At 34.0% G+C, this 989775-nt stretch overlaps 41 protein-coding genes across 47 annotated transcripts; 20 read left to right on the top strand and 21 right to left on the bottom strand.

Annotated features, from left to right (window-relative positions):
* Positions 1 to 4799: 4799 nt before the first annotated feature.
* Positions 4800 to 7815, top strand: LOC133336302 (GPI ethanolamine phosphate transferase 1). Its single transcript, XM_061544585.1, has 2 exons — positions 4800 to 5589; positions 5945 to 7815. The coding sequence occupies exons 1-2, from the start codon at positions 4800 to 4802 to the stop codon at positions 7813 to 7815; spliced, it is 2661 nt and encodes an 886-aa protein (XP_061400569.1).
* Positions 7816 to 9880: 2065 nt separating this feature from the next.
* LOC133336301 (nuclear transcription factor Y subunit gamma) lies at positions 9881 to 11158 on the bottom strand. Its single transcript, XM_061544584.1, has 2 exons — positions 10765 to 11158; positions 9881 to 10497 (listed from the first exon to the last, which is right to left on the bottom strand). Exons 1-2 carry the CDS (start codon positions 11114 to 11116, stop codon positions 9881 to 9883), a joined length of 969 nt encoding a protein of 322 aa, XP_061400568.1. The 5' UTR covers positions 11117 to 11158.
* Positions 11159 to 25202: 14044 nt separating this feature from the next.
* On the top strand, positions 25203 to 25823 carry LOC133336267 (translocon-associated protein subunit delta). The gene is made up of 2 exons (XM_061544550.1): positions 25203 to 25467; positions 25554 to 25823. The coding sequence occupies exons 1-2, from the start codon at positions 25219 to 25221 to the stop codon at positions 25812 to 25814; spliced, it is 510 nt and encodes a 169-aa protein (XP_061400534.1). The 5' UTR covers positions 25203 to 25218; the 3' UTR covers positions 25815 to 25823.
* A 3100-nt stretch (positions 25824 to 28923) lies between these two features.
* LOC133336300 (uncharacterized protein DDB_G0271670) lies at positions 28924 to 34305 on the bottom strand. Its single transcript, XM_061544583.1, has 3 exons — positions 34089 to 34305; positions 30643 to 30793; positions 28924 to 30574 (listed from the first exon to the last, which is right to left on the bottom strand). Exons 2-3 carry the CDS (start codon positions 30675 to 30677, stop codon positions 28924 to 28926), a joined length of 1686 nt encoding a protein of 561 aa, XP_061400567.1. The 5' UTR covers positions 30678 to 30793; positions 34089 to 34305.
* Positions 34306 to 45008: 10703 nt separating this feature from the next.
* LOC133336309 (uncharacterized) lies at positions 45009 to 469584 on the bottom strand. Of its 2 annotated transcripts, XM_061544596.1 has the most exons (4): positions 469451 to 469584; positions 466938 to 467159; positions 466656 to 466771; positions 45009 to 45021 (listed from the first exon to the last, which is right to left on the bottom strand). In XM_061544596.1, the coding sequence occupies exons 1-3, from the start codon at positions 469578 to 469580 to the stop codon at positions 466683 to 466685; spliced, it is 441 nt and encodes a 146-aa protein (XP_061400580.1). In that variant the 5' UTR covers positions 469581 to 469584; the 3' UTR covers positions 45009 to 45021; positions 466656 to 466682. The 2 variants fall into 2 exon arrangements, with proteins under 2 accessions (XP_061400580.1, XP_061400581.1); XM_061544597.1 differs by lacking the exon at positions 45009 to 45021 and having other exon boundaries at positions 466683 to 466768.
* On the top strand, positions 46726 to 48386 carry LOC133336299 (cyclic GMP-AMP synthase-like receptor 1). Its single transcript, XM_061544582.1, has 3 exons — positions 46726 to 46780; positions 47287 to 48029; positions 48105 to 48386. The coding sequence occupies exons 1-3, from the start codon at positions 46726 to 46728 to the stop codon at positions 48384 to 48386; spliced, it is 1080 nt and encodes a 359-aa protein (XP_061400566.1).
* LOC133336278 (Na(+)/H(+) exchange regulatory cofactor NHE-RF1) lies at positions 173826 to 174684 on the bottom strand. Its single transcript, XM_061544561.1, has one exon. It carries the CDS (start codon positions 174682 to 174684, stop codon positions 173827 to 173829), a length of 858 nt encoding a protein of 285 aa, XP_061400545.1. The 3' UTR covers position 173826.
* LOC133336298 (probable serine/threonine-protein kinase DDB_G0282963) lies at positions 227121 to 289850 on the top strand (the record flags this gene model as incomplete). Its single annotated transcript, XM_061544581.1, has 7 exons — positions 227121 to 227267; positions 239622 to 239690; positions 284738 to 284790; positions 286624 to 286693; positions 286859 to 287419; positions 287490 to 288431; positions 289590 to 289850. Coding segments are annotated over 7 exons (2103 nt in total), but the record flags the coding sequence as incomplete, so codon positions are not given.
* Positions 294043 to 296747, top strand: LOC133336297 (serine/threonine-protein kinase mos). The gene is made up of 7 exons (XM_061544580.1): positions 294043 to 294069; positions 294129 to 294283; positions 294568 to 294683; positions 294749 to 294855; positions 294915 to 295134; positions 295994 to 296643; positions 296741 to 296747. Coding segments are annotated over exons 1-7 (1257 nt in total). The 5' UTR covers positions 294043 to 294067.
* LOC133336296 (tafazzin) lies at positions 297961 to 306470 on the bottom strand. The gene is made up of 5 exons (XM_061544579.1): positions 306113 to 306470; positions 298763 to 298891; positions 298590 to 298697; positions 298134 to 298522; positions 297961 to 298066 (listed from the first exon to the last, which is right to left on the bottom strand). Exons 1-5 carry the CDS (start codon positions 306468 to 306470, stop codon positions 298022 to 298024), a joined length of 1029 nt encoding a protein of 342 aa, XP_061400563.1. The 3' UTR covers positions 297961 to 298021.
* Positions 311683 to 313783, top strand: LOC133336295 (uncharacterized). The gene is made up of 4 exons (XM_061544577.1): positions 311683 to 311694; positions 312676 to 313443; positions 313498 to 313627; positions 313698 to 313783. The coding sequence occupies exons 1-4, from the start codon at positions 311683 to 311685 to the stop codon at positions 313781 to 313783; spliced, it is 996 nt and encodes a 331-aa protein (XP_061400561.1).
* On the top strand, positions 314732 to 315291 carry LOC133336294 (large ribosomal subunit protein uL18m). The gene has a single exon (XM_061544576.1). The coding sequence runs from the start codon at positions 314743 to 314745 to the stop codon at positions 315289 to 315291; it is 549 nt and encodes a 182-aa protein (XP_061400560.1). The 5' UTR covers positions 314732 to 314742.
* LOC133336276 (cytochrome b-c1 complex subunit 9) lies at positions 315399 to 315760 on the bottom strand. Its single transcript, XM_061544559.1, has 2 exons — positions 315568 to 315760; positions 315399 to 315471 (listed from the first exon to the last, which is right to left on the bottom strand). Exons 1-2 carry the CDS (start codon positions 315697 to 315699, stop codon positions 315436 to 315438), a joined length of 168 nt encoding a protein of 55 aa, XP_061400543.1. The 5' UTR covers positions 315700 to 315760; the 3' UTR covers positions 315399 to 315435.
* LOC133336272 (vacuolar protein sorting-associated protein 28 homolog) lies at positions 316039 to 316668 on the top strand. Its single transcript, XM_061544554.1, has one exon. It carries the CDS (start codon positions 316039 to 316041, stop codon positions 316666 to 316668), a length of 630 nt encoding a protein of 209 aa, XP_061400538.1.
* Positions 320450 to 339094, bottom strand: LOC133336304 (protein lingerer). 2 transcript variants are annotated; one of them, XM_061544586.1, is made up of 17 exons: positions 339050 to 339094; positions 332890 to 333069; positions 332632 to 332823; positions 332382 to 332565; positions 331040 to 332295; positions 330626 to 330955; positions 330247 to 330552; positions 329948 to 330156; positions 329502 to 329609; positions 328264 to 328371; positions 327414 to 328041; positions 324962 to 325096; positions 324753 to 324878; positions 324444 to 324692; positions 324122 to 324280; positions 321559 to 321591; positions 320450 to 320570 (listed from the first exon to the last, which is right to left on the bottom strand). In XM_061544586.1, the coding sequence occupies exons 2-17, from the start codon at positions 333037 to 333039 to the stop codon at positions 320472 to 320474; spliced, it is 4272 nt and encodes a 1423-aa protein (XP_061400570.1). In that variant the 5' UTR covers positions 333040 to 333069; positions 339050 to 339094; the 3' UTR covers positions 320450 to 320471. The 2 variants fall into 2 exon arrangements, with proteins under 2 accessions (XP_061400570.1, XP_061400571.1); XM_061544587.1 differs by lacking the exon at positions 321559 to 321591.
* LOC133336293 (small ribosomal subunit protein bS16m) lies at positions 340344 to 340855 on the top strand. Its single transcript, XM_061544575.1, has 2 exons — positions 340344 to 340481; positions 340568 to 340855. The coding sequence occupies exons 1-2, from the start codon at positions 340356 to 340358 to the stop codon at positions 340853 to 340855; spliced, it is 414 nt and encodes a 137-aa protein (XP_061400559.1). The 5' UTR covers positions 340344 to 340355.
* Positions 342285 to 354756, bottom strand: LOC133336307 (receptor expression-enhancing protein 5). Of its 2 annotated transcripts, none has more exons than XM_061544593.1 (4): positions 354590 to 354756; positions 344637 to 344869; positions 342465 to 342564; positions 342285 to 342367 (listed from the first exon to the last, which is right to left on the bottom strand). In XM_061544593.1, the coding sequence occupies exons 1-4, from the start codon at positions 354729 to 354731 to the stop codon at positions 342294 to 342296; spliced, it is 549 nt and encodes a 182-aa protein (XP_061400577.1). In that variant the 5' UTR covers positions 354732 to 354756; the 3' UTR covers positions 342285 to 342293. The 2 variants fall into 2 exon arrangements, with proteins under 2 accessions (XP_061400577.1, XP_061400578.1); XM_061544594.1 differs by lacking the exon at positions 354590 to 354756 and adding an exon at positions 349646 to 349751.
* On the top strand, positions 359022 to 364323 carry LOC133336291 (nose resistant to fluoxetine protein 6). Its single transcript, XM_061544574.1, has 12 exons — positions 359022 to 359070; positions 359166 to 359464; positions 359521 to 359698; positions 360768 to 360920; positions 360989 to 361367; positions 361758 to 361923; positions 362992 to 363071; positions 363139 to 363252; positions 363317 to 363678; positions 363877 to 364019; positions 364084 to 364192; positions 364271 to 364323. Exons 1-12 carry the CDS (start codon positions 359022 to 359024, stop codon positions 364321 to 364323), a joined length of 2085 nt encoding a protein of 694 aa, XP_061400558.1.
* Positions 368186 to 378604, top strand: LOC133336305 (vigilin). The gene is made up of 5 exons (XM_061544588.1): positions 368186 to 368258; positions 373728 to 373813; positions 373908 to 374173; positions 374931 to 378134; positions 378234 to 378604. Exons 2-5 carry the CDS (start codon positions 373783 to 373785, stop codon positions 378600 to 378602), a joined length of 3870 nt encoding a protein of 1289 aa, XP_061400572.1. The 5' UTR covers positions 368186 to 368258; positions 373728 to 373782; the 3' UTR covers positions 378603 to 378604.
* On the top strand, positions 388496 to 393470 carry LOC133336310 (tumor protein D54). Of its 2 annotated transcripts, none has more exons than XM_061544600.1 (7): positions 388496 to 388951; positions 389598 to 389607; positions 390257 to 390369; positions 390443 to 390603; positions 391166 to 391225; positions 391465 to 391627; positions 393373 to 393470. In XM_061544600.1, exons 1-7 carry the CDS (start codon positions 388496 to 388498, stop codon positions 393466 to 393468), a joined length of 1059 nt encoding a protein of 352 aa, XP_061400584.1. In that variant the 3' UTR covers positions 393469 to 393470. The 2 variants fall into 2 exon arrangements, with proteins under 2 accessions (XP_061400584.1, XP_061400583.1); XM_061544599.1 differs by having other exon boundaries at positions 391465 to 391669.
* Positions 396962 to 399952, top strand: LOC133336290 (peptide-N(4)-(N-acetyl-beta-glucosaminyl)asparagine amidase). Its single transcript, XM_061544573.1, has 7 exons — positions 396962 to 397355; positions 397639 to 397757; positions 397821 to 398345; positions 398413 to 398735; positions 398797 to 398881; positions 398956 to 399052; positions 399531 to 399952. The coding sequence occupies exons 1-7, from the start codon at positions 396962 to 396964 to the stop codon at positions 399950 to 399952; spliced, it is 1965 nt and encodes a 654-aa protein (XP_061400557.1).
* Positions 400204 to 419332, bottom strand: LOC133336289 (midasin). The gene is made up of 13 exons (XM_061544572.1): positions 419225 to 419332; positions 418907 to 419154; positions 417703 to 418708; positions 417447 to 417610; positions 412043 to 417329; positions 411761 to 411923; positions 409821 to 411670; positions 402927 to 409589; positions 402729 to 402855; positions 402111 to 402606; positions 401210 to 401315; positions 400525 to 401133; positions 400204 to 400461 (listed from the first exon to the last, which is right to left on the bottom strand). Exons 1-13 carry the CDS (start codon positions 419330 to 419332, stop codon positions 400204 to 400206), a joined length of 17085 nt encoding a protein of 5694 aa, XP_061400556.1.
* On the top strand, positions 420552 to 422350 carry LOC133336275 (DNA methyltransferase 1-associated protein 1). Its single transcript, XM_061544558.1, has 5 exons — positions 420552 to 420668; positions 420738 to 421133; positions 421200 to 421831; positions 422010 to 422164; positions 422233 to 422350. The coding sequence occupies exons 1-5, from the start codon at positions 420568 to 420570 to the stop codon at positions 422326 to 422328; spliced, it is 1380 nt and encodes a 459-aa protein (XP_061400542.1). The 5' UTR covers positions 420552 to 420567; the 3' UTR covers positions 422329 to 422350.
* Positions 443260 to 444094, bottom strand: LOC133336288 (lysozyme-like). The gene is made up of 3 exons (XM_061544571.1): positions 443932 to 444094; positions 443502 to 443678; positions 443260 to 443408 (listed from the first exon to the last, which is right to left on the bottom strand). Exons 1-3 carry the CDS (start codon positions 444092 to 444094, stop codon positions 443260 to 443262), a joined length of 489 nt encoding a protein of 162 aa, XP_061400555.1.
* On the bottom strand, positions 446827 to 457269 carry LOC133336287 (lysozyme c-1-like). The gene is made up of 5 exons (XM_061544570.1): positions 457224 to 457269; positions 453540 to 453713; positions 449122 to 449289; positions 448557 to 448730; positions 446827 to 447020 (listed from the first exon to the last, which is right to left on the bottom strand). The coding sequence occupies exons 1-5, from the start codon at positions 457267 to 457269 to the stop codon at positions 446827 to 446829; spliced, it is 756 nt and encodes a 251-aa protein (XP_061400554.1).
* On the bottom strand, positions 457375 to 459527 carry LOC133336277 (lysozyme). Its single transcript, XM_061544560.1, has 4 exons — positions 459374 to 459527; positions 459211 to 459299; positions 458006 to 458069; positions 457375 to 457573 (listed from the first exon to the last, which is right to left on the bottom strand). Exons 1-4 carry the CDS (start codon positions 459519 to 459521, stop codon positions 457440 to 457442), a joined length of 435 nt encoding a protein of 144 aa, XP_061400544.1. The 5' UTR covers positions 459522 to 459527; the 3' UTR covers positions 457375 to 457439.
* On the top strand, positions 461578 to 464395 carry LOC133336286 (uncharacterized). Its single transcript, XM_061544569.1, has 6 exons — positions 461578 to 462009; positions 462073 to 462554; positions 462616 to 463336; positions 463403 to 463549; positions 463614 to 463699; positions 463769 to 464395. The coding sequence occupies exons 1-6, from the start codon at positions 461578 to 461580 to the stop codon at positions 464388 to 464390; spliced, it is 2490 nt and encodes an 829-aa protein (XP_061400553.1). The 3' UTR covers positions 464391 to 464395.
* Positions 469585 to 478083: 8499 nt separating the features above from the next.
* Positions 478084 to 624269, bottom strand: LOC133336306 (serine/threonine-protein kinase N). Of its 3 annotated transcripts, none has more exons than XM_061544592.1 (10): positions 624200 to 624269; positions 528398 to 528701; positions 517253 to 517809; positions 496000 to 497283; positions 481105 to 481734; positions 480843 to 481032; positions 479312 to 479493; positions 479132 to 479239; positions 478388 to 478528; positions 478084 to 478293 (listed from the first exon to the last, which is right to left on the bottom strand). In XM_061544592.1, the coding sequence occupies exons 1-10, from the start codon at positions 624218 to 624220 to the stop codon at positions 478150 to 478152; spliced, it is 3561 nt and encodes a 1186-aa protein (XP_061400576.1). In that variant the 5' UTR covers positions 624221 to 624269; the 3' UTR covers positions 478084 to 478149. The 3 variants fall into 3 exon arrangements, with proteins under 3 accessions (XP_061400576.1, XP_061400575.1, XP_061400574.1); XM_061544591.1 differs by lacking the exon at positions 624200 to 624269 and adding an exon at positions 563589 to 563690; XM_061544590.1 differs by lacking the exon at positions 624200 to 624269 and adding an exon at positions 534787 to 535120.
* LOC133336271 (uncharacterized) lies at positions 497974 to 503477 on the bottom strand. The gene is made up of 5 exons (XM_061544553.1): positions 503067 to 503477; positions 500951 to 501343; positions 500071 to 500248; positions 499768 to 499982; positions 497974 to 499703 (listed from the first exon to the last, which is right to left on the bottom strand). The coding sequence occupies exons 1-5, from the start codon at positions 503475 to 503477 to the stop codon at positions 497976 to 497978; spliced, it is 2925 nt and encodes a 974-aa protein (XP_061400537.1). The 3' UTR covers positions 497974 to 497975.
* A 5882-nt stretch (positions 624270 to 630151) lies between the features above and the next one.
* On the bottom strand, positions 630152 to 631216 carry LOC133336285 (SAP30-binding protein). The gene is made up of 3 exons (XM_061544568.1): positions 631112 to 631216; positions 630343 to 631049; positions 630152 to 630281 (listed from the first exon to the last, which is right to left on the bottom strand). Exons 1-3 carry the CDS (start codon positions 631214 to 631216, stop codon positions 630152 to 630154), a joined length of 942 nt encoding a protein of 313 aa, XP_061400552.1.
* Positions 631217 to 631542: 326 nt separating this feature from the next.
* Positions 631543 to 633578, top strand: LOC133336273 (conserved oligomeric Golgi complex subunit 6). Its single transcript, XM_061544555.1, has 3 exons — positions 631543 to 631670; positions 631729 to 632360; positions 632414 to 633578. The coding sequence occupies exons 1-3, from the start codon at positions 631575 to 631577 to the stop codon at positions 633570 to 633572; spliced, it is 1887 nt and encodes a 628-aa protein (XP_061400539.1). The 5' UTR covers positions 631543 to 631574; the 3' UTR covers positions 633573 to 633578.
* Positions 633579 to 637236: 3658 nt separating this feature from the next.
* LOC133336269 (mitotic spindle assembly checkpoint protein MAD1) lies at positions 637237 to 640029 on the bottom strand. Its single transcript, XM_061544552.1, has 7 exons — positions 639862 to 640029; positions 639617 to 639774; positions 639204 to 639551; positions 638952 to 639146; positions 637835 to 638797; positions 637516 to 637769; positions 637237 to 637446 (listed from the first exon to the last, which is right to left on the bottom strand). The coding sequence occupies exons 1-7, from the start codon at positions 639983 to 639985 to the stop codon at positions 637239 to 637241; spliced, it is 2250 nt and encodes a 749-aa protein (XP_061400536.1). The 5' UTR covers positions 639986 to 640029; the 3' UTR covers positions 637237 to 637238.
* Positions 640030 to 641703: 1674 nt separating this feature from the next.
* On the top strand, positions 641704 to 643063 carry LOC133336284 (adenylyltransferase and sulfurtransferase MOCS3). The gene has a single exon (XM_061544566.1). It carries the CDS (start codon positions 641704 to 641706, stop codon positions 643060 to 643062), a length of 1359 nt encoding a protein of 452 aa, XP_061400550.1. The 3' UTR covers position 643063.
* Positions 643064 to 752335: 109272 nt separating this feature from the next.
* On the top strand, positions 752336 to 765546 carry LOC133336283 (uncharacterized). Its single transcript, XM_061544565.1, has 13 exons — positions 752336 to 752442; positions 752849 to 753311; positions 759680 to 760846; positions 760889 to 761666; positions 762464 to 762633; positions 762699 to 763022; positions 763100 to 763598; positions 763672 to 763998; positions 764076 to 764259; positions 764450 to 764609; positions 764676 to 764802; positions 764880 to 765025; positions 765203 to 765546. Exons 1-13 carry the CDS (start codon positions 752336 to 752338, stop codon positions 765533 to 765535), a joined length of 4785 nt encoding a protein of 1594 aa, XP_061400549.1. The 3' UTR covers positions 765536 to 765546.
* Positions 765547 to 775123: 9577 nt separating this feature from the next.
* On the bottom strand, positions 775124 to 775859 carry LOC133336268 (ribulose-phosphate 3-epimerase). Its single transcript, XM_061544551.1, has 2 exons — positions 775296 to 775859; positions 775124 to 775235 (listed from the first exon to the last, which is right to left on the bottom strand). Exons 1-2 carry the CDS (start codon positions 775857 to 775859, stop codon positions 775131 to 775133), a joined length of 669 nt encoding a protein of 222 aa, XP_061400535.1. The 3' UTR covers positions 775124 to 775130.
* Positions 775860 to 776229: 370 nt separating this feature from the next.
* Positions 776230 to 776831, bottom strand: LOC133336308 (LDLR chaperone boca). Its single transcript, XM_061544595.1, has 2 exons — positions 776679 to 776831; positions 776230 to 776622 (listed from the first exon to the last, which is right to left on the bottom strand). Exons 1-2 carry the CDS (start codon positions 776820 to 776822, stop codon positions 776230 to 776232), a joined length of 537 nt encoding a protein of 178 aa, XP_061400579.1. The 5' UTR covers positions 776823 to 776831.
* Positions 776832 to 779408: 2577 nt separating this feature from the next.
* On the top strand, positions 779409 to 800168 carry LOC133336266 (intermembrane lipid transfer protein Vps13). Its single transcript, XM_061544549.1, has 25 exons — positions 779409 to 779512; positions 787598 to 787882; positions 787945 to 788301; positions 788372 to 788593; positions 788660 to 789308; positions 789429 to 790688; positions 790759 to 792902; positions 793139 to 793284; positions 793352 to 793724; positions 793786 to 794729; positions 794798 to 794953; positions 795017 to 795502; positions 795577 to 795704; positions 796068 to 796359; positions 796542 to 796679; positions 796740 to 796880; positions 796944 to 797215; positions 797276 to 797496; positions 797579 to 797730; positions 797792 to 798616; positions 798680 to 798780; positions 798976 to 799114; positions 799202 to 799485; positions 799757 to 799895; positions 799965 to 800168. The coding sequence occupies exons 1-25, from the start codon at positions 779413 to 779415 to the stop codon at positions 800166 to 800168; spliced, it is 10158 nt and encodes a 3385-aa protein (XP_061400533.1). The 5' UTR covers positions 779409 to 779412.
* A 1229-nt stretch (positions 800169 to 801397) lies between these two features.
* Positions 801398 to 812708, bottom strand: LOC133336282 (uncharacterized). Its single transcript, XM_061544564.1, has 6 exons — positions 812650 to 812708; positions 804714 to 805160; positions 804581 to 804642; positions 803913 to 804114; positions 802484 to 803259; positions 801398 to 802396 (listed from the first exon to the last, which is right to left on the bottom strand). The coding sequence occupies exons 1-6, from the start codon at positions 812705 to 812707 to the stop codon at positions 801398 to 801400; spliced, it is 2544 nt and encodes an 847-aa protein (XP_061400548.1). The 5' UTR covers position 812708.
* Positions 812709 to 832715: 20007 nt separating this feature from the next.
* LOC133336280 (probable WRKY transcription factor protein 1) lies at positions 832716 to 833711 on the bottom strand. Its single transcript, XM_061544563.1, has 2 exons — positions 833611 to 833711; positions 832716 to 833547 (listed from the first exon to the last, which is right to left on the bottom strand). The coding sequence occupies exons 1-2, from the start codon at positions 833709 to 833711 to the stop codon at positions 832716 to 832718; spliced, it is 933 nt and encodes a 310-aa protein (XP_061400547.1).
* Positions 833712 to 834657: 946 nt separating this feature from the next.
* Positions 834658 to 842181, top strand: LOC133336279 (anillin). The gene is made up of 10 exons (XM_061544562.1): positions 834658 to 834694; positions 834789 to 835217; positions 835973 to 837101; positions 837613 to 838047; positions 838592 to 838823; positions 839262 to 839373; positions 839444 to 839632; positions 839698 to 839973; positions 840759 to 841089; positions 841163 to 842181. The coding sequence occupies exons 1-10, from the start codon at positions 834677 to 834679 to the stop codon at positions 842179 to 842181; spliced, it is 4170 nt and encodes a 1389-aa protein (XP_061400546.1). The 5' UTR covers positions 834658 to 834676.
* An 8464-nt stretch (positions 842182 to 850645) lies between these two features.
* On the bottom strand, positions 850646 to 888995 carry LOC133336274 (heme transporter FLVCR2). The gene is made up of 10 exons (XM_061544557.1): positions 888843 to 888995; positions 884203 to 884314; positions 880161 to 880263; positions 879877 to 880005; positions 879455 to 879550; positions 853407 to 853548; positions 853120 to 853316; positions 852855 to 852979; positions 851119 to 851229; positions 850646 to 850958 (listed from the first exon to the last, which is right to left on the bottom strand). Exons 1-10 carry the CDS (start codon positions 888970 to 888972, stop codon positions 850676 to 850678), a joined length of 1428 nt encoding a protein of 475 aa, XP_061400541.1. The 5' UTR covers positions 888973 to 888995; the 3' UTR covers positions 850646 to 850675.
* Positions 888996 to 989775: the final 100780 nt, after the last annotated feature.

Below are 989775 nucleotides of genomic sequence, written 5' to 3'. Positions count from 1 at the left end.
TTTTAGACCACCGAAAATTAAAATGCGTTTTTTAGGCGTTAGAAACGTTTAAAGGCCTTAAAATGCCTTTTTAAAAAACAGAAAATTAAAATGCGTTTTTTAGGCGTTAGAAGCGTTTAAAGGCCTTAAAATGCCTTTTTAAAAAACAAAAAATTAAAATGCGTTTTTTAGGCGTTAGAAGCGTTTAAAGGCCTTAAAATGCCCTTTTAAAAAACAGAAAATTAAAATGCGTTTTTTAGGCGTTAGAAGCGTTTAAAGGCCTTAAAATGCCTTTTTAAAAAACAGAAAATTAAAATGCGTTTTTTAGGCGTTAGAAGCGTTTAAAGGCCTTAAAATGCCTTTTTAAAAAACAGAAAATTAAAATGCGTTTTTTAGGCGTTAGAAGCGTTTAAAGGCCTTAAAATGCCTTTTTAAAAAACAGAAAATTAAAATGCGTTTTTTAGGCGTTAGAAGCGTTTAAAGGCCTTAAAATGCCTTTTTAAAAAACAGAAAATTAAAATGCGTTTTTTAGGCGTTAGAAGCGTTTAAAGGCCTTAAAATGCCTTTTTAGACCACCGAAAATTAAAATGCGTTTTTTAGGCGTTAGAAGCGTTTAAAGGCCTTAAAATGCCTTTTTAAAAAACAGAAAATTAAAATGCGTTCTTAGGCGTTAGAAGCGTTTAAAGGCCTTAAAATGCCTTTAAAGGCCTTAAAATGCCTTTTTAAAAAACAGAAAATTAAAATGCGTTTTTTAGGCGTTAGAAGCGTTTAAAGGCCTTAAAATGCCTTTTTAAAAAACAGAAAATTAAAATGCGTTTTTTAGGCGTTAGAAGCGTTTAAAGGCCTTAAAATGCCTTTTTAAAAAACAGAAAATTAAAATGCGTTTTTTAGGCGTTAGAAGCGTTTAAAGGCCTTAAAATGCCTTTTTAAAAAACAGAAAATTAAAATGCGTTTTTTAGGCGTTAGAAGCGTTTAAAGGCCTTAAAATGCCCTTTTAAAAAACAGAAAATTAAAATGCGTTTTTTAGGCGTTAGAAGCGTTTAAAGGCCTTAAAATGCCTTTTTAAAAAACAGAAAATTAAAATGCGTTTTTAGGCGTTAGAAGCGTTTAAAGGCCTTAAAATGCCTTTTTAAAAAATGCCTTTTTAAAAAACAAAAAATTAAAATGCGTTTTTTAGGCGTTAGAAGCGTTTAAAGGCCTTAAAATGCCTTTTAAAAACAGAAAATTAAAATGCGTTTTTTAGGCGTTAGAAGCGTTTAAAGGCCTTAAAATGCCTTTTTAGACCACCGAAAATTAAAATGCGTTTTTTAGGCGTTAGAAGCGTTTAAAGGCCTTAAAATGCCTTTTTAGACCACCGAAAATTAAAATGCGTTTTTTAGGCGTTAGAAGCGTTTAAAGGCCTTAAAATGCCTTTTTAAAAAACAAAAAATTAAAATGCGTTTTTTAGGCGTTAGAAGCGTTTAAAGGCCTTAAAATGCCTTTTTAAAAAACAGAAAATTAAAATGCGTTTTTAGGCGTTAGAAGCGTTTAAAGGCCTTAAAATGCCTTTTTAGACCACAGAAAATTAAAATGCGTTTAAAGGCCTTAAAATGCCTTTTTAGACCACAGAAAATTAAAATGCGTTTTTTAGGCGTTAGAAGCGTTTAAAGGCCTTAAAATGCCTTTTTAAAAAACAGAAAATTAAAATGCGTTTTTTAGGCGTTAGAAGCGTTTAAAGGCCTTAAAATGCCTTTTTAAAAAAACAAAAAATTAAAATGCGTTTTTTAGGCGTTAGAAGCGTTTAAAGGCCTTAAAATGCCCTTTTAAAAAACAGAAAATTAAAATGCGTTTTTTAGGCGTTAGAAGCGTTTAAAGGCCTTAAAATGCCTTTTTAAAAAACAGAAAATTAAAATGCGTTTTTTAGGCGTTAGAAGCGTTTAAAGGCCTTAAAATGCCTTTTTAGACCACCGAAAATTAAAATGCGTTTTTTAGGCGTTAGAAGCGTTTAAAGGCCTTAAAATGCCTTTTTAGACCACCGAAAATTAAAATGCGTTTTTTAGGCGTTAGAAGCGTTTAAAGGCCTTAAAATGCCTTTTTAGACCACCGAAAATTAAAATGCGTTTTTTAGGCGTTAGAAGCGTTTAAAGGCCTTAAAATGCCTTTTTAAAAAACAGAAAATTAAAGTGCGTTTTTTAGGCGTTAGAAGCGTTTAAAATGCCTTTTTAGACCACCGAAAATTAAAATGCGTTTTTTAGGCGTTAGAAGCGTTTAAAGGCCTTAAAATGCCTTTTTAAAAAACAGAAAATTAAAATGCGTTTTTTAGGCGTTAGAAGCGTTTAAAGGCCTTAAAATTAAAATGCGTTTTTTAGGCGTTAGAAGCGTTTAAAAGGCTTAGAAAGCCTTTTTAAAAAACAGAAAATTAAAATGCGTTTTTTAAATGCCTTTTTAGACCACCGAAAATTAAAATGCGTTTTTTAGGCGTTAGAAGCGTTTAAAGGCCTTAAAATGCCTTTTTAAAAAACAGAAAAAATGCGTTTTTTAGGCGTTAGAAGCGTTTAAAGGCCTTAAAATGCCTTTTTAGACCACCGAAAATTAAAATGCGTTTTTTAGGCGTTAGAAGCGTTTAAAGGCCTTAAAATGCCTTTTTAAAAAACAGAAAATTAAAATGCGTTTTTTAGGCGTTAGAAGCGTTTAAAGGCCTTAAAGTTTATTGTACACCACATAAACAATAGGTGTCTGATCGAGATTAAATTTTAAACAGTGCAGCATACGGAAGAGAGTGTGTCAAGTTGGCTTTTAATCGATTTACACAAATCTGTCCCACTGTGCGCAAACGACTCTAAACTTGCCCAAATGAAATGAAATTTAGCATAGATTCCATAAAGACATAAAAACCACATATTTAAGTTCGTTCAATTTCATGTCAAAATTCCTTTTCGGATACATATGTAGAATATACCCAAAGTGGTGAAGGGTATCATATAGTCGGCCCAGTCCGACTTTACTTCTTTCCTTACTGGTTTTTAAATATACGTTTTCCATCTTTATACTTTTACTCAAAGCTAAATTGTACTAAACTTAGTACCATTTAGTACACATAATTACGCATTTTCAAAACCAACTCCATGTCTCATCCTACAATCTAATCCCTAATTTTAATTCCAAATTTTATGATTTCCGCTCACAGACCTTAATTCTGTAATTTTCCTTCCATCTCCATCCGTTAATTCTAATCCAAATTGTACAAAATTTTGTACCATTTAGTACACATAATGTCAAATTTTCCAAACTACTGACTTGTCTCAATCCTACACTCTAACTGTAGTACTAATTCAAAATTTCAGAATCACAGCTCTATCCGTTCACGCACAAAAATAATTTTGCAAACTATTTGGTACCATTTAGTACTTTTTGTTTCTATAATTAAGAATTTCCTAAACTACCTCAATCCTACACTTTAACAGGAATTTTAATTCAAAAATTCTGGAGTCCAGCTCTATCCGTTCTCAAATAATCAAGGTGTACCAAATATAGTACAATTTAGTACACATAAGTACTATGCTTCCATATCTCAATTCTATATTCCAACAGCAACCATTATTCCAAAATTTTAGGTTTCCAGCTCTCTACGTTCACCCAAATCCTAATTGTATTAAATCTAGTGCCGTTTAGTACTTTTCGTACACATAAATAAGAATTTGCAAAGATGTCTCTATAGCTCAATCTTCAACAGTAATCTTAATTTCAAATTTCAGGATTGTACTAAATTTGGTACCATATAGTACTTTTCGTACCAATAAGTAATTACCTCAATCCTACATTCAACAGTCATTTTTTTCACAATTTGAAGGCTCCAGCTCTATCTGTTCACGTAATTCCAACATGCACCAAATTTAGTACTATTTAGTACTTTTCGTACACATAAGTACGATTTTTGAAAGCTAATTCAATCTTGTGCTCCAATAGTTGTCCTGATTCCGATTTTCCAAATTCCATCTCTATACACTCAACTAAATGCAAATAGTACCAAATTTAGTACCATTTTGTACTTTTTATAACATAAGTACGAATTTTTTAAAGCATTTCCATATATCAACACCACTTCCCAACCTGTATTCCATATAAAATTTCAAGATTATAGCTATATATGTTCAATATTTTCAATATATATAAAATTAGAACTAAATTTAGTAATTTTTAGTACTTTTAGTACACTAATAGGTCGGTTCCAAAAACCCTTTTGTACATTTTTCTAACTTTCCATCAGTGACCCACATTTCAAATTTCAGAATTCTAGCTCTTCCCGTTCGCCTAATACATAAGGTACCATTTTTGGTACATTTTAGTACTTTTCGTACCGTTCTAGTTCGAATTTCCAAAAACCTAGCCTTATCTCACGCCTACACACCAACAACAACCCACACTCAAAATTTCAAGCTTCTAGCTTTTGCCGTTTCGTCTGGGCGATGATCTGTCAGTCAGTCACTCACTCACTCACTTAACACTAAGCTCTTTTATATATATAGATTATTATTTTATAAAAATTTAAAAAAAATAAATAAAATATTTGAGAACTATTTGTTTTTATTCGTAATACTGTGTTGGTTGTTCTAAATCTTGGTCTAAAAACCACTTGTTCCAATAAATAAATACAACTCTGTTATGAATGAATGTCAATTGACAAAGCGAACAGCTGACATTTGTTTATCATAACATCTGACACCGCACAGCAGAATATAAAACATTCAATTTTCAATCCAATCGTAAACAAAAAAATTAGTCGTGTATTTTATTAAATAAAATAATTACAAGGGATCGAAAACTGTTATGATTATTTGACCATGTGGATAATATATGCTGTAGTTCTACACATCCTTCTGCTCGGTTCAATTTTTGTAATATATTTTCGTTCTCCGGTCATAACAAATCTAAAGCCACAACCACAACTGCCGTTGGAGGCACCAGCAAAACGTTTAGTACTCTTTGTTACCGATGGTCTGCGAGCGGAATCATTTTTCCACGAACAATGTAAACATATACCACACTTGAAGATGTTGATTAAGCAGGTGGAGGCAAATGGTGTCGTCGGTATATCCCATACACGTGTACCCACCGAATCTAGACCGGGTCATATTGCCCTTATTGCTGGACTCTATGAAGATCCGTCGGCCGTAACCCGAGGATGGAAAGAAAATCCCATAGAATTTGATACCGTGTTCAATCGCAGCCGTAAGACATATGCCTGGGGTGCCAATGATGTGCTGCACATCTTTGCACGTCTAACTAAAGATGATGAGCAGCGGCTATTTTTTGATTCCTATTCTCATGAATTGGATTTTTCGGGTAAAGAAAAAACATACGAGCTGGATCGTTGGGTATTCGAAAAGGTGGAAAAGTTTTTGGCACGTAAATCTGAAGATTTGAGGAGGGAGGAAAAAGTGGTGTATTTTTTGCATTTATTGGGTTTGGATACGGCGGGTCATGTACACAAACCTGGTACGGAATTGTTTTTGGAAAATCTTCTCTATACCCAGGAGGGTATAACGAAAATGTACGAATTATTTGAATCGACTTTCAGGGATGGTAAAACAGCGTACGTTTTGACTTCAGATCATGGCATGACAAATGCGGGTAAGTGGAACGGTATATGATGTTATTTTAAACCTGAATTTTAATCAGATAGATAAGATATATAAGATAGATAATCTAATAGATGAATATGACCACTATCCTAAAACCATATTATGATCGAAATAATCGAATACAGGACATTTGGAATTGTTTCCTTTACGTCTGCAGAGACTCCCTTCAGCTCGTCTCGGAAGGGAAAGAAGTCTCTATTGACAAGAGGAAGGAAACCTTTACCCTTCTAATCGACTATAAAGACTACTTTCCGCATAGAAAATCAATTTTCTTCAGCTCGTCCCTATAATAAATCTAAATATAATTTTAAACAAATAAATTTTAAAATTTCTTCCTTTTCCAGGTTCCCATGGTGCTGGTGAAAGATTTGAAACGGAAACTCCTTTCTTTATATGGGGAGCTGGCATCAATTCCAAACCTTTTGCAACTGCAGAAACCTTCCAACTAGATATGGAAATTAAGCGACCACTATATCGTCTGGAACAAGCACAAATAGCGCCATTGATGTCAGCCCTATTGGGTATTGGTGTACCAATGAATAATTTTGGTATTTTACCCAAAGGCTATATTAATTCCTCGCAAGAATATAATGCCTTGGCTGCGGAAAATAATGCCCATCAATTGTTGGAACAATATCAAGCCTTGCTGCGACAACACAAAGAAGGCTATCTCACCGAATTTCTACCAAAATTCCAAGAAGACATACAAGGCATAAAATTCACCATACGTAATCACATCGAAAAGAAGAAATTCAACTTGGCTCTGGAGGAAAGTTATACATTAATGGAGGCAGCCTTAAAGGGCATTGAATATTATTTCGGTTATTATCGTTGGCCATTGTTGGTGGCAACCACTGCCACTTTTATAGGTTTCATAGGAATTTTATTGAAATTGTTATTGAGCAACGATGGCAGTAATACATCATCGAAATGGTCTTTACGACAATTACCGCATAGAAATCGCCTATTGGTAATTGGTATAGGCTTGTTGATCCTAAGCTTCTGTTTGCTACAACAATTGCCAATTACAATTAGCCTATATTTACTTCTGCCCACCGTTGTGTGGTATTATTTTGTAACAGCGGTGACAGCAGGTTCACAAAATCTTAACAAATTGCTGAATATTAAACAGTTGTTAGTACTTCTAGCTTCCTCTGAACTCTTGGTTTATAGTTTCTTTGATAGACGGGCTATTTCCTTGGGATTCCTTTTATTCACCTTATACGAAAAATTAAATCGGAATTCACTGACTAATAATAAACTGAAATTTGTTGTAAGTCTATGTCTAAGTTTTATCCTAATAGTATTTCCCCTATTACCCAATTCGGTGGGCTATTCCCATGATTTGTTATTGTATTTGGGAATCGCCTTAACCATTCTACGTTCATTGCTAGTCAAAGTTCCCGTTAATTTAAGTGATCGCATTGTTGCCTTGCTGGCATTAGTCAATGGCTGTCTTTGCATTTATAGACATTCCAAGCAATATGGCCTGCTTTTAGTTTCCCAAATATTATCTTGGTCATTCCTAGTCTATATCGTAATTGTCCTCATAAGACCCTCCAAGCTTTCGCTTAAACAAAAATTAGAACGTTTAATATTTTTATTGACCGCCTTGTATTGCCTTTTTTGTACCTCCTACGAAGCAGTATTTATTTTACTACTAATTACAGAACTACTGTCCTCGGTTGATGGTGAAACTAAGGTTTACCACAATCTGGTGAGTCCCAGTTCATCTTCGTCACAGCATATTTCACAATGTTTCCGTTATGCCTTCATAATGCTACTCTACACGTTCTTTTCGTTTTTCGGCACGGGCAACATAGCCTCAATCAGTTCCTTTGATCCCAACATTATACGTTGCTTCCTCACAACCTTTTCACCATTTGTTATAATGTTTTTGGTAATATTGAAACTTATTATCCCACTGCTACTGATTATGTCCATAATATTGACTTTGTCACCATTCGCCTTACGCTATGAGCGGCAAATTTTCATTTGCCTTCTAATCTTGTGTGATATTATGGGTCTGAATTTTCTGTTTTTGGTTAAAAATCAAGGGTCATGGCTGGAGATTGGCTCGTCTATATCACATTTTGTTATAATGCAAGTAACCACATTGGTTCTGATTGTTTTTGTTTATATCTCTAAGTTGATTTTGAAAATTCAAACACCAAGTAAAGTCAATTTGGGTAGTAGTTTGAATAAAATTAATTAAATTGTTTTTTTTTAATATGAGTATTATAAATTATATTTGAAAACATGACAAAATAAATGCAATTAAATTAAAAATTAAAAAACAAATCATTTCTTAATTACTAGAAAACGCGTCTTAAATTGAAATGTAGAAGAAAGTTTTTTTTTTTAGGGCGAGAATATGTTCGTATGATCAACTATAAATCTGATAAAGCAAATATTTCCTTTGAGGATATTTCAATATATGCATGACTTCAAATGATAAATTTTTGCCATTTACACGGAAAATGCAACGTAGACCTTTAAAATACCGGTATTGAATATTTTTGAGAGGAGTATTTTACATTTAAAAGACTTCCTTCAGCACATTATAGAGACTACAATCAAATAATCTGTAGCTTGTCTCTACAGGTTCTTCCTTCAGATCATTTATTGACTACTTAACCTTTTAGTTCTCTTAAGAAAACTTTTCAGCTCTTTAGCAACTCTACTAAGCACGTCTATAGGAAGAACTTTCCCTTTTCCTAATATAGAATATTTTTAGCGAATATATCGATACCCTTCACCTCATTTATGAACACTGCTTTCAGCACACCTCATCTATAGAGACTCCAATCAGATGATCTATAGTTCGTCTATAAGTTCGTCTTTAACAACTTACTTCTTTAGTTTCGTCTTTAAGAACTTACTTCAGATCACTTATTGACTAATTGAATATGGGCATTAGATTCCTATAAAAATAAGAAAAATCTATCTACATGACAGAATCTCCTTTTAAATAGCATTTTTTTTTCTTTTTTTTTTTTTTGGTGGCCGGACTTCGGCCAGGATTTTAAGACTTTCGCCTAGGGACAGATACATACACCGGCTACGCGACAGAAACTCCTTTTAAATAATTTTTTTTTAACAGGCCTTCGGAGATTTAAGACTATCCTATGGTCAGATACCAACATTGGCTACGCGACATAATCTCTTGTTAAATAGAATAGTTTTTTTGGGTGACCAGGGCCCAAGGGACTACCAGGGCTCAGAGGACTACCTATATATTGACGATATTTCTGAACGATCCGCGACCATAACCTTAACATGACTTGCTCCTGATGTTTCATCTATTAAAATCATACTCCTAAACATTCGCAGACCCGAAAATCTTTGAAAGGATCAAAGTCACCATATCTATATAATAATATAATGGATTATATATTCAATTATAAAAGAGTATTTTAATACATATCACTTACCTGACTTACGGTTCAATATCTTCAGATAATTTTTGGAAAAACAATGGAGAGTTCCTTCACATTTTTATTACGTGAATATTATAGCTAATGTTCTCAACATAATAAATGCACAAAATTTCTTTAAAATAATATCACAATTTTAGAACACTATCGAAAAAATAATTGAAATACTTTCACAACGCTTGAATCAATCACTCTATTCTTGATAATTCATGATTTTTGAACAAAACCAACGGTAGTTTGACGTAATCATGAAATTGTTGTGTTTACAAAGGTGGTTCAGAGTGCATAATATTTATGTTTGAAACACAAAACAGTGATGTCAATGTCGTGTAATTGATCAACGAATAGAGATCATCGGAGTTTGCGGATGTTGTGCTGCCCCCGTTTTTAATTGAAAACCCAAATGTTTTTTTTTGTTCTTTGACTACTTGATATTTTATTTGTAAAATAATACAATGTTTATAATTGATAAATAAATATGTAATTGATTTAGGTATTTTTTGAATAACAGCAATCTGGAAACTGAAAATTATAGTTTCAGAAACTACAAAAAAATACAGATATCTAGACATAAATGATGTGTTATAGTGAAATTGCTAGGAACTAGTTTGAGGTTATGTCTCCTTGTTAGCAGATCTAAAACAAAATGTTGTTTATAACAAACTTATCGATATTCGGAACAAATATATCCAAATGATAGCAAAACTGTGTATACTCCTATTTCAGCAGTGTTTTCCATCGATAATTTTCTATTCTAATGGAAATTTTGGTCGTGCCTACAAACAAACTAAAACCTAACCTAAAACGTGTAAAAGTATTTCTTTTGCAAAAATATAACAATTTTCAGTTCTTGGGTAAATTTTCAGTAATTCTTTCCAGCGGCGAGGTTTTACGATTATTTTTCATTTTCTGCTCTTGTTCTTCATTTAACATTATTGTCATTTGTTCGCTTTCGCGTAGCAATGCCTTTGCCTCTTCCATTTCACGTTGTTTTTGTAGTTGGCGAAATTCTGTTGGCGTCAACATACCCCGCAAAATGGTATCATAGGTTATGTTAACACCTTTGGCTGACATTTTTTGAAAAAGTTTCCAACATTCACGTTCTTTAATACTGCGAACATAATCCGGATATTGATATAGGGATTCTTCTTCCAAATCATTTGATTTTTTGAGGTTAGGTGTTGAATTTTGATTATTTATGTTGGCATTATTTTTGTTTTCATCAGCTGGATTATTATCATCTGTGTCCCTGTCGTCATTCATATTCTTCGAGGAGGATTTATTGGTCGTGTTGTTGTTGCTGGTGGTGGTTGTATGAAAAATGGACCCAGGCGGTGCTGTCGGTGGTCGATTTGATTTAATACGTGCTGCCAATGGAGCTATGGAACCCCGTCGTAGCATATGTGAATATTCCTTGGAGGCAAACTGAAATGTTGGCGGGTAGTTTTCCTGAAATGATACTGAAATATAGACATTTTATTAATATAGAAACATTTAAATAAAAAAATATTTTGTAAACCTAAAATTTCTACGCCTTGTAGGGCCTCGGAAAAAAATCTCTAGGCTTTGTTGGGCCTTGGAAAAAAATATTTAAAAAATCTACGTCTTGTTGGGACTTGAGAAAAAAATACTTAAAAAATTCTTCGCCTTGTTGAGACTTGGGAAAAAATATTTAAAAACTCCACGCTTAGTTTAGGGTTCCCAGTTCCTTCTTTTGTATTACTTACCTGATTTCCCCGCCTTGCGTAGTGAAGGCGCCCTTCTTGTTGGACTATTCGAATCCGAATTACTGGGTGTCGAGGAGCAACAATCTTCTTTCTCGGAATCCGAACCCTCTGAACTTATGAGCGATACCAATGTGATAACATCCGGTGCCACGGATCTTGAACGTTGTAAAATTTTCTTATTCGCCTTTGAATCGAAATTCAAATTATTCACATTTGTCGACGTGGGCGATGATAAGTCACGATCACAGGTTATGGTGCGAGCATTCAATTTTCGACGTCTTGATTTACGTTTATTATTTGCCAAAAATGAACTTTTGGAATTATCATCAATACTGCGGACAGGAGCCGACATAGCACGTACCAGCGGTGGTCGTTTCTGTACAATTAAAGCTGGTGAAATTTGCGGTACGTTAACGTCCTGTGGGGGTGTCTGCGAACCACTGGAAATATTTATTTGATTGTTTAGTTTACTCGAATGATAGAGGGCTCTTCGTTGTGGTGCCGCCAGGGAAGTGACGGAATCTTTGGATAAATTTGTTTGGGTATTCTATACGAAGGAAGAGAGAGATACCATTATTTCGAACAAATATTAATTGAATTTAAATAACCTCAAATTGTTCACTTTCTATTGACAAATCCTCACTGTCTTCACCATCACCCGCATCACACAGAATATAATCATTCTCTTTGCTTTCGTTCAGGGCATGTGACAGGACTATGCTTAAATTGACTTTATTTGTTTCAATCGTTTTCGATGGCACCACACTGGATGATGGGGTAGTCGCTGAAGTGGGTTTAATAACTCTGCTATTCGATGTTGTCACTTTCGCCGTTGTAGGTGGTCCAGTATCCGTTTTCACTTTGTTGGCGCTAAAATGAAATTGAACTTCTTCAACTTAGGTAATCTAAATATCTGGTCCTATACTAAGTCGCAACTTAGTTTGTCATCCTCATTGCAGTATCACATGTCATTTTAGTAACTGTGTCATGTCTGGCAAATGCAAATCAGGTAATAAAAGTACTTGTGTGATTATTATTTGCAAAAAAACTAAGTTATTATCTGCCCAACTTGACTTTATGAACGAATATTCTCTCAATGTCCCGCCTCTACTTTTTGAAGAGGTTTGCGTGGCGCCCAACAAACGAAACACTCGTCATTCACCATTGCTCAATGAATGGGTATTCCAATTCGAATATGATACCACCACCGGGTACGAAAGGAGTCGGGAGCGTTTAGGAGATGGATGTATGACATCAAAATATATTGATATTTATATGTATATTGGATATATATGTGTGTGTGTGACGACTGAAATGAAACCATGTCATATTGATTGGTTTAGATGGGCGAAATAAGTTTTCTGTTTTTTCTTGCTGTTTTTGTTCTTGTTTTTGGCAAATGACAATTTTGTTTTCAACAAACGTTTTTGGCGTTACAAAACAATCCCTGACATAAATATGACAAACGAAAATAATAAATATGTTAATTGAATACTAGGTCGATATGTAATGATGTATAAAAAAATATAAGTATATAAATAAAAAGTTAGGTTAGCTTGTTCGTGCATATCTTCTTAATGAAATAGCTGGTGTTCCAAGAAGAAAAATGTGCAAAAATATAGAGCATTTATTTCTTGCGAGATTCAATAAAACGAAAAATCAAATTTGCTATGTAGGGATCCACTCTTAACAGCTACAATTTCAACATCCAGAGATACGGGAAATGTTGCCTTTTCTGTAGAAAATTTCGAAGAAACAGCTATAAAACTCCTCTTCCTTTAATACAATATTTTCGATCACGTCTAAAGATTTTAAACTGATTACAAAGAATTTCAGTAACATATATGCCACTATGAAGCCCTGGTAGCTATATTAATAATATCTACAGCAGGCTCCATACTTAGTTTTGAACTGGAATTTGGTAAATATACGATATCTGTCTTTGCCACATCCCTATACACCTAAGTCTGTTTTTACACAGTCTTTTTGTACACGGGTACAACGGTTTGAAAATTGAATATTTTTTAAATTTAAAATTTTATGTACTTAAATTTTTTTGTCAAATTTAATTTTTGCGAATTATGTTCATATCACAAAAAAAGTACTTGTGAAAGAAAAAAGTCTAAAACCATCGATAGTTTGCGAACACTAGCTTAAAGATATAAGTGAATTCCCATTTAGTGCGTACAATTTTTACTGGTCAAAGCAAATGTGAATAGCACTAATTTAGGGGAATTCCCTTTATGTATAAGATCAATGTCTTTTTTTACACGGCTTCTTCTGGAACCAATCTACCGTGTAAAAACAGACTTAGGTGTATATATTCATGTATGATGACTTTAAGCGCCAACACTTTGGATTTACTATAATGTCGAAAATATTTTCCGGAACAATTATCTTAAACAAGGCTTTACTACGTTGTTCTGCATTTAAAGACTTTAATTTCAATATCGGAGTCTAACTTATTTTAAATGTATTCACTCATTTACTGGTTAGACTCAGAAACGATGTCCTTTTCTCAAAGTAGACTGTATAAAAAAAGATCCCTGTTTAACTAAATTCTATCTCCTTGACACTGATTATCGGTCTTATCATCTCTTTTTGACAGCCGTCTTCTGCTTTTTGGCAATTATTTTTTGTGGAGTGTATACAAAAAATAGCTCTGTTTCCCTCTCCTGGATCCTGCTTATTGGTCTTATCATATATTTTGGGTTGGTCATCCCCTGTGCCCGCCGGTTTCAATTTAATGAGAGGAACATTCGTAATTAACACCTTATGACTTCCTTTGGTTACCAGCTTAATCTTCCACTCTGCACCGTTATCCTTAAAATATTGCTCCTTATCGGATATATATCAACATTTGTTGACTGATCTCCCCTTCAAACTTTTGTGAAAAATATTCCTCTTTGGCTTCTGTGCTTTTTGTTAGTCTTTTAACTAAATTCCCTCTCCTTGACACTGCATGTTGGTCTCATCATATCCTTTTGACTGCTCAATGCCTGTGGCCGCCGACTTAATCTTCGTGGCAGGAATTTTCGTAATTAACCGCTTCTCTTTGTCTAAATTTCTCTGTACCGTTATACTTATCACAGTTTTCCTTTTGGGCAACATAATCATCATTTGTTGGCGGATCTCCCAACTGTGTTATTTGTCTGACCATCTCAACGTGTTCGCTATCAGCTGCAAGACGGACCTCGTTTAAAAGTTGATTTACCTCAACTTTTAGGAACCAGTCGCTTTAAAGCTTGCTATACGCGTTTTTTCCTCATTTCACGTCTTTATTTTTGTAACTCCGGGACATATTTATTAGAAACGGTTATTTCTATAACTCACCCGTTCACCAATCAATACATCCATTCATTGCGTGTTTCGATGTAAAATTCGACATGATTTCACTAATTCCGGAACATATTTGTTACAAAAAGATCTTTCTATAGCTAAAGCCACGTTCAAACTCTGTATTTTGTTATTCAAATTTTGAACCGTCATCCGTTCAGGAATCAACACGTGCAATGATTTCACTGTGTGGTTCTCACCAATTCGGACTGTTTTTGTTTTGTAGGTCATTTCTGTTCAGCCTCTTCATGCTGAACCTTAACCAATGGTCTTTAATTATGTTTAGAATATATCCGACCTTTATGTTCTTTGATCGTAGTCGCGCAATTTCACGCCTTGATTTCTCTAACTCCGGGACATATTAATTAGAAGAGATTCTTTCTATAGCTAAAGTATCGTTGAAACTCTTTATTTTCTTATTAAAATCTTAAATCGTCCTTGATTGCTGTCGATTTGAAGTAAATAACTATAAATAAATAAAAACTATATAAATAACTGAATATCGTTTAACTGGTATTAACTTAAATGATTGGCCCACTTAGCTACATACATTTGCAAACACTATCATAATTTCTATCCTGAAAGTCCAGACACATGCAATCTACAAATCTCTCTCGCATTACATTTCAAAACCTACCACTTATTTGAAATGTTATTCCTTGTTTTATCCGCTGCCACACCTTTCACTATATTATTGCGAACTTCCTTAGATTTGACCAGGACACCATTCAATTGAGCCAATTCCTTGTCCAACGATTTTAAAATCGACGAAGTCGATGACCATGCTTGAACACTACGTGTGGGTGGCCTCTCAAATTGACCACAGGAATTAATATTTCTCTTTATTAAATCATCATTGCGTAAAAGTTTTGACGATGAAATTTTAGCGCCGGCACCAACAAAAGCCGAATGTTTCCGTAAGATATTACGATTTTGTAAATATTGAATATCTTTTGATCTGCCTACCGAAAGACCTCGCGATAGCTGGGGCCGACCAGTGGCTGAGGTTTCTATAAAAGATCGTTGTTTGCGTACCGCTTGATGTCCGAATTGCGACTGAGAATAATCGTGCGACAAATGTTGCTGTGAACTCCAATGAGTGCTACGTAGTGACGACGAAGACATCGACATCGTCGTCTTATCGCGTCGATGATGATTTGCAAGGGTTAAAGACATATTAATTGACACAAATCACTAATTGGTACCGACAAGGTTTAATTGCAAATCAATTCTGTTTTACTTGTCTGAAGATATGGTGATTTTCTTTTTAGAATGTTGAAGTATTACTGGTGCTGATTTAAATTCAATTTCCATTGCTTTTTTATTAACCAATCACCAACGTTGTCTTGCTGGCTTTTTTATGTTTGTTTTTTGATAATCAATACATTTCTAGTAGTAATTTATTATATATCCCGTCTTATTTTGTTCTTTCCTTAAATTGGTTGCTCTTTCTAACGCTGCAAAATTGTCACGTTGTCGCGACTTCACGTGCCACGCTCAAACTGTTTTTGTGAATGAAATGTTTGCAAGTTGTGAGCTTGGGATTCGTTTTGTTTACACCACCTGCACACGCATACATGCACATAATGGTTCTATATATTCTTTGAATATAACTCCAAACACCCCCACACACACACCAATACTTGCAAATAATTACTCCCTCACTCTCCAGAGTGCATATGTGTTTGGGTCTCCTGGTAACAGTGAATGGCCGTGCTTCAACATTATTTACTCTCACTTTGACAATATCTCTACCCGCCGCCGTCGGTAAAATGACTATGAAACATGCTGTTGTTATTATTTACCTATAGTATAATTACATACTATATAAAAAAACAAAATTCGTGCCGAAACCAATTTTAAGTACTTCGTTTCGTTTGCCAAAGGTAAATAGTTCATAACCCCATCATCTGGGGTTCATTGGCTGATTTCTTGAGTTTTTTCGTGAATTCGCAATTATGATGGAGATGTTTTGTAATAAAATGTTCTTATGGAGAATGGTCATAAATGTAAATAAATTTCGTAAAAATTGAGTAGAGAATATCCTCAGGGCTTGCCACTTACTCATCTGATTGCAATTTTCCTGGTGTCGTAGACAAGGTGCTTCCAAATGATAAATACGTAGTCAAAGCCATTGTAAATTGTCAGATCACCCAAATTCCTTATGACTGCGTGATCAAAGCTTGTAACATAAGATTATGGAAGACGGATGACCCAGGTGAAGAGAAACAGAGCTGCTCTGACCCATAGTGTATATAGTTTAGCATACGTAGCTTAAGTATGTAGAATAATCGCATTAAGTATTTTAATCCCTATTATAAGTACCTTAATCCCTATGTGATCAGGGCGGTCACTACTCTCAGGTTGGCCGAGCTGTAGTACAATAGAATGGGGAACCAGTCTATTGTAAATAATAGCTAAGTCCCAATTTAGATTAGGCGAGTTTACTTGCGGCAAGTCTTTGACTGTAGGAGAGAGGGACAAGGGGAATAGAAATGGAAAAAAAATTGCTCGTACCGACAATTTTCTGGCAATTCGTTTTGTGTATTTCGTATTTGCTGACATTTTATATTTATTTAAATGTGAAAAACCTATTGACATCAAATGAAAAAAGAATATTTTCGAAACCGAATTGCCTTGTATAGACGCATGAAGCAAGTTCAAACGGGAACGATAATAATTGCCGCAAGTAAACTCGCCTAATATAAATCAGAACTAAACAGATCTATTGTGAATACAAAATACTTACGTTCATTGAAATACAACCATGCGTGTAAAATAGAATTAAGAACAAGGAATGATGAAATAAAATAAGACGCCATTCAGTATTAGGTTATTCTCCTTAAGCTGTCCTGCCTTGTATTATTGTACCATGCTAGTACTCCTCTCATATCAACGGAAATTTTGACATATTTGCATTTAAAGTTAATAATTTTTAAAATCATGGCCGGAAAATTTAGAATAATCAAAAAGGCAATACTCTATTGGTATCTTATGTAATTTAGATTTAAAAGGTGAAAATGATTGATTGTCAAGTCATCGCAATATTGCGCTACAAATATTCGACATTCCTAAAATACCAACACAAAAATATATATTTACCACTTTCGTGGGTGAGTTTTTCCCACGAAAGTGGTAAATATATATTTTTGTTAAGAGCTTGTTCCGGCACGAAAACTGGTACAACTTTTCATTAGGACACTTCTGAAACATGTAGAAATCCTTTCGTTTATTCTATACTTATGTCGATTATGTATATCCCTCTTTTACAGTCCATCTCTGAACCGAACACACTTACAACAAACTTTATTGCCACCCCCTCCCATTCTCTGTCCCCCTGTGCGTGTATGTGAAATATTTGCAAAAATATTTCCGCTTGTCAAGTCACACCACCCACAAATGTGTCCAAAAAAACACGCGATTTTCATTTCGAATTTGGGTTTTCATTATGTATTTGCTAGGTATATTGCATGTTTCGAAATTGGTTGGGTATTTAGTATTTTTTGCACATATGTATATGAGGGGAAAACTGAAAGTGATGCTAGCAATAAAATTTTGCTATACACTGTAAGAAAGTGTAGCACCGTTTAATAAAACTGTACACATATTGATTTATAAGAAATGATTTTCTAGAGAAATGAGCAGAGGGAAACACAGAGTGAAAAGTCAAAAAATTTGCATTAAAGACCACGATGCAGTTCGGCATCGAAAAAGAAAATGATCAGCAAACGTATGAAGGCAAGATGCGATCCAACTCAAATATCGATGTATCCCAAGAAGGACAACTGGCACTTTCTTCAGCCCACAAAGGATAAAAAGGCTATGCCCCAAATTGCAAACGCACTTGGAAGCAACCGAAGCAAAAAGATGGCTAAGATGGCATGTTATATTGCCTTTGCATGAAATGTCCATGCCAATCCTATAGTTCCCTTAAAATTTCGGTTAACAAAGTACGCAACCCTTCCTCTAATCAACAACGTGGAGTCTTTTCTAAGTGGGCCCTTAAAATACATGTAAATTATCCAGAAATCCCCCGAAGAACCCACCCAAGAATATACCAATTTTCTTGGCTTATTTTTTTCAGTGTAAGCATCAGCATATATATATTTTGGCTTACATGAGCCAAGCACCACCTGTCTTGCGTGACAATATCATAAACTGAGACTCAACTTCTAAACATATTTTTTCAATACATATTTGTATTCGGTATAAGCGGATTGTGGTTAGAGTCCATCCACAATGCAAATAATAAAATATATATTTTTCCGAATGATATGTTGTTTTAGCACTCGCTAATTATTTAATCAAGGTCATTTAAGTGACACTCGGTGGTAAGACTTTAGGGTGGTAGAAGAAAATTGGAAATATTTTCAGATATTATTTTTTGTAATAAAATTAAGAGGTAATCAGATACTTCATAATCTCCAGAATCTGCAAGAATCTTCTCAAACCGGAAATGGGTTCTCTTTTCAACTTGAAACGGCTTACCATCTTTTGAGTACCTAAAGAGGCCGTGACCTTTTAATTCGTTTACATAAGAATACCCGCTGAAAGATCTTAAATATAACCCCTTCAATATCACCCCATTTTAATTACCTACATACACACGTAATATCCATACATTTCCTTGACGCCAATTTTCCCATGTGCAGAAGATTAATAACGGCGATAATAAATTAATATTTCTATTTTTTTCGTTTTATTAAACCGAGACCAAAAACCCCGTTCGTGTAAAATGACAATAAATTTTTGCCGATAATGATGTACTTGTGATAGAAAAGAAGAATTGATTCACAAAAAAATAAATGCACAAAAGAATGAAATCGAATTGAAGGTCATATTACCAATCAACCACAATGTCGGAACAAAAAAAACCAACTAAATTGTTGTTCATTTCAAATCAAATTTTGTTTGAATGAATATCTAAATAAAAATGTTGTGGTTTTTGTGCAAGGACTGGTTTGAAAGAATAACCATTTTTGTGGAAATTATTACAAGGATTTGCATTTGGGTAGCAATGGGAAGGTCATTGTAGAGGATATTAGAGCACATTTACATTATATATCGACTTGATTTGCGAAATCCTGAAATACACCGTAACCGTTTAGAACATTAGCAGTGTGTATTGATATGAAGGTAGGTTCAAATCTTTAAGCATAATAAAAAGGATATGAGCAGAATGACATTTATTTTGAATGCGTCGGAAACGGGTGTAGCGTATATTAGAGGGTCATTCCGATATATTCCCCGGAGTATATATGATTCTTGATTTAAAATATATCTTTGAAATTTTACTATTATCTTGTTAATACTCTTATGGTGTTTGGTATTGAAATGTTATATTTCGATCATCATTTTGGAATAATGCTCTTATAGCAAATAATCCTACCAAAATTATTATTATTGCTCTACTATTACCTCCATACAAAAGTACCTTCCAAATTTCGAATGTCAAAAGAAAAAGTTGACTATATTTTGTACTTGGTCGAAGATGTTAAAAAATGCAGTGATAATGACATATAAAAAAAATTTCCTTACGATTCCTTGCTACAGGTACACATATATAACGCGGTGTATTTCAATTTCGAGTATATAGATTTAAATTCCTATTACAATTATAACATTGGCATGCTAATATATTTGTTATTTTGTTCACAAGTTTGCAAATCAATTGTGTTGTTTTTTAAAGGTATTTTACACAATTCCTATTATGAACTTTATATTTTTCCATAGTTCCATCCGAGTGGGAGACAATAGCAAAAGAGTTTGCTATAAAATGGCCAATGCCAACTGTCTAGGGGCGTTGGACTGAAAACATATATTTTCGTCCTCGACGTTACGATGGAGCATTTTACTACAATTATAAAGGCACTTATAGCATAGTCGTGATGGCATTAATCGATGCAAATTGTAAATTTATATACGTTGATGTCGGATGTAATGGCCGGAACAATGATGCAGGTATATACCTTCAAAACCGTTTAAGCGATGAGCTTTAAGAGCCAAAGGAATACCTGATGTTGACATAGTCGGTAATGGACGTCATACCCGTATGTCGAATGAATCAATATGTAAATCATATTCCCAACTAGATTTTGAAAAAAAAAATTGTCATTCCATACATTTGTCGGGTCAAATAAACAGAACGACTTGTTGCATTTGTTTTTATATATTCTGACAATTTAGCTTACAAGGTTTTCTCCTTGTTAACAAAACACATCTTACCTTTTATAATTGTACCATGGGTAGAATATTTCCATCTCCACATAAAGGAACTTCCCATTATTCGGTAGTGAGGAATTTTAAGATACACTGGATTTAATAAATGTGGTGCAATGTAAACATACTATAAGGCATGAACTTAACCACCCTGGGTCTTGTAAATGTAGTGTTATATATTTGTACTTTTTTAGAGCACATCTAAACTAATAAATCCTCTCTATTTCAAACGTCAATTTCATAGCGTATATGTCATGTTAATCCTGTTTACAAATCTAGTGAATTATATTTGGCGTATAAGCTATGAAATTGACATTTTAGATCGAGTGGATTTCACAATCTAAGCACACTTTTACAACCCTAAAGAATACACGTTTAGACTACATTAAGATCTATTAATAAGGTCGCCCAGCAAGGGTGTCTGCTGTTTTTCCACAAGTCTATTTTTTTTTTACTTTGTTTACGTTTTGATAATGGAAGTTAATTCTGGAAATCGAGATAAATAGACGTAGATTTAACACGATCTAAAGGGCTAATGCCATAGACAGACGACAGCCTTTTTTGTAAAATTCGAAACGAAACAATTCGAACGAATTACTGTAAAAAAATGTTTCTTGATTAAAAACAAAAATAAATGACACATTTTTCAAAACCAAAGAGTTTGGTCGTGAGTCACTCGAATTCGTTCGTTTAGAATTTTGCGAAAACAGGCTGTTAATTTGCATTAAAAATTCCTTAATTTGCAAACTCAGTTTGATTTTGTGCATTAACAACATATAAAAATGAGGATAATGTACAAGTTAATTTGAATTAAGGCTGTTAATGCAAATTAAGGCTGTCGTCTCTCTAGGCTATAAGCCATGATGCAACAATAATACGGTGATGTATCAAACAAAAACCTTTGTATTTGTCTCGACCATCTGTCAAATTTTTCCCTATAATATTTCACGTGGTTGGCAACATTGCACATCGAAATCAAGTAGAAATTACGTACGTTGACAGTTAATCGAGTCATCAGCTGCGCTAAATGGACTACCTATTTATTGTACCATGGGCGAAGCAGACACGATAACACTAACGCTTATCGTTTCCTCGTGGTTGTTGTATTTTCGATACGCCATGGATGACTCAATGCGAATATTCTGCTTAGCCCTCAAAAATTAAATTGAAATGAAACACATTTTCACATTAAAAAACTATAGTCTAAACGCGCATTATTGGCGCCTTTTTATTGTTCTATTTCACAAAATGTCCATGTCGGTAAAAATCCAAATTTTTAAAAAAAACTATAGTCTAAACGCGCATTATGGCGCCTTATTATTGTTCTATTTCACAAAATCTCCATGTCGGTAAAAATCCAAATTTTTTCGTAAGATAGTACCATGATGCAATAATAAGGTGATGTATCAAAACAAAAACATTTTTTTTTGTCTCCATTATCTTTCAAATTTTTCCTTATAATATTTCAAAAATTTGGCAGCATTGCACATCGAATTCAAGTAAAATTTACCACTTTGACAGTTAATCAAGACATCAGCTGCTCTAAATGGACTACCTATTCATTGTGCCATGGATAGTACTTACGACTTTCCAATGCGTAACGTTAGCATCACTCTTCTTGTCAACAATCTTGTTTATTCAACGCTGTGAACCCCCCTTGTATTCAATGGAAATGGCAGCACTTCTATTTAATTCATTCCGTTGCATTTCTGCGGAAAAAGTTCAACTCTTCAATTTGTGGAGAAAAAGTTTGCCAGCAAATATTTAAGTTGATCAGAGTTATTGTTGCAGTTGCGAAAATCCACGATAGTTACAGGTAAATATTAACTTTAAATTAGTTATAAAATTAAATTAGTTATAACATTTTCTCGTTCGAAACGAGTTAAAAAATGGGCAGCCGGTGGGCAAAATATTGATAGATATCTATTGGCCTATTCCAGAACCTGCAAGACTGTACAATTTTTTACTACGATAACAATTTTTCCTTTATGATATCGGAAAAATAATCAAAATTAGTAGATTCTTGCAGTACGGGAACAGGCCATATATGTATTATTGAACAGATAAAACGATGATAATAATAATGTATTGTGGATGCAATATTTATTGGGTTTTGTTGTTCTCCGATGTCACTTGCAAATTACCTGGAAAGCTTACATGCGTTGTCCGTTCAATTTATTGATCACCAAAGTGGAGCCTTGGTTTTCGATTACAACATATACATATTTTATGGGATATATAGGTCTTCAAAGTTCAACGGCATTTTAAATATATTACTTTTGAAAAAATGTTCGTCAGACTGAATTTTGCAACAGGCCCCGTGTTTTGGTAAAATTTCAGTTTAATATATATTTTATTAGCAAAAAATTAAGACAGCCCTTGTCCATATGTATTCCCAACCTTAAATATCATGATGGAATTGATTGTACATATATGGGCGGGTATTATCAATGAAAGGCATCTATACTTTACTGCAGCAATCTGGCAACAACAACATCAACTCAACAAGCAAATTTTTATTGTTTATGCAGTCGCAAATAACTTGTCAATAAGTTCGGAATATAAATAACACCTCGGTGGATTGAATCCATTGCTCAGAAATCATTAAGTAGCTAAACAAGGTATGCTGCATATATCAATAGAAAGTATTCTAATCGTTAATCAATTTGTGGAAGAATTTGTTTTTATTGTTTGTCCCCAACAACAAAGTAAACTGAGAATACATCATATATGTGTGTGTGTACGGTTGTGCTTTAACGATCAACAGTGCATAGAAGTTGCGTATTAAACAAAACAATTATGGACAATAGCACTTTTTGTATTTCGTACTTAAGTGTTTTGTAGCTAATCGGCCAAATTCCACTATAGTTCTGCATCGGAATGAATATAACAAATATATACTGATTTGCAATTGTATTAGTGTTAGGTTCGATCTCATGATTGACCTTTTGTTCGTTTTTATTTTGTTTATGGAAATCCCCTTTTACAATGAACACCGGTATTAGCATTGCCATATACAATTATAAAATAAACACAAATAAAAGTATTGCCAGACTGTATTTAGAACAAATCAATTAAGGAACTGACAACTCGACGATAAAAAATAGTAAAAAGATTGTCAACTGTTAAATGTCAACTAAATAGTCTAGTTACTGAATTAAGGGGCATTTGGACTATGCGTTCCTAATCTACTCGTGGTACTAAAAAAATGATTATTGAAATCAAAACCAAAAGAAAAATGGTTTCTTGATAGTAATACGGAAGTTATTTAATAAATTGAGGATATATATTTCGAATCTTTTTTTGAAAATTATTTACTTTTTTATATATATTGAATTCTTATTGAGTAGAAATTCTCATTTCAAAAATTATTTAATAATTATTATGTAACGTTTTTAAGCTGAATTTAGTGTTTTGAGTTTTCATTGTATAAATCCTCCTACCAAAAATGTTCATCATTGGTCCACCTTTTCTGGTATTTTTGCCAACCAAATTGTTTGTATTTTTGGTTTCATGTTTGGCCTGTTCCCGTACTGCAAGAATCTACTATTTTTTTACTACGATAACACTTTTTTTCCTTTATGATATCGAAGAAAATTTGTAGTAAAATCCTTGTGTAGATTCTTACAAAACATTTGGATATGCAAGCCAGTTGTGTACAAAATTTTCCATTATCAGAAATATTTTGTCATTGTCATGTGTGCACTTTTTAGAACTACAATATAAAATTGATAATACATTATAGTATCCGATATATGGTAATCCGGATATTTTACAACCCATTGTATCCTCAATAAACTTAACTAACTTAGTATTTTGACTCAAAAATCCGGATTTGTAAAGATACGTTACTTTTTATTTTAATAAAAAAATAGTTGCAAATTTAATTGAAAATGGTACCAATTGTATTCAAAGTTCATATTTTTGAAATTAATAATTTTCATTTTAAATAAAAACATAAAAATAATTAAATTATCACCAAATTAATATAAATTTAAACCAATTAATAAAACTTTTTCTGATAATCCAAAATTGTTTGTAATTTGGTTTTATTGGTTTCATGTTGTGTAAAAAATTATCCGGAAATTGTTAGTTTTTACTGTATGTACTATTATCAACTAAAGTGATTTATAATTTTATATTTTTTAAATTATTATTTGGTACAAAATATCCATAAAAAATAGTATAAATTGGACCAAATTTTGGGGTAATCAACCTCCAAAATTTTCAGCCAAATTGGATTTAATTTGATGTTTTGTTTGCTCATTGGGTGTCAAATTTTTTTACATCATTTTCAGCCAAATTGGATTTAATTTGATGTTTTGTTTGGCCATTGGGTGTCAAATTTTCCTAATAAGTCCATGTTTTTTTAATTGTCCCATGGTCTAATTATTGTAAGGTAGATCATAGCAACCATCTGATTAAAATTTTTTCATATTTCGAATTTCATATTTTGTGTATGAGTATATATACACTAAATTAATTATATTACTAAACTCAAAGTCACATTTTGTCGGGTTATACCTGCAAAAGATTATTGTTTATTATTGTTTAAATATTTTTCTCTTGACATACCCAAAAAGTCACTTATTTTATTAAATAGCCAATGGCAACCCTATACGCTTACGTTTCGCCCGTAAATGTCACAACAAAACAGGGCACTTTTGTGACGTGGTCAATGTTGTCGTGGCAGTTTGACAGTTCGAAAACGTCAATTGAGAAAGTGTTTTTTTTTCCAACGAGCAGCTAGCCGACTAAGTGACAGATCAGAGAGCGACCTGCAGTGCATTTCTATTAACAAATTTTATCGAACAAGTGTTGTGTTGCGTGTCAGCGGCAATAAAAAGTGAATTTTTCTAAATTAAAACAAAACCAGAAAAAAGAAATAAATAAAACAAAATGCGTCAATTCGTCAGTGCTTTGTTGATCTCCTTGTTCGTTGTCTCTGCCTATGGCAGCACCGCCTGTACCAGCCCAAAGGCTACCGTCACATCGTTCAGCACTCAGGATGCCACAATTTTGACCCAGTTGGCTCATGTTGGTGAATTCACCTTGAAGTGTGGCAATGGAGCCAAACCCACTTTGTTTGCCGAGTTCCCCTGTGGCAAAGTTGTTCCCGTTGCTCAAGTTGGTGATGAAAAATACCAGGTAAGTCGAAACAACAACAACACCAACAAAGTTTCACTAATGCCTACGTCAACAATTGTTATTTTTTTCTGTTGTTTTTGTTGTAGGTCAGCTGGACTGAAGAAATCAAGAAGGGCTCCAGTGGCAATGTTGTAGTACGTCTTTTCGACGAAGATGGCTATGCTAACTTGCGCAAGGTACAACGTGATGGCGGCAAGGTTTCCAATGTCAAGTCTTTGGTTGACATTACCATCAGCACCAAGAGTGCCTACAAGGGTCCCTGGGTTAAGGCTGAACTTGTTGCCGCTTTGATTGTTGGCGGTATTGCCTACTTTGCTGTCACCACCAAATCCAAGGTGCAACAATAAAACAAACCACACACGCACACCCAACAAAATACCAATGAATGTGGTGGCATTTGGAAGTGATTTATTATTTAATATAGAGATTTCTTTTTTTAATTCCATACATACACAACAAAAAACACAGACTACATATTTAAATATATAATTTTTGAATGAAATTCATTCACCCTAACGACATCATAATTTCGATTATTTCTATATTCTCTCAAATAAGAAGAAGAACGCAACTATGAAATTTACACCTCATTACAAATTACATTTAGTGTTATCATCAAGTGATACCAGGAGATGATGTAGACAATTATGGCCAACATTCATCTCCCCCGTTACTTTTGTAATTTAACCAACTAAGTGTCGTCGTTTTTAAGCAGCATTCTTTCCATGGAATGTGTGTAGTTATTATGAAAATAAAAAAGTAAACAACATTTTTTATAAGACCCACAAAAAAGTGTATTGTATTTTTTGCTTTAGATATTAAGAAAGGTTTAAAATGAATTCTGGAGAAGGGAAACGTTTTTAGAGGTCTTCTATCGATAGAATGCTTTTGGTAACTGAAATATTACATAAAATTTTTATAAGACCCCTAACAAAATTATATATTTACCTTAATCCTTAAGAACCTTCTGTAGATAGGAAATCTTTTTAGGGTCTAAAAATTTTAAAAACACTGATAGCAGATATTATAAATAACCTTTAATAAATTTTCTGTGGATCTCCTTTATTTGATTCAAGACCATCAAAGAGGTGTTCTTCCTTCAAGAAATACTCAAAAATTTTAAGAAAACTCTCCTTTAGGTTATCGTCTTTAAGTAGAAGTTTTTCAATGGGGTTTATTATAGATTTCTATTAATAGATCTTCTATAGGCCAACCTAAATGTATTCCTTAGTTGGAAAGTATTTATCTTTTATATATAAAATAATTTTATGTAAATAGAAGTCCTTTATGTTATCTTCTGCAAATAAAGGCCTCTTGAAGGTGTTTGAAAGCTATTTTTAGAAGACTATTCGAAAATTTCCAGTATATAGGAAGACCTCTTAATTGTCTTTTTCTACAAATATAAGACTTTAAGCAATCCCGGAGGAGGTCTTCGACAGACACAAGGCCTTCAGGAGGTATTCCATAATGAGGAGATCTTTAAGAGGTCTTCGACCATCAGGAGTTTTTTATGATTCAATCAATTTTCTATAGACAAAAGATACTAGAGGTGTTCCATAGCTATACCTTTCAAATTAATTCTATTAATGTAAAACCGCCAAGAGCTCTATAGAAAGGGTTTCTATTCTTCACGTGGGTTTCTATAGCATAAAACTTCATACGATCTTCTACATTTTGAAAACCCTTAAGAGATTTTCAATGACCGAAGCCCTTTCAGAAGTCTTCTGTAGAATGAAGTTCTAGGGGTATTCTTCTTTAACAGAAATTCCATTAAGAGGTTTCCTATAAATTTAAGATTTTCAAGAGGTCTTCTATATATGGAAAATATTCAATATGTTTTCTATATATGGGATAGATTCAAAAGGTCTTCTATAGGTAGAGAATCAGCAACAAGTCTTCTATACATATTATTCCTAAGTCTGGGTTTATAGATGCAAATTTTTAAGCAACTCTGTTGCTGCTCTATACTATTCTTTTTTGTATTTCTTCCCCCTTGTCACTTTTATATCTCTCACTTCTAAGAACTCAGCCAAGTTGCTTACAAAAGTTGGATGTATAAACCCAGACTCAAGGATATATTTTTTATGTATTTCACATTCCATCTAACCTTAACAATATTCTAACCTCAAAAAATATTCTATTGGAGAGAAGGTCCTCAAGTGGGGTTTAATAGATAGAAGGTATTCTACAGATATATAAGGCTCTCCAAAGGAGTTCTTTGGGTGGAAGGCCCTCAAATGGTCTTTTGAAAAGATAGAAAACATTTTAACTGATCTTCTATAAACACAAAACCTTGGATAGAATACTTTCAAGAAGTTCTGAAAAAGATCTTAAGAGGTCTTCAATTGATGGAATTTTCTCAAAATACCATCTCTATATTCATGTGAAATCTTTTAAGATTTCCAAGAAGCCTTCTTTTATGGTCGTCTCTCGAAAAACAACTTCAAGATGTATTTTGGGATCTTAGCAGGTCGTCTAAATAAAATATCCTATTGGGGTTCTATTGTTAGGAACTGTTTAAAGAGGTTTTTTTAGGGATAGAATATCTACTTACGAGGGCAGTTCGGAAAGTTCTTAGCCTATCACAAAAAGCGCGGTATAAACAGAAAAAAGTTAAGTGTTTTGGAAACTTCCATCTCTCTTATGAACACATATTAAATTTTGTTTCGATCTGGCAACTCCTTCATGTAGAAACAGGTGTTCAAAAAATACACATCCGCAATTTTTTACAAGTAAAGCACGCATTTCCACTTTTTTCATTGTAAAAAATTGCGGATGCAATTTGACTGACAGCAAAGCCCAATATGGGCCTTGCTTTCAGAGAAGATGCTAATTGCACAGTTGGCAATGATGGCACAGGTGAAACCAGTGGTCCTCCTCCCGCTGCCCAGCTCCAAAACCATTTGTTGCTGCCGAGGAGGTGGTGGTCAGTCCCAAAGCCGAGGATGTTATCAGACCTCCGTCGGCTACAAAATTCGGCAAAACATTTGCCAATGATGTGTCAAATATACTGAAATCTATTCAAGGTTGAATTGAGGCATTAGATTAGAAATTTAAATATGTAATTGAGATATCCTTTTGAGAAGAGCTTCAAGAGGATTCCTTCATCATCTTCACCTTGATTGGACAATTCTTCTATATAGTTCGAAGATTACCTAGGAGATGCACTAATTTTAAAAAAACTAAAATTTGTTTAAGACATACAATATATTGTTTTTAATATTTTAACAAATTATATTTGTTCTATGTAAATACTGAGATACTTAATAAGAAAAAAAAAACAAAAGCATTATAAAATTAAAAGCGCATAGAATTTATGGCAATCTTGAGATTTTTTCAAACTGGTCATCTGAAAAAAAATACATCTATAAATATAATCCATCCATACACAATCGAAAAAAAAACATCTACAATTAATATCTTTCATTTACAATACAGCAATAGCTCGTCTCACTCTTAGTTACTAGAACCCATTACACCATTTCCAGTAGCCGAACCAGCACCACCACCAACTCCACCACCACCACTTGTTGCACTCAAAACAGCACCACCATTGACACTTGTTGTATTCTCATCATCCGATGATAAATCAATCATACCCTCCACCCTTGACGGCGACATAACATAGACGAAATGTTCCGATTGTGGTGGATCATTGATGTTACTGCCCACGGCTGGTGGTGGTGAATCTGTACTGTTTGTACAGTACTTTGTATTATTGATATTCATACCACCACCATCGCCATTCTCACAATTGACATTATCCAATTCCAATTCAATATCACTGACAATTCGCATACAACGCATTTTCGCCAGCGATTGGAATTTTGTCGGCATGGATCGTACGGAACGTGCCAGGCTCAAGAAAAATAACGTATTAGCATCTAGATCTCGATTGGCCTGCAATATGGCTGAAATTTCCAATTCTGCAGTTTTTAGACGTTTTGCCGGTGAGGGTCCTGCCCCAGCAGCTGAATTATTCGACGAAGAGGAGGGAGTGGTAATTGTTGTTGGTTGTGTGGATCCACCTACTACACCTCCTAGATTTGACTGAGCAAAATTTGTTGCAAAATTTGGCAAGAGATTGGCTGGTATTGTGGGAAAGAATCCATTGAGGGCAGCCGCATTCAGGCCCAGCGATGACAAAGCTGGTGAGGTGGATGTTATCGGAGCTGTTGTGGGCGAACTGCTGAAACTTAAATTTATGGCCGCCGGAGTTTGATGGGGTGATGGTTGCACCCGTCGTATTTTTGTTACCAAGGGGGGATTTAAACGATTGGAATTTGCTGTACTGGCCGTGGATGATGACGAAGATGCTACTGAGGAGGAGGGCGTAACTTGAGCACTTATATTGGGATATATGTGTAAATTGGAGGGGGTAATTTGTGTGGTACAGATGCTGCTTGAAGATGTCGACGATGATGAGGAGGCTGCAATATTTGTCAGTTCCTTTTTGAAGGTATCAGCCGAGGCGAAAAGTTGCGGCTCTATGATGAGACAACCCACGGAGCTGGTGGCACTACTAGAGGGCATTGGTATGGGTCCTTTGGCTGACAGTTGGGGTAATGCAAATATTTGTGATGCCATCGATGAGGGAGTGGTCAAGGCGGAAATAGAACCATTCGATGTGTAAATTGATGACGACGTGGATGATGATGGTGTTGAAAGTGGTATGGAGACTCCCAAAGATGACGTGGAAGAAGTGGTGGTGGAGGAGGAATTGGGTGTATTGGAATTTCCCATGCCACCTCCCAAAATGGGCTTTGCTGTCAACGAGGGTGGTAATTGTACAGTTGGCAACGATGGCATTGGCAAAACAAGTGGCCCACCTCCAGCTGCCCCAGCACCAAAACCATTTGTTGCTGCCGAGGATGTGGTGGTCAGCCCTAAAGCCGAGGATGTTATCAGACCTCCACCGGCTACAAAATTCGGCAAAACACTTGCCAATGATGTGGCAAATATACTGGCGGCATTTGTTGCATTTGCCAAAGAGGTTTGCTTAACATCGTCATCGGTGGAATTACTGGTTGCCTTGGCCAACACCTGAAAACCCAAATCGCATTCGGTTTCCTCCTCGTCTTTATTCAAAATTATACCATTATTGGATCTGAAATGTACGAACATGTCATTAGAAGATCATGGAGGAATTTATTTTGTTGTTGTGTGAGGACTTACCTGCCCGGCCCCTGATAGGGTTTTAAAAATTCCATATGATCGGCATGTGCCCAAAATTGATATTTCTTAGATGTCTTGGAGCCAACACGGAATGAGCGTAAATATTTGGTATAGCTGTCGCGTAAATTTTTCCATTTCCGTTTGGAGGCATCTGGAAATGTAAAAAAGAAGAAAATTAAGTTAGAAATCCTTGGAGAGGGGAGATATGTAGATGCAATCAATTTGAAATGTTTTAAAACTTCCGATATCACAAACAAATTATTAATTTCAAAGACTTATTCAAGAGTCAATTAGTGGACCTCATTGTGAACCAATACTCTACAGGGGATATGAAATGAAAACCTGAACTTCGCATATCCCTACTGAATCATAAACTTACCTCCCCCCTCACCACCTTTTAACCAATTTGTCTTCGAATTTTATCGTAGGTGTTAGTAGAAGAAAATTAGGAATGGGGGCTATGTATTTTGAGAGTGGCGACAAGAGAAGAGAGTACGATAGCCATCTCTTCTTGATAAATATGTATCAAACGAAAACATGCATGCTTCCTGTCAAAAGTTGAAATGTTTTGTTTTTCACCTGCTTTGTTTTCATATTCATTTTTATTGAATTTTTATTTTGTTTTGATTGCAACGAATAATGCAAATTTTGTTCGTACGTCTCACTCTCTATCTCTCACCATCAGTGATGTCAACTGTAATTTTCTATACAATTAATTAAAGGGGGTTTTCGCGTTTTTTGTACGGTTAGAAGTTATTACTGAAATTTTCATCAAATAACGTATGTGTGTACAGTTTTGTTGTAGAGCTTATATTTGACACGCAGCTAGATATATATATATATATATATATTTTGGATTACATATGTTATGACCTGATTATGGACGACACATTTTAAAATTAAAAATTTTATTCAAGTTTTGTGATTCTAAATATATAGAAGAGGGCAACAATGTGTACAGTACCAGTTTATGTGTACAATCCAAATTATTATTTTTTTTTATTTTCGCTTCGTATTCGAATCGTACCTTCAAAATCAACGTCAAATTATGTCCATATCCTATTTACGACAGTTGCATTACATATATGCACAGAAAATCTTTACCCCTATATAACATCCCCAACCAATTTTAGGTATTACTGCATTTTCGAGTCCTCAGAGGGTTAAAAACCCCGCCTCACTTGTTTCCAGTATAGGTCCACGTTTTTGCACAGACTCTATATAAAGGTTCTATCTTGTTCTATTGGCATTTTAGGTATTTTGAAGATCCCTAGGCTAGTCTATCCCATAACAAAAGATACCTGGACCATATTCGAACTTAGGTATGTAGTCGGCTTCGAAGTAGTTAAATATTTTATATACCTTGGTACCGCCAAAAATAAAACTAATGATATCAGTTTCGAAATTCGGAGAATGATAGTGTTGGCCAACATATGCTATTATGGTCTAAGTAATCAGTTTTCAAGCAAGACCACCTCCCGCCATACCAAACTCACACTTTACAAGACGCTGACACTACCCGTGCTGTTACATGGATCTGAAGCATGTGTACTTGCGCAAGCAGATGAGGAGAAAAATTCTCCGAAAGATCTACGGGTCGATCTGCGTCGATGGTGAATATCGGCGTCGAATGAACCACGAGCTTTACAATCTATACGCGGAAATCGACATAGTCAGTCGTATCGAGCGGCAGCGACTACAGTGGCTAAGTCATGTGCAAATTAATGAGAATGCCCCAGCTCAAAAGGTATATAAAAGCGATCCTACTGATGGTTCACGCAGAAGGGGAAGGCCATGAATTAGATTGATATTGATATGTTTTCCCTTAATATTCAGTATTTTAGGCACTTTTATAGCCCCTATATAAAGGAACCTCTTAAATTTTCTCCATTTTGAGAATACTTATCAACCAAATCGTCGGTGATTTTATATTTTGGTTCCTCATTAGTTAGGGAATTTCTCAATATTGGCCCCAAAGTTCCTATACATTTTAGATATTTTTCCTTGGCATATTTTCCAACCAAAGATCTTATAATTGGACAGATGTTTAATATAGGCCCAAACGTCGACATATCTTCGTATAATGGTCACGTAGTATTTTGGAATTTTTAAAACGAAGTGGACAAAAAAAAAAAAAAAAAACTAGCAAACAATTTTCACATATAAAGGTCCTACTGGAAGGAAGGTTATTATATCCGAATTTTCCCATGGTAAAACCAGCCTCTTTTTCATTAGATTAAGTTCCTAGCCCAGTTTTCAAATCTGAGTATCTGAAACTTTACAATGGCATAGTTCCCATGGAATGAAACAATGGTAACAATGTATTCCAACTCTTGTGATGATGCATGGCGCCCAACATAGGACAATTGTGATTAAAGGCAGTTTTGGGAAAATATTTTAGACAAAGTTTTTATACAAAATATGTTATTTTATTCGAAAATCATTTGTGATGTGTGCACCGCTTAATATTCCATAGTATTTAACCTTTGAGCCCCGATTTTTTCCGTGATCATAGGACGATTTTCTGTATGCAGATTGAATGCAACTATCATAAATAGGATATGAACAAAATTTGACCTCGCTACATTCCTGCGATCCGGAGAAGATTCATTACATTCTTTCCGAGAAATAAAAGTCCAATATCAGGCAAAGCAAATGGTATATCGCGAAAAATCACTGAAATTACTTTTTACCACTAATAAATAGTTGTTTTTTTATAAACTGGGAATCAACCTAACTATTTTGGACATAACAAAACTTTTTCCTTCTAAAGATTATTTTGTGTCTGAGTGTAAAAAACCGCTGAATTGGCATCATTGTATGGCCATTGCAATTCTATGCTGCCATGATGACAGTTACTCATTTGCGAACATCCTCTCTCGCGATTATAACTCAAACTATGGTTCTTGGATTTGTTATTGTTTTGCATTTGTTTTCTATTTTGTTTTTCTTGTATTTTTTTTTCGTTTTTTGTTGATATTCGTCATTTCGTTCTTTCGCGCATTTAGATACATTTTCAAACAGTGCGGACTGATGTGTATCTGCAGATAAATAGGTTTTCGTGTTGTTGCAAACGTGTAACGTAAATGGTTGAAGGGGGGAGAGTGTGGTACTTTTTTTGCATGATTGTCATGCAGAGACAAACAAAACAAAAACCAAATCACACACACATGTACACACATAGCAGCAGAAGGTATACCTTAACGAAAACAAGCGGTCGGTCGTTCGCTCGCTCGCCACTAACAACTGAGTGCTGCAGTTTGGTCGTCGTTCAAGTCAATTTTTGCACTAAATTTTCTGCGGAGAATGAATGTGTGCAGAAGAAGGGAGCAGAAATACACTAAGGCAAATGTGTCGAATTGAGGGGGAGGGGAGTGAGAGCAGGAATGCCGCTCAATAATTATAGGGTTTATCAATTGCAGTTTTTGTTTGTTTGTTGCACCTACCCACTGATAAACCAATTTCTTTGGCAATTTCATTCCAAACTTTCAATTTGACTTCCACGTTCTTGTAATCCGGATGGTGGGTGTTATAGACGACATCGTGCTTCTTGACAATCTCAATGAAATCGCTGGTATTATCCGATGTTGTGGAGGATTCACTTGTACCGCCACGCTGAGTGGTTCGTAGGGGTTTGTTAAGGGCGGATATGGCATTTGCGTTAGCGGTGGCGGCGGCTGTGGTGCTGGTGTTGCAAGAAGAAGGGTCTTGTTGGGTACCCATTGTTTCTATGTTGTGATGAGTACAGAGGGCGGCGTAGTGGCCACCACCTTCTTCAATGCTCTTCTGTTGTTAGGTATCCGAAAATATACTATAATGGTAAGTTGTTGTGGTTGTTGGCGTTTTTCAATTTTCTAGAACGCGAAAATTGTTGTTGTTGTCATTCATTGATTAAATGGAAGCGAACCGAGAAAATTGTTGAACCGACGACGACTAGTACACAGAGTCCGACAGTCAGCCAACCAGTCAAACCATTAGTCGTACGTACATGTAACAGCCAGTAGCTTATATATGTATATACACACACATACATACACACAAACACACACCGCGACGCACTAGCTCGGTGCTGTGGTGCTATTAGTTTACCGTAGTTGTTGTTGTTGGGGCTTTTTTATTGTGTTGTTATTCCTTTTTCGCCGAGCACCCCGCGTCTACCGTTTTTGCCGATACCGAAGAAAAATCCGTTGCGTTTTACGTTATTGATGCGACCGCTCCGACAAAAGTTGGACACTTGAATGAGAGACCAACGATTTTTAGATGTGCGAAACAGTCAGTCTGCCAGCAAGCCAGGCGGCAGCAGCGAAGCTGGCAGGCCAGGCAGACATCCAACAACAACTACCGGGTAGGCATTGATGGACGCGAGGCGACTGCCAACAGCAGCCGCCACCGTTACAGAGCAGAGTTCTCTGTGTTAGGTACATAGGCAGAAGAGCAACTGCGCCGTGCCACTATGCGAACCTGGCTACAAAGGCTGCGGCGGTTCAGAAATGCAGCAGGAGCACAGGCCTGTTTGTGTGTGTGCCTGGAAGGCCTTACACAAAATAGAGGAGGAGTAGCAGGAACAGCAGCAACATTGTATTCCTTCGACTCTTGGTGATGATGATGTTGATGCTTGGCGCCCAACATTGGCATAGAAGCTCGTACTTCTTGCCCAGTCAGTCTTGCGTTCACATTGTCGTTGAAAGCAACAACAATAATAGCAACTAAAATAAACAAACAACCAGCAACATCAACGATTCCTCTTGCCTGCCTGACAGCCAGCCAGCCGGGCAGCCATCCTCCTCCTCCATTGACTTCACAAGCCAGCCAATCTCTGGCTTGTTGTTTTTTTTTAATCGACACAGTAGTGCTGCTGCAGTTTGAACAGCAACGACAACGAGGAGCAACTAACCAAGCAAGCAATCAACCAAACCTACCGACCGTCCGATTGACTGACTGAACGACGATGAGCAACTAACAGAATATCTCTACTTCGTCGTTGTCGTCTGTTGTTGCAAAACAAAACATCATAACATAGAGTAGAACGGTTGGCGGCAGGGCCACTACTACGACAACTACTATCCACCATTCAAGACACCATTGCCAGCACACCACACCAGCCAGCAACCAAACAAAATATTCAAAGCTATGCCTCCACACATCCCTCCCTCCTTCGCTCCCCTCCTCCATCGCGTTCTCTGGCCATTCCGCACATACTACGTCGTCGTCTTCTTCTTCATGTCATAGCCAAAACACCACAGTATTGCATAAAAATAACAACAACAACAGCAACACCGAACACTGCGCTGGGTGATGTGTAGTGCAAAAGGAGTAGAGCACCACAGAGTGAGAGAGGGGGAGGAAAGAGCGCGGGCATGGTCGACAATAGCAACAATGGTAGCCGTGGCGGCCCATGGCAGCGGCGACAACAACGACACCTCATTAACCATCCCAGCAGCTCCCCCAGCCTAGCTATCTATCTGAACGATGAATACACCGATGCATGCACAGGCTGGCTGCCTGCCTTGTTGGTTGGTAGGCAGTCGTCGTCATACCATACAGCACTGGTGGGGTGAGAGAGGTTTTTCGTATTCCTAAAAAACAGCAACAACAACAACGCAAAACTCACATCAACATCATCATCTATGGCGACGTTCCCGTCATCGTCGTTGTACGTTCGGTCGGTCGTTCGTTCCTTTTTTTGTTGCCGTTGTTGTTATTGTTGGTCCTCCACAAAATAACGCAGCACATACAAACACACACACACTCGCACACAAATCTGTTAAGTTCCGACTCGAAGCTCGCAAGAACCCACGTTTGTTGTGCTGCCATGGATATATATGTACATACGTTCGTTCGTTAGTACGTTGTTCATTCGTTCGGCTGTGTGTGTGTGTGCGCCTGAGTCTGTGTGTATCGGTTTGTTATTAAAAGCAGCGGCACAAAAAACTGTTGGACTGTTGATTCGCGCCTTGCTTTTCAGTTTTTGTTTTTGAAGAGCCTTAGAACCTAACCTCCCTCCCCATTCACTCCACACCACTATGGCTCTCTTGCGCTCGCTCATATAAAAGGCATGGCGATAGAAGAGAAACGAACCTGACGATGCAATGAAAATATAACCAGCAATAAAGTTTTTTTGCCAGGAGAGAGAGAACATGGACAGGGGACGTACGAGTATCTATTTTCCTTCCTTTCTCCCTCCAATAAATTGTTGACACTTGATCAAGTTATCTGAGAAGATCCTTCAATAGCCTTTGAATGCAATTGAATATCCTGATAGAGAAAAGCAAAACTATAAGTTACCCTAAGGCTCCGATGTTTACCATGATCCTGGTAGTGGTTAGATGTCAATGAAAATGCTATATTGTTGATAAACCTAGTTACATTCGAATTGGGGCACAGAATAAAGTAATGTAAGAAGCGCTGGAAAACCAAACTAGAAGAGAGGAGATTAATAATATTTCTGAGGTCCTGTTATCCGGGTGCCAATTTTCAGATACCTCCCTAATGCTGTTGTTCCTTAACCTACCTTAAGCAATGAAAGAGGGGATCGATACACCGGACCAAATATTGTACAGGCTACAATCGGATCCTTATACCCTCATACCCGAAATGTAGTTACATCATGTACAATTCTGATGCCGGATAATATCAGATTTTGTGTGCCGAGGTCAGGCATCATAGGCAATGAAAAAAATGCCAAATTACTCGCCAGAAGTGTTACAGACCTATATATTATAGAAGTAAACAACTCCAAATATTTTATCGCACGAAGTCTACAAGTGAGGTCATGAGCGAAAAAAATTATGAGTAGACTCAAATGAATATAAGACTAAGCTAATGTTATTGTTTAACAAACAAGAAATGATCAGACTGACACTGGACATATCAGCCTAAAGGAAGCAGCAGATGTGGAGCGAACCGTAGGCACATTTAGCTTTTGCAGCCCTCCGAACGCACTGCTGGGAAAATGACATTATTCACGACCTAAATAAATAGAAAAGGCTGGAAGACTTCAATAGGAACACTAAATTCTTTGAAATCTGAAGACTCGGGTAGGGACACCCAGGACTGTTCTTGTACTGTATTAAAATGGTCATAACCGTCAGGTTGGCTGAGCTTTTGTAGTATTATTTTGATTGTCATCATTGTCAGAAAATACAACCTTCTAAGTCATAACAGACTATCAACCGGATCGTATGATGCAACGACAAATATATTTACAATACTAAAAATCAATTTAAATTGATTCCGCTATTTTGCAGTGAAAACCCTGGCTTGTGTCTAACATCTTCACGCAAAAATTCGTGGGTGATCCTCTTGGTCAAGCCATCTAAATCTTGATAGGGAAAATTAATTAAATTAAAAATCAAGACCTATAAAGGGAAGTGATTATTTCATGGCGGAACATACTTCAGTAGGCTTCCACGGACTTGGTGTTGGAAGACTTCCCACCCGCAAATTTCAAAGTTAGACTGAAAACCAGCTAGCGGTTGGTTTTGAGGTATTCGCTGAAAACGCAGAACGAAGATTCGGACAAGTTGACAGTTTGTCGTGTGATCTTTTTAACATCCTGCTGGAAATGGCCATTCGAAATGCAAAGGTGAACAGAAATGGCGCTCTGTACACGAAACAACACATGTTACTCGCCTACGCCGATGATATCGATATAATGGGTCTGGCAGTAAATGGCGAGAATACCATGCAAGACGTCCATTAGACTCGGACCAACAGTGGAACTTGTGAACTACGGCTTCTAGTCAAAGATTTTATACACCTCGGTACCGCCATAAATAAAACTAATGACATTAATTTTGAAATTCAATTCAAAAACAAGGCCACCTCCCGCCAGACCAAACTCATAATCTTCAAGACGCTTATACCCGTGCTGTTATATGGATCTGAATCATGGTTACTTTCACAAGCAAATGAGGCAGCTCTTGGAGTGTTTGAGAGAAAAATTCTCCGAAAGATCTACGGGCCGATCTGTGGCGTCGAATGAACCACGAGTCCATCGTATGGAGCTGCATCGACTTTGGTGGCAAGGCCATGTTGTGCGAATGAATAAAAATGCCCCAGCTCAAAAGGCAGAAGGGGAAGGCCACAAATTAGAAGGAAAATTGCGCGCAAGATGGGGCCGTCAAAATTTGCTGTATTTTGTTATTTGGTTGGTAATACTAAAGTAATCGACCTTCATATGTGTAAGAATCGAGTTCGCTTTAAAATAATAAGTGTACATTATCCGAAAATACTGGAGGACGTTGGTTAGTAACTATATGACATCAATAAACAATAACTTTAAAAATCAATTATTTTTTAGTGGGGAATTTATGGCATTGTCCCACCGAGGGGTATGACAGGAAGACTGATCCTCATCATTTCCCTTAGTTTTTTGTTGGTATATTCTTTGTCGATTGTGTAAATTCCGATCGCTTCTGAATCGTTGAGGTTTTGGTGTTCGAAAACCATGATTTGGTTAGGAAAAATGTGCATAAATTATGCAAGGTTTGGTTAAGGCTTCCGCGATAGAAAGTTCGCTTGGTTGGATGACATAAGTTCAATAATCGTTAATGAGTTGTACGAGGCGTATACGTAATAACGAATTCATGACACCTCCAAGTATGTATGCGCACAGAGGTGCATCACCGATTGCTGCTTTGAATACGTGATCATTGGCATTGAGTGTATCAATTTTGGATGATTAAGAACCTTATGTCGGGGTAACATTCTTAACCTTCGTTGAGAGGTTGACATTTGAAAAGCATGCTTCTTGATCACAATATTTAAGATAGAGGTTAAACATTTTGTTCATATTGAAAATGGGTTATCCCGTGTTCGGTATTTTAGCCGAATATCTAAATCCAAGGGGCTGTAATTAGGCATTCCGAATTCTTGGAGGGTGAAAACATCTTCTGAGAAATATTTCAATATAGCACCATCTTTAATGTACCGACCTTTTTATCTCTTCTGGTGGCCTTGAGGACATTTTCCAATAAATGTGGTTGTATTTCAAGATTCGAGATTCTTGATGGGCGAAAACGAGTTCGCATTTAAATCTTTGATTCTCCGAGTCCCATATGCGAAATGGGAAATGGCTCTCATGAATCAATATAATTATTATTCTATGGAATTCTGGATCATGTTCATGCATATCATGTCGTTGTGGTCGACCGGCTTGAGTTCTTGTGATACCTGAATTCCCTAATATCTACTTCAAAGGTAACAGCCACTGAAAAAACGGGTAATAAAAAATAACACCTTTTATCGGAAATCCTTTATTTGCAATGACATAGCATTCATTTAAAGAATTTTCTTTAGTGCCAAAATGAAGTCCTCAAAAGTAGAATTATTTCAATGGACAATTAATATTTTTAAATGGACATCGCAATATTTTTTTTTTTAATTACGAACCCTCTCAGGCAGCACTCCTTTTTTGGTCTAACTGTGTACAAACTTATATCAGGTAGCTTATTGGTCTTGACTCAAGATGTTATAACTCATAAATAAAAAATTCAACAGACTTCAAATAAATATCGGTTTTTTCGATTCCTAGTTTCGTATCGAAAAATAGGTCGGATTTAATTCTAGTATCGCCATTTAAGTGCCAGATGAAATTTCAATTGATCCGTTTTCATCGTACTTGTATTTAATTTATAAGTTCACCTATACGAATGAGCAATAGTGTATTTAATTATGGATCATCATTTCATATCCGTTTTGTCGTTGTTGTTGTTGTTATTATCCTGATTTTATTGATTTTGTCTTTGTAAATGACATTTTTCAAAATTATTCAAATGACACCTGTTGATGCTGCTGCATTGCACCAATGACAAATGGACTAAGTCCTCGTAGAGAAATTATACCCTAACGAAAGAGAAATAGAGATAGGAGGATGCTGAAATGACCTCGACACTGAATTTTTGATATAAATTTCGGAAATTTTAGAAAAATAGGGCGTTTTGATGGGTATTACAACTGGGGTATTTCCCAGGGGCGGTGGAGCTCACTAAGAGCTCCGTTTTAGTATCCACCGATTTTTTTTTTGTATTTCCACATGTTGTTTTATTTTCCGTTCAGTCGTCCTCTGCCGCCCTTCTTGGTTGTTGGAGATTGGGTGTGCGGTCTATTGTGGCTGCTAAATGTGGATGGGGGATAGATGTGGCGGCCGGCATAAAAACTGTCAGGAAAGCTGGCTGGCAGGCAGGCAGGCGGCGCGACGGCAGAAGGCTGGCTGGATAGATGGGCAAAAGCGAATGGAGAACACAAAATGGAATTCACAAAAATAACAGCTTCAAACGCGCGCACACACACGCTCAAACGTACATACACACACACAAACCAATGTATATATATAAAAAACAACAACAAAAGCTTGTTAGTGTTGTTGCCATCGTCGATGTCGTCGTCGTTCGTTCGTTCGTTCGAACGGTGTGTTCATCTGTGCGTTTGAGTTTTCGCACAAAGAATGTTTTTTGAACGTCAGTTCAGCGAGACGTAGTCGACGTCGTTCGTTGTTGTTCGTACGGCAGTCTTGTTGGTGTTGTTGTTGCTGGTGGGTATTGCTGTTGATACTCTCACAACTTATCTCCTCTGAGTACAACAACGTAACAGCTACAGTCAGTCAGTCAGGCAGCCTAGCACAGCGGTTTGTTCCCTTCCATTGCAGGCAAAGTGGCAGGCAGTCAGGCCGTGATGTTGTTGCTGTGCTAGCTGCCTGGCGGGTTGGTTGGTTGCTTGAATGGCTGGCTGGATGGATAGATGGAGTAGAGCTGTGACTGCTTTTGGTCGTTGTAGTCGTCGTCGTTGTTGTTGGTCGCCAGCTTTGTCGTGAATGTCGATGGATGAATGTATGTAAGGCAGTGTCGCAGGCAGTCAGCAAAACTGTTTGTGCGAGTGTGTCTGTATGTATGTAAAAATGTGTGTGTGGATGGTTGTCTTGGATGTGATGACTGCTTGCCTGGCTGGCTGATGGTTTTGCTAACGTTGGAAGTATGCAAAGGGAAGGGGCGGAAGGTGGGGGGAGGCTTATGCGGGAGCCCCGTGTAGTTTTCTCTGCATGTTCGTATATACATACATAAAGTGTAGGCTATGTGTACTTGTGTGTGTGTGAGGGAGGAGGTGGTGATACAAACGACGAGGATATTTTTCAGTGAGTGGCATGATTTTAGCACGGTTTTCTCGTTAGTTTGTATGTCGTTCGTTCGCTCGTTTAGTCTGCCTGTCAGTCAGTCGGTCGGTTGGTCGTTCGTTCGGACTGTCGTTGTGTTTTATTGACATTCAATTGTTCACTCGTTCGGTCGTTCATTCTTTCAGTAACTCTGGCTGGCTGGATAGTCGACTGACTATGCGACTGCTGATGCCGCTGACGTTGCTGCTGCTGAAGGTGGTGGTGCTCTCTATGAAAAGAACCACTAGGAAAATAACAACAACGGCAATATATAAGTTCGCTCGTATGTATATATGTATATTATGACATATATGTATGTACAATATCTTGTTGCTGTATTCCATGTATATGTTTGTATGTAACGTACGGTGATAGCTTTGCTCTTGCAAAGATTGGCGACATGCAGTAGGGATGCTTGTGTGTTTAAATGTATAGGTGAGGAACCTAAAGAAAAAAAAAACTAAAATTAAAAAAAGTTGGTAGCACAGTGGTCAATCGAAGGTCAGATCTATTTTAATAAGCAAAAACTTGTCCAGAGATCAACATCATTTCGAATAATGGTTTGATCAGAGCTTCAGTGTCGAAGTCTGGTAGTCAAAACATTGACCTAAAATGATTTTCTTCCTTCAAAATCCCGCAATTTCAAAAAATTCCAGCCTATTGGGTTGCCAAAACATTGACCTATTTTTCACCCTCCAAGAAGTCGCAATACCAAATTTCAGAAAGGTAGAGATTACTCAAAACTCTATTTAGCTATATACTCGTCTTTGACTCCTTATTTCTGTTCCCATATTTACGAACCACTGTTTCAAATTTGACTGGAGAGTAGTTCGTTCGACGTCCTGGCGTGACTGACAGTATCAAATGCCTTTCAAAAATCCAGCGTCACAATAAATATTCTCTGACAATGATTATTCGATTTGAATTCATTTCTGCTAACCACAGAATCTAAAGGAGGCCCCTACGGCTGTAGCTGTAATGATGACCCGAAATTCATTTCTGCTACCCACAGAATCTAAAGGATTCGAATCTGAAATTCTAAACTTTTTTCAATTGTTTTCCCAAACTTAAGGAAAGAATGGCGTTCAGAGGTTATGAAGTCTGGATGTTCAGTAATGGGTATGAAATATAGAGTTGGTCTGACCTCCAATGAAATGAATGATTGCCAAGTTACGTCACTCGTCAGACCTGCATATGACCGTTGAGCTTTGGTAGCAGTGGTAATATCCTCATTCACCGTGCAATATGTTGAGTTATAAATTTGCTCGGCTAGCACCATATCCCTATGATCATGTCATAATTCATGATGGAAATTGAAAATCCCCTAGCACCAGATATTTGTGCCTTCCAAAAGATGATCACTCGGCTATTTAAAGATGGAATATATTAATGTTAAGTACCACAACCTCTGCAGTACAATTATTGACCGCTACCTCAATTCATTCATGCTAAGTAGCCATCATCATTTCTCATACGATACCTCTTTAAAACGTTGTATCCATCACAACTCTGAAGACTGCAAAAGAGTTTCGGTTCTGCAATCGCTGGGACCATTAAACCTATTCGACTTTTAAAATCCACTATCTCAATGTCTTTCCCTCGGAGTTGTATTGCGAAAATGAGGCATCCGAAGTTGTGATAACAATGTGCGGTGTTAGCGGCAGATCGCAGTTGCAGAGTTTGCGGGGATGATACGTAATCTGATGTTTATCAATACGGCTCGCTGGGGTTCTCATTGGTATTGCACGATGCAATGTAGTCCCTTCCGCAATACTCTTGTACCGGCTAAAACCGGAACAAGAACATAACATAGCCGATAATGGCCTATGAGGAGGACAATGGTTCGGGGTTTGCCTCTATTCCGGTTCGCTCCAGACGAATCCCGAGCAAATATTCCGGCTAGTATTCCACGTTAAAAAATACACAAACTTGTATTTGGAGAGTTGTTCTTCTGAGTCAACCCGCTTTATAGAACTGGCTGCCATGGGATTGAGGAAGGGGTGAAACAGAAGAACTAGACCCCGGTCTTAAACGAATTTTGGATCTGAAACCTATATTTTATAAAGGTATATATATAGAGACCATTTAAAACGAATGGGTTTATCTAATCTAAGGTAAGCTCAATTGCTGCCAGCGTCATCCAAAGGCACCATCCACCAACTTTTTATAGTAAACCGAGTGGTTACTATCTCAGTCTCATTTCGGTACGAAATACTGTACTACCTCCGGCTGTTTTTGTACCATGCAACGCAGGGTGTGAAGTGAAGTATTACGTGTGATGCCTTTTCTCAATTGTTACTCGTGCTTCATTTCATGCAAAGTATCATCGCTAGCCTCTAGCAAAGATCACAACCATTGACAATTGGTATAGCAGATGTTGTTTGTCAACAGATGGCAGTGCTATCGTTCGCTCTTATACTTTGTATTTTATACAATATAATTAGGTATTGTTGTGCTCTCATCAAATGAGATAGATATTCCTTGCCGCAAACATCGCTTTTGGTAATGATGGAACTGATGGCGATGTTGTTAAAGAAGCTGTTCGGAGTCATCGAATTGCCTGTTACCCTTCCTCTGTTCAAAGAGTTAGAGGTAGCTCTATTTCTACAATAAGCCATGGTATGCGTCTCAACGTAAATTGAGGGATTGTTGTTGTTACTCGCCCTCCTCCACTTAGATGGACTTGACTGTTGGTGGGTTATTTTGTCGCTTGTTGTGGCCATTTTCATTTTTTAGTTCACATCAATTTCGTAGTCTTCGTCCGCACTACGGCCGCCATCAATGAGTGTGATGGGCAGGCCAGCAAACGTTCTCGTCGACTTTACGGCCGTTGTTTATTATTATGGTTTTGGTTTTATTTTTGCTTTTAGTTTCTTTGCGATTTTTTGTTTTGTTTACCGTGTCTTTGTTTCTTTTTCTTTCTTTTTTGAGCTTTGTTTGTTTGCTACAGAACGCTTTGGCCATCGTTAACGTCTAACTCTGCTGCCTGACATAGCCTGTCTGTCACCACCACAGTCATGGCAGTTCTTGCTGGCGTTATTTGATGTTCTTCTTTTTGTTTTTGTTGTTGTTTAGTTTTCTTCTCAGTACCAACAACTAAGTTGCCTGTTTTTGCGCTCGTCGCAATTCCCCTCCTGACGACTGCCGGCCTGCCGTCCCACCCCATACACAAAATCGTCCCCCAATCGTTTGTGAAATGAACGTTGTCGTCGTTTTTGTTGTTTTTGTTACTAGAAGAGACTCTCGTCCATCTGTCTATTCCTCCTTCGTCTCCTCATGCTCCTCCTTGTATGTGTTGTTGGTTGGCGCTCTCACTGTTTTTCTTCTGTGAGAACAACAAATGTGTGTAAATGCTGCTGTCGCTGCCACTGCTTCTGGTGCTGTTAACGTGTTCGTTCTTGTTTTGTTATTGATGGTGGGCGCTGGCATTGCACTATACCGAGTTTTTGTTGTTGCTGTCGATGTTTTTGTTTTGTGTAACCAGAACAGTTGCCGTTATTATTGTCATCTATTTCATGTGAAACGAGGAGGAGGTATGAGGGGATGAGTAAAGTGCGAGAGAGCCTAGATACGCAGCGGAGAAGCAGCAGAGTATGCCGTCGATAGGTACCATTTATAAAAACACAAAAAACAAACAAGAAGAAGAAGAAGAGGGAACCTATAGGCGATATGATGTCAAATATATAGTTGTTGCAGACTTTCGTTTTTTTAGGTGCCTTAGCTGGGCAGTATGGACGAGGGGGACTATGTGATGGACATAAGCATTTGGTTAATCAAAAAATATATGGAGGTCCTGTGACCTAAAATTTAAACATGTAAAAAGTGACGTTGGACTTATCTTATTCTTACCTACCAACACAAATAAATTCGTATATAGAACAGACCTGTAGGATAGAAATATTTGATCGATACCATCAGGCGAACTGTCATATGGAAAGCATTAAGCACCTCTGTCACCCTACTCTTCATAATGTTCTGGATGAAATAATAAATGAAGTCGTCTGCTCTCAGTGAAGGGTCATAACATGGCGTCTCTCATGTTTCTCACAATACATCTGACACATGTACAAAGACCTGGAGATACCGGCTCGCAATACTGGACTTGAGATTAATACTAAGGCCATGACAATTAACAACACCAGTACAGAAAACAGAAGCAGAAAAGTGGCATTCGATGGACTGCCAAGGTGTATAGAGAAGCTCACACGTGTCCAGGAATATAAGTGTCCAGGATTGAAGCATATAGAAAATCGATTGTGATATGGGACAGGGAACCAACCTGGCTTGTGTCTAACACAATCATAATATTCTGGCCCATAGTTTCGAACTCGAGCATAGCTTTCAAAGAGATTTATTAATTTTCAAAATGGTTGAGGGGAAGGTACCATATTGAGTGCCCCAATAGGCCACATCTTGGGATTTATTGAATAAACAAGCAAATTAATCGACTCCTTTCAGATATTACCAAAATTTCCCATTTTAAAAGGATTTTTCAACTGAAGATCGGCTTTTTAAGAGAAATTCTTCTTTTAGACGATCGTCTATTTTATGGAACAAAACCAATTAAAACCTATCTATGGAATACCTCCTCACATACTACTAGAGAAAACATCTTGAGATCTTCTGAGACTTGCTAGACTATAAGCTCTTCAGCCCTTCTATAGATAAAACCGATAAAAAATTAAACCGCTTAACAAGTTGGCGACAATTCGAATTTTCAATTCGCTTCAGCCTTCCTAAATATCAAATTTTCCATCTATTTAATACATTTTTATTTTTTATAATTTCAGTTTGAAAATAGCAGCAATCCATTCAATATGACGATTTATGATCAACACTTACAATATATTGACTCTTGCATCAATCTAAACAAATCTGATCGGGAGCTGTATACAGATACATTTTTCGACGTCATTTATACTTTGGTCGTAGAAATGGAATGTATTGATAAGGTTTTTAAACGGCTACACCGAGGCGAGGAGTTATTTGGTAAGTTTTAATATATTGTTACGGATGTACGGAATTGAAACCGACCGTCAGTAACGTTTAGCTTTGAAATAAATTGGTGCCAATAAAGCATTGTAGTCATCGTAATCGGTAAGGATCTGTGTTTTATTTGATACAGAATATCGGGGAATAAAACAACATCTACATGGGGTAAGGATAAACCCATAAACTTAACAATATATAGTATACACATTAGGGCGGGTCAATTTTTTTGTCGATTAAATCCAGCCGCTAGGATGATTCTATAGACAATTCTAAGCAATTTGGTGAAGGAACCATAGGTCTATCTCGATTTTCGAGTCTCCCACTTTTCAAAAAAATATATATATATATTTCCCTATAACGTCATTTTGATTCAAAAATACACGTAGATTTTTTAAAGAATTATTACTCAGATTTTTGAACAATTTTTTCTTACATTTGTAGATTTTTCTAATTCTATTTCTTTGCTATTTATGTGCGTGTTTATATGTTTCTGTTCGTTGCAGGTAGCTACAGTAATGGCGTTCGTCTCTTATCTCCTAGCGAATTTGACATATTTATTGTTCTCAAATTTCCATTTGCATTAAATGCCCGCCCGGATAGCTCTCGTCCCGGTTTTGTACATTTCCCAATGACCACAACAATGAACACCATTCGAAATGACTACAATAATAGGGAATTGTACGATTTGCTGGAACAAATTGTTGATTGGCGAACCGGATGTCTTAGTACAGCAGCTTTCAAAGAATGGATGTTCGATTTGATCGAACAGGCTGTAGAACGTTGCAAAGGGTATTTCTTCGATAAAGGTTTATCAGTTGTCTTCCAGAGACATGCGGTGGCCTTTAATCTATACATAAAGGATCTTAATTATCAAGATGTATACATTTCAATTGATGTTGTGCCCGCTATAAAGCTGGGCAAACACAGTTGGATGCAAGTTCGTTACGATGCCACTGCATATGATGACAGTGATTTTTGTAATTTTATGGCTGTTGCTAAACGAGGATCATATCGACCGCGTCGGACTTTTGCATGCACCTTTATGATGGTTAATCCAACTTCCGAACAAAATATTTTATGGGATAAACAAAATCTGAAGCCCGTTATGCGTCTACTTAAGTCGTTGCGGGATAAATTGGAATTGAATCGCCTGAAAAGTTGTTTTATAACCCATCTACTGTTATGGGAAGTGGACAAACAACCGTTGGAATTCTGGCGGAAGCCAATCGGATATTTATTTACTTATGTAAGTAGTGCCATCAAATTAAAAATAATGTTAAATTTCCAAATTTATTTATTGTTATTGTTTTTTTTCTTCTAGATGTTATGGCAACTCTGCAATTGTTTCAATAACGGCAAACTCTCATATTTTTGGCATAGTGGATGTAATCTGTTGGATATTCTAAAGCCCCATCAAAAACGCAGATATACACAGGAATTAAACGATGCATATCGAACAATGAAAACATTCTTAGAACGACCAAATTTGTCATATGATACTGTAGAATCATTTTTTGATGTACCTTATGAAACGGACTATGATTCGGAAACGGAATATGAAGATGATTCGGAAACAGACTATGACTACTACGACACTGAATAGTATTGCTTTGATTTGTAATAATACATTAAAAATATATATATGTACAATCTATATATGCATGTAATGAATTATTTTCAATATAAAAAAAATAAAACAATAAAATTCGTAACTAGTTTATCTTCAGCAGGTGGGGGGTTAGGAAGTGTATATAAAAAATTGTTATTTTTTTATTAACCTAATAAGCTAATAAAAGAATAATATAGACCCCAATGCGTGGATGGGCATTTAAACGATTTTTTCTTAGCCTCCATGTACCTCTAAGAGTATACTTTTAAATATGTAGTTTTTAAAATGTAGTTTTTAATATGTAGTTTTTAACTATATGTGGACCGATAAGCTGGGATTTTTTTGAAAAGAAAAATGTCAACCCTCTATTGATCCATAATAGTAGATTTTTTTTTTAAAGGTATTTTCTTATGAAATGTTTTTCAGTCATCTATGGACCCAAAAGCGTAGTTTTTTAAATGAATTTTTCTATAGATTCTAGAATAGTGGATTTTTTCAATCATCTATAGATCTATAAGCATACAGTTTTTGAGAATTTTCTAGGAACCCATAGGTGTGAAGTATTTTCTTAAATCACCTATAGACCCATAATCATAGATTTTTTGATGTATTTTTTTTTTTTTTTGTTTTGTTCAACCATCTATAAACACAATCGTAGATTTTTACTCCCTCTATACACCTGTAAGTGTATATTTTATTTTTTTAAATATCTATGGATCCATACGCTTGGATTTTTGTAAGTGTTCTTTTTCGACCACCCTTTTAAGTTTTTTTTAATCGTGTATAGACCAATCAGCGGGGTTTTTTAATTCCTTTAAATAATTCATAACTGAGGATTTTTTGAAGAAATTTTCTACCACCTATATACGAGATAAGCGAGATTTTATATCAAATAAAGAATATTTCTTCATTCTCTATTGACCTGTTTTTCACCATTTATAGACTCGTTAATGTGAATTTTATTTTTTTTTTTCAACAGCTCCTCTTTCTTACCGTGGCACTTTTGAGCCGCTATATATTAACCGATCTTTATCAAAACAGTCATGCTTATTCTTTGGCCAGATTCCCTTCTCCATGTAAAATGTCTTTTTCATTAAATTTTTTTGGAGCTTAACATGGACCAATTTTAAAATTTTGGTTTTCAAGATTATTAAATAAAAGTTTGCAAAAAATATCACATGATGTGATCCAGATTCACGAAGCTCTCAATATCATTCTCTCTGATTAAAAAGAGAGAGAGAGTGCGAGAAGCTGCCTTTTCATTTTAGTGAATCTATCATTTGAACCACCAAATCGTTTTGGATTTTTTTTGTGAAAATTTTAAATATTTTAAAACTAATTTTTTATTCGCTGTGGAATTGTGGAGAATATTTTCCTGAATCAGAAAGTGTAAGTTTTCATATCAGTTTGTGTTTTTGTTGTTTAACATAAGAAATATCTGTAGGCAAACTGAAGCTCAGCGAGTATGACATCCTTATAATCTAGTGATCTCAGCGGTCTTTATCGACATTAGGATGATTTAATCAAGCTACAGAAGATTAGAGAATCTGTAAAAACAGCTGGAGCTCAGGTGATAATTGTACGGCATTCTTATTGTTAGATGAAGCTCAATAAGTCTTTTTGGTAGGCTGGACCTCAAAAGTCAAGTGTTACAAAACACTCCCAGCCTGAAACTAGGATTTTTTTCTGGGCATCAGATATGCAAGAATATATTCATTATGGGGTCTGCGTTGAACATTTCTTTCACCTTTTAGGGCCTTTAAATTATAGTAATAAATGTTGATTTTGCTTGCATACTTTGGAAATGAGCTGCAGGCTTTTAGCGCCGATGCCGTTAGCGATGTTTTAATTTTTTTAACACATGGTAACTGAATTATCAAGAAGTAATTTCCTCCAAATATTGGAAGCCTTTTTAGTATACATTTTCCATTTCATTTTCCTTGGGAATACCTATTAAAATTCCGAAGGTGCTATTTTGGATCTCCTGCATCTTTTAACAGCGTTATTTTTGCCGTTTTGATTTCAACTTCATTTCAATGACATAATCTTTGAATGAAATTCCCAATAATTTCTCATACAGATATTCCAATTTCATTTAGGTTTTACAAAATGTCGCCTTTTGAAGAACACTTACGTGATATTGATAATGCTCTGGCCCCAAATCTCAACGAACGTAATAACCATGTTAAATTTCAGCAAAAGGTAACAACCTGGTTACTTGAAGAAATGCGTAAAATTGACACAGTTTTTGACAAGCTGTGTGTCGGTCTATCACCATACGGTAAGTGATACACAATATCCAAATAATATATTTCGCCTAAGTTATTTGCATTTCTCTTTCCCTAGTCGGTAACAGCGATTGGAATGGCGATTTCAAAACTAATGAATTTGAAATTTTTTGCATACTGGAATTTCCATTCCCCATGCAACTGGGCTTGGATAATGATCGTCGTGGATTTATACATCTTGATATGTACGATGTACTCAATCAATTGGCTGTCGCCGATTCACGTTGCACGGACATCTTCATAGTGCTTAGCAATTTGGTTGATTCGAAAACGGCCTATCTTAAACGGGAATCTCTACACCTTTGGATATGTCAAATTATTAATAAGACATTGATGACATCGGGACATAAATTTCCCTATGAAATAATGTACAAACGATTCGGTGATACACACATGCTAACCGTCTACGAACGTTCGAATCAAGTGCGTATGATGGGCATAGATTTTCGTCCAGTTATCGCATTTGGCAAAGTTGATTGGATGAAAAAGCATTCAAAGACCATGTATAAAGTTGATTATTACTACAGTTGTCAAGCGCAGCCGATAGAATCGGTAATTGTAAGGCCTCAACGTACCCACGAGTATACCTTTCTTATGACAAATCCAATGGCCGAGCATGAATTGTTGTGGTCAAGGGAACAGCTGAAATCGGTGTTTCGTTTGCTGTGTTCGCTGCGCGATAAACATGGCTTACATGAACTTCGCGATTATATGCTAACGAATGCAATGTTATGGATGGTAAAAAAGGCGGGAGTGAAATTTGTAAATGGTTCCCTGGAAACTATACTAAATTATGTAAGTATTTGTATAATCATATTTTTTTTATTAAAATTTGTGTTATTTTTTCTATTTAATAATACCATTATTTAGAAGAGTCAGGGATCCTTTTCGATTCTTAAGAAAGTTGATAAGACTATTCAATCTAAATAACATAAAATATAGAGTTTTTGGTGCCTATAACACCTCCTAGAGATCTGTTCTTTAAATAAATGATTTTACCAAGCCTGTCTGCTTAAATCCAAAGAGAGAGAGAGAAACATCGCAATATAAAAGATGAAACTATTAAACATTGCACTTAGTTAGCTACTTCTCCTAGGATGTTTGGTATTAAAAATTGGTTATACCGCTCCACGTTTTGGTATAAGTTAATGGTATCCACCATTTTTGGTTATTTTGAAGTTATATTGACATGTTTTTTTTTTTAACGAAATGACTATATTTTTATATTTTCAATTCTCATTGGATGGTAAATCTTTTTAACTAAAAATAATTAATATTGGTCCAGCCCTCATATAATGGTACCCGCCTAATTTTCCTTGTTTTGAAAATTTGAGACACATTTTCAACCGAATGGGCTGAAATTTGATATTTTGGGTTCGCATTGGGTAGAAAATCTCTATATCAAAAATTAACAATATCGGTCCACATTCTGGTATAGTCCACATATAAGGGTACTCCCTAATTTTCTTTTTTTTTTTTTTTTGAGGATTTTCGGCACATTATTCAACCGATTTGGCTGAAATTTGGTAAGTTGGTTTCTCATTAGGTTGGAAAATTTTCCACCAAAAATGATCAATATCGGTTCACTTTTTGGTATAGCTCCCATATAACGGTAGCCCCAATATTCGGCAATTTGAAGATTTCCTGAAAGTTTTTCAACCGATTGTACTCTAATTTTAGATTTTGGCTTCTAATTGGGTAGTAAATCTTCATACCAATTATTATAAATATCGGCCCACATTTCGATATAGTCGCCGTATAGGGATACCCGCTAATTTTCGTTATTTGGTATAGTCCCCATACAACGGTACAAACAACGATTTGGTATTTGAGGATTTACGGCACGGATTGGCAACAATAACACCTTTTAAAACAAAAAAATCTCTGGAGTACCCTGGGCCTCTATTACGCTATTTTAATGTTTTTCCCTGCAGTTTTATTTCCTGAACTCCGGCTCACAAATTCAATCAAATTCAAATTCAGTGCACAAATTCTAATAATGGACCGTATTCTTTTTTATTTTAGATGTTAACCGCCCTTTGTATGAACTTTTGCGATCGTAACTTACCATCGTTTTGGATTGAAAACTGTAATCTATTACAAGTCATTGAGGATGAAGATATTGAATCGTATGAAGAAACATTAGAGCTCATTTGTAATCAACTGAGCACATATCCAAAACAGTCAAAATTATCCTTTGGACGTACGGCGGATTATTTCTTCATCAAAAAGAAATGTTGAAGTCATTAATGGTTAATATTAGTTTTTTTTTTAATTTTTTGAATATTTTATGAAAATAGTTTTAGTTTATTTCTATGAATAATTGAACTTTAGTTTATGTTCTTTTTAAGTTTTAGTTTCATATCTTGAATTGAATTCAAATTTTTATACATTTTAGAAATGTAAAATATCTTGAATATAATTTTATAATATTATAAAATCATTTTTGTATATATTTTTATTTAGAAGAAATTGTCCTTGACCAATTGCATTTGAATGGGACCTAATGAAAGACACCTATTATTAATTCATTTGGAGTCAAATGATTTGAAACACATATGCAATTTTTGAGATCTGAAGCTACTCTTTTTTTATAAATAAGTCATTTAAAAATTCGTCTTTGCTAAAACCATAATAACCTATCATCTCCCTCCCTCTTTCATTTGTGTTTTTGATATGTTTGTTGTGGTTAGACCACACAAACGGATAACACCACTAGCCACAAAATGCAAGTCCCCTCTCTTCCCCCTTAAACACAATGATTATCGGCATTATTTGTATCTGCATGCCACATTTGTTGTACCTTTTTGTCATCTTTGAAAACAGGAAACAAATTGTTTTGAATAATAAAAAAAAACAACAATCCGATCCCTTGATACAAATACCCGAGCTACTAATGTTAAGCGATCTTATTTATATGTCATTCATTCACGGCATTGTGACCAAAACCAAAATGTGAAATGTTATAAAATGTGTGTCTATCTGTCAGTGTGTGTTTGCCTTCTTGTCTTTTAAGCCACATCTTATGTCATTCATGAAAAAAGAAATCAACAACAACAATCAGAACACAAAACGCATGCAAATAAAAAAAATGTAACACGAAACAACAACAATAAAAGAGGAAGAGGCGTTGAAAACCATACGTAATCGATATTTGCAACGACAACAACAACTATAACGAATGCAAGCCATTGATGGCTGTTGTTGTTTTTTTACACATTCACCGATACTCGATTTCTTTTTCTTGTTGTTGTTTTACCTCAGATAGGATCACCATCATAGCATGTCAGGGAAATTTTGCAGCGGCAACAGGCCCCTCCCGTGAATAAAAATAATGCCTACAAAGAGAAGACAGTGGAATAGGTTTAGATTTTGAAATTTTCTGATTCGAATATAGAATAAACTTTCAAAGGGGGGTTTATATAGATGGAAAAACTTTCAATAGAGGTCTTCTAAGGATGGACGACTTTCCAAGAAGATCGTTAATAAATAAAAGTCTGCAGGAATGTTTTTTAAGGTCAAAATCGGAACAATTTTTTTAGCAGAAAGTTGTGAGTATAGGTCTATGTTTTGACAAAGTTTCTGTTTTTTTGGTCCTAGGCCTATTTCCAGCATTTTTCCTATCGAATTCATCTTGAAGAGTCATCTTTAAAAAGTCTCTTCTATAAAGACTTCCTTAAGCACATCAATTGAAACGCTCATTAGCTCGTAGAACTTCATTCAGTTCGTCTATAACGAATTTCTCCAGCTCTAAATCTCCAGTCTATGAGGACTCCCGGCGAAAGATGTCTTCATAGACAACGCATCCCGTTTAGATGATCAGTTCGTCTAAAAATATTGAAATGTTGTGGGGGTCTTCGGTCAACAGAAGTAACGTACAAAGTTCTTCCGTTTATAAAAGGTCCTTAAGTGGTAGATTGAATCCCCTTACAAAGGTGGTTTTATACAAAATGTTTCTTCGGAGGTATTTTCGAGACAGTGCATTTTTAAAGGGTCTTCTATAAAGTATTGAAGAGTATTTTGGCATTCGTTCGATGAATCTTCCTTAAACATATCTTGAATAGCCTTCTACCAAATGAAAACAATTTGAGCTTCAGTTTGTCGATAACGTCTCCTTTATAATCAGGCCGCCTTCCTGTAAACATATGCCTATGTAGAGACTTCCTTCACATATTTTAAAGAGAGTTCCTTTAACTCGTCTATGGCGACTCACCACACCTTTTCTATAGAGATTCAATTTATTTTGTCTAATCCTACATTTTGTCAAAAGAGGTTAACTTCGGCTATAAAGACTTTCTTCGGGCCGTCTATAACTCTCTTCACTTCGTTTGTAAAAATATTTTCGGCTCGTCTATAAAGACTCTCGACTATAGAGACTCCCTACAGCTCATCTATAGAGACTCCCTACAGCTCGTCTATAGAGACTCCCTACAGCTCGTCTATAGAGACTCCCTACAGCTAGTCTATAGAGACTCCCTACAGCTAGTCTATAGAGACTCCCTACAGCTCGTCTATAGAGACTCCCTACAGCTCGTCTATAGAGACTCCCTACAGCTCGTCTATAGAGACTCCCTACAGCTCGTCTATAGAGACTCCCTACAGCTCGTCTATAGTGACTCCCTACAGCTCGTCTATAGTGACTCCCTACAGCTCGTTTATAGAGACTCCCTACAGCTCGTCTATAGAGACTCCCTACAGCTCGTCTGCAGAGACTACTTTCAGCTCGTCTATAGAGACTCCCTTCAGCTCCTCTATAAAGGCTCCCTTCAGCTCGTCTATAGTGACTCACTTCAGCACGTCTATAGAGACTCCCTTAAGCTCGACTATAGAGAGTCCTTCAGTTCTTCTATAAAGACTTCCTTCAGCTCGTCTATAAGGACTCCCTTTAGCTCGTCTATAAGGACTCCGTTTAGTTCGTCTATAAAGACTCTCTTCGGCTCGTCTTTAAAGACTTGACTCTATATGACTATAAAGAATCTCTACTGGCCCTCTATAAAGACTCCATTCAGTTCCTTTATAAAGGCCCCCTTCAGCATCCTTAAAAAAAAACTCCGATATATTCTTCAAATGCTACTCTTTAGAACGACATACTGGTGACTATCTGGCATAGTCACCAGTATGTCGTCTGTCTGTAGAAGAACAACTTCTATAAATGAGCGAAGAATCTGCTAGAAAATATTTCATTAATATCAGATCCTGATCTTTAACCACTTTTCCCCTTTTTATTTCTTTTTGCAGTTCCACTGTGACGATGACAATTATTTGCTGTGAGGACAATAATCGCATTAAATTGCGAAAGCAAAGCAAATCGCCCGTCGTACCAAATCGAAAAGAGGAAGAATAATGAGTGGCGGTATAAAATGGTTAGTGGGTTCTACTGCAATGCCAACGACAAACAACAACAATAATAACAAGAACACTATTTACAGGTACAATGACTACTAATAATGGTCAGGTAACCAGTCAGCCAGCCAGATAGCCAGTCATCCGCAAATGCTATCCATACATTGTTGAATTGAAAACGAAACGTTCGCTGGAAGAACGCACATCGAACGCCGGACAACATTAAATGACCAAAAAGGAGGGAACAAGAAGTGGTAGCTGTTCAACAACTTGTTCCACGGCAAATGCACACAGAAGAAGGTAAGCGGTTAAGCTATCATTCCCTTTATTGTTCGTTTTTAAATGCCCACATGGGCCAATGTGGTCATTATCAAGTTCCGCTCTTGAAGTGCGTGTGTCCAGGCTTAAGGAGTAATTAAAGTACACAAGCACACACACACTCACATATTTACACATTCATGCAAGCTAACAATTGTCGTGGAACGAAGGTAGAGGAAAAATTGTCATGCAAAGGAATCCGAATCTGAAATAATGTGTGTTGTAAATTGATAGGGTAGGCTTGGCGGTTGTTGCTTCCCGAAATGATTGTCAGCGGTCTATAGGTCTGCACTGCAAAAAGAAGGGATTTCAGGTTCGTTTTTTTGGGAGGGCCATGATTTAAATAAAAAAAGCTGATTACTAAGTACTCCGCAACAACAACAAATAAGTTTTCTGTTTAGTATTAAAGACCTCCCTGCCATGCACTTCTTCTTCGATGTTTTTTTATTGACAGTTAACAATTCATCGATGTTGTTGTTGTAGCAGTCCTATTGCTTTTACACAATGGGCATCGTTGTTGTTATTGTTGATTTTGTTGTTTCGAAACATTTGAATAAAGCCATTTGGAATTACCAACAACGGAAATTGTCATCACTTGGTAGTCATGAACTTTTGCAGACATTAAACTTCTAATAATACCCATTATTGTTGTTGTTGTACAACAATTTGTTGACTAAGCCCTGCTGTCTACCGGGTTTTAGCATTAGCAATGTGTCTTCTCTTTCCCAAAGTCCAGTGAATTAATATGAAGATTAATCAATTGCCGTTGTCTAAGCTGACGAGGTGGGAACACCTGCGAAGATTATTCGATTATTACACACATGCATACATGTACAAAAGGGCCTTCTTGGAATACATATATTCAAATATATTCTCTAAAAATTGAAGGTACCTCAAGAGGAGCCATTTAAAGACCGTCATCAGGGCATATCAGGACATCCTCAAATCAAGAGATTGCCAAGAAAAATTGTTAGCGTATGCCCATGTTTTTTCATAGATTCCATATAAAGGTCCATGTTTGTTGAAGGTCCTGGACAAAATTTTCAACATGAGTGCCGACATAGTATAATATTCGTGTTCTTATACAATCAGTTTCCTACTACAATTACGATCCATGTAAAAATCCCAAGCGATTTTAGATATGTAGATAAGGAGTTATCTAGAAGCCCACTAGAGATAGAGGACACAATAGGTTCATTAGAGATACTCACGAAGTCAATTATAGGTAGAAGACCCTTCTACAGGTAGAGAACCACTCAACAAGTTCTGTATATAATAGACGACCCTTGTATAGGCAGATATCCGCTCATGAAGTTCAGCATAGATAGTGAAATAGAAAGTCTTCTGGATTCCTTTATATAGAGTACCTTCATTTTTTTGGTAGAAGTTCAGTAAAGCTGGAGGACCCTTCTAGAGGCAGAGAGTCACTGAAGAAGTCCTTCCTCCCCTTTAGAAGATTTATTATCGATAGAAGACTCTACATAACGACTTCCATAGATAGAAAAAAAACTTCAAGAGGACTTTCACATAATTCTTCAGGAAACTTCTTCAGAAAAATGACCCTTCAATAATGATGTCCCATTAAAAAAGAAGAAGACTCTACATAACGACTTCCATAGATAGAAAAAAAAACTTCAAGAGGACTTTCACATAATTCTTCAGGAAACTTCTTCAGAAAAATGACCCTTCAATAATGATGTCCCATTAAAAAAAGACTTCCATATGCAGAAGACCCTTTAAAGAGGTATTCACAAATAAAAGGGTATTGTACTATAAGAAGCCTCTTGAGGAGATTTTCTTTAGATAGAAGTCTTTCTAAAGAACTTTCAAGAATAAGAAACTCGTCCAGAGGTCTTATATAAATTGAAAATCGTCAAGAGGACATTCTATAGGTGAATAAATGACTCTTCAGGAGACTTCTACAAATAGAAAACCCTTAAAGAAATATAGAGGTCAGGAGGTCTTCTTCTATATTTAGTCCTCTTTCTTCTAGATGAAAGACCCTCCAAAAGATATTTTATTATAAGAAGTCCCTTCGTGATGTTTTCAATGAATATAATAGTTTTCAATAAATAGAAGGCTCCATACGAGATCATCTTCTTCACGAGATAACGATTGAAGTCCCTTTAAAGACTTTTTCATAGATGGAAGATATCTTTATAATAGAAGACTTTTCCCGAGTTCTCCTTTATAATAGGCCCATCAAAAGTCATTTTTGTACAAATTTTTCAAAAAAAATTAGAAAAATATCAGAAGGTATTCGATAAACGGAAGTTCCCTAAAGAGGCCTTCCAAGGATAAAGTTATATTCAAAAGGTATTAAGATTCAATTCACTCTCTTTTTAAGTCTCCTTCCCGATCATCTGTAAATAATTCTTTCACCCCTATAAAGACTCCCTTTAGTTCTATTCGTCTATAAACAGTCCCTTCAGACATCCTTTAAAAAACCCTCACTTTGCCTATAAAAGTGTATAAAGACTTCCTTCTGCTCGTTTATATAAAGAAAGCCTCTAGTTAGTCTATAAAAATTTACTTCACCTCGCAATTTAAGACTTCCTTCAGACACCCCCACATCGTATATAAAGATACCCTCCAGACATCTCTTAGTTCGTCTATAAATACACCCTCCAGTTCGTTTATTATGACTCTCTCCAGCTCGTCTGTAAATAGACCCTCCACATGGTATTTAAAGACGCGCGTAAATAAAAACACTATCCAGTACGTCTATTAAAACTCTCTCAAGCCGTCTCTAAGGACCCCCAGTCCGTCTATAAAGTCTACCTTTACCTCCTTAAAACTGCCTTCAACTCGTCTGTAAAGACTCCCTCCAGCTCTTCTCGTTCATCTGGGGAATTCTTCAGCTCGTCTATGAAGAATTCCCCAGATCGTGTATAAAGACTCCCTCCACCTCATCTATAATGACTCTCTTAGGTCATCAATAAAGACTCCCTTCAGCTCGTCTATAAAAACGCCCTTTCAGCTCTTCTATGAATCCTCCTTCTAGTTCGTTTTTACATACTCCATCCGCTCGTTTATTAACGAGCAAGTCTGCTACGAAGTTTCCCTCGGGCTCGTTTTTAAAAACTCCCTTCAGTTCAGTTCACATATGGAGCAAGGTCCTTTTACAACATTTTAGTGAAAAATCATTCAACATTTGTTCCTCCAAAATCTTTAAAATTTACTACACACCCATACTCACACTCACCGAAAAAAACATTTGTTTTGTTTACTTTCCTATTTTTTTTTTTTTGAATAAATTTACCCTGACTTTAGGATAAAAATTACGTTAAAACCAAGGTAGAGGTCGTTCTAAAAATTTTGAAAATTCTCGGAATTTTTCTTAAAAGGCCTTCCTTAGATAAAAAGTACAAAAACACCCTCACTTCAACACCCACTTCCATGACTCCCTCCAGCTCGCCTATAATAGAAGAATCTATATAAGGACTATATCTATATAAGGAATTTATATAAGGACTTCAGTTCGTCTATTAAAAATCCCCTCAAGTCTGCTATGAAGTTAATATTTGAATCAAGGTCCTTTTACAAAATTTTATTGAAATATCATTCAACAGTTGTTCCTGAAAAATCTTTAAAATTTACTACACATCCACACACACATACTCCGGAAAAAACATTTGTTTTGTTTACTTTTTTATGTTTTTGAATAAATTTACCCAGACTTGAGAATAAAAATTACGTTGAAACCAAACCAAAGCAACCCAAAAAAAAAAAAAAAAAAAAAAAAAAAAAAAATCCATACCATTTGATATTGAAAAACTTTGCAGACATTGCTGTCATTGTCATTTAGATGCTGCTTTTGTATTTCTTAAGATAACAAACGAAGTTCTGCCTTTTTATGATAATGACGATGATGATGTCGAGATGCAACACCTCTACACCCTGCTCAGGAGCCTGGGTATTGTTTCAAATTTGCTGATGTTAGTCAAATGTGCGTTGCTTCTTTTGTTCCCTCTGCTGTTCGTTCTTTTTTTTTGAAAGCTGTCTATAGATGGAGGTAACAAAGTTTCCAGATCTCACAAACAATTGATATCATCATCTTCGGATGCAATGGTGCTGCAAATATGAATAGTAACTGCAGAAGGACATGTCAGGCAGTTATATGAGAACTTTATTAACAAATAAGGGAAGTATTTAATTAAATTTAAAATAAATTGATTTAAAAAATAAATAGAAAAAAACCTTTCAGCATAGATACTCCTCCTTTTATAAATACACCTTTCAGTTCGCATATAAAGACTCCCTTCAGCTCGTCTTTAAAGTGTCGATCCAGCTCATTCAGTTCGTCCATAAATACTCCCTCCAACTCGTCTATAAAGACTCCTTCCAGTTGCCTCCCTCCAGTTCGCCTTTCAAGACTGCCTCCTGCTCGTCGTTCAAGGCTACCTTCCGATCATTATTAAAGACTTCCTTTAGGTCGTCTATAAGGAATCCTTTCAGCTCGTCTATAAAGATTACCTTCAGCTCGTCTTTAAAGACTCTTCAGCTCGCCAATAAAGACTCCCTTCAGCTCGCCTATAAAGACTCCATTCAGCTCGCCTATAGAGGCTCTCTTTAGCTCGTCTATAGAGACTGCCTTCAGCTCCTCTATAAAGACTTCCTTCTGCTCGTCTACAGAGACGGTTTTCAGCATGTCTACAGAGACTCCCTTCAGCTCCACTATAGAGACTCCCTTCAGCTCGTCTATGGAGACTTCCTTCAGCTCGTCTATGGAGACTTCCTTCAGCTCATCTATAAAGACTCCCTTCAACTCGTCAACAAAGACTACCTTCAGCCCGTCTATAAAGATTCACTACAGATATTTTTGAGCTTTAAATTAAGTCCCTAAAAATCCCATTACAGTATCTTTAATGAACAATGACCTTCAATAAAAACTGTCTATGAATTTTGATGGATTCGCTATTGCGGAATTCTATTTCTTTCATTCGATACGAAGCAGACAAAGGATTTAAAAATAAATTGTTGTGTAGTTTTTATGGAACTGCAAACAGGACATTGTCGTCGGGCTCCTAACAAATATGCGGGTTGTGTATGACAATATTTTAATATTCCAACATGTGTGAGTGTGTGTGTGCTCGTCTGTCTGGCTGTATATGTTGACCAACCGCAACACAATGACGACGATTTATGATGAGTTTTGAATTTTTCAAATCCCTAAATTTACAACCAAATTAAGAGGATATGTTTATGTCACTCCCTCTCTCTTCATCACTCTCTCTGCTTCCCAATTTGTTTGTGTGTGTGTGTGTGTTGGAATATCCTTTTTCATAGCTTCAAAATGACACAAAAGCACTTAAATTATTATCCATTTCTATATTCTAAATTTCGCTGAGCATTTCCAAAAATGCACAGGGACATTAAACTGTTTGGAATGTAGACAAGATACTACGAACAGATCCGACCCGACCAGACGCGGCAAACGGCTAACAATGACAAAGAGAACAAGAACACGACACAAAAGGAAAAGTGCAACGAATTTCACCCAAGAAACTTTGATACCAGCAACACAACAACAATAACTATACAAACAAACAAAGAAGGACCAATGCCTTGGCTCACCAAAAAAAAAGTTCAAAATCCTTGACGTCGAAGTTTTTTATGAAAGAAAAAAGTTATCACAGCAGTGGCTGGTAGCTGCCACCGCTACTTTTGTGTGGCACTAGGAAGCTGTTATGCGTCAAATCATTGGTTTACGCTTTGCTAAATAAGATCTGCCTGTTTTTGGTTTTCTTTTTTTTCTTTGTTGCCACCTTTACTCTCTCCTTGCCTGTGGCATGTGCGTTTGTTTATTTGTTTGTCTGTCTGTCAGCTTGTCTTGACTATATGTCTGCATTTAACGAAAGTTTAGTGGAATATATTTAAGTTTGTTACTGTTGATATTGGATTTTTTAATGAGGCACAGTATTTCCGAGGTGATTAAACTATTTTCGATCTTCTAGGTGTTCGCTAAAGCTAGACAAAAGTTAATAATTGTTTAAAATTCCCTTCAGGTTTTGCTGTAAAAACTCACTCCAGCTTATCTATAGAGGTTCCGTTCAGCTCATATAGGGCCTCCCTTCAGCCCGACTAACTTGTCTATAGTAACTGCCTTCAGCTCGCTAATAGGGACTCTCTCCCACTCGTCCTGAAGGCTCTCTCCCACTCGTCCTGAAGGCTCGTCTGTAATATATCCCTTCAGCTCATGTATATAAGGCTCTTTTAAGCTCGTTAATATAGGATCCCTTCAGTTCTCTCCAGAGTTTCAGCAAAGTCTACCTCCAGTTCATCTACAGAGACACACTACAGTTCGTCTTCAGCTCATCTCTAATAACTGACTCCAGTTCGTCATGAGAGACTCCCTTTATTTCGCTCTAGAGGTTCCATCCACTCGATATAGAGACTCCTTCAATTCGTCCTCCTTTCTGCTCGCCATATTGTGTGTCCATAGAAGCTCTACACAGTTCTTCCATAGAGGCTCGCTTTTAATGCTAAAAGAAACTCACCTCAGCTCGCTTATAGAGACTCCCTCCTATTCGGCCTGTAGAGACTTCTTCCAGCTCTTTTATAAAAACTTCCTTCAGCTCATTTATAAAGACTCTCTTTAGCTCATCTATAGAAATTTCATTCAGCTCGCCTATAGAGACTCCCTTCATCTAATCCGCACAGTTAATAAAGAATCCCTTCAGTTCGCCTATAGAGTCTCCCCAGCTCATCTATAGAGGCTGCTTTCAGCTCGGATATATTAACTCGATTCAGAAGTCTTTATAAATGTGTAGGGGTTCAGAGAGTCATTATAGTCGACAGGCTTCAGACAGTGTTGATAGAGGGCCAGTCGACTATAATGACTCTCTGAACCCCTACATATCTATAAAGACTTCCTTCGGTTCATTCTTTAAAAATTGATTTAGGCTCCTTAAGAAGTTTCCCTTCAGATCTTTTAATAGGCCTTATCTTTTATCTTTAACGTCTTTCTTCGTTTATATAGATTCCTTGACCTTTATCCCGTCTATATGGGCTCCCTGAATTTCACCCCGTTTATAAAGACTCCTTGACCTTCACCTCTTCTACACAGACTCGCTGAGATCCATCTAGTATATATAGCCTTTCTGGGATTCAGGTCGTCTACAAAGACACTCTGAGCCTCAGCTTCTCTGTGAAGACTACCAGATCTTTAACTCATCCACTAAGACTCTATGAGCTTCCGATCGTCTATAAAGACTGCCAGAACTTCAGCATGCATATAAAGACTACATGAGCTATTGCTATATAAGGACCTTCTGTGTTCCTGCTTGTTATAAAGACCACCTGAGCTCCTGTTCGCCTTTAAGGACTTCCAGATTCTCCTTCTCCCCTATAAAAACAACCTTAGCTCTTTTCTGCCTATAAAGATTCCCTGCGTTTCAACTGGATTTTGTGATCTTCAGGTTGCATTTAATGGTCCCCTGAGATTCAACTCGTTTGTAAATTTTCTCCTCGGCTTGATTATAAAAATTTCCTGAGTTCGGTTCGAATACAGCTCTACCATAAAGACTACCAGAGCCTTTACAGACTCTCTGAGCTTCAACTTGCTTATAAAGACTGTCTGGGCTTCAGCTTGTCTATGAAGACTCCCTGAGCTACATAAATGCACTCTGACATACAACTTGTCCATAAATACTCTCAGAGCTTCAACTTGCCTATAAAGCCAACCTGTTCCCTAGTTCGCCTAGAAAGGCTCCAGAAACTTCAGCTATCCTATAAAGACTCCCTGTGTTCCAGCTCTCATATTAAGGCTATCTGAGCTTCAGCTCGCCTCCGAAGATTTCCTGAGCTCTAGACCCTTTCCCTTGTGAAAACACTGTCATCCCCGTGCAGACTACTTCACATTTTTGCCAATATTTTTGCAAAAAAAAAAAAAAAAAAAAAACAGAGCCTTTACAGACTCTCTGAGCTTCAACTTGCTTATAAAGACTGTCTGGGCTTCAGCTTGTCTATAAAGACTCCCTGAGCTACATAAATGCACTCTGACATACATCTCGTCTATAAATACTCTCAGTTCGCCTAGAAAGGCTCCTGAAACTTCTGCTATCCTATAAAGACTCCCTGTGTTCCAGCTCTCATATTAAGGCTATCTGAGCTTCAGCTCGCCTCCGAAGATTTCCTGAGCCCCAGACCCTTTACCTTGTGAAAACACTGTCATCCCCGTGCAGACAACCTCAAATTTTTGCCAATATTTTTGCAAAAAACAAAAAACCACGCCATCATCTTTCAGCCCCAGCCGCAGAGAATAGATTGAATGACACGTTTATAACAAAGACGACAAGAAAAGCCACCAACAAAATGTGACAGAAACATTTTCGAAAAAAAAAAACTAACCAACCAACAAAAAAGTAAAAGAAAATCAGACTACAAACCGCAGAAAATTCCACTTCCTTGTCTCGTTCAGCAAAAAAAAAAAAGAGAAGGAAAATCGAAGTGACAACAAAACAAACAACAACTTTGGACCCAAAAAAACAAATAATTCCCAGCCGGCTGTCGAGCTACAGATTGATTTCTCAATAACTGATTTTTTTTGATTGTAAACGAACGAACTGGGAACCCAAATAAATCGGTTCAACACGTTCTGGTGTGAGTGTTTGTTGTTGTAATGGCATTTCAATGGGTTTTTAATCAACTGCATGAATTATTTTTGTGTCGCTAATAGCTGAACAACAACGAAAACAACAACTGAACAACTGCAGTTAAATATTTAAACAGCCTTGTTTGGATTTCGAAATCCTCCTCCCCTCTCTCTCTCTAATGTTAAACGTTCTACGGCCTAGTGCTTTAGATATGATTTGAAATTTCGTTCATCCCAAAGGACCAAGGCCAGGCACGTGCATCCTGCAATCATTTATTCAGCCAACAGTCAAGCATTCATTCATATGTTCATCTCAGCTTCCTCCCTCTCACTCTCTTTCTCTCTTCACCTCTTCTCATCACATATGTACATGTGAGGCATTTTTGAGTTACCCAACAACAAATCACAAATTCTGACAAAACAAATATTGGCCATGACCATGAAGCTGAAGCTTGAGCTCATATGAGCCATCCATCTTCAGTTCTAACCTGCACTGCATTTCCTCAGCCTCCATGTCTCCCTGGGGATGTGTTAAGAGCTTTTTCCTTATCATGTTCAACAAATACGTTACACATTTGTTGGTGTTGTTGTTGTTGCCAAACACAAAAACAAATCCAAGGCTATCTGTCATCCGAACTGGATTCCATTCATGAAGAGCTCCTTCCATTTAAAAATGCAAAGAAAAAAGTTTTACATTTAACACCACCACCCATCATGGCGTGGATATGACCAGGCCAGGCGCCAAAAATATTCACTGCACTGTTGAAGGGTGGAATTGCTGAGGGTTATAACAGCAACAACAACAACTACAAATGCGGGGGATATATTTTAACTTTGCTAATTTGCATTAAACCACAAAAACCCACCAAAAAGAAAGCAACAAGGATTTGTTTTCAATTTTTTGTTGTTGTTTTTGATGGATTCTCTATTCCTTGGGTGGGTCATAACGACTTTGTAGCTTCTCTTAAGGACTAAGAATAGGATATGATGTAAATAAACTAAGTATCATAGTACATACATGAATAAACGTATCGGAAATTGTCCACAAGAGGGACGAGACTCTTGTTGAGCTCAGGGATTTTTTATAGCAGAACAGCAGCTCAGGGGGTCATTATATACGAAAAGGAGCTTAGGGAGTATTTACAGGCGATGTAGAGTTTTGGGTGTCTCCATAGGTAGTCTTTATGTACGAGCAGGAGCTCAGAAAGTCTTTATAGGCGAATTGAATATCAGAGAGACTTTATAGATGAGCTAATGCTCAGGTTGTGTTAATAGTTCAGCTGGATATCAGAGAGCCTTCATAGATTAGCAGGGGATCAAATGGTTAATATATACGAGCAGGAGATCTGTGAGTCTTTATAGAGGGACTTAAGCTTTGCCAGTCAATATGGACGAGCTGTAGCTCATGGTGTCTTTATACACGATCAGGAGATCACGGAGTCTTTATAGGCAGGATGGAGCTTAGAGAATCTTTATAGGCGAACTGAAGCGCAAGAAGTATTTTATAGGCGAGCTGGAGCTCAGGGAATCTTTTTAGACGAGCTGGAGCTCAGAGAGTCTTTTTAGGCGAGTTGGAGCTTAGAGAGTTTTTATAGGTGAGCTAGAACTCATGGAGTCTTTATAGGCGAGTTGGAGCTTAGGGAATCTTTATATGCGATCTGGAACTCAGTCAGTCTTTATAGGCCAACTGGAGCTAAGGGAGTCTTGATAGGCGATTTGGAGCTCAGGGGTTTTTTTTGGCGAGCTGAAGCTCAGGGATTCTTAATAGGCGAGCAGAAGCACATATAGTCTTAATGAGCTGAGCTCAAAGATCTCAGGGAATCTTTATATGTGAGCTGGAACTCAGGCAGTCTTTATAGGCCAACTGGAGTTAAGTGAGTCTTTATAGGCGAGTTGGAGCTCAGTAGTCTTTATAGGAGAGCTGGAGCTCACGGAGTCTTTATAGGCGAGCTGAAGATCAGGGGGTCTTTATAGGTCAGTTGGAGCTCAGGGAGTTTTTATAGGTGAGCTGGAACTCATGGAGTCTGTATAGGCGAGTTGGAGCTTAGGGAGTCTTTATATGCGATCTGGAACTCAGGCAGTCTTTATAGGCCAACTGGAGCTAAAGGGAGTCTTGATAGGCGAGCTGGAGCTCAGGGAGTCTTAATAGGCGAGCTCATGCCCAGGTAGTATTTATAGGCGAGCTGAAGCTCAGATAGTCTTAATAGGCGAGCTGAAGCTCAGGTAGACTTTATATGCGAGCTTAAGCTGAAGGATCTCAGGTAGTCTTTATAGGCGAGCTGAAGCTCAAGGCGAGCTGAAGTTCAGATAGTCTTAATAGGCGAGCTGAAGCTCTGGTAGACTTTATATACGAGCTTAAGCTGAAGGATCTCAGGTAGTCTTTATAGGCGAACTGAAGCTCAAGGAATCATTATATGCAAGCTGGAGCTCAGTGCGTTTTTATGGGTGAGTTGGGGATCAGGCAGCGTTTATGGGCGAGCTGAAACTTAGGCAGTCTTCATAGGCGACAAGGGAGCTCATTTAGTCTTTATAGCGAGTTGAAGTTTAGGTACCCTTTATAGATAAGCTGAAACTCAAGGATTTTTCTATGGGCGAGCAGAGGCTAATGGAACCGTTAGAGATGCGCTGAAACTCAAGGTGTCTTTATAGGCGTGCTGAAGCTCAGGGAGTCTTTATAGCCGAACTGAGGCTCAGGCAGTGTTTATGGGCGAGCTAAAGCTTAGGGAATCTATTTAGGCGAGCTGAAGCTTAAGGATTTTCTATGGGCGAGCAGAAGCTAAGGGGCCGTTAGAGAAGAGCTGAAACTGAGGGAGTCTTTATGGGCGAGTGGGAGCTCCGGGAATCTTTATATACGAGCTTATGCTCTGGGAGTCTTTATAGGCGAGCTAAAGCTCAGGGAGTCTTTATAGTCGAACAGAGACTCAGGTAGTCTTTATAGGCGACATGAACCTCAGGGAGTTTTTATAGACGAGTAGAAGGTCAAGGATTTTCTATAGGCGAGCTAAGAGAGCCGTTCGAGATGAGATTTATGGGCGAGGGGGAGATCTGGGAATATTTATAAACAAGCTTATGCTCTGGAAGTATTTATAGGAGAGCTGATGCTCAGGGAGTCTTTATAGACGAGCAGGAGCGCAGAGAGGTTCTATAGGCGAACTGAAGCTTAAGAAATCTTTATAGACAATCAAGAGCTCAAGGAGTCGTTATAGGTTGTATCAGCCTATGGAGGTTATAGCAGGGGTTCAGGGAATATTTATAGGCGAGCAAGAGCTCAGAGAGTCTCCTTCAGATCAGATTACCTTAATTGACAAACTGAAGCTTAGGTAAACCATATATACTAGTTAAAGCTTGGAGAGGCTTTATGGATGAGCTGAATCTCAGGGAGTCTTTATATGCAAGCAGGAGCTCAGAGATCCTCTGTTGTCAAGCTTGGAGCAACTGTATATATGAACTGAAACTCAGCGATTCTCTATGACGTTCTGAAGTTCATGCTTTCTTTACGGACTATCTGAAGTTCAGCATGTCTTAATTGTTAAGGAATTCTTTAGATACTCAGGACGCCTTGAGTGGCGGAAGATTGAGGAGTTATTTAGACTTGCCTATTGGAGTCTTTAGAATGTCCCTAAGACTCCTAGTAGGTATTCAGTGTACAAAATACCTTCTCTATCCATTTATGGAACTTAAAATTTGTCTCTGTAACCTTCAAGGACCCAGCGTAGCGTACAATCCTGGCTACCGATTGCTTTTTCTATCCTGCTGACAATTACAATATATTGTTATTTTATGTTTGTTACTGTTGTTGTTTGTTTGAACAATACAATCATCACAGTCGTCATTTTAATCCTTGTCACATGCAAACGGTCACGTGTGACCCACTCCGCAAAAGTTGTAAGGATTTCTACAAATTTTGTCTGCCGCATAAAACTTTGGCTGACAACAACAAATGTTCCGAATAGACTGATAGGAATAACAACAAGGACGAGGAAATGGCATTTGTCTGGCTGGCTGGCAGTCAGTCTAGTCGACTCCTTGTTGGCAAAGTGCAGCGGCTTCTTACACACACATTTCACTCACTCACTCTGTGAGTGAGCCAGTGAGTAATTATGAATTACGACGTGCCGGTTGATTGAAAGTGCCGGGCAGCAGCAACAACAACAAAACGACGAAGGATAGCATTTCAATGTTATCCCTTTTTTGCACTTTGCTTTGTTTTTCTCACTTTCTCCATTGCCGGTGCTTCTTCTTTTCTCCCATTTATGTTTTTATTCCCATTTCTTCTAATAGGTTTTTGGCTGCATGCCGAGGCCAAGACCCGACGACGGCTTGTTTTTTTTTGTGGCGTCATTTCGAGAAGGTAAACGGAAACACTTTTCATTTCCGTTCATGCTAAATTTCTTTTTTTGTTTTTTTTTTTTTGGAAATTATTAAAGCTTATTGCGGTTTCGGTTTTTTGAAATGACTAGAGTTGTGGTCAAAGTGTTGATGGAGAGGGGACCTATAGTGTGCTGTAGTGCTAGCATTTAATTCACAAAAAAGGTCATTAAGGAGTCGTCTGTCTAAGGAGCTTAGATTGTTTTTTTTTTGTTTCTTCCTTTCTTTGTTTGTTTCACAGACATTCAGTCAGTCTCTTATTTCATTCTCGGAAAATGTTCTTGGCGAATGGGTTGTTACAGATTATAGGGTGAGGTGTTAGGTTTTTGGGGGGAATGGAGAATACAAAAAAAGTAAAAATAAATTATATTTTGGAGATAATTTGTAGACGAGCTGAGGGAGTATTTTTAGTTATTTTAGACGAGTTTAGGATCTGTGATTCTTCTTAAAAGAGCAGTAGTTAGGCTATAGGCTAGCTGGAGCTCAGGGTGTCTTTTTAGGAAAGTTGAAGTTAAGGAAGTCTTTATAGACGAGCTGAAGCTCAGGAAGCCGTTTTAGACCAACTGGAGTTCACATAATCGTTTTAGACGAACTAAAGCTCAGGAAATTCTTATGGACGAGCAGAAGCTCAGGTTTATTTTGAAATTGGGGTGATTTTATAAACTAACTGAAATTCATTTTGGAGCTGTTGGAGTTCAAGGAGTTCTTTTAGACGATCTAAATATAGGGCGTACTTTTTCGACGAGTTGCAATTTAGAGATTCTTTTCAGACGAGCTGAAACTAAGACAGTTTTTTCATTCGCTACTGCAACTTTAAGACGAACTATGGCTCTGGGAAACTTATATAGACGATCTGAAGCTCAGAAAATCGTTTTTTAGACGAGGTGCAGCTCTGACAATCTTTTCAGACAAACTTGAGCTTATAAAATCATTTCAGACGAACTGGAGCTCAGAAAGTATTTTTAGACGAGTTGGAGCACAAGAATTTTTTATAGGAGAGCTTTATTCACCTGTTGGGTCTTAGAGAGTATTTTTAGACGAGCTGGAGCACAGGATTTTTTTAGGCGAGCTGAAGCTAAGGTACTATTTTTTTGACATGCTGGGCCTCAGGGCAGCTCTGGAAGACTTTATAGGCAAGTCATAGGAAGTCTTGAATGGTATCTGAATTTTATAGAGTCGTTTTAGGCCAACTGAAGTTCGGGGAGCCCTTATAGGTGTCCTGAAACTCATAGAGTCTTTGAAGACGAGCTGAATCTAGGGTAGTATTTTTAGTCCAGCAGCAACTTATGAAGTGTGTTTAGACGGGTAGAACTCAGAGAGTTTCTTAGATGAACCTGAAGCTCAAGAAGTCAATTTAGACGAGCTGAAGCACAGATAATCTTGACAAGCCTTAGGAAGTCTCTATAGACGAGCTGAATAATTGAATTATAGTTTATACCAGCTGTGGGGAATATTAATAGGCGAGTTGGTGAAAGTCTTTATAGACGAGTTGAAGCAAGTATTTTTAGACAAGATAAGGGGGGCATTATTTTAGACGAGTACAAAGAGATTATTTATACGAGTTTTAGGAAGTATTTCTAGACGAGCTAAAGGCAATATTTTTGGCGTATTGAAATTAGTATTTTAGGCGAGAAAGAAAGTATTTTTAGACGAGCTGGGAGGTAGTCATTTTAGAATAGCCGAAATGGGAGTCTTTGTAGACTAATTGAAGGGGTTCTTACCTGATGAGTTAAGACGAATTGAAAGGGAACGGAAAGATTAATTATTGGCAAACAGAAGGGTGATTTTAGGCGAGTTGTGGAGAGTATTTTTAAAGGAGTAGAAGGTAGTTTTTGGAGACGACCCGCTGGGAGTTATTCTAGAAAAACTGAATGAAGTATTTTTAAGCCTTATTTATAGGCGAGATGGATGGAGTCTTAATGTAAGATCTGAATGGGATGTTTTGATGTGTAATGAAGTAATATATTATACACAACCGTTGGGGGAATTTCTTTATAGGTTCTGAAGTTTAGGGAGGCTTTGACGAGATGCTGGGGCAGTATATTCAGGAGTTAGGAGTCAGGATTCTAGACAGTATAGAAATGTTAAGATCTGGTAGCTTTTGTAGCTGATATACATTTTAGTGACTTCATTCCGAAAGTCTAAAGATCATTTAAGAAACCTTCTACAGACGAAGATCCTTATAGAGATCACTTGAAAATACCCTATAAGGGTATTCTTTTGAAATTCTTCAAAATGTCGAATATAATGGAAACACATTTTGACGACCTTCTGAAGGTTTCCGATAAATGCAAGACCAATGGAGTCTATTGAAGATTTTATTTCTTCATTCAGGCCCTTCAATAGAACTTCTACAGCTGTAGATTCCCACAGATGTCACTTAAACGACCCTATAAAGGAATATTATGGAAATGGAGAAGTTTTGAGAGGTTCTTCAAAATATCGAATATATTCTAAACACGTTTGAAATTTCTACTATATGTTAACGACCTTCCGGAGGTCTTCTGTTGATTCAAGAATCTTTTACAAACAAACAAAAAAACTTTTGAAGGTTTTCGACCCTGATCGATTATAGAGGTCACCACACACCACAATGCATTTATTTCATGTTCAGACACACTCACACACAACAGTTGTTTGCAACAAAGAGATAATGCAAAAATCGCTAAAAAACTAAGAAGCATTTTTTTTGTACAGAAGAAAAAAGGCAGCCCATAGATTTCCCCGCACATAAATCAATTCCAAATGGCCAAGACCAGATAGGCAACAACAGAAGCGGCAACAAGAAAAACTAATGCTTCCAAAAGAAAATGTTAATGTAAATGTATGAATCGAACCGAACGATATTACAATCTAAGTGTGGAATATGGCTAGATGCTAGATGGATGGGATGCATGAGTATGATGGTGATGATGAATGCGGATTGGAGCTGGTCGGTCGTTCGTTTGGTTGGTTGGATGGCTATGGTGGCACGCCATGAATTTTGATATTCCATGAAACGGCAGCAATGGTAACTACAATTTATTTCTGTGTTGCTTTAATTCATTGCAATTAACGGAAGTTCGTTCCGTTCCACTTGGAAACATTCTGCAAAACAAAAAAATAAAAGAAATAAAACAAACAACAAATAAAACTGGCTCTGGTCTCAATTCTCTCATACCCCGTCCAACCATACTTGCATTGCCAGAATGATAATGAAACACACAACAAGTCAGCTGCTGGGTTCAATGCATGCGCATTTATTCGATTCAATTCGATTGCATTCTGTGCGGAAACAAGAATGGCCAATTACAGCGGCAACAACAACAACAACGAAATGCAACATTAACATAACAGTAATGAGAACGCATGAGAACAAGAGGCAACAGTGTGTGATATCTCTGTAAGAGAATAACGGGAGAAGAGTTACACCGTTTCGTTTACCATTTGTTTCAAAAGAGTATTTGTGTTTTTTTTTGTTTCATTTTCACCATCCCACCCCACCGCTGTTATGTTTCCTTCCTTTGCATCTCTTCCGTTTACATTTTCATTCACTTGATTTACGTTCGTTCTACGATTTGTTTACATTTGTTCCATTGCCATATTGTTCCCCCTCTCAGTTCGCTTTCTTTGATAACATGCAAATACCATTGCATATCCGTTTTGTCTGATTGGAAGGAACGCCGCGAAAATGAAGTGGAAATAAAAACACAACATGTGTCTGTGTTTATTATTCTTTGTTGTGGTTGTTGTTGCTGGTGGTGTTGTCGTTCGAGTATGAGTTGTGTAGTCGTCGTTTCGTTCGCGTGCATGTCTGCTGTTGTCTACTTGCCATATGGTTGGGTTGTTGGCCGGTGTGTATTTGCACAATGGATTGAAGTTGTAATGAATGTGGAATTTAAATCACGTGCCTGAAAAGCATTTGGAGACGAACTGAATGTAGACTTTTTAAGCGAGTTAAAGAGGGTCTAGGCGAGTTAAAGAGGGTCTAGGCGAGCCGGACAAGTATTTATAGACGATCTAGATGGTGTCTTTATAGATGATCTGAGTGGAATATTTTTTAAGCGAGGTAAAGAAAGGCATTCAACAACCTTCAAGAGATCTTCTACAGTTAGAGATCCCTTCAGATGCTACTTAAAATACCCTATAAAGGTATTCTATTACAACAATGCTTCTCAGAGGTTTATCAAAATATCGAAGGCATTCTAAAGGATAGAACTTTTAAACGTATTCTACCTAAGGGAAATCTTCTGGAGGTCTTCTATATTTATTTGAACTTTTAGTGCCGGAAATCCCAAAAGTACCGTTGCATGGGGACTAATCCGCGACTGTGGTAAATATCGATAATTTTTGGTAGGGAGATTTTCTATACAATGAAGAGCCAAAATATCAAATTACAGACAATTCATTTGGGAAAACGTTCCCAACATATCCTACTCTACTTGCAATGTCTGTGCAAAATTTCAGAGCTCTATGTTAAATCGGGCTCCAACCTCATCAAATGAATAAAGTAACATTTGACGCGAAATTTTCATTTGTAAATCTGCTTAAAGTGAACGAGACCCGAAAATACCCCGGTGAGTTATTCACAGACTTAAATCACGAAACCTATTGTCAGTACCTCTCCATTGTTTCAACTGGCGAAATCGTGGTCACATTTCGTTCAAGACTTCCGTCTTTAACCTAACCAAAACTGATCTCGGTTCCGGCCTGTCTGACTGGTGTGCACGATATCTCTCGAAGGAAGTGATGTATTTCATATAAACTACCGATTTCATAATAAAACCTAGTGAGTTACTCCATGCCAATAGTTTCGGAGAACTTCCCCAGATGTCTGCGGGAGTCATAAGAACTTAAATCACGAACCATATATTGTCTTTTGATCTACAACAGAAACAGCCACTTATCGCACCATTTTGGAAAGAGCAAATTGTGGTCTATCACTCAATGGAAAGGTATTTTTATAACCTTTAAAATTACACCCATATCATTTTACCGGGATCCGTAGAACCGGATATAACCGGGCACCCGTACCCGAACTTCTGGGTCAAATAACCGGGTATGCCCCCAAAAAAAAAGATATCCCCATAATTAGGGTAAAAATACATACCTCTGGAAAAAATTTCAGAAAAATCTGATCTGATTTTACTAAACTAGAGTTGTTCCATAATTTTTGGTACTTCCCCCAAAACTGTCACAATTATGAAAAAAATTATGAGACTAGACAATAATTTCGAAGACCTTCGCAAACCAAAGGCTGAGGGTGTATATCTGCCGGCAACACCGTCTAACACTTTTTTCATTAATTTATATTTTATTTTTGTTCCACTTCAAATTTGGCCACCATCAACCCATTGTGCATAATAGTAAAATTGTAGACTATACCATGCCGGTCCCCAAATGCGAGTATCGTTTTGCCATTCATATGTTTTTGTTTTGTTCGGGGAGACACCAACACACACCATAAACACCAGCTAACCAGCCATCGAACCAACCCATCAGTCACACCGTGTTTCATACCCAACCACCATATTCATTCAGGCCGTCTGATCCGTTGTGTTTTAGTTCTTTTGCTTCTTCTTAAAGCGGTGTTGTTGTTGCTGTTAATGGTTGGTTGTTTGGGGGACGAACGTGCAAACGAACCAACTACGAATTGAATGAACGAACGACCGACCGTGCATACCGGCCACTGTTTTTCGCTGTGTATGATGGTGCAAATGAAGTTTTCTGTTTCAGTATTTGTCGTGAGTTCAAACGGTTTGGATGTCATTGTAAATGGGGGGCGCGCTATGCCAACTCTTGTTATGCTAAGCTATTTTCGACTCCTTGTTTTGCATATTGGCGTTATTGTCGTCGCGTCGTTATCGTCGCCGTGTTTATTAACGTCGTTGTACTAATTCGCATTTGTTGTCGTTTAACAATTATTATTATTATTTTGCTTCGTGTAAATGTTTGCTACAAAAAATAAAAGCCTATGAAAAAAAGTTAAGAAAGAAAACTCCTTTGTAAAAAAATACAAAAAAGAATATCAAACTTCTTTTGGTGGAGTTAAAAAAGTCCCAAAACGTAAAGTGTAAAGTGAGTGCAAAAAGAAAATAAAACAAAAATGAAAAACAAAATCAAATCCATAGTAGTACCATATCTCTAATCCACTTCCCTTCAACAAAGTTCTAAAAGTCTTGCTGTTGCCCGTGCCCGGCATGCCCTGTCTGTTTTTTTTTTAAGTTAAAATTTACGAATTGACAGCTGTCACCTGTGCCACACACAAGAGTGCCAACATCCAAAGCTGCAGATCAAAAGACTGCGGCGGCATGCCATAGCATGGATCATAAATTGTTTCCCCCTCATCTATTGTTAGTTGCAATGGCTAACATGCCTGCCTGCCTGCTTGTTTTTGCCGGCTATTTGTTGTTAGTCTTGCATTTAGAATCGGAGAAGAGTACAGAGTCTTTCTCGTTATCTCCCCAACCAAAAAAGCAATTGTAGTTTTTTTTTGTCTACCATTAAAAGAAAGAGAGAAGAGTGAGTGTTTGTCTTCTTGGTACTTTAAGTTTTCGACCATTACTCTATTTGTAGTACAACAATAAGAACAACAACAACTACTACTACTGAATCTAGTTTTGTGTTTTGTTCTGATTTAGTGTTGTTGTTGTATGTGTTGTCTTGTATTTCGCGTTATTCATACGCCGCCTTTTCTATTCTACTTTGTATACAGCGGACATTCACACTTCTACTCTTCCATTACAAAAACAAAATAACAAAACATCGTCTCTGCTGTTAAGAACTCGTGTATTTGCCACTGAGTGTAGTATATGTGTGTGTTCGTTTGTTAGGCCTGTAATGTACGCAATAATAAATAGTGTACTTACACATGTTTGTGTGTCTGTCTGTTTGGTGTTGGTCGGCCGTTTCGTTTGTTTATGCTGTAATAATGGCTACATACCTCGTTTATGTGATGATGTATAATACAACAACAGCCACATGTACTCGTACACATGTTTGTGTGTCGCGCGAGAAGCGATGCTATGATATGCCGCTGTATAAACCTCTGCTGTGTTTTCGACATAGCGTTTCGTTTGTTTATGCTGTAATAATGGCTACATTTTAATGGCATGGATCAATTTTTTTTTTGGATTTTCATGTATTTTTGTGGACTCAAGTCCAAATTTAAATAAATAATAATAAAATAATTAGAAAAAAAATAGGGAAAATAGAGAAATATTTGTTAATTTGATGAATTTTTATTTAAAAATTACTTTGAAAATATTTTGCGATATAAAAAATTCTTTGTCTGAATCTTTCTTGAGTCAATAAACACCAGTTTACGACAGAAATAGGCGATGTAAACCAACAACACGCTTTGCTCTCTATAGCACTCTTTCATACTCATTGAAGTAGCATGAACTAACTGGACACTCACTCCCATTACAGTACCTTCTCTACTCTCTATTGAATCATAACAACAAAAACTGCATTGATATGCATGCACACTCTTCTTCTTCTCCTAATAAGAAAACAAACTTCATTCCAATTGATAGAGCCAGCCAGCAGCAGCCTACTACAACACTTGTAAAGAGATCGTGGAAATAAAAAGGAATAAATGCAAAAAAGGAAGGAAATTAATGGAAATATTATAAATAATATATTAACAATAAATTAAACAATAAAAACCTTAAGTTTTAATACATAAAAATAATAATATTTGGCTCCATAACCAAAAAAATTGGTGTTAATATTTAGCCAACAAAAAACGAAAAATAAATAAAACAAAACAAATGAAAAGATAAAAAAGTAAAAAAAAAAAACAAAGTGTTCTGTGAATATTCACTCGTTCAATTAAACAACAACAAGAATATAATAAAAAAATTACAAATTAAAATTAATTGTTTTTATTTCTACAACTTCAAAACAAAAAAATAACAAAAAGGAAGAAATCAAGAAAAAGAATTTCCCCCAGTCAGCCAGCCAATCTCAGCTGTTTTATTCTTTTGTGTGTGTTTGCCTGCTCGCCTGCTTGCGTCTGTGCAAAATCAAAGAAAAAAAAATAATCATAAAAAAGAGTCTAAGAAAGAAAATAAAACCCCCAAACAAAAATCTGGTGCATCTGTGAAGAAGTGCAGTGTAGTGCTGCTGCGTTCCAAAACAAAAAAGCAATTCTTTTGAAGTGAAATACGAACGAAAAATATTAAAGAGGGGGAAACCCAACTCGCCTTTTTTTATCAACAAATTGGATTAATTGAAATGATCGCTGATTAAAGCAACGAACGAGAGCAGAAATATTAAATTAGGTAAGTTTCGTATAAATTTAAAATTTTGTTGTAAAGAGATTTTTTTAGTATTGTAGATATCGAATCTGTATTTTTTTGATATGTGTGAAAAATCTCATGCTGGGCATAAAGAATTTTAAAGAGCTAAATAGTTGATTCCAAATATTGGAATATTTTTTTTTGTAAAATGAAGGGTATTTGGGGGAATTATGTAGGGAGAGATATAAAAAATGAAAGTTATAAGCAGGTCGTTTTTGGAACGGATTGTGGAAGTAGTTTAAAAAAATGATTATATATTGGAAAATTTAATATTGACGTAAATTATTCCGATAACTAAATTCATGTTTAAAATAATTATTGACCGAAATTGTTAAGTTGTTTTTCGTGATAAATCAAAATAAGGAGTATAGCAAAGTAATTGGTCTGCATTTTTTTGATATGTGAAAAATCTCATGCTGTGCATATACAATTTTTAAGGGCTAAGTAGTTGATTCAAAATATTGGAAAACAAAAATGAAAATTAAGGGCAGGTCGTATTAAGACTGAATATTGAGGTTGTTAAAGAAAATGTAAAAATCTATAATCCGATTAATAAATTATTGATGGAAATTTTGTTTTCGTGATAAATTAAGGAATATAAAAAACAGTGTAAATATGCTGAATATTTCATATACATATTATGTTGGGGAAAAATAAATCCATTATTTTAATATGAACTACAGAACTTTATTTAACATGTTCGGAATATTTGTCCGATGGGGACAAAATTGTACACAGAGAACTAAATTAGGTCCAGACTGATGTCTGCGAAGTTTTGTTAAAATCGGTTCAGATTTAGATATAGCTCCCATATATAGTTTCGTCCGATTTTTTGTGAATGATGCACCAAACTCCCAATATTTGTCCGATTGAGACAAAATTTTGCATAGCGAATGCAATTGAAAAAAAAAATGATGTGTGAAATTTTTTTTCAATTGCATTCGCCGTTAGTCCTGGTTTGGCCGCCGTTTGTGGTGCTTCACCCCTCTTTGACCATGATCGTTTTCGCCCAGAGTTATCGTATGTGATCCATTTCTCATCTCCAGCCACCATCCGTTTTAGAAATGGGCCTATCTCATTTCGTTTGTCCAAGACTTCCGATTTTTTCGACATTTTCATAATGGATTTCTTTTTTCCCAAACTAATATTTTATTACTGTTTACTGGACCACGTCAACGTTTCTAAAATCCTCAAAATAATTTTAGTATAATGTCAAAATTAAGTAAATTTCCCTTTTTCCTTTTCGACTTTAAGACATTATATCTAAAGTCAAATTCGACACCCAGTATGATAATTTAGTATCCCCCTCAGTCAATCCCCAATATTTAAATTAATTGTGTTCAACTTGCATATAATTTCCTTTTCCGCATTTCCAATTGCGAATCGTGTTGTATTGAATTTTTTTTCCTTATTTCATATCTAAAGTTCAATTGATTTGCATGATTTTCACATAAATTCTAATAATAGCAAAACACACAAGAATAACATTCGATTCGAAAAATACTCGATGGTGAATCACTCCTACGACGATAGTATGGACGTCAATTTGCATGTTGAAAGTCCAATCGATTTCAATACCATTTTTTTTGCAAAACTTCTAACAACAATTAAAACTTAATTTAAATAAAAACCAATCAAATCAAATCGAACCGAAGCAAGTTGCAATTCCAGTAGCTGTTGTTGTTGTGGAACATTTCAAAAGATATGTATTTAGCAATACAAATCACACATCAAGCTGTCAATATGCTGCAAATGCGTTTTGCAGTTTTTTTTCTCAATTTGTTTTCTTCGCTTAAAATAGCTGATAAAAATAACAAATCACAATAAATAAATACATGTTAATGTTGTCTCTGTGAATGGGAAAAAATAAAATAAAACAAAAATAAATATGTAAATAAATAATAAGAATTATAGCATCCGGTCTTATTTGACGCAAAAATGAGGTCTGTTTTGAAAGGAAATATTAGAATAGTTATGCTTATATGGTATGATAGTATTTGGAAAGTAGTCGTAGATCTGAAATAGATTTGAATACTATGAATTATACCACAATTATTAATATCGTTTCACTTTTTAGGTTAGCTCCCATATAACGAACCCTCTCATATTTCTATGTGTTTGGGAGCTGGGTAAATTAAAAAAAAATGGCTACAATTTTATATTTTAGATTATCATTGGGCCTGAGTTTGACCCTATTTTCTATATTATAATTCCCTCAAAATTTCGTATTTTTGGATTTTTGGTATTCTTCGTTTTCTCCTGGCAGAAATTTACAAGACATAGCCTCCATATAAAACATGGAGGCTATGTCTTAATATAAACGATATTAAATATTTGGATATCCATCCTAATGGTATAGAATGGTCGCTAAGTTCTGCCCATCGACGTATATATTAGGTTGGGGAAAAAGAAATCCATTATATATATAAAAGCTTCGGAATGTCCGATTTGGGATAAATATGCACCGAATTGTTCATAATGCCTCTCTCATAGAAGTCCTGCTCTCTATTTGCAAAAAAACTCTAGTAGTCGATTTACACATTCCTCCATAGATACCAATTTTTTTATCATTAAAGAAATTTTGCAATGCAAGAAAAAATATGATAATCGCTTGGTGCCAAGTCCGGACTGCATGGCGGATGCATTAAAACTTCCCAACCAAGCTCCCGAAGTTTCTGTCGAGTCCCTGTAGATGTATGTGGCCTAGCGTTGTACTGGTGGAACTCGACACCTCTCCTGTTGGCGAATATTGGCCATATGGAAGCAATTCATAATAAATAATCCCCTTCCAGTCCTACCAAAGGAATAGGAGAACCTTCCTGGCCGTTAGTCCTGGTTTAGCCACCGTTTGAGGTGCCTTACCGCTTTTTGGTCACGATCGTTTTCGCACAGTATTATCGTATGTGATCCATTTCTCATCTCCAGTCACCATGCGTTTGGCCAAGGCTTCGCAGATGGAAATTCGATTAATCCACACTGTGGTACAGGGTATTATGTCTTTGTGCATATGTTTGTAACAGGCAAAAGGAAAAGAGATAGACCCATAGTTTCTTTTGAGAATATGCATAGAATCACTTCCTGAGAATCACTTCCTGAGTCGACTTATGCATGTCCGTCCGTCTGTTGGAGTTAAATTGTAAACAAAATACAGGCACAGCTCATTTGTTTGGAACCCTATTGAAATTGGACAAACCCTATTGAAATTTGGGCAAAATCGGTTCAGAATTAGATATAGCTCCCATATATATTTTCGACCGATTTTGTGTAAATGATGCACCAAAGACCCAATTTGTGGCTGATAGGAACAAAACATAATGAAATTAGTATGACCCAGCCTGTGACCAGTTTCGTTGAAATCTGTTCATATTTGTATATAGCTTCCATATATATTTTCGTTTAATTTGAAGAAAATGGTGCATTAAACTTCTCATGTTTGTCAGATTGTCATAAAATTTTGCACAACGTACTAAATTCATCCAATTTCATGTTATTGGTCCTCCAAAAATGCCACGTATGTTGGGATGCATCTGTTTAATATACCCATAGTGGTGAAGGGTATCATATAATCGGCCCCGTCCGACTTTACTACTTTTCTTACTGGTTTCTGTTTCATGCTGGTCAACTTCGATCATTTCTCCGATTTTATCGACATTTTCATAATGGATTTTTTCCCCCAGCCTAATATTTTGCTATGCCTGATTTTTTTTTTAATTTTTTCCATGTCATGTAAGCCTCAATTTATTCTTTAAATATTTGTCCAAGTGATATAAAGGCGAATTTTTAAAGAATATTTTTTCAAGTTATATATTTCTCGTTAAATCGTGGATATAGCTCTCTTTACTTAAAAACTCGATTTTCAACTTTTGTTTTTATCCAAAAAATCCATGTTCGAAATATTAATTTTCTGCGAACAAAAATCTGAATAGGCTTTTAAACTTCCCTATACTAAAATTGGATTTAACGATTTAATCAAAAATCCGATTTACCTATTTAAATAAAAATTTTTAAATAAAATTATTTCCCACGCCTCACATGGCAAATTATTTCAATTAATTTTTACCATACTATTTTATTATCATTTATCTAAGTAAAATATATAATTAATTACGAAACTGGTGCGGGTGTTAATCGAACACGACTCATTATTAACTCCCACCGTGCCAAAAATCAAAAACACAAAAAAAAAATTAAATATTGTTTCCGCCTGCCAAAACAACAACCACAAAATACACCAAACTTGTGTTATATCACGAATCTCGTTAACGTTTATTCAATTCAACTACTCGGAAATTCGAAACCATAAGAATTTTATTAACAACAATTAATTAGCAACTATTTTTTCTGCGCGAGGCTTGAAACCGAGCAGCGTAATCAGCGGTCAACCGCTAAGCACCACAAAAATCACAATTCACACAACTCAGCTCAAAATCATCAATGGACGGCGGTTGTGTTTTTGTGAAACCATGGTTACGCCTGAATAATTTTCAATACGACCAGTAATTAGATCACGACGATGATATGTTGGGTAACCACCGATCGACCGGCTATTGCCACAAAAATTCTCATTCCATCATAATTCCATTCAATGCTCTATTTTTTTCTATTTTGTTAATAGAAAAGCTAAATAAATCTATTTCAACAGCGAATATCAAATAACATGGAATTTGAAAAAAGCCCTTCAAGAGATACAGAGAATGACATCTCCCCTACCGCTTAGAAAATAAACAACAAAACCTTTTTTAACAACAATAACAAATGATTTCAAATAAAAGTCCAAACAACAATTTAAAGTTAAACACGCGGCGCTTCGTTGCTGTTGTTGAACTGTTAAAACTCCATTTGAAATAAATACCAACAAATTAAATCATTACACAAAAGGGTGTGCCCCGTTCCATTCATAGAAATCACAAAAATAGCCCCCTCCCGACTATAGCGGGATAGAGAGAGAGCGTGTTTGGACTCTACATCAAAATGTTATTAGTGAAGTGGTTCGGAAAAAAATCTAAACAAAACAATCTCTAATGGTTTGCCGGCTACAGCCAGGTGGAAGTTAATACAATGGACAAATGTTTTTCCACAATGCGGAGTTAAGTTTCTAGGTTGCTTTGCTTTGTTTTTTGGCGTGGAAACCATTCAGGTTCAGTTAGCTTTAAACATGACACTATGGATGGTTGGTTGGCTTGCTGGCTGACTGGCTCACTGACTTGACTGCTGACCCAATTAATACAGGTAAATTTATACCTGACCGTACATTAGCCGGTCGCATAGCGCATTCAAAGGTTTTGATCCCAATGTCAAGACAAATTAATTTCTAATAAATCACTGAAACTTTTTTTGGGGTTTCTTAGTTTATAGGAACAGGTGTTGTTGATTTTAGGAACAAAATGCATACAGAATAGAACATTTTTCATAAATTGAAGGGAAAATATTTTTATTATAAATGTTTTGGGCAAACAATGTTAACAACAATTTTTATTTAAAATGTATGGGTAACCAATATTAACAGCGATTTTCCTGTACTTTAGGAACAGTTCTTAATTGTAGGAAAAAATCATATTTATTAGGAATTGTTCATTAATTATCTAAATCTGCGATAGAGGGTCAATATAGTATGTCCTTACAAATATTTGCAGTAGCCGTTGTTGAAGATTATTTGTTTGTATTTTAGAATCTAAAAAAATATGATCTTAAAATACGAAAAAAAAAATCTAGTCATAAATGATGGATTTTAGGAACACAATTCATAAATAATAGGAATTTTTCATTAAATTGTTTAAGATTGTTCCATTATTATAAAAAGTTCCCTGTAAAAGTGTTGAGAAACCTACTTTAAATCTATTTTTTTGTGGTTTAGGAATACTTGTTCCTAGTTTTAGAAAATAAGTTGTTAAAGTTGCTGTTTTATAGTTTAGGAACAAATGTTGTTGATTTTAGGAACAAAATACATACAGAATAGGAACTTTTCATTGATTGATTAAATCGATGATATTGGGATATTAAATTAGTAGTTGAGCAATTTAATTTTAATACGATATTTTGTAGTTTAATGAAAAGAAAATATCACGAACCACTGAAATTTTGATAAAATATTAGATTGGGGAGAAAAAATCCATTAGGCCGGTCGTCGAAAATGTCGTAGCATTCGTAACATCGCCCAGGTGATAAAAATCGACCATAAAACTATTTTACACCATTTACACAAAGCTCGATTCAAAAAGAAGCTCGATGTTGGGTGCCACGCCAATTAACAGAACAAATAGGATGGATCGAATTTCCATCCGAGAAGCCTTGGCCAAAGGGAATGAGATAGACCCATTTCTTAAACAGATGGTGACTGGAGATGAAAAATAGATCACATACGATAACTCTGTACGAAAACGATCTTGGTCAAAGAGCGGTAAACACCTCAAACGGTGACCAAACCAGGACTAACGGCCAGGAAGGTTCAGCTATGTCTTTGGTGGGACTGGAAGGGGATTATTTATTATGAATTGCTTCCATATGGCCAAACGCTAAATTCTGATCTCTACTGTCAAACACCTGGACCGTTTGAAGATAGCAATAGACCAGAAACGGCCAGAATTGGCCAATAGGAGAGGTGTCGTGTTCCACCAGGACAACGTTAGGCCACACACATCTACAGTGATTCGCCAGAAACTTCGTGAGCTTGGTTGGAAAGTTTTAATGCACCCGCCATACAGTCCGGACTTGCCACCAAGCCATTATCATCATTTTCTTGCATTGCAAAATTTCTTTAATGATAAAAAATTGGTATCTAGGGAGGTATGTGAAAATCGACTAATAGTTTTTTTTTGCAAATAGAGAGAATGACTTCTATGAGAGAGGCATTTTGAAGTTACCTTTAAAATGGCAACAAATCATACAACAAAACGGTGCATATTTGGCCTAAATCGGACATTCCGAAGCATGTTAAATAAAATCCTATTGTTCATATAAAAATAATGGATTTCTTTTTCCCCAACCTTATATAATTATGATGATTTTGTTATGTAAAAAATCTGATGGATTTAATTTTACTTGGCGATGTTATTTACTTAATGTAGATACATTATCTGTATTAGTAAAAAAATCATCAGATACTTCATAAGGATAACATTGATAGATTATCCATGCCATTTAAATTTCATAGATAAATTATTCGAAATGTTTTAATAATATAGATAAATTATACGCATATCATATATACATTATTCCGTCATTGAATTGTTATAGATACATTATCCAAGTTATTATAAAAACATAGATACATTATCCATATCATTTAAATAGTGTAGGCACATTGTACTTATCTTCAATATGTGATAGATAAATTATCCAAACCATTAAATTCCCACAGATGTATTATCCACAAACTTTAAATGATATAGATACATTATCCGAATGCCAAAATATCATAAATATCGATGTAATTTAAATTTGTATGCATTATTTAATAACATAGATAAATTAAACCAGATAGACACATTAAACCAGATAGATACATTGTCCGATCTCTGAAATAATACAGATACATTATCCACCTTATTTGAATATCGTAGATAAATTATCCGCTTCATCAAAAAGTCATTGATATATTATCCGCATTGCCAAAGTTAGACGTATATATATTATATGCCGTTATTTAATATCATAGATAAATTATCCGCATTATCTAAACGACAAAGATACATTATCCGATCTCCAAAATAATACAGATACATTATCCATCTTATTTAAATATCGTAGATAAATTAGCCGCTTCAACAAAAAGTCATCGATAAATAAACCGCATTATTAAAGTTAGGTTCTCAAGGTTTTTAAATAAAAATGTTAAGATATTTAAATTATCTAGTTATCTAGACGATATGAATACTAACTTCATTTGTATCTATATTTCGTATACATATTATCTAGCCCTAGATTATGTCCAGCAAACAAGAAAAATCTATTTTCAGTTATCCGAAATATGTTTACACGATTTATATGATTCTAAAACGTGTTACGATTTCAATTTATCTATTAGAGATTTATGTTCCGATTTTAACGATCCATGTCAAATGCACTACGAATTTCATAACAATCGAAATTTGTAATCACCGTATCTTGATGTGTCACAGTGTGTGCACAGTGTTTATTTGTTGTTGTATTTCTGACACTTACAAGCCTATCGGTGCTGATGATAATGACGACGACGATGGCCAATCAGTGGCAACAAATTAAATTGAAAATATTGTGTAATTGAGTGTTTCATTAATAAGGCATTGACGCCTGCTTTATCTTATCGCCAGTCGGCAAACCAAGCCAAGCCAGCTAGCTCCGGGCAGCGGGAGAGAAGAACTGCCAACAACAAAGCATTACTAATGGCCACAAGAAGAAAACAGCTGACAATTATCAGCAGCCTATCATAGCCGAAAATTACGTTTGCATGTCCGTCGATCTATCAGTCCCAACGACAGTTCGTTCGTTCGTCAGTCAGTCAATATTCATTCATACCGGAATTACTCAACATTGTTATTAAATTTTATGGTCAGCAGCATTCGTAATAACGTTGGCTGGTTGATGATGATTGGAAGTCGGTTGGTCGGTTGCTTGGTTGGGGGATGATAAAACCCGCTCCGACTACTACCGGTGCCGGCACTGCCGCCGATATTTTGCGTATCACGAAGCCTCTGTTTATTTGGGTAATGAGTTTTTCGAAGCTAAAGTTATTTTTGCTCGTGGTCAGCAAACGGAAGTCATTGGAAATGACGACGATGATGATAAACATAAATAAATAAGTAATGCGAAAACGAAGAGGAGCTACTCATTAAAACAAATGTGTGAATGGATGTGTGTGAGAGAGTAATAGTAGCCCATCAAAATTATAGATAGCAAAAATTGCAATACATTCCCAAAGGGAATGGCGAACTGTAGGAAATAACCAAAACGGAAATGATGTGGTTAATGTTCGGAACTCAAATTAAGTGCAGGTCACACAGTACTACACCGAGGAATGCAGTTGTGTATAACCTTGAAAATATTAATGCGGATAATGTATCTTGGTCATCTTTACAAGGTAGATAAATTATTTGAGATATTTTCATGATACAGATAATGTATCTGTAATATTTCGATGTTCTAAATAATGTATCTATGTTATTTAAATATGTTGGATAATTTATCTATTATCTTTTGATGATTCGGATAATGTATCTATGTTATTAAAATAGGTAGATAATGTATCTATAATATTTTTATGAGACTTATAAAGTATCGAGGACGTTAAAAATATGTAGATAATGTATCTATGGCATTTTGATGATTCAGATAATGTATCTTTAACATTTTGAAGATGTGGATAATGTATCGACGTTATTTGTATCAGGTTGATAGTGCATGTATATTATTTTAGTGTTCAGATAATTCAGTTAAGTTATGTATATGTCGTAAATAATGTATCTATGTTGTTTAAAAGATACAAAAACGTTATTTATGTTATTTAAATGACATGAAAATGGAATGGATAATGTATCTATGGTATATTGCTGATGGATAATGTATCTACATCTTTGACATTTTGTGGATAATTTTTCTATGGTATTTTAATGGTACAGATAATGTATCCTTGACATGTTAATGATGATGCTAATGTATCTATGGTATTTAAATGAAGCGGATAATGTATCTTTATGATTTTGGGGTTCAGATAATACATCTTAGTCATCTATATAGCATGGATAATGTTGTTGTTGGATAAATTTATATTATTTAGATAATGTGGATAATATATCTATGTTATTAAAATAATGTGAATAATGTATCTATGACAATTAAATGTCATGTATAATTTATCTATGTTTTTTATGGCATGGATAATTTATCTATATTCTTTTGTATGTATATATGATATTTTGTTCATTCGGATAATGTATCTACGTCATTTAAATAATAGTGATAGTTTATTTATAATATTTTGATGTTCGGATAATGTATCTATGACATTTTAATGGCGCAGATAAAGTATCTATGACATTAAAATATAGAGGATATTGTTCGACGCTGTTTTAAAAATCGATCTATGTTATTTTGATGATTTGGATAATGTATCTATATTATTAAATTTTATCTATGCCATTTTAATGACTGGATAATGTATCTAACATATATAAATGATGTGGATAATGTATCTATGTTATTAAAATATCGTGAACCAATGTATCTATGATATATAAATCACATGGATAAGGTATCTGTGACATGTTGACGATGCAGATAATGTAACATGGATGCAGTATCCAAGTTATTGGGATATAATTTATGCCTCTAAATGAAACCCAGATAATGTGTTTAATTGTGAAATTTTGTTACTATAAATACTTCTTCGAAATGTTTTGTGTTTTAATTTAACAACCCCGTCACATCTTTGCCACCTTAGCCACTTCTTAACCACTCGAAATCACAAGTGGTTAATAATAATCATAATTTTTCGTTATTTATTATTATCGATATGTGCCATTTACGGATTTCCCTTATCTTCTTCTTTTTTGCTGGTGTTGCAACACCAACCGCCATTTTAATGATGGCCAACATAATAATAATTTCCTTTCCAGCGTTATCACAATGCAGCAGGCAGGCTAGCTTTGCAGTCTGCAGACGGGAGCAGCGAGAGGGAACTAGACATCGAGTGGGCGACAAATGTGCATACGTGTGTCACCAGATATCGCTGAAAATCGGTATCGCATCGACGACCGACTGCAACTGCTATAAATACAACGAAAATAAAAAAATAAATGATTATTGCGTCACAACGCATAACGTTATTTGTTTTGGTTCTTTTTTCCATTCTTACTTCACTTTTGGTGGTGTTGTTGTCGTCGTGGACGACTTTACTATTATTTCTTATCGATTTATTTAATGTTTATATTTTCTCCTTTGTTTTTGTTCATATGTTCTCTCCGCTTTTCTGCCCTAACTTTTTTCCATTGATTGTTTTTTTACGAGCATTATTACTTTTGCTTTTCATTTTGAACGGTACTTGACGTTTGCGGGAATGTGATTGGAAGGGAAAAAGTTTCAAAACCTTTTTTTGGTTGTTGTTGATTTACAAATTGTTTTCGGGGAGGTGGAGTGGGATATGGCGGTAAAATGGAAAATTGCGAATAAAAGGGAAATCAAAAGTTTTGAAATTAAATAAAATTACAGATTTCAATATTAATCGGAAATTTTCCTATCGTACTGATTTGAGGTAATGGAAGGAATGGAGGTAGACAATAGGATCTACTTTGTTTTAATAGTAACTTTGTGAAGTCTTCTTTGCCGTTTGTTGATGGTGTATCTATGACATTTTAATGACATAGATAATATATCTGTACAATTTTGAAGGTACATCTAGTATCTTCAAAATTGTACAAACTTATTACGGATAATGTCTCAATGTCATTTTGGAGAAGCGGATAAAGTATATAATCATTGAAATAATATCGACAATGTATCTATATTAATTTGTGGATATAGATGATTTATCTAAGTCATTTAGATAATGTGGATATTGTATCTATGACATTAAATGATGTATTAACGTCATTTTCATAATGCATATAAATCGATTTTAATACTTTAAAATGGCTATGTATCTAAGCCATTTTAAGTATTAGATTGTGTATCCAGTTATCTTAATGATGTGGATAATTTATCTAAGCCATTTATATTATGTGGATAAATTATCTTAGATTTTTTTATGACATATATGAAATAGTAATATTATTTTGATAGTGCGGATAATTTATCTACGTTGTTAAAATGTCGTGAATACCGTATCTATGCTATTGTTGATGATGCAATTATAATAAAATGGATAATAAATCCGAGACATTTAAATATAATATAAATAATACATTTATGCCATTTGGATGATACGGATAATTTATCTGATGTGTGGATAACGTATCCATGAGGAAAATATTGCTTATAAATCATTAACAAATTGGAATACTTGTTCTATGTTATATTCGTGATCTATCTATGTCTATTAACAAAGTGTATAATTTATCTATGTCGTGAAACTCAGGAGGATAATTCATCTACGTAATAAAAATTACGTGGATAACTTTTCTATATGCTCCAATGACGTAAATAATGTATCTATATGTTTTAATTGAAGTGGATAATTTATCTATGTTAAAAAAATGACGTGGATAATCTATATATGTCGTAAAAATGGCATAGATAATTTATGTACGTCATTACAATGACTTGGACAATTTATCTATGTTATTACAATGACGTGGATAATTTATCCGTGTGTTAAAATGAGGTTGAAAACTATATCTATGCCTTTAAAATGACGTGGATAATTTATCTGTGTCGCAAAAATTACATGGATAATCTATCTAATATTTATATCTATAAAATTTATCTATCTTATTACAATGACACGGATAATTTATCTATGTCCTTATAATGATACGGAAACTTATCTATGTATTTAAATGATGTTGAAAAATTTGTCTAAGTCGTTAAAATGACGTGGATAATTTATCTGTGTCCCAACAATTACATGGATAATCTGTCTATGTCGTATAATTGACGTGGATAGTTTACTTATGTCGTAAAAGTAAAGTGGATAATTTATCTATATCCATAAAATTATTTGGATAATTCATCTATAGCATTGAAATGACCGGATAATGTATCATTGTCGTTGAAATTACTATGGGATCCTTAAAAATATTGTTTAACTCCTCTATAGGACCCTTGAAAAATAACTTTTTAAGAATCCACGCCTCTGTAGGGCCCTTGAAGAATATCTTTTTAAGAATCCACACCGTGACGTGAATAATTATCTATAGCATTGAAATTGCGGAATAATTTGTCATTGTCGTTGAAATTACTATGGGATCCTTAAAAATATTCTTTAAACATTCACTCCTCTATAGGACCCTTGAAAAATAACTTTTTAAGAATCCACGCCTATGTAGGACCCTTGAAAAATAACCTTTTAAGAATCCACGCCTCTGTAGGACCCTTGAAGGATATCTTTTTAAGAATCCACGCCTCTGTAGGATCCTTGGAAAATAATTTTTTAAGAATCCACACCTCTTTAGGTCCATTGACAAATATTTTTTTAAAAATCGCCGCCTTGGTTAGACCCCATAAAAAATATGTTTTAAAAAACCACACCTTGGTTAGACCCTTGAAAAATTATGTTTTGAAACTCCACGCCTCTATAGGAGCTTAAAAATATTCCTTAAAAATCTTCGTTTCTATAGGAGCTTTAATAAATATTCTTTTAAAATCCACGCCTCTAAAGGACATGTTCTTTTAAATCCAAGCTTCGGTTGGGCCCTTGAAAAATTTTTCTTTAAAAAATCCACGCCTCATCTAGACCCTTGAAAAAAATTTCTTTAAAAAAATCCACGCCTCAGCTAGACCCTTGAAAAAAATTATTTAAAAATGAAAAAATCTTAAAAATGCATATTTCTTTTGGACCCTTGAATAAATATTTTTTTAAAAAAAGTCCTTGCTTATACAAAAAGAATTATTTATTTTTGTATAAGAAATTCCTATAATCTTCCCTACCACCCTCGTCATTTGCATACATTTTTCTGATTATTATTTTTTTGGTAAAACACCAACCAAAAATCGATATTGAATATCTGTCACATATCCATCCATGCATTCACTCAACTCCCCCACCATCCATTTGAAGTCCATATATCAAAATCATAAATATTGTATTGATATGAGGCAAAGTTCCCCAGCATTGCTGGTGGTATTTGACGTTAAACAACAATAGCAACAATACTTCATTGGCAATTGTCGTCGTTGTCGTTTATGGCAATTTCATCAAAGATTTCAGAAAACCTCCCACACTCTTTAAAACTTTAACACATGAAAATGGAATGGAATTGTGTAGAGTTGCTTGTAAGACGACAATTGAAAGAGAGGGAGCAAAAGGACATTTTCCTACATCTTGCTCCCCTCCTTCTACTTTGTCACCATGGCCAAGAGCTTTTGTCGTTGTTGTTGATTTTTTCTACAATAACCATTTGAAGTTGTGCTGAAGTTCGTTCGAACTCTTTGTTTTTCTGGAATGGTTAGAGTTTGACTGGCTGGTGTCTTTGTATTTTTCTTCTATTACTATTATGATTATTATTGTTGTTGTTGATTTTTTTCCGCGCTTGACTTGAAAACAAAGACATCACATTATTTTTTTTTTTTTTTTGAGTTTGGTTTCCTTTTTTAGCCAAACGCATATCCATAATCCATAACTACCACAACAGCAAGAAAACGAAATCTCAAAAGTCAGTCATTCATTCCATCAATCAAAACAGAACCAATGTTTCCAATCATAGATGGAAATGAGTAGAGGAAAAAAAAATAATCGAACAGCCATCCATCCACCCACAATCTTCGAAACAAAAAATACATTTCAATTTTGTAATTATCGTTTTTGCTGTTGTTTTTATTGTTATTGGAAATCCAAACAAGCATTAACATGGTAATACATGTTGTAGAGCCATGTTTTTCGACTGGATAAGAAAAAAAAAATCCGAAAAAATAATCAATTAAAATTTATGATGTTTGTTTGAACTTTTTTCTTGTTGTATTCTGACTTGGGTCAAACACAAATACTTGTTAATTTTTTTTGGGAGGTCTTTCAAAGTTCACCAGCGTGCCGCAATTAGTAGGTGTATTGTGTGTTTGTCCAAAGCAAAACAAGCCACAGCAGCCTTAATGGATAAATGTTTGATTAAAATGTACATCCCAACATTTTTTTGGGGTGTGGTTTGAAAATCAGTTTAGGAAAAATTAATCGGAAATATTTTTTTTCTATGGAAAAAAGATAATCTGAAATTAACTTCCCTCGGAAACAAAATGATCAGTGATTTAGAAAATATATTTTATCAAGGGTGCAACAGAAGCCAGGAATTTTGAAGAATAGTTTTTCAAAGGTCCAGCAGTAGCTTCGATTTTTAAAAATGTTTTTCACTAGAGTCTATAAGAGACGTGGATTTCTTAAATATTTTGTTCAAGGGTCTATCAGAGGCGTGATATTCTTTAATATTTTTTTTCAAGGCGGGATTTTTTTATATTTTTTTCAGGTGTCTATCTGATGCGTGGGTTTTTTTTTTATATTTTTTCTGGTGTCTATCAGAGGCGTGGATTTCTTAAATAATTTTTCTTCAAGGGTATGTCAGAGGCGTGGATTTCTTAAATATTTTTTTCCAAGGGTCTATCAGAGGCGTGGATTTCTTAAATATTTTTTTCCAAGGGTCTATCAGAGGCGTGGATTTCTTAAATATTTTTTTTCAAGGGTCTATCAGAGGCGTGGATTTCTTAAATAATTTTTTTCAAGGGTCTATCAGAGGCGTGGATTTTTAAAATAATTTTTTTTCAAAGGTCTATCAGAGGCGTGGATTTCTTAAATATTTTTTTCCAAGGGTCTATCAGAGGCGTGGATTTCTTAAATAAATTTTTTCAAAGGTCTATCCTAGGCGTGGATTTTTTTTAAATAATTGTTTTCAAGGGTCTATCCGATGTGTGGATTTCTTAAATAATTTGTTCAAGGGTCTGTCAGAGGCGTGGATTTCTTAAATATTTTTTTCCAAGGGTCTATCAGAGGCGTGGATTTCTTAAATAATTTGTTCAAGGGTCTGTCAGAGGCGCGGATTTCTTAAATAATTTGTTCAAGGGTCTGTCAGAGGCGTGGATTTCTTAAATAATTTGTTCAAGGGTCTGTCAGAGGCGTGGATTTCTTAAATAATTTGTTCAAGGGTCTGTCAGAGGCGTGGATTTCTTAAATAATTTTTTTTCAAGGGTCACTAACTCTGATTTTTTAAAGAACAACTTTTTAGAAGTCCATGAGATTCGTGGATTTTTAAAGACATTTTTTGGTAGATTTTTTTTCCTTAGAAAAATCTTTCTTTATTTTCTTCAACTTCATTTAAAGCTTTATTTTTTTATATTCAAATAATTGTATTTGTCTTAAATTCGAAATTTACTACTTTGTTCCACATTTTTCCAAAAACCAAACAAAACTTCTTGTCATTTGAGTCTCTCGTAAATTATGACCATTAAGTCCAATAAATATCAAGATTGTTTTTTTCTGTATTTACACACTTGCTCTAACTAGGAAATCTATGACACCAAATAGAAGAAAAAAATGCTGGCTAAGCACTCAACGCCTTGTGCTGGCGTTGGCTTTCTTTCCAAGATCACAAAGTGTATCTCAAAGTAATTGGAGTGCAAAAGATCACACGCCATAATGCCATAGATTAGAAATAAAAAAAACAACAACGACAAAAAAATACAAAACTGACAGCATCATCACAAATCACCATAGAAAGAAAAACAACAACGAATTCAAATAGTTCCATTACAATAACAAAAATCAAGTATGAGGAGACACAAAGATGAAGCAGGAAATCAAATACCCACTAAAAGTCACAAATCACACCAATGAGACTAGAATCTCCACACACTCATACACGTACGCATATACATTCACACACACATAGCCACACTCACACATGGTCGGGGACAATAAACACCATGAAAGCTTCTTCTCTTCCTCATCTTCTTATTGCCATTCCATCGATTGGTGGCGGCCACTAAATTGACAGAATAATGTGATGAGAGCAAATTTATCAAGAGTCCTAATGGACGAGAAGACGGAGGATTGCCAGATGGTTGGGTTTTCATTTCACTGGAGATATGCGTGGGGTTTATTTAAAGAATATTTTTTCTGGGTACATCGGAAGCTTGGATTTTTATAGAATATGTTTTAAGGGTCCAATAGAGGAAAGGAAAAAAAATATTTTTTTTTTAAATTCCACCCTTAAAAAAATATTTTATAAAAATCTAGGTCTTTGATAGACCATTAAAAAAGACATTTGAAATTACTTTTTAAAAATCCTCTCATATGAAAGACTTTGGAAACTTATTTTTTTTAATTTTTTTCTTCTGTAGACCCTTGAAACAAATATTTGTTCCAAGCTTTTGAAAGACCCAATGAAATGTTCAAGGGTCTATCAGAGGCCTGGATTTCTTAGAGGCGTGGATTTCTTAAATAATTTGTTCAAGGGTCTATCAGAGGCCTGGATTTCTTAGAGGCGTGGATTTCTTAAATAATTTGTTCAAGGGTATATCAGAGGCCTGGATTTCTTAGAGTCGTGGTTAAGAAATCCACATATTTTTAGAGTCCATCAGAGGCGTGGATTTCTTAAATAATTTGTTCAAGGGTCCATCAGAGTCGTGGATTTCTTAAAAAATTTGTTCAAGTGTCTATCAGAGGCCTGGATTTCTTAAATATTTTTTTCAAGAGTCCATCAGAGGTGTGGATTTCTTAAACCATTTGTTCAAGGGTCTATCAGAGGTCTGGATTTCTTAGAGGCGTGGATTTCTTAAATATTTTTTTCAAGGGTCCATCACAGGCGTGGATTTCTTAGAGGCGTGGATTTCTTAAATAATTTGTTCAAGGGTCTATCAGAGGCCTGGATTTCTTAGAGGCGTGGATTTCTTAAATAATTTGTTCAAGGGTCTATCAGAGGCCTGGATTTCTTAAATATTTTTTTCAAGAGTCCATCAGAGGTGTGGATTTCTTAAACCATTTGTTCAAGGGTCTATCAGAGGTCTGGATTTCTTAGAGGCGTGGATTTCTTAAATATTTTTTTCAAGGGTCCATCAAAGGCGTGGATTTCTTAAAAAAAATTTCAAAGGCCCATCAGAGGCGTGGATTTCTTAAAAAAATTTTTCAAAGGCCCATCAGAGGCGTGGATTTCTTAAAGGGTATATCAGAGGCGTGGATTTCTTAAAGGGTATATCAGAGGCGTGGATTTCTTAAAGGGTATATCAGAGGCGTGGATTTCTTAAAGGGTATATCAGAGGCGTGGATTTCTTAAAGGGTATATCAGAGGCGTGGATTTCTTAAAGGGTATATCAGAGGCGTGGATTTCTTAAAGGGTATATCAGAGGCGTGGATTTCTTAAAGGGTATATCAGAGGCGTGGATTTCTTAAATAATTTGGTCATAGGGTCTATCAGAGGCCTGGATTTCTTAAATGATTTTTTCAATGGTCTATCAAAGGTCTGGATTTCTTAAATGATTTTTCCAGGGTCTATCAGAGGCGTGGATTTCTTAAATATCTTCAGACTTCCTTTGGACCCTCCAATTTTTTTGATCCCTTATTTTTTTTTGTAAATCTGTGGGACTATAAAAATGTTTTTTTTTAATTGGCGCTATGCCTCCAAGTCCTCTTTTGGAACCTTAAAAATATTTAAATCTGTGAAAACTTTTTCCTCCAAAAAAACTTAAACGGCAACACTGTTCTCTTAAATCAAATGACCATTTACATTTAACTTTCTGCCCCTCCTCCCCGCTGCTGCCTGCTCCCAACCATTTACAATAATAACAATAAACAAACAATAATAATAACAAACAGTACGAAGAGAAGAAACAGCAGCAGCAGCCAGTAAACCGAAAGAAGCTAATATATTGCACTCCAATGTATGATGAGGATGATGTGGATGATGATGCTCTGGTTTGTGAGTTGTATTCCCCAACTCCACCTCAATTCCTCCTCTCCCTCCTCCCCACTGACCAGCCATAAGTTGCGGAACGACCTCTGGGGACCATAACGACGAATGACAGCAAAGTGCTAATAAACTCTGGACCAAGACTTAATGGCAAACGACTAGAAGTATTTAATGTTATTAGTTTCGATTCATCAAAGCTCCATAGACCCCCAACCACACAGCACACTCCTCATTTCCCCCCACTCATCCAGCTTGATGTAATGCTCTTTTATCGCGTTACAAACATTTGGAATACATCTTCGTTGTCGTCTTCTTCTTCTGTTTTCGTTCCATCACATAAACCACGGCCTGATGTAGGGAAATAAAATGCATGGTCATGTGTTTCTTTTTGTATGGCGATTTTTGTTGTTGTAGATTTTGATTGTTGTTGCTTATAAATATAACTAACTATGAATATATGTTAATTACATTTTATTTGACTGACTGGCTGGCTGTATAAATGAATGAGTGACCGCCCATGCTGTATCATCTTGAGCTTTTCTCACAGTCATACTGAAATCTATGGGCCCTTGTAATCATAGCCTCCATACCAGAACTACCAGAATGTCTACATCTAATCCTTACGTTGGCAGAGACATTCAGTTATTCATTTGCCTGCCTTGAAAGTCTTGAAAGCAATCAAAATATTGATGCTGCCCTTCAAGGGACCAACAACAGCAACAACAACAATGCTGACCATTATCGGAAAATGTTATGTGTGGGGTGCCATGAATGGACTGTTGATAGCCAAAAGTTCGAAAAGTGTTCGAATGGAGTGGTGTGGTGTGATGGACGGTTTCATGGTTAGATATTGGCAGTTTGCACCCAGTGACCAACCACAGAGAAATTGCAGCAAGTGCGTTTTATGAATGGCCATTTATATTTGCTAATAATGTGCGAAATGATACGAAGGGGGGAACGATATATTTGAGGAAATAATTTTTGGGAAAATATTTACACAGGGAGACTATTTTGTTAAGGGTCTAGCACAGGCGTGGATTTATTACAGTATATTATTAAGGGTCTAACCAATACGTTGGTTTTTTAAGTAATATATTTTCAAGATCCATTGGAGGCGTGGATTTTTTGAGACTATTTTATAAGGACCTATCTATCAAAAGCGTGGATTTTTTAAATAATATTTTTAGGGTCTACCGTGGAGTTTTTAAAGAATATTTCACCCAGAGTCTAACAGAGGCGTGGAGTTTTAACCGAATATTTTTAAGGGTAAGATTTTTTATAGAATACGTTCAAGGGTCCATGGGTGGTGTGGATTTGTTAAAGAATATTTTTCATGGGTCCATAGGAGGAGAGGATTTTTTTAAAGAACATGTTCAAAAATACCTCAACGTGTTTTTTTAAAGAATAATTTTTAAGGGTCTGTCAGAAGCGTGGATTTTTTTTTAAAGAATAATTTTTAAGAGTGGATTTTTTTAAAGAATAATTTTTAAGGGTCTGTCAGAAGCGTGGATTTTTTAAAGAATAATTTTTAAGGGTCTGTCAGAGGTCGACGATTTCTTTTCTATAGAAAAAAATGCCGCAATGAGGTTGACGATTTTTTTTTTCTATAAAAAAAGCCGCAACGAGGTTGACGATTTTTTTTCTATAGAAAAAATACCGCAACGACGTTGACGATTTTTTCTATATTTTTTTTTCTATAGAAAAAAAATGCCTCAACGAGGTTGGCGAATTTTTTTCTATAGAAAAAAAGAGTCCATGGGAGGAGTTGATTTTTTTAAACAACATTTTCAAAGAAACCTCAACGGTTTTTTTGGAAAAATTCAGCATCAACACACCTCAACGAGTTTACCGATTTTTTTTCCTATAGAAAAAATACCTCTGGGATGCTGACTATTTTTTCTATAGAAAAAAGATAACACTTCAGCGATGCTGATGATTTGTTTATAGACAATTTTTTTTATAAAAAAATGCCTCATAATAGACTCAAAATGTTTCTACGAGGTTGATGATTTGTTTATAGACATTTTTTTACTATAGCGAAAAATGCCTCAACGAAGTTGGCGAATTTTTTTCTATATAAAAAAATTAAAGTGGTTGAAGAATTTTTTTCTAAAGGAACATTTTTTTTCTAAATGAAAAAATGGCTCAAAGGGTCAATGATTTTGTTTCTATAAAAGAAACCACCTCAGCGATGTTGGCGATTTTTTCTATTAAAAGAAAAAAAACACCTCAGCGAGGAGGACGAATTTTTCTCTATAGAAAAAATACATCAGCGAGTAGAACAATGTGTAAAAATTCCTCCAACATTGGACCTATGTCATAATTTTTTTAGTCTCCTATTTTCCTTCTCCACATAAGGAATTCGTTAATCCCCAGTGGATTATCTTTCCACAGTCATTAATTTGAAAACTCCGTGTAAATGTCCACCTTTATCTCAAAACTAGGTGATAACAATGATGAATGGTTTGAAAAAAAAAAAACAACAACAACTAAGTTCATTAAAAGATCCCAAAAATATTCCCCAACATTTCCGTGTGTGTATGTAGGGTCGCCAAAAAAATAAATAAATAAACTACACACACATTATTATACTCGTACATACATAGATTATCAAACATGGTTTTTGAACTTTAGGTGACCTTTGAGGCGAAATAGAGACGTCACCTAAATATTACAGAGGCACATCCGCACACACAACTAGTGATAGCGGAGATACACACACACACTCTTACTTCTATATCAAACAACTGCGTGAACTGCTTTCCATATTCAAAGTCACAAAAGTCATAAATTAATACGAAACTACACACTTGGGGGAAAGCAGCAGGCAGGGAATGAGGAATGTTGCATGCCAATCAGCCATGTGATGAATTTGGCTGGTGTACACATGTATGCGAGAAGGTACACCTCGAACGCAAACAAACACACACACATACACCATAGGTAATAAAATCGGGAACAAATACTATATATGTGGTGCTCCCGCCACTTCTTTAAATTTGCTTGCCCTCCGCGTGTGTGTGTCCCGGTGTGTTCTGCCATTTACTGGGAATTCTTGTTTGGGTTTTCATTCAAATATTCATTTCGTCTTCGTCTCCACCACCACCACTTTCCACCTTTTGACGAACAACACACATTTTCCTCATTTCATAATAGAAATGGGAAAACATTTTCGTTTTTTTCTTGTTTTTGAATTTGCCACACATTTCCCTTATCTTAATGAGAGTAGTTTTGTAACCGGAGGGGGAACACAAGTACTCCCATATATAAATGCAAATAACTCAAACCGTATTACATTAACTTCATATAAATAGGGGGGTGGAGGACAAACTTCGCTTAACTGCCTGCCATTCATAGCTCAAAATAATATTTGTAATATTTACGCCAAATTTACCATTCCCAAATAATACAAGACTCATAATAGACTACTCATACTTGTCATGTGTAACCGGCGAACTTTTTTCGAGCAGGTGGACGGAGTGGGGGGTGGGTGATAAAGTAACGCATGAATACACGCTCACACACATTCTGATATTAATATTCACATATTTATGTTTGTAGAAAATAAAAGTTTATTTCCTATATGAGCTATGTTTAGTTCTCATGCGACACTTTTTGAGCCAGGCACCCTCCTCTTACCCCTTTACCATACCCCTTTAAGTGGTGGGAAGTAAGTGGTGGGAAGTAATTACTAAAGTTTGGAAATATGTAAAAAGTATCTCAACTGAGACAGATGAATTCTTTCTAAAAAACAGGAACTTAACCTAGTCTGACAATTTTTTCTACAGAAAAAGGTACCTCGACTGAGGCTGAAGAATTTTTTCTATAGAAAACAGTACCTCAACTGAGGATTTTTTTTTTCTATAGAAAAAAGTACCTCAACTGAGGCTTAGGAATTTTTTTCTATAGCAAAAAGTACCTCAATTGAGGCTGAGGAATTTTTTCTCTAGAAAAAGTACCTCAACTAAGGCTGAAGAATTTTTTATTCAAAAATGTACCTCGACTGAGGCTGAGGATTTTTTTCTATAGAAAAAAATACCTCAACTGAGGCTGAGGAATTTTTTTCTATAGAAAAAAATACCTCAACTGAGGCTGAGGAATTTTTTCTATAGAAAAAACGTACCTCAACTGTGGTTGAGGAATTTTTTCTATAGATAATAAAAAAAAATAGATAATTTTTTTCTATAGAAAAAAAAATACCTCAACTGAGGCTGAGGATTTTTTTTTCTACAGAAAAAAAGTACCTCAACTGAGGTTGACGATTTTTTTTCTATAGAAAAAAGTACCTCAACTGAGGCTGAGGAATTTTTTCTATAGAAAAAATACCTCAACTGAGGCTGAGAAATTTTTTCTATAGAAAAAAGACCTCAACTGAGGCTGAGGAATTTTTTTCTATAGAAAAAAGAGACCTCAACTGAGGCTGAGGAATTTTTTTCTATAGAAAAAAGAGACCTCAACTGAGGCTGAGGAATTTTTTTCTATAGAAAAAAGAGACCTCAACTGAGGCTGAGGATTTTTTTCTATAGAAAAAAGTACCTCAACTGAGGCTGAGGAATTTTTTTCTATAGAAAAAAATACATCAACTGAGATTGAAGAATTTTTTTCTATAGAAAAAAGGCTGAGGTATTTTTTTTCATAGAAAAAAGAAACTGAGGCTGAGGAATTTTTTTCTATAGAAAAAAAGTACCTCATCTGAGGCTGAGGAATTTTTTTCTATAGAAAAAAAGTACCTCATCTGAGGCTGAGGAATTTTTTTCTATAGAAAAAAAGTACCTCATCTGAGGTTGAGGAATTTTTTCTATAGAGAAAAGTCTCTCAACTGAGCCTGCGGATTTGTTTCTATAGGAAAAAGTATCTCAACTGAGGCTGAGGAATTTTTTTCTATAGAAAGAAAGTACCTCAACTGAGGCTGACGATTTTTTTTCTATAGAAAAAAGTACATCAACTGAGGCTGAAAATTTATTCTGTGGAACCTCAGCTGAGGTTTATTTTCTATAGAAAAAATCCTTCAGTTTTCTATAAATTTTTCTTCAACCTCTGTTGAGGTTTTATCGAAGATTTTTGGTTATTGGGAAGCCTACTGTTGACTGTTCCTGACCCACCCTAATATATTTAAACAAAAAGTACCGAAAACAAAACAAAATGTTTGCCATTCATGAGTTATGATAAACAACTGCGGATAGATGTCATTATTCGTCGTGGTACTATCTAAAAATAGTTGACTTCGTTTTTTTATTACCTCTGCTCCGCATAATTTTTCGGTAAGGTTTGTTCAGCGTCAAATAGCCTCGTAAAAAATAAACACAACCAACCAGCCAGCCAGTGAGCGCATAAAAGTAAACATAAAGTTCGCTGGCAAACACGGCAACTAAACATAGATAGTGGTTGTGTGGAGATACGGAAGGAGGGTGGGGCGGCCTTAGGTACACTTAATTTATGCTCATTTGAGTGCATGTGTGTGAACTAACTATAACTAAAGATACATTCATTTTTTCCTGAGAGGGGTTGGGGGATCTTTTTCATTGTAATATTTCATTCGGTAAGGCGGTGCACGGTGGTGTACCGAATACCATCGTCTAATGTTGTTAATTGTCTCGTGTTTGGCCCTGATAAGGGTTAATATCTTTGACACCACAGTCGACATCGTCGTCGTTATAAAAAACAGATACACATGTGCGGATGCCGGGAATGGCAGGCAGAGGCTATGGCTGAATGAATCTATGAGTGGAGGAAGACAATGGCAACAACAACGACAACAACAAACTATACCTTATCTTTCATATTTCGTTTTCGGTTTGGTTAGAGGTGTCTACCTTCTTGCCTAAGAAAGTGTTTTTGTTGGCTCAGTAGCTTAACCCTCTTTACATGTGGCGACTTATCTCCTCTCATAGTGTTATACCATAACCTACCCTACTTTCCCAACTGCGAACTGAGACTTATCAATTCGAAAATCACCTTCACCCACAATTTTAGCCAGAAAAACTTTAGCAGACCCTTTACAACAACACAGTTCAAACCAACATCGTGTGTGCTGCTCCACTTCTACCACCTCCAATATGCCGTTACAATTTTTGTTTGAAAAACTCTCATTTTTATTCGGTTGGGAAATACTTTTTTAAAAAAGCTTAAAATTCCTACATTTTCTAGAGAAGGGGTGGGGGTCTTTTGTTTTCAATTTGACGGTAGTGGTGGAAATTCAGATAAGACCTTTACAGCAGACACAAACTCACAGCGAAGGTATCCCAAGTATCTCTTTGTTGAAATCGAAACTCTTTTTTGGTCTAATTGTTAACTTATTTGTCGTTGTTGTTTTGGTTTGTTTTTATCTTGTTTTTGTTGTTGTTTTTATCATCCATTGTTTCATTGTATCCTTTTGTTGAAATGGCTCCAAATTAGTTTTTTATTGTTTCATCCAAAACAATGGAAGAAACTGAGAAATATTTTTGTTTGAGGAATAATTAATAGACAATTTGAATAAGAAAAAAGAGGTGGGAGGGGGTAAGATGAGAAGGGAACTTTCCTACTTCGAAAAAGTGATTTTTATAGGAAAAATTAGGTACTTTTTTCTATAGAAAAAAATTCCTCAGCCAAAGCTGAGGTCTTTTTTCTATAGAAAAAAATTCCTCAGCCAAAGTTGAGGTCTTTTTTCTATAGAAAAAAATTCCTCAACCTCAGTTGAGGTCTCTTTTTCTATAGAAAAAAAAAATCCTCAGCCTCAGTTGAGGTCTTTTTTTCTATAGAAAAAAAATCCTCAGCCTCAGTTGAGGTCTTTTTTTCTATAAAAAAAATCCTCAGCCTCAGTTGAGGTCTTTTTTTCTATAGAAAAAAATTCCTCATCCTCAGTAGAGGTCTTTTTTTCTATAGAAAAAAAATTCCTTAGCCTCAGTTGAGGCCTTTTTTTCTATAGGAAAAAATTCCTCAACCTCAGTTGAGGTCTTTTTTTCTATAGAAAAAAATTCCTCAGCCTCAGTTGAGGTCTCTTTTTTTCTATAGAAAAAAATTCCTCAGCCTCAGTTGAGGTACTTTTTTCTATAGAAAAAATTCCTCAGCCTCAGTTGAGGTACTTTTTTCTATAGAAAAAAATCCTCAGCCTCAGTTGAGGTACTTTTTTCTATAGAAAAAATTCCTCAGCCTCAGTTGAGGTACTTTTTTCTATAGAAAAAATTCCTCAGCCTCAGTTGAGGTACTTTTTTCTATAGAAAAAATTTCTCAGCCTCAGTTGAGGTACTTTTTTTTATAGAAAAAAAAAATTCCTCAGCCTCAGTTGAGGTACTTTTTTCTATAGAAAAAAAAATTCCTCAGCCTCAGTTGAGGTACTTTTTTCTATAGAAAAAAATTCCTCAGCCTCAGGTTGAGGTACTTTTTTCTATAGAAAAAAATTCCTCAGCCTCAGGTTGAGGTACTTTTTTCTATAGAAAAAAATTCCTCAGCCTCAGGTTGAGGTACTTTTTTCTATAGAAAAAAATTCCTCAGCCTCAGGTTGAGGTACTTTTTTTTATAGAAAAAAATTCCTCAGCCTCAGGTTGACGACCTTTTCTATAGAAAAAATTACTCAGTTGAGGTACTTTTTTCTATAGAAAAAAATTCCTCAGCCTCAGGTTGAGGTACTTTTTTCTATAGAAAAAAATTCCTCAGCCTCAGTTGAGGTACTTTTTTCTATAGAAAAAAATTCCTCAGCCTCAGTTGAGGTACTTTTTTCTATAGAAAAAAATCCGTCAACCTGGTTGAGGTTTCTTTTTTCTATAGAAAAAAATTCGTCAACCTCGTTGAGGTACTTTTTTTCTATAGAAAAAAATTCGTCAACCTCGTTGAGGTACTTTTTTTCTATAGAAAAAAATTCGTCAACCTCGTTGAGGTACTTTTTTTCTATAGAAAAAAATTCGTCAACCTCGTTGAGGTACTTTTTTTCTATAGAAAAAAATTCGTCAACCTCGTTGAGGTACTTTTATCGTACAGAAAAAAATCGCCAACCTCGTTGAGGTACTTTTTTCCTATAGAAAAAAATCGTCAACCTCGTTGAGGTACTTTTTTCCTATAGAAAAAAATTCGTCAACCTCGTTGAGGTACTTTTTTTCTATAGAAAAAAATTCGTCAACCTTTTTTTCTATAGAAAAAAAAAAAATCGTCAACCTCGTTGAGGTACTTTTTTTCTATAGAAAAAAAATCGTCAACCTCGTTGAGGTACTTTTTTTCTATAGAAAAAAAATCGTCAACCTCGTTGAGGTACTTTTTTTCTATAGAAAAAAAATCGTCAACCTCGTTGAGGTACTTTTTTTCTATAGAAAAAAATTCGTCAACCTCAGCTGAGGTACTTTTTTTCTATAGAAAAAAATCAAAAAAAAAAAATTCGTCAGCCTCGCTGAGGTGTGTTCTCCTATAAACAAATTCGCCAGCCCCTCTGAGGTGTTTTCATCTAAAAAATCGTCAGCATACCTGAGATGTACTTTTTCTATAGAAAAAAAATCGTAAGCCTCGGTGAGGTGTTTCGCCAGCCTGTAAAAAAAGTTCGGTTGAGGTACATTTTTCTATAGAAAAAATTCGTCAACCTCAGACGCAGTATTTTTTTCTATTGAAAAACGTTCGCCTCGACTTCAGTTGAAAATCTTTATTGACAAAATCTCAAGTTGTAAACCGACTGTTAGATCGCCTCTAGAGTTAAGCCTGCCTTGACAAATCATTGACTTTAAATTAATGTCCAAAATAATTGAAACCTCACGTGCCTTATTTAGATTAAATTGATGTCTGTTTGTGCAGACCTTTCGGAAAGTGGTAGAAACCACAGCTCAGCTCCATTGTACTGGTGATAGGAGTGCCCCTCCATGTGTGACCATGATTTAAACTTTAACAATTTTCCACTTTTGTTTTTTTTGCTGCTCCGACTTCTTGAAATTCACATGCAACCACAAGCGCGAAATCCACACGCTGACAGTTTAGTTCATTTTTAAGCTTTTCACAAAACCGAAGAGAAAGAGCAGGAGGAGATACCTTAAAAATGTTGAAAAACAAATAAACGTTTAGCAGGCAAACATTAAGTTGGAGTTTTTTTCTTGTTGTTGTTTTTGGTTGCGTCTCTTGGAAATATCCGACAACAACATTTGAAATGTTGAAACAGAAAACAGCAACAACAACAAAAATGTAAACATAAACACCGGATACCAAAATCGACAACGACGAAGAAAAAAACAACAACTCAAACAACAAACGCCAACACACAAAGGAAACACAGAAATGGATTAACCTCTGCGGCGGAGACGGGTCTGAACCACGGATTGGAGTTTTTAGTTGAGATTGTTTGGATTTTAAAGTACCATCGAGGAGGGGGAAGGGGTGAGTCCCAGATTAATTTTCAGTTTCAGTTTTGCTAACAACGCCACCAACAACTTCGTTGCCCCCATTTACGGTAACCAACTTAGTTTGACAAAAGTCGGATCGAGTCGAGGGCAGAGCAGTGCAGATTAACAAAGCAACACCATTCAGAATTGAAATTTTTCAATTTCTGAATTGAAATTGGCTTCTAGTTGTCGGTGGCGGCAGGGTGTCGGTGCGATTTGTTGCATATTTTCTTTAAGCCATTGTTTGGCGATTTTGTCATTTTTGTTTTGGCCAAATAAAATATTGTTGAATGGTGGATGGCAGGCAGAGCATTGTGCGGTGTTAGTCAAGTTGCGGTTTATTTATTTATGAATGCTCAAATGTTCATGTTTTTCGTTTATTTTGTTGGTTATGGGCGTTTGTTCGCCAGTTCGCTTGGTCTGTGGTCAAGTGTAAATAAATCCAGTGGACGAGCGGATATGGAGACAGACAGATAACCGAACTGACTGTGAGGCAGGGCCACAGGTCTCCTAATCCCAATGGAGGTTTTTTTCTATGTTTCAGTTTAGTTTTGAATACAATGAATGACCATTCTTTGTGCCCATGTGTCGGAGGGTGTGTGCGTGTGTGTGTCGGTCTGTTCTGTTAGCCACTATTGTTTCTGAAATGGTCAAAAGGATTTAAAAAGGAAGCCATAGCTGAAGCAAAAAATATCAGCATAACATAAAATTAACACTTGTTTGCAAGTTAAACTGATTTTGTGGTAAAACGGAGTATTGGTTGCAAAAAGAAAAATGGAGAGGGAGGATATGAGGATACAAATTAATAAATTTTCATTTAAAAAAATTATTTAAAAACTCAAAATTTTCTATGAAAATAATTCACGTCATATGTAGCCTCATAAAAATTATTTTAAAAAATTCCACGCATTGTTTAGCTTTGGAAAAATTTATTTGAAAAATCTACGACTTGAGTAGCCTTGCCCCCAACAACTTTGAGGTCTTGCCTAAGCCTTGAAAAAAAATTATTTTAAAAATCCATACCTTGTGTAGCTTTAAAAAAATTCTTTTAAAAATTCCACGCCTTGTGGAGTCTTCCACAAAATCCACACACGCATTGTGGAGCCTTGGAAAAAATTGTTTTAAAAATTTACACGCGCATTGTGGAGCCTTCGAAAAAATCTTTTGACAAAAATCAAGCCTTGTGAAGCCTGTTAAAGTTCTTTTAAAAAGTCCACGCCTTGTAAAGCCTTGGCCTTGGAAAAAATTCTTTTAAAAAAATCCACGCCTTGTAAAGCCTTGGAAAAATTCTTTTAAAAAAATCCACGCCTTGTAAAGCCTTGGAAAAATTCTTTTAAAAAAATCCACGCCTTGTAAAGCCTTGAAAAAATGTTTTAAAAAAAAACCACGCCTTGTAAAGCCTTGGAAAAATTGTTTAAAAAAAAATCCACGCCTTGTAAAGCCTTGGAAAAAATTCTTTTAAAAAATCCACGCCTTGTAAAGCCTTGGAAAAATTCTTTTAAAAAAAATCCACGCCTTGTAAAGCCTTGGAAAAATTCTATTAAAAAATCCACGCCTTGTAAAGCCTTGGAAAAATTCTTTTAAAAAAATCCACGACTTGTAAAGCCTTGGAAAAAATTCTTTTAAAAAATCCACGCCTTGTAAAGCCTTGGCCTTGGAAAAAATTATTTTAAAAAATCCACGCCTTGTAAAGCCTTGGCCTTGGAAAAAATTATTTTAAAAAATCCACGCCTTGTAAAGCCTTGGCCTTGGAAAAAATTATTTTAAAAAATCCACGCCTTGTAAAGCCTTGGCCTTGGAAAAAATTCTTTTAAAAAATCCACGCCTTGTAAAGCCTTGGCCTTGGAAAAAATTCTTTAAAAAAATCCACGCCTTGTAAAGCCTTGGCCTTGGAAAAAATTATTTTAAAAAATCCACGCCTTGTAAAGCCTTGGCCTTGGAAAAAATTATTTTAAAAAATCCACGCCTTGTAAAGCCTTGGCCTTGGAAAAAATTCTTTTAAAAAATCCACGCCTTGTAAAGCCTTGGCCTTGGAAAAAATTCTTTAAAAAAATCCACGCCTTGTAAAGCCTTGGCCTTGGAAAAAATTCTTTAAAAAAATCCACGCCTTGTAAAGCCTTGTTCTTTTAAAAAATTCTTTTAAAAAAACAACGCCTTGTAAAGCCTTGTTCTTTTTAAAAAATTCTTTTAAAAAATCCACGCCTTGTAAAGCCTTGGAAAAATTCTTTTAAAAAAATTCATGCCTTGTAAAGCCTTGGAAAAATTCTTTTAAAAAAATCAACGCCTTGTAAAGCCTTGGAAAAATTCTTTTAAACAAATCCACGCCTTGTAAAGCCTTGGAAAAATTCTTTTAAAAAAATCCACGCCTTGTAAAGCCTTGGAAAAATTCTATTAAAAAATCCAAGCCTTGGAAAAATTCTTTTAAAAAATCCACGCCTTGTAAAGCCTTGGAAAAATTCTATTAAAAAAATCCAAGCCTTGGACAAATTCTTTTAAAAAATCCACGCCTTGTAAAGCCTTGGAAAAATTCTTTTAAAAAATCCACGCCTTGTAAAGCCTTGGACAAATTCTTTTAAAAAATCCACGCCTTGTAAAGCCTTGGAAAAATTCTTTTAAAAAATCCACGCCTTGTAAAGCCTTGGAAAATTCTTTAAAAAAAATCCACGCCTTGTAAAGCCTTGGCCTTGGAAAAAATTCTTTTAAAAAATCCACGCCTTGTAAAGCCTTGGAAAAAATTCTTTTAAAAAATCCACGCCTTGTAAAGCCTTGGAAAAAATTCTTTTAAAAAATCCACGCCTTGTAAAGCCTTGGAAAAAATTCTTTTAAAAAATCCACGCCTTGTAAAGCCTTGGAAAAAATTCTTTTAAAAAATCCACGCCTTGTAAAGCCTTGGAAAAAATTCTTTTAAAAAATCCACGCCTTGTAAAGCCTTGGAAAAAATTCTTTTAAAAAATCAACGCCTTGTAAAGCCTTGGAAAAAATCTTTTAAAAAATCCACGCCTTGTAAAGCCTTGGAAAAAATCTTTTAAAAAATCCACGCCTTGTAAAGACTTGGAAAATTTCTTTTAAAAATCCACGCCTTGTAAAGACTTGGAAAATTTCTTTTAAAAATCCACGCCTTGTAAAGCCTTGGCCTTGGAAAAAATTCTTTTAAAAATCCACGCCTTGTAAAGACTTGGAAAATTTCTTTTAAAAATCCACGCCTTGTAAAGACTTGGAAAATTTCTTTTTAAAATCCACGCCTTGTAAAGCCTTGGCCTTGGAAAAAATTCTTTTTAAAATCCACGCCTTGTAAAGCCTTGGCCTTGGAAAAAATTCTTTTTAAAATCCACGCCTTGTAAAGCCTTGGCCTTGGAAAAAAATCTTTTAAAAATCCACGCCTTGTAAAGCCTTGGAAAAATTCTTTTAAAAAAATCCACGCCTTGTAAAGCCTTGGAAAAAATTTCTTTTAAAAAATCAACGCCTTGTAAAGCCTTGGAAAAAATTCTTTTAAAAAATCCACGCCTTGCCTAAGTCTTGGAAAAAATTGTTTTATAAATTCATGCCTTGTGGATACTTGGAAATAATCTTTTAACAAATTCAAGCCTTGTGGAGCCTTGAAGAAATTCTTTAAAAAAATCACGCCTTTTGGAACCTTGGAAAATTCTACAAAAAATTTATATAAAAAATCCACACCTTCAACCTCAGTTGTTCACCTGCCTTGTTTTTCTAATAGTTCTGAGGGACCTTAGTGTGCGAAATAATAAAATTAATAGTGGCACCCCCATCTATGTATTTATGGGTACTCCCATAACCATGTGTGTTTATTTATCATGCCACCAACAACAACAAAAACAAACTAAATTTTTTAATTAAACCTATTGTCGTAGTTGTTGTTGTTGTCGTTGTTCTTGGCTAAACCACCTATAAAAACACATGTTACTTGGTAAACAATTCAAATTTATGTTAAGGTCTATTGCCAAAGCAGCTTTCGTTGATTAGGCCTTCTTCTTCTTCTTGGCTCTTGACTGACAAACATAATAGGCAGCAGTGACAGCCGCAGCAGCAGCAGTAGTTTCCATCATAAATGACATGTAACTACCACTTGTGTTTGGGTTATTTGCTTCAGCAATTACACCCTCAGAAATAAAGGCCTCATTACCCTCTCCCTCCTCCTCCTCCCTACCATCCTCTCTCCAATTTCAGCTACTCTAGACAGTAATTTTTAAAATGGCATTACAACAAATATGGTTAACAAACATTTATGGCTTACACACACATATACACGCACACACATTTGTTAGTAGTTTAAGCCATAACAGCAACAACAACAACACAGAGTACACTACTGCACTATTGTTGTTCTTTATGGTCTATTGGCGTAATTAATAAAAATTGTATTACTTAGTTAACGAACCTAACTGGCAAACAACAACTACTACAACAATGACTATCCCGATAGTTACAACATTGATAGCGCCATTAGCAGTGTCAACCCCATCGTAAATATTTTTGGGGTTTAAATCCGGCCCAGAGGGTCATTCTTCGAACAACTAAACTTTACCTTTCATAATTGAGTTTCGGTTTTTGTGAATTCGTTTTGGTTTGCTATGAGGTGTGATGGAGAGGCAGGGGGGTGTAGGAGGGTCAAATCTAGCCGGAAGCGGTTTGTTGTTTTTGTGATTCAATTTAATAATTATGTAAAACTTTGTAATGAAATATGAGAAATGGTTGTTGTTGTTGTTGTTGGGTTTTTGCGATTGAAGCTGTGTAATTTATTCAGTGTTAATTTCCGGATAAATGTTTAAAATTTCAATTAAGGGCGAGGCTTTCGGGAGATTGTTACATTGTTACAATTTGAAAATAACAACAAACTTTGTGTCGTAATGGTTCGTAGAAAAACAGACCTCAACTGAGGTTGAGGAATTTTTTTCTATATAGAAAAAAGAGACCTCAACTGAGGTTGAGGAATTTTTTTCTATATAGAAAAAAGAGACCTCAACTGTGGTTGAGGAATTTTTTTCTATATAGAAAAAAGAGACCTCAACCGGGGTTGAGGAATTTTTTTCTATATAGAAAAAAGACCTCAACCGGGGTTGAGGAATTTTTTTCTATATAGAAAAAAGAGACCTCAACCGGGGTTGAGGAATTTTTTTCTATATAGAAAAAAGAGACCTCAACCGGGGTTGAGGAATTTTTTTCTATATAGAAAAAAGAGACCTCAACCGGGGTTGAGGAATTTTTTTTCTATATAGAAAAAAGAGACCTCAACCGGGGTTGAGGAATTTTTTTTCTATATAGAAAAAAGAGACCTCAACCGGGGTTGAGGAATTTTTTTCTATATAGAAAAGAGAGACCTCAACTGAGGTTGAGGAATTTTTTTCTATATAGAAAAAAGAGACCTCAACTGAGGTTGAGGAATTTTTTTCTATATAGAAAAAAGAGACCTCAACTGAGGTTGAGGAATTTTTTTCTATATAGAAAAAAGAGACCTCAACTGAGGTTGAGGAATTTTTTTCTATAGAAAAAAGGTGACCTCAACTGAGGTTGAGGAATTTTTTTCTATAGAAAAAAGGTGACCTCAACTGAGGTTGAGGAATTTTTTTCTATAGAAAAAAGGTGACCTCAACTGAGGTTGAGGAATTTTTTTCTATAGAAAAAAGGTGACCTCAACTGAGGTTGAGGAATTTTTTTCTATAGAAAAAAGGTGACCTCAACTGAGGTTGAGGAATTTTTTTCTATAGAAAAAAGGTGACCTCAACTGAGGTTGAGGAATTTTTTTCTATAGAAAAAAGGTGACCTCAACTGAGGTTGAGGAATTTTTTTCTATAGAAAAAAGGTGACCTCAACTGAGGTTGAGGAGATTTTTCCTATAAAAACGAGGTGTCTGAGCTTTTTTAGAATCGAGTTCTCATTGTTTTTTTTTTTTAATCCAGTTTAAATTCTTTCCCATCATCCATGACACCTCTTTATCTAATTCCACAATTGCTTTACATGCTTAGCCACCGAACATTGAACGGAAGTGAGTTACAATTACACGATGATCTTAACATTATTTCTGTTGTCGTTGTTGTTCTTGTGCGATAATCTATTGTTGTTGTAAACTGCACCTGACAACTCCACTTAACATGGCTATGAAGTGGAGGTTGGTGGTTGCCACAACTTTTAAGCAAACATAACCTGGTTTCCAACAGTCAGGCCAGGCAGGCAGTCATAACTACTTAGCAAAGAATAAGTCAATAAAGAAGAATAAGAAGCCGACGACGAACATAAACAAAAGAGACTTGACTTCTTTTATTCGAACAAAAGCAAGAAAAAAAACAACTTGGCCACATTTGGCCTGACTACTTGGTCGCACAAATTGCTGCAGCATTTGTGAGTGAGTGGCAGATAAGCGGCTAAAAGAATAGCGGAAATATAAAAATGTTTTTAAAGCACACACACGCACATACATACACTCATACAAATATATATGACTCTAAAACTTGATTCGTTGGATTTAATTCAAGGAAACTATTTTATTTTAATTTTCTGTCTTTAATTCAACGTGCCATTTTTGGTAACAGAACTATTTTTTTTTATTTGCAAAAAATTGCCATTTCATCTGATTACTGTTGTTGGTCTGTGTGTGTGTTTATTTTTTAGGCCAACCATAATAAGGTCTTAGAGGCCATTTACTACCACTGCAGGGTGAGTCTATAAAACAAGATTTTTAATTTACATGAATTCAGCAATTTTTTAATGGTTTATTGTTATTCGTGTGTTTTTTGCCTGGTGGGCTTAGCCCTGTTAATAGCCCCGGCAACAGTCGTTGCGGCAGCTTTGTGAAATCTATACAAGCAATTTTCGGCCTACATTAACACATTTCAATAATAACATAATTATGAGTACTTCAGCAATTCTGTTTTTTGTTTCGAATTTTTTAATTGAATTCAATTCTGTTGTTTTCTTTTTTTTTGTGGGCCAAATCAGATGAAACGTGTCGCACAGACAGACAGTCCAACTGACAAGCGGTCAAAAACCTACTATCTACCACTTGCATGCATGTTTTGTAATTTTCGTTTTCGATTTCATGTCTTTGGCATTAATTTATCTTTTTGAGCTAATGGAAATACACTGAGAAAAATTGCAGATTTTTTCATTGAAAAAACCTTTACCGAGGTTGAAACCTTACCAAGGTTGGCAAATTGTTTTCTATAGAAAAAAAATTCTTCAGCAATGCTGAAGAATTGCTTTTTAATTGAGATATGTTTTTGTTTAAAATTTCTCTCAGTGTAAATAAATGCAGACATAAACATAAACCCCACTAATGATCTCTTCGTAACTGAAGTAGAGAGAAAAAAACCTTGATGTCTTATTTAAAGCATAAATTGATCGATGCCTTTTTGATAACTTCTATTGTCTACATCTATCTCATGTCATTCTACTATTCTTCAAAGTAGGGGGTGGGGGGGAGACCTTTAGCAGAGTTCAATATTCTCAATTTAAATAATCAACAAAAAATACACATTTCGCACATCAAAAGAAACCCCTTCTGACAACCAATTGATATCTCCCCTCAAAGAAATTCAAATGATCATCGCTGCGAATTCAATCAAAGACACTTTACATTTTACCGGCATTTGTCTGAAGTCGGCGAGCGCTCAGAGCCGCCGTCATCGTCATCATCGTTCATTGCAGAGGATTAACATTTGACGGAAATTAACATTTTTTTGCTCGATACGCTGAGATTTTGTTTGCCGACGATGAAGAAGAAGGTAACATCAATTTTGTCACACATGTTCGTTTCGATAGACCGAACGACCAGACAGCTAAGCTTTGCTGTGCGGGTCCCACATACATTGTTGGTGGCTGACTGGCTGATTGGTTTTTCGATTGGGTCTGGTCGGGTTGTTGGAGGAGGCGGCGGCGGTTATGCTTTTGGAGGAGAGCTCACACCCCTTCGGTATTGATATTTAAAGACAGGTTCTGCTTGTTTCTTTTGTCGATTTTTTTTGGTGTGATATTAAATCAGCGCTTAATCACGTTTTGCCAAATTGAAAGAGACAAAACCAAAAATGTAGAAAAAATGAATTGATGATGGAGTTGAACGAAAACAAAAAAAAAAAAATTGGCTATGAAAATTAAAAATCATACACATATGATTTGGGATAACTCAAAATTTTCTCAGATGAAAAGGCATATTTTATTTATTAAAAGCAAAATGTTCGGAATAGGCCAACAGCCTTGAAAAGTTCCTAAGCCTCAGTTGAGGCCTATTTTCTATAGAAAAAAATTCCTCAGCCTCAGTTGAAGTCTTTTTTCTGTAGAAAAATTGCTCAGCCCCAGTTGAGGTCCTTTTTCTATAGAAAAAATTCCTCAGCCTGAGCTGAGACATTTTTTCTATAGAAAAATATTTCATTAGAGTCAATTTAATTCTCTTTTTTCTTCGTCAGCTAAGCTGAGGTGTTTTTTTTTTCTATAGAAAAAAATTCGTCAGCCAAGCTGAGGTGTTTTTTTTCTATAGAAAAAAATTCGTCAGCCAAGCTGAGGTGTTTTTTTTTCTATAGAAAAAAATTCGTCAGCCAAGCTGAGGTGTTTTTTTCTGTAGAAAAAAATTCGTCAGCCAAGCTCAGGTGTTTTTTTTTCTGTAGAAAAAAATTCGTCAGCCAAGCTCAGGTGTTTTTTTTTTCTGTAGAAAAAAATTCGTCAGCCAAGCTGAGGTGTTTTTTTTCTGTAGAAAAAAAATTCGTCAGCCAAGCTGAGGTGTTTTTTTCTATAGAAAAAATTCGTCAGCCAAGCTGAGGTGTTTTTTTCTATAGAAAAAAATTCGTCAGCCAAGCTGAGGTGTTTTTTTCTATAGAAAAAAATTCGTCAGCCAAGCTGAGGTACTTTTTTCTATAGAAAAAAATTCGTCAGCCAAGCTGAGGTGTTTTTTTTTCCATAGAAAAAAATTCGTCAGCCAAGCTGAGGTGTTTTTTTCTATAGAAAAAAATTCGTCAGCCTTGCTGAGGTGTTTTTTTCTATAGAAAAAAATTCGTCAGCCTTGCTGAGGTGTTTTTTTCTATAGAAAAAAATTCGTCAGCCAAGCTGAGGTGTTTTTTTCTATAGAAAAAAATTCGTCAGCCAAGCTGAGGTGTTTTTTTCTATAGAAAAAAATTCGTCAGCCAAGCTGAGGTGTTTTTTTCTATAGAAAAAAATTCGTCAGCCAAGCTGAGGTGTTTTTTTCTATAGAAAAAAATTCGTCAGCCAAGCTGAGGTGTTTTTTTCTATAGAAAAAGATTCGTCAGCCTAGCTGAGGTGTTTTTTTCTATAGAAAAAAATTCGTCAGCCAAGCTGAGGTGTTTTTTTCTATAGAAAAAAATTCGTCAGCCAAGCTGAGGTGTTTTTTTCTATAGAAAAAAATTCGTCAGCCAAGCTGAGGTGTTTTTTTCTATAGAAAAAAATTCGTCAGCCAAGCTGAGTTTTTTTTTCTATTGGAAACAATTCGTCAGCCAAGCTGAGGTGTTTTTTTCTATAGAAAAAAATTCGTCAGCCAAGCTGAGGTGTTTTTTTCTATAGAAAAAAATTCGTCAGCCAAGCTGAGGTGTTTTTTTTCTATAGAAAAAAATTCGTCAGCCAAGCTGAGGTGTTTTTTTCTATAGAAAAAAATTCGTCAGCCAAGCTGAGGTGTTTTTTTCTATAGAAAAAATTCCTCAGCCTCAGTTGAGGTACTTTTTTCTATTTTTCTATAGAAAAAAATTCGTCAGCCTTGCTGAGGTGTTTTTTTATAGAAAAAAATCGTCAGCCCTTTTTACAATAGCACTTTTACTATCAGCTCTTCTGACTATAGAAAAAATTCGTCAGCCTTGCTGAGGAGTTTTTTCGTTAGAAAAAAAAATCGTCAGACTTGTGGTATTTTTCTCTATAGAAAAAAATTCGTCAGCCTTGCTGAGGCATTTTTTCTATAGAAAAATATTCTTTAAAAAATCCAATCCAATTAAAAAATCCAATCCAATCCACCCTTGAAAGATATTCTTTAACAAATCCAACACTTTTATAGACCCTTGGGAATCTATTTTTTAAAAATCCACGCCTCTGGTAGAAGTATGGATTTTGATTGTTGATCATTTTTGCATTTTATCTTCAATTTTTAAGAAACTAGTTTTTTTCTTTAAATTATGTCGTTAATAAAAAATTTATGGAGAGAAAAAATTAATAACTTCAGAGCTTTTGGTGATGAAAGGAAAACAATACCCCAGATAGTGGCTGAAGGTTAAACTGGTAATTAATTTTATATTATTAATAAAAAATTTTTATTAATATATAAAATCAACAACAAGCAGCGTCAACTAGAAATCAAAGACATTAAAAGAATTACGTTAACACTTCTTCTTGACAAAATTGGGATTATTAAATTTTTACAAGCTGGGCTTTTTATGGTCTACGGTTTGACTCTCAATGGGTTTATGGGGGGGCGTTGCGGAGATAATTGGAAAAGTTCATAAATGGATTTGATATTAATCATCACGAAGGGGGAAAGTGGAGGGGGAGCTGCAGAAAAGAATGAATGATCGAATAAATGATTGAATGAACGAACGCCGGAATGTAATGAGTTACGAAAATATTCTTTTTGGTGGTTCGGTTGGTTCGCAGTTGATTAAGGCACGTTTCAACACTTAAAAGACACTTTTCCGTAGATTATTACAAAAAAGGGCTAGGTGGATGGTAGATCCACCACAACCACAATCACAACGACGACAACAACAACAGCAACACGTACTCCAATGCCCTAAACAGCATTAACATAAAGAAATTAATAATTCCAGTGGCATAGGCATAGCATTTTAATTATGCGGACGATGGCTTCCTTGGCTGGATGGCTGGCTGACTTGGCTTGCCTGGTAATGACGACTGATGAATTTCTTACGACGAGCGAGCGAACGAGAAAAATAGTTTCTGTAATTCTATTTGGCGCTCCATGCTGCTGCTGTAGTTAGATCTCCTCATGATTATTTTTTCATCCATAAATTTATTCACATTCGGAATGGCTTGGGCCATAATTTGCTAAGCGTAGTAATAATTCCCCTGGCCCTGAGAATTGCACCCATAGTCGGCTAATGTTAATATGGCTTTGGTGGTGTTGTAGAATGCAGTTGGGGATTATTGTGAATTTTTATTTCCCCCCATAACATCCCCTCCTGTCCCCACAACATTTCGTCGCCCATCTTCATCCTGACTTCGCCCTCTGTTTTGTAAATGCAAAATTTGTTTTTATTAAATTATGCGCAACGCCACCAGACGTTATGGCGTGAAAAATTAAAAAATTATTCTTCCTTCCATGTTTTTTCGTTTTTGCAATGCCTAAGATGGATGGTTGAGTATATGAACACTCCGATTTTTTTTCTAGGAGCATTTGTAAGGGGTAAAATTAAAAAAATATATACAGAACCATTCAGATTTAGACATTTCTACACGTTTCCTTAAAAAAAAAAAAAAAAAATAGAGAAGGAAATTATTTCCGCAGCCTAGAAGTTGAAAATAATAGCAAACCAAGGGCATAACAATGATTTGTCTTCTTATACGAAATGTAGTAATGAAAGAGGGAAGTGGAAGAGAGCTAGAAAACTGAAACTAAATGAATCATTGAATAATTTCATGGAATAAAAAATTCCCTAATATACATAAATGAAACTTCGCAATTTGATTGCATGGCATTTTTATGAACTATTTAGAGACCAATGTAGCGGAGGGCCAATATAATTAAATGGGAGTTTGGGGAACCAGTTCCGAAGGACCTAAACCGAGATTTGCTTAATGACTGCCTTAAGGACATGGATAACAATATGAGTTGACTGGAGAGGAGTGTACTAACAAGAGGATTTGGAGGGTTGTTCTTGAAAATAATTTTGCATTTTAGATTTTTTTAGTATTAATAAAATAAAACTGCGATCATTAGGGAGAAGAAGCTTAAGAAATATAACCTAAAAGCTCAGATGTTCATTCATTCACATGATGAGGTCGATTTTCCAAGGTTCACATATAATTGATGTCAACTTATATTCCCCTAGTTTAAATCTGACTTATGAATAGGTCGTTCCGGAATGAACTAGTTCATTAGAAATATTTCGATTACGGAACTATAGGAACTAGGTGCAGTTCTTTAGTTCCAATAGTTCCTTTTTCTGATTTACTGATCATTTACCAGATGCTGCCACATATGTTTTAATATATAAACTATTTATTATTGTGTAAATTATAAAATTATTTATAAAAATCAAAGTAGATAAAAAACAAAAAAAAAATATTTTGTTCTTATCGTCCTGCAGTCAAATTTTGTAGCTTCTGAATATTCTATAAATAGAAATTAAGTAAAAACAACAAAAAATTAATTTATTAACAACTTTTATTCAGATTTAGATATAGCTCCCCTATAACCGATTTCACAATAGTTTACATAAGTCAGAATGTCCGACTTCTGGATGTATTCTCCAATTATTTCTATTAACTCGTTCTGTATTCTTTGACTCAGGTATGTTGCATATTTGGGTGTACTCTCCAACCTTTTTCTAAGTTTTTCATCTCCATCGCAACAGCGTTCTCAAATTTCCTTCAGTATCCTGAGGACGGTATTCCGGAGTCTTTACATCCCCTCAAATTAATTTTCTACCTTCCACAAAATAAAATTCTCCAATGAACACTTTAACTTTATACTTTTGTTCTTTCTTTACATGTTCCATACGTTTTGAAACACTTTTTATTATCGGAACTATGTGAATGAAAAATAAAATAAAGAACGAAGAAGAGAGAGAGAGGGGGAAGAGAGATTCAAATGAACTATCTACGAGTCGGAACTATATGGAGCAAAATATCTAGAAAGATCGATACGCACCGTGTTGATCCGCACCTGATTTTCGATTGTACCGATTAACGAAAAATCGACTAAAATTGATTTTTGATTCCAGTTGTAAAGCTAATTCTTATCAAGATTTTTAAAAGTGATATATCTATAACAAATAATACCTCAAATACTATTACAGAATTCGAAAGAAAATAGGATTTGGAAAAATCGAAGAAAAGTTCAGATTTTTCAGTGGCTTTATTTGGTACCAAAAACATGATTCCCAATTCTTCTGTCCCCACATAACGATGTATATTTTTTACACGTTTCGTTTCGCTCTTAAAAGTTATTCCAGTTTGAGTTGAAGTATTTTTCGGTGCATTATATTTCGCTGTTAATATGGTACAAAATTCAGTCCTTGCCAGAGATTCTAAATTGATTCTATTTGTTTATTAATATTAATTGTCGTATTGTCCAACAGAAAGAACATTGTCAACGAAAGAAGGGGCCCGATTTGAAATCGCTTAAAAATTCCACGTCTTTCTTACTGGCGCTGCTTGAAAGCTGGTCCACTTCGAGGTTAGGTTATGTAGTTCATAGTTCACAATCTAATTCAATCGTTCAATGTTCTGAATCGTTCGTTTTGATCTTTTTCGTCCTTATTGTACGAAAATAATAGTTCACATCATATCATAAATGATGTACCTAGTTTTATACGTTCCTTTCGGAAAATCGTGCAATTGAACTAGTTCATTCTTGAACTAATGAATTCATGCCGAGCCGTCGTTTTATGAATATGTAGTTTTGAAGACTCATGATAGAGTTGGGTCGTTTTGAAATGAACTAGCCCATTTCCGTTTTTTTTTCGTTCATCTAGTTCCTTTTGCTCCAACCCGTAATTTTTGTCATTTTATTCAACTAGTTCCTTATGTTGCAATCCTTCTTCTACATCCAATTCACGTGCATTAACCCAATTAAAAAAAAAACAATTGAACTAAAATAAAAATATGGAACTATTTTCTTTTGCCGAGTGAACCAAAAATTAAATTGAGCCGCTCTAGGAAAGACATTGATTCTTCATATTTAGATGATCGACTTCTTTTAGTTAACGACAATAACATTTTAGTTCATTTAATGGAGGTTTTCTCTATAATTTGGTTGAACTATTTAAATAATATAATTCGATGTTGATCTTTTATGTTCAGTAGAGTTCAATGAATAGTTAGATGTTCGCCTTCTTTGCTCGAGAGTTAACGACAATAACATTTTAGTTCATTTAATGAAGGTTTCCTTATAGTTTAATTGAACTATTGAGTTAATATAATTCGATATTTATCTTTCAAGTTCAAAAGAGTTCAATCAATAGTTCGTTTTAAACTTTTTCGTCAATGATAAAATTTGGCGAGAAAAAAATAGTTTTTCTTCCTCTTCCTTTTCAATTTTACATTTAACAGGAGAGATATAAATGAATAGTCTACAGCACGAACAATATTGTGGTAAGTGATTTTTTAAATTCCAATATTATTCAACAAAATATAAAACTGTAAAATGGGCCAATTTTTTTGTATTAAAAAAAAAGATTTATGTGCATATAAATTATGCATACCCAATAAAGCATATTTTATGATAAGCCTATTATTAAATATTTAAATAATATTTAAAATCTCTATTTTATTTAATATTTACATCCCAAGCCTATTCAAAAATTTAAAAACAAATTTTGAATTATAGAAATTAATATTAAAAACCACAAAATATGTAGATCATTCCCTGAGAAGACGAAGTGACAGGTGACATGTTACATCATCGTCCAAGGCAATCCGATTAATTTGAAAAAATCAATCGAAATAGCTTATGACGACACCGTTCCAAAAGTCCCGAAAAAATTCTGTCTTTGTTTTCATTATCGCTTATAACAACTAACGCTTAAAGCGACCATTTTCACCAGATCTTGGCCTTTGTTATAAGCCGATGTCGACTTTATATACATAATCTCCAGATTACCTTTTCCACTTTGTTATCATTTTTCTATGTCATAGTTTGAATTGAGGTTGCGCATACGTCAACAGACCTCCTACCTTTAAGGCATATTTTCTCTCAAGCTAATGAGAATTATTTCCAATGAAGAAATTTTAAACGAAATTTAATTAGCCTCATTCTCAAGCATATCATTTATATTATTTCAGCTTCGTAGTTCTTAGAATTTAAACTAAAAACCCTAAGAATAAAAGAACGACACACACACAGACATCATAAATCAAAGTAAGAATCACTGCAGGGCCTTAGAAAATAATTCTCTGCAGATTTACTTCCTTTCTTTGGGGCCATCATTAGCAGTCCGTAGTAGTAGTACAATGGCTGCGAACACTACTTGTCGGGTTATTTCACCCATTCTTTAGTCGTTTTTTTGTTGGTTCTGATTCTGATTCTTCTTTTTCAACTACTTTCTTGAACTGCGTCGTACATTGTTGTTCATTTTTTTGTTTTTTGTGTGATTTTGATTGCTGCTGCCGCTCGTGTAACTTAAACTTTGTTTAAATAAAAAAAGCTGCTGACCTTTTTATGGGTCATATGTTACAATAATACAACAAGTCCACAACAACAACATCAAGAACACAAAAATAAAAAATAGCAGAGCAAAAGCACATCGACATTAACACCAACAACTAAACGAAACGAAACTTCACTTACACATAAACAACAACTACAAAATGCAACAACAATAACAACAAAAAAACTGTAATAAATACAAAATGTGAACAATTTTATGAGGAGGCCTTTAAATTTTTTTCTTTTTTAATAGAGGGGGTCATCTTAGAGATCTTGGATATTTTTTTTCAGATTTTCGAGTTTAGATATTCTTTAGATACTGAAATTGTTTTAAAACAACTTTTTTTGTATTCACTTTATATTAAAAAACACGTATAGAACTCTCAATTATGTGGTGTACGTTGGAATTGCAATTTTCGAATTTCGAAAAAATGAGTGTTGTGCTGAATTGTGCTAGGTTTGTGCCAAATTGTGCCGTAACTTTTTTTTCGAAATTCGAAAAACTAAGGAAGATATTCGAAAAAACATTTTTTTTCGAAAAAATTTCACAGAATTGCAATTTTCGAATTTCGAAAAAATGAAAGTTGTGCTGAATAAAGCTCAATTTGTGCTCAATTGTGCCGTTTAAATTTTTTCGATATCATGTACCGTTTTCGAAAAAATCGATATTTTCGAACGTATGGCAGGATTGCAATTTTCGAATTTCGAAAAAATTAAAGTTGTGCTGAATTGTGCTAGCAGAGCACACAATTGTGCCGTTTAAAATTTTTCAATATCTCTTACCATTTTCGAAAAAAATACGATTTTCGAACATATGCCAGAATTGCAATTTTCGAAATTCGAAAAAATAAAAGTTGTGCTCGATTGTGCTCAACGAGCACATAATTGTGCCGCTTAAATTTTTTGAATATCTTTAACCGTTTTCAAGTTTTTGCAATTTCGAATATAATAATAAAACCAGTATTTTGTATGAAAAATCTTTGTAAATTTGCTAAAAATGCAAATATCAAAATGCGCTAAATTGTGCTGAGTTGTGCTCGCCTGGCACAATTTTTTGTCCATACATTACAAATTTCTATCGCTACTCGTTACTCGCTAAAATTGAAAAATCCTTATAATTTCCATAAAAATTAGAATTTTTGAAATCTGAAAGTTGTGCTGATTTGTGCTAACCTAGCACAAATTTTTCGCCATACATTGCAAATTTCTATCGCTACTCGTTACTCGCTAAAATTAAAAAATTCTTATAATTTCCTTAAAAATTAAAATTTTCGAAATCTGAAAGTTGTGCTGATTTGTGCTAGCCTAGCACAACTTTTCGTCCATACATCGCGAAATTGTGTTTCCACTCGTTACTCGTTAAAATCGATCATATTTATTTGGGGATAAAAATCGTTGTAATTTTGCTAAAAATGCAAATATCAAAATGCGCTAAATTGTGCTGAGTTGTGCTCGCCTAGCACAATTTTTTGTCCATACATTACAAATTTCTATCGCTACTCGTTACTCGCTAAAATTGAAAAATCCTTATAATTTCCATAAAAATTAGAATTTTTGAAATCTGAAAGTTGTGCTGATTTGTGCTAACCTAGCACAAATTTTTCGCCATACATTGCAAATTTCTATCGCTACTCGTTACTCGCTAAAATTAAAAAATTCTTATAATTTCCTTAAAAATTAAAAATTTCGAAATCTGAAAGTTGTGCTGATTTGTGCTAGCCTAGCACAACTTTTCGTCCATACATCGCGAAATTGTGTTTCCACTCGTTACTCGTTAAAATCGATCATATTTATTTGTGGATAAAAATCGTTGTAATTTTGCTAAAAATGCAAATATCAAAATGCGCTAAATTGTGCTGAGTTGTGCTCGCCTAGCACAATTTTTTGTCCATACATTACAAATTTCTATCGCTACTCGTTACTCGCTAAAATTGAAAAATCCTTATAATTTCCATAAAAATTAGAATTTTTGAAATCTGAAAGTTGTGCTGATTTGTGCTAACCTAGCACAAATTTTTCGCCATACATTGCAAATTTCTATCGCTACTCGTTATTCGCTAAAATTAAAAAATTCTTATAATTTCCTTAAAAATTAAAATTTTCGAAATCTGAAAGTTGTGCTGATTTGTGCTAGCCTAGCACAACTTTTCGTCCATACATCGCGAAATTGTGTTTCCACTCGTTACTCGTTAAAATCGATCATATTTATTTGGGGATAAAAATCGTTGTAATTTTGCTAAAAATGCAAATATCAAAATGCGCTAAATTGTGCTGAGTTGTGCTCGCCTAGCACAATTTTTTGTCCATACATTACAAATTTCTATCGCTACTCGTTACTCGCTAAAATTGAAAAATCCTTATAATTTCCATAAAAATTAGAATTTTTGAAATCTGAAAGTTGTGCTGATTTGTGCTAACCTAGCACAAATTTTTCGCCATACATTGCAAATTTCTATCGCTACTCGTTACTATAGGTAATATGGACAGTTTTTTGGGCAAAAAGTCATTTTTTTCAATTTTGGAAAATAATATATTTTTTGGTGGCAATAAAAAGAAAAAATGTCAAAATTTATGATTCTGTAAGATTGTTTGCGTAAAAGTGTCTTAAAAGCGGTGGAAATCGTTGCCAAACTCTTCGCTTTGAAAATAAAATTAAAGAAATAAAAAAAAATAAAAGTTAAGGCTTATTTTAAAACGTTTGAAACCGCTAAATACAAATCATAAACATAAAAATTAAACATGGAGAGTATTGGCGGTGGTTTGTGCTGTTTATTTAATATATAATATTTTTTAATACGTTTGTGTAGCGATTCAAAATTTACATAGTTGACTATAATAAAATAAATGTGTTTATTTTTTACATATAAGTCATTTTAGATAGACTTTTACTAAAATGTTTAAATTTGTCTGTAATGTACAAATCAAAGCCTTCTAAATCGATTCCAATAGGTCTCAAATTGCGATTTTTTGCGTTTTTTCAAGATATATCCGTTTTTTGTAGAGAACTTCAGAATAAAAACCAATAAAATTGTCCATATTTGGTTTGATGAAAGAAATAAAAGCAAATAAACATATTGTTGTTTACAACGTCCCCGCACGTAAAGTCGGTCATAACAGGTTCCATATATATATATATATATATATATATTCGTCCGATTTTATGTAAATTATGCACTAAGGACCCAAAGTTTGGCCGACCGGCACACAATTTTGTACAATGTACTGAAGTTACTATAATTGAATGTTTTGTAGGTTGAAATATTTCAAAGAACCTCTTTTATATATTTGTGCGCTCATGACAAGTGTTTTTACAGAAATGTTGTCGTTTTTTCTGTATTTGTATTTACAGTTAATGTTGTTGTTCTGCTTGTCTTGGGGATTTTCGTGCCTTTGAGATGGAAATATGTCCCTACCATAGCTCGTGTGCTAAGTTTCGAGAAAATCGGGTTAGATTTGGACTTAAGTTCGTCCAATTTCATGTCAATGTGCCTACGAAAAGACGACGTCTGTTAGGATACATATGTAGAATATACCGAAATTGGTGAAGGGTGTCATATAATCGGCCCAGTCCGACTTTACTACTTTCATTATTGTTTTTTATGATTCGTATTCGTATTAACTCGGAATAGTATGCGATCAGAATAATATAATAAAAAAATTGAAAATTATAATGAAGGATATGGACGTTTCTACACACTTTCAACGAGATTCTGTGTTTAAATTTTAACCGTCCGCTATTTTCTATAAAAGATGCGATGGGAAGAAAACTTCGGCAATTTTCCATAGAAGATGTGATGGGTTCTTTATGTCATATTTCTATTAAGGGGACCCCCCCATTCTCGGATTTTGTAGAATGTCCCTACAAAATTTCAAGTGAAAATCTCAAGAACTCTTTAAAATATAGCCGATTTATTGCGTCAGCATCAAGTGACGGCTAAAGGGCTTCTCTAACTTTAAACGCAATTTTCTCTTTTGCGAATGGCGGGCACGATAACTCAAAAACTAATAACCCAATCGATTCCAAATTTTTTACACGTTTCTCTATGAGTGTATAGCTATCGTATGAACTAGGATAAAGCCAATCGGTGAAGATCTTCCTTATTTTTTAACTTGGTTTTTGCTCAAAAATCGGCGATTTCCCAAAAAATTCTTTTCAAAGGTCCGCCATTTTGTTAATAACTCAAAAACTAATAACCCAATCGATTCCAAAATTTTTACACGTTTCTCTATGAGTGTATAGCTATCGTATGAGCTAGGATAAAGCCAATCGGTTTGTTTTTGCTCAAAAATCGGCGATTTCCCAAAAAATTCTTTTCAAAGGTCCGCCATTTTGTTAATTTTAGTTCATAATCCTAGTTCATACGAGAGCCAGACATGTACTCTTTCTAACACCGTTGGAATTTTCCAATTCCGATGTTCCAGTGAGAAGTTATCATGCCCGCCATCGAAAATAAGGAATTTTCTTTAATTACAAAAAACAACAAAACAATAACAAACATTTTTTGTAAATTATTTTTCTTCTCTTTTAAATCTTCAACCTTAACAAGCATTGGTATCGATTTACCAGCCCATTGAAAATCCTGAAAAATTAAAATCGAGAATGGGTGGGGTTTCCATAAATTCGGAGAAGCCATCAAGCCATTTCTATATGACATTTAAAGGGTCCCTTTAGCGGTTTTCTATACACTTTTCTGTAGGGGATGTGAATAAACACTTATATTTCCTACAGAAGATATGAAGAAGTTTTTTTGGAATAGGGTAGACTGTCTATAGGGTTACTTCCGCCATTTTATGGGAAGAGTATGGGCATTTTCTATATATTTGAGGAATCCCTCCTGCAATTTCCTATAAAAGATGTAAAAGGGTCTCTTCAGCAATTTTTATACGCCAACCCAATGTTTGCTGTTGAGCCAGTATATATATATATATATATATCTGTCAGAAGTGTAAATGAAATAATATTGAATACATTTTTTCAAAAATCCATCTGTATTTAAATATTGTTTCCAGAATCCAATAAAGTCTTTTCTTGAAAAAATATTTTTTTCAAATCCAATTAGGCATTTTTCTTTAAATAACAATTCTCAGAACCAAAAAAGGCAAATGTAAAAAGGATTCATTAGAATTTTATAAAATATATTTTATATACCTGTTGAACTTTACATGTAGCAAAAATATTCGTTTATTTTAACTTTTATGATATAGACATATGAATGAAAATTCTCATTAACAGTGCATAACTTGTTTTCCATTGAAAGAGCAGAACAGGTAGATTAGTTCTATGAATATGTTCCTTGGTTTTCCATTTAACCCAATTAAATCCCTAAATGAAGGTAAACCCTCATAAAATCATTTCATAAAAATGGGTATTTCTATGAAATGAATGGATTGTGTTAAACGGTTACATGATTTATTACAGGTACTTGACATTCCAATTTTTATGACTGACCCAATTATTACTCATATAGGGAGTAATTATTAGGTAGTTTAGGTTCTTGAGAAGATTTGGGTGTTTGGAGTTAAAAAAGTCATGTATCAAGATTCTTATTGTCATTGCGGTTTTAATCTTCACAGTGTACATATTGAAATATTTAAAATTAAGTACGTACGAAATTATTGTGACAAGAAATATTGTTAATCATACGCATTAAAATTATTTAAGTGATATATTAAAATAACTTTGATTTTTAGACTTATCAAATATCAAAATGTTTGGTCAACAAAAAAATGTTTCTGCAAATTATGTTGATGATAGTGGTTTGTGTTTTAAAGATATTAATGAATGTGAACATTTCGGCAATGATGTTGGTGGCAGTGGAAAACAATCTAATAAAAATAATAATAAAATGACGAGTAAAATTTATAATTTAAATAAAATACTACGTGAACCTCAATTTACGCAGGTTATTGACGAAAATGGTTGTGTTTTGCCACCATCTTCTGTAATATATAAAAAAATAAGTGATTCTTTGGACGGTGATAATAAATTGGAACCTAAATATATATATACTATACTTAAATTAAATCGATATAATGTATACTCCGACCTGTTAAGTTATTTAAATATAGAAATCCCAAATAACGCGTCAATAACAACAAATACTTCTCTGGACTCTACTTCTAATAATATGAGATTTATAATCGACATTACAGAAATTTGGCCTAGTATGAAACCTGAAATAAAAATTTATAATTTCCAATCCGGATCTCGTGCTATCAAATCACTGAAAAGTAATTCATGGACCCATGTACTTTATGAAGAAATTCATAACGTAACCAACATTCCGTGCGCGTTGAATTTTAAAAGTTCTCATGTGTCTTCAACAGGAATATTTATTAAAGTTTTTGGGCAATGTTCAGAATGTCCTTGCAAATTTGAGGGAAACATTTGTACGGAACCTATAGAAAACGAACCAGTTCTAATGGAATGTGTAGTTTCTGACTACGACTCCGAAGTAAACCATCTAAAAAAAAGATCCCTACGGGGAAATTTGCGTAAAGCTGTCGGTATAAATTTGCTAGATAAGAATTTGTTACCGTCTCAACATCGGCGGAATGAAGCACATCGTCTTATTCAAATGGTAGGGGATAAAAGTCCACCAAATCTTTTCACAAATCAGGTTTTTGGAAAAGCTAAAAGAGAAGCTTCAGATAGGTTGTTGGGAGTTTCAGGATCGAACGCTATAGAGGGAGTTTTTAATTTAAAATATACAGTAGAGTATACAGGGAAAATACATAACATAGGTCTAGACCCTTTCTTTGTACATTATTGGTCGAGAGAACAAATGATTCTATATTCAAAGTTTAACGAAACGCTTATTGTAGACGCCACCGGAAGTGTAGTAAAATCAATATCTTTGCCAAGTAAAGAACAGTGTTCACACATATTTTTGTTTCAGTCGGTAGTTGAAGTAAATAAACGGACAGTTCCGATATTTCAGATGTTAACATCAATAAAAACAACGGTTGCGATAATGAACTGGTTTTTGGAATTCCAAAGGATATGCCAAAGCGAAATAAATAAATGTCCAATTCCAAACGAAATTATTTGCGATTTTGACAAAGCTCTTTTAGGTGCCGCGGCCCGGGTGTTCTCAAAATCAAATTCATTACGCCATTATGTTGAAAGTTGTTACGAAATAATTAGGGGTCATTCAAATATATTTCCGCCGTGTTTATTACGTTTGGACATTTGCCACTTCACCAACATTATTGCCAGATGGAAGTGTTATTCCAAACATCAAAGCGGCGTTCGTGCTATGTACCTAAGATCAATGTGCATCATGAGAAACCAGGAAACGTTCGAAGAGATACACAATATATTTGTTGCAATTCTGACGCTATGCCTTCACAAAAATGGCAACAAAGGAAGTCCAGCATTCCAAGCTAAAGAATTTTTAAGGTCCAAAATAAAAGGGCTACAAATTGAAGCATTTGCCAATGTACATGAACGTGAAGACATAAACAATGATGACGATGTTTATGAAATTGACATTGAATTTGAAGAGCAAGCGGAATCACCAAACCTGTACAATTATATTCAAGAAACCTATGCCGAAGTGGAAGAAAAAGCAAACGCAGAAGTTACAGACGTGGACGATGATGTGAACGGATATATGCTACCAGATTTCGCCAAAAAGTTGAAATCCCTTATGCCGTATTTTCCTATTTTTACCGAAATTATGCGGGGATTTAGAAAAAGAGGAAACATAAATGCTACTTCAGCTAGAGTGGAGTCATATTTTAATGATTTGAAGCAAAGGCAATTTCGGACAATTGGTCTTCCTCTTCGAGCTGACAAGTTCATCGCAAACCACTTAAAAGGAATAGAGAAACATCTAAAAGAAGCGGCATCAGGATGTTTTACGAGAAGAAAGGGGGAACAAAGAGAAGTATCGCCTATCCGTGACACAAAAATGTCCACCCTAAGTGAAAATTTGCAAATAGTCGACTGCAATAAACGCAAGGAAGGAGAGAAACCTTATTCACAAAGGGATCCCGAACTTCAATTCCAATTGGATTGGCGTGGAAAAAATAAAACAACAAATTTAAATTCCACATTACCAGAAACAACATCATCATCTTCATCGAGCAGTCCCATAAAACGAAAAGTGTCTTCATCAGATAGCGAATTACCAGAGGTATCTGCTTTCAAAAAACTGAAGAAAAATACATCCACAACATACAAAAAGAAAACAACACGTTACGGAAACATTTTCCCACAATTTGAACCCAGTCTTACAAAGCGAGGAACATGGCTACCGGTAATCCCAAACGGATCGATGTGTCCCAATGTAAAACTAGATAAGAAACACATATCCCTTGTCAATACATGTGCGTTTGATAGCATATTGCAAGTGTTTTCCATGTGCGCCGCAAACAACAAATTTTACGATGAGCAAATTAAAAACTTCGATAACCCATTAATACAGTGCATGAGGATATTTATAAGGGAAAGAATTTGCGCAAAATTTTTTAAAAAAAGAGCTGAGATTCTGCTATCTCTTCAGTCTACGCAATCCATTACCTCAGAATATAACGACTTTGAGAAATCTGTTTGTAAAATAACACAAGTGAATTCAGTCTGCAATGTAACGGATCTAGTTCAAGAACTATTTGCCGAAGTCCCAAGCTACGTCGTCAAATACACGTGCACTAAATGCAAACTAACTACGGTAGATCCATCAATTATGGCCCGAATTCACTTACCAACAATTGTGGATAATGGACTTCGTTCTTTAATAGATGCCTTGGACTTCCGAAACAATTTCAAAAAAAAGTGCTGCGACCAGGACATGAAAACAACACAGCTCTACAACCCACACCTCATTATAACCGTGGATACAGGTTTGTGTAAAAAATCACAAATATTTGACATTCCTGACACCGTGGTAGTTCCTGAAGGTCCAACGTATAAAATCGCTGGCTTTATTTCGTACTATGGAGGATACAGCAATCTATCTGTCGGTCATTATACTGGATTTGTTAAGGCTGGGTATCAGTGGTTAAAGTACGACGATACATCTACAAAAAAATCTCCAGAAAAAATAGAAGATAATACAACGGTTGATCCACAAATACTATTTTACACACAAATTGAAACTTTCGAATGTTGAGCATTTAAATAAATTATTTATTTATAAGAAAAATATTTGTTTTACTTATCTTAATACATTACACTTATTCAAAATTAGTGCATAAACCTACAATGTAGTACTATAAATATTTTATTCACAAACAATGTTACCTAATTCAAAAGAGGTAAAGACATTGGTAAAGACGAATTTTAACTTCTGATATCATGATAAATATATAGGAATATGTTATATTCAGAAATTACAAAATTTAGGATTTTGGTGCATACTAAGAAAAATTTGCTAGGTTAGCACAAATCAGCACAATTTTCAGATTTCAAATATTCTCATTTTTATGGAAATTATAAGGATTTTTCAATTTTAGCGAGTAACGAGTAGCGATAGAAATTTGTAATGTATGGACAAAAAATTGTGCTAGGCGAGCACAACTCAGCACAATTTAGCGCATTTTGATATTTGCATTTTTAGCAAAATTACAACGATTTTTATCCCCAAATAAATATGATCGATTTTAACGAGTAACGAGTAGAAACACAATTTCGCGATGTATGGACGAAAAGTTGTGCTAGGCTAGCACAAATCAGCACAACTTTCAGATTTCGAAAATTTTAATTTTTAAGGAAATTATAAGAATTTTTTAATTTTAGCGAGTAACGAGTAGCGATAGAAATTTGCAATGTATGGCGAAAAATTTGTGCTAGGTTAGCACAAATCAGCACAACTTTCAGATTTCAAAAATTCTAATTTTTATGGAAATTATAAGGATTTTTCAATTTTAGCGAGTAACGAGTAGCGATAGAAATTTGTAATGTATGGACAAAAAATTGTGCTAGGCGAGCACAACTCAGCACAATTTAGCGCATTTTGATATTTGCATTTTTAGCAAAATTACAACGATTTTTATCCCCAAATAAATATGATCGATTTTAACGAGTAACGAGTAGAAACACAATTTCGCGATGTATGGACGAAAAGTTGTGCTAGGCTAGCACAAATCAGCACAACTTTCAGATTTCGAAAATTTTAATTTTTAAGGAAATTATAAGAATTTTTTAATTTTAGCGAGTAACGAGTAGCGATAGAAATTTGCAATGTATGGCGAAAAATTTGTGCTAGGTTAGCACAAATCAGCACAACTTTCAGATTTCAAAAATTCTAATTTTTATGGAAATTATAAGGATTTTTCAATTTTAGCGAGTAACGAGTAGCGATAGAAATTTGTAATGTATGGACAAAAAATTGTGCTAGGCGAGCACAACTCAGCACAATTTAGCGCATTTTGATATTTGCATTTTTAGCAAAATTACAACGATTTTTATCCCCAAATAAATATGATCGATTTTAACGAGTAACGAGTAGAAACACAATTTCGCGATGTATGGACGAAAAGTTGTGCTAGGCTAGCACAAATCAGCACAACTTTCAGATTTCGAAAATTTTAATTTTTAAGGAAATTATAAGAATTTTTTAATTTTAGCGAGTAACGAGTAGCGATAGAAATTTGCAATGTATGGCGAAAAATTTGTGCTAGGTTAGCACAAATCAGCACAACTTTCAGATTTCAAAAATTCTAATTTTTATGGAAATTATAAGGATTTTTCAATTTTAGCGAGTAACGAGTAGCGATAGAAATTTGTAATGTATGGACAAAAAATTGTGCTAGGCGAGCACAACTCAGCACAATTTAGCGCATTTTGATATTTGCATTTTTAGCAAAATTACAACGATTTTTATCCCCAAATAAATATGATCGATTTTAACGAGTAACGAGTAGAAACACAATTTCGCGATGTATGGACGAAAAGTTGTGCTAGGCTAGCACAAATCAGCACAACTTTCAGATTTCGAAAATTTTAATTTTTAAGGAAATTATAAGAATTTTTTAATTTTAGCGAGTAACGAGTAGCGATAGAAATTTGCAATGTATGGCGAAAAATTTGTGCTAGGTTAGCACAAATCAGCACAACTTTCAGATTTCAAAAATTCTAATTTTTATGGAAATTATAAGGATTTTTCAATTTTAGCGAGTAACGAGTAGCGATAGAAATTTGTAATGTATGGACAAAAAATTGTGCTAGGCGAGCACAACTCAGCACAATTTAGCGCATTTTGATATTTGCATTTTTAGCAAAATTACAACGATTTTTATCCCCAAATAAATATGATCGATTTTAACGAGTAACGAGTAGAAACACAATTTCGCGATGTATGGACGAAAAGTTGTGCTAGGCTAGCACAAATCAGCACAACTTTCAGATTTCGAAAATTTTAATTTTTAAGGAAATTATAAGAATTTTTTAATTTTAGCGAGTAACGAGTAGCGATAGAAATTTGCAATGTATGGCGAAAAATTTGTGCTAGGTTAGCACAAATCAGCACAACTTTCAGATTTCAAAAATTCTAATTTTTATGGAAATTATAAGGATTTTTCAATTTTAGCGAGTAACGAGTAGCGATAGAAATTTGTAATGTATGGACAAAAAATTGTGCTAGGCGAGCACAACTCAGCACAATTTAGCGCATTTTGATATTTGCATTTTTAGCAAAATTACAACGATTTTTATCCCCAAATAAATATGATCGATTTTAACGAGTAACGAGTAGAAACACAATTTCGCGATGTATGGACGAAAAGTTGTGCTAGGCTAGCACAAATCAGCACAACTTTCAGATTTCGAAAATTTTAATTTTTAAGGAAATTATAAGAATTTTTTAATTTTAGCGAGTAACGAGTAGCGATAGAAATTTGCAATGTATGGCGAAAAATTTGTGCTAGGTTAGCACAAATCAGCACAACTTTCAGATTTCAAAAATTCTAATTTTTATGGAAATTATAAGGATTTTTCAATTTTAGCGAGTAACGAGTAGCGATAGAAATTTGTAATGTATGGACAAAAAATTGTGCTAGGCGAGCACAACTCAGCACAATTTAGCGCATTTTGATATTTGCATTTTTAGCAAATTTACAAAGATTTTTCATACAAAATACTGGTTTTATTTTATATATTCGAAATTGCAAAAACTTGAAAACGGTTAAAGATATTCAAAAAATTTAAACGGCACAATTATGTGCTCGTTGAGCACAATCCAGCACAACTTTTATTTTTTCGAATTTCGAAAATTGCAATTCTGGCATATGTTCGAAAATCGTATTTTTTTCGAAAATGGTAAGAGATATTGAAAAATTTTAAACGGCACAATTGTGTGCTCTGCTAGCACAATTCAGCACAACTTTAATTTTTTCGAAATTCGAAAATTGCAATCCTGCCATACGTTCGAAAATATCGATTTTTTCGAAAACGGTACATGATATCGAAAAAATTTAAACGGCACAATTGAGCACAAATTGAGCTTTATTCAGCACAACTTTCATTTTTTCGAAATTCGAAAATTGCAATTCTGTGAAATTTTTTCGAAAAAAAATGTTTTTTCGACTTCCTTAGTTTTTCGAATTTCGAAAAAAAAGTTACGGCACAATTTGGCACAAACCTAGCACAATTCAGCACAACACTCATTTTTTCGAAATTCGAAAATTGCAATTCCAACGATTAATAAAATTTATTAGATCACTAAATAAACACGAGTAACCGATTCGTAGCATAATAACCGGTTTCCTATTGTTGTAATAAACGTAATGATTTCACACTTTCTAATTAATTTGTCTTAAAAACCACAAATAATTCCACGTAACTACAAAATAGTCAATTACCGGGTAAAATAGAACCGGTTACTTTAGTATATGATATTATGATTTTTAATACATGATATTATTTATAAACTACAAGAAAATATATATGGACATAGTAACCGGTTACTTATAATTATACATATGCGAACCGGTTCAAATGTGTTGTAAATATTATACTTTCTAGGTAATCGGCTTCTATAATCACGAATAATTGTACATAACTTCAAAATAGTCATTTACTGGGTTTAATTGAACCGGTTACTTTTATGTTATTAAACCCAAACATGGCTAGAATAAATTGTATAACCTTTTAATGATCGTTTTCACCCGAATAAATGTGATTTGTAACTAATAGTACAAATTCAAGTCTCTTATCAACGGTTATCGATCAATATCAAACGGGTAACCGGTACAAAATGTTCTCAAATTGGAATAATTTAAAAAATAAGATAATTCTAATCGCGTTTTTTGTAATATGGAAAAGATTTAGCAGCAAAAACGTATAAATTCGCGAAAATTATAACCGGTTATTGGTTACCATAAATCGAGTAATTGATTTTTATATGTTTCTTTGTTTGACTTTAAAAAAAGAAATTTTAGAAGGTATTTCAAACACATTTTTAATAAAATTTGTAATTTGATAACTTTATTAAAAATGTGTTAAAAATGTCAAATTACAAATTATTCAGCTATCACAAAACCGGTTACTTATAGGTTACTATTAATAAATACAACCGGTTTATGGTTATCACAATATGGTAACCGATTACAGAAGACCGAAGAAGATTTTTAGATACACTTTTTTAAAGTCAAACAAAAAACCCAAATTATCAGCTATCACAAAATATGATATTTGTACCTTATAACCGGCTAATGGTTATATAACCGGTTAATGGTTACCTTCAAATCGGGTAACCGGTTGTAGAATATGAATGTAATAAAGTATCGAAGATAAATTTGTATTCAAATCCTTCAAATCAAATAAAAATCCAATACTAAATATATCAGGTATCACGAACCGGTTACTGCAGATTCAGATTCAAATTCATTTTAATTCATTTAATGGTTCGAAAGCTACTGTATAAACCCAAGTTTTGTAAAATGACTCATTAATGCCTCCCAGGGCTCAAAATCCGGTAACATATCCTAACAAATATTCACATTTTCTAGGTACCCTTCTAATATCCTCTACATGCTGACATCTATAAATCTGTATGTATGTGTGTGTGTGTCTATTCTGGAAAATGTACTAGGATGTGATAATAAATATTATAGTAGTATTTACATACAACAATAATAGTAACAACAAGAACAACAACAACTACGATATCAGTAATAGCACTAAGGCTCTACTACAAAATGGCAGGGTATGTGTGGCATCAACAATTCAACATCGTTGTACTTGGGTATAACGGATTTGTTGCTGTTGGGCACTTCCACCATTCATTCATGCATTGTTGGTGTTGGTGTTGGTGTTGGTGCTGCTGCTGATGTTACAAGACGGCTCGCTAAATTGCACAAATTTCAGAGGCATATCCCTAACAACTCCAGCTATTGTACTTCCTTCAACTGCAAGCTAAGCATAACAATTTGGTGCAGAACACATGGACTACAACAACGACAGAAACAACAACTACAATAAATTGCATATTTTTGATGATAATAAAATAATCTCCAACATTCATGCACACACACATGGACATTGGCATTATATCGAATTGTAGGGCATTTTATGGCTGACTGGCTGGTTGGCTGTCGACTCAATTACATCCTGACAAACATTTGCCAAAAAACACACTGTAATTGTTGGTTGTGTTTGTGTGTGTGTGTGTGCATTTCGATTTTTAGTTAGCTTTAGCAGTATGCAATTTTTCCGATTTTTTTGTTTTTCTTCTTAAATTCCTAACCAAATTCTACCCCCTCCCTTCTCGACTGTATTAGTCGATGTGGCTTATAAATATCAGCCCCAAAACTGCAATTGTCTTCTCTTCTGCTATAAGCTATTATTGACCCAGATATTGGAAAATTTATAGGATGTCTAAATGTAAAGTGGAAGGAAAACAACACTCAACACTCACTTCGTTTTTTTTTGTTATTTGGCAGGTTTCGAAATCAGTTAAAAATTTTTTCTCGACAATATTGAAGTAAATATTTATACACTTGGTGCTTGGCTGGCTGGCTGGTTGAACGTTTGTCTGTTAGTGTGTGTGTGTATTTGTTTTCCTATAGCCATTATGTCGCCCATGTGTCTTGCTATTTGTTTTCCCAACAAAAACAAAAAGTTTTAAGTTTAAGTCAAGAAAACAACAAAATTCCAAACAGATATGCGAATATGGGTGAGGATAATTGGCAATGTGTGTTTCAATTTAAAAAAAAAAACAAAAATAATTTTAGTCTTGTTGTTATTTTTGGAAAACAATGGAATTTTTTGGCAGAGTGGGTTAGGGGAGAGCCTGTTGCTCCAGAATTAATTTAATAGAAAAAAACAGGCCCTTAGGATTTCTATAGTTACGAGGTATTTTTTTTTTCTATAGAAAAAAATTGGCATCAGTTACCTCAGTTACTGAGGCATTTTTTTCTATAGAAAAAAAGTTCGACCTCAGTTACTGAGGTATTTTTTTTCCATAGAAACAAATCGGCATCAGTTATTGAGGTATTTTTTCCATAGAAAAAAAATTGACCTCAGTTACAGAGGTATTTTTTCTATAGAGAAAGATTCAACCTCAGTTACTGAGGTATTTTTTTTATAGAAGAAAATCTAACCTCTATTGCTGACGTATTTTTTTCAATAGAAAATAATTCGACCTCAGTTACTGAGGTAAATTTTTATACCCTACACAACTATGTTGTCAGGGTATTATAGCTTTGTGCAGCCCCAAGAGTTAGTAACGCCGCGAAATATTGGTCCTAGACCCACCTTCAAGTATTACGATCGTCATATCTCGACTAGTTGAGTCGATCAGGACATGTGTGTCCGTCCGTCCATTATAATTTATAAATACGATACAGGCCACAGTTATGGACCAATCTTCACATTTAGGATGGGTTATGGCCAATGAAGACCCCTATTGTTTTTTGTAAAGATCGGTTAATATTTAGGGGATGAAATGGACCAAATACTAATTTTTTGTCGGTTTTTCTGGTCGCTTCAGAGGCCGAAATTATGGCCCGAATATCGTGATATGTTACATGGAGTAGGGGATCGGGCCAAAGAATGAGCATGCCAGTTTTGATAAAGATTGGGGTAAAATGGACACTGACTTTTGTGTGAAAAATTAAAAAAATTGTGGCGTATATATTAAATCCCGAAGGACATAGACCCGAGAAGTTGATAGTATATCCAAGAGGAGTGGTTGACCTGTAAATTGATACCAATTATGTTGTCGTATGTACTCTGATGTGGAAGTTACACTTACATATTTGCAGGTGCGCTTACATATTCAGATATTATTTAGTAGCCCATTACCTCACTAGAGGGCGGAATTATAGCTCTGATCGCTTTGAAATTTTCCATGAGGATCCATGTATGGTCAAGGACAACGCTTATAATTTTCGGTGATGATCAGGTAATAATATTGGGATGAACTGGACAGAGAATTTAATTTTTTATATTTTTTCGAGTCGATCTATAGGCCACATTTGAAATTCGAACATCGCAACATAACACACGGTGAAGGGAATACTGCCAATAAATTAGAAGGGTTGTACTAAATATTAGTAATATTGGTTGACCTCTAATCGGTTAAGAGTGTGCAAATATCGCGAAATATTGCCACTGAAAGTTAGATTTTCTTGGAAGTTGTGTACGGTATCATATGGTCGGCCCCGTCCGACTATACTGCTCCGTTCACTGGTTTCTTAATGTATTTATTTCATTGATATTTTATTTCTATAGAAAAAAATATTTTTTAATATTATTTTCTTTCTTTTCTATTGAAAAAATGTCATAATTATGAATTCCTTGCTACAATTTTGCCCATAGCTGCCTTTTTGAATATTAATATATTATCTTGATTTTGACTTGATAACCAAATAAATGTGATTAAGGATTTGCGACGTACTCTCTGTCTCTCTCACTCCCTCCTCTTTGGTGCCTTACCAATAACTTTCACCGACTTAGCTTAACTGGCCGGCCATAAGTCATTACTGGGAACATCTGTATCTGTCAACATTGAATTGAATATTCATTTGTTACAACGACAACAACTCAATTTCATATTCATATCATGTTGTAATCAAGTCGACAATAATAGCAACAACAATAAAACTCATCTCATTCAATATTTCCACCACTTGAATTCAATTTATAACCACTTTTGTGGTCATTTTGTTACAAAAGGAGCTTCTCATATTTGGGGATGCCACCTTCTCCAGCTCCTCCAGTGGTGTACGGAATGAATATCTCTTCATTTGTCATTTGCCATATTATTTGTATGGAATTCGAATTCGTTCATATATGGGTGGTATTTGTTGTTTGTTTTTTCTTTCATTGGGTTGACTTGAAATCTGAAATCTTCTTATCTATGTGTTGACACACACCAGCACCACCACGACCTCCCAACAAACACACAGCTGTATCCCTACCATCATCATCGTCATCCTCCGCAGCAGCAGCTTCATTTCAATTCCCTGCAATCTCTATTTAATTCATTCATATTTCAATGATAAGTCTTCAAATTGAAATTGAGAGTTTGTTTTGGTGTTTGCATAGGAATTGTTGGCTGGTTTGTTGTTCTCGGGGATGGGGATTGGAGGTTGAATGTAAAACATACCAGAGTTCTACAAATATTTGTTATCTTCTCTGTGACAATGACTACGCCCCCATTTATTCAAATCAAATCTTGATATCAACACTAATTTCCATATTCAAAACGAAAATGATTCCCTATCTCTAGACACCCTCAATATAGAATTACAATGAGATGAGAGAGTATCCTCCCTCTGTATACCCTTTTCTCTGGAAACCACTGTATTGTAAATGGAAAGGGCTGGCCTGGCTGTCTGTTTAGGGGTATTTTTTCTTTTAATAAGATTTATTTAAATCGGCCAAGTGATTCCACTGCTGATGAGCTCACAGCTGAGCTCCATGGTTATTTGATAATGTTATCAGTCATGGTGTTGTTGTTGTTGTTCTTGTTACTGATGTTTGTTGTTTGTCTTGTCTTGAGTGAGTGGGAGTGCTAAGCTCCCATTACACATTTTTTCTTATAAATCTTCTGCTGCGGGTTCTTCTGTTTGTTTTGCTTGCCATCAGCTGTGAAAGCCTTTCGTTAACACTTTTCATTGGCGTTTTTGTTGTTTTCTTTTTGTTCTTTTTTTCGTCTGGCAGGTTTGTTGTTTACTTATTTGTCAACCCATTTTTTGATGGATGTTGACAGTTTTGTGTTAAGCCATTGGAATCATATTTACAAAATTATGATAGTAATCATTTTGTGACAATAGGAGATTTTTTCCTATACAAACATAGTTCTCTGTGGCAAAGCATTCTTTTCTATAGGAAAAATCTGTCCTCAGTAAATGAGGAACTTTCTTGTAGAAAAAAACATGTCTTATACAAGAAATCCGTTCTCAGTGACTGAGGAACAAAATTAGACCTCAATATTTTTTCTATAGAAAAAGAAAAATAAGTTTTTGAGGTGTTTTTTCTATAGAAAAAAATAGAATTATGAGCCCGAAATTTCTCTACAAAAAAATTAGTTATCGTACCAAAAATTTTTTTTCTTTCTGAAGAAACCCGTTCTCAATGATAAAGAATTTTTTTTTTCATAGAAAATCTTTCCTCTCGGACCAATGAATATATTTTCTATAGAAAACTCAGCGACAGGGATGGTCCGTTTTACGAATTTTTAGGTTTTCGACTGTCAAAAAGTTGTAAACGTCGAAAACGTCATATACTTGTATAAAATGTAATAAATGTAGTAAACGTCATTTATTTCAATATTATAACCATATATAGTTATTTTCAAGAATATATATTATTTTTACGTACATCTGACTATTCCTTACTAATGCTGATAAAAAATTCTGAACTTTTTTGAGAAGAAAATTTTGACATTTTATATGGATTTGAGTAAAGCGTGCGTAATTTTCGAAGTGATTAATGGGAATAGCTATCTTGTCAAAAACCTAATGGTTTTGGGGGGGGGTTTCCGACGTTTCTGACGTACGTATTATACGTCGGAAATGTATGTCATTTACGTCACTGTTTCTGACGGACCATCTCTGCTCTGCGACTGATTTTTTCTATTGGATCAGTCCTTGGTGACTGAATACTTTTTTCTAATTAAAAAAATATGTCTTCAACGGCTGCGGATTTTTTCTATATAAAAAATAAGTCTTCTGTACGACAGATTAATGTTCTTCTATGGAAATAATAAACGCACAGTGACTGAAAATCTTTTTTACAGAGCTGAAGAGGTATTCTTCCATAGCAGAGTTGAAGAGGTCGTCTTCTAAAGGAGAGCTGTAGAGGTATTCTTCAATGGAAGACATACCCTTGTATAGACAAGTTCCAAGAGGTGTATTTTTATATGGGAGCTCGAAGAGATCTCCTTATATAGAAGATTTGATAAGTTATTCTTTCATAGGAGGACAGAAAGGACCTTTTTCTATAGAAGAGCTGAGCTATATGACACTTTTTTTATATAGAAAACTTTAAGAGGTCGTCTTCCTCTATAGAATAACTAGTAGGTCTGAAGAGGTCTTCTTCCGTAGAAAAACTGAAGAGGTGTTTTTCGTCTATAGATGAGCTGAAGAAGTCTTCTTCTATAGAAAAACTGAAGAGGTTTTCTTCTTCTATTGAAGAGCTGATGAGACATTCTTTCATACGTGGACTGAAGAGGTATTCTTCTATAGAAGGATTTCCAAAAAAAGGTATTTTTCTTCTATAGAAAAACTGAAGAGGTTTTTTTCTATAGAAGAGTTCGTGGTAATATTCTTCCATGGAAGAGCTATTTTCATCGAGTACCAATTACACCTCTTTCTATACATCAGATAACATATTGATCAATAAGAAAATATCATCATGTCTTTTAATTCCGAAATTGTGTCTAAAACTCCCATGGTTCACATGGACTAAGTTCTACCTATAGAAAGAATCTGGTTACAGAGTTTTAATTTCATTCAACCAAAAAATCGTCCGAGTAACAATGTCTATGTTTTTGTCCAAAGAAAGAAATCTAAGGGTTAACTTATTTTTTACAAAAATATGTTCAGAAACATTTCTTATATGTTCAGAATACATTTCTGTTCTAAAAAGGGTTTTCATTGAAAAAATTAGACCTCAGTTTCTGAAGATATTTTTTCTATAGAAAACAATCAGTCTTCAACAGCTGATGATTTTTTTCTATGGAAAAATAGTCCTCAGTGGCATAGGATTTTTCCTATTTAAAAATGATCGGTCAAAATTGATTGATCACTTTTTCCAGACTAAGAACAAATTGGACCTCAGTTACTGAGGTATTTTTTCTATTGAAACAAATCCGAACATCATTTGATGAGGTATTTTTCTATAGACAAAATGGACCTGAGTTAATGAGGTATTTTGTCTATAGAAATAATTCCGGACCTCAGTTACTGAGGTATCTATAGACACACACTTCGGTTAAAGAGGTATTTTTTTCTAAGAAAAAAAGAACCCCTATTTTTCTGTTCCGGACCTCAGTTAATGAGGTTTTTTTCAAAGAAAAAATAGACCTCAACTACTAAGATTTTGTTTTCTATGGAAAAAATCCGACCTTAGGTACCAAGATATTTTTATAGAAAACAATCAACCCTCAGTTTTTAAGCTATGTTTTCTATAGAAAACACAATCTTAAGTGACATGATTTTAATGAAGAAATCTACCTATCTTCTATAGACTGTCAGAAGTTCTCATGAAATTGCACATTTTTCCTGCCTCTCAATTGAATATGAATTTCTCTTTCATAACACTCCAGAATAATAGTTTTGTTCTCCAAAACCCATCACAAGTTTGGTGGGTTTTGAAAACAATTTGAATTGGATTGAAGTGTTTTTGTTTTTCGTCTGAGTGCGGGAGGGTAGGTGTAGGTGCTTTGCTTTCATTCTGTTGTTATGACAAATCAACGACATTAAGTGGAAAAAATCCATTTAATTCAATCAACTCCAATTTGTTTACATTCTAACGCTCATCCTCACTCCCCTCCGCCTCCACTCTTTGCCATGCTACTACACTTTAATACAATTTACATACAAATGACTGTGTCTGTCCGTTCATCTGTCAGTCAGTCGGTGTGTGTTTAGTTAAATAAAGCTGTGTACAAAGAATTAACATAAGCATGATAGTTTTGGATAGAAGTGGAAGAAAGCAAAGTGTGATCCGATGATTAGATAGATGTAGGTTATAAATTTTCTTTTCAACGCACACTTTTTGGTCGGAGTGCCTGGGAGGTATGTTGCGATGTTTATCAGTAGAATGACATTTGCCTTCACTCGACTCCACTCAACTCTATCGTACAGCCTCCACTTTGTTCAATCATCCAAAATCCTCCACACTGCTCTTATCATCACTCTAATCTCTCGTTGGAGCTGTCAACGAAGATTTGATTGTGGGCCACGCATGGGGAATGCCACCAAAGATGCAGCTGCTGCACAAATATGAATGTTTGTTTTCTGTTTGTTGTTATTGTTGTTGGGTGAAATTGACGCCTCTCTAAGTGAAAACAATCAATGTAAGTGGAGCCCTTCTTTATTTTCCGAAAAAAAAAACAAAACAAAATCTCTGTCACCGAGTGACTGCATTACTTAGTTAATCGACATGCCAATGCGTCTCTATTTGGGATTTGAATTTCTTAGTCTATTTTTTCTGCTTCTTCTTCATCATCAATTTGAGAAAGTGTCCATGAATGTTGGTCACGGTGGCGACAATTGTGGACTTGCATTCCGTCTCAAATTTTTTGAAAGAAAACCAAATTGTTGTTGCTTTTGTTTAGCTTAATTAGTTAAGTTGTAAACTGAACCAAAAAAGAGCAGGTTGTGATTTTCAATTGGAAATCGAAGAAGTCGTGACGACGAAAAAATTGAAGAAAATTGGAAACCTTATGATTTCGATGACGAAGAATTAAATTTCATAATTTTATTGAAAACAAAAAAGAAGACGATTTAATTTACAATGACCTGAAAATTAAAACGAAGTTTCAGATTTGTTTTTCGAACGTCCTTCTCAATGTAACAATAGTTTCGAATACGTTAGTGATTTTTCTATAGATTCCTCAATCACGGAGTACTAATTTTGTCTATAAAAAAAATTGCTCAGTTACTGAGGTTCTCTTTTATCTATAGGACAAATTTCTTCAGCCACAAGGGATCGATTTTTTTCTAAAAAAATCCTCAATAACTGAGGACCGATCTTTTTCTATTGAAAAAAAAAATCGTCAGTAACTGAGAACGATGTTTTTCTATTAAAAAAAAAAAAATCTCAACCACTGAGGACTGATTTTTTCTTTATAGAAAAAGTTGATCATTCATATTTTTTATATAAAAATCTAAGCCTATAGAATTTAACCTCGATACTAGAAGGATCAGAGGATCAGGATCATAAGTTCACGAAAATGTGAGTTCTCAGGGTCCGAGGAATTCTCTAGAAGAATATAGGTAATAGGCACATTCACGGAAGAAGATTACCATCTGTTCTGATCCATAAGTCCTCCCTACTTTTCTATGGTTCAATCTCTGATGTATAGGAGAAAGCTTAATAGATAATCGGTGAGAAGAATATCTTTCAAGCTCTTCCATAGAGGAACGGAAGTAAAAGACCTCATATTTAGAAAAAAACGTCACATTTGACTTTATCTATAGAAGAAAAAGGTCCTCCTCGACTTTGTGCACGGAAGAGCTCCTTCTAGACCTCTTCTATAGAAAAAAAAACTTCATAAGTTCAAGCTCTTCTATAGAGGAAAACCTCCTCGAGTTCTTCTATAGTGTAAGAACTCCTCGGGCTCTTCTATGAAAGAAGACTGCATCTACAGAAGAAGGCTTTCTCGAGCGCTTCTATTGGGGAATTCTTCCTCGACTGAAGGAAGACTGCCTGGAGTTCTTCTATGGAAGAAGACCTCCTCGAAATTGTCTATGGAAGAAAACTTCCTTGAGATCTTCTATGGAAGAACACCTCCTCAAGATCTTCTGTAGAAGAAGGCCTCTTCTGCTCTTTTATAGAAGAATGCCTCTTCTGATCTTCTATAGAATATGACCTCTTCAGCTCTTCTATGGAAGAAGACCTCCTCGAGCACTTCTATGGAAGAAGACCTCCTCGAGCTCTTCTATGGAAGAATATCTCCTCAAGCTCTTTTATGGAAGAAGACCTCCTCGAGCCCTTCTATGGAAGAAGACCTCCTCGAGCCCTTCTATGGAAGAAGACCTCCTCGAGCCCTTCTATGGAAGAAGACCTCCTCGAGCCCTTCTATGGAAGAAGACCTCCTCGAGCCCTTCTATGGAAGAAGACCTCCTCGAGCCCTTCTATGGAAGAAGACCTCCTCGAGTCCTTCTATGGAAGAAGACCTCCTCGAGCCCTTCTATGGAAGAAGACCACATCGAGCCCTTCTATGGAAGAAAATCTCCTCGAGATCTACTAAAGAAGAAGATCTCCTCGAGATCTACTAAAGAAGAAGATCTCCTCTAGAGCTATGAAAGAAGAAGATCTTCTCGAGATCTATTAAAGAAGCTCCTCAGCACTGTTTTAGAAGTCGAAGACCTTTTTGGCACTTCCATAGAAGAAGGCCTCTTTAGCCTTTCTATAGAATAAATTCACCCCTCCTTTGCATAGAAAATATCTATTGGAACCAACAAAAAATTTGCTTTTGTTCAATTTTTTTTGTCCAGCTCTGTTTTTTGTTTTTGCAAAATTTAGTTTTCCACTTGTTTCTAATTTTTCAATATCAAATTTAATTTATCTGTCCCGATTCGACTCGAGATATTTTTTCTGCCCACCAATCTTTTTAATTTGTGAAGCCTTGGGTCTTAGTTTGCAATCTAGTTTCTCATTATGCCTCATAGAGGCAACCAGCCAGCCAGGCAGGCTATGATCTGGTAATTGAGGACAAGTGGTATGATCAAAATATGGCTGTTTTGCTGTCCCTGTTTCCAATGCTTGTATCATAAATAGCCTCTAGGTCAAATTTTCGATAAAAGTAGAGAAAAATTGCTGGAGATTTGTAATGATGAAGGTGAACTACTGCCAAGGGCTGATGCAGCTGTTGCTGCTGCGTTTTTTTGTTTTTGTTTAGAAAACAAAAATTGTTATGGGTTTCAATAAAGATTTTGATTACCTCTTTTTCTACGAAAATTAGAGAGGAAGTAGATGGGGGAAAAGTGAGCAGGGGAGTGTAAGACCCCCTGACTGCAATTATGCTCATTTTTTTCGAATGGCTAATGGCATTATAGCCGGCCATGTAAGGTGGCTACGGGTAACCTGGATTGCAACGGAATGCATGTTGCAGAGAATGTTCAGCATGGAGGATGGGCTGGCATACCGAATGTTTGTTGTTGCATCTCCGAGGCTTTTACTTGTAGATGTAGGTAGTTGTTTGTTTTTTGTTATTAATTTAAACGAAAAAAATCTTTTTTAATAAGAAGATGAAAATATTTAGATCGAATAAAAAAATCAAAAACTCATTAAGCAGTGGTGGGTGAGAGAGTAGGTGAGGGGGAACTCACACACAACTTGTTGTAAACATGATGAGAAAACAGCATTTTTACCCGGGGGATTTGTTTATTTTGATGGTCGACCGACCGGTCGGCTGCTCAGTGGCTATGACGTTCTGCTTGTTTTGATTTTTGTATCTAAATAAGAAAATCTCTTTGGAATTTGGACTCCAATTGTCTGCCGTCCGACCATCCATCTGTCTCCCTGGCTGACTGTGTCCGTCTATCCAAACATACATTTGTTTCATATTTACTTTTATTTATGAGAAACACAACAAATCTCCACAACAGCCTCCAGGGTGGAAAGTAGTGGGGAAATCTGCCTTCAATTGGAAGTGTGAGGGAGGGATGGATGGATGGATGTATAGACGCCGGACGGGGTCACATCTTCTCAAGTGAATGCACTTGGCTTAAAAACATAATTTCCACTAATGTTCTACTGTTGTTATGGTCTGTGTTCGTCGGGAGGACTGGCGTTAAGAAAATACAAATAAACAAATAAAACAACAACACTAATGATTTTTCATATTCCAAATATTTGAAATCGACAACAACAACCAAAACAATGAAGAGACCAGCAAATTATAATGGCTTTTTGGAACACAACAAAAACATGTTTTTTTTTTGTTGTTTGAAAAGAAACACACGCCATGGCGACTCCTCTCATGCATCCTTCTCCTCCTCCACCACTTCTTCACCATCGTCAGTAGAAGAATTGTGTAGTGTCGTTATTGTTTTCCAAATAAACAAACATTAAACTGATGGACTTTGTTTCAGTGGTGGCATAGACTGACTGATTGCATCGAACATCATGACCAAAGGACCACTACTAAAATTCTTCGAACTGTGAACAAATTTTTGTTGTATTTTCGGAAGTCGAGAATTTATGATCTTGACAATTTGTCAAATAAACAAATTTTCTTAAGTGAAAACAAACAAAACCTTGACCGCAACGATTTCATAATAATACTGCATGAGGATCTTGAAATGATTTGTAAATGGGAGTGAGTCATTATTTAATGGGCCTGAAGATTCAAACGCCAATTCAAATGCCAACTATGGAAGAAGACGTCCGCGAGCTCTTCTATAGAAGAAGACCTACATGAACTCTGCTATAGAAGACCTACTCGAGCTCTGCTATAGAAGAAGGCCTTCTCGAGATCTTTTATGGAAGAAGAAGATCCCTTCGGTCCTTATTTCAAGACCTCCTTGAGCTCTTCTATAGAAGAAGACCTACTCGAGCTCTCCCATAAATGATAGCCACTCAAGTTCTCCTATGAAAGAAGACCACCTCGAGCTCTTCTATAAAAGAATATCTTCTCGAGCTCTTCTATAGAAGAAGATTACCTTCTCGAGCTCTTCTATAGAAGAAGACCTTCTCGTGCTCTTCTATAGAAGAAGACCTTCTCGAGCTCTTCTATAGAAGAAGACCTTCTCGAGCTCTTCTATAGAAGAAGACCTCCTCGAGCTCTTCTATAGAAGAAGACCTACTCGAAATCTTCTTTAGAAGAAGACCACCTCGAGCTTTCTATAGAAGAAGACATACTCGAGCTCTTCTATAGAAGAAGACCTTCTCGAGCTCTTCTATAGAAGAAGACCTCCTCGAGCTCTTCTATAGAAGAAGACCTCCTCGAGCTCTTCTATAGAACAAGACCTCCTCGAGCTCTTCTATAGACGAAGACCTTCTCGAGCTCTTCTATAGAAGAAGACCTCCTCGAGCTCTTCTATAGAAGAAGACCTCCTCGAGCTCTTCTATAGAAGAAGACCTCCTCGAGCTCTTCTATAGAAGAAGACCTCCTCGAGCTCTTCTATAGAAGAAGACCTCCTCGAGCTCTTCTATAGAAGAAGACCTCCTCGAGCTCTTCTATAGAAGAAGACCTCCTCGAGCTCTTCTATAGAAGAAGACCTCCTCGAGCTCTTCTATAGAAGAAGACCTCCTCGAGCTCTTCTATAGAAGAAGACCTCCTCGAGCTCTTCTATAGAAGAAGACCTCCTCGAGCTCTTCTATAGAAGAAGACCTCCTCGAGCTCTTCTATAGAAGAAGACCTCCTCGAGCTCTTCTATAGAAGAAGACCTCCTCGAGCTCTTCTATAGAAGAAGATTACCACCTCGAGCTCTCCTATAAAAGAAGACCACCTTGAGCTCTTCTATAGAAGAAGACCACCTCGAGCTCTTCTATTAAAGAAGACTACCTCGAGCTCTTCTATAGAAGAAGACCCTCTCGAGCTCTTCTATAGAAGAAGACCTTTTCGAGTTATTCTATAGAAGACCTCCTCGAACTCTTCTATAGAAGAAGATTACCATCTCGAGCTTTCCTATAAAAGAAGACCACCTCGAGCTCTCCTATAGAAGAAGATTACCACCTCGAGCTCTCCTATAAAAGAAGACCACCTCGAGCTCTTCTATAGAAGAAGACCACCTCGAGGTCTTCTATAGAAGAAGACCACCTCGAGCTCTTCTATAGAAGACCACCTCGAGCTCTTCTATAGAAGAAGACCACCTCGAGCTCTTCTATAGAAGAAGACCACCTCGAGCTCTTCTATAGAAGAAGACCACCTCGAGCTCTTCTATAGAAGAAGACCACCTCGAGCTCTTCTATAGAAGAAGACCACCTCGAGCTCTTCTATAGAAGAAGACCAGTTTTTTCAGTTTTTTAATGGACAAATTTCTCTTTTCTATAAAAGAAGACCTCCTTAGCTGTTCTTTGTTTGGGATTGGAAGGAAACATTCCTTCCCTGCTCAGTTTATTATAAAAACATCTACCAAAGGAGCTTCTCCATTCGTCTGCTGTTCGTTAGAAGACTATCCCATAACTAAAAATTCCCAAAAGTTTAATTTCCCAAAGAAATTCTTCTACACAAGAACATCGAAGGACCTTCTCAATAGAAAAGTTATCTTTACAAATTGTTAGGAATGATCACTTCCTTCTCTTCCATTGAAAAAATGTCTCCCACTTTCCTATAGAGAAGACCTCCTTTATACTTTTTCTTGGAAGAAAACTATCCATATTTTAAAGTGATGATCTGCGGAATTTTGGATTTCCTCATTCTTTCCCCCTTCCCCCTTTTCCCATTTAAAAATGTCACAACTTTACAAGATTCTGTCATATCCATAGAAGTCATGTAAAAAACGCAAAATGAGGCAGATAGACAGACAGTAGAAGTGTTGAAATCTTATCGCTTCTCTCAATGCACATTACAACAACAACACGTACAACATGCTCATTACTACAGACAGATGGAGAGAAAAAGCGGGGCGAACAAATTAAAAGGAAATTACAGTTTTCATAAAAATGTTTGGTGCGGTAATGAGTATAGAGTGGTTGTTGTAACAACAACAGAATGGGATATACAATTACATGCCTCCCGAAGAAGAAGAAGAATAAAAACAAACGGTGATGATGACGATTACGCCAATGATGACAATGACAGCAATGATACTTACAACAACAATAGTAACAACAACATCAATGGTGGTTATGACTACGATGACGGTGCTGATGATGAGGTTTGGCCTGGCAAGAGTGTGCCCCACCGACCGACCGACCGACAGCCCGTACTCGTGTACTCAATTTCCTCAGACCTCAATGCAGTTTTGTGGTTTTGGCTGAAGACCTGGTTAGAGTATTCTTATTACAAATGGTGGTGTTGTTATTATTTTTGTTGTTGTTGTTCTTGATTTTGTTTTAAAGACATTGACATAGACCATCAAACAGCTAAGCAGAACACAGCCAGCAACTGGTTGCCATCACGGCCAGGCCATAAAAGGGCTTCCGCAGAAGAAGAAAATGAACGACAAGAAAAACTTAAACTTGATTGTCTTCTGTGCGCTATCAAGAAGGCCTCAAACGACAACATAACCGAGAACAAGAACAAGAATATTAATTATGCCAGTTACAACATTAACAACAACAACAACGAAGGCATGAAACATCGCAGAACCTCTGTAATAATGACGAAGAGAAGGAGGAGGAGTAAAAGAGGTTGCTGTTGATGATGGTGGTCGCGGTCTTGGGAAATGATAACATAACTGTAAACTGGCATTCAAGCATTGCTGGCTGTTTCTTCATTCATTCCTTCATTGCTTCCATATGCAGGCAGGCATTTCCTCTTGACTTCCTCCTCTGTAGTTCCTGGCAGAATAGCTTCTTTCGTGGAAAAGAGCAGGGCTGCATAAATTGCATTTTGCCTTGCCATCTTCTGTATCAGAGGAGAGAGGCACAGCCACCAGATGTATTTAGACCAGAAACTAACGGCAACCACAATCCGTTCGCGTTCGAATGCCATTCCTCGTCGTTGTTGTTGTTGTTATAGCTATAGAATGACAACATTTCCAAAGGGAAAATGTAACTCCAGCTCAGTTATAAGCTTTCCTTAATACCATCATCATCGTCATCCAGCACCGCCGCCAAGATGCCATGACATATTGTCACCCATTGAGCAAACGCGAACATGGCCAAATAAATCTTGTCAGAGAACGAGTGTTCTGTTCTGTTTGTTCGCTCGTCGTGAAGATGAAGTGTTGCGGTTTTTCTAATCTGTTTTGGGTTTTGTTATTGTTGTTGTTGTTTTTGCTTCACAGCTTAAATTTTCTTCCTGATGTTTTTTTTTTCTCGGAATGAAAGTCATTTATTAGAAATTAATTGGAAATTATTAAATTGGATTAATGGAGTTCGGAAGCTAGGAGAGGGATAGAAAAACATTTACTGACACCACCATAGGTCCCATTTTTTGTGTAAAAAAGTCATTAGTCTATCAAAGGCGTAATTTTCTAAAGAATATTTTTTAAAAGATCTATTAAAGGCGTGGACTAATTAAAAATATCGGCTTGGATTTTTACAAAATATTTTTCAAGCACCTATCCAAGGCATAGAAAAAGACCTCCTCGAGCTATTCTATAGAAGAAGACCATCTTGAGATTTTCTATAGAAAAGGACCTCCTCGAGATCTTCTATAGAAGAAGACCTCCTCGAGCTCTTCTATAGAAGAAGACCACCTCGATCACTTCCATAGAATAAGACCACCTCGAGCTCTTATATCGAAGAAGACATCCTCGAGCTTTTCTATAAAAAAAAACTTCGAGCGTCCTCGAGGAAGACCTCTTTAGATTTTTAAAAAAAATTTTTTTAGGTCTAGACATATTTTTTTAAAAACACTTTTCGAGATCCAGTCATTGGCGTGTATTTTTCTAAGCTATTCTATATTCAAATCGCGGGACCACCACAGGTCTAAAAAATTAATCTCAATTTAAATTCGAAGCACATTCTTTTTCAATGTTCTGTAGAGAACATTTGACTATTGGTCTGGAATATTTTTTCGATAGAAAAAAAAAATGGTATTTGGATTCTGCTTTGAAAAAATTCCACTTCAGCTTTCAATAGAAAAAAGACTTACATCGAATTTCAGGAAATCTTATTACATAGAATATTTTGTGGATGAAAGGTCCAATGAGGTCCAATTCCTTATGAAACAAAACTCCGAATCCGAAATGCCTAAGCAGTTGTAACATTTTTTTTTTTTTTTTTTTGATGTAAAAAAAACCGAAATTGTTAAGTCTTGCCATTGGCTCTTGCCCTGCCCCCTTCCACTTCCATTGTTGCAAATCAAGCTGATGATGGTGTTCTCTCTGTTTTTATTTACTATGTATGTAATTGCATGCTGTTCTGCAAGGCATAACGCTCCGCTATGCCAACAAAAAAAGCTTAAATTGTAATGGAGATGTTTCTTTGGTCCCGCTGCAATGGGGGAACAAACAATTTTGCACGAATGTTGCGGGTTTCCCGTTATATGGCCACAAATATACCCATACAGACATACAATCTGAAATTTAAATTACACTACTTTGCACAAAAATTGTACATAGAAGAAGAACAATGTAATTCCGACACTGGCATTGGATGCGGGTATGTATAGAGGAAATTATGTAGTTCAGTTTTTTTCTTTGGTCGGAGATGCGAATAAAATAATTGAATAGGCCTTTGAAAGTAACATATAGGTATCTCAAAACCAAATAAAAATGTGTAGCTAGAAAGGAGAGCATGTTATTAGTAGGTCTTCTTCTGAAGGGGATGAGGTATTTCTATATAGAAAAGATCATCTTCAACAGAAAACTGGGTAGCGCTTCTCCCACACAAGAGCTTAGGAGGTTTTCGCTTATACAAGAACACTACAGGGCCTTCTACAACGGAAGAGTTGAGGATTTTGGTCCTTAGAGGAATTGACGGATTTCCTCCATAGAGGAATTAAATCGATCTTATTTTATGGATGAGCTGAATAGGTCACAAAGAGGCTATATTCTATAGGTGAGACGATAAAGTATTTTTACCCTCCACCACACTGTGGTACAGGGTATTATGGCTTTGTGCATATATTTGCAATAGGCAAAAGGAAACGAGATATACACATGGTTCCTTTTCAGAATATGCATAGAATCACTTTCTGAGTCGATTTATGCATCTCCCTCCGTCCGTCTGTAGATGTTAAATTGTAAACAAATTACAGGTCGAATTTATAATCCGATTTGGATGAAATTTGGCACAAGTCACTTATTTGACCTAAGGACGAACCCTATTGAAATTGGTGAAAATCGGTTCAGATTTAGATATAGCTCCCATATATATTTTCGTCCGATATAGGCACCAAAGTCCCTATATATATTTTGATTTGCACGAAATTTTGCATAGCGTACTGAATTAGGTCCAGAATGATGTGTGCCAAGTTTCGTGAAAATCGGTTCAGATTTAGATATAGCTCCCATATATAGTTTTGTCCGATTTTATGTAAATGGTGTACCAAAGTCCCTATATATATTTTGATTTGTACGTAATTTTGCATAGCGTACTGAATTAGGTCCAGAAAGATGTGTGCTAAGTTTCAGATTTAGGTATAGCTCCCATATATATTTTTGTCCAATTTCAGATAAATGGTGCACCAAAGTCCCTATATATCGTTTGATTTCCACGAAATTTGGCATATCGTACTGAATTAAGCCTAGAACGTTGTGTGCTAAATTTCCTGAATATCGGTTCAGATTTAGACATAGCCTCAAATATATAGTTTTGTCCGATTTTATGTAAATAGTGCTCCAAAGTCCCTATATATCCTTAAATTTTCACGAAATTTGGCATGACGTGCTAAATTAAGTCTAGAATGATGTGTAATAAGATCCGAGAAAATCGGTTCAGATTTAGATATATATATATATTTTCGTCCGATTTAATGTATTTGGTGCACCAAAGTCCCTATATATCTTTCGATTTGCACGAAATTTGGCATGGCGTACTAAATTAAGTCTAGAGTGATGAATGATGATGAACCTGAAAATCGGTTCTGATTTTGATATAGCTCACATATATATTTTCGTCCGATTTAATGTAAATGTTGCACCAAAATTCCTATATATCTTTCGATTTCTACCAAATTTGTCATAGCGTACTGAATTGAGTATAGAATGTGGTGTGTTTAGTTTCATATGTACAATATACATAAAGTGGTGAAGGGTGTCATATAGTCGGCCCCAGCAACGTACACAGGATTTCATTTCGGGGGGGGCCCGATAGTACAAAATGAAAAAATTCGCATTGCAAACATAAATTTACTGTGAAAAAAAATCATTTCGGGGGGGGCCCGGGCCCCCAGGGCCGCCCCCCTGCGTACGTCCCTGGTCGGCCCAGTCCGACTTTACTGCTTTCCTTACTGGTTTTCTTTAGATAAGTACAATTGGGGTTTCCCCTATATGCAAGTATAGGAGACATTCTCCTACAGTAGGTTACGATTAGATTTCCTTTGTAGAAAAGTTAGGAATTTCATTCATTCCATAGAAGAATCAGGTTATGGTAGATAGTATTAAATGTTCGTTCCGACCGAACTTAACGAATTAAAAATTTTTCATCTTGACTTTGAAATGTTTATTTCTTTTTTTTCTTTCTTCAGTAAAAACAACTAATATAATTTCAATTGCGGAAAATATAAATTGTTCGAATTCATGCATTACTAATCATAATAGAGCATGTTGATTTACTCAAATAAGCACGCAAACATAATCAAATTAAACACCTGCAATTTAAAATCTTGATAAAAATTAGTTAAAACTGAACGTGACTTTTCTTAAAAATTCCAAATTTTAGCATGCCAACAACATTTTAAATAATGCAGAACCACCCACAGCTTTGCTAAATAATTTAGATAAACCAAAAATTACTTTCTTTTCTGCAGTTTCCACCTTCCACAATTTTATCAGCAATCATGTCAGGTTTTAATTTGTTGTTTATAACTGCATTCTCTGAGGGCCACCTGTAGCATTAAGCCAAAAAAAAAAAAAAAAATGATAATAATAAATTGTTCCAATCTAATATGTGAGTATGAAGATATATACTTACTCTCCCCCCTTGTGCCCAATAATTTCTGATTTTGTTCAAAAACAGAATCTCTAATCAAATCTTTATTTTGCAATATACCAACCAACCAACCGAACAACAACCACAAATATCAGCATTTCCCAAGTGTTCTTCTCCAAATAAAAAAGGCAACCTAAGAAGCACCACTGACTGCTGCTAGGGGAATTGTAATCTTTCAAGCGAATAAAAAAAAAAAAAAAAACAAAAAAACAGCAACAACATTCTTCTTGAGCAGATGTAGGCTGCTGTGGTGGCTGACTGGCTGTCTGCCTGCCTGGCATGTCATTGAGAAGAACACTTTAGCCGAATGAATTGCTTTTAGATTTGAATTTAATTATGGCAAAAAAATCATGTTTGGATTTTTTTCGCGTGTGCATTTTTATCTGATAAGGACCTAGGAGAACATGGAAAACATGCACGCACGCCGGTACATACATACATCATCATCATACATAATGAGACAATGTAACAGAAACAAATTTGGGGAAAAGTTGAAATATTTGAAGGGGAATGAGGAGTTAGATATTATTTAAGAGGGGAATGTCATTGCATAATTCGATTGTTGCATAGTCTGGATTTTTAATTAGAACAACTTAGGAAATTGGGGCAATGTTATTGGGCAATTAAAATTGAAAATTAATAACTAAAATAAAAAATAAATAAAATCATTTGAATAAAGTTGGCATTTTCTTCATGGAAGAGGGCCCATCAGTAGGTTTTGAAATGTACTTTTCAAGGGGGAGAGGAAGGGGGTGTAAAATGACATCCTGGAAAAAATATTTAAAAAATCTGCTGGTATATTCTTAATAGGAATAAAGTTCTATTTCGATTTAGCCATCTCCGTCAGTCTGTTGAAATTACCAGGGATATCGCAATATTTAAGATAGAAAATTTGCACACACACATTGTTACTACTCCAAGGATGTTTAGTATTGAAATTAGATACATGTCGGTACATGTTTTGATATATTCTCGTTAAAACAATACCCACGACCAAGTCAACTCCTTTGAAAAATCCTGCCAGAATTGGCCTTGGAATAAAAGAATTAAACAAAAAAACTTGAAAAATCCACGCCAAAAAACTTCGGTATAAAACCTTTAAAAATACATTTGCGGCTTCAAAATATCCCAGTTCTATTGGTCCTGGTAAAATATTAAGAAAACCACTAAGGAAAGTAGTAGAGTCGGACTGGGCCGACTATATGATACCCTTCACCACTTTGGATATATTGGATGAGGATACATATCCTGACACTTGCATGCCAATGTTCCTTCGAAGAAACGGACACATGTCTTTCTGCAACCTGTGGCAAATTTAATTTCATGTCGTCTGCGTACCATTGGACAAAATTATGGAAAACGATTCATAGCAAAAGTGTGATACACGCTATTCGGTACGCCGCACTGTTAAAAATGTAATTTCAATTAGACACCCGTTCGAAATACATTTGGAAGCTATGGCTGCATCTGCACCAATTTAAACGAATCGTAATAACGTCAATCAAGCCCCATTTTTGATACGTTGTGCAAAAATTCGTGTTAATCGGAAAAACATTAGGAGTTTGAAGTACCATTTATGTAAAATCGGATGATATGTATATGTGGGAGCTATATTGAAATCTGAACCGATTTTTCCAAAACTTAACACACATCACTCTAGACCCTATTCATTACGCTATGCCAAATTCCGTGCAAATTGAAGAATATAAAGGGCTTTTGGTGCTCTATTTACCTAAAACCGGACGAAAATATATATGGGAGCTAGGTCTAAATCTGAACCGATTTTCACGAAATTCAACACACGTCTTTCTACACTAAAGTTAGTACGCTATGCCAAATTTCGTGCAAATCCAAGGATATATAGGGATTTTGGTGATCTATTTACCTAAAACCGGACGAAAATATATATGGGAGCTATATGTAAATCTGATTCGATTTTCACGAAATTCAACACACGTCTTTCTACACTTAAGTCAGTACGCTATGCCAAATTTTGTGCATATCGAAGGAATATTGGGAGCTATATCGAAATCTGAACCGATTTTTCCGAAACTCACCACTCATTATTCTAGACTCAATTTAGTACGCTGTGTCAAATTTCGTGCAAATCGAAGGATATAATGGGATTTTGGTGCTCTATTTACCTAAAATCGGACGAAAAAATATATGGGAGCTATACCCAAATTTGAACCGATTTTCACGAAATTCAACACACGGGTTTCTACACTTAAGTCAGTACGCTATGCCAAATTTCGTGCAAATTCAAGGATATATAGGGACTTTGGTGCACCATTTTCATAAAATCGGACGAAAATATATATGGGACCTATATCTAAATTTGAACCGATTTTTTCGAAACTCACCATTCATCATTCTAGACTCAATTCAGTACGCTATACCAAATTTCGTGCAAATCGAAGGATATATAGCCAATTTAAGGCACCTTTTACCTTAAGTCGGACGAAAATATATATGGGAGCTATGTTAAAATCTGAACCAATTTTTCCTAAATTCGATAGGGTTTGTCCTTGGGCCAAATAAATGAGCTGTGCCAAATTTTATTTGAATCAAAACTGCGGACCTGTACTTTGTTTACAATTTTACATGGACAGACGGATGGACGGACATACGTAAATCGACTCAGAAAGTGATTCAATGCATATCCTCAAAAGGAACCATGGGTATATCTCGATTCCTTTTGCCTGTTACAAACATATGCACAAAGACATAATACCCTGTACCACAGTGTGGTAAAGGGTATACAAAAAATTACACCAGCAAAATATTTTGGTTCTGCTGTTCCTGGTTCGGCCTTAGAAATCCTAATTTTAATAGAAAGCCTAATTTTTAATAGAAAAAATAGAAGCATCTTAGGATTTTTTTTTGAAAAAAATGTGTCCTCGGGAATTTGGGAATATTTTTTATTTTAAAAAATATCCCCAAATCTTTATTATCAACTATACAAATGTACGAAAACCCCCACGCCACCCCAAAGAAAAGCAGCAAAACTAATCACTTATGATGATGGAAAATCCAAAAAAAAAAAAACTACAACAACACGCCAAAAAATGCAAAAAAGTGAATTAGCAAATGAACATTGTTTGAGCAACAATAACAACAACAACAAAAACGACAACATGTCCTACTTTGTGAAAGCTACAGCTTCTGCTCATAAATATGCAACGAAACAGCCGGGGAAAATCAACAAAAAATAGCAGCGAAAGCATCAATTAAAACTGAAAAGAGCCTTGCACCCTCATCCTCTCCCCCCGCCACAGTATTATGACTCCCTCAGCTATAAGGTTTGGCGGGCTGGCAAACCAAACTAGAAAAAAATGCCAAAACTGCCAGGCAACCAAACAGCAAGTCATCCAGTCAGGCAGCTCCAAAGTCTTTCGTCAGCAGCGGATTAATCTTTCGATGAGGATGTGTCGATTTTCGAAATGTGGATGGTTCATGTCGATGCCGATGTCGTCGTCATCGTCGTTATGGCACATTCTGCCATGATGTTGCTGACGATGAATTTAATTTAAAATTCATACATTTTTATGAATGAAATGAACAACAACAAAAAAAGTCATGTAATGAAATGCAATCAATAGGAGCGGCGGCATAATACCCCATATAAATGGATGATTGGACCGAGAAGACAGGCAGACAAATTGTGATAGTTTAAATATGTTGCCGCCTGGCTGCATGATTTGATGCCATAGCGGCGGTTCGTGGTTTGCCATGGCTAGGAAAGTTTTTGACATTATTTAAACAGGAGCTGTCTATGGCCCAACTGTCTCCCCTCTCGTTGTTTCTCCCTCCCTGTCGTGACTAAACAAAACTACTGCTCATTCATAGTCCATTTAGCGTTTTTAATAATTTAAGCGTTTTTGCAAACTCAGCAGGCGAGCGGCGGCGGCAGCCACCACAAAGATCTGGAAAATAGCTTCCAAATCACCAATTCAACTGCAACAGCAGCAGTAGTGGCAGGATGACAGCATCATTGTGTCTGTCGGCATCATTAACATGACTGTTTTCTACATTTATTGAATTTAAACAAGTGCTGTTGATGCTGAGATTTTTCTCTTTCACCAGTCCTCACCGAGGCTAGGCTAGGAAACAATTTTCACTCTAATAAAAACGTAGTGAATGAGTGAGGGAACCGTTGGGAAGGTGGGGTCCACTACGAATTGGGTGTGATATTGATGCTGATGTTAGTTTACCGATAATGTTGATGAGGCGGTCTTTCGTCATGAGGCTGCTGGTGGTGATGGCGATGATGTTGCTGATATTTTTTGACATCACCATGTGTAACCATCAAACCATTCCAACCCACCATCTCCTCCTCCATCGTGAATGCATTCAACCATTCAATGATGCCTATGATTGGAAATCACCTACTTTCATTTGGCAGATATTGTTGTTGTTGCTGTTCTTGCAGCATTGATTTGACATACAGCACATGTTATCCATCAATAATATCACAACTCAATAATGTACCAAACATACATTTACAATTACATTCACACACACACACTCACACACACTCACATACACCGACATCGACCTGCAAAAAATAGACAATATACCATTTTTTTGGGTGAACAGTTAAAGGGTGCCGCAAAAAATAAGCAACATTTTTTTACAAATATTCTTTTTCTATTGCAATAAAATTCCTAGGGAGACTGCGTAAATTTGTTCTATAAAAAACCTCAGGGACCTCAGCAAACTTTTTTCTATAGAAAAAGAAACTTCAGGGGCATGAGCAACATTTTTTCTATAGAAAAGGAGATCTCAGAAGCCTGAGTAATTTTTTATTCAAAAGTAAGGAAAGTAGTAAAGTCGGACGGGGCCGACTATATGATACCCTTCACCACTATGGGTATATTAAACGAATGCATCCTAACAGAAGGGACAGCTATATCTAAATCTGAACCGAAAATTTTCACGAAACTTAGCACACGTCATTCTAGACTTAATTCACTACGTTATTCGTGCAAATCGAATGGTTTTCGGGGACTTTGATTTTATAGGGACTTTGGCATACCTTTTACCTTAAATCGGGCGAAACTATATATGGGAGCTATATCTAAATTTGAACCGACTTTCACTAAACTTAGCACACGTCATTCTAGACTTAATTCAGTACGCTGTGCCAAAATTCGTGCAAATCGAATGATTTTCGGGGACTTTGGTGCACCATTTACCTAAAATCGGTCGAAACTATATATAGGAGATATATCTAAATCTGAAGCGATTTTCCAGAAATTTTGCACACATCATTCTAGACCTAGTCCAGTACGCAATGCCAAATTTCATGGAAATCGAAGGATATATAGGGACTTTGGTATACCATTTACCGAAAATCGGGCGAAACTATATATGGGACCTATATCTAAATTTGAACCGATTTTCACTAAACATAGCACACGTCATTCTAGACTTAATTCAGTACGCTGTGCCAAAATTCGTGCAAATCGAATGATTTTCGGGGACTTTGGTGCACCATGTACATAAAATCGGTCGAAACTATATATGGCAGCTATATCTAAATCTGGAGCGATTTTCAAGAAATTGTACACACATCATTCTAGACTCAATCCAGTACGCCATGCCAAATTTCGTGTAAATCGAAGGACATAAAGGGGCTTAGGTACACCATTTACATTAAATCGGGCGAAACTATATATGGGAGCTATATCTAAATCTGAACCGATTTTCTCCAATTTCAATAGGGTTCGTCCTTGGGCTAAATAAGTTCATTGTGCCAAATTTTATCCAAATCGGATCATAAATGCGACCTGTACTTTGTTAACAAAAATACATGGACAGACGGACATGCGTAGATCGACTCAGAAAGTGATTCTATGCATATTCTCAAAAGGAACCATAGGTCTATCTCGATTCCTTTTGCCTGTTCCAAACATATGCACAAAGACGTAATACCCTGTACCACAGTATGGTGAAGGGTATAAAAACGACGCCTCTATTGAACACTTGATAAAATATTCTTTAAAAAAAAACGACGCCTCTATGAACCAAAAAAAAAAAAAAAAATTCGAAAAAAACATTAAAAAAAATCCCACTTTCTGTAGACCTCATTTTTTTTAATAAACCCAAGCCTTGGTAAAATCATGAAAACATATTTTCAAAAAATCCCCGCACTCTGTAGACCTTTGTTGGACGTTTGAAGAAATATTTATAAAAAAATCCACTTTGTTGGACCCTTTAAAATATATTTATAAACAATAGATAGACCTTTGAAAAAATATTTTTAAAAATCCACGAGTCTGTTAGACCCTTAAAAATTATTCTTTAAAAAATTCACCCCTATGTTGGCCCCTAGAAAATGTTTCTTAAAATTCTCATTTTGTAATTTGTACATTACCTTATGTTTCACCCTGTATTTGTAGGCCGCACATTTATGGTTTTTCTCATTTTCAAAAAATGAAAAAAAAAAAAACAAAAACAAGACAGTAACGACATCACCAGCCGTGGCATCAGCAACGGACAATTCGGACAACATTTCCCGCATGTAATGTCAGCATAAAAATTGCATCTACAAGTTTTTGATGTTTTTTCTTTTTTGTTGTTGCTGTAATTTTTTTCATTATTTTTTTTTTCTTCTCAATTCGATTAATCGCAAAAAGAGGCTTGTTTGTTGTTTAGCCATTCACACACTCACATCAAACACTGTCGATGAAAATAGATGGATGGATAGATGGACGGATGCATGACTAGAGTGTTGGCCAAAGATATGTGGAAAAACAGCAGATATTAAGGGAGTAGAGAGGGAAAAAGAGAGAGGGGTCACTCATACAGTTTGATGACTGACAGGCCAAGCTGGCTGCTTGACTATTTTAAGGCTAGTTAGGTGACCAGGGAGTTATGTCTATCTAATACAACAACACAAACAACAAAGTGCCACTTATTCAGCGATAGATGAATCGGCAGCATCAACGAACATCAGTCAGTCAACCAAGCAGGTTGCAGCAAGCAACCATCCATCCGTCCACCATCCATGGGCTTCGGCAGTCTCCGGACGTCAACAACAACGCCAGAAACATTTTGCAAATTAGTTATTGATGATAATTGTGGCATGTCATGGTGACCGGCCATCATCTAGGTGATCGCTTAGCTCAATGGGGCTGACTGGCTGGCTGAGTGCATAGCATAATCTCTGTCCCCCCCTAGGCCCCCTCGATAAAACATAGCATTTATGATGGTGGTGGTGCAACATGTATGTGCAGCTTGTTTGGCAAATTAATTGTGTATTCAAGTCGTTCGTTTCGTCGCTGGCTGTTGCATGTACAAGACCGGCGGGCGGACGGACGGACGGATGGATGGACAGGCGAACAAACATTGCATTCGGGTAGAAAGTATTTGTAGAACCTCGGGGCCATAACTCCTATTACGTGCTTTTAGAAGCAAGTGTTTAATGGCTTTTAACTCACCAGTCACACTCACACACAAACACATTCGAACAAAGGAAAAGTGAACAATCATGATTTGTTGTTGGAACTGTAATCTTTTGTTGCGGCTGTTGTTGTAGCTGTGAAATTTAATAATGAAAGAGAAAAACGACTAGAAAAAAAGAAAAAAACGGGTCAACATGGCCAGCATTCACACCCAGTCAACCAATCATCGAACTAGCCAACTAGGCTGGCCCGGCTGGCTGGCTAGGTCATTCAAACTTATTAGCTATTCTAGGTATATCGTGCAGATTCAAATCATGGAACTGTTTTCCATTCAACAATAAAAAATGTTCTGACAAAAACTTCGTTCGTTCATTCCTTCGTTCGTTAACTGATTTAAACGTAACAATTTATGACGATAAGAAATTAATAGCTGTGTGTGTAAAAAATCAAATTTATGACACCCCGAACTTGACTATGGTTCGTTCGGAACGTAACGTGTTAATTTTATGATATGATCTTTCCAATTGATGGAGCCTATTCTCGGACTATGCTCCCTATTGAACCATAATTGGTGTGCTGGCTATCGTAAATTACATCTAAACAATTAAAGTCAAATAAAGCGGGACGTGGTGGTGCAGGGTGGGCATGTGGGGTAAAGGGTGTTTAGTTAATATCTACATGTGTAGTCCATAAATCGCAGAGAGTATGGGACTAATAAAATGTTTTAGGAGGGGTTTTTCCATTTGTACGAGTTTTCTATAGCTTCTCATGAGCTATATAGAAGGAGTGTGTATGGAGAAGAAGGAGAAGGGTATTCAAATGGTTTCAAGCCATCACCAAGGCGTTCATTTTTTAAAGAATATTTTTTCAAGGGTCCAACTGAGGCGTGGATTATCTAAAAATATTTCTTTAAGGGCCTAACAAATGCGTAGATTTTTTATGAGAGGGGCGATAATTTTCTAAAGAATATTTTTTTTAAGCCTTTATGAGAGGCGAGAATTTTTTAAAGAATATTTATTCAAGGCTCTATGAGAGGCGGTGACTTTTAAAGATTATTTTTTCAAGGCTTTGTGAGAGGAGAGGATTTTTTAAAGAATATTTTTTCAAGGCTTTTTAAAGAATATTTTTTGGAGAGTCTACCTACCGAGGCGTGGATTTTTAAAAATTATTTTTTCAAGGATCTATAAAAGCCATGGTTTTTATACCCTTCACCACACTGTGGTACAGGGTATTATGGTAGAAACGAGATAGACACATGGTTCCTTTTGAGAATATGCATAGAATCACTTTCTGAGTAGATTTACGCATATCCGTCTGTCCGTCCGTCCATGTATTTTTGTGAACAAAGTACAGGTCGCATTTATGATCCGATTTAGATGAAATTTGACATAGGTCACTTATTTGGCCCAAGGATGAACTCTATTGAAATTGAGAAAAATCGGTTCAGATTTAGATATAGCTCCCATATATATTTTCGTCCGATTTAATGTAAATGTTCCACCAAAGTCCCTATATATCTTTCGATTTCCACGAAATTTGGCATAGCGTACTAAATAAAGTCTTGAAAGATGTGTGTTAAGTTTCGTGGAAATCGGTTCTATAATGATGTGTGTTAAGTTTCGTGGAAATCGATTCAGATTTATATAAAGCTCCTATATATATTTTAGTCCGATTTAAGGTAAATCTTGTACCAAAGTCCCTATATATCTTTCGATTTGCACGAAATTTGGCAGAGCGTAATGAATTAGATATAGAATGGTGTGTATTTTAAGTTTCCTGAAAATCGGTTCAGATTTAGATATAGCTCCCATATATATTTTCGTCCGATTTAATGTAAAGGGTGCACCAAAGTCCCTATATATCTTTCGATTTGCACGAAATTTGGCATAGCGTACTGAGTACAGTCTAGAATGATGTGTGTTAAGTTTCGTGGAAATCGGTTCAGATTTAGATAAAGCTCCCATATATATTTTCGTCCGATTCAAGGTAAATGGTGTAACAAAGTCCCTATATATCTTCCGATTTGCACGAAATTTGGCATAGCGTAATAAATTAGGTTTAGAATGATGTGTGTCAAGTTTCGTGGAAATCGGTGCAGATTTGGATGTAGCTCCCATATATATTATGGTCCGATTTAAGGTAAATGGTGTACCAAAGTCCCTATATATCTTTCGATTTGCACGAAATTTGGCAAAGCGTATTGAATTAGGTCTAGATCGATGTGTGTTAAGTTTCCTGAAAATCGGTTCAGATTTAGATATAGCTCCTATATATATTTTTGTCCGATTAAAGGTAAATGGTGCACCAAAGTCCCTATATATCTTTCGATTAGCACGATATTTGGCACAGCGTAATGAATTAGGTATAGAATGGTCTGTGTTAAGTTTCCTATATCTATATTCTATATCTGACCAAATGAAAAATTTAGTATCGGTTGGATCCAATTGCATTTTACTGGTCCTTTAAAAAATCGACGTCTGTTAGGATCCCATCTGTTGAATATACCCATATAGTCGGCCCCGTCCGACTTTACTACTTTCCTTACTGGTTTTAAAGAATCGTTTTCAAGGCTTGGGTTTTTTAAAGAATATTTTCAAGGCTTTGAATATCTCACGAAATAATAATTAATGACTTTTAATATTCCTCTCAAAATTCATTTCATTGGGTTTCAAAAATTAATTATCTCATTTCAGGGCAATAATATTTGTCAACACTTACTAATTATTCAAAAGACTTCCATTTTTTATTTCAACATTTAAATCCTTTTTTGGTGGGCCACCCCTTTCTTCCACGAATAGGTAGCCATCGAAACAAAAATTCCCACAATTTCCTAATTTTAAAAAATGAAAATCGAAATTAAGTGTTGAGAAGGTCATTATGCCTATCAACACTTCATTTCGTTTATGGGCCAACTAAGGAAAAAAATTCTTAAGAAGAATTTAAAACGCATTTAAAAATATTCATAACATTTGTTTTTGTTTTTATTTTCGATATTTTGGCTTCTTAATAATTCTGATTTCCTTTTCATTTCATTTACAGATTGTGTCATATGAAGGCAACGACGAACCTACCCCAATAGTGAAAGATACCCAAAGACATAAGGGGAACATCTGTTCGTTCGGCGAGAGGAGTCTGGGTGTATCGTAACACTTTCTGGAACGGCACCATTTAACACCATTGCATTTGTCATCACGGATATCAGCAGCCAACTGTCAAGACATCAGATTTCTAATAAATCATTTCGAAGAAGCTCGGTCGGTCGTCTTCTTTGTCATCGTTAACGCCATCCTATCAACACCGTGAGGCTTGGGGAGAACAGTTTCTTCACTTTTGATTGAATTTTTTTTTTCTATATAAAAATTAAACTATTAAAGAAGTAAAGCGCTACAGCATGATTTATTGGACTTAAGGAACCCCCAATAGACTGCAGAAAATAATAAAAAAACTACAACAAAAGCTTTGACTGCCAGAAAGAAAAAAACAACTCTTATGAAAGCAGAAAATAAAAATAAAAACGAATATTAAGCAACACAAAAAGCAATAATAATTCTAGATTTGTGAACAAATGAAGAACTAAGTGCCTGGAAATTTAATTCTATAACTGCTGAAAAGAGCTCAGAAAAAACAACAACAAAAAATACAAAACAGAACAACAACAAAGAAAAAATCAACTTATGAAAAAAAATCCAACAACAAATCAAATAAATAAATAAAATCATAACTTTTTAAACCCCCACCTCCATCCAAACGAACTTGTTTTCGAAGTTATGCCGCACTTAATGGCCATAAATAGATTCTAAAAAAGCCTCAAATTTACAACAACAGCTTCTTTGCTTTCGACTCCCTGCTGCCACGCTTGCCAAAATTCAACGAAAGCCAAACAACAAAAATATTCTGAAAACAGCACTCCAAGGATCTGCGCAAATTTTTTTCCTTTCGCCCTACTGTCACAAAAATGTGTCCTTTGTTATATTGCCAAGCAAAAGGCCACAGAAGTTTACAACAACAAAAATATATGTTAAAGCTCTAAAAAGTAGAAGAAGAAGAAGAAGAGAACAATTTAACAAAACGAAAAGCCAACCAAAAAAGGGGATCCATTACAAAACTTCGCCTGTGTGATTTTGAGGCCCCTTTTTAAAGCCATTTTTTTTTGTTCGCCAACCAACTTTCGCCTAAGTTTCCGGTGTCATCGACATCATTGACAACAACAAAAAGCAGCAGCAGCTCAAACACCAGTCAACTGGCCACAACTCAAACTGCCTAACCCAACCCACATTGACCCATTGAAATTTGTGACAATAATATACCAGCCAGCTATCCTGTCAGCAGATATAGACCAACCTGAATATTAAGGACAACACTGTCAGCTAAAAAACATCTGCATCACCAAAAACAACTACTACTACTACAACACCAACAATGTTGGCCGGCATAAGAAAACGCTTAGCACGCAAGTAAGTACTACCAAGTTTTTTTTTTCTTTGTTGAACTTCGCCTTTTCTTACTCATGTCTTTTGTCCTCCTAATCCCTTTGAAATATCTTCCAAAAATAATAAAGACAAGCAAATTGTTTTTCCTCCACCATGCTTTTGGGGTAGGGGGGGAATGGAATGTGGTCATAGTTATTTACATATCTAGAAGTTGGAAAGGTAAAGGATAAGTAATTTTGTAAGGGACTATATTTTAAAGGCCTTTTAATGATTTTTAGAGAATCTATATCGAGGTCCTATCATAGACGTGGATTTTTTAAAAATATTTCTTTAAGGGTATATCACAGGGGTGGATTTTTTACATAATTTTTTCCAAAGGGTCTATCATAGGCGTGGATTTTTTAAAGAATATTTTTTAAGGGTCTATAACAGGCGTGGATCTTTTGAAGAATATTTTTTGCAAGGGTCTGTCAGAGGCGTGGATTTTTTAAAGAATATTTTTTGCAAGGGTCTGTCAGAGGCGTGGATTTTTTAAAGAATATTTTTTAAGGGTCTATAACAGGCGTGGATCTTTTGAAGTATACTTTTAAGGGTCTATAACCGACGCGGATCTTTTCAAGAATACTTTTTGGATTTTTTAAAGAATATTTTTTGCAAGGGTCTGTCAGAGGCGTGGATTTTTTAAAGAATATTTTCCCAAAGAATCTATCAGAGACGTGGATTTTTTAAAGAATATTTTCCCAAAGAGTCTATCAGAGACGTGGATTTTTTAAAGAATATTTTTTCAAGGGTCTGTCAGAGGCGTGGATTTTTTAAAGAATATTTTTCCAAAGGGTCTATCAGGGCCGTGGATTTTGTAAAGAATATTTTTTCAAGGATCCATCAGAGGCGTGGATTTTTTAAAGAATATTTTCCCAATGGCTCTATCAGAGGCGTGGATTTTTTAAAGAATATTTTCCCAATGGGTCTATCAGAGGCGTGGATTTTTAAAGAATATTTTCCCTAAGGGTCTATCAGAGGCGAGGATTTTTTAAATAATATTTTCTCAAAGGGTCTATCAGAGGCATGGATATTTTAAAGAATATTTTCCCAAAGGGTCTATCAGAGGCGTGGATTTTTTAAAGAATGTTTTCCCAAAGGGTCTATCAGCGGCGTCGATTTTTAAAGAATGTTTTCCCAAAGGGTCTATCAGAGGCGTGGATTTTTTTAAGAATATTTTCCCAAAGGGTTTACCAGAGGCGTGGATTTTGTAAAGAATATTTTTTCAAGGCTCTATCAGAGGCGTGGATCTTTTAAAGAATATTTTTTCAAGGCTCTATCAGAGGCGTGGATCTTTTAAAGAATATTTTTTCAAGAATCGTGGGTTTTTTTTCAAGAATATTTTTTGAAGGGTCTATAACAGGCGTGGATCTTTTAAAGAATATTTTTTATCTAGGCCCTTCAGGAGGCGTGACTTTTCTAGAAATATTTTTTCAGGGGCTATATAAGAAACGTAGATTTTTTATTAATATTTTTTTTCTATATTCTGGTTTTTCTATAAAGATTTTTTCAGCGGTGTCGAAGTCGTGAATTTTCAATCCTCTATCAGAGATTTTAATTCATTCAAAATATTTTTTCAAGGGTATTTTAGAGACGTGGGCTTTTAAGTGAAATTTCCCCTAAAGTCCTCTTCCGAGGCCCTTACCTTATCCCCCCTTTTATCCAAGGTAAAACAATTCCCACAAATCTCCCTTTGAATATTGAGTTCCGCAAATTTCTTCCCCTTCCCAACAACAAATTCAATTTTTCTCAAATGCAGATACATTTTGTTGCTGTCGTTGTTGGTGTTCCAGTTGATTGTCGAAAATTGTCGTCCCCGTCGACAGACATCATCACAGGCATTATGGATGGCAACCAGCAAAAAAACAAAAACAAAAACAGATTTCATTAACTTTTACTCAGAGAACTCATAAAACCTCAACCAAGGGGTCAGTTAATAAAAGGAGGAGGGGAATGTGAATGGGGAGGGAGATTTCTTTGTGTTATGGTTGCTCTGGGTGTGGGCGGGGGAGGAGGTTGATAAAATAAAAATTCCTAGACATCAAACCAAAAAATGCCATGCTGTGCTAAGCAAATACGGAAAAAGGAAGTCCAAGAAGTCGAATCAACAAAAAAAACCGGAGGTATAATAAAATTTAATCACAAATTTGGTGTTATTTAATTAAAATGAAAGGAAAAACGGTGGCAATAGATTTAGGATGTTTTGTGTGGGGGAAAACTTGCTCTATTTTGACTAATTTTTGTTAAGAGCTAAATGTTTGGGGAAAGAAATTGAAATGTTTTTTTCTGTCACATTTTTAATTTTATTTTAAACGCTAATTTTTATTTAAAGGACAGGAATATATTTTTTATACTTAGTGAGGAATTTTTTTTTCTCAATTATTTAATTTGTGTCTTCTTGCCATTCCGCTGCCACCTTTCTAATTAAAGTCTTATTACATAATTATCTGCTTGCATTGCAATAAAATTACTAAAGCATTAAGTTTTATTACAAGAGCTGTTCCACAAAAAATGTATAAAGAGCTTTAAGTCAAAAATATTCCCCTCGCTTCTCTGGATTTTTTTGCCATATTTTTTCTTTCTATCTTGGACAAAATAAAAATAATTAATCAAAGTTATGCGTCAAAGCATTTTTAAAGATTAACAACAAACTCCCCTCCCCTGGCTGCCTGTCTGCCATCATGTCAGCAGCCTCTCATCCACCACTCCTCAACCGCTTGTTGGTAACAAGTTGTGTCGTTACTCTTTTTTGAAGTGGTTTCGAATAATTCCGTATTTAATAAATTCTTTTCGAAAAGTCATGATTTACTGGCAGAGGCAGATTTGCCCACCTCACCTCTTTAGAGGGGGGATGGAGGCTATTCTCTTTGATTTCTATGGCTTAGCAACGGTCTATTGCGTCACATAATTTGTAGCTAAATTTGTTTTGGGAGCTATTCAAAGAAAATGATTGAATGATTTTTTGTTTTGCCGAACCGATAAGATAGATATGCAAAATATGTAGACCCCGGTCAGATGATAAAAGACACCATGATTGAATGTTTTCATCCCAAACCAACTGATAAAAGGACAACAAATGGAATGTTGGATCCCCAACAATGGGCGAGTGAATGTGTTTAAACGTGTGTTAGATCTGACTGATAAGTGTGGTATTTTGTGGACGGAGGGGGTTTATTTGTAACGAAGATTCTGAGATTCGAGTTGTTAGATTGGCACGTTCCTATTTTAATGTAGGCAAATAAGAAGTATCTTCTTTGGCAATGAAGTTCGTGGAAGTAACATTAGAGAACATCGATAATACTTTTCCAAGGTCTTTCAGAGCTGTGGATTTTTTAAAAAAATATTTTCAAGCAACCACAAAGGTTTTGATTTTTCAAAATATTTGTTCAAGATTTTATCAAAGACGTACGGAATATTTTTTCAAGGGCTATCAGAGACGTGTATTTATTCCTCTAAAATCAACAATATTTGTTCTAGCTGCAGTAGAGGGTTGGATTTTTTCAAGGGTCTAACAGAGGAATATTTTTCAAGCCACCTTCAGAGGCGTGGTTTTTTGAAAGAATATTTTTTCTAGCCACCTTCACAGGCGTGGATTTCTTAAAGAATATGTTTTCAAGTCACCTTCAGAGGCGTGGATTTCTTAAAGAATAATTTTTTCAAGCCACCTTCAGAGGCGTGGTTTTTTGAAAGAATATTTTTTTCCAGCCACCTTCAGAGGGTGGATTTTTTTAAAGAATATATTTTTCAAGCCACCTTCAGAGGCGTGGTTTTTTGAAAGAATATTTTTTTCAAGCCACCTTCAGAGGCGTGGTTTTTTGAAAGAATATTTTTTTCAAGCCACCTTCAGAGGCGTGTTTTTGATAGAATATTTTTTTTTCAAACCACTTTCAGAGGCGTGGTTTTCTTAAAGAATATTTTTTTCAAGCCACCTTCAGAGGCGTGGTTTTTTGAAAGAATATTTTTTTCAAGCCACCTTCAGAGGCGTGGTTTTTTGAAAGAATATTTTTTTCAAGCCACCTTCTGAGGCGTGGTTTTTTAAAAGAATATTTTCTTAAGGATTTTTTATAGAATATATTTTATATATATTTATATTTACATTAGTGGCGAGGATTTAAAAAAATATATTTTTTTCAAAGGATTTAAAGAATATTCGAGGTCCCCCTAAAAATAAATTATGCATGTGTTCCATAGATATTCATAAATTATAGATTATATATTATATATTAAGAAAAATAATTAAATGTATAATATTCATTAACAAAAATATTCAATAAAATAGTTAAGTTCTAATAATCTTTCGAAGATAATCCCAAGAAATTGCATTTCGTATTTTTTTTTAATACACCCTCATGTACAAGAATTACTCATTTCAATAGCATACTTTTAGGCGATGCTAATAACTTTGAATAAAACATGATCTTATCTGGTTAACTCACCTGTATACACCCCACTGCTACTGTATAGATAAGCCACTTATAATTTAAATAGCAACAAACACAATGTCTAAAAAAAATACGTTGCAAAAGTAATTTACACTAATTTCTCCCTGTGTATTTTCCCTACAAAAATCTGGCATCACTTTCACTACGATCATAGACGAAAAAAAAGCTTTTTTTCTCCATTTATTAAATATATTTAACGCTTTTTTCCACTACCTCAGTTTTAAATTGTTTATTGTTGTTATTTTGTTTACAATGGTGTTGGTTTTTTTTATTTTTCATTCAATTAAAAGTTTACGTTTTCCCCAACATCCCATTGTTGTTATGAGTTTAAATGAGAGTGAGAGATAAAGAGTAGAGAAAGATTTGCGTTATTGTTGTTATTTTTTCTTCGTTTGTAAGAGAAATCAATAGCCCCCGTCAAACAGAAGCCAAACTACTCTTCTTAATAGAAGACGCACAAAATAAAAAAAAAACACTCAATTGCTGCTGTTGCGTCGACTGCCGATGCTTCTGCTGGTACTGCCGACTGCGTTGCTGCTCGTTGATAAAGATAAAGCACAATTGCAGCGTTTGTCGACAAAAAAGGTTGTAATAAATTTGTTATGAGAAGAAGAGGCAATGCGAGAAACATACTTAAGGGAGACTGTCCTATTATTAACTGTAGTTCAACGAGATTTTAAATGTTGATAATTTTCGTATTACACTCGGTAAAATAATGTTGGGTGATTTTGCTGGGTTTGTGGCAACAATACATACAGGGGCGAATGTTTGCTGTGTTATTTACATGGTTTGGATTATCTATATATCCAAATAGGTAAATAGTTTGAACTATTAATGTCCTTCAAATAGTTTTAAAAATATTGTTGTTATCCAAAATGCTGAGATAAAATATCTATATGTAAGTCAAAATTCTTAGATAGATTATCTTAGTTATCCAAACCCTAAATTCTTAATAACTTAAAATTCTTAATAACTTAATTCTTAATAACTTAATTAATTCTTAATACATTTTGCATTTAATTCAAACTTCACGAAAAAAGTATCCACGCTTCTATGATATCAAATGCATGGATAAATGATCTATAATGTCCTAAATAACTTAGATAAAATATTTATTTCATATAAACAGTTCAGATAAATTACCTATTTTTATCCAATTGGCATTTATAAAGCATCTACGTTATCCAAAAATCTTGGATAATTTATCTAAGTTATCCGAATAGCTTAGATAACGTATCTATGAAATCCTATTAAATTGGATAAAGTATCTTTATTATCTATTGGTTAGATAATGTGTCTGCGAAATCCAAATAACTGGTAAGTGGTTATCATATAGCCTAGATATAGTATCCAGATACTCAAATAAAGTGTCTATGTTACCCAAATTTCTTAGATAAAATATTAATTTCATCTAAAAGGTTCAAATAAAATATTTATGTTGTCCAAATGGCGTAGATAAATTATCTAGAATATCTAAATAGCTTAGATAATATATCTATGATATTTAAATGGCATAGATAAATTATCTAGAATATCTAAATAGCTTAGATAATGTATCTGTGATTTTAAAATGGCATACACAAATAATTTACAGTGCGAATTATGTATATTTTTAACGAAATGTGGCAGATAATTTATCTACGTTTCCAAAATTTTAGAAATAGTGTATCTATATCGTCCAAATGTTTCGAAAAATAGGTTTCTTTTATCCAAATGTTGCTCCAAAATTTCTGCACTTATCTATGTTATTAAAATGTTGGAAATAATGCATCTGTATCATCTACATGTTGTAAACAATGCTTATGTGTTATCCAAATGTTGCAGATAATTTATCTATATTATTCAAGAGTTGTGAATGTAGAAATGTTTCCTGAAGCCTATAGATAATGTATCTAAGTATTACGGCAAATGTATCTATGTCATCCAAATGCTGCAGATAATTTATCTATGTTATCCAAAAGTTGTGAAAAATCTATAATTGGTACATATAGACTTTGGATAATGTATCTAGTTTATCCAAATGATGCGGATAGTGAATTTACACCTTCAAAATGTTGCAGATAATGTATCTTTGTTATCCAAATCATGTATCAGTTTTACTTAATGTCTTAGCATAATATATCTCATTTATCCACATTATCGGATAATTCATCTATGTCATCCAAATGCCGTAGATAAAGTATATTAGATATTAAAATGTTGCATGGAAGGCATATATTTTATCAAAATGTTGCGGATAATGCATCTACACCTCTAAAAATGTTGCAGATAATGTATCTATGTTTTTCAAAACTTTCAAATAATGTATATACATTTTAATAATGTTGCAGATAATGTATCTATGTTATCTATAATGCATCTACACCTCTAAAAATGTTGCAGATAATGTATCTATGTTTTTCAAAACTTTCAAATAATGTATATACATTTTAATAATGTTGCAGATAATGTATCTATGTTATCCATAACATCTAAATAATGTGTCTATGATATCTAAAGCCTGTGGATAGTGTATCTCACTTATCCAAACATTACGGATAATTCATCTATGTCATCCAAATGTTGTGGATAAAGTATCTGTCTTATCCTAATGTTGTGGATAATTTATCTATTTTATCCAAAAGCTATATATAACCTATTAATATTACATAAAGTCTGTGGATAATGTATCTCATTTATCCAAATGTATCTATGTTATACTAAACTTTCTAATAATGTATCTACTATTTCAAAATGTTGCAAATAATGCATCTGTGTTATCCATAACCTCCAAATAATGTATCTATGATATGTAAATCCTGTGGATAGTGTCTCTCACTTATCCAAACATTTCGAATAATTCATCTATGTCATCCAAATGTTGTGGATAAAGTAATCTGAGCTATATAAAAGTTACGGATAATGTATCTATGTTATCCTAGTGTTGTAGATAATTTATCTAAGTTATCCATAATCCATAATTTATCTAAGTTATCCATACATTTTAATATTACATAAAGGCTATTTATATATGGTATCCAAATGCTGCGAATGATGTATCCTCGCATCTGAAAGTTGCAAAAAATTTTTCGGTGTACTTCCAGGGGTGGATGATGTATTTACACTATCCCAATGTTGTGAATTAATTATCTAAGCTACCCAATTTCGGCAATTTTTCAAAAAAATCCCATCAAAATTATTTTCTTTTAAAATAAAACACATTTTTTATATATTTTTAAATATTTTTTATTTTAATATTTTATAAGTAATAATAATAAATGATATCTTATTAAAAATTGACTTAAATAATTGACACATAGGTTGCATATTATTTTTAATTTTATTTTAGAGCTTTTACTTTTTTGTTTATTGTTTGTTTGTTGATTTCAACTTCTGGTTTGTCTGCTCAGTGTGGGGGGTGGTGGTGGCATCCATCTATTTGTCGATGCTATTATTTTGAGGTTTCGATTTTTTTCTGTCTCTCAAACAAACAAAAAACAAATATTCAATAAAAAATACATTAGATTATTAATAATAATAAAAATCTACATACATATATTAGCCATATGTATAGATGTTTAAATGGTATTTGTTGTATGTTTGTTTTGTTGTTGTTGTTGGTTTTTTTGTTTTGTATACTTAAAGCTAAAGTGTTGTCGTTTCGGAAAGTTTTGTTTAGAAGTTTATGATTTCAACGAAAATAATGGCTTTTTCTTGTTATTTTTTTTTGTTTTTGCTTTGAGGGAGGGAGATTTGTTTTCAAATAAACAAAAAAATCCATCCTACAAATGACTTCTAAGAAATTTGTCGAAAAAAAAAATGATCCCTGATATGGATCTTGAAAAATTTAGTGGTGGTGTGGTTGTTGTTGATGCTGCTTGTTGGTGGTCGTTTGTTTGCTTTTTTTTGTTGTTTTTGCTCTGGGTTTAAAGTTTCTGTACAATTTCATATTTCTTCTTCAAATCGACACTTTCATTTTTCGGATCGTATTTCTTTCTGGACAATAGCTTAGCACGCATCTCAGCTGCGGTCATATTCAATTGGAGACCACCCGTTTTGGCAGTGGTGGTGGAGGATGGCGCCGGCGCCGCCGTCGAACCACCTACAACACCATTACCATTGCCGGATGGTGATGAACTGCCACCATTGGCGGTTTTTTGCACTGTGGCCATGGTGGCTGAGGGTGGTGGTGGTATATTGTTGTTGTTGCTGCTGCTGTGTACCACTTGATGATCGGTGACATCGGAACCATTGGCATTTGTGGTCACAGCACTGTGTCCCGAACTGTGTGATGTCTGCGATGCTCTCTTGGTCGAGACCATGGTAATGCTGTTGATATTTTCACTTGCCCCCGGCAGAACTTGTTCGGTTTTACTAACTTCCATGCTTGTGGTGTTGTTGTTATTATTGTTAGTATGACCATTAGTCGTGGAGACCAAATGCTGTTTACCATCACCTTTGCCATCAACATCAATTAGCAGCAATCTAACCTCTCCAGAAATGGCCTTAATGCGTTGCACCACTTGCTTGTGGGTCTCACTGTGTATGGCCGTACCATTGACTTCAATGATGCGATCGCCCTCCTTCAAGCCAGCTGCCTCAGCTGGAGAATTGGCATCAACTTTGCCAATAAATTGGCCGGGCTTTGATTTTTCCGAATGTAAATTGAAACCATAGCCATCGAAGTCGGGACGTTTGACAATGTGACAGAGTTTCAGGGCGGCCTTATTGATTTCCGGACTAGAGGGAGTGTTGCTGGGTGTGGGTGAGCTTGGTTTGGACATTTTGTTGGAATTTCTTTCTTAGCTGACCTGCAGTTGCAATTTATATTTAGTGTGTTATTTTTTCTGAAAAGAGAAGAAAAGAGGAAATTTGAAATTAATTTTAAGTGAAAATTCAGTTTTGATATTTTTTCCTAAAAAAATCCCTGCTATTGCATTCAAATTAATTTCTAAACAATTCACTTTGCCAAAATAATTACTTTGCTAATTGGCGAATATTCAAATTTAATCAATTTGGAGCTACACTCTTTCCTACCGCCTTTCTCTCTCTCTCTCTTTTTAACTGAATTAATTCTAAATTTGATTTTTTTGCTGGAAATTTCAAAGCTGAATGAATAACGATAATGAACGTCATTCCATTGAGTTTTGTAATTTGAAATGTGTGTGTAACAATTGTATTGAAATTCTAGCTATGGAATATCCGCTGCTGATATCTCACGCCTCTCTCTCTCAGAAATGCTTCGTTATCGTTGCGACCTAAAACCTTAACCCACTTAGAACACTCAAGTTACTACTGAAAAACTAAATTAGAAATACAAATAAATATAAGGGGAATTTAAAATAGAGGGGAATTTAAAATGTGGGGATTTCATAAAAATCTCCATTTTGAGTATTTTTATTAAGAAAATTTTTTAACCACATTTACATTAAATTTGAGATTCCCTTTGCAATACCTTGAAATATTCATAGGAGGCTTTATATATATATATATACTATTGATTGGAATAAAATTCTATATCCGAGCCAGGTCCTTATGTTAAAATCATGATAGAGTTCGTAATTTTTGAAGATAGAGCTTTGAAATTTTGGACAGACATTGCTACTCCTTCTAGGATTGTTGGTATTGAAAATTGAATATTTGGTACACTTTTTTGGCATAGCCTGCTTATAGCGGAACCCTCCAATATTCGGTATTTTGGATATTTTTGGAACGTAATTCAACAGAATTGGCTGAAATTTCGTATTTTGGGATCTTATCGACTAACAAATGTTCTTACCAAAAATTATAAATTTCGGTCCACTTTTTTTGGGGTAGCCCCCATATAAATATAACTTTAAAATGTCGACATTTTAGTAATTTTTGGCCCATTTTCCAATCAAATTGGCTAAAATTTAATATTTTGTGTTCTAATTGGGTACAAAAAAATATCAAAATCCACCCACGTTTTGGTAAAGCTCCCATATAACGGTAACCCAAATTATCGGTATTATGGGGAGCTTGGGTATGTTTTTCAACAAAATTGGGTGGAATTTGCTATTTTGGGTTCTCATTGAGTAACAAATCTTCCTACCAAAAATTATTAATTTCGATCCACTTTTTTAGGTAGCTCCCATTCAAGGTCACCTTCAAAATTTCGGTATTTTAGAGATTTCTTGCACGTTTTCAAACCGAATTGGCTGCAATTTGGTATTTTAGATTCTCATTGGGTATAAAATCTTCCTACAAAAAATTACCAATATTGGACCAAGTATTGATAGAGCCCCCATATAACGGTACCCCAAAAAATCGATATTTTGGGGAGCTTGAGCACATTTTTCCACCGAATTGAATTAAATTTGGTATTTTGGGTTCTCATTATGTGCCAAAACTTCCTATCAAAAATTATCAATATTTGTCCACCTTTCAGGATAGGTCCCATATAAAGGTATACCCCAATTGTTCGGAATTTTGAAGATTTTGGGTAAGTCTTTTAACCGATTTGGCTGTAATTTGGCATTTGGGGATCTCATTGGGTAGAAAATCTTCCTATCAAAAATTATCAATATCGGTCCAAGTTTAGGTATAGCCCCCATATAACGGTACCCCTAAATTTCGATATTTTGGGGGAGCTTGAGCACGTTTACCCACCGAATTGAATTAAATTTGGTATTCTGGATTCTCATTGGGTAGAAAATCTGTCTACCAAATATTATCAATATTGTTCCACCATTCATCATAGTCCCCACATAATGGTATACCCCAATGTTCGGAATTTCGAAGATTTTGGGCAAGCCATTTAACCGATTTGGCTGTAATTAGGCATTGGATAGAAAGTCTTCCTACCAAAAATTATCAATATTGGACCAACTATGGATATAGCCCACATATAACGGTACCCCCAAAAATTCGATATTTTGGGGAGCTTGAGCTCGTTTTTCCACCGAATTGAATAAAATTTGGTATTATGGGTTCTCGTTGCGTAGAAAATCTGCCAACCAAAAAAACATTAAAATATCGGATCATATTTTGGGGTAGCACTGATATAACCGAACCTCTTAATATTCCTTATTTGTGTGATTTCGGGCAAGGTTATCCGCTGAATTGGCTGTAATTCGGTTTGTTGGGTTATCATTGGCTTCCTACCAAAATTTATCAATATTTACTCAAGTTTCGGGGTAGCCTCCACGTAAAGGTACCTACGAAATGTCGATTTTTGAAGATTTAACGCACATTTTCAACCCGACTTAGCTACAATCGACATATATGGTTCTCAATGGGTTGCAGATCTTCCTACCAAAGGATATTGGTCCATTTTTTAGAGTAGCCCTCATATAACATTATCTCCAATTTGTTTTGGGCATGTTTGTTTAACCGAACTGGTTCTAATTATATAAATGATAAAAATCGGTCGATATTTGAGCATAGCCTTCATATATTGGTCCGACACTTTATAGCTATAGTTGATGGCCCTAATAGCATTTTCCAATCGAAGTGGTTAAATTTCAGCATTAAGAGGGCGCAGTGTCATACGGCAACTTATCACCGAACATTTTCAATGTATAAGTCCATGTTTCAACCTAGGCCCATATAAATATAGAGCCTTATTTTTCGTCATGTTCAAGGTCCTAGCCAAATTTTCTAACTTGAGTGTCTATAGTTTGGTATTTTGTTTTCTCCTGGCCGAAATTTATCATGGCATAGTCAATCCCCATATAAAAGTTCCGATCAAGTTTTAGATATTTTGAATGTCCACCACCTCATGGTGGGAGGGTATAAAAATGATTATTGATATGTATAAATATATATTCGATCTATTTCGAATTTTGTAAGCTATTTTTAGGTATTATCTAGAAAAATAAATCAGTTTTTTTTCGAAAGTGTAAATTAAATAGGCAATTTACTGGAAATACCTAGTAAAACCAACAAATTAAACAAATAATAACAGAACTAACAAAATATTACAATATTTGTTTTTGTTTTTTCGATTTTTCATTTTTTGTTTTTTTTTTGTTTAAAAATTCAATTAGCAAATGCATTTTACGCTTCATTGCATTTTTTCGGTTATTGTCTTACTGGCTGGTTGGTTGGCTGTTCCAATAAATTAAATTAAAATCAACAACACCCAAGCTCATTTTTTCTATAACAACAAAAACAACAACAACTGATTTTATAGGTCAATAATAAAAACGGGTTTCAATACCGGCAATAATAACAGCAACAACAACAGAAAACTGTTACAAATTTGTCAAAGTCAACATTTTTGTATTTCTCTTTTTTTACATTCCGCAAATTGTTGTAGTACCAAATATGGCCAAATAAAATAGCTGACAATATGAGTTCATTGATCTATCTGACAGACAAACGCCTATACCGATAGACAGACAGCCAATTAATACAGGTGTGAGATAACCTAATTGAAAATCATGAATACCTACAAACAAACAACAAAATGGGTAACAAGGAAATTTTTGTGTGCAGAAAAAGGTAAAAAATTAATACAGCAAAAATTATAAAAAAATGTTGCAAATACCTTCAATATTAATTTAATTTCAAACTGTCTTTTTTAACCCCTTATCTCATTTCCAAAAAAAATGAATGAAACCGAAATTAATTAATATTTCTATCTTTAAACCTTGCGCCAAACACGTGCATATCTTATCACCTGATGTTGGAGTGCCTGCTGGAGGCACCTTAGCCAAACAGGAGGGTTCCACCAACACAACAGGAAGGGGATTGGGGCCTTGATTATATTGGCATTTTCTTGCCGAAAATTAGTTTTTTTTTGTTTGTTTTGTTTTTTATTTATTTTTAGTCATTCTTTGCCATTCACTATTTCAATATTCCTTTACCCCGCTACGCCCCAACACTCCCCGCCAACATAAATATTTATTTAATATTTACATTAAGATTATACAATATTTGCTGTTGTTTGGTTTGTGTTGTTTTTTTTTCTATTTCGCTTAAAGCCCTACATTTACTTTCAAAAATATTTCAAATTTTATTGCAATGAAGTCATTCGGGTTTCCAATGAAAGGCCAAGTTATTTCATTTTAAATAATTATCTAAAATTATCACCATAGCCAGCCATAATTCGTAAAATCGAATTTATGCGGAAATTCTAGAAATGTTTTTTTTTTATTCGAGATGACGTGTTTTTAAGGTTTTATTATTTATTTAATTAATTACTAAATATGAGAGGTTGTAAATTTTAGCTTCGGGAAAAAATATTTAAATATGGGGGATCGAAAAATTAAATTTTTCTTAATTTATTGTTTTTTAAAATTTTGAGAACAGTTGGGCGCCACATGCCAAATTGTTGATAAATGAACCAAAAATTATTCGAAAAAAGTTGTGAGTTTTATTTCACAAAAAAATAAAACAAAATTCACAATTATTTTTTTTACAAAATTTAAAAATTGTATTTTTAAATACAATAGTTTGGAGGATATATTAATTCTGTCATTCCGTTTGTAACTCATCGAAATATTCATTTCCGAACCATATACATATATATTTATATTCTTGATCTTGGTCCGTCCGTCTGTTGTAATCACTTCTGAAGGAATTCCGATAGACCGCCAAAATTTTGCATAGAGTCTTTTTTAGTCTTTTATCTGCAGGCAGATCAAGTTCGAAGATGGACTATATCGGTCCACGTTTAGGCATAGCCCCCATATAAGGGTACGGCCCAATATTCTTGAGCGTGCTTTTCAACAGAATTCGCTGAAATTTGGTACATTGGGTTCTTTCTGGGTACCAAATGTCTCCACTAAAAATTTTAAATATCGGTCCACTTTTTCTGGTAGCGCCCATATAACGGTACCACCAATTTTCGGTATTTTGGGGGTTTTATGCGCATTTTTCAACCGAATTCGTTGTAATTTAGAATATTGGGTTCTTTTTGGGTACCAAAAGTCTTCACTAAAAATTATAAATATCGGTCCACTTTTTCTGGTAGCCCCCATATAACGGTACCCCGATTTTGTGTATTTTAAGGGTTTTAAGTGCGTTTTTAAACCGAATTCGCTGAAATTTGGTACAATGGGTTCTTTGTGGGTACCAAAATTTTCCACAAAAAAACTATAAATATAAGTCCATTTTTTCGGATAGCCCCCACATAAGGGCTATCCAATTTTCGGTATTTTGGGGTTCTTGAGTGCGTTTTTCAACCGAATTCGCTGAGATTTGGTACATTGGGTTCTTTTTGGGTACCAATTGTCTCCACTAAAAATTATAAATATTGGTCCACTTTTTCTGGTAGCCCTGATATAACGGTACTCCCAATTTTCGGTATTTTGGGGGTTTTAAATGCGCTTTTAAACCGAATTCGCTGAAATTTGGTACAATGGGTTCTTATTCGGTACCAAATTATTCCACTAAAAACTATAAATATAGGTCAATTTTTTCGGGGTAGCACAGCCCACACATAAGGCCAACCCAATTTTCGATATTTTGGGGTTATCACTTTATTGCGTTTTTCAACCGAATTCGCTGAAATTTGGTACATTGGGTTCTTTTTGGCTACCAAATTTTTCCACAAAAATTATAAATATAGGCCCTTTTTTTGGGTGGCCCCCATATAAGACACCCTCAATTTTCTTTCGGTGTTTCGGGGTTGTTAAGCTCATTTTTCAACCGAATTGGCTGTAATTTGGTATTTTGTAGCCGCATATGGTAACAAATCTTCCTACCAAAAATTATTAATATTCGCCCCCTTTTAAGGATAGTTCCGATATAAGCCACTTTACATATTAAAAAAATACCTAACTGATTAGTTCCGGGATTTATCGGGAATTTTAACTTGAAGCTGTATATGCCATGGTAAATTGGTCCTTGGATGAAGATTTGCAGCCAATGTGTTCACCAAATATAAACCTAGATCCAATTCTGTTAAAAGGCCTGACCAAAAATCTCCAAAATATCGAATCGAAATTGTTGTCAATATTTTTAATATTTGATTGGAAGATTTTTTACCCAATGAAAATTCATAATACCAAATTGAAATAAATTTGGGCCCTAGCCTGAAGCTTGCATCAGTATTGACCCTTTTTAAATAATTCGCATTCAAAATTCTACATTATAGTTAATTTACTTGAAAACGTACCCAAAATGCCGAATATTTGGGAATATCTTCATATGAGGGCTGTACAAAAACGTGGACAGAGTAATCTAATTTTCAATACCAAAAAACCGAGGTGTTGTGGCAATGGATTTAGGTGTATACACATTTCAGTAAAATTATTTTTTTTATTTTTATTTATTTATTATTATTTATTTATTTATTATTATTTTTTTTATTTATTTATTTTTTTTTTTTTTTTTTTTTTGAAAAAAACCCAAATTCTACTTTGAGCCACTGTCAAATAATCACCTTCAAATTGTTTATTTTTTTAACATTCCAAAATATTTCAAATACCTAGCAAACCATTTCAAATCCCCTTAAAAACAAACAGAAAAAAAACAATTCGTTTCCCTACGAAAAAAATACTCCGTTAACCTTCTATTGTTGTTTCTGTTTTTGTATGGAGCTTAGAAATAAATCTCTGGTATTTTTGGTTCTTTTTTGATACCAAAAGCGACAGAGACAACCAACCAAACAAGAATGGTCAGTTAATTCAGTTCCCATCATCATCATCATACCCAACACACAGAATTTGTTTCACACACCTACCAAAAAAACGAGAATAAAAAAGAAATCGAATTTCTAGTCGCTGTCGTTTGAGGACAACAGATGGGAGGGAGCTTTTGTTCGATGAGAACATCCATACGATTGTGACAACAAAAACAAAGACGACAGTAATTTCATGGATCTCATCTCAAAGTCGATGCTATTCTAACCATTGTCATTGGTGTTGTTGCCGTTTCTGTTGTTGTTGCTGCTGCCATGAATATTGTCGGGTATTATTCTTTGAAAGCTTAAATTTCAAGGGAATCATTCATTCAAAGTGTTGGGAAAAAATTGTTAGGTGCGTAGGTAGTAGGAGTTTGAGAGAGAGGGAGAGAGTACACAAAACGACGACCACGGCAATATTGGGAAGTTTGAAAGGTTTTGTTATTGTCATTCTATTGTAGACGGCAGAATCTTCGTAGGAGATTTAAAAAGAGTTGTTGTGTATGCAAGGTTTTACATCGCGGGTGATTCATTTAAGTACAGCAATAATGTAACGGATTGAAATTAAATTGTATAATAAAAATAAAAACAAATTAAACAATCATGTTAAGATTTTTGGTGAATAAAATAATTAAAAAAAAATTAAATTAATATTATTTTTTCTAATTTTTAATTTTTTAGTTTATTTTTTTTTATTTTATATTATCCAATTTATTAAATGTTTATTTGATTAATAATATTTTTAGTGGTAATTTTTGTAACTTAATTATACTTTTAAAAACTACCATTATTTCTTTCAAAATCTAATATTGAGTTCATCAAAAAAATATTTCTAGAAATATTTTTTTTTTTTCAAAATTTCAATATTGAGGTCATCATTTCATTTCCCAATTGCCGCCACCTCTCTACCCCCCGCAATAAACCTCTTAACAGGTGCAATAAAATTCTCAACACACGTTTTTTTGTTTTTAGTTGACCACATGACGAAGTGCTGTCGTCATATTTATATTCTCTGCTTTTTTAAAACTTATTTATAATTTCACACTTTTAGTTAACAAAAAAAAAAAAATAATTATCGCCTAATATCAAAAATTCTATCAAAAGAAAACGTTATCTCTATCTTTGCTATAAGTGGACCCGCCAATGATGAAAGCCTAAAGAATTAAAATAAAAAAAAGTAATAATAATATTTATATATGAAAATTGTTTAAATAAACATTGATAATGCAGACAGAAACACGATTGACCACAAGCAGAAGCAGAAACAACTATAAATAATAGTTAAGTTGAGTTTATCATCAGAAAAAATAAAATACCAAAGTCAATAGCCATTTAATTTACAATGGGTTGCCACAGTCACATCTGTTAACAGCAACAACAACAAAAATAATTATGAGGAGGGGAGTACTTCAAAATTATCTATTTTTTCTAGAATATTTGGCAGGTTAATTAAACCTTTTTTACCATCCACGATAAGGTATACTAAAAATTATCATCCAGTTTGCGGAATATTTAACGGAGACCCCAGATATCATTATTTGTCAGAATATCACAATATGTCGATGTCTGCTGTAATCACGATGTCTGCTGTAATCGCAATATTTAAGATAGAGCTTTGAAATTGATCCACTTTTCAGAGTAGCCCCTACCTTACGGTTTTGTGAGTTCTCATGGAATGTCAAATCCTTCCGAATTTACCCATGGAAGTTGCTGTAAAAGTAACTGTAAATTGCCATTGCATGTTTTAAAAGGCTATCATACATATATACAGAAGATATTCAATATATGTCCATGTTTGAACATAGCCCCATATAAGGGTTCCGCACCATTTTCGGTACATTGTAGGTTTTAGCAGTATTTTTTCCACCGATGTGGCTGTAATTTGGCATTCAGGGTTCTTGAAGTTTGGCATACATATTCACAGAAAATAATGTAAGTCCATTTTGGAACATAATCCCCATATGAAGGTTCCGAACTATTTTCGATATTTTGAAGGTTTTAGCAACATGTTTCTAACCGCAGTGGTTGTAATTTGGCATTCAAGGTTCTTGGAGGGTGACATACATCTTCCCCGAATATTATCTATCAATATAGGTTCATGTTTTGACATAGTACCCATAGGTCCCGCCCTATTTTCGATATGATGTTGATCGTTTTAATCGCTTTTGTCCTTCGAGGTGGCTGTAATTTGGCATACAAGGTTCTTGGAGGTTGGAAAAAACATCTTCCCTAAGCATTATTTATATTGCCCCAGAAGCTTTATGAAGGTTCCGCTCCATTTTCGGTATTTTGAAGGTTTTAGCAACATCTTATCACCGAATTTGCTTTATATTTGGTATTTAGGGTTCTTGGGGAGAGACATGCATATATGCAAAAAAATAACAATATCGGTTCACGTTTTGGCATAGTCCCCACATTAAGGTTCCGCCCTATTTTCGAAATTTTGAAGGTTTTAGTAGCTTTTTCTGCAACGATGTGGCTGTAAGTTGGTATTATGTGTTCTTGGAGGTTAAAAAAAAACATCTTCACAAAAAATAATTAATGTAGTTCAATTTTGGAACATAGTCTTCATATGTAGGTTCCGCCACATTTTCGGTACTTTGAGGGTTTTAGCAGGAATTTCCCATCGAAGTGGCTGTATTTTGACATTTAGGGTTCTTGGAAGTTGAAAAACATCTTCACATAAAAATTATAAATATGCCCCTGTTTGGACATGCCCCCATATGAAAATTATGCCCCATTTTCGGTACTTTCAATGTTTGAATAGGATTTTCCCACCAAAGTGGCTGTAATTTAGCATTCCGATAGTTTATCCATCGAAGTGGTTTGGCATTCGTTGTTCTTGAATAGTGAATAATATATCTGCCGAAAATTTTCGATGTAGGTCCATCTTTTGGCATATCCCTCACATATATAAATAAGGACCTCCAACCCATTTCGTTGCTTCGAATTCGAATTGGCTTTTTTTTTTTTGTTAATTCTACATTTATATTTTGTGCCAATGACTTTCTCTCCCCGTTCCCTTTTAATAATGAAAGTGAGGGAGAGCACTTTCTCTCCCTGTGAGCATTACATTTGGACCTATTCAAATTTTGTCCAGTGTGTTTGTGTGTGTGTGTGTTTTTATGACCGTGTAATTGTTTAAGACAATAATTTTGTGTTTTTATTTTTGAAACGTGTAGTAGTAACAACAACAACATGTTTACTTTTTAGCAATGAACCTAAGATTTTTTTGTTGTTGTTGCTAATTTTTGTTAAGCTTATTTATTTAATTATCTGACTGTTTTTTTTTTTTTTTTTTGGTTTCTCATTGCACCGAGGATGAGATCATAATTTGTATGGATTTGATAAATGGATGCGGACGAGAGGTTGGACAGGACAGACGTTGGTTTTGACTGATAGTCTATTTGAGTTTAAATTGCAACGTTTTACTCGTTACGCCAATTGTTGTAAATTTCACATTTAAACAAATTTACTTTTTTTATTATTATTTTGTTATTTGCATTGCATTGTTTTTGTTGCTGCGATTTTTTAAGCAGCCAACCAACCTTGCAAATGAATTAAATTGCGGCATTTAAACAATGTGAAAAAATAACACACACACACACAAAGATTTTTTGCAAATGAATGAAAACAATTTGCGAAGTGGAAAAAATTATTGAAATCCGATTTTTTGTTTTGTGAAAATAAATCACAATCACTTGTGAAAATAATAATCACGAAAGCAGTCACCATTCACAAAAATCAACAATTGATGATTGTGGAATAATCCAAAAGCCAATCCCATCACTCACCCACCCTATTCATCAATTAATTATCAATGGGAAAAATCATTATTTAAATTTGAGGTTTTCTTTAATAGACAATTTAAATGAATGAATTCGCATAGTGGGTTGAATGGAATTTAATTTGGATGTGGAGTCATGAGAACAGCTTAGCTGATTTTTTATGCATATCTTAAATTAAAAAAAAAAAATCTTAAAATAATTTTAATAATTTTCTAAATGTTGACAATTGGTTTGGAAGAAATCTAAAAAATATAATCTTTGTCTTTTGGTCATACAAAATTTTTAATTATAAAAATATTTATTTTTTGTGTTTGTTTAAAATACTTAAAATTAGTCATATCCCTCCCATATCATTTGCTTATAAAAATATTTTCTTTATAAAATCTTATTAATTATTTATTCAATAATCTTTTTTTGTTTGATTCAAATACCTCCTCATAAAATATAAAAGACTTCTGATTTCTGCCTTACTTACTCTCCACTAACCCAGTTACTTAATTGCCAAAAATCAAATTTCAATGACTTTTCGTAGCTAAAATATTTAAATTTAAACATTATGTTATATAAAATACAAGGCTTTCGATTTCCCCCTTTTTTTCTTCTTTCCATTGATCCAATATGATTTTTTGTTTATTTTTAATTTTAAAATCACTAAACAAGTCTCTTAGATCTCTTCTTGTTGTTTATGAGAGATGGCAGAAGGAGAGAGAGAGGTGGTAGCATACCAAAAATATTTTAGAATTATTTATCTTCTTGTTGTGAAACTGGTTTTTAACATAAATAAAGAGCTTCAACCAGTCTTCAACAACATCATCTAACCAACAGTCAACACACAACCACACCACCATCAGAACAACAAGAAACTCAGCAACATAAAGCCGGCTTCCATGTGTGTTGAGAAACTTAAACAGAGAGAGAAAGAAAGAGAGTGTTATCATAACACTGTTATGAGAACATGCATTGCCCACAACTGTTGGCTGTCGTCATTGCACTGATGTTGGCAACATTGAATGTTTACCGCAAGGAAGAGCTTGAGAGTTAGTGAACAAGAGAGGGAGAGAGACAATCATATGTATAACCACAAATAGTCATGTTTCCTTCCGTGATATTTTATAACGGAAATATTTACAGAATTTTGTTGTTTTGCATGACAGTGCAAAGGTTTTCCTGTGTGTCTGATTGAAATGAGATATTCTAATTGGGAGACAACAAAATAAAGAGAATAGGTGATATTACCGTATATTTTTAACAGGAATAAAAGGGTATTTTTTTATAGATTGGCTCTTAAGAGAAATTAAAATAATTAATAGATTGACTCTTAATAGAAATATAAACCTTGTTTTTGGTTTATATTGAGATTCAATTACTAAAGCGCCATTTATAAATATAAAAAACTGAAGTTTTTTTTTAAATAGTCAAAAATACCAAAAATTTCAAACAAAATAAATTTAAAAAATAGAATTAAAAAAAATAGTAAATTTAAATATTTCGAATAAATTTGAATTTTTATTTTAATAGTGTGAAAATATGATTTTGTTTATATTTTTTGATTTCTATACAAATGAGAGTAAAATATTGTGGTAACGTAAAAAAATCGTTCATATTTCGTAAAGAGATATTATCTGAATTTTCAAATTGCCGATTGCATCAGTTGTGCAAAATATGTTCATATAAATTACTAAATTTTTTTCTCTTCCTTAATTGCAATTGTTGTAAACATGCAATTTTTTATATTTACACTAATGGTTTTATTCTATTTATAAACATGATTTTTCTTTAGTAATAAAACGCAATACTAGTTTCGTGAGGGGGTTTACATTTTATGAATTTAACTGGAAATAAATAGAAAACCTCAAAAATGTTTTATTGCAGGGAATATTTGTTTACAAAAAAATATATATATTAATAATGAAAATAAAATATTTATAAACTACCAAGGGATTTGAATTACAAAACCGCAAAACAAAATAAATGAAAATAATTTGGAGCAGAAAAATATTTATTGATTGTCTATCGGAAGTTATGTTCATCGAGGCAATAAATTGTAAATTATTGAAATTTGTGCAAAACAATTTCATTTGAAAAGTGAGTACCCACGGCCTAAGAATTTTTTCTACAGTGAGTCCCGGGGTCTTTATCATTTTTCTGTAGAAAAGGGTGTTTTCGAGGGTCTCAGTTTGTTTTAAAAAAATAGAGTTTTGAGGGCATCAGAATATTTTCTATGCAAAAAATTGAGTCCCTAAGGCGCCAACAAATTTCTCTATTGAAAAAAGTGGGTTCCAAGGATCTCAGAAAAAAAATTAGTTCCGAAGGTCTCAGATTTTTTTTTTATTAATACATGTGAGTTTCGGTGGCCTAAAAATTGTTTCTATAGAAGAAAGTGGGCCACGAGGGCCTCAGAATTTTGTCTATAGAAAAATAAAAATTGACAGAGCCGAACTTTTCTACTCTCTGACATGAGGTGGATATTCAAATTACCTAAAATTGATCGGTAATTTTGATTGTATACAATGACAATTTTTGGGAATGTAAATTTGGCAACCAATAATACAAAATACTAAATTAAAATGAAGAACATATTCATATTCCACAAAATAATGAAATTTATAAGGTATAGTTATATGGGGGCTACCGTAAAAAAGTGGTCCAATATAGATATTTTTTAAGAATCCAAAATACAACTAATTTGGATGAAAAAGTTCTAAACAATATCGAAATTTGGGAGGTACGCATATAATTTTTGGATAGGAAGGTTCGCTAACTAATGAGAATCTGAAATATCAAATTCTAGCCAATAGGGTTGAAAAAACCTGCATAAAATGCCAATTTTGGGTTATCTTTCAATGAGGGCTATACCAAAAAGTGAACCCATAGATCCCATTTTTGATATCAAACATCCCAGGAATACTAGCGCAAAATTTCAAGGCTCTTAATTTTTTTCTGTTTAAGAAAAATATACACCATGGCTTGCAACCGGAATGACAAAATTTGGTATACACTTCGCCTTATGGTGGAGGATCATAGCCTATTCTATAAAAATATATATTTTTTTTTTTTTTGAAAAAATTCCCATCAATTCTACTTTAAGCCAATGTAAACTAATCAAATTCACCTAATAGAGGGGACATTTTCAAGTCCTTCTTTCAAAAAGGCGAATAAAAATCCCTTATTTATTCATTTTATATTGTATGATGCATGATACCATTTAAAATAATATATATATATATATATGTGTGTGTTTCATTTAACCAACATAAATAAGGGTCAGAAAGCCGGTCGCTCAGACTATATTCCCAGCATGGCAAGAAATAAGAAATAAAAAATACAACAACAAAAAAAAAATGAAAAGAAAAAAACGCAATTGTATTCGCCTCAGGTGTATCCCAAATTCCTGCATAAAACTTGTTTTGTTGTTGGCATTTTTTTTTTCACTGCAAATTTTAAAATAATTTTATTACGTCTGCGCTCATGGTGACTCCGTAACAACGAGACTGGTTAAAAGCATAATTTTATTACGTCTACAAAATTTTTGGTGTTTGCTGATTTTTTTTTAAACACACATTTTTTTCGTTGACGATCGCAATGGAATTCACTGGAAGAACTCTATGACTGGAACACGTTGTTTTTTATTGAACACACAAAAAAGTTAATTATTTTGCATTTTTTGTAAGACAGCCTTCTTAGAGAGTGAGTGTGTGTGAATTTCAAGGTTTTGACGTTTGAATGAACACTTGTGTTTGTTTTTTATTATTTCGTTTGTCAAGCTTAACTATTGCTATTATTTGTTTTATTGGCAAAATAACAACAAAAAAATTAATTAAAAAACTCCAAACAAAACAATAATTGAATTATAAAAACATTAGTTTGAAAACAAAAAAATAGAAAAAAAAACAAGAAATAATCGTCAAATGATGTTATTTTCAAGAGGATGATAAAAAACAATAGCAACAACAAATTTACTGACATGCAATTTATTATTTTGCAAAGCAACAAAAAAAAAATCCCGAAGTAATAATAAATTCATGTAAATTACTTGTTGTTGCCGCTGTTGACGTTTAAAAGTGGCTATTTTTTATACGATTTTTTCACTTTTTTTTGATGAAATCGCATGTCGCACGTACTTGTGCAACCAATAAGGCAACAACAAAAGCAGTAACAGCAACAACAACTATTTGTTCATACACTTGTTGTTCATAAACAAAACAAAGCAATGAACGAACAAACGAACGACCGACGAACGCATGCAATACTCCTCATTACATGCATCTCATCACCAACAATTATTCGTCGTAGTACACACAGTCAACAAAACATACACACACACGAGCTCCTCTCCCCGCCTGGTATCCACATTGCAGCAAGTGCACAAGAGAGCGAGAACGAGCCAAACAACGACAACAGGAGACGAACGACAAACAAACAGAAATAATATGTTTGCTTCGTATAAACAAAACACAACATGACAATTGTAGAGGAAAGGAAGATTACCCGACGACAACAACGACTTCAACTACTACTAAACTCTTAGTTTGTATGGCAAACACGACGAGAGTTAAAAAAACGACGAAGATATGTTTTATTTTTGGTTGTAACTCACTAATGCACAAAATAGAAGATGTGTATTATTTTTGGTTGTAACTTATCTTCTTAACATTGGTTGGGTATTATTACTATTATTGTTTTGTTTTGTGTTTTTTTTTTTTCTACTGTTGATAGTACGGTTGTGTGAGAGCACGTAGTTGAGAAGGGAGCTTAGTGTAATGAACAAGTGTCGGTGTGTGCTTTACCAAACAGTGGCTCAGTTGTAGGCTTTTTACAACAATTTAAGGTGGTTGGCATGAATTGAATTGATTTGTTTTGATTTTTTGTGAAGACGATTGTAATTGATTGAAGAGTACACTTGGTGTAATTTGGGGAATTGTTTTGTGATGAGAGAGAGGATTTTAATAAGAGAAATACTTTAATATGGGCTTATTTTGATGGGTTTAATTTATATTGGGGATATTTTTGCCTGAAGAAAAATGTAAAAAAAAAAATCGAAAATTTGTAAAAAAAATATTGCTTTCTTTATTGTATTTTTTGTTGTTAAATAAAATTAAAATAAAGTTTGATTTATGGTTTGCAAGGGATTGAAGGATAGACTTGGTGCAAATTGGGGATTGTCTTATGTTGACAGTATGGAAAGGAGGATTCTATTAACAGAAATTCGTTCACAATAGGACTTATTTTAATTGTATTTTTTGTAAAGTAAATAATTTGGTTATATTAAAAAAAAAATCAATAAATTAGACAAAATATAGTGAAATATAGATTCTGTATTTTTATGGCGATAATAATATTGTCGGATTTTTTCTTGTTGGAGATTTTTTTAGATGATTTGGAAGTTGCTTGATGATGGGCATTTTTTAATCGGAATTTACTTTGATTATTTTTGTGGTTTAATTTTTTGCAATTATAAAGTCTGTGTCGTTATGATAGAATTAAAAATATATCGAAAAAAGGAATGCCGATTATCTAAAAAGAAGAATATAATAAAAATATCGAATTACAGGATAATCAATTAAAAACTCTAAACTAATTAAAAAAATTAAAATACAGAAAAATCGACCAAGAAATGTTGGTAACAAATTTTATAAATCAAAATTTGGAAATTTTTGAATTATACTAAGAATTCCGAAAACATTCAAAACTATTATTGTTTATTTAAAATTTACTAAATTCAAATAAAAATGTTCGAATTACAGAAAAATTATTTTATGTACCTATTTGGTAAAATATCTCGATACGAAAGTTTAGAAAAATATTTCTATTTTTTTTTAAGAAAAATGTACTGCCAGATATATTGAAATGTTTCAAATTAAAGTAATATTGATTTAGAAGATCAGAAAAGTACGAATTTGAATATTTCGAAAATTTTCGAGTGAATGATGATTTAAATGAGAAATATTGGAGCAAGGAAAATAATCAAAAAGTTACAAAATGATATGATGACTGATACGGAAGTTTCAAAACAGTTTGGTAAAATTTTGAAAAAAAATGCTTCAAGCTACAAACCTTTTTTATACTTTAAAATCGAATCCAAGGTTTCTTTGCAAAAACATCAAAATCTTTATATACTTTAAAAAGTATTCAAAATTAAAGAATATTTGTCAAAGAAATGTAAAAATTGGGGTTATATTTTCGCATAGTTTAAGTCCGAAATGTATAAAAATTAAATATATACCAAATTTAGGTTTCAAAAAATAGTTATTTTTTCCAAAAGACTATGTCCAAACGTTATAAAAAATTTAATCTATACCAAATTTATTTTTCAAAAATATTTTCTGTTCACTCTGAAATAAAAAAAATGTCTAATTATTGGTAATTTTCAAAATTATTGTGAATAAATACTTCAAAATGTAGTCCCACATTTTAAAGGAGATTTTTTTAACCACCAAATTTTGCCTTAATATCGCAAAAATGGTCGTTATGGTTTATTATTATTTTTTTTATGTCGATATTGGGCGCCAAAAATATTTTAAAAATTCTATTTTTAATATTTATTAAAATATATATATTTTTAATTCATATTAATTTTTATGGAGCCACTGTACAGTATTTTTGTGTATATCCTCATTGAAGACTTCAATCTTTATTTTTATTTTATTTTTTATATTAATTTCATTTTTCCCGTTCTATACATGGAGCCACTGTAACCCATGTTGCTTTTGCATAGTTACTACTTGTGTTGAGTCTAAAAGAAATACGAAATAACACAACAAAAATCCATGCATGTGTTTTGACTCCAAACACTGCTGCCTTGGCTTGTTCGCTGGCACTGGCTCAAGACACAACCAGGCAAGACAACCTAGTCCGACAGCCCGCCAGCCAACCAAGCCAATTCACATTCAAGTCAAAACAGCAGCACAAAATTATGTAAGAAAGTGAAATCCCCCTTTTGTGGAGACCAGGCCAGGCTACACAATACGACAGCAGCAGCAACAACATTTTTTTTTTATTTTGAGGAATTTCTTGTTGATGTTTGCATACCAACAACAAAAACGAACAAAAATATTTTCTAGATACGTCTTGAAAATAAAATACCTACGCAGTTACATTATTTTCATCATTTTGTTACTTACATTTTTGTGTAAATAAATAGTATGTAAATAAATATTTGTTTTTTTTTTTAATATTCCTTAGGTATTTGTGTGATTTTTGTTAAATATTTTATTTTCTCTTTAAATTAAACCCTGTTAATTTATTTTTTTTATATTTTTTCTTGTTTCTATATTTCTTAAGATCGTGTTTCTACTTTTTTGTTTTTATTATTTTTTCTTTTTAATTACTTTCGCTTTGACCGCCGCTTTACTTTTTTTGTTTCTTATTCTTATTTTTTTAGTTGTATTTTTTTTTTGGTTACTAGGCCGTTATTTCTTTCTTTATTTTTTGTTTCTTTCTTGTCTTCTTGTATGCCAAGAGTATGTTTTAACGTTATTAAGTACGAACTCCAACTGAAATTGAAATTTCTTGCTCTGGCTTTGAAAACATCCAACGACGGCGACGCCGTAGTCGTCGTTACCGTAGTAGAGGTAACATCGTAGTCGTAATCGCCGTCGTCGTCATAATACATTGTGCGCTCATTTTATTGTTGTTGTTATGAACGAGCAACCACAATCAAGCAAGCAAGGCAATATCATGTTAGCTCCAATGCACCAATATCTACCAAACACCTCAGCAACACAGACAAACACACACACAGGTGAATAAAGCTGCTGTGAGAATTGAAACAACAATCAAAACCAACTCACTCTCCCTAACTGTGTGTGCTGCCGTTGTTGTTCTTTCTGACTCTTAGTTGTTGTTTGTTTGTTGCCGATGAAGAGAGAGGAGGTATTGCTGTTTGTTGCAGATATTATTGTTGTGAGGAGGATTCTCCTCTTTTAAGAATTCCCCTGCAAATAAAAATCAGCCAAATTCCAATACAAATGCCGTAATATCGGTAGTGTATTTTTTTATTCAGAAGACACGTTCAAAATATCTCACCAAAATAGAGAACAACAAAAAAAACAACCACAACAACATAGCCGATAATAATGAAGGTAACCCCCAAACAAATTAGGGCTGCCAAATCACATATTTTTATTGATTGTAGATTAATTGCCTAGAGAACACCCTTGATTGTTTTCGAGGTCTCATCGGAAAAAATGCTTGAATTTTTTAAAGATCCACAGACTAATTCAGTCGGTTCATATTCTTCTTAAAATAAATATATATTTTTTTATTTTCTCCTCTTGATGTTTGGCGCCAAAAATAATTTCAAACGTAAACAAAAGTAAAATAGGTTATGAAATTTTTGGAATTTATTTTGGAATTTTTATTTTCTACACAATAATTCTAAGTCTATTTAGCCATGTCCATCTGTTCGGCTATCTGTTGATATCAGTATAAAGCTCTCAACATTTAAGGGGGCGTTTGGAAATTTTAGTCCCCATTCAACTGCACCTCCTAAATTTCAGTATTTAGGCATCGAATTGGCTACAATTTGGCAGTTTGGATTCCTATTGGATAACAAAATTATCAATATCGGTGCGTGCTTTAATATAGCCGCCCAAATATTCGGTTTTTTACCAAAAATTTGTAATATTGCTCCACGTTTGAGGGAAGCCTCCATAAAAAGTGCAGCCCCAATTTCGGTATTTTTTGGAGCTTAAGCATATTTTTTTTAAAAAAATCGCTTATAATTTAGTACTTTGGGTTCTCATTGGGTAGAAAACCTTTCTACCAAAATTTATGCATATTGTTTCAATTTTTAAGATAGCCCCATAAAAGGGGCCTCTTAGATTTTAGATTTTCATTTGGTAGCATATCTTAGAACCAAAAAGTTTCAATATTGGCCCATGTTCCAGGGTAACTCCCATGTTTGAATTTCAGCTCGATTTTCAACCGAATGGCTATAATTTGGTATTAAAGACTCTCATTTGGTAGCAAACCTGCCTACAAAAAATTTTTGAACATTGGTCCACTTTTTAGAGTAGCCAAATTGGCTGTAATTCCATATTTTGGTTTCTCATTGTGTAGCGATTTTTTCTAAAAAAAAAAAAAAAATTAAAGTATTATGATACCCTCCTAATTTGGGTATTTTGGGGAGTTTTAGCACATTTTTAACCAAATTGACAGTTTAATTCGGTATTTGGAATCTTCATTGTGTAGTAAATCTTCCTATACAAAATTTTGAACATTGGTCCACTTTTTAGCGTAGCTTCCATATACGGGTACCTAATAAATTTGGACACCTAATAAATTTGAATATTTTATATTTTACGTTCTCATTGTGAGTTAGCTCCAATCTGATATTTAAGGTTCTCACTCGGTGTCAAATCTTCCTATTTAAAATGATTAAGATCGATCCAACTTTTAGCCTTCATATAATCGCTTCCCCATTTTTCGGTATTTAGAGCAAGTTCAAGGTCCTATTTTAACCAACCTGAGTGTTTGTAATTTCGTTTTATCCTGGGATCAATTAACATGGCACAGCCCTATACAAAAATTCCGATCGATTTTAGGTATATTGAATGACTACCTCATTGTAGAGGGGTATAAAAATTCGTCCTAACTGAAATTAAGGACGTTTTTATTTCCTTTCTTAAAATTATTTTATGGGCTATTTTATACGACATTATGACTTAACAATTAAAAGCAATTATCATTAAAAAATAAACAAAATACAATATCATAATAAAATATCCCGTAAATATTTTCCATATTCTTAACACCTTAAAATATTTTTAAAAAAATTGGCATCCCTATTACCAGTGCGAAAATAATCGTCTCGTTCTACTGAAGTTTTTTTATACCTAGCGCTTTTTTGTTTTTTTAGTAACATCAATCAAATAAAATACCTACCTAAAATTCTCTTCTCGCCAAACATGCCTCGCACAATCACTGTTGTTTTTATTTTTGTCAAATTTCTATACAGAAACCCTGCTAAATCCCCTTGTTTTTGACGAATCATTTATAAGCGAACGAAACAGAATACCTCTCATGATGTGACCAAAAACCAGTTACCCACAAAAATAAAACAACAACAAGAACCGAATTCCATACAATATTCGATTGTCTCACCTTTTTATCTTGAGGTTTTGATTGTTCAGTCTCAGACAAATACCTACTCTTCCATTCTAGTGGTATACACAAATTAGCAAATGATAAACTCGCTCTCTGTGTCGATATCAATTGATTGCGAGACAGACAAACAAACATCTATTATACCGTACTCTCTTTGTTGCTACAATCGGTTCACGATTTCATTGAGAGCAGAGTTATTTGTTATCTTCATTGCGCCAATATCGATAAGAGAATAACCGTTCAATACATTGAAAAAGTTTCAATTGAGCATAACCAGATTTCTCTTTTGTAATATGTGGTGTATATCTCTCTCCCCACAACTCTTTTCCGTTATTAATTGTCTCTTGATGAATAAAAACCAACAGAAATTGATGAGTAAATAAATGCCAATGAAAGCCCCCTACACTGAACATACCACCGTATTGTGTGTGTGATAAAGCCCATTTAAAATAGATAGACTTGCATTAAATACCTAAATAAATGAAAAATGGGGAGAGGGGAAACATTTCATATTTAATTGCTTATTATGTTTACAAGCTTAATGTAAACAAATTTACCACATATTTAACGTCATAAAAAATACAATAGCAGGCAGGTGATCTTTAAGAAGAGAAACGCATCGTCGGGCAATGCATTTTAGATACTAAGGTACTAATTGATATGCATGGCGTGTAAATGCTTTTTTGGGATTTTTTCTGCTTATTTTCCGATGAAAGGGAGTTAATTGTTTTGTTGTTGTTGTTCATTATTATTATTATTTTGTATGGTTAAATGAAAGGAAATTACCAAAAGTTTGTGAGTGTTCGTATTATTCAAAGGTACAAGGTAATTTTTCGAGGTAAATTGTTATACAAATTGCTAGACATTATTTGGCGATATGCTTGTTTTAAGGGACAGCTGTTGAGGAACAAGTTTTGCACAAAATAATTCGCGCAAAAATGAGAGCTTCTTAAGGGTGTTCCACAAATTGTGTGATGTAGAATACTGCTGAAAATTAATGTTCACTGCCGACAAGAGCAGTAAAATTTAATTCTGTTCATGGAGTTCATTATTATTCTAAGATAAACTTAGTAAAAAAGTCGAAGCGAACTTTATATAATCTTCAGCATGAGGCGGACCTTCAAAATGCCAAAAATCGATCGGAATATTTATATGCAGGAAATAAATTACAAACCTAAGATAAAAAATATGTTTGACTCCTCCAAATACCGAAAAATAAGGCGTGGATCGAAATTCATATTTATTGATAGAAAAATTTGTCACCCAATAAGCACCAAAAATATAATATATAATCACAATCAATTTATTTACAAAATGTTGATAAAATTTCAACCGGGACTGTGTAAACTTTCAAAGCTCAATCTAAAATTTGTGAGCTCTAGCGTGATTTCAGCAGATGGACATGGTTAAATAGAATTTTATTTTGATAGAAAATAGAAAATTTATAGGGTACCCGGTGAAAGGTAACTTCATAATGCCTCTCTCATAGAAGTTCTGCTCTCTATTTGCAAAAAAAAACATTAGTATTCGATTTTCACCATCCTCCCTAGATACCAATTTTTTATCATTAAATATATTTTGCAATGAATGAAAATATGATGGTCGCTTGGTGCCAAGTCCGACTGTACGGCGGATGCATTAAAACTTCTCAACCAAGCTCCCGAATTTTCTGGCGAGTCACTGTACATGTGTGTGGCCTAGCGTTGTCCTGGTGGAACACGACACCTCTCCTGCTGACCATTTCTGGCAGTATCTGGTCAATTGCTACCTTCAAACTGTCCACCTGTTGACAGTAGAGATCAGAATTTAGCGTTTGGCCATATGGAAGCAACTCGTAATAAATAATCCTCTTCCAGTCGCACCAAATGCATAGCAGAACCTTCTTGTCCTGGTTTGGCCACCTCCGCCGCTCTTTCATCAAGATCGTTTTCGCACAGGGTTATCGTATGTGATCCATTTCTCATCTCCAGTCACCATCCTTTTAAGAAATGGGTCTATCTCATTCCCTTTGTCCAAGGCTTCGCTGATGGAAATTCGATTCATCCTATTTTTTTCTGTTTATTGGTGTGGCTCCCAAACATCTAGCTTCTTTTGGAATCCAGCTTTGTGTACATGGTCGATTTTTAGCTCCTCGGCGATGTTACGACTGCTAACATGCCGGCCAACTCCGTTTTTATTTTTTTTTTTTTTTTAGTGTAGTAAAAAATTCAAATAATTTTTTCGCTTCTTAAAATGTTTAAATTAATATTCTTTAATGTTTTTTTTATTTTTGCATGAAATATTAAAAACCTACTTTTACCTAACCGTTTTCCAAATTTTATTCCCGAAAATATTCCTAAAGAAATCTCTTTATTTTTTCCAGAAAATGTCTTGATTTGTAAGTAACTACAAAGAAATATATATAAAAAGTCAATTATGTCAATGATTTTCGAAAATATATTTTTTTAATATTTTCCTAAAGTTTGTCCAAATACCATTTTGAGCGAATTTTCGTATTTCGTATATTTTTTAATTTTTATTTGTAAATTTCAATTGTGTATTTTACATATTTTTTATTTTTGAATTTTTTATATATTTAGAATATAAAAAAGTATATTACATATTTTTTTATATATTTAAAATATTTTTTATGAACAAATTTTCTGAGTGCCTGAAAATTATTATGAAAAAACACTTTAAGACCTATTCTAACCATTTCTTTCATTTCTACATTCCATTCTAATTTTTGCAAAGATGCTGCTGCAAAAATCCATTTAAAACGTGTGATCGCAACTCAAAATTACATCCCTCCATCCACCTCCCCTTCATAAACGCTGATATAGTTGTAAAACGACGAACGGCAGGTGCTTTATTTCACATTTACAAGATGACAAAAATACCAACAACAACAACCCAAACAAAAACAATTCGACACATGTGTCATGTACGTATGATGATTGTTGGTTTGTTGTAAACAATAATGTGTGGTGTTCGCCGCCACATTCATTGATTTAAACGTGGTTCGACTATTTCTTCGTTCGTTCTTACCCTCCGATCGAGCGAATGAGTGACGGAGTGGTGTGACATTCGGTTATCCCCCCGTCAAATTTTCAAATAACGTGACAAAATGTCATTTTCTAAGGCATAAATAAATACCGTAAGAAAACTATTCAATAGCAAAACATCAACTATTTTGCAACACCCAGTCCAGCCCTTTCATTGTCGGCCGCACAAATAAAGAGGAGTTTCTGGAGATTTTTCATATCTCGTGTGTGTGTGAAAAAAACGAAACTAAATTGAATTTTATTTTTTCTTCATAAAAAACACAGCACTCCCACCACTCTCTTACACACACAGAGAGACTGACTGGGTGTTTTTTTTCTCGCCTGAGATCATTGAGCCGAAAGTAATTGAAACGGTAAAAATGTCAAAAATGTCAAGCAAAAAACTTGACAAGCATAGTATGTGAGAGGGGTGAGGAGAGCAGCAGCAGCAGCACAAGGAGACTGAGTCTGTTTGATTATGGCCAGCAATATGACGTCTTTGATTGTGTTGTTGTTGCAAGTTCCAATAAGAAGGAGGTGGATATGCCGTTTTCATATACGAACATGGCGTACTTACACACGCATACTCTCACAAAATTTCAATAATTGGAAATGAAGTGTACATTGTGAATCAATCATTTGTCGTTTTTTTTCGTTACACCCCCTTTCCCTTTCTCCTTCATCGTCAGCAGCAGCATCGTTTTTCAAAAAGGCAGTAGTGATGATTACATTAACTTCGTTTTAGTCAACTGCGTGCACGAAGACTCACACCCATACACACACAACGAATGTAATGTAGTTTGCTCTGTGTGATTTGTTCTCCTTTATGTTCTCATCAGCACATCAATAAATGTATGATGGATGGAAGAATGGCTGAATGGTTGCTTGCTTGAATGGATTGGATGCATCATGCACTGAACTTGTGTGTTTGTTCGATGCGTGTGTTGCCTGCATGCGTATCATCGTCGTCCGTTGTTGATGGGTGGGTTACGGTGCGAAATGTCTGATGCATGTAGTTTTTTCGGTTTTTTTTTTTTTTAATTTTTCTGCATAAGTTTGGCAAAAGAGTGGTGGCTCTTGTATCCCATGGAGTTTTTATTTTGCTGATATTTTTGTTGTTGCTGTTCTCTTCCAATTTTGTAAGTGATGATAGATTTTTTTTAGGTTTGCTGAGGAAGATGAGGAGAATTTTGTTTGGTTTTTTTTGTGGGTTGAGTTGGGTTGTTTTTGTCTGTCATAGTGTTTTAAAACAGAACAATGTTTATTATAAGAAAATTATAACACAATTTTTTTAATAAAAAAATGCTAATTTATACAAAATTTCGCTTCAAATTAAATTTAAAAGTAAAATTAAAAAGTTTATATAAAGGCTATCACAAGGCATGGATTTTCAAAGAATATTTTTTCAGGTACCAATACAGGCGTGGATTTGGTAAATAATATTTTTTCAGGGACTAATATAGGCGCAGATTTTTTAAAGAATATTTTTTTTTCAGGGATAGACGTGGATTTTTTAAAGAATATTTTTCTCAGCGACTAAATCGTGGATTTTTTAAAGAATATTTTTCTCAGGGACTAAGGCGTGGAGTTTTTAAAGAATATTTTTTTCAGGGACTAAGGCGTAGAGTTTTTAAAGAATATTTCTTTTCGGGGACTAAGGCGTTGATTTTTAAGGCGTCGATGTTTTAAAGAATATTTTTTTTCAGAGACTAAGGCGTGGATTTTTTAAAGAATATTTTTTTCGGCGACTAAGGTGTGGATTTTTTAAAGAATATTTTTTTCAGCGACTAAGGCGTGGATTTTTTAAAGAATATTTTTTTCAGCGACTAAGGCGTGGATTTTTTAAAGAATATTTTTTTCAGGGACTAAGGCGTGGATTTTTTAAAGAATATTTTTTTTCAGGGACTAAGGCGTGGATTTTTTAAAGAATATTTTTTTCAGATCTATTCAGATCTATTCATTTTCGGATCTATTCTTCCTAATATTGAATTTGTAAACATTGAAGATTTTGACCTTTTGAGGGAAAGTGCCAGAAGGAGTGAACCAATGGGTCCCTTCTTAGGACTTGATTTAGTCTTGGTAAAGATAATAGGTAATACAAAGTTCACTTAAAATGGGATTTTTTTGGCAAAGTTTTGATTGCATTGTGGGGAAGGTACCAGAAAGAGGTGAGCCGATATCCCCAATCTTCGAACTTGAACTGAATTTGGGAGAAATGTTGCGATGTGCAAAATTTGGTTGAAATCGGTTACTGCCTATCGTCTGGCTCGATAGACGAATATTTGTAAATCGACTCTAAATTGTCTGAAACGGATTTGATCCCAAGAAGCATGGGGTCTAAAACCAATATTTCGATAAGTCACATTTTTGCCATAGTGTATATACCCTCATTAGCCATAAGGCTGAGAGGATAAAATATCAGTCAATGAATTGTCAAAACTAAAAATAATATTCAAAATGTATTTAAAGAAGTCATTTCGCCAACAAACATTTTTACTAAATAATTAAATTAAATTTATTTCAACTATTATTTTTTCTTTTATTTTGATTTGAATTCATCTAATAATAAAATAATATAATTTCTTCTTCATCATTGATTAATGAAAATTAGAATTTTTACAAATGAGTCAACAATTTAAAGAAATTTCCCAAAAATCCCTTTCCTCAGTCACTGTGCAATACAACTTTGTTTCAGCTCGTATGAGTGATGGATATCTTTTTAATGAAGGAAGTCAAAACGCCAAAAAACGCGAGACGAGAAAATGCATTTCAGTATTTCTTTATAACAACATACATGCCAGACATCATCTTCCTTCAAATCGTTTTAACAACAATTATTAAATTTTTTAATATTTATTTCTTTTGAAATTTACAAATTTAGGTATAGGAAAAGAAATGTAAACAAAAAAATTTGCCATAATTTCCAAAAAATTCTAATTAAAAAAAAAACCGTCAAAATACATTTTCTTGCCAAAAATTATGCTTTAATTTTCGTTTCTCACACCCTTTTTTCTGTTGCTGCTGGCTGGCAATCTCTTGTGTGTGTGTGTGAGTGTTTAATATAATCGGAGGACTACTCCTCCAAATTATTCGTTTTCGTGGTATGTTTGGTATTTCATTGTTGCTGCTGTTATGTTTATTGATGTTTGTCATGCAATCGTACAATGTGGGTGGGTGAGAGAGAACAACTTAACGAACGAACGTAGTAACGAACATTGTAGCTGTCACGACTCCTTCTATTGCCACTCTCTTGGCCAATGCCATTGTCGTTCTCTATAAAAATGAATTATTTGACATTAGTACTCCCTAAAATTCTTCGGCAACATTCAATTGTTCAAACGAAGAGTGGCTGTGTGAGTGTGTATTACTTTGTATTTCGTATTATATATGTTTGTGTGTATGTGTGTATGTGTGGTCGTTGAGGTTTTTATTACATTTTCCTATTTAATTAAACGATATTTATGTAATCCACCGAAAAAACACAATACTCTCGGATGTAATGTCGTTTTTTTTTTTGCTGTTGCTATTGTTGTTGTTTTTGGTGTTATTGCTGTTAATATTATTGCTGCTGTTGGTGTGATAATGATTTTCTCACCATGTGAATGTTCCCATTGAATGTTGTGTTGGTTATGTTTTTTAGTAGCAGCAGCAGTTTTTCTTTTTTTTTCTTGGTATTTTGGGGAAAGGTTTTTTTTTGGTTTTGTTTTATATATTTTATGACATCAATAAAAGGGCGTTGTTCGTACGGAAGTATTAAAGATAAGTTAGACGTTCGAAACGACAATTGACCGCCAACCGCCACCGCGAACATTTGTTAATGAAATGATTTAATTTGGAGTGGAGTGGAGAATACAAAGACTGAAGTGGAGGTTTCTTTCTTTAAAGGAGGTGACAATTGAAACGTGTAATGTACGACTTTATGACTTTAATAATAACGAGTAAACGAAAGTTGTGATGGTGTAAAAGAGGAAATATATTTTGGCATTAAAACGAAAGAAATGAAAATGTTGATTTGTTGTGTGTTTTGTTTATGATGGATAATGAGACTATTTATTTAGTATTTTTGGAAATAAATTGGAAGAGTTTTGTAATAGTTTCTTTTTCTTTGGGGAAAATATAAACTTAGTAATAAGAAGAGGAGGAAAATGTCATAGATTTCGATTTGTATTGTTATATAATTCCATATTTCACTCAAGTATTTGGGTTTTATTTCTTAGCCACCTTTTCATTGCAGCACATACACTTTCAATTGAATTTATAAAAATCAATGGATCTTTTATGAGACCACAGGTTGTTACAAAGACCAGTTGGTCAGTATAGAAGCCGAATGGAAGGGTGTAGAGACCACAGGTCTGTATAGAAACTAGAGAAAATTAATTATTGAAAAGTCAATAAAAAGTCGACTTTCCAATATTCTCAAAAATTACACATTCCAGAACTTTATTTTATCTGTTGACAACAATTCACAAAAAATCACATTTTAAGTCGATTTTGCATTAGTCGGTAAAAGTCGAAAATCCATTTTGAACAGGTTTAACAAAATCGAAATGGCAAAAATCGAAAGGTGTAAAAAAGGCAAACATCGAAAAAGTCGAATTTTACAATCGACTACGTATCCCTAATAGAGACCTCATAAGTATATAAAAAAACAATCGCCCTGTATATTGCCCTGTATTTTATAAAGTCGAATTGGTTTGTATAGAGACCACAGGCCTTTATAAAGACTTTTTGGTCTGTAAAGAGGCTAATTGAGAGTGTATAGATATTACAGGTCTGCTTAGAGACCATAGGTCTGTATAAAGACCAATTAGTCGGTGTAGACAAAGCTGAGATTTATAAAGACCAATTTATAAATTAGCTTGGAGAGGTACCAGAAGTGGTGGATCAATAAATCCCATTTCCATACTTGATTTTATTTCTGATATTGGATTAACAAAATGTAGAACCTTTGTGAGGGGGTCATAGAAGGAGTGGATCGATAAGCCTCATCTTCGAACATTATACTGGCTTCGCTAAAATATAAAGATATGCAATGTTTGATTCAAATCGGATACTCTCTTCACAGGATATTATCAAGACAGGGACAGGCTCTCAGCAGACCAGTTATCTACTTAGCTGGAATAAAAAGAGGGCAAACGGCAGATGGCAGTACCATAACACTATGGGCCTGGAATTCATTTTTTTAAAGTCCTTTTCAGGTAGCGCCGATAAAACGTTATATATTTGAAATCTGGGGACTTTAAGCTTTCCCCATTCAATATTTTGACATGCGTGAAAATATTGAATGGGGAAAAAGAAATCCAGTAATTTTATATGAACTATAGGACTTTATTTCACATGGACATTCCAAGTTGGGCCAAATATGCACCGTCTTTTTGTACGATTTGTTGCCATTTTAAAAATAACGTCATAATGCCTCTCTCATAGAAGTCCTGCTCTCTATTTGCAAAAAAAACTTACGTAGTCAATGATAACAATCCAATTTTTTCCATAATGACAATTTGCAATGCAAGAAAAATATGATAATCACTTGATGCCAAGTCCGGACTGCATGGCGGATGCCTTAAAACTTCCCAACCAAGTTCCCGAAGTTTCTGGCGACTCACTGTAGATGTGTAGTGGAACACGACACCTCTGCTGTTGGCTAATTCTGTAAATGGTTTAAAACAGTTTTATGGTCGATTTTAGCTCCTGGGTGATATTACGACTTCAATGACTTTGAAATGATTCCTGAAAAGAATCTACGAAACCAAAATTGCACCATTCACAATTTTTTTATCTAATATGTACCGAATTTTCCGTTTTTTTTTCACTTTCATTTTTAACACCCTTTAACACACAACTGAATGCACCAAACAAAAAAGAGCAAAATATTTTTTTTTGCTGCGAAATGTCCAACGAGTAAAAAACTGAGATTTCTTTTCCCCAACCTAATATAATTTTTCCCCAAAATATTGAAATTTATTATTTTGAAATAAAAATATTTTTTTTTTAATTTTTTTTAATCTCTTTATATTCTTTCTTCAAAAATATTAGAATTTATTCTAGAGAATACACGATGACGATCTCTTCCACAGAATAATATCCAGTATTTCTTTTCACAGAAGTCCAACTATTGGTAATATTTCACCTAAAGGACATCTATTCTAGAAAAGATGAACTGATCCATGATTGTTTCAACTATTGCATACATGGGCATGCGAATTTTATTTCTTAAACCACAATTTTCCAGATAAATCCCAATAACCTGCTTCCGCGAAGATTATGACATTCCCAATGGTGCTACTGACTATTTCTTTATTATTATTTTTTTTTACTTAATTAGATAAGAAAATGTGTTCGGTTCGAATAGACTACCGGGTTTACTCCGTTTTCCTCCTCAGATTGTTTTATGGCATTATTTACTAATTTATTTGTTTAATATTCTCGCAACGAAAAAGAAAACATCTGTATTGCTTCTGTAGTTTTTTTATGTTTATTTTGTATAATTAGCAATAGTCTCGGTTGTGGTCATAGAACAAACAGAAAATAATAGAAAAACCAAACGTTTATTATTCAATTAGCAAAAACCAAATAGTGGGGAGAGGGAGCAGGAAGACAGTATGATGGAGAAGAAAATAACTATAGTAGTTATTATTTTTTATTGACAACTTCAGTTCATTTTTTTCTAGACCTCTTTTTTTTTGTGTGGCAATACCATCATGTCCATGTTTGTGATAAATGGTTGGCTGGGCTTCAAATATGTTGCAGTTCTATGTCGATATTCATGTATGACTTCGTTGCGTCTCCTTCTAAGGAAATTGATTTTCAGTTGTTGTTGCTGTTTGGTTTTGAAGTTTCCATTCATTTATCATTTATTTTTGTAAATAGTTTTTTACTTGGCGTTGTATTTTTTTTTTTTTTGCCTTGGAGAAACTCCCACATTTATGTTTTATGGGTACATGGCTTTTTATGGCTCCTCCATCCATGGCCTGTCGTCTACCTCCACATCTACCTATGCTTCAATGCTTTGACGATGCTGACTATGAGGACTTTTCTCCTTTTTTTCTATTTATTTTTGCATTTGACAAACTCATTAAATTTGTCTGACAGCATTTAATTAATAATTTTATTTTTTTGCGATTCGGTTTGTTAGTGACTGACGTACTGAAATGATGTGGCCCATGGACCAAGTTGTTGTTGTTGTTGATGCTGATGACTACTTCAACCTCGACATACAGAGAGAGAGAGGTAAACAAAAATTCTTATTTGAGATTCATTTATCAATGGAATTAAAAAAATATGAATGAATAGGTAGGTTGCTTAAAATACTTACGTGTGCTGGCTGGATACAGAGGAAAAGAAATAGGTAGGGAGTAACGGTGTAGATTCAATGGGTAAAAAAAGGAAAACAAAACATGAAATTCGAAAATCAAAGGCCAGTCCTAATGACCCAATGCATCGCAAATATTTAGGGGTTCGCCTACAAACTTCAATCTATGAACACAGGATTGATGTTGGGATCATTTATTTTTAATTTAATTTTTTTTTATTTTTTTTATCAAAAGAAATAAAATCTGAAAATAAAATTAAAAAGTTCACTGACATTTAGTCAATATTTTTCATTTGGTCACGGAACATCTGTCTAATGAGTGTATACAAAATTTGCTTCGACAAAAAATGTGTCTCCTCGAACTCTACAAGACTACTACCCGTGCTGTCATATGGATCTGAAGCATGGGTACTTACGTAAGTAGATGAGGCAGCTCTTGGAGTGTTTGAGAGAAAAATTCTCCGAAAGATCTATGGGCCGATCTGAGTTGACGGTGAATATCGTCATCGAATCAACAATGAGTTGTACCAGCTATTGTCGAGCATCGACATTGTTAGACGTATTGAGCTGCAGCGACTATGTTGGCTAGGTCATGTTGTGAGAATGGATGAAAATGCCCCAGCCCAGAAGGCATATAAAAACGAAGAAGAAGGGGAAGGCCAAGAATGCGTTGGAAATATCAGGTCGAAGACAACATTGCCGAAAATGGTCTTTCAAATTGGAAAAACTGCGCAAAAGACCGACGCGCCTGGAAATCTTTTCTAAGCTCGGCTTATGGAACGAAAGTTCTGTTACAAGCCAGCTAAGTAAAGTATGTAAGTCCTCGAAATATTGTTTTAGACCTTTCTTTCTTTTATTTGGACTAAATTAGTTTCAGACAATTTAGATTTGATTTAGAAATGTTTGGTTGGTACGCCCGATAACTTTCGAAGGGAGTAACCGATTTCATTCAAAATTTGCACATTAAAATATTTCTTCGAAATCGAAATCAAGTTTGAAGGGACCCATCCGCATGGCCTTGTCTAGTCCTTAAAAAATATTTTTTAAAAAATCCACGCCTTGTCTAGTCCTTAAAAAATATTTTTTAAAAATTCTACGCCTTGTCTAGTCCTTAAAAAATATTTTTTAAAAAATCTACGCCTTGTCTAGTCCTTAAAAAATATTTGTGTAGTCCAATCGACACCTTTTTACTTTTCACGTATAAAATATTATTCAAATTTCTCAAAAAAAAAAAAAACATTTTGTTGTATAGGATTTTCAATTTCCATATTATTTTTTTAATCATCTGTTAACCATTTTTCCAATATTTTCTTAATGAGATTGAAGGCTTCGCATTATTTCCTCAGCGATTCATTATCCATTGCTAATCACGATGATGACAAACCACATTAACTTGTGACAATTAGAAACTCCAAATGTTTGACATTTTTTCCTCATTTCCCAGAAAAAAATCAAACCCCAATCAATTTCCAATAGAACAGACAGGGGGGAACAAATTTATTCAATGCGCTCTGCGGAAACAAATGTTGTGTTAACTAATTAAATTTTAAGCACACTTTAACAATAGCTCACAGTGATTAACTTGAAGTGAGTCACTCACTGGCCGCTCGCTCACTCACTTTGCGGGAATGTCGAAAGTCACATGTCAAAGCAGTGCGCTACTGTAACAGCAATAAATTCATGATCAATCATTCCAAGTTAATTTTCTTTTCACGCCACTCCAATGACGACGACGACGAAGAAGAAGAAAGTGGTTGATGCTCCGACTCTCTCTTGCAACATTTCCTAGTTTCTTTCTCCCGTTTTGTCGCCATTAAGGCGCAATGACATGCATCCACATATCATGCCATAGCGGGGTCAAAAGATCACCATCGTCCTCGTACACAATGCAACAGCAGCATTCGATATGGTGTGCTAGTCTTCTGCCTCCATTGTCTTTCCTAGATGCGTCACAGCCTCATCGCCAGCTAAGGCTTTCCATTTCGTATTTGGGGTTCTTTTGTTTTTCCTTGCCGTTAATTGGACTGTTGTTTGACATTTTCATTTTTGGCATTGCATAATAAATGACTTTCTAATTTCGTAAAACACCCGGGAGGGAAGGGGAAAGGGAAAACTCTGACATAGCCTGAAAAGAATTACAGCACTCCAAGGCACTTAACCCTTCAACTTTGTCTGTATGTCTGCCTGCCTGCCAGTGACGCCATGCGTCTGATTGGCTGCATTTTTGATGATGGTGACTGTGGACAACAGACACCATTCGCCAGCCAAAGGCAGGTCCATCAAGAAATGCATTTTTTTGTTAATCTTAGCAAAATTTGAATTACATATATGTGAGTGTGTGTGTCTGTATGTATTTCGCCCGAGAATTTGTGGCCCAAAAGATGGCTGTTGTTCTGCTTATTCCCTACTTTTGGTTTTCTTTTTGATTTTTTTGGTACTCTGCCTGCCGTGACACATTCCTGCTGAAGTGGCCACCTTAAAGTGATCTTTCATCAAGAGTAATACACATTGAGTGTGTATGTGTGTGCGTGTGCCTTATATTGGATCCATGCCAAAAAACAAAGCAAATATTGGAAATGCTTCTTAAAATGCAATTTTTTAATAATGAATGCAAAAAAGAAATGAGTGCAGAAAAAAATGAAGCGGATTTGTGGATTTACTTTCTTCACATCTTCCGAATTTATGCAAAGCATTTGGATTTGTCACACCAATTTCGTATGCTTTACGTTTATAGCACTTTCAAAAGGAAATCTTCAATAATAAGAACAAGAATAACAACAATAATAAATTTTAATGCGTAAAAATATGCCCAAAGATTACAAAAAAAAAATATGAGCGAACATAAAAATAAGGTCACCATACCATGGCGAATGTTTTATGTTGTGGTTGCGGTGCAAGTTGTGAGTGCGTGTGTTTGATGCAATTTATACGAGTTTTTAGTGCTTATCGACAACACTAAAAATTCGTAGAGTATAGAAATTTAGAATGTAGAAAAAAATTCACATCCTGTATAGTTCAAATAGTTTTAAAAAAGTCCTTGAAAAATATTCTTTTAAGAAATCCACGCCTTTTGTAGTCCTTGAAAAATATTCTTTTAAGAAATCCACGCCTTGTGTAGTCCTTGAAAAAATATTCTTTTAAGAAATCCACGCCTTGTGAAGTCCTTGAAAAATATTCTTTTAAGAAATCCACGCCTTGTGAAGTCCTTGAAAAAATTTCATTTTAGAAATCCACGCCTTGTTTAGTCCTTGAAAAAAATTCATTTTAGAAATCCACTCCTTGTGTAGTCCTTGAAAAAATATTCTTTTAAGAAATCCACGCCTTGTTTAGTCCTTGAAAATGTTCTTTTTAGAAATCCACGCCTTGTGTAGTCCTTGAAAAAAAATTCTTTTAAGAAATCCACGCCTTGTGTAGTCCATGAAAAAATATTCTTTTAAGAAATCCACGCTTTGTTTAGTCCTTGAAAATGTTCTTTTTAGAAATCCACGCCTTGCGTAATCCTTGAAAAATATTCTTCTTTTAAGAAATCCACGCCTTGTGTAGTCCTTGAAAAATATTCTTTTTAGAAATCCACGCCGTGTAGTCCTTGAAAAAAATTTATTTTAAGAAATCCACTCCTTGTGTAGTCCTTCTAAAATATCCTTTTAAGAAATCCACGCCTCATCGTGAGTAGGCCTTTAAAAAATATTATTTTAAATCCACACCTGTAAGGCCCTTAAACATTTTTTAATCCACCTTTTGTATAGTTTTTAAATATATATTTTTTTTCAAATCCGTCTCTTGAATATATATTATGCAAATATTTTTTTTTATAAATCCACGTCTTCAACGATATAATTTTATGTTATTTGCCTTCAAATCCTCCAAATACATCCCTTCCCCTTTTCCCAGTTATTTAATTTTCAGCCCACTACAAAATTTAATAAACCTCTAATACTAATTCACAAATCACCTATCTATTTGCCGTTACGCTTGTTTTTATTTGCCACAGTCATTCATACTGAATCCCATATCCTGGTTAGTTCCAAGCCCTGGGATTAGAAAACAGCATAGACCAAACATTATCCAAACAACAACAGCAGCAACAACAACAACATCAAACATGTCTAGAATGTTGAAGCAAAATACTTTAAAGGCTTTTCAAATTACACGTTCAGTTTATTTATGAGAACACATTTTCAAATCGATAATGGCACATTGCCAAAAATAAGTATTTGAAATACTTTGCACACACACACTAAACAAGATTCACGCACACACACACACACAGGTATATTACCGTGATTTTAAAAAGCGGACCTATTATGCTGATAACCCACAATTTATTAGAAAAATGTGGTCGAGTTTTAGTCGTTGTTAGTTTCAGGACCCTCTCTGGCTTTTAAGGGTAATTTTTAAATTTTCGTTATAGGGAGTCATAACCTCAATTTCGTTTACCATTGACCACTGTTCCAAAAACTTTGTTCCTTGGTGCTGCTGCTGATGCCAGTCAGCGAACAAGTTCATTTTAGTTTGGTGTTGCCTACAAGAAAAAAACAGACCAAGTGTTCACCTCAACATTGTTGTTGAAAAAAAATTCGCTGCAAGATATTATTCAGAACCAGGTGCATGATTTTTAACAAATGCACACACACACAGTTTAATTTGGTGGTTACATATAACACAAGACAACAAAACTTGGCCAAAAATATTTTCTTCTAAAAGGTACTCTTTGTGTAGAACTAAAAAATATTTTTTTTTTCAATCAGTGCCTTATGTAGAACTCCAAAAATCAAGCCTTGTGTAGAACTTAAAAATATTTTTTTAAAGTCCTTGTGTAGTCCTCGAAAAACTATTTTAAAAACCAGTGGGCGGAGCAGTATAGTCGTACGGGGCCGACCATATGATACCCTATACAACTTCCACGAAAAACTAACTTTCTGTGGATCTATATTCTGAGCTTGGGCAATATTTCACGATATGTGAACCATCTGGACCAACTAGAGGCCGACAATTATTACTAATGTTCAGTACAGCCCTTCTAATTACTTGTCGAGATTCCCTTCCCTTGTGTTGTGATCTTCTTATTCCCATTGAAGCCTATAGATCGACTCGAAAAAACAAAACAAATTTAGTTTTCGGTCCACTTCATCACAATATAATTAACTGATCGTCACCGAAAATTGTAGGCGTTATCCTTGACCATAACTGGATCTTCATGGAACATTTTAAAGTGTTCAGCGCTATATTTCCGCCCTCTAGTGTGGTAAAGGGTTACTAAATAATATCTGAATACATAAGCACCTGTAAATATTGGAGTGTAACTCCCACATCTGAGTACATTCGACCATGTAATTGATATCAACTTAAAGGCCAACCACTGCCCTTTGATATATTATCAACTTCTCGGATCTATGTCCTTCGGGGGTAAATCTATACGCTATAGAATACACATTTTGTAATTGTTCACACAAAAGTCAGGGTCCATTTGACCCGCTATATATTGACCGATACTTATCAAAACAGGCATGCTTATTCCTTGGCCCGATCCCCTTCTCTTTGTAAAAATTCGCGATGTTTGGGTCATAATTGCGGCCTCTAGAGTGACCAGAAAAAACGATAAAAATTAAGTATTTGGTCCATTTCATCCCCTAGATATTAACCGATCTTTACCAAAAACAATAGGGGTCTTCATTGGCCAGAATCCATCCTACATGCAAAATTTCGTAAAGATTGGTCCATAACTGTGGCCTGTATCGTGTTTACAAAATATAATGGACAGACGGACGGACGGACACACATGTCTAGATCGACTCAGCTAGTCGAGATATGGCGATCGGTATACTTAAAGGTGGGTCCAGGACCAATATTTCGCGGCGTTACAAACTCTTGGGGCTGCACAAAGCTATAATACCCTGACAACATAGTTGTGTAGGGTGTAAATATTTCTTGTTCCCCTGTGTCTTAAATATTATTATGTTTGCCTTATTTGTTGATGTCTGGTTGCTGCTGCTGCCTGTTCGATATTCAACAACATACATGCATGCAACATACACACTCACACAAACACCGACACTGTATTATGGTAATTGGAAATTCGATTGGATTTTGTGCATATTTAATTACAAAACAAATTTGTTGTTGTTGTTTTTGTTGTTTATGATAAGAACCTGGCCTAAATTGAATGTCAGAGCAATATGGCTATGACGGCACCTAGCCATAGGTAATAGGACAAATACCAGGAAAAAAACCAATGGCAAGGAAGAAAATCCATTAAAATTAAATAGTTTGTTTTTAATTGGATTTTTAAATAACAAATTTTTAAATATTCCCTTTACATGGACACATTTGACGCAGAGGAGTATAAATGTGCATATGGATATTTGTGTGTGTGTTCAAATTTATTATTTTTACCTTTCTGAATGACATTCATCATCATTTTATTTTCTCATTTTGTTGTTGTTGTCGTTGTCATTTGTTTATGGCCAGAAGGTCGTCAAACTGTCTGCTTGCTAAATTTAGCGTATAATACTATTTAAAAAAAAAAAGGTATTTAACAATTTATCTCTCTCTTGAGGACAGATTTATGCGACTTAAAAGACACAATAAATCCACTTCTATCATAAATGGAAGAAGAAGAAGAAGAGGAAAGCACACAAAAGATAAAACAGTCATGTGCAGACTAAGCTAGGAAAATAATATATAAATCCCATAAAACACACATACACACATACATGTAAAACAATAAAAGCTGAGGAGGAAAAAAGGCTGTTGTTGGAGGGGTAGACCAAAAAAATGCACTACATATCACCACATAGGATATGGAGAAAATAAATTTAGAGAATATTTTTTTCTTTAAATCCACGCCTTGTGTAGACCTTAAAAAATATTTTTTTTTTTTAAATTCACGCCTTGTCCAGGCCTTAAAAAAATTTTTTTTTTAAATTCACGCCCTGTCCAGGCCTTAAAAAATGTTTTTTTTTTTTAAATTCACGCCTTGTCCAGTCCTTAAAAATATTTTTTAAAAATCCACGCCTGGTGTAGACTTCAACAAAATTTTTTTTTAAATCCACACCTTGTATAGACCTTAAAAATATTTTTTTTTTAAATCTACGCCTTGTGTAGACCTTGAAAAATATCTATTTTAAAAATTCAAGACTTGTGTAGGCCTTAAAAAAGTTGTTAATCCACGCCTGGCGTAGACCTTAAAAAATATATATATTTTTTAAATTCAAGACCTTAAATTTTTTTAAATCCACGCCTTGTGTAGACCATAATAAAAATATATTTTTTTAAATCCGCGCATTGTGTAGACCTTAAGAAATATTTGTAAAAAAGTCCAGGCCTTGTAAATTTCTCAAAAAAATTTAAAAAGCATGGCTTCAAGAGTACTCAAAAAATATTTTCTGAAAAAACCCACGCCTTGAAGTAAACTCAAGAAATATAAAAAAAAACAAGCCTTGATGGGTGCTCCGAATATATTTTTTATACCCTAAACAACTATGTTGTGAGGGTAATATAGCTTTGTGCTGCCCCAAAAGGTTGTGACGCCTCGAAATATTGGTCTTAGACCCACATTTAGGTATACCGATCGTAATATCTTGACTAGCTGAGTCGATCTAGACATGTGTGTCCGCCCGCCCGTCCGTCTGTTCATTATATTTTGTAAACACGATACGGGCCATACTTATGGAGCAATCTTCACGAAATTTTGCATGTAGGATGGATTCTGGCCAATGAAGACCCCTATTGTTTTTGGTAAAGATCGGTTAATATTTAGGGGATGAAATAGGCCAAATGCAAATTTTTTGACGGTTTTTCTGGTCGCTCCTGAAGCCGCAATTATGGCCCGAACATCGTGATTTTACATGGAGAGCATGCCTGTTTTGATAAAGATCGGTCAATATTTAGCGGGTCAAATGGACCCTGACTTTTGTGTGAAAAATGACAAAATTTGTATTATATGACATATATATATATTCCTAAAGGACATAGACCCGAGAAGTTGAGTGGTTGGTTGGAGTGGTTGGCCTTTAATTGATACCAATTGTCGCATGTACTCGGATGTGGAAGTTACACATAAACATATTCAGGTGCCTATGTATTCAGATATTATTTAGTAACCCATTGTGCTGATCGCATTGAAAATTTCCATCAGGATCCAGGTATGGTCAAGGACAACGCCTATAATTTTCGATGATGATCAGATAATAATTTTATGATGAATTGGATCGAAAACTTATTTTTTTATGTTTATTTCGATTTATAGGCTAAAATTATAAGCCGAACATCACAATACAACCCACGATAAAGGGAATCTGGACAAGTAATTTTTGGACGGCTGTGCTGAGTATTAATAATATTCAGAAAATATGTCAGTGTAAGGAAGAGGCGCTGTTGACCTCTAATCAAGCAAGAGGGTGCAACTATTACGAAATATTGCCAAGGCATATACTGCTCCACTGCTTTAAAAAATCCCCTCCTTGTGTAGGCAAGCAATATTTAAAAAATCCATACTTTGTGTAGACCTCAAAAAATATTTCTTTAAATAATGGGCCTTTTGCGGATCTCAAAAAAAAATATTGTTTTTAGAAACTCCACTATTTTTCATTAAATCCACCTCTCTATATCTAGAGCAGATATTCTTCTTCTGTATATGCCGTTGCAAATTCTTTAAGTCCCCTATCAAAACCACCCTAGGAAATCTTTATTGCCCTTATCACATACAAATATATGATTTAAAGGAGCGAAAGAAAAATAAATCAAAATAAATATTTCTACAGAGATATGTTTCTACATGTTTTATTACAAATGTAAAAATGTTATTTTATTTTTTTATTGCCATCAATTTAACTCCCACACACACAGACTCACAGACACATGTGCACGCATGGTTGACGCCTTCAGACTCAGTGGCTGGCTTTCTAGTTACAATTATAAAAGATTTGGGCCACTTGATAATTTCTTCAGACATATAGAGGCAGACCGACCGACAGACGACGCATCATCATCATGCTCATTAAGCCAAGCTACACACAATTAAAGTTTCACTGAAAAGGAAACCTACAATGCATAAGAAATCCTTTTGAAATCTAGCCTTTAATTCATACTGCGTGAGTCTGTGAATAGATTTTTGAAGAACAAAAAAAAAACATTTTTAGTTGTTTTAACATCTCACTTTTGCCACATCTAAGGATACATTCAGACAGCCAACATCTCTCCCTGAAGCCATGTGTAGGGTTTGACGTGATGATGTTAGATTTTTTTTGCAGAGAGTCGTTTCATGTCATTGTCGGTTTTTGTTATCTTAGAAGGCGAAGCTGCTGCAGTTGTTCTGTCTATTGTCTAAGCAGCCGAAGAGATGTTTGTGCTCATTTTTTACTTCCACAGTTAAAAATAACAAATAAAATTGTCATGCAACCGATGATGGCAGCGGTGATGATGTCGACATCAGCCAGCAATGGCACGATATCATCACACAAAAGGTGAACAAAAGTGAAATGCACTGCATTGTTGTTGTTGTTTTTTTACTTCACTCTTTTTCTTTAGAACCTCCATGGACTAATGTTACAATCAAACCTCATAGCTATTACAACAGAAAAAAAAGTGTTGTCGTCACCTCTCGTGCCACGGTTTGTTACATTGTCTATTTCTCGGTGTGTGTAAGTGTTGATGTTCGTTTTTTTCTGAATGGTAAGAGAGCAGCCCTGACATAGTTAGTTCTGTTGTGAAGTTCTATTTTTATTTGTTTATTCTTCTGTCATTATTTTTAATTCAACATTCATTTTGCTTTTCCGTTGTCCTCTTCTTCTTCTATATGAAATGGAAAAAACTAAAGGACATTTGCTTTGTTGGCTTGTCTCATTGTGTGTGTTTGCCTTCTAGCATTAGTGACAATAGTAATAGTGTCAAATGTTTAATGAGAGCAACACATTAGAGTGGTCATTATTAAAATGATGTGAATTTAAAAAAAAATGAGGACTATACACATATAAAATATGAATGTTTACAATGCCTGGGCTTTAGAAGAATATCGGTTCACATTTAGATATAGCTCCTTAATACCTTTCGATTTGCTCGAAATTTAGCACAGCGTAATGAATTAGGTATAGAATGATGTGTGTTATGTTTCCTGAAAATCGGTTCAGATTTAGATATAGCTCCCATATATATTTTCATCCGATTTTATGTAAATGGTGCACCAAAGTCCCTTAATATGTTTCGGTTTGCACGAAATTTGGCATAGCGTACTGAATTAAGTCTAGAACGATGTGTGTTAAGTTTCGTGAAAATCGGTTCAGATTTAGATATAGCTTCTATATCTGACCAAATGAACAAATTAGTATCGGTTGCAGAATGACATGTTTATGCATCCAATTTCATTTTACTGTCCTTCAAAAATGCGACGTTTTTTAGGATTCATGTGTTGCAAATACCCAAAGTGGTGAAGGGTATCATATAGTCGGCCTCGACCGACTTTACTACTTTCCTTACTGTTTTTTGAGTACCCGTGTGGACTTTAAAAGAAAAAAAATATATATATATATATATATATATATATTTTTTTTTTTTTTTTTGAGGAATCAATCATTAACGAATTCCAGATCTTCTGCTCGTATGTAGGGACGCCCTGCCCTTCAGCTGGTCTCTAAAGACTTTCTGAATATCAGCAAGTCTATAGAGATTATCTGATCTCCAGCTCGTCTATACATACAACCTGAGCTTCAGTGCGTCCATACAGACTTCCTGCTAATCTATAAGGACTTAGTGAGCCTCAGCTCGCCTATAGAGACACCCAGAGCATCATCTCATCTATACAAACTTCTTGAGCTTCAGCTCGTCTATAAAAACTCTCTGTGCTACAGTTTGTCTATAAAGACTCCCTGAGCTACAGCTCGTATAAAAAGACCTTCTGCTCTTCAGCTCGTATATAAAAGCGATCATGGTCTCCATCTTATCAATAAGGACTCCATGAACTATAAAGACACTCTGAGACTTCTGTTCGTCTTTAAAGAATCCCTGAGCAACAGCTTGCCTCTTCCGACTCTCCGAGCTTTAGCACCTCTATAGAAATGCTATGAGCGTCAGTTCGTATAAAAATGCTTCCAGAGCTCCACCTGTTTGATAAAGACTCCTTGAGCTTTGTCTATGAATGTTATCTTCCGTTTGTCTATAAATAATCCCTAATCTTCAGCTCCTTTATAAAGACTCTCTGAACTTCAGACTTCCCATAGAGACTTCGTGGCCTTCATCCCGCCCTAATATTTAATTAAAATTCGTCATTACTATATGGCTTTACCCTGAATTAGACATATGTATGAAACAAACGACGAAAAAAGTAAAGGTTGCGTGTCATTCAGTTGTCAGAATGAACAGTAACTATTCATGCATGCAAGCGTGTTCAGCGAACATCGAAGGATTTTTCAATTTTTTTATAGTTTTGTAAAGATTTGCAAGGACTCTTTTTGACACAAATAAATTTCAAAATTATAATGAATTATTTATTTAATTTCCAAAGTATTTCATGGACAAAGTTTAGTATTTGAAATATTTTCAAATAAAAGAAATAGAACACAGGGCGTATGAGTGACATTAAATTACCTTAAATCATGTATACGTTCATACGCACCATTGTACATGGAAGGTTAGAGGTAAAACTGAATATTTCTCTCAATTAAAAAACTATTGAATATGTTTAAAATAGGGAACATAAAATAAAATTTCTTGTTCTGGTTTTACATGATTCTATGATTTATATGGTTATAAAAGTTGTCGATATTTTCAATATTTTATAGAGATTGTAATCAGGTCGCCATCTATAGTTACTGCCTAAAGATTCTATGTATGTAATACAATGTCTTCTGTAGAAATCAAATCTCTTATAGATAATGTGAATTTGATCACATAATAATTATCCGATCCCTTTATTTAGTTCTTTTCCAAAATCTCCCCTTGAATTTTATATAAATCCTCCCTTCTCTTCTCCTGCAGCTTTAGTTTCTCCATTTAAGAAATTTGTTTCCATTTCATTGCCTTTATATTTTAAACAAAAATTCCAATTTATATATTCACAATTCCCCCCATGGAAAAGTTAATTTAAAAATCCTCCAATTTGTTTTATTTTTCCTCTTGATTTCATATTTCAAATCACATCGAATCGTATCAGAAATACAAAAAATATGGATATCTGTCTACTCCGATTTACATAAATTGCATAGACAAATGTTAATAATGTAAATGGCTTGGCTCGGTATATGTGAATGAGAAGTTCATTCGACCATTAAATATGCAGATTTAATTCAATTTAATATACAACAACACCAACAACAACAACATCATATGATTGAAAAAATAAAAATCAAAAAAAAATCAACAAATTTCCAGATTAAAATGTCAATTGAAATCAATATCAAAAAAGACGATGGTGTGTGAGCGACGACGAGTGAGCAATGAACACCCGATAATAACCACCGACTGACTGGCAGACGGACTGAATGCATTGCAATGTACGAAGTGCAAAAGGAGAGAACGTTAACGCAGTGCGATAGACAATAACAAGATAGACAAGTTGGCAGATAGGCTAGCCAATCCAACCAACCTGGCTTGACTTGGCTGTCTGTTTGGCATGCAGACATAATACGAATGTGAACAACATATCCATTCAGCCAAAAAAATGTCTTTTATGAAGAAAAAAATAAATAAAAAATACAAAATAATTACAAATCTTGTTTATATTACGAATTATTTGTACTTTTTTTTTAATCTGATATTTCGTCACAGAGCGATGTTAAAAAATATGAGCTATATCAAAATATGTCTGTGTTTTGTATGATATTGATTGAAATATTGAATGATAGTAGGACAGATGTATATCATGGCATATAGGGATCGATTTTCTTTACGTCGCCTATGATCTATGTAAGTCTTTCCCATGAATATCAGTATTAAATTTAGTAACTTAAACGCCTAGCTCAGAGCTTTATTTCATATATATATATATAAATTACGGTTCTTTAGCTTATACACAATGTTCCCTACTCTTATACATAAAATCTTCAGCTTGCCGATAAAGACTTCTCTGACTTTTTCAGAAAGAATTCTTTCTCAGTACATCGTCATATTTTCAGCCCATCAATTCTCAATCTCTCTCTTCGTGATATTCAGCTCGCATACAAAGGCTATCTGAGCTGCAGCTCTAGAAAGACTCCTTGACCATCAGCTCTTTCATAATGATTTTATTTATATCAGATCTGTAGTGAACACTATTGATCAGTTCGTAAAAACGCCCTTTTTATAAGTTCGTCGTAAAGTCTCCTATCTATAGATAGAATTCATATAAGAACTTCTTTATGGAGATCTCTTTTTGTTGGAGTCATCTTCCTCTAAATGCTCTTAACTGTGGAGCTTCAGTCGGTTTCTAAGATCTCCCTAAATCACAGTTCATTTATAAAGACATCCTTTATTCTGTGTTCCCTGTAGCTCGTCCCTAAAAGCCTTATTCAGTTCGCTTAAGAAATAATCTCCTGTAGAACGATGTTCTGAACTTTAGCTCTAAGTCTATATGGACTTTCTACTATAGTTTTAGTTCGTATTTAAAAATCAAGGCTTTTCAGGTCATATAAAATTCACCCTGACATCAGACCTTCTATATAATTACCCGATCTACAGCTCATCGAAGAAGTTTTTAAAAAAGTCTTCAAAAATTTATTGAATGTAGCACCCTGAAATTCGTCTATAATGACTTTCTAATATTCAGCTGGTCCAATAAGACTTCCTAGGCTTCAGCTCTTCTAGAAAGACTCCATGATCTCGTCTCGTCAGCTCGTCTATAAAACTCCCCCGGGGATTCAGTTCTTCTACAAATACATTCATAAACCTTTGAAATTCAGCTCGTCAATAGAGGCTTTCTAAACTTATTCACAAATATATAGACTTCCTGAGATTGAGGTCGTCTTTAAAAACTCAAAGACTTTCAGTAGATCCCAACATGTAAAGATTTCCTTATGATCCCTGTCAAAAAAGACTCGCCAAGCTTCGGCTAACCTAGAAAGACTTCCCGAGCTACAGATTGCCTGAACTTCGAATCTTCTTTAAAGGCTCCCTGAGTTCCTACTCATCTATAAAGGCTCTTTGAATTTCAGCTCGTCAATATATGCTTCCTGAGCTTCATCACATCTATGTAGATTCCCTAAGCTTAAGCTCGTCTATAAAAACCCCCCGAGCTTCATTTGCGATTTCCTTATGATTCCCGTCTATAAAGACTCGCCATGCTTCAGCTTTAACTAGCCTATAAAGACTCCCTCAGGTTCCAATCGTTTATAAAGGTTATTTAAGCTTCCACGTATCTATAAAGGGTCTCTGAGTTTTTGCTCGTCTATAAAGACTTCCAGAACTTTTTTTGTCTATAAAACCTCTTTTGAACTTCAGCTCGTCAGCAGCACTTATAGACTTCCCGAGACTATAAAGACTCCCTGGGCTTCCACTTATCTATAAAGGCTCTCTGAGATTTTACTCGTCTGTAAATCCTCTTTGAACATCAGCTCAATCGTCAATAGAGGCTTCCGGAAATTGAACTAGTCTATAAGGCTTACTGAGCTACAGCTTACCTCTAAAAACTCCCCGAGGCTTCAACTCTTTTATAAAGGTTCCCTGTGCTCCTACTCATCTATAAAGGCCCGATGAACTTCAGCTCGTTAAAAGAGGCTTCTTTCACATCACATCTATGTAGACTCTCTGAAATTGAGCTTGTATATAAAAACTCCCAGAACTTCAATTAATCCTAACATGTAAAGATTACCTAATGAACTCCGTCTGTAAAGGCTCACCATTATTCAGGTCGCATAAAAATACTTCCTGAACTTCAGCTTATCTATAATCAACTCGCGTATCATCAATACGCGTATAAAGACTACCTGAGCTTCAAATCGTCTTTAAAGGCTCCCTGAGCCTCCAATCATCTATAAAGGCTCTTCGAGTTGTTGCTCGTCTATAAAAACTCTCTGAACTTCGGTTCGTCTTTAAAACCTCTTTGAACTTCAGCTCGTCAATTGAGGCTTCCTGAGACTGAACTCTTCTATAAGGGTAGAGCTTGCCAATAAAGACTCCTCGAGGCTTCAGATCTTCTATAAAGGCTCTCTGAGCTCCAAATCTGCTATAAAGGCTCCCTGAGCTCCTACTTAACTATAAAGGCTCTTTGAACTTCAGCTCTATAAAGACTCGCCAAGCTTTAGATCACATACTTCCTGAGCTTCAACTATTTTATATAGACTCCCTACCTCCCTAAACTTCATCAGATTCAACTCAACTATAAAGACTTCCTGAGCTTCCAATCTCTGAACTCCTGTTCGTCTATAAAACCTCCTTGCACTTCAGCTCCTCTGAGATTGAACTCGTTTAAAAAAACTCCCTTATGGCTCTCTCTTTTTTATTTTTGTAGGGCATTTTAAAACCTATATATATTTTTTTATAAATCCCCTACCTTCTAATAGGAAAAAAATATGAAAAAAATCTATCTTCGACATTTCAAATGCATAAAATGACACTTCTATCAACAACAACAAAAAATGTGCAACAAAATTCAAATGATTTTTTCCCCTCGATTTTTGTGGGTTTGTGTTTCACCTAAAATGACAACTTCGGAAAACTGGAAATACAAAAAAAAATCCACAACTTTTGGCTTACAAAAAACTACATCAGTAGATTAATGGGTTGGTTGTCGGTTTTTCTGACAGTGACGTGCTATGCGATAAATTAACGCCTAAATACAGTTGCAGTGGGTCTTCAAAAGCAAGGGGCATACATCTGAAGTATAGTACCCTCTTATTCGCATCTCATATGGTCTAATAAGCAACAATTTTTTGACATTTTCTTTGATTATTTTTTTCGTTGGGTGCGCGCACACTTATAATTTTTTTGTATCTTGATTTGGTGTTGTTATTTTTTTGATTATTTCCAAAAGTTATTAAGTATTACAGCTTTTGACATTTGCAGAGATTTTGTATTTTGTTTGGATGTTTGGTCTTAGTCATATATCATTCGGCCATTAATTTTTTGTTCACAAAAAATAAAATAACCAAACATGTTTACAGCCAGAGGGGAAGAAGTTTGTCACAGCCGCAACAGCTGTGGCAATCATGAATGAACTCCGCGACACTGTGTCTGGAGATTTAAAGCTGTTTGCAACGTCCAACTGTCTGCTAAAAAAAACAATTTGAATGGCCTTAAGCTGAACAGTGGTATGGGGGAGAAAATGTATATTTTTTATCCAATAACCTAAAAGTATGCACTACATAATGATTTACTCAATATCTGCCTACACCCAACATGTAGACTTTTTGAGTTTCTGCTCACCTATAAAGACTGTCGGAGCTTCAAATGGCTTTTAAAGATTCCTTGAGATCGAGGTCGCTTATAAGGACTTCATTTCCAGGTCGCTCAGGCTTTAGCTCCTCTAAGTCCCTATGTTCTAACTGGTCTAAAAAGACCCCCTGAGCTCCATTTCATGTAAATATAGTCTTTATGAACTTCAGGTCATCTATTGAGATTTTCGTCCATAAATATTCGCCGAATTAACTCACTAAGCTTTAGATCATTTATAAACACTCACAGAGTTCCAGCCCATCCATAATGAGCTTCATCTCACCTATAAAACGCGATGAACTTTAGTTCTTTTATAAGAACTTCTTGATCTCCAGCTGGCCTATAAAGACTTACTGAGTTTCAGTTATTCCTGAGACCTTTAGGCTTCAGCTCTAAAAAATATTCTTCGTCTATAAATACTACCGGAGTTCGAGCTCGTCTAATAAAAATATATGGGCTCCACCTCGTCTATAACTTCCTGATCTCCAACTTGCCTATAGAGCCTCCTTGAGCTCTAGTTTGTCTTTAAGACTTCCAGAGGACAAGATCTTTTATAAAAATTCCCTGATTAGAACTCTCTGAGCTCCAGATTGTCTATAAAGTCTTCCTGAGCTCTATAAAACTTCCTGAGCACCTGCACATCTAAAAAGACTCCCAAAGCTCCAGTCTCATATTTAGACTCCTTGAGCTCCAGCTATTAGGACTCCCTGATCTCCAGTCTGCCTATAGAGACTACTTTAGCTCTAGTTTGTCTTTAAGCCTTCCGGAACTCAAAGTCATCTATAAAAATCGCTTATTGGAACTCCCTGATTTTCTGATTGTCTATAAAATCTTTCGGAGCTCTATACAACTTCCTAAGCTCCTGTTCATCTAAAAAGAGTCCCGAATCTCCAGCTCATCTATAAAAATTCTCTGAACTCCAGCTCGCCTATAGAGACTCCTTGAGCTACAGTTTACCTGTAAAGACTACATGAGCTTCAACTCGTCTATAAAGGAGCTCCGGAGCTCCTTCAGTTTCGTCCATGCATACTCCCTGATATCCAGCTCGTCTCTGAAGGCTCCCCGATCACGTTTCGTCGTTTATATAGACTCTCTGACTTCCAGCTTATCCAGAAAGACTAAAGGAGCTCCACTTCGTCTATGAAGATTGCCTGAGCTTTAGCTCGTCCCCAAAGGCTCCATGAAGACCCCCTGTTCTTCTGCCTAAAAGCATGCAATTAATTTCGTTCATAAGGAAATTTTTAGAGAGAACATATTGTCTTCCTTTTTTAACCACTGTTTTGGGTTTTTTTGACTTTTTTTTTTTGTTTTTTGAAAAGCCCACGACCAAAAATTACAACGCACTTCAAACTAAATGCTCACAATTCAGCTCAGCTCAATTCCACTCGCATATGAGTGTTTGTTTGCATTTCTCAATGCAGCAGATATCAAGTGATACCATGGATGAATTCATGGATTTGCAAAATGTATTTCAAACAAAATGTTTTCAAAATTGTTGTTGCTGTTGCAATTTTTTTTTATGCGATGCGGTGGAGCACTACTTCATCTAGGCAGTTGGATGGCCGGGCAGGCTGGCTTGCTGGGCACCAGCAGCAGTTCACATTAGTGACACATTTTAAAAGGTATTTGCCATGGACTTGCTTGGCCAATGTTCGGTTGGTTGTGGTGGCTCTCTATGCATTTGTGTTCAGCGAACTGAACTGAGGCAAAACTAAACATTGGATTGAATGAAATGTGCGCTCAACGAATCAGCAACAACAGCGAAAAAAACGGAGTTTGGAAAAAACGGAACGCTCAAAAATTGACAGCAAGTGGGCAGTAACATTCAGTATAATTTCCACAGTTCCACAATTAAAGTGTCAAAGACTTTTTTTTCTATCTATGTTGACTATTGCCAAAAAAAGATTGGAGATTTGTTGGCTGAATGGCTCAAATTCGAAATGGAGACACTTCGCTTGTGACTGGTTTTATTGACTTCAGTTATTTTTTGTGCTGTAGAGTAATGCGGAGTTTTAGTTTTTTGTTTTGTTTTTGTTTCCATTGATGATTGTTGACAGAAATTGTCTCTATGCCACAAAAGGCTTAAAAGCTTTTGTTTGAAATTCGTTTTTTTTTTATTTGTGGTAATTTTCAGGAAAATTTATGAATGAGTGCGGATTACTATTATTATTGTTGACATTTTTGTAGATCTGTTACAAAATGATAAGGAATGGGGTTTTGGCGGATGTTTGGAGTGGTCGTTTTTGTTTTTGGAATGTAAAATTGTGTTTCTTAGAAAATAGGATAAGATAAGGAGAAAAAAATGTCTATAGGAATCTGAGTAGATGTTCAAGGAATCCTTGTAGACCAATCGAATGGGAGTATTAAGGGATAATCTGACGAGGAAGTGTAAATATAGGAACTGAAGTTCAGAGAGCCTGTATAGAAGATGAAAAGCTCTTAAAATAATCATGAAACGGATGAACTCTATTTTTATACCAATTATGTATTTTATTTACGATAGTGTAAACACTCAGTTCCATTTAAAATTTAAATATTTGAAATTAACGGTTACTTATCTAAATAATCTTTAAATAGTACCATAAAATTACATCTCTGAATCGAATACCTTTTTATACAACCAATACTACACAAGAATCTTGCTTCTCATATGTAGTACCTAAGCTGAATATAATTTCAATAAAGACACTCCGATTCCTATTTCAAATCCGACTCTCATTCGTTTAGCGTACACTGAAAACTTAAGATCATTAACCACGCTTGCCCAAGTGAATGGACTCATATCATAAGCTGAAACTAATTCCTAAACAAGAAGTAAAAAATATTTGAAATCTTGTAGTTTTGGATGAAGCCATACCAGCTCCGCTCGCGAGCTTCTTTATTGGCGCCCAACGTGGGCCCTGCTTCATTGAAACCCAAAGTGGAGCTTGCTTTAATCATAGGTGGAAACTTTGGTATTGTTTCCAGAAGATATCAAAGTATTCTTCAAATATGAGCTGAAGAAGGCCTAGCAAGATAGTTTTATGACGTGTTATAGAAATTTATAGACGAACTGAAGACCAGTGGATTTTTAGATAAGCACAAGTAACTTTTTATAGAGGAGCTTTTTTATAGAGGAGCTTTTTAGTAGAGGAATTTTTATCGAAGCTCAAGAAATCTTTATAGAATATCTTATGCCCAAAGAGTCTTTGTAGACTAGCTGAAACCCAGGGAGTCCTTGTAAACGAGCAGTAGCTCAGGCAGAATTTTAATCGAACTGTATCTCTAACAAACTTTGTAGAGAGTCTTTATAGTCGAGCTGAATCTCAAAAAGCATCTATGGGTGAGCTGATGGGTAACGTTATACACGAATGACGAACTGAAAGCAACAGAATGAAGATATATTTATAGATTACCTGTGGGATAACGAGAAAACCGACCAACTCAGACCCTCAATAATGTTATACGGAATATCAGGACTACACCATTTTGTTGTTGTTGTAGCAGCCCTATTGCTTTTATACAATGGGCTGAGGTGACAGACGTTGGCCGAGAAATACTCGGGTCGTTTTGGATCGCAGACCCCTCTGTCGTGGAAACGATGCACCGTTTTGTTGTATGCTTTATTGCCATCTTAAATGTAACTTCATAATGTCTCTCTCATAGAAATCCTGTTCTCTATTTGCAAAAAAAAAAAAATCTAGTAGTCGATTTTCACAATCCTCCCTAGATACCAATTATTTATAATTAACAAAATTCGCTTGGTGCAAAGTCCGGACTGTATGGCGGATGCATTAAAACTTCCCCACCAAGCTCCAAAAGTTTCTGGCGAGTCACTTTAGATGTGTGTGGCATAGCGTTGTTCTGGTGGAACACAACATCTCTCCTGTTGGCCAATTCTGGCCGTTTCTGGTCAATTGCTATCTTCAAACGGTCCAGTTGTTGACAGTAGAGATCAGAATTTAGCGTTTGGCCATAATCCCCTTCCAGTCCACAAAATGCATAGCAGATCTTGCCTGGCCGTTAGTCCTGTTTTGGATATCGTTTGAGGTGCTCCAACGCTCTTTGGTCACAGTCGTCTTCGCACAGGGTCATCGTATATGATCCATTTCTCATCTCCAGTCACCATTCTCTATGAAATTGGTCTATCAAATTCCGTTTGGCCAAGGCTTCGCAGATGGGAATTCTATCCATCCTTTTTTTCTGTTAATTGGTGTGGCACCCAAACATCGAGCTTCTTTTTGAATCCAGCTTGGGTAAATGGTTTAAAACAGGTTTATGGTCGATTTTTAGCTTCTGGGCGATGTTACGACTGCTAATATGCCGGTCAACTTCGATCATTTCTCTAATGGATTTCGTTTTCCCCAACCTAATATGAATCGGGGATCTGTGGAATAACTCCACCCCCTTTTATTTTACAATTTTAAACCTCTTCAAAGTACAAAAAAATCTAATTAAGTCATCATCGCTATTTTTATTATTACACATCATCCCAACTGGCTCCTTGGGAAGCAAATCACCCTGATGTCTTCATTAGTCTAGCCCAGGATAACTACATTTAAGAGTATTTTTTTAAATTATACATTACGAAGAAACAAAATCTAAAAATAGTTCCCCCAACCGACTATCCTTCAGTTAAATAAAGAAACATAAAAAGGGGACAGAACAAACACACATACACGGGTCTGTCCTGCTTCCTCAGAATCTCATCATCACGCATTATTACATGACAGACAATTTCATATTTTGTTCTGCATTGCCATGCATTCCATTTTTTTAATATTTAATTGTTTTGTCTGGCAAGTGTCTCATGAATGTGTTTTTATTTTTCTGTTTTTCTTTCTCCCTTTGCAGACAACTTGGCATCAAAGAATGCGAAGACGATGACAAAGATGATTTGCATGCGAATGCCTTTACACCACCCACCAATTATATTAAAATATCTCAAGGAAAGATACAATTAGTGCATCAGCAGCAGCCACCGCCACCATCGCCAGTTGCAACATTGTTTCCAGCAATACCGACACCAACAACACCATTGTCACCATCAGCACAACAGACGTTGACATCGTCACCACTGGGTAGTGGCAGTGGTGGAGTAGCAGCAACAACACCACTAACATCAACACTGTCCTCAACAGCTACGACGGCTACCCTAAATGGCTATCATCATCATCACACAACAACATCGTCATCGTGTAATGGCAGTGAATCTCCCAGGGATAAGGTAAGTGTAGTAGAGCACACTCCCACCCTTTGTGGATACTTAAATGCCTCTATCTGTAAATGGTACACCAACAACAACAACAAGCAATCATGCAACATCATTACAATAACATAAGTGTAGCTAGAAGTAATCATCTATTCAAACTACTCTAGCTAGGTAGCTATCTATCCTCTGCCTACATCCCACTTCAATGTGGGTAAATTATTTTGGGTAATTTCCACTACTCCTCCTCCCCCACTTCTCACATCCTGCGAGGAGGATACTTTCCATCCATCCATCACCATTTGAAATCTACATCTTCATTGTCATTAGCATTAAAGTTGGTGTTGGCCGTGGTGGTGGAGTAGCATTAAGTTTTGTGGTTACGGTGGTTACGCTTCTTCTTGTATTCTATTGTGGCTCTTCATTTAGCTTTCATTGTATTTTGGAATTTATTTTTGTGCGGAATTGGATGTGGGGGTAGCATTAAATCTGCTTTTGTAGATTTTCGGATGATTTGTTGCTACATAAATAAAAATGTAATTTAGTTACAGTTACAGATACTAAATAAAAATATACACTCCATCTATGCGGCAACAGTTTAACTCCCCACAAACCTTCCAATCCTCATTCCAAGGCTCCTCAAGTAGTTCCTATTTTTTATTCTTCTTCTCGCATTGCTGAAAGGAAATGCTTACGATTTTTCTTTGCCTAACAAAGAAAACGCGAAGCAAAATCTTTAAATGTTTCTTTGTCATTGCTTCCTGCAACAACAATAACAACAACTCCAATTCTCTAAAGCTAAGCTGTGCTTTGTTGTAGAATAAAAAAATATGTCTTTGAAATTCCAAATCCTTCCAAGAAGCTGTTACAACTAGGAAGAAGTTTGCTTTAACAAAATAGTTTCCCCAGAAAAAATCAGAAACATTTCTTAGACTCCATTCTCTACATCTAAACATTTAGCACTCTTTCCCCTCTCTTCTCCATCTCGCTCTCATTCAACCATTAGTCCTATGTGTGTCCTACAATAAAAAAATACACACAAAGGAATAACTTAAAGCTTATATCAATTAAAATGTTCTCGTGACTGGAGAACCCAAAGAAGTGCCAAAGAAGCAGAAAAAGAAGAAGCAGACGTAGAAGATGGCAGGCAGAATGGCATAAAAGAGCAAACGAAATACAATCAAGTTCTATAGCGTTCAATGAACTTTTCGTTTTTTTTTTACAATTACAAGCTGGTGAGAAGGAGGCTGGCTGGCTTGCCAGACAGAATTTTCTACTGGAGGGCAACAACTGCTACTGTTGCACTATTGACTGTTGCTGCTACTCCTGGCATGCAACAAGAACAATAACAAACTAAACTACAATTGTGTGTATTGTTTTTTTTTCTGCTGTTGGGGATCCCCCTCTCTCTCGCTCTCGGTGACGACAATAAAACTACGCAATCTGTTGATGGTATTTTTGCTGAATTGTACGAAGTTCGCAGGAGATGTTGTGGAAGGCTTGAACACAAAAATTGGATAAAAATAGAATTAAATAAAGCTGATGGATAATAGAACAGCTGAAGGTAGTCTTTTTAGGCGAGCTGAAGGGAGACTTTATAGAGGTTCGCCCTGAAGCCACAGTACGTCTTTATAGACGAGCAGAATGGATTATTTTTTAGACGAGCTGAAGGTAGTCATTATAGACCGGTTGGAGTTAGATTTTTAGAATAGCCGAAGATAGTCTTTATAGCATCTTTATTGATGAGCTGAAGGGGGACTTTATAGACGATCATGATATCCTCTTTATAGAATAGTATTGAATGCGATCTTGAAGTAGTTCTTACAAAAGAGGCCTCTTAATGGGCACGTAGATGGAGCTTCTATAGGCGATCTCAGGCAATTTGTTAAGGTATTCCTACACCTTTTACATGAGGTGAAAGGAGTCTCTATAAACGAGTAGAAGACAGTCTTCATAAGGAAACTTCAAGAAGAGCCTCTTTATAGACGCGTAAACGAAAGACTCTATAGGCGATCTCAGTTATTTTTTTTAGACGAGCTAATAGATTGTTATTTGTCGATCTGAAGTTAATTAATTTTTTAAGCGATCTGAGGACTGTGGAATTCTTTATGGAGCTGGAGGAAGTATCCATAGACGAGCTGAAGGCTGTCTTTTTAGTCAATCTGGAAATCGGGATGTCTTTATAGTCTATCCGATGGTCACAGAGCCCCCATAAACGAGATGAAGCTTAGATAAACCCCCTTAGAACAGAAGATGCTCAGGATGTCTATTTCGACAAACTGAACATTACAGACGTGCGGATGCTCAGGGTTTCTTTATAAACTAGATAAAGTTCAGGGAGCTTTATAAGCGAGTTGCAGCTCAGGGAGTCTTTTTGAGCAGGCTGGAACTCATGGAGCCTTTATAGATGGAATGAGGTTTAGAGAGTCTTTGTAGATGGTCTGAAGCTCATGAAGCCTTTATAGATGGAATGAGGCTCAGGGAATCTTTATGGATGAACTGAAGCTTAGGTATTCTTTATAAACCAGATGAAGTTGAGCGAACTTTTATAAGCAAGCTACAGCTTAGGGAGTCATTTTGAACGGGCTGGAGTTCAGGGAGCCTTTATAGGTGGTCTGAATCACTGGGATTCTTTATAGACTGAAGTTCAGGGAGCCTATATAAGTGAGCTGAAGCTGAGGGAGTCTTTATGGGCAGGCTACAGTTGATAAGCGAGCTGGAGCTCAGGGAGACTTTAGCGACTATCTAATTCTCTGGAAGTCTTTATAAATGTGCTGAAGCTCAGGGGGTCTTTATGGGCAGGCTACCGATGAAGTTGAGTGAACTTTTATAAGCGAGCTACAGCTTTGGTAGTCATTTTGAAGGGCTGGAGTTCAGGGAGCCTTTATAGATGGTATGAGGCTCAGAGAGTCTTTATAGGTGGTCTGAATCACTGGTATTCTTTATAGACTGAAGTTCAAGGAGCATTTAATAAGCCTGAAGATTGACGAGCTACTTCCTGCCCTTATGCAGGATTGTATAATAATACATAAGGTCAGGAAATATTTCAGAGGAGTAGGAGCTCTTTTAGACAAGCTGCTAATCAGGGAAACTTTTTAAGAGCTAAAGCTGGCTGAGTCTTTTGTGAAGAAGCTGGAATTCGGTGAATCTTTTAAGGCGAGCTTCAGTGGGTCTGTTAAGAAAATCAAAAGGTCAGGGAGCCGTGAAAGAAGCTTTGAGGCTCATGGAATCCTAATAGACGAGTTGTAGACGAGCTGAAACTTAAGAAGACCTTATAGATGAAATTTAAAGCGATAGAGTTGTGCTTAAACTAATGGAGTATTTTAGACGGGCTTAAGCTCGCGTATCCTTATAGGCGAACTTACTACCAGGATTTTATTATATATACCAGTTAAATTTCATAGAGTTTTGATGGCTGGAACTAATGTTCAGGGGGTCTATTCTTCGAATGTTTGCACGCATACTGTCCCATACCTGTCGATCGAGGTGGCACATAGTCTCAGATAGTCTTTTTAGATGAACTGAAGCTCAGGGAACCTTTGAGATAAACTGAAGCCAAGTGAGTCTTTATGGAAAAGCTGGCCCTTAAAATGTTAATGTACCCTAATCTGGTCTTTATAGCCGAGCTTATTGCGAAATATGTGCCATAGTGGACAAATTTCTTTAAATTAAGTTCCTTGTTCCTCAAAATGTCGAAGAAAAAATACTCAACTCGGTCGTCGAACATCAGGAATTCCTACCAAGGGATACTATACTCAATAAAGAACAATAACCAGAAGCATCGCTCATTGAAAGCGAAGCTTGGCAATTTCGTCAAGGACATTTCACTTCTCGCACGTTGGTGCTCCACGGCGTTTTTTCGCGCAAAAAAATACACATGAAATTCCATACAACGACACCGAAATTCACAATCCTGGACTTTAAATTTATGATGTTCTGGCGATCGTATTCCTTAAAACTGATTTCTATAACCAGTTTTTGTTTTCCCCCTAAAAAAAGAGAAATCAATGAGAGGACGACGAAACGGCGAAGGGCATACTACCATCGAGGGACCGTAGGCTTGTCTTGCAATTCTATTCACCTTTTCGAAGTTGCAATTAATTCCCTCAAATGTAAATTTTTCCGAATATACCCTTCAAACTTTTCATCCTAACCTCTTACCGAACGTGATTGCACTTTTCTGGGTGCTTAGCAAATGAACGAAACGAACGACTGAACAAAATGACAGACAAACAAACAAAACAAATGACGACAATGAAAACGAACACAAACAAATAGACTGAAAAACAAAATCGCAACAGCAGAAGATGAAGTTTCTGTTGTTGTTGTTTTTTTTCAACAAATTTATTGTTCACGTTTGACATACCAACATATGTAACTGCTTCAATCTCATCCACACACACACACATATGGATTGGATGCTGTTGAATGGATGGATGTCCTCTGTTTTTATCTGGAATACATTTGTTTGTCTCACCCAGACCCTTCTTATTCGCAACTCTCGTGCATCAGGCGCGGTGTTGCTACCTTTTCGTATTCACTATTATTTTGTAATGCAATGCGACAATAGTCAACTGTTTTCATGTTGATGTGCATGCAGCAACACCAACATCCAACTCCATTTATCGCATTGCTTCAAAAAAAAAGACAATAGTTGTGTAGAGTGCTACCATCATACATCCTAGCATAGTTTGAGGAGAAGATGTTCTTCGACATTACAAGAAATTGTCGTATTAACTTTTTTTGGGGCGACATGTTCGGTATTCTCTCTATGAGATTTATTTTTATTTGGATTTGTTTTACATGACACATTTTTTCGTCTTCATTCGTTTAATTTGATATTGGGCGCCACATTTGGGAAATGATGACATTTCGGTTGAAAGGTGAATAGGTAACTTTTGGGAAAGGGTTATTGGAGGCTGGGCTAATTAAAAATATTTAAGAGATCGGATAGTTTTAAAAAGTAATCCAAATGGTCGACCTTTCCAAAAAGACGTGACGAACTTAAGGGAGTCTTTAGAGATGAGCTAAAGGGATTCTTTAGAGATGACCTGAAATGGGTGTCTATAGCCAAGCTGATCGGAGTCTTTATAGACGAGCTAAAGGCAGTATCTATAGACGAACTGAAGACAGTCTCCAAAAACTAGCTGAAGGGCGTCTCTATAGAGTTGAAAGGATTCTTTGGAGATATCCTGAAAGGAGTCTTAAAAAATGAACGGAAGAGAGTATTTATATAGGAGCGTGTAGTCTGGAGTCTTTATAGACGAGAGGTAAGAAGTCTTTATATGCCTAGCCGAGGAGATTTTTTTTCAATTTTAAAATCCCAATGGAATGGATGAAAAATAATTTCAAAGTTATTATCGAAAATTTACTTACATCCCCCTACAACTAAAATTTATCCGAAGCCCCTTCACATTCAAATAACCAATCTCGACATCAGCATCAACACATGAAGGTAGCACAAATAAGAATTGACAAGAGATAGCGCCCCCAGAGGAAAATATCATCAATAAATAAGCAAGGACCCGAACTACTGTACAGAGCTGAGCGTGATGTTTGCCAATGTTTAGTTCTCAATGGAGGAGGAAGCATTCTATCAATGTTGTTTTCGTATATTTTTAAAATGAAATGGATCCGAAGCCCTTTGACATTCTAATAACCAACCTGGGCATCAGCATCAACACAAGAGAGTAAAACAAAAAGGAAGCGCCATCGAGAGGAAAGTGTCAACAACAAAATCAAAAAGGTTTTATTCTAGGCTACGATAAATGGAATCCTCAGAAAAAGGGATTCTGTATAGACGACTTGAAAGGAGTCTTTACATACGAGGCGAGGGCAGTATTTATAGACTAGGTAAGAAAATCTTGAGGGGTTCAAATTACATTAGATGGACCCAACGGACCCAAAATAAAATTCGAATAACACAAAGTATGAATTGCAGGAAATAGCGTAACCTAGAGAAAAATTACAATATTAAATAGGAAGGAGGACCCCTAACACTGCACCAAACTCTAGAAGGCATTGTTCCTAGTAAGCGGTAGATGGCAGCTCCATCACCGGCATCAGCACATGACGGTAACAAAAATAGATAGGGCTGGCGATAGCGGTAATACTGGATGGACATTCGGTATCATCAAGGACTCCAACCACTGCAAAAATTCAAGATGGCATTGTTTCTAGACAACGATAGATGGCAGCTCCATCACCTAGAAGACCAATCATCTATTTGAGTGGAATAAAAATAGTTATTAACGAAACTAATACAAGGATGCTTCGTGGAAGCCTTGTATTTCCAAAAGGAGTACCAGGAGAATAAAGTAGATAAAGTCTTAAAGACTGAAATAAGTCTTAAAAACGAGCAGGAGGTTGTCTCTAGAGATAAATCTCATCTTCGATTTTCCCTTTCTGACAATCATTAGTGACAATTCCTTGTCGACTACTACCACCTGCATTAACAATTTACATATCCCTACTCCAATAGCAGCAACCTGTAGCACAGACAACCAATCTCATACCCATCGAATTTTTATGTATTTTTACCGGCAATTTTGTTAAATGTAAATGTTAAACAAAACGACGGAGGAACGAAGCTACAAAACACATAAAAGACAAAATGATGATAATAGAATCTTGTAGTCATTGCAAAGTTGCCTTTGGTATTGCATCCTCTTCCATGATATTAAACTGAATGTGTATTTTCTTTCTTCTTATTATTTCCACACACGCACTTCGAACGACAACGCATTTAGTCACTTGAAATCCATGCGCATGCGTGATGCAATGCGATTTTATTGACTTTTTTCAATTAAAGTTTTTTTTTTAATTTTTTTTCTTTTCTCATGCTAAATGCTATTAACACAACTCACCGACAAGTGCAGACAGCATTAATGCCTTTTGGTCTGTAGTCGCCTTGGCAGTCGCAATGACGACGTGTGACTATTTTTCAATATTGATTTTCTTATTCTTGTTGAAATGGATATAAAATTGAATTGAATTGTCTTTTGATGTTAACCGTCATCATTGGCTGAATGCATTTTTTGCAAAAGAAAAGAAAAATTGATTCACACGCCGCATAATTATGCGGCATATGTGAAGACTAGTCACATATACAAGACTAGTGTGTGACTAGAATACATTTAAGTCCAGGGAAGATAGATTTTTTAATTAGCTTATTAGGAGTTAAGGAATGTTGTTGCAATAAGGAAAATTAGATTTTTTAAATTAAAAATTAATGGGAAAAGTGAAACATGGATGGATTTCGAAATGTATACATAATTTTATAACAATAAGTCCATAAACACGTCTTCCAAATTCGTTTAGAATACGATCAGGCATCTGCGAACACAATCACAATATTATCTGGGAGCATTATACATATTAAATATCTTGTAAACTTTAGAAAATAATCTACCAGTAGAAAAAATACCCTTCAATATATTGGGTTTCACGTTTTTAATTACGTAGCCCCTAAAAGTATGCACCACACATGGGAAATTGTTTTAAAAAATATCAGAGTACATTATTTTCTACTAGAAAACTTCGTAAGCGGAAAGGGAATAAAAAGGAATAAATAATATTTTATATGGAAATCGTGAATACTGCATAATTTGTTGTACCATAATTCCGAAATCCACTACTATTCCTACATCTAAATTTAATAACATCTGGTGCTTCTTCCGAAATTTCTTTCATTTTTTTCCATTATACGGAATCAATATTATAATTATATATCTTAGAAAATGCCTACAGGTTCCACATTTAGTTCCATTCAGCACATTTCGAATACATAGCTACACATTTTCAAGGCTACCACCATATATCAATCGTACTTCTAATTTCACTAAATTTAGTACCAGTTAATAACAAATTTTGGATTTTCAGCTCTCTCCGTTACCCAAATCCAAATTGTTCCAAAATTTAGTGCATTTAGTACTATTCGTAAACCTACATTCGAATTTCCAAAGCCGTCTCCATAGCTCAATCCTACACTTCAACAGTAAACTAAATTCCAAATCTCAGGATTTCAGCCATATCCATTCACCCAAATCCAAATTGTACCAAATTTAGTACGATTTAGTACTTTTCATACTCATAAGTAAGATTTTCTAAAACTACACCAATCCTACATTCTGAATTCCTCAAAACTCCAGATTGTACCAAATTTAGTACTTTTCGTACTCACAAGTACCAATTAAAAAAACTACCCCAATCCTGCTTTCATATGGTAAACGTAAGTCCAAATTTAAGAATCCACCTCTATCTGCTCATCGAAATCCAAATTGTACCAGATTTGGTACCATTCTGTATTTTTCATACCCATATTCCAAAATTGTCTCAATCCTACACCGATAGTAATCATAGTTGCAGTTTTCAGGATTCCAGTTCTATACGTTCACCAAAGTTAAAATTGTAGCAAATTTAATCACTCTACAATTTAGTACTAAATATGGTACAATTTAGTACTAAATATGGTACAATTTAGTACTAAATATGGAACAATTTAGTACTAAATATGATAACAGTAATTTTTATTCCAAATATAAATTTTCCATCTCTATCCGTTCACTCAAATCTAAATTGTATCAAATTTAATGCTAAATATGGAACAATTTAGTACTAAATATGGTACAATTTGGTACTAAATATGGTACAATTTAGTACTAAATATGGTACAATTTAGTACTAAATATGGTACAATTTAGTACCAAATTGTACCGATTAAGCCTTAATCCGGGGTCAATGACCCTTAATCCGGGGTCAATGACCTTTAATCTGAGGTCAATGACCTTAATCCGGGGTCAATGACCTTAATCCGGTGTCAATGACCTTAATCCGGGGTCAATGACCTTAATCCAGATTAAGGCTTAATCCGGGGTCAATGACCTTAATCCGGGGTCAATGAACTTTAATCCGGGGTCAATGAACTTTAATCCGGGGTCAATGACCTTTAATCCGGGGTCAATGACCTTAATCCGGGGTCAATGACCTTAATCCAGATTAAGGCTTAATCCGGGGGCCATGTCCTTAATCCGGGGTCAATAACCTTTAATCCGGATTAAGGCTTATTCCGGGGCAATGACCTTTAATCCGGGGACAATGACCTTAATCCGGATTAAGGCTTAATCCGGGGTCAATGACCTTTAATCCGGGGTCAATGTCCTTAATCCGGATTAAGGCTTACTCTGGGGTCAATGACCTTAATCAGGATTAAGGCTTAATCCGGGGTCAATGACCTTAATCCGGATTAAGGCTTAATCCGGGGTCAATTACCTTAATCCGGGGTCAATGTCCTTAATCCGGATTAAGGCTTAATCCGGGGTCAATGTCCTTAATCCGGATTAAGGCTTAATCCGGGGTCAATGACCTTAATCCGGATTAAGGTTTAATCCGGGGTCAATGACCTTAATCCGGGGTCAATGAACTTTAATCCGGGGTTAATGACCTTTAATCCGGGTTCAATGTCCTTAATCCGGATTAAGGCTTAATCCGGGGTCAATGAACTTAATCCGGATTAAGGACTAATCCGGGGTCAATTACCTTAATCCGGATTAAGGCTTTATCCGGGGTCAATGACAATGAACTTAATCCGGATTAAGGCTTAATCCGGGGTCAATGACCTTAATCCGGATTAAGACTTAATCCGGGGTCAATGACCTTTAATCCGGGGTCAATGACCTTAATCCGGATTAAGCCTTAATCCGGGGTAAATTACCTTAATGTCCTTAATCCGGATTAAGGCTTAATCCGGGGTCAATGACCTTAATCCGGGGTCAATGAACTTTAATCCGGGCTCAATGAACTTAATCCGGATTAAGCCGTAATCCGGGGTCAAACACCTTAATACGGATTAAGGTTTAATCCGGGGTCAATGACCTTCATCCGGGGTCAATGTCCTTAATCCGGATTAAGGCTTAATCCGGGGTCAATGACCTTAATCCGGATTAAGGCTTAATCCGGGGTCAATGACCTTAATCCGGATTAAGGCTTAATCCGGGGTCAATGACCTTTAATCCGGGGTCAATGTCCTTAATCCGGATTAAGGCTTAATCCGGGGTCAATGACCTTAATCCGGATTAAGACTTAATCCGGGGTCAATGACCTTTAATCCGGGGTCAATGACCTTAATCCGGATTAACCCTTAATCCGGAACCAATGATCTTAATCCGGGGTCAATGGACTTTAATCCGGGGTCAATGACCTTTAATCCGGGGTCAATGACCTTAATCCGGATTAAGACTTAATCCGGGGTCAATGACCCGAATGTAGCCTTAATCGGTACAATTTTGTACTAAATTGTCCATATTTATTACTAAATTGTACCATATTTCGTACTAAATTGTACCATATTTAGTACTAAATTGTACCATATTTAGTACTAAATTTGATACAATTTAGATTTGAGTGAACAGATAGAGATGGAAAACTAATATTTGGAATTAAAATTACTGTTAGAGTTCGTGATTGAGGTAGTGTTTGAAATTCGAACTTATATGTATGAAAAGTACTAAATGGTACTAAATATGGTACAATTTATATCTATGTGAACGGATAGTGCTGGAACCTGAAATGTTTGATTAAAGTTACTGTTAAAGTGTCGAACTGAGGATGTTTTAGTAAATCGGACTTACGTCTACGAAAAGTAAAGTATGGTACTAAATTTGGTACAATTCGGATGTTGGTGAATGGATAGGCTGGACGCCTTAAATGTGGACTTGAGATTATAATTGAAGTGTATGAATTAGGAGTTTTGGTACTTATTGGTACGAAAAGTACTAAATTTGTTACAAATTTCACATTGGTAAACGTGTAGAACCTGAAATCTGCAACTAAGATTACTGTAGGATTGAGGCAGGTTTGGAATATGAGTACGAAAAATACAGAATGTTAGCAAATCTAGAACAATTTGGATTTCGATGGACAGATAGAGGTGGATTCTTAAATTTTGGACTTACCTTTACCATTTGAAAGCAGGATTGAGGTAGTTTTTTTTTAATTCGTACTTAAGAGTACGAAAAGTACTAAATTTGGTACAATCTGGAGTTTGAAGGAATTAAGATCAGTGTTAAAGTGTAGGATTGATGTAGTATTAGAAATTTTTACTTATGAGTATGAAAAATACTAAATGGTACTAAATTTGGTACAATTTGGATTCGGGTGAATGGATATGGCTGAAATCATGAGATTTGAATTGTAGATAGCTGTTGAAGTGTAGGATTGAGCTATAGAGATAGCTTTGGTAATTATTATAGGTAGGTAGACTTTGGTAATTCTAATTTAGGTACTAAATGCACTAAGTTTTGGAACAATTTGGATTTGGGTAACGGAGAGAGGAATCGATGTAGCGGACACTTCGCTTGTACACAAATAAACATTAAGCATAACTATTAAATAATTTTCCATGGATCTCCGCATGTTGTGAAATTATTAAAGATTTTTCAAGGGTCTCCACAAGGTTTGGATTTATTTATTTTTTATTGCAAGGACCTCCACAGAAGCGTGGATTTATTAAAGAATATGTCTGTAATAAATATTGTTTGTACCAAATTCAGTACCATTTGGTACACATTAATAGAAATTTTCAAAACTTCTTATATTTTCCAAGCGGTGATACTAATACCAAATTTCTGGGTTCAATCACTTTACACTTTTATTAGTATAGATTTTGTAATGAGGGGTCCATAATTACAACTTCCTAATTATTTTAGATTTTGGTCAGGCATGTCTGAAAACTATCACAATGTCTGGGAGAATTTTATCTTCTGAACCATAAATCATATTTTACCAATAAGAAAAAATCCCTTAATCCTTATTAAATTACGTAGCCCCTAAAATTATGCAGCACTATATTATGACTAGAAAATTATTTTTTTTTTTAAATCCTGAAATTATATTATTTAAATTTCCATAATTGTTGTAGTATTTTCTTTAGCTATGGTGTACAACTATATATATATATTTCCATTTAAGCTTCACTGTAAAAAATCTATTTAATTTGTAAAATTTTAATAAAGTTTACCTTTATGTTGCCATCACTTCATATTCATGACATTCGCACATTATACATACACTCGCTTTTCATTAACTCAGCAGCATTCACACCAGCACACACACACACATTCATTCGCTTTTTAAAAATCACATTTGTGTTCCCTTCCTTTCCATTTTGTTATTTATCCTTTATTTCATTTTGATTTTGTTTTCTCTTTTATTTCCAATATTCACTTGTTTATATTATCCTTTAAAACCTTCCTGCATCCTACCTTGAAACCAACCCATAACAACAACAACTCCAACAACAAAAAAACAATGTGAATGAAATCTGCATCGTGTCAATCATCTACAACAACAACAACAAAATTTGCACTACAGCAGGATAATCTACAGCGTCGACTTGCTGATCTTGAGGCGGCATTCGTGCGATTAGAGCAAAAGTTAAATAAAGTGAGTACACACCCACCCTACATACATGTCTCGTATCTACGATATTTTTTTGCATATGTTTGTATGTATGTATATAGAATAGAAGATTTGTAAAGTGGCATAAAAACAAATGAGTAAAAGATAAGACAAGGGACCATCAAAAAGGTCCCACAAAAAAAATTGATGCTGCTGACGATAATGATAATGACAGTGGCCTGTTTTAATAACTGTAAGGAGTTCATTTGACATTTATATATCTTTTATGTTATTTTCGTTTCATTTTATTTTATTTATTTTTTTCTCGTTTCGCTTCCATTTAATTTCCTGCCTGAAGTGTCAATATATGTCCACAGAGTGTCCATAATATGTATCACAACAAAATACAAACGATGAACATATTTTTATATATCCCACAATATGTCAATGTGTTGAAGATGGCATCTTCTTCTCCTTCTTCAGCTTTTCTTCCATTCAATGCTGGCTAAAATAATGTTGCAGTCTGTCTGATCCCCTGCCATTTCTGTTCATTCGCCTAACATTTATTATTCAACTGTCAACCATAAAGAAAACAAACCATGAATAAAATCCCATAGACAAAAACAACAACAAAAGACACCCAAAAGCATAAACACTTTGTGTTGTGTGTGTGTGTGTGTGTTTGGTGTCAAACTCTAATCTTCTAAACATTTTGACCATTTCCTTCTTCTGCTTGAACTCCTCCATGGACACATAAAATACACGAGTCGCCATTTATCTCTTTTCCATGTCCATACATATGTTCAAATTTCTTCAGTTCTTCAGTATCTATCTCTCCATGTCCAATGTCGAAAGCATTAAATTTGTTCCGTTCTGGGGGCTTTTCTTTATTTTCGCCGTCTTCATGGTATTCTTTTTTATATTGGCTGCTTTCTTTTGTCCGACAGTAATGGCATAAACATTTTGCACTTAAACACAGCCCCAGCCAACAACAAACACGCATTCTCGACATCACTACATCGTATCTACATATGTAATGGGGAAAAAATGTTTGCTGACTTAAATGGGCAGAGCGATGTTAGTTACTTGCCTTGGCTGCTTTCTTTGCTAGCTTTCTTGCCACACGCTTACCGCAGGCAATTTAATATTATTATTCATGTGGTCGAATTGGGTAGGACAGTGCGGGGTGAAATTATTGTAACGGAGTTTTAAATTAGCCAAATAATTGTCATTGCAGACTTCTTTAATTGAAAGACAGATATTTACAAATAGCCCCTAAAAGTATGCACCATACATTTTAATAAAATCATTAGATATATTTTGCCAGGGATATTTGTGTGAAATAAAAGGAAAGATTATAGAATTGTTTAGCTTACAAAATGTTTAAAAATTCTATGTCACTATATTTTATTTCTTTTGGTTACTCCTAAAAGTATGCACCATTCAATATATATTTTTTTTTCTATTTTGTATCACTGTAACACATTTTCAAAATTTGTAGAGCTATTAAGATGAGACATTTTTTAGGTGTGGAAGTTCTAATGAAATATCATATATTAAGATCTGCACGAACATTCAAAATTGCCAATTATTTTCAGTTTCATGAAAAAAATTGAATAAATTATTTTTGAATTTGTGCAGCAATCTGCAATAGGGTAGCTAGATCAGAATATAGAAAATGGATAACAGTCTGGTGATTACTGTAGATATATCATATGTGTAGACCGATATTAATATTGAATTTTTGAATGAATCGAAGATGTAGTTTTTCATCCGACTATATTGAAACGTTTTTACACCACCTTCAATTAGTATCTATACATGTAGCGCATACTTTATTTTTTCATGAAATTTTTTAACCTACTGTGAACCAAAAAATCCAAATTACAGCCATATAATTTGAACTATTTTACCAATACCCCAAATCTTGAACTATATTAAATATTTAAAAAAAAGAGACTTATAAGCTTTGCAATAGTTTATTTCGTTCAGAAATAAATTTATCACACATTTTCTGCTATAGAACAAAATGTATTTTTACTGTTGGTTGTAATATTTACCCCAAAAATATGATTAATATTATTTTTAAAAAAATTGGGATAACTTTATATCGATAATTTTATATCGAAGACTGCTTTTTATAATTCTCAACTGTTCTATAGAATTTACCAGTACAAAACACATATTCAAACCGTGTTAAAGGTCTTTACTGAGAAATAAATTCCCAACATATGTGGCAGATTTGAATTACATAGCTCCTAAAAGTATGCACCACACATCTATGATTAATTCACATATAATAATTGTACAATTTTTCTTATGAAAACTACATGATTTAATTAAAGAGAATAATATTCATAGATATGAAGATAATTTTTCTCAAAAAAAAAAAAAAATTCTCAGGAACAAGTTTTATCTCCAAGTTGTGGATAATTTTCCTCTATTATTTGTTCTTATTTGTAGAACTCTGATATATGTAAAAAATCTCAAAGGTTTCAAAAAAGCGGTTTAAAAATTTAAATTAGATAAATTGTTTTCTATCAGAAGAGTAATTCCCCAAAATACATTTTTACTTCTAAGTTGGATGTTTTTCCATTAAAAAAATCTGAAAGATTTTCGATTTTTTTATTTTATTTTTTAAATCAAAAGTCGGTAGGGAAAATCGTTAGTATGCTTTTGAGATTTGTGAAAGATAACTTACAATTTAATGAATGTCGCCATGGCTCCTAAAAGTATGCACCACACATCTCTAATATTTAATTTTATTACTCTAATACCTGTTTTTAATGTCGATGTACATTATCATAATTATGATGATAGGAAACTATTTTTCCTGGTTATCCTTTATTTCCTAAGAATTTTGTTTACGAAATTTCAACATCAACTCTAAATAAATTCAATATTCACCACAAAATAAAAAAAATATATTCAATCGTGTCTTAATACAGTGAACACCTCGATGAACTGAGCACAATTTTTTCCAAACAGTGAAATGCCGCAAAAAAAGGGATTCTATTGTTAATTTCCAAGCAAGGAAGGAAATATATGTTCACGATTTTTTTCAATGGACTTCACTTTATTTTGGCGTAGTGCAGTGCGTAGCCGAGTTCGAATTCCAACGAAGTAGAAAGAGTAAAAAATTATCATTTTTAAATATTTGTAAACAATATGCTTCTATAACTCTCCAGATGAAATCTACCCGAATCCCCCTAACATTAGAATAACCAACATGGGGAATGGCAGCGTATAGTTCCACTCAGAGGAAAATATCAACACTAAATAAACAAGTACAACAACCACTGCACAAAGTCAAGGAGGTGTTGCTTCTAGGCCACCATAGATGTAAGCACCTAGGACAGTTTCCAAAGAAACTAACACAAGAATAGGGATAAGTAAATCGACTTTTGACTAATCGATTAATCAACTTTTTGTTTTGCTTTTAGACTTTTAGTCGATTTACTTATCCCTATTCTTGTCGATGTTGACTTGTGACCTTTGAGTAAATCGCAAAGTAAACTTTTTAAGATCGACTTTCGATTTTCTTCATTAATACTTGGTTTATTGTCAAAAAGCCTAAACTTCCCAAAAATTACATATTCCATAACTTTATTTCGTCTGATGACAACAATTGATGTATAAAAAATTAAATTTTTAGTCGATTGTTAAAAGTCGAAAATCGATTTTGAGCAAGTTTTAAAAAAAATCAAAAGATCGAAAAGTCAAATTTTTAGTCAGTCTACTACGTATCCCTACACACGGACTAATCGAGTAAGAATGCAATGCTTTGTGGAAGATGAAGGAGATTCCATTTTACAATATTAGGTTATATTTTATAATATCAAATCAATATGAAATATAAAAAAATATTTTACGAAAATGTTCAGACATGTCTGATGATTTTCGGAATCTCTTTTCTCTCTCTCTCTACTTTAATATTATTTTTTATGAGAGAATATTTACTGGTAGATAGCGTTTTGAATTCATATTGAATGCAGTATATGAATATATTTTACGAAATTTATACGACATGTCTGAAAATATTCTAAAAAAAAAATAAAACAATTTTGTATACGAACAAACGAATAGTTTGAAATATGTACATATTTAATATACAAAAGTGCAAGTATCATAAACATACACTTACCATTAAATTAAGTAATAATAGTTGCCAAGTCATTTAATTAATATTTCGTCAAATTGAAAATCCAGCTGATAACTCCTTCCTTTTTTCCTTTTAATATTTTTTTATATTTGTTTGCTATTTATCCAATTCCCTTGGTCAAATACTGTTTTTGTTTGTTGGCATGTTGACATTTGAGCAAACAAACTTCCTCGCTTTAATATCCGTTCGGTAATATAACACTTTCATTTCTGGATGGCTTAAACGTTTGTCGGTTTAGTTGGCTGGAGGGCCGGCATTCTTTTTTTTACTGTTTTTCTTTCCCTATTTTTTTTTCTTTCCTCTTATGCCTTTTGGTTGCTTAATATTTATGTATGCTTAAGCATATCCCATACATGTGCATTAAATAAACAAGAAAAAATAATAATAATTACATACAAACATATCTATGACAAATGCACAAATCATGTACATACAACACACATACATTTCCTGGGTTATTTTAAAAAATGGAAATAGAAAAAGGGAAACTGTTGTGTTGCTTTTCCTTCTAGCCGTTTTCCTTTGAATTGAATCCAAAAGACAACAAACACAACGCTGAAATAATATTTTTGCAGTAGCTAAAATATTAAAAGCCAAAATGAAACAACAACAACAACAACTACAATTACAAGACGACTTGTGGGTCGTCGTTACAGAAGCTTAAAACAAGAAAAAAGGGTGTCTTCGTTGCATGAAAGACATTTCATTAGCCAGCCATTTGTTTTGTGAGCGTGTGTGTGTTTGGTTGTGTGTACGTTCTCTTGTTTTTAGCAAAAACCATTCAAATAGGACATTAATCCTGTTGATGGTAATGTTTAGTTATAAACCACCGGAAGGGACCCACCCACTCATACTGTAAACAGACGCACTGACACTCACACCCGCTCTCTATCTGACTAACTGCCTATCATTCCCGGCCACACTTTAACTCACCGCCCAACACTCACTCAATCGCACACATACACACACTTTATCATTTACAACTAAGCCATAAATACACGAAATGCATGAACGTACGTATGTAGGTACGAGTACATGAAACTGTGAAATGTTTGCCCGGAATTTACAACGTCCTGTAACTTGTTCAACGATTCCTTTCAAAAAAAAAGCAAAGAAGAGGGGTTGTTATTTGTGGGCAAAATATTCAATTTTTTTTGTAATTCAACAGAGATGGGAGTTTTTCAATAACCTAACACAAAATTTTAAAAATTAAAAAATCCTGTGTGCGTATTAATAACTTTTACCATAAAAAGAAAAATTTCTTCGTAATGAAAACTGCAATTTTTGTATATCCCAAAGCATTTGGAATATAATAATTAAAGGCTACTATTTTAATATTTAATACTTTTTTTCAATTTTTTACGAAATGTATCCGATATGACTGAAGAAAATCGAAAGACAAGTTTATTTCAAAACGAAGTAAGTTTCCTTGTTTCCTCTTGAAAAATTAATTGAATTTCTTATTCACAATTATTATGGAAAATCTTTTAAGATATTTTTCCGTCATGTCTGAAAAATGTTTTATATTTTGTATTTCTTATTTAAAAATTATTTTAAAAGAATTCCATGCAAAATATTTTACAAACATTCCTAAAAACCTTCGTTGCGAAATTTATGCAACATGATATATATTCGGAAGGCATATTTCACTCTCTATATATTGAATTTTATTTATTAAAGAACGATTTACATATAATTTATATTTAAACATATTTTTTCAATGTGGCATAAAATACCTTTTTACGAAATTTATCCGACATTTCTGAAGATTTTTGGAAGTCGAATTCCCATCCCAACAAAAATTATCTGATTTTTATATATGACTCTCCAAAATGTTTGTGATTCTCATAAGAAACCCTTTTACGATATTCTTTCGACTTTCTGAACATATTCACATTTAATATATAATTTTTTTCTAGCGATAATTTGTTTACTTTCTATTAATTTTAATCAAAACGTATACGACCCATCATAAAAATCACATTTACGATATATATACGACATATCTGAAAATAGTCGGAAGTCAAATTTACATTCAAAGTAACTTATTTTTCCTTTCTAAATTAAATAATTTCATTATGTATATCAAATTCTATAATTAATAAATCAAAATACTGATTTACGAATTTCTTTCGACGTGTCTGAACATATTCGGAAGTCAATATTTTATACGTATATTATTACTAAATATGATCAATTTGTTTCTTACATTCATTTCAACTTATTTGCACCATAAAAACGTCATTTACGAAATTTATCCGACAGATCTTAAAAAAATCGGAAGTCAAATTTTTCACTGAAAACAAATTATTTGTATAATATAAATGCTAAATATGTATTAATAGATCCCAAAATGTAACCGCTGTGTTTTAAAATTTATTTTACGATATTTCTCCGACAAGTCTGAAGATTTTCGAAAGAACATTTTATGATTGATAAATTCATGTAACCAATTTTTAAGAAAAACTGTTTTACGATATTTTTCCAACTTGTCTGAAGATAATCGGTAGGCAATTTATAATAATTTTTCGTACAAATTCCATTAAGTGAAGTTTTTTTTTTTTTGGTATAGATCATGTTGTTCAAAATATCAACGACGTGTTATAAGAATCTTATTTCCGAAATTTATCCGATATGTCTGAAAATAATCGTCAGGGAATTTTTACTATCGGAAAATTAAGTTTTCCCAGTTATTGAGAGAATTGATAAATTCAGTTTTCTTTTCTAAATAGAATGTTTCACTATTTCACTTCATTTATATTACAAAATAAAGCCAATTTCACAGAATCCCTTTTTACGAAATCTCTGCGACATGTCTGAAAATGTTCTAAAATAGTTTTAATTATAAAAAATGCAGAATTCTTTCAAAATAAAAATGTATATATTATGTATGAGCTCTATTTTACAAAATATATATAAAATTTCCCATAAAAATCTCATTTACGAATTTCATCCGACATATCTGAAGATATTCGTAAGTGTTATTTTCACTGAAAATGCTATCTGTATTATTTCTCATTCAATAATATTTATGTATCCTATTTCATAAAATATATTGATCTTCTTATAAGAATCTCTTACTATATTGATACGACATGTCTGAAGTTATTCTAATGAAATTTTTCCAGTCTAAGTAAATTCAGAATCCTCTTTAAATGAAATAATTTGTGATATATGGGTTGTATTTTATCAAATTTGTAAGATATGTTATACAAATTTAAGTTACAACATTTATCCGACATGTATAAAGATAATAAGTTCAAATTTCCACTAAATTTCCACTTCTTAATCAAATATTATATATACGAATTATAGCTTAGCTTAGATGTATCCGATATCTTTGTTACTACGACATTTATTCGAGATGTCTGCAGATAATCGTAAATTAAAAATTCCTTAGCAGGATGATATTAGTTCGGAAACTATTTTAGTGCTCTATTCGTTCTAGAAAATTTTATTATTTTTGGATAATATTTTATAAAAAATACTTGACGTGTTCTAAGAATCTCTTTCATTAAATTTATTCGATAAGACTAAAGATATCGGTATTAAATATTTCACATTCATATCGTATATTTTATAAGAACATTTTATTATCAGTTTTTTTATATTTTTCTCAATTAATTTTTCACATTTTTCCCATAAAAGTTGCAAGGTTCAGATTTCGAATTTTCTAGGAATACTAAATTCCCATCTCCGACGTTTTTTGCAAATAAATTCCTACTTTAGTGTTTTTAAGCGAAACGATGACATGTAATGTTGTTTTTGCTTTTAATGGCCGATTTGTGGTTTATTCCATTAATACTTTTCAGTTACAACAACGAAATAAAACATTGTATGTTCTGCCAAACCTCCCTCCCAAGAAAATCATGTCATAGTGACATAATTCAACCCCATTTACTATAAAGTTTGCTATTATTGAAAATATGAGGGGGGTAATACCGTCCATACCCATTCAGCACCACACACACCATATATCATAATGTCTCATAAGCTCCCAATCATTTCGTCGACAACCTTTACAAATACCATTGAGTATTAGAGGGCGGGGGGACGAGCAACTAACGGTTTATTTTCTTTCATCTCATGTTGACTTGGGATGCGTTTGTAAAGATAATTAAATTGCATTAATGTAATGGGAGTGTAATCACTCACTCACTTACACATACACGCAGACAGACAGACAGACTAACATGTAAACATCATAACAAGGACTTAAGTATTATTAAGCAAGTCCGAAAAATTACAAAACAAAGAAAAGTCAAAATGAGTATGAGAAGATAAGTCTATGTTGGGGAATTTGTGTAGGAGGAGAAAGGAGGTGAAGGGGAGAGGTTGTGGCCGAAGGTATACGATAACATGTTTGAAGTAAATCAAAGCATTAACTTTAGTATTATCTTAAGACTCCATTATGTCCAGAAAACTTCACTTCTTTATTGTTGAGAGGGTGGGGTTCAAACTTGTCAAGAAAAATGGAACAGAAATCAATTAAATCTTCTCCTTGTTTTTTTCGGATTTTATTTATCAGCAAATAGACTACATCACGCAATATTTAATTTCCGCTTTGTTATTTTTTTGTTCTGTTTCCACTTAAACTATCAACTATCAGAGAAAATAAGAAAAAAAGTCCCCTGCCATCAAAGTGGAGAAAAATGTCTTAAGTCTTCAAAAGATTTGATTTTAGTTTATGTTTTCGCTTCAACACTTTTTTTGTTTTTAGTGGGATAAACATCACATCCTTCCGCTTATCATGGAGACCCCATCAGAATTTTTCGGCACTTCCTCCTCTGATACAATGATTGCCCAGTAAACAATTTCATACAAATTTAAGAATTTACCCGAAGAAGTTATTTCGCATTTAATTAGATTTGAAGTTCTCATTGAAGTATCAGAATTATTTTTCTAAAATTACTTTAGACAATTTTAAAGCCAAAATTCAACTATCGATGTATTCATGTCTTTTTTTTCCAACATTTTTCAAAATGCAAAATACTCGTTTACGACTTTTATCCGACATATCTGCAAATACTCGAAAGACGATAACTATTACCGGAAAATAAATTATAGGGAATTATATTGTTTGCGAATCAAATTATACAAAATGACACCAATTTTTTCAAAAAAAAAATTTTACGAAATTAAATCGACATGTCGGAAAATATTCTCAAACAAGTTTTTACCATCAGCAAAAATATGATTCCTCTTGATTTCGAAAATGTTATTATCTATGGATTATATTTTACTATATCCATCTGATTTTTTTAGGAAAAATATATTACGAAATTTATCAGACATGTCTGAAAATAATCGGAAGACCTTTTTTCCTTAAGTATTCTTTAAAACTAAATGTATTATTTCATTTTAATTAAAGAACATGATTATGGGTCAAAATACACCGGATTTGTCATAAAATTCTCGTTTGGAAATTTATCCGACATGTCGGAAAACATTCGGAAGAAATTTTTTTTGCCGGAAAACTATTTTTTTATTTTTTCTATTTTTTATGGATAATATTTTTCTAAATGTAGCCAATTTTTATAAAAAACTAATTTTACGATATTTTTCTGACCTGTCTGAAGATAATCGGTAGGTAGATTTTTAATCATTTTTTTTCGTATAGACCATTTTATTGGTATAGACCATGTTGTTCAAAATGTATATGACGTGTTATAAGAATCTCATTTCCGAAATTTGTCCGACATATCAGAAAATATTCGGAAAATTAAGTTTTCAGATGATTGGGAGAATTTTATTATCTATGGATTTTATTTTAACAAATGGGATCCGATTTTTCCCAAAAATAGTTTTTACGAAATTTAGCCGCCAAGTCTGAAGATAATCGGAAGGTAAATTTTTTATCTTGGTAAAATAATTTTTCTTCCTAAATGTGTGTGAATTTCATTACGGGTCTTCTTTAGTAGAATATTTCACTTGTAAACGATGCGATTATTCCTTTACGAAATTTATTTGACATCCCTGAATATAGAACAATTGAGGTTTCACTGAGATTTGTAGAATTTTATTATTTATGGATCGTATATTAGAAAATTTATTTTATTCGACATATATGAAGATAATCGGAAGGAAATTTTCACTATCGGTAAAATGTATTTAGCAACATAGGAGAATTTCATTATGAATTATATTTAAAAGATTATTGAACTTGATATAAGCATCACTTCTACGAAATTTATACGAACTGCCTGAAGATATTCAGATCAATAATAATACGAAGTTTAAATATTAATAAATCCTAATTTATAAAATATATTTGACATGTTCTAAGAATCTCTTTCATGAATTTTCTTCGATATGACTAAAAATATATAAAATGTATACGAAGTGCCTCAAGAATTCAGATGACAAATAATGTTAATACCGATTTCCATTTTAGAAAACTGATACGCCATGGATTTTAATCACAGGATCGCTTGTGACCAAAAATATATTGGACTAAGTCCTCGATGTCCCAGTTGATTATAAATTAGATTGATAAATGATTATTTGTACGACATGTCCTGATAACACAAACATTTGTGTACCTTGAAGCAAGATTTTTTGGGAATCTTAAAAACATTGTCAGATTGTTTTACAATGTATCCAATATTTGAATGATAGGCCAAATTTTTTTTAAATATGTTTATTATTTATAATTTCCCAAAATTCTCAACCCAAAATGTTCACTGGGTAATTAACAATGCCACCACGTTTCAAATAGCAACTTCATAATCCTCTTTTTTCACTTTCCATTGTATTCAATTTCAAATAATGCTGGAAAATTTAACTTATTATCCATGGAAAATAAGACCCTTAGTGATAATAAACCCTCGCAGAGTTAAGCCAGCTGAGCGTTTATTTTTTTTTTTCCTTTGGATATTTATCTAAAAGATTTTTAAAGGCAAATGCCTAAAATTTATTAACTTTTTTTCGTCTAGTTAAGCGAGCTCATACTTCTTCTCCCTTTTACGGAATCATTGGTCCATAGTTAACAAGCACAACAGAAAAATGGAAGGAAGATAAAGGATGTGGTGGTGGCGGGCAACGAAATGAAATTTAACGGATGCAATGATGCTTTGATGTAGAATTTATTGATTCAATGGATTTTGGATGCTGGTCCCTAACTCCAACTTCTTCACTCGTTTTCGCAAATATCCTTCACTCAGCTTTTGGCCAATATTTACACCATTCAAAGTTGCTTGGCTTTGGGTTTGGGTTAGCTAACGCAAAACGAAGCAGTAAACCAAGAAGCATAATAGAATAGTAATTGTTTTTATGATGATGATGTAGCTTTGATAATACATTCTCTGTCTCTCCTACACCAACGAAAAATACAGAGAAAAAACACAGGATAATGGAAAAATAAAGGAGGACAATTGATGTCAGAAGTGGGGGATGGATGGAAAGTCTAACCATCATCATATTTTAGTACTGGTTTTCATTGTAAGCGGAAAATCGCATTTGGTATTTTTCTTTTCTTTTTCTTCTGCAAAAAAACATAAACAAACGCCACTAATAAGATACTGAAGAAAATGATCTGAAACGGTTCATTATCCTCTGAGAATCTCTGAGATGGCTGGCTGGATGACTTTGTTTATGTTCGCCAAGGAGCAGATAACTTTAACATTCTAGTTGCTGTAGGATTGCGGGGATTAAAATAAGATAATTTTCTTAAACAGTATTTACATTTTATTTATAGGAAAATAATGGGAAAGATAATGGCATGAAATGGAAGGAAGAAAAAATATTAAATTTCAATAGGAGTCTGTAAAAATAGCAAAATGTTCGTCAATATTATTTTACATATTAATTAAAATTTTTAATTATGATTAAAATAATTATCAACTGTTATTTACAATTTAAATGAAATCAAAGTAATGAATGGTGCATAGTTTTAGGCGAATCAAAATTACTCAATGTTTTAGTAAGGAAATAAGACGATGAAAAGACAATAAAAAAGGAAGGAAAGGAGTGCCTACCTCCTTATACCTTATAGACTCACTATCTTTTTTGAGTTTTCCAAAACTTGTAGATATTTGATAATAGGCATGGAATATACTTCTTTAAAAAAAAATATAAGTTATTCTACAACTAAAAAAATATCAGTAGTGTTGGCGGTTTATTTGGGATACCATTTGTATTTTGTTTTTGCAAAATAGTCAGGCTTAATCCCAGTTTGTTGTTTTTATAAAAAAACAACTATTTATTAGTGGGGAATGTATGGCATTGTTTGCCGAGGGGTAAGGCAGGGAAGACTATAGTTTCGGATCACGCCACTGATCCTCATCAGTTCCCTTAATTTTTTGTTGGAATATTATCCCCAGAAGCTATTGCTTCTATACATAAAAACCTTTCATACCCAAATGTCTCTTGTAACAAAGCGAAGTACTTAGCTGACCAACGATATAAACTGCATGAGGATTTCGCTGGTGCCTCACTTCGAGGTTAACAAGGCAAACAAAATCTTTAATATGTGTTCCAAAATCTGATGCTTTTACAGAGGTTTTTAGTTATGCAGTCTTAATAAATATAATTGACTTTCAAACAAACTAAGCTTCTATACATATAATAGATTAAACCTCAGGGAAGAAAGTCTTTACATGCCTTAATCGAGATATTATATAGGTCTTCAACTAATAGAAGACATTATCTACGTCTTGTGGGAATACAAATCCTTCCTTCGATGTTCTATAGAAAGAAGATTTAAACAGATATTCTATATTCTATCTGTCTTTGGAATAGGGAAAAAAGGTAATCTATATAGAAGTACCTGTTATAAAGAAATGTGGCATTATTCAAGAATTTTATACATAACCCTCTCTCGGACGTTTTAGAACATTTTCTTCTTAATTTTTTTTTTTTAATTAATTGATTTTTGATATAGTTCTAAAATTAGAACCTCTTTTAGATGAAATACCTTCTTTAGAGCTTGCCATGATTTCCATATTTTCAGAATTTCAGCTTTTCTTTAAAAAATCACTTTTTATCCCACACCCTACCAACAGTCTATCACTTATCATAAATCTCTGGCCAATCCATTATCCAAAAAAAAAATCCTGTGATATTCTAAAGAAGCATGAAAAATATAAATGTTTTGCAGTTAAGCATATCCAACACACACACACACACGATAACAACAATAGTGACATTTTATCAATTATAAAACCCCGCCTAGAAACAGTTTTTGCTTCGCATGACCCCCCTTCCCCCCATTGTTAAACTGTAAATAATGATTATAACACTATAACCATACAAACCGACATTGTTGCCATTTTCCTGATATGCATGAAATAATTTTCATTTTCCAAACAAAAAAGAAAATCATAAATACTGAAGGCTTTATTTTCAAAAAAAAAAAGACTGAAAGCTTTCATCCCCTTCCATGACCCCCAAAAATGTTAGATTTCTTTGTGATTTTTATAAGCCACAGTTAGGATAAGAAACAAAATAGCTTCAAAGCAGCAGTACGGCACATCCTTTGTTGTCATCCTTTTGTTGGGGACAGACTATCCCCCACACTAAATGACACGTTTCAATGATTTCCGGTCACTTAGCGCATGATTTTTTTCCATTTCCCAGATTAACCTCCAGCTCTAAGAGCAGTGCTATTTTCCTTCCTGCAGCCTTGCCATCTAGGAATTCATTTTTCTTTCAAACTAAAATACTTCGCAATTTAATTACAATTAATTCCAATTGAATTCTTGGTCGAAAATGTACAAAAGTGGCAACTCCTGATTGTTTGTCCCACTCCCATCGTATCGTTTATATCGAATTAATAGGAATGCGATTGATTTCAATTTCATTTGGAAAAGTAAACGCCAACTAAGTGGTGGTGGTGGTGATGGTGTTGCTGCTGCATTCAAACATAAAATCGCGTGTAATGGTAATGACGCCGAAGACGACGATGACAACGACAACAGCAGCAGCAGATATAATGGCTGACTGTCGTTTACACACATATTAGGTTGGAGGAGGGTGTGGGAGTTCGTCGTTATGGCATTCTAATAGTTTGAAATGGCATTTCATTGACATGGATGACTAGCGCCGAAGAGGAGGACTTAAGTTCGTCTAAAACCTTCAAAATCCAAATCCATGCAGACACACACACTTCCATACATCCACATTTTGTGTGTGTGTGTGTGCCTCGCTTAACTTGCATGTCTGCAGATAATACATTAAATTACTGTCAATGACACTGACGTTAAGGCTTCCGCCAGCCTGTCTGTCTGATGAGTTCGCTCGTTCGTTGATAGTGTTAATTTTTTAATTCTCTAAAGTTCAATACTAGGCGGAGCAAGCAGGGTGTTTTGGGGGGAGGAACCGAGCATTGCACATAGTTAGTCAGTAATCCCTTGTCTGTAGTTAGTCTAGTAATGACAAAACATGTGTTCGCTCTGCTACACATGCACATAATTCCTCTTGGAATAATTTGTTGTCTCATTTTTTTGGTTTTGTTTTTGTGAAAATGTGTGAAATGTTGTTGTAATTAGTTCCTACAAAATTTCCCACACTCAATTTTTTGTTTGGAAGATTTTATTGTGAATGAGGCACATATGGAGTTATACGGGATGATCCGCATATTGTGTGAACAAATTTGTAATAAATCATTGCGAGTGATCTACTGAAATTTTGGGAATCGGATTGGAGTAGTTTAGACCTTCATGGTGTATTTTATATTCGAAAATACCCAAATAGAATATTAATCCACAGGTTGTGAAAATCAAAATTCGGTGTCAAACAGTCGTAGCCGGAGTCGAGATATTCTACAGTTCTTTGAGAGAATGGAGGATAACATTACTTAGCAGAAATGGATATGTAAAATATTTTATAAATACCAATTTTTTCTAGATTTTCTAGAGATATGGGACTCATTAGGGACTTTCTGTAGGCCTTCTTTAGATTTGGGATTTTCAATGTTTGAATACATTCTATAAGTGATATATAGGTATTGGATCTACTTCTTTATCGATATAAGTTCTTCTATGGACAGAAAAATGTCCTTAATAGGTCTTCTAAATATAGATGGTCTAGAGGGTTTCCATAAACAAACTGGACTAAAGAACTTATATAGTCCTAATAAAACTAAATTACCTTCCAACTATAAGGAAGCTTCTATAGATATTATATTTTCCTCTATAGATACAAAATCTTCTACATGCTTTCTATCGAATTAATCCCTTTATAAAGTAAAATATTTGTTAAGTTCTCTTAAGTTCAACTTAGAATGAGTCGAATCACTTCTGTTTGAGCTATGTTATTTAAAACTGTCTGCCTTGTTGTGTGTATCCTCCAAAAAAACGAAAATCCAAATTACATACATTCAGGTTTAAAAATTCAGCTTAAACTTTAAATCGAAAATAAGGCGGGACCTTTGTCTGGTACTTATAAAGAGGGGAACTCTTATATGGTGGCTGCCTATGCTCAGAATTTTCACCAGAGAAGTTTGTTCACATCAAAAGTGCGGATTACCAAATTACAACCACTTCGTTTGTCAAATAAGCCTGGGACCATCAAGATATGTAAAATATGGCGGGATCTTTACATGTGGGATATGTCTACCCCGGACCTTTGTAGAATATTTGTCTGTCAATAATTTTTTATCCACAAAGAGTTTGAAAATTTTTACAGCCTCATATGGGGCGGAACATATATATGGGGAATATGACAAACGAGGACAAAGCCAATAACCAATGGAATACCAATTTACAGTCCTTCTGTTAGGAAATGAAGCTTTTATCTTGTTTAAGGACTTCAATACTTACCAAATCTTCTATAGGACTTCTATCTTCTACTGAAATAAAATATTCTAAAAATCATCTTTAGAATATGAGTAAGAGATTATAGTCATCAAACCATCAGCTAAATACTATAGATTTTCTCAGAGGACATCTGCTGTGAAGTGGACGAGCTTATACTCCATTTACTGCAGTGTAAATCCGTTCCGAGGTTATGTACGGTAGGGTATGTCAGTATCTGGCAAGGATAGATTTTGTGTTCCTTTCCGACATTGGGGACAGCGGTAGTTTATGACTACGAGTAGAAGTCATATGAAGCCTATAAGTCAAATATAGAGTAAATAAGCTCAGGGGCAATTTATTGTAGAGTAGATGAGTTATAAATTCTAAATTCGATGAGTTTATGGGGCATCCTTTATAGAATAGATGAGGGTCAACTATATGATATGGGGTCAGGGGTCTTCTATATGATATGAGTGATTATCAGCTATAAAATAGATAAGCTTCGATATCAAGAAGATGAGGTCTCTTCTATATCATCCCCTATTCAAAATAAAAATCTTCCTCACAAAAAAAAATATATATATAATCCATACAGTTCAACCCTTCCGATTGTATTTACCTTTTTACAATAATTTGGTTCTAATCATGTTCAATGGGTTGAGGACCCCCCGTCTTCCTCAAAAACTTATATATTTTTAGATAGCCCTTCAGTTTTCTGTTATATAATTGGTAGCTGCGTAGTGCATGATTCATCTCTCCCACACTAAACTAAAATCTATACAGATGTAATATCCTTTCAGTAACAGTATCCCTTTACATCAAGTGCCACTTTTAATCAACAGGCTAACAATCAAAATCATTCAAGCATATAAAATCTCAAATATAATACTTATATATACATTTACATACTTATCTCTATCATGGCATTTGTTTCAATTTTCGAAAAACCAAAAAAATTCTCTGCCAAAACAAACGCAACATTACACCCCCAAAACTTGAGATCTCATCAAGGATATGAATGACATCAAGGACTCTACGTTTTGTTGAAGTGGTGTTCAAAATTAGTTTACTTTTAATGAAAATATCCCTTTCCTGCAAAACACACACACACACTATTATACTACTCATATATAACACAATGATGTCCGTCCAACACTAATACAATGACATTCAATCATCCCATTAAAATTTATTTAAAAAGCGTTCGTGCTTTATTCAAATCTTCAGGAAAAAAATGACAGCAGTTGTTGTTGGTTTAGCTGTTAGATCAACAAACCGTCTCATCTCGTTAGTCCCGGCCAGGATCTGTAAATACAAAACGCCAAAAAAAAACGGAAAGATGCAACGACCTATTTTAGAGTCCTTGTCAACTCTCTGTCGAGTTTCGTTTCGTCATAGCAACATCCTGCCTAATGAGCGGCCGAACGAACCATGGGGCAGTTGGCAATGCAAACAGCTTTTGACATCAAAAACCCTTGGTTTGTATTTGTTGTTGTTATTGCACTTTTTTGAGGGTGGATAAATAAATGTGACTATGACAACAACTGCAACCAACAACAACAACGGGTAACAAGAATAGCAACAGGATTGCCGCACCACAACAAACCATTGTTTGTTATTAAAATTGAGCGAAAGCGAGTGAGAGAGTGGGGAGAGGGATGGAATCTTACCAAGTGTTTTCTACAAGGGGTAGCACATAATATTAGTTCTTATTCTTCTACATCGGAGTGAGAACGTTCGTCTAACAATAATGGAATGGATTGTAAAAAACCGTTGAAGCCGAGAAAATAATAGAATTGCACGCGGCACGTCATATTCATGTCCAAAAACGTTTCATATTTGATGGACAGACAATAGAGACAAGAGGGAAATAGACGCGAAAAATAGAATGCACCCTGATTACATCGAAAAAAGAAAAACAAAACTTCTTAACTTTAAATTCTTGTAAAATTTTTTAATTGATTTTTTATTTTGTTTTTAATTTTCCTTCGCTTTGTAGGAGACCTAAAATTGGCTTGACCTACTAAGGTAACCTCACTTATGTGGTCTCCTTGTTCTATTATTAAAAGAAAAAAAATATAAATAAAAAACCCAGCAATTATTTTATGGTCACGCAATCAATTTTTTGTTTTTGTTTTCCAGTTGTTGAAAACTTAAGTGGTTAAGTGATTTAAAAATAGGCACATAACCAGGTCACCGATTTAGTAATAGGTTCTTTCGAATAATCAGATCACAACTTTAAGGTTTCAATTAATTGCTTCACTTAATATGGAAACATATTTAGGTGAGATTGGAACATTATGGCTTTAATAGTCATGGAGTAGATGAAACCAGAAAACTTCAGAGGTACTCTTCTATATACGTCATGGGTTCTGATGGCTGTCGGACCTATCAGCTCCCATACAAATCGGTTGTGGCTAGAATCTTGATCTACATTCGAGTTGAAGGGTTCATAGACCACCTACATGAGAATTAATAGGATCAGAAGCTTTCAACATATCTAATTGTGGATTTCCGTGAGCTGATCTATTCTACAATGTCTGCGATCATCGGCTCCATAGTGCATTGCCTATGAGCTGTTCTACTCTACAGTAAAATAACTCTGAGCTCATTTGTTCGTGACATTTTAGGTCATATTATACTGTGAGGTAGATAACACGTCAGCTCATCTGCCCCTCAGTATAAGATCTACTCCACAACAGATTAATTTTGAGCCTATCCACTACACAGTAATATTTTTACCTTAGTGCTTATCTACCCCACAGTGGATAACTTTGATCTCATCCACTCCACAATTGATGACCTTTGAGCTCATCTACTCCCAAGTAGATGCGATTTTAGCTCATCTACTCCCAAGTAGATGCGATTTTAGCTCATCTACTCCATAGCAGATGAACTTTGAGCTTATATACATATAGAAGATGAACTTTGAGCTCATCTACCTCGTAGTGAATATACTCCACAGTCGTCTACTCCACAGTTGAGATCAGTAGATGACATTTGAGATCATCTATTCCGTAGTAGATGCCATTTGAGCTCATCTACTCCATAGTAGATTATTTTTTTTTCGAGCTCATCTACTCCTTTGAGCTTATATACTTATAGTAGATGGACTTTGAGCTCATCTACTACGTCGCAGTGAGTCCTCTACTACATAGTGGACGAACTTAGAGTTCGTCTACTCAATAGTAGATGACCTTTGAGCTCATCCACTTCATAATAGATGACATTTGAGATCATCTATTCCGTAGTATATACCCTTTGAGCTCATCTACTCCATAGTAGATTAAGCTCGAGTTCATCTACTTCACAGTAGATGACCTTTGAGCTCATCTACTTAACAGTAGATGACCTTTGAGCTCATCTACTTCACAGTAGATAACCTTTGAGTTCATTTACTTCATAGTAGATGACCTTTGAGATCATCTGCTCCGTAGTAGAAGCCTTTTGAGCTCATCTACTCCGTAGTAGATGACCTTTGAGCTCATCTACTTCATAGTAGATGAACTTTGAGCAGATCTTCTCCACAGTAGATGACCTTACATCTCGTCTACTCTATTATCGAGTCATCTACTCCAATATATATGAATTTTGATCACATCTACTCCTTGGAGCTCAACTACTCCACAGTAGACCACAGGTATTCTTATCTACTCCATCGAAAACTACCTTCGATCTCATCAACTCTACAGTAGAGCTTATATGAACGCATCTACTTCAAATTATATGATCTGTGAGCTCATCCATTCCACAGTAGATCACCTTTGAGATCATCTACTCCACAGTAGATGACCTTCGAGCTCACCTATTCCACAGTAGATAAACTTTGAGCTCATCTACTCTTCAGTGTCGATGCTCCATGATGATTTACTTCACACATCTTATCCACCCGGTAGTACAAAAATCCCTGACCTCATCCAGTGAACACTAGATTACACAGCAGGAGCTAAACCTAAAACCCCTCTTGAAACCACTGTTCATCCCCTTATTTTAGACATTTGTCAGATGGACAACTGTTCGGCTAAGAGCATTAACTTCACAATTTTATATAATTAAAAAATATATAATGCGAAATAAAAACCACGAAGTGTGAGTGCAAAAGAATATCTATGGCGACTTCTGGTTTTCCCTTTGATGATTTAGGTTGTCATGTCGTTTCGTTTTTTTGCGGAACAGCATTAACAAAAATACGCTGCATTTTTAAACAACATTCGCAACGAAGCGTGAACAACGAAACGCTTGGCAAAAACGGTTCATATTTAAGGGTTAGTTTGCAAAATAGTTTGGCAAATTTCATTCAAAACAAAAAAAAATTGCATGGGTTTGAGGGTCAACCAGGATGATTCACCATCTACTCCATCCATCCAGCGTGACAGCAACCACTATCACGACCTCGGTTGGTTCGTTCCGTCCTTTATTTGGAGGGGTGTTACTCCAAATGTTGGCGTTTAAATTAAGCAGGAATATTTTTTTGGAAAATGTCAGGGCACGCGTGTAAACACATAATAATCCTTGGCTTAACAAGGACAGTCACCAAGCAGTCACTTCGTAATCGCAATATGTTGACAGGCGATGGCAGCGGCGGCTGACGGGTGCAGCTTGCTGTTTTATTGTTGTCATTGCCGTTGTTGTTGTTTGCAAAAAAGGAGCTTAGTTAAATAAGTAAAGCTAATTTATTTTCTATAAATTGTTGTTATTTATTATAGGTAGGACTCTTACCTCTTCCGCTATTTATTTTCGTCGTGGCCCTTACGCTGCTTTATGTTTCTTCATACTTGGCATATTTCTTGACGTCGTTGTTGTTTTGTTTCGTTGATTCCTTTGAACTTTTTTGAAGTTAAAAAAAGAAACGAATTCAAGTATCTCCACTCCTGTTGGCATTCTTGAGTGGGGTTTTTGTTGTATTTTTTTCTCCGATTGTTTCTTGTTGTTATTGCGGCTGGATGGCTGGCTGACTGGCTGCTGCCACCATTTGTTTCCTTTCACATTATGCTCTTCCTGCTGCTGTTCCACCTCCCGCTCCTCCTGCTCATCATCATTGAATGATGTTTGTTGCTTTTGTGTTTTTTGTTTGCTCGCCTGCGTCTACTACTCGCATGTGCGGATTCAAGCATCGTGGAAAAGCATTTTCTTGGTTCATTTTATTTGAATGGAAGCCTGCAAATAAGTGCCTGTTTATTAGGTATTACTTTCGCTGGCAGTTGTTGTTGTTGGTGTAGATCTTCCTTTTTGTTGGCTAGGAGTGTCAGCCCCAAAGGAAACCCTCCAAAAATATGTGAAGACAAAAAAATAAGAACACACTCACATAAAATCCGACCATTTTATGGTCCCTGAAACAGTGGGTGTTTTCTTGGCATTATCTTCACTGAGGTCTGCTGACTGCATGACTTCCAGGCCAGACCATATCTTAATAGTCATGTGCGTGCGCCAAATGCTTGTTGAAAGACTTCTTCACAATCATCATCATCACCAGCATCACCAGCACCAGAGCTACTTGAGAATCCCCTTTGTCAATCAGGACATTCGCAACATTCATTCGTTCATTCATTCATAAATGCTGACATAGACACATAATAACCATTCCAAATGTCCAATTGATTTCAAGTTGAAAAATGCTGAAAAATCGTCAAGAGTTCGCACAGAGATGGATATGTTTGAGTGAATGTAAATTAGTCTACTTAAGGAGTATAGATGATGGCAAACATTTTACTGAGAGAAAGAGGGAGGTGGCAGAATTTAAGATGTCATAATTTAATAAGAAATTATTTTTAAAGACTGTAATGCAAAAATAAAATATTGCTTTGGGGTTTGGACTTATTAGCAGGAGAGTCCTTAGAATAAAATTGAAAGGGAAACAGCTACAATTGAGCGAAACACATGAAATGTATGAAAGGTTGACACCAACTTCATTCAGTCTCTGACAGACCTCTATAAACGATCTCAGATATATACTTCACTGAGCTGATCCACGTTTCACTAGGCGGTGTCTGAGCCCATTTCCTCTATTGTAAATGGCCTCATAGTTGATCAACTTTGTAGTAGACGACCACTTAGTTAAAAAATCTAATGTAGATTAACAATGAGCTCGTCAACTCTACAGTGGACGACCTCAGAGATCATATAGATGAGTTCCGACCTTATATGCATAGGTGCCTTCTGAGCTTATATACTCTATATTAATTGATTTCTGAGATTATTTACTCAACAGTAGATTATATCTGAGCCCTTGAACGCTAATGTAAATCGCCTCTGAGAACCTCTTCGTAATATATGACTCCCTTACTCTACTGTGTATGGCATCTGAGTAGATGATATCTGAGCTCCTTTATTTAACATTGGATGACTCTTCAGTAAATGACCTCTGAGCTCTCCTTCTCTACAGTAGCCGACCCCTGAGCTCTACTGTTCTACAGTAGATTGCCTCTGATATCCACTACTCTATATTTTCAACATTATATGACTCCAGATCTCGCCTACATTACTGTAGATAACCTCTGAGCTCCTCTACTTTATAGTAAATGGCTTCTAAGTTCCACTATTCTAAAGTAGATTAACTCTGATCTCCACTACTCTACAGTAGATGGCCTCCGAGCTCTTATATCCACATTAAATGACCTCTTATCTCCACTACTCTACAGTAGATGGTTTCTGAACTCATCTGCTATACAGTAGATAACCCTTGAGCTCCCCTAATCTGCACTAGATGACTTCTTAGCGTCACTATTCTACAGCAGATGGTCTCTGAGCTCTACTGTTCTACAGTAGATGACCTCGGAGCTCCTATACTCAACAGTAAATGACTTCTAAGTTCCACTATTCTACAGTAGATGACCTCTGATCTGCACTACTCTACAATAGATGGCATCTGAACTGTTATTTCTACATTAGATGAACTCTTTTTTCCACATTGGATGACTTCTGATTTCTGTTACTCTACAGTAGATGACCTCCTCTACTATACAGTAGATAACCGCTTATCTTCCCTACTCTGCAACTGATGACTTCATAGCGTCACTATTCTACAGTAGGTGACCTGTAAGCTCCACTACTTTACAATAGATGACCTCAGAGCTCCACTACTCTACAGTAGATGACCTCTGAGCTCCACTACTCACCAATTGATTACCTCTGAACTCCTCTATTCTACATTATATGCCCCTCGGAAATCTTATAATATAAAAAACTGAGTTCCGACCTCATCTTTACTACAGTAGATTATTTATCTTCTTTGGCTTTTGGATGTCTTAGAGATTTTTTCCGCTTATGGCTCTTGGACACCCTAGAAATTTTTTATCCACACCCATGACTCTTGGAGACCCTAGAAATGTTTGTAATTCTCGCATATGACCCTTGAAGGCCTCAGAGATTGGCTTTTGGGTGTCGTAGATATATTATCCCCGCCTATCGCTATTGGAGGTCTTAACGATTTGTATCCACTCTTATGACTCAAGGAGACCTTCGAGATTTTTAATCCACGCCCATGGCCCTTAAATGTCTTAGAGATTGACTTTTGAAGCCGTACAGCTTTTTTTTCAACCCACGCCTTTGGCTCTTGAAACCTTAGATATATTTTTTTAATCTGCCCCTATGATCTCTAAACCTTCTAAACCCATAAACTGTTTTGTAAATATAAATTTCCTGAGCCCACATTCAGTCCATTTATACTCCAATAGATATTCTCAAAATCAATCTACTTTGACTTGAGCTCCGCAAATGACCTTCCGAACTAATAAACTGTTCTGTTCCTGAAACCACATTCATTCCATTTACCATTCAATATATGTCCTCCAAATCATTCTACCTTCTACTGACCTATGAATGCCCTCACTCCTATCTATTGAACGTAGCTGACCTCTGATCCCATTTCATATAAATGTACCCTCAACTTAAATTCCGATTTCCCACAAATTGCCTTCAACTAAATTTAGTCATTTAGGCCACTTACAACACATACAACTTTAATGATTTAAAAATTACCCCATTCTACTCTACACACACACACACACACAAAGGACATTCATTTTCTCGTCCGTAAGTTACATTTAATTCGCCTATCTGTTCATGCTGATGTTTACACAGTGGCCAGATGCGGATAGTCCTCCTCGTCCTTTGCTAAAAACTTATTTAGGTTTAATTAAAGTTTTAAAATGTTAAACTCTCAAACAGCAGTCAGGAATGATATCAGCTAGTGAACATGAGGCAGAAAATGATTTGAGGATTTTCTCGAGCAACTAAAAAACGAAAAAACATCCTGAACGTGCCTATGCTGGTTGGTGAAACGCTTGGTCGATGTGGTGTTCATGTGCGAACAAAGTTTTAAATTGAATTTTTTTCTTGTTGTTGTTATGCCAAAAAGAGTTGTGAACAAAGTTCGTGGTGTTGTTGTTTTTGTTGACTTTGTTGTCCAACACTAAATTTTTGGCACAAACAATCCTCTGTGTGTTTCAAGATTAACAGCGATAATATCCTTAAAATAACATTGGAGAATAAAAATCCTTATTATGTTATGCCAGGAATTCTCTGTTTGATATCCTTTGTTTTCAAATTTCTCTCCCTCTATGTTTTTCTCTTTTTGAATTCCATTACCACTTCGTTCCATTCCATATCGTTCCCCTTGGTCCTTTGTTTGTTGAGTAGTTCTTATCCTTTGTGTGTTAAGAGAGAGTGAGGGAAAGTTTTTTGTTTTGTTTTCGTCTGGCCAGGATAAATGTGTGCGGCATGTTCCTTGGTTTCCGGTATTTGAACTGTTGTTATTTTATTCGTTTTTCTTCTTTTTCAACCATTCCCCCTTTGACATGCTGCTTTCACTTATCGTTCACTCATCTATATGCCACACTCTCTCTCGCGTTCTTTCTCTTCCCATTTGGCTCGGATGATGACTTTTCTCACGAGACTTTTTTTGTTTGTGTCACATCCCCCAAAAAACAGAGTAATAGAGGCGACCATGAATCTGATGGTTCTTTCTCCGTTCGGTTTAGTTCAGTGCCGGCTTTATTGAATGTCTCATCTCGGAAAGTTTTTGTCCGTTCGATTCGTTGTCGTTACCATCGGGGTCATGTGGTGAAGTTTACACGCGTTACATTGTCGTCTCGCCCTGTGTCAGGCAGCTGGGAGTGAAGTGCGCTGATGATATCGTATCGGGTTGTCGTGTTTTATTTTTTAATACCAACTTTAATTCAAAGCCATTAAAACAACAACAATAACAAAAAAGCGAGTAATATTTTTGCGGTGAAATAGTAGAATGAATGAATAACTGACTGACTGCCAGGTTGGTTGGTTGGTTAGCCGTCTGGCTGACAGGAGGCTTGTCTTGAGTGAAATTTATAACAAATGTTTGGCAAAGTTTTATTGCTGCACGCGGTTAGTTTTTTGTTTGTGTGTTTCAAACAAGACCTTGGCGGTGGCGACACCACCTAGTGTCGTCCAAGGTGTGGGTGAAAGAAAAATATAATTTCTGTGTTTAAACTTCAGCAGAAAAGGGGTTTCCTTTTCCCTCCCTGCTTTCTCCCAATTTAGTGGAAATAAAACATTCCTTTCTTGTATCCTTTTTATTTGCCATTGTGTATGTGAATGTTTTGTGAGTGTGTGCATATAGTGAAACAACAACAAAAATACAAAAACAGCAACAACAACAAATACATTGTGTGCAATTTTTTCCAGACGGATATCTTGTAGTTTTTTTTTGCTGTTTTGTGTTGGGTTCCTTGAACGCAACACTTCCATCTGTGTTTTGACGGGGTGTTGCCGCCGTCGTCTCCGTCTCAACAAAGGCGAGACATTTCAATATATATTTTGTGGATTAAGTGCGGTTCGGGAAATATAACAATAACTATGGTAAGGATAATATATAATTTGTAATACATTATAGTTCCCCTTGCTACATTTTAAGTGCAGCATATTTTTTTGTTGTATGTTTTTTTTTATTTTTATTGCCAAACATGAAAACCGGTTAAATGTCTGCTGGATGAATATTCTCCATCATATGTTGCTTTAACCTTGATGGTTCATAGTGTTTTAGTTATTTTTTCTTGTTTCGAATAACTTTAAATTGTTGGCTGTCTGGTCGGTGTCTCAGAAACAGCTGCTCAGGATAGTTTTGTAATATCTACCCCCAGATGAAAAAATAAATGACAATAGTATGGCAAAGTGTAAGACAAATTTAATAAAAATTAAAATTAAAATTATTTTTTAAAGCTGTTTTCTTTGTTTAGTCAGTTTTAAAGGTGTGTGTGTTTTTGTGAAACTCATTTAAGAAGGTTAAAAATTTTATTTATTTTTATAACTATAAATGATGTTAAGTATATTTTACAAGGTATATTAAACAATTTTTAAATTAGCATTAATTTTTTATATACCTGAGATTTCCTTTGTTCAGTGACTTATAGTGAAATTTGAAATTTTAACTTTGACATCTCCGCCCAAAAATAAAGTTTATGTCATAATTCGGCATCAGGTCGAAACAAACTCTCTTTAAAAAACTAAATTTATTTTTTATAAGAAAGTTAGGCCGAGTTAACACCTAAAATCAATCGGAATTTAAAAAAATAAAATATCAAGCTGTAGCGAATTCCTTGAGGCTTCTTCCAAAATTTAGGTTAATATTGAGCATTTTTCATAGGGAAACATTTTCTATCCGACGAGAATCCAAAATATAACAGTAATGGTAATTTTGTTGAAAAAGAGGACAAAACATCCCGAAAAATCTCCAAAATACCGAATTCTGGCAGCTTAGCTTCAGTAGCAATTTTATTTGCTTCGTTCTCTAACGCCACCTATACTTCAATGCATAAATTCTTTTTATTGGGCATACTTTTAGGCATTTTATTACCATGTGTCTAGATAATCAAATTAGTTCCATAGTCGTAGAATATCGAAAAATATCAGCTGGAATCGTAAAATACATTATTTTCTTACACTATGACATGTCACTTAGTGAAGAAAATTTTCATCGAATTTCCTCAGAATACTATCCAATTTATTTCACAAAATTAAGAAAAAACTAATTCCCAGATTTTTCTTCCGAATTTAAACCGATTTCTATTAGAAAATCAAAATTTCCTTATTCTTTTCTTATAATTTTCGAATTTCCTTCGAAATCGAAAATTTGCTTAGAGTTTTTTTAGAATATTTATAATTTGTATATTAAATTCATGCCAGAGTACAAAAAGATATGTCCCTGGTTAAAAATACCATCGGAGTAGGAACAATTATTTTTAGATGAAATACATACGAAGGCTCCTAGCATTCTACCTCATCATTAACGCATGAGGATAACACAACAAAGGATTGACGGGAGATAAGCATGGATTCTAATCAATTCACAACATTCAAGGGGACATTGTTTTTAGGCAACGATAGATGGCAGTCCATCACATAGGACATGCTACAGCAGACCAATAATCTACTTATCTAGAATAAAAAAAAAACAATGATTGACGAAAGTAGAACAAGGACTAATAGAATAAGGGTTCGAATGCCAGTGAAACATGGAAAATTGTTTTTAATGTATGTTTCGAATATTTGTAAAAGAGAGGCTGAAATGCATCCGAAGACCCCTGGCATTATAATGACCAACCTCAGCATCAACACATTTTAGAATTATTATAAAAATAATACCAGAAGGTAGCGATAATCAGAGTAAAATTACAACACTAAATAAGAATAATCCCAATTACTGTAAAAATTCAAGGAGATTTTGTCTCTAGTCAATGATAGATGGCAGCCCATAACATAGGATTGGGCTACATTTGATCAATCATCTACTTATCCAGAATAAAAAAAAACAGTGATTGACGAAAGTAGAACAAGGACTAATAAAATAAGGGTTCGAATCCCAGTAAAATATAGACAATTTATTTTATTGTGGGGTTAGAATTTCTGTGAGAGGCTGAAATACATCCGAAGCCTCCAAACATTCGAAAAACCTCGATATCAACATCAACACATGAGGATAACACAATATAGTTATGACAAGATATAGGGACACCCAGAGAAAAAATACTATACTAAATACACTAAATTCTACGAGTCATTTGCAAGCTTATTGAAAAATCCATTTCATAGAGAATTTTTTATAAATTCAGGATGTAATAGGAAAACTTATTCATTATATTTGAAAATAATCACAGTTCCCATTAACGCCACAAGCGGTTATCCTGTGATTATGACAACGCCACCTACAATATTTAACTTTGTTCTTAGTAATGTCTTATTACCCAATGCCTAATTTTAGGCGCTAAGTAACATATGTTTATTTCAGTGTTGATTTTTATTTTATATTATAACGATTTTAAAACCAAAAGCAGATGGAATTTCAATATAACTTCAAAATAGGTTCGAGTTTGTTCGAGTTTTTAGTAACTTGAATATTTCAAAATGTTGTAAAGGAAATTAACAGTTTGATATCTTCTTCCAACCATGATGGTGACAACAAAAATGTGGTCCTTTGATGATAACCTACTTCCACAAAATCCAAAACTGTTAATAGAACCGGATTCGAGACGACGTCTCTACATCTTGGGTTTCCTCCACCTGCAGGCCACCAAAGCTATCCTGTCTACTTAAATTATTATTACGATTATTATTTATCACCCAAAAACCTTGAACATCCTCTCCAAAGGATGCCCTTTTTAGTATTTGCCACCATCTCAAAGGACAGGTGACAAATAAAGATGTTAAGCTCCCCTTCTTTTGGAATATTTCTGTCAGTCTCCCTCAAAAACATCTGTCATCCTTGACTAAACATTTACAAGGAAAGTAAAGTTAAATTGTTGATTTAATATTACGCATTTGCAATTCACTTTACTCTTGGATGAATGGAATGGGGACAGAGGAGGGGTGGTACATTTTCAAAGCCATATTTTATCCAGTTATGAGTTGAAGCAAAAATCCTTTTCTTGTAAACGAAAGGAAAAGGGATTTTAAAAATGTATCCTTTCCTCCTTTCTAAGTAAATATCTGAGTGCGGAGCGGATGGATGTTTTGGAAAAACAGTTGCAACATGTAAAAGTGTTAGATGGTGGATGTTGAATGTGTGGTATTTTCCATTATGGGCTGTGGAACAGGAGAAAATGTGTGTTGCTGGATTTATCTATGCGTCCACCGTAAACCACAAATTTTGAAAAAAAAAAACTGAGCTGTGGAAAGGAAAAATCTCGGTTTTCTTTGTTGGTTGGTTGGCTTGCAGCCCTTTCCTTCCTTCCTCCCCCTGGTTGTTGTTGTTGTTCATGATAGTCATGGATTCAATCACATTGCGGGTGCAAACATGTATCTATCACATTTGTCGTTTGAAAACCGGGTGGCTTAGACCTAAGAAACTGGTGGTGATGCGTTGCCTTGCAAATGGGGGAGGATTTTTTTTTTTTGATTTTGGAAATTTGTTTGGGTTTATTAATAAATAAAAGAAAAATATGACATTACTACAAGTCCACATGAATTTAACATGTTGCCAGAATTTGGTTTGTTAATTTGTACCGCGTGTATTGTATCATGACAGCAGGGCGGACGGAGTGAGTGACTGACTAGATGGCAGGAAGGCAGTTCATACATCTCCTTACTCCATCTAGGCTAGGAATATTTCAACGATTTTTGTTGATAGGAAATCTTTGTTGCTTTGGTGGGGTTTTATGTTTGTTGTTGTTGTTGTGGAACTTCAATGGATCAAAACAAACCACCCTTGGAATAATAAACAGCTCTAATTGAAATTTTAGTTATTTTTCATGTTTTCAACAATTTTTTTGGGTACTTGGAAATGCATTTCTATGGCTGACAAAGAGAAGGGGAAATTTTTGACAAACAATGGGCTTCATTAGAAAAGTGTAAAACAATGAAGAGAGAGAGAGAGGGTAAAGATTTGTGTGGAGAGACCGTCCGGACCACACAATGGCGACATTGTTAATAATAATTATGATGATGATGACGAAGTCGATGATGATGATTATGAGGATGGGGGTAAATGTGGAATTCATGTTTTACAATAATTATAATTAATTGCCTGTATTTAACAATAACAAACAACAGTTGTAATTGTAAATTTTAAATCTCAGTTAATAACAGCCCGAAGGCGTGTGTCAGAACGGCAGTCAGCCAGACAGGCATCCTCATACCTTTATATTACTTTCCTTTTTTAAGATTTATTTGCTAACAGTTTCCTTGAATTAACTTTTGTTGTGACGCGCCATAAAAATTTAAGTTTGCCATTTCGAACACAGCTGGTGTCCTAAAATCCAGACATCAACAGCCTATAAACGGTAGCCAGCCACTGGCAGACTGATGTTATTACTTTGGTTTTTTTGGGTGGCGCCTATGCTGTCTTCTTTAAATATTTACAAGAAATAAGGAACTTCTTTTTTGGATTCCCTTAGTCCCCCATCCCTTGTTTTCCTAAGTTACAAATAACCCTCCTGTTTTATTGCTACTACTGCTACTCCTCCTAATACTACATGACTGGCATTTGATTCGCCCTCAATCGGGATGGTGGTTGGGTGAATGACCAAAAATAGTTTCGTTATTTAGTTGTTGTTTGTGTAGCTACTAGCATACTATAGTCATAATCATCCATATGTGCCAGGATAAAATGAAATCTTGTCTCGTCTCACAAATGGAATATTTAATTTCATTCCAGACTTGATGGCGCCTTCTTCTTTGCTAAGTACTAGAAGAGGGCGCACACATCGTATAGGATATTCTTCAACGCATAGACCAGAGACTTATGAATACAATTTCAATTTGATTATAGTGTTGGTGGCGATATTGTCAGATGGTGATGGGTGGCGGCATGATTTTTTTTTTAAATTACATGGCATATCGGATTGAGGTCAAATTAAAGCAGAGTAAAACAACTTCAAAGGGGTTAAAGTGCTTTAAAAGAATTTTTGTGATATAATTTTCCACCTCAGCGAACTGTATCCACTTTTTATTTTGAAACTTTTAAATAGTTGAACAAGTTCCGAACTAAGGATACGCATCGACAATTTTAAAATCACTTTAAAAATACTCTGATAAAAAACAAACTTTTCGAATTTATATTAGTTACAATTGAAAGTGGGTTTCAGTCCATTTGAGGTTATGATACAAATCTTAGTTTTCTAGAAAAGTTTACAAAACATATTACGTTATAAATCGATCATGTTTAAGGATACAACGCTATAAGCAAAACGAATACCACTTAACAATATTTTTGAAATAAATCAAACCCAAACCTTTAAATATCTCAATATAAGAAAAAATTGACTTAAACCACTCTCAAAATCTTAATACTGATTTCATTATTTTTTTAAATAATTTTTATCTTAAATACTGTTTATAATTTTTTCTTAATTTTCTCTTGGGAATCGTTTGAATATCCATTTTCAAAAGCTTGGGTCATTACCAGCTCTTCTAAATATCCCATCATGCTAATTAACAAACATTTGAACGCCATCTATATTTCAAATTATATATTGTTTATTAATAATGTTTGGTGCATACTTTTAGGCTCTAAACAATATTATATATGGTGAATCAGATGATTTTTTTTAATGTTACATATTTGCATAAAACATCCTATAAAAAACCCTAATAGAGATTACTTCTGGAGTTATACTCTTGGAAATCGTACGATGTTCTACCACTCTAACCCTTTTTTCAGAACCTGTAGTCATCACTAAACAGCACAATCTATCAGTTGATGCTAATTAAAATATATTTTAAAATTTTGAAATTTTTTCTCATATAATTTCTCCTACAGATATTTTTCATTTAAATTTTTTTTTAAAACAAAAATACTCAAAGTGAATCAGAAATCTACAATATATTGGATTTTTATTAAATTGAAACAAAAACAAAACGTATTTTGATGGAACAAAAATTATAGGTCGATAGATATCAAAATTCTACTATAGAGCTTACTTAAGGAGTTTTACTTTTGGGAAGCTGTGGTCATTAACCAAGTTCTCCAACTATATATTTTGAAAAATCTGCCATTGATAATTCTCGTGCAGACGCCATCTATATTTTAAATTATATATTGTTGTTTTATAATGTTTCATTCACAGTGCATGATTTTAGGAGCTTAAATATTTCATTACTGTGAATCAGGTTATTTTCCATTAATGCTACATATTTGCATTTAATCACCTTCGAACTGTAGCGTAAAGGGAGGACTTATCAAACTTCCTTATTTAGAAAAAAAAAATTATTTAGAAAATCTACGGCTTGTTGGGCTTTTAGAAAAAATTAATACCACTTCAGATGAAAAGTGTCCGAAGTCCTCCGAGATATTCTTATAGCCAACCTCGGCATCAACATCTACTCATGAGGAGAATAGGAATGGCGAGAAATAGCGCCACCCAGAGTAAAATAGCAACATTAAATAAGCAAAGACCACAACCACTAAACGAAATTGAAGAGGTTGTAGTTTCTAGATGCCGATAGATACCAGAAATCCATGTATGGGATTCTGCAAGCTTTCATCGAAATTTATAGGAACATCAAAAATAATTTTCCTTTCATTCCATTCAAACTATTTGCAATTATTCGTTCAACTATCCTTCTTTCTGGTTCACAGATCACCTGTACAGTTCCACTCCTTAAATGTTCCAGCTCATTTCATACGTTTAATGATGATCATTCCACCGCACCAACACCAAACCGAACTAAACAAATCAGCCAAACAAATCCAGACATTGAGGCACGTAATGCCAACTGTTTTATGCGTTTAATGGCACAAATTAAACGCATCTGTGGCTCATGACAATTACGACAATTTATTAACTTATAAAAATGTGATTTTGAATGTCTGGTTGGTCGGTTGGCTGTCTCTGCTGTTGTCGCTCTGTCGGATTTGTTATCTGATTGTATGAAACAAAAAAGCGGGCGGATGACAATTGCTGCCCACCCATAGCCAGCCAGCCAGTCAGCAATAGGTTTATATGTTCGGCCGCCACATTTTTTCCATTATCGAGTTAGTTAGCCTAACGCCCCTGAGCTCCCCAAACCAGGCGAATTCAAAAAAAAAAATTAAAACAACTGAGAAAAAATTGTCATTCTGGGCATTTGTTCTGATTGTAGTTCGTTGCTATTCATTGATGTTTTTTACTGTTGGTTTTGTTGTTACTCTTCTATTCTTTTTTTATTTTGTTTTTTTCGTGTTATTTTTGCGTTGACATGTTTGCATTTTGACAAGTGATTTACGACAAGCAACAGTATCTGTTAACAGCAAAAAACAAAACACTGAAACTGGGCAGACCTGCCCGGCGCAAGATGTAGAATATTTGTGTGCGATGGTCGGCCTCCATTGGATGACATGGTGTGACAGCATGACTCTGGTGTCATCGTTGCTCCTGCCATTACCAATACTGCTGCTGCTGAGGCGGTGTATTTTTTCGTTATGTTAATGTTTTGGTTCCGTATTATGGAGATTTGGAATATGAAATGCTTTTATCTTTTTGGGCGGGCGGAAGTTGTGACGACTTTTAACCACCGCCCGGTATTTGTTTCTGTTTTTTTTAGCTACACACCCGCAAAAGTTAATGATTATTGGGAATTGTAATTGAATTCATTAATTTCTTTTTTTGCACGGTGACAAAACATCAAAGCGATTTTTTCGGAATAGGCAGGAAGTTTTGAGAAAATATTATGTTTCAATGAATGTTGGTTTAATTGTAATTGTATACAATTGCAAAGGAACATTTTGTAATTATTTTTGTTTCGAAACTCTATAATTATATGCATACAATTAAAATCTATAGAAGATGGACAAAAAGTTCTAAAAAATAAATTGGCAGAACTTCTGAAATTATGATTTTGTCGTTTTTCCAGAATTAATTAAAAAATCCATATAAATAAGACAATCCATAATGGCCAGACAGTTTTGGATCAGCTGTTCAGAGTTTGTGTTTGCCAAGAATCCTAAAAGTATGCATCACTTTTAAATTGTATGTAGGAAATAAATAATAAATTACGATTTAAGGCGCGTTTAGACTACATGATTTGTTAATCGAGATACCAAATCAAAGCTGATTGGTTAGAAATCATCATTTTCTAACATTTTTAAATTGAGAATCCTAAAAGTATGCATCACACATCATTAATATTTTAATTTTCTTATATCATGTGTTCATATGGCAAAAATTGTTAAATCATTTATATTTATAAATATGTCAAAATTCCCTGCCTCTAAACAATTTACATTTTTCAAGATTTTCAATGTTCAGCTTTAAAAATATAAATAACAATGCTTGTGTGCGGTTTGTAACTTTGCACATATATATTTGAAGTTTAAATGAGAACTCGTGAAAGAATTTACAAAAAAATTTCTTACAAGAATGTTATTATTTTGTTGTTGTTTTTTGTAATTAAAGAAAAGTCCATATTTTTGAAGCGTGGTTAATGATAACTCCGTCAGTGTTCGAACATCGGAATCCGAAAATTCCAACGGTGTTGCGATTGTATTGAAATTTGGGTTTTCTTCACTCTAAAATTAACAAAATGGTAGTACTGGTTGTATAAAAATATTTTTGGAAAAGTATTTTTTTTTGTACCAAAAAGCAGATTAAAATGATGAATTTTAAATGGGCTAAGTGTTTACATAATCGTAAAATACATAATTTTAATTAAAATAGAGTTGATCCGTTTCAATTTTTTTTTAATTTTTGGAAAATATGCCAATCGACATACATAAAAGTTTATGGAATTTATTTTTCGTTATATTATTTATATGAATTCTATATTAAAATGGATTGTCAATTTCTCTAATGAGACTACCTTCTGTAATTATGCCATGTAGGAAATCATAACGTTCTAACATTTTTAAATTGAGAACCCTAAAAGTATGCATCACACATAATTAATATTTTCAATTTTCCTAAACACTAGCAACAAATTACACCAAGGCCTATAAAAGTACCGACAATGCATTTAAAGATAAATTATTCCAAATTATTTACATGTGTGATGCATACTTTTAGGAACAACATTGAAAAACACACTATCTTCTTTCCTGCATTATTCTCCAGCAAACTACAACCGCTTCCTTTTCGTAAAGATTTCCCAAACATGCAAATGCCCTCTGAAAAAATAATTATACAGACATTTCATTATGTCGTGGACCACCTACCGCCAGTAATTACACATGCCAAAATAGCATGTACGTGCAAGACTTAATGTGAATTTACTGAGCACAATTAAATACACCATCTTTTTTCTCTGCTCTGCTCGGCTAAAGAAAGTTGAATCTTTTTCCCAACACTTTAACTAAATAAGATTTGTAGCTGTTTTTGTTTTTTATGCTGCTGTTGGTTAATGTGTGTGTGTGCGTGTTCGAGCTACGCACTTTACTGGATATGGTTGGTTGGCTAGAGTGCAGAATGTTTGCAGGAAACGGAAGTGAAATAATTTCTATTTGTTTGTGTTTTTTTCTATACAGCCCACCACCCATAACTCACACATACTCTCTCCCTCACAGAGAGCTCATAGCCATGGGGGAGTGAGGGAAAAGCCAAATGCTTGAACAGCTGTGACAATGATAAAAGCCATAATAAAGTATGAATTTAATAATAAAAATGATGACACCACACGATGTGAAGTTGGATGTGTGTGTGAGTTGTGGATGGCGATGATGATGATAATAAAGTGCATTAATATTAACTGACACTGTCAAGTTAAACATGCAGAGAGAGAGAGAGAGTATTTAAAATAAGATTTACTGGAGATTTGTTTGGCAAGGATAATGTGATTTCATTTTATATGATGTATTGGGAAACAGGAAATTCTAATTGTTGAATTTATGTACTATTTTATGAATATCTTAAAAATTATTTTAATGATGCCAAGCCATTTAATTTGTATAAAAAAATGTGAATTTATCAGAACAAAATATGATTTTGTGAGAAAAAAAGTGCAAATGAAACATCTTTCAGAATATTTTGCATCAGCTGTTCTGTGCTGGTTGGGTCTCCTAAAAGTATGCATCACGAACTGCCCCATATGATAAAACTTCTCAAATGTATAAAGGAAAAATAGAAAATAATTTCCATAAATAGAAAATGTTTATTGGTTCTGGAACAGAGCATATGTGCGAGTGTAGTAAATTAGCCAATGTCACAATAAATAGGTACTCCATTTAGCACAGCTTACTATCCAATAACTGAATTTAACGTGCAATGTTGCCAACCATGAGAAATATTAGTAGATAAAATTTGACAGATGGTCGAATAAAAACAGATGTTTTTGTTTTGATACATCATCTTATCATTTCATCCTTATTAGCCCAATAGACATACATTTGTGGAAATGCGTACTAAAAGGTTACGAAAAGTACTAATAAGTACTAATTGTGGTATCATTTGTATTTGACGAACCGGTAGACCTAGAACTTTTAAATTTGAAATGAGGGTCACTGATAGATGCAGCAAAGGGTTTTTTGAAAATTCAAACTATAAGTATCCGAAAAGTACTAAAATGTACTAAAGTTGGTACAATTTCGTAGCATGTGAATGGAAAGAGCTAAAAACTTTAAATTTGGAATGCGAATTCGGGTTGAAAAGTAGGGTCGATATAAGGAGATGGTTTTGAAAGCGTGTACTCATGTGCCTAATAAGTACTATATGGTACTATATTTGGTACCATTTGAATTTGGAGGTACAAATCGAGTTGGAATCATGAAAATTGAAAATAAAATTACCGTCCGTAGTTTTAGAAAATTTTTACTTATGTGTAGGAAACGTACTAAATCGTACTATAATTAGTACAATTTGGATTTGGGTGAACCGATAGAGCGGGAACAATGAAATTTGAAGTCAGGATAATTATTGGGATGTAGGATTAGGGCCAGGATTCAGTTTAAAGAATTAATACTTATGGGTACTAAATTTGGTACAATTTGAATTTTAGGTGAACCAATAAAGCTAGAATCATGAAATTTGGAGTCAGGATCGCTGTTGAGCTGTAAGATTGAGATATGTAGGAAGTTTTAAAAATATATACTAATGTGTACTAAATTTGGTACAATTTGAATTGTGGGTAAAGCGATAGGGTTGAAATCATGAAATTTTGATTTTAGGATTGCGGTATGTAGGATATTTTGGATATTGGTACTACTGTATACTAAATTTGGTACAATTTGAATTGTGGGTGAACCTATAGTGTTGGAATCCTGAAACTGAAATTTAGGAACATTGTCGGAGTGTAGGTTTGGGTTAAGTAGCAAGTTTTGGAAATTCGAACTACTGTGTACTAAATTTGGTACAATTTAAATTGTGTGTGAACCAATACAGTTGAAATCCTGAAATCTGAATTTGGAATCATTGTGCGGGTGTAGGATCGGGTTATGCAGGAAATTTTTTTGGATGGTTGAGGAGAGTACTTGTGGGAATAATGTGTGCTAAATGGAACTAAATTTGGATTTGAGTTAACCTTTAAAGCTCGACATATTCAGTTTTGACATATTCAGTTTTGTGTGAAAATAATACATGTTTAAATATTTCCTACATTTGCTTTCGAAGTTGCGGGCATATGATAGTTAGTGATAAAGTTGTCATCTGTTCATGCTGATGATCTTATAATTCTCATATCCTATTTCATTAATATAACTTTATAATTATGCTTTGTGATTAAAATCGATAAATTATGAAACAGGAATTGTTGATACTTAAATTTTTAATCTATTTTATTATGAATAACCATTTTAAAACAACCATTTTATAATTTTATAAACAACCATTCTCTTTTTTAGAATATTGAATTGAATGCTGAGAAATTTTCTTTTCTTAATTATTTTATTCTAATTGTCTTTCAATATATTAAACCATTAATTGAATGCTAAAGAAAATATACTCTTTTAAAAAATCGTCTTTTATCCGTATGTATTTGAAATCTTCATTTTATATTTTGTAAAATGTCTGTAGTTAGAAATTTAAAAATTTTGTAAATATTTGCACACATTTTATGTTTTTTTTTTTTCAAATCGACTGTTGATATACGAGGGCTACTATATATATATTTCTGGACTAATAACGACATATTTATCATTAAAAATGTTTTTTATTGTTCTTCGAAGTATTTTTATTCTAATCAATAAATTTTTTATTCTTAATATATTTTGTTGAAAATATAAACATATTTTGTTTTATTCTAAAATGTGGACCGAAGAGAACCAGAAAATAATTCTTTGATACAACAAGAGCCCAGGTCTTTTGTTACAGTTTAAATTGATCTTGTTGTGCTCTTTTGTGTTAAATGATTACTTAAAACGATTCCGCAATGTTATTCTTTTGGCAAATAATGGTCATTGAGCCTAATATTTTGAAGCGCCTAAAAATATGCTTTAAAAAGTTTTTGATAACTTAGTCTTTGAATGTAGGTTGGCAACACTGGCAAAGACATGGGGATAGCGCCATCTATTGAATCGCATGGGTGCTCTCCGCATAGCAGAAATTGAAAAGACCCGAAACTCGCATGTCTTTAAATAAGAAAAATCGATATTTCAGCTAATTTATGACCGATTTCTTTCGGATTTGAATGGCATCGTATAAAGAACATCTGAAACTTTAATTTCATGTCATTTGTATACATTTTCCTTTTTGAACTTATCTAAAAAAATGAGGTTTATTGTAGCCTTAAAACGAACTCAAATATACGTTTATTTATAGTCTTTATGTATATATAAAAGGGTTTAAAATTAATTTGACAGGGTATTAATGATTCTAATACCAACATTTGATACAAATTTGTTTATTTGCAACATACATTAAGTCAATGGTACGACTTATATAGTTCCATAATAAATTCTTCATATAAAGCAAAATTCTTCTAAATTAAGCATTTTTTTGAAATTCAAATTCATCCACTGATTATTAGAAACGAACAGGAGTTCTTCTGCAATGTTATCCTTGTTGTCATTAAGCTTTATATTTTCAAGCGCCTAAAAATATGCTTTAAAACGTATTTTGATAACCTATTCATTCAATGCATGGGTGCTCTCCGCATAGCAAAAATTGAAAAGTCCCAAAACTCGCATGTCTTTAAATAAGAAAAATCGACATTTTCAGCCAATTTATGACCGATTTCTTTCGGATTTGAATGACATCGTATAAAGAATATCTGATACTTTAATTTCATGTCATTTTTATAAATTTTCCTTTTTGAACTTATCTAAAAAATGAGGTTTATTGTAGCCTTAAAACGAACTCAAATATATGTTTATTTATAGCCTTTATGTATATATAAAAGGGTTTAAAATCAATTTGACAGGGTCTTAATGATTCTAACACCAACATTTGATACAAATTTGTTTTTTTCAATGTACATTAAGTCAGTAGTACGACTTATATAGTTACGTAATAAATTCTTCATATAAAGCAAAATTCTTCTATTTTTTTTTTTTTTTTTTTTTTGAAATTCAAATTCATCCACTGATTATTAGAAATGAGCAAGATTTGTTTTGCAATGTTATCCTTGTTGCCATTAATCCTTATATTTTGAAGCGCCAAAAAATATGCTTTAAAAAGTGTTTTGATAACCTAGTCTTTCAATGTAGGTTGGCAACACTGGCGAAGACATGGGGATAGCGCCATCTATTGAATCGCATGGGTGCTCTCCGCATAGCAAAAATTGAAAAGTCCCAAAACTCGCATGTCTTTAAATAAGAAAAATCAAAATTTCAGCCAATTTTTGACCGATTTCGTTCGGATTTGAATGGCATCGTAAAAAGAACATCTGAAACTTTAATTTCATGTCATTTTCATACATTTTCCATTTTGAATTTATCTAAAAAATGAGGTTTATTGTAGCCTTAAAACGAACTCAAATATACGTTTATTTATAGTCTTTATGTGTATATAAAAGGGTTTAAAATCAATTTGACAGGGTCTTAATGATTCTAACACCAAAATTTGATACAAATTTGTTTCTTTCAACGTACATTAAGTCAGTAGTACGACTTATATAGTTTCGTAGTAAATTCTTCATATAAAGCAAAATTCTTCTAAATTAAACATTTTTTTTGAAATTCAAATTCATCCACTGATTATTAGAAATGAACAGGGATTCTTCTGCAATGTTATCATTGTTGTCATTAAGCCTTATATTTTGAAGCGCCTAAAAATATGCTATAAAATGTGTTTTGATAACCTAGTCTTTCAATGTAGGTTGGCAACACTTGCAAAGACATGGGGATAGCGCCATCTATTGAATCGCATGGGTGCTCTCCGCATAGCAAAAATTGAAATGTCCCGAAACTCACATGTCTTTAAATAAGAAAAATCGAAATTTCAGCCAATTTATGACCGATTTCTTTCGGATTTGAATTGCATCGTATAAAGAACATCTGAAACTTTAATTTCATGCAATTTGTATAGATTTTCATTTCGAATTTATCTAGAAAAATGAGATTTATTGTAACCTTCAAACGAACTCAAATATATGTTTATTTATAGTCTTTATGTATATATAAAAGGGTTTAAATTCAATTTGACAGGGTCTTAATGATTCTAATACCAATATTTGATAAAAAAATGCTTTTTTAACATACATTAAGTCAGTAATACGTCTTATATAGTTTCGTAATAAATTCTTCATATAAAGCTAAATTCTTCTAAATTAAGCATTTTTTTTGAAATTCGTGAACTATAATAGGTCCAGATTTGGACGTAGCAACTATTTTCTGTTCAAAAAAATACTTAATTTAGAAGAATTTTGCTTTAAATGAAGAATCTATTACGAAACTATTTAAGTCGTATTACTGACTTAATATATGTTGAAAAAAACCAAATTTGTATCAAATGTTGGTATTAGAATCATTAAGACCCTGTCAAATTGAATTTAAACCCTTTTAAATATACATAAAGACTATAAATAAACATATATTTGAGTTCGTTTGAAGGCTACAATAAATCTCATTTTTTTCGATAAATTCAAAATGAAAATATATACAAATTGCATGAAATTAAAGTTTCAGATGTTCTTTTTACGATGCTATTCAAATCCGAAAGAAATCGGTCATAAATTGGCTGATATTTCGATTTTTCTTATTTAAAGACATCCGAGTTTTGGGACTTTTCAATTTTTGCTATGCGGAGAGCACCCATGCGATTCAATAGATGGCGCTATCCCCATGTCTTCGCCAGTGTTGCCAACCTACATTGAAAGACTAGGTTATCAAAACACTTTTTAAAGCATATTTTTAGGCGCTTCAAAATATGAGGCACAAAGAAATCGTTACCTCAGTTAAAATGCAAAACAAATAAAAATGCGATTTTTTATATTATTTTTTATTTAATGTTTTTTTTAACGTTTATTATAATAAAGCGAATATTATGAAGCTGGTGAGACCACTAGAAAACTGCAGGGCCTGCAAAAAAGAAAATAAAAGAGTGTTATTATTAAAATAAATGCAATATCAAAGGGTTAAGATGAAGATTATATTTCCAAAATTGTATGCCCTTTTATAGGACCGATAGGACATCTAGTCTTTAGTCATCAGTCAGAATATTTTTTCATGGTACGAGGACTTTTATATATATTTTTGCCCTAATAATGAGCCTTAGATAATTTTACCTCCAGAATTGTGGCATTTTGGAGAATTTCGGCACATGTTTCAATAAAATTGGCTGGAATTTGGTATTTAGGGTACTCATTAAGTAGCAAATCTTCCTGATAAAAAGTGGATCAATCTTGATCGACTTCTAATGGTAGCCCCTATATAAAGTACCTCCCAATTTTGTTTTTTTTTTATTTTTTTTTTTTTTTTTTTTTGGAATTTGGGTACGCTTTTCAAACCAATTAACTGTAATTTGATAGTTTGTGGGTTCACATTGAGTAACAAATATTCGAGAAAATGTAATGATTTGTCACATATTTCAATAATTTGGGGAAGTTCGAGTACGTTTTACTCAATTGGCAAATAATTTCATAATTTGTTTTCTCATTGAATAGTAAATCGTCATACTAAAAATGAATAATATTGGTCTCCTTTTCAGAGTAGACCCCATATAAGGATAACTACCAACTTTTGAAAAAAAATTGTCAATAATTTTGAATTGTAAATTGGTATTTTGGGGTAAAAATCGGTCTACTAAAAATTATAGATATTAGCCTACGTTTCGAGCAAGTGCTTATAAGGTGGTACCACTCAATATTCGAAACTTTGTGGATTTTGGACACTTTTTTAATTCAACATGATTGTTATTTAAAATTTAATAATCAATATTTGTCAACTTTCCATAGGGGTACGTCCCAAGTGCAAATATTTTGTGAGGTCTGGGCTTGTTTTTATCCAATTGGTTGTAATTTAGTATTTTGGATTATCATTTGGTAGACATTCTCCCGACCAAAAACTATCAATATAGAATTACGTTTCGGGATAGGCCCTCATTAATCCCATTAATTGGCATTTCGAGGATTTTGAGCATGTTTTCCAATCGAATTGGCTGCCATTTTTGGGTCCTGATTGGGTTTCAAATTTGCCTTAAAAAATTACCTGTAAAAGTCTCGACCAATTTAAAATAATTTGAATGTCCACCTCATAAAATTTGTACAGGCCGAAATTAACGAACTTTAAATTCAGAGATTCTAGGGTAAAAGTGAGATTAAAGTCGCTATAAAATGTCTACCTTAAAAATGCTTTATTTTCGAAAATTCAATGGCAATGAAATACTTTATGCCATTATCACTTCCCATAAAAAATTTAATAAATGCCTTGCAAAGTTCAAAATTGCAAGCCATTGATTGCCAATAACAATAATATTCGAAACATTTTTCTCACAAAAACGTTCTCATTTGGGATGCAGCGGAAGTAGAACGTACAACACATATGTGATCATGTGTGACAATAACAATACGACCATTACCTCCCTCCAACCACCACCACCATTATGCTATGACATTACATACAAACATATTGTCAAACTAGGGCTATAAAATTGATTAATTAATACTTCATTGGGCACAATTACCGCCACCACCACCACCACCACTTCTCTTTGTCTTCTGGCGGGATATGCAATGCCACAGCCTGCAGGAATATTTTTTTGTTTTCAAGGTTTTCGATTTCAAAAACCCTTGGCCCCGGCACAAAACAAATAATAATAAAGTCATTGTGATCTCTCGGTCATATTACGTGCCAACAAACATTTATCTTAATTGTTTTTGTATTTTATATGAAAAGAAAAGCGAATTCCACTCTCCATCCCCCTACTTTTGCAGTTTCTTTTTCTACTTTGTAAAAATTTATTACACCATATTTTACAAGCTACTCACGCAAACGGAAAATCGTAATAAAAAAATACCCAATTCAATTGATCGATTTTTGTTTTTTTGTGAATATTTCGAATTTCCAACCAGCAGCGCAGCCATATTTTGAATTAATTGTGTCATTTCATGTGAGCATTAATACGTCAAAGTGACAGTTTTTTTTTTATTGTGCATGAACACATTAAATTAATTTCCCCCACCTCTACTCTCTTTAGGTTTGTTTTTATTACATCGGATGTAAAGATCGGCAATGGGTGAGGGGGGAATGGTCGGAATATATTGATCGATATGGATATTGTTGTCGATATTTAACAACCAAACTGGTTGTAATTTAGTATTTTGGATTTTTTTGGGTAAACCAAAAATTATCGATATTTGTCCACTCTTTAGAGTTGTCCCCATATAACGGCATTTCCCAAATTTCGATATTTTGGAAAGTTTGGGTACGTTTTTCAATCAAATTAGCTATAATCTATACTAATAAAAGAGTAATGTGATTGACTGACTGGTTGGTCATTGATGAAGTGTGGGATAGATGTACCAAAGGGTTGTTAGTAATTCGAACCGATAAGTAACCGAAAAGTACTAAAATGTACTAAATTTGGTACAATTTTGTAGCATTTGAATGGATAGAGCTAAAAACTGGAAATTTGCAATGCGAATTAAGGTTGAGAAGTAAGGTTTCTATAAGGAGGTGGTTTTGAAAGCGTGCAACCATGTACATATATGAAAAGTACTAAACTGTACTAAATTTGGTACAATTTCAATTGGGAGAAACGGATGGAGCACGAATCCTGAAATTTGAAATAAACATTAACGCATAAGTGTAGAGGATAGCGATATGTAGATAGTTTTGGAAATTTGTACTTATGTGTACGAAAAGTACTAAATTGTACTATATATTTGGTACAATTTGGATTTGAGTGATAGGATGGAGGTATGGATGTAGTATTGCAAATTCGTACTTACGGGTACTAAATTTGGTACAATTTGAATTTTGGGTGAACAGATAAAACTGGAATCCTGGATATTGGCACTAAATTCAATTCAAATTGGATTTAGAGGAAACCGATAGGCCAGAGATTCTGAAATTGGGAAAAAAAACTTCTATTAGATTGTATTAATGGAAATTTGTATTTCTGCGTACTAGGTATTGCGTATTAGGTATTTTGAAAGTATAACTCATTACGCAGGGTATTAAAAGTTCGGTCCCCGCCTCCTATAAAGCATTGGAAAAATATTTAAAAAATCCTCGCCTCTTATAAATCTTTGATATCCTTGATAAAAATTATTTAAAAAAATCTGCGTCTCTCATAGTGCCTTAAAAAAATTATCAATATCTGCCCAAGTATCCGTATAGGGGTATCTTTAGTAATTTTAAGGTACGTTCAAGGTCCTAACTCTATATCCACTCGGAGAGCCTATAGTTTAATATTTCGTACCCTAATAAAAGTCTCGATCGCTGTTTGGTATTTTAAATGTCTATCTCAATATGCAGGGTATACAATTTCGGTCCGGCCGAACAATATTGCCATAGAAAGGCGTAGAATAAGAAATAATTTTTAATGACTCTTTATAGAAGTATATTTTTAAGAAATATGTTTAGAGACTCTTCAAAGGATGGATTTTTTTGAAAATATATTTTTTTAAATATATTTAGAGACTTTTATAGATGTGATTTTCTTTTAAATATGTTTTAGAGGCCCTGAATAGGCGTGAAATGTTTAAAAATATATTTTAGGGAACCTATATTTAATGTAGACAGCAAAATTTTAATAATCTTATATTTTCTAAAGATGTGGCAACTCTCTAGTGCTAATCTCTTCTCACCCCTAACCTCTTCATGACAACATTTGAGGCAATAAAACAAATGTTAATTGATTTTATGATTTGTTTTTTTTCCTAAGAACATAAAAAATGTTTCAATTTATTTATTAATTTCCCCTCTCTTCTTCCTTTACTTGCAGAGTCAATGCGGGTCGCCAACATTTGAAAAAGAACTGCGCCAGCAGCTGGAAAAGTAAGTAAATTGATCAAAAACAAATATCAGCCGAAATGGCTATAAAAAATGTTTATTATTATTATTGATTAGTAATAAGCATGTCCTCCAAAGCCCATTAGAAGAACAAAAACAATAATCAGACAACAACAACACCCTATTTCAAGAGACATTAAAATTCCGCCTATCCCTCTCTTCGAAATTTAATGATTTTATTGCACGACGAATTCTTTTTTCAAACTAAATTCCAACCTCAAATGTTAAGTGTTTGAATTCAAGGCAACCACTTATGGCTGACGGTTTGGTTTTTGGTTTGAAGGAGTGGGATATTGCCGCCATAAACATTCCCAAGTTATTAAAATTTGTTTCGTTACCGTTACACAGCTCTTAAGCTAATTTCCTTTACATTTCACTGAACTTAGAAAATTGCCTACTTTTTTTTGCCAAAAAAAGAAGCCTCCACCAACCATCATTATCATCATCACCAACAACAGCAAACAACCAGGCAATCTAGCTCTAAACGAAAGCTTGACGCGTCGTTTGTGGCCAGAGTCGATGTAAGGAAGGCAAAAAAATAGTAACGAATGCAAATTTGTGAGGATCTCCCCAAATGCAGAAAATTCATCTTCAAAAGAAAACAATTTAAAATGACTAAACAGACACACACATTCACACCGACAAACATACATATGTATGGAGATGTGTACACACATAAATTAAGAGTTATGTGCCTAGGACAACACGACGAAACAAAATTGTAAAACCACCAAAAATAGAAGAGTACCAGCTACAACTTGCAAGGCGTTGGTTGATACAGTGGTTTCGAACAGGATTTTTTATAACATTCACCCTATTCAAGTTTTGATTCCATTTGCCATTCCTCGAAATATTCACCGTATACCCCATAAAGTATACCTCTTATAGAGTCTTCAAAAAAATATTTATAAAATCCACGCTCTACAAAATCCAGGCTCTAAAAGCCTTGAAAAAAAATGAGTTCAAAAATCCACGCTCTACAAAATCCAGGCTCTATAAGCCTTGAAAAAATGAGTTCAAAAATCCACCCCTCTTCGGATGCCCTTCATCTCAAGATGGATGTACCCCCTTTTAATATACGGACTTCAAATCAGCTACACATTTCCCTATTATTCCCCACTACGAAACCTTTCCAAACCACAGTGCGTCATTAGAAATTCCACCAGCGAACAAAAAAAAAAAACAAGAAAATAACCACGGTAACGTTTGTGCATTGCTTAGGGGCTTTTAGGCTGAACTTTCAAAGCACATTATGGGCCAACCAAAAGTACATTAGATGCATTTGCAAGCCGTGTATTGCAACTGCAACATACACACACACCCGTACACGATGCAAAACATATGTGAATCTGCGATTTGAAACGGGATAGTGTTTTCTTTGGAACATTCATTAATTGCCTGGAAAACACCATCAATCACGACGATGCGGACCTTCTTCTTCTTCGAGCGCACACACACTTCTGGAGATGTTGTTGGTGGTGGCGGTGATACCCAGTGGAAAATGGCATTCTACTGTGGTCTTTTTGTTGCTGTTGTTTATTATTGCTCCTCTAATGAGAAACCAGGCCAAGCAAAAAAATGTTTGTTAATGGTAGGTGACTGGCAGCGAACCGTGATAATAATGCGAACGTTCCTTTCATTCATTTCGAATGATTTTTTTTTTTTTTGGCCAAGAATTTCAATTCGAAATGTCGGCACCTCTTTTTGAACAATTTCTCCTCTGTTGTGTGGTTTATTGAGTTCCAATTCAATTTCTATGCTAATTTCCTATAATTTTCACTAATTCTGTTTCTATTTTCTTTGCGGTTTTATTTACAGCATGAGTCGTGTTATGAAATCCAAAGAGCGAAGACAATTACAAACATGTCGGGATCACAAAGCACTGCAGGTAAGATAACACAGATGAATATATTATTTTTTAGAAAAGGTTTATCCGTTGTCCAACCTTAAAGCTTTTTTATAACTTGGATAAATCGGATCGGAATTAGTGCCCTTATTTTCTATATATATATTTTTTCTTCAACTAATATTCTTCCCTTTTTTCTATTCCCAGACTCGCTTCGCACGCCAGGAGAACTTGCTGCACGCTCTACAACAAGAAAACAAAGCTTTACTAACACGAATACGACAATACGAACATTGTCTGGACGATGTTATGCGTAAGGTGGTCGATGCCATTGTGGCCGAGGATAATTTACGCGAAGAAGTTGTACTACTCAAGAGTCGGGTACGTGATTTGGAAGCTCAAAATGCTGCGCTGTCTGCCAGCCCCGCTAAGGGACGTGATGAGGGCTATTGTACAATGAGCAGTGGCCAACCACAACCCTCCAATGGTCATTTAGAAGACTTACCCGAAGAACCCGAACAATGGTTGCTGCCCGCTGAACCATGCTCAACGGAAATGGAAGATTGGAGTATGTCGCAAGAGGAATTGGCTGTGATAACATTGGATGAAAGTCGGGAACAGCAGCAGAGGAGGCAACAGCTGAAATTGAGTAGTAATAGTGTAAATGGTGAACATGATTGGCTATGGAATTCGAATGATTTACTCAATTCCACCATGGTGGAAACGGATTCGGTAACGGATAATATATCACAGCTACTGCAACAAAAGGTAAGCAGCAGAACTAAAAACCTCAGATAGTTCCTTTATTCATTTCGTTCCATTATTATTTTCCAAGCAGATCATCTATTCCGAAGATGAGGAGGTGACATGCACGGAATTCACCAATGACTTTTATAAATTGGTCAATATACGTTCGAATTCAGCACGCAGCCTCTACTCTTATGTGGATGAAGATACCGATGAAGAAGACGACGATGATGACGAGGATGAAGAAGACACAGAAAATGATTTGGAAGACGATGGCAATTCCAGCCTATCACCCAGTCATAAACGTTTACGCTCCAAAGTTTTAAAATCCCGCCAATCACAACCCAGCCCCACACCCAGCGAAGCTGGTCGAGCCCAAGTTACTAGTTGTTCCTCAAGTGAAACGGATGATTTCTCTCACTGCACTACCACCACAAATTCCATCCATACGGAGATACCCTTGCACACGCTGGAAGAAAATGACGTCGACGATGATGATGAAGACGATTCGTCTTGTTGTGAAATCCCCGAAAATGGTCTTGCTGAACATCAATCGCAAGAGTCACACGAGCATCATCATCATCATCATGATGATCACAGTGATATTGAAATTGAAGATGTCATTCCATTGGATAGCAATTTACCACCACCACCGCCGCCACAACATTCACCCTTGAAGAATCACACAAATCATCAGCGATTAATAACGGAACATATGACGGAAAAGGAATGCATTGAACAGATAATTAAAACGGAACTCAGCCGTACACCCAAACGTCATAAACTAATGAAATCGCAATCGACCATAGAGGAGCGTGAAACATGCCACATTTTGAGAAATCAATATTCGCCACAACATCTCAACCCTAGTGGCCAGGTAGTACGTAGCGGTAGTGTTAATGGAAATTTGGTGGCCAAAACGAATAAATATCAGGAGCGTCTGCAGAATGCCAATAATTCATGGCGTCGCAGTAATGGTTGGAAACGTGTTATGTCGCCGGCACGTTCGCCAACAATTGTTTCACCAAAAAAGGTAAATTGCGCACACACACATATCACAATTCTTTAGATGCTGACGTATGATCGTCTATATAGACTACCTTTGCAGAGTTTATAACATTGAGTCAATTAAGAGTCTATAAATTCTCCATTCTCCCCTCAACTTCCCCTTAAAGCTCCTCTATAAGAGGTCCCTTTGGTGCTATTCCATTAAGTATACCCTTGCCGCTCCCATATAAGGTATATTATCAGTTTGTTCATAATGTAGGCCTTCAGTTCTCTATAAAGACTACATTAATGATTACTTGTCAGCTATGAAGTCTTCCTTCAGTTTGCCTATAAAAAAATATTTCATATTCCATATAAGGACTGCCCTAATCTATGAAAAAAATACTTCATTTTACTCTCCTATAAATAATCCATTCAGCTTCCCTATAGACTTGGGACAGCTCGCCTTCAAAGGCTCCATACAGCTCATCTATAAAGACTTCCTTCAACCCGCCTATAAAGACTCCCTCCAACTCGCTTATATAGACCCTTTCCCCTCTTCTACAAATACTATTTTCAACTCCTCCCTTAAAACCACCTAAATACTCCATTTAGCTCTAGTCTAAATTCACTCGCTTTAGCTCGTCTATAGACTGCATGCTGATCTTTAATAAAGACTCCTTTCAGCTCATCCATAAAGACTGCCTTTAGATTTCATAATACACTATGGCTAGGAAGACTTCCTTCAGCCTCTCCTGATATACTCCCTTCATTCCTTTAGCTCATCTTTAAAGATTCTATTCAACACGTTTATAAAAACTCCCTTTAGCTTGCCTATAAAAAAAAAATCCATATATTTCGCGTGAAAGGACTCCCCTTTAGTTCGCCTAATAAGACTTCCTTCAGCTCTTCTATTAATATTGCCTTCAGCTCATCTATTAATACTCCCTCCAGCTCCATAAAGACAGATAGCCTATAAAGACCAACACCAGCACGTCTGGAAATAGTTCCTTCAGGTCGTCCTGAAAAACTGCTTTTAGCTCGCCTTAAAAGATTCTCTTCAGACTCCCTTCAGTTCACATAAAACTATTCTATAAATACTCCGATTAGGTCGTCTATAAAGACTCCCTTTAGCTTGTCTATAAAGATTCTCTTCAATCTTTCTTAAAGCCTTGTCTCTTACTAACATGTTTTTCCTTTTTAGGACACAAATAAATCCAATGATGCAAAAAGTCCACCCAAAGTGATACCAACACGTATACCATCCTGTATATCACCCTCATCACTGCATCATTCCTCGAATAATCAACAAACGAAAATTTTTAGCAGCAACAATACAACAACAGCAGTGACCGTGGCAGCCAACAATATAAGTTCTAATCAAAATTCTTCACATCAAACGCCTGCAGTACGTAAATCGAAAATTCCTCCCCCTGTACCCGTAAGACGTTCCTATGCTAGTTAAATTAAAAAAAAAAAATACGAAAAAAATAATTACAAAAATTTAAACAAGTCCAGCATAGGTAACAAAAATGTTTTTTGTATATATAAAACAACCACAATAAAAAACATTTAGTAGTTAAGCGAATTAGAATTAAAAAAATAAAATTTACATTTAATTATAAGATTTATATAAAAAAGACTAATATGTGATATACATTTGAAAAATATTTTTTTAAAAGATTACTTTAACAAATTGAATAAGAAAAGAAAAAACACCAATAACAAAAATAATAGAGTTGTGTTTACCCCATCCCAATAATAGCCTAGTTTACGTTGGGGTAAGAAGATAACCCTCATTTCCATGAGGCGTTCATTAGATTTAGTGTTTATACTAGACATTAGTTGGTAGTTGGTTGGTGAATTGTTAGTAGATCTAGTAGAACCCGTTAAGAGATACTATTTTAATTTAATGTGTGTATTTTTTTTTCAAAGTTTCAATTTTAATATATATAATTGGAACATAATTTATATATTAAATTTAATTTCAATGTATACTTATTTTCTATTCTTTTTAATTGAAAATATTTTTTAAATCAAATTATTATTTTTTGTTTTTATTATTTTTGTTTTGAATTCAATACAATTTTCACCCCACTCTCCCATTAAGTGAAGAGTGTTTTGTGGTTTTGAAAATGCCTGATATATGAATTCAAAATAATACACAAATTTTGTTCTTTATTATATATCTTGAACGTACCTATTGTAGAGTTTGGAAAAATTGATCACTGATACTTGATCTACAATGGAAATCGGAATTTAAAGAAGAAAACATGAGTTAAAATCCCATTAAAACACATACTTTACTTCAATTTCGTCGGTCGTCTATAAGGACTCCCTTCATCTCATCTACAAAGAATTGCTTCAGCTCGTGTATAAAAAATCTATTCAGCTCGTCCATAAAGACTCTCTTCTAAAAAAAATCCCTTCAGCTCGTATATAAAGACTCCGGTCAACTAGCCTATATAGACTCCATTTAACTTTTGTATAACTGCATTCATCTTGCCTCTAAAGCCACCTTCAACTCGTCTATAAAGATTACATCCAACTCGTCTTAAATCTTCTTTTAGCTGCATTATTAAGACTCCCATTTAGCTAGTCTATAAAGACCCTCTTCTTCAAGTTACCTATAAAGACCCGCTTCCTTCAAACCAATTTTAATGACACTCCTTTATACAGACTCTTACGAAGCTGTATGGGATACTACACATTGTTTGGTCACCAAACTCTACATAATGGTAATGGAAAAAAATACTTTTAATCTTTTTTTGTTAATTATTATTTATTCCCTGAAAGAATAATTGTAAATTATTTACTATTACCCTGTAAAATGTACTATATTTTATATAATTATAATATAAATTTTAATTTAAATAAAAAAAAATAAACAGTTTTACAATTATCATTCCAAATAGAAAATCTATTAAATTGTTAATAGATTTAAACTATGGAAATATTGTAAAAACTGAATATTTATATAATTTGAAAAGAATCTGACGTTATTAGGGATAGTTTTTATGTTCATTTCATTCTTCCTTCACAACTATAAAAAATATTTTTGGTATAATTATAAAACAAAAAATAATAGTGTTGTAATTCAGAGTAGTCTTCCGCACAACAGAGAAAATTAAATACAAGAGTTAAAAAATTAAATGCAAAAAAGAGAAGAAAAAACAAACAAACTGAACCCATGGCATTTAATAATTCCACTAATGTTTACAATATATTTAGATTTATAATAAAACTAATAATAATAAAATTAAAGGTTTCCTTTACAACATTTTGTATATACAAACAATTGTTTATATTATAAAAAACTAGCAAGTATATAATAAGAAAAAATAACAAAAAGAAATAAAACAAAGTAGCTTTGTTAGTTATTAAACTAAAAAATAAACAAACAACACAAAACAATGTTCATCTTAGAAAGAGATATATATATCAATCAATAATTATACGAAAGTTATATACATACATAATAAATATAAAAAAAAAATATTTTTGTTTATTAACACACATACACAAAAATATAATTTATTTTTTATAATAAACTATAAATTTTGATTTACAACTAATTGTGTATAATTTAAATGTGTATCTTACAAAAATCGTTTCCTAACAAAAATATCATTACGCCCTCCTTTATCCTATAACTCTATCGCTCTTCTTCTATATATACTTATATATAATCATATATATATATAACAACCACTAAAACTACTTACTTATATTATGTATTGAACATGTAAACTACTATCCATTAGCTATTAAAATTAAACTGTAATTTAAAAACATACATACACTTACACTTTAATATATATAAATACTATATTATTTTCCATATTATAACTATGTATAACTCTACACTATTATTTAGTATTTGTTTTGTAGGTTCAGTACAAAAATAAAAACAAAATATTAAGAACTTCCCATCTGCCCCACAAACTTCCCCCAAATACACAAGAGAATAAGTTATAACTTTTTCTATTCCAAAACTAAACAAAAAATAAAAAACAACAACAACAAAATACCAATTACTAGTTATCAAATAAAAAGTCGATTGTTAATAAGAAAGTTTGTTTGTGTGTATGATAATGATGTTGACGATGAGAATAATGATGATGACAATGACGACGATAATGATCGTGTACTACTATTTAGATATCATACATACAATAATTTTTGCAGACTTTAGTGTTAGTTACCATACGTAAAATTTCCGAAATATTATGTATACCTTTTTAATATTTATATAATACAACCAACAAACAACAACAAGAAAAATGAATAAACAAAAAAAAATAACTGAAAATAATATTGATCTATTTTTTAATGAATATTTAAACCAAGGTAAGCTCATGGATATCTTTAAAGACGAACTTAAGGTAAACTTTATAGACGAACTGAAGGGAGTCTTTGTAGACAAGCTGAAGGGAGTCTTTCTAAACGAGCTGAGGGGAATTTACAGAGCTGATGTCTTTATAGACGAGCTGAAGGGTTTCTTATAGAAACGAGCAGAAGAGAGTCTATACACGAACTAAAGGGATTCTTTATAGACGAGCTGAAGGAAGTTTTTATAGACGATTTGAAGAGAGTTTTTATAGTTGAACTCCTTTCAGTTCAACGATATAAATTCTAAGATAAGATGAAGGTAGACTTTATTTATGTGCTGAACGTAACCTTTACAGAGCTAGTCAATATATTTTAAACTAGGAAGTCTTCATACACGAGTGGTATTTTCTGCTGATAGTTCAAGGGAGTCTTTTTGAACCAACTAAAGACAGTCTTATAGGCTGTTAGACTTATAGATCTGAAGGAAGTCTTTATAGGTGAGGTGAATAGAATCTTTATATGCGAGGCGGGCTGAAGGTCGTCCTTATATACAAGTAGAAAGGGAATCTTTATGGACCAACTGAAGGGGTCTTTAAATAGAGTATTTATGGACGGGCTGTATGGAGTCTTTATAGACGAGCTAAAGGGAGTATTTATAGACGAGCGGAAGGGAGTTTTTATAAACAAACTAAATGGAATCCTTATAGACGATCTGAATGTAGTTTTTAAGTTTACATGGACCACATGTACAGATTCCCACCCATTTATGGTATTTTTTGGTCTAGAAATTCAGGTCGATATGTTGGCACCAAAGTGGCTTATTCAGCTCGTTTTGAAGGGAATCAATAAAATTAAATCTTCGAATTAACGGAACAATTTAAAGAACAGACAAAAGACCCTTCGGTTGTAAAATTTGACTAAAATCTTAAAATAGCGGAATTGGGTGGTTCCGTTATATGTAGGCCATATGACTTATATATTAAACCTCGACCTATATTACAAATTATCTAGGAGATTGTTTTCCGCCACCAAAAACCCATAATGACAAAAAAATACCCAAACAAGTGGGTACGGATATTTGAGTTTACACCAAATAGTGAACCCATATACTCTACAAAATTACAACACATTCTGTTCAAAAACATGTACTCTAAAGAGCCGAAAATTGGAAATACCGAATATTTCATATTCCAAATGGCATCCCTATTTAAAATGTCATGTCAACTTGAGAGCCTGAATGACAATTTGTTATCATTTTATTGTCATCTGCACTCGAATTAATAAAGAAGAAGAAGCATTTGCCGTTATATTTATAATAAAATAAACAAACAAAACGAGATCCATGGCAAAATGTAAATAAATGTATAATAAAATTATTAATCAATTCTTCAATTAATATTTGCATTTCAAGGTCATTCCTTAACGTGCTCAACAAAGAAAATGAAATAATTTTAAATACTCCAAAGCGCAAAGAGCTACTAAAAGATGGTCCTCCATTGAATCAAATGAAATGTAATCTATTGGGCAGAGGCGCCTATGGCACGGTTATAAAGGCCATTTATAAAGGTAGGAAGGAAACGATTTTATTTAAATTCTGGAATATTTGATAATGAGCTGGAATGAGTTGTCATAGAGATGTTAAATGGATACTTTCTAGTGAAGTGGTTATGAACAGACTCCGGTTGTTATGAACCGGCTCTTCAGCTGAAGAGTTTTAATAATCTAAGAATAATTTTTATAGTAGACGAATATGTTCAAATTGTTGCCATAAATATATTGAATAGTGGATCTAGATTCTAATCCATACCTAATTAAAGAAATGTATTTATGATTTCCTTTTTTTCTTTTAGCAAAACCCGTGGCAGTAAAAATTATGAAAAACCCCAAAGACATCAACAATCAAGTGATGCTAAATGAAGCGCATATTTTAAATTGGAAACATCCGAATATAGTACGACTACTTAAGGTTAAGGTTAATTGGAATTGTTATTATTTTTAAAAATCATAATCAACTTCTTAACAACATTACAGATTGAATCAACTCCGAATTTTGCCATCATCATTATGGAACGTTTTAATGGCGATTGTTTGCAAATAATTTTAGATACCATGGAACTATCGGTACTGCATCGAATAAAGTAAAGAGATTTTTCAAATTATTATTTCTTAAAAATTTATTGATATTTTTTCTATTTAGCATTGCTATGGACATAACATCGGGTCTGATGTATTGTCATAAACGTGGTCTACTTCACATGGATGTGAAACCACAAAATGTCATGATATCCCTTAATAAATTTCAACGGAATATTGTCAAATCAAGTCTGACCCAAAGGCTGTATGTGTGTAAGCTGTGCGATTTCGGTTCATCGTTAAAAATTGGAAATGAAAATCAATGTGTAAAGGGATTAGTAAAGGTATTCGTATACGGAATGCAAAGTGGGTATATGAACATCTCATATAAAAAAGTAAACAAATTCGTTAAGTTCGACCAAGCCGAACTTGTTATATCCTACACAATGAACCTTTTATAGCCAACACCATCAAAATACCTAAAACCGGTCAAAACCCTCACACACAACTATGCATTATTAAAATCTACGCCTGGGATAGAACTTCTAAAAACATAATTTAAAAAATCTAAAAATATTCATTAAAAAATCTACGTCTTGGATAGGCTTCTTCAAAATAGTCTTTAAAAATCTACGCGTTTGATAGGCCATTTTTAAAATAGTCTTTAAAAAATCTACGCCTTGGATAGACCATTTTTAAAATAGTTTTTTAAAAGTCTACGCCTTGGATAATCCATTTTTAAAATATTCTCTAAAAAATCTACGCCTTGGATAAGCTTTCTATAAATATTCTTTAAAATATCTATGCTTTGGATAGGCTTTCTAAAAATATTCTTTAAAATATATATACTTTGGATAGGCTTTCTAAAAATATTCTTTAGTCTTTAAAAATATACGCCTTGGATAGGCTTTCTAAAAATATTCTTTAGTCTTTAAAAATATACGCCTTCGATAGGCTCTCTAAAAATATTCTTTAAAAATTTTGTGCCTTGGATTACTTAAAAAATCTACGCTTTCTGTAGCCCTTCTATGTATATTCAAAACTATGTAGTGAATTTATTAGAAATATTGTTCCTAGACCCACATTTTACTATACCGATGTTTTTAAAGATGACCGGCCAATACTAAGCGAGTCAAATGGACCATCAAACTTCCTTACAATTCCCTTAAATATTAATTTAATTTTTCTTTCTTATCCCCTTAGGGAACTCTTCGCTATATGGCACCGGAGGCATTAAAAGAAGAATATCTAACACCAGCCGTAGATGTTTTCGCACTGGGCATAACACTGTGGCAGATGAAACATCGCTATTTACCCTATCATTGGTTACAGTGTAATGATACCGTGGCATATCAAGTAGTTAAACATCAATTGCGACCCAATTCAGTGCATAATGTCGTCAATCCGAATTACAACAATACAAACATGAATAGATTCAAATCAACCACAAATGAACAATGTCTATGTGAAAATATGAATCAGCAATTTTCACCACAATCTATAGAAGATTTACGTAAAATCTTACAATGTAATCAATGTGAATTAATTGCCGACTCAACACCGAACAATGAACAAAAGAGCCTCAACACCATAACAAAAAGAATCCCCCTAAAAGAGCTGAGTAATAAACAGCATATGAAAAAATTTGGAGTAAAACGTGATTTACAAAATGAATTCGCTCCAAATGAAAATTTAAGTTTGGCAACGGTATTAAGTCAATCCATTGGCCATTTGGATGTCAACAAAACATCGAAACTTGAACAACTCTATGAAGAGTTATTTAAATCGTGCTGGCACGATGATTATAAGCAACGGCCCACAGCAATGCAGTTATCGCAACGTTTCCGTGAAATGTTAAATATTATTTATGCTGGTTAATTTTTATTTACATACAAATATATTATTATTGTAATGTTTTCTGTTTTTTAATTATTCCCAACTTTATTTTAGTTTATAAAACTTTTTTAAGTACTTGTCTTTCTTTTATCATTTTATACATATATTTTTTTCTCGTTAAATTTTTTTTAATTGCATGTTATATTATATGTTTTAATACTTTTAATACTTTTAATAAAGCAATGTTTTTACAAAAATAATAATAACAATGAAACTGGCATAGACATCGACCAGATGCTCTCCACTATAGCAATACTCACATTCCAACCCGACATGGAACAACACTGCAACAAGTGATATTGGAAAGTGTGTTTAAAATTTCGGTAATGAAAAAATTGATTGAAAACTTTCTATAGGGGATCTAAAAAAAGTGATCTTATACTGAAGTCGGCAAAAGAAAAAACCTAATTGAAACAATTTCTTTTTTGAAAATTGGGGGATCTTTTGTTTGGGCGCTTTTCTAGCTATGGAGGCAATATGCAAGCTTTCTGTAGACATATTTGCTATCCAATCACAAAAAAAATTAACAAGTAAAAACTACCAATTCCATGAGAATGACAACCAAAATATCAAAATACCGAAAATGACAGGAGAAAAGGCTGTCTGAATACCGAATAGTAAGGCTATACCAATACGGAAATCTATGTTAAAATATTTGGTAGGCAGATTTGACACCCAATGTGAATACAATATACCAACATCAATTGTTTTGAAACCCTATACAAACGATTTCTTGTGGCAATTTTCGCACGTATGCAAATCTGCTGATTACGCAGATTTTTTTTTTAACCAACACACCAATTAAAAACAAGAGTAGTGTTTTTTTCGTTTTCATTGCTACATTTCATTGAAATTATTTACAATTTTTTTGGGGTTTTATTTAATAAATATAACAAGTATAGTTTTGCTGACCACAGTAAGCTTACAATAATTAAAAATACAAAAAAAGAATAACAGACATTATTTAAATTGTATAAAATATATGTATGTAATTTGCAATAAATATGCAATTATTACTTTACTAGACAGACAATTAGGCATATCAACACACACAGAGAATGAAAATAAAAAATAAAACTTAAATCAAAGTCAACTTCTTTTTTCGAATGTCAATATGGCAAAGGAAACAAATGCTTCGTTCGATTCATTTCTTATTCGTTTATACTTTTCATGTTTTTCTCTTTTTTGTTATAGCTATGTAGTTACTTTTTATTGGATCTATTAGCTGATTTGTGAAACAACAGATATTGGTTGATAGGCGACATGGCTTACATTTAAATTACCAATTACTATTAGCAAAATGAAGAGTAGAACAAACGATATTGACTTAAGACACTAGTTACGTTTTTTGTGTAGTTCTTCGGTTTCTAAGCGTAAATGCTGTAATAAAAAAGGATACTATGACAAACAATCGTCTTCATATTTATATTCCATATATTCAACTTACGTGGAAAACTTCTTGGATTTTATCGGTTATTAATTTTCTAGCCTCCGGTTCGGGCACCCCTCTACATTTCATGTCATCGATGAAATCATTCAAATCTATGGGCTTTCCAATGTTGAGGGTAACCTTTTTTCCCCATTTCAGGATATAGGGTTCAACATTGGGCAATACTTCATCCATACCCTCATGCCACATGGGCAATATGATGGGTACCCGGGGCGATTCGTATATAATACGACCAACACCCCATTTCAAACGCATTTCCTCTTTTGTCATGTTCACCTTACCCTCGGGAAACACATGTACCCAATGTCCTTGCTGGGCTTTTTGTATGCACAGATTAACGGCATCTTGATAGACACCAATACCGCGTATTACCGGTATACATTTTCCTATGGAATCAAATACAAAACTATGATCTAACAATGATTGTTTTACATAAAAGATTTAAACACCTACCGAACATAAAGAACAGTGAATGATATTTGTTCGTAAAACATATATCATGGGCAGCCATGGACCAACGAATTTTAAAGGTATTACAGACATAGCGTATTGGCAGGACACCTAAATAAGCAAAAAACACCAAACTTATTATCATTTAATGCATTTTAATCAACTCAAATACCTACCCCATAGACCGGGATCATCAAAGCACGAATGATGATTTGATACTGTAACTAAGGGTACACCTGTCGGTCTTTTTGTTACGGCTTCTATCAGTCTTTCTTTGTTGTAAACGCGTGTTTTATTCATAAAAACTGTGGAAAATAAAAATAACATTTTTTTTTTAATAATGTTGTTTGTGAATTGTTGTTATGGCTTATGGGTGTAATGGAATGAAAAGCAAAACCAAAAATGGGCAAAAAAGCAGAGATTTATAGTACGTTTACATTTAACCGGATTTCGTTAACCCAGTGGATTTCAATTGTCAATTCCTTTGCATATATGTCAAATAAATCCTCATAAAGTAGGTTAACCCGGTAAAAAGTTATAATGTATATGCCGTTTTAGAAATATTTATGAGGAAAGTACTATCAGAAATGTATGTAAATCTATGTCTAAATCGGATAATAAATTCGCTTCATATGAGATTTACAAATAATATTCACACTTTGTTTCGAGGGTATCAGAAGGAGTGGGTCGACAGATTTCATCTACTGACCTAGTATATGTTTTGTAAATATATTAGTATATTACAAATTTGGACAAACGCCTATTTTAATATTTGAAAAAAAAAATATATATTTTTGAAAAAAAAAATATTTTTTAAAAATCTACGCATATTCCACGCCTTTTTTAGTCCTTAAAAATATTTTTTAAAAATCCACGTATATTCCTTAAAAATATTTTTTAAAAATCCACGTATATTCCTTAAAAATATTTTTTAAAAATCCACGTATATTCCTTAAAAATATTTTTTAAAAATCCACGTATATTCCACGCCTTTCTTAGTCCGTTAAAAATATTTTTTTTAAACCACGCCTTGTTTTAGTCCTTGAAAAAATATCTTACTTAATGCACGCCTTACTTGGGGCCTTAAAAAGATGTTTTTAAAAAAATTCACTCTTTTTTAGACCTTAAAAAATTAAAAATCCGCCAATGTTAGTCTTTGAAAATAATATTTTAAAAAAATCCAGGTCTATTTTATTGGTTGAAAAAATATTTTTAAAAATGAAGGACTATTTTAGTCCTTAAAAAATCTTCAAAAACCTCCTTTTATATTTAATAAACAAGAATATCAACATGTCCTTACTCAGTCTCTCACTCTACAGTAAATAAAATTCATAACAATAAAAAAAAAACAGACCGGACACACTTAAATGAAAGAAAACGAAAAAAAAAACAAAAAGAAACGTGTCAGCGAGAGTTGACCCCATTAGACGATTGTCGTAAAATGCTTTAGAATGGCGCCAAATAGTTTAGAATATTTAGCGTAACGCTACATAACTACTATGTACACATATAAATATATTTATTTCCTCCAAACTCACACACATATGTACATGGTGGTGATGTACAAATGTCGTTGGCTATAATGTACAAATACTTTGAATTTCAAAGTGTCGTCTTCGTCGTCATGGTCGTATAAACTTCAAATTGATATGATGTCACTTCATATTAAAGTTGCCGTTTCATTGAAACATTATCCTTAACAAAGACATCATGTGAGCCACAAATGTTGATGGCAGGACCCAGTAACAAACAATAGGGATAAATACAAATAATGTTTATGAGTCACAAGTGACAGCCATGTGAATCAGTCAAGGTTTTCTTTTTAGTCGTCCGCAACAGATACAGAGGCTTAATTATTGTACTTAATATTTTACAAGACACATACTTAAACGTGGAAAGCAATTAATCTCAATCTTACTCGTAACTACAATAAAAAATAAAACTTATATTAAAGTCTTCCGCATACCTTGCATGTTTTGCATTATCTTTTGCATGTAATTCTTTATTATTTTGTTCATTTCTTTTTTGAATATCAGCTGATTTGCGATTTGTCAACATTTTTTTTCCAGACTTTTCCATAGGCATTCATAACGAACATTACCTACATTATAATGTGTCTAGCTAACTACTACTCCCGACTAACATCATCATCGTCATCAAATATCATTTTATTAAGATCAATTAAGAAACCCCAAAAGAAAAAGAAAAAAATAGAAGAGACACAATACCACCAACCACAAAAAAACGATACAAATGCTGTCACACTACAGATTTGATAATAGAATAAAAAAGGGAAAATAGAATCAACATAGGCCAGAAATAGATTCTTTCAAGTTCAATTACAAACAATTGCTAAATGTTATTTATGACACGTTTGAGTGTGTGTGTAGCGTGCTTGCATACTGTATTGGGCAAAAGTGTGAATAAATTATGATATGTAAATTTAAAAATATTAAAAAAATTAAAATCCAGGCCTTTAATTTTGTAAAAAATCTTAGAAAAAATCCACGACTTTATAAGTTCCTGAATAGTTCTTGAAAAAAATATTTTTAAAAAATACAGGCCTATTTGAATCATTGATTTTTTTTTTTAATCCTAGCCTATATTAAAACCAGTAAGGAAAGTAGTAAAGTCGGACGGGGAGGACTATATGATACCCTTCACCACTATGGGTATATTAAACAGGACAATGAACATAAAATTGGATGAACTAAAATATGTGATATTTATCTAAATGTGAATGGACTTAGATCAATCCATAAGCATGTCATTCGTTTGTTACAATGTGACTAATGTATGTAAATCGACTTCAAACAAATATCAATAGGACATCCGTTGGATTTCAACGAAACTTGTAACATCAATCAATCGATAATATGTACGGGAGCTATATCTAAATCTCAACCGATTTTCACCAAACTCAGCAAACATCATTCCGGACTCAATTCAGTACGCTGTGCCAAATTTCGTGCAAATCGAAAGATAAAATCGGACGAAACTATATATGGGAGCTATATCTAGATCTGAACCGATTTTCACGAAACTTGGCAGTCATCACTCTAGGCTCAATTCAGTACGTTATGCCAAACTTAGTGCAGATCGAATGATATATAGGGACTTTGGTGTATCATTAACATTAAATCGGACGAAAATATATATGGGAGCTATATCTAAATCTGGACCGATTTTCACGAAACTTGGCAGAATCATTAAATTCAGTACACTATGCCAAATTTGGTGCAAATCGAAAGATATATAGGGACTTTGATGCACCATTTACATTAAATCGGGCGAAACTATATATGGGAGCTATATCTAAATCTGGACCGATTTTCACGAAACGTGCAAATCGAAAGCGACTTTGGTGCACCATTTACATGAAAACGGGCGAAAATATATATGGGAGCTATAACTAAATCTGAACCGATTTTCCCAATTTCAATAGGGTTCGTCCTTGGGCCAAATTAGTGCCCTGTGCCAAATTTCATTCAAATCGGATAATAAATGCGACCTGTACTTTGTTCACAAAAATACATGGACGGACGGACATGCGTAAATCAGTTCAGAAAGAGATTCTATGCATTTTCTCAAAAGGAACCATGGGTCTATCTCCATTCCTTTTGCCCGTTACAAACACATGCACAAAGACGTAATACCCTGTACCACGGTGTGGTGAAGGGTATAAATATTAAAAAAAAATCCCCGACCATTGTTAGTCCGTGAAAAAATCAACGCCTATTTTAGTTTTCGAAAAAAAATATATTTTTAGACAATCCAGGCGTATTTGAAAATTGTGCTAATTTTAAAAATTAATTTAAAAAAAAACCTTAGCTAATAATGCTAAACCCAGCTAGGGATTTTCTTCCAACATCACAATCTTCAAGATTTTGGGGGTCTCGATTGGTTCAAGATTTTAGTGCTGCACAGTGTTATTAATAAATAATATTATTTGCGACACTATGTTCTTACACAAGTCTATATATTAATATAGATATGTATTTGTATATTTCCACTTTTGATTTTAAATGACTGACAGTGTTGCAAATAAGTGGGTGTACAAAAATTAAATGAAAATATTAAATTATATACTCTTTAAATAATATTAAAAAAATAATCTCAAGGACTAACAAAAGGCGTGGATTTTTTAAACATATTTTGTCAAGTACTAACAAAAGACGTGGATTAAAAAAATCATCGACTAAAATATTTTTTCAAAGACTTGATTTTTTTTAATCCACGTCTTTTGTTAGTACTTGACAAAATATGTTTAAAAAATCCACGCCTTTTGTTAGTCCTTGAGATTATTTTTTTAATATTATTTATAGAGTACATAATTTAATATTTTCATTTCATTTAATTTCATTTTTGTACACCCACTTATTTGCAACACTGTCAGTCATTTAAAATCAAAAGTGGAAATATACAAATACATATCTATATTAATATATAGACTTGTGTAAGAACATAGTGTCGCAAATAATATTATTTATTAATAACACTGTGCAGCACTAAAATCTTGAACCAATCGAGACCCCCAAAATCTTGAAGATTGTGATGGTGGAAGAAAATCCCTAGCTGGGTTTAGCATTATTAGCTAAGGTTTTTTTTTTAAATTAATTTTTAAAATTAGCACAATTTTCAAATAATACGTACGTATTATTGAGTCTATATCTCGTGAACTATTTGAAATATTGCTTTTCTCTCTTAAGCAATATTTTTCCTCTTAGTTAGATCTAAAAATTTTCTCTTGAGACAAAATCAATGAAACAACACCATCATACTGAAAATAGCACAACTGCAAAAAAATTAAAATTTCGACATACTTTTTCCATGTTTAATTTTTACTTCAATTTTGTACCTATTTATTGAAAAAAGCATAGCAATTTTTATTTCTATAAACATACAATTGGGAGTGAATTTCTTTGGTTCATCTTGATGAATTTGTGAGGCTATAACTATGTGAAGGAGTCAACCAATGAAATCGGGGTTTTAAGAAAAGTTGTTTGATTTGCTATTGGCTATCTTCTTGTCATATACTGTTTGGCCGAGTCAGTAGCAGTTTCTGAAAAAAGTGTGAAAAACATGGAAAAAGTATGTCTAAATTTTAATTTTTTGCAGTTGTGCTATTTTCAGTATGATGGTGTTGTTTTATTGGTTTTATCTCAAGAGAAAATTTTTAGATCTAATTAAGAGGAAAAATATTGCTTAAGAGAGAAAAGCAATATTTCGAATAGTTCACGAGATATAGACTCAATAATAAGTACGTATTATTCAAAAATTGTGCTAAAATCCGCCCCAGTCGAATATTTTAAAAATGAATTTAAAAAAACCTTAGCTAATAATGCAAAACCCAGCTAGGAATTTTCTTCCACCATTACAAGCTTCAAGATTTTGGGGGTCTCGATTGGTTCAAGATTTTAAAGTTGAAAAATGTGTCACTGTGTAATTACAACTATTAGGTAGCAGCAGCAGCAGAGAGAGAGGAAGAATAAACAAATACAAAAATATAAATATATTTAGAAAACACTAGATGAGAGTGGATCAAAATTTGTTTATGTTTGACATATGTAAACAATGAAAATACACAACCCTAACCTAATCCACCTATATGCTGCAATGAGAAAAAAAGGTGCATCAATGATGATGATTTTAACAGAGATATGACGATATGACATTTGGTATGGTAAAGAGATAATTTATCTGTTATGTCAATGACTCAAAAACACATAAATACTCGTATAAAATTTATAATGTGTAATTTTATTTTATTTGTTTTGTGTACATTCGTACCCCGCCGACCATACACATTTTGTGCAAGGTCATTATAGCGCATATTGCAAAAAAACAACAACAAAAAGAAAACGCATATTAATATGAAATTATTTAAATTATATAGGGCTCAAAAGTCTGTTAGCTAGTTATAAATAATTAATGAATATTTAGAAAAAATAAGCAGAATAGTTAAGTAGAATAAAAAACTCACTTTGAAATGCTGATACTAAATACGTTTTTTTATTTTTATAATTATAATTTAAATGCAGTGTCTTACTGAAGAAGCTTAGTGGCTGTGCAAAACAATTCAAGACCACAGCGGGTTTACAAAAAAAAAATATATATATATGACCTCTCTAACATTTAAAATTGTTTAAATTGTTTAAATCGAACCTAGTGGGACAGACTACTGCTGCCTATGTGAAGATTAAATGGAAACAGTTGATCATGTTTTAGGTACGTCATGATTACTAGCAAGAAACCACAAATGATCGGTATATATGAAATAGAAACCCTGACAAGAAATACTGCCGAACTTAATAAAATAAAATCTCAAAAACTTCCGATCAATTGCCCTTCACCAATTTTACTTAACAAGTCAGGATGAATGTAACCACATACACAAAACACATCAGCCATCAAAACGGCGTTTAGAATAGTTATTGAGGCTTCATTTTTATAAAAATCCTTTTTTGGACATTTTTAAAGCATATTTTTTTGAAAAGAAGTGAGGATTTTGAAAACATAATTTGCTCAAGGACCAAAGAAACGTGGAATTTTTAGAAGGCGTGGATTTTAGAAATATTTTTTCGAGGACTTTAAGAAGTGTTGGACTTTGAAGTATATTTTCCAAAGACTATATCAAGGCGTGGATTGTAAAAATATTTTTTTTTCTTTCAAGGACTCTAAAAATGGGGTTTGTTTAAGGACTCTAAGATGGGATTTTAGAAATATTTTTTCAAGGACTCTAAGTAGGCGTGGAGTTTTAAAAATATTTTTTCGGTCACTCTAAGAAGTCCTCGACATTTAAAAATATATAGGCCTGGATTTTAAAAAATATTTGTTCATAGAATACAAACAATTCTTTCTCATCTGTCTCTCAGCCCAAAGGAAAAATAAGAATCAAATATATTTAAATACTGAAGACGAAGCGTATCGTTCCAGTTCTGCATGTACATCCCTTTTTTAAAAAAAATGCTTAAGCCCACTCTTTGCCGTTCCTCTGTAGTAGATCTTATATTACAGTAGGCTGTATGAACGTTTTGAAAATAAGGCTTAATAAATTAAATTCGGTACAATCGACCGTGAGTGTCCACTTGGAAAATAATTTTCAGAGAATAAATCCTATATTGGTTAGTTTCTTCATTTAACTGCCATTCAGAGACTGTATAACTTTTCGAAATGATTTCGATATAAAATCAACATGTAGCACTATTTGTGAGCGAAGAAGAAATATTGCACACAATAATATTTTTTTTCATTGTAACCTTTGTTGTTTTCGCGTCTACACATTTCCAATAATTTGGGACAAGCAACAGTTTTAATATTGCTTCAATTATATAAGCAAAAAAACAAACACAAAAAAGCGTATGAATCTACAGCAATATAATATGTTATATGTTTGCTATTACAATTCCCTCCACAATATCCCTGCATGTATTTTCATATATTGGGTGATGTTACTGCTGAAATTGTGATGACAAAGAATGAGTAATGAAGTTAGTATTTTTTATTTTGTTTTTGTTTTTGCTTACCTAGAACAAATTTGCTAAATAATCCTACAGCAAGTATTGCCAGTTGACTACAAATATACCATAGCTTTGAAGGTGTCCTTAGGCCCTTAAAAACCCAATCGATGTTATATGGTATGTGGACTTGGGGTTGGGTTGTATTAGAAGTTACTGGTGTTGCTGCTCCTGTTCCTGCTGTTGATGGTGGCATTTGGTGTGACTGTGAGGAGGAATTTTGTGAATGCTGTTTATGCTGCATTTGTAACTGTTGTTGTTGCTGCTGTTGATACGTCTTGGTATCTCTGGAGTATGGAGAAAATACTGTTGCTGCTGCGGATGATGAAGACTTTAGGGATGATTCGATGGTAGCAGTCGAATTCATTTGGGATTTTAATTGATTATTACCCACTTGCTGCTGCTGATGTTCCTGTTGTTGTTGCTGCTGTTGTTGTTCAGCAATATATTTTTGGGAGTGATTTTGCTGGACGTGGTACTACGGGCGGAGGTTGTATTATTACATGAAATTCCATTAAATTGGGTTTTATTCTTTGTTAATACAACATTTGATGTTTTTTCAAGCCTCTTGTTTTTGTTTTTTTTTTTTTATTTAAATATTGTTTTGATAAAAAAAATTGTTCTTTTTTCGTTTGCTGTTTTCTATTATGTCCCTCTCTATGGGAACTTACAAAAAGCTGACAGTATAGACTAGTTTGCTGAGAGTTCTACACTAATACAAACACTACTCTTCTTTTGTTGGTGGTTTCTTTAAATTCGTATGCATTTTCCTCATTAGATAGAAAACTAACAAAAAGGATAGACAGAGAAAGAGAGAAACTTCTTGTGAACAATAGAGCAAACACACAGACAATGCTGAGAGTAATTCACATCATCATCAGAATCGTCACACGTTGACGTTGAAAACAAGGAAACAAATCATGTTCTGTTACACTTGGCGGTTATGCGCATTCCATATTTATTGTCATTTGCCATTTGACGGACGCAACGTCACTTGTGCGAATTTAACAAACACAGAGAAGGATACAACCAAGGAGTGAATAACAACGTGCGAGAGAGAATATTTCAACTCTCTCATATTATTATTATTTCAGGAAGGAAGTGAAAACGTCAATGCTACTTGAAAGGAAATTCGTCAATATGCACCAAATGTTGTTACTCATACGTTTAGTGGTACCATTCACGAATCTCGCGCGACTTTTTAGCCTTCAGTTTTAATATTGTAAAATATGTAATTAATTTGTGTGTTGGGTTTTATTTAGTGCCAGGTGAAATGCTATTAATTCATTTAGAAATAAATTTTATCACAATTATTTTTCTTTTAGCTTTTTTATCAATTTAATTCTAATTTACAAATTTTTTCTATATATTTTTTTTATTTTTTACATAACCGCGTTAGAAGCTATAACCGTACGGTGGGACATTGTGGCAATAACTGAGAGCTTGCAACACAAAATTCAACTGATGACCAACTGAGTCTGACGACCATTTTTGAGTTTGCTCACTGAATGTAAATTGTGTGTGAGTGTGTATCAAATAGCAGCAAATTGTTTTATTCTCATATTTTGAAAACGTTTTTATATCTCATCATCATCAATGCGAATGTGAATATTATTTGAAAAATATATATTTTAATTAAAAAGAGTGTAAATTCGTAACTATTCAAATGTGAGACGGCAAATGGATAGAATAAGCACAGTATTATTTATAAGTTTCTAATCCACATTGAAATAATAAGGGAAAAATAGTAAGCAAAGGACCAATGTCGGATGTAGTCGACTATGATACCCTATGATACCCTACTCTATTTTGGGTGTATTTAAGAGCTGTTCTAATTCCACATTTAATTCGTAAGCCCATGGATTTTTTGTTTCAATCGGTCAAATATGGGGATTTGGTGAGCTATTTATAAAAAATTGTATAAATATACGTGAACCATATCTAAATTTGAACCAGGGTAACGCAAACTTGACACAATTCATACTAGGTTCATATGTACAATATCCTTTTTATAGAATAGACATAGCATAGGACCATTGAAATGGAATCGGAAGAAATTAACAGTGTACATAGATATTTGAACTGAATTAAAACAACCCATACACATACCAATCTGAAATTTATGAAAAATTTAATTTAATGTCAATGCTCCATTTAGACTAAATCGGAGGAAATTATATATGGGTGCTATATCTAAATCTGAACCGATTCCAGCGATTCCAGTACGCTGTGTAAAATTTTGTGCCAATCGGCCTAAATTTGACTCTTCGGTGATCCATTTACATAAAATCGGACGAAACTATATAGGAAAGCTATATCTAAATCTGAACCGATTCCAACAAAACTATGCATACATTAATCTGGACCTAATTCAGTACTCTGTGCGAAATGTTGTCTCAATCGGGCCAATATTGGCAGTTTGGTGCACCATTTACATAAAATCGGACGAAACTATATATGGAAACTATATCTAGATCTGAACCGATTTCAACAAAACTTGACACACATCAGTCTAGATCTAAGTCAGTACTCTGTGCAAAATATTGTCTCAATCGGACCAATATTGGCAGTTTGGTGCATTATTTACATAACATCGGATGAAACTGTATATGGGAGCTATATCTAAATCTGAACCGATTTTTCCCAATTTCAATAGGGTTCGTCCATGGGCCAAATTAGTGACCTGTGCCAAATTTCATTCAAATCGGATAATAAATGCGACCTGTACTTTGTTCACAAAAATACATGGACGGAAGGACAGACGGACATGCATAAATCGAATCGAAAGTGATTCTATGCATATTATCAAAAGGAACCATAGGACTATCTTGATTCCTTTTGCCTGTTACAAACATATGCAAAAAGACATAATACCCTGTACCACAGTGTGGTGAAGGGTATAAAAAATTAAGTGTAAAATCTAAAAACAAATCTCCCCAATTTCCATAGCTATCGTCAATAAAAAAGAGGAATTCTAAATGTCATCATACATCCTTAATAAATACTTTTACAAAAATGCATAGGGGTATATGTTTGGTGTGCTTGTTGCGGTGGCAGCTTTTGGTCGAAGCCTTCTTTCGAGTAAATCCGATGCATATAATTATTGATGATAAATGTGAGAGGATATACAGGTATGTTCTTGATCTTGTATTGGATTGTAAGGAATATGAAAATATCCGCCTACAAATCCACAGCGACACTTTTCATCACTTGACAATAGAAATGTAAGGTAAAACCCTATAAAACGGCAGCTTCCGATTTTCAATATTTTGGTACGTTGGACAAGTTATCCAACTATATTGGATGTAATTTAATATTTTGCGTTCTAATTTTTTCATCAAAAGTTGTGGCAATTTAGTATTTCTTGTTCCCAGTGGCTTACAAATTATCTTTTCAAAAGACTTTTTTCCATTACATCGATAGATTTTCCTTCAAAAAGTGCCTCAGCCTTATATTTTTTGCAGAAATCTCACCAATTTTAAATTTGCTTTATATTCAGCGGTTTATTAAAGTAAACAATCACAATAAAAAAATATTTCTGTGTTTAAGAACTTAGATATTTTAAAAGAAAAAAATCTATAAAAGAAATGTCTGTATACACTCATAGCTATAAATAATTTCAACAATAGATCGGGTTTATAAACCGATCTTTAGCCTATTACGTAGATACCTCAGTGCAATGCGATTTTTTCCAGTCACATTAAACTGGTTTATTTTATATTTATTTTTAGTGGATGGAAAAACACCAGTTACTAATATCGCTTTTTAATCATTCCAAGCCATTGAATAGCAGTAGTATTTGAAAAAATAAGTTTCATAGTGCAAAACTTAAAGATTTAATAAGTCCCCATTAAATTTAATTTTAAAATATTGTTTACTCCAACATTCACGTGTTCTAGTTGTCAATGGCAAATACAAAATGCGCCAATTTCAAAACGTGTTACAGTGAAATTATACGTTACACACTATGCCACACACATTTCAATATTCAAATTGAATGAATTTCAAGACATTTGCAGTTGAGTGTAGGATAGCAACAACATACCACCACAAAAAAAAACAAAACGATGGACCTTCACTTTTTATATTGAAAATAATGCATTTGGTAACAAAAAATGCAGGGTGACCTATATTTGAAATCTCAATACTCTCTTTATATCCTTTAAAGAGAAAAAATTTTCATAATTTCTCTTCCTAACTCAAACGAAAAAAAAAACAAAGGAAATATTGGCAAAAAACAAATAAGAAATAGAACCCATGATATAACATAAAAATAAATAAGAAAACAAAATTAAAAATTGTCAACACTTACCGGTATGCATCGCAAATAAAGGCCCAAGGTTGGCCTGCTGCTGGATACATTAAATCCATTGATTTTTGTGACATTCCTGCAGATACTCAACATGTTTGCTGGTAATTTCCTAAGGCTTTAGGTTTTCAAGGGAATAATGCGATATGTTGTGGTTGCTTTGAAAAACAGCCAAGGTATTTTTTTTTTGTTTTTTTGGATCTTACGACGAAAACACGCCACCGCCACCAATGACACTAATTTTTTATGCACTCTTTAGGTCGTCTTGAGCAATCACAGCGCATGTCATGCGTTTATGCTAAAATAATAACATAAATTAATGTTTTTTTCGGTTTACTTCCTTAAAAACGCTTATGTAAATTAAACAAAACAAAAAATATTTAAATTGTTGCAAAAACTAAAAAAAAAGAAAACTATTTCAGTGGAACAGCTGATTGATGCAATGTTTGTTTTTTTTTTTGTATAATTTATATTATTTTACATGTTATGTATGTATTAACTAAATTTTACAAAATCAACAAAAAATAAACTTTTCGACAACGTACTTTGCTGTGATTTATTTACTTTTATTAAAAATTTATTGATTTATTGATTGTATCACACTCGGCACAGCACAACACTTGGACGCGTTGACAGTTATATTTTCGTCTTCTTCTAATATTTGTTTACCATGTAATCCAATGCAAAATGGTAACATAGGTAACAGTTATAGTTGGGTTTACACATACTGAATTTATAAGTTACTACTTCAAGATTTGTAACTATTAAAAAATTTCAATCACATTTAGGGAACACAAAAGTGGACTTTTGTTACTAGAAAAATTTGATCAACTAAACCATTTATAAAAACTAAATTTTTGTTGTTGAAAAGAAATATTTCATTCGGAATTAATGGACTGCGAATCAATTAAAAATGTCGTTCAGATCGGCCAAAACGAAGACTGAATTATGAGGTGACATTCAAATAACATAAAATCGATATGGAGACTTTGACATGCAAATTTTTGCAAGGAAGTTTTGACATCCAGTGATAACGTATTATGTAACTGTCATTGGCCTTTTTGGCTTTGTTGCAAAATCAAAAAACAAACAAAATTAAAGAATAAAAATAAATAAATACTGAATATTGGGGTTACATAGTCATACCCTGAATCTTAAGCGCATATATAAATTTTTGATAGAGAGATTTTTCTAACCATGAGAATCCAAAATAAAAAATGACATCCAATTTGATAGAACTTGACTAATTACCGAAATTTCAATATCAAACATGTGTAACAAAGTATGTGCAAAACTCCATCCTAAATGTTGTGTTCTCTACTTTTATTCCAACAGACAGACAGCCGGATATGGCTAAAACTTTATCTTATAATCTTCACCATGAGATAAACACTCAAAATACCGCTTGATAGGGACCTTTTTATTGAGTCTATGTCATTAGGAATTATCTGCTAGTTGGTTGTTTATCCTCTTAGAAAACGGAATATCAAATTACGAACACTCTAGTAAGGCTAGGAACTTGAACATACCAAAAAAGTTTATAATTCAAAAACTCGAAATCTAAAATTATGGTTCCTTAAACGGCATTTACATTTGTTAACCCAAATTGCTTTTTATATGTCCGGGTTAACCTTCTAATGTATATGCCGTTTTAAACCGCATTTACATTTGAACTTTTTACCGGGTTAACCTACTTCATGAGGATTTATTTTTTTCATTTTTTTTCCAATCCAGAATCCTAAATGACGGAAAATTCTATTAAAAAATGCAGCTAAAATGTTAAATACATCGAACATGGGAAGGCAGCTGCATCACCGAAGCTATGTCAAGAAATAGATCTACATTTTCTGCGTAGATGTTTTTCCAGCCTTCTTAAAGTCGAATTACTGTGTCCTTTATTTCGGAAAATACAGCTGAAAATCATTATATGGCGACAATGGAACATAGCATATATCTAATATTGAAATCTTGTAAGATATTTTTTTTAATTTGAATTGTTTCTAATCATCAGATATAATACCACATATCAAGACTGTTTGCAGCTATCAACCTGTATGTCATTGCATTCTTCAAAATAAGAAGAATCCAGTGTACACAAACTAGTGTCATTGCATGCTAAATAAGAAGAAGCCTCCTTTGTGTACAATTTCTCCTCTAAGGAGAATAAAAACAAAACAAAAAAATGTTTTTGGTAAATTTAAAACATTTTTAATATTTCATAATCGTTCTTCCGCTAATCTATATACCATCTCTTTTTAAACAGTTTTGGAATCGGCAGACGGCATCGGCCCGCGAGTCTGCTTTGCGTACTAGAGAACGTTTGGATCAACGTTTCGTCGACAAACTGGATAAACTTCATAATGGAGCTTGGAATACTGGTGTCGTCTCAAAGGAAGACCTACAGGAGGCCTATCGTAAATCTCGTGAAATTGAACAGAATCCCAATCGGGTTAATATGTGGTATACCTTCGGCATAATGGCTTCGGTAATGTTACTGACACCCCTCTTCTACAATTTGTTAACTTTCCTAATTGGTGTCAAATGTTTTCTACCCAATAATCATTTGGTTTGGGAAGCGACTCGACCTATAAGTGATTGTGGATTTTGTCGGGGTGTTGAGGGTCCGTTGATATTAAAGAATATGACACGAGAGGAATTTGCACCTTATGCCTATTCATCGCTACCGATTGTTATTAAAAATGCTGTAAGTCATTGGCCGGCTAGTAAGTTGTTAAATTTACAACTGCTAAAAGATATCTATGAACGTTATCCCGAATCGTTGGATGAGAATTGTCATTTTTTAAGTTTACATTCGGATTTGAAATCGATTCGAGATGTTTTCAATATGCCAGCAGAAAGAGCAAATTTAAGTACAGGTTCTACTTGGTATGTGGGATGGAGTAATTGTTATGGTCCCGTCCTGGAGGATTTGCGTAAACTCTATGGTCGACCACATTTCCTGCCAGCCGATGCAGAAATGTCCAATACAGATTATATATTTTTAGGTTATGAACAGGGAGCATATATGCATGTAAGTTGAAGATAACTCTATAAAATATTTCTTTAACTAATAATAACATTGCAGTTGGATTACATACATCGTCTAATGTGGCAGGCCCAATTGAAAGGCAATAAAAGCTGGATTTTAGCCCCCACACCGGAATGTGATCATGTGTGTCAATCATTTTCGTTTAATGTGGAACCAGGAGATGCAGGTTAGCTACTCTCTTTGCATATGTATACCAATATTATTACAATGATTAATTTCGAAATTGTATTTTATAGTTTTGGTTGACACTCGTGTCTGGTATCATGGTACTTCCATTGCCAAAGGCCAATTTACTTTAACGATTCAATCGGAATACGGTTAAAAGTTGTTTATTCCAAACAGAGCTCATTTTGTTGTTGTTGTATTTTAGACTGATATACTAAAAGTATCCACTGCACAGTTTTTTCTTTTGTATCCCACATATACTTTTAAAAATTAATACTAATTGTATTTGAAATAAATATTGCAAATATTAACTGTTTAATCAAAAAATAAAATTTAGAATTTTCTTATTCGAATGGGTTTTTTATCTAAAACAAATTGGTTAGTTAAATATTTGCTGAAATGTTTTACTTAAAATGGGATATCTGTCCACGTTTCGGTATGGACACCCAAATTGATTTTATATGTGATTTCTCATGTGATGGCAAATCATCCTATAAACCTACATAGTCCTCATACAATGGTAACGCGTCACCATTGGTATGTTTAAGATTCTATTCCAATTTTTCTACCTATGAGTCTATAGTTTTCCTTTTATTTTTATTGGACGCAATTAATCTTGGGGTAGCCCCAATCGAATTTAAGTATATTGAATGACCACCTAATGTTAAATGGTGTAAAAAGATTTTTAAGCATATGAACTTCCTTACCTGTGTTATATGCCCGCACACAAAATCTGGTACAATTTCACACTTACAGAACAGAACAATAACATCTATTGATGAAACAGTTCCTTTTTTGCTGCTCAAGTGCTTGGCCGTCTCCCGACTACAAACCGATCCTTGTAGATTCCGTTAGGAAATATTGTTTTCATTCGGCACTCTTCTTCTTTTTAATAGATGGCTAACCCCCTGAAAGTATTTCAATAGGGCAGCTCTGCTGTTTTTTCTTCATCAGCTGTTTACCATATTTCTCATAGTACAGCGACCCACCAGAAGTCGACTTATATACCCCTAAGTCCCACGCACGAGAAGGTATTATTACATTTGCAAAATAAACGAAATAATAACAAATTTTATTAATTAAAACTTCTAAACCTCCCACAGGTATCACCACAAAATGTCGGGACATTTTAGGCCACCAACATCGGCACATGTGCTGCGCAAAATCAAACAATTATCGGTACCCAAACCAGATGCCATTTACATGAACAACCGGAACCCAAGGAATTTGGAAAAATTACGTATTGCCTATAAACCAATGGGTTACCATCTGGAGAAGCCGGGACGATCATTTTGGCATAAACTGGAGGTAAATGTTTCGGGGCGTTATGTGACCGCGGAGGTGAAACATTTCCAGAATGGACCTATAATCTCCGCCAGTACCTCAGAGTGGGCGATTAAAAAGCAACTTTTCAAAACTAAAGATACCACAGCCTTTATTAACTTGGCCCGCGTTCTGGCATCCCGTTGCCAGCAATCCGGTATAACCGAAATGCTGTGCAACATTGAAGCAGTACCCGGTGGCAAATTGGATAAATTCCTAAAGACAGTAGAAGAGAACGGCATTGCGCTCAAAGAATCACCACAGTATGTCAATCCCAAACCATGGGATGCGACACGGGAGGACAAACCCTGGGAAGTCTTAGAGGATGATATTAAGAACTAGAAAATACGTACTAATGTAAAAAATAAATATAGTCGCACACACACTATGTGGGTTTTGTTGTTTCAATAAACTTTGTTTAAAATTTATTCATACATTTTTCGTTTTCATAAAATTTTCTTAAGAGCTTAACAATTCTGCTACAACTTATTCGTACTTGTGCTTGATGTCCTTCCACAATTTCTGAAAATAAAAAAAAAAAAAACAAAAAAGACGATGCGATGAGTTTCTGCTCGTTGCTGGCTTACATAATGACATTTCCAGAATTTCACTACTTACGCCTTTGTTGACGGACTCGAAAAAGCTTTCGGAAGCAACATCGAGGGCACGTTCAAAGAAGAAGGCAGAGCCAATGACGACCACGGCAAAGGTGGAGGTCCTTTTGAACAAAGTGTTGTAGATAACCTTCATTTTGTTGAGGACTGGCTGATATTTGTACACAAAACCGAAATGCTCGCAAGAAAATTTTTGCGTGTCTTTGGACTTGATTAAATGAATCTAATGTCAAAAAGCAAGCAACAGTTGTAGTAAATGGTAACAGACGTTGACAGCTGACAACTACTAATTTAGTACTTTTCGTAATCAGCAGTGTAATTGTTTTTATACAGTTTGCAGCAATTGGGCAACTCCACTAAAATAAACAATAAAGGGACGTCATTTGCCTGCCAATTCGTCATCCCAATTTGTTGATAAAAAAATATTTTTTAATTATTCCAAATAACAAAAGAATTCTTATTTGAAAATACACACATGGAAACCTCATCGGAATTATATGAGGAGGTGAAACTCTTCAGAAATGCCAGGGAACGTGAGAAGTACGATAATATGGCTGATTTGTATGCCATCATAAATACCCTTCAGCAATTGGAAAAGGCCTATATCCGGGACTGCATCACGGCGGCAGACTACACGGCAGCCTGCTCCAAATATTTGGTACAATACAAAGTGGCATTTAAGCAAGTCCAATGCGATGAATTTCCCACCGTCGAAGCCTTTGCGAAGAAATTCCGTCTCGATTGTCCAGCCGCTTTGGAACGTATCCGTGAAGATCGACCCATTACCATTAAAGATGACAAAGGCAACACATCGAAATGTATTGCTGATATTATTGCCTGTTCCATAACAATTATGGACACGCTGCGCATGAAGATGAACACAAAGGATGCCCTGCATCTGACACTAAAAGATCTGGTGGAAAACTACAATTGTCTGTCTATTATACCAAAGGACTTTGAGGGTAAAGAGAAAATGAATAATTGGTTGAAAATGTTGGATGAAATGACGGCTTCCGATGAATTGACCGATGCCCAAAGTCGTCAATTTCTTTTCGATGTAGAATCCGCATATGCTGACTTTTCCAAGCTGCTGCACAATCAATAGGAAGCGGGAGAGAAAGAGATTTGCACCGTCAACACCATATTCTTCAGCATCAGCAAATGTATGCTGTTGTTGTTATATTATGTATGATAGAAATGTAAGAACAAAAGATAAAATGTATCCTCATTAATAAACACACAAAATTAAGAAAAACAAATTTTACGAATTTGAATGTATACGACCTTAAGGAATTGGGAACATGATGAATTTTGGTGATCATCTCTAATTTTTTAGAAGTTTTTTCGATCTTCTTGTGAGAGTACTCTAAACTTCCCGAGATCAGTGCCTCCGAAGTTTCGAAAATGCATCAGAATATGCATGGAGGTAATAGGGGCATAGTTGTAAATCCCTTTGAATCAAAAAATAGTCTAAATCGACTGCCTTTGATTGGTGGTTTAAGTTTATCCTGCAGACGATTGCGCAATCTTTGGACTCAATCTAGACTTCGTAAAGGTAATGGGTTGTGCAAAGTTTGCTTCAAATCTGACATTATATTCGCCTGATATTGGATTTACAAATATTGAACATGTTTACCATTTGTGGGGCAGGTACCAGAAGGAGTGGATCAATGGTTCCCATCTTCGGACTTGATCTAGGGTTGGTAAAGATAATAGGTTAGGCAAGGTTTGGTTCAAATCGAACATTCCAGTCGCCTGATAATGGTTTTACAAATATTGAAAATTTTTAAATTTAAAAATTTAATTTTAAATGTTATTATAAAATTAATTTTTAGCACAATTTTGACCATTTTGTGGGGGAGGTACCGGAAAGAGTAGACCAATGGGTACCATCTTCAAACTTGATTTAGGCTTGTAAAGATAATAGGATGTACAAACTTTCGTTACAAACGGATAGTCCGTTTGCATGTTATTATAAAATTATTTTTAGCACAATTTTGACCATTTTATGGGGGAGGTAGCAGGAGTGTAACGGACATAAACTAAGTTAGGACGAAATATTAAGATGTGCGCACCAGCCAGCCAGACGGACAACGCACGGACGGACATGGCTAAATCGACTTCAAATTTTCTGAAACGGATTTGGTCCAAAGAAACATGGGGTCTAAAACTAAGATTTCGATAAGGCACATTTTCACCGTATCAAAGTGTATAAACCCTCATTAGCCTAAAGGCGGCTGAGGGTATTCAAAATATACGCCTTTCTGGGGGGTTACTCTGTATTGCGATGCGTAAGAAAAATTGTATCGCATCGCGTAATTGGTACTCTCTAATTCGTTTTCGTATCTCCTTTCGCATCTACTTTACGCAAATGTGGCATCACCGCAATCTGTAATACGAAAACGCATGTCAAACTCGTTCGTTAAACGCAAATATCTTGCAAACGCAAATGAAGCGAAACATGTAAATAAGAACAATTAAAGTTTTTATTTACATCTAAATTGATAATTATTTTGGGTGAAAGCCAAAAAAAGTTACAGTTGATGACTCAGCACCGTCAGTTCCAAACTTTAGTAGATTTTATGGTGCAACACAGCGATTTGGCAAGGGGCCAGTTGTAGAGTTCAAATGCGAAACGACGCGCCAAAAAATTGTAGAGAAAACTGGACGATGACCTTAATTCAGATGGACCTCCTGTAAGAGATGTCGCTGGTTGGGAAAAAGTAATGTTTTACATTTTATATATAAAATGTGAAACTATTTGTGCATATTTACAGGTTGGTGTTGATAACCACCTTGTCCAAGCAATTTCAACGTCCACTTTTATTGGATTTGGAATTGCTGTGGATCTATTTGGAACGACGAGGTCATTTTTAAAAGCGTTTATTAAAAACATAAACGCATCTTTATTGAGACGAACATTTTGTACAAATTTATAAAAATTAAATATTTGAAAACGTTTGACACATTATTCGTACTTCTATTTTCTCTTAAAATTCTTTTTTTAGTTGGTTCGTCATTTTTGTTTAAAAAAAACACTCGTACCACATAAAAATATGTTTTTAAATGTTTAATGTTAAAAAAAAAAACTCTCGTACCACATAAAAATATGTTTTTATTTACAATTTTTTGACGTTTCCTTTTGTCATTTTTCGTTATTGTTTACATTGTGGTGCCAGTGTTGCCCTATTTTGAATTTATTTTGCGAATGCGTTTGCGTGAGCGATACAGAGTACCAAATTGCACTCTTAACGCATTTAGCTTTCGCATCGCACTGGCTTTCGCAACGCAATACAGAGTAACCCCCCTGGTCTTTTGAAAAAAAAAAAATATTTAAAAAAATCTATGTCTTGCTGGGCTTTAAACCCCCTGACCCCATCGAGCGTTTGGAAGACATTGATGCTGTTGTTGAACGTTTACTACCTGACATCCGAAAAATAAATCACAATTTTATTTTTTATGTTTGGATTCAATCATGTTTTGTTTTGTTGTATTTAATTTAAATATTAAGATTATTATAATTATACATATAAGTTTAAACCGATTACAATATTTGTTTGTTTTTTCTTTTGTTTTCGTTTTATTATAATAATTATGATTATTTTCTTTTTTGTTTCTTCTGTATTTTGTTGTTGTTGTATTCTGTATGTTTCTCCCTTCTGTTTTCAATTAAACGTTTACGACTTTTTTGTTGTGTTTGTTCATCTATTACCAAAAAAATGTTTTTTGCTTTGCAACATTAGCTTATTATTTCCGGTTGTTTTTTCCTCTTTTGTTGATTATAGATATTTTGTTTTAATTCATATTTTGTTTTTTTTTACCCACTCACAACAGGGTTTTGTTTCATTTTGGGGGCGCATGGTTTTCTCTTATGTTTCTTTACTAGAGTTAGTAGTACATACATTTATATATATAGTAATTTATTTCGTTTTTTATTATTATTTTCTTTTACTCTTTTCCATCTCTTGTAATAATAATATATAATGTTTTAATTTTAATTAAATTATTTGTTTGATAATTATGTTTTTTTATTTTATTTATCTGTTTTTGTATTTCTTTTTATAAAAAAAGATGCGAATGCATGAAATTATTATTTTGTATGATTTATAATATGGTAAATGTTGTGGTTGTTGTGTGTGTGTTATGAGGAGGAGAAGTAATCGCGGCGGCGGCGGCATCATATTTAGTTTGGAGATGTCAAGATTTCCTGTGGGGAGTTTGATTTTCTTCCTTCTTTTATACTAAATATTTTGGTTGTTGGGATTGTTATTGAATAAATAAATAGACGACATTATATATGGAGAATCATAAAACGTTGACGACGGCGGAGGAGCAGGTTTTGATTTAATAGAGATGCATTTTAAAACTATTTAAAATTAGTGTCTCCTAAAAACGAGCGACGTTCGATTACTAACTATTCAGGGTTTCTTTTTAAAAAAAAACTGGCGGAGATATATTCCTTTTTATATACTTGGTTATCTTCTTCTTCTTCTTAATATGGTATGATGTTACTTGTTGTATACGTGGAAAATATGATGAAGTATGTTGTATGTAGGCGAGGAGCTGTAGTAGAGGAGGTTAATTCTTATTTTGTTTGTCCTGCATTTCAGGTTGTTATTTTTTATTTTGGTAAAGCGCAGCAGCATCTAAATGTGTATTTTTGGAGATGGGTGGTGGGCGGCGACAAATTCTTCCAATTCTTGTCTTTATCAAAAATATTTTTTTTTTTAGTACTATTATTGTTGTTGTTGTTGTGGTATTCATCATCAACGTAAAAAAGGAGATCGCCAGTTGTTTTATTTCTTTTTTCATATGGTTGTTGTAAAATTGGTTGTATGTATGTAGGTGTGGTAGCAGTAGTCTGTGGTGTAGTGTGGTGTCTTAGAAAACAAAAAAGAGATGATGATCTTAATTCTGACCAGTCCAATAGGATGGTGAATATCCTTGTTTTGTAGCCGATTTTGATTGGCTACTTGTGGGTTGACGTTGACCAGTACTGTTCGAGTCCTATAATAAAGCAGAGAAATATTTTGATTAGTAGATTAGTTAAGAAAGAAAATTAATAATAAATATAATGTATGAAAAAAGTAATGAATGATAATGTAAAGAAGAAGAAGAAAACAACAAAACTACAACTGAAGAGAAAAATAGAAAAAAAACTTGGTAGTAGTAGATAACTCGTTATACCGAAATGAAATGATTATGCGCGGCACGCATTCATACAAAATTTCCAAACACATTGTCAAGATTTTGACAATTTTGATTCAAAAAGGAACGTTTGGGTGGGGTAAGGGGGGTTGGTTAACAAAGAATGAAGGAGAAGATCATATTAATATTATTGATTTTTTTGAAAACTTTGCCACATTAACGCTTTTTGGTCTAATTTAGCCCTACCAAGAAAAAAATATTAAAAATGATTGAGACATTTTTGCAAAATAGATATGTAACACTATGTAACAGAAAACCAATGTTTGTAATGTATAAAAATATATTTCGATTAGACTAGACTTCATTACGAAAATAAAATCTGAGATCATTACTTTTTTGAAATATCAAAATTTGTAGCAAATAAAGTTTAAAACATTATTATTAAAACTCAAATTAATTTCAAAATGTTTATTTAACCTCAAAAATATTTTTAAAATTTGTTTATATAGTCCCATTAATTTTAGACCTAACCTCACAATATTTTCATTACATAGTGTTGCAAATTGAAAAAAATAACGATATAAAGAAAACGCATTGGAGTTATTATTAAAAAGAGGAGGTTGGTTGAGGAAGGGAGGGAGAAGTTAGGGACTGCCAAAAGATTATAACAATTAACTAGATATTAATTCTTTAATGACGACTTTAGTAGTAGTTGCTTTTGTTTTTGTAGTTTTGTCGAAACTATATCGCTAAGGTGGGTTGGTTGGTGGGGTGGTGGTGGAGTGTGTGTGTTTTACTAAAGAGGGGAACATGACTTTTGTTGTTGTTGTTCTTGTTATCAACTTACCCGGCGGGATGAATTGTGAATCCTGCCGTCCATCTATTTTATGTTGATGTCCAATAAAAACCAAAAGAAATAATAATAAAAATCAAACAGGAGAATATTTCATGCATAAGTAGAGAGTTTTTTGTTGTTGGTATTGTATTTTTTAGTTGAATTTGATGGGAGGAAAGTTGGTTGGGTGTTGGTGGTTGTGTGTGTGTTTTTTATATAGAATTTCTTTTAATTTCGATTAAAAATACTGGGGGGAAGATAATTAAATGAAGAGAAAATGTTTCGTTTCAATTTAAATCGCTTTTTTTAAGTTATGTTGTTTAGTTAAGAAAAATATAATAAACAAAACAAAATAATAAATGTATAATAAACAGAAGGATATGATGAAAAAAGGTAAGGGCTGAGCGGTCGGGCAATGACTTTATGAAATAGGCATGAATAGGCACTTATAAATGATGGCAATATTAGGCAGACGGCTATAATATTAATATGTAGTAAACTATTTATATGAAAAAAATCTATTAAATCTATTAGTCATAGTTAAAAACAAAAGTAAAAACATTATTTATAAAGTTAAAAGTAGGTAGGTAAGTAGTAAATTGTATGCGCGGCGTTATGGCAAAGTTTGGAAAACCAATAACAAAAAAAATAAAACATATTGTATTACGAAAATGTGCACTGTTTTCCGACTGATCAATTACAACGACGACACAGTCCTTGGCGTTTATTTTTTTATAATATATTATATAGTGAACATTCAATCTCGAATTCACTTGTAAGTAGAGTACTCAAAGTCGAGTATGTCAAACTACATCTCGATATATGGAAAAATTAAAAAAAAAATAAATATATATAAATATATGATATTTAAATCATTTTATATTTATGGGAGAGGAAAACGTAGCATCTTCGGTAAATTAACTTTGGCGATAAAATTGTGCTTTTTTAAACCAAATATGTTTCCATCAAACAAATCCCCCCTGTGGTGAGTAAAATCCAACCACTTTAAATATATTTGTTTATCCAACTTTGACTCCGCATGTAAATTTTACACAAATAAATATATCCGGCCATTTAAATGAAGTTGAAATTTTTAAGTGTAAATTTTTAAGGTCTTAGGTTCAGATAAATTTGTTGGCATCTCCATAAAAGAGAGACTCCCGTCGAAGCAATCCACCCACAAATATTTTTTTTACACCCTCAGCCATGTGGCTAAAATAAAGGTATAATATACACTTTCATACGATAAAAAAGTACCTCACGAAATATTGATTTTAGACGCCATGTTTCTTTGGACCAACAAATCCATTTCAGACAATTTGGAGTCATTTTACAAATGCCCGCCTCGAAGGGAGTAACCGATTTAATCCAAACTTTGCACATCGTCGTAATATTTCTACCAAATTTAGTTCACGTTCAAAGATGGGAAATATCGGACCACTCCGTCTGGTACCTCCCTACCCACTAAATGGTCAAAATTGTGCTAAAAATTTTTTTTATAATATCGTGCGAACGGACTATTCGATTTGAACCAAACTTTCCCACAACCTATTATATTTACCAAGTTTGAAGATGGGACCCATTGGTCCACTCTTTCTTGTACCTTCCCCCAAAATGGTCAAAATTAAGCTAAAAATTAAATTTATAGTAACATGCAAACGGACTATTCTATTTTAATGAAACTTTGTACAACCTATTATCATTGACAAGCCTAGATCAAGTAGGAAGATGGGACCCATTAGTCCACACCTTCTAGTACCTCCCCCACAAATGGTCAAAATTTTCAATGTGTGTAAATCCAATATCAAGCGAATGGAATGTCCGATATGAACCAAACTTTGCACAACCCATGGTTGATTTGATTTGAACTAAATTTTACACAACCTATTATCTTTACCAAGAATAGATCAACATTGAAGATGGGACCCATTGGTACACTCCTTCCTTCTGCTACCTTCCCCACAAATGGTCAAAATTTTCAATATTTATAAATGCAATATCAGGCGAATGCAATGTCAGATTTGAACCAAACCTTGCACAACTATTATCATATCTTTACCAACCCTAGATGAAGTCGGAAGATGGAAACCATTGGTCCACTCCTGCTGGTAATAGTGGTGATAATCTTTATAGGGAAAATAGGAGGCCCTGCAGAATCAAATCTGTTAATTTCAAATGTGATCTTAGCGACGTTGTTTGTTACCCTAGTAGTCCGAAAAATGTTATGGAATTGCTTAGTGAAAATGTTTTTTTTTTTTGGAATATTTAATTATGTACACACACACAGATATGTATAACAATGCTCTATTTTGTTTTGGGGGGTTGGTTTTTTAATGCAATGTCATGAAACGTGTTTGGTAGTAGTGCATTTATGGTTAACTATCTACAAATGTGTAGCATTATTATGTATTTATTATTATTAGATGTTAACGAATTTTTGAATGTGTCTTAGAGAGCAAATTATCAAATCATTTCAATAATTTTTACTATTATTAATTAAATATATTATTATGAGGAAAGGAAGAGTATTATTAAACAAGATAAAGGTGGAAGGCGGGGTTTGTTTTTAAATTACCTGATGAATTTGGGGATGAATCATATGATGACCTGCTGCAGCAGGCATTGTGGGTAAATACATGCCATAGGGTTGGGCTGAGGTGCCGCCAGCTGTTTGGGTATTTGCCATATTAAATGGTGGTGGTGTACCCGAATGGAAATTCTGTTTCTCGTACGACTGTAAAAAAACGAGAGACAATAGCAAGGAAATAATTAGATAAAATTTATATAGAGTGAATCAAAAATGTATTTTTTAGAAAGTACTAAATTTTGGAAACATAAATAGAAACAATGTTCAGTGATTCTCAAAAAATTAGACGACTTAAAAATGTGCAACTTACATTGACCTTATTAAGTGCTACATGGGTCTTGCCATACATAGACGATGTAATATCCGATGCTGTTCCAGCTTGTGGAGGATTTGTTACATTTTGGGACTTTGTGGGCTGATTAACACTCGAAGGGTAGGTTTTGTTGCTATAGTCTTGAGAGGCCTGTGATAGTGCATCATAGTTCGTAGAACCATAGCCTGTGTTATATGAAGGTTTGGGGAATTGACCACCAGATGCTGTATTAGCAGCAGGAATTTGCTGGAATAAATTAAATTAAAAATTGTCATTAAAATTGAGGAAAATTGCCGTATTCCTTACCGGATAAATAGCAGGAGTGCCATATTGAAAACTACCGGGCATAACATTACCGCCATAGAAATAAGCGTAAGGAACATTAAGCATGGGTCCACTGGAACCGGCTTGTTGTGACATTGTACTTGAAACCTGTAATGACGATTTTTTTAATATTATTATGTATTACCGGTTTATTTGGATGTGTGTTTGCGTTTGTTGTTGTTGCTACTTACATTACTAACAGGACTGGAATTATTGTCAGTTCTGGTAAAGCGGCCATCAGTCATGGTGGAATAGGCCACAGAGCCCAAATTGTCGCGACCAGCTCCTAGACTTGTAGGTGTGTAGTTCAAGTCATAATAACCTTGCTAAAATTTTTGAAAAAAAAAATAAAAATTTGTAAATGCAAAGGATGTTCTTGGCACATAAACCACTTTTACATTTAGAGCATACATGGGATGTTTTATACCATAAATATCCATATACTCAAACAAACAAACATATATTATAATAAAAACAAAGCTCATTCACCCTTAGTTATAAGTTATTATTGCTTATAATTGCAAATTAGTTATTTTTTTAAAATTTACGACAAATAGTAGGTATATTTATGGTATTTTTGGTTGTATGTATGTTTTATGAAAATAAGGAATGGGATATCATTATTTCAGTAGATGCAATAGCGGGAATGATGAGAGGACGAATTTTTATTAAACCAAGTTATATGAGATAGGTTCAATGCAATACAATAGAAACATCAAACAATATGTATTTAAAATATACAAAGTAAATACTATTTCAATTGAGATTTTTGTTGGGCAACCGCAAAGCTGTTATACAAAAAATTAAAGTTGACTTATTAGGACAGTTAATGTAATTGGAATAAAATCAAATTTTACAGCCTTATTCTTGTAATTGTAAAAAAATATGAAATTGTTGTTGTATCAAAATATGAATCTGCTTCTTAATGTAGTTATGTTAGGCTTGGTCGATTATCTAATACCCTCCACAATGGGTCTAGGGTCATGAAAAAGGGGACTATAGCAAAGATCAGAATATTTCTAAGCTTTCGAACATTTGCCACCCAAAATCACGCCTTGGCCCTCATAAACATTGTTCCAAAACAATGCATCCTGAATAACGCGTAAAACTAAGCGACTATATATGGCCAGTCCTGAGATTTGATATAGATGTCGTTATCCCTAGTAGAGACGACAGAAACCGTAGCAACCCTCCTCTGAACGGTTAGGCTCTCTATACTGAGGGATCCAGGATGGAAGAAGGTACAGGGGCTGGCGTCTACCGTGAAAGGCTAGGCCTTGAGCTTACCCACAAGCTGAATAGCAACTGTAGTGTTTTCCAAGCTGAAATCTTCGCTATTCGGAAGGCACCGGAATTAATATAAAGTCTGGATGCCAATATCGTTGAACCGGTGAATATCTTTGTGGATAGTCAGGCGGTTCTTAAAGTCATCAAATCTAGTAATATCAAATCTGATGTCGTCCTCGAGTGTAGAGCAGTTTTGGAAACACTCACAGCTATCGGCTGTGTTGGGTACTAGGACACCGTGACATCATGGGTAATGAAAAACCAGACGAATTAGCTAGACGAGATCTCAATCTACAGATCTAGCAATCGATTGGTCAATCAAACCACCCATCTGTCATCTCTTTCATAACTTTGAGGCGTTATTCGACGAACGAGTCAAGGAACTCTGGCACAACGAACCTAGGTGCAATTTGTCAAATCTATGTGGCCGACTCTATCAACCAAGAGGATAAACTCTCTGTTGAACCTGAGCAAAGCTGAAATTAGAGTAATGACAGGAGTCATTACTGTTCATTGCAATATCAGGGTCTTTGCCAGTAAATGGGACCATGATGTTACTGATTACTTTAGACTCTGTGCTGACGAGAAGGAGACTGAGCCCATTTAGCATCTTTTGTGTCGCTGTCCAGTTCTGACAGCGTTCTGGCACATACCGTCTCTAAGTTATTTCTCAACTAAGCTTCTATTCAATTATATCGTTAGAAACCTAAAGTGGTTAGGAAAGAGCAACCTTAGCACGTAATTTGTTATTGTGTCCGATTTCTCTAGCCATCGAAACTATTCTCACCTTCCTCCTAATAATTATAGCTTATTTTCTTTCTTTCTTGACAAGGACCTATAATTGTCTACAAAGATATTTTTGCACCTTTCAAGAACCCGAACCCGTTAGAAAAATGCGTATGAAATCTTTAAAAAAAGCCCGGGAAGTTTATATGAAGGCTATGTCAGAATATGCACGTATATCCAACCCTACAACAAACCGAAATGTGGGATATTTATGGGATATATGTTGCAGCATTGCAAATAACTTTCTTTGATTATCTTGAAATAGTCCCATGACCCATATTATTTTGTTTTGAAAACCAACTGTCACCAATATCTGTTTCTAATGGTAATATGATGTAGAATAATGTTAATGGCTAGTTAAAAAATGTATTAGAATTGTAATATTTATGCGGTTATATGAATAAAGAAATTATGTGTGTGCGTTTTTTAAACAAAGATGTTAAAAAATTGTTAATAATGAAATATGGTTTTGATTTTCGCGTTCGTTCATTCGTTATGATTATCATTATTAAATGTGTTATGTAATGTTGTTTTGCGCTTGTATTGTGTTGCATTTCTCCATGAACTCACCACATGTGGCACTCTCTGTTGCATCATTTGTAAATCCTCGTAAGAATAAACTGGTTGCTGATAGTATGGCAATGAAGTCTGAATATATTGACTAACCATTTGGATGTTGGGTACCATTCCACTACCAGCTCCGCCACTACCACCAGTGGGTGCACCACCACCACTACTACCCGTTACACCACCACTACCAGTCTTATTCGTCGCCGACGATACACCACCACTCGATGATGCAGCTGCCACGGCGGCCGATGATGCGCTACCACTGACAACACCGGACGATGTGCCAACGCCGCCACTGCTGCTGCTGTTGGCATTAACAACATTACTGCTGCTGTTATTGCTGCTATTCACCACACCGCTGCCAACACCGCCAACGCCACTGCTGCCGCCAGCAGTCTGTGATACCACATTTGATGTGGCATTTTGTGCAGAACTGCTATTTGAGCTGCTGTTATTGGCATTGTTGTTAGCTAGAGAAGAAGGATTATTAACATTGGTATTGCTTGTTAATGCACCCAAAGTGGATGAAATCATACTGTTTGTCACGGCATTATTGGAATTGACACCACTTGAAACGGAATTTACAGATGTACCACTGTTGCTGCTAATGGCATTACTAGAGGATACACTAGTAGAACACACACAATGATGATGAAAAAACGGAGAAGAAAAAAAAAATAATAAATTATTATTTAGAAGAAAATAAGAACAATTTTCAAATTCTTTTTATTGAATTTTGTTAAATTACCAAAACACACAAAAAACAATATTAACTCAAACTCAAAATAAACAAAAAAATTGATAAATAACTTCTGCAGAAGACGGCGCACGCCACGATGCCACTACTTACCTTTCGTAATGAGTTGTATTTGATGATGTAGAGGTGGGATCCTTCAATTTTGCACTAGTACTAAAGTTACTATACTGAGACGATGAAGTGTTCGTGCTGCCAGTGTACCTATATATTGTACGTTTGTTGAATATTAGTTGAGTAAATTTTGTAACATTAGATGAATTTTCAATTGCTTGATTATTTTTTATTTAAAAAACAGAAAGATGTATAAGAACAAATGGTGCACCATTTCTATTAAATCGGACATTCTCGACTTAATTTAGTACGCTATGCCAATTTTCGTGCAAATCGAAAGATATTTAGGGACTTTGACGCATCATTTACATTAAATCGGACGAAAAAATATATGGGAGCTATACCCAAATCTGAACCGATTTTCTTCTATTACAATAGGGTTCATCGTTGGGCCAAAAAAGTGAGCTGTGCCAAATTTCATCCAAATCGGATCATAAATGCGACCTGTACTTTATTTACAATTTAACATCTACAGACGGACAGACATGCATAAATCCAATCAGAAAGTGATTCTTTGCATATTCTCAAAAGGAACCATGTGTATTTCTCGTTTCCTTTTGCCTTTTACAAACATAAGCACAAAGACATAATACCCTGTACCACAGTGTGGTGAAGGATATAAATAGCTCATGATCGAATTCGAATTGAATCATTGACACAATATCCCTTTAAATGAACCGCCAACTTCACATATCAAAATGGGCCCGGTCCTATTTTCTAAAATTGGGAATTTAGGATTTCGAAAGTATTGATTGTAAAGCTTTTATTCTGAAACGTATATCTCCAATGTGAAGGTATCAATCGACATTTGGTTTTAAAGTTTCTTGGGTGGGGCCAAGCTTTATTCATAAGGTTAACAGGGAGGCGAATTCGAAGTCTTCATGGACGGTCAAATTCATTGTTTGAAGAATTGTTTATTTATTCTTTTTTATTAGTTACCTTTTCTTGAAAATTATTTTGAGTTTTTATCCAGTTTTGGTTGGAATTTCGCGATTAAAATGTTTACAGTTGGAGTAGACGCAGGCATTAATTCGCTTGCCTGTTAACCTTATGAATATACATTCTTGGTTTTTGAAAAATTTATGTTTATTATTTCACTTTACATTGAAATTCAAAATGTGTCACCTCAATGGGATATTCAAGTATTCTACACGAATGATATCCCCCCATTGTTTTGCAATTGATATTATTATTATTTTTTCTTTATTCACAATACATACCCTGAACTATTTGATAAACCAGTTGTGCCATAAACACTTTGGCTTGACTGGTAAGCATTTTGCTGTGATCCATATGCAGATGACAAATAACTGGAATTTGTGTTTGCTCTAAAATCAAAAATCACAACGGAAACGCACAAGGTCAGGTGGTGGTGGTGGGTGTGGCAATCAACAGGCATATATTCGCAAAGCATTCAATCGTTTAAAGAAAATCATTAGAGGATGATGGGGTTGATGGATGGATGGATAGTTGGTTGAATGGATAATTAGCAGAGTAGGGGAGACAAAATAAAAGAAAAAAGAACAGACATAACATTATGGTTAGCATTGGCTCAAGAATTCAAACAAGTCAAATGCTTATTAGTAATTAAAATAACAAAAGAAAAATTAATATTATATAAACTAACAAAAACAAAAAACTCTTTCGAATTAACTGTTATACTTACGTTGCACTACTGTTACTGTTGCCACCAACAGAAGGAATGTTTTGTGTCGAATTTGAAACACCACCGCCCACACTTGCCACAGAACCTCCGCTAACATTGGAAGCACTCTGGGCAGCTTGAGTGGCAGACTGTTGCTGTTGGTATGAAGCCATTGAATTTTGTTGATACGAGCCATATGCCTGTGGTTGATATGAATTTGCAACCGATGACTAAAAACGACAACACAAACAACAAAGAATAAGAATAACAATGTTAACACGTAATCAAAGCCGCCATCCTTTTGCTAGGCTAAGACTTACCTGAACATTTCCATACGCTGAATTACTGTAACCCTGGGAGGCTACCGAAGGCTGATAAGCATTTGCCACGCCTGTTTTGTTTGCAACATTGGCACTGCTTTGGTATGAGCTTTGATAAGCAGCAGCAGCTGACGTGGTGTTCTGTTGGTAAGGTTCACTTTTGGTCAATTGATCCAAAGCATTGGTGCCACTGGAGCTAACACCTTGGGCCGTTGAACCACTGACACTGGAGATTTGTTGTGTCTGTTGTGGCTGCTGTTGCGTTGCAGAACGTTGGGTGTAACCAGCAGCGGTTAGGGAATCAGTCTGAAATAAATGTAATGCATTACAAATGATAGATCGATCTGTGTGTGGGTGTGTGTAGTAACGACGACTTTACCACCAAATGCGAATTGGGCAAACCAGCTGTCAACGCTTGTTGATGTAGCTGTTGTGTTAATGTTTTACTCTGGTCATAGGCTGAAGCACTAACATCTTGTGGCGATTGCACCAACGATTTCTGTTGGACTTGCTGTTGTTGCTGCTGCTGTTGTTGTTGTTGCTGCTGTTGCTGAGATTGTTGGCTATCCAATGTAACCGAGGTGTTGAACTTCTCGGAGAGATTCTCGAATGAATCATCTGTACCAAAGTCCAAGCCACCGAATTGAACATCGATATAGCCCATATTGTTCAATGAATCGCCAGGCATTTCGACAGCACTTGAAGGTATCTAAAAGACATAAAGAAGACAGAAAATAACAACATAAAAAGTTAATTTACAATTAAAACATAGGTGATTCGTTGTGTCACTTACCTTGGAGGGTGGCGGAAGTTTAGCACGTGCTCGACGCACCTGCGGCTGTTGACCACTCTGTATCTGCGATGTGGAATCATTTGTTATCGCCGAACTGCCAGTACTGGTGGTGCCCGTTCCAAACACATTGGCATACGAGGTCGCATATTGCACACTACTTGGATTCTGGCCGTATGAGGCCATTTGCTGCTGTTGTTGCGGCACACTGCCACCCACCACAGACTGTCCAGCAGTATTCTGCGACGTCAATGAATTGAAATACTGTGATTGTTCTACCGACAATGTGGTCGATGATTTCATCTGTTGTTCGAGATGCTGTTGCTGAACCTGTTGCACCAAATTTGCTGCTGCGGTTGCTGCATTCGAGAAACTATCAACGGCACTGCCGTATTGTGAATTGCCCAAGGTTCCACTGATACTGCTGGTGCCGCCGCTACCACTTAACGAACTACCACCACCAACAGCTGACGACTGTTGTTGCTGCTGCTGTTGTTGTTGCTGCTGCTGTTGAATCTGCGGCGTACTACTGACTGCGGCACTATACTGCATAATCGGTGTCGACAGATTACTGGTCGTGTTATCGTCAAGGCCAGAACTAACGACATTACTACCCACTAAAGTATTCAAATGAGATCCTTGTGATTGGGCCTGCAATGAACTGCTGCCGATCACCGATGTGCCAAGATGATGATGATCCAGTCCCTGTTGTTGCGAAGATATCTCCTGGCCGGAAACACCCGCTGTTGTACTCGACGTGCTGCCACTGACAGTGCCGCCACCACTGCCAGCCAGACCGCTGCTTAGAACACTGGCTGCCGTTTGATTCGGCAGATTGCTGGTTGTGAACACCTTGCTGTCCTTTAGGGAACCAACGTACTCCTCATTATCCCAGTCACCCCATGCGTCGTCCTGGCTCTGTTGTTGTTGCTTTTCTGCATTTTGGGCAATAGTATTGTCCCATAATTCCACCTCTTGGTGATCGTCATTGGTGTTGTTGTAGCGGGAATTGTAACCGCCACCGCTGCGATCTCCACGACCACCAGCGCCGCGATTACCGCCCATACGGCCGCCTCCTCGGCCACCACGACCAACATAGCCGCCACCGCGGCCACCACCAACACCACGACGATTATCACCGCCGGCGCCACCACCAACACCACGTTGGCCGCCACGGTAATTGTCGTTATTACGATCATCGCGATCGCCACCACCTCCTCTGGCATTGCGTTCATTTTCACGGGCCTCTCTGCCACGCCCTACATGTGCAAGGAAACAAGTAATCAATTATCATTATCATTGCCGCCAAATGAGCTGTAGCTATCAAATTCAAAATGTAACTTACATCCACGACTGTCGGATCCGGCTCGTCCACCACGATTACTACTGTTACGATTACGTGATTTTTCACGCTTGTCCGTATTGGCATTGCCATCGGCCCAGTCCCCATCACCCCCGCCCGCACTATTATCCTGTGCAGCATTTGCAGCTTTATTCTTTTTCTTCTTAGAAGATGTTTCAAATGCTCCCTACACAAAGACAAAATTAATTAATTAAGAAATGCAGTTTCATTTCGAGTTATGTTTGTTACATACCACTGGCAGTGTTTCCAATAGGAACAGTACTGCATTTTCCAAATTGTTGTCACATTCATACAGTGCACAACAGACCTCCTCCTCGGATCTTTGTGTCATCTCTATAAGTGTGGCGACCTTTTCACGCATCTGTGGATCTTCAGATGTATTGCTGTTGGTAATTTGGGCAATACGTAACTGTTCTGCTGTTGGCTATTTAAAAAAAGGAAGTAAGGTTAGGTATGTACAGTACATATCGTAGATAATAGAAAACTCTACCTTTGGATGAGATTTCTCCTTTTCTGTCTTTGAATTATCCGTCTTCTTGTGTGAAGTCTGTGAAACTGAGTCTCCACCGCCTCCTCCGCCGCCAGAATTTGATTTCTTCTGATTGCGACTGCCGCCGCTGTTACGAGTTTGTGTGCTCATATTCTATGTACACTGTATTTACAAAGTAAGCTGAAACACATAAAATATGAACAACAAATTAATTAGAAAAACAAAGACATGATTTTCTTAACAATCTAGTAAATGTTTTGAAAACTGCAAGGTAAAATCTTTTGTGGCAGATGTATATATTTTGCAAAGAATATGTGATCCACAAGGATGTTAATTAATAGTATCATATCTGTTGCAGATCATTTTCCTCCTGTAATATCCTTTGTAACAATGAATTTTAAACAATTGCAATAACACTTATTATGACTCAAGAACATTTTTGTTTTAAAATTTTACCACAGAATTGTTCGAACGATAATGGGCGAGCCAAAATTATAAAATCTTTTGCGTCTTGAAACAACTTGTGTATATAGAGTCTTTACCAAGTTTTACTTCTAAGAAATCTTATCTGACACAGACGAAACAATGAATCATCCACAAATTACGTTGTTTTATAAAGTTATAAATGTCACGCAAGAAAAAAACGAAAGCGAAGATTTCTGCTGATTTAAAAAAACGCAGACTTGATGGAAATTTTGAAAGCAATACTACGATTATAAAGGATATAAGTTTCTGGGTTTATACGGCATTTACATTAAAACTTTTTACCGGGTTATACGGCATTTACATTAGAACTTTTTACCGGATTAACCTACTTTATTAGGTATTATTTGGCATATTTTCAAAGGAATTGACAATTAAAACCCCACTGGGTTAACCAAATCCGGTACAATGTAAACGTACTTTTAACCTACTTTATGAGGATTTATTTGGCATATATTCAAAGGAATAGACAATTTAAACCCACTGGGTTAACCAAATCCGGTACCATGTAAACGTACCTTTAGACTTTCAATTTAGACTGGATATTATAAAATTTATTTTAAAACATAAATAGGAATCAAGTTTATATGGTAGGTAGAAGATTGAAAAATGATCCATATTGAGGGACATCCATTTAATTGAATAAATAGATCTTGTAGTAGATATTGCGGTAATACAAGTGCAACACTCTACAATAAAAGTATGAGAGAGAATTAGATACGATGGGTGTAAACGCCAACTCCAAAAGTGCCAAAGCCAAGGACACAATGGTTAGGAATCCGCAATCGATGTAACGATGAAAGAACAGATGCATGCATTGATACTCACTAGCGGGCTAAGTTACTTACTGAGTGACCTGAGAAAAGAAACAAATCTGTGAAGGATACAACGTATTAACAAGTGAAAAAGCGGTAAGTTCGGCCGGGCCGAACTTTGGATACCCTCCACCATAGTTATATTGACAGGTACTATAAATGAAAATATAGGGAACATACCAAAAAGTGGACCTATACCGACATTTCTAAAAACGGATTATGTAAACCATAATTAAAAATTTTAGAAAATTTTAAAGGATAATTATACTCTCAGCCTTATGGCTAATGAGGGTGTATAGACTTTAACACGGTGAAAATGTGTCTCATCGAAATATTGGTTCTAGACCCCATGTTTCTTTGGACCAAATCCGTTTCAGAAAATTTAGATTTCATCCAAACTTTGCCCATCTTATTATTTCTTCCAAGCTTAGTTCAAATTCTCGAACTTCCAATCAGGGGCTAGGTCTAAATGCGGCTATAGTTAATTATCGAACCTTACGTTCTAATTGTTTATCTCTCTATCCTCCGCAGGTGAAATGATTACAAAAGAGACTTAGAACCAAACTCAAAACGCGGAACAAATCAGATAACTATTTTAATATAAAAAGGGGGTTATATGGGGACTACCCCAAAAAGGGGGTGAATATTAAAAATTTTTGGTAGAGAGATTTGTTACCATATACGACTACAAATTACCAAATTGCAGCAAATTCGGTTGAAAAATGCGCTCAAGAACCCCCAAATACCGAAAATTGGGGGGTACCCTTATATGGGGGCTATCCGAAAATATGGACCCATATTTATAATTTTCAGTGGAAAGATTTGCTACCCAATACGAACTCAATATACCAAATTTGAGCGAATTCAGTTGAAAAACGCTCTCAAGAACCTCAAAATACCGAAAATTGGGGGGTACCCTTATATGGGAGCTATGCCTAAACGTGGACCGATAAAGCCCATCTTCGAACTTGACCTGCCTGCAGACAAAAGACGACTCTATGCAAAATTTTGGCGATCTATCTCAATTCGTTTAGACGCTAGAGTGATTACAACAGACAGACGGACAGACAGACAGACAGACGGACAGACGGACAGACGGACATGCTTAGATCGTCATAGAATTTTACGCTGATCAAGAATATATATACTTTATAGGGTCGGAAATGATTATTTCGATGCGTTACAAACGGAAAAACAAAACTAATATACCCTCCATACTATGGTGGAGGGTATAAAAATGGATCATACTAGAGGTGGAGGATTAGCATTCCTATTGCAACAATCGTGTAGCAGAAAGTAAATTTCTATGGCATCACTGCTGTAGGCGCTCACTCGGCATCACCGTATCGAATAATTGTTTTGTTCAACCTTTAACCTCGAACACAGAAAGTAAACAATGCCGAAAAGGTGCGCGAGGAATTTCATCCAGCATGGTGATTTTATACAAAGTAGAAGGATTTAGTCAGTCCTAGGTGGTACCACTTTAAAGCATGTTTAAAATGTCATACCCGATGATGGATCTCAATTTCGATGTTGCAACAACTGAATGACAAAAAAGACGGATTTTGTCAATCAGAGCTGGAACCACTTTGAAGTATGTTACAATTGCCATACCCGATTATTCTTGATGTATCTCAATTTCGATATTGCAATAACTGGATGCACGTGGAGTAGATTTCGTTAACCATGGCTGGAAATTGGTAGGGTTGTCCCGCTACTAAGACCAAACAATAATGACAGTGAATGTGAATCCGACAGATGGACAGCGCGTTTCAACGTCAAGAATTTTGAAAGAGTTCTAGTGGTCGAGGATCGTTTTAAACATTTCACCATAGGTAGGTCTGGGGACCCTGACTATAACATTGCCATTTTTTCATGCAGAAATCCACATTTTCTGAGATATGGGATACAATGTTCTGTTGGGATCCTCGGCCAGATAGCGAATTTTTACCAACATGGACTGTAGAAATGCAGCTACATCTGAATGTTCAGATGGATGGATGCGTTCTAGTGATAACATTCTATATACTTATGCCTGGCTAAAGTCCAGAGTTTTCAAATATTTACCAAAGTCACCCTGATTACAAGATTGTACTTTTTCATATAGAAATCCAATTATCTGAGATATGAGCACCAATTTTGTTCTGGGACCCCTGGCTCGATCGTAAATCGTTTTGAAACTTTTACCATAGGTAGATCTCCTAGACCCCGATTATAACATTGCACATGTGAAAATCCAATTTTCCGAAGATAAGGGCTCTATTGTTCAGCTGGAACCCTTGTATCAATTTGGAGCGGTTAAAGCACTGATTGTCGGTGTTGATTTCTACCACCTTGAAATCGCCGGCCGAAGGCCGTTCGCTTACAACATCCATTCTACATATTATAAATTCTGTCGCGTATCCAATTTCCGTATCTGTCTATAGGAGAAAGTATATGTAAGGGTCGGTGTAACCTCAGTGCAATTTTGGAAGTTCATATCTAAGAAAGGACAAGTTCTTGTATGTTCGGAACAATAAAACTAATTACAATTGAAATTACGTCACAAAAAACATCAAAAAATGTGTTTTTAATTTTTCAAAAATATCATGTAGTGCAAAAATCCAATTTAAAAATATATACTCAGAAGTGTGGTACATGGTTAGGATCGGAAGGGGAATCGAAACTCTCGGATTACACACAACTTCAATTTAACTATTTAATATAATGAACGGACACCACCGCCAATTTTAAAAACAGTAGTGCGCTACATGGTGTTTGGATCTAAAGTAACTCCCTCTCTCGGATCATTTTTTTTTTATAGTTTTGTTATTGCACTACTCCACCACCACATGTGATGGTGGGGGAATGCCTCCTAAAAGTAAAAAACAAAAATCGGGTCAAACATTGAAAGTATATTCCCCTAAATCATATTTATATAAAAAAGCAATGGAATAGAAATGAATATAAATCTCAAAACACACAGATACACAATAATTTCTATTTCTATACTTCAATTCTTGACGAACGATATTTCCTAGAACGTTGTTATAGTGAGTATTGAGTGGTGCACGACGAACACCAACACTGGTGGTGGTGCTGCTGCTGGCTCGGCTGCCGCCGCGTTCTATGTAAACAAATTTTTTTTAGCGTACACAACTCACCCCCTTCCCTCTTGCGAGCAAAAGCAGGCATGCAGAAACATCAAAAACCGACAATTGAGTGGCGGTGGCGGCGGTTGTTGGCCGTTGCCATCGTCGTTCTGTTGGTCCCACACACGCACTTTTCGTGGTGGTGCTGCTGCTCATTATGATGATGACAAACAACAAAAGTGGCTTGTAAAGTTTTTTTTTTTTGAAATGGCAGATCGCCGCTTTCAAACGAAGAAGAAACAGAAAAAAAAACACAAAATACACACACACAAACGTACATTATACATCAGTTCATTGAGCTTTCCCATGACCGTAATCAGATATAGAGAAGCGGCAAGAGCACCAGCGGTGAAGTACAACAAATGGGGGATATAACAGGAATCCATATCTTTTTGTTTCGATTTTTCTGCTCTACTCTGGCACTTTTGCTACATATATACACCGGAAAAGCAAAGCGAAGAAATTGCATCCAGCCATACACTGGCTGCTAGCTGTTACACAAAGCCAGGCAGCAGGAAAAACCGATTCCATATTAGCAATAATAAAATGCAAAAAACTAAATCCACTTTTTGAAAACGATATACATCATACGTATGTATATAGACCGACCATCTATAAACTCAAAACTCATCATCGTCGTCGCCAGGAATGAAAAAAATAGCAAAGAAATCAAGACAATGGCGAAGAGTAGAAAAACACATTTTTCTCTTTCTGCACAAACCAAGTATTTCAATATTTTTCACACACAATTTTTTTGGGGAAATTCACACCACACTATTTTCCCCAACTACTCCTTGGGAAATATTAACAGCAATCGCAATTTTTTGTCATAAAAATACCTTATTTTTTAGCGTTTTAACAGACTAATTGCATACACCACAATTAAAAAATGTCAGACACTCCGCTTGCTTCGGTTATTAAATTTTTTCTTTTGTGTTCGGCTTTCGTTAGAATCGTTTGGGTCACAACACTATATATGCATCTCTTTCTATTTGATACATACATACATCCTTGTCGTCGTTGGACGGAAGTGATTATCAATTAACGGCGACTTCTTTTCGTACCGGTAATCGGTTTTTCATACAACACAATTACTTGTCGCTCGGTACACTTCAGTGAGTGATGCCAACAACAACAATTGGGCCGTCGAAAAAGGCAAGCCAACTGAAAGCAGACAGAAAAAACACCGGGTAGTCGAGAAAAAAATAAAGAGTCTAACGACGAGTCATATTGCTCTCGTCTCTTTGAATTCGTATGTTGTATGTCAGAGACCTGCAGCCATATTATTCATATACACATATTGCGTTTAGTTTTCTCAGCTCCGAAATGCCAGTTTCACTTCAAATTAAATCATGATGATATCCATCACCACAAGACATTTTTATTGTTCACAACCACATTAGCTTGGTACTAATCATAAACTATGTCATAGCTTCTTCTTTATTCCCATAGGGCACGCTTCTCTATACAATCATTTTATTCTTGTTCATATCCATCACTACCACAGTCACAGAGCTATGTGTGTGCGAGCGAGCATTCACATATTTTTTCCATTCTTCTTAAAATTTCTATGACAATTTTTCAATTCCCTTTACCACAAAAGAATTCACTTGATTTTCAACAAATCGATCACTTGTAGACAATTGCGTTTTGTTTGTTATTGTTTTTCGTAATTAAAAAATCATTTAATTTATTCTTAAAATAATTTTTACAAAGCCCTACGAGACCAACCTGCAAAAATGCGCTGATGGAACGCATATGGTTATGGATTACTTTTTTTGTTTGAGGTTTGGCATAAATTATTCATACACTGACAGTGTTGTCAATTTGAGCGGTTTGTTTCTTTTATTGTGTTAACTGAACATAGCCAATTATTGCAAATCCAAAAAAATAATTTGTAATATTATCAATATTATTTTGAGAATTATTAAATTTTAAGCATATTTTTTATATATGAATTATTTTTAAATTTTTTGGTATTTTTTATCTAAGACATTTGTATGGCCTCAAGAGGCTCCTATATTATATTATGAATTGAATATTTATTTATTTTATTTATTCAATTCATTTCATAATACTAAATCCTTCAAGGCCAATAAATAGTATTAACAATCATAATATTCCGAGTAGAACTTGTAAATAAAGAACTATATAAATAAAAACTATAAACTAATATCATATAATTGGTCTGTTCCCGTACAGCATGAATCTGCTACTTTTTTCTACGATAACGAATTTCCCTTTATGATATCGAAGAAAATAGTAAAATCGAGTAGATTCTTGCAGTACGGGAACAGACCAAATATGTTATAATACAATATATGGTATGTTCCCGTACCACAAGAATCTACTATTTTTTACTACGACAACACTTTTTACCCTTATGATATCAAAGAAAATAGTAAAATCTAGTAGATTCTTGCAGTACAGGAACAGACCAATAATTTAATTTATGTCATAAAATAATTTAACGTAGATTTATTTGATTTTTGGATTTTTTTAATATTTTATTGTAATTACTAAATCGTGGAATTTTTTTCAGTATTTGGGCTTGGATGTTTTATAAGCAAAATTTTAAATACCATTTTGGCGTAGAGTTTTTAAACACGAAAAATTAAGAATATATAATAGTAGATGTTTTAAAGAATATTTTTTAACGATTTTTTGGCCGAGGGTTAAATTTTTTTTTGAAATATTTTGGCATCGAAATTTTAAAGAATGATATTTGGAGATGTTATTTTTTTCTTTTTTAATATATATATATAATTATTATTTATTTTTTTATTATTATTAATCCATTTTTGATTCAGGAATAGAACACTGATGGCACTTTCTCGAACACAACTACTACATTACCGTAATCGATATATACTTATAATCGATATACAACGATACCACTATCATCATCTGTTTCTCAGTTTTACTCTGGTGCGGTGCGTGTGTTATTTACTTATTTTATTATTTAATTCTTTAAATTTTCATTTATTAAATTAAAATTTTCAACTTTCAGCTGGAATATTAAATTCAGAAATCAAAAATGAATATTGCACCACTATCACCTGCCAGTGGCATTGGACGTTTCTATAAGAAATCGGCAAAAATTATACGTTTCGTAAGACAAGGATGTACCAATCGGCCGTTCTACCACATTGTTGTTATGGAGGTATGCAAATTAAAACCAATATTGAAAACCTATTCGTGTTGAATGAAATCCATATCTAATGAATTTCTAATTATTGCTCCATGTAGCGCCGTAAAAATCAACATCAACCTGTTATTGAACAAGTCGGCACTTTTGATCCATTACCAAATCAATATAACGAACGTTTGGTCGCATTTAATTTTGAACGTATCCGCTATTGGTTGGGCAAGGGTGCCCATATGTCCACACCGGCTGCTGAATTATTGGGTATAGCCGGTCTATTACCAATTCATCCTCGTACATATATGACAGCGTGGCGTAATCGTGAAAAGGCTGCCGCCGCAGCTGAACAGGAAGCACAAAAGAATGAGGGTGGTGATGAAGGAAAAAACTAATTTGATTAAAAAAAAATAATATGTCTTTTGTTATTACTAGATTTGTTAATAAGAGTAAACATTTTAAATTAGAATGAATTTGATATTTTTAAATCATATGTTGACTACGAATGGAAGGGAGGGGTCGTTAGCCTGATAGGTTTATACATTTCAATTCACTCTTGAACATTAAAGCTTTAATTAGCTTTTATTAAAACATCCATAATATACAAAATTAATTGGGGCCCATCAAAGATTGACGAAATGTGGTATAATGAGTTCTCATTTAAAGAATATGTTTTAGTTTTTAAGAGAAGCCGTTTTAGGCGTTGAAATTTTAGAGCATTTTTTGAATATTTAGATTTTTTAAAGATGTTTTTTTTAATATTTGGGGTTGAACATTTTAAATATATTTTTAAATATTTATTTTAATAATATTTTTGGATTTTGTGGGGTGGGTTTTCTTAAGAATATTTGGTAGTGGATTTTTAAAAAATATTTTTTTTAATATTTTGTCATGGGATTTTAAAAAATAGTTCGGAGTTTGGTTTTAAAAGAATATTTTTTAAATGTAAAAAACAAATTAAATAATTCTTGAATATTTGGGCGTGAATTTTTTCATGAATATTATTTGAATGTTAGGGCTTGACTTTTTAAAAGCACACATATGATTTTTGAAATTTGATTTTTTTGAAATATATTTCATCAAGGACTATCGATTCACTCATTGGTTTTAAGAAATATTCTGAAGGAAATGACATTTGGTTTGTTTTTAAAAAGGGCTTCCAACAAGAGATTTTTTTTATTAAATTACAATTTGTTTAAATTAATTAAACAAATACTGGAGTAATATATTCACATTTTGTGCAAATAGGTATTCTACCCAACGAGTAACTGACGAGTTTTTCAATAGAGTATATATATAGTACAAGAAGCAATAAAAAACACCATGCTACCTTTTTTTCAACAAGACGTTTAACATTTATTGTTTGTTGTTGTTTTATTTTTTTTCATTCTTTTTCATCCATTTATTACATACGACGTCTTAATGGTAATTTGTTTTATCATTATTATCAAAATAAAGTTGAATTTTCTTGTTTTATTATTTTGTGTTGTAATTATAATTTAAATTTTAAAAAGAATCGTTATAAGATTAAATCTGAGGTTAACACGACGAAGACACTAATGTGATGATGACACATGATGATTTCCAACTACCATCTAATAAAATTCCATTACCAAAAAGTAAGTAAAAAATAATAAACAAAACGAACCAAAGCAAAGTGGAACGCGTAGCATTATATATTTTGCTTTGGTTGTTGTTGCCTGTGTGGTGGTACTAATAATGAGTGTGTGTGTATTTGTAATGGCTGGGAGGAAAAAGGAGGTATGTCTGTTTTTGTTGATGTTGTTTCATTAAATGACTTTATTATTATAGTTGTTGTTGGGCTGTTGAATTTTATTCATTTTTCAAAACGGAACCAATGTTTTTCTTAGCCTGTCCAATGGCTTTGTCTATCGCACTGTCAACAGCTGTAAGCAAATAGAAAAACAAAATAATAGCATTATTTTTTGCAATTTCACTTTTAAAATTATACACAAATTGAGAAATTCAGTTCACAATTATTACCTTGATGATGTTTAAGGAAATATGGGCGCACAATGCGATTGTATATGACATAAGAACCATTTTGTTCGGTTGGTAGCATGCACCAGATCAGGAATCCACACTAAATAAGAAAAAATAAAATTAAACGAAAGAAATGAACAACAATTAGTACGAAATATTGTATTAATGAACATATGTGACTAATTGATATCATCTTCAGTTGACAAAATGTGTTGAAAAGAAGAAAACAAAAATATGTCACATTTTGTTTTTGGTGAAAATGTGTGATGGACCTTTTGGCTGGCACATCAGTATAGGGTTGTTGTTGTTTTAGCAAACTCAAAAACATCATAACGATAATAAAATACTCGTGTCTTTGACATGAAGAATTTCTAAAACACGCAAATGTTGCACGTTCAAAAGGAGGTGAGCGTTAAAAGTGGGTCAACTATCATTATTTTTGCATATTTCCTACCTTAGAAGAAGAAGCATCACAAACTTTGTAAATTTTAAAAAATTACCAGTAAAATAGTGTTCGTCAGTGTTGCTCGTAGATATATACCATCAGCCTATGGTCCGTCGAGCTCTACGGAATAAAACACAGGTTTAATTATTCGGCCATTTTTGGAACAGTTCCAGGGTATTCCGTTCATTTCGTATAAGATTTATAAAGTTTCAAAATACTGACCCTTTGTGTGGGAGATACTAGAAGGAGTGGTCTGATAAGTCCCATCTCCCAAAAATATATAGGTATGGTTGAAAAATTAGGTTGTGCAAAGTTTGGTTTGAACTGGATTTTATAAAATGCATTTCAGAACAATTTTGACCATTTTGTGGCGGATGTACAAGAAGTGGACCGATTTTCCCCATCTCCGAACTTGATTTGAGTTTGAAGGAAATTTTGAGATGGATTATATCGGACATTCCATTAACCTAGTATTGGATTTATAAATGCTGAAAATGTTGATCATTTTAGGTTAGGTCAGGGATATACGGTTGTTAGTAACAATCGGAGACTATTGTCCATTGTGACCATCCTTTATACCTGAAAAGAGAAGGGGAAAAAGAGAAGGAGGGCCTAGAGATGGTTATTTTAGCCACATCAGATTTTTGACAAAGCCTAGGATCCGGTTGGGGTCTATTTTACAGAAGAATGCTAGATTATCAATTTCATATCATAGGGTCACACTGCTTACGTCTTCTGCCAATCAGCGATGGGCATTTATAACGTATATGTTCAATTGTTTCTAGCTCTTCTTTGTCCTCACATAGCCGACAGTAATAATCCTCTCCGTTGGAGTCCCATTTCGAAGTAAGAGATCTAATCCTGCAGTGACCTGTTATGATCCCCACAATGATATTGATCTCTTATTATGTGCCAACAGCGAAGAAGTTCTTCCGCGAGAGAATTCAGGCCAGATAGCTTTTGAGATTCTGCAACCAGGTTCTCCCGACCATCTGTTACCGACTACCTCGCCGTAGAACAAGCGGATTTTGTCAATGAAATAGCCTATGGGTTGTGAACCCCCTCGAGCAAGCTCGTCGGCTATCTTGTTCCCTTCTATGTCACTATGCCCATAAGTTAACTATTCGTCGTATATCATTCAGAGCGGACTTGCAATCAAGAACTGCTTTTGAGTTTATTGTACGACTTCAAAGCCTTGAGGGCCGCCTGACTATCGACATATTATCGGCAGTAAGTGTTTTTACTATATCGGCCGCTTTCGTGATTGCAAGGTATTTTTCTGCTTGAAAAACGCTACAAAGATTGTTAAGTTTATATGAGTTGTATATTTCTAATTCCCTACAGTAAACGCCTGCACCAGTGCCTTCCTCCATCTTTGACCCGTCTTTGTCTGTGCCAAGGCATTTTGCTTCTTCATAAAGGGATGGTGTCACTCCTCCCAAAGATGGCAAGCAGAAACTAGGAATCTTACGTTTCCTAGAGTGGGGGAGGTACAAGGCTCGGTAAATGTTATAGGGTTTGTAAACTTTAAATCGGGTAGTACGTTCACGTGATAGTATCGTGCGCACCAGCTGTCCATACAGACAGGCGAACATTTGTAAATCGACACAAAATTATGTGAAACGGATTTGGTCCAAAAAAACAAGATGTAGGTCTCTATAACCACTTATATATCGATCGGTAATGTTTTAGGGGACTCATAGAAATATCGAAAAATCAACACTTACCTTAATCAACCAGTAGAATGGAATGATTGATGTCAAGATAACCGAGAAATATTCAATAATTGACATAATGCCATATGTCACCCAGTATGTCAACCATTTAGTATCATCCAATTTTGTGCTAGATTCAATGGCATGGATCGATACATAGGCTGGATATACCACACCGATGATATTGCACAGCAATTGAGCGCCATAGCCAAAGATCAAATATAATGCACAGAAGCCAGCGGCACCTATAATGAGAACCAAGAAAATAGCAAAATTAATATTAATAATCACAAACACAGAAAAAAGATTTAAAATAAATTCACCATATTGTGCTAAAGGATTTTCGGCAAATATATTTATTAATTTATTTTGTAATTGTTCAAACATTATTAGAAAAACAAATTTTTTTGACTTTGACTAACAACACGGCCGATGACGACGACAATTGGAGGAGATCGACTTTATAATACTGATGAGATGTGATGTGATTTGAATTTTAAAAAAAGGGATTTTTTATTGCTCCACCCAACCCCAACCAGCCAGCTAGCAATCATCCACAATGAGTGTTTGCGGTTGGTCGGTCGATCGGTCAACTGCTGCTGCTTCTGATTCTTGTTGTAAAAGTTGCCATAAATTCGAAACAATTGTGTAGTGCGGTTTAAATGAAACAACAACAGCAGAGAAAATAGTACAAATCTACAAATATTCTAAATTTAAAATTTAGCTCTTGGTAATTTCACATTGGTTTGGTTGTTTGTTTGTGTCACACCAAGTACTAGAGCGCCGCCTGTATCAGCCAGCAGCATCATAATAGCAGATATTTTGACAACAAAATTAAAATCAATCATTTCTAAGGTGTACGTACGTACAAGTATCGTATATAATTTATGCATCATTAAATATTAACATTATTATGTTATTAAAATTGTTCATATTAATTAAATACATAATACAATTAATTTTCAATATTTGCATTATTACAGTTTGTAGGGTGGGGAGGGACAATGTTGTTTGACCATACGATGACTTCTAGAATTAGGTCGATGTCAATATTTGAGGAAGAAACATCCTTGTGGACCGATTCCCCTTGCTTTTCTGGGGTTAGGCGGATGTGCCATACTATTTCTGTTAAGGGAACCCCACCCATTCTCGATTTTAATTTTTCAAGATTTTCAATGGGCTGGTAAATCAATACCAATGCTTGTTAAGGTTTGTAACTTTGCACAAATATATTTGAAGATTTAAAAAAGAAGAAAAATAATTTACAAAAAATTTTTGTTGTAGTTTTTTGTAATTAAAGAAAAGTCCTTATTTTGGAAGGCGGGCATGATAACTCCACACTGGATCATCGGAATTTCCAACGGTGTTACCTTTATTATTAACAAAATGGCGGACCTGAAAAGAAAAATGTTCAAAATTTATAAATTCCTCATTTGCATTCAGATATTCTGCTTCTTCTTCACAACTTATTTCTGTAAAAGAGACCAAATTAACATCCCTCGTAAAAGCTTATAGACTAATGAGGTCCTTAAATAATTAAGGAGGAAACAGCTTTGCAGGGGGAAATCTTCCAGCTGCTCCGAGAGTAAAGAGATTATTCATGGATGGGCCCAGAGACAACCAATGATTATCACTAAATAACCATGCGGCGCCAGTGTGGTTCGCGAATGTAGGCAATACGCTTTGGAAGATCAAAAAATATCTTTATTCCATCCTCCTTCTTGGTAACACTTGTTTACCTTGGCAACGAATTATTTGTATTTTTGGGGAGGGGAAGGAAAAAGGCATTGCATTTTGACAACCCAAATAAAATAAAAACCCAGCAGTATGAATTTGTATTCCAAATTGTAAACAGTGAAATAAAATTTTAAGTTATTAAAAAAATTCTAAAAATCTCATAAAAATGGAAATGCCAAGTAAGTAAGTCGGGTGTGGTGTTCACACCCTTATACAGAGATAAGCAAATTTCTAATTGGTTTGAATGTTCAGTACCAATTGCCAATGATTTGGAAAAGCGTATATCCGATGCATTTTGTATATTCGATCATCACGGTGATAAGACAATCGATGTTCGAGAAGTTGGTACGGTCTTACGTTTTCTAGGTTGTGTACCCACCGAACAGGAAATAAATGAAATTATAACGGCCACTGAAACAGAAGATTCCAGTGGCGAGGTTCATTTGACCAGATTTCTGCCGCATGTCACACAACTACTAATGGAACATAAGTAAGAATTTTAAAATTTAGAAAAAAATAATAATTTCTGTCTCCATCTCTCTTCTTTTTTTCCAGAATGGAACCAGCTGAACCGGAAAAATTACTGGAAGCATTTCACGTTTTGGATCCAGAAAATCGTGGCTGGCTAACCAAAGATTATTTAAGCAAACTAATGATGGAAGAGGGTGAGCAATTTACACAAGAGGAATTGGATGAAATGATGGCCGTTGCCGTTGATCCTCTAACTGGCAATATACCCTATGAATTCTATTTGAATCAATTAATGGTAAACAATTGTATAAAATTTTCTTTGTTAGTTTTTATTTGCAAAAACTTAACGTGTTGAGATTTTCGTTAGCACAAACCCAAAGATTCAATTTATGAACTTGCGGATAAAATTCAAGCCGAACTCAAAATGAAATCTGCGAAAGCCTCGCGTATTTCTAAATTTGAAATTAAATGACGAAGTTTATGTTTTTAATGAGGATTCTTTTTTCTTCTTTGATTTTGTTACAGGTCTATTTATAAAGAACAGTACGGAAAAAATTAATAAAAATGATGATGATAAAAAATATTGTTTTTTTATTTTTATATAAATCTTAGATTTCAAGTTATTCAGGTGGGGGATGCCCCTTATTTTATGGTTGCGGAATCTTAATTTTTGTATACCAAATATAGCAATAAGCAAAATTCAATAAATTTTAAAATATGATTGTTACTCTTCGAACCGTTTTTTGTGAGAGAGGTTATAGTCCCTGTAAAGTGGTAGCCTTCGAGGAGATTGATACTGTTGTGAGCATACCCTGTTTCTGGCCCCTCTGTTTGAAGACTTCAAACTGTCAAACATTTTTTTTACCTTCACTGTTTTGAAAATGGACAACTTTTTGGTCTTCACTGTTTTGAAAATGGACAACTTTTGGGTCTAATTGAGTATTGCTTGCCCGTATGGTGTCATAAGACCCAATTTGCCCATAATTAGTTAAATTCACTTTTTAGCGGAATTTCTTTCCTAAAGGATACTATATCATATTGTATCCAATATAAATTTAAATTAAAGTGGAATGGTACAATTATATATGGGGTATACAATATCAATATTTATATTTAATTTTAAGATAATTTAATTAAATTAAAAGCAATAAGGAAGGTAGTAAATATACGATACCCTTCACCACTTTGGGTATATTCAACAGATTAGTTCTAACAGACGTCGTATTTTCGAAGGACCATTTTGAGTCAATCGGCTTTGGTGCACCATTAACATAAAATCGGGTAAAACTATATATTGGAGCTATATCTAAATATGATCCGATATCTACAAAACTTGTCACAGGTTAGGTTATACTAATTTCAGTACGTTTTTGCCTATCGGCCATATTTTGGGTCCTTAGTGCACCATTGGCATTAAGTCGGGAGCTATATCTAGATCTGAACCGATTTTTACGAAACTTAACACACATCATTCTAGACTTGATTCAGTACACTATGCCAAATTTCGTCCAAATCCAAAAATATACAGGGACTTTAGTACACCATTTGCATTAAATCGGACGAAAATATATCTAAATCCGAACCGATTTGCACAAAATATAACACACATCATTCTAGACTTAATTCAGTTCGATGTACCAAATTTCGTGCAAATCGAAAGATATATAGGGACGTTGGTGCCCAATTTACATTAAATCTGGCGAATATATATATGGAAGCTATACCTAAATCTGAACCGATTTTCTTCAATTTCAATAGACGTCTGTGCCAAATTTCATGTTTACAATTTAACATCTACAGACGGACGGACATGCAAAGTGGACTTAGAAAGATCTATCTCGTTTCCTTTTGCCGATTACAAACATATGCACAAATACATAATACCCTGTAAAACAGTATGGTGACGATTTGGGGAAGGTACCAAAAGGAGTGGACCAATGTTCCCCATCTTCGATCTTTAACTTAGTTTGGAAGAAATATTTAGATGTGCAAAGTTTGGATGAAATCGGTTACTCCCCTCGAGATTTATGGTGCGCAACAGCCGGATCTGAATAGAATTTGGTCCAAAACACGGGATCAATAGGGTCTATGACGAGGTTTTGCAAATGAAACGACGTATGACGTACTGATTTCACCTACAAACTCCTAACCACCGCCAGTATAATTATCTAATATATATGAGCAAAATCGTCGATATTATGGCGAAGATTATCCCATATTTTATAACACTTTAGGATGACACCAGGTAAAACAACCAACCGGCACCAGAGGACTGGCACAAAAAATAAATTTAAATTTCAAAGTATCAGCTCTGATATTTCCTTTGTTTGCTTTGTGTAATTTTTGCTTTTTTTTCTTAATTTACATTAAGAAAGCGCACAAAGAAAAGTTCCACAAAAAAGTGAATGTCATTAACATCGCTCGGCTATAAATTTAAAGTTCAACATGTAATCTTTATTCTCTACTGCAAACTATAAAATCTTAAGTAAAACAAAATTATCAATAATTGTCTCTTAATAGCTATAGTATATTGGCTGGCGTAGTAAGACACGTAATGAATGGGTTAATGAAATCATTGACATGCATGGATACACCTGTTATGGAATGTTTCATTTTTTGCTTTGCCTCCAGTTGAGTAGCAAGCCATATAAATAGCTGAGTGAGTGAGTTTGCAAAACACACAATAGATACAAAAATATACTATATTAATAACAAATCGAACATTTACAATAGCAAAGTCAAAGTCAAAACCCCGCAACTACTGCTAACAAAAACTTACTACTGCTGCTGATTATTGAAAATAGTAAACTTACCCAGACCAAGTTTAACAATTGCCACGCTATGACGGTGTTCTTTTTCTTGTTTCTCTTTTATATTTTTCCATATATAATCCCATAACCACATTTGGAATTTTGTTTTATTATTTTAAAGAGCGATGTATGTCTAAAGACAGGGCAATGATTTTATTTTGTGTTTTACACGTCAAATTACTTTTCTATTTAATACGTCACCATATAACTTTTTGTTGTTGCAATTGTTTTTTTAATATATCACAATGAAACACCACGGGGAAGACCGACACAGCAAATATTCGTTTGTTCGTTGCTACAACATCAACAACTGCTCGACAGACGGATGGTGATGAATTGAAATAAAACAATAAGAATAAGCACACACGTTGGAATATACATATAAAAAAATTATAATAAGTAGGTTGTATGTTTTTTTTTTGGAATCTTTTACTATGTGAGTAATCGATAATATTATGGCCACGACAACGGTTTTTTCTACTTTTCTATTTAAGATAATTTTGTGCGTTTTTTCTTCGTTTTTATTGAAAACTGATGTTTTCTTTATCTTTATCAATAGGTTGGTTCCATTAATATTTTAAATGTCGATCCAAGACCCAATAGAGTTGTTGAGTTTCTGTCATATCAGATCAATGGTACAATTGTGTTTATATGAAAAAGCAACAGAGCCACTAGCTGCTTCTTGTTCTCTTTCTTCTCTCATGCAATATTCGAAAAAATGTAAACAAAGATAATTTTTGTGTGTACATCGTCGTACTCTGGGGGTCAGCAACTGGAGAGCCGAAAATAAAAGAGAACACCATTGGCCACACAAAGAAAAAAACATTTTTTTGTATGAAAGAAACAAAGGGAAAATCAAAACACACTACACCCTACAGATGGCAATGACGAATGTCTAGTGCTTTGTCAAAACTAAATAAGAAAGGAAATTAAATTTCATGAATTGCGGCATTCCGACCAAAGGTACTACCATCGAGCCATGTTTGAAACCTTAAATCATGAATTATATGTGCCGACGATAGTCGTACATGTAATTCGGAAATAAGAAGTCAAAAACCTTAGACTTAAACAGAGAGTTACCCAAGGAGGGGTGAAACAAAATTGGAAGAATTGTTTAAATGCAAACGGAACTTAGTCCTTATCCGAAAAAAATAATACAAGAAAGGTTGGAAAAAATTTCCATTTTAATGGCTTATTAAAAAAATAAAAACATTTAAGAATAATAAAGGGCATAAGACAAAGAATATATATAAAGGTATATATTGTATGAAATTTTTAGTCGAAGGACCAAAGGAACGAATGTGCGAAAAATTTAGAAATAATTACCAGAAGGAGTGCAACAATAGGTTCAATCTTCAGACTTTATCTTGGCTTGGTAAAGATAATAGATTTTACAAAGTTTGGTTCACATCGGATAGTTCGTTCTAAGGAGGAGTGGACAGATATTCCCCATCTTCAAACTTAAACTATGATCGGTTACTACCTTCGAGAGTTATCATACAAACAGCCCCGACAGACAGACATTTGTAAATGAACTCCAAATTGTCAGAAACGGATTTGATCCAAAGAAACATGGGGTCTCTTAAACCAATAATATTCCTATGTGGCACATTTTAGCCGTAGCAAAGTTTATATACCCTAATGAGCCATAAGGCTACAAAAATATTTTTATGCCGATTTATAAAGGATTTTTTAAATATTTTTTAATATATATAAGTAGTAAAGTCGGACGGGGCCGACTATATGATACCCTTTTCAACACTTTGTATTTTTTTACAAATGTATCCTAACAGACGTCGCCTTTTCGAGGGAATACTAATTTCAGTACGTTGCGTCAATCGGCCTAGCTATGGGTCTTTAGTGCACAATTTACATTTAATAGGATAAAAATATATATGGGAGCTATAACTGAACCGATTTTTACGATTAGCACAGATCATTCGCGACCTAATTCAGTACACTATGCCAAATTTCGTGCAAATCGAAAGATATATTTGACTTTGGTGCACCATTTACATAAAATCGGACGAAACTATATATGGGAGCTATATCTAAATCTGAACCGATTTGTACGAAACTTAGCACACATCATTTTGGACCTAAGTCAGTACCTTATGCCAAATTTCGTGCAAATCGAATGACATATAGGGACTTTGGTGCACCAATTAGATAAAATCGGACGAAACTATATATGGGAGCTATATCTAAATCTGAACCGATTTTCACGAAACTCAGCACACATCATTAAAGACTCAATTCAGTACCCTATGCAAAATTCCGTGCAAATTCGAAAGACATATAGGGACTTTGGTGCCTCATTTACCTTAAATCGGACGAAAATATATATGGGAGCTATGTCTTAATCTGACCCGATTTTTTCGAAACTTGACACACATCATTCTAGACCTAATTCAGAACTCTATGCAAAATTTCATGCAAATCGAAAGATATATAAGGACTTTGGTGACCTATTTACCTTAAATCGCACGAAAATATATATGGGAGCTATATATTTGACAATCTAGTGCTACACAACGTAAGTGCTTATCGGTAGGTCAAGAGACCCTCTATTTCAACAGGCCTATCAAACGGGATTGAATTGTATTCACACTAATGCAATTGAGGAAACACATCAGGAAGAGCTGCAGCTACTGAGACAATGACACAGTTGTGTGGTGTAGACACTTAGCACACATCATTTTGGACCTAAGTCAGTACCTTATGCCAAATTTCGTGCAAATATAGGGACTTGTTAACCAATTAGATAAAATCGGACGAAACTATATATGGGAGCTATATCTAAATCTGAACCGATTTTCACGACAGCACACATCATTAAAGACTCAATTCAGTACCCTATGCAAAATTCCGTGCAAATTCGAAAGACATATAGGGACTTTGTTATTTACCTTAGAGACATATATATGGGTATGAAAGATTTTTTTGACACACATCATTCTAGACCTAATTCAGAACTCTATGCAAAATTTCATGCAAATCGAAGATATATAAGGACTTTGGTGACCTAAAAAATTAATATATGGGAGCTATATATTTGACAATCTGATGAGGATCAGTGGCGAGATCCGAAACTATAGTCTTCCCTGCCTTACCCCTCGGCGAACAATGCCATACATTCCCCACTAAAAAATAGTTGTGTTTTTTTATAAAAACAACAAACTGGGATTCAGCCTGCCTATGTTGCAAAAACAAAATACAAATGGTATCCCAAATAACCCGCCAACAGTACTGAATATCCTTTTTTGGTTTAAAAGTAAGATCAGGTTTTATACGAGACTGGTTTTGTTGTTGGTTATATTTAAAATAAACAATTATATACAGAAAGAGTAAATTGAATTAAACTGTCGTTTGATAAGTTGAGTAAGCTACAGAATCATTTGCTTCTATTAATATTAAACGGCATATGGCATTATAATTTTTTCTGGGTTAAGCTACTTTATGAGGATATATTTGACATAAAATGCAATGGAATTGACAATTTAAAACCACTGGTTAACGAAATGCAGTGCAATGCAAATAGGACATTGTGTACGATATGAACTAGAGATAGTGTGAATCACATTTAAAAATAGTATTTCCCCAAAGTTCCGACATTTTATTCAATAATTGCAAAAAATACGGTAATACAATCGAAATAAACAATATCGACAGAGTTCGGGATCGGTTATTATTATAAAATTATTAGATTAGATTTGTATCTATGGTAGTCAATCAATATTAATAAACCTAATTGATTAAGAATTTGCTGAGTTGAAACATTTTTTTTTATCAAAATATTGTCGTGTCCCGTGTTAAGTACATACAATGGTTGAATAGTTTGACTAACATACTACTAATATTTTTTGTGGTAATATTTTTCTCTTGGAAACAAAACTATATTTTTTTTTCAAAACAAAAAAAAAATCATATTAATCACAGTATTATTATTACTTTCAAAACATTATTTGTTGGGTGTTAAAAAAATACTGGTATAGCCCTACAAAAATTCAAACCAATAAAAATAAAAAAGAACATGAGGTAAAAGGTGAAATACAAAACAAACTGAAATGGGGTTGTTATCATCTTTATCCAATCAGCCACGTCATTTCCTTAAAAAAAACGTTCATGGCAACAAAAAGCCCTACTTTATTTTCCAAAAGAAAAATCAACATAAATTCACAATAAGAAGGGAAATCAGATATATTATTCGTTTGAAATCCCTCATATAAACAATCTTTAAGATAAATAAACATGTAATTGATAACCGGCAAAATAATACCCAAGAAATTCAAAAATAAGCAAGCTAATAAGAAAAAGAAGTAATGTTTTTGTATCGATTTTGTCGCACACACATTTTTCATGTGACTATTTTCGTTCGGCGGGTAGATGCAGCAGCAGTAGCAGCGTAGGGGTCAAACAACATTTCACAATGTATAATTTTTAATTATAATCTCATGATATATATACACGTATATATGTACCTATATAAAGCTAATGCGGTTCGGCCGCTGTTGTTCTAGCAAAAAATAAAATAAAAACATAACAACAAAAACCCCCCGCAACAAAACCGACCGACCGAGCCACGTAGAAGCTGATGTATAGATGAATGTTGGAATGATGCGTGGCAATTTTACTTTCGTTTTAAATGCAAGACAAGAAGGGCATGAGAATGCGGTGTTATATAGCAGACGATGTGTTGTGTTGCCGGCCCTACAAACTGAAACCAGCCAAATAAACACGACGCCACTATGGCTCAGACCTTTAAATAAGGATGAATGGTGGTGGTGATGATGGCAATTTTCCTCCATTTCACTTGACAATAAAATGACGTAAACTGAGATTTATACTTCGCTACGTTCCTACAGACGAAATTCCATTGCTCGTATTTATTTTTGGCGACACAAATATAAAAAGAAAAACGACAGAAAAAGACAACAGACTACTCACCTAAAAATAGATAAAGTTTGGGAATATTTGTTTTTTCCTCAACTTTATCGAAAACTTTGGTCCATGGTTTCGATTTGTCATTCAATGATTTATCCAATGTATCCTTATATTGATCGATGAATTGTTGTACTTGGGCTGCCATTTTGGGGATTTTGTTTTCTAATCACTACAATGGATTTGATAGATTAAATATAATTAAAACGAATCAAACGAATCGGCTTGAATTTTGTATTTGAAACAGCTGCTAACCTTCGTGTGTTTAAAAAGACTTTTGATTACCTGTCTGACGTTAGCTACGTTGCTAACTATCGATAACAACAATGTGGTTGAAATTACAGGGTGGTACAAAACACAAATAAATGTATTTATTGGCAAAAAGAAATTAATATATCAAATTTGAAAATGTGAATTGTGTAGGGATTTCAATTATTCGTGGTATTGTAGTATTCAATGAGAAATACCGGTTTTTGCCATAAATGGTAGTTTGCCATAAATGGTAGTTTGTAGGCGAGAGGGGTGCGAGGAAGAAAAACAAAAAATTGCCTGTTCAGAATTTGCCGTATACGCAAATTCTGCTTTGCTCTGTTCGTTGAAAACCATTTTGTTGACATTTCCTTTTGAACCTATTCGCTTTACTGACACACAGCCGGCTTTTGTTTACAAACCTGTTGCTTTAATTTGTGCAAGTGAAATTTAATTTTTAAGTTTTGCAATTTATATAATAAAATATATAAAAAATAAATAAAATATTTAAAAAAATCTTTAAAATGCAAACACTTTTGACTTTTATTTTCTTTCTTTTGTATTTTGATTCGCAAATTTGGCAAAGAAAAATTTGCTAATGGAAAAGCAAGCGAAAATTTCAAAAGAGAAAACAAAAAATTTGCCAAATAAAAATCTGAAATACAGGGTAATTCAAAATAATTCAATTGCTGGAAAAGAGGTGTTAAAGTACATTTACATATATGATTTTAAATCGACTCGATTAACGAAATCCAGAAATACACCCTAATTGTTTACACATACCTTTAATCATGATTTAAATACGGATCAGCTGATGTTTGTTAGTATACATACAAAATTATAAATTTGCTGCAAAAATATTTGTTTGCAATTTGAACATGAAACGAAGAATTACAACAATGGAAATGTTTTTGCAATGGTGCGATCGTTTGGAAATTAAAAAAAAAAAAACAAAGAAAAACACAAAAATTCTATAAACAATTCTTATTTAATTTTTGTATTTTATTACCCGTTAAATGAAACAGTTGCAAATTTTGGTACATTGTGAGAGAGTTGTATTTTTTCGCACAAAAACCGCGTTGCATCTCAGTAGTATCATGATTTCGATCATGATTTAAAATAAACCATGCCGCACGATGATTTAATTTTGTATGGTAAATTTAGCCTGATTAAGGAAATAAACCCTGAATCAGTCTTTAATCATGATTAGATGTTATATGTAAATCCGCTTTTAGGCTACGTTTAGACTACTAAATCCACTCGATCTCAAATGTCAATTCCATTGCGTATACGTCACGTAAATCCAGTGGATTATATTTGACGTATACGCTATGGAATTGACATTTGCGATCGAGTGGATTTCGTAAATCTAAACGTACCTTTAACATGGTACAATTATTCAAGGTAGGCCACATGGCATAATTACAGAAGGTAGTCTCATTAGAGCATTTTATGTTGGCAACCTATCTGTCAAAATTTTCCTTATAATATTTCACATGGTTGGCAACATTGCCCATCGAATTCAAGTAAAAATTGCCCCCTTTTACAGTTAATCGAGACATCAGCTGCGCTAAATGGACTACCTAGTTATTGTGTCATGGAACACATCTATCAATTTTTAATAATATGAACAATAAATTCCATAAAATGTTATGTATGTCGATTTGCATATTTTCAATAAATTAAACAAAACATATTTTCAAAAACTGAACATTGCTCTCAAGATTTAACCTTGGTTTTTACATCTTATATTTATAAGTTTTAGAAGCAGGAAACATCAAAATATTTAGTAAATATGCCAAAATTAGATGGCAATACTTCAAAATCAAAATAAGAGCCAATCAGAAGTTGGCATTCCTGTTTACCATTTTTACTCGAACACATTTATCGAGCAATTTTGTTTTGTGCTCTCTTAAATTTGAGTTAATGTTTTACCAGTCTTGTGGGTTGAGGAACGGTTTTCGAGTAAAAAGTTGCTAAACATGTAAAAGGAGTAGATTCTTTCAGGTTCTGGAACGGAATTATTCTAAAATCCATTTTTTTACAGATGAATTTATTAACATTGATAAGAAGAAATTTATGGTTTTAAATCATATTCCCAACTCGATTTTGAAAATATCTACAAAAAGGTCACCCAGCAAGCGAAAGTCAGCTGGTCTTTGAACTTTGTTTATGTTTTCATAATGGAATAGTATGTTTACATTGTACCGGATTTAGTTAACCCAGTGGGTTTTAATTGTCAATTCCATTGCGTATTTGTCAAATGAATACTCATAAAGTATGTTAACCCTGCAAAAAGTTCTAATGTAAATGCTGTTCAAGTCAATTAATAATAATGGATTTTGTTGACAGCAAACTTGAAAAGCAGCTGATATCTAGCAGAAAAGCCCCCAAACGGTCAAATTTTTATTTACATTTTTTCATACAATTTAGTCAAAATTGAAATCATATGGTCTTACCGTACGGCCTTAGATTTGGTTCATTATTCCATGGTATTAAAATATATGAGACCAAATCTTATAGTACGTTTACATTCTACTGGCTTTATTATGACAATATTTCCATAGTACTTTTAGAAGTAGTCCAAACGCAGGGTTGAATTTTAAATTATCTCGAAATAGCATAGGGTTTCGAGAAATAATATGAATGCGTACACCCAAAACAATATAAAAATTTTAAATAGGAAGTCTTGACAAGCTTTTTGGTATTTATTATCAACACTTTTTTGTTTATTATCAACAGTTTATAAGTGCAAGAAACTTAACAAATAAAACGGCTTTACATTAGAATTTTTAACGGGTTAACTTACTTTCTGAAGATTGGTTTGATATGAATACAAGGGAATTGACAATTGACGAAATCTGACGCTTTCGATTTGTAAATTGAGATACCAAATCCTAGCTGTTAAGAGTGCGTTTAGACTGCTAAATCCACTCGATTTCAAATGTCAATTCCATCGCGTATACGTCTTATGCAGCTTCCAAATCCAGTGGATTATACATGACATAATATATATATATATATATATATTGTTACGAAAATAACTTTAGATTTAAGATTAATTTAGATGAATTCCGTTAATTTAAGAATTTGAATTGTAACGTAAATTTCTACTACGCAGTTTATTTGAATAACTTCACAACAACAACTACTGTATAGATTTTTCTACATCCTTCCATTTCCTCTTTCATTGTCTATTTTGTTGCTGACGTACAATTCTTGTTAAACGTCATCATTGATGATCGCTTAATTCCTCTTTCTTTGTTAATATGTGTTGTTGTTATTTTTCAATGTAAGTTTGTATGTGTTGTTATTGTTCACTCAATGTAAGTTTTTTTGTGTTTGTTGCATTGGTAGATTGTTCGTAATCTAGGCCTAGATAGCGACAGGCAAGGCTCATATAAATAGAGGAAATGGAAAGGCAGTTAGTCAGTTGTGAATCAGATTTGAAACCGTCGTGTAAAGTAAAGTGCAAAGTAAAGTTGTGTGAATAAAGTCATTGTAATAATCGTAATCTGAAAGAACCCGCGTTTTATTTGATACGAACTGTATCGGGAAATAAAACAACGTCTACACGGGATAAAGTAAAATCCAAGAACGTAACAATATATATATTTCGGATTTCATAAATCTAAATGCACTTTACGACTTAAAGCAAAATGATAAAATGTTGATTTTTCAGCTGTTATTTGTTTATCTATACATGGTTTCGCAATTTGTGTGGCAATTTTTCAATCAATATTCGCATAATTTTGATAGGAATTGCACTCCAACAATAAATATTTTGTTGCAAAAACAGAAATTGTAGCACAAATATATATTTAATTTATGTTGCACGTTAGCTTTTCTTAACACGACAGATTTAAGCCTAATAATTTTAATTGTTATTTTTTTAATTCAATGAAAATTGAGCCAGCAATGCGAATTAATACATTGCACTTTTACCTCTGTAAATGTGTGTGTAATCTATTTCCAGTTTGACTAGATAGTTGTATTTTCTTTGCATGTTAGATCTCATTAATATTTGGAAGAAAAAAATAATCAATAATTATATATGACCATCATTCAATATGCTTTTATGCGTGTCATATATATTTAATAGATTGTTAGAATGTAGCTATATTTGAGAAATAGTTTAATTCAGTATTAAAGTAACTTGACGGCGGTATAGAAAATGTCGTCGTTAAGAATGATTCTGTTTTTAATTGCAATAAGGAATATTCATAGTGAAACAAATCGTGAGTTATTTATAAAATAATTCATTTGTTCTATAAGTTCATTAAAATTGCGACGGACGAAATCATAATCTGAAGCCAAACTCTTTCAGTTACAGCATATCGCCAATTGCCTCCATTGCATACATTGGACAATTATGACGATTGTTTCATAAGATCAGATGACTCTGCTAAGTATTGTTTATTATTTGGCGAAATTGAAGCTGATAATTCGGAATTATGGCATCAAATAGAGGAATATTCAAAGGACACGGTGCATCGATATCGTCACGATTATATATTTATGGGTTTATGTGTTGATAAATGCATGGAAATGTTAAACAACTCAGATTCGAATATTCGTAAAAGTAACATCAATAACAGACAACAACATCGTGATTTAACAACATACGATGAGGCAAGTGAAATGCAAAAAGATATAATTTTGTATTACTTACGGTGCTTCTTTTATAGATAATACAATATTATCAGAGGATATATAAAACTGATTCGAATGTGTTGGATGTTAGTGAAGAGTACGCCATTTTGGATAAATGTGCCAATTTTGTATTTCAAATCAAATACAATTTGACATTACGCACATTTGTGGAATATTGTAAGACATATGAGAATACATCATCATTCCAAATAGGTAAATATTGACAGCGTGTTTTTTTAATAGTAAACCTAGTATAAGAAAATTGTCTATGCTGAGAACATGATGCAATAATAAGGTGATGTATTAAAACAAAAACCTTTGTTTTTGTCTCGACCATCTGTCAAATTTTTCCTTATAATATTTCACGTGGTTGGCAATATTGCACATCAAATTCAAGTAGAAATTACGCTATTTGACAGTTAATTGAGTCATCAGTGGCGCTAAATGGACAACCTGTTTATTAAGCTATGGCTGAGAAAGTATTCCCATGGCATAATTATACAAGGTAGTATACCGGTACGCATATAATGTGTTCAGTGGTAAAAATTGGGAAATTACATCTAAAACTTATAAATATAAGATGTAACAACCGTGGTTAAAACATGAGAGCAATGTTCAGTTTTAGGAAACATACTTGTTTAATTTATTGAAAATATTCCAATCGACATACATACAATTTTATGGAATTTAAACTCCTTGTACATTAGAACTTTTTACCGGGTTAACCTACTTTATGAGGATTTATTTGACATATATGCAAAGCAAATGACAATTTAAACCCATACTTAAAACATACATAAACTTTTATGGAAATTATTTTTCATTTTATTTGAAATTGATATATGAATTCCAAATTAAAAAGTGTTGCCATTATCAATTTCTCAAATGAGACTACCTTGTATAGTTATGTCATAATACTGTACATATTTATCATGATGCAATAATGAGGTGATGTATACCAACAAAAACCTTTGTTTTTGTCTCGATTATCTGTCAATTTTTTCCATATAATATTTCAAATGGTTGGCAACACTGCACATCGAATTCAAGTAAAAATTACCCACTTTGACAGTTAATCAAGACATCAGCTGCTCTAAATGGACTAACTATTCATTGTGCCATGATATTTATTGTATATTTGACTTTAGAAGCCACCACTTACAGAGTTGCTTCTTTGTTATTCACTTGTAGTTATTCCACCTTGTATTATTGTACCATGGTTACAAATAAAATTTGAAGGCTCGGATTTATTTTTCATACATATGTTTTCCTATATCTTTAGGATATTTGGAGGCAATTGGTTTTTTGGTATTGCTATTATTGATATTATTCAATGTTGCCTCGTCGATTTATGATTATCATCTAAAGTGCAAACAAACATCCTCAACACCCGCTACAAGCTTTGATTATTATAGCAAATCTTTGGATAGCAAAGGTATGTATTCTCCCAAATAATTTTAGAGATAATAAAAAAATATAACATTATACTCTTTTAATCCTTAGGTTCCATATTAACATCTGTGCTAACATCCTTTTCAATTGCCAGAAATTATAAAAAACTAACGTCATCGAATGATGACCATCAGCAGTTTCAATTTACCTATTTATTTAGGGTCTTCACTATGTTCTTTGTAATATGGGCTCATGCATTAATGCTTGTCCTAGCATCACCGCTTGAAAACCCTCTATTTATTGAAGAATTTCTACAACGTTCTGTAACGATGTTATTTCAAAATGGCAGTACTCTAATACAAATATTTTTTATATTAACGGGATTCTTTATGAAACTAAAATTTGATGGGGAGAAGCCAATTACACCGCAAACCAAATATAATTATTGTGTATTGGTGTATGTTGATGTATTTTTACAACGCTACTTAAGGTAAATATTTTTTAAAATTTTTTTTACATTAAATCCTTCATTTGAATCCTTCAAATATAATCCACTGGATTTTTGAACTGGATTAACGTGACGTATATGTAATGGCATTGACGTTTGAGATCGAGTGGATTTTTTAGTCTAAACGCGTACTAATATTAAAATAATATATAAATGACAGTCAGCTGATACGCTATGAAATTGATATTAGAAATCAAGTGGATTTAGAAGTCTAAAGAGTTGGAATGGAATTCTTTGTTGTACAAATCAGTAGTGCTATTCTGTAACATATATATTAAATATGCCATTGTTGTGAAAAATCATTCAATTATGATAATGTAAACATAATTTAATTAATTTTAAAATTACGTTTTCGGTCTTTTTTTTTACCAGATTACTTCCTTCCCTGGCTCTATTAATTCTCTTCAATGTTACTCTATTAAGTCATTTGGGAAATGGACCAATGTGGACTCATATCGTCGAAGGTGAAAGAGTTTTTTGCTCTCAATATTGGTGGAAAAATATTTTCATGATTAATAACTTTATGATGGAGGATAGTGTAAGTAGTTATATTAAAATTAAATAAAATCATATATCAATTCCATAGCGTAAACGTCAATTATTAAAATGACGCCATAGAATTGACATTTGAGATCAAGTGGATTTAGTAGTCTAAACGTGCTATAAATCTAGCTGAATTCGCATCGATTTATCATACGAAATTTATCCACATAAAGTTCATTTACATTTACCATTTAAATCGAGTCGGTTAAATATATTAATCATGATATAAATGAAAATCAGCTGATCTACAACATTTTTAATTTGTGCAAAAAATATTTTTTTTTTGCAAATTGAAAATAAAAGTTTGCGTTGTGTGTGAAATGTAAAATAAGTGATATAGACCATAGTTCCGTTCCAGAACCTAAAAGAATCTACTCATTTTACATGTTTTCCAACTTTTTACACGAAAACCGTTCATCAACCCACAAAACTGGTAAAACATTGACTCACATTTAAGAGAGCACAAAACAAAATGGTGTTCTCTTTGAAAACTTTTTACTCGAGAAATTTTGTCGAGTAAAAAATTGTAAACAGGAATGTCTACTTCTGATTGGCTGTTATGTTGATTTTGAAGTATATTTTGGCATATTTACTAGAGCAATTTTGATTTGTTTCCTTTTTACTAGATTTACTATTAAAAAAAGTACTGGAACAGACCAAATAATTTTATTAATTTTTATCTATCTTCGTATTTGGATCAGCAGATTGACATTCAGATCATGATTAAGGTTATGTGAAAACAGGTGTATTTCTGAAATTGTGAAAATATTCATTGACAGCTGACTGTAACTTTACATCAATTTTACACTAGTCTAAACTGCTGGAATTTTGTAACTCGTTTTACAAATCGAGTCGATTTAGAGGTCAAAGTCTTAACCCGCCCTTTAGTATAAGATAGATTAACAAGATTCACAAGATTACATTACAGGGTTAACCTACTTTATGAGGATTTATTTGACATATATACAAGGGAATTGACAATTTAAAAGCACTGGGTTAACGCAATCCGGTACAATGTAAATGAACTATAACAAGATTTTAATGTATTCCTTTATTTCTATAGTGTGCCCATCATACATGGTATTTAGCTGCAGATTGTCAGTTGTTCGAATTGTATCTGATAATATTAATAGTCACTGCAAAGTTAGTACCATTTCCTGGTCTGAAAGTTGTAGAAATATTTACATTCGATTTCTCTTTCTACTTTCAGATTTAAATGGTCTAAGAAATATCTATATATTCTACTCGGCCTATGTGCAATAATCATACCAGGTGTACTTACCTATAATTATCAACTGCAACCGATACCCCGTGCAACTCCAGAGTATGTGGATTGATTTACACATTTATTATTTTTTTTAATTATTATTTTCCCTACTTATTTACAGATATTATCGTTATTTCTATTTTCAAAACTCTGAAACCTATTACAAAACCTATTTTCCTTTCTACTGCAATCTAGGTGGTTATTTAATGGGTATTATTTGTGCCGAAATCTACGCCAATTCTTCGAAATTTCAAGAACTGAAGCGAGAATGTGGAAAATATGCTGGCCTCCTCAAAGTTCAAGTGCCATTTTTGTTGATAATGATGGTAATAGGGTTTGGTATTTTACTTAGTGGGCTTATATTTGATTCCCAAAGTATACAGGAGTCTTCCGTGTGGGTAGCCCTCTATGCGGCGTTCTATCGCAATTTATGGATCATTTTCGGGGGAATTGCATTAATGAGCATGATATTGAAATTTGGATGTAAGTATTAATGTTCAGTCTTAAATATATGAAATAAGACGACATAAATGTCTAACAGCTGATTTGTATTTACTGTTATAGCACAATCACATTGTACTTAATAAATCCCTCAGACAAATCTTCATAACGTGGCACACATCATTAATTACACTGAACACATTTAAACATGATTAAATTTTAATTTTTTATATATTTCAGGGATTGCATATGATATAGCAAATTTAAATATATTTCGGATTTTGGGAAGATTGACATTTCAAATGTATTTGTGGCATATAAACATTGTAAGACTATTATTTGGATTTTATCGCCAACCCTTCTACGTGAATGCATTTTTTGCGGTATGCAGAAAAAAATAACCACATCTAAATTTTATAGTATACAATTTTTTATTATACTTTATAGATTGGTCAAATAATTCTGGCATTTATTTTGTCAGCAATTGTAGCTTTTTTTGTGGCACTATTGGTGGAATATCCCATGAGTAATATTGTAAATGTTCTTTTTAAAAAAGGTGAGTATGACAGTAATTAAACTTTAATAGTTGCTACAAAAAATTGTAAACCCTTACGTTTTTCTTTAACATTTTTAGCAAGGAGGGCAAAAAGCAAAGACGTAGTAGAGGAAATGAAATCTGACCCATAAGCAGAACAGACAAGATTTTTCTTTTAAAAAGTACCTGTCAAAATTTGTTTACATTATTATTGGACTTGATTAATTGTTTTAGTAAAAGACAAAAACAAATCAGCTAATCTACAAAATACTTGTTTTCTTTTAATATTTGTGAATCAAATGATAATATACAGTCTAATGGTGTTTTTACACGATATGTATTTTACATATGTGCTGTCACTTATTTCATCCATATGTAATTCCGTATGTGTGTCAAAATTAGCAGTGTACACAAAACATTTATTTTTGTGTTCAAATTGGCATATGTATTTTACATATGACATAACCTATAAACAAAAAAACACTTATTTTTTCTTAAATCAACATCATTTTTTTATTAAACACCTACAAACGAAATAATAATTTGTAATTGTTGCCTTTTCATCCTTTTTTTTGAATTGCAATTGAAATATTTGCTTCCAACAATGTGTTTCATTCAAACAGCTGATTTCCTTATGTTTCACATACGAAAATAGAGCGCGTCCTATTCGGAAAAAAATACATATGTAATTGCATATCGTTTTGACACATTTCCGTATGTTTCACATGACGAGTTCGATTTCCATATGTAAAAAAGTGACAGCACATATGTAAAATACATATCGTGTAGAAACACCATAAACCATGATGCAATAATAAGGTGATGTATCAAAAACCATCTGTCAAATTTTTCCTTATAATATTTCACATGGTTGGCAACAATGCGCATCGAATTCATGTAGAAATTACGCACTTTGACAGTTAATCAAGACATCAGCTGCTCTAAATTGTCAACCTATTCATTGTGCCATGGTCTAAACGTGTCACATTTTGGTTTTTGTTATGGGTTAAACAAACATTTTACTGCGTTCTCTATTGGAGTTTGAGAACAAATCATAACCTTTCCTTAATTTTTCTTGTTTATTTGTTGAAAAAGATGTCAATTAAATACAACCACTTGTGGCGTATGCTTTTTTATATTTGACAGAATAAGTTACAACCATGGTATAATTATTACAAGGTACGGCACAGCTGCCAAATAAACACAACCACTTGTTGCGTATACTTATTTTATATTTAGCAGAAGAAGCCACCATGTACATAGTTTTTTTATTATTCACCTCAAGCTACCCTACCTTGTATTATTGTACCTGGAATGTAATGACGATATTCCTTTATCCGAAACTCCGTCACAGGTCGTTTTTCACTAATAATCGTTTCACAGTTTCGCAAAAACACCACATCACGTTACGTACAGCGACTAATCATATATCAAGAATTTCTATATCTCCGCCCCCAAACAATATGGCAACGTTACAAAGTTGTCAATTCGAGGAGGCCACGTTTTCAGTTGTACGAAACGTCAAACTTTGTTGACGTTGACATTTAGAGCATATTCTCCAATACTTTGCTTGACGTCGGTAAATTCGGTTGTGCGGGTCGGCATTTGTTGTTGTTGTTGCATTTCTATTTGATTCAATATTTTAATTAATTTCCTGTATTTAAATGGAATTGTTTTAACTGAGTAATCGTGGTGAAACAAGAATCAATTTGTAAATATAAACATGAATTATTGCGGGAATTGACGTTTAAAATAGAAAATAAAAGAAATACATCAAAATGAAGCATGAAAAGAAATTAAGTGAAGCAAAAGAGCACACATACATGGACAAAAAACAAAGATTACGACGACGACGAAGAAGAAAGGCAATGGCAGGCACGGGCGGCCACAATTCAGGTCGCCTTTCTTAAGCAGAGCGCGACCGAAAAAAAGCCAGCCATAAGACCAAGTCCAAATTGATTGATAATAAAGTCCAAATGTGTTGTTGAAAAAATGAGCGAACGAACGAAACGAGCGTGAAAAAATTAAATACTAAAGTTTGCTCCAAGCGCATAAGTTTATATAATTCTTATTGAAAGTTGTTGTTCATCATCGTTGTTGTGATAGGAACCAATTTCGAAAAATATGCCAGCGAACATTTCTTTTTCATACGCTGCAGATTTTCATTTGTAGTGCTGCTGCTGCTGGTGATACCAACGTGCAGTCAGTCATAATCTGTCTTTTTGCCCACAAACACCAAATCAACAACCACGACAACGACTACTACGACGAAAGTCCACACACAATACGATGAAAAACACGTTTTTTGCTTTATTTTCTAGTTCACATTTTTTTGGTATTTGTGTTGAGTTTTTCTTGTGGTGTTTCTTTTTCTTAATTTTTTAAGGAAAATATCTTGTATTTTTCACCACCATTTTGTTTTGTTTTAATTCTTAATTATTACATGGCGGTACACACACGCATCATTAGATGAGAGATGTGTGTGATGTGTAAACTTACAAAATGTTATTAACCACAAATCAACCTGGCATGGCGCGGCACAAAATAAGTGCAAAATATGCATATTAAGAAAATATAGAATCCAATTCCAAAGCATTTTAATGGAATTGAAAATTCTTCTTGCATTCTCCCATATAGTTTTGCTCTTTACTTTTTTTGTTTTGTGGCATTTCCTACTTAATTGTAATGTTTGCTGCTGCATATATGCTGTTGACGTTGGCGTCCGCAGCGAACGCAGCAGCATGAAGTAGTCGAAGTCATTTACTTTGAATTACACATGATCGAGTGGTCGTTGTCGTTCGGTCGGGTGGTCGGTGTGTGTGATGTGGTGTGTAGTGTACATGTGCATGAATGCGTGCGTGTACGAGCACGATGAGAGTTGTAGCTGTGTGTTTGTGTTCACGTACTACTATTTGTAATGAATGGTTGTGCTCTGCCACGACTGTTGCTCAGTCAGTCACCAGTTAGCGTGGTTTTATATTTGTCGGGATCGGTATCGGTGTTGAGAGTTTCTCTCTCTCTCAGTGGTAAATTGTGAATTGTGTTGGAAAACATTACCACAGGTAGGAACAAAAAAGTACGAAAAGGTACCTGAAATTCTACTTCAAATGATAATAAATCATAATTATCGATAAATATTGGCCAATATTTATACCAGTTATTTGCATAAATAATATATGTTATAATTTAAGCGTAAATGTATTCAAGAATAATAAAAAAATCTAATTATTGTTTTGGTACGTTTATGTCAATTCGTACCTTTTGTGAACAAAAAGTACGCTTGTTACAAAATTAAAAATAGCGCAACTCTAATTACTCTCTCAAGAGAGAGAAACTCTCAACACCGATCCCGATCCCGACAAATATAAAACCACACTTACTTCTTACATCTGGCTGGCATGAATTTCCTCTCCTTTGCATCTCGTCTCATCATGCTGGCTGGCTGACTGGTTGCCTAGTGATGATGGATGTGGATGAAGGGGGTTTTCTAGTTTCCTTTCCATCGTTGCTGCTGATATTTCAAAAGAAAATAATACTAGATCTTGCATACTTGGGTTCGTTCCTTTGTTGTGATTTGATTGGTGGGAAGGCCATTTCATACTTCATTGGCTGACTTGCTGGCAGGCGCTGTCACGTCAGTAAAATATTTGCAGTAACTGCCAACGTAGCAGCTGTGCAGCGGCAATCATAACAACAACACAAAAACATAACAGTACACAAATTGTATCTATAAAGTTGGAATTTTTGGACTTTTTTGTTTTGAATAACGTATCTTCCAAGCTCCTTGCTAAGCCTGTGTACTATTTTATTTTTTCTACCCAAGCCAAGACACACACACACACAAATAATGTGACGTGATCAAATAGAATGATGTTTTTTATTTGTCTTTTGATAATACATGTTGCAATCAAGCCAATAACAACAAGTGCCGAAGATCCGTAAATGCAATTCCGCTTTTGTATTTCTTCTTTTTTACATTCAATACTAATTTTGGGCTTATTTATTTAGAATTTAACGCCAAGTTATCAAACTGGATTTTGCTACGGTAGAAAACAAATAGGCCGGATTTATTGGATTTTACAGTACAGTAAGTATTTATGTGAATTATAATATAATATATTAACATCTTTATGTTTTACTTTTTTATAATTATTGTTAAGCGTTAAAAACACCAACCCACCTATCAAAAAAACCAAGTTCCAAAAATAAGTTGTTGGGGATGTGCGAATAGAACCGTAACGAAATTTCATAAATGTTGACATGAATGATAAATGAATCTATGCTGTTTGTTATATTATGGAATGAGGTTATGCTATGGCAAGCGGTATATCACCGCATTGTTTTGTGAAATGACAACTAATATTTTAGGAGAACATTAGAAGCAAAAAGAGTAGCAAATTTTAAATCATAAAGTGAGGTTTTGATCACTGTTTCAGAACATGCAAGTATCTTAAATTAAGCGACATTGATTTAGATTTTCCCTTTATACACTTTTCAAATGTATGTTCGAAAACATACCATATGTCTAAATGTTGAGCGCATCGACGTCTTTAATGGTCCATCCGTAAACAACATGGTGCTGGTTTGTCTGCTTAACTTTTGACATATACTTAGAGGTAAAATGGAAAATCACACGATCTTGGTGGCATATTTTTTCAACAGCCTACAAATCACAACAACAATTTGTTGTTTTCGTATGAAATAAATAAATCGGCAATGTGCTAATGGATTAATAGAATTCATTCGTAATGGAACTATTTTTAAAGATCAGATCACACGTGATCTGTAAAAAAATACTTAAATTTCCTGATTTTGAAAATGAAAATAGATGACCAAAAAATATATTTTTATATACACCTAGAAATATAGAACTCAAAATATCAAATTTCCGTCAACTTGGAACTTGAAAATATTAAAATTTAATAATTAATAATTTTCTATGGAAATTTGTTACCCAATTAGAACTCAACACATATAAAATAACAGATAATTCGATTGCAAAATGTGTCTAAACATTTTGAAAACATCGAAAATACCTATTCCATGGAATTTTCATAAAATTTATCACTTTGTTTAATTTACAAAAATTAATATTGAAAACTTTTCAGCTGAAATTCAAAAATTATATTTTAAAGGGCCCCATACACTATACATCATGCCGTCATGCCGATGAACCCCTTTTTGTATATGTGAGATTGACTAGTGTATGGCAAACTTCAATCACTATTCCAAAAAATCGATTTTTGTCCCAAAAAATGAATTTTGAGTCGTAAATTAAGTTGTTTTTTATTCCGTCACAAATTTATTATTGTTGTACACAAGGTGTATTTAATAAGGTGTAAGTGACAATCATATGGTTTCAAACTTTTTTCTTTATTGTTTGTAAAGCAAATTGTCAAAAAACATTATTACATTTCAAGTTCAAAAATGGTCTTTAAATTTATGTTTTTTTAATAATAAAAATTCAAGTAAACTACATTCATAGAGGCGGACGGAATGGAAACCTAGGCTCAGTTATAACCCCGTTCGCGTATTGGTCCACATATTTTATGTTATGTGTGGAAATCTGTCCAGAAATCCCATCTACTCATAAAATCAAGGAGATTATGTTAGCCTATATTGGAATCGGCCCCTTGTGGTCAACACAATTTCCATGATTTAGTCTTTGGCCGGGGATTTATGCCCTTAAATTTTCTTTATGAAGGCAAGATTTGATGTTGTTTATATTGTAATTTTTTGTTTCAACATTTTTTAAATTTTAAAATTTTTTTAATAACATTTTGAATTAAATTTGAGTCCACAATATAAACAACATCACAAAGAGCCTTGGGCTACATGTGGGTGGCTTAAAATTAATCGCGATCAGGTCTTAAACTTTATTTTTCACTGACCTAAACCCGCCAATAACCCAAGAATACAAAAATTCATTAATTATTCCTCAAAGAATAGTTCTTGACAAAAATAAATTAATAATTGTTTTGGTTTATTTTTGTCAAAAACTTATTGTCAGCATGACAATTTAATTTCTATAACAACAATGTTGTTTTTGTAAAATATTTGTTGTTGTATCTGATGCATACACCTTATTAAATACACCTTGGTTGTACACAAAATTATTTACTGACAACATTCAAAATGAATATTATTCACCAGATTGATAGGGTTTCATTTTCAAAATCAAAACTATTTTGATTTTCTTCATGCATTGTGTGTGTCACACACACATAAATAAACTTTCAAAAAATAACACATACTATGATAAATGCTGTACCGCATGATGTATAGTGTATGGGGCCCTTAATTCGAATTATGTGAATAGTAATTTAGATTATTTCATTCGATATCATTTTATGTTTTCATTAACACAAATGGAGTTATTTAAATTTTAAAATTTTTTTAATAACATTTTGAATTAAATTTGAGTCCTATATGCTATACGTATAACTTTTCCAGTTGTTTTTCAAATCATTTCAGTGTGTGTTAATGTCTAGTGAAATAATTCCCAAAAAAAAAAAAAATATGAAACACTTGTTCTATACTCATTAATAGTGTCGCCTGTGTAACCCATTTTTTCATTGTCGTTGTTATTTCTTTTTGAAATTCCTCAATGAGAGTTTGTGATTTGTTAGCCACATATGTACATATATATATTTTTCTCAAGCGGTTTCTTCTTGTTAAAGAACTTGCTTTTACTTTGCCTACTAGTTGATGCTTGGCTACCGTCTGCTTTTTCCCATATATTCATCCATACTTCTCCTCCCTCCTCCTCTCTCTTAATAAATTGAAACACACGATTTTTGTTCGAAGCAGCAAAAATGTGTGTCAACCAAACGTACGCACGCACACAGACAAAGGAAATCGAGAAATACCAAACATCTATCTATCCATCCATCCGACTGACAACAAGTATTAGTTCTGCTGACTGCGCAAGCAGAGCCTGCCAGTCAGTCAGCCAGCCAGCGTAAGCGTTGCGCGCATTCACACATTCGTTCGGCAAAATGGTTCATATCAGGCCAGTCAGCCAACAAACTAACTATGTTGTTGAGAGTGTTTAGAAGATCAGCGATGCCCAAATAAATCACGAGAGAGCATTCTCTCATACATATTTTACATCATTTTTATTCTATAATAGATTGACAAAATTTCAATGACTATATAATTAATTTTAAGTAGTCGCGATAATATCAAAATTTTATTAAAAAAAATCTAAATAAATTTTACGCCACCAATAAAATTATGACCTATGGATTTGGAAAATGTGAAAACATCAACTCTCAACTCTAATATTGGCATTATTTCCCCTTCAGTCGAATTGAGGAACTTTCCGACTTACGATACCTTCATGACATCCATGGTGGACAACTGTAATGATACGATAATCAGAATATCAAACAGAAGTTACTAGCCGACTGGAGGTTTGCGGAATTAAACAATGGTTTTATTATTGGTTTTTATAAGGTGTATGTTTTTGGAGAGTTTCCAGAAGAGATTGCCCTATAGACCCCATCTTAGAATTTAATGGTTGTTTGGAAAAATATTACGGTTTTCAAAGTTTGCATTGAACCAGACAATCTATTAGCTTGGAATTATTACTAAAATGAACCGGAAGAAGTGGACCAATCTTTCCCATACTCAACCTTGATCTATGTAAGGTAAATATATTAACATAGTATGGAGGGTATATTAATTTTGTCATTCCGTTTGTAACTCATCGAAAAATTCAAGTCCGTCCGTCTGTTGTAATCACGCTATCTTCTGATAGAATTGAGATAGATCGTCAAAATTGTGCATAGAGTCCTCTTTTGTCTGTAGGCAGGTCAAGTTCGAAGATTGGCTATATCGGTCCACGTTTTGGCATAGCCCCCATATAAGTGTACCGCCCAATTTTCGATATTTTTGGGATATTGAGCGCGTTTTTGAACCGATATAACCCCATATAACGGTACCCCCCTATTTACGGTATTTTGGGGGGTTTTAAGTGCGCTTTAAAATCGAATTTAGTACAATGGGTTCTTATTGGTTACCAAATTTCTCCACTAAAAACTATAAATATAGGTAATTTTTTCGGGTAGCCCCCATATAAGGACACCCCAAATTTTCAGCATTTTGGAATTCTTGATCGCGTTTTTCAACCGAATTCTCTGTACGTTGGTATATTGTAGTCGCATAACAAATCTTTCTACCAAAAATTATTAATATTCTTCCCCTTTTTGGGGGTAGTTCCCATAAAACCCCTTCTTATATTAAAATAGTTAGCTGATTAGTCCCGTGTGTAGGGGTTGTCCCCCTATATAGGCGTATTCTACCATAGCATAGAGGATAGTCGTTACTCGAAATAGTCAGTTTTACCCTACAAATTATGGAATTCTAACACGATTTAGCCATCGGTTGTAATCATTCCGTTTTCTTAGGAAATCGTTATAAAAAACTCGAACCTAACGATAATGAAATATATCGGCCAGCATTTTGGCATCTCCCCCATCTAATTATACCTCCTGAAGGAAAGAATTCGAGACACAAAATAAACATATTGGGTTCGAAATTGACATATGTCTATGAATATGAAATGAATATGAAAACTATGCTAGCGTATGGGTTTGTGCATTACTGCTTTAGATTAAGTCAATTTATTTGTTGTTGCTGTTCTACAACACCATAACATAATCGTTATTGTTGTTTGCTTATAGAATATAACAATAATGATGATGTGGTGTATATGGTGTACACGAATGTCGTTTTTCATCCATTCTTAATAACAATAAGACGAAAAACAACAACCATACTAATGGACAGAGACAAATGAGTGACTTTTTCTCCAAAGACACACACACTCTCTCAATGAATAGCGAACTATTGAGTGTGGTGGTGGTTATTGGAAATTGTCAATGAATTGATCTTGCTTGGTGCTGCTGCTGTTCGTCGGCGTTTCAATTACCTTATCAGAGAAAAGTTCATGCAAGGTACAATGTACCAACATAAGTACATACATATTTATGTATTTATATATTTGAAATGTTCCACGCCATCCAAAAACTAGTTATGAAGTAATCTGTCCGTCCATTAACATTATTTAAACAATGATAAGAACAATATTTCATTTTTTTCTCCTTCCAAAGCATCAATTCTTGTGATAACTCCACACACACACATCATATCATTGTGTGTGCGTGTGTGTTTTATTTTATTTCTTATCAGTTTTAGGCCATATCAATAGAAATTTGTTTTTTTTTTTTTTTTTTTTTTTTTGAAAATGATTTCTTTTTGAGATGCTAGTGGTTCTGCTGCCTGCCGGTATGTAGTGTCACTTCGCTGCTGCTGCTGTCGGCACATGTTGATATTTGTTTTTTTTTTCTTTTTCCAACCACATCAACATTTTCTCTCAGATATCAAGTGTTTGTGAATGGCGAAGGTGGTGCGGTGTCATTGTATGTGAGAAATACTTTCTCCCTCAATTTTTTATTATTTATTTTTTGTTTTCTTGAAAATAACAGAAAAAAACTTGTAAAACAAAATCGTATTTAATTTTAATTTGTTTACTTATTTCCTCTTTTTCCAGTGGTACTGTAACGACTTGGAACGAAAAAGGACTTTTCTCTTTCTTTTTTTAAGTAATGCAAGCAGCAGCAATGGAAGAATCTAACGGTAAGTTTAATTGTTGTTGAAAAAGACAATCTATCTCTACTTTTAAAATTTTAATTTAATTTTTTTTATTTCTTTTTCCCTGCCATTTTATTAGCAATCAACGTTGAACAACAACAAGATCAAGAACAACAATCTACTACCACCACCAACAACTATCAAGAGCAAACGGAACAACAGCCACCAGCATCACCAACATCGGTAGCTACACCAACTAGCACCACTAGCGATGGAACCGCCAGCGGTAATGCCGCCTTTAGCTATGATGATTTGTTCCCAGCTTTACCAGCTAATACCTCGGCTCCAGTTGGCAATACCGCCGGTCCACCATGTGTACGCGTAAGCAGCTCAACAAAAACTCATGTAAGTATTAAACCAAACCTAACCACCATTCAGGGCCACAAATAGCCTTACACAAGCTGGAACACCTTTCTTCAGGCAGAATATATAAGCATTAAAATGGTGTCTGTCAATTAGAAATTTCGAAGAGTTGTAATGACAGAAAACCGAAAACAAGAAAATGGAAATTTTTAGGACCATCGATTATGTCATAGAGTGTGAAATCATCGCCGAATTTTGGATTACATTATCAAATAATGTGGGGGTGATGTAATATCATTCCCCTAATACGACTCGATTCCGATAAAGTGACCCTGAAGGTGTCAAATGACCTTAAATATTAATCTCCGAAATCGTGGGCAATCTTGAAGAGTAGAAAATGAAAAAATCTATAAATTGAATGTAAGGACGGGAAATAGGAATGCAACAACGTATCCTGAGAAAATGTTATCACCTCTATAGGCTTCAGTCATGAATCTATTGACGGACAATGAGAGAGACAAAACAAACTAAAAAAAAACTGGATGTCCCGGCAAATATTTACCGGTAATATTCAAGAAAACCATCTCCAAACGACCAGAAAACCTAAACAAATATTTTAATTTAATCCATTTGAATCCCTAAATATCAGTGATAATGATTTCCTTCATAGATTACCGCAATTTATTAGGTTTTAGAATTGGAATGTATTAGATGTCTATGATTAGTTTTATGGGGATTTTCCATTCGTTCGGTATTTTTATTAATTCTCCCCCTTTTTCTCTCCCTTTTCACCATCTAGATTTTACGCTTGGCTGGCGAAGAACGCAAATCAACCGACTCCGAGAAATTCGGCGAAGGCGAATCGAAACGTATTTGCCTTCAAATTTCGAAAGAAACTGGTGCTCAAATTGAAATTTCCAGCGGCAAAGATCATTCGCTCACCTTCCTCATCAAGGCGAAACAAAACGAATTGCTCGATGCTCGTCGTAAAATTCTTATGCATTTCTCGACTCAATCGAGCCGTTCCATTTCCATACCCAAGGATCATCATCGTATCATTTTGGGTAAGGCTGGACAACGTTTGCGTGGAATCGAACAGGCCACGGCCACCAGAATCACCATTCCCAATCAGAATGATGATAGCGATATTATAACTATTGCCGGTACCAAGGAGGATATTGAAAAAGCCGAACAGGAAATTCGTCAATTGTCGGCCGAACAATACAAGAATACGACCGATCGTATTTCGGTACCTAAGATCTATCATCCGTTCATTGTTGGTCCCTACAATGAGAATTTGAACAAGATCATGGAGGAGACGGGTGCCAAGGTCAATGTTCCACCACAGTCGGTGCAAAAGGATGAGATCATCATTAAGGGTGATACCGATGGTGTGGCCGCCGCCAAGGCAAAGGTGGAAGCCATTTACAAGGAAATGGAAAAGAAATGCACCACCGTCAGTGTGGAGGTAGCCAAGGCCCAACATCGTTATGTTATCGGTCCCAAGGGTTCAACCATTGCTGAAATTCTTCAATTCACTGGAGTCTCGGTAGAAATGCCTCCACTCGATTCGCCACTGGAGACCATAACCTTGCGTGGACCCCCCGCAGCCTTGGGCAATGCCCTGACTGTGGTCTACGAAAAGGCCAACTCGGCGAAGTCGGTCGAAATTGACGCTCCCCACTGGATTCACAAGTATGTGATAGGCCGCAAGGGCGCCAACATGAAGAAGCTGGAGGAAGAGTGCCCCAATGTGAACGTCAACTGCCTTGAGGACAAGATTAAGCTGGAGGGTGATCCCGAAAATGTTGACAAGGCAGCTGCCTACCTCAACGACATTGTCAGCAACTATCAGCAAAACTACACCGTTGTTGTGATGCGCGTCAACCCGGCCTATTACAAGCACATCATTGGTAAGGCCGGCGCCAATGTGAATCGCCTCAAGGAGGATCTCAATGTTAACATCAACATCGAAGAACGTGACGGCGAGAACAACATTCGCATCGAAGGTCCCAAGGAGGGCGTTCAGAAGGCTCAACTTGAATTACAAGAAAAAATCGACAAACTGGAAAATGAAAAATCGAAGGATGTCATCATCGATCGTCGCCTTCATCGCCAGATCATCGGCGCCAAGGGCGAGAAGATCCGTGAAGTTAAGGACCGTTACAAGAATGTGATGATCGTGATTCCCACGCCCCAGGAGAACACCGATATCGTTAAACTGCGTGGCCCCAAGGAGGAGGTGGACAAGTGCCACAAGGACCTCCTGAAACTGGTCAAGGAGATCCAGGAGTCGTCGCACTTCGAGGAGGTGCCCATCTTCAAGCAATTCCACAAGTTCATCATTGGCAAGGGTGGTGCTAACATCAAGAAGATCCGTGACGAAACCCAGACCAAGATCGATCTTCCTGCCGAGGGCGATACCAACGAGGTGATTGTCATTACCGGCAAGAAAGAGAACGTTCTTGAGGCCAAGGAACGCATTCAGAAGATCCAGAACGAATTGGCCGACATCGTTACCGAAGAAGTACAAATCTCGCCCAAATACTACAACTCTATCATTGGCACTGGCGGCAAATTAATTTCGTCCATTATGGAAGAGTGCGGCGGTGTCTCAATCAAGTTCCCCACCAGCGAATCGAAGAGCGACAAGGTAACCATCCGCGGTCCCAAAGATGACGTGCTCAAGGCCAAGGCACAGCTCTTGGAATTGGCCAACGAACGCCAGCTGGCTTCCTTCACTGCCGAAGTACGTGCCAAGCAACAACATCACAAGTTCCTCATTGGCAAAAATGGCGCTTCCATTCGTAAAATACGCGATGCCACCAATGCCCGCATTATCTTCCCCGGACCCGACGATGCCGACAAAGAGGTCATCACCATTATTGGCAAGGAGGAGAATGTCAAGCAGGCCAAGGAGCAATTGGAGGCCATTATTAAGGACATCGATTTGGTCACCGAGGGTGAAATCACCGTCGATCCCAAATACCACAAACATTTTGTGGCCAAGCGTGGTGAGATCTTGCATCGCATTACCGAAGAATGCGGTGGTGTTATGATATCATTCCCCAAACACGGTGTCGACTCCGATAAGGTGACTCTGAAGGGTGCCAAGGACTGTATTGAGGCCGCCAAACAACGCATCTCCGAAATCGTGGCCAATCTTGAGGCTCAGGTCACCATTGAAGTAGTCATACCTCAACGCTTGCATCGCACCATTATGGGACTACGTGGCTCAAAGGTCCAACAGGTGACCACCGAACACGATGTACAAATCAAGTTCCCCGATCGCGATGCCACCGAACCCGTTGAGGGCTTGGAGAATGGCACGAATGGCAGCATTGACGGTGTTGCCACCGATGAACCTGTGCGCCAATGTGATATTATTCGCATTACCGGTCCCATTGACAAGTGTAATGCTGCCAAACAGGCTCTCATCGATTTGGTACCCGTCGTCGAAGAGCTAACCGTTCCTTATGATTTGCACCGCACCATCATCGGTCCCAAGGGTGCCAATGTACGCGAATTTATGTCCACCTACGATGTGCACATCGAATTGCCACCCAGCGAAGCTAAATCGGATATTGTCAAGGTATCCGGTACCCCAGCTCATGTGGCCGAGGCCAAGAAGGCATTGGACAAAATGATTGAGGAGTATGAAGCCGATCGTGCCGATCGTGAGCTACGTTCATACGCATTGCAAATCGATGTTGATCCCGAATACCATTCCAAACTGATTGGAAAACGTGGTGCCGTCATTAACAAATTGCGTGCCGATCACAAGGTCAACATATCATTGCCCAAGCGTGGTGATCCCAACCAGAGCACGATCACCATAACCGGCTACCAGGCGAATGCGGAGGCAGCTCGTGACGCCATTATGGAAATTGTTGGTGAAATGCAAAATCTGCACCGTGAAGTGATTGAAATAGATACACGTATACATTCGCATATTATTGGTCAACGTGGTAGAACTATTCGTAAGCTTATTGAAGATTACAAGGTGAGTTGATTGGAGGACTGTTGATCGTACTGCAATTGTAATTGTGAGATGGCGATGGACTAATGAAATTTTTGTTTATTTTTGGTATTTTAATTTCAGGTCGATATTAAATTCCCCTCACCCGAAGAGGCCAAGACAAATCCCGACGCTGTCACCATTATTGGCAAGGAAGAAGATGTGGAAAATGCCAAGGAAGCTATCCTCAATATGGCTGAAGATTATGCACGTGACTATTTAGAAAACTTGCCACCTTCACCTCAACCCCAGACTGTTGGTGCTTTCCTACCCGGTAATAATGCTGAAAATGGATTCATCATTAAGGATGCCCCATGGGAGAAGACAAACCAAGACAAGAAGGGCGGCAAAGCCTCAGCACCAAATACTCAATCCCAAGAAGATTTCCCAGCCGTAGGTGGTGCACCAGTATCAGCAGCTCCCATGACATCCGTTTGGGGTCCCAAAAACTAAAACAACAACAACAACAACTCTAACATCAAACACAAATACAACAACAACAGCAACAAAATACATACGAAGTTGTTTGCGAAAAAGGTGTCAAAATCTGAAAGGTTGTCAAAATATATACATACATACTTAACAATACATACTGTGTAATAATAATACTATCGACTAAATTAATTATATGAAAGGAAGATGAAAAATACAACAACAACAACAAAACGAATGTAAAACAACAGCAACATAGAACCATTAATCGTGTGTGTAACAACTCGAAACTAACGAAGAAAGAAGAAAAACTCAAGTTTTTTTTTCTTCCTCTTTGCAAATTAATCATCATTACCACCTTCCATCTACATTCATTATTATTATTATTGTTCTACTTCTTCGTCGCCGTCGACTGTTTGATCACATTTTAAAATGACATCGAAAACCCACTGAAGAATATTGAAACAAACAGAAAACAAAATCGTATACATAATAACATAAATAAATGGGGAAATATTTGAATTAAATTCAAATAGATCTACTATAAAATGAACACAAAAACAAACACATTGACACTTGTTTCGTGCGCTTCCTTAAAAACAAAAATTAAAAAAATAATAATAAAATTAATAAAAAATCCAATAGTTTTTATAAGCGAAATAAAATTAAAAGAGAAGAACGAAAACCCAACTCAATCCAATGACATGCAAATGTATTTAACAACTGCCACAAAAACAACAAGAAGAAAAAACCCACCATAATCACAATATAAGAGAGAAGCGAAGATTGTCTGGTCTGTCCATCATTTCCGCCACCACCAGTGGCTGATTATTTTTGTCTAGTGATTTTGAGTTTGTGTTTAAAATGTTAGCCCGCATCGTCTGTCTGTCAGTCTGTTAGTTGATAAATATTTTTGCCTTTTGTTGGAGCGATGCTGAGTTTTAAATTTAATTTATATACATATATAATTGTAATAACAATGATGCCAAGTTTACACTTAAAAACAAATACTACACATACACATACAAACATATATCATATAAAATTTATATAAAATAGAAATTGAAACATAAGAGTTTATTAACGAAATCATGATTTTTATATGAAATAAACAAAAAACCTAATATAATAATAAAAAAACACACATATAGTAAAAAAAAGAATGACATACAAAACGTATACAGACTATTATTATTTTTTTCATTTTTTTAATATAATAATTATATTTTTTGTGTCTTTTGTTTTGTCATACTTCTTCTGATGGCATATTAAAAAAAAACAAACATAAAACGAGTATACTTAAAAACAAAAACAGTTTAAAATTTATATACATATGATTTATTAATTAAAACAAAAACAATGCCTTTTTAAATAAAAAAAAACAAATTATAAAAAGTCATCAACAACAACCACCCCATTACAACAAAACAAAAATTACGAATTTCTTTTGAAAATTCAAAACTTTTTTCCTAACTACAACAAACATTTATAAAATAGACAAATTATTATTAAAAAAACGAAAAACAAAAACATTTAACAAAAAACTCCATGCTTTTATTAGTTTAATATTTGTGCAATTTTTTCTTTTGTTTCCAATGTTTTCGAAACCGATTTATTATTTGTATCATCATCTAATGAAAAATTGTACTTTTTTCTTGTAATTTCTAAAACAAACAAACAAAAACAAGCAATTTATTATAATAATATATATTTTTTAATTTAACATTATATATTTTTTGTTTAATCTACCTACTACTACAATTGTGTATTGAGAAGAAAACGTAATTGCATAATTTTTTAAAAAATGAAAAATTTTTACTATTTTTTCAAAAATGAAAATAAAAAACCACAAAAAATGTAAAAACAAATATTTCTGCCTATTTCATTTCAATTACAACAAAGTCGTACGAAAAAGTTGACTCAGCTAGATAATGGAGATATAAAAACAAAAAAAAAAATGTTTAATGTGGTCTATTGAGTATCTGGAATGTTAAATTAGCAATCGACATTACAATATACAATCGAAATCGGTTATAAAAAGGCCAAGGGTCAGAACTTTTTTGGGACATTTGAATTACCGACGTTGCCTAGTCAATACATGCACCTGTAAGTTGAGGGCCTCTGAGAGAACGAAGTACCAAATTCCGGACCAAAATACAGCTAGGACCCCTTCAACATAATAAAAATTGGGCGGAATCTTTTCTTGTGTCGATATTAACATTTTCTGGGAAAAACTGCTTCGCTCAAGAAGGCCAAATATGAAAGTCCTATATATTGGGGCTATGTCAAAACATACAGCCTGTTTTTGTAAAATTCCAAACGAACGAATTCGAGTGACATACGACCAAACCTTTATTTATGTTTATAAAGGTTTTCTGATTCAAAACAAAATAAATGACATATTTTTCAAAACCAAGGAGTTTGGTCGTAAGTCACTCGAATTCGTTCGTTTGGAATTTTACAAAAACAGGCTGATAAACTTATGTTAAAAAACATCTTCAACGATTTTACACCCTCCAAGAATTTGGAATGTCACCTCAGAACCACATTGGTTACAACTTGAGTCTATGATCTTAAAACTAACAAAGCGGTTATATATCCCACTTTCAAAAAACCCAATACTGCTGTTTTCGTTTCGAATAGGACTTGATTTCCAACAAACTAATAATTCAATTTTTTGACAGTTGGCTTAAAACATTTTTTCGGCAAGATCAGATCAAGGCCTATAAATAAGGTCTTCCAGGAATATCAGCTGCTTCTCATGTTTGCTGTCAAAACTCATTATTGTGAATTGACTTCCCTTATGAAAACGTAAACAACGACCAAATTTTTAGTGTCAAAATTTATTATTGTAAATGAATTCATGGTATGATGAAAACGTAAACAACTAAGAATAATTTTATTTGATCAAAAAGATCCATTCAAGATTTGTTGAGTTATTTTCAACACATACAAAAATAAATATATATTTCAAAATAATTATCTGTTTTTTCTTAAAAAAAAGTACACAAGTTTTTTTTTGAAATCAAAGCAACCAACATATTAGCTCTTAATACGGCATTTATATTAAAACTTTTTACCGGTTTAAACTACTTTATGAGGATTTATTTGGCATATATTCAAAGGAATTGAAAATTTAAACCCACTCGGTTAACCAAATCCGGTTCAATGTAAACGACCTTTAAAATAGCGCCATGCCGTAAAACGTCAAACGTTTTTATTGTGCTAATGGCTACACATCAAACCTTTGGCGCCGTTGCTCATCAAATGTTGCTTTTTACGGCGTCACCTATTGTTAACATTGCCGCATCGGCTCAGAAGTACTAAATGGTACTGCATTTGGTTGAGTATATAGAGATGGAATCCTGAAAATATGAACTATTGGAGTACAGGATTGAGGTAGCTTTAAAAATCGCACTTATGTGACCAAAAAGTTCTAAAATTTTGGTACAAGTTGGATTTAGGTGAACAGATAGAGCTGGAGTCTTGAAATTGGGAATTAAAATGAGAGAGAGAAAAAAACTCTATTGACGAATGCCCATGACGAATTGAGTAAAAGACCGCTTATGCCATGTACAGACGAGCGTTGTTCGCTCTCTCATTCGTTGTTCGACCCTTAATTAGGAAGTAATTACTTAGTTCCCCATACAAAATTGTCTGAGCGAACACCGACTTTTGTACGTTGTTCAGTTCGAATCACTCTCTGAATCACCAAGAAATTTGTCCCATCCCTAACAACTGAGAGCATTTATCGAAAATAAATTAATTTTGACAGCTTGAAAATATTTATAAAATTTTCAAACTTTTTTAGTAATATTGAAAATGATGAATGAAAAGTAAAAAATTGTCTAGTTTTTATATATGCAGCAGGATGTAAATTTTGTTATCTACATAATGCAATGTGAATTTCTTTCCCCATGGTTCTAATTAGCGTATACCATTTTGAGTTCATCTTTATCGGCCATTTTGTCTTCTCCTCCCATTCGTTAGCAGGTGGAACGTTTTTCAATTTTTTCAGTCGTCGTTTTTATTTTAGCTCCGTTCCAAAACCTAAAAGAATCTACTAATTTTACAAGTTTTGCAACTTTTTACTTTTTACTCGAAAACCGTTCCTGAACCCATAAAACTGGTAAAGCATTGAATCAAATTTAAGAGAGCACAAAACAAAATGGCTTTCTCTTTCTAAACCTTTTTCTCGAAAAATTTGTCCGAATAAAAATGGTAAACAGGAATGCCTACTTCTGATTGGCTGTTATGTTGATTTTGAAGTATTGCCATGTAACTTTGGCATATTTACTAGATTTGCGTTCCCGAACTTTTCAAATTATTTTGTACTCTGAGACTTGAAATGTTTCCCTTTTACTAGCTTTACTATTAAACAAGTGAAAAAGCGTTAAGTTCGGCCGGGCCGAACTTTGGATACCCTCCACCACAGGTATACTGACAGGTATTTGAAATGAAAAAGTGGACCGATATTTATAATTTTAAATAGAGATATTTGGTACCCAATATGAACCCACTGTACCAAATTTCAGCGAATTCGGTTGAAAATCGCGCTTAAGAACCTCAAAATACCGAAAATTTGGGGTGCCCTTATATGGGGGCTACCAGAAAAAGTGGGCCGATATTTATAATTTTTAGTAGAGATATTTGGTACGCAATATGAACCCAATGTACAAAATTGCAGCGAATTCGGTTGAAAAGCGCGCTCAAGAACCCCAAAATACCGAAATTGGGGGGTACCCTTATATGGGGGATATCCGAAAAAATTGACCTATATTTAAATTTTTTTGTGGAGAGATTTGGTACCTGCTAAGAACTCAAAATACTAAATTACAGCCAATTCGGTGAAAAATACGATAAAAACCCAAAAAATACTGAAAATTAGGAGGTACCGTTATATGGGGGCTACAAGAAAAAGTGGACCTATATTTATAATTTTTTGTGGATACATTTACTACAAATTCGCTTGAAAAACGCGCTCAAGAACCCCAAAATACCGAAAATTGGGGGGTACCCTTATATGGGAGCTATGCCTAAACGTGAACCGATATATCCATCTTCGAACTTGACCTGCCTGCAGACAAAAGACAACCCTATGCAAAATTTCAGCACCCTATCTCAATTCCTTCAGAAGATAGCGTGATTACAACAGACGGACGGACATGGCTAGATCGTCTTAGAATTTTACCCTGATCAAGAATATATATACTTTATAGGGTCGGAAATGAATATTTCGATGAGTTACAAACGGAATGACAAAATTAATATACCCTCCATACTATGGTGGAGGGTATAAAAAGTACTGGAACAGACCATTTGTTGGCGAAGGTTTGCGTACGACGTCGCTTGAGTCTTGGCAGAACGACGATTAACAAGCGAATTTTATGAAGGCTGGAGTCTTGGAGGCTTCCCACTGTTCTTTTGAATCTCTCTCTCTCTCTCTTTTATTATTTTTTTTTCGTTTTTCCATATATAGTTCCTTTGCTCCATATAGTTCCTTTGATCCATATAGTACCTTTGCTCCATATAATTCCTTTAGTCCATACAATTTCTTTGCTCCATATAGTTCCGACTCCTACATAGTTCTTTTGAATCTCTCTCTTTCATCATTCTTTTTTTCGTTTTTCCATATATAATTCCTTTGCTCCATATAGTTCCTTTGCTCTTTATAGTTCCTATGCTCCAAATAGTTCCTTTGCTCCATATAGTTCCTTTGCTCTTTATAGTTCCTTTGCTCCATACAGTTCCTTTGCTTCAAATAGTTCAAAAAAGGAACTGGATCAGAGAAAGGAATTATATTAATTAAAGAACTGGAACTAGTTCCGTTCGTTCCTTTCTCGGAATAGTTCCAATGAACTAGTTCGTTCCGCAACGTTCTCAGTTCGTTCAGTTCAGTTCGTTCTCAGTTGTTCTCTGAAAGAAGAAATACGAGAGAAAAGATACGTAAATATTAGAAGAATACAGCATTTATTAAAAAATCAAAAGAATATTTAATACATTTACATTGTTAAAACAACAATTATTGTATAATATAAATAACATTGCATAGCATTCAAAGAGATTTACGACGAAAAAACTAATAAAACATGGAGGAACGTAAGTACAACAACAAAAATACAAACGAACGAATGATTTTTTTACATATTCATAGTTTTAAACAATGAGGCAAGAGTTGATTGATGATATCAATTGAAATATGCCGACTAGATTAAATATTACATTTGCTTCTTGGTGATAAATTGCTATGGACGACGACAATTGCTATAGCAAATATAAACAAATTATGTTGGGAAAATTGGGTGAAAAACGTGACTCACAGAAGTTTTAGTTTTTTTTTCGCATGGCTGGACAATGTGTCGCCTTCCAAAAAACAAATTGTAGGAGTAGGGTGAGTTTTTGTTGGTGGATTGTCTCATCAACAGCGTAGAATTAAATCGTGGAAAAAATTTAGTTTAGTTTTTTGTGGCACAAAACGAGGGGAGTATTTATTCCGTCCAACATTTTGACGTGGCATTTTATTTTATTTTGCATCCACGATGTTGTTAATAGTTAGTTAGTCCATGCGGCAGCCAATGTTTCACTATGTGAAAAATAGCGTTGCAAGAAATACGATATCCAGATACTCAAATATGATGTTCTTTGTGTTGGTATGTTGTTTGTGATTGAATTTTGAATTTGTTTTTTGTTTCCTCCTCTTTGAGGTTTTAGGAAGACGAACCAACACAACGCAGTATATAAATTTAAAATTTAATTGATAAACTTGTTTTTATGTTTTGTTCTGCTATCGTTTCTTTTCATTTAATAGAATTCAATTGTATGGTACGCGAAAAGTTCATATCTTGAAATAGGCCTTTTTGGTTAAATAATTATTATTATGGCATTGTGCCATTTTATAATGAATTGCTTGATTTTTTTTATTCTATTTATATGAAGGACAATGGTCAATATCCTCAAGAATGATGATTGAGATTTACTTTGAGAAGAATATGGTTACGGAAATGTATATTATATAGGTATATTTGTAATCATCTTGTATATTAACATACAGGAGTATTTGAATGTGAATTTTTTCAAAAAGTCGTCGACATACCTACATTTTTTATGTTGTTAAACTAAAACGTGTTAATGCCATTTCGTGGTGGTCTACTAGAAATGCTTTTATATCTAATTAGAATCTCTTTTTAGTTACGAAAATCTAGTTAACGTCATAACGCTACTAAATTCTTTCGAAATTTATGCAGTTGATAATGCTAAAGTGTGACATTATCAGTGTTGATTTAATCTTTCACATTGAATTACTTGAATAATTTATTTTTGTTCTTTCTAATAGTAAAAACGTAAGGCATGGTTCTAGGGTGCCAGTAAGAATTGATTTTAAATCAGTCAATGTTTTTTTACACTTGTGAACAGACAATTGGGGTCGTGGAAGGAAGCAACTGATTTCATTCAAAATGTGCACATCGTAATTTTTATTCCAAACTTAGATCATGCTCGAAGATAGAGTATATCGTTCCCCCCACAAAATGGCCAAAATGTTGAAAAAAATATTTTTTAATATCACATGAACCGACTGTCTGATTAGAACTATGGAAGGCTTAAGTTGAGTTTAGGGGCTCATCTCCAAATTTTCCGGAATTCATATGCTCATATGGTAATATTGGCGGATATTTAGATAAACATGTTTTTTTTTTTTTTTAAATTTCGATCACATAACCGAATTTTCCATCTGTCCATAGGAGAAAGTCATAAATCCCCGGCCGAAATCCGGCTTTATAAGAAAACTTTTCATATAAAGGAATTTTTAATCACGTAGCCAAATTTCCCACCTGTCCATCGGAGAAAATCTTAAAAACCCGGTCGAGTTTCCAAAAATGTTGATGCGTTAGCCATATTTTAATCGCATATCCAAATTTTCCACCTGTCCATACCAATATGAGCATAGTAATTTCGGAACTTCAGAGGTCCATATCTCGGGAATTATGGACTTCCCCCATGAAAGTCATATATTTTCGTGATCAGGGAGACGAGATCTACCTGTGGCAAAAATCAAATTGTTCCTCAACATTTTTAAAATTTGTTAATCCGGATTGTGGATAGCAACACCGACTGACACCTTTTATAACCTTAACCACACTGTGGTACAGGGTATTATGTCTTTGTGCATATGTTTGTAACATGCAAAAGGAAACGAGATAGACACATGGTTCCTTTTGAGAATAGGCATAGAATCATTTTCTGAGTCGATTTATGCATGTTCTTCAGTCTGTAGATGTTAAATTGTAAATAAAGTACAGGTAAATGGGTCTAGAAAGTTTCTATATATCTTTCGATTTACACGAAATTTGGCATGGGGTGTCAGTACCCCAGGTCCAGAATGATGTGTGCTAAGTTTCGTAAAAATCGGTTCAGATTTACATATAGCTCCTATATATACTTTCGTCTGATTTAAAAAAAATGGTGCACTAAAGACCCATAGCTAGGCCGATTAACACAACGTACTGAAATTAATATAAATTAATCTCTGGCAAGTTTCTTTGAAATCGGTTCAGATTTAGATATAGCGGTTTACTTATCGCATATTTAAGTTCCTTCAATTTCATGTCAATGTTCCTTCGAAAAGGCAACGTCTGTTAGGATACATATATAGAATATACCCAAAGTGGTGAAGGGTATCATATAGTCGGCCCAGTCAGACTTTAATACCTTCCTTGCTGGTTTTACTCATTCAAAATTACATTTAGCACATTGAGTATTTTATGACATTATATTCGCGAAATCCACCATTTAACTGGAATATTAAAAAAAATTAAATTCATTCTGAACTTAGACAATTTAATAAGCAATATTTTATTTCGAATATTCTCTCTTTTTTGAATATTATTTTGGAAGCTATCAAACACTGGTACTAACAGGGTTAATAATGATCTACTTGGAATTGTGTTAGTTTTAATCAGCATCGTTTGCTTATATATTTTTTGTTTGTTTATATATTGTATGTATGTGTTCGTATATTACATACATATATGTATATTCGTTTATTAGGTTTATTGTTTTTTTTTTGTTCATTTTGTACTCTTACTCTTGTTTCTGTTGTTATTCGGGACTGGGTTTTGTTGTGGCCAGAATTGTGAAAGCATTTTCAATGAGTGTGTGTGTGCTTTAGTTTGTTACCACACTACCACAACAAAGGTGACTTCTTTGGCCAACCAACTCTATTTGCTTGTTGTTGGCATACACACTCGATTAACTACTACCTTGCTTTGTGTGGACGGACTGGTGGCTGCTGATGTTGATGATGATGTTGGTTGGTTGGCTGTGTTACTCCGTTGCTGTCTGTCACGATCCATATTTACTTTATTCTACCAAATACATTTTAGTTTTATGCTGACTTTAGATATTCGTAGACTTGAAAAGAAACGAAAATGAGTTGACCCAACGTTTTTAAGAATTAATAAAGTATTAAATACGTTATTCTTTGTTGGGCAATCTTCAATTATTTTTTTATTGAAAATTGACGAATTTCGAGCAGAAGCAAAGAAAAAGCAAAATATATAGAAAAGTGCTGGGAACAAAATAGACATAGCATGATCAAATTAGAAAGTTTAGTTGTTAGTGAATTTTACGCTTCGCAGAAGCTTAACAAAATATACAAAAACAACAACATCACCATCAGAAGATCAACAAAAAACAAACGTTCGTCGTTATCAAATCAAAGGAAAAAAGAAAAACAATTACTCCTATTCAGAAATATTGTATAGGAGGAAATTGCAGCAACAACAAGACTACGCATTTTCCATTACACATTGATCGCTGCCGCCGACATCATCTCATCAGCAGCATCATTGTTTCGTTGTTATCATCATCACCATCACTGTCATATTTTTTCCTTTCGAATTGGACCAAACAAAAATATGTCCGACTCGGAACCAGTTAGTTTGGAATTTATTGAAGATCCATATATACCTCGCCTAGAAGATGCTACACCATCTCTGGATATAGATGGTGCCAACTGTTGCGATTGGAATCATCCATCATCATTGTCCGCTAATCTTGCCGTTGATGATGCTGAAACCGATTTGTATTTACGCAATCTTACCTTAGATCAAATATTCTACGATGTCGATTCCGATTACAGCAATCAGCTGGAATTACAAACCGTGGAAACCGAATTTATTATCTCAAAATTAGCCAATCAAAGTCCTTCAATGTCAATAGCGAAGCGATTTCGTTTGAAATTTTTCACCACCAAACGGACAATGCGTGATGTCAAAGTGACATTTGTGGATTTTTCAAAACCGTATATAGCGAAAATTTCTAGTAGTGAAAATTATAAAAAGTTCCTTAATATTGGATCACCATCATCATCCGCGACAACAATAAATGCCAAAGGTAACGGAAAGTACAATTTTTATTAAACATTCCAGTTAAATTTGTGTGTGTGTTTGTGTTCTGCGAAACAAGTTTGTGTGTCTTAAAAATTTGTTATGGAAATTTTGCACTTAAAGAAAATTCAAACAATGGAAATGTGAAATATATTTAAAAAAATAAACGTTCTGTTCTGGCTCATGACAAACGGTTGTTCCATAAGCCGAGATTAAAAAAAGATTTCCAGACGCCTTGTGCTCATCTCATCCAATTTGAAAGACCATTTTCCGAGATGTTGTCTTCTACTTGATCTTTCCATTGGATTCGTTGCCTTCCCCTTCTGAGTGAACCATCACTTGGCTCGCTTTTATGTGCCTTATGAGCTGGGGCATCTTCATCCATTCTCACAAGATGGCCTAGCCAACGCAGTCGCTGCAGCTCGATCCGTCTGAACATGTCGATGTTCGAGAATAGATCGTATACCTCATGGTTCATTCGACGGCGATATTCACCATCGACGCAGATCGGCCCATAGATCTTCCGGAGAATTTTTCTCTCAAACACTCCAAGAGCTGCCTCATCTGCTTGCGCAAGTACCCATGCTTTAGATCCATACAAAAGCACGGGTAATATCAGCGTCTTGTAGAGTGTGAGTTTGGTCTGACGAGAAGTGGCCGTGCTTTTGAGTTGCTTACTCAGAGCTGATGTTATTAGTTTTGTTTACGACGGCGATACCGAGGTATATAAAATCTTTCACTACCTCGAAGCTGTAGTTTTCTTGCGCGTTGATACCATCAGTTTGATCTTTTCGCCATTTACTGCCAGTCCCACTTGGCAGACTCCTTCTCATTGTTTTTGCTGTTAAGGCGGATTTTCGAGATTTATTCTATTCTGAGACTTATAATAAAAGTTTATTTTTTTAGAATAAGATGGATATAATCCCTTCTTAAATGAAATTTCAATCTTTTCTGGAAAATGGGACAGAAAAGACCCCCAAATCGAATATATTCAAATCTCTTGAAATGGGGGGAATGTTATACCTATTGTTACCTTCTCATCCTAACATCGCTTTTTTATCAAAACAATATCTCAGATAAGAAATAATTTTATTAAATATTATCAATCCTAATTATTTTGTATTACTTCTTTTTCTCTTCTTGCATTCTTTGAATGGTCATTCTGTCAGTGTGTAAGTAATTTATGGACCATACCTTTTTTGTACTTCCTCAATTAATTAGTCCTTTTTTATTATCTTAATATTTTTGTACATTATTATAATCTAATTTAATTTTTCATTTTGCTTGCAGATAACACTGGAAATACTTCACCTGCAGCATCGGTTGCATCAGCTGATATTGCTGCCGAATTTGCAGCATTAACAGTTGAAGAACAAGAGAGACAAAGAGCTGAATGGAGTCAAGTAAGAATTATTTTTTTTTTTAATTTCAATTTTTCATATTTTTAAATCTGTGTTTTTTATTTATAAATAACAGGAATTGGCTCGTGTCGAAGAAGAAATCAATACGCTACGCACTGTATTGGCTTCAAAAACACGCCATGCTTCGGACTTAAAACGTAAATTGGGCATTACCGTTTGGAAGGAAATTACCGATGACATGAATCAGGGCATTAAATCGGTTAAAGAAAGTTCAGTGTAAGTATTGAATACTATTCAAAAACAAATATTACTTAAAATTGAAAAAAAAGATTTAATGGAAAAAAGTTTTTCAATCGATTAAATTTGCATAAGAACCCGCTGACCACACGATATTTAAAATTAAATTGAATACTTGATATGTATTATATTAATGAGGGTACTAATTTATAAACTATAATACGGAATTGTATTCCAAATGTTTTGTTTTCTATTGAAGAAGGAATGGATAGAGTTATATTTCATATCTTTATTTATTCCAATTTCATACATTTTAAAAATAAAAAAATTAAGAATTTCGATTTCAATGCCTGAAAAATTAAGTGGAGTTGGTCAACGGCTGTCTATTTTATGGCAATTCGATACGATTTACATAACGCATCCGATTGTTTTGGTCCATTTTACCATTTCAGTACGTGTCCGTCCTATATGTATTTGTTTCGTTCTTGTTTAGTTTGTCTATTTATTATTATTAAATCTTTATTTTATTTATTTGCTTTATTTTTTATAATTTTATTATTTATTTTTAATTTGTTTTTTTTACATATTTATCTGTTTTAAGTTTTCAATCAGTTGAACAAAGTGTTGGTAATTTCACAAAGGCAGTACATGATGCCCCCATGTAAGTAAATGTGCTAGTGGTGGATCTTTTTTTGCAACATCTATATTTTATTCATATAGCATTTGTAGCTACTAAAACGTTTGAAAATTAAATTGAATAACACACATTTTTTTTAATTATTTGTTTTATTTTTTAACGCATAACACAAATTTATAATTACTCATTTATATTTAATGCAATTTTCTTTAATTCTATTTTTAATATTGATTGGAAAATGTGTTTTTTTTTTATTTTTCCAGTTTCCAACGTACCGAGTCTGTTTTGAAGACCACATCGGAGAAAACTGCATCGGTCTTTGGTAGCATTACCAGTGGCATTACTTCGAAATTTTCCCAAATGAAAAATTCCGAATCGATGCGATCGATTGAAGAGAAAGTTGGCTCAGCCTATGAGAATGTTAAAGTAAGCTATGAACACAACAATTTTTTGTGCCAATCTCATGCGGTAACTACTATTCAATATTTACGTTTATATTCTATTATGTATTTTTCCTATTTGCTGCAAACAAGAAACTTGTATTACAAAAACACTTTTCACTTTCGTGCACAAACATGAACAGAACAACTATATGAAAACAAAATAATTTACTAAATTAGATTATGAACAGGGTGCGAAGAATGATTAAAATACGCTCTCACGAATGCTCACGTCTAGATTTCGAATGTTTTCAATTTATCTAGAATGATAAAGTTACAATGAATGAACAAACATTTGCAATCTCTCGCGAATGTTCGCATTACACGAAAAATTCACGAACGATAAAACATCGCAAGCGTCGTCGATTGATTCATTCGCGAGCATTCGTTGCTGAAGAACATTCTTTTGAAAAACTCAGGGTGCGGAGAATAATTAAAATACACTCTTTCTCACGAATGCTCACGGTGAGAATTCGAATGTTTTTCAATTTATCGCGAATGATAAAGTTACAATGAATGAACAAGCATATGCAATCTCGTGCGAATGTTCGCATTGCACGAAAAATTCACGAACGATAAAACTTCACTGCAAGCGTCGCCGATTCATTCATTCGCAAGCATTCTTTGCTGAAGAACATTCTTTTGAAAAACTCAAAAAAACAAATGTTCGCGAATGCTCGCGAGCGCTGTTAAAAACAACCACAAACAAACATATCATAAAAAAGTAAACACACACAAAGAATGAATGTGTGTGTAATAACAAAACGCATGTCCAACAACTATTGAGTTTACGAACGATTGTTGTTGCTGTTTTGAATATTCGCGAGAATTCGGGAATGTTTGTTTTCATTCGTGAGAGAATGTCAGAAGAAATTTCAACCACCAAACGAAACGAATGATCGTTTTTCTGTGTTCTCACTCAATTGTTATGTGTGTGCGAACCTTCTTGGGCGAATGCTCGTTTGATAAAGACTTTACCGCCATAAATTCATTCGTAAAATGAGCACAAAACAAAAAGAATGCATTTTCATTCATTCGCGAGCGAATTTTTGGGCATCCTGATTATTAAGGAAGGGAAATTAGTTGTGTGTCGCCACCTGTGTTGGTTTTGTCGTAATCAATGACATTTTAAGGGTACTCGCATGGTCCAACTAACAGGTCGTGTTAGAGGCGAAATGATTTCACCCGAACTGTTAAAATTTGACTTAATCGTGTGAAAACGTAAACAAAAAAATTGACAGTTTGGTGGGATTTTCTACCAAAATGACCGATAATATTCGCCTCTTACACGACCTGTTAATTGGATCATGGGTACTCGCATTAACGCAAAATTAGTTGATACAATCACAGAGAGAATGTTGGCGATTTTTGCGCAGTTTCGTATTTTGATTGTGCCACTCATGATGGAGGATATACAAATTTCAAACCAACAGTTTCACATGATTTGTAGTGCATTAGTCTTAAATAAATATAAGTTGACTGCCAGTGAAATACCGGGTAATTCATATCAACTCATCTTGTTGAAAACCCCTTATAATATTGATTATAACATAGGGATTAAAACAGTTTCTTTGTAGGGGGTTAACACAATACGATAACACCCACACACACATACAAACACATTTGTGCAAAATTACTCTAAAATTTACATTCATACGCAAGCATGCTTTTTACGAAATAATTTCATTTTTTTCTCACATTTTTATTTATAACTTCTCTTCTTTTTTTCAGACAAAAGTGTCTACTTCTCGTTCTGGATCGGTTAGCAGTTTCCCGGATGCTCTCAATGAAAATAACTCACCAACTGGTGGATTGAACTCACCTTAAAACCGTGATGAGCTATAGATTTTGCAGCTCGGTGAAAGGTCGTCTTGCATAAGCTGAAAAGAAAAGAGTACACAATATTGCAAAAAAAAAAACAACACAATCTTGTAACACAATAAATGTAATAAAAATTTTGATTTGGTTTTATAATGGCTTGGCATGCACAACCTTGACATGGAATAAAATCAATTTATTTGGTGTTTGTATTTGTAGTCATTATAAATGATCACAGAACAAACAAACAACATCCTTTCCTCTTTATATGTAAATTAACACATTTTGCATATTGTGTAGATTTTTTATGATAACAAAACACCTTACAACAACAGAAGGAATGCTTTAAAACTATTCAATAAAAATATTCGTTTTAATAATTGTCTTAATTATTAAGTTTCACATTACCTATCATACGCTATGGAACAATTAAACATTTCTCCCTAACAACATACACACACAAATATACATTGTGTTTTATATAAAAAACCGCCTATTCTACACCATAAAGACCGTTATATTCATTTTCATTTATCTAATGAAGTGGTGTTAAAAAATCAGGCATCAGCTTAAAACTATATGTATTACTGTGTAAAGAAATCCAGCAACAACAACAATAAGAGTGTATTAAATATTTTTACCCACCACTTTAATTTTTTTTGTAATATGATAAGAATGAGAAATTAAAAAAACAACCTAGCTCACTTTTTTTGGAATACTGTATTTACTTCTTCGTACACAACCCATATTTCGTATGTTTCGGTTTGTTTTCACAATAAAAAAAAAAACAGAAGCGCCCATTCAATTGCCTTTGAATATTACATTTTCCCATTGCTTATTTACTACTATTACTATTTAATATGTGTATGTCTATTTCTACTTATTAAATAAATAAAAAATGTATTTATACGTAAAAAATATATATAAACATAATCAGTGTTTTGTTTTTTGAATGATTATATTACGTTTTAAAGTATAAGAGACATCCAGACGAAACGGCTGAAACTTGGCCTTTGAATAATTATTTTTCCATAAATTATTGTATATTTGTCTATTAATACAAATGCAGGAATTCAATCATCGAACGAATGGAAAGGTTATTCGTAGCTAGGAATATTTATCAACAACATATATATTTTACAAAAAAATATGCAACATTGTTGTTCAAATCACAATATAGGAGTCTACCAAGCGAAAGGCTGCAGTAAGGCTGCAACAAAAACAACAACCACACATATAAGTCATCTAGAACTCGAAAATCCTTGGGTAGTCTATATTTGTCTGTTAATACAAATGCAGGAATTCAAGCATCGAACGAATGGAAAGAGTATTCGAAGCTCAAAATATTTACCGGAGACCTTAAGATATATATTTTATTGATCAGAAAAAATATGCCAATTGAGCCATATCGCCAGTCAGTTCAAATCATGATAGATGTGTATATCATGCGAAACGACCTCAGTCTCACTCGCCTAACTTCGTTTTGTGTAAATGCAGTAAGGCTGGAACAAAAACAACAACCAAACACATATAACTCAATCTAGAACTTGACATTTCCGTTGAAGGTAGGCTCATCCCCACTGTCCATAATCCGAAAAGCATCCATATCTCCTCGCATTCCAATTACATCATCCAGAAGGTGAAAGCTAGGAATAAAGTTCTGAAAACTTTAGCCTTGGGCGAGGATAAATAAACGTTGGTAACGATTTATAAGGCCATAGGCCGTTCCATCCTGAATTATGCTGCCCCAGTCTGGACTTCTTTCCTTAGTGGCATACAATGGAGATTCGGAACAAATGAACTTTACGGACACGCTCTGATCTTTCTGAAATTATTACCATATGTAGCCCTTCTGATACTGATTACAACAACATACATTTTTCCAAGTTCCAAAGTTCAAATAATACCCCCACTTTTTATTATAGTACGTTTACATTTAACCGGATTTCGTTAACCTAGTGGGTTTCAATTGTCAATTCCTCTGTATATATGTCAAAAAAATCCTCATAAAGTAGATTAACCCGGTAAAAAGTTCAAATGTATATGCCGTTTTAAATACATTTAAGAATACCACTCCGAAACGTTTAATATTTTTACAACACATAGTCCTTTTTGGAGCTGATTACAATCACATTTCAAAATGATCTGAGAGGTGTCCATAAAGTGCGTGTAAGCCCTTCAGGCGCTAGTTATAGCGTCCACGACGATGCAACATTATCAGGAAAGAACTTTCATCAACAACCAACCTGTTACAACACAACCACACACAGAGGGGTACGAGTACCCGGTTCTAAAAATTCCTTTGCACTGATGCAGCCAAAAAACTGTGGTTTGGAAGCCTATCGACATATATAAAATTTATGGAATTTATTTTTCATATTATTTAAAAATAATAGAAATTCTCAAATGAGACTACTTTCCGTAATTATGCCATGGGTAATTGTATAAGCTTTAAAATGAAACCCATTTTATATTAAGTACCCGTACCGGGTACGTCCCCCAAGAAAAAAATATACCCCTATAATAAGGGTAACGCACCTCATGTTGAAATTTAAAATCCAAAACTGACGTTATTTTCTATGGCATGTGGCAACATATAACGAATTAAAAACAAACTTGACAACAGAACAGCTGACTCAAGGTATATTTAATAAGGTAGCCGCATCGGCCCAGCTGTTGGACAAATAAATGTCAAAAATATTGTTGTAATGTTGAACCAAAAAATTAAAAAACAAAATTATAAATTAAAATCTCCGAATTTCGAAGAGCTTTTTTGGCAATACTTTTATTAACATTTTCTACAAGAATTTGTGTAAAAAAATCTTGTCAATCTGTTTGTTTTGGCAAAATATTTTTGACATATCAAAATACAACAACCGATGTTTGTTGTAGAAATTCGCCGATGCGGCTACCTTGTATATCTACCTTGAGCTGACTATTAATTGGCTGTCAAAGTCATATGTTGTGATTGAATTCGTCGCAGTAGAATATAAACAACAACAGGTTTGAGGCCTATATTTAATAACATAATTTTTTCCAATTTTTTTGCCAAAGATTTTTAATTATTGCTATTTACTTTTGTTCAAACAAAAAAAGCGCAACAAAAACTTTGCTTTAAAGAATTTCTTTCAAGGTGAATTATTTCTTTCAGCCACAACAACTGATTTTGACATCTAAACTGATTGCTTTGTTATTTCGTTGATAACAGAGAGAGGAGAAGAGAAAATTGAGAGTGCAATTGGAAAGGTTTTTACAACAACAAAAAAGACAGCTGGATTACAAGTGATTTCATTGATTTCCGAAATACCTTGGATCACCGAATTTACAAGATTTACATTCCAATAACGACGAAATTTTGCTAAGAAAAAAAATTTAAAAATATCTGATCTTCAAAAAGGCTATGTAAGTGTAAAAGAAAAACTTATATCTTGTTTTTTAAAATTTACTAATTTCGAAAGTATACAACTAGGATCAACTGATCTGATCGCATTAGCTGCCTACAATGCCACCAACAAAGGAAATTAATTACAAATCTATTTGTTCTATCGAACCAGCTGCTGCTGCTAACCCATCCCGACCACCCAATGCAAATACTCTATGTTCCCAACGAAATACCAAAGAGACGTATTTAGAAGCGGTTCGCATAATTTTGTTACTTTTAGATAACATAATTAATCATCCAAGCGAAGATAAATATCGTACGATACGAATGGAAAATAAAACTATTAAAGAAAAGCTATTAACATTGGAAGGTTGTGATGGACTCTTGACGGCCATTGGTTTTCGTCGAACCAATGATTTGTATACGTTACCAAAAGAATCATCTTTGGATATAATACAGGAATATCGTGATGCCTTGGCGAAACGTAGAGAATTTTGGTTAAATAAAAAAGATGGTAAGTGAAGGGGGGACTAACAAAAAAAATATAACCATAAACATAAATACTCGCAAGGATCTATAAAAAGACGCATCGTTTCGTTCCCTAGGGTGCTGATAACAAGGATATAATTTTTTCTTAGTGTAAATTCATATTTCCTGGAGCTTTGCTGTGACCCTTGTATTGCACTAAGCCAAAATGGGTGTCAATTCAAAGCCGTTGAAGCCTTATAACAAAGGGCTGACAGAGACCGTTTCTCAATATCAATGCACAATTGGTAAAATGTTTTCTCATTTTTTAGATGTTGCCCAAACGATAACAACAAATTTAAATAATATGAATGTCCAGTCCACACAATCTTTGGTTCCCATACAAGCTTCGAGGCCCTACAGACAACGAATTACCTTTCCTCGGGTTTTGGTAAATATAAATATTTGTTCACATATTCCTTGTTAAACGTATATCAATAATTTTTTTGTTTAGCGTACCACCAATAAATTTCTCGAATCTTTGGAACATTATTCCGATGCTGTAATGCAATATGAAGATGAAAAGTTATTGGCTGCCGGTCGTCAATTAATACCCATTGATGAATTAACCCAAAGGGCTAGTGAAACACTAATAAGGATACAAGAAGAATCGTCAAAGGCTGTGGAAGAGGGTAAACCCGCCTTGAAGGAACCCTGTATACGTGATTTAATTCTAGTTGAATTGGTGGCATGGTTTAAAAACGACTTTTTCGAATGGGTTAATTGTCTGCCCTGTAAAGTTTGTGGCAGTGAAGAAAGTAAATTGCGGCGTACCATAACCGAAGGTGATTGTCGCGTTGAAGTTGGTATATGTTGTGGTCAGGAGACGAAATTTCATCGTTATAATGACATTGCCCAACTGTTGGTATCACGCAAGGGACGTTGCGGAGAATTTGCCAACTGTTTTACATTTTTGTGTCGTTGCTTGGATTACGATGCGCGTATTGTTCATCCTCTGTTTGATCATGTGTGGACAGAGGTGAGTGTTGTAGAAGGGGGTGAAATGCATTTTCAATATTACCAAAAACAAAATATACTTCTTTCAGGTTTATTCTGATTCCCAAATGCGTTGGTTGCATGTAGATCCCTCCGATAATGTGGTCGATTCACCACTCATGTATCAACACGGCTGGAAGCGTAATATCGACTATGTATTTGCCTATTCGTGTGATGATATCCAAGACGTTACATGGCGTTATTGTAACAATCACAAAGAAACTCTGCAAAAACGCCGTTTTTGCACCGAAACTGAGTTAATAGAGGCACTGCTTACTATACGTAAGAAACGACAGGCCCATCTAAGTGATGAACGTAAGAAATTGCTAAGTCAACGATGTATGGTGGAGTTGATAGAATTAACGGTGGAAAGGTATAAATTTCATTTCTGACATAAGTTAATTTAAATTGGAATTCGATTTGTTTTTGTTTAGATCCCCCACCGAAAACGAATTGAAGGGTAGAAGTTCGGGTAGTTTGGCATGGCGCCAATCTAGAGGTGAACATTCTTTTGAAAATGTAAGTAAAATGTTTTTTTTTTTGTATTTAAAATAGATTTTTATTTTATTGTGGTTTTTACTTTTTTGTTGCAGATTTTTGAATTCACTTTAATGGAAGAAGAAGTGAACAACAAACAATTCAATTTGCGCTATTCGTGTTCCAGTGATAACTATGAACGTTATATTAGAGGTAATATTTTATATTTGTCATTTTATTCGTTAATGTTAGTATCCTGTTTTTAAGACCTTGGAACATTCTTTAAAGTCTGCATACAGAACATGTTCTACGTCGCCACGTCCGCTTGTTGTAGGGTCTGCGGGAAGCATAGATATGTTGGATAAAAACGAATGAAAAAGCAATCGTGAAAATTCAGGGGAAAGACTCTCTCATGACATTACAGAGTGCCAATGATCCTTGGATAGGACGAGTTTAATTTTGGTGACCCTAAAAAATGCAATCTCTCAAAATATTCACAAAATGCAGTCACATCGTTTACAATTCAGTTGGAGTGCCAAGCTTCAAACAGTCATTCTTTCAATTTATTTCATAAACGAGAATCCAGCCCAAAGGGCCAAGAGAAATTCAAAAAACAACAAATTCTTGATTTAAAACTTTTCATCTGTATTCTTCTCAAATCTAATTTCCTTCCTTTTTTCACACATTTCAGATTCCTCGGGTCTTTGTCGCACAATAACGCAATATAAAACCTGGCAAAGTTGTCAACATTCATCGAAAAATATTTTACGCAAAGTAGAACGTGATTGGAAAATGGTCTATTTGGCACGTCAGGAAGACAGTGATTACGGCGAACTAGTGTGGAAATTTAATTTCACCCATTCCCCGTTAAAAGTGAAATCCCACAAATTGACATTGGAAAAGAAAACATTTGGTGAGGGTCAAGTGGAGGTTGTGATAAGAGATGGCGAAACCAAAGAAGTGCTAACATCTCTAGCGAATTGTAAATCTTTTGAAATTTGTGCCAAATTATCCGGTGGTAAAGGTGATGTGTCCTGGCAACATGCTCAGCTATTTCGTCAATCTTTAAATTCATCGGAATATCCATTTGATTTACAATTAGAATTTGAATAACAAGAATACGAAAAAAAGTGTGCAATAAAAATATAATCATGTCATCATGGTGAGAAACAAGCAAATATATTAGCAAGATGATATTGAATTGAATTATTTACCTGACAGGTGAGTGAACCAAAAAACCACTTTATATTTATTCTATTTTTTTATTTATTAACAAACTATTGCATTATATTTATATACAAATTTACATGCTTATACTAGTAGGTATATATGAAAATCAATTATTGTATAAAATATCCATGTTTTTACTGTTCACTATTAACCATTTCGAACCATTGACGCATGGCCTCACTTAAAACTAAAGGCAATTGATTTAGATCTCTAACAATAACATAATAGGGGAAGGGGAAATCATCTAAGTAGGACTTAATATTTATACGTTTGTCCGGTAACATTTCCATTGTTTGAATATCCAATATGGAATTTTTATTATCCGGATTGTCAATAATTATATAGACCAGGAAAATTCTCTGGAGTCGGGCCAATTTAATGGCATTTTTGACCTGGAAAAAATAACACATACATAAATACAAAATTATGTTTCAAGTTTAACTTTCTTTACATACCTTCATCTTGCCTTCACTGAAAATATTACGTCCATCACTTAAAATCAATAACAGATTTTCGAATAAACCATTATCTGAACTACCCATGGCACCTTCCTCGGCATTTATTGTTCGTATAAAATCTAATAGTCCTGCAATTTTTGTTTTATCCTGTGAAAATTGTAATGAATTTACCAATTTGGGTCCATCGAATTGCTCCGTGTGATTTAATAAAATCTGCGGTTGTTCTCCGAAAGATACCACACTTAAACGGCCACTTTCCAACAATGTCAAAGCTTGCGAGACCAAGGAAATAGCTTCTAATGTCAGAGTTTTAGAATTGTTATGATGCATTGATTTCGAGTCATCAATGGCTATGGTAATTTTGTAATCACGCTGTGCAGGCTTTGTCCGACGCAACCAAATTTTATCTTTACGGAATTGAGATGCAATATAGGGTATGATCTTTTTCATATTTATACGACGTCCAGTACGGTAATCACCCTTTAGGCGAGTACATTTGGTCGGTTCCAATATCAGGCGTAATTGTTCGCATAAATCGCGGGCATTTTGTGTCATACGATTTGATATCACTTGCCATGATTCCTGGTCGTCCGAAGTGGGAACGGCCTGTGTGGAAGGTAAGACGACGATTTTTGTTGTTGTTATTAATTGTGAATCTCGAAACATTGTTGAGAATACTTACCGGCTTTTGTGTGGTAACTTGTTGTTGATATAGTTTTCTCAATTCCAAAGCTTCAGCTGTTGTCATATCTTCAACATTTGAACTGTCATTGATAAGTAATTCAGTGCTGGAAATAAAAAGAAAACAGAAGGGTTTGAGGGTTTGAAGTGTGATTTGTTTAAACTTTATAAATATTAGCCAAAATAACATATTGTGTTGGGAGACAGTTCTCCGTAATCGCCATGGCCTCTGGCAATGGAAAGGATGAGATCGTGTGAGAAATAGCAAAATGCCTTGCTACAGACAATTCACGCTTCGGTAGTGGCAAAAAATTAAGGTGGGAAGACCTAAGTCGGACCAAACGAATGTAGTGACTTCAATGATTGCTACTTTTAAAGAAATCAATTTCACCTCATAGCCTGTGACAATGAAGCTAATGAGGTCGACTTAAGACAAAAGTCGGACCAAGAGTTAGGGTTTCGCAGGAACCTTCTACAACAAAGCCGAAACATTCCCAAGCGAACACTAGAGGTAATTGACCAGGCTGATCCCGATTGACTTACGATGTCAAGACCACCCTTATTGTAATTTTTTTCTCCACGAAGTCATACAGATAGAATTTCAATTCTACGATATTTGGAGCAGCCCATGTATTGAAGTTTTTGGAATCGCTTATGGCTCTTTGGGCTAGGTTCTCGTTTATGAAATAAATTGATTTGAATTGATTTTTGCGAAAGGAAGAATATGAAGTTTCTGGGGAGTTCTATGCGCCTTTTTCACCCTTCTTGAAAATTTGAATTCTGTATTATTTCCAAGAAGTTCTTAATAATTTTAATAAAAATGTCATTATTTTTTCTGGTCACGATCGTATTTGTTAAAATTTGTCTTTGAAATTCCGTTTAAAATTACGGATTAAACTTACTTGCAATGCGCTGTGGTATCATTACTTCTGGGCACTGTTATCGTTTGCACCACCTCTCCTTCAATTTCCATTTCTTCTTGGGTCTCGGCACGTTCCTTGGTCTTTTCGGATGACTTAGATGGTTTATCTTTATTCTTTTCCATTTTTTCAGCTGACATTTCTTCAAGATTTTCTTCATTTTCATCCTCAGCGCCGACCGGTGGCTCTTCATCTAAATCCATATTTTCATTTGTTTCACCATCGTCGTTTTCTTCTTCGTTGTCTTTTTTCTCTTCGTCTTCCAGATGTTGCATTTTCTTTGATTGTTCTTCAGTGGCATTATCCAATGTTGTCATATCGTTGGCTTTGGGATCTTTAACATGTTGATATTCATCAGCTTCCATTTCTTGATCCTGTTCCTCCTGATTGTCTTCTTCGTTGGCCTTATCTTCTTGTTGTTTTTCATTGAGTTTATCGATGGTCTTCAATTGTTTGATTTTATTCTTTTCAGCTTCACCTGAGAAGAAAATAAGAAATATACAATTATTTATTTGAGTTGCTCGCATGAACCAATGACCCATTAATTTTGGAACTAGGTCTTGAATAAAAATTGAATTTAATATTAATAGATCATCTTACCTAATGTTCTTTCTTCATTCGTTTGGCCCTGTCTACGTTTTTCTTCTGTCTTCCTTTCATTTTTGCGTTCCTCTTGGGTGGCAGTCTCCTTGGTTTCTGCTACACCTTGATGGCCACCATCAGTTGTCTACAATATAACAATTTAAATTATTTTTTGTATCAACAAATTGAAGTGTCTCTCTCTCATTTGTAACTTACATCATTTTCTGCCTGGCCCACACCATCTTTTTCCTCCCCAGTGTCCTGTTCGTCCATTGTTTGCTCCTGTTGCACATCTTTTTCCGTCTGCTCGGCTGGCATTTGATCTTTGCTGCCGTCAACCTCAGTATCTGGCGTCGATTGGATATTTTCCTCTTTACTGACTTTGTCTTTAGATTGTTCATAGTTTTCGGGCTTCTCTTCTTTATTTTCTTCCGATTCCTCTTCATTGGGCTTTTCTTCTTCTTCCCCCTCCGGTGTGGTTTCGGCACGTTTTTGTTGTTCTGCCTCCTCTTCTTCTTGTTCACCCTCCTCAGGGTTGTCCTCACCCTCTTCTTCTTGTTGTTGGGATTTATCTTCCTTCATTAGATCTTTTTCCCCAGATTCATCCTCATCGGAATCATCACTATCGTCACCGTCTTCATTTTTGTCGGGATTCTCTTCCTGATTTTCATCATCATTTTCTTGTGATTTGTCTTCTTGTTCGGGCATGTTTTCTTTCATCGTATCAATGTCGAAGGGATTGTCATCTCCACCCTTATCATCGTCCTGCTCATTTTCTTCCTTGTCGTCCATGTTCACATCACCCATATCGAAATCTTCCGGTTCTGGCGGCTCCTCCAATTCATTGTGATAGGGATTCGTTTGTTCATCATCTTGTTCCTGATCCTTCATGTCTTCAATGTCCTTTTCTTGTTGTTTGCGTTTATCCTCTTTGGGATCATTGGTGGAATCTAAACCGGTTTCTTCTTCATTGTTCTGTTCACCTTCCTTGGCCTGTTCATCTTTGGAGTTGAGATCATTGTGGGAGTCCTTTTCATCTTTGGAACCTTTACCATCTTCCTCCTCTTCAAGTTCCTTTTCTTCTTCTTCCGGCTCCTCTTCGTCATCACCCCAGATTTGATCGTCCAGCTTTTCAGCACCATCTTCCGTTTCTCCCATTTCTTTGTTTAGTTCCTCCTCATCTTCGGATTCCCCACTATCATCCTCTTCAGGTTTGTCGGGCTTTTCCGACTTACCCTCAAAATCTTCACTCAATTCAATGCCCTTTTCCTCCTTGGTGTCTTGCTGATCTTCGTTTTTGTTTTGTTCTTCCTTGCGATCTTCTGGTCGTTTGGCATCCTCTAATTGATCCTCAGATTCGATTTTATCGGATGCATCTTTTTCTCCCGTGCCATCTTCCAAACCAAAACCTTCACCCTCCTTTTGGTCTTTCTTCTGCTCGCCCTGTTCGTCCTGCATGAGGTCTTGGGGTACACAAAAACCTTTGGTGGATATTTCGACAAAGACCGTCAAGACAATCGAAAGAATTTTCACGGATACTTTATGGGCACCCAGCTGCTGGAGTAGATAATACTCCGCCATTAAATTGAATTGTTCCAACAGAGGTTGTACGGTCAACAAGTGTTGTATGAGTTGTTGTTTTTCCGCTGAGGGTTGGGTTAGCTTGAGATTTAATAGAATATTCGAAAGTTTACTATTGATCAGATCCACTTGCATTGTCAGCCAATCATCTTTCAGTTCATTGTAAATTTTCGATTTCAAATGTTGTTCTTGTAAATCATCTTCGGCACCCTCCTCTTCTTTTCTCTTTGGTGAGCCATTATTCTCTTCCGAGGACTTTGAGGAGGGATATTTCTTGTAGAGTTTTTGTAAAGCCATGAGAATACAATGGATAATGTTTTCCAATTCGGGTGTAATATTTTCCAAGGAATTTTCTTTTATTTCCATTAATGATGATTCAGAGGAGGTGGAGGATTCTTTATGAAGCCGGTTCTTGGTTTGTTCTAGGCTGTTGCTTAAATCAATTAATGGCCTAGCAATGGGCAAAAATTCTCCAGCAGCAATTTCAAAACATTCCAGTAATTTCTGCATTATATCTAGGATACTGTTGTGGGCTTCCTGATAGCGCTGTATTTTCGCTTGACCCAGGAATTCGTGATTATTTTCCATTATGTCTTTCAATGTCGACTTGCAAAGTTTCAATATTTGTTGGGCATAGCCGAGGATGGTGTTGAACTGTTCGCTATTTTGTAGCAGTGGATTATTGCCCTGGAATAATGCATTCTCCGGTTGTTGTTTTTTCGGTACACAATTCCAGAATAGTTTAAATTGTTCGAAGACATAACGTATTTTTATAAAATCGGCTTTGAAAATATTGTACTGATCTCTTAGGGCTTGGAAATCCAAATGTTTCAAATCTTGGCCGCTTTGTTGAATCGACGAATCCAATTCCTTAATTTGTTGCAAAGTCAGATGATAGTCGTATATATTTTTGGTAGTTTGTGCGAGTAGCTGTCTTTGGTTTTGTACTAATAAGAAGAAATCGACTGCGAAACCTTTAATCCTTTCAATATTGGGAGGACCCAATTCGGACAGGGGTGTCAGCATAATGTTTTGCAAGAGTTTCAATTTAAATACACTTTTGTTGAAGTAGAGATCGATGTTTTCATTCAATTGCAAGATTTGGGGCTGCAAACGTTTCGCCTTACCCAGGGGGATTAACATCGTCTTAATGCAAAAGGCTGGCAGGGTGAAATCTTCAAATTCACTGCGCAACTGCAGCTCCAACAGACCCGTTTTGTAGTTCAATCCCAAATTGCTGAGGATCTTAAAGAGATCGGTAAGGCCTTTACGTTTCTGCTGCAAAATGGACTTGGCTTCCAAAACTTGTTTCGGTCTTTCTTTGCTACGATCCACTGTGAGGTTCCTCAAATGTTCACATCTTTCCAATTGTTCACTGAGTAAAGTGTCCAAGGCAATCGTTAGTTTGGGATACAAGGCATTTGTAACAGTTTCCTTGACCACATTTCGGGAGGTATTAAAGAGTTTTTGTACCTTGTGGAGTAAAGTGAGATGGCCCACTTTATCCTCATCCTCCTCCCCAGCAGGGGCAGTGTTGGTAATGGGTTTTAATTTCTGTGCCAGCATATACAATTTACCATCCACACGGCAATATTGTATGGTCGAGTCTTGCCTTAGATCCTTGCCCTTGTCATTGGCCATATTATAATCCTTGGCTGTGGCATCTTGGGGTTGAAATACGGGTGTAATTTTTTCCTTCAGCAGTTTTTCATATTCCTTGAGGAATTTATTGAGATTGCGATGAACCCTGGCCACATTGTTTCTCATACTAAAGTAGGACAAGTCCTTGTTGTAACTTTCGATTTTAACCAATTCCTTGAGTTTCTTTTCGATGGGTCCCCTTATTGCTTTATTGTGTTCAACAATTTCTTTGCCAAATTGGGCGAAGTACAATTGTAAATTTCTCAAGCCATAAATTAGTTGTAATTTGTGGTTCTCTTCCTCGCCCCCTTCTTGGCAGTAGTTAAGGGAATTGTGCAAATACAATTCGAAGGCCATTAGCAACTGCAAACGTATCTCAAAATCGCCATAACACGAGGACTCAACAAATTGCCTGAGGATTTGTAAAATATCTTTTAATTCAACCTTGGATTTGCAATCGGCAGCTGGTTTCGAGGAAGAATCAGGTTCTTGAGTTTCCAAATTGGCAAAACGTTTTTCGGTTTCCCTGATGTCACTCAGCGAGCTGTCAATTTCACAACCCGCCAAATATTCTTGCAACAGATTGTATATAAAGAACCAGTATTTATATGCTGATGTCTCCACTTTCTCTTCGGTTTGGGACATGCAGTTGCGCCAAAACTGTAATTCCAAACGGGTCCAACGTTGTACATACTCGGCAATTTCTTGTTCTTCGGCCTTCAAGTGATTATTTTTATGGGCCACTTCATTCCATTGGGCAACCTTTTGCCTCAACAACTGGAAGCCGGTATTGAAACGTACAACCGAAGCCGTGGAGGGCAACAGTCGTATACGTGCAATAATTCTCTTAATATCCAACAGGGTGGCATGTTCGGGATACAGCTCCAATTCCTTGTCGACACGTTCTTCTATGGCCTTCAGAACATCGGTACAATTGAGTATTTCACTGATATTGGAATCTTTATAGAAATTGTAGCTGTGCTGTTTCTGTGGTAATTTATAATTGCCGGTATCGTTCAACAAATCCTGTTGCAGGCTAATGCTGAAACATAAACTGTTGTAGCACTGACCGTCCATAATCTCATTCACTGCCGCCTTGTAGCTATTGTAGATCCTCGAAAAGACGGCCAAACGTTTTTTGTAGTACTCGACAAAATCAAGTTTCTCTGTCGATGTGGATTTATTACGTTGATGATAATAGGCCTGGGTGTAATTGATTAAAATATCCGCAAAGGTAGTGGCAATGAAACCGTAATCCTCATCCTTAACAATGGGTGATTTTAAATCCTTCAATTTTTCGGTTTTCTTTTTATCCAATTTCATAACCTTTTCCAACGTATCCTCCTGAACAAATTCCCCGAAATCTTCTTGCAAGCCGGTGGGGAACATCTCCTCGATTTCTTGCAGCTCCATTAACTCCTCATCTTCATCTTGACATTTGGTTTTGGTGGCATACAGGCTCTCGTCTTCCTTTTTCTTTTGACGCCTTCGTTCTTCTTCTTGTTGCCAGATTTGATTGATAATATTGAAGGCAAAGTCCAATTCTTTGTACAACTCCTCACTGATGACAGTGGAGATGTTTACACGATTCTTCAACTCCAACAACTTGGCCTTAAGCAAGAGGAAGTAATCTCTTTCACTGCCGGGCACTTCGTTCAGAACACTAAAGATTGGGCAGCGGTTTTGCAAAATATCCCTCGACGAGTTGACATTGTAAATTGCCAAATTTTGACTACTGGGGAATTCCATAATATTCTCCAATACCAAATGCAGTTTTCCATTGGCATTTACGTTATTCACCTGGTCCTTATCCTTGCTAAGCATGGCTTCCTTGACTTGGCTGAGAGCCGTTTTAAGATTTTGGAAACCCAAACTCAAGTGATTAATGGCACATTCGATGGGCTGCATAAAATCTTGGTAATGGCCATAGTAAGGTTTCATGGTGTGATGTATGAATCTCTGGGAATTGGCCAACCACAAATCAAGTTTGTTGATGATTTCATTGCAACCATCCAACGTATTAATGGAACCCTGCGCACCATTATCGCCCATTGTGAGTTGGGACCATATTTGTTTTATATTCTCCAGGAAATTGTACAACACATTTGGATCACAATTTGTGTTGAGGAAATGTGTAAGATCCTTGACCAAATTGGTGTAGATACATTTGTTGGGTCTCAGCGCCACTCTTTCTTCAAATTTGCTTTGTTTCAGTTTCAACTCTTCCATGTCGAATTGCAAAGAATCGTAGATCTCTTGACCCAAGTGTTTATATTTCATGGGTATTCTTAGGAATTCATAGGCCGCCGACATGGTCAATAGACATTGGATATCTTCCAAAAGATAATTGTTTTTCAAGCGGCTTTTTTCAACAGGATCGATCAGGGGCGTAAAGGTGAGCAGACACAATTCCAAGGCTCCACTTAGCGTAGTTAAAATGCCGGAGTTAAATAATTTCAATTGATTTTCCAGGGATTTGTGTACACTTGGCAGTGTGGAGGAATCAACCTCCACCCTGGAGACTTGTTGCTTTAGGTTTGCAAATAATTTCTGGAAACCATTCATATAATTGCTAGCATCCATTACTTCTTCTTTTCCCTTTGCCAACTGTTGGACGTAACCAATTTCCAAAATCAAACGTTTAGCTTTGGCCAATGCCACCTTGCCAGTGTTCTCCAAGGCACAATAACTGTTGGTCATGATCATCGAATTATGCCATATAATTTGATTTAAATTCTCCAAAGAACTTCGCCATAAATCCAAATTACACAGAGGTACCGGCTTAAAGCCACCATCAGAAGCCAACAGTAAATCACACAATGTATTTATAACCGATGGACCTTGATACACCGACATACTGGAGATGTCTTCGTTATTGCGAAGGGCCAACATAAAACCACCCTGGTTACTAATACTTGACATTTGTAGACGTATCAGGGCATTATCCAATAATCTTTGTAACGATGTAAATTGACGATAACCACCATTTAAATATTTAACGAACTGCTGCACACTTTCGGGTGTATTTAAATTGGATTCCAAATTTTGATACACTTGGCGATAATTTTCATATTGTTTGCTATTTAGGGTATTCAATAAAGCCATGGCATTGTTATTAAGGCTAACAACTTCTTCACAGTATTCATAGTTAATTGAGGGCAGTTGTTTCAACTCTCTGTTATGTAAAATTGCCATGAAATATTTCAGTAAATAGTACTCCCTCAGAGCCAAAAGTAATAAATTCATCTCTTGAGGTTTTTCCAAAAATTGATCTACATGCATTTCATCGGCTTGGTCCACATTTAGAGAAGCGGCCAATTTCTTTAATTCTTCTTCAATTTCATCGATCTCTTCGGGGGAAATATCATTGACTCGTTCGCCGTTATTGTCATCTGGCGAACAGTTATTGATAAAACGTTGTAATTCCTGTTTAAGATTTTCGGGTATTGCATTTTCACCACCGTTCAAATGGATTTCATTGAACTTGGTGAAATCATATTTCTTGTAGAATCGCTGTATTAAGGCCTGCAATTTTCGTTTGTTATCCGAGTTGAGGGTAGTAAACTTCCTTGTCACATCATCAGCTGAGAAACTACCATATTGTGGTATCAATTGAATTAATTGATCCATTTGTTGGGTAATGGTGAACAGTTTGATCTGAAAATAGAAAATAAAGGACATTTATTAGCAATTCCATCACTCCTCTTTTAAACATGGAGTATTTGTTATTAAACTAGCATCTAATCCAGAAACAAACTCTCCCCACACATTTCATAGTCTTGCTGTAACATAGAAACTATTCGAAAATTTTACGATCCACTATCCTTGGAATATTAGAGAGTGTCAAATAAAAATGATGATATCATTTTACAACATAACTTTTCTTACCTGATCCTCTTTATAGAATGGCTGGAACTGCATCAGCTGTTTGGCATACAGTTTGCGAACAATATTCAATGGATGTTTGACACTTTCAATGTAGTTACGAACAATCTCCAGACTCTGCTTTAATTTCAGCAATGCATCATCTTCCGGTAATAGCTGCTCGATCGTTTTAATTAACTTCTTATCCAACCATTTAAAATGTAATTGAAGTTTATCCATCAGATCAACATTGACTTCTTTGTTGAGGAAAATATTTCCTTTAGATACTGCCAATAGTCTATTGAACCACAACACGGAGGTATGGAGTTTAACAAAGTTCTTCATATCAATGTGTCCTTGTTTCAGTGAAGATTTTAAAACATTTTCCAAATTCTCCATTAATTTTGAATAGTTTTGTAAAAATTCATTATTTAATTTATCGGTTATGGTTTTGTTGGCCACAGCCTGGGAATATGTTATGGCATTGATATTGCTGAGTTTGTTGACAGCTTCATGGGGGATTTCCGTCAACAAAGTTTTAACAATCATCGTTGAGCTAAGTGCCAGGGATTTGTTGTTTAGCACATCTAATGTTTCCATGCTATAATCACGTATACGTGAATATAATTTTGGATTCCAGGGTAAATTATGGCATACACTGTCAATTCCCAGTTCTTGGACACCAGACTTAATGCTTTCATATAAATCATCTGATAATTGTTTCAATTCCGGTTGTCGTTCTAATAACTGGCTAAGCATGAGGTGGCGCAGTTTCAAATCTTTTACCGAACTGCTTTCATACAACATATAAATAACATATTTGCGAAGCGCTGTAAGTTCCACGTTTTCAATGTTTGTTTGTGCGAACCCTGCGAAGACTTGTTCCAAAATCTGTTTTAATTCGGCCGTCGATGTAATACCCTGGTTCAAGGCAATGCGTAATGGTACCAATTGTAATTTAATCATTGAGGTTTCATTGAGACTGCTGCAATTCATCAAAACATCTTTGAAATAATCTTCTTGTTGTTGTCCTTCAGGATGGGTAACTTTCAAATCGGCATATTTTTGCGAAAGGTCAGCAACAATTTCTCTTAGTTTATTTTGATAATATGCCAAACCATAACCCATTAAATCAATGTGGGCTGAATAGACATATACCTCCATGGCACTGACATAAATTGCCCGGTGCATTTGATAGCCTATACGTTTGTAAGATGCCACCAGGAAAGCCATTTGTATCAAATGGGAAATACTAAAGTTATTGATTTCAGTTAGTCCTGAAATTCCCTCGTGTATGGCAATGAGAGTGTTGATGGCATCCACATCATAAATTCCCTGATTGTAGACCAATAAACGTTTATCATCCAAATCCAAGGAGCCTTTACCGGTCAAGGCCAATTCTACACAACGGTTACGCATGGCCCTAGAAAGTTCACCATTCTTAGGATCGATGGTTAAGAAGGCCCGGAAATTTGGTGATTTCTTTACAACTTCGGTAAGATCATTATCTTTGGATACACCCTTTTCGGAGATCATCAAACAACCATTGGGTTCAAAAACGGGATTTAAACGATCCAATACGGCTGAGGAACATAAATTAACATGTTCCAATGAAATGTATTGGCCATATTTCAGCGAGCGCACAATTTGTGAATCAACCCACTCAAAATAGCCGCCAGTGTTGAGGGTATCAGCATTTTCCACATGGGCCTTTAGTAGTTGTAATAGATTCTGCAAATGTTTTAATTCCGCCAAAGAGGTTTCATTTTCATTCGTTAGGCGTTGGCACAATTTCTCGATGCAAATATTAAGATTTGCAATACGTTTGCGATAAATTGTTAATTCTTCGGATACAACAGATTTGTTGCGGAATTCTGTGGGTGATACAAAAAAAAAAAAAAAAAAAAAAAAATGCAGTTATATTTTGAATTCTAGTTTGGAATATTTGAAGATATATATCTTACCGCATTTGGCATTTGATAAAATGCTATAATTGCTCCATGCATCATAGACATCAATAAGATCTTTTTTAGAGCTGGATGAGTCGAGAATGGCATCTTGTATGTAGTGCAAATATATCGATTCCACTTGTTTTGATATCTCTTCCAGATGACGATTCAAATCGATCTGAAAAGAGGAAATAATCACATATATTACCAAAGTTTGAAATTAAATCTCAAAGATTTATTGGAAATACAACTTCCAAAGTTATACTGAATTCGAAAAGAAATTCATCTTTCACACACCTGTTGAAAACTTCCCGTAACGGAGTCATCAATATTGTCCGTATTACACAATTGATTGGAAAGACAACAGACAGCATCAATAATTTTCGTCTTTCCCGAATCGGTGGAACCACACAGCAAAACGGGTTTCTCCATATGCAGGCATTCAATGACATTTTTCAATGTTTCACGTTGTGAGGCCAATAGCAATGGCAGGGTCGAATCGCCATTATCCTTTGACGAACGTAATGGCTTTGTATCCCGTTCCAAGACTATATCATTTATATAAATCTTATCATCGGTCCAATATAAACTAACATCTTCGGAAATAGCATTTAAATAGTCTACGTCGCATTGGAATATTTGCGCAAAGGCATTGCGTATAAATTGTTTATCCTGTTCGCAACGCATCCGCTGATAATAGACCAATTTCATGCGTTCGTACAGGACCAATAGGAAATGTTCGAAATTCTGCTGGAATGTGGATTGTTTGCGCACTGTGTAGCCCGTTTGGGGACCAATCAACAAATCACACCAACGTAGAATATCACGTAAATTGATTTCGTAGGGGCCACCTCTATAACCAAATTCCATGGTGGTAATGCCACGATCCAATGTCTCCGAGAAGCGTACCAAACGCAATGCAATATCAAAGGTTATTTCATCTTGTGCGGAGGATTCATTGTTTAGTGCCGAATTGGCTTTCATCGATTTATAGATATCAAATAAATTTCCATTCGACTTGTCTGCCGGCAATGTTTCGATGAATTGTTGTTTCAATTCCGCAAAGTTTGTTTCATATTTGCCTTCAATGACATGCAGCAAATCCTCGGTGGTAAGTTTCCTTACGTACACCTTGGTGAAACGATTCAAAAAGGATTGTGGCAAACCTTTACGACCTCCACCCTGTTTCAGGGGATTCTGACTTGCAAAGATCCTAGTTTGTTTATTCAGAGCAAATGTTTTGTTTAATTCGGGTATATAAACCTCACCACGATGATCCAATATGGCATTGAGACCTTCCAATACCGATTGAGGTGCCAAATTCAATTCATCCAATAAAATCCATGTGTGATCAGCTTCAAGGGCCGACAACAAGGGACCATCACGCCACACAAATGAACCAATTTGTGGAGATTTTGTCTCTCCATTTTCTTGTTGCGTATTTAGAATATTATCTTCAGCCGGCAAATCGGTACCAAAGAGATCTGCCAAATCGGTGTGTTCACACAAATTAATACGCACAATATTGTAGCCAATGGCGCGGGCCACATTTTCCACAATTGAAGTTTTTCCCACACCCGGTGGACCTTCCAAGAGTATGGGCTTTTGCAAAGACAAGGCCGACAGCAGACGGAACAGATTTTGTTTTGTGGTGGGTGCATCGAACAGGAAATCTTGTCCCTTTGTAACCACTTCGCCTTGATGTTTCAAATTCGTTTCGATGAAGAAGGGTTTAATGCCAAACCGATTGTCCTGCGTATATTCAACACTTGTTCCTTTCTTCTCTTTCAGTTCACCGAGGGAAAATTTCTCTTTCAATATGACATTGGCTTGTCTAATGGCATATTCCAAAATTTGCATCCTTAGATTTTCCACCTTATCCATACTGTCATTGGTCAACATTTCCAAAGCATCCAAGAATATTGTTTCCAAACCAAAGACAGCCTTCTCGGGGAAGCTAAGCGATTTATTTCTCACCAAATAATTGGCCATGGCCAAAATGTCACGAACCGAATATTTGAACTTCTCAATCACATCCTTAATATACAATACCACTTCCACAATGAAGGAGGCAATTTTCACGACCTCATTTTTATCCAGATTCAGTTCCTTTTGTTCATTCAAAATACAATTACTGGCGATTTGTATCAGATCCTCCCGGGAATCTGACGGTTGACACCAAATTTCTGCGAAACGATTACGCAAAGCGGGCGAGAGTTCTTTTTTACCAAAATCTCCACCAGGATTCATGGTGGCCAAAAATTGAAAACCTTCTTTGGCTTTGACCAAAAATTCACTGACAATCTCCGTGTCACTTGAGGATTTGGTGAGGCCACCCTTTTCAGCCAAGAGCACGGTACGTTCAGGTTCCAGAACTGAATTCAAACGTTCCAATACCGAATCCTCAGCTAATGAGATTTCATCTGCCATGAAGTAGCAACCTTCCAGCATGCACTGAATCAAAGGACCATCAGTCCATTCAAATAGTTTGGCATTTGATTTCTTCTCGCCTTCCGACTGGGTGCGGCAGGGGCGCAGACCACCCAAAAAGTCAGCTCCTTCCGTGTGCATGTGGCAATTGAGTATTCTCAAGTTAACACCTTTGATGGCAGCCAATATCTGGCACACCGTAGTCTTGCCACAACCGGTGGGACCAACCAGCAACACCGGTTCATCGAATTGCAAAGCTTTGGCTGTCAGCACGGCCATTCTGGACATATTGCGAGTCCACACAATATCCGAACGTTGAGTAAATTTCCTTATGGCTTCGATAATATCTTTGGTCACAGGCGAAGGTGTAGCTTCCGATTTGGCATCAAATAACTTCGACAAATCAATCTTTTTTCTAAAGTTCTTAAACAAAGCCTCTTCAATTATCTCAATTTCAATTTGGCTACGAACTTTGGCCGACAATACCAAGTATCCTTCCTCAATTAAATGTTGATTCCAATCGTAATTTCCATCCTCCAAAAGCTTCTTATCTGCCAATGTATAACGTATACCCCAGCGGAAGAGATCACGCAGCGTGAATACATTTTTGGTTGTTGTTTTTCGATTCTTTTGCAGATCCATCATGCAGGATACCATTTTGCGGGCATACGAGGGTGGTATGAGACATTTTTTCTCCAAAATGATTTCCAATTCATTGCGTGGTATGTCGGAAAAATGCAATTCAATAAAACGATTTTTAAAGGCTCGTGATAGGGTTTTACGTCCACCATAGAGACCAGGAGGATTTTGTGTAGCGAACAGCATAAAGTTGGGGTGGGCCTTGATGACCGTTTGGGTTTCAGGTATAAACAGCTCTCTATTGTCATCCAAAACACGATTGAGAGCTTCCAAAATTTCCGTTGAAGCCAAATTCAATTCATCCAAAATTATCCAAAAACCATTACGCATGGCCTGTACGAGAACGCCTTCTTTGAAGGACAACTTTCCGGTAGCATCTGCGGTATAGGTACCAATGTATTCCTGCAAATCGGTGTGTTCGTGATTGTTGATACGCAAACAATGATTGCCACTGCGTCTTGCAACATAGTCGATTAAACTAGTTTTACCAGCCGATGTGGGACCCTGCAGCAAAATGGGCAGTTTTCCAATGGAGATAATACGTGCCAAATCCCTCAGATTATTCTTGACACTGTCTGTTAAAATGTAATTGCTACATTCCTCCACCTCTTTGGGTCCTTGTTGTATCCAATATCCTTCGAAATTTAAGTACTGCTCTCCTGGCTTGGGTATACCTTGGCTAAGTATGGCCTTGGCATTGCTTAACATTGCCTCTTTTATCAAATGCTCGACCACATTGTGCGACACAGGATCCAGCTGTGTAAGGAAACTCAAACAAAATGACTCGTAAAGATTCCTTTCTATGGAGCCACATAAATTCTTGGCACATATCGCCAAAGAACGACACAGCGTACGCAACGAATACACCGGTCTGTTGCCAAGGCCATCATTTAATTCCAATTTGGCCAATTGTTTGAGTTTTTTATACAACTTTACAATATTCATGACACTTTTCTTTTGTATTCCGGTGGCACTCAAATAATCCGATATCAATAGACTTAAATCCGCTTCCGTGGAGACTTCATCCACAAAGAATTCGGTGAAACGATTACGAATGCCCACAGATAAATCCTTTTTGCCAATATCTGTATTGGGATTCATACAAGCGAAGATACGGAAATCAGGGTGTCTTTTAACGGGAATAAAGTCGCCCTTTTCCAGCAGCACCACTGATCCTTCGGGTTCCAGAATTGTTGACAGACATTCCAACGTTTCGGCTGAGGCCAAATTAATTTCATCCAACAACACCCAGTCACCATTTTTGATACATTTCACCAGGGATCCGGGAATAAAGGCAAAGGATATATTTATCGATTTGTTCAGTTGGTTGTTGAGTTTATGCAATTTAATTTTCAAATCTAACCATCTGGGTAGCAGGAGCAAATCTTTATCTCTCAATTCATTACGTTCGGACTTTTCAAATACTGATTGCACGATTTTTAGCATCAGTTTAACAACGATAGAGAAATTGCCTTGGTTATAGCAAATACTGAACTTCGTGAGGAATGCTTCATTTTTGGCTTGGTTGAATGTTTTGCGAAATAGTATCTCGAATTCGGTACGTAGAGGTGCAATGACACAGGCCAAATCGACGGGTTTGAAACCACCCACCAAATCAGAAACATCCGACTGATTATTCATGTTAATGACAACGAGTTTGTGCTTTGTCCTCTCTGCCAAGTATTGCACCGATGAAGTTTTACCCACACCTGTCTCACCAACCAATAGAATGGGTTCGGCATTCGCCACACAAACTGCTACACGTTCCAGCAAACACGATGCCAAACGAGTAAATGAAAAGGTGGCGGATTTCTTCTGTGTGGCCTTAATGGATTTCTCTGAGCCATTGGTCAGTTTAAAACGTTTCAAAGCTTGCTCTTCTACGCGTTCCGTCACGGATGTGGAGACGACATCGTCAATTGGTGACCTTGCCTGCAGTTCAGCACGTCCAACTTTTATGCGATCAGCTTGTAACTGCACTTCAGGTTTATATTCTTCGGCAAAATGTTCACACCGCGATTGAATAATTCCCAATTTGGCACCGATACTTGTGATCAGTTTGGTTTTCTCCTTGCTATGTGGTAAATAGGAGCAGAAAATATCCACCGCATTTTGGAAGACAAAATAGGCACATTCAGCACTCGTCACAGAGAATACAGGATTTGATCTTTGACATAGTTTAATTAAATCTCTGGTGGATACTAGACGTCCTGAATTGGTGACGGAATTTAAATTCACCTCTTCGTGGGGTAATTGTAGATATTGTTCAGTGTTATTGGCACGATCTTCAGTTTCTTGTTGTCGCAAATTATCGGCTACATCATGATTACCTTTGGAAAAGGTTAGGAAGACATCAACAATACGATTGGCGACTGTGGCCAATTTTGTATAATTGGTACTGACCACCTTGCACAATTCATTGCGTGACAGGGGTAATATATTAATGGTATACAGATATTTTTCCAATAGCGAGAACAAGGCCTTTTGTGAGGAGTTCGAAGAGGTTTTGTTGTTTCTGAAAAATATTCACAAACATTTTATTTTAAGTTCAAATATTTTTATTATGACGCCAGAGATTTTTTTCCTTCAAAATATTAAATTTTGAAGTGAGATAAGAAATGCGTGGACTTACCTCACAGTTACAAACAGTTGAAAACCAGGTGCAATCTTCACACAGTCCCTAAAACCGGGTACACTTAGATATTGATTTTCCAATAGACCACTCAACACGGTAAAGGTATCGGTGGTGGCACTATCTAAATCTTCCAAAAGTAACCAATAACCATTCATAACAGCCTGAAAAGAGAGAAGGTGTAGGAATATTAGATTTTTTTCATTTCAAAATACTAAATTTGAATTTTACAATGCAATCCAAATATTGAACTTACCTGTGTCAAAACACCGGGCAACCATATAAATTCCCCAGGCACATCGGTACAATGATATTGACCCAGCAGGGTTTTGCAATCCGTTTGATCACCCAATTGTACACGAACAAACCCGTTTTCCGGTTCCGAACTTTCAGCGGCCTTAAACATTTCATCGGCATTCTTGACAACATCTACGGCAGGTGGTGTTGGTTCTGTTTTACGTTTAACACCAACTTTGGGAATATTGGCGTGCCCATTTTGTTGATTTTCCTTCGAGAGTTTTTTCTTTGTTGCATCCATTTCATTTTCGATTTCCTGTTGCTTTGGACATATTCTACCCGTTTTACGTGCCAGATATTCTACTAAGGTGGTTTTACCACAACCCACAGGGCCGGATAAACAGATAGCTTTTCCAGCTGTCGTGCCCAAGGCAATGCTACGTAAATTAACTTTAGTCGAATCAACGCGTACAATTTTATCATGCAAACCATCAGTTTTGGAATAGAATTCATAATTGGCCTTGTTGTAAATGGGTAAGAGGACTCCTTCGATATTTGTAACCAAAGAAGAATTTAAATTCACTTTGATAATACGCTTGTCGTCATCCTGTTGTTGTGTGTCATATGGTATAGAGTTTTTGTTGTTGGTAAGTTTCGTTAAATCTTCTTCAAATTGCAATAGCAATTTTTCGGGGATATTGGCATTAAGAGAGCGTAATTTCTGTGAACTCATATTGGTTAGTAGCGCCAAAATGTGATTTATATACAATTTTAGAAGAGATGGCGGCGATTTGTCATCGTGGACCATATTAGCATAGCGTTCAATAAAATCAGACCAATTCCATAGTTCTTTAAAATAATTCACATTGCTTTTCAGTAGATAATAACAACTTTTGATTATGACTTCTTCGTTAAGGGGAGTGCGTTCATCAATATTCGATTTGGATTTTTTATTTGAAACACCATTAGTCATAAGATTTGAAGAAAATATTGCCGGTTTGTTGGAGAAATAAGTGAGAGCGTATCTGAAAAGGAAATATAAAAAAAAGGAAATTAGTTGGCGAATTTGGAAAAAAAAAAAATTTTCAAGTTATTTCAATATTATTTTCAATTAAATCTTAAATAAGATATGAAATGTGATATAGGTAGCGATCATTAAAAACTGTGATGTTGATGTAGGTCAAGATTGTGCAGAAAAACGTGGTCGGTTCAATCAATCGTACCTTTTTACACTCAACGACAAATGTATCAGCTTGGCTAGGGCCACGGCTTTACGTTGATATTCATAGAACTTTTCATCGTTAAAACCGCTAGAGATGCTGCTGTTGACATCACTATCAGCCACGGCATTTGTTACCAACAACAACAAACAGTCTTCGAATGCCAATGCTATGGGTACTGTTAGATCCTCCACCAGCAGTGAGGAGCTTAAAAACTTTAATAAATTTTCAACATCTTTTTCTTGTAACAACTGTAAATAGAAAAAAATGATAAATGTAAATTAATTCTAAGCCATTGGAAAACCAAAAAAAACCACCGACCTTCTTTTGTAAAAATGCCTCCAGGTACTTCTTTTGTTCACATTGGAATTTTATCAGCGACACGAGGTGCTGTATATTTTGCCTAATTCTAGTCTCCTTGAATTCCATGATGTATTTTAATAGTTTTCACTTTTATTTTTTAGTATTTTTTATCACAACAATATATATATGTATATGTTTTCAGTCTTTTTATTATTAATTCAATTTATTGGAAAAATTAAGAAATTATTGCCCTCTTCTATTTCGACGACTTGTCCAAACAAAAACTCAACCAAAATAACACGTGCATGCCAATTGACGACTTTGATGAAATGAAAACCGATAAATGATATTCGATTTTCGGAGAAAAATCGATTTTTATATATCGATTTTCGATAACAAAAACATGTAAACATTGCTATCGTTTTGACCGGCTATTTTGTTTACGAACGGCGGAGAATGACAAAACACCGTGTTTGTTATGAATGGGAAGAGGGGGAAACGTAAAAAATAATGAGAAGAGTTGCCATATCGGTGAATTTTTAAAGGGAAATTTGCCAGATCAAATGAGAAGGAAAGAAGATAAAAGAAAACAACTATGAAAAACATAGATGTTCCGTACCAAGATCTATTATCTATTAATAAGGTCACCCAGCTGGCGAAAGTTAGCGGTTTTTTCTCAAGTATAATGTAAAAAATTTGGACTTTGTTTTCATTTTTACATTGGAAGTCAATTCACAATAATGGATTTTGAAATAAAATGAAAAATAAATTCCATAAAATGTAAACAATTTTGCTTTACAACTTATATTTATAGGTTTTAAAGGCTGGGAACTTTTACTAAATATATTTTTTTAGTAATTTTTGCTGTGGGTACACTTTGAAGGAAAATATTTTCATTTATATTTTGAAAACTGAATGTTGTCAAAAGTAAAATTTAAAAATAAAATGGGATATAATTATGCCATGATGTTCTGAAAAGAACAGAACCATACAATTATACTCACGGATTTCTCCACCATACGGGATACTTCATAACATCTTTGTTCCGTTATTGCGAGCCAAGGCAGACATATGCAAAAGATTATTGCTATGAAATATATCATTCTCAGTGAATACTGGTTAGAAGAAGAAGAACTCTCAACAAACGGCTCTCTCTCAGCCGATGTCTATTACACCTCATTCGTAAATATTTGTCTGTTCCTTTTGCGTTTTTTCTTTATTAGGCGTTCTTTCTTTCTCTCCCCGTTTGTAGCACTGGTAGAGAAGAAACATATTGTAATTATTGCAGGAAATATACAACGTTATTAAAAAATTATACATTTTTATACAAAGTTGAGTGTAAAACATTAAAATATAACACAATGACTACCGACGTTAGGGATATTTTGGACATTGAACGTCCTGCAACACCGGAAATAACCAGAGATTCATTTTTGGCCACCAAAAAGAGGAACTTTGAAAAGTAAGTCTGAACATGATGGTGTGCCTAAAATAAGACTGATTTTATGAATGATTGTTTTCCCCCTTGTAGAGCTAAAGGTACTTCCAAACGTCCGGAGGGCATGAATCGTGAAGTATTTGCGCTGCTCTACAATGATAACAAAGATGCACCGCCGTTGTTGCCCACCGATACTGCATTGGGTATTGGTTCGGGTTATAAACAAGTTAAGGCACGTTTGGGCATGAAGAAGGTACGCAAATGGGAATGGGCACCATTTTCAAATCCAGCAAGAACGGATGGAGCCGTGTTTCATCATTGGCGTAGAATAAGTGATGAGCAGAAGGATATGCCATATCCATTTGCCAAGTTTAACAAGCAATTGGAAATTCCGCAATATACCATAGCGGAATATAATCAGCATTTGCAGACTAACACACAGAAATGGTCAAAGGAGCAGACAGATCATTTGTTTGATTTGGCAAAAAGGTTAGTTATTACTAAATTTTAGTTGTTTATAAAGAATGTTATAATTCCGTGTTTTAAAAATTCTAGGTTTGATCTACGCTTCATCATTATGGCCGATCGATGGGATCGTGTTCAGTTTGGCCTGAAAAGTGTTGAAGATCTCAAAGAACGTTATTACGAAGTAATTGGCATACTTTCAAAAATAAAGGGACAAAATGGCAACAATGGTGGAAGTGGTGGTGCTCCTGCTGCTGGTGGCGGTGATAAGAAACCTTTCGTCTTTGACATAGAACATGAACGCCGCCGCAAAGATCAATTGAAGAAACTATTTGAACGTACCAGTCAACAGGTGAAAGAGGAGCAAAACTTATTGAATGAATTGCGTAAAATTGAGGCACGTAAAAAGGAACGTGAGCGTAAGACACAAGATTTGCAAAAACTCATTTCACAAGCCGATCAACAGGGTGATGCTGCTACAAATGCCCAAAATGCCCGTAAATATGAAAAGAAATTGCACAAGAAGAAAATGCATCATCAACCCAGACCGTCGAAGGTGGATTCAGTGGTCAATGCCATTGAAGTGGGTACTAGTGGTATTAAATTTGCTGATTTACGCGGCTCCGGAGTGTCACTGAGATCACAAAAAATGAAGCTACCAGCTAACATTGGACAGCGTAAGGTAAAAGCCTTGGAACAGGCCATACAAGAATTTAAAGTGGGTAAGTAAAAAAAAAAAATCAGTCGAACTTCAATGTCACGAAGCACCATTGTCTCAAAAACTCTAACTTGCCTTCTTATTGCTACTGTCACTGTATGTGGTGTTTTGACTAAATGGAAATTCGATTGTACTTCATCTTTATTAAAAGAATATATGCTTAATTTTGATTTATTTCATAGATCCCGCTCCCCCACCCACTGAGGAGATATGTAATGCATTTAATGAATTACGTTCAGATATGGTATTATTGTGTGAATTACGCACTGCCTTATCTACATGCATTTATGAAATGGAAAGCCTTAAGCATCAATATGAGGCAGCATGTCCGGGAAAGGTATTTTTTTTTATAAGAGGAACTTTGTAAAAAATGTAATTAAATTGTATACTTTCCGTTTTTTCTAGACTCTTAATATACCTGCTTCGCTAATACCTTCAACATTACAAGTAAAATCTGAATCAACCGACAATTTAGCTGGCCTGACAAATAGTAGTTCATGAAGAACTCTTTTTAGGCCACAGCTGTTACAAGACGATACTTAGCTCTAGTGGCTGACGAAACTACGCAGATAGGCTAAGATTACTTTTAAATTTCAAATTGGAAAACCATAATTATATTATACCCAGTAGATTCTAAAAAGTTCAACACTGCAATTCTATATGTGTATATTGACAAAAATATGCTGAATTAAAAATTATACTATAAAACATCCATACATACAAAAACAAAAGATTTTCAAAACAAAATACTTGGTATACAAAGTGTAAGTATAAATTATATCATTCTTAGAGGATGATATTTATGATTGACTTTTAATTACTGATAGGTATTTGCCGTGGTGAATTTTTCAATCATATTTGTGAATAACTGCAGATGGGACCGCAATCCATTTAATTACAAAATGTGTCCGCATTTATATTTTAAGCAATGCTTTTAGCAATTGATAAAAGGTAATTAATCTTATATATTTTTTGCTCAAATTTAAAATTTAGTTCTACGATAACCAATCCCAGATACAAATTCATTCCATGATATCCGATCCTATATGCAAATATATCCAGTAAAAAATTCCCATGATAAAGTCTCCTAAAAATATTTTTAATAGTTTCACATATTTTATTTCCGATTATAATATTTATACGTTCCGCTTAGACCTTTGTTTTATTTTAAATGCCAATATTAAAACAACCCTAATGTATTAAGTATGCCGTCACCATGAATAGATACAAAACAGAAAATAAGAAGCCAAAAAATAATGAACTGTGCTACTATTCTTCATCAATGGGAGTTTTATGAATGAATGTATTAGCACAACAACAACAAAAACATACAAAAACACAATTTAATAACTTATTTTGCTCACATGTTCGAATCATACATAGAGTGACGCAAGTATTTAGTTCGTCGAACGTGCAATGGTTGCATGTTGTAAGCCAACATGTTTCGAAAAAATCTGTTCTTTTGATACCCTTAACTTATTTGTCATTCCGTTTGCAAAATATCGATATATTCACCAAAGTCCCTTTATAACTAAAGAAAATCCTATAAAAACCTCAATAGCTAACCTCTACAAATTATAAAAAACATCTGTAAAACCTTTTATATTTTTACAGAAAATTTCTATTTATGAAAAAAAAAATCATCACATGTTTTCGATCTAAAGAAGACCTCTATTATTATTTGAATTAAACATCTGTCCATTTACTAAGGCCCCTAGAGCCTTATCTAGCCAGGAATACTGACTCGACCATAGATTGTAGACTGAATTGTGTGGATTTTATGTGAGAAAACCCCATTCAAGGGGCTCCTATATTTATTAGACGTCTATGTCGGCTACTACACAAGGCAGAGGGCTAGCTATAACCCTTTTTAAGAGGATATATATATGGAATATATTCTTCCTAGAATTTTGTCCTTGGAAATATTCAAGCCACAGAAGACCTATTCTATTGATCTTCTGCCTTAGAAGTCTATTAGGGGGCAGTATATATCTGCAAATCTGTACGATACGTTACTAAAATGCTAACTAGCTAGCTACAGAAGACTTCTGGAAATAAAACAGACATCTGGAAAGCCTATCCAACTACATAAGTCTTCGTCTATACTTCTACAAATACATACGTTCTATCCTCAGAAGACCTCTTCTATTGACATATGTCTTCCTGGTTGATAGTTTATACCTCTGGAAGGACTTCTGTAAATTAAAAACATACAGGTAATCGTCTGTCTTTAAAAATTCTCTAGAAGATCAAACAAATCTGGTAATTTTCAATTTATAAAATATGATGGTTTAAATGTAGTTTAGTGAAAACGATCAGATTTTTTTGATTTTTTTCCAGAGGGGATATCTTTAAGAGGATATCGTTTTTTGGGGACGTGCCCGGTTATTTGTCCCGAATGTTCAGGTACGGATAGCAGGTTATATATAAAAATGGGGGTTCTAAGGCCCATTATAGGGTTATAAGGCCCATTGTAGGGTTATAAGGCCCATTATAGGGTTCTAAGGCCCATATATTCTTATCCAGATACAGACACATATCGCACCATTTTGGAAAGAGCAGATTGTGGTCTATCATTTGAGACAGGATTGGAGAGGGATTATAATGGACCTAAGTTCGACTTTTAGGGAGTTTTTCCAAAAAAAAAAATCGGGGACCAAAACCCAGTTTTTTAACTGTATCTCCAAAACGGTTTGAGATCGGATCCGTAGAACCGGATATAACCGGACTTCCGGGTCGAATAACCGGGTTCGTCCCCCAAGTATTAGGGTAAAAATACCTACCTCTAAAAAAAGTTTTAGAAAAATCTGATAGAGTTGTTACAATATGATTGAGAAGTTTATTTTTGAGAAGGCCTCAGAAAAGTATTCAATATTAAAGATACCTGAAAATATTTCCATCTCCTGTCTACCGATTGTCATTGGTCGGTGAGGAAATACCAAAGTCAACCTTTTGAAGATCGACTTTTGATTTTTTTCAGAACTTTATTTTATCTGCTGCAAACAATTTAAATAAAAAAATCAAAATTTGACTCGATATTATATCGAAAAAGTCGAAACTCGATTTTGAACAGGTTTGACAAAATCGAAAGATCGACTTTTTAGTCAAAGACAAAAATCGAAAAGTCAAAAAATCGACTTTTTGGTTTGGATCAAAAATCGGAAAGTCTAAAAATCCACTTTTGCGCTCTGCTACATATCCCTAGTCTATAAAACCTATATGGAGAAAATCTCCGGAGGATCTTCAATATAAAAGATACCTGGAAAGCCTTCCATTTCAATAATATTTCTATGAAGACAATTAAGAGAATAGTCCTTTGGAAGGTCGACTATTTTGCAAACACCTTCACAAGGACCATAGATAATATTTAGGACCATTAAAACGCCTATAAAGGAAGCAGGGCTTTTATATGGGGTCTATAGCCAAATATCGATGGATATTTATAATTTTTGGTAGAACATTTTTAAACCAATGAGAGCCCAAAATATCAATTGTAGCTAACTCGCTGGAAAAAAATTAAATCTGAAATCATCAAAATAACGAAAATTATTCTACTATATATTATATATTATTCCATATAAAACGATAAACATATCTGCAGAAAAATTTGTATATAGAGGTCTCTGTTTTGTCATAGTTCCAATATATTGGTCTCGGCTCAATTTTTGGTATTTTCCTGGTTTTAGCCATTTTTCCCACCTAAGTATTTGTAATTTGGCATTCCGGGTTCTCGGGTAATAAACATCTCTCGTAGAAGTTTGTTTAATAGAACCTTATGTTTGAAATATACCCCCACATTAACATTCCGTCCCATTTGCGGCACTTTGAGTATTTTAGCTACATTTTCCAAGCAAAGGAACTGAGATTTAACTTTCCGATTTTAGTTGCATTTTTCCATCGAAGTGACAGTAATACGGCAATTATATTTTCCAAATACCTGCAGACAGTGGTCTATGTAAAACAACAATTGTTTGCCCTCCGAAGTTGGCCGGGATAAGACCTCATCTTAATATCATTCTTTCCATATAAAATGTCCATGACAGATATCATCTATTGAAGATCTCTTCTATTGCATTTCAATCTATCGAAACGATATTTTGGTTTATAGAGTGATCATACCATCCAACATGTTGCCGTTGTTAGTTATCCAACTTATCTGTCATACTTGTTGGTTTAGTTCGCTCAACAGCATTTTGGAAAAAATGAAACAGAACAAATGATAACCACATACAATGCAGTTGAAACAAATATTTTATTTGTTTAGTTATGAAATACAATTCGAAGCGAGTGGTTGACAATATCGCGGTGGCGAACGAGAAACGAGTGTGAAATAAAAAAAAAACATACAAAACCTACACACAAATAATTATTAACAAATATTTAAAATTTTCATAAAATTATTATTTACCAAAATAAATTGGAAATAAAAAACAAATAGAATATTCAATTTTAATAAGCATATGTGTGTATTGAATGTGAGTTCAAAATGCAACAACAACAATAAATAGAAGAAGTAAAGGAAAATAAGAGAACTGCAATTATGTTGTACAATTTCTAATATTGCAATTTTTTAATTCACAAAACAAAGTGCAGTGCAGTGCATCTCTTGGCATAGGCATATAAGAGGAGAAAGAGGAAGTGAGAGGAGAAGGCAACGTATAGCTCCATTCATTTTTCATTTGCTGTTTATTGTGTACATCGTTCGCAAATTGTCAAGAGCTGCTGCTCTCTCGCGTGTGTTCACATTTCGGTTTGTAACTCAATGAGTTTGTGTCTTAAGTCTTTTGTTCTGCTTAAACGAAAACATCTACGCATCTGCGGTGGTTAGTTTGCGAAATTGCAAGGCAACAACAAATAAAACTGAGACACCACAACAACAGCAACAAAAACATGATAAAATGTTGTAATTTGGTATTAAACGTGCTTTAGAAGACTGTCTGCCTGCTTGTGCCTGCATTACGATATTTAATGTGGTGTGTCACAGAATCACACATTTAACGTGTTACGAATAAAGAAATAAAAACACACACTCATACTCACAGAAAATGTCAATAGGCAGCTGCTGCCATGCATTTTGCTGAGATCAGAGAGTGATTGGAAACTAAAAAAACATCTATTGTTTAGCCCACGTTCTGTTTTAATTTTGACGAACAGAAAAAAAAAACAACTAAAAGGCGTAGCAGTTACAGCTGTTTTTTTCAATTGGATATTATCACAGATTTTTTCTTCAGAAACAAATAAGGATTTAAATATCAACATTATTATATTAAAAAAAAGTAAGTAAAATTGTATTCCCTGAATATTTGTATCACATCCTGTGAGTCATTGAAAGTCAACATAATTTAAATAGCTGTCATATTTTTTTGCTAACAAAAAGATTTGTCCGCTATTTGAATAGGCAAACTACCTTGCTGATTATGTTATATTCCCTCCATTATAAGATGGAGTGCATATTAAATTTGTTATTCGGTTTGCCACACATTGAAATAATCATCGAAAAAATAATATGCCCATAAAGGCTATACAGAGAAAATCTCTGGAAAGTTTTCAATATAAAAGATAACTATAAAGCCTTTCACCTCAATAATATGTCTATTAAGACTATTTAGAGAAGATCTCCTATATCCTCTTTGGAAGGTCGGCTTATTTTGCAAATACCTCGAGGCAGACCATGGATTATATTTAGATGGTCGTTGTCTCAAAAAAATCTTGAAAGACTTTTGTTTAAAAACTTCATCTTATAAGAGAAGAAGAAGATATATTTAGAGAAGATCTTTGGAAATCGAAAAAAATCACCCGATTTGTTATTCCCTTTGCAACACCTCGAAATAATTCCGGAATTGGTATTAAAAATGGCATATATCGGTATAGCCCCCATATACCAAACACCGCCCAATTTTCTGTTTTTAGAAGTTGTTAGCCTCATTTTCCCATGATGAACTTTATCCATTTAGGCATTGGTTTTTAAAAAATAATTTTAAGAGGACTTTTAGGCTTCTAGGTGCGAAATTTTTAGAGGAATTTTTGCCTCTAGGTTTTAATTTTTAAGGACTTTTTTTAAAAAGCAATTTTTATTTAAATTTTAAGGAATAATTTTAAAAGGAATTTTTGGGGCTAATTTTAAGAGAAACTTTTGGCCTCCAGTTGTGGATTTTTAAGGACTAATTTTCAGAGGACTTTTTAGGCCTCTAAGCGTAAATTTTTAAGGATTAATTTAAAATGGACTTTAAGTTCCCTAGGCGAGGATTTTTAAGGACTAATTTTTAGAGGAAGAGGACTTTTAGGTCTCTAAGTTTGCAATTTTAAAGTGATTTTTTGCCTCTAGGTTTGAATTTTTAAAAACTTCTTAAAAAAGGAATTTTAGATCTTCAGGGGTGTATTTTTAAGGACTAATTTCAAAAGGAACTTTGTGGCCTCTAGGCTTAAATTTGTAAGCTTTGAAAATGAAAAACTTAATTGCAGACAATTTTCGATATAGGTCTAAGTTTTGACATGGCCTAATATTTTCTCGCAGAAGTGGCTACCCAGAAGCTTTTCAAGATAAGTCCATTTTTTATTTAAATAAAATCTACAGATATTTTTCTGTATAGAACCCTTTAGAAAATCTTACTCCAGTATTTTTTGATCGACTTTAGATTTTTAGAATGCTCACCTTATGCTGTGGAGGGTATAAAAAAATCGGCCTGACCGAACTTAACGATATTTTTTTATATTTATATTGTTTATGATTTTTTTTTGCTTTTTTTGCCATTATAGTTATCTACGTATTGTTGTTGTTGACATACTCAACAAATAAAATATTTTTTTCTGTCTTTTTTTATTTACAAAACATTGTAGTTGCTGTTTTTGTGGCTATTTAAATACAACCTACTCTTTTTGGTAGGTTGTTGAAGAAAAAAAAAAACAAAATTGAAATGAAATTTAAAAAAAAAAAACTGAAACAAGAAACTCCAACTCCCACGTTCTCTCGCAGTGTTAATTGCTTTAAAAATCAACTATTTTTTTCATAATGGTGTTATACATACACACAAGTGAACAAAAAACAAATATTTTGCCATCTATGTTAAGCTGTGGTTGTTTCTAGCGGAAATTCATATTTTTTTGATAAATTAAAAAAAAAAATGATTAGACTTTAAATCCAATTCGTTCGTTATGTCTGTGATCTGTTTCCGAGCCTACATCATCATCATAATAACGATGGAGGTTTATACATTGGTGACATACGCAAGAAATCTGGAAGAGTTATTTGCATAACATGCATTAAATTATGACCCACACACACGCCGGCACACGTTCATTCGCTCGCCTACCCATTCAACTTTTTTTTTGGTTATGAATAAACTAAAATTTTGAAGTTGATTTTATTTGGTGTTGATGCTGTTGTTGGTGTTCCTATGATACATTTCCTTCAGGGGGTTAGCATGAATGAATTACAACGAATGCATGAATAAATTTGAAAAAAAAAAATAAAAAAGCTGATACCACGCACTTTATACCCACATCTTCCTTTTTTGGTGAAATATTTTTTGTCTTTAAAGGATAAAGAATAAAAAAATGTAAAAATATTTTTAAAGCGAACGACCGAAAAATTTGAATGATTTTAAAAGGACATGTAGGCCTCAATGCGTAAATTTTAGGGGCTAATTTAAAGAGGACCTTTGGGCCTCTAGGTGTGGTTTTTTAAGGACTAATTTTCAGTAGTGATATTCTGTAACTGCCGACGATTGTCGATAACATCAAATTTGCATTTGCTTATAATTTCTTTGATAAAAAATATTCGGTACATTTGTCATTAGGTTTCCAACACATCGAAATAATCATCGGAAAAATAATATCTCTATAAAGGCTATATAGAGAAAATCTCTGGAAAGTTTTCAATATAATAGATAACTGGGAAGCCTTTCACCCCAATAATATGACAATGAAGACTATTTAGAGAAGATCTCCTATATGGAAAGTCGGTTATTTTGAAAATACCTCGAGGCAAACCATGGATGATATTTAGATGGTTGTCGTACCAAAAAAATCTGGAAAGACTTTTGTCTTAAAACTTCTTCTTTTAAGGCTAATTAGGGAAGATTTTTGGAAATCGAAATAATCACTCGATATCCCATAAAGAGTTATAAATGTTGTATAACCTCCATTACAACTTTGGAGTGCATATGAAATTTATCATTCCGTTTGCAACATCTCGAAATATTGATCGGAATTTCGCCTAAAGGATTAATATATTCCTGATCGCAATCGATATAGCCATGTAATGATTGAGCTTTGAAATGTTGCACAAACATTACTACAAACCTAGACTGGGATGTTTGGTATTAAAAATGGCATATATCGGTATAGCCCCCAATAACCCAATGTCGCTCAATTTTCGCTATTTAGAAATTTTTAGCCTCATTTTCCAATGGATGAATTTTATGCCTCTAGGCGTTGGTTTTTAAGAACTAATTTCAAGAGGACTTTTAGGCCTCTAGGTTTACAATTTTAAAAGGAATTTTTGCCTTTTACTTTTTATGGACCTTTACTTTTTTAAGGACTTCTTTAAAAAAGAATTATAGATCTCTAAGCGTAAATTTTAAGGGAATAAAAAAAGGAATATTTTTCGGGGGCTAATTTTAAGAGGACCTCCAGTTGTGGATTATTAAGGACTAATTTTTAGAGGACTTTTAGGCCTCTAAGCATTATATTTTTAAATATTAATTTAAAAAAGAGTCTGATCTCCATGCGTTGATTTTGAAGGACTAATTTTTAGAGAAGTGTTATGCATCTGGGCGTTGGTTTTTTTAAACTATTTTTTAAAGGACTTTTAGGCCTCTAGGTTTGCAATTGTAAAAGGAATTTTTGCCTCTAGATTTGAATATTTAAGGACTTCTTTAAAAAGAAATTTTAGATCTCTAGGTGTGGATTTTTAAGGACTAATTTTAAAGAGAATTTTGTGGCTTTCTAGGCTTGAGTTTTTATGGGTATTTTTTAAAAAAGCTCTTTTAGATCTCTATGCGTGGAGTAATTTTAAGAAGATTTTTTTAAAGGACTTTTTCATCTCAAGGGGTGAATTTTTAAGGAATAATTTTAAGAGGTCTTTAAGGCATTTAACGATCAGAAATTGGCTTAATTTGTGTTGCACAAGAGTTTGGTTTGATCGAACTTAACTCGGCTCCAGCTTGTTCTATTTATAAAAAAACCTTCAGCGGATCTTGAGAATAGGACGTCTAGAAATTCTAGGGTTATACCAAAATGTGGATTTTTGGCAGGACGATTTGCCACCCAATGAAAAACCAAACCATAAAATTATAGACACTTGTGTTAAAAACTAGTTTTAAATCCTTAAAACACATATGGGGGCTATACCTGAAGGTGGAGCGTTATATCCCATTCCAAAATCCTAGATGTAGTAGCAATGTCTGTGCTAAACTTTTAAAGTTATTTTTCAAATAAATCGACACAGAGCCGGTCCCCTTAAATATAATCAGTCTCCCTTCACACAATTTATCTCAAAATTTCTGGGCCATTATAAACAAAAGACTTAAGCGACAAACTTCATATGTGGAATATTAAAATAAAACGTCTTGAAATAGTTTTATTTATTTTTCTCTTTAAAATATGGTAGTCTCTTCGAAATGAGTTCCTTGAAAGAAAAAAATCTATATAAAAATGGGAATATATTAAAATTCAATTTTATACATTTCTCAAAATTCTTAAAAATAATCCAAGAAAATATTCTTAAAAAACGCTTGGAAATTAATCTTGATCTGTACAACAAATAGCATCATTGGTATTTTATGTAGGCCTTAATAAGACAAGATCACCATGAACCGAACACACACACAATATGTAACTTTAAATAAATTAAGAAAGAAATTCTTTTTTTTCTGATTTTTCTGTGTTTTGATTTTACAACATTAAATGCCAAGCTGTTTCGAGTCATTCCAAGTTCAAAACCCACACAGGTTGTTGATTTGATTTTTTTTGTCGGAGACAACCATGTTGTCCATGGAGGAGCCTCTCTTAGTTAATTGTGAAACTTTTAAGGCACCAAACAAACACACACACACACGATTTGTGTTTAAATCGAAAATACAACTAGGGTACCAAAAACAATATTCTCAACCAAAAATAAAAAAATTAAACGTAGGCGGCGTGCAACAGTTGACTTGAATCAAAAAAATGAAACAAACAAACAAAAATGATGATTGAGAGTATAGTAGTAACTATGATCAGGCAACAACTACATCAAAATAATACAAAAATCTGTTCAAACGACTCGATGTTCTGCTCTTTCAGATTTGACTTTTTTTTTTGAAACGAATGCTACTTTCGCTAAATTAAACAAATCAACAGCAATAGCAACCAAACAACCAAAAACCAAATGTATGTACGAGTATGTGTATAAATGTAGGTGGTCTTCTGTTGTCGTGCATTCCCCAAATAATATGTCACACGACTCGCGGTGATGCTGTTGCCGACGATGACATTGAGTCATAGTCAAGATGATGTAGATAAATTGCCTAGAAGTGGTAATGTTGCAATATAAGTTTGATATCTTGGCTTTGTTGAGATTCGTCTGTCATAGAATAAACCAGTACAAGGACACACCTAAAGTAATCGGTTTTGGGGGATTTTTTATGAGATTTTTTAAAGCAGAATAAATTAAAGCCTTAAAAGTATTTTTTATGATTTGAATGCATTGCAATATAATTAGAATTGTAAAGGAAAAAATTGCTTGCACTCACACAATGTAAATTGTATTTGTATTACAATTGATTTGATATGTCTCATCAATTAAAAATTTACATATCATTCGAAATCATACAAATCATATTTTGATGTATGGAATTGATTATTTATTAGAAACGAATGTTCATCTGAATACGTTATGACCTCTCAATATATGCAATTGTCAAAAAAATATTTAAATTTCGAAAGTTTTAACATTTTCATGGTACCAATTAACAAAAGATTTAAGACACAAACTTCATAATGACAAAAAATAAAATCGGAACATTTTGTCCTTTTGTTCGTCTATAGGTGTAGTTTTAAGATAAATTATCGGAAGTATTTTTTATAATAAGAGGAAAAGTATGCTAAACTGGACACAAGTCGGAAAATTGGCCTAGGACCGCGAGCATTATCTACAATTTGTGAATCTATTTTTAAAATGATATTTAAACAAGCGAAAAAGCGCTAAGTTTGGCTAGGCCGAATTTGAATAGGTATACTGACAGATACTTGAAATAAAAATACGAATTCGGTTCAAAAACGAGCTCAAGAACCTTAAAATACCCTAAAAAAAGTGGACCTATATTTAAAATTTGTAGTGGAGAAATTTTGTATCCAATAAGAAACTATTGTACTAAATTTCAGCGAATTCGGTTTAAAAACAAAATACCGAAAATTGGGGGTGCCCTTATATGGGGGGTATGCCTATACGTAGAACTTGACCTGCCTGCAACAAAAGACGTCTCTATGCAAAATGTTGGCTCAATTCCTTCAGAAAATAGCGGACGGGCATGCCTAGATCGTCTTAGAATTTTACCCTGATATATACTTTATAGGGTCGAAAATTAATATTTCGATGAGTTACAATATAGGAACCCTTCTGTATATTAATGGTGGCCTGTGGAAGATATTTTGTCGGTAATACACGAAATATTTCTCTTTATAAAAAATCTGAGATTTGTGCCCTGTGTGTAGATGAGGTATATAAGGTATACGATGGATATATCTGAGAATGGTCTTCTGTAGAAGACCTGATGATCTGTTGACGGTCTTCTCCCTATATACGCACTCATTTGTTTATTTCATATCTGAGGAAGGTTGTAGGTCTTAAGAAACATGTAAAGTCTTCTGTCTATAAAATAACTCAGAATATCGACTTTGAACTAAGTACCCTGTGGAAAGTTTACTCTCTTTGCAAGAATAATGTATTGTCTTTATGGAAGATTTGAGCGTTGTATTTTGTGTGTAGATTACCTATATTTGCAATACCCAACATCATCATAGGATTAGGTCTTCTATGAGAACCCTGTTTAAACTTATACAAGAAAACCTTATGGTTTTCTATAAATTCTTCTTCTACATGAAGAAAATGGTCTTTCAACTTGGATGAGATACCAACAACACCGACGCGCCTGAAAATCTTTTTTAAGCTCGGCTTATGAAACAATCGTTCTTTCATAAGCCAGCTAAGTAAGTATGGAGACATTTTGGTTTCCCATAAGAAGACCCTGTGTCTTTCTAAAGGAAGACTTCTTAAGATGACCTGAGTTGCATATTCTGTTATTGAAAGTCCTGTAGAAAATATTCATGTATTATAGAGATTTTCTGTCTGTACATGAAGAAGATCTTCTCTTTATAGAAAACCTGAGCCCTTTTTTTAAAGAAGCTTTATATCAGGTCTTATCTCTATAGAATACCTAAGGATTGTTGTTTTGTCATTAAAAGTTTGCTGTCTGTAGAAGTTATAGAAGCCTTGAAATGGGTCTTCTCTTTATATAGAAAACCTGTAAAAGATATGCAATCTTCCGTCTGTAGAAGAGATGTGTAAAGATAAATTTGTTTTCTGTCTATACATGACCGGTATCAGGGCCTGAATAGAAGACGGCTCTATATGGAAACCTGTTTTTCCTTCTATTTGTTTCTGTTTCTTATATTTTGAATTTAATTACATTTGTTTTTTTTCGAAATTTGTTTTAAAAAATTCTATTTACATTTCGAAGCATTTACATTTCGAACATGCGTATGTAATTGTGTGTTGGGCATTGCAAAAACAAAAGGAAACATGTGGGTGTTAAATGTTGTTGTTAATTTTTCCAACACAGCAACCAACAAGAAAAATAATCAATTTTTACAATTGCCAAATCTCAAAAAATAAAAGAGAATGGTTAAGCGGGTTCTGCTGCAGCCATATGTGTGGGTTTAGTTTCGGCTTATTGTTGATATTCTAAGTCCATTTATACCTCAAAAATATACCATACATTTGTTATGGCCATTTGTTGTCGGAGAATATTGTATTTGTGTTTATTTATTTTTTCTCATTTTATGAGATGATATAATCAATTCAATTAGTTTGTGTTTTTATTGTTGTTCACTCTACTTAATAAGGTTTGTTGCTTAAGTCTTTTGTTTTTGTGTAATTCTAGATACACAAACATTTGAACATACATTTCTAATTATTTGTTTTGCCAAATGAAAGCCGCTTAGCTCTCTGTTTTATTTTTGTGGACAATAGAGCCATTGGCTGTCATGGCTCTCTTTTTTTTTTTCTTTGGTACTTTTTTTTTGTCATCCGCACTTTTGGGAAGCATCACCTGAGTTTCCTTTTTTTCACAGTTTGTGGTTGTTTTTTCATTTAAATGGCATTGGAATTGAATTGAATTTGTTGTTGCTGCTTATTGTTCTTGTTCTTAAAACATCCGCTTCCGTCTTAAAACAATATAGCCAAAACAACAATACATAACCATTCTCAATTGGAAATTGAGAGCAACAGAAGCATAGGATGGACGAATGAAAAAAAAAACAAAAACCTCAAATGTAAATTCTTTACAATTCATCGTTTAGGTCCAATGCATTGTTCTTGCCCTTATGGTTGGCTGACTGGCTGGTTGGTTGGTTGACTGAATGCTTGGTTGGCTGCCTGGCTGACTGTTTCATTCATTCCTTTAACCATTCATTCATTGTTTGTTCCATGCCTTCGTACCTCCATACATCCGTCCATCTGTGTGTGTTTGTCTTGCCCGGTATGTTTTACTTGAAACAGATACATTGATGATGATTGTTGATTGTTCGTCCGTCTGTCCAGTTCACCACCAACTGCAGACAACTGTGAAATGTTTTATTTTGATAATTTAAAGCAGCTGTTGTTGTGACCAAAATGCTGCTGCGCGCCAGATAGCTGTTCAGTTTGGTCGTGGTTATTGAGTTGGTTGCTTGGTTTGTAGGCGACAATTGCAGCCAGTTTTGTTGTTTGCAGTCGTTGTTTTTGTTTTTAGTTTTTTCTCTCTTTGGTTTGATCTGCAACCAATTTTGTCTGCTCTTGTGCGTGGAGTTCGAAATTCGGTGTGGTTTTTGTTCGAGATGTTGTGCCATTTCATGTAGATTTTTATTTTATTGCTTTGTCAGTAGGTCTTTCGTGTCTGCAGATTCTTCGTCTTCTGTGACTTGTTCGTTTATTTTTTGCTGCTGCTGTTGTTGTTGTTCTTGTTGTGGAATAATAATCTCAAGACAATTTTCAATTTTTTTTTATTGTGCACAGAGAGACGTGCTTGTATGAATGTGTGTATGGGGATTTTTAGGCAGAAATCGTAAATTCAGATATTCACATAATTAAATCATTTAACAGGCTTGCCAGGGGCATAGGCAAATTACATTAAGGAAAAGGTGAAGGGGATTTTTCATTTGATTTTTTTTTGAAAATCTGGGTTTGGACTAATGCTGGGCAAGCATGGGAACTGGTGCCCTTGTTTACATGGATCAATAAGCTCGTTCTAAGCTCTATGGCCGTTTCTCATTTATTATCCGAGCATTTCTCTTTTTCCTTCATATTGCAAAAAGTGTGGGAGAGAGTAATTCTTTATTTCTATTTTGTCTATTTGAAGTTTGTGTCTTAAGTCTTTTTCCATTTTCAGAAGATATTTTTGAAAATCTGAGTGTGGGCAAAGAATAAGAGACGCACATTCCAGAGATGAACAGTAGAAAGTTCTCTTGTTTTCTTATTATTCTTATTGTCAGTTCTGTTCAACACTGCTCTATATAGCAGAGAGTTTGGGAGAATAAATGAGAGTCAAATTTCTTTTCTTTTTTTGTGTATTTGAGGTTTGTATCTTAAGTCTTTTGATTTTTACTTCATAAGGGATTTTTTTTTTATTTTCCCAACTACGCCACTGCATGAAGAAACCAATTTAATGACAGTAAATGAATCATCTCAACAGCACATCATCCTTTAAGACAAAGAGTCCATGTGTGTGCACAAAAATACATCCTTGAGGCAATTCGTCAGTTTTATTTAGAAATTGGATTTTTGTTTCGTCTCTCTCTAGAATGAGAAACAGATTGAATTTTAAATTAAAAATCTGTTTTGTTCTTGTTGTTTTTGAGAATTGCTGAATCATTTTTGTTGTTGTTGTAGGTTATAATTTTAATGCCGTCGAGTGGTGTGGTGCAAGGCTAGGGTTACAGTTTTTCAAATATTCATTAGAACGCACTTTATGCTTCGTTTAATTTTTTCGTAAAAACAAAAACATGGGAAACATGAACATCTATATAATTAAATAATTTGTATAAAAATTGTTTGAATTTGAATGATATGATGCATTGCAACACATCACCTCCACACACACACACATACTAATAGTACTTAGCGTATACACCTTCAACAAAACAAAACAATGCCTCATTAAAATGCCAATGCACGTGCTTCATGGACGGTTACACGACCGAAGTACATCATCCCGTATTCGTCAGTCACATTGTAACAGACCATGCGTTCCATGTGGAATATGTAAATGGATTTAAATCGGATGCATTGTAACCGCCATCTCCAAATATGGACATCCGTGCATATGTACACTCATATATATATTGTTCCAAGTATTATCATAACAACATTACTAAACATAAATTACAGAAACAAAAAATTGTTGAAAAAAAATCATTTTCCGGTGTTGGTTGGCTGAATTTCCTATAATTCTCAAACACACAAAATATTATGGTTAAGGGTGAGGGATTTTCTATATGAGATTCTTAGCTGATAAAAATAACAAATAAATAATAATTATTATAAACAAGAATGGATAAACAATGAATGTGTACTTCTTCTTCTTGTTTTTAACGGGTGCGTGTGAAAGTATGGCCTATAGAAATTGTATTGTTAACTATTTCTTACACGAAATTGCATTATAAATATTAACGAGGTGCAGTCGGAAATATGAGGGGAACTTTTTGAGGGCATTAAAGGAGGTCTTTGAAACGCGTTCTATATTTGAAATGATTAGCAATGTTTGCGCAATCTAAAATGATAGATATCTTCAAAATTCTTCTGTATATAGAAGACTTCAGGACTTACGTATATGTACATAAGACTTCAAACTTGATAGTTGATATTAAATCTTTAAAAAACAGTAAAAGGTCTTCTTCAGCTAGTGAAAACTGACGACGTATTTGAATACTAAAAAAACTTTACAAATATCTCATATCCCTAAAATGTTTTCAAAATTTATTTGGGATATAGTAGACCTTAGGCCATTTTTCTACTTTAACCCCAAAATTTATTGATATTCATTAATTTATATAAAAAAAAATACATTTTAGAGATCTCCTTCAGCCTATAAATACCATCTGAATGACTTATGTAAAATTTGACCACATGAGGACTTTAATTTGTATAAAACTCTCAATAGAGAGGAAAATAGGTCCTATATGAATCGAGTACCCTAAAATGACATTATAAATATAAATAAATATTTCTCTTCGGCTTTTCTGTTTATGGATATCCCCAGAAGCTCTGTTTTCAATAGAAGACCACTTGGGAATATTATCTTCTTTTATCTAAAAAATACTTATTGCTAATTTTCTTTATAAAATAACTATATTTTGCCTACAGAAGGCTCTTTGACATTTCCAGACCAGGAGAGACCCTCTATGAAAATATTATCCTAAAATTGTGTTTATATGGCTGTAGATATCCTATTCAAGAGGATCAAAAGGTCTGTCGTCTATAGAATATATCATCGGAATGTAATCTTTTTGTTTCAATAAAAGGGTCCTTGATAATCTTCTGTGTATATAATATCTGTCCGTAGTAGATCTCTCGATGGAAAGCCTGTATTCTATTCTATATAACCTTTTTACACTTTAGAAGGTCCTACTCTATCTATAGAAAACCCTTTGAGTGTCTATCGAATGATCTTCCATCGACGAAATACCTGCTAATGGTATTCAGTTTATGGTAGTCTTCTGAGACCTCTTGAGTTAATTAATCTGCCAAGGACTTCTTGGGGGTCTTTAATAGACCAAGAGAAACTTTCTATAAAAATAGTATCCTAAAATTACATTATGTCTATAAACACATATTCCGGGTCTAAAGGTCTGCCTTTGAATAAAATTATATTCTTCTACCTATAAAATGACCCTTGGGAATGTTCTATGTATTAAGTACCCAAAAATCAAAAACCTCTTGTGAGCCTATACGAAATTTTTCAAACTCCTTTTGGCTGTTGGATACCTCTAAAATGTCCTATTCTATCTATGGAAGTGCTCTTGAACTCCCAGTATCTGTAAATAAATGTTGAGAATATTCTATCTATTGAATGGTATTTTATATAGGGAATACCTTTTAATTGTCATCTATCCTGAATCTCCCGACCTCTTTAGGATTTTCTCTTTATGAAACACCTCTACAGGATCTTCCGTCTATTGAACACTTCTGTGTATAAGGAGTTTTTGTTCGTGATGGACCTTGAAGGTCTGTAATAGATCTCTTGAGAGTCTTAAATCAGCAAAAATACCTTTTGAGGGTTTTCTTTCTACAGAAAATTCTATTTATGGACCATCTCTACAGAATCTTCATTTTTATGTAAGACTTCTGTCCATAAAGAATTTTTATTCGTGACATCTTGGGGGTCTTCTGTATATAGATTTACTCTTGATGGTTTTTAATCTGCACAAAAACTCTTGAGCTACACCAATCTCCAAAAAATTTGCTCATGGTCTCTTGAAGGACTTGTAGATATAGAAAACCTCTTGGGGGACTTCTATTTATAAAAGACTTTTTGAGGGTCTATAGAAGGCTTTTTGAGTATAAAATAACTCAAGATAGTGTTCTGTCCGCAGAAAACTTTCCCCTAAGAAGACATGCATCCACGAAGAAGACATATTTTTCCCTCTAAGAAGATCTATTCGAATTCCCTATAATGTCTTATTGGTACTCTATGCGGGGGTCTATTGCAGACCTATTGGTTTTCTTCTCAAAATACCTTGGGGTCTCCTATATGAAGATTTATTGGTCTCCTCTAAGAAATCCTTTTGGTCTCCACAAAAAAGGCCTATTAATATATTCTAAAAGTCCTATTGGTCTTCTCTCAGAAGTCCTATTAATCTCCTCTAAGAAGAACTATGGGTGTCTTCCTTGAAACTAGCCTTCAATAAAAAAGACCTACAGAAGGCCTCTGGTCTTTCTCTATAACTATTTTATCTTTAGAGAGCTCATAAGGATTTCCCCCACTTTCCATTTGATCCTCGTAACATGCGCCGCCAATAGGAAGTTCATTTTGTAGGTTTTACCTGTTACACCAACTTTTACGGTACGGTGATGCACCTTCAGCTGCTTTTGGCCAGCACGACTGTTTTCCCCCCGTTTTTTCTGGTGGCCTTTTGGGTTCACTTGTTTGTTTAGCGTAGCTGGAAATGGTGGGTGCACTCGGTCGGCATGGCTGACTTCGTTGATGATGATGTTTGTGTTTAAACAGCTACCGGAAGTTCGAAAAAACAACAATTCAATAGTGAAAATTAAAAAATAAAATAATATTTGTAATAAATGAAAATTGGGAGAAGAGAAACAGACACGGTTATGTTGATAGGCAAGACATCAAATGAACAATAATAACAACAACAACGGATTGTGGAAACATGGTTTGATGATTTCAAACAAAAACGAAGAAGAGCAGATATCCATCTACATATCTACATACACATTACCAGGCCACATGGATGCATAACACCAAAATGACAATGCTAATGTTGGCGCATGAATTGTGGTAGACAATAAAAAAAAGTACCGAAACGGGTGATGGTGTTGTGGCATAGGGCGACAGGTAGAAATATGAAACCGTAACATCGGAGGTCGGTGTCAGATGTTTTTTCTTTCGATTGTTAAGTGGTGATGTTAATGTTTTGTTTTTAGTTGGCAGGCTTGGAGTGAATGTTGGTGGTAACCTCATGTACCCACACTCCAGTGATACTCTCCAACTACTAGGTGCTTTGTACAAAGTGAGGTTAGGTTACTGTTTCTATTTTTTTCTTGTTAGAGCCAATGGGGGGAGTCTAGTTACTATAACCTTTTTTGCTCAGCCATTCATACACTCATTCGCTCATACATTCATTCATTCATACACCACAATTGTTAAAAATAGTTCTAGCATAAAATACTTTGCATGCTCTAAATTATTTCTAAACAGCAGTTTAGCTAACTTTCCAATGACATATTATACAGCGTGACAGAGTTTTACAATCTAATCTGCTCGTCGGAGTTTAGATTCGCCATGGAATTCCATTTAGCCACTTTTTTTGCCTGTGTGAGTTACAGGAAATCGATAGCGACGGCGACAAAATCCCATTAAATCAACGCCCAGAAAACATGTTAATTAAATAAAAATATTTCGAAATATCTATTTTTTTCTGTGTCATTAGTGGGATGAAGTCGGTCTTTTTCTAATTCGTCTTCTTGGTTCCAATTGTTCGTCTGCAAAACCTCTCTCACACACACAACACCTCCTACACAATAATCCATCCATCCCACATTGATCTCTATCGGATTTATCCGTACCATTCATTTAAACCAAACCCAATATGGTTAAAACCACATACAATATGAATGACTGACTGACAGCAACAACCACAACAACAACAAGGAGAACAACAAAAATTAAACGAAACCATTTCAAACCAAACCGACCAGCATCATTGTTAGAGGCCATAAATACACAGACAACAAATTAATCAGCTATAAAAAAATATATAATAAAATCATTAGAGGAGAGGACCGGAGCGGAGGGGAAATATCAATAATATTTTGTTTTGTCTTAATTATTAGTTTCGATTTCAATCTAACCCACATTAATGGCCCATTAGTTGGAAATTTTCAAATAAGAATACTAATATTTATGAATTTTGTTGGAGAACAACGTTTCTTAATAGCCGAGATGGGTCTTAAATGAGTGGGTAAGTATCAAATTTCCTAAACACTACGCAAAATTTCTTTGGAAAGGGAAGATGTAAGGGTTAGGAAGTCGTGTTGATCTTCTAGAGATAAAAATCAATTTTCCGGCTTATCGGCATAATGTTCTTCACATTAGGTATTCTAATTAGACTCGTAAGAGCAAACGAAATAGAGCCATGTGATCAGAAAATTATCATTTGGTCTTTTTTGTGCCAAGAAAATATACATTTTATAGACAGAAGGTATTCTATAAATAGAATATCCTAAGGGTCAAGTGATTTTCCATATATCCTTTAAAAAATCCAAGCTTAAAGTTCGGTTGGTCAAAAATATTATTAAAAAAACACACATCAAATGTTCGGTTTTTTCCTTCAAATATATTATTTAAAAAATCCAAGCTTAAAGTTCGGTTGGTCATTCCAAAATATTCTTTAAAAATCCACGCTTAAAGATCGGATTGTCCTTCAAAAATATTCTTTAAAAAATCCACTCCTAATGTTCGGTTGGTCCTTCAAAAATATTATTTAAAAAATCCACTCCTAATGTTCGGTTGGTCCTTTAAAATGTTTCTTTAAAAAATCCACTCCTAATGTTCGGTTGGTCCTTCAAAAATATTCTTTAAAAAAACCACGCCTAATTTTCGGTTGATCCTTTAAAAATATTCTTTAAAAAATCCACTCCTAATGTTTGATTGGTCCTTTAAAATGTTTCTTTAAAAAATCCACGCTTAATGTTCGGTTGGTCATTAAAAAATATTCTTTAAAAAATTCCCTCTTAAAATCCAGATAGTCCTTCTAAAAAATTCTTTAAAAAATTCACGCTTAAAATCCAGATGGCCCTTCTAAAAAAATTCTTTAAAAAATTCACGCTTAAAATCCAGATGGCCCTTCTAAAAAATCTTTGAAAAATCCTCGTTTAAAGTCCAGATGGCCCTTCTAAAAAATTCTTTAAAAAATCACGCTTAAAATTCAGATGGCCTTTCTAAAAAATCCTCGTTTAAAGTCTAGATGTTCTTTTTAAGAAATTCTTTAAAAAATCTTAAAGTCCAGATGGTCTTTTTAAGAAGTTCTTTTAAAAATCCACGCTTAAAGTTCAGATGGTCCTTCAAAAATGTATTTTACAAAATCGAAGGTTATTGTTCGGTTGCATCATTAGAAATAATCTTTTAAAAAATCCGCGTTTACAGTCCAGATGGTCCTTAAAAACATCTTTAAAAAATCCATATTTTATGTTCTGATCCTGGATAATTTTAATCAATGCTTTAAATACTTTTTTTCGATTCAGAATAATGTAATGAAAAAACTTGTAATTAATAATTTTTACTTTACGAATTCTCTTAAATAATTATTTTTCCGAAATATTTGAACATGTCTTTATTATAAAAAAATATTAACATATGTTTATTTCTCTTTTTTTTTAGGTAAGTGATATTGAGTGCATATATTGGTAAGCCGATCACAAATGTAAATTAAAAAAATAAAATTAATAAAAAAGAACTCCTAATAAATTCCACAAGCCACACCCAAATTTGGTAGATTTTGAGGATTACGACAATATGTACTCCAACCACTCCAATATTGGAAACCCTTTGCCTCGAATATTTTTAAGGCGCATTGCACATCTTCGCTTATGTCGTCGGTGAGGAAATCTTGAAATTATTGAAAGTTATTTTGAAAATTTAATTCTCTTATAATAATAGCAATTATTTCTTATTATATGATTTCGGTATTGAGGTCCTTACTTTCACATTTAATTTTACAACAGGGATATTTTTGTATATCACAGGCGGTCACTTTGTTATTCACTGAATTGCATTCTTTACTGCTGATTTGAAAGATGCCCAATTTGCTCTCCCCATTGCCAAGACGGGTGACTTTTGTCGTATCACGATCACTTTCGTGTTCAATTAGGCAGATCCCTGTAATATAAAAATAAATATTTGACGATATTTAAATATTAATTATATAAAGTATCATATATGCTACAGTGGAACCTCATGAGTGAATAATCTCTTAATTGAGAGCAACTGATATCCTTAATTAAAAATTTATAATAAAAACATACTCATATTTTTCTTTGATGGTTACATATAAGTTTTCACAATTTTGTCAGCTTGTCACATACAGGAGGTTCCACTGTAATAAAATATGATTTTTATTTTCTTTACTCACAATTCGACAAAAATGTTTTATTCACACGATATTTGTCCATCAATTCCCGCGCCAATTCACAGCGTAAATATTTCTTGCCATGGACCGTGTTGCATAGCAAAATAGTTGTTGTAAATATCAAAAATATTATCGCCAATTTGTTGTTATTATGTCGTTGATACATAATTATGATGATGAATTATTTGTATAAACAAAACTAAATTCAAACACGAATTGAATTAAGCGCTGAAACAAACGCTCGCTTTGAATTTTAAAATTAAATTGAAATAGAATTTCGAAACCCGTCATTGATCTTGATAATTCATACACAAATATTGCATTATAGCTTTGCAGGGGGGAGAGAGAGAGGTGGGGGAATGATTTGCAATTAAGCGATAAGAATTCATGAAATAATTTGTCGTGATACATTGGGTTTTTTCTACTTATTGATAAGGAACTGAGAATTGCCGAGAATCTACCGGTTGCTTTACTTGACAATGTTAAAGGTTATGTTTGCAATTTGATAGACTATTAAGGTGATATATATTTTTTTAAAGAGCTGATGAAATGCCAAAGTTCTTGTTAAAATATATACAAGCTTATAGTTCGGTTAGTCGCTCAAAAATATACTAAAAAAATCCAAGCTATAGTCCCGTTGCTCTTCCAAAAATGTTCGGATTATAAAATATCCTTGGTTCTTCAAATATGTCTTTAAAGAATTCTTGCTTATAATAGAGTTGATTCCTCAAATATATTCATTACATAATCTACACTTAAAGATCGAATGGTTCTTCAAAAAATTCTTTAAAAAATCCACGCTTAAAGATCGGATGGTTCTTCAAAAAATTCTTTAAAAAATCCACGCTTAAAGATCGGATGGTTCTTCAAAAATTCTTTAAAAAATCCACGCTTAAAGATCGGATGGTTCTTCAAAAAATTCTTTAAAAAATCCACGCTTAAAGATCGGATGGTTCTTCAAAAAATTCTTTAAAAAATCCACGCTTAAAGATCGGATGGTTCTTCAAAAAATTCTTTAAAAAATCCACGCTTAAAGATCGGATGGTTCTTCAAAAAATTCTTTAAAAAATCCACGCTTAAAGATCGGATGGTTCTTCAAAAAATTCTTTAAAAAATCCACGCTTAAAGATCGGATGGTTCTTCAAAAAATTCTTTAAAAAATCCAAGCTTAAAGATCGGATGGTTCTTCAAAAAATTCTTTAAAAAATCCACGCTTAAAGATCGGATGGTTCTTCAAAAAATTCTTTAAAAAATCCACGCTTAAAGATCGGATGGTTCTTCAAAAATATTTTTTAAAAAATCCACGCTTAAAGATCGGATGGTTCTTCAAAAAATTCTTTAAAAAATCCACGCTTAAAGATCGGATGGTTCTTCAAAAAATTCTTTAAAAAATCCACGCTTAAAGATCGGATGGTTCTTCAAAAAATTCTTTAAAAAATCCACGCTTAAAGATCGGATGGTTCTTCAAAAAATTCTTTAAAAAATCCACGCTTAAAGATCGGATGGTTCTTCAAAAAATTCTTTAAAAAATCCACGCTTAAAGATCGGATGGTTCTTCAAAAAATTCTTTAAAAAATCCACGCTTAAAGATCGGATGGTTCTTCAAAAAATTCTTTAAAAAATCTACCCTTCAAGATCGGATGGTTCTTCAAAAAATTCTTTACAAAATCCACGCTTAAAGATCGGATGGTTCTTCAAAAATATTTTTTAAAAATCCACGCTTAAACATCGGCTGGTTCTTCAAAAAATTCTTTAAAAAATCCACGCTTAAAGATCGGATGGTTCTTCAAAAAATTCTTTAAAAAATCCACGCTTAAAGATCGGATGGTTCTTCAAAAAATTCTTTAAAAAATCCACGCTTACAGTCCAGTTGGCCCTTCAAAAACATTCTTTAAAAAATTCACTTTTACAGGTTATATTTTTTTCGATCCATCCTAATGTATTTCAAAAAATTCACTTTTTGTATTACCACACAACCATAATATTACATGAATAATTAGAAAAATAATTATTATTTCACACAACAAATTTTTTAAAGCTCTGATTAGTCTCACCGCAGACAAAAAGAAAAAAACACACACACAAAATGATCGTACTTGACAAATGTGTAACAGGCAAACAGTTTTTTTACAATTTGCGGTTTTTTCTTATTTTTACACTTTACACAGATTCGTCGTAATTACAGCAAAATTGTCATTCAACAAATAATACTAAACTATTTGTTTATGTAATCCTTAAACTAATATTGATTTTTGCTTGATTCGTGTTCTTTGTTTTCGAAATCTCGTAATTGAATTATGTTTAAGGAATACAAATAAATTTCATATTGACAACAACAATGTGTAGAATATTAATTGAGTAAATTTATCCGCACTTAATGGTTCGTTGGCTGCTCGGTTGCTTGTTTTCTCGCCAATGTATTACTTATCACTGAGGACTGCCTGGCTGGCTGGCTGGCTGACACTTCACAAGTAATTAGTTAGGCACACAAAACATAACTGATCTACGCGAATACGAGTAGATTATTATCGAATAAGAAAAATGTAAATACTATTGATACCAAGTACCACCGTATATATACCCTGCATTGTTTAAGATAGCACTTAGAGGGTTGAATATAAAAAAAAATTATGTAGTTCTGAGAAAAAGTGTTTTCATTAATATTTTTTAGAACTTGCCGTAAATTTCAAACCTAGTTGATACCCTCTTAATTTTTAGTCCGACTAAAAATATATTTATTATAGAATGGGTTAAATATTTTTTCTGCATTACTAAAATTAGTGTTATAGAAAATTATTCAAATCTTTCCAAATTCCTTATATATTTAACACCCTTTCAGAAATAATAGGTTTTTTAAAGTCAGTTTTTTATTTTCCATATCCTAATTTTTTTTATCATTTAATGTCTATAAGTGGAAGCAAATAATCGTGATAATGGTGTAACCGTATTTATATTACATGCCACACTCAAATTCGGTAGATTTTGTTGATTTCGGCAAAATGAACTCCAACCATTCCAATTTTGGAATCCTTTCAAATCAAAGATTCTTTGGGCACACTCCACATCATCCGAAATGTCATCGTTGAGGAAATCTAAAACAAAGAAACATTTAATTAATCAATATTGAATATAAATAATTAAGAAAAATAAGAAACAAATGTGTTATGTATATTCGGCTAGGTTCTTTCTAATTATTCTTTAAAAAATCACGTCTATAGTCAGTCGCGTTGATTCTTCACTAATTTTTTTAAAAAATCCATTCTTATAGGCTAGTATTCCTTAAAAAAATTCTTTATACATTTAAGGTTTTATTCGGAGAGGTAAAATAAAAAATATTTAAAAAAACTGAAGTTTTGTCGTGGATGTCCTTTGAAAATATTTTTTGAAATCAAAGGTGGTCGTGGAGGCCCTTTTAAAATTTTATTTAAAAAATCCAGGTTTTAGACAGGAAGGTTGTTCAAAAGCATTCTTTAAATATCCCCGCTTATATTTCTGTTATTCCTTGAAAAATATTCTTTAAATTTTTCTTTAATTTTTTTAATTTAATTTTACACGATTATAGTCAGGTTGGTCCTTTTAAAATATTTGTATAAAAAGAACGTGCTTTTAGTCAGGTTGGTTCTTCAAAAATATTCTTTAAAATATCCACTCTTAGGAGTCGGATTTTCCTTCAAAAATATTCTTAAAAAATCATGCTTGTTGTTCGTTGGTTATTCAAAATATTTTTTAAAAAATCTACTCTTACAATTGGGATGGTCCTTCAAAAATATTCTTTAAAAAATCCACGCTTATAGTGTAGTGGGTCCTTCAAAATATTCTTTATAAATCCAAGGTTTTAGTCAGAGAGGTCCTTCAAAAATATTCTTTAAAAAATCCAAGGATGGTTCTTCAAAGATATTCTTTAAAAAATCCAAGGATGGTTCTTCAATGATATTCTTTAAAAGTCCACGCTTATAGGTCGGATGGTCCTTTAAAAATATTCTTTAAAAATCCAAGCTTATAAGCTTTCAATATTTCTTCAAGAAAATTCTTTAAAAAATCCACGCTTATATACACGATAGTACAAAAATAATCATTAAAAAATCACGATTAGAGACCGGCTGATGCTTCGAAAATATTATTTAAAAAATGCACGCACGTCAGGATGGTCCTTCAAAAAGGTATTTTTTTTATAAAATTCACGATTATCAACCTTATATCGGTCATTATGTATATTTTTTTTTTAATCCAAATCAGGATTATTGTCTTGCTGGTCCTTGGAAACTATTCTTTAAAAATTCCGCGCTAATTGTGTGGAATGTCTTTCAAAAATACTTAAACGATTCACGTTTACAGTTAGGATGGTTCTATAAAATTATTCTTTAAAAATCTACGCCACTGTTCAAAGCCTTGCAAACATTTTCTAGCAAAAATGGGTCTTTCAAAAATATTATCCAAAAATTGCATACACCAAAAGTATCAAAAAAAAAAAAAAAAAAAAAAAAAAAAAAAAAAAATCCACGTTTATCGCCATATTAGTCCTTCAAAACTATTTTCGTTTAAATAGATTTTCTAGTTCCGAATGTCCTTCAAAAATTAGTCGCTCGAAAATTTTCCTTAATAAATGCCTTTTCCATCTCTTCACTTACTTTCACATTTCACTTTACAACAGGGATATTTCTGGGTATCACAGGATGTTACTTTGCTGCCAGCACTGCATTCTTTGCTGCTTATCTGGAAAATGCCAAATTTATTGACCCCATTACCCAGGCGAGTCAGCTTATTTGTGTCGCGATTACTTTCATGTTCGATTAAGCAGATCCCTGGAAGAATATAGAGAAGAAGAATTTTAATAATTTAATTTTGGAAAATAAAATTTTGTTGAAAATAAAGAAATTAAAATCTGAAAGAAAAGTCCCCAAGGACCATCGTGGACCTTTATTTAGGTTCTCATATATAGTTCAAGTACTAGGACCTTCACCATGATGAAGGTCCTATGTTCAAGTGCAGGTATAGATATTTCGTTTTTCAGATTCACAGAAAATGTAATATGTAGGCCCATATTTTCAGTCTCTATGTAAGAATCGACAGACCAGTTTTATATATTTTACTTGTTCGGTGCATTCAACATTTATTATATATTTGATATAATTTTTCGAAAACTTGTTGTTTTAATTTGTAAAAATTCTAAAAAAGTTATTAACATATACTTACAATTTGATAAAAATGTTTTATTAACTTTGTATTTTTCCACCAGTTCACGGGATAATTCACAGCGTAAATACTTTTTGCCATAGGCGGGGCAGGTACAATGCAACAGCAGGACAATTACAATTGTAATTGATGTAATAAATTTGAAATTTCGACTTTTCATATTATATCCTTTATACAAAAATTAAAAAAAAATAATAAATTAGTAATAGATCCCCAAATAGTTCCGCAACGGATGAGATATTTTCAAAAAGTGGCAATCGGAATTGAACGAAAATAGGCAAAGAAAATAAAATTGGAATTTTTTTCAACTATGACGTTTATTTGTAAGAATATTTAACTATGAGATAACAAAACAACAAAGATAATAACATTTGTTTTAAATAATTTAGTTTTTGGGGTAATTTTCTGTGTGTTTGTTTACAAACATTAGCATAAAACAGTGGATCCTGGCTATGAAGAACAAACTGTTGGTAGACACGTGGTTAAGAGAGAATTAATGGAAATAAAAAATATTTCGTGAAGAAAACTTTATCCTATATATCCATAGGGTTGTAATTAGAGGGTGGAGATTTGACCATTCAAAAATGTTCTTAAAAGTCGTGGGGCCATAAAAAACCACATTCAAGATAATTGAAGTTCTTAAAAATATTCTTTTGCAAATCCCTCAAGAATATTCTTTATCAAATCCATGATTGGGGCCTCGATAGTCCTTAAAAATATTCTTGAAAATCCAAGCTCTATAAAACCATATTCAAAATTTACGTTTAAAATATTCTTTAAAAAAATCCAAAAACTTTCAAAAATATTAATCATATACTATTTCCGGTACTCCTACAAAAATATTATTTAAAAATCCACGCTTAAATTACCATTTGTACTTGAAAAATATTCTTTAAAAATCCACACTACAGTTTGACTCTTCAAATATATTCTAATAAAAATTCACTTTGTAGTTTGGGCCTTCAAATATATTCTTATAAAAATCCGCTCTTATAGTTTGGCCCTTCAGAAGTATTCCCAGTATAAACTTCTATTAGTCCTTCCAAAATATTCTTTAAAAATCTCCGCTTATGATCCGGTTGGTCATATCAAAATATTCATTAAAAATCCACACCTATAATCAGGTAGGCCCTGCCAAAATATTCTTTAAAAATCAACGCTTATAATCAAGTAGGTCCTTCCAAAATACAAAACCAAAGCCCAATCATTCCAATAGAAACGTTCAGAAGAGCCAAGGGCAAAAAAGATAATCAAGTTCCAGGTTTGCTCACTTGATGCTTGCATTCTGCCACAGGTCGGATGGTCACTAAATAAATTGCGGTACGCGCAAAGCAATTCGTCAGAAAACCAACGAATCGCGTTTTTTGGTTCGCTCCCCATAAGGAATTAGAGCATTCACTTAGTTTCATAGTTCATTTTGGTTAATTCGGCCACGATCTAGTTGAACGATTGGATCAATAGGAACTAAGAATCGCGAATTAAAAAGGAATTACTTGAACAAAACAATCTAAATGAACGAAAGAAACAGACCTAGTACCGATCGTTGCTTGTGAGGGAGTTTTTGGCCAAAAATAAAACCATCGCATTCACCGGACTTGGCCCCAGCTGCCTTTTCCTCTTCCCAAAACTAAAGGCAGCGATAAAAAGAAAGCGTTTTGCTATAATAAAGGAGGAGTAAAGCAGGAGCTTTTGGCTATACCAAAAAACGAGATTCAGCGGTTCGTCATGTATATTGGATTTGAACGCTATGCTATATATTCATTTCATACCCGTTCCACTGTATCTATTATTTTCAACAGATCTCTTCACCATTCATTCACCCATCCATCAGAGTAAGAGAGCAAACAATTGCCCAGATATAACCGGTTGAATTATTGGTCGAATCGATCGCCGTTCCGTTAGACAAACAGTCCGACAAACGGAATGACAGACTGACTGGCATACAAACAGCCATAACAACGTGTGAGTAAAAACAAAGACGAAGAAGCAACCGAAAAAAATAATAGAAACAAAAACAGCAATTGCTTCAACAAAACACACTTAAACCGCCGATAAGGAAGAATCATCTTTCTATTCCGGCCATAAATGGTGATTGCAACCTTTTGTGTTTCTAGGTTTTTGCCACAAATTGAAGCAGGTGAAGAAGATGTTCGTTCTAGTTGTATGAAACTGTGTTTATTTTTTTCTTCAGTTGGGTTCAATTCTAAAAACTGGATGTTTAAATAGATTTCACCAAAGAGTTTGTGATTTTTTTCTTCAAATGTTTTCAATGCATAAATATTAAAAAAACATGCAATTTGTAAACCTTTTTCTTTCAGATCTCTGTTTTGTGTTCTGCTTCTTGTTTTGTATATTATTATTTTTTGTTGTTGCAATATATCTCTCCCCTCTCCCGAATTTTCAAAAATAAATTTAAAAACACTTGTTGTTTCAATAAGTACGCTTTAAATACTAAAAGACCTGCTATACGGAACACAATTGTACGGACAAAACGCCACCGACAACGACGACGACGACACGATGGATGACAACGACGATAACAAAATACAACAGCAAATACAAAAGCACAATAAAAACATTGTTTAAATTTATTGTTGTTTTTGTTGTCATCGTGGTTGTATTATATGAATATTGTAGTATATTTAATATTTTTTTCTGGTTGTGTATTGTTTTGTTTTTAGTTAATATTTTGTGTGTGTTTTCAGTTCTGCACATTTCTCTCGTTGTTGTTGTCACGGTTTTATACAATTAAATTTGCTGTTTAGTGATTTCTATTGAGTATGTCAACAACAACAAGACTACCAACTATCATAATGTAAATAATTCAAAAAGTATATTGGATCGAGGCGAATTAAATGTGCTCTACATTAGTTCTCTACCTTTTACAAAACATTTCTCTTTATAATTCAAAATAATTTCAATTACATAAAAAATCCAAGCTTATATCCACGATAGTCCCCCAAAATATTCGTTAAAACATCACGATTATAGACCGGCTGGTCCTTCGAAAATATTTTTTAAAAAATGTACGCTTATAGTCAGGATGGTCCTTTAAAAATGATTTTTTTTTATAAAATTCACAATTATCGACCTTATATTGGTCATAATATTCTTTAAAAAAATTCAAATCAGAAAGTTATTTCAAAAATATGTAAGAAAATCCACGATAATCGCCCGGCTGGTCCTTGGAAAATATTCTTTCAACATTTCGCGCTAATTATCAGGAAGGTCTTTCAAAAATACTTTAAAAATCCACGCTTTCAATCAGGATGGTTCTAAAAAATTATTCTTTAAATCTGTTTGATGATCGTTCGGCTGAAGGTCAATGAAAAACGTTTGTTTTTGTTTAAGTTTGACTGTGACGTTAAAGTAATGTAGACGCTTTTCTTCTACGTTAATATATATATCTCTGAAGATGATTGTCGATGACAATCGAAATATTGGAAAAATAATAAATTAGAGATGGTTCATCGAGCTTGAGGTCAATGTTTTGTATTTATTTATTATTTTCCAATATTTCGAAATTCGTTGAATTTCATCTTCAGGGAAGTTTGATCTACAATAAATAAACATTACAACTAATTAGAATATATGTCACAGCTTTTTAATACTAAAAACATATAACTCATAAGATATGATCGCTTACTTTTAAATAACAAACATTAAATAATTATCTTAAAACTAGCGTAGTGTGACTACCACGGTCAAAAGTTATTATTGCACTGATTGTTATTTGTTAATTCTCCCCTCCTACGCGTTAGATGTCTGTAGCAATAAGCTGTGTTGTCTGTGTCTGCTTTGTTGTTGATTCGTTTTGTTGTTGGTAAACTATTGATGTGGAGCATCTCTATTTTTAGTCTCTTGTTGTAATGGCTCTCTTCTTGTAACACTTTCACGTCGTCTATGTTAGGTAAGTGATTGTTGTGTTTACAGTGTTCTGCTAACGCCGTTTTTTGTATTGAATTTGTGTTTCTTAATTTAATGTCAGATTTATGTGCTGACATTCGCGTTTTCAGTTTATTTTTTGTTGTTCCAACATATAATTTTCCGCAACCTTCTTTCTCGTTAAATAAAAAACAAAGTTAAACTAAAACAAACGTTTATCATTGACCTTCAGCCGAACGATCATCAAACAGAATTAAAAATTTCCAGGTCAACTATAAAGAACAACAGCATTCATTAAATCCACGCAATCTGAACAGCCTAGCTAAAAAATTTCTGCCAAAGATGGATCTTCCAAACGTATTATCCCAAAAATTCATCCTCCAAAAGTATCCTCTAAAAATCCACGATTATTGTCCCGTTAGTCTTTCAAAAACCTTTTTGCTTCAATAGATTGTGTAGTAGCGAACGTCTATCAAAAAGAAGTCGTTCGAAAATAATCTCTTAAGAAATCCCTTTTCCGTCCATTCACTTACTTTCAAATTTTACATTACAACATGGATATTTATGGGTATCACAGGATGTTACTTTGCTGCCAGCACTGCATTCTTTGCTGCTTATCTGGAAAATGCCAAATTTATTTACACCATTACCCAGACATGTCAGTTTATTTTTGTCGCGATTTCTTTCATGTTCGATTAAACAGATCCCTGAAAAATAAAAATAAAAAAATATATATTGATAATAAATAAGAAAAATCTGAAGACCTCCATGAACCATCTTGAGCTTTTATTTCGACACGCATTCATATGAAATGTATTCGAAGCCCCTTGTCACCTAGAGGAAAATTGGCTACATCAAATAAGCAAGGACTCCAACCAGTGCCCAAAATTCAATGAGGCATTGTTTCTAGGCCACGATAGATAGCATACACACCTAACTAAACTAACACAAGGCTAATAGATCTAGTAAATTAGCGATGGAGGAGTTACAAGAAAAAAAAAACGAATTGAGAAATAGATTAAATAGATTATTAGAATTTCCTTCAAAATTCAGCAGAATCTTACGATTTCCCATTACGACAAATAGATTTCAAACCTACATACATTAATAATTTTGCTGGTGTATTTGTTCTCCGTTCTCTTTTCGTTGATTTTTATTTCCCATCTTCTATAGGGATAACAAAGCAATACTAAACCAATAAAGCACACGAGGACGGAGATAATGCCACCCAGAGGTAAATTGCAAAACTAAATAAGCAAGACACCCAACCTATGCACAAAATTCAATGGTATGTTGTTTCTAGGAAGCAATAGATGGCAACCCTAGGAAGCGATAGTTGGAATAAAAAACAACATTAATAAGAACTGATAGAATAAGATTTGAACTTATGTTCCAAAAGTAGGTAAAAATCTTGATATATTCAAACTCGAAATTATATGCTATCCTTTTTAAACATTAAAAAAATTAGTCTCCTTTAATATAGACGTTAAAAATTCCCCCTTTCATAATGCTCTTTTGTTACCAATGTCTACATAAATCCACAATTCCTTCCATTTTTTTTTTCAAAATCTATACCGTACTAAACTGTAAAAATCCCCTATACGATATATTCATTATGCAAAATGCGTATTAAATTTGTTTCAAATACCTCAACGCTTGTTGTCAATGGAATAAAGAAAACAAACTGTATTTAGCACCGCCACAATCAAATCCACATTTAAATTTTATATGACCATGTGTAGGGGTTTAAAGTACAAAACAGATAATTGTGTTTGTCCGCTTGTGTTATTGTTTTACTATGTGCAAATATTTTATTTAATAGTGTTTATTTAAATTTCAAAACTTAAATCATATGTTTAAGCTTTTTATTTATCTAGTGGAATGGAGAGTGATCGTGTCGCCAAATGCCTTTAGCGAAAGTATTATTCAGAAAGATAAATTGTGTAGTGGGTGTCTAAGCTTTTTATTTGCATAATCTCAGTAGTATACTCTCTTCTTGCTCTATCTCTCTCTTTGAACACGATCACTGCATATTCTTATCTGATGTTGATTTTTTTTAATTTACATGCAATCAGCCAATAAAATGTCGACAATATAGTGTTATCAGTTATTACTGAATTCTCGGAATCCCCCCAGTGTTACGGGAAATAAAATATTGCATCAAATATTTGATTACAAATTGCAAATGCAGCACAAAATAAGTTTGTTAATTGAATTATGATAATATAAAAATTCATTCAGCTCGCCTGAAGTCTTTTTAGACGAAAGACTCCCTTCAGAGATTGCCTATAAAATCTTTAGATCGTATATAAAGAATCCCTCCATCTCGTTCATAAAGACTCCCTTTAACTCGTCTATAAAAATCACCTGATCTCGCCTATGAAGACACCCTCTGCTCTCCTATAAATAATTCTTTACCTCGTCTATAAATACTCTCTTCCTGTCGTCAAAAGACTCCCTCCAACTTGTCTATAAAGATGCCCTTTAGCTCGTATATAAAGACTCCCTTCAGCTCGTCTATAAAGACTCCCTTCAGCTCGTCTATAAAGACTCCCTTCAGCTCGTCTATAGAGACTCCCTTCAGCTCGTCTATAAAGACTCCCTTCAGCTCGTCTATAAAGACTCCCTTCAGCTCGTCTATAAAGACTCCCTTCAGCTCGTCTATAAAGACTCCCTTCAGCTCGTCTATAAAGACTCCCTTCAGCTCGTCTATAAAGACTCCCTTCAGCTCGTCTATAAAGACTCCCTTCAGCTCGTCTATAAAGACTCCCTTCAGCTCGTCTATAAAGACTCCCTTCAGCTCGTCTATAAAGACTCCCTTCAGCTCGTCTATAAAGACTCCCTTCAGCTCGTCTATAAAGACTCCCTTCAGCTCGCCGATAAAGACTCCCTTCAGCTCGTCTATAAAGACTCCCTTCAGCTCGCCGATTAAGACTCCCTTCAGCTCGTCTATAAAGACTCCCTTCAGCTCGCCGATTAAGACTCCCTTCAGCTCGTCTATAAAGACTCCCTTCAGCTCGCCGATAAAGACTCCCTTCAGCTCGTCTATAAAGACTCCCTTCAGCTCGCCGATAAAGACTCCCTTCAGCTCGCCGATAAAGACTCCCTTCAGCTCGTCTATAAAGACTCCCTTCAGCTCGCCGATAAAGACTCCCTTCAGCTCGTCTATAAAGACTCCCTTCAGCTCGCCGATAAAGACTCCCTTCAGCTCGTCTATAAAGACTCCCTTCAGCTCGTCTATAAAGACTCCCTTCAGCTCGTCTATAAAGACTCCCTTCAGCTCGTCTATAAAGACTCCCTTCAGCTCGTCTATAAAGACTCCCTTCAGCTCGTCTATAAAGACTCCCTTCAGCTCGTCTATAAAGACTCCCTTCAGCTCGTCTATAAAGACTCCCTTCAGCTCGTCTATAAACACTCCCTTCAGCTCGTCTATAAAGATGCCCTTAGCTCGCATATAAAGACTCCCTTTAGATCGTCTAAAAAGACTCCCTTCAGCTCGTCTATAAAGACTCCCTTCAGCTCGTCTATAAAGACTCCCTTCAGCTCGTCTATAAAGACTCCCTTCAGCTCGTCTATAAAGACTCCCTTCAGCTCGTCTATAAAGACTCCCTTCAGCTCGTCTACAACGACTTCCTTACAGTTGGTCTGTAAAGTCTACTTTCAGCTCGTCTATAAAGACTCCCTTCAGCTCGTCTATAAAGACTCCCTTTAGCTCGTCTATAAAGACTCCCTTTAGCTCGTCTATAAAGACTCCCTTCAGATCGTCTATAAAGACTCCCTTCAGCTCGTCTATAAAGACTCCCTTCAGCTCGTCTATAAAGACTAACTTCAACTCGTCTATCTTCCCGGTTCTAAAATATACCCATTGAAACATATTCATATATTTTTATTTTAAAATAAACAAAATGCAAAAATTAGATTAAATTAAAAAAAAAATAGTAGCAGACAACTTAAATTTCTGACTTAAGACTTAGGCATACATAAATACAAACATACATATTTTAGACTAAAATTTATTTTAAATAAAATACCAATTTTTTTAAACTTGTTGTTATAATTTTCTTGCGATATTGTAACAAGAACGAGTCAACGATGGCAGCGACAAATACTTAATATTATTATTTTTATTGTTGTTTCGTTGTGAAAAAACTACAATGAATTTAGTTAGTCTTACAAATGAAGAATAAAAAAAAACGCAAAACTTTGTTTACACCAACACTCAAACTCCTCCTGGTGTGGCTGTTTTTTTGTTTTGGATGTCATTCTTTCAAACCACACTCCATTCACTCCGTTGTTTTTAGTTTTTTGTTTTGGTTTAAACTCGAAGAAACTACCCACATTCTCTACCCAACCAACTATGGCTGTGGACTTGGCAGCAGACAGCCAAACCGCCAACCAACCAAGCCACCGATCGTCGTCATTCCATTTCAAACTCAGCAGCGAGATACATCTGGTAATGATCGCCCACGACATTTATTTACCCAACCAGGCCAAGCCTGAAACCCATGACGATTAAAAATCTGCATGGCACATCGCGAATCATCCGAAATTTCATCATTTAAGAAATCTACCCAAAAAGAAGAAGAAGACGAAAAAACATTGAAACTACAACAAAAGGCCTCAGTATTTTAAATTCTAAGTATATATGGTCTCGGTCTCATGTCTCATATAAAAAGGGTGTGTAGTAGGGCACCGTATTTATTTTTTTTTTGCCTTGTTTTGTTGTGATATGTGGCATGCTGGGCATATTCGTTCGTTGTCAGTCATCCAGCCAGCCAGACACAATGACTTTGAGTAGGCTGTTTAACAATATTGTTAGCAATCATGGAATGGAAATTAAAGAAAGTTCTTGGTGGTAATGGTATATAAGCTGAGGTGATTGGGTGTTGTAAGAGGGGAATTTATGTTTCGTTTTTTTAATATTTGTTCCCAAACAATGGAATTGTGTGTGTTCATGTAATGGAATGTAATTATATTTCTATAAAAAAAAATAATTTACCTTCACATTTAATATTGCAAATGCCACCCTTACGCCCTTTTCGGCACCAATTTTTACTATTTATCTGTAAATAATTTTTAATAATAATTGAAATACGAATAAAAAAATTTATTATGTTATACTACAATACAAATTTCAATCATCTATGTGAGTCCTCTCCCAGTCATCGACAAATACTGTCTTCAATTATATTTAAAAAAACTCCTATCACTCCTTCAAAATCTCTGGTTTCTCATATAGCCTTCATTCAGCTCTCTGATCTGGTCTATAGAAGACTCCCTTTAGTTGGCCTGTAGAAAACTCTCTTTAATTCGTCTATAGAATAATTCCTTTAGCTCGTCTATAAATACTTCCTTGAGTTCATCCGTGAATATTCCCTTCCGGCTCATCGGAAAAGACTTCAGTTTGTCTAAAAAGACTCCCTTCAATTCGACGTTTAATACCCCTTTAGCTCATCTATAAATACTCCCTTCAGTTCGTCTATAACGACTCCTTTCAGTTCCCCTATAAACTCTCCCTTCCGTCTACAAAGACTCCCTCCAATTCGTCTATAAATACCCCTTCAGCTCTATAAAGACTCCTTGCTTATATAATAAGACTCCCTTTAGTTTCTGTATAGGTGTATCCTTCAGCTCGTCTTTAAAACTTCCTTCAACTCATATATAAAGACTCCTTTTAGATCGTCTACAAAGATTCCCATCAGCACGTTTATGTAGAGATTCATCATTCAATTTATATATAAAGATAGCTTTCACTCATATATAAAGCCAACCTCAGCCCATACATAAGGACAGCTTTATGATCATCTATATATAAAGCCTTCTAATATATATATAGACATCCTCCAGATCATCTACATAGGCACTGTCTATAAAGATCGACTTCAGCTAGCCTTTTAAAAGATCTCCAGCTCGCCTGCTTATACAGCCTTCAGATTGTCTATAAGGACATCCATTAGGTATTCTGTAATAAAATATAAATCCCGCCCCTCAGTTAGTCTATTAAGTGTATCGCTTCAACTTGAAAATAAAATAATCCCTGCCTCGGGTCTTTAAAATAATATTTATTCAATTCCTTTATAAAGGACTCTACTCCAATTAGCTTGTCCATAAAAGTTTCCTCCAGCTCGTATTTTTTAATATAAGTCCAACTTTTTTTCTTATCTATTCATATCTTGCATTTTAAATATCAAAATGCATATTTACCTGAAATAGTCCATAACCCACACTTTGATTTGATAATTGCATAACTTTTGAAGTACTACGGCCGCTCTCATTCTCCACCAGGCACACCCCTATGAAATATATTGAAAATTTTATAAATTAGTTTACCCAAGGATATAGGAAACATGTCCTGGGATTTACATACAATTTGCTAAATAACTTCTTGGGAAATCGTGACGCAATAGCTCCTTGGCCAATTGGCAGCGGGTAAACATTTTGCTCGAACACTCCGGCGGCAAGAGAGTAAAATATATTAAAGCCCAAAGGGCGGCAGCGTTTTTGAAATTTAACATTTTTAAACTCATAATTAATTAAACCAGATATAATTATTTATTGTTTCCAATTCGTCAATTGTGAACTAAGCATTTGATTTGATTCGAATTTCTATAATAAGGATATGATCTCTTATCTTTTGATAAATGTTGATAAATTTGAAAGTGATTTCTTTAAAAAATGTCAACAACACTCGCGTTGCAACAACAGCGTCTTAAAGCAACACGTCTCAAATTTCCACTCTAACTAATTTCGTTGTCGCATAAAAATGGTCTTTTAAAGACTCGGTGATCTTCCAAAAAATGTGGATTACGTGATTTATCGTCGCGTCTTTTCACTTTCCATTTCTAGTGCAAATTGTAAAAAAAACGGAAAACGCATTGTGTGTCATTTTATCTATGACATTAGATGAACATTCATCATCCATTTCATTCGTCGTCCATTCATAGTCAAGAATTTGTTTTTTTTCGGATCTGAATTGTAAAATTAAATTAAGTGGCAGATTATGTGTGATAATTTGTTGTAATCTAACATGATCGCCTACAACCGAAATATACATTTATCACATTGGTTTACAGTTGTGGGGGAAATTTTAGAACTTGTAATAAAAATATAGAAATTGTAGTAAAAAAATGTTATATAAACAGGGATACACTGATTCTTCGTCGTCTATAAAAAAATTCCCTCAACCCGTCTAGAAAAATACTCCCTTCAGTCCGTCTAAAAAATCCCTTTATCTCGTCCATAAAGACTTACTTAAAGTCATCTAAAAAGCTTTCAACTCGTCTAAAACAGACTCCCCTCAGTTATAAACACACCCATTATCTCACATATAAAGACTCCTAGAGACCGATTATAAAGACTCCCATCGGCTCGCCTAAAATCTACCCTTCAGCTCCCAGCAGGTAGTCATAAAAAACATCATTCAGATCTTCTTTTAAAAAGGCTCCGTACATCTCTTTTAAAAAGACTCCCTTCAGCTCGCCTAAAAATACTCCTATCGTCTATAAAGACTCCATTCGGCTCGTCCATAAAGACAACCTGCAACTTGTCTACAAAGACTCCCTTAAGCTCATCTATAGAGACTCTTTTCAACTCGTCTACAAATGTCTCTCTTCAGCTCGTCTCTAAAGACTCCCATCAGCTCACATACAAAAAGAAAGACTCTCTTCAGAACGTCTGAAAATCTTCATTCAGTCCTTTTTCGTTTCCATAGAATTCGATTCAGTCTCATTGCGATTAGGTTTTGACAATTTTTATGAATACGACCATTGGCCATTCTCTTTATTATAAAACAAACATCCGATCATTTATTGGAAAATCCTTTATTAGGTTTTCAAATCCCACTAAATAGGTGGTTTTCCCTTTCTAATTCCCCCCATAAAATTATTCTGTATATTATTGTACTTTTTATTTTGTTGAAAATCTTATTTTTTACTCCACACAGCTGTAATAAAAATAGCATAAATTTTTTTGTAGGAAAATATTTGCCACATTTAAAATAAAATGGGTTATGATGTCTGATCAGATAACATTGGTTTTGGCAAATTGGGTCATAACATGCCATTGTGGCTCAATTCCTCTTCTAATAGAATTAAATATGTCAAAGTGTCAAAAAACCAACAACAACAACAAAGAAATATTTATTTCATGGAAACAAATGGGATCACTTTTCCTTTCTGTTGCCCCGCAGGCATTATCAAAGTTAAAAATAAAAACTAAAAACTAAATTGAAGTAAATTTTCCATCGCCTGACAGTTTTTGTTGTTGTTGTCATATTGTTTACACATAGATTCAGTCCGAGTAACTGACCATAGACAATGCAAGCGATGCATTTATTTGCATTGACAATATGTACAGCAACAACAACAACAACTAGCACTAATATAATGACGACGATGTTGAAGCTTGCGAAGCGACAACAAACCATTCAATGCATCAAGGTTGGTTTCCTCTTAAGTAATTGTTTTGTTTTCTGTTTGTTTTTCTTTCAAGATCACGCGCGCACTCACACACACACATACATCTGAGATAACTCTTGTCACGGACGTCAACGATTCCACAAAATAATACAAAATGTGTCAATTTGTGTTGATGTTGTTCTTCAGCAGTTTAATGGTCATTGTCCTGGGCCAGACAATTGATGCCTCATCAGCAATGCTTAGAAGTGAACAGAATAATACTACATATTTGGCCTCGACGACAACAATACCAACTGTGACAAAAGCCAAGGCATTTTCTACGGGATTTGAAGTTGCTTCCTCCACAGTGGCTTATGTGGCCTCATCATCATCTCCCACACCATTGCCCTTGAATCGAAAAAATGCCAAGTTTTTTAAAAAACCCTCATCGACAAAGAGAAGGAAAGCGGTGGATGTTTCATCCATACCCATTGGAGATGATACCACCGAATGGCGGTGTCCCAATATAACAGTATCACGCAGTCTGGAATGTGGTTGTGATCTGCCACATACTTTGAGGTGTAATGGGGATTTACATGGTTTGGCGGTAAGTTTCGGATTTAATCGCAAATAAATAATTCATTTAAATAATCGATTTTTTCTTTTCCAGGTCTTATCGGACAATCTAAGGTCCTCACCCTACTCCGTGGCCTTATTGGATGTTTCGTTACGTAATGTCACATTTCTGAGTGACGCTAGAATATTTGACAATGTCTCACTGCGCTGCCTAATCATATCTTCGGGTGAAATTAAACGTGTCCACAAATCTGCCTTTTTGGGCATAAAAGGTCCCTTATTGGCTTTGGGTTTACCCGGAAATGCTCTGCTAGCTGTACCCTGGAGTTCATTATCAACATTGGTGGACTTGGAACGTTTGGATTTATCAAATAATAAAATAAAAGCATTGGGTACCTCGGATTTGGCTGCCTTAGTTAATTTGGAATATTTGGATATGAGCAATAATCAACTGTCAAGTATATCTCAAAGGACATTTGCGAATTTAAGGCGTTTGGAAGTACTGAAATTGGGTGGTAATCGTTTGGGTGATTATGCTTCCAGTTTAAAGGCCCTAATGCAGTGTCATAATTTGAGGTTTGTAATTTTTTGAGATTTATTACAATTCTTATTCAAATAATTTTCAATTTCTTTACAGAGACCTGGATCTAAGTGCCAACAATTTAAGTGGCAATCTCTCGGCCAGTTCCATACCAGTTCTGAAAAATCTAGCCAGTTTAAATTTAAATCGCAACCTTATCAAAAGTATACAAAATAAGGCACTGATGAATTTCTCGCGCTTAACCACCCTTTCGCTGAGGCATAATCAAATTGATGTCCTACAAGATCATGCCTTTTATGGTTTGGGCTCTTTGGAAACATTGGATTTAAGTTATAATGGTATTGTGGCAATTTCCAGTGCGTCACTGCAACATTTGACACGTCTAAAGACCTTGGATTTAACACATAACTTTTTACGAGCTCTAACCTCAGATCTCATTAAACCTCTGCCATCATTGGTAGAATTACGATTATCGGGTAATGATATTTCCATTGTGGCCAAACATGCTTTGGATGGTGCCCGGGAATTGAAAACATTGGTTATGGAAGAGAATCCCTTATCATGTGATTGTACAATGCGTGAATTTGCTGAATGGTTACAGGCTGCGAAGTTAGTGTCGCAGGATTTGTTGAAAATCACATGTGTTACACCACCCAAATTGGAGGGTGCCCCACTTATTCAGGTGCCCATGGAAATGTTAAGTTGTGGTGATATGGAAAACCTGGAAGAGGATAATGCCAATATCATAGAACAATTGGAGGCAATGGCCAAGCAGAATCATTCAACAAATCATCATATTAAGGATTTGTCGGAAGAGGTGGGTACTCATACAGGTTTATAAGGGATTGGTTTATATTTTATTCATTATTGTTTTTGATTACAGATTATCCTCCATGAATTACATTTTTCCGCTGATTATGGTCTCATATTAACCTGGATCATAAATCTTAGCAAAAACGATTATATGTGTGATGCCATTTTTGTCTACAAGGAAGAGAACATAAATGAAATTTTAATTGATAATTCACCAGTAAGTTGAAAGAAATATAACGAACTTCTGAAATGATTCTAATTGCTAAAATTCTTCTCTACAGATCCACTGTGAAAGTAAAATTATAAATGGCCAAAATACAGTTAGTGTTATTGTACCAGATAGTTCCTCGTTGGATATTGGTGAAAGGTAAGTTTTTAAATATTCAGATTTCAATTGAGATATAAAATCACTTTATCTCTCTCTCTTCTCTCCCAGTTATCGTTTCTGTTTGGTTATGGTCCAGGAACATAATGAACAATCTGATTTGACGGTGGGGTGTTCCAATATTACACAACTACAAGTGAGTAATAATGCAATGTTACCAAAAAATCGACAATTTGTGGCCAGACGTCCCTATGCTGATCTATCGAAATTCGATAGATCCCCACCACCACTACCAACAACATCCGATGTTGTATCATCGGAACAAAATACGAATATAGATTATAGTATTAATTCGCGTAAATTTAATACAATGACGTCGAGTCAACAACGTAACACAGATGGTGGTTATGATGATGAAGATGACGGGCCGCATACGACACATGCCGAAAATCCTTATGAATTTTTAAATTCTCTAAATAAAAGTTTTCTACCCGGTTTGGGATTGGGTATTTTGGTGACATCCATTATGGTCTTGATATGGGCTGCATCACGTCTACGACAAAATGTCAATCACAATAATAATAACAACAATAATATTATGCATGGTGATCGGCGTTCTAGTTCACCAACGGCCACAACATGTTATGCGGCATCGGAACATTTGGCCCGCCTGGCAGATACAGAAAATGGTGGTTCGCGTTATTTGAAACTACAAGCCACCACTAGTCTGTAGATTAATAGTTGGAAAAATATTATTGGACTTAAAAAATTACCCATTGTATGGTCCAAAGGTTCCTTTTTGAGTGTGCGGACCTTTGTTCTTTTATGTGATAGTACTTCTTTGTCATTTTTTTGATGAAGTACCCTTTTTGATTAATTAATACTACTAACTTTATTTATGTTTAGTTTTCAAATGATTAATTTTGTTTTTAAATTTAAATATAGAACTTTAAATTATTTAACAAAGAAACTTAACATTAGGTCCTAAGCCAAATATAATTGTTGTAATTTGTAATATTTAAATATTAGTATGTAATCTCAAATACTGCGTAGTTTTAAGTTTTAGTTATTTAGGTTTTGTTTTTTTTGTAATATTTTGTTTTGTAATGAATTCAAAAAAAATCAATACCTTATATCGGTCCTGTGCCATATGTTAAGTATATTTTGTAATTTATTTAAATATAATTTTTTATACTTAGAAATATAACACATTTGTTTATACACTAACCAATAAATAAGAGATAACTTATTAACACACACACACACTTACACACATTTAGTAGTTTTTTGGAAAATAAATTATCACAATTGATGAATTAAAAAAAATTTTAATTTTTATACCTTTTACTATATGTTTTTGCATATTTCTTTAGTAGATATATATGTAAATACTGTCGGAAGGCATATTACTTTTGTGATGTCTTCCTACAGCCTTGAAAACATTATTTAATTGTACACCCTTAGCTTTATGATTACCATAAATGTGTCTCATTGAAATATTGGTGTCTCAAGGTAAGGCGAAAGCGAATGAGATGAAATCTGACCCAAAGACGAACCCACCAATTGAAATTGAAGAAAATAGGTTCGGAATTAGATATACCTTCCATATGTGACATCGATCGATTTTTATCAAAATAGTGGACCAAATACCCGACGTTTTTCCGATTCCGATGAAATGTTGTACAAATCCCCCTATAGAGCCTAGAATGAGATGTGTTAATTGTTGTTGTAATCGGTTTAGATTTAGATACGATTCGCAACGATTGCGACGAAATGTTGTACAGCGTACCGAATTAAATGTAGAATAATGTCTGCATATTTTTTTATTAAAATCGGCTAAGATTCAGACATAGCTCTCATAGTTTCGTCAGATTTCCATTAAGTGGTACACCAAACTCCCTAGTTTTTCCGAATGAGATGAAATTTTGTACAGCGTACCATATTAGGTCTAGAATATGGCGTATAAAGTTTTATCGAAATAGATTCATATTTGGGTACAGCTCCCATAAATATTTTCGTCCGATTTCATGGTAATTGTACACCAAATTCCCAATGAGTGTACGATTGGAACGAAATTTTGGACATTGTGCATATTTGAGTCTAGAATGACGTGTATTAAGTTTTATTGAAATATTTAGACATAATCCCTATATATATTTTCTTCCGATTTTATTTATATGATACTCCAAACTCCCTAAGTTTGCTCAGTTGATATGCTTTGTTCATATTATCGAATAACATGAATATGGATTCATAGAAGGTTCATATTAAAAAGGGTTTCCTCCGTCCGGTCGAAAGAATATTGTACACATAAAACCAAGAGAAAACATCTCTAAAACTTGAAACCCGTGTACCTATTACTATAGTTTACAATAAAAATCTTAGGAAAAAAATCTTAAGGAAACCCAAACCATCTTTAAATTACTCAGGTTATAATTTGTCTCAGTCAGATTATAACTGGTAACGAATCAGGAGTTTATGATCAATAAATCGTTGTAATCAATCATCGACGAAGGCCTTCGAGTTTCGGCGGAATCAGAAGATTTTGTTCATGTGGTAAATTTAAAAAATCCTATTTTACCTTAAATTTCAGTAAACTATCGTCCTTTTTGTTCAGTAAAAATTTTGTAAATTTAAAAAATCCTATTTTACCTTAAATTTCAGTAAACTATCGTCCTTTGTAGTTTACCAATAAAATCCTCGGTTTTTTTTTTTCAAAAATATTTCTTAAATTTATTTCATTATTATTATTTTTTATTAAAAAATACAAATCATCTACATTGAAATTGCTATATACAAAAAAGTTTAATTTTAATATTACAAAAAAAAAAAGAATACTCAAATCAGTTATTTCTACAAAAACATATTTTTTCAATTTACATTCGTTTCATTGCAAAAGTGGTCAATATTCCTTCTTTTTTTATTAATTTTTCATTACCAAGGCTATATTGAATCACAGTTAAATTTTGTTGTTATCGTTGTTGTTGTGGTTGTTTACAATGTTGTTGCATTCTTCTTCGTCTCATTAAATATTTGCTTCGCTACTTTTGCTATGAACCTTTGGATAAACATTCGGTTGACGCATGACCTCATCGTAGGAGGGTGGTGGTGCTGCTGAAACAAAATAGCCAAACAAGAATGAAAACAAGGTACTTAGTTAATAATGACAAACAATAAAGAGCTAACTTTTCAAAGCTTTAATTAATGGTTCTATGACCTTTGTTTTTGTTTCTTTTTTTGGGGTTTAAAGTTATTGCCCTTAATCGAGAATTCCACTCACCATTAATAACATAATCCTCATCATGGGTATAGGCAGGATTTATTATTGCATCGGTTGGATAGGTGGTAACAATATTTCGTTCATCTACTGCGGATAGGGGTATACGTTGCGAATGCCTTCGCAGACTATTGCTACGCTGATGATAGGATTCCATTAATTGATCTTCTTGTTCTAAATCGCCACGCTGCAACTGTATGACATGTACGGAGGGACTGCGATGATCTGGAAATGAAGAGAGAGATAACACGTTAAAGGTTTGAATTGAAAAACCAAACTGATTCAAAATTTAGACCGGTCCGCTTCCTCTTCAAAATAAATCGGTGCTTTCAAGACTCCTTGAAAAGGCTAATTTTCAATTTTAGGAAGAATCCAGTGAGGAAGGGTTGAAATAAGACGTGTGGATTATATCATATCCTATATCACTAGTGGGTTTTCTGGGATTCTATTTTTGTTCTTTACCGATAATATATATAACGATTTAAATTAAGCTTAACAAATGTTCCTCTCTAATGATTTCATCCTATCGATCGGGCAGTAGCTATATAGTAAGACGTAGCTATGTTGGTGGTGATCACTTGGGTATGCTAAGTAACATTTTGTCGCAATCAATTTTTGAATTTTTTTACACAAGTAGCCTTAGAGATATATAAATCTGAACCATTTTCAAGAAAAACGTAGTACACCTCATTCTGAATCCAATGTCAGTTTGAAAAAAAGTGGGAACTTTGATGAATCATCGTCGAATCGGTCGAAAAATATATATGGGAGCCAGACTTAAATCTGAATCTATAAAATAATTTATTTGTATTAACCAACCCGTTGAACCTCGTCAAAAACTAACTCCATTAAAGTAAATTATTCTTATTATTTGGGTTTCAGAACCTGGAAGAATCTATTACTTGAACTTTTTTCATCCATTCATGTACAAAAAATAAAAAAAAAATGTTAAAAAAAAAACGTCACACTAAAATATTTTTAACCTTAGTATCCTGAAATTCAAACATAAAAGCCTATTGTAGGGCGGACTGTACCGGACCACAGCCATAATTGTAGTGTTTCTAAAAATGGTACATCAAAACACTACAAATTGTAGTGTATCGGCAAGTGGCGCCCAACATTTGGTTGTACTACAATTGGGGTTTTTGGTCCGGAAACGATACCGGACCTCATCCGTTCATCTATTTCCTTCATACTCTCCCTCTTCCACCTAGTTCCTTTTGATCATCTACAACTACCTGTTCAGTAACCGATTTATCTGACGTGCGATTTATCGTGGAGCGAACTGAGAAAATCGAACCCCTTCAGAAACGAGATTGCACAACTCTATTAGAAACATTAGTCAGATCACTACAAATCGTAGTGTTTCGACAAGTGGCGCCCAACGTTTAATTTCGGACCAACATGTTGAACACCACAATCGTGGTTAAGCTCTGGTACAGTAACACTAACCTGATCGTAGTGTACTTATCCATCCTTAGAACTATAATTGGGTAGTTTTGGAACGAAATAGTTTCGTAAAAGGACGAAAAAACTTGACGAAAAACTAAGATATCTAATGTTCTGACAAAGGTGTGCTAAAGGAACTATGAAACTAAATGAAGGACCTGGTTCGTTTCGCATAGCGAACCGTTCAGGATCAAAAGTATCCAATTGGATACATCAGTCGGAACACTACAAATGATAGTATTTCGGCAAGTGGCGCCCAACGTTTTTAGTGCACCAACATGTGGAATATAACGATTTTGGTTGTGCTCCGCTACAATAACACATACATATTATTAGAGTTTGTGTATCGGTACGATACCTTTATACGCTTCAGGACATTATGGTACGCTAGCATAATATTTATTTTCGAACAGTGCCAGGATTGGCAAATTCTGATTGGTTGCCGTGTTCATTTTTGAGGATTCCCATCTAATTTCGAGTTTTTTCCTACTTTCTATTCCCGATATATTTGTATTATTTTATATTATGAGAGCGATTTTGACATTTATAGCTTTTACAAGAATTACTCTTTAAAAATTACGGGATACAGGGAAATGATCATGGTTTGGGAATTAGTTATCCAATATTACATGTATACAACTAAAATGAATTAAGATTAATAAATAATAACTGAATACATATAAATATTCAATGGAAGTTATTTAAAAGTTTAAATTGCAATGAAAATCAACTTCGTCTCATTTTTAAATCCTCCATGCAATTGAAAAAAGGATTCAGTTTTTTTAAATGAATTATTTGCATATTTTATGCCTTTTGTTCCCTAGGCATTTAAATTTGGTAAATCACATTTCTTTGATAAATATTCAATGGTTGGTTATTTAAAATGTAAAATTATAATGAAACGAATGGAAAGCAAATCCATCCATCTATCCATCTAAAACTGGGTTAAATGCCATAATAATCGGGCCACTCGTCATGTCATTCGATACACACAGGTTATTAATTATTCATATACACGTAAGAGGGTGGTGGTAGTGGTTAGGTGTAGCGATAAAACGGTAACATACCAATGGCTGCGTCTGTATAATTGTCGCTTAATCCAATGTGGGGCGTTATAGATTTTTTGCACTTTAGAAACAGGACAATCAATATCCAACCTAATATTAGGACCAAATATACAAATCCCAGCATACTCATGTAGAACGGTTTAATGATAGCAGGCGCGGATGTTGTGTGTTGTTATGGTAATGTTCTTCCAGTTTTTGTGATTGGAGGCCTCGATGCCTTCCCGAGAGGAAGAAGAGCCGTTGATTTTCAATATTTTTCAAATTCAAATCGATGATATCCTTCATAGGCAATTGTTAAATATAATTTTTTAACACCTTGATATCATTAAACATATTCTTTTCTTTATAATATAAACCAAATCCAAAGTATTTCGTTCTATGTTTTTTTTATAAAATTTTCAAATATATGAAAATCGATAAAATGACATTTTTTCCACAAATGGAACAAACACACGCAGCGTTTTCGGTTACGAGCTCAGGACATGTTGGCGTTAAACTTAATACTGTTGGCCATAGTTGACCAACAGACTTGTCCAACGGCTAACTCAATACCATGGCTAACTAACTAACTGACAAACAAACTAACTATTAGCCAAAGGATACAGTCATTACAGTGGCTTAATCGCTGTGGTTAGAGTTGTGTGTGTGTGTGTCGAAATACCCATACTCTTTTTTTCTAATCTTCAAGGGGTGATTTACCTTTGGGGAGCAAAATACCTAATACACTCACTCACACACACACGTGAATTTGATAAGGCCTGTAAAAATATATATATATTCATACGTCATAATGTCCAGTTGTAGTTATATGTGTGTTTGTGTGTATATACACACGCTCATACCTCCATATATCCTGGTGTATATCGGTGTGTAATACTATTTCACTGGCATAGGTTTCCTTGGTTTCCACAACAGTAAAAAAATAATGTCTACCATGGAAATGTGATTAAGTCGTCCTACCCATGTACCTGCCTGCTTGCCGCCAGTTGAAGGCTCGTCCATGACCACCGCCACCCCCTATCGAAATGGAAAGCTACAATGACTTGAAACTTTGCGAACTCGTCAATGGCGTTGACCACTTTTTAAATCGCATTTATATCTTGACTATATTTTTCCATATCTATTCTATTTGGTTACGAAATATTAGGGTGTAACGATATTAAAAAAAAGAATTTTTTAAATATGCGCCAAAGCATTTTAATATTTTTTATCCCCTTAAAGGGCAACAATAATCGGCGTTAGGTTCGTCCAGATAATAAGTAATATCGGTTGGGATATCGTCGGTGATTGAATTTAACTTAGTTCATACTATGTTTAAATATCTGCCAGTCCTAAAAACACCCTCGCCGCCACCTAAAGCCTCCATCAAAAATTAAGCCATACATTCAAGATTTTTTGAAATATCCACGTATAATTTTTAACAGACATTGCTAAATAATTTTAGCACCGAATTAAATAAAAAAAATTAAAGAAGAAGAAAAAGAGGACCGCAAAGTAATAATATAAACAAAATATGTATGTATTTGTTCAATATATTTTTAAGTTGTATCCAATACTAAATTTAAAATTGATTTTTTTTATATGATTTTTGTTTTTCTTTCAGAAAGAAGCCGCATTTTTTTATTATTTAGCATTTTAACAAATTCTGGTTTATATATTTTATAAAATTTTTAAATTTTTATATTCAATAAAGAAAATCTTTAAAATAAATAAAAGTGTGTGTTTTTTCTATTTCCCTGTTGTTCGAAGTAAAATAAAGCAGTTATTTAGTTAATGCCTGAAAGTATGCTTCAAATTACAATTATTCGAAATTATTCACATTTATTAGTTCGATATGGCAACACTGGCAAAGATGCCCGGATAGCGCCATCTATTGATACGCATGACCCCTCTGAGTTAACACAAAACTGAAAAGGCAAAAAACTGCATACCATTAAAATTTTTAGAATCGATTTTCTGCGGTATTTTTCATTAAAAAATGAATTTTTAAAATATTTACTCGATTGTTTTGTTTTAAGCTTTATTATTTTCAGGTTTTTAAGAGACACATTTACTGGCTTCCCCTCAAAAAATCCGAAAATAAAAAACCCTCCACAACTTTTTTTGACACATTTGTTTGGCCATTTGCGCGATAAATATTCATCAAAATGTAATCCATTAGACTTGATAAATATTCAACGATGGTTTAAAACATCCCTACTTATACTTGGGTCCCCGAGAGCGACAAAAAAATGAAAAACATTTTGGTTCAGTAATCGATCATTATCACAAATTTTGAACCATTTGACCCGACAAAAATTAATAAAATTAATTAATTAATTTCCTAAGTATCAGTGACATACGTAGAGGGGGATCCAGGACCCGGCACAGCACCCCTCACCATCCGGATTGAATATTTTTTTCATTTTTGCAATGATAATTTTAATATTGAATATTGTCTTCTTTGGCCAGACCCGATCTTAAATTCTAAATTTCCCGACAATTGGTCCATAACAGCGGCCTTACTGATGAAACATGGGTCTAGGACCAATATATAATACCCTCACAATTCAATCCCAGTTAAGTGCTGTTTTCAAAGTATCAGTGTATCTTTTATAAAAAAAATATTTTTAAAATTTCGAAATTTAATGTAGGATAATGTAGGTTATATTTAAAATTTAAATCCTGCAGTTAAGTGTATTTTTCAAGGATTCCAAGCCAGTTTTCAAAAAGGAAAAATTAGACAATTACTTTTCTAGTTTTTTATTGATGAAATCATTGAAAATCATAAATAAAACCGACACAATAACAAAATATAGATAAAATACTTTACAAAAGTGCTTTTAAATCGTATTTTTATTGAAAAATATCCCTAAAAATCGATTTTTAAAATTTTAAATGGTGTGCTGTTTTTCAATTGTTCCGGATTTTTCAATTTTTGCTTTGCTCAGCGCGATCATGTATTTCAATAGATGGCACTATCCGGACATCTTTGCCAGTGTTTGAAATTTAAAGCATACTTTTAGGCGGAAAACGAAACTAAAGCAAAATAAAAAAGGAATACCTTTGACTTTTTTGTTTCAAACATTTAAATTTGTTTATTAAATTTAATTTAAAATAAATTGTAGATTTTATTATTAAATATTGAAATTACATTGTTTTGGTTGAAAATTAAAAGTGAAAATAAAAAATTACTTTATCTGAAAATAAGAAGTTATTAAAAATGTTCAGCATGAAAATTTGAAATTGCGAACATATTTTTTTAGTTTCAAATTTGTTGTAGATGGACTTTTAAATTAAAAAAATATGACATTTATCCTGTAACAAAGAAGTAAAGGAAATCAAACATTCTTCTGAAGGGGAACTTTCTTCAGCTCATGAAATGATGTAGGTTCGATATATTTAAGGAAACTAAATTTCCTTCACCATTCAATGAAAAAGTATACCAAACACACACCATCCTCTGCATAAATATAAGTACCGTCCAAATGGTCTCAGGTTGAAAAGAACTTTTATTTCGCCTTCAATGTTGAATCAATCCGAGAGTACCAAAAGTGGGTTGGAAAGGCATTCCTTCCGACCTTAAATCAAAGGAGATTATACTTTCTTCTGCAGATCAGCAACATCCAATGGTAAGGAAATCATTAGGCTTATGAAGCATCTACCTCTTCCAAATGAAATTGGGTATACAAGTGTATTTTTTGTAAGGAGGTTATTAAATGTAGATTTTGGGAAGATCGGAGGTAACATCCGAAACTAGTCCTCACTGTTGCACAATTCCATATTTTCCATCCGTAATAAAAGGGTTGTGGGTATAAAATCTGGTAACTGGAAATAATAAAAAATAAAAAAAAATATTTTAATTAGTTGAAATGTGTATATTTTTTATAAATAATATAATATTTGTTATAAATATAATATTTTAAAACTATATCTACCTCATCATAATCCCGAAACCAGGAAATAGTAATATTGTATTAAAACTCTCAGAACTTCATCCACAAAAGCCAGTATTTCTTGGTTCAACCTAGTACATACCTGAAAAAAAGTATAAATATTAGTATCTTAAGAAGGCTACTTAACAAAGAGGAAAATGTGTGTTTTTCTGTGTGTGAGTGGTGTTTTCCTTTCTTTTGTCCTGAAACAAAAATGTGTGTTCGCCGTGGTGGTCAACAAACAACCACTTGTATGCAAAGCGTGTTATTAACGCCCCCATGTTTGTTCTATGCAATTCCATAGAATTGTTAAAAGCTTACAACTAATTTCTAACCTTTTTGGAATTTTACCACCGTTCACCAACACCACAACTCAGACCTATAAAAGGAGAAAAGAACCAAAAAAACAGCAAAGGAAGCTAACGGAAATTTTCAATATATACCCTTCGACTAAAAACAGAATTTGTTTATGGGCAGTAAAACGAACGAAAGGAGAATGTGTTCAATACTTACAATTGTTGTTATGTTAATTGTTGACACTCATTGTTGCAAAGTAACAATACGGCGGACCCAACGACGTCATAAATAATTAACATGGTGGTAAAGTAAATTTGTTTAAAACCATGCTACAACAAAATTGATTACGCCACACAAAAAAATGTTTGTTGTTATAAAAATAGCTGAAATTTACTTAGTAATATATATTTGGTTATTTTTGGCATTTGTTATTAAACACATATGTGTTTACCAAGCACACATACACCCACATTGAGTAATGTAATTGACAATATACATATGTTAATAAATTAGCTTTTTTTCTTTCGGCTAAAAAAAATCAATTTGAATATACATTTTCAAAAAAGTCCTTTATTTTTTATTTAAATATATGTTTTTTTTTGTTTTATAATATGAATATTATTTTTTATATATAATTGTATACTGTCGGTAATACAGGTTGTTTTTTTTAATTTTCATAATAATTTCTGTTTATTTTTTTTAAATACATACTACAAATTTTAAATTTGGCAAAATACTTTTGGTTGTTGTTTTTCTTTTTAGTAATTCTTTTTGTTTTGTATACACACACAATTTAAATTCAAATTTAATTTGGAATTTTAAATAATGTTTTTTTTTAATTATTTTTGTTGTTGAGGTGAGCTTTTATATTTTTATCGGTTGAGGCACATGTCTGTTTTTTTTTCTTTGAGGGGATTTTAATTTTGTATTAAAATTTTGTTTGTTGGTGTTATAGTTTTCATATTGGGTATATTATTTTTGTCGTTTTTTCTTTCACTTTTTTGGGTTTCCCGGATCAAGGCACTGGAACTAAAAAGGTTTATATAACTTAAAAAAAGAAACAAAGATATTAATAAATTATAATAAATAAATATTAAAATATATTTGTTATCAGTTAAATAAAAAATAAAACAAAATTATTCTTGTCCTAAAATAAAACTGAAAAAGAAATAATACGTAGGTTAACAAAATTTCCTGGAGTACAAAGAAGATAATTTCATTCAAAAACATACCATAGAGGGTAGGTCAAATAGGGATTTGTCCTTAAATGTGAACTTAAATTAGTAAATAAATTGTAGATTAAAATATGTTGTGTATGAATTTCATGGAGTACAAAGTAGAGAAGCTGTCAAGGTACTCACATTGCGATATTCTCGGATACTGAGAGGTACCCCATTTTACCAATGTAGAGAAGACAAGAGATTTAGAGATTTTTAATAATTCTTTTTTGTCTGTAAGGGTAACGATCATTGTATAATTTGTAAGTAAGTATTTTTCTCTTTCGAGTCAAGCTTAATAATCGATGATTCCAATAATAAAAAAACACACACACACAAAAGTTTTCATAAAATTGAAGAGAGGAAAAAATTTCCTACACCATTTATTCATTGCAGTGAAGAAAAATAACAAATTCACAACATCTTTTGCATAATTAGAAGTGTCGTAGAAATGGTCTCAGGTTGAAGAAAAACTTTTATTTCGCCCTCAATGTTTTATTGATCCAAAAATACCTGCAGTGATTTCTACCATAAGGTGACATCTCTTCTCTGTTTAAAAAATGTATTTAGGTTTCTCATATACTAATGCAAGTCTCTGAGTGGTTGCCCTTAAATAAAATCAGATTACACTTCCTTCTGCAAAAATGGTAAGGGAATCATAAGACTTTTGCTCTACCTGATCCTTATATGAAATAACTACAAAAATTGATTCATAGGTCATGATAAATACTGAATACAATTAGAGACCAAAATAAGAAACAAAGAAAAATTTCAATGCTACTATTACAGTGGAAGAATTCGACAAAAGCTATAAAAAATATCAAAAGTGGAAGGAACGTTTAAAGGCTATGCGAAACTTGGATATATAATGAATTTATTTGAAGAATCATTTACCATGCAAAAATAAACATGGATCTACCATGAACTTATTTGGAGAATCATTTAGCGTCCAAAAATTCAATATTTGCAATCAATTCTGATTATATGAGGATTTTCGTTCCACATTGGTTTCACGTATTTAAGTTCTATCGTTTTCGGCAATATATCCCCGAATTTGTTCGATAGAATAAAGATTTATATAGGTTGTTTATTACATAGCGAAATTCCACTTTTCATATATGATTTTCAAATATAACTGAGACAATTAATAACATTTTGTAGAAAAATTTACGTCTCAATATCAATTCATTCATAATGTGAAAGTGAACAATATCTTAGAAATATTTTACAATGATCTGCGTAGATATACATTTTTATTTGAAAAATCATAATACTCACATTTCAGATGTAACGTCATATGTACTTCTTTAATAAAACATAAAATTGTATTCTTAATAAAAGAAATGTAAACTTATCAAAACAAATTAATTAAAATATAAATGTTCATTACAAATAAAAACAGTTACGACCATTCTTATAAGTTACTTTTTGTTATTGGTTTGATTTTTCGAATACAGATTTAAAGTGGGCATTTTAAAGACAACTTTTTAATTTAATGTACAAATTTATGTCTAAAACTTCCAAATTATTTATGAAAATTACCAAATTAGACAGATAAATTACTAAATTACTTTATTTTAAATTTTAAATGCAACCAATAACAAAAGGGGACTTATAAAAATTGTTCTTCGAAAAAAAAATATATTTTTTAAATAATGATTATTTTTATTTATAGTGTCAACATTACTTATTAAATGTGTAAATGATTAAATAATAAAATAAAAATAAAAACCTTAACACATTGTTGTTTTTGTTTTGTTTTCTTCTTAATACACAAAAATAATAATAATAATAGTAATTAATTAAATTAAAATATAATTAATGCTGAAGCAAAAAAAAAATAAAGAATAAAATTAATGGGAAATAATAAAGATAATCAAATAGGTTTTAATGTGTTTAGACACATGAAAAAATAATTAAAAATAAAAATAATACAAAACAAAAATAAATTGAATAAAAAGTTTTGACTTTTTTCGGTTCTTTATAAAAACAAAATGAAAATTTTCTAATAAAAATAAAATTAAAAAAAGTAATATGTATATGTATATAATATGTATAAATAAAATTTATGAAAAAATAGGACTATGTTTTGAGAAACTGATGAGCAAATAGGTAGGTTGGTGGGTAGGTAGATAGGGTCAAAACAGACAAATGTATGCTTGAGGAGGATAATTAGTTATTATCTACAGAGGTGGTGGTGGTGGTGCATGTGAGAGTGACTAAATTGATTGATGAAATGTAAGGAGGGCATATTGTTTTTTTTGTGGCATCAAATCAAGGGAATAGGGAAAGGAGGGAGGAGGTTAGTTGATGATTTACAGCAGAGTTAGTATTATGACTAATGTAGGGTAGGATTTTAAGAATTATTTTCTTTTCTTTTTTTACAAATATGTTTTTGCAAACGCATATAATTAATTATTTTCTGTGTTTTTTTTTATAAATGTATATAATTGTTGTTTTAGTTATAATCTAGTTACTATAATCTTTAAATGCTTATTTTAATTTAAAATTGTTATTGTTTTATTTTTTTAATTATTATATAATGTATTTCAAATGGTTTTTGTTTTTTAAATTTATGAATTCATTTTTTTAGTAATTTTATGAATTCGTTAACTTTTAGGTTCCCCCTTCTTTTCTTCAACTTGTTTTTTGTTTGTTTCACAAATAATAGATTGTTTGTTTTGTTTTAACTATATATTATATAAATAATTTATACTCTTCAAATTTTGTTAATATGAGATGAGCTTGTTATAAGTTTTTTTTTTTCTCATTCAAAGTTATTGTAATTTTAACTTATTTTCTTTAATATTTTAATCAGCATAATTTTAAAAGGCAACATGCTTTTTTATGTTACTAAATTTAAGGGTTGTTTTTCTTTCTTTTCTAACTAAAAAATAATATACTTTTTTTATGCTCAAAAGAAGCAACAAAAATTATTAAATTACAAAAAAAAAGTTTGAAAAAAAAACAAAAACTAATTAAAAAGAGAATTTAAACAATTTTGTTTTTGGATAAAAAAGGATGAAACCCATGTATAGAGGCATTTTTAATAATTAACAATTTTTGTTTTTTAATTATATGAAAAATAATAAAATATACAAGCGTCATCGAACGACGTCATGAAAACTTTTCTTAAACATTTGTTTCACTTGTTGGTGTTGCTGTTTTTTATGTTGGTTGTGTTGGTGTTTATATTGGTTTTCTGGTGGTAATGTCCTTGGTGTTAGTAGTCCTGTTGTTGTTGTTTTTATTTCATTTCATGTTAACTTTATTAAGACCAATCTGCTGTATATGTGAAGTCTTGGAAGAACATTTGCTCTTCGTCAGTCAAAACACGTGGTTCCTTTGGCGGTGTCAATTGTGGTCTTTCTGAAGTAAATTCTTCATCGAAATTGGATACGTCTTCCAAGTGTGTCTGCAATTAAATGGAAAAAGGTAATTTATAATTAAAACTTTGTTAAATAGAGAGGAAGGAAAAATATTGATTAAATGTTGGAATGATAGCTTACAATGGTAGGCACAAATGGTGGCCTAACTCGGCGCAGTAACAAATCATCCCAGACTATTGAACGGAAGAAGGCTTGCTTCTTTACATCTTCAGCATCACGTTCCGATGAACCCAGACGTCTTTCAGGATTTTTACGTAGAAGCTAAAAGAAAAATAAACAAAAATTTAATATATTAAAGAATTTAAAAAGATCACACAAGATGGGAAATTTGATTTAAAAAAGTTCTTACAAGAGGCATTTGGGTATAAAAGGTTTTTTTTTGCAAAGAATATATAAAAAGCTTCTAGCCAATAAAAAAACTAATGGAACTGATGAGGATCAGATCAGAAACTATAATCTTCCCTGCCTTACCCCTTGGTGAATACAGTCCAAATAATGTTGGAAAACATTGTATAAAGCCTAAAAATTCAATGGAGTCTACAGAGGCTCCCCTTGACTTGCCTAAAATTTCTCTATTCTGCCTGTCTAAGGAAGAACTATGGACCTTTAGCTCTACTATGACTTATAGATCGTTTACAAAAGATATCGGACTTCAAACTAGTGTGCAATTACTTAATGATCTTCACCTTGTCTAAAAGGCCACCCCGTCTAAATTACTTCTATATTTTAAATCAAAGTTTTATCGTCTTTATAGAAATATGAAAGCAGTGCTTGATAAGCTCCCATGCTCCCCATATAAAAAATTACATCCGAAATTGAAAAAATCAATTAAATGTAATATTTATGTACGAATTTCAAACTTACCCTTCTCATAATAGCAATAGCTTCCAATGACAAGAATCGTGGATAACGAACTTCGTCATTAACAATTGAATCGAATACTTCTTCTTCGTCATCACCAGGGAAGGGTGACTAAAACGAAAACAGAATATATGTATAAAAATCAGTATAATAAAATATACAAATTAAAGGTGTTTAGCTTACCTCTCCCACCAACATTTCAAATATCAATACGCCCAAGCCCCACCAATCTACAGCACGAGTGTATGATGTCTCGGTTAATACTTCAGGAGCCAAAAATTCGGGTGTGCCACAGAATGTACCAGTGCGATCACCAAAGCCCATACCTTCTTTACACAAACCGAAATCGGCAATTTTAACATAACCTAAAAAAGAAGAAAAGTAAATTTAATAATTGATTGAAAAAAAATGAATTTGAAAAAGAGATAGAGGTGGATTTAGAATTCTCAAAAATACGTGAGAGTCTTCAGAATAAGAAAATATAAATTAAGTAGGTGTTTAAAGTTTGTTTTTATAATGAAAATGGACTTGACGAGTTTCGTATATCAATCGTTATATTGAATCGGTATCCCTAATATTCCGTATTTTGGTGATTAGGAACATGTTTGGATTTGTAAATTGGTATTCATATTGCCCTTTTGGTCCCTTTTTATGGTAGCCATATAACTATTAACAAAATCATCAATATTGGTACAAATTTTAGTGTGGACCCTATATTCAAAGTAAGCCACAATACTCGGAATTTTTTCGTGTGAAAATTTTGTAAAAGGGAAGAAAAAAAGAAACGGGAAGCGGCGTAACCATTGCTAAAAGGGCAAATACCTCTTCTCGATATTTTATTTATTCAAAGATGATTCAAAGGTCTCACGTGTATGGAATACGCATTTGATATTCTCATAGGTATTCGGCTGTACTTCCAAAATACTCTAAGGAATTCTTGCCTTCTTCTACACGTTGAACACCTCTTGAATGTCTTCTATACGTGAAGTACACCTTGAAGATATACCATATACATATACCCTTCACCTGAAAACATAAAATCGATGGGGATTTATTTATGGAAGCGAGTAAAAATTGATAGTAGAGACGATTACAAATTCTAAATTACAGGCTATTTGTTTGAAACTAAATAATAGAGGACTGTTCAAAATTGATAGTTTTTGGAAGGAAGATTTGAGCTACCCAGAAACTTGGACCCATTTCGATCAATTATGGAACGGTGATTTTCTACCTAATACGAATCCCAAATGTAAAATCAAAGCCAATTTCGTACAAAAACGAGTCCTAGCCCTCCAAAAACATGAAATTCGGGAGGGACCTGAAACTTGGGCCAATATTGATCATTTTTGTTAGGGTGAGTTGAATGTTTTAAAACTGTGGCTGTAGTCTTCCTAATTTTACACTCAAGGGACGAGGGAACGTAGTAGTAGTTTTTAAGAGACTGGGAAAATCATCAAAAAATAACACTTTCAAATTATCGTTATTCGACTGTACTTCTAAATTACTGGAAGGAGTTTTTTTCTTCCTCTACATGCAGTACACCTCTTGAATATCATCTGTACGTGAAATACATATTGACGATATACCATATAAATAATTCAATATGTTTGCTTTATAATAATTTAATAATTTCCTTTTCTATAAAATGCGGACTCTTGGATATGGTATTAACCCATTTATTTTTAATGTAAATCTCTCATTCTTTCTCACTTACCTTCCGTATCCAATAGTAAATTATCCAATTTCAAATCACGATAGATGATTTTATTTTCATGCAAATACTGTAAACCTAATACAACACAAGCGGCATAAAAGACAGCTCGTGGTTCGGAGAACACATCGGTGTGGATGTGCATCATTAGATCGCCACCAGCGGCATATTCCATGACAAAACAAACATGTTGCTGCAAGAAGAAAACAAAAAACGCAATTAATAAAAATTTTTAACATACACAGAAAGTAATTTTCCAACTCACCTCCGTCTGGAAACAGGCATAAAGATTAACCAAAAACGGATGACGCATGGCATTGGCCACCTCAAAGATACGTTTTTCACTGAGCAATGATTCCACCTCGTCACGGGCAATAATGTCGCCCTTCTTTAAAGCTTTAATAGCATAGTACTGATTATTGGTGCGCAACTGACAGAGTATGACTTTGCCAAAGTGGCCGCGACCCAAAACACTCAACATACGGAAATTGTCCATTGACAAAATACCAGGTGGAGCGGTGATATTTTGTGATTGACGTCGTGATTCATAGGCCGAATCACGATATTGTAGGCCACGGGCGACATTACGCCTTGAATTGGATTGAGCAGCTGCAGCAGCGGCGGCGGCATTTTGTAATTCAAATTGATTTTGATAGATCGGTTGCTGCGGCTGAATGGGTGCCTGTTGCTGCTGCTGTGTAGCTGGTTGATAGCTTTGTTGACGTTGAGCAGGTTGTGGGAAATGTGGTGCATTGGCCTCACTGGCCGATAAATGTCCACCATAAACAATGGGCGTTTGTGGCTCCTGTATAATTGGTGATGGTTCTGAAGAATGTTGTTGTTGTTGTATATTGTTGTTGTTGCTAATCGAAACATTGCTAAATTGTGGTATAACCTAAAAGGTAGGAATTGTAGGAAAAATGTTTTAAAAATTTTAATTGATTTTTTTTTTGCATAAAAATATTTTGAATGAAGTTAAAAATTATTGTTTAATAGAAATAGGTGTTTAGTGTTGTTTTATTTTATTTTTATTGAAGAGGGGGTGCTTGTTATTCTACAATTGTCAAACATTCATCCATTCAATTGTTGTAACGCAAAAGTCTTGTAAAAGCTTTTGTGCTTGTGTGTAGTAAAGCTCTATGAAGTGTGCTGTTAAAAAAGTGTAGGAAGTTTAATTTTTCTCGCTATTCACTCAAAACAATTGTGTACAAAATTTACATTAAATATTTTTTATAAATATAAAAAAAATAAATAAAAAGTGAGGTTAAGTTTTTGTAACTTGGAATTTAAAAAAATAGACAGTAAATGGGTAGAAAAGTGAAGAAGTCTGTGAAGAACTACCTCCAGAAAAAATAATTTTCAAAACTAGTAAAAACGTCGTCTTTATATACCCTTCACCTAAATACATACATCGATGGGGATTTATAAATGGAAGCTATGACAACGAAACATTTTTGGTACGAAGACTTGATACCGAATGAAAATAAAAAATATAGCCGAAACTTGAGTCAAAATTGGTAGTAGAGAGGATTACAAGTTATTTGTTTGACAAAAAACCTGCCCAAAATCCCCAAGCACCGAATAATAGAGGACCGTTCAAAATTGATAGTTTTTGATAGGAAGATGTGGGCAACCCAGAAACCCATTTTGATCAATTTTGGAACGAATCCCAAATATAAAACTTAGGCCATGTTTGTAGAAAAACGTTTCCAAGCTCCCCAAAAACCCGAAAATCGGGTGGGACCGTTATATGGGGATCAATATTAAAATTTTTTGGGTGAGTTGACATCCAATGAGAATCCCAATTTTTAAATTAAATTCATTATGGTAGAAAAACGTGTCTAAGCTCCCAAAAAAAAAGGAAATTCGGGTTATATGGGGGCTAGTCCAAAAACTGGAACAATATTGATACTTTTTGGTTGGAAGATTTGCTACGCAGTGAGAACCCAAAATATAAAATTGCAGCTATTTCGGTTGAACAACGTGCCCTAACTCCCTGAAATACCGAAAATCGGGTGATACTTAAATGAGAACTAAATAGATTATTTCGATTAAAAAACCTACTCAAAATACCGAATAATGGAGGGTACCGTTAAATAGTAACTCTCCTGAAACTTAACCCAATATTGATACTTTTTGGTAGAGAGATTTTCTACCCAATGAGAATCCCAAATATAAAATTGAAGCTATTTTGTTTGAAAAACGTGTTCAAATTCCTCAAAATACCGAAATTCGGGAGGTGCCTAATTTCTGGTCCTGGTTTGAAGCCTAGATCCACTTAGGCGCTTTTAACTTCGCCCCTTGCAGAGAGGTAAGAAATACACAAAATGTACATTTGTAGCAACTTATTACATCCCGACAAATGGATACATGTGACCTATGTTGAAGGACAAGAACTTCGACGGATAAAATAATAAAAATTGATTCCACAGAAAAAAATTCAAAGTGCATTGGATAAACATTCCTCTCAATAAAAATGTACAAAAAGATGCTGGTGATAAATGGATTTGTGCCGCTGGTAGGTGGTAATTTTGGTGCGAAGGGATCTTTTTATTTAAATATTTCCTTGAGATATTTTTTAATGGTTGGTTTCGCTTCTTCTTCTTCTTTCTTTTTACCTTAATTTCGGGTGTATCTTTTTCATCTTCGATATCGGTAATGAAATGTTTAACTGTGGTAATATACGTTTTTGTTGCTGGCTCATGGGCACCACTGGCAGTTGGCTCATGGACAGAATCAATGGGTGTACTCGTTTTGGATGACGAGGATGGTACATTTGCACTTGTTGTTGTTGCAGGTGGTGGTGTTATTGTACCATTATTAGAATATAATTTAGTTTGTTGTTTTTGTTGTTGTTGCTGTTCTTCATGCTGTGTTTCATTACATGCTAGGGCTGATGTTGTTGTTGGCGTGGGAATATCAGACAAATTTGCCAAGGACGATGATAAAGCTTTGCTGATAGATGTCGTTGTTGTTAAACTTAGAGGAATGGTCGGTTCAATTGTTATATGAACAAGATTTATGTGAGCCTGTAAGAAGTTTTTGTTGTTTGTTGTGTGTGTGTTTTTTTAATTTTTGTTTTATTTGAAAAAAAAAATTGTAAAAACATATTTATATGTTTGTGATAGTAGCGGGACAACCATTAGTGATTTTTTCTGGGTTTGTTATGATTATCTGGTTAGAACGACACATTGGTTTTGCTTGAGGTGGGGATGGTGGAGGACAAGGACAATGCACACAACGGACGACCGTCAAATGGCGTTTCGTTTTTGTTGGTGTTGTACAAATAAAAAAATGTATATCCCAAAAATTAGTGACATATAAATAGACCCTTCCCAAATTTAAATAAAACCTGTTGAAGGCTTTTGGAGATTTGTTTATCTTCTGCAATTAAATAACTTTTCCAAAAATATGTAGTTGATCCAGATTTTGAAAATCTGTGAAATACCGTTCAAATAAATAGTAGTGCTTGAAGATCATTTCTATTGAAGTTGAAATCTACAATGTCTTCTGGATAGTTTTTTATGTAGGGAAGAATACTACGGAAAACCTATAAAGATACTTCTATGTATATAATTCTATTTAAATGTCTCCGAATATATACAATTCTAATACAAGTATAGACGTTTAAGACTTCTATCAACACAGAACTTGGATGGTTTTTTTAAATACTTCCTTCTATAAAAAATGTTTAAGGTCTTGTAGCTATGTAATATCTCTAAAGGAATATTTTATTTATGAAATACCTATTAAGACCCTTTGTATAATATCCCTTAATCTACAATACATATAACTGTATTACAGTATTATATATATATATATATATAAAAGGGCTCTGTAGACCTTATTTATACAGAAGATCTCAAATAGTTTTATATAAGTAGTAGAAGTTATTGTAGATTTAAAGACCCGCATGTAGCTTTTTTACTTCTGAAGAAGTGTATATGTTAGCTTTAGACGTCATCTTCTAGCTATTGGGGTAGTAGGTATAGAATTATTATAAGAGATTTTCGGAGGTTTTAAACCATATGATAATTGCAGAAACTCTTTAAGCTGTATGAGAATTATTTAAGGTCTTTTAACTAGTTTTTAAGCTATAGAATAACAGTGTGAAGTATTTTTGCTTAAGAAGTTTTTGAAGATGGCATTTATCTGTTGTAGGTCATGTGTGTAGAAGGTCTTTCATTCAGATGTATAGTATCTTTAGAGGTTCTTCGAAGCATAGAATATATTTAATAATGTCTGTTGAAGATCTCCTGGATGTTGAAGCTCTAGGCATGAAAGATCCGTTACAGATCTTTCAACAATATAATTTTTACTATGGAAGTCATATTGAAGGTCTTCTAGGTCAATGTTTTCTAGCTATAGGTATATCTCAAATATATAAGTCCTGTAGGAGGTCTCCAAGTTGTAGAATACTTTTAGAAGTTCTTCTTGTCATCGAAATTATTTGGAAAGATTTTCAGAATTGCCATTCTAGGGTTTCCGACTTTGAAATGCTTTTAGAAGAAGCTATGATATGACAGACCTACTATAGAAGTCTTGTAGTTGTTGTTTTTTCTTTAGGAGGCCTATGGAGGCTAAATAATATGTTAAAATTACCTGTAAATGGTCTTATAGGTATTGACGACTCTTTATGACATTTGTTGTTGTAATAGACTTTTAGAAGAAGCTATGAAAACTCAGCTATATAATCTATTTAGAGCTTCGTATATCTATACATGAGAATACTTTAACTATAACACTTGTCGAACATCTTCAAAGACCTGTAGAATGTCTCATAGCTATAGAATAATTTTTTGCTATAGTAAACCTTGTAGACACGGAAGATCTGTTAAAAAGTCTTGTAGAAAATATTTTTCCTGCTGGAGACTCCTAGAGGCTACTTAATCATATAATATATTTCAAAAGGTCTGTAGGGTGTCTATATATTTTGAGGTCCTTGGTTTTAAAACATTTTAGATATAGAAAACATTTCAGATGGATTGATTCTCAGTTTATTTGATGTATTTAATCTTCGAGCTATAGGCTATCTTTGGAATGTCTTCCAATTTAGGAAACGTCTGAAGAGTTTCTTGAGACCTCTTTATGGACTTATATTTATAGATTATATTGTATAGTGATCATTCTAAGTATTTTCATTTACAGAGTAAATCTATGTATTCTCATTCTCTATTTTGAAAATTTCTTCCTGTATATAGAAACATTTTTATATTTTAAAATAAAAAAATATATTTTTCTTATTTTCTACAACACATAATGTCCAATATTTAATTATGTGGAGAGAGAGAGGACAACAACGTGAATATGTGAGGGTATGGCTTGTAGCTGTGTAGGTGTAAGGTTTACAACAAGTTCTGCTCTCTGTTAACTAGCAATCATAAGTTCAATTTACTACTGGTGTAGTAAATGTTGTTGCTCTGGTTATTCTAACTTTATATGAACTATAAGTTAATTATACAGGTTTTCCCCACACACACACACGCACTCATTAACAATTATGAAAAACCAAAGTGAAAATGTAATTATAAATTAAGAAATGGAAAACAATAAAAACAGGGGAATGAGAACCGGTGGAAGACCCAACCACAAATGTATAAACGTGATAAACAGATATGTAAATCAGTTAACACAAACACGCAGGGGCACAAATACACACACATAAAACAATAATCACACTTTGTGGTGACACAAATTGAAATTGATTTCTGAATTACGGAATGCAATGACGATGAGAATACGAAGAGTCGTCTCAAATCAATTAAAAACAAAACACACACAGACGCATAGAAATACACATGGACTTTCACTGAATGGTGGTGGTGACAGTTCTCTTACTCTCTGTGTGTTTTTTCTTCATTATCTCACAAATTAAAATTAATAAAAAATTAAAAAAAACACCTACATTTCGTTTAGTGGGTGGCTGTAGAGATGTTACTGCGGCATTTCTTTTTAAAGTTGAGGGGGATTTTGGCGATGCTGTGACCGTCGATGACGATGGTGGCATTATTGTCAATGGCCGTAAGAGGCTATTGTTGTTGTTATTCGAACATAACAATTCTATGGCGGATGTTAAACGATCATTGTATTTTGTTAAGGGATTTTTTGGCGAGCCGGATTTTAGTTGCCTTTCTTTTTGTAAAACACACATTTGTTTGACCACATTGGCCACCAATTGAAATGTGGGTAACAACATTTTTGGAGACATTATTTTAATTATTCATGTTTTTTTGCGCTCCAAAACAAGAAAAACAAATTTATAAGAAAACACGAAGAATAAAATAGAACAACAAAAATTTTGAATTCGAAAAAAATCCGCAAAAACACAACGTTTTGCAATGTTTTGTTGATGAGTTTTAAAGAAAAACTGAATAGCAAAAAAATTGGCAAATGTGATTTTTGTTTGATTTTTCTTTGTTTCGCTTTTTGTCCTGTAAATATTTATATTCATTGATATTATTAAAAAACACAAAACAAAATATGAAATGAGAGAACGGAGAAAGTGTGCGAACGAATGAAGAAATGCCGCCAGCCATCCACCACACATATTTAGGTAGGGGTAGGGACTCGTCGTCACATTTCGTGTTTTGACATTGGCCAAGAAAGAAATGGTCATAACAAAACAAGAAGAAGAAGATGATGAAGAACAAAAAACAGTAGCATTTGTATTTTATTTCATGAATTACGTAGTTTTCTGAATTATTTTTCATCTTTTATTTTTTTTTGTTTCTGTCACTTTGCAAGTGTGTGTGTTTTCATAAAATATCAAAACAAATATAAATGCCAGCCAACAAACGACAACGCTTTGGGCTATTTTTATTTTATATTTTTAATTTAGCGTTAAATATTTATTTCTTTTTTTTCGATTACCTTTAGAACGATGTCAACGATAATCCGTTTTATTTGAATTGTCCATAAATTATTTTTTTGCAAAATAATATGAGATATTATGAATTTTATAAGAAATAAATTTGTAATAAAACGTGTTGAGAGTCAATAAGCATTTATTTTAAATAAAATAAAAAAATGCAATGACGTATGATTGATATGCATACGTATACGCCAGTTGGTTGTTTTTATAATTGAAAAATAAAAGAACTCATACGCTCCATATACAGTATAATGGAATTAAAATTAGAAATTGTGGAATCAGTTCAGTGACTTTAAGTAGAATATTTAATTTTTGAAAATAATTACTCGAAAGTATAATTATGGGGAGGCGTATGATTTGTATGCATACTCATACGACAGGGGTGGTTCTGTTAATATTTATTTCAAATAGTCATAAGCTCCGAAGTATTAAATGTAATTAAGATTTCTCGAAAAAATTGGTCTTCAATTTAATATTTTTTTGATGGGAACTCATCAAAGATACCACTTTTTTTTGCAAAATAATTGAAAAACAAAGAAATTTTTTAATAAAATATAACTTAGAAAAATATCAATAAGCCTTTGATGTAAATCAGTAAAATTTAATTACTTAAAAGTTTGTGGGGACGTATGATTTATATTTATACGTATACGTCTTTGGATTGCTTTATAATTTGAAAGTACAATAACTCATACGCATGACAGGCAGTAATGGAATTAAAATTAGAAGTTGAGACATATATTCAGTGACTTTCACAAAAAAATGCAATTTATTAAATAAATTACTCGCAAGTATTATTTTGTGGAGGCGTATGATTAGTATGCATACTCATACTACATGGTTGGTTAACATAAATATTAACAGTATTTATTAGAAATTGTCATAAGCTCCGAAAAATTAAATCTAATCAAGATTTCTCGAAAAATATTGGAATGTAAGAAATAAATTCGTTAGATGAATTACTATCAAATATTAGACTGCATTCTAGCTTTAATTTGTTATTGTTTCATATACTGGGTGGCGTATGACTACCGAACACAGGTATACGCAACGTGGTTCTATTGCAATTGTTCAAGTAGCTATTTTTGCGTGAATTTTGCTGTCAACATTTCGAAGACTTATAGAAGGAAATGTGATTAGAAATGTGTTTAGTAATTTAAATTAATTATTCCTGTCTTATATATTGGGAATGTATGTTTACTGAACAAATATATAGTATGAGTGGTCATGTCTTTAACTTCTTTAATTTGTAATGGGTCTATAGTACGTATAGGTCTAGTATTCATTAAGAAACCTTAATTAAAAATAATTTATTCGTTATTATCTCATATACTGGGTGGCGTATGACTACCGAACACACGTATACGCAGCGTGGTTCTATTGTAGTTGTTCAAGTAGCTATTTTTGCGGGAATTTTCAAGTATTTATCTTTTAAGTGATTTTTTTTTTGTTAAAATTTCAAAGACTTATGGACCAAACCGTTATTAGAAAAATGTTTCAATTTGTAATGGAATATCAATAAACTTCTCATAGCTTAAGATTGTATGATTGATGTCTATATGTATACGTCACGGTGTACCGTGGAGTAGTGCATAAAAGGCTTAGAATGTTCTGGAAGGAATCTACAAAATTCCAGTAAAGGAAAATCCTTTAAAGCTTCTTACGTATCAATAAGCTATTTTGAATTTTCAGAAGTGTTTCGAGGATTTAGATAATGATTTGGTTAAATTGATTGTATATGAGGAGAATTACTTTGAAGGGGACAAGATAGTTATTGGTGGAAAATATACTGCTAATTATTTGGGTTTAAGGTTTATTTGATCAGAACTGGCCCGGGATCTATTTTGTGGAAATAGTTTAGACTCTAAAACAGGACATTTTAAGACGAATATCGTGACTAGCAATGGTTGCAGAAAACATAACCTAATACAAACGACGTCTAGAAATGTACGAAGAGATAATATCGAAATTGTAATGCTCATATTAATCGTATAGTTCTGATTTTTTTTTAAATAATTTAAACGTTGATACATATCAGAGTTTGGATTTTATATTTTCAATATTTCCTTCAAAATTTCTATTTCATGAATAAGTATTCTTTCATGTCAAAGTATTTGATAAAAACTGATGTCAACTATGATTATTAATAATAACCTTATAAAAAAGGTAGTTACAAACAGGTGGAACATATAATGAACGGATGAAAACAATAGTGTATAATATGTTTATAGTTATAGTTGTAGTTATTGTTGTTGTGTGGGTTTGAACCAGAAAAATGAAAATGGTGCTTAGAAATTACAATATAATGTCTTATGTAGTATACAGGAGGAATATAACACATTTATATAAATATATATACGTAATTACCATGGAAACCTTACAACAACAAAAAACAAATAGGTTTTAAAATTAGAACATAACAAAAAAAGGAAAAGGGATAAAAACAAACAGAAAGATAAACAAAAACACATACATACGTACATAGCAAAAACATATTCATTCTAAATATTTTAATTGTCAATATTTGTATTTTTATACAAATGTTGTTGAACGACCGTATGGATAAATGGGTAGATTTGTATGGATGAATGTTTGAACAATAAAGGATGGCAATATTTAAAAAAAAAAAAAAACAAAACAAATACAATAAAAACAACATGGATTAAACCAGTCTTTAAAAATGTAATAAAAAAATACACCAATTAAAGAAAAATAGTTGTTGGAAGTACCTAAATTTATGTTTGTATTTCAACAACAAATAAGTAAAGCTTTAAGGACCCCAATTAAAGCATTAATTTAGAATTGAAAATATTTGGAAACATAAAAGGATAAAACAACAATTAAAAAACATCAAACGTTGAGTGGTTAAAATTTAGTGTCACTTGAAAAAGTTTTAGATATATGTACTAACAATAAGGCAGCACACAAGGGGTTAATGGTGGTTAGGAAGTTATACAACAAAAAAGCAAAGGGTAAAAAGGAAAAACTTAAAGCAAATATGATTTAAGATTATACTAAATCAAAAAAAAAAAATAATAATAATAATAAATAAATAAATTTAAGTTCGTCCAGCCATAAATACGATCGGGACTTTTATATGACAGGAACATTTGGTAACGAGTAAAAACACAAAATTAAAAAAAATTGCCCATTTTCTTGATAAACGTGCCCAAACGCCCCAGAAGGACTAAAAATTCGGTGTATTTTAATTTGGGACCTGCCTTAAAAAATAAACCAATATTTATAGTTTTTGGTGGGAAAATTTGCTACCCACCTAAAATTCCAAATTACAGTCAATTTGATTGAAAAACGTCCTCAAAATATAAATTTTTGGAAGGAATCGTAATATTGAGCCTACCCCAAAAATTAGACCAATATTGAGCATTTTTAATATGAAGATGTGTTACCCACTAAGAACACAAAATAGGAATTTTGTTGAAAAACATTGGTTCCTTATGCCCTAAGATACCGTTATATGGGAGCTTCCCTAAGACCTGAACCCTATATTAATACTTTTGTAGGAAGATTTACTACCCAATGAGTATCTTAAATACTAAATTACAACCAATTTGGTTGAAAATCGAGATCAAGCTCGTCATAATACCAGATTTTGGGAGGTGGCTTTATATGGGCGCTATCATAAAAAGTGAATCAATATTTATAACTTTTTTGTAGGAAGATTTAAAACCCGAAGAGAACCCAATGTACCAAATTCTAGACAATTCGAATGAAAAACGTGCCCAAAATCGGCAAAATATCGATATATATGTGGTTCCGTAATATGGGAGCTACCCTAAAAAAATGAAACAATATTTATAAATATTTTTGTAGGGATATGTATTACCTTATGAGAACCTAAAATATGAAATTTACAACCAAATCCATTCAAAAACGAGCCAAAAATCCGCAAAATATCGAAAATCGGGAGGTACCATTATGTGGGTGCTACCCTAAAAAATTGAGCTATATTCCTAATTTTTTGTAAATCGCTTTAGTACCCAATGTGAACCCAAAATATCTAATTACAACCAAAACGGTTTATAAACGTGCCCAAAATCCACAAATATCGAAATTCGGTAGGTACCGTTATATGGGAGCTACCCTGAAATTTATGTCAATATTAATAATTTTTGGTAGAGATATTTTCTACCCAATGAGAATCCAATGTACCAAATTACAGCCAATTTGGTTGAAAAACATGTCAAAAATCCGCAAATTATCGAAATTCGGGAGGTTCCGTTATGTGGGCTCTACCCTAAAAAATAACCAATATTTATAATTTTTTGTAGGAAGATTTACTACCTTATGAGAAACCAAAATATCAAATTACAACCTATTTGGTTGAAAAAACATGCCCAAACTTCCCAAAATACCGAAAGTCGGAAGGATTCGTTATATGGGGCTACCCTAAAAAATGGGCCAACATTTACAATTTTATGTAGGAAGATTAACGACCCAGTGAGAACCAAAAATACTAAATAACAACCAATTTAGTAGAACAACGAGCCCAAGCTTTCCAAAATACCGAAATTTAGAAATAACCGTTATATGGGGGCTAACTTAAAATATGGACCAATATTGATTTTTTGGCAGGAAGATTTTCAACTCTCTGAGAACCCTTAATACCAAATTTCAGCTAATTTGATTGAAAATCGTACCTAAAATCCCCAAAATACCGAATAATGAGGGTACCGTTGCATGGGGTCTACCCCGATACTTGGGCCAATATAGATAATTCTTGGTAAGGAGTTTCCCAATAATAACCCAATATACAAAATTATAGCCAAATTTGGTTAAAAAACAACCTGAAATCTAAAATCCCGAATAATAATGGTGCCGCTGTATGATGGATCTACCCCAAACATATTTGCTTTAAGTCTTTCTTTTTATTTTCAAAATTGCATTTTTGTTAGCGAAAATTATAAGAAGCGGAAAAAACAAAGAACCAAAAAGAAAAAAAAAGAAACCCAAGTTGTTAACAAAAAAATCAAATTAAAAAAAATAATTAAAACAAAACAAAAAATTGGTTTATAAACTCCTAACCTCAACATGGAAACCATCGGCAGCGCCTATGCTATAATTGCGATGATAATTGTTGTAATCGTCATCATCCGGATATTCAACAATGGGTGCCGGGGACGGAGGCATTTCAATAATGGGACTGCTTAGGTCATGTGACGACTGGCCAATTCCACCGTCGTTGCCGCCCATTATCACAACGGGAGGCATGGTCAGTACGGGACGGTGATATTGGCCAGAACCAGGTGAGGGTGGTTCCAAGGGGGTTTGTTGTTGCTGTTGTTGTTGTGACTGTTGAATAATTAATGTTGGTTTAGTTTGAGAAACAGTTCGGGTAACATAATAGGTTGTGTTGCTGTTGTTGGTGGTGTTGTTAGCATTGCCAATATTGTTGTTGTTGGTGGTTGTCGTTGATGTTGTTTGATGGTGTTGCTGGGGATGTGTGGATTGTGATGTTGATGAAGGAACTGTATTATACACAGATGATGATGACAATGGCAATGATGCGGATGTGGGTGTTGGTGTATCTGGGGAGGAGGAAGTCGATCCCACCACCATTCCTGCCGTGTTATTTTGAAATGCAAACATGGGAACCTGTGTCGGGGTGGGTAATAAAACATTTTGATATTGTACCGCTTGATGTTTGGTTGAGGCAATATAATGTTGCAACATTTGTTGCTGAGGTTTCGCTGGTTGTGGCTGTTGCTGCTGTTGTTGGTGTGCTGGCGCCTGGTTACGCTGCATCTGCTGCTGATTGCTGTTGTTGTGCTGCTGATGATGATGGTGGGGACGCTGTAAAGTATTGGGTTGCGAATCCAATTGATTTAGAAAGTCAAACTCACTCAACGCGCTCTGTAACTGGTTTTAGGCCATGTATATTTTTTCGATTTATTTTCAAAGTTTAACACAAAATAGGGAGAGAGAGACAGGTGGTAGACGAAAACAAATTCATCATGACATAGGAGGAAGGAGAAACGTGGGGGAAAAATAGGCATGACATGTCATAAGATATTACAAAGTATAGGCGAGCGTAGAGTAAAATACGTTTCAATTTTCAAAAAATAAATTCGCAGATAAACGCACGTGAAGATTTCATAAAAAAATTATTTAGCAAAAAAATGAAACAGAAAAAAATCACACAAAAATTACATTAGAGACAAAACAAAAAGAAAATAAAGAAAAACAAAAAGAACGCAATGACAATTAACATAACAAAAATAATGAAGAAAGAAAAAATAGGTAAGCATGAAGAAATGATAGATAAATAAATACACAAATCCCTCCCAAGAAAACCTACTACGAAGTGTTTTTTAATCGGCGCGTAAATATTTGGAAACAGATTTCCTACCACATCCACATTGCTTACATTAAACATTTCCAGACGCAAAATGTAATTTATTTATTTATTGTTTTTTTTTTTAATTATAATTATTTGTAGAATGATTTCCATGTATGAGACCGAACGAACCAAACCTAAATGCAAAGGCAGACATTTTCTCGATGCGCATTTGTCATGATTTGAAAAATAATAAAAACATAATATTGAATTTTTACGTTTTTTGGCAAAATGAAGCTTCAACAAATCCACTGGCTTACAAAAAAAATTATTTAATAGCAAACATCTAATCGAACTTGAACCAGAAAAATAATGGCAGGTATATTTGTGGTTAGCTTTTTTGTATTTGATGAACACTGATTTCCAAACTACATTTAATAAAACAAAATTAAATAAAGGCCAGCCACCACAATCATAATTTATAATTTACAGAATATAATTTTCTTAAAAGAACATCAAAAACACCAAAAAGAAAAAAATATACTACAATAATATAAGGAGAGAGAAAAAACAACACAGTGATCTCTCTTTGCAGATGTCATAAAAACGCCAAGTGGTCAACATTGTTTTTCTATAAAAAAGTGAAAACTTTAAGTTCGTCGCATCGAATTTTCTTATTCCCTCCATCATAAAGGGGCTTTACTGTGTAAATATCAAACACTCAGGTTCGGGGCTAATATATCTAAGATTAGAGAAATTGTACCAAAAATTCCCCAAAACCCTAAAAAAGTGGACCAATATTGAACTTTGGTAGTGATTTAGTATAAAATCACCAAATGCTAAAAATACCGAACGTTGGGGTCCACCTACATGGGGTCCACGTTGAATCTTGGAAAAATATTGATATTTGTTTCTATAGAAAAAATTTGAAGTCCCCACAGGACATCTTTAGAAAAAAAACCGTAGTCCCCACAGGACTAAATTTTTTTCTGTAGAAAAAAGTAGTCCTGTGGGGACTACAAATGTTTTCCCATAGAAAAAAATAGTCCTATGGGGACTAACAATTTTTTTCTACTACTTTTCTTCTATAGAAAAAAATTCGTAGGACCTCATGACTACTTTTTTCTACAGAAACAAATTCGTAGTCGCCACAGGACTACTTTTTTTCTAAATTAGAAGGACCTCAGGACCACTTTTTCTATAGGGAAAAATCGTTGGACTATTTTTTTCTATAGAAAAAAATTATATAAAAATACTTTGTAGTCCCAAACAAATTTTTTTACTTTGTTGCTATAGAAAAAAATCGTAGGTCCTTAGGACTTTTTTTTTTTGTAAAAAACGAATACTTTTTTTCTATAGAAAAAATCGTAGGCCCACGGGGACTTCTCAGTTACACTTTTTTAAAGAAAAAACCGTAGGTACTCAGTTCTACTTTTTTCTATAACAAATTTAGGACCTCGTGACTATAAAAAAAAATCGTAGGTCCTTAGAAAAATTTTATTTATAAAAAATGAGGAACAAATCGAAGGTGTTTGTCTCACAAGAGTCCAGTAAAGTGAACTACCACTATCTTCATTTTTTACTTCTTGACAATAGAAATCACTGTGTTCATTTTTCTCTCCCATTAGAAGCTACTATAATTTCCAAGGAGAACCAGGAACTCCTCAACCAAAGTCCTTACATTGATACAAAAATATAGATAGCAAAGTAAATATAGATACAGCAGAGAGCATAGAGATTACCTGATGGACCAAGCCATAAAAAGTAACACAGAGAGAGATAGCGGAAGATATATAGTGTAAGCAATGAAAATGAATGATTGTATAGAGAGCGATAGCCACAGAGAGAGAGAGAGAGAGAGGAGAGTAATGAATGATGGTGTATAACAAGCTCATGCTTAAATTTTGGATGCTTCGTGTGACAGCGCAGAGAGATGACAGTTCAATGAAATCTTTACAGAAATGTACATCAAATTCGTTGACTAAACGACTTACCTCTTGATCCAATTTAGGTGGTGAGGTGGCTGGTACCGGTGGTGGTACCACATCTGTGGGTGTGGTCTGTTTCGAACCAGCACTTGTTGGTGGTTTGGGTATCGGATTGGGTTGCATCATTTTACCCGGTATGGTCAGATGCAAATTATTATTGGCAGCAGCTGTATTCTTTTGCTGGGGTGATGTCACCTCGGGTGGCAAAGCGGCAATACCCTGCATCGACAGCGGACGTTTACCACTCAGACCCGAAACGGAGGGATCTGGACATTCACCGGGTGTTTCAATGTGTTCGGTGCTACCCGCTTCGGCATCATATTGCATATTTTGAGCCAAAATACCAGGTGAATAGGGTTCGGGCTCCTGATCAATGGTACCCGAGGAGGGGGTACGTGAAATGGGCGATTCACTATCCCTAGTGGTAGTTGGCATTTTACCACCAGCTAATATGGTGTTCGAGGGGGCATTACGTTTCAGTAAACGTCCCCAGGTGGCCACATTGATGTTCATTTGTTTGGCACGCGGTATATTCTTGACCTGCTGTTTATTGAAAATCATTTGCTGGCGTCGCAGTTTGGGTTTCTGTGAAATCATCGGGTTCAAGAATTTAATTTCAGCGAACAGTAGACCCTGTGGTTCCAACTGCAACGCCATGCCGTGTCGTACATCATCGATAAACTCTTCCAGGCGCAAGAATTTAACAGCACACAATGAACGCCAATCACGCCAGTACACACCGATCTCCAGCTCACGAGAACGATCTAGATCAATGGAGAATCGTTGATCCCAGGCTTGTTGCGAACAAGGTTTCCATGAGGTCTGAGCCACCGTCATGTTGTCCAATTTTATCACGGCCATTATTTCCGATGATGTTTCGTCTTTGACGGAATAACTCTTCGAACTGCTACGCGAGGTGACACCCTTAACGAAACTACGCAAATCACCCGGACTAGAGTTGTTGTCTTTATCACGTCGCGAACGACCGGGTACATCTTCGAGCAGGCCTTGGCAACCCATCAGTCGGACCTCAAGTTTACCCGTTACACTGGCACAACGACCCAATGTGGAAACCTGTTGATACGGTTTGCCACCCAAGAGACCAGCATGGAAGGGCTGTAGTGAGGTGTAGTTGAAGGGTACCGGCGATGAGGCTTGCTGCACCGATTGCAGTTCACTTTTAAGCTGTTGAGCGGCCAACGATTCGGCTGGTAATTCTAGACGTCGCAAGTCTAATGAATGACACAAGAGATCAAGTTTGCGGGATGATTCCGATAGACGAGCATGGGCCTGGGGGAGATGATAAAATATGATTTAGTATATATTAAAAAATTGAATGTTTTATAATGGCGGTATTGGAAAAATACTCTTGGTTTGTTTGTCTTGTTATTCAAGGTAGCGGTACTTACTCGAACATTAGAACCTTTGGGTAATTACCTCCAAACATTATCAGTTCTACCAGATCATATAACTGAAATCGGTCGGTAGTCGGTATCAGAATTCCCAAAACCCATTTAATCATCTTCAGATTTTATTTTTTAAACAAATTGGTAGACCCTCAGGCCCTCTTTAAAAAAAATCGTTGTCACCCGGAGATAAGTCTTTTTCTATTTCCAATAGAAAAAATAAATAATATATTGAAAGACCTTGTAATATAAGTTGTCGGGATTCGACTTAGTGAGGTAAACACCGATTTTAAATTAAATGCTATATTTATTTTTTTATTGTTGGTTTTCAATATTTTTCTTAGACACTAAGCTAGGTTCTCAATGAACATTTAATTTCAATGGTTTTCCAAACATTTTCTTAAAAAATGTTTTTGTTTTTCGATTTTCAATTTGTTTGAGGTTAGATTTAGGATTCAGAATGGTAAATGCACAAAATCATGGTTAATAGGACTTCTTCAATGGTTAATGGTTTTGTATTGTTCTCTTGGCAGTGGTGGTGGTATTGTATTCAACTTCTCTCGATTTCGCTCCCTCTCATTTAGTTCTCCTTAGTACCGGTGATTCTCCCAAAGAAAATGCACGACCTCGCACCTGAAAACGTTCAGCCATCCAACGCTGACAACTTTCACAGGAACAGTTGGGATTTTTTGTTGGTCCTACATGATGACCCGGTTTACGGGCGGCCACCACCTTACCAAATTTACTGGCCTTGTCCAAATATTCGGAAGAATACCCGGGTGGAGGCAGACCTGTAGAGGCCTCACTCATGGCTGGACTTTGACGATAGGTTTGAAATAGATCTAAACGTCTTGCCGGTGTGGGAGTGGCAACGGGGAAAGTAGAGGCACTGGTTGTGGTAGGTGGAGCCTCACTGCCGCTACGTTGAAACGAGAGACCTGTGGCTTGGGGTTGTGGTGATGCATGACGACTCAGTTCGGTGGGTGTTAGAGCTGGTGTTGCGGTGGCACTTAGATTTTCACGTGTCTCACTTTTCCATCGCTGCAAACTAGGTTGATAATTCGGATAGAGTAGTGATCCTTCGATGGGTGCGGACATTGGTTGTTCGGGTGGTGGTAGGGGCAGTTCATTTTGTGGCCCAAAGAAATGTAAGAAACCGGGACGATTTTTGGTAAAATGTTGAGTTTGTTGAAATGCAGGCGATGTGGTACGTTGCTGTTGATGCATCGATGTAGGATAACTATAGAATTGATCGGTTTCCGATGTGAAATCCGATTCAGAGGGTAAGGTGTCATCACGTTGCAACCTTCTGTTATTGTTGTTATTATTATTTTCGGCAATTGTTTGTAAATGTGGATGCTGCTGATGAGGATGCATCTGGTGATGGGGCTGATGCAAAGCCATTGGATTATTTTGCGTCGATTCATCCTCCTTTGAATGACTTCTCGACCATAGGCGTTCCATTTGCCTTATCCTCAAACGATCCAAGGCATTTTCATATTCAAAACTTTCCGATTTCGTAAGAGAATAATCTTCATTATCTTCCCCGCCAGCGGCCACATCTTTCCAATGGGCATCTGTGACATCATGTCCCGCTAAAACACTGGACATGCTGCTGCAAGTATTGTCGAGTACCGTCGATCTGGTGGAACTGGGATAACCCAAGCTGGCCACATCTTCGGAAGACTGCCGTAAATATTTTTGCCTTAAATTGGCCAATTTAATGGCTCGCTGGTCACCAATATGTTTGCGGAAGAGAATATGCTTCGATTCGTTGACCTCGTCTGTGGTGCTGGACTTGGTTATACCATGGCCCAATTGTAAATCTCCTGAGATTATGGGACTTTGAGGTTCACTGGGTTTGCAGGAGGAGGAGTTCAATTCAGAAGAAGATTTTTGCTGCTGCTGTTGTTGATTAGCTCCTCCCAATCGTCGGGGTAGTGCTGCACCACTCATCCTCTGATGTCGCAAACGCATTTGTTCATTATCCAATACCGTCTGAAATGTGGAATTTGATTCCTGATCATGTCTCCGATTATCTTCAAATTCTGAGCTCGATTCCGCATCAGCATGATCTTCATCTTCCGAACCGGTACAGTAGACATCAATGTGTACGGTTCGAGGTTTTTTCTGGACATCCGCACCGGATTGTACGGTCTTGTTGGAGGCCATAAAGGCCGGCAGGGATCCCAGGGGTCCAAAGTTAGCACCCATAGACACATCTTCACCTTCGATAGAGGGTATTCGTGGCATGGAGGCCGATTTAAAAGCCTGTGGAGATTTGGGCGAGGATAAATACGAAGGCTAAAGAAACGAAGAGAGGGTGTTATTAGTTATCATATTTTTTTTATATTTTTCAGGTACCTACCATAAATGTGTTTCCCTCGTTTGCACCACTTGCATATCTGGGTGTTTGCAATAATGCCTCGGCGGTGGCTCTGCGATGATCATAGGATCTTCTCGAGTCCCGACGTTCCAATGGACTGTGTGATTGCTTGAAACGTTTGTGTTCGTATTCCTCGAAATATTTGGTTTCTGTGTCACTTGTCTGGCATACGGCATCCTTGAGGTTGAGAATTTTCCCTGTCTTAGAGACGGGTGTTTGGGGGCAAGAATCCTCGTCAAAGGACTGATTGAAAGGAGAATTTTTTATTAGAATTTTTTGTACTACCAAAAAAGGTGAACGAAGTGGAGGAGGAGGAAATGGTGGAAACACTTTTTTTGCTTGGCCTAATGTGCCTGTCCCATGTGAATGACCTATAAATGGCATCATCGGCAGCAACAAAAGCAACAACAACAACTACATCATGACGATTGGCAGTGAGTGTTTTGTGCACACGACAATGTTCCTCTCAGCGGCATCATCGTGATTCGCAAATATTTAAAAATAGCCAGTAAAGGCCGAAATTCGGACAATAAATAAACAAGACATACGGGTGCGAACACGTCCCGCTATTGTTTTAGACTAAGTGAGAATGGACATATGAATGTCGGAGTGTTATGGTGAATGATTTATTAGAACGTTATCATCACCCGAGCCAACCAAACCCATTCACCAAACCCCCCAAAAGTTATGATCAAAAGTGCGAACAAATGACCAGCCAACCACCAGGCAAAATAAAAAAAAACTTGTTGTCTTTGCAACAAAAAACATGTCCATCTCGAACCGATAGGTCAGACCAGAACCACAAATTAGTTGAAACGGAATGATGGCGTTAATTTCCTTATTAACCAAAAGTGACAGAATTAATTGGCATTTCGTGTTGGAATATAGTTCAAGAAAAAATGCCACATAATTTATTTTAGAGAGAATATTAAATAGGCGGTGCGGAACAATAAGAAAGTGACTCACGTTCATGGTGCGGTAGAACATCAAAAGAAATTTCTTAGATGAGGGAAACAAATATTATTTAAGAACTCATGAATCAAATCCCGAAATGTGACAATTAAATGGCAATCAGTTAAAGGACCAAAAAACAAATATATAAACATTCTCTTGTCATTGTTTCCTCCTCCCAACCCCTACAAATTAAAAAAAAATAACAACCTACCTTTTCGGGTAAAACAGTATAACAAGCCGTTGTGTTGAAAACAAATGGATCTGGTTCTTCTTCTCGTACAAATTGCCTTCTTACATGTGATTGATCACCCACATCCATACCGGCGTCATCTACTGCTGCAACTCCTCCCGCCTCACCATTACTTCCCGGTGGTGGTAAAAAATCTGCCACAGCCGATACAATAATATTACAGGTACTACGACATCGAGTACCATAGTAGGGTTTCCCAGAGTCAGCCGATTTTCCATCTTTTTTCGTTTTGTTGTGATGTGAGGTATTTGAACCGCTGAATGCCGAATCTCCACCACCAAATCCCGTTGTCGATGATGTTGTCGAACGAAAACTGTCCTGTTTTTGAGGTATTTTTGAAGGTTTAGTTGATGGCTGAAAATTTTGCAATTGAGTCCTCAATAAAGCGGAACACATTCTGCTACTGTTGGCAGGAGGAAATTTTTTTCAGGAAAATAAATATTGGACAATTGCGAAGTGAATTAAAAAAGTTTGAGAGAATATAAAAATTCTTTCTAAAACTGAGAAAATCCTTGAAATACCAGAAGGGATTTCTATTGGAAGGCCGCCTTGCTCGGAAGAAATCTGGTGGAAATTTTTACACCGACAACAATGGATTTTTTCTATAGGAGATCTCAGGGTATTTCTAAAGATTATTTTTAAATGGAATATTACTACACCTTTCAATATAAATCGGAAAGGACTTTTCGCATAAGATCTAAAGATCCAAATAGACTATATAGATGAGACGTGAATACGTTTTCTATTTAAAACCTGATGGAAAAATCTATGTAGGACTATCAAAGGAAGTTTTGCTACAGACGACCTCTAGGAGGTATTTTTAGAATGTCTGTAAGGCCTTCTATAAAATTTATTAAAGGAACCTTGTTAAGGAAGATCTGAAGAGATCTTATATGCAAGGGTTGGAAGATCGGGACGTTTTTCGAACATACGAAAGGCATTCGGTGGATAGCCAGCTGAGTCTTCCAAGAACCGTTCAGATGATGGACTTTTCTACGTCTTATAGAATATATTAAAGGAACCTTGTTCTGAAGAGGTTTTATATGCAACGGATGGAAGATCGGGACGATCGGGACATGAAAGGACATTCGTTGGATAGCCAACTGAGTCTTTCAAAAACCGTTCACCGGATTCCCTCTTGAGATAAATTGAAGGGACTTTTTACTGTAGAACATACCTATTAAAAATCCTCTTTTTGTAGATGGGCTGCAAAAGTTCTCTGTAGAAGATTTTTAGAGGATTTAGATTTACTTTTGCGGCTATCTATATATCATTTAGGAACTCTAAGTGGAAGACCTAAAAAAACTATCGATTGAACACATCGAGAAGTCCTGAATACGACCAAAATTGTACGTAAAAACTTTAGGACGTCTTTGTAGAATGTCTATGGGGATTTCCTATAGAATAGATTGAAAGTACTTCTCAAAGAAGACCTGAAAAGGATTTCTATAAAATGGATGGGAGACCAGAAGGGCTTTCGAATAGATGACACGAAGGACAATCATCTTTATATACAGAAAAAACCAGAAGAGAATTTCTATGAAAGACCTGTAAAGACTCTCTGTAGAAAATCTGTTAAGTCTTATAGAAGGTATTCTACTCATATTCCTATAAGAGATCTGAAAAGCCATATGAAGTCCCGTGAAGACCCGGGAAATATATTTTCATTGAAGATTTTCAAACGATTTTTCTAAAAGGGTATATCAAGGGACCATCTGAAGAGGTTATATACAGAAGAGTATATTTACCGTAGATTTCGCGATCTAAATAGTTTTCTATGACATATAAGCGTTATATAGAAGACGTGGACGAATTTTAATAAAAATAGCGAATATGTTTAGTCTTAACACCGCAAGGTCTTGTCTTTAAGGGTAAAAATGTTTTGCCTTGAAATACCCAAAATTTTTTCTTTTAGAAAATCGAACAACTAATCTTGAAAAGGCTTCTAATAGTAGCTCAAAAAAATATTTTTATAGATACCTAAGAACCTAATATTTTTTTATTATTCGCATTTTATAGTCCAATATTTTTTTTCTCAAAAAATTCCCCCTAATAACCCGAAGAAAGCTCAACTTACCTTTGTCGGATCCTGATGTGAATAACCCGATGAACGTGATGAATTACGTTTAAAAATATTCGTATGCTTGACGTCATCCTCTTCGGGTTCATTATGATGGTGTATCTCCGAGCCGTCAGCATCCAAAGTAGTCCATTTGTAGACAACTCGTACGGGATTAATAGGATCGTTGGTACTGAAATCTTTACGCACAGTTTCACCCGCTCGTGCAAAACGCAGTTGAGCTCTTACCGTCCATTCAGCAGTCAACTCGTGGGGCATAGGTGGTGGTTGTTGCATCCGTGTGCCTTGAGGTTGGGGATGATTTTGTCGAAAATCTTGATTTGTAATACCTGCACCAGCTTCGGTTTGTTTATCGGCATTATATTGGGATTTCGACGATGAAGGATTAGGTGGGGGTTTGTCATCCATAGTTGGGAAATTATTTTTCGAAGGTAATTTTTTAGTATTTGTTTTTGGTGTAGGGGTATCGGTTGAGGATTAGTGTTTGTTCTTTGCTTTGTTGCTGACCACCAACAGCGGCATTATTGCTTTACTTTCGCCAGTTATTTCTTTATCACCAACATTTATCAATTGCTTACATGTTTGTTTTCTTTTCTTTTAGTTTCGTATTTATTTTCTTCACTTCCCACACATTTTCTTTTTCTTTGGATTATCACACACTTTTAGTCAATCACCAGTTTTTTGGTTGTTCGTATTTTTTTTTTTTTTTAGAGCACTTGAATAATTAAAATTTTCGATTTTTTCAAAATTTTATTTTATTTTGTTTCACATTTTAATGATGTTAAATTTAGAAAAATATGTATTTAAATTTCTTTCAATTTTGTTGTTGTTGGTTTTGTTTATTTAACTTGCCCCCAGAGATTGTTTTAGTTTGACGCGAAAGTTAACAAAAATATGCAGGTGTTGCTGCCTGAATTTTGAGGTATGAAATTGCTTTTTGCATATTTTTTTAAACAAAATTTGTGTTAACTTTTTTTATTATTTTAATTAGGAAATGAGGTGAGATTATTCATTGGCAGAAATGACTAAGAATTTGTTAGGAAAAAAATATATGTTTTTTTATTTAATAATTTTATTTAATAATAATTGGAATTTTTAGTTTTTTCGTTCAAATTGGGCTGAAATTTTATGGCGTATGATTAATATTAAATGAAAAATAATATTTTGTTATATTACTAATACGCCACCAGGTGAGTGAAAATCGTGGCTGACTATAGCTTTTAACAATTTGGTTATGCAAAAAATATTGAAAAGAAAAGCAATTAACTGGGCCTTTTAATAACCCTAAAACTGATTACATCTTTATATATCGAAAAACAGAAGGAAATTTCTAAAAAAACGTCTGTAAGGACTCTCTCTAGAGAATCTGTAGAGTCATACTGTAGGTCTTCTATTCATATTCTTACAGAAAATCTGAAGGGCCTGAAGAAAACCCATTTCATATGGGAGATCTAGAAAAAGTATGTTCGTGGAAGGTTTGGTATTTTAAGTTTTTTTGACGTATGATTAATATTAATCGAGAATAATAGTTTGTTATATTACTAATACGCCACCAGTGGAAATCGTGGCCAAGGGGCAGCCTATTAACAATTTGGTTATGCAAAATATCTTGAAACGAAGGACATTCAACTGGGCCTTTCAATAACCCTAAAACCGATTATATCTTTATATCTCTCTAGAGAATCTGTAGAGTCATACTGTAGGTCTTCTATTCATATTGTTACAGAAAATTTGAAGGGCCTGAAGAAAACCCATAGGACCTGAAAGGATTCCATATGGGAGATCTAGAAAAAGTTTGTCCATGGAAAATTTGGTATTTTTAGTTTTTTTTTTTCGTTTCAATTAGTCTGACATTCCATATACGGTTTGTTTGACGTATGATTAATTTTAATAGGAAATAATATTTTGTTATATTACTAATACGCCACCATATGGATGAAAATCGTGGCCATAGTGCAGCCTCTTAACAATTTGGCTATTTGGCTGAAACAAAGGACAATCAACTTGGCCATATCCCTAAAACCGATTATTTATTCACATATCTAGAGAGTCTGTAGAGTCTTACTATAGGGTATTCTATTCATTTTTCAGCAGAAAATCTGAAGGGCCCGAAAAAAACCTATAGGACCTAAAGGGAATTCATATGGATGACCGGGAAAAAGTATTTCCATTGAAGATTTGAAATTTGTATTTTTTTGGTTCAAATTAAACTGACATTCAATACACGATTAGTTTGACGTATGATTAATATTAATTGAAAATATTATTTTATTATATTATTAATACGCCACCAGTTCTCTGACAATCGAAGAAGTAGGGCAACCACTTAATAATTTGGATGTGCAAAATATATTGAAACTAAAATGATTTTAATGTCGTGGTTGGCTGACTATTTGGCTGATATTGCATATACATGTGTATCAAATATTCGATATCAATATTTATCCCATCATAAATGCATTTTTATTTCAATATCAAAAATAAACCATTTATTGTCTCTAACAGGTGTTAATTTCTAACTGCTAATCATTTTATGGTTCTGAATATCCGCTAATTTGAAAATTAGCTCCCAATGCAATTATAAGGAATGTGAGGCGTATAATTAATATTAATTGCAACGTATAATTAATATGTTACTTATACGCTAACACGGGGTCAATTTCTAACTGTTAATATTTTTTAAGTATTTTTTTTTATTATTTGCTAATTTGAAAATTAGCTCACATTTCAATTGTAGGGAAAATGAGGCGTATGATTAATATTAATTATCTCGGATAATAAACATATTATTTTGATTTATTACTGTTTTTTATATTAGACCCCTTTCATTTGTGAGGAATATAAGGCGTATGATTATTATAAATTATAACGTATAATTAATAACTTATACGCTAATATGATAGATGAACCGAATAATTGTGATTTATTATTTTATAACTTTTATAACAACTTTATAAAATAATAAAAAAATATATATTTAAATAAATCCCTTTCTTCATAAGAAATGTGTCTTATTTTTTTTCTTTCTATTGCTAAAAATCTAATTAAATGCCCAATTAAAAAAATAATCCTCATGTTTATATTTTAAAATTTAGCAATGAAATGAAAATGACGGTACAACCAACAGACATATAGTCGGACGTTATTGTGTCACAATAACGGCGGCGGCGGCGATGAACGAAAAATATTTGTGCTATAAATGATCAAGGTGTTTTCTAATTTCAAACAAAGCAACCATTAAAATTTAAAATTTTGAATTAAAATTAAATTAAAAAAAGAAATACACAAGCAGAAAATTGAAGACGTCGAATATATGAAATCGACGTCGTCACCAAGTTAATATTACATATACATATGTATATGTATGTATTTGCTGCATGTGTGCTTGAAACAAAAATATTGAAATAAAAAGTGAAAATTTATAACATTCGCACATAATAAATAAACAAGAAGAAAATTTTGAAGAAGTGGCAAAAGCAACAACAGCAACTACAACAAAATTATGTCGTCAAGAAAAAGAAAATTAAGTATTTTCACATGACCACCGCAGCAGCAACAGGCCGCGATCATAAAGTGCGAAATATGTATGTTTGTTGCCGATTGAATAAGGACTGTTCTGAGCAACAGAAAAAAAATTAAAAGAAAACTTTTCGAAAATACACCTTTTTTTAAATGCTTCAACATGAAAAAAATTAACAACAATGTGCGGAAAATGTGTTCATAAGATACAATTTTAATTACTCAGGGGTAAATCTACGTTTTTACCGCGAAAAATAATTAATTGGGAAACACCTTGATTCAAAAGTCTTAGCATTTCAAAATAGATGGAAGTTTTCGTTCTCAGCAGTAAAGAAAATTAGATCGTAAGGTAGGAATTTTGAAAAATATGAGGACCACATATGGCGTATAACGAATACAGAACTCATACGTTTTAATTAATGTTAACAATAAAAAAAATTCACCATAAATATTCACAATAAAAAAATATTCACCATTTTAAAACGGATTTACTTTTGATAATTTTGGGATTTATTTTTAAATCTAATCGTATATAACTTTTTATTTGCTATTAAGTTTGTTAAACAAAAAATCATATATTTTTTAATATCCTGTGTGGCGTATTATTATCATTAATTAGAACGTATGAGTATTATATTAATTATACGCCAACTAAACAATTTGGGGTGTGTTTTTAATTTATGACCGACATTTTTTTGATTTGAATGATAAAAAATATTTTTTTCACGGATGTTATATATATGAATGGGATTATAATTAGGGTTATTTTTAATGCTCTACACAAATTTGAATTTTGATTTTTTTACCATTACAAGAGTTGCATTAAAAAAGGTATTTTAATGAAAATGACAGGAGTAGTAGACTGGCTGAAATTAGATAATTCACAAATGACATTGAACTTCATTTTTCATAAAGACTTCGGTCTTAAGCCTTTAATCTTCAGTAATTACAAGAACTCAATCCCCCAATATAAAGAATATCGTGTTGGTTCTCATCAAGTCCTTGAAATGCATGAAAATGATCCGGATATCATTCGACAAATTATCGTGACTGTAAGGTCCATTTTCAAGAAAAATTGGATGATCTGATTGGAAAAAGTAAGACTTATTGTACGAAGATTTTCTGTGAGATTCCAAAATATAAAATTAGAGATAATCTCCACAACACAGAATAGTGAGGGTACGGTTATATGGGGCCTACCCAAACCGATATATTGAGGTCCCTATATGAAAAATACAGCCATCTCGATTCTAAAATACCTCAAATTAGTCGTCTAAAATCCTATTTTATTTTGAATATAAGTTAAACATGTAAAAAAGTGTTGGTCGGTGTTGCCGACAGATATATACCCTGGTTTGCGGAAGTCTTCAGAATTACACACAGGTTTTTTATTTGCTTTATATAAGGTATATGTTCTTACAAAAGAGGTTTGGGATTTAATGTTGGTCAACAGGGTTATTCTATTAGCTTCAAATTTACAAGTTCATAAAATATTGACCCTTTGGAGGTGAGGTGACGGCCCTTAGGACTTTACCTAGGCTTGGTAAAGATAATAGGTTGTGCAAAGTTTTCTTCAAATCGTATAATTCGTTCACATCCTGATATTATAAAATAAATTTTTTGCACAATTTTGAAAATTTTGTGGGTAAGCAACCAGAAGGAGTGGACCGAAATTCCCGTCTTCGTTCGAACATGGACTAAGTTTTGAGAAAATACTATGATGTGCAAAGTTTGGATGAAATCGGTTATGGACATTTGTCAATCGACTCCAAATTATTTGAAACGAATTTAGTACAAAAAACATGGGGTATAAAACCGTTATTTCGATGACGCCCATTTTTAGCGTATCATAAGGCTGAGGTATAAAAATTGAGCCGGATGTATTATTTACAGCATCTTCGGCTATGACTTCCAATAGATTACATCCTGTCCATAACATATACATCCTGCCATATTTTTTGTTATACTCACGTTGTAATACTGATGCCTGTCATTTTTACAAATTTTTTATAAGCACTTTAAAATAATGTTTATTATATTAATAATTGTTTATTCCTCTTGGGTCTTAGTGTTATCATCACCATACTTCTCGATTAGTTCTTATGTTCTTATTGATATTGAGGCAGCCATCTATCGTTGACTAGAAACATTCCATCCTTTAATTTAGGAGTGGTTGGTGTCCTTGCTTTTTAAATATTGCACTGATGCTATCTCCTGTCATTTCTATATTTTGCGTCTCTATTCACAAATATTTGAAAAATATATTTAAATAATTTTCCTTCCTCCGAGGGACCCATCGGTTTCTATACTTTTTTTGTATAATTAGTCTCCTGTAGCCACCAGTCCCAGGTTATGGAGCTGCCATCTATCGTTGCATAGAAAAAACGCCCGTAATTTGAGCAGCGGTTCGACCCTTGCATATTTAGTATTGTGAGGAAATCCCATACCTACATAGAGTCCTATGTGTAATTTACAGCATCTGCGGCTACGACTTCCAAAATAATGAACGTTTTTTTGTGTTTTTATATAGACAATTTTTCCAATTGGTTTTTTAGCAACTTCGGTAATAAAAGTTAATTATGATGACCAAGAACAGAAAATAGGGCAATTTTCTTAGTCCTTACTCCAATTTTTTCGAGGTGTTTTATACTGATAAATTGTTATGTTCCCGCTGGCCGACAATTTTATTTCAACCACTACGAGGTGGACACTATCTAAAATCGATATAGACTTTTAAAAGAGGGTATGTCATAGTAAATTGCTGTCAAGGGAAAAACAAATATCTGAAATATCAGATTGGTAAATTGAGCTAGAGCCTCGAAAATATATCGAAATTGAATACCACTATATCTGATTATGAAAAAAAACTAATATTAAAAACAGATATTTCATTTCCATCTTTTTCTTAAATAATAATATTTTTTCCATCGACACTTTCTTAGCCATTTCTGCACCTCCTATGAAAAACGAAAATTTTTTCAAAAAATCATAAAATTCGTTTTTTATTATTTTATGATTAGGAACAGTTCTTAAAATTTGAAAACAGCAAAAAATTATATAGATATGTCATTTTCACATGTTTTTTATGCTTTTTTTCTTGTCCACTATATTTAGTAACACATTAAATATATATGTGGATGTAGATATATTTTTATAAACGTACACTGTGGTTTTTTGTGTAATATTTTTTGTTTTAGCAACAAAAAATAAATGTTTTTGGGGTCAACGTTAGGCAAGTTGAACAAAAAAATATATAAATTTTGCTTTGGTGGTTATTTTTGACAGATTTTTCTAAATTTAACACTGGGGCACAAAATTAAATGTGAAATTTCATGGACGTTTTTTTTTTTTTATTATTACATTTGACAAATATATATTTTTGTTGAGTAGTTACTTTCTTTATTGTTTTAAATATTAATATTATTTAAACACTAAGTACACAAATTATGCAATATATTTAAATGAACTTTAAGTAATTTTTTTCACACTGTGGGGTTTATTTTGGAATTGTTGCGAAAATATGTGCACTCCCGTTGTTTTCAAAAAAAAAAAAAAATAAATAAATAAATTTTTATAGTCACACAATCACACGTAAAATAATGCTAATTAGAACACATACACACACGTACATTGAACAGGTACTTTTTTTGCAATTACTTAATTATTTCAAATTTATTAATAATTATTTAAATAATTATTTTTATATTTATTAAAGCCTCTTTTTTATCATTTAAATTATTAATGTTAGTTGATAATTTGGTTCTTCGTCTTCGTTTTTTTTTTATTTTGCAATGGAAAACACCACTCTCTCGCTTTAAGGTGTTCCGAAATTAGTACTGTATTGAAATATTTAAATAGGAATCGAAAATTTATTTTGTTGTTGGCCAAAAGAAAACTGAATTTTCCGAACACCACGAATATGCTAATTTGGCCAGCAAAATATGTTTTTGGCTGATTTTTGTGTGAACGTTTTGAACAATACCACGTCTCTCGTTCAACTGAAGAAAACAAACAAAAAAATCTGTTTCCGAATGTCCGCCAAAGTTTTTCGGCCGTTACGGAGGAGCCTTTTATTTTTCTCTCACTCTCTGATGTGTGATGGAGGAAGTGGTGGTGTTGAATTGTTTGTTTTTGGGGGTCTGTTGTTCTTTACTCCCAAAACTATACACAATGAAATGATTTTTAGAGCAACGATCGGTACCAGTCGGTACACATTTATTGTTAAGATGTGTGTATGTGCGGATTGGTGTGTGCAGATCACAATATGCTCTGTTGTTTACACAAACTAGAGAAAACAAAAACGAAGAAAATCTAATAATTTCCCAATGTGTTGTTTTGCAACATCGTGTTTAATGAGCAGGGTGGTCGGTCCGTAAAAACACTTAAATTGGTCGGAAAAATGGTTTTTAGCAGCAAAATTTTAATTAGTAATAATTTTGAAGGCTCGATCGTACATAGAATTGAAAAAAATTTAATCACTTTCAAAGATGGAGATCTCGAAGGGAGTATCCGATTTGCTCGAAAATTAAATTCATTTCCACTTCGTGGTTTTTTGTTATCTCCACCACTAAATTATTAAAATGTTGGTTCTATATTCCATTTGGTTTCTTGTCCTGATTACACCCCAATTTCGCATCGGTACGACGAAAAATAAATTCTTATATATTCTTCACGGAATATCACGCAAGGAACAAAATTAAATATAATTAGATCAATATCTCTCAATTTTAGGTAGTCCGAGGGATATGTCCAAAAAATCTCTTTTCATCATTTCTTCTCGTGTATTATATTTCTGCCAAGTAGCTTATTGGTCAGCTGTGGTCTGTCCTAGGCAGTGTTGCCAATTTAGCACTTTTAGTGCTAGATTTAGCACTTTTCAAAATCGTTTAGCACCAAAAAAATTGATCTAGCACCTAGCATCGTTTTTAGCACTTTTTATTTTTTTCTGGATATTTTCAAAATATTCCGTCTATTTGATTTTATACCAAAAAAATTGCCGTTTTTCGATTCCACATAGAATTTTTTTATGTTTCACGATATGATCTTTATTTATTTTTAATGTTAAAGAACCACGTGGTGTTTATTAAAATTTTCTTAAAACATTGGCTGGTAATAGGTTGTTTATTTGGAAAAAACAATGCTGATTATATTTTATATTATAAACTATCTGGAATGTCAAATTATAGCCACTTATAGGGTCACGTCCCACCTTATATGGAAGTTATGTCAAAAATGGACATACATCGAAAAATTTCGCCAATTTTATACAACCACTTCGGTGGGAAAAGGGTTTTAAAACTTTAAAATGATGCGAAAAGGACGGACATTTTATATGGAGTATATGAACAAATATAGAAATTGTCCACATAAATATTTTCTACCCTAACAAAACCCATAGAATACTGTTAAATCCCTCAAAATGCCGAAAATAGGCTTCCGAACCCTACGCGCAATGTGATATTACAATCAATTCTATTAAAAAACGTCCCCGACCGCTCTCTGAGGCTACCCTGAGAAGGCCCAATATTGATAATTGTTGGTATGGAGATTTTCTGCCTAATGGGAATCCAAAATATAAAATTGGAACCACTTCGGTTGAATAATGTGCCTAAAGTCACCAAGCCACCGAATTATGAAGGTACCGCTATATACTAAAACCCATATTGATAATGTTTGTTAGGCAGATTTTTTATACCCTCAGCCTTATGGCTAATGAGGGTATATACACTTTGATCCGGTGAAAATGTGCCTCATCGAGATATTGATTTTAGACACATGTTTCTTTGGACCAAATCAGTTTCAGAAAATATAGGGTCGATTTACACATGTCCGTTCGTTTGGCTGGCTGGCTGGTGCGCACGATAACTCTCGAAGGGAATAATCAATTTCATCCATTTGCATTTAATAGTTCTTCCAAATATAGTTTAAGTTCGAAGATGCTGAATATCGGCACTCCTTCTGGTACCTCCCCCACAAAATGGTCAAAATTATGCTAAAAACTAATTTCATAATAACATGCAAACGGAACATTCGATTTTAACGAAACTTTGTACAACCTATTATCTTTACCCACAGAGGGTCAAAATATTTATAAATGCAATATCAGGCGATTATTGCATTGGTATATTATCTATACCAATTCCGAAGATTGGACCCAATAGTTTATACAATTTTATCAATATTAAATCCGAAACCTCATTGATAAAAACATATTTCTTATATACAGCTAATAATAACATCTGTGTTTAATTCCGAAGACCTCCGCAAACCATAAGCTGGGGGTATATCTCTGTCGGTAACACCGACTGACACTCTTTTACTTGTTTCCAATGAAAATCGAAACTATCAAATTATAGCTAATTCGGTTGGGGCTACCCTAAAAAGAACAGATAAATCCCATTTTCATTTTCCATTTTCAGAATTTCAAAGATCTGTCATCAATATTGCGAGCTATATATACATGGCTATATCGACTTAGAAATTTATTCTGACTATGAATAAGTAGGATATTAGATGAATATTTCCAGGTTTCATTATTAGCTTTAAGCGAAATTCCTTCTATAAACTTTTTAGCACTTTTATTCAGCACTTTTTTAAATTTTTTAGCACTTTCTAGCATTTTTTTAAACAAAATCTAGCATTTTTTAATGACAAAGTTTTGGCAACACTGGTCCTAGGTAATGGGGCTGCCTAGAAACAACGCCCCTAGAAACAACGCCCCTTAATTTTATGCAGTGGTTGGGGTCCTTGTTTTCTTAATTTAGTGCTGACATTTTCCCTGGGTGAAAATTGGTCTGATGTAACCTGTCCTAGGTAATTGAGCTGCCATCTATCTTTTGTAGGAATCTCGAACATACCGAAAGTGAATAGCACTATACAAATTCGTATTGGAAACCCCTGTAGCACCGGGATTCACTCCCTATAGATGATTATTTTAGCGCCTCTATAAAGATTTCCTTTTTTTATTAATTAGATTTAATTTCCGATTGTAATATTTTCATATTTACAACAATTTTTACAATGGCAACCCTGGTAATTGGTTGTGTGCTGTCTGCTTATTTATTTTTCAACCGGAAAATATCTGTTCCTCAACAACAAGAAAAACTCACACAATATTTTTTCGTATGGCCCTGGGTCCGGCATTTGATTGTACTTTGGAGAGAGAGACACGATTTGATATTCATTGGTGGTGAATTTACGGATTTCATAGACTTTTTAAGGGACTACGGAAGAGAGATTTCTAATTAAGAGATATATAAAGAAAAGTAAAAGCGGTAAAAATGAGCAAAGAAGGCAAATACAAAAATCTATAGGGAACATATTAGAAGGTAATAAAGGTGGGTAAAATATTCACACCTGCAAGAAAAAAATAGGGGAGTCACAAAAAATTTGTGAATTCGGTCGCTCATTTGGCTGGATTATTGGTTATGTGCAAATCTTTACATTTGGAGTATATGATCAGAATATATATATTTTTCATCTTAAAAGTAACTGGCTAGAGTTTGGTAGATGGGAGCCTACAAATGTGAGTTTCCTTTGTAAACATATATTCCGCTCAAATATGTTCGCAATTTCAACCAAACACTAATTCCATGCCAAGTCCTCAATAATTGGAATTTGGCACATGAAATGTTCTGCATTTTCTTTGTTCCTACGCAACTATTATTTTGCAAGAACATTGCGTGCAAAAGTCATAAAAAATGTTAACAGGTAATAACGAAAAAAATCAGAACATTTTTATGTTTCTCCGACGACGGTACAAAAATTCCAGAACATTCATCTTTTGAAAAGATACAAGAACCATCATTGCAACAATAGTTCACCAATTGAGTGCATAACTCATTTGCAGCCAATAAAAAAAAAATATTTATTTTTTCTAAACTAAAATTAAATTTGTGTTATTGTTGTTGCAGTTAACAATAATCATAATTACTTCGAGGCCGAAAAGATTTCGACAACAAGAACCCATAAAATATACAAACATACCGACAGACATGTAGAAATACCACCAATAGAATTTAGATGCAAAAATAAACAAATCAAAAACCCAAAACCAAAAAAAGATATTCTGTTTAATGTGGTTGCATGCACCACAAAAAATATGGGTCATCTGCAAGAAGAAAATTTGTTCGGATGGATGAATGCATCATATCCCAAGCAAAGGGATCTCCCTGCTTCTTGTTTGAAACAAATAAAAAACGGCAACAAATTACCAAAACACAGCAAATTATAAACAGACAGTCTGACGGCTCCCTGTTGCTCGGGTGGCAATAAAAATTCATAAAAAAAGTGGACGAACTGTCGGCCTGACTGATCACTCGGTTGGCGATGGTCGGCGGATTGGGGGTTGACGTAATTAACTTGCATACAAAGTATTCGAAAATATGTGTGCGTGTGCAGCAGCAACACAGTACATAAATAAGCAAACAATGAAGGAGATTTTCTGCTTTAAGTACATAAACATATGCAGGGCCAAATAATTTGTTATACAAGGAATATATTTTTGGGGAAAGTGACCAAGAGGAACAAAAGAAAAAATAATTTGGCATAGATTTTTGTCAAATAATGTGGCTCATACAGTGATACAAACGTATTAAAATAAGTGAAATGAAAATTTTAGTAATTAAAAAGGTCGACTTCGAATGCGGCTGTATCCCACTCCAGATGGAATGAACGAAGGCATTGCCAAATGAGAATAAACAAAATGGGGGCGCAGGAAACGAGCGCCACCCAAAGGAAAATGGCAATACTAAATAAGCAAGGAGACCTACAGCTGTAAAAAATTCAAAAATACGTTACATCTATACGACGATATATAACTGCCACATCGTGAATGATAGGAACAAAATATTTTAAATGGGGATTTTAATATTCGGAAAAATGATCCTACTCTAGATAAAATGCATCCGAAAAAGTCGGCAGAAGAATAAGCAAAGATCTCAACCACTGCAGACAATTCAATGAGACATAGTCTCTAGGACACGATAGATGACAGCTAAGACAGCTTACATCATATGAATCATCTACTTAGCAGGAAAAAATTAATGATTAACGATACTAACACAATGACTATTCGAGTAAGATGACGATGATGGCCTTCCACAAAGTCCTATATAGATAGGAATCACGAAGAAGGAAAAAATGACACAGTTGAAATGCAGCCGAAGTAGCGCCCTGGAATTATAATGTCCTGGAATTATAGCGCCCTGGAATTATAATGTCCCCAGACGAAAATGGTAATACTAAAAAAGCAAATATCTCAACCACTGCCCAAAATTCAAGGATACATTGTTTCTAGTCAACTATAGGTGACAGTACCATCACATAGAATAGCCTACAGCAGATCAATCATCTACTTAGCTGGAATAAGAAAATATGGTTAACCAAACTAAACAAAACTTATCTTTCTAGGAAGATGACGATGTTTTGTGGAAGCTCCGTTAATATGGTTTTATATATTTTTTAAATATAGAGATGACATCATAAGAACACCAAATAGAAATTGCAGGAGATCCATTCCAGGATCCAGAGGAGATTGGCAACAATAAATATGCAAGGACCCCAGCCAATGCCTTTCATTTAAATAGGCGTTGTTTCTAGGCAACGATTGGTGGCAGTCTCAATGTCTAGAACAGCTTGCAGAAGACACATCATCTACTTCGCGGGAATAAAGCAACGAAACTACAACAAGGACCAATCGAGAAAGATTAGTGGAAGTCCTAGAATTTCAAAAAAGAATAACCCATCGAATAAATAAGCAAGGACCTCAACCATTGCACACAATTCAAGGGGGTGTTGTTGCTATGCAATGATAGATGGCAGCTCCATTAAATAGGACATGTTGCAATAAATGATTGAACTAATCCATGCAATGACTTGGAGAAGATCTATTTTCCCAAGAGGATTAACAAAGGAAATAAAATGGGAGCCGCCACCCAGAGGTAAACGACAACAATAAATAAGCACGGATCCCAACCAATGCAATAAAATTAAAGGAGGCGTTGTGTATAATCAACGATAGATGTCAGCCCCCTCACTGAGGTTAGTCAACAGAAGACCAATCATCTAATCGAGTAAGATGACGGTGGCGATGCTTTTTGGAAGCCCTATGCGTCACTCAGATGAAAACATCTACACTAAATAAGCATGGATTCAACCTCTTTAAACATAATCGTTTATAAAAACGTAATAGGCCTGAGAAGAGATTCTCCCGCCTTTTGCCCGTCGTTATAAGCGTTTTCGGCTGTATTAAAAAAACACTGTAGCACTGTGTAACTTTAATATCACTGTAAAATAAATTAACCCAAAAATTGTGTTCCCATAATGCAAAAATTTGTACGTAGGTATGTTTGTATGCGTGTGTGTTTTTAACATTAAAGTAATTAGCATTAACAACTCAAGAAGAAAAACAGGTCAAATATATTTAGAAGTATTCTGGCAGATATTTAAGTTTGCAGTTGGCACAACATAAAAACTAAAAAAAAATATGCCACACAAGAATACCAACGATGACTGACCGACAGTCATCCTTAATGGCTGGGCCAGCCAGAAACTCATCATGTTACATGAATCATTAAAAAAAAACTTAAAACTAACAATAAAGAAACCAAGAGTATATTAACTAAAATAATCATAAATAGTCGAACATATTTCCTTCCACTTACCTCTTGCAAAGCCTTTTTATCTGGCACTTTACTATTTCGTAAAATGCGTATCACATTTTTCGCTCCCTCGACAACGGCGGCTTCGATGCGTAAACGATGCCGCAATTCTTCAATTCTCTCCTCCAGTGAGGTTTCCAAACGTTGTGGCAGCATGCCACCCACACTGCCCGGACCACAACTGCCACCATTATCGGCGGAATCCATTGCCGCCACTTGTTGGGACAATTTATAGGCATGCTCTTTGTTTTGCTTTACTTTCAGTATACGCAAACGTAAGAATTCAATTTTTGCCTTAGAATCTGTTAGCATTTGTTGTGCCTCGCCGAGGAGTTTTTTATCACGCCCATAGTGGCCACTCTGCAATGATTGGATCATATTTTCAGCGCCATTTTTCACTTTCATTTCAATGTTGAGTTGTTTCTCCAGCGAAAGGAGTAGTTTATCGTTGGCGCTAAGCTGTTCATGGCCACCGGAGATGAGACCGTTGCCTTCACCGCTTTTGCCATCAATTGAATTGCCGCCCAGACTGGCATTGGGTGTGGTGGGTGAGAGGATATCTGCAAAGGTAAACAAACAAATGAATATTATTTTAATTAATTGATAACAACAAAAAAGGATTCAATGATATTGTAACAATATTAAATTCTATAAATAGTGTATCCCTTTGCGTCACTGCAGTGACCTTTAAGCGGGGCAGGCATTATTTATATCCGCTGTTATCTGATAGCTTTCATTCAACCAGCCACTAGTTTCAAAGTCATGTCTGTTTGACGTTTGCCTTTAACATTCATGTCAAAATTTATATAAACAAAGTGGACATCATCGTCAGAGAATGGGGAAAATGTGCCAACAAAAATAAGAAATATGAAATGAACCATCCATCCGCATAAATCAAAATTCTATATGTCTGTCAAAATCCCATGACATAGCAACATATACCACCCACAGTGGGTCCAAGAAAACAAAACACAGTCATTTATATGTCTGATCTGGATGTTGCTTTAGAAATTTCCGACGGCCTCTCAAAGGGAATAGCCGATGTTACACATCATAATATTTCTGGTACTTAGAGGTAAAATTCAACTGAAGTCGCCTGATATTAAAATAACCGACATCGCACAGTGTCACGACCGCGGCCAAAAATGGTCAAAACCAAGTACCACGGAGGACAAATTTTTTGATGAGGATTGATAGAAAACACTCCAAATAGAATAAATATGAAATTTTATATCGATATGTCAAGTAGTTTTGTCTCTACAAAGGTTCAAATCTGATAATTATTTATAAACTGATTTTTTACTATATTTTCGAAAAATGGGTGTGTTTTTCTGATGCTCAAATATTTGAATATTCAACTTAACGGTTATTATAAAAGTGTTTATTTTGGTTGCTGTGGATGTAAAAACTAGGATTCGCTTTAGTTTGTATGTATATAGATATCATATGGTGTATACAGTCGTCCACACTTGTAGTACTTAGTTCATCAAATTTTTAAAACAAATTTTGAAATTAGTGGAGCAGAAAAAAAAGTTTAAAAAAGGTTAGCTCTAATTTTTTTTTATTTGAGTGGTGAAAAGTGTGTTATTTAAGGAATAAAAAAAATTAGCTGCGGAGTCCTGCGGTCCTAAGAGTTATTTAACTTTTTTGGTGACAACCTTATTAAAAAATATGGAATATTCATGAAATGGTTAGAAGCGAATGGTCAAATATGTTATGTATACAATTAAATAAGTTATTGAGGGTCAAATAGGAAGGATAATATGTATTCAGAACATAGAAAAAATACAATAATTTACATAAACTTTGCAATTAAGTGGTAAAAACGTTATTCGAAGCGAAGATATGGGAGAATTGGTTTTTAAATATAGCTTTTAAATAAATTTTCAGTCAGTTTGAAGATTATACTTATTTATCAGATCATTTGAGACATAATCTTATAATCTAAATTTAGATGTCGCACATGAATTACATTTGTGGAAAGTTCATACAGAAAAATATTAGTTCATGGCATGGGATATGCAAAGTGCAGTACAATACCTTTTGAGCGACTTTCACACGATGCTAACAAGTCATGCCAACAAATAATTAGTAGCAGCCCGAACTTTTGTTAAAGCCGAGTTAAATAAGGATATTTAGAATTTTATATTACAATCCGACCTTCTAATATCCTTAAACAGCCATAAAGTAAAGGCCCGAGATTATAACGTGGATAATACTAAATCGTACATTTGGGAAGACAATATTTTATATATATCTCTGATGTGTGTTTTGAAAAATTGAAATTGATAAAAAAGTAATTTATTAGTAAATAAAGTATATCAAATATTTTATTATAATAAAAATAACCAAAATATTACTGCTATACTTAATTTAGCTGCATATAACGATTTTATAGTACAGAAAGTTACATTTTAGGGACTTTTGGTATGGTAGGTACCTGAAATATGGGCCAACAACTGAATTACAGCACCTATTACTTTCTTCGCCCAAATTTGATGTAACTTGGAAGAAGACATGAAAATTTTCCTGCAATTTGGATGAATATAAAAAATTTATAGGGAGGTATATCAAATCTTGGCCCAATCTACCCAGTTTTTGGTCCATTGCTTTATAGGCATAAGTAAATGTAAATTGCCAATTTTCATTGAATTTGGTTGAATATTAACGATTATATAGCCCAAAATAGTAAAATTTTCAAGACCCTTTGTATGGGAGGTATATCAAATCTTGGTCCGATCTACCCAGTTTTTGGTCAGTTGCTTTAGAGGCCTAATTAAATGTAAATTGCCAATTTTCATTGAATTTGTTTAAATATTAAAGATTTAATAGGCCAAAAAGGGTGACATTCTCAAGACCCATTGTATGGGAGGTATACGAAATCTTGGTCCGATCTATCCAATTTTTTGTCAGTTGCTCTTTAGGCCAATAATAAGCACATGTACCAAATTTCATTAACTTACGATAACTCCTTCTATTTTTGGCCGCTGTTTATATGAACTCGCGACATAGTGCATCGGTATCAACATCAATACATAAGTAGGACACAAAATAGGAATGACAGAAGATAGCGGCACCCAGCGGAAAATGTCGATACTAAATCAGCAAGTACCCAAACCACCGCCCTATATTCGAGCAGGCATTGTTTCTGTTTCTAAAAGGCCAGAATCGGCCAAAATAGTATTTGGCAGGTTCATCTCGTATGAAAAAAAGAAAACTTCTTCTGATAAAATATCGATATATCCTCCCATTCAAAATTAGACGGAATATATTTTGGATGTCATAGTTTCCACATGATATTCTTTTCAAGGATTATCAGAAATTACGTACTTTAAAAGAAGATCGAAAAGTCGGTCTCGTAGAACGACATTTAAAATGGAGACTTATCGATATATACGTTTTAGACCTCAAGTATTCTTATACCAAAAATTTAAATGAAGAATACTGGACAATTTCGATACCATAAATTTTATGTTTACCACGGATCCGATTTGAACGGTAAACGTAGGACAACATAGAGGACAATTGTTCAATACATACATACGCCCATATTCTCTAAACAGTATTTTGGATTTTAGATCGTTGTTATTGGATTTAATACAATAACCGAAATAATAATATATTCAAGGTTTTATTATGGATTTCTGGATCAACGCCTTCACTCAAACTTGGAACATCCAAACCATCTTGATTGGCTCTGAAAAGTGTTGTAAATAAAATTACTCCTTCAACTTATTATCGTAATCATCATGTCTCTGAAAAAAAATTCCTTCAATACTGATTATTTTCTTAGATTAACAATTTCTGACTTGTGGTGGCTGACCCAAGAAAGCTTTTTCAATTTCCGATTTATTTATCTTTTTCCGTGTTCGTAGTGACATTGAAAATATCAATGTTTTCTTTTAAAGAAAACAAAACCTCATTATTATTGTAATGTGCCCAACCCTTTTTAAAGTCATCGGATTTCCTGACATCTACTGCAGCATGACATTTGTACAACGCCATAAACTGGATAAAATTCGTCTATGGTGTGACCCTGACATTCAATGTGTGAAAGTAAACAGGGGTCTGTGAATTGTTAACCTGGTTTAGCTTCCTCTTTCGAAAGAAATCAAACAAATGGTAATTCAAAATAAAAACTGGAGGACGACGGAACGGGAGTTGAATATAGAAGAAGAAGAAGAAGGAAAAAAGACGGAAGCCTCCAGTGGCCCCATTAATTCAATTCAATCTATGGAAGGAAACATAACATACAGTTATAGGTGCCTGCCTATCTTCTCCAGCCAGACTGCCATGTGTGTGCGCCGTATTGAATTTTTTTAATTTCCGGTATGGCACCAACCGAACGAACGAACATGAGCATGTTCATGCTGATGATGATCATCATGATAATCAGACCCATTGGCATATTCCACACATTGTAATATGATTGCCGGGTCGGTTGGCTGACAGACTGGCTGACGAACGGAATAAAAAACAAGAATGATGATTTTCGCTGACAACCTCTTTATCAGTCAAAGTTTATCAACGACAACAACAGTTTCAGTTTTTTCTTTCTTTTTTTAATAACAACAAACGGGGGCAGAAAGAAACACAGCCAAGGATCGATGAATGATGGCGGAATGAATGGATGGTTGGAATCATCATAAAAATATGAATAAGGTGATGATTGTCTGATGTCCCATCAACCAAATGTTAAATTGAGAGGGTTTTGGAGGCGGTGAAGAAGTCAACAGACAATTGATGCCACACATTGTCGTGGCTGACGGCCTGAATAGCTGCCTGGTTGGTGTGATGATGCAATTCAATTCGTTTTTAATTTTTTGTCAGACAACAATTGTGGACCTGAGAAAAAAATGAAACGCAAATAATGATATGGATCCCATCAACAATGTAACATATGCCACTCTGGATGGATCCATCCATACATTCCTCCATGACAAAGTCAAATATTGAAGGGAGGAAAATGATGAAGTAAATATCTTCAAAGGGAGCGTTAGGTAGCTGACAGGTCTTTATTAAAACTACTGCCGGGTTGTGTCACAAAATATTCGCATGCGGTTTATCTATCGCTTCATGCCTCTGTATCGAATTTGTTTAGATTTTACCCTCCCAAATGATAGAGTTATATCTTTGCACAAAATCTCTTCGGTGCAAAAGAAAAAAATTAAAAACAAGGAAGGCAATTTTCTTTATCTCAGAGATTCTCTGCCGCAACTTCGGTTGTGCGGGTCTTTCCCACCCATTTCTCTAGCAATAGGAGGTGGTTATGTGTGTCTTTCTTGTTGGATGACACTAAACCAACGAAGCCAATAATTATAAACGAATATCAACAACATGGTAGCGGAATTGTAGGAGCAGAGCAGCAACAACAACGTCGTCATCATCAGCAGCATCAGTTCATCGTATCTCATCTCTAATGAATTGAACCAATTCTTGGCAATCGACCAAGTTTTTTGTTTGGTTTGATTTTTCTTTCCGTTTATACAGAGTAGCGGCATTATTAGAGCTATAATACGAGGGTGGGATTGACAGAAAACAAATCATGCCATAAAAGTTTGGAAGTAATGTCAAAAGTCGATTTTTTTTATTAGGGAGGCCCAGAAGATTTTCCATTGTACATAAGATGAATATATTATTATACAAGAATCCTTCTCCTTACAGAATGTATACTTTCTTAGAAAGACCGAAGGAGAACAAGCAGAGTATTTTTACTTTTAAGGAAGATCAGAAGATTCTTAGTCTAGAGAAGAATATAAGGTATATACATTGGTGAGAAGATCAATACATAAGTAGAACACAAAATAGGAATGGCAGAAGATAGCGCCACCCAACGGAAAATTACAATACTAAATCAGCAAGGATCCAAACCACCGCCCTAAATTCAAAGAGTCATCGTTTCTAGGCAACGATAGATGGCAGGATTATAAACTATATATATATCGTTATCCTATAGAAGGTACTTGATAAGGTAGATATATTTTTTACCTTTCTGCGATTGTTCAATAGAACTGCCCCAAATTCTAGAGAAGTTAAAGATAAAGCCTAATATTTATAGAATAACAAAATTTTCGTTTTTACAGGATGGAAAATAGTCTTCTTTCGAAAATAGGCCAGGTAAATATTTTTTTAATATTATTTTCAGTGAGGATCAGTGGTCTTCATAACAGATTCTTCTTTTTGAAAATTAGAGGTTTAATTTTATATTGCAGACATTTCATAACACCGATTTTCCGACCATGTATTCCCAAATTTTCAGCTCTTAAGTATGCATAGAAAATCTGAGGCTATCACCTATCGTTGCATAGAAACAAATCTTTTATGGACTGCAATTAGTACTGCAATTTTCCACAGGGTGGCGCTATCTCCTATGAGAATGTCAGGTGGTTTCGTATGCATTTCATCGGGAGATGGTGTAAGACTCTATTTAAAAATATTTTAAACCCACTTTGAAATAATTTGTTCTTCTCCGGCTCGTATTCGAACCCGGAAACCATAGGTTTGTGATCTGACACACTATCCACTAATGAAGATGATCTGATCTTCAATGAATATGGCCTTCTGGTTTTCTATGCTGGACGTCTACTATGAATAACAGCTTTTGATCTTTAATGAAGAAGATATGCTGGACCTTCCATGAAATAGACCTGCTGGTTTTATATGAAAAAACTGGTGGTTTTCTACATCGTAGGACTGTAATTAAAAGGTCGCCTAGGTATTTATCTATAATTTAGTTTAGATTTGTATTAGAATTCTTTCTTTAGAAGTTCAGATCTTTTATTAGAAACTTTTAGAAGATATTCTGTTGTTCTATAAACGATTCATTATACTATTCTGTAATAAGACAATCTATGAAGGTTATTTTTTGAATATTTCATTATTCATCAGATTATTTACATATTCTCTAAAATGTTTCATAAGTAAACGTTTCAGATCTTTTATAAATTTTGAGAAGATATTCTATCCCTCTATAAAATATACATCATACTCTGCTGTAAGAAGGCGATCATTTATAAGATATCCTGGACATTTAAAATATGATTCTTTATTAGAAGAACACAATAACCGGTGATTATAAAATAGAAAGGAAGGCGGATTATTTTTTGAAAGAAGTGCCGATATATCTGTTGTTAATTAAAAACTGTAGATGCTAAGAAGATTTCTCATGTAGATTCACATTCTTCGAATATTAGAAATTCCACCCCAACTTGTAGAACAACTGAACAACCACATTTTATTTGAGCTCAGGAACCCGCCTTCTTTTAAAAAAATAACGAACTATTCTTAATGATACCCTATAAGCCTGCCATACCGACCTCGTTGCCATTTGAAAATAATAGCACATATATGTTTTTGTTTTAGTAATGAACGGTCACCTCCGCGTCAGCCCTTAAAAGTTCAATTCATAGAATATGTTAAAGTTCATTTATATTTAAATAATTCAATATTAATGAAACTGAAAAGGGGATCCTAACGAAAAATCAGAGCAACATTCAATGGGAAATCATTTAATGTCCACTTCAATTTGAATACCTTGAAACAGACAGACAAATCGATTTTGTACGGACCATTCATTTGAATGGGAAATCTCAAAGGGTCGTAGCAGCAGCGGATGGCAGTCAATTTTGAATGATCTATTGTTTATTTACTTAATTAGACTTCAAATCGGTTCATAAATAAATGATTTATATTGGTCCCGACAAGGGCACAATTTATGAAAACTACAATTTTATTCACATACATATGTATATAAATATATTTTCCAATTTCAGAACAAGCATGTTCATTACATACATCTATCATAATATTAATGTTGTTGTTGTTGTGTATGGTGTTTCTGTTTTTAATTTAATTTTCATGAATGGCCAATTGTCTGACCTTGCTAAAATGTAGACAAAAAAAGAACAGCAACAAGAAGACAACATATTTGCCACCCACCCTCCTATATTTAACATGTTGGCTGAGTGGGTATGTTTGTTTGAGTGTGCCTCTATATGTGCGGAATTTTCTGTTCTGTTAAAACATAAAACATTTGTCTTTTGTAAAAGAAAATATTTCTAAATAACAACAAATGGCGGCGCCAACTAAATTGGTCCATTTACATGTTTTTTTTTCTTTTAGGTGTTTTTTTTTTTTTTTTGTTACAAAGGAAATTTTGTCTCTGCTCCTCTGGGAAACAAGGGGGCCATTGAGTTGAGAAAATGTTTTTAAAATGTCACAAGAAATTTTCTTGGAACTTCTAATGAAATGCAAATCATTTGTTTGGGGGTAATATATTTCGAAGCATGAAATGCAGGAAGACTATTATTCATCCGTAATGAATCTCATTCGGTTTTTGGTAAATTTATGGGGTACTGGGAAACCGAGTTTTTCATTCGTGGAAATTCAAGTAGTGGGTCAATAAGAACGAAGAATAAAAAATGAAGACAGAATGGAGGATGATATTTTAGAACCTCTATGGAAAAGCTCTGCAACACTATATGTAGAAGTTCTCAAGATCTCTATTAAGAAGATGTTTTGAACTTCTATGAGGTACACCTTCAGATCTTCTATGAAAAAAGACTTTCCAGTTTTCTGAGGAACACCTTCTGACATTCTATGAAGAAGCCATCTTTGTCTTCTATAAATTAAGCAATCAAAAGGTCTAGAAGGCCAGGTGGTCTTATATATAGAAGAAAGACCACCTAGACCTTTTGGTCTTCCGTGTAGAGAGAGAATCTCAATTTTATGAATAAGACTTTCTGGTTTTCTATGAGGAGTCCTCTTGAACCTCTATAAGGAAAACATCCTCTTTATAAGGAAAAAAAACCTCTTTTCTAAGCAGACGTTTTGGGTTTCTTCGAAAAAGGCGTCCTGGTATTCTCTTCAAAATATCTCCAGGACTTCTGGCCCAGAAAGAAAAACTTCAGTTGAAAACCTCCAGGTCTTCTGGTTCTATGTGAAGGAAAAAAAAAGAAAACCTTATAGTCTTTTATGTAGAATGCCTCCCGGTCTTCTGATCGGCTATGAAGAGTACCTTCTGGTACTCAGTCTACTAAAAACCCTATTCCAGAAGGAATTCTATGAGACAACCGTTTCCGGTTTTCCGTGAAGAAGACTTCCTGGTGTTTCAGGAAAATACCTTCAGAAATTTTTTGAAGAAGAATAAGACCTCTGTTCCGAAGACCTTCTTTAAGTCTCCTCTAGGACGAATTTTTGGTTTTCTCTTGAGAGAACTTTAAAGTCTTGTTAGAACTTCAACTTTTCTACAGAAGACCTTCTGCATTTCTATAGAAGACCTTTAAGACCTAATTTCTTCAGAAGACAATGTGGTGTGCTATGAAATCGTATTTATATCGGATAATATAAATAGCATCTTTAGATCTTCTTAAGGGTATGCATTCCTTAGGTCTCCTCGAGAAATAATCTTTGGCTAGGGACTTGCCAGAGCTTCAACTTTTCTACAGAAGATCGGGTTTTCTTAGAAGACCATCTAGACATATGAGGTCCGATAATCTCTGAAAAATAGTGAAACCAAAAATAGCCGAAAAGTCTTCTTCAGACCTTCTCCTGGGAAAATCTGTATGACTTTCCTACAGAGAGAACTTTAGCAAGACTAGTCGGACCTTCAAATTTTCTTCAGAAGACAATGTGGTCTCTTTGAGGGCTATAGATCTCTGAGAAAATATTTATCTTCTCAGTCTTAAAAAAAACAACATTGTTGGTCACAAAGCTTCCTTGAGGAAGCTTCCTTGAGGAAGAATCTTCAGATCCTCCCTAGAGAAAGAACTTAAGGAAAATGTTTAACTTCCTAACAGAAAAAATTTTCAGAAGATCTTTAAAAACTATTTTTTTCAGAAGACAATATAGTATCTAAGAGGTCCTATAGCCTCTGAGAAAATAGGAAGGACTTTTTAAGGAAAATGTTGACCGGAATGTCTTATTAGGCCTCTGCGATGAAGAATTTTTAAATCTTCCTTACAGAGAACTTTTGAAATACTTGTCAGCTCTTCATTAGGAGGAGAAGACTTGGCCCTATAGTCTTCTCCTCCTAATGAAGACCCTTTGGCACTCCTCCTAATGAAGATCTTTTCCATCTCTCCCTTTTTCAGGTCTTTTATGGGAAGATCTCTTAAAATGTTCTATCGAAACAACACTAGGGGAAGACCTTGATGCAGTAAAGACCTCTCATCCATAAAAATACTTCTTTGACCCTCCTTGACCCCTTTTCATTGCAAGAATAAATATTTTTTTCATATTTTCACTAATCCCCCAGAAAATCATGCGGACGATCAACATGCACTTAATCCCATTTTTATAAAAAAAAAAAACAATACAGAGATCCCCTTAGACTTTTAGGCAGACAAAAAGCATTAACAGATTTTTCGGATTGGTTCCAAAACAAATAAAAATGAAAACAAATATATAAAGTGTGAAAAAATGTGTGAAAGCGGAAAAATCAACAACAACAACACCATCTCCAACATCAACGAAATGAAACGTGAAGGTCAATAATTTTTATATAAAATATTATTTATAGAGAGATATACAGCATATACACATATATAGTTTTTGGGAGGACTGAACATTGTTTACATGCTTCCAAAAATTTTTAACATTATCTGTTAATTTCCCCCTCCAACGAAAAGAAAAATCGTGAGAAATTAACACTTTCGTCATTTGTAATTTAACACCTCATAATCGTGTCAAAAAAAAAAAAAAATCCGCAACAGCATCAACAAAAACAATTTAATCATTACAAACAGGCCATAACAAAATGATTTGATTGATTTTGGCTACTTATGGAGTAAACCAGTTCTAGAAATATTTTACCAAAAAAACAATAAATAGCTACAACAACATGAATAGTGTTAAGAAACAACAAAACCAACAATAGCGGTGTAGAAATATTTGTTGGGCTTTCATAATACGACAGCCGCTTTTTTTGGCTGTTCCACTACAAATGGTCATAACAACAAAAAATAGGTGCTGTGCTCCGACGGCAATAGCCACTACCATATATTCCATCACTGAGGGGGGGAGGAGGTATTTTCACAACATCCCAAAAATGGCCAATACAAATATTTCTTCATCACCTCTGGACAAATCAATTTGTCAATTAAATCAGATCCAAAAACAATTGTTTTATTGGTTGCTCTGTTCACTTACCTCGATCATTGCCCTGCGTCAATAGAATCTGTGATTCCAATTCTTGCAGTTCCGATTTCAGTTCGGCAATTTTATTATTGCTCTTCTTGACAATGGCAGCAACATCGTTCAACGAACGACGATCTTTGGCAACTTCGCGCAGTTTTTCAGCGCCCTCTTTGATTTTTAACTCTTTTCGTATTTCTCGTCGTATTGCTTCTTTGATCTCCTCCAAGCGGCTGGGCAGGCCGCTTTCGGGTAAATTGTCTGTGAAACCATATTTGTAGCTTAATTCGTATAGGACAGGATGTTTTATATAATCGCCCTGGAAAGATAGAAAAAAAAAACATAAAATAAAATTATTAAATAATATTATAAAAACAAAATAAAATTATATTATATTATTATTTTTTAATAAATTAAAAAATCCCAAAAACGAACCCCTTGAAAATATTACGTTTAAAAGCCAATTAGTTGATATTTTTATCAATATTTTATTTATGGCATTGTTGATAAGATTCGCCGGTGTACGATCGAAGAGTTCACATAATCAAAGTTTAGAACATCATTTTGTATGACAAAATGTGTGTATGACACGATAAGCAAAGAAAAAAATGGTATTAATGTCAATGACAAATTTTGTAAGAATTTTTTTTCATGGTTATTATCAATCCACAAAAAATACAGGGCAAGGTAACAAAATTGGTTTGTAAAAATTGTTGATAAATATTTGGGAAATACGGAAGATAACATATTGATTTATTACTTTTACATAAATTATTCATAATACTTGTAGATACAGATGGCGCCCAACTTGGGGGGACAACAACACGAATTGCAATATTCAGGTCATGGTAAACCAATGAACTTGAAGAATTTTATGACAGCTAAGTAAAACAATGTCTAGATTTATGCATTTTATTAATATATGTACGCATTTGCATATGGCGCCCAATGTAGAGAAGGGAAAATAGATTTCATTTACTAGTAATATAATAGTAATATGTTTCATTATAAATTAATAAAAAAAGGCTTGACAAATTTAAACTTAGGTAAGCTTGTCAACACATAAATAAAAAATATACATATTTTAAATACATGTACAATTGGCGCCCAATGAAGGGCAAGAATCCAATGTCACCTACTAAAGCTAGGAAATAATATTGTTTTATTAGGTTTAAATATTATTATGCATATAACAAAATGAAGATATGGCGCCCAACGAAGGTCAGTTAATGTCCACAAAGACAAATGTATTAATAATATAAAGTAAAAATAGTTTCCTTGTGAAACCACTCGAACTAAATTAAATACTGATGTTTTTTATATTATATCTACTTAACTACAGATGGCGTCCAACGTGGGGTACAACATCGAATTACAACATTCTGATATTGGTAACCATATAAAAGTGTCAAACTTTAAAATCTCTAAACAAAAAAATCAGAAAATGTCATAGCACGCACATAGTGGGATATATGTAATTTCTTCATATATGCAGTTGGCGCCCAATGTGGCTCACTAATTACATTTAATTTTCTAATGAGAAGAACTGGGGTTGACTAGCAAAATTGAAACCTATATAAACATGAAAATCAACTAATAATATCCATGCATAGAACACATATCTCTAATTGGCGCCCAACGAGGGGTACAAATTGTAATTCCACTTTGCTGTACATTAAACGTCCAATGTAGGTTATAGACTAGAAATACAATTCTTAAACGTATAAAATTGGCAATGTATTTAATAAACTAAAATGGCGCCCAATGTGTGTCCAAATTTCTAAATAAAATTACCTACAATGCTGGGATTAATTTATAATAAATATGTGGCGCCCAATATGTGACATAAATATCAAATGCAAATTGCAATATTTTCATAACCTTATTTTATTGATTCATTTGGCGCCCAACGTAAGTCATTACAGACCGACGTGGATATAAAAATTAGATATAGTTTTTATTATATGAGGCAGCGAGTTCACAACAGAACGACTTCTCGAAGCTTTTGGTCGGTCTGCAGAACAATGTTTAGCTGATGAAAAAGTGAGTCTCCGCAGGGAGGAGAAAGATATAGGGACTCTATTGTAAGTTTGGACAAGTCTTCAATGGCAATACTGATCAAAACTATTGGTAAAGCGTAATACGGGTCTGAATATGTCCTTTTTAAACCTAGGAAGGCAAGGATTATAGAGGATGAAGCCACAAAAAACCGTTACCGAGTGGAGAAGTAGATGGACGACTTCGTAGAGGAACATTCCTCAGGTACAAAATTCAACTGTCTTCGTAAGAGGTTGGAACATGTTCTTTGGTCTGTAGAGCAAATCACTGTCATAGGGGAACGGTGAAGGGACTTTCCCTGTGGGGGGCTTGGCCAAGTCTACGATGGCATGTTTGGCCAAGACTAAGGGTATGTCGTACTACGAGTCCAACGATGTATTTTTCAGAAGAATTGAGAGGCAGGATCCGAAAAAATACAGTGCTCTACATTAAAACTCTACTGCCTTCGTCAGAGTTTGGGACGGAGAGTACACAACAGGACGCATGCTCGAAATTTTTGGTCTGGTGAAGAATTAGGAATTCTTCCGCAGGAATGAGAACAATGAGGGGGATCTTTCATTGTGGTGGGCTTGGATAAGTCTTCAGTTCTAAGTCTATACAAGACTTAGAACTTAGACGTACTACGTGTCCGACGCTTAAAAAAGGAAAAACAATGATTGGAGATGTAAAAGCCACAAAAATTAGGAAGCCGAGAAGAAGATGATCGACACCATAAAGACCGTTTATTGATTGGGACCATCCACAAAAACCTCCGTCGAAGCAGAAATGAAACTTAATGAATTATTAATCAAATGTTTCATACCCATCGGTCTAATTCTGAATCATTGGACTATTAAAAATAAAGTTAGATCATATAATTTATTAGCTATTTTATGCAAAAATATAAATAAAATCTATCCAAATTGTCTCTTTGGCGCCCAACGTAAGGCATTTGGTTAAAATACATTTATTGTACAGATTTTTGTCAATGATAGTTTCCTATTCGCCACAACAAAACCCACCTATTCGGAATTGGCTGACAACAATCTGATTGCATTGCTTTTAGAAAAGAAAACTTACAACCACCGGCATTAATGGAAGACCTGAGCAGTTTTTGTTTTTGCTTCTTCCACTTGTATAGCCTGAAAACAACTGTAATTGAATTAATTTTCATGGTCATTTCCACGAAAAAAATAATAGAAAAACTCCAAACAACAACAATAGAAAAATATACAATGAGAAAAATAACAAGTGAGGAAGAGATATTGATTAGATGGATGATGACGGTGGAATTTAGTAGCGGCGACCAACTGAGTGAAGAAAAAAAGGAAATTTAGAATAATAGATATTCATGTAATAGAAAATAGAAAAAAATGATAGGAAAAAGGAAAACAAAATCATGAATAATAGAATAGAATAAAAGGAAAAAAACAGAATGGACAGTTACGGCAAATGTTTCCACATGCTCAAGCTAAGCTAAAAATTGCTACACCTTTGCCAAGCGGACTTGCTGAATGGCTAGCTGGTTGGGTGTTCGGATGGTTTGTTGGTTGGCAGGCTGGCCAGTTATTATGGTATGATGAACAGTTTCAGTTTAAAAACCGTTTATATAATGTCTTGACAAAAAACTAACAACAACCAGATTACATTGCACTAACATGAATAACAAAAAAGAGAACAAATATTACAACATAAGAAGAGCAGCAGCGGCTATCTAAAATTACCGTTAGAGGCAGAAGAAAGGCAACACAAAAATTATATCTAAATCGTGGACATATAGGTGCTGTTTGGTTAGTACCCTGACGGTACTCTACTAGCTATGAGTGGTGGTGCCGTGCCGGTGTTGGTAATTGTGCTACCTGAGGCAGCAATCATTACACAAACGAAGCTAGCAACCAACCGACCGACCAACCAACCAAAAAAAATGGAAGATGATGACGAACATGGCCATTGCTGTTTCATTGCGAGTATGGCCATGTTGCTGCCGGTGGTGCTGTTGCTGCTGTTCACTGGGAATCTGGTCGAACAGTAGCTGTAATCATTTTGTTCATGTGTGTCCATCAACATCACCATCATCACCACACAAATAAACATATCTCTATCTCGCTATGTAGATATGTGGTAATTGCCTGCCTTTTTGCTACATTTATGACAGATGGTTGAATGGCTAACTGGGTGGCTCACTGAATGCCTGGCTAGCTCAGCGACTAGATGCCATGACTGACCGGACAGCCAACCAGCCAGCCGGTTGCTTATAATGGGACACTCACTTCACCCAACATTGGAGGTCGGTGGGGCAATTGTCTTATGGACCTGATGCGCTAGCCCACAACATGCAATTACACAACATTAGATGAGATGACACACATTTGGAACTGCTCCCATCACCATCATGTGCCTGCGTGTGGAGAGCTGCTGCTATTACCCGTGGCAAAAGTTAAGGAAATGTGTTTGGTTTTTTATTACAACACTTGGTATGTTGTGACGTTCGACGGCGACGACAGTAATTTTTTAATGATTATGTTGTTGCTGTTTTTGTTGGCCAGAAGTGACTGTCGTCGGTGTTGATAATTATGCTGATAGCGTTGATTGCAAGGTGATGACGGAAAAATGTTGTCCACATAAAATAATATGTTGCCATTGTAAAGAATGATATTCGTGGCATTCCAAGGATGCAAGAAAAATGGGTAAATTTTTCATTTGAAAAACATGAACACGATGTTGAAAAGATTTAAGAAAAATATTTAGTATCATGTGTCACGTTGGGCGCCATTTGCTGAATAATATTTATGCGGTCGAAATCACAATTTTAACGACGATAAACCAAGTTCTTTTAAAAAATGGAAGTACTTAAAAAAATATTTCTAAAAACTCCACGCCTATGGAAGAACTTGAAAAAATATTTTTAAAAAAATCCACGCCTATGGAAGAATTTGAAAAAATATTTTTAAAAAAATCCACGTTTCTTCTGGTAGTTGAAAAAATATTTTTAAATCAGTTAGCGGGACAGTATAGTTTGACGAGGTCGACCATACGATACCCTACACAACTACGATGGGACTCTAACTTTCTGCGGATGTTTATTCCGACCCTGGGCAATATTTCGTGAAATTTTCTCAATCTAGCCCGATTAGAGGTCAAAAGGTCTTCCTTACACTAACATATTTTCCGAATATTACAATTCATATTCAGTACATCCCTTCTAATTAATTGTTCAGATTCCGTGACATCAACTCGAAAAAAAAACACAAAAAATTAAGTTTTCGGTCCACTTCATCCCAATATTATAATATGAACATCACCGAAAATTATAGGCGTTGTCCTTGACCATAACTGGAACCTCATGCAAAATTTAAAAGCGATCAGCGCTATATTTCTACCCTCTAGTGTGATAATGGGTTACTAAATAATATTTGAATACATAAGCACCTGCACATATTTAAGTGTAACTCCCACATCCGAGAACATACGTTGGTATCAATTTATAGGTCAAGCACTTCTCTTGGATATACTATCAACTTATCGGGTCTATGTCCTTCAGGAGTAAATATATACGCTATGGAATACAAATTTTTTACTTTTCACACAAAAGTCAGGGTCCATTGACCGATTTTTATCAAAACAGACATGCTTATTCTTTGGCCCGATTACCTTCTCCATGTAAAAAATCGCGATGTTTGGGCCATAATTGCGGCTTCTGAAGCTACCAGAAAACCCGCCAAAAATTAAGTATTTGATCCATCCCCTTCTCCATGTAAAAAATCGCGATGTTTGGGCTATAATTGCGGCCTCTGGAGATACCAGAAAAACCGCCAAAAATAAAGCATTTGATCCATTTCATCCCCTAAATATTAAACGATCTTTACCAGGAAACAATAGGGTCTTCATTGGCCAGAAGCCATCCTACATGCAAAATTTCGTGAAAATTGCTGCATAACTGTGGCATGTGTGGTGTTTACAAATTATAATGGACAGACGGACGGACGGACACACATGTCTAGATCGACTCAGCTAGTCGAGATATGACAATCGGTATACTTAAAGGTGGGTCTAGGACCAATATTTCGTGGCGTTACAAACTCTTGGGGCTGTACAATGTTACAATACCCTGACAACATAGTTGTATAGGGTATAAAAATCCACACCTCTTCTGGTACTTGAAAAAGTATTTTTAAGAAATCCACGCCACTTACAGCCCTTGAAAAAAATATGTTTTTTTTAACTCCAGACCTCTTCTGGTACTTAAAAATATTTTTTTAATTCTAGATTTTATAGCTTTGAACATATATTTTCCAAGCCACTGATAATCCTTAAAAATTGTCTGTTTGTTTTTTTCTAAGTAGAAATAATGTTTTTTTCATTATTACCTCTGTATCGGTATCATAGAATACCGACGATGCATGTGTACTAACGGTGACACACACCGTGCCACGTCTTAAGGATTTCAACGAACCCTTTGAGATTTTTCGAACACGTATCGATTTCAGTGAACGCGAACGTTGTAATTCCATATCCGGTGCTGAGTTGGTGCGATGACGTGGTGTTGCTGTTGCCGAAGCAGGTGTTTGGACAATGTTGGGGGTTCCACCACCGCCAGCTGAGGTGGGAGGTTTTTTAAGGGGTGAGGTATTGGAGGAATTTTGGGAGGTTAACACGCTCAGCTGGGTTTTGATACGTAGAAATAAATTATGCATGTGTGTAAAGTTGTTTTTTATTTTGCTGATGACTTTGGTATTCAATTACATGAAATTCAATTATATTTTGAATTTTTTTTTCAGTAGGTAGCGTTTGGTTGTTGCGGCAAGTTTTAAGGCATTGGCGTTATGGCACTTCAATTTTTGGTTTTATTAATTTGGTTAACAATTTTTGAAACCTTTTTTGGTTAGGTGTGTTTTTTTGTTTTGGTTGGTGTTCTCACACTCATCACACATATTTATCATATGTTTTTGTTGTTGTAATTTTCTTAGTCATTTTAATTCTAAGGAAAAATAAAAAGGAAAAACATTTGTATTTCGTTCAAACGCGTTTCAGAATAATTCTAAGAAAATTTTGTTGTTACAACTGTTATATTAGATTACACAAAAAAAATAATAATAAGAGTAACAACAATTGCTTCCGTAGTTGGGCTTAAAAATTTTTTGTTTATTTTCTTATATGGGCCAACGTGGTTTGGCTTGGCTTGTCGTTAAACTTGTTCTGCCCATTAATCACAGTTGATGTTGCTGTTGTTGTATATTAACTTAAAGTGGTTTGTACTGCTTATATTCTATGGTCGGCTGTTTGGTCGTTTAGTGGTTTATTATAATTTTTATTTTTTTCTTCTTCTTTGTTTTTATTTATAATTTTTATAACACTTTAAGTAGCGTTCCTATGGACAGCCATTATAGTAGAATACGGTTATTTTTAGTTGTGGGGCGTTTTGTTCTGCACTTTAAATGAGTTTGTTGTACTTTGATTAATGCTATTAATAAATTTATTATTAATATATTGAATTATGAGTAATAATATTGTGAGAGGAAGATTACAAGGAATATTTACAAATGTAAATAGATAATCACAAATAAATTGAAAGCGAAAGTTGTGGCGCCCAACATTGGGCATATGCTATATGCTATTGAGGCTCTATAGATGAATTGAGGACAGTCTATATGTAGTGAAGCTGAAATATAGTACTCTAAATGAATATGTTCACAAAAATCAAAACTTCTTAAAAATCCATTCCTTCTTAAAAACCAACCTAACAAAATTCATCCCCTTTGTTAGGCTTTGAAAAAATATTGTTCCAAGATCTTTGCCTCTGATAGGTTTCGAAAATATTACTTTTAAAAATGTACGCCATTGAAAGACTATGAAAATATATTATTCAAATTTTTTGGCAAAAAACTACGACATTGATAGGAGAAGTAAACATTTTTAAATCTACGACTATGTTAGGATTCTAAAAAAAAATCTCGCCTACAAGGATTTTTTTTAATCTCGACTTTGAAAAAATAATTAAAAACTTGTGACCGGAGCAGTATAGCTGGGCGGGGCCTACCATACGATACCTACACAACTACCAAGGGACTCTAACTTTCTGCGGATGTTTATTCCGAGCCTGAGCAATATTTCGTGATATTTGTTCAATCTAGCCCGATTAGAGGTCAACATCACCTCTTCCTTACACTGACATATTTTCCGAATATTACCATTCATATACAGTACAGTCCTTTCTAATTAATTGTCCAGATTCCCTACACCGTGGGTTGTGTTGTGATGTTCGGCTTATAATTGTGGCCTATAGACCGATTCAAAAAAAAAAAAAAAAAAAAAAACACGCACAACAAAATAAGTTTTCGGTCCACTGCATCCCAAAATTATAATCTGATCATCACCGAAAACTATAGACGTTGTACTTGACCATAACTGGAACTCATGAAACATTTTAAAACGAGTACCTACCGATGTGGTACCGAGTACATACAATATTATTGGTATTAATTTAAAGGTCAACCACTCCTCTTGGATATACTATCAACTTTTCGGGTCTATGTCCTTCAGGAATAAATATATACGCCATAGAATACAAATTTTGTAATTTTTCACACCAAAGTCAGGATACATTTGACCCCCTAAATATTGACCGATCTTTATCAAAGCAAACATGCTTAGTCTTTGGCCCGATATCCTTCTCCATGTAAAAATTCGACATGTTTGGGCCATAATAGCGGCCTCTAAAGCGACCAGAAAATCAGACAAAAATAAAGTTTTTGATCCATTTCATCCCCCAAATATTAACCGATCAGTGCCAAAAACAATAGGGGTCTTTATTGGGCAGAAACCATCCTACATGCAAAAATTCGTTAAGAATGGTACATAACTGTGGCCTGTATCGTGTTTACAAATTATAATGGACAAACGGACGGACGGACACACATGCCTAGATCGACTCAGCTATGACAATCGGTATACTTAAGGTTGGGTCTAGGGCCAATATTTCGTGGCGTTACAAACTCTTGTGGCAACACAAAGCTATTATACCCTGATAACATAGTTGTGTAGGGTACAAAATATTGCTCTGAAAATCCATAATTTTTTTCGAAAATACCCTTTGATAGTCTTTGAAAATTATTAAATTTGTTTGCCTTTTTAATATTCTCTAAGAAAATATAGAAAATCTATGCCTTGGAAAATCCTTGAACAAATGTTTTTAAAAATGTGTGCCTCCGAGAATCCACAGAAAATCCATAACTCTGAGAAATCTTGAAAATAGTGTTATAAAAAATGTTTATAAAAAAATTTTTACTTACACCTATCAATACTTACACCTAAATATATATATTTTTTAAATGTTTATAAAAAAGGGCTAAATGTTTATAAAAGAGGGTAAATAAAAAAAATATTTATTTAAAATTCTCACTTCTAATAATCCTAAAAATACAAAATTACCAATCCATTCTACAAATGTCTGTAAATGTAAAATATTCAAGAATGTATGTTGTTAAACCATTTACAATTGTTACTGCCATTGTGTGTGACACAGTAGCAAACAAATAATGTTGTTGCTGTTTTTCCGTTTCATTGTCATTGCTGTTGCCATTAAGGAAGCTATAACTTACAATGTTTACAAGCAACAAAAAACCAACAAAACAAGAAAACACCAGTTAAAAAACTACATATAAATAGTTGACATCTTCCGCAGAATGGAGGTAAAACCCCCCAACATTTTGGCTTTGAAGACCGACCAACAACAAGAAAAACAATTTATGTTTTTGTCCCCAACAAATAAACACATTCAAAGCTAACAACTCTGTTTTTGTTTTTGTTTTTTTTTTTACAAATGTAAATGTTGGGATACCCAGAGTAAACAGCCTCTCTCATGGTTCCCCACCAAAAAAAAAAAAAAAGGAATTCCTTCTCTTCTTTGGTCTGCTCTATTATGGCGCAGTAGTAGCAAACAAGCAGAAAAAACACAAAAACAATGTTTATATTTTCATGTTGTATTTGTTGTTGTTGTTTTATTTCTTGCCCCAACATTGTTATGTTTGTTGATTTTAACTCCCCTTTCGTGTTGTTTGGAGAAAAGGTAAACAATGTGTGGGGGCCTCGTGTTTGGTCGTCGTCGTCGTTACAATTAGATATGTAATGAGTTAATGAAGAGAAGAGAGTTTCCATACAGCATACTCAGCAATGCAGTTACAAGGAATGTTGGAGTTGTTAGAATTCAATTATGGGATATAAGCCTGTTGTTTTTATATGAGAGCCCTGAATTTCTCTTTCAAGTCTGAACAGAGACTCTTAACGACCGTATGAAGTATGAAACTCTTTCGAAAAAAGGTCTTCAGTTTTTAAGGTCTTCATTGAAAGAATTTCTTGAGGGGGAATTATTTGAAATTCCCCCTAGGGAATTTCCTCACAAGTAAAATACTTATTGCCGCATTCATGTTAAAATATTAATACGGGAGGGAAACTACAAATTAAATAGCAAAACATTTAAAACAATGAAGTCAATTCAGTAAAAGCATTTACACAGAGAGCCCATGAAAAAAACAGCCGATGATAAAAACAACAACAAAAAATGCATTTCCTTAGAGGAAAGAAAGCTTGCTTGCATTCCTAAATAGCTGGCATATTACTGTCGTTTCTCATTACAAACAAAGACAACAACCTTACAAAAATAAAAAAAAAATAGAAAAGAAGAAAAAAAAAATTACCACAACTGGAAATGAAGATGACACTTAACTTGAAATTCATATCTTGGCATAATTTATGCGATGAAGGAGAAGAGTAGCAATGTCTGGCCAAGTGGTCTTCCCGCCGTTCGTCTTAAGGCAATTTTTGTTGCACAGTAGCCAAGAAACAAATAGGGATTGGAGATAGATAGTCGTCATAATGCAGCTACTAGGAAACAATATATGTATCTCAGTATCTGTTCGAAAGGGTATTGTTGGTATTGTTTTTTGTAGATTAAACGAGAGTGGTGCAATAAGGAATAAGAAACATGTTTTTCGAGAATTATAAGAGGGGTAGATGATTTTAAAAATATGATCATAGGTGTACAATTATGCATAGATTAATTAAAAATATTGTTCAAGGACCATAAGACATAATTTAGTTAAATATTTATTTTTAATATTGTTTTGGGAGCGTAAGAGAGCGTACCAGAAAATGATTTGTTAAGTTGGTAGTAAGGGAAAGAGGCGTAGTTTTTTTAATTATTTTCTCAAGTAGGGAAAGAGGCTTAGATTTTTCAAAAATATGTTTTTTCAAGTACCACAAGTGGTTTTATTTTTATACCCTACACAACTATGTTGTCAGGGTATTATAGATTTGTGCAGTCCCAAGAGTTTGGTACACCGCGAAATATTGGTCTTAGACCCACCTTTATGAATACCGATCGTCATATCTCGACTAGCTGAGTCGATCTAGACACGTGTGTCCGTCTGTACATTATAATTTGTAAACACGATACAGGCCACAGTTGTGGACCAATCTTAACGAAATTATGCATGTAGGATGGGTTCTGGATAATGAAGACCCCTATGTTGGTAATGATCGGTTGATATTTAGGGGATGAAATAGACCAAATACCTATATTTGTCGGTTTTTCTGGTCGCTCCAGAGGCCGCAATTACCGCCCAAACATCGCGAATTTTTACATGGAGAAGGGGGTCGGGCCAGGAATAAACATCCCTTTTTTGATAAGGATCGGTCAATATTTAGCTGGTCAAATGTACCCCTACTTTTGTGTGAAAAATTAAAAAAATTGTATTCTATAGCGTATATATATACACCTGAAGGACATAGACCCGAGAAGTTGACAAGTATATCCAAGAGGAGTTGTTGACCTTTAAATTGATACCAATTTTATTGTCGTATGTACTCGGATGTGGGAGTTACACTTAAATATTTACAGGTGCTTCCGTATTCAGATATTATTTAGTAACCCACACACTAGAGGGCGGAAATATAACGCTGATCGATATGAAATGTTCCATGGGGTTCGAGTTATGGTCAAGGACAACGTCTATAATTTTCGGTGATGATCAGATTATAATTTTGGGATGAAGTGGACCGAACACTTATTTTTTGTTTGTTGTGTGTGTTTTTCTTTTTTTTTAATCGATCTATAGACCACAATTATAATCCGAACTTCACAACAGAACCCACGGTGAAGGGAGTAAGGTCAAGTGATTAGAAAGACTATACTGAATATTAGTAAACTTCGGAAAATATGTCAATGTAAGGAAAAGGGCAAGAGGATGCAACTATCACGAAATATAGCCCACGCTCGGAATAAAAATCCACAGAAAGTTAGAGTTCCGTGGTAGTTGTGTAGGGTATCGTATGGTCAGCCCCGTCCGACTATACTACTCCGCTCAATTTTTAAAAGGCGGAGATTTTTTGAAAATATTTGACTATCAGAGGCGTGCATTTTTTGGACAGCCGGACTAGAATTTTTTGGAGTTTTAATAATTTTTTCGATGACTATCGGAACGGTGGATTTGTCAAACATATTTGTTTAAAGACAGATGCGTTAATTTTTTAGCTACCAAAGGCAGAGGTTTTTTTAAATATGTTTTTTGAGGACTATCAGGGGCATGGGTTTTTAAAAGTTTTTTTTTCGAAGACTACAAGCGGTTTGATTTTTTCTAAATATTTTATGAAAAACTGTCAAAGATATTTTTCTAGTTAGAAATGTCCATGTCTCTCGTACTCTCTCCCACAAACGATGACAGTCTATCTACATTCCACCTGACATTTATGATAATTTATGACTGATTAATAATTGTAAAAAAAGAGATATGCTCATTATTACACCAAAGCTCCAAGAAAAATTTGGCCATGAAATATTATCGACACAACGAACAAAAATATTTTTTCAGGGTTGCTTTTAGTTCTGTTATTAAACCCTTGGCATAGCTAATGTAAACCTCACAAGCGATTAGAATTAGATCCATGGTCAAAGATAAGATAACTTTTAATGACGTTTGCTTATCTAGCCCAACACAACCAAAATAAACGTCTAACTGATATTGACATAGAATGACAAAATAATAAGACTGAGATCATAAAAATTAACAAAATTTGAAAATTCTTTTCATTTCAAAAATAAAAATCCCCAGAAAAAAATAGTCACCCACAAATAATTTGATTACAAATTTCTAATTCTATAAAAATACACACACAATAACCTTCGCTTTCTATGAATCTAAAAAAAATTGAAAAAATTATTCATAGACAATCCACAGACAGGTGTATATTCGATTTTGGCATGACCAAAAATTAATTAAAGTTAACCTCCAGAATATTAAACAGTCAACAATGCCTAGCTAGGTAAACTTTTACTTTTTTTCTCAAGTCATATTTTTGTGTTTAAATTCTAATCATATTCTACAACAACAACAAAAATGATTCTACGTGACATTTTTAATAATTTTGTTTTGGATTTTTATTATGCATTCTCAAAAACGAAGAAATAAAGAAATTAGAGCAGCACCTATGAGCAAAAAGAAAACAAAATGAAATGAAACAAAGCTCCTCCTAGACATTTCAAGTGTCGTTCAGTTCAGTTCAGCTCAGCTCAATTTATTCTATTGTCGTTGCATTTGTTGATTTGCTGCTGTTTCCATTGCTTGGGGTGGTAATAAATGTCTGCAACACAAAATCTTCGAACTTACGTACACGCATTGCTAATTAAGCAATAATCAGGTCTGTTCCACTTCCACCAATGGCAGGTAAAAAATTGTCTTTAAAAAATTTTAGTCTATGAAAAAAAATTTAAACCAGTGAGCGGAGCAGTATAGTCGGACGGGGCCGGCCATACGATACCCTACACAACTTCCATGAAAATCTAACTTTTTGTGGTTCTATATTCTGAGCTTGGGCAATACTTCGAGATATTTGCACTTTTTTGACCGACTAGAGGCCAAACAATATTACCAATATTCAGTACAGGCCTTCTAATTACTTGTCCAGATTCCCTTCACCGTGGATTGTGTTGTGATCGATCGACCCTAAAAAAATTAAGTTTTCTATCCATTTCATCCGAAAATTTTAATCTGATCATCACCGAAACTTGTAGGCGTTGTCCATGGCCATAACTGGAACCACATGGAAAATTTCAAATCGATCAGTGTGATATTTCCACCCTCTAGTGTGTTAATGGGTTACTAAATAATATCTGAAAACGGAAGCACCTGTACATATTTATGTGTAACTCCCACATCCGAGTACATACGACAATATAATCAGTATCAATTTAAAGGTCAACAACTCCTCTTGGATATACTTGTCAATTTCTCGGGTCTATGTCCTTCAGGAGTAAATATATACGCTATAGAATACAAATTTTGTAATTTTTCACAAAAAAGTCAGGGTCTATTTGACCAACATATCAAAAAAGACATGTTTATTCTTTGGACCGACCCCCTTCTGCATGTAAAAATTCGCGATGTTTTGACGATAATTGCGGACGTATTTGGTCCTTTTCTTCCCCTAAACATAAACCGATCTTTACCAAAAACAATAGGAGTCTTCATTGGGCAGAACCCATCCTACATGCAAAAATTCGTGAATTTTGTGGCCTATATCGTGTTTACAAATTATAATGGACAGACGGACGGACACACATGTATAGATCGACTCAGCTAGTTGAGATATGACGATCGGGATCGGTAAACTTAAAGGTGGGTCAAGGATCATAATTTCGCGGCATTACAAACTCTTGGGGCTGCACAAAGCTGTAATACCCTGAAAACATAGTTGTGTAGGGTATAAAAATTCACGCCCCAGATAGTCATTGAAAAAAATGTGTGTAAAAAATCCACGCCTCAGAAAGTCATTAATTTTTTTCTCAAAATCCACGCTTCTGTTAGTCTTTAAAAAAATAATTTGAAAACAATTTTTTTTAAATCCAAGTCTCATATAGTCTTTGAAAAAAAAGTTTCCCAAAAAGAAAAAAACTGTTAAAAATAATGATTCGGCTCAATAAATATTTTTAAATCTTAAATATATTAAATATATAAATTCCCAAAATAATTTCTAAAATTAGAAAACCGCACAGCCTTATTAGGTAAATATTCGCTAAACACAATAAACGTTTGGTAGCTGCTTCGACCACAGCCATGCGCCAAAAAAGTTGTTAGCCATTTTATTCGGTAGTTATCCGAATGATTTACATGTTCTAAATAGAATTTTGATATACGATATCAAGTGCCAGCGAGGTAAATGGGAATCTGGCTACTCAGATAACTGTTGGCACTAATGAATTATTAATGAAATCATTTTCATAATTTACCAAAAAATAAAACCAAAGAGAGAGGACAGAACAGAATAGTTTGCTAATCAAGCCAGGCAATGACCCATTTTTTTGGTTGATAATCAGAAAACGGAATTTATTTCGATAGCGAACGTCATGTCGAGTGACTAAGGATAATAAATTAACGATCGATCGACAAGTCTGCCTAACTTTATCGATAAACAACACAACAAAAATCATTTCCATTTATTTTGAGAATTAGTTTTGCTTGTTTTGTTTTGTTTATAATAACGACAAAGAAATATTTGCAAATAAGGTCATATCATCTGCTTTAAATGAAGTGAACGGAAATTTCTCTTTTGTGGAATTTGGAGAACCCAGTCATTTAACTTTTTTTTTTGCAAATAATTTCACTTTCATGAATATCAAATGTTGTTTTTTTTATTATTCTTTCATTCTCTCTTTTTTCAATTTTTTTTTTTTTGATTATTCTAATTCGCATTTTTTGTGACAACTATTTTGTTTTCGCATTCAATAGCATCGAGCTATCCCTCCATTGCTACCGTATTTTTTATTAGTGGTTGTTGTTGTTCTTGTCATTTAGCTTCTGGGCTGATTGTTTTGATTAATGAACTGGAATTGTCAAAAGTGCCAGTCGAAGTCAATTAAAAGTAATTAAATGCTACATGAATTGATTTTCAATTATTTTTTTGCCCGTCTGTCTGTCTACGCGAGCAGTGTCTCCTGGGGCGGGAAGAGATAAAAATGCAAAGAAGAGGGATAGAAACAGTGACGTGATGCTGGAGAAAATTAATTAAGGTATTTTTTTATTACCAGCAATATAGGTTTTAAAACAACAAATAAATTATCCGCTATCAATTGAAAAAGAAATGAAAGTTAAAAATAAAATAATTTTTAAAAATCTACGGGTTACTTGAAAAAAATTTAAACTATTAACAAAATGTGCGCTATTTGAACTTAAAAAAATATTTCCAAAAAAATTATAGACAAATAAAACATGAATAAAATATTTTATAAACAAAAACCTACGCTGCCACGACAAAAATGTGCTAAAACCAGTGAGCGGAGCAGTCTGACGGGGCCGACCATTAGATACCCTACACAACTACCACGAAAATCTAACTTTCTGCGGTTCTATATTCTAAGGCTGGGCAATATTTCACGATATTTGCACTCTCTTGACCGACTAGAGGTCAAAAAATCTTACTAACATTCAGTACAGTACATCTAATTACTTGTCCAGATTCTCTTCACCGTGGGTTGTATTGTGATGTTCGGCTTTCAACTGTGACCTATAGATCGACCTAAAAAAAAAAACACACAAGATAAAGTTTTCGGTCCACTTCATCCTAATATTATAATCTGATCATCACGGAAAATTATAGACGTTGTCCTTGACCATATCTGGATCCTCATGGAAAATTTCTAAACCATCAGTGCTATATTTCCGCCAAATAATTTCTTTGGATTCGGTTACCTTGGGTTACCATATAATATCTGAATATCTAAGCACCTCTAAATATTTAAGTGCAACTCCCACATCCGTGTGCATACGACAATAAAATTGGTATCAATTTAAAGGTCAACCCGCTCCTCTTGGATATTCTATCAACATCTCGACTTCATGTCCTTCAGGAGTAAATATATACACCAGAGAGTACAAATTTTGTAATTTTTCACACAAAAGTAAGGGGTCCATTTGACCCGCTAAATATTGACCGATATTTATCAAAACTGGCATGCTTATACTTTGGCCCGATCCCCTTGTAAAAATTCGCCATGTTTGGGTCATAATTGCAGCCTCTGGAGCGACCAGAATATCAGACAAATATAAAGTGTTTGGTCCATTTCATCTCCTAAATATTAACCGATCTTTACCAAAAACAAAAGGGGTCTTCATTGGCCAGAACCCATCCAACATGCAAAATTTCGTGAAGATTGGTCCATAACTGTGGCCTGTATCGTGTTTACAAATTATAATGGACGGACGGACACACATGTCTAAATCGACTCAGCTAGTCGAGATATGACGATCGACCTTTAAGTAGGTCAAGGACCAATATTTCACGGCGTTACAAACTCTTGGGGCTGCACAAAGCTATAATACCCTGAAAAACATAGTTGTGAGTGTATAAAAATTCATTTAAAAATGTACGGGTTACTTGAAAAACTTGAGTAAATTTTTTTATAAACAAAAATCTACTCTGCCAAGACAAAAAAATATGTTTAAAACCTCCATTCTCAGATAGTCTTGAAAAATATTTTTGTAAAAATATTGCGATCTGCTATTTATTTGAAATTATATTAAAAAATTAAATTAAAGATCGAGATTTTCAAAAAACTTAAAATCGACATCCTGCTAGATATTTGAAAACGTATCTTTTTAAACAATCTAGGGTTTGCTAGTCCATACAAAACTATTGTAACCAAATCTACAGAGTGGTGAATTAAAAAATATATTTTTAAAATTTTTCTTTTATAAAAAATCCTTGAGCAATTTCTTAGAGGTTTAATCAAAATAAACAAAAAGATATAATTTTTTATTTTTAACATTTTTTATTGTGGTTGGTTATGGCACTGTTGTTTATTTATTGCTGTTGTTGTGCTTGCAGCTTAACCGCATCTAAAAACAATAACTAATTGAAACTGAAATAATTCTGACACATCTAGATTAATTACATTCCCTTACATACTAAAAAACTGTCTGTCTGTCTCTATTATGATTCATTACCACAAATTTTTGGGCCCATTATTATTTGATTGATAAGCAATATGTGGGGGGCAGGTGACTCAGAAGCACAAAAATTTACCTCGAAAAAAAAATAAGAAAAAACAAATCGTAGAGAATAAAAGTTACAACTTTCTAGGGACATTTTTTGAAAAATATATTTTCGGGTTTTACTACACAAATATTCCTTTATATTTATTCATATTTTATTTTTCATTAAATTGTGTGGCATATAATTAGATATGACAAATCAATAATTGACCTACATCACCTACAAAATTACCTTGCATAGAAAAATACACAATTTAATTTTAACATATTTTATATTATATGTAAAAAATTGGAATAATATTTTTTTCAGAATTATTATTTTTTATAAAATTATTTTAAATATTAAATAATCTGTAATATTAAAAAATACATATTTTTTATTTATATTTGTGGTTTTTATTTACTAATCGACGCCACTCACGCCGTTGTTTGCCATTGATCTGATTTAACAAGTTGTAACACTTTAATTCCTTGCCTCTTTATATTATTTATTGTATGAAAATGAAAATAATTAAGAAACTCCTCTCTTTATTGTTGCTGCAAAACTTTCTCTCGCTCCGTCTCTCTTAGTATTTTTATTGAGATAAGATCGATTCTTGACGGGAGATAACGCAAAAAAACAAAACTAATATTGCAAAAACACCGAAAAAAGTACAACAAACTCTTTATAATATAATGGATTATTAAAATAAAACTTTTTTTAAACAAATATTTTATTTTCTTATCACTAGTCGAAGACTCAAACACACACACACACGTACGTACAACGGAATGGCATTTGCCGTTGTTTTTATTTGAAAGCACAGAACACAATTCACTCTCTCTCACACTCTTTTCTGTCGGTCTCTTCCGCAATTTAATTGCCAAAGTAAATAATCGTACATGAGTAATAGCAATAAAAATTTGTACCCTTTTTTTGAAAATAATTTGTTAATTATTTAATTTTTGTTTGTTTTTATATTTTTTAAGAAGATATTTTTTTAATGTTATTATTAATATTTGTATCTTTATTTATTTTGTCCCTATTTTTTTTTTATTAATTTGATATTTTTATATATTTTATTTTTTATCTGATTTTTCGATGTTTAATGTCTTTGTAAAGTTTTTTTAAAATTTTTTTTAAATTTTTTTTTTTTAAATTTTTTAATATATTTTTTTAAACTACTTAAAATATTTTTTTTACTTTTTCCTAATTTCTCTTTTTATGTATCTATTTTAATTTAAATTTTCTTTGCCGATTTTTGCTATATATTTTATATACATTTTACGAATGACTTTTATATTCTTTTTTAAATTTATATTAGGTATTTTTTTTTATTTTTATTTTTTATATTTATTTTTTTAAAAACAAATTGTATTTTTTTTTTTTTGTTTCTATATTTTTATAAATATTTTTATAATTTTTTTTACTTTTTATATTTTTAATTTTTTATTTTATTTTGTAATTTTAATATCATTATTATTAAAAAATATATTTTTTATTTTAATTTTTTTGCGAATATTTAGTTTATTTCACAAAATATTATTAATTTAAATTTCACTTTAATTTCTGTATTTTATACTTTTTTTTTGTCAATTATTTTCTTTTTTAACAAATTTTTACTTCATTTACTTGTTAATTTGTAATAGATTATTTTAAATTTCTCTTCGAATTTGTTTTATGTAAACCAACCAACCAAACCACCATTTGTCTTTTACGACCCAACGATAGAACACGACCATGTTGGCGAGGCGACACAACAAATCGATCGATGTTTAACAAAAAATCAATTTTATTTTTAGGCCAAGACACATTTACTTGAATTTATTTTTATTTTAGTTGCCACTGCAGTTGTTGTTGCTATTTGTCTCTTGTGATTTCCTATTTATTTTTATATTCAACACTTTTTTTTTCAAAAAGAGCACTTAAGATATGATGACTATTTTTACAACAGCACTCAAACACACACACACGCACGATGGAGAACTATATACAACAACAACAATTTTTCCTTAAATTAAATTTTTACATTTCCATATTTTTTATTATTAAATAACATCGAAAATATTATAACAGAGCCAAACAAAGAACGAACGAAAACTGATTAACCGGCACTTCTTCAATACATAACGGGTTGACTAACGACGACGACGACTGGCTAACAACGATTCAAGTTTTCGGTAATCACTACCGACTGACTCAACGTTACTTGGAAAATTTAATACCCTCTTCTTTTGGGGTTAAAAACACAGACCGAAGGGAGGAAAATAATAATAATGATGATAATAAACACACGCACGCACACACACACCCACACCAGAGAAAAGCTCGTTAAACAGGTGGTATTCTAACGAGAGCTTTTTGTGTTGCTGTTGCCACTAACCAACCAAAGATTCAAATTCAAATAGCAATGCCGCCATAATGCGATAACGTTTTTCAAGCGACGACGACCACCAACGATAACCAGCAACAATAACAATAAAATACAATCATAATAAAAATAACATAGAGCCGAGCCGTTTATTTGCAAAATTCCAGCTCTCTTAATGCTTAGTTCGTTCTCTCACACAAGTAAACACTCTCTTTTTAATCAATGAAAATATTTTAATATTTTTTATTTACAATATTTATTTGACGTAATGACTTGGAGTCTTATCACAATATTGTTTTATTTCATTTTATTTATTTTTTTTATAAAAAAACATGTTTAAGTATCCATCACAACACACACGACGACGAAGGCTAAACTCACTCAGCCCTCTTACACTACACTCTTGAGTTGTGTATTAGGGTACGAATGAACGCAAGGCAACGCACGCCAACCAGCCACTGCACTCGTGATTGCAGCAGCACCACGAAGAACCACCGACAGAGTGTAAATAAAGAATGACATCAAGAATATGTTTGTTTGTTCTCAGTGACAATTCTTGTCACCAACAAAAATAAAGAGGATGGCAAAGAGAGAACAGAGCAGAGTATCATCGTACTAACTGTGCTTTACTCTAGTAATTATTATTAACGTAGCCAATGATGACTAAAAAGGGGTCTGCGTGCGTTACTCATACGTATACGTTACGGAAAACCATGAGAAAGAGAGAGAAAAAAATACACTGAGAGTGTGGGAGAATTGCATTTGAGCCCTTAGCTAACATCACTCTCAATGCACATTAATAAGTGAATTTGGTAAGGGATTTGAAAGTAAAAGGGGAACAAAAGCCAGTTATTAAGGGTCGTTTGTGGTTTGAAAGGGAATGTGAAGAACGACTTTGTGGTACTCTATATGCATGCACATTTTTAAAGACATATTAAAGTGGGATATTCAAGTCGAAAGATAGGTACGGGATTCTATATACATTCCGTACCTATCAGGGAATATATTCATCTTTATAAAACACCTTATGTCCATAGAAGATCAATTTTCAAACATTCTAAAATGAGGAATGTTCCTAAAAAATTGTCATTGAAAAAAATTGTTAAATCTACGCTGAACAGAGAAAGGTCATTAAAACAACTTTGAAAATATGGCTCAAATTGAGGAAGGAAGCCTTAAGAAAAGATCAATAAAATCCAATCCTAAACTGAGTAAGGACATTTAAAAAAGAAAACGATTAACACATCCACTCCCAAATTGAGGAAAGTCCTTGAAAAATATATTAAAAATTAAGTAATGAATTGAAAAAAATCACGTCTAAATTTGGGTATTAGAAAAGTCTTTGACAAAAATAAGAATATTTTGAAAATCTAGGCCTAAATTGGGAAAAGTCCTTCCAAAAATCCAAAACTAAATTGAGGAAGGACGTTAAACATTTTTAAAAATCCACGCCAAAATTTAGAAATCCAAAAATCCACGCTTGAAATTTTTAAAAAATCCATACTTGAAAAAATATTCTTTAAAAATCCACGCTTGAAAGAATATTTTTTTTTTAAATCTACGCTAGAAAAAATATTCTTTATAAAATCCAAAAAAATATTATTTAAAAAATCCATACTTGAAAAAATATTCTTTAAAAATCCACGATTGAAAAAATATTCTTTAAAAAATCCAGGCCTCTGTGAGCCCCTGGAAAAAATATTGTTTAAAAAATCCACGCATGAAAAAATATTTTTTAAAAAATCAACGCTTGAAAAAATATTTTTTAAAAATCCACACTTGAAAAAATATTCTTTAAAATATCCACGCCTCTGTGAGTCCTTGAAAACAATATTCTTTAAAAATCTACGCCTCTGTGAGTCCCTGGAAAACATATTGTTTAAAAAATCCACGCATGAAAAAATATTCTTTATAAAATCCACGCTTGAAAAATATTTTTTAAAAATCCACGCTTGAAAAAATATTCTTTAAAAAATCCAAACTTGGAGGAGCGTGGATCTTTGAAAAATATTCTTTAAAAAATCCACGCCTCTTTGAGTCCTTGAAAAAAATTATTCTTTAAAAAATCCACGCCTCTGTGAGTCCTTGAAAAAATTATTCTTTAAAAAATCCACGCCTCTATGAGTCCTTGAAAAAATATTCTTTAAAAAAATCCACGCCTCTGTGAGTCCTTGAAAAAAATATTCTTTAAAAAATCCACGCTACTGTGAGTCCTTGAAAAAATATTCTTTAAAAAATCCACGCCTCTGCGAGTCCCTGAAAAAACATTCTTTAAAAAATCCGCGCCTGCCTGAGTCCGATTGTACTTAGAAAATATTCATGAATTATTTTATTCTAAAAAACAGTAGATTTTCTTTCGATTTAAAATAACCCTTTTCTGTACCTCTGAACAGAATAATGTAGGGTGTATTGTCGATATTACTTCCTATTCTTCCTAGTCCATTCCGTGGTTTGGGTGTTTGCATTGTTACAACATTAGCATTTAAATTTTGTTGACATAAGTCGCACCAATACCACCATCAACGACAAAACAAGACATGACATGACAATAATAAGAAGTCCTTCAAAACAAAGGGAAACCTCAAAGTAACAAAGAACATGCCTGCACTCAGAATGAGCCAATGGGTTAGAATGCACAGTGGGAGCAAAATAGAAAAAAAAATAGTAAAAAAAAATAGTAAAAAAAAATAGGAAAAAAACAATAATGATATAAAATAAAATTATTTTAATTATAGGTATATAAAATAAATTAATTTGTATTTATAAAATGAGAAAACTTTTTATTTTTTAATAAATTATTATTTTTCTATTTTCTCATTTTATATTTTATTATGTTGCTCTGTTAATTATTATGTATTTAAATTATTTTAATTCTAATTTTTTATTATTTTTATTAATTTTATTTTTTAATGTGATAATATATTTTATTTATTGTTTTTGTGCCACTGTGCCTGTGTCAATGTTTGTTTTAGGCCTTCGTCAAAGGTTTTCAGTGGATCCTATGGTTAGAGGATGTCCTGTAGAAGTTGAAGGACAAGCATGTCACCAATCTACCAGCAGCCAACAAATGTTGCCAAGGGACAAATCCCACTTCATATAAATAGATTAAACAGCCAACATATATGACACAAAAGGAGAAAATAATAATATATGCATGAATATGTATGTAGAAAACCTCAACTTAACACTGAATCTATACACAAAAACGTATATATGTATGTCCGTCTGTCCATTGTCAATATGTTATATGTGTAACAAAAGGCAAACTAAGGACATGTAATATTAGTTGATATTAAAAAGAGCGAAGCAGGCATACGACGAGTACCAGAGAAATTGATTTACCACCAATCGATAGGCCGGCTGGCTTTGTTGGTTACCACTCAATAATAACATTTTCTCCCTTTCATAATAGATTACCAAGGGAGAACCTTATATTATATTGAATACTCAGAGCTTATAAAAGAGTTATATAGGCTTCTCTTTCTCTTCTTGTGTGTGTGCCTCCTTAATGTGTTATTGACTCCTAATAAAAAACAGGTTGATTATAATGACGAAGACGACGATGAGGTAGATGATGAATCACTCACAAACAAAACAACACGAATGTAACAACAACCACCACCACTACTACTACTACCACCACCCAAAACACACAATACAACAACTTCAAGTGGACAAACGAAGTTTATTTTGTTAACAAACAGCAACAATGCATGTTGTGTTCGTTTGTTTGCCATAGTTGTGTTGTAGGCGTATGAGTGATATGCACCAGCAAAAACAAAAAAAAAACACGAGCAAACAAACATTTCTCAATTTAAGTGCTCACCAAACAAACAATACAGCAGCAGGGAGATTGATGAATACACCGACCATCAACCAATACATTGATGCAATTATTTTTGCCATATTCATGTTTTTTATTGATTTGAAGAGGTGGTTGCTTGCTTTTGCAAAAAAAAAAAAATAATAATAATAATAAAAAAATAAAAAAGAGCGAAAACATGGCATGGAGTAGGCAAAGTAAACACATGAAGGTAAACAAAATGTATAGGAATTTATTAGGGTGGTTATACAAGGATTTTAAACGAATTAAATTAATAAAAAATAACCAATTTTTTTCTTTATATAATAAGTCATGAGATTAAAACAAATAACGACTTCTTAATGAAAAAAAAAATTAAAATATGTTTTTCATCGACTATCAGACCAACTGATTTTTTAAAGAATATGTTTTAAGGACGTGTATTTTTAAACAATTATTTTTTCAATGTTCCGTACTATAATAGACATGCATTTTTAAAAGTATATTTTTCAAGGACCACCCGCCAAAAATCTTTGATTGTTTTTTAAGAATACATTTGAAGGACCCACAGAATAAAATTCGTAGGTTTTCATTGAACATTTTATCAAGGATCCATAGGCAATGATTTTTTTAAAAATATTTTTTAGGACCCACAAACTAAGAATCAGGAATTTTTTAAGAATTTTTTTTTTAAAGACTCACACCAACAAGCATGGATTTTTAAAGACATTTTTTAAGGACCCACAAACAAATAGGCGTGAATTTTCAAAGAATATTTTTTCAAGAGTTGGCAGACTAAAAGGCGTGGATTTTTAAAGAATATTTTTTCAAGAGTCGGCAGACTAAAAGGCGTGGATTTTTAAAGAATATTTTTTCAAGAGTCGGCAGACTAAAAGGCGTGGATTTTTAAAGAATATTTTTTCAAGAGCCGGCAGACTAAAAGGCGTGGATTTTTAAAGAATATTTTTTCAAGAGCCGGCAGACTAAAAGGCGTGGATTTTTAAAGAATATTTTTTCAAGAGCCGGCAGCCTAAAAGGCGTGGATTTTTAAAGAATATTTTTTCAAGAGTCGGCAGACTAAAAGGCGTGGATTTTTAAAGAATATTTTTTCAAGAGTCGGCAGACTAAAAGGCATGGATTTTTAAAGAATATTTTTTCAAGAGACGGCAGACTAAAAGGCGTGGATTTTTAAAGAATATTTTTTAAGAACCCACAGAATAATAGGAGTGGATTGTTAAAGAATATTTTTTAAGAACCCACAGAATAATAGGAGTGGATTTTTCAAAGAATATTTTTGGATTTTTAAAGAAAATTTTTTCAAGGACCTGCAGACCAAAAGGCTTGGATTTTTTAAATATTTTTTTTTTCAAGAACCCACTGAATAATGGGCGTGGCTTTTTTAAAGATTTTTTTCAAGAACCCACTGAATAATAGGCGTGGCTTTTTTTAAGATTTTTTTCAAGGACCCACTGAATAATAAGCTTGGATTTTTTAAAGATTTTTTTCAAGAATCCACAGGATAACAGGAGTGGATTTTTTAATGAATATCTTTCAAGAATAATAGGCGTGGATTTTTAACGAATATTTTTTTAAGAACCCATAGAATAATAGGTGTGGATTTTTTAAAGAATAGCTTTCCAGAATAATAGGTGGGGATTTTTTAAGGAAGTTTTTGTCAAGAACCCACTGAATAGTAGGTTTTGCTTATCTAAAAGAAATATTCGAAAAGAAAATAATTAGCCTTATTTATTGTATATATCTAGAATGGGGTAATCTGATACCGATGATAATTATCAAAACAAAAAAATTAAGTCTCACGCTGTTCCCCACCATATCAACAACAAATAGAGATAATGCCTCCGAGTTGTTGTCACTGCTGTTGTTGTTCTTTTGGCACCATCATCCAACAAACAATTGATATCATCAAAATAGCTGCAATAATCAACAGGTTCCATATTTAGACCATAAAAGGAAGTGGACAAAAAAAGAGAAACACGACCAGACAACAGATAGCAAAAAATATCAGGCATCCATACACACACACACACAAACAAAACAACAGACATGCGAACGCCACTTAGAGGCAGCAGACAAGGCTCTGCAAACAATTTTGGCGTAACGTTGAAAAGGAAAGGGAAAAAATGCGTGCAACAGTGTAATCATGAAAACAAAACAAAACCTAAAGAAGAAGAAGAAGAACAACAACAGAATGAACAGAACAACTAAACGGAAGGATGGAGCGAGAGACAGCCGGCCGGACGAATATAAATGCGGTTTCAAAATAAATAAAAATGCCGCTTTTCATTGCAAATATGCATGGTGGTGTCCACCAACTAGATAATACAACAACAATAACAACAACTAAACGCATAACGTCATCATCATCGTTGTTGCTGTTGTTTGTTTTCAATACAAAATTGTAAATAAAAATAAAAAATGAGAATTAAAAAAACAATTTGTCGTGATAATTATAGCACAGTATATTCCCTAGCGGGGCGGGGCGGCAACAAAATACCATTTTTTTCGAAATATACACGTTCACGTATGGATGGATAATAAACGGCAGCAAGGTCAGGAAGGAAGCATTCAATTCAAACACGAAATCCAAAATAAATAAAAAAAACATTGTTCACACAAGAGTTATATAAACAGCAACAAATATTCACGACCATTAGCAACAAAAAAAATTATAGTGATATCAAGGAATATGCAAGCACAGTATTCGGAAGGAGAAACTTAATATTTTAGAAATATTTTAAAACACAGGATGTGACTTTAAAAAAGAACATTTTTTTCAAGGACCAGCTGAGCTAAAAACTTTGATTTTGTGAAAAAAATAATTGTAGAAATATCTGGCGTGGATTTTATAAAGAACTATTTTCAAGGACTATCTGACCTTGTGGACTAAGTTTTAAAGACGGTTTTTTACAAAAATATATATTTTTTTAAGAATTACATCTGGAAATGTTTTCTAAGCTCACATACATACTTTTAAGAACAAGTCGAAATCCACTATGTTGGATTTGTCGATAATGTCGATAAAATCGGAGAAATTATCGAAGTTGGCCGGCATGTTAACCGTCGTAACATCGCCCAGGAGCTAAAAATCGACCATAAAACTGTTTTAAACTATCTACACAAAACTGCATTCAAAAAGAAGCTCGATGTTTGGGTGCCACACCAATTAACAGAGAAATTAGGATGGATCGAATTTCCACCTGCGAAGCCTTGGCCAAACGGAATGAGATAGACCCATTTCTTAAACGTAGAAATGGATCACATACAATAACCCTGTGCGAAAACGATTGTTGTCAAAGAGTGGCGAATCACCTCAAACGTTGCCCAAACCAAGACTAACGACCAGGAAGGTTCTGCTATGCATTTGGTGGGGATTATTTATTATGAGTTGCTTCCATATGGCCAAATGCTAAATTCTGATCTCTACTGTCAACAACTGGACCTCTTTGAAAATAGCAATTGACCAGAAACGGCCAGAATTGGCCAAAACAGGAGAGGTGTCGTGTTCCACCAGAACAACGCTAGGCCACACACATCTACAGTGACTCGCCAGAAACTTCGGCATACAGTCCGGCACCATTATTATTTTTTCTTGCATTGCTAAATTTCTTTAATGTTAAGAAATTGGTATCCAGGGAGGATTGTGAAAATCGACTACTAGAGTTTTTTTTTTTGCAAATAGAGAGCAGGTCTTCTATAAGAAAGGCCCACATCGGACATTCCGAAGCATGTTAAATAAAGTCCTATAGTTCATATAAAAATAATGGATTTCTTTTTCCCCAAACTAATATGTTTAATGTGCCAACGGACTGTTAGACCTTAAAGTAAAAAATTTCAAGGATTAACAGAGGCTCGGATAAATAAAATAAGGAGTGGTTAGGTACTGATAGATTTCTCGTAAAGTATCGATGAAACAATTTCAGATTTATGCTGGTTGGAAGGGTGACATTTCGCAGCAATGTTCAGTAATTTTTGATGTTAAAGATGCACCTCGCACAGGTAGACCGGTGACCGAAAATGTCGATAACATCGGAGAAATTATCGAAGTTGACCGGCATGTTAGCAGTCGTAAAATCGCCTAGGAGTTAAAAATCAACCATAAATGTTTTAAACCATAAAAATAATAATAATAATAATGGATTTCTTTTTTCCCCAACCTAATATATACGATTATCAGAATAGAAGTATTATTTTAAATGTATATGGGCTATTTTATATATATTTTATATAAACTCCGCAAAAAACAGCAGTCAGCACTAAAATTGTATTTTTGTTAGTTTGCTCGTTTTTTTTCATTGTTCAAATCAACAGCCACCCTTTCTCCTCTGCAAATCTACAAAATTTTGTATGAAACTGCTAAAAACTTTTTGAACAAATTAATTTAATTTTACTTCATTGATATTACAACACATTATTTCACAGCAACAATAAAAATAAAAATTAAACAACAACATCAACAATAATAAACAACAACAACAAATTATGACACGAAAACTGTGTGTGACAAAATTCCAGCAATAAATACATTAGACGGCAATAATGTCATTAAATAGCAAAAAATCGAATTAAGGCAGCAACAACAACAATAAAAATCATTGGTGATAATGATGATGACAACGGCACACGAGTGTATCGATGGCGGTGTTTGATGGTGATGACGGTGACGGGATGAGACTACAACAGCCAATCAACAGAAATAACACCAACAAAAGTGGGAAATAAAAATAACAAAAACAAAAATTATTGGCACTTCATTTCACTGTTGTCGCTATTTTTTAAATATATTTTCCTTTTTACAGAAAAATATTCATTCATCACGTTCGAATTATTTCTCTAGAGAAGGGTGAAAAATGGAAAGCATTACAAAATGTGCCGGAACTGTTATGGATATTTAGGGGTTTAGGAGACAGAGACAGTCAAGCAATATTATTGACAAATTACTTCGACTGGTGCAAGTTGAAGTCAGTAGTATCGTTTGACTCCTAGAAAGGAAAGGTCGGTCAGTATTTGAAAAAAAAAAAAACAGATGTGATAAACTAAAAATGGGGACATTTAAAAAAAATCTGCCAAGTCGATTATCATGGATTTTTTTTAATCTCTGAAGTCTTATCATGGCAAAATAGTCAGCCTTAATCCCAGTTTGTTGGTTTTATAAAACAAGTACGTATTAGAGGGGAAAGTATGGCATTATCCGCCAAGGCGCAATGCAGGAAGGACTATTGCTTCGAACCCAGCCACTGATCCTCACTATTTTCCTTAGTTTTTTATTGTGATATTCTTTCCATAAGCTATTTATAGTTTCTGGAGATAACACTACTGGACTCTAAAATCTATACATTTTAGACATTACAAATATGGGTAATTTTCTCTCTCTCTCTTTCTCTCACACACCTAAAGTGTCACTAAAATGTCATTAGCAAAATGCATGAAAATCAAAAAAAAAAAAAAAGTAGTAATAAAAGAAAATAAAACCCAACAACTTTTATGCAATCAGGAAATAATTAATAACTGCACATTTTGAGAGGGGGACCAACACTCTTGAGTAATGTATACTTCGAAATACGTGTGTTCATCCGTCTGTCCACAATAATGTGTCAGACAGAGAATGTGTCTTTATTGCCGTTAATTTCAATTCAATTTTTTGTATTACTTGCTGTTGTTGTTGTCATCATGTATTGTTTTTGCTCAGCGTTTTCTTTGCTTGTCTTCAAGCCGTCGCCGCCATCCATCCATCCAAAGAATGCAATGACAGCAAAACTAATTAACAAAAATATTTGTGTTAATTAGGAAATGTATATAGGAAAGCAACAGCAGCAACAACAACAAAGACAATGTAATGGAATACGAATGCAATACAACAACAGCAACGACAAGAAAAATTACTTAACAAATACTTTTATTAATGTAATTTGTTTGTTATAAAACATATAAATGATATTCTTTCTAAAGAAATTTGTAAATGACACCTACATATAGCAATATTAGAAATTTAAAATTTTCCATATTTTACACTTTGTGAAGAAGTTTGTGGAAGCTGATATAGGTTTAATAGAATATTACGATGTGCAAAGTTCGGATGAAATCTGACACAACACATTCGCCTTATATAGGATTAAGAAATTAATGGCATTTTGTGGTGGAGGTACTAAAGTGGGCCGATGGGTCCCATCTACGGACTTGATCTATGTTTCTCAAATATACACGCCATACTCTTGATATTGAATATGCAATTTTTCAAAATATTCGGCACTTTGCGAAAGGAAAAAAACGATATTTCCCATATTCGAAATTAATTTTAGTTTGGAAACAATATTACAATGTTCAAAGTTTTGGATGAAAACTGTTACTATCTTTGAGAGATATCGTCCTCACCAGCTAGCAAGATTGACAGATGTGATCTGCAACGAAGTTGGTTCAAAGAAATATGGAGTCTAAAACTAATATTTCGATGAGGCATATTTAAAATTTGTATACTATTATAAGCCGTTAGGCTAAGGATATCAAAATCTAGGCGGCTGATATACCACACATACATATATGAGAGTTTCATCGATTGCCATAATATTTGTAAAAAATCAACATGAAAAAATATTTAAAAATCATTTTTTTTATTGAAGATTTTTTAAATTTTGTTCAAACCTTGTCTTTTTGTAAGTGTCTCTTGTTATGGATTTAAAAAAATATATTTTTTTTCAAAGAGTGAATTTTTAATAATATCAAGTCGGGGAAAAATAAATCCATTATTTTTTCGGCAGATGGCTGTACTGATAGATTTCTCGTAAAGTATCGATCAAGCAATTTCAGGTTTATGCTCGTTGGAAGGGTGACATTTCGCAGAAAAAAATATGTTGCTGTTTTTTGTTTGGTGCATTCAGTTGTGAGTTGCAGGGTGTTAAAAATGAAAGTGACCAAAGAGAAAATTCGGTACATTTTACAGTTTTTCTTTGACAAAGGCGAAAATGCAAGCCAAGCGGCTAAAATTCTGAATGGTGTTCATGGATTTCGTTTCAGGGTATTAAAGCTTTGTTCAGACCCAAGTGTTTGTAACGCCGCGAAATATTGGTCCCAGACCTTTAAGTATACCGATCCTTTAAGTATACCGATCGTAATTTTTCGACTAGCTGAGTCGATATAGGAATGTGTGTCCGTCCGTCTGTCCATTACAATTAGTAAACACGATACAGGTCACAGTTATGGGCCAATCTTCAAGAAATTTTGCATGTAGGATGGGTTCTGGCCAATGAATACCCTTATTTTTGGTAAAGATTCGTCAATTTTTTGGGGATGAAATAGATCAAAAATTTTTTTTGTCTGATTATCTGGTCGCTCCAGAGGCCACAATTATGGTCCAAACATCGCGAATTTTTACATGGAGAAGAGGGTCGGGACAATGAATAAGCTTACCGGTTTTGATAAAGATCGGCCAATATTTAGCTGGTCAAATGGACCCTGACTTTTGTGTGAAAAATGACCAACTTTTTATTCTATAGAGTATATATTTACCCCTAAAGGCCATAGACCCGTGAAGTTGATAATATATCCAAGAGGAGTAGTTGACCTTTAAATTGATAAATATTATATTGTCGTATGTACTCGGATGTGGGAGTTAGACTTAAATATTTACTTACGGTGTCATATAGTGGACCGAAAACTTAACTTTTTGTACTTTTTCGAGTCGATCTATAGAAGCCACAACTGTACTGAATATTAGTAATATTTGTTGACTTATAGTCGGTCAATATGGTGCAAATATCACGAAATATTGCCCAAGCTCAGAATATAGGACCACAGAAAGATAGAATTTCGTGGAAGTTGTGTAGGGTATCATATAGTCGGCCCCGCCCAACTATACTGATCCGTTCACTGGTTTAAAATTGTATTTTTTGATGTATTATTTTCAAGTTGATTTTTCCATATGAAAAATTATATATTAACAGAAGATTTTGGTTGGCGTTGTCTTTGAATATTCTCCGTAAAATCTCTATTTCTAAAGATGAGATGCAGAAGGGTATTCTACCTATATAATGGCAGACACGTGCAGTAATGTTTTTTACAAAGAAAAATAAAAGTAAACCTATTTTTATTTAAAAGTCTTAATAAAATATGTTCATACTTTTTAAAACAAATTAATATGTTTGAGTTGTAATAAATACGCCCTGAATGAATTATTAGCTTTGTAAATAAAAAACAAACACGTTGCTGTAAAATTTTATGTGTTGTTTGAGGTATTCTGTTTTGTTTTTTTTTATATTCCAAAAAAACTTAAATTGTTTCAACAAAAAAATAAAACAACAACAAAATGTTTGATAAAATCCATAATTTTTTTTTTCTTCTTGTTATTCGATTTTTTTATTATTGTAAAATATTGTAAACAAACAGTCAATCAAGTCCAAGATACAATAACAAAGTTTCAAGGTTATTTTTTTGAATTGTGATTAGAGGGTGGGGAACAAACATTAATTGTTTGATGTAAATTTTATTGGCTGAGGGGGGGGTTTTCATCAAAGACGGAGTATTCTCCGTCTAGAAAACATTGTCCAGCATATCAGCCACTCAAAAATTCGACTAGGTCAGTTAGTTAGTTAGCTAATGAATGCTAATAAAACATTTAGGGGAATATCTTTAAACAAAAAACCCCACAACATTACACATTCAATTGTGTGATCAAACAAACAAAAACAACAACTAACGTGGCACCCCAAAGAAAACCACAGCCCAAATTGTAACCTCCAAAAATGGCCTTTGACAAAAAAATTACAAAAAACAAGAAAACAAAACAAACTAAAAATCCACAACCCACACATTTGCCTAACCTCTGTAACGGGCGGACGGACAGATATAAACCATAAACTAAATATTACAGCAATACTAACAACAACAACTGCTATAACATAAAGTCTATGACTTGAGACCTGCTTGCTGCTCGATCGCTCTTCAATCGAGTTTTAGTGTCAATCAATTGCAGTGCCGTTTTGTCGAACCACAAGAGCCATTGAACCAAATCATTCACTCATTCAGTGAGTCAGTCAAGTCAGACTGTCAGTCGCTGCTAAGCCAATCTTTCAAGTCCGTTCATTGCCGCCTTTACGACAAAACGGAAGTTTTGTTTTAAAACTCTTTAACACAAAAAAAGGTCGATGTTGTTGTTGTGAGTTTTTTGTCGGCTATTTGTTATGGGGATGAGGGTGGTGGTTTTGGTGTATGGATACTTGTTATCGTTTAAAGTTTGAACAAAATAAAACACTTGTTTTTTTCTTTCGAAACATCTTTGCTTGAATTATGGTAAAGTTTCACTTCTTTATTTGGTTTTAAGAGTTTGTTTGGCAATTGGATGTTTTTCAACAAATAATTGATCAACAATTGTGTCAATATTTATTTTAAATAATATAATAAAATTGAAACAAATTCATAATTTATAAAGGAGCATTTAAAAACACAAATCTATCAAAGTTGAGATATTATGAGACATTTTATAACCTCAACAATACAGAGAATTTCCTATAAACTTCTGGAGCATTCTTTTAGTAGAAGAACGCTATAATTTTTGTAAAAATGTGTTATTATACCCTCCACCATAGTATGGAGGGTATATTAATTTTGTTTTTCCGTTTGTAAATCATCGCAATAATAATTTCGGACCATATAAAGTATATCGTTAGCTAAATTGCAAAAAGGCGTAACTAACAAAAAATTGAAAATTGACTTTTTGAATGAATATTGTGAATGTCAATAAACTACATGTGTTGACATTCAAAAATTCAATTTTCAATTTTTTGTTAGTTACGGCTTTTTTGCAATTTAGCTAACGATATATATGCTTGATCAGCATAAAATTATATCACGATATAGCCATGTCCGTCTGTCTGTCTGACCGTCTGTCTGTTGTAATCACTCTAGCGTCTAAACGAATTGAGATAGATCGCCAACATTTTGCATAGAGTCGTATTTTGTCTGCAAGCAGGTCATGTACGAAGATGGGCTTTATCGGTCCACGTTTAGGTATAGTTCCCATATAAGGGTATCTCCCAATTTTCGGTATCTAGGGGTTCTTGAGCGCGTTTTTCAACCGAATTCACTGAATTTTGCTACATTGGGATCTTATTGGGTACTAAATGTCTCTACAAAGAATTATAAATATAGGTCCAATTTTTCTGGTAGCCCCCATATATCGGTACCTCCTAATTTTCAGTATTTTGGGGGGTTTTGATCGTATTTTTCCACCGAAATAGCTGTAATTTAATACTATGAGTTCTTAATATGTAGCAAATCTCTCCACAAAAAAATATGAATATAGGTCAACTTTTTCGGATAGCTCCCATATAAGGGTACCCCCCCAATTTTCGGTATTTTGGGGTTCTTGAGCACGTTTTTCAACCGAATTTGTTGCAATTTGGTATTTTGTAGTCGTATATGGTAACAAATCTCCCTACCAAAAATTATTAATATTCGCCCCCCCCCCCTTTTTGGGGTAGTCCCCATATAACCCCCTTTTTTATATTAAAATAGTTATCTGATTTCTTCCGCGTTTTGAGTTTGGTTATAATAATCTGTTGTAATCATTTCACCTGCGGAGGATAGCGAGATAAAAAATTAGAACGGATTTGGTCTAAAGAAAAATGGGGCCTAGAACCAATATTTCGGTGAGGCACATTTTCACCGTGTTAAAGTGTATACACCTTCATTAGCCATAAGGGTGAGGGTAAAAATATCCATTAAAAATTTCTGAAATTTGTATTATGGTTTACATAATCCGTTTTTAGAAATGTCGGCATAGGTCCACTTTTTGGTATGTTATCCATATTTTCATTTCTAGTACATGTCAGTATATCTATGGTGGAGGGTATCCAATGTTCGGCCCGGCCGAACTTAACGCTTTTTCACTTGTTTTCATATTATTAATATATATTTATATAATAATTTATGTTTTTATATTAATTAATCTTAATTAAAATACCTACATGTATATATCCTTTAATGCGTGTTCTCAAATCCTTTAAGAACACCATATTTATTGCCAACGAGGTCATGATGATGGCGACGATGATGGAGATGCTGGAACTGCTAATCTAATGCTGGTGATGCCGATTGCGACAGCCCAGCATTGTCCAAAATGGCAATCTCAATTTCAAGAAGCGAGGAAATTTAACTGTCTTATGTTACAAACAAAAGATATGGTAACACTGTTTACACATTTAAATCGATTTTCTGTTATAATTTTCTTCTTAATTCATGCATTTTTCAATTCTTTATTCAATTTTTTATTTCATTATTAAAACAACAAAAAACTGGGCACATTTTTTATTGTTGCTACGGATGATGATGACGTATATTTTTTATGATAATAAAACAATGCTAAAGGAAAAATATTAAAAACAAAAAATGAATATACTATATTCACAATATTTGTTTTAAAAACTTTTTTTCACACACACACTAACACACATATATAATTATATACATATATATTATTTAGATATATATGTTTTTTTTAGAAAAATGGAACTACAACGCAATTTCAGTGGCGTTGACAAATTTATTTTTATTTCACTCTCGTGTTTTGACGTTGCGAAAAAAAACGGAATGGAAGATCGGAGGCATGGAGGAAGGAGAAAGATGTGAAGAAGAAGCTGGCAATTTGTTGTGTGTGTTGGTTTTGCGAATTAAATGAGGCATAGAAAAACCACAAACAAAAAACACTGTTGCAAATTGTAATGCTGCCTTAATTTTATGGAGGCAACAAAATTGTGGCAGAATTTGTTGTCTCTAAATGAACAGCTAATCCAAAACTATTTCCATTTCATTTACAAGTTCAATTTTATTGCCAAAAATATAAGTATTCCGTATAAGCAATGGCAGTCCATCATGGAGAGGAGGTGTGAAGGGTGAGGCAATGTGTATTGGAAATTGCATCGCCTTTTGCCTTCTCGTTAATATTCAATTATGTTCTAGTTGCCAAAAAACCAATGACGACGTTGACTGTCGATGATTAAGACAAGTTGCAAGTCAAAATACAAACCTGCAAAGAAAATAAACAAAGTGGAAAAAATTGTATTAGTTTAAAATGTTTAGAAAAAAATAAAGAAAAAAATAGAAATAAAAAATAACAAAATATAAATATTTAGTTTTTCTGATGATATTTATAATTAGTTAATAAATTTAAATAAATGAAGAAGAAAAACGTCGTTAGGTTCGTGAGCACCGAACCATGAAGTAGACATTCATAAAATCGATCGGGAATTGTATATGGGGGCTATGCCATGGTAAACGATAACCTAAACTATAAAAAAATTAAAGTTAATTCGATACCCAAAATACTCAAAAATGGGATGTAGGGTTATGTGGGGCCTACCCCGAAACTTGGGTATAATTTTTGAGATTGGAATACAAAATATAAAATTACAGCCTATTTGTTTGAAAAATACCGAAATTTGGAATGTATCCTGAAAAGTGTACCAATAAAGAGCATTTTTGATAGGAAGAGTAAAATGATTGACTGACTGACTTAACGATTCATCAAGGCTTAGATGAAACGACTGGAGCTAGAGCCTTGAAATTTGGGGTGAAGGTCACTCTTGGTCCAAAGGGGTCAGATAAGGCTTGTTTTTTTTTTAATTTATACTAGAACGGCACGAAAAGTACTAAATGTGGTACCATTTGTATTTGGCGAACAGGTAGAGCTCTGAAATTTGGATTGAGGATCGTTGATGGAGTGTAGAATAGACTAGGGTTTTATACAATCGAACTATAACTATCCGAATAGTACTAAAATGTACTAAATTTGGTACAATCCCGTAGCATGTGAATGGATAGAGCTAACAACATGAAATTTGGAATGCGAATCAAATTGAGATGTAGAGTCTATATAAGGATGTAGTTTTGAAAGCGCGTACTTATGTATACGAAAATTACTATATGGTACTTCATTTGGTACAATTTTTAATTGAAGGTACAAATGGAGCTGGAATCCTTAACATTTGAAATTAACATTACCGCCGGAGTGTAGGATTGGAATTTGTACGTAGTTTTGGAAATTTTTTACTTATGTGTACGATAATAGTACCAAATCGTACTATAATTGGTACAATATAGGTTTGATAGAGCTGGAATTTTGGAAGTTTTGGATATTCTTACTGATATGAACTAAATTTGGTACAATTTAAATTTTGGGTTAACCGACGATTGATGTTTTGGAAACCAAATGTGGATTCAGGTGAACCGATTGAGCTGGAATCTTGAAATTTGACGTTAGGATGACTGTTGGGATTTAGAATTGGTCTTTGTAGAAAGTTTTGGAAATTCGTACTAATTGAGTACTAAATTTGGTAGAATTAAAATTTTGGATGAACCGATAGAGGTAGAATGCTGATATTTAGAGTGGGACCCTAACTCCAAATTTCAGCCGGATTGAGATATGTAGGAAGGTTTGGAAATTTGTACTAAATGGTACCTTTAGAGGGGGCTCTTCTCTTAGAAGAAACTTTGGTCATAAAAAAATTGTTGTAACCTCTACAATAAAATGAATAGTTTATAGAAGACTTATTTTAACTATGGGAGATCCTTCGAGCTTTTTTACGGAAGACCTTTGGAATATCGTAATATAGGTCAAAGAATTTCTTATAAATTATCTGTAGGCAGAAGATCAGCATGGGATATTCGAAGTAGATCTTCTGCTATTTAGCCTTATATTTATAAAATCCCAATAGAGGGTCTCCATATGGGTCAAATATTTGCAAAGCCTCTTTTAACTCCTGTATAATAACTTCTAGAGGTCACCTGCGGTTTTATATAGTCAGAATCGTTTAGATTTAATAAATGTCCATACACAATCTCTACAGATCATCTATAGGTCTTGATTTAGCCGAAAGAATATCCTAGAAATCCTATATAGCTAAAAAAAATTGTTGACCGATATTCCAGAAGTACTTAACATCTGTATGATAGTAATTTTCTTATTATCATTATAAACGATTTCTACTGAAATAGCTTGAAGAGCTTCTAGAATAATAGAATAGAATAATTTCCAATATATCTTTTAATCGACAGGTACTACTGCAGCTATAAAACCTTCTACTGACCTATTGAAAATATTAGATCTTCTAGAGGTCTTCTATTTATAGATTTTCTTTGGATTCAGTTGCTCGATAGAGGTCACTTGCGGTTTTATATAGTCAGAAGCGTTTAGATTTATTATATGTCCATACACAATCTCTACAGATCATCTATAGGTCTTGATTTAGCCGAAAGAATATCCTAAAAATCCTATATAGCTAAAAAAAATTGTTGACCGATATTCCAGAAGTACTTAACATCTGCATGATAGTCATTTTCTTATTGTCATTATAACCGATTTCTACTGAACATAGCTTGAAGAGCTTCTACAGATTTTATAGAATAATTTCCAATATATCTTTTAATCGACAAGTATTACTGCAGCTATAAGACCTTCTACTGACCTATTGATCTTCTAGAGGTCTTCTATTTATAGATTTTCTTTTGGATTCAGTTGCTCGATACGTCTCTGACCTAAGATCCCATTAACAATCGATCGATAAGGACTTTAAAATCTATGTACAGGTCATCCGGGTATATAAGAGGAACTATTTTATTAAAAGCCTATGGTAAAATTTTACAGAGTGTCAAAGGAAAATTTTGACTGAAAATCTTCTGAAGTTCCACTATAGCCAAATGACTTCTTGAAGGTCTTCTATATACTGAAAGCATTTTTACAAACAAAAGTCCCCCTGGAAGTCTTCAATAAACACAAGGCCTTTTATTGCCAAAGACCTTTTTATAGATTTTCTTTTGGATTCAGTAGGTCGATACGCCCGTCTCTGTCTCAATACCTAGGATCTCATAGGGAAACTGAAGCAATGGCTCTATAAGTCAAGATCTAGGAGGCCATCGGAAAGCATACAAAATATATATTTCATATATAACAGATCTCAAATAGGTATTTTAGTTTGCAATCAATTTTTACAATTTGCAAATCGATATACAGGTCATCCGGGTATATAGATTTACTACTTTAGGGCGAGAACCTATTTTTTATAAGCCTATGGTAAAATTTTACATAGTGTCAAAGGAAAAAAATTTGACTGGAAATCTTCTGAAGAACCTCTGAAGATGTTCTATAGACAGATAACTTCTTGAAGGTCTTCTATATGCTGAAAGCATTTTAACAGACAGAAGTCCTCCTGGAGGTCTTCAATTAATACAAGGCCTTTTATTGACGAAGACCTATTTCTTTTGGATTCTCTACGTCCCTGACTCAAGACTAGGATCTCATTAGGACACTGAAGCAATGGCTCTATAAGTACGCATAGAATATATATATATATATATATATATATTTCTGATATAAAAGAATTTAAATATCGATTTTTAGTACTTTCATCCGGATGTATAAGTTCTACTTCTTTAGAAGCTGTTTTATAAGCTGCAAAAGTTACAGTTTATCTAGGAAAAATTAGACTGAATATCTCCAAAAGGTCTTCTATAGATAGAAGAACTTTTGAAGATCCCTTAGAGACTGAAAATCACCTGAAGGTCTTCTATATGCTGATAACCTCCAGAAATCTTTCTGTACGTCTACCATAGACATAAGGCTTTTTATGGACAAAGGCCGATAAATGTTCCTGACTGATCTTGTAACTACAAAAGGCCTCTAGAGATTCTTCAATCTACACAAAATGATATCTTTACAAACTTCCGAGTCGATTTTCAAACATCAAAGTGTTTCCATTGCGCATTCGTTTCTTTACTCCAAATTAATATTAATGATTTGAAATCGAATTTCCCCACCCCAGGTCACATATTAAAATGAAAGTAATGAATAAATGGAAAATATATTACTGTTGCAATGTAAGACAAAAACAGCAATAACAACAAAATAGAAATGTGAAGAACAACAAAAAGGAAAATCAATTAAACTTTGCCTTACAAAGGCCAAAAAAGCTCAAATTCGTGGAAAAGAAGTTTCGACAAAGCCATCCCAAACAAAGTCATAACCAAAGTTAGAGACAGAGAAAAAAGAAAGTGTTTCTATAGCTGTAAATGCAATTTGTTATGAAAACAGAAGAAAAAACAACCACAACAATAATAATAATAATAATGAAAATAATAAAAATCACAACAACTAAAAATAGCTGCGGAACAAAAAGCGGAAGTTTTTTTGTTGATCGGGAAGATACAGGTGATGGCGGTGCTACCAAGGCAGGCAGTCAGTCCGACAGTAGTCAACAACAATGCCAGTGGTAGTAACGTAGAAATATAAAAAAAAATAAATGCAAAATAAACGAAGAAGAAATCCCCCCTTTGGCCACAACAAATTTAAACGAAAAACGTTATCTTTCCTCGAGTCGGAACAAGCGAACGAAATGGATTGGAATGAGAAAAATTAAACTTGTTGTTTTGTATCTTCGTTTATTTTAAAGTTTTCTTTTCTTTGTTTTTGTTTTGCTATCATTTATCTAGGCAAAGATTCTCGGCACCTGTTTTGAAAGCCAAAGGCTTGTCATGCCAATGCGAAACCATTAAAAGCTAGACGCGGCAAAAACACACACAGACCCAACAACAGCAGCAGCTGAGATACTGAGGCTGTCTGCTCGTGGATCATCGGTAGCAGGCAGACAATGGACCTATGGACAAAAAAATATGGATGTTGTTGCTTTTCACTGCAGTTGTGGAAATGCTGGCTAAATTCCCATCATAAAAAGAAAACAAAAAACTGAAGTACTTGGCCTGCATCTACTAGGCAGGCATCTTTCGATGAAGAGACAAAAAATGTATTGTTGTTATTATTGTTTTTTTTGGCATAGTGTAAATACCACATGTACCAGTAGAGAATACCGCTTCTGCCTCTCGAGAAGATGACAACAATGATGGTGGATGTTGGGTTGGAGACAGCAACACGGTTGGCTTTTTCCAGTTCATTTTTTTCCGTTTTTGTGTTTCTACATATAGACATTGTTGTTTTTGTCCAACAACATCAGCAATACGAAGGTACCTACAAGCGCATTAAGTACTCTCAGAGACTATTAAGTTTGTCAAGAAGAAATGCCTCTTCATCGATGGGAAGGAAGGTAGGTAAGGTTTTGCGCCTGTGTACTACTAAAAAATTCTTGAGTAGTTATTTTTTGTCATTAATGCCATTATTATAATTGTTGTTGCTTTGTGTTGTTGTTTGTATATGTTGTTGTAGTTTTTTATTGTAATCTCATCAATGAGAAAATTTATTTATACATTTTTCTTAGCTACACTCGGAAATTTTATGGACCTAAGAAAGATATTCTGTTGTCAGAATATCTGCTCCAGAGGGAGTTCAAGCTCGGGATGATAGATTTTAATCCCCTAAAGATTACCATTCTTGCCTAAATGGTATACTGACAACCTTTAAGTTCTAAAAGGTTTTACACCTACAGATGATCCCTAATGGGTCTTCAATGTCATAGAGTTTTTATAGCTCCAGAAGACCTGTAGAAGGCATTATTTTCCAGAGTTAAAAGACCTATAGAAATTGTTATAAAAATCTCTTGAAGCTCTTCTAACTCTAGATGACTGATAAGGGCCTCCTGCATCCAAAAGACCACCTGAAAATTTAAGCTCTAGGGTACCTATACCTATACAATATACTAGTTCGGGAAATATAGACCTATAGGAAGACTAGAAGACCTATTTAAGGTGCTCTTTATCGAAAATATTTTTCCCGAGAAGACTATTGCGAAGTTGTTATAGATCCGAAGTACTTTCGAAAATTACTCTATTTTAGGTTTAAAATTCAAACAGCAATTAATATAGGAAAACTATTGAAGCTCTGCTAGCTTTAAATATATAAAATTCATATAATGGTGTTTATGGCTATAGCATTCCAGCAAAAGATTCTAAAATTAAAAAATGAAACGATCTTATATAGAAGAAATTCTATTTATTGAAGACTTCTGAAAGATCCTCTATTGCCAAAAGGCCTCTGAAAGGCCTTACAACTCCAGGAAGTTTTTATAGCTCCTGAAGACCTATAGAAGGCATTTTTTGAAAGAGTTCGAAGACCTATACAAATTGTAATAGAAAATCTCTTGAAGCTCTTCTAACTCTAAAAGACATATCTCCTCTAACTCTAGATGACCGATAGAAGTTCATCTAGCTCCAGAGGAAATTTGTATGTGGACATAATGATATAGAAACTTCTGTAATATTTATGACACTATTTTCTATAATTAGCCTGTGGAAGTGGTCCGCTAACTCCGGTTTTAGGCTATACAAATTCGTAAGAGGTTTTCCTGTCCATTGAAAATTTTGCGAATAACTTATAGGACTTTCAGAGAGTTTTCCGACTATAGATGAACAGCAGAAAGGAATTCTGTCCATAGCAGTTCTTCGAAGGTAATTCGCCAATAGAAGCTCTCCGAATGTAATTTGCTGAGAGATGGCATTTGGAGGATCTTCTTTCTATAGAAGACCATTTAAAAATTTATGGCATTTATTACCCGACCTTTTAGTTATAGAAACCTAAACAAGATTTTCCGACTATAGACGAATTTCTTTATGTTAATAAAAGAGGTGCATCTTCTGGCTTTACAAATATTGGGTATATAGAAGAACTTCAGAAGTCGTGTTTTGAGATCTTCAGACAATAGAATACCCATAGAAGAATTTCTTCAAGCTAAAAGACTATTATTATGTATATAAAAGCCCTGCAGCATTTTTCTACCGCTGGAAGTTCAGCAGAAGGGTTGTTAACCACTAGGTCTATAGAAGATATATTGCCTTTAGAGGATCTATAGAGGATTGTTAGCTAAGAAGAGGTATTCAGCATATAGAAGACCTGTGGAAGTATTTCCGCCAACAGAAGTCCTGTATAAGGTATTATGGCCATAAGATCAGATTATCGAATACCCATAGACCTGCAGCATGTTTTCGACTGCTAGAAAATCAGCAGAACGTCAGAACGTGGCCGTTCTATATAAGATATACTGCCTTTAGAGGATCTATAGATGGATTTTGGTTGCAGAAGTCGTGTAGAAGAACTTCGAAATATTGAAGACTTATGCTGCTTTAGATAGGCTGCCGAAGGTCTTAGGGCTACAGAGGATCTGTAAAAGGACTTCTGACTATATAAAATCTTTAGAAGACCTCTTTGGTCTAGTGCGAATTTAGAAAACGTTCAGGTGTCTCTTGAACTATAAAATGTTATCAGGATTAATAAATAGCTTCAGGTGGTCATCTGTTTATAAAAGACCGTTCAGAGGCTTTAGCCTATAGAATGCCTTCAGAGGGTGTCAATAGGATGTCAATAGATACAGGAGGTCTTTTGTTTGTCGGCAATCCTCGAATAATAGAAGAACTACAGGATGCCAGCTGTCTATTGAAGACCTTCGGAAGGCCTATTCTGTCTGAATAAGACTTTCAGGAATTCTTCTGACTGTGGAAGTCATTCAAGAGGTCTTATATTATATATATAAAAACAATCCGGAAGTCCTTTATGAGGCCATTTGCATACGGAAGACCTTCAGAAGGTGTTATCTTTGTAGAAGACCAGTAGCAGATTCTTTGCTCTTCTAGACTCCCTCCGGCTGGTTTATAAGAAGTCCCCTCAGATTATCTATTGAGACTTTCTTCAGGTCGTATATAGAGACTTCTTTCAGCTCGTATTGAGAAACTCTCGTTGTCTTGTCCATGGAGACTCATTTCAGCTCGCTTATTAAGAGACATTACATAGCATCTAAAGGAACTACAAACAGTTTCACCATAAAAACTCCATTCAGCCGTTTACAGGCTACAGATACGCCCATTCAGTTCGTCGAATAAAATTATGTCTACAAATACACATTTCTCGTTGGTTATATGGCCTCCAATAAGCTCTCCTATAGAGATTCCTGCTTTATCTCTTGTATAGAGACTCAGCTCGCCTATAAGGACTCTAGTCAGCTCATCTATAAATACGTCCTTCATATCTATAAAGGGGTTTCATTCAGCTTTTTTATGGAGTGTGTAGGCATTTTGCTTTATTTTTCTCAGTGTATATTGTTTTTGGTTTTTCTATTGCTGCAAAAACAACAACAAAATAGCATGCCTAATGTTGTTGTAACATCTTAAGTAATTAATGATAACATTAAGGGCTCCTCTCATCTTTTGTGAAGGGTCTATGGAATGATATTCTGACAAAAAAAAAATTGTTTTGTTTTTCTTCTTCTAAAATTTGTATGGGAAAATTGAAATGCATTGTTTTCAAGATATAGAAATTACAAAAAAAAAATATTTATAGCACTCTATGTGGTTGATCAAGAAATATCAAAAAAGAAAAAAATCTCATGATATACCTTTGTTTGTCATAATTATTCCATGCTTGAATTTGTAATCTCCAAATTTTGAATTAAAAATCAAAAACAGGTGTAAAGAAATAACGGAAAATCTGCTGGGAATTTTTTTAATTACTTTATAATGAGAACGAAGACAGATAAAAAGAAGAAAAAAAATTCAAAATTTTACAAAATCTAGATTCACATATCAGTGACAATTTTATGCAGGGGGAATTTTTTTCTCCCATTAATATCTATCAAGAAGTCGAAAAAAAACTAAAAATAAAAATTTCTTCAAGCTCAGTTATCTGCAAAAAAAAACAACACCAACAATAATAGTAGTAAGCAATATATGATTGGCATAATCAGAAGTTTTATTGTTCCCCCATTCCCAACCTCACCAGACAAAGGGCCAATCAATTTATAAAACAAAAGCTGTTAACACATTCGGCTTTTATGGTCAAAAGTTTTTTCTTTTTAACCCAATATAATAAAAAATAGTAAATAAATAAATATATTTTTTATTGAATTATATCGTTGATATTTGAATTGAATAAATGATTTATTTTGTTGCTATTGTTTTTGATGTTGTTGTTGTTGAGTCCAATGCCATTAATAATGTTTTATCCAATTAGAAAGTTTTCTTCCCCTCCCCACCACCAAAAAAGCATTGAAAATCAGCTGCTGCTGCCGTTGCAATAGATTTGCTATGCATTGTTGTTGGTTTTCTAGCTTTTAGGCCAAAGACCCCATTGTCCAAAAATTTCTTATGGAATTTCAAAATACCCCAGGAATGGCAACGGTAAAATAGACAAAACAATTCTGGGAACTGCTGTGGTGCTGTGAAAAATCTGAAATAAATTTCCTAATCAAAAAAAAAAAAAAATTTTGGAGTTTATCAAGATGGGGAATATGGGAAAATATTAGAAGCGGATTTTCTTTAATTGTAAACAAAATATATTTGTTTTAGATTATGAAAAGAAAATTATGAAAGAAGGGTGGCTGGGAATGTAGGCTAAAGCTTAGGGGGTCATTCATAGACAAGGTGGATTTAGTTCCCAGAGACTCTATAGAAGAGTAGGAGGAAGAATTTATATACAATTTTTTAAACTATATACCTAACTTCCAAAATATTTACTATATTCTTAAGCCTATATAATACTTGGAGTAGCTTTTATGGTTGTAGAAGATCTGTAGAAAATCTTGTGACCATAGAAGAACCTTAGAAGACCTTCTTTATTTAGAAAACAAATAAAAATTACATCTGTGTATAGATGATATTGTAGCCATGTGTGGAATTTTGCTTCTGTTTTTTAGAATATTAATATATGTTCTTCGACTATATGATTTGAATCCCACTGTTCATAAAAGCCCTTCTGTCTGTAGAAGACCTTTCAGTGGACTTGTGTTCATTAAAATGCTTAAGGATCTCTAGAGATCCTATAATAAAGCTTGAGGCCTCTCTTAGTCGATACGAATATTGTAGACTAACTTTAAGCGTGGCCTTTTATAGAAGATCTGATAAACAAAGATATGTTCAAGGAAGGTTTTCATAAAAGAGCCTATCGGAGATTTTAAATACAAGCTGAAGAGAGATTTTCCTAAACGAACTGAACTATTTATCATCTGAATACTGTTGGGAGTTTCTACCGACAATCAGATGAGACTTCCTATAGACGAGCTCAAAATATTCTATATATACGAGCTAAGATAGAGACTCCCTTCAGCTAAATAAAATCTTCTACCTTCTGAAGGCGGAAGAAGGCCTTCAAAAGGCCCCCTGTCTATAGAAGACCTTCAGCATGTCTTCCGTATATAAAATATTTGCCGAAGACTTGTAAAAGTTTTTTTGGCTTAAGATTTCTAGTAGAACGTATTCTGACAATAGACATGTAGGTTGATAGTCTCCCGTTAATATACGTATGGATGATTTTCCGAAGACTTGTAAAAAGTCATATGGCTTAAGAGATCCAGTGGACGATCTATAGATGCTCTTCTGGGTATGACAGAATAAAATATCGAACACTTCTATAAGACATTCTATCTTTAACTACTTTTAGGGCGTTTTCTCCCAATACACAATCTTCAGCTGGCCCTCTATAAAAGGTCTCCTGTCTATAAATGTAGTAGGAATCCTATTTCTATGTGAGACCTTTAGGAAATCCTCAATCTATTAGAAAAACATTAAGAAAGTCTTCTACCTGTCGAAGGACTGTTGTAGGTCTTATGTCTATATAAGATTTTCGGATGATTTGTAGAAGTTATTCTAGCCTTAGAAGTCCAAAAGAAGGTCCTCTATCTTAACACCACCTGTAGATGTTATTTTGGCTATAAACAGAAAACATCGAAGATAATTATTACAAATTCTGTCTTTAGAAGACCTTTAGGATTCATTCTCTCCATAGACAACATTCAACTAATCCTCCATAAAAGGTCTTCTGTCTCAAGAAAACATCCCCGAAGATTTCTGATTATAAAAGGCTCTTAGGAAATTCTTTTGGTTATAGAATACCTAAAAAACCCTTAGCCTAAAGTAGTCCTTTAGGAGGTCCGTTTTTGAAAGATTTTCGTAAGACTTGTTGGAGGCTCAGTAGAAGATCCTCTGACTTTAGACGTTCTGTAGATGGCCTTTGTGCATAGAGAGAAAAAATATATCGAAGACGTTTATAAGATCTTCTGTATTAAGAAGAGCTTCAGGAGGGATTCTCTCTACATACTACTTTTAGTGGGTCCTACATAAAATGTATGCTATCTATATATGATCTAGAAGGTCCTAAGTGTTTAGAAGACCTTGAAGAGGCATTCGATCAATAAAAAAACTTCATTTGGTGCTCGATCTATGTAAGACTGTAAGGAGATCTTCAGTCTATTGAAGCATTTCGAAAGACGTGAAAAAAGATTTAAGTATTGAGCACATGTATAAGGTTCTCTGACTTTCGAATTCTAGCAGAAGGTCTTCTAACTGTAGACGACCTGGAGATAGTCTTCTGTATATATACAGACAAATATCGAAGATGTTTATAAGAAAATCTGTCTTCAGAATAATTTAATAATCTTCAGTTGGACTTCCATAAAAAGTATGATGTCTATAGAAGATCTAGAAGGTCCTAAGTCTATAGAAAATCTTCAAGGGGTAGAGAGAATATCTTTAGATGATTGTCGATCTATGTAAGGCTTTCAGAAGGTCTTCAGTTTACAGAAACCATTTCGAAAGTCGTATGGACGATCTGGCTTTAGAAGACTTGTAGGTTTCCTGGCTTCAGAAATTCAGCAGAATGTTTTCGGACTATAGATAGCCTTCTGATTATAGACAGAAAAAAATATTGAAGGCATTTATAGAGTACCTTTTCGGGGATAATCAGGCTACCAACAACCAGGAATTCTCTTTATAAAATATCTCTGTTCGAACTTTCAAGAAGTATTATGACTATAGAAGGGTTTTAAGATATCCTCTCCATATAAAATACATTTTACAATACATCTAGGCGCAGTATGTTTTTTGTCTGTAAAAGATCACGATTTCACGGTGTGTAAAGCAACTCCTTAACGATGAGCTGATATGTTAGAGTCTATATAGAAAACCAAAATATGTATTATTTTTGTAAATGATTGGAGGGTATATAAGTTTATGTCTAGGGTAAACCTCATTTTTAAATCCATTAAAACAATAATTTTGTATATATTTATAATATTTGTATTAAGAAAATAAAAAAATGATTTCATTCGTGTTCATACAAATAATTATTAACAAATATAATACCGAAAGAAAATTCTTTAAAATAAATTATTCCAAATGCATATCAATTTAATTTCTCTTTCTTAAATATTCAAATTGAAAACATAAACCTTTGCCATGAAAAGTTTTACCCCATAGGTCACATAGGAGGAATTATAAACAAAATAAACAAGTCAGAAAACACTTGACACTATTTGCCAGAATGACAAACAGACAGACAAATAGACAGTTTTTTAAAAATTCTAAACACATTTTGTTCATAACCTTAACGCCAAGTAAAATCCCCACAAGACGAGGCCAAAAACAGAAAAAAAACAACCAAAGACACAAATCAAGCTCTCGCATTGGTGGAGGAGGAGGGGAGGAGTGTGGGTGCGACACTTGTCTGCCAAGGTAGGCAGCCAGTCAGGCTGGCATTCGACTCAGCTAAGTACTGTGCACAGAACATAAATTAGAGGGGTGGGGGGATTTGAAAAAGTCCCACTGCACATATTAATTGAACAGAGAAACAAAAACAAAAGTCATGTTCTTATTTATTTTTTGCTTACAAAATGAAAAAAAAACAGCCAAAGCCAGCTAAAGATTTTCAATACGTTTTTTTTACACAAAAAAATGAAATTGTAACCCAAATACGTTTTCAGTTTTTTTTCATTTTTTCGTTCAATAAAAAACAAATTGTTTTGTGGCGCACTCTTCACCTGAGCTGAATAAGCAAAAAACCAACATCAACAACAAATATCGCTGCTGAAAGAAAAGTATTCCAGCCTAAGCTGCACAAAAAAAAATGAAAACAAAAACGCCGAACTATGTCAAAATAAAAAAGAGAAGAAGTAGAAAAAAAAATAGCAACAAAAATTCCACTCACATCAAGAAAAGGAGGCTAAGTCAGCCTGCTGTCAAAACAACAAAACGTGTAAACTGTCACTGAAAGCAAATATTGATAGAAGCTCGGAAAAGGAAAACAACACGAATGCAAACAGGCAGTCAGTCCGGCGCACGTGAATAGATAGGTTAGGCTGGCTGTTTATTTTTTTTGGAAAGAATTCAAGAAAAATTTGAGAGCAAATGGCGGAGGGTGGTGAACGCCAACAGGTAACAGAAAAAATGTTTGGAATTTTGATTCTTCTTTTTAATCAAGTTCGATTATAGATACTCTCTTCAGCTTCTCTGTAAAATACTGAATTTAATCCGTATATGACGTCTTAAGACTGTCTTCAGATAAACTAAAAAGACTCCGCTCGCCCATTAAGACTTTCTTCAAATCTATGGAGTCTTCTTCTATAGAGAATCCCTTCAGCTCGTCTATGAAAGGTCCCCTTCAGTATAAAAAAAATCGTTCGGCTTTACTCTTCTAGATGGAAGATCTTCTAACTGCCTTCTCTAACTATACGATTTTCTAAAGGACCCCTTCCAGATGTTCTATAGATAGAAGACCATCTAATGATCTTATATACAGCAGAAAAAATGTCCAAAAGATGTTTGATTTATATACAGCAATAAATATATAGAAAAGATTTAGAGCTTTTATAGACAAAGGTCTTTTAAAGACATATAGTGCTAAAAACGTCGTTGGGCATCTATTGAATGTAGTATATATTCAGAGGACATTTGAAGCCTGCCAGTCTTCGGAAAATCGTCTATAGACAGATGATCTCCAGAAGTGCTTTTGTGGAGGTTCTGGTATAGAAAGAGTTCCTCTTGAAGTTCTTTTATATACAAAAGGTCTTCGATATTTTTCCTGTCTGTACACAAAAAAATATCTACAGACCATTTATAGTCAGAGGACCTTCCACGAAACCTTTAAGGCCAAAAGACCTTCTACATGTTATCCGAAAATCATTTATATACATAGTGCCGTCTGAAAGTCTTCTGTAGATCGAGGACCTCCTGAAGGGTTTTTTAGACTGAGGACCTTCTAGGTTTTCAAGTTGCAGAAGACCTTTTGTTGATAGCCTGCTGAAAGTTATCTTAGGGAGTATACCTCCTGAAGGTCTACTAAATACAGAAGGTCTTATAAACGTCTTCGATATATTTTCTGTCTATACACCGAAGACCATCTATAGCCAGAAGACTTTCTGCTGGACTTCTGAAGCCATCTTACTTCTATAGTCATATCTTCTACAGGTCTTTCGACATGCTTCTATAAACTGAAGACATATTGAAAGCTTACATAGATCGACGACCATCTGAAGGTATTCTATCTACCACTTAAATATCTTTTGTAGACTTAGGATATTCTAGATCTTCTATGGACATCATATTTTTTATGGAGGAGCAGCTGAAGATAGTTAATAGGAATAATACCTCATGAAGGTCTTCGAATTTCTTATAAACGTCTTCAATATTTGTCTGCCTATACACAGAAGACCTTCTGCTGAAATTCTGAAGCCAGCAAACCTTATACATGACTTCTACTCTCAGATCTTCTTCACGTCATTCGAAATGCTTTAATAGACTGAAGACCTCCTAAAAGTCTTACATAGATCGAGCTCCACCTGAAGGTCAATACCTTTTGAGGGTCTTCTATAGACTTAGGACCTCCTAGATCTTATATAGACAGCATACATTATATATAGGACCCACTGAAAGTAGTCTGTAGGGTGAAGTAAGTTATATAAAAAACTTCTGCAGTAGGTTATATAAAAGACTTCGATATTTTTTCTCTTCATGCTCAGAAGACCACTTACAGCTCCTCTGTAGTCAGAGGGCTTTCTGCTGGATCTTCAAAGCCAGAAGATCTTCTATAAGTCTTCCGGAAATATTCTACAGACAAATGACCTCCTGAAAACCTCCTGAGAAGCTCCTGAAAGTCTTCTATAGACAGAATACATTTTATGTAGGACCTGCTAAAGGTTGTTTATTGGAAGAATACCTCTGGAACGCCTTCCAAGTCCTCGATCTTTTTCTGTCTTTATACATAGGATCATCTAGAGGTCGGATAACCGTCTACCAATAAGACCGGAGGCCATTCTAAAAATTTTATGAAAATCCTCTATAGACTGAAAACTTTTTAAAGGCTTTCGGAAGGCATTTTATAAACGGGGGATCTCCTGATGATATTCGATAGACTGAGGACCTCCAAAGTGTCTGTAGGCAAAAAAAAACTCAGAAAACTCTTTTATATTCAGATGACCTCTTGGAGGTCTTCTGCAGCCAGAAGGCCTTTTATGGAGAACCTGTTTAAGTTGATGTGTAGGGAGAATACCTTTTGAAGGCCTTTTAGGTAGAGAATGTCTTCGTCTTATTTGTTCTGTCAAGGTACAGAAGACTATAGTCGTCCAGCCCTTTTAGCTCCTTGCAAATTTGAATTTGTATTTCATATTTCTTTTTTTTACTGTCTTCAGCCTTTCTCTAGAGACTGCCTTCAGCCCATTTAGCTCCTTGTAAATTTGAATTTGTATTTCATATTTCTTTGACCAGCATTTCACAACTCCCTCTCCTCCTACCCCTCCAACTATTTACATACCACTTGTTACATTGTTTACATTTCAAAAAATTCTTAATTCCGAAATCCGACACAGGTCATCTAATTTATAATTTTGGAATTTTATAAATTTTTGTTTCAATATTACTTTCACTATTCAAGGCGTCAAGTGGTCGTGGTATGTTTTGCCTTGACGTGAGTGGAGAGGCGGCGTGAGGCGCTTATATGTGGATTTAATTGATTTCTTGCTCTTCATTTGTTATGTTTTGGAATTTAATTTGATTTTAATATCTCACAGTTGGATGTCAAGCTGTGTGAAGTAGAAGAAGAAGCAGAAGAAAAAATGTTTTTTTTATTCTGGCCATCTATTAGGCTTTCTATGGCAAGTGCGTGACGATTAGATTTTGAGTGGAATGTGTTTTTTGAAAATTGTTTTTATTTTAAATTTTATTATCTAGGCCTATTGATTTTTGTTTTGCAGCTATTTTGTTATGCTTAGAAATTACAAATTCGAAACAAACACAAATTGAATAATAATTAACATTTCAAATTAGTTTTCAATAATAAAAAGAATATTTCTTTAGATTTTTTTTTTCAAATCTATTAACACCTCATACAAACAAAAAACAAATAAATTTAATTACAATTAAATCGATCACAAAAAAATAATATATTTTTTCTTGGTTTATTTATTTTCCATAAATTAAGAAAATAAAAACATAAATTAAATCAAACAAAAAAATCACATCAATTAAAAACTCTGGGAAATGTTTGTTTGTTTTTCAACTGTTTCAACCAATGGTCAAATTGACCCCCTTTATTTTTTTTCTTTTACTTTGCAGTTTTTGTTGGTCTGTTAATTGCTTCCAGTATTAATGCCAAAATATATTTTTATTTATTTTGGTTATTTATTTATGGATCACTTTTTTTTGTTAAGAGGGCACCACACCACTTCGGAAATCCATTCATCCATTGCCAATTATTTATGGCATAACAGCATCATCCCACAGTCAAAAATTGTTGTGCTGCTGCTGACGGTAATATGGTGTGTGTTTACATACCATAATAGACCACCAGATCAACATTCAAATATGGTAAAGTGATCACCATATATGTAACAAAAATATGTATCCACAGGAGTTGATGTTATGTTTTGTGTTTTGTGGGGAAATCCCAAACAATTTCAAATAAAAAAACAATTAATATTTTTGCAAACAAAATAATAATAATAATCAATTGCTCTTGAATACTTCAAATGTAAGAGGTTGAGCGATTTTGTAATTGAAAACAAAAAATACTGAACTCAAAAGTTAGTAATAGGTGAAATAAGTAAAACACACAATTGGGTCGTCTATAAGCTACAGCCTTAAGTCACTCCATAGAGAAGTCTTTGATAGCACACCTAAGCCCTCATTATAAACATTATGATCCACACTATAATAAATATTTGGAAAATAATAAAATAAATAAGTTTAAATATGTGAAAAACACAAAGTTGCAAATATGTTACTTAAAAATAGATTTTGATAAAAGTTTTTCAACCCATATTTATAACCTACACAACTATGTTGTCAGGGTATAATATATTTGTGCAGCTCAAGAGTTTGTAACGCACTGTGGGCGAAATGGACGATCTAGCGTCGTTTAATTCAATTTTCAAAGTGTTTAATTGCGCCAAAATTGTGTCTCTATCGATTACTACCATCCCACTGATCTAATATATCGATTCTATTCTGATTGATATAATCTAGTTGAACAGGTGTGAGCTGTCAAACACAACATATGTTTCAGCCAATGCATTACTAAGCTTCAACACGTGTTTTCTTTGCATTGCCAAATTTTCTCTAAAGTTGCATTTGTCTCAATTAAGTGAATGAAAGGTTGATTTATTTATTGTTAGAGGTATGTATTAACTAAAAAAATTTTTGTTTGTGACCTGTGCTTAAGTGTTGTAGAAAAAATATAGTTAAAGTGTACTATACCACTCATCTGCTTGAAAAAATCCAAAGTATGACTTCCGTAGACCGGAACTTCTGATATTCGTGTGTATTCGAGCAAGAATGTGTTTTTTTAAATTACTATGTCGTCTTGAGATTGTAAAATGTCCAAATGATCTGCAGCCACCTGCAACTTTACATGATATTGCATTTTTTAGGAAAAATGTCGATGCTCAGACGAGAAGTTTATTTACTATGGCGCAACGAACCTGTGCCTACTAAAAATTTTCCTGTCATTGAAACTCATATATTTCATAATATCATTAATATCAGCATGTGCGATGCTAATAAAGTTCTTCTAATAAACAACAACAAAAAAAAAAAACTGAAAATTTGTAGCAAAATTGGCTGAGAAATGGAAATTCGACCATAGAAGCAGCCACAAATTTGAAGAAAACAACAAGGAGAGGTTAGACGGATAACTTTTATTAGTTAATCCCCTGACTAATCGTGGAACACCCGATAAGAAGTTTGACGAATGTTCCAACAAAACGAAACTAAAATGTTATCCAAATGGAGTTCAATTTACGAACTATTCAGCTCAAGTGCCTTTAAAAGATATGGTAGATCATATTGTTACGCGCCTCGAAGAAGCTCATTCTTCTACCAAATTTAATGTCGCTGAACGGAATGAGCAGAATCTCATTTCTTGCGGGCTCAAAATCGATATTGAATCTTTTAAGCATATGCTTTACAGACCGCAGAACTTTTTATCAGAACTTCGTTTTATATGCCGTGTTCCATACATAAAATCTTTATACATGGAGCCGATATAATTAAAGTATCACCACTTCAATTAGGAAAAATGTCGGAAGAAGCGTTAGAAGCCCGGCGAAGATTTCCGCAATTTCCGTGAGCACCATAAAAGACATCCCGATTAAATACAATGAAAGGCTTAATGCATGCGCATTTGTGTCCATCAGATCCCTTGATTTCAAACTTACGCAATCCACAAGGCAACCAAAAAAAGAAAGATGCTGATAATGATATTTTACAACTTTTGGCAGAATATTGTGTATCCAAATCGGAACAAGAAACTACTATTACAATAGTAATAATAGTTTCTTATTTCGATTTGTATTTTTTCCTTTTTTTATTTATAATTAAATTTTTGTTATGAAAACAACTGAAATGTATGAAGTCTGAATAAGGCCAAAAATATTATTAAAAAAAAAATAATAAATAAATGTTTAAAAAAACGTTTTTATTATTAAAGTTTAATATATTCTTAGCCCCAAAGAATGAGAAACATTAAATATTCCAACCTTATCATGTTTTCCTGAATGAAATATGAAATGAAACAATGTCTAAAAAAAATTAAAAAAAAAAATAGCAACTTTCAAAAAAAAAAAAATATATATATATATACATTAAATTTTTTTTTGTTTTGCTCTGTAGCTTAATCTATTTTCAACTAAAAAAAAATATTACAACAAATAAAAAACAAAATCCCTAATATTGGTCCTAGACCCACGTTTAAATATACCGATCGGCATATCTCGACTAGCTGAACCGATCTAGACATGTGTGTGTGTCCGTCCGTCCGTTCGTCTGTCCATTATAATTTGTATATACGATACAGGCCACAGTTATGGACCAATATTCACGAATTGCTCAATTGTCTCCGTCTCTTCCTCGTCAACACAGAGTCTACAGTAATCAATTGCATCAAGATCCCATTTACTAGTAAAAGCCCTGACATTCCAGTGACCAGTGATGATTCCTGTCATCACTGTAATTTCAGCTTGCTCAGGTTCAATAGTGAGCGCGTTCTTTTGGTAGACAGAGTCGGCCAAATGGATCTTGACACGTTGCACCTAGGTTCGTTGTGTCAACGTTCATATGCTCTTTCGTCGAAGAATGCCTCAAAGTTCCGGTAAAAATGACATATGAGTGGTTTGGTTGAGTCATCAGTTGCTAGATCGCGTCTAGCTAGTTCGTCCGCTCTTTCATTACCCAAGATGTCGCAATGTCCTGGTACCCAACACAACCGATAGCTGTAAGTAAGTACTTCCAAAGCTTTTCTACACTTGAGGACGGCCTCAGATTTGATCAGAGATGGTCCGTCAGAAACAGTGACGTAAATGACATACATTTCCGACGTATAATACATACGTCAGAAACGTCGGAAACCCCCCCAAAACCATTATGTTTTTGACAAGATTTTCCCATTAATCAATTCGATTACGGTCTTTTCTTCTCAAAAAAATTGAGAAATTTTTATCCGCTAATATATATTCTTGAAAATAACTGTATATGGTGATAATATTGAAATAAATGACTATCCACATTTTATAGAGTATAACCTACAATCCAGCTTGTAGGTTAACTCAAGGCCTAGTCTTTCACAGTAGAGGTATAAGGGTTATCTCAAACCGTTTTGGAGGTATAGTCAAAAAACTGGGTTTTAATCCCCGATTTTTTTGAAAAACTCTAAAGTCGAACTTGGACCCATTACAGTCCCTCTCCAACCTTGAATCAAATGATGGACCACAATTTGCCCTTTCCAAAATGGTGCGATATGTGGCTGTATCTGTTGAGGATCAAATGATATGGGCCTTAAAACCCTACAAAACAAGGAGTTTCTGTCGCGTAGCCGATGTTGGTATCTGTCCATAGGAGAAAATCTTAAATCCCCGGCCGAAGGACGGCTACACAAAAAACATTCTATTTGGAAGGAGTTTCTGTCGCGTAGCCGGGTTTGGTATCTGCCCGCCCCTGTACCTTCTTCCATCTTGGATCCGCCTGTATAGAAGGCCAGACCGTCCAGAGGAGGGTTACTTCGGTTCAAGTCGTCTCTACTAGGAATAACGACATCTACATTGTGAAATCTCAGGATTGGTGATATATAGTCGCTTATTTTAACGCGTTGGTCCAATGTCATACCTGGTTCGTTCAAAATACTACCATGCCCAAAGGTATAGGTTTTGTTCAGGCAGCCTTAGGGCGCTGCACGCGGCCAGACACTTAATGCTGCGGCCCAAAGGCTTAAAGTTCAGCATTGCGTTCAGTGCTGCTTGTGGCGTACTGCTTCTGGCTCCTGTAACAAAAATCGCGGCGGCTCTTTGTATCTTGTCTAATTTACTGGATGTCTACTTTAGACGCAGACAGTTCCACCACAAAAGATCGGTTAATATTTAGGGGATCACTTATAATTATTTTATGTCGGTTTTTCTGGTCGCTCCAGAGGCAGCAATTATGGCCCAAACATCTCGAATTTTTAAATGAAGAAGGGGATTAGGTCAAAGAATAAGCATGCCTGTTTTGATAAAGGTCGGTCTATATTTAGCGGGTCAAATGGACCCAGACTTTTATGTGAAAAGTTACAAAATTTAAATTCTATAGCGTATTTATTTACTCCTGAATGACATAGATCCGAGAAGTTGGTACTATATATCCAAGAGGCTTTGGCTGATTGGTATCAAATTAAAGGTCAACCTTTAATTTGATACCAATTATATTGTCGTATGTATTCGGATGTGGGAGTTACACTTAACTATTTCCACGTGCTTACGTATTCAGATATTATTTAATAAACCATTACCACACTGGAGGGAGAGAAATATAATGTTCGGTGATGATCAGATAATATTTTTGGCTGATGTGGACCGAATATTTAATTTTTTTTAGTCGATCTATAGGCCATAATTATAAGACGAACATCACAACACAACCTACGGTGAAGGGAATATGGGAAGTAATTAGAAGGGCTGTACAGAATATTGGTAATATTCGGAAAATATGTCAGTGTAAGGAAGAGGTGCTATGGACCTCTAATCGGGCAAGAGGGTACAACTATCACGAAATATTTCCCAGACTCGGAATAAAAATCCGTGTAGGGTATCGTATGGTCGGCCGCGTCCGACTATACTATAGGGCAAATTGTGGTCTATCATTTGAGTCTGATTTGGAGAGGACTATAGAGGAGTTCGACTTTTCATATTACCACTCTATGGAAAGCGGATATAACCGGGTACCCGTACCCGAACTTCCGGTTCAAATAACCGGGTACGTCCCCCAAGAAAAAAAGATATCCCCATAATTAGGGTAAAAATACCTACCTCTGGAAAAAAATTCAGAAAATTCTGATCGTTTTTACTAAATTAAAGTTAAGCCAAAATATCATTATGAAAGACCAGGTCTTGGTAATTTTTTTCAAAAAAAAATATTTTAATATAATATTCATCAGGTTTATAGAATATTAAAATTTTCTATAAGCTCCACTTTAAAAAAAAAACATATTTTTTCAAAGATTTATCAATGTGCTTTAAAAAAATGTTTAAGAAAAAAATCATATTTGGAGAAACATTTTTTAACAAATTTTACATTTGAAAAATATATTTTATATAATATAAGCATTGTAAATGTTAAAAAATATTTTTATTAAAAGTTACGTTTTTATAAATCATAAAATTATATTTTTAGCTTAGATTTATCAAAAAACAATCCAAGTCTCGAAAAATGTGTTTGGTCATTTTTGAAAAAAAATCGTTAAAAATGCATTTTTTTCAGATCTGCACTGAAAATTTAAAAGAAAAATAAAAATCCAAACTTTGGTAGCTGTTAAGATTTTTTTTAAGCTTTGATAAATTCAAATACAATTTTTAATAAATTTTAAAATTTTAAAACTTTGAAAAATATAAACAAATCAAATTTTAGTTTTTAGTCTTTAGTCCTGACCTAAAAAAATATATCTTCATTGTTCAACCATAAAATAAATTCAATTAAAAATGTGTTTCAATACAAAAAATAATCCCAACTTTCTAACAATTTGATAAAAATAAAAAAAATAAATTTAAAAATAAAAAAATATTTCTATTAATTTTCTTAATTCAAATTTCTTTTAACTTACATTTTCTCTTTCTTTGCTTGTTTTATTCCACAATTAATTTTTATATCCTCCAATTACACATATTTGTTATGAAGAAAAATATTGTTATTGCTGTCGATTGTTGTTGATTTTGTGTATTAAATTTCTCCAAATAAAAAAATATCGCATATAAACACACACACACATGTTCATAGTCGCCTCCAAACGAAAATAAGGATATTTAGTGGCAATTTTATGGATAATTTTATGAACACGTTTTGGTAATAAAAAACAAAATGAAAAGGTAATTCTTTACACAACACACACAGACAAGTCAGCAGACAAAATAAACAATAACAACAACAAAAAATAAACACTTGAAAAAATTGAGAAAAAAAAACTTTAAGAAAAGTTGAAATTGCAGAAAACATAAAAAATAAGCGTTGGTTGGTTGGCTCTGCAAGGGCTGGCCCGGCTTGATGTGGATACCTCACAAAGAAAGGATTGTTTTGTTTGTTTACAGACAGACAGACAGACAGATAGAGAGTGTGAGGAGTTGGGATTGATTGATATAAAGCCAACAACAACAGCAACAATAACAAAAAAGAACCGCGAAAGTTTATAATCCAGTCAGCCTGTCGGGTAGGCAGTCAGTCGTTGTGTGGGTGTTGCTGTTCCATGCGTTTGGCAACGATGTCTAGATAAGATGAATAATCCGCCAATATGTTGTTGGTTTTTGTTGTTGTTATTGGAATATAAATGAGATTTAATTGGTGGTACTGCACACACTTCCTTTCTGAATCACTATTTTCATTGCTCTTTAATTTGTCATTTATTTTCATATTTTTTGTAATTTATTTATTTTTTGTATTTTTTTATTTTTTGATATTTCAATATTTTTTTATTATTATTTTTCTTTAATGATGTTAATATTCTTATATTTTATTTCTTCGTTTCGTGAAATATATTAAGCGTTAATTTGTAAGCTGTAAACACAACACAACTTTCACGATTTGCCACACAAATGCCATCATCTTCTTCGCTTCCTCCTCCAAAGATCTTCATTTCATTTCCAAATACGACGAATTCTACATTCCAAAGCCCCAAAAAACACAGAAGAGTGGGGGAGCTCTCTAGCACTCAAAAGCAAGCAATTAAGCAGCAGCAAATGCCAAGCTTACTTTTCATTTCACGGTTTTATAAAAAGGGGATGAATTTATTTTTCGTCTTCTTTTTCTCACTTTAAAGCTTTAATGACGATTCTTATTTTTATTGTAAAAAAACACACACAAAACGCGTTAAACGTATCGAAAACAACAATACAAAAAACAAAATATCTCGCATCGAAACGTAACGTTTTCCTTTTCTTATTTTTAGTTTTCAAAATAACCGCCTACCGACAACCGGCTTCAAGTAAAGTTTTAACGCAACTGAAAAACTGAGCTCTTCTTTAGTTGGGATGGCCAAACAACAAAATAACACCAACACACGCACACACACAGAGATTCGGGCATAAAACAAACCATGAAAGCCATACCAACCAAACCATAGTTGGTATCTCGGCAGTCAGTTTTGCTGCTGATGAGTGTGTGTCTCGTGAGAGAGAGACACGAGAATGAAAGAAATTCCAATTGGGGTTTTTCTTTCGTTGAATTGGAGGGATTTCGTTTCTTGTTGGTTTGTTTTTGTTTGTGCAAAACCTTCTCCTCCTTACAACGTGCAATGAATGCATGAAGGAACAAAGAAGACATGCTGCATTCATGCATATATTCAACACAAGCAAGCAGTGCAATCAAACGGGGATACTCCAATAATAATAGAGTAAAAACTAATCAAACAGTGGTGACAATGGGGAGTTGAAAAACGCGATGGGGTGTAAAGTTTTAAATTTATCAAAGCTAATTTTATAACTAAAAAAATATATTGAAGATTCATTAGAATGTGGTTTTTAAAATTAATTATGAAGGCTTGGATTTTATTCAAAATATTTTTTGAAAATATATGAAGGCGTGGATTTTATTTAATTTTTTTTAATTTATGAAAACGTTGTAGACTTATCAAAGCGGGGATTTTTTAAAATATTTTTTAATTTATCAAGGCATGGATTTAATTATAATATTCTTTGAAACATTATCCAGATTTATCAAGGCGTGGATTTTATATATATATATTTGTAAATTTATCGAGATTTGTATTAAACATATTTTTTGATAATTTATCAAGATTTATAAAAGAGTGGATTTTATTAAAAAAAAATGTTGAAAAAAATATAAAATATAAAAATATATATTTTTTTATTAAAAATAATTTTAAAAGATTTATGAAGGCATCGGATTTATTAAAACCTAGCATATGTCAGCTACTTCGTTAGCGAATATGGGAAATATTTAAACATCTATTAGCAAATTCTTTAATTATCACAGAAAACTGCATATATCAGAAAAACTAAACAATCCACACATTAATATCGACCATAAATTGAATTTGAGTATTATTTAGTACCAAATTTCATGATTCGAGCTCGAAAGGTTCACCCAAATTCAAATTTTACCAAATTTATGTCCATTTATCACACAGGATTTCAACTCTATTGATTCACCCACAATTCAAATTGTACTAAAAATAGTATGCAGTAGTACGAATTTCCAAAACTTTCTATTTAACCCAAACCTATACGCCCACAGTGATCCTTAATCCAAGTTTCATGATTCCAACTCTATCGGTTCACCCACAATACAAATTGTACCAAATTTAGTACACTGTAGTACCAATTTCTAAAACTTCTTACCACAAACCTACACCCCCATAGTGGTCCTAAATTCAAGTTTCAGGATTCCAAATCTATCGGTTCATTCACAATTCAAATTGTACCAAATTTTAGTACACAGTAGTACCACTTTCCAAAACTTCTTACATACCCTAATCATACCCCCATAATGATTCCAAATTCTAATTTTAGGATTTCAACTCTATTGGTTCACCCACAATTCAAATTGTACCAAATTTAGTACACCGTAGTACCATTTTCCAAAACTTCCTTCATACCCCAATCCTATACCTCCATAGTGATCCTAAATCCAAATTTAAAGATTCCAACAAAATCGATTCACCCACAATTCAAATTTAGTACACAGTATTACCATTTTCCAAAACTTCCTACATACCCCAATCCTATACCTCCACAGTAATCCTAAATCAAGATTTCATGATTTCAAATCTATCGCTTCACCCACAATTTAAATTGTACCAAATTTAGTACACATTAGTACAAATTCTAAAACTTCCTACATATTTTAATCTTACACCTCAACAGTGATCCTGACTACAAATTTCATGATTCTAGCTCTATTGGTTCACCTAAAATTCAAATTGTACCAAATTTAGTACCATTTAGTACCCATAAGTAATAATTTGTTAAACTGAATCCTGACCCTAATCCTACACCCTACAATGATCCTGACTCCAAATTTCATTGTTCCAGCTCTATCGGTTCATCCAAATTGTACCAATTATAGTACGATTTAGTACTTTTCGTACATATAAGTAAAATGTATCCAAAACTACGTATATATCCCAATCCTTAACTCCGATGGTAATGTTAATTTCAAATTTCAGGATTCCACCTCGATTTGTACCTCCAAAACAAATTTGTATCAAATATAGTATCATATAATACTTTTCGTACACATGAATACACGCTTTCAAAACCATCTCCTTAAATAGACTCTACATATCAACCCTAATTCGCATTCCAAATTACAAGATTTTAACTCTATCCATTCACATGCTACGAAATTGTACCAAATGAAGCACATTTTAGTACTTATCGGATAGCTATAGTTCGAATTTCCAAAAACCCGTTGGTACATCTACCCTTCACTCCATCCACGACCAGCAATCCAAATTTCAGAGTTCTAGCCCTACCGGTTCGCCAAATACAAATGGTATCACATTTAGTACTTTTCCTACCGTTCTAGTACGAATTTCCAAAAGCCCAGCCGTATCTGTCACCTTTGGACCAAGAGTGACCCTCACCCAAAATTTCAAAATTCTAGCTTCAGCCGTTTCGTCTGGGCGTTGATGAATCGTTAAATCAGTCAGTCTGTCAATCACTTTAGTCTTTTATTAGTATAGATTTTTTACGATTTTTTATATTTATATTTTTTTATTATATTTATATTTTTATTACATTTATATTTTTTTATATATTATATTTTTTTATATTAATTTTTTTATATTAATTTTTTTTATATTTATATTTTTTTATATTTATATTTTTTTATATTTATATTTTTTTATATTTATATTTTTTTATATTTATATTTTTTTATATTTATATTTTTTTATATTTATATTTTTTTATATTTATATTTTTTTATATTTATATTTTTTTATATTTATATTTTTTTATATTTATATTTTTTTATATTTATATTTTTTTCATACATATTTAATATTTATATTTTTTACACTTCTATTTTTAATATATTATTTTTTTCATATACCATATATTTTTTATATTCATCATTAATCATAAATTATTTAAAAATATGTATCAAATCATGGATTCTATTAAAAACCGCCAAATGGGCATTACTGTAATCAATATTCATAAAGAGAGGCTTAAGAAAAACAAATAAAAGAGTTTACTCTTTAAGTTATTCATTTCCCCATAGAAGTAAAAAAGCCACACACACAGACACTAACTCACAACAACAAAACAATACGAGGAGAGTCCCCAAACAAAAACAGCAACAAAAAGAAATGAACAACAGCATAACCCTCTTTTTTGTATTCAGAGGAAGTTTGTGTAGCTACCTCCATCTCATTAAAATTACTTCTTTTTCAGAGAGTAGAGTCGGCGATAAAAAAAAGAGTTATTTTATCAGCTGTTTTTCTTTCGTTAAATATTCTTCTTGTTCTGTTTCTTGCATTACAAAAAATCGTATGGCCATATTCATCATTTCTGGTTTGTTGATTTTCTTATGGTTTTTTTTATTGTGCTGTGGAGTTGGGGAGGCAAAATGGTTCTTTTGTTTTGTGGTGGCTACCAGATCTCATTTGTGTTCTCTCTCCCACAAAATAAACAATCAAACAATAGAGTAGTTAATGAGATGAGAATATCCCAATAGTAAAATTGAAGAGAGAACGAGAATAGTGGTTATTGTTTTTATGTTAAAATGCAATGCAAATACCAAATGAATGGGCAGACGAGAGGAAAGAATGCATGCATGGCTTGATTGCATGATGATGCGTTCGTTCGTTGCACGAGTGCTGTTTGGCTGGCTCATTGTCATTACAACAATACAATAGCCATGTTGTTGATTGTTGGTGACATTCTTAACCAAAGAGAGAGAGAGAGAGCGTTTTCTTTTTCGTTTAATTTGTTACTCAATGAATATCAAAAAACGATAGAGAAGACGAGCTAAACTCGGGGTTTTTGAATAAAATTTATATAAAAAACACCACAAAAAAAAAACACTTCTGCAAACAGTTTATGAAAAATTGGAATCTGTTGCTGGAGGTATACAATAAACAGCGGAGTATAAAGGGAAACCTCCTAAGAATATGACATTTTTGGATTTTGCCTATATTTGGCGGTTATTTACGAAGGTCCTAGATTAAAAATGTTGTTCGATTTTTACTACATTTTCATTCAAATATTTTTTGTAAAAAAATTTCTTGCGGTGTTTCAAACATTTCCTCCCCAAATATCATTGCCCTCCTCCGTATCTTTGTGTTAATGTGAGCCAATTAAATTTTTATTTTAATTATTTTTTATGATATTTCCGAACACTATGCAACGCGCGTGCCCTATTAAGTAAATGCAACAAGCCAGTCAGTCATCCATGCAACAGACATAGTTTCGAACCCCAGAACAGCAACAGTAGAAGCCAAGAGTTGTATATTCTGTAATAATAATCAAAAATGCATATCTTTTTTTCGAATCAGTTTAAAACAAAAAAATTATAACCGGCATTTAGAATGAAAAAAGAGACACAGCGGCTTGGAAAATTTATGAATTCATTTTTTTCTTTTCGACTGAAAAGAAGTTTTTCTTCAGTAAGTCAGCAAGTTTTTTTGTCTTTCTGGGTTCTGAGTTGATGTACAACAACTTCACCTAGAATTAGGTGTTTTTGTTGTTGGTTTTCATGTTGCAGTTACTAGGAAAGCTTAGAACTCAACCGCCAATCCAAAAAAAAAACATGTTTGACTAGGTTCGGGGAAGAGGTGTTCTAGTTTTTTCCTTGTTGGAAACATTGTTGCATTTAAATTAGGTGTTGTATTAAATGACAATTTATGTTTATCTTAACAATGTAACATTAAAAAAAATTTTTAATTTTAAATTTTTTTTAAATTTTTCAGGGCGTGGATTTTGAAAAAATATTTTTAATGAAATGCTCGCCTTGACAATTGTCTTACTGACTAATTTAACGATTCGGCAACGACCAGACGAAACGGCTGAAGCTAGAATTTTGGTTGAGGGTCACTCTTGGTCCAAATGTGACAGATAAGGCTGGGTTTTTGGAAATTCGTACTAGAACGACACTAAAAGTACTAAATGTGATACCATTTGTATTTAATGAACGGGTGGAGCCAGAACTCTGAAATTGGGTTTTTGGAAATTCGAACTATAACTATCCGAAAAGTACGAAAATGTACTAAATTCGGTACAATTCTTAAAAACTTGAATTTTGGAGTGTGAATTAAGCTTGAGAAGTAGGGTCCATTTAGGGAGATGGTTTTGAAAGTGTGTACTCAGGTGTACGAAAAGTACTATATGGTACTATATTTGGTACATCTTTAATTTGAAGGTACAAATGGAGCTGGGATCCTGGAATTTGAAATTAAAATTACCTCGGAATGTAGAATACGTAGTTTTGGAAATTTTTTACTTATGTGTACTAAAAAGTACTAAATCGGTACAGTTTGGTTGATCCCATAGAGCGGGTACAATGAAATTTGGTGTCAGGATCACTGTAGGGGTGTTTAAAAAAATTTGTTACAATTTGAATTTTAGGTGAACCAATAGAGCTAGAATCATGAAATTTGGAGTCTGAATCACTGTTGAGGTGTAAGATTGAGATATGTAGGAAGTTTTAGAACTAAATTTGGTACAATTTGAATTGTGAATGCACCGATAGAGTTGGAATCCTGAAACTTGAATTTACGATCACTATGGGGGTGTAAGTTTGTGGTAAGAAGAAGGTTTTAGAAATTGGTACTACTGTGTACTAAATTTGGTACAATTTGAATTGTGAGTTAACCGATAGAGTTGGAATCCTGAAACTTGGATTTAGGATCACTGTGGGGTGTAGGGTTGAGGTATGTAGGAAGTTTTGGAAATTTGTACTAATGTGTACCATATTTGGTAGAATTTGAATTGTGGGTGAACCGGTAGAGTTTGAATCCTGAAACTTAAATTTATGATCACTGTGGGGGTGTTGTTGTTTGGGTTAAGTAGGAAATTTTGTAAATTCGTACCACTGTGTACTAAATTTGGTACAATTTGGATTGCGGGTCAACCGATAAAGTTGGAATCCTGAATCTACGACTTTGGGGTGTAGGATTGGGGTATGTAGGAAGTTTTGGAAATTGGTACAACGATGTACTAAATTTGGTACAATTTGAATTGTGGGTGTACCATAGAGTTGGAAGTTGGAATGTTGTTTGTAGGAAGTTTTGGAAATTCTACTACTAAATTAGGTACAATTTTATTTGTGGGTGAATTAAAAGAGTTGGAATCCTGAAATTTGAATTTGGAATCATTGTGGGGGTGTAGGATCGGGGTATGCAGGAAGTTTAGTTAAGTGGTTGAGGAGGGTACTTATGGAAATAATGTGTGCTAAATGGAATATTTGGTAAAATTTGGATTTGGGTGAACCTTAAGAGTTCGAATCATGAAATTTGATACTAAATGGTACTCAAATTTATTTTATGATCGATATTAATGTGTGGATTGTTTTTTCTGGCACATGGAGTTGTCTGTGAAAATAAAATAATTTGTTAATACATTTTTAAATATTTCCTACATTCGCTAACGAAGTTGCGGACATATGATAGTAATTCAGTAGAATATTTTAAATTTTCATATTCTCTATTTAATGTTTTTTTGTGTTTCTGTATCTTCCATTTACTAATTTTCCAAGTATTCCATGCCAGTCAAGTAAATGCCTTTGCCATTTTAAGTAATTGTACATCCATTTATGTTGTTGTAGGTTTTGTATGTTTTTTTTTTTATATATACCTCAGTCTGTGTTCTGGACATGTCAAGTAAGGTTCCTGTTCTAATTTCAGGTTTATGTCTTCCCTTCTATATTAGGCTGATTACAACACAACAACAACACACAGAAAACATGAAATCAGCTTAGTTGGAGCCCTTTCCACTACAAACCCAATGACCAAATAAGTAGGAAAAAAATCGAAACAGAAAAATAAAAGCCAAAGAAGAGGAAGAAGAACAAGAAATAAATAAATGACTGGTGAAGTGGTGGACAATAAGATAGGCAGACAGCCAGCCATTCAGCTAGGCTGTCTGTCTGTCTATCCCCCTGCAAGTGGCCAAGAGAGTGACCTCCTGCAAAAAAAAAAACGAAACGAAATGTTACAACAAAAACAAGTCAAATCGAGTCTAATTAAACATTTCAAGAAGCCATAGAAGAAGCATAGAGTACGACGAGTACAAATGGCTGGTATGGGTCTGGCTGGCTGTCTAGGCTGTGTTGTCGTTGATTTTTCCTTGATTTTGTTTTGTTTCTTTTATGGACAAATTTGTTAAAGCCCTAATGTGATGGCGGTAATGGCGGTGCTGGTATCGGGGTTGTAATGTTGTTGATGGTGTTGTACATGACGGAAAATAAACGCCAACAATCAATCATTAGATTTGAAATCGTAAAATAAAATAAAAATTAAAAAAAACAACGTTCATTTACACCTCCACTACCAGCAAGCGGCAGTGGCAGAAGCGTTGAAACAACAACGGCAGCAACAATAACAATAATTGCTGGCTTAAGCTGTTGTCGATAACGAAACGCCAACACTTTACCAAACAATCCATAATACCCATCCATCCATTCATATCTTCAAGTCATCAATTGAAGTGGCTCTTCTTCTTTTTCGTCGCTCTTCTGAGCCTCTCCAATTTCCTTGACTTCTCTGGGTAGGCCACCACTACCACGACCACCATAAGAGCCATGAGACGAATCATGGCAAAAAATACCAGAAATTTTATTATTAAGGTTAATAACATTTTCTAATACCATTTTCCGCACCTCCCCCACCCCTTAATAAGAGTTTACTGAGTTGGTGTTGTTGTTGGTAGTGGTGCTGCTGGTAGAGTAATGTTTGTAGTTGTGACTGTCATTTAATAAAATGTTAACAAATTTTCTGAACAAATTTTAATTCAATGATCATTATTATTAATCATAATAATTATGATGATGGTGATATGGCACACATACACAGCCATACCCACAACGAAACCACAAAATTATCACCATGTGGAGAAGATGTTACTCCCATGAGATGTAGAGCTACCCCTCCAGTGCTACTGCTAAGCTGATCCCATCATCGTGGGTATGAATGTTTAAACAACATTTTAAGTGGAAAAAATAAATAATAAATTGTTGTTGTGCTTTCTTAATTTCTATTGTTGTTGGCTGGCAATGTTTACACACTTCGTTTAATTGTAACCAGAATATAACAATTATTTTCTTTTGGTTATTTTTTTGAGATAATTTCTTATTTTGCTTCAGGGCGTTACAACGAAAATGAAACTCTATTTTTGTTACGGTACAGTGGTGTAATTAGGAAACAAATATTAAAAAAAAATAACAAGCCTCAAAAAATGAAATCCAATTGAATTTTAAAAAATTGTGATTTAACGATTCATCAACGCCCAGACGAAACGACTAAAGCTAGAATCTTGAAATTTTAGGTGAGGGTGACTCTTGGTCCAAAGGTGACAGATAAGGCTGGGTTTTTGGATATTCGTACTAGAACCATACGAAAAGTACTAAATATGGTATCATTTGTATTTGGCTAACTAGTGGAGCTAGAACTCTGAAATTTGGATTGAGGATCACTGATGGAGTGTAGAATAGATGTAGCAGCAAAGGACTTTTTGGAAATTCGAACTATAAGTATACGAAAAGTACTGAAATGTACTAAATTTGGTACAATTTTGTAGCATGTGAATGGATTGAGCTAAAAACTTGAAATTTGGAATGCAAATTAAGGTTGAGAATTAGGGTCGATATGACGAGAGTTTAGAAAGCGTGTACTCATCTGTACGAAAAGTACTATATGGTACTATATTTGGTACAAATTTGATTTGGAGGTACAAATCGAGCTGGAATCCTGAAAATTGAAAGTAACATTACCGTCAGAGTGTAGGATTGGGATATGTACGCAATTTTGGAAATTTTTACTTATATGTACAAAAGTACAAAAAGTACAAAATCGTAGTATAATTGGTACAATTTGGATTTGGGTGAATCGAGAGAGCTGGAACAATGAAGTTTGGAGTTAGGATCATTGTAGGGATGTAGGATTAGGATCAGTATTTAGTTTAACACATTAATACTTATGGGTACTAAACGGTACTAAATTTGGTACATTTTTTATTATAGGTGAACCAATAGAGCTAGAATCATGAAAATTGGAGTCAGGATCACTGTTAAAGTGTAAGATTGAAATATTTAGGAAGTTTTAGAAATTTGTACTAATGTGTGTTGGAATCCCGAAACTTGAAGTTTGGATCACTGTGGTGGCTGTGGAGGTTCTGGAAATTCGTACTACTTTGTACTAAATTTGGTACAATTTGAATTGTGGTTGAACTGATAGAGTTTGAATCCTGAAACTTAGATTTAGGATCACTGTGGGGGTGTTGGTTTGGGTTAAGTAAAAAGTGGGTGTGTAGGATTGGGGTATGTTGGAAGTTTTGGAAATTGGTACAACTATGCACTAAATTTGGTACGATTTGAATTGCGGGTGCACCAATAGAGTTGGAATCCTGAAACTTGGATTTAGGATGACTGTGGGAGTGTAGGTTTGGGGTAGGAAGGAGGTTTTAGTACTGAATTTGGTACAATTTAAATTGTGGGTGAACCAATAGAGTTGGAATCCTGAATTTTGAATCTGGAATCATTGTGGGGGTGTAGGATCGGGGTATGCATGAAGTTTTGTTGGATGGTTGAATTGGGTACTTATGGAAATAATGTGTGCTAAATGGAAAATTTGGATTTGGGTAAACCTTTAGAGGTCCAATTATGAAATTTGGTATTAAATGGTACTCAAATTTAATTTATGGTCGATGTTAAAACACGTTTAAATATTTCTTACATTTGCTAACGAAGTTGCGGGCATATGCTAGTTTGTAATAAAATCTGGGCTTTAAAAAACTACGATAACAGTATAATTGAGTTCACTACAGATTTCAAATGTTTTGTCTTATATTTAAAATTTTTAAAATTTTTTTTATTCACCAAAATTTGCTTCGTTTCATTCCACTGTGACTCACAGTTGTCTAATTTATTTCTGTTTGCAATGCACACATTGTCTCATTACATGCATGGTTTCCTAATTAAGTTATCGTTGTCATTTATCCACTATATCATCATCTCACTCTCCCTCTCTCTGTGTACATCTTTGAGATACTTTGGGATTTTAGATGTTGCACACACACACATTTAATTACCCCCAACTACTGATGAGTGACAAGACGACATAACCCATGAATGAATGAAATGAAAAAAACAAGTTACTTTTCTTTTTATCTATTGATCTTCATGGTGGTGGAGGAGAAGAAAATAAAAATCATTGGAAGTAGATTTGGTGTGTAGGGAAAGAGCACAGTGTTTAGGAACCGAAGAAAATATAGTGAATTAATAAAAGGGGATAGGAAATTTTTAAAGATTATTCATGGACTCAAACAGGGTGGAATTTTTCTAAAAAAAAATATATATTTTTTAAGAACTCAGATATGTGTGGATATTTTAAAGAAACATTTTGTAAATGTTCCAAATTACTTTGATTTGTTAAAGCATATTTTACTAGGCCTCAGATAGGGTTTGATTTCATAGAGAATATTTTTCAAGGACAAGCTTGCCACGACTGTCTTGAAATTTTAAAGAATATTTTTACAAGGAATCAGAAGAATATTCTTTCAAGGCCTGAGGCTGGCGTGAATTTTCAAAGAATATTTCTTAAGGACCCTCTGAGGCTTGGATTGTTCAAAGAATATTTTTTTCAAGGACTCTTGGAGGCATGGATTTTTTAAAGAATATTTTTTTTCAGGACTATCAGAGGCGTGGATTATTTAAATAATGTTTCTTTCAGGACTATCAGAGGCGTGAATTTTTCAAAGAATATTTTTTTCAGGACGATTAGAGGCGTTGATTTTTTAAAGAATATTTTTTCCAGGACTCTCAGAGGGATTTTTTAACAATTTTTTTTCAGGACTTTCAGAGCGATTTTTTAACAATTTATTTTCAGGACTCTAAGAGGGATTTTTTAACAATTTTTTCAGGACTATTAGAGGTGTGGATTTTTTGAGGATATTTTTTTCAGGACTATCAGAGGCATAGATTTTTAAATAATATTTTTTCAAGGACTGACATAGGCGAGGATAATTAAATGAATATTTTTTTTATGTCCTAAAAAAATTATATCCCTTTTTTCAATTTGCCTACCACTGTGCTTTGTAGCTAGGCGACAGAGTCATATAGCAATTTGAAATTATTTTTGTTCATTACGTTCCTAGTTTTTTTTTTCATTTTTGTCTAAAAAAGTATGGTTTTTACTTTTATTTTCTTCTTCTATATCACGTTTTATTAATTGTCTCATATAGAAAGTGACAGTGAGTTTTAGGGGCAGGGCAGCAAAATGCCGATATGAGTGTGTGATGACTCCTAACCGTTAAGAAAAAAATATTATTTGTGGTTAAGTCTTTCATTACATCTTCCCTTGGCATCTCTAAGACAGACTCACAACCAATTTATCCCAACCCAGTTTGTTTTTCATAACTCCATTGCAGTTATCTTCAATGGAATGCCTCAAAAGTTATGTCAACCTCCAAAGAAGAAAAAAGAAATAATGATGGTTGGAGGTTCGTAGGGAGGGCGTAGATTGTTGTCTATCTCTGCCGCTGTGACAGTTGGAGACACATCTAAGGATGAAAGTTATGTGAATTCCATCATATGGGTGTGAATGTGTGTGTGTGTGGTAACATCGAAGTCTTTCGTAAGTCGGCTTTGGGATAATTGTCTTTATTCCGTCGCTGTGGAGCAACAAGAAGTCAGTCAATTGAGGTGAGGATGGGTGTGTCACCTCCTCTGCGTCATTTTATAATGAAAATGAAATCTTTAAAATGGTAATGGAAATGGAGAGAGAGAAAAAACCAATTTAACTACTCCAGTTCAAGGCATTTTTGTTGGAGATAAACCGGCCAAAGTTATTACCACAAAAAATTGTTACAGCACATGGAAATTGAAAGTTTGTAGGATACAATTATTTTGGGAATGGTTGGCTTGAGATTTATTTTTAATTGCTTTGAATATTTTTTGGGGAAAAGTTAAGGTTAATGGCATATGGGAAACCTAAAATAATTGAATTGATAAGAGAAAACATTTTTCACAATGTTTTTTTTAATTATAAAATAAATTATTTAGGTTATACAGTTTATACAAACCAATTGGTGTTGGGGAATAAAAATATACCTGGATGAGAAAGAAAAATAATTTGTATTAATAAAAATAAAAAAATCATTTAAATAAAATAAATTCCATATGCTTTTAAAAATATATATGTTTATTAAGGACTCACAGAGGCGTGGTTTAAAAAAATTGAAGGTCGTGGATTTTTTAAAGAATATTTTTTCAAGGCCTATCCAAGGCGTGTATTTTTTCAAGAATATTTTTTCGAGACCTATCCAAGCCTTGGATTTTTCTAAAGAATATTTTTTCAAGGTCTATCCAAGGCGTGGATTTTTTAAAGAATATTTTTTCAAGGCCTATCCTATCCAAGGCGTGGATTTTTTAAAGAATATTTTTTCAAGGCCTATCCTATCCAAGGCGTGGATTTTTTAAAGGATATTTTTTCAAGGCCTATCCAAGGCGTGGATTTTTTAAAGGATATTTGTTCAAGGCCTATCCAAGGCGTGGATTTTTTAAAGGATATTTTTTCAATGCCTATCCAAGGCGTGGATTTTTTAAAGAATATTTTTTCAAGGCCTATCCAAGGCATGGATTTTTTAAAGAATATTTTTTCAAGGCCTATCCAAGGCGTGGATTTTTTAAAGAATATTTTTTCAAGGTCTATCCAAGGCGTGGATTTTTTAAAGGATATTTTTTCAATGCCTATCCAAGGCGTGGATTTTTTAAAGAATATTTTTTCAAGGTCTATCCAAGGCGTGGATTTTTTAAGGAATATTTTTTCAAGGCCTATCCAAGGCGTGGATTTTTTAAGGAATATTTTTTCAAGGCCTATCCAAGGCGTGTATTTGTTTAAAGAATATTTTTTCAAGGCCTATCCAAGGCGTGTATTTTTTAAAGAATATTTTTTCAAGGCCTATCCAAGGCATGGATTTTTTAAAGAATATTTTTTCAAGGCCTATCCAAGGCGTGGATTTTTTAAAGAATATTTTTTCAAGGTCTATCCAAGGCGTGGATTTTTTAAAGAATATTTTTTCAAGGTCTATCCAAGGCGTGGATTTATTAAAGAAAAAAAATGTTCAAGGTCTATCCAAGGCGTGGATTTATTAAAGAAAAAAATTTCAAGGTCTATCCAAGGCGTGGATTTTTTAAAGAATATTTTTTCAAGGCCTATCCAAGGCGTGGATTTTTTTAAAGAATATTTTTTCAAGGCCTATCCAAGGCGTGTATTTGTTTAAAGAATATTTTTTCAAGGCCTATCCAAGGCGTGTATTTGTTTAAAGAATATTTTTTCAAGGCCTATCCAAGGCGTGGATTGTTTAAAGAATATTTTTTCAAGGCCTATCCAAGGCGTGGATTTTTTAAAGAATATTTTTTCCAAGAGTATTTAAAAAAACTGTTTAGGGATAAACACCTGGAAGGTTCCTTTTAGAAGCCTTTTACAGTTAAAAGTCCTTCTAGAAGCTATATATAGGGATATATAAGGACTATAAAGATGCCTTTGAAACTCCTAGAAGACTTTTTTTTAATATTTCTCCCAGTTAGAGAACCTTCACAGCTAGAATACTACATAGAGGTTTTATAGCTGTACATTTTTTTTAAATATTTAAATCCGTTTAATCTTATCCAACCCCTTTGGGTAATTTCATCTTAAACCTCATATATTCTTAGCATCATCTAATTAAATTCTAGTTTTTCTATGTTCGATTTAATATTACTGTTGTTGTTGTTTCTTACAAGTGATTCTCTCAGACATATACTTCTAGATTCCGACTGGCTGTTGTTCATCGCCATCATCATCATCATTGCCATCAGTTGGCATACAAATTATGTAAATTATATGTATTTGGAGTTGTGTTTTCTATTCACACAGCATGCCGGAGGAGGTCGTCGTCGTCGCTGTGAACTAATAACTGATGAACTGAACAGAACTTTGTTCTTCTTCAGAGTCTGGTTCGCAAAAAAAAAAAATAAAATTATGGTATCTAATGTGGTTGGCGGCGAATGGGAATTTCTGAAGAGATTATTGACATTTTTATAAAATTCCAAATTTTTGTTTTCACAGATTTTCGTTGCGATTTTTGAATCAAATAACTGTATTTTGGTTAGATTATTAACTGGAGATGATAATAATAGCCATCAACAACATTTAAATATGTTTTTTTGGCAATAAATTTGTGTTTACAATTATTTAGAAAACAAGAAGAAGAAATACAGTTCGATCTAAGTTTATGAAACTACTGAAATAATAAGGAAATTTTGAAAAAAGGCAGGTAAAATATAGAATTTCCGTTAAAAAATAAATGTTCACTACAGACCATGATTCGTTTTAAATATTTATTATGCAATTAATAAATCAAAAGTTAATTTCCTTCATAAACAAAAAAATGTTTTATATTGGGGTTACTGCACTTCTTGCCTGCAGTGTCATTCCTTACTCGTGTCATAAATATAACATGGACCATTGTCGTTTTCCGCAATATTATGCCAAAATTGAAATGAAATTTCTGGGGAAAATTCGTTTACTCTGCAACATTAAGATTTATGAGATTCATTGTGAGAACACACACATCAAACACACAAACTATGTTCACACATTCAATGATGGCTAGTGCATTTATTTGTGTTTTTTAGTTTTCTCAATTAATAACAATTCTATTTCCAAAAAAGAACAGTAGGAAAGAAAACACAGAAAAAAAACCAATTCAAGAAAATTATGTCAAAGTTTTTCTTCGCAGAATCACATCAAAAAAAAAAAAAAAAAAACTGGACAACAATTTAAATGTTGTAAAAATATTTCCTCTATAGCTAAGATTTAGAAGAAGGAATTGCGGCAAATGTTTTGGCTTAAGAGGAACGTTTGCATGTTATAGTTTATGAAATATTATAGAGATTATAGAAGTTATTTGAAAGTGAACTACAAATCTTTGTAAAGATTTATAATCAGAAGACTTGTAAGAGCTTTCCTATAGCTAGAAAAAACTAGTGTAGGACTGACAACGCCTCTTATTATCTCGAAATTAGAAACTATATAAGAAAATAATTTGAAAAATATATTAGAAGACATCATGTATTCATGACTATTTGAGTCCTGGAAAAAATATAGTTGGAAAAATCCACGCTGAGTCGTTAACATATTCTGACTTGTGAGCTTTCTGGAAAATTTAAAAAAAAATCCCCACTTGTGTGAGTCTTAGCAGTTTTTAATATTTAAAAAAACACACAAGTTTTTTAGAAATCAAAAATTTACGCCTGTTTTGGTCCTTGAAAAATGTTATTAAAAAAATCCATGGCTATCAAAAATATTCTTTAGGAAATACATGCCTGTTTTGGTCCTCGAAAAACTGTTCATTAAAAAATCCATGCCTGTCGAAAATGTTCATTAAGGGGACCCCCCATTCTCGGGGTCAATTTTTTTGTTTTTTTTTTTTTTTTTTTTTTGATTTAATTAGAATCTACACTAATTCAAGTATGTCCCTACAAAATTTCAAGTGAAAATCTCAAGAACTCTTGAAGATATAGCCGATTTATTGTGTCAGCTTCAAGTGACGTCTAAAGGGCTTCTCAAACTTTAAACGCGTTTTTCTCTTTTGCGAATGGCGGGCACGATAACTCAAAAACTAATAACCCAATCGATTTCAAATTTTTACACGTTTCTCTGTGAGTGTATAGCTATCGTATGAACTAGGAGGTGAAGATCTTCCTTATTTCAAAGGTCCACCATTTTGTTAATTTTAGAGCGAAGTCAATAATCCCAGTTCATACGAGAGCCAGACATGTACTCTTTCTAACACCGTTGGAATTTTTGGATTCCGATGTTCCAATGGGGATTTATCATGCCCGCCATCAAAAATAAGGACTTTTCTTTGATCACAAAAAAACAACAACAAAATTTTTTTGTAAATTATTTTTCTTCTCTTTTAAATCTTCAAATATATATGTGCAAAGTTACAAACCTTAACAAGCATTGGTATTGATTTACCAGCTCATTGAAAATCTTGAAAAATTAAAATCGAGAATGGGTGGGGTTCCCTTAAATAATCCCCAGCTGTGTTGGCCCCAGAAAAATATTCTTAAAAAAATCCACGCTTCTTTGAGTCCTAAAAAATATTCTTAATAAATATCCGCACCTCTGTAACTCTGTGAAAAAATATTGTTTAAAAATCTATGCCTGGATTGGTCTTCGAAAAATATTCTTAAAGAATCCACGCTTTTCTGAGTTGTTCTAATTGTCTGAATCCTTGAAAATTATTCTTTAAAAAATTCGGCCTTCCCTGACAAAAATCCTAAAACAATCCGGCTTTCTGAATGTTCCAGAAAAAAAATTCCTGATGCTAAAAAATCAGGCCTTCTGATAGCCTGTAAAAAAATCTTTACAACTTCAATGCCTGTAATATTCTTAAAAAAAAATTAAGCCTGTTTGTGTCCTTGTAAAAAAAATCTTAAAAATCCACGTCTGTTTTAGTCATTGAGAAAATATTCTTTAAAATATCCACGCCTGTCTGAGTCCTTTAATAATATTATTAAAAAATTAGCATAATTTTTGGACATTAAAGAAAAAAATATTCCGTAAACATTCAGGTTTAACAGGTCTTGTGAAAGGGTTATCACGTTTTCTATTCTGCGTAGAAAAATCCAGTAACCCTGTGTACTAGAATAAAATATTACGTTAGCCAGAAACAATTGATATCATAATTCATTCCCATTTTCCCTACATTTGAAATTTATTACTACAAACGGCCCAGTTTTTACGAAGTTCATTTACATGTTTCAATCATAAATTCATAAAAATAATGAAGAAGAAGAAGAACACCACCACCGAAGAAGACATAAAATGTCGTAAAAATTCCCATTACTGTCATGCCATTATCACACACATTAAGCTGAGGAAGAAGAACAATGCAGATCCAAAAATACAAAAACAACAACACAAAATATGGAAACTCTAATAAAAGAAAACTGTTTAATAATTAATGGAAAACTGTGTTGTTTTCCCGAGAAAATAAAAAAAAACTTCTTCCATTCGTAACATGGAAGTTACATTTACCGAAAATAAAAAAGAAATTTTTTGAAACAAGGGGGGAAGAGAAGCTGATCTCGTTAGGGAAAGCTAGATTGCAGTAACGCCATGAACGGTTCATACAAGTCATGTCACAAAAAGGTGTCATCTTTAATTCGTCCATTGTTTTTGCTGTCAAGCGACCTCTTTCGTGCATTACTGCTTCTTCTTCTTCTTCGACTTCTGCAGTCAGCATCGAATAGCTCCAGTTCCAGTTGCATACATAAAATATTTACACTTTACCCGGGTTGACTTCCATCCGTTGCTTTGGGCTATGAAATAATGTTTCTCTCCGTTGAGATTTAGCCAATGTTTGTTTGTTTTTGTCTTGACAAGCGAGTGGCCTGAGATTCTATAAATGGGGGATCTGTTTACCATGGCAATCTCTCATCATCTCTCATACTGCGCCATCAGCATTGTCAAATGGGACTTAAGTCGTCATAGTAATGGCTTGGTATGGCATGGAATGATGATGGTGGTGGCACTATGTTTCAAAGGGGCCAGTTAGTTAATCATTCACAGCCATTTTTACTTCGCTCAACCACCCATCCATCCATCCCTCCAAACTACCTTACACAACCCAGCGCTTTATACCTTTTTATTGCTACTTGCCACATCGCTGTTTTATCGGGCTGGATAATAAAGTTGATATTGTTGCCACCATTATCTATTGTTGCTGTTGTTGTTGTCATCATTTTCTGTTTAGCTTAGTTTGGTTTTAATTTACCACACACAAACACACTCACACACCATTTGCACCGTTGCAATGTTTGCTAATTTATTGCAATTTTTTCCCTTTCACTTCGGGGCGGATTTTTCAGTATTTGCGTTCGGTTTGTCGTTCTCTCACCCTTTTTTAATTGCCGTTTAAATCATCATTTACATACCGACGAACGAACGAATGAACAGGTATTCGGTTACTTTTGTACTTTGCGTTTATTGCACATTACACAGAGTGCGACATAAACACCACAATATAAAATTACATCATCTGTCCGTCCATGGTGGTCGGTGATGGCTTTGTCACAGCTGCAGTTGGCCCATCTTTGTGAAACCAAATTGCAGCAAACAAAAGAAAAAACAAAGAGTCATTCTTTGTGGTTTTTAATTTTATTTAGGTCTTGGCTTGACTTAGAAATTCTTCATTAATTCATCACCCTCTGAAAATTGGAGTGGTGGTTATATTTCCCAACTCAAATGGATAAATCGCTAATGCCTTCGATAGGCCTTGAAAAAATATTCTTAAAAATATCCATGCCTTGGATAGGCCTTGAAAAAATATTCTTAAAAATATCCAAGGCTTGGATAGGCCTTGAAAAAATATTCTAAAAAATCCATGCCTTGGATAGGCCTTGAAAAAATATTCTTAAAAATATCCATGCCTTGGATAGGCTTTGAAAAAATATTCTTAAAAATATCCATGCCTTGCATAGGTCTTGAAAAAATTATTCTAAAAATATCCATGCCTTGGATAGGCCTTGAAAAAATATTCTTAAAAATATCCATGCCTTGGATAGACCTTAAAAAAATATTCTTAAAAATATCCATGCCTTGGATAGGCCTTGAAAAAAATTCTTTAAAAAATCCACGCCTATGTGAGTCCTTAAAAAAATATTCTTTAAAAAATCAACGCCTATCTGAGTCTCTGAAAAAAATATTCTATAAATATGCATTGCCAACCGCCTCACCTAGTAGCCAAGAAGTCATCATAAATAATATTCGATTAGAACACTCGTCGAACATGTCTTCAATACAAAAACAAAAAAAAACGTTACAACTCAAATCCAGAATGAACAAAACGGGATTAAATATTGGAAAATGCTTATGGAAAACAGAACAACAGCAACCGATAATTGTGTAAACATGAACTTGTTTTACCCAGAATCTCTCGAACTACAAAATTGATCAAATGGACTGCAGCGCTGCACCACACATCGATCGCGCTTCGATGCAAATACAATGCAAAAAAATGTAAAGATATAAGACGATTGAAGAAAATGCCGTTTAAATGCTATTCAAAAGAAGATGTTGCTGCCGCACCGCCAAAGCCTCACGAGTCAGATAGCAACGGGTTTCTTAATGCAATCAAGAGCAGACAGATGTGTGGAATGCTAAAAGCAAAAAAAAAATAAATATTTACTGTTCTCTCTGCTACGTGTTTTAATTTGCAAGCTGAAAATTATTAACTATTTCGATTAGATGGAATTTAAATGTGCAAGAAGAAGAATAATGAAAAATCCAATACAACAAATTACTAAATAAACTAAGTTGTGCGGAGTGAACTGTATTTCTTATAGAATAGAAATATCAGGCATTAAGGACAGAGGTTCAATTTTTTAATGATCTGAGATAAATTTTTTCTATAGAAAAAAAATCCGAGTTTCGAGGCTATGACTTTTTTCTTGAGAAAAAAATCAGACCTCAGACTTCAGTGGTCCGAGATGACTACTTTTCTATAGAAAAAATCCGACCACAGATAATGAGGTGACTTTTTCTAAAAAAAAGTCCAAAATAATTGTGGTGCCATTTTTTTCTATAGGAAGAAATAACAGCTCACCTAAGAGGTGTGAGGTGGCTTTTTCTTTATAAAAAATTGACTTTCGTTATCTGATTTCAGTGGTTTTTCTATAAAAAACATAATCCGAACCTAGTGTCAAAGATGATTTTTTCTATAGAAAAAATCCGACCTCAGTGGTCGGGGAATTTTTCTTATAGAAACTGATTAAGGTAATTTTTTTCTATAAATACTTCAATAGATTCTGAAATATGTGGTGCATACTTTTAGGCAAATAAAAAATTTCTAACAGAAAATTATTTTTAAAAGAAAAAAACTCTCAGGATATATTTTTCCCGTAAACAAAAAATTGCCTTTTTATTTGCCTAAAAGTATGCACCAGTTTCAGATTTTTCAAAATATTATCAGGTGTTTTGTAAAAAAAAAAAAATCACCTCGCGGACTGGAGGGACATTTTTCTTTACAAACGTCTACATTAACTGAACACCCTATGGTCATAGATTTCATAAATTAATGTCGTTTCTCCCCAGCTGTGTTGCAGCTCAGAAAACCATTTTTTTATTTTAAAATTTCTGTTTCAGGTAATTAATAACAATGAATTTAGTAAAGTTTTGACATAAATTGCATTAGCATTAGGCATTTGTTACAGAAAGAAAAAGAAAATAATCATAAAATGCCATACAATGAAATATCAGCAGATTATTAGTAGAGGATAGAGGCAACAATGAAGTCATGCGGAGAAAAAAAACGCAACACCAGCAGCCACAACCAGCACCAGCTCCAACTCCAGCAGCAACTTGTCGTCGTGATTGGGCTACTACCCCATGGTTTAACACCAAATGGCGAAAAAGACATCACCAAATTGTCTTTGGATGGCTGGCTGGTTGCTGCCGGTACACTGGTGTCAGGCTGTCTCTCGGTGACTTTTGTGCACGCGTGCCCATTTTCTTAACACCGTGCTTCGAGTGAAAGTGAAAATTGCTAAATTAAAAACAAAAAAAAAAGGCAAAAGCAAACGAATCGAAAAGCGCAGTAATGACAGTAAATACACAGCAAATCTTGGACTAGAGGTGGCTTGTTGGACTGGCTGGCAGGTTGGCTGCCAATGCAAGGAAACGACGACATGGCATTGCAAAATGGATTACCCCCAAACTCGATGACCAAATGTTACAACAACAAAGCAAATGGTCGCTTTGTTGTTACCAGCATTTGACGTTTTGTTTTATTGTTTCTTTTGTTTTGTTCGTAACTACCAAAAGACAGGTTTCATTAAAACAAACTAATACAAAAAGACAAGATTTATTGCATGGTGATGGCATATGGACTGGCATATAGCCCATATGTTATTCCAAAACCCAAACTGGTCATCATCACCGGATCCTAGATACCTAGAAAATAATGCGAAGAATCTTGAAAGTGCTCACATCGTAGCATTTACTCATTCAGATCCGATCATTAGTGTTACGATCCTGTTTTCTGGTTCTACATCTCCGGCTAATTGTAGATTTGTTCTTAATTCTCATGTTGGTAGGTGAATTTAAGCCAAACATACCATTAGCCTTGTTGCCTAGTCATCATTTTTATCCACTTGACTTGTTTGGTGTGCCACATTTTTGTTGTTTTCTTCGTGTTCCACTCAGAGTGAGGGAGAATTGAAGAAGCCAACGAAGCCAAAGAATTCTTACAAAAATCCTGTTTTTCGTTAATCGCTTTACACCTCTCTCCCCTGCTCCGCCCCGTATTATCCTCTAGATTAAAATCTGGTTACTGGATTACCTGTCACAGGAAATGTTAACCTGGTTTACATGTCCATATGGCACAGACATTAGCCTGTTTTTGTTTCTTCTTCTTCTACGTTTTTCATTCTTTCTTGGTTTCGTTGGCCTAAAATCGTAAAAAGTTATTCTTTATTATTGAATAACGAAAAAGTTTTGGGAAAAAAATCAACTAAAGGCAGCAATTTTAGTGAATTTTTCTATAGAAAAAAACTGACATAAGCAGATGAGGTGGCTTTTCTATAGAAAAAACTCCGACCTGAGTAACTACAATGTTTTTTTTTTATTTAACTAAACCAGATCTCAGTATCTTGTTTTTTATAGAAAAATTCAGACCTCAGTGACTGAATTGACTTTTTTATACAAAACATTTGAATTCAAAACGCTTTCCTACACAAAATCTGACCTCTCTGACTGAGTTGAATTTTTGCTTTAGAAAAATTCAGACCTCCCTGACTGTGGTGACTATATTTCTACATAAAAAAGTCATCTAAATAACTGAGCTTCCCTTTTTGTATTCGACCTCAGAGACAGAGGTGTTTTTTTTTTCTGCCTGTAAAAGAAAATCCGATCTCAGAAACTGAGGTTACTTTTTTCTGTAGAAAAAAAATCAGACCTCAGGTGACTTCTTTCTATAGACAAAATCAAGAACATAGTGGTTGAGGTAGATTTTTTATAGAAAAAATTAAACCTCAGTAAAAAATCCGAAGTAGCCAAAAACTAGTATATTCTCTAGTGACAGGGAATATTTTTTATAGAAAATAAATAAAATGAAGAATATAACCAGTGAGCGGAGCAGTATAGTCGGACGGGGCCGACCATATGATACCCTACACAACTTCCACGAAAATCTAATTTTCTATGGTTCGATATTCTGAGCTTGGGCAATATTTAGCCATATTTGTACCCCCTTGACCGACTAGACGTCTACAAATATTACTAATATTCAGTACAGCTCTTCTAATTACTTGTTTTTGGGGTCACTTCATCCCAATATTATTATCTGATCATCACCGAAAATTATAGGCGTTGTCCATGACCATACCCGGATTCTGAAAAATGTCAAAGCGATCCGCGATATATTTCCGCCCTCTAGTGTGGTAATGCGTTACTAAATACGTAACGTAAGGACCTGTAAATATTTAATTGTAACTCCCGCATCCGAGTACCTACGACAATATAATTGGTATCAATTTAAAGGTCAACCACTCCTCTTGGATATACTATCCATTTCTCGGGTCTATGTCCTTCAATGGTAAATATATACGCTATAGAATACAAATTTTGTCATTTTCCACACAAAAGTTAGGGTCCATTTGACCCGCTAAATATTGACCGATCTTTATCAAAACAGGTATGCTTATTCTTTGGCCCGATCCCCTTCTCCATGCAAAAATTCGCGGTGTTTGGGCCATAATTGCCAGAAAAACCGACAAAAATAAAGTTTTTGGTCCATTTCATCCCCTAAATGTTAACCGATCTTTTCTAAAAACAATAGGGGTCTTCATTGGCCAGAATCCATCCTACATGCAAAATTTCGTGAAGATTGGTCCATAACTGTGGCCTGTATCGTGTTTACAAATTATAATGGACAGACGGACGGACACACATGTCTAGATCGACTCAGCTAGTCGAGATATGACGATCGGTATACTTAAAGGTGGGTCTAGGACCAATATTTCGCGGCGTTACAAACTTTTGGAGCTGCACAAAGCTATAATACCCTGACAACATAGTTGTGTAGGGTATAAAAAATCCTCCCCAACGAAACAGTAATTTTTTCTTTTTAAAATATTTATAAAAGACCACGACTTCTATAGTTCTGAAAAATAATAATTACAAAAGAAATAATAATTATAAAAGAGCTTGAAAACATATTTATAAAAAATCCACGCCTCCTATAGAGCTTGAAAACATATTTATAAAAAATCCACGCCTCCTATAGAGCATGAAAACATATTTATAAAAAATCCACGCCTCCTATAGAGCTTGAAAACATATTTATAAAAAATCCACGCCTCCTATAGAGCTTGAAAACATATTTATAAAAAATCCACGCCTCCTATAGAGCTTGAAAACATATTTATAAAAAATCCACGCCTCCTATAGAGCTTGAAAACATATTTATAAAAAATCCACGCCTCCTTAAGTACTTGAAAAAATATTTATAAAAAGTCCACGCCTCTTGAAGTGCTTGAATGATATATTTATAAAAATCGACGTCTCCTCGAAAAATATATTTATAAAAATGTCACGCTTCCTAAAAATCAGGCTCCTTTAGAGCCTGGAAAAATATTTATAAAAAATCAGAGAGCTTTAAAAATATTTATAAGAAATCGATGCCTCCCATAGGCGTAATAAAATATTTATTACAAATCTACTCCTCCAATAGGGCGTAAAAAAATATTTATAAAAATAACAACGCCTCCCATAGAACCTCCCACTCCTGTTAAAAGACTAAAAAATATTTTAAAAAATCAACGCCTGCACTTTAAAAAATATTTCTTAAAATCCACACCTCTTATAGTACTTGAAAAAATATTTATACAAAAATCGAAGCCCTGTTCGTCTGATATAGACCTCAAAAAATATTTTCAACTCCGCGTTTCTTATAAAACTTGAAAGATATTTATAAAAATCCATCACTTTACTAATGTTTGAATTACAAATTTTTATTTTATAAACCTTCTTAAAGTTTTGACTTCTTTTCAAATTCAGAAAAAAAAATAATATTAATATAATCATTTATGTGTAGCTGTTTTCAGTAATGATTTGTTCGATTGCCTAAAAGTATGCATCATACATTAAATTATTTTAAATTTCCCAAACAAAAAAATCCAAAAATTGAAAATTAAACAAATTTCCAATCACCATTTTCAATTTCACTTTCTATTTGACTTCCGGCATTATTATTTTATCATTTGTGAAAATTATTTCAAATTCAAAATAAATACTTAATATAAAATAATTTTTTCTTTGTTTCCCGCTGTATATTTTCACCCAAATTAGCATTACAATGACCAGGAAAATAGATTTGGGAGAAGAAACAAAAAAAGAAAAACAACGAAAGAAAAAGTCATTGGGGAAACAATTGGTATCTGTATTTTCTTTTCTTTTTCATTATTCCGTAATGTCGAATGAAAATTGGCGGAGTTATTAACGGCATTTGATAATATGCCATCATACCAATACCCAGGTATTTGTGATTAAAGCGTTTTCAAAAAGGAGACTGCTGGGGACAACACAGCATACGTTGTCCAAACACAAGCTACCTGGGTTTTAAACATCAGACAGCAGCAGCAGGAGCAGCAAAAAAATATATAATTTCAAAACACAATCAAGTTTATGTACTATTATGGTCAATCAATGTATGGCGGTAATACTGGCCGCCAAGAAAACTGCTGTTTTGTTTTATAAATCCAGGAACAAGCAAACACTAAATCGACAATCAACCAGCTGGCTGGGTGATCAACGAACAAAGCTACTGAACGAACAACTAAAATTTAAGAAAAAACCGGCAGGTAAATCTCGCTCACTCGTTCGCCAACGAGTTAATTCAAATGATTCGCAACAACAACACCAAGAAAAGTAATTTCAACAATTGACCCAAGTCCATGTACCAAACGAAGCTAAAATGATTAACCAACAAGAAAAAAGAAGTACTTATTGAAAATAACAACAACAAAAATTCAAAATCTTTTTTTTTTTGGTCGCGACATGGCACATTGTTCACATGTTTCAAAATCCGCAACCGGCCAAAAATAAAACGAGGAAAATTGCAAAAAACCAAACACAATCGGATTGCTGACATTCAAAAGTAGCAGCAGCAGAAACAAAAACAAGCTGCAGATTACAAACTTCCACTTGCAAAAAAAAAAACAAAAAGAAACAGGTAAAAGTTGGGTGTTGTGGCAAGTTCACTGCCATTTGAAAATAACAACAACAACTAAAAACCAAGGAATCGTTTTTTGCTTCATTTTCAGGTTCAGACTTTTTAAGGTGTTAAGCAGCCAAAAACCAGGCTTAAAGCGAATGCCAAGAAAGAGTAACTCCTTTGTAGAAACGAAACGAAAAAATTGAATACAACCTCCACAACATCAGAACTCATGCTGCGGTGGTTTGTCTGTTGTATAACTTCGAAAAAAATACACGCTAACCACAAATGACCAAGAAAATAACTTGAAATTATGTTATAATTCTGCAAAAACAACAAAAACATAAGGCTGGGTTATTTTTTCTTTAATTCACTTGGGAGTTATTTAATACTACCTACATGAGGTGTGGCCAAATCATTTTGGTGGTATTATGTGAGTCAGTTAAAAAATTAAGTTCATTGACTTTTTAAGCAGGATATGAGGATATCTTCTTGGTAAGCCTAAAATTAGGCAATATTTTTGTTTTCTGTGCGTTGCCTAAATTTATGCCACAGCTATTTCGTACACAAAATCTGGTCAAATGTTTGGGTTCAATCTGATAAAAGAAAAATCGAAAATGATTTCGATAATAGAAGATAATAGTTTCCATGTGCGCCTTAAAGTATGCATTGTTTTATATTATTTTGTGCCTAAAAGTATACTACAATTTTTAGCACACTGTAAGAAATTGTCCCTGTCCAAATTGGAGAGCCGTGGGGAACAATAACAAAGAGGAGCTGATCACTGAAACTTGCTCCTAATGACTATAACTCTGGCTCTAAGTGTCTGAAATTTCCAATCGTCTCTTTTATGCAGATACATGTGCCAAGCCCCAAAAGGATTAAAGCTGTTGTTCAAATTGAACCCTGATATTCACATTGAACACCAAGGTAAAGCCTGGATATGAATAACGATTTATATTGGACTCTCGAGATTTTTAAGTAAACGTTACAGTTAATATTGAACCCTGAAGTTTATATTAAGCCCTGAGATTCATATTGAATCCAAAAGTTTATGTTGAAGTCCATATTAAATTTTGAGATTTATGTTGAACCCTGAAATGTTTATTGAATCCTGATGTGCATATTAAAACGTAAGGTTCTTATTGAAGATTGAGGTTCATATTGAACCTTAAAGTTCGTGGAACCCGAGGTTCATATGTATATATATGAATATATATAGCGTCATATTGCATCCTGAGTTTCACATGGAATCCTGATTGACATTTTGAATCTTGTGATTCATATTGTCGACTGAAGTTCATATTAAACCATGATGTTCATATTGAACCCTGAAGTTTATATTGAACCCCGAAGTTCATAATGAACCTTGATGTTCATATTGAACCCTAAGGTTCATATTGAACTGAACTGAGGTTCACATTAAAATCTGAACCGTGATGTTCATGTTGACTCCTGGGGTTCATATTGAACCTTGAAATTCATATTGAAACCTGATCAGCATATGGAAGAGTGAAGTTCATATTTTCTCTGAACGCTGATGTTCATTGAACTTGAACGCTGATGTTCATATGGAATATTTGGTTTCATATTTAACATTGATGTTCATGCTAAAATCTGAGCTTCATATTGCATTACAAGTTTCACATCGTTAATATTGAAATATTGAACCACGAAGCTCATATTGAATCCCGAAGTTCATATTGAACCCTGATGTTAATATTGAATATTAATGATTAATGCTGAGGTTTTTATTAAAGTCTGATTTTTAAATAAAAAACCGAGGTTCTATAAGGCCATAGTTTCATAAAGAAATCTGAGGTTCATATTAAACCCTGATGAACATATTGAAACCTGAGGTTCATATTGAACCTTGAAGTTTATATTGAACCCTAATGTTTATATTAAACCCTAATGTTCATATTGAACTCTGGGGTTCCAATTGAATCCTGAGGTTTACATTGAGGTTCATATTGAACCCTGATGTTCATATGGAACACTGAGGTTTATAATGAATCTTAAGGATCATACTAACTCTTCATGTTCCTATTGAAGATTGAAATCCGTATTGAATCCTGAGGTTCATATAAAACCCTGAGGGTTATATTGAACCTCAAAGTTAATATTAAATCTCGAATTTCATAATAAATCCCGAAGTTAATATTGAACCCTGATATTAATATTGAACATTAATGTTTAATCCGGAGGTTCATATAAAAGTTTGATTTTTAAATAGAAAACGCAGGTTCTATAAGACCAGAGTTTCATAAAGAAATTTGAGGTTCATATTAAATCCTTATGTCCATAGTCTGACTTTCATATTTTACACTGTTTTTTTTTTATATTCATATTGAGCTCTGTAATCTATATTAACCACTAATATTCATATTGAAACCTGAAGTTCATATTGAACATTGGGGTTCTAATTGAATCCTGAGGTTTATATTGAACACTGAGGTTCATTTTGGACCCTGATTTTTATATTGAACACTGAGGTTCATAATGAATCTTAAGGATCATATTGAAAGTGAGGTTCGCAGGAAAAATTTTTTTATATAGAAAACTCATATTCAACCCAGAGGTTCATGATGAAACCTACGATTCATATGAACTTCAAACTAAACCCAGAAATTCATAATGAAATCTCAATATGAACCCTGAGTTCCGATTAATTATTAATCCCAGGAATTTAAAATAAAATGTGCATTCGTATTATATTTTAAATAACATTTCTAAATTTCTCCCATTGATTTTCTGTGAAATAATATCCAATCTATAGTCCATATACGCAACAATTTTCAATTGAATAACAGCAAATGACATAACCATCTAATTTTCGCAATAACAATGAAAATGAATGCAATTTTTTATAGCAACACAAATGTCTGTCGGTGTGATGTCATCTATGGCTATTGGTTGACTTACTGTCACATATATATCTCCAGCTTGGGGGTGTGGCATTAAACAAATAAAAATTATTTTTCCAAGTAAACCGCTGTGGGAAATAGAACTTGCAATTTTATGCGTTTTATTTTCGAGAATGACATCAAGAAGTGTAGTTGGAAGGAAAAATTGTTCTCCAGAAAAATTCTGCATATGGGATTTTTTTATGGTTAGATGGAAATTTGTTAAAATTTTAAAGTATTTGGATATTCTAATGCGGAGTTGACGACTTCAAATACCGAAAAGCAGAAAGTATACCAATAACATATTTTTAAGACATTTTAATACTTGACCAAATATTTATATTCATCCTGATACGTTATAAGGCTTTCGAACGCTTTTGACTTCCTTCTATAAGAAAAATAGTTTAATAGGTTCTCTATACGAATTATTTTGAATTTTATTTACTAGTTTTCTAATTTAATTTACGTATGTATTTTTATTTTATATCACCATCCTGTCAAACCCATCTGTATACCTCAAAAATATCCTGATGCCTAATCCAATCCCCAACAAAATTAGAGAATTCATTAAACAATGACAATATTTACAAAACTATGGACATAAACATTTTTATTTCATTAATTTTTGTTGTTGTGACAACAACATCGTCGTTGTCGTCAAACTCCATGTTCATTTAACTCTCTAACGGTTCGTTGTTCGGTAATTGGATTGTGGTGAGAGCAGCAATAGCTGTGTATGACTGCCTGTATGTGCATGTTCTGGACTCCGCCTGTCCATTTGGTGTGTTGCATTAATTCAGAGTTGTTGTTGTTGTTGGGCTTTTTCATTCGGAATTGTATGCAAATATTTATTTATTAATTTGCTCTAGTTTTTATGGTCAATGCAGACCACAGATATTTGGACAGACAGTCAGACTCATAAAAATGTTGTTGTAACTGCGACACATGGGGTTCGATGCAGTTATTGTTGTTGCTAAACTGTCATAGTTATTATTATTATGACCATTTTGTACTTGTCATTCTTTTCGTTAATTGACTAAGAAAGTTAGTTGATGGCGTATGGCGCACGGACGGCCAACAACAACAAAAGCGAGTCCATCAGTTGTAATAGTTTGTGTTCGTTGCAATCTGTTACAGTGAAGAAGCATTTCATTTAAAATTATTCCGCATTGTAATGATTCGGGAGATGGGGTAGTAGAGGAACCTGACATGTAACTAGTTTTATCCCCTTTTTCATTTTACAAGCTGCTTGGTTTGATCTGCTTTTATCTGGTCCTAACCGAAATTAATTGATATATTATTAAAAGGGAAATACATTTGTAAAGAATTCGTTTAAAAACTTATTAACCTTCCTCAATATTTGCTCAGGCTAAATTAACATTTTTGACTCTAACGGTTCAATATGAACCTCAGTATTCATTATGAGCCTCCGGATTCAATATCAACCTTATTTGCTCTGTGTTAAAAATCATCCTGAATGTTTTAATTGAACCTCTGGTTGCAAAATGAAATCACATCTCAGGATTAATATTGAACATCAGTTTTAATTATAATGATATCTAGGTGTAATGTTAACCACAGGGTTTATTATTGACCTGACGATTCAAAATGATTTTAGTACGAAACATACAGAAGTCCGATCCAGTATGAGCCTTGGGTTCCAATATAAACCTCAGAGTGAAAGACTAACATCGAACTAAATTCAGAAGTTCATAATAAAATTTAAGATTCATATTGAAACCCCAACCTCAATATGAAACCTGAGTTCCGATAAATTATAATTTCCAGGAATTTAAAATAAAATTTACATTCGTTCTAATTTTTACATAACCCTTCTAAATTTTTCCCTTGGATTTTCCGTGAAATAATAATAATAATTAATTAAATATGATGCTCAGGGTTCAAGAATAACATCTGAGTTCAATGCGAATATATAGACGAACCTCAGAGTTGAATATGACATTAGTATTCAATATGTTTTCTTGGAAAGTTAAATTCGGTTCAATTTCGATAGATTAATTTTTGGATTTTAAAGAATTACATGTTTTCTTCATAAATACATTATGGTCCTGATAGTTCAATTTTAGACTCAGAAAAATATGAAACATTCAACTAAATATGAATCTCAAGGTTCAATAGAAACCTCTGAGTTCAATGTAAACCTCAAGTTTCAAAATGAATAACAAGTTACAATATGAACCTCAAGGCTTAATATGAAACTCAACGTTCAATAAGTCTCAGTGGAAAACACTGTGGTTTATATACCTCAGTAAAAAATATGAAACTTAGAACTAAATACGATGTTCATGGTTCAATGGGAACCTCTGGGTTCAATATGAACCTCAAGATTTAAAATTAACCGTAAGTTTCAATATGAACCTCAACGTTCAATAATAACCTCAAGTGCCAGTACGAACCTCATGGTTTCATAACACTAAATATGAACATCATGGTTCAGTATGAACATCAAGGATCAATAAGAAACTGAAGATTCAGTAAGAACATCAAGGTCCAATAATATGAACCTCTCGGTTTAATATTATGAACCTCTCGGTTCAATATTATGAACCTTCAAAAAGAAACGCATTGTTCCATAGCAGATACACGGATCATTTCAGTAACAATAACTGTGATTTATATGAACCATTGGGGTTTAGTGTGAACATCAAGGTCCAACATGAACCTCAGTAAAAATATGAAACTTAGAACTAAATATGAAACTCATGATTCAATAGGAACCTCTGGGTTCAATATGAACCTCAAGTTTCAAAAATAACCACAAGTTTCAATATGAACCTCAAGGTTTAAGTAAAAAATATGAACATCATGTTTGAGCTTCCATAGCGTTCAATAAGAACATAAAGGTTCAATAATATACGGTTCAATATTATGAGCAGCTACCTCAGAGTTCAGTAGCAATAACTGTGATTTATATGAACCATTGGAGTCTAGTGTGAACCTCATATCCAACATGAATATCAGTGTTCAATATGAACCTCGAGTTTTATTGAACCATAGATTTTAATATGATTCTATACCTCGAGGACCACTAAAAACATCAAAGTCCATTATAAAAACAACAGAGTTCAGTGTGAACCTCACAGTTCAATTTAAACCTTATGGCTGATATTAAACATATCGAATTCAAATTGAACACAAAAGTTCAGATCATAACCTGAAGTTCAAATTAAAACCTGACGTACTCATGGAACACAGAGGATGATACTGATACTTGAGGTACATATTGAACCCAGAAGTTCACACCAAACCCAGTTCACACAATATTGAACCTCTTGTTAACTTTGAACCTTGAGATTCAATTTGAAATCTGAAGTTCACATTGAATCCGAATGATCATATTTATATTCATATTATAAATTAGACTTTGAGGTTAAAATTGAAATCACAATGTACTATTGAACGTTGAGAATATTATTGAACAATTATTGCTGAGGCCAGGGATTCATACTTAACCCTTAAGTTCATTAGGAATTTCGCGTTAAAATTGAAATCCGAATTCCTTATTGCGTATTAAAACCTAGGAAACTTATTGAAACCAAATATAATATCGAAGCCTGGGATTCATATTAAAAATTTAGAAGATCAGAACGTTTGAAATCTTATTTTTTCAATTTTTAGAGAGGCAAAAATATACTCCTAAAGGTAGTCGCAATTCGAAATCCAATTCCCGCCCCTTGTGATTAGCTCTCGCTTTTTGGTCTGACTTGTGATATGAATCTTTTTTCAAACACCACACAATGAATGGTGGGACAGTGACAATGTGGCACCAACAACAGATGTGACTCATATTCATAAAAGAAACGTCACACCAGTTCGCGTCTTGGCCAATTAGATAAACAAGAAAATATGGCAAAAAAGAAAATAAACAAAAACAGATCAAAAATATTGGCAAGCAATAAAAAGAAACTAAATTCAAATGAATGGCTAAGAAGGGTGACAGAAACCAACCAAATTAAAGAGGAAAGGATATCAAATATGGGCGTATTGCTAGGAAAAAGATATAGGATAGCAATACCAATACCTTTAAATTTGATGTTTTATCAAATTTAAAGGTATTGGCAGACAATTTATGCAATTTTTGGAACGAATAACATATTTTCTTATATATCAAGTCCTTAAATCGTCCAACAGCTACTAGTTCAAAAGATTTGACATTTATCATGAGATTACCTCCCCAAATTTTACCAATAATTGGTGACAGGTCTCATCTTCTTTTGAGAACAAATAAAATGTAAGAAAAACCAAAAACTATTTTTTGAAAGAAAAAATTAAAAAAACAGACAGTCAGCCCCGGCAGAAACAGAACAGCACACCAAGAATTATTCTACTTTTGTTGACCCTGTTCCAAATTCGTGCCAAGCAGCCAGCCAGCCGAAAAAAGAGAAAAAGTGCCAATAATTGAACGACCGGCCTGGCAAACCGAAATATAAAAACCAGTTGTGTTAGTCAATTTTTTCGGTTTGTTTGTCTGCTTTTGTTCTTCTTAGGAAAAATTAAAAAAAAAAAAAAACAGAAAACAACCAAAAAGAACGTTAAAATTTACAAATGACTTGTAAAACGTGTGTGAGTTATCATCCACATCCACGACGTCGTTTTTGCGGTGAATGCTCGTGTGGTTCTTTTTCTTCTAGCTAAGAGCACAGGATTAGCGTAGCTTGGCATCATTATTACATACATCTGCCACAGCAGCAGTGACTGTCTAAATAAATTCTTAGCTATTATTTTCATTATTATTTTTTGTTGAGAGAAAGATCGACTTCAATACAAGAAGTTTTATTAGCAGTGACAGTTCCGCAGTTTTGACATAATTTCGCAAAAAAAAAAACAAAAGGAGGTCAAATTCTAAATGTGAAATCAATTTGTTTTTTGAAAATAGTTTAGGAATATTTGCGATTGTTTGATAAATGAAAGCAATTTTGATTTGTAATTACTGGTTGTTAAATTTTTGTTGATAAATCAGAACATTTTTTATTGACTATGAAGAAGGCGGAATAGATCAAACAATGTGTGGAGAAGAAAATCAGATAGAAATGATATGTACCCTGAAAAATAAACCAATGAGACGGTAAATTTGATGCAAAGTTGATAGAATAATATTTGATTCGATTTCTAAAAATTAACTTATAACCCAAAAATTATCCTTAAATAAGGTTTCGATGTTTAGTACACAGCATAAAAGTATGCACCGTGCACAATGAAAAAATTCCCTTACGATTGTCTATGAATATAAATACTTCCCTCAGCTCTCATATGAATTCAACCAACACAACGTCTATGGAGACTCCATTCCACTCGTCTATAAGGACTTCCATCTGATTTTCTACTAAGGCTGCCTGCCTGCCTCGTCCATAAGGGACTCCCTTCCGTTCGCCTATGAAAGACTCCATTCAACTCGTCTATGCAGACTGCTTTCTGGCCATCTCGTCTATGAAAGATTCCCTTCAGCTCGTCTATGAAAGACTTCCTTCAGCTCGTTAACGAAAGACTCCCTTCACCCCGTTTTTGAAAAAATCTCTACAATAGACCTATAGCGATTCTAACTTTACGTTTATAAAGAGCCTCTTCATGTCGTGCATAAAGGCTCCCTTCAGCTCGTCTATAGGGATTCCATTCAGCTCGCCTATAAAGGCCTTCTTCAACTCGTCTATGAAAGATTCCTTTCACTTCGGCTATAAAGTCCCTTTTCACACTCCATTTAGCACATCTGTATGAACTGAGCTTCAGCTCGTCTATAACAAATTCCTGGGCTTCAGCTTGTATAAAAACGCTCCCTGAATTTCAGTTCGACGCCAAATGACTCCCTGAGCCTTAGCTCTTCTATAGAAACTCCCTGCACTTCAATTCCTCTATACCAGCTCCCGAGCTTCAGGACTTCTAAAAATATTTCGTTAGCTTCTATAGACTTCTTGTGCATTAAATAAACTATTAAAAAGTCCAAAACTTTAACTTTTCTATAATGGCTCCCAGAGCTTTAGTTTTTTTATAAAGACTCCCAGATCTCTAATACGTCTACACAGGCTGCTCGCTGAGCTTCAGCTTCAAATAGTCTATAAAGCTCCCTGTACTTCAGCTTGTCTAAAAGGGCTCCCTGAGCTTTCGGTCTTCTAAAAAGTCGATGTAAGCTTCTGCTCGTCTATGAAGACTCCCTTGGCTTTAATTCGTTTATAAAAACTCCCCGAGCTACCAGGGTGTCTTTCTAGACAAATAGAAGTGCCAGGAAGGCTTTACAGACGAGCAGAAGTCTTTTTTTTTTTTTTTTTTTGAGAAGTTGAAGTATCTTTCTTGCCTAGAAGTTTTCTCAGACAAACTGAAAATTTCAAGAAATATTTCTAGAAAATCTGAATGACCCAAATGATTTCTTTAGGCGAACTGCAGGACCTTGAAGAATCTTAGACTAACTGAAAGCCAGGAAGTTTTTTGAGAATCTGAAGGGTCTTTTGTGTCATGAAGTATTCTGAGTGGCAAACTGAGTGGCTATGGAGTCTTCTCAGACGAATTGAAGTTCAAGAAATATATCTAGAAAAGCTGAAGACTCTAATAATCCTTTTTGGCGAACTGAAGAACCTCGAAGAATTTTTAAACAATCTAAATGTCCTGGAAATCTGTTTTTAGACTATCTGAAAAACTGGATACTTATCATCGACGAAAAGAAGGAGCAGGTAGGTTTACTGGAGCAGCTGAAGGACCAGTAATTCTTATTTGAGCTGAAGGGTTTATACTTAGAAGTACTGCACCGAAAGACCTGGGTGTCTCCTTAGTCCTGAAGGCTAAGGTTTTGTTTTTCTAGTCCAGCTGAAAGTACTGGTAATATACGAACTGAAGTGCAAGAAGTGTAAAGGTAATGGGAGTCAGCTATGACAGGCTGATGGGTCTGACCGACTTCTAAGACAAACTGAGATATCAAATAAAGAGTCTATTAATACTTTAATGGCGTACTAAGAAGATCTATTTTCCTAGGTGACGGCCCAGGGAATTTTTTAAACGAACTAACGGGTTTGCTGAATGGCCTGGAAGTCGTCTTAGAGACTCCCGAAGCTGCAGCTTCCTTCTCCTTAAAATAATACAAAATTTCTTAGTCATACATTGTTTGCCGGGTAACACCAAAAGAAATTTCAACACAAAAATACACCCATATGAATTATCATTTTTTTATACAGTAAAGGGTGGGGGTGTAGCGGGATGTCAACAGACTGTGCATGAGAGACCGACCTCCGTCTTATGCAGGCCAGTTGTCACTTTGTGTGAGCCGCTCAAGCAATCATTTATGTGATTGGATCAAATGGACGTCAACGGCAGCGGAAGTAACGTTGAGAATAAAAAAACACACGAACAAACAACATCGACTTATTTTCAAGGTTATAAAAATGGGGATAAAATAGAAGACAAACAAGATTAAGGTTACAATCATAGTATCCAACCAAACACCCACCCACAGTCAGTTACATATGTGGTTTAGGGAGGAGGAGGAGTGGGTAACTACTTTTACTTAATATATAAATTACTCACCTGATAATAAGAATCCGCCATGATTGGATTATGATGACGATGATGATGTTGATGTCGATGTTGCCTTGATGATGTTTTTTCTCTTTGCAGTCGTTCCCAAAAATGTTCCGATGTTTTTTTTTAAGTTATATTTGTTTTGTTTTTTAATAAAATTGTTTTCTTCTTATAGAATCAATGAACACGCACATTAATGTATATTTTTTCTTTACTTTTTTTTACTATTTAGGCACAATAAATTGTTGTTTTTATTAAATTAAAAAAATCACGTTAACCTTTAATGGAGAGAGAAAAGAGATAATATTAAAAAAAAAAAACATAAATTAATTTATTGCAATTGTACTAGTTAAATGACACAGCTATTTATAGATTCAATTCTTGTAATTATTTTTATAACCCCAATGGGACATTGTATTTTTGTAAAAAGCAACAACAATTTACTCGTCGATATCAAATGAAAGTATCCATTCAATCCCACTACAGAACATTTCACCCGAGTAACTCGGCGACAACGACAGAACAAAAACAAAAAGCGAAATTCAAACGACCAAGGCGGCGAATGGTCAACAGCACATTGTCACTTATTTCAACGTCGAATGTTCGAATCGGCGGCAATCCGTACGCTTGGATGGATGTGGATGAACTGCAGAGTAGGGTTGCTGGGATGATTGCATTATTGTGCGACGACGATGACAACGACGATGTGATGTGTGGGATCACAATTTAAGAAGTAAGAAAAAATACCGAGAAGAAGATTACGACGACAAAACAGCGAGCGAGTACTTTCCGCATGATTATATAGACCACAACGATGACACTCTGACATCAGCTGGTTACATTAACTGCAGTAACAACAACAGCCACGAAGAAAAACAAATTGGAAATCCAATGACAACAAATACTTATGAGCCAACGACCACCACCACCCCCTATATAGAAGCCGATTTAAACGAACGTTCGTTTTTTTTTTATCTGTTAGTGGGCATAATTTATCTCGAATAGGTAATATAAAGGAAATCAAAATAAAAATTGCAAATGATGATTTCCAAAATCGAAATAAATGTCTGTTGTGTTTTTCTCTTTCTTTCTCTGATTGGTCATTTTTATTTAAACAGATGTGTGTTCGTTCCGATTGAAGATCATCTTCATCATTATTAGCATAAATTGCATTTGCATTCATTTGTGTCTTATATAAACAAAATGTGTCAGCAAGGGGTTAAACAAAAACAACAACAAAACATGTGTTTAATGATTAGGGTTGTCAATGTTTGGTTTAACTTTACGAAGGATGTCAATGAGTGAAACAATTAAAAGCTGAGGACTATGAAAACTACTATTTATGACTTAAAAATGCAGAGATATAGGAAAAATTAACAAGTCTTTTATTTCGCCCGTAATTAACTTTTTATACGCATGAGGTCACAAAAAAGTATATAAGGGAGCAGGATCATTATATCGAGGCTATACACAGAGATCGGCTGATATTTATTGTCACACAATTCGAACTAAAAATATCAAATTGTAGAAAAATCTGTTGGAAAACGTATCTGAAATCCTCAGAATGCTGTGGAGGCACCATTATATAGGTGGATAAAGGAAAATGTGGATCGATAGTTATCATTTTTATTAGACAAAAGTTGCCAAACAATAAAAACCAAACTATAAAATTTAGAGACAATTCGTTATAAAAATGTCCTTACACATTTTAAATATGTGAAGGCTCCCCAAACCTTGCGCTAATATTGATAATTTTTTGTAGAAGTACTTGCCAAGCAATGAGAACCTAAAGCCAAATTGGTTGAAAAAATACCGAAATTTGGGAGGTATTGTTGAATGGTAGACTATCGCAGATAGCATTTAAAGTCCCGACTAGGTCGTCCCTCCCAGAACTACATTCCTGTCAGCCAGATACGGATTTTCATCAGTCCTTCGAATCGCTTGAGCTCGACGACATGTGTCTTGTGACTTCACCAACGATTGTCGCCGGTACTGGTTTATAAACTCCCTGCACCGTAACTTTATTCCTTTTGTCCTGTTTACCCATCGTAGTTAATTAATTTATGGGCACTATTTCCACTATATTCCATTTCTGTCCAAGGACGTTGATCGTTTCATATAGGATGAAGTTCGATGGACCTCTTAAAGACCTAGAATGAACATTTTTTCTGCTTTCCAGTACCGATCTATTTTCGGTATTTAGATTTTAGCCACATTTTTCTTTTGAAATGCCTATAATTTGGCAATTCGTATTCTTCAGGAAAACTGCAACCTGGTCATTTGATTTGTCAGTACACATGCTGGGCTTCAGTTAGGTGGGTGGGATCGAGCCATAAATTTGTGCTCACTTAGAACCGATCCTTCCTCGTTCCGCATAGTTCCTTCATTAACAGGGCCCTATTGCTGCCAGCCTGCGATTTCAAGACCTTGTTCCTACTTCTCAAATTATCGGAAATAGTAGTGGCTTGCGCGGACGAAAGATCTGTGGATCTGGTGGCGGATATTTTCATATCCTTAGATAAAAGAAACTCGCAAGATTTTAGCTGGAATAAAATTAGGACCTTAAGAGATTACTATGGCAAATATTCAAAACTATCCCCGACCGCCCCTAACTACACTTGTTCTCAAAATAACACGTCTCATTGCAAAATTCGATACAAACCCCAGCTCATGTTTATGATTCATTTGGTTTCTATTCTTTAATTTGCAGTTTTAAAGCTAAAATCTATGAAACTCCTCTAAGTCACACGCTCAGCTGATTTCTTGCAGTGTGCAATGGGTAAACAATCAGAAAAGGAGGCAAACAAAAATTCCAATAAGAACTCCTAGGCATCCAAAAACAATTACGATAATAAACTAAATAAATCAGCTGTTAGATTTCTCTGAAAAAAATCAAATTACCTATGGCCTTTCATCATTAATTGTTGGTGTAATTTCACACACACCAACAAACTCAAGTGAGAGAATTGCGAAAAAGCCACACAGAAAAAACGGAACGCAACAGTTCATGCTATGCTTTTAACAACTGAAATAAACATAGCTATCGGTATTTTGCCCTTTCCATGCCATTTGTGTGTTATTTTTTTTTATTATTTAACCACCGGCTACTCTGGAGATGTTTATTTGTTTGGGTGTTGTTGCCTTAGCATCCAAACAGATTTGTTTACGTTTTGCTTTAATTTTTATCTTGAAATTATTATTGTTCACGTTCCACCTCCTCCTTCTTCTTCTAGGTACTTTTTTATTTTTCATTTTGTGTACGGTGTTCAGTTATTAGAATCAATGAAAACCGCATCAGATCTCTGTCATAAATTATTCATTCAACGGAAATTTTGCAATTCTCCTCTGTGGCCGCCACAATGTGTACGAACAATGTTGTTGTAGTTGTTGGCGAAAAAAAAATAAAACAAATCAGAATTTTAAATTGAAAATAATTACACTGGATTTGGTTTTGGGTGGTGGCTGGCTGGCTGATTGGCTCTATCTCTCTGTTGTCTGCTGCTGCTAACGGCAATCATCATCAGCCACTCTACACATTCCAATACACAATATTACAAACAAGCCAACAACAACCAAAAATGATTACAACAAATATGTTTCTTTACTTCTTGAGAATCAATTTGCTGTTGTTGTTGCTGTTACATTGCACACTTTTGTGTAATTATAATTTTACAAAATGCCAACACAAAAGAAGAGATAAAAAACAGCAAGGCAAGAATGCAATTTGTTTGTTTGTATGGCGGTTGGTTGTTGTTGAAATGTCATTGGCAAACACAGCAAAGCAAAGCAGTTGCTTATTTACATAAAACTGACAGGGTGGCAACACTGTTGCTTTGAGATGCTTGGTTGATGTTTTTTTTCTTGTGTTATTTTTTGTTTAGTTTTTAGATGGACAAATGGATGGGATGGATAATGAACTTTAAGTGATGGGGAACTGAGACACACACACGCTCAATACATGGCAATAAAAACACCAGCACTTATTCTCAATTTGATTGTTGTTTTTGTAATTATCCAATTCATCAATTGCACTTAAACGAGATTATTTCACTTATCCATTGCCATATTCTTTTTTTTTGTCACAGTCTTTTACAACAAAACTAAAGGAATTTTGTTTTTGTTAACTTATGTGAGTTATAAAGTGAGGTGCAGGAAAAGAACTTTCATTGCCTATTCTTCTTCCTCTGTTTTGCTTTGAGATTTTACTTATTTTTTTGCCATAATTCTTTCGCATTTGTTTTATCTTTTCTTTTCCACCATTATCATATATCAATTGTTGCTTTTTTCTCATACATTTTGTTTTTTGCATGCACACTCATACAATTACGCGCGCTCTTAACAACACACTCACACGTAAACAACACAATATAAAAAGAACTAAAGAAGAAGCAGAGAAAATACCAATCCCCAATCCAACAACCTTTTGGAAAGATTTTCACGTCCAATTCGAAGAACGAAAATGTAAAACGCCGTGGCCACGTAGCCGCTATTTAATCCGCACTTATTTAATTCGTTGACTAATTTGGAAATTTCGTATGGTTTTCCATTAATTACAAAGGTTCTACTTCATATTACTTTAGGGTTTTCTTTTCAAAAAACGAAACAAAATTCACACACGCGAAAAAGAATGACCGACCAAAAACTCGTCGTTCGTTGTTTGGACCAGAGAGTACAGAGTTGTTGACTGGTTGAAAGTGTGTGGAGTGTTGACGGCGTTGGTGTTGTTTCTGTTTTATTATTGGCAAATGGGCGGCGTTACGATCATTTTTTGCAAACTTGGAGATACAATAAGGATGCTGTAGACTTGAAGATTAATTGATAAAAGGCAAAAATATTTATTGTACAAAAATTTTGATTAGTTTGAAAAATCGTCGAAGAAAATCTAAAAAATGGATACGTTTCCAATTTCATTTAAATAAAAATCATAAATTACCAATGATAATTAATATCAAGGTGTATTTAATAAGGTGTAAGTGGCAATCATATGCTTTTAAACTTTTTTCTTTATTGTTTGTAAAGTAAATGTGTTGTTTTTGTAAAATCTTTGTTGTTGTATCTGATGCATATTAATATAATAAGGTCCTCAACGAAATTCTATTAAAAAAATCCTGCAAAAAATTAAAAATTTTGGAACAACTGATCCTCGAAAGAAATCTGAAAATAGTCAACATTAGTTTTTGATCTGATTATTGAAGCATGACCTCAAAAACCAAATTCAATTTGTCAGCAGATCCTCCAAAAAATCTCAACTGATCCTCGAAAAAAATATTTAAAAAACACAGCACATACAATCTGTATTCACATCAATTTTTCAGCTGATCCTCGAAAAAAAGTCAGAAAAACATAAATTTGTGGGCTGATCCTTAAAAAAACACTTCAATCTATCTGCTTATTCTCGAAAAAAAAACCTAAAAAAAATCCACATTGTTGCTCTGGTCGGGTGTTGTCATCAGGAACGTACCTACAATGCCTTAACACCTCGGCACTTCAAAATAAATGTTCATGATCTAGAGAGAGATAGTGCTCTAGATAGGTTTGAAGGCATCGCCAAGGCAGTAGAGCAATACCGTATAAATGCTTTACTCTGAGATTATCCCATATCAGCAGTGGTACCCAACACATGCCATACGGATCGTTACACCTATTAATTTCCCAGATTATGCTGCTCATCTGTCGCAGCAGCTTATACGGAGAAACAAGACAATGAATAATAATTTACCTATATTGTATTTCCCAAAAAAAAAAACTTAAAAAAATCCATACTCTCAACCCTCTTTGCTTCGAAATTCCTTGATCTCCTCATCTATGTAGTTCAATTTCCAATGAAAATCTATGGTTCCTAATAAATATATAAACAAAATTCTAGATTTATGAAATATTAGCTGATTACAGACATTTTTATTATATTGAACTAACTTAGAGACTACAAAGAACTTAAAATACTAAAAAAGAAATGCCCTAAGCTGTGGGTTTTTTAGGCAGCGAACCAAATGCAGATATTACTGTGCCTTTTGTACCTGTTACAGTTGTAGTTAGAGGTGGCACAGTAGGTTTATTAACTGTGGCAGGTTGATCCCATTTGGATTTTCTAAAAAAAACGAAAACAAGATATTACAAAATATTATTAAATAAATATCATCTATACCCACCTCTTTTTGGCCTCTTCTTCCACCTTGCGAGCCAATGCCGAAACCTGTTCAATTTTACCCGAATCTTTCTTTTCCTTTTGCCGCTTTAACATTTCATTCTTTTGCACCAAAGCCAATTCCTCATAATAACTTTCTGGACCCCATTGGAGGGGATCATAAATCTCCGGAGGATAATTGGTCCCAAATTCATTAATGTCACAAAATTGAATAAGCTTCTCGTAGATACTAGGATTACGAAATTCTTTACGCTGTTGTATAATACGATTCATATCCATGTTGTTACTTTCCATTTTCTCGTAGAGTTGATTGATTTTCTCCGATAACTCGGGAAGGGGTTTTCCTTTTGGCTCAGGTGGCAATGTAAAGCCATAATGAGCAAAGCGGGCATATTTATCTTTCACTTTGCTTTGTTTTTCCAGCGAATCATCATCGATTTCTATGGGAGTGCCACCATTACGTTGTGGCGTCTGTCCATCTTCAATTTTAATGACATTTTCATTTTCGGACTCTTCACTGGATAGGGTTTCATGACTGTCATCATCGTCGTCGTTATTGCGATCTTCGTCAGAGATGATGGTATCATCTTGATAGCTGACCAAACGTTTAACATCTTTGGATTTTTTCTTCTTTTTTGGTGGTGATGCAGCAGCTGCCTTGCGTTTTTCCGGAGTCTGTTGTGGTGTGTGTTTCGGTGGCGGAATAATAACCTGGAAAGAAATGCCCGTGGATTGTAAGTAAACGTTTAAATGCATGGTTGTTGTGTACTTACAATGGATGTCTGTGAATTTTGAGAATCTGGTGATTGCTCTTGGTCTTCCTCGTTTTCCGAGTCGGTATATTGAGCGGTCAAGCTGGCCAAGGCAGAGTTACTCATTTTAATTTACTTTTTTATTAAAAATTGTTTCTTTTTGTCTAGTTCAGGACTTAAAAACGTTCCTCAAACGTACGAATAGGGGGGTAGAGTAGAGAATGGCTGATAACAATCAACTCGAAGCAAATAACGATAGGCTGTTTACGAATGAGTGTGATGTGAAATTGAACAGCTGATGAATTTTGTGAACTCATTTTACAGTGGGTAACGTGGCGTGTAATCACTTTACAGCGAATGGCGTTAGTGAACGCTAGTTCACTGTACTTTTTGGTGAATGAATCAAATTGAACTATTTGTTCAGAGGCAATACGAATCATATCATCCTTCCTTTTCCTTGAATTATTGAAGGGAATTAAGGAAAATGACACCGGTAGCGACATCCGGAGTTGAAGTAGAAGAAGATCGGATCCAGAAAAGGGTCAATAAAATATTGGAAACTCGCTTGGATGCTGAGAAAGTTCGTATTATTTCTTGACATTTTTGGAACTATTTTTATCTCTCTATTGTATTTACAGGACACTTTGGAAGCTCTGCAGGATTTGTCGAACTTCTTTACGGAAAACACACTACAAAACCGACGTAACTTACGTTCACGCATCGAAAAACGTTCGGTGTTTATTAACGATGAATTTTTGAAGGCATTTCGTGAAGTCAAGACCAGTCTTGATTTAGTGATTACCGACTTAGATACGTTGGCGGATTCAGTACAGGCAATGAAAAATGATTTGGAATCATCGAAAGCTTTAACCCATGATTTGATCAAGCAAACTAACTCACTGCAAGAGGAACGTGATCGTCTCCAGGTACATAAACAAATTGCAGAAGCATTCCTGGGACGTTTCCAATTAAGTGTACCCGAACATCAAATGCTATATGGCACCTCAAAAGATACACCCATTGTACCGGAATTTTTTGATGTTTTGGATCGTGTACAGTCGATACATTCCGAATGTCGTGTTCTAATGCAATGCGGCTACCAAACTGCGGCGTCAGATATTATGGAAGAGATGACGTTGCATCAGGAGGGTGCGTTGGAACGTCTCTATAGATGGACACAAAATCATTGCAGGAATTTGGAAAATAATGAAATTGGTCAATTGGTTTGTCGCGCCATGGGTAGACTACAAGATCGTCCAGTTTTGTTTAAGTAAGTAAAAGGGAATGAATAGCCAACAACAATATTCAAAATTTTCTTCCTAGATATGTCATTGATGAATATGCCATTGCCCGCAGAGCAGTGTTGGTGCGCCTTTTCATTGAAGCCTTAACAGAGGGTGGCCCTGGTGGCAATCCCAAACCCATTGAAATGCATGCCCACGATCCAAAACGTTACATTGGTGATATGTTTGCTTGGTTGCATCAATCCATTCCCACAGAGAAGGATAATCTAAATTTACTTCTCAAGGAATGTGATAAAAATGATATATCGGAACAAAAACGTAATGCTTTGGCATATATAGTTGAGGGTGTATGCCATCCCTTGAAGGTGCGAGTGGATACAATTTTAACTTCCGAAAAAGATCCCATTGTTTTATTCGCAATTTCAAACTTACTACGATTCTATCAACAAATTATGCGACAAGTGGTCCAAGGAGGATCTTTGGAACAATGCCTAACTGATTTACAAAAATCAAGTGAAGAAATATATTTGAACGCCTTGGCAGCCCAAGTAAAACATATTTTGCAAAAACCTGCAGGATCAGCTGCGGAGCCACCACAAAGAGATTTGGTGCCACCCGCCAGTTTGGGACGTTTATTAAATCTTCTGAAAGAGATACTTTCAGTGGCCACAATGGTTGATGGTCGTCAATCGGATATTACCAAAATTGTCTCTTGCATCATAGACCCATTGCTACAATCTGTACAGGAGTCTGCATCACATTTACCCACAATTGATATGTCGGTATATTTACTAAATTGTATTTACCACATGCAAAACTCTTTGGCCGTCTATGAATATATGGATGAGCGTGTAGAACGTCTGCAGGCTCAATCGGAAGCCCAAATTGACACACTCACGTCAGAACAAGCTTCATCCCTAGTGGCAAATTTACAATTGGGTCCCATCTACACCATTCTCCAAACGAATCAATCGAAGATTGAATCAAATCTTTTAAAGATTTTCATGAATAAAATGGATGCATTTTTACAAATGCCTGAAGTTTTGCTTCTGCCACAAATCCAATTGATTATGTCAAGTTCCCATCGTAATGCGGTGCAAAAGAGATCATTCAATGTCATTGTGGCAATTTATAAGCAAATCTATGAACGTGTTCACGACCCGGCAAATGGTTTTGAACATCCTGAAGCTATATTTTCAAAGACCCCCGAGCAAGTCTCTAAAATATTGGCCCTCTAAATAAGGTATTTACTTTTATACATATTTAATCTATATTTTATTCTATTAGAATATTGATATATTAATTCCATAATTAGTATAAATATTGAAATGAAGAAGCGCGCTGTATTACAAGAAGCATTAAATTTTGACGTATTTGCATTTAAAGTTACACAAAACGACAACAAGTAAATTCTGAAGGAAAATACAAGTCATATATGAAAAACACCACATATTCGGTTTATTAAAGACTCTGCTTTGAGTATGGAGACTACCGTAATTGTGTCACCACAAAAATAGACTTTGGAGACCCAAAAGCAACAAAAATACAAGACACGGATTTTTCAAAAATGATTTTTTAAAATTATTTTGAAGGGTCTATACATGGCGTGGATTTTTTAAACGTTATTAAATTTATACTGGTGTAAATTTTTAGCGATTTCAAGAGGTGTGGATTTTTTTATTGTTTTTAGCGATCGGCTCTAGCTCTTTTCATCTAATATCGCGAAAGTATTAATAACACAAACTGCTTCCTTTTTGCCTCCGCATCTAATCCGTTGCATATATTCGACTATAGATCACAAATTTTACAAAGTATGCACGAGAAATTATCTATTGTTGTAATTCTATATTTTATTAATAACTATACAAATGAGACAAGAATTTACACTCACAGTATCCACCTCCTTCTTCCCTACAATAAAAAATAATAACAAATACAACAGCTTGGAAGCGCGCGGCAACAACTCATTGACAAAAAAATATAACGAAAGAAAAGCAAGCAGCACATGAAATATACATGACAGACATATCTACATATTATGGGGAGACCCAGCGATCAACCGACCGACCGGCCTGTTGCTATTGCTTTAGCCCAATGTAGTAGTTGACTTTTATTCAAATATACAACAAAATGTATATCGGAGCGGAGAACAAACGAAATTTGTGGTTTATTCGGATATTGTTTTAGAAGAGAACTCAAAAACAATTTTGTGTTTCTTTTTTTTCTTTCTTTGTGATAAGACTTAAGACGAGGGTAAACAATGCGGTTGCTATTTAGTTTTGCCGATGGGCTTTTAGTAGTCTTCCAGTAATGCTACTGGTGTAGTTAGTCAGTTAGAGCATGTGTTAATAGTAATGGAGATGGAGGAGTTTGTGACGATGCAGTCGAAAATTCTACGAAAAAATATTTTGTGAATGAATTAATATAACAACAAAAACCAAAATTTCCTCTGAAATACAAAGAAATACACATAATGACGCCAAAACCAAACAAAAAATAATGACATTGCAAAGAAAATAAAAAAAGAAAAGACTTCCCTCAGAAATCGCGTTTCTTCAGATGTTTTTTCGTGCATTCATTCATTCATCACAAAGATGACACCTTGCAGCAAATTTATCAATTGAAATACAATTAGTATATATGACAAATATTTGAATTAATCTCTTCTTTTTATAACAACTGTAAAAAAATCCAAGCGACAAAGACAAATAAGTAAACAAAAAATAAATCAATTTTGAAAAGAAAATAAAAAATTAAAAATAGCAACAGACAAATTCTTCGGATTACATGTGAAAATAGCAACTCTAACAACCTATTCCAACCATTCCGTTCATTTATCAAATGAAGATTTAAAATAACTAAGCCGTAAAGTAAACAAACCATATTCTTGTTGACTTTCTTTCAAACAAAAATAAAAATTTATAATTGATACATTACGGTAAGTGTTTACTTTTTTATAAAATCGCTTTGTTGGTATCACCACAGAAACCCAAAACAAAAACGGCTTAATTTCAAATCATTATACAATGCAAATAAATGCGGCATTTCAGTTTTGAAAAAAAATTATTTCGTTTGTTGGTACCCCTTGAATGACTCGAAAAAATCGTATGCATATGTGTATGGGTGAAAGTTCAAGTTTTTTGTTTTTATGAAGAATAGAATATATTTGAATAATGTTGTTCTGATACACTGAAATTCGTACATTGTAGTTTGGAATGTATTCTGACTTCGAGAGGAGTGATTTTTATACCCTTCACCACATTGTGGTGCAGGGTATTATGTCTTTGTGCATATGTTTGTAACAGGCAAAAGGAAACGAGATAGATACATGGTTCCTTTTTAAAATGCATAGAATCGCTTTTTAAGTCGATTTATGCATTTCCGTCTGTCTGTCCATGTTAAATTGTAAACAAAGTACAGGTCTCATTTATGATTCGAATTGGTTGAAATTTGGCATAGGTCACTTATTTGGCCCAAGGACGAACCCTATTGAAATTGGGAAAAATCGGTTCAGATTTAGATATAGCTCCCATATATATTTTCGTCCGATTTAATGTAAATGGTGTACCAAAGTCCCTATATATCTTTCGATTTGCACGAAATTTGGTATAGTGCACTGGATTAGGTCTAGAATGATGTGTGTTAAGTTTCCTGAAAATCGGTTCAGATTTAGATATAGCTTCCATATATGTTTTAGCCCGATTTTAGGTAAATGGGCACCAAAGTCCCTGAAAATCATTCAATTTGGACGAATTTTGGCACAGCGTACTGAATTAAGTCTAGAATGATGTGTGCAAAATTTCGTGAAAATAGTCCTATTTTCAGTAAAGTCCATAGCTAGGCCGATTGATACAATGTTCAGATATAGATATAGCATAGCTGCTATATATAAATTTGACTCACATATTTAAGTTCGTTCAATTTTATGTCAATGTTACTTCGAAAGGATACGTCTTTTAGGATACATTTGTAGGACATACCCAAAGTGGTGAAGGGTATCATATAGTCGGCCCAGTCCGACTTTACTACTTTCCTTACTGGTTTCAAATTATTCTAAGCAATTTCAAAAGACATGGACTTTTTTATTTTTAGCAATTTCAAACGGCGTGATTTTTTCAATTGTTTGTAGCGATTTTAAACGGCTTGAAATTTCCAACATTATTTTTAGCGACTTTTAAAATTGAAAATATTATCCTTTTTTTGTAACGAACAAATCAAAAATTTTATCAACACCAAAAAATTCTTTTGTATTTTTTTAAGCAAATGATAATGTGAAAGCTTCTAAATTTGATCAAACATTTTTTAAGATTACCTAAAAAACATACGGAAGTAATTTTGTGATGCCAAATAAGAATTTAGTTGTCCGGCGTGCCAAATCTATATAAAAAATATCTATATCACAGAATTTACTATACAGATGATCTAGTTGTTCGTTGCCGACAATATCGAAAGCTCTCCAAGATGAAGTTTATTCCCAGGTTCAATAAAAGGCAGATTTCAAAAATTTTTGTTTGTGTGTATGTATTGATATTTATGTAGTTTACTACTAATAATTATTAATATGCACAATATACAGTGTGTATTACTTAACATAGTATGTGAATGATGATATTAACGTTCCATATGTTTCTTTTTCTTGTTGTTATTTTTTTATTTGGAACTTGGCAAAGTTTTCGATTTTCATATCTTGCTCTCACAAAAAAATGAAGAGAACGATCAAGAAGAAGAATGCTTTTTTTTGTGAACTGATTCATAAAAAATACTTATCGTTGGGATTTACTTAGAAAAAATATATGAACTACTACTACTACTAGTACTTAGCACACAGCATGCCGCTCATGGACCACACCATCATCATTACCATTCTTGCAGATTTCTGCGTGCGTGTTTGTTTTCTTGCTGTATTAAGACATTGTTATTGTTGCCTTTTGAAATAGATCCAATGTTAATGCACTTAAAAAGGCGGGCAGCGATTTATTGCCCACCAGCTGGGTTTCAATCAGTGACTTAAGCGTTGCTGAGTATGGTGTCTCCAGCATATCCAACATATTGGATTCATTTAAACGGAAATTTAAGTAATGATCTGGATCTTCGGCATACATGCTGGAGATTCTGTAAAGAAATTAAAACATTTTTTAAATGAAAAGCATTTCTAGGAAATGTAATATTTTTTTAACATACTTGTAATTTGTATTGGATCCCACTCTGTCAATACGATAGCCAAATAGCATGTAAACAACTTCACGGAACTCCATGCTGGCTGTTTTGTAGCATTCCTTCATTTTCTTCATTTTGGAATTCATTGACTCGAGTTCACCGCGCAGCTGATTTATTTCCTTGAAATTCATCGTCATGTTGCTGGTTTCATTGAGACGGGCCTGAGTGACTTCATTGTCTTCTTCGAGTTTTTTGTTTTTGCGTTTTAAACGTTCAATCTGAAATTGAATGAAATTTAAAATTAAAATATTTTTCTGAAAATATGAAAGAAAAAACGCCATACCTCCGCCTGTAATTTTTCAATTAAATTATCGGCATTTTCATAGGCCTCATTGGCTGGATTCATTCTCATATGGACCACCTTATATTTGTCCATATTGAAATCACCTTTGAGACAACGATGTTCCAATTCCAACTCTAATTCCTCTTTGCGTCTTCTCAAACGTTCATTTTCCATGCGCAGAGTATCCAATTCCTTTTTGAAATGTTCATAACCAGAGGCATTGGCATCCACACTCATGTTAACACTACTTTGATCACCAGTCTGTTCGGAATTTGGTAGCGATTTGGCAGAATTTAATTCTTTCTCCAAACTGGCACACATATCCTTGTAACCCACTAAGGTCTTCTCTAACATTTCAATACGTGTCTTCAATTGATTCTCTGTGGAAGATAGATCTGGTGCAGTGGGATTGGAAATGGTTAGGTCTTTTTCAAAGTTCTCCAATAGTTGTTTATAACAATCCCGTTCCTTGGAGACCAATAAGAGTTTCTTTTGCACACGATCCTTAAAGGCCTTATGACGTTTGAGAGCCACATTCAATTCTTCCATATTTTTCGAATAGATTTCACATTTTTGTTTGTAATCCAAGAGTTCAGATTCCATTGTTTTCGATTCAGAAGCCTTGGTATTTTTTTCACTTGCCATAAGGACATCATGTTGAAGGAGTTCTTCAATGCGAGCTCGCAATGCCAATGGACTGACTAGCGTATTTGGTGAGCAATGATCTTGGGCCACCTTTACCCATTCCTTAACTTCTTCTTGGGCATGTTTTAGCTGGACTTGCAGGGCTACAACTTCAGAGCGAGCACCTTCTTCTCGCTCGAGACGGGACCGCAAATCATAAACTTGCTCCTCCAAAAGTAATTTATTGCCCAATAAGTCTTGTAGGTGTTTATTGTTGGATCGTAATCGCTCCAATTCTTTGTCCATATTGGGAATGCTAAGCAAGCGATCTTGGGAGTTCTAAAAATAATAGAAGGTGGGCTTAGTTTTTTTAAAATATATATACATGAAAATGTCTATAAAAACTTTCAGAACACACATTTAGCACATTTTTTTACAAAATCCTATTCACAAATACAAATTCTTTTAAGTTGTATTAAAGTACGTAACCTACCTTCGTAATTTCTTTCCAATCATTATACGAAGCAATTTCAAATTCCAATTCCTTGATACGTTGATTGGCATTTTCCAATTCCTGGTTGACTTTTTCATGGTCCAACTTCAGATCATCATAACAGGAGGCCTTGGATTTCAAGTCATCCATTTGACTTCTAAGGGACTCCAATTCATCGCAGCTTAGCTCCAATTCCTTGTAAACAAAACCATAAATAATATGAAAATTCTAATTATATTTATCCGGACTTACCAATTCAATTTTCTCCGCATGTCTCTTGTATTCACCCAATTCATTGGCCATACTGTTCTGAACCAAGCGCGCATTTTCCTCCACCTCATGCTTGGCCCGCTGCAATTTAATAATCACCTCCTCATAGCCATGCTTTTGTTGCTGCAACTCACTTTGAGCCTTGATCAGATCTTGTTTGGCTGCATGTTCACGTTTTCTTAGCAACTGCATATGTTTTTCCAAATCTTGGATTTTATTGGAAGAGAATTCACATTGCTTTTTTAGTTCGGTAACACGACTTTCGTATATAGTCTCCGACTCCTGGCGCAATTTGTGCAAACGATCCACTTCCTGCTTGAGTTTTGAAATCTACAAAAAATAGCAAATTCGTACAGTCTTTTTATCGCTTTACAAAACTACCTAAAGCTACTTACCCTTGTCCTAGCCTCAATTAAATCTGCCTTCATTCGCCTGGTCTCCCACGGACTGGGTGGTGGAGCGGCACTGCTATTCAACGATATATTGCTATTGTTGAGACTGATATTCAAGCCATTATCTTCAAAACTCTGCGACAATCGTCTCTTTTTGGGAACTACAAACAAAAACCACCAATTTATTATGTACATAAAAACAAATGCCGCTGCCAAGCAGACAGGCATCATCACAACCACAAACTTACTTGTACCCGAATCATTGAAGGAATCACTCAAATGTTCGAATGTTAATTTTTTCGGTGCCGAATGTGAAACGGAATCATTGAATTTGGCCAATATTTTATCTAAACTTGTTTTAATATCTTCCATTTTGTATAAAAAAATTTATTAATAATCTCCCCTTTTCGTTATAAACACACACACGCCACAGCGGAGAAAAGTTTTTTGTTTGCAAAACTACAGTGTTGCCATATTTTAACGCCGGCATATAACAAAAAGACGTAGTTAGCACAGGGTTGTATTTGAAATGTCAACGTATGGGGTAATACACGAGACTAAATCAAAGCTTGGTAAAAAATTAATATGTAATAAAATTAAATTAGTTTCCGATAATATATTACTTTAAATATATGTATATATATTTTAATATTTTTCAATCGCGAATTTAAAATAGTTTTTGTGTAGCTGTTGATTATTTATTTTTATTTAAATTTTAAGCGAGGATTTTTTTTATAAAATTACCGTGGATTTTTTTAATATATTTTTTAATAAGTATTTTTTATTAAGCTTGGATTCAATTTCGAAATGTAAGTCTCACTGATGAGCCTATAACTATGGAGAAAGTAACCAACTCGATACAATAATAATATTTCTCCCTAACTTAAAAAAACTTCGGAACGTTGAAGTATCAATTAACTCGTTCTGCTACCTCCCCTACATAATGGTCAAAAATAATGTATTTTTTGTTCATTATAATCACCTCCAATATAATCCAAAACGGAATATACATTTTTGTTATGGAAGATTTTTCGTACATTGATTTCGAAAACAGTCAACAGTTTGGTTCAACCCTGATTATAACGGCAACCAGTATTTTAAAACAGGATCACAATGAGAAGTGGCTTTCATTAAAGGGTTAAAATGTCTACCTTTCGAAGATCAAAATATTAAATCCTCGACCGAAGGCCGACTATTTTGTAGAATTTCCAATAGAAGTAATTTAATGTGGAAGTTGCATTCATAAAGTACGAAGTTATGAGTATACACATACAATTTATGTTTCGACCCATTTTCGCGTTTTTTAAGTGCATAGCTGAATTTTCTAAATCAAGATTTTTCTTAACATTTTCAAAGTAAGAGGATGAAATCGGGCATTTTGGGTTCTTGGACGTAGAAAATCGTCTTTGCAGGAATTTCTATATATAGTTCTATGCTTTGCCATAGTCCCCATATATGTATCAATATTAATGTCAAAAAAGCAACTCTGTAGATAGTAACTTCGTCTGTCAAATTTGCTGTGTTTTTTTTTACATTTTTTCAACACAACAGAAAAGTGAAAAATGAATTAAAGGTTATAATTCCTTACCAAAATCCAGTAGGGACTACCCTGAAATGTTTGTTTCTTCCATAACATATTAATTTCTATCAGAAGATTGCTGTAAAAATTCAAATAGTTTCCCAAAGAAATGGATTGCCATCATGGCAATCATGCCAATAAAATATATTTACAATATGGCAACATTGCCATAGCAACAACGAAGTCAACACAGCCATAATTAGAATTACAGATCCCTATAGCAGACATTTTGAACAGCTGATTGATTATTCTTCGCCCTCATTCGTAAACAATACGAACCACTCACAATTTTGTTGTTTCTGTATTTTTTTTATAATCTTTCCTTCTCTATTCGTAGCATGTGGAACGTTTTTATTAACACATTGTTGTCATTAATCAGTGGACTAGCGTTCTGACACGGATTGATTTCCCAATTTCACATTGAATTCAAATCTATTTTGAATCAATACTAAAACGTAGTGTTAAAAACCTTATCACCCACAAGATCTTCAGACAAAGTTGCACACACAAAATGGCTGCCGAAACTAAAATGGACGATGAAATCGAAATACTACGACGTGAAATCCAGGAACTACGCAGGAATTGTGCCGCTAAGGAGAAACGTTTATCCGAATTGGAGGCTCAGCAAAAACAAAATGAACAGGAAAAGCAACAACAACAAGTTGGAGCAGCAGCCACTGAACAAATGTTAAACAATGATGACATCGCCCGTTACAGTCGCCAATTGATTTTACCGAATTTCGGTGTTAAGGGTCAGCTGAAATTGAAACAGACCGCTTTCCTCATTGTCGGCATGGGTGGTTTGGGTTGTCCCTCATCTCAATATCTCTTGGCTGCCGGTTGTGGTCGTTTGGGTTTGGTGGATTACGATGAGGTGGAACGTAGCAATTTCCATCGTCAAACCCTCCACACTGAGCTGTCCATTGGCATGGCCAAGGTGGAGTCCGCCAAACAGGCACTGCAACAAATCAATCCCCATTGTCAAATCGAATGCCACAGGTTGCTGTTGAACAGTGAAAATGCTTTGGAAATTTTACGACAATATGATGTCGTATTGGATTGTACCGACAATGTGGCGACACGGTATCTCTTAAATGATGCCTGTGTCATGTTGAATAAACCCTTGATTTCGGGCAGTGCTCTACAAATGGATGGCCAATTGACGGTATACAATTATGGTGAAAATTGTCCCTGCTATAGGTGTCTCTATCCGGTACCACCACCTCCAGATACGGTTACCAATTGTGGTGATGGTGGGGTGTTGGGTGCAATTACCGGTGTCATTGGATCTCTACAGGCTCTGGAGGCGATCAAGGTGGCCCTGGGAGGTTTGGGTGGTGAGGTATTAGCTGGTCGCCTACTCATTTTCGATGGTGGTCGTTGTCAATTCCGTAATATTCGCTTACGTTCAAAACGTCCCGACTGTGATGTCTGTTCACCCAAGCCCATGATTACCCAATTGATTGATTATGAACAATTTTGTGGTATGCATGCTTCCGATAAAGACACGGCTTTAAATATTTTACCCTTGGAAAATAGACTCAGCGTGGAGGAATATATAGATCAAGTTGTGAATACCAAACATATTTTAATGGACGTACGCCAACCGGCTGAATTTGAAATATGTCGTCTGCCGCATTCCGAAAATGTTCCATTGAAAACTATTTTAAATGATTCATATTTGAAACGATTTGAGGACGAGTTGAAAGATGAAGAACGTGGTATTGTTCTGCTTTGTCGTCGTGGTAATGATTCGCAATTGGCCGCTCAACACATCCTGCAGAAATTTCCCCAACGTGCTATATTTGATATTAAGGGTGGCCTACATGCCTGGCATTATAAAATTGATAATAATTTTCCAATTTATTAATAAGAAAAAGCGGAAGAGGTATAAGACATTGTTGGAATTTTGGTATAGTAGTTTTAAGTTTTATTTGTGCTAAATAAATCATAAGGAATGTAAATAATTTGGATTTAGTTTTGTCTTCGAAGGATGAAGGTCGAGTTTTAAATGGGAACCTATCTCTGTGAGGAATGTTTTAATAAATATATCGATTAAGAACGTCGATAAAGAAGTTTGTGTTTAAGTCTAGTATAAGGGCCGGTGAAAATGCTGGCATGTATAGTTGCAGACGTTTCATGTGACCTGATAGATTCCCAAACTTTGTAAAAGTCCAATATAGAACCATTCGCACACCGCCTAGGGGTTATGATTACAAAGACATATTTTTTCTGCGGAAATACTTATTTCCTGAGATATGGGATGGGATGTTCCCGACGTTAACAGTCAATCAGGTACTGTATCGGCAATATTTGGTTGTGGACGGATTGACGGATATGATCATTGTTTCCTAGTTGAAAGAGTCCACTGAAGTTGCAGTTGTCTTGGAGACGTCCTGAAAAATCTGAACGTTAAATTTGTTTTACCAAAGCCTTCAACTAGCGATGCGTCCCGATTCAAATCCTTTTCATGGTCCTAGAGGCATTCTTCAGCCGAAGTTGCTGTATTTGGCATTCTCGGTTGTTGACAATTTTCTATATTAGGTCCAAGTTTTGGTATAGCCTCCATATAAAAATGTACCACTCCATTGTTGGTGTTTTGAAGGCTTTAGCCGCATGTTTGCAAGTTGACATACAGGAGATTTTGAATTCCAACTTGCAATTCGTAGTCCTGCCAAATTTTGAAAGATTTAGACACATTTTTCAATCGAAGTGGCATAAGTTGGCTTTCAGGGTTTTTGTAGATGAGGAAATTGTTTGTACGGAGGGAATTGTCAATATGGATCCCTATTTGGACATAACCTCCATATCTAAGTAATGTAAAATTTTTGGTATTTTTGACCTAGTCCTTATATAAAATATTTTGATGGTTCAGGATAATTTTCCAACTTAATGTCGGTATATTGTTATCTATTTTTTACAGAGGTCATATTACAATTACATGATTGCAGGTAGTTTGAATATGTTCCTCCATTTCCTGGAGTACTTGATTTGATTGCAAATCGCCGAACATATTTTTTTATTCCAACATATGTATTTCCAATAAATCCCAGTCCGCATATCCTTCTGCCTTATCACTCTCTCCCCACCACCATAAATAATCACATCAATTTTAAAAACAATTTAATTCAATTTTTTTGTTTTTCTTGTTTTGTGGTATGGAACGGCAAACAAGTAAAATAAATTGAATCTGTTTCTTCTTCTTGCCATTGTTGTTCGGCAATTTTTATTTCTAAGCCAACATGAATTATGGGCCAACATTAAAAATTGTTTACTTTATTATCAGAAAAAAGACAAAAAAATGAAAAGACAACAATGCCACCAATCACTTCAACTTCGTTGGCACTCACAATTCAGATGATATAGAGGGGGTGAGTGCCTGGGGGTGCTAAGAAAACAAGCGAAGAGTAATAAGTGTCATTAAGCACTTTTTTATGACTTGATTTCACAAAATATGAACAATGAGGGAACACATGCACACATACATCCATATTTCTTTTGTGGGCCAAATTGTCTGGCCCATAAACCACAAAACAAAACCATCATAACTTCTTACACACGGAACAAACCACATGACCAGAAAATGCTCAGCATGACAAACAAAACCAAAAAAGGAACAACAACTACAAAAAATTCAAATTAAATTGTTTTCTTAGGACGTTTGTTGGCATTCCAACAGCAAAGATTTCCTGCTTAACTCAGTCACTCACTCAATCATCAGTCTCGGTGGTCCCTTGGGTAATTTTTATGAAATGTTTTTTGGGATTTTGAAGAAAACAAAACGAAAGGAATGAAATAAGGAAATATGACATTTGAATGCCGAGGTTAAATGTGGGATGACCATGTTATGAGCAGAAAATTAATGTATTATGACATCTGGGGAAAATTAAGCATAGGCAACCTGGCAAGCTAAAAACAAGTGTATAAAAGGAAGATGGGAAGACTCAGACTTCTCCCATGTTTGTGAAGTATAACCTTGGCTCTTTCCCTTTTTCATTTCGATTCATCTCCAAAGAAAATTTTAATAAACCTGGTCACCTTAGTAACATTTTTAAGATTGTCCTTTACAATATAAAATACTTAGGTGTATTGGGATTAAACTAGCGTGTTTAGTTTTTCATGTGGACATACACTCAAACAAACAAATATATAAACAAGATACTCGGTATAGATATGACAGTTCCTTGTGTAACCGAGTTAAAAGGGTTATCTCTTTAAACATAAGGTTTTGTTTTATTTCCTTTGGCACGGTTAGTTAATTGTGAGAGATATGTGAAGAGAATGGAGAAAACATTACTAACAACCATTTTTTGTCAATCTGTGATAAGAAGAGTCTGCTTGGCCTTCACAGATAGACAATAATGGGAACTTAGCATAGAGAGAGGACATAACGGCAAATGAGTTTCAAATAAATTACCTCCAAATGAGAGTGAGGTGAGTGATATTTTTTAAGTCAATTCAATTTGATTGTTCTGAGAGAATGACAGTGAGAGTATGAGTAAAAGTAATATAAATCATGTTCTTTGTTGCTTCTGTGGACGGAATAATTTATCAGGAAACAAATAAAATGGAAAGTTTTTTTTTTTTGTTAAAACAGTAATGGGAAAATTGAACGCTTATGTAAATTATATTTTATATAAAAAACGAGATGCATTGCAAATACAATTTGTCAAAATTGACCCATATATTACTTACATTTTAAAAATGGTTTTAAATGAAATTTGTTGACCTAGAAAACTAAAATCTACTAAAGTGGAATAAGGTAGAGAAGAAAAAAAAATATTTAGAAAATTGGAGCCATGTCTAAATCTGAATCCAGACCCAATTCAGTTCGTTGTGCAAAATTCTGTCTCAATTGGACCAATATTGGCAGTATGGTGCTCCATTTACATTAAATCGGACGAAACTATATATGGAAGCTATATCTAAATCTGAACCGATTTTCTCCGATTTCAATAGGTACGTCCTTTTATCCTTTTACAAAATATCAAAACTCCTATTTTTGAATAATCCAACCTTATATTTAGCCTTAAAGATATTAAAACAAAACAATCTTTTGGTAAGTCTCGTAAAACTTTTAAAAATTTTATATTATATTTAGCCTTAAAGATATTAAAACAAAACAATCTTTTGGTAAGTCTCGTAAAACTTTTAAAAATGGAGGCTATGTTTTGTCCTAAAAATCCACGTATTTGACTTCCACTATTTGAAGGGCTTTTATAGATTTTTTTATTTTTTAATATTTTATTTGACAGACGAAGATATTCGAATAATGGAAAATATGCTTTTAAAAACTTTTCCTTTAGACCCCTTGCATATAATAAAACTTCAGCAGGTTTCCCATATTTGCCAATATTCTATAGTTTGTAATCCTCTTTTATAGTTTAAGGATAGGCTGGGCGTTGATTTTTTTTTAATTTCAGTCATAATTGAAACCCACTTGCAATTTAAATTTCCCCATAAAACCCCCATCACGTATTTAAATTTTTCGCCAAAATTCTGTGAGTGGCTGGCTAATGCTATAGGGAAATTCCATGAAATTATTGTTTTGTAGTGCGTCTTCTTTAGCCGGTTATGTGTGGATGTGTGTGTGCTCGCGATTTTTCACACGTTATACAAAGCAAACATACATACAAGCAGATACAACACAAACAAATATACAAATGTGTGTATGTATGTACATATTTGTATATTGTGTGTGCGTGGGATATTTTTTAGAGCTTCAATCAAATTTTCAAAATCTTGTTTACCTCTGAATTGTGTTTTGAAGGACACTTGAAGCCCCTTCATGAAGGGAATTCCACTTCATTGTACGAGTGTGTGTGCATGTCTGTGTGGTCATTATTACAACAAGAAAGAGTTTGCAAAGGAACACAATGATGCTGTGATGATGATGTCATGTCATGCCTATTGTTAGAATAACATAATTAATGTTGTTGCTGCTGCTGCTACTGTTCTCTAGATTCTTATTGGAGTTTTGCAAATATCACATGTAAAAGAGTATGTGTGTGTGTGCGAGCGTGCATGGCGGGTTTAACTGTTTACATGATAAAAGAGAGAGCGAAATGCTCATCACATAGAATGAAAATACAATAAAACAAAACACTTAAGGGAACACTCACCGCAATGTGAGCACTTGAGAATGTGAATGCGTGTGAGAGTGTGTATGTGTGTGTGTGCATCCGTTAACGTGTGTACAACATTGTTGTGTGTAGCTGGAGTGGCAGCAGCAGCAACAAGTGTTATAACTGTTATAATTCCAGGGATTTTTCTCTATTGACATTTCTTGGTTTTCAGAGTTCTTTTTCACTGGGTTTTTGTTTGTTTGTATTGCTTTCAGGGGTCATATGCTGTTCATATGTGCGAGTGTGTGCGAGTGCGTGTGTGGTTTATACATCCTGCCTTTTGTGTGGTAAGTTCAAAAAACATTTTCAAATATGTTTTTAAAGAGGCAAGAACAACAACAATACCAACTTTTATTTATTTTTCGATAATCTCTTGATGAGAATCACAATGACTGGAGTGTTTTCTAGTATTTTTTTGTTTTGTTTTTGCATTGTTTGAAGTTGATATTTCCTGTAGAAATTTCCCTTCCATTATGGGGTAGGGGAGTAAAATGATAAATCTGTTTTTTGATGAATTATTTTATTGTTTCTTTCTTTTCCATGAAATTTGAGTTATGTGGAATTTTTATAAGTACATAATTGTGTTATAAAGAAGATAACATTTATTCAAGTGGAGGGAAGGGGAGAGATTTAATGAAAGAAATTTAAACATTTAAAGTAGAAAATATATCTGGACTTTTTACAGGTCTTCCTAAAATGGATGAGTTTTACAGGTATTCCTTAGAGTAAATTTTTTTACAGGTCATCTATAGAAATAATACCTTTGACAAGTCTTGTATATTGAAGGATGAAAACTATAGTTTTATATGGGTTGACTAATTTTCACTGGTTCTCTAAATATTGAAGAACTTCCTCATATATTTTATTGAAAGCAGACCTTCTACGGGTCTTTTAAACAATGAAAATATTCCACAGACTTGTTATAGACAGAAAACCCTCACTGGTCTTTTATAGAAAAGACGCCTTCTACAGCTCTTTTATAGAGACATTCAACAGGTCTTCTTCCCCAGATCTAAGTTGAATATTTCGAAGTGTTTCAATTTGAATAAATATTCCTTATAGTGGGAGGAATAAACATTTTGAACATATGACATTTTAAAAGGGTTTAAGAAAAATGGAATTAAACGTCAGGTCTATATTCTATTGACAGGTATTCTATTGACAAAAAAATCCTTAGGTCTACTATATATCCCACAATGCTCCTAAGAATCTCTTCCACAAATATTACCAATGTATATTCTGTCTTCCATTTTTCTGTTTAATTTCAAATTTATTTAAATCAACTCGTCTAATTAAAATCATCATTGCCATTTCAATTTCTATCACGATTTAGACCCCAGCAGACAAAATAATCACATAAATAAACACCATTGCGTATACTTAATATTAATTTTCCGCACAAATATTATGTCACCATCATTAGAAGACCTTATTGACTCTTTCCTGTCAGAGATTAATTTATTATTGCCTAACATCCACCATCCACCTAGTCAACCTTTCATCTAGTCAAACAACAACAACAAAAGTTTTCTTCCCTTGCGCTGACATCTGAATTTTCTAATCGTTGCGATTACAAATTTCATGTAATCAGTCATTAACCTTTTCACAAATGCCCCGTTGGTCTTTGAACGATGGAAAATTTGTGTGGCTGTCCGTCCGTCCACCCCACACAAATCACCGTTCGAAGACGACAACGAATTGCAATAACACAAAATGGGATTTATTTTTTATAGTGGCAGAAGAAAAATAAACCCCAGCAGCTATTTTTTCTATTCTCCTCTATATCCTTATTTTATACTTCATTGTGTAAATGGGGCGCGGGTTATTGCTTGGGCGTAGTGTAAAAATGATACTTAAATGTTCATTACCTTAACCCCACAATGACGGTGGCACGGAAAATAAATAAATAATCTATTACACAGTGTTTTTACTTTGGTAAAGTCAACGCAATGGGATGTTGTTGTTTTTGTTGGTTTCTTCATTAATCACAATTACAGACAATTTGTTATTGTTATTCTTGTGAGCGACCCTTACCTTAGGCTACGTGATCTGTTAGTGTGTGTGTGTGAAATGGGAAGAGGACTTGTTGTGCCACTGATTAAAATGTTCGTTGACTCATTCCGTTAAAAAACAAAACTGTGACATTACTCACTTTTAATACAATTTCTTCTACACACTCCCTTTCATTCCTCTCTCTGTGACCTAAAATCTCCTCCCTCTCACTCTAATAAGAATAACAGTAAAATAATAACAATTGTAATTAAACAGCTTCGAGACATTTTTCGTTGATGTCAGCAGGTTATCAACACCAACGACTTTGATTCTAGAAATTTTATCTCCCTCGAAGAGAGAGTGTGTCAACAAGAGTCCAGTGTCAACAGGAGTGTGTCATGATTTGTGGATTAATTTTTTAAAATAAACTTTTGTTTGTCTGTTATCAAGCTGGTCAGATGACAGATAGATGGAGTGTCATTTTGGGAGTGCTACTTCTCTCTACCCGTTACAATTGGTTAGGTCTCACTCTCGTTTCCCGCAAATGAAGAGATAAGAAGGTGTTTGATTTATTGGAATTAAAAAAATGATTTATGTTTAAGTGTCATTTCAAAAAGGCAAAAAAAAAAAAAATTTGTTTTGAAATTATTTTTAAATTAAAAACAGAGGATCTTAGTGATTGCAGTGGATCGTTGCGATCTTAATGATCTTCGTATTGGTACAGCTACAACTACATACAAATATACGAGTGAGAGAGTGTCAAGCAAGGGGAGCAAACCAACAACAACCGTTGCCCTTTGGTATATACGCTCTGCGGTGTCCACAGAGGGAACGTGCAGAGACAATACCCGAGCTGTCAATCAGCATCCGTGATCGACTGGTCTCGGGAGGTTTTAGGCCAATGTATCAAACTTAAACAAATACCTTTGAAAAGTCCGTGAGATAGAAGCATACTTAGGCATTTCTCTCCCCAAACATACAATCGATATTGTCAGAACACCTGACTGTGTCAAAAAAGTAGTTAAGATCGCCCAAAACGAACTGTTTATATCCTCCGTCATTAAGAGGACATTTAACATACCCTTGGAAAATTGTCTATCCCAAGAAATGATCCCTTCTTGTACAAGAAGTTCGACGTTTTTCCCAAATTAAAATCATTTGCGTATGATTAACATAATAGTTTCACAAAACGTATACGACACCGAACAATTCCAATGTGGATGAATTTGCAACCAAAACAAATTGCAAATCTTAATCAGATTTACACAATTGACTATGTTATTATACGGGTTTTGTGTTACAAATGACATTTAAAACGTATTACTCTCTTGTTTTTTTTTTCTCCAGAAAATATAGCAACAACACTTTTTGCTCAGACTAATCAGGCAATTTGCAAAACAACAAAAATGCTAAATAAATAAAATAATACACATATTAGCTTCTTTTCATATATATATTTGACTTCCAAGAATTGTTATTAACAATAAAAAAAAGAGGAAAGAAACAAAATGAAAAAACTGAAAACAGTCGGGCGAAAAAAGTAAACAAAGCAGCACGCACGAACAGACAGCCAGCCAGCCAGCCAGCAGAAATGTGTTTGCCCGCTCTCTCACACTCTCACCGTCTCTCTTTCTTTTCACCAATTCCATGAAATATGACTTAATTTGCTTGTTGCGTTTTCACACATTTATGACTGGAGGGCTTAAAACACACACACACACATTCTCGCACATGTGTGTGGGTGTGTGTTTGTTTGCAACATGTATATGATGGCATACCTCAAATTCCATTAGCATTTATTTTGCAAATTTTGTGGCGCTTTCAGTCAAATAAGAATTCCCGGAAATGGGGCACGTACAAATGTAATTTTTTTCTCTCCAGTTTTTTCGTTTTATTTTTGCCTTTTGGCTGTGTGCGGCAGGAGGATATGCAGGATGACTGACTGAGTGACTGGTTCCCTAGAATATTTTATTGCGGTTTGCCGGTTGGTTTATTTGTTTGGTTTGGATTATTTGATTGCTCTGTGGATTTTCCATTACAAATTTACTTGACAACAACAGTGGCACAGGTATGCAGTGTCAACAGTGTTGTTTTTTTTTCGCAATAATTTCATAGACTGGTTTCGTCGTCAACTGTGTGGAATTGAATCTGACCTAACACTTTTCGGTTTGGGGTTTTGCTCGCCCTGAAGTCATGTGAGAGTAAAAATGTCATTTTTATTACCAATTTCAGGTGTTGTAAGAGATGGGTAGTGTGTGTGGTTGTGTGGTTTGAAGTGGTGAAATTGTTGCCGTGGAGTGTCATAGTGTCAAATGCCTATTTAGGTGTTATGTGCGATGCGGGGTTCTGTATTTATTAGTTTAACATGATATTCAAGTGGTTTCTGGTACACCGTTTCCCACAAAATAGATAGGCCTTGAAAAAATATTCTTTAAAAAATCCACGCCTTGGATAGGCCTTGAAAAAATATTCTTTAAAAAATCCACGCCTTGGATAGGCCTTGAAAAAATATTCTTTAAAAAATCCACGCCTTGGATAGGCCTTGAAAAAATATTCTTTAAAAAATCCACGCCTTGGATAGGCCTTGAAAAAATATTCTTTAAAAAATCCACGCCTTGGATAGGCCTTGAAAAAATATTCTTTAAAAAATCCACGCCTTGGATAGGCCTTGAAAAAATATTCTTTAAAAAATCCACGCCTTGGATAGGCCTTGAAAAAATATTCTTTAAAAAATCCACGCCTTTAAAAAATCCACGCCTTGGATAGGCCTTGAAAAAATATTCTTTAAAAAATCCACGCCTTGGATAGGCCTTGAAAAAATATTCTTTAAAAAATCCACGCCTTGGATAGGCCTTGAAAAAATATTCTTTAAAAAATCCACGCCTTGGATAGGCCTTGAAAAAATATTCTTTAAAAAATCCACGCCTTGGATAGGCCTTGAAAAAAAAATATCCTTTAAAAAATCCACGCCTTGGATAGGCCTTGAAAAAATATTCTTTAAAAAATCCACGCCTTGGATAGGCCTTGAAAAAATATTCTTTAAAAAATCCACGCCTTGGATAGGCCTTGAAAAAATATTCTTTAAAAAATCCACGCCTTGGATAGGCCTTGAAAAAATATTCTTTAAAAAATCCACGCCTTGGATAGGCCTTGAAAAAATATTCTTTAAAAAATCCACGCCTTGGATAGGCCTTGAAAAAATATTCTTTAATAAATCCACGCCTTGGATAGGCCTTTAAAAAATATTCTTTAAAAAATCCACGCTTTGGATAGGCCTTTAAAAAAATATTCTTTAAAAAATCCACGCATTGGATAGGCCTTTAAAAAAATATTCTTTAAAAAATCCACGCCTTGGATAGGCCTTGAAAAAAATATTCTTTAAAAAATCCACGCCTTGGATAGGCCTTGAAAAAATATTCTTTAAAAAATCCACGCCTTGGATAGGCCTTTAAAAAATATTCTTTAAAAAATCCACGCTTTGGATAGGCCTTTAAAAAATATTCTTTAAAAAATCCACGCTTTGGATAGGCCTTTAAAAAATATTCTTTAAAAAATCCACGCTTTGGATAGGCCTTGGAAAAATATTCTTTTAAAAATCCACGCCTTGGATAGGCCTTGAAAAAATATTCTTTTAAAAATCCACGCCTTGGATAGGCCTTGAAAAAATATTCTTTTAAAAATCCACGCCTTGGATAGGCCTTGAAAAAATATTCTTTAAAAAATCCACGCCTTGGATAGGCCTTGACCTGAATTTTCTGAGTATTAGTTCTTTGGTACCATTATGCGTATGATCCCTGTCAACACTTATACGACACCAATAGAGTTTAATTTTTTCATTTGGAAACAGTGTACTCATAAGGCTTGCAGCCTGTTGAATGACTCTATTAGTTTATTTTTTTATTTTACAATTGGGTTTTTCACATGAATCGCAAGGTGTGTCTGTATGTTTGGGGAAAACCTCTTAGTTTTTTCCTGTTAAGGACATTCCTCAAGTGGCCCGGCCACTCATAGCTGTGGAATAATTGAATGAATGAGCAAACGAATGACTGTTCAATGTTTGCTAGTTTCCAAACGAAATACCAAGAAAAAATATCAAGCGAATAAATACCTTCTAACGGCGGAACATAACAGTTAAACTGTTGTCAAAATCAGTTTTCAATTCAAAGTCAACGTTAACGGTTATAAAGTGTTGCAAACATTTCAGGACTAAACCTGAAAAATAAAAGTTCAAAAAAACTAATTAAAAATTATAATTTTTTGCGGTACTAAATGCAAACATATTTGTTTGTACCATAAAATGTTGTGAGAGTGTGTGTTTGGTTTCCTTATCAGCATACTGGCTAATTAGATTTTTTATATCCTTGAAAAGCATCAGCGATAAAATGGTTTTATGGAAATAAAGGCCAACACAAAGGTAACTACATATTTCATCTCCCCAATCTTCCTCATACCTTCCACACTACCTTGACATGCGAAGGACAAGTGCTGGAGCCAGGCAGACTAAACATAATGACAGTTACAACAACAACAAGAAACACATTCATAAATTAATTGACACAAGTTTCACTTTAAAGGATTATATTTTATGTTCACAAAAAAACGAGAAGAAAAAATACGATGCTGCAGTTTCCATAATGACGCTCAGCAGCTCAACGTCAAGTGAAAGTAATTTTCCTGAAAAATAATTCCTCCCCCCATATTGTTTTATTTCAAATGAAGGATATCACCAGAGACGCGGGGGCAAGAGTATGCAGACAATGACAGGTAGACTGATAGAGAGACTGTTGGCTGTCTCCATAGGGTAAGTGTGTTAGAGATTTAACAGTTAATTAGTGACAGTTAAGTTGAAATAGTTAAATCGCTGGGGCTAGAGGGAAGCCGTACAAATGGAGTTTGCCATGTTGTTCGCTGCGTTTTGTATGGTTTCCTTAGCTACATGGTAGCAAAATATTCACAGTCTATCTGTCTAGTCTGCCTTTTCATTCAGCACACAAAATGTCAATTAACTTGAGATTTAACTTTGGTCGCTCAGCCACTTGTCTTCTGTCGATTGTCGCATTTTTGCTGTCTTTTGTTATCATTTCATTCACTGGGGAACTATAAGTTATCCAGGTGTTGAAGATTGTCTGCGTATTAATTAAATACTTTTTTTTGGAGGTGTTGAACAATCAGTTAATTTTAATTTATTTTTTTGTTTGCTTATATTTATATACATGGTTAAAAGTATTAAATTTAATCTCTGGTTCTAGGTGGCGTATGAGTGGTGGCATTACTTATACACCACCTAAGATGCAATGAGAAAATTAGTTATTTATTCTTTCTTATACATAAACATTACTAAAAATAAAAATTTAAGGTCCTTCCATAGGAGTGGATTTTTTTAAATACATTTTTAAGGTCCTTCCATAGGCGTGGATTTTTTAAATACATTTTTAAGGTTTTTCCATAGGCGTGGATTTTTTTAAATACATTTTTAAGGTCCTTCCATAGGCGTGGATTTTTTTAAATACATTTTTAAGGTCCTTCCATAGGCGTGGATTTTTTTAAATACATTTTTAAGGTCCTTCCATAGGCGTAGATTTTTTTAAATACATTTTTAAGGTCCTTCCATAGGCGTGGATTTTTTTAAATACATTTTTAAGGTCCTACCATAGGCGTGGATTTTTTTAAATACATTTTTAAGGTCCTTCCATAGGCGTGGATTTTTTTTAATACATTTTTAAGGTCCTTCCATAGGCGTGGATTTTTTTAAATACATTTTTAAGGTCCTTCCATAGGCGTGGATTTTTTAAATACATTTTTAAGGTCCTTCCATAGGCGTGGATTTTTTTAAATACATTTTTAAGGTCCTTCCATAGGCGTGGATTTTTTTAAATACATTTTTAAGGTCCTTTTATAGGCGTGGTTGTTTTTAAATACATTTTTAAGGTCCTTCCATAGGCGTGGATTTTTTTAAATACATTTTAAGGTCCTTCCATAGGCGTGGATTTTTTTCATAGACAGAAGACCTCCCTCACGCCTTTCATAGACAGAAGACCTCCCTCACGCCATTCATAGACAGAAGACCTTCTATAGGTCTTTCATAGACAGAAAACCTCCCTCACGCCTTTCATAGACAGAAAACCTCCCACACGCCTTTCATAGACAGAAAACCTCCCACACGCCTTCCATAGACAGAATACATTCTATAGGTATTTCATAGACAGAAGACATTCTACAAATCTTCTGAAGGCAGAATACCTTTTACTGGTCTTAAACATTCAGAAGACTTTTTGCAGGTCTTTTAGAGACAGCAGATCTTCCATAGGTATTCTATAGACAGAAGATCTTCCGCAGGTCCTCTAAAGACAGATGCTCTTATACAGGCTTTCTGAAGGACAGAAAACCTTATACATTTTTTTTTTTATAGAAATAAGTTCTTCAACAGGTCTTTTATAGACAGAAGAGCTTCCACAGATCTTTTGAATACAGAAGATTTGCTGCAGATATTCTGAAGACAAAATACCTTGTACAGGTCTTCAACGGTCAGAAGAATGTCTAAAGGTCTTTTAATGACAGAAGACTTTTCACTGACATATTAAACATGTCTTCCACATGTCTTCAATAGACAGAAGACCTTCCATCGGTCTTAAACAGGCAAAAGACCTTAAGAAGGCTTTCAAAGACAGCATCACTTCTACAGATCTTCTAAAGACAAATGACCCTCTTCGCACCTCTCAGATTGCAACTCATCTATGATTATTTGATTAACAGAAACCCATTCTTATTTGCCCCTCATTTTACAATTTTTAAATGTCATTCTAAATGACAACTACCTTAACATTATTCAGTGTCACTTATTTGTTGTTGTTGTTGGCATTGTTGCTATTGTATTGTTTTAATTTGCTTTATTTACTAACCTTCCTTGTTTTATAGAAAATTACTAGCCTTCCGCCAGTAGCAACAATCCTAACATCCATTTTCAAGACAATAGCGAGCGAAAGAGATTTATACAAATACATACATACACACACATAACTACTATCTATGAGTTGCTGAGTGTGTGTGTGTTGAATGGCAGATATGATGACATTGTATATCACGTATAATACTTTGGTATGAACTTGTTCACATTTTTTGTTTTGTTTGTTGTTGCAGTTGCCATAGTTTTGTTGTTTGCTGGTACTTAAGTAGGATTTCTCACAAAAACAAAACAATTGCAATTGTCATTGTCAAGGCCCCTTTTCAAAAAAACTGCATGACTTTGCGACTTTGCAAAATGGGTACTGGTATAGATGCTGCTGCTATACCAACAGCTACTACTGCGACTGCTGCTGCTAAACTCAAGGGTTCGAGCTTATATATTAGGGTGGTTGGTGTTTTTTTTTGTGTGCAGGTATAAAATATGATAGATAGATTCGAGGGGGATTTAATGGAAAATTAAAAAAAAAAAACATAGATTCGTGAAGAGAGGAATATTTTTTTGGTAGGAAAGTTAATTGTACACACCTTTGTGAAATAAGGGACCTCATAAGATTGCAGGCCCCATGTAACCTCTGCTATCAACAAAAGACCTTCCACGGGTCTTTGCAAAACAGAATATCTTCCATAAGCCTTCAACACTTAGAAGACCTTTTAAACGTCCTTTAAAGACAAAAGGCCTTCCATACGTGTATTATAGACAGAGGACCTTCCAGAAGAATTTTAAGGACTGAATACCTTCCACAGGCCTTCAATGGTAAGACTACTTTCTACGGTTCTTTTAAAGGTATAAGTCATTCCACAGGTCTTATAAAGACCGAAAATTTTCTACCGGTCTTCCGCAGTTAGAAAAACTTCCACAGGCCTTTTTAAGGTAGAGAACCTTCCACAGGTCTTTTAAAGACAGAAAAACATCTATAGGTATTTTTAAGACCGAATACCTTCTACAGGTCTTCAACGGTGAGAATACCTTCTACAGGTCTTATAAAGACAGAAGACCTATTACTGGTCTTCCACAGGCCTTTTGAGGGCAGATGTCTTTTAAAGACAAACAACTATTATAGGTCTTTTTAAGACAGAATACCTTCCACAGGTCTTTAACGGTCAGAGGACCTTCCACAGGTCTTTTAAAGACAAAAAACTTCTACAGTTATTTTTAGGACAGAATACCTTCCACAGGTCTTCAACGACCAGGTCTTTTTAAGATAGAAGTACTTCCAGAAGTCTTTTGTAGGCAGAGGACCTTCCAAATGTATTAAAAAAAAACAGAAGACACGTCTTACAAAGACCGAAGACCTTCTACTGGTCTTCCATAGGCCGTTTAAAGACAGAAGACCTTCCACAGGACTTTTAAAGACAGAAACTTTCCAGATCTTTTAAAGACAGAAAACCTTCTACAGTTCTTTTAAAGACAGAAAAACTTCTACAGGTCTTTTTTGGACATAATACCATCCACAGGTCTTCAACGGCCAAAAGACCTTCTACAGGTCTTTTAAAGATAGAAGTACATCCACAAGTCTTTTGTAGACCGAGGACTTTCCACATGTCGTTTAAAAACAGAAGACAGGGGTTATAAAGGCCGAAAGGCCTTCTACTGGTCTTCCGCAGGCCTTTTAAAGACAGAGGACCTTCCACAGGTCTTTTAAAGACAGAAGACCATCTACAGGTCTTTTATATACAGAAGACCCTTTTACACATTTTCTAAAGACAGAATACAATACTATTTAATTTTTTCATATTCAAATTAAAATTATAAGCCTTTTTCTACATTGTTGTTGTTGAAAAAACTAAAACTTTTTTGTTTATAATTTTGTTGACTTTGGCACTGTGTGTTTCGCAAACTTTCATTAACAGGCTCTCGTTCTTCTGGGGTTTTTCACATATATACGTCGATATAAAAAACACTCACACACATACATATACAACAAATTGTTATGCAACTGTTCAGTGAATTAATATTAATTGGCTGTTGTTTTTGCTGCTATTGTCCTATATCCTTTTGTATGCTTCTTTGTTTGTGTGTGTGTTAGAGTGTGTCTCTGTGTGTTTTGTTGGTGTTTGTCTTATTTTATGGCCGACGACAGTTGGGTATTGCTTTGCCCTTTGTTTTTGTTGTTTTGTAATTTCACAATACACAAGGAAGTCATAAATTCGAAAAACGTATAAAAGCGACAATAACAGCAGCAACAACAACTACAACACTAACGACGACAACAACACCCCAATCGGTTAACAGGTGCAATTGAAAAATTGCTTTAGCTCCAACAACAACAACAATACCGGTAGTTACATACTTTGGATGCCTTTGGGCTAGAAGTTCACCCAGACATTTTATGCAATTATCTGTGGAAGTTATGCGTTCGGTTGCTGCTGTTTCTTCTTCTTTTCTCTGTTTCATATCCTGGGGAAAATAATCTGCAGCGAAATTAGGGTTCTATGATTTTTGTTTGACACAATGGGAAAGAGGTCGTTTTATATGACTTTTCTAGAACTTCTCAGGTCTTCTTTAAATATACCTTTTACAAATCTTCTAAAGACAGAAAACTTTATATAGGCATCCTATAGACCGAAGAACCTCCACAGGTCTCTTATGGACCGGATGCCTTTCACAGGTGTTCTGTAGACAGAAGACCTTCCACAGGACTCCAAAAGACAAGAGACTTTCCATAGCTTTCCTATAGACCATTCACAGACCTTCTATAGACAGAAGGACTTCTACAGATCTTCTATTGGCAGAAAATCATTCTGCAGGTATTCTATAAGCAGGAAACCTTCCACGGATCTTTAACAGTAAAAAAAACCATCAGATCTTCTAAAGGCGGAAAATGTTTTGAGGTCTTCTAAAGGCAGAAAACCTTCTTTAAGTCTTTTATAGAGCGAAAATCTTCCGCAAGTCTGAAAATCTTCTACAGACAGAAGTCCTTCTGCAGTTCTTTCAAAAACAGAAGATAGTCAGAAGACCTTCTACAGGTCTTTGTAGACTGAAGAACATCAAGATGTCTTCCATAGGCATAAGAACTTCAAGAAGTTTTCTTTAGATAGAAAACCTTTTAAAAACAGAAGACCTTCTTCTATAGATATTCTAAAGAAAAAGACCTCCCTCAGGTCTTCTAAAGATAGAAGACGTACTACAAATCTTCTAAAAGAAGAACACCGATGACAAGCTCTTCTATAGATGGAAAAACTTCCACAGGTAATTTAAAGACAGATTTTTTTTTTTCTATAAACATAAGATCTTTTTATATAGATAGAAGACTATAGACAGAGGACCTTCCCCAGGTCTTCAATGGTCAGGAGATTTTCTACAGGTTTTGTAATACCTTCTACAGGTCTTCTATATAAAAAAGTCTTTTTTCACGTGTCTTTTTGATAGGCCCTCTTCCACAGGTCTTCTTATAGACAGAATACCTTCTGCAAGTCTTTAACATTCAGAAGAGCTTCTATAGGATCTCTACAAACCGGCGTCATTCAACAGGAATTTTAAAGAAAGAAGGGCTTCCACAGGTCTTCTATAGATAGAGTAATTTCTACAGGTCTTGAACGGTAAAAAGACCCACTGCAGGTCTTTTAAAGGCAGAAAATCTTTTCCCAGTCTTCTATAGGCAGTCTTCTTCTAAAAACAAGAGACCTTCTACAGATATCTTAAAAAACATAAGTCAGAAAACCTAAAACATAAGTCAGAAAACCTAAACCTTAAAAAACTACGCTTGTCTAAATCCTTCAAAGTATCATACTTAAAAAAATATTCTTTAAAAAAATCCACGCATGTCTAAGTTTTTGAAAGAATATTCTTTAAAAATCTGCGCCTTGTTTCGTAAAAATATTCTTTAAAAAATCCATGCCAATGGTGGGCCTTGAATAAATATTCTTTAAGAAATCACGGCTTATATGTACCTTGAAAAAATATTCTTTAAAAAACCCATGCCAATTATGGGCCTTCAAAAATATTCTTTATATAGTCCACGTCTTGGTGGGCCTTGAAAAGATATTCTTAAAAATATCCAAGCCTGTTTGAGTCTTGAAAAAATATTCTTCAAAAAAAGAAAAAAAAACACGCCTTAAAAATCAAGCCATGTCAAAGTGGCTTAAAAAAGTCTTTCTTTAATGCACTTCTGTCTGAGACCTTAAAAAATATTTTTTTTTTTTTTTTAAAAATCCTCGCCTGTTAGAGTCCTCCTTTAGTTCTCCTAGACCATTGTGCCCCTGAGACAATTTAATGCTGTGGGTATTACAAAACCTCTCTGCACTGGGTATAGGTTCTGATATATATATATATATATATAAATGTGTGTACATATCTATGTGTTTATAAAACTACAAAATGCAGCACACACACACCACGCTGTAAGCTCTAAATAATGCCTTCGAGCAAGAGAGAGACAGGAGTTTGGTAAAGAGTTCCACTACAGGCAACCAAAAAAGGCTCAGCTGTTGCATTGCTGTTCACCTTTGTTGTTGCTCTTCGTGTAAAATATATGTGGTGGCAATGTCGTCGTCGCCGTGGCCATTGTTGTTGTTGTCTATCTTTAATGCAATTAGTTAAACACTATTAATGCAAATACAACTACAACAGCAACAACAATGGCAATCAGCTGGGCTTGGCTGGCAGGATGGCTGCTAGGACAACGAGCTTTATTCGGCACACAACCACAGCATGAGAAGGGGACATTGAGGGGGGGAGTTTGCGGCAACATAGTCGTAGCAGTAGGCCACAATGTCTGTGGCTGCCACTGTTGTGGCATAGATTGGTAATGGAAAATTGTTGTGCTTGGTGTTGTTGTTGTAGCTGGCATTGCTAGGGAATGCTTAACATAAAAATCGATATTTAATATTGTTTGTCCATAACAGGGAGAGGGTATGTGTGAATGTATGTGTGTCTGTGTGTTGCTGTGTAAAAGTTGTTGTGCCACATTTTCTATGTTTATTTACACCAATGGAGCAATGGTGTTTTTGCTGCTGTTGCTGGCTAAGTTAAAGACGACACCTGCCACCTGCATTTCACTGATAATTGTAAACTGAAAGTGTTAATCGAAAATATCGAGCAGAGAAAAGAAGAAGAAGAAGAAACAAAATTGCATTTGTGGTTGAATAAATCTTCTTCGTCTTCTTGTGTTTCTGTTTCCTCTTATAATTCTTTTGTTTTAGTGTGAGTGTGTGTGTGTGTGCGTGTCTGTGTTGCATTTCAGCTAAATCATTGGGTTGTGTGGTGCTGGATGTTGGTTTCTGTTGCATAAAGTTGTGGTAACTGTGGATAATTTTGCATTAACGAGTTATCTCTTAAAGTGCTTAGAGGAGTTCGAGATGGATTAGTGGGAGAGTGAATTTAAAGTGGATGTAGGGATTTTTTTACATAATATTATATATGTTGTTTGCTTTAATTTGCCATTAAAAAATATATATATTTGAATATGGTCTAGTTTTTGGGCCACATTTTCAATCGAAAAATTTAAGCTATGAAGCAAGGAGTTCTGAAAAAAATCACACTTATGGACGAGTCTTGAAACCATAACAAATATTCTTTAAAAATTCTACTCTGAGTCTATCCCAAAAAAAATGTATTTATTTAATCCATTCTTATACATAATCCATACTGAAAACCTTGACAAATATTCTTTAAAATAAATCCCCGCCTTTGGATAGTCCTTGAAAAAGTATTCTCTAAAAAATCCACGCCTTTGGATAGTCCTTGAGAAAATATTCTTTAAAAAATCCACGCCTTTGGATAGTCCTTGAAAAAGTATTCTTTAAAAAATCCACGCCTTTGGATAGTCCTTGAAAATTTCTTTAAAAAAATCCACGCCTTTGGATAGTCCTTGAAAATTTCTTTAAAAAAATCCACGCCTTTGGATAGTCCTTGAAAATGTCTTTAAAAAAATCCACGCCTTTGGATAGTCCTTGAAAAAGTATTCTCTAAAAAATCCACGCCTTTGGATAGTCCTTGAGAAAATATTCTTTAAAAAATCCACGCCTTTGGATAGTCCTTGTGAAAATATTCTTTAAAATAAAACCACGCCTTTGGATAGTCCTTGAGAAAATGTTCCTTAAAATAAATCCACGCCTTTGGATACTCCTTGAGAAAATATTCTTTAAAAAATCCACGCCTTTGGATACTCCTTGAGAAAATATTCTTTAAAAAATCCACGCCTTTGGATAGTCCTTGAGAAGATATTCTTTAAAATAAATCCAAGCCTTTGGATAGTCCTTGGAAAAATATTCTCTAAAATAAATCCACGTCTTTGGATAGTCCTTAAAAAATGTTCTTTAAAAAATCCACGCCTCTCAGAGTCCTTGACAAAAATATTCTTTAAAAAATCCACTCCTGTCTGAGGTATTGAAAAAATATTCTTTAAAAAATCCACGCCTCTCAGAGTCCTTGACAAAAATATTCTTTAAAAAATCCACTCCTGTCTGAGGTCTTGAAAAAATATTCTTTAAAAACTCCACGCCTCTCAGAGTCCTTGAAAAAATATTCTTTAAAAAATCAACTCCTGTCTGAGGTCTTGACAAAATATTCTTTAAAAAATCAACTCCTGTCTGAGGTCTTGAAAAAATATTCTTTAAAAAATCCACGCCTCTCAGAGTCCTTGAAAAAACATTCTTTAAAAAAATCCACTCCTGTCTGAGGTCTTGAAAAAATATTCTTTAAAAAATCCATGCCTCTCAGAGTCCTTGAAAAAATATTCTTTAAAAAATCAACTCCTGTCTGAGGTCTTAAAAAAATATTCTTTAAAAAATCCACGCCTCTCAGAGTCCTTGAAAAAACATTCTTTAAAAAAATCCACTCCTGTCTGAGGTCTTGAAAAAATATTCTTTAAAAAATCCACTCCTGTCTGAGGTCTTGAAAAAATATTCTTTAAAAAATCCACGCCTCTCAGAGGCCTCAACCAAAATTAGCTGTAATTTAGTATTTTGTATACCGATAGGGTAGAAAATCATTCTATCAAAAATACTACCCCAATTTCGGGATAGTATTCTGAATACGTTTTTTAACGGTACCTTCAATTTCTGGTACATTTTTGAGCAAAATGGCATGCTTGAGCAAAATGTTACAAACTGAGATTTATTTATTTTATATTTTGTTTTATAAAAATAAAATAAAAAAACTTAACATTCCCTTCCCATTCCTTCTAAACGCCAATGGCTAATAAATTTTTTAATTTGTGGTTAAATATTTGATTTTATTTTCGCTGTTGCCAAGTCCTTAATAACCAGCAAAACACATATACACAAACAAAAAATATTCACAACTACTTACCTAGAATACTTGAAATTGTAAAAAAGTAACCTTAGGGCTACTTGAGGTTTTGTACACAAAATTTCTCAAGTACTCTCCAGAATTGGACCTTACTCTCTCGATGAAAACCTCAACGAAAACAAAAAATAAGAAAAAAAAACACCCGACAACAATTCACATAACCACATTTGATACTGCAGATATACTGGACATTACTTTCAAAGCTATTACAATTTCATGTTTGTTTTTCTTTGGTAGTCTCTCCCACCGCAGATTCAGGCTTTTTTTGGCAGTGGTATTTTCACTTCATAAAATCCAAAGTAACAGTAAATGCCCAACTGTCTTAGATGCCAAGCGAAAAAAGAAAATTGAAATAAAAAATAACAACAGCAATGACGACACAATGACAGACAGTAAAGCTCAAGACGACGATGCAGAACAAAGACACTAAACATCTGTACCCGCATAAAAACACACAGGCACACACACACAACAAACGAATTGTATTGAAAAAAGACATGCCAAACAGAAGACTAAATAACAAATACAGAAAATCCAAATAACATTGAAGAAAATAATAAAAAACAAAAACAATTTAAAATCCAACAAAAAAAAACTTTAGGAAAATCCAACAAACAAAAATTCCCGGCTAAAATTCACTTTGGCACAATCAGCCAGCCAACCAACCCAACAGCAGCAACAACATCTCCATCAGCATCAGGCAAAGCAAACGCTTACAGCTGTTGTGAACACCTCAAAATACTACTTGTTTGCTATGTAACATCTGAGAGTATACTACTCACACATACACTCTCATAATTACAAGGTATACGTACACGTATACCCTGTTACAACAATAAAACATTCCAATACATTTTGAAGCAATGCCTATGACAAAGTGAGGGTTGCTGGGTAAAAGCAGAGAGGGTTGTGGTTGAGGGGGTGGGGGATACAAATGTTGTAAACGTTCACTCTGTTAAATAACATGCGTGTTCGCGGAGTCCACTGCCAATAAAACCAATAACCGCCATATTTTTCCCTCTTGTATGACAAAAAGAAAGGACCACCAGAAAGGACTTTCACTTTCCCTGATAACAACTGTATCTGGTTGTATGTGTAATAGTATTGGGTAGAACAACTGAAATAGAAAACTGTTATAATCACCTCTTATAATATATTTTCTCTCTCTGTCATTGCTAAAAAAGAGAACTATAATATATTATCTCTCTAAGATTTAGGAACTAAACAGATCGGTCGAACTTTCTTCCATATACGATTTTTTCAAGGACTCAGACCGGCGTGGATTATTATTTTTTTTCAAGAACTATCCAAAGGCGTTGATTTTTTTAAAGAATATTTTTTCAAGGACTATCCCAAGGTGTGGATTTTTTAAGAATATTTACTTTAATGACTTAGACAGGCGTGGATTTTTTAAAGAATATTTGCTCAAGGATATCCAAAGGCGTGGATTTTTTAAAAAATATTTTTTCAATGACTCGGAGAGGCGTGGATTTTTTAAAGAATTTTTTTTCAAGACCTCAGACAGGAGTGGATTTTTTAAAGAATATTTTTTCAAGGACTCTGAGAGGCGTGGATTTTTTTAAAGACAATTTTTTTCAAGGACTTTGATAGGCGTGTATTTATTAAATAATATTTTTTCAATGACTTTGAGAGACGTGGATTTTTTAAAGAATACTTTTTCAAGGACTATCCAAAGGCGTGGATTTTTTAAAGAATACTTTTTCAAGGACTATCCAAAGGCGTGGATTTTTAAAGAATATTTTTTCAAGACCTCAGACAGGAGTGGATTTTTTAAAGAATATTTTTTTAAGGACTCTGAGAGGCGTGGATTTTTTAAAGAATACTTTTTCAAGAACTCTGAGAGGCGTGGATTTTTTAAAGAATACTTTTTCAAGAACTCTGAGAGGCGTGGATTTTTTAAAGAATACTTTTTCAAGAACTCTGAGAGGCGTGGATTTTTTAAAGAATACTTTTTCAAGAACTCTGAGAGGCGTGGATTTTTTAAAGAATACTTTTTCAAGAACTCTGAGAGGCGTGGATTTTTTAAAGAATACTTTTTCAAGAACTCTGAGAGGCGTGGATTTTTTAAAGAATACTTTTTCAAGAACTCTGAGAGGCGTGGATTTTTTAAAGAATACTTTTTCAAGAACTCTGAGAGGCGTGGATTTTTTAAAGAATACTTTTTCAAGAACTCTGAGAGGCGTGGATTTTTTAAAGAATACTTTTTCAAGAACTCTGAGAGGCGTGGATTTTTTAAAGAATATTTTTTCAAGGACTCTGAGAGGCGTGGATTTTTTAAAGAATATTTTTTCAAGGACTCTGAGAGGCGTGGATTTTTTAAAGAATATTTTTCAAGGACTCTGAGAGGCGTGGATTTTTTAAATAATATTTTTTCAAGGACTCTGAGAGGCGTGGATTTTTTAAAGAATATTTTTTCAAGGACTCTGAGAGGCGTGGATTTTTTAAAAAATATTTTTTCAAGGACTGGCAGGCCAAAGAGCGTGGATTTTTAAAAAATATTTTTTCAAGGACTAGGATAGGCGTGGATTTTTTAAATAATATTTTTTCAAGACCTCAGACAGGAGTGGATTTTTTAAAGAATATTTTTTCAAGGACTCTGAGAGGCGTGGATTTTTTAAAGAATATTTTTTCAAGGACTTCCACAGGCGTGGATTTTTTAAAGAATATTTTTTCAAGGACTTCCAAAGGCGTGGATTTTTTAAAGAATATTTTTTCAAGGACTATCCAAAGGCGTGGATTTTTTAAAGAATATTTTTTCAAGGACTATCCAAAGGCGTGGATTTTTTAAAGAAAATTTTTTCAACGACTATTCAAAGGCGTGGATTTTTAAAGAAAATTTTTTCAACGACTATTCAAAGGCGTGGATTTTTAAAGAAAATTTTTTCAACGACTATTCAAAGGCGTGGATTTTTAAAGAAAATTTTTTCAACGACTATTCAAAGGCGTGGATTTTTAAAGAAAATTTTTTCAAGGACTATCCAAAGGCGTAGATTTTTTAAAGAATATTTTTTCAAGGACTCTGAGAGGTGTGGATTTTTTAAAGAATATTTTTTCAAGGACTCTGAGAGGTGTGGATTTTTTAAAGAATATTTTTTCAAGGACTCTGAGAGACGTGGATTTTTTAAAGAATATTTTTTCAAGGACTAATATTATTACAATATCTAATATTATTACTATAAATATATGTTAATTATTTTATTTCTTTTTTATTTTTTAGGCTACAACATTGAAATCCTTTTAATAGAAAACAACAGGTATGTGTGTGTAGATATTTTAAAATTAAATAAATATCAATTTTAATAATATGTATAACAGTTTGATCAGTTTAATTTACAAACGAATTTATATCCAAGAAGAAATTACATTCTCTTGATTTCTTAAGAGAGTTCTCTATCTAATACAATATTTGTTGTACATAGCGTAACAATGTTTCAACACTGTTAGCCTGGTAATGCTTCAATGTATGTGTAAACAGGCCAAACAGAATCTCAAGAGAACACATCGTCGTACCCAACACAACCAAGTTGACAATACAAAAACCAGTAAGGAAAGTAGTAAAGTCGGACTGGGCCGACTATATGATACCCTTTACCACTTTGGGTATATTGTACATATGTATCCTAACAATTGCATGGCTATGTTCCCTCTTTCTCCAACCTATCCTAACTTTAATTTCATTCGAGCAGATTTAGAGCCGTCTGCGTAACATGGGGAAAATTTATGGAAAACGATTTATAGCAAAATTGTTACACGCTATGCGGTACGCCGCGTTGTTAAAAATATAATCTATTTGTGGGAGTTATATCTAAATCTGAACCGGAAAGTATATATGGGAGCTATATCTAAATCTGAACCGATTTCCATGAAATTTAACACACATCGTTCTAGACTTAATTCCCCACGCTATGCGAAATTTCGGGCAAATCGAAGGATACAAAGGGACTTTGGTGCACTATTTACATAAAATCGGACGAAAATATATATGGGAGCTTTGTCGAAATCTAAACCGATTTTCACAAAATTTAACACACATCGTTCTAGACTTAATTCAGTACGCTGTGCGAAATTTCGGGCAAATCGAAGTATACAAAGGGACTTTGGTGCACTATTTACCTTAAATCAGACAAAAATGTATATTGGGGGCTATACCCAAATCTGAACCGATTTTTAGGAAACTTAGCACACATCATTCCAGACCTAATTCATTACGCTATGCCAAATTTCGTACAAATCGAATGATATATAGGGACTTTGGTAAACCATTTACCTTAAATCGGACGACAATATATATGGGAGCTATATCCAAATATGAACCGATTTTCACGTAACTTAACACACATCATTCTAGACTTAATTCAGTACACTATGCCAAATTTCGTTCAAATCGAAGTATATATGGAAACTTTTGTACACCATTTACCTTAAATCGGACGAAAATATATATGGGAGCTATTTCCAAATATCAACCGATTTCCACGAAATTTAACACACATCATTCTAGACCTAATTCATTACGCTGTGCCAAATTGCATGCAAATCGAAAGATATATAGGGACTTTGATACACCATTTACCTTAAATCGGACGAAAATATATATGGGAGCTATATCCAAATCTGAACCGATTTTCACGAAACTTGACACACATTATTCTAAACCTAATTCATTACGCTGTGCCAAATTTCGTGCAAATTGAAAGATATGTAGGGACTTTGGTACACCATTTACCTGAAATCGGACGAAAATATATATATGGGAGCTATATCTAAATCTGAACCGATTTTTCCCAATTTCAATAGGGTTCATCCTTCATCCAAATAAGTGACCTATGCCAAATTTCATCCAATTCGGATTATGAATGCGACCTGTACTTTGTTTACAATTTAACATCGACAGACAGACGGACGCACGGACATGCATAAATCGACTCAGAAAGTGATTCTATGCATATTCTGAAAAGGAACCATGTGTCTATCGCGTTTCCTTTTGCCTGTTACAAACATATGCACAAAGACATAATACCCTGTACTACAGTGTGGTGAAGGGTATAATTAAACGGAAGTTAAGAGTATATCCTGTGATGCCAGAGAATACATAACAGTTAACAGAGTTGAATACTCTCTCTCTCTCTCTCGCTAGAAACTCTCTCCTTTTATAGAAAATTAAACATTTGTTTATGTTTGATATAGGTTTGTATGTGAGCGTGTATGTGTGTGGGTCTGCTTTAATGTTATGACTGTGATTTTTTCGAGTAAAAACCAACGACAATGTAAAATCGGTTGCAGTGCGTAGGCGGTTGTCGTAGACGTTGTAGCTACTTTTTTATTGACTAGCGAACACCACGTGCAGAATATTCTACTACTACTTGTACTGCTATACAACAAAATATATATTGTAGTGTATTGTATTTAGAGAGTGGGTGTGTGTGTGTACTACTACTAGTACTACTATTGCTATTATTATATACTATGGCGCCCAGCATCCAAACAAGGAGTAAAATAGCAACAACAACAAATCGTTTTTTGTGGTGTAAAATAAATACAAAATATTATAGTGCTGCTTGAAAATAAGTTTGTTGAAGAGTTGTAAAAACGGGTTGGCCAAAAATCAGTTGAAAAAAAATTGAAACTAAATCATTCCTATGCTAACAAAAATATATATACTGTATATGTATATGCCTATAGTCTGTGTGTGTTTGCGTGTATATGTGTGTGCGTGTTTGTGTGCATAAACATTTGTTAAGCTATATTATGTTACGGCTGCTGTTTCTGTTCCTGCTGATAGCTGTGTCTTCTCATCGTATCCTCCTGGCTCAGTTGATGTTCTGTTCTTTGTGCGGCGGCCACAAAACCCAGAAGAAGTGAAATTCGTGCGTGCGTTTTAACTGCTGTTCGACGTTGTGTGCGACGGGGTTTTGTGTGTTTTTTTTGTTATATTATATATATTTATAAATTTGGCAAACAACAACAAAAAAAAGAAACGCCAGCAAAATGATGGAATGTAAAACAACAAAAAATGGAAAATACACAAAAGAGCCACTTAAAAGGATAATGCTACGCTGCAGCAAAAGCAAATAAACGAAAGAATATTTGTGGTATATTTTGTGTGGAAATGAAAATTAAATATTAAATTATAAAAAATATCTACATACAAATATATTTATTAAAAAATATATTTTCGCGTTTGGAGTAAAACACAATGTGACATTAAGATAAAAAGAACAACAAACTTTAAGTTTTTAATTTACAAACTGCACTTTGTTATTTGCACATGGATATTTTTTGTATACAAAAATTGAGATAATTTAAATATAAAGAACAATAAAAAAGTAATTTATATATGAAAAAAAAATTTATATATAAAAGAAAAAAAAAATTATATATAAAAATAACTTGAATAAAAACCTTGACAATAATTTCTAAAACTTGAAAATATTTTGTATACTCACAATTTATACAAAATATTAAATGTAATAAAAAATCCAATAAATGTTTAAAAACTAAGACCTATGACAATAATTGTTCGAAACGGGAATAAAATTCGCCAAAAAATGACAATAAATAATAAATTAAGAAAAATAGAAATAAAATAATTAATTAAAAAATAAAATAATTTTTTTAAGAAAAACATAACATTAATAAAACAAAATATTACTTATTAAAAAATAATAAATGAATAAATATTAGAAAAATATAATTTAACAAGGAAAATGCTATTTAATTTAAACAGACCATTATTATGAATTAAAAAAAAATTAATAAAAATAAATATATACAAATTTTTAAATAAGAAATATTAAAAAAGAACAATTTATTAATAGAAAAAATATATTTAAATAAATATATAAAAAAAGAACAATATTTTAAAAATAACTAAATATATATTTATATAATTTAAAAAAAAAATTATATATACTACAGAACAATAATTTAAAAATTATTTTACAACCATTAATAAATATATATTTTTGAAAAAAATTATATATATATATATATATATATATATATATATAATTTTAAAAACATTAAAAAAATAATATCAAATGTAATGATTCAATTAAACTGCTCATAAACAATTGTAAATATTTTGTTAAAAACAAATTATTACAAAACAATTGACAATAATTTTGTATAAATAAAAAATAGACTTAGAAAAAATCATATTTTTTAATTACTAAAAAATATTTATTAAGATAAAAAGAAATAAATATTAAAAGTGAACAGCTGATTGAAAATAATTATTTTATAAATATAATATTATATACAATAATAATATTATACACTATAATATTATAAAAAATCGTCATCGCCTAATACACTTCCGGACCCAGCCAGCAGAAGATCTGCAGAACACCTCATCAATAATTTTGGAATTATATACTCGAAAAAAAACGAACCTTAAAGTAAGTGATTAATTCCTAAAAAAAAAATAAATTCGAGTAAATCTTGACCCTGGGACAAAATATTAAAACTAAAAGTGACAAAAATTAATTTCCAATACTACGAAAAAATATAAAACGCCAAAACGGACCCTTATATACCTACGAGAAACCACGGAAAATATACAACCAAAATTTTTTGATTTTTGTATAAAAGGAGTACCCTGTTTCTGGATTCTCAAATTCTTATGAAACCCCTAATCGAAAAATTCCCCCAAAAAGGTCACTAAAAATTACACACTTTGTTCCACGAAAAAAATATATTTGTCGAACCGGAAAACATAAAAAACAACAGCAACAATAAATTTCCCAGAGATACACGAAATTATTTTGAAAATTGGAAAAGAAAATACTTATTAACAAAACCCAAAAATGTGGCTACAAACAGAGGTCTTATAATTCGATCTGGAGGTGAAAAAAACATAATAGTATTGAAAAGTCCATTTTGAATATTAATAAGTCTAAGAAGGTCTCCATAACTAGACCCGTAAGTGACTATAACGATTTTGTGAAAACAAAACAAAAGGCCAACATTTTCTAATTTCGAAGATTAGCGGAATTCTGCATCAAAATTCATCCACAAAGGAGAAATAGCTTCACAACATAGGTCCACCATCTCATCAACGTATGAGTGTTGTCAACAATTATACGCCAGCTAGTACTGGTATGGGGGTCTTCCAAGTGTTCAGGGTGAATAATACTTCCCCATAAAAGGAATATCAAAAAAAAACTAAAATAACCGATAGAGTTCCTCAAAAAAATACCAAAATGGAGCTATAAAATCTCACACAGAAAATCTGGAAACAAATTAAAAATTTATCTCGAAAAATATTCAGAAGTGAGCAGCAAGGCTTAGACCTAATAAATTAACAAAAAATCTGAAGATCTCAAAAATACCCGAGGAATACTGAATAATATCCCACAGACAAATAAACAATGAAGCTTGTCAAAAAACCTGTCTATACTAAGTCCAAGTTAAATAATATTTCAATATATTGAAATATAAAAAAATCGGACTGAATAATATTACCACCAGAGATATACGATTAAATTCCTTCAGCTGAAAGGCATTAATCCTAAAATATTAAAAAATATTTCCAAATAAGTCGAATAATATATATATATATATATATATATATATATATAAAATAATTTAAACAAGGAGAAAATATCCCAAAGCAATTTCCCCAAAAAAATACCAAAATTCCTCAAAGAGAATTTAAATTCCTGAAAAAAATAAAACTTGGAAAAATATTCCCAAAAAACCAACAACAAATCCATGCACGAAATCAATCAAAACTAAGAATAAATTCCATTTGCTTTAAGTTATACATTTTTTCCAATAAGAATCAATAATAAATCAAAAATATTTAAGTGAACCAGAAATTAACCAAAACCCCTAAGCGAAAACCAAACTAAATTCCACGAAAAAATAAAAATCAGAAAAAAAACCCGAACAAATTATTACCACACAAAACTTAAAACAAAAAATATATACCCCGAAAAGAAATTCACAAAAACAAAAATCGGCAAAAATTAACCTTCAAACTACTTGCAAAATAAGGCAACCTGCAATCACCACCAATACAGCAGCATCCATAAAAATGACAAAATCCTAAAAGAAAAAATACAAACAAAAAACAAATTGAATTGAATTTTCATTACGATGAAATGTTCTACTTAAAAACAAACACACATTCACACGAAATATAAAACAGCCTAACACAGCGCGCTGTAAACGTGTGTAAGTGACACACACACAGACATACCTCTCCCCCTTTAAAACAACAAATACACAACTACAAGTTCATTACAAGTTAGGCGCAACGAACTGGCGAACAAAAAAAAAAAGAAACCTAACAAATTGAATTCAACAGCCAAACAACAAACGAAACTAAGCGAAAGGAAACGAAACACATTTGCTCTCCCGAAACACAGCGTCATCTTCATCATCATCAGCAGTAGCACGAAAAAGTTATTTTTAGACTGGAATTAAATTTGTGTGCTGTGCCATTTTTTTTTTGGTTTGAGAAATCGAAGAAGCAGCTGAAAAAGGAGAGCAAAAATTCCCCAAAAAAGCAGGCTTTAACATTCAACACTAAAAATACACACACACACAGACACAACTCTGTATGACGACAACGATAATGATGTTAAATACAACAACAACAATAATACTAACATTGGCAGCATCAGCAGCAGAATCAGCCTTAGCTTCCAACATCAATTTAAGACAACCGCCAATGTTGACAAAGCACCACAAATCAAAGTAAGTACCAGCCAAGCAAGCCAGCAAGCAAACATCTTGTCTCAGAAAAGAACTAACCACACATCCACACTTCGTCATTTTCTTGCTTTGTAAATTACAAGGAAATGTCAAAAACAAAACTATATAGAAAAAAAGGGATCCACAAAAAACGAAAAAAGTGAAACGAAAAATCTCTGAAAACTCATAAATTTATAACCATAATGTTTTATATGTACTTTGTGGTCTTCTGCCTACCGTCGCCCCTCTCCTCTCCCCCCTTCTCTTGCTTTCGGTATGTTCTTTGTAATGAAAGGTTTTTTAGTTTCGTTTTTTATGCTTTTTGTGGTTTGGCGATAGAACATCCAAAGTAAACACTGGAATAATTTCCTTTTTACACGACAGAAGGCATGATTTCTTTTTATTATTTTTCAATTGTATTAAACCACCTGTTAAGAGCTGATTTTTGCTAGTAAAAAATGGTATAACTTTCAATTTGTTGAGAATACGTTTAACATTTAACAAGTTTCGCTGAGTGGAACGTTATGGGGTGCGTATACGTGGTGACAGCACGTATACTCCCCCAAGGAAGAAATTAAAGCCAGTGAGGCCAAAGCATATGATACCCCACACAACTACAATTCAGATTTAACAAAATGCGGAGCAAAATTCATAGTTCGGAAACATATCGAGATATTTAAATTATTTTGCGCAATAAATGGTAAAATTCAACCATATACGGATAGTTTTACCCCTTTGCAAATATTGGTTATAATAATCTGATACCAAATCTATTGACGGTCTATTAGAGGTCAACCATCCCACCTTCATATATTGGAATCTTTTTCGGATTGTTAATTTTTACACAATACGTATGTCCGTGAAGATACATTTAAAATTTAACTAGCAAAGACACAAACCACCAAACTTTTTCGCTGGTTCACATAGGGTTAAGACAGAGAGAGTGAGAGAATGCGAAATTGCAGAACTAAATCGAGAGAGAGAGAGCGTGTGAGCGTAACTGAGAATGTGCCACAATTTGCAGAACAGAATTGTGCGCAGTATGTGAGCGTATTTGACAATGCGCCACCAATTTGTAGAACTAAATTGCGGCCGACCAGCCGGCTGGCCTTATGCAAATTTCATATAAAATACCCCATTGTAAAAAAATTAAGAAGCGTTCGGGGTTGAGGGGGGCTCAAACGAAAGGTCTAAGAGTGTGGACCATATAGGCAAAAAGAGTTTCGGAGATGGGAATTGTTCCGATTTTCTGAAAATGTTTAGGGTGACTTTAGGAAAATTTCTTAGACCTTTCGTTTCTGCAATTTCGCATTCTCTCACTCTCTCTGTCTTAGCCCTATGTGAACCAAGGAAAAAGTTTGGTGGTTTATTTCTTTGCTAGTGAAATTTTAAATTTATCTTCACGGACATACAATACGTTTTGTCCATCTAACCCGTAAAATATTGACCGATTATCATCAAAAGATGAGATGCTTATTCCTAGGCCACATCCTCATCTCTGCGTATAAATTCGTGACGTTCGGGTCACAATTGTGACTTCCAGAGTGACTTGAAAAACAGTTACAAAAATAGTTTGGTCCATTTTATTCCCTATCACCAGCAAAAACTATAGATGTCGTCCATGACCATAAACTAAATTTCCTTGACATTATGCGCCCTCTAATTTGGTAATAGGAATACTAAATAATATGAGAACACATGCGTCCCCATAAATATTTATGTATAACTCTCACATTCGAATACATACCACAATTTGAAGATCAACAACTATTGCATGTACTGAAAACTTTTCGGACTTAGACCTTTCAGGAGTAAATATACACGTCAAAGAATGCTAATTTTGATTTTTTCCCATGTAAATTTTTTATTTTTATTATTGTTTTTTTTTTTTCAAATTCGGGTCATAATTGTGGCGCCTGAACCAGAATAACAGGCACAACTTAATTTTTTGGTCCATTTTATCCCCTAAATATTGATCGATCATTCGAAATCATTGGTATATGACTTTGTTTATAAATTATAATTGACAGACACACAGTTAGTCAAGGTATGGGTCTAGGACAAATATTTCGCGGCGTTATAAACTCTGGGGGCCATTAGTAGTAACCCACGCAATATGGTTTAGTTTAAGGGGACCCCCCATTCTCGGGGTCAAAATTTTTGTTGATATAATTCGAACCTACACTGATTAAAGAATGTCCCTACAAAATTTCAAGTGAAAATCTCAAGAACTCTTGAAGATATATCCGATTTATTGTGTCAGCATCAAGTGACGGCTGAAGGGCTTCTCAAACTTAAAACGCGTTTTTCTCTTTTGAGAATGGCGGGCACGATAACTCAAAAACTAATAATCCAATCGGTTCCAAATTTTGCAACGTTTCTCTGGGAGTGTATAGCTCTCGTATGAACTAGGATAAAGCCAATCGGTGAAGATCTTCCTTATTTTTTAACTTGGTTTTTGGTAAAAAATCGGCGATTTTCCAAAAATATTTTTTCAAAGGTCCGCCATTTTGTTAATTTTAGAGCGAATTCAATAATCCTAGTTCATACGAGAGCCAGACATGTACTCTTTCTAACACCGTTGGAATTTTCGGATTCCGATGTTCCAGTGAGGAGTTATCATGCCCGCCATCAAAAATAAGGACTTCTATTTAATTACAAAAAAATAACAACAAAACAATTACACACATTTTTTTGTAAATTATTTTTCTTCTCTTTTAAATCTTCAAATATATATGTGCAAAGTTACAAACTTTAACAAACATTGGTATTGATTTACCAGACCATTGAAAACCTTGAAAATTTTAAATCGAGATTTGGGGGCGGGGGCGTTCCCTAAAAACAAATATTTATTAAATAATTATGATGGCGTATACATTACAGAACTACTTATACGACCTATAATCCCTCTCGTAAACGATTTTGTCCCTTCCCGTAAATGTATTATAAAAAATCGTGATCGAAAATTTTAAATCCTCTTTTTAAAACTTTTAAAATTTCAATATTCCACCCCTCAATCAATAATCATAGTTTATTATATTTTTCATATCTGAAAAACAAAGTTATTCGATTTCGAATTAAACAATGACATTTTTTTTTGTGTAAAAATGTGACAATTAGTGATATCTTTTGATCCAATACTCGCACGCGCTCTCATAAATAAATTGCTCATAATTCTGCTATTATTCTGGTGTTTTTGGTTATTGATTGGCCATGTGGAATATGTTGATGTTGTTGTATACGTTAAACATATCAGGGTTTGGAAGCAAACAAAAAAAAAACATGCTGTGAGCTAGTGTGTACATTTTGTTTAAATTAAATATTAAAGAGTTGTAGAGGAAAATGTAGAAGCTTATTATTTCAATGTCATTAAATTGCATTGTACATTTAATATTCTTTTTAAATACGCATTTTTTTAAAGTGATTTTAATTTAGGTATTTCTGAGCGTATGAGTGTTAATATCAATCATACTCTACTCCCCATGCAGTATCTTACAAATCCATAGTTTATTTTATCTATATTTTCCGATTTTTCTATTGTTTTCTGTTAATTCCAAAATTTTTCATAAACAGTTGTTATGGTACTTTTGAATTTGATTTAATTTGTAGTGTACCTGAACGTATGAGTGTTGCAATAAATCATACGCTACCTTATGTAATATTAAATAAATCAAAATTTAGTTTGATGTGCAGTGAATTATTTTCCTTTGTTTCATATAATTTTTTCTTACAAATTATTGAGGCCGCATATCTCATACCAACGACAATTTCAAGGAAATACTCATTACAAATTAACTCATATAAGAGTTCATCAACATAATTATTATGAATTGCGGCAGGAAAAGTTAGTCGGATTTCTTCGTTTTAATTAATTGATTTCGATTGCAATTTAATTCGATTTCTATGGAATATATATTTTCGGCAGAACTACAAAAACCACTCGAATTAATTATTTTTCTGTGAACATTTGCGAATTAACGTTAAAGTGAAAAAAAATAAGCCTGGACATAATAAAATTGTTGGGAATGTCTTACGTTAGGTAGGAGGAAGCTAAAAGACAGGCAGAAGGTCTTCTATCTGTTTAAAAAACCCCTATAGAAGATCTTCAACGTGTTAACTGCATCCTAGCTGCTAAAGCCCTGGAGGACGTGTTCTTTATAAAGAAGACCATTATAGCATCTGTTATTAGTACCAATCTGGTGTTAGCTTTTGAGAAATTGTTTGAGAAATTCACGCTACATAAGAGATCATGTAAAATATTATTCTTTCCCATTCAGCTTTCTGAATTGTATTTTTTTTAAATAGTTCTACATTTTAAATATTCCTACCTGCAAATCTTCTTACGGATACATAAAAAGAGATCCTTTAAGGTCTCTCAAACTGTCAATTAGCCATTATGAAAGAAAATAAAATCATCCTCTAGAAGATAACACATATGTTCTTGTTCAGAGTATTATTGTAAGACCCAAGGCGGGTATTGTCCCCTTTTATATCATTGAATATATAATTGTGATGGCGTATACGTTACAATACGACTTATACGATTTAAAGGCATATTTAATTATTGTGGCGTATACGTTGTGACACCACTTATATGCACTCTAGTACTGTGTTTCTACTGTTGATCATTCTCATCATCATTCTCTTGGGGAAAATTTAGGTTTTTAAATTTTAATGATTGATACATCGATACAGGACACCTTCTTTCTATTAAATATATCATGGTGGTTCTTTACAGGTCCATCTCTCCCTTGATGAGATGTTCTCTCTATAGAATACTTGTAGAAATAATCTAGAGAAGGTACCCTATAGGAGGTCTTCTATATGTAGAAAACCTTTGGGAGGGGTTATATTTATGGAAAACATGGTTATAGAAGGCTCATAACAGGTTTCTATATATTGAAGGCCTATATTAGGTCTTCTATCTATAGAATACCCGTAGATGTTTCCCTATATATAAAGTCTATTGGACGTCTTCTATCTATAGATGCACTATAGGAGATTTGTTATCTATATAAGCCCTATAGGAGGTCTCCTTTCTCTATAGAATACTTGTAGAAAAAACCTAGAGAATATCCGTAGAGGAGAAGGTCTTCCACCTGTGGGAGACCTTTAGAAGGGGTTATATTTATGGAAAAGCTTGCTTATAGCAGGTCTTCTATCTATAGAGACACTATAGGTGGTTTGCTATCTATATAAACCGTAAAGGAGGCCTTCTTTGAATAGAAGGCCAATAAGAGGTCTTCTATTTATAGAAGGGCGATATCACAAAATATTCGATATTTTTAAAGGCTCAAATCAACTTTTGAATCTGATTTTAATTGTGTTGTACCTGAAGGTATGAGTGTTGACATTAATCATACGCTACCCCATGTAATATTTCATAAATCGAAATTTAGTTGGAGGTGGAACATCATCTCCAGAACAGTTTCTGGAGATGATGATTTTCCACCTCCAAAAGTACAACACAATTAAAATGAGATTCAAAAGTTGATTTAAGACTTTAAAAATATCGAATATTTTGTGGTACCACCCTTCTATAAATAGAAGACCTCCTATAGGCCTTCTATTCTGTATACGTTTATTTTTGGGCATAGAACGCTTAAGTCATTTTCATTGTTTCCGCTTTCTTGATGAGTAAACGAATTCTTTGCGGTGATAGGGGATTGGAGGTATTTTCTTACAGATGAGTCTGTAATTTGACATTTCGGTTACTTGTTTGGTAAACAATTGCCTTGCAGTCCTCATATACATTTCCGTATTTTGATGGTCCTAGACACATTTTAATTTTCATAGGAAACATCGTTTGAAATATCACATACGACATACCCTCCATAGCCATAATTTTCCAATCGATTGCAAAATGGAGACACCGTCTTATAGGTGTTAAAAAAGACCACTTCACAGAAAATTTTTTGCGGTAAATTTATGGTCCTGAGGAAATTTCCTAGAATATCAATGCAAACTCAACAATTTCCATTTTCCGAATTCTAAATTTGTTTCACATATATTCGAAAGGGTTCATAATTGCCTACACCTCAGAAATGTTATGTTCTCAAAATTCTAACTAAGTTGCAGCCATTAAATAAAAGTAGGAGACATTTTATAAAAAAAGGATATCATTGAAGAGCTTCCATTACATTTTATTTTTGGCTAACATTGTAGAGGTTTCCGTATTTTTATGACCCTCTTGAAAATAAAAAAATGGATTTTCTTACAAAGCCATATTTCTTTTTTTGGGGTACACCCGCATTCCTCCACTCTTTTGTTGTTGTCATCTTCCCTCAACTTTGTTGTCGTGATGGATCACTAACCTCTAATGTCAATGTAGCTTCAACCACTTTAAGTGATTGATAAGTTCTTCAGTTGCGTTTCGTTGCGATTTTTTTTAATCCTTAGATTTCCCGTCTGCTGTGATTAAATATTATTTTTAGGACATCAGTGAGCGAACGAGCGACAACAAAGACACAAAAGGACATTGAGGTCATGAAGTTTGACCATTCAATGGAAAACGTGCTGCGATTTAATGTGCCAATAAAACAAAATTACATGGCGTTTTTTATTTTTTCATTGGTTGCTTGCTTCGTTCTGCACGTCATCTGATGAAGGGATATTTTTTTGTTATTGTTCGCAAACAAAAATTGTTTTAAAGTTTTGGGGGAGTGGGGATTGTAAATTAAAAATAAAAAAATCAATAAGGAATCTGTCTTTTTGACATAAAATGAGGTACTCTAGCCCTGTTTTATGGATCATTATAAAAAGGGATAAGAGATTTCTTATCCTTCTTTAAGTTATTTGTCAACATTGTCGTTGACATGACCAGGAAGAATTATAAAAATCTTCCGGAAATGATAAAAAACTTTTTTGATGTTTTCTGTTGGACAGTTCTCTGAAATGTTGAAAGGAGGTCCACTAAAATTCTGTTGCTTTTTTCCGCTTTCCTGTACCAAGTAGCCATTATGTGAAGGCTACTTTACAATGAAAAGCACGCGAATATATATTTATGATGGCGTATATATCGCTATATCACTAATATGCATTTTAGTTATGCCTTCTATTTTTTCTCATTATCATATGGGAAATTGTCAGTTCTTTTCAAAAATGTTAAGTATTTGTAACACATTTAAGATAGATACTCCAGGGATACACCAAGGAGAAATATAATATTTCAAAGAAATTCATCCTTAATCAACTCCATGGTGAACCCCTCCAAGTATTACATTGGTTAAGAAGATGTTTTAGAACACACATTAAGACTTATCCGAATTTGTACGATAAACTATATTCATACTTTAATTTGATTTTTTTAATCACATTTTCAAAATTAATTGCCGAAAATTGTGTTTTCATTAATACATCGATTGACTCTCTTTTAAATCAACGAATATATGATTATGATGGCGTATACGTTACGACACTACTTATACGCACTGTATTACTGTGTTTCTGCTTTTGATAATTTATCATCATTCGTTTGGTTGATCAAATTAAAGGCACTATGCGCCTGTTTTATGGATCCATAAAAATAAGGACGAGATATAGATCCCTTATCCATTATTTAGTCATTTGGCAACATTTTCGTTGAATATCCAGGAATTATTAAAACCTTCCGGAAATAAAACATTTTTTATGCTTTCTATTGGAAATTTATTGGCCAGCCCTCCGAAATGTTGGAAGGAGGTCAACTGAAATACTATTGTTCGATGCAGCTTTCCTGAATTGTATTTTTAAAATAGTTATACTTTTTAAATATTCCTAGCTGAAGATCTTCATATGGGTACATTAATAAATGTCTATAAAGCTTTGTTAAATTGTCAAGTTGTCATTATGAAAAAGAAGAAAATCCTCCTTTCAAGACCTATGGCGAGGAATTCCAAAATTCTTCGCATTAATGTCTGCTTTATATATTCTTCAGCATATACGAGCTGATGGCCATCTACGACATATAAGAGGTGGATATTTTCTTCGGTATAGACGCACTGAAGGTCTTAGAAGTATTAAAAGTCTTCTTCATAGAATAACATGACGCCTTCATTGGCATAGACTGACTAAAGGTCATCTTCCTAATAGAAGAGCTCATTAGTTCATGGTCATTATCAGTAGAGGAGGAGGTCTCCATCTGTGGGAGACCTTTAGGAGGGGTTATATTTATGGAAAAGCCTTCTTATAAAAGGCTTATAGCAGGTCTTCTATATATTGAAGGCCTATAGGAAGTGTTCTATCTATAGAGACACTATAGGAGGTTTGCTATCTAAATAAGCCCTAAAGGAGTTTTTCTTTGAATAGGAGGCATATAGGAGGTCTTCTTTTTATAGAGGGGCGGTACCACAAAATATTCGATATTTTTAAAGGCTTAAATCAACTTTTGAATCTGATTTTAATTGTGGTACAACCTGAAGGTATGAGTGTTGACATCAATCATACGCTACCCCATGTAATATTTCATAAATCGAAATTTAGTTTGATGTGGAGCTATAATTTGCAATTTCAGGCTTTTGGAGGTGGAAAATCATTATCTCCAGAAACTATTCTGTATTTTTTGAGCATAGAACGCTTAAGTCGTTTTTAATGGTTCATTCTCGAAGAAAAAAATTGAGACACCGTGTTATAGGTGTTAAAAAAAGACCTCTTCACAGAAACATGTTTGTGGGAATTTCCTAGAATATCACATTTCCTAGAATATTTTTATGTCCTAGAATATCAAAGAAAACTCAACAACTTCCATTTTCCGTATTCTAAATTTGTTTTACATATTTTCGAAAGAGTTCATAATTGCCTACACCTCTGAAAAGCTTTTATACTTAAAATTCTAAATTGCAGCCATAAAATAAAAGTGGGTGACATTTTATATAAAATGATATCTTTGAAGGAGCTTCCATAGAAGCTCATAGAAGAGTTCATTAGTTCATAGTCTCTATCAGTACTCTTACTGCTGTAAATTGATTCTACATTTCTTTATTGGCGATTTTTAATGCGGTAATCCAAAAGAGTTCGGTAATCCAAAAGAGTTCCCCTTTGTATTATTGGATATATATATATATATATATATATATATATATTGTGATGGCGTATACTTTACGACACTACTTATACGATTTAAAGAAATATTCGATTAAAATGGCGTATACGTTGTGGCACCACTTATACGCACTCTAGTACTGTGTTTCTGCTGTTGATCATTTCTTATCATTCTCTTGGGGGAAATTAAATTTTCCATTATATATGTTAAAGTTTACATTAATTTAATATTTATTAAATGGTGTATATGCTACGGCAAATACTTTTAACAACGATACCCTATTTTTATTATAAATTTTATATTAAAAATTTATAAATTATAGTTCGCTATATTTTTCATGTCTGATAAACAAAGTTATTCGATTTCATTACACAATGAAATTGTTTGTGTGAAATTATTAGAGAAGAGCTAGAAACATCCCTCTATTATGTTGGGCAATTCTAAACGATCACAATAGTCCCTAGTCATCTTTCAAACCTTATCTTATATATTATAAAATATAAAAATAAATAAATATAAAAAAATTAAAATGAATCAAAATTGTGTTTACAACATTAAAAGACTACAAACATATGGGAAAATCCGACTAAATTAATACCCAGGGTCGCCTGGGCGTATGATTTCTGTCAACACTCATACGCTACGTTATCCTACAAAATTATCCTCCTTTGAAAGTATCGATTATGCAATTGCACATTTTTCATCCCGATTCGTTTTATATTTAGAAAATATTTTATTTTAATTTTTGATATATTTGATAATAAAGATCACAATTAAATAAATATAGAAAAAATATATCTTCATCTATAAACCTTGTAATCTGGGCGTATGATTTATGTCAACACTCATACTTTATTTTACCCTATTATATGTTATCTTTATTTTATTAAATAGGAAATAACATTTCAAAATTGCTTGGCATCATTATATTTGCGAATAGCTAATAACAGTTGTTATTTATGTTGGACTAATCTAATCGATTACACTTTTTTTTCTTATTCTAGTCTTCTATATTTATATCAAAAATAAATTAAATAAAAATTGTGTTAACAGTTTCGTTCCAGAACCTAAAAAAATCTACTAATTTTACAAATTTTGCAAATTTTTACTCGAAAAACGTTCGTGAACCCACAAAACTGGTAAAAAATTGAATAAAATTTAGGAGAGCACAAAACAAAATGGCGTTCTCTTTGTAAACTTTTTACTCGAGAAATTTGGCCGAGTAAAAATGGTGAACAGGAATGTCTACTTCTGATTGGCTGTTATGTTGATTTTGAAGTATTGACATCTAATTTTGGCATATTTACTAGATTTGCGTTCCCGAGCTTTTCAAGTTATTTTGTACTTTGAGAGCGATTTGGAAATGTTTCCCTTTTACTAGCTTTACTATTAAAAAAGTACCGGAACAGACCAAACATTAAAAGACTACATGACTATATAGGAATACAAAATCCGACTCAATTAATTTTCAGAATCATCTGGGCGTATGATTTATGTTCACACTCATACACCACGTTACCCTACAGCATTGTACCCCGTTTAAAGAATCTAACGATTATACCATTGCACATTTTTTCATTTTTTTTATTTCGTTTTATTTTTAGAAAACTCAGCTTGCAAATTCTATTTTCTGAAAAATTTTTAATCGAATCAGCCTCTTATCGGAAAGAAAATCACAAAATTTTTTTTGAGCAAAAAGGAGAACAACAAACAATCGATTACCTTGTTCCACAGAAAATTTTTCTTAAATTGCTGCATGAAGAAGAAAAAGTAGAACGAAGAAAAAAAAAAAATAAATGCTGTCAAAAAATTAAGGATTCAAATTGAATTCAATTATGGAAACGAGAATTTCATACACCTACACACAGGCATATATTACAACTCTAATACAAACACAGACGCATACTGTTAAGAAATCAGATTGCCGCTTTAATGTGTTGGTAGAAAAAAATTGTTATCTAAAACAAACATTCAAAGCATACACAGCACACAAATTGCAAGTAACAGTAAAATCAGCATCAACAGAATATATATGCACACATACATACATACAGACAGGCAGATGTATAAGTTGTGACGTATGTATGTGTGGCATTTACATTCGCATTAGAGAAACACACACACACACAAAATTGTTGTTGAGAAATGCCAACACAGACAATTAGAAATAAACTAAAGAAACCAAATTGGGAATGAAAAGCAAAGCAGCAGCAACAACAACAGGGGAAAACTTACACAAATGTGCTCTACGACGATGCCTGTTGTACACACACACACACATTCTCATACATTCACATTTGGCTGCCTACCAGTCATCCGCATCTCTCTAAACGCATTACAGTAAACAAATGTTTTCGTTCGTCCTCAGTTAGGCAGACATCATCTAAAGTCTCTGGGCCATGGCAATCCACATCAACATCGTTTGCTCTGTTCCTTCTTTTCCTTGCTGCGTTTCTACGTTTGTTCGTTCCTCCTTTAGTTCCTTCATTCGTTTGTTATCAGTGACACAGTAACATGGTGGTATAGTTAGGCCAACTGTCTGAACAATCCAAACAAAAGAAGAAGAAGAAGACGAAGTACAACTGGGGGGATTTTCATATTATCCAACATCGACCAACGGTGTATTGGTATTAGTGCTTGCGTGTGTGTGTGAAGTAAGTTGGTAAGTAAATATACTATAGGTATTTCTGTGATGTTGTTACTCTAAGTAGACATTTGTTGTTAAGAGAAATAAGAAAATATTCTCTTATTTTTTCCCACCACTTACACACACACTAAGACAATTTATAATGTTGTCTTTCGGCACAATACACACACACTTAAAAGAACATGGCCAACTGTTTACTTGGCTCTCGCTGTACACATGGCTGGCTGCATGTTTGTCTGTAGGTAGTTACGTTTGTTAGGCTGTTGATAATGATGATATCCGATTACTACGTCAATGGAAATGCTGTAAGTATGGGGGCCAGCAGCTCCTTACGAGGAACTTAGTAGAAGCTGTGTTGTAATGGTGAATAATGTTGATAGACTGAAAATCCCAAAACGAACGTCAATTGCAATCCCACAGCAATCATCAGTGTTATTGTAGAATAAATATTAGGAAGGAAAATAAGAAAATGGAAAAATAAAGAACTATTTTGAAGGGGTGGAAGGGGAAGATATGGGAAAATTATACAATCAGTGGCTATCTCTACAAATATTATTAATAATTGCATTAAATAAGTATTTTCCAATTGAAAATATCCCTCTTTCGAAATCCTAGATGGGTTAACTTTTGCTAGTCTTAGAGGAGTAGAAGTCCTCTGGACAGCATTTTCCGAACATCACCCAATTAGTTTATGTTTTGAGTTTTATGCCTTTTTACGGCGAAGGATCATTCTTGTAAATGTTTTTACTAATTTCTCTTTCGAGATTAGCTATATGATCGAAGTTGCAATGTAAAGGAAAGCCGTTGGTTAATCGGCTCATCAGGCATATTGGGCAATGTAGCTTACAAATGTCGTTACTTGATAAGTTGTATTTATGTCGAATATTGTTGTGAATTTGCATCTACGAATTAAATTCAACCGTGTCCAGGTTTGGACATTTGGCATCACACCAGAACATTCCATTTCAGAGCAGATTTTTCTTGTAGTGACGGACTTTTTTTGTTTTGTTTCGGAAATTTGGTCATAAAAGTAGTGCTAGGGAAAATATGTGAAAAATCCTACTCAATTAATTTCCAGGGTATTCTGGGCGTATGATTTATATCAACACTCATACGCTATGTTGCCCTCCAAAATATACACGGTTAATGTAACGATTATACCACTGCACATTTTTCTCTTCGATTCGTTTTATTCCTAGAGAATTTGCATTTCTAATTCTTCTTCTTAATTCTTTCCCAAGCAAAAAAAAAACTTCCAAGCGGAAGTTTTGGTGACTTCAAAAACCTAATATATGTGTGGTACTGAGACTCTGCATTCTTGAACTTCCATTTATAGGTTAGCTGCAAATAGTGCCACGTCCAATATTACCTATCTATCACCTGCCTTTTTTATTTATTACCAGTCGCGGCCGTTTCGGTTTTGCTGGTGGTACAACATTACAGGACTCAGGATTAGTTCGATATGTATATTAATATTTTGTCGTCATAATTGACTTTCATCTTGGTTGAAGTATCTTCTTCGTAGTTAAAAACATACGATTCTTGCCCTTTAATCCTCTCATTTTGGCATTTTTCACTCTTGTTTAAGCTTACCAAAAGGCGATTTTCGTCTTGATTGTGCAGCCACTGTGAAACTCCCCACTTACTTAAAAGCAATGCTTGCTTTGGAAACCGCTAACATCGAGCATTCCTTTTTTTTGCGACCTCTGTTCCACCCGCTATCAAATATTGTTTTTCCTAGTAACTAAAAATCGTGAGGCAGACAGCTCATCAGAGTTCTGAACCATTATGCATTACTTCTTGTAGATTTATAGGGCATCTCCTTGCGGCATGATATACCAGATTTTATTATTTACTACATGTTTGATTCCTGAGCTATACAACTTTTCCGCCAGATTGCCAGATGCACTATTTTCAGCGATAAGTTTCTGGTATGCACACGTCCTTGTGGTGCTTCCTGGCTACTTGTATGTAAGATGGTGGCTTTATATCTATATCATCTTCACACTTTGAAATTTTGCCCAGAAATTACAGAATATTTTGTTTATCTATTTTTATGAAGTGGGACAAAAGTCGAGACTGGTCAATTTTATACTGCTGATCTCTAATCATGAGCTAGGCAATATTATTATTCATTAGCTTTTCTGTCTCACTCACTCATCCGAACGGTAATGTTGGTCCTGCTTTCGAATTCCGAGCACTTCAAAACGCCTTTTGCCGAAAACAACTCTTAGTATATTTTCTAAAACTTATTTTTTATTGTGTGGGTTGATCGTCATATGCTCTGTTCTATTGGGCGTATGATAGATGTCAACACTCATACTCTATGGTACTCTACAATTGATTTGTATCACAAATATGGTTAAGTGGTATTAATTGTGTTTGTGGCTATGTGCCTTTAAACATAATAGAATATATAACGTAAAATGTTTTGTAAAATTTGCTTTTAAACCAAGATATGTATAAGAACCTAAAATGAACTTAAGGGAACCCCCACATTCTCGATTTTCCAACGGTGTTAGAAAGAGTACATGTCTAGCTCTCGTATGAACTAGGATTATAGACTTCGCACAACAATTAACAAAATGGCGGAACTTTGAAATTTTTTTTTAAATCGTCTATTTTTACCACAAACTAAGTTAAACCAGTGAGCGGAGCAGTATAGTCGGACGGGGCCGACCATATGATACCCTACACAACTTCCATGAACATATAACTTTCTGTGGTACCACATTCTGAGCTTGGGCAATATTTCGCGATGTTTGCACCCTCATGACCCACCAGAGGTCCACAAATATTACTAATATTCAGTACAGTCCTTCTAATTACTTGTCCAGATTCTCTTCAACGTGGGTTGTTTTGTGATGTTCGGCTTTCAATTGTGGCTGGTAGATCGACTAGAAAAAAACAAACAAAAAATACGTTTTCGGTCCACTTCATCCCAACATTATTATCTGATCATCACCGAAAATTATAGGCGTTGTCCTTGACCATACCTGGATATTAGTGCAAGTGATGCGTGCTATATTTCCATATTTCCGCCCTCTAGTGTGGTAATGGGTTACTAAATAATATTTGAGTACGTAAGCACCTGTAAACATTTAAGTGTAACACCCATATCCGAGTACATACGACAATAAAATTGGTATCAGTTTAAAGGTTAACCACTCCTCTTGAAGATACTATCAACTTTTTGGGTCTAGGTCCTTCAGGGGCAAATATATACGCCATAGAATACAAATTTTGTCATTTTTCACACAAAAGTCAGGGTCCATTTGACCCGCTAAATATTGACCGATCTTTGTCAAAACAGGCATGCTTATTCTTTGGCCCGATCCCCTTCTCTATGCAAAAATTCGCGGTGTTTGGGCCATAATTGCGGCCTCAGGAGCGACCAGAAAAACCGACAAAAATAAAGTTTTTGGTCCATTTCATCCCCTAAATATTAAACGATCCCTTTCAAAAACAATAGGGGTCTTCATTGGCCAGAACCCATCCTACATGCAAAATTTTGTGAAGATTGGTCCATAACTGTGGCCTGTATCGTGTTTACAAATTATAATGGACAGACGGACGGACGGACGGACACACATGTCTAGATCGACTCAGCTAGTCGAGATATGACGATCGGTATACTTAAAGGTGGGGCTAGGACCAATATTTCGCGGTGTTACAAACATTTGGGGCTGCACAAAGCTATAATACCCTGACAACATAGTTGTGTAGGGTATAAAAATAAGGAAGATCTTCACCGATTGGCTTTATCCTAGTTCATACGATAGCTATACACTCACAGAGAAACGTCCCACAATTTGAAATCAATTGGATTATTAGTTTTTGAGTTATCGTGCCCGCGATTTGCAAAAACGCTGTTTGGAGAAAAACGCGTTTAAAGTTTGAGAAGCCATCTTGCTGTCACCTGATGCTAACACAGTAAATCGGCTATATCTTCAAAAATTGTTGGGATTTTCACTTGAAAATTATAGGGTCATTCTTGAATTAGTGTAGGTTCAAATTAAATCAAAATAAAAAATTAAATTTTTTGAAACCGAGAATGGGTGGGGTCCCCTTAAAACAATTTCAAAATAAACGAGCCATATACAGACATATGTTGGACTCAGTTCGTGGTGAACCAGATCTGTTTCAGAGGTGAATAATGAGTTTGATTATGACTTGGAAAGGAAAATTTCAATCATCTCAATGGAACCTGCAGCCGAGGCCAAATACAAAGGATTCTTCTGTTGCCACATACTTTTTCCTCAGACATCCAAATTGGGTAATACTACTAAGGCCATTTGAAGAATTTTAATTCATTTATTTGGCATCAGGAATATTCTCAAAAATCCCGCGTATATTGGATTGAAAAACCTTGATAAAATGTTCTTAAGAAAATCCATCGCATAGGGCATGTATGCGAATGAGTAATGCCATCACTTATACGCATGCCGACTTCTAACAGAATATTAATGTTTTAACGATAAACCTTTGGCGATTAAGGGTTTCAGCTTATAGGCTACAGATTTGATCTATTTTTAATATGAAATTCCATTTAACCCTTTCTAACCCTTTTTTTAACCCACGAATTCACATGCCAACGAAAATGTTTGCCAAATATTATAATCTAAGCAATTTGTGCCATTCGAGCAGCTGCGTGAACAAGGCCACATATTTTTTTTGTTTTGCCTTTTTTTCTACTCTTTTTTTAACTTCTTCTTCTTCGCAGCAGCAACAAAAACAATGCAATGAAATATTTTTTTTAGTTAAAAAGAAACTTAGCTACTCCAACAGATGTCAGACTATAAAGGCTATATAGAATCCAAGAAATATTTATTTTTTCCCTCGCTCAGCTGTCGTTATTTCATTTTGGGAGGTTGTATAATTGTCTGGTAGAGTGTATGTGTGCAGAATTTATATTTAGTTTGTATTTAAAAAAGAAAAACCAGTAAGGAAAGCAGTAAAGTCGGACGGGACCGACTATATGATACCCTTCACCACTATGGATATATTAAACAGGACTATTACCATGAAATTGGATGAAATAAAATATGTGTGATATTTATCTAACTGTGAATCGACATCAAGCAAATATCAATAGGTCATCCTTTGGGCTATGTCTGTACTTCTAGAAAACGCAACTACGTAATTCTATGTTCAATTTTGTACGTTGTGCAAAATTTGATGTCAATCTGAAATATGGAAGTTATATCCAAATATAAACCGATTTCAACGAAACTTATCACAGGTTAGGTTATACTAATTTCAGTACGTTTTGTTCCTATCAGCCACATATTGGATCCTTGGTGCGTCAATTACTTGAAATCAATCTATAATGTGAGGGAGTTATATCTAAATCTCAACCGATTTTCTCGAAACTTGGCACACATCGGTCTGGACTAAATTCAGTACGCTATTCAAAATGCAAATCGAAGAATATATAGGGACTTTGGTGCACCATTTACATGTAATCGGACGAAACTATATATGGGAGCTATATCTGAATCTTGACCGATCATCACGAAACTTGGCAGGCATCAATCTAGGCTCAATTCAGTACGTTATGCCAAATTTGGTGCAAATCGAAATATATATAGGAACTTTGGTGCACCATTTGTATGAAATCGGACGAAACTATATATGGGAGCTATGTCTAAATCTAGACCGATTTTCACTAAACTTGGCAGACATCACTTTAGGCTCAATTCAGTATGTTATGGTAAATTTGGTGCAAATCGAAAGATATATAGGGACTTTGGTGCACCATTTACATGAAATCGGACGAAACTATATATATGGGAGCTATATCTAAATTTGGACCGATTTTCACGAAACTTGGCAGACATCATTCTAGGCTCAAGTCAGTACGTTGTACCAAAATTCGTGCAAATCGACAGATATATAGGGTTTTTAGTGCACCATTTACCTCAAATTGAAGGAAACTATATATGGGAGCTATATCTAAATCTGAACCGATTTTCTCGAAACTTTGCAGACATCAATCTAGGCTCAATTCAGTACGTTATGCCAAATTTCGTGCAAATCGGAAGTTATTTAGGGACTTTGGTGCACCATTTACCTTAAATCGGACGAAAATATATATGGGAGCTATATCTATATCTGAACCGATTTTTCCCAATTTCAATAGGGTTCGTCCTTGGGCCAAATGAATGAGCTGTGCCAAATTTCATCCAATTCGAATAATAAATGCGACCAGTACTTTGTTTACAATTTAACATGGACAGACGGATGGACGGACATGCGTAAATCGACTTAGAAAGTTATTCTATGCATATTCTCAAAAGGAACCATGGGTCTATCTTGATTCCTTTTGCCTGTTACAAACATATGCACAAAGACATAATACCCTGTACCACAGTGTGGTGAAGGGTATAAACACAGAAAACGTACAGCATGCTTAGGTATCTCGGCAAGGCATTAAACTATGTTTTCAAAATATGGAAACCTTTCTTAAAGGAATGAATTCATCTAAAGATATATATCTACGATTTTTGAAGATCTTTGAGAAATAAAAAATCGATATTCGTATAACAAATATTTACAGACTTTTTCTGTAAAAAAGACAGCCCTACAGTGGCAATACAATACGTCTAAAAATTTAATACTTCCCAAAGGACCTCCAAATGTAACCTAAGGTCCTCCATATGTAATTTGCTAAGCATCATTTGGAGTCAATTTTGAAAAAAAAGTTTCTAGAATTATTTGAAATCCTGAATGGTCTATTGTGCCAAATATATCAATACAAATTTAAAGTTTAAAGCAAAATAAACGTGGACAAAAGAAGAACCTAATTTTTTGCTATCCCCGTTACCTTGTTTTGTTAGTCCTGTATAAATTGTTATTCTTGTCTTCGTTTTTTTTTTTGGGAAATTTTCTATGTCCTAGTTTGTTTCAGTTTTTGTTTGTGTGGTTGGTTGATCTAACCCAAACTTTGATGATGTTGTTCGGCGGCCAGAAGCGTTCAAACCCCAACAAGTTACTGTATATGTTTATGATGTTCTTCTTGCAAGGATTTAGTTTTGAAATTGAAAACTGTTCGTCGAATTTTTATTTTTTCTGGGGTTTGCAGCTAAGTTGGGATATTTTAAGGGATTCCGTGTTTCGTGTGCTGTAGAACTTTTTACCAATGGCTGAGGTTATGGTTGGCTATGTGTCTTGATGTGTGTGTGTGACTTCCTGTATAAAATAAATTTTTGGTGTATTGTTTTTCTTTCCTGTTTAGTTGTTCCTTTTTTCTGTCACACTTTAGTTCTTCTTTGAATTTGTTTGTGAACATTGTTGCAGAATTTTGAGACTTACAGTTGGTGTTGTTGTTTTTTTTTTCTTCCTCCTCCCCCGGTTATGGTTGTTGCTTTGGCAACTCTTAGCGGATATTGTGATAAAAATGACGGCACGACAAAAGAGGATGCAAATAAAGAGACTCCACACAGAGGCCTACATTTCCATTCGTTAGAACTGTATTTGGCCTGAATTCCGTGTTTTTCGTATTCTTGGAATTTCATGCCGGAAATTCCATTTCTGGTTCTTGCTCCAAATATATGTGTTTCAAATGTCATTGTGTGTGTGTTCGTTCTTTTTTTCGTTCTTCCTGTTTTTTAAGTTAATTTGGGCTTAACAACAACATTTTTTTCTTCTTCTTCTCTGGAAAACCCAAATTTGTTACGCTTGGATATACCACTGCTATTTCTCAAGTGAGTGTGTGTGTGTTTGAATTTCAGGTCCTTATAGTATGTTGGTATAAACATATGAGTGTTATAAATATTTATTTACATGAATTTATATATTCGTTTTTCACCTACCTCTTGGTATTTGTTTTCATTTGAAGCTGTCGTTATTTTTTTCTCCCCCATTCGCCTTCTCTCTCGGTCACCCGGCAGTTTTTTTAGAGTACCCTGGAGAAAACATATCGACACTGAAAGGATTTAAAGGATTTCCATTTGACAGTCTGAATAAAAATGTCGAAATTTATTTTCAACGAGTATATATTTATTTTGCTGCTGTTGTTGTTGTTGTTGAGTGAAGCAACAACAATACTACCAGAAATATGCCAATATTGGCATAGCGTTTTTTGTAAGGGAATTTATTTATTTTTTTCGTTTTTTTTTTCTTTGCCTGGCCTATAGGTAGGAAATAAAAATTGGAATTCATGGAATCCTCTAGTGTTTGTTATGGATCACTTTAGGCATTACACCGTTGATGATGATGATAATATTATCATCATCATAAATATTGCAAATAGGCTTAACATAAATTGTAATTGATACGATTTTTGTTTTATAGGTCCTGTGGTTTTGTTGCTATGGATTTAAGCGATTAAAGACCCACTTAATGATGGAGCCAATTTTTTTTATTTGAAATTCTAGCATTGTTAATTGTGATAAATTATGTTGCAGGTCGAGGGCATCCATGTAAATATGTAAAGAATAGGTCAACGGGCGGTTGCATTTAACCCGTTATTTGCTCATTAATATTAAGTATTTTAACAAAATTGTACTATCAATATGATTCGTTGAAGGACCAGGGCGATCCAAAAGAAAAACAAAAAACAAAATCAGCAGATCCATATTCTCATTGAAAAACTTACTGAGAATCTTCCAAACTTATGAGGACCTCTAGAAAAGTTGGATCTGTGAAGAACATAATGCCCAATATTAAATTTAAGGTATATAACCATTCTTTAAATTATAATTTGGAACAATTCGTGGAGGAAAATTGAACACTTCAGCTAAGGATCAACAATCCAGGAAAACTGACTCTTGGTCGTTTTTATTGGGAAAATTGGACTTTGGTTGCAATGCCATAGTCATACACCCACGATTTGTCATTCGTTGACGATGTCTTTGAAGATTTGTCCAAGTCTACCTTCGTTCTCCACCCTGTGGACAACTTAACAATTCTTCAACAGCAGTGTCATGTTCGGCAGACCAAAGACTAGCTGATCTCTACCTCTAACGATCTCTGATCTCTACCTCTAACGATCTCTGATCTCTACCTTTAACGACGTTCGTTGCCTTTTGTAGCTCAGCAATGTCTCTTTTCTTCACCTACCTATGGATACGATATTTTCTTCTAATTTCCTAAGGCTTCCTATGCTATTTGATTACTCAAATTTTAGAATTAGATAGTCACTTTTGAATTCGCAACTATCCAAATCGACGAGATTACCCTTTGCAGCTGATGCTCCATTATTTTTTTTATTGACAGCATTCATCACATCCTTATGGATCCTCTTCGCCGCTTCCGAGAAAGTGGATTATAATTTTGAGCATTCATTTGCTGTTCGTATTTGTTCCTCCGGTTCAATTTGGCCAGTTTTCGCCGCAGATAATTTTTCCTTCCTTGTTGTGAATTTAGCGATATCCCTACTTACTTTTTCTACCATATTATGGGCCTCTTAATTCCTCCTCCGTCATTCTATGACAGCCATGTTTGTCTTACTCTCGTGTTAGAATCCCCGCCTGTGTCGGATGGTTGTTACGGTCGGAAGATTGTTCGTCCCTTGTGATTCTTAAACTCAGATTCATTTTTCCCCGTAGGCTGAGTTCTGACTCCTGCTCACGATCACAGGATCGATCAGGACAATCTCGTGGCAGATCAACGTGACTCGTGGCAGATCAACGACACCCGCCTGTACTAATTTATATAGGCTCCGCACCGTAGCTTTATTCTTCTTCGAACTTTCCACGTTTTGTTTTAAAGGAACACCCGCGTTGTCAGTTTTGGTCCGCGTTAACAATGCCCTTAAGGTGAGTGATCAAACTATTCCATTGCCTCCTGACTGATATTAATCGATTAGTATGATCATACACCTCCATATGGGGATGTGCCAGGTAGGATACTGATAAAATTTCCCGGGAGTTAGAGGCGGTGGTCTACAATTGGATACATGTAGGTCTTGCATAGATCTTTTTAGACAGAATCCCTTCTATATGGTTTCTATGTAGATAGGAAAATATAGGTCATAAGAAAGTTGATCAAATCGATATCTTCAATTGGTAATGGTCGTTGGTATTCTGAGAACCTCAAGAAGCTGCGAAGCAATTTTAGAAGCTCAGTATCGATATTTTCCTATATCAAAAACTTCAGATAGCTGTATAAAAAATTCTCTGAATGCTAAGGTCCCAATAATTTCTGGAGAAGAAATCCAAAATGTGAGTATTTCGGTAGCAGAAAAAAAAATCATAGAAAGCTGGATTATGATTTTTCATCTATATAAAAAAATCTACGAATGCTGATCATCAACATCACATGAAGCCGGTAGTAGAAATCCGTTTTAACTGTTTTTACCATCCCAACTCTCCTCCTTTCCGAACATGTGGGGGAAACTTCCTTGGTTTGTAAGCCTGGGAAAGCGAGCATCATTGCCAGCCGTAAGGCTTGATGTGAATTGTGGACCTATTACTTTTCTATTAAAAAATCTCATAGAAAGTTAACAGATAGTTTTTCTATAAAGAACATTTTAGGGTTGCAGATTTTTTCTGTAGAAAATTGACGACCGAAGGCTGCATGCCCGGATATAGTCTAGATGTGCTGAAAATATTAGTTTGTGGGAAGTTGGGCTCAAATCGAATATTCAAAACGCTTTGTATTAGATTTTTAGATTTTGTGAAATGTCGATCCTTTATGGAGAAGATACTACAAAGAGTGGGTCTTTAAATTCAATTTTCAAATTCGAAGAAAGTTTGACGTAGGTATTAAGATGTGCAGATTTTTTACTAAATCGTATACTACGTTCGCATTATAAGATATTTACCCTTTGTGGGTGGGGTACTAGAAGGAGGGACCAATAATTGCCAACACGATATATTTGTAGTAGAAATATTAGATTTTGCCAAGTTTGTATCAAAACGGATAATCCTTCGGCATGATATTATAAATTTATTTTTCAGCGAAATTGTTTACCACTTGTAGGGGATGTACTAGAATCAGTGGTTAAATATTCTCCAACTTCGAACTTGATTTGGGCTTGGAAGAAATATTACGATTTGCAATGTTTGGAATATATCGCCAAATCCCTACGAGAATTATCGAAACGAGTTTTTGTAAATCGACGGACATTTGCAAATCGATTACAAATTATCTGAAACGGATTTGGTCCAAAGAAACATGGGGTCCGAAACCAAAATTTCGAGGAGGCACATTTTTTGTCGTAGCAAAGGGTATATACCCTCCTTAGCCATAAGGCTGAGGGTATAAAATGAGAATGCAAATTTTTCTATGGAACAAATCTTTATGAATTTGAGGATCGACTAATTGGGAACCAAATATTTTCCTTTAGGAAAAATCTTTACAGTTTCTTACCTTTTTATACAAGAAAAACTAGAGAAACTCAATTACAATTTTGTTTAGAAAAATTCTCCATGGACTGGGTAAACAGCTTCCATTAGCAGGTGCAACTATTGGTGTACATCCCTGCGTATAAGTCATATTTTGTATTAAATCGTTCCCAAGACTTATACGCAATATAAACCAAAGTAGTCAATTAAAAGCTAAATCAATTGATTTTCCAATTTGCAATTGTAAAACCCCCTACTCCTTGTTCTTGTAAAACAACAATGCGTAACAATTACAAAAACAACACTCACAAATTCAATAAAGCCTTCCATAAACATCTTCAAAATGGGGAACTATTTAATAGCTTAACACTTCGTTTGCTCTCTGAAACAAAAGGCTTTGGCAAACATTTTATCCGAGAACAGTTTTTCTACTATTTTTTTTTTTTTTTTGAAATTGAAAAATGTTTTGGAAAAAACGAAAGGCGAGAAGAAGAGAAAGCAGACAAACCTCAATGGTGGTATTTTCTGGTATAATTTCAAAATTATGCTGAAGCACATCAACAAATAGAAATAAATCCTTATTGCATCAACAACACGTGCCAACAGCTGGGTGTGTTTGTGCTAAACAGAGACAGGATAAAATGAAATATATGTATGTATGACAACAGCAACAAGAAAACTAACAAAGAACTAAAAGGGAACTACACAGTAATGTTCGTTGCTCTGTTTTATATCAACAATTATGGAGAACAGAGTATCAACACTATTCGTTTTTTGTCAGAGACCCCTCTCTTCTCCCCCTGTGTGAGTTACTGCCGTACCTACTGTGTTGCAGAGCACACTGACCCACTAAAGGATGTTGTTTCTATTACATTTTAGTTTTTTTTATTTTTTTCTGATTTGTAGGAAGAAAAAAATGAAAAGGGAAATGTTTGTCCTGCTACAAAGTAGGGAAGTGTGCAGCAGCGTGTAAGCAATAATAACGGCACGAGCCACCATTTCTTTTACATGTCCCTTTCAGCAGTGTGTTTCCCTGTGTGTAATAACTGAATTTCTAACGAGGGTGGTGTAATAATGTACATTGTCTTCATATATCATCCATATTCCTGTATTCCAGCATTCAATTGTTTGCCAGGATAGTTGGGTAATATTTGCAAGGAAACACTAGCGAGAGGAATAAAAAACAATTTTCAAAATCTATGTCAACATTGTCAACATCAAGTTATAAATGTTATGCCATTCCTGATGATAGAAATGATGACATCGAGAACATGTAGGAGGGTGTTAGTGGTAAGAACGAGAGGTAGGGTGGACGGTTATGTGAAAGTGATACTGCATGTGATGATTTACCTTCTCTCCACTGTCATGAAACATATCATCGTCATCAACATCATTTGTAGATGAAAGGAGAACTCGTTATGGACAGGACACTGCAGTTTCCGAGTATTTTCCCTTTTTTTGTTATTGTTGCTGTGGCTTCTCTCCTCCTCCTCCTCCTCCTTCCACTTCCACCACAAGTTGATGAAATGTAGAAACTCGCTTCTATGCTTGGCTGGTAAGCCTGGGAAATGGAGCATCCATGCCATCCGTAATGCTTGAAGTGAATACTACAATGACATAGTGTCTGATATTTGTTGTTGTTGTTATGATGATATAATCCTATTCGAGCGTATGTGAAATGTTATGGATGTAATGATTTCCCAGTCAGAGTGGATATTTCTAATGGCACACTGGTCGTGACATTGTTACACATTTGAGACTAATGTGACCAGAGTGGTCATCTACAGGATAATATATAATCAGAAAGACCATCGAATCTATAGTAGATGATCTTATAGCTGGTGCCACCCCCCCCAAGTCCGTGTACTCTATATTAAATGACCACATGGATCAGCTCTATACTATATGAACTCTATATCCTTGTAGATGATCACAGAGTTCAACAACTACATAGTAGATGATCGCACAATCCATCGCCTCTATAGAGTGTGTGATTAAAAACATCGAATAAACGTCCGCTGAGGTCATCTACATCGTTTTATGGAAAACTATGTTCCTTCTGGTCGCCCCGAGTATATCAACAACAAAGGGAAACATTGAATTTGTAAAGAAAATTATAATTGTCGCCGAATCATGTTTTACATATTGTTCGGTCTATGCCAAGCTCTTTTTATGCTAAATTATGAGGAAAGACATCATTCAGAAGCTACTGAACATGGTCCAGATTACCTCAAAAGTTCATAATTGGTGACGAATCGTGGGTGTATGGCCATGACATTGAAACGACGGACCAAGCCTCTCAATGGAAACGTCCAGAAGAGCCTAGACCTCTTCAACTGCAAGAATGTGGTGCATTATAAGGAATAAGGAATACTACCATCAAATTATGCACATTTGCAAGAAACCTACAGTGTTGTGGAAAACCCAATCACGTATTTCGCACAACGATAAGGCACCAACTGACACATCGATGAGTGCGCGTGAGTTTTTGGAAACAAAAACAAACCTGTTATCATTCCTCAAACACCATATTCACCGAACTTGGCCCCCACTGACTTTTTCCTTTTCCCACAACTCGAGACAACGATGATAGAAAATCGTTTTGCTTCGATTGAGGAAATAAAAAATCTATACAGGAAATGTTGGCTATTGGAAAAACGCTAGCATGCGTGCATTAAAATAGATGAACTTTAAGGGTTTATTATATTTTAAAACCGTGATTTTTTCATAAATAATCCTGAAGTTTTCGGAACAATATTTTCCATTGGAAAAAAGAGTCATCACTATTCTCAGGATTTTTTTTGTTTAGAAATAAAGAGAAAATATTTTCGGTAGTGTTGGCGGTTTATTTTGGATACCATTTGTATTTTGATTTTGTCAGACTGAATCCTTCGAAGTGAGGCACCAGCGAAATTCTCATGCAGTTTATGTCGTTGGTCAGTTAAGTACTTCGCTTGTTACAAGAGACATTTGGGCATGAAAGGTTTTTTGTATAGAAGCAATAAATAGCTTCTGGGGAGAATGTCCCAACAAAAAACTAAGGGAACTAATGAGGATCAGTGGCGGGATCCGAAATTATAGACAACAATGTCATACATTCCCCACTAATAAACAAACTGGGATTCAACCTGACTATTTTGCAAAATTAAAATATTCTCTATATAAAAAAAGATCTCCGATCTTTGCAAATACCTCAGTTCTTCTAAGAACTCATTTTCCATAAAATTAAAATTCTGCGTATAACAATCCTCCGATATCTGGTGATACTGTTCTATAAAAAACTCCTTCGGTATCTGAGAACTCTATAGAAGCAACCATCAGAATCCTTACAAAGTGAATCCTTATGACATACACAAAAAGTGTATTATTAATAATTTTACTGAAAGTTAATTTTATAATATCATGTGGACGGAGAATTCGATATGAACCTATATTTGCACATATCAATATTTTAACCAAGCCTGACTGGAGAATACGATTTGAACCAAACATTATTAGCAAACTTAAATCAATAGCTATGATCCGTCTAGTACTTTTTCTACAGTTTACCAATATATCGAATGATGTCTCCGATTTGATCCAAACATTGTTTATCGTAATAAGTTCACCTATACCTAGATCAAGTCCGAAGGTGTGACCATCGGTACAATCTTTCCGGTCCCTTCACCACAAAAAGTTGAAATTTTCAAATCTTGTGAATTTTCTTTGAAGGGAATTCAATCCATTGATTGTACATCGTAATATTAAAAAAATACATTAAATGTTCTATAGAGCAACTTCTTCTGGTACATACCCATAGATGGTCAAGTCTTTCATAAAAACATACATTATTACATTAAAGCGAATGACCAATCCTGTGTAGTCTAAACTTGATAGACCTTGATATTTATATTAGCTATAGATTTAGTGTAGCTATCAGCTATATAGGTACATTACCTAACCCACAGGCAGCCACAATTCTGAAAAATTATAAATTTTATAAAAAAAAATTCTCCCAACTCGACACTAGACAGTAATTCTGTTGGTCTTATCAAACTTTCCAAAATAGCATACAAAAGTCAGGAAATATTATTAATGATCAGAATAAAATTCTTTGTCGGCTAATATATGTCCATCAGTAAGCCCCCATATAACAGTACCTTCCAAATTTCGATATTTTGTGAAGATTGGACTCATTTTACATACGAATTGGATGTAATTTGATATTTTAAATTATCATTGGATCGAACATATGCCTGCCAAAAATTATGAATCAATTGTAGTTATTCCACCTCATGGCGGAAGGTAAAATGTGTTCTACAAAGAAGTGCTTTACATAAACACACTTCATTGAAACTTTGGTTTCATCTACTATACATTATAGGCTCTGAGATCATGTACTCTATACCATGGTATCCATTGACCCCTTATGCAATGAACTCTTCTTTGGCATATCTCTGAATTGATATTTTCTCTTCAATCTCCATCCCTAACTTATAATTGCCTTTCTTCCGGCATTGAAATGTACACGTTTCTGTTTATCATTAAACTACTCTCGTATCTTTCTTTTTTTCTCATCATTAAAATTTAATATCTGTGCATTCACTTTTTATATCAGTTATTTCTTCATCTCTGTGGTTGTTCTGTGAAATGACCATTACTCTACAGAGAGGTGTGGGAAGCACATCACTGTGTCAGTGTTAGTGTGTGTGTGAGGAGTGCATTTTATAGCCTGCCGACCGTTTGAATTTCATTTTAATTGATTTTGGTTTTTTGCTCTCGCTCTCTCTCTTTCGTTATTCTTTCATTGTGAACATTCCAACGGTTATCTGAAAAATGCTCATTTTGCCAAGGAATGACAATGCGAGGTATTTTACAAATTGTCAAAAAATAATAGGCTCTTCAAGGAATGATCTTTTTCGGATTACAGAGGAAGTCAATTCACGATTTCAAATTTTTAACGATGTTGAGGACTCGTCTATAAAAAATTGGACCTCCCCCATACTCGATTTTCAATTTTCAAGATATATACACATATATAATTGAAGATTTAAAAGGGGAAAAAATGCAAAATTGGGTTTGTTGCAGTTGTTGGTGATTAAAAAAAGTCCTTATTTTTGATGGCGGGCATGATAACTCCACACTGGAACATCGGAATCCGGAAATGTTAAGGGTATTAGAAAGAGTACATGTCTAGCTTTCTAGGAACTAGGATTATTGATGTCGATCAAGAATTAAGAAAATGGCGGACCTTTGATTTTTTTTTTAAATTCGCATATTTTTGACCACTATCTATGTTAAAAAATAGTTCCTAGTTCATACGATAGCTATATACCCAGATAAATGTGTCAAAATTTGGAACTGATTGGATTATCGAGTTATCGTGCCCGCCATTCGTAAAAACACTGCTTCGAGGAAAATGCGTTTAAAGTTTGAGAATCACTTTTGCCGTTACCTGATGCTGATCTTGGGATTTTCACTGGAAATTTTGTAATACATTGTGGAATTAATATAGATTCGTATTAATTTAAAAAGGGGGGGGGGTCCCCGTTAAGTAATAAAAGTGTCAGTCGGGGTTGCTGACCGATATGTACCCTCAGCCTTATTCTGACTTATGTATGCTCTTTGGTTAGTGGAGGTATACGGAAGTACTGCCTAGTGCCGAGGTGAATCAATTCTTTTATTGAATTTAAGATTTTTTAATTGTAACGCTAGAAGGGGAGTTATTGCAGATGATCAAGCTATACAACTAAATGGGGCATTATATAAATATTAAGGCCAGGATACAACATTCACTATATCAAACCGTTGACCATATGTTTGGAGGTACTAGGAGAAGTCCCCATAGTATCTGTTCTCTAGAAACTTTTGTACACATGTCTGTATTTTACAGATTTTTACGAATAATATTTGAAAGTTCTCAACACTTCCAACCCTGATCAGTGACTTTCATTATTTTTCTTCCTGTTCAACATCAAATAGTGATGGTGTTAAATATGCCGTTGCCATTGATATAGCGTGTGTGGTGGCAATGGCGATGATGATGATGTCGTTCAACAAAGATATGACAGTTTGTCGCCATGACTGACCGGGGACAATATTTCGGACTTTCAGTTTTTTTCACACTTTTGTTGTTGTTATTATTATTTTGCAGCAAAAAGAAAAACTAAAAGCATTCCATCTAAAAACCATGAAACAGTTTTTTCTTTCTTTTTAATTGAATTTAAATATTTTTATCGGTTACTTTTCATTACCACTCAATTTTTTGTTGACAGTCCGGTTAGCATTTGTAACACTTTTTTACATTGGTATTTTTTTTTTTATTGTAAATTGCAAAATTCACTGAAAACTGAAATGGAATTGTGGCTTATCGACAATTCCAAGTCAATCATGTTTTTCATTCGAACATGCTGAACATTTTCATGAAAAATAATAATCATAACTAAATGTTTGTTGAATTTCTTGCTAATTTCACTATAAGGCCACTTAGAGTGTGAAGCGTGTGAAAACGGGATTTTGAATTTTGGCGAAAAATATTTATTTAATATGGAAATTTATAGGTTTTGCTGACAAATGTTGAGATTTTATTTTCATAGTAATGACACTTTTGAAATGTTTATTGTGAGTTGTAACATTTGTTAAGGTTCCATAAAATAGCATTCAAAGGTGTTTAAGAAATATTCCATGGCCAATGAAGGCTCGTGGAACTCCTGAAGCATTCAAATGAGTTTCAGGAGCCTTCATTGGCCATGGAATACTCTGCAGAAGAGTAGATGATCAAAGACGTGGATGAACTGTGGGACCATTTGCTCCATAGTCTATGTAGTCAATGGTCCATCTACTGTAGACTTGATATCCGATATAGATCAGATAACATATATTACCATATATTCTATTCTATGATCGCTACTTCGAGTGGGAAACCAATAGGAGAATCTACTCTAAGTTAAATTTCTACTGACACCATCTACTGCAGAGTACCTAAGCAATGAAAGCATATGCTACAGAATAGATAACCAATGAACCCACTATGGTAGATTAGATGATCAATGAGGCCAGGTACGACACATATATATTTGAATATCAAACACAGAGAAGAAAAATAATTTCCACAATGGAAAAATTTTGTTAGGACAAGACGTCATACCACAATTGAACTTGAGTTATGTTCATAGTAGATTCCTTGCATATTTAATATTTACACTAAACCTAATACAGTTTATATTAATTTATCTTTCGATATGAGCAGTGTTGCCAATTTAGCACTCGTTTAGCACCAAAAAAAAACTGATCTAGCACCTAGCACCTTTTTAGCACTTTTATTTTGTTAAACGAATTATTTCAAAAGTTGGTTATTTTTTTTTTATTTCACATTGACGCATTAAATGTCAACTTTCTGGAAAGTAGTTTTTATTCATCGCGAATCCGGGATGCCAAATTATAGCCACTTCAGTGTAATGAAAATGGGTCGCATTCCACTTTATAATGGTGTTATGTCCAAAAGTGGGCGTACATCGAAAAATTTCGACAAACATATTTTTAAATTACAGCCACTTCGTTGAGAAATGGCTATAAACCTTAAAAGGTGGCAAATAACATAGACCTATGTACACAATTGCGCGCATAAATATATGCTACCCCACAGAATGCGTCTATTTGCGAACATTTGACACTATTAAAATCAAAAAATTCGTATTATAGTCAAATTGGTGGAAAAACATGCCCAAAAATTCCGTTCTCTAGGGCCTACCCCGAAACACTAATTTCTCTTATAAAATTTTTAGCAGTTTTATTTGATATATTTTTAATTCTTTTAGCACTTTTTTAAACAAAATGTAGCATTTTTTATAAGCAAAGTTATGGCAACACTGGATATAGGCTACATGATCGGGGTTGGAAAACAGTTTCATTGATCCATTTGAAAAATATTTTTTTAATTCAGGCCTTGCATGGACTTGACAAAATGTTCTTTAAAATATTTGCTCCCTTAGGCAAATATTTTTTATAAAAGCCATGCTCTTGCAGTCCTTGGAAAAATTATTTAAAAAACATATTTTTAAATAATCCACTTCTATAGAAGTCTACCTATAGGTATACCTCGTAACAATTTTTCAACAACTCCACCTATAGCTCTAATGGACCTTGATAAAATATAAAAATCGACATCTACACAGAGGGACAGTTTGTCTCGGTGTAGATAGTTTCTTTTCTCTCAGTGTTTTTCTTTTTTTTCGTTTCCATTTCCCCGATAATATTTATGTGTGGTATCTGTATGATATTGGCATGCAGAAACATTTTGCTTTTAAAATCTGTCATTGTCACCAGGAATTGTTGTCTCACACAAACATATAAACCTACTCACACATACACACTGAAACATATTGAGTCGGAATGGAATATACACATGAAAATTTATTGAATGGAATAGTGTCGGTTGTTTTTTTTTCACACACGATTTCACTTGAATGTGGCACACTTGCACTTTTTATGTCAGATTTTTTGGTGTTGTTGTTGTTTTTTTTTTTGTACCAGGAATCACATCAAAATAAATGTGAGTGTTTTAAAGTTGTCAGATAAAGAAAAAAACAAAACATATTAATGATAAGGAATTTTTGAAAATGGTTGGAAAATATGGGTATGGGGTTTTAATGTGTTTATTCGTGAGCAACATGTATTGAAATTCAATATCAAGATTATGTAGATTTCAATGGAAAACTTATATTTAAAAATATATATAATTTACAAACAAATTTTTCGATTCCGAATATTCCAGAACATTTTTTTGAAATAGTAAACAATTGTAATTGAAAAACCAGTGAGCGGAGCAGTATAGTCGGACGGGGCCGACCATATGATACCCTACACAACATCCACGAAAATGTAACGCTGAGTGGTTCTTTATTCTGAGCTTGGGCAATATTTCGCGATATTTGCTACCTCTTGACCGACTAGAGGTCTGCCAATATTACTAATATCCAGTACAGCCCTTCTAATTTCTTGTCCAAATTCCCTTCGCCGTGGATTATGTTGTGATGTACGGCTTTGAATTGTGGCCTACGGATAGACTAAAAAAAAACACAAAAAAATAAGTTTTCGGTCCACTGCATCCCAATATTATTATCTGATTATCACTAAAAATTAAAGACGTTATCCTTGACCATAAATGGCCAACCTATCAACTTCTCGGGTCTATGTCCTTCAGGAGTAAATATATACGCCATAGAATACAAATTTTGTTATTTTTCACACAAAAGTCAGGGTCCATTTGACCCGCAAAATATTGGCCGATCTTTATCAAAACTGGCATGCTCATTCTTTGTCCTGATCCCCTTCTCCATGTAAAAATTCGCCATGTTTGGGCCATAATAAAATAGGGGTCTTCATTGACCAGAACCCATCCTAGATGCAAAATTTCGTGAAGATTGGTTTATAACTGTGGCCTGTATCGTGTTTACAAGTTATAATGGATAGACGGACGGACACACATGTCTAGATCGACTCAGCTGGTCGAGATATGACGATCGGTATACTTAAAGGTGGGTCTAGGACCAATATTTCGCGGCGTTACAAACTCTTGGGGCTGCACAAAGCTATAATACCCTGACAACAAATTTTGTGTTAAAGAAAAATATTCATAAAAAAATGGTTTGTCTTAGTAAAATGTTAAAAAACATAAGGATTGTATTTGAAAAAAGGTAATATAAATTAACCATTGTCTTTGAAAACTATACCGTGTGTGGGGAGGTACTACGAAAAAGTTGCCCTAGAATCTGCCCTCTAAAATCTTCTTTACGAAAGTTCTCAACACTCCCATCCCTGATCAGTGACTTTAATTTTTTTCTTCCTGTTCAACATCTAATAGTGATGGTGTCAAAAATGCCGTTGCCATTGATATGGCGTGTGTGTTGGCAATGGCAATGATGATGTCGTTCAACAAAGATATGACAGTTTGTCGCCATGACGGACCGGGGACAATATTTCGGATTTTGGCTTTCATTTTTATACCCTCCACCATAATATGGAGGGTATATTAATTTTGTCATTCCGTTTGTAACTCATCGAAATATTCATTTCCGACCCTATAAAGTATATATGTTCTTGATCAGGGTAAAATTCTAAGACGATCTAGCAATGTCCGCCCGTCTGTTGTAATCACGCTATCTTCTGAAGGAATTGAGATAGGGTGCTGAAATTTTGCATAGGGGTTTCTTTTGCCTGTCAAGTTTGAAGATAGGATATATCGGTCCACGTTTAGGCATAGCTCCCATATAACAGTACCCCACAATTTGTGGTATTTTGGGGTTCTTGAGGGCGTTTTTCAACCGAATACGCTGAAAATTGGTACATTGGGTTCTTATTGGGTACTAAATGTCTCCACAAAAAATTATAAATATAGGTCCACTTTTTCTGGTAGCCCCCATATAACGTTACCTCCTAATTTTCTGTATTTTGGGGGTTTTGATCGTATTTTTCCACCGAATTGGCTGTAATTTAGTATTTCGAGTTCACTGAAATTAGGAAAATATATGATTACTGTTGGAGTGTAGTATTGGGAGTGTGAATAAAGTTTTGGAAATTTGCACTTATCGGTACTAGTTGATACAAAATTTATTACAATTTGAATTAAGAGCTGGAATAGTAAAAACTTTGAAATTAGGATTATCGTTGTAGAGTAGAATTGAGGTATGTTGGTAGTTTTGGGGAATTCGTACTTATGTGTACTAAATGCTAAATTTGTACAATTTGAATTTGAAGAGAACCAATAGAGCGAAATTCCTGAAATTTGGAGTTAGGATTCCTATTGGGGTCTAAGATTTGAATATCCAGTTAGTTTTGGAAATTTATATTTATGTGTACGAATTGGTGCTAAATTTGGTTTTGGGTCAACCTATATTTGAAATTTTTTTTTTTTTACAAGAGAACAAAGAGTAATGAATGATACCAAATTTAGTATAGTGCTAGATTTCTGTTGCGTTGTTACAAGAGACATTTGGGTATGAAAGGTTTTTTCTATAGAAGCAATGGCTTCTGGGGAGAATATCCCAACATAAAACTAAGGGAACTGATGAGGATCAGTGGCGTATCCCGAAACTATAGTCTTCGCTGCCTTACCCTCGGCAAACAATGCCATACAATCCCCCCTAATAAATAGTTGTCAGCCTGACTATTTTGCAAAAAAAAAAAATATATTTTTATATTTTGTGTGGTTTGTTCACATTTTGTGGTTAAGGGAACTAGCATGAACTGAACATGAAGTAATATTTCCTTCGCTCAAAAATCAACAACATGGCGGACCTTTAAAAATATTTTTTGAAAAATCGCCTATTTTTTTACCACAAACCAAGTTAAAAAATAAGGAAGATCTTAACCGATTGAGTTTATCATAGATCATACGATACCTATACACACACAGAGAAACGTCCCAAAATTTGGAATCGATCGGAATATTAGTTTTTGAATTATCGTGCCCGCCATTCACAAAAACGCTGTTTGATGAAAAATGCGTTTAAAGTTTGAGGCTATATCTTCAAGAGTTGTTGAGATGTTCACTTGGACATTCTCGAATTAGTGTAGGCTCGAATTAAATCAAAATACAAAATAAATTTTTTTGAAACCGAGAATGGGGGTCCCCTTAAAGGACGTTAACACTAGTATTACTTACAATAAATTTCCATGTGGTTGTTGTATCGTTTGTTGTACAACAACTCTTGCGGTTACTTTATATTATTATACCACGGTCTTTTATTAATATTATTATGTTAAAAAAAAACAACATCATATTGACAGCTGTTTTATTTTCTTAAATCTGCTCCCTGCCCGAAAAAGCTAAGATTTTAACAGCTTAATACAATTCTAAAGTTCTTATGCCTCAAAACAGAATAATAAAAAACTTCCGCTTCATTGACTAACAAACAACTAATTCCCAAAATCTTCTCTTTATTTCCCTGATAATCCAAAAAAATATGTCTTGTTTACTTAAGCACACTTTTTGGATTAACACAAATTATTTCTTTCATAAAAAAGAAAACTTCTTTAATCTTCCAAATGGAAAAAATAACAGAGCATTTCACACTTCAATATTTTTTTAAGAAAAATATTTCGAGATTTTTCTTTCGTTGTTATAAAGTTTTTTTTTTTAATGGAACGATATATTTCCTTCAGCTGCCATTGTTTTAAGTTATTCATAAATTCCACGATTGCTATCTCTTCTCTTTTGGCGTTTCGATTCAGTGTTTTTTTTTTATTTCTCAGAAATATTTGTCAAAGTCAAGGCAATCGAATTTCGAGTGATGTGTAAAATATGCAAATATTAGTTTTCTTAACTTATTTTTTTTAGTTTCATTTTTATTGCAAAGAATGGTTAACAATAAACGCCAAAGAGATTATATCAGAAGATTTTTCCCGTTCTCTGCCCAAGTTGAAAAAATGCATTTCCACTGATTTATGAAAGCCAGCAACTCTGCTCATCCCAAAAGGCCACCTTGCCGCTTACCTCAAAATAAAATAAAAAGCGAAAAATTCTTCTTCTTTATCTCTTCGCAGTAGTTAGGTAACTGCAATAAAAACAAAAACAACGATGCTGCTGTTGCAAACAATAAAAATCGGATATAAGCTTCACAAGATATCGAACGGAAATTATAGCTGAGTTTACGTTTTCACACTCTCTTAGATGAAGAAGATGCAGAAGAACAGGAGAAGTGAAGGTAGTGTGAGTGACTGTGTTATATTACTGATAGTGTTCGTATATGTGTGTGTGTGTGAAGGATTGGTAGGAAATTGTACTCTACCATTCAACCAATATTATTTAGTTGTAGTTCGCTGTGGTCGAGGTGGCATCATGTTTGCTGTCATCAACGTTGCTGTTCCTTTTCTGCTCTGGTGGTACATCCTCATTTTCCACTAGCACACACTGGCGAAGAGGAAACACAAATGCCAATATTCTTGAAAAGGCACAGTGGGAGAAATATTTATAAAGAATCTTAAATTACTGAATGGGGTATTTACTTAGGACCTAAAAATACCGAAATTTTGAACGTGGCTATGGTCCGCCTCTGTTCTAGTTGGCCTTAAAAAATATTTGAAAAAATCCAGGCCAAAGGATTAAAAATTTACTCCTAAGGTCTTGAAAATTTCATTTCTATCGTTTGGAAGGTCCGTAAAAAATATTTTAAGGTCTGGAGGGACCTGAAAAAAAATATTGTAAAAACCCACGGAGGTCAATGAAAAAATGTGAAAAAAGTCCACGGCTAATGTCTAGAGGGACTTGAGAAAATGATTTAAAAATCCACACCTAAGATTTAAATAGACTGAAGAATATTAAAAAAAACACGCCTATAATCTAGGATGTCCTAGGAAAAATATTTAAAAAAACTATCATCTAGAGGGTCCTTGTTGAAAATATTTAAAAATCCACGCCTATAGTCTAGGAGGTCCTTGAAAAATGCAAAACTATCATCTAGGATGTTCTGGAAGAAAATATAGTCTAGAAGGTCCTTGAAGAAAATATTTCCACGCATATAGTCTTGGAGGTCCTTGAAGAAAATATTTAAAAATGCAAAACTATCATCTAGGAGGTTCTAGAAGAAAATATAGTGTAGAAGGTCCTTGAAGAAAATATTTAAAAATCCACGCCTATAGTCTAGGAGGTTCTGGAAGAAAATATTTAAAAATGAAAAACTGTCATCTAGGAGGTTCTGGAAGAAAATATTTAAAAATCCAAGCCTATAGTCTAGGAGGTCCTTGATGAAAATATTTAAAAATGCAAAACTGTCATCTAGGAGGTTCTGGAAGAAAATATTTAAAAATCCAAGCCTATAGTCTAGGAGGTCCTTGAAGAAAATATTTAAAAATCCACGCCTATAGTCTAGGAGGTCCTTGAAGAAAATATTTAAAAATCCACGCCTATAGTCTAGGAGGTCCTTGAAGAAAATATTTAAAAATCCACGCCTATAGTCTAGGAGGTCCTTGAAGAAAATATTTAAAAATCCACGCCTATAGTCTAGGAGGTCCTTCAAGAAAATATTTAAAAATCCACGCCTATAGTCTAGGAGGCTCTTGATGAAAATATTTAAAAATGCACACCTATAGTCTGGGAGGTCCTAAATATTTTAAAAATCCACGCCTTTGGTCAAGAGTGTCCTTGAAAAAATATTTTAAAAATCCACGCCTTTGGTCAAGAGTGTCCTTGAAAAAATATTTTAAAAATCCACGCCTTTGGTCAAGAGTGCAAGGTCCTTGAAATAATTATTTTAAAAATCCATGCTTGCTGTCCAGGAGGCCCTTGAAAAATATTTAAAAAATCTACGCCTGAAATCCTTGAAAATGTTAAACAAACCCGCCTAAGGTCCTTGAAAATTTCTAAAATACACGCCTAATATCATTGAAAAATATTTAAAAAATCTAAGCATCAGAACTTTAAAAATAAATATTAAAAACTCCACTCCTAATGTCCTGAAAAATATTTAAAAACACACCCATGGTCCTTAAAAAAATTACGCCTAAGGACCTTGGAAAAATATTAAAAACACGTCTAAGTTTCTGTTACTTAAAAAATATTTAAAAATTCAAGCTTAGGGTCCTGTCTTTTAAACATATTTAAAAATCCAAGCTTAGGGTCCTGTCTTTTAAACATATTTAAAAATCCAAGCCTGTGTCCCAGGTCCTCGAAATCCAAACATTTAAAAAAATCCATGGTCCAGTCTAGAATATCCTTGAGAAAAATATTCTAAGAAAATCCATGAAATCATTCCCCACTGTGTGACATTGATGTTATGGCTTGTTGGTTAGAACTGTGTTTTTTAATTGCAACTGCATCCTTGAGTTGAAAAAGTTGTTAGTTGTTGTTGCTCTCATTTACTCGATTTTTTGTTCAACTAGGAAATTTGAAATTCTGTGGTTCTCCCTGCTGCAACAATCACCAAGTTTTGCACCAACGAAAAAAATAAAAAAACACACACACACACAAAACTTATATGGTCTTGTTGGGTTTGGTTCGAAATGTTTGCCCATAATAGTATTGGAAGCGGTTCTGTGTTATTTTCTTTGGTGTACATGAATGTGTGTGAGTGTGGGTTTGGCTATAAGTTTGTCTGCAAGTTATGAATAGTTGGCTGCAGAATGCACACAAAAAATGAATAGCGGAGGAGGAACTGCAGAGATAACCTCTTAAGTCTTTAGCAATTATTACATTTTCCATGGAATTGTGAAATCGCTTCTAAAGAGACTCGGTTTGTGTGTGTGTGTGTTTGGCCATTGAATTGGAAAAATGGCAATTTTTATTTTTCAAATTGGTTTCGATTATTATTTGTTTTGTTTTAAATCGAAAGGGAGTGGAGGATAAGGGGAGTTGGTTTTAAAATCATAATGGCATAGGGAATTTTATATTGTCTTAGTTGGATTGATGAATAGAGTAGAGATTAATTTAATTTGGTATATATATTGGAAGAAGGTGGCTTGTAGATTTGTATTAAAAATATGGGTTGAAATAATCGAAAAATGAAAATAATATTACCAATACTATTTTTTTGGAATTTGATAAATCTTTTAAAATTCTTCGGAATCTGTTTCGAGATCTTACAGCTATGAGAGATAAATTCTTATGTATTGAATAAGCTACCATTGTATAAGAGAACCCCATTGGGTTTTGAGGAAAGCAATACACATAGTGTGCATGAGCCAGTTGCAGGTATATCTTGAATCTCTTAAATATGTATGTTCTGAAAATAATCATTTAACATATCTCTTCTTTCGATTTCAATTCCTTATTGAAAATATTAATTATTTCCTTTTACTCTTTTTCAGGTAACAACAGCAGCGGATTATATGCAATTCAAGATTGATATTTCGATGTATGTATATTAATTTGTGTGTTTTATTAATAGATATAAAATAGTTAATTAGCAATGAAAGTTTCGTAAAAAAAATATATTTTACGGAAAGGGTTAGAAATAAAATGGGGTAAAATTTTATGCCTTAAAATAAAAAAAAATCCTTGGTTTTTATCATTAAAACATATTTTTGAAATAGCAATCCTGCCCATAATCGTGGATTTTTAAAAATCTTTTTCCATGTACGATTTTAGTATATATCATCTTTTTAATATTTTACCATCGACCATAGGCATGGATATTTAATCATAGGATTTTTATTCATCCATAGGCATGGAATTAAAAAGAAATTTCATGGACATAGGCATGGATTTAAAAAAAATGGCAAAAAACTACCGATATATTTTCCAAAAACTATTCTAATAAAGACGTGCGTTTTTTATATTTTCCATGGACCATAGTCGTTTTGAATATTTTCTATCCACCCTAGACATCGATTTTTTAAAAATATTTTTCTAACAGTCATCCGAACCATAGGCGTGGATAGTGGAAGAATGCAATAAAGAACTTCCTATGATAGGTCAACTGTGAAGGATTGTTCTCAGCTTGAAAGTTCAGGAAATCATACCAAAACGAGCTGAAGGCAAGTTCTCATTGGGGATCCCCCTACCCCTGAATCATTGCTGGTGTGCGAATTTGTGCAAGGCTTGCAAAATTACAATGTGACACAAAAGCTTATGGGGATGAATGTCCTTGGCGAACCCAGAAAGACAAATTCGTCATAGATCAAGTTTTTTAGTTACGCCGGCATGCATTTTTTGCTGGAAATTCTAAAGTCCGTTAAGAACAAATTGAATATCTTTGATGTGGCTATTGCAGGTCATTTTTTACTACAAGCCAAGTTAAAAAAATCGATAGCTATACATTCGTAAAAACACTGTTTGGAGAAAAATGCGTTTAAAGTTTGAGAAACCCTCTTGACGTCACTTGATGCTATACATCGGCTATATCTTCAAGAGCTGTTTAGATTTTCGCTTGAAATTTCAGAGGGACATTCTTGAATTAGTGTAGATTCCAATTAAAAAAAAAAAATTAAATGACATTGGTGCAGTCAAATTGAATGGGGATTATTTTTGTAAAACGTAGCCTCCCTCAATCTCGAGTCTTTGTGCATTTTTGTCCATATTTTCTTATACCATACTTGCTGACCACCAAATATTCTACAGCAAATATTCTACACTCTTGATATTTTATACAGGCTCTTTAAATACAAGAAATCGATATTCGCATGTTTTCATTGACACTTCTACCCTATCCTAGAACTGGATCCAGTTTACACTTAAACACACTATTTACTCCGTTTAAGCTTAATCGGTTGATTAAACCGGTATAAAAATCGAAAATCCGGTTTAAAAAGTAGCGATCCGAAACTTTTTTGTCATTCGAATTTTTCCGAAGGCCTTTGGCCATGAAATTATGGTTTACCCTTCGAAATGGATCATCCAGTTTTGCTGAAGCAGTATTTATGGGAGGAAGGTACATGAAGAATGGAAAATTGTTCTATGTTGTTCTGATTAAGAATGGATGTCCTTTCAGACCCAGCTTAATCAATTGTGAGATCTAAGAGAAGGTAGTATGAAAATGTGTTTGGGTTTGAAAACAAAAATAACCTCAGGAACGAACATAACATGTGGCCCCAGTTTCAATTTGTCTGCAAATACATCAGAAAAATTATTAATGTCTTTGGGTCTGAAAGGAATATACCTTATGGGGTCTCCACCTTATGAAAGAGGTATAAAAAATACAAGGGTTATCGTACACACCAGGCGTACTAATGAGAAGTGAGACAGGCGAACAGACTTGATACTATTTTAACTCATTTTGACTATAATAGATTGGGTATAAACATAACTGGATTAAAATACTACAAAGTTTAGTAAAAAAGATTAATTTTTTGTTAATTATTTTTAATAAATTGTTTTAATATTTTTCATATTTAAATTCCTTCAATATTATATTCCAGAATCCTTGCCATTTTCTTATACCCATAAATGTGTATATCCAACAATTTCTACGAATTACTTCACCAAGATAAATATCTCTCTGCACTACCTGAAAAGTTTCATTTTATTAAATTTTCTATATCTCAATATTATTCCTCCTTAATTAAGTAGCAAAGAAATTGGTTTCAATATTTTTTTTTTTTTTGCTTTTATTACTCCTCCACCGTGTAAAGAATCCATTCCAGCAATGACCTTGAGTTAAGCAAAATTAATTAATTTTTCAAAGAATATCTAATCGAATCGCTGTTGATCAACATCATTTAATGATTATCATGAAAACAGTTTCGAGACAAAGAAACCTTACTCCCAATCACACACACACACACACACTCACATATACCCCCATACCTCTTTTGATAAAAGAAACTTCAAACTGAAATGGATTTTATTGTTATCCGGCTTTTGTCATCCTCTGGTTGGCTGCCTGTTGTATTTTGCCAGAGACAATAACCGTTCTCTGCAAGAGGAGGTAGTCAAGCTTAGCTTTTAAGTTTCCTATTTCAAATGTATGTGCAAGTGAGAGAAGTGTACACACGCACACACACATGTATGCATACTTGTCAACAGTTATAACAACAAAAAACACAAATCGCATGAAATCCTTGTTCGGTTCTATTGCACTTTACCTCCATTTCCTCTATCTGGGGCAAAAATGTTATGTTCGGTGGTACTTTTCCGGTTTTATCGTGTTTCCATTCGAATGCTTCGAACTTGTGCAAAAGGTACACTGAAAGGGGTAAGAAACAGAAGACATATCAAGAGGCGGTTAGGAAAGTAGACACACAGACTCAAGTGAGCTTTAAGTCAATATACAATTTTGTCAGTTTTGCACACGTTTTTGTTTTGTATTTTTTGCTTCTTTGTTGATAGTTGTTTTGTTTCGTATTTTTTTTTTGGTGGGTGCTACATGACAAATAGTGGTGGCGTAGTAGTGGCGACGTATAAAGAAGTGCTGAAAATTATAAAAATATTTTTCAAATAAAAAGTTTTTTTTCGGAGTATGTGTTTTTTATACATCATTTCCCCTTCGCTGTATCCCATCTACGCCTCTGCCAATTTGCTGTTTTACTTGAAAAGAAAAATGTTGCAAACTTCTATATATGAAATTGTCTCAACTAGTTGTTTTGTTTTGTGTTGTTCTTTTTTCTTTCGTTTGTTTGTTGATTTTTGTGCTGACAATTAATTTTTGTTCTGTGCCAGAGGATTATTGAAAAACTTTACTCGGATACTTAACCTAGAAATATTAATAAAATATCAACCAGAGAGAGCGATTGCTAACATAGATAAATAATCATTTTCACATAATTCTTGATTTCATTTCGAATACATATTGTATTAATTGATGATTATGGGGGGCGTATGACAGATCGCATAGCTCATACGCAACAACGTACTAAGGTTTTAGTTGTTAAAGGAGTTTGGGAATATTTTGAGAACATAGGAATAATTCTATAATTATAGATCAAGATCAATGTAAATTGAATTTAAAATTTTATACACACTATGGTGGAGTGACTGACAAGGTACAAAGTTTCAGTAGGTGTTTCCGACATATAAACACCTACTAAACTCATATGGCAAATCGTGTCCAGCTTTTCACCATGCCTGCGAAATCGAAAGTTCTTGCCCCTCGCACAACCGGTCGCTCATTTTTCTTGTCCAGCTCTGTGCCGTTACATTTTTTGGGATTTGTAATTATTCAATGTTTGCAACACTTGTGGATTAGCTACTGGAAATATTGGAACAATCCATACCTGCTCTGAATCTATGTTCAGTATAATTATTTCTTGTTTGTTGGTAAATTGCTTTTATGTACCTTCCCATCTATGTATACTACCATCGGAATTGAAACAACTGCTGATTACTGATTATTAAATGGATTTCAAAAATCTCATTGGTGCGACCTTAGTTCATCTATAATTTTTCGAACTTTGCAGGATATTTAAGGCTGAGTTTCAGAAATTTGGGAAACTACCATTCTTGGTGGTTTTTTTCTAAAAAAAGCTCCTCTCAATATTGTCGATTTTAGAGTTTATTGCCGTGGAAAACCCACGCCCAATAAAAATCCAAGCCTAAAGACTACGATGAGCACAGATAGTTCGCTTATTAAGCGAATTTATGAAGGACCTTATATCCCTTCAATACTGCAATACAATAATATTTACAACTGGACGACTATATTATGTGGCTAGAGGTTAGACACATACCGCTAACTTGTAGGATCCTTGTGTAATGCAGTCAGCAAAAAGACCTAACAGAATCCTCGGAAATAGGGTCTGGAGAAATTTTCCTTAGGGTACTTTTTTTAATAAAAAAAACCTTAGATGCCTTTTTTATAAAAAATCGGATTAGATTCTTTCAGAATACTGTAAACTCATGTCAGTCTTTACACTCATGTCAGTCTTCTACAAAACTCTTTAAGGATTTCATCTAAGGAGGAAATCTGAAATTGATAACTCATCGCCAGATTTTCAGAAATATACTTTTATATCACAATCCCAGAATATTATTATGTTGCCAGACAACTAAATTTTTTAGCAGGTCACTGAAACTCTATATCAGAAATGTTATGAGGATGATAGGGTGTATATAGGGTGTATAATTGTTAAAAAGTCGGGGATAATTTCCTTATACCTACCACTTCCTGATGGTATCCTCGAGGCTAGATTATTACACTACACTTAAATGCTTCCACCCGATGCTACATATCGATAACTTGTAGGATCCTTGGGCAATGCAGTCTGCAAAAAGACCTCACTGAATCCTCGGAAATATTTCTGGAGAAATTTCCCTCAGGAGAAAAACCCACAGTCTTTTTATGAAAAACCCGAATTTCTATCGTCAGATTTTTTTTTCAGAATGCTGCAAATTATATTATTGTTCACTGAAGACTCACACACCCATATTTACACTCTTGCTTGTACTCTACAAATCTCTTCAAGGATTTCATCTAAGGAAGAAATCTGAAATTAATAACTCATCGCCAGATTTTCCAAATTATATTATTTAATTAGAATCCCAGAATATTATTATGTTTTCCCAACAGAATGAGCAATAATTTGTCATCACGAGTTCTTGGAGGACGAAAAACATCTTTGCGGAAAAATGTTCAATAAAGCTCTATATAAAAGTCCAGCTCTTTTTTGGAGTAATTTAATGGTCCTAATCACATTTTTCAATCGAAAAGGTGAGAAGTCATTTGGGGGGAATGTCACGTTTAAATAATTGCAAGAATTTTGTCGAAAGGTTATGCGAATTTTCAAATTGAATTTCCGACAGGATGGGCATTTTTAACGAACTTCGATTTTGAGTTAGCTTTATTGGATCTTTAATTAGTAGAAAATTTGTTCCAATGGTGCCCAAAAATAAAAAATAATATAATATTGCTAATGATGCCTGTTTTGAAAAATGCCCTAAAATTAATTAAATTTCGGAGAAAAATTAAATTTCATTTTTATTTTTCCTTACTTCCTTCAGGCTTCCAAATAAATATTGCATAAGTCTGGTCGCTTACAAATAAAAAAATATATACAAATAAATAAAATTTGTTGGGTTATATGGTGGCTCGACATAAAATTCTCTAAATATAACACATCTTTGCAAAAAAATAAACAAACACACATACTCATACGTGTAGGTGTGCAAATATGCTCTTATGTGGTTTCACCACACAGACCTAAGTAAATAAAATAAATTACGTTTATATCTGTCCATCAAAGTGCCACTCTCTCTCTCTCTCTCATTACCTTCCCAGTTATGAGTTATGTGTAGCTGATGAGTTGATGTTTGTTTATGGGCCCATTTGCCTCTCCGAGTGCGTGCGTGTGTGTGAGTTCGTGAAAATACGCATTTTCTTATTTTCTTTTAAAATTCGTCGTATTTATTTTACATTTCAGTGGAATTAAAAATGGAAACGCAATTTTTATTTCAAAAGACTTGTCGTTTTCCACTTTTCCAAGAAAAGTTAAAGAAAAGCGTGTCAAAACGATTATTATGCCTAACGCATATGACGATGGCGTTGGTGAGTAGGTGGTAGGCCTGTGGAACAGACAAATGGAGGTTTTTTTACTGTCTTCTGTGTTATCATCGTGTTGGTTATGCTTACTTTAGTCGCTTAAAGTTAAATAATAAATCAACAATGTGTGTAATTATTATTTTTCATTTGCCAAGACTTCGAATTACGATTCCGAGGCACCTATGTTCGGAAAATGGGCTAAAAACTAACAAAATACTGAAAATGGGATAATAGCCTTGTAAGGGGGCCATACCAAAACGAGGGCCGATATATCTTATTTTCTATACCGAATATCCTGAAGTACACGGCAAATATTTCATATTCTTTAAAAAGTCCACGCCTTTCGGCGTCCTTTAAAAAATATTCTTTACAAAATCCAAATCTTTCGGGGAGCTTTAAAAATTATTCTTTAAAAAATCCACGCCTTTCGGGGTCCTTTAAAAAATTCTTTACAAAATCCAAATCTTTCGGGGAGCTTTAAAAAATCCATGCCTTTCCGGGTCTTTGAAAAAATATTCAAGCCTGTTTGGGGCCTTTAAAAATATATTCTTTAAATAATCCACGCCTGTCTGTCAATACCGAACATCCTGAGGGCTACGACAAATATTTCAAGGTATTAGAAATGGAATGGCAAATTTTATATGTACAACAGTAGTAGAGGGTATACAAATATCGATGAAACTCAAGATCTTTAGTTTCAGTATATTTTTGTGGTCCACAAATGATCTACATAAATTCTCTGTATCTATCTCATATAACACATATAGAGTTTTTAAAATATTTTCAATATTTTTCTGATGAATTTATCTACACACTGGCATTACATTATGGTAAATCAATTCAGTGACACTTGAAACCCAACCATCCATTCACATCCGTTCATCCTCCCATAACCACCCACCGAATACAGTTAACATAATTTAGGTGGAACTTCAAATCACTCACACACTGACAGACAGACAGACAGACTGACATACGACAACATATGACCAAGTAGTAACGCAAGAGGTGGAGAGATAAAAGTTTTAAAGATGACATAGAAGAATGATGCCATACCATACCAAAAAGAGGAAGGCGAAGAATGAGAAAAAATAACAACCAACAAAAAGACAAAGAAAGGCAAAAAAACTTTGAAAAAGTTTTGACAAGTGAAAAAGGATTGACAGCAGATAGCGACTGAGTAGTAGCTACTATAAAGTATTCTTCATTTTTTTCGATTTCTTCCGTTTTTTTTTCTTTCCAAACTGACAACTAATAAAATGAACAAGTCTTTACTGTATGACAAAGAAGAAAATATAAAAAGATGAAGTGACATGGTTATAGGTGTGTGTGTGTGTGTGTGTGAATGCATATGATGATGTTAAAAAAAGTTGTTTGATAATGAATTATATAATAGAGCAGGTTACAGGGATTCCTATAAAATAAAAGAAATGGTGGGATAAGAATTGAATATATTCATTAGGCTTGGTTTTTAAAATCATGCATTTTTTAATGTGAGGGCAAGGTATTTAGGCATTTTTATCAAGCTAGAAGGTAAATAGTGTTGGGGTAAAAAAAAAAAATCAATCATTAATATTGTAATAGTAATAAATATTTCATCATTTCGAAAACTAGAATTCCGAAATCTAATCTGAACTTTACTAAAAATATACGAACTTTACTAAAAAATTTAGAATTTCGTATTTTTAAGTATTATGTTTTTCGTAATTTTAGTATTTGGATTATACCTGTTTTGATGTGCTCTTCGGGCCTTTTAAAAAATATTCTTTAAAAAATTCACTCCTATCCGAGCCCTTTATAAAAAATTCTTTAAAAAATTCACTCCTATCCGGGCCCTTTATAAAAAATTATTTAAAAATCCGCACCTGTCTGGGCCTTTTAAAAGATATTCTTTAAAAAATTCGCGCCTGGCCCGGACAGGCTTTATAAAATATTTTTACGATTTTTACTATTTTTTTCAAAAGTGGATCACAGAAACAGTATTAAATTTTGTGTAACAATATTAGATTAATACCCAAGGACTTTAAAAATGCTGACTGTTTGGCAAGACTACTATGAGCAGAACATAAGTTAAACTGTTATATGACCGGTATAGAGAAGTCCGAAAACAACAGTGAAGAAATAGATTTGAACAGCTGTAATCATGATTTTGGACATGGAAAGTAGCAGCGAGAATTTCTCCAAAATTGCTAAATTTTGAAGAAAAACCACATCACCTCGACCGATACTTTGAAACATCGTCAACGATGATGCACATTAACTAAAAAGGTCACAACTAGTTACGAATTTTGAGAGTAAGGCTATGCCATTAAAACTAAGCACCAATCATTCAAATGGTAACGTTAAAAAAATACCGAAAAATATCATTAAAGTTCGGTAAAATGTGAGTTCTTGGAGTTATTCGCCATTTGTCCGAAGCTATTCGTTAAAATTGCACAGAATTGTGAGAGAATTATATCGCATTTTTTCAAATCCCCCCAACAATTCTGACAGTGAACAGCTCCGATCTATTATTATACCTTCCACCATAGTATATAGGGTATATTAATTTTGTCATTCCGTTTGTTACTCATCGAAATATTCATTTTCGACCCTTTATAGGTATATATATATATATGTATACTTGATCAGGGTAAACTTCTAAGACAATCTAGTTGTGTCCGTCTCCGCGACTTCTGAAGGAATTGAGATAGGGTGCTGAAATATTGCATAGGGTTGCCTTTTGTCTTCTGGGAGGTCAAGTTCGAAGATGGGGTATATCGGTCCTTGTTTAGGCATAGCTCCCATATAAGGGTATCCCCCAATTTTCGCTATTTTGGGGTTCTTGAGCGCGTTTTTCAAACGAATTCGGTGCAATTTAATATTTTGTAATCGTATATGGTAAATCTCCCTAACAAAATTTATTAATATTCGCCCCTTTTTGAGGATATCGAGATAAAAAACTAGAACGCAAGGTTCGATAATGAACTATATATGAAGTATAACCCGCATTTAGGCCTAGCCCCCGAGTGGGAGGTACATGAAGGAGTGGACCGATATTCCCCATCTTCGAACTTGAACTAATTTTGGAAGAAATAATAATATGGGCAAAGTTTGGATGAAATCAAAATTTTCTAAAACGGATTTGGTCTAAAGAAACATGGTGTCTAGAACCAATATTTAGATTAGTCACATTTTCACCGTGTCAATGTGTATACACCCTCATGAGGCTGAGGGTATAATTATCCATTAAAAAATTCCGAAATTTGTATTATGGTTTACATAATGGGTTTGTAGAAATGTCGATATAGGTCCACTTTTTGGTATTTTCCCTTTATTTTCATTTCAAGTACCTGTCAGTATATCTATGGTAGAGGGTATCCAAAGTTCGGCATTTTTCACTTGTTTTCTTGTAACCTTTTCAATCGTAATAAAACGCTTCACTCCTTCCATGGGTGTACCCTTTTTTCGAAGTGGAAAAAGTCAGCGGGGGCAAAGCCCGATGAATCGGTGGTTATGTGTTTGGCCATAAACCCGTTTTCCCCAATCCTCGAAATATCTCTGGAAACCCGCTTGTGGCTATAATAAACATATTCTGTTTCGATTTTTCTTTTATCTCTTAAATCTAGGCAAAAAGCTACACACCTTTCAACGGTGTATTATATCTGAGGCCGATTACTTTGAAGGAGACTAAATAGTTATTGATGAGTACATTTTTTATCACACCCCGGGGCCAACATAAATCAGGACTCGCTTTATATACCGTTTTGTGGAAGAGGTACCAGAAAAGGTGGTCCATTATTTTCGTATGAATTTTTTAAGTTTTTCAAATTTTAATCCCTCTTTAAGTGAGAAGAAAGGATACTAGAAGGATTTCCCATTTTCGAAGATTATCTAGTCTTTTTAAAATGTTGTTATGCCCATAGTACACATTTGTAGTGAAGGTTACAGCGGTGTTGGGCCACAAGTACCACCTTCAGACCTAGATATAAATTGAGTTATTTCGGATTCTCAATTAATTTCACATGGGAATTATAAATTTTCAAAATTTTACTCAGGGTATGGGTTTACTCATTCGAACCATTATCAGACATAAGACCTTTAAAGCTGATAGTTATGATTTATCAAAAAAGCTCAATATTTATTAAATAATAATATAATAATAATTTATAAAATATTTACGATTTTTTATAATTTTTTTGTATACATTTTTTATTTAAATTGTGAGTCACTGGCTCTTTATCTACATACTGGGAAAAGAAGCAGGAATGGAAAACAAAGTTCTGAATGACAAATAAAAATGTTTTCTCTTTGGTAATATGGGTAAAGGTCGCACCTATCTTAATTTTTTTTCCAAACCAAACCCCCTTTTCCAAAAAAAAAAAAAAAAATATGTTCTTTTGAATGCTACCTTCCAGCATCACTTTAAGGCTTCTTTACACTTATGAAAAAATCCCAAGTTTTTTTTTCCTTTCCCAATGTGACAAATAAGATATCCTTTTGGCTTCATAATTTCAACATCTACGCAATTCAAGTGTAATAATGTTATTGTTATTGTTTACCTCATATTTCATGTCCTCTATGGCCAGGTCTATTCACAAAATAAAAAAAAAACACTTCTCGAAAACAAATTGTTTTTGTAGATAAATAAAATTTCATTATTGTTCTTCTTAATATCAAAAGATAATATTTACCTCCTGAATAAATTCTCATGACCTTGTTGGCAATTTGAACTTTGTGACCAGGTTCACAAACGAGGCGGATGGATGGATGGAAGCCATGAATGTTTTCTATGATGGGAAAGGTAAATTATTTTTCATTTTCTTTAATTTTCTATATGATTTGACAATAAATGAGTGACAGACTTGACCCCTCAACACAAATGGGAGGAGGAGGAGGGGGGAGAGTGAGAGTCAGCCTAGCCAATTTGCTGTTGGCAACAAAAATCTTTCCAGGGCACAAACAATGGCACTTGTTAATGGGGAATTTCCTTCAACATTTGTTATTTTGTTATCAAAATGGAGCACGTATGTCCCGGCTGGGACGGACGGACGGCTTTCGAATTTGTCACTGGTGGCCTGACGCTCAGTTTTTGTGCATCTGTATCATCATCATCCATGCTACAGATACGCATTTGACCCATAATAAAATTTGTATACTTTTATAAATATTTAATAAGGACTTTCCTCAAACTTCCAGCTGAACCGAATTCCATTCCAGTTTATTTTTTTGTTCCTTTCGTTTTTTTTCTATTTCTCTGACAAAGTGAAATTGAATATTGCCCAGCACTTTGTCTCAACATCGTGAAACATGACATGAATTCTAAATGACAGCTTAGAAGTTAACAACCAAAAATATGCTGAAACTCAAAGCGAGCGAAGAAATACAAAAACAACAAAAATACAAAGAAGAGTAGATGAGCTCGAATAGTTCAAGGCGGCGAACAAAACTGTCAAAAAATGGCCACACACAAGCAGCCAACCTAGAAGGGGCGTGTTGGGAATCTGAGACCAGCTACCATTTTACCTCCCCCCGCCCACCATAGTTAGAAGCGGAATCTGAATTTTACTGTCAGTTTGAGGCTAGCACAAAGTGTCTGTGAAAATGTTCCACACAAATATTTTTGCATTCATGGCACCACTGAATGGAATTGAATTGGCAAAAAACAAACGAAGAAAAAAAACAAAATATGTACACAAGAAAAGGAATTGGGAGAAACAAAAAAAAAACCGAATACAAAAATCATCTTTAGTATTGGTATTTATATGTCAGTATGTATTTATTAAGAAATATTCGTACGCATTTGTTGTTGAGTGTCTAAAACAAATGTTCTGCTTAAGTAGAAGCCGCAACAGCAGTAGCAGCTGACGATGAAGAAAAACAAAAACCAGACGTAGATATCGTTTTAAAATTTTTTATGTTAGATAAAATCGGAGAAATGATTGAAGTTGATCGGCATGTTTGCAGTCGTAACATCGCCCAGGAGCTAAAAATCGACCATAACTTTTTTAAACCATTTACACCAAAAAAATCATTTTTCCCCAACCTAATATTTCTTGTGACGATTTTTTTTATGTATATCAGAGGACTTTGGGAATTTTGGTCCTTATATGTTCAAAACCTATTTAATTTAAGACTTTAGTACTATACTTTTAACCGTTTCATTAGTTTCTGTTCTCCAACTGTATGGACCACTAACTAACGTATGAGTAACAACAGCAATCATACGCCACCATATCCATAGAAAATCTAGATTTGTTTATTACCTGAAATTAAAAATTCAGAAATTGTTCCGATAGATGATATTGCCACGACGAGAAATTACACGGCCAATAAATCCATATTCAGTTCCGTGTATATTGTATAACACCGTCTTGTTGAAATCACATATTCTGCAGAAAAACTCGGTTTCCAAAACTCTACGAATAACAATAGTTTTCGACGAAATAAGACCCAATAACGCGTTCGGCCGGAATATATTGAATGGACCGAACTTATGTCTTGGTAAATTGATGTCAGATAAAAAAAATCTGAATATAAAACTATTGACTGTCGAAAAAGTGAGCTACGACCTTCAACATGCGAAATATGAGTATATTGACTTGGCCGAACTTATGTCTTGGTAAATTGATGTCAGATAAAAAAAAAATCTGAATATAAAACTACTGACTGTCATGTCGAAAAAGTGGGCTACGACCTTCAACATGCGAAAACGAAGACAGATATTTATAATTTTTGGTAGGATGATTTGAAACCCAGTGTAAACCCAAAGCGAACTCCATCAAGATTTCTTCTAACGGACATATATATATATATATTATTAGTTTTTCTAGATGGTTCTTGAAAAATATCTTAAAAATATCCACAACTACGTATTAAAAAAACGAAATACTAGATGGTTCTTAAACCATTTTTCTCTGTATAGACCACTAACGTATGAGTAACGACAGCAATTATACGCCATAATATATTCATAGAAAATGAACGGATTTATTTGTTAAATGAAATTAACAATTTATTCCGATAGATAATCACCCCTATTCCGTATGTCGTCGTCGTTGTCGACGACGTTTCTCTTTCGACATCACTTCGCATCGACATCGACATCACTTCGACACTGATTTGGTATTCTGTAACACTCATGCGACGATGTCGACTATTTATCGATAATATCAATAAAAACAAAAATTTTGTTGCATATTTTTGGGCAAAAATGTGTTTGTATCCTTCACCGCACTGTGGCACAGGGCATTATGTCTTCGTAAATGTGTTTGCAACGACCAAAAAGAAACGAGATAGACCAATAGTTACTTTTTAGTATATAGTATGTACATTGAATTATTTTTCAGTCGATTTATGCATGTCCCTCCATTCATGTATTATTTTAAACGTTACATGCCACCATTATGATCCGAACGGGATGAAATTTGGAAAAAATCCATCCAATTGGGATGAAATTTTATTTCCACATAGACGAGTCCTATTGACATTGGTCAAAATCGGTTTAGATTTATATATAGATCCCATATATTTTTCTTTATTTACACTTTATTTTGCATTAAGTATTGAATAGATTCTAGAATGATGTATCCTGTTCTTGTCCGGTCATGTTTTTTTTTTTTAAATTTCAAAAAAAATGTTCAATCGCTTCAGTCGTCAACAAAAACTATGACGAAGAAATCTTCGACATCGTCGTCGTCACACATTGTTACGGAATACCAAAAATCTTGCAATATTTATCGATAAATGTCGACAACGACATAGGGAATACCAATTTGCAAAAGACGACTCTCTTCGACGTCGATTCGTGTCGACGACGACATACAGAATAGGGGTGAATATTGCCACGACGCGAAATTACACGTTCAATAAATCCATATTCGCTCGAGTTGGGTGACATGTGGCACCGTCTTGTTGAAATCACATATTCTTCAATAGCAGAAAAAATTCGATTATCCTATGACTAGACTAAGCCGAACTTGTTAAAAACTCCACCATGATAAGCACATTCAAATCCCTATGCCATGGTAAATTGCTGCCAGAACAAAATCAAACTACTGAATCTCAGGTCGAAAAAGTGATCTACGACCTTGAACATGCGGAAAACTTCAAAATACCAAAAATTGAAGTACGGTTATAAAGAGCCGTACCAAAACGAAGACAGATATTAATAATGTTTTTAGACCCAAAAGCAAACTCCATCAAGATTTCTATAGACGGACATGGTTAAATTGACCTATAATTGTTCTTGCAAAATATCCAAACCTATGGATTTTATAAAGCGAAGTTCTAGGTGGTCCTTAAACCATTTATTCTTTGTATTGACCATTAACGCATCACAACAATTATACGCTACCATATATCATTTGAAAATGTGGGGGTTTATTTGGTAACTGAAATTAAAAATCTGGATATATTGACCTCTCTTCAATTACTTGAGGATTCTCAGAACCGCAAATACGAGTGATAAGTGTGCTTTATCGCTGATATGAAGATTTGAGAACCAATGTGAACCCAAAGCAAACTCCATCAAGATTTCTACGGACGGACATGGTTAAATTGACCTATAATTGTACTTGAAAAATATCCAAGCCTATGGATTTTATAAAGCGAAGTTCTAGGTGGGCCTTAAACCATTTTTTCTCTGACCATTGACCACTAACGTATGCGTAACGACAGCAATCATACGCCACCATATATCATTTGAAAATGTGGGGGTTTATTTGTTAACTGAAATTAAAAATCTGGATATATTGATCTCTCTTCAATTACTTGAGGATTCTCAGAACCCCAAATACGAGTGAGAAGTGTGCTTTATCGCTGAAGAAAACTATTAATAATTTTTGATAGGAAGATTTGAGACCGAATGTGAACCTAAAAGCAAACTCCATCAAGATTTCTTTAGACGGACATGGTTAAATTGACCTATAATTGTTCTTCAAAAATATCTTCAAAATATCCAAACCTATGGATTTTATAAAGCGAAGTTCTAGGTGGGCCTTAAACCATTTTTTCTCTTACCATTGACCACTAACGTATGAGTAACGACAGCAATCATACGCCACCATATATCATTTGAAAATGTGGGGGTTTATTTGGTAACTGAAATTAAAAATCTGGATATATTGGCCTCTCTTCAATTACTTGAAGATTCTCAGAACTCCAAATACAAGTGAGAAGTGTGCTTTATTGCTGAAGAAAATCTAAATTCAAAATGCATTTAGTGTCACAAGTCAGTCCTAATTCCTGAGAATTACGTCTTGTATTTTTAACTTAATTTATATTTGTTAATATATACAAATTATTGCATATATTTCCATATACAAAAAATAATTTAGTTCACATAACCTAATTATATTGACATGAGGGCATAGTTATCTTTTCATTCACCCCTGACTCAACCATGACAACTGTCTGCAATATATTTTTAGTCAATAACTGACTAAAAATTGAAGAATGTTCTAACTATGATTTGTGTGTAAAAGGGTAAATATTCCCTGAACTGAAAATCAATGTCATATAAAACTTATTTCAATATAATACCAACAATCCTTCTGGCTATTGTCGGTCTGGCTGTTGGTGGGGTTAAATTGATTGTTCGATTTTCCCCGTTATGGAATTCACTTTTCCAACGATACGTATACTCGTAATGGTGTGAAAAAATAAATCGATACTGATGCATGTTTTAGTTGGTATTGTGTTGGATTATTAAAATACTGTTACAGTTGCGATTTAACAAAGAAAGCACAGGTAACCCTCAAACGGATTATGAAAATTGCGAACAATGAACTATTATTAAACCCACACTCATGCACATCCATACATAACATAATTGGGTATGAATAAAAAAATAAAAAAAGGGTGATGATAATCTATTGTTGTGATAGTCTGCAAGGTCTGGTTTAAATCGCAATGCTTATGTAAGTCGAGTAAGAGTTGACATTGTCATTTCAATAGTATCTTGAAATTGGAACGTATTAATAACCATAAACATGTAGTCCACCTATCTCAATCTTAAAGATATAGTCGTTGAGAAACAAAAGTGATGTAGTTTGTTGTTGATCTTTGATTTTTTTTTATTATTTTTTTAATACAAAAAATTGACCAGAGAATATAGGTCAATAGGTTTACAAAAAAATCGTTATAGTCTAGGTCTTTAAAAATATAGGTAAATATTTTAAAAGGCTTTTGAAAATAATAATTTTAAAAACCAGTAAGAAAAGTAGTAAAGTCGGACTGGGACGACTCTATGATACCCTTCACCTACATATGTATCCTAACAGGCGACGCGTTTTGTTATAAATCTATATCTGAACCGATTTCAGGCAAACATGCCAGATACTAATTTATATAACATCAGTACGTTGTGTCAATGGGCCTAGCTATGGATCTTTTCACGAAGCTTAGCAACATCATTCTAGACTTAATTCAGTACCCTATACCAAAATTCGTGCAAATCGAAAGATATATAGGATTTTTGGTGCACCAATTACCTTAAATCGGACGAAGATATATATGGGAGCTATATCTAAATCTGAACCGATTTTCACGAAACTTGGCAAACATCATTCTAGACCTTATTCATTACGCCGTGCCAAATTTCGTGCACATCAAAAGATTTCCATGGACTTTAGCGGACTATTTACCTAAAATCGGGTGAGGCTATATATGGGAGCTATTTCTAAATCTGAACCGATTTTCACGAAACTTTGCTCACATCATTGTATACTTAATTTAGTACGCTGTGCCAAATTTCGTGCAAATCAAAAGATATACAGGGACTTTGGTACACAATTAACCTTAAATCGGACGAAGATATATATGGGAGCTATATCTAAATCTGAACCGATTTTCACGAAACTTGGCAAACATCATTCTAGACCTTATTCATTACGCTGTGCCAAATTTCGTGGAAGTCAAAAGATTTCCAAGGACTTTAGTGGACTATTTACCTAAAATCGGGCGAAGCTATATATGGGAGCTATATCTAAATCTGAATCGATTTTCTCAAAACTTTCCACACATCATTCTAGACCTAATTCACTATGCCAAAATTCGTGCAAATCGAAAGATATATAGGGACTTTGGTGCACCATTTACCTTTAATCGGACGAAGATATATATAGGAGCTATATCTAAATCTGAACCGATTTTTCCCAATTTCAATAGGGTTTGTCCTTGGGCCAAGCAAATGAGCTGTGACAAATTTCATCCAATTCGGATCATAAATGCGACCTGTACTTTGTTTACAATTTAACATGAACAGATTATTTTTGCCTGTTACAAACATATGCACAAAGATATAATATCCTGTACCACAGTGTGGTGAAGGGTATAAATACACAGCAAAGGTATGCTGGGTCTTTAAACAATAGTTTTAACCACACTTATGATTGCAATATTAATCCTTATGATTGCTAAAAAAAGAAAAAAATTGACATTTTCCTATCATTCAAACTAACATTCGATTTTGTGGCATACACTACAAAATAGAAATCAAAAATCCCCAATCCTATTTTTTTGGACATGGAGGAAAATGGGCATGTGTTGGGTAATGAAGTTCTGAATGTAGAAGAAAAAATAAATAAATTGTGTTTACTGTTCCTGTCGCCTAAGGACAGTTAATCATGGTGGCATTAGCAAGTGACAAAACATGTAAAAATAATGGTTCGTTTGTCGAAAGCCTGCAAATGGTCAGATACGCACGAACGAACACTTCCTGCCCAATCCCCATTCACAACCTTCCCGCTTCATACAGCATCTTCAAAACAAAAAAAAGAAAAAAAAATGCCTTAAGCAAACAAACATTTACAGCCTAGAACAATAAAATGTGTGTTAGTCTAGTATTTTTCCGATTTCATTTTGATTGGCTGCGGGGTTGGGGGAAGGATCAATTTTTGTGAGAAAAACAAATACGTGTCAAAAACCAAATGCAAAAAGAAAAAAAGTAACAAATGTGATACCAATGAAATGGAATTCTTAATTTTTTTTCGTTTGTCCTTCCAAACTGTCCCTTTTTTGCAAAATTCCACCAAAATGACAACTGAAGTGACAGCGGCAACAGCAGCAAGAACGTAAAATACCAATAATATTGAAGGTATTAGCCACGAAATGAGCAATTTTACGCTATTTTGAAAAAAATACTGCATCAGTTTTCCAATGATTTTTTTTTTTGTGGTCTGTTGTTTTTTGTTGTGGTGAGAGGTGTAACCACATGAAAAATAAATATTATTTTATTCTGACCTACAAGAAAAATGTGGAAAAAAATGGAAAGTATGTCACATGATTTTTTTGATAGCTTAGAAAACTTCAAGGCATATCATTTTGAAATTTGTGGAAAATATTCGAAATTGACGGTCCCTGATTTTTTTTAATTCACATAGGCCAGAATGCCTATTCTGCAACTTTTTGACAATATTCGACATTGTTTATTTTATTTTACAACAATTTCATTAGGTTTTTTCTGTTTACAATAACAAAAGAAAACCAGTGAGCGGAACAGTAAAGTCGGACGGGGCCGACCATATGATACCCTACACAACTTCCACGAAAATTGTAGTTCTTTATTCTGAAGTTTTGCAATATTTGCAACCTCTTGACCGACTAGATGTCAACAAATATTACCAATATTCAGTACAGCTCTTCTAATTACTTCTCCAGATTACCTTCACCGTGAGTTGTGTTGTGATGTTCGGCTTTCAATTGTGGCCCATAGATCGACTCGAAAAAAAACACAAAAAATTAAGTTTTCGGTCCACCTCATGCCTATATTGTTATCTGATCATCACCGAAAATTAAAGGCGTTGTTCTTGACCATTATTGGAACCTCATGGGAAATTTCAAAGCGATCAGCGCTATATTTTCGCCCTCTAGTGTGGTAATGAGTTACTAAATAATATCTGATCACGTAAGTACCTAAAGGTCAATAACACCGCTTGGATATACTATCAACTTCTCGGCTCTATGTCCTTCAGGAGTAAATATATAAGCTATAGAATACAATTTTTGTCCTTTTTCACACAAAAGTCAGGGTACATTTGACCCGCTAAATATTGACCGATCTTTATCAAAATAGGCATGCTTATTCTGTGGCCCAATCCCCTTCTCCATGTTTGGGCCATAATTCCGGCCTCTGGAGCGACCATAAAATCAGACAAAAATGAAGTATTTGGTCCATTGCATCCCCTAAATATTAACCTATCTTTACCAAAAACAATAGGGGTCTTCATTGGGTAGAACCCATGCATGCAAAATTTCGCGAAGATTGGTCCATAACTGTGGCCTGTACATGTCTAGATCGACTCAGCTAGTCGAGATATGACGATCGGTATAGTTAAAGGTGGGTCTAGGACCATTATTTCGCGGCGTTACAAACTCTTGGGGCTGCACCAAGCTATAATACCCTGACAACATAGTTGTGTAGGGTATAATTAGATAATAGCGAATATTGTTAAAAGTTACAGAATAGACCTACAGGTCTATAAAATAACTGCAAGGTATTTTATAGACGACTGACCTTTTGTAGGGCACTATTAGATTGAACACCGCCCATGAAAACAACACACACTCCATATATTCTTCAACTGGTCTATTAATTTAAGGATCCTTTACAAAATCTTCGCTCACCTCAGCCCTTATAGATTCTCTTCTACTCGTGTATAAATATGCAGGTATATAGAGATTCCCTGCTTCCGCTGATCTATACAGAGTCATTTTCCCATTTTAGTAGATCCATAAAGGCTATCTTCAGTACAATCATAAAGATTTCTCATCATTACAGACCTCCCCCGTTCTATAAAGTCTCCCAGAACATCTATTAGTCTATAAAGGCTTACTTTTAGATTCTCTAAATACTTCCCAAAAAATCAGATCTTCTATAGAGATTATTTTCAGAGGCCTATAACGCACTGACTTCAGCTCATCTATAAAGACTCCCATCTGCTTGTCTATAGGGACTTATTCCATCTCTCATATACATACTTTCTTCAACTTGTCTGAATAGATTTTCGTCATAATGTCTATCATGGCTCCACTCAACTGGTCTACAGAGACTTCCCTCAGCTTATTTATAGAGACCCTCCTCAGCTCGTCCATAGAGGCTCCCTTCAGCTCTTCTTTGGATACCTTCCTTTATTTCAACAATAAAGGCTCTATTCATCTCTTCTATACTAGAAACTCCCGTCAGAATAATTTTCAGGCAGCAAAAGAGGCGTGGATTTTTAAAGAATACTTCTCAATGAGCAAAAAATACGTGGATATTTTAAGAATATTTTCAAGGACCAAAAGAGGCGTGGTTATTTTAAGAATATTGTTCAAGGTTCAAAAGAGGCGTGGATGTTTTTAAGAATATTTTTCAAGCACCAAAAGAGGCGTGGATATTTTTAAGAATATTTTTCAAGGGCCAAAAAAGGCAGGGATGTTTTTAAGAATATTTTTCAAGGACCGAAAGAGGCGTGGATTTTGTAAGAATATTTTCTCAAGGGCCAAAAGAGGCATGGATTTTTTTAAGAATATTTGTCAGGGACATGGATTTCTTAATGAATATTCTTCTAAAAATTCCATTCAGCATTGGACATATCGCCTGTAGTGAAAGTACCCCCCATCTCTCCCTTTGAGCTACTCAACATATGCTGGTTTAATTTCAGCCCAAACTCATAATCCGAAATACAATCCTGTTTTTGTCAGAATGGTAGCAATTTCTTCGCATCAAAAAACTTTTTTCTAAATAATAAATTTTCAGGTTTTTTTTTTTGTAATTTTGTTGTTATTTGCTGTTAAAACTGACAGAAAAAGTTTAATTATTTTAACACACAATTTTTTTTCTCTCATCAAAAGCTTATTTCATAAAACGTCCATTCATATTAAGTTATTATCCGAAAAGTAAATACTCGTACGTCTGTGGAAGGAAACACAACGAATATGCAAACATACATAATGTGTGAGTGTGTGCATGCATGTATGTGTGTGCATTGTTTAATGGAGTGTGAGTGTGTGTGGCGAAGCATGTGAATTTGCAATAATGAATACTGGAGTGAAAGGACGGAAATGAGCGGTGACAGGAAATAAGGATATTTAACAGCATTAAAGCATATGAGCTTTGAGGCTATTATATTAAATATCCTTTTTCATCACACACACACACATCCATATGCATATATATTTTAATATATTGAAACGTTTTTGGGAAAATAATTTACAGCTTATTTAAGGCTATTTGAATACCATGTTCTCCCTCTCCGCGTCTCACTCTGGCCATCTCTGCTCTCTTTGTCATCAACCAAAATTATATTTTCATAGCAAATATATTTATTTTGGTGTTGACGTTCATTGTTTGCTTAAGCGATATATATGACGAGGCTTATAACAAAATAATAATAAATTACTTATAATTGCAGGATTTTACACGAAAACACTCACACACACACATACTTTCATATTATTACCATAATTCCATGCGTTGATGATGACCGACCGACCGTCCATATAATCATTGTGTCCGCACAATAATGGCTAAATATTTTTCCCATTATTATAAATTTCCATATGAAAAAAAAAACAAAGGTTTTACTGAGATTTTTTCTCCATTGTTCATCAGCGTCGTTATTTACGGCGAACAGAAAATATTTTAATTAAAATAAAACGTTATCCTCCAGAAGAGATAAAGACATCGAATTATGTGTGTGATCGCCATAATATAGATAATGGTGGCTTTGTTCGGAGATTTTCACTTTCAATATTGTTCTTCAGGGCAATTTATAATGTTCCATATTATTAATAATAATAAATTCTAAAATCATAATTTAAAAGAAAGAAGAATAGGGAAATGTTTCATGTCGAACGGATTCTCTACAGGAATTTTTGAAGGAAGAACTGGAGTGAATTTTTATAGAACAGCGTAAGTGGGCCCTAATATTCGTGCGGAAGGGACGAACTTGAAGGATTATTTATTTATTTTTATTTTGTATATGAACTAGAGGTTATCGTTATAGACGAACTGAAACGAGTCTCTATAAATGAACCGAAGGGATCTTTTATAGCTGAAGGGGGGTTCCCTAGACTAACTCAAGAGAGTCTATTAGATAAGTTGAAGGGAGTCTATATAGGCGGCCTGAAAGGATAGAAGCGAGTCTCTTTATATGAACTGCGAGGGTGTTTTTATAAACAAACTGAAGGCAGTATCTATAGGCAAACTGAAGGGAGTCGTTACAAGCGAGTTGATAAGAGTCTCTATAGCCCAGCTGAAGTGAAACTTTATGGACGAGCTGTGGTGAGACCTTATATTCGTGCTGAAGGGATAAGCTTGAAGGAGTTTTTTTAGATGAAGTAGATGTAGTCCTTATAGACGAGCAGAAGGGAGCATCTACAAATGAGTTTCTATAGCTGAAGGAAGGCTTTATAGACGAACGGAAGGTATGTTGCATTGACGAAATGAAGGGAGACTCCATAGATGTGGACGACCTGAACGGAACTGGACGAAATCTTTATAGGCAACTTGAAGAGGGTCTATATAGGAAACCTAGGGACTAAGGGGAGATTTTAAGGTTCAATTCATCTATGTAGACAATCAAATGGGATCATTTCTTATTATTTAAATATATCACTTAAGGGGACCCCCCATTCTCGGGGTCAAAAATCTCAAGAACTCTTGAAGATATAGCCGATTTATTGTGTCAGCATCAAGTGACGGCATAAGGGCTTCTCAAATTTTAAACGTGTTTTTCTCTTTTGCGAATGGCGGGCACGATAACTCAAAAACTAATAATCCAATCGATTCCAAATTTTTACACGTTTCTCTGTGAGTGTATAGCTCTCGTATGAACCAGGATAAAGCCAATCGGTGAAGATCTTCCTTATTTTTTAACTTGGTTTTTGGTAAAAAATCGGCGATTTTTCAAAAATATTTTTTCAAAGGTCCGCCAGTTTGTTAATTTTAGAGCGAAGTCTTTCTAACACCGTTGGAATTTTCCGATGTTCCAGTGAGGAGTTATCATGCCCGCCATCCAAAATAAGGACTTTCCTTTAATCGCCAAAAACAACAACAAAACAACAACAAACATTTGTTATAAATTATTTGTCTTCCTTTTTAAGTCTTCAAATATATATGTGTAAAGTTACAAACCTTAACAAGCATTGGTATTGATTTACCAGCCCATTGAAAATCTTGAAAAATTAAAATCGAGAATGGGAGGGGATTCCCTTAATCTATTCTTGTGATAATTTTATATTTATCCGAGAGAAAATTTTTTAGAAACGACCGAATAAATACTTCCTGTTTAAACGATTTTCTATACAATAGCTGTATAAGGTCCATCTGTCATAGGTAAACTGTAGAAGGTTTACTATTTCACCCAGCAGTATAATAAAAAAGTTTAAAATTTTATAACTAGCAAAAATTGCTTTACTTTATTGGTTACGATATCGCCTCTGCCCAAAATAATTGCCTTCTTAATAATCTCCAATAATCAGTCCCATCATCAATGACAATCAAATTCTCTGGAATTACCACCGCCACTTATTAACACCAAATTAATATCCTTTTGCTTGGTTAAATCAACTAATAAAACTACGTAATATCCGACAAATTACACACCTTATTTCCCTATGAGCTAACAGTCTCTACGCATATCCTGGCAATTTCCAAGAAAATAAATAAAACCTGGCTAAGAAGAAATTACAAAACCAAAACGGCACTCAGATGTCATTCGAAGTGAATATCAATACAAATGACCTCAACTTGATTTGATTTTTCCGGATAGTAGAACAAATTCTTCGAATTGAAGTTTTCTGTTACATTGGTCGTTGATATTTATTTAGGTTTTCTTCTCACGTGTCATTCGGTGTGAATTTCTATTAATTACATGGAAAACCGCAGGAATCACCCTGGGCGGAAGGGGTCAACCAACTTTTGCCGACCAAAACAGTAGTAAATTGGCAACAGCAACAGCAACATCGAGTGCCAGACACAATTTTTGCACCAATTGAATTCTAATGAGTAGATCCGAGCAGTGCAAAAAAACATTTCAATTCCAAATCAAAATTTTATGATTTTTTTTTGGTAGAGTACGTTTGTTGTTGTTGTTGTTCAATCATAAAACCCACAATAGCACAGAGTACAAAATATTTAAATCTGATTACAAATTTTTGATTTGTGTGTCCGTCGGTGGGTGTATTAGTCCGCCTGATGTCTGGCATCGAACATTGTAATCGGATTCTATGTAACAATCGACCACAAACAAGTAAATATTTACAGAGTTCAATGAAACCTAGCATACATGTTGTTGTTGTTGTTGCTAACCAGTTATTACAATTGATTTTGGGATTTTGATATGAACGGCAAAATAAAAATTCGAATGTATGTATGTGGAATTCTGGCGAATTAACTTTTTATCATATAGAGATGAATTTGTTAGGGATCCCTAAATATTTATATGGATTTTTTTGAGAGAATTGGTATTAAAGGATATCCAAATGATAAAAAATACTCCTTAGATTCGCTTACATCGCTTTCTGCCGCTCGTCTATAAAGGCTCTGCTTAGATACTATACAGAGACTCCATTTAACTTTGTAATGATCTCTTTCGGTTAATTTAGATACTTCCCTCAGTTTTTCTATAAAGACTCCATTATGTCCGTCTACAAAGACCTTTACCTCTTTCAGAGAGACCTTTTCCAGCTCCTCTACATAGACTGCCTTTAGCACATGTCAGTTTATACACAGTGTCTATTGCTTGTCTATAGCGACTTGCTTCAGATCGTTTGAAAAGATTGCCTCAAAATATTCCCTTCACCTCACCTACAGAGACTATTTTAGTTCGTCTATAGAGACACCATTTATCCCATCGATAAATATTACATTTCAACTCTAGAGACTCCCTTCAGCTCGACTCCTTTAAAACGTCTATAGACCCCTCTAAACTTTTCTATAGAAACTCTATTCTACAGGGGCTACATCCAGCTCCCTTCAGCTCGTCTATAGAGACTCCCTTCAGCTCGTCTATAGAGACTCCCTTCAGCTCGTCTATAGAGACTCCCTTCAGCTCGTCTATAGAGACTCCCTTCAGCTCGTCTATAGAGACTCCCTTCAGCTCGTCTATAGAGACTCCCTTCAGCTCGTCTATAGAGACTCCCTTCAGCTCGTCTATAGAGACTCCCTTCAGCTCGTCTATAGAGACTCCCTTCAGCTCGTCTATAGAGACTCCCTTCAGCTCGTCTATAGAGACTCCCTTCAGCTCGTCTATAGAGACTCCCTTCAGCTCGTCTTCAGCTCGTCTAGAGACTCCCTTCAGCTCGTCTATAAGACTCCCTTCAGCTCGTCTATAGAGACTCCCTTCAGCTCGTCTATAGAAGACTCCCTTCAGCTCGTCTATGAAGAGACTCCCTTCAGCTCGTCTATAGAGACTCCCTTCAGCTTCAGCTCGTTCAGCTATGAAGACTCCCTTCAGCTCGACTCTCCTTCAGCTCGTCTATGAAGACTCCCTTCAGCTCGTCTATGAAGACTCCCTTCAGCTCGTCATATGAAGAGAGCTCCCTTCAGCTCGTCTATGAAGACTCCCTTCAGAGACTCCCTTCAGCTCGTCCTCTTCAGCTCGTCTATAGAGACTCCCTTCAGCTCGTCTATAGAGACTCCCTTCAGGTCGTCTATAGAGACTCCCTTCAGCTCGTCTATAGAGACTCCCCTCAGGTCGTCTATAGAGACTTCCCTCAGGTCGTCTATAGAGACTCCCTTGAGCTCATCTATGAAGGCTCTTTTCAGCTCGTCTATGGAAACTCCCATCAGCAATAGAGGCTACCTCAGGCTCCTTTGAAGAAAGGCCACTTCGGGTTCCAATCTCCAGTAAAGAGACACCCTTCAACTCTTTTATGAGGACTTCCTTCAGCTGGTCTTTTAACACCCCATTCAGCTCTTCAGCTCCTGCAAAATCCTCTTTAAAATGTTTGATATCGAACCTTTGTCCTTTTTCAAGAATTTTGTCTGGTCACAATACATGACCTGACATATTTGCATAAATAATTAACTTCTAAGTAATTTCGTATAATGCCGTAACTCCGACCAGTATTATTTTCCATGAACTAGTAATAAAATAAAAAAATACATAAAATTTATTTTAAAATATTTTTCTGAATTTTTATTGCTGAGAAATTCATTTTGCCAAAAGTGTATGTAAATAAGAGAAAAGAATGTGACAACTATGGCGAACGTTTGTTGAGGCTTATTCCCAGAAATAACCATTTGTTCCAAGGGATTCTTCTTTTATTTTTCAACATTCCATAAGTCCACTGCAGTTACATGCAAGTAAGCCAAGAAAGTGAAATGAAATAGAATTGCAGAAAAAATCGCCATGCCAAGGCCATGCCACTAAGCTAAACAAATGCATCTCCCAGTGGCTACTCTGGTGAGGAGTTATTTTTTCTGAGTTCTTGTCTTTTTTCACTCTTCCGTTTATCATTCCATTAGTCTCCGTTTATCATTCTGGACACAGACATTCATCTTGCTGCCAATGTCAAGAAGTGAGGAAGATAACACGACGCCATGCCATGCAAATTCTATTGGACTAGAAAAAATGTCAGTTCAATTCTTCGACTTGGACTCTGCTTTGCCGGGTTTATTCAAATGCCGTGAATTCCAGAAGAAGGAGAAAGAAAAAAACAACCAGAAAAAGAAGCACAATACAGCAGCGATACAATTCCATAAGCCAGTCAGCCAACGCATTTTCACAAAATACTGACAGTTTTTTTATTCTCTCTCCCCATCGGTCGTCCGTCCCTCTTTGGATTCAGGCATTTTGTAGCCTGGATTTGTTTTTCTTCTTCTTTCTGTTCTGGTTGTTTGTGTAAAGGTTAAACAATCAACAATCAGTGGAACTTCATAAAGAATCCTAGTTGACTATGGCGGCCATGAACCATTCGCAGTGCCCGGCTAAGTAGCTGGTATTATGAGAAAAAAAACAACAACAACAAAACCAGAACAGTAAATCTAATGAAAATTCCTGTTAAATCAAATAGAAATGAAATGTAACTGGAATTGGCATTGGTATTGTGTGTTTTGAATATTTTGTTGTTGTTGTGGTACCCCTACACCCAAATGGATATTTTCGAGGCTTTCGGGGTTATGGGCTGTTTGCATATTCCTTCCTCTTGTATGGGGGTTCCAATGCTAAAGAGTAAACCACAACAGAAGGCAAACAACACCAACCAACCTTAAGATGAAATAAATATTTGTTTCTCTGCTTGCTTGTTTGTTTGCAAATTATTGTTACAAAGAAAAACCTGACACTCTTCTGAACTTTGATATTCTTACCCAAATCAATTGAATCAAGAATTAATTTTGTGGTCTTAACCAAAAACAAAAATGGACCACAGCAACAACAACTTTTGTTTTTCTTCAAAACCACAAGAATAAACAATTTTGATTTATCCTTTCGTTGTCGAAGTTTCCTTGCTTCGTTCGAGGAGGTCAAAGTGGTTGCCAGTGATATTTTTTGTTTCCGATTAGAGGGTTAAGGCAGGTAAACATGCAAACGAGGAGGAAGATAAAGGTATGGAGGTTTTCCTATGGGCGAATTGATAAGTTTCGGTTAAATAGGAATTTGGAATACAATGAAAACGACATTAAGTTCGACCGAACCGGGAATTTTGTATACCCTGTGACATTGAAAATCTCGGTATGGCCGAAATTTTGATACGGACATTTGAGTAGGACATTCAAAAACCTAAGAATGGGGGAACTGTCATGGTAAATTTTGGGGCAGGACTTTTATTTTTAAAGGAATTAAAAAAAATATTTAAAGGACACAGGGCGTGGACTTTTTAAAGGAATTTTACAAAAATATTCTAAGGATTCAAGGCGTGGAGTTTTAAATTAATTTTTAAGGATATTCAAAGGATTCAAGGCGTGGAAGAATCTTCAATGGACTTAAGGCTTGGATTTTTAAAGGAATTTTACAAAACAATTCAAAGGACTTAAGGCTTGGATTTTTAAAGAAGTTTTACAAAACTATTCAATAGACTCTAGGCTTGGGTTTTAAAATGAGTTTTTGAAGGATTTTCAAAGGAGTCAAGGCGTGGATTTTTAAAGAATTTTTTTAAAAATATTCAAAGGACTCACGGCTTAGGTTTTTCAAGGAATTTTTGAAGGTTTTTCAAAGGAGTCAAGGCGTGGATTTTTAAAGAAAATTTTAAAGGAATTTTTGAAGAATATTCAAAGGATTTTTAAAGGAATTTTTGAAGAATATTCAAAGGATTTTTAAAGGAATATTCAAAGGACTCACAGCGTACATTTTTAAAAGATTTTAAAATGGGGGTTTAAATGATTAAATGCGTGTTTTTTTAAATTTAAACATTTTCAAAGGCATACATAGAGGAAAAATGAATTCTAGAAAAACTTTCAAACAATTAAAGCGTTTAGAGGAATTTTAGAAGCATTTTCAAAATACTAAAAGCGTGTTTTTTTCTAAGAACTCAGTTTTTAATGTTGTGCTTTTTATTAGCGATACCAAATCTTTAGCAGAAGACTGGAAAACCATTTTTTACCGAAGACTAGAATCTAGTTTTATTTTCGAATCAACTTCTATATGGGACAAATCTCCTATATACAATAACAAAAAATCAAATCCTTTTTTACAAAATACCAACAAGCTCGTATACACAAAAAATTCAATTTTCGTATATTATTTTTGTGCAAATTAGCCATTGATTTACCCTCAAGGAAGTTGTATGTGCCGGCAGCAGGATGTTGTTCTCTTCTTGCTTTCCTGTTGATTTTTCCAATTACATGGAATGGCCAAAAAATTGACTACTAATACACCAGTACCGGTCATTGCATTATTAAACATTGTTGTTGTTCGCAATGGTCTTATTGTTGTCCAGTTGGTTGTTATTTATTTTTCAATTGTGACCCATGCCGATACCCAATCATTGAAATTGAATGCCAAAAGCAAAAAACCAAACAGAGAAAAAGGCAAATCGAAATGAAATGAAAGAGCCAACAAACCCCAAAAACCCATAGCAGAGTATTTTTTGCAAAATGATAATGGTTGATTATTTTCAAAAGATTTTCTATTAATTTCCGCTAGAAAAGATCTAAATCTGTGGTAGAGTAAATGTCAGTACGTGTGTCTGGGTGTGCTATGGTAACGAAGGATTGTTGTTCATCTTTGCTTATGGTTTCCTTTATCATCACCATTGCCGTCATCATCATCGTAAGAGGGGAACATAATTTTCCCAAATGAATGGCCTCGAGCTTTGATTATAAACAGCAAAAATGCCAATACACACCATACATATAAAAACTGATTAGATTCCATGCATACATACATATCGAAGTATTCTGATTTCTTTAAATGTTTACACAATCTCACATAGCTAAAAATACCCATAAACATTCTTCAACAAAATCGGAATCAATGATGGAATGTCATCACTTGACCTAAGGGAGTCATCATCAGCAGCAGCATCATTGTGGTTGTCATCAACTCATCACTGCCTCAAGAACGAACAGCTGTATCCATTTGCAGAATCATCATCATCATCCGTAGCACCGGAATACATTCGAATCATTTACAATTTTCCAATTATGCCAGATTATTTTCTGGGAATTCTCGATTCAATTCAATTTGCATTCAAAACTATTTGGTATGAGAAAATTGAAAATTGACTTTTCTCAAGTATTTCTGCAGGCAGGCAGGCGGACGGGCAAGAGGGGTTAGTTCAACTGGAACATATTGTTATGTGGTCAAGGATACAATCGACCGAGGATGTGGGTATGTTTTTGCTTAAACTTCAATGGAATTTTAAAAACGATTTCCTTCAGAGAATTAAGTTGTAAATGTCAGAGGGTTGAAGGGTGGAGGAGGATTATTAAATGTAGTTTTTCTTGGAAATTCTAGTTTCTGGTTATGAAGAGGATTTCTGAAACAATGGATTTATTGAACGGTAAATTATCTTATTTGGAAATTTAATTAATTAAACGCAACACAATCTGCCAGAAAATTTTCAAAATTTGTAGGTTAGAATACATTTAATATTCGTCTAATATGCCATTAAAAAATCCACGCCGTGAGTACTTTGGAAAATCATTAACAAATCTACGCCAATAACCCTTTACAATTAATAAAAAATCCAAGCCTTGAGTTTTTCGGAAAATCATAAATAAATCCTTCTTCGGAAAGGCATTAAAAAATCTACGCCTTGTGTCCTTCGGAAAACCAATAAAAAATTGAGTCCTTCTTCAAAATCCATTTAAAAATCCACGCCTTGAGTCCTTCTTCAAAATCCATTTAAAAATCCACGCCTTGAGTCCTTCTTCAAAATCCATTTAAAAATCCACGCCTTGAGTCCTTCTTCAAAATCCATTTAAAAATCCACGCCTTGAGTCCTTCTTCAAAATCCATTTAAAAATCCACGCCTTGAGTCCTTCTTCAAAATCCATTTAAAAATCCACGCCTTGAGTCCTTCTTCAAAATCCATTTAAAAATCCACGCCTTGAGTCCTTCTTCAAAATCCATTTAAAAATCCACGCCTTGAGTCCTTCTTCAAAATCCATTTAAAAATCCACGCCTTGAGTCCTTCTTCAAAATCCATTTAAAAATCCACGCCTTGAGTCCTTCTTCAAAATCCATTTAAAAATCCACGCCTTGAGTCCTTCTTCAAAATCCATTTAAAAATCCACGCCTTGAGTCCTTCTTCAAAATCCATTTAAAAATCCACGCCTTGAGTCCTTCTTCAAAATCCATTTAAAAATCCACGCCTTGAGTCCTTCTTCAAAATCCATTTAAAAATCCACGCCTTGAGTCCTTCTTCAAAATCCATTTAAAAATCCACGCCTTGAGTCCTTCTTCAAAATCCATTTAAAAATCCACGCCTTGAGTCCTTCTTCAAAATCCATTTAAAAATCCACGCCTTGAGTCCTTCTTCAAAATCCATTTAAAAATCCACGCCTTGAGTCCTTCTTCAAAATCCATTTAAAAATCCACGCCTTGAGTCCTTCTTCAAAATCCATTTAAAAATCCACGCCTTGAGTCCTTCTTCAAAATCCATTTAAAAATCCACGCCTTGAGTCCTTCTTCAAAATCCATTTAAAAATCCACGCCTTGAGTCCTTCTTCAAAATCCATTTAAAAATCCACGCCTTGAGTCCTTCTTCAAAATCCATTTAAAAATCCACGCCTTGAGTCCTTCTTCAAAATCCATTTAAAAATCCACGCCTTGAGTCCTTCTTCAAAATCCATTTAAAAATCCACGCCTTGAGTCCTTCTTCAAAATCCATTTAAAAATCCACGCCTTGAGTCCTTCTTCAAAATCCATTTAAAAATCCACGCCTTGAGTCCTTCTTCAAAATCCATTTAAAAATCCACGCCTTGAGTCCTTCTTCAAAATCCATTTAAAAATCCACGCCTTGAGTCCTTCTTCAAAATCCATTTAAAAATCCACGCCTTGAGTCCTTCTTCAAAATCCATTTAAAAATCCACGCCTTGAGTCCTTCTTCAAAATCCATTTAAAAATCCACGCCTTGAGTCCTTCTTCAAAATCCATTTAAAAATCCACGCCTTGAGTCCTTCTTCAAAATCCATTTAAAAATCCACGCCTTGAGTCCTTCTTCAAAATCCATTTAAAAATCCACGCCTTGAGTCCTTCTTCAAAATCCATTTAAAAATCCACGCCTTGAGTCCTTCTTCAAAATCCATTTAAAAATCCACGCCTTGAGTCCTTCTTCAAAATCCATTTAAAAATCCACGCCTTGAGTCCTTCTTCAAAAACCATTTAAAAATCCACGCCTTGAGTCCTTCTTCAAAATCCATTTAAAAATCCACGCCTTGAGTCCTTCTTCAAAATCCATTTAAAAATCCACGCCTTGAGTCCTTCTTCAAAATCCATTTAAAAATCCACGCCTTGAGTCCTTCTTCAAAATCCATTTAAAAATCCACGCCTTGAGTCCTTCTTCAAAATCCATTTAAAAATCCACGCCTTGAGTCCTTCTTCAAAATCCATTTAAAAATCCACGCCTTGAGTCCTTCTTCAAAATCCATTTAAAAATCCACGCCTTGAGTCCTTCTTCAAAATCCATTTAAAAATCCACGCCTTGAGTCCTTCTTCAAAATCCATTTAAAAATCCACGCCTTGAGTCCTTCTTCAAAATCCATTTAAAAATCCACGCCTTGAGTCCTTCTTCAAAAACCATTTAAAAATCCACGCCTTGAGTCCTTCTTCAAAATCCATTTAAAAATCCACGCCTTGAGTCCTTCTTCAAAATCCATTTAAAAATCCACGCCTTGAGTCCTTCTTCAAAATCCATTTAAAAATCCACGCCTTGAGTCCTTCTTCAAAATCCATTAAAAAATCCACGCCTTGAGTCCTTCTTCAAAATCCATTTAAAAACCCACGCCTTGAATCCTTTGAAAATCGTTTAAAAATTCCTTAAAAAATCCACGCCTTGAGTCCTTTGAATATCGTTTAAAAATTCCTTAAAAATCCACGCCTTGAGTCCTTTGAATATCGTTTAAAAATTCCTTAAAAATCCACGCTTTGAGTCCTTTGAATATCATTTAAAAATTCCTTAAAAAATCCACGCGTTGAGTCCTTTGAATATCGTTTAAAAATTCCTTAAAAATCCATGCCTTGAGCCCTTTGAATATCGTTTGAAAATTCCTTAAAAATCCATGCCTTGAATCCTTTGAATATCGTTTAAAAATTCCTTAAAAATCCACGCTTTGAGTCCATTGAATATCGTTTAAAAATTCCTTAAAAATCCACGCCTTGAGTCCTTTGAATATCGTTTAAAAATTCCTTAAAAATCCACGCGTTGAATCCTTTGAATATCGTTTAAAAATTCCTTAAAAATCCACGCTTTGAGTCCATTGAATATCGTTTAAAAATTCCTTTAAAAATCCACGCCTTGAGTCCTTTGAATATGGTTTAAAATTCGTTAAAAAAAATCCACGCCTTGAGTCCTTTTAATGTTGTTTAAAAATTCCTTAAAAATCAAGACCGAACGGTCTTTTCAACATTTCCATGCCTTTCTTTCATTTCATACAATAACCCAGTTGCATATAGGCACACACCTACTCTCAATCATACACACAAATACGTATATATTCCCCTAAGTCCTCTTCAGTGTAAATCATTTGTGACACTTATAGTTCAACTGTGCAGTTGCTGTCATTCTTCTTCTTGTTCTCCTTATTGTTGTTGTTAATGTCTTGTATTCTGCCATTACTTAAGGCTGAAAGTACAGAATTCCTGTTTGCTGTGTACTCAAACTCAAACATGCAGATACAAATACTCGCACACACACACACACAGATAGTAAAAACAACAGCAGGATCACGCATCCGTTTGTACACAAGAGCGAAACGAAACGAATCAGTAAATTGTGGAATGTGTTTTTGTTCACTTGAAAGATGTGACATTAAGTAGTTTCCAGTTTAGCCTCAACCTCAACCCCCCCCCAAAAAAAGACGAAGGCGAAGAAGATGAAGTTACGAACCAAAAACAAAAAAAACAATGGCAACAAACGGATGAAGAGATGAGTACATACGCACAAACTCTTATAATGGTGATACGAGTGTACTTTCATGTTCATATTTGCATTGTCGTTGTTGTTGTTGCTTTTGTTGTCGTCCTCGTTGACAACGACAACTTTGTTGTCCTTGTCACTTGCCATTGTTCTTCTTAAAGTGGCAGTTGTTGTTCTTCTTCCATTTCTGTTGTTGTTGTAGTTGTCATGTTGTTGCCATTACTTGGAGAGTGTTTTCCCTCAAAGACAAATATCCAAATGGGATAAATTGTTCATAAAGTGGGATATCAGTTTTAGATGGTGTGGCAACGAAACACTAATACATACTCATCACATCTCCTACACTACACGACAGCAACATCAACTACATTAAAATTAAGTGAAAAATGTTTGAAGTTAAGACGCTTTTAACGTTCGTTGTGTTCCATCTTGTTAAATGCTAATCACTCGTTAAAAAAGAAAATTTTTAATTATTTTCAGTGTCGTTTTTAAGAGGCTGAGAAAAAAATAAGGAAGTACATAAAAAAGTTACGCTAAATAAACATGGAATTAGAAACAATGATCCACTTTACAAAATTTAGGTCAATGTTTATTAGGAAGATTTTACATAGAGATGGTGGTTCGGGGTGGGAGTCCATTAACTATTCTTCTAAAATTCCTTTAAAAGACACGCCTTGAATCCTTTGAATAATATTTTAAAATTCCTTTAAAAAGACACGCCTCGAATCCTTTGAATAATCTTTTAAAATTCCTTTAGAAAGACACGCCTCGAATCCTTTGAATAATCTTTTAAAATTCCTTTAGAAATCCACGAGTCCTTTGAATAATCTTTTAAAATTCCTTTAGAAATCCACGCCATGAGTCCTTTGAATATTCTTGTAAAATTCTTTTAAAAATCCACGTTTTGAGTCCTTTGAATATTCTTGTAAAATTCTTTTAAAAATCCACGCCATGAGTCCTTTGAATATTCTTGTAAAATTCTTTTAAAAATCCACGACTTGAGTCCTTAACACATTCTTTTAAAATTCCTTTAAAAACCATGCCTGGAGTCCTTAAAATATTCTTCTAAAATTCCTTAAAATCCCCAAGCCTTGAAGCATCTGATTATTCTTCTAAAATTCCTATAAAAAAAACACGCCTTGAATCCTTTGACTATTCTTCTAAAATTCATTTACAAACTACGCCTTGAATCCTTTGAAAATTCTTGTAAAATTCCTTTAAACTTTGAATATTCTTTTAAAATAATTTAAAAATCCACACCTTGAGTCCTAGAAATATTCTTCTAAAAATCCACTCCTTAAGTCCTTTGAATGTTTTATTCTATATTCTGATTCCCTATCCGGTCATAGTCTAGCAATTAAATTAAAACATTTCTCTTCCCACTCATAACAATTATACCGATTTTAAATCACATTATTGCCACAACGCGTTTATTCACTTAATCATTCATGTGTTCGGTCACTCGTTCGTTGGCTCGTCCGTCCATTCGTTACATATGTTACTGTCACATTACAAACCGTGTCAGTGCAATGAAATGAATTCAAGATGAGTTAAAGAGACAATAATTATTAACACCCATAAACAACATGGACAATATTCGTTCGGTTGTCCGACAATGAGACAACCCATTGGCCTCTGTGGCCTCACAAACCCGCACAAACACACACAAACATCCTGATCCATTCATGTGTATGTGTATCAATAAATTCATGTCAATTTGGCCCGACTGACCGAGGTCGTACAGCATTCCTCTTTTCCGGCCCAGGGGTCTTCATAATGTGGCTAGAACAAACAGTTTATAACTTTTATGGTATTACAAACACTCATACGCACTCACACACACATATGTACATTGATGTATACAACGACAATTACCATTGTTGTGTGTGTCACACAAAAGAGAGACATTTTTCGTAAAACTGTTTTCATATCATGTTACAAAATCCTCAAGCCATGGTGACAGGGTGAGTACATGAGTATGTACGTATATATGTGTGTGTCTTGTAATACCCTTACACACACACGAACATGAATGACTGATAATCATTGTCATGGCCTTTATTAATGGCCAACAAATAGACGACAAAATTAAGACGTCCTTCCTTTTTTTTTTGTTTTTTTTCGGTTAATGTGTTTTTGTTTTTGATGAGCGTCTGGTCCAAAACAGCAACAACAACAACACCAACAGCAAAGTTTGTTGAGACGCTCATCCTAAAGTCTGGCTGCGAAATTAATCAAAACAAAAATTTTCCTTTCCTCATTGTTTGAAGTTTTCAAATAACCATTCAGCCAGTCGACCGTCATAGCTAAATGGTTTATCCTCCCTACCTACCTAACTACCTCCCTCCCCATACACCCCTATTTACACATGTAAATTTTTTGTTTGCATGTAAGTTGTTTGGCATGCCCGCTTCGTTGTTAGACAACTTCTATTCCCCGGATGAACAAAAGAAACAACAACCACAGAAACAATAGACCAACCAAAAAAAAAAAAAAAAATCAATTCTAGCGAAAAATGTCTGACACACTAACATATATTCACTGAAGCACACATCTACACCACCTGTACATGTGTAAGTGAGCACAGCACTTAGTCAAATACAATGGCTTCATTGTTATGCGGTTTATAAATGAGGAGTGTTCCGTGCTCGGGGTCTATGGAGAAGACCTACACAATGTCATCAGTCTATAGAGAAGGAGAATAAAAATTGAGTCTAAATTTGCAAGAGGAAATTCCTCTAAAAATCCACGACTAGAGATTTTTGAATATTATTCTAAAATTCCTTTAAAAATCCACGCGTGGAGGCCTTTGAATATTCTTGCAAAATTGAAAAACACCTTGAGTCCTTGAATATTTTTATAAAATTCCTTTAAAAATCCACGCGTGTAGGCCTTTGAATATTCTTGCAAAATTTCTTGAAATATACACACCTTAAGTCCTTGAATATTTTTATAAAATTCCTTTAAAAATCCACACCTGGAGGCCTTTCAATATTTTTCTAAAGTTCTCAACTTAAGTTCTTTAAATATTCTTGTAAAATTCGTTTCATAATATATTACTGTAAATTTTCTTTTAAAATGATCTCCTTGAGTCCATCGAATATTCTTCTTATAGCTTTTTTATTGAAATTTATTAAAAAGTTCATTAGATTACCTGATTTTTTCCATTATTGTAACATTTTTTGTTGGTTTGCTCAAACAACCATATTATTTATTTTGATCAAATAACAAAAAAAAAAAATAACAACAATAAACAAAAACGACCGTATAATGTGTATACAATGCAAATATGATTTGTATAATTATACACGTGTAAATATTTACTCCGATTGTTTGTCGCCATGGCAAATTAGCAGCTACAGATTTGTAAATGTTAGTCGATATGTAAGCAGCACAGACAGTGGGAAGGAGATGGAGAGTGTGTATGAGTGTGCGTTACCTTACATAGTAAATTAAATAATTTAATAGCTCACATACGTACACATTGTGACAAATGCCTTTGGGTGAATATTTGTACTATTTAATTGTTTTTGTATATATAGATAAACAATATTTGTTTGATATAAATATAATTATAAATATTAATATGTGTGTTTGTCTCTAAATACCAACATTTATGTGTAAATAAAAAATCAACTGGAAAATATTTCTAATTAAATATGACCACATTATAATTGAATATTTATGGTTGATGTGGTGTCAATATAACCATTATAGCCGAACAAAACCGCACCACTTGTGTAAGGTTTGTCGTGTTAACTGGGGACAACTGAAATAGATCTGAAAGCTATTTAGAGTAACTTCGGGTAATGTGGACCACCATTTTCTTTTTTGATATTGTGGGCGTAACAACGGTAAAAAATAAAAACAAATTGTTTTCACAACATAGTAGATTTGTTGGCTAAATATATTCTAGGTCGAACATTATATATATTTGTCTATAAAAATGTCATTGCATTATATTTCAAAAAACTCTAAACTGCGAATAAAAATTACTTGGCGTGTAATGTGGACCAGTATGTGTGGGTAATGAGGATCAGTAAGTTAAAGGTAGATTGTGGATTGGTTGTGATAAATTTTAATTTATTGCACTCTTTGGTAACAATGAATGCAAAAATATATGAGTTAATGTTTTGGAATAGCCCCCATATAAGGGTACCGCCCCATTTGCTGAAGGTCCTTGCTTCATTATCCAGCCGAAGCACCTTTAATTTTGCATATCGAGTTTTCAGAGGATAGAATACCTCCTCGCATATAAAATGCGCCCATGTTTCGAACTCGTCCTCATGAAAAGGTGTCACTTTTTTATAGTGGTCCACATTACACGACATTGAATATTTTTATTTAAAAATAATTATCGGGTACAAAAATGTATAAAAATAAAAAATCACCGATTGTAATTACAGCTAAAACGTATATTTTTGTTAAAGAAAACAAGAAAACCACATAACTTCTTTATATTCGAGAAAAACAAAGTGTTCGACTATTTTGCAAAAACGTTCGACTATTGTGCTAAAAAATTTTCAAAACACACGTTTGCAATGAGAGCTACATTTTCTACTACTAAATTTTCAACATTGCAAATATTTATTAAAAACCAAGTTTGACGTTTGTTTTCACTAATTATAAAAACATTTATCAAGGCGGCATTGACATATTTCAAGCATTTTCTTAGATATGGGTGGTTGTCCACATTAGATGCCTGGTCCACATTACCCGAAGTTACTCTATTACCGTCAGAATGATTATTAACGGATTTAGACAAATGTTTTAAATTCCTTAAAATATGACATATTCTTCTAAAATTCTTTCAAAAATCCGCTCCTTGGGTCCTTGGAATATTCTTGCTAAATAATTAAAAAAGTACAAGCTTTGAGTTCTTGGAATATTCACGTATTTCTTTTTAATCTACGCCTTGAGCCCTTTGAATATTCTTGTAAAAATTCTTAAAAAATCCACGCCTTGAGTCCTTAGAATATTCTTGTAAAAATTCTTAAAAAATCCACGCCTTGAGTCCTTTGAATATTCTTGTAAAATTCCTTCAAAAATCCACGCCTTGAGTCCTTTGAATATTCGTTTAAAATTCTTTATAAAAATCACCCCTTGATTCCTTTAAATATTCTTGTAAAATTTCTTCAAAAATCCACGCTTTAAGTCCTTTGAGTATTTTTGTAAAAATTCTTAAAAAATCCACGCTTTAAGTCCTTTGAGTATTTTTGTAAAAATTCTTAAAAAATCCACGCCTTGAATCCTTGGAATGTTCTTGTAAAATTTCTTCAAAAATCCACGCTTTAAGTCCTTAGAGTATTTTTGTAAAATTCCTTTAAAAATCCACGCCTTTGAATATTCTTGTAAGTTCGTTTAAGAATCTACGTCTTGTATCCTTCGAAAATTCTTTTTCAATTTTTTAAAAATCCAAGCCTTCTAAAATTCTTTAAAAATCGACGGCTTTGAATATTCATCCAACAAATTTTTAAACATTTTTTCAAAAACTATTCACTAATTTCTTAATTTGGCGGTGGATTTTTTTAGAAATATTTATTTAACGATTTTTTTAAAAATATTTTTTCAAAGCCTTTTCAATAGTTTTTTTTATATTTTTTAAAGCCTGTCCTTGGTCGTGAACTTTTTTTTAGAAATATTTGGTTGGGGTGAAAGAAATCCATTATTTTTATATGAACTATAGCACTATAACCGTTTTGTTGTATGATTTGTTGTCATTTTAAAGGTAACTTCATGATGCCACTCTCATAGAAGTCCTTCTCTCTGTTTGCAAAAAACTCTAGAAGTCGATTTTTCACAGTCCTCCCTAGTTACCAATTTTTTATCATTAAATAAATTTTGCAATGAAAGGAAAAGATGATAATCGCTTGGTCACAAGTCCGGACTGTATGACGGATGCATTAAATCTTCCCAACCAAGCTCCCGAAGTTTCTGGCGAGTCACTGTATGTGTGTGTGGCCTAGCGCTGTCCTGACAGAACACGACACCTACCCTGTTGGCCAATTCTGACCGTTTCTGGTCAATTTCTATCTTTAAATGGTCCAGTTGTTGACAGTAGAGATCAGAATTTAACGATTGGCCATATGGAGTTAACTCATAATAAAAAATCCCCTTCCAGTCCCACCAAATGCACAGCAGAACCTTCCTAACCGTTAGTCCTGATTTTGGCCACCGTGCTTCACCGTGTGGGTATATCTCATTCCGTTTGGACAAGGCTTCGCAGATGGAAATTCGATCCATCCTATTTTTTTCTGTGGCACCCAAATATCAAGCTTCTTTTTGATGATCGATTTTTAGCTCCTGGGTGATGTTACAACTGCTCACATGCCGGTTAACTTCGATCATTTCTCCGATTTTATCGACATTTCTTTTTCCCCAAATTAATATTTTTAAAGCCTATCCATAGGCGATGATTTTTTTAATATTTTTTTTATCCTCATGCATGGACTTTTTGGAAATATTTTTCCAAAGCCTATCTATAGGCATGAATTTTTTTAAAATGTTTTTTCAAAGCCTATCTGTAGGCGTGGTTTTTCTTCTTTTCTTTTTCCAAACCTATTTATAGGCGGGGATTGTTTAAACAAATTTTTCTAAACCTGTTATAGGCGTTGAAGCATATCCCTTCATAAATTTTTGGAACAATATTTTGATATCGATTTCTTTCCCATTTATTTGTTTCTTTCAACAACAACAACTAATTTCCCTTTTTCTTGCTTCCTTATTTTCCCTCTTTCCAGTTAAGATAAAAAATTTCAATGACGATTTATACAAATATGGCCACGTTAACTATGGATAAACAACGTTTAAGTGTTAACGAACAACATCATCATCAACAATTTTTGGGCGATAAACAAAAACAACGGTAAGTTCCGCCTCCTTATTCTCATGCTTAATAATAACGATTATAGCAGTTAGCAATTGATTGATTAGTTTTATAAACGAGTTATTTACAAGTTATTAGCGATTGGGATAACTGGCGCACACACACCCGCACATAAACGCACAACTTGGCCATAATTAATCACAGTAACATATTGCATAACTAACCGACTAACTGAGCACCAACTAACTAACTAATATGGCTAACAAAAGTTAAACGCTTAATCATCTAACAATTTTTGTTATTATTGTTCTTCTTCTCTTTTCTTTTTCCCCTTCCTACTCTGTGTTTGGTATTTTGTATGTGTGCGTGTGACTAATTTCTATATTACTAACTAATAATTTCGAAAAACAATGAACGAAAATCGTATCGAAACCATCATCATCAGTTCGGAACGTGCTTCCAGTTTGGCCTTGCCGCACAGCTCCCTCTTGGACTTCTATGATAAGCAACAGGAACAGTGCAACTCAGTGGCTTTATTGCCGATTAATGCAAATGTAGTTGTGCGACGCCATTCATCCCACTACTATCCCATGTTGGAAAGTGGTGACTCGAAACTGCAACAACAACAATTCGAAGAACCCGACTCAACCCTAAACGACAATATGGACAATGTGAAAAGTTTAATGTCATCCATGAATGTTGGCTTAAATGCCGCATCGCCATTCAGTTGCAATAAAACAGTCATGTCACAGAATATTAAACATTCGCCAGCAGCACTTCCGGCATCGGTGTCAACAACAACATCAGCATCGTTGTCGTCGTCGTCGTCCCCATCATCAACTGGCATGCCGGGGGGAATAAAACTGCAACAGGCGCCACAGCATCCTTCTCATCATTTGCAACAAAAGGCAAGTTTTCTGTGTGAGAGGATACAAAAGTCGATACTGAAAGGCTTAAATTGTGTTTGCATTCCGACACTTGACTCAGAATCCTATTAACATACATATTTTTTGTTTTGTTTTATTTTATTTTCTTTCCGTTTTTCATTCACTTTCCTTTTGATTTCTCGCAAAGACACACAGCCACACACAGAAACATATCCTACGAGACATGTTCATATTATAATGCCGTCAAGATGACATATACAATTGTCACACAATTACAAACATAAATACATGTATGAAATACACCAGGGAAAAAAATTGAACATTTCATACATTACCTCTCATTGGCTCTCTGCGTCCTCCCTCTCTTTTGGATTCATTAAAGCATTGAAAGTCAAATACAAATCTCTGAGGAGCAATGCCTACAAAATACTCTTTGACATCATCCTCTCTTTGTTACGTTTTGTTTGTAAACATAATTAAATAATTTACTCTCTGGAGATTATTAAGAGAAAGATAGTGAAAAAATAATCAGTTAATTATTAGTTTGAGGATATAATTAGATTAACTTATAGTTAAATTATATTTTGCCTAATATTAATTGAAGCTAATATTAAACGGTGTCTTCTCTCAATTTTAAACATTTTATTTTTTTTTTTATTTCATTTTCATCACATATTTTTTATTTCATCTTATTTTTTACATTGTTATATGGCTTCCATGGTAAAATCATTATCCCTTTTTAATTGAATTACAAAAGAACCAAATCTTCATCATCAAGGCTCGTCCAATGATTGGCATCGCATCCCAATGTCCCAACCATAACTGCCATAACGCATTTACGCACTTTGTTCACTTTTTGTCTGTCTGTCTTTCACTTGTTTTATTATTTTTTAATTATTTTATTTTTTCATCTTCAATCACCCAGCCTGAGCTGTAAGTAATCAACAATCATTGGCGCGATGCGCTTCTCCTCCGCAGCAGCTTTTGTTTTCCCACCATTTGTTGGTTGATGTGATGTGAGTAAATGTTGATACATCCACCAACAATGGTAATCCTTTATGAAATTGACCAGATTCTTCGTTTATTTACTTTTTGTATTATCCTTTTTTTCAACGTCAAGACAAAAATGGTTGCTACGCCATAACTGAAGAAGACAAATGTAATGGCGGACAGACTTAAAGGCAAGAGTTTCAAAACTTGAAACAGAAATATTATTAATATGGAAGAGGTCTTCTATGCTATAGAAGAGGTCTTCTATGCTCTAGAAGAGGTCTTCTATGCTATAGAAGAGGTCTTCTATGCTGTAGAAGAGGTCTTCTATGCTGTAGAAGAGGTCTTCTATGCTATAGAAGAGGTCTTCTATGCTATAGAAGAGGTCTTCTATGCTATAGAAGAGATCTTCTATGCTATAGAAGAGGTCTTCTATGCTATAGAAGAGTTCTTCTATGCTATAGAAGAGATCTTCTATGCCATAGAAGAGGTCTTCTATGCTATAGAAGAGATCTTCTATGCTATAGAAGAGGTCTTCTATGCTATAGAAGAGGTCTTCTATGCTATAGAAGAGGTCTTCTATGCTATAGAAGAGGTCTTCTATGCTATAGAAGAGATCTTCTATGCTATAGAAGAGGTCTTCTATGCTATAGAAGAGGTATTCTATGCCATAGAAGAGGTCTTCTATGCCATAGAAGAGGTCTTCTGTGCTATAGAAGAGGTCTTCTATGCTATAGAAGAGGTCTTCTATGCTATAGATGAGGTCTTCTATGCTATAGAAGAGGTCTTCTATGCTATAGAAGAGGTCTTCTATGCTATAGAAGAGGTCTTCTATGCAATAGAAGGGGTCTTCTATGCTATAGAAGAGGTCTTCTATGCTATAGAAGAGGTCTTCTATGCTATAGAAGAGGTCTTCTATGCTATAGAAGAGGTCTTCTATGCTATAGAAGAGGTCTTCTGTGCTATAGAAGAGGTATTCTATGCTATAGAAGAGGTCTTCTATGCTATAGAAGAGGTCTTCTATGCTATAGAAGAGGTCTTCTATGCTGTAGAAGAGGTCTTCTATGCTGTAGAAGAGGTCTTCTATGCTGTAGAAGAGGTCTTCTATGCTATAGAAGAGGTCTTCTGTGCTATAGAAGAGGTCTTCTATGATATAGAAGAGGTCTTCTATGATATAGAAGAGGTCTTCTATGCTATAGAAGAGGTCTTCTATGCTATAGAAGAGGTCTTCTATGCTATAGAAGAGGTCTTCTATGCCATAGAAGAGGTCTTCTATGCCATAGAAGAGGTCTTCTATGCTATAGAAGAGGTCTTCTATGCTATAGAAGAGGTCTTATATGCTATAGAAGAGGTCTATAGAAGAGGTCTTCTATGATATAGAAGAGGTCTTCTATGCTATAGAAGAGGTCTTCTATGCAATAGATATAGAAGAGGTCTTCTATGCTATAGAAGAGGTCTTCTATGCTATAGATGAGGTCTTCTATGCTATAGAAGATGTCTTCTATGCTATAGAAGACAATGAGACGATTCTTAGAGGGTTTATTTCTAGTTGTCATCGATGTCCATCGGATATATATGCATTTATTTCTAGTTTCCATCTATGTGTCCATCCAGGAATTTTTCAATTGTGTTTCTAAATTTAATTTCGTTAAAATTATATTTAGAGGGTCTCTCTAACAAAAATTTTATATCGACAAATCGTCGTTATGAGTATTTTATCGTAAGTCGGAGTGTGAGCCCTCCAATTCCATATTAATCAAAATGCCATTTTCAATTTCATTCGAATAAACATCCTTGTCATAAGTTTTAACAATTCAATAATTATTGCCATTCTATTGTATTATTATTTTTCCCACATAACGAAAAAATTTATAATAACAACAATAACTTTTTAAGTTTTTCCTTTCATCGATTTATATAACTCACTTCACTTTTGCCGTCAGCCTTCACAGGTTCTCATAACGTTACAATGTCCATCATGTCTAATTCGAAAATTATAACAGATGTTGTTTACTTTGTTATCCGTTTCGGATCCAACAATAACAACAACAACAACAATCATCGGCATTGTCCGCACACTCTCTCGTTCAGTTTTCAGGATCATTGTGTCCGTTGTTATTGTCAAATCAAATGTTACGTTGCTAAAGGATTATTAGCAATTATTTATGCCAACTGGTATGTTCTGTTTTTTTTACAAAGAGCTTAAATAAGTTATGTCCGGTTGTGGACCCCATACTAATCCCCTGAAGTTCCTGCCTCTGTCTCTCCCTCCTTCCATATCTCCATTTCCATTATTTGTATTGCGCTTAAATCACATCTCGAAAGCTAACGTCGTCGTCGTCGCATGGCATTAAAATACTAAATAAACAATTGAAAAACGAGCGTACTAGCAGAATGTATTGATGGTGAAGGGGACAATGAGAATAACATGGGGGAAGTCGACGAATCGATAATAACAAATCAACAAAATAAAATACAAAAAATCACTGCTCAGTAATGGCGATGACGACGACAACAGCAGCAAATCAATTTCCAAAGGAATTTCATCAAATGCAATTGCTGATGAGGATGGGGCGGGTGTGTTTATTGTTTGGAATATAGCAGAGGCTGGCGGGGTGTAACAAAATAAGTCATTAATCATTTAATCACTCACACACACACTCACTCTCATGGCAATATGTTAGTGAACCATGTGATGGAATTTGTAGGAATTGTTGGAACAAAAGTTCCGATTTGGTAAAGAAAATTGCCCAGTGTAGGATCGTAGAGGATAAGGAAGTTATTAAAAATGTTCGAAGAATATATCTCGTTTGAATTTTCCTCAGAAGTTCCAAAAAATAAATTCGAAATTGACTTCATTATATGGAAGTAACAAATTTTAATATTTGTAATGAAAATCGAAGTAACATCGGAAGATGATATTCATTGTTGGGTCGATTTGTTCGGAAGCTTTTTATGTCATCTACCATAAGATAAAGTACCCAATTCTTTTTCTATCGAATTTGTTCTAATTTTGATAGTTTGGGTTTTTATTAGGTGGCGAATACACCTACCAAAAATTAGCATGGCATCGGTCTATTTTGCATATTGGTCCCCATGTAACGGAACCGCTCTATTTTTGACATTTTGAAGATTTTAGTGGCATTTTCCACCCGAGGGGTCTGTAATTAGCCATTCCGAACTCTTAGTGTGTGACATATATCTATGCAGAATTTTTTTCCATAAATGTCCATATTTGCATTTTGCATATTTACACAACCACCGATATGTGATCCTGCTGGTCCTCATTATTTTAAAATTTTTACCCGAATTTTTGCATTGAAATTGTGTTTTTAAAAGGTGACTACATCTATGTAGTCAATTTCAAATACAAATCTATGTTTTGCCATTACAAATGGGATATATAGTTTCAGTTTTTCGCATAGTCCCAATATAACAAAAGCGTCCTATTTTTGGTATTCTTAAGGTCTCATCCGCATATTGAAACCTCGTCGGATTTTTTTGACCGTTTTGACATAGCCCCATGAAAAAAACTGCACATTTTCCAACCTTTGGAGTTGTCATTTGGTATTATCAGTTCTTGGAGAGGAAATGCAGAAAATTATAAATCCCATCGAAGGGCCTTCGAGGTTCTAAGATTTTTGAAATACGTACATGTTTGGACATTGCAAATGCGGAAGGCAGTCGCGACCTTTGGGTTTCTTTGAATGTGCCATGCATCCATGTAGACAATTTTCCACACATTTTCCAACCTGTGGAGCTGTAATTTGGAAATGCAGCTATAACCTACAAAGAAAATAAATTGAGGTTAGACCACTAATCAGAAGAATATCTGAAATTTCCTCAAAGAACCCGAAATATCATATTTAGGACCATATTCTTCATATCCGCTATACTTGGGATCCGCTTTATTTCTCAGCCTATCTTTGATAGGAATTCTATATAATCTTTATTAAAAATGGAGAAGATATTGCTAATAGACATTTCAAGTAGAAGTACAGGTAGGATTTCGACAAAATAGAAAGGTTTTAAAACAGTTTAGAATTACGAAACAATTTGGTTTTTGTATAAAGAAGTAGAATATTTTTCTCTCTTACAAACTATTAGAACAAATTTCCAATTTCCATTTAAATATTTTCCAACTTGTTTGCAAATTGTTCACTGGGCATTATCATTCTTATTATTTGTTTATTTATTTTCTTTTTTCAATTATTTGCTGACATAAACAAATCCTCAAAACTTGTGATAACATTCATATTTAATTTGAGACAAGTCACCGAGTTTTGCAGCCCTTAATCCATCCATCCAACCAGCCCCCATTGCCATGGCAAATACCTTCTGCTGCTGCACATAACATAAATAATATTTTTGTGAAACTTAGTCAGCAGATTGTAATGGAATCCCGTTCTCTCTTTCACTCTATCTCGACGACGATGATGTTTCGTATATATTTTGGAATTTGTTGGTTCATAAAATGTGTATGAAATTAAAATAGGAACGCAAGGTTGATTCGTTGGATGGCAGCATTGAAGGTGACTAGGTATTATGAACCGTGTAACCGTGAAGCGATTAAACCATGGTATTAGGGTACAATGAAAGAGAGGGAAGAATGTGAGGTATACGAATTAAAAAAAGATACAAAGTCTATAAAAATGTTAAATTCGGCCCACCTTATAGTGGATGGTATACAAATGAGTCCTTTATTTTGTTTAAAAGTTGTTTAAGTCCATTTTAGGACCTAATACAAATCTTGGTTTTCTAAAAAAAGCTTAAAAACATATTTCGTCATATATTCTATCATGTTTAAGGTTACAAAGCCACAAAAAATTAATACAACATAACAATATTTTTGAACAAATCTCAATATAAGAAAATGGACTTTAAACACTTTCTAAATAAACGACTCAAATAATAAAAATTTAAAATTAATAATAAAAATTTAAAATTCAAATTTTTGCAGGTTGGGTTCTGTAACTGACACTATTCTTTTTTTAAACACATTTTAAATATGTTATCATCCATACCTTATTTTTCACATATCACCAATTACTATATTTAATTTTAATTGTTTAATATTTATACTACTACTAATAATAAAAACTGCACATATTGTATTTTCCCGCACTGCATACATTTTTAATTTTATTTCTAATTTTTTTTATAATTAAACATTTTTTATATTTAAATACATAACTGCACCTATTTTAATTTCGCACACTGTAAGCATGATTAAATTCAAATACACACACATATTTTTTCGGTCATTTCACTACTATTCAGATTATATGCTTCTTGTGTAAATAATAATAATCCGAAACTTTTTCTCTTCTCCCACCATGACACCATATTCTTCATATTATTTGTTTATATGTGTGTATGTGTGTTTTCGAAAAATACAGGTGAATACAACACCAGCCCAGAATAGGCAAAATTCAGATTTTGTATCAAACCGACAGCAACACAAACAACAACAACAGCATCACATTCCAGGACATAACCCGACACAATCCCAACTTCAACAGCAACAACAGCAACAGCAGCAGCAGACATCATCAAATTCTGCCACACCCCCACCCATACCCAAGCGAACATTTCATTCAAAATTTGCCTGGAATTCAGTAAATAGTTGTGGCAGTATTGCCTCCTCCTCGAACGGTGGTCTAGATTCATGTGAGCCCACACCTCCCTCCTCGGCCGCATCACTAAATCAAACACCCATCAAACACGGCAAACAACAACAAAACGCAGGAACTGCATTCGTCTATCCACAAATTCCATTGCAAAATCTACCATCAACGGGACGGGCGACAAACAGTGCAGCAGGAGGACCGATATCGGGATCTCCGGCTTATTTTCCAAATACAAACATTGAAGCCAATAATCCATTGACAAATACGTCTGGCGGACATCTTTTTGTTGATTTAAATGCTGCACGCTCAGCATACTCGGATGGTGGCAGTGTCACGGGCTACGATACAGGTGGTCTATCCGATGATGACCGCATGAGTCTGGAAAACTCCGTTTTCGAAGAGTCATTGAACTCCACACCCGTTAAGCTGTCGCATAATTCGACGAGTAAACTGTTCAACGGCACCTTGGCTGCCAAAACCCTGGCCGCCCTTACCGGCGACGTTTGCACAGCCCTCAAGCGTTCTAATCGCTCGTCGAGCAGCACCGTTGATTCGAGTATTACCTCATCGTCTGGCTATGGTTCACACAGTGAACGTCTGGCATCCACCTCAACCACAGCTGATTTTCGTAGTCGCTTTTCCAGTGTCGATACACAGTCCTCGCTCGACAGTTGTCTAACGGAAAAAACCTCCGCTGACTCACCGCTGGCCAAAGACTCATTTAAAATGGAACGTTCGATGAATTTAAACGAGGTGATGCTGAATCTGAATAACAATGAAATGAATGCAGCCAACATCACAGCAACAACAACAACGAATATGGCAGCGAGTAACAACAACATCCAGCAGCTGAGCAGCCACAATACCAATAAGTTGCCCAAAGTACCGATACGTGCTCAACGTAAAACTGGACATATGCCACCACAATCGCAATCGGTATCACCCTCCAAGCAGCAGCAAATCCAACAACAACAGCAGGGTGGTGTACAACAAAAACTTGGTAACCAAAGCCAGTCCCAGCAGTCGCTCAACAATAGCATTGATTCGAGCAACAAGGGTGGCTCCACCGTACCCAATTCGACCTCAACATCGTCCACAGCCTCAGCAGGCTCGAGTATTTCGACAGGATCGTCAATGTCTATATCCGCATCAGGTTCGGGTAACTCACCTTTGGCGCCACCCACATCCCAGCAGCAACAGCAATTGCAACCAACTCAACAGCATCAGAAACGTCCACCCATACCACCAGCCAGAGTACAAAATTTCGAAATGCACGATTCTTCACCGGCCACAATGAAAAATCACAGCACACAGCAGCAGCAGCAACAACAACAACCACCTATGAATATACGTAACCAATTGAATCGCAATAAACGTCCACCACCCATTCAGTATCCGAAATTACATCAACGTCAAGATTCCAATTTATCAAGTGATAGCTTCTCGGTCACCTCCAGTCCTGGTTATAATTCAAAAAATCTAATGGATGCCCCGCTGCTACAAAACGCTTCGCGTATAAATAAAAGTGGTGGGCCTGCGGCAGCACTGCGTCATCAGGATTCCAGTGATGCATTTGGTATGCCATCTCGGTTTGGTAGTAATGGACCGATTGTACCGCCACGCCATAAATTCAATTTCCGTCAAGACTCAAATATCTCCAGTGATAGTTTCAGTCAAACTTCCAGTCCTGGTTATAATACGAAAATTATGGAAGCGCCACTGTTGCCATCGCTGTCGGTGAAAAGGTTGTGTAACGGTAAGTTGAACACTTTAAAGTAACGTATATCTTAAGGAAATCATAAGGATATTCTGTTTTTAAAAGACGTCAAAGTCCTGATAATTCATTTCAGTGTTGTCCGTTCTAAGACGGTTTTATGTTGATTTGTCTCGAATGCCTCATTGATCCTCTATCTACAGCAGAACTCACTCGTCTGCTAATGTCAGAGAATATTGCAGGCGTCATCTACTTATAGGAGAACTCAAGAATCGTTCATCTAAAAAAGGCCTAGGAGGCCCTTTATCCAAAGAAGACCTCTAGGGTATTTTATTCTTATAAAGCCCCAAAGTTTATCCACGTTATGAGATCTCAAGGGTATCCTTTCTTTAGAAGAGCTGGCATTCCTTTAGAAGACCTCAAGGATCGTCTATCTATAGAAAATCTCAAGGGTATCCTATCTTAAGAAAACATCGAATGTCTTCCATCTACAAACGCTTCAGGGATCTTCCTCTTTAAATGCATCATGTGAAGACCTTGATGTTATTCTATCTAAAGAAAACCTAAGGATTTTTATAGGGGACTTTAGGGGTTTTCTATTTTTAGTCCTCCATCTTAATAAAACCTTGGGGGTTGCTACTGATAAAAGTCGTTAGTGATCTGCTCAGGGGTATTAAATTGTTCTGAAATCCTTAATGTTCCTCTGTCAGTATTTGATCTTCCATGATTATTTTTCTTCTCCTATCTATAGAAATTTTTCTATCAGAGTATTATTCTACGTATTTATTATATACCCTAATTACCCTGCTAATGAATATCTACCTCCTATACCTTTTCAGTACCTACACCCATTAATCTTAAGCAGAAATTTCAAAATGAAACCATCGATGAAATGGAGAATAATGTACCCATGTCACCCATTACGAAATGTGTTTCAACACCTGCCAGTCTACAGACCATAGTACGTTTTCAAAATGGTGCCCCGAATACAATGTCCTTGCCACATCAGGTATGCATATAGATTTTCAGGAATGCATTACCAATTTCTAATCGTTTTCTATTTTTTCTCTGCAGATCATAAATCGCCGAAAGAGTTCAAATCCCTATATAACCAATGGCCGTTTGAAATTCCGCCTATTTCAAATTCTCATTAACGCCTTGGCTCTATTGGCCATTGCCGGAGGTTTGGCGGCATATTTTAAGGCCTATCCTACCATTAAGTTTGTGAATAAAACCATCATCAACACCGTACATGTCGAAGATCCTCAAAGTAAAAATCCCGCTCCCGGCACATGTTTACCGATTATTGTGAAATTCTGTCAAGGCCCCCAGATACCCTACAACTTTACGGTGTTCCCCAATTATATTGGCCATTTTGGTCAATTGGAAACTCAAGTGGTAATTGCTTTAATCTGTTCGAATCTAGAATTTTGATGATTTTTGTTTTCTTCTTTTCCGGTGGCGGTTTATTCCAGGACATGGATGCCTATGAAGCTTTGGTGGATGTAAGGTGTTATGAACTGGTGTCATTGTTTCTATGTACCTTATTTGTACCGAAATGTGGTGCTTCGGGTGCCACTGTGCCACCCTGTCAGTCCTTGTGTACGGAGACTATGCGTCGGTGTGGTTTCTTCTTCGATGTGTTTGGTCTTAGTTTACCGGAGTACCTGAATTGTAAGCTATTTAAAGATTTCGAAAGTCCCGAGGAATGTGTTGGATATCAGGAGGTACAAAATGTCATGTTGGCCTCGGCGAATCCCAAGTGTGATGGCTTTAAGTGTGACACCACCCGTTGCCTGCCCAAGGAATATGTGTGCGATGGAAATTTGGATTGCATGGATCATTCGGATGAGATAAATTGTAAAGTGTGCGGCAAAGATGAATTGTTTTGTGGTAATGGGAAATGTATGAGCCATGAGCATATATGTAATGGGGTTATGGATTGTCCCTACGGGCAGGATGAAAAGAATTGCAGTGAGTATTATTGAGATATGAAATGAAAAGTATTCAAAAATGTAAAAAAAATATATATATTTTTTTATTTCAGTCCGCCTCAGTGAACGCAATGGTGATTTGGGCAAAGGTGTCCTAGAGGTGTATCGCATGAGCAGTAAAGAATGGACCCCAGCATGTGTGAAAAATTGGGATCGTGCAGTTTCACCCTCGGCCGTGTGTTCCATGTTGGGCTATAGTTCCGTAAACTCTACCAGTGTTATTACCCAAAAGACCCATCGCCCATTGCTGACTTCAGTTAATGTCTCCACGGACATTTGGAAAATGTATGCAAAGAAAAAATCCAATTTAATGAAAGAATTCTCGAATTGTACACGGTCCGAAGATTATCCAATAGCTGAATTGACCTGTTCACATTTTGGTAAGAGTTTTGGTGATATCGAAAGAGGAGGAGGAGGAGAAAAATAATAAAATGTTTGTTTCTGTTTTGTTTTACAGAATGTGGTAAAGTTAAGAGAACTAGACGTAGGATGTCCAGTCGTATTATTGGTGGTTCGAAAGCTCATCCCGGTTCCTGGCCTTTCCTGGCAGCCATTTTAGGTGGTCCCGAAAAGATATTCTATTGTGCTGGAGTTTTGATATCCGATCAATGGGTTTTAACTGCATCTCATTGTATTGGCAAGTAAGTTGAAGAGTTCGTTCGTTATTCAATTCACATATTTAAATGATATTGTAAAAACTCCACGGCCTTTAGAAAAGTAAATGCTTTTCTAGAACAAATTTATGGTCATTGTTTAGATTATTTTAATCATTTATAAGACCGAATCAAATTGTCATGTTTAATATTCTCTTACTTCTCTCATTCATTACAGCCACACTGTTATTGATCTTGAAGATTGGACAATACAACTGGGTGTTACACGACGCAATTCCTACACGTATTCAAGTCAGGAGGTTAAAGTGAAGACAGTTATACCCCATCCCCTATACAATACAGCGATAACACATGACAACGATATTGCACTGTTCCAGGTAATTTCAATCTAATCAAAAATAATATTAAGCAATGGAACTAATCATCATTTATCGCATTTCTAGCTTGCCAAACGTGTATCATTTCACGAGCATCTACTGCCAGTTTGTTTACCTCCGCCCAATATGAAACAATTGAAACCTGATTCGATGTGCACGGTTATTGGTTGGGGCAAGAGACGTGATAAAGATCGTATGTTTATCAATTTTCTAAATTTTATGATCGTTTAAACATTAACATTTTTTTCATTAATTAACATTTCATTTCAGCTTCGGCAACCTATGAACCCATTGTCAATGAAGTCCAAGTCCCAATTATCCGGAGAACCCAGTGTGATGAATGGTTAGATAATTTAACGGTGTCAGATGGTATGATTTGTGCAGGCTATGAAGAAGGTGGCAAAGATGCTTGTCAGGTATGTTGAAGATAATACGGAAATTATGTTGGTATTCAAAGAAGAATTCGATGTGAGATAAACAATCGAATGTTCGATTCGGTGTTTCTTCATGTCCAAAAAAAAACTTTACTTTTGCTAATGTTTCCATACAATTTTTTCACCTTTCATCGCTATTTTTCATTTTCTCCTATTTAGGGTGATTCGGGTGGTCCCCTCCTCTGTCCATATCCTGGAGAAAAGGATCGTTGGTTTGTTGGCGGCATTGTCTCGTGGGGTATAATGTGTGCCCATCCCAAATTACCTGGTGTCTATGCAAATGTCATTAAATATGTACCCTGGATTAATGAACAAATTCAAAAATATTCTCGAGATGAACCCTATTCCAAATATGATGCACATCCTGGCGGCCCTGATATATTATCCAATTTGGCAACGGTATCACTGAAGAGTCGACAAACACCTAAAGTGCATCGCAGTCCAATGGATATAGATTATTATGATAGTCAAGAGAGAAGTCAATGGGGGTAAGATGGAAACAAGAGAGACACAGAGTGTGAATAAGATATAAAAGGCAACAAAAATACTTAAAGGAAATTACTAACAAAATTATATATTAAACTAATATATTTTTGCTACTGGTTAACTGGAAATAATAGAAAACAAAAATATATAATTGTTTTTCAATAATTATAGAAAACAACCACAAGAGAAAAACCAAAAAAAAAAAAATATTGTCAATTTTTTTACAAAACAAGAAAACATATTTTGGGTCAATTTTTTTAAGAATGAACTAAATTCCTAAAGAAATATTACACATACATATTTACTTGGCATATCTATCACCCCCCAGAAAAAAAAGAACATCTAAATACACAGCATATCCTTTTTGCAGACATATGAAATAGAAACATTTTTGTAATGGAAAATAAAACGAAAACAAAAATAAGACAATAAATGTATTATATATGAAATTATAGCATAATATTATAAAAATATATATGAAAAAAAAAATATATATGTTAAAACAATTATTATTATTATTGCCAAAGAGCTGTAACAACTGAAAAATAAAAAACTACACATATATATCAAAAAATAAATGTGCTATCCTAAAAATAATAAACAAAAAGCTTAAATATGTTATTGTAATACAAAATAAAACATATATGGAAATTAAATAGAAATAAATGATATACTCAATATTTATTATAACGACACATACAAGATATATACTGAACATCGTATGTTAGACAATAAAAAACAAAACAAGCATATAATACTATTTTTATAAGTTAATGAATTAAAAAACAATGAAATCTATACTAAAATAAGGTTATTATTATTTTTATTATTAATATTTTAACGAAATGTGAAAAGAATATATGAAACTATATGACAATACTATTTACCATATATACATACATATACATAGGAGATTAAATTGTGAAATATAAGACAATACTATATGAATAATATAAAATATTAAAATTAACTGAAAAAAATGTGGACAATATGGATAGATAACTCAAAAAGAAATTAAATATAAAAACATTATGATAATTGTAATAAAATATATATATGAGAAATATATTAGTTAAAATGTGTAAGGGCTAGGCATGTCTTTACTAATCAAAAAAAATGCTATTAATAAGCCATACATACTAAAGAAATAATTATATATAAAATTAAATTAGTAATAAAAAGGATGATTCTAATCATTAAAAACAGCAAGAACAGAAATAAAAATCAATGTCATTGCTTTACTATTTTTACAGAATCATATTTTTTGTGTAATTTATCAGGTAAACAATTATTAATATTATTATTTTTAAGTGAATTAGTTAATATTTATATAAGACATAATACATGTTTAACTTGGATATTTGGTTTTGTAATATTGATAATCAGTATAAAATATTTATGAATAAGGTTAAAAAGATGTGATTAATATTACAATCTTTAACTCTTGTTTAATGTGGAACTGAAATTGCATTTCCTTATAATTGAAATTCAAATGTTTACCATGAATAATAGTATTTGTTAATCATTATATTCCGATGGTGATGGACTTTAACTTCACTGTTTGCCTGGTTCGAAACTTAATTCTGCATTTCGTAATTGTGAATTGTTACAAAACTTCTATATCCAATTTAAACATGTCATTATTAAATTAAATCCAAAATAAATTCATAATTATTATTACAATAAGTAAGTATATACAATATGTTATACATATAAAAAAGGATATATATATATTAAAAAAAAAAAAACAAAACATACAATAAGAAAACAATAATGCGTGGGTTTCAGCTTTAAATAAACAATTAACACACAAATAAAAAACAACAACTATTAAAGATACATGAGAGTGATTTGTATACATTTATCTATCTACATTTATACATGAATCACTTGACGTTAAAAACACAATCTGTTCTTATATTTATTGAAACTAAAAAAATGTAGTCAAACTATTATATGTTTAAAAAAAATAGCAAAGAAACAAAATGGTACTAATTTGTAAGAAATCATTTTACATACATTTGAAATTCATGCTAAATATTTTTTTTTTGATTTTTTTGTTGGAGAATTGGAACTGAAAACAATTTCTAATTTGAAGATATATTCATTTTCTTAAACATTTTTAGAATGACTATTTCTGTAAAATAATTAACAATTCGAAAAAGGAGATGTCTATTTAGAACGCTTTATCAGAATACTAACAGCGAACTTAAAGCAATTCATTATGAAATGCCACAATAGAGTATTTTGAAACACATTCCGGGAGGACTATTTATGGTCAAAAGAAAAGGCACAATGAGAAATATTTTATTTTTTGAAAGTTTAAAAAGAGTTTGTCTATGCTAACATATTTAAAGATACACCAAAAATAATTTTCTGGTATTTTCTATCCGACAGGAAAATAGAAAGCTGTTAATCGAGCTAGTTGTTCTTTCTTCTAGATGTTTTAATTACTAGCATTTGGTTTTCAGTTCAATTTATCATTACATAGTCTATAGCATTTTTTTTTTAATTTCTAAAATGGCATGACAATAAATTTCAAATCCTTAAATCTTATTTTTTGCAAACATCACGCATAACATCACTAACTAGAATTAATAAATAAAAAACAAACAACACGTGTTTAGATTGCTATTAAAACTATGTGAGCTGAGCTTATACAAAACAAAACAAAAAATTAGAATTAGAATACAACGTTCATAATGGCCTAAAACTTCCTTGTGACAATACTTGTGAAGACAATTTCTCCAATACAAAAAAATAAAATGTATTAATTTTTTACATTTTTTCTATTACAAACGATCCTAACTCCCTCTAAAATAAATTTCTTCATAGGTATTGCCATGGGAATAATTTATATCATAGCTAAAAAAACAAAACAAATCTGACCACTCATCGTTCCTTAGATTCAATTCAACATTGAGTTGAGTTGTTATTGCTTTTTTATTATTTTCCGATTTCATTTCACTAAAATCATGTCGTCGTCGTATTCAACTCAAAAACTATTGTAGCTTTATAATTTCGAAAATGAAGTGTTGTATACATGAATTTATATTTACATATATATTATAATATATATAAAAAATAATAAAATTAAAATAAAATACTAAAAATGAAAAAATTACTAAATAAAACTATATACACATAACATAATCATATATTATACATATATACATATTATATATACATATATTTATAGGTATTATATATTGATAAAAAACCATATACTAGGAGACAATAATAATTACATAAACTAATAAAAACGAAACTGGAAAAAAAATAAATCTAGTAGGTGTTCGCTTTACACAAAAATATATACAAGAAAAATAAAAAAATGCTAGATTTAAAAAAATAGGTAATTTCTAAAACAAACAAAAATATGAAGTTTAAATACGCCACCCCAACTTTAAAACAAACAATATGTTATGTACAATCATATCCCTTTTATTTTATATGTGCGTGTGAATAATTATACCAAAAGCCACATAAAAAGTAGTTTGTTGTAGTATAAAAACTAAAATGAGACCAGAAAAATTTAATATTTTTGTTTAGTTAAACAAAATGCTTAAAAGAAGCTACGCATGTGATTTGTTATTATCAAAAGAAGAATATATACAAACAGCTTTAGCGTTTCTTTATTTTCATTTAAAAAAAAAAAGAAGACAAAAATAAATGGAAATACTCTCTCGAAGTTAGCCACCCAGGTTATGTTTAAAATAATATATTAAATACACGTGTTCCTGTACAAAACCTGATATTTTAAATTTTTTATTATTTTTTATAATTAACAATTTAAATAATTTCAAACTTATTTTACTAAAAAAATGTTCACAATTTATTTATACTATTAAGAACCTAGTCTCAATGCTCAAAATCGGTTACACAAACAACAATACATTATTATTTGTATCCCATATTAACCACTTGAATATATTTATTTTTATTATTTGTATTTTTCCCCAACATAAATAAAAAACTACTTATTCAACGCTACACATTCAAACGAACAAAACCAAGTCAATTCTATGTTAAAGGTTCACCACCACGAAAAATCAAAAAAAAAAAATAAATATCACACAGAAAAAATACATATAAACAAAAAAAAAACTAAAATTAAATGGTAACTGAAAACGCACATGGTTCTGCTACACGTACTCCTAACTCCTAAGGAAAAATATATACATAAATAAAATAAAAAAAAATTAACTACAACACATACAGAAACAAAAGAAGAAGAAAAAACAAATATGTTGTACTTGTAAACTCGTGAAATAAGAAGAAAACTAAAAAAACCAAAACCAAACATAAATGTACATTTAGAAAATAGTTGCTGTTTTATATGTGACATATACAAAGAAAAAATTAACAAAGAAAATAATAAATTTATTAGGACAATTAAAAAACAAAACAAACAAAAATTAAAAACAATTGAATATAGTTTATTTATACACAGACAGACAGACAATAAATAAAACAAATAGAAGCTTTGATTTCATAATGAAAATTTTGCAAACAAAAGACATAACATTCAAGTAAAATAAATCAATATTTTTTTATTTATTTGTTGATATGCATACGAAATAGGTTTTTGAATATTACAAAATGTAAACATTTTTAAAGAAAATTCTTTAAGAAAAATATTAAATTTATATATATATATATACAATTTTTAACATGAACATGTATTTTTCTTATATTTTTGTAAAATTTTTCTTAAATATTTTACACAATAAATGTTGTCCAAATTTCTCTACTTTCACCAGTAGCCATGTATTTAGACTCCCTGTTGCTTCCGTTACTCATACGGCTTTCCAACGTACCATTTTGGCAGCCTTAGATCTGTCTAAGGCGTTCAATATCATTCCGTCATCACGGCATGTGTGGACTTAATTAATTATCTTAAAGTAAAATCAATATAGAGTTTAACATTTCTGTCGAAGGTAGGACAAAGTGTTCGATATGGTCGATCATTTCGTGCTGTATCATTCGTGATGGCCGTTTTGCTTCCATGACACATAAGTCAGGACTACGGATGCTATAGTAAAGACATCCCTGACATAATTATATTGGACGTCAACAGATCGTCGCTTTGCATCAACAGGTTACAGACAATGAAAAACTTCTTCCAATGTAAACATTCCAACATGACTAAGGTCCGGGTACAACTATGTTATAAACTTTTATCGACATATATTTCCCGAAATTCCTTTCTGCCTTTAAGCTCTCACGAAACACAATTTATTCAACCAACAAATATTCTTCTCAAAAAACTTATGGCTAATGCCAATAGAGATGGCGCAAATACTTCTGATATTCTTTGCAATTTGCAAATTTCATACATTAAAATAATAATATTTTTGACCATTTCTTTTCTCTATCTCCTCTCAATTTTTTTTCCGGGAAAGAAGTTTTGGCTACAGCCAAACTGTGTCAATAATTACAACAACAACCTTTATAAACAATTCTTATCAACATATGTATGTTTCCCAAAATCCCTTTATTTATATTTTATTCAAAGAGAGCAGGCCTAAAACGTTCGCCTATCCTCTTACAATCGTAATTCCGTTCTTACTATTTAATTATTGTCCATTTCTTTCCTCAATCCTTTTAAATTTTTTTCCAGGAAAGAAGTTTTAATAATTACAACAACAATTTTGTTGTCAGTTGTCAGACTTTATAGTCGCATTGAACTTCAGGCATTCTTTATTGAGTAGAGAAAATGATTAGGGGGACCTTATAGAAAATTTGAAACCCGGGAGACCTTCTGAATTTCGGAAGAACTTTTAAACTAACTGAAGCTCGTGTTGATTTTGAAGGAGTTGATAATATTTTTTGATAAGCTAAATAATATCTTTTTACAGGAGTTGTAGAGAGAAACCAATCGTTTTAGATCGTAGACCGCATTGTCTGTCATTTGCATGAAATCTTCAAAACTTTCGGCATAAAAAAATTTTATTCGGATTAACAATTTAGTTTAATTATATATCTTATTTTAACTCATTCATCTAAAATCCGATATGGGGTTGAAATTATTAAAAAAAATAACACTTTGCTATTTTTATACAAAAGAATCAATATCCTCGGTTGAATAGAAAATAAAAAAATAGTAAATGTTGAAATACGAAAACTATTTATACCAGCAAAAATAAAACCTAGAAAATTAAATGTTAATATGAAATTTTGCAAAAAAAAAACAGCCATACAAATTATTTATATTAACCCAGGAAAAAGTTATCCTAAATAAAAAACTAACCTAATGCAATTTATTAAAAAAAAAACGACAACAATGATGACTACAAACAGCTGAACTAACTTTTAGAAAAACAAAATCAATTGCAAACCACCAGCATAAACCAAAACTATACCACATTTAAATTATATATATTTTTTTATTTTTTATGAAGCACTTGTTGAGAATGCAGCACATATATACATTTTTCACTTTGGTAATACATTTTCCCGCTTTAAAACTTTAATTTCCTTATTTATATAAAACAAAAATGCTGAAATTAAAAAAAGTGAGAATGTAGCTATTAAACTTATTCTATACAACTCTAATGGAATGACAATAATTTTGAAAAATAATTCCATATTTTTTCTATTTTTTTAATATTCACACCACAAAACTTGAGGCAGACATATTCACACGAGGAATACAAAGAAATATATCATATTTAATTTGTACAACAACAAAAAAACTAAATAAATAAAAAGGTATATTATATACATTTAAAACTAAAAATAAAACTTCGAAAGAAATGCTACAGTTATATGCATACATTACATAAATACATATACATATATGCATGTGTAATGATAACAATAACAACAAACTAAATAAAAAGGAAGTATACACAGAAAAAAAAACAGAACAAAAAATTATATATCAAACAAATAAAATAAATATCGTATACATAAATGTTGAGCAAAAAAACAAAAACAAATGAATAAACAAAAAGATAAAAAAACAACTACAACGAGAAAATTTCATTTCGTTATCTAATCTAAAAGGGTAAGTTTAAAAATTATACAAAAGCATTATAATAAATATTTGGGGGAATGGGATATATCCCTACTGTACTAAGGATTTACTTCTTTGTATGAAAAGATTAGAATAAAATATGTATTCGAATCATAAAGACATTGCCAAATTTAATTCAACCCCAAATTTGCTTATTTTTAATTTTTTTCTAAAATAACCGTTCATCTTAATATATAAAAGAGCTTAGTGTTAAATGAGTGAGTGACTGACAGATCATCGCCCAGACGAAACGGCTAAATTTTGAGTGTGGGTTGTTGTTGATGTGTAGGCGTGAGATAAGGCTGGGTTTTTGGAAATTCGACCTATAAGTGTACGAAAAGTACTAAAATTTACTAAATTTAGTTTTAATTGTATATATATATATATATATATACAATTAGAACTAAATTTAGTTTAGTGCGTATATAAAACTAGAATCTTGAAATTTTATAAGGAATACGTTGATCGTGTGTATGACGATTCATCGTTAAATTATGGACCAAACTGAAGATGTATGACAGAAAAACAAAAGACGAGATGTGTGTAAACTGTTATAAACAGTGTTGCCAAAAAGATCATAGCTAAAAAATCATCTTTATTGGTGTAATAAATATATAATGTCATTGTGTAATAAAACTGCAGAATTCCCTATAAACATTGCTGCAAAATTCATAAAAATCGGTTAAGTATTTCCGGAGTTATTCGAATTTCAATTCTTCCGTGCTCTAAAATATACTTTCTGTTCGATGCTGGGCGCCTATTACCAAAAAATGAAAAACACCACAAAAATCGATCTTGCAAAAATGGAAATTTTTTCCTTCATACAGCTACAGTGTGTGTATGTGTAAGTAAATATATTTTACATTGCATATGTGCATAAATCACATACAATCACACCTACATATCAAGCAACAAGAAATTGCCCTTTGCTCCTAGAAATATGCTATAATTTTCATACAACAGCAGACATTATGAAAACAATTTTTGCCTTTTTTAAAAGACCGATTTCTGTGTGGTTTTTCATTTTCAGGTAATAGGCGACCAGAATCGAGCAGGAGGTATATTTCGGACCATCGTTGAATTCAAATACAAATATCTCGGCAACTACTAAACAGATTTTTATAAAATTTCCAGATATGGTTAGAGGAAATTCTGAAGTTTTATTACACACTGCCATTCCATATTTTTATGGAATGTGAACTAAATTTTGTACAATTTAAATTTTGGTACAGTTTGGATTAAAAGCCAACCGATAGAGCTGGAATCCTGAAGATTTCCATTGGAAGTTATGGCAATTTATATTAGTGTTTACTAACTGGTACTTAATTTGGATTTGGGTGAAGCTATATTTGAAGTTTGGAAATTTTACACCATTTAATACGACATATCGGTTATAAAACTTCTTTTTTACTATCACCGACCTCCTTAACCATAATATTAAACGAGTTTAAATATAAAAATATTTGTTTTTTATTAATTAATATAGTTTTCCTGCTTAACTGAGCTATTTCTTGAAAATAAGATTAGTCGAAACAAATATACTTACCATTCTATGGAGCAAAGATAAAAAATATTTTTTTAGTAGAATTTGGAATTTATTATATGTATTTATTAACAGATTTTTTGTTTCTTAATTAAAGTAGTGTCTATATTTAAAATTGTATAGGAAACCAATAATAGTCCGCTGTATAAAAATAAATGCAACAATGATGTAAATTACTGCGATGTACCATATCTGAAATAAAAAACAAATATTTTTATTAAAGATTACATGATAGTAAACAGGCTATCTTCGATGTTCTCATCAGAAAAATCTCTTCAAGTTCGTTTATATCCTCCTTATAAAAAAATACTTCCGATATTTATCACAGTCTCTTAACCCTTGTACTGTATATTCGTAAACTTTAGCTCGCTTTCAGAAACTTAAACTCTCTTTAGTTAATCCATAAACTTTATTCAGTTTATCAGTTATGACTATTTTTAGCTCATCCGGAAAGACTTTCTTCTGATCGCCTATAAAGACTCTTTTCCGTTCGTCCAAAAGAATCCATTCCGTATGTCTTTTTTAAAAACTCCTGCCAATCGTCTGTAAGAACCCCCTTCAGTTCGTCTGTAAAGGTCCCTTTAGGTCGTCAATCATGACTCCATTCAGTTTCAGCTCATCCGTCATCATCTCTATCCATCCTGTATGTCTTTAAAGCTCCTTCCGATTGTATATAAAAACGGCAGTCAGTTCGTCTGTAAAAACTCCCCGTAGATCGTCTTTTAGGACTCCGTTTACGTCGCCAATTATGACTTCATTCAGTTCGTCTATGAAGACGTCCTACAGCTCTTCAATAGACTCCTTCCCATCTTTTATAAAGGCTATCTATCCCATCTTCTATAAAGACGATCGTATATAAATACTCCCTTCTCTTTTCTTTATTTATAAATATATTTTTGGCTCTATTAATTCCTATGCCATGTTAACTCATTCATATATGATTTGACCTTTGAACTCCTTATCAGCATTTTCAAATGATGACCACACAACTTACCATAGATTCTTTAGTATGTTGAAATCTCTTCTTTTCAAAAATATCACTTAATATAGTTTTGTACTGTAGACTTGAGTAGGCTTATAACTTCTTTCTGGTTGGGAGCTTGAATTACAGCGGTTCCAGACACAATCATGTTTGCGCCAGCCTTAAAAACAAAACATATCAATTTAAAATCCCACACACACATTTCAATAAAGTTACTCACCTTAGCACAACATTCAATGGTCTTAGGTCCAACACCACCATCAACTTCAATATCCAAATTAGGATAATTTTGTCTAAGCCATTCCACTTTGGGCATCATATCGCCCATAAATGATTGACCACCGAAACCAGGCTCTACGGTCATAACTAAAGCCACATCAGCCAAATCCAAATATTTCGAAATGGCCTCAACACCAGTACCAGGTTTAATGGCCAAACCAACTTGCATACCAGCTTCTTTAATTTTACGGCAAACCGATTCAATATCATCTTGTACAGGTTCAACATGGAATGTATACAGATTGACACCGGCATCAGCCATTGGTTCAATCCATTGTTGGGGCTTGGAGACCATCATGTGGGTTTCAAAGAAGGCGTCCTTGATTTTGTTGCGCAAACACTTGACAACAGAATGACCAAAAGTTAGATTGGGCACGAAGTGACCATCCATAACATCCAAATGTAGATAGTCGGCACCATTGTCCAGGAGACTTTGTGATTGGGCAGCCAAATCTGAGAGATCGGCATTAAGAATGGAAGGACCGATTTTAGCGTGTACAGGCATTTTGTGCTTTTATTTCGGGGAGCTAGACTAACGAGTGAGTGATAGCTAACGAACGAAATAGAAACAAGTGAATGGGGGCTGAAACACGTGCAGCCAAGAACAATAACAATGAATTAACAACAATGATTGTGAACCAATCACAATCATTCACAATAGCCAAAGCAACAACCGGTACGGCAGCCCACATCATCACTAACAAAAACAACAAGACCTTTTTGTTATTCTACAGAAAAATTTGTTCTATGTTTTATTCACAGAATATACTATTTTTTACAAAAAATAAATGATTAAATACTAGTAGCGCAAAATGCATGAGATTGGAAAACAATTTACAAATGTCATGAGGTATTCTTAAGCGATAGGAATGTGTCTATAATTCGTCTTTCTTATTGTATACCCCGGGATATTCTTTATTTTCAATGGTTACACCCTTACAACGTTCCTGTTGTACTAGATAGTCCTTTGCCTCCCAGGCCTGTGCGCCATCCTTGAAAAGGAATATGGCACGATCATCATCGACCATATAACGTTCAGCTTGTATGTGATTATTCCACAAACTAGTTTGCCATAATTTTGTTAGCGTTTCAGCTTCTTCGCGGGTTGGATTGCCATCTACGGAAACAAATGTCATAAGTGTACGACCCTTTTTCGATGCTTTTAACAATTCCTCTGGATTGGCTGTGTTCAATTTGGATAAGTCCAACTGGGGCTGAGGACGCAAATGTTCGGGTAACTCATCCGGTTCCAACGGTTCTTCATCTTCCTATAATATTAACATTTTAATATTTGACTTTTTTGCATTAGTGGTAATAAACATACCTCCCATTGATCCAACAGCCGCTCCATATCGGCATCTGTGAAATCACGTATATCCTTTTTGGCCCAATCTGGTTTCTCTTTAGATTTCTTGGCCATTGACAATGGCAGAAGGGCCATTAATATCAATAGATAATAAAACTTCATATTTCTAGATCTTTTTTGTGTATTTTTCTGTTTTATTATTTCGCAAATAGAAAGTTCTAAAACAACAATGCAGTTATAGAGGTCAATTGTTGATTGTTGTTCGGCTGCGACAGGCTGTTGAACAAAATGCGGGACGCCGTTGCAGATACGACTGTGAGGCTCTGTGTTTACTACACATCTACGAATACATCGGTTTGTATAAAACAAGTAAATAAAAAGAACATGACATTTTTTATTAATTAATTTTTATTTTATTATAAAAATTTTATTATATTTTATGATAATATATAATTAATTAAGAAATATATAAATAAAACAGTTGCCGCCCTTGTTATATTTATTTACGGCTTCAAATTGTATGGTTGAGTGGCATTGTAAACAGGAACGTAAACAACCACGTCAGACTAATCATTCACAATAATGAGTATGTATCAGTCACAATAAATATGTTGGCTATTCACAGTAATTAGTGCACGACGTATTGTAAGAGGAAAGTTGAGAATTGTACAGTAGATAAACTAGAAAAAAATTAATTTCCCCTCTTAATTGTAATACCAACAGAGTCCTAATTATACGGGACGTTTTATTGTCTTAGGGATGTAACCTGGTGTCCGATTTCTTGACACGGTATAATCTAAATGTACACGATTGTTATATCTAGGTACCAAATCCTTGACTAGTATTAAAATAATATAAAGTTGATCTGTCAGATTTTATTTGATTACGTATACATACACATTTCACTGGTTTCATAATCTCTGTAGTTTCACAATTCCAGTAGTTCTCAGTAGTTTCACAATTCCAATACATCAGATTTCAAATGCATACAAATATTTGTTGGTTCAAATTATTGTAACATTCATAATAAAAAATGTCCAGCAGCTGTCAATTTTTTGGTTAGACAATTATTCTGAAATTTAACATATTTTGAAGAATAGGAAACGTGATTATTTATTGTTGTAAACGCAGGGTTGTATTTAAAATTGCCCCATTATGAGCAGAATTTTGAGTTCCGTTGTGTATTTAAAGGTAAATTCAGCACAGTATCAAAGCTTGATTCTAAATGCGTATTTAAGCTTGTAAAAGGGAGCATGATCATTCAAAGAAATATAGACTTAATTTAAACATTTTTCCTGCGGGGACAAATACAACTGATATTTCTTAGTTGTTCCGTCCAAGGCTTGTATATTACGCCATTAAGTTCGTAAAGGTTATAACTACATGTATTGTAATTTAAATCACAATGTACCTTCAGAAAGGTAGGATTTTTGCCCCAAGAATAACTAACAATGCATGTGGGTGCACAGTTGTTAATTCGCTTCTGGATAACCTGATATTTATATCATTATTTCTTCGTTTTTTATGTTGATATCTAAAACACGCGCAGTTTATATGGATTTAAAATTTATTAATAAATCACATTGTAATTTAATGTAAATTACCTTGTGTAAAAACTAAATTAATGTCATCATTCTCAAACATTACGCATTTTAAAAGGCATAACCGTACACCTTCTTCTGATTTGACAACACGTTTTGCCATTGCGAATGAAAATATACTCAATCATTCACAATATTTGGCATTTTTCAACAACACATGTTCAACAGCTGTTATTGATTATGTTATTTTGCTTTTGACATTCCTTCACATTTTCATTTAGTCTTATTTTCTAGTTGGATGTGATTGGTTGTAGGTAACGGAATTGGATATTATATCCCAATATCGATTGAAATCGTCGGAAGAATTAACCCATATAACATTCCGGTTTATATATACAAATGAAGAAAAAACATATTTAAATTAATAAAACATAATATGAAACAATCTGTGTACGGCAAATAACAAAACAAAAACGTCGTTTCACAACATTGGCGTTGTTTAGTTCCTGCCAAAAAATAATGAAAACAAATTTCTGATGATGTCATCGTAAAAATATAATAAAAAAATGAAATCCATTTGATGATGATATTTGCAATGGAATAGCGTGTGTCCGTGGTGGCTTTTGTTTCCATATTTTTTACTAAATATTTGTATATTAATGGGTGCCGCTGTTGTTGTTTTAATAAAGAAAAAATATTTTGGTGTTTAGATTTACTACAAATTGTGCATAATTAATGATGTACACACCGCCATACAAATGGTGGGGGCCATTGAAAAGCAAGAAAAAAATCTTTTGAGAATTCCAAGCTGCCATAATAGATAAATAAATACATATTTCTGTGCATTATTGTGTGTGGCCAAATAAGTGATTTCTTTTTTTATTTTTTTATTTCCTTCCTCTAGAGCGCAAATAGTAATCAAAAGAAGAATAAAAAAAGTGAAGTGACAAAGGAATATCTCTGTAAAACAATCAATAACAATTTAAGTTTCTTTCGAAACCAACAAAGTTGTGTTTCGTGTGAGAGAGTGTGAGTGCGAGTGTGTTCCTTCAAAAGCGTGTTAGAGAGTGCAACAAACCGTGTGTCCTCCATATGTAGACCTTGCAATTTACAAAATTGCATTTACTATCGTCGCCGTTTTTCCTGCGACTGGGGGCGAAAGAATCGAAACTGTACACACGTCATCCTGAGCTAAAAGTGAAGGCCTCATCATGGTGTTGGAATCGGTGGTAGCCCATTATCTCAACAAGTACCTATTCAACTATGTTGAGAATCTTGATGGCAATCAGCTCAAGATTAGTGTTTGGGGTGGTAAGTAGTAAAATCTATCATCTGGTCAGACAGTCAGTCATATATTTCAAAGAACAAGAATGTGATGGTCATAACCCATATTTGTCATTTTGATGTTTTTATTATTAATTAACCTTATGGACGTCTTTTTATTTAATAACTCAATTAAGTGTGGGGGCTATTTACTTTTATTTTTTCCTTCCCCACATTTTTGTATTGTTTGTATACATCAGTGCGTGTTCTAAATGATTTATGGCTAGCAGCGGGGCTGAACCACCCAATTTTGATGCCTTTTGGTGGGTTACTTCGTTGGTCTATGTCATGTTATATCAGTGTATGTCATATGGCCTTAATGCGGCCGACTTTTAGATACAAGTCAATTACATTTTTGAACATTGTAGCTGTTTGTCAGCTTTTTTTGGGGGGATTTTGCGATTAATTTCTTCCTTTTGTTTGTGCGCTTTCGTGTTGTTTTGCCGTTTGCATTTGACCTAGAAAGTTAAAAAATATTCTGAAGAAATAAACGAAATTGCGAATGCGTTCTATTTACCTTAAAAAGAAGTACATGGGTACTTTTTGACAATCCGTCAGACTCAATATGGTAGGGAAAAATATACGCTCTGGGAAAAATGTTTATAATTTTTATAAGAAATTCTCAACTTGGCACGAACTTTAGATATATGTATAAGTATTATTTAATATTAAGAAGTCATGGGAATGGTATGGGAAAACATATGGCACATATAAAGAATATGAGTGGAAGACTTCCGCGCCTATAAATATTGTAAAAAGTAGACAGCTCGTGTTTATACCTACTCTATAAATACTCTCTTCATAACGTCTATAAATAATCCTTTCAGTTCGTCTATAAAGACTCCCTTCAGCTCGTCTATAAAGACTCCCTTCAGCTCGTCTATAAAGACTCCCTTCAGCTCGTCTATAAAGACTCCCTTCAGCTCGTCTATAAAGACTCCCTCCAGCTCGTCTATAAAGACTCCCTCCAGCTCGTCTATAAAGACTCCCTTCAGCTCGTCTATAAAGAATCCCTTCAGCTCGTCTATAAAGACTCCCTTCAGCTCGTCTATAAAGACTTCCTTCAGCTCGTCTATAAAGACTCCCTTTAGCTCGTCTATAAAGATTCCCTTCAGCTCGTCTATAAAGATTCCCTTCATACTCTCGCCAGCTTGACTATACCCTGTATAGAATACAGACTCCCATCGTTTTCATTTTTAACAGTCTCTTTGCACATTCCTTCAATATACCCCTTTTTAATGTTGATACAAACATACTTATGGTTATCTTCATATATGCTATGTACAATGAAGAGAGGGCCATATACAAATTTATTTAAGGTGATAACGAATAACTTGTTTACATTCAGCAAAACAAAAAATCACAATTTGCAAAAAAAAAGTAAACAATAAGAAAAAAACAACAAACCTTGCATACATGTGAAATTGAAATTGAGTCATTGCAAATTAATATATGAAGAGCTAATGAGACACTAGAATAGCTACTCTAGAATGCCAATCATTCAATTGTTGGATACTAAGACCCGTTTCTATTCATGAATTATTGGCCAATCATGCCAACGAGAAGAAATTCTTAATTAACTGATGATAATGTGAAGGCGTGCGAGTAAAAATGTTTTTATATGGATATTGTTTTAATTTTAATGAGCTTCAATAAATGTGAAATGGCAAAGTATTATGAAATTATTTAAACATCTTATTGTTTGGAATAGAGTTTTTTTACGAAAACAATATGTGTTGCATTTTTCCAAAGCAATAATTGACGAGATAACTAGCCACAATCAGTGAATCACTCCCTGATTAATTTAATAAAGGGAATCACAGGGGTCCATGTTTGAAATACTTACTGATAACAATGTACTTGGGCATTATTGCCATGCCATTTCAATTGTTAAGTTTATTTACAATGTCATCCATTGACAAAAGTACTTTCTTTTAATGAAGTCACAATAAAAGCAGAAGAAAGAAGAAATTCCAATAAGTACCTATTGTTGTGCAGCACTCTGGCATGCATGCCACCCGTGAATCGGTTGACTTGGGCCATATGGACGCAAGATGCACTCAAGAAAATAAAATGATAATAGATTGAACAATTGATATATTGCCCATATAACTCACTTAAAGTTTTTTTTTAGAATTTCTTTTGATTGTAAGCAACAATAATTGATCTCTGTTCCGTTCATGTATAAGACTCCATCAGATCTAAAAAAGACACACTTAGATCTTATTGAATATTGGGCGACTCGACATGAAGAAATCAATAAGGGGCGGCCATGACAAGGGTACGCTTCAACCTGGAGGACTCGATGGCGGTTGTAAATAAAAAATCCCCTTAAGGTTCTCCTCAGCTCTCTTTATAAAGTTTCTCTTTAGCTCCAAAATAAATTGTCCTTGATGCAGCTTCAAAATGTCTAATATGTTTTATCTACATTTTTCCTCTAGAGTAACACACGTGAAATTGTGTACCCAGTAAGCAAAAACCAAACAAACAATGACATAAAAATGCACAATACATATGGATGGGATAACATCGGCAATTGAAATGCCAACAATGGCAATACCACCACCACTGCCATCCACTTGTTGATCTTCTTTTTTTCCAATGTTTCCTTGTGCCGCCTGCATTTGCTTGCCTTTCATGTGAAATTGTAACTGGGTGCACTGTATGAGGTCATGTTGCTTTTAAGTGAAAACTCTTTATGACGTTGTTGTTGTTAACTTGAACTAGCAGCAAAGTCGTCTGCAGTGTTTTTTTAACACTTCAAGGGTTTCATGGTCGTTCCTATGCATCTGCAAACGTTAAATTTCTTGCGTATTTTCCTCATAGAAATTTGAGATATTAATGAAAGTAGATTTTCACATTTTACTGTGAAGGGACTGTTTTTTTTTTATAAATGTGAAAATTATCTTTGGTATTGGAATGAATTGATGGATGTATGTTCCCTATAACCGTGTTCCTCTGTACACATTATTATTTATTGAACATTTTTTTTTCATTTTGTTTATTTTTTCCATATTTTCCCAAATGTATTCTATTGCTTTGTGGTGTATTCACAAATATTAAATAAATAAAATTGAGCGCTGCATCATTAATTTTTATTTCAGATTATTTTGTTTTTTTGAAAGAATTTTACATATTTGTATGAAGTCATGGATACATACTTGTGTCATACGTACATACATACTTGTGTGCTTATCCATTTGGAAAGAAATATAATGCAAAATATTCAATATAAATACTTATATATGGGTCATTTCATATGATACGTACCGTCCAAGAGTTCTTTATAGACAAGCCGAAGGGAGTTTTTATAGATGATATTAAGGTTGTATTTACAGAAAGGAGTCTTTATAGATGAGCTGAAGGGAGTTTTTATAGACGAGCTGAAGGGAGTCTTCATAGACGAGCTGAAGGGAGTCTTTATAGACGAGCTGAAGGGAGTCTTTATAGACGACCTGAATGGAGTTTTTATAGACTAGCTGAAGGGAGTCTTTATAGATGAGCTGAAGGGTATTTTTATAGACGAGCTGAAGGGAGTCTTTATAGACGAGCGGAAGGGAGTCTTTATAGACGAGCTGAAGGGAGTCTTTATAGACGAGCGGAAGGGAGTCTTTATAGACGAGCTGAAGGGTGTCTTTATAGACGAGCTGAAGGGAGTCTTTATAGACGAGCTGAAGGGAGTCTTTATAGACGAGCTGAAGGGAGTCTTTATAGACGAGCTGAAGGGAGTCTTTATAGACGAGCTGAAGGGAGTCTTTATAGACGAGCTGAAGGGAGTCTTTATAGACGAGCTGAAGGGAGTCTTTATAGACGAGCTGAAGGGAGTATTTATAGATGAGCTGAAGGTAGTCTTTATAGACGAGCTGAAGGTTGTCTTTACCGACTAGCTGAATGGTGTTTTATAGACGAGCTGAAGGGAGTTCTATAGACGAGTTGAAGGAACTCTTTATAGAGGAGCTCAAGAGACTCTTTATAGATGAGCTAAAGGACGTCTTTATGTATGAGATGAAGTAGTCTTTATGGATGATCTCAAGGGAGTCTTTATAGAAAAGTTGAAGTTATTCTAGACAAACATTTATTCCACATAGAAATGAATTCGGTATATATTTTCTTTTTTTACGCATTCCATTCCACACATTCAAATTTGTACACTTCAATTACATATTATTTCGTGCTTCCCCACAATATTTATTACTGCTGTTTTTTGCTTCGTTAGAATACATACATACCCTCATAACGCTACAAATGATTCATTTCTTTCAATCTAAACACAATTTTATATAAAAAAAACAACCAACGCCAGCCATTGATAAGAAATGAAAAGAGTAATACCGGGTCGTTGGTACTCTATGTATTTATATATTAACAAACAACTTGTTCTATGATTGGATTCGACGTTTCAATCATATTTTATTATTTATATTTTACTAAGTAGAATGGGGTAGTTAAACACAATCATTTATTAAAAAACAGCAAATAAAATAAAAGAAGATAACAGCTAAAGGTGTTTGAGAGGGGGCTGGTACTAAATATTGTGATCTATTTTCATTGGCACTCATACAGCTTACAATAAGTATATTATTTTTAAATTCTATTTGTATTTATTATGAAGTAATTAAAATATCTATATTTATTATTTAGGTGATAGGAATTTATCTATACATTTAATAATGTTGTAGACATATACATATTACTGTCATTGATAGTAAATCAATTAAATACATTCTACATTGCATATAGGTAACAAGTAATTGACGTTTAAATATTATCTTAATTGTTATATAGATAAGACTATATGTCTTGGATTTTCCCCGGATTAATCTCTATAGTCCATTAAGGAAATATGAAGGCCATTCGTTGAATACTCTATTCTACAAACATTTAATATTCAGCTCTTCATATTCAAGGAGACTAATAATTAAATCTGAAATTTGCAAGAATCAGGGTGATCTGGTTTTCAATACAAATTTCCATAAAAGCTGTTTTTTTTTTTTAATTTTATTTTTGATACGGGTTTGAAATATAACTAACTAGCCTCGAAACTTGAAAAAAAATTGTTTTGACCTCGCAATAAAAGTTCCCAAAATAATAAAATTAAGCTAACGCTCAATTGCATAAATTTTGTAGATGACATACATCAGCGATTACTTCATCTCTTAAACGAATACCAAACAAAACCGCAGTTCAGAGGCTAATGAATTGATATAGCTTTTTTATGTATTTAATTTAGAATATATTCGTCACGGCATTTGTCAAACATTACACTAAAAGTAAATAAATAAACATATCGGAAAATACATGCGAAATATGTTTAGAATGTGATATTTATTGAGGTTTTCTATTTGGCAGAAGTGAAGACCAAACGTAAAGAAATACCTCCTTAAATACTTTAAGAAGAATAATTTTATAGGAGTTTTAGAGAGATTTTATAGAGGTGGAGGGAGTTTTATTGACGAGCTAATGGGAGTCTTTATAGAAGAACTGAAGGGAGACTTTATAGATGAGCTGAAGGGATCTTCACAGACGAGCTGAATGGAGTTTTCATAGACGAGGTGAAGGGAGTCTTCATAGACGAGTGAAGGGAGTATTTATAGACGAACTGAAGGGAGTCTTTATAGACGAGCTGAAGGGAGTCTTTATGGACAATCTTAAGGGAGTCTTTATAGACGAGCTGAAGGGAGTCTTTATAGACGAGCTGTAGGGAGTCTTATATACGAGCTGAAGGGAGATTTAATAGAGGAGCTGAAAAGAGTTTTTATAGATGAGCTCTAGGGTGTATTTATAGACGAGCTGAAGGGAGTATTTATAGACCAGCTGGAGGGAATTTATATAGACGAGCTGAAGGAAACTTTATTGGCGAGCTAATCGACATATTTTTATTCGAGTTTTACTGAGTCTTTATAGAACGGAACTAGGTGAAATGAGTATCTATTGGCGTACAGAATTGAGTTTTTATATACAATCTGAATGGATTATTTTATAAAACCTAATTGGAGTATTTTCAAGTAGGTTGAAGGGCCTAAAGGAAATAAATTGGTATAGAAGAACTGAAGCAGTATGTGTTTATACAATACACGTGCTGAATCAGGTAAATTTATAAGCGAAGCAAGTTTTTATACAGCAGATGAGGACAGTATTTTTTTATTTTATTTATTCTGTATTTATAGACCATCTGAAATTTGAATTACTTGCGAAGAAGTTCCTATCAAGAACTTGTATTTTTTATTTCGTAAATATGTTGTGCTGCTGAACTACAAATTTAGTTAATTAAATCTAACTTCTGCATTTGTTCACCTTTAAAATTCTTGTGTGTTTGTCTGAAATTGAAATTATTTGGGTTCACGAATACTCCCTTTACAAGTTCCATCAATTCTAGAAGTCTATATTTTGTTGTTTTTTGAATCGCTGTTGATCCTTTGGGCTATTCTTTAATTTTAAACGTTTGAACCATATTTTTTCAATGTTTCTTTTTTGTTTTGCTTCTCTTTACCCCATCTACAAAATACTATATTTTATTTTAAAAATATCTTTCTTACTTTGCAAATACTCAATTATGTTCGTGTCAGGGTAAAAGGAACCAGTGTTCGTTTCTTTTAAAAAATGAGTTGAGAAGATGATTACAGTCATACAATAAAAAATATGTATGTATATATGTACATTATATTTCCTTGTGTGCGTTACTTAGCATTTGTCTTTTGTATAAAAATCCTAAACAAGTTCTAAACTGAATGTTCCAAAACACGCATGCACCTATTCACATGTAAATGTAATTTGCTTCCGTTTCTCACCAAAAACATCAAAATTGTTTTTGTTTTTTTTCGGATAGACAAAGTTCAGGGTCAGCTTTAAGGGAACCCCTCCCATTCTCGATTTTAATTTTTCAAGATTTTCAATGGGCTGGTAAATGAATACAAATGCTTGTTAAGGTTTGTAACTTTGCACATATATAATTGAAGATTTAAAAGAGAAGAAAAATAATTTACAAAAATTTTTTGTTATTGTTTTGTTGTTGTTTTTTGTAATTAAAGAGAAGACCTTATTTTTGATGGCGGGCATAATAACTGCTCACTGGAACATCGGAATCCGAAAATTCCAACGGGGTTGTACATGTCTGGCTCTCGTATTGACTTCGCTCTAAAATTAACAAAATGGTGGACCTTTGAAAAAATATTTTTGGAAAATTGCCGATTTTTTACCAAAAACCAAGTTAAAAATAAGGAAGATCTTCACCGATTGGCTTTATCCTAGTTCATACGAGAGCTATACACTCCCAGAGAAATGTTGCAAAATTTGGAACCTATTGGATTATTAGTTTTTGAGTTATCGTGCCCGCCATTCGCAAAAAAATGTTTAGAGAAAAACGCGTTTAAAGTTTGAGAAGCCCTTCAGCCGTCACTTGATGCTGACACAATAAATCGCCTATATCTTCAAGAGTTCTTGAGATTTTCACTTGAAATTTTGTAGAGACATTCTTTATCAGTGTAGATTCGAATTATATCAACAAAAATTTTGACCCCGAGAATGGGGGGGGTCCCCTTAAGCCAGTCAGCCAAAAATCACACCTTTATTAAACCTGATATGTATGTAGATGTACGCTTACACATTTAACCCCACAAAGAAGACACACACGCACGCGTTATTTCATAAATAGTGCGGTGAAAATGTTTCAAATATTTCGCTTCCATATATTTTTTAATGACAACATTTTTATAACAGTGTGTTATAAAAAAATTAAATAAATGAATCGACCCTGAGTGTTTTTTTTTTTAAATCAGCTCCGTGTATTTGGGGTATCATCATACCAGAGTTGGTAGCTTGATTAATTCTAATTCAAGTTCTTAATTTATGACTGTATTTAAATACACTTTATGTTTGGTCATTTTGTTTGGATATATTTAAATATTTTGGCTATGAATTAAGAAAAAAACTAAATATATAAACATAAACCGTAAAATTCAAACTTTTAAATAACTATAAATTTTTATTCCATATTGAAAAATATTCCATTTCAATTTCAATATTCATATTTTGTATGAATAATTACCTATATTCAAATAAATGTTTTATTTCAAGGTGATATTGTTCTAAACAATTTAAAAATACGAGAAAATGCCTTAGACGATTTGGATCTACCAGTCCAGTTAGTATATGGACACTTGGGAAAATTTGTCCTGAAAATACCATGGAAGTCTATATACAGCCAACCTGTTGTGGCACAAATCGAAGATTTGTTTTTGCTGGTGGCACCCAAACAAAGTGTACCTTACGATGAAGAAAAGGAACTTAAAAGTCAACTAGAAAGTAAACAGGCTGCCTTAAAGGCCCTCGACGAAGCACACCAACAAGAACTGGAAAAGGGTATGAAGTAAAATTAACTTCCATAAAATCTATTCTAATCTGTTCTTTTTTATTTTCTTCAGACAACAAAGCCGATCCCGGTTATGTTGAAAAACTTGTGGCACGTACCATCAACAATATTCAGGTTAAAATTGCCAATGTCCATATAAGATATGAAGACAATACCAAACCCGAAAGTCCATATGCTTTTGGTGTTACACTACATGACTTCGAAATATTTACCACCGATGAGAATTGGCAGAAGTGTTTTGTGGATGGTGTTATACGCCATGTTTTCAAATTGGCCAGCCTCGATTGTCTGTCAGTCTATATGAATTGTAATGCTGACACATATAGCACAAGGCCAGGACATGAAATTGTACAGTTATTTAGAAACAATATTGCAAATAAATCAAATGTTCCCAGGGGCTATTCATTTGGTAAGCTAACTTAAATTTAAACAATAAATTATGTTAATTTGGAACCAAATATTCTTTCTGTGTTTTCTAGTACTGGGCCCCATATCATCAGTGGCCAAATTGTTATTGAATTCGGATCCAAATCGTGATGAACCTCCTTTCAGCATACCAAAAATCGATTTATCCCTGCAAATGGAGAAATTAAATATTGGACTTACCTCAACACAGTTCCAACTTACCATGGGTTTACTGGATGATATGAACCATTTTTCATTGGGTGTACCCTATCGGAAATACAGGCCATTCAATACACGTAAATATAGAGCACAAATATTCTGTTTTTTTTTTAAATATAATTTTATTCGTTGAAAATTTGTAGCCTACAAAGGTAATGCCAAAACTTGGTGGAAATTTGCAATTACTGCCGTTCTGGAGGAACAAATCAAGAAAAAGAATCGTTCTTACACCTGGGAGCATATTAAAGAACATCGTCAACTATGTCGCACATATGCCGAAGCCCATAAGGAACGTTGTCTGACCAAAAAGCCCTCAGCAACACTTGAAGAGACCTGTGCCTTGGCTGAACAAAAACTGGATCTCTTTAACTTGATGCTGATACGAAAACGTGTTCAGCTGGAAGTGGATCGTGTCCGTCAAAGCGAAGAAACGAAAAAAGAAAATACCAAAAAAGCCGGCTGGTTCGGTGGTTGGTTTGGTGGTGGTAAAAAGAATGATAATGATGATCAAGTGGATTTGGTGTCAAGTATCCAGGCTGCAATGACCCCAGAAGAAAAGAAAAAACTACACAAAGCCATTGGTTATGAAGATAATATGGCTCCGCTACAATTGCCGGAACATTATGAAGCGGTACATATGAAATTTACTTTGGGTGCCTTTGAAATTGGTCTTTACGATGATTCCGAAGGGCCTGGAGCAGTGGATTATCATTCGTTGCAGACAATAATGTTACTGAAATTGAATACCACTACATGTACTGTTAAACAAAGACCTGGCGGTAATGCTATAAGGTAAGTTATCGTCAGTTCTTCGTTTATATCTGCATATAAAATTTCAATCCATTTAATAGTTAGTCATCTTTTGTGTATCTCAATTATTTGAATTGAAACTATTTTCTCTCGATATTTCAGCGTATCAGTGGGCATGAATGAATTAATATTGACAGGTTATGAAAAAGACCAATTGGCTCCCACAATTATAAAATCCAAAGTATCTCATGAAAATAATCTCTTGGATATATTCTTTGAAACTAATCCACTGGACAAGGAATGTGATCAGCGAGTTCGAGTTACGGCACGTCCTCTGCAAATTGTCTACGACGCCGAGACAATTTTGAAATTAATGAAAGTTTTTGTACCCAAACAATCAGTGAATCTCTCCGAATTGGAAGGTGCAGCCACATTGAAAATATCCAATTTCAAAGAACGTTCTGCCACCGGCATGCAATATATGATTGAAAGTCATGCCATTGTACAATTGGACATAAGATTTATGCCAAATATTTTGATATTGCCACAAGGTGGAAAATATGAGCCCGGAAAGCAGTCATTGGTAGTGGTGGGCCTTGGCGAGTTACGTATCTCCTCCGCACCACGCAAAGACACAGCAAAGGACATAACCACATTATATCACAGCGGCAAGGAACAGGATGAAATTCTACAAATGGTCTTGGATAAGGCATATGATCGTTATAAAGTCTCCATGGAAAATATACAAGTTATGGTTGTTAAACCCCATGAAAATTGGGAATTGGTAATGAACAAAATGATGGATACCGATATGCATTTGTTGCGGCCAACCTCTGTGATTGTAGACTGTCAAATATGCGTGGTGGATGATGATCCCCGTTTACCGAAAACCAAAATTGGTATTCTATTGCCTTCCATTAAATTGAATCTATCCGAGGATCGTGTGTTCGAGGCACTGACTGTGGGCCTGAGTATACCCCTGCCCGAAAAAGAACAACCTGTTGAACCACCTAAAACTAATTTGGTAAAGGCTTTAAGCAGTACCTCCATTATGCGTTCAATACCTCAATTCCTTAACCAAGATGTAAGACGCAAGGCATTGGCCTCTTCCAATTTGGCAACAGATGTTGATGTCGTTCAATATACCAGCTTAGAATTAAGTTTTGCTTTGCAAGAATTCAGTGTAACTCTGATTAGAACTTCCGCCATTGATGTCCTATCGCCCATGAGTGATGGCTCTTCATTGGAATTCAATACTCCATCGCCACAATCCCAAGATTCAGAGGCAGATGTTGAATTTTTGGATACCCAGAGTACAGCAAGTGTTCCGGTGCCCGATTCGCATAAGCTATTAGCTTTCCAGGTATTACAGCTGGAAGTATCGGTGGCTCAGCGTACATTTGAATTGGTGGCTCAAGCTAAGTAAGTATTATAAGCTTTCCCAAAATCTATTAATTTGAATTAATATTTCTTCTTAATTTTCGATTTTTAGACTTGGTGCCATAAGTCTGATGTCTTATGAGCAAAATCAAGCAAAACAGGATCAAGAACTTGTGGTAATCGAAACTCCTGGCTTTACCCAAGACGGCAAGGCCTTGTTAAATGTTTCCTTTACCTCGGTGGATAAGACAACACCCGATTTTATTACCAAATACAAATCAATAGAACAATTGGCCAAAATTAATTTTGCCACCCTGAATGTCATTCTGCATCAAGAGAATCTTTTACATATAATGGAAATTGCAGATCAACTGCAACGAAAGGTGGATAAAATTATGGATTCTGTGGCCAAACCTCAGCCTCAATTGAAACCTAAAGATCGTGTTGCGTCAGCTGCCGCCGATGAGGGCGTTATTTTCAAATTGACACGAATTGCAGAGGAAAATGAATTCTCTAATTTGACCGGCACCACACCATCGCCCACCGCCACAGTGGCTCGTAAATCTCGCCGCAGCGCCAAGCAGAATGTTGTCGAGAGTATCAAAATGAAAATTGAAGCCAATCTGGAACAGGTTGGCCTTGAGCTGACATGTCGTAAACGTTCTTTGGCTAGTTTGAAAGTGAATCATTTGTATGCTGGTGTTGTACTTAAGACCTCCTATACCGAGATCCAATTGGGATTGAAGGATATTCTCATTCGGGATATGAACCCAGCTAATATTCATTCCAATATTTTGTCTATTGTGGGCAAAGATGCTTTGCGATGTGATGTGGTCCAATATAATTTGGATGAGACCAGCAATTACAATTCCGATGATATGAAAATCAATGTGGAAGTTGGTTGCATGAAAATTGTATTTGTCAATTGGTTTGTCACCTCAGTTCTGAGTTTTATGAATAACTTCCAAGCTGCCCAGCAGGCGATTGCAAATGCTAGTGCCGCAGCTGCAGATGCTGCCAAACAAAATGCGGTGGCCGTGTACGAGAAAGCTACACGTATGAAACTAAATGTCAAGGTCAAGGCTCCAGTTATTATTGTGCCCATTGACTCAAAGAGTTTAGACGCCATTGTCCTCGATTTGGGTCAATTGATATTGAGCAATGTCATCACCGATATTAATACGCCAGACAATGAAAAAGGACCCGCTGTTATGGATGAAATTAAATTGGTACTTAAGGATATGCGTTTGGTACGTGTTAACATCCTAGAAGAAACTCAACAATATCAAAGCCATTCTTCGGACTTGAATGCTCCTTTGGATGTTGTGGATTCCAATTTTGGTTTTAAATCGAAATTGAATATTTTAGATCCTACAAGCTTTACATTGGTGGTTAAGCGTAATTTATCCTTCTCTTGGTATAAAAAGCAACCAGAAATTGATATATCGGGACGTTTGAGATCAATTGAATTGAATCTATTCACCGATGATTATGGTCTTATAATGTCCATATTAAATCGAAATATGAGTGAAGGTGCCAATGAGTTCCCCAATGTGGCGGCTGCACCCTCGCTACCACCTCCATCTCCGGCAGCAGCACAACCTAAGAGTCCAACATCATCGGTACCCAAAACACCTGTTGATAGTCCGGCCAAGAAAGCTGTGGATCAATTCAAGGAAAAAATGCGTCTCAAAAGCATTGAGCAAGAACGTGTTTGTGAACAATTTAAATTCAACTTCCAATTGGACGGTGTGGTTATTAATCTAATGGCCGATGTTAATGAGGGTTTGGCACGTTTCGGCCTTTATGTTATATCCCTTAAAGGTACCAAACTTATGGATGAAACCCTAACCACAAATATTGTATTGTGCAATATGCAGTTGGAAGATACACGGCCCAGCAATACAAGTGAAATTAAGAAGTACCTCTGCCGTAAAGATTGGTTTGATGTTGAGTTAGAGGAGCACTTAGGTTCACCATCAAATCAAGGGGATAGTAAAATGGTACGCGACTCACAATATATGTTGGATGTAACGGCTGTGATCAAACAAAATGACACCATGGCTAAAGTGCGCATCTCGTCGTTTGATTTGATTTTGTGCGTAGATTTTATGTTGAAATTAACCGAGTTCATAAAGGTACCGGAAAGTGAAGAGAAACCCGAAGAGAAAGAGGAAGAAGAATCACAAGCTATGGCCATTGCTCCGCCCCAACAGCAGCAGCCTGGTCAAATTAAGACGATGGCAAGTGCAGCAGGTGAGTTTGAAATTTGTAGGTCAATAATTATAAAACGGATCATTTTATAAAAAAATCCAACAAAATGTAAAAGAAACGTTTTTGTAGATTAGGTAGGGTAAATTCTTTCTTATTGGATTTTATAGAGTCATATTGAATTAGTTAATTACCTGAAACAGATCTTTCGAATGTTCCAACCCATAGGGTACTATAATGGCTACACTTATATTAAAAAAGATATGTCTAACTTTCCTTAGCTGCTGTACGCCAAAACACCCAGGTGGAAATCGTTGAAGAAGATAAGGATGTCAAAAAAATGAATCTAACGTTGATTATCGAAGAACCCGATATTATTCTTGTGGAAACATTGAATGATATGAACACCAGCGCTATTGTATTTAATGTAAGTCCATTGTTTTCACAACGAAGACCGGAACTCTTAATTAAAATATGTACATTACTATGTTTAGATGGCAACCAACATTAATTATCGTGTTGTGGGTAAAACTGAAAAAATCGATGGTAAAATTGACAATCTGAAAATGTACATGTGCTCCTTTGCTCCCGAGAAAAGGCAATCAACTCAGCATTATATTTTACATCCTTGCTACATAAATTTGCATAGCTCAACACCACCCGGTGAAGAAGGCATGAATGTTAGTTTGAAAACCAGTGCCATCTTTATTAATATATCACCAGCCGCTTTGGAACTTTTCAATAAGGCCATGAAATCCATTACCTCCAATAGTGCTGATGAAAGTAAAAATTTGGAACAGGCCAACTATAGTGACATATGGACACCAAAGAAATTCAAGGATAATGATTATTGGTTCTTGAAACCGGGTATGTAATAAAATGTTCCTTATTGTTTGAAAATTGTATATCTTCTTTCTCCCTCATGCAGATCAAGCTGAAGATGCCATTTATGTTTTGGAGCCACCGGCACCAGCACAAACTGTCATCACCAAACGTGAATGTTGTATAATTGAAGTTGAAAACTTTGCTTTGATTTTGGAATCTGGTACTGGGTGCTTTACAACACCATTGCTTTCAATTGATACAACTCTGGAGGCCATGGCCAATAACTGGAGTTCAAATCTGAGTGCCAGTGGTCGCCTCAGTTTAACCATGAACTATTACAATCAAGCATTGGCCGATTGGGAACCTGTTATTGAACGTAATGAACGTATCAAAAAAGACGGTGAACGTGTTACCTCCCCATGGGAATTGAATTTCAATTTGGCCATTGAAAAAACGGTCTCCGAAATTGAAGAAGATAAAGAAGAATCCAAGACTTCCATTAAAATACATTCAGAAGAAAATTTGGAGATGACTGTTAGTAAAACATTTTTGGATATTGTTACACAATTGGGAGAGGCCTTCAGCAAGGCCATGGACCCTAGCGGTCTAATCAAGCCAGATGTTGAGGCTGGTCATGTTGTGATTAATGACACCGGATTCGATTTGAATTTATCGTTTACTCGTGGTGCATTCACCCTGCATGAATGCCATATGCCACATGGTAGTATTAGTGGCAACAAGACGTTGGTATTCCAAAGTGAACAGGGTAAAGACGTTTCACCAGATACTGTACAACATTGTACCATATCGCCGGGCTGCAAGGCATACTTACAATCGAAAACTGTACCCGAAGGACCGGATGCCTATGAGCAGAATATTTATGCCACAATAGGAAATATAAATAAGCAGCTGGTGTTGCCAGTCTGCAAGTCAGACAAGAGATATTTCCCATTGTATCGTGACACAAATCAGGATCCTTGGGGTATTGTATCCGAAGTGAAAATGGAATTTGGTGTTACAGTTATTAATATACACAGTGTTTTGAATGTAAGTAGAGAGTCGGATATGTTTTTTATTCGAATTTTATTACATTAATGCTATTTTTTCTCTTCTAGATTCACAATCACTTTACCACACCCGTTAAAGTGTTCCGCAAAATGGCCAAGAATGGTGAAATAATACAAGTTGGAGTGGTAGATCCCGGCAGTATTTATCATGTGCCCCTACATGCAATTTATTCCGAAAATAAATGCTTGTTCTTTGGTATTGAGGTGAGTTTAATATGCTTTTATTTATTTCCATTCTGAATCTAATAATTCTACCCCTTAATAAAGGACTATAATGTATCGGTACAAGGTATTAAATGGGACGACTTCCCCACTGATATGAATTACATGCGCCATTTGCAATGTGATCCAATAGAAACTTTTGAACCCTTCTTTATCAATGTTAGCCGTGAGAAAACCGAAATCTATCATGAACATACAAATAAATTTAAATTACTCAGTGCATTCTACACGCTGCACTTGAGACCACCAGTTTATTTGCGTAATTCATTACCGATTAATGTGACCGTATCAGTGGCTGGTTGTTCTGTACGCCAGGCTAATGCCGCCAGTGAAGCTGTACAAACGGAGGAATCAATTTCGTCAGGTTCTGAAACCGATAAAACCAAATCACAATCTCAAGTTGATACATTCGTCAAGGAAGATCTATTGGATTATGGTGAAAAGGACATTGAAGCTGGTAGTGTGCTGCATTTGCCCACAGTAACATTGGCAGGACGTAGTAAGGTTTCCAAGAGTTATTTGGTTGTAAGGGTAAGTTGTAATTTTGAATGTTTCGAATGTTAAAAATATTCATTTAAATTTATGTATTATTTTTATCAATACAGATGATACAATATTTAGAACGAGATTGGTCTTGTACCACTGAAATTTGTGAAAATCAAATCGGTGTTGTCAATTGGCGTTTTAGTTCATACGATTCGGACGTTAAAATGAGCATGGATTTATGTGTTAAGTAAGACCATAACATTGTTTTTAAGGATCGAGTATAGGGAAAAATCGGATGGAAATCAAATTGATTTAAAAATAGATTATATTATTTTTAGCAGCAATTTTAAAACCTCTTTCTCTTTGATTCGAATTAAGTGAAATCTATCCAACATATTTTTCGATATTCGTTGTAAAACAGAAATAAAGGAGTATACAAAAAATAATATAAGAGAAAAATAATCATTAATATTTTTTTTAAAAAAAAATCTCTTTAATTGATATGGTTTCCAATATCCTCCGACGTATCCTTGATATTGTTTCCTTTATGCTTGATATTGTTTCCTTTTACTTTTTATTTGTTAAATATTTCTGTTTACCTTCTTTCTAGATTTGAAGATCGTTATGGTAGTTTATTGATTACCCTCTTCTCACCATTTTGGCTTATCAATAAGACCGGACAAATGTTAAGTTATAAAACGGATAGTGAAAATGTTGAAGTTTTATATCATCCACCCGAATATACTGGACCAATATTGTTTTCTATGCGTGATAAATATTTGTTCGATAAGAAAACGTGTACCATTCGTGTTGATAATGGTGAATGGAGTAATAAGATCCCATTGGATGTGGCTGGTTCTGTTGGCTCAATCGGCTGTAAGACCAATGATCAAACATACCAGGTGAGTAAAAATCAAATTGTACAAAATTTTTGGGTAGGAAATGTTAATTTTGGGGATGAAGTGATCAGAAAGAAATTGAGCCACCATGCACAAGTGTTTCAGATGAAAAAAGGTTCCAAATGCAGTCTTTTCATCCATAAAAGCTTTAAATTTCTTTTGATTTCAAACTTTTTATTTTTCAGATTGGTGTTCACAATCACTTGACCCAAAATTCGCTGACCAAACAAATTACCTTTATACCCTATTATACGATTATGAATAAATGTAATTATGTTATTGAAGTCCAAGAAAATTCACGCCCGGCAGATCCATGGAATAAGGTATGTTACCCATTATTTTTCTCGGATCCATAATTAATTTCAATTTTTATACATTTGTAGCTTGAACCCAATAGCTGTTTCCCCTTATGGCCACGTAATGATTCCGATCACATGTTGGTTGTCAAGGTTGATGGTCAACGAACCGTACCATTTAAGTACTCCGAACCATGTAACAATTTATTGCAATTAAATATGCACAAGGCAAGAAGAAAATCGATAATATTTTATTTTTTTGTTCGGTATTTAAAATCCATTCCTTTATAGAACGGTGGTGTAAATGTCGATGTCCAAACCACAGAGGGTGGAGTTTATATCACCTTCACGGAATATAATCCTGGAGATGCACCAGGTTTATTAATCAATCATACTCGCTATCCGGTCTATTACTATGAAAAGGGTGTGGGCAACAAAATGGTCCTACAGCCACAACAAAAGGTTCTTTATACATGGTGTGATCCGGCCGGTGAAAAAGCCTTGGTGTGTGGTGAAAATAATGTTGAAAATGATTTAAGACGTGATGGTTTTGGCAAAATCACGTAAGGATGATATAATTTCTTAAAAATTTCGTTTCATTTTGATTTGATTATTTCTTTTAGTTTGGAAGGCGATACCGGTCCCTATTGGGTATCATTTTTGAATGGTTTACAGCGTGTTTTGTTGTTCACCGAATATGAAGGTATAGCCAAAAAATCCGAGACCACAAATGCCCTGGCAAGCATTACCCAATCGATTGAAATTAAAATACATGGTATTGGTTTGTCGTTGGTGAACAATGAAACAGGAGTTGATATTCTCTATTTGGGTATTACAAGCTCAGGTTGGTTACTTTATTTCATCGCTTGGCATATCATTGTACTTTCATTAAATTTACTTATGAAATCGTTTATATTTATTTTAAGGCATTGTCTGGGAAACCCGCAAACATGCCAAGAAACGTTACAAGCAATTCAGCTTGCATGAAACTGAACGTCTTGAGGCTATGTATCAGGAATATCTTTTGGACAAAGTTAGGAATACCAAAAAATCCTATTTATTGGACGGAAAATATGAGGTGAGTTATACGCAATAAAAATTCAATCATCACATTAAATGCATTTTAATTTTTTTGTTAGGTTGATTTTGAAAACAATACCATATTGAAAAATAACACATTGCGTGAAATTAAACGTTACTTCCAACCTGGTGTTTGGATTAGCCTAGACTCCTCACCCTTCCAATCACAAGTACATGCCAAAATCAATCGCATTCAGCTGGATAATCAACTAACCGATTGTATATTCCCCGTTGTATTGGCACCCATTCCACCACCAAAGACCCTGGCCAAATCGATACAATTCAAACCGTTCGTTGAAGTTAGTATTGTCGAAAGGGTTGTACCACACTCCACCGTTAAACAGTATAAATATGCTCGTGTGCTTATGCAAGAATTCCATTTCAAAGTTGATTTGGTCTTCTTGATGGCTATTGCAGAACTCTTCTCGGCCAGTGTTGATGATGAACGTGAAGCAAAACTCTTTAAAGATGATGTGGAATCAATTGAGAAACCATTATCGGATTTGGTACAAATTCATTCACAACAACAACAAAAGAATTTCTATGATAATTTACATTTGGGTCCTATGAAAGTGCATGTTAGTTTCTCAATGGCTGGTGTTGATACATCGGCTTTGCCCGGTTTCCTATCGAATCTATTGCAAGGTGTGGGTGTTACCCTAACCGATGTCAATGATGTGGTTATTCGTTTAGCTTTCTTCGAGCGTGAATATCAATTCTTTACACAGGATCAATTGAAATCGGAAATTGTGTCTCACTATACGGGTCAAGCATTGAAACAGATTTATGTTTTGGTGTTGGGTTTGGATGTTTTAGGTAATCCATACGGTTTGGTTGTTGGCATTAAGAAGGGCGTTGAAGACTTGTTCTATGAACCATTCCAGGTAAGTTGTTTTTTGTCTTTTCAAGATTATAAAGAAGTAGTGGATAAATTTTTTTTTCCTTAGGGAGCCATCCAAGGTCCAGGTGAATTTGCTGAAGGTCTTGTATTGGGCGTTCGCTCATTGTTCGGCCATACTGTGGGTGGTGCTGCTGGTGCAGTATCAAAGTAAGTTATATAATGTGTATTTTTGTTTCGCATAGGGCCTCATGGTCAAAAAGTTATACAAAAAAGATTTTGAAATTGCTGCTTCTTTGGCAAAAAATCATGTCATTGAAATGTAATATAAACTAAAAATAATTAAATACGTTGATATATTAGAAAATATAAATGGACTTAAATTGTTCCTTATTTTTTTCACAGAATAACTGGCGCTATGGGTAAAGGCCTGGCTGCCCTTACTTTTGACGATGAATATCAAAAGAAACGACGTCAAGCAATGAATGCTAAACCCAAAACTTTCCAGGAAGGCATGGCACGAAGTGGCAAAGGTTTAGTTATGGTAAGTTTCCAATATATATACATACATTTAAATAAAATTTAATTAAAATACAAATTAATTAAACAAAATATTTTTTCAATTTTGCAGGGCTTTGTTGATGGCGTTACTGGCTGTGTTACAAAACCAATAACCGGAGCCAAAGAAGAAGGTGTTGAGGGCTTCTTCAAAGGCTTGGGTAAGGGAACAATTGGTTTGGTTACACGTCCCACAGCTGGTATTGTCGACTTTGCGCATGGCACCTTTGATTCCGTTAAACGGGCTACCGAAGTGCAAGATGAGACAACACGTTTGAGGCCACCACGTCTATTCCATGAGGATAAATTGCTGAGATCATATTGTTTGGATGAGGCCAAGGGCAATCAATTATTGAAGTAAGTGTGATCATTGTTTTTTACACACTATATTGAAAGTTGGAGAGAGAGAGAAAATAAGGGGAGACCTCATTTATCATATATTAGTTTATTCTTTAGAATACCAAGTGGTCATGCTAAAGTTTTTCTATATACGTTTAGAATACTAATAAATGTTTAGTGTTAAGTTGGGGATATTTTCTTTTTTATATACAAAATATTAAAATTTGACCCGGTCGAACTGTTTCTAGTGACTTAATATAAAGGTTTAATTATCCATTTTGTTTTATAGGGAAATTGAAAAAGGCAAATACGCTAGCACTGACAGTTTTGTGCACTGCGAAGAGATAGTATCGAAACAGGAATTCGTTGTGGTCTCCAATCATCGTATTATTTATGCCACACGCAATGATATGTTTGGTACCTGGGGTGTAAGTATTCACAAGCCATTAGTTATTTCGGATTTTAGTTTTAATATTTGTTATTTCTTTTTCATAAAGGTTCAATGGACATATTTATGGTCTGAAATTCAAAATGTCACCAACACAGATCGTGGCATTGAAATTCTCTTGAAAAAAGAGGGCAAAAAGGTATTGGGTCTCTTTAGTTCCGGCGAACAGCAGCATAAGCTAATATTAATGTCTTCGCCAAAGCGACGTGAAAAACTGCTTGAAGCCATAGAATCTCATCGGGTTGTTTCATAAATATGGAACAATAAAAATTCATAACGCCAGCGCACACAACCAACCAACCAACTGAATTTCGAAGGACTTACCTTAAAAAATAACATTCATTAGACTTGATGTTCTTTGTATTTCTTTTTATTATACACTAAACATTAACCTTTAAAATAAGTTATAAGTTTTTTTAACGCATCTCCACTTTTATTTTCTTCCTTCTTTTACGATCTATTTGCATTATCGTATACTGAATTAAATTAACCAATATTTTTTTTTATAAAAAACAACACCAAAATATAAAAAAATGAATTGCAGTTTTTTTTTAATTTTTGTTTTCACAAAATATTTTATTTTATTATTTTTATTAATAACGCCTTAAGCTTTTTTATTCTCATTTATATTGAAACTACTTTTTCTAAATGTTTTACATTGTTGTTATTGTTGAATAACACATATACTTAACATACACACAAATACAGGCTTAACATAAGAATACGAACGAAACATACAAACTAGAAAACATACATCTAAACAATAATATTTTTTTTTAAATAAAAATAAAATAGCAAACCAAATATTTTTTTATTAAATGAAGAAAGAAATAAACTTTATGCAGCGAAAAAGATGTATTGTCTAAATTTTTGTTTGTTTATTTTTTGATTATTTTCGTTTCGTTTTTTATGCTGTTGTTTAAAAACATACAATGCAACAAATTATGGAAAACATAAATGAATGATACAACATTTTATAAACAATTTTACACAGTTGATATTTAATACAACAACAAAACGAACAGAAACAAGCAAATCGAAGCAAATGAATAAATAATAAAACAAATATATTTAAATGTTGAAAAATATCGTAATACACCAATTTATATGTATGTCTTGTTGTTGTTATTTCTTTAATTCGAGTTACACAGGTTTGTTGTTAGTATTTTAAGGTTATGTTTTCTACTGTCTTGAAGATATTTTTAATTATATTTATGTTATAGTTAAAGATTTAAAGCTACTTTTGCATCACTAGCACAGCTCTGACAAAGTAGTTTTTTTTCTCTTTTCCCATTACAACTCTTTGAAGGATGGATATCATCATTTAACAAATCTATTGCATTCCTTTCCACATTTGGTATGCCCTTCCATTACACCATAAACCAAATCGTCCTCAATCGTTTCTCCTTGTGTTACCACTTTGTACTGGGCTGTGCAATTGTTATTTATCTCTAATTGTCTTCTCCGGTCGCCAATCGCCAGCTAAACCTTTTTCAAAAAACTACTAGGCGGCGATGAGACAGTCATTATGGGTTCATAATTATTACAATCATTGTCACAGAAGGAACTAAACGAAGCCACAGCATCTACACTGAACATACTGGCGAGATGGCCACTGGCCTCCAATTGATTGATGAGCATATTAACCTTGCCCTTACCATTCGAAGCAATAGGTGTGGGACTGCTTACCGTAGAGGAGGATGATTTGAGAATTGGTGATGCGGGATTACTGCTTAAATTGGAATCACTGTTGTCATAGCCATCTGCATTATCCGATGAATTGAGTAGATTTTCCTTTTCACTTTGTTTACATTTGGCTGATGGTGCACTGGAATTTGTTGAGTTTGAGGAACTGTTACTCCGTGTAGAGGATGTGGTCTTGTTCAGACGATTTAAAAACCAATTTTTAGTACCAGATGTCTTTTCCGATGTGGATTTTTGTGGACTATTTTGTGGCGTTGAGGATTTCTTTTGTTTTTTTAGTTCCGCGGCCACAGGTGAAGAATTTCCAGCCGATGGTGAGGTACTCATTATCAATGATTCACCATCATTCATTTGTGAGGATCCCGAGGAATAGGTCTTCTTTAGAGGTTTCTTAACTGGACCATTCGACAACTGACTAGATAATTTACTGTGAACATCTTTAACCTTGGCTTGGAAAGTTAATTTTTCTTCCATTTTCAAATTGATTTTTGGTGGTGTAATGAAATTACCCATGGGTGTTGTGGGAGAGGATTTTTGAACTGGTTGGGCGTTACTTTCTGGTGCTTCATTGTCATAGGGATTTATAAGTTGCATTTCATCATTGTTTTGTTGTCCATTTAAGGGTTGTGGTGGACATTTGGGTACATCATATTCGAAACGTTCTGCCAAAGCCGAGGGACTATTTTGTTTTTGCGGTAAGTCGGGAACACCATTCGTTTGCTTTTGATGGACATTGTAGACGGGAGAGGGTTCTTCGTAAATACAATCGCTGGCCGTTTGACTTGTATTCATGATATTTGATGACTGAGAGTGTTGTTGTTGTTGAGATTTCATTTCACCTGCGCTCTTTTGGAAGGTACTTAAAAATGTCATTTTCTTCATAACCGGTGGTGTCGGTAATTTGCGGCAAGATTGGGTTCGGGCCACTGTTACACTATTATTACCAATCACCGTGCCAATATCACTACGTATTGCCGCCTCTATGGCATGGATCCATTCTTTGGCATCGATTTCATTGATAGCTTGAAACACGAAACGTTTATTTGGATCGGGAGTGGATACTTGAAAACACACATCACGACGTTTACCCTCTCCAAAATGTTCAATTTCAATACCAGGCATTTTCAAATACAATGTTATACTGGGCATATTCGAAGTAGGGCCATCGGCATAACACAGCAACCAATCATTGAGGATGCCACAGTAGCACTTCTTACTCTGATCGAAAAATAAACGTTTTTCGATTCTCTGCAATTGACCGTATTTTGTGGATTTGTGTATGGCCAAGTGGCCGGCTGGTAAATCCATATATGGACACTCGAGATGTGGCAATGAAAAATGTGATTCGGGTGTTATGGCTTTTTGGGTTTCTTCCAGATGATCTTCCTCGCCGTCGGAGCCCTGTGTTGTCACCTGACAGATATCATAAATTTGGGGATCATCTTCAAATTCATCATCCAACTGACCATCGACACTATCGTTTTCAGCTTCTTCGTCGGTCGTAGTGGTCATTGTGTCGTGTAGACGATGCAAGAAACTTTTGTTTTGTTTTACAATCATGGTCGAACAGCGAAAAGTTTTATCACTGTCCGCGGAGCTATTCAAATCATGGGAGGATTCTCGTGAAGAAGGCGATGATTCTGTAAATGAAGAAGGGGAAGAAAAAAAGAAAATGATATGAACGTGTTGTAGTTGTTGTTTTTATGATAAATATTATCGGTGGTTGTTTACTATATTTGTTTGACGTCAATTAGAGTGGTCTTGAATCCACAAAAGAATGGGATAAGTAGTCGATTATGCCTAGCAAAGATTAATTGAGTCCAAATGTCAATTGTTGACAAAATTGTCTCGATGTCGAACATGTGGTAGAGTTGAAGGTTAAAGTTGTTTTTTTTTTTTTGACTGAGAAACAGTTGTGGAATGTCTGCGGTCTATAGAAGACCTGAAAAGAGATTTCTATTGAATATATAGAAGTTGTTTTCTATATATGATCTTCTTAAAGAGATCTTCTACAAGATCTATTAATAGTGGAAAAGCATTTTTTTGGATTTCCTGTTTGATTTCGAAGATTTTGAGTCACTCGATTCATGTCCAACCAGTCTTGTGTTCATCGCTGATCTGTGGAATATATTCCGTATATGGAGGACCTAGACATGTTCTCATGTCAATAGAGTATCTCAACCATATTTAATAAAACTACTAGGCGGTGATGAGACACTTTAATGGGTTCGTAATTTTTACAATCATTCACAGAAGGAACTTATCGAGGCCATAGCATCCCCACTAAACATACTGGCGAAATGGCCTCTGGCCTCCAATTGATTGATAAGCATATTTACCTTGCCCTTACAATTCGAAGCAATGGGTGTTGGACTGCTTACAATGGAAGGGAATGATTCGAGAGTTGGTGATGCGGGATTACTATTTAAATTAGAATCACTGTTACCATAGGCATCAGAATTGTCAGATGAATTGAGTAAACGTAAATATGAGACCTAAGGAAGGTCCTTCGTTTATATGGGACATGTAGATTATTATTTTCTCTGTTTGAATATATTGTAGGCATTGTGCCTGAAGAAAATCTCTAAATTGTCTTCTATATATGGAGAACATATAAAAGTTATCGGTCCATAAAATAAGTGTTGAAAAGTCGAGTTTCAGTAAGTAGGTGATGATTTTCACATAACATTTTCCGACTGTAAAAAAATAGTATGTTCTTGCGCCCATAGAAGGTTGGACCTGAAGAAGATTTTCTTCCGATTTAAATCTGTACAACGGTTTTCTGTATGTATGTAGACTACTATTGGAAGGTCTTCGGTCAATTTACCAATTTAGTGTGAGGTGTCATGGGTCTTCAGATATCCTGTAACAGTTCTTATGTTGAAGAAATTGTCTTCAGAAGATCTGTTTTGCCTCTTTGTCGGTCAATTCCGAAAAAACTCTGCAAGATTACATTATTACTTTAATTACAACTATGAATTTGCTGCAATCAGGTTTGTCTTTTTTCTGTCCAACTCGTAGGACTTGATAATCAAGAAATTATAAAAAACAGCATTAAATTAATACAAACGAAACAAAGAACAGCTTCACTTACTTGTGGTTTTATTATTGGCAGCCGACATGTCCAGATATGAGACATCATCCTGTTGCTGATAGAGATGTGTTGGTGCAGCAACAGCAGCAGATTGTTGTAGATCAGGTTGTGATGTTGCACCACCGCCATTCGACAACGATGACGACGACATTGGGTTTGATTGGTGTTGTTGCTGCTGCTGCAATTTGATGTTATCTTTACCAGATTGCCAGTGATTTTGTAGACCATTAGTCACCGGTGTCGGCACAGGTTTTGGTATGGTATATGTAATAAGATGGTGTTGTTGTTGTTGCTGATTTTGGCATTTATTATTGGTCAAACGATTTAATAATTGCTCACAACGTTGTAGTAGCTGTTCCGTTGAGTCCGATTCGGTTACAAAAAACATATTCGATGTATTTTCATATTCCGATGTAGCCAAGGAGGCCCTAAAATAATCACGAACATCTGAAAGGAGGGAAGGGAAGGAACATTCATAGATTAGTTAATATGTTTTATAAGAAAATGTATAAGTATCGGAAAAAGGTGAATGTCAAATAATTAAATTACTACAAAACTTAATGCCATGTTCTGACGGGCATCCGAACAACGTAGTTCGCTCTCAGAATTACGTACATGAATTAACCCGTTCATACAACACTATTCATAATTCATATCATCAGAGTTTTTTATTTCAAACTTTTTGTTTCTTGTTTTACGCCAAAAATGTAACATATTTTAGTGAATTACATTGGGATCTAAATAGAAAAAATAATTCTCTTTCTCCTGACTATAGTATGAACCCATATCTATTTACTTTTCATTCATGTTTTCTGAAAATGTTGTTGTTTTTAATACATTTTTATATTTTCTCAATTCAAATGTCACATACTGTCACAAATAAAAATTTGGAGAATTTTTTGTTTGAGTTGCCCCACATTTGTTTCTTGTTTTGTACGCTAATTAGAACCAAGGGAAAAGAAATGCATATTGCATTATGTAGAAAACAAAATTTACATCCTGCTGCATATATAAAAACTATACAATTTTTTACTTTTCATTCATGATTTTCAATTTTACTGAAAAAGTTTGAAAATTTCATAAATATTTTCAAACTGTCAAAATTAATTTATTTTCGATAAATACTCTCAATTGTTAGGGATGGGACAAATTTATTGGTTATTCAGAGAGTGATACGAATTGAACAACGTACAAAAGTCGGTGTTCGCTCAGACAATTTTGTATGGGGAACTAAGTAATTCCTTCATAATTAAGGGTCGAACAACGAATGAGAGAGCGAACAACGCTCGTCTGTACATGGCATAAACAACCTGAGCCGAGCTTTAAAAAACATTGAAAATAGAACCTAAAATGGTACACATTTTTTGAACAATTTGTATACCCTTTGCAATAAGAACTGTGAAGTGTGACCTGCCAGTTTTTGAAACAACTGCAAAGTGCTGAAAATCTAACCTAAGTCAACCTTAAAATATCGATATTTGTTACAGATATTTATTTTAGAATTTAAAAGAAAACATTTAGTTAACTCAAAACTTAAATTAATTAAAACCATAAAAAAGGGTTCTGTCGTTTCTTCATCGGTTAGTCTTTTTCCGCACAACAATTAAAATTCGTTTTACAAATAAAATGTCGTAAATAACAATCCAAAAAAAAAATGTGTCAGCTTTTTTTTTTTTGTTTGTACTACCATGAGAATATAATTTTAATGTTGGCTCTTCACATCGAATGGAAACTTTTAAAATAAAAAAATGAGCTCATCTTTTATCCATAGGGAATATATGTGGCCGCGAAACGTTCATTCGTATTATTATGGACAGGGTCTTTCATCATCATGTCACTACTATTCGCATTCGCTGCCATCTTCCACCATTACACTTAATTAAAATTAAAAGCCATCATTTATCTACCCATCTGAAATGAAATTTACATAAATGTATAGCGGGAAAGTTTTGCACAGCATTTAACAAGACTGACTAACTGCGGAATGACAGACAGACTCTGCTTGTCTTTATAGAAAGAAATATGTGGCAATATCTTTTGCCACCGTTTTTTTTTTTTTATTGTGTGTCTTCTTCCTGTGAATAATAACCACAGTGGCAGAAGATTTGCCACATTTACTTGGCCTATCCCCCACCATCAACTAACGTCATACTGCGTGACTATTGCAATAGTTTATGTGGTGTTTATAGATGACAGCAATGATGATTAGGTTTGAAAAATTACCTTTTTTTTGGAGTTCCCCATAAAAATGATATCGAAGAGGAGGCATTTTTTCAAACGACATAGTTAGATTTTAGAGTTGTGAAAACCGGAAACTGTAAGCTTTTTATCGTTAAGTAAGTTGTATCATTGATCTTATTGTAAAGATCTCTATAAAAACTATGGATTGCCAATTTAAAAGAAGACCCAAAAAAAAGATCTTCATATTATGGAAGACAGCAGAAAATTTCTCTCTTATATTTCGACGGTCGCGTAGTACAGTGAATGATGTAAATAAAATAATAAAATGTATCTTGGAGTTATTCTATATTGAAGAATTATTGACTGGATTCTGTATATATACATCTTCCGAAGATGTTCTTAAGAAATCTTTGGTATATGTAACACCCGTAGATGATTTGTCAATAGAAAAAAACATTTTAGGCGATAGGGGCGCCCTACCCAAAGGAAAATGGCAACACTTCATACGCAAGGGGCACCGACCTCCAAAAATTCAAGGAAAAGTTATTTCTAGAAAAGTTATTTCTAGTATGGCATAGGAGAAAAACAAGTAAAAAAATGTCAGCCGGTGTTGTCGAAAAATATATACCCTCAGCGTATGACATATTGCATGGAGGATACAAAAATTTACAGGTTTTCAAAATGTTAATCCTTTGTGATGGAGTTACCAATAGTGTTCCTCCGATGGGTCCCATCTTCGATCTCGATCTGGGTTTGGTAAAAATATTACAATGTGAATTTAACTGATCAAATCGTATACTTTATTAGCTGAATACGCAATTTCCAAATTTTCAAAATTTTAACACTTTGGGTCGATGGGTCCCAACTTCGAACATGATCTAGGTTCTGTAAAAATATTACCATGTGCAATGTTTGGAACACATTTTGGAGTTACACATTTAAAAAAATATACAATTTTGGGGGAGTTACCAAATGAAATATGTCGATGGCGCCCAACATCAGTTCACAAGGGGTGGACTGACTGATTTCATTCTCGGACTTGATTTAGAGTTTGTAAAAATATTACGATGTGCACAGTTTGGATCAATTCGGACAATACATTCGCATTATATTGGATTAAAAGATTTCCAAATTTTGCCATATTGTGTTTCCAAATATTTACATAAATCGGTTAATTTTGATCATTTTATGGGAAAAGTACCAGAAGGAGTAGCTCGATATACAACATTTTTGAAGTTGACTTATGTTTAGTAAAAATAATCCGATGTGCGAAGTTTGGATGAAATTGGTTATTTAATTTAAGAGTTATCGTGCGCAACTGTCAGACAGGCGGACGGGCATTTGTAAATTGATTCCAAATCACATCAGCTGTCGAACATGTTTTGGATTTTCGATATTCTATATACCCTATTTTTATGAACTCTTAACAAAATTGTTTTTTTTTTTTTTACAATTTGTATCCTCAATGGCCTTATATAAGATAGGTACATCACTTATTGTTATTATTTGTGTTGGTTCTAAAGAAATTTCTAAATAAGTATGCCCCGCAGAAGATATGAGTATTTAACATGCCACCTTTTTTATGTTAGTATATTTACCACTCGTTTATTGGACCCTATATTTACTTTCTTGTCCGATACTTTCTTTGAAGTAGCTGCAAAAAATGATAAAAACCAACATAAATTACTTAGAGGCCCCATCAGCATTGATGGCAAAGTTCAAAATGAAGTGGCGATTTCATTTCTAAAACAAAAACAACAACACTGAACACCAAGAAAGTCTGTGTGTTGGTAACATTAGTAACAATTAAACAAAAAAAGTGCCGCTTTTAACATAGACAACGACGACGCTTAGCAATCATTATTTGCTAGGAATAACTTCTTCATAGCAATGTCCGCAAGAAGACCGTCTTTGACTTTTCTAAAGTAAAGATTCATTTGAAAAAAAAAACACACACAAACGTTTGTCTTCAAAAGACAACACAAAGAGTGGCAACAAATTAAATGCGACTTAAAACCGCTATAAAATTCACTAAACCATAACATGACGATGACGGTAACGATGATGATGACGATGGTGGTGTTTGGGTTGGTTGGTGGTCGTTGTCTTCTTCCTCATTCCTTTTGACGATTTCTTTTGCTATTTCTTTGTTTCCCACTAAGTCGTCACTAGCTTAGTTACCCGGCTAGCTAGCAGGCCCAAAGTTAATGATGTGATATATGTAGTCGAATAATAAAAAATAAATCTTAACATGTAATTATCAAAAGTAATCATCATCATCGTCGTAGTCGTCATTGTTATCATAAAGCCACACCACAACCGCATATTGCCCAGCCGCACCACATAATTTTGGAGGGCTTGTTCTTTTATTTATTTTTTTTTTGGTGGACAATCGTCTGTCTATTCACTCGTTATAATTAGACTTCAAAATATTTTTAAGACGAGATCCTCTTATATGAGAAAGAAGAATACCGACAAGAATGGATTCCCCGGAACATATTCGTAATTGAGACGTGCGAATGAAAAAAAAATGTGTTGTCAAAAAAAAACATAAATAATTAAGGAAAAAGTTTGCAGGAAACCACCGCATGAAAAATAATTTGACACTATATTTGAATAGTGTATGAAACTAATCCTTAACTAATATTTATATACACTACTGTTTACTTAAATAGCACAACATGTCGCAATAAACGTTTTTGTCAAATATGATGGAAATATGAAATATAAGTATGCTCTTACATGAAGAGCACACGAGCCTCAAGTTTTTCGGTAAATATGTACCTAGAACCGGTCTATATATACAACCGGTATGTGGGCCTATATTAGTATATTCAAAGCGGTTATATTGAACATTTCAGCCCGATTAATAACCTCACATGTCAAAATACAGTCACATAGGTTGGCCGGCGCTTAAAGGTTATGCCAAGGTAAATATGTTGAAAATTATACTCGTAGAGATTTTTTACATTCTGAAGCTAAAATATCTGTTTATTTTTGATAAGGAGGAGGATAAGGCATTTGTAAATCGATTCCAAATTTCCTGAACCCAATATTTCGATGAAGCACATTTTTACCGTATCAAAGCCATATTAGCCATAAAGCCAAAGGTATAACCATTAAATTGTCTGGACCAAATCCGCTCCAGACAAATTTGAACAGCTTTAAACATTCGTTCGATGGTGGCGAACCATGGACGTACCATTTGTTGTAGTATCGATCGGGGTATCCAATTTGATCAGAGCTTTGTACTTTGTAACGTCGCGAGCCCAAATCTATTCCAAAGGTGGAGACTATGAGTACATTCCTTCGAGTACCATTTCCCGAAGACTGAACATTTGGATCAGTTCCATTTTATACAAACTTTGTAATCTGTTTTCCAAGTCTGGTTCTAGCGAAATGGTGGAGCCCTGGACCTCTAAAAATTTTACAAATTTTGAAAATTTTTAAATCTCCTACGAAGCCAAGCGCTGATGTCCGTGAAAATAAATGTAAATTTATTTGACAATTTTTATTTTTGCGTTTTCCAAAACTATATTTTTGAACAAGTTAAATTGATGTGCTAAGGTAAGGTTTTGGAAAACGGCGAGGATTGCAGAAGCTCTAACCTATTTTGAATTTTCACAGTGGCCTGACTTAAATTCCATATAAAAGAGAAATAGGTTAGGTCCCACTGTAGGAAATCGGCGAGGATTACAACTTTTTGGAAAGGTCATTGAAAATTCTACTACGCCAACATTTTACTGTTACTAGGCCAATATTTTCTGAATTTCCATAGTGTCCTGGCATTAATTCCACATAAAGAAAAAATAACTCTAACCTTTTTGAATTTCCAGCGACCTGACATAAATTCCATATAATGGGAAACAAGGTAAGGTCCCACTTTTCGGTATGCATTTTTAGAAAGGGCATCGGAAACGCCACTAGGCCAATATTTTTTCTGAAACTCTAAAATATTTGGAATTTTCACAGTGGCCTCACTGAGGAAATAGGTAAGGTCCCACTGTAGAATAATAGCCTTGACAGACGACAGCCTTAATTTGCATTAACAGCCTTAATTCAAATTAAATTGAACATTATCCTCATTTTTATGTGTTGTTAATGCACAAAATCAAACTGAATTTATACTGAATTAGGCAATTTCAATATGGCAATGCTGTTTAAAAATAATTGTTTCTTGTCAAATTTATTTATATTTATGAAAATAAAAATAAGAAATGAAGGCAAATTTCAACCATTTTTTTAAATGGGAGCTATTTTGCTAAGATCATAGTTGCTATTCCTCCTTTATGTCATGTATCTATTTCCTAAAGATGTAATCCCGAAAAATATCGAATCAAATGTAAAAAAATTTCATCCTACACACAGACAAACAATTGTTTTGAAGCAAAAAACTGTTTCGTAAATGCAGAAACTCTCGTCTGTCAGGGGTAAATATTAATTCAAATTAATAACTTTTTAATGCAAATTAAGTCTGTCGTCTGTCTATGGTATAACGGCGAGGATAAAAACTTTTTGGTATGCAGTTTCGGAAAGGGTATCGAGCATGCTTCTAGACCAATACTTTCCAGAAGTTCTAGCCTATTTTTGTCCGGTTTCATCCAAACGTACTTGTACTTAAAACAAATCCAAGTCAAGTCCAAAGATGCAGCCAATGAGTCCACAACATATGCTACCTCTCTCAAAAAGATCGTATATTTCAAACACTTTAAAATTTCCTATGAAACGAATGGCGTATCCCTTTTATTTCAAAAACTTTGTCATAGGCTAGTCGGTGTTATGGAAAGATATATATCATATATATCTGCAACATTTGTTGCTTTAGATCTAAATCGATATTGTACAATGTCTTCCATATGTAGAGGGCTTGTAAAAGTTATTTTATCTTTAGAAGACCTTTAATCGCCCCTTTTTTATAAAATACCTTAAGAAGGTGTTTTTTATATAACAACATTAAGAAGTTCATTTTCTATTGAAGACAAATATTTTATTAAAGGTATGATTTCGATAAAAGACCTATATAAAAAGAGATCTACCTACAGAAGATCTTCGTCCTACTTAAGATCTGCAGAAAGTGTTTTATTCATTGAAAGTCCTTTAGATGATCTTTTTTTTAAATACCCAGAGAAGATCTTTAGATTTTCTTATATCTAAGGAAGGACTGTATGATGTCTTCCATTAATAAAAGACCAACAGAAGTTATTCTATTTATGGAAGACCTAAAGAAGATCTTCTATTTCAGACCTGTAGTAGGTTTTTATCTATGATCTGTTCGGTATAACTGCTAAATATACAGAACTAATTATTCAAATAGTTACATATAATCTAATTTCCTTTTCGGAAGATTGAAGCGTAAAATTTAGAACCAAATTTAAGTGATGGCCTTCTGAAGACAATTAGTAGTAGTAATTTTTGGGGAGGGGTTAATAACCATGGCAAATTTGTAATTGATTTAAGTGTTTAAGTTTCCAACTACACAAAGCCTGTCTGTAATGTTTGTTTGTTTGTACGGGCCGTCTTTTTTATTGTGTGAATTATTTAGAGAATAAAAGTAATAAAAACGTGCTAATGGAATTTATGCAAATATGTAGTTTACTTTTTTATTGCTCTACAACAACACAAAACTAACTGTCTGGATACTTAACACATTGTCTTTTGAGCCCTCAAGACTACATATGTGTAAATGTGTGTGTGTATAAGTGGATATAATACACAATTAAATGTGGAGGAACAATTTCAAATATTTAACACTTACCACAAAGAAATTGGGTGATTTCGCCCTCTTTGGTTGATTGTATAATATCCAAATCCATTTTTATGTATTTTTTGTAGGAGTATTTTAATAACTGGAGCTACTTCGTAGAAATTGTTTTCAATATTTCTCTTGTGTACAATCAAATGTATGCATGTATATATTAAAATATTTTTTGTATTTTTTTTTCAATGCATGACACTTATTGACACAATTAGCACTGTCTTGTTAACCAGCGAAAGATGATGTTGATGAAAATGATTTTTTAGTGTTGTTTTTGTATTAGTTGTTGTTGCTGAAAGTGTATATCTTCAAAACCGTTGAGTGTGGGATCACCTTTTTCCAATATGAATATTATTTTCACACATTTATATTTAAATTTGCCAGGTAAATATTTTTTATTTGCAATTTTTGTTTTGCTTAGCTTTTGATTTTATTTTCAATTATTAATATTTTTTTATTTCATTTAATTTTTTATCACAATTTTGTTTTTTTAATTTTATTTCTCTTATACCGAATTTTACTACATTTTGTTATACTCCTCTTCTTTGTTATAGATTAGATGTTGTCTCATTGATATCCACGATGTTTATGAGGCTACTGTTCCGTTTGTCTTCTTTGCATTGTGGCCTCCTACAGCGTTTATTTGTGGCATGTCATCATCATCATCAACATCACATCGAGGCAATCTGGAATCTGTAACAAGAAAGAGATAGATGATGATTGGTATTGAGAAAATATTTGTTTGTTTTCTATTGATGTGAAAAGTTTGAGTTAAAGGGTTTTTGATTCTAAAAATATATTATTTTTGGAAAAAAAATGTTTTTTTTTTTGTTTCTATCGGATTTGGTGTTAATTGTGGAATATTAGAAAAATAAATATTAAATGTAATGCATTAATATTACAATGAACTGGAGTAGATTATTCTAAAAATAAGTAAATATTTTAAAATTTAATGTGGGAACCTTAAGGCCAGATTTGTTTGTAAAAGAAATTAGTAGTTTTTAGGAAATTGATTTATTTATGGAATATTTTCAAGGTAATTTCCCAAAGAAAAACAATTTGTGATGTTTATTCTTTAGAAAAATACGTAGTAGGTATAACGATTTTCAATTTAGAAAATATGTTTAGGAGGTCTTCAATATGTGGATTTTTTAAAAATAATTTTTCATGTTTCAGACATGAGCGTGGATTTTTTAAAAAAAGTTTTCATGGTTCAGATATAGGCGTGAATTTTTTAGGCATGGATTTTTTATTTTTCATGTTTCAGACATAAGCGTGGATTTTTTAAAAATTATTTTTTATAATTCACCCATTTGCGTGGATATTTTATGACCCACTCAAATGCTTGGTTTGTATAAATAATCTTTCCATAGTGGATTTTTTTAAATATTTGTTCATGACTCATACTAGGCATGGATTATTTAATATTTTAAATAAAAATATATATTATTGACCCAGCCAAAGGCGTGGATTTTTTTTTAATGTTTTTATAACCCTGCTATATGTATGTATTTTTTTAAATATTCTTATTTTCGTCATCATATTCTGAAAACAACCCAAGAAAGGGTGTGCAATGAATTCAATTTTCCAAGACAAGTTGGTCACTCCTTATACTCGAAATGACAGTAATATAAATCATTATATCGGTTATGTCCGGTTATTTACCTACAGCATACATTTTTTATTACTTTGTTGAACCCAGTTTTTAAGAAACAACAATAAGAAACAAAACAAAAATAAAAACGCATAATTTGAAAAGAATTTCTTACAAGAAATTAGTTGATGCCAAATGGTTTTGCCCTCTTGACTCAATCTTAATTAAAAACAATTGAAATAAAGCAATTTTGCTGTTGTTGTGATGGCATAGAGCGGAGGAGACAACTATTAAAACAATGAACAGAACTACAAAAGCAATGTGGACTTACAACAATTCACAGACATTAATGTTTCTTTTCCTTAGACCGAGACTGAATAATGATGACGATGACTCACATATTGTCGAGACATTGTGCCAATAAATGACTTCATGTTATTTTTTGCAGTTGTTTTCGGGTGGATCCGACTTCACTGGCTGCCTGACAGCCCTGCAACAATGCTTAAAGATTTAAATACCACAACGAGCAATTAAATCAATTATTTTCAACCATAATTTAAAGTTTTTGTTTATTTTTATGTTGAATTTTATTCCAAGAATTCCAACGAAAATTATGGAACAGTAGAGGAGAAAATTAGTATGGGTGGAGTTTAGTTGTTGTTTATAAAATTATAGTATGTTTTTTAGTATAAAAACCAAAACATACATAGAGTTGCAAATATTTATTCAGCCATGGTCCTACTTAGATGTAGATTTTTTGAAATACTTTTATAGGTTCTACATTAGGCGTAGATTTTTTAAAATAGTTTTTCAAAATATCCTTTTTTTAGTCTGGAGATAGGAGTAGATTTTTTAAGTCCATAAACGTGAGTATTTTTTTTAACTACATGTTTTTTAGGCCAGACATAGGCGATGATTTTTTTTAAAAATATTTTTTCAGTATCCTACCGTAGGCGAAGATTTTTCAGAAATATTTTCCAGAGTGGATTTTTAAAAATATTTTTCGTAATCCAGCCATAGGCGTGGATTTTTTACGTACAACCAAAGGCGTGGATTTTTTAAAAAAAAAGGGTTAATCTCTGTAATGCATTTCCAATTACATTCGAAAATATTAAATAAATTTAGAAAAAAAAAATGCAATATCCTTAAAAAACAAGTGCAACATTTTCCTGGCGAATAACACATAGGTGCTAGTGCGTGTGTTTATCTTTTCCCCCAAACAAAAATCACATGAAAATCTTATTGAAAACCTTGCGGGTGGTGAGGATGATATGTTTGTTTGTGTCTCTTGTAAAATTTTACTCGCTGTTGTTGTTGTTGTTTGTATTATAGCATTTTAAGAGCCAGTGTGTTGTAATACTTTATTAAACACCCCACTAGCACTAGCTAGTGAGTTTTGTATTTTGTCTGTCTGGCTGCCGCTCTGGCTAGTTTGTGGCAGGCAGTACATGCGATCACTAACCAACAAAACAACAACAATGAAAAATTAAAAAAAAAAAAACAAAACAAATGAAATGTTGTTGGTTAACATTTTAGTAGTTCATTGGAGTGTGGTAATGGTGGTGGTCGATCGTTCGTTCCTTCGTTCATTCCACTGCCTTTTCCCCTTCTGCTGCTGCTGCTGATCGTCTTCCACCTCCTGATCATGTTGGTTACAATATTCTAGGCAATGTTAAACGCCACCTCATACCAAAATGTACTTGGCTTGTGGTTTTCGAAATGTGCACATGTGTGTGTGTGTCTGAGTGTGTAATGCTCAGGTATGAATTGGAATCACACAGAAAAAAACGAAATACAAAAATTCGTTGTTCAGTTACCTCTCATTGTCATCAACATCATCGTCATTATAGGATCCAATATCCATGGGGGCTTACATTTGTTGTTGTTGTTTGATTTTATTTATTTATTTTTTGTAGGTTCTTTGCTGGTGGTGCTGAATTGGCGGCAAGCACCCACCACTGCATGTTGCATGACTTCATTTGGATGATGCATTTATTGAATTGTTGTTGTTGCATCGTTTGGATGGTTTTGTTGTTTGTTTTTTTTTATTAAATTTATGTCTTTATTGTTGGCCGTTGAATTGCATTTCCTTTTAGCATTGTTTAACAATCATTTTCCATTTCCAAACAATAAACGTTGCTGCTTTATGGCTGATGGGTGTCGTTTTGGTCAACATGTGGTGGAGGTGTAGTCGGTGGTCAGATCTTTTTGTTTGTTATTAATATGTTGATGATGAAAACATAATCGAAAATCGCATCGGAAACTCTCTAAAAATTGGGTTGAATTTTTTGAAAACAATTTTTCTAAGTGGATTTTTTTAAAAAGTATTTTTTCATGGTTCAGACATAGGCGTGGATTATTTAAGAATACTTTTTGAAGGTCGAGCCACAGACGTGGATTTTTCTTGAAATATTTATTCGTGTTTGGATGGAAGTTCAACTATAAAGATTCACTTCAAATCGTCTATAAAGACTACCTTCAGCTCATCTATAAAGACTTTTGTCTATTCGCCTATGACGACTCCCTTCAGCTCATCTAGAAATACACATCCTCCTCTAATATACCTCCCTTCTGCTCGTTTTAAAAACTCCCTTCTGCTTCAGAAACATCAACCAAGGACAAACATTGTTTTAATTCCTCTCGGGAATAATTCTTCAAATATTCCCACACATAAACCTGATGCTCCGTCGCACTGCAGGTTATTTACTTGGAGTTTATCAACTTGATGTTGCATGTTAAATAAAATGTATGGTCTCCATGGAGTAAATGATTCCTTGGGCGTTGTTAATTTTTGATTCGTTCCTTCCATGGCCAAGAATGTTGTTTAATGGACATGTCTGGTGCTCCACATGATATCTAAAAAAATGTGTTAATATCTTTATTGGTATTGGTGTGTGGCTCAAGTGATTTTTTTTACAAGGCAACATAATTATGTTTGCCAGCCTTGAAGGCGTATTAGCCGTCGGCCGTACAGGTTAGCTGAGATATGAAACACCAATACCATTATTATCATCATTAAGTGGATATTAGAGTTGGAGAACAGGAATTTCATGATCATAAAAGGAGTTTCGTTCGCATTGAAATCGAAAGCTTTTTTTTCAAGAATAATCATAAAAGATTGCTAATCGTTTCTTAAAGGGTGTTATGACATCAGATGGAACATGGATATTATATAAGTTTTATTATTATTATATTATATTTTTTTTTGAGTATGGGAAACGATTTTTAATGAGGCTTTAAAAATATCAGCTTTGTTAAATTTTTGTATATATTTTTGAACCAATGCAGAATAAAGTTTTAGGGTTCCGAAACGATAAGTAGCATACCACACCTTTACTTGGGCTTGGTTTTTAAATCGACAGTAAAAATGTTCTTAAACTGACCCGCTTTAATGCAATTTATCACTTAAGCACCATTTAAAAGTTAAATGTTCTGAAAAGAAAAATGTCTACGTTGTAGAGTAACTTCGGGTAATGTGGACCACCATTTTCATTTTTTTATATTGTGGGCGTAACAACGGTAAAAAATAAAAACAAATTGTTTTCACAGCACGGTAGATTTGTTGGCTAATTATATTCCAGGTCAAAAATTATATATATTTGTCCATAAAAATGTTATTGCATTATATTTCAAAAAACTCTAAACTGCAAATAAAAATAACTTGGCGGGTAATGTGGACCAGTATGTGTGGGTAATGAGGATCAGTAAGTTAAGGGTAGGTTGTGGATTAATTGTGATAAATTTCAATTTATTGCACTCTTGGGTAACAATGAATACAAAAATATATGGGTCCATGTTTTGGAATAGCCCCCATTTAAGGGTACCACCCCATTTGCGGTATTTTGAAGGTCCTTGCTTCATTATCCAACCGAGGCACCTATAATTTCGGATATCGAGTTTTCAGAGGATAGAATACCTCCTCGCATATTAAATGCGCCCTTGTTTCGAACTCGTCCTCATGAAAATGTCCCACTTTTTTATAGTGGTCCACATTACCCGACATTGAATATTTTTATTTAAAAATAATTATCGGCTTCAAAAAGTAATAAAAATTTAAAAATAACCGAAAGTAATTACAGATAAACGTGTATTTTTGTTAAAGAAAACAAGAAAACCACACAACCTCTTTATATTCGAGAAAAACAAAATGTTCGACTATTTTACAAAATCTTCGACTATTGTGCTAAAAAATTTTCAAATCACACTTTTACAATCAGAGCTACATTTTCACCTACTAAATTTTCAACATTGCAATTATTTATTAAAAACCAAGTTTGATGTTTGTTTTCACTAATTAGGAAAACATTTATCAAGGCGGCATTGGCATATTTCAAGCATTTTCTTAGATATGGGGAGTGGTCCACATTTGACGCATGGTCCACATTACCAGAAGTTACTCTACATGCTGCATTGACATATTCAAAATTTTGTTAAAAACTGAAATGAAAATTTCTTGTTGTTTGATTTTTAATGAAAGCTGATGTTTTTATGAATTAGAAGCTTCTAAAGTTTGGATATTTACCCTCGAGTCCCTTATAGCAATTTCAAATCATTCTTCAATTTTTTATGGTTGATGAGTTTCTTCGATTATGATTTTTTTAATGTTTTTGTGTTATTCTAAAAATGGTCACATTTGCACTTGGCCATGGTAATGGTTTTTAATGTTGTTGCTGCTAGTGGTAGTTGTCATATTTTTTTTTTGCTGAGGCGACCAACACGTTTTTAAAATATTACAGGAAATGCAATTGGCCCTGTGCATTGCTAAACTTCTGGATACTATTAGCTTGTGGTTAGTCCAAGCCCAAGTCCATATTAAATAAGCAAAAGAAGCAGAAAAAATATATAACGAGTGAAACCAGCAAACGGAAGTATAAAATTGTAATTTGTTGTTGTTGCTTTTGTTTTAATTTCTCTTTACAAAAACAAAGTACAACATGCCCTTTTAGCTTTGCTAGGGAAATACCAATATGTCTATTGTTTTTTATTGTTGTTGTTGTTGCCAATGTCATCATTGTTAGGCCTATGGCAAAAGTTACCCTCAGTTTTTCCCCATTATTCCCGCTTTTTTTTCAAAGAAGTTGTCGTCGTCTTGAAACAAATCAAGCCTAAGAAATGACCACGAGAGAAAGAAAACTATGACGCGCCAGCACCACCAATGACAAACGGAGTTATAATCAACAGAAAAATTGTGCAGAATGAATGTCATCCGACGTGTAAGTCTGTCTTTTGCCATGTCTTGGCTTCCATGGGTTCGCGGGCTGGCTGTTTGGTTGTTTGGTTTATTTGCTGGTCTGGAAAGTGTGTCAAATACAGTTTCTTCTTCCGCGAGTAGTTACTCAGTCAGTCAGCCAGCTAGTTGTCTTATTCAAATCGCATATACAATTGCTGTTTTGCTTCTTTCCCCATTTCTTCCCTTCTCCTCTGCTTAGGTGTTAATGAACTGCTAAACGTAAACGCAGTTCATAGCAAAAAAAAAAAAAAATGGAAAAAATAGTTTGCATGGAAAACGTCACATTGCGGTTTATTTGGTATTCTAGTTGCGAGTTATTATTTTTTTTTTTTGCTCTTTCAAGCTGCAGTTTTTGTCCATTTCCCTACCTTGACTTCGAAGTGATTTCCTTTCTTTCTCACAATAAAACTAAATACCAAATAATAAAAACATGAAATATTCACAATGCGGTTCTGGCCATTTTTATTACGACTAGTCCCAAAACAAAAAAAAATGTTATCAATGCCAAAATGCCATACCCGGCTCCGGTGATGACTTCATTGCCAATGTTTTGCTTTTTGTTGTTGTTGTTTTTTGATCTCATTGTTTGTTTTGTGAACTTTAAATGGTATAAAATAAATCGTGCAATGTTTTTTTTAATTTTCGTTCATTTGTAATAATTGTTGGAATTTTATTTAAGCTCCCATTCATCCCGGAGCTTAGTTAGCTATTGTTTGGTATGAAATATTCAATTCATGTTTTTTTTTTGGTATCTAATCAACTTGCTATTAAGAGAAGATTAAATGTTTTAAACATTAAAGTAGAAAATATATTTCTAGGAGAGTAAAGAGTAATGTCCATTTGAATATATCTTATTGATAACATCTGCCGAAATTTTAATGTCTTATCATATGTCATTTGAATTAAATTCAAGAAATTTTATTTAAAAAAATGTGGGTATTCTGCAGGGTTTGCGCCAAAATAAGAACTTCTGTTCTCCAATGAAAGAATATTTTCTGCCTCCTAGGATAGACAATCTGAACTTTATGAATTTTACATAGTAGAAGAATATCATGTTTATACAGAGAATACATATAATTTTATAATATATTTTCGTATTTTATATAAAAATATATTTTGGACATATTTTAACAGGACCTTAGATCCTATGGGGAGTATTTAGCCGAGCTGATATATACAAAATCATACAATGATCTCATTAGACATACTGCAAACAAAGACGCATCGAATATAAAATGATTTTTTAAACAAATAATTAATCCGAATCCAAAGAAATTTGTTCATGAAAGAAGCACTATTTTGGAAAAATTGGTAATGTGGCGATTGTTCCGCTTGAATGATACACAACATACCGAAAATGGGGACTAGATCCTTATATGGGGCCAAAACATGGAATTAAATAGAAAAGTTTATTTTTGTGAAAAAAAATTCTACTTCCCATGAAACCAGACACTTTAGTAAGAAAATGTTTATCGGACCCTTATCCCAACGAAAATATGTCATGTCGTTTATATGGGATCTATGCCAAAATATGGACTTACATTGAAAATATTTTTGGTAATACTTTTTCTAACCACCATAATTTCGGATTGTCAAATTGAAGGTTGGAAAATCCGTCTAGAAACCTCAACATACCTATATTGAGGCGGAACTTTTATATGGGGGACTACGTCAACATTTAATGTATATTGGAAATATTTTTCTTGGAAGCACCGAAGCAATAAGGTTGGATTTTTAAGGACTGAGAAATAAACGAGTATTTGTTAAGACTTTTTTCTAGGACCCTGAGATAAACTACCGACCATTTTTTTAATATTTTTTACAAAGGCAATCGGTGGTATAAGTTTTATAAGAATATTTTCCTTGTGACCTTCGGGGTCTAAGAGTGGATTTCTAAAGATAAGTTTTTGCTGTTATAAGCCAGTTCCTTTTGCTTGTGTTTGTCTATTGTTTTCCTGGACCATTGGTCCTATAAACGTAAATTATAGAATTGCTTATAAACACGAGAAGTTTTAAAGAATATTTTCAGAGGTATAAGCGAAAATTTGTCAAGTCTTTTTTACGCGTCGATATTTTAAGGTGGATTTTATTAAAATATTTTTCGAATCGGATTATGCTTCAAACCCTAGAACATAACAGATTTTTTACAAAAAAAAAGAGAAAGTAGACCTTTAATACCTCTTCTATCCACTGAACTAGTAGATTCTGTAATAATTTGTTAAATATGGTGGTAATTAAACAAATATTGTTTTTTTATTTCTTATTCAGACCTAAGAATTTTTTTTAATTTCGGTAATTGGGAAACTATATATATATTATTTTTATATTTTTACAAACCTTATTTGTCCTCCTTTTTCTATAGACCACATTCATAAACATGTATTTTTAATTCACACAATTTCTTATAAATTTTCAAAATTATTTCTTCTGCAATTAAAAATTAATTTTTGCTCACGTTGTTTTGATTTGTTTAGCTTTGTTTCCTTTCCTTTAATGAAATTCACAATATTCGCGTTTTTTGTTTTTATTTATTGCTCATTGTTATTATTTTTTGTTGTCGGTATTGTTATTTAAAAAATCTGCATTATTTTCAAAGGCGGCACGCGCAAGCGCATGAATCATAGCAATCCGTTTTGTTTTAACGTTTTTTTTTTTTTTTTGGTTTTGTATTGACTGATAACTTCTACTTCGTAGGGGTTTCAGTTTAAACCTGTATTTGTTTATATCACGACAATGATTTTTTTTTTTTAATTTTTACAAAATTATTTTTATTTCTTTTACTCTTTTGCAAGAACTTTAATTCTTTGCTTCTTTATTTTCAATTGAGAGTTTTTGTTTTCGTGCGTTTACGTCAACGTTTGCGATGAGACTAAAACTAGCAAAAATACATTCGGCGTAACAAACCCGCAACAACGCTAACGCCAACGTCGACTGCACAAAGAGCGCCAACAACATGACCCAACCGCCGAACACTGTGTGGAGGAATCGGAAAATAAGGCTCACACACACAGTATGGGATTTATATATGTGTGTGTGTACAAGCACACACTTTCGCTACAAGTGGCCCCATGCAATGGAGAGGAAATAATGTGCGGATCTTGCCGCCACTGGAGCAGTAGTAGTAGAATGATTCGTTTGTCTGTCTGTTTGTGTATTGTGGTGTAAGTGGACTAATGTACTCTCATCATCCGCGTTCATTTAGAGGAGCATATTTTCATTGCTAGTGTGTCGCGTTTGAATCGTTTTTTATGCACAATGACGACGATAAACGACGAATAAAATATATAAAAATGAATGAAATAAAAAATAACAACAGTAGCGTACTTCTACGGGGTTAACAAATGCATACATATGGGTGACTCCATGAAAAAATAAATTTTTCTATAGGCAGAAGACTGTCTAAAGATCTTCTATAGACAGAAATCTTTCTGAATCCCCTCTATGAATAGAATACCTTTTGAAGTTAATTTATGGATAGAAGAGATTCTAAAGATCATCTATAGTCAGAAGACCTTACGAAGTCCATCTACATGCTATAGCCCTTCCGAAGCCTTCTACAGTTAGAAGACCTTTTGAATCTTGGAAGCTCTTCTAAAAACATATAATATAGAAGACCTTCTGGAGCTATTTTATAGACGGAATACCTTCTGAAGCTCTCTTATAATCTAAATCTTTCATAAGATCTCCAATATATAAGGGACCTTCTAAAGTTCTTGTATGTACTGAAGCTCTTCTACAGATAGAAGACCATCTGAAGCTCTTCTACAGACCTTCTGAAGCTTCTTTATATACAAAAAATCTTCTAAATGGATAAAAAAAAACCTTCTATAGATAAGGGACCTTTTGAAGCTCTTCTATGGATATAAGACCTTCTGAAGCTTTTCTATACGTAGACTACCGTTTGAAGACCTTTTATTGTTAAAAGATCTTCTGAAGCTCTTCTACAGATAGAAGACCTTATGACGCTTTTCTATATTCTTTTCTTTAAACGACCTCATTTTTAATTTTTAGAAAAAAAAAAATAAATAATCCACTTCCGTCAATCAACCACGTCTCTGACATTAAACTTCTATCACGACTCAATAAAATATTGTTTTTCTTTGCGGTTTTTATTTTATAATTTACATACAGGCCATCATCAAAAGCTTTTAGGATCCATATTACTCATAAATGTAAGTATGTTTGTACAGACCGACAGAAGACAGGCGTATGGATGAATGTGGTTACATATAGAATGACACTTTGTGTAGAGAAGACAGACGCTTGTCGTCGTCGTCACAGGGGTCGGCATTACAATAAGGCACAATTTTTTGAATAAATTACGATCTGACTGAGAATGATTATAACCCTTGTAATGCGCGTATTATTCTTGTTGACGCAATGCATAGTAGTGGTGTTTGTGTATGGTGACACCAAACAGGAACAACAACTACTGACAATAAAACATACTGCAGTCAACAGTCAATAGCCATAAAAGAGCCCTCATAATATAATGGGGTATTGAGCCACATACTAAAAAAGGACAATATGCGCTTTTGTACAGAAAAGGCAATGACAGGCAATAGCAGCAACACCAACAATATTAAGGAAAGGGAGCCTACCTACATCATCAGATTAAGTAGCACAAACGCCGAAAAAATTGAACAACAACAAACCAACGGCATAACAATTTTTGTTGGATTGATTTTTTTAACATTGTTGTGTGGTTGGCGGTTCGGAGAGAGAGGCATTTTAGAGTTAAATCCAGTAGCTGTTGAAATTTGCAATGATGTGATCTTTTTGTGTAAGAAATAAACATACTTTTCCTTTCGAAAATGTGTTTTTTGGTTAAGAGTTCTTATGCATTTTTTTTGTTTTGTTAGGTAGGTTGATATCTGTCGATCTTTGTTAAGGCGTTTTTGCAGATGTGGGCTTTACCAAAAAATAAAATAATAAAATCGAAAACAGCTTTAGTATATCCTGCATAAAAAGAACCAAAAATACTGCAGTGTTTCTTTTACAAAAATTCTGGTTAACACCAAATATGTTAACGAAGTCGACTATGACAGTCTCTAATACGCCGAAGTAATTAGGATTTGTGCGTGATATCGTGAAGCTCTTAGCAACTCTGCTGTAGAAAGAATACCATCTGAAGCTCTTCTATAGCAGAAACCCTTCTGAAGTTATTCTATATACAAAGGACCTTTTCTATGAACAGAAGACCTTCTGAAACTCTTCTAAGAACAGAAAACTGTCTGAAGCTACTCTATGAACAGAAGAACTTCTGAAGTGTTCTATGGACAGAAGACCTTCGGAAGCTTTTATCTGGGCAGAAGATAATCTGAAGCTCTTCAATAGAGAAATATCATATAAAGCTCCTATATAGCCTGAGTGGATTTCTAAATATAAGTTTTTGCTGTTATAAACCAGTGGCATTTGCTTGTATTTGTCTATTGTTTTCCCGGACCATTGGTGCTATAAACGTAAATTATAGAATTGTTTATAAACACGAGAAGTTTTAAAGAATATTTTCATGTCCTATCGGAGGTATAAGCGATAATTTGTCAAGTCTTTTTTACGCGTCGATATTTTAAGGTGGATTTTATTAAAATATTTTTCGAATCGGATTTTGCTTCAAACCCTAGAACATTACGGATTTGTTTACAAAAAAAAAAGAGAAATTAGACCTTTAATACCTCTTCTATCCACTGAACTAGTAGATTTTGTTATAATTTGATAAACATGGTGGTAATTAAACAAATATTGTTTTTTTATTTGTTATTTAGACCTGAGTATTTTTTATTTCGGTTATTAGGAAACTATATGTATATATATATATACATATATATTATTTTTATATTTTTACAAACCTTATCTGTCCTCCTTTTTCTTTAGACCACTTTCATAAACATGTATTTTTTTAATTCACACAATTTCTTATAAATTTTCAAAATTATTTCTTCTGCAATTAAAAATTAATTTTTGCTCACGTTGTTTTGATTTGTTTAGCTTTGTTTCCTTTCCTTTAATGAAATTCACAATATTCGCGTTTTTTGTTTTTATTTATTGCTCATTGTTATTATTTCTTGTTGTCGGTATTATTATTTAAATAAAAGTGTGCATTATTGTCAAAGGCGGCACGCGCAAGCGCATGAATCATAGCAATCCGTTTTGTTTTAACGTTTTTTTTTTTTTTGGTTTTGTATTGACGGCTATCTTCTACTTCGTATGGGTTTCAGTTGAAACCTGTATTTGTTTATATCACGACAATGAGTTTGTTTTTTCTTTACTTTTTACAAAATGTATTTATTTCTTTTACTCTTTTGCAAGAACTTTAATTCTGTGTTTCTTTATTTTCAATTGAGAGTTTTTGTTTTCGTGCGTTTACGTCAACGTTTGCGATGAGACTAAAACTAGCAAAAATACATTCGGCGTAACAAACCAGCAACAACGCTAACGCCAACGTCGACTGCAGAAAGAGCGCCAACAACATGACCCAACCGCCGAACACTGTGTGGAGGAATCGGAAAATAAGGCTCACACACACAGTATGAGATTTGTATATATATGTGTGTGTACAAGCACACACTTTCGCTACAAGTGGCCCCATGCAATGTAGAGGAAATAATGTGCGGATCTTGCCGCCACTGGAGCAGTAGTAGTCTAATGTTTCGTTTGTTAGTCTGTTTGTATGCCTGTCGATTATTGTGTATTGTGGTGTAAGTGGACTAATGTACTATCATCATCCGCGTTCATTTAGAGGAGCATATTTTCATTGCTAGTGTGTCGCGTTTGAAACGTTTTTTATGCACAATGACGACGATAAACGACGAATAAAATATATAAAAATGAAATAAATACAAAATATCAACAGTAGCGTACATCTACGGGGTTAACAAATGCGTACATATGGGTGACTCCATGAAAAAAGACTGTCTAAAGATCTTCTGTATTTAGACGACCTTCTATGTACAGAAGACCTTTGGAAGATGGTCTATGGATAGGGATTCTTCTGAAGTCCCTCAATGTATAGAATACCTTTTGAAGTTAATCTATGGATAAAAGAGCCCCTTCTAAAAACATAGAATATAGAAGACCTTCTGAATCCATTGTATATACCGTTTTTGAAGCTATGGATTGAAATTCTTCTCCTTTATGGATAAAAGACTTTCTGAAGCCCATCTATAGATGGAAGTCCGAAGCTCTTATATAAATAGAATACCTTCTGAAGCTCTTCTATAGATAGAAGACCTTCTGAATCTCTTCTATAGATAGAACCCCTTCTGAAGCTCTTCTATGCTTTGAAGACCTTCTGAAGCACTTCAATAGATAGAAGACCTTCTGAAACTCTTCTATATATAGAACCCCTTCTGAAGCATTACTATAGATAGAAGACCTTCTGAAGCTCTTCTACAGATAGAAGACCATTTGAAGCTCTTCTACAGATAGAAGACCTCTTGAAGTTCTTCTAAAGATAGAAGACCTTCTGAAATTCTTCTATAGGCCTTTTGAAGCTTTTTTATACACAAAAAATCTTCTAAATGGATAAAAAACACCCTTCTAAAAATCGTTTATAGATAGAAGACTTTCTAAAGCTTTTCTATAGATAAGGGACCTTCTGAAGCTCTTCTATGGATATAAGACCTTCTGAAGCTTTTCTATACGTAGATTACCGTTTGAAGACCTTCTATTGTTAAAAGATCTTCTGAAGCTCTTCTACAGATAGAAGACCTTATGACGCTTTTCTATATTCTTTTCTTTTAACGTCCTTGTGTCTACAGATTAGCAGCTACGACCTCATTTTTAATTTTTAGAAAAAAAAAATAATCAACTTCCGTCAATCAACCACGTCTCTGACATTAAACTTCTATCACGACTCAATAAAATATTGTTTTTCTTTGTGGTTTTTTTTTTATAATTTACATACAGGCCAACAATAAAATATTTTTTCTCTGCAGCTCGCCGCCAGCCATCATCAAAAGCTTTTAGGATCCATATTACTCATAAATGTAAATATGTATGTACAGACCGACAGAAGACAGGCGTATGGATGTGGTTACATATAGAATGACACTTTGTGTAGAGAAGACAGACGCTTGTCGTCGTCGTCACAAGGGCCGGCATTGCAATAAGGCACAATTTTTTTGAATAAATTACGATCTGACTGAGAATGATTATAACCCTTGTAATGCGCGTATTATTCTTGTTGACGCAATGCATAGTAGTGGTGTTTGTGTATGGTGACACCAAACAGGAACAACAACTACTGACAATAAAACATACTGCAGTCAACAGTCAATAGCCATAAAAGAGCCCTCATAATATAATGGGGTATTGAGCCACATACTAAAAAAGGACAATATGCGCTTTTGTACAGAAAAGGCAATGACAGGCAATAGCAGCAACACCAACAATATTAAGGAAAGGGAGCCTACCTACATCATCAGATTAAGTAGCACAAACGCCGAAAAAATTGAACAACAACAAACCAACGGCATAACAATTTTTGTTGGATTGATTTTTTTAACATTGTTGTGTGGTTGGCGGTTCGGAGAGAGAGGCATTTTAGAGTTAAATCCAGTAGCTGTTGAAATTTGCAATGATGTGATCTTTTTGTGTAAGAAATAAACATACTTTTCCTTTCGAAAATGTGTTTTTTGGTTAAGAGTTCTTATGCATTTTTTTTGTTTTGTTAGGTAGGTTGATATCTGTCGATCTTTGTTAAGGCGTTTTTGCAGATGTGGGCTTTACCAAAAAATAAAATAATAAAATCGAAAACAGCTTTAGTATATCCTGCATAAAAAGAACCAAAAATACTGCAGTGTTTCTTTTACAAAAATTCTGGTTAACACCAAATATGTTAACGAAGTCGACTATGACAGTCTCTAATACGCCGAAGTAATTAGGATTTGTGCGTGATATCGTGAAGCTCTTAGCAACTCTGCTGTAGAAAGAATACCATCTGAAGCTCTTCTATAGCAGAAACCCTTCTGAAGTTATTCTATATACAAAGGACCTTTTCTATGAACAGAAGACCTTCTGAAACTCTTCTAAGAACAGAAAACTGTCTGAAGCTACTCTATGAACAGAAGAACTTCTGAAGTGTTCTATGGACAGAAGACCTTCGGAAGCTTTTATCTGGGCAGAAGATAATCTGAAGCTCTTCAATAGAGAAATATCATATAAAGCTCCTATATAGCCTGAAGACCTTCTGAAGTTCATTTATAGACAGAAGACCTTCTGGAGCTCTTCTATAGATGAACAAAATACCTGAAGCTCTTCTATATACACCTTTCAAGATCATCTATGCATAGAATACCTCTCGAATCTTTTCTATACATAGAAGAACCTCGGAATTTGGAGTTTCCAAATATTAAAGAAATATATTCATTATACATATTTTTTAAATCATTTATCGCAGCACAGCATAAGAAAAATACTAAATTTACTTTTGAACATTTTTATTACGACGTTGTGCATATAATATTAAGTCTATAGGGGATACTGGCCACTCTGCTAAATAAAAAGAACCAACAAAGAAATGCGTAAAAAATTGGTTAATATCAAAGAACAAGACAAAATCGTTACTTGAAATTCGAAACTTGACCCAAGCAAAGAAGAAACACAGAAAAAACAAAACAACAAGAATATCTTCTTCCTACAATGAAAGTGGTACAGCTGCAAAATAATAACATGCTCTGCTTCTGGGCCCCCTCTCTCTATCTCTCTTAAAGAAAATCAAACCATAGCCAATGGTCAATGAAGCGAAAAATAAATGAAGCAAATAACATTAGCTATAGATTTGCAACTTTTTTTGTATTTCTTCCATTTGTGAATTCAACGCAGCGGCACAACAACAGCGGAAAAAAGATATTCCACAAAGAAATCTTGTTGGCCATTAGATACAATACACATGTCTGCATACATACGTACATACATATGCGGCACACATGCTTGCATTATGTATGTTTGTAGCATGTTGCAAATGCTTGGATATACTATTTTTGCCATATAGCCTTGACTTTGTCCTCTAAAGTGAACACGTTTATAATTAAAGTTGGCTTGTTTGGTTGTTAGTTTCCACCATACCGTCGTCTTACTTCGAAAATTTAACATAAAGGAGGAAAGGAAAGTCCAAATCTCCTTAAAACACAACACGCACGCACATTCTCTCGACGGATGGTGTAGCATAAAACGATCCATGTGCGTGCTGGCAGCAGCCGCAACCAGAATCACACAAATGGCTCTGTGGATGGATGCGTTTTCATTGAAACTGGTTTTGTCTTTAATGGTTAAGCTAAAGCTGTGTCCAGCTTTGATATTGCAATAAGAAGTATCTCTATAGGAACAAAAAAACATATGGTCCAATGACCATTTGCCGACCGGGAAAAAAGTAACAAATAGCCGTTTAGCAGTAACATCATTGCAATTCATTGTTGTTGGCGATGATGATGTTGTTTATTTCTTTGCTCATGGTTTTTGTTATAGCCGTAATTGAAGGATATCTTCCCAGAGGAATAAACGATTATAACTGTATTTTATTTTTAAAGGCATAACTAACATAAATGATTTTTCGAAGATCCCAGAAATGAATAGGAATTTTAATATTTTCCCCAAGGTCAGATATTTAGGAAAGTAATTATTATTAATTTGTATTCATTTAAAAACGGATCGTAGAAATAAATGTTAAAAAACATTGGTTGAAAAGGGGATGGTTTTCTTCACCATATGTCCAATATAAGGACATACACTATTTGCCTCATGTGTCCTTACCTTCATACTTAAGTCAACAGTTTTTTTTTTTGAAATTTATAAAGTAATTAAAATAATTATTTTATCATAACTTTTATTAAATAAAATATATATTTTTAAGTCCTTGTGCATGATTTAATGTTGTTATATACCTGATGAGTCTTTATAGACGAGCTGAAGAAGAGAGTCTTTATAGATGAGCCGACGGAGGGAGTTTTTATAGACGATTTGTAGGAAGTCTTTATATACAAGCTGAAGGAGGGAGCCTTTACAGACGAGCTGAAGAGGGGAGTTTTTATAGACGATTTGAAGGAAGTCTTTATATACGAGCTGAAGGAGGAAGTCTTTACAGACGAGCTGAAGGGAGTCTTTATAGACGAGCTGAAGGGAGTCTTTATAGACGAGCTGAAGGGAGTCTTTATAGACGAGCTGAAGGGAGTCTTTATAGACGAGCTGAAGGGAGTCTTTATAGACGAGCTGAAGGGAGTCTTTATAGACGAGCTGAAGGGAGTCTTTATAGACGAGCTGAAGGGAGTCTTTATAGACGAGCTGAAGGGAGTCTTTATAGACGAGCTGAAGGGAGTCTTTATAGACGAGCTGAAGGGAGTCTTTATAGACGAGCTGAAGGGAGTCTTTATAGACGAGCTGAAGGGAGTCTTTATAGACGAGCTGAAGGGAGTCTTTATAGACGAGCTGAAGGGAGTCTTTATAGACGAGCTGAAGGGAGTCTTTATAGACGAGCTGAAGGGAGTCTTTATAGACGAGCTGAAGGGAGTCTTTATAGACGAGCTGAAGGGAGTCTTTATAGACGAGCTGAAGGGAGTCTTTATAGACGAGCTGAAGGGAGTCTTTATAGACGAGCTGAAGGGAGTCTTTATAGACGAGCTGAAGGGAGTCTTTATAGACGAGCTGAAGGGAGTCTTTATAGACGAGCTGAAGGGAGTCTTTATAGACGAGCTGAAGGGAGTCTTTATAGACGAGCTGAAAGGAAGTCTTTATAGACGAGCTGAAGGGAGTCTTTATAGACGAGCTGAAGGGAGTCTTTATAGACGAGCTGAAGGGAGTCTTTATAGACGAGCTGAAGGGAGTCTTTATAGACGAGCTGAAGGGAGTCTTTATAGACGAGCTGAAGGGAGTCTTTATAGACGAGCTGAAGGGAGTCTTTATAGACGAGCTGAAGGGAGTCTTTATAGACGAGCTGAAGGGAGTCTTTATAGACGAGCTGAAGGGAGTCTTTATAGACGAGCTGAAGGGAGTCTTTATAGACGAGCTGAAGGGAGTCTTTATAGACGAGCTGAAGGGAGTCCTTATAGACGAGCTGAAGGGAGTCTTTATAGACGAGCTGAAGGGAGTCTTTATAGACGAGCTGAAGGGAGTCTTTATAGACGAGCTGAAGGGAGTCTTTATAGACGAGCTGAAGGGAGTCTTTATAGACGAGCTGAAGGGAGTCTTTATAGACGAGCTGAAGGGAGTCTTTATAGACGAGCTGAAGGGAGTCTTTATAGACGAGCTGAAGGGAGTCTTTATAGACGAGCTGAAGGGAGTCTTTATAGACGAGCTGAAGGGAGTCTTTATAGACGAGCTGAAGGGAGTCTTTATAGACGAACTGAAGGGAGTCTTTATAGACGAGCTGAATGGAGTCTTTATAGACGAGCTGAAAGGAGTCTTTATGGACGAGCTGAAGGAAGTCTTTATAGACGAGCTGAAGGAAGTCTTTATAGACGAGCTGAAGGGAGTCTTTATAGACGAGCTGAAGGGAGTCTTTATAGACGAGCTGAAGGGAGTCTTTATAGACGAGCTGAAGGGAGTCTTTATAGACGAGCTGAAGGGAGTCTTTATTTATAGACGAGCTGAAGGGAGTCTTTATTTATAGACGAGCTGAAGGGAGTCTTTATTTATAGACGAGCTGAAGGGAGTCTTTATAGACGAGCTGAAGGGAGTCTTTATAGACGAGCTGAAGGGAGTCTTTATAGACGAGCTGAAGGGAGTCTTTATAGACGAGCTGAAGGGAGTCTTTATAGACGAGCTGAAGGGAGTCTTTATAGACGAGCTGAAGGGAGTCTTTATAGACGAGCTGAAGGGAGTCTTTATAGACGAGCTGAAGGGAGTCTTTATAGACGAGCTGAAGGGAGTCCTTATAGACGAGCTGAATTATATGCAGTTACAGTTCAGTTCAAGCAGAAAGTCGAATTAAATCAATAAATGTATGTGTCTCATTAGCCGAGCTGAAATGACACCGTATAAAGGAATTTAAAAGACCACTGTTATTCTATTTTAGAGTCTTTGTATGGATGAGTTTAGGAGAACTTAATCTGTAGTGTTTGTTTTTTCTTTTTAATATGTAATTCCATTATATACGTGTTTATATATTATACATATATTGTATTGAATTTATTATATTTAATAACAACGATTTAAAAACGAAAATAAAATATTTTTCTTATTACATAGGTATGGACTATACTAAATTTTCAAACATAACTTACCATTTTGTACGTAAACAAATACAAGCTATTTTAGCAACGATTCCAATCTATTTTGTGTTGACGATTTGACCGAGTTAGAAGAGTTTTGTTTAAGCAATGCTGCCAATTGCAATAATGAGTTTTGTTGTTGGGTCTTTGATACCACTTTCTGGACCTTGTTGTTGTTGCTGTTATTATTACTAGCTGCAGGGTTGGTGGTTACATTTGAAGATTTCTTCTTTTTCTTTGTTTTATTCGATTGCGTCTGCAATTGTGTTGTCGTTATTGTTGTTTTTGGAGTTTGTGCAATTGTCGTTGTTGGAGATGGTTTCGCTATTGTTGGTGTCTGTGGATTTTGGGGTGTTTTTTGTTTGTTGGCATTCGGCTGTTTCTCTTTTTGTTTTGCCTCCAAAGGTATTTTCAAACCAGCACCTTTATCTTTGTTTTTCTTTTTCTTTTTTTTGGCCGTTGCCTTTGGCTCATTGTCTATGACAATTGCCATATTTTCCTGTTTCTTATCTTCCTCAACATCTGCCACTTTCTTTTCTTTCTTTTTCGGTTTATCCAATTTGACTATTGATTTATGTTGACATTGATCACATTTAATTTCAATATATTGGGTGGCCCTCTTCTGCAACCATTTGGCACGTTTTCTTTGCTTGCCAGTTAGCAAAGTCTTTTGACCGGGTTCCTTGGACTTATTTAATTTGTCTATAAGGCGTTTTGTTTTCCCCTTCACAGTTACATGTTGTGATTTTAGTTTCATGCGGAATTCATTTTCACTCCAAAACAGACCACAATGCGAACACATTTGGGTGCTGGCAAATTTTTCTTTTGGTATTTGTATGGTATTCTTTACATATCTCCGGCACATATTCCTAGGGAATAATAAATTAAAAAATTAATAAACTGTAGGTTTAATAAGTCTCCAAAATACTTACATATAATAGGATTTTAGTAGTTTATGGGTATGTGTTTCGGGTGCCAAAGCAGTGGAGCAATTCCAAAGCAAACTTGCTCTATTCTCTCGTGCTTCGGCCATTGTAAGATAAAGAACTGTGTCTACTTTAAAATGTAATTGCTACTTTCTCGAGATTTTCAGTTATTCATTCAACAAACTTCGAATTAAAGCCAGACCAATTAAATCAAAGATCGAAACGCCACAAAAAACAAAAAGCATGCCCTCAACAGCTGTTGTTTAGAATAGCTAAATCAAAGCAAATTCCGCAAACATATGTTTTAGGTATCTATAAATCGAAAATAGGCAGGAAATATATGGGGGTCAATATTCGAAAAATCTACCATTCATGTAGCAACAAGGAGTACACATTTACGGGGAAGAACATTTAATGTCGCCCTTATTCGAACTATAAGCAAAATCAATGTAGCATTTTAGATGAGCTGAAGAGAGAGTATAGGAGAATTGAAGTGGATTTTTATATACGAGTTGAAGGAAGTCTCTATATACTAATTGAAATTAATCTTTGTTGACGATCTGAAGAAAGTCTTAGTAGAAAAGCTGAAGGGAGGATTAATAGAAGGTAGTTTTTATAGAGGAGGCTTGATGTAATAGTAGTTACAGGATCGCTTATATGTGTACTGTTTACTACCAGTCAGTTTAGTTTTTCTGTTGTACAATAAATCTCAATATTTTTCTTTAAATACAACCCTGTAATTACCCCTAGCGGGTATTTACAAAACTTATGTCAACAGTGCCTCCTAGCGGGCATTGCGGAAAATAAAATTTTGAAATTTTCTTCAACTGTTTACAAGTCGTCGGCGCTTGACAAATTATCAATTGAAGTTTAACTACAAAGGAAAAAGGGTCTCCTTGAGAAGAAGGCATTTCTTATCCTGGCGAATTCATAGAATTCCGGAGCACAAAAATAGTTACAAATTAAAAAAAAACAAATAGTGGAAAGTGAAAATAAAATTTAATAAAATTAAAATAATATAGCAATAAAGAAATACAACGCGAAATATTGTTACAAAGCAAACAAATGAAAAATGGATCCTTTTACACAGGTAAGAAGAAGAAGCAGCTGCAGTGGCATAACTTAAGATTTCATGGAATGTTTTGGAAGAAAAACTAATTAAATTTTTATAATTTGTTCCACAGCGCATGCTTGAAAAGGCAGAACAACGCAGCCGTGCCTTGGGTATTTCCAGTACAGATGCCAGTCGATTCCCTTGCGGAGATGCCAATACCTCATCGTCGTCAATGGCTTCAACCATTAGTACAGGCAGCATGCTGGGCAGCGGCGTCGGCGCCGCTTGTGCAACAACAATGGCGTTAGCTTCGCAACAAAAACAACAGCTGCCCTTGCATTCTTCAGCAAACACAACATCGTCGACTGGCAGTGGTGGAGGCGCTGTAAATAAATTGCATGTTGTGGAGAAAACTATGGAAACAATGGCATCAAATACAACAAAAAATAACGCCGCAAATGGATCGCCACGTAAAGTCTTAAGACAATTTTCAGCCGTGGATAAGGAAAATGTTGATTTGGGCATTGAGATTAATATAATGACGGATAAAAATGTTGAGGTAAGTAGTGGCGAAAAAAATCTAAGCAGCTGAAACAGCAGTTCAAGAAAGTCTTGAGGTTATAAAAAGCAAATTAAAAAAAGTTTAATATGATGTCATTGGGAGGATATTTGATATGAGTGCTGATCAACGATTTCCCACGAAAACTTTCCAAATGCATATCGGCATTAGAGAGGATGTAGTTTAATTGCTATGTGAAAAGTGTTGTTATTGCTGTATTGTGTACGGCTGTCGAACAAATGCCAATCATCATTGCTCTATTTTCGTTGGGAGACGCTTCAAAAATACATTTTAAATTGTAAAATGCTTTATTTGGATGTAGAGCTCTGCTGATGACAACTTTTCACAGGATAGACGGGTGTTACTATACCAATTTTCACTGGCAGAATAAAATTATATTAAGCTATTTTAAAAAGTATTGAAGACGAAAATACTGGTTTTAACATACAAATTCCTCACATGCAGAATTCTATTCAAATATTCTAATATTAATATTATTGAAACTGACTGACGCGAAAAGCTATTTTGAGAAGATAGCCGTTTTTCCATCTCCAAAACCCAAGCCTCAAAGACAATGTCCATTATAAGTCGCAAAATTTTTTGACCAAGGCTTTCCCCTTTATAAGTCCTGTACAACTAACCAAAGTTATGTTTTTTTAGTAAAAACTATTCGATTTCTATTTTTAAATTATTTTTTTTTTAAATTTCTGTCATTGAAAACTTATAAAAAAATCTCTACTTCAATTTTTTTACAGGTTCAAGTTCAAGTTGAAGAACAAGAAATAACTGACGATGATGATTACAGCAAACATATGGCGAAAATCGGTAACATTGGCACAACCGAGGGTACGCAAAAAGTTGTCGTCAATGAACCAGCCGTAAAAATTCGTGATACTTCACGGAATCGTTTACAACGCTTGGGTGCTTTATATTCTGACAAAGATGATTTATCATCTCCCATACATCGCACCGAAGCCAATTTCCATGCTGACAATAAAGACGAAACCGATATGGATAATCATTTGAATAAACCAAAACAACGTTTTGGTAAATTGGCTGCTTTGGCCAGTACCATAAATCAATGGGAAGATGATACCTCACATCATGTCATCACTCCTACGACGGAGGTGGCAAAAGTACCACCACCAAAACCTGATTTACCAAGTCGTGGACGTTTGAGGCCCGAGGGTCATGTTAAAGCGCAAGCACCACAGCCACCCAAGGATCAAACGCCCAAATCACCCAAGGCCCAACAGGCACCAAAATCACCCAAAGCCCAACATGCACCCAAGTCACCCAAAGCCCAACAGGCACCTAAATCACCCAAAAACCTTGCTCCCAAATCTCCCAAAGACAAGGAACAAAAAACCAAACAATTAAAATGGGATCCGAAGGTTTTAAATTCCCTGGAGGCCCAAGGTTTCCAAAGACGTGAGTCATCCACCGTTAAGGTATCCTATGACTTTAAAGATGATGAAGAAATGAAAGATGACGAACCACAAACCACTACCAGTGCTGTAGTAAAATCAACGGAAAACGCTAAAGAAGAAAAACGTGTTGTTGGAAAATTGGATACAGCCAAATTTAATGTTCTTAACTCAAATGACCAAAAGAAACCACCAGTGGCAGAGAAAAAAATACCAGCTGTTAAGACGGGAATGGTATCGGGCAGGGCAGCCATATTCGAGGCTCAAGCAAATCAGCATCAACAACAGCAAAAGCCACAAAAAGATCCCACTGAATTGTCGCTGAAGGAGCGCATGAAACTTTTCGAAAAGAACAAAGGAGAAGCCCTGATTCCTAAGGCTGCTTTTGGTATGGCACCACCTCTAAGTAAAATATTACAGGATTCGCATAATAAAAAGGAGGAACAACATACAAAAGGTAAATAAATTTTACTTTATGATTTTTCCTTTAGGAATGTATTAAGGTTTTTCCCAAAAATAATAAGAAATTGTCAAAATCCTGCCATAATTCCTAAGTTTTCCTGAACATATAATTTTCTGAATTCTGTTCTCAGAAATAATTAGGAACGGCGAACAAATTTTCTTGCATTGTTTTATAGAAATTAAGATTCAAGAAAACTCAACCTAGGATTCTATATTGATATACAGATTGCAGGATAATTATTCCACGAAAATAGTAATGTTTTCTTAAGAAAATGTGCAAAGTACGATTCCTAGAAATTGTTAAATCCACGTAAATTTTAGCCATTAGAAATTTTCTACGAAATATTCTTAAAATTCTTAAGGAATTTTAAGAATTTCTTGGAAAATAATTTCGTAATTCACTGAGACTAATCCGCATTTTTATTACCACTCCTTAAAATTGCTACCTGCTATATTTTAAGTAACATACTAATCTTAATCACTTTTACTACCTCCTTTTCTAGTAGTTACAACAAGCACGACAGCTGCACACAGTAATACAAAAACAAATCCTCCACCGTCTGCAGAACCAGTATTAGTTAAAACAAAACCTGAGAGTAAATTGCGAGATAAAGTTGCAGCTATTTTTGGTTCGACACAATCTGAGAATAAGATTAAGGAAGACATACGTAAACAACGTGAAGAAGAAATGCAATTGCTGGCCAATCGTTTTAATAAACAAAAAGAGATTTTTGCACAACAGCAGCAGCAGCATCAACACCCAACTACTTCTACAAAAGATCAGGAATTACGGGAATTAGCACAACAAGCCCAAGTTAAGGCAGCTGCAGCATCATTAATTACATCGTCATCATCGACCACAAGACCACATGCACCACCGCCACCACCTCCATTGCCAGCTGCTGGTGGAAGCCAACAGCAGACTATCAAAAGAAGATCACGTAAGTTGAAAAGTATACCTTTAATAGAAAGGCTCCCATTATTTTATCCTTGAAAAGCCCTTACAAGCACGCGTTTAAATGGGCTTTTAGAATAGTTTTGCCTTCGGGTACTCTGTTCTGGTTCAGTGCTATTATAAATCATCAGCTCTCCTATTAAACTTCCCAGCTTTGTACCCAGTTCAATTGTAAGACAAAGACTCCACCAGCTCTCCTATAAAACTTCCCAGTTTTGTCCCTTGTTCAACTATAAGACAATTTCAAGTTAGTCAATCAAGATTCCCCTCAGCTAGGCTGTAAAGACACCATTCAATTGTTTTTTAAAATACCCCCATTGGCCTCCTTCTTTTGGAGACTCACTTTAGCTCGTTTGTAATAACCTATATACAGCTCTTATATTAAGGCTTCCTCTAGTTTGTCTAATCTCCGGCTCATCTATAAGAACTTTAATAGGAGGATCCCTTCAAGTTTCATATATTTTTAATTTGTGTTTAAATTATTTCTACATTAATTTTATTTTTTTAATTACTATTTTTAATTATTGCAGCTGGTGATGCAATTGATGGCGCTGGAGAAGATAGTAAACGTGTACGCACAAATCGTTTATACCCGGCTTTGTCTGATCTTGAATCAAATGAATCATTTTCGGATAATGAAAATAATTACTGTAATGCCGGCACCGTTTCGGCTCTAAGTACAGCTGATGAAATGAAGGCCTCGCTGGAACCATTACGTGGCCATGAAGCTGCTGCTGCAGATGATGATGACAACGAAGACAGGTGCGAAGAAAAATTCTATTCATTTTTAATGTTCTGTCTATGTATTGATTAGTCAAAAAATACGCACAAGTATTTTATTTATTAAAAACATCCAACGAATATAGGCTTTTCCAATATACCAAATTAGTTGATAAGTATTAACACATATTTATTTATTCGCATATATATTTATTTAAACTATTTATTGATAGCTTTAAATATCTATACAAAAATTATTTATTTTGAAATAAATGTTTGTTATATGTTGTCCATATTTTTTGTGTGGCCAAGAAATTAAATTATTTTCGATTTCTTTTTGAATTTTTGATTGTTAATTGATTGGTATTTATTTTATATTTTTCCCCCTCTTTTTTATTTATCCCATTTCCCAAACAATCATAAAAATTTGGATTTTTATGTTATGTCTCCTACCTACCCTCTGTGCGTGCACCCCATTAGTTATATGGAAACTGAAACTGAAGACAGCAGTGTTGGTATTTGCAATGGTAGTTTAGGACGTGAAATAATGCAAGTTGTACAAAAGAATGATAAGCAAATGACAAATATCAAGGTAAGTAAATAAATAAAAACAACCCTTTTTTATTTTATTAATGTATGTGTGTGTGAAATTTATCTTACAGGAAGTTAGATATGCCGATAAAGATGAATACTTTGAAGATGCCACCCGTGATTCATCATTAAATTCTTCAGCCGCCTCAATGGGTATGGATGATTATTTAGATGAAGCCCTGGAAGAAAATGAAGATGGTGATGATGATATTACACAAGATGAAGAAGATGATGAAAATAATAGTCGTTTATCGAAGGGGGTTAGAGTTAAAAAACATTCTTGTAATAGAAATAAATTGTAATTTGTTTCCTTTTCTTCTTTTAGAGCAAAGGAACAACTGCATCTAATAGCTTTAGTTTCCGCAAAGCAAATACCCCCAATAGACAGGCCACATATCAAACTATTCACGAGGAACATGGTGACGATCATCAACAATCATCATCCATGAAGGCGGAAAATTCGAATGAAAATTTTGGGGATGCTACCACATCATCTTATATGCATCCAGTGAAATCGGAATTGAGCATAAATAAGGAAAATGAAAATGTTGTAACATTGGTGCACACGGTCAGCTTTTATCGTCGTCAACAAAGTGCAAATGTAAGTATTTTTATTTCAATTAGACAGCTTTGGGTGATTCATTCAGCTAAGACACCCACCTCATATTTTGTAGGAGGTAGGTTTGATTTCAATTTTAATCAGCAAGTCAAAGAAAACAGCAATTAGGAAAATATATATTGGAGGTAATATAATTCATTCTGTTCGTCTAATATAATATCCATATATTAGTTCATAAGGAAGATCTTCCACTCGTCTTAATGTCTACCATCTATTCGTTAATAGTCTTCCTTCTGTACATATAACAGTCAGCTCAACATTTAATACTCTCACAGAGACTGAATTTTATTCCTCTATATAAAGACTTCTTTCTATTCTTCTATAAATAACCTCCTTCTATTCGTTTAAATTGACAATCTACTTTTAATCGTAAATTTACCTTTTATTGGTCTATAGATATAGTTTCCAATTTCTCTATGAATACAACATCAAAGGAGACTTCTTTCAGCTCGACTATAAAGACTATCCAATTCGTTTACAACACATTTTTAAACTCGTCTAAATACGACTATCAGCTCGTCGATTACTTTATCAACTTACCACACTAGTCATTCAGTTGAGGCCAGTTTGATGTGTTCTCCATTCAAATTTAGTTAGTTTCGCCACTAATTTTCAACACTGTTCTCAACTTAGATGTTGAATTTATCAATAATGGTTTGTGATATTGCTTAGTAACGGAAATTTTCTATTTTCACCACCATAAATCCACCATCATAACCGTTTCAACAACCTTCAACTAATTCAACATTTCCCCATTCTCTTAACAGAGTGCCAATTCAACACCGATACGTAAAATATGTCGTGAACAGCAAGTTTTGCGTTCAGCCATGGAAAAACTAGAAACTAAAGGTGTTGGAGAACAAGTACATTTTGTACACGAAACCGTCAACGATGAGAGTGACGAAGAAAGCCATTCGGAAGCTGAACAAGATGATTCGCATTTGGTGCAGGAAAAAATCAAGAAACTTTTGGAAGAAGTTTGTAAGCAGCAACAGGTTATTGCACAGACCAGTCAAGCTTTGAATTTGTGTGCAGCTACAATTGAGTTTTCGGGCTCCACCGAATCCGTGGAGGGTGAACGACATCTTTTGGTGGCAAGTGAGTAAAAATCATAATTTGAAATTTGGCAATTTTTCAAATAATCATTTTATCCTATGCATTTATTTTGCAGCCCATCGCCGCCAAGCCTGTCTGGATGAAGTACAACGTTTACGTGTTGAGAAAACTTTACGCCCCTTGGGAGCACCCCGTGAAAAGGGTCGTCTAACCGTAAAGGAAATTACCATTCCTCTTCGACAAGATTACATACGTAAATTGGCAGCTGATACTATTTCAGGTCATCATCTCGTTTGCTTGCTTAAATATAATGAACATGTTTTAGCAACCAAAACAGTGCCCACATTACCTGGCCTTTTGGCGGTTAAATTCCCAGATGTTTTGCAATTGAATAATGTCTATGCTGACTTTAGAGTAACTTTGGAAATTTATGGAATGACTGCGCAGAGAGAAGTTCTACCCCATGAAGTTAAATACCACATAAATTTAAATAAGAAATCTGGTGCAAAGACACCCAAAAAGAAGGGATCCGATAACCGTCTGATTATGCCACCAGTACAGAGTCCAGCTGGTCCTCATGCAGTGCGTACACCTGCCTTGGTACAATATGGTTTTGCCATATTCTCGTTGAGAGAAATACAAAGAACCTCATGGACGTTAACCCAGGTTTTGGGTGTTAGCCCCTTGGAAGGTGTCGTCCATATGAAGGTCAATTGTGAACTGTCGGTATCAGTGGAGTACAAAGGATTCCTCACCATGTTTGAAGATATTTCCGGCTTTGGAGCATGGCACAGACGTTGGTGTCATTTAAATGGCACCATGTTAAACTACTGGAAATATCCTGATGATGAAAAGAAAAAGGCTCCAATGGGTTCCATTGATTTGTATACCTGTTCATCGCAAAAAGTAAATACAGCGCCGCGGGATATCTGTGCTCGTTTGAACACCATGCTATTGGAGTGCCAAAGACCGGCACGTGAAACAGATCAAGAATCATTGGTCATTGTGCCAAATGGTCGCACCACAACTGTTAGATATCTGCTATCTGCAGATACTAAGGAAGAGCGTGAAGAATGGTGTGCATATTTCAATAAAGCCTTAACATTATTAAGAGCATGGGGACCACCACAGTAATGGAATTGGAAATCAATGCAACGCATGCCAGCGTGTCGTCGTCATCCCTACATGAATCGCAATGTCACAAACCTGTTCAATGTTAACATGAGTTCGTTTATATTCGTAACCAAGTTATCGTTGTTTCAATATATATATATATATATATATATATGTTGATATGTGTTTAGTATTAATAATTCTATTTTTTTAATGTAACGAAATCGTTTATTTGTCATGATATTCTAAATATCATAAATTAAGTGTCGTTGATGGAAGAATCATCGTTCATATGTACCCAAATTCTGCTATATGCGAAGTACGTTTACATGTGTATTGTGTTTTATTTTTGTTTTGCTTGCCAAATTGGTTTTGAAAATTTATCATTTACATATTAACTTAAATGAGAAAAAATAAAAATAGCATAGCGTTAACAACATAACCTCAAAATGTTATTTTGGCGCATTCGTTTTATAACCAACCCAGTTTATATATTTTTATAGTCTTTAATGTAATTCAATGGTAATTCAAAATATATGCATTGTTTAATATTTATATAACATTATAATTATCATCTAAGTCGTCGTATTTTTTCTTGTATTAACTAGATACATGCGAAGTAAATTTTTTATAAGACATCAAAACAAAAACTAAATAAAAAATAAAATATTTATGTACTTATGTATAAAAAAAACTAAACAAAATTTGTTTTTAATATTTTCTTTTTTATTTTTATTTAAGATTTCACCATTCAAGTATCCTGAAGTTGGTGTTGAATGAATAAGCAATGCTGAGATATTACAATAACATGCAAAAATTATCTAATGAAGGTGTTTTAAGAAATATTTCAAAATTTGTTTTCAATTCATAGATGATCACAACATCGAACCTTAATTTGTTGCAGAAACAATTTGGAAAAAAGGCTTTGAATTACTAGTTAAATAAAATTGAATTGAAAAACCTGATGAGCTATTTAAGGCGGACGAGAATAAGGAATCAAAAGGAGTAATATGTATTACTGGAATGGAGATTTTTGAAAATGTGAGTCAAACTATTGTTTATGTAAAATTTTATTTTTTCAAGAAAACTTGGGACTTTCATTAGAAGACCTTTTATGAGAAGACCTTTTGGTCTTAATTTAGAAGAATATTTTGTCCTTCTTTGAGAAGGCCTTTTGACTTTATATGAGATTATATGAGAAGACCTTCTGTCTTTTATGGGCATATCTACTGGCCTCATATTAGAGAATATTCTGACCTTCTAATGAGAAGACCTTTCGACCTTCTATCAGTAGGCCTTTGGTGAAGGTCTTCGGAGAAGAAATGTTTGGCCATCTATGAGAAGACCTTTTTGCCTTTTATGTGAAGTTGTTTGGCAGTATGATTAGACCTTCTGAACGGGTATGAGAAGACTTTACGATTATTTTTGAAAATAGCTTCTTGTCTAATATAAGACTTGATGGCCCTTTATGAGTAGACCTTCTGGCCTACTATGAAAGGACCTTTGTACATTCTATGAGGACATCTTCTGGCCTTTTTTACCACACGAGAGCATCCTCTCCTTTATTTTACTTACCTAGAATTTAAAAGGATTTTGATCTCGATTTAAAAAAAAAACGAAATTAAATTTATTTATTTTTATTTATTTTGTTTCCCTTTCTTGCATATTATTTTTTATTTGTATAGTTTATTAATAGTTATAATACATAGACATTTAGTATTAACAACTTGAAATATTGAACAGTATGGATGTTTTTAATGTTTTATTTTGTTATTATATCCATATATAAATTATGTTTTATACTTTTAACAACATTTGTTTATTTTATTTTTAATTATTCTTGAGCATATTACTTGTTTTATAACTTCTCCATTGTTTAATTTTTTAACATTGTTGTATTGATTTATGTTGTTCTTTTTTGGAAAGCACACATTTAAAGCATTAACAATTTTCATATAAATTTATTTTTTTTTTCTATTTGGACATTTAGTTTGAAATAAATGTGTGTGTATGCTTGTATGTAGGATCATAGGACATTTTAATGATAATTTAATGTAATGTTGGTTGTGTGTATTCTTCTGTTTTGATACGAACTCAATTATTTTGCCATTTTCTGAAGAATTATTACCGTTTTGTTTTTATGTTAAGAAAAAAATTAAAATTGAGTCTGGAAATTTTTGCTTTAGGGTGGGTTGGAAATTGTTAAATGTACCGTGTCTTGTAATGAGGTTCCATTTGGTGTTATTTTGGTTTGGTTTTGTTTATTTTTTGGTTGGTTAATGTAAAACAATAATAAACCTTGTTTGTTGTGTGTGTTTTTTCGGCGTTTTTATTGTCATGTGTTGCTTTTGTTGTTGTTGTAATGTAATTGCTTTCTAAGGTAGGTAGGTATTCATGTAAAATGAGAAGGGTTTTTTTTTGGTTTCCCAATCGTATTTTTGCACATACATCTTTTCCATCTGAGTTCAGTCTGAGATTGAATATGTTTGTGCTAAAAAATCACTTGGTTGGTTTATTTTAAGCAATATCTTCTTTGCAAAACATTTTGTATTTTGTTTTGTGCTTTCTCTCTAAAATTTGGCAATTTCTTGCATTATTTTCTTTTTGATAGTTGTTACACATATAGTATATATTTTCGTTTATCTATGTATGTCCTTGTGTATTTTATATATGCGTTTTGTTTGTTTGTATATATGTATATATGTTTTGTTGTTATGCTATTCTAATTGATATGGTTTATATTTTGTTCATTCAATATCAATGTGTTTACAAAAAAACTCCCTAAATATTTCGTATTTGATTTTCATGATTATTTTTTTAAAATTTCGAATTTAGTGTTGAATAAAAAGTATTTTTTCCAGAAATGAAACAAAATTACAATAAGATGAAAGTAGAATAATCTTTTTCGGGCTTTCAATAAAAGAAATAGACCAGCAGTTGTAGAATGGGAAATGCCAAGGGAATTTCCAGCAATTATATCAGAGGACCTCCGGATCTCCTATGAAAAAATCCTGCTCTCTATAGTTCTGTATGAAAATCTTTTAGGAAAATACCTTCTGGTCTTCTATGATACATTCTGATTTCTATGACAATTATCTCTGGACTTTATCAGGATCATCCATAAGATCTTAGAAGACCTATTGTTGTTCTGCTCTTCTATAGGAATACGTTATGGCCGTCAACGAGAAGATATTCTGGTGTTCTTTGAGAAGATCATCAGGCCAGCTATAAGAAGATCCTTCTTTAAGAAAATGTTCTGATCTTCCCCGATATCTTCTGGACTTCCATGTGAATTATATTTGAACTTGCTGGAAAACCTTTTTTCCATGCGAATATTGATGGCCTTTTTATAGGAAGACCTTTGGGCCTTCTACGATAATAACTTCTGTGTTTCTATTAGAAAATCTTCTGGACATTTATGAGAATATATTCTGTTCTGCTATGAAGAGTGCTTTTGGCTTTTGTTGAGAATACCTTCTGAATTTGTATAGATTTTATTGAAAAGATCTTTTGGTATTATATGGAAACTCCTACTGACCTTCTGTAATTCTGTGGGAACACCTCTTATGAAAGGACCTTCTGGTCTGATAGGAGTTTTACTGACTTTCTAGTTCATCTATGTGAACGTCTATTGGATATTCTTTGGTTCTTCTTTGGAAAAGTGTTTTTTTGTTACATGAAAATAGAGAACGTCTTTGGACTGATATGAAAAACCTTTTGTTTTTTTTAATGTCTGCTGGTCTCTCTGCACCGCTATGAGAACACCTTCTGTTCTTATATGCAAATAACTTCTATTAGAAGATCTACTGACTTTTTATTAGAACTTTTTCCCATCTGTAAATATGGTTCCATATATTTTATATATAACATCTCTAGACCTCTCTATAGGAATACAAAAATTATTTGATTCTTTTCCATAAGATCTACCGATTTAGCTATAATTATTTTTTATGGAAAAATATGCTGCAAATCTCAGTTCTATTTTTTCAGAACTCCTGTTAAAAAAAATCTATATACATGAGGTGTAGTTTTTTATATAGAAAAAGTTCTCCAGAACTCAGTTTTTTTTTTCTATAAAAAATAAATTCTGAAGAACCTATATCTAGATCCTCTGGTACCTTCATGTATTCTATGGAGAGAATATTTCTGGGAATAAATGTTAACATAATTATAATTCAAAATTTTCACATAGTTTTTTAGTAGGAAATTTGTGACCTCAAATATTTCTGAAAATCAAGTACAATTCTGTTATACATTTATGAAATAGTATTTATATGTTTCTTTATATATATGTATGTATATTTTTCTACTATATTTTATAGTTGTTGTTGCTGTTCTGCTTGTTACAGCATTTTTTTATTATTATTAATGGCTTATAATATTTAAAATATGTTTTTTTTGTAAGCTACAATTTTTTTTTTGTTTCCTTTCATTACTGTGGAATGTTAACATTTTTTGTTTGTCTCTCAATATTTTTTCATTTGTTTTATTTTTTATATTCTACGCTTATATAATTGTCACAAAACTGTCGATACATCACATTTCAATTTGTTGTTGTTGTTCTTACCTTAAAGTTTTATATAGTATTTGCAGATAAGTTTGGGATTAATATGGTTCTAATATGTAGACTCACACTTAGGCATGTGTCAAATGGTTAGAAGTTTCTTTCAAAGTTTATTTTTTTAGGAGGGGGGTTCAATAGATGTGGATTTCATTCATATTTATTTTCAACAATAATCAACCAAGTTTTTTTAGTTTTTTTTTTTTATTTTTCTAAAGTAAAGTTCCAATTTTTAACACGTTTTCCCTAGGTCTTTTAAGTTTTTTGTTTCTCTTAGGAAATAAAAGCATACACACATTGACAATTTGTTTCTTTTGCTCATAATGGCCATTTTCCTGTTAAACTGTTGTTGTGCCTTAAAATGTCTACTATTTTTGTTGTTGTTGTCTAGCAGTTTTTTCTCAACTGTAACTTTATTTGGCAGTGTGTAAACCTAAAGTGTGTTCTTGTTTTTTGGCAACACAGGGATTTGTTGAGTTTTGAGTGTCGGTGTGCATGTGGGTGTGTGCAAGTGTTGCATACAAAAAATATCTCTAAAAAAATCTTTATAAAAACAATGATTTTATCTTGTTCTTTTTTTTGCTGTTATTGTGTTAGTTAGTGTGTAAACTTGTGCCGCTACTTGGTTTAGGAAATCAAGTGCATTTGTTTTGCATTTGCATTGGTGGTAGTTTTGGTGGCGGTGCCTTTGAAATTCTCAATACTTTGCTGTTTTTTGAAATTGAAATCAATCTAATAGAGTAACTTATATATACAAAACAAGATTTTGTGTTTTTACAACCATTTTTTATCATTAACTAACTAACAAATTAAAAATTGAATTAATTTATTTTTTAGGATTTTGAATTCGATTTTTTATGAATTCAAAATCCTAAGTCAAACTAAATTATAATTTGTAAGAAAATTATGAAAACATGTTATAAATCTTCAAATTGAAAATTGTAGTTTAGCTATGGTGCACTGAGCATTGTGAATATTTTGAATCCATTTCTTCTACAGCAAATCTCCAATCCAATGTAACGCCTAATCCCCTTTCTATAGAAACAAATCTGTCGTTCGAAGGTCCACTGAAAATTATACACAGTCAACGTCCGCAAATATCCAACTGGCCCAATCCGAATCTCATTTATAATTTTTCTATACAAAAATCTGAACAATTCGGATCCAATGTTTATGGATTGGAAAAAGCTTGACCTTTCATGGGACACTATTTGATTTAGGAAAAAATCTGATTATAGGACAAATTGTTTCTACGAAAAAATAACTTATTACAGGTCCAATATTTCTTCATATCATTTCATTTCCGATATCATTTCAACCTTTCGTCATTGCATTTATTTTAATAATCACATATTTTTTTTCATACAGATTCTGCAGATGTTCACTGCCGGGCGGAGTAACTAACTTCAATGTATTTTATTATTATTTATATATTTTTTAAACAATAAATAAATTTCAAAAGTAATAAAACTAAAAACTGAATTTTTATTTGTAAATGTACATTTCTAGTGAGTTGCCGACTTACTGTTTTAACTGGCTGTCATTTTCGCATAGGACCAAAAATTTGGTACGCTCGTAATTAACGACTTTTAAACCATTTTATATATTTTTAAGTAAATCAAATGACGTACTATTATTTTAACTAAAAATATTGTTTTTGTCATCTATTTTCATTTTTAAAATTTTAAAATCCTTATCTAATGACATTAATACTTAAACTTCTACTGCAGCATTTGTTCATGTTATTTTTCAAATATTCCCTCAATTATCGTTAATTTTGCACAAAGCGGATTAAATCCATTTACTCGAAACCTTCAGCAGCAATCTAATATCAATTATTTTTCATAAAAATAAATTTCCCGCAATTTGTGACAGTTTTTCAAAGCGGATATTATTTTCGCAATAGTTAATTGTATACATGTTATACGTCTTTAATATCGATACACATAAAAACTACATATTTTCGCCTAACCAATAGTGAAAGTTTCATGTAAATACATGCATTCATTACTGAGCTATAGCTATTTAAAGTTTACCTTGTGTCAAAATATAGCGGCTACACGCTTCTGTTTGCCTATTACCTGAAATTGAAAAACAAGCAATAATTGCATGTTCACAAAACAGATAAATGCGAGGATAGGTGGTGTGTTACCAGATTAGTTTTAACTTGCGTTGTGTGCTTTCATGTTATTTTCCAAATTTTGAGCATACTTTTAGGCGTTAGATGAGAAACATACCGCATACAAATTTGTAATGAATATCTTATTTGAATGAATGCGCCTAAAAGTATGCACATTATTTGTAAAAGTGGAACACAACACAACCGAACGATCTGGCATCAATTACTCAATGCTTATTTTGCTTTTGAAAACATTGAATTTCTTCATTTTTATTTTGTTGTGGTAATAGGCAAACAGAATCGCTAGCTGCTATATTTTGACACAACATAAACTGATGATGGTGATCAACAAATGGTTATATCTCAGTAATGAATGCTTGTATTGGCATGCAATTTTCACTATATGTTAGGGGAGAATTTGTAGTTTTTATGTGGTATATCGATATTGAAACATTTATATAATAATTAACAAAATTCATTAGTTTTGAAAAACTGTCTTAAAATTGCGGGAAAATTGTGTGTTTAAAAAAAAATTAAATAACGTTGCTGTTGAAGTCTAGAGTAGAGGAATTTCATTTGTTTTTGTGCATAAATAAGAATAATTGAGGGAATATATGTCATAAAGAACAAATGCTGCAGTAGAAGTTCATGTACTATACGCCATAAGACATTGCAAAAAATATCAATACAATTTATAAAATAATATGTTTTAGATGTTCTCCTAAAATATATGGGGTCCTCAATATGTTTGTAACAGCTAGAAACAATCCCCATAATGTATAGATATATGCGTGTTCTTTTTTTTTTTATAAAATTCTATGTTGATTTAAACATGTACGCCTGTCTATGCGTGCGTCTGCTTGTCTGTTGAAATCACAATAGAGCTCTCAATATTGAAGATAGAGATTTGAAATTTTGTACTGATATTGGTAGTATTTTTGGCATTGAAAATGAGATATATGGGGGTCCAGGTTTTGTCGTAGCCCCCATATAAAAGAGTACAGGTCCATGTTTCGTTATTTTGAGGATTTTAGGTTTAGTATTTGATTAATGGATTCAAAATATTGTGCAGAGTGAAGGTCGAGGCGTGAATTCAATTGTGCACTATAGTTGTTATAAAGCTTTAGATCTGAAACTACACCAATATCATAAAAAATATTAAAAAAAATTACCAATTCTTGTGATTTTTGGTTTTACGGAAATATATTCTCAAAATTTTAAAACAATATTTTATTTTATCAGTAATAATAAAAATTTCCCTTAAATTGAAATTTTTATTTTCACCAATTTCCAATGAATTATTAAAACAATATATATGTTTTAATATTGGTGTAGTTTTTACTAGATTTAATTCTTTCTAAATAACCAATACTAGTTTTAAATAATAATAAAAAACACAAATTAATATTTTTAAACTTATATAATTGTTTATACACATATATACAAATTAACATTAAAAATTATAACAACTCAACTAAACAAAACATGTAAAATAAAATACAAATCAAACTACATAAAAATAATAATAAAATAATTTTCAGATTTTTTTATGTTGTCACATATAATTAATTAACGAATTAGCGATTTTGTTTAAGTAACACAATTAGTAAAAAATTTCAATGCCTTCTCCGATGTAAAATTTCTTTCGCACAAAATATCCTTAATTTCCCATGCCAATTAGCAGCGGCAGCGCAGCTATACAACTTTTGTCAAAACTGAAATTTTTTGCTTTTTGTTTTTGTTTATTTCGTTATTCCTCTTCTTGTGTTTTCAAGGGCGAAACCGACGCAGAGGAAGAACAAAATTTGTGTTACTTAAACAAAATCTATACGATCCTATGGATTTCCTGTATTGCCCGTCGCTTGGGCATTTTGTCGACGCAAGTCGGAGCCGATCAACGCTGTTATAATGGTGCCCGCTATCAACATCACTGCCATTGTGACGTTGGCCGTAACATCGCCATAGTCGCCCAATAGCCATGAATACAACGACGTGAAGATAATACCAAAGACTTGTGAGGCGGCATTCAGCAGACCCGATGATGTGCCTTCCGGCTCGGGAAAGGTTAGTTCAGCACCAAATTCAAAGCCAACCGGTAAATAGCCAGTCATGAAGAAGCTATACAGGGGAGAAGCAGAGACAAGAAGAGGTGGTGAAAAAATAAAATTGTGAAAATATGACAACACAAAACGTAGTCACAGTCTGGACATTTGTCTGCATCAGATGATGACGACGATGTCGAGAGGATGATAATGATGATGCTGCTGATGATACTTACCCCAACAAGGATGCTGTTACATAAACGACAGCAATACTTCCGGTGTCTAAAGTAAAGGCAAACACCCACATTCCTACCATGGAAAATGCATACACAGCCAATGTAGTTTCTCTGCAAATAACAAGGAAAAGACGGAACGGAAAATAAGTTAGAAAAATACCATAACCAAAACAAAAAAAAAAACAGAACAACAATAACAACACCCAAGAGGAATATTATCAGACACACAAATACACAGTGAAACTACCACAAAGAAAATATGTATTGTAGATTTCTCGGAATATAAATACAAACAAACACACCAAACGATAAACATAGCTCCATGTTGCATAGCCAGACCAGACCAGGCCAGCCACAACAACTGTTCGTTGTGGAGTCCTTAGTAAAATGTTTCTATTTAAGGCTTTAACGAATATTATGTTCAGATAGCTAGACAGGAGGACTATAGCTATTATAAATTTGATATACGAATTAAATTTTGTTTAGATGTTGCATTTTTAAATCAACATTGCCTGTCTGTCTGTGTGCTGCCTAGTTGGCTGGCTGTCTGCTCCATTTTCATTTTCTCTTAATTAACAGCAAAAAAATTAATTTTTTGAAAGCTTTTAGTTTGTCCAGTCATTTATTTTTTGTTTTTGTTTCGTTGCCTATCAAATTAAATTAACATTGCAATTTTGAAAAATTTTCGAAACGTCATTTAGAAAACCGAGGGGCGGGATGAAAAGGCAATTCAAATTTTGCAAAGAATTAAAAACATCTAATAAAGATAATCACGGAGAGAGAGGAAAACATATATCTGTAGGGAGCCTTTACAGGCGAGTTGGAGCGAATCGTTTCTAAAGGAGCAGAAAGGATCATTTCATAGAGCTGAAGGAAGTCCTCCATTGACTATTTAGATGGAATTTTTAAAGACTAGCTGAGGAAAGTGTTTGAGAAGTGTTTAATGACGAGTCTTCGAGGCTTCTGCAGAAATGGCACGACGTTTTCCGAACAAGGGACCTCTCTAAGACACTAGAAAGGTTTTCTAGAGGTCCTACATGCTATTTTTTGGTATATTAGAAATTGAAACCCTTTCATGGGTCCTCCTTCCCCTTTTGATGATGGATACCAAACCTATAAAAAGTTTTTTTATAAACAACACCTTCTTCTCCACCCCTCGTTCGGAAAACCTTTCTGACCATTTCAATGTAAAATATTTTCCATAAAATAATAAACAATAATTCAATTTGTTGCTGCTGTTGTTGTTGTTGTTACGTGTTATAATGCAAACAGACGGGTTATTGCAATAAACATGGTTAGCATCTGGTCGATGACAGGTCGTTGGAAAAGAAGGAAAACTGCTGTTGTTGCAGCATTTGATTTGTGTTTTTTTTATTAATGGATTTCTAACCAAGCGATTTCAATGCCAATGGCAGAAGAAGGCGAAGGCAATGAAGATAATAAAATAGAAAATGACAAACAATTATAAAAAAGCATTTATAAAACGATTTGCCGGAAACAGATTTTAAATAGGATGCGTATGATTAATATTGTGAGAGAAATTGAAAAACGAAATAAATTATACGCCGCCTAGGTTATTTAAGAATAATAATATTTAAATGGGCGCTTACTTTACATAAGTTTTATAAAATATATTTTGTATTATTTTTATGTTCTCGAAGTGTGTTATGGTAGTATTTTTTCTTCTTTGTGTTTTGCTCAAAGGATGACTATTAAAAACCATTTTAGGTACTTACTTAAATTTATGAGATTTATCCAAAATAATGCCCGAAACAACTGAACCCAACATGCCGGATAAGACAATGGCTAAACCAATACGACCGGTATCCACCTCATGGCCAGGATAATATTTAAGCACCACCTACCAGCAAAACGCAAGAATAGAAAGAAAGAAATACAGTCATAAAATAACATTTTGTGGCCAGCAGCAGTAAGAAGTTGGAAAGGAAAACAAAGTGTTATGCTTGAGATGATGTTGTCCCCCGAGGGGGGGAAACTTACCGGATTCAGCAGCGTTGAGATGGCATAGAACACCCCGACATTCATGCCATAGGAGATGAGCAACAAAATATAGTTGCGATTTAGCATTAAATTCTTTAAAGAGGTCTTAAACGAAACTTGATTCTGTGCTTCAATTGAGCCGGGCAAGGCCACCTTTTGGGCAGCTGATGGCGGTGTGGGTGGTTTATCCTGGAAAACTGTAAACAAACAGAAAAATATATTTTTTTTAGATAAGGGTTTAACAATTTGTTGTTTATTTGTGAAAATTTATCCACACACATACTTACACAGAACCATTAAAATGACCAAAACCGTGGTTACGCCAGCCACATAATTGAACATCCATTGCAAATCGTGACCAACCATATCTTGATCTTCATTATTTGCAACCAACATTGGAGGCAGAACAAAACCCAAAGCAACGCCCAGCTAGAAGCAAATGAAAAAAGAGACAAACACACACATACATAAATGGGGAATAATTAAAAATTGTCCTTCTTTGTTGTGGATAAATGTTGCCACTGAAAGCCATAATTTTTGGAACACAAAAAAATAAACACACACACATATACAACCAATACAAAATGCCAAAGGCTACTGGCATTCTGTTGCTGCTGCCTCCCCCACCCATCCATTTGCCATGATGTGAGTGTGGATTAAAAAACTGTTGACTGTTTTATGGCTTGGTTGCAGTTTCATGGCACTTTATTTCGTTTATATTCTGTTGCGTTATAGTTCCCTTTTTCTCCCTCTCCCCTTTATTTGCAATGCATTCCAACTATACCAGGTCCAGTTTTATTATTTTTTTCTGTTCTTATATCCTTTTTTCCCTCAAACATGTTCTCGCTCTAATGTTCATTGAGCCATTGTAAAAAATGACATTTTTATAGTTTGGCAAATTGTTGGGGGCACATGAGTGACACATTTCCCGATTGTCCGACAGTTCATAAAGAATAATGACCAAAAAATGGTGTAGTTGTAGTAGTCCGGCTAAAATGGCCTCGTAAAAAATGAATGAAGTTGAAGGCGAACAAAATGAGAACTAGACTGGTCAGAAGATTCCGTTTGACACTGATGTAGTGGTCAGTCAGTTGTGAAATGTAACAAAATAAAACTTGGAACGTAAGGAAGGAAAAAAGTAATGCTTTCTATGTGTAAACATGCATGCACTAACATGATAAGAAAACCTATGTATTTATTTATTTAGGTAATAATGGTGGAACTGATGCCAATTTTTTAGAATAAACTATTGAGGAGGTTGCTAAAAATTAATAAAAATTGCAATTACGACTGAAATGGAGGAACCTTAAGAGGGGAGTCAATGCAGAGGAGTTTAAGAACGACTTTTTTAAAAACGATTTAGGGCGTCTTTTCAGAGGTATTTTTTGGATAAACTTACGGGTTTTTTAAACGACCTGGAGGGAATATTTTAAGACGAGCTGATGGGAGCTATTTTAGATGAAGTCTTTTTTAGACGAGCTAAATGAAGCCTTTCAAACATTGAGATGAGTATTTCTTTACAGGTGACCTGAGAGGAATTTTTATAGACGAATTAACAGTCCTTACAGACGATCACAATTGACCACCTGAAAGGAGTCTTTACAGGCGATCGGATGACAATCTTTTAATGCGAGCTGAAATGAGTCTTTAATAGATGAATTGAGTAGAGTCTTCTATAGACGCGCTTAAGGGAGTCTCGTTACACAAGCACGAGGAAGTACATATATACGAGATGAAGGCACTCTTTCATATACGAGCCGAAGAGAGTATTTCCTTGATGGAATGATTATTTCATACATGAGCTGAGAGGTAGACTTTTACGGCCCAGCTGAAGAAAGTCTTAACAGATATCCAAAGTAAAAAATTTCTTCGAATACCAGATCCAATTTTCCCTATAAAGATGTCCATGAACACCAAACTAAACTTTTAGTAAAAAAAAAATTCTCCGAAAATCCAATTTGAATTTTGTGCTACAGGTTCAATTTTTCTGTAGGAAAAAACTTGCATTTTGAAAAAATGCACGGGATTCTTACTTATAATTTTTTTATACTACAAATAATCAGGATTTTCCAATATTGTAGTAGAAAAAACTACCCCGGATCACAGGTCCAAATGTTTTCTATAGAAAAAAATATCCGTAATTTAGGTTTGAGTTTTGTCTACAGAAACGAAATTGAAATTCAGCTATTGGTGAATCTTATTCTAATTTCTTTATGAAAAAAAAAATCTGGCCCATTGACCAACAGAAAACAAAAAATCACCCGAACTCTGATCAAAACTTGTTTATAGAAAAAAACTTTCCGAATTCAGGTCCATAAAAACCTAAAAATAAAATCCATTGTTGTAAAAAACTTCCAGTTCTCATCTCAAATTTTTATTATAAAAAAAAAAAAAATTCACTGGACAACAGGTCCACTTCTTTCGACTAAAAAAATCGGATTAAATTAAAGAAATCAGGAAGTCAATTTCTATAATAAGTTAGAGGACTCCTTGTTCAATTTGTTGCTAAAGACATAAACACAGCGGACCTCAGTAAAAAAACTCTGCAATTCAGGTCAAATTTTTTCTATTAAAAATAATTTTTTTTGTTATCGGTTTTTATATGCTCCATGGGAAAAATGTTTTCTATGGAAATCCTCCTTTAAATTCTGCATATACATTGAACACATACATGCAAGTCAGAATGTTGTTATTTCAGTAAAAAGGCTTTAGGTTATTACACAAGGATTCAGATTAAATATCCCGCCTGTAGTATCTTCATTAATATTCCGCAGATTTAAAAGGCCACATATAATCCGAATGTTTGTGGGGGGTCCTGAGCTTGGTTTTCTTTTTTTCCGTTTTAAAATGACATTAGGGATTTTACTTTTAAGCAGCAACAAAAAATACCAATACAGAAATAAATTACAAACACATAAACACCCACACATTGACACTCAAACCCTCTACTGCTCACACACATGTAATGAACATAAATAGGAATAAACATAAATTATCCGCCATTGTTTAAGTGGCAGAGTTAATTAGAAATTGTCTTTCTCTAAGGCATGCCAACCACGGGGGGGAAATAAAGGATGGGATGTAAAAATCTGGAAAAAATAAACCTTGAATTGTTCTGCAGCACATGTGTAAGGGAAGCATGTCCTTGAATTGTTTGCTATATTTAGGCATTGATATTATTTAAATTCCAAATAAAGGGGTTCTTTGTGATTTTTGGTAACTTAAGTCAACGTCAGGTTGGGCCATCTAAGCTCTTAAATTGTGTGTCTAAAAGTCTATATGTGAACGAGAATACATAATTAGGCGTAGCATCTTTGATTCCTTTGTAATGCAATCATGTTTCAAGGTTGTTTTATTAATGTTTGACAACATTCAGTCATCAATCAAATATCTTTGATAAATGAACAAACACACGCACACACAAATGCTGATACATACATATATTGTAACAATAAATGAAACAATGAATAATGAAACAAAAGATACATCAAATACCCTAAGAGAGCTAACTTCTTAACGCTTACATTAGCTTTAAGAAAAAAAAACGTTAACAAATATATTACTCAACCCAATATAAAATTATCCCAACGAACATCCCACTAGGACCAAGGAGAACCTTACCCCATATCACCCACATACATCTGTAATAATCAAATATTTACAAAACAAAAAATGTAATTACAAATATTCAAATTACATCTTAAAATGTCCCCTTTATTTGGCCTTTTAAGAATCTTAAGATTTTTGTTTATTACTTTTGCTATTGAGAACTGCTCTTAAAATGAAAATACTTTTTTCTGTTCCTCAAAATTGTATGTCATGTAAGAACAAAAAAAAACGAAGAAATCCCTTGGCAAATAACGCTTATTACAAAATAATAACTGTCAACAAAATGTCAGCGAAAATTTTTGTGCCCTTAAGTACATAACACAGCCTCATTTCCACGGTTTCCTTCAACGTTTGTCTTGTTTGCTTTCCTTACGCGATGAGAACAACATCACAGCAACAACGACAACTTCCTGTAGTGCAAAAACAATAATACTCATACGCCTGAGTGTTCTCAGAAAAAATATTGCGAACATCTGTAATATTGCTCATACGCCACATATTTTGTTGACACCACAATGGGAAGGATATATTTACAACCTAATAATTTTATGAGATGTTGACAATATTTGCAAAAATCGCTGTTGTATTACATTGATGGGCTATGTAAGTATTTACTGATAAATAATGAATATTTATTGGTAGCATCACAAAAATATGCCCTAATCATTTACAATAAAAATAAAAATGTAAATATTCTAATATGGAAAAGGCGTTCGTTCGGTTTACACAATTAATAAAAAATAAGATTCGAACAATGATATGAGACGATTTGGAATATACCCATGTACCCAAAGTAATGTAATTTAAAAATTATAAAATAAATAAAAACGTCATCAAGCCCGGCCGGCCGCCATTTTTTTACAATCTACCATGCGGTGGACATTTAAAATTCATGTAATCATTCGGAAATTTAATATATGGCGAGTTATGCAAGGATGTGCCCAAATTAATGCTACTTAGGTTTAAAAATTAGTATGCCATGGTAAATTTTAGTAAGAAAATGTTTTTATACCCTACATAACTATGTTGTAAGGATATTATAGTGTTGTGTGGCCCCATGGGTTTGTAATGCCGCGAAAAACCTTTAATTATACGATCGTCATATCTCTACTAGCTGTGTCGATCTAGACGTGTGTGTCTTATCCATTATAATTTGTAAACACGCTACAGGTCACAGTTGTGGACCAATAGTCACGAATTTTTGCATTTAGGTTAAGTTTGGGCCAAAGAAGAACCCTATGATCGGTTAATATTTAGGAAATCAAATAAAACGAAAACTTTATATTTGTTTGTTTTCTAGTCGCTCTAGACGTAACCGAACATGCCGAACATAACAAATTTTTCATGTGTAAGGGAATCTAACCAACTATTTAGACGGGCTGTTTTGATCGGTCAATATTCAGTCAAAAAATCAGCCATAACCACAACTATTTTCAAGAGATATTTAAAGTGTAGCGAGAGAATTTTAATATGAGTCGTTTATTTTGAAAGCAGATTCTGTTTATTTTTCTTATATTGAGACTTTTAAATTTTTGGGTATGATTAGTTTTGAAAATATTGTTAAGTGGTATTAATTTTGTTCTTTGTGCCCTAAAACATTATAGAATTTATAATATAATATGTAAGCTTTTATAGAAAACCAAAATTTGTTTCAGAACCTATTAAGAAATTAAACAAATTGAATGGAAACTAAATAAATTATGATATTGGCCATGTGAGCGTATACGTGTTAACACCACGTATACGCATCCAAGACCAATAAATAAACAAATCAATTATATTTTCAAAACTTTTTAATGTTAATATTAAATATATTAAAAATATATTTGTTAAGAATTCAGAGGGACGTGGATTTAATATATATATATATATATATATATATTAAAAAGAACTCACACAAGGCTTGGATTCTTTAAAAACTATTTTTGAAGACTCAGACAAGGCGTGTATTAAAAAAAATCCAGAACTAAAACAAGATGTGTATTTAAAAAAATATGTTTTAAGGACTAACATAAGACGTGGATTTTTAAAAACAATTTTAAGGACTAACACAAGGCGTGCATTTAAAAACAATTTTAAGGACTAACGCAAGGCGTGCATTTAAAAAAAATATATTTTAAGGCGTAGATTTTTTTAAAAAAAATATTTTTTTGAGGACTAACACAAGGCGTGAATTTTTAACAATATTTTTAAGGACTATGTTTCCATCAAAAACCCTTAACTGCAAGCTGCAGCAAATACGCCTTAAAAATATCCATAAAAAGTGGGGCCTTAATATGGAACCTTTGTCATAACTGGGACCTATATTGAACATTTACTGTAAAGGCGTTTTTCACCTTCCAAGAGTCCAGAATGCGAAATTACAGCAATATCATTCGAAAAATACGTCTAGGATCATCAAAATACTTAAACTCCATAAATCTACTTATAAATCCCATTCTTAAAAAATATGCAAAGGTAAATTTATCCATGTTCCCATATTTTTCCATGACACTGTTCGCATCCTTGCAATTTAAAAATTACATTTCTTCGATTACACTTTTTCATTGCTTCATTCCGGCAATAATTGTTACAAATTTACTGACAACAATTCTATTAGAGAAAAGTAAATTATTTGTCTAGTCATTATCCTGCAGTGGTGGCAAATTTTGAAGGTTAGTGGAAATGTTTGCACAGCACATACTCACACAAGTACACACATGCATACAGACAGACAAACATACAAATGTTGACAACGATGAATAAAAAAATTGTAATGTTGAGAAACATCTGTGACAACAAGGTCAAGTAGAAAGGAAATACCAATGAAGAAGAGGCAAATACAGGGTGGTAAATGAGTGTGTGTGTGTTACACACATACCCTTCTGTACTGAATGTGTGACGTTTGACACAGCTCTTTTTTATCAAGCAGACTTACAACAAATTAGAGAAGAGAGGGGGAGAGAGAGTGGTGGGGCTGCACACACACACACAGATGCTACAATAAATTGATGTGTTAATGTTGACTTTGATATTAAAAACCAGTCGACATTTACATATCGAAAAGAGGGTACAACAACTGTATGTATGTCTCAGTTTGCAATTGCTAAACATGTTCTGCCATGTTAGACAAAGAGAATAAGAATTACGATTTGGGGTTTTTTTTGTAGTTCTTTCGCTAGCAGCACCACATTTTATTAATAGAAAAATTGCAATAAAGACCGGAAAAGATAAAAAGAGAGATGATTTTGTGGGTGAGCCCTCAGCCCAACCATTGTTGTTTTTTCTCCTTCGACCACAAAACTGAAAGCATCCAACCAAATGTGAATATCTTGTAAAAAAATGTGAAAGAAGGAAAGATTCATGCAACTGAACCGACAAAAAACATTGAAAAATACACAAGGTCACATAAGGGCATCAGTGTTAATACAACTCAGCGCAGAAGAAATCGTTGGTTTACAAACACTTATTTGAATAGCCAAGCACACACACAGACGTACACACAACATACTAACACACATTCCATGTTCAAAAAAGTCAAAGAACAACACTTGAAAGTTGTGATGTCACGCTTGGTAAGGGCAACATTTAAGAGTCCATAGTCTGCAATTGTAGTTGTTTTTTTTTTTGTTTCTCAAAATGTATCTGGGAATGCAACTTGTCACACACACAAGCACACATATATATGTGTGTATGTAGATTTATGCATGACTGACTGACTGCCAGGCTGGCTACATCAACTACAGACATCCGATCCGATGCAGTTTTGTAAATTTGTAGCTAACATTACTGTCTGTGCAATGTCAAGCAGGTGTGTGAGTGTCTTCATGTGTGTGTGTGCGTTTGCTGTGCATCTAAATTGAAATCTAAGCCATTGAAATGCATTACTTTGTAGCACTCTCGTAATAATGCCTTGATAATGACAATGATGCGCCATTATAATCGAATTAAGCCGTTTTCCATTGAATTTAGAGAAAGCGCTAATAAATCAGAACATTTGATATATGACGGCCATAATTTATGTTGACATGGGTAGATATGGGATATCAAATATAAATATTCCACAAGAAAAACAATTGGGTGAATAAGATTTGCTTCAATTCAACCTGGCTGAATGAGATTTTCTTTAGGAAATCTTTAATTCAGTCTGGCTGAATAATATTTCTTTAGTAAACCTTCAAGCCTGGCTGAATAGGATTTTCTATAGGAAATCTGCAATTCAGCCTGGATGAATAGGATTTTCTATAGGAAATCTGCAATTCAACCTGGCTAAATAAGATTTTCTATAGGAAATCTTCAATGCAGCCTGGCTGAATGGGATTTTCTATAGGAAATCTGCAATTGAAATGAGCTATTCAAATTCTTGGATTCAGCTTAGCTGAATAAGGAGCAAAATATAATTTCATTGCGTGTTTGTTGACTACATTGTATTTAAAATAATCCTCCAAATCTGAGTCGGGGTTTCGTGACTTCCCGATTTTGTTTTGCCATAATAACTGTGCTAAACACGCAAATACTACTTAGCCTCATTTGTTGGGATTTACATTACTAATAGCAAATTGTTAAAACAACTTATTTAGTCACGAATCGTGTTAAGGTCAATTCCAACAGTTTGTGCTGCGAGGTTCATATTTGCTTTACACCAGCTCCTGACTATCAGGTGCATTTAGCTTCTGCTCATCTCTAATGATAACCAAACACTTAGACGTTTGTTTCATTGTTTTTGTCTCAACATACGATGACAGCTGCCGGCAGAACTAGGACAATTTTTTGCCTTTAATATTTAAACAGAGCGGAAGTTATATTGTGTAGGCAATTTGAATTGTTGTAAAGGTTTGTAACGCCACTGACTTTATGAGCTGCTATTAATAACCGAACCAATTTCTTCAAACATCAAACAACATTCCCAAGTTTCCATATCCCGCACCTTTGATTAAGCTGTCTGCCTCATCATCCACGGAGTATTGTAATTACCTAAAGTACAAATTCATCCTCGGTAAACCTCAATGATGTTCTGTCTTTCAGCTTTCAGAGAATAGCTCTGGCTAGTATCAGTTATGTCCCAACAACATCAGCAAACTTTGCCTAAAAGGCACAACATCACTGCAACTTCATTTCTATTGCTGCCCAATTCAAGTCATTTTGCATTTCACTCCGAAGGTTGGCAGCCAACACAAGATTCGTAGAACTTTTTTAAATCGAATTTGTGCCGGTAAATGAACATTGAATAGATTTTGGATATTCAACTCATGATTTGAAATGTCCAAATCAGATGACATGCAATTTAAGCAAAGCCGAACAAAGTCCACATACATCTAGCTCTGGGGGAAAATATAGACTACTTCATAAGCATTCTGGGATAGTTGTGGAAGTCATGGCTGGAAATTTAAAAATGAGAATGGACAGTAGTTAAAGGTGAAAAATTATAGTTCGACGTGTATCTGACTAAGTACGTCGTTTAATTGAAGAAATCAATCAAGGCAATTGAAATGTCATTGAGCGAAAAACGTTTAAGGAATGGAATTGATAAATGGATTCATAAAAGATAACAATTTAAATTGAAAATCCTCAATCCAGCATGGCTCATGGCTCAAATCAGCCTGGCTGAATAAGATATTCTACAGGAAGTATTCAATGCAGTCTGGCTGAATATGATTTTCAATAGGAAAGCTTCAATTCAGCCAGGCTGAAAAAGGTTTTCTATAGGAAATCTTTAATTCACCTTGTCTGAATAAGGTTATCTATAAGAAATCTTCAATTCAGCATGGCTGAATAATATTTTATATAAGAAATCTTAAATTCAGCCAGGCTGAATGAGATTCTCTATAGGAAATCTTAAATTCTGCTTGGCTGAATAAGGTTTTCTAATGGAAACCTTCAATTCAGCCTGGCTGAATTGGTTTTCTATTGTAAATCTTCAATTCAGCTTGGCTGAATAGGTTTTTTTATAATAAATCTTCTTTCAGCCTGGCTGAATTAAAGGTTTTCTTTAAGAAATCTTCAATTCAGCCTCTCTGAATACCATTTTCATTAAGAAATATTGAATTCAGCCAGTCTGTATAACGTTTTCTATAAGAAATTTTCCATTCAGCCAGGCTGAATACGATTAAACTTTATTTATTATCTTATCTTATCCTTTTCTATTCTATTAAAACTTGCTTCCAAAAAGTTGCAAGTCTTTTGAGGAAGTGAAACTATCTAGCTATATCCCAACCATGACGAATGGCATTAAAACAATGGCTTATATTTTGTGTGTAAAATTATATAAAAATTTGAAAGAGTGTAGGTGCTTATGTAGATGTATCTGTGTGTGTGTGAAAATAAATATGCCAAGAGACGAGTAATCGTCAACATTTGACATCTGCATGCAATTCTATTGTCCTGAATGCCATTGTTTTGTCACCGTATGGCATGTGAAGCCATTCACAACTATGAAATTATTTATTTATATAGCTCTAGAGAGCAAAAACTCAGGAGAGGGAGAGAGTATGGTTGTAAGGGGTAGACTGAAAACAGACATGGTTTAAATATTGCATAGATATGTGCGAATGCAGCTATCCTTGTATAAACAACATAAATCAGCTTCTTATGTTAGCTGCTAGCTAACAGTTGTTACCGTTAGAGCTCACACGCACACACATATACACAAACACATTTAAAGATGTTGTAATGAATCCAATGTTAGCTGGTGGTGTTACTGACTGACACAGTTGGCGGGTTGGTTGGTTGTGTTTATTTGTAAAATATTCAAGATTTGCTTCTTCTTCTTCTTATGTTTGTGTTGGTGCAATTACTCATCTGCTCTTGCCATAAATATTTTCTCTCCAAGATGGTTAAGAGATTTGTTTATATAAAACGTTTAAATATAAAAATAATAGTTGCAATGATACAGTCGCATACATATGCAAGCAGCGTGATGTGGTAGCATTTGTATGGAACCCACACATATCTGCACACTATTAGTTGTAATAATAGAACAGAATGGAATAATCATGGTTAAACAACATTGAGTGAAATAGAGAAGCTTTATGAAAAGAATATTTGTATGTAAGTTGTGAAGTTAGGAACAATTGAATATTAAGGCGGACCCTGCGAATATGATTTTTTATAGGAAATCTTCAATTTAGCCAGGCTAAATAAGGACTTCAGGGTTCCATTAGGAAATATTCAATTCAGTTTGTATGATAAAGGCTTTCTATAAAAGTGTTTCTATATATAATAATCAATTCAGTCTAGCTGAATAATGTTTTCAATAGGAAATCTCGAATTCAGCCTGGCTGAATAAGGCTTTTAATAGGACATCTTCAATTCCTCCAGCTGAATAAGGTTTTCAAAACGAAATTTTCAATTCAGCCTTGCTGAATAAGGGTTTCAATAAGAAATCCTCAGTTCAGCCAGGCTGAATAATGGTTTCTATAGGAAATACTCAATTCAGTCTATCTGAATAAGGTTTTCAATAGGTCATCTTCAATTCAGCCTGGCTGAATAAGGTTTTCAATAGGTAATCTTCAATTCAGCCTGACTGAATAAGGTTTTCAATCTCGAATTCAGCCTGGCTGAATAAGGCTTTCAATAGGACATCTTCAATTCCTCCAGCTGAATAAGGTTTTCAAAACAGCCTGGTTGAAATTCTTCAATTCAGCCTGGCTAAATAAGGTTTTCAATAGGAAATCTTAAATTACCATGGCTGAATAAGGGTTTCATTAGGAAATCTTCAATTCAGCCTGACTGAATAAGGATTTCAATAAGAAATCCTCAGTTCAGCCAGACTGAATAATGGTTTCCATAGGAAATTTTCTATTCAGCCTGGCTGATTAAGGTTTTCCATAGGAAATCTTCAATTCAGCCTGGATGAATAATGTTTTCAATAGGAAATCTTAAATTCAGCCTGGATGAATAAGGGTTTCATTTGAAATCTTCAATTCAGACTTGCTGAATAAGGGTTTCTTTAGGAAATCTTCAATTCAGCCTGGCTGAATAAGGATTTCAAGAAGAAATCCTCAGTTCAGTAATGGTTTCCATAGAAAATTTTCAATTAAGCCTGGCTGAATAAGGTTTTCAATAGGAAATCTTCAATCCAGCCTGTCTGTATAACGTTTTCAATAGGAAATCTTCAATTCAGCCTGGCTTAATAAGGTATTCAATTCGAAATCATCCAACGGAACAACCCTAATACACATTTTCCTTTACAAAAATAATATATAATTTCAAATACCCGGCATGAATATCTTCACATCTAAAATCCATTCTCAAGCAATGCTAACTAAAACAATATTTCCTGATTGCTGTGTGGGTTTTGTTTTGTAAATAGTTTTCATTTCGGTTTTCTTTTCGCAACGTCTGTACGTGACAAGGATAATCTTATTGTGTGGTTTTCCTACTTAGTTTCTATACAAGATTTCATCCACGAGGAGTCTTATCCGCGTAACCTTTAAGTTAACATTTTATTTATAAGAAAAAAACAATACAAAACACTTTCAAAGGGGGAAACATACAAGCGACGACATCACGCCACAAATCTCTCTCTGGTGACTATTTATGATATATGTAAAGTGAGTGGAAGACGGGAGAAGAAGAAAAAAAGAAACGATGATGGGGTTGCAAATTCATAGTGGCTGCGATTAAGCATTAATCCCCATCATCGCATGCTCATCATGGTGAGAACGATGTTGACGTTAACATTGACGTGTGTTGACACAATGATTTATAAACAAAAAATAGGAAAAACAGCCAATCTCATTTCCATAATAAGGATAATCCAGAGAACAATCAATGTTGGGTATGTGATAACTAAGTGAGAGACTTGTTTCACAAAAAAGGGATTTTAAAGCAGGGCTGTCCACACTAATACATGCAAATGTTTCTTATTGTATTTGTTTCAAATACACAATTTTCAAAATGTTTCTCTCTTGTTAAACTGTTTGTAAAAAGATTTCAAATTTTAAGACAGAAGAATATTTTGTATTCAATGCAAATATGCTTGTTAATGATATATTTTCCTATATAAAGATAGATTTGCTTCTTTTTCGCCAATCCCCATTGTATTGGTCACATATTTCGAATTTTTCTGAACTAATTTTTGCCAAAAATGACCTAATTTTTTCGTTCAGTGTATGAAAACAAAAAGGAATGAATGACAATTTTGAAAATATTTTTTGTTTTCAAATGTTTTTATTTTTATCATTGTGTGTGTGAGAGTTTTGACACACACCGACAGCCCATGGGACCTATTTTGGGCACACCTGTTTTAAAGAGAATGCGATTAGAAATGAGGAAAGATATTATTTACGATGTAAATTTTCATACCAAGATTTTTTAATAAAATGCCAAACTAACAAACGAAAGATTAGGTCTAGCATTAGTAATTGGTATTGAACTCTGTGGCGTATACGTTGTGGGAACTATCATACGATCAGTGGTACTATATAAGAAGAATGTAATGAAAAATATATTGACAATCATAAATAAGACTCAATAATGAAGATACAGTGATGTGAATACGTGTGACAACATACCGAATTGTCAAGACCTTACGTTGCCATGTTTTACCTAAATGTTACCAACCCTAAGTATCATAGCAGCTAATACAAAAAATCATATAAAATGTAACTGCCTGTTTGTATGCCATGCAGATGAGTTACTTGAAATTAATGAAATATGTTTTCTCAAAAATTTTATCTTTAAAAGTTTTTTTCTTGGCAGTAAAGTGATATATTTTACCATGCGTATCGGAGTGCAAACAAGTAAAATGTCTTGTACATGTGAATACACTACAGTTAGCACTTGAAAAGTATGATTATTTTCAGTAAAATAAACTGTTTGATCCCAGTGGCGTATGGGTTGTGATATCAATCATACGCCAGTAGTAGACATTTATAAAATCTACCATTCTATCCATTGCAAATTTTACATTCCATTTAAAACGTTCCCATTTGTAGTCCTGTCAATGACCTATTAACAATATGCAGTCCGCTCTACGAATTCTGCTCAAAAAAGGTAAGGACTGATTAAAAATTGTTTCGTTTATTTAATCATAAATAACTATATGGTATCCTTTAAATTAATCCCCCGTTTTTCACAAAATCCTTTAACAAACTCACGCCAGGTGAAGAAGACAAAAATATTTTAAAAAATCTGGACTGGTGAAGATTAGAAAAAATATTTAAAAAAAACGACGACTGGGATAGAGGCTCAAGAATATTTTTAAAAAATCCGCATTAGAGGCTCATATATATTTTTTTAAATATCCATAAACGGTTTATTTTTAATCCACAGTTTGTTTAGAGGCTCAAAAATATTTTTTAAAAATATAATTCTTAGTTAGAGGTTAAACATATTTTTAGAGGATCAAACATATTTATACCCTACACAACTATGTTGTCAGGGTTTTATAGCTTTGTACAGCCCCAAGAGTTTGTAACGCCGCGAAATATTAGTCATAGACCCACCTGTAAGTATACCGATCGTCTTATCTCGACTAGCTGAGTCAATCTAGACGTGTGTGTCCGTCCGTCCGTCTGTCCATTATAAATTGTAAACGCGATACAGGCCACAGTTACGGACCATTCTTCACGAAATTTTGCATGTTGGATGGGTTCTACCCAATGAAGACCCCTATTATTTTTGGTAAAGATCGGTTAATATTTAGGGGATGAAATGGACCAAATACTTAATTTGTGACGTTTTTTCTGGTCGCTCCAGAGACTGCATTTATGACCCAAACATCGCGAATTTTTACATGGAGAAGGGAATCGGCCCAAAGAATAAGAATGCCTTTCTTGATAAAGATCGGTCATTATATAGATCCTAGAAGTTGATAGTATATCCAAGAGGAGTGGTTGACCTTTAAATTGGTACTAATTATATTGTCGTGTGTAATCAGATGTGGAAGTTACACTTAAATATTTACAGGTGCTTACGTATTCAGATATTATTTAATAACCGATTACCACATTAGAGGGCAGAAATAAAGCGCTGATCGCTTTCAAATTTTCCAAGAGGTTCCAGTTATGGTCAAGGTTAACATCTATAATTTTCGGTGATGATCACATAAAAAAATTGGCATAAAGTGTACCGAAAATTTATTTTTTGTTTGTTTTTTTTTCGAGTCGATCTATAGGACTCAAGCCGAACATCACAACACAGCGCACCGTGAAGAGAATCTCGATAAGTAATTAGCAGGTCGGCCCCGTCCGACTATATTGCTTAGCTCACTGTTTTTTAATTAATTTTAAAACACACTAAGTTCAAATGCTCAAAAATATTTAAAAAATACTAAGTTCAACTAAATTTTATGGCACTTGAGGCGTATACGTTGTGACAGTAGTCATACGACCAGGTGTACTCAGTACAGATTATGCAGGTTTCACAAGAAAATATTGTATATTAATATACTGTTATAATAATAAACCATTTTTATTTTAAGATACTCATTTTCCGAGGTTTACCTTTAACAAATATTTTTCTCGAAAGTTCCTTTCAACAACACATATCTTTTGGGAATACGCACTAAGCAAACAATGTTTTGTAAATGATAAAAATTATCACTTAATTTGTAAAGTTATTCTCAACACATTGACTGTGTGACTCACGCACGCACACATGCAAGCGAATTTCTTTCCCCAACATATTCTAGCAGAAAACTTCGAAAAACACTCTACTGTTATTTTAGAAGGATGATGATATGCATGTTGTAAACGAAAAAAACTATTTCAATGAATTCAACAACAACTCAAATAGTTTTACCTTTACGACTACTTAAAGACAAACTTGGTAACATTTAGTTTTTAACAGCAAACATGACGAAGAAGAAGAAGAAAAAACTCACACACACATATTTAATTATAGCCACTTCCGCCACACATTATGACTAAGTGAATATGAGCTGATGTCACATGTGTATGGGGAGGAGAAGGAGGGATAGTAACAAGCCAAACACAAGACTGGAATAACTTTTCTCATTAAAACAAGGTTTTTGTTTTTTGCTTCTATTTCTATATCTTTTTTAGATCCCACAAAAGTTCTTTACTATGAAAAAGAATTGAGTAAAATTGCATTTTGCTGATTGTGGTTTTTGTTATTCCAAGTCCTTTTTTTCTTACCAAGTGAGTAGGATAATGCCAGAAACGAAGAACAAGTGGTAAATTTTACAAAAAAACCCATTGCTATGAATTATGCAAAACAGAAACCACTTGTGGTTTCAAGCATTCTCAACAGGTATTCTATCCAGTTTTCATAAATTCTTTGTAAGTATTAGGAGGTAAAAATAGAAAAAGTAGGTGTTATGTCCTTACTGGAAAATTTACATAGAGACAACTTTATCTAAATGGATGAAGTCAATAAAAATGAAAATGAATTGAATGAATTACTTTCAAGATATATACATATTTTTGTGAAGAATAGTCAAGGGTTATTTTAAGTTGAACTTAATTGTAAATTACTCTTTTGGCAATGTTGAAAATGCATGATAAATGAGACTATAATAAATGATGGATAATTGGGTTTGCTAAATCTCTTTAATTAATAAAACTAGTTAGGAGATCTGCTATATCACTCACGACTTAAGGAGTTTTTGTGAGTCGTTTATATAAAGTAGGATTCTTAGAAATACTATTTGTATAGAAAAGATATCCTGCAGATGTTTAATATAACATATGAGTAAATAACTTCAGTAAAAGTTATTAAATTATTAAAAGTTGTACCCTTTAGCGTATACATGTTGTCGATATTCATACGTCACATAGTACCTATTCTAATGATTAATTGTTAGCCCATAATCATATCTAGTTTTATGGTTCTAGTTTAAGGTCTAGAGTTGAGAAAATATTATAGCTAACATGATTTTCCTTCGTGTTTTTTCTGTCTCGCTTGTGATTATAATGAACGGTGTAGGGCCCACAACATATAATAACTGTAAGATAATTTGTCTTTTATCCTTGATTTTGTAGTCTTTTTATTTTTTTCTGAACTATTCCCATATTTTCCAATTTTTAATTATTCCATCTGCTAACACATCTATTACAATATTCATTCCACTCCTTCGCATACAATCGATATGTTATATGATATGAAACGACCTAGATGTATTTTTTTTCTAAATTTTCCGACATCACCTCAATCGCTGCCTAAATAAAGTGTTAATATGAAATTGTATTAGACATCAATCATATGTCACATGGATGATAAATTTCATTCATTTTATCGTCAATTTATTTTTTTGTTATTCTTCAATATATTTTCAATTTCAGTTTTACGTTGATTTCAGTTGTTTTTTTTTTTTTGCAATTGCAATCAACCGATTTGACAAATAAATCTCCATTACAAATTCATTTCATTACCTAAGAGACAAAATGTGTGCGGATCAAGTGGACCATGTTGACCAATACTCAACTATGAGTAATGGCTTTACAGGGATATTTGTGTGTGTGTGTGTGGCCAGCCAATTGACAGTGTAAACTGTGTTGGGAAAAATTGTTTTGGGCAATTTGTTTTTAAATTGGATGAGTCTGTGTGAAGTGAGATGTTGCAGAGGTTATTATTAGCAATTAATAATATTGGTGTAATAATAAATTTTCGCAATTGGAAGGCATAAGGTGTTTGCAATAACTTAGATTATCCAACGGACTTCCCATTAAATTATTAGAAAACTTTGTCGATTTAATCATGTCCGTTAGCAATATTAAAGGTTTGGTATTGCAAATGGGACATGTCGGTCGGTCTACGATTTGGTTTTGGTTTTGTTTTTTTGTTTCTGTTTTGTGTTTTTTTTACGGTAAACTCCAATATTCGGGGATATTTTGGACACGTTTTTCAATCAACTTGGCTGTAATTTGGGATATTATATATCTTTAGCTCAATTTTAGATATTTAGATATTTTAGGGAGTGTGTGCACATCATTAACCAAATTCTCTGACATTAGTAATCCTGAATTCTGATTGGTAAATATACACATAACCTATTAAATTCGTAAACTGTTCACCCCTACTCGTATACATGTTGTCGTTAGTCATACGTCACATAGTACCCCTTTCAATGATTATTTATTTAAAAGTCCAATATATTATGTTTGTCGATATAATAATTCTGTTATCGATATAAAATCCACTCCACATTTCTAAAAAACTTTTTGTATTTATTATGAAAATTATCCTTCCAAATCAATCCGTTTCTTTCAACTAACAATTATCAATATTGGTCTATGTTTTAGCCTTCATAAAACTTTACCGTCCAAATTTCGGAATTTTAGGGAGTTGGGCAGGTTTTGCCACCAAATAAAGTGTATGGGTTTCCTTTTTTACTTGAGTTTATCTGTTTTTCGGTGTTTTCGTTCATGTCACATAATCGCAAGTGTAATTTTATTCTATTGAATATTACTGATTGCTTCGTTTGAAAGGGGACATTCAAGCAAAAATAGAGGGATATGGTACGGAAAGATATGTGAAGAATTTTGGTGGTAGTTAAACCACAATTTCCATAGCAAAAATAATGCTCGGGGTAAAGTGCTATACATTTGATTTATTTAATAGGAAATTTACAATACAGGAATATGAGAGCTAGTTTTCTGGAAAACAAAAGTTTAGGAGAGCAAAGAAAGACATAGAGGTCTCTCGAAGGCCTCACATCAATCTATAGAAGTCCTGAGGATGGCTTTTGTCTATACATTTGATTTATTTAATAGGAAATTTACAATACAGGAATATGAGAGCTAGTTTTCTGGAAAACAAAAGTTTAGGGGAGCAAAGAAAGACCAATATTGGTCCCTGTTTCCTCACATAACAATGAAGTCCTGAGGATGGCTTTTGTCTATAGAAAACCTCTGGAAGGCCCTTTGAATATCTTTAATTTATGGAATAGTTGTTGTGGGAAACACAAGTTGTAAAAGTCAATGCGAGGACAAAGACCAATATTGCTCCCTGTTCCCATATAACAGTGCGCCCTAAGTGTGAGTGTCAAATCTCCTACAACATCGATCCACATTTTGAGGATTTTAGTCACTCATGGTGAATGTTATAAAACCCACTATATATTGTTCTATTCACATCAACTTATATTTTCCTTCAATGCCACTTATACTTGAGACTATTATAATATACTTCTAAGCACCTAATAACCATTAGGCCTGTTCTTCATGAATGGAAATATGAAATATGAATTAGGGCATTATAATAACGTTTAGGAATCCTTTTTTCTTGAATACTGATTATCTAAGGATTTTTTTTATAAATGCTCCCTTGCAGCTCATTGAATTTCTCAAATTCGCAAAGAAAAAAAATATGAAAACAAAGCTGATTGATTTCCATAAATAATACGCCACCTACAAATGAAACCCCAGCCAAATCCAACCGGCAATGGTGTTGATTGAAGCATAAAATTACAATCTGAGTCTGTCGTTGCTCTCTTGTTTTATGGCCCTTTTCATTTGTTGTTGTTCTCTGCCAACCCTTTTTTCATTTTCTTAGATGCTTTTTGTTTGTTTGCCGTACTTACAGCTGGCCATTTTTTTGTTCTTTTGTTGCCAACAATGAATACCCAACCATTGGGCCAAAAACAATAATCATGTAAGCTGATTTTATGGTCAATGTAATGATGTTGATTGTTTGTTGGCATTCGAATGTGAAATGCCAAAAATTACTGGAAACTACAAAAAATAAAACGAACTGCTGATGGCTTAGCTTAATCAACTGGATAGTTAAGTCTTTGGATTTCTTTTATTATTTTTTGGCATATCATTTTACAGAATCCTTTTTGCCAAAATGACAGGTTATACATAGTTCGTTTTGGGGAGTATGTAATAGTATGTGTAGGTTAGGTTTAGCTGGGTTCAATCAATGGCTATTTAAGTCCTTTATTGATATGTGCTTACGTTTTAAAAATTAAACCATTATCATTTTTTGGTTACAATTGGGTATATTTAAAAAAGTAATTCCAAATTTGAATAAAAAAAATTAAATAGCTACTAGTTTTTAATCAAACTTCATATATACACTTTATTTCCATAAAAAAGTGTATGCAATAATCTCTTAATATTATATACATTATTTACTATCCTAGATTGTTATCCATTTAAATTTTGTGATGGTTTTCCAGTTTGTCCTTTTAATGGTCAATGTTTTTTTTTTGTTCGAATTGGATAATGAAATTTTGCTGTTGAATGCCATTATCAATAATTCATGGAAAATTGTTTGTGCACTTATTAGACTTGCATTGTTTCAAAAAAATTGAAAAAGAAAGGAAAAGTACAAAAAGCTACGCTAAGGATAACACAGCTGTTAATAATCGTTCTACTCCACCTCAAATTTATTAAGCAGCCTGAATTGTGTTAGCGATAAATGCAATAGAAATTATTGTGAAATAATGTCTTCGTTATGGGTCATTATTAATTCAAGTAGTTCTGTAGGAATGACAATACTGATTTTTTATTATGGAATTTCGGGAAGTTTAAAAGCGCCCTCCTATGCAGGCTTTAAGAGCCCTCCAAGTGCTGAAATTGGGAAAATTTCATTAGGAAGTCTTATAAAGATAAAAATTTATTAAGAGATCCGCGTAATCTGGGGTTTCTATATCAATTACCTTGTCAATATTTAAGAATCTATAGTTACATTTCAAAATATTGATCAAACAAAAATATTTTCATTTTTTTACTAATATTCTTTAAAAATGTTAAATATTAAAATATTTTAAAACATTTAAAAAGTGAAAAAAATCAGTACCAACAAAAACCCAAAACCCTTTTTGTAAAACAAAAACTCAACACAGACTCAAATGATGTGGAAATAGTTTCCGCTCTGCGGCCGTTATATTTCCCAGAAAGCGAACGAAAACAGAAAAGGACAAAGTGCCACGATTTTTATGGCCACAAGACGTGAGCGTTTACATTATTCATGTTGTCCTCCGCGTTGGGGTTATAAAAAAATCATGACTCTCCTTTGTCCTCATCATAACCAAACACACTGGCTGGCTGACTAACTGACTGTATCATTCCTTTTGTTTACAAAGCAAAGCGAATGCTTTCAAAGGCGATACCTCACTGGGAGTTGTACTAAAGCGCAATCATATTTTAAAAACAAAATAGATTTTACATAGTGGTCTAGTAACAAGGAGGTTTTTTCCCTTTTTTAGTTGAGATTATCTGTTTTTCGGTATTTTCTTCTTTCATGTCACATAATCGAAAGTGTATTTTCTTTTCCATTAAATATTACTGATCGCATTATGTGAAAGGAAACATTCAACCAAAAATAGAGGGAAATGGTACGGAAAGATATGAGCAGCATTTCGGTGGTAGTTAAACCACAATTTCCATGGAAAATAATGATGATGTATTTGTACTGTATGTAACAATTGATTTACTCAATTGGAAATTTACAATACATGAAAATATATGCTTTTTTGGGGGAAATGCAAGTTGAAAAAAACAAAGGAGAACAAAAAGGACATAGAGGTCTCTATAAGGCCTTACAGGTTACTCATAGACCCCTTTGAGCTCATCAATCTATAAAAGCCCTGAGGATGGTCTTTTGTCTAACCTCTGGAAGGCCCTTTAAAGATCTTCGATATATGGAAACATTTTGTGTGAAACCAAAAATTGGAAAAGTCAAAGGAGGCCAAGTAGATCTCTTGAAGGCCTTACGTCCGAGATATGTTATGGAGCTTCTATAGATTTTATCTATAGATAAAGGCAATTTCTTTAAGTCCACGTTCACGGAAACATTTTTTAATCAACGCTTAAAAAATATTTTTTTAAACACCCTTATAACTCTGACAAAACATAGATCTACTAGATCTCCAAATATTTTTTTTTAAATCCACGCTAGTACCTCTGATAAGCACTATTCTTTAAACATCCACGAATATAACTCTGATAGGGCTTTAAAAATATTCTTGAAAAATCTAAACTAGAAGTTTTGACAGATTTTCAGAAGTCCGTCCAGATAGACGTTCAAAAATATACTTTAAAAATTCAGGCTAATATCTTCGATATCCTTCGAAAAATATTATGTAAAAATTCATCTTTACCGCTCTCATATACTTCAAATAATTATAGCGATGATTGTCCTTCAAATCAAATTCAAATATAGCTCTGATACCCCTTCAAAAATGTTTCTAAAAACTTTGTCTACTAAAGACCTTCGTAAGATCTTAATCTATAGAATACTTTTTTTGAAAGGGTTTCTGTTACAGAAGACCATGGTATTTTATATTTGTATTAGACCCAGGGACGAAATTTTATTTAAAGAAGATTCCTGGATAGTCCATCAATGGACCACCATTATTATGCCTCCCATCTTTTTAAAGGCCTGTGAAGGGTGGAAGGTCGTGTATGTGTACAGCACATCTGGATGATTTTCTAACTATTGTATATATTGGAAAAGTTTTACAGAATAAATCTTATTTATAGAAGATTCCGGCATGGTCCATCTACGGAACACCTTCATAAGGTTTCTCTTCTTTTTACGTTTTGTGAAGGTCTTTTTGCATATAAAGATCTACCTCTGAGGACCTCTGGAAGGTCGTCTATGCATAGAACACCTCTGGAAGGTTTTCTAATTAATGTGGACATCTATAAGATTTTCTATCTATAGAAGGCTATATATGCCCAGGACTGATTTTTTTAACTGAAAGATATTTTATCGGTAGATGATATGTGAAAGGTATTCTGTCTAGTGAATACCTCTGCAATTTATTCTGTCTGCTAAATAACTCTATCTATACTATATCTAGAAGATCCATGAAAATAAAAATCAGTAAGATGCTTTATATATAGGTGACCTCAAGAAGGTCATCCATTTCTAGTCGATGTTTTGAAGTTCTTGTCTGTACATATAACCTAGGGAATTTTTTTCCATCTTTAGAAGAGATTTGGTTTTTTCTACCAATGGTGACTTAAGATAGGCTTTCCTTTATCCCTTCCCTTTCTTTTCACCTTCATCTCTATCTTTCCTCCTTTATTCTACATATTACCGATTTCACAAAATCCCCTATAACTTAACTTCATTCTTTTCTTTCTCTTGTCTTCCTCAGGGTTACTCGTCGAATTGTTTTACATTTTCCAATTTATGCCACAGAAGATCGTGATTTCATCCATTTACCGCCCATCCATCCAACTAACTGTCATCGTCTCACTATTTTGTGTGGGGATATTTCAAATGTCTTTCAATTTTCCTTTTCTCGACTGCATATGAAAATAGTTTCACTTACTGACTAGTTTCACTATGTGGGAGTGTGTTAGTAAGGCAATTGCTTAGCACAATTTACATATTCCTACTCCTACATGCAATCTATATTGCTATTTTTGCTGTACGGACTCTGGGCCACATACATATATCAGGCATCTCGGGTTTTTTTTCTATCTTTTGTTATCTGGTGATAGATCCTCTATTTAACTTAGTAAAGAATGAAAAAAGAAGGAGATGAAAATTGCAATACAACAACACTGCACTATTTCTAACAATATTTCCTAGTATCTCTCCATCGATGGAATGACAAATGAACGAAAGAATACCTTTTGACATTGCAGATTGTATTACATCCTGTGTGTGAGCGGATGTTTGTGTGTGTGTCGACACATGTGACTATCAAATAGTTTAGCTTTAAAAGAAATTCCACATGAATAGAGATTAAGGGAAATTGCTAACGGTATTTTTTTCTTGTGGAAATTGTGAATTATTTTCCCAATTACACAAAAAAAGAAAATTTTCTTCTTTCACTCACTCTCATAATCGTCGTCGTTTCCAACAAATATGTGTGTATATATATTAGTTACGTTTGTATCTTTATCACGCACCATTTGTTAAAACTCAGACAGTTCTGTTGGCTTTGATACGTTTATTTTTCTTCATCTCATTAAAAAAACACTTCAGTAATCTGCTGAGTGGATTTGGAAAATATTTTCAATAATAATTTTCGTTGTGCGATAATTTTCTTTTTGGCTTTGCCAGAGTTTTGTTTTTTTATCCATTTAGCGAACTTTTCAGGCATAGCTTTGTTTTTGAGAGGGGAAAAATGTGAGGAATATTTAATTTGAAGAAAAACTCTCAAATTTTCTTTGAAAAAAGAAAAACCATAGCAAGAAACAAAATTTGAGAAGGTGAGATAGAAGATGAAATTATTTCAATATAAACGAGTTATGAAATTATTTGCGAGGACATATGCACATGAGACTATGTATTTAAAATAGCATTGAATATTTCAAGAACATATCGAAGGATCTTTTCATTGGTAAGAAAACTGTTTTATACTGAAGAAAACTTATTTTATACAGAAGATACTTTCATTTATATGGAAAGGATGTCTTGGAAGTTAAAAGAAATCATCATTGGATTTTGCTGAAGACATGTCTATTTATTTAAGATGACATGTCTTCAGCAAAATCGATTGAGAATTCCAACAGCTGCTACAAATAGTGTTGCTACCAATAATATTTTTTCACTCCACATCAAACAATTGATAAAGGGTTGATGAAAAGATTTTCTTTTCCTAAAAAATGTCGATTCCTAGATATGATCATAAATTCAGCCATTATGAATTCCAAAATTAAATCAAAATTTTTTATAAAATTTCAAATTTCTATTCAAAAAAATTGTCAACCCGATTTCAAGTTCACCCACCCACCCAAGATAAGCAAAATGTCAAAACATCAGCATGACATCTAAGTTTAACTGTCAAAATCAATTCAAAACATATCAAACACAAGGCAAACTGATGCTCTGCTGTGTGTTACCACGACTCAGCTCAAACTGCAGATTCCATTATCAACAAACCGGCAGCATGTTGTGTTATGGACGAGTTATTGAAATGATATATTTTTTGGGGGGTAACTGTGCAATGGGGGCATAGATTCCCGCAGAGTTTTCCAAGAGAAGAACCAAAACTAACATAGTAATAATAATAGCATCAAAAGTCAACAAATCGTTTACAGCATCATCGTCGTCACAGAATAACTGTTGATATATGTAAATTTTGTAAATTGCAGAGGATGTTGAGTGATGAGGTGACTATTACGCGGGATGAAGAAGAGAATGTCATCGAAATGTTGTAAATTTATATTATAACATTTTATCACATATAAAATGTAGGGTGATGAATTGGTTTTTGCTGTTTTATAAACACGTTTGTTTGAGATTTAAACTAGAATTAAAAAAATCGAAGTATTATTGCGTGGTTTTAGCGAATATAAAAAAAATATTTTTGCAGAGTCCCTATTTTGTGCTATAAGTATAGATTTTAAAAATAATTTTGGGAAGGTTCAGATCTATAAGCGAGAAATTCTTAAAAAATTGTTTGGAGATGGATTTTCTTTTTTTTCATAGGTCTATTGCAGTGTAGATTTTTAAAATTATTTTTTCGGAGGTCTATTGAAGGATAGATTTTTTAAATATATTTTTAAAATCTATTGAACCTAGATTAAAAAAAAATATATTTTTTATACCCTACACAACTATGTTGTCAGGGTATTATAGCTTTGTGCAACCCCAAGAGTTTGTAACGCCGCGAAATATCGGTCCTAGACCCACCTTTAAGTATACCGATCGTCTTATCTCGACTAGCTGAGTCAATCTAGACGTGTGTGTCCGTCCGTCCGTCTGTCCATTATAATTTGTAAACACGATACAGGCCACAGTTACGGACCAATCTTCACGAAATTTTGCATGTAAGATGGGTTCTGGCTAATGAAGACCCCTATTGTTTTTGATAAAGATCGGTTAAAATTTAAGGGACGAATTGGACCAAATACTAATTTTTTGTCGTTTTTTCTGGTCGCTCCAGAGGCCGCAATTATTGCCCGAACATCGCGAAATTGTACACGGAGAAGGTGATCGGGCTAAAGAATAAGCACGCCTGCTTTGATAAAGATCGGTAAATATTTAGCGGGTCAAATGGACCCTAATTTTGTGTTATAAATGACAAACATTGTATGCTAAATAGTATATATTTGCCCCTGAAGGACAAAGACCCGAGAAGTTGATAGTATATCCAAGAGGAGTTGTTGACCTTTAAATTGATAATATGTACACTAGAAGTCGGGAACATTTCGCTGATCGCTTTGAAATTTTCCATGAGGTTTTAGTTATGGTCAAGGAAAACGTCTGTAATTATTGGTGATGATCAGATAATAATATTGGGATGAAGTGGACGGAAAACTTAATTTTTTGTTTTTTTTTCGAGTCGATCTATAGGCCACAATTGAAAGCCGAACATCACAACACAACCCACGGTGAAGGAAATCTCGACAAGTAATTAGAAGGATTGTACTGAATATTAGTAATATTTGTTGACCTCTAGTCGGTCAAGAGGGTGCAAATATCGCGAAATATTGTCCAAGCTCAGAATATTGAACCACAGAAAGTTTTTCTTCGTGGTTGTTGTGTGATACCCTACACAACTTCCACGAAGAAAAACTTTCTGTGGTTCAATATTCTGAGCTTGGGCAATATTTCGCGATATTTGCATCCTCTTGATATGGTCGGCCCCGTCCGACTATACAGTTCCGCTCACTGGTTTAATTAATGTCATGATAGTCCTTTATGATCGTGGTAGCGTTAATTTGTTTTTCCACAAGAATTCGATTTCACTTAAATATTGACTTGCTTATTTCTCTTTAATTACATTTATATCCGCAGATAGTCTTTAATTATTTATCTGCAAACACACACAATTACATATTGGAAAATAGGTGGCATAACAACACGAGGTTTCTTTGTTGGATATTTGAGAGAATAAAATGTGGTTCGGTTTGTGCGAAAAACTTACCTGATTGCCAAAAACGCCAACACTGCAGGCTGATGATACTTGATCGGGACCAAACCAAACGGCAGCTAAACGTGCGGGCAGCGACAAAATACACACCTATTGAGATTGGAATAGAGAGCAGGAGAGATATATTTGAATATAATTTCGAGGACAATGCAAAGGAATTAAATCTTTCGTCAATCCAAAAACGTAAACAAAAATGAATGTCATTTGACAATTATTTGGAAAGTGTATTAAAGTCATGTGCGTGTGTATGTAAACAGCTAGAAAGCCCGAGAGTTTGACACTTCAACTAAATGAGGTTTTCATGTTGATTTTCAACACAAAAATTGAATTGAAATGCATTTGAACTTTTGTGTGAAAGAATCAAAATGATGTGACGATGTGTGAGTGTGTGTGTGGGGGGAATTTCATCAACTTACCTGTGATAGTGCCACTATGCTTTGACCAGCAAAGCCAACCATAAATAAATCCGGTTGAACCGAAAATACTTTTACCCAGGCACCTATACAAGTGCCAAATGCACCCACCAATGCTGTGATACGTAATCCCTGAAACAAGAGGGGTGATGAAGAGAAGAATGTCAACGAAAATCAATTTTGAAATCACATCAAATTCACAACATTGTTGGAATAATAAACAACCATTTAAAATCGCAATAAAAATTGATTTGAAGATTATGTGTGCGAATGTGAAATCTGCTTACCATTTTATCTAGAAACCAACTGCCGGGAAATATCAGTGGTATATATAATATCATGTATATCATTGATGTCCAATCGATCCATTTGTCGCTGACACCATAGTATCTGGAAGTGAATGGATAGACAATCAACTGAAATTATTATTCAAAATTTATAATGACAACATAAAAAAGTCACTAAGTTCGATCAAAGTCTTAAAGGTGTTAAGGAGGTGATTTTTAAAATAATTTTTATGGAACCTTAAAAAGTCCTCGCCTTTAGGCCTAACTATTTTTATGGAGCTTAATAGGCCTAAAGGCGTGAATTTTTAAAATAATTTTTTATGGATACATGAAAAGCCTAAAGGCGTGAAATTTTAAAATAATTTGTTATGGAGACTTTAAAAGCATAAAGGCGTGGCTTTTTAAAATAATTTGTATGGCCTTAAGGCGTAGATTTAAAAAATAGGGAGTCTTAAGAGGCCATATGGCGTAGACTTAAAGAAATAGGGAGCATTTAAAGGTCATAAGGCGTAGTCTTAAAAAAAATAGGGAGCATTAAAAGGCCATATGGCGTAGACTTAAAGAAATAGGGAGCATTTAAAGGCCATAAGGCGTAGACTTCAAAAATAGGGAGCCTTAAAGGCATTAAGCTGTGGATTTTTATATGATTTTTTATGTAGCCTTAAAAGACCTAAAGACGTAAATTCAAAAAAATGTTTATAGATCCTTAATGCCTTACGGCGAGGATTTTTTGAATAATGTTATAGGACCTTAAATTGCATTAAGTCGAGGTTTTTAGAAGGCCTTAAAAGGTCTTTCGGAATAATTTTTATGGGGCCTTTTATGGCCTTCAGGCGTTGATTTTTTTAAAGAATTAGTAGGGCTTAAGGCTTGGTTTTTTTAAAAGAATTAAAATGAAGGCTTAATAGGCCTCAAAGCGTAGATTGGTTAAAAAAATTATGTAGCACTTAAAGGCCTTAAGGCATAGATTTTCATAAGAATTAAAAAAAATAAGTAAAATTTTGTTCTAGAAATACTACGTAATAGATAAGTTCGATTATTTTTTTGTTAATGAAAAATTAATAAATTTGGAAGGTTTTTCAAAATAAATAAGGACCTTAAAAATATGTGTGACTTTGATAGATAAAAGATATAATTAATTTATTCTATTTTACACTGACAAATTTATAATTTATCAAGTCAACATAAATCACTTCAACTCCTCAACTCGACACCTCCATTGTCGCCAACTCACAAATAAATCATTATCCTGAATATTGACAAAATTTATCTTGACAATGCAGTCAGCATCATCATCATTATTATTCTGCTCATCTCAGGTGCTGAGTATATTTATTTTTCATTAACGTAATGATGGTGATATTGAAACACACCAACATATATCCCGACAAACCCACAGTCGGTATATTAAATTTTCATTTGAATCCCTGTGACAACCGAAAAATAACAAAAACACCGCCAAACGAAAAAAACACAAACACAAAAGAGGAAATCATTTCCATCACCGACATCAATTGTTCCTCCTCCATCTCTCAAAATATCCTCCAAATGTTCCCTCACGTAGCAATCTTTATCTCCCTCCCACCCACCTTGTTATGCTCATCAAATAATTGTTAATTATTTTAATAACATCCTTAATGAGAAAATGCTGAACACAAATATTTATCAACAACATTGGCGGCAGCAACAATAACAACACATCGTGAAATAAAAACGAAAGTCAAATACGAAATGACTATCGTCGCAGATAAATACCAACCAGCAAGGAGGAAATAATTAATATCTTTTCAATTCCAATTGACAATGAAAATTGAGCTGAGGAAGAGAGAGGTTCCTGGGGAAGGATGCATCAAGTGAGAGGTGGCTGTTCTTTTGTTTTCTTTGGATTGGCATTGAAAGTATTTTATGAAATATTATGAAATATTACATTATTTTACCAAATGCACAGTGGTTTGAGGAGAAAACAGGAAAATACATATTTTAGGGAGACTCAGCGAAGGCTTCTTTAAATAGAATTAAGACCCCTTTCCAGATATTTATATGAAGCTGTAACTATAACAATTTTCATTAATTTCGACTAAGCTAAGGTTTTGGATTTTTTTCTTTTTCAAAATAACTTTTAGGTGAAAAAAAATTCTAAAAAAAAACTTTTATTGAGGCCACAAATAATTTTTAAGAAGCCTTGAGGTTTGGTTTTTTAAAGTGCAAGTCATAGAAGTAGAAAACAACATCTTGGAACGTGGTCTTCCAAATTAGTGAACTTGCGCACAAGACCGACGCGCTTGGAAATCTATTTTAAGCTCGGCTTATGGAACAACCGTCCTGTAAACAAGCCAGCTAAGTAAGTAAGTAAGTCATAGAAGACTTACGACATGGATTTCTAAAATAATTGTATGAGTTGGTTTATTTTTTCTAAACCCGTAGTTGGTATTTGGAGGTCGAAAAGGTGTACATTTTTATTGAGCCTTAAAAGGCCTCTTGAAGTTGAGGTTCAAGAGGCGTAGAAGGTCATTTGGTGGTGATTTTAAAAGGAAATGTTTCTGGAGTTGATTCTAGGCAATGCTAGATGGCAACCACATCGCCTGGGAAGGCATCATCAGACCTATAATCTATTTATCTTAAAATAAAAACACAAGGACTAATCGAGTAAGGGTTCCGATCACAACAATGGAGGAAAAAGTGGTTTTCGATTTTTTTTACTAAGATACTTCCCCATCCATGAAATACATTAGGTAACACAAAATATGAATTGCTGGTGATAGGTGGCGCTATCAGAGGCAAATGACGACATTAAATGTATCAAGGATGCCAAATAAGAATGAGAGGAGATAGCGCCATCCATAGGAAAATGGCAACACTAGGTAAGCAAGGACTCCAACCACTGCACAAACTCCTTCAAGGGGGCGTTGTTTCTAGGCAACCTAGATGACATCCCTATTACCTAGGATCTAGAGGGAAAAAATCATAACTAAAAAAGCAAGGGGCCACACCCACTGCACACAAATTTGTGTCTACGCAAAGTTAAGTGGCAGCCCTATCACCTAGGACAGCCTACAGCTGACTAATCATATACTAAACTAGAATAATAAATATTAATTAAAGAAACTAAACGAGTAAGATGACAATGATTTTTTGGAAGTTTCATGCTCCCAAGATGGGTAACAGGAGTAAATATATATATAACTTATTGAAGTAAATGAATAAAACACAAATGCCCAATATTCTGGACCCTAAAAATGATTATTTACTTCAGTAACCTAAAAGTATGCATCGGTCATAAGACAGACGGTTGTTATAGAAAGATTTTTCATACTCTCAATGATATTTGACTCCAGTAGCCTAAAAGTATGCATCAGATATAACCCGAATGTATGTATCCTTCTAAATTCTCATATATTTTTATATAAACAAATTAGCATTTTTTTGTTATAATTACAACAATCTCCTTGCACAGAAACTCTCCTTCTTGAAAACGCGTTTCAGACAATGAAAGTTGTTAATCTCTATTTTATTTTGTAGCATTTGAAGATTAAAAGTTTAAAATGTATTATAAAGTTGATAATTATAATCTAAATATCCGGTTCTATGTACTAAATTTTTATTAGCCATTTAAACACGGTGCACAGTGCTCCATATAATAACCGCATAATTAACTTGTTTCGCCTCATTAACGATGGTGACTTTTATGAGCGAGAAGTCTGAAAAGTGTTTACAAAATTTCCACCCAAACTTTTCCTTTTAATGCTCGTCATTGGAAAAAAAACCCAAGTCGTTATTATGTCTGGAATATTTGCCGAAGCTGTTACGATGGTGTTTATATAAATTATTAGGGTAATGTGCTTATGCCACACTTCAATAGCTCCCTGCCAACAGCTCTTTAAGGAGTTCATAAACATTTTGAAATAAGTTAAAGTACTATATTAAATTTGTAAAAAGTAGGTGTTGGTAATTTCGGCAAGTTTAGTTTTGGTTTGCTTGGAATATTGGTTAGGTAACAGCCGTTAGAACACAACAACCGAAAAAGAAGAAAGTGAAAACTTACCGACTGACAATATTGTTGATAATACTGTATTGGATCCATTGCATGGAATTTGAGGCTGAGTAAAATGCAAACAATATTAAAACGGCCCAGCGGCGTTTGTACACTTTAAATTCTGCAAAAAAAGAAGAGAAGAAGAAGAAGAAAAAACATGAACACAAAAATAAGGAAAGATAAACTTTATTCATGGTTTGTTGGTAGTACAAATTAAAAGAACGAACAATTTTTTTATATATACAATTTTTGTAAAGAACAATAAGAGAAAACTTTGAGTTTTCCTCAAAACACACACACATAGCCGTCATACGCTAAAGAAGATCCCACAATTCGCTTATTTCCCCCGAAAAGCTAAGACAAAACTTTTATGTCTGCTGGTGCTTGGTGTTGGCTGATGCCAGAGCCTCTATGTCTGTCGCTCTTTGTTCTTGAAACACAAGAAGAACAGAAAACGTTCATTGAAGCATTACCACCATCATTACCAAAAGCGGCAGCAGCAGTACCACCACCAGATAGTCAAGTAATTGCACTTTTTTTTAACCAAAAACTAATGTAAAATAACAAAAGCCAACTAAAAGTTATGGCCAACCAACCAAGCAGGCACATACCAACAACTATAAATGCCTGGTTAGTTTTTTATCCTTCTACAGCATCAGCGTTTTAATATTAACCACATAGGAGATCCATAAAGGAAAAAAAGAAGCAAGAGGAAAATTGTTGTAAAAGAAAAATTAATTTTGCGAATAGATGCGGATAAATGGGTTCTAATTTGCGGAAATTGATTTAACAATGATTAGTTTCCAAAACAGCTGTTTTCACAAGTGATTAAATTAAGGTTAAGATGATGTGAGGAGGATAAAACTTATTTTATCTAACAAAATTTGGGAAATATTGCAGCAAGTGCAGGGAAACATTTAACAACTACATGACTTAAAATACATATGATTTACAGTTTCGTTTAGCCTAAAAGTATGCAACAGACATCCAAAAAGAATTAACTAATCTGGATTTAAATTTGGAGGATATATCACGATATGTGGAATTGGTTTTTATCTTTTAGTATTATTATCGTGTGTCAGTGAGGCATACCGACGGAAACTTCTAAATCGACGACAAACTATCTGAAACGGTTTTGGACCAAAGACACATGAGGGTATAATAACCAATATTTCGGCGAGGCATAATATTGATGGCTTAACACTGTAATATTTATTTGATGTAAGCTTAAGCTTCGGCATGCATGAATTTAATGGGTTCACAAAACGAACAGTCTACAAATATAAATACAATTTTTCTAGGGCCTAAAAGTATGCATCACGCATACACCCTACAATATATAAATAATTTAATATTGACTTCAGAAAACGAACAAATGATTGTTTAAGTAAAAACTTCTTCCGAAGTTAAGAAATCAATTCTGGGGAAATAATAAAAAGGCCAAAGTTTGAATCTCCGCATAAAGCCCATGGTTAGAAATAGGCAACGATTTGTTATTTCGAATTATAAAATTTCTCAGTGGTGCTTTGTATCAAATATAGCCTTGAATTCGATATCAGAAAAATTAACATTTGGAAACGAAATTCATAATGTAATTAATAAATTTCCAAGAGAATTTACGAAGAATGGCCTGGAATACAAAATATGTAAGAAAAATTATTGACAGTTGAACGCTTTTAAAATTTCATTTAAAAAAATCCCTCCACTATTGATTAAACCCCAGGGCATTTATCAGACCACTAAACTGTTGTTATATTTCCTCATTTATTCTCAAACACAACCATTTTCACTACAATCACATACGAGTCCTATTTTTGGCACATTTTTTATTATTTTGTAGTAGCCTAAAAGTATGCAGCGGTCATACGATAACCCCACAACCATGCCATTTGCCACCTGTTTTTTTCTGTTCACGATGAAGGTAATGCACATAGTTGTAGTCGGTTGTTTTTTTGTTCTGTTGAGCCTAGCAAGTGAGCCAACCAATGTGCTCACTTGGTTCGGTTTGCTTGTTTGTACGATGCAAAAGATTACATCTGGTAAAAAGGTAAGGTCAAGTGCTTTTTGATTTCCTATGAAAAACGAAAGTAAAGAAAAACAACAACGGAACAAAAGATTCTACTATGTACCCCCCATATATACAAATGGAAGCTATAGCGACCAGAACAACGACTGCGACATCGTGTCATCATCATCATCATGTCGCAATGATGACAATTTTTGTTGTCTTTTTTGTTATTATTTTTTTTTTGCTGTTGTCTCTTTGCTCAGGTCAAGTTTTATTCAAACAAAACACTCGTCCAGCTGAATAGAACAAATTGAGCGGAACCAACAACAACAGCAGCAGAGGAGCTGCAGCAAGACAAATTGTTATGCTATAGTAAAATAACACTTACGTGCGAGAGGATTCTACATCCATGGGAGAACAGTGGTTTTAGGAAGTGCAAGAATGGGTTAAATTTCAGCAGGCGGAAAAACATAATGGATTGTAATTAATTCAAGATGTCCCGTAATGTCAAGATGTCTGTGAAACTTGAAAACTAGAGAATTGAGATAGACAACGATTTTATATACATCAGTACCGCCATAAATAAAACTAATGAAATTCGGAGAGAAATAGTGTTGCCCAACTGATTCTACTGTGATCTGAGTGAGCAATTTAATAACAAGGCCAACTCTCGCCAGACCAAACATACACTATACAATACGCTGATACTAACGCGCTGGTGTATGGATCTGTAGCATGGATGCTTGCGCAAGCAGATCAGGCAGCTCTTAGAGGGTTTGAGAGAAAAATTCTCCGAAAGATGCATCTACCATCTATATATATACATATATATCAAGTGGAAGATCATGTTGTTAGAATGGATAAGAATGCCCTAGCTCCAAAGGCATTTAAAAACGAGCCAACAGGGAAGGGGAAGGTCACGATTGAAAGATCAAGTAGAAGAACACATCGAAAATTAAGCGGGAACTTTGTACGAGGGGCTTTATTTATTACATCCATTTCTGTCGTACTATAAAATTACAGCCACTTTGGTAGATTAATTTCTTAGGAACCCGGAATGTAAATTAAAATATTTTTCGGTTGGAAAATGCGGTCAAAAATACAGATAATGTTCAGGGACCGGCCAAAGTCAAATCTGCTAGAATCGGTAATGCCAAATTTTACCAAAGCGTGGAACGATTATTTTAATTTTTTGTAATCCAAATACTGAAATTTGAGAACTACCGTTTTATGGGTTCTACCCTTAAGCTTGGGTCAATATTAATTGGTTGGCAAATTTTCTAACCAATGATAATCCAAAATATAAAAGTAGATCCTCTTCTACTCAATAATACTATCAGTGCCACGTCGATTGAAAAACTTGGCCAAATACAGAAATTAGAAAAATGCCGCTTTAGATGGTCTACCACAAAAAGTGGATCAATATAGACAATATGTAGTTGGAAAGATTTCTATCCGGTCAGAACAGCTGATTAGATTGCAAAACGTGCCCATAGGCCTCAAAAAAAGGTGTTATTGGGAGATATTGTATATAATAATTTCGAAAGATTTTCTGTTCATTTAGAATTCCTAATATAAAATTACAGCCGATTCGATTAAAAGCGTGCATAAATACTTTAAAATACCTAATATTGGGGAGTATAGGATCGATATATCCCAATTTCAATACCAATCATCCTAGAAGTTGTTGCAATGTATGTACAAAATGTCAAAGCTCTATCATAAATATTACGAGCTCTATCGTGAGTTTAACAGACAGACGGACGGGTATGGTTAAATCGACATATATTATTCTGATGTGGTTATTTCGCAGGATTTAATGGGAGGGAAAGCACAAGTGTAGATCGTTTGGAGAAGACAGCGAAACGTTAGAGCATTTTCTGTGCCACTGTCCAGCTTTTTCAAGCTTCCGGACCCAATTATGTATGAAATAACATATTGGACATGTGGTGTTAGAAACCACCCCTCTTTTCAACCTAACCTAAAAAAATATTGTTTGCAAAACATCTACGCTTCAATTGAATTTCAAAAAATAAATCTAAATATTTCCTCAAACCTTTATCAACTTCTAGGGACTATATAGGTCCACGTGTATGTCCCCAACAAAAGTACAAATTTAAGAGAACCCCCTACTACACAATCGAAAGGACTTGCATCAAGGCCAACCACTTAATAATAATTTCCTAATTTTATAAAATTTGATGTCCACAAATGCGAGAGACTCTAGATTTTGATTTTGTCAGGTTTTTTAATTTTTTTTTTCTGAATCTGCCAAAAGTTATTTACCTTGGAATTCCTCTTGTCTTTGTAATGACGAGAATATCCTTTTAAGATAATACCAAAAGTTTCTTTCCTTCCTCCAAAAATTATGTTTCCTTTTTCCAAAGTTGCAACGAAAACCACTGTTACAACAACTAAATGCTTAAACTTTCGCCAGGAGTATTATTATCAAAGGTTAACATGCTACAAAATATTCATTCATAGGCATGGATAAAAGGAAGGCCACAATCTCCCTTCTACCTTTGCAGTCTCAAGCAATTAGAATAAACTAACCTTCATCCCCACACCTCCCCTCACGTTCCCCATTATATCCGCTTAAATCTACTCTTAGTAGCTACTATTTCACATTATTATATATTACCTTCATTATTCGGTGCCGCTGAAGATGCTTCCTTTTCCAATGCATCCTTTGGCTTTATTAGATCCGTTGATTTGCTTGAGGGTATATATGGATCAGATATTTCACTTATACTTGAGGTTTTCAAATCCATTATGAAGTCGCCAAGTCGCCAGGACTTCTATTTGCCACAATGATGGTGATGGTGAGATGGATAGCTGGGGATGATGATGCTGCTGTGCTGCTGCTGCTTTGGCCAAGCCGTGTCGTTGATGACGGAAAACTCTTCTTTTTTAATTTCCTTTCACTTTGGTTGTGATTATTTTTCTTTATTTTACTAGAACTTCAAGGAATGTGTGTGTATGGTACACACTTATATGTTTGCATGCGTGTGTGTGTGCGAACGAGTAATGGACCAGCCAAATGGTAGTATTACCGCATGAAAATTGAATTGGTAACGTTTTTCTTTTTCCTTTTGGTTTCTTTTAAAAAATAACCATTCCTTGCGAATGTGTGATTTTGAGCTTCTATTTATATGGCAGTTGGGAGAACTTGGAGAATTCCAACAAAAACAACAACTATATCCGTGTTGGTTGTGATGTGTTGTAAAATGTGCGTTTGATATATGTTTTCGCGCCGTGCAGGCTCCTGTGTATGTGTGGGCGGCTGTGTTATTAATTGACGTTCGGTGGGTGGTACACCTTGTGGGTCCTGCTGTAGTTGGTGGTGGTCTTATTGGAGGTTTTCTTCTTCTGCACCACCTTCTGTGATTGCGACCTTCTGACTGGTAGCTGCTGATGTTTTATGCAAATGTTTTAAGTAATCATTACAAATGTTCGATGCTGCTGTACGTACACCTGCCACAATCACTTGCCAAGTTATTACTGCGGAGATACGTTTTATTTTTTTTTCCTTTGGCTTAGCGCAGCATAAGTGATGGATCTGTAAGTAGAAAATAAAAGACCGGAAATCTATTGAATTGAATTCATTTTGTAATTTTCTTTAATTATTATATTTATTTCCATATAAAACACCTATATAGAGAGAAGTAGAAAAAATACTAAGCAATAAACAAATCAGTGTAATAAATTATTATATTAATATATGTGTATTTCAGTACAGTGGGACATAATTCTAAATAAATTGTTATGCATTCGTTATAAATTATAATAAATTCTGCTTAATTCCCTTATAACATAGATATTCTGGAAAATATTACAAAATAAAATCTTAGAAACTGTAACTAAGAAATATTTATTATTACCATGTCCCACTGTATTTTATAATTTATCATATTTATCATAACCTGCTAATCAATTACAATATCACCCTATTCACTGTCTGGCATGGCGTGGCAAAAAGTTGTCATTATTTTTTTAACTGTGGCAAATCTTCTCTAATCTGTTAAGGAAATTAGTAATTTTTTGATTTACGGGATTGACACTGTAATTGCCCCCTAGGGAATATTCTCATTCGTTTGTAGGGTATTTATAAACAACAAGTCGTTAACAAGATCCCAAAGAAATAATTATAAAACAAATGATAATTATAATGGAAACAAAGATTTGATGACGTGTGTTTGATCGTGATAAAAAAGAAAGACGAATTAAAAACAGGGAATGGAAAATTTTCAATACAAAGGAGAAATTAAAAACTATGGTCATAAATACTATAAAACAATAAAATAGTTGTGAAAGGTGAAAAAAGAATCCACACGTCCGCTTGAGGCATTTTTTTTTTGTTTAATGTCCACGAATCTAACGATTTTGATAAAAATACTATTTAATCCATATTTTCGTTAAAATAAAGAAATTACTTTAAAAAAATCAGTGCTGTTGATAGTTTTGGAGGTGGTCGAAAACATATTTTAAACTATCCACTTTATTGCTAAAAGTCGTTTTATAAATTCTCTATTTTATGGTTGTTTAAAAATATTGTTAAAAATTTAAAAAAAAATGGCAATTGCATGTTGTACAAATTCTTTTAAAATATCACCAAAAAATATTTTGTTGGTGGATGTTGAAAAAAATATTTTTATAAAAAAATCACCGCTTCAATTGCCTGTTGAAAATATATTAAAAAAAGAAAATCCCACCTATCCACGCCTCACTTGAATATTGAAATATATTTAAAAACCAATGAGCAATATAGTCGGACGGCCATACGATACCCTACACAACTACCACGGAACTCTAACTTTCTGCGGGCAATATTTCGTGATATTTGCCCCGATTTGTCCGATTAGAGATCAACAGTACATCTTCTCCACATTTTCCGAATATTACAAATATTCAGAACAGCTCGTCTAATTACATGTCCATAATCCCTTCACGGTGGGTTGTGTTGTGATGTTCGGCTTATACTCGATTAGAAAACACACAAAAAAATTAAGTTTTCGGTTCACTTCATCTCAAAATTTTAATCTGATCATCACCGAAAATTATAGGCGTTGTCCTTATCGATAATTGGAACTTCGTGGAAAATTTTTATGCGATCAACGCTATATTTCCGCCCTCTAATGTGGTAATGGGTAACTAAATAATATCAGAATAAGTAAGCACCTGTAAATATTTGAGTGTAACTCCCACTTCCGAGTACATACGACAATATAATTGGTATCAATTTAAAGGTCAACCAACTCCTCGGGTATATATCCTTCAGGAGAAAATGTATACGCCATAGAGTACAAATTTTGTAATTTTGTCACACAAAAGTCAGAGTCCATTGGACCAGCTAAATATTAACCGATCTTGATCAAAGTAGGCATGCATATTTTTTGGCCCAATCCTCTTCTCCAAGTAAAATTTCCCTATGTTCTTGTCATATTTGCGGCCTCTAGAGCGAACAGAACAACCGACAAAAATTAAGTATTTGGTCAATATCATCCCCTAAATATTAACCGATCTTTACCAATCTCTTCATTGACCAGAACCCTTCCTACGTGCAAAATTTCGTGAAGATAGGTCCATAACTGTGGCATGTATCGTGTTTACAAATTATAATGGGCGACACACATTTCTAGATCGACTCAGCTAGTCGAGATATGACGATCTGTATACTTAAAGGTGGGTCTAAGATCAATATTTAACGGCGTTACAAACTCTTGGGGCTGTACAAAGCCATAATAACCTGACAACATAGTTGTGTGGGGTATAAAAATTCCACACCTCAATTTGATGTTGAAAAAATATTTTGTTAAAAAGTCCACGCGCCTTAATAGGATGTTGAATAAATAATTTTTAAAAAAATCAACGCCTTAATTTGAAGTAGAAAAATATTGTTTAAAAAATCCAAGCCACAATTGGGTGTTGAAAAATATCCTTCATTGTATTCTTCGTCCTTACAAAGTTTTAGTAGTCCTCATATTATTTAATTTACCTTTCTAAACCATATGCTACGCATGTTTCCTGTCATTTATTTAAATCGTTATTTGTTAATAACAATTTATATGTAACCGAGTGGAAAAAATGCCACCTTATCTCGGTCTTATTAAAAGGTCATGATGAAGAATAATAAATTAAGAAGGACTTCACGTGATTACACATTCCGATAAAATAGAAAAACTATAGAAAAAGAAACAGGTGACAACATGTGCATACATGACAATAAGGAATATTCATTTAGAGTTTATCCTTTAACTATATAATAAAATGCAGTAATATAAGAGATTGGCTGGCATTTTTTGAGGGTTAGTCAAGGATTAACTTTTTGTCCTACAATAATCATAGCAAATTGAAAACAAAGTTTAATAACAAAAATTACATATATAAATATTTTATAAAATTCTACACTTTTTATCTAGGGTCACCCGTTATTTTTATAAATGCTAACTTTGGTATCTCTATCAGAAAAAGTTTTTTTTTCAAATTGACATCTATTTGTTTTTTTTTTTTGTTAAATAACTATTAAATTGAAAAGCTTTATCTACTCCTATGTTCTGAATATTTATTGAGCCATGACCAAATGCATTATCACATTTCATATTGAATTATTTATTCATGCTTGATTTAAACTAATATGACATTTAATTAAGTGGACACATTTAGTTTAAATCCATAAATACAGAATATTTAGTATTTCAATTTAACATTTCACATATAATTATTTATGGACACACATGCAAACATACATATCATCTTCATTTGATTTGATTTAATTTTGTCAAGTGTTTAAGAATAAAATTGTGGGTTAGTTTGTTTCTAACATACAAGCATTTAAACATAATTAAGTTCAACACAAGATCTGAGTCAAGTTTAATGTGTGTGTGTGTGTGTCCCACTCCCCCATAGTTTTATTCATACTCGACGTGCCTCTCTCGCCCACCCTCCCCTCGCTCTTCCATCAAATTTAATTTAATTGAACAAACAAAAACCACAAATCATAACATTGCCATTGATTTCTTAGATCACCGTACTGACCTCCCTCAATCACAGCAATACTCCTCACCTCCCTCACTCCTTCACTAAGCAATACAACAAAACGTCTACAGCTCATGTAGTTTGATGACGATAATAATAATAATGAAGACATTACCGACCGACAATATTGAAATTCATAGCTTCCGAAAGGTCAGTGGAGACTACTTCTACTACTAAAGAGAATTGAATGGTGGCGATAAAGAGCAAACTTATGCTTGCCGATGAAGAACTAGAGCAGCCCAGTGGCAACAAATAAGTACTTTTGTTTGCTAAACAACTTACATATGAAGTACATTTGTATACAAACACACATACATACATATACATGAGTTCTGTTATGGAATTGTAGAGCACAGATATATCAATGCTCCCAAATGAGACATATTCTTAATGTTGTAATAATCACACACACACACACTTGTCGAACATATCCATACATTAGATTAAGAGTACACTGTGAGGATTTATGGTAGGGAAATAATAACAGCACTGTTTCACTAAGGACAGGCTATCACCCACTTAGCTGTAATAAAAATAATGATATGACTTATGCCCCAAGAAGAGTAACAGGAGAAAAATATGAACATATCTTGAAGAATACTTGGCTTTCTGGAGATCCTAAATACTTTAACCCTTGAAGTACCTAATTATAGGCGAATCGAATTGGAAGCTTGTTTTCCATACCATCTTACATATCGTGCGGGTCATGGTGTGCATTCGATGTCCATGAAAGGGCAGGTCGCCCCACTAGGTTGGAAGGTGTGAGAACGCTCGTGAAAAAAATAACCATCAAAATATGAAAATCGATCAGAACCTTAGTATGGAAGCTATGCCAGAGCAGGGGCTTTTATTTGAATTTTTCCGCGAGAACGTTTTTTACCCTGCAAGAGCCCGAAATACAAAATTTCAGCAACTTTGGTTGAAAAATTCAGCTAGGTCTTTAATTATATCCATGTCTTCAATCCGAAGGCTATGCCAATAAATATGATGAAGGTTTTATATCCATGAAAAGACGAATTCCTAATAACCGAAACGTATATAAGATCGTGGAGTGTAGGCGATCCCCACGAAAGGTGAGGTCGCTCCTCGGTCGGTAGGGTGAAGTATTGAGGTGTGGCAACATTCGTGAAAAAATAACCATCAAAATACCAAACTGGGACACAAACTTAAAATGGAAGCAATGTCATAGCTACATATATGAGCATCTTCTGAGACAAAGTCTTTCATGCTCAACGAACACAGAGTGCCAAATTATGGCCTCTTCCGTTGGAATTCGGAAAATAAATGATAAGAAATGTCGTGTCCACAATCCGCAGGCAATGCCAAAAACATTTCCGTTAGAAGAAAGTTCTGAGAAGTCGAAGTACTAAAAATGGGACCAGCTCTTCATATTGGGTACTATATCAATATGTAATATTGTATATGGGGGATATGTCAAGACATCAGGTTATCGGAATATCGAAATTTGCTATTTGGTAGCAAAATTTGGATTGGTACTGGATCTTAATTCCGAGGGTCTTTCAAAATATCTTCCATATAACTGCAACCATAATATTCGGTATTTTGGGGACTTCGGAAGCGTTTTTAACCGAATGAGGTGTAATTAGGAATTTTCGAATCTTCCTACCAAAAATTATGGGAAGCTTAGGTAAATTTGTCTGTCAAAAAAAGCTGTTATTTTATATTTTGGACTATTATTGGGTAGAATATCTCTATATCAAATACTATCAATATTGGTCCACTTTTTAGGGTTAATACCATATAACGGTATCTTGGGGGAGTTTGGATAAGTTTTCGAATAGAATTTGTAATTTTGGATTTTCATTGGTTAGACAAATTACCAACATTGAGTGAAATTTCAGGTTAGGTCTCATATAACGTTACCCAAAATATTCGGTATTTTGGTTACGTTTTCCAAAATAATTGGATGCTATTTAGTATTTTTGGATTTTTCACTGAAAAGCTAATCTTCCTAGCAACAATTACCAATCTTGGTGCACTTTACAGTGAAGGCCCCTCATCACGGTACCTCCGAAATGTCTGTATTTATATTTGGTTTTTAATAACCTTTTCAAAAGTGATTATTATTGGCCCAAGTTTAGGGTTAACTTCCATATCACGTCACTATCTACATTCGATATTTTAGGCCCATTTTTCCAACCTAAGTGACTTTAGTTTGGTATTTCGTTTTCACCTGACCACAATTTACCATGGTGTATCTTGGCAATAAAAAAAGTTCGCACCGATTTTTGGTATATTGAATGCACACCTCATGGTGGATTGTGTACAAAGTTCGGTTCGGACGAACTTAAGGACATTTTTCCTTGTTTAGTATTACCATTTTCAAAATATCGAGGGCAAGTGCGATAACATTTTAGATTTCTGAACTACGTCAACAGGCTGATCTATTCAAGTACATTAAATAACAGAGTATACAAGTCTTTCAGTATGTTACAAACTTTTGGATCGAAAGAACACTCCGATATTCACATAGTATCACAATAAACAGTATGTCCATAAAATGATAAATTTTCGCCGAAAAACAATAATATTCACTGGTTACCAAACAGCGATAAGTTTTGCGTACATTTTATTGCCTACACACTTTTTACAACAATTAACTACTAATTTATTATGTGTAAACAGCTACTAACATTTTATATTTATTTCAGATTACGCACAACACACACAAGCACACTCTCAATATCTGGATGTTAATCAGCACCCGAGGAATTTCATATTTTTTATCTGTCTTAAAACAGGTGGTCTTATCAAAATATTGGTCAGTGTGACAAATGAGAGGACGGGGACAGAGGGCAATGTTACGAAAAACAAACACAAAACAAATGCAAACAAAGTAAAGCGGGGACGGCAGAACGTGTTACAGCAATTTCGTCATTACGCACAAAATCCAAAAACAAAACCGCACGAGTGGATAAGTGGATTTATAAATTAAAACACAACAACAAGAAATAATCAAATTAAAAATTTAAAGTCAAAACGTTCTTGTCTCATCAAACAGACAAATAATGACGAGATTTTTTCTTTATGATTTGAAATCATTGACACTGAATGGCTAAATGTTAGAGTGAGTGTAATTCAAATAAAATTTTGTAATTCACTTTAAGTTATTTTGTTGTTGTTCATCAACAATGCAACAAAGTACTGGCAAGTGTTGAGAGATAAGCATTAACAGTCAGTCGGTGAGACAGACCGACATGCCGTGAGTCCCCACTTGCAAATATTGATATGAAGGGGAATTTTATGACTTGTTTAACATTTCATTTATTTGTTTGCTTTCTTTTTATATTTTTCCGCTGTTTGATTTAGATTGACTCACTTTTGTTATAAATATTTATATTTTATTAAAAAATCACCACGAATAAAATAAAATCACACTACTCAATTTATTCGAAATTATTTTTATTATTATTCGATTATCCATTCGCTATTGTTTCATTTTGGCGAAAACGAAAAATATTTGTTTAACTGTTCCGTTTTGTTAGTGTAATTAAAAATCGTTAGCAAAGTTAAATACTTTTTTTATTTCACGTCCATATTTTAAGTTAGACGTCTGGCACGTTACTGAGAAGCGTCAACACAACATTGCTGGTTTGTTTTTTTTTTCTGTTCCAAAGTCATACCGTGGTGTACGGAATATCAGAATAAAAACAAAACGAATAATAAATATATGATACGAATGGTGTTGAGAGATAGAGAGATGGAGAGAGAGGATTGGACTAAGTCAACACAGTGTGATACCCTACAATTAATTTGTTATAATTATTGTATTAGAATGGGATTAATATATGTTTGTAAAAAGGTTCTTAAAAATAACTTCTGGTAAAAAGCAGGAAAAGTCCTTCGAACCTTTATGTAGGTTTGGTAGATTACAATGAATCTATTCGGATACTCTAACGCTTCATATAAAATTTACATGATTTAAAAATGTCTACCTTTTGTGGGAAGATACCGAAATGTGTTGACCGGTGGATTCTACTTTCTGACCTGATCTATGCTTGATAAAATATTAAGATGGGGGAAGTTTTGATAAAATCGGATTTGTATGGGGAGGTACCAACAGGAGTCCAATTTTTAAACAGTAACTTCATTTAAATAGGATACGTCGCTCGATTTATACCCCTCTCTACCTGGTTAATACCTTCGGGAGATATAGTGTGTACCAGTCATAGTACAAACAAACAGACGGAATTTGCAAAACTTGACCTATAGAGATTGTATCCTTCTGAAGGACATTTATCCCCATAAGGATTTTTCAACAACCATGAGATCGATTTTGTGTCGCAGTGTTATCAGAGGATTTTCTGAGCTACTACACGCTGGACTATTTAATCATGTTTTTATGGATGTTTAAAGAATATTTTCGAGAATATTGTGAATTTTTAAAGGGGTATTATAACCATCTGCGAAGCCTTGGTCAAACGGAATAGATAGACCCATTTCTTAAACGGATGGTGACTGAGAAATGGATCACATAAGATAACCCTGTGTGAACACGATCGTGGTCAAAGAACTGTGAAGCAACTCAAACTGTGGCCAAACCAGGACTAACGCTAAATTCTAATCTCTACTGTCAACAACTGGACCGTTTGAAGATAGCAACTGACCAGAAACGTCAAAAATTGGCCAACAAGATAGGTGTCGTGTTGCACCTGAACAACCCTAGGCCACAGACATCTACTTCGGGAGCTGGGTTGGGAAATTTTAATTCATCCGCCATACAGTCCGGACTTGGCACCAAGCTATTATACTTTACTTACTTACTTAGCTGGCTTGTTACAGAACGGTTGTTCCATAAGGCTAGCTTAAAAAGATTTCTAAGCGCGTCGGTCTTGTGCGCAAGTCCACCAATTTGGAAGACCACGTTCCAAGATGTTGTTTTCTACTTGGTCTTTCCATCTAATTCGTGGCCTTCCCCTTCTACGGGAACCATCAGTAGGCTCGTTTTCATATGCCTTTTGAGCTGGGGCATTTTCATTCATCCGCACAACATGGCCTAGCCACCGTAGTCGCTGCAGCTCAATGCGACTGACTATGTCGATGACCGCGTATAAATTGTAAAGCTCGTGGTGCATTCGACGTCGATATTCACCGTCGACGCAGATCGCCCCGTAGATCTTTCGGAGAATTTTTCTCTCAAACACCCCAAGAGCTGCCTCATCTGCTTGTGCAAGTATCCATGCTTCTGATCTATATAATAGCAGGGGTAGTATCAGCGTAGTACCAAGCGATTATCATCTTTGCAAAATTTCTTTAATGATAAACAATTGGTATCTAGGGAGGGTTGTGAAAATCGACTACTAGAATTTTTTTGTAAATAGAGAGCAGGGCTTCTATGAGAGAGACATTATGATGTTAATTTTAAAATGTCACCAAATTCTGCAACAAAACGTTGCATATTTGGCCCAAATCGGACATTCCGAAACATGTTAAATAAAGTCCTATAGTTCATATACAAATAATGGATTTCTTTTCCCCCAAACTAATATAAAAGTACCGACCCTTATTAGTAATTTAGAATGCCTTTTAGAATGCATTTTCCAACATCTGTCGTTGAAATATTGATTTTATCGATTTTTTTTCATTTTTAAGATTTTAAATGGGCTGGTAAATGAATACCAATGCTTGTTAAGGTTTGTAAGTTTGCACATATATATTTGAAGATTTAAAAAGGAAGTAACATAATTTACCAAAATTTTTTGTTTTTGTTTTGTTGTTGTTATTTGTATTCAAAGAAAAGTCCTTATTTTCGATGGCGGGCATGATAACTTCTCACTGGATCATCGGAATCCGAAAATTCCAACGGTGTTCGAAAGAGGACATGCCTGTTAGTTTTTGAGTTATCGTGCCCGCCATTCGCAAAAGAGAAAAACGCGTTTAAAGTTTGTGAAGCCCTTTAGCCGTCACTTGGTGCTGACACAATAAATCGGCTATATCTTCAAGAGTTCTTGAGATTTTCACTTGAAATTTTGTAGGGACATTCTTGAATTAATGTAGTTTCAAATTAAATCGAAAAAAAATTGACACCGAGAATGGGGGGTCCCCTTAAAGATAAAACACTTCCTCCCACAAATTGTCATGTAGGACACCGTATATTGAACCGGAATTATTGTTTCTGTTTTTTTTTTCTGACCCCGTTCGATCCGGATTGCTTTGCGACATATTTGCTTATTTACCAGTGGATATTTTTGGGCACGTTTTTATTTTTGTCACAGAATCCTTATCGTATAGTATGGACGCTCTGCCATAGCCCTGACCCATTCGATGTCTTATGAGCGATAATTGAATAAAACTGATAATAACATGTAAGAGATAAGCATTAGGTATAAATTAATAAGTAAACTATTAAATAAAGAAATCCAGTGATCCAGTGATAGGAACTATATGTATTTGTTTTATAAATAAAACATTGTGTCATGTAGGGTCCATTACACAGAGCGACAGAGTCCACTACACAGAGCGACTATTATACTTTGAAATGCTCTGGGTTAGTGTATACAGATTTTATTAAGAGTTGCCATTTTAGGACCAAATTGGGACGAAATAACAAATGCATTTTCAATTTGCCCCGATGTTTGGCCATTTAGGTTCATTCTCATGCTACGTTTGAATATATATATAAGAACATTTTTGATTGACATGTTTTTTTTTATAGAACGACAACACTGCTCATAATATTAGTATAAAATTCAGTATGTATTTACCAAGCTATATGAAGCCTCTTAAATTACTTCCTGTAAAAATTGCTGACTTCAAAAAAGTTGTTGTCTAGTGTAAATAAAAAATACAAAAAAAACCAATTTGCGATATTAAATAGAGAGTTACAATCACAATCATTATTAATAAAATTAAAGAGTTAAGAAAAGTCACTTGAGGAACGTGTAGACAGTCAGTCAATTGAAGATAAGAAGACCAGATTATATCGACAATCATTTGAGTAAACATTGAAACAAAATAATTATTCGGGACAGATGGTATTTTATCTTTCAACTCAAGTTCGCACTCATAAAAACCGCAATTGGTTTTGATGGGAAGGAAAAAAAATATTAGAATGGAAAAATATTCACGTGTGATGAAAAAAATCACTGTTTCTGTTTGCATGGAATTTTTTATGTTTTAATTTTTATCTGTCGAATTTTAATGTTATTAGCCAGAAATATATGAGAAAAAACACTACCACTGTAGCAACAATTATTAACAATATTTTTTATCGGTCGAATTAAACAAATAGTGTTCAATTGGAAATCGAATAAAAATTATTACTTGTCGATTGCTATCAGTTGGCCTTTATGAAAACTCACTTAGAACGTGTTGCTTGGTGGTTTGGTTCGTTGGTTGCTTGTCGTTGAGTCCATTAATCGAATTGTGGTGAATATTCGTTTAGTCAGTCACCGCTTTTAACGTTTGCTGCTTGGTTAATTCGACTATAATTCATTGCATTATACCAAGGTTCATATTTTAGACATTGACGCATGGGAAAATTTGTTGGCTTTGTGGTAAAATGCAATTGGCGTTAAGTAATAAATGAAGAATGTAATAAAAAATGCATAAAAAACAGAGATCAACATTTTTCACCAATTTAAAATCATTATTTAAAAATTCACAATTTTAGCTATGTTTGTTCTTTAAAAATATTATTTAAAAATGCTAGAGTTAGCAACTCTGATTTTCATTCAAAAATAATTATTAAATAACTTTCATACTACTTTAAAAATAGTCCTTCATAAAATATAGTTTAAAATCTTGGTTTATACCTCTGATGGACTTTAAAAAAGGTCGTTTATAATTACTCAATAGTCCTTAAAAATATAGTTTGAAAGTCATAATAATTATGAAATTTTTTAAAGTTCTGATAGTCTTTAATAAAGTATTAAAACACATTAATAGCCCGGATAGTTCTTCAAAAATGATTTAAAAATCCACGTTTTAAGCTGAGATTATCTTCCAATATATTGTTTAAAAAATCGGGCGTATAACTCTAAAGGATTTTGAAAAAATATTTTTTTAACCAATGTTAATAACACTGACAATTTAAAACCAGTGAGCGGAGCAGTATAGTCGGTCGGGCCGACCATATAATACCCTACACAACTGTTGGACCTTCAACTGTGGCCTATAGGTCGACTCACAAAAAAAAAAAAAAAACACACACACACACACACACACAAAAAGTTAAGTTTTCGGTCCACTTCATCCCAAAATTATTATCTCATCATCACCGAAAATTATAGGCGTTGTCCTTGACCATAACTGGAATCTCATGGAAATTTTCAAAGCGATCAGCGCTATATTTCCCCCCTCTAGTGTGGTTTTGGGTTACTAAATAATGTCTGAATACGTAAGCACCTGTAAATATTTAAGTGTAACTCCCACATCAGAGTACCTACAACCGTATAATTGGTATCAATTTAAAGGTCAACCACTCCTCTTGAACATACTATCAACTTTTCGGGTCTAGGTCCTTCAGGGGCAAGTATTGACGCCATAGAACACAAATGTTGTAATTTTTCACACAAAAGTCAGGGTCCATTTGATATTGACCGATCTTTATTAAAACAGGCATGCTTATTCTTTGGCCCGATCCCCTTCTCCATGCGGTGTTTGGGCCATAATTGCGTCCTCTGGAGCGACCAGAAAATCAGACAAAAATAAAGTTGTTGGTCCATTTCATCCCCTAAATATTAACCGATATTTTCCAAAAACAATGGGGTCTTCATTGGCAAGAACCCATTCTACATGCAAAATTTCGTGAAGATTGGTCCATAACTGTGGCCTGTATCGTGTTTACAAATTATAATGGACAGGCGGACGGACGGACACACACACATGTCTAGATCGACTCAGCTGGTCGAGATATGACGATCGGTATGCTTAAAGGTGGGTCTAGGACCAATATTTCGCGGCGTTACAAACTCTTGGGGCTGCACAAAGCTATAATACCCTGACAACATAGTTGTGTAGGGTATAAAAATATGTATAATATAAAATCGATGAAAAAAGCTCTAATAGTGCTTCAAAAAATATTATTTAAAAATCCATGCTAATGGCTTTGATAGCTTTTCAAAAATATTTTTTTAAAAAACGGTAATTACAGCTCAAATATATATAAATTGATGATAGTAGCTCTGAGTCTTTCAAAAATATATTTTAAAATCCACCCCTATAGTTGAGTAGTCCTTTGAAATACATTTTTTACGTTCTTTTAAAAGTCAAGAAAGCCACTCTCACAGCTCAAATAACCCTTAAAAATATTCTTTGAAAAATCCACGCTTAGAGTTTAGAGAGTCCCTCAAAATATTATTTAATCATATTATATACAAATCGATGCTAAAGCTCTGATAGTCCCTTCAAAAATTGTGTTATTGAAGTCTCGCTTATAGCTCAGATAGCCCTCCAAAACTATTATTAAAAATCGATATTAATAGCTCTGACAGTCCTTCAAAAATATTACTTAAAAACCCATCCATGCTAATAGCTCTGATATTTTGTCAAAAATATTATAAAAAAGTCAATGATAATACCTATGATAGACTCTCAGATATATTCTATAAAAATCGATGTTTATAGCACAGATGGTTCTTTTAAAAAATATAAATAAATTTGTATTTAGAAATCCAGAATTATAGTTATAAAAGTCCTTAAAAATATTTTAAGACATTGCATATAGCTCTGATAGTCCTTCAAAAATATTCTTCTGACATTCACGCTCATAGCGCATGTAGTCATTCAAAAAAAAAAAAACCCTTAATATCCTTGTTAATCGCTCTGAGTGTCCTTAGTGAATGCTTATAGCTCAGATAGACCCTCTTAAAAATCCATGTTTATAGCTCTGCTAGTACTCCAAAAATCAGCTATTATTAATTACATTTTATTTTTAAATTTTGCATGCTAAAGCATTGTTGACAATTTAATTCACAATCTCATTTTACAAATCATATTACGACCACTAACGCCTCGCATATGGAAATATAGTCACGCTTTTTTAAATTTGATTAGCATCATGGCTCCCCTTGGCTGCCAAAGCCCCCGGCCGTTAGGAGGTAAATGGCTCACACATGAACGCCTTCATAATACTGCGATTCAAGTGTGATAATTATCGTAATTAATAATTTCATGTAACAGCAGTTCTTTCCACTCACCCACACCAACACATATACGCCCTCCTCCTCCTCCTACATCATTATCGCATCACAATTGTAATGATGGGGATGGGGGTGGATTTCCGTGAAAATTAATCCATTCAATTGTTTGTCCGAGTAAAATTTGATTTTGCGAGGCAAATATTTAAATGAATAAAAATGCAATATTCGGAATGCGAATATGCCGCCACTTGTTCTAGTGGGGCGTGTAACTGCCACATTATACATTGATTAGACGTGATTTTATACGCCAATGACAGATTTGTACAAAACGATTTTATTTTCATATTTCAGCTTAAGTGAAATTTTGATTGACGGGAATGAGTTTGAAAAATACAAAAAAAATGAAAAAAATATACCAACAACAAGTGTCCATAAGTGCTGGAATCATGCAAATGACACGACGATGTCCGTTGTTATTTTATTGCTGCCTTTGTTCCCACCCAATTTTCAATTCGATGCGAGATTTTTATTTATATGACAGTTGTTATGATTTCGGGTTTTATTCTATCAATTTAGAATAAATATTTGTACCAGATATCACAATTTTGTGGGTGAATGATAATGATGATTACTAAATTGCATATGTTGTAGCGGTATCCATTGACAAATAGCATATGGAAATTTTAGAGTTCAAAAGTAAATTAGGATTTAGGTGATAAGTAGGGGTGTAAAATTATATTTCAGGAAATAATTTGTAGCTCATGTTTGATGGACAAGTACACAGTGCAAAATAATAAAAGGGTTAATGGAGACAATATATGTTAAATTGAGTAACCAATTGCCAATTCCAAAACATAGTTATTACTTGAAGACTTCTATAGGTCTTCGAGACAACCTTGTATATTGTATTTGTGTTTTCTAGGTATATACAAATTTATATATTTAGCAAAAAAGAAGAGAAGAAGATTGCGATAAAATTCCGAAAATCACACAGAGCTTCTAGCTTTTGTAGTCTTGCAAAATCTACTCTGTAGTAAATCTGATCGACCATTTATAAGGCTCTGAAAAGCCTTCATAAGTCCTCCAGAAAATCCGCCCTTATACCTCGGATACTTCTTCAACAAATATATTGTTTAAATCAACGCTTAAGCGCTGATATATCTTTTAAATCCATTTATATAGTCAAAAATACAAAAAAATATTAAAAATCCCGCTCTGATAGTTCTTAAATAAATATAATTTAAAAATCCAGATTTATAGATTTGATAGTCTATCAAAAGTATTCTTTAAGTGTCCTCGCTAATAGATCTGATAGTCCTTTCAACAATATTCTTTAACAATCATCGTTTATAGTCCTGATAGTTTGAAAAAAAAGTTATCAATAAAAATCCCCGCTGATAGGCCAATAAAAATTTATTCATTAAATCCTTTAAAAAATGACGCTTATAACTCTGTTAGTCTCTCAAAGAAATTCTTTAAAATTCCAAGCTTATAGTTCTGGTAATCCTGAAAAATATTCTTTAAAAATCTCCGCTTACAGCTATGATAGTTCTTCAACAATTTTCTTAAAAAATCCACTCTAATGGTCCTTCAAAAATCGATGCTGATAACTCTGACATTCCTTAAACAAATGTTATTAAAAAACACCCTCTGATAGTCCTGACATCGACATAGTCAGTCGTATTGAGCTGTAGCGACTACGGTGGCTAGGCCATGTTGTGAGGATGAATGAAAATGCCCCAGTTCAAAAGGCATATAAAAATGAGCCTACTGATGGTTCCCGTAGAAGGGGAAGGCCACGAATTAGATGGAAAGACCAAGTAGAAAACAACATCTTGGAACGTGGTCTTCTAAATTGGTGGACTTGCGCACAAGACCGACGCGCTTGGAAATCTTTTTTAAGCTCGGCTTATGGAACAACCGTTCTGTAACAAGCCAGCTAAGTAAATAAGTAAGACAGTCCTGAAAAAATATTCAAAAATATTGTTATAAAATCCACTGAAAAAAATAGTCTTCAAAAACCTCCGCTTATAGCTCTGATAGTCCTTTAAAATTATTCTGAAAACATCCAATCTTAAAGCTCACAAAAATACTTTCAAAACGAAATCTTTATAAATCCTAGTATATAGCTCTGATGGTCCTTCAGTACATATACTTTAAAAATCCGAACTTACAGCTCTGAAAGTCTTTCAAAAAGGTTTTCTTTCAAAATCCACAATCTGATAGTCCTTTAAAAGACGTTCTCAAAAAAAACTTTATGAACATAAATTAAAGAATATTTTTCGAATTGTTCTTTTCTAAGAATCCAAAATTATGGCTTTGATAAAACCTGAAAACATATTCTTTAAAAATTCTCTTTATAGCTGCGAAAATACTTCAAAAAATTCGTTTTAAAAATTCACGCGTAGAGCTCCGATATTCCCTCAAAAATATTCTTTAAAAATTCCAGCTCATTTGTGGGATGATTTTTCAGAAAATACTTTTCAAGAATCCAAGCTAAAAACTTGTTTAATATTCAAATCATATTCTTTAAAAATACTCCAGATAATCGCCTAAGAGAATATTTCAGGTGAATAAAATATTTTTAATGCCTACCCCTTCTATGCAAATATTATAGAATTAAAGTTAATAATCCATCACTTATTAACAGCTTAATTTTTAAACAACAACAATTAAGAAAACATTTGCATAATCATTCATTCATATAAAATAAAGAAAAATGCGATAATATACGCCAGACACCAGGGAAATCCCATCTGATTTGTTGTAGCTGCCCCCCACACGCCAAACAACAACAACAAAGAGCAATTAAAATGTTAATGAGCTGAACAACAAATGTTTTTTGCGGTTTCAAAGAAGAAAAAATCCCGGCACAGGTCAATGCAAAGTTTAAGTAAAACAAAACGTGATGAGATCGAATTCAATCGAAACTTGTTGTTTTTGACTTTCTCATTTGCAAAAAATAAATAAATAAATGTAATTATTCAGATATATTGAGCAAATAGTTGATATAGATACAAAAAAAGAGAACTTAATGTGGAATAATGAAAAAAAAATTAAGAGAAAAATGTCAAAGGCAACAATTTTGAATTATCCCAACACAACTATGTTACAATGTGGCGGCAGCTGAAAGATGACCAATCTCCACAGCCACATTTTTATATTTTTGTTTGTTTAAGAGGATTTCCGTCTCAACTTTAATTACATGACTGTGTGTAGTTAAAAGTTCCAGGATATTTTTGTTGTGTCCAGTCACCCATTTGTGTCTCTCTTCCAGGAAACAGCCACAAAAGGATTAAATCTCTGCACAGCAGATAAATAATTTAATTGAAAACTCCCGCCCACCCTCTCTCCGTTATTCAAACAACAATTCGTGACAGACAGGAAGACTTTGTGTCCTTTATATGCATGCACGATACGTGTGTATGTAAATAAAGAAATTTGTGCCATGGAAAAATAAGTGAACATTGTCTAATATGTCTCTAGGTGTGTTTGTTTTTCTTTTACAGACAAGGAAATGCTAAAGGTGATATGTGTTATGTTATCGTATATATGTATGTATGTACATGTTTCTGTTTTTATATTTTCATTCTGTTGGCAACGAGCTTGTTCAGTAATGCGAGCATAAACAAATATTGGTTACACATCACCGCTCTCTGATGGACAACTTCAATTATAAAATTGAAAACTTTTTACCTCAGCGAGTCAGCCAGACAGACGGGGGAGGGAGAGAGAAATATGGAAATATGTAAAAAAGAATTCCTGTGGCGGAATGGAATGTTGATATGTTAATGCATTTAAAATACATATTTGTTGATATTAATGGAATGTTAAGGATATGGGAATTTTGTTTGGGTTTTGAAAGTGTGTGTGTGTGTTTTTTTTTTTTTTTTGGAAAATAAACGAAACATGTACAAAAAAAAAAAAAAAAATAAATAAATACATAAATAAATAAAAATAACTTTGGAAATTTGTAGGATTATCACCGCTATAAGAATGGAGATTTTTAAGATTAAACTGGGTTTTAATAGATTAGTTTTAAAAGTTTATCAGAAATTAAGACTTGAGTTTTAAAACAAATATTTTTGAAATAACATATGACAATTGGAACATTCTTTTTTAAATGACTATCAGAGTTACAATTGAGTTTTTAAAAGAATATTTTTGAAGAACTATACGAGCTGTTATCCCGGATTTAAAAAAAAAACAACAACAATTTTAAAGGGTTATCCGTGCTATCAGCATAGATTTTTAAGGAATATTATGAAGCATATCCGAGCTATAAGCGTGGATACTAACGAATTCAAAAATTATGAATTGGTATTTTTTAGAGAATAATTTTGAAAGACTATCAAAAGTTTAATGTGTGTATTTTTAATGAATAGTTGTCAAGGACTATCGGATCTTAAAAGGTGGATTTAAAAAACCATAGCTATAAGCGTGGATTCTGTAAGGAATATTTTTTGAAGGACTATCAGAGCTTTAGGCTTGGACTGCTAAAGAATATTATTCGAAGGACTATCAGAGCTCTAAGCGTGGATTTTTGAAGAAGTTCTTTGAAGGATTATCCGAGTTCTAAGGTTGGATTTTTAAAGAATATTCTTTGATCAGAGCCCCAAGCTTGGATTTAAAAAAATATATTCTTTGAATGACCATCAGAGGTCTAAGCTTGGAACTTTTTTGATAGACTTTCAAACCTCTAAGCTGGTATTTTTTTAAATAATATTCTTCAAAGGACTATCAGAGCTCTAAGCGTGGATTTTTAAAGAATATTTTTTGAAGGACTATCACAGCTGTAAGTGTGGATTTTTAAAGAATATTCTTTGAAGGACTACCACAACTGTAAGCGTGGATTTTTAAAGAATATTTTATGAAGGACTATCACAGCTGTAAGTGTGGATTTTAAAAGAAATTTCTTCAAAGGACTATCAGAGCTCTAAGCGTGGGTTTTTAAAGAATATTCTTTAAAGGGCTATCACAGCTCTAAGCGTGGATTTTTAAAGAATATTATTTGAAGAACTATCAGAGTTTTAAAGATTATTCTTTGAGGGACTATCAGAGCCCTAAGCGTTGATTTTCAAAGAATATTCTTTGAAGGACTATCAGGGCTATAAGCGTGGATTTTTTAAGGAATATTCTTTGAAGGGCTATCAGAGCTCTAAGTGTGGAGTTTTAAAGAATGTTCTTTAAGGGACTATCCGAGTTCTACACGTGGATTTTCAAAGAATATTTTTTTAAAGACTATTGAAACTATAGTTGTACATTTTTAAATAATATTTTTTAAAGCAATGTCCTAGCGCTATCATAGCTATGAGCTTGGATTTTTAAATCAAGTTTGTGAGGGATTGTCGGAGCTTAAAGAGTTGGTTTTTAAATAATATTTTTGAAGCACTGTCGAGCTTCAAGTGTGGATTTTTCAAGTACATTTTTTAAGCACTATAATAGCCAAAAAGGTGAATTTTTATAAAGAATAGTTTCTAAGGCCTATCAGCGTTAATTTTTGAAGGACAATATTTTTTGAAGAATTCTCATGGCATTAGGCGTGGATATTTGATGAAGCATTATCCGGACTATATGGGTTTATTTTTAAGAATATTGCTTAAATCGTAGTTTTTTCAAGAATATTTTTGATTTTTTTTTATTTTGAATTTTTCAATAAGGACTATGAAGGGTATATTAATTTTGTTTTTCCATTTGTAATTCATCGAAATAATCATTTCCGATCCTATAAAGTATATATATTCTTGATCAGCGTAAAATTCTATGACGATATAGCCATGTCCGTCTGTCTGTTGTAATCATTATAGCGTCAAAACGAATTGAGATAAATCGCTAACATTTTGCATAGAGTCGTCTTTTGTCTGCAGGCAGGAGGTCAAGTTGGAACATGGGCTTTATGGGTCCACATTTAGGCATAGCTCCCATATAAGGGTACCCTCCAATTTTCGGTATTTTGGGGTTCTTTAGCGAGTTTTTCAAACGAATTCGCTTAGATTTGCTACATTGGGTTCTTATTTTTATATTAAAATAGTCTGATTTGTTCCGAGTTTTGGGTTTGGTCATTAGATTCTGTTGTAATCATTTCACCTTCGGAGGATATCGAGATAAAAAACTAGAATTAGATAATAAACCTTATATGAACTGTAGGAGTGGACCGATATTCCCCATCTTCGAACTATATTTTCATTTCAAGTACCTGTCAATATACCTATGGTGGAGGGTATGCAAAGTTCGGCCCGGCATAACTGAACGCTTTTTCACTTGTTATATTTTATTTTAACCCACTGTGCAATGTATACCTTCCATATTTTACGACATATAACGGGAATTAACAGCTTTGGGTGTTAATTAAAAAATGTAATATCCTATTTAAAAATTAGCAAGTGATTAAATGTTTGCATAGTGAATTTTAGTCACGCATATAGTCGCAATATTCTAGGCATGTTTTAATTTAATTTGTAAATATGTTGACGTACATACAGATATATAAAAGGCCACAAAGGAGAAGAGAAATGCGATATTAAAAATGGAAATAGGAACATTTTAAAATATATTGAAAATAAAACAGATATATTAAATATAAAAAAATATATATATATTAGGAAAAGGAATTGAACAATTTTAGGGCATGAATGTATCTAACACATTGAAAAAATTGGAGGAAAAGTTGATACCTACTTCGGTTATGAATATGGTCTTTTTATAAAAGTAAAGAAATGGTTCAGTGGATACACATAGAAACATATTTATTATTAAAAATATTTATTATTTAATATTTTTAAGGTATTAAATTATGTTAAAAAAGGTATTTATTTTATTCCCAACTTCATGAAATTATTGACCAATACCATAATTATTGATCATCAGGATGATTTATCATTTTATTTATTTAGTCAGAAATGCAATCCATAATTACAGATTTCAATTTAAAAAGTGTTTGTCAATGCCAGCCCTTCAATTATAAGCCTTCTGTTTTAAATATTTTTTTCATAATTTACAATCATTAAATTTTTCTGGGAATTCAATTGTTTTTTTGTTTACTCTCAATTTTTTCTGCTTTGTTTTCATTATCTTTGCATGCAAATAATATTTATTGCCAAATGAGAATACTACTATGCAAAATGTATTTATTTATATTTAAAAATTAATTAAAATTTACATTAATTATATATTTTTCTATAAGGCCAATGTTTAACAGATTAATGAGCCACAAACATACCAATAAACCTGAGGGCGGGCGAGGGGATGGAGAGAAGTGTTTTAATATTGCGTAAAAACAAATAAATATTAAATTATGCCACCAAAACAAACACTTTACTGAATGTGAATGAATTTTTTGTGGGCTCGTATTTAAATTATGTTTTTTTATTAACGTTGTTGATATTTAATTTAATTATTCTTTTGAAGAACAATCACAATTAACAAGCCATTTGGAAGTAATTATTGCTAAAACACAGAAGCGGTTAAAACAAACGCTTGATTGATTTAATATAAGTTGATTGATGGTGAAAATGATACCCTACAACAACTGGGGAAGGATGTTGGGAACTTATTTTAGTTAGGAATTTAACAATTTTATTGAAAAATATCTAAAGATCTCAGAATAGGAAAATGAAGAATTGTGATATGTCAGATTCAAAGTAATGGCTCAGTTTCATGATAGCAATAATTGAAAATGAAATTCCATTGTATACCTAGAAGGAAGGTTTGAATTATTTGAAATACACGAATTTAAAATTTTTAACAAAATCTTGTGGAATTATATCAAACATTCGACCCAACTGAACTTTACTCCATTATTCATTAATTCATATTTTGTGTATATTTAATACATAACAAGTGAAAAAGCGTTAAGTTCGGCCGGGCCGAACTTTGGATACCCTGCACCATAGATATACTGACAGGTACTAGAAATGAAAATATAGGGAAAATACCAAAAAGTGGACCTATATCGACATTTTCACAAACCGGTTATGTAAACCACAATGTAAACTATAAAACAAATTTCAGAAATTTTTAATGGACACTTGAGGGTATAATTGTTAATTAAAAATTTATGGATAATGAGGGTGTATACATTTTGACACGGTGAAAATGGTTCTAGACCACATGTTACTTTGGACCAAATTTGTTCCAGAAAATTTTGATTTTATCCAAACTTTGGCCATCTTATTATTTCTTCCAAACTTAGTTCAAGTTCGAAGATGGGGATTATCGGTCCACTACTTCTGGTACCTCCCACACAGGGGCTAGGTCTAAATACGGGTTATAGTTCATACATAGTTCGATAATTATCGAACCTTACGTTCTAGTTTTTTATCTCGATATCCTCCGCAAGTGATATGATTACAACATATATAAAACGGTACCTCCTATATTTTAATATAAAAAACGGGGATTATATGGGGACTACCCCAAAAAGGGGGTGTATATTAATATTTTTTGTAGGGAAAATTGTTACCATATACGACTACAAAATACCAAATTTCACCGAATTCGGTTGAAAAACGTGCTCAAGAACTTAAAATAGCGAAAATTGGGGATATCCTTATATGGGGGCTACTAGAAAAATTGGACCTATATTTATAATTTTTGGTGGAGATATTTGGCACCCAATAAGAACCAAATGTACCAAATTCGGTTGAAAAACGCGCTCAAGAACCCCAAAATACCGACATTTGGGGGGTACCCTTATATGGGGGCTACCAGAAAAAAATTTACCTATATTTATAATTTTTAGTGGAGATATTTGCTACTCAATTTGAACTCAAAGTACGAAATTACAGCTAATTCGGCGGAAAAATACGATCAAAACCTCCAAAATACTGAAAATTAGGAGGTACCGTTATATGGGGGCTACCAGAAAAAGTGGACCTATATTTATAATTTTTTGTGGAGATATTAAGAACCTAAAAGGAACTCAATATAGCAAATTTCAGCGAATTCGGTTGAAAAACGCGCTCAAGAACCCCAAAATACCGAAAATTTGGGGGTACCCCTATATGGGAGCTATGTCTAAACGTGGACCGATAAAACCCATCTTCGAACTTGACCTGCCTGCAGACAAAAGACAACTCTGTGCAAAATTTTGGCGACCTATCTCAATTCGTTTAGACGCTAGAGTGATTACAACAGACAGACGGACATAGCTATATCGTCATAGAATTTTACGCTGATCAACAATATATATACTTTATAGGGTCGGAAATGATGATTTCGATGAGTTACAAACGGAAAAACAAAATTAATATACCCTCCATACTATGGTGGAGGGTATAAAAAAACGATACAGATAATAAACAATATTGATTCGTTTGATATTATTAATAAATAAATTGACTGAGTGCAGATACGTAAAATCGCATTTCAATTATCATTAAATTGCAATGTGTCAATTATTGCCTCCTCTCTCCCGCTCTCTCACTCGTGGCTTAATGTTTATTCCATTGCAAATGATCGAGGAGGCGGTGTTGTTAGTGGTGGTGGTGCTTTCGGCCAAATTCTAAAATAATTTATCATTTTGAAAAGGAAATGCACAATTACAGAGAAAAAAACAACAACAATAATACCAACAACGACAGTGACTATCTGTATTGAACACATACTACCAATATTGACAACCGAATACGATGAACTCGCCGCCGCCAGGCTGTGCAACCAAAGTAATTGTCCAGTAGAATGGTTTTTTTTTCTTTCAGCTACAAATTCCAAATACATTTGAAACAATGGAAAAAATCTAGTTGTTTTCTACTATTACTTCTCAATAAATGAAAAAAAAGTTAAACAAAAAAATTTAGTTGTTGGAATTTCACTCTTGCCATAGATTTTGAAACAAAAAGTGAAGAAAAAGAAAAAAAATCAACTCAAATGAATTGCTGCATTGAAATGAAAAGTGGAAAAGTTTTCTGTTCACATTGGGTTTCTTGTCTGGGGTTTGTCCTTTTTTTTGTTCCTGTATTGACTTGTAATAAAATTGTATAAATTTTTATAGATATCAGCAAAAAAAAGGGGCCAACCTATCAACCCACATGGCTGCGAGAGAGTTTTCTTTTTTAGTTAGTGTGGGTGGGTGTGTGTGTGTATTTTTTAAATCAAAATCAATTAAAATCTCAAAACGGAAACGGAAATGGTGTAACGACATTGAGGTATTGATGAATTTGCTGATGATGTGCTGTGAGGATGGAGGGTGGTAAGTGGTATGAATGGGCATGATTTGTTTGTTGTCATGAACGAATGAATGTTTTTTGCAATGTGCAGTATTTGAAGAATGTGTTATGTTCAGGTGGGTCGATGCCGAACAAATATATATCTATTCCAAACCATTAAAACCCTGCCCACCCCTCGAATTTAGTTTTTTGGTTTTTTTTTTAAGTTGGTCAATCGTCAGGAGCATAAAAAAATCTATATCGGTCTCTTTGTTGAAATCCTGAGGACGCCCACATATGTTTCCACTACTTCTAGGATGTTTGGTATTGAAAATGGGAAAAATGTACCCCTAATTATTCGATATTTTGGGGATTTTGGTAACGCTTTCTCAACCAAATTGTTTCATATTTTACACTTTGGGTACTCTTTGGATGTCAGATCTTCTTCAAATTAAATTTACAAATTTTTAAAATATAGACCCTTTGTGGGGAAGGTATTTGGAGGAGAGGACCGACGGGTCTCAACTTCGGATTTAATCTAGGTTTGGTAAGGATAATATGTTGTGCAATGTTTGGTTCAATGCGTACATTCCATTCGCCTGCTTTGGATTTATAAATATTGAAAATTTTGACAATTTTTTGAAGACGTGGACCGATATTCCCTATCTTCGAATTTGAACTAAGTTTGGAAGAAATATTACGATATGCAAAGTATGGATGAAATCGGTTACTCCCTTCAAAGAAACTAATATTTCATTAGTCTTAAGGTTGAGGGTATAAAAATTAAGAAATTGGTATTACCCTTAACCCAATATTCTCCATTTTGGGGAGCTGAAGGTTTTTAGGGTACCAAATCTTCCTATAACAAATTAAAAATACTGGGCCACGTTTTGGTATAGCTCCCAATATTCAGTTTTTTGGGGTTTATGGAAAATAATTTAAATCGTATCGTATGTTGGGTTCCAATCTTGGTTAGCTAATCGCCTTATGAAAAAAAAAACTAATGATACCTTCAACCGAATTGACTGTAATTTGGTATTTTGGTTTATATCTGGGTAGTAATTTCCCTACGAAAAAAATTAATAATAGCCAAGCTTTGAGGTAGCCCCCATATCAGCCCCCCATTTACTCAGTATTTTAGGGTTTTTAACCACGTTTTTTATGTTGGGTTCCACCTTCAAACCACCGACATTTTGGCGTTTTTGGAGAGATTAGGAATATTTTTTAACTAAATTGCCCCTAAGTCTATATTTTAAATTCTTTTTAGGTAAAAAATCTTTTTACCAAAAATTACCAATGTTGGCCCAATTCGGTATAGCTCCCATATAGCGGTACCTTCGGCCTAGCTTCCATATAGCGTAAGCCTCCATTTTTCGGTATTTTTTGGAAGTATGTGACGTTTTTAACCGATATGATTATAATTTGATATTTTTCAGGGCAGATGTTTTGGAATTAGGGTTTCGGAATTCTCGCATTTTAATCGAAAATTCCTTTTGTTAACAGTATTTTTTAGCAAAAATTTCACATTTTTTTAATTGTGCGAAGTATAATCTTAAAAATTTTGTCGATACACCCTAACACTTTACACTCCCCCACAATCCAACAATTACAGAATTAAGAGCAGAAAAAGAAAAATACGAACCGTGTAACATAAAAAAAATGTTGCAACGATGCTGACGTCTCACTCTCTATTGCCGCTTCGGTTTTTTTCTCCACACACAAGATGAATGGAAATGTAAATGAATAATTGTAGCCCGTGGCAATTATTTCCTGTTGTGCCTTTTCTGCACCTTCTTAATGGTGTATTCATCAGCAGCACTCTTTCCCCCATCTATATAAATTCTGCAGCAATGCAGAAAATCAGAAAATTCAATTTCAATAATAAAATTACAAAATTAATATATTTAATAAACAACAATAACAAAGAATGGCATTGTTTGGTTTGATAATTATTTTCAAAATTTTCAAAGTGTTCGAAGAAAATCCCCCCAAACATAACACGTATGCATGTATGAATCTATCCCTACCCAAGGCTTTTAATGTGATCATAATTAATTTAGACAATATTAATTGCATGGACACAAACGACCACTCATAATATAATTATATACAATTTTCAAAGAATTTGGTTTTTGTTCTAATGTCATCTTCGTTCTCACCTTGCAAACCATAAAATTATCTCAAATGTGTGTGTGTGTGTGTGTGTTTGCTTGGTATTCTCCCCAAAAAGATGCTAATGTCTAATGTCGACTGCACTTTGCTGTCCCCAAAAACATTTTTATAAACTTTTAATCCTTTTATAAATAATTCAACTCTACACACACACAATTACGCACACGTAGGAGTACACACAACATCTCTATGTTATCCAACCATACTTGTGTTGCTTTGTTCGATACAACTTAAAATGTTTTATATTTGTGGCAACAAATTTTTAATTTTTTGCTGTGGAATATGAAAGTGTCTTGTGGGATTTTTCATAAATTAAATTGCTTTGAGAATAATTTGCAAACATTTTGTGTGTAAGAATTAAATATTTTTTGTTGTGGCAGATTATACGATATGTTGTTGCCATAACATAGGTAGGAATGAAAAACTATGCAGAGGAAGAAAAAATGGTAACAAATTTAAAAAATCTTGGGTTTCTTTCCTTATATAGGTAAGAAAGATATTTGGCATCGTAACTCATTAACATATGATATTTATTTTTTAATTTTTAAGATCAAAATTTGGATATTAAATATTTATCATTGTTTGGAAGTGGTTGAAAGATTTACAAATTTATAATTCACATTTGGTCAAGTTTTTAAATTATGGCGGTATGATTTTGTTGCTGGTAACTCTTAATTGCAAGACGAACAACCTTTTTACATTTGTTTGCGGCTACTGCAGGATATTTTGAAAAATAAATCGGAGATTTAAAAATTTTAATTCGCTTCTGTATCAAATAGTAGGTATTTTTTATTTTCAGAGCGTAAATATTAAAAAAATTGAAATTTTTTTTCAAAAAATATATTTTCTACATATTTGTCATAACGTGTGTTTTTATAAAATATTTTACAATATGTATTAAAGTTTTTAAAAATATATATCCTTTTTATATTTAAAAAAATCAAATTTAAAAAATAACCAAAACCTCGACCGAAATTGATAATTTTTTTTTTGGTAGGAAGATTTTCTACGCAATGAGAACAATGAGGGATTGTATAAAAATATGTTTTTCAAATTTTAATTTTCGGTTCACCCAAATTTCGGAATCCCAGCTCACCCAAAATTCAAATTGTACTAAATTTAGTACACATAAGAATAAATTTGCAAACCTACATCCATACACCAATGCTACAATCCAACAGTAACCTTATTTCCAAATTTCGTACCATTTAGTACACAGCGCTAAATCCAAATTTCTGTATCTCTATCAGTTCTTCAAAAATTCAAATTGTACGAAATTTAGTAACATTTAGTACAAATTCAAAAACTAAAAACTATATTTCAATTATATACCCCAATAGTAATCTTAATTTCAAATTTTTACTATTCCAGCGCAAAGTACAAATTTCCAAAACTAAATCCATATCCCCGATCACATACTCCAACAATAATCTTATTTCCAAATTTCAGTGTTGCAGCTCTATCGGTTCACCTAAATCCTAATTGTACCAAATTTAGTGCCATTTAGTACACATTTGTAGAAATGTGCAAAACTTCCTAAGATCATAACTTCAAATTTCAGGATTGCAGCACTATTGGTTCATCCAAAATTCAAATTGTACCAAATTAAGTGTACATAAGTACATACCTCAATTTTACAATGCAATAGTAATCTTATTTCCGAATTTCAGTGTTCCAGCTCTATCGTACCAAATATAGTACCATTTAGTACTTACTGTAAACATAAGTACAAATTTCCAAATACAAATTTCAGGATTCCAGGATTCCAGTGTTCCAGTTCTATCTGTTCACTCAAAATCAAAATTGTACCAAATATAGTACCAATATAGTACGTATCGTACTCATAGGTACACATTTCAAAAACTACCTACTTTTCCAAATCCTACACTTCTACAGCAATGTTAATTATAAATTTCAGGATTCCAGCTTCTTTCGTTTCTCCAAATTCAAATTGTACCAAATTCAGTACAGTTTAGTACTTTTCGTATTCGTGAGTACACGCTTTCAAAACCAGCTCCTTACATCGAACCTATTTCTCAACCTTAATTCGCATTCCAAATTTCATGTTTTTAGCTCTATCCATTCACATGTTACAAAATTGTAACAAATTTAGTACATTTTAGTACTTTTCCGATACTTAAAGTTTGAATTTCCAAAAAAAAAAAAACCTTTGGTACATCTATCCTACCCTCGATCCAAATTTCATAGTTCTAGCTCCACCGGTTGGCCAAATATAAGTGTTACCATATTTAGCACTTTTCGTATCGTTCTAGTACGAATTTCCAAAAACCCATCCTTATCTGTCACCTTTGGACCAAGAGTGACCCTCACCCAAAATTTAAAAATTCTAGCTTCAGCCGTTTCACTTCGCTCATTTATTAGTATAGATATCTTTTTGCAAATATTCAATGCGTGTAAAAAATTACAAATATTAATATATATATATATTAATATATATACTTTTTAGAATATTTTAATTGTGTATCCAATAAAATTTCATTCAAACCTCTAAAAGGTACCACCTCGCTTACAAAATATTCAATGCATTTGACTAGTTGACTACGCCGACTTTAGCAACGTCTTTTATATTTCATTTGTCTCATGGGCTACAATTACAAAAATAAACTGTCTCATCAAATATTTGTAATATTTATTTACATGTATGTGTGTAAGTAAATATTTGCTTTCAGGCACATTCCTTGTGACGTCTTTGAATATTTTTGTAATTCATGCAAAAAACGTTTAATAATGTCGATTTACGAAATTGTTTATACGGCGACTGTGATATAGCCGCCACCGACCGGAAGACAATCTGAATTTAATTGAGTGAGAATTATTGCACATTTGCATATTTATTTTGAAAGTAAATATACACAAAAGTAAATACTCACAAATGAGAATATTTATATTCGTAAGTAAATGGAAAGTCAAATGCAAAGACATTACGCATTCATGGTCATGGCATAATATTTGTAATATACAAAGTAAAATTATTCCAGATATTTAAACTATTTTTAGGTAGATGAAAAGGAATTTAGTATGTGGGTGGGGAATTTATTTCGATGTGATAGTTGTAAATATATGTCTATAAAACGAGTATTAAAATAATACATTAAATATAATAATACATTAAAATACATGAAAATGCTTTAAGCCCATTTTAGGTTCTGATACAAAGTTTCGGTTTTAAATATAGTTTACAAAACAAACTATGTTATATATTCTAACATGTTTAAGGGCACAAAATCACAAACAAAATTAATACCACTTAATAATATTTTTGAAACAAATTAAACACAAAACCTTAAATTTCTAGGATTGAAAAAAACAGGTTGTCGCCTGAGGAGGATTACTTAGTAGGGCAAAAATTAGTTGTTGATGAATACTTGAAAAAATACCTTTTGAAAAAATGTATAATAACGACAATATTTTGATTACACCTCGTGTAGCAATATGTTGCACTATTTTTTATTTTTAAATCCACCCGACATTATTTTCGCATTTAAATAAAAAAAAATAATAATAAAACAATTCTTTAACTTACTTCCCGCTAAACTTGTGAATGCAATAATTTTTGCAACCATAAAAAAAATTAAAACTAAAATACCAAAAGACAAAAAAAGACTGATAAAAGAGTTTATCTCCCACGTTTTTGTTTCCAACAGCAATAATAACAACAATCGTCAATAATCTGCAAAAAAGAAGAATTCTTATCGCTGATACAAAATTCGACAAAAAACCGAATGTTGCAAAAAAAGAAAGAAATTGCGATAAAAAGAGATTGGTTCGTTTGCTTTTGTTTATTCTCTCTTTTTTGTTTTATTTTTGCTAAAACGATTAGAACGTGAGCAACATTAAGAGTTAGCGTAATGTGCTAATGAAACATGGTAAGTTAATTTCGTCTGATGTGGAGTTGTTGAAGGGGCGTATTTTTTGATAACCCATCATATTATCTGTAATAAGCGATTTTTTTTAAACAAAAAAGGAATATTAGGTGGTGACCAGCTAAAGTTCACCTGGGAGGAAGCCTTTATCAAAAATATTTGTTGTTAAGAGCCGGTTTGTGATATCACTAATCTATTTTATTTCAAATAAGTACCGACGGTCTAGACGAATCATGATTTACCCTTCACCATCAGAAAAAAATAAATACAATCGGAAAAATATGCTATTTTTATACCTTCCAGATAAAAATAAATATTTACCGTTTCAGACAACTTAGAGTAGTTTTCAAATGTATGTCCTTCCGTCTGGCTGGTGAGCACTCTCGAAGGGAGTACACGATTTTTTCCCATCTATACACATTATTATATTTCATCCGAACATAAATCAAGTGCAAAAATGGGGAATATCGGTCAACACTTTCATGTACCTCCCACATGATATTATCAAAATTTTGCAGAAAATTAAGTAGAGACGCATAACAGTGGAGTTATGGCACACGGCTACATGTTCCGCCACAACATTTTCTGAAATTTTTAGAGAATTCTCAAACAGGGCGTTCTCTAAAAGTACTTAGGCTTGACGTTGTGGATGTAACAAAATTGTGGAAGAAGGTTTTTTTGTTTAGTGGAATTATACATGACACCCTGGGACAATATCCCAAGCAAAAAACTAAGAGAACTGATGAGGATTTATGGCGAAATCCGAAACTATAGTCTTCTCTGCTTCTTTCCCGAAAGTAATCAATGTGACCATAACCCACCTTAAAAAATAAAAATCTTGTTGTTTTTATTTTTAAAGCAGCAAGAAAGGGATTAAGCTGACTTACTTAAAAAAGAAAATTTATATTATAATATATGCAAACGATGCCTCAGCATTTGAGTTCTCAATAATATTTTTATTATTTATACACATTCACATGGAGCATTCACTTCTACAATAGGCCGTATGAGTTGTGATGTTAGTCATACGCCCTAGACTACATTTTGTTATTCTCTAAGATCAATTCTGAATTTTGTTAGAAGACCTCACATTCTTCTTGATGCTTTTCTATTAGAATTCTATAAAAAGGTATATGGGAACTCAATAAAAAAATAATGTTGTTAATGATGTACGAGTTTGGGGTCTATGCGTATGCGTTGAAATGAGAGTTATACGCCCCATTCCATAAAAATGATGAAGTCTTATTTTATACACTAGGTCGTATGAGTTGTGATGTTCGTCATACGACCTATATTACAATTTATTATTCCATAAAAATTTTGTTAGAAAAAAATATATAATTAGTCGTTGGAAAAACTTTAAGAAAAAAATAGATTTTGGTATTCCATAAGACCGCCAACACTACATTCCATAAGAATTTATATTTCCTTCTCTAAAAAACCAGTTCGTTTCGTATAAGAAGCTCTACATTGACACACTATGTTGTATGAGCTGAGACCTTTACATAAAAGAGTCATCTGGGTTCCAAACAAATCTATATTTCTTTATATACTGGGTCGTATGAATTATATAATGGGTTATAGGTCCCAGGATACATTTTATTATTCTATAGGATCAAGAAAAATAAAATAAAAATATCTTTAAATTGCAGGAAATTCGCAAAAAGTCTGGGAGAAGAAATAATTTCGGGTACATTGAGCGTATACCTAATTTCAGTAATCATACGATCTGCAGTACATGGGCTTAAGCACTTTAGGTGGGTATTTTTTAAATTCCCTCTTTTCTACTTTTAGATTTCTTCAATACGGGTGTATCGGTAAACTTCCTTACAAAGGGTCAAAATTACACATCGTAATACTATTACCAAATATAAATCAAGCCCAAAGAATAACTTTAACAATTTTGAAAAATTATAAATTAAATAAAAAGAAAGGGATTCTGTAGACTTCCACTAACAAAAAAAGAGGACACGAAAGTATGTCTAAGTGTATACTGCATATGTCAGGTATATATCTGTCGGCAGCACAATTTTTAACTATGGTTATTTATGACCATCACTTATATTGACAAATTTTCCGGCTCCTAAGGAGTTTTTATAAGCGGTTTCGATGTATTTCATATATGAAATGAACACATATGAAATGAAAAATCTCTTTACGATTATCGTTTGTTCTATTGAAATAACTATAGGGCTTGCAATATTTAAGATTGAGGTTTGAACATTTAAACATAATTTGCTCTAGGAAGTTGGGGAAATCGTATATATAGTTCTTTTTCGATATTTGAAGTTTTCAGACTATTTTTCAATCCGAGGAACTATAACATGGCATTTTAGGCCTCTGGAGAATGGTATTTTAGATTTTTATGAGGGTTTCCTTGGCTCCAGTACAGTTGAAATGTCTGTAATTTGGTAGTCCAGATTGTAGGTGGGTAAACAACATTTTCGGAAATTTCGGTTTCACAAAGTATACAAAAATTATACAAAATGACTAACCTTAGCCAACGTTTTGACACAGATCCCATATAACTAATTACACATATTTTTGTGGCACAGTGCTATCGGTCACAGTGACTTTTATAAAGTCAAACAATAAAAATCCATGACAAAATTTTGCAAGATAAGTTGATTGATGCAATAAATGTTGGATTTATGAACATGAGTTGTATTCTGTCGCACAGAGGCGTGGCATTTTATCACATAAACAAAATAATGACTCACTTTCTCTTGATAGCTGAATTGATATATCAATTAACAGAATGGCCGATGAACACGTTATGCATGTCATTATTGGAAGAATATTGATATTACAATTCCGTTTGTCGAAGACCCAAAAAAATCATACATATTGTTAATCAGAGTAAACTTCTATGTAGACATAGCACAGAAGCATTGAATGTCGGTTGAAGTCGATAGAGCTAGTAATATATATGATAGATCCATGAAATTGTATATGTTCACATGTGTATATGTTCTCATAGGATGTCTGGATATTTCAGTCCACAGTTTGATATAGTCACATATAACGGCGGTTTGAAGGTGTTATCCTAATTTTTTGAAATTGAATGTAATTTGAATTTTCAATAAAGTTTTACATAGCTATGATATGGTGTTTTTATTTCGTATTTTGTTGGTGGATATTATTTAAAATTCCAATTTGCTTTTACATGCGGGGCAGATATTTTGCCACAACATAATTATCTGTTTTTTTTTTATTAAATAAAAAACATATTGTTGCTATAATTGCCATTATCATTGTTTTCGTGTTTTCTTTTTTTCCATTTCATATCATAACACACAAAATAAATTGCCCCTGGGCTAATTCTCTATTTAAGGAATTTGAACATCAAAAATGTGAAGAAAAGACTTGATATTGTGTAAAGAGTAGTAAAGACAAATTGTGTACCCATATTAGGAAGATATGTAAATAATGCTGTCACATTTCAAAATGTCAAATATTTTACTAATTTCTGGGGGTTTCCGTAACAACATGAACATTTTTAATTATCATTTTACATATAAGTTAATCTAGTGGGCAGTAGTCATTGGATTAACACTTAAGCGGAGAGAAAAAGGTGATTCCGCAATTCGTTTGAAGGCATGAAAAAAGTTAATAAATCAGCCAGAGGATACAGAAAAAAAATAAATAAATCCACGCCTCAGGTAGGCTTTAAAAAAATATTCTTTAATAAATCCACGACTCAGATAGGCTTTGGAAAAATATTCTTTAATAAAATACGCTTTAATATAGGCTTTAAAAAATATTATTTAATAAAATAGGCTTTGAAAAAATATTCTTTAATAAATTCACGCCTTGGATAGGCTTTAAAAAATATTCTTTAATAAAAAAGGCTTTGAAAAAATATTCTTTAATAAATTCACGCCTTGGATAGGCTTTGAAAAAATTATCTTTAATAAATCCACGCCTAAGATAGGCTTTGAAAAAAATACTCTTTAATAAATCCACGCCTAAGATAGGCTTTGAAAAAAATACTCTTTAATAAATCCACGCCTCAGATAGGCTTTGTGAAAAATATTCTTTAATAAATCCACGCCTCAGTTGGCCCTTGAAAAATATTCTTTAATAAATCCACGCTTCAGTTGGCCCTTGAAAAATATTCTTTAATAAATCCACGCTTCAGTTGGCCCTTGAAAAATATTCTTTAATAAATCCACGCTTCAGTTGGCCCTTGAAAAATATTCTTTAATAAATCCACGCTTCAGTTGGGCCTTGAAAAATATTCTTTAATAAATCCACGCCTCCGATAGGCTTTAAATTTTTTCTTTAATAAATACATACCTCAGATAGGCGTTGAAAAATATTCTTTAATAAATCCACACCTCGGATACGTGTATTCATTAATAAATTTACTTATTCTTTAATAAATTCACGCTTCATCACGCCATAACTCAATTTGCGAATTTCCCCACAAGACATTTTCCACCTCATAAAACTTATTGCACAGTGTTATCTTTCAATAAAATGTCTCATTCACATAATTTTTAACAAAGGTCTTTCATCTCCATGGGATCTTAATAATATGTCGATCCGGAGCCACATAAAATAATATATTATTATTTTAATTCATTTACCTTGGATACAGTTGAAGTTGATTGTTTTTTTTTTTAATAATCCAATGATTTTTGGACATATTAAAATAAATATCAAATAATCTGCAATGTCTGACAGGTATTTTTTGGCCAAAGATCAAATAAACATTACTCTTCACTTTCACTTTATTTATTTAAATCCCCCATAAATTGTTATTTATTTATTTAAAACTCAAATTGAATTTAAGAAATCAATCAGCATGTAGCATCTTTACACACTCACGTACATATTTATATCTTTCAAATCTAACTAACACTTACAGCAATGTTTACACATATTTTTCTTATAAATATCTTCATAGGCCGAAAAAAATAACCAAGAAATGAAATAGAAAGCAAAGAAAATCGATAATTGTATACAAACGTAGTGAGACACACTCACCCACACTCTCAACCACCAACACAAAGGCGCATTCAAAGGCAAACACAAACACTATGCCAACTTTGTTGACCAAGTCATGGCCCGATTCTGCTGATTCTTATTAAATAAATTAAGGACAATTTCCTCAGCCTAGTTGCCTCGAAGCAAAACAAAAAATAAAAAAACCAAATAATTGAAGTCTACAAGAACAAAAACTGACATTAGACAAATTCTTCCTGTCAAGCAATTTAAGTCATTGACATTTTGGTTTGACTTGTTTTTTGTTTTCATTTGCAGTTAGTTTTATTTTGTTCTATTTTTCAAATTTTCACTTTTGCTTTCTCTGACTAGTTTCTTGTAGATGATGCTCTTTGCTTCCTCTCCTTATTCATTTGCATTTAAACAAAACTTAACATTACCATTTTCACCTGAGGGGCCAGGACATGCCAGCCAACCAACATAAAGTAGACGTAAAACAAAGTCATGAACAAAAAAGTGCCAGCAAGAGAAGAAAACTGCCTAGTTGTGAGTGAGAAAACGGAAACGGAAATGTTTTTTACTTGCAAGATTTAGAAGGAAGTAGGCATTTGTAGAACAGGCGCTCAGCTTGACTACGAAGGTAGTTAAAAACTACAATACCTGCCAACTGTTAACATTCTCGCTTGGCATTTTTTTTTAACCGGGGCAGGGTGAATATAACAATAATAAAACAATTGTCAGAGGATGAGTTGTGGAAGGAAAGAGAATATGTGTGTGTAACAAAATGTGAGGCAGACACCAGTGTGTGCCAGCCAGCTACAATGCTTTTTTCCAGTTGTCATGGCGGACATGGAGGTTATGATTTGATTGTTGTTGTAGTGTTGGTTGTTAGTTCCTTTTTTGGCGGCAAATAAAAATAAAATGGTGAAATTAACATTTGTTGGAGGTGGTGGTGGTGATGGTGGGTTTTATTTTATTTTGTATAAAAATAGATTCACTCAGTCATGAATTTTCACCGACTGTAGTTTCCCATTATTTGTTCGTTTCTTCTTCCCTTTTTGCCACATTTCCCAAATCGTTCAACGTTTTTTTATTTTATTTTATGTTTGGTGGCTCGAAGCCAACATTATTCATTGGATTGCCGTACAACAGTGGGTTTGAAAGTGAGAGAAATTCATTCGAAAGGATTAAAGGATAAGAAGAGTAAATATTGTGGTTTCACATTTATGTGAAATGTTCTTCCTACGTGACACCTATTTACCTGACTACTAAGAGCTGAAACACATTGCTCTTCTTAATGTCTTCTTGTAAATGGTGGACACAGTTAATCTTTTCAGGTTATGTTTGTACAATTAATATTAATATTAACAAGTACAAACATCGTCAAGATTGGCCAGGAAGAACCTTCAATAGCCACCACAATGAGATGGACATTCAAAATATCTAAAATCGATCAAAGGCCAATATGAGGCGTGATTTTTATTAAAAAATATTTTTTCAAGGTCCATATGGGGCGTGGATTTATTAAAAAGTATTTTCTCAAGGGTTATCTGAGGCGGGAATTTATTAAAGAATATTTTTTCAAGGGCTATCCAAGGCGTGGACTTATTACAGAATATTTTTTGAAGCCGTGGAATTATAAGAGAGGCGTGAATTTATAAGAGAATATTTCTAGAAGCCTATCCAAGGCGTGAATATATTGAAGAATGTTATTTCATGGCCCATATGAGCCGTGGATTTATTAAAGAATATTTTTTCAAGGCCTAACCAAGGCGTGGATTTATTAAAGAATACTTTTTCAAGGCCTAACCAAGGCGTGGATTTATTAAAGAATACTTTTTCAAGGCCTAACCAAGGCGTGGATTTATTAAAGAATACTTTTTCAAGGGTCTCAACAAGGCGTGGATTTATTAAAGAAGAATTTTTTTCAAGGTCTAACCAAGGCGTGGATTTATTAAAGATTCATTTTTCAAGGCCTAACCAAGGCGTGGATTTATTAAAGATTCATTTTTCAAGGCCTAACCAAGGCGTGGATTTATTAAAGATTTTTTTCAAGGCCTAACCAAGGCGTGGATTTATTAACGAAGATTTTTTTCAAGGCCTAACCAAGGCGTGGATTTATTAACGAAGATTTTTTTCAAGGCCTAACCAAGGCGTGGATTTTTTAAAGAATATTTTTCAAGGCCTAACCAAGGCGTGGATTTTTTAAAGAATATTTTTTCAAGGCCTAACCAAGGCGTGGATTTTTTAAAGAATATTTTTTCAAGGCCTAACCAAGGCGTGGATTTTTTAAAGAATATTTTTCAAGGCCTAACCAAGGCGTGGATTTATTAAAGAATACTTTTTCAAGGCCTAACCAAGGCGTGGATTTATTAAAGAATACTTTTTCAAGGCCTAACCAAGGCGTGGATTTATTAAAGAATACTTTTTCAAGGCCTAACCAAGGCGTGGATTTATTAAAGAATATTTTTTCAAGGCCTAACCAAGGCGTGGATTTATTAAAGAATACTTTTTCAAGGCCTAACCAAGGCGTGGATTTATTAAAGAATACTTTTTCAAGGCCTAACCAAGGCGTGGATTTATTAAAGAATACTTTTTCAAGGCCTAACCAAGGCGTGGATTTATTAAAGAATACTTTTTCAAGGCCTAACCAAGGCGTGGATTTATTAAAGAATACTTTTTCAAGGCCTAACCAAGGCGTGGATTTATTAAAGAATATTTTTTCAAGGCCTTACCAAGGCGTGGATTTTTAAAGAATATTTTTCAAGGCCAAACCAAGGCGTGGATTTTTTAAAGAATATTTTTCAAGGCCAAACCAAGGCGTGGATTTTTTAAAGAATATTTTTCAAGGCCAAACCAAGGCGTGGATTTTTTAAAGAATACTTTTTCAAGGCCTAACCAAGGCGTGGATTTATTAAAGAATACTTTTTCAAGGCCTAACCAAGGCGTGGATTTATTAAAGAATACTTTTTCAAGGCCTAACCAAGGCGTGGATTTATTAAAGAATACTTTTTCAAGGCCTAACCAAGGCGTGGATTTATTAAAGAATACTTTTTCAAGGCCTAACCAAGGCGTGGATTTATTAAAGAATACTTTTTCAAGGCCTAACCAAGGCGTGGATTTATTAAAGAATACTTTTTCAAGGCCTAACCAAGGCGTGGATTTATTAAAGAATACTTTTTCAAGGCCTAACCAAGGCGTGGATTTATTAAAGAATACTTTTTCAAGGCCTAACCAAGGCGTGGATTTATTAAAGAATACTTTTTCAAGGCCTAACCAAGGCGTGGATTTATTAAAGAATATTTTTTCAAGGCCTAACCAAGGCTTTTTTAAGAATATATTTTCAAGGCCAACTGAGGAATATTTTTTTGCACTGACTCTTGTCTCACTTTGTAAATAAAGTCACTTCACTGGAGTTTGGAAATTTAAGAAGGAGAAATATAGGGGAAACATAAAATTAAAGTCACAATAAATTATTTCGAAAACGAAGAACGACTTCGCGAATTGTATTCAAACACGTTAACGATAAATAAATCACGGTTATTATTGCTAATTTTCTTGTTTGACGTCTATAAAAAAGACGAATTATTGGTAAATAAGAAGAGAAATAACAAAGAAGAGTATGAGTAAAAAATAAAACAAAAATCCAAAACAGAAAAAGAAAAATTCCACACGTGCAGAATTTTTTTCAAAGGGGGTAAAAACTTAACGTCAATCAGAAATAAATAACCAAAGAGAGTATGAAAAAATCAATTTATGGATTTTTGTTGTGTTATTATCACGAGATTTGCTGGCTTGTTTTTGTTGGTGTTTTTGTCGGTATGAATAAAATTACGTAAAACTTGTATGAATATGTTAGTAAAAAAACAAACACTATTGTTGTAAAGGTGTTGGTGTAAAAATCGCAAAAGCCCAGCTATGAGATTTTGGGTGCTTAAACACGTTTTGCCATTTTTTTTGTTTTGAATTTTGAAGATGACGACAATGACAAATATTTTGACTTTGAATGTGTTTCAATGGTTAACCGAGCGACCGTGTACGATGATATGTTGACCCACTGACTGTTTACACAACACTGAAACAGCTGTTCGAAAACACACTGATATATTAGAGAGACACAACACGCACTTTGCAAAAAAGCAAATGAAAAAAAAACAGTTGACTGAGCCGCCAGTGGTTTTGCACACTGACATGAACAAATCTTTCAAATGGGAGTCCCTTTTATTATCACTGGAAAAACGCATTTACACCCACACTCACTGACTGGCTCACATACACGTTGAACCGGACAATTGAATCAAACACACACAAAAAATCAAAACAAAACAGGCCATATGATTTTGGGTTTCATTGACTGACTGACTGACTTCGTGTATGATGCAGTCTGGTTTTTGAATGAAGTGACAACGGCGACGACGTGATGTTGTGACGTGTTTATTATATGGGCATATTATCACTGACACTAAATAACGGTAAACGGCAATGGCGGTAATAATTCAGCTGATGATGAGAATGGTGGTGGCTGAGGTGGTGTTGATGGTGGTTTGGTTTGATGAGCTTTGATTCGAACTAAACGGTTTTACACAAATCGTATTAAATTAAATAATTGCAGCATTTAAGGTGAATTAATGTGTCAGACAATCAAACAAACGAACACACGCACACACACACACTACGAGAGAGATCACCCGCGCGATTTACAGTCAAGCTGCTTGTTAAGCGCGTAATGTTGGTATCAATTTTATGGAAATTTTGAAATCACTTAAATGCACGCATTTATTCCATGATATGGAAAAAGGGGACACACATCACTTCACTTATTTTTTATTCTTCTTTCTTTTTCTTGGCACTCAAATCTAATTGAGTTCTTCAATTAGACTTGAATTAAATGTTAAAATGTCATCGTCTCAGCGCAATGAGGTGAAATTCATATGGATTTTCCTTCTTACAGTTAGAAAATTTTCCCAGCTGATGCTGTTGATGTTCCGTTGCCGCCGACAGTTCAATAATAACTGAGCTTTTGCCAGCGGTGCCATAACTATTTTATCCTTTCTGCTTATGTTGTTTCTTGTCGTCTGTTCATTTTTTGTTATTGTATTGGTGTTTGCTGCTGCTACTGCTACTGCTGTTGTTTTTGTTGGATTGCCTTTGTATTCAATTCCAACAGTGCATAGCTCGTAACATTAGATTTGGCGCCATCTTTAGTTTTGCTCCGCAGCATTCGTATATTTGGGTGTATTTTTGGGGTGTGGCGGGGTACGAGGATGTGTACCTGCCACACACACAACCATAGTGAGTATTTCTTTTGTAGCAGCATCATAAGTTCTCTTGAAGAACACATGTATACAGGATATGGAAATTTGAAATACCAGTTCTGTCAAGGGCTGTCAAAGGCGTATATTTTAAAGGATCAAGGGCTTTCAAGGAAACGGATTTTTTTTAATATTTCAGGCCCCGATTTTTTCCAGTATGTTTTTCTAGTCTCATCCAAGCCATGGATGTCTTAAAGAATATTTTTTCAAGGACTGTACCAGGCGTGCCTTTTTCAAGGACTTTACTGGACGTAGTGTTTTAAGTAAAACATTTTGCAAGGCGTACATACCAGGCGTGGATTTTTCAAAGAATACTTTTTCAAGGACTTTACCAGAGGTGCTTTTTTAAGAATAGGATTTCAAAGCCTATAACAGGGGTACACTTTTTAAAGAATAGTTTTTCAAAGTCTGGTAAAAAGAAGTGAATTTTTAAGGAATATTTTTTAAAGGCTTAGACAGGCGTGATTTTTTAAGAATAGTTTTTCAAGGTTTAGAATGCCGTAAATTATTTAAAGAATATTTCCCCAAGACATAGTCAGGCGTATTTTTTTAAAGAATATTTTTCAAGCCTGTACCAGACAAAAAATTTAAAGAATATATCTTCCAGGCTAATCCCAGGCATTTTTTAAAGAATATTTGTTTTAGGTCTGCATTTTTTTTAAAGAATATGTTTTAAGCCCTATTACAGGCGTGGTGTTTTTAAGGAATATTTTTTAAGGCCTATTCCACGATTGTTTTTTAATAATAAGTTAGAGGGCCAAAACAAGCATGGAAAGGGAAAAAACAACATTTTCGGTCGCATATTTTTTTTAAATAATAATTTTTTTATAAGTATTTGGATTGTATTTTAAAGAATATTTTCAATTTCAAGCCATATATGAGGCCATTATTAATAATTTTTGTTGGCAATATTTATAAATAATTTATTCAAGAACTATCTAATATATACGTGTTTTTTTTTTTAATTTTCAAGAATTGCTTTTAAATTATTATTGCTAAAGTATAATTTTAATACCTTCTTCAAGAAAAATTTTGATTTTATTATCTAACTAATATAACTTTGAATTTTTAATGAATTTTTAAATATATTTTTTTAAGAACTGCCTATATCTTTAAACCTTTTATTTTTTTATTTACTTTTATTTTTTATTACAGTTTTTTTTCATGATATGTTCTCACTTTTATTTTATATTCCAGCAATATAATTTGTAAACATGTGTAATGGACCACTTACAAATACATATAACAGTAGAACTTACATTTCGACAATGACAGCAACAAAACCCACACACTACAGCAGCAACACATCAAGCATCCAACATTTATAAACATTGCATTACTCGACTGAGACACAAGAGTGGTGAGAATAACATCACTACCATCCACCATCACCACCACCCCGTTTAATACAAAAACAAAATAAAAAACCCACTTTTCGGCCTACCCGTCCTCTGGTAATATGTCCTCATTATTTTTGTTATCCTTTAGAAATTCTTTTGAATGACTGTAGTAGTGGTGTTGGTGGGCTATAGGCCTTTCAAAACACAGACACAACACATGCAAGTTGATAGCAACAAATTTGCAGAGAAACCACTTGCTGTGTATTTGCATGAGAGAGAGTATGTATTGTAGAGAGAGTATGAATTAGAATATAAGCATATGGTAAACAACAATGGTAATAGGGAGAGAAAAAGAGTGAGAGTGAAAGAACTGTAAATGTTGTGTGTTAAGTGCGCAAGTACAAACAATGCAAATAGGTTTGTAATTTTTTATAATTTAAATATATAAAACATAATAATTTCGTATTTTGTTATTGTTTTAAATAAAAACGACGAGTTATTAATAAAAATATAAACGGAATAAATTGAATAAATTTACTTACCTTTTTCAAATGTATTTCCATAACACCGGCCGGCATTTTGTGACAAGTGTGTGCTCTCATTTGCTTGTTGCCTAAAAGAGAGAGAGTGAAAGAGGTTTGTAATGTAAAGATGCCAGATTGTTCTCTTTTTAGCGTAGAATGTCGTTGTCTAATTGTCGTTAAAATTTAAAATTAAAACAAAATATTTAAATTAAATTAATAGTAAAAATTTAATATTATTTTTAAATATAAGTAATAATGATGACTGACATTTTCAGAACACAAAGCAACAATTCTAATCTTCGATCCTTGTGGTAACATATTATACGTACGTTGATACTCAATGCGAATGATTAATATTAACTAATATTTACAATATCGATCATACTCACAAAATTCGGGCATTTTTATACACAAATTGTAATAAAGAATATTTTTAAAGCCAATTTTTTCAGGGTTTATCCCAGATGTGTATTTTCTACAGAAAACAATTTTAGGGTCTATCCCTATGATGGCCTGTCCCAGGCATAGATTTGTTGAATAATTTTATTCAGCACCACCAACAAGGCGTGGGTTTTTGAAAATATATGTTTTAAATGTATGTCCTAGGCGAGCATTTAAAAAAATTGTTCAAGCCCTTTATTTGAGGTGAGGATTTATAAAAAATATTTTTTGAATGCCTAACCCAGGCGTGGATTTTTTGAAAAAATATTTTTTGAATGCCTATCCTAGGCGTGCATTAAAAATAATTGTTCAATCCCCTTATTTTAGGCGACGATTTATAAAAAATAGTTTGTGAAGAACTAATTCTTTCAAATAATATTTTCCATGAACTATCTAACTATAAACATGGATTTTTAAAGAATATTTTGCAAGGACTATTTGAGCTGTAAGCGCAAAATAAAGCTAAAAACATGTATTTAGATTATCTTTTAGGATTTTGAAATCTTTAACGGAGACTCTATACAGAATAATTCTTTAGCTCAACTGATCGTTTAATATAGGAATCTACGGTAACTGCTTTTTATAATGTTAATATGTTCGTTATTTAGTTCAGACATAAACCACGTTTAATAACGGGAAACGGTGAATGTCATGGGTACTATTAAAGCAACTGGTAATAAAATCACAAGCGTTTACATATAACAATAACATTTGTTATCATATAAGTTGTACGATTTGTTTGAAGCAAACATAGCGTTATTAATGTTAACTCCTAAAAATATGCAACACTTTTAGATTTACCGTTTTTGAGACAAAGGAAGCCAAATATGAATTAAATTTTTATTTATCTTTATGATTAATTAATTCTGATGAACTATGCCCATTATATCAGATCCATTTTATCATTTATAGGTCATATGAAAAGTGTACACATTTATTCAGAATATACATTGAAAAAATATTAAATTCACAACTAATCTACAAAACGTATCTATATTTTTTGTTACCCTAATATCAACTTGATATTATTTATTCTTTGCAGCTACTCGTCCCACTTTACGTGCTAAAAATATTAAATTAAATTTGAATGGACTTTTGGAATCTAAACCAAACTTCGAACAGAAAACTAACTGGCAAATTAGCCTTTACTAACCTCTAATCAGTTTCAGGTATCCATGGCTGTAATTTAAGCCATGTTGATGCGGTGCAAGAATAATAATAACAACAATCCGCAAGTACAACAACTAATTGGTAATAAGAAAATTGAGTTGTTACAGTCAAGAAGAAGAAAAACACACAAAGTTATTTCAAACCCTACAACTAAAACAAGAAACACAAAAAAATAACACAATTTTTTGCAAAAGGCAATCCCAAATGTGCAAATTGTCGTCGCACATTTTAAATAAGTCATAACGTCTCAGACATTGCACCGTCAAAATCTCTTCCTGTCATTCAAACATTTCAAATCTTGGTTAACTTTTTGACCGATTGCAACAATATCACGTACTCTACTCCAAAAAAGAAACTGTAATATGCGTACCCATCAACGTGGAATGCCAGTCGAAATAAACAGCCCATTACCATGTTATGAGAGAATCATAGTTTCGTGGTTGGTTGTGTGAATGACGTCTGGAGTGTTTTTTTTTAGTTTTGTGGGTGCCGTCATAATAATTTATGCCATGATTATGGTAACACCACCACCACCACAAACATGGAATATGAGTTATGATGAGTTGAAAAAAACTGCAATTTAGGTGTTAACATGACTGAGCAAGCATTTGTATTGAAAAAACAGCGATTGTGTGTATTTCCTTGCATTAGTTGGTTACTGTGGTGCCGTGGGGTGACCTGAGGGGCAACATGGGAGATTACACTAAGGAAATAACATATTTATAAGACCGCAAATCAATGTCTATTTTATGGAATTTTTTCTTGTGAATAACGATCATGAATCTTTCTTCAACTAATCCCCGATCAATGGACTATTTATCGCTGATAAATTTACTCTATCACTGGGGAAATTGACTACTGATTCCCGATCAATTGGACATTGATTTGGAATCAAATAATAAGTAATAAATTGACTACTGGTGCCTGATCAAGAGACTTTTTTCCAGACTATGGATCATTGATCAACTGGCTATTAAGCATTGATAAACTGACAAGTGATCTTTGATCAATTGACTGTTGATCTTTGATCAACTGCCTATTGATCTTTGATCGATTGAGTATTGATCTTTGATTAATTGACTATTGACCCTTGATCAACAGGCAATTAATCTCTGATCACTTGACTATTGATCCTTGATCACTTGACAATTGATCCCTGATCAGTTGATTATCGATGCCTCATCAATCGACTATTGATTCTAGATAAATTGGCTGTTTGATAAATTGACTATTTCTCCTGTATCACTTGACTTTGGATCGTTGATCATCAGAATATTTATCTATGATTAATTGACTATTGATCAATTAACTATTGATTCTTGACCACTTGACTATTGATCCCTGATAAGTTGGCAATTGATCCCTGATCAAATGACAATTGTTCAATAGATATTGATCCCTGATAAATTGATTATTGATCTCTAATCAATTGTATTTTGATCTCTTATTAATTGGACAAAATGACTATTGATCCCTAATGAATTTACTATTGTTATTAATTATTTGATCCTTGAACCATTGATTGATCCAAGATCAATTGTCTATTGATTCTAGATGAATTGACTATTGGTCCCTGACGAATTTAATATTGATCTTAGAACAATTGACTATTGATCTTTGATCAATTGACTATTTATCCTCCATTAATTGACAATTGATCCCTGATCAATCGCCTATTGATCTCTGATCAATTGACTATTGATTTCTGATCAATTGCCTATTGATATTTGATAAATTGACTATTGTCAATAGACTGTTGATCTCTAACCAATTGAATATTAATCTCTAATCAATTGAATATTGATCTCTGATCAATTGACTATTGATCTCTGATCAATTGACTATTAATCTCTGATCAATTGACTATTGATCTCTGATCAAATGTCTATTGATTTTGATTTGATTCCTGATCAATTGTATATTGATTCTAGATGAATTGACTATTGGTCCCTGACGACAATCGTACAATTGATCTTAGATCATTTTACTATTGATCCCTGATCAATCGCCTATTGATCTCCGAGCAATCACCTATTGATCTCCGAGCAATCGCCTATTGATCTCCGAGCAATCGCCTATTGATCTCCGAGCAATTGCCTATTGATCTCCGAGAAATCGCCTATTGATCTCAGAACAATCTCCTATTGATCTCTGATCAATCGCCTATTGACTTTTGATCTGTGATCAATTGACAATTAAACCTGGCTGAATTTTCTATTGATCATCGATCACTTGACTATTGATCACTGATCAATTTACTATTTATCTTCAATCAATTGCCTATTTATCTTCGATCAATTGACTATTTATCAATTAGCTGTTGATAGGTGATCAATTTACTATTGATTATCCTCGATCATTTATTAATTGACTATTGATCTCCGTTCAAATGACTATTGATCCTTAATTCATTGACTATTCATTCCTGATCATAGACTATTGATATCTAAATCAGAAGTCTAAATAAATTGACTTCAGATTTCTGAACTGTTGACTTTTGTTCCCGATCAATTGACATACTTCAAAGATCATTTGACTATTGATCACTGGCCATTGATGACTCTCTGACCTCTCAGTAAATTAATTGACTTTCGATTTTTTCTTTCATGTTACATACATATAAAGATATCATCATTATTTCATTGCGAAAGGGTGTGTTTGTATGGGTTATGGGAATTTATGTTCATGTGTATTTGTCGGCTTAATCATCTTCGATTATATTTTTATGGAATATTTTTGGGAAGGTTGATTGACAACCTGCCATTGATGTTTATTTACGTTTATTACATTGATGGTATGTACATGTGTGTGTATGTGTGTTTAAGCCGATTTTCTTCTTTTGTTAACTGCTATGATGATGATGACGTTTGAAAATTTTCATTTTTGTTTCTTCTTCGTCTTCAAATACTTATTTCTAGTGATTATGAAAGTTATTGAACGTGAAAGAATTTCGTATCAATGAAAAACGCGTGTGGCAGCAGCATGAAAAGTTGTATGGACTCGTTGTGCTTTGTGTCTTGATAAAGCCATACAGCTGGGCATCTGTAAAATACTCTTTAAACTTTAAACTGTTATTAAACAACATTTTTCAAAAAAAAAAAAGTACAGAACTGAAATATTTTGTTCTCAACTCGTTTTTGTCTCAGAACACCAATTAGTTCCAACAATTTTAATGACCAGCAAAAAACGAGCCACCAAGCCGGATTGTTTGAAAATAAAGCCACCAACGTCAACGAAACGAAAGAATACAAAAAAGTAAGCTCTGCGGCTATACCAAGTGAAAGACAAAAAAGGCAAAAACACATTCCGAAAACGACAAATTATTTACAATTATCATGATTTATGAGTTAAAAGTTCAAAAGCGCAATAATTTCTCTGAAAGCGAAACAAAAAATCACAACACCAACTTTGACCAATTGTCGAGAACAAACCAACAAGAGCTGGTCGTTCGGTCAGCAAACAACAAATAATATTGTATGTCAGCCACAAGTTCGCATATTTCGTTTCAACTATATTATTTTTTTTTTTGAAATATGCATACTCACATTTATTAACTTATTTATCATGGTTATAATTATTACTGTTGTTGGAACAAAATAATACGTTCATGGCAACTAATAAACCCTAAAATTGCTTTGACCAGATTTTCCAAAGTCTAAGCCAATATTGCTTGACTTTTGTATTCCTTCGCATAAACAAACAAGACACATTTACACGACTTAATTACACACACACACAAACTCACTCATACACACATCCAACCATAATGTACTCGAAGTCATGTAACAACCTAAATTACATTTTTTGCCTAACTGTGGACTCATTGATGTGACCGTTCTTCGTTCATATCCCAAGCAGTCAGTCACTCATCTAGCCAGCCAACCAGCCTTCCTGCCATCCAACCCACCAACCAACAGTTATTTGTTTACATTTTGTTAACGCTTGCAAAACATAACTCTTGAAGTTACGGCGTCAGTTAAGTGCTGCCGGTTGTTTGTGTGTGTGCGCCATGTAAACAAATGTTGTGAGTAGTTCGGGGTAGACCTCCAATAAGCCGATGAATTGGAGGGTATTTACTCCATTCAAGCTATTGCTGGTATATTCCACTTATGTCGTTGTTGTGTTTTTTGTTTGTTGTAAACATGTTGTATTGATTGTTTTACCTATGTTACGTTGTAAAATTGTTGTTGTTTAGTTGTTGGTATGGGGTAGGGAGTTTGAGTGGCTTTGATTCATTGGATTTTTGTAGGGAATGACAAAAAAGTTAACATCACTTCTCTGAAAGAAAATTAACAAAAAAGTGTTTATGGGCAAGCTGACATTCGGACAAGCTGAAGGGACATCTTAAAGACGAGTTAAAAGAAGTATACCCAATGAGAGCGTGAGACAGTTTGAATGGAGTCCTTATTTACGAGCTGAAGGGACTGAGGAGACTCATATCGGACGTGTCGAATGAAGGCTGAGACTGAAGATAATAGTTTCGACGAGCTGAATAGAGTAGTTACCAAGAGTAGAGAGATGAAGGGAGTCTATGTTGAAGATATTTATTCGACTTTGAGATTTTGGGTGTCCTTATAGGCGATTTGAAGGGAGTCTCTATAGACTAATTGTTATACGGAAGATCAGGAAGTCGTTATAGGTTCCATACACTAGTTGAAGTGAGTATATAAATACGAGTTTAAGTTAGTCTCTACAATAGAGCTAAAAAGATTTTTGTTTCGGTTGAAAGGCTTATGGGAGTCTTTTCGACGACATAAAGAGTGTTATTATTATAGAGTTGGAGGAAGTCTTTGTAGATGACTTAAGACGAGTCTTTTCGACGAGATGAAGCCAGTCTTCTCGAGGAGAATAAGGGAGTCTTTCGACGAACTAAAGAAATGTTCTAAAGATAAGCAAAAGCGTAGGGCTAAATGAAATATCAATAGACAATCTTAAAGGAGACGTTAAGTCCCGACCTGATGATATTCTTTATAGATGAGTTGAAGGGCACGTCAAAATACGAGTTAAAGGGAGACTGTGTAGACGATAGCCCATAGACTATCTGAAGGGAGGCTCTAAAGAAGAACTGAAATGAATTCTTATAGAAGAGCTGAAGTAAATTTTTATAGACTGACTGAAAAGCAGAGAGCTTTTTTAGGCGACCTGAAACTCTTTATAAGCGAGCTGGAGGTCAAGGAGTCGTCATGGGTAAGCGGGAGGTTAGTAACTTTTATAGAAGAACTAATGCTCCGGCAATCTTAATGAGATTAAGCTCAGGGAGTCATTATTAAACTTCTGAAACTCAGGGAGTATTTCTGAAAGGATCTAATCTCTGGATGTCGTTATAGGTGAGCTAGAGGTTAGCGATTTTTACAGAAGGACTAAAGCTCATGTAAACTTTATAGACAAGCTAAAACCCAGGAGTCAATGTCGACCTGCTGAGATTCAGGCAGGATTTCTGAAGTAGCAGATGTTCAGGTTGTCGTTATGAACCAGGTGAAGGAGAGGTAGTCTTGGAAGTCGAGCTGAAACACCGAGGTTTTTTGAAGGCGAACTGAAGCTTACCGAATCTGTTTAGACAGGGGAGGCTCAGAAAGTCTTTAAAGGCTCAGGAAGTTTTTTTGAACCAACTGAAAGATTTTTTATAGACGAGCTGAGGCACAGGACGTCTTTATCAGCGAATAAGACCAGCTAGACCTCAGGTTTTTATAGAATTTATTCTTTGTGGACATGCTGACACTGATATTTCATTAGAGACCAACTGAAGTTAATGGTGTCTTTTTAAATTAGGTAATGTTCAGGGAGCCTTTAAAAATGAACTGAAGCTCAGTGAGACTTTGTAGAGCGCCTGTATATTCACACGGGGCTCTGGGAGTCTTCATAGAGAGCCTAAGGTCAGAATGACTTTCTGAAGTATTTCTGGGTGTATTTATAGACGAACTCAAGCTTATTCTTTATAAACCAGCTGGAGTTCAATGAGACTTTGTAGGGCGTCTCTATAGACAAATACAGCTCAGAAAGTCTTTAGGATAAGCTGAACCCCAGAGAGTCTTTATGGATTAGAGGAAGCTCAAAGAGCCTTTACAGACCAGCGGATGCTCAGAGATTTTTTATAGACATGCTGAAGTTGAGGGCTTCTTTATTGTCCATAGAAAACAATAGGGCGTCTACATAGACTAGGTGATGATCAGGAAGTCTTTATGGATCAGAAGAAAATTGAGTTTTTATAAATCAGCAGAAGCTCAGAGAGCTCTTATATACGTTTTGGTCCACATACTGAAGCTGAGGTCCTTTTATAGACCAACTGATCAGGGAGCGTTATTGATCTGCGGAAGATCATAGAACTCTCTGGAGCTCAGAGCGTCTTTATAGTCATAGACAGACTAAAAATCAAGGAAGGTTTTATAGACAGGCTGAAGCCCATAGAATCTTAATGGATTGGCGGAAGCTCAAGGAGTTTTATAGGCCAGCTGGGGCTCAAGAAATAGATTTATCGTCTAATTAACCGCTGGAAGTCTTTATGGATGAACGGAAGCTCAGTCAGTAAGAGTTTCAGGCGAAGCTCAAGAAATCTTAATAAATGGGCAGTATACAGTATTTAAACCCCAAATCTTTTCGTTGTTTTTTTTTGTCATCTACCTTATTTGTCTTTAGATGTACATACCCATCTGTAATATTCCACATTAACATCAATGCCCTCTTTTTCAATGAAATGCTACTTAACATTTACAATGTACCCTTGTGTGATTGGCACAATTCTTGATAAAATCAACACATAATATGGACAAATACCCTCCCTCTTAATTCTTCCTCCAACAGATTCTTTGCTTTCCATTTATAAATATTCCACAATGGCTTGTTAGCGAAGCCCATGAACAAAAAAAAAATCATTAATAACGCCTCATCTGAAATTAATTTGGTAGGGGGTTCTGTTGATGTTGTTTTCTACGCTGACTCTTTGGCAGGTCGGTTCGCCATACAAAAAAAATATTTAACAAATGATAGCAAAAAAGTCAACAACCTGTAAACACAGACGAAGGAGATAAGACGGTCAACCGTCAGTCATAACACAACAACACCACACAACATGGCAGGATGATCAACAAAGACGTAGAAGTAGTAGGAGGGAGGGTACAAGGCGAAAAAAACAATCCAATGAAATGGGAAGTAATCGCATTATAACGTTTCACAAGCCACAAAAGAAGGCACACACAGAAAGTATGGCAAGCTGTGTCTTAATTTTTGGGAAGAAATACAAAGACCATTTCGGTGAGAGAAATGAAATTGTAATCAAGGCAAATGGCAAAAATGAAGATAATTACCCACACAAAGATGGTCATGTGTGAGACCAGCCATCAAGATAATAAATTCATAATAGTTGTCAATGACGGGAGATGTCACATTAAAAATGGCAAAAGGACATCAGCCATGTTGCTACCACCAACCAAAAAGATGCCATGAAGAAGACACAAGGCCAAACCAAAAATAGCAATAAATCCCCGTGATTTTTGGTGTGGACGAAAATTCCATCAGTGTCATCATCATCGTCATCGAACTCCGAACACCATTTATGCTCACATTCAATGTCTGGGAGATTTCTTTTTTTGTTGTTTCTGTGAATGGATGTGAATCGGTCAAAATGGTCAATATCTATTAACAATTTACACCGTTATTAGCATCACTACATAAATCACAGATATTTCTGTGACTTTTGCTGACTTGAACGTTTCATTTCTTTTCCATTATTTTTGGTCACTCGCTTCATCTATTGTCCACACACATAATAAATGATGCTGCTACACAACAAAAAATTATATTTTAACTCTTCTTCATATTTTTGTTGTAATTGTTTGTCAGCTACTGCACATTTGTCTAAACAGCAGAGATGCTGCTGTAAACAATGTTCGAATGTAACAGAAAAAAGCTAGCAATGATGGCCCCTCTATCCAGCCGAACCATCAAACACACACACAATAAGAAATTTGTCTTCGAAAGTGAGGAAGCCTATTGCCGGACGAATGCTGTAGTAAAAGTCGTTTCCAATCAAAACAAAAAAGTCAAGAAAGTCAAAAATTGAAAAAATAAAACTTCAACCCAGAGGGTATAACAAAAGACCCCCCAAACTCACACCATCACCGTTCATCGCTCATGAAGTCTTCAACGATTTGTCAGGTGCTTGTAATATTTTGCGGGATAATAGTAAAAAATATCGTAGAGATTGTAAAACAAGAGTCATTCATAAATATGTATTGCCGTTAAATTTGTTAATGACAGTGGGGGAAAGTTGTATAGGGACAGGGAAATAATTAAAATAAGCTAAGCACAAAAAAGTATATTTTAAGGAGCTGAAGCTTAGGAAATCTTTATAGGCGAGCTGAAGCTCGGGCAGTCTTTATAGACGTGCTGAAGCTCAGAAAGTCTTCATAGACTCTGAAACTGAAACTCTTGGAATCCTTATATACGAGTTGAAGCTCTGGGAGTTTTTATAGACGAGCTGAAGCTTGGAGGTATTTATAGACGAGCTGAAACTCAGGGAGTCTTTATAGACAAACAGAAGCTCAGGGAGTTTTTATAGACGAACTTAAGCTCTGGAAGTCTATAAAGACGAGTTAAATCTGAGGGTGGCTTTATGGTAGAGATGAGTCTCTATATATGAGTTGTAGATTAGGAGTATTTATAGACAAGCAGAAGCTCAGGGAGTCTTGATGGACGAGCTAAAGTTCATAACGTATATATAGACGAGCTGTAGCTCTGGAAGTCTTTATAGAAGAGTTGAAGCTCAGGGCGTCTTTATAGAAGAGCAGAAGGTCAGGGATTCTTTATAGAAGAGTTGAAGCTTAGAAAGTCTTTATAGACGAGCTGAAGCTCAGGGAGTCTTTATGGACGAGCCGAAGCTCAGTGAGTCTTTATGGACGAGCTGCAGCTCAATGAGTCTTTATGGACGAGCCGAAACTCAGGGAGCCTTTATAGACGTGCTAAAGCTAAGGGAGTCCTTATATGCGAGCTGAAGCTCAGAGAGTCACTATAGACCAGCTTAAGCTCAGGTAGTCATTATAGACGAGCTGAAGCTCAGGGAGTCATAAGCTGAAGCTCAAAAAGCCTTTGGCTCAATAAGCCTTTTGACGACCTGAATCAGGGGAAGAGATGAATTTGAAGGAGTCTCTATAGATGAGCTGAACGCAGTATCTGTAGACGTGCTGAGAGAGTGGCTACAGAACAGCGGAAAGGAGTCTCTATAGACGAGGAAGTCATGAAAAAAGTATCTAAGGATGACGTGAAGAGAATCTCTATAGACTACCCGAAGGCTCTATATTTTTACATAATTTTTGTAGACGACCTGACGGGACCACTTATGGACGACCTGTGAGCTAAAGTATCTATAGTGTTGCTGAAGGGAGTCTCTCCAGACGATCTGAAGGAAGTCGCGATACCAACTCAAGTGAGACTCTATAGATAACCTGAAGGAAATCTCTACAGACTCCTGAAGATTGCCTCTTTGAACGACCTGAAGAGAGTCTTTTTAGACTGTCTCGAGGCATCTGAAGAGTTTATCTAGAGGCGAGCTGAAAGTAGTAGTTATATTTGAATGACGTCTCTATAAACCACCTAAAAGGATAAGACCAGAATCGAGTATTTATAGAAGACTAAAAATTGGTATTTATAGACTACACCGATGAAGCTGGAAGGCTCCATCGGTCTATTTCAGTATATTTCAGCTGTGCTGAAATATGGAGAGTTGAAGTGAGTCTTAGAAGGCGAGCTGAAGTGAGATCTAAATACAATTTTCGTTTTAAATAAACCTGAAAATCCCCGCTCCCGTACAACCTGCCTACAGTGTAAAGTGCACAATGCACTTCTACTGATACATTGCATGCTAAAGCTCAATGGTGGTGGTCATTTGTCGCACCAGCATGTCTGGTGGCCTGGCCAAAGCTGACCGATTGACTGTTTTTTTACGTTATACGTTAGGTGAGGTATTCAATTCAGTTTTCATGTTATTGACCGACACATCACTTCTCGTCGTCGCAACGATCATGTGTGAGTCGGTGGTGGTGGCATATCTTCACAGTCCACTCACCAACCAACATTCACATTCCCTAACAAATGAAACAGTAAAAGCGGCATTTAATTATTTTTTCGGCATAATTTATGAGTTTTTCCTCGGCCAGCTATAAATATGCCATAGAAAATCGATGATGAAGGAATTGCCGGGGTGGGTGGGGGCAATCAACAATGAAAATTGCTAAACAAATCACTTGAGATAGGCCATAGCATATGACTAACTGTTTTAAGAGGGAATAAATCGAGTAAAATTAGAAAACATTTACAACAAACAACAGCGAGGTTCGCATAGACGCGTCTACTCACCCACCCACAAGCCTGGGAGCATTTTGTTGTTGTTGAGTTTTTCATTCATTGTTTTGTAAAGAAAAATTGCAGTCTGTTTAACCATTAAAACTCGAACAAAGTTAAGTTTAAGACATAATTAAGAAGACTACGACCAAAAGACAAACAAGCGAACGAATGTTCGGACGGACGGACAAGACGACCAGACATTTGGCCATATAGACTTATGGCTTGCATAGTCCCATGTATGTTCATGTGCTCAACTTTGACTATGACTGCCTGCCTGCCAGCCAGCTTGCCTCAATTCAAATTGCAAAATTCGTAATGCAATAGTTTACGATCAGCCGCCGCACCACCACCACCGCCGCGCTGCTATGTCGAAAACAATGACGACGAAGTTGCAACTTTGAACAAAAGTGAGAAATTTTCACAGGCAACTTAACTGTTGTTGCTTTTTTATGTTACCAAGTTTTTTTTGTTTTTTATTTTTTATGTTACTCATTTGGTATTGTTTACTCCAGTTTTTTCCCTATTGTCCCTAGTTTTATGGCTGGGGCTGACTGGCTGTTAGTTAAATATGTGAAAAATATGCGCGCAAAGGGAAAGCCATAGAGCAAATAACGAAAATTAAAACAACAAAAGCTTGCACAAATAGTAGGAATTTGTGCAACATGCTAATCACATACACAAATGTTGTAATTAGGGATTAAGCTGAGTGCAGGGTGGACTGATGTCTCTAAAGACAGACTCAATACAGCTCTTGTATAAACATTCCAAAGCTTTGGTTTGCCAAATAACCAAATAAAAGCTTTGATTTGGCAAATAATATCCTTTAACTTCTATAAAGACTCCCTGGTCTATAAGGACTCCTTCAGCTCATCTATAAAGACTCCCTTCAGCTTGACTATAAAAAATTCGCTTCAGCTCGTCTATAGAGAATCCCTTCAGGTCGTCAATAGAGATTCTCTCAGATTGTCTATTGAGACACCTTTCAGGTCGTCTATAAAAAGTCGCTTTAGATCGTCTATAGATAATCCCTTAAGCTCATCTATAGTGGCTCCTTCATCTCGTCTATTGGATATTCCTTCATCTCATCTATTGAAGCTCCCTTCATGTCGTCTATCAAGCCTACCATCAGCTCGCAAAAAAGTCTGTCTTCAGCTCGACTATGAAGATTTGCTTTCATCTCGTCTAAAAGAATCCATGGAGGTCGTATTTATAGCCTGTCTATAGGGCTTGCCCTCAGGTGTTACATTCAGCTCGTCTATAGAGACTTCCTTCAGATTGTCTACAGAGACTTCACCTCTTTTGTAGATACTCCCTTGGCCTATAAAGACTCCCTTCAGTTCCTCATAGAGACTTTCCTCAGGTCGTATAGAGACTTCATTCGGATTGTCTGTCAGGTTGTTTACAAAAACTTCACCTCTTCTGTAGATACGCTCTTCAGTTCCTCATAGAGACTTCCTTCAGGTCGTTGATGGAGTCTCCGTTACGCACGTTTATAAAGACTCCCTTCATATATAGAGACTCACTTCAGGTCATCTATAGAGGCTTACTTCAGGACGACTCCCTTCATGGAGACTCCCATCAGATCGTCGATCAGTTTGTCTATCGCATCTCCTGTAGAGAACCTTTTGTTCATCAACAGAGAACTCTCCAGCTAGTCCATATATACACTTTATCTCGTCTATAGACTCTCCCTTCAGGTCCTTTCATACTCGTATATAAAGAGTCAAATTATATCGCCTTTGGAGACGGTCTGTAGATCATCTATTAATATTATATGTTTCCACTTGTTTAAACTCGCCAGAAAAGACTTGTTTCCGCTAATCTACAGAGACTCTCCTCAAAGGCATATTTATCTCTGCAGATTATATATTAACTACGCAGCCAATAAGTAAAGTCCCCTAAAGTTATCCGTCAATAATCGTTAAGAACTACTTTCAATTCATAAATAAAACTTGCCATCTGCTCTTCTCTTTTCCTAAGAATCTATAAAAATTCTAATTACCCAAAATCGCCTCCCAATTTGTAAACAATTATTTGTTAATGAAAAATAACATGTTTTTTTGTGAAAACCATCAAAATATCAGCTGACAGCATAAAAAACAATGTTAACAGCTGTCCGCTTGTCATCTGTCCATCTCCGATTAAAAGAGACGTCATTCTATGTTTGTTTGCTTGCTGTTGCTTGGTTGGAGAATCACTCCCCAATATTTGCGTTTGTTTTTATTATTTTGGTTCTAGTTGTTGTTGTTGATGGGGTTTTGTTGTTTGATTGTTTTGTTGGTCGAATGGATGGACGAATGGATCACAACAGAACTGGAGTCATTTGTTGAACTCTCATCATGTTACGACGACTCTTCTCAATTTCCAATTGGAGGGTTTGAATGCTCATTTATGTTACTCGTATTATTGTTGTTGTTGTTTTTGTTGATATTGTTATTGGACTTTGTTTTGTTGCTAGACAACAAGCACGGTAAGCCTTTGACAGTGGTAGCGACAAAAAAAAAAAAATGGAAAACAAATCAAACTGTTGCAGGGAAGAGAACAAATAACGACAGTGGATTAAAAAAGATGAAAAATATTGAAACATAATTACAACATTATGAAGATAACATTAGAAACTATTTAAGGGCTTTCCAACAAGACATCTTGTTTTGAATTAACCGGTTTTACGGTAGTAGTCTCTTTAGATTTTTTTGTTTAATAATTGACGAGTAGAAACCACTCCTTTTAAAATGAATTAAAATTGCCTATAAAAGTGGTTAACAAATCTTTCAAAAATAGATCGTCGTGAAACACCTAGTTCGACAAGGTTGTCAGATTTTTGGGGGAAAATCATCTAGCTGATGCCAATTTCCCCCTCCATGACTACTTCAATAATAAAATTGTCGAATCTGGGACAGCACATCTCTTGGTCCGGCTGGGACAGCGCCAACAAGGGCTACCCGAAAGAATTTTCTTTTAATAAATTCAATATACAGTCGAATTCGGTTAAGCGAAAACGCCTAATTTCAGAAGTTTTTTTTCTCTTAAGGGAACCCCACCCATTCTCGATTTTAATTTTTCAAGATTTTCAATGTGCTGGTAAATCAATATCAATGCTTGTTAAGATTTGTAACTTTGCACATATATATTTGAAGATTTGAAAGAGAAGAAAAATAATATACAAAAAATTGTTGTTATTGTTTTGTTGTTGTTTTTTGTAATTTTTTTTTATGGCGGGCATGATAACTCCTCACTGGAACATCGGAATCCGAAAATTCCAACGGTGTTAGAAAGAGTACATGTCTGGCTCTCGTATTGACTTCGCTCAAAAATTAACAAAATGGCGGACCTTTGAAAAAATATTTTTGAAAAATCGCCGATTTTTTGACCAAAAACAAAGTTAAAATATAAGGAAGATCTTCATCGGTTGGCTTTATCCTAGTTCATACGATATCTATACACTCACAGAGAAACGTGTAAAAATTTAGAATCGATTGGGTTATTAGTTTTTGAGTTATCGTGCCCGCCATTCGTAAAAGAGAAAAACGAGTTTAAAATTTGAGAAGCCCTTTAGTCGTCACTTGATGCTGACACAATAAATCGGCTATATTTTCAAGAGTTCTTTCGATTTTACTTGAAATTTTGTAGGGACATTCTTGAATTAGTGTAGAATCAAATTAAATAAAAAAAAATTGACGCCGAGAATGAGGGGGTCCCCTTAAGTAGGGTTTTAAATTAAAAAGAACTTCGGATAAGCGAAACTCGTTGCGCTTAAACGAAGTTTTCAGTCAAAATCATCGCCCTTACAAAAATTATATTTTTCTCTTAAACGGTGCTTGTTTCATATATTTTTGTGTATTTGCAACTAAAAACTATTTCTCTTATACAGATTTTAATTAACCGGGTTTTCTTCTAAGCAAAGTAAAGTGTTTGAAAATTCACCCGAAATATTAGTTTAAAATTGTTTGTTTCAATTAACAGATTTTTTCGATAAACCGGCGTTCGCTTATCCGAATGCGACTGTATACCCATTTTGAGTTGGCTTACCGAGACCCATATCTCTGAAAGTATGAATTTCTTCGATAAGTTAATTACATTTTTCTAATCAGGATTTTAGACGTTTTAAATTGATAGCCATATTGCCTTTGGAAGCCGCAATAAAAGCCCCTAGAGCTGTTTATGGTAAAGTTTTTAAAACGATACATCTTAAACCATATTTAAGTGAAAAATGTAATAAAGCAACCCGAAAAAATCTCCTTTTAATAAACTCTATGTCTCTATTTATCTTTAATAAATTTCCTTGAAAATAATACGCACATTTGTTTTGAGTTACCGAGACCCATATCGTTGAAAGTGCGGACTTATTCGATAAGATAATTGCATTTTTCCAATCAGGACTTTAACCATATTGCCTTTGGAAGCCGCAATGAAAGCCCAGGCTACTTGTGGTAAATTTTTTAAAACGATCCCCCATAAACTATTTACAGTCAAACATTTAATAAAGTTAATTATTTAATATTTTTATAAATTAATATTTTAAAACATTAGGCCTAAGGTTTCAAATTTCGTCTTTGAGCCACTGTTTAAAATTTGACATAAGACCTGACATCCCATCTATCCCATCCAACCATCTGTTTGTGTTGTTTGCTAAAATATACAACAATGAACAACAACAGAGCAGAGCAACAAAAAGCTTGTCTCAAAACAATACCCGAAAACCCCCAACGGACACAAAGAGACCCCGAGACCAAACTGAGCAAGCAACACAACACAGCACAGAGGCAGGCAAACTAAACAGACAGACAGGCCTGTTAGCTAGGTTGGCAGGCAGTCAAGTCAGGCAGACAAACAGCCAACATTCATTCGCGTTCATACCTTCGTCGCAATCAAAGTCTCTACAGCGGAGTAACTGAATGAATGAAACACGAACGAATGAAGAAGACAACCGAGCAAGCAAGCACCGCGTAAACGAAACCGTAACGTCCGTCAGAGCGAATTGTTGTAACGTGCTAATGCCGCAGAGTAACGAGAAAAAAACATAAATAAACGAGGCTTAAACATAGAAATTTACAAAAAAAAAACAAAGAAAAAATAGTGACAAAAAGAGGTGTTTTTGCATGTCCAACAAAAAAATTAAAAAAATAAAAAACATACATACTAAAACGTATGCATGAATGTAGCAACTACATTTGTACATTTTACAACATGTAATGTAACTGCCTGCCTGACATGTTAAACAAAACAAAGCAAGCAAGCAAAAAAGTGATACGGAAAACAAAATAGTGATAAGAAAAGTTGAAAAAAAAAATAAATAAATACAAAAATTGCAACAAGGAAATCGTGAAGGAAACAAACAAAACAAAAGCGGTGTGGTTAGAAGACAACTCCTGAACGCAACACCACAACAAAAAAGGCGCAATTTGTGCTCTTCGACCCCAGAGACACATTCAAAGAAAAAAAGGAGAGAGAAGAGACTAAAAAAGCACAGCTGTTGCCTTTTTGATCAGACAACAACTAACTGACTGGACGAGAGTAATCGAATAACCCGTTGTTGTTATTGTTACGAGGATATTTATTGTTGTTATTGTTATTGCCTACGACGATTATCATCGTCACAACATAACAACGCACGAGGCTTTGGCGATTACAGTAACAATTAAAGTGGCACCAAATAAACAACAACAGAAAACCGTTGGAGCGGAAATTTAAAATAAAATGAAAACAACAACAACGAATACGAGTTTTCGAGTTTTAATTTCAGTAATTTAATTACAACAATAACAAATAAAAAAGAACAACACAACAATTCTAATTGAATATACTTCGGCCTCGAGTGAGAGTGGAGAGAGTCCAATCAAACAGAAAACTCCTACTGTGCAAATTACAAAAGTGATTCTCCCTACCACATCTGTGAGAAAATGGGTTTCAGGGCTCTGAGAGTTAGTGGCCCTGTGTGTGGTTGTTGTTTATCTCTGCTCCAGTTTTAATTGTTTCATTGAGAAACGTAACGTTATGCTAATGAAACGTGAGAATTAAAACACGAGTGTGAATTTTAATTTGTATTTTACTTGTTTTTTTTTTTTATTCGGTACTTATCATTAAAACGTGTTGTTATTGTTGTCTGTTTGTGTTTTTGTGCGTTTTATATAAATTTTCCAAAGCCTAGCGGGAAACCTGTTCAGTGAAAATTAAAATAAAAAAGAATTACGAAAAAAACCAAACCTAAATTCCTACTGGGTCAGTGGAGCGTGCGATGTGTTAAGGTTGTCAGCGGCAACATTAATATTATCAGACAGACAGACGGACATCCAGGCAGTCAGTCGTGTTCGTCAGTCACTCATCTCGTTAGGAAGGTGACTTTAAATTAAATTATTTGTCGGTGTTTTGTCCACATCCCAAAAAAGAAAGAGAAAAATAAAAAAAAAATTTTGTTACTGTCACGTGTATACGTCTCTGTTTGTGTCTTGAAAAGAAAAACCCAGAAAAATATAGTAACATTATAATCATTAAGAAAAGTAAAATAACAACAACAAAAGTAACAAAATTAATAAATTACCGAGAGTTTTTTTTATTTCATTAACAAGAAAATCTAATAATAAAAACCAACAACAACTCGTACAAATTCCGTAAGAACAAGTTTTTAAAAGTTTTCTTTTCGGTAGAATTTGTTGTTCATCATTGTATTCTGTGTTCTTAATTACATGTTTACGTAGTGAAGAACAGAACAATAACACAGCAGCAGTTCTTTGTTGTAATCACTAAGATTTTTTGGATAGTATTTGGATAATCTACACTGAGGAACATTTGAGATTTTTTGTGAGGAAAAAAGGTTTGTATACATATTTATTTACATATTTTCGACATTTTAAACTGGATTGTAAGTTAAGAATTAAATCAGTTTCGGGAATCTTTTAATTTGGTAAATTCAAAAAAGGAACAAGTCAAATTTAACGCCCGGTCACGGATCGTTTTGAAATTATTACCACAAATAGTCGTATCTTGCTATTTTCTTGGAAAAATACGAAGGTGTGGTTATCTTTAAAATGAGGCTTTTTCGGATTATATGTGGTAAAATTTACAAAACAATCTGCGAAGTTTTCATAAATTAAAAAAAACTTAATAAATTAAAAAAAACTTAATAAATTAAGAAATTTTAAAAATTAAATTAATTATTTTTAAGGTCCAGGGAAAATTTAACTTAGAACTCTGATATTGGTGATGTTTCCTCAACGTCGAGGATCAAAACCTTTTAAAAATATATGGCTCGTTGAGTCCAATTATCGATGGTTCCTTTTAAAATCTTGTCGTATAGCAACATAATCGGTTATTATCAAATTGCCTCTTAAATATACAATTTCTTCCATATGATTAGAAATGTTTTTAGATTATATGCATATAAGTTTAATCGGTTGATTAAAAACGGCACAAAGAGTTTTTATTATTTGGAAACCGTAAAAAATGAAAGGGTCCAGATCTGTGGCCGTAAATAAAATTTATTTGGAGTAATGCGACCTACTTATGGTAAATTTTTCAGACGAAACCGACAGATTTTCATAATCTACAATTTATTCCGAACTGATCATAAAGGTAAATAGGACGATAAAACATGTGATTATCGATTTTTTGACTTTAAGGATCTTATAAGCGAACTCGTCTTGTTGTATTTTGTTAACTGTTTAACATTAGATTGCCGAAGTCGGTCATTTTGACCGTTTTTCAATTTCAAGTTCAAAAACAACTGTGCATATAATGATTTTTTTTTTAATTTGGTGACTTTTTATAATAAGCGTACTTCTATGTGGTACAAAAAATCACCAAATTTAAAAAAAGTGTCATTATATGCACAGTTGTTTTTGTACTTGAAATTGAAAAACTGTGAAAATGACCGCCTTCGGCAATCTAGTGTTAAGGAAATAAGGACGAAAAAGATGTACAAGGACTCCAGATTGAATTAGAAATGTTTCACAAAAAGAATCCTCATTCGATTTGAGATAAGTCTTCTTAAAAATTTTGCAATGCATGAAAAAGATGATAATCGCTTGAACTGTATAGCGGATGCATTAAAACTTCCCAACCAACTTCCCGAAGTTTCTGGCGAGTGACTGTAGATGTGTGTGGCCTAGCGTTATCCTGGTGGAACACGGCACCTTTCCTGTTGGCGAATTCTGGCCGTTTCTAGTCAATTGTACAGGGTGTAAAACAGTTTTATGGTGGTTAAAACAATGTTACGACTGTTAATATGCCGGTCAACGTCGATTATTTCGATATTGACTTAATTTTCGGGGTAAGCCCAATAGAACTGTACCACGAATTTTTCTACAATTTTCATTTCCGTTTTATGTTTTCATGGAGTTAAACTGTTTTAACAAAAATGTTAGAATTTAACAAAAGAAAAATGTCCATTGACCTTTAAAAAGGCCTTAAAATTAAATTGAAGAGTATAAAAGATCGGCAAAAAAGGTGAGTAGAAATATAACAAAGGACATTTGACTTTGCGTCATGATCAGCAGACAGGTGCAGACTTCATATGTTACTATAGCAACCAAATAAACGGTTGATTTCAACGGTTGACAAACAAACAATTACGAATTTGAAATAACATTAAAACACATACATAAGAAATAGCTACCCAACTGGATTCCCTGACCCTTCTATATTCGGTTTCCAAAAATCAAAATCAATCAAGAATGTCCAATAAAAATCAATCAAGTGGAAAAATATCAAACCTTTTAGAAGATATTGTCGATTATCAAAACCTTAAAGGTAAAGATCTTCTTCAGTTGTCAACTTGGTTTGTGTCTGAAAAGACATCGATAGGAGAAGGGAGGGTCTTAAAGTAGTACAACAACAGTAAACTGCTACTGTCTTTCCTTTAAGAATTAAGGATTGCTATAGTCGTTACAGAATTATATACTATTGGTCGTCATAGGATTTATCGTTGATTTGTACCTTACACCTCCTAAAATTATTATTTTCCCCATATTTCAGTACGTCTGTTCTCTCTTTTCGAAAGCTTCGTTCTCATTTTGTAAAATGCTCCATTTCCAACTTTTACCTACAAATATTTCCATTTTTTATGTAATAATAGTAAATTTTCCTTGGTATAGCTATCGTATTTCACGAGCATAATTCCCCTATAATTAAACTGTAAAATCCCAACATTCTTTTTTCTTTTCAAAATTTGTGTGTTTTCACTTAAATTACAATTTCAATAATTTCTCCATTGATTCCATTTGTGCAGCAGCACAATGTACCAAGGATCCTATTACCAAAATGTCCTTGAAAACAAAAAATCCAAAATAATGCAAAAAAAAAAATTGAAAAACACTGAACCAAATGAATATTTCTCCCCTGGCTGCAGCTAATTTCCCTGCATGAATGACTAACAAGGTAACCAACACAAAGCTTCGGGCAGGAGCATCATGCACTGTACGCGAACACCATTCATACAGAAGAGATCCTCCTGCTGTCGTGGCACAGACTTCAAGGCTCCGCGTAATTTAGTGGTGTTTCCCACAAAAATACAATGACTAATCATTTTTATTGTTTGGCTGTTTGTTCTGGATGGCTGCCTGGTTGGTTGCCGGGTTGAACAGACAACGCGTAACCTTTTTTCCCTACGTTGTCGTGTAGAGTGGCGTGAGATATATAAATGTTATTGCTTTTGCATCTGCTCAAGTTGTAGCTTGAATTTGTAAAATTGTGCTGCTAAGGTAGACACAAACTGATACACATGCAAACTCATAAGGAAAATTTACAGGTAGATCAGGTTCATCAACAAAAGGATAAACACAACCCAAAAACGACCTTGGGAAAAGCTGCATAAACAAAGCAAACGAACCCCTAATTGATTTCCACAAAAAATGCTAAAAAAAGCAATGTAACATTCAAATAACGTGATTAAGATTAATTTATTTCTCATTCGGTTCAAGTAGGGTTACACCAAATCTAAGATAAATTGCAATGGATCCTTGTCAGTGGATTTTTTCCCAGGAATTTTTTTGCCTCTCTCTCATACTTTGTTGCATAGAACAAAAAAACCTTTCCCTTGGCATGCTAATGGAGTCATTTGTAATTGCTTATCTTGAGAATTGCTGGTGGCATTCCAGCGAAGCAGAAAACATTAAAGCTTAGCAGTATGATTACACGAGCGACTATCTTTGCGTTGAACGTCAATATTATTGACCCATTTACAGGTGAATAACTCCAATTGTTTTAAATTTATAATGGGGTATCTATCTGTCAGTCAATCGCTCACTCAGCCAGCTAGCTAGCTAGCTTGCTAACCCAGTCATCAGCGTGTTGGAGTTGGATGTGTTGTTAAATTCTTTATTTCTACAAACACAAATCATTATCATCAATCAGTTAGTTGCTGATTGATATACAGAGCCGTAACTAATTCCCTTTCTTTGTTTAAGGTTATGAAGAATTTGTTCCACTCGTCGATTATTTGAAATTAATAAGGTAACTTTTTGGGGAAATTTGAATTTTATTAGGGGAAATTTGGCATGCAGATCATAAAGGAAATGAATGGCTATTTTGAAAGAAGAGAGTCTGAATAGATGTGCTGAGGCACAGCTTAAGGTATTCTCTATAGATTAACTGTAGGGAGCCCCTATAGATAAAGGGATTCTCTGTAGCTGGATGTAGTCTCAATGGACAAGCTGAAGGGAGTCTCTTTAGATCAGCACGAGCTGAAGGGATTTTTATAAACGAATTATATATTTTTCAGAGGAGCTGGAAGAAGACAGACTGTATAGAAGAACTGAAAGGAGCCTCCATAGACGAAAAACTAAGGGGGTATTTATCGGTGAACTGAAATACTAGGAGGCTTTACAAACCAGTTAGACTATAAAGACCAGTAGGCCTATTCTGTAACTTTAAACAACATCCGATATTGTTTAATTTTCTTTTGTTATTGTAAAAACAACAACACAAACAAATGAAATTGTTGTAAAATAAACAATGTCGAATGTTGTTAAAAAGTTACAGAATAGGCCTACAGGATGTCTTTATAGACGAGCGGAAGCTTGACAGTCTTTATTGACAAGATCAAACGTCTTTATTATTATTCCTGACATGCCTGGATTGTGGAATCGTTTCCATTATGTGTTGTTCGGATGGTTGCCTTTTGAATATTTGGTAGTATTGAAAGACGATCTGCAGCTCGTCCTGATCGCTCGATCAAAAGAAGATGGTTTTGATTAACTGTCGAAACGTCGAGAAGGACCACGACCAAAAAAGCACCATTTATTTTATTATTGAATAAATAAATGGTTAACTTTTTGATTACCCTTAGTTCTTTTGAGTAGCTTTTAGAGATTTCAATCCCAAAGTTCTTAAAATAACTATTTAGAGTTCAAATATTTATAGAGTTTCTTAGGGATTCCAATTGCATCGTCAAATCTTTTTTTCTGGGTCTCCTACCCTCTAACCACGCCCCTGCTGTCTATTCCTCAATTCATGATCACTTTTGTAGTTAGTAAATTATGAAAATCGGTAAATATTGAAATTATGACAAGATTATGATCTCTTTTTCTTTGTGAAGTTGGTTGGTTGCAGCAACTTTTTTATGATGACTGTCGATGTCGTCGTTAGTTAGTCAGCAACATTTTGTTTCGTGTTGTTGCCGTTGTTGGTTGTCATTTGCAATCATCAACACCAAAATTACAAGCCCTAAAATCTAACTGAGTGAGTAACTGACTGACAGGCAACAACAACAAAAAACCACTAGGCAGGCAAGCCGGTTCGCAATCGTGACAATTGTGTGAAAATTTACAATTTATACATAATTTATTATTATTATTTTGTTATTATGGCTTTTTTTGGTTTTGAATTATGGATTTTATTTCCAATGTTTCGTATACCCCAATTACACGGGGAATAAACATGAAGCGAAGTAACGAAAAAAATATTCAGACCTGCAGCAGTTTGTAGTTTGATTTGATTTCAATCAATTACCTTCAAAATTAGATTTTCTCTCAGGCCGCAACAAATCAGGAAAATCATGAAAATGTTGTTTGCGCGTCGTTATGGTGTTATTTTTGTGTTTTGGTTTTTTGTTGCTTTTGTAAGATCAAAAGGCCAGGCTTGCCACCAATAATTTGCAATTAAGTATTGGGTTAAACAGGGTTGGTAATGTAAAAAACGTATATTTTGGCTTAAAGCCATACCATTTGTTAGCCACTTTTTGTTTGCCTTAATTTCAACACCAACAAATCTAATTATAAGGCCAATGTAAGTCAATGGCTGACCATGTAAGCCACGTTAATGATGTAAAGATTAGCACCGTTACTAATTGTGTTACCTCTCTTCTTCAACAGAAACATGTTTGTAAAAATAATATCGCCTCGTTGTAAATAATTAAATGTAAACTAACAAAAAAAAAACTCCGGCAAAGATGTTTTGACCGAGTTTAAAAAAAGCATCAATTTTGAAACAATTTTGGAGTTATTCTAAAGATATTGCGACCTCATATGATAGAATGATGTCTCCTACTGGTCGTTTAGTTGAAGCATAAGAGGGGTTTTAGGCGAACTGAAACATAGGGATTCTCTATAGAGGCGCTGAAGCTGAAGAGTCTGTGTAGCTGAATTTCAAGGTATCCAATTTAAAACAGGGACGATAAATTCTATAGACGAATTAATTTAAGTATTTTATAGGAATAGACGCCCTTAAGGAAGTCTTTATATATTGCCTTGATGGCAGTGTCTATAAACGATCTAAATATAGTCTTTATAGACGAACAGAAGTTAATTCATATTGATGAGACAAAAGGAGTATATATAGACGAACTAAAGGCGAGCTGAATAGTGTATTTTTATACTAGCCGATGGGAGTCTCTATATACAGGTTAAAGCAAGTCCTTATAGACGAGCTGATGGGAACGTTTATAGGTCCACTGAAGCGATCCATTTTAGGTGAAGAAATAATTACTTCGATTCGTAACGGTTTGGGAAGACGTCGCAGAAGGGACTATGTTTGAGGAAAGTGTTTTTTAACCGCAATATCGATCCGATATATGAGCATTCTGGCGGAACGATTTTCTCAATTCAGTAATGACGATTTATAGAATAAACTATGGAAGAATTTTGTTTCTAGACGATATACGAAAGGTCTATAATTAAAAAAGATCCATATAGGAGTTTGTTCTACAAAATAACTGTCTACAGAAGATATACACAGAGGAACTATTTACAGAAGCTTAATAAAAGGCATGCTATACTTTGAAAACTAATAAATAATAAATCCATGTAGGCAGAAGTTAGGACATTTCTAAATCAAATCTAAATGGTGGGAAAGGGATTTAGGGTATCCTCTTGAAAGGGAATAAAATGGGATTAAAAAATGAATGATCCTTATTTTTTTTACTTACAATTGTAGGACCAGGAATTTTCAATTTTATATAAGACCAGACCATATGTTGTTAAAGAAGATGTGGTCATACTTTTTATACAAATATTACATACAACTGAAAAAAATATTGTTTGTGAGGCCATTCCAATTTAAATTGAATCGTATTTCTAACCAGACTTTTCAAAGCTTTAGCTCGTCCGGTAATTAAACCAAAATATAAAAAAATTATCACTTAATTTGAATGTTTAATTACTTGGACTGCAACAAATGCATTTATTTTTTATGTCTGTGTGTGTGCACGTAACGTAGATCATGAATCTTTTTTTATGTGTAATTTGTGTCAAGTTCATTTTGGGATTTTTATTTTTCAGCTATTGAAATAAATGCATCAACTACAATAGAATGGGGGATTAAAATAAAACTAATATTGGTCACTTGCGTTAATCATATAAATACATTAACTCAAAAATTTAACATCCCATAATACATATGTCGATTTTCAATCAAAATCAAAGTATTCTAGAGATTTGACCCTACACACACATTTTTTGACTAACAGCTGTTTTGAATGGAATAACTATAATATATTTTTTTCCTAATGGAGTACCATCATATATTTGGAAACAGTGTCTTATTTCCATACCTCCTCTCTCTCTCTCTTCTTAAGAATTACCTTTAACATATTTCACAAAATACATAAGCATTTAACCCACATTTCTTTTAAGCTGGTCTTAATATTATTTGAATTATTAAGAACAATCAAAAAATTACGAAATATGTTTGTGTGTACGTAATTAACCTTAAATACGGATAATTAAATAAACAAGTTCTTCGCCATTGTTTAAATGGTCACTTGAAAACTTTTACGGCGCTCAAAAATACTAAAAAAAATCGGTCATACATGGATGGTTCTCCACATGAAGAAATGTGCCACAAGCCTCGTTGAGATATTTCTGTGGAAATCACACGCCATTCTAAACCGATGATGGAGATAAACGTCAAAGTCAACATGAGATTTTTTTTGCCAAAACTGGAATGATTATAGCCAAACAAAAAATGTTGTCCCTTAATTAGAGAAGAAGAATGTGCTTTTGTTTGTCCATCGGCAATAATGATGATCCATGATGATGATATTTTTTTGTTATTTTATTCATTTAACTTGTAGATGATAATTTCTTAACCGGTATTTTAGGAAATTTGCCAAATCATTTTGTTACGTGATATGAAAGATGTTCAGAAGCAAAGAAAAAGAAGATCTGATCTTTTGTGAATAGAAAAGCTGCGACATCCTAAAGGGTACAGTGTCAAAGATGGGTCATTCTAAAGATATTTTTATACAATCTATGCCTTATTATCGTCCTTTAAAAATTGTCAACAATTTATATTACGAAAAAAAACCTTAAAAAATCGGCGTAATTATAATTATCCAACTAGCATATACCCGCTACTTCGTTAGTGAATGTGGGAAGTATTTAAAACCCAATACCAAGCATTATTAAGACTTTTGGAACCATTTAGTACCTATGTTCTCTTATAGTATTTTTTTCCAAAACTACCTCCATATCACAAACCTACACACCAATTCTGACCGCAAAAGAAATTTAGCTCTATTCAAAATTTGTTGTCATTTTTTTTTGTAGTCGTGTAAAATTTCCAAATTTTAAATATAGCTTCACCCAAATCCAAATTAAGTACCAGTTAGTAAACATTAATATAAATTGCCATAACTTCCAATGGAAATCATGCAATCCAATGGAAATCTTATTACTCAATTTCAGGATTCCAGCTCTATCGGTTCACTCCAATCCACATTTGGTTCTATTTTGTACACATTTGGTTCTATTTTGTACACAAATTTCCAAAACTTCCTACATAGACCAATCCTACACCACAACTGTAACTCAAACTCCAAATTTCAGGATTCCAGCTGTATTGGTTCATCCACAATTTAAATTATACAAAATTTAGTACACACTAGTATGAATTTTCAGAACTTCCTACAAAGTCCAATCCTACACTCCAACAGTGATCCTAACACCAAATTTTAAGATTGCAGATCTATCGGTTTACCCAAATCCACATTTTGTAACATTTTGTACACATTAGTATAAATGTCCAAAATAATCTACGCAGCCCAATCCTACACCCCAACGGTAACTCTAACTCCAAATTTCAGGATTCCAGCTGTATCAAATATAGTGCACATTAGCACGAATTTCTAAATCTTTCTACATAGCTCAATACTACATACCAACAAAGATCGTAACTCCAAATTGCAGAATTCCAGCTCTATCAGTTCACACAAAATTCAAATTGTACCAAATTTAGTACAATTTAGTACCCATAAGTATGAATTTCAAAAACTACATCCATACCCCAATCCTACACTCTAACAGTAACCCTACGTCCAAATTTCAAGGTTCCCAGCTCAATTGGTTCACTTAAAAGTTAAATTGTACCAAATTTAGTACACATTAGTACGAATTTCCAAAATTTTCCACAAAGCCAAAAAGTGATCCAAACGTCAAATCTCAAAATTCCAGCACAATCGGTTCACTCAAACCCGCATTTGGTACCATTTAGTACAAATTTCCAAAACTTCATCGCATCGGTTCACCCAAAATTTAAATTGTACAAAATTTAGTTCACAATAGTATGATTTTCCAAAATTTCCTAAATATCTCAATACTACCCCAACAATGATCATAACTCCAAATGTGAAGCTTCCAGCTCTTCCAGTTCACCCAAATCCAAATTTGGTACCATATAGTACACATTAGTACGAATCTTTAAAATTCTCTACATGCCATAATCCTACACCCCAACAGTGATCCTGACTCCAAATTGCATTGTTCCAGCTCTATCGGTTAATCCAAATCCAAATTGTACCAATTATAGTACGATTTAGTACTTTTCGTACACATAAGTAAAAAAATCCAAAACTACGTATATATTCCAAATCTACACTTCGACGGTAATGTTAATTTAAATTTTCAGGATTCCAACTTGATGTGTACCTCCAAATTAAATTTGTACCGAATATAGTATCATATAGTACTTTTCGCATACATAAGTACTCGCTTCCAAAGCCAGAACCTTATATCGACCTGCTGCTTCTCAACCTTTATTTGCATTCAAAATTTCAAGTTTTTAGCTATATCCACGCTACGAAACCCAGCCTTATCTGTCACCTTTGGACCAAATGTGACCCTCACCCAAAATTTCAAGATTCTAGCTGCAGCCGTTTCGTCTGGGCGTTGATGAATCGTTAAATAAGTCAGTCAGTCAATCACTTTACTCTTTTATTAGTATAGATAAAATATGGCCACCACTTGCATTCATATCACCTGTGTTTAAAAAAAAAACCTTCCAAACGAACTTAGTACCCAATCTGAAAAAAAGAAACATCTTACCGGAAATAGTAATAAGCATTTCTTTTAAAAAGTTGTAACAACTAAATTTAGTTATCAACAACAATCACTGCTTATCTTACTGATCTGTTGACTTCTAAAAAGGAAAAGGAAATATTTGTTGGCCAAATCGGATAGTCGCAACAACGAAGAAAAAAAATCTCCACACAAGAAGTACATAAATGGTCATTGGTATGTTAGGAGCGTGTGTGAGCCATTTAGACCACCAAAAAAATAATTGGTGATTTATTAACTGACAAAAAAAATCAACTACACACCAACAACAACAAAGCCAAAAAATACTTTCTAACAATTATGGTTTTGTAGGTTAAATCAAAAACAAGAAATCCTACAATCGCGCTTATCTTAAAAGAAAAAAATTCTCAGCATCATGATCGCAAAAGATGACCACAAGCCACACACACGCAGGTGGAGAAGGGAAGAGGAGGCGAAGAAGTCAAATATTTAAGTACATCATAAAAAATGATTTTTTCGGCCAGAGACAATAGAAATTCTCAAAATGTTTATATGTATTTTTATTTGAGATCTTCACTTTTATTTTTGGCCAATATAAAAAAATGAAAGAGAAATTTGATCTTCCTCATTAGAAAGAAAAAAAACAGAAAAGATAAAAGGTATTTTTCTGTTGGATTTCATAGAAATCCCCACAAAGTGTAACCCTAAGGGCAAATCTTCTTATAAATGAGCCAATTTAGGTTCATCTCTTTTGATCAGAAGATATGTAGCGATGTTTTTTTGTAACATAATTTCAGTAGAAATGGGTAGATAATAAAATTATCGACTAATTTGTATAAAAATAAAAAAGAGAGTGGAACATGCAAGTCGTTTAAATGCTCAATTAATTTAACGGTATAATAATTAGCAAATAAAAGTGGAATTAAAGTTGCGAGATTTAGATCAATGATAGGAAGTGGGAATTTAAAATACATATATTTGGAAAAAAAATCAGGCAAGTCAGGAGAATTTTTTTCGAAGATTATAATAAGATTTATATTCCTCAGAAAAAATGTTTTTTAAAAAAATTGCAGCCCTCAAAAAAATATTTTTAAAAAGTCCAAGCCTATTTCAAGTCCTCGAAAAAATATTTTTAAACCAGTAAGCGGAGCAGTATAGTCGAACGAGGCCGACCATTTGATACCCTACAAAACTTCCCCGAAAATCTAACTTCCTGTGGTCGTATATTCTGAGCTTGGAAAATATTCGCCGTGGTTTGTGTTGTTCAGTTTGTGGCCTGTTGATCGACTCGAAAAAAAAAACGCAAAAACTTAAGTTTTAGGTTCACTTCATCCCAATATTGTTATCTGATCATCACCGAAAATTATAGGCGTTGTCCTTGACCATACATGGAACCTCATGAAACATTTCAAATCGATCAGGGCTATATTTTCGCCCTCAAGTGTGGTAATGGGTTACTAAATAATATATGAATATGTAAGCACCTGCAAATATTTAAGTGTACAATTGGTATCAATATATTGGTATCAATTTAAAGGTCAACCACTCCTCTTGGATATACTAACAACTTCTCGGGTCTATGTCCTTCATGGGTAAATATATACGCTGTAGAATAACAATTTTGTAATTTTTCACACAAAATCAGGGTCGATTGACCGATCCTTATCAAAATATACATGCTTATTCCTTAGCCCGATCCCCTTCTCCATGTAAAATTTCGCGATGTTCGGGCCATATTTGCGGTGGAGCGACCAGAAAAATGGACAAAAATGAAGTATTTGGTCCATTTCATACCCTAAATATTAACCGATCTTTACCAAAAACAATAAAGATCCCATCAATAAAGATCCCCAGAACCCATCCTAAATGCAAAATTTTGTGAAAATTCGTCCATAATTGTGGCCTGTATCGTATTTACAAATTATAATGCACAGACGGACGGACGTAGACACATGTCTAGATCGACTCAGCTAGTCGAGATCGGTATACCTTATGGTGGGTCTAGGACCAATATTTGGCGACGTTACAAACTCATGGGGCTGCACAAAGCTATAATACCCTGACAACTTAGTTGTGTAGGCTATAAAAATAAAATGAATTTCAAATATTCAAAAATGCATTCTCTAATAAAAGTTCAAAATTTTGTCATCACAAAACCCATAAAATTCTTGTAACTTTAACGAAAGTTTGTTGACAAGGTGACAAAAACCCCCAAAAATTTCTCTCGTAAATTTCTAAACCAACCTTAAAATACTTCCCCAACAATTTCCCATAAATAAAATTTATTAACAAACTGAAAAAAGAAAATATTACAACAATTGTAAATTATTGTCATTTTATTTGTCTGTCTGTCCATCCATTTGCGCCGGCATGTTCGGCCATAGTTAAAACAACATTTATGACTTATTTAATGCTTCGTCAGGTCTGTGAGGGTTTTCTTTCACTCCCCACCCATTTCATGCGCACACCAGGCAGAAAAACTACAGCTTAAACTAAAGCCGGTGCCAGCCAGCCAGTCAGTCAGTCAGTTGGTCGTCCGTCACACTTGCTTGAGTTACACTCCCCACCACCAACGACGTCGTCCGTCGTCGTCGTCACACAGCCAGAAAAAAGAAAATAAACACTTCACGAGCTTCGGATTACACCTAGCTGAAGTATGAAGAAGTACAAAAAAAAAATTGACGATATTCCCCCTAGAGCAAAAACAGCAACAACAACAACGACGTCGGCTGTGAAAAAATATGAGGAACTAAAAATTTGCTGAATGAAATGAATGTTTAAGCGTCCCCACTATCTCCTGCTCCACCTCCCGCTTAGTGGTTATGTGAAGATTAACCACTTTTTTTGGTTTGTTTGAGGAGGAGTGTGTTGATCGACACCAACTACTTCTCACATAACACAAAAACTATTAAATTTCAGAAGTAAAGAAAAAAAGCTACAAAAATTGTTAGACAAACAATTTTAACGCTCAACTGATCCCGGTTAAAATACAAACACACACACACGCTCCTACTAAACGTTGTCGGTTGTTGCGAATGCCCCAAAGGGATGTTTTGACATAAATTTAATTTAAAAATCCAAATCCATTGGCATATTCAATGGCCTTTGGTGTAGATTTTCGTTATTCAATTTTTGAAAGATCGGATTATTTAAGTGTGTGTAATGGAAGATATGGGCATCGGTTTTTTTTATTAATTTTAATTATAATTGGTTTGGTAAATCCCAAGGGCTATTGAATTTTATTTTGTCGATATTACATTAATTGATTTTTAATGATGTAACCGGTTTATATTTTGTTTTACAGAAGTGACCATCTAAAGAGCTTAGTGAAGTTTAATAATATATGCTCAAGAAGTCATTTGGTACTTATTCTCCATGGCAACCTCCCCTTTAGATGTTGAATAGGTATTTATGTGACCAAGCTGACCACTTGTAGTAGCTACCGATACATGCAAAACCGAGGTGGTAATAAAGGGTTTATTCATATAAGATCAACATGAAGCAGGACAGAGCATTTTTAAGGGTGGTTTTTTACGGACCACATGATACACGCGACTCAGTATGCCGCACTGTTAAAAATCTGATCTCAATCAGACACCCGTTCGAAATATATATGGTACGTTGTGCAAAATTTCGAGTCAATCGGACAAACATTAAGGGTTAGATGCACCATTTACCTAAAATCGTACTAAAATGTATATGTGGGACCTATATCTAAATCTGAACCGATATTCTCGAAACATAACACACCTAATTCTAGACTCAATTTAGTACGCTATGCCAAATATGGTGGAAATAGAAAGATATATAGGGATTTTGGTGCAACATTTACATTAAATCGGACAAAAATATATATGTGAGCTATATCTACATCTGAACCGATTTTCACGAAACTTTGCACACATCACGAAACTTAACACACATCATTCTAGGCTCAATTCAGTACTCTATGGCAAATTTCGTGCAAATCGGGAGATATATAGGGACTTTGGTGCATCATATACATAAAATCGGACAAAAGTATATATGAGAGCTATATCTACATCTGAACCGATTTTCACGAAACTTAGCACACATCATTCTGGACCTAATTCAGTACTCTATGCCAAATTTCGTGTCAATCGAGAGGTATCTAAGGACTTTGGTGCCTATATCGGACGAAGATATTTATGTGAGCTATATCTAAATCTGACCCGATTTTCACCAATTTCAATAGGGTTCGTCCTTGGGCCAAATAAGTGACATGTGCCAAATTTCGTCCAAATCAAATCATAATTGCAACCTGTACTTTGTATACAATTTAACATCTACAGACGGATGGACGGACGGACATGCATAAATCGACCCAGAAAGTGATTCTATGCATATTCTTAATAGGAACCATACGGCTATATCGTTTCCTTTTGCCTGTTACAAAAATATGCACAAAAAAAAAAAATAATACCCTGTACCACAGTGTGGTGAAGGGTATAAAAATGGAAAAAAATATTGCCGTGAGGTTTCAAAAAATTATTTATGGTTTTATACCCTACACAACTATGTTGTCAGGGTATTATAGCTTTGTGCAGCCCCAAGAGTTTGTAACGCCGCGAAATATTGGTCCCAGACCCACCTTTAAGTATACCGATTGTCATATCTCGACTAGCTGAGTCGATCTAGACATGTGTGTCCATCCGTCTGTCTATTATAATTTGTAAACACGATACAGGCCACAATTATGGACCAATCTTCACGAAATTTTGCATGTGTGGTAGGTTCTGTCCAATGAAGACCCCTATTGTTTTTGGTAAAGATTGCTTAATATTTGTCTGTTTTTCTGGTCGCTCTACAGGCCGCAATTATGGCCCGAACATCGCGAAATTTTACATGGACAAGCGGATCGGGGCAGAGAATACGCATGCCTGTTTTGGATAAAGATTGGGCAATATTTGGCGGTTCAAATGGACCCTGACTTTTGTGTGAAAAATTAAAAAAATTGCATTCTACTGCGTATATATTTACCCCTGAAGGACATAGACCCAAGAAGTTGATAGTCTATCAAAGAGGAGTGGTTGACCTTTAAATTAATACCAATTATATCGTCGAATATACTCGGATGTGGGAGTTACACCTTAATATTTACAGGTGCTTACGTATTCAGATATTATTTAGTAACCCATTACCACACTAGAGAGCGGAAATATAACGCTTTGAAATTTTCCATGGGGATCCTTGGATGAAATTGACCGAAAGCTTAATTTTTTGTGTTTTGCCGAGTCGAGAGGGTACAATTATAAGCCGAACGTCACAACACTATCCACAGTGAAGGGAATCTGTACAAGTAAATAGAAGGGCTGTACAGAATATTAGTAATATTTGAAAAATATGTCAGTGTGAGGAATAGGTGCTGTTGACCTTTAATCGGGCAAGAGGGTGCAAATATCATGAAATATTGCCCAGGCTCGGAATAAAAATCCGCAGAAAGTTAGAGTTCCGTGGTAGTTGTGTAGGGTATCGTATGGTAGGCCCCGTCCGACTATATTGCTCCGCTCCCTGGTTTATTTATAAATAGCATTTAAAAACTTGTTCTTCAAATAATTTTCCCACACAATTAATATTAGCAAACTTCTTGGTTCAAAGGGAAGAATATTCTTCCTTTCACTTAATGATGAGCAATCATTAATCTTCTCATAGTTATTTTTAATATTGAATAATTAATTATTATTCAAAAGAAAAAACTCCCCAGCAAGTACTTAAGTTTATTGGGGAGTTTTATTCATTATTGAGTGTGTGTATGTGAGGAATCGTGAAATTTAAAATTAAACAAGTTATTCATTAAAAACACATAATTTTTGTATTCGACAGCAGCTTTACAGGTGATGGTGATAATAATAGTCTTCTTCTTCTTCTTTTTGTTTAAATTTAATTGAATATTTAGTTAACTATACGACAGGTGTTGAGGGACTTAACAATGTTTGATGTGGTACCACACGATGAATTTTTTTGGTTAATATAATTTGTTAATTTCAATTAAAACAATAAGTTATTCCTCAGTAAACAACAAACGATGGCAATGAATGGAAATACATTTTTCGACTTGGAAGTTGCATATCTATGTGTGTATGTGCATAGCTATTTCACAATGTGTGGAAGTGAATGTGACTTGCGGCAAGTCATACAACAAATATGTATGAATGAATGCATTTTTTTTTCAAAAATGCAACTTGCATTTTTTTCATAGCTTATAAAACGGCATGCACATTTTTTATTGTTTTGCTGTTGTTTTTTAATTTTTTTTTCGTCTTCGTAAAACAAGAGAAACAACACGTTTAATCATATATATTTTTTTTATAGCAGTTATTTGCCGTATGTATGTCGATTATTTATAGACAATATTTTTTTGGCTATAAATGCAAATAATTATATAATTACCATACAAACAATAATAATAATAATTTCCTATGAATTTTTAATCAATTTGTTGTAAACAAATTGTGAAGGAAAAATTAAATGCCATACCACAAATTAGCATTGTTTATATACCAATCATATTTAGTTTTACTGCAAGGAAGTAATTATGGAAAATCAAGAAAATAAAATGTATGATTTTCTTATATGAATTTTTATTTATAGTGGAGAAATTTTCATGATCACCTTTGATCACAAAAATTTCCCCCAAACATGCAACATGGTACCACCCATTGCTGCTGTGTCACAGTCTCAGCCCATCCCCACCCAAATTTCATTTTAAATACATATGTTTGTTAATACGTATATGTGTTTTATTTCCCCTTCGAAAAAAAACTCTCTTTAAATTTATGACAAATATATCTAGCTGTCATTTCAATTAGCTTGCAATCAACTCCCAAAAAAGCCACTCCACCTCATTTTTTCTGTTCGTTCTACACTTCATTGATTTTGAAATTTATGAATGAAGGTTTTCATGCATATATTTTGTGATAAATGAAATTGTTTTGAAAATCCATGATGATGATGTTTGTGTGAATTTCTATAAAAAGACTCGAAAACAGATGAACTTAAAAAGACAACAGAAGCAGTTCACTAAGAACACCCAAGACTGAAAAAAAGAAAGAGAAACAGAAACAATGACGCACATCGAAAAGGTAAACACGAGCTATTTAAATAGTGAGTTATAAAATGTCACAAATGTGATAAGAAAGAAAATATTTGATTTGATGAATAGTCATCTCAGCTAAGAGAGGGGAGTGAGTTTTGTGCACCCTGTAAATATGGCGGCAGACCCACACACATAAAATATTTTTTTTAGGGACTACATATAGGCGTGGATTTTTATACCCTTCTCCACACTGTGATACAGGGTATTGTGTCTTGGTGCATATGTTTGTAACAGGCAAAAGAAAACGAGATAGGCACATGGTTCCTTTTGAGAATATGCATAGAATCACTTTCTGATTCGATTTACGCATGTCCGTCCGTCCATTTATTTTTGTGAACAAAATACAGGTCGCATTTATGATCCGATTTGGATGAAATTTGGCATAGGTCACTTATTTGGCCCAAGGACGAACCCTATAGAAATTGGGAAAAATCGGTTCAGATTTAGATATAGCTCCCACATATATTTTCGTCCGATTTAATGTAAATGGTGCACCAAAGTCCCTATATATCTTTCGATTTGCACGAAATATGGCACAGCGTAATGATGTGTGCTGAGTTTCGTGAAAATCGGTCCAGATTTAGATATAGCTCCCACATATATTTTCGTCCTATTAAATGTAAATGGTGCACCAAAGTCCCTACATATCTTTCGTTTTGCACGAAATGAATAAGGTCTAGAATGATGTGTTTTAAGTTTCCTGAAAATCGGTTCAGATTTAGATATAGCTCCTATAAATGGTGTACCAAAGTCCCTTAATATCTTTCGGTTTGCACGAAATTTGGCACAGCGTAATGAATTAGGCCTAGAATGGTGTGTGTTAAATTTCGTGAAATCGGTTCAGATATAGATATAGCTTCTTTATCTTACCAAATGATAAAAATAGTAGGGGAGACTGGGGCACCTTCGGCACTTTTTTTTTAGAGCTCTATATCTCAGTACTTATTCAACATATATAACAACTTTATGGCTGATTTTGTCCTCTGACACTTAATTATAAAAAATAGTACCAAAAAGATATAAAAAAATTGTATTAGTTAAAAAATTTTACAGTTTTTTAAAAAAGTCAAATTCGCCGAATGTGCATCAACCCGGGGTAGCTTCGGCATTTGATGGGGCACATTCGGCACCATAGTCATAGCCGGGTAATTGTCATCGCTATCAGTCTGGTTGAAATTCTGATCCTCTAAAGGCTCTATTAGGTTTTAATACGCCACACAATGTTTGAATTATATGGCTTTATTTTCGAGCGGCGGACGTTTACATCTCACGGTCGCACACACCATCAGAAATAGGGGTTTTCTATCGCATTTTCGTCAATACAAGCACGTTTGATCTTATATATGCAATTTCGAACCATATTAAAGGATTAGTTTTAAAAACAAACTCAAAAACCTTTTACGGAAATAATATTGCACAATCTGTATATGGCCGAATGTGCCCCACTTTGAAATGCCGAATGTACCCCGAATGTACTTTTTATAGTTTTTTTTTCATTTTTTTCGATCAGATTTGTAAAAAGATTATATTTTTAAATATTTTTATAATAATACACATCGTAGTTAACCACTTTTTAATAATATTGTCTTAAAAATTTTAAAAGTTTTATACACGAAATACTTACGAAATGGAATTGAAATATTACAGAAACATCTATAAAAATACAAAAACCTATGTATCTAAATAAGTTTATTAGCTAAAAATTTCAATCTTTGTGTCAGTTATTTATTTCGATATTCGATACCTATGTATCGAAACTAGTGATGTACGGTGAGAACTTCATATCGAAAACGCGATTGCCGAAGGTGACCCGATGCCGAAGGTGCCCCGATGCCGAAGGTGCCCCAGTCTCCCCTATAGGTTGCAGAATGACATGTTTATGGATCCAATTTAATTTTGCTGGTCCTTTAAAAATGTGACGTCTGTTAGAATTAATCTGTTGAATATACCTAAAGTGGTGAAGGGTATCATATAGTCGGCCCCGTCCGACTTTACTACTTTCCTTACTAGTTTTAAAATATTTTTTCGTGGACTACAAATATGCATGGATTTTTATACCCTATACAACTATGTTGTCAGTGTATTATAGCTTTGTGCAGCCCCAAAAGTTTGTAACGCCGTGAAATATTGGTCCTAGACCCTAGCTGAACCGATCTAGACATATGTGCCCGTCCGTCCATCCGTCTGTTCATTATAATTTGTAAACACGATACAGGCCACTGTTATGGACCAATTTTGAATATTTAGAAGATGAAATGGACCAAATACTTAATTTTTGTCTTTTTTTTCTGGTCGCTTAGCGGGTCAAACAGACCCTTACTTTTGTGTAAAAAATACAACATTTGTATTCTTTGGCGTATATATTTGTCTCTGTAGGACATAGACCCGAGAAGTTGATAGCATATCCAAGACCTTTAAATTGATACCAATTATATTGTCGTATGTTCTCGGATATGGGAGTTACACTTAAATATTTACAGGTGCTTACGTACTGAGATATTATTTATTAATCCATTACCACACAAGAGAGCGGAAATATGGCGCAGATCGCTTTGAAATTTTCCATGAGATTCCAGTTGTGGTCAAGGACAACGCCTATAAATTTCTGTGATGATCAGATAATAATTTTGGGTGGAAGTGAACTGAAAACTTAATTTTTGTGTTTTTTTTCGAGTCGATCTATAGGCCACAATTATAAGCTGGACAGCACAACACAACTCACGGAGAAGGGAATCTGGACAAGTAATTAGAAGGACTGTACTGAATATTAGTAATATTCGGAAAATATGTCAGAGTAAGGAAGAGGTCCGATTGACCTCTAATCGGGCAAGAGGGTGCAAATATCACGAAATATTGCCCAGGCTCGGAATAAATATCAGCTAAAAGTTAGAGTTCCGTGGTTGTTGTATAGGGTATCGTATGATCGACCCCGTCCGACTATACTGCTCCTCTCACTGGTTAAAAAATATTTTTTCATGGTCTAGAAATTTGCGGAGATTTTTTACAAATATTTTTTTAATCCAATTCAAATCAAAATAAGTTTCCCTAAACTCAAAACATATGTTTTAAAAAAATTCCAAAATGTTTTATGACCAACAAAAATACTCAAAACTTCATGGCTCCTAAATATAGGCTTATTTTTATAGCCTGTTAAGGAAAGAGATGTATTTTATATGAAAAACAAAAAAAAAAATGTTCATGCTTTTTGTCACAGACCATTAAATAATTTATTGATGTAAAGTGACAGATCTCAGCACCTATACTTCAGGCCATTGTTTTATTTGTTAAAATCTTACGAATGGAGGCTGGCTACAATAACATTTTAGTGAATAGAAATATTTTCGGGGGAAAGTCATGAGCCGTCAACCAGCATTTAAATTTCGTTTCATTCATTTTAAAGAAAACTTCCGTAGAGTTTGGTAAACCAAAGAAAAAAAACCGAAACAAAATATCTTTTGTGTGTGAATACTTTTTTTGTTTCATTTTCAAAACAATTTAAATATAAAACGTGACATTTGTTTATATTTTGTTATCGATATTGCTGCTGTTGTTGTTATTATTGTTTTTATTATTTCGTTTAAGAAATTTAAACAATGCAATTAAAACACTCAGAAAAATAGCTAAACAATTAACTCTGTCGCCCGGCAGTCACATTTATTAATTTCCAGTTTTTTTCTTTGCAATTCAATTTCAGTCTGATTTTGTTGGCGCTCTGGAGCAGTGATAAACGAGGCCGGCCCAATTATTAAACAGAATTCCGCAACCAAAATATACGAAGGCTCAGCAACTTAAAAATTCGTCATCAAAAAAATAAATAAAATATTTACTTGGTGTTGTTGCTTTTGAATGCGATAAAATAGCAGATAAACAGAGGAAAACACCAAATCAAATACAAACAAATGAGACGATATTAACAAAATAAAGCGGCCGAAACAACAACAACGAACTCAATGCTAACAATTTGTTAAATAATTAGCATGAAAATTATTATCAAAATTCGCCGCATTTTATTTTAGGCGAAAAATAAAACGCCAAGGGGTAAAAGAGAATCAGAAAAAAATAAACAAAAATAAAAAAAACGTAACAAAACCAGACATAACTAAACTAAAGAAGAAAGCAAGCGGAGTGCTTGGCGGATTTTTGTAAAACTGAGAAATTCAGAAAACTAATAATAATAAAAACAAATCAAAAGTGATAAAAAATAATAATTAAAATCAAGGCCTTATACAAGTGAATGAAATAAAAGAAAATATTAAAAACCCGTTAAAAATGTGCCTTTAAGTGAATTTACAAAAAAATTTTGAAAATATTTTTTAATAAAAGCAAAACATATACAATGTCTTTACCAAATCTAAGTATACTACCAACAACAAATTCTCCCTCCCCCACCACCACTACCACTGTGAATAATAAGAAATCCGCATTATCGTTAAACAACAAATTGCCACCACTGATAGTGACACAATTATTGCCACCCGAAGAAGAAAGAGAAGGGGGTGGTAGCACAACATCCTCTCCACCCATTACCGATACCACTGGGATCTCCACCACCACCCTATCCTCCTGCAAAGACCTTCAAGATACTTCCCGCAATTCGGATAGCGGCAAGAGCAGCAGTTGTAGTCCCACTCTGCTCGATTGCAGTTTTGACAGTGGCATAGCCGGGGTGCTGATCGACACCAGTGACATGCAGCTGCACAAACGTATACAACAGTATCAGCGTATACTGTTGGCATTGGAACGGGACCGTGAACATTTCTCTAATTTGAGGAGTCGATTAAGGTAAGTCCTTCCTTACAATTTTTTCTAAAGCTGTAAATGGAAAATCTGAGAGGTCCGGATTTCATGGCCTATCCTAGGCGTGAATATTTGACAAGGACTCAGAGAAGCGAGGAGTTTTTAAAGAAAACGTTTTCAAAAAAATATATATTTTTAAGGCTTATCAGAGGCGTGAAGGTCTATCCGAAGCGTGGATTTTTAAAAAATATTCATTGAAGGTCTATCAAATGCCTGGATTTAAAAACAAATGTTTTTTGAAAGTCTGTCCGAGGCGTGGATTTGTTAAAGAATATTTTTTTAATGTCTATCCGAGGCGAGGATTTGTTGAAGAATAATTTTTTTAAGTCTTAGGCGTGATTTTTTTAAAAATTAATTTTGAGCGTGAATTTAAAAAAATATTTTTTCAAGTTCTATCCAGAGCGTGGATTTAAAAAAAAACATTTTTTCCAGATCTTTCGAGACGTGGATGTTTTAAAAAATATTTTTCAAGGTATATTGAGGGGTGGGGTTTAAAAGGGGGTTAAAAGGGTTGGATGTTAAAAGGTCCATCCCAGGCTTGGATTTTTTAAAGAATATTTTTCAAGGCCTATCCGAGGATTTTTAAAATAATATTTTTTGAAGGCCTTTCCGGGGCTTGGATTTTAAAAAAAAAACATTTTTTAAAGGCCAATTCCAGGCCTGGATTTGTAATAGAATATTTTTCAAGGCTTATCCGAGGCTTGGATATTTAAAAGAATATTTTTGTAGGCCTATCCTAGGCTTGGATTTTTAAGGGCATTTATTCATGTGCCTTTTTTAATAATAGTTTTTCTAGGTCAATCAACGCCTGGGATTTAATTGTTTAAAAGAAAAAAGCATTCCAGCCCTAGCCGAGGCATGGATTTTTATAAAAATAAATGATCAATAACTATTTTAGGCATGGAATTTTATAAAGGCCTATTCTAGGTTTGGATTTCTTTTAAGAATATTTGTTCAAGAGTCTATAGAAGCGCGGACTTTTTTAAGATTTGTACAAGGACTCCGGCAAGCGCAAATTTGCTAAAGAAGATTTTTGAAGAACTCGGAGGTACGTATTTTTAAGAAGATTTTTTAGGGACTCATTGCCTCAGAAATATTGTGACTTTTTAGAGACGATTTTTCCAAGGAGTCAGAGTTTAAAGAAGACTTTTTCAAGCATTCTGAAGCGATATATTTTTAGATACACTGGAAATTAAACTAAATTAAAAAATATTCAAGTAGAAGCCCTAATTCCTTAATAAAAGCTGTAAGAACTATCGTGGATTAGAAAAATGCTCGTTTTTTCGGAAGAAATAATTGTAAGAGAAATAAAACCCATGTTTTTCCTGAATTTTTCCAACTCCTTACTCTCTATAGACCCTTATAACATTAAACCCAACGTCAATCATGCGCCACCAACGCCTTTAAATCTGATCTAATTTAGACAATCAGACAAACTTACATGGCCCCCACATCCGACTTGGGTGGATGGAGTGGGGTGGAATTTGGGAGCACATAAATATGCATGTAAACGATGCCATGGCATGGCATGACAAAACAGCCAAGCCCTACCTTTTTCCTCCATTACAACTGTCTGTCTAGCTTTTTGGCATTTCATTACTACCGGCTGATCTGTAAAAAAAATTAAGGCCCCAGAGTTCAGTTAATGTAACCCACAAAACAATGATTATATTTTTTGGGCAACAAAAAAAAATAACAACAACAAAAGCAACGTCAGTGCCACCAAAAAGAGACCGACACTAAATCAAACGAAAAAACACATCAGAATACAATAAATGTAACGACGAACGAAAAAAAACTTCAAATCACAGACTCACTGTCATCATCATTATCTTATTGCGATCTGCGTCATTCGAAACAGATATGTAGCAGGCAGTCAGGCAGCTGCAGCTAGGTTGGGTCATAGTCATGTCAAGCAAAAAAGTAACAACAATGTCTGTTTCATGTAAAATATGCAGACATGCAACATTGGAAATAGATGTGCAATTTTTGGGAGAATTCGACCAAAAAATCTGGAAACCATAAATTAAGACGTAATATTCCATATTTACAAACCGATGGATCTCGAGTTCGAATCCCATAGGAGGAGGCAAAATCTTCCTACTTATACATCAGAAGCTGTTGGAATGACAACGGAAAATGGCAACACTAAATTAGCAAGGACCCCAACCATTGCAAGAATTCAAGGAGGCATTGTTTCTAGGCCATGATAGATGGCAGTCTTATTACCTAGCACAGGCTACGGCAGACCAATAACCTAATTAGCTAGAATAAAACCAGTGAGCAAAGCAGTATAGTCGGACGGGCCGACCATACGATACCCTACACAACTATCACAGAACTCTAACTTTCTGTGAATTTTTATTCGGAGCCTGGGCAATATTTTGTGATAGTTGCCCCTCTTGCCTGATTAGAGGTCAACAACACCTCTTCCTTACACTGACATATTTTCCGAATATTATCAATATTCAGTACATCCCTTCTAATTACTTGCCCAGATTCCCTTCACCGTGGGTTGTGTTGCCCCTCTTGCCTGATTAGAGGTCAACAACACCTCTTCCTTACACTGACATATTTTCCGAATATTATCAATATTCAGTACATCCCTTCTAATTACTTGCCCAGATTCCCTTCACCGTGGGTTGTGTTGTGATGTCCGGCGTTTAATTGTGACCAATAAATCGACCAGGGCTATATTTACGCCCTCCAGTGTGGTAATGATTTGCTAAATAATATATGAATACGTAAGCACCTGTAAATATTTAAGTCTAACTCCCTTATCCGGGTATATACGATAATATAATTGCAACGATAAGGCTTGCATCTTCCTCTAGATGAAATACAACCGAAGCTGCTTGATACAAAATAGAAAAAACATAGGAAAGTGGCAGCACTAAATTAGCAAGGACCCCTACCACAGAACAGAATTCAAGGAGGCATTGTTTCTAGGCCATGATAGATGGCAGTGTCATTGCCTAGCACAGGCTACAGCAGGCCAATAACCGCTAGAATAAAAAACAACGATATAAGGGTCCATCCTACCCATTTTAAATATTTTAGTGCGAAACTCTTGGTATAGGAAATAAAAGTAAGTTATTTTCTTAATTTTTGGTCGAATTTCCAGGAAAATAAAACATTCGTTCAAAAATGAATATAAGCAATGGTAACTTGCAATGTAACAGCAGTTTGTCAGTCATATGACAGTGACAACGATTTTTTCTTTTTCTGAAAATGACGAGAAATAATCATAAAAATATGTATTTTTTCCCCAGTCATCGATGCGTTTTATTTGCAAGCCAAATTTTCTATTTCTCAATTATAATTGCCAAACATAAAAATTAATGTCAAATTTTACATTGCAAAATAGTAACACAAACAAAAATGACATGCATATGAATAGTTACAAAAAATAAAAAAAAAAATGGCAACAAATTCAAGATTTTTCCATCCGACACGAATGTTATGACAGCAAATATGTTGTGCAAATTTCATGCCTGACTAGTTGCAACAAATAATGTATTTTTGGCGAAATCTTTAGAAAAAATGATAATAGTAATTAAGTGAGTTTTTTTTTGTTATTTGGATGATAATAATTAGAGGTCTCAAAGTATCTTATTTTTTGGATAAATGAACTTTTGTTAGTTTCGTGACCGGTGCAGACATTTTCTTTAACCACATCCCTTCATCAAATGTCTTGATTTCAACTTGCCTTTTCGTTTGTAACTAATGATACCTTTACTACCATTGACCTTGCTCAGAGATAATTCATCATTTCCGATAAGATTACTCAATTGTGGCGGAGATAAAATTGAGATTGTGGATGTTGTGACTAGTTATGTGTTGCAGGCAAATGGGTGAGTAATAAAGATTCAGATGAAAAATTATTTAGAAAAAAGTAGTCTGACAATGTCAAGGGTTTCCGAATAAACAGGAAATTATGAATGTATTAAGAATTTGAAATAAATCTGAAGCCCCCTGACATTCTAATGAGGATAACACAAAATAAATAATATAGCCACCCAGAGGAAAATTGCAACACTAAATTGCAAAGCAAGGACTCCAACCAGTCCAACAAAATACAAGGAGGCTTTGTTTCTAGACAGCCACAGATAGACTACCATCTGTAGCTGTCTAGAAACAACATCACCTAGGATGAGTTACAGCAAACCAGTCATCTACTTAGCAGAAAAAGAAAAAATCAATGAAATAAATAAGGAAACAGCTCAAGGACTAGAGGAGCAAAATTGCGATGCTCTGTGGAAGCCCTATGATCGCAAGAGTTTTAACAGAACAAAAATAGCAATTTTAACAATCACGAGAAAAGTCTAAGACAAAGTTTTGCAAAATAAAATATCTCCTGGCAGAAAATATATTGATACAGGTCCCAGGTTTTAGGTATTTTGAAGGTCTTTGGTGGAATGGTTATAATCTGACATTTGCAGCTTTCTGCGGGTAAAATATATTCCACAGAAAATATGAACCCTTTGAGCCAGGAATGTTTTTCGTGACTTTAGAACTGTTTTCTGGGCACAGATTTAATGTAACTCTCCTAAATAGGATATGAACAAAATTTGACATCGCTACATTCTTGCATTCGGGATATACAGAACCTTCTTTCTGAAAAATATAAGTCCAAAGGCAAGGAAAGCAAATGCGATATCGACGAAAAAATCACTTTTAATTATTCTTTTGGTTTTTTACAAGACCCAACAATAATTTGGAGGAAGCAATTCGTTCATTTCGAATACGTAGCGATTTAAATAATTTGTACTGTATACGCTAATTGGTACTGTACACAATTTTGCACTCATTCATATATTGAAAAGCGTATAACTTGGCCAAAAATTTGATTTTTTTAGATTTTTCTTTGATATGTGTCCATAATCAGGTCTTGACATATGTAATCCAAAGAATATAAATTTTCTAACTGCGTATTAAATATAAGCTGTGAAAGATTTTGTTGCCTGTAGGAAACATTGGGCCACAAAGGGTTAAGTATGACAATATTGTGTAAAGAGCACATATAAAGGTCTCGCAACATTGCTGTGACCATAATTGGGATATTCAGATAGCAACATAGGGCCATAAGCAACATAGATCCGGGCGTTAAATATTTTGAAAGTCGCATTATTCAAGTCAAGTTAGCTAAATTTGGAACTCCGGGTTCATGGCGAGGTGAAAGTCAGGACCTTCTTCATATGCGGTGCATTTTAAAAGTTTTGACTTTATTTTACCACCGAAGTGACTGTTTGGCATTGCGTGTTCGTAGCGGATACAAAACTTCTTCATCGAAAAGTTTGTACATCCTCCATATAAAGGACTCACCATATTCTTAGTATTTTAAAATTGTATCCGCATTTTCCCACCTGAGTGGCTATAAATATATATTTCCTAATCAAATATTTCCAGAAAATTTTTAATATAGACATATGCATTTTATAAATTTTTCAATTCCTAAGCGTAATTAAGCATTCCCGGTTCTGGAGGTCGAAAGACAGGTACCTCCTTTACTGTATTTTTAAGGTTTAGACAGCATTATTAGAGGGTGACAAAAAGTTTTGCACAAATGTGACAATATAGGCAATTTCCAAAAAAAAAAAATCCCGCCTAATTTTATGTATTTTCAATGTCCTATGCGTATTTTCCAACCAAATTTGACATTCCTAGTTCTTGGTGGCAACTAGCTAAATAGGGTACAAATCCTACTGACGGAGAGTTAAGTTTTGACATACGCCCTATATATGGATCCCTACCGACTGTATATATTTTGAATCCACACTCATCACGGTGGAGGGTATGAATAGTTCGGATCTTCGAACATATCAAAGTTTTTACTTGTTTCTTTTTGTTCTGATATTTAATGGTGGAGAGTAAGAAAAGTGTTGCCAGGCCTTCTTTTTGGAGGCACTAGTAGTAGTGAACCGATATTCTCCTTCTTCGAACTTAAGGTTGAGGGTGTAAACACAAGTAAAATGTCGTTAATTTCGTCTGGACTACCACCATGTATAGGCCTTCAATGTTGATACCCACATTTAAAATGTCCTGCAGGATGTTAACTTTGAATTGAGGGACACTACATGCTAAGTTAAAGACACTAAGGTAAGAAACTGAGACTAATGCCGTTAAACTATCTTTATATGGAAGTTATGTCAAAGCATTAACCTATATTCGGTCTGAATACCTAATAATACACATCCAAGATTATGAAATTAGTTCAACTTCGTTTGAAAATTGTGATAAGGTCTAAAATAAAATACCGAACATGATGAGGTCCCCAATATATCGGAGACATTTCCTACTAGGACCGATATGTCCCCTTCATAAGTTGATCACCAATGTTATAAATGCAGGCCGGTATTTGATTTTTTGAAACATTGAAATTTCCTAAAAAATCAAAGTTCCTAATCCAAATCCTACTTTTCCTAATCTCGTTGGAATTATTGATTTCAGAAATTGTGTACGGTCTCCGTACACAGGATTAGAAAAAATCGTCACAAAATTAATCATGGAGAAATTACATTAATATTTCGGATTATCTAAAATAAAATAATACCAAAAAGAAATATCTTAATCCGAACAATAGGAATAAAATCGTCCAAAAACATGTGCTCTCTTTGAGGGATCATTATGCTGAAGATATTCGCTCCACAGAAGGACCGAAGAAGGTCATCTATCTGTATAAGACCTATATAGGAGGACTTTAAGATATAAAATACTCGCAGAAGGCTACAGAAGTAATGTGGAAAACATGGCCAGAGATGACCAGAACTACGTAACATAATTCCTGACGGTGGCATTTTGGTCTTGTAAAACATATATATTTTCAATTTGCTATATCATATCATTGAGCTAAAATAAGACCAGACTACAATCTTCCAAATGTCGTCGATGTCGACTAATCGATTTTTATATAAATATTCTCTACCATGTACGAGAGGTAATACCATAACATTTTTTCTTATTTGTTTTTTGTTATTCTATTTTTAATGTTAATCGAGGCCTAAATTCTAACCCGCATTGTATTGTGAATATAAATTGAATCCCAATAACCACCTCTGTTTCAAATTACATGACTATTATGAGCATGTCATAATGTCAATAACCCAAAAAACGAACATTACATTTCTAATATTTTCTATCGACTTCTAAGTTTACTGCGGGTACTCATATACCCCATAACACTTTTCATTTGGGCTGGGGGACCACATTTTGTATGCAACTCATTGACATGATCCACTTGTACAGCACCACCAGCATTTATTCATTCAAACGCTCGCAACTATCTTCTTGTGTTCTTGTCATAAAAATACGACTTTCTTTCTGCACGTAAATAGGAGCAGTGGCACCGAAACGCACCAGACAAGTGACAAGAGCAAATGGGGAAAAATACATGACAGAAAGCTAGAAGCAGAAGAAGACGACATGTCTTTATGAAATTGGTTATTATTGACCGAATCGTATTCAATTTCAATTGTATTTTTTTCTTCAGTTTGTCGTCTTCGTTATGTATTCGGATTATTTACACTTCTGACATTTGACTAGCTAATCGCATTGTAATTGTTGTTGTTGTTTTGCTGCTTGTCTGATATTTTCTGGTCTCGTTTAATGATTTCTTTTCATTTCACAAAGAATTCTTCTTTTACGACAAACACAAATCAAATTTTTCGAAAGAGACAATAGCCAGCAATAGTGAAGAAGAACAAACAAATAGCAGAATATGTATGAATGAAATTCGAAGACAAAGAAGCAGAAGAAGAAAGGGGGAAATACAATACAAAAATTATAATAATGGGTCATTCAAGTGATTGTTTTGTTTTTACTAGGCATTTACATGCTATCCATCACCTCTACATCACTAACATGTTCGATATTACCCTACAGGGGATAATAAAAGTATACAATTTTTTGAACTTGACCTGTAGTATGTATTTTCTTCATAGAAGAAGGCATGCAGATTTTGGTGGGTAGAAGACCTATAAAAGTTCCTCAGCCAGAAATAGAAGGTCTTCTGTCAATAAAAGACCTGTAGGAAGACTTCTGAATACAGAACACCTCTTCGGTCTATAGGTCTTCCATCTTTAGAAGTTATATATAAGGTATATTATCAATATAAGGTCTCCTATAGAAAACCTAGACCTTGTCTGTACAAGGTCTTCTGTCCTCAGAAGGCCTGCAGAAGGACTTCTGTGTACGGATGATCTGTAAAAGGTGTTCTCTAGATGGTCTTCTGTCTACAGAAGACTGCCTGTAAAATACATTTAGAAGGTCTTCTTTCTATAGACATCCTGTAAAATGCCTTATATCCACAGAAGACCTGCAGAAAATCTGCAGAAGGTATTCTGTCTATAGAAAACAAGCAGAAGCTCATCGGGTTTTGTAGACGGTCTTATGTCTATAAAAACCCTTTGAGGGGTTCTTTGGACTATAGAAGGCCTATAGAAAGCCTTCCTTCTGTAGAAGACCTGTTGAAAGTCCTCTGTCTATATAAGGCTAGTAGAAGGTCTCCTGTCCATAGAAGGCATGTTAAAGGTCCCCTGCCTTTAGAAGATCCGCAGAATGACTTCTGTTTATAGAATCCTATAGATAGTATTCGGTCTATATATGCCTTTAAATGAGTTCGGTCTACAGAAGACCTGTAGGAGGTCTTCGGTCTATAAAATGTCTATATAAGTTGTTCGGTCTATAAAATGTCTATATAAGTTGTTCGGTCTATAGAAGGCCTATCTACTCTGTATAATACCTGTCTGGAGGAGACCTGTAGAAGATCCTGTGTCTATGGAAACCTTTAGAAGGTTTTCTGTATAATGTCATCTTTCTATAGAAGTCCTTAAGAAGGTCTTCTTTCTAAAGAAGACCTGTTAAAGGTCCCCTAAAGAACATCCGTAGAAGGCCTTCTGTTTATGGAATCCCTTACAAATTGTTCGTTCTATAGAAGTGCTATACAAGTTCTTCGATCTATAGAAGGCCTATTGAAAGTCTTCTGTCTACTCTGTAGATGTCTAGATGAGATCTGTAAAAGATCCTGGGTCTATGGAAACCAATAGACCTGAAAAAATTCTTCTATTTATGGAAGGCCTTTAAAGTGGCTTCTCCCTTTACAGAAGACCTGTGAAGTTTCTTATGCCTACAGAAGACCTGTGGAAGACCTATAGAAGATTTTCTGCCTTCAGAAGACTTGAATAAGTATTTTCTGTATTGCAGAAGATCTACAGAGAACCACATTACACCTTTTGAACTATTTATTTTATACAAGATATATGCCTTATTTTTAATCCTGTTACACGTCTCCTGTTGATAGCAGATCTATACTAAATCCTCAGCATCCGAAATATCCTATTTGTAAAATGTATTTTCTATACAGATTTGAAGAAAGTTTTCAACCTATATGAGATCTGCCGAAAATCCAACCCAATTTTTATTCAACGAATAGGGCAACAATTTGTCGACCTTTAACTATTTTCATATTCTTAAAATAAGGTTATTCCACCTAAACGATTTCCCCAACCTGAGATATCTGTTTGTAATACCGTTCTTGTGTGTACATGCTGGCGGAGGCTCGGCAATCTGCAATGGTATTTTGCCATTTTCCAGCTTTAAGGTCTTATATTTCATGTAAATCTGTGTTCTTTTCTACTTCTTCCTGTCGTTTTTCTTCTCCTTCTTTGTTATATCATTTTACAAGGGTTGTTGTGAAAAGAACAACAACAAAAATCACAAATGGTTAAAAAAAAAATCAGGCAAAACATGCAATACCGGAACATAAAGAATAAACCAAAATCCAGCAATTGTTTAGTTCCGTATTAGTACTGAACACGAAACGCACAGATTTTTTTTGTTTTTTTTTTAAGTCGTGTGAAAAAAAAAAATTTCGAAAAAAATCTTAAGCAAAAAAAATTTACTCCCCATAACTTTCCCCTAAACTGCTGAATTTTTTATTTATTTTTTATTAAAATTATTAATTTTGAATTACAAAACAAAAAACTGTGTAACCGTTTTCAATTAAAATTGAAAAAAAGAAACAATTACGTTTGGAACACTTTAGAAAAAAGCTTCGTATCGGAAAAGCTAACTGCAAGAACTTCACACTTATCTAAGGCGTTTTTCTAACAATAAGAAGTATATATGTGTTAGTGTTGTTTTTTGCATTTTTGTTTATTTAACAATTTTTATTAATAAATGAGCGAGCGAAAAGAACGTTGGAGATGGCAGAGCTGGAAATCGGCAGCGAAATTAACGACAATAACAGCAGCAGCGTTTCATTCAGTCGCCAACGACTAGCGGCTGCTTATCACAAAATGAATTGAAATGAATATCAGAGAAAAACTGAAGAAGAAGAAGACGAAAAAAATACAAATAAATGAAAAACAAACACTTATTTATAAAGTTGGACTACTAAAGTTAAAAAAGGTACACCACTGAGGTTAATGCTTTTAGAAGTTTAGTATTAAACGCGAAATATCAGTTGGCGTAACGTTGTCACATACGCGTTCGTAACCCACGTCTGTCCGTGTCCCGATCTAGCCAAAAATTTGAAGTGATACGCGATAATTATTCGACAACTTCGGGTATTGAAAACAATTTTGTTGGACGTCTATCTTCTAACAACAAAATCACGTTCTTTCAATTAGAGTTAGTGCTCCGCTGCCATATAGATTACTTCGATATTATATCATATCTTCAGAAAGAGAGAGAGAGAAAAAAATAATAATAAACAATTTCATCTCAAATAGTGCGTAGAGAAATAGATCAAAAGAAAATATTGAATAAAAATACAAATTTGTGTTAATTGAAGTTTATTGTGATTTCAAGAATTTTGAATTTAGGGCCGGCAAATTTTGAACATAAAATGTGGCATTTGCTTATATTAATTAACATAGGTATTCAAATTAGGGTCAAGGTTGCATCCAAGGTTTAGCGCCATTAAAACTTACCTCAGAAAAAATAAAATTCAGATTTATTAAAATAATTTTATTTTATTCTGAGTACAAGTTAAATGGTTTTAAAGTTTGCGCCGACCGATTTTCTTTATTCCCTCCACTATAATGTGGGTATTCAAAATTCCTAAAATCTATCGGGACTTTTATATGGGGGCTGTCATTGTAAATTGCTACCGAATAAAAGGAAATACCACAAATTGCATGCGGTTAATTTTGAAAGAAGTATTTTTATTCACAGAATTCCTATAATGAATGTGAAAACTTAATCACGTTGGTTGGAAAATGCGCCTAGGTCCATATAGCTCAAGGGCTATGCCTCAAGATCGACCTATATTATAATTTTTGTTACGAAGATTTCCGAAAAAATAGTACCTGTAATGGCTTCCAATTTTTTCCTATTCAAAATTGAGACCAAAAAAACTGCATTAATTTTTATGAAAAAAGGGATACATTTGGATGAATGGATGTATTTATTCTGTATGCATAAGATCGGTTGAAGGACTTCTGTCGATAGGGGGAAATGTAGAATGATATCTGCCTATGGAAGATCTGTAGAAGTTCCACTGCCTATAGAATGCCTATTGAAGGTCCTCTGTCTATCGAAGTCTTGTGCCTTAAGAAGGTATGTTGGAAGTTATAGAAAATTCGTAAAAAGCCGTTAGATCTTCGGTCTAAAAAAGAACTTTTGAAGATCTTCAGTCCATAGCAGATTTGTAGACGGTCTTATTTATATGGACGGCCTGTTGAATGTCCACTGTCTATAGAAGACCCTCTGTTTATAGAAACTCATAGGAGATAGTCGGTCTATAGAAGAGCTAGAAGGTTATGGGCCTATCGAGTTTCGTCTATAAAAACACTTAGAACATCTTATGTTTATAGAAGCCCTTAGAATGTTGGTGGTCTAAAAAAGAACTATAGAAGGTCTTCTTTCTATAGAAGAACTATAGAAGGTCTTCTTTCTATAAACACCTGTTGAAAATCCTCTATCTATAGAAGACTTGTAGAAGGCCATCTGTCTATAGAAAATCTGTTGAAAGTCTTCAGTCTATAGAAGTACTGTTGAAGGTCTTCGATTTTAAGGGGTCCCCACCCAGTCTCGGGGTGAAATTTTCTTGATATAATTCGAATCTACACTAATTAAAGAATGTCCCTACAAAATTTCAAGTGAAAATCTGAAGAACTCTTGAAGATATAGCCGATTTATTGTGTCAGCATCAAGTGACGGCTTAAGGACTTCTCAAACTTTAAACGCGTTTTTCTCTAAACATTTTTTTGCGAATGGCGGGCACGATAACTCAAAAACTAATAACCCAATCGATTTCAAATTTTTATACGTTTCTCTGTGAGTGTATAGCTATCGTGTGAACTAAGATAAAGCCAAACGGTGAAGATCTTCCTTATTTTTTAACTAGATTTTTGTCAAAAAATCGGCGATTTTCCAAAAATATTTTTTCAAAGGTCCGCCATTTTGTTAATTTTAGAGCGAAGTCATACGAGAGCCAGACATGTACTCTTTCTAACACCGTTGGAATTTTCGGATTCCGATGTTCCAGTGAGGAGTTATCATGCCCGCCATCAAAAATAAGGACTTCTCTTTAATTACAAAAAACAACAACAAAACAATAACAAAAATTTTTTGTAAATTATTTTTCTTCTCTTTTAAATCTTCAATTATATATGTTCAAAGTTACAAACATTAACAAGCATTGGTATTGATTTACCAGCCCATTGAAAATCTTGAAAAATTAAAATCGTGAATGGGGGGGGTGGGTTCCCTTAATTCATATATCGAGATTCGTCTATAAAAACCCTTAGAAAGTCTTCTGTTAATAGAAACCTTTAGAATGTTGGTGGTCTATAGAAGAACTATAGAAGGTCTTCTTTCTATAGAAGAACTATAGAAGGTCTTCTTTCTATAGAAGACTTGTTGAAGGTCTTCTTTCTATAGAAGACCTGTTGAAGGTCTTCTTTTTATAGAAGACCTGTTGAAGGTCTTCTTTCTATAGAAGACCTGTTGAAGGTCTTCTTTCTATAGAAGACCTGTTGAAGTACTGTTGAAGGTCTTTGATTTTAATTTATATATAAGAGATCGGGCCTAGTATGAACCGTTATGATCTGATCAAAACATTAATGGTTTATTTGTTTATCGACATATGTTTAAAAGATAAGACCACTTGTGTTGATGTGCCGATGGTATTAGATTGATCTGGGATTGATAAAAATATTCCTCTGTGCAATGTTTGGATCAAATTGGAAACCGAATCAGTGTCATATGATATTTACACAGGTCAAAATGTTTACACCTTGTAAGGGAGGAACCAGAATGATAGGCTCCATATTCACAAAACAAACAGATAGGCAGTCAGAGGACGATGGTCAATCGACTCCAAATTCCTTTATTTGGTCAAAAGAAATATTTCATATGACTGAGAGTATAAAAATAACTTTTCTGACAAGAAGACCTATGAGCCGATAATGAATTTAAAATATCAAGAGTATCGCAAACTGTCAAACAATAAATATACTTTTTGTTATAAAATTATATAATATTATACGTTTAAATAATATTAAATACAAAAACACAAAACAATATTTTACTATATAATGCTTTGAACACCTTAGGTAAATATTTCTTTGTTGAAGAAATTCTTGTAGTGTTATTCGAGTTTTATTCTACAAGTGTTTTTTGTATAAAATGAGTTTCAGCCACTTTCATTTAATGATGCTCAGGAGTTTCAGAACGTTATCGATTTTGTTGCATGAAATTATCCATTTCTAGTCCGACGACGTCATTTTTTCACTCTCTTCTATTGAATAATTTATTTTTTCAATTCATATTTTTAATACCCATAAAATGTGTGTAATGTCGGCTTGTTTACACCGGCTAAAACGGGAAAAGCCATATTAGAACGCATGTTTTCCAAGTGGAAAGGCACAACTGGCCAATCAATAATTAGGTAACTATTGTTCTCGCGTGTCTAAGGCAGAAAAAACAATACAACAATTGCATATTGAATGGTGAAATTGGGAAATATATTTTTATAAAAAATTCTCAAAGGTAAATCAATATGTTCGTGGCTCTTAAAAATTTCAATAAATGCAATCAATATTCGTAAAATAACATCAAAAATGTTGAAATTATTGATTGAGAATAGGCACAATTTTGTTTTCAATATTTTCAAAATATTTTATAGTTTCAGCTTTTCTTGTGACTTAATGCTAAAAAATATTTATTATTCGAAAATTGTAGGTAGATATGCTCAACACATTTTGTAGACATGTTAATATTTAAAATTTTTATTGTAAAAATATAAAACATCATAATTAGAGAATGCAACTATTTTCATAACCATCAACATGTCCTTGAAAATTCAGATTCACCATCTAACAACTGTGGCCTTCAATGTTATGAAAACATTTTTTTTATATTTTTATTGCATGGAGTGTGTAAAAGAGTAAAAAAAAATATTTCGAATTGCATACTGTAAAAATAACAAAAACAATAATATTGTCACAAAAAAATAAACAATGGATGGCACTGGAAAATCGCAACTCAGTTATTTTTTAATTTTAGTGGGATTTGTATGTATCCAAACCTAATACAAAATCTAAATATTTACTTAATATTATATAACACACAAATTGAAACAACCAATTTATTTTTCTTCTTTTTGCATATTCACACTTCACTAATGCCTATCAGCAACGACAACACCTTGTGGTCAACGACCACGTCATTGTCTATCCCGCCTTTAATTGGTGTCCAGCCAATTACTTGTAATCAATCAATTCCTATCAATGATTTGTAGTCGGTTAGTTTTCATTTCGGTTTATTGTTGTTTGTTTTTCTTTCATTCATGGGTTTTTGTTTTCTGTTAAAAAAAAACATTTCAAATTATTTTTGGCATTGTCCGATATCAGTTCAAACAGATACTAATAATGGAAAAAATGTGACAGATAACAACTGACTGACAATAATAAATTACATGACAATATTATTATATATATTTTTTTAAATATTAAAAAATAATTATAGTTTTATTACTTGATAAGAAATAGAAGGGGAGAGAGAAAATTGAATCGAAGAGGTATTATTGGATATAGTCCATACATGAATTTGAAAATATGAACATGAAAAAAATACACCTTTAACTGAAATATTATTTTCATTTGACTAGTATATTAAAATAATAAAGTTCATCACATTTACAACTCGGTATAATAAATCAAAACAAATATTATATACGTTTATTGGGGCCTAATAATGGTCATGGTATTAGACATTTTAATCTCCAAGGTCATAATTCACTTATCAAAAATACCACCTCCTTCACCTCTCAAGATAATGTCTAATTCAATCATTTTTTGTGTACGCTTAGTAATCGGAAAACGAAAAACATTTTTTATTGGGGTGGACACAATCCATAACATTTCTATTTATAACAATTCAATTCGACAGAACAAGGTTCAAAAATTTTGGCATTTCAGAAAAAAAAAATAAAAAAACCAACCCATTTTCGGAATTTTTATGCTCCTATCTGTGATGCTCTGACACAAGTTAGAAATTAGATATTGAAAATATGGACTTACCGGTGAACATACAACATCTGACAGAGTGGATGGCCTATTCGGGCCAATGAAATCCCCATTTTATATTCTAAAAGGAAAAAAATGCAATATTACTGAGTCATATCATTTTGAAATTTTCTTTTAATTTTTGAATATTAAATTTCGGCACATCCCAATGTTTATATACACCTGAATACTTTTCAAATCTAAATGATATTCATCAAATCTAAGCGTACAATAAGGAGTGCACGTTTGTTTGTTTGTTTTTTTTTTTTTTTTTTTTTTTGCTGTAAAAAGATAGGATTTTAAAAGAAAAAAATTACCTAAATTTAAAACTATGAACAATTAATTAGTGGGAACTATTTGGTCAAATGTTTAATGGAGTGGAATGAAAAGGAAGCAAAAATTTGAGAATTAAAAAATAAAAAAGTAAAAAATAATAAAAATTTTTAATTAGAAGCAAACCAAAAATTGTTCGTTATTCTTAAGTTAGAAATCTGTTAGCGGAGTAAACGAATCCTATTTCCTTCTGGGTCATAAACTCGAATTCTCTTTCCGCATTACAAGTAGAATTTGGTTCGTCATAAATACCCTTACTTTGAATTACACTATACAGTCTAAATTATGCCCAAAGGCCGAATTTTCTTCAAATCGAAGCACCATTTATCGATTTTTTTTAATTTTATACGACTATAATACTCAGCTTTTCTATAGACAGAATTCTTGCTGAAGATTTTTTATTGTTCAGAACTCAAAATTTTATAACAATCCCTTATATACAGAAAACATTCCAAAGGAACCTCAAAAGAGAGAACAATGTTTTTCAGTCTTCTACAGGCAAGGCTTTTCATACCAACAAAAGACCTTCATTGAAAGAAGACCTTCTGAAGGCATCCTATAGGCAGAAGACGTAATCCTCAGATGTTCTATAAACATACAAGATCTAAGGCCTTCTCTGAAGGTCTTCTAAAGAGAGGACTTGATCTTCTATAGACAGTAGTGGTCTTCTATACCGACAGAAAATTTTATCGAGGTGTTCAATACACAAAGATCATTCACGGACAGAAGACCTTCAAAAGTTCTTCAATAGACAAAAAATATGCTGGTGTCCAAACCGAAAATCTTAAAACGATTTCATATATATATATTCTGGGAATCTTCTGAAGACAGAAGCATTTTCTAGACAAGGCTTTTCATATCGACAGAAGACCTATTAGAGAGCATTCTATAGATACTGGAGATTTTGCAGATCTTCTATAGAGAGCTAAGTTCTGGAGATCTTCAAAAGGTGAGAGAAGGAGAGGAAGAAGTATCTCTAGAGGACATATTTTGCAAGAGGGTCACCTAAAGATTTTGATGTCTTCTAGCATAGTAGTTTGACCTTCTACAAATCCTTCAAAGATTCTCTGAAGAAAGAATAACTTCAACGGGTGTTTTATAGCAAAGCAGCTCCTAGAAATCTTCTATAGACATAAGATCTTCTATAGGTCTTCTGCAGTCATACGACTTTTCTATAGATCTTCGACAAGTCTTCTACAAACCTTCTAGAGGATTTCTTTTTATTGAAATTTTAATTAAAGGATAGAATTATTAATAACAAATTTCTCTACTTAATTAATTGGACCCCCTTCTGAGCCCCGATAAATCTTTGAACTCGTAAACCGAAACAAAAACAGTCTGCCATCTTCAGCCAAGCCTCTCAAACAAAAAATATTCATAATTTACTTTTTTCCGTTTTTTTTTTATTTTCCTTCGTTCCAACCTATTATACACAGAGTTAAGACTTATCAAAATAAATGAAAAAAATATATTAACGATAACAAACTATGGCAAATTATATGAGTGAGTGATTATTATCTCTCGGTTAAAGTATGCCAAACAGCAGAAATTGTTGAACACTGAAAAAAGTGATGCAAAGCCAAGATAAGCGCCAGCAACAGCACCACCACCACGAACCCTATTTACAAAGCCAGGGTAACCTTCAGCGAAATTCCCAAAAAAAAAAAAATAAACAACCAA

The sequence above is a fragment of the Musca vetustissima genome, unplaced genomic scaffold (genome assembly GCF_032173495.1).
Source record: "Musca vetustissima isolate MV318-11 ecotype Yass unplaced genomic scaffold, APGP_CSIRO_Mvet_v1 utg2253, whole genome shotgun sequence".
In the NCBI taxonomy this organism is placed as follows: Eukaryota; Metazoa; Arthropoda; class Insecta; order Diptera; family Muscidae; genus Musca; species Musca vetustissima.
Note: the sequence above shows the minus strand (reverse complement) of the source record. Positions and strands in the feature narration are given on the sequence as shown.

Excerpts from the sequence above, each read along its gene's own strand:
- LOC133336266 (XM_061544549.1), top strand. The coding sequence starts at position 779,413 with ATGGTGTTGGAATCGGTGGTAGCCCATTATCTCAACAAGTACCTATTC. Across the intron at positions 793,725-793,785 it reads TTATTGGTTCTTGAAACCGG|ATCAAGCTGAAGATGCCATT; the intron begins GTATGTAATAAA and ends TCCCTCATGCAG. Across the intron at positions 797,731-797,791 it reads TATTGGACGGAAAATATGAG|GTTGATTTTGAAAACAATAC; the intron begins GTGAGTTATACG and ends TTTTTTTGTTAG.
- LOC133336293 (XM_061544575.1), top strand. The coding sequence starts at position 340,356 with ATGAATATTGCACCACTATCACCTGCCAGTGGCATTGGACGTTTCTAT. Across the intron at positions 340,482-340,567 it reads ACCACATTGTTGTTATGGAG|CGCCGTAAAAATCAACATCA; the intron begins GTATGCAAATTA and ends TGCTCCATGTAG.
- LOC133336278 (XM_061544561.1), bottom strand. The coding sequence starts at position 174,684 with ATGTCCAAACCAAGCTCACCCACACCCAGCAACACTCCCTCTAGTCCG.
- LOC133336274 (XM_061544557.1), bottom strand. The coding sequence starts at position 888,972 with ATGGATTTGAAAACCTCAAGTATAAGTGAAATATCTGATCCATATATA. Across the intron at positions 880,264-884,202 it reads ATCAACAATATTGTCAGTCG|ATACTATGGTGTCAGCGACA; the intron begins GTAAGTTTTCAC and ends ATTCACTTCCAG. Across the intron at positions 853,549-879,454 it reads TTGGCGTTTTTGGCAATCAG|CTGGGCGTTGCTTTGGGTTT; the intron begins GTAAGTTTTTCG and ends ATTTGCTTCTAG.
- LOC133336309 (XM_061544596.1), bottom strand. The coding sequence starts at position 469,580 with ATGAGTATGCTGGGATTTGTATATTTGGTCCTAATATTAGGTTGGATA. Across the intron at positions 467,160-469,450 it reads TTATACAGACGCAGCCATTG|ATCATCGCAGTCCCTCCGTA; the intron begins GTATGTTACCGT and ends CTTCATTTCCAG. Across the intron at positions 466,772-466,937 it reads TGAGGATTATGTTATTAATG|CAGCACCACCACCCTCCTAC; the intron begins GTGAGTGGAATT and ends ATTTTGTTTCAG.
- LOC133336288 (XM_061544571.1), bottom strand. The coding sequence starts at position 444,094 with ATGTATCAACGACATAATAACAACAAATTGGCGATAATATTTTTGATA. Across the intron at positions 443,679-443,931 it reads TAAAACATTTTTGTCGAATT|GGATCTGCCTAATTGAACAC; the intron begins GTGAGTAAAGAA and ends TTTATATTACAG. Across the intron at positions 443,409-443,501 it reads TTGTAAAATTAAATGTGAAA|ATTTCCTCACCGACGACATA; the intron begins GTAAGGACCTCA and ends AATAATTTCAAG.
- LOC133336297 (XM_061544580.1), top strand. Across the intron at positions 294,856-294,914 it reads TCGGTACTGCATCGAATAAA|CATTGCTATGGACATAACAT; the intron begins GTAAAGAGATTT and ends TTTTCTATTTAG. Across the intron at positions 295,135-295,993 it reads GTGTAAAGGGATTAGTAAAG|GGAACTCTTCGCTATATGGC; the intron begins GTATTCGTATAC and ends TTATCCCCTTAG.
- LOC133336287 (XM_061544570.1), bottom strand. The coding sequence starts at position 457,269 with ATGACATCCAAAACAAAAAAACAGCCACACCAGGAGGAGTTTGAGT. Across the intron at positions 448,731-449,121 it reads TAAAACATTTTTATCAAATT|GGATCTGCTTAATCGAACAT; the intron begins GTAAGTATATGT and ends ATATTCTTCCAG. Across the intron at positions 447,021-448,556 it reads TTGTAAAGTGAAATGTGAAA|ATTTCCTCAACGATGACATT; the intron begins GTAAGTGAAGAG and ends TCTTTGTTTTAG.
- LOC133336273 (XM_061544555.1), top strand. The coding sequence starts at position 631,575 with ATGACACCGGTAGCGACATCCGGAGTTGAAGTAGAAGAAGATCGGATC. Across the intron at positions 631,671-631,728 it reads CTCGCTTGGATGCTGAGAAA|GACACTTTGGAAGCTCTGCA; the intron begins GTTCGTATTATT and ends TTGTATTTACAG. Across the intron at positions 632,361-632,413 it reads GATCGTCCAGTTTTGTTTAA|ATATGTCATTGATGAATATG; the intron begins GTAAGTAAAAGG and ends TTTTCTTCCTAG.
- LOC133336279 (XM_061544562.1), top strand. Across the intron at positions 837,102-837,612 it reads GGAGGAACAACATACAAAAG|TTACAACAAGCACGACAGCT; the intron begins GTAAATAAATTT and ends CTTTTCTAGTAG. Across the intron at positions 839,633-839,697 it reads ATAGTCGTTTATCGAAGGGG|AGCAAAGGAACAACTGCATC; the intron begins GTTAGAGTTAAA and ends TTCTTCTTTTAG.
- LOC133336295 (XM_061544577.1), top strand. Across the intron at positions 313,444-313,497 it reads AACAGGGAGCATATATGCAT|TTGGATTACATACATCGTCT; the intron begins GTAAGTTGAAGA and ends ATAACATTGCAG. Across the intron at positions 313,628-313,697 it reads TGTGGAACCAGGAGATGCAG|TTTTGGTTGACACTCGTGTC; the intron begins GTTAGCTACTCT and ends TGTATTTTATAG.
- LOC133336268 (XM_061544551.1), bottom strand. The coding sequence starts at position 775,859 with ATGCCTGTACACGCTAAAATCGGTCCTTCCATTCTTAATGCCGATCTC. Across the intron at positions 775,236-775,295 it reads CCATTGAATGTTGTGCTAAG|GCTGGCGCAAACATGATTGT; the intron begins GTGAGTAACTTT and ends TTTGTTTTTAAG.
- LOC133336275 (XM_061544558.1), top strand. The coding sequence starts at position 420,568 with ATGACTACCGACGTTAGGGATATTTTGGACATTGAACGTCCTGCAACA. Across the intron at positions 420,669-420,737 it reads AAAAAGAGGAACTTTGAAAA|AGCTAAAGGTACTTCCAAAC; the intron begins GTAAGTCTGAAC and ends TCCCCCTTGTAG. Across the intron at positions 422,165-422,232 it reads AGGCAGCATGTCCGGGAAAG|ACTCTTAATATACCTGCTTC; the intron begins GTATTTTTTTTT and ends CGTTTTTTCTAG.
- LOC133336300 (XM_061544583.1), bottom strand. The coding sequence starts at position 30,677 with ATGGAATTTTTAAAACCCTATCAGGGGCCGGGCAG. Across the intron at positions 30,575-30,642 it reads CCCTATCAGGGGCCGGGCAG|ATCCAATAATGGTATAATTT; the intron begins GTAAGTCCTCAC and ends CGTACATTTCAG.
- LOC133336282 (XM_061544564.1), bottom strand. The coding sequence starts at position 812,707 with ATGGATTTGGATATTATACAATCAACCAAAGAGGGCGAAATCACCCAA. Across the intron at positions 804,115-804,580 it reads AATTCATAGTTGTAATTAAA|GTCTCATATTTACGTTTACT; the intron begins GTAATAATGTAA and ends GACCTTCCTTAG. Across the intron at positions 802,397-802,483 it reads TTATGAAGAAAATGACATTT|ACGGCCAGCGATTGTATTTA; the intron begins TTAAGTACCTTC and ends AATACAAGTCAA.
- LOC133336299 (XM_061544582.1), top strand. The coding sequence starts at position 46,726 with ATGGAATGTATTGATAAGGTTTTTAAACGGCTACACCGAGGCGAGGAG. Across the intron at positions 46,781-47,286 it reads CCGAGGCGAGGAGTTATTTG|GTAGCTACAGTAATGGCGTT; the intron begins GTAAGTTTTAAT and ends TGTTCGTTGCAG. Across the intron at positions 48,030-48,104 it reads TCGGATATTTATTTACTTAT|ATGTTATGGCAACTCTGCAA; the intron begins GTAAGTAGTGCC and ends TTTTTCTTCTAG.
- LOC133336304 (XM_061544586.1), bottom strand. The coding sequence starts at position 333,039 with ATGAGCACACAAACTCGTAACAGCGGCGGCAGTCGCAATCAGAAGAAA. Across the intron at positions 332,566-332,631 it reads TATTGGAAACACTGCCAGTG|GGAGCATTTGAAACATCTTC; the intron begins GTATGTAACAAA and ends GTCTTTGTGTAG. Across the intron at positions 324,879-324,961 it reads ATTCCAGTCCTGTTAGTAAT|GTTTCAAGTACAATGTCACA; the intron begins GTAAGTAGCAAC and ends TCGTCATTACAG.
- LOC133336310 (XM_061544599.1), top strand. The coding sequence starts at position 388,496 with ATGTCCGACTCGGAACCAGTTAGTTTGGAATTTATTGAAGATCCATAT. Across the intron at positions 390,370-390,442 it reads AAAGAGCTGAATGGAGTCAA|GAATTGGCTCGTGTCGAAGA; the intron begins GTAAGAATTATT and ends TATAAATAACAG. Across the intron at positions 390,604-391,165 it reads TCGGTTAAAGAAAGTTCAGT|TTTTCAATCAGTTGAACAAA; the intron begins GTAAGTATTGAA and ends ATCTGTTTTAAG.
- LOC133336306 (XM_061544590.1), bottom strand. The coding sequence starts at position 535,113 with ATGCATAATTTATTTCTACGTATCAAAACCCAGCTGAGCGTGTTAACC. Across the intron at positions 497,284-517,252 it reads ATAAAAAGGCTTTGCAAGAG|GCCCATGCTCGTCTATCGGA; the intron begins GTAAGTGGAAGG and ends CATCTCCCCCAG. Across the intron at positions 481,735-495,999 it reads CACCTAAATTGGATCAAGAG|GTTATACCACAATTTAGCAA; the intron begins GTAAGTCGTTTA and ends CCTACCTTTTAG.
- LOC133336294 (XM_061544576.1), top strand. The coding sequence starts at position 314,743 with ATGTCGGGACATTTTAGGCCACCAACATCGGCACATGTGCTGCGCAAA.
- LOC133336284 (XM_061544566.1), top strand. The coding sequence starts at position 641,704 with ATGGCTGCCGAAACTAAAATGGACGATGAAATCGAAATACTACGACGT.
- LOC133336269 (XM_061544552.1), bottom strand. The coding sequence starts at position 639,985 with ATGGAAGATATTAAAACAAGTTTAGATAAAATATTGGCCAAATTCAAT. Across the intron at positions 639,552-639,616 it reads TAATTGAGGCTAGGACAAGG|ATTTCAAAACTCAAGCAGGA; the intron begins GTAAGTAGCTTT and ends TATTTTTTGTAG. Across the intron at positions 637,770-637,834 it reads TTGAAAAATTACAGGCGGAG|ATTGAACGTTTAAAACGCAA; the intron begins GTATGGCGTTTT and ends ATTCAATTTCAG.
- LOC133336290 (XM_061544573.1), top strand. The coding sequence starts at position 396,962 with ATGCCACCAACAAAGGAAATTAATTACAAATCTATTTGTTCTATCGAA. Across the intron at positions 397,356-397,638 it reads TTGGTTAAATAAAAAAGATG|ATGTTGCCCAAACGATAACA; the intron begins GTAAGTGAAGGG and ends CTCATTTTTTAG. Across the intron at positions 398,346-398,412 it reads TTGATCATGTGTGGACAGAG|GTTTATTCTGATTCCCAAAT; the intron begins GTGAGTGTTGTA and ends TACTTCTTTCAG.
- LOC133336285 (XM_061544568.1), bottom strand. The coding sequence starts at position 631,216 with ATGAGTAACTCTGCCTTGGCCAGCTTGACCGCTCAATATACCGACTCG. Across the intron at positions 631,050-631,111 it reads AAAATTCACAGACATCCATT|GTTATTATTCCGCCACCGAA; the intron begins GTAAGTACACAA and ends ATTTCTTTCCAG. Across the intron at positions 630,282-630,342 it reads GAAGAAGAGGCCAAAAAGAG|AAAATCCAAATGGGATCAAC; the intron begins GTGGGTATAGAT and ends CGTTTTTTTTAG.
- LOC133336289 (XM_061544572.1), bottom strand. The coding sequence starts at position 419,332 with ATGGAATTCAAGGAGACTAGAATTAGGCAAAATATACAGCACCTCGTG. Across the intron at positions 402,856-402,926 it reads TGGGCCAGGCAGAAAATGAT|ACAACTGATGGTGGCCATCA; the intron begins GTAAGTTACAAA and ends GTTATATTGTAG. Across the intron at positions 401,316-402,110 it reads GATACCACAGCGCATTGCAA|CACTGAATTACTTATCAATG; the intron begins GTAAGTTTAATC and ends TTTTATTTCCAG.
- LOC133336277 (XM_061544560.1), bottom strand. The coding sequence starts at position 459,521 with ATGTTAAATTTCAAAAACGCTGCCGCCCTTTGGGCTTTAATATATTTT. Across the intron at positions 459,300-459,373 it reads AAGAAGTTATTTAGCAAATT|GGGTGTGCCTGGTGGAGAAT; the intron begins GTATGTAAATCC and ends TATATTTCATAG. Across the intron at positions 458,070-459,210 it reads TGGGTTATGGACTATTTCAG|ATAAATAGTAAAAATTGGTG; the intron begins GTAAATATGCAT and ends AATTATTTACAG.
- LOC133336276 (XM_061544559.1), bottom strand. The coding sequence starts at position 315,699 with ATGAAGGTTATCTACAACACTTTGTTCAAAAGGACCTCCACCTTTGCC. Across the intron at positions 315,472-315,567 it reads TCGAGTCCGTCAACAAAGGC|AAATTGTGGAAGGACATCAA; the intron begins GTAAGTAGTGAA and ends TTTTATTTTCAG.
- LOC133336291 (XM_061544574.1), top strand. The coding sequence starts at position 359,022 with ATGATTCTGTTTTTAATTGCAATAAGGAATATTCATAGTGAAACAAAT. Across the intron at positions 363,253-363,316 it reads ATACCCCGTGCAACTCCAGA|ATATTATCGTTATTTCTATT; the intron begins GTATGTGGATTG and ends ACTTATTTACAG. Across the intron at positions 364,020-364,083 it reads ACGTGAATGCATTTTTTGCG|ATTGGTCAAATAATTCTGGC; the intron begins GTATGCAGAAAA and ends TATACTTTATAG.
- LOC133336308 (XM_061544595.1), bottom strand. The coding sequence starts at position 776,822 with ATGAAGTTTTATTATCTATTGATATTAATGGCCCTTCTGCCATTGTCA. Across the intron at positions 776,623-776,678 it reads GGCTGTTGGATCAATGGGAG|GAAGATGAAGAACCGTTGGA; the intron begins GTATGTTTATTA and ends TTAATATTATAG.
- LOC133336267 (XM_061544550.1), top strand. The coding sequence starts at position 25,219 with ATGCGTCAATTCGTCAGTGCTTTGTTGATCTCCTTGTTCGTTGTCTCT. Across the intron at positions 25,468-25,553 it reads TTGGTGATGAAAAATACCAG|GTCAGCTGGACTGAAGAAAT; the intron begins GTAAGTCGAAAC and ends TTTTTGTTGTAG.
- LOC133336286 (XM_061544569.1), top strand. The coding sequence starts at position 461,578 with ATGTGTCAATTTGTGTTGATGTTGTTCTTCAGCAGTTTAATGGTCATT. Across the intron at positions 463,337-463,402 it reads TTAAGGATTTGTCGGAAGAG|ATTATCCTCCATGAATTACA; the intron begins GTGGGTACTCAT and ends TTTTGATTACAG. Across the intron at positions 463,700-463,768 it reads TCGTTGGATATTGGTGAAAG|TTATCGTTTCTGTTTGGTTA; the intron begins GTAAGTTTTTAA and ends CTTCTCTCCCAG.
- LOC133336301 (XM_061544584.1), bottom strand. The coding sequence starts at position 11,116 with ATGTCGGCTCCTGTCCGCAGTATTGATGATAATTCCAAAAGTTCATTT. Across the intron at positions 10,498-10,764 it reads ACGCAAGGCGGGGAAATCAG|TATCATTTCAGGAAAACTAC; the intron begins GTAAGTAATACA and ends TCTATATTTCAG.
- LOC133336283 (XM_061544565.1), top strand. The coding sequence starts at position 752,336 with ATGACGATTTATACAAATATGGCCACGTTAACTATGGATAAACAACGT. Across the intron at positions 762,634-762,698 it reads CAATGTCCTTGCCACATCAG|ATCATAAATCGCCGAAAGAG; the intron begins GTATGCATATAG and ends TTTTCTCTGCAG. Across the intron at positions 763,599-763,671 it reads GCAGGATGAAAAGAATTGCA|TCCGCCTCAGTGAACGCAAT; the intron begins GTGAGTATTATT and ends TTTTTATTTCAG.
- LOC133336307 (XM_061544593.1), bottom strand. The coding sequence starts at position 354,731 with ATGGCAGCCCAAGTACAACAATTCATCGATCAATATAAGGATACATTG. Across the intron at positions 344,870-354,589 it reads CAAACTTTATCTATTTTTAG|GTGCCGCTGGCTTCTGTGCA; the intron begins GTGAGTAGTCTG and ends TTCTCATTATAG. Across the intron at positions 342,368-342,464 it reads TTTCCTTAAACATCATCAAG|CTGTTGACAGTGCGATAGAC; the intron begins GTAATAATTGTG and ends ATTTGCTTACAG.
- LOC133336271 (XM_061544553.1), bottom strand. The coding sequence starts at position 503,477 with ATGGATGACAAACCCCCACCTAATCCTTCATCGTCGAAATCCCAATAT. Across the intron at positions 500,249-500,950 it reads ATACTGTTTTACCCGAAAAG|GAACATTGTCGTGTGCACAA; the intron begins GTAGGTTGTTAT and ends TGCCGCTGAGAG. Across the intron at positions 499,704-499,767 it reads ACGAGGGAAACACATTTATG|CCTTCGTATTTATCCTCGCC; the intron begins GTAGGTACCTGA and ends TCGTTTCTTTAG.
- LOC133336302 (XM_061544585.1), top strand. The coding sequence starts at position 4,800 with ATGTGGATAATATATGCTGTAGTTCTACACATCCTTCTGCTCGGTTCA. Across the intron at positions 5,590-5,944 it reads TCATGGCATGACAAATGCGG|GTTCCCATGGTGCTGGTGAA; the intron begins GTAAGTGGAACG and ends TTCCTTTTCCAG.
- LOC133336280 (XM_061544563.1), bottom strand. The coding sequence starts at position 833,711 with ATGGCCGAAGCACGAGAGAATAGAGCAAGTTTGCTTTGGAATTGCTCC. Across the intron at positions 833,548-833,610 it reads CTACTAAAATCCTATTATAT|GAATATGTGCCGGAGATATG; the intron begins GTAAGTATTTTG and ends ATTATTCCCTAG.
- LOC133336305 (XM_061544588.1), top strand. The coding sequence starts at position 373,783 with ATGCAAGCAGCAGCAATGGAAGAATCTAACG. Across the intron at positions 373,814-373,907 it reads AGCAATGGAAGAATCTAACG|CAATCAACGTTGAACAACAA; the intron begins GTAAGTTTAATT and ends CCATTTTATTAG. Across the intron at positions 378,135-378,233 it reads AGCTTATTGAAGATTACAAG|GTCGATATTAAATTCCCCTC; the intron begins GTGAGTTGATTG and ends TTTTAATTTCAG.
- LOC133336272 (XM_061544554.1), top strand. The coding sequence starts at position 316,039 with ATGGAAACCTCATCGGAATTATATGAGGAGGTGAAACTCTTCAGAAAT.
- LOC133336296 (XM_061544579.1), bottom strand. The coding sequence starts at position 306,470 with ATGAATTCGACTGCTACCATCGAATCATCCCTAAAGTCTTCATCATCC. Across the intron at positions 298,892-306,112 it reads ATTTAGCAAATTTGTTCTAG|TTTTTATGAATAAAACACGC; the intron begins GTAAGCAAAAAC and ends TATTTTCCACAG. Across the intron at positions 298,698-298,762 it reads TGATGATCCCGGTCTATGGG|GTGTCCTGCCAATACGCTAT; the intron begins GTAGGTATTTGA and ends TTGCTTATTTAG.